The following is a 1,000,847-nucleotide window of genomic DNA, read 5'->3' as shown; positions in this document are numbered from 1 at the left end:
TGGGAACTTGTCTTAGTTAAGGTCTCCTTGCTGTGAAGAGGCACCATGACCACAGAAACTGTTATAAAGAACAACATTTAATTGGGGCTGGCTTACATTATCAAGGCAGGAACATGGCAGCACCCAGGCAGGCATGGTGCAGGAGCTGAGAGTTCTATATCTTTATCTGAAGGCAACCAGGAGAAGACTGGCTTCCAGGCAGCTAGGATGAGGGTCTTTAAGCCCACATCCACAGTGACTCGTTCCTCCAAGGTCACACCTCCTAAAAGTGCCCCTCCCTGGGCCAAGCATATTCAAACCATCACAGAACTGAACCCAGGTCTTCTTCAAGAGTAGCAAGTGCTTTTTAACCACAGATGTGTCTCTAGCCGCCACAGTCTATCGGGTGTGTGATGACTTATTATGTCAGCTCTAAGAAACATGATACACCCTTATGCCCCAAATGAGAACTATTGGGCTGGGATGTGGCTCAGCTGGTAGAGTGTTTAAACAAATCTCAGCATTTGGAAGGTGGAGGCAGGAGGAGCAGATGTCCAAGGTCCTCCTCATATATAACAAGTTCCAGACCAGTAAACATGGCACCTGACCCCAAAAACACGTGGGTTGAGGTGTTCTTTGGACTTACTGGAATTCATAGTTTCTTAAATGGGGATCATGTCTAAAATTTTCCCCCATAATCCCTATATGTCCTTCTGCTTCTATATCTTGTACTTATATTTTTATTTTTTAAAGAAGACATTGTAAAATATTTGTGCTACATATGGAGAAGTAAAGAATAATACAGTCACCATTTGTTTGCCTCATGGGCCCCTTAAGTTGAAACATGGTGGACTCTCAAATTCCCTGCAGATCTCCCAGCTGCCTTTCTCTTCACTGCTGCTCCTTAGAGGAAATCCTGTCCTTGAAGAACTTGTTTATCCCCAGAAGTTTCCAGATTCCACGACTAGATTGTGTTTGGCTATAAACAATATTCTATATTGTTTTGCACATTTTAAATCTTCTCCATGGCCCTTCAAGGTAACTTTTTAAAGTTAAAAACCATCATCATTAGTGTGAAAGGCAGAGAACACTGGAATCAATAGGCATTTGCTGGTAGACATCTAAATCACTAGAAACTTGTGGGGAACCTATTTGACCACAGTCAAATATATGATGCAAAAAAACCAAAAAAGTGTGCTGTATGTGTCTGTTCTGCCAATTAAACTGACATTGTATGTGTGTGGTAGGTATATGTATAGGGTGTGTTGTATGTGCGTGGTACTTGTTAGTGTGGGTTTCTGAATATTTGCCTGCAGATATAAAGGACAGAGGTGGATGTCTGGTGCCTCTCCTCAATACTTCTCCTTTTGTTGTTGTGAAAAGTCTCTCATTAACCTGAAATTCATAGGTGTGGCTAGGCTGATTAACCAACCAAACTCCAGGAATCTGCCTATATCTCTGGCACTACAGGCAGGCACCACCAACCTTCTTCTATAGATTCTGGGGGTTTGAACTCAGGTCCTCATGTTTGTATGGCAGGCACTGTATCAACTGAGCCACTGCCTCAGCACACTCATTTCGTTTTCTATTTGTGAAATTTATCCACTTTAGAATACGTATTTCTGGAAGATTTTTTTTCACTGATGTGTCAAAATCCAGCCTATGAAAATAATAACCTGCCTAGTTTCCTACTGTTAAACAAGTAGCTTTGGGGACTCCCTGTCCCCCCCAACCCTCACCCTTAATTCAAGCTGTGTTTCTTCTATTTGTCACATGGACTATAATAATCTTCACCTAGGATAAATACTTAGTAGTGAATCCTATGGTGTGCTCCCTTCAGCTTTACAATCTAAGGTCAAACAGGTCCTTCACAAGTTTCTAGTAATTTAGATTTCTACCAACAATTGATTCCAGTGTTCTGTCTTCCACACTAACGATGATGGCGTTTTAACTTTTTAAATTTCGCCTCAAGGCCATGGGAACGAACTTCCCTATGTACTTACTAGAAAACTGAAGTCAATTTTCACACACTGTGTTATTTGTTTTGTAATATGCCTTTTCTCCTCTTTGCTACTTTTTAATTGTTTTATATTTCTCACTGATCTGTAAGGTTTTTTTTCCCTGCATATTCTGCATACAGAACCTATGTTGATCTTACATGTGTATAGCCCAAACCCTTTTCCACCCAAGACCAGGTTTGTCTTCTTCTTTTTCAAGGGTGTTTCTGCTTTCATGGTTTGTTACATTAGAGATATCAATTCCTGTTATATAGTGTTACTCATATGGTTGTAGATATGTGGGAAGGAGTGTGTGTGTGTGTGTGTGTGTGTGTGAGAGAGAGAGAGAGAGAGAGAGAGAGAGACAGAGAGACAGAGAGAGAAAGGGAGAGAGAGAAAGACAAAGAAACAGAGTCAGAAAGAAAGACAGACACACACACACAGAGAGAGAGAGAGAGAGAGAGAGAGAGAGAGAGAGAGAGAGAGAGAGAGAGAAAGGGAGGGAGAGAGAAAGGGAGGGAGAGAAAGACAGAGAAAGAGGGAGATATTAAGACAAGATTCACCAAGAACCAAAGCTACCTTAATTTTTTTTTTTTTTTTTTTTTTTTTAAGACCAGGTCCCATGAAGCCCAGTTTGGCCTTGAACTCACTATGTAGGCCCACACTGGCCCTAAACTTCTCATTTTCCTACTTCTACCTTCCAGTTACTGTGATTACAGATCTGAGCCACCTTATCTGTACCAATCACAACATTTGAAAAGCTAATTTCAGATAAGGCATCCCATCAGTTCTGTCTACACACATACTCTGTGTGTAGAAGTGAGTCATTGAAATCCTATTCAAATTCAGGTGATTTGTGTATACTGAGAGTCAAACCACAGTTCGATTCTCAACACATTCTCTAAGGAGGCTCTGGGAAGACCAGTAAGTAGCCCAAGCTCCTGGGGCAAATATATAGTGGAAGCAATACTTAAACTTAGTTTCTTGAAAGTAAAAATAAAAACCTAAATTCGAATTGTTTTGGCTTCAGGTTCTTACACAATTTAAAAAAAAGACTAACACCCAGTTCAAACTCTCATTCTAAAAAGAGTAACATTTGAAAGACCCTCGTTGAGAGGACATTTAGCTGAGGAGACCCCAGGACCCAAGAATCAGCGGAGACCACTGGCTGCAATCAGCATGAGGGTTTATTTGATCAAAGTACACAGGTACCTGTGGGCACACAGTCTCTCAGAGGACTTGCGCGCTGGACAAAGGGGCAGTCCCCTTTTTATAGGGCTTGGGGGGCAGAAGCAAGGTACAGAAGCAGAAGCATAGCAACAGGGTTTTAATTGGTTAGTTTAAATGTGGCCAGGGAGTGAGCCCAAGGACATGGCTCTAAGGACACAGCTCCTGGTACCAGCCGGGGTTTCGGCTTCCAAGAATAGTTGCTTTGGGCTTATCTAAGAGTGGGAACTGTGGCAGAAATATGGCTCTAAGGAAGCAACTCCTGGTACCAGTCGGGGCTGCAGCTTATCTGAAAGGTGGGCTTATCTGAGTGTCTTCCTTTCTTTGTCTATTGTAAGCTGGCCGTCCACCAGTATCTTGCTTGGCCACCTGGGACCCTGACCTAGCCTGCCCCGTGTGTGCACAGCCTTACAGACATGGCATTTATTGTTGCTAAGCGGGGGTCTTTTACATTCACCAGGTTGCAATTTTCTATGAAGTTGCCGCCCTGAGGAATGGGTGGTTTTTCAAGTTTTGTAATTAAATACAAGCAAAATCAGGTCACTGAGTAATACTTTTTTTTTTTTTTAAATGAGTTGCCGCCATTGTTCACAATGGCATTCTGGGAATTGTAGTTTCGCTATGCTGATTCAGACTTACCGGAATCCAATCAGCAGACAGCCAACAGCCATGTGCTCCACGATTGGCTGGGAGTCGTGCCAGCCCGCCCCTTGACCTATCACTCAGTCTATAGCTAAGGCGGGTCACGATTCTCCCGGAGCGTGTGGCCTACTTGTTTGCCAGCTCTACTTAGTCGGCGATTCTCTGGGGCGGCCATGGCAGAGCCACAGCCAGCGTCCACTGGCCTCAGTGATGAGGTAGCCCAAAGCTGCTGCTCCGACCCGGACCCAAGCACCAAGGTGGGTGACAGGGCCTCCTTCTCGGAGGCTGGAGCGGACCTGGTGCTCTGGTGCTGCCCTGCCGAATCCTGACCTGGTCCTGCCGCTGCTGCAGATCCGCCGGCTAAAGAAGCAGTGGAGTGAGCTGGGAAGAGGGCGATTGAGGCCAGTGTGGGAAGACAGTGCAGAGGGATCCCCGTCTTCAGAAAGTTATTTCAAAACCTGTAACCCCCAGTGTGGGTTAATTTGCTTATTTTTGGCACGGTGACTTGAAGCCAGGCCGATTAAGGGTCAAATTCTGCGTCTATGGGTGTAGTTGATCTCGGTGAGGCGCCAAGGCCCTTAGAGAGGCACTTTCAGAAGTTGCATAGTTAAAGGGGCCTCTCAGCCGCACTCATTTTGTAGTCGCCTTGCCACCAGCTTTCACTCCTTCAAACTACAGCGGTTGCTCGAACTTAACTGCCTTTGCTTGGCTTTTGCTGTTGCTCAAGTCCACACGTGTGTCCACCATGAGTCTCTGGAGAGATTACAGGTCATAGGATTTCAATTTGAAGGGAATCTTCGCGGACCCTTTCGTTATGCAGTTACAACCTGTGAGGAAGGGGCTTACCTTACCTTATGGCTTTGAAATGCCTTCACTTAACACGGCTGTACTCACTGTAGGCAACACTCATTCAGGCGTGGTCCCCGAATCGTCTGGCGGAAAGTTGGACTTGGTGGCTCACAGAGGAATTTATTCCTGTGTAGTCATCGGTGTCAGTAAACACCTTTGCATATATTCATTTAGGTGGTGCATCGTTTGTAGATACCTTGAAGATTGAATGTGGGCTTATGCAGACCTCTAGGAGGGGCAGTTAGATGGTAAAGAACTTTGGTCCCTGCTTGTTCTTTGCCTTAAGGGCAAGCAAGAGTCAGACACACTATAATTGCCAAAGCCTTTGACTATCGCTTGGTGTGTACTTAGGGAAGATCTTAGTCATTACAAAATGCGGGCAGGAACAAACACACGCTTCTCTCACATGTACACATGTGAAGGTCAGTGGACAACTTTCCATATTTGTGGGTATTGGGAAGGAAATTCAGGTCTTTGGCAGCTGATTCCCCTTGATTTGGAATTTTCTTTGAGAATTTTTGGCAGATGGGCATACCATTTGGAGGTGTAAAGTGAATTATTTAATATCTGGTGTGTTGAGTGTGCTAGGCCCTGGATCTTTAAGTTCATTCATAACAATTCTATGAGGAAAGGAGAATTGTCTTCATTTTACCCAGGTACTTGAGTATACTTGCCCAGAGAGAAGCCCACACTCCCAGCCTCTGCCCTCTCCGATTCCGAGAACTTGCCATGGAGGGGCGGGGAGGGAGGGAATAGGGGGAAACCTGCCACGAATGAAATTTAGCTTGATTATATACTAACTGCAAAGAGCATGAAAGGCACTTTGGGGTGGGCGGGGACACTGGCGTAAAAAAAGATAAGGACTTCATCCTATGCCAAACATACACCAGCTCTGATGGATTCGGCATTAAAGAGCTCTTGGCATTATGAAGCATTCTGGTGTATGAGTTACTTTTGTTCCTGCTATGATGAAATCCCTGCGGAGAAGCACGGAAAGGTTTATTTCGGCTCACGGCTTGAGGGTGCATTTCAGGACGGTGGGAAGACTCTGGGACCCTGAGGTAGCTGGTCACGTGTCTACAGTCCGGAAGTAGATTGAGGTGCCCGTGGATCCCATTAGGGTTGGGTCTGCCCTCCTCACACTACTCTAAAGCTTTAGGTGATTCTAAATCTAGGTTGTCAGCCATGATGACCTCTCGGGGTGGGAGCACGGAGGAGATGGGAGTTTTCAAAGGTTGCATCGGTGGTATGTTGTAGGTGCGGACTGTTTGGAATCTGGAGCCCCGCGTTTGGATCCCGGTGTCTGTGATCACTCCCATCTTGGCCGGGCTCCTGGGGCTCATAAAAGGAACATAAGGATGACTCAGCTGTTGTGCTGGTATAGTGAGATGAAATGCATTCTGCTAGTCTATAGCAATATGGCTCAAGGCTGTTAGGGTCAAGGTAACAGAAGCTGGGGCAGAGAAAGCTAGCCAGCCTGGCAGATTGGAGACCAGTGACAAGGAGAGAATGCTGAATGTCCTGTCTAAGAAGGTTAGGTTATGATTTTGTATGCACTGTGCCGGTAGGCGGTTGAGGGGCTTGTGGTGGTTTGAATATGCTTAGTCCATAGGAAGTTGCAGTACTAGAACTTGTGGCCATATTGGAATGGGTGTGGCCTTTTATGGGGGTGGGCCTTGAAGTCTCCTAGTGCTCAAGCTCCTCCCAGTGAGGGAGAGCGCTTCCTTCCTCCTGGTTGCCTTTGGATCAAGATGTAGGGCTCTCATCCCCTTCTGAACCATGTCTGCCTGCAGGCTGCCATGCTTCCTGCCATGATGATAATGGACTGAGCTCTGAAATTGAAAGCCAGCCCCAATGAAATGTTTGCATTTATAAGAGTTGCAGTGGCCATGGTGTCTGTTTGCAGCCGTAAAACTCTTAAGAAAGACAGGAAACAACCATTGGGGTACTCGAAATTGGGAAACTCTTGTAATAATTTTTTTCCCTCATCCTATAAAGATTGGAGTGTGTGTGTGTTTGGTGAACCCAGAACCTCAGACTTGATAAGCACATATGTGCTCTCACACCGAGGGGACATATTCCCTAGGCTAGAGTTATAGTAGAATATTATACATGTGTGTAATGAGAATATCTCTCTTAGGTGATAAGCATTTGGCGCAGAAAATGATTGGAGTATCGATTAAGGGAGCATCGATAAAGGCATGGTCCAGCAGCAAACGTGTGCAGAGAGGATTGGTTTGTCTTTTCTTTTTAACCTAGGATTTTGATTCCAGGACTATCACCCCAGGTTGCATTGGAATAGGCCTTCGAGAAGCAGAGAGCAGTCGGGGCGGAAGTGGGGAAGACTTGAGCCTATGTGGCGGTTATTAGAAAGTCAGGGAGGCTAAGCGAGCAAGGAAGTAGTAGCATGCTTGGCTGGGCTTGGATCAGAACCTCTTCAGTTCTCATGGGTTTGATATGATTGAGTCGGGACTGTTGAGGCAGGTATGGAGAGCCTGTCTCTCTTGGGCTAACAACTTGGGCTGAGGCATTCTCTCTCAGGATTAAAGCTCCCCTGGGCCGCAGTGCTGCTGATGTGCTGGCTCAGGTAGCTGTGATGACTAGCCTGGGGGTGGGAGTCCAAGGCTGCCCTTACAGGATTGGACTAGGGGATGCAGATTTGGGAGGCGTCACCACTGGTGATAGTGGATTGTCACCTCTGGGTGTGTTTTATTTTAAGATATATTTATTTTATGCATGAGTCCACTGTTGCGGTCTTCTGACACACACCAGAAGAGGGCATCGGATTCCATTACAGATAGTTGTGAGCCACCATGTGGTTGCTGGGAATTGAACTCAGGACCTCTGGAAGAGCAGCCAGTGCTCTAACCACTGAGCCATCTCTCCAGTGCCTTTAACTTCTTTCAAACATGGCTGAATTTATACTTCAGCTCAGCCATACGCTCATTGTCTTCATCCTTTGGGGTGAAAACATCTGGAAACAGAGGTTTTAGGAAAGTAATGGCTTCCACAGTGTCACCGTGTAGATTCGTATTGTTGCCAGCTCGGGATAAATAGTAATTCTTCTCACAGATTTTTTTCCTCAGTTTGCATGGGAAAAGAAATGTCCTGCGATACCCAGGAGAGGACACATAATGTTGGGTGTGGCTGGGGAGATCTGAGAACAACTCCCTTGTTTAAAAAAAAAAAAATAAAGCCAGGCATGGCGGTGTGCATTTGTGAGCTCAGAATTAAGGAGGCAGAGATTGGTGGGTCCCCTGAGTTCTCCAGCCAGCCCTGCTCTGCTCTGGATGCCACAGGCCAAATGAGGGACTCTGCCTCCCAAAACAAAGTAGGCAGCTTCTGACGGCCCCCGGAGGCTGTCCTCCATGTGGATGGACACAAGGACATGCCACGCATACACACAAAGAGGTGTGTGACCTCACAACCGTGTACCAGTCTCACTGGCTGAAAAGCAGGGTATTGGCAAAACTTTGTTCTTCACCAGCTCTAGAGAAGCATCTGCTTCCAGCTCCGGTTGTTGCCTGATCTCATTTCCCCTCTACCGCAGGGCCGACACTCTTAGTATCCTTGCTTGTTGTCAGTGGCTAAAATGGTGGCACTGATCTGTCCCTCAGCCAGGACCCCCACAGCCTACTCTGACATTTGCAACTGCCCCTCTCTGCCATGTCTGGTCTTCTGATGTCTTGTGTGATTGAACGACCTAGTTAACTAACCAAGGCTGATCTAATACAATCCCTCCTTTCTTCCCCCAAGATTTACTTTTAAATGTGTCGTCAGGGTGTGTGTGTGGGTCTGTGCACATGAGTGTACTCTCTTGTGGATCTTCTGGAGCCGGAGTTATAGTTGTGATCTACCCAGTGTTGGGTGCTGGAACTGAACCCAGGTTTATTTTCTCTCTACAACCCTGATCTCTGTATTTTTAAGGCCATCTGGTCAGTTAATTTGATCTACAGAGCAGCTTGTAGAAGAACCTAAATTAATTTTGGTAAAATGATTGGACCATGTTTAGAGCTGACTATCTGCAAATACCTCCACCTCCAACACCCACCCCTCCCCCAACCCCGGGTATAGTGTATTGGTTAATAACCAAACCCAGTATGGGAGGCTGGCTTTCTCTGATAAGGCCTAAAGGGAAAGCCTTTGAAATTACCTCAGTGTGGTCCAAACGAGCACACCTCAGCTTCTTTGCGGGACTTGGCCACCCCACGCAAGTGCCGTAATTGAAAGGAAGCAGCGGGCACTAGCATTCGCCAGGAGAGGGAGATGCTTGCTATTTTCGTAATTTCAGTATCTTGTTTTAATCTCTGCTTAGACCAGCATCTGGCATGAAAATGGTCTTGCTGCTTCGTAAAAAGCCTGAGACTTTTGCCTCATTTACCATAGCCCTAGAGTGACTTTGTACGTTTTTTTCTTTTTCTTTTTCTTTTTCTTTTTTTTTTTATACCCGCGTTCAGAGAGAACCAGGCTCTCAGTGCCTGGACTGGGGGCCCCTTATCTCTTTCTTACCTGATTGTCAAAAGGGGAGAGCAGCTCTGGGTATGAAAGGGCATCCTGGGTCCAGAAACATGGAACCTCGAGCCAGCTGCCTTCTGCCCCGGTGCCATATGGCTTAATGAGAGTACCAGACCACAAAAGTGGCACTGAGACCCAAAGGCAGAGCTTGATTCAGGGTATAAAGTGCACGGCTGACCCCAGGAGAAGGGAATACAGCACCCCCAAAAAGAAGCTGTGGGTTTATAGGATGTTTCTAGTTCGACAGGAGAGCGTCTAGTAGGCTAAAGGAACTGCGGTGAACTTGAACAGTGTTCTTTTCAGGGGGAGGTATGGCCTCTGACCATTAGAATAGCAGGAGGGGGTCAGCAGACTCCTGGGAAGTCCAGAACATTCAGTTTCTATTTCCCTTAAGGGGGCTGGGTCCCATGCTGGTCATCCATCCATCTTGGTGTCTTAAGTGACTCCCATCTTGAGCCAGAGATCTGGGCCAACCCAGCAGTTGCCACCTCTGAACGATGAATTTAAATGCTCTTTAGATCACTTCTTCGTGATATGGCAGAGTTTCTCTGTGTAGTCCTGGCTGTCCTGGAACTCACTATGTAGACCTGCCTGACACGGGCTTGTTTGTATATGACATAATTTCGAGGGGGAGGGGGCTGTGTGGCTGCTGCATTTATCACACCTGTGATAAATGACCCTCCGACAAAAGCAACTTGGTGGGGGGAGGCTTATTTTGGTTTTCAGTTCAAGTTATCATCCGTTATGGTGGACAGGGGACAGAAGCTGGAGGCAACTGTTCACATCACAGGCACAGACGGGAATCATGGGGTGAGGAAAGTTGGTGTTTAGCTGGCTTGCTTCCTTCTGTGCAGCCTAGGACCCAAGTCCACAGAATGGTGCCGCTTACATTCATCCAGGGTATTTCCGCTTTGATTGACCTAATCAAATTCAGCTCCTTGGTAGAATTCTTAAGGGCCCTGGGTTTGGTACTGGGGAAGGAAGGATGGGGACACAGAGATGGGACTCGATTATGCCTTTAAGCCCAACACTCAGGAGAAAGAGGCAAGCAGTTAGTTCTCTGTGAGTCCAAGGCCAGCCTGGTCTACAGAGAGAGTTCCAGGACAGCCAGGGCAGGTTAGACAAGAAACCCGGTCTTGAAAAACAAATCAAAGAGGAGGGAAGGAAGGAAGAAAGGAAAGGAAAGGAAGGAAAGGAAAGCAAGCAAGCAAGGAAAGAGAAAGAAAGAAAGAGAAAGAAAGAAATGCCCAGAGGCTCAGCTAATGTGAAACAATCCCGCTGCCTCTGGAGCCTGTCAAGTTGACAGTATTAACCACTGAAGCTACTAAGGGGTGAGCAGAGCCTCCTGGCCTTTTGTGCTAAGTCTGTAAGTACAGAGGAGTAGCACCAATGGGGGGTAAGAGGTGCCTGTGGTAAAAAGAAGACCTGAATTTACAAAGGTTAGATGAATAATGTGGTTACTCTGTCAGCCTCTCATTTACCCTTGGGCACATAAATATGTAATAGTATCTAAATACGTAATTGTCTTCTGTCAGGGCTGGGGATGCGGCTTGGCTGTGTCTCGTGCATGAGGCTTGGGGTTGATCCCCAGAATGGGTGTGGTAGTGGACACCTGCATGTCCTAGAGTGGAGTCAGGAGTGTTAGCAGTTCAAGGTCATCCTTGGCTACAGAGTGAATTCAAGGCCAGCCTGGTCTACATGCAACTCTGACTCAAAAACAGGTGGTTCCTGTACCTAAAGAAATCAGCTCCTAACCAAGGTGTAGCTCATAATTTAGCCCTGGGAATTTATGTATTCCTAACCTTTTCTCACTTTCTGTTTTCTGCAGAAATCGAAAGTTTTCAGAGGTGCTAGGGACTGCCTTTTCACTGTTTGGTTCTTTAGGAGTCTAGGGCCTTGTGAGGTCTTCCCAGTCAACAGAGTAACCGGTAAATTGATGGGCACAAAGAATCTCAGTGTGGCACAAAGGAACAGATTGAGAATAGCTTCTCCTGGAGATTTCTTTCTGCAGAGAGTATGCCCAGAACCCCCAGACCGTAGTGGCGGAGCCCTAGCCTCCAGAGGCAGGTGGATCCCTTCTAGGCCAGCCTGGTCTACAGAGTGAGCTCCTGGACAGCCAGGGCTATGCAGAGAAATCATGATTCTGGACCCCTCTCCCAAATAAATAAACACACACACATATACATACATACATACATATATACATACATACACACATACATACATACATACATATATACATACATACATACATACATACATACATACATTACATGTGCCAGGAGCCAATTTCTAACAAGCACCCTGGGGCCAGAAGCACACATAATTTTTACATGAAGGCGGGTGGTGATTGTCCTTTGCCCATTGGCTGGGCTTCCAACCTCACAGTCTATTCCAACTGACTAGTTTTAAAAGAGTCCCCAAAAAGGAAAGGGGAAGGGGTCATGTGATTCTTGCTCCTGCATTCTGTGAAGTGGGTTTGGAGTCTGGAGGGGTGGAGGGAAAGGGAGGTGAGGTAATGCTCACCTCTTTCTAAGTAGTTCAGCAAGGGTTCAGATTAAGGAGGAGCTAGGCCAGGTGGCTCACACCTTTAATCCCAGTACTTGGAAAGCAGTCAGGCTGATCTCTGGGTTTAAGGCTAGTGAGTTCCAGGCTAGTTGGGCGGCATGAGACTCTGGGGGGCGGGGCGGGAGGGATTATAGAGGTTGAATTCTTTGTTATGCCAAATACAGTTGTACTTTGCTTGCTCAAACGCAAAGTAGAGAAGTTGATGGCTTATTTAGTAATTCACCAGAAGCTCCCTGGAGTGGGGCAGTGGAAGCAAAAAATTTAAAAAAAAATTTTTTTTGGCACTGGATAGCTGATTGTGGGAGTCACTTCAGGATTGTCACCAAAGCAGGTGCTGGTGGCTCATGCCCTTAACTTCAGGGAGTTCAGGGGCCAGTTGGTAACAGGGCAAGTTTGAGGCCAGTGTGGGGTATGCAATACTGCCTCAGGAGCCCCAAACCAAACCCAAACAACTGCAAAGGTCCCACTAAGCCTTGGTCACTACAGAGCAGGAAGGCCAGGGTTCTCAGTTAAGGGCATTCCTGGAGTGTAACTCACTGGCTCTCAGCCGCCCCACCCACCCCAAAAGCCTGCAGCTTGGCAGACCATGCTGGGCAGAGCGCTTGAGAGTGTGAGCATTTGGTTTGCAACTGTTTCCTGGGTGTCCCATAGAAGCTGGGTTTTCTCTGCTTGTTTTCTGTCTGTGTGGCGATGCTGGACTGTTGTTACAGAGGGAAAGCAATAGGAAAAGCTGCTAGGAGGTGCTGAAGACACTTACCACAGCCTGCCGTTTCTCCTTAGGACTTTATACTGCAGCAAACGATGCTAAGAATTAAGGATCCTAAGAAGTCCCTGGATTTTTATACGCGGGTTCTTGGACTGACGTAAGTAGAGTGTTTCTTAGCGCCTTACTGTTAGAAAGCACGGTGTTAGAGAAGATGGCCCAGTGGAGGAAGAACCGACTGCTCCAGAGTTGCCCCCTAAGCTCCATGGCAGTACCATGGCCAAATGAGCCGTCCATCCGTTCATGCTCTTTAATGCTCTGCTTCTGAAATCGTGGCTGTGAGGACGTAGTACTTAGAGAGTGCATGTATGTAGTTAAAATCAGCCTGATTCCATTGTCACAGGCCGCATACTCTCCCGCTAAGGAGGTTGAAGCCCTGGGGTTTGTGATCCTCTGAGCATGTGATGTGCTGTAAGCTTTCCTTCCCATCCATTACTAAGGCATACATGATAATTCGGCTTTGCTTGGTTTCCTCAGGTATGGGAGGCTTTTCACACATGCACATAAGTCATTAAGTGAAGTGACCTTTAATTCTCTGCCTTCCATTGACTTCCACGAACTTGAGGAGAACAGCTCAAGTATTATGTACACTCAGAAAATGTGGCTGGTTCTGAAAAATACAAAATGGAGAATACAGAATGGCTTCCTTCTTTCCATACTTTCTTAAGGATGTGTACAGCATACTTAAAAGGCAGGGCGCTGGCAGCACACGCTTTGATCTCAGCACGCTGGAGGCAGAGGCAGGCAGATCTGAGTTCGGCCTGGTCTACAGAGTGAGTTCCAGGCCAGCCAGGGCTACACAGAGAGAAAGTCTCAAAAAAACAAAACAAAACAAAAAAAAAAAACCAAAACAAAAATAAACAAACAAGACAGAGTGAAAGCAAATCCACCCCAACACACAAAAAAAAGTTGCTGGTCTCCTCACCCCACAGTCACCCCAGAGTTGGCACTTGGCCAGGCTGAGTTGTTTGCACTTGACTGCACCAGAATTCCCTAGATTCCCTGCTCTGCTGGAAGCAAACAGAGGCGAGCTGTTCCCTTTCCTTTCCCATCTGATGGCTTGGTACAGTCACATTAGTAAGGCAGAGATCAAATTCCCGATGGTTCTGGTTGAGGTGTTGGATCCTTTATGAAGTAAAATATTTGTGGTTAGTTGATGCATAAATCTAGTGGCCCGGGCATATTGATCATAGGGGTAAGTAGGTAAGACGTTCCACAGGACTCTGGAAGCTTTGCTTTAGGTGCAGGGGGATGGCTCAGTTGGTAGAGTGCGTGCCCTGCCTTGCCCTGCCTTGCCCTGCAACCCTGTGGCCGGAGGGACACTTCTTGCACTCAGTAGGCTGACACTGTCTCTGAGGTCAAAGGTGAGCGAAAGACAGTGTACAGCAGTTGAGGATGCCTTGTTCTTCATGCACGCTTCCTTCCCTGTACCCCCATGTGTACACACACACACATTTTGCTTTTGCTAGACTCTGAGCTCTTGCTCTTGATGATGAACAGGATCATCTTTGAGCATAATTAATCCTCAGTAATCTAAAAAAAATGATATTATGTATATTGTTCTGCTTGCGACCTTACAGACTCTAAACTGACAAGCTAACTTCACTTCTCATTTTGAAACCTTGGGACTTTTTCCCTCTTCCCTGACCTCCTCTTGTCCTGGTGACAATCCTGGAGACTTCCCTCTGTCCCCTTGCTTGTGCTGCATCGGATGTGTGTCAGATGTGCTGCTGACTGCCGCCTTGCTTGCCTGACTCCCCTCCTTCACCCTCCTCTGCCTCACCTGCTCCACCATGTTAAAGCCGCTCCCAGAGGACCTCTCCGTGTCCCATGGCCTTTTCCAGGTCTTGATCCTGATTCGCCTTCCTGCAGTGTCTGAGGCTTTAGCCCCCTGTTGTTGACATTCACGTTTTTCCAGGAGACTCACCTGGCCTTCTCCCTTGTCACCTCCCCTGTGTCCTTTCCTGGTGGGTTTTGAAGAACACAGTGGATGCGGTCAGCTGAAAGCATGACAGGGAGAGGTACTGCGTTGTCCCCTGAAGCAACCTTTTTTTACAGTGTGCATCACCAACCCTCTCCCATGCCGGCATTGTAGAGCCACGTGGCATTTGCAGGGTATTTTCGTCTCAGTCAGCCGGTCCAGGCAGACTCCATCCAGTCTGCTGCTGGCTACTCTCTGGTCCTGGCAGTGGCCGCCCTCCTGCCACTCTGTGCCTTGACCTCTGCTCACATTCCCCCACGGTTATTATCACAGTTCCCACTAGCCCGACCAAATCAAAGCTCTAGAGGCTTGTAATTCATCAATTAGATTTATATCAATAAATTTCCACTCCACAAAACATCCACACAGTAAACTCAGAGCCAATTGATATTGGCATAAACCGCCCACCTAGATAAGACAAATGGTCCTATAATAATCCATCCCTATTAAGATATTCAATAGGTACCTGTGGCTATTTAAAGCCACATGGAGATGGGTTGTCTCCTACGGCCTCCATCTTGGCTTTCTCAAAATCTCTTGGTTTCTCTCCTCCTTTCCAAAACTGTCCCCACCTTTACTTTTTCACTCCCCAATCACAGACCTTGCCTTATCTTGTGTCTGCTCTCACCTTAATATCAACCACAGCATGGGACAAGATGGCGCTTCCTTGGGAGTTCAGGCTCTCCTTGGCTACACAGTAGGGTCGTGTCTCACAAATCATTTAAAAACAATTGAGGAGTCATGGACACATGACCTGCACAGCCTGGTACTAGAACCAGGGGCATGGAGGGAGCAAATTAAGAACAGACACTAAAGAAACAGACACCTGGGCACAGAAAAGTTGGGGTCAGTGATGGAGTGCTAGCAACCACAGCAGCGACCTGGAGCCTTGGTGCGTTTGTTAAGTCAGTACGGGGGTGGGCTAGTTCCGGAGGGGGCATTTGTAGCCTGCAGTCTCAGGCAGTAGATGCTCTTGGGGAGGAAGCTGTGGTTGCTAGCTCTTGCATAGATGTGCCTATAGTTTGTAAACAGTCGTACCCATATGAGCTGTTAGCTTATCACTTGGACTAGAGGAAGGCTTTGCCGCTCCTCTGAGCCTAGGGGTGTGTCAGGGGGGCTCACTCTTCCTGTGAGCTTTGGTCCTTGACAGACATGGCCATGTCAGCAATTCACATTCCCTCAAGACTTCATCCACTTGGCCCTCGAGGCTTCCTTGGTTCTCTACTTAGAACTCTTTGTTCTATCTTATCATGTGGGTGGGTGTGTGTGTGCTTGGGAACCAAGTACTCTGGTTTTTGAGACCGGCCCCTCACTGGTTCCTACTAAGCAAACCCCAGGGCTGTCTGTCTCGGCCTTCCCAAGGCTGCTCTTGCAAGCATGACGGCGTGTCATACTCGGCTTTTCCCATGGGTGTTAGGGCTCAAACTCAAGCCTTTATGTTTATAAGATGGAGCTATAAAGGAGATTTTCCCCACTGGCTTTAGCCCATGCTCTTCTCACTAAAGTCACTGTATTGTATGTAGCCCTTATTCCTAGTAGAGCTTACACAGTATGTCGAACTCAGTACGAGCCAGCCTGTGCTATTGTAAATGACCCTGTCTTTTCTTCTAATTCCAGACTTCTCCAGAAGCTTGACGTTCCTTCCATGAAGTTCTCACTCTATTTCTTAGCTTATGAGGATAAAAGTGATATCCCCAAGGACAGGATTGAGAGGACAGCATGGACGTTATCCAGAAAAGCTACCCTTGAGCTCACACAGTGTGTACATGGTTTTTTGTTTGTTTGTTTGTTTGTTTGTTTTTTGGGGTTTTATTTTTGTCTCTTTATGGAGAGCTTTGTAAAGGTGTTTTAGATACTTTTTTGTCTGTGCTCACCAATCTAAATCAGTTATAGTCAATTAATTTGTTTGTTTGTATATTTAGGTTTTCGGAGACAGGGTTTCTCTGTGTAGCCCTGAGTGTCTTGGAACTCACTCTGTAGACTAGGCTGGCCTAGAACTCACAGAGATCCGCTTGCCTCTGCCTCCCGAGTGCTGAGATTAAGGGCATGTGTTACCACTGCCCGGCAATTTTTGATATTTTAAAGTGTGGATATTTTGGTTTTTTGTGTGTGTGTGTTACTCTTATGGTATCAGTAGGACAAAGAGAAGAGAACATTTTTCTTTCAGAGAATAAGACCCTGTTTGGCAAGATATTTGCCAAACTATAGCTTTCTGATTTTACAATTTAATGGTTCTTCTAAAAATCTTCTAATACCCTCATTTTTGACCTCTTATTATTTTATTGTACTTTTTGATCCAGAAATGTTGTAAAATATGTTCCCTTTAAAGAGCCAGCACATCATTTTATAATAAGTAACATTTACATTTTAAGGTAATGTTATAATCTCAGCATTTAAAGGTACATAATTAAGGATTGCCCATTTCTTTTAATTTCACTACATTGGTGGGTGGGAGTTTTTTTTTTGTTTGTTTGTTTGGTTTTTTATTTTTGTATTTTTTAGGGACTAACAAAAGAGCCTTTGCTGCAGTATGCCTCTGTCAGTACGTACCCCTTGATCCAGAAAGACTTGCCTAAGTGGCCATCTCATTATCTAAAATGGAAATACAAGTCTAGTCCCTGGAGAGGTTTTGATGCTTGGTGACCTGTCTAGAACTCAGTGTAGAAAAGGACAGCTGCTGTGACTTTTTTTTTCCCCTCGCTCTTATCCAGGTGCCTGAGTTTGAGCATCTTTTTAACCCAGCTAGAATCTTCTTTGCCAGCTTGCCCTTTCTGAAAACCCAACGTTTGAAGTAAAGTAGCAATGCGTTCAGAGTTCAGCCCCAGAGATAGATTCTCCCTCCCATAGGCGATTCGCAGGTCAGCACGGATTCTTAGGCAAGGTTCTTTCTTTAAAAGAACAAAACCATTAGAATGGGCATCTAGTACGAGAGGAGGTCTATGAGATCGGCTGATGTGGAAGGGATTTAGTAGCCCCAGTACTGGCTGCCTGAACTCAGGAGACGCAGAGAGCCCAGCTCCATCCACAAAGCTGGCTGCGTCAGCAGTTCTAAGCCGGGGTCCGCCAAGGCCTGGAGCCCCCTGGAGAAGCGCTGCTGTGTAGTTCATGGCAGAAGGCCAGCGAGCTGGAGTCTCATCAGCAGAGAGTAGCAGCCGCAGCATTAGATGCAGGACAGTTGGAAGGCCTTTCCCACTTTGACCATGGGTCTTCCTCTCTGGAAATTCACTGGAATTTTTTTAATTAATTAATTAATTAATCAAATTATTATCATTTTTCATAATTGTTAATCAGCATAGATTGTTTATTATAATTATTAAAATATTAGTAATTATTTAAATAAATTAAAGTTTAGACTGGTGAGCACAAAAAAAGGTTATAAAATACATTTAAAAAGCTGAGGTGCCTCTACCAGGTTGATTCTAAGTCCCTCAGGTTGACAGTGTAGACCAGCCCTCATGTCTGTTCCCCTTTCCTCTATAGCAACTGGGGCACTGAAGATGACGAGACCCAGAGTTACCACAACGGCAACTCAGACCCTCGAGGATTCGGTACGTCTTCCTCTTTGTATATGATGTTTGTGCATGCCTGTGAGTTTGCATGATGTATGTATTTACAGGTATAGAAGACTTCAGATATAAATGACCTAATTTTCAAGTATAACTTACTATGGATATGGATATTTTTTATTTCTTGCCTATCTTATTTAGCAGCTATGTTGGTATTAGTCCAAATATTGTGTTTCCTTTCTCCTAATATTATACGTAGAGCCACAAGTGTGATGTTTCCAGTAAGCCTTAGTGTAGGGCTAGGGTTAGAGCCCATGGTCTTGCACATGTCTGTACCTCTGTATCCCTCTAGGAGAGTGTTAAGTTAAAAACAATGGTAACTGGTTAATCATTTTCTGGTAGTGTCTTGTCAAAGAGCAGAAGAGATGGTTCAGTGGTTAAGAACACTTACTGTTCTTGTAGCGGACCGGGCTTGCTTCTCAGCACCCACACTGGCTCAGAACCATCCATAATTCTAGTTCCGGGGAATCCGATGGCCTCTTCTGAACTCATCAGACATCAGCACACACATAGTGCATATACAGGCAAAATACTCATTATACACAAAATAAACCTAACTCTGTATCCTGTCAAGATGGCATAATAAAAGCTTTGGTTGGGTAATGTAGTGAATGCCAACAGTTAACCCATTAGACATGAATAAATAACCTTTCTGCCATAGATTATTCTAAACAGGTTGAACTATACATTAGCCAGTATTGGTTTATTTAAAATAAAAACTCAAAGCAACTATTTCACTGTAACTAGATAGTCCAGTTGGTTCTTAAATATATAGATGTTGAATCAGTTAAATCTGTTTCCGAGGGCCTCGAGTTTTGAAGTAAGTTTTGGGAGCCGTTTGTGACACTCATGTAACATTTCTTCCTGTGCTCTGTGTTTTTGGGGGAATGCCCTCACCAAAGGTCACATTGGGATTGCTGTTCCCGATGTCTACAGTGCCTGTAAGAGATTTGAAGAACTAGGTGTCAAGTTTGTGAAGAAGCCTGATGATGGTGAGTCCATGTCCCACCCAGCACACAGCTGAGATTGACTAATACATTTCCAAGGCTGCTGGATCGAGCTGAGATTGACTAGCGCGTCTCCATGGCAGCCAGGATCGCGCTGAGATTGGCTGGGATGATGCTGACTGGGCACAACAACAGGAAGCTCTTTCCAGCAGGCCTAGGAGCAGATGTTTACCAGGGGCTAGAAACAGGATCCAGAGAGCAATGAAAAGCCCCCCTTCTCTATGCCCCCACTTCCCATTTCTCCCAGCTTTCAGAATTTCAGGGTGTGAGTTAGTTGCTCCGAAATGAATTCTGTGGTGTGTGTTTTATGATTAATATAACCCTTGCTGGGTTACTTTCCTGAATAACTGATATTTTTCATTCTTTTATATTGTTGGGTGTGCTTATATCTGGGTGTGCATCTTGAAGTAGCACACATATGAATACTGTTCTATTTATATGGATCAGTATTATTATTCTTAGATCTGTTCTTACTCCGTTATTTATTTATTCTTTTTATTTTTAACTTTGGAAGTGGGTTCTTGCAGTGCGGTCCAGGCTGCCCATGAACTTAAGAGTTCCGGTCTCAGCCTTGCTGGTACTTTTATAGCACACCATCACAGTCTGTTTCCAGTTCGGTGTGGGACAGCTCACAGCTGAAGCAGTTAAGTAGATTAGATTATCAGTAGTTAGAGCCTTTGCCTAGCATGCACTGGGGTCATGGGGTCAGTCCCCAGCACCAAAAACAAACAAACAAACAAACAAAAATCCCAAACCAACCAACCAACCAACCACACATACACAAAAACCCAGAGAGAAATAAATGAAACGTTTCTACAAAATCATTTCAAGTCAGTCGTTTGCTGTGAGATCTTCTCACTGAGGAAAAGGCCTGCCCCTCTGTCCACATCAGTTGCTGGTACCTGGCCTGGTTTCCTGAATTAGTTATTGTCTCTTTCTCTTTGGTCCTCACATTTTCTCAAAGATAATGCAGTACAGTACTTTGAGCCTCCTTTTCCCCACTTCTCTCTTGAAGCATCTTTCACATCTTCCTGTCTTATCATTTCAATCCCGGACTCTTTCCTAGAGTTTTGTGAGGACCGATTTCTGAGACTGAGGAGAGCCAGGCACAGATGGATGTGTTCTGCTGAGAATCCCAGCTTCATTTTCCCCTCACTCTTGAAAAAACACCAGGTCCTTGATAAATCTGCTGTCAGTATGACTGATATTCCTTTGTACTTTATAGTGTTTTTTTTTTTTTTTTCCCTAGAGATTTTTGGTTTACCGGTTACTAACATTTCCCCTCAAATGTATCTGCTGTTTCCTTTGTATGGTCTGTGTGCGGCGTGTGTGCACATATGTAGGCCTGAGCTCCCTGTTCTGTGCAGTCATTGCTACCGGTTTCATCCCTTGGCTCCCTAACATTTTTGTGGTCTTGGTTAACACCGGTAATACTTCATAGTGCTCATTGCGTCTGAATATCTTAATGGCCCTTTGTCCATTGTCCTAACAGTTCAGGCTTAATTCAGATAAATAATCCATTGTTTTTTAAATATGTAACTATGCTTAGTTATGTGTTTAATTATGTTCTTAGATTATGCTAGTTTTGCCTCTGAGCTATTTTTTTTTTCCAACAAATGTAAGCTGCTGTAATCCATCAGGCCTCGGGACTGGCAGAAGAGAATAGTCCCCAAGGATCCCAGTGATCTCAGGAAGACAGGCTGCATGAGCCCTGGGCTGGGTTTCCTGCCTACTGGAAATGACAGCTCTTCACAACAGAGGCTTTTCCCCCTCAGGGCAGAGTAGCGTTTGTGGGAGACAGGTCTGCTGTCTTCACGCCAGCCTTGAATGTAGGGGGGAGGGGAGTCCTGAAGCTAACAGGCTTATTTCTTCTGGCTTCCTCATTAGACTAGCACTGTGTTCCCCTTCACTGTCTCGGAGTGATAGGGGAGTCCCTCCCAGTGCAGACTGGCGCTGGTTGCCTTGAGGAGGGGGCAGAAGCAAACATCCTGTTTATTCTCGCCCAGCCACACTTCCTGAGCTCGTGTTCTGACTCTAAACTACCCTCTCCGTGGATCAGGTTAAGTCAGCAGACTTTGCTTACCCTGCTCCTCCTCAGCTGTCATCCTGGAGATGGCTGTGTGTCTCTCTCTCTCTCTGGAGATGGCTCTCTCTCTCTCCCTTATCTGTATTCCTTGACCTTAGGGTCAGGAGGCAGACACAAGAGTCAAATGAATTCAGCATCTTAGTCCTCAAAGAAATTAATCTCTCAGGACACATCTATACGTCTAAGAGAACAACTCCATTGTGGTTCCAATCCCCAGGAGCCACAGTCTGATTGACAGGACTTAGGTTACCCCAGTATATTGTTTAATAGGGTTTGAGTGACCCAAGCCTCTGGTGTGTTGGTTGTGCAGAGAGGCCACACTGCCTGCTCCCTTGAGCATCTATCTCTCCATCTTCTCTTCCTTCCTAAATAATTTCTGTGATTGGTGACTTGGTGACCTCAGAGTAAGGCAAGGACCTGATACTTAATAGAGCTGTTCCCAGGTTCTGGAAGGTCACATTCTAGGTATTAGAATAACTGTGCTGCCGTTACACAAACCTTTTAGGGCGAAAACTATCAACAACATATTTATTCGAGTGCAAATTAAAATTGTAATGGAAAAGTGTTTGATTTTCTTTTTTTAATGTGCCTCTTTAGTAATGAAAAGTTTTCATTATACAGGGAAAATGAAAGGTATGGCATTCATTCAAGATCCTGACGGCTACTGGATTGAGATTCTGAATCCTAACAAAATCTCCACTAACAAAATAGTTATGTGAGAATGTGCCTTTGAGGTGTCGGGGACGGTGGGGACGAGAAACATTGTGATTCAAGACGCTGAGACGCTGAGGTGCCAGAAGAGTCGTCGGGGACTGATGGGTCTTCGCTCCAGTTCAAATCATTCTGAAATCCTTTTCATTGTCCTGATTCAGTGGGCTTTTTAAAATCTCCCCTGTTTAGCCAACCTAATTTTCAAGTATCAGTTTACCTTAAGACCTTGACAAAGTTGTATGACTTTACTTTTAAGATAATAATTAGAACAGTTCCCTTTAGACACCACATTTGCTACTGCCTGTCTCTTAAAGACTACTCAAGTCTGTTTCTGATTCATCGCTTAAAATTTTGTTTTAAATGTTTCTTTTTGGGGCCTGTTACCTTCTGGGGTTTCAGTTCCTCAGAAATAACTTTCCGTGATGGAAAGTACAGAGCACAGGAGAGAAATGAAATTTCGTGTGGACTTCAAACAGCACAGTGTTTATCTTACAAAGGAGAAGGTACTCCTGAGAGCAGTTCAGAACCGTGCTGACAAGGACAGATAGAAATACTAATTTCTTTCCTATGCATGAAGTATGTTAAGAATTCAAGGGCTAACTTTACTTTTCTGGGAATGTGGAGGAGGAAGGGATTAGACTGTGGGCTATACTGTAGCATGCTTTATGTGGATCAATACTGCAGTTACCATGTGAGAAAGCAGGCAGCCAGGCATACAAAGCAACATGATTGGTCTGAAGGCTTGGGAGGAGCTGGGTTATGCCACACGGTACCTCCTGTCCTACTGTGAAGCCTACAGTGAGTCTGGTCTTGTGCTCTTTGCTCACACTTGAGCTTGAACACCACAGAGAAAGAAGCACAGGAATCTATAGTCCGAGGCTGCTGTAGGAGACACCTGTGAGTGAGCCCCACATTACTTGGAAGGGTCTTCATGATGCTCGTCATCCCGTAGGGTAAGTTCCGTTCAGTGCTAAGATGTCAGGAGTTATGGTGTGGTCCTCCCTGCTGACTGACAATTGATGGCTTCTCAGAAGAGATTTGGGAAGCTCAAGGACTGGAGCAGAAATCTACAGTGAAGTTTCCTGCCTGCTCTAGTGGAGGGCGTAGATGGGCAATGCCAAGGGTTACACTCGGATGGTCACTTTGTTTCTCCTTGGGCTGATACGGATTTATGTGAGCAGTTTCAATAAATCATAGGCTGAAATAAAACTGACGCTGTTTAACACATTAAGTTCTGCGTAGCAAGTCCCTTTGTGTACAAGGCTGGTCTTGGGGTCTGAAAGGATTCAAAAGTAGTGTGTGCTTGAAGCAGGGACACAAATGAGTCTGTACAGACTCAGCCAGGTAGTGTCTGTGGTTGAAGAAGCATGGGAAAGAAAATGCCAAATTAAAAGATTTGGGGGAATGAAGTACATTCAGGAGAAGGACCACATATCAAAAGGTGGGTCACAGGGATTTAGGAAGGCCAGTTTCAAATGTCCAGTGCTAGAATCCCCAAATGGGATTCTAATACTGGACCGACCCAATTCATCGAACCACTTAAGCCATATTTCTAGGGGCGGGAAGTACTTGCTAAGTGAATCGTGCATTGGGACAGTGTACTTGCAGATACACCTGCCTGTCTGCCGGGAAGTGGTGGGAAGAATAGGCTGGGGACCTGGCTGCTGCTTGGGGGTGGGGTGGGGGTGGGGGAACAGTAGAGTAGCACTCTATTGGCACAGTCACCTGGAGGCTGCACACTTGCACAACTGAGCTGGGACTCTTCAAGTCACTTCAAGAGCCAGTGGCTGAAGAATCATTTGTGACTTCCCGATGCAGCATTTTGACCGCAGTGTATTCATAATTAGGCTGTTGTAACAAAAATACCAGGTGATGTGGACATTACTTTTTCACACCGCAGGAGGCTGCAACTTCTTATACGAAGCAGCAGCTTTTGCGGTGTCCGGCGAGGGTCCTCCTCCTAACTTGGGCACAGGCACTGTGTCTTCACTTGGCAGAAGTTCACCGCAACCTGCATCCCATTCCGGGAAGCTCCACCGGAAGTGAATTGCCCTGTACTTTCCAAGGACCATTTTGGGGAGTAGGCTTAGTCGTAGGAGTTTCAAAGGACCCCAGAGTTGTCCCATAGCATAGTACATAGACCCTGACGGTGTGGCTGTAGAGAGGCCTTTGTTCTGAGGTGCTGTTGGTAGCCTGGGAAGGCCCAAGAGCACGCACTGCAGAGTTGGCCAGCAAGAACTCCCGATGTCTACAGCTCGCGCATCCCACCATTTGACAGTTCTCTGTTTGGGTCAGTGAAATATATGACCAAAGATGGCTAAGGCCAGTCTGAGTGCTACCTGAATTACCTGGGACTCCTCACCTGTCGGTAGGTTAAGGGCTGAAAGCATTTCCCAGGGCTCCACAGCCAAACTCGTTTCCTTAAGTTCTGGAAGACCAACAATGTTACTTCACAGACTGTTTCCCAGTGGGTTTTCTGACTTTGTGTGACGATGATGCTAACGAGGTTTTGGGTCTTCAAGTGGGCGTTGAAATGCAGGTCAAATGCCCTCATATCGAGGCTGTCACATCCGGCATGACGTGTCACCAACTCTGCCTGCTGAGGCTATGCCCGGCAAGCTTCTCTCATGAAAACCTTTTCTCTAGCCACCTCCTTTTCTACACTGTTCTCCCAAGTTTTTAAGGGGAAAAGAAAAATCAGGTTTTTACTTAACACGAATTGTGTTTTATAAAAAGAGAGAAGCCAAGGATATGTTTGTAGAAGATGGTGTGGGGGAATGGGGTGCCTCTGTGGGCCCATGCTGAGGCATCCCTTCCCCCTGAGGTACCAGCCACATGATGGTATAGTATAGAATGGAATAGTTTATTCTGTTTATTCAGGGCATGGGAGAGGAGCTGAGGGAGTAGAGATGAAGAAAGGCAGAGAGAGAGAGGAACCGAGGCCGACCATGAGCACATGGAGTGGGGGATGGGAATTGGGAGAGAGGGAAAGAGGATAAGGGAGAAAGAGCTAGGGGAGAAGAGAAGGGAGGGGCCAGCAGCTCCTTTTATAGTGAGCCAGGCATGTCTGGCTGTTGCCCTGTAACTGTGGGGCGGATCCTAGACTAAATGCCATCACGAATGCTCTGCGGTCCCACCTTTTTGGGATGTCAAATGTCCCTGCTCCTCATTCTCTAAACACTAGGAAAACCAACTGAAAATGTCCCCCACGCATTTCCATAGTAACCCCTAGGGGTCAGTACTGCCCTGCTGAAACCACTGGTCCTAAGATTTCTGATTCTAGTTTCTTCAAAGTGGAATGTGGCCTGAGTCTACACTCCGCTGGTTTCCTGGGATGGACAGAGACTTTTCACCTCTGATCAGCAGCCACATATCTGAGCTGTTTGCTTTTGCAACTAGTGGAACACTTTAGTAACAGTTGAACAATAACATCACAGAAGTGTAGTCAGCTAATGACAGCTGTGATTCTTTTTTTTAAGATTTATTTATTTTTATATGAGTACATTGTTGCTGTTTTCAGACACACCAGAAGAGAGCATCGGATAGTTGTGAGCCACCATGTGGTTGCTGGGAATTGAACTCAGGACCTCTGGAAGAGCAGTCAGTTCTCTTAACCACTGAGCCATTTCTGCAGCCCCAGCTGTGCTTCTTAAACAGGCAGTTTTTGATGGAGGAAGTGATGACTCTGCTCAATCTCATCACTACTTAAGAGAAACTACAGCAGATGCATAAATCCAAGGCTTACTGGCCAGGTGGTGTGGGCGCATGTCTTCCAGTCCCAGCACTCTGAGAGCAAAGGCAGAGGCAGGGGGTTGGAGGCCAGCCTAGTCTACAGAGCAAGTTCCAGGACAGCCAAGGGCTGCATAGAGAAATCCTGTCTCGAACTGCAACACCCCCCCACACACACACACACACACAAATTGAGGCCTACTGATGTTAGCATATTACAGAATATTTTTAAAATGCTACTATCCAGGACTTTTAGAACTGTAATAAAAGAGGTACCTCATATATGTCATCAAAATACACATTGGGGCTGAAGACTGGGCTAAGAGCAGTTGCTGCTCTTGCAGGGGTCCTGAGTTGAGTTTCCAGCATTCAGGTTGGGTGGCTCACATTAAACTTTTTAAATTTGGCATCTTGGGCTGGAGAGATGGCTCAGTGGTTAAGAGTACTGACAGCTCTTATAGGGGTCCTGAGTTCAGTTCCCAGCAGCCACATGGTAGCTCACAGCCATCTGGAATGGGATCTGATGCCCTCTTTTGGTGTGTCTGAAAACAGCAACAGTGTTCTCACATACATGTATACATGAAATAAATAATCTTTAAATCTGGCATCTTTTTATGGCCTCTGTACTCTTGTACACACACACACAGAGCAAGCAATTCTAATATTTATATTTAAAAAACATATTTACAGTAGGGTTCAAGAGTTTAAAGGCTTTAAAATAAATGGTCCATGTATTTGTCTAATGCCGTGGTGTTTAGCATCCTAGAAAACAGGGATTTTAATTTCCAAATTAAATGGATTTTGTTGCCTGTATTGATTTTTTATAGTAGGAATAAAAAAACCCCAAATGAGGAAATAGTTAATTTTATATGCCCACAATTTAGTCTAATGTCATTTAAGCATTCAAACATTATTTTAGACCATAAATATACAAGGAACAATGAAAAACTATCATGAGGTCGTAAGTGAAAGACTGAATGTAATCTGCATATATCATGTTTTTGTTGTTAGTAAGCAAGGAAAAGAATCAGGAATATACAGGGAGATATATCAAGTTAGGATCATCGCTGGCTGTTAACTTACCTTCTTGCTATTTTTGTGAGCTTTCCAAATTATTTGAAATGACCAAGTATTACTTTCCCTTTTTTTCATTTATTTTTGTTTTATATTCATTGGTGTTTTGCCTGCTTCTATGTCTGTGTGAGGTGTCTGATCTGGAATTCCAGTCATAGACAACTGTGAGCTGCCATGGGAGTGCTGGAACTTGAACCCAGGTTCAAGTGTCTTGATCAGCCGGTGTTCTCAACCACTGAGTCGTCTCTCCAGCCCCACAAAGATTACTTTCCACATATGGAAATTTTAGTGAGAAATATTTCTCTTTTCTTCACCTTTAATTATTTTATTGGATATTTTCTGTATTTAGAGAAATGTTTCTTAATTTGTTAACATTTAGGTTTTTTTTTTTTTTAAGCCCTTTGGGAAATAAGGTTTTTTTTTTGTTTTTTTTTTTTTTTAATGCTTGTCAAATCCAGTGTAGTGGTGCAGGCCTTTAATTCCAGCACTTACTTGGGAGGCACAGATTTCTGTGAGCTCATGGCCAGCTTGATGTCACCTAAGGACGGCCAGAGCCATGGTAGTGGGAGCCTGTCTTGAAACAACCAGCAAAGCCAAAATAACATCTTTTGTCTGAGGCCCAAACTTCCAAACTTCTCTTTAGGATGAAAAAATTTTAAAGGTTAGAAAATATATCTGAGTTGTTTGAAGTTCTTCGCATAGTTAAAAATTCGTATTCTAAATGATTAAGTTCAGCGAAGTGGCTTTCAAATTTTCTTTGCTATGCTTATTCCTAAAAGCTGAAAACAGGTAGAAAACAGAGTCAGCCCTTTCTTATCCACTGCCCACTCCGCTCATTCCTCCCCACCCCACCCCCACTTTTTGGCTAATGTTCATTTTGTATTTTAAAACCATAAATCCCCAAGGGTACTGCTCCCAGAAGAAGTGTCCGGAAGCCAAAGACAAGCCTCTGTCCTTACAGATCAACAGACAACCCACATCCCAGGGCTGTGATTCCTTTTTCTCTGTTAGCTACGGGAAGACACGGTCTCTACCTAGGGGCTCACTGATCTTTGGGGCTGTCCTGCCTGACTCCTCTCCCAGGCCAAAGCTTCAAATGATCGGAGTTAAGGGTCTCTTTCCTGTCTGGCTAGCTTGAATGGACATGGGCCATGAGTTGCCAAGACATGCAGGGAGGTGAGTTAATGTTTTCAGCATCGTGTCATGTAACGACATAAAGATTTAATGGAGTGTGAGAGCATGATTGGAGGCACAAAATCATATTAATGGTCTGTGTGGAACAAGGCAGGGGATACAATGCGGTCGCGGTGTTGAGAAAAATTATGATCTGCGGAGGAAGAATGAATAGAACGATGGCGAGTAAAATATCAATAGGAGTAAACTAGGTTTGAAATCAATCCTAACCACCCTATGTGGGTCTGTCAGGGGCAGTTTCTAGCATTGGATGGACGTTTGTGAATCTCAAGAATTGGGCATGTATCAGAATCACGTGAAATAAATTGAAACATGTGTTTAGACCCCTTTGATGGAATAGGCCTGCAGAGGGTTCTAAAATAAATGTTTGAATAAGTATTTGCTATGGTGTGTGTGGGGGGGGCAAAGGTGTGAGGAGAATGTGTGGAGGTTAGAAGCTGACATCAGGATATCTTCCTTTATTGCTCCACCTTCAGGTTTTCACAGACACGGTCTACAGCTGAATCTGGGTTTGACCATTTAAGCTAGACTGCTGACCATTGAGCCCCCAGGATTCCCTTGTCTCCAGCCATGCTCAGTATTGGGGTTACAGATGACATTCCCTACTACACCAAGCTCTTCCACGTGGGTTTTGGGGATCCCAGCCATAGGTTCTCCACAGCCTTATACTAAGCATATCTATCAAGTTCCCAGGCTCGTCAGTCATGGACCACACTCTGAGGATGGTAGCCATAGTTACCAATGTTTCCCATGAATCAGTGGGTTAACAGCGCCTAGAGTTGTTAGGACAGGAAGCACCAGAACTGTAGGTGGGGAAGGGCGAGAGAGCACTGAATGGGAACCCTGGTAAATGAGCACTGTCCTTGGCAACTGGGGGACATCGTGTCTGGTTCACTACTGTAACGTGGCAGGGTCAGTCGTCCTGGTTCACTCAGTGGATTCTCAATCTGAAAACAAGTTCAAGTGTTGCAATCAGGTAAGTGTTTTTTAAAAAAAAGATTTATTGTGTATCGTGTATCGAGTTCAGCCTGCATATACACTTACGCACTTGACAAGGGCATCAGATCCCATTGCAGATGGTTGTGAGCCACCATTTGTTTGCTGGGAATTGAACTCAGGACCTTAGGAAGAGCAGCCAGTGCTCTTCACCTCTGAGCCATCTCTCCAGCCCAAGCATTTCTTTTCTCTCCCCCTTAAAAAAAAAAGAAAAAGAAAAAGATTTATTTATATGAGTATGCTGTCTTCATGCTCACCAGAAGAGGGCATCAGATCCCATTACAGATGGCTGTGAGCCACCATGTGGTTGCTTGGAATTGAACTCAGGGCCTCTGGAAGAGCATTCAGTGCTCTTAACCACTGAGCCATCTCTCCAGCCCATTGGGTAAGCATTTCTAAGTTTTGGATCAGCAGCCCTTCTCTGATTTCTTTTGAGAGCATAGAGTGAGCAAGACATTGGGTGGCTGCCCGCTGGCTTTCCCTTTCCGGTCTGTGTTCCCCCAGCTCCCTCCATGATGCTGTTCGTCAGTGGCCTCTATGACTTTGCTAATCATCTGTTATAGTGCGAATGTTCTTCCTATTGGATTAAGCAGCTTAGTTATGTCACGGTGCGTCCTACTTTTAGCTCCAGGGAATTGAGAGCTGAACTCCCAGGGACACAGATGTCCTCATCATTAATAGATGTCTTTCAGAAATTGCTCTGTCATAGTCTACTGATAGCATTTCTGCCAGTACATAAGCTGCCCCCCCCATGCTAACTTCTCTTTCAAGTCAAGAGAAACAGTTACCTATGGGGAAGAGGAAATGGCAGTTACTGTAAGCACAGGGGCTTTGGGGGAGCGGTACTACAATGTTTCATTTAAAAAAATATTCATTTAATTAATATATATGAGTACACTGTTGCTATCTTCAGACACATCAGAAAAGGGCATCAGATCCCCTTACAGATGGCTGTGAGTCACCATGTGGTTGCTGGGATTTGAACTCAGGACCTCTGGAAGAGCATTCGGTACTCTTAACCGCTGAGCCATCTCTCCAGCCCCATCTTTGTTTAACTAGGGTACACTGTAAATGCCTAACACATTGTATATGCGTGTCTTACTGTTCTTGTTAGATTTCAATTAAAAATAACGCTCTTCCCCCAAAGGAAACTACCTTCCGTGGGAGAAGAGTGAGAGAAGCACCCTGTAGGTAAGAACCAAGGACAGCCATCCATGTGTCCAGTGCCACCCCTCCCCCCCCCCCACGCCATCGTTTGTGTTGTTGTCTTGAGCACAGAGTATGGTGATTGGAGAGCTCACAGCCTTCTAGTTAGAAGAGCATCGTTTTAGGGACTAGGGAGACAGCTAAGAGACTAAAAGCACTCACTAACCATGCAAGCTGCAACCCACATCTTTAAAAAGCTGGATGTGGCCGCATGCATTTTTAATCCCAACACTCCTGTGGGGAGATGGGAGGTGGGGACAGGCGAATGGTCCAGAGGCTGGCAGCCCAGAGCGCCTGGAGCACACAGAGCGGGAAGTTGCCCTCTGAATGGCAGCCATGCACCGGACACATGTACACAGCTGGCCTTTCTTGACATGCCCTTCCCCTTGCTTCCACGGAGGGACCTGTGATCCCTAGTCCTGACTTTCCTGACCGCTCTGTCTCCAGGTTCTCTTTTAATCCAGGTGAAATTAAAAAGGAGCGGGCTCCAGGCAGAAGATCTTGACTCCTTCACTAAAGATGGGTCTGCGGCGACTCTTTCTCACAGGGAGTGGGGGGGCAGAAGCGGGCAGCGAATGTGAACTCCTGCCCATCCGGCGCCTGGAATAGAAACTATTCCTTGTGTACTCTGTCCTCAGCACTGCCCTTTCCACACGGGCTCCTCTTTCTTTGGCGAGGTCTCCCACCTTCACGGCCTTACCTTCGATAAAAAGCATCTAAGGAGATGAAAAGATTAAAGCTGTAACTTGGGCAGAGGAAACGAAGACGTATAATTAATGCACAGTACTGTTTGGCCTCAAACAAGACTGATAAGATTTTATTCCCCTCGTGGAGAACGGCCGTTCGCTTCCGCCATTTGTATGCCCTTCTGGTCGCGTGCCTCTTCTATCTCCTGATCTTCTTTTTATGTCCTTGGTCTGTCACACACTGACTGCTACCTTTCTATCTCTACCCCAGAGCAGCCTCTTTCAGACGCTGGCATATCGTAACCCTCAGAGGAAACAGTACACCGTATGAAAGAAGCCAGTCACAAAGGACCGCAGCCTGCGTGATTCCATTCCGGTGAAATGGCTAGAGCAGGCAATCTGTAGAGACTGGCTACACAATATTTGTTGTCTGGGGCTGGAGGTGAGGGGTGGGGAAAAGGGAGGGACGAACACTGGGAACAGGATTTCTTTTTGTTGATTCGAAATGTTTTAAGTTAGGCGAGATGTTTGCGAGTGTTTGTGAACACGTTAAAATCCACTAAGGCACACCCTTTAAACAGGGACTCATACGCTAGTAAAGCTATTAGAGAAATCAAACGGAAAAACCACAGTGATGTAGGACTGGATCCGAATTCTGTCTGTAAAGCATACACTGCCAAGAAGAGATCATTTATGAGGAAAGGCTGATTTCTGTCTACATATGTCTATGTACATGACCGTGGGTGCCTGTGGTGCCCATAGTAGAGTGCTGGGTAGCCTGGAGTTTCAGTTATAGGAGGTTGTGAGCTGCTCGGTGTGGGTACTGGGAGCTCAACTCTGATCCTCTCTCTGCAAGAGCAGAAAGTTGTATAGCCGCTGGGCCATCCTCCAGCCACAGAGATGGTTTTCAGCATGTTCAAGCCAGCCTGGTTGTTCTGGGCCTGCGGGGAGTAGAGTCTTACCTCTTGATAGCTGAGAAACAAAGACAGACCTCGCTTTTATAATAAAATCTATTCTCCAAACCCAGTAAGCTGTGTGTCTATAAATAGAGCGGTCCATTAGTAGGTCAGAGGTCTTCCATCCGATCACCTTCCACGGCTCTCCCTTTACACTGCTGTGCAGGGGATGAAGCCTTCGACGCATGGGGTTTCGCAAGGCTTTCTACATCTAAACCGTGGCAGTTTGTTGAAAGAGACTTCTGGCCTTCACCCGGAGCTGAGTAAGTAGGCTTTCTTCTGTAGGCTTCAGAGGGTCTGATTTAGTTGAAAGGAGCATTAATAAAGAACTCCTACGTGCTGCTGCTCTTGAGTCACACACTGAGAACCACTGTCCTGCAGGAGCTGCTTCCCTTGCAGCAGAGCTAGGAGTCAAGCCTGGTGAGCATTCCCTTGACCCCAGCGGATCACCTTTCCCCTTCTTTCCCTTTATAGTTTAGTGTATGTACATGTCTCACTCAGCTTACTTTCCTAATGAGCAATATTCTAGGTGCTTCCACTTTCTTTTCTTTTTAATGTATCTAGTATCATAGTAAACATCCTCAGTGTGTGTGTGTGTGTGTGTGTGTGTGTGTGTGTATGTGTGTGTGTGTGTGCATGTGTGTGTTCGAGTGCGCTTGTGCATGTGCAATTTATACAGTGGTTTTCTGCAAGCAGAGAATGGGCTCCTAGAAGGTCTACAAGCAAGTACATTTCAATTATAGCAGATACTGGCAGATTACTTTCCAAGGAAGCCATAGGATTCTTCAGTATCCCTGAAGACAAGCAAGATGGAACGCTTCACGCTCTTTGGCAATCTGCATTTTTCGATTCTGTGCAACGTGCTTGGTCCCATTTTCTTCTTTTGGAATATTTGCCTTACCACTTTTTTTTTTCTGCCAAAGGTTTTAGAAAAATCTCCTTTTCTTCAACAAGTACTTAATTTTACTCTATTAAATTTGGGCGGACTCTTCATTTTCCATTTGCATCTAAACAAATCCTTACATTGATTCTCATCAGGGTAGCCTGTATATGTTCTATATTAGGGCTACCTGTATGTGTTTGTCAAACAACAAAAGGAGCCTTCCTCAGAGCTCTTCAAAGACAATGTTTGGTGATGGGCAACCACATGTCCAAGCCTGTAGTGGGTTGGCCTAATGCTGCTTGTATTCTAAAGGTTGCCCCAAAGATGAGAGAGTCAGCAAGTAAGACACTGAGTGACCCCCGCCTCCAGTTAATTGTGATTGGTAAATAAAGATGCCAACAGCCAATAGCTGGGCAGAAGAGACAGAGGTGGGGTTGAGGGTTCGAGAGCTTAGGGAACCTAAGAGGAAGAAGAATGTGAAGGAAAGGAGAAGGAAACCACCCTGGGTTAGCTGAGCCATAAAAAAAGCAATTGAGGGCTGCCCAATTGGAGTTAAGAGAAGCCCAGATTGAACATAGAAAATATTAAGTAATAACTCCGGGTTATCCATAGGAAAGTAGATTCTAACAGCATGGAGGGTGGGCAACTGCCCAGCTATTGTGCTACTTTAGGATTATTAAAAATATAAAGGCTGTGGGTGATTTTTATCCAGAAACTCAATAACTTCAGGCAGGGTAGAAACCCCAGGCCAGGATTTTAATATTTTCTACTATATAAGCCATTCATTTGTACACCAACCAGAGAAAACTTGTCTCGGAAAAAAAACAAAAAAACAAAAAACAAAAAACAACCACAAAAGACAACAATTAAGTTTTAAAATCTTTCATGTACTTCCTGTTAAACTATACAGGTGGAAACATTTACTACAGATCATAATCACATTATTAATCTGTGAGGTAGAGCAGAGTTATTAGAGACACTATGGTGTATAGAGAGTTATCCTTTGAAATTCAAGACTACTGGAAGAGAGCATTGAGAGAGATAAGAGCAACTGAGTGGCTCGGGGAACTTGAGACTGGGTCTCTGTGATCTCATTTATCCATCTTTTTCTGAAGACAAGGCAAAAGCAGTGCCATCCTGCAGTTACGCTAACGCTGAAACATCTCTGAAGCTCACTCAGTGTAAGGAAAAGATGATGGGGCACCAATGTAAGGAAAAGTCACCGAAAGGAAAAGTCACGGGGCACCAATGTGAAAAGATGACGTCCTGGGTTTCGGCACCAATGTTAAGGGAAGGATGAAGAGAGTGGGGGGCATATGGCCCATGGAGGTACAGCAAGGCCTGGGGGCAAGGGAGATGCCACTGGGGGGTCCATGTTGGGAATCCCTTCCACACGACGGTATAGTACAGAATAGAGTTTATTTAGGTCATGGGAGAGTTAAGAGGGTGGTAGAGGCAGGGAGAGAGAGAGAGAGAGAGAGAGAGAGAGAGAGAGAGAGAGAGAGAGAGTAGAGGCCGGCCATGAGCACGTGGGGGGGGGGGAGGAGAGATAGGGTTGGGAGAGCAAGAGAGCCAGGAGGCAAGAGAGACCAAGAGAGAAAGGAGGGGGCAAGCAGTCCCTTTTATAGTGTCAGGTCACTGGGGTGGAGCATACCTGGCAACTGCCAGGTAATTGAGGGGTGGGGTTTACAGAATCCCAACACTCAGGGTTCTCGCTCTTACTGGAGAAGTCATTAGACACACAGGGCCTTCCCAGCCTCAGATGAAGGCACAGGGCTACACTGGAAGCATCAGATGGCCATCCTAAGTATATTCACCATTTGTTTCCCTCACACAGCCCGAGTGGTCGGCTCCAAGTACAGAGCCTGAAAACTTTTTTTACATGGATCCGAGCAAGCAAAACCCAAACGTGCTTGGATCAGGGAGGAAACCAGAGTGCAGATATGCAGGCTATGACTTCATCTCTGGGCACTCAATCTTAGTCCCTTAAAAAAAAATCGTGTGTGTGTGTGTGTTCGGTCCTGGGGATTGAGCCCAGGGGCCCAGGGTTTCACACTAGCCAAAGCGAATCCTCTACCACAAAGTGGCATTCCTAGCCCAGAGATACAGATCTGATTCAGATTCAGAGTTTCGGGGCAGCTAAGATGAAAAGAGGAACCACTGAGCCACATAGTTTTCTCATCCACAAAACAATGCCAGCCACTTAAGTCACTTCATGATGCTTGGCTTTGGAAGAAACTGTCCTGTGGGAGATTCCCTGCAGGGAATGCAAAGCCATCGAGTCAGTCATACAGGAAAGGCATCCATAGGTTCTGAGGAGGCACGACCCTTGACACGCTGGCGCAATAGTCATGGTAGGTAGGTGGGGGAAGGTTTGCAAGCGTGGGTGAGCTCAGGACAATATGGACAAACATGTTTTCTGTGGGCCCAGCTAGCATTGTGTGCCTGGCTAAAGTAATATTAGCAGATGGGTGGGGATTGACAGCTTTTTGTGAAGAGTGAGTCACCCCTTTCTGTCTCTATGGTGGTAGCTGGGGGGCAGGGGGCACAGGCAGTCTAGGAAATTTCCTAAAACTAGGTTTCCAAAGATAAGAAGAAAAAGTGTTCAAGATCATCAAGTTTTATCCCATAGAGCAGAAGGTCTGTAAAAGTACACACTATGTTTCCTTTTTTAAAAAACGTAGTTGCCGATACTTAGAGAATGATAGATTTTTAAGCCTGACAATGCTGGATGCTTTTATTATAGCACATGGCAGAAATCTGCTGAGTGGGGTACAGAACATTACCCAGCTGCCTGAGCTATTTAAGCACTGAAATGCTCTGTTGGAGAATGATGAAAGATTTGGATTAATTTTTTCCCCAGAAAGTATTAGTGAACATATTAGCATTATCAGTATTAATATACACGTGTGTGTATGTGAATACAGAAGTTCTGGGTCCAGAAGAGGACCCTGGATCCCCCTGGGCCAGTGTTTCAGGAAGGGAGTTGATTGATGAGTGCCGGGAAGCAAACTCAGACCCTCTGCAAAAGCAGCCTATAAACACTGAGCCACTGCACCGGCTTCGTTGCTCACTCCTTACTATGAGAAAATCTGAACGGGCTCTTATGCATTGTATGGCCATCAGCAAAGTGACTGGTTAGTAAAGTGACTGTTTTCCTAGAAGGATCACATGCAAAGTATATCCCTTGGTAAGGAGACAAGCCTTAGATAATTCCCTTAATCTCAGCACCAAGAAGACAGGCAGGTCTACTGGAGTTCAAGGGCAGCCTTGGGTTATGTAGTGAGGTCCTGCCTCACAAACAAAACAAACAAGAAGGGACCAACCTGGTATTGGTTACTGAATTCAAGCCAGTTAAACTCAGGACATGGACTTGTAGTTTTGGAACTATAGTCACTCTGATAAATGGTAACAAGGCCAGCTATACATTTTTAAACTCCATAATAACAAAATATCATCAGCATATAGGAAATCAGACTTCCTTTTTTCTAAGGCATGAGGTATATGTGTCCAAAGAACATGTTATCTATTTTACACACACACATCCACACACAAGAAAGATCACAACTTGGCTCTTTGAAGCAACTTGAAATGCTTTCTGGTCTAGACAATGATCTTTTAATCTGGACTTTTCAAGTCATGAAACTTGGAACTAGTTCTTACCCAGAATCTAAATGTGGCAAATTAAAGTTACATTTTAAAAATTGTGTGTCTATGTTTATGCCACAGCTCATGTTTGGAGGTCAGAGGATAACTTATGAAAACACTTTATTGTGTGTATATATGTGTGTGTGCCATATACATGTGTAGTCATAGCATGACATGCAGAAGTTGGTTCTCAATACTATGGGTTCCCTGGGATTGAACTCAGGTCATCGGGATTAACAGCAAGTGATTTTATCTCATTAGCCATACAGCTGGCCCCATAACATTCTTTTTAAAATAAGGAGCATCATTAGGATGTAGTGGAGCCTTTAAGATGTGAGGCCTCGTGGGTGGTCCCTAAGTCATTAGAAAGTGAGTCCTTAAGGGAACTGAGGGATCCTGGCCTTTTGTTTTCTTTTGGCTTCCTGGTCATGAGGTGAGTGGTTTTGCTCCTGCGTGGCACCCTGTCACTTCACAGGCCTAAAACAATGGAGCCAGCCATTGCTACACTGAAACCTCTAGAACCATGAGCCGGAACAGATATCAGTTTTTGTTAAGGTGTTGATGGGAGACTACCAGACCAAAGCAGAGAGACACGAGTGCCTATCCTCTCAGTTACAAATGCCAAGTGAATACATCTCCTCAGGGCTTTGGGGCAGGGACATGAAGAGGGAAGGAAGCATGGTTATGCAATTCGGTTGTATAACTTACATCACTTACAGAGAGAGACACATTGATTATCAAGAATGGTTAAAGGATTTGTAAGTTCCAACTTGGAAAGATTTGTCTGGTGTTCATGTAAGGAGAGGAATGGGATTACACACAGCAGCTCTGTAACACAAACATTGCTGAGTTGTGTAAGCTGTGTTTTCTCGAACCCCTCCAAGGGAACCGGGAGTACATGGCATGAATGGGTACAGTTCATAGGTTGTAGCATTGGGAATCCTGGCTCTCTCATTGATTTTGTGATCTTGAGTGATTACATAAGCTTTCTGATTTATTAACATTATAATTAATGCTTATAATGTAATATTTCCTACCTCAAAGGGCTGTTCCAAGACTTATGTGAGCTAGTAATGCCTACAACATTTTGAAACAAAGGTAGCACATGTAAAGAAACTGTGTGCCTGGTATGTGGCAAGCATCACTATCAGAGTAAACGCTACAGTGCATGGATATTATATTAATAATATGGAGAACGAGAGTTCAGATCAATTCAGAACTTGGTTTTCCTAGGAAGGTATTGCCTATCCTGGCTCTAACCCTCTATTAAGTGTTTTACCCTTATACAGTCTGCCATAGTATACCTGTACCTTCACAACTACAACAAACCCAAACCAACCAACCCAAACCCCATCTACGGCAGCTAGTTATCTACCCAGGTGTGTTTACTTCTCCTCCAAACTGAGTGAGAGCCACAGTTGTCTAGACAGAAGTTGGCACATCTTATGTACATTCTCAAGTGCTTGAGGAGATTAGTTGAATTTGTTAAAGGTTGCTGTTATCAGCTTATGGTTTGTTTTTGTTTTTTTGTTTGATCTCATCCATGCCTAGGCTTAATGTCCTTTAAATCCCAGCTTCTCTCATGAGTCACAGACCTGTGTAGTTTGACTATTTGACACTTCCCTCTAAATGTGGGCAGCCCCTCCATCAGACCTTAGTCACAGTGCTCAGTCTGGGAGGTGGCCTGATAAACTGTCCCCTCTTTTCCCAGATAAAGGAGATCACACCAGGAAGTTCTCGTCTTTATTCTCGACTGTGCTGGTTTCTTATGGCCGTTGTGACAAGTTAGTAGAAACCACATGGCTTATCCCAATTCTTGTTACAGTTCTTGAGGTCAAGCCCTAGATTCAAGGACTCAGTTGCTTGCTCTTTCCAGCTTCTATCGGCTGCCCGTGCTCCTTTGTTCGATTTTAAGGCTGACTTGGCAGTAGCTTCAAAGCTGTCTCTGCTGCTTCTGTCAAAAGCTTTTTTTTTTTTTTCTTGACTCTGATGCTCTTGTTCCTAGCCCAGCAGGCCAGTTTCAGGGCAATTTCCCCAAAACCTTTACTGAACCATGTCTGCAAACTCCCTTTTGTCACCTTCTAGAATCTTCTAGATCAGCAGATTATGGTGATGGGGGAGTGGGTCTTGGTGGGGAACATTATTCTGTAAAACACAACTAACAAAGTTGGAATTGGGCATCACCTGTGGGCCGTTTCCTAATGTTAAACTCTAGGACCTGCTCTGTAGCCCTGAGCTAGGCACCTTCATCTCACTACACTTTCTTCAAAGATTTCCCAGTGCAGTTTGTCCCCCTTGTTCTTTTAAATGAACCAATCCCAAATTCAGTTCTCCAAGGGCCAGTGAATTGTGGACACATGTAGGGAAGGTAGAGATATTAAATTGATGGAGATCTATCCACATGTGAGCAGAGCACGTTTCCCCAATTAACATGCCCACATTCCATTGTTCTATCATGTCATCGGTATGGAATGCCAATATAATTTAGTAACTTACACACAAAGGCTGCTTTCTTTCAGTCTTGCTAAATGTTACTCCCACCTGTCTCAGCAACAGTCCTAGAAACCTGGCCTACCTATTCATACCCGGCTCTGCGCTGGCCTCTGCGTTTCCATCCCTGCCGCCAGCGCCTTGGTGTGGCTCTGATTGCCTCCCTGGCCCAGCTCTTGTTGAGACTGCTCATTCTCACTGCCAATTTAAGACGTCTTTGCTTGGAATTAAGTCTTCAAACCCACGCACCCAGGTAAGTATCTAATTTTATTCTGTCTCTGTCTGTCTCTAAAGTATGAGTGATCTGCTACATATATACATGAAGAAGGCATCAGATCCCCCTAGAGATGGTTGTGAGCCACCATGTCGTTGCTGGGAATTGAACTCAGGACTTCTGGAAGAGCAGTCAGTGCTCTTAACCACTGAGCCATCTCTCCAGCCCTAGTCTCTAACTTTCAAGAGAGACGACTCTCCAGTTTGACCCAGGATCAGACTTACAACCCAATTTCTATGGCTTCAAAGTTCACAGCCCCCGCTTCTTATGTGAAAGATGGAGTCTAATGGGCTTTATACTTTACACGGGGTAGTCCTGGAAGGCGGAGTGTTGAGTACTTATGTCCAGGCTTCTGTCAGGGTCTTGAAATTAGGAGTTCAAATGAAACCAGGTTCCCCCGCAGCCTCGCACGCATTATTTCGTCGAAATTGACACCTTTCCAGTGCAGGCAGGTCGGGTTAGTCTTCCCACTTACAGAACTAGGAAACTGAGTGGTGGTATATCAGGCTTGGCCTTCATAGCATCTTGATGCTGTTAGTCACTCGAGTGGCTCATTCTTTCTCCTTGGCCAACTTTCTCGCACCTAGCTGACTGTCCATCAGGCAAGCGACTAACTGCAGAAGGACGAGGCTTTCTCCAACAGGCGCTCGGGCTCTTCCCCATACGCAGTGACGCGACCGATGACGCTATTCAGTGACGTATGATGACGTGCTTTACCCTGAGCCAGGTGTCCGCAGGGCGGCCACACCCTGAGGGCCCAGTTCAGGAGGGGCAGTGGCTCCGACCCGGGGAGACACGCCGCAAGACCCCCGCCTGAGGCGATCTGGGGCCCTGAAGTCCTGGGTCCTAAGGACCCACGGTTGATCCGTTGCTAAGTGACGCCAGCGCGCAAAGCGCGTGCGCGGCCACGGCGGTGTGCGTGAAAGCGGGCGCGCGCCGCGACGGCGGCGGCGAGGAAGGCGGCGGCGGCGGCGGCGGTCGAGGGGGCGGTGGCCACGAGGCGGGGTCGCTGCTGGCGGAAGAGACGTGTGTGGCGGCGTCTAGGTCGCTGAGGAACATCATCGGGGTGAGTCGCTGGGGCCGCTCGTGGGAGGTGGGGCCTGGCCGCACCTGCTGCGCGGGCCCGGGGCGCGGGGACGCGCCTCCCCCCACCCCCCGCCGGACCCGCGCGCGCCGCTCCACGCCCCTCGGCCGCTGGTTCCGGGGGCGTGGACGGGGGCTGACGAGGGTCAGTTCCGGGGCCTGGCGCTCTGGGGGCGCGCTGGAGAGAGGGGTGCCAAGGGACAAGTGACTGGATTTCAGGGTGACGCCGCCAGTTTCCCTTACACGGAGGAATTCCAAGCGGGAGAAGCCCGCGTTCCTCAGCAGCCTGGCGTCCAGTCTGAGACGCGACTGTGCAAAACCTGACAAACGCGGAAACGGGGACCCCCTCGGGATTGGGGTTCGCAAAGTTTTGGGTTAGCCGCCAAGGGCTTCGTCGGTTCTTCCTCGGCTGGTCTGGGAGTAGGAGCGGGTTGTTAGGGAGAGCTTTAGAATCTGTGCCTGTGAGAGCGTCGGGCACACCCACGACCCGGGAAAGGCGACCTGTCAGTGTAGATGCTGGTTGGCTAACCTGTTGCCTGGACCTTCCAGCCTCACGTTCATGCCCTCGTGCTTCTTTGACCTTTTTAAAAATCTGGTCTTGGTACCCAGTTTGAAGCTAAGGGACTATATCCATCCGTTATTGTTACTTCCTCATAGACTCAATTTCCCAGAACCGTGCTGTGTTTTGGCCACTGCAAGGGCCTTGCGGGCAGTCAGCCCTGCCTTGTGTGTGTGTGTTTTCCTAGAAGCAGTGCGGGCTGTTATTTTTCCGGTGGTAATAAGGATTGAGTTCCACGCGTGGGCTGGCATGATGAAGCTGGAGTTAAAAAGATGCAACTGGCCGTCAGCCAGTATACAGGATTCTGTTGGGTCATTCGTGTGTGGTGGTTTATTGAGGAGGTACCATGGAGACACATGGAAGAAATAACTTTACCTGTTATTGGTTAAAGGCAGCGTCAAAAACCAAGTACAGAGCACTGACATTTGATCATACATACAAACTGAGGGACATAACTTTATAGAGTTTCCATCCAGAATCTACAATCCCGAGATGCAGTTTTGTAACTGAGTCTCTGTAAAGTATGGCCTATGAAGGTCTCCCGTCTCAGAATCAGTAAAGCTTGCTCTGTAAAACCAATACTCAGGAGCCACTCTTCTTTTACGAGCTTCTGTGACTAGTGTTACCCGGTTTCCCTTTTGCTTGTGCCTCCTAGAAAATGCTCCGGAGTGGATAGCTCCGCAGATGATGAAACCTCATACTGTGTGGACATGGTTTCTCGGTACTGGAGGAGGATTTAGTTCCATCCTTCACAGAGTTAAATGCAGCTGCCTCTCTCTTTCCAGAGTTGTTCCTAATTAGTGAGAGGATTGTGGGGTCACATGTGGGGTCACAAGTGAGGTCTGAGGCCAGCCCTTTTTATTAGGTGGGGCTGGAATATAGGAGGAGGGTAGAGATGGGGTTGGCCTTTAAATGGAGAGTAAAATTGAAACTAGGAAAGAGTTAAGTCCTGTGGTGAAGTTAGTGCTAATTTGGTCACTGATGGCAGAAGGGTATTTTGAGGAGACTGTGTGACTGGAGCAGAGAAAGGTTCCTTGTACAGAAACAGTGTGGAGAGACTTTACAGGGAGGCAGTAAAGGTCTTAGAGACATCCCATTAATTCTAGGGTACAGTCCGTCCTAGGAACCTGAGGAAGTGCTTCCATCAGATTGGCCTTCGCAGGAGTGTGGGGGCTGTTTCTTAATTGATAATTGATATAGGAGAGCCTACCCACTCCCTGCAGAGCTACGCCTTGGCAGGTGGTCCTGGGTTGTAGGAGAAGGCAAGCCAGGGCGCAGCATCCGGCTCCTGCCCCCGGGTCCTGCCTTTGCTTTTCTTGATGATGGACAGTTAGCCTGTAATCAAAATAACCCCTCTCCCAAGCTGATTTTGATCAGGGTTTTGTTGCAGCAACTGTGAATCTACTGGGACAGAGTCTGTCTGAAGGGTGGGATGAGATGTTATTAAATCGAAATAAAAATCTTAGACAAAGATAAGTTACAAGTGTTATTCTTTTAAAACATCTATTTTTTAAATTGGTTATTTTAATCTATTTGTGTCTTGAGATAGAGTTTCACATATATCCCCGGCTGTCCTAGAACTTGTTCTGTAGACTTAATATACTTTTTCTGACTCCTGAGTACTGGAATTACAGGTGTGAGCCACGAAACTCTGCCAAAAAAAAAAAAAGTTATTTTTACTTAAAGGATATCTGGCTGAGCCAGGATCAATTTCTGTATCCTTTGATTTCATTTAGTAATTGGAATAAATGTTTCATTCTCATGTATTTATCCTGGGTGGCCAGTATTGTGTGGCTCAGCCACTAAAATGTACCTAATGGGGCTTAGGCTGCTGCTCTGGACACTGACAGAAATGCTTTAACCAACATCGTCCTCTAGCTATCCTTAGTGACACGGTTTCTATCACCATTATCTCTCACAGCACCCTGCCAAACAGTACCTGCTGATCCATGATGAAAGTGCAGCTACATAGCTAGACAGGGAATCTACCTGAAGAAAGGTACTAAGAAACACTGATAGGAGGGTCGGCTGGAGAATATGAAGTCATCTATAACATTTCCCATTACTAGAAAATTCTTGAGCTCTTTGTAGTGACTCATACTTGTAATCTCAGCACCTGGAAGGGAAAGGCGAGAGGCTCATCAGCTCAGCAGCGTCCTCTGCAGCAGTGAATTGAAGCTAGCCAGGGCCACATGAAATTCTGTCTTACCCTTGTCTCCCCTACACCCCCCCAAAAGAGAAAATTCTGTGGAATGGTTTGTAAGCCGGAGGTCGAATTGCTGAGATGTGTAGAGTTACTTGGCAAGTGTTGCATTATTTAACAACTCAGCAAATATTTATTAGGCGCTAGCTACGGCTTGATGTTCCTCCTGTCGGACGCCGAGGGGACATAGATGAATGGGCGCTGGGATACCTTTGACATGTGTCGATCAGAGATGGTAAACCACCGGCTGCCGGCTGTCGTATGTTGTGATAAATTAATCACTTTGAGAATTAATAAATTACTAGAGGAACTGACCACACTTGGGAAACCATTGATGGCAAAAGATTAGGAGAGAAAAGGATAGACCTTAGCCCCATAGATTAAGTAGATTTCTGCTGTATGTAAAGAGGAAGGCAACTTTCTAGACAGTCTTTGCTGAACGTTAAAATTGCATGGCTTTTTTTGGGGGGGATGTGTGTCCTAGTTTTTTACCAGCTTAATGTGTGGCAGGGGAGATAGGATAGAGAGCCACATTAGGACCGGATCTAGGGATCTCCCATTCTATTCTTTTATTTACTTTATTGTTAGACAGGGTCTCTCTCTCTATAGCCCTGGTTGTCCTGGAACTCATTGAATAGACCAGGCTGGCCCTGAACTCACTGCCTCTGCCTCCCAAGTACTGGGATTAAAGGGGGTGCCACCACATCTTGCCCACTTTATTCTGTCCATTTCTTTGCAGTGGGGACCAGGTGAAGCACATCATCAGGAAACGCTGGCCGTCCCACATATGCTTTAGAGGAGGGAGGGAGGGACAGAAGTGGGAAATGGGTGGATAGTGGTCAGACACATTTCAGTTGCTAGAAGTTAAACATTGTAAATACATAGAGGGGAGGGGAGTACAGTAAATATGATGACTGTCAACTTAAGTAATGGACCAATAAACCTATAAAAGATGCTTTCTTTAGAAGAAAAAGATGATGGGTTACTGTGAGTAGGTGGGTGATTATGATGCCATTGATTAGAAAATAAAGGGGGGGTGGGCTACAGTGCATAGAGGTTGTGGTGCTGCCTTAGTTTTATGATCTTATGTGGAGTTTCAATAGACAGATCCTCTAGGTAGGTAAGTCGGAATTCTCCTACAGAATTGATGAGAGGACCAGGAACAGTGTAGTGTAAATCATTAACGGTGGGACCCTTGGAGGTAAGAGGATTCAAGGCCAAATCCTTGTGGCACTGTTGTACTATTTATTGGCTTAGTGACCTTGTCTCACTTGGTGATAGCAGAGTGTGTCTCGCACACAAACTTTGAACAGTAATGGTGATAGACCTACGTAGAAGTAGATGGTCTAACTACATAGAATCAGAGACTGAGAGGACAAAGAATGGGACATGAGAAAACCTGTGAATCATCATTTCCACTCAGGTCGTTTCTTGGCTAGACTGGCTCTCAATCTGCTTTCTGTTTCTGTAAGAAAATACTAGAAACTAGAGAGTTTATAAACAATAAAAATTTGTTTTCTCAGAGTTCTAGAAGTTGAGATGTCTAAGTTGAGGTGCCAGCATGTGGTGAGGGGAGGTGTCTGTCTGTCCCTTTCCCCTTTTATGGGAGCCCCACTCCTGCAGTAGGAACAGAGGCCTCGTGCTTTTATTATTACCCCACAAACGTTCCAGCTGTGCTGCGGTTTAAGTCTCTGGTCCCTTCCATCTGTAGACCTTGAGCAAGCACCAGCAGAGCATGGAGGCCTTGGAAAAACACAGAGATGCAGGCCCTTTCCCTGTAAGTTTCCGATTGAGTGCGTGTAGGCGGGGCCTGATGTTTTGCAGCTTGAACAAGTGCCCAGGTGAGGCTGTGCTGGGACCACATTGGAAACTGTTGGCCTGTGTGCTAGAGGAGTGAGCAGGCAGAAATGAAGATATGGAAGTGTTTGGAGACCCAGGGAGGAGTCCAGAGATCAAGAATGGAACAGTTTTCGGACTGTAGGTTCATCACCTGAGTAGTTCCGTAGACTTCCATTTAGTGTTGTCTTCTCCAGGGTCTATCAAAGCCTGGTGTGACAGTGTATGGAGGGTGAGTGTATGTCCTTCACACTGATCTCACTTGTGCTCCTACGAGATGAGGATACTAGCCACACATAAAATAACTACGGAATTTTTTCTATAAGCTGATGTATAACTTGTGCATTTGTTACATACTTAGTCCTCCTTTTTTTTTTAATTTTAGAAAAAAAATGACAGCTCAAGTTGTAAAATTTGTGTGGGCATTTTTGTTTGGTGAATTTGACACAAACTGGAGTCACTTGGGAAGTAATTGAGGTATTGCCTCCATCAGATTGGCTTGTGGCTGTGGGACTTTGATTAATGACTCTGTGAAGGGCCCCGCCCACTGTTCTTGTTGCCATCATGGGCAGGTGCTTTTGGGTGGTAAGAGAAACTGAGAGAAGCTGTGGAGCAAGCCCGTAGGTAGGTTCCCTAATGGTCTCTGCTTCTGCCCTGACTTCCCTCAGTGATGGCCTGTGAGCTGTAAACTGAAATAAACCCTTTCCTCCCCAAGTTGGTTTTAGTCAGGGCATTATCACAGCAACAGAAAGGACACAAAGTCAGTGTGAGTAGTGTGTGTCAGGGTTTCACTGTGGGTTCATGCTGTTAGGGGAAGCAAATAGCAGGCTCCTCGTTTGTAGAGTTTACAGAAAGTTTGGTGTGGAAGTTTAACCATGGAAACCGTAGATGTAGCAGATCAGGGCTCAGGGCTGTGAGGATGCACATTAGACCCTCTGTCCACACATCAGGGTTTCTAACCTTTAGCATGATGTTAGTATTTTTTTTCTAATAGGAAGTTGGCAGTAGTTTCTTTTCCCTGTCAAGATACTTAAGTGTTAGCTGGGCAGTAGTGGTGCACTTCAATCCCAGCAGTTGGGAGGCAGAGGCAGGTAGATCTCTGAATTTGAGGACAGCCTGGTCTATAGAGATAGTTCCAAGACAGCCAGGGCTACAGAGAAACCCTATCTTGAAAAAAAAAAGATATTAAGTATTAACTGTTTCTCCAGATTTTGTGTGAAGTGGTAGGCAGGATCATTGTTCATTGAGCTTTGTTCTGGGCACCTAAGACTGGCTGTAAATCGGTAGGATGAATGATGTATGCACATGTATGTTGTCAGGATGGGGAGGAGGCCTGAGTTTTAAAATGTTCAGATTACAGAACTTGAAGTTAAATTTATCAGCTTTTTGTATGCAAGGGGCCATTGAAAAGTACAGACATGTTTAGCTTTTTCTCTTTACAATCCAATTTGTAATTTGGTAGAGGAGAGAGTGCAATTAGAGAGAGAAAATCGACTGCACAGGAATATGTTAAGGGTGTATAAATATTGATTGCAGGCTAGGTACTTGTGCTTGTTGAGTGGATAAGTGTTCAGTTTTGATTTCAATTCATAAGCCTTTGTAATCTTTCAGAATTACAACACGTCTGGAGTTGTAGCTTAGTTGGTAGAGGCCTTTGCAGTACATTTCAGATCGAATGTGTGATGGTTGGGTCTAATGCTTGCCTAGCTAGCATAGACCCTGAGTCTGATCTCTTAATACTGGGCACTCTAAGTAAGCTGGGCACGATGGCACACAAACTGCCCACACCTATCCTCGCACTAGGAAAGTGAAGGCAGGAATCTTAGAAGTTCATGGTCATCTTCAGCTACAAAGTGAATGTGAAGTCAACTTGGGACATGTGGGACCCTGTCAATAAAAAGCCATAAATCTGGTCATTTAACCTCCTGGGTTACTTTTTGCATCTGAATATGAGACATACAAATATTCCAGTGGTCTCTGTCCTTATAGTTCATAATTGGGGAGGTCTACCTAGTATTTTAGCCAGCTTTTCTTTAGTGTAGTAATAAGTATTTGAGACAAACCAATTTAATAAGAGAAAAGGTTTATTTTGGCTTATAGTTTTGGAGCTTTATGTTCATGGTTGACAAATGCATTACTTTTAGGCCTGTTATGTGTATTTGTGTTGGGGAAGCACATCATGGCTAGAGAGTCCAAAGGTTCCACAGTCACCTTTGAGGACATGGTCCCAATGCCATAAAACCTCCCACTAGGCTCCACCTCCTGAAGGTAGCACTCCTGTCTCCTTCCAGTCACAGACTAGGCACCAAGCCTTAATGCAGGGACTTTGGGAGGATATTTTAAATCCAAGATGTAGCACCCATGTAAGGAGAGTGTTACAATTTGTATCCTAAATGTTGCCCAGGGTCCTGTTAATGATCGTGGCATTCTTAGAGATAGCAGCACTTTTAGGAGTTGACCCTACCAGAAGGAATTTATGCTATTGGGACATTATAGAAGATATTTGGGGTCCCGTCCCCATCCCGTTAGCTTCTCTGCTTCCTAGCTACTGCCTGCTGCCATGCACTACTTCAACACAGGTTAGAAAAGCAGTGGACCATCTGCTGTGGACGGAGACTTCTGTGAGCACAAAGGAGTCTCTCCCTTTTCAACTTCTCAGGCGTTTGTCAGTGATAGAAGGCTGGCTAGTATAAGGGTCATTAACAACGAGGAGCCATGTAGTGAGTGGCTGTGTGTGTGAGGCTTTTTCTGTGTGTTCCTTAACTCTAATGATCTTGAAAACCCGGCAACTATCCCATTTGTACTAATGAGTCAAGTGAGTTCCAGAATGGGGAGCAATTTGTCTGTAGTCTGTAGCCAGTGAGGGATGGCATTGAGCTTCAGCCCTAGGCTGGGACTCTTTAATTCCAATGCTTTTTCTAGTTAATGTCAACTCCTGGTTTCAACATCAACATGGGGTCCTAGCATGTGAATGTCATGATGGACACGTGCACATGCACCCATGAGCACATGCATGTGCATAAACACACAGGCACTTCAGCACATTATGCAAAAAATTGTTAGAACAGGTAAGAATCTTAGAAAATACTTAGATGCTTGAAGATAATTTGATAACATATTTAAGGTTAGAGAGTAAAGGAGACTGACAGTCATAGGCCACATACTGATTATTCTGTGAACAAGTGCTAGTCTTTGAATGATATATTTTACTTAAGCATTTGGTTTTCTTTACATACAGGTACAACATGTTCTTGAGAACTATGGTTTTTCAAGCTCATCAGTAGCAAGTAAATTTAGAACTTAAAAACATTTTTCCTTGTGGTGGTTTGAATGAGAATGGCCCCCATAGGCTCATAGGTTTAAATGCTTGGTCCTTAGTTGGTGGAATGGTTAGGGAGTGTGGCCTTGTTGGAGGAAGTGTGCCACTAGGGCTGGTCTTTGAGTTTTCAAAAGCCTACACAATTACCAGTTCATACTGTCTGCGTCCTGCTTGTGGTTGTGAGATCCAGCTACCCCTCCATGCCTTGCCTGCCTGTCTTCTACCATGCTTCCTGCTGGAACGGTCATGGACCACCTTCTGAGACTGTCAGCCCCAGCCAACTCTTTCTTTTATAAGATGTCTCTTCACAGCAAGAGAAGAGTGACCAAGCCATTCTTGAAGTCTTATTCCAAGTAATGGGCACTTGAGGTTTAGCAGCTGATCTTTCTGCTGTTTACATCCTTTGTTCCTTCCATTGAAATGTTTAAGTCTTTTTACCAAACAGACTCATCTAATTATGGTATAATTGAGTTGTTTTGATTGGCTTGTTCCTGGCATTTTGACTGAGTCACTCTTATTCATCCTATTTTCTGCTTTCCTGGAAATACAGACTGTAATTATTTTTGTAAAAGTCAGTTTCATCTAACTTCACAATAAATATTTATACAGAAATTATAATTTGCAAATGTACTAGTTACTAAATACCATACCAGTATCTAATGCAGTCTAATAAAGCAAATTTAGTTGTTTCAAACAATACGCTTTTTTTCTCTGTTACTGTAGGTCAGGTACTCAGAAATAGCCTAGCTGAGTATTGTGGCACAGAGAGCCTGGTGAGTTTCAGTTTGACTTTTGAAGTACTGTGGCCTTTGTCCAAAGGTTCAGATAGGCTGGGAGGGTCTGCTTGCAAGATGCCCACTCCGATGACTATTGGGCAGAGACCTTACTCCACTCATGTGTGGCTGCTTGAAGCCAGGGTCACTTGGCTTCATCTAGAGCCACTGATAAAAAACTGAGGAAGAACCCTACTCGCTGTTTGAATATCAGTGTTACCTCTGTTTTCTTTCAATTACAGCTGAATCACTGAGTCCAGCCCCTGCTTAAGACAGCAGTTAGGTTTCACCTATTTTGGAAGGAAGAATCAATCTGTGGATATCTTTTTATTTTATTTTTTTTTTATTACCCTTTTCCTGTTTTTCCCTCTGGAAACCTATCCTATCTCCCCTCCCTTAGCTTCTATGAGGTGCTCTCCCACTCACCCACCCACTCCCGCCTCCCGGCATTTCTGTACATTAGGGCATCAAGCCTCCCCAGGACTAAGAGCTCTCCTCCCATTGATGTCCGACAAGGTCATCCTCTGCTACATACGTAGCTGGAGCCATGAGTCCCTCCATGTGTGCTCTTTGATTGGTGGTTTAGTCCTTGGGAGCTCTGAGGGGTCTGGTTGGCTTGATGTTGTTCTTCTTATGGGTTGCAAACCCCTTCAGCTCCTTCAGTCCTTTCTCTAACTCCTCCACTGGGGACCCTGTGCTCAGTCCAATGGTTGGTTGTGAGCTTCCGCTTCTGTATTTGTCAGACTCTGGCAGATCCTTTCAGGAGACAGCTATATCAGGCTCCTGTCAGCATGTACTACTTGGCATCTGAAATACTGTCTGGGTTTGGTATATGGATGGATCCCCAGGTGGGGCAGTCTCTGGATGGCCTTTGCTTCAGTCTCTGCTACACAGTTTCTCTCCTTATTTCCTCCCTTGAGTATTTTGTTCCCCCTTCTAAGAAGGACTGAAGTATCCACACTTTGGTCTTTCTTCTTCTTGAGCTTGTGTTCTATGAGTTGTATCATGGGTATTCTGAGCTTTTTGCCTAGTATCAGTGAATGCATACCATGTGGCTCTTTTGTGACTGGGTTACCTCACATGGGATGATATTTTCTAATTTCATTTATTTGCCTAAGATTTTCATGAAATCATTGTTTTTAATAGCTGAGTAGTACTTCATTGTGTAAATGTACCACATTTTCTGTATCCATTCCTCTGTTGAAGGACATCTGGGTTCTTTCCAGCTTCTGGCTATTATAAGTAAGGCTGCTGTAAACATAGTGGAGCATATCCTTGTTATGTGGAGCATATGGATATATGCCCAGGAGTGGTATAGATAGGCCCTCAGGTAGTACTATGTCCAGTTTTCTGAGGAACCGCCAGACTGATTTCCATAGTGGTCATACCATCTTGCAATCCCACCAACAATGGAGGAGTGTTCTTCTTTCTTCACAGTTCACATCCTCGCCAGCATCTGCTATCACTTGAATTTTTGATCTTAGCCATTCTGACTGGTGTGAGATAGAATCTCAGGGTTGTGATTTGCATTTCTCTGATGACTAAAGATGTTGAACATTTCTCTTTCTTTTTTAACTTATTTATTTCATGTATGAGTACACTGTAGTTATTTTCAGACAAAGACATCAGATCCTATTACAGATGGTTGTGAGCCACCATGTGGTTGCTGGTAATTGAACTTTGGTCCTTGGGAAGATCAGTCAGAGCTCTTAACCACTGAGCCATCTCTCCAGCCTGTCGACTAGGGAGTTTTTGAACACTTCTTTAGATGCTTCTGAGCCATTCAGTATTCCTCAGTTGAGAATTTTTTGTTTAGCTTTGTACCCCATTTTTAATCGGGTTATTTAGTTCTCTGGAGTCTAACTTCTTGAGTTCTTTGTACATGTTGGATATTAGACTTCTGTTGGATGTAGGATTGGTAAAAATCTTTTCCCAATCTGTTGGTTGCCATTTTGTCCTATGGACAGTATGCTTTGCCTTACAAAAGTTTTGCAGCTTATGAGGTCCCATTTGTCCATTGTTGATCTTAGAGCATAAGCCATTGGTGTTCTGTTCAGGAAAATTTCCCCTGTACCCACGTATTTGAAGCCCTTCCCTACTTTCTCTTATATTAGTTTCAGTGTCTCTGGTTTTATGTGGAGGTCCTTGATCCACTGGGACTTGAGCTTTGTACAAGAAGAATGGATTGATTTACATTCTTCTGCATGCTGACCTCCAGTTGAACCAGCACCATTGTTGAAAATGTTGTCTTTTTTCCACTGGATGGTTTTAACTCCTTTGTCAAGGGTGTGTGGGTTCATTTCTGGGTCTTCAATTCTATTCCATTTATCTACCTGTCTGTCTCTGGACCAGTACCCTGTGGTTTTTATCACTATTGCTCTATAGTATAGCTTGAGGTCAGAGAGGGTGATTCCCCCAGAAGTTCTCTTATTGTTGAGAATAGTTTTTGCTATCCTAGGTTTTTTGCTATTCCAAATGAATTTGCAAATTGTTCTTTCTAACTCTATGAAGAATAGAGTTGGAATTTTGATGGGGATTGCATTGAATCTGTAGATTGCTTTCAGTAAGATGGCGATTTTTACTATATTAATCCTGCCAATCCATGGGCATGGAAGATTTTTCCATCTTTTGAGATCTTTTTCGACTTCTTTCTTCAGAGACTTGAAGTTCTTGTCATACAGATCTTTCACTTGCTTGGTTAGAGTCACACCAAGGTATTGTATATTGTTTGGGCTGTTGTCACTTTCCCAACTTCTTTCTCAGCCTGTTTATCCTTTGAGTAGAGGAAGGCTACTGACTTAAGTTAATTTTATATCCAGACACTTTACTGAAGTTGTTTATTAGGTTTAGGAGTTCTCTGGTGGAATTTTTGGGGTCACTTAGATATACTATCATATCATCTACAAAAAGTGTTATCTTGACTTCTTTCTTTCCAATTTATATCCCTTGACTTCCTTTTGTTGTCTAATTGCTCTGTCTAGGACTTCGAGTACTATACTGAATAGGTAGGGAGAGAGTGGGCAGCCTTGTCTAGTCCCTGATTTTAGTTGGATTGCTTCAAGTTTCTCTCCATTTAGTTTGATGTTGGTTACTGGTTTACTGTATATTGTTTTTTTTTTACTGTGTTTAGGTGTGGGCCTTGATTTCCTGATCTTTCTAAGATTTTTATCATGAAGTCGTGTTGTATTTTGTCAAATGCTTTCTCAGCATCTAATGAAATGATCATGTTTTTTTTTTTTTTTCTTTTTTCTTGGAGATTATTTATATAGTGGATTATGTTGATGGATTTCTGTATATTGAACCATTCCTGCATCCCTGAGATGAAGCCTACTTGATCATGATTGATGTTTGTTTTGATGTGTTCTTGGATTCAGTTTGCTAGAATTTTATTGACTATTTTTGCATCAATATTCATAAGTGAAATCGGTATGAAATTCTCTTTCTTTGTTGGGTCTTTGTGTGCTTTAGGTATGAGCATAATTGTGGCTTCATAGAAGGAATTGGGTAGTGTTCTTTCTGTTTCTATTTTTGTGGAATAATTTGAAGAGTATTAGTATTAGGTCTTCTTTGAAGGTCTGATAAGAATTCTGCACTAAACCCATCTGGTCCTGGCCTTTTTTTTTTTTTTTTTTTTTTTGGGTTGGGAGATGTAGTGGCTACTTCTGGTTGTCATCTTGACTATATCTGGAATGAACCACAATCTAGAATTGGGAGGCCCACCTTTGATTCTGATCTTGCAGCATAGAGTCTATGAATCTTAGGACACTAAGGCAAGGAGATCTCTGAGTTCAAGGTCATCTGGAAAAAAGCAAGTCCCAGATCCAGGTGTGGTGGTTACACACTTTTAATCTGGTACACACCTTCTGTTGGAGACCCAAGGAGGACATTGGAAGAAGGAAGGCTTGCTCTCTTTGCCTGCTTGACTTGTGGGACTGAGCATATGCTAGATCTGTGGACTTCACAGCGGCTGCCAACCGTTGTTGTGGAGTTGGACAACAGACTTTAAGTCACCAACAAATACCTAAGACTACATAGAGAGTACCATAAGTTCTGTGACTCTAGAGAACCATGACTAATACAGGAGACTTTTAATGACTGTTTCTATTTCTTTAGGGGTTATTGGACTGTTTAGATGGTTTATGTGATTCTGATATTACTGATCCTGATATCACTTTGGTCTCTGGTATCCGTTTAGAAAATTGTCTATTTCATCCAGATTTTTTAGTTTTGTTGAGTATAGGCTTTTGTAATAGAGACTGTTGATTTTTAAAAATTTTCTTGGTTTCTGTTAAGTCTCTCTTTTCATTTCTGATTTTGTTAATTTGGATACTGTCTTTGTGCCCTCTGGTTAGTCTAGCTAAGGGTTTATCTAGCTTGTTGATTTTCTCAAAGAACTAGCTCCTGATTTTCTTTGTATGGTTCTTTTAGTTTCTACTTTGTTGATTTCAGCCCTGAGTTTATTTCCTGAAGTCTACTCCTCTTGGGTGTATTTGCTTCCTTTTGTTCTAAAGCTTTCAGATATGCTGTCAAGCTGCCAGTATATGCTCTCTCCAGTTTCTTTTTGGAGGCATTCAGAGCTATGAGTTTTCCTCTTAGCACTGCTTTCATTGTGTTCCATAAGTTTGGGGATGTTGTGTCTACATTTACATTAGATTCTAGGAAGTCTTTAATTTCTTTATTTCTTCCTTGACCAAGTATTCATTGAGTAGAGCATTGTTCAGCTTCCATGTGTATGTAGCTTTTCTGTTGTTTTTGTTGTTATTGAAGACCAGCCTTAGTCCATGGTAATCAGATAGGATGCATGGGATCATTTCTTTCTTCTTGTATCTGTTGAGGCATGTTTTATGATGGATTATATGGTCAATTTTGGAGAAGGTACCATGAGGTGCTGAGAAGAAGGTAAATGCCTTTGTTTTGGGATGAAATGTTCTATAGATATCTGTTAAATCCATTTGGTTCATAACTTCTGTTAGTTTCACTGTGTCTCTGTTTAGTTTCTGTTTCCATTATCTGTCCATTGATGAGAATAGGATTTTGAAGTCTCCCACTATTATTGTGTGAGGTGAAATGTGTGCTTTTAGATTCATTAAAGTCTCTTTTATGAATGTGTGTACCCTTGCATTTGGAGCATAGATATTCAGAATTGAGAGTTCATCTTGATAGATTTTTCCTTTGATGAATATGAAGTGTCCTTCCTTATCTTTTTAAATAACTTTTAGTTGAATGTCAATTTTAATTGATATTAGAATGGCTACTCCAGCTTGTATCTTGGGACCGTTTGCTTGGAAATTTTTTCCCCGGCCTTTTACTCTGAGGTCCTGTCTGTCTTTGTCACAGAGGTGTCTTTCCTGTATGCAGCAAAATGTTGGGCCCTGTTTATGTATTCAGTCTGTTATTCTATGTCTTTGTATTAGGGAATTCAGTCCATTCATGTTGAGAGATATTAAGGGAAAGTAATTGATGCTTTCTGTTATTTTTGTTGTTAGAGGTGGAATTACATTTGTGTGGGTATCTTCTTTTGGGTTTGTTGAAAGATTACTTTCTTGCTTTTCCTAGGATGTAGTTTCTCTCCTTGTGTTGGAATTTTCCATCTATTATCCTTTGTAGGGCTAGATTTGTGTAAAGATATTGTGTAAATTTGGTTTTTTCATGGAATATCTTGGTTTTTCCATCTATGTTAATTCAGAGTTTGGTGGATATAGTATCCTGGGCTGGCATTTGTGTTCTCTTAGGGTCTATATGGCATCTTCCCAGTATCTTCTGGCTTTTAGAGTATCTGGTGAGAAGTCTGGTGTAATTCTGATAGGTTTGCCTTTATATGTTACTTGACCTTCTTTTTCTTACTGATTTTAATATTATTTTTTTTGTTTTGAGCATTTGGTATTTTGATTATTATGTGATGGGAAGAATTTCTTTTCTGTTCCAGTCTATTTGGAGTTCTGTAGGCTCCTTGTATGTTCATGGTCATCTCTTTCTTGAGGTTAGGGAAGTTTTCTTCTATAATTTTGTTGAAGATATTTACTGGCCCTTTAAGTTGGGAATCTTTGCTCTCTTCTACACCTATTATCTTCAGGTTTGGTCTCCTTGTGTCCTGGATCTCCTGGATGTTTTGGGTTAGGAGACCTTTGCATTTGGCATTTTCTTTGACTGTTGTGTCATTGTTTTTTATGGCACCTGAGACTCTCTCTTCTCTTTCTTGTGTTCTGTTGGTCATGCTTGCATCTATGACTCCTGGTCTCTTTCTTAGGTTTTCTAACTTCTGGTCTCTTTCCTAGGTTTTCTATCTCCAGGGTTGTCTCCCTTTTTGATTTCTTTATTGTTTCTATTTCCAGTTTTAGATCCTGGATGGTTTTGTTTAGTTCCTTCACCTGTTTGTGTTTTCCTGTAATTCTTTAAGGGATTTTTTTTTTTTTTGTTTCCTTTTTAAGGGCTTCTTCTACCTGTTTGCCTGTGTTCTCTTGTATTTCTTTAAGGGAATTATTTATGTTTTTCTTAAAATCCTCCATCTTTTTCATGAGCTGTGATTTTTAAATATAAATCCTGATTTTTCCAGTGTGTTGAGGGTATCCAGGACTTGCTGTAGTGGGAGAACTAGGTTCTGATGATGCCAAGTAGCCTTGGTTTCTGTTGCTTAGGTTCTTGTGCTTGCCTCTCACCATCTGGTTATCTTTGGTGTTAGTTGGTCTTGCTGTCTCTGACTGCAGCCTGTCTCTCCTGTGAGCCTGTGATTTAGGAGTGACAACCCTCCTGGGAGACCAGCCCTCTCCATCTGGGATTTGGGTCTGGAGAGCTGTGCCAAAGGGTTATCTCCAGGGCACAGATGTTGACTGGAAGGATCCTGTCCCCAGTTGTTCCTGAGGTTCCTGAGCCCTGTGGTCGCCTAGCAAGTCCCTCTTTGGCCAGTTATTGGAGCAAAAATGTTCGTCTCACCTGTTGACTTAGGAGTGACTGCACTCCTGGGAGACCAGCTCTCTCTGGGAGAGATTTTGGTCTGGAGAGCTGTGCCCCAGGGTTAACTCTGGGGCACAGATGGAGACTGGAAGCAGACGTCTTTTTTTTTTTAAGTGGACGAGTTTTATACAATCGTAGGACATTTTTCCAGAAGAAGCGATTTCTTCAGCTGAAATTGTCTCTGTTAGACACATGCAGTCATTTTTCTGACTCCTGTGTTCATAGTATGGGAGAAATGAATACTGAAGCATTACAAAATTATTAAGCAAGTTTCTTTAACTGGGTTTGTGGATTCCTTGAAGGTCTTCATTTGTGACATAGCAAAACAAGAATGACAGGGTCTTACTGTGTAGCCCAGGGAGGTCTCAAGTTTATATGACTATGCTTGTGTAAAGTCCACTCTGTCTGCTTCTGCCTCTAACTGCAACTAAAGGCCTGCATCACCATTGCCTGGCACACTTAAAACTTCTAGTCTTTCAAAATACAGTCAGTTTGTTTGTCTCAGTTTTGCTGTCAACTTGACAGATCTGTGAAGTGCAAACTTCACTTGAATATTTGCCTCAAGTGGATTGTCTTGTGGGCATGTCTGTTGGGCTAATTGTCGTGTGAGGCTCCAGCCCACCATGGGCAAGTACCATTTCTTCCTGTCATGGCTTCCATGATGATGGACTGTTCAGTGTAAGATGAGGTAAGTGCTTCTCTCCACTGGGTTGCTTTTGGCAGTGTTTTATCACAGCAACAAAGGAGTAAACTAGAGGGCTGGAGAGATGGCTCAGCGGTTAAGAGGGCCGGCTGCTCTTCCAGAGGTTCTGAGTTCAATTCCCAGCAACCACAAGGTGGCTCACAACCATCTGTAATGAGATCTGACACCCTTTTCTGCTGTGTCTGAAGACAACTACAGTGTGCTCACATATATGAAATAAATAAATCTTAAAAAAAACTAAACTATAACATTCTAGGTAATGTCATTGACCTTAAAAGTTTCCTGAGAAAACAAAGCGTAAAAAGTGGTCCTTCAGCTTCTCTTCAGGCACGCCTTGCCTGTATGTCCTCAGCTGTCTGCTTAGTGCATCCGCGAATATCACTTAAAAACAAAACATACTCAGTTGATTTCTCTTGGACCATTAGTCTGGGTCAGTTTCTCAGTCCATGGCTTTACAGTGCCTCCAGTTTTTTTTTTTATTGTTTTTAATTAGCATATTTAATTGTACAAAACAGTGGCTCATGACATTTTTCCATGTGTAAACATATTTTGCCCTGGTACCGTGTCTTCTAGGTTTGTCTGGTTAGAACTTTTGGCAGGAGTACCGCAGTGGTGTTTCTTCAGTGTTTCCTTGTGACGTTTTTTCTTCTTGGGCACGCTGACTTCGTTCAGTCCCTCAGCTCAGATGGGCTTGCTGGCTCCTCACAGTGGGGCCTTGCTGCTCCCCCCTGTAACCAGTGTGTTCCACAGAGAGCCACTGAGGCTGCGTCTGTTGCTGCTCCAACTTTGACCTGCTAGCTTAGCATCTTTCATATTGTTTCCTGAGTCGTTGATAAGTTTGTTGCCAAATTAGGGTTTACTGGTGTCATCATTCTTTGTATAATTTTAATTGTTTTCCCATTATCTAATTAGTTAGGTACTACTCTGTGAGTCTGTGGCAGGATTTGTAGTTTTTTTAAAAAAAAAATGAGTCATCATTTAAAATGATCCCATATTGGGCTGATGGGAATTTTTCTTTCTGGCTTGTTCCCATGATTCTTGGATGTTTAAGATAGTTAAGGTCTGTCTCATATTTTCCTTAGTTTTGATGTGGAAATCAGATTTTTCTCCAAAGAACCCTAGAACACTCAGATGCAATATCCAGGTGTTAGGTATGGCCATAACCGGATGACACTGCTTCTAGGCTCTCTTAGCAAATAGCTACCTAGGTTGTTCTGTGTGTGTGTGTGTGTGTGTGTGTGTGTGTGAAGGGGGGGAGGGAGAGATTATTTGTACTGTACACTCTCGGGTCCACCCCATATACTGGGTTTATTGTAGCTCTTTGTTTTTTGTAGATGCGACTCCTTCCTTCCTTTTCAAAGTGCTGGTCCCTTGCTCCAACACTGACTGCTTCTCACCCATTGCACACTGCTAAATGTACCAAGGAAGTAGGTTTGCAATTGCTGACTTGTACCTTCATGAAAAGAAACTCATTTACTAGAGGGCAACATTCTTTGTCAGGGTTAGCTTGAGGGTTGTGGTCAAAGGTCCAGGGTTAATTCTCCTCCCATCACTTCCCTCCATGTGGCTGTGGTGTCCATTAGAAATGCAGTTAAATGAAGGTTAATAACAAAGAAATTTAAAAATGTTTACCAAATACAATACAGTAAACATCCTGTTAAACATGTAGAAAAAACAAATCACATGGGGGAAATGATAGAAAACCTGCTTTCTGAACCCCTAAAATGTGGAGGCTGTCAGTTGTTACATGCATGGAAGGACTGAGGTCAGCTGAGCATCTGAACTCTTTTCTGCCTCCCTTCCTCAGCTGCTCTGTGTTCTGTCCCTGTCTTCATAGTGGTTGCTTTCCTTCCCTGCACAACAGGGGCCTCTGCTGGACACACCTAGCTTTGCATCCTATAGGCTAAGCAGCTTAGGCTCCCAAGGACTGGCCCCTTGTTTGGCTGCTTTAGCTGAAGAATGTCTCCCAGGTTCATTGGGAGTAGGAAGGCAGCCTCAGTACTAAAATCAGTAGGATTGCAGCAACCCTGATATGGTTCAAGGCCTCCTGGGTATCAACAGTCACCTTGTTAGAGGAATGCAACTATGGGCTTGGGGTATACCCTTGGACCTTCAGGTTCTCCAGGCCACAGCAGCAGAAGATAGGTGGCCACAGCATTTGATCCATCCTTTAGCCTTAGGCTCAGAGATAGCAAACTTCAGGGTAATTCTCAGTTGCTGAGTCTGTTCCAGGCCATCGTGGTTGGTTCTGTCTCCTTCTGTGTACTTCCTATTTTGTGCTAGAATTTCCTGCCACCTTCACTCTTTAGAGGGATCAACCCTCTGACTCTACACAACTGCTTCTCTGGATCCACACCCCAGGGCTAAGGTAAGGCAAATTGGGGCTCTTAGGCTGGGGTCTCTATTTTGGGTGTCCTGGATGTTTCTGCTTCTCTCTCAAGTTAGTGCACAGCTTCTGCCCTCTAAGGGATAAGATTTGATTTCTCCTTGCTGTTGACTTGTGAGTGGAACCCTTGTCTCACCAACATCTCCGAGTGGGTTTTTGGGGCTTGTGGAGGGCCGTGGGTTTGTCCCAAGGGCAGGACCACCAGACTTTGTTGTGGCTCACCCTTTTGGAAAAGTCTGAACACTTTGGTTTTGATCTTTCCCAGAATCCTTTCACTTTCTGCATGGATCTCTAAAGCTCTGCCTCTTTTTTGTCTTTGGGATAAATTCTTTACTCTGTCTCTCCTGCCGCTCACACAGAGGCAGCCACTAGTCTGTCTTTCCCAGAAGTCCTAGGTTTAGTCTCTTTTCTTGTTTCTGAGGCAGTATCTTTGGTGTCTCTGGCTGGTCTCAGATCCATTATGTAACAGAGGATGATTGAGTCCTGCTTTCTCCTCCTTCCTGGCTTTACGCATATACTCATGTCTCTGTTCTACTGTATCCTGGAGGTTTTCCATACCAGTACACCAACTGTTTATAGGCCAGGGTGTTGGTAAAATTTCTAAATAAGCTAATTTTGATTATGAGAAAACATGTGATAGTATTATTTTTAAACCCCTGATTTAGCTCATCAGCCCCTCACTTTATCAGCCATTGTCATTACTAGTCATCTCTCCCTCTGCATCCAAAGTAACTGCAGAAGAGCATCTTTTCATTTCTATAATTGTTGGTGTATTTGGTATTCTGGTGAAAATACTTGTCAGAGCCCACTGAAGAAAGACCTTGTCTCTGTAGCAGGCAAAGGGCGTGTGTGTATGAGCAGAGAGGGCAAGGTGGATAACAGTATGTAACTATAACTCTTGGTTCTGGAATAGAAAGTGAGAGGTCGGGCCTCCTCAGAGAGGAGGCTAGGGGTCTGATGGGTGTGACTGTCCTCCAAGCCACACAACCAAGATCTTGGGGAGTTCAGCTGTGCTGGCTTGTAAAAGGCAGCTTCTTGCTTTTTAGAAGGTATAGAGGATCAAGCCTGTCCCAGGGATGGACAATTACCTCTGTAGACCAAACAGGTTACCTTTCACACCTGCAAAAGAGGATGCTGGAGGCAGAGATGCTGGAGCCACCTCCAGGTGTGGTGGATGGAGAGGCTACAGCTAGTTATAGCCACAGTGCCCACCCAGAGAACCAGCAGTGTAGCAGGGAGAGGGTCTCATTCCTTCTTGACCCTGGTCGGGGCTGGACAGAGTGAGCCCCACCAAGTTCACCAGGGGGGGAAACCCAGGGTAGGCTCGGAGGGAGGGTGTGGATGTGGAATGACTCAGAATGACTGGAAACTAAGTTAGGGCTTTGTATTTATGCTGCTGTACCAAACATGGGTTTGTGGAGGGGACAGTTGATGCTAATGGATGAAATCTTCTCATGTTGTGTTAAGCCTTACTATGGTTGAGTTTAGTATCTTTCATTGTGGACTTTTTCTTTTATCACCTGACACTGGAAACATGACAGTGGACTTTGAAAGCTCTTCAGCAAGGTTATCTACACAGTCCCACCAGTTTGGATCATTCTTCTGATCCTTATCTGCATGATGGTTTGTTACCTGTGGATAGCACCGCACAGTCTTCTGAGTGTTTTGCAGATTTGGAGATTCCCCAAAGAGTGCACCTACAGAAGCAAGCTTGGGGAATTAGTTTACAAAAGTTACAAAGGCCAGGTGTTGCTGTGGCATTCTTGGGAGATTAAGTTAGGCTAGGCACAGGTGACAGTTTTCTAGGTGGTTGGGCAAAGTTCCAAATAGAACAATAGCCTGTGCCTGTGGTGGTTTGAATATGCTAGGCTTAGGGAATGGCACTATTAAGAGGAGAGGGTGTTGGAGTAGGTGTGGCCTTGTTGGAGGAAGTGTGTCTCTGTGGGGGAGGGGAGTAGGCTTGGAGACCCTCCTCCTAGCCATGTGGGAGCCAGTCTTCTCCTAGCTGCCTTTGGAAGAAGAGATGGCACTCTCAGCTCCTCCAGCCCCATGCCTGCCTGGACGCTGCCATGCTCCTTCCTTGATGGTAATGGACTGAACATCTGAACCTGTAGCCAGCCCCAATTCAATGTTGTCCTTTATATGACATGCATTGGTCATGGTGTCTGTTCACAGCAGTAAACTCTAAGACAAGCTCACAAAGGTAAAAGCTGCTGCTCTGAGAGGCAAGATGGGAGGGAGTCCCAGTGCTGGAAGTGAAAGCTTGAATTTTGCTTAGAAGTTGGAGGCCACAGAAGCCATGAAAAACCCCTAAAACAAAAAAGGCTATTGTCACTGTTGGTGGTTAGGTTGCAGAGCTGAGTGGTAGACCCTGTTGCTGAAGAGGTTATATGCTTGAAAAAACAGCTAAGTGTAGTCTGCAGGTGTCTGCTCTCTGGCCTATCTCCTCTAGTGAATTAAGGCTCAAAGTCCTCAGCGGTGGAGTGTGCTTGCTTATGTTGGAAGTACTGGTGAGATCCGCTGGTCTGTGCAGTGGATACAATTGGTTTTCTGTGTTCTTACAGCCTGATTCATTGGGGAAATTCACATTCAGTACTGGGACCTTAGGGAAAAAAACCCTGTGACCAGAAAGCCATAGGCTGCAGTGGGGAAGAAGCTTCTTGGCTAATGGACACACTCGCTAAGGGGCTTCTTAACATTGTGTTTACAATTATAGGTTGTTACTAAAGGCTGGACCTAGTTACATATTTACATGTCCCCCTTTTTTGCCCTTGCTTCACTTGGGTTTGGTAGTAGATGTACCCCCTGGGTTTGCCAACATGCACTTTCCTGAGGCAGGAGTGAGGAAAGGCATAAAGGCTTGGTATCTCACCGGAGCTGGAGGAGAGTATCAGACATCTGTGTCAACACTTTCCAGCTTCAGGCACTCTTGTAGAAGAGGGGTTCAAAGAGAATATAAGCCAGAGGGAGGGGTGGGGACGTCTCGGGTGGGGGTTCTGTCTCAGCAGCTGTGGGCTGCTTTTTCCCTTGCTGCACACTGAGACACTGACTTAGGGAAGAGTTTGTTGGGCTTACAGGTTCAGAAGGTGAGTCCGTGTTCGCTGTGGTGGGGAGCAGGTAGCTGAGAAAGCCCAAGTCTGATCCACGAGTGAGAGTGGGGGATGGAAGAGAGAGGGCGTGAGAGAGTGGGAGCATGTGAGGTCACAACCCCTAATCCGCCCAAATAGTTTCACCTGCTCTTGGAGCCAGCACTCAAATGCATGCACCTCTAGGGGGCCATTGGCATTCAGTACCAGGATTTGTTAACTTTGCTCTAGGCATTCTTTAGTCCTGTGGGATAGCTTAGGCTGCCTGACACCAGCACTTGTTAATTGGAGAATTGTTAGGAAGTGTCAAGCAGAGGAATAACATAGTTAATCTTCATTTTGCGTTGATTATTCTGCAAAGTAGAAACAGGCTTGAGAATAGAATAAAATAGGATGCAGGAAGATAGTTGGGAAACCATTGAAGCTGTCTCAATGAGAGATGTTTGAAATGTGACTAAAAGTCATGAAGTAGATGTGTTAACTTTTGTTGTTGCTATGACTAATACTGGGCAAAAAGCTATTTAAGGAGAGAAGTTTTTAATTTGGCTCATAGTTTGAGGGTGTAATTTGGTGTGGAGGCAGGAGAGGGAGGCTGCACATTCATTTCTAGGTATATCAGGAAGCAGAGAATCCTAGAGTTAAACTAGTTTTCTCCTTTTTCCAGTTTTTATTATTCAGAGACCCTAGACCATGGGTACTGTACCACATTCAGGGGGAATCTTCTCTTGTTCAGCCTCCCTGGCAACACCCAGAGTTAGCTCACTAAGGCCATGAGCACTTACGAGCTAATATAGTCAGTGATGCTGGCCACCACAGAGGCATAGGTGAGGTGATTAACTCAGAACTAATCAGGAGGTGTTGTGGGATCAGGGAGGCATTATCAGGGTTCTTACAGGGCTCATTTTGTGGTTGCAGTGGGTGTTATGAAGAAGGCCACTGTAGGCACGAGCCCTTAACTAAGAGATGAGGTCAGTGTTGAGTGGTGCTGGAGGATGTGTGCTGGGACACATACAGAGGAATGGGGTTCAGAAGAGAGAAGTTTTGCCAGTCTGCAGAGCAGAACTCTTAAAGAGGAAGTAATGTCAGAAGAGAAGAACCAAGAGGGGAGTGTCACAGGTCAGTGGCAAGTAGAGCATTTTAAGAAGGGCGTGATCTACAGAGTCAGTGCTGCAGAAAAATTTAGAAAAGTTAGGAAAAGAGATTCTAGAACTTTTCCCTTCCCTTATTCCAGGTTCAGCCTCGGAGCAGCTGTGGACTTGAACACATCACTCCCCCCCCCCCCCCCTTTTAAAGCTGTTTTAAAAAAAACCCACCTGTGGTGTATGTATGTGTGTGTGCACCAGAGTGTGAGCACGCTCATGTGAGCATGCGCGCCTCGCCTGCATGGAAGCCAAAGGGCGACTCTATATATTTTGGTCTATCACTTTCAGCAGTGGTTCTCACCTTCCCAGGGCTGTGACCCTTTAATACAGTCCTCATGATATGGTGACCCCAACCAAAAGTTATTTCCATTGCTCCTTCAGAGCTAGAATTTTGCTACTGTTGTGAATCGTAATGCAAATACCTGATACGTGACCTCCAAAGGGATCATGACCTGGCTGAGTGCCACTTTGACTGCACCTAGAGCTCAGCATTTAATACTAGGCTGGCTAGACAGTGAGTCTCAGGGATCTACCCATCTATGCGCCCCATCCCAATACTGGGTTTCTGGGTCTGCACTACCAAGTCTGGCTTTTATATGAGTGTATTGAGGGATCCAACATTTTCCAATGAGCCTTCTCCCTACTACTCTTGTTGTGATTATTTCTCTAATGTCTGCTTCCCGGGTTTCAGTGCGTTTTTTTGTTTGGTCTAATAGGGAATTTTTCTCCCCTTTTCAGTGAATTAATAACTTAATAGTAACATTGTCAGGTTGCGCAAATTTAGTAATTTATTTTCCCATCAGAGAGTGAGTTCCCATTATGTATGCGGCCTTAGAAAACTGGTGTAAAATAAATCAAGTGAATAGATTTGATGACAGGTCTTTGATCAGTTGTCACTGGCCATGTGCACATGGGCAGAGAGCCACCTGCAGGATTGTGTGTTCTGTAACGGTGGTGCTATAGGTTAAGTGCTTCGTATTTTTATTAATTTAGGAAGTACTTTGGCATGTGGCCTTTAAAATTACATTATTATATTATCATAAATCTCAATTATGGCAACAAAACATATTTATTGTGGCCAACTTCACAGCTGGGGTGAAATATTTTATAGCATGTGTAATGAGCCACTAGATGATGGTGGCTCTTGGCTCCGTCTGAAGGATTTGAGCTGGGAAATCAATTAGCATCTGTAAAGGTCTATGTAATTGTAAAACTAATTTCAAGGACTAATGTCATATGTCCTGAGAGGACTTCCTCAATAATTGATAATTGAGGAGGACAATGGAAAAAATGGAAGTTGTGAGTTTTTCTAGCCTCAACTTTATTTCAAACAAGAATATAATAAAAATATAATGCTAATATGACTCCTTAAAGGTATGTGTCCAACATGATATAAAAAGACATGAAATTGAGCTGGCAGGGCAGCTTGGTGCGGGTAAACCTTTCACATTGCCATTGAAGCTGATGACTAGGGTTTGGTCCCTGAGACCACAAAGTGCAAGAACCTGCTCCTGAAAGTTGTCCCTTGATCCCTCCCATAAAGTAAATATAAAAATCTAAAAAGAAATGGTTAACGGATAGCAGGCATTCAACGATTATTCTCCCAGATTGGAGTCCACATGTTCTGTGGCTGCCAGATGCCTGCAGTGGTAACAGGAGACAGTGGATGACATCTTAGAGAACCCAGCAGCACCACATGCTGGCTTCCACTGTGGGCTGAACACATGAGGCTGTACTAGGGCCAGAGAAATCAGTGCTTATGAAGGGCACAATAGTTGGCCTTACCGTTACTTGGTATTATGCTTGGAAAGAGCTGAGAATGTTCACGGGTGGAATGGGGTTCACAAAACTTTAAGCCCTTTCTTTGTACATGAGGTTACTGTAGGCTTTGGGTCGCCCAGAGCCCAGGCTACTGTTCATTCCACTACTGTGGAGAACAGTTGGTTCCTCTGCCTCTGTGTTGTCATGTTTTCCGAGTTACATGGAAACACTCAGGATGGGGCATGGAACACAGGAGTTTCTATAGAGCTTGTCTGATTTCAGTCTGGTTGGTTCTTTGTTTGAAGCGTGGACCTGTTCTCTAGGGTATCTTCGTGGCACTAGTCAGAGCATCAGTCCTGGAGCTGCAGTGCTGTACCCTTCATCCATCTTTTCAGCTCCTGCTAGCTTTGTCCTTTTCTTCTGCTAATGGTGGTGGTGGTCATACGGTAGTAAATGGTTGAGGTGTCCTTGCATGTGGAGGGCAGTGCTTCTCTGTTACCTACACTGTGTAGACAAAAGGGAAGTTTGGGTCAGTAGATGGCTCAGCAGCAGGTAACTTGCTTGTCACCCAGGCTTGACCACCTTTTTTAGACCTCTGTATCCCCAGGGCAGTTGCAGGAGAGAAGTGGCCTCACAGAGTTGTCTGACTTCCATTCCCATTTGCTCCACCCCCTACATAGACATAATCACTGTTTTTATAAAGAATATTTAAGAAGTGTGGTTTAGGAGGATGTTAACTAATATGTCCAAGGCTACGTCATATTAAATGATGCTGCCAAGACTTGAACCCAGGCAGTGTGACTTCTGATGCCCTCTGATACTTTGCTCTAAAGCTCCGCTGCTATCAGAGGTGTGATGGATGCTGTAGCACAAGCCCTGTGTGCTCTTGGAAATGCTCAGGAGCCATGTGGAGGGGAAAGTACAGGGAGCTGTGGCAGTAACTGATGAAGCCTGGTGAAGCTGGAGTCTTCCAATCTAAAATAGTGTTTTACCTCTGCTAAATAAAGTGCTGTGCTGAGTCTTTGCCAGATGATGTGTATTTAGCACTTTGACAGTCTTTTACTTTGGACTAGCCACATAACTAACTCAGTAGCCATACTTGTTATAAGGGTCACTGTCATTGCATGTTAGAGGGACAGGGGTCAGACTTTAGAGTTGTCAACCAAAGTGGGAGTCAGGGTGAAGCCTGTGGAAAAGCCAGCAAAAGAGCCATTGAAAGAGAAAAAGGCATCGTTAACTTCTGGTGTGACCCTCAGCTCCAGCTCCTCTTTCCTGACGGGCTGAGGTGGAGTTGGGGGGTACTAATGGAGAATTTTGCCCTCATTTCACCCTGAAGTTGCTAAGGTGCCTTTTCCCTTCCAAACAGCATTACTCAGCATGCTTTGTTTGTGTTGGCTGCATTCCATAGACACCTTCAGAGTAGGAGGCATTTGTGGGCCACCCACCACTCCAGCAGTTTCTATGGAAAAGATTTGACAGCACTAGGAGCTGGAGATGTCTTATATTAAAATGCTGTTTGCTCATAGTGGAAAGAGGTCATTGGGGAAGGATGGTTAGTTTATGAGCTCTAGGTAACCTACAAATGAAGAGAAGAACTGTTGGTATTCAGGAGTCTCTGTCATCTCGTTCAGAGTCCCCTGCAGCTGTGCTGTGCTGTGCTTAGCTCAGAGTGTAGTGAGTCTTCAACTTAGTGACTGCTAGTTGAGAAGCAGATATCCCTGGAACTGAGCTATGTGAATGGCTTCCTTCTCAAATGTCATTATTTCAGTTTCTTCCCAGAGGCCTCATCCCACTATAAAGAAGCTCACAGGCCTACCCCAAAGTAAATGGCACAGAAGGGTTAGGAAGAGAACCGCTGGCTTCCGTTCCCATGATCAGGAGAACAGCCATTTTGTTTTGTGGATTTGGTTTGGTGGTGAGGTGCTGTGGTGAGATGGGAAGGCTGTGCCGGCTCTGAGGGCTGCACTTCGCTCATGTACTGCGGTGTTTCTAGCCCGAGAACAGCGGGAGGCTCTGCACAGCACAGTGCTTTTCTGTGCTTAGCGTTAACTGTTCGAAAAGGAAACGGGAAGTAGCCACTAGCAACCTGGGCTGTCTGAGATTAGGAACCATTTTTCCCTTTCACTTAAAAAACTATTTGTGTGCACGTGTGCCTTTGTGTATATATACTATGAATGTGCAGGTAGCCACAGAAGTCAGAAGAGGGTGTTGGATTGCCTGGAGTTAGAGTGACATTGTTGTGAGCTGCCCAATGAGGCCTCTGGTAACCAGTCAGTCCTTTGCAAGAGCCTGAAGTGCTCTTAACTTCAGAGCCTTCTCTCCAACCCCAAGGAAAACTTTGTAATTAAAGCATTTAGTTTAAATAATGAAGATGTTTAAGTTATTTATGTCTGTTTTATTCACATACACATAACCAATTACATTGTGGCATTCTCATATATGCATATAATATATTTTGAACAGACCTACCCCCACTTGCCCTTTCTAGTCCCATTGCAACTTCCCAGGATCCAGTTCCCAGCATGCTTCCCTTCTACCTCCTGTGGTTTTGCTTTGCAAACTAGTGAGTTTAATTAGGGTTGTTTATAGGAGTGTGGGTAACTTACCAATGACCATAGCATTGAAGAAACTTGACTTTTCTTAGAAATCATTAGCTGCCTATACCCTTATGGACAGTAGAGCCTCAGGAGCCCTTCCCCTCCTAACTATAAGTGCCTGGAAAAGGGTGGGCCTTCTGAGCCCTTCCCTTCTCTAGGGTGGAATGTTAGGAGGCTCCATCTTGTGCAGCTGAGTTAGGATTTTACATTGCAGAGCCTGTTCTATACTTCATTGAATTTGCAGGAAGCAGGTGGTTCTTGCCTCCCAAGGATTGCAATTGGATCCATGTAGCTATTACTTCTTAAAAGCTTGTCTTAACACTGTTCACAAGCACCAGTTCTTCAACTCATTGCATTCTTCTCACATGGACAGTTGGAATATTGCCAACACTCATATGGGGCCTCTGTGTGTGTGTGTGTGTGTGTGTGTGTGTGTGTGTGTGTATGCATGTATTTCCTTGGGGAAAACAAACAAACCCCTTTTGATAAACTTATCACCTCTTTTGTTGTCCCCTTTTTAAAAGCTCTGTTTATTATTTGAAAGACACTTTAGAAATACATTGATTTTAAACACAAACTTTTCCACGCACTCTCCCTTCTCTCTGAGGCCTTGCTCTGACCAATGTGTCCTGTGTTGTTCAGGTCCCTTTCTTTTAGTTCTTTAATTTTTGATTTTCCAGACAGTATTTCTCTGTGTAGCCCTGGCTGTCCTAGAACTAGCTCTGTAGACCGGGCTGACCTCTATCTGCCCGCCTCTGCTTTGCCTCCCTAGTGCTAGGATTAAGGTGTGCACCTCTACTGCCTAGCTGTTCAGATCCTTCTTTAATGCCTAGTTAATTTGCTAAGTCTGTATTTAGGTATACATGCCATGTATCAGAATATAGATTGGACTAATTAAGTATACACACACACATACATGGTGTCAGTGTCTTATAAATATATACATGCATATGCATGTATGTAAAATAGATACTACTTAGCATGTCTGCTTACTCGATGGATCCTGTTGTACAAGACCTGCCCCTGTCATTTACCTGGGTGGTCAGGTCAGAATGTGCAGAGTCATGGTGGTGTGTGGTTTGGTAGTAGAGAGCTTACGTAGGATGTCTAAGTACGAGGCCTTGGGCTTGATCCCCAACACTGCAAAAGCAAAAGGAAAAACGTGTAGAGTATTCCATTCTTTTATTTTTTTAAATAGTCTAATTCTGTAGCCCTGGCTAACTTGGAACTCACTACTTAGACTAGGCTGGCCTTGAACTCTGAGAGAACCAACTGCCTCTGTCTCTGGAGCACGGAGATTAAAGGTGTGAGCTGCTGTGTAGGGTGGCTCTTTCTTGCTAATGAATGTGTCTCATTTTACTTTTCTTTTACTATATTGCTGGTGTTTTAGTTTCTCTGTAGCCTTTTTAAACGTAGAACTAGTAGATAGCCTTACAAATCCCTAGAAACAGTTGCTGGGCCATAAATGTGTGTATATTATCTTTAGATAGTGTGCAGAGCTCAGCTCTTAGAAGCAGTTTGTCCTTCCAGCACTGTGCTTTGCTACATAATGATTGGGTTGCCACAGAATGTAACCTAGTATATTCTGGCCTCTTCTCAAAGTAGAGACTTGGAGACTTGAAAATTTGAGAGCACAGGTGGGCACAGGTGCCTACAGAAGCCAGACAGCAGCTTCCCCAGGAGCCAGAATTGTAAGTGGGGTGGGTGCTGAGAACCAGAGCTCCTGAAGGCGCTCTCCTAACCGTGGCGCCATCTCTCATGCTCCTCAGACGCGCTTTGTTGTGGACTCTCTTCTGTTGTTGCTCAAGTGTGTTCTCTTCCTGCCACCAGCCTCTGACTTTGCCATGCTTTTTTTTTTTTTTTTTTTTTTTTTTTTTTAAATCCTTTACTTAATAGCCATGTAAGCCCCCTGCTCCCTGAAGCCCCACTTGGTCACTGCTGTGTGGGTTACTTCGGGTTTCCTCACCCAGCACAGCAGAGGATATCGTGGGGCTCTCACTTCTTTAGCTGCAACTGATTCCACCTGATTTGCCAAGAAAAACATAAGCTTCTTCATTTGTGAGCCCCGAGAAGGAAGCTGCCTGCTGACATTTGTCTGTCACAGCATTTCTGTGATAGTTTGGTGGTCATCACACGCATGATGATGGTGTGATGGCCCGAGGACCAAGTTAACACATTTAAAACATGATTACCTTTTCCCCTTAGAAATGGCCTTCAGAAATACTCTGCTTATACTATGTAAGTCATTTCTTTTCTGGGACAGGAGACTTCTGGTGCCAGCACTGTAGACTGCTCTAAGGAGGCGTGGTCCTGTTAGCATCTCCTTCGGTGGACTCTGAGAATTGTGTCAGGGCAGTGAGATGGTGGATAAAGGCACTTGCAGATAAGGCGCCTGGTTGGAGTTAGATCTCTGCGAACCACATGGTGGAAGGACAGAACCAATTCCTGCCGGTTGGCTTATGACTTCTCCTGTGTGCCTCTTGCACACCCCCCCCCACAAGATAAGTGTAATTAAAAAAATTAAGCTAGTGACATTAAGTTGCTACTGTAACTGAGCTGATCATGTATGAAGATTATGACATTAGGTAAAAAGTCAACTGGCAAAATTCTAAGAAACAGATAAGCCTTGATAGAGATTTTGATCCTGACAAAGGAGAAAGAATTCAAGATTAGATGTGAATTAAGTCTGGTCCAGGAATGTTGTTCAGAACAGAAAATAGCAGCCTAATCATAAACTGATCAATTATTCAGTAGTCTCTTAGGGGTGTTAGTGCACAGAATACGAAAGACCCTTCACTTTTTTGTTATTGTTCTAAACCAGAAGAAAAATACATTATTCTCATTTTTATGGTCTTTTTCTTTTTCTTTTTTGTTTTAATCCTCCCACAGTGTAAGTGAAGGTTGCATGTAGGGTCAAAAGGCAGGTTACACACTTGTTTATTCAGGGGTTATGGAAATTTTGGGTGAGAGCAAGTTAAAAACATTAAAGGGTGACAGTTTTATAGAAAAACAACTGTTTTCCCAATAGGCTGTAGGAAGCTTTAGATGTAAACGTTCTTTGCCTAAGGATTTTCTGTTTCTAGGATGAAAGTTGTAGCTCTAGCCAGGCCTCTCTGTCCCCATATTCTGAAGCACACACCCTTGCCTTGGGTTTGGGGAGGATTCTTGGTGAGTTCAGTGGCTCCTTTGCTGAGTCAGTGTCATCTGTGGGGTTTGGTGACATCATTTAGACGATAGTCATGGGTTCTTTTCATTACGGTGGGAAGTGCTAGGCTGGAGTTAGAATGAAGACGTCGTTTACAGAACCAACATGATTGGATTGGGGTGGGGGAGAGCAGACAGACCAGTGTAAAATGTAAACCTTTCTTGTAAATTCTGTCAGGGAATAGCATACATGAATTTATATATCAGGCTTTTAGGTTAACTGAAATGTTAATCACTTTTTTATAATTTTACAGAAAGTAGTCATGATGTTGGGGTATAACAAACTATAGCCAAACTCTGCCAAGAAGATGATTTTTATAGTAGTCTACAAATGAAAAGCCAATTTCCTTTACACAGACAATCATGTGGATGTTCATAGCAGCTTTGCTACAAAGAAATTATGCTGCAGCTTTGACGATTCCACTGCTTTAATGGGAGTCCGTGCTGTAATAACCTTTATTAATTAGGAAAACCATATAATTCAAATCTACACAGTAATATTATATAGCTTCATAATTTGCCAGTGAAGAAATTAAATAGAAATGCCTTGTCCTGTGTTTGAAAATATTATTACAAGTGATGACCTCTCTGTCAATGGTGACTGTCTGGTTGTCTGTGGCTCTAGAGGCCCAGCTCTGTTTCTGCTGTTAGCACTCAGTTCATGCAGCAGTCAGTGGGCTCGAGACCTAGAAGGTCAATGTCCAGGTAGGTAACGGTGTATATTCCGAGACATATGAATGATAGCCTCTTCTTAGAGTTGGGATTTGTGATTTCTCTTATCAAAGTCACCCATGGGCGGGGGTGGGGAGAGACTGCCCCATTGGAAGTCACAGGAGGAGTAACCATGAGCTGGTGAGTGGGTATTGGTTACAGAAATACTCAACTTAGGATAAGGTCTGGTGCATTTTGTTTCTAGCCCTTTTTTTTTTTTTTTTTTTTTTTTGTCTCTCTTTCTCTTTATTTTCAGTTGCTTGCTGTTATCCAGATAATAAAAATCAACCACACAAAACTGGATCCCACCCGTTCGGCCATACCACCCTGAAGGCGCCCGATCTCGTCTAGCCCTTTTCTGAAGAGGCCGAAGAAGGCACTCTGTAGGGAAGAACAGAGGAGCTATAATTAAATTTGCTATAGATACTTTAGTTAACCCTATAGTATATATTGATGCATATTTGTATTAACAGTATTCCTACACTGTACATTACCATTCAAATATGAATTGTCTTTCCCCATATAATAAGTCAAAGATATGTGTGACCCACCTAAAGATGACATGAAAATGGCCTTTTTTGTCTTTCTGAATGGAGCATGTTTCTGTTACCAGTGCTGGTGCTGTATTATAAAGAGAGCTCCATCAACCTTCTGTTGAGGGATGTACAGATTCAGAAGCTAGTTTACCCCTTGGCAGAGAAGTAGAGGGCCAATTCAATGTGATAATTAGGAAGTGGGATATGTGCATGCTCATTCCTTATCTTGTCAAAGATTTTTGTTAAGCATCTTAAGCAGTGCATTAAGGCCGACTTCTATCTGTGGGTATTTCCAAGTATGCAGTGGTGGAATAGCGTAGCTTTTGAAGGTAACCTGGGTGTGGATTCAGTCTTTCCTCTTGTCATGTGAGCCCCATGTTTTTTGTTGCTCTTCACGGCTCCTTTTAGAATCAGACTCCCAGAATATCAGGATGAAGGTTACACCTCTAGAGTGGTTGTTGTCTTCAGACTCTTAGTGACAAGAGGAGCATGCATCAAAAGCCAGGTGTTCTTCCCTTAAGGAGTGGGACAGGGTCCTCTGTGAGGGTGTGTAAGATGCAGACAGGGCACAGTTGACTTCCTGAGTGCTATTAATTTAAAGTTTAAGGGATGCTACTTCAAATTACACACCACATGGGTACCAAGAGCAGAAGAAATTGCTAAGCCATATGCTTGTAAATGCCATCTCCTTCCCCCAGAGAAAGATCATTTATATTTTGCAATTAGAGAGCAGAAGGTCTTTTTCCTCATAAAGGCTTTTCAGTCAGGAGATGGGGCAGGGCTGAGAGGGTGTCCCAGGGGAGACTCCCAAGGGCTCAAGGACTCAGTCTCCATCTTGTGGAACCACTTTGACTGGTCCTTCATGAACTACTGGAGAAACAACCTTAATTATAAACATCAGAATAGCCTTAAATTAAAACTTGCAAACCATTGCTCAAAAGTGTGCTTTAAGTAAGGAACTGGATATCTGCGCCAGCTTCCTTTTCTTCTTGCTGAGGCCTTTAGGGCACTCTTATGAGCTGTGGATGGTACTCATTCACTGATGGACACTTTATTTTAGTGAGAAAAGGGGTGTGAGCGTCCTACTACATTACAGACAGGCAGTGACCATTGGTGTTTTAGTACTGCTGACTATCCATATTGTAATTACTGATGCTTTTGAGCGATCAAAGTCAACACTAGGGTCCAGGGCCTCTCAGTATTTGAATCCGGTACCGTGGAAGGTACATTTCCCAGTTGAGCCATTTCTGTCCACCCCACATCAAGCCTTTCTTGCCTCACTTTTCTACAGTCCTGAGGGGAAGGGGGGAGGAGTGAATGAGTCCTGCCTTGTCTGTGGGAAGCAAATCCAGGCTTTTGGATGGTAGTCAGGACTTAGGCTTCACTGTATCTGAGGAAGGCTGCCTTCAGCCTGGGAGAGTCTCATAGGGCTGTGTCAGATACAGTCCCTAGGGCTGAGCTACTTCTCACCAGTGTAGCTGAGTCTCTGTGTCCTGACCTCAGACTCTTTCTAGATGATCTCAACCTTGAACTTGATCTTCCTGCCTATACAAAGTGCTGGCATTAAGGGACGCCACCATGTATTTACCATTTCTGTCTTAGTCACCAAATCAGATAGCACTGGTTGTGGCGAATTTAATTTGCTCTCTCATACACCAACCAATTAGTTTTGTAATGTTAACAACCAAATACTTAAAATACATCTGAATACAAAGCAGTATGATTGTCATAATATCTTTCTTGTGAGTGTGAGTGCTTGAGAGCACGGGGTGTGTGTTACGTTGCTATTTGTATGTAGAGCCTGTGTCTGTGGCAGAGATGTATCAGGTGTCCTTCGAGATCACTTTGGTTTTATCTTTTGAAGCAGGGTTTTTCCTGAAATTGAAGCTTTATGTTTTTCTACTAGGCTGGCAGCCAGCAACCCTCCACTCCCAAGGGTCTTCCTGTCTTGGACGCATAACCCTAGGGTTGCAGGTGCATGCTAGACCATGTCTGTTGTCTCATGTGGGTGCTGACATCTGAACCCAGGTCATTTGGTTGCTTCAAGCTCTGTTAAACTTGACATTGCTATGGACCCCAAATATTTTCTTGACTTTGTATTTTTCTAAGAATGCTCTACTGAATTTCACCACCTGAAGTTTCTATTACAATATTTTTTATTTATAATATAAACTATCAAGCATGCTTTTTCATATGGTGGTTCAGAGATGATTGATGTCTTTACAGTTCTGGATCTTTCCATAGCAAGTATATACCTCTTTGTTCTTATGTCTTCCAGTGGAGTTTTAAAGCTTCCTTTACATGTGCTGTTTATTCCTGAATAGTTCTTGTATTTTGAAGTCATAGATTTCAAGGCTTTGCCCTCATATTTTTTTAGCCAGTCCCTAGGGGGAGGCATGGGTGAACACTATAGCTTTTCATTATAATTGCTTTATGTGGATACATCATTGAACCTTCATGATTTTCTAAAAATAGTGATTGGTAATTAATTTCTCATGATTGTTTCATGTGGGCAGATGTCCTCTGCAAGTGATGGTTATTTTGCCTCTGTCCCTGATTCATTCCTGTCTGTTTTTTTCAGTTGCATAGTTTTTATTCCCGCAAAATGTTAGTAACAATGAGTAGACATCACTGACTTATTCCTGAACTTATTTGAGCCCTATGAACCAGATGCTGTTATAATGTGTAGATAGTTGGTGATACTTTTATTTGGAACAAATACAACTTTCATTTTAGATTTGTTTTATGTTTATGAGTCCATTGTAGCTGTCTTCAGATACACCAGAAGAGGACATCGGATTCCATTACAGATGGTTGTGAGCCACCATGTGGTTGCTGGGATTTGAACTCAGGACCTCTGGAAGAACAGCCAGTGCTCTTAACTGTTGAGCCATCATTCCAGCCCCCAATTAAAACCTTTATTATCAGGTCTGTCACTATGGTCCTGTAGAGAAGGCTCAAAGACTGTTACTGCTCTTGCAGAGGACCTAAGTTGAGTTTCCAGCACCCTCATTAGGCATCTTATAACTTCCTGTAATTCCAACTCTAGAGATCTGGCATCTCTAGCTTCCAAGGGGTCTCTGCAACAAGCTCACATGTGCCCAATATAGTAATAAAGTAAAAAATGTAAAAAGTCCATAATAAGTGCCACAAAACCTATTTTAGTGTTTATTATGTGGATATTTTCTGTGTTTGTTATTGTAACTCATCAACTTTGTTCTGAATCCTTTTTCTTTATCATTTCTAGTATTTTTTGGTGAGGATTTTTACATTAATCTTGAATGTATAGATGCTGTAATGTCTTTATGGCAAGGTTATGTTGCTTTCATAAGATAAAGTTAGAACAGGATTTCTAGGATTCCGCCAGCACACGCTAAAGTGTGTGCTACCACAACTACTTTTCTCTCATGCATGAGGATAGACTTAAATATCTTGAGGATGATCTGAATCTTGAAACTGTGAAGAAACGTGTCTATAATGTTGTTTGGCTCTGTGTAGTGGGTGGCTAGAGGTTGGGGATGCATTTGGGTAGAGTTGGTGGTTGTTTTTAGTATCCATTTCCTTAATTCTAAGATTAAGAAGATTGCCTACCAGCTAGGTAGACTTTACTTCAGGGTCTTTGCTGAGAGTGTTACGTCCTCTGTTACTTCTAAAGCTTTGCAGAGAACAGTGAGCAGAGCAGGGTCAACTATGGGAGAATCTGCTTTCAGGACTGGCCCCACCCAGCACCTGGCAGTGTAGACTGAGCCAACTGTGTGTAAACTGAACAGCTTTCAGCTGCTCTCTTCTGACCCGCTGGAGTTTATATCCCTTCAGCCGGAGCTCAGCCTGAGCTAACCACATGGGTAGCTCCCACTAAGTGCTCTGGGCATTGAGTTTCTAATAAGCTTTCCTGTGTTGTCACAGCCCTGGGAGTTGAGCATGTGCTCTGTGACCCCACTGGAGCGGATCCTAGGGGGCCTGTGCTTGTGTTTCTATGGGTTTTTCCTCATGAGATCCTTTCTCCTCGATAATTTTTCTTTCTTGTAAAAAGGGTTGATAATTTTTCTTTCTTGTAAAAAGGGTTTATTTTATGTGCACAAGTGTTTTGCTGAGATGTATGTGTGTACCATGTGCATGCCTGATACCCATGGAGGCCAGAGAATATATCAGATCCCTTGGAAGTGGAGGTATAGTTAGTTGTGAGCTGCCCCGTGTGTTCCCTGGGGCCACTGGAGAGCAAGCGCTGTTAATTGAGGAGCCATCTCTCTAGCTCCTGCTGATTTTTCTTTGTGTACTTGTACTGCAGTAGAGCACAGCAGTGAATATTAGCTATGGAATAAACCATGGCAGTCATGGAGCCCAGGAGTGATGAAGATCCCTGATACAGTGCTTACATAGCAGAATTTTTACAGAAGACTTATTTTACTTTAGATCATGTGTATACATATGTGTCTGTATGTACATATGTACACATAAGTGACTATGTTTTGGGAGGGCATTGGTGCTCTTAAAGCTAGGGTTATGATTGGTTGCCAGCTTCCCATTGGGTTCTGGTCCTCTGCAAGAGTGTCTTAACCACTAAGCCATCTGTCCAGTAGCTTTTCCAACTGGAGTAAGGTGGAGTCTCAGTATAGATTGAATTTGCATTTCCCTGATGACTAAGATGAGAACTTTGAAGTATTTATTGGCTGTTTGTGTTTCTTGTGAGAATTGTCTATTCAGTTCATTAGCTTGTTTGCTAATTGGCCGATTTGTGGATTTTTGTAAGTTTGGAGTTATTGGTAATTTCTAGGTATTTCCTCTGTTGACTGTATACTGTATACTATGTACCGTATACTATATACTGTATACTGTACACCGTATATTGTATACAGCATACTGTATACAATCTACCGTGAAGCATTGCCACCACCCGTGGCTGCCTCTTTACTTTGCTGATTGTTTTCACTGATATGCAGGAACTACCGCGCTCTCATCTGTCACTTCTTGGGGCTGTCTTCTCTGTTGGACTCTTCCTCACATGGTCTTTGTTTATGCTTACCTCTTGAAGTGTTCACCTCCTTCCTGCTAGCACTTTCAGTTTCCAGGGAGGTTTAATTTGGGGAGGTTAAGGCAGGAGAGGCAGCTGCTCACACTGCACCCTTAGTCAGGAAGCAGAGTGAGGGATGCCGGGCAGGATGTGCCTTGCCACCTCAAATAACCTAGTCTTGATAATCCTCCAAGGGCATGCCATGGGAGCTTGTCAGCTTGTGACTTTAGATCCTGTTGAGCCACAGGCGGAGGCAGCCATGAATAAGGTTTTCTTTCCTCGGTCTTTCTTGACAATTTTATTATCAGCATATAGCAAAGCTATTGATTTTTATGTTGATTTTTGTGCCCTGCCGTTTTGCTTAGTGTTCGTTAGAACTAAGGAAACACTAACTCTAAGATCTTGCTAGGCAACAGAGTTCTCTAAAAGGCAATGGATTAACTAGAGAGTCACTTATGAATTGACTGTAATTCAGTGGGACAGATTTAAACAGGGTCCAGCTTGTGTGTGGATCACACTGCTGGGGTTGGAGTGTCCTTCTCTGTTCAGCCCTATGGAGTGGCTCTGATGACTGAGCCGGGAGGAGCCACTTGGCTGGGAACATGTGTTTGGACCTTGGCTTTCCTTTCACCTGGGTTCATCATTCATCTTGTAATCTTAGGGCTTCTTGCTTTCCTTCAGGCTTGTCCACACATCCCAGGCAGCCCAGGGCTCCAAGGCACAAAAGCTGATCTGTCAGACCTCCTAAAGGCTTAGGCCTAGAAGCTCACTTCTGCTGGTTAAAGTGATTCCAACTCCAGATTTGATGAGAGGAGAAATGAGTTCCATGCTCTTTTAAAGATTTGTTTAGTTTTATGTTCATTGATATTATGTTTCCGTGTATGTCTCTGGAGATGTCAGATCATCTGGAATTGGAGTTAAAGTTGTGAGCTGCCTTGTGGGTGCTAGAAATCGAACCTGGGTTTTTTGGAAGAACAGCCAGTTATTTTTTTACAGGTGAGTTGTTTCTCCAGCCCTCCAAATTCCATGTTCCTAACATAAGGAAGATGGTGTTTGCATATAGGGAAAGGAAAGGAGTATAAGTCAGCCATCTGAAGGACTGTTCCCCTGATAATGATGCATACTTGTCATGTTTCAAAACTTTCTATCTTCTCAGTTTGTTTAATTAACATACAGTATGAGGCTTCATTGTGGCAACTTTATACTTTGCTGTGGTTGACATATCTTCTCTCTCCTGTTCCCCTGTATTGTCTCTTCTTTTCCCAAACAGTTCCCTTCCATCTTGTTACCGTGCCTGATCTGTTCTAGTTTTATAGCTGAAGAGTTGATTTATAGGACAGGGCAAAATCAACATTAACAGGCAGAGTGGCAGAGTTACACAGTGTTACTTGATAAACAATCATCTATGTACCCGCATTGTGTGCCTATAGACAAGTCTGTATGGAGGGCATTTTCTTGATTGCTGATTGATGGATGGCCAAGCCCACCGAAGGTCATGCTGGTCCTAGGCAGGGTCCTAGGATGTCTAAAAGAGGACTGAGCAAACCAGTAAGCAGGATTTCTCCATGGCTTCTGCCTCAGCTCCTGCTGACTTCCTTCTTGATGCACTTGATGTACACCGTACCCTGTTAGGTGAAGTAAACCCACTTGTCCTCAGCTTGCTTTGCTTCATGGTGTTTTGTCACAGCAATTTAAACCCAGGATGAACCTATTTTTCTTGTGGATATATTTTGCTTTTAAATTTGTGTGCCTAGAGAATGTGAATTGTATTAGCTTTGCCTAACTATAATGAACTATCTGAAGTAAGCTAACTTTATAAAGAAAAGAGGTTTATTTAGCTTATAATTTTGGAAGTTCAAGGGCATGATGTGGCAGGATGGTATTAAAGGTTGGGAACACATGTAAGAGGAAGAAAAGGGGTCTTGAAACAGGAAGCTTAATGGGCCCAAGCTTGCTCTGGCTTCAACTCTTGAGGACTGCCTTGTCTTCAGTGACCTCAAGAACTTCCCAAGGGTGGATTCAGCTCTTGAAGGTGACTTGTCACCTCCTGAGTCTATCACGTGTTGGTCTGTGATCTGTTGAACTGCGCCTTTATCAGATGGACCTTTGGAGCACAAACCACATTCAAACCATAGCATGGACCACAGCTATTCCACACTGTTCATTTGAACCACTTAGTATGGTGACTCCAGTGCCTGGGCCCCATCTTAGGCTAATTAAGTAAGACTCTTATGGGGGAGGACTCGAGCATCTTATTTTTCTTTTTCTGAGCTTCCTGTGTGGTTCCAGTGTACAGCAAGCTTGTTGAGAATCACTGGTCTAATTAAAATTATTTCTATATGCCAATAAAAATTGTGTTTATTCCGCACTAAGTGGCTGTTTTCTGTATCCAGCACTATTCACTTTATGTTTCCACTTGGAAAAACATAATTAAAATGTAAATTTAGCAAAGTGAAATTATATGTATTGAGAAGTGAAGATCTGGAGAACCCATTAAGGCAGATATTTACATATCCAGAATTAATGTTCATGATTTGTCAGCTGATGAATTGTAAATATCCCACTGAGCTAGTTAGCTGAAAATCAGTCATTGTTCAGCCAGAGTCATTTAGCAGTGGGTTGAGTCTTGGCCATGACTTAGATAAATATTAAGAGCTATTATTACACCAGAGGATATTCATGAGGCATATGCAGTGCATACTGTCAGTGCAAATAGTCTGTTTGGTTTGGAAAAACAGTGATGTGAGCATTTCTTGTGGGAGGAGTGGGATTTGGGGTCAGAATCTAGTAGCTTTCAGAGTTTTCTGGCCAACATAGGAAGTGACCAGGTTATTCTAAATATCAGCAGATAAACTAGCAGAAAAGAAACCACAAACCCTGTCTGATCCTTTGTCTAGAGTTTTTGTTCACGTTTGTCAAGCACTTGGCAAACTGTGGTCTGTTGATCAAATCCATTTTTTAAGGTGTGTGTGTGTGTGTGTGTTTGTGTGTGTGTGTGTGTGTGTGTGTGTGTGTGTGTGTGTGTGTGTGTGTGTACATACTGAGTATGAATCCCAAGGACCCATCTTTTCTCTGCTTTCCAGGGCTGGGATTACAAGCATGTGTTATGTGTTCAGTCATGTCCTGCTTTTTAAGGTGGGTTTTGGAATAGAACCCAGGTCCTAAAGCTTGTAATGACGCCATTTCATTAAAAACAAAAATAGCTTTATTAAATCACAGACATGCTCATTTATGTACTTATTTCTTATGGCTGCCTTTTAGTCCTTAAGGCAGACTTGAAAATGTATGACAAAGCTGTGTAGTGCACAAAACCTAAAGTATTTATTACCTGACCTTTATAGACAGTGAGTGCCTCAGGTTCTGTGTTAATGTGCCATAGCCTACATTTCCTATTGTTGCTGATGCTTCTGGTCCTATTAAGCTAAATTTGGTGTTTCACATACAAATGATTGTAGATGGTGGAGTTTTGACTCTTTGAATTGGAAGCTGCAGTTGAGGAAGAGGGATTTGCCTTGTTTATAAGGTTTTCTTTGCTGTGATACAATGATACAACACCATGACCAAGGCAGTTTATAAAAGAAAACATGTAGTTTGACCATGGTTGCAGAGGATTAAGCCTATGATGGTAGTGGGACAGCATGGTGGAGAAATAGCTGAGAATTCACATCTCAAACTGTAACTTCAGTGACTTCTCCAACAGACACGCCCCCTAATCCTTCCCAAACAGTTCTACCAGCAGGTACCGAGCATTCAAACATATGAGCCTATGGGGCAATCCTCATGCAAAACACTACCCCTTGGCAGCAGGGAAGTGATACTGCCAGTCACCAACCATGTTCTCTTTCATTATAGCTCTTGCTGTGGCTCTCTCTTTCTCAGGGTGCTCATGTGATACCAAGCAGATAAAGAACTTGGTTCATGATGGTTTCCGGTCACAGGAGACAGACTTTCACACATCTTGCTGGTAACAGATGTGGGTGTGGAAGGTTGAAGATGAGAGATCTTCTGTCTTTAAATGTTGAAGACAGTGGAGGTCCAGTGGAGAGGGACTATCAGCATAGAGGCTACCTCTGAGCCACCAGCCTAGTGAAAACCCTCATGAAGTTGCTAAATTATGGCATCTGAAAAAGGCATGCGGGCTGGAGAGATGGCTCAGCGGTTAGAGCACTGACTGCTCTTCCAAAGGTCCTGAGTTCAATTCCTAGCAACTATATGGTGGCTCACAACCATCTATAATGAGATCTGATGCCCTCTTCTGGTGTGTCTGAAGACAGCTACAGTGTACTCACATACATAAAATAAATAAATAAATCTTTAAAAAAAAAGGCATGCTTTCAAATAAAAATTTACAAACAGTTCTAGCTTTCTAAGATCTTAACTTTCCTCTTGAATGTATTGAACCTCAGTCCCTTGATTTTCATTATTTTTATACAGACTGTACATAAAAGCAAGGAAGTAACTAGAAATACAATATTCTGGCAATCACCATCAATCTCATCATTAGAGCTACAAGTATGAAAGAAAAGCCTTATGTAGCTCAGGCAAGCCTCAAACTCATAATCCTGCCTTGGTCCCTTGAGAGTGCTGGGATTAGACACGTACAGCATTTGTCAGGCTGCGAAGTGGCAATTTAGAGAATATGCCAGATGGGCTCATTTTGGAAGGGGCTATGATGTTCCTGTAAAATTTTATTAATAAAGTGAGTTACCTTTGTGACCACAGAAGATAGTTTCTGTAAATTATTTAAGGTAGCTTCAGTCCAAAATCTTTTACATGAAACGATATTAAATCACTCTGTTCATAATTCATGCCTAGATCTGTACCAGAAAGATACTACTGGGGGTATGGGGTGGGGTATGCTGTATCCAGTCTAAACCAGTCACTGCTAGATACAGGTATTCTTTGCCTGTTGGGTTTTCTTTCCTTGAGGTGCTGTTTGGCAGAGAGCCTGTGTTTCTAGATTGTGATGGCCCCAAGCACTGCTAATTTGTGAAGATGCTGGCAGTTTATACTTTCCTAGTGTGGGGTGGCAGTGGAGGTCTTTGAGTTAGTGAGAGCAGCTCGAGCTGCTGCTTAGAGTGAGCAGGTTAATTAATAAGCAATCTTTGAGACTTTGGACTGAGGTGGGAAGGTTGTGAGTTCTGGGATAGCCTGATCTACACAGATTTTTATGGCCAGCCTAGACTACATTGGGAACTGTTTCATTGCTGATGGCCTTTGGGTGGCTGATAGGATGTGGGTTTTTTTGTGCATGCTCCTCTCCCTCACTAATGCCCTGCTTTCTCTGACAGGTCAGTGACTATCATCTGTTCCACACGATGAGTAACAGCCACCCTCTTCGCCCCTTTACTGCAGTGGGGGAGATCGATCATGTGCACATTTTGTCTGAGCATATTGGTGCCTTGTTGATTGGTGAAGAATATGGTGATGTCACGTTTGTTGTGGAAAAGAAGCGGTTTCCAGCCCACAGGGTAATTTTAGCAGCTAGGTGCCAATATTTTCGGTAAGTGTATAATAATAATAGTAGTAATAATAATGATAATGATCATTATCATCATCATCATCATCATCATCATTATTATTATTTAGATATAAGTCATGTGGGAAACAGTGGTGATTTTTATGAAAAATATGTGACTTGAGTGTGCCAAGTGGAATCCTTTAGTACAGTGTCTAGAAGAATTTTATCTTTGCAGATTTGTCATGTCCTGAGAATCCCCTTCTCTTTAGGAGCCTAGAATTAAGGGCCTCAAAGGCGGCTGGGCCAGACAGCACCAGTTAACTCTTACTGACTGTCTGAGAGCCTTTCTCCAGCTGTGCACTGCTTCTGCCTCCTGTGCACAGTAGATGAAGGAGGGGTTTGCACTGAGGTGGGTAGGCTTCTTGGGGGTGAGCTGTCTCTCCAGACCGTAATGCGCATGTGAGCTTCTCGGTTTTGGATTACTGCAGCCAACACCTGTGGGCAACCTGCTCCCAGGCATGTGGGAGTCTCCGTCAAAGAAACAAGTATTAACTGAGGCTGCTTCAGAGTTACATTAGAACTAAAACTAATATACATATAACATGTAAACATATATAAACACAAATGCATATTTAATTAATGAGAAAAATCCCACTTATACACAGCTATTTCTTAGATTCTTAATTTTCCAGGTTATAAGAGTTAAACTGATCTCTTATCTACATTTCACCTAATGTTTGCTAAACGGAGATCACCAGTGATTTATCATCCCTGTGATTGTTTATCTTTGACCTTGATATTACTAAACCTTTGTTTATTTACAATAGGAAAGCAGTACATAGAGTCACAGTTTCACTTGGAGAAATTGAGAGCCTGTGGCTTAGGGAAAATTCCATTTGTCCTCCAGTGAAAGCCGCATGTGGCCTTGAAAGGAGGCCAGTTAGACAGCAGGGTGGGCAGGCCTCAGTGTTAGTGTGCTCTGGAGCTAGACCACCATAGCTCTATGGGCGTCTTCACCCTTTGCCGTCTGTATAGACGAATATTAGTGATGAAACCAGTGAGAGCCGGTCCATGGCAGTTTTCATGGCATCTGGCCCTAGCCTAGCCACAGTTTCTGGTGCCTGTCCTCAGTCTGTCTTTCCTTTTCTCCGTCTAGTTAGTACTGTTTAGCAAGAGAAATCCTCACTTCTGTGTTTATTGTATTTGAAACTGTATGTTCGACTCCCCTTAACAAGCAATTGAGAAAGAAACCTGCATGTGAATGTGATCAGTATATTCTTTAAAAGAGACCCAGTCGTTTCCAGAAACTTGAAGATGGTATCGCGCTAACAATGCAGTCCCTCATTTATTGACCTTTTTGCTTCTGTGAGTATTGACCCTGTGAGGTATTTTGGTGCTCACTTGGGCTAAACCCACTTCTCCACCACTGCTCTTAGGTTCTCATTGAGATGCTATTGTGCAAAGGGAAGTTAATAGTCAGCAGTCAGGGTTCTGACTGAGCCTGGTCACCAGAGCCTCTCAGTTCCCCATGAGGGCGCGTTAGCTGTACAAGAGGGGACCTCTCACGGGGCACCGAACGCCTTCACTCATCACTGGGAAAGCTACTGCAGAGCTTTCCTAGATAGAACCATTGATCTCCATTGATCTTCCTGATGAGTCCTCACGGCAGTGTTTCAGCCATGTCCATCTTGACAGTTTGATTTCCCTCAGCATTTCTGAACTCATTCCTAAATATCCCTAATGAATTATGTCTTTCTCTAGTGGGTCTAAAAAGAATGATTACTGAGTGAAAGGTAAGTATGTTTCAGATTTGAGTAGGTGTGTTACTAAATTGCAGAGCGGACTCACTCCCACAGTCCTCTGAGCACTGCAGGGCAGAACCCATTTTCTCACTGTTGTAGGCTGTCACAGAGCCCTCAGGGCCCTGTAGGGATTTACTCTGTAAACTGCTTATGGACTGGCAGCATCGTTATGTTTAGTTCATTGTTCTCTCAGAAGATCACTTCGAACTTTCTGTGTACTCGGGCATTGTCAGGCTATCTTATTAGCTTATCTTATTACAATTATTATGGTAGTAATTCAAAATGCTTTTTAAAAAAGATTTATCTATTTTATTTGTATGAGTACACTGTCACTGTCTTCAGACACACCAGAAGAGGGCATCAGATCCCATTACAGATGGTTGTGGGCCACTGTGTGGTTGCTGGGAATTGAACTCAAGACCTCTGGAAGAGCAGTCAGCCCTTTTAACTGCCGAGTCATCTGTCCAGCTCTCAAAATGGGTTTTAAATTATTTTTCTTGTTTTCTTTAAAAACCATTTAAAATCACTGAATCTTTGTGTTTTTAAGCAGATTTATATCCGCAGTGTTGATAAACCATCTTTTTCATGCATTTTGCAGCGAATCGTGTTTGAGGTTATCTAACTGTTTCTCGTTTCATGTGCAGAGCATTACTGTATGGTGGGATGCGAGAGTCCCAGCCTGAAGCAGAGATCCCTCTCCAAGACACCACGGCCGAGGCCTTCACAATGCTCCTCAGATATATCTACACGGGGCGGGCGACCCTGACGGACGAGAAGGAGGAGGTGCTGCTAGACTTTCTGAGCCTGGCTCATAAATATGGATTTCCAGAGCTGGAGGATTCAACCTCCGAATATCTCTGCACCATACTTAACATTCAGAATGTCTGTATGACTTTTGATGTTGCCAGTCTCTACTCGCTTCCCAAGTTAACTTGTATGTGCTGCATGTTCATGGACAGAAATGCTCAGGAGGTGCTGGCCAGCGACGGCTTCCTCTCCCTGTCCAAGGTGTGTTTTCTTGGCATGCCTTCCTTTACTCATACTTAAGTGGCCACACCACTGGTGTCCGAGAATCACAATCCTTGCTCTCAAAGCAGCCATGTTGTCCAGCACGTGCCCCTGTTCCCGGAACACTGGGAAACTGTGTTGCTCAGCTCTACCTTGAACCCGGAGCAATCTCTCTCTCTCTCAGTTGTATGTGTGTGTTCCTTTAAAGAGATGGGCATCTTGATTCGAATGAACTATACTTTTTAACTTGTATTTATTGTCTTTATATATGTGTGTACACACACACACACACACACACACACACACACACACGAATATTTTATACATTACTCTGGAGACCTGAGGATTGAAAGCATGGCAGTGCTGCTGCAAAACAAAAAGCTTTTCATTCCAGACTTATCTCACTGACTTACAAATTTATACTTTCCTAAAGAACACACACACACACACACACACACACACACACACACACACGAGCTCACACATGTATGCACACATGCACTTTGTCATCTTCTTTCTTGCTATTCTATAAAGGATGGCTACAAACTTTACCCACTCCTGCATGTATACCCACAGGACTTTATTTAAGTCAACATACTAGATACACTTGTACATGCAGGTCTATTGTTGCACTGTTTGTAGCAGCTGAAGAATGGAAGCAGTCTAAAGGTCTGCCAGCAGCCATATAAATGATGTGGTTCGTAAGCGCAATGGGGTTCGTCCAAACAAAAATAAAGTGAAATTATAACAGCCGCAGGAGGATGGACGAACTGGAAATCCTCACAGGAGGTGAAACAAGCTATCCTCAGAAAGACAAATGTCACTTGTTGCTCTCATAATGGATATGTGCAGAAATATGCAGATGTAAGGGACGGCTGTCTTAGTTTGCTTTCTATTGCTCTAATAAAACACTATGACCAAACACAGCTGGGGGAGGAAAAGGTTTATATCGGCCGACACCCTCCATCATCACTGGGGGAGTCTGCGAAGGACAGGCAGGGATGAAGCACAGGCCCTGGAGGAGTGCTGGTCACTGGCTTGCTACATAAGGCTTGCTCAGCTTGGCTTTTTAAACCCAGGACTCACCTGCAAAGGGGTGGCACTCCCTTCAGTGTGCTGGGCCTCCTCCCACACCAGCTGTTAAAGAAAATGCCCCCAGAGTGTGTACAGGCCAATGCAATGGAGGTATTTCTTCAGTTGAGAGTCCCTCTTCCAGAAGACTGTAGCTTGTGTTAAGTTGACACAAGTTAACCCACACAGTAGGGGTAGCCATGAACTAGGAAAGGAACTATGAAAAGGGAAGAAGAGATCTTAAGAAAGAAGAGACTGAGGAAAAAAAGGTGTCGGGTGTGTGGGGGGCAGGTGTGTAGGGTAGTGGCATGGGACATGGAACAGAGGGTTAAAAAAGAGCAAAATGTTTGCAAATATCACTTAAAAATTAACAAGATAAATCTATTTAAAACAAGAAAAGATGGGTATAGATATGGGAAAGACCTAGTTGCTTTATATAGTGGCACAAAATGCCTGAGTCTGAGCAAAGGGGACTGTTGTTCATTTTTAAAATTTAATAGCCCGTGCTTTCCTAGAACTCACTGTAGCCCAGGCTGACCTCAGATCCACAGTAATCCCTCGGCCTCAGCCTTCTAAATGCTGGTGTTACACACCTGGCTTATTGCTGCTGCCTGTTCCCACAGTTGGAAGTGGAGAAGGGAAGAGCTAGGAAGATCAAAACCCAGGAAAGGATTGCTGCCTGTGGTCCAGTCGGGTTGACTGGTTGTGCATGCGGCTGTGCTTCATGCTGACTTTTTGTGTTCCCTTTTTTCCTTTACAGACAGCACTTCTGAACATTGTTTTAAGAGATTCGTTTGCTGCTCCTGAGAAAGATATTTTCTTAGCCTTGTTAAACTGGTGTAAACACAATGCAAAAGAGGATCATGCTGAAATCATGCAGGCTGTGCGTTTACCTCTAATGAGCCTCACTGAGCTTCTGAATGTTGTGAGGCCGTCGGGACTCTTGTCTCCGGATGCTATTCTAGATGCCATCAAAGTGCGGTCAGAGAGCCGGGATATGGACCTCAACTACAGAGGCATGCTCAGTAAGTACCTGCTTCCCTGCCTCACCCAGGGCTTTTGTTGGCATCTTAGGCCAGGTCTAACTGCAGAACTGTGGTGCACGTCTGCAAAGCATATGCAGGGCGAAGAGTGCTCAGCTCTGCTTCCTGTACAATTCTTTCTCTGCCATCTGTCCCAAATCCACTGACCCAGCACAGCTATTTTCTGTCAAATTTTCCATATGCTCTTCAGAAGATTTCCAGACATTTTCCTGAAAGGTTGCTTGTCACACTAAAAACATTTTCTACTTTCTCTGCCAAGCCCTGGTACATATTGTGTGTCTAATTCTTTAGGTACCACACATAGAGATTCTAAGTAATGACCAATGTTAATAACAGTGCTTTGATTTTTCTTGCAATTGACATTTGAAATGATATAATAGTAATTGACAATTGTAAAATGCCTTTTTAAAAAAAAAAGATTTATTTTATGTACATGAGTGCTCAGTCTTCATGCACACCATAAGAGGGCATCAGATTCCATTACAGATGGTAGTGAGCCACCATGTGGTTGCTGGGAATTGAACTCAGGACCTCTGGAAGAGCAGCTCTTAACCACTGAGCCGGCTCTCCGCCCTATAAAATGCTTTCTGTGTCATTGTGTTGAAAGACGATTTGAATCAATATTCAAAGATTTCCATGATCTGGTATAAACTGGCATGCAGACATTTTACTATGCGGTAGCACAAGCCTTCTGGTGGTTAGTTTTATCAAGCTCTTTAGTCAGGGCCTCTCAGATGCTCAACTATCTCTATTAATTTCACCCGTCCTCCAAACTGGCATTCACCCACTCACAATGCCTTCTGCACAATCATCCCATGGTGGTGCTCTCCTGGGTGGTTTGGATGAAATTAAACTGGATTCGGGAAGACCTGTGAGAAGAGAATTTAATACACAGCAGACAACAGTGGAGTTATGGCTGAGCAGTGGGAAATAACAGAGATATAGACAAGATTCCAAGAAAGAAGATGTTGGTGCTAGCAGGATGTAAAATTGAGGATTATGTTTAGGGTAAGTTACCATGGTTTTCTAAATCTACAAAGCCAGAATTGCCAAGGCCCTGTTCCCTTAGGATAGTCAACAGTGCCAGGTGAACCTCAGCTCAGTTCTTAGAGTTAGTGAGCAACAGTGCACCTGAGATGCCGAGCTGCTTCTTCTGTGCTCTTTTCAGTTGGAGGGTTTCTGATGTGTGTCAGTTCTGGTGAGGCTGGCCATTTCCTACAGTGATTCTGTTGACTGACTTGAGACATTTCCTGAATTGCTGGTGGGCCCTAAATAGATTTCCTCAGCCTGGTCTTATTTTCTGAGTTAACAGATCTAGATTTTATTTTTAGTTTCTGGGCCTCGCAAATTTTGTGGGTGCACATGCATATGTGTGCACAGCAAATTGGAGGCTAGAGATGAGCCTCGGAAAATCCCTAGGAGTCATCCAACTTGATCTTGGACAGGGTCTTTTACTGGGAACTGAGTGACTGGGCAGCAAACCCCAGGGACTGGCCTGACTCTGTCTCCCCCAGTGCTGGGATGTACAGTTGCATGCTACAATACTCAGCATGTGTGTGCACTGGTAGACAGGGCTGGGTCTTCACTGCTTGTGTGGTAGCCACTTTGTAGACTGAGTATTTCCCCAGTTCCTGGGCCAGACAAGTTTGATTTTAAGAACTGAATTAGTCTGCAGCTATGTGACCTGGCAGCAAATGATTCGAGTTGTAGTTTTCTATCCCAGTGTTACGAGGGTTAACTGAAATGATTTGAATAAACATAAGCTCAGTAACAGACTATTGCTGTCAGTATTGGTGTGGTTCCCCATCTCTGTATGTTGTGTGACTCAATGGTCACCACATTCTTGTAAACAGTTTCTTTTTCTCTTGGGGTTTGAAGTACAGTGTTTCTTGAGGGTCTTAAGCATTGATCTTTTATCCTGACCATTGGACACACTGATCAGCACAAGCAGTGAGTGGTGGATGATTCTGGAGGTAAAGCTCCTGGGAAGTGGAGGCACATTGCTGGTGTTCAGTGAAAGCTGGGGACAGGAAGGCTAAGAGCACAGAGAAAGGAGTCCAAGCCTTGGACATCTGGAGTAGGAATTGGAGAAGCAGAGACAGAAGAGCTGTGAGAGCCACAGAAGCTAACCAGGAGAGAGCTGCTGGACGGAGAGGCAGTTAACGATGGCTCATGATGCCAGTCAGGGCAGAGAATTGACAGGACTTAAATATAAACTGTGGTGAGGCTGTGAATCAAGCCATTGTGTTCGGAAGGATAACACAGGGTGTTCGAGATTCAGTTTGTGAATTGAGGGAAAGGCAGCAGAGAAATGATGTAGCACTAGAGAACATGCTGCAAAGGTTTTAGGAAGCAGTTGAGTGCCAAGTGAAGGTCAGCCTCAGCTAGAGTAGGAGGGAAAGGTGACATTTGGTCTCCTCCTATGTAAGGCCCTCCTTTTCTTTCCCATGATTGGCTGATAGGGCCCTAGAACTGGGTTTGCTGAAGATGCGGTTGGGTCACGGATGTAGGTGTGGGTATATTTGGCACTTCATACAGTTATGTTTCCTTAGAATTGATTAGCTGGGCAGTCCATGTGTAAACTGTGCACTCTAGTAATCTGTGAGCTTCCTGAATTGGAATAGTTGAGGCACTCAGTTCTGAAGTGATGTATTTACTGTGATCATTGCTCATCAATGCTGAATTCTTCATTTAGGAGAAATTGAGGCAGGAATTAAGGAACAGATTATGAAAGTGTTTGACAATCATAGATCATTGAGGGATGGTTGACTAGGAGGGGGTTTTATGACTCATACCAGTATTTAAGTAGTAAAATTAATGATAAAAATACTGAGGAAGCACAGTACATCTCTAGCAGTTCCTTAAGAGACAGTTTTCTAAGAGATGTCACCAAACATTCAGAGGATTGTTTCAGTGCATTTCCCTAGTTGGGAAACAAGGTCTAATGTTGCAGAGCTGTTCCTAGGCTGATGGTTCTGAAGCTAGCTTTGCTTGGTTTGGATCTACTGGCAGAGTTTGTGTGATGGTTTTGTTCTTCCGTGGACATGTTCGTGCGTGTGTTTGTGTGTATGTGCATGAGTGTTGGTATGTTGAGACGTACCAGGAAGTGCAGAGAGACCTGCATTGACATGAGGGCTTCTTATTTGAGGTCACTAACTGGTTTCTAGAAGATTCCCCCCTCAGCTGCCTATCCCGAAGCTTTACTGGATTGCAGATTTTTAAGGGGGTGGGTAATCCAGAAGAGGTTTTTACTCAGCAATTCTGGTTGGTCTCTTTGGAAGATAGATTACATGAATTTTACCCATATACAATAAGCATTTATCTATATAGTTAGGGAAAGGAAATTAACTTTTTAATGAAATTACTTTTTTCTTTAGGATATTTGAACCACCTCTCTTCCATTCTCTTAACATCGAGCTTTTAATCTTAGCTCTGGAGATGTTCTGTCTCAAAAGTCAGTGCGTTTTCTAATAATGTCAAGTTATACTTCGTTTGTTAATTTCATGTTTTAGCCTTTGGGGAAGAGAACAGTGATTTCTTGTTTCTGCATGTTTATAGCAGGAATATATCACAAATTCTAATTTTTTAGTGAGTAAAAGTCAATATGTAAATTTGTGTGTGTGCGTATGTGTCTGTTTGTGTGTTTGTATGTTTGTGTTCTGGTTACTAGACTGGGTCTTTGCAACTGTGATATAATTGTTGGTTACTTGAACTCTTTAAAGACACCATTGCCTATGACACTTTTTTCCTATGGTCATCTAGCACCTGTTACAGTGCCTAAGTCAAGACTTAAAAATTGTAGGTGACTAAGCTAATCCTTGCCGTGTTTCTAGGCTAGAGTTCTGAGTCTTTCTCGCCGATTATATAAACTCAGTTATAACAATGACTCTTTAACTCTGACTCCCTTTTCCTGCTGTGTTGTCTCTGCTGTGTGTTCATTCGTAAAGGTGTTTAGTGGCTGTGGGGGTTCTCTTGTCCTGTTGGATGCTGAACATCTGAGGCTGAGTCTAGTATAGTGAGTGGTTTGTACACCGTCAGCTTTGAACATCTGTCTCTATAAATAAATTGGGTGGGGTCCTGTTTAGTCTCATGCTGTTCCTTGGTAACTTGCCTGTAGTTGCCAAGTGAAATGAAACGTCTCGCTGGCCTAAACTTCTGGACTTGTGCTAATGAAGCAGGTGTTTGTCCATGACTTCTTGTACCTAGCTTCTTGTTTGTTTCCAGTGTGTGTGTTTTGAGTACTGGCATTGAGAAATGTGGAGATTAGGCCCGCACAGAGTGGGTTAACAGGAAGGTTACAGCAACACTAAAGCTTTGGGAAAACCGTTCTGATGCCACAGTTGTAAGGGAGTATTGTGGGAGAGGAGGACTGTACATTCTTGAGGACAGTTAGGAAGGGCGTGGATGACTTAGGTAGTAGGGCTGGGTAAAGAGAGTCTAGTGGGCAGAGAGATTTTTGTATTCACAGCTCATTGGTATAAATGACTGTGTTGTGTCTATGTCCCCAAATGATGATTAGGAATATAAAAAGAAAACCACAGAGTAATTAGCCCCATGCCTCAGGTAGTGTTGCTGGGTGGCTTGGTTCGAAATTATGACTCGGTCTCTGAGCATGTTTACTCAGCCCCTTGTCTGCCTTTGCAGAGTCTTGGTTTTAGGTGTTAGCACCTGGTGACAACCCTTCCTTACCAGTGAAGCATCCTGTGTAGATCACTTCATAGTCCTAGACACTAACCTCAGTTGTGAGATTAGTGAGGGGAGGGGCTTGAGATAACCTCTCCTTCCCCATTCTCCCTTTCTAGTAATAATTTTTTTACCTTTGTTCTATAAGGCTATAAAGCTTAATTTTTTAATATTACTCTAAAATAACATAAAGAAAATTATAATTGCTGTTCATGGTCTCACTCAGTCCCTGCTGCTACTTTATATTTTGAAGAGTTCTCTTCATGCATAGGGAGACACAGGTGCTAAGAATACTTAGGAAAAAAAAATCCTAACAGTTTGAACATTTTTGTAATTTGAATTTTTTTCAGAATTACTTTTCCTTTTAAATTCATTATTTAACTATGGATTTTGAAGGGGAAAAAAAACCCAATGGAACTGTATTTTTATCTAGCAGACACTCATGTTCCAGCTGCCTCGGGGAATAGATGTTGTATAGAGAGATGATCTTCAGCTGGGAGTGAAAGATGCTCTTGGGATGAACCTGTTGAGAATGGCTAGAAAGTGCTCGAGGGCTCTCGAAGGAAACTTCAAAAGAAGACTTCAGCTCATGATAAACTTTCATTTCTATGTTAGATTTCAGCTATAATCACTGGAAACTCTTGTACCTAGTATATTCAAGAGTCTGATAGATTTTGGTGCTGAAGGAAGGTAGCTTTGGTTTCCAAGCTTGGAGGCTTGTGACCGTCCCCTTTATGGTTTAGTCTTAGCTTGAGCTGTCAGAGCTGTAGGTGACAGCCCCTCCCGTCAGAATTATACGAGTGGTGGGACCCTCTGGGGTCTGGCATCAGCTCTGCTGCTTGCTGGGCAGGAAGTCCACTGAGCTTTCAGTGCTTCCCCGTCTAGTCTGTGGTGGCTGTAGTGTTATGCTGTGCTCTGAGGATTAGTGTGAGGTTGTTGTAGTGATTATTAAAAGGATGGCTTAACCTATTATCGGCCTCCACTCCAGCGTGGAGCCGAGTACACACATTTGGTCCCCACACCAATTGGCACTCCAGGCCGCCTCTAAGAACTCAGGCACAGTTCACTCCACCATGCAGGGTAGTTTTGCCAACTTGTCTCACTTGGTCGCCTTTGCTCTTAGCTCCCAGTGTCCTCTTGAGGACCCACTGTCTTTACTTGTCTTCATTTGAAGACTTTGGTAAACCTGTTTCCAACCATCTCTGCAATGCTGAATTCTTCCTGTCTGTTTCTTGTGCATATCTGATAAGTCTCATTTTCCTTTCCTATAGTGGGGCCAAGTTGTATGTGCACTGTTGGAGCTCAGGGTTTATGTTGCAAACCTGAATAGTTCTCTTACATATGCATGTAATATAGTAATGTCCGTTTCTTAAAGAACATACTATATGCTTGGCAAACATCATCCCAGTCTTTCCAGAGAACATGTAGGAGACAGGCAGTGTTCTCTTAAGAAATTGAAGTTGACATTAAGAAATTGACTTGGTGAGCTCAGAGTACAGCCTTGATTTAAATTGTCTTGGAACATGTTTATGCAGCCTCTATGGAGAGTGTCAGTTTTAGGATGTCAGCATTGGAGATACCCTCCCTACCTAGGAAGCTTGCTGTATGTAGAGTACTTCGAAAGGCCAGACATGAATCTCAATGGAGAGAGGATTCTGATGCAAACAAACAAACACTTGAATGATGTGTATTTTCTTTTAAATAGAATTCTATTTTCTCAGCTTGGAAGTTGATTAATCTTGTCTGTATGTGACCAGCAACGACTAACACTGGGGCTTCTCCTCTGTTGTTTGAGCACAGACCCGCTTGCTTTGCCGTACAGCTGTCCTCAGTCCGGACGGCAGGTACAGGTCGTCCTATAGGCTAGTTTTGTTCAGCGGATGTTAAATTGAACCTGCTAATAGAATGAGTTCATCATAGATGGTATATTTGTCCCACTACTTGTGTTTCTAGTATCAACTTTTCTCAGTAATGCTTAGTGTCTGGCTTACTATGGTAGTGACATTTAGCTATGGTAGTGACATTCAGTTTTGAATGCTGAATGCTATCTTAATTGTAGTGGACAGTGTATATATATTTTTGATTTCCATAGACTTGCCTATGGAACATATCAAATGCGGTACTGGAATTGGCTATAATGCTAGAAGTTCACCTTTCTGTCACTATTGCAGAATAATTCAAATTAATGATCAGCTTGCTCCTTCTATTCCAACTGTAGTACCTGAAGAAAACATTGCAACTATGAAGTATGGGGCCCAGGTTGTGAAAGGAGAGCTGAAGTCGGCCTTGCTGGATGGTGACACTCAGAACTATGACTTGGATCATGGATTTTCCAGGCACCCCATCGATGATGACTGCCGCTCTGGCATTGAGATCAAGCTTGGGCAGCCGTCCATTATAAACCACATCCGTCTACTCCTGTGGGACCGTGACAGCCGGTGGGTGCATCCTTCCTGTCTCTGAGGAGCTGATGCTATATTTGCTAGTGAGGACCCTACTTTTTGGTCATCTGGTTTGGTTCCTCTTCCTTTTTTTCTCTTCACAGAGAGGTCCTCTGTCTTAGGGCTACTATTGCTGTGATGAACACCATTGCCAAAGCAATTGGGGAGGAGAGGGTTCATTTCATCTTACTTACACTTCATCATTAAAGTTTATAACCAAAGAAATACCAGATGGGAACTCAAGCTGGGCAGCAACCTGGAGGCAGGAGCTTGTGCAGAGGCCATGTCAGAGTGCTGCTGACAGGCTTGCTCAGCCTGCTTCTTATAGAACCCAGGACCACCAGCCCAGGGATGCCCCACCCACAGTGGGCTGAGCCCTCCCCATCAATCACTAATTAAGAAAATGCCTACCGCTGGATCTTACGGAGGCATTTTCTCAATTGAGGTTCCCTTTACACATGATTCTAGCTTGTGACAAGTGACATAAAACTAGTCAGCACGTCCTTTTAGCAAGGAAGTGGCCAGAGAACTGGAAGAGGACCTTAGATGCTCAGTGATGACAGGCTTTGGCTTCACAGGTTCAGATGACTTATTCTTTGTGTACAGTCTGCTATTTCTCCTGAAATGGGTTCTGGGCAAGAGTTTAAAAGTTAGATCTCTTAAAAACATATTTTTGACCTTTTTAAATTTAAATGTTTTATATTTTATTTTGTGTGTTGAGTGTTTTGCCTGCATGTATATATATGCATCATCTGCTCCCAGAGGCCAGAAGGAGGCAGTGGGTTTCCTAGGACTGGATTTTCAGATAGTTGAGTCACCATATGTGTGCTCGGAATCAAACGTGGCTCCTCTGGAAGAGTAGCCTGTTCTCCTATCTCTCCAGCTCCCCTTTCCACCTCCTATATAAGCACTGAGTAAGTGCTTATTTTGAAAAATGCAGAAAAGCACATAGCAGAAAATAAAAATCGCTAGTAATTTCATCACCAGCCATGACTGAAATGTGTATGTCTCTAACTTGTGTTTGTTATCCATCTCATGTATACAGACATACAGAAGCTTCACATTGCTTCACAAAACATAAGATTAGCTATACTAGAAACTTAGCTTTCCTGTTTAAATTTTGTTTTCTTTTGAGTCAGAGTCTCAATAATTTGCCTCGCCTAATCTCAAACTTGCAATCCTGCCATTGTTTACCAGATTCTGGAATTGCAGATATGTGTGCTCCACTGCACCTGGCTTTAATTTCATGTTTCAGTTACTGCATTTTAAACATGGTATTGGTTTTGAAATGTTACCTGGCATCCTTCCATATAGGTGAACATTGCTTGGTTCCTTACCTATTGGATAGTACGAATACCTTTAAGACACAAATCATCCTATAGCTAAGGATATTTTGGTGTAGAACACAGCATCCTTGGAGTAGAGTCCAGGCTGTGAGAACAGTGGGGTGGGCTTCAGGCCATGATGCACACCCAGCTTCCTCACAGCTCCAAGAGCACTTCCCTTCCAGCAGAAGCCATGCTTCCCTGGGCTTGTGACCTATTTGTGGTGGCAGGAGCACAGGGACAGTGACGAGCAGAATAAGTGGTCTGCAGTGTTGCTCACCGTTAGCTCACTATGACTTTCTGGGTCTGGGCCTGTCGGTTCAGCTGTAGCAGTGTCATGACTTGAGCACACGGAAGGAAGGTCTTGTTGGCTCACTGGTGGCCATCTTGGCTTTTTTGCCCATTTGAGCCATGCTTGGAGGAATCTTTTAAAGGCGAAGTCAGCATTTGTATGTGTAGTGTGTTTGAGACCCCTAGGTGATTGCTTTTGTTCTGTTCTTATTAAGAGTATATTTCACGGGGCTGGGGAATGTCTCAGTAGTTAGATCACATACCACCCTTGCAGAGGGCTGGAATTTGGCTTCCAGTATTCATGTTAGGTAGCTCACAACCACCTGTGAATCTAGCTTCAGGAGCTTGGTTGCCCTCTTCTGCCTTCTTTAGGCAGATATGCACGCACACATGCATGCATGCTCATACACACGCTCTCTCATACATACACTTCAAAATAAATCTCAAAAAAGTGTATTTTCCGACATGTATCTTGGTGAATATTTGAAGCATAATTGAAGATGGTGGAGTTAATTCAGTATGTCTCATTTCCAAGAGCCCCTGGTTAACAATAACAATGTAATAATAGTATTTGTATTGTACTTTAATTACTTGTGTGTGATAGGTATCCCAAGGGCTTTACATATCTCATTCATCTAATAATGAAATTGGTATAAAAATGATAAAGGTAAAGGCTAGTATACTTGAACCTGAAAGCATTGCTTTTGTTTCCATGATGTTAAATATCTTTAGTCCACTTTGTTTAGCATCTCTGTTAGAGTCACAGAAGACTTAGCATTGCCATGTTCTTTTCTCACACACATGGCTAACATTTGAAGAAAGGTGAAAAATTCAAAATCTTAAGCCAAAAAGATTCTGATGTGTGGTAAAATTATATCCCACATAACTCAGAGAGGTTCAATAAAAGGTTATAAGCAGTTTGAGACTGAGCAATAAAATGAATGGGAGTTGAGGGGACAGCAGAAAATGAGGGGACGACACAAGATAAGCTGACCTTTTCTGGTCACAACCGTGGGTTGCAGGCTGACATTTATGATCACCTAAATCTTCCAAGATTGTTCCTGTTGATATTACAGTAGAAGTAATAACTGCATCTCAAATTTAAATTTGGCCCATGACAAGGAAATACAGATTTGTTCAGTGTGGGACCAGCATGTAATGGTCCCGGGCAGCTGCCTCGGGAGGATGATGGCTGTTCTCATTACTGCTGGTTATTAGCTGGCTCGTCTTAAGTTGCATCCAAAGGAGACAGCCTTACCTTTCCACCCATGCTGTTTATTCTCCTGCAGCCTGCCTTCCAGAATGCTCTGCTGGGAGACTGAGAGGTAGCTGGGGAGAAGCTGGCTTCTGTGGAGAACCAGTCCACCATCCCACTTAGCCTTCCCTCCGAGCAGGGAGGGATTCACTGGCCTGCTCTGTCCTCACTCCCATCACTCTCCTGTTTCCTGTCTCCTTCCTCCTTCCCGAAGTTACCAGTCTGTCGCTATGGTCTGGCCGTGTCGTCTGACCACGTTAAAGAAGGCAGTCTGCCTTTCAGTTTGTCATTATGAGGGAGACAGACAGCTGAGAGGAAGTTTGAGTTCAAGTGTGACTGTGAAGCACAGCGTACAGCTACTGAATTGCGCATGTCGGCTCCTTGTCAGGTTTTCCCTCCGGTGGTTGTGGCTCTACCATAAGCTTGCTTGTTTCTTCACAGGTCTTACTCCTACTTTATTGAAGTGTCCATGGATGAGCTTGACTGGATCAGAGTGATAGATCACTCACATTACCTGTGCCGGTCTTGGCAAAAGTTGTATTTCCCAGCTCGTGTCTGCAGGTGAGTGCTCACTGTTACTCATTTTGTCTTTATTTAAGGACATTTGGAGTTTGAGAAGGAGACCACTCTCACAACAAAACAACCCCCAAACAAAAACCTATAGAGGAAATCAGATTAGTGTATGGAAGGCAATGTGGAACTGTTCAGCATGTTTGTGCCGTGGTTTTTTTTAGAAATGTGAAGGCTGTGATGAAACAGGTAACATCTGGGAGGCAGAAATGTCCTTTGCAGTCACTATTGCCTACACAGAGAAAGCAGTTCTGGCTACAGGGAGTGTTGCTTCCTTACCACCCAGGGAAGAGTGCTCTGAAGGCTTCCTGGTGCTTTCCAGAGCCAGCAGGGGAGCCCTGATGCTCGTGTCCATGTTGATGTACTTGGGCTTTTCCTGCATCAGAGGATGGCAGGTGTGGCTTGACAGCCTTGGTGTTGTAAGTGGTGTCAGACAAAGGCGCAGGGCTGGCTCAGCTGGCGGGCTTCGTGCTCACACCCTTTCCCAGCTCAGTACCAGCAGATCCTGCTGTTTGGCAGCCCCCATGTAAGACTGTTTTAGAGAATCTCCAAAGGTTACTCTTCTAATAGTTTATATTCTTCTTTAGGTTAAACAATGATCTAAACATCCTATAATTCTACAAGACTGGTATGGAATTGGGAGTTGGAAAAGGTGGTTCAGGTTTCCCTCAAATTATGCAGATCTGTTTGTTTTCCCACTGGAGAAGTGCCCTTTTATAAATTTTAAGGCAAGAGGCAAGGTTAGAGGCAGAAAATGGGCCCATTAGTGAGGTGTGGAGGGACGAGAAACGGTGGGTGCAAAGCAGGGAGAATGTGGAGCTGGTCCATATTCATCAGCCACCCCACTAATATTAATAATAACTAATAATAAGATGTCATCCACCCTAACTAATAGCTGTGACTGACATGGAGTGAGTGGGTGAGCATGTCCCTTGGTCAGGAGTCACCTCTGAACTGTGGTTAACTTAGAACAGGAATTTCACCGAACCCCTTAGGCACTAGGACAGTAAAATATTGCCTGCATTTTTATTATGGGCGTTGACTGGGCACAATATTGTTACCCAGGATCTCTGTGAAAATGAAGAAAATCAATTTTATTTCCCCAAAGAGGGACTAAGTGTCTCAGTCTGGCAGTTGCTCCTTTACTCAGAGGAGTTTTGAATGGATTAAAGTAAGAGGAACAAGGACTTGAGTGAAGATTCCATGTCTCAGGACTGCACGGGAATCTGGGATACTTGGGGAATGAGAGGGACCTGATATGGAGCAGGAGCAGGAGATGACGGTGACATCTAATGGTTACAGCCGACTGAAAACAAGCAGCGCGTGAGTGTGAGCATTTGGCCTGGGTGGCAGCACAGTGCATTGTGTGTAATTAGAAGCAGGAGGAATGTGAAGCGGATCACGGTGATTCAGCTGTGCTTTCTCCCCTCAAACTCACCAGAGGGACTGACACCTGCCTTCTGTCGGCTCTCCTTTTCCTTCCCTTTTCTCTTTTCTTTTCTCTTCTTTTCTTCCCTCCCTCCCTCCCTCCCTCCCTCCCTCCCTCCATCCCTTTCTTCCTTCCTTAAAGTCTCCTATGGACCTGACTTTGACAGGGTCATTTTTGTGCTGTGCTGCCTGCTTCTGTTTTACCATATGTTGTAGTTACTATTCAGTGGCTGTAGCAAAGCATACAGCCAAAGTCATTTACAGAAGAAAGTTTCAGAGGCCAAGTCCACGACCGTTGTGGTGAGAGCATGCAGCCAGGCATGGCACTGGAGGGGCAGTAGCTGAGAGTTTGCCTCTTTTTTCACACACATGAGGCACATTCGTGCACACATCACACACACACATAGTCACGAATGGGAAAGCCCAGCCTCAGTATCAAGCTTCCTCCAACAAGGCCACTACCAAGCAGTCCTACCAACTCAGGACCAAACATTCAAGTGACATGCACCCACGGGGGCCGTTCTCAGTCAGACCTCCACAGTATATCAGCTTTAGACCAGAAATCGGAGTCAGCAAAGGTGGCCTGAGAGATGGTGGGAGCCAGAGGAGGGAGGGGTCTCAGGACCAGCATCAGAAAGCTTTAAAAACAATGAACATTTTAACATGTCTCCTACATTGCTTCATACGTTGTCCGCTAGGTTTTTGTTCTAACAGCATTTAAAATGAATCTAAGAATTAGACCTTAACTTGACTATCCAAGGGAGCTTTGGTTTTCCTTCATAATCATTTATTGACTGCTTAGACAATATTCGGAATGAACTTCTTGCAGGTGCTTCATTTTGCAAATACTTCCTTAGTACGTAAGGGTGTCGTTTTTCTTAGGTTAGTTAAATCGTGTTTTTGTATATGTGTCACCTGTGCTCTGTAGAGTCCTTTGTGTTGCTTTGTTTCCCTCCGATAGTAAAATTGCAAGCTGTAGAGGCATGGGGTTCTACGTCTTAGTACTGTGGACAACACTCAGACCGTGACACTGTGTGCAGTGCGTACCCAGTGTGGGCTCGTTGTGTAGGCGCTGACTGATGGCGAGAGATGAAGTTGGCATTGACCTGAACATGAGCTGTTTCATCTGAGCAGTGCGGTCCTTAAGAGGGGCTGGGTGGTGGCAGACTCCCCGAGTTGCTTTCTTTAGGAAAGAAACAAGGCTTGCTTTCTTTAGGACACTGAAATTTGAGGTTCATGCTGAAGGTTTTAAATGCTTTGTGTGGATAGCAGATTTCATCCGTTACATTGAAAAAAGTGATATTTTATCAGTTGAAGCATGGGAGATTTTACTTACACCTCTTTCTGAGACTAGCCAAAAGTCAGTTGGTATTGTGGCTCGAACCTGAGCTGTGCTGGAGATGGAGCTCACCCCAATCCTAGCTTCAGCTCAAAGACTTGCTTGTGGTAAATCTGTGCCTCACTCAGCATGGTGAGTGCACCCAAAAGGAGCAGGAACCGCACTCTGAACTTTGTCAGTTACCGAGTGTGAGGGCTGCTTGAAAGTAGAAACTCATGTAGAGCGGCTTTTTGTTTTTTTTTTTTTAACTCATCTTTTGAGAATCTGAGGTGTTGTTTGACCTGCAGAGAAGGTTGCCATTTTTGGTATGGTGACTTTTATTAAGCTGCCACTGTGCCTTTTCTAGACAGCCGAGCCTATGAGCACTTTCCTGTAGTGTCCTGAGCCTGCCACAAACAGTATCTCAATAACATGACTTGTTCATTTTTGAATGTTTGCAGCAGGTTTTGTGTATTTTTGGTTCTGATAAAACTTCTAACATAACATTAGGTCTGCCATTCCTCTGCCTGTGCGGTGTAACCTGGCAGCATCCACTCACAGGCACAGTAGTGGAAGTGCCAGCCTCACATAGTGGTCACTTCAGCAGTGCTGAGAGGAAGGAGGCGACTGACCCTCTCTGGAGCCTTCCCAGGCATGTTTATGTGTGAAGGGGGAGGGGCTGTTCTGTGCGAGCAAAGGCTCGACTAACACCATCTCCCTCCCGCCTTAGCCCTTAGCTGGAGGTGAAAAACAGTGACCTGCAGTTTATCTGTGTGCACTCTTCATCCTCAGACCAAACCACACTGTGTTACTTGTAAGAACTTTGCATCGATTCAGGTGTGTGTGTGTGTGTGTGTGTGTGTGTGTGTGTGTATGTGTGTGTGTGTGTGTGTGATATGCTTTTTGTTGTTGTGTGCTATGTGAGTTGATACTGTGTTTTAGTATTATATTGATGCTTTTGAAAATAAAATTTTACATTTAAAAAAAACGAAGTCAACTCTTGTCAGTGTCAGTGTTTGAAATAGTTTCTGGTTTTATATCCTGTTTAGAAAGGTGCTCTAGTGCTAAAGAATCCCAGTGCTACAGAATGCTACATATTTTTCTAATACTTTCAGAACTCTTTGTAATCAAATGTTGAGTTCAGGCAGACAGTGGGTGTGTGGGCTAAGTTGGAACAGTTGACTTTGGAGTGTCATGTAATAGTGACTATACCACCCCATGAGACCGTGCACTGAATTCTAGCATCCACTGACTCTTTCCTTTGATTCCTGTTGCCTGTTTGAATAACTGCTGTTTCCTTTCCCTTCTTATTCCTGTTTTCTTAGAGCAAGAAATTATAATGTGCCAAGTAAGTCACAGAGAAAGGAAGGGGTGTTGCAGAACATCTGCCAGTCTGTCTTCTAGTCTCAGGGGTTACATTCAGGCCTTGAGTGGTGATAAACACCTCACCAGAGGGGTTCTGTTATTACTCAGAACAGGGATGTAGGCATGCTTCACTAGCTCAGGAAAGAAAGCTGTCTTCGCTTGCTCATCCACCCTTACTCATTCAGCAAATGAGTGCCTACTTTGTGCTCTATATTGTACTTGATCCTGAGCTTGGGGCATTAGTGGATGTCAGAGCTTCTACATTCGTCAGTTGAGAGAGGCATATACACAGATTTAGTGGTCAGGGTCACTGGGAGCAGGCATGTATTAAGTAAGGTTGCCAGAGTGGTAGTGTTGTAAACTGAGAGACAGGACATGATATTATCTGGTCTTTGCCCTCAACATGTAGGCTTTCTTTGGTATATGGTGAATGCTATTTATAGTAGCTAGTCTTCTGTAGGAAGCCTCATTAGATGTGTACTAAAACTGTACCATTTGTTGGCATAAAGCACTTGAATCTCTCTTATTGCTACCATCCATTTCGGCTCCCTCTTCCCTGCTGTCATTAGCTGTGGCATTCCCCCCACCCATTCTCATTAGATCATGGCACCTTCACGGGGCTGTAGATCTAGGGGAGAGGTACAGCAAATGAGGAGAGAAGTGTTTCTATTTATGGGGACATTCTCTGTCTGCCAGGCCAGCAGCGCATGGATGTGGATGTATCTGTTCATCCTTCACTCCCTCTGCCCCATCTCATCCACTAACTGGGCAGACAGAACATTTATTTGCTTTGAAAGGCAAACACCAGCATAATTGAGCAGTTCACCCGGAGGCTTTAGATTCCTAGTCAGTTACACTGACTCTTTACTCTCCTCATGGGACCAGAAAGCTCAACCCTTTGAAATGCCATATTAGATGTAGAAGAGGGGAAGGGTTCCACTTTGAAGAAATAGGCATTTTAGCAAACACTGAGTTTGAATTGTTCCTCTGCCTGTACCTTTGATGACATAATTGAAGTAGCACTGACAGCCTACATGGATAGGAACATTTTTTCCCCTAAGAATGTAAAGCAAAACATAACCACACGGTGTCACTGTATTATAACAATTTTACTTAGAGCACAAGAGAATTTAAAATGATTTTAAAAATAAAACCGTATTTAAATATAAATTGTTCTGAAGTCTGTGGTTTGTGAAATAGCACGTGAAACTATCTGTACTGTTCAAGTCTCTTACTGATGGGAAGCATTAATTATGCCCAGAGTCTGTGGATGCCCACTATGTGCCAGCCAGCTCAGGAGTCAAGGGCTGCAGAGCAGAGGGCACATGGGCTTCTGTGATATAGTTATTCTGGTTTCTTACAAATCAGGTTTTCAGGCCTTCTTCTGGAACCTTGAAATAAATAAGAGTAACACATAGTCACTGAATATTGATGAGGAGTCAGCAAAACAGAAGAAAGGAGGAGTGAGCCTCCAGGGAGAAAGTTAGGGGCTGGGGACGCTGGGAAGGGAGCACTTGCTGTGGACTAGGCATGGTTTATTCCCCTGTATGATTCTTGCAGCAGCCTCATGGGAGAAAAAAGGGCTACATTGTTGTATAGATGCAGAACTTGAGTGCTGGAAAGCTGAGCTCTCTCTTAAGCAAAGCGTCTGACTCCATGTCATCCACTGTGGTTACTGGGCAGGAGATGAAGAAGTGGCTCTTGGCTGCACGTGCAGCATTGTGGGAACACCTCGGCTTTCACAAACAAGCCTTTGGGCTCAACCTCCAGAATAAAATAAATGACCAAGTGAAATCTAGCAAAACAAAAGGAACAGCTCTGCTCTGGAGCTGCAGGACACAGGATCTAGGTGAAGCCCTTGCTGCCCTTTTGGGGGGCATTCCACCACTGAGCTTGGTTTCTCTTCCCTACCCCCGTGGGAAGAGCCATTTTCAGGAATACTGCAGGAGGCTCACCATCACTGTTACCCAAGGTTGCTCTGCTCTAGCTCGTCACAGCCACCCAGTGTACAAGCTCGTGCATGTCAATGGTGTGAGTAACTGGGTGAAGTTTCCTTTTGAAAAATGCTCTAAAGACCTGCTTACAACCCTTGTTCTAGGTGTGCTTTGTTGGCTTCTCAATAGAGCTTTTGGTTTCCTGCCCCTTGCTTCCTCTTAAGACCATTTTGGGCTTTGCTAGCATAGTGTGGGCTCTGTGTTTTTACTTCCTGGTTTGTTTTGCTCTAACTGTATTTAGAAACAAACAACATATATTATGGAGTCTCTTTTTTCAAGATCTCATCTTGTATTGCCTTTTTTTAAGTTGAGAAATTATTATTTTTATTTAGAATCCTCTTATTAGGGTTAAAAAAAGAAAGCCTATGGCAAAAGCAAGCAAGCAAACAACAGCAAAACAATCCCAAAGCACTGTGGTTTATTTTCAGTAAGACCTTTGAGAAATGGCCATTTATGCATAAGTTATTGAGCTGAGCCCAGGCCTTTCTGTTTGATTTTGCTGGTTTAAAGGATAATAGTGTTTTGAGCTCCTTTTGTGTGCAGCGGCCGATCAGAACATGAGAGAATAGATTGGGCTTGTCCTTTGCTTTGCACTTTGTCTTAATAAGCCTGTTGCCTGAAGATGATGCTGAGAGCACCAGTAACCCGTAATTACCACAGATATCAGTTGCTGATCCTCATCATGGAAGGGCAGGAGCTGTACTGTGTTCTGTTAGCAGTTGTTTCCCAAGCAGTTAGGTCCAAGCAGAGGTGCAGATGGCAACCCCAGATCAGTCATCAAGCCTCCTTTCTCGTGACTTACCTCTTTTCATAAGTATTTGCTTTATTGCTAAAAGATTTATCTGTTCAGACATTTACCTGACATCCTCCGTCAGAGTCTCAAGAGACTCATGATGTAATGGAGAAGACAGTCGGCTAAAAATTGATGAAGTGTGAAGAGATGTTTAGAGGGTAAAAGGTGCTGGTTGCCAAGCCTAATGGACTTGAGTTTGATCCCCAAGTCTCACATGGGAGGAAAGAACGGAACTCCCACAAGTGTTCCTCTGTCCTCTGCACATGCGCCATGATGCGCATTTAGTGCCTCCAATAAGTTACTAACTATAAACAATTAAAAATTGACATATGAAAGGTGCAGGACCATAGTGTTAGGGGATCTTCCATGGGGAGGGTTTGAACTGAGTCTGAAAGAACAAGTGGTCTTGAAAGGGAAGGGAGGCGCAGGGATGGATGTTGTCTGCTTGGGCTCACAGGCAGTCTCTGTACTGCACTCAGCCTCTGGTTTGGTTCTCTGTATGTAGTGTGATCCCAGCGCCCACCCACATTCTCACCGTTGCCAAAGCTCTGAGGACGTGCCTGAATGGCAGTCTCTCTGTTACCGTGTATCACTGTAGATACATAGAATTTACTTGGTTTTATTTAAAGTTACATTTTAAAAGTCTTCTTTCCATATGAAACTAAAGTATTCCCTCTGGAGAAGTATAAACTGGGTTAATTGTCAGAAAATATTAAAAATATTTCTGGGAAATGAAGAAAATTTCACATTTTGGAGCCAAGATTTGACTTGGTATGTTATTTTTTAGAGAAAAAAAATTACCTTTTATAAGCACGTCACTGCTATGTGTCCTCTGTGTGGAATGTGAGCATGAATGTTCATATGTGAGACCTTTTGTAATCTGCTCGCCCAGAATTAAAGACACTCAGGAAATCCAGAACCAGCAAGACAGATGCCGAGCTATTAGGTAGGACACAGTGTGTTTCATAGAGGACATAGAGGGAGTGAAGGCGAGGCTGCCCAGAGCACTGGGCTCCTGAATGGTTACCAGGGAATCTGACATGGGAACAGAGACAGCAAAGGTGGAGGAGCACAGCAACTAATGGAACTTCTGGGGCAGAGTCTCCAAGCCTGTCAGCCCAGCATGTGGGTGGCTGAGAAAGGGGCATTGGTACGGGACTGCACTGAAAGCGTGGAGCTGGAAGGACAGTGGAAGAGGCCAGCATGGACACATCTCTGTTGTGCGTGACAGTTGCCTCTTGCCCTGCTCACTTGAGGACAGTAATCCCAGGGGACGTTGGTTGAGCGTAATTCTCTCTGTGCATAGCTAGGCCTGTGTGTCCTCAGACATCACCCACACTGCCTGGCAGTGATTGCTCTGACCTTTACTATTTATAGCTTGAGTGGCCCAGTGTACTCATCAGTTTCATAATAGACCCTCTGCACTCGGCTAATTATTCTGTGGTTCCTGGGCCTTCCTTTACACGTCTGAAGGTAGTACTCATCACATATCTGATTCTTCTTAACCCTCTTAACATCCTTGAATGCAGCTGCCTGAATAATAGATTTTTCTGGAAAACACTCTTAACATTGCTGCCCCTCCCCCATTATTAACAGGAGATAGGAGGAAATAAGGTTTTTAAATATTTCATCTTACAGGAATGTGTTTAAAGAGAACGATGCGTACCAGTCTCATGGTTAATACAGTGATCATCGCTTTCTTGGTGATGATTATAAATGGTACACATTCCCCAGCTCAGGATGCTCTCTCTGGATGCAAGGTCAGCTCAGCGGAGAGTAGACCAGCAGTAAAACCAAATTGCTTGTCGGCTGCCAGACGTTCTGGGCAGAGTGCCAGACTTGGTTCACCTTCTAAAAATTCATCTCCCAGTATGAAAATAGAGGGCTCGGTCCCTGCAAGGAACGGTAGCAGCAGAACACTTGGGCTCCTTCAGTCCGTGTGCCACTGACGACAGTGGGTAGTGGTTAGTGTGGACTCCGTGTGTCTGACCTCATTCAAGAACAGCAGAGTTTGTCTTCATTATGCTTCAGATTATAATTTCATAAGTTAATAATTGTTCTTCCAAATAATGTGGGTCACATGTACACATGACTACATTCTGGCTGATGGGAAGCTATAGGTTTCATTTTGGATAGTCATAGAAATTCTCTGCACATTATAAAGCTATTAGGACGTAACAGCTGTTTTAGTCCATTTCACCCTGCAAAAGAAATGTGATGCAGACTAAAATGATCAGTAATTATGTATTTTGAAAGCTAAACCTCCAATTATGGAAAGAGCTCATTTACACAATACATACTGATAAAAACTACAGTAAGCTGTGAGGTTCAAAGTTAGTGTTATCTCCTGTCTAAGACTAGGAAAGCAAATCTGTGCCAAGGAACCTTTTTTTCTCCTTTGAAGTCTCCTTTGTGTTGCCCATTGTAACAGCAGAGTTGCAAATCAACAGTAGGGAAAGCCGCTTGGTATTTTTCTAAAGGAGAGCAGTGAGGGGACTGTTTGAGGGAGCAGGGCGTGGGGGTTTATTTTGTGTCTGTTGATCAGTGCCTACCATCTGCCTTGCAGTTAATGTTGTAGAAGCATGCATGCAGCTCCCGGTTCTGAACAGATGATGCGCAAGGTTTGTTGAGATAGATGTGCTTTCTGGGTGTGTGTGTATATATACCTACAGTGCTTAAAATTGCACTTGAAGTGTAAAACAGATAACGAGGCTCCATTTTGGGCTAATTTGCATATTTAGCTCCTGTACCTAAAACAAAGGACCACAGTGGCACTGATTTCTGCTTGAGATCATCACTAACCCAGCTGTCAGCAAATAGTTGATTAAACACTTTTCTTTATTAGAGAACTTTGGGGGTATGTTCTGTGTGTAAACATATTGTTTGATTTCAAGGGACAACTTTTCTGTGCAATTCATGGATGTATCATGCCTTAAGCTGTAAAACAAAAATATTTGTCTGTAAGCTTCCTTTTTACCATTGATTCTGTAGAGTGAGAACAATATTCCAAGTCATGAGTTTTGGCTGAAACGAAGGTGTTAGATGATATACAAACCTAGTTTAAAGAAACCAAATAAACTTAGGTATGGATGCATAAACTTGACTATTCCAGGAGATTTTTAAAATCTGTAACCACTTTAAAATATGACAATAGAAATTTTACTTATCCTTTGACACATCCACTAAAATATGTAGCATAAATATCTTTTTTCTAAGTATAGTTATACATAAATGTGTTATTTGTAAAAATGCTATTTAATGGCTAAAAATCTTTGGAAAACTGTCCAAACATCCTCAGCCATCAGAGAAATGCATCTTAAAACTGCTTTGAGATTCCATCTCACCCCAGTCAGGACAAGAACGTTGGGGTTGTGGGGCGGTCCTCACACACTGCTAATGGAGTTTAAGCTGGCACAGACATGGAGGTCAGGGAGCTTTCTTTAGAAAAGGAAAACTAGCCTCTGCTGCAGCTAAAATACTCCGGGTAGGCACCCAAAGCCTCACGGGATCCACATTGCCACAGACATTGGATATTACTAAGAATGGACCAGCCTAGATGCCAGTCCAGCCAGCAGATGAATAGGCAAAGAGGATGTGGTACATAATACAGTGGGATTTCATTCGCTCATGAATGAAGTCATGATATGCAGAAAAATGTCTGCAACTGCAAGTCATGTTAAACAAGCTAGAGTCAGATAAATACTGTCCTTACCCTCTCATAGCTAAACTTATATGTGTGTAGGACATTGAAGTAGAGAGAGGACCATGAATGGAGGACAGCATCTTCAGGGAGAAGAGGAGGAGATGGAGGCGGTTCTGGAGTACATGTAACATGAAAGCACATTTGTGGGGCTGAAAGGGACCAGCAGGAGGGGCAGCGGGCAGAGAGGTGGAGGAAATAATGACTGAGTGTAACACACATGGCAGCGAATATACGAAGGAGATACCGTCATGAGGTCTGCTAGCTTGTGAGCTTGCCTTGGAAATACTTTAAAAAGAAACTAGCATTTAGTGTGTACTATTTTGCCATCTTGTCAGTGTGGCTGTCCTTCTGTTAGTGCACAAGAATCTGATTTATCTCCTGAGTGTATTTATACCAGAGTGTGTTAACTATTACTGTTAGCAGTTGTCTGTTGGAAGGACCTTTAGGATGTTTCTGTGACAAGACAGAAAGCCCTCCACATTATCAGTCTGTTAGCAAGCCGCATCAAAGGTTATGCTCTTATCAAAGACTCCGCCCACACGTTTGTAGCAGTGATTTCCTAGCTCTGTGTTGGGGCGTCTGCTTTTCCAAGTTCTTCTCAACAGCAGGTGTTACTTTTAGTTTTATCAAAATGATAAGCAATTCATAGTTTCTTGTTTGGATGTGGTGACTGGTGCCCATAGTTCTAGCTCTTAGGTGTTTGAACCTGGAGTGGAGTTTCTGGGCTATGGAGTCAGTTCTAGGCCAATTTGGGTGACAGAGCAATGCCCTGTGACCAGTTTTTTTTTTTTTTTTCTTTTTTTTTTCTTTTTTTTTTCTTTTTTTTTTTTTTTGTGCACAGGTTATTTATATCACTAAGGCACCATGACTGTGTTGATTGATGTTATGATTAGGTTGTGGTGACTCAAGGTTTTGAAGGCTTTGTCTCTAGTGCAGCAGTGTTAGAGTTGGGGCTCCCAGAAGGTGATTACATCATGATTCATCCTGGGATGGGTTTATTGGGAGGTGCTGGCACAGACAGCACTGGCCAGTTGGGGAAGCAAGTGACTGGCCGGCCCTGGAATGGTCTGCCTTGTGGTAGCTCTGCCTCTTTCTGCTTCTGGCCACCATGCAGTAAATAGCTTTGCCCTGCTCGTACTAATTTATCCCTAGCAGTTCTGCTGTGACGTATGTCCCCACCACAGGCCTAGAAACAGATTGAGTCAGCCATGGACTGAAATGACTGAAACCAGGAATCAAAGAAAACTTTGCTTCCTTCTGTCAACTATTTTAAGTCTCTGGTTACAGTGGAAATGCTGACTACTATAACATGGACACATGTCACAGAGAAGGAAAATGCTGACTAATGCTTTCCTCTGTTGGCCTAACTCCTTATGTTACGTAAGACTCTGTGTACACCTGCTCACAGACGTTGTTTATAACACCAGTATACACTTAGATATACATGTAACTATAACACGGCACACTGTCACAGGAAAGAAAAATGTTGATTAATATGACACAACACAAATTGTCATAGAGAGGAAATCTGCATTGACCTGGAAGGACCTGTTGAGTTTTTTCTGTGCCGTCCCCTCCTAGAGCAGTAGTTCTCAGTGGGCATTTGGCAGTGTCTGGGGATCCTTCTTAGAACATGGTGATTAGAAAGATTGACAGATGTTCTGGAGTGCCCTGAGCAGTTCCTCACAGCCCACTGGCCATCCCTGCCGAGGCAAGAAACTCACTCAGGGGAAGGACACACTAATCCTGTGTTGAGTTGGTGTCTTTGGTTACAGTGGGAAATAGAGGAGCCATGGGAATGGTTTCCAAGCAAAAGTCAGTGTCAGGTGATCAACTGCATACAGAGAAGAAACAGTCAAGTCAAAGAAGGCCTCAAGGCTTAGAACCTTGGCCTCTGGAAATGCTTTGGTGCCAGCTGCCAGAGCCCATTTAAGCTAGTTGTAGAATTAATATTTGGGGAAAATGGTAGTATTCTCTCTGCAGTTGGGCCTGCTTTGCTTTTATATAGTGAACTCCTTAATTCATCCTTGGTGCAAAAATTATATTGAATTTTGGAATTAAAATTTCTCAACTAGTATCAAACATGTGGTTTGTTTCCTCTTTCTGAAACATTCATCTTTCAGCTCTATTCCTGAAATCCTGTCTGTTTGCTTAGCAATGTACTACTTCCTCAGAAAATGTTGGAATTTCCCAAATAAAGTCCACGTATACAGTTCCTTATTCATCTATGGGCAAGATGCTAGAGCTACAGGGAGCATTAGGTACACAGCCCTGGCCCGAGTGCAGTGGGCAGCTCAGGAGGGTTGTTAATAGACAGTTATATAAGGGAAGGACTATTCGTAAGCTGTGATAAATGGGAAGAAAGAAGGTACAATTAGGCTTAAGGTATAGGAGTGCTATTTAAACTGGGGACGCAGGGAGGATGTAAAGAAGAGATGTTTTTATGGCGACCTAAGTGACATCAGAAGTTATGTCAAAAGCGGAAAGCATTAAGCAGGCCCATCTGGAAACACCTTGGGGAGAACAGTCTTGGCCTGTTCTGTTCTGAGAGAACTTGTGTGGCTGGAGAGTGGCTCTAGTAGAAGGCAGAGAGGTCCATATTGACAAGTCTGTCAGGCCCGGAGCAAGGTCAAACAAGGATTTGAGAAACCTTGTCACTTCCACGGGAAGTAGATGGATGGGTGGTGAAGTGGAGGCGTGGGTGAGGAGGTTGGGAGAGCAGGTGCTCCTGGTAGCGAGGGGAGATGTGCAAAGATGGTGTCAGTGGCATTAGATAGTGGCCTGGAGACATGTACTGTTTGTGAGGCTCCATAGGAGCATTGCTAAATGCCTAATTCAGAGCTGCAGGAAGAATGCCTGGATAGAAACTAAAAGCCGCTTTCAGATGTCAGAAGCCATGGGACCGATGAGAGCCAGGGGAGACAGAATGGAGGAGAGTGTAGAAGGAGAGGAGGGAACTAGACCGGAGGATGAGGTGCCCACCAGGGCTGAGTCAGGAGAGACCTTGTCAGAGGGAATGGGGGAAGGGCAGCCAGCCGTAATATGAAGGGAGGTTTGCTTCCAAGGAGGAGGGGCAGGATGCTGATGTCTGGCCTTGATGAGAGTCAGGTAGGAGAGGAAAGAGTCACATGTGTTGCGAGGCATTCATTGGTAACCAGGGCAAAAGAGGGCACTGGGTGTGGAAGCCGGGCACGGTGGGTCAGAGAAGGCACATTATAGCGTCAAACATCTGTAAGTATGCTTTCTGCAGTAGTGTTTTCAGCACCAAGAATACAAACCACTTAAATGCACCCATTGGTAAGAAAGTTAGGAAAATAGTTGTATGAGATACAGCCACTTGCATGTGGTTCCAGCTTGTAGGAGGCAGAGGCAAGAGTTTGGGACTAGCCTGGACTGTAGTTAAAGACCCAGCCTCAAAAATGAATAATACTTGTATCCCTATAAATTCCTGAAAAAGGTTATATAAAATGACTCTACAGAAGATAGTATTAATTATAATGCTTCTTTTGCTAGTGAACTTACATATGTATAAAAGTGTTTGTATGGAATTATATGATGGGAGAATGATAGGAATAAATGCCCAACTTCAGTCCTGAGAACCTGAGAAACAATGAGGAGCTAAGACAACGGGGAACATAGCAGCAGAACTCTCTTTTGTTATGCTTGCTATATCATTGGTGTGTGTGTGTGTGTGTGTGTGTGTGTGTGTGTGTGTGCGCGCGCGTGTGCATGGACAGCGTTCTGTTGCTGTGAAGAGACACCATGACCACACCGACTCTTACATTTAATTGGGGCCAGCTTGCAGTTCAGAGCTTTAGTCCATCATCACCATGTGGGACGCGTGATGGCATTGCAGGCAGACTCGGCATTGGAGAGGAGCTGACGGTTCTCCATCTGGATCCACAGGCAGCAGGAAGAGAAGAGAGACTGGGCCTGGTTTGAGCAATTTGAAACTTTAAGGACCAGCCTCAGGTGACAGATATTCTTCAACAAGGCCACACCACCAATCCCTGTTGAGTAGTGCCACTCTCTTCATGTCCAGGCATTCAAATCTGTGAGCTTGTGGGGCCATTCCTGTTGAAGGTGCCACACATGCTGGAGGCTGAAGCCCGGGATTGTGCACACTCATCAGGCACTCTCACTGAGCTGCACTCTAGTCCTCAGTATTTTTAATGTAAAAATGGAGTTGAGTTTTAAAATGTTCTGAGAGGGGAGGTGAAAAACATCAATAACTTCTGAGGAACTGCTGTGAAGGTGAATCCGAGAAGACAGCCTGGAAGCTGGACATGACTGTGCTTGGAATTGATGATCACAGGGCAAAGGGACCCAAGAAGCTGAGGTTGAAGCAGGGCAAAAGCCAGTCATTCTGTGTAATGGGCACAGAGAAGAGGGCAAATACAATTCTAGAGGGTGCCGGCCAGGAGCTGGTTTCTGGGTTTCTGTGGACTTGAAAATGGCCATCGGTGAGGGAAAGGTGGGAGGAACACGTGGCTGTGGTCAAGGCTCCTGAGAACTGTTGACTGTCAGGCAGGGTTGGCCTTGGGTCTGAGGCTGGCGGGCATGTTTGCAACACTTGACTGTTGCTACAAGCAAGGGGGGTGCTTCAGAGGGCGAAAGGGGACAAATGGAGACCTCCGTGAAGGTTCAGAAAGTGTGTCTTGAGATGCTGCTGCTCGCTGTGTCCGTCGGTCCTTCCAGCTCTGTGGCTGCTGCTGACCAAGCTTACAGTTCCCGGGGCCTTAAGGAGAAGCTCAGGGAAGCCTGTGTCTACTCAGCAGCTGCGACCAAAGCAAACTAAGAAATGTAGGTCTAACTGGAGACCCATTCTGTGCCATGATCCTCCTCCTGCAAGCAATGCTGGTAGGTTTGGAGGTTCTGAGAGATTATTTTGAATATTGTTATAGGCAACTACTCATTACTAGTTTATGTTGTCTTCTTAGGGAAGACACGTACATAGAACTAGTTTACTGCAATCATGTGCTTTTAAATACACCTTCCCTATAGAATTGGGTCTAAAGGCATGTGGCTTGTTCCTTAGCCTTTGGAGGTTTGGGGCTTATTATTTTTCTGTGTTTGGAGACAGGCTCTCACTGTGTAACCCAGGCTGGCCTTGAACTCGTGATCCTCATGCCTCTGTTGTGTCTGCATCACTGTGACTGGTGGTCTAAAGCAGGTTTTGTTGTTGTTGTTGGTTGTACTTAAATGTAAACACTGTCCTTTCTATTTTTATTGTGGCATTATCTCTATGTGTGTGTTCTCAGTGATAATACACTTTTATTCTAGACTGAAGACTGTGAAGTAATAACTCTTCTGTGGTTAGAGTGGTGCCAATAGAAGCCATTTCTGCTCTCAGAGAGCAAGATACCTGTGAGGAACTGTCTTTCTCAGTCTGTTAGTACTGTGACGGCAGGCCGTGTAGCCAGCAGGATGAACGGGACATGGTAGGTGCTGCTAGCCTCAGAAGCTGCTCTGGGTCAAGAAGACGGGAACATTTCTGTGCTGCCAGTGGCTCTCATACGTGAGTGTGTTATCTCACACTGCACTTTGAGGTCTCATAGGAGACACACTCATTGTAACATAAATATTCACTAATGAACTGTCCCCATATAAAATTAATTCTCACTCAAACATTGATCCCCGAGGAGGAATACCCTTGTCTGTCCCATCAGGCACAGGACCGCACTCAGTTGCAAAATTAAAAGGCAGGTTTTTATAAACTCCAGGAAACAAGGATTCTATGAAATTAAGAAAATTGTAGTTACAGAACTCTCAGGCTTACATGCAGAGCCATTGACAAAACAGACTCTGGCAATGCTAGACCAACAAACAGCTGAATACGAGAAAAACCTACCATAATGATGGTATGTAGACGTTTATAAAGATTGAGGGACTGTTTGATGATGTGCAGGTGGTTCTGAGAGAATATTCCTCATGTAAGTGTGCTGGAGGAATGGTGGGTGCATGCATCCAGCAGGGTGCGTACCAACCTCTTACTGTACCAGGTGCGTACCAACCTCTTACTGTACCAGGTGCATACCAACCTCTTACTGTACCAGGTGCGTACCAACCTCTTACTGTACCACGTGCGTACCAACCTCTTACTGTACCAGGTGCGTACCAACCTCTTACTGTACCAGGTGCGTACCAACCTCTTACTGTACCAGGTGCATACCAACCTCTTACTGTACCAGGTGCATACCAACCTCTTACTGTACCAGGTGCATACCAACCTCTTACTGTACCAGGTTGGTTACATGCAGTTGGTGTTCTTGCTCTTTGCTAATAGAAGAGAAAATGTTCTTGAATCTCGATTTTTAACTTAGGAAATCTTTTTCACATTTGTAATATAAAGAGCTCACTTCCAGGTTTGTCTTTCTAAACTTAGAAGAGCTGCCCCCAAGTGGTTACATGCTTGTCTTATGTCTGCGTCGTCTTTCTCCAGCTTTGCTGCTGATGGACAGCAACAAACAGGGTGTGTCCAGTATAGAAGGTGGATTGCCTCATCCTCAGTACAGTCTTGTAGCCACTGAGCCAAAGGAAGAACATGAAGAACAATAGTCTCTTCCCAAAGAATGGCTAACACTTGTATCATGCTTTTGTTATGGAGGAAGAGCTTACAGTCATGTGTCAAATGAAAAGGCAATGGATGCATGGATCGGATTCTAGTTTAGGGTGGAAATTCAGCAGCATTGTTTCTGAAGCCTTTGTTTCTTTGCCCAGAGCTGTGATGCTACTCAGACTCCAAGACGAATACATTTTGGATCTTCCTAATCCATTTGAAAAGAAAACTCTTGTGTGTAGCTTCCCTAGCCTTCATTTGGCCACTGGTGGATTGGCTCAGTCTCCATGCCAAGGCTGCTTGCTGTTTTCAGTCCAGGCTCTGGCCTGGGGATGGCAGTTCTTGTTAGATTATTTTCCAAGTCTTAGGATCTTGGGAAATACCCTAAGGCTATGTTGATGTCAGATAATTTATTTTGGGACTTTTGAAATATGTATAAAAGAACATATATTGGGCCAAAACTGTAATGCAGATGATTATCTGGTAGCTTCTAATAATATGCAAGTTGTGTTGTAACAAAATCAGATTCTTAAAAAGATGTGAAAAGTAAGTGTGTACCTTCAAGCCATTCTCTAAATGGCTCTCATTCATTATGGCCCACATTTACATTCATGCTTTCCTCAAACTTAGGGCAGAATATTTATCTGTGCAATTTAAGTGGCAACACGTTAGTTAAGTGCATAATTTAAAGTCGTTGGCATTCCGTTAATTTTTCTGTTATTGGAAGAGTTCATCCCCGAGAAAGGTTGACTTGGTCATTGTATGGTTTGGATCACTCCCTTGAGCTACTGACAAGATACCAGCAGGGTCCATGGAGCTGTCTGCAGCACCTGTGTAGTGGGCACGCCGTGGGGAGTGTGACTGACACCTCGTTTCATGGCGCGTCAGGGACTCAGCCTGTCTGCCATGCTAGCTGACATGACACCTATAGGGTTTTGTTTGTTTGAGACAATTTCTCTGTGTATGGCTGCCCTGGAATCACTCTTAGATCAGGCTGGCCCAGAGCTTAGAAAGCTGCCTGCCTCTGTCTCTCAAATGCATCGTCACCACTGTCAGGCAGCTAACCATAGGCTTCAATTTATGTTGTTCACGGATTTTATTCTGAAATTCACCTGCTTAGAAACGGAAGAAATTAATTACTATATAGTCTATGTGTTTAAAAGAATGTATTTTCATTAAAATAAACAATCTATTTCTTGTTTTTTTTATATCATAGAAAAATCAATATGTTATTTTCCTCTTTTATCTTGCATCCAGTCACCTTAAAGGTATGGATTTTAAACTGTGTTGTTTAAAAAAACTTTAAAATATATAGAAGGAAACAAGAACTCAGGTATGTCACATATATTGGAAAGTTTTAGAAAATGTTGAAGTTATCTGTAACTCTGGTGTTTTATGTTAGATTGTAAAACTGCAGAACTGTACTCTCAGGTTGGAACTGCATTTAGCTAATGCTATGAAAAGAAAGAGTTTGAAATCATTTCTTGGAGAACTTTAACCTTGCTCTCAATGAAGGTGAGAGGAGATGAAGATAAAGAGGAATTAAGTGACCGAGGAGGAGAGTGCAGGCAGGCCGGGGGTGGGGGGGCAGCAGAGGCATTCCTTGTCTCTGTTTCTGTCTCAGTGCCTGGGCTCACTGCTTTCCAGAATTGCCGCTGCAACGACTAGATTCTCTCTGCGTTAGGATGAGCAGCCCTGCTATCTTCAGCATTAAACTTGCACAACATCTCCATATTGCTCTCAGAATTTTACCCCAGATCAAGGGGACTTCGGTAAACTACACATCAGCGTGTTCATTATTCTCCATCCGTCTGTCCATCTGTTGTTTGTCTGTTTCTTCCTTCTTCCCCCTCTCGCTCCATCCTTTCCTCCCTCCCTTCCTCCTTTATCTTCCTTCCTACCTTGCTTCATTCAGAATCTGTTAGGACCTTGTTCTCTGATGCTTGCCTTCTATGGGTTAGGGAAGTAACACAGAATTTGGAGTCCATTGACATTTTTATGCCCAGACCTCAGAGAATATCACCATAGTAAAGAACACAGCTTTGGAAGACAGTGTTGCTCATTTACCTACCTGTATGACATGTGAAGCAGTCACATATATGTTTAGATATGTCAGGGTCAGGTGTGCCCAAGAGTGGTGTCAACCTCAAGAGGCCATTGTTGTTCCTTTTGTTGTGCCTTTAACCCTCATTGTTACATCTGTTCAGTTCTCTGTGCTGTCTGATCACCTGGTCATCATCCGGCCCCACGCAGACAGTTTCTTCACCGCAGGCTTATCTGTGCTCCTTGGTGGCAGTGCTCCTTCATGTCTGCTCAGCTCAGTGCTAAAGAAAGTAATGTTTGACATGAGGATGAGTTTCTCACACAAGGGTTTCAGGTCTTCGTTTACCCTAAGTTTGTTGGTAAATTCGTTCAGAGTCTATTACCTTTCTTTGTTACTACACATTTCCTTAGGTGGTCTAAATAAATTGGTTAACTATACCACTAGTGTGAAACACTGCCATTCTTTCTGAAAGTGTTTATAGCAGACCACATATTTTACATTATCAGGAATATTTGAAAGAAACTGAAATTCCAGCCTTAGCCTCTTCAAAAAGAGGCTATGTGTTTATTAACCCTTAGCTGACTTTGTGGAGGCTTATGTATTGGTACCTAAAGGCTCTAGGAGTCAAGGAATGCTGGTCAGGTTGGATCTGTTTGAGCAAGCTGCCACCTCCAAACCAAGTCAGCATCAGTAAAGAACGGCACTTCTGCCACTGTTTAGGGCAAGCGTCCGCTGTTAGTTTCTCTTGCCGTGGTGTGATCTTGCTTTTCTTCTGCACATTATTTATCTCATTCTTAGTGCTTTTCCTAACATTAACAACAGCTAATGTTAGAATGACATTGGTGGCTGAACAGTCATGCATTCGTAGAATTCCTGAATTTCTTATTCGGACTGCTAGGACCCCCAGCTTGTCCTTGTCCACTTGAAGGCTCTTCTTCCATGAGGTAGTTCTTTTATCTCATCCTCCATCTGGAGTTCTTGAATGCTTCCTTAATACTTGGCAGTGGGTTCCACCAGAGCACTTCATGCAGCCCCATTCATCATGCTGTGTGCCTTCTCTATGCATCTGAGCCCAAGTTTGCTGGACACTGCCTTGGGCCTGAAGATGAGAGACTTGGAAAATGAACTGCAGATAAACAAAGGTAAAGGTCCTTCATTGTGTCTTCCTGTAGGCCGAATGCTCCGCTGCTGACTCAGATCCCTGCTTTGTGTTGTTCGTAGGTTGACCTAGTTCATAGTAGTGTTACTTTGATTTGATTTGATTCAACTTTTGATATTTTAATTCTTTTTATGTGGAGAGAGAATAGTCAGAGGCAGAGTGCACTGTTGAAACTAACAATGTCTGCTTTTTGGGTTTTATTCCCCTCAAATCTGTCCTCCCTTCTTCGACTTGTCTTACTCTTGCTTTCTGAGTATCTAGCGTGGACTTAGTGATTTCTGCCTGTCTGTTTTCACATTGGTGTCCTAAATGCAAGCTTATGTTATCACCTACAGGAAAGCTTGTCAGTGCCCTTCCCTACCTGTGCCATGCAGTACTAGATCCCTAGCACCCAACAATATAGCAGAGGGAGGAGGGCACAGCTCACGTGCACTCGCTGCTCCGCCCTCGGTTTGCACTCCTTTGGAACAGAGAAGGCAGTGGTGACTTTGCGGGAGAATTAAAACAATTCCTGGCACATACTGATGGCTTCATTGCTGGGCTCATTGTCTGCTGAAACCTTACGCTCTACCCAAAGCAGACTGTTTAGAGATTCCAAGATCACACTGTGTGAGTTCATTCTTCTGTGTCTTTAAGCATGATGAGCTCTTTGTTCCGAGGGAGCTTCACCTACTGATGCCGAGCATTGCCTTTCCTGTGAGGACTCTTCTGACTGGCCCGTCTGGACAACCGGAGTTTCATGGGAACAAAGGTTCAGCCAAATACAGACATCACAAAAATCTTCATAAAAATTATGTTCTAGTGGGGAAAGACAGGCAGAGGGCGTGGGCTATTTATGGGGGCGGGGTTGGCAGTTTCTAGTAGGTGTGGCCTCATTCTAAAGGTGACTTTGAGTAAAGACTTGAGATTAGGAAATAAGTTAGTGTGGTAGTGTTCCAGGGTGACAGGATAGTGGTAGTGTCGGTGCCCCCTGACAGGACAGGTGACAAATGTGCTCTTGGAGTAGAGGCCACTAGGGACAGAGCAGAGGGGGAGAAAGGAAATAGGCCCCAGTTTCCATAGAGTGTGACGTGTAGCCTGTCGTCATTCTTACAGGAGCATGGGCTCTAGTGGGCTAGGAGGGTGGGGTGGGGGGTCACACATCTCGATAGCTCAGCTCTGCAGAGACACTGATTTCTCTTCTCCAGGGAGCCATCTTCAGCTGCTCCCCCTCTACTGCTCCAGTAGACATCTTACTGTGCTTGCTCATTTTCAGGGAAGCCCTGAGCTCATGTCAGGACTAAGGTGGTGCTCTCCAGAGCAGGCACTGGGATGCCGGCAGCAGATGTGACCTTTCCTGAGACGTAGGAGTGTCACGTGAACCAGGCAGAGCTAATACTTGATAAGAGCACCTCTGTGCCCGCCCATAACTGGCTGCTCACATCCATTTCACCCAAGAGCTACTCGGGGACAGAGCTTTGTAAGGACATTAGAGTTGGCACCTGGGACTTGTGACAACTCTCGTAGCACCTGCTTTCTCTCACCAGCTTTGATAGCTCATTGGAATGCCCAGATATGTTTTATGACCATCTCTGTAGTGCCAGGCACATTTATGGGATGGGGCATTAAAAAGAGTCCCCCTGTAGCTTACTTTTTAAAGCACATCATGAACTCAGGTTAAGAAGATAGCCTTCAGTAGAGTTTGGGGGTAAAATTCCAATTCGATGGCAACCCTCTTGAGAATTTTAATCCTTAGGATTTACAGGTCCCTCTGCCCGCAGGCTCTGTTGTCTTGGTCGGTTATTGATTTTCCTCATCGGTTTCTATAATATCCGCCTGGCTCTATGCACTTCCTTGGTAATTTATTGCTCATTTTTTGCCCTGTTCTCTTTAGAGGAATCCTGTGTCAGACTTCTATTCCGTTACAGCAGTTTAAAGGCAGATGTGCTCTTGGCCTAACATGTTGACAATGACCCTTAACAGTGATTGAGCGCTAGCATGGCTTCCAGGTAAATGTGTTGGTGTGGTGTTTGCCTTCTGTGCGTGGACCTCACTTACTTACATACCTCTAGGGAGAGATGAATGCCCGAAGTGGGCAAACAAGAAATTCTGCTGTGAAATTGCTCTGTTCTTTTTTTATGTACTGGTTGTTTTTTTCAATTGCACTATTTAAAAATGTGAACTCTGTAGGAACATTTCTATTTTAAAAGGGAAAAAATGACTTTAAAAAATGTGAGGGGTAAAATTTAAAAAGAAAGCTTTTTTTTTTTTTTTAAAAGGACTCTAACCTGACAAGAGAATAGGAAGAAATGATTACTGATCATTTCAATTTCCAGTAAATTACAAAGCATACGTAATGGGCTTTGAAGAGAGATGATTCCTGCGGCACACTTGATGCTGCCTTCATAGATAAGTGTGTAAATGAGGGAAATGGATCGTTTCAGCCTGGAAAATCTATACCATTTTGGTGAGTGAAATTGGAATAATTCTATCACTCTTTACTGAAAATAAAACGTAAATGTTTTCCATGTGTTTCTAGAGGATAGCATACTTACAGGTTTGCTGCAGAGAAACATTTTTGAATCAGGGATAACTAAATGAACGCCAAAAGTAGGAGGCTAGGCTGGCGAGACTGCTCAGTGGTTAGAGCATGGGCACTTGCTCAGGACCCAGGTTCAGTTCCCAGCAGTCACAAGATGTCTCAGAGCATCTACAGCTCTAGTTTCAGGGGATCCACTGCTGCTTCTGGCCCCCATGTTCACCAGGTGCATGTTTGTGCACAGACACACATGGAAGCAAACACTTGTGAAATTAACCAAAACCTTAGTGTTTCATATAATTTATATTGCAAAATTTGAAATAGTGAAAATAGCTAAAAATTAAAAAACACTGCTTTTCACATATTCACGTAAAACAGGTTTCTTTAAACCCTGAAATATTGTAGGTAACATTTGACAGCAAAACCAATTTCTATTAAGTTTTCATTGTCAAGGACACAGATTAGATCTTAAGCAAATAGCCAAAGAGAGAAGTCTTTGACTTACTGTGTGATGAGTGTGAATAAGAGAACTGTGTGACTTACATGTGCTAAGTGTGAATAAGAGAAGTTTGGGATTTGTTGAGAGGGCTGGGAAGGTTTCTTCAAAAACACTTTTGTAGCATCTACATGGAGACTGAAGAAGATAGGAAGAAGTGAGGCGGGAGAGGGGAGGAGAGGTACAGGAGGAGGAGGGGCCTGTGTGGAGGCCTGTAAGGAGAGAAGGAACTTGGCGTCCCCAGGACTGAGAGAAAGTGTGAGTGTGGATGGGAAGTCCAAAGTGAGGACTGATCTGCAGGTGTGTTACAGACTTTGTATGTTGCTTGACACAGCAGGGGACATGTTTGAGGATACTTACTAGGTGGTATTCTTCAAAGGTAATAGGCAAATGTGTTGAGTAAAAACCTCTCCAAAAAGAGGCCTATAAATAACCAATAAATATGTGACAGATGACCAACATCATTAGGAAAATTAGAAAAATCCAAATAGAAACCTCAGTGAAAAAAAACTTGGCAGACAATAGGATGGCTGTGACCAAAGTGTATAGAGAAAAAACTAGAAACCAGAAAGTGCCAAGTGTTGGCAGGCGAAGACAAGCTAGAACCCTTGTGTATTGCCCACAGGAGGACAACAGGTTACAGTTGCTGCTGAAAACAGTTCTGCCGTTCTTCAAGGTGTGAGTGGAAATATATCTGATCCAGCAGCCCCACTGCATGGAGTATTCCAAAAAGAACTGAAAGCAGAGACTCAGACAGATGCTTTTGTATGTTAGGGTGCACATAGCCAAAAGGAGGAACTGTGTATCAACAGATGTGTGCACAAAGCACACATTCTATATACAAAGTGTTACTGTACCTTAAAAAGAAACAGAACCCTGATGCGCTATCCATATGAACTTTGAAAACTCAGTGAAGTCACACACGAGAAGATGGGTGTTTTACAGTTTTGTTAAACATACCATACTTACCAATTTCTAGAGGCTGAAAGTATAGTAGAGATTTGTCAGGCTGGAGCGGGGCATTAGGATTTGCTGTTTATGGGTAGAGATGTTCTTTTGGGAATGCCACAAGGTTTTAGAACTGGATAGGGGTAGTGAGTTAATGTCACTGGATTATACACTTGAAGTGGTTAAATGGCTAAAGCAAAAAATCTCTATGTATGGAGTCAGGAGTGAGTTTTACAGATCTGAGGGAAATTTGAGGTAGAAGTTTGAGATGCTTGCTGCTCCCAGGTCAGCGTTATAGAACTGAGCAGGGCTTTCAGGAGCCGGCTGTTCCTCTGTGCTCTCATAGCCTTGGTGTGTTGGTTTGTCCTCAGGCTGCTCTCTGTAGGTGGGTTTTTTTCTCTACTTCCATCCCCTGTTGATATTCTGGTGTGAGGAAGTCTAGTGGGAAGGAACATCAAACCTGTGGTTCCATGTTGTCTTAACTCTTTTCCTTGTGTACCACATCTAACCAGTTAGCAAATCTTGTTGGCCCTGCCTCTTCCGTGTTGGAACACTGTGCCAGTACCCAATGCTTTGTCTCTGGTCTCAGATTACTGCAGTGGTCTCGTGCCTGTCTTCCTGCTTCTGATCTTGTACTACTGTAGTCTCATTTTGACTTCTGGACCCATCCATCCGTGTGTGTGTGTGTGTGGGGGGGGGTATATGTTTTAAATGTTTGATTGTTTGTTATTAAAATATAATTCTCATACTATAACACTTAACCTTTTGTGCTGTGTGTTTTAGTGGCTTTATGTATTTTCAAGGATTATGTAACCACTACTATCACCATCTAAGCTGAAAGGTGTTTCTTTTAAAACTCCAGTCAGGCACTGCTTAAAACCATCCTGCCATGCTCCATCTCATTTGAGGTGGAAGCCAGATTTCTTGACTACAAATCTCTGAATGATCTCTGACCTCCTTGTCTCTTGGGTTTCATCACCTACAACTCTGTCCCCCTCTTATCCCACTTGAGCCACACTGGCTGCTGTTCTGTGCTAGGTCACATGCTCTTTCTAGCTCTGTCCATTTGTTGTTCACCGTCTACTCCTTTCCCAGTCCGTCCTCCATGTACCTTGTCATGACCACCTTATTGATATGTAAACCCAATCACAGAAACATATTTGTAATATATGGTCTTTAGTTTTTACCAGCTTCTACATAACTTGCTTTGTGTATTATTTATCTTACCTTATTAGAGTTGAACTACTGCAAAAAATATTTGGGGGCTATTTGAGCCTAGCATTGTGACCAAGGACAATATTGGAGTTGTTGAATGAATAGTGAATTGTGTCATTCTAAGTTCTAATCTGCAATTAATAGGCTAGCCTCTAGAACGATTGAACTCGTAGGAAATAAAGGAGCTGGGGTGAGTGTTCCCGGTCGGCAGAGCTGCAGGAACCCACTATAGAAGGTGTTAGGTTGTCACTTTGCTTATTTGATACTTTGCCATTTGCTAGTGAGAACCGAATCACTAGCAAATACACAACTGAGCGGTGCCTATTGTCATGGAGTTTACTCAGCAGAGGGTGATATGCCACAGGTAAGACAGTTGAAGGGCCGTGATTACTCTGAAGAACATTAGCCAAGGTGATAGAAGATGGAGGTAGGTTATAGTCAGGAGAGGCCTTCTTAGAGTCTGGTTAGGGAATCCCTTCATGGAAATTTCTGTTTAAGCTGATACCTGTAGACAGGGAAGAGCCAGACACTTGGATCTGGTCTTAGTTTCTTCCCTGTTGCTGTGATAAAATAACCCTGACAAAAGCAGCCTAAGGGAACAGATTTATTTTAACTCCATCTAAGTCCAGTTTGTCATGGCAGGGAAGTCAGAGAGACAGGCGCTTGAAACACCTGGGCACATGAATTCTCAAGTCAGAGGAACCAGAGATGGACTTGCACATGCTAGCCCTTGGCTCCCTTTCTCCATGGATGCAGTCCAGGCTCCCCTGCCCAGAGATTGGTCCAACTCACAGTTAAAATAAGTCTCCCCATATCAATTAGCATAATCAAGATAATCACCCTTAGGCTTTCCAAGAATCCTGTCTCTCAGATTCTAGATTCTGTCAAGTTGGTATCACTGCCCCTCAAACATGGGAGGAAGGCTGAGAAAGACCAGTGCAGAGGGAGCACAGAGAGTTAAGTGGAATAAAGCCTTTCTTTATGCACACACATAGTTAGGGTTTAGACTGGTGGGGCCTGGAAGGATGGCTCAGCCACTGAGAAGTGCTTGCGGAGAAATCGTGGGATCTCTTCTGAGAAATCCTATCCACAGAACAAGCCACATGTTTTACAAATGTCCATAACTTCAGTTCTGAGAGATGGCATGACCCCACACACGCAACCGGTACATATGTGTTTTCTGTGTGTCTGTGTGTCTGTCTGTCTGTCTGTCTGTCTCTCTTTTTCTAAAAAAAGAGTTTAAACATTGAAGTTGTTGGGATGTCATTAGTGGGTGAAGCAGGAATGAGCACAGTAAGGCCTGGGTAAGACGTTGCATTGTAAAATAGAAACTTGCACTAGAGGAAGGCTCAGAAACTCATGTGCTTTCTATATTGGGTAGCATAAAATTATGGTTCAGACTTATTTGAACAAAATACGGTTGGGACTGTGTTGATAAATGCCAACATGATTTTGACCTAAATGTTGAGGTACATATAGGACAGTAGCAAATAAGACAGAGAGCAGAGCCAGGGTAAAGAAGCCCCTGAACTCACTACATGCAATTTCATGCTTGTTGCCAGCTCTTGTTAATTGTCCAAGGGAAGCCAAGAATCCAGTGTTTTGTTAAACTCAGTTTACGAATAAGTAACCAGTTGAAGCAGCATGTAAAGATGCTGTGGGGCAGTTCTGATGTGTGGTCAGGTCTGTAAGCAGGGGACACCGGCTAGTGTCTGGATTAGGACAGCAACAGTAAGGCAGACAGGATTAGGATCCACTGTAAGGGAGGGAACACAGCATGGTGACAGAGGAGGGTCACAGAAACTGGGAGGAACATGCACGTCTTACCTTGATGCTGATTTTCTGGCACAAAATTTAGTACTAGGTAACACAGCAGTTTGGAGGAAAGATGTGTATATGTTGGAGCTTAAGAAGTTTAAGATGCTGTGACTGTGCTCATGGTGATTTCCAGCGAGCCTGGGATACTATCAAGAACTTGGGTGGGATACAAATTGGGAGTCAGTGGCATGTGGTGGTTGAAGTGATGGTGCAAATGAGTGAGAGGGTCATGTGTGTCTCAGCCTCGCTGCCCAGCCTTAACTCTAATCACCTCTGCCTCTTTCCTCTTCCTTCCTTTCAGCATAAACTTACACCTAAACATGAGGAAGTAAGTACTGAATTTTTTTTTAAGCAAGCTTGACAATTCTAGAAACCAGAGTCTCTATTCATACACAAGTAGAGGAAGGGGCTGGTTTTATAAATGCACAGGGCTTCGGCTAGCGCTCAATGGATATTTTGAGGGGTGTGGAAATTTTACTGTTGACTTCTGTGTCCATGTTCCAGTTTCAGAATCTCCTCTTGTTGGAATCCTTTCTGCTTTCTATTCTTGTTTTTACCATTCTCCTCATCCCTCAAATATTAACACACACTTTCTGTAGAGAAAGTCATTGCATAAAATAGGTTATACCATTGTAAAACTGGAGTCATCCACAAAGCTTACGGTGTTTTTGGTAGTCGTGCATGCTCACGTGTTCTGTTTTGATACTTGTTCTTACAAGTGTTTATGGTGGAGGGTGAGGGACCTAGAAATAAAATTAGAATAAATATGAATAATATGCACTTCACTGTATGAATTCTTGATACAGGGACAGCAGAAACATCGTCATTTATTCCTGTTTACCATTCCCCTTTTGTCTGACATTGGGATAGCTTTTGTGTTTTCTTGACTTGCCATCTCTGCTCTAGCTGTGAATGTATGTGAAAGAGAAGGCCTTCCCTGTGTAGCCCACAGGAAGGTGAGGCAGTGCTAGTGGCTGGCTGTACAGAGCTCTACAGGACGCGCCATAGCTCTGCTTTGCTTTTAAGTTAAATTGAGAGGAGCGCCATTTTTCATTCATTTATACTTAAGCCTTTAGGGATCTTAACACTTGCTTCCAGGGATGCACTGCGATGCTCTCCCGCTAGTTAGCTCGAGGCTTTGGTGTCCGTAGATAGCAGGGTTTTCTGGAGATGGACTTTTCATTTTCTAAGTCTTTACAAAGTTAGCCTTCAGCTTGACCTTCAGGTATAAGGCACACTGCTTTTGTTTAGTGTTTTAAAAAGAGCAAAAGAAAATCTGAGCAGAGCCAGTCTTTGCTTTTTGTAGAGTTTTGTATATGCTTTTATACCACAAGTGCCCAGACGTGTCTTAGGATGGACATGTTTTTCTAAGTCTTAAATAATAAATTCTTTATAGGTTTGGGATTTTCGAGTAGGTAACACACTGTACATCAGTGAATCTGTTGTAACACAATAGCGTTTATTGTAACATAAACCTCTTTATAAAGAACACAGCTTGTGGATTACTAGCCTAATCCATAAAATGGGCCCTGCTGTGGAACATTTCTTAGTACCTTATTGAACCTCCAGCGTGGCACCTAACCTTCCCTTAAACATCAGCAGTTTGTTGAGGACTGGAAAAAAAAAAGTCAGAAGATGAGACTTGGCCAGAAGGTTGTTTGTCCCCCAAACAGTCTCACTTTACTGCTACCTCCTGTTTATCCGCCTGTGCCTCTGAACATGTGCTGAGTCCTGTTTCATTTTACAGTTTAAGAGTGTGTGTGTGTATGTGTGAGTGTGTGTGTGTGTGTGAGAGAGAGAGAGAGTGTATGTGTGTGTGTGTGTGTGTGTGTGTGTGAGTGTGTGTGTGTGTGTGTTCAAATGTTCAGGGCTCGTGTGTCCTTTTCATTATTGGCTTCATCTTGAAGCCCTTAGCTTCCAACCAGAAAAACCAGTCTACCAACATCACTGTCCTTCATCTTATGAGAAACCTGTAAGACCAATAATGCAGTTTCTTAGGGCTTTCTAGAAATGTTTCCCTGAGTTTGTGAACACTAAAGAAATAGAGTTCCCTTTAGTGACCCGAGCCTGACCTGTGTACAGCCCAACACAGGTTGTTTTATACCTCAGCTTTAGTACTTAGCATCAGGTTTCACAGGCTATTGATCCCTGTCCCATTTATACCTCATTCTTAGTACTTGGCATCAAAACCCAATATAAACTGATTCCATTACTTGCCTTGATGCCATGAACACACATCATTTTTTCTGTTTCTCTAAGAAATCTCCATGGATATTTAAAAAAAAAAAAAAAAAAAAAAAAAAAAAGAACACTTTTCAAAGCCAACCAGAAGTAATCCATGAGTTGTGTTTGATTATGTATGATTGGCCAACATAGATAATTAGTGGTTGGCTATGGCAGTGTAATTCTTGAACAGAATCGTGGTCACCTGGCTTTAAATACAAACTACACCAAAGAATTCAGACAGCAGAGGATCCCATTACATATGGCTGTGAACCACCATGTGGTTGCTGGGATTTGAACTCAGGACCTTTGGAAGAGCAGTCAGTGCTCTAACCACTGAGCCATCTCTCCAGCCCTGAGGTTCAGATCCTTAATATCCAGTCTCCCCATTGTGGTTGTTAGTGTTGGCTTTGAGTTTACTTGGTTAGAAGAATTCAGTCCCTCTAAGTTTGCTGATGGCAGCATTGGGTTGAACTAAGAGCTAAAAGCATGAATAAATGTTAACTAGTGGTTAGCAGTTAAATGTAGAACAAGTAATTAGAAATAGTAAACAGGGGGCTGCCAACTTAGTATATTTAGATTAAAAACTGCTTTAGATAACAATTTGAGGTCTCTCCAGTTGAGAAGCAACATTAGAAGGAGGTTCCTGTCACTCTTAAAATATACTCGGATTTAGAGTTAAGTTTATTTAGAGTTACAATGAATAATTCTATCATTTCTCCCACTCACCTTTTTTCATTAATGTTGACAATGTAATGTTCCTCAGAAACCACTTAATTTCCCCCAAAGTAATTTGTAGTTTTGTCTCTTGGGTTTGACACTTTGGATTCAAGTATTACTTTATTGTAGGAAGCTGTTGACTTCCTAGAAAGTCAAGTGTGCAGGAATAAATTCACACTCGATTAGAAGATTCTTCCTGTCCAAGGCTATCTCAGCATGTTTAGATTTCACCTGCCTCTGTATGAATATGGTCATGGAATAAGCAGTTATCCTGGAAGATGTGATGGCTTTATTCAGATTAGGTTGGCTCTTTCTTCCCTTCTGAGGTTGCCATGTTTTCCTTCATGACTCCATGAACTGCAAGTGGCCATGGCTCAGTTTTCCCTAGATAGAACTCCCATGGGTTCTTAGCATATGCCCAGTGTGTGAGACCGAGGCCTGGACGTGTTTCCCGTCACTACCACTCATGTTGTAGTGGTGAGAACTAAGCTGGCCATGGAGGCTGGAAGATGTCTCGAGTTCAGTAGTCCCGTGGCAGCTAACGTCTGCTAAAGGGGAAGTAAAAACATGAAGATCTGCTTCTCTGTCGTATGTCGTCTAGTGTTTACTTTGTGTATGACAGTTCAGTGTCGTGCTGCCAGTGCGTGAGAGCCAGTGTGTGAAGTGCTTTCCCTAACTCTACCCAATCCTCTTTCTCAAAAATGGAGGAAGGGCTGGCTACTTAGGTATTTTAGACCTTCTGAATCAGCAGAAGTCGGTAGACTTGTTCTGTGGATATTTACATATTCAGTAGGATTCTGGCCAGGGCCATTTGTGGAGGATGGTAAGAGGATTCCCACCTTAAGTGAGAGAGAAAGTACTAGGAGTCCTTTACAGGGGCTCATTTGCATCATCAGAAGAATGGTTTTCCACAAGTCACATGGCTGTCTTAAGGAATACAGATTCGTCCTGATTCTCATATAGCTCTCTACACACAGAAAATGCAGCAATCATAAATCTGTAAATATTCTGATTTCTGTGCAAGTTATTTCTTACAATGAAAAAGAAGTGATTGGGAAATGTAGTGATTTCCTCGGGAAACAGTTTGTGATTCTGGCTTGTTTTGTATTAGAATGGTTGAACTGCTAAGACCTGGTCTGCTGATGCTGTTAGCGTGTGTACTGTTTTTTACCTTGTTAAAGAACAACTGTAAACTAATAGATCCCTTTAGTGCCTGTGTCAGTATAAAGTGATGTCACCAAAGCTGAGTCACTTCTGACTGAGACTAAGCAGACAACCACATCTAGCCGGCTGACTTCCCTTTGTTTGGCGCTGCCAATCAGCTTCAGAGATAGCGAACCAGGAAGGGAGGGAGAAGACAGAGTGATGAATGAGCTGTTTTGATGCCAGTGGTGTCCCTCCCTCTACACAAGTTTTCAAATGTTTAACTAGAGGGAAGAACCCACGTAGTAAGGCCCAGCACATTGAGTGATAGGATCTGACAACAGGAACCTATAGTAATCTTGGCCGGCAAATTTCAGTAGAGAATGGGAAGCTGATTGGAGGTCCTGGGTTTGTGAAGTGTGGATGCATGTAGATTTGTCTACTGGTGTGTGTGTGTGTGGAAGAAAAAAATCCAGGATGGCTGTCTTAGAGCCAAATTCAGATTTAGAAAAGGAGGTAGACAAGACTTCAGCACACGCCACTGGGTCATACATTAATTAGCATTGGTATGCATACTTTTAAACCTTTCATAGCAGTGCATAGTTTCAAAAAACTGTGTGCTTATTGGAGAAAACTTAGTATAAATTTGAACAAAACTGTAAGCCAGGTATGGCAGTGCTTGCCATTAATTCCAGGACTTTCAAGGGAGGTATAAGTGGGCCTTTGTGAATTCCAGGCTAGCCAGGGATACATACACCATGATTCAAACAACAAAACAAAAACAAAAAGCAAAGCAAAAAAGAAAGAATTGGTCTTGAACTCAGAGATAATCAAACCTAAGGATCTTGTGTGTTTTCATATAATTTTGTCTTAGAGATAGGGTCTCATGTGCACTGCACTCCTCAGACTCTCCGTGTGTGTAAGGATAACCTTAAATTGGTAATCCTTCTGCCTCCACTGCCTTTGTGCTAAGGTTGCAGGCCTGTGCCACTACACCTGCTTTTATGTGTTTCTGGGCTCTGAACCAGAATGCATCTATGACTTGGCCTGGTGGACAAGCGGTCTTCTGAGATGCATTTCCAGCCTCTTGTGTAATTTATTGTTTTTAAAAATTAGATCTAAGATAAATATGATATATATGTATATATATGTTTATGCACATATATGTGTGTACATACACATGATTCTTTGGGGAGGTTGGATGAATTTTATTTAAGATTTTACCCAGAGTATTTGCTATTTTAAGTCAGTTATATTGTAACATTTTACTGGCTTTCTTATTGGACATACAGGTCATTTCTGTATTTTGGATTTTTAAGCAATGCTTGAAAATGGCAGTAGCCATCTTTGTCTGCAGTTTTTACTCCATCTTGGGTTGTATACCAGTCTCTATCCTGGATGTAGGCAATAGGAATGCACCTTGAGCTCACTTAGGTGAAAAAGCAGCTCTTGGCTATGTAGTTGGTGAAGTGGCTTAGATGCAGTATCTATTTATTGGCATTGATGAATTCTCATATTGTATGCCCCAAACTCGAAAGACTCACTTTTCATACTTTTATGTTAATTTTTTGAGAGAATTGCTTTATCTCGTCTACTTTTGACCTGGATACACAGTATGGTATTGCCTCCTAGAAAGCTTCTTTTTGGTTGAATTACACTAATTGAATATAATGCTCTTCAAAAGTGTTCACATCAGTCTTCATCTCCTTGGCAGTGCTGTCTGGAAAATGCCCCATGCTGATTCTGTTGCCCATCTTTTCATTGGAGTGTCCTTCTCAGTTCCTCTTACATGTCTAAAAAACTCGAATGTACAGTCTTATGGATAAAGAACAGTTATTTTCAAATCTAATCTTCTCCTTGCTTAATGACACATGATTATAGGTGTTCAAATATCCCTTAACCAATTGGTGCTTTATGTAGTTATTGAAGATGCCTTTAGCTGCAAGTAAGAGAAAACTGACTCAAAGCTAAAAATAATAAGGAAGTATTTGTATTTATGTGAAGACCCAGAGGTTGGCCGGCTTCCCAGCTGGTTAATTTGGTTATGTTGTAAAGGATGTAGACTTTTTCAGTGCTTAGATTATGTCATAGGTATGATCTGAGCTTTGCCCTAAATAATCTTTTTGTGATCACAAGGTAACTAATACATGGGCCCAGGAGTCATGGGATCTGTGCCTTCATTTCTCTGAAGAGCTAAGGAGCCTTTCCCAGAAGCCCTTGGCTGTAGATGACTCCATGTCAATTACTGTTCATTTTTTAGGCCTGTCCAGAGGGTGCATCCCCAAACCCCATGTATGGTGAGGATATGATTATTATCAAGGTTTGTTAGGAAGAAAGACAAAAAACTCCATAGGCAATAGATAGCATCTCTTGTATTTTGTTTGTGTTTTTATATGTTTCTGGTCCTGTGGATCAAAACAGGACTATATGCACGCTAAGCAGACATTCTACCTGTGGGCTTGAATCCCAGCCTAGCAGTATTCCTTAATGAAAGTTCCCCATCTTGTTCTCTGAAGTTAATGGTGGCATGTCTACAGAGACTCTGTATGTAATTCTCAGATTCCTGAACACATTCTCATTTGGTGACATTTTATGTCTTTATTAGCTCTGGTTCTTTTAGGTTTCTGGTACTCAATAATAGTCTTACTTTTTCTGAGGATTTATCTATTGTTTGGACTCTTAAATAGTTTTGCAATGTACATTTTAATGATTTTTTGTTAATTTCATCTGGGATGAATTTCTCTACACCTAGGCTTTAATCCTGGGTTCTCTGGAAATTAGCCTGAGGCAAAGATTAAGAGCTGTTGATGTTTTCTTTGAGAAAGTCCAGGTCCAGGTTTGTAGGAGCCTGGAAGGGCATGGAGGCTGAGTGTGCTGCTCTGAGCTCAAACTTGTTTCACACCCAGCTAAGGAGGCCTAGCAAGTCACTGAGCTAGCATGGTCTTGCTAACTGCTATGCTTGGAAAGGATTATGGTGAGGAGGAAGAGGAGAAAAGAGAAGAGGGGAAAGAGAAGGAGGGGGAAGAGGAGGTAGAGGAGGAAGTAAACTAGAGCCTTTCTTGGGAAAAAGAGAAGGAGATGAATTCATCTGCCTGATTTTCTTTTTCCTCTTCTTCATATTTGGAGAGTTGCAGGGAGCAACCTTCTTTTATGTTTCTAACTTGCACCTTTTAGGCTCTGTATTAGGCTACTCTGGATGCTAATCCTTTGCTCTTACTGTGGGAAGTCATACAAATCCAAAGTAACTTGGGCAGGTCCTGACTCAGACAAGAGGAGAGGCAGGAAGCAATATAGAAGGGGAAGAAGGAGGAGCAGATCTGCTGGAGGACTTTGGTTTGGCTTTTTCAGATTACTTTGGTATTTAGTTAACAAGCCCATATTAGATTCATAGAGCAAGCTAGCCTCATGCTTTGAGATTCAGAGCTTTATGGGGTGGGGGTGCTCGTCACCCCACCTGACAGGCAGGCTTACTTTGGTCTGGTCTGGGAATCTCCTGTTGGAAGGATTGGCAGCATTCCAGAGCTCACACATCACACTACTTGTGGATCTGGGTCAGCACTGACGCCTTGAAGTCATTCTGAAATATGACTGAGGTGGAGTACAGTGGCCCTGGGCACGCTTAGGTTGTCCTTTCTCTCCAGGCTTATCACGATTGATGGATTCTTTGGAATGCTAGACACTCGGAAGTCCCTTGTGTATTAGCTTTGAATTCCAAGAGTTCTTATAAGGCCAACTTCGTTTCAAAGAGAGCAGTTTTTGCTTTTTATTCAGTGTGCAGTGAAAAATTGTGCTGATTTGATGACAGACAGGGCACAGTCTGACGGATGGAGGAGAGAGTGTCCTGGTGGCTCTGCTCTCTGCTGCTTCATATATGACTTCTGTCTTCTTTCCTTAAGTGTGTCTTTGTTTTCCCACTGATGTTCTTTATCAGGTCACTATGACTGCTTAGTAGATGTACAGAGTAATGGCATGTTGTGTGGGAGATCAAAGGATGAGCTTGTCAGAGATGCATGCTAATTGGCAACATCGAGCAGGCCTGAGAGACTTCCAGCTTCTGAGACAGAGCGCTAGGACATTCCCAGCATGTCCCCAGCTGAATGCTTTTGACTGGCCCTGACCTGCGCACTGGACAGCACTGGTGTGGGGCTAGGTGGCTCTTGGACCTGCTTAGGAGGTGTGGGAGTTGTTTCCTAGGCCCCGGTTTGAGCTACTCAGATATATATTTTTTTAACATATTCTGAAAGGGCCTTGTATTCCTTTACATGATTTTGGTGATTCTAACCTAGAGAGTCACTGTTAAGTCTGTTGATTTCTAAATGCATGACTTTGGTTTTTCTTTTTTTGAAAAAAAATTTTTTGTTTTAATTTTGTGGAATGTCTGAGTGTTGTTTTCTTAAAGTAATAGAAATGCATGTTTTGAGTCCCCCCCCCCTTTTTTAATTTGTTTGGTTTGGTTTTTGTTTTCCTGTCTGCCAGGGGCACCTTCCCCTTTCTGTCGCCTCGTGCTCTTTAAAGTTTTACTTGCATGACAGATTCAAGGGAAGACTTTTTTCATTCTTTCCAAAGCTCTGCTTATGAGTTAGAATCATAAAAATTCACAAATTGTGCCAAATTTTCTTTTGTTGATGACTGTGATTTAGCCTGTTATGTAACTGTAATGTATAATTTACACATCCTGAAGATGAGCCGTCCCTGTACTGAGCAACTATATTTAACCCTCACTTTCTTTGGAGAAAGAGAACATTACCAATTATCTTTGAAACTGTATTGTGAGACCGTGCACACTGATCCACCCTCGGCTTCCATTTTTAATTTTTGGTACATCAAGTTGTACTTTCCGATTTATTCTGTGCTTTTCATACATCTGCAACCCAGAGGTGAGGGCCATGGTATCCGATGCCTGTGTCTTGAGCCGTCTATTGCTCGTCCTGTCCAACCAGCAATGAGACAAACTGTCATCGAAGTGCAGTGCAGGTACAGAGAGAATGTGAGCCTCTCCCCATACTCATTCCTTCCCTTGTAAAGGGAAGTGGAGAGAGAAGGCAGCGAGGGAAACGGTTTTTAATGGTGCCCAGTTCTGTGCTCAGTGGGAAGAGAGCAACTCTGCCCTTGTCCGCAGCCTGACATCACTAGTCCTCTGCTTTGTAGACAAAGGGAATTGTTCATACTTGTGTCACGTATCTTGACCTTTAAAGTCTAGTCCAGACATAGGTTCAGATGCCATAATGGTGTCCTTTAAACAAATCTGTTAATTTCCTCCTCAGCTTCCTGTTTCTTCCCCTGCCTGACAGGCTCTGTGTGGTGCTGAGTGGTGTCTGTCAGAGAGGGGCCTTGACTGTACCCCTTAGAAAGGAAAGCCTTGAATGAGAAAGAGCACACTCTGAGCATATCAGCTCCTTAAGAGTAGGTGGGAGGAACTGCGGATCTAATGGATGTAATAGTTCATATGTAAAGTCTGAGGAATAGGAGTAATATTCTGCAGCTGAATAACTGTAGATTAATCATCTTCAGTCAGTACTGGAAGCCTCTGTAAATAGGGAAATGAGTTTTTCCTCTTTTTTTTTTTTCCCCCACAGCTGGACTAAATATTTCCCAAATACTTTAAATTACATCCACACATAAGGCTACCAAAATTATAAGAAAAATTGAAATAAAGTGTAAAAGTGTTCTTCTCAGCTACGTTTACCATGGTGTTGGTCTGTTTGGGAGGATGCAGTGTGGAAGGGCACCCTGAGGGCCCTATAGAAATTCTTTCTGTGTTAGAGGGGCCCGAACAGCTCGTGGTGGTCCCCTTTGGCTTTCAGCTGGATGAAGTAACCCTTTTAAGGTGGGTGGTGAAGTCGGCCCTCTCTTTGACCCTTTCAAAGCCCCTTTTAAGTTCCACCCACTGAAAGCACATCGCCAGGCCCTCCTCTTTTGTCAGGAAAGGCCAGCCGCCCCTTTTCCTCTTCCTGCTGTAACCTTTAATGAGTGCTTGCTTCTGTGGAGAGAGGGGGACTCCAGGACATGTAAGCATTTTAATAGGCCTGAGTGACATTCTACCGATGTGTTTGGAAGACATGAAAGGGTGCAGGCTTTGTTCCTGTCTCCTCATCTAAATTATAGATTCCATTCGTGTGCTGTGCCTACAAGGTATTTAATTTTGGCAACATATTCTGTTTGAAGATTCTTGAGGAAATAAGAAGTAAAAAAAAAAAAAAAACCAATTCACAATTCTGTTTATTGGAAATGAATGGATACAGGTGGAATTGGTACATTTTATAAAGAGGAAACTAAAGAAGACTAGAAGCATCTTAGGGCTACCTGCAGTACCAGTGCAGACAAGGGCAGTTTACAAAGCCCTTTGCTCACACCCCATCGGCAGTCAGCACAGCCTTGTGTGGCCGGACTCCTCTGGCTTCCCGAGCTGTAAGATCTCTGGGTCTGAATCTCCACACCGGCTCTTTTAATTGGCATTCGTGCTGCACCGTGTTATTAGACGGGGTGAATAGTCAGAGCGCCTGCTGCTGGTGGCAGCTGTTCTCCATGTTTCATCTTTTCCTCCTCTCACCTCTCATCGCCGTCACCCTTCAGTCTGGAAACTGGAGCATATGTCGCCATCTTTATTTACTTCTGTTCTGTGTTAGCATTTGCCTTCCATTAACTGAGGCTGTCCTTTAGGAGACAGCTGGCGATTTGTTTCTACAGTCGAGACTAGACCCATCCATTGCATTGGAACCTGGGCTATGTTAGGGAGGCTGCACAAATTAAAATAACGGCCAGTGTGAGCACTGTGCAGGAGCGGCAGACGACCGTCCCCACCGAAGAGCTGCCACTTCCGTTTGTAGTCTGTGGCTCCAATCCTTTTCTCCTGGGAGTCACAGCCAGCAGTAGACAGGAGCATCTGTGAAGGGACACACACATGCTTGTGTGCCCATCGCCCATCGCTGCTCTCCCCAAGAGGACGCAGTCTTCAGGCTCACTCTTACAAGCAGCGTTTCTAACTTGATTTCAGTGTCAGCTCAAGGAAAGTTTTCTTCTCTTCCTTTTGTATTGGGGCTATTGAAAACATCATGGTGATTTTTAACCAAGATGTGCTTTTGTGCTTTTATTAAATGAATTTAAGGAAAAAACTTAAACACCAAAACCAGCCTAAGGATTCCTTGAGTTCTTTGGTTAAGCACTAGATTAAGAGTTTTTTGATTAATTAAGTTTTTGAGATTTTTTTTTTTTTGATCTTGTTTTCTCTTTCCTCAGCTCTTCCCAGATCCTCCCCACCCAACCAACTCTACATAAACAAAACCACACACGTACAGGTCTCTCCGTCTCACAGAAACGGCATTAAGCCAAAACAAACAAAAAACCCCAAAAAACCCCCAAAAACCTGTCTAAGCAAAGCAATAGGACACAAAAAGCCTAGAAAAATACCATTGAGTTCATTTACATTGGCTATCTACTCCTGGGCATGTGGCCTGCCCTTAAATATAGCTAATATACCCAGTGAGAGACTATTGGAGAAACCGAAACTTTCCTTTGCAAGCAGACATCAGTTGCAGATAACCTCTTGGTTAATGGTGGGAGGCCTTTTCTACTTTCTCCTCTTAGTACCTGGGGGGGGGGGGCATTTCGGAGCATCTGTCTTGAACCTGTGTAGGCCCTATTCATGTTTCCACAGTCTCTGAGTTCTTGTGAGCATCAATCCTCTTGTGTCTGGAGGACACTGTTTCCTTGGACGCATTCATCGTATCCGGGTCTTAGTCTTTTTGTTTCCCCTTCTGCATGGAGCCCTGAGCCTGGAGTGGGAAGGGGTTTGATGAAAATACTCCATTTAGGACTGAGTGCTCCAAAGGGTCTCACCCCTGGCACATTTTACTTAGAGTGTATGGCTCAACCCAAGTAAGAAGCATTACACTTTTGAATGGCTTTTGACATGGTTTTGTTCCATACATTGTTATATATCTTTTGGAAAAGTTTAGACCTTTTAGAAAAATTTAGACTGAAAACATGTTAACATCTTAGTTTGACATTACATGTACATGGAAATGCTTAGGACTTCAGCAATTGCTTGAATCTTCACTGTGATCTTCCACATGATGATCTCATATTCCTGAGACTAAAGCCCTGACTCTGATTTCTCTCTTACACTTTGAATAGTGTCTAATGAATATGCAGTTAGTCGTGATAGCTGAAAGATTCAAGCAATGCTCATGATATTTATAAAATACTATGGGAGCCTAACCCAGAGGAGGAAATGATTAATTGGTTTAGGGGAATTCAGACAATGGTTTGTAAAGAAGTTACAATTTATCTAAGGTCTTGAGGGATACGTAGGAGTTTTCCAGTTGGAATGTTTCCTCCTTTGGCAGAGGAGGCGTCTGTGATGAATGATATTGTGTCAGCAGCACGGAAGCTAGGCATGTGCAAAAAGTGGTGTGCATGGGTTCTGGTGCTATCCAGCAGCAGGAGAACAAAGTGTGTTGAAGGAGGTGGGCTGGACATGTTGATTGGGAGGCAGGACCACTAGCAGGTTTACACATCTCTCAGAAATGTAGTTCCTGCAGCTTGTCTGATATACCGTAGACCAGCTAGCATGACACAGGTGGGTGTAGGTATGGGACAAATGTTTTTGTGAGGAAACATGAAGCTCAGAGTAGCTGGCTCTTTGATTAGAGTAAGAAAATGTGGCTGCTTTAATAATCAGTCATACTATTCATTATATGTTGTTCATTTAACAACTTCATCCTAAGCCATTGCATTCTTGGCAACAAGGAAAATAGAAAGATATTTCTCTTTGTAGTGCCCTTCCCCCAAGCAGTATCTTACTAGCTCTTCTTTTAAGAAGTATTAATTTTATGTGATTTTACTGTATTTTATGGAAGCTTAGTGCTAAAGCTCTGAGAATTCTTGTTCCCTCCCGATGGTTCAGAAGCACTGTTATCATTATTTCAGGTGCTAGAATGACCATCCTAGTACTGTGTTGTCAGTGACAACATGAAGACATTCTGTAGCCTCTGTAGATGAATGAAGCTTACTTCAGAAGGAGCAGGGGTTGCAGTAGCTTATTGTAGAGCATGTGCCCTAGTGTGTGCAGTCTCTGGGTTCATGCCTAGGGAGAGAAGGTGAGAAAAGGAACCAGAAGTGGTACATGCCAAATAGCCAAGGTGGCATCAGGGCTAAATACTCAAAGTCTGCAAGGGCAGGGGCACTTTAGAACCCGGGAAGTACACAGTAGTGCCTCAAGAAGCAGCACAGAGAGTAGGATAGGATCCCTGGGCAGTGTTGCCTTTGTAATGAAGTCATTGGGCTATTCTCCAGCTGTGTGCATGTGTGTGTGTGTGCATTTGTGTGTGTGCTCAAAGATGTTCTGGTTTGACCTTAAACTTTGAGGTCGTCTAGGCCTGTAGACAGGCATCGTGGAGAAAGTATGTCAGGAGACGGAGTGAGGATGTTCTGCACAGGAATGACTGGAGATCGACAGCAGATCAGGGAAGTGAGGACAAGAGTGGAGAGTGGCGGGTGAGTGGGATCCATGTAGGAAAGAAGTTCCACAGAGGAACTGACGTGGATGGATGGGAAAGAGGATTGGAACATGGGGTGTGGGTCACTAAAGTGCAATAGGAGAAAGGGTTCCTGGAGATAAAGGTGCCCAGGACTTGAGCGAGGGGAAGATGTTATTTGCACACTCACAGTATAACTGGCACAGTGGCTGGAGTTGAGGCCAGGAGTGAGCCGGGTATGGAGTTTGCTGTCTAGCAGAGCGAGTGCAGACTTGGGAGATGCTGGTGTCCTCAACCGGAGGGGGCTTGAGCTTTGAAAGGACTGGGAGGGTTGCAGGCATGAGGAGAAGAAAAATGGTTTTGAGAATTGTAAATGGGACAAAGATAATTCTCCTCCAATGTGTAGCCCCAGGTTTTATGGGGCACCGAGAAGAATATATTATCATCTCTTAAGGGCTGCTCAGGAATCACATGTTTAAATACTGGAATGAGAAAATCAGGAGGTAGGGAAACGCTGGGAAGAGAGGCTGGAGAGCAGAGGATCTTGGGAAGGGGAAGTAGGTAAGTGGGGCTTTTGTGAAGAGGTTGATTGCCTTTGTCCTTCTGGAGGAAAGACAGGTCAGTGGGATGGATAGCCAGAGACCAGTGCCTGCTCTCTGTGTTCTTTGAGAGCGACAGTGAGAACCTCTGCTTAGGGTAGAACTCTAGGGGACAGAAGTTAAGGAAGTCAGATTAGCAGCCACAGCATGGAAGAGTCAGTGTGTCATCACTTAGGCCATTGGCAGGTGGCGAGTGTGGAATGGCAAGTGTGGTTCACAGGTTGTTTTGCACACTTTTCTATGTATTACTTCTTTTCCTAGTCCCTCCAGACCCTCCAGACCCTAGTCCCTCAGGTTCCACAGAACCGAGCCTCTCTTTTATATCACTTTCACAGCGAGCTGCAGAGTGCATCTGATTTCTGAGAGCTCCCAGTCAGCACGAGCCCCTCTTCATGATCACCTAGACTAACGGCTGGAACCTAATAGGCACTCAGTTAATGTTCACTGAATTGAATCAGATCACAAGTATGTCCTTTAGTTTTTCTAATAGTTCTGATGGTCTGACACCATGTATTCCAAACAACCTTCCAGCATCTGTGGGTAGACAGTGTGCTCAATAAACCACCCTATTTCCCTGCCATGCAGAAGCAAGACCTGCAGGAGATGAAGCCATTTCGTCCCACAAAGCTGGAGGTGTTTATTTGCTTTGGGGATTTCGTCAGCAGGAAGCTTGTTAACCATGTGCTCACCTTGCTGCCTACCCGAAGACATGCTGTGAAGCTGTGCTAGGGTTTCCTCCAAGCCCTCTCCCCTGCCCTTCTTTCCTGTCCAGGGAAATGATACTGGACAGTTTGGAAATCGCAGAAGCCTAGTCATAAAGAAAAATGCTTTTCTTTAAAGTAGCACTAAAAAAGGTTAAATTAAAAATTCACCTTGCTTCCAAAATGTTAGACACAAAGACTATACAACCATGAAAAAATATTAATTTGCCCATTAATGTGACCGTATTGTTTTGTGGATAGTAAAATGAAGGAACATTATTATTCATGGTTCATGTCAGGAGCCATGGCCCTAGAAGGAGGCATGCTTTGGTTCCCTCTATAACACAGTTACAGAGGACCTATTTAGAGGGAAGCATAGAGAGCTGCAGGTGCTGGTTTCGTGCTTGCATCCCCTCTTTAGCATCCCTGCTGTCTGGTCATCCAGCTTGCTGTGCACACAGACGCTCACTGTAGTTATGGGAGACAGCCATGCATTGCAGGTTGCAATCTCTAAACAAGACTTCTCAAGCCCTTGCTGCTTTTCACTCTTCTAAGAGCTACTTAGAATACCAGGGAGCTTATGTGGAATGTATCTATCAAGATTTAGTTATCAGCTAACTTCAGATACAGTCATGAGCCCACTGTGTGTTGGTATAAATAACATTTAATGAAAAATAGTTGTTTTAAAATACATTTCATTAGGAGAGTGGTCTTGTAAATCTCACAGCTGTCCAGAAAGTAAAGGCATTTGGATTCTCACACTGTTTCTCACCTGGCTCACCAAAGGTCCTGCAGCCATGGAAAGCTTAATCATACGTTAATTCTTTCCAGTTAAGAGCTCTTGATCCCATGGGACTCTCCTAGGAGTCTCCAGATGACACCTTGATTTCCTTTGCTCCCTTTAACATCAGGAAGTGGATGATGTAAACTGTGGGAACTGCCATGACAGGAGGAGTAGATGCACAGAGGCCAGTGTCTGACTACCTGTGCCCGCCTCTGGGAGCCAGTGTCTGCTGCCTGTCTGTGCCCACAAGGATTGAAATACTAATATGTGTCAATATAAACTCATGTTGACAGCAAAAACATTTTTAGTAATGTTTACTTACAGCATTTATTAATGGAGAAAATGCTCCCCTAAAGTCACCATGTTACTTCTGGTTTTTGATAAATTTATAAATCACAACAGTCCTTTTGGACAATAACAATCGAACTCTACACCTGTTTTGTGCAGGGTGTATTGGTCTGCAGGAAGGCTTAGTGCCCAAGTGGGACTTGCAGACACCTTACAAGTCACATGCCTGGTTTTTGTTACTGGCTGTCGGGAGGACCCAGAATGGGAACTGAACCGTCAGACCGTGATGCAAACATTAAAGTGATGGATTTACCTGGAGGTTACACCTTTTTGTTGCTTTTTATCAAGGTGGCCTTTTGCCATTAAGAAACTAAAACAAAAACAAGCAAACGGAGGGAAACCCAAAGTTTTGGGTGTGTGAGCTCCAAGGGCCTCTGAGGCTCTTCCCTGACCCTGGTATTCTAGTGTTGGAGGAAGGAATTTCCTGGTCCAGTACCAGTGCCAGGAGATGTTGCTGAGAGTTCAGAGGGGGATTGTGTTGAGGGAGTTAATACTGAGCCAGAGAAAAGTGGAAGTGTGGGAATGGTGCAGGAGGAGAAGTGAGAAATTAAATGGTGTCTCTTTAGAAGTCTGCCTTATTGCAGTCTACATGGCTCCTTAGGGATTTTTCTACTGAGTACAAGAAAATCAGCAAGCACTTCTTGAAAAACCCAGATGAAATTACTGCCATAAATTTTTTTCATGGAATAAAACCCTTAATTTAGATGGGGTGGGTTTATTACCAGTGTTTTCTTGGCATGGCTAAGTTCAATTAATTTCAGATGACAAGCTTTCTCCCACCCCACCCCCAATATGTGGAAGGTACCATTTGTTACTGGTTTGCTTTTGGCTCTGGAGACCTCATTAAAGGCAGGAGAAAGGGATTCTGTCTCCCGTCTTTGACACCTTTCCCTTCTTTGTTGGATTCAGACGATTTGCATTGTCATAGGGAAGGATGGGGTATATGTGTGAGGAGATTTGCAGACAAACGTGGTCTTGTTTATACTTTTAAAATATTGATTTCAAATGACTTTTGCAAGTTAAGAAATTGTCAGCACAGTTTCCACTCAGCTGTTTGGCAGTGTAAAGATGAAGCCTCTGAAGAGTAGGGCGACATTTCGGCAGGAAGCTTACACAAGTTCTCTGACACCTGATTTGGAACCTACCTGGTTGTTTGATGGTGGGAACAAGATGTCCACAGAACATCATGTTTGCTCACACACTAAGACAGCATACTGCATCTTCTAGTTCTTGTTTCTATCAAAACCTGTGAGCAGGTCTTGCAAACAAGGGAAATAATCTCTGGTGTTTTGTTTTGTTTTTCCTGCATGGTAATATAGAATCTATTGTAGTGTGAATATAAGCAGCCAGGAGAGATTCATTACTGTGTGTGAAGAGCACTGTCTGTGTCTTTGTGCATGTGATGGTTTATTTTACTTACAAAGCAGATATAAAAATTAGAACTGAGGTGATAGAGAAGATATATTGCATAAATAAGCAATTCCAACAAAAGTTTTGCCATAATAACAAATAAATACCCTGCTTCAGAGGTTGGAGATTAGAATTCTGTTACATTAAATGCTTGGCAATTAATTAGCTATTGTCTGTAAGGTTCCCAAGATGACAAGTTACTTAAACACTATTATTAGGAATAGCTGGATTAGCAATAATAATGCTTGAGTGCCATTGGCAACAATGAGAAGATTTTAAAAATAAAGATAAATGCATATGATCACAGTCAGAGTGATTTGTGTGCTGAATGCAGAGCAGGCGGTCCCTGGGCCCCGTGCTGCCGCGGCTGCGAGACTGCGGTGACGAATGCTCAGGGCCTGGCACACTCTTCTGAAGAGCATGAGGCAAGAGTACTTAATTTGTTAATAGTTCTTTCCCTCTGCTCTGTTGTCATTGCCGAAGTAGTGTTCGCTTCGTAAACTGAAGAGGGGAGGAGAGCGCTGGCAGAAGGCAGGCTTGGCAGAGGCCGTCACAAAGACCCCAGAGACGCTGTGTCGTTTGTTACTGCATGTGTCTTGGAAAGTGCTATATGATTTGGTATGGTTAAAAATGCGTGGCGATTTAACCTTATTCAGTGTACAGATTTTTGTTTTGAGGAATGTTTATACCCATGGACCCCATTTGTTTTGTGTGTAATTTTGCAGGAAACGTCGCCATGGAACCTAGAACTGGCCCAGTATCAGCAACAGATGTGGCCAAGGTTAAAGTGACACACATGTACTTACCATGTAAAAGGAAGCTCATGAGGAGTGCTGCTGCTGGCTTCTTGGTTTGAGAAGAACTAGTTTTTTCAATTGAAATGTGTGCACAGGCAGAGGTTGACATCAGCCCTCCCTCTGACACCCGCTCTCTCTCACTGTTGGGTTTGGGCTGGGAGTGGAAGGTTGCAGGGTACTTCTTGGCAGAGGTATTCAAAATGGAAAGTCTTGTCCAGTTCTTATGGGTTGCTTCTGCCTCCGTATTTTTGTTGTTGGTTAGTACTATGAACAGGTTAAGAGAGAACCATACAACTTTGAGAAGTATCTTTGTCTCTAAATAATGAAGCAAATTATCTATGTTCTGTACAGCTCCTTGGTACAGTCTGCTGTTTGGAAGTATTTATAGTGTTCCTCTGCCCATGAATATGGAGTGTGGATGACAGACTGGTTCTGACGTTATGGTTTGTCCTTGATAACCTTGTGCAAGTGTGGAGAAGACTCATTGTAAGAAGACCAAGATGGCTATGGGTACCGCAGACAGGTGCTGCAGGCAGCCAGACTCACATAGGAAGCTAATGTTACAGGTGAGCAGACTTCTGGTCCAGGTCCTTTGTTGGGAGTTACCTGAGTGTTGCTCTTACTAGAGATGTTTGCTAATGGAAAAGTGGCACAGTGTTCCTCTCAGAAGAGAGTAAGGGCACCTTAGCCTCCGCCCATCTGTTCTCACATGCCTAATGCATGCCCTTCCCTGACTCCTCTGCAGAACCTGCTGTTGCTGCACTGCTGGTTGTGTGCGGTTTGACTCCAGCCAAGCTTGCTTAATTAGGTCTTGAATACTTCAGTGTTGCCCAGAATTGAGGAGAGGAGTGGGGCCCAGCTGTTACTCAGTTGTGAGAGTGTCTGGGATCCTCTGCCAGGAGCAGCTCTCATGCAGTGCTGAGGGTTGGCCATCCTCATCGACCGTCTTTCTCTCCCTGAGTGTTCTTTGCGGTCGTCTTCTTCTCTCCTTACTCGTCCCTTTCCTGATCTTCTACTTCGCTCTCTTATTTTCTCTTTCCACACACAGAATGAGGGAATTTGAAGAAAAGCTTCTCCACACTGTTGCCAGTGTCCCTTGTGTAGGATCCAGGATGTCTGATCATTTTAAACAAAGAGTTAGCTAGTTCCAACAGCACACCTATGAGGCATGTCCGGAAAGGCTGAGGAGGTGGCTTAGTGGTGAAGGGTATCTATCAGCTAGTCTCTGTGAGGTGCCCAGTTTGGTCTGCAGTGCCGGTGCTGGATGGTTAGAAATGGCTCAAACCCCTGCACCTCTGCCTTTCCTAGGTGACTGCACTCAGGCGCACACCCCCAGTACATAGAGTTAATAAAAAGAAATTAACTAAGTTAAAAAAGAAACATCCACTCATCACATCATCTTGTGTGATGAGTGAAATATTTCAAGAGGGAATACAATTTGAGGGAGGGGGGAAATCCTTGAGCCCTGCTTTAGAGAGTATAAATCACAAGTCAATATGAATTTCAGATAATCCTTTATCCAGCAGTGGTGTGTGACAGCACTTGGAGGTGGGAAAATTCCCTCCTTGTGTACATTTGGAGAAATCCAGTGTTTTTATTTGGTACAGTTGCATATTCATTCCCAACAGACTGCATTCTGAAAGAATTGGACTTTTATAGATTCTATGAATATTCAGAGAGTCACCAGAACCGATTCTGTCCTTTACCTTCTGTATCTAGACCCATCTGTCATTTCTTGCTAGATGGTTCTACTTCTGTTTTGAAGCATTTGCCTTTTGGATAAAGCACTTCCCTGTTGACTGGGGTTGCTGGTAGCTTTGGTCCTCTGCTTGAAGGTAGCCAGTCCTCAGAATGGGTCTTTGGAGAGACACAAAGGCAGACAAAGCCTTCTGTCTGTCAGTGTGCCTTCGGGGCCATCTCACCTGCCTTGGGTCATGGTGTTCACTCTCATAAACGGTTAGGACATTGTTTCGGACACTGCTTCAGCAAGGGGACACACGATGGCTGTTGCCACAAAGTCATCAGAGAACTTGGCAAGTGGCAGAGGAGGAAGCCTTACTCATTTGCATATTAATTGACATGACCGTCAGCCTTAAGCCTGAATTTTAAAAGTTGTCCCATGAGTCCCTTCTCCTGGTACCCTCTCATTTCTCTCAAGGCTATTTAGATCTTAAAAAGCAAAAACATGTTTTCAACATTTTAAAACTTAGTCTCCTTTTGCTAAATTTGGAAATCTTATATTACCTTTATTATTATAAGATATTAATTAAAAAGGAAGAGTCAAAGCAACGGCAGCCATGAAGGCTGTCTTTTATCCTACAGTCACGGGAGGTCGGTGTGAGGTTGCTTACCTGCCACAAGCGTTGCAGAGCCTGGTGTAGGTCACTTTCACATCACGCTGCTCATTTGCCTTGTTGTCATTGTCACACAGGGTGGAGAGGCTCCTTTCCAGTGCACTCTGTGTGCTGTATCGTTCAGAAAATGTTCTTTCATAGCCCACTCATGCCCAGCTCCCCACCTCAAAGGCTTGACTGCCCTACCATCTTCTGTCAGTCTAGTTAAAACTGTAACTAGGAAGAAGCAGGTAAAGTAATTGAGATGGCTAAAGTGAGGCATTTTTATTCCTGAGCACATCCTGTTCCCTGCCAACATCCCATGGGGCTGCGCTACTGTTCCTCCTCTTCTGTGTCCTCACTTTCCAGATGTATCTGCAAGGTCAGTGAGGCCCTGTGTGCCAGCGTCCCTTCTGCATCTGCTGAGTGAAGTAGACAGACACACGGCTCTGGCGCTTCCAGTGTGTGACAGTAAAGGGCTGGACTTGTACGGAAAACCATTGTAAGGAGGTTGGCTGCTTTTCTGAGTGCTTCGCAGTCCACTAACTCTGTCTCGTGACTCTCCCTGTGAAAATGAGTGTTTGCAATTTCCAGTGTTCAGAGGGACCAGGGAAGAGACTGATGTCTGAAGATGTTCTGTGTATGTTCGAGGTTAGGCCAGATGTAGCTCTTACACTGTGTTTCTGTGAGATGAGCCCATCTTTATTTGTACATAGATGAAGACACACTGCTGGATAGACACACGGAGTGTGGTCTGCATTTGGACCTGAGCTGTCATTGTAGTGTTGCGTCCCAGTTCCTGTGGCAGGAGTGACTGTTTCCAACACATTCAAAGCTTTATATTCTTTGCATAAGCGAGAGGAGAAATCATTAATTTGTATTATTCTCATGAAAGGAACCTAGCCCATTCTACTCAGTAACTTTGATTTATGATCTGAGGCAGCGTTTTCATGCCTTACGGTTTTTATTGAGTAGAAAACCAGGAATGTAATAACAAGCTTGTTCATTTTGGTTCCTATTGTGAGTGGAAGTATGAGCCTTTGACTATGAGGGATCAGTGTTTGGGGGCGGGGTAAGAAGCATTCATGTATGAGCCTGAGTGAGCTGCTTCCTGCCATCTCAGGGAAACTTTGGATCTTAGAGAAAGAGTGCCGGATACTTTAGGATCCTCACTTGCTCTTACAGTGCTCACCATGTTATATAACAGACTAGCATCCATGATTTCTATGGTCCTGTTTAAATCCGAACATTCAGGAATTAGTTGTCACCTTCTAGTGCAGAAGGCCAGCTTCTGTCCTGGGATTGTAGGGATCGACTCGCTTATCATGAAACATTGAACCCAGGTGAGGCTCTCCATCTCTGTCTCCATCTCTGTCTTCTGTCCTCCAGAGTTTGTCTTATAGGGAACAAATGAGATTGGAATAAAGAGGTTTGAATTTGGTGAGGGAAGAATTATGGTGAGAAGATAGTACGCCATTGATAATATGTGATGAGATAAGCACTTGTGTTAAAAAAAAAAAATCACACGAACTCCTGTTACTCCCTTTGTTCAACATGAAAAGAATCGAACATTGGCCTCTGAGACTTGCATTTTGAACACTTGGACACTGGAGGGCGCTGTGCCACTGCAAACCACCTTTTTCAAGGGAAAAGTCATCAAATCTCATTTTTCTTTCTCACCAAAAGATAAAGGATTTATATTCTTGTAATACCGAATCAGTTCATACTTAACATTCAGCCTTTAGCTGTTGAAACTTGTTTGAATGACAGTAATGGCTTCATTTCAAGTTATTTAAATGTTTAATGCTGTGTAATTTACGCAAATGTGTATAATCCTTTATTTAACTAGATGAAAATAATACACTGTTAACATTGTTTTTTAGCATTAATTAATGTGACTAATTATAGCCAAAACCACTAAGCCAGTTTCTTGCATGATCAGACTGTGGAGAGGCTTCCTTCAGTCCCAGGCTGGCACAAGTCAGTGCTGTCCTTCCAGCCCTGCCCCTCCCCCTCCACACTGTTCAGTATAACAGCAGGGCTACACTAGGTTAGCTGAAGATCCTTTTCTGCTAAAACTCGTTTTTGCAATGAAGACACTTCATAGCATGGTTCTTCCTAAAGATCACTCTCAGTACTTAAAAAGAGAGACAAGAAGGAACTCTCTATGTTGACAACCCTTATCCTGACACCTGCAAAGAGGAGTCAGAACTCATTTGCCTCAGGTGTGGGTAGAACCTCAGCATCCTGCCTGAGGACCCTGTGAGTCCAGTGACTGCCACCATTGACTCTCAGTTGTGAGCAGAGCGAAAGCCCCGCTGTTCTCCAGGCTGTGTCTGGTCTCAGAAATCAGATGAGTCCAAGTGGAACCCAGACAGTTTGTGGCAGCTGGCTTGCACTGCTGTGATGTCACATCAAGCCTGCCCCGTACAGCCCTCTGTCTGTAGGCACAGGTAATTCTTTCTCAGTAGACGCTGCTTCTGCAGGTGCTGGAGAAAGAAACTTTTCCAAACAATTGTTAGCTCGCAACAAGCTTTCTTACTTTCCTAAATTCTAGAAAGTTTTTTCTTAATTTGAAGAAATTTTAAGGATTAAAATACACAAATATCTTCTTATTTTTAGGTAAAATTTTGCATTAAAATTGTTTAGGTTTTTCAAAATCCTATAAACAATTTGTCAACTCTTTATCATAGCCTTTTATATCATATAATTTTTATATACATGGCAATATTTTTTGAATAATATTTTAGTGGAAAGCTTAAAAGGTGATGTTGTAAGGAAAATGCTTCAGCAAACTGAGAATTAACAGGTTTTTAAATGAATTCATGTTTGTGGTACACTGTAATTTTCCTTACCATACTATTTAGTATTAGGTTATGTGTTTGTGTATGTTGTGTATATGTGTACATGTGTCCACACAAGCTCTCACAAAACACCCCCCCCACACACACACACATACACACACATAGCATCATTGTCCCATATCACCGGTAATGGAACCAAAGTATGGTAATTCTCGGATACAAGCTGCAGAGCACTTTGGAAAGAGGCTACTGAAGAGTGATGTAGGTTTTAATTACTGTATTTTCCTGCTTTGCTCCTGGAGCTCTTCTCTGCATTTGATCCTTGCACACACTGTCTTAGTGGGTGTAGGTGTGAGCCCCTTTTGTACTGCAGGAAATGGAGGGCAGAGCTCCAGTCTCCTGCACTTGTGACTGGTTCTCCCTCCCACCTTCTTTCTCCTTCCTTTCTCTTAGCCCACCCACCTGGTAAATAGAGACAGAAACTGGGGCCCAGGGGAGGTGTCCGATGGGAAGTGAAGTTTGGCCTTTGTTTCTCTCTGCCTTGCACATTGCCTTAGGTTGTTCTGTGTCACCTGAATGAGACCTGGCTATTCTCTTTCCGCGTTATCTACAACAAAATAAACAGGGGAGGAATTTTACTTTAGTGGGAACTTTGACCCTGATCAAAATGCTCCTTTCATGGTAGTTTTATCCTCTCCCACACCCTCCAACATGAAAGACAGTAAACAGGATTGAAAAAGGAAATGGGAAGAGAAGAGATGGATGAGATATGTTGCCTGTCATGTCGGCATGAGAAAGTGTTGATTTGATCTTTCCTATCGGCTAGGCAGGGTGGAGGACTGAGGATGGCATGGATTGGGTTATCAGGCTGGGTGGAGGACTGCAAATGGCATGGATTGGGTTTCTTCTTTTATTCTCTGTACTTTGTGTTTTCTTCTCACTTGAGAAGGGGATTTTTTTTTTTAATGTTTCTTGTTGTGAACAGACAGACAAGCTGATTTCCTTAAGAGACATGCTGTTGCTAGTATTTGACAGCTAAGCTTAAACCATAAAGTAGGACAATATGTTTCTAAAGACATTGTATGTACATTTTATTCAGCACTAAGGTAGAAAAGATAGATAAGTATTAAGGTAGAAATGAAGTAAAATCGTGAACAGCTTTTGTTACTCGCTATGCAAGGAAACATGATGGCTCGTTAAGTATGTGTGTGTACACACTCCTTACTTAGCAAGGGCAGGAAGGGCTTTGGCTAGGCTAGCTCTGTGGCATCTCAGTCTTGTGTAGCTACTAGGTTCAGGTCAGAGTTGGCACAGCTGCCAAGATGTTCTGTTAGTCTGCCAACATCGCCTTTCTTGCCAGTGCGAGGCATCCTCCAAACATGTGGTGTCCTGCAGACCCGCTGTGTTTGTGGGAACTCCCTACAGATGGAGGGCACCACTTTTGTCTGTCCTGGAACTTCGTATCCTGCCCTTGAGACCATGTCTTCTCCATGTTGGGGTTTGTCTTTTGCCCCCATCAGTGTCTCAGACTAATTTACACAGGAAATGAGTCCAGAGAGTTGTTTCTCAGTGAGGACCTAGAACAGCTTTTCTGTTTGACCTGAAGCTTGCACCGTCTCCCCGTTGATGTTTCGGTGTAGGTTTCTCGGTCTCTTACATCCGTATAGCATCAGTAGTCTCCCTAGTGACTCAGAGGAAACCACAGTTACCTCTAAAAGGGCTCACACTCGCCTTGAACTTTTGCCAGCATTGGTTCTCTGGTACTTCTGACCTAGCCAGTGGTTCTCAACCGTCCCGATGCTGTGACCCTTTAATACATTCCTCATGTTGTGCTGACCCCCGACCCTCAAGTTATTTCATTGCTACTTCATAACTGCAATTTTGCTACTGCTAGAAATCGAATGTAAGATCTGATATGTAACCCCTATGAAAGAGTTGCTCAACCCACAGAGGGGTCATGACCCACAGGCTGAGAACCGCTGTGGCAGATCAACACATCAGCTTACTTGAAGTGAATTCTGTAACCTACATATCAAAAGGACAAGAGACAGTCTTTCCTGTTAGATGTTCATCTCCCACCTCCATTGCACCTTGTTGATTGTAGACTAAGTATCCTGAATGACTAGTCCTGAGTCCACTTTCCCATGTCAGGTAGGAATGAGCCTTAGAATGCACGTCTTTGAGACTATATCGGTTACACCTTTCATGTAGTTGACAAGGTTACTTGGCGCCTAACAATGTTTATAGAGCAAGCATGGAAGGAAGCTCTGTCTGCCTGTCTGCCTGTCTGTCTGTCTGCCTGTCTGTCTGTCTGAACATTTCTATTGTACTTCTTCCCATGTGGCCACCAAGGAGGGGAATCTTAGCAAGCTGCAGGGGCTCAGGGATTGGTTTGACGGGTTACTAGATCACTAGCCAGCTCCAGTAGATCATCCCTTCTGTGGCTCCACATCATCACTGGCTGTTCCTGGTCAAGTTTTGGAGAACAAAGGGCTTACAGAATATTTGACCCAACAGAAATGTTATGTTTCTAGAATTAAAAGTAACAAATAAAAACGGCTTATGGCAATGTAGGGAAACACAACATTTACAATAGAAAATAAAGAAAATCTTTGCTCCATGGGTTTCATAATAAAAAAAGGAAGTGGACAAGTAGAAAGTGGGGATAGAACTTGTAACGTTGAAACCAGGCCTTGCATAAAGAAGCATGTGACGCACAGTGAGGCTCTGCAACCATGGATGCAAACATCCACAGAAAACAGCTTGTTTGCAGGTGAGCCGGAGAGATGGCTCCGTGCTGAGAACTTGGGAACATGGGAACCTGTGTAAGCTTGGCAGGTCCGTGCCCACCCATAACGCCAGTGTTGTGGGACAGACACGAGGACTCGTGCTGCTAGCCTAGCCCACGGTTAGTGAGATCACCCTGTCTCAAGGGGGGGGGGTGTCTCACATGGTACATGCACTTCATTCATCCATAAACACACACCAAAAACATTTGAATGTGTGTTGAACATGTATGGTTTATTTTTGTCGTTATTCCCATAATGTTTGTGTTCTGGATGTTACAGGTTAACTAGAGAGGCCGTGCAGTGCATAGGAAGATGTCACCAGTTCTATGCAAATGTGACACAGGTTTCTGTAAGGAACTGATACAACATTAGTTTTGTTATACAGGGGCCTTGCAGACTCAGTGGCTCTGCAGAAGTAGAGAGATTGTAAATAGCTGTGTCAGGAAAGAATCAAGCTCACTGTGAAGCAGAGAAACCATTTGTGCTCATCAAATAAACAAAAACATATTGAATAATACGGTATTGTTCATCAGGGCAAGGCAAAATCATCTTACTATATGCTGGCCCTTAAAGGATTACTTAGTTATAGAAATTGCAATACAAGTATATCATAGAATTGTATGTCATTAAAAATGCTAGGAAATTTAAGTGACATAAAAATGCTGAGGCCTTAGGTGAAAAAATACTAACACGCTCAGTGTTATAGTTTTGAAAGCAACATATTTGTAAGAAGCCATAAGGAAAATCAGCAGTTGTTAGAGTATTTTCTAAAATGAATATAGGCTACTTTTGAAATATAAGATGTTGTTTAAAAAGAGGCTGTAATCTTTTGTCGGGAGGTGCTGGCTTCTCCCTGATCAGTCTTTGCAGCACTGAGGGTTTGTCTGACCTTTTAAAAACTGTCTAGCAGCCCTCTGTCTAGCAGCCTTCATTTGTCTGTCTGTCTAACAACCCTTGGTCTAGCAGCCTTTGTCTGTCTGTCTAGCAGTTCTCTGTATAGCAACCTTGTCTGTAGAGCCTGGCCCTGTGTTAAAAGCCCCACAGCAGAGGAGCAGACCTGGCCTGGCTGTCTGCAGAATTGTCCTGAGGTCACTGCAACTCTTTATGTGTTCTAAGGAACGAGTTCTGCCTCCATCTTCTCTTTTCCAGTTTTTGTTCTCTGCTGGCATCTGGCTTCTCCTAGGCAGGGAAGCCGGGGTGGGTTTTAAAATCTCATTTTGGAAATGTTGTTTATGGGTTTCAATGACTGTGTGTCTTGTCTCCCTTGGATTTTGTTGAGACCCTTCAGAGTTACTTTTTCTAAACATGGATTTTATTCACTGCCACAAGTACTTTTTTTTTCCTTTTTTTTCTTTTTGTGGAACAGGGTTTCTCTGTCTCTGTAGCGCCGGCTGTCCTGGAGCTCACTGTATAGATCAAGCTGGCCTTGACTTCCGATCCACTCGGCTTGCATACATTTTTTTAAAGATCTAAACCAGGGCTTAGCGAACTTGATTAAGGATCAGGCTCTAAATACTTCCAGCTTTGTGGGCTTTCTGACCCATGCTCTTTACATGGCCTGTTTATACATGCAGAAGTTGTTTTTGGTTTATACAGTTCACTGATCTCGGTTCAGAACCTTGGAAGGCAAGTATTTCTGCACACTTTCATGATAGTCTTCAGACTGTCATGAGGGAAGAGAGATCCAAACTTGAGTAAGGACATGTGAAAGTGTGTAGCTTTGTCTGGTCCCTCAAATACCTTTGTAGCCAAAAGCTCAAAAGCAGGTCTGCCTCAATTAGGACTGTTTGAAGTTGGTGTGTGTGCTCTTTGTTATACATCATAAACACGCCATACACACTCAGCATCTTCACCCTCAGGAAATACGGTGTCTAGGTCTTTGGCACTTGCTTCTTAACACAGAGCAGAAGGGCATAGACTTTTAGACTGACCTCAGACCTAACTCGGTCTCTTATCAGTAGTGTGGCCTTCATCTGTCAGCCATTTGAAACTTGAGCCTCTTTGTCTCTGTCTTGTAGAGTTGGTACAGATGTTGCAGGAGATGAGGCTTGGCCCAGGGAGCCACTCACTTGGAATTCCAAGGTATATACTTGGAATGTTTCTAAGAATCTGGGGTGGGATTCTGAACCAGCAGGTGGCTGGGCTTTGTAGGGCTGGCAGAGAAGACCTCTCTAAAGTTAGTCAGCTGAGCCACGATGTGAATTGTTATCCTACTGTTGGCTCAGCCGTGGGCCAGACATAGGAGCAGTCCAGCCATTTGGACAGCGGGCAAGGACTGGGCAGTGTATATTTTCGGTAAAGAGGGCTCTGTGATGGGCAGACTATAGACTAGGGAAATGTCTGACTAGAAAAGAGGGCAGCAGATAAACAGGAGTACAGAATTTCCAGGCCCTGGTGATACACAGTTCCTTCTGAAGATGTGGCAGATGATGGTAGGTACAAGCCAAGACCTTAAGCAGAGATCAGATAGCTTGGTTCTTTTGAGAAATCAGTGTCTCACACCAGATGTTGATCTAATATGAGAATGGCTTAGAGAAAAAGTCAGCCATGGGAGAAAAGAGAACTGAGCCTGGGGGAGAGCCACCAGCAGGTTGGTAAAGTTTTTAGTGGCATCTGAGAAAGAGTTGTTTCATAGGGCAGAGGGGGGTGGCAGGCTGTGGGTGCCGTAGAGCACAGATGTGCACATGGCTGGTAAAGTGGGACTCGTTGGTGACCCTGCTAAAAGCTATTGGAGGTGTTGTGGGAAGAGGGAAGGGAGTGTGAAGAGACGGGAAGCACTAAATGCAGAGATAGGAGCATCATTGGAAAGGGAAGCAGAGGAGTGGCCATGAGGGTCAAGGAGGATGCTTGGGTAGGTTTGTGTACAAGCTGTGGTATGGCCTCCTGGGACGGATTTGATAATGCAAGGGAATGGATTGTGGTCCCTTGATCTGAGGTAGCAACCTCTTTCTTGAGCTCAGGAGGATCAGCTTTTGACCATCATGAGGTTACAGACTTCTTCTGTAGCCAGAGGCAAGGCCAAAGTGGGCCCTGGGGATATGTATAGGTAGATTGAGGCAGAAATGGAAGCATCTCTCTTGTGCTCATGGGCTGTGTGCTCTTGGTTTTTATAAAATATGATGCTCCTAGCCCTGCTCTTTCTGCTTCACTGAGTTGTTTGTACACCGTGGTTTCTTTTCCCTATCTAGGAGAAGGTCTCAGGTTCTGATCTGTTTATACATCTGTCTTTTCCACTGAACTGTTATCTTCAGCAAGATCAGTCATCTTTGTATCTCAGAAGCAGTCAACACTGGTACAAAGGCCTCATGGAATGGCTACAAACATGAAGTACAAGAGGAAAGGAGTTGAGAGCAGAAATAAATTCAAGTATTTGTGTTACTTAGGTAACATAATAGCATTTTTCGTAAGTTGAATAAATTGTCACTAATCTATAGAGGAGTAGCTAAAGGTAAAAACTGGGCCCTGTTGTGACCACACGGGAAGAGGTGGGGATTTTGTAGTCCTGTCAGTAGGGAGGTCACCACCTGGCATGCTTTTATCATGGGAGCACATTCTATATGAAGGGGCAAGTGGGCCAAGTGTGTATGGAGTGTAAGGAGACCTGAGAATAGTAGGTGTTTGGATATGCTTGGCCCATGGTAAGTGGTACTATTAGGTAGTGTGTCACTGTGGTGTTGCAGTTTCTAGTGCTCAAGCTCTGCCCAGTGTGCATGAGAGCCCCCCTCCTGGCTGCCCACAGAAGAGACTCTTTCATGGCTGTCTTCTGTTCAAGATGTAGAACTTCAGCTCCTCCCACCCTGTCTGCCTGGATGCCGCTATGCTTCCCGTCATGATGGTAATGGACGGAACCTCTGAACCTGTAAGCCAGCCCCAACTAAATGTTGTCCTTTATAAGAATTGCCTTGGTCAGGGTGTCTGTTCACAGCAGTAGAACCTTAACTAAGGCAGCAGGGAAGCAGAGTTCATGGAAGATACACGTCAGTGAGAGGAGGCCTGAGCAGGCTGTGTCGGAGTGAGTGAGAACGGGTTTACTGCAAGTTCCTGTTGAGATTGTACAGCGCTTTCCCAAAGACTTTGCACTTAGATTGGGGAAAGCCACAACAAAACACTTTCTCTTCGCTATAATATAGCACATCCTAAATGAAACATGACTCTTGTGTTGCAGGTTGCCCCTGGCAAAGATGTGGGGTGTAAGAGCGTAATTTGTGCCCATGCTCTGAGATTAATGTTCTGTGGGTGCTCCAGATTTGTGCGAGGCATTGTAAGTTATAATCTCTCTGCATTAAATATCACGAGAGGAGTACAGGAGCTTTTCTGCCTGCACGACCTCTTCCTGCCTGACCTGGTCATCACTGTTGCTAGGGAGCCTTCTTGCCCCCCTTTCACCTGCTTGCCTTTAATGCCTGGGGAGTGCAGGGTTGGAGCTTGTCTCTGAAATACACTTTCCCTCTCTTGGCTGCTACATGCTGCAGATGGTGCCTCACCCCCATTGGCAGGTGGAGGCAGGCATGGCCTCTCCATCACGTATCCCTCCTTCCAAGAGGTCTGGAGTATCAGGTGAAGAAGGTTGGAAGCAGCGCTGCCCACTCCAGAGTTCATTTCCCTAGGTTTATACTTTACAAAACACTTTCTGACACGTGGCCTCATTTTATTTTACTTTAAGCTGACATCCTAACGTCTCACCAGGTCTCAGCTGGGAGTGTATTTCATCACACATTGTGTTGTGCCGTCTTGCCAAGTCCCATCTTTTACAGGGTTCATTCAGAAAGGAATTAATCTGAATTACACAGTGCAGTGATTGTCTTCTTGAAGAGGATTCTTGTATGTCTGTGCACTTGAGTCTTTCCCTTTGTGTGCCCTTCTTCTCCCTGGTTCCCCTTCATGTCATCTTGGTGCCCTAGGGTTGGAGGCAGATCTCTCTGTCTTTAGGATTTCAGGGGCCTGTTGCTTCTGTCTTCACCTCTACCTGTGAAGTGTTACTACAGATGGAAAGGCGTTTGCATCTGAATGTAGTGTTCCTTGTTTAGGGAGTGTTTGTATGAGAGGCTTCATTGCTGAGGCTCCAGTTGTTAGCACACAATCCCCGAACACACATTTATGCCTTCTCCTCACTCTGCCGAGCCCAGGCCTTGGGTGGGCATTGTGTCTAAAACTGTCACTTGACAGGCAGCTGCCACATTCCTGGTTGGATGGGTCTTGGGGTACATTTTTACTTCCTAGAATGAGGGTCTGATGGGGTTAGTGACCTGCTCTGTGTAGACTTTACCTCTGCTCTGTTTTGTTTTGCCCAGAAAGGGTCTGGGGCCTCAGTTCTATTACTTACCTTTTGAAGAGAGTTTGATGGGTCTCTAAGTGAGAGACTGGAGTAGAGCCTGCAAGATGCCCATGCCCATGCCCAATGACAGGACCTACCCACACCTGTGTTGCAGGTGAAAAGTAAGACCTTGTGTATGCTACACAAGGTGCTCTAGCACTGAGTGATATCCCCGACCTTCCACAGGACTTTGCCAGCTTCGTTCACACTTTTGAGAGAGCTCCTGATCAAAGCATTGTGGGAACATCTAGGGTCTTACTACATGAAGCTATAAGAATGGTAGAAACAAACCACTCCTTACTAAGCAGGGACAGAGGCAGTAGATGCCCACTGTCCCTCCCTACACAAGTGCCCTATGAGGGAAAGCATTTCTCCTTTGTTTATAGACAGGAAGACAAGTCAGCAGGCTTCTCCAGAATCAGACAGCTGTGAGGGACTTTGAGGAATTCTGCAGCATCACCTTTCTTCTCCTTTTCTCTAGCAGTCTCCGAGAGAGAGCACGTATTTAAAGGATGCTGTGCTCCTTATCCGAGTCTGGATTCTGGGATGGAAATGCTTGCTCTGAAATAAAATTGAACAGCAATGGCAACATCCACCCGCATGACCTAGTGACTCTATTATGCAGATGTAGTCCAGAAAAGGAATGCTAGCCTACACCATTACAATGTTGGAAAACATTGAATTTCTCCTTAGAAAGGAAAAAAAATGAACATCACTACTTCCTGTTGTTTTCTAACAAAGTGATGTTTTTCCAACATCAAGACAGTTTTGTTTTGTTTTGTAGTTCTTTCTTCCTTTTCTTTGTGTCTCTCTTTATCCTGTATGGATTATCAGATAGACTTAATAGCACTGGGGCAGTGCTCTGCTAGCCAAGGTCTCATAACTGGTTATGAGCGGGAAGTCACTAGGGAGCTGGGGGGTCATGTGTCTCAGCTCTTTACACTGCTGTGCTAAGTGTCAGGCCCCTGTTGACTCCCACCAACCATTCGTTGTATGCCTAGCAACGATCTCAGCCAGATAAAGCCCAGGGAAATCTCCAGTCTTATGGTTTGGGCCGTGTTTATGTAGTTCCACTTGATAGCAGAATGACTTACAGAGAAGTTTGGGGGCTTCTGAGAACCCCTGAGACTTTTATTCTGTCCTCATCTGCAGCTGACATGATTGATAGTTGTCACTGTTTCTCCAGTGTTGCTTCAGACAGAATGGCATGTTCAGATAGACCAAAGGGGACACAGCGAGCTGCTCCTCCTGGAGCTGTGACTCTGTTTTGTTATATGAGAGCAGCTAAGATGGAATTGTGGCTGATGGGCGTACTGTGGCAACTTGGCGCTTATGTAGTAGCAGCCTGGTATTTTCAAAAGCCTTCCTGCACTCTGTCCAGTGATTTTTCAGTCCTCTATTCAAGGACAACAGAGTTCTCCGGCCTTTGCTGTAGTTGATGAAATAGATCCACACCAAGTTTAAAAAAAAGGGGGAAATAGCCCAGAGTCCAGCCAGAGGCTAAGAACCAACCAGTGTTGAGATGGTTGTTGACACTCGTCATGAAGAGAGATGGGTGGATGACCACTCAGGATAGTGTAGGAGGAGTGGCTACAGTAACACTCCAGTGCATGAAGGCAGAGAGGTAGTTGTAGAAGAACAAGTGACCTGTGAAACTCTCTAAAAGGTGGGAGACAGGGTGGAAGTGGTTACATGATGCTAAGAGACTGTTTCAATCTCAGGAGCACCTACAGGCCAGCGGCAGATGTGTGTGAGGATGGAGATGCTAAGCTTTCTTAGTTTATTCCCTCATTTGGTGATTTTGTGATTTCCATGACCTTCTAAGAATCAACCTTGGAAGAGTTTACTTGGCTCCTGCCGTGAAGACACTGGCCATGGCAGTATTTCTCAGTGTCTCTCAGCTGCAAACAGGAGCATGAGTCTCCATGCTCAACTCTGGGTGGATTAGAAGGTAGACATAGGGAGGAGCAGGTGGGACTTGCCCGTAAACCTCCCTTCAGCAACCCATGTCTTCTAATTGGTGCCATCTCCTAAAAGTTCTATAACTCCCCCAAACCCAGCCACCAGCAGGAGACTGCATGTTTGAACACAGGAGTCTGTAGGGGGAGATTTTACATCTAAATCATAATACTCTGCCCTTTAACTCTATAGGTACATAGCCATCTCATAATATAAAATGTATTTATTCCAACTTCAAAAGCCCCCCCCCCCCCGTCTTGTATTTCTAACCCTGTTCAAAAGTCCAAAGTTCAAAATTTAAATCTCAAGGCATTCTGTAAAATGAGCATAATCTATAGAATAATAAGCAAATTACATTCTTCCAGAGTAAAACAGGATAGAGGAATTTCTCATTTAAATAGGGAGGAAAGCAAGACTCCAGCCCACCAGCGCCAGCACTAAACCCTGCAGTTCTGTGTCTGACATCTGGGCCTTGTATCACATCATCTGGTCATCTGGGCTCCAGGAGGCTTGAGGCTGCTGGTCCAGCTCTGCTGTCTGCTTCAGTTGGGGCTTCTCTCAAGCACCGACTTTGATGTCTGCATCTTAGTGAATATGAATGTCCTATATCTCTGGCATCTCCTATATCCTGAGGGTCTCCAGCACAACTTATGTCCTGCCTTCATAGCTCTACGCATAGTCCACTCAGTAGGCCATGCAGACAGTTCAGTTGCTACATATTACCCAACCAAAATGTCTGTTTGGAGCTCTGTAAACTCTTGTACCCTGTAGCCCTTGGTTCTGCATGCTTGTAAAACCTGCTCCATGTGGATGACACCAAGACAAAGCTTGGCTACAGTTGTCCCAGCCTTTGGGGCTAAACTTGGAAAAACAGTTCTCCATTTTCTAGCAGGCTCCCCCAAATGCGCTGTCTTTTCAAGTGTTCTCTTTATAATGAAGGTGCAATATAATTTAATATAACGTATTTTCTGGTGCTTCTACTGGGCAGGTTGTTGTCCTCAGGCATATTTCCTATTTCCCCAGTTGAAAGCTTTAGGTTCTTTGGGCACTGATCTTACCTCTGCTTTCTCCTCACACACCCTTTCTGCCAGTTCATACTCATTCATGATCCTTTTCTCACCAAACTGTACATGCTTGTCTTTCTGCTTTCCCCACTGTACACCCAGAGCAATGAGTAGTGTCCGTGCTTCCATCTTGACTTTACCTCACAATTGAGTTAGTCCTTCACTCTTGTCCTGGAGCCTTGACTTGGAGTTGCCATCTACCAACCTAAATGCTTCAGCCAAAGCCACTGTTCTTGTAGTTCCACCTGGGTTGGGGCAGCAGTCTAGAAGTCACCAAACCAAGAAGACCTTGGGGAGGCTTCGGAGGAAGCCAATCCCCAGTTAGGACTGCTTCCACCCCACGTTCTTAACTGGAATCAGCAGGTTCCTCCTTATTCCCCTACTATCAAGTCGCGATAACACCAGGGTGACAGGAAATGCAGTCAGCTGACCAGACGCTGTTGGTAAGTCAGGGAGCATCTTATCTGAGGATTGAGGGCATAAAAAGCACAGGCTCGGGGCACTTCAGAGGAGAGTGGTGTTAGCAAGCAGGCTTCTTCAATATTAAGTAAAGCACAGGGTTCCCTCCGAGCAGCTTACTGCAAACACGGTCGTCTCACAGACCAGATTCGCTCGTATAAAACAAGTGGGTGAGTGTTTACATGGAAATTACATTTAGCACAAAGTAGCTACTAGGCAAAAGTTTGTTGAGGTGACCATTCTAGACATCTGACACCTGCCCCCACATACATACACACTGTGCCCCCCATACAGTTGAGAACTTCCTGTAGCCCAGCTGGGCCTTAAATTTACTGTGTACCAGAGGATGACCTTGGACATCTGAGTTCCTGATCCTTCTGCCTTCACCCAGGAGTTGATGTGTATGTCACCAGGCCTCTGACTGTGGGGATGAAACCCCAGGCTTCGTGCATATTAGACAGGTTCTCAGTTACCTGAGCTCCTTCCTCAGCCATGTCTTCTGACTGTAGTGGTTCACTTTCTACTGTTCATATATGATATAAACATGTTAAATGGACATTCCCACGAATTGATTTCCAAATTCAAGTAACTTTCATTGTAGTATATTAATAGCATTTTATTACAAATATTTTATTCAATAAATTAAGTTTTAGTTTTTAATGTTTAATTAATTTTAAAAGTAAGCTCTAAGTAGCTGTGGCTATATGGCTGGTCTGAAACTTCCTATGAACCGTCCTGGACTGGAGTTTGTGGGGGTCCTCCAGCCTTATGGACATGAGTCATCACACCCAGCTCCCTATTCCATGATGCTTTCGTGTGCCTTTTGGATGCACTAAATTCAGCACAGGTGCACACGAGCCAAGCCTGTGTGCTGTTTAGGCTTTGCTTACCTGTGAGGGGTTCCTGGGCCTCCGCATCTATGCCATGTCCCGACCCCTGTTCTTGGACTGATTAGGGACAGACTGTGGTGTCCCTCTCCCATGCCTCAGCTCTGCCTGTGTGGAATTAATGGCATTGTAGAAGCCCTTCCATTTAGAAAGGATATTTGTTGTGTGCAGCCTCAGTCCTCGGCTCTTGCTAATCATCTTAAAGGCTCCACACTCCTCAGGTGTCAGCCCCACCTAAGTTTGGACATCACCACCAGGGCCCTCCTAGGATCCTTGCTGTCCTTGTTCCAGTGCATTTGTCAATCAGTGAACAAAGCTGTCTATTTAGAAGCTCCCCGGGAACATTAGGTGGAGCAATAACATTTTCATGTGATTGTTTGCCATATTGGCATCGAGGCAGAGAAATCTGTTAGAAAAACTGTTTGCTCTTTTCCCATGTGTCCATAGCGCGTGTGTGCGCCGGCTCTGTTGTCTCTATTCCAGAGCTGTCATGTGTTATAATAACTGCTTTGACACTTATTATCTTTTTAATGCAAAGAGGAAATTGCCAGAGTTCACAACAGTAAAGTAGATCCTTTGTTATTTGTATTATTTTCATTTGAAGACTCCTTGCCCTCCCTGTCTGGATAAGACTGAAGTTTATGTGGTAAGAGACTGTGTGTGGCAGAGACTGCAGGGATTTGGACGGTACCAGAGCAGGGCAGTATTGAAATGCATCACTAATTGTTGCTTTTTAGAACCAGTGTTTCTGAGCAAAGCTGTCAGCTCAGTCACAGCCTCGCCTCCCAGGATCCTGGTGCTTTCAGAACAGTTATTTGCCAGTGACTTTAATACGTCTTCCTGGAGTTGTAAGAGCATCCCCTCCACCAGTCTGTAAGCGTGTGCATACACCCTGGCTTCCTTGGCTCAGGCCTGCATCTGTTCTTCCAGAGGTGCTGGGAGGGAGGAGGTGGTCTCCCAAGCACCCTGAATTATGCTTTTAATTTCCATTCCCTTAGAGGGATTTGCAGTGAGATGATTCTGCTTTTATGTCCCGCTGGTTGGGGAACAGGTTTAAAGTGCCTAATGTTGAACGGAACGCTGGCGCTGCCGCTCTGCCCATCAGGTTCTGACCTTGATATTCAGTAGCCAGATTATACAGGGGGAAACATAGTAGAAACCCTAAGTAAGTTTCCTCCAGCCTGCCAAATGGACATCTAGGAAATCAGTGGGCATTTCCAGAATGGCTTGGCAGCTCACAGTCTCTGAGGAGTTGGGGAGAGGTCTCTCACAGTCGGCGCTGTGGTCCAGTGGGTAAGAAGAAACCTGCCGATGCCATAGCCTGTCCAAGGACCGCCAGCGAGCTGCCTGGGTGGAGTCCCAGGCCTCTTCTCTGCCATGACTGTCCATGCTTTAAGACAGGGTGACATGGGAACTTGTGGCCACAGGGCAGCAGCAGCCCGTGGGATCGCAGTAGAGCTGCTCTGGGAACTGTGCAGTAGAATGTAGTGGAATGGCTTTCTCCTTCTGAAATTAACAAATACCATATGCCACAGAGAACATGCTGTATTTAGCTGTGTGGGGTGGGTTAAAGGAACAAAGAAGAACAAATATTGAATTGACAGAGAAGCTGGATGAGGCTGGGAGAAGACTGTTCTGTCTTCTTTAATTTAGTTAATGTGGGGGCTGGAGCGATGGCTCAACAGTTAAGGTCACTGGCTGTTCCTCTAGAGGACCCAGGTTTGGTTCTCAGTACCCAACCATCTGTAACTGTAGCTCAACCTCCGAGAGTCCAGCATACTCTCTGGCCTTTATGGGCTGTAATACATGTGGCATATAGACTTGTGTACAGCCAAAAGGACTCACACACATAGCATGAAAGTAAAGGGGAAAATTTTTTAAAGGTATTGGTATAGAAATTTAGAAAATAGAAATGCATGCTAAAAAAGTAAAATCACTGTAACCTCATGGTTTATAGATCACTACTCCAATATTTCTGTTTCACTTTGGTCATATGTGTATTTGTATATTTTTTATTGAACATTAAATTGTATTATATATGTATATAATGTATAGTTCTTTCCCCCATATTTCTTGAAAACACTTTTTAGGAAGGTTATATAAAGTGCTGTCATACTTTGACTTCTACACTGAAGCATGTATAAATATTCTCTATTCTGCTTTTGTAAATACTGTTGTGATGATGATTCTTACACGCTTTACCTTTTTTGTTTAAAAGTTGTATTTCTGTTTTCATATAGCACCTAAGGGAGCAGTTGAAGACTTTGTTGCTAGCATTATGTATCATGTGATTTTCTTTGGCTGTAGTGCTGGCTAAGAGCTTGGCTCTCAGAAGGTCAGTGTCATTGCCTTAAAGGAAGAGACTGGATCATGCTCTTTCTTGGGATGGAAATGGAGGGGATTGTGGTTTAATTCATTCATGGAGATGGAACCTAGGAATGCAGACATCTGCCACTTAAGCTCTGCCAGGTATTTCTGGCACAACACCAATAATATCTACATCCCTCTTCCTGTCCTTTCTCACTTCTACATGTGTGTGCACTCACACATGTACACGTGTATACATACAAGTACATTGAGCATGTAGATCAGAGGCTAACTTTCGGGAGTCTATTTTGTCTCCCATATGGGATCCAGACATTGGATTCAGGTTTATAGGATTGGTGGCAAGCACTTTGACTGCTGAGCTGTCTTGCTGCCTGATTGATGGGTAGCCTGGGTTGATTGATTGAGACAGTCTCGCTCTGTCTTCCCAGCTGGCTTTGCTCTGCATTCTGCTCCAAGCACTGATGATACAGGAGTGTGCCACCATACCAGGTTCTTCTCTCTGCTTGCTGCCTATCATTAGGGCACTGAATGTTTAATATAAACCCAACCTTGTGTCTGAGTTTCCCTGGATTTGGGAGTATGAGATCAAAGCCTATCCATGAATGGAGCCTTTGTCTTTTGCCCTGTGACCCTGCTCTAATGTCCTGAACTGAGGAGACCTTTTCTACCTGGGTTCTCTTACTTGACACCTCACCTAGCAGCTTCATTTCATACCCCTCAAGCTCTGCTCAGCTCCTGTACCTGAGAGCTTTCCTGGCACCAGCCCCACTGTCTTCAGTACATCTCAGTGGACTTCCTTAGAAGCAAGCACAATCCCCCAACTTGTCAGTGCTTAATAGAGGACTAAAACTGTAAATGTTCTCAGCTCCAAAGAAATGTCATTATCAGCTTAATAACCATTGCTTCACTTAGCATGGTTTTTCATGATGCTTTTATTTATCGTGTGTCTTCCTGCACTCAACTGTGAGGACTGCTGTGACGGATGACAAAATCAGAGCTGCTTTCAAGAGTCATGAAAGTGAGCAGGACATACATAAGCCAGCCATCCTTTGTGTTAGAGCTTCCATTTTGCTCAGGACAGGAGAAGAGAAGAGATCAGCAGTGATGATGGGCGAGAACATGAGACAGTTGATAGATAACTGACAATCAGTCTACGGGAGTTGGGGAAGGAGCGAAATGAAGAATACAGTCTCAGGACATGTGACACTTAAGTTGAAAGTTGAGTGACCCACTGGAAAACAGTCCAGAATGCAGAACCAGTCTTGTTTTAGCAAATTAACAAAAGTTGTTTTTTATCTTAGAGAACATTATTAATGAATCTGAATTTTTAAGTTTAAGGTTCAATAAGCCATTAAAAAAGAATTGAATTGATCCTTCTGAATCTCAAACAGAAGGGATATAGCCACCATTTCCTTTTTGTTGAAGACATGGCATTCTGCCATCTGCATTGCTGAAGTCCTCATGTCTCCTTGTTACATTTGGAGGAGAAACACGAGGAATATTATTTCTTCCTCAGCTGTCCCAGATAAACCTTACTCCCACAAATTTCACACCCTGGACGTAGGCTGCCCTAGCATTGAGCTTACAGGGTTGGGTTTGACGCAGGGCTTGAAGTCTAGGCACTTTACAGACTTGGAGAAATAGGTGAATTGGAAACTGGTTTTCCCCGAGAAATAATAAACATTTCCTTTTCTCTCTGAAGTGTGAGTAATGTAAGAATAGGTTCAGTTATGTCTGTGCAGGACGATGATCTCAGAAGGCCGGACAGCACGGGCTCATGTGCTCACACGGCAGCCCAGCAGGCTTAGGAAGATGACTGAAAGGCCGTGGGAAAGCCTTGTCTCCTGTGGGCATCTTTTGGTCTCATGTGAGCAACCTTGACTGTGAGCTGGTTTCGTGTGTTTCCTGATGGGGGCTGCCTTTGACACAGTAGTTTGGTGCAGTCTGAAGCTCGTGCCTAGTTTCCCAGCATCCTGTGGAAGCCACAGCTTACCTTGTGCTGCTTGGTGCCTTTTTCTGATAGTGCCCTCATCCCCTTTCAGTAGCCAGTCAGCCCAACACAGTTGTACTCGCTGCTTAACAGTCTGTAAAATGTTATTTAAATATGTCTAACTTATTGTTTCATGCTGGGTTTTATGGTACATAAATTTCTATTTAGGCCACTAATTTACAGTAGAAGTTTGTTACTAATATCACTGCAGGCTCCATCCATCTAAAAATATTGCTCATAACCTATGCTAAAAATATGTTATATATTTGCACTGTATGTAAACAGCGTTGTGTTTTATTGGTGTGCGGTGCTTTGTCTATGGAAATTTTGGTATTGGAGCATATATTTAGGGGTTAGGGAACACAAGTGCAGCAGAAAGTCTGTAGAGAAATGAAATCCCTGCAGGATGGGATTTATGGAATTTTCAGGGCACTTTGCAGAAATCTATGTAGCATATGTTTTCCACAAAGATGAAGTGAAGTCTTACAGAATGTTAAGGAAGCACTGTTGTTTGCCATGCTCCCCTGACTTCTAACTGCTTTGTAGAGGATTGAAATTGCAAATATAATCAGCTAAAAAAAATCCTTATTGCTTTAATAACCATTGCTTCAAAACTATTTATTAAATAGGCCAGAGATAGCAAAAGTTGGATTTTTTTTTTTTTTTAGTAATGAGGAAACATAATTTCAAGATATGACATGTCATATCACTGCTGGAGTGAGAGTTTGGAGAGGAGGAAGTTCCATGTTGGGAAGGCTTGGCTTGTTTTGATCAGCCTGGCGGTTTGAATTCAGTTTGCCTGTGTCAGGTCTGGTTTCCATCCTGTCTCTCACTAGAAGTAAAGGTAAGTAAACCGCCTGAGCGGCTCCATGTTCTCACAGGGCAGGTTCTTCCCGCCTCTCACAGGCCTCATTCCCTCAGGGAAGCAAACTCTGTGGACATGCCTCTGTGTAAAGTCTAACTGGCTACTTATGGACCAGCTGGAACGATGATTGACATCAGAAACAGATTAAAGTTGCCAGGTAAACCGCCCAAGCTGGGCCTTTATGTGTTACAAGGTTATATTTCCATGTGTGGCCATGTTTATGAATCTCACAGCTTGTTCAGGTCACTGAGCTGGGAGGCATGAGGATACAGTGTGTAATCCCAGCACTGGGAAGATTCCAGTAGGAGTGCCCAGGGCTTTCCGTGTCCACTGAGTTCCACACTGTCTCAATAAGCAATGAGACATTATTTATGGGCAATTAAGGCTGTCAGCGTTGTAGCAAAGTGGTGATACCTTTCTGCCCTCCTGTATCCATGGTTCTCCAGTGCTACAGAAGCCATCGTCTGTGAAGACTAAATGCAAAGGAGAAGCAAGAAACCCTCCAGAGAATGTTAATGTAGCAATGAGTCTTGGGAGACTGCCCTTTCTGATGCCCACTTCCTGCAGAGCATGCTGAGGAGAAAGAGGACTGCCAACCTCACTCCTCTAAGGTCACAGGATTGCCATAGCTTGTCCTGCTTACATTGCCCTCCCCACACTTCCATCTGTTTCCTTGGTGATGGTGTCATGAACTGAGCCAGAGGAATGGAATCTGAACAGTGGGTTCTCCTAGTGGGTGTCTTTTCTGTGCTCATGGTTAAACCAGAAGAGCCTGCACCACACTTGATATCCAGATTCATGGTATGCTCAGATCAGGAGCTACAGCTTGTCCTATATTGAGCGTGGCCTTCCATTGTCTCAGGCAGGCTTTCTTCTGGCCTGCATCACGGTTGCCGTTCATTAAGCCTGGCTGCTGTCGCACCACTGTGGTGGGCCACGACGGGTTTGAAGATGGATTCTCATGCCTGGGCTGCCTACTTTATTTCCTCTCCTCTTCTGGTTCTTTTTCCTTCTTCTTATAGAAAAGAGAACAAAGCCCATTTAATAACTGCAAAGCTTACTGTTTGTAGAGACCCTAAAGATTACTAGCAACAAAATGTATTTATGTTTTTAATAAGGATTGAAATTTACTATTCACCAAATATGTTTTCCTCTCTTCTCTTTCTGTTGACATTTCTGGTGTTGGGTAGAAGAGTGTGGGCTAAGGATATTTATTACCTGCCATTTGTAAAATTTTGAGGCAATTGTTAATTTTTATACACATGGGCAGTTTAGTGTTAGAGTAGTCTGTGTGGCTTCCAAGTATCAGGATGAAAAGAATAGGTTGTACTGAATGGTGCTGGCTGTGAGACTTGGTTATATAGACAAACTGGGCTGTAGAATAGACGTGATATATGTAGAAGTGAAAAATTGATCCTTTGTGCGGCCCAAATTAAAATGGTTCCATTCAAATGATAATATCACCCGTTAATGGTCTTCTAGCAAAATCTCTCAAAAGAAGATGAGACTACAAGGCCACAGAGTGGACTCCTTAAAATACCCTGGTTTCCCTTTTGTGACCACCTCAGGATGCATGGATAAGCAGGTGCCAGAGAACCTCTGGAGACAGGAAACACTCTTGAGAGTCACTGGCAAATGATGGGCCATGTGTTGCTTTTGCCTCAGGTTTGCTGGCCATTTGCGCATTTCTGAGTAGCTTCTATCCTCCTTTCTCTTCAGCTTCTTATGAAGGAACAGTTCTGTTTGTCAGGACTCCAGTCCCTGAATCCATTCTATTAAAAAAAGTTCCATGTTTTGGTTAGGAGGAAAGGCTGAAGAGAGCTTTGATGAGAGTGAGTCAGGGGCCTCTGAGTAGACTAGAAACTGTATTTTTACTTGTAAATGCTGTACATGTTACGTGTATGGATTGTGGTTATTGCATTGACTGAATGTTCTAGTGTCTGTAGAGCCAGGGGTCTAGTCTCTTTTGAGTGGGATAGTAAAGCACCCCGAGAGAAACCCTGAGAGCTACAAAGGAGAATAGGACATGATTCTTGCCTTCAGGGGGCCTCTGAAGTTGACAGATGCAAAATCATCCAAGCAAAAGCTGGGTTGTGGGCACAAAAGTACCGGATGTTCCAGACTTCTAGAGGCAGGAAGCTCATGTTTGCAATGATGGTGAGAGGAAGCTTCCAGAAATGTATTTACACCCTGTCTTGGAAGATGCACTGCATACATTTAGGCAGAAGAGGCAAATAAACATGTTTTTGGCAAAAGTAATGGGTGGGAAGGAACATATTCAGGAAATGGGGAGCGCTCTGTTTGACTGGAATGTGTTATGTATGATGTGGGGAGTAGGAAAGAAGGTTGATATCCAGATGGGCTTTGAATGTGCCATGCAAATAGGAGTAGAGTTAACATGACAGCTGATTATGGGGCTTGAAAAACTAGAAACAGCCCAGGCAAGACAGCTGCCCAAAGATGTTCTGAAAGCCAGGAGGAATGTGGCCTGGAGTGAGGGGTAGAAGGTATACAGAGCAGAACTCAGAAGTTATTCTGAATGGTGGATAGAAAACCAAGGTCAGCTTTGTGCATGTGTGCCTTAGTAAACGCCACCCGATGGTGCATCTGGGCTGTGGAAATGTGAAAGAAAGAGCAGAATCGCAAGGCTTAGAACAGAACCTACAGACTGGGCAGTTGTGGTTAACTGGGAAAGTTAAAGGCAGCCAAGTGTAATGTAGGAAAATTCCAGAGCCAGAATAAAAGTCGGAATGAGAGAATACACTTTTCTTTTTGATGAATTGATATTTTGGGACATAATAGGCCCAAATGCCAGCAAAAGTCCTAAGTTGCTTTGTTTGAGTGGAGGTTGAGGTGACTGTGGGAGGGGTCTCCTGTACAGTAGGGTAGGCCTCTGACTGACCACATAAGGTGGTGCTGTGGATGAGGATGGAAGTTGCAAAGAGATTTCTTGTATTGTATCTCTGGGTGGAGTTAAACTGTCATAGTATTTCTTATGTCTGAGGGTAGAGTTGAATTGTTTGTAGTAATATTTCTTGTATCTGTGGGTGGAGTTAAACTGTTCATTTTATTTCTTGTATTTTATCTGTGGGTGGAGTTAAATGAGTATTTCTTGCTAATATCTAAATTAGTATTGTTGCCTGACGAACATAAAGATAGTTTTTGTGATTTTATATTGGGTTTACTAATGAAATTTGTATGCAGAGTTGTTGACCCAGCATATGCTCAGAAACAGATCAATGATGCTGTGTTTGTTTACATGTGTTAGGGGGCCTGTTGCCTGGATGTGTGGGGGGAACAAAGGAAAAGGAAACCAAGCTAAAGAAGTAAGATTCTTTTCTGTAGCCATCATTGTTGTCTTCCATAATTGACATTAGGGCCCCTCTGCTCCCCTCCCCCTTCTGCCTTCCGTACCCTTTTTTCTTTGGGTGTTAGCATTGTCCTGCCTCTCTGCTTGGTTTCACTTTGAGTTTTGTGATTTAAAATAGTAAGCTGTTAACCAGGCTTAGTGGAATGTGTCTTTAGTCTTAGCACTTGGGAGGCAGAGGCAGGCAGTTCTCTGCGTTCAATGCCAGCCTGGTCTACAGAGCAAGTTCTAGGATAGAGTACAGAGACCCTGTGTTCAAGAAAGAAGTAAGCTGTTGGTAGAGCACGCACTCAAGATACTTATCTGTTTTTGGTGAATTTTTGTACCTATAGCAATAGATTTTGAAGCTCTAGTTTAAGGCTATAAGCAAACAGTAAGAAAACAACTGTTTTTCTTAAAGCCTGTCCTTAAGGAAAAGAAATGGAGCACTCAGGAGCTGCAGCTACCTTTGGAGAGGTGGATGTAGATAAGTGTACATACACTGGAAGGAAAATAAAGTATTACAAACAACTTCATGTTGGTCAGTAATAACTGGGTGTAATTTATTTCAAATTCATTGAAAGACTTAAGTCACCCAGGAAGAGATAGTGAAGCTCTATTGGTTAGTGAAATTGAATATAAAACTAAAAGCATTCCGACATAGAAACTCCAGGCCCTGACGGCTTCACTGCTGAGTTCTACCCATATTTCAGGAAGAAACCATGGCAACTCTATACAACTCTTCTAGAAAAGAGAATAGTAGAACTACTGCTATAGTTAGAGCAGTATTTCCCTGTTCCGATTCCAAAGTAGCAACACCCAATACCAAAAGCAGAAACAGTTTTTAGATAAAAGAAAACAGTAGACTGGTATCTTTCATGGGATAAAAATGAACAATATATTAGCAAATTAAGTCTGCTTAAGTCATAGGGACAATTATCAAAGTCACCCGGTTGCTTTTCTCCTAGACTTCAAGAGTGATTTTACATTAAAAATCGACTCATGTAACTGCACATTAGCTAGCAGTGTTTGTTTGCAAGGGCCACTGTACCGTGAGATCACAGGTAGGTAGCCAAAGGCCAGGAGTTCCAAGCTGAGGATGTGGTGAACAAGTGATGTCTCCTGAGGCCTTTGTGTGACTCTCCTCTGAGCGGCCGCCAGTGTCCACTCACCTCCTCTTACTGGGGTTTAATTACTCGTCTAACTCAGTCACTTCACCAAAGGTCCCGTCTTTGTGTACTGCTGTGTGCTAAGATCTTGAGTTCTGCAGTTTATGACTTTGAAGGGGGCACAGTAAAGTCCATAATACACACTAATGGCTATGTAGTCATCCCAATAAAAGCAGAAATAATTTTATAAAAGTCAGCATCTGTTCCAATAAGCAGTACCAACTAAAAAGAACTAAAAAGCAAAACCAAAAAAAGAAGCCCCATAAACTTGATAAAATGATAAAAGGGATATCTTAAAACGAACAAACCCAACAGCTAACAGTATTCAATATGAAAGATGAACTGGCTTCCTCATAGGTCGGAATAAGCCACCCTTGTGGTCTCCAGTTGGCATTGTCCTGGGAGCTCTAGTTGCTATAAGAAAGATAAATTTAAAAAGCACCCAAGCTTGAAAAGTAGAAAAGCATTTCTCACCCATCGCTGTGATGGTTTAGATGAGGATGAAGACTTGCCCTGGGTTGGTGCAGCCGTTTAGGTGTGCTCCTGCTGGAGGAAGCCCTTGGGTTGGACTGAATTTCCAGAACCACAGGGTGTTTCCAGTTCCTTCCATGCTTCCTGTTGTGGTGTGCTGTGTGCTACTGTGCTTCCCAGCCATGGCAGACCCCTCTCTCCCTGGAACTGTAAACTCAAATCAGCTCATCCTTCTTCTGTAAGTTGCTTTTGGTCATGGTGATTTATCACTGCAATAAAAAGTAACTTAGCCACGTATGTAGAACAGTGGAGTCTTCAAAACGATTAACTCTAATAAGTAAATGAGTTTAACAAGGCTGCAGAGTGTAAATCAGTAATTGATCTTTTAAAAATACCATTTAAGCATTGTACCAATAAAAGCCAAAATTCAGAACAAATAAAAACATGACAAGAGATGTATAAGAAACTGAGAGTCACAAAACAAACAAATCCAAGATGAAGACTGAGTGAGATAGACTGTGTCTGCAGGTTGTAAGATTCACTTGTTAGAGTCCCAGCCCTGCAAATTCATCTGTAGGTTAAACAGGGTCCTGAGTCAAACCTTCAAAGGTGTTTTGAAGAAAAGGACAAGCCTGTTTAAAAACATATGCAAACACACACACACACACACACACACACACACACACACACACAAACAACCTAAATTAGTCAAAACAACTTTGAAAGAGAACAGAATTGGTGCCTTCACATTGCCTGACTTTGTTTTATTATAGGGTTACTTTATTAAATCTGTGTATTGGTATCATAAAAGCTAACAGGACACAGCAGAGGCCTAGAAGTAGACCTGCATAGCTGGTTCCAGAGGTGAGAGGCATTTTAGTCGAAAAATGGAGGATTTTTTCCCCTACCAAATTCAGCTCTTTTCCACAGACAGAAATTATCTCAAAATGGTCCACTGATCTAAATATAGACTCTAAAATTATAAAACTTCTGTGAGGAAGAATGAGACCTAAGAGAAAGGCTTGAGCCAAGTTTATAGACACAGCACTTAAAGCATCATTCATACATCAGAAAAAAATTGCCACATTGGACTTCATCAAAATGTAAAACCTTTAGCTCCTTTAAAAATACTTTTGAAAGATTCTAAAGGCAAGTCACAGGCTGAGATGTTCACAAGTCATGTATCTGATGTTAAAGAACGTGCAGTTAGAAAGCATAAGGGGTGTTCAGCAAACACTGTCTGGAAAAGCTTGGAACAGAACTTGTGACATGAAGGGATGAAAGATACTGTCATTAGTCAGTCTGGAAATGAAATTAAAAACAAAATTTGAACAGTAAATCTGCTGGGTTTATTCAAGGGACAAAGATCATAGCTTGTGATGTCATGAACATGCAGGACTCTTAGTACTGTGCAAGCGAGAGGTGTAAGTGCCTCCCATTTTGGGAAAGTTTCCTTAAAAAATGAGCAGGCATGTCCTTAAAGGCAGCTGGAATACTCCTAGGGGTTCATACCGGAGAACAAGCACCGTCCTTATAAAGGTTTGCACACATACTCACAGCAGCTCCAGTGTAAAACTGGCTGGAAACCAATTCCTAAACAGAGGGATGGAAAAACAAGCAATGATACAAGTCACATGTCAGGCAGAGCACCTCTTACCTGAAAACCCAAAGTCTTAAATTCATAGTGTTGTTAGCATCAACATAACATTTGAGAAGCTTGGTTTGTATTACTTTAATTATGGATGCCTAATCAATAGCTTGTGCACATACTCAAGAATGTTAGAACCTCTCATATCTGAAATCTTTCAACCTGTACTGTTTACCAATAGGGAAAATGTACTATAGACATATAACAGCACGGCCAAGCCTCAAGCAAATTGATTGGTTAAAATGCCTTGTGGTTCTTTTATTTGAAGTCTCAGAGACTTTAACACAGGCACTGTCTAGAAAGCACTATCCATTGAAAGCAAAGGCGGGGAGTGAGAGGATGGTCAGGAGTGTTCCGAGGTGACCAAGGAGACAGTGCAGTAGAGATGCTCACTATCTGGAGCTCTGCATCTGCAGCTTGTGCAGTGACAAGCCAACGAAGCTGTTTAAACTCTGAAGGAGTTGCCTTTACTTAAGGGGAAAGAGCGATGAAGCTCAGAGGTTAATCAGCCTAAAGGAGACTTTTCAGGGCCTGAGGCTTTCACCCTGGAGCTGCAGAGTCCTGTGCCCATCAAACTCACCATGTGACCCCTCCTGTAGAGGGCAGGGGGTGTGAGACTGAGGTCCTAGTGAGCACAAGAAAGATGATTTCTGGAAACAAAAAACTAATTACCTCATGGTTAGGTGACACAAATTAAAGACGGTCAATTACTAAGTCAACTAGATTTTATCTTTTTTTAAATCTGACTGGAATGATTAGTTACAACTTCTGCCATTTGGCTGGGTGTCCATGTGGTGCATGAAGAGCATTTTCTTTTAGTTATTAGAGTTCACTGTTTGTTTAGTGTCCTATTGTTCTTAGATTACACTAGTAAATTGTCTCCTTTCCTCTTGGACAGGGGAAATAAATACACAACTGCAGCATGCATAATGATGTTCAGACTAATGTTACCAACCAAAAAACAAACAGTGGTGGATTGTGGGCTGCCAGAGAAGCAGCAGCGGAGCAGACTGGTTTTATCCTCTCTTGGATCCAGCCGTTTGGTGACCGCTGTGATCTTTGAAAAGGAAGAGCACCACAAAGCTTAAGTGCACGTAGAAACTTGGGGAAACAAGACTGCTCATGTTGTCTTACTGCAGAGGATAAGAGGCCGGTCCCTAGCAGGCTTAGGTTATAGTAGAAAGGTCCGTTAAAGTATGTTAGTGTGTAGGCAGACATATTAGCTCCCTGAAAAAATATCAGCAGTGACTCCCCATTTTGTTAGGCTCTTTGGGTACATCATCGTAAGCTTGCTTGAAATGACCCCCTAAAGAGAACGAGGCAAATGGAATGACCAAGTAAATGCACAGTGCTGCTGGCCATGGTACATCCATTCAGCAAGTGGCACTCACGTATGAAACCCGTGGCCACACGTGGACCTCTACTGTAGAAGAATCAGTCTTTGCACATAGTCACACTTTTAAACTAGGCATTGTTTTGTGCTGGATCACATGAATTCTTGAGGACAAACGTCTTTGTACTAATTTCTTCAGGCTGCTCATTCTTGTGGGCATGATTTTACATGATAAAGACTTAGGGCTGGGCTAAGGTATGTTTTATAACAATAAAAAAATCTTAGTAATGTAGTATAATAAAAGTTTATTTCCTATTGGCATTCAACATCTAAAATAGATCATGTGCTCTGTGATCTCACTGGAGTTTGAGACTCATTTTAAAGTCTTTGACATACAAGTGGCATGCTTTGTTTACTTGCAGCCTACTGCAGAACCAGCATCATGGCTCCACCTAGTGTAGGTCAGCTGCAGGGCTGTGGGAGAGCCTGGCCGTGCAGTGACAGTGTCTTCGCTGTAAAAGGAGAGCAGAGTTTTTAATATGACTATACCGTACCTGGCGTTTTGAAATAATATGTTTAATAGAAATGTTCATGCTATATACTTAAAATATTAAGCTCATAAGGATACTTATAAAACATTGATTTTTCTTTTCTGTGTGTATTCTCATTTGTTAATGAAGAAATGGAATCAATGTATTCTTCAGTTTGTCATTCTGTATGTGACGGTAAGTTGCTGGTTTGCATTTTTTTCAGACAATCAAGGTGACCTTGCTGTGACTTCCTGCTGAATTGTATGTGTTTATATAGAAATATGTTGTTGTGGTTCCCAAACTGCAGGGGTGATTTCAGAAATCTTTGATAGGGGCTTCTCCCGCTAGGGACTTATTGTCCCTAGGCATTGCTTAGGTAAGTTTTGTTTTTCCTTTCAATAATGCTCAACAGTTGAGAAAGACAGTCTAGTATCCTGGTTAGCTTATCTTGGGCTTGTTGCTTGTTCTCAGTCTTCTAGTCATCCCAAGAGGAATTAAAGAAAGCATGGGCAGGGACTATTGGGATCTCAGCACTCTTAGGGACACCAGCGGGCTATTCCTACTTGGATGTGAAATCCAAAGGTAGCCTCAGTTTAGCCCTGTCCTCTGAGCCTTTTATCCTGTAAATGCTCATAAAAAGAGGAGAGCTCATTTTGAAGGTAGGAAATGAAAATCAGTAGCAATGAGAGTCCTCTGAGTTGGCTCTAGGGTGATGGATGGGTAGCATCTTTTAAGTTATAAACAGATATTTTAATGCAGAGCTGTGAAGGATTTCTTTTGGGTGAGGTTCTCCCTGCCCACTGTGGGACTGGAGACCTGGTTTAAAGTGTCATCTCTTGCATTACAGTCTCCTTGGGGAGTCCATGTACCACTACAAGGTCTGTTGTCAAGCTTGTGTGAACCCACAATGCTTGTTGGACACAGGGCATCAAGATTTTTTAGGCACAGTTAGGAAAGGGGTGTGGTGGGTGTGCTGGAAGGGTTTAGAGTTCAGGTGGGGCAGGAGGGGCGTGGGGTGATGTGTGAAATGGCTCCTGAGGTGTATCACATTTCCATTGCTGGTGTGCCAGAGCCCAGCCCCTTCCTTCTCACGTACATGCTTCTAGCTCTCATGTTTATCTCTCTTTCTCAGGCTGTCCTTTGTGTTCCGACCATTGTGTAGAAATCTCTGTTGGGGTGTACATTAGGCATTTCAAATTCAGCACGTCCCACTTGAGGCGAGTGACTCTTCACTGCTCTTGCCCGTTTCTGTCCATCACAGTAATTGCCACGATGGCTCATTCTAGCGCATGACCTCTAATTCCAGAGGTCACTCTCAGCCCTTTGTCCTTGCTTTCCACTCTCCACACTAAAATCAGTGCATTGTAAGTCTTTCTGGTGTTAGCAAGATCCATCTTGGCTCCCTCTGCTCCGCCAGTGCTCCAGCTGACAGCAACACCATGTGTGGCCTATGTGTAGCTCTTTCTTGGCAGGTTGGTTCATGTTTTCCTCCAGTGATTTTTTTTCCCTAGTAACCAGACACACTCCTCACCTTCAGACTGCTCCAGGTCAGAGCTTCAGAGGCATTGGCTCTGCCTCTGTTGTATTCCCTCACCCATATCCTGCCTCCTCCCTGAGCCCCAGCCTGGATCTTCTGCCTTCTCTTCTTGGTCTTGCTGAGCTTACCCAGCTTGGGGCTTTTGCTTGCTTTCTTCTCTTTGGACACTTGTGTTTTGAATCTCAGTTGAAGCCTTACCCAGGCAGTCTGTCCTGAAAACACTGTCTTTATCATAATGCTGTGGTGTTCATCCTACCACCTGCTTTATTAGAATGCCATGCCATGTGATCTCAAGAAAGGTTATAGGAAAAGATCTGAGCTGATACTTGAGAAGGAGATATTCAAAGATTATTCACTGTTCAAAGAGAAAATATCCGCAAATCAAATATATGACACAGGATTTATAGCCAGGACATTCAAAATGTCAAAATACAATAGTGAGTAACCAGACTGTGCCTGTCTTTGGAGTTATGTATAAGAGAAGAGGGGAGGAGTGTGCGTGTGCGTGTGTGTGTGTGTGTGTGTGTGTGTGTTCATGTGCCCGGGATTCATTCATGTTAGGGAGGTGTTTGTCCACACAGCCACATCCCTGTTCTCACCATGTATAGTTTTTAAGGCCAAAGATTTGAGCAGGTTTACTAGAGGCAGTATTTAGGTGATAACTAAACACATTGAAGATGTCCACCATTTTGTTATGGATGCAAATTGAAACAAGGCACCCAACTGCTCTTCCAGAGGTCCTGAGTTCAATTCCCAGCAACCACATATAATGGGATCCAGTGCCCTCTTCTGGTGTGTCTGAAGACAGCCACAGTGTTCTCATATAAATAAAACAACAAAAAGTATTTCCATTCACTATTGTTTTACTGAAAGGCTGAAAAAAAATTAGTTTTTATTCCTCTTTCCAGAACAGAGGCATTGGGCTGCAGGTGTCGGTCTCCTGGGTAGCTCAGGTGACAGGGGCAGTCTTTAAACTAATAATACTGTACTGAAACTTTTTGTTTTTAAAATGAGTTTTCGCTAAATGAATGAGGCTTCATTTTGTTATGAATATGCAGCATTTTTTTCAGTATTTAATTTCATAGTCATGATGCTTTTATAAAACCACTATGGAAAACTTAAAATTTTCCAAAGATTTTTAGTGTTTTGTGTCCAACATTTTGTACATGAATTTTAAGTTCTTTAGTTTCAAAAATTGTAGACTAGTAAGTATCGTCTTATTAGAGTAAGAATATAATATTTCCCCAGTTTTTAATACTCTATGCTCGTTTTCAGTGAAATGACTCTGACAGTGTAGGACATTGTCTTTCTCACTAACTGGTGCATTGTGGGAATGCTAGCTTAGTTACTTGGAACCCCCAAGCCTACTCACTTAAGGTTTCCATTTTGCAGTATGCCAGGCGTTATCTGCCCCAGCATTTACCCCTGTTATCTCCAACAATAAAGGAGCCACTTGGTATGTACAGAACTGTCCTGTGATTATCCTGGATACACGGTTGGGTTCAGATGTGTCAACATTCCCAACCACTTGACACTTACCTATGTTCCGAATGTCTTCTTTAATAAAAGCAGCATCATTCATTGGTTTGCTCAGCAGTCATTGAGATTAAGCAGGTAAATCTCCTTTCCTGTTTCTCTGCACTTGAGGTAAAATGCAGGAAGACCTTTGCAAAGAGTGGGGAGGAGACACGTAGGGAGTCACCTTCACCCAAGTCCTGGCCAGAGGTTGGCCAGGCTGCCCTGCCACAGAGGACCAGGACCCAGGTGAGCTTGTCCTCATCCACCTCATTGTCTTCTTTTAGAGAATTGGGCACTTAATTGTAAACCAAGTATCTAAAAGCATTCTTGATGTGTATGTTCCGAGGTGTATTGATTTCATGCTTGTATGGAAGGCTGTAGTGGAGTTCAGTATTCATCATGTCCCAGCCCTATAAAATATGTAACAGGCTGCCGGACAGAGTGATGGCCACAGATACAGGACGGGCCTCATTTGAATTCATGCAAATGTGGAGGTTTCCCAGAAAGCCATTTTCAAAGTATGAGCCACATTTTGAAAATAAAACAAAGAATAATGCCTTGGAGTAGAAATCTGTAATGAAACCCATAATAGTTGAAAGAGTACAATAAATTCTGCAGGGAGATCTCTTCATTTTTGTTTTTTTTTTTTTTTTTTGTTCCTTTTCAAATTCTAATACTAAACTCTATTAGTAGTCTGTATAAAATGATGAGACACGAAGCCCTGCTGGTGTAAAACTATTACTAATCTGTTACTTTGCATAAATTTTCACTCAGACAATTGTCTGTGGTCTTCTTATGAAGGACCTGCTACATGCTTTCCAACTAAACAGATGAGCCCTATTAACCATCTCCTTCAGATTGAATGGGGCTGTGGAAGAGAAAGAGGTTGCGTGCAGGAGACACCAGGGTATTTACCTTGGTCACAGGCCTGTCTTCTTGAGTGATCATACATTCTTTTCATTGGTATAATTGTCATCTTCAGGAGTAACACAGCTATATTTTTATTCTTGTCTTGAAAACAGGTGAAGTCAAAAGTAGTTCCCTTTTTTTATCTGGGTCACACTGTTGTTTTATTTTAACAATTGTGACAGATTTATCATTTCTTCCCTATAAACTTGTCTTCTCTATTTTCAGCTCATGGCACCCCTTTTGCTTCATGGTCACAGAGACATATAATTTAAATCAGCCTGGATCCCTTTTCCCCTTCCTTCAAATGTTTTAGCCATTTCCAGGTTACTTCAATTCATCTTTCTACTGTCTGTTATCCTTGTCTTTCCTGTTCCCATTGCCCATATCGGGGCAGACCATTATTGGATGCATGCCTAAATTATTACATCTTTAATTGCCTTCCCAACCTCTAGTTAATTCTCTTTCAGTACACCCAGAACACTAGCTGTGGATTTATTATGCTAAGCCATGGCGTAGTTATACATTTCAGCTTGAAAGTTTGGAGCTGTTAGTGTTGTTCAGAGGCATCATAGTATAGGGAGTCGTGTGCTGGCATCAGAACCAAATAAACATGGGCTGTTCCCTACGTGAATCTCTTTATAATGTTCTGACCTTAGAAAATGAGTTACTTGACCTTTTTGGACTTTGGGTCCTTGTTTGACCATAGGGAAAATCAAACCATAATCAAAGGGCAGCGCATACAGCACATAGGTTGGTGGGCCTGGGTAATGGCCACTATTAGAAGTGTTGTGTAGAGAGGGAGCAGAGGGTGGCATGGGCTGCCTCCAGCTACACATCCTGGGCAGGAGCCTTTCCATAGCTGTGAGTGCTTCTGAACAAGGGAGGATTGCTAGTCTTTGTGTTTCTTATACCATGTTTACAACTTGAAGCACAGCTAGGTCTTTTCAAATCAACTATATACAGTATTTAAAGGTACATAAACTGAGACTTTTTTCAAATGTAACAACCAGAGACCGCTGGTTTTTATTATTAGAGACATGGTGCTGACCTTCCAGATTACAGCTTCACACAGAGCAGTCAGTGCCAGGTGGAAATGGAAAAGAAAGGGTCAAGTGGGGATCAAGCGTGCTTGGCGACACATGCCACAAGTAGAGGAAATTGTGGTTAAGGATGCTGAGGCTGAAGCTCTGACTGTGTTTTATCAAGTGGCATTGGTGAGTGGACTGGTGAGATAGGATGGAGGTTATGTAGGGCAACCCAAGGAAGGGACAGCCTTAACCTCAGGCTAGAGCTGAGCAAAGCTGAAGGGGGGGCACAGACTCCACGGGTCACCCAGCCTAGTCTCCTTCTCAGTCAAGTACATGAGAACTACCTGGAGAGCCAGCCCAGTAACTGAGATCATTGTAGTAAGGGTATTACTCCCCTGGTTATTTGGTTATTTTACGACGTTCTATGTGTTTGCCTGCTTTGTGTGTGTGTGTGTGTGTGTGTGTGTGATCATTTGATTTGCAAGACAGGGTTTCTCCGTGTAGCCCTGGCTATCATGGAACTTATTTTATAGAACAGGCTAGCCTCACAGTCACAGATTTGCCTGCTTCTGCCTTCCAGGAGCTGGGCTGCACCAACATGCCCGATCTGACCATATTTTTTGTAATGGGTGCTCTGCTAATTCTGATTCAGTTTGTTTTGGGCCTCATTCTAAACATTGAGTCAGTGTTGAGACTCCTTCTAAAGCATCTCTATTACATTGCTGTCTACCATTTGCAAAACCTGGCAGTGCTTTCTGAGATGGCCTGGTCTGTGCTTAATATTCCCGTTGGGTATAAAATCCTCTCTTGCTGAATAGAAAGTTCAGTCTTATTTTGCCTGTTGGTTTTATCTTTCCTCCTGTGTCAGCATACAATAGTAGGTCTTAACCATGTGAGCACTCTTGAGGTATGAGAAGGCTTCTCTCTTCTATAACATGTCTGGGCCCTTAACTTGTTTTGGTTTTGAATTCCTTCCCTATCCTAGACACATGCTTCGGAACATGAGCCAGTTTTTTGTGACCTTTGAAAGCTGTGGCACCAACAACTAACTCCTAATCCTCATGGTCTGTGCATGTGAGCGAATAGTACCCAGACAGCCCACGTGGTTCTGGCAGTTACTTCCTCATATGGTCCTCATAAATATTGTAATGGAAACTGGGGAACAAAGAATTGATTAGGATGTTCTTTATTAAGGGATCATGTGCCAGAACAAAGAGAAGGGATGAGAGCTGGCTTGTCTGCTTGGTAATTGCCAGTCACTGATTTGAGATGAATGAATTGGAATGCTGTCCTTGACCTCTCACCTCTTCTTCCCTTTGTGACTTACTCTCTCTTTCTTCCTTCTCTTTCCTGTATCATGTAAAGGATTTCACATGTGTCAGCCTTGAAATATTATTTGTGCTTCCTTTTTCTCATTCAGTGATGCTCCAGTGTAGAGAACTGGTGTCTGAAGAGCAGAGGCTCCATCTCCATCCTGTCTTGCTTCTATATAGCTCTTCCAATTGCTGATTGGTGCAGCAAGGGGTGGGGCCCTGGGGCTGAGTTGACTAGAGCTGCAGCTGGACCAGCTGACCATGAATCACAGATTATCCCATGGAAGGATGTGGGTCTTAAAAGACTGCACGTTATGGAACCAGGACCAGCGTCAGGGTGTCTCCATCTGGTCTTCATTTACCTTGTTGGTTATCATCTTGGTTCAGATCAGGCTCTTTAATGCTTCGATTAAAGAGCCTGAGTGTCAGGTGTGTCAACAGCTTGATATGTAAAACACACACACACACACACACATACACACACACACACACACACACACACACACACACACACACACACACACACAGAGCCTTCTTGGTAAGAAGGTGTGAGAGATTGTGGCTATTTTGTTTTTCCTTGTTTTCTGCCTTTTCCTAAGTGAGGCAGCTCTATGATGTTTCTTGCTTTGAAATCTCAATTTTTGAGAAAAGATTTGTGTCAGAGTTCACCATGCTTGGACACTGTTGTCTTTTCTGCTTTGTTGTCCTTGGGCAACATGCTCAGTTCATTGCTGATAGAGCTCTGGTTTCTTCTCCCACAGGATTTTGCTTCTAGAGGAGATGGCTGCCAGTGGGCTTTCCCTGAACTCACTGGTTTCTGAGTGTTGCTAACTGTAAGGTTCCCTGCTGCTTTCCTTAAGTATTTTCTACATATCTTGCCTATTGCTAGTTCCCGTTGATTCCCAAGTTGACAATCAGTTATAATAAATGTCCACCTGCATTCACCCAAATTCAGTTTCTTTCTTTCTTTCTTTCTTTCTTTCTTTCTTTCTTTCTTTCTTTCTTTCTTTCTTTCTTTCTTTCTTTCTTTCTTTCTTTCTTTCTTTTTTAAACTTCCAACGAGTTCCTTTATTTGGACATTTCAGGAAAGGCAGCCACAAGGACATCGACCTGTCTATAAAAATCTACGTTCTTCTCATGCTGAATCTTTGTTACAGAGCAGTTTTGTTTTCTTCTGTAGGCGATGTCTCTGAGCATTCACACTTAAAAACTATGTCAGCTCCAAATTCAGTTTCTAATTGATACATTCTGCAAGCTCCCTTAGAAGTTGACCAGAACCAAGAATCTCTTGCTCTGCATCTTCTGGGATACTTTAACACTTGTCACTTTTCTGAGAGCTGATGCATTTTTTACTTTCTTAGAAGAAAATGATGGTGAGGTACTCATAGCAGTCGAATAACGGCATCTTTTATTGAATCAAAATTCCCATCAGTACCAAAGAAAAAGATGAACAGCCCAGGAGGAATTGCTGCTGGTGATTTCTAAGCAAAGCTTTTTAAAGGGTTATTCACCTTTTGAGTTAGGTGTACAAGAATTTTGCCAGCCCTGGCTTAATTTATCTAGATTTATATTTAGAGTTTGACTTTAGAACTTTGCAGTGTGTGCTGGAGCAACTGGTCTCCTGCTTAACCACTTAGTGGGGTGTGAGCATTGGCTATGGTTCAACTGTGCATTCCCTTCTGAGATATTTATCCAAGCTTCAGCTCTTAACTTGTGAAATACGGCCAGTGCTAGACCCTGTTCCTAATGGCACATATGTGAAGGCATGTGATGCCTGCCACAGACTTGGTACCCAGGGCATGGCAGATGCAGTTGGTAAACAAGACTGTTTTGGGGATATGGGGTCCAGCCACCTGTAGGGCTGCTGGTAGGCAGGCAGACACTAAGCAAATCTGTGTGAATACAGCTGTTGAATTAGGGCAGCAACTGTCTGACAGCACAGGTACATGTGAAACACCTGTGTTTCTAGGTCTTCCTGTGATGGTTCTCACAGAGCTAGCCTGACTTCAGCTGGTACTTCTCTGTAGGAAAGGAGGAAGGCCAGTTGTCTGAACCAGGGAATTATTTGGTGTTCTCTTTTACACTGTTGTTTTGCCTTTTGGATCTGCTTAGTTTGGATTTCTATTGCTGTGATGAAACACCATTGCTAAAGCACCTCTAAATTCAAGGTCAATCTATAGAGAAAGATCCAGGACAGCCAAGTTTAGGTAGTGAAGTTGTTAGAAAAGAGGAATCTGGTGATAACGTACTAGAACAAGGGGGCATGTTCCAGCTCTTGCAAGCAGCAGAACATGGCAGCTTTGGCCATGTGGTTCTGGCCTTATATTTTAGAGGAGAAGGAGACCACTGGGACAATTGGTGCTGGTCAGCTGGAGCTAAGAAATAAGTGATGATTAAGAAGAGACCAGCATCACTGTGGTGAAATCTTCTGGGAAGTGTTTTCTGAGAGGACAGACTGTGTTCCAGAGATAGCCAAGGTTATACCTCATGCTGCAGCTGGACTTGGTAATGTGTAAGAATCACCCAGGTGGTACTGGTTATGAAGGCATGAAGTCGTCATGAAGAAGAGCTGAGGCTTGGGACTGTGAGATGCCATGGAAGGCCACTGGTGAAAGTTCAGCCTCAGTTGTAGTTGATAATCCAGGATTGAAGGGGACATGCAAAGGATTTGAGGTTTGACACCATGAAGGGAGCCTATGAAAGGCTATTGGTGAAGCCTAATTGCAACGGAAGACCCCAGTATATTAGAGATGCCAGTATCATGGGATGATCACCAAGAGCAACAGCAAAGGTGCAGAGGATCAACCTGAGCTTGAAGTGCTACAGAGGGCAGAGCTGGACGAGTGAAGCCAGCCCTTTGGAGGAGTCCAGAAGATCATGTGTGGATCCCAGACATTGAAACGAGAAGCTGTAACAGTGAATTTGCCGTGGAGACCCAAAGATGTTAAAGATGCCAGAGCGGCGGGATATGTACGAAGGAAAGCTGCTAACAGGGAGTGGAACCAGCCCAGGAGAAAGAAGTTTGTTGCCATCAACAAAGATAAAAAAGGAGTTGAAAATCTGAAGACTGCTTTGACGTCAGGCATGGAGATGGCAGAATCTGGAGTTTGCCCAGCTGGTTGCCTGACTTAATTCAAGGATTATAGTTAAGTGATTGGAGGGATCTCAGAAGAAACTTTGAACTTTTAACATTGTTGGTACTGCTACAGACTATGGGGACTTTGGAAGTTGGACTAAATGTACTGTTTATTATGCTATGTTTAGGTATGGCCCCCATAGACTTACATGTTTGAACAAGCCTATGGGGACCAGGGAGTGGAATGTGATAGTTTGCATATGCTTGGTTCAGGGAGTGGCACTAGTAGAAGGTGTGGCCTTGTTGGAGGAAGTGTATCACACTGGGGATGGGCTTGGAGATACTCCTCCTAGCTACCTGAGGATGCTCAGTCTGTTCTTGGCTTCCTTTGGATGAAGATGTAGAACTCTCAGCTCCTCCTGCACCATGCCTACCTGGATGCTGCCATGTTCCTGCCTTGATACTGGACTGAACCTCTGAACCTGTAAGCCAGCCTCAATTAAATGCTTTTATTTATAAGACTTGCCTTGGTCATGGTGTCTGTTCACAGCAATAAAACCCTAAGACAGCATGTTTTATGGGAGTGTGTGCTGAGGACACATGCATGCTGTGAAGGAGCTGAGCCTGACAGAAGTGAGCAGGTGAGGTGGTGACATCTCTCAGCATTGAGGTGCAGGGTGTCGAGCGAGGGAGAGATGCATTCTGTCCCTTTCCCAGAGGCAGGATCAAACTAAACTAATCTAAAATGTGTTATGTATTTGCCTTTCTGTTCATAGAGGACATTTGTCTATAATGTCAGGGGTACGGTCCCTGTTGGTGTCCCTAGCAGCAGTCTGAATGTATTTCTCTTTGATTATGTTACTATCTTGTATGGGAAATTGTTTCTGTGGTCCTTTGTGTCACAAGGTCAAACTACCACAATCCATTTACTTGCTAAGTAAATGTTTGCTTGACAAGCAAACAGAAATCAAAATGATTCTGTCCAGCTTGAGTTCCTCATAGTTTTTGTAAACAAAACCTTGATTTTATTATATTCCACCTCACAGGGGAGACAGTGGCACGTGGCTTCTTCTAGCTGTCGTCAAAGACAAAGCATCAGTTACTGAGGGAAGTAGGTAGGCACAACTCTGACAGCATTTCCGAGGTTCTGTGCCATCAGTACTGTGTGACGTGAAGTGTAAACACAGCTGGAGTCTCTAAGAACGTGGTGCTGCTGCTGTCCCACTCCTGTCATGGTGAAAGCTGAGGAAAGCCAGCTCTTCAGCACCAGCACCATAAGGAGCCACAATCCTTTCATGTGTTTCTCTGCACCCTTATACGACGGGGCTCCTCTCCCCAGGCTGGCTTCCCTGGTTTCTTGAAATGGAACTGAAGTCTTTGTTTCTTTAAACTCTATTTTTAGTAATGTTTTTTAAAGTATTTTAACTTCCCTTCTATCCCACCACTCACCAGAGGTAGTGGAAAAGAAAGGTTATTAGGCTACAGGGGAAGTGGACCTGTTTAGAAATAGTCTTTGGGAGTAAATATAACATGTACTAGTAGTCTAGTCTTGGTAGTATCAGGATAGCATGATCTACACACGAACACCATCAGTCTAGCTCAGTGTCAACAAAGTAAACAGGAATTAGCAGCGGTGGCACAACCCAGCAAACATAGCCAGCCCACAGCCACATTGACACGAGTCAGCAGGAGTGACCAAGACCAGCAGGGCCACCAGGAGAAGTCCTTGGCTGTGCCTTTGTCATTGAAGTCGAGACCACAAACCTTTATAAAGCTAGCTGTGCAAGCTAGCCCCTTAGTTCATTGAGTCCTAGTTACACTCCCTCCAAACATCAAGGGTCCTCCACGGGCCTTACCTCATCATGTGTCTGTCTGAGTAAAACGCTAAGTTTGTGTCAGCTCACACCACTTTGTCAGGTAACCTCAGCCCACAAAAGTGGCAAGAAGGAGCCAGAAACCCACTAGAAGTTTTTTGGTGTGTTTTTCTCTATAGAGTCAGGACAAGTGGGGCTCAATAACATAATATAAGGGAACCAAATGTATGTGTGTAGTTACTAAGGAATTCTTTATCACATGTCCTTTACATGTTTGCTTTAGCAAGACATCTTTCAGCCTGTGACTGCTTTAGTGAAACGTTCCTTTTCCTGTTTTAGCAAAATATCCTTTCACCTGTGTCCACTTTAAGACAAAGATTCCTTCACCTGTTTGCCCCAACAAAACACCATCTGAGACAACTGACTTACCCAAACAAGCACAAGTTTCTACTTCATGGGACCTGTCTGCTGAGGAATTTCAGCGAGGGAGGGCCTCACGTTTACAAGTGTGTGTGTGTGTGTGTGTGTGTGTGTGTGTTACCCTGATGTTACCCCCACCCTAAATTTAGTTGTATATAAGTGTGTGGTCATGACTTTTGTTTGTGCCATATGTGAAACTGGATTGTTGTTCATATCTGTCTTTTGGTGAGTTGGGGAGGTGATTCATGGAAAAGCACTTAGAATAACATCTGGCTCATAGAAACACTCAGTAACTGTGAGCTATGGTTGCTTCTGTGTCTCTCGGTGCGGTAAAAGGGTTTCCTCTCAGTAATTCCCTGTGTTGCATCATCTAACCCATATGGAAATGGAGAGAAACCTTTTGTGGCACCCCCTACAGTTGTAGGCAAATTGTCTAAGCAGAGAAGGCAACCAGGCCTGTGAGAGGAGCTACTACCACTGTGAAAACTAGAAACCAGCTCTATACCTGCCCTTTTGAATTCTGCTGTGGCCTCTTTACCTCAGGCTATCTCTTTAGCTGTGAAGAAGAGTTCTGTTTACTCTCCAGGGCATGGTTGTCTGTAGTACCTGTCATAGGCAGAGCGTTAGCATCCTCTCTATCACACAGAATGTTGCTGGGATGCACATGGTAAAGTGAATCGTAAGTGTAAGTTACTTTGTTAATTGACTCAAGAATAGAAGAGAACCCAGGCCTACAGGACCCTTGGCCAGTACTCGACCCACTATAGCTCATTGTTTCTTCTTTATCAACTGAGTAAAGTATGCATCAACTTTTAACTAGTGTATGATAGAAGACCTTAATAATCAATCAACATATTAAAGTATTTCTCTTATGCCATAGTTTGACATACATAAAAGTAATATGGCCTTAATACACACTAAGCAGGTCCTGTTGATTGCCTTATTACATTTTGAAAGAGGCTTCGTGGAAGAATGTGCTAAGCTATTTGGGAATGCTTGGCATTTTCCAGAAATCTTCTTTCTTAAACCTATTCTGGCATATCTTCACTTAGATACCCTCACTCGACCCTTGGCAAGGTGACCAGCTCCTGCCATGGTGCCCAGTCCAGTGTGTGGAGTGTCTGTCATGCCATCAGCTTATGATCTCCTTGATCCCTGCTTCCTGCAACAAACCATCTTCATCTGTCTCCTCAGCATGTCACCCCCCACCCCCCACCCCGCCTTTGTTTGCATCCCTGTTGGCTGCCACTGCTTAGGGAATGTTCCCAGTGTCTCTTTCCTATTGTAAAGTGTAAAGCAGAAGTGCTTGTGTATGTTCAAGTCTTCTTCTCCATGTGGATACAGTCTCTAGGACTTGAGGCCATTTCTCTGCTGAACATTCTTCACTCTCTATGTATAGCCTAGACTTCCTCTTTGGATTGCAGGGTGAAAGATAAGGCTGCTTGACTCTTCGACTTCAATGTGTAACCAGCACCTGAGCACTCTGTAAAACAGGCTGTGCTCTGGAGCAGGCATCTCCGCCCCTCTCGGGCTATTCTTCAGCAGTTGAGCAAAGAGCAGCTCCATTCTTCACGGCGAACAAATCATTCTTCTGACACTTCCCATTCTGTCTATCAGGTTCTGCTAACTCTGCCTCCCAGAGCAAGACCTTGTTCATCCTTTCATCAGCCCTGTCCCTAGCCATCCCTTATGTCATCTCCTGCTTGGATCTGGACCACCACAGCAGACTGGTGATCCAGGATGAGCTTCTGTTTTTCTCCCCTGGAGACTTTTAAACCTGACCCCCTATAACACCCCACCCAAAAAAAAAAAAAAAAAAAAAAAAAAAAAAAAGTTGTGTTTGCAAACATCAGACCCTGTCCACATGCCTAGCATTTTCTTTAGGGAGCTTCTACTCTACTTGAACTTGGTCTTTCCTCTTTTGAAGCTTCAGGTCTTCACTTGTCTGTCATGTTCTCTGTAAGACTGAATCTGTTTAGTTTTTATCTGGTCTTGATTGTCATGAATCAGATACACTTGACTGATTTATGTCGTCTGGCTTAATCTGATTTTTCCTCTTTACCTTTTAAAATGGAACTCCCCAGCATCTAGAATTATTAGTGTATAGTTGGTGCTTAGTAAGTGTGCTTCCATAATCCAAAGGAAAATTGGGGATGCAGTCAAGATGTCTCAGGCATGTTTGTGTTTGAGAACACCTTCCCACTGGCAGGGTGCCGGCTTTTTAGATAGCACCTTTCTTCCGCCCTCCACTCTCCCTGGAGGAGTTCAAGCAACCTTGTGGTCTGTCACCCACATCGCATTGTTTCTGTGGATCCAGCTCCCACAGAGGATCCAAAGGATGTGAAATCGGCTTTTGTGTACCAGGCTACCACAAGCTATTTGAAATGCGAAACAGTCTTTACTCTAGGTCATTGCTACACCTCTTTCCAAACTTTGAGATTCAGTGCTGTCATTCTGGGGGACATGTCCTCCTTTTGTTGACCTCAGACAGCATTGAGCATTGGAGCAGGTGGGCTTTTTAAATGAGAATGCCCACTCCAAGGGTGCTTACAATCTGAGCTGGGTCTGACTGGCCACATTTCAACATACACTCCCTTCTTTTTCCTACATCCCACCCAGAAATGAGACTTGACCATGGCATTCTCTAAACTGTCTTACAGAAACCATATTTGAACACTGTCCCGTACTTTAAAATTGTATTCTGAATTAATCATGAACATTTGGGTGCTATTCTCTCATTTATTAGTGAGACAGTCTTTGTACGGACTCTGTACTGAGTAGAAGCGTTACAAAGGAAGGTGTCTTGGATATGAGATCATGAAAGCTTGCATTAACACTGCACTGTGTTCACAGGCTTTCTCTGCATGTCCTTTTTCAGAAGATAATTAAGCAGTAATGCAAAAAACAACAGGTACCATTTTCATACTTCTCTTTGAACAGAAGAACACATGAAGAATAGTTCCAATAAACTATCTGCATCTTCCTGAAAAGTCTTTTTCTTTCTCAGAATGTAAGCTGACAGATCCTGCAGTTGATAAAGTCAGAGCTACAGATAGGAAAAGATAACTGTAGAATGCCTCTCCTAACATGGCCACCCCGGGTTGTGTGAAATTTCTGTCATTGGGGTCCTGGTCCTTCCTTGACTTTGTTACCTTGACTTTTCAATCTTAAGCACATGCATGCAGTAACAGTTGGCTGTGTGTGTGTGTGTGTGTGTGTGTGTGTGTGTGTGTGTGTGTGTGTGGTCATGCTCCGTACTTTGTATGCCTCAGACCGACTGTATTGATTAGATGTTTCATATATATTGATACTGACTCACCTGGTTTTGACGCCATGTTGATGGAGAAAGCAGGGTTGAAAAGAGCTGCCTACGGTGCACATGCACACATCCGTGGCTGTAGCTTGCACTGTGCACACTCACCATGTATAGGCCTTCCTCATCACAGATCCCGAGGGACAGGCCCTGCGCCTGGAATAATGACAAAAGTATCCCAGTTCCTCAGCTGCAGGAGCCTCCAGACCTGCTCTACCCTCCTCCTTTTACAGAGGACAGGGAGGGGTTGTTGGTGCTCACCTATCCTGAAGGCAGAACTGCGGTGGGTGTTAGTGCTTTGTTTCCCTTCCAGAAGATTTGGTAGCTGTTCTTGATTTTTAGGAAATAAAGTATTTAAGAGAAAGTAGATGGAGATTTGGATTTATGAGAGGAAATTAGAGGATCTCTTTTTGCCTGTCCTTTTTTTTGTCACTTTACAGGAATCTTTTCCTCTTAGCTTCATTTTACACCCAATAAAATGGCCCTTCCTGTTAATCTACTTAGCACATGTAGCAATAATTTTTAATTTCAGGACACTTAACATTTGTGAATTTAGTGATGTGCTCTCCATTGTTGACCTGACAGTAATAGAACTACTGGAAATTCCCATAGACCTGTAGTTCTCCTGGGTTCTTCTATCCTCGGTGTTTGAACAACAGTGTCTATAGATTGTTTTTTTACAGTATGTGCAGAGAAAGCTTAATCCTGCTTTCTTGGAGGTTAAGTATAATAGTCCTCAGCGTCTGGTGCTCACACCCACATCAGAGGGAACAGCAGGTGTATGAGTCTGTAGTGCTGTTGTAGGCTGACATGGAGCCAGAAGAACACAGTCCTTTGGCTGTGACAAAACAAGCCAGTGACATTAGCTTTTTTAAAGCACAGTTCAGCTAGAAGTATAAGAACAGTTTGTGTTCTCCGAAAGTTCTCAGGTAGGGCCAGTAGATCTAGAAGAATAAGAATACTGTATGTATTACACACTTTATGAACAGCCACCAACTTCATTGCTGGGAGAATATGTTATAAGAGAAAGTAACTGGAATTTGAATTCAGTTTTCCAGAAATGCTAGGTAAATGCCACTCACTGCCCCAGCATAATCCTCCTGGTCGTGGACTACATTGCCTGGTGGAGGAAGAAGGTTCAAAAGGCATCCAGATGCACATGGCAGTGTGAGCCGTTGTTCTGAGCGAGTGCTAGAAGAAATAAAGCGGGGTAGACTGATGAGACACTTCCTATGGGGAGGGTAGAGTGGGTGACACCGATACTTACACTGTCCCCTCCGGGCAGAGGGGACACTCTATAGAAGCACTGAACTTAGACTAAGCCGGGGTGCATTCTGGGACTGGAAGGAAGCTGTGCCAGCAGGAGGCTGAGAATGTGGCAAAGGGCTCCAGACACTATAAATATATTTTTATTTAATCGAGGTGACTAGAAACTACTAGAAGATTGTAAGGAACTTTTTTTTAAAGATTTATTTATTTAATGTATGTGAGTACACTGTTGCCATCTTCAGACAAACTAGAAGAAGGCATCAGATCTCATTACAGATGGTTGTGTGCCACCATGCGGTTGCTGGGAATTGAACTCAGGACCTCTGGAAGAACAGTCAGTGCTCTTACCGCTGAGCCATCTCTCCAGCCCTGTAAGGAACTGTTAAATACACGGGTATGCATGGCAACTTACACACACACACACACACACACACACACACACACACACACACACACACACACACACACAGAGTGGGGTGGATGAGAGTAGAAGCAGAGAGGCCATAAAGAGTTGTGTAATTCTTCATTTATTTCTTATTGAGAGGGGCAGACTAGGCCTTGGTTTCCAGAAGAAGTAAAGACCTACAGTATACTCAAGTTGTACTTAGACTTTAATGATGGAGCAGAGGCGGCAAGAGAGAAATGTTAGGCTAGAGCACATAGGTGGAGAAGAACAGGTCTGAACGATGGGAACCAAGATTTTGTGTCAAGCTCGGAGGTGTTGCTCAGTTGTTGATGGCTTGACTTTGAGTACAGGCCCTGAGCTCAATTCCCAAAAAGTTGTTTTTTCCTTTTGGTGAAGATCAGGGTCAATGTTGAATTTTATGGCTCTGTTACTTATTGCCTTTAGACTATTAGACGGATATTTTCAATTGCCTCATCCACAAAAGCTGTTTGGTTGATGTGAAAAGTAAATGAATTAATACTTCTGAAGCTAAAACGTGATTAAGCACCTGTAAGTTCTCATGAAAGTTTAGCTGTGGCTGCTGACATCATCGTTGTTGTGATCTTGAGTTATTGTTGTATATATATTAACTGAAGTGTTAAATAGACACAGTGCAGTGTGTGAGTCTGGAGCCTAGCACCGAAGTCAGGGGTAGAGATGAGCCCTGGTAGGTATTGGCTAGAGATGGGCATTTAAAAGCATGGTACTGATGCTGAGAAGACATGGTAAGAAGTAGACATCCTGACCCCTTGTTTTGGCAAAGAATAAACTGATGTGTCCTTCTGTGATGTGTGGAGATTAATGTCTTGAGTGGCAGGAGAACTTGCAAGGTTAAATAAAAAAGAAGTAGCTGGGGAAGGTTGGGGCCTTGTGGTGTCTTGGGAAGCTCATTTTAATGTGGATGTAGAAAACAATTGTATGCTAATTGGGATGATCCAGCAGACTGGGAGAATTGGGAAACGGAAGAACAAAGTGAGAGTCATGGGGGAGGGGGTCAGAGGATGTTCTTCCATTGTGAAATAGGCAGAGCACAGACCAGCTGCAAGTCAGATGGGGATTTAGTGCCAGAAGGATCACTCTTGTTAATTCATGCTTTTATCATCTCAGCCAGGCAAGTGCATCTGGGAGAGGGCGTGAGTGAGCATCTTTGCTTTGTGTTAGTTCTCACCACAGTGTTTGCATCTGAGTTTCCAGGAACTCAGAACCTTCACGTCTAGTTTGCTACTCACAGTTCTTTCAAGAAGGAATGCTAATACTTCCTGTGGGTGTTTTTCTTTCTAAGGGAGAAATTATTTGCGCTCGTGAGTGCTCGAGCGCGCACACACACACACACACACACACACACACACACACACTGATTAGCTTTTATTCCTGGCAAAAAAAAATCTATAGCCAGTACCGTGAGGGTTTATGAGCATTAAGAAGTTCAGAGCACTAGCAGCCAATCTGAGCTGCCTACAAGTAAGATCTTCTCCCCAGCAAGAAGACTGTTCTGTAGGGGTTTTGTTGTTGGGAAATGGGGTGTCCCCATAGGCTCAGATTACTCTGGATGTGGTGCAGTGTGTTTGGTGAAGTTTCTCTTGCTTATTTGTAGATAAGAAGAATGCATCTAAGTGCCTGTCCCTCAAAGGTACAGAAGGATTATGAAATGGCATTTATAGTGCTGGCACTTTATGGGTGGTATCCATCCACTTGACAGTAGGCTATCACAGATGTTTGGATTTGGCTCTGTCCCCCCAAGAATACCAGATAAAAACCATAATAGGTCAATGGGGAGAGCAAACACAGGAGATGAGAGGGACAAGATATAAGGAGGTGTAGTGTGTGTGTGTGTGTGTGTGTGAGAGAGAGAGAGAGAGGGGGGGGGGGGGAGGGAGGAGAGAGAGCGCAGAAATGCCTTCCGCCCTATCCCTGAATTAGAAATAGGCATGTTCCCTATGGGAAGTCACTCAGGCCCGCAGAAGCCTCCACCCCTAATCATCTCTTTAGGATTCCATTCCCAGACCTCATCTTGGTCTTGTGCTTCAGTGGGGCTATAGAGGGCGGTCTGACCATAGTGGATGATTCTGACTGAAGCACCTTGTGATGTTCAGCTGCCAGAGCTCTCTATCACTCATCTTTGCATCCTGTTCTCCTGTCTCACCCTGTCCCTTGCAAGCAGCCTTCATAAGACCTCCAGCCTCGAGTAGCTGCTGTCTCAGTGCCTTTGAAGGGGATTTCTTAACCTCTGTGCCAATATATGAAAGTACTCATTTATGCAAATACTGTACATTAACTACCATAGTGTCCAGGAGAAATGTTCCCTCAAACCTTACAGTGTTGGTGAGCAACAAACTGTGAAGGTTAAGTTGCAGGACTGGCTTTATCCTATAATCAACAAGTCTCTTTTGGTTAAGGCAGTGCACATGCCCTGCCTCACCTCCTGTGGTGTGTTGTAATTGCTCAACCAGAGGCTGGCTGGATTGGGAGGATGCAGTCAGTATTTGCTTTATGAGGTGAAGATAGGTCTTGGTGGGGTTTCCCTCCTTTTTGTTCTCTATTACCTGTAATTATCTTGACAGTTAACAGTCTTACGTAAGACCATTTTATTTTAATCGTTGTACTGTGGCCATAAGCACACAAATCCTTTGGCAGATAGGCTAGAAAGTCAGAGCTCCAGCACTTGTATCTCCTAGTGTCTCTTTGCTATTGATGGAGAGGTAGCTTTTCTATATCTGGTTAGCCAGTGAGTTCATGGCTGGTTTGCTTCCAAAGTGTGGACTTTTCTCCACTGCAGCTGCACGCTGGAATTATTTGGAGCCAGTACCTAGGACTTGCCTCTGAGTCTGACTGGTTTGTGGTAGGACTGCTAGCCATCAAGAGTTACGTGTGTGCTTAAGCTTCTCTGAGGAGCACCTAAAGCTAAGCAGCATTGCCTGGCAGGTAGAGACACAGGAGTTCTTGGTTCAGCTCATCAAACACCTTTATTGTTTCCTGCAACCTCCACCCTATGATAGACTTGAAGCAACTTCTGACAGCAGCCCTCTGCCTCCTGGAGGTCCATTAGGTTTCTTTTTTCATAAAGACACCATTAACGCTGACTCTTCTGGGGTGACAGAACATTAATAACATGAACCAGCAAGGGTAACTTCCAGTCCGCCCTTTATCCCCTCTCGGTATACCTTGCATATAGACTCTCAGAGCTGGAAGGATTCTAAAGTGCCGAGTATTAAAACCTCCAGAGTTAACTGTGCTTCTTCGTGTTATACTGGTCAAGGTTTAGTTCTTTTGCCTTTTGTGTAGGACGGGGGATGGAGGCTGGACCTCGAATGTTCAGCAGACACTGTCCCACTGAGCTGCACACCCCAACTCTGCAGCAGTGTTGTGTGAGAACCATGAGGAATACCCCTTCTGTCGCCTGTAGGTCATCTTTTCTGCCCTACATAGTGTCTTCTAGTATAGTCTTCTGAGTATTTGGAATAGAGTAAAGATTTCATGGTTTGAAAAGATTCTTGGCTTTTGGAAGCTTTTGTGACTCATTCAGATTCAAGCCTAGTAGGATGGGAGAGCCATCTAATATTTGTGGTCATAATTGACTGAGAATTCACATGATCTGGAGCATTGTCACTAAGCCAATTGTGGACAATGTCACACTTTTTCAGTGCCACAGAATTTCTCAATTGCTTCAGAATTTCTTATAAACTGAATAGACAGTATGACCTTGCAGGATGCATTCTGAATGGACTATACCACCTGCTCACTGAGGCTTGAAATTTCTTTAAGGGGAATAAAGCTTTTCATTCTACAATTAGAAGAGAAGCCTTAAGATGCAAATGGCTTGGAGACATAGCTCACTGGAACTTACTCACAAGTTTCAGTAGGTAAGTGAGTGTAAAGACTGTCGGAATAGCCATCTACCTAATTAGTGCTCTTAGACCTCAGTTTCTTGATGCTTTGAATACTGACCATCTCTGTGCACTGATAAAGTAAAGCGGAGCTGGGGCCTGGGTATGTCCACACTGATCTAACCAAAGTGAGGCTCCAGTAAAACATAAAAAATGCAGTTGTAGAGCCAGAAAAAGTGGTGTGCACCTACAGTCCCGGTCACTGTGGACACTGGGTGTGCACCTACAGTCCCGGTCACTGTGGACACTGGGTGTGCACCTACAGTCCCGGTCACTGTGGACACTTGGTGTGCACCTACAGTCCTGGTCACTGTGGACACTGGGTGTGCACCTACAGTTCTAGCTGCTGTGGACACTGAAACAGGATTATTTACTTGATCACTAATTACTCAAGAGTAGGAATTTGAGGCCCTTTGAACAACATAGAAACTCTAAAACAAGCTAAACAAAAGCCATACACACACATATAATACATACCCACATATATAATTATACACTTATATATACACACACGTGTATGCGTGTGTGCGCACACACATACGCCCCAGATAGATCACCCACATTATTTACACTTTGGAGATACGGAGACGAAGCTTCTGAAATGTCCAATAGCTTGTCGAAGGATGTGCAGGCAGTGAGTAAAAGCTGTGCCTTGCATGGACCTTGTCATATGCTGTTTAATAAAAATATAATAATTTATTCATCCAAGACCAATGAGCTTGAATTAAAATTTTAAGATTACAATGAGAGTCTTTTAATCCATTTTGTCTGTTACCATTTTTATTGTATTATTTAACAGAATCTTAATAACTTTTTTATCCTTTGACCTAGTACATTTCAGGTATTGTTAACTATTTGTTCTCCCATTTCCAAAGCAGCATTAGGGCTTTACTTATCATGATCATATTGGCCCTCACATGCTTGTCCTCTGGTGACTATAAAACAGTGAAAGGCTTAAGGGAAAGCCCTGTGCACACTGATTGGGTAGCCATATTGTCTGAGAAAGGTTTCTGGTTGAAGTGTTCTTAGTGGTCATTTTGAGGGAAGTTAGCTTTTCATAGAAGGTCTTAGAACATGAGGTTTATGTTCTTTGGTTGAATATTCCACATTTATTTTGCTGAGAACAATGGTTCTTATTCTTATTTTTTTGAAAGAAATGTTCAATACTCATTATTATCCTAAATAAGGTTCATAGAAAATATGTTCTTTTTTGAATCTATATAATGCAACAGTGGTTTTTTTTTTTATGTTGAGTCTTATAGGCTAATTCTAAAATGTATAAAGAAACATACAGGATTAAAAATAGCCAAGTTGCTTTAGGAAGAGAACAGCATAGGAGAATTCAGTTAATTGTCTACTGAGACTTAGCAAGAAGGGGGCGTGTGCATGAGAGCTTCTAGGTGCTGGTTAGAGTTCATTTCCTAGCTGTTTGCTAAGTTTCATTGTGTCTTACTGCTGTGTGTGCTGCTTGTATCACAATGGAAGGGATGCTGAATACATCAGTACTGTGGTGTAGCTATGCTCTGCAGGGAAATGAAGCCAACACGTTCCACTGAAGACTGAAGCTCCACAGCCACTGGCACTGCCTCTCAGGTGACAGCCACTCCTTAGGATCCTCTGCTTTAGAAAACCATTCACCACATAGACTTAAACTGTTTGATGCCTTGAGTTTTGTTTAACTATTTGAGGAGTTATTTCTTTTTAATATTTAAAATTTTGTGATTGATACATAGTAATAATGCACGTTTATGGGTGAAGTAACATTTCAAGATGGTATAGTAGCCAGGGATCAGATGAGGATGAGTCCCCACCAGGGCCACAGTTATTTGTGAGGACATTCAAAATCCTCTATAGGGTTATAGTAAGACCAGATCTTGGGGATCCACTCCATATGCAACCACCAAACCTGAGCACTATTGCTGATGCCAAGAAATGCCTACTGGCAGGAGCCTGCTATGGATGCCTCCTCAGAGGCTCTGCCAGAGTCATAAAGATACAGTTGAGGATGTTTGCAGCTAACCATCGGACTGAGCACGTGGGGTCCCCAATAAAGGAACTAGAGGAGCTGAAAGGGTTTGTAGCCCTATGGGAAAAACAACATTATCAACCAACCAAACCCTCCAGAACTCCCAGGGACTAAAACACCAACCAATGAGCACACGTGGAAAGACCCATGGCTCCAGGTACATATGTAGCAGAGGACAGCATTGTCTGGCATCAATGGGAGGAGAGGCCTTTGGTCCTGTGAAGGTGCATTTTCCCAGTGTAGGGGAATGCCAAGGGGCTAAGGTATAGAGGGTGGTTGGGAGAGGGAGCACCTTCATGGAAACAAGTGGATGGGGAGGGGGGAGGGGAGTAGGGGGAAAGGGAATGACATTTGAAATTTAAATACAGAGAATAAAAAAAAAAAAAAGACCAGAGGTGTGTCTCTGAAGTCTACCTCCCCCCGCCCCCCACACTTTGCCCAACCAGCCATTTTATACTGTGCTTCCTCACCCCCTTCCCAGGCTCTGATACGCAATATCTATTTCTTTGAGATCAATATTGATCAACCTTGATCTTCTACAAATGAATGAGACTATGTGCCATTTGTGTCTCTGTGCTTGACTTATTTCTCTTGGTATCTTCCAGTTCCATCTGTACTGCTGCAAAAGGAAGGATTCCATCTCTTTTGGGGGCTAAATAACACAGCATTGTGTTTATATACCACAAGAACTATTTCTTAATTAGTCATTTCAAGTCCCCTGTGCTGCCTCCTGAGCTCATTAACACAGATCCATAGTGTAAACGGGGCCTGGCTGATCATTGTTTTCAGCAGCGACATTCATATTTCTGGCATTTTTTATTTGTAGGCGCCCTTTCGTTATTTCTTTTGCATTATTGATGTACCTTGTATTTGTCATTAATGAGCTTAATTACTTACTCCATTGACAGTTTAACTTTGGTTTGAATTTCCAGCCTCTGGCTAAAGCCTTACTGTTTGATTTCATCAGAAAATTTAGCCAAATCATCTCCCATCTTTTTTTTTTTTTGGTTATAGGTAAACATGTTAGATGCACAGCATGTTTATGGCTTAATATCCTAGTGCTCCATAAACATAAGGACAGTGAACATATGTCTGGGACATATAGAACACATGGTATGTCATGGCTACTGTCCTAGCCCTCCATAATCACAAGGGCAGAGCACAGCTGGCTTGAAGGCAGACAGCTTTAGTTGCGTTATATAAAGGAGGACTGAAATCATAAATAAGAATAAAATTTTAAATTAAACAACTCAACTTGGAGTGTAGCTCAGTGATAGTTTCTGCCTAGCATGTGCAAGGCCCTGAATTCTATTCCCAGCAATGCAAGGCATAAAAAACCGAAAAATCCTCATAAGCATATTCAGAAGTAAGCAGATGGGTCTTCTAACCACGCTGGGATTTTTAGATATACATTAAGACATCAGCAGTCTTAGCCCTGTGACTTTTGGGGTATGGGGGGATGTGCCAGCTTTCATGGCTGCAGGATAGTCCTCCTTCTGATGAAATGGGGCATGAGAAGCGTTCACGGGCGTCACAGCACAAGTGCAGCTCTGTTACTGCTCAACCAGCTCTGTTACTTGGCAACCAGCTCAAGTGAGGAAGAGCATTTGGCTCACAGTTCAAGGAGATACTGTTCAGCATGGTGGGGAAGTGTGGCAGATGAAGGATCAGGAGGTGGCTTATCGTGTGGATCTGCAATCAGGAAGCAGAAAGTGGACAGGAAGTCAGATAGGTTTATAAAACCCCAAGGCTCATCTCTAGTGACCCACTTCCTACAACTTTCCCAACAGTGCCACCATCTGGAGCCAATGCTCAGATCCACGAGTCTGGACAAGGAGTGGTTTCCCATCCTAGCACATTGCTAGGGGGTTTCATAAGCTGTGAGTGGCATTGTCACTGGGCAGTACAACAGTTCTGTACACGTCATTCTCTGATGGCTCGTGTATGTGTGCTGCTGCTCAGAAAGTATGAAACACAAACACCCTGTGTGAGTTCTGGATGGTGGTCACCATGGTCATGGCACAGAACTGAGCCCATGTTAATGGCAGTCTTAATTTTCTAGTCTTACAAATTGTTGAAGTTGTCTACCTAAAGAAACATTTAAAGCTTACAATACCTTTTTCAAAAGCTGCTTCTTCTTCTTCTTCTTCTTCTTCTTCTTCTTCTTCTTCTTCTTCTTCTTCTTCTTCTTCTTCTCCTCCTCCTCCTCCTCCTCCTCCTCCTCCTCCTCCTCCTCCTCCTCCTCCTCCTCCTCCTCCTCCTCTTCCTCCTCCTCCTCCTCCTCCCCCCCCTCCTCCTCCTCCTCCTCCTCCTCTTCCTCCTCCTCCTCCTCCCCCCCTCCTCCTCCTCTTCCTCCTCTTCCTCCTCTTTCTTCTTCTGTTCTTCTTCCTCTTCCTCCTTCTTCTGCTCCTCCTCTTCCTTCTTCTCTTTCTTCTTCTCTTTCTCCTCCTCCTCCTCCTTCTTCAGGGAAATGAGATATTGTTAATGGCATCCCAGAATTTATAGATGTATAAGTAGTTTTGGATGAATCTGCTATATAAGTATCTCAGGTCTAGTGTAATTGATCCATATTCTCTTATTGTGTGGCATTTAGTTTGTTGAAAAGAAAATTTCTCTGAGAACCATAGAAAGGTTAAAGTATTTTAAACCACTATTTTCAAGTCATTCAAAATTGGGAATTTTAATCTTTCTGGACATAGGTTGTACTCTGATGATGTGTCCGTGTTGGTGTGGGGCCAGGCCTGCTGTCTGTGTGCTCTGCTCTTGAGTCACAATGAATTTGTTTCAAGGTCAAAAAATACTTACAAGATGCTTATGCATTTCCAAGATTTTTGTAGCAGCTTCTTTGAGGTAGTTCACATACCTTATTATCCATCTGTTTAAACTATACAGTGCATTAGATTTTAGCAATTTGACCTTTTGTTTGACGTGTGTGTGTGTGTGTGTGTGTGTGTGTGTGTGTGTGTGTATCTGGCCATATCCTCAGTAGATGATAATAAAGAGAGAGGGTCACACCTAAGGAGCTTATTGGACTACGTTAAGGGGTGTGTTGCCAATACTCCTAAACAAAGATACATTCATACACAGATATCTCATGGAAATAGGTCTAGGGATCTGTAGCTGTCCTGGCTGAACAGCATTTATGTCTCTCACATTTTCTTGACGATGAGTCCTCACTCAGGAGGCACTGGGAAAGACAACAATCTTGTTCACAGGTTGGAAGAACTGGTTCCTTCTGTTTTCTTTAGCTCTGGGGTAGAATCCCAGGTCTTTCCCATGCTAAGCACTCCCTCCTCCCTCCCTGAGCTGCTCTCTCCAGCTGCAGCCTAGAACTTGTTTATTTTATGAAGCACAGAAATACATATAAATCCTCAGGAGCAGAGGCGAGAGTCTGCCTCCTACACTGTATCAAGCCCTGAATCAAACAGAACAAAGGCAACCTTAGGGAGCTATAATGGAGAAGAGACCAGGAAGTCCTGCCAGAAGGAGGGCAGTCATTACTTTGAGGGACCCAAGAAATTTTCCATTTAGGGATGTCCTAGGATCCCTCTGTAGCAGGAGGACGCTTGAGTGCTCTCTCACTCATCTGGGCACTCCTCCTCTGCATCTCACCTCAGGCCTTCTAGCCCCTTCTTTCTCTTTGCTTGGCTGGAGGGAGGGAGTCAGGTGACAATGGGAGAAGAGAGGAGAAATGGACCAGAATCCATTTGAGTAGATATTCCGGACTGTCTGACTTGTAAATGGATAGCCTCATGTACAATTAGGACTGTCTGACTTGTAAATGGATAGCCTCATGTACAGTTAGGCCCATTTCCACGTCTGTGCCTCCACACATTTACATGGTAGCTGCACACCCTCCACATATTTCTGCTATACTTAGAGTCAGAAAGAGTGATTCTGGGTAATTTATTTCCCTTGGAAGGCTCATCTCATACCAACACTTTTGTTTCATCAAGATCCTTTATATTTTCCCCTTAAATTTCCAATGCAGTTAAATCTGACTCTTTATGGGCCATAAGCAAAGACATAAATGATAATAGAAAAAAACATTCTTCAATTATAGGAGGCAAGAGTGCCCGGGTGCAGTGCTCAGCTGCCTGCCTTTCCCTGGTGAAAAGCTGGTAACGGATGATGAGAGAGAGAGAGAGAGAGAGAGAGAGAGAGAGAGAGAGAGAGAGAGAGAGAGAGAGAGAGAGAGATAGATATGGGGGAGGGGGAGCGAGCGCAAGCTAACACAGCATAAACCTTTCTCTCTTGGTCTCTCCTGTTTGTGCATATGGGTGTGGAGATTGGAGAACAACCTAGGCATCATCCTCAGGAACAAGGTCCCTTTCTTTGAAACAGTGTCCATTGGCCTAGGGCTAACCAAGTCACTAGGCTAGTTGACAAGTGAGCTCCAGGGATGCTGTTGTCTCTGACCCTCTGGACACATACCACCAGGTCTGCATAGTCACATGGGCTTTGGGAATTGAACTTAGGCTCTTGTGCTTGTTGGACAAGCACTTTGCTAACTGGGCTAACGCCCCAACTTTACCTGTGGAGCAAGCAAACCCTAACCCCAACTCTTGGTAAAAGAGATAAATAAAGAAACAGACCCTTCGGTACAAACAGGATGCCCAGACAAGTCTGTGGAGTACAGATTGAAGGCCACGTGATACTCCTCATTAGTACCTGAATTTAACGAACAGACTAAAGGGATAGAATCATATACAGAAAAAGAAAGACAGAAGGAAGAAGAGAATATCAAAAGAAGGGGGCGGTAAGATGAGTAAGTCACAGCAGTCAGCAGGTGTGTGCCATGTACTGCAGGTCCAGCTGGGTGGGGGAGGGGAGGGAGCGGCAGCTGTAGAAAATACTGGAAGGAAGAGAGTAGGGACTGATGTGAAAGAAAAGATCAGGGGCAATGGCTAGAGAGGACATGTCTTTCCTTTTTCTCTTTCTAAAATAGTTCATGCTTGGTGGAAGATGATGGATTCACATCAGCAGGGCTCTGTGACTAGCATCCTCCATTATTCAAAGAATTAGTAAAATTTATTGGCAGGGCCTGTGTTAGCTGTTATTTTTGAGATGTGAACAAAAGAGAGCTGTAAAAACTATGGAAAAGCTGCAGGATGACCCCAGTAATTATGGATGTCTTCCTGTTGAGACAGCAGGGGAGGGTATTAGAGCTTGCCATCAAACAACTCACGTTAAATAAGCACCTTGACAGGCACGAGGCACCACGCAGTAGTGGTTGCGTTCTTGCAAACAGTAAATTTTATCAATTACCTTTCTCAGTGATAGACAGCCCATACCTATAGAGCAGTAATCAACAGAACATCCAAATTTCATGAACGGTCTGTGGGTACCTTGAAGAGTGCAGGTGATCATTGTGCCTGTATTAGGCTAGCAACAGACCACTCAAGGTTGACTGATGTGGTAGGAGCTCTGCGCATTCTAGGTGACTCAGTCTGCAGAATGGTTGCAGCGAGCGTGCGTGCCCTATGCTCCCGGTTTCACAGATGGGACAACTGCTGAAGGTTAGGCATGGGGCAGTGACCTAAGGAACCCAGTATCAAAACTTTGTTTAAAAACAAGACAGAAAAGAATGTATGTGACTCTCAAGCTCCAATGGAGAGAAGTCTGCATGCCTTTTGATGTGCTGTGATGGAGAGGTGGAGGGTGACTTGCTGAGGGGATGGAGGGATTCAGCTTGACTGGCAGAAGGGTGGGTAGAAACTAGGATGATGTTGAGCCATGCATATGTATGAAATGCCATGATAAGGCCCATTACCTTGATATAACTTAAAAATACATTTAAAATATTTTAAAGCGATAGATAATATAAAAGTATGGAGTAAGATAAATTAAGTGATAAGAGAAAAAAGAATGGAGTCTAAGAATGCTTATACTTAGAAATGACACATAAAGCTAAAATATCAGATTATCAGTCACAGCACATTTTCAGAAAGTTACTTCCATTTCTCATCTCTAGATTTTTTGAGTTGGTCTCAGGACAGTAGTCCACACGATATAGAGATCCAAAACTGAGTGACCTGAGAAGAAGCTTAAAACAAGTTTTACAAAGCAGAGGTCTGAACAGTGCCATGTTTGTGTGTCCAGAAATCTGATTTGGATGCCAGCTCTTAAAAGCTGGGAGATTTTCTTTTAATATATCTAAATCACCGGTGCTCTTGAAAAACAGGAGACTTTCCCTCTGTCACTCCCCATGGCCTCCCTTCCACTGGCTCCCATGAGCACTTGCTGTGCAGTGTCCCCTCTAACTCATGCTACCCATGTGGACATTTTGCCTCACTGGGACCTTTTTAACCATACAGCTGGGACAGAGGGAAGGAAAAGGATGGGGAGGGAGGGAAGGAGTCAGCAAAGGGACACGGGGACAAGCATGTAGTACATGCCAAAAGCAGGTAGAGAGGGAAGAAACTACTTAAATTTTACTGTGACACTGGCGGGATTTCCTAAGGGTTAGGCAGTTGTCATCAGGATGGTACATACGTAACAGTGGGTACCACCTTATAGGCCGAGTGTAAGTCTCCTGCACACCTGATCCTATCAGACAATTCAAAAGTGAAACAGAGTTTTAAAATAGCCAAGTGGTGCTAGCTGACCAGGCTTCTCACTCAGACCCTGGGCTTGGTTCTTGTAAGGTATGAGAGGGCTACTCCTAAGGCCTCATCTATAAAACCATTTTCAGGATCTGAGAAAGACAGCTCTTTCAGACAGTGGAGAGAGCTCTTCTCTGATTGGGAGCAAGGTTGAGCAAGGTTGTACTTAGGGGATGTTCAAGCGTTCCTTTCTAAGCAGTCTGTGTGTCTGCATGAACACATGCATGTGTGCACATGGAGATTGGACCACATCTGGTGTTAAGCTCCTGTGCCCTTTGCCTTATATCATTTTTAAAAGACAAGGTCCCCACTGGCCTGAAGCTTGCAAAGTAGGCTGGGCTTGCTGGCCTGCAGTTTAGGTCAGTCCTCACTTCCCCAGGACTAGGGTTACAGGTACTCACCACCACATCTGCCTTTTCTAGATGTAGGCTCTGGGATGGAAGCTAAGTGTTCATGCTTTCAAGGCAAATCCTTTGCCTCAGAGCTGACTACTTAGCCCCCCTCCCCTGTTTTCCTCTTAAGCTTCTAGACATGCTGTGATCCTTAACATTCAGGAACTCATCTTAGACTGGAAATGCTAACTTCGTTTGTTAAAAGTTGTAGATATGGTTGGGAATGTAGCTCCTGCTCAGCACGCATAGTCAGTCCTAACTGCCAGAAAGCTTCTTAGTTAAATTCAAAAGAAAAGCAGCCTAGCTGAGGCTAAGCTAAGCCTGGCATGTAATGCATGTTTGTGTGTCAGCATCTATCTAGAATTGTGAGTTCAGGGCCAGCCTGATCTATATAGTGAATCCAAGGCTAGGCTATATAACAGAATTCTGCCCCAAACAAGACAAAGTGAAAATGAGAGGAGAAGAGAAAGAAGAAAAGGAAGTGACAGGTGTGTTTTGTTTGCTGTTGGTACTTTGCCTTATTTAGTTGGGGGCTTCTGTTACTGTATGCTATATAGAAGTTGCTTCTGTTTTAATGGGATCAGACTGTTTGGCCGTACTGTCCTGGTATTCCTGGTGTGTAAGATCAGGCTGGCCTCTGGGTTCTGTGACTAAAGAGGTTCACCACCATGCCCCGCTTTGTGTTTTTTATTTAGTTAAATGGACTACATTTGTTTCTATTGTTCTGTTCTTTGCTTCGGGATTTTAAATCAATTTTAGATTGTTTTTCTATCCTCCTAGCATAAAAAAATTAGTCTATATATTAATTTAAAAATTTCCTATATTTGTAATCTCATTTAGAATTAACTGTCATGTGTTGTTTGAAGCATAGATGTGTTCTGTGGTTGCCTAGTTACCCAAACAGCACTTGTTAGGAAGTTCATTGGTGATTGGAGATTCTGAAAACATTGTGCATCTCTTTCCATGTGAGTCTGTTTCTGTATCTGTTCTCTCCAGGGTCCATCAGCCATCTATCGACATGCAGGTGCTCGGCTATTTTATTTATAGCTTTACAATATGGCTCCATATTCTTGACTAGTGGTGCTTGAGTGTTCAGAATTGGCCTCCTCAGACTGTGTAATTCTTGGTGCTGAGGAGTGTGGCCTTTTTCCTTTTTATTGACCTTTTCTTTTGGAATGAGGGACTAGTCACACCCTTAGTTCTGTAAGAACATGGAGTCTTTATGTTTGCTCAAGTCTACCTTTATTCCATGTCTTAGGCATGTTCCCTCTCAGTTTGGGCCAACTTGAGTTTGCTGAATAGGTTAGAAAATCCAACTAGAACAGCAGTTCTCAACCTGTAGGTCCAGACTAGCAACCCATTTACAGGGCTCTTTTAAGTCCATCAGAAAATAGATATTTACTTGTTAATTACAGTTAATAAGTAGCAAAATTACAGTCATGAAGTAGTAACAAAAATAATTTTATGGTTGCGGGTCACCAGGACATGAGGAACTTTGTGTTAAAGGGTCACAGCATTAGGAAGGTTAGAACTACTGCTTACTAGAACTTCTTAGTCAGTATTGAAATGTGAGGTTGGAGCTCACAAGAACAAGGTCTGGCTCGAGGTAAACAGTGGAACCACATTAATACTAAGATAGTCTGTAGGTGGCATGTTGCCGTCACAGCCTGAGGGTAGTAAGTCCATAGCATTCTCTCAGTAAACCTCACCTAAAGTTTCTCACTCATAGAAGACATGTGGCCAGGCAACATTTTCATATTCTTCCCAGAGCTAGATGTTTAAAGGATGTTATCTTCCTTAATTACTGTTTCACAAATGAGAAAAAAAAAAACATTCGAGATTCTTTTCCTGCATCTTTGTTTTCTATTATATCAGCTATAGAACATTCAAGATAGACTGTAAGTCATTGCTTCCGTAAATAATGACTGATGTGCTATAGCCCAGAAATAGAATAGCTTAGCTTTGAAACCTGACGACAGAAGCAGGTACGCTGTGGGAGTGACTTAGATGAGTTTATTTGAGTGACACCTGCTTCTGATTTTCTTTTTAGGGAACCACATACACATACAGCTGCCCATAAAGTTAAACATTCTAGAGCAGTGTTACCAGCCTTCCTAATGCTGGGACCCTTTAATACAGTTCCTCATGCTGTTCTGACCACAACATGAAATTATTTCAGTGTTACTTCCTAACTGTAATCTTGCTAGTGTCATGAATAGTGATGTAAGTATCTGACATGCCATTCTCTCCAAAGGTGCACAGCCACTGTGTGAAAGGTAGCCTCTGAGTGAAGTTCTCAACCAGAAGAGTAAAGGGGAGTATATGAGCATGTGTTTGTCTATATTTTAGAATTATCTTGTACATTAAAAACAAGATTTCAAACCACTGCTGTCTTGTGCATTATCTTCCATTTCAGAGCAGGTCACCTTGGTTAAAGCCTTGCAGACTGTCTCAGGGATGATCCTGTGCTGTGGCAGATGAAGGATGATGCTAAGGAGTTCAATGACGTCACTATTGAATGGTTGCTTAGTTACTACCCATTTTTCCATAGCACTGACATTTTCAGTAGGGCCTGAAACAAGGCAGCCTTATAGAGCTGCCCCCTTTCCACTGTGTAGGGTCTGCTCTTACTGAGAGCACCTGGAATCACCCCATACCACTGTGTATCTTCTGTGCATACAGCGAGCACTTGGGGATGGCACTGGAAATGCTGCCTTCTGCCTTGCTTGTCAGAAGCCTGTTTGACTGACTGCAAGATGTAGGGAATAAAAAAATTGTTGCCTGTCCTTAGTAAACATCTCTCTTTTCTCTGTCTATTCCATGTAGCAACTGTTTTCTCTGGAATATTTATTGCTTGTGTTTTGAATGTTTTTTCATGGATTTATTAGGCCATTATACAAACACAATGGCCCCCACAACTGTATCTTTTGATGCCAGACCAAGGTGTCAGTGACAGGTTGGAAATTGCAACTTAGGTGAGAGGTGCACTGGATTCCGGTGTGTCCCTTACCCTGCCCACACTGCAGTGCTTCCAGGAGAGGAAATGACAGTGTAACAACAGGCTTGAAAAGGAAAATGTAGGTCATTGCAATGCCACTCAGACTATGTTGTCTAACTCAGCAGACCTTGGCACAGGCCACCTTGATAGAGAAGAATCCCAGGTGGCAGCGACAGAAGCTGCCTACAGGAAGTGTGTTGTGGGGCTAGGACCACCAGACTCATCTTAGGTGCTGTAACTTTAAGTCTATCTACCCTTGCACCATGAACAAGAAAAAAACCTTGTTTTTAGGTTGTATACCAGTGGCTTTCTTTTTTCTTTCCTTTTCTTTCCTTTCCTTTCCTTTTTTCTTTTCCTCCATCCCGGGGAGAAAAAATAATCAGATCATCTCCAGAGAACAAACAGAATAGCTTTTTTCCCTTTTGATTGTACATCTGATTTTCCATCATTTGGGCCCCTGAATACAGAGATTCTTAAATCAATCAGGATAGGTGGGCAAGCATCATGCATTTGCTGGTCTTCTGACTGAGTCCAGTTTTATAATTATTTGCATAGTTCTTTTAGAATTTCCTATTGATTTTCTTTGTGGACCCCAGCATAGGAAAGTACTGTGAAAATGGAACACTTTTGCTTTCTTCTGAAAACTGATTGGTCCTATGTGTTGCTTTGCATTTAACCTTTACTTACCCAGCCTAGCTCCCCCCCCCCCCCCAGCCCTGGTTCTAACAGGAGCAAATCTAGCCTGCTAGGAAAATAACTTCAGGGAGATATAAGAATTTGCAAGGGGCTGCTGCAGGTTGCACCCAGGAGGAGCTGGCTGGTCTACCCCTTGCCCTGCCCTGTGCTTCTGCACATTCATCAAAAAACAGTAAACATACCTCAAAATCCTGGCCTTAAATATAAAATTTCAGTGAACCATAATTCAAAATTAATACACAACCAAAGATCCTCTTCTGTTGCTCCAAAAATGGCCCTCTGGGCTCCTTCTGAAGGCTGCCATTTGAATTAGATTGGGGACAAATGTTGGAGTTTACCCAAAATGATGCATTGTGTAGTCCCTGTAATTTCTCTTTGTGGTCACAGATGTGTGGCAAGTTGATTCAAAAGGAAAATAAAAGTTCAAACAGTGAAAAGTGGGGCTATCAGATAGTTTTTCAGATTTGGTGGAAAATAAAATTAAAATCCTTTGTGAAACGCTCATCTACAGTGCTCCTTATTGAAGGGAGCAAGGACATTACCAGTGTGGATGAGGACAAGACCATGAGTGCGTATGTGCACCTGTGCACACGTGTGGATGCCATCCTCTTTCAGACAGGGTTTCTCAGTGAACTGGAGCCTTGTAATTTCAACTACGTTGCCTGGCCTGGAATCTCCTGAGATCCCTCTGTCTCTGTCTTCCCTCTAGGGTTTCAGTTCACTGTGCTTGGACAGCAAGTGTTTTTTTTACCCACTGAGGCATCACCCCAATACTTACTTTAGTTATCTTTCTCCCCTTTGTTTCTTTTTCTGTCCCCCGACTATGTGTATGTGTTCATTAACAAAAAATGGTCAGAAGAGGAATGTTGCATTCTTTTAAAACTTCCATTTTGGACCTACCTCTGCCTCTTATTAATGGTGTTTCTACTTTGGGAACTTGTCACTGAATGAGGTGGTAAACTGAGGCAACCTATTGGCTTTTGTTCATTCTGAAATCCCCCACCTTCATAAAGTTTACTCTCTCAAAGTAATGTCTCAGCTCATTGGGCAGCGGGGAACTGTCCTCGGTGCTGAACCACACTTTCCTCTCTTGGCCTCTGCTTCCATAGTCTTGGGGTTAGTGGTGTGTGTGACCACGCCCAGTTTGTGTACTCCTTAATGGCTTGTGGAAACACAGTGGGCTTTGGCTACTTTCTGGCTGTATTGGCTTGGGTTTGTTTACGAATATATTTGGCCTTTCACTGTTACAGAATAAACCCAGACACAGTAACGTGAGGTCTTTGCGGTTGTCCTCGGAGCACATGGTGTCTATCCAGTGGTTTGCACTGCAAAGCTCATCTGATGATGATTAATGCATCTTTGCCAGCAATGTCACATTGGTTCGTTGCTGCTGAGAGATGGACTTAAGGCCTCACACGCTATGCAAGCACTCTACCACCGCATTCTGTTCTCACGCTGGAGCTCCTTTGCCGCAGCAGGAATAAGGTTTCATCATTTGAATCTGATTTCCAGACCCCCAGCTTCCTACAAGTTGTTATGTGCTGATGCAGGGTTACTGTTTTTAGGTCATTGTAATTTGGCTTTTCTAGAAGCTGTTCTTCTGGTGACTGGCAGGAATCATTACTCTCTGTGGTAAGAAACCAAAAGTTGGCAGGAGCCTTACAATAATTGTCCAATTGGATTTATTTTTCTTTTTAATTCTTGTGCCAGTTTCCAAATTATCTTTAGTTGCAGGGCTTCCGTTTTTTTGTAAAAGGTTGGAAGTAAGAGAGATGCATGCAGCTGTAGTCCTGCCCAGGTCAGCTGCAGAGGCACCAGAGGTCCTTCCTCAGCACCCTCTGGACAGAAGCCAGCACCCATAGTACATGCAGAACTGAGCCAGGAGCAGAAGGCAATTTCTGTATGTTTTGGAAACACTTCGGTTGTGACTGACTCCTTCAGTTTGTTTGAAGGTGTGTCCTTTGTACCCCTGGACAAGAAGCACCGAGGGTCTGAGCAGCTGCAGCCGTGTTTCCAGCCTCATTCCTGCAGCATAAATTGACAAACACTGAAAGGCCAGACCTCTATCTGTGAAGTAATTTCTGAATGTCCCTGAAATAGAGGTGTGAGCCGAGCCCTGTCATTCCACCTCCGCCCAGCATTCTTCTCCCTGCCTTGCCAGCCTGTGCCAATTTGATAATAAGCCCAGAACACAACACATCTGTTTATTTTCTCTCATCTGCATTAACAACTAGAAATGATTTTGCTTGTTTGAGCTTCCTTCTCTCTACATTCCTGATATTTATTTTGAATTTGGGTTTTGGCAGAGTGAGATTTCATGCAAGCCAGGCCGACAGAGGGCTGTGCATTTGGTGGCCTGGGCTGGGTTTTGTTTTTTGTTTTTAGTTTTGTTTTTTCCTTCATTTGCTCTGGACTGAGGCTTTCCATCTTTACAGCTACACTTTTATTGTCCTAGCTCAGCTGTCAGTAATGAATGCACCTTTATTTCAGACTGTGCTGGATAAGATCATATTTATTCATCTGGTTCCATTACCTGCTTAGTTTATACACTTTGGTGTTCCAGTGTACTGAGACATTAATGACACAGGACTGAGGGGGCTGGGAGAAAATAGGTCAGCATTCTAAATGAATGGCTCTGTGTTACTAATTTTATAGGTATACTTTTTTTAAAGTGAGATATGCATTACACCATATCAAAGTTCTTTTCTTATTTTACTTTGTGAAATGTGCTAAGGTTCAGCTGTGTTGTGACGAGCGTCTGCATGTCATTCTCGTTTATGACGTAATAGTGTTCCACAGAACGAGTACAGAGCAGTTGTAGAAAGATGTTGATCAGCCGGTTAGGGGGTTTTTGGAATGGAATCTTTGAGCTTTTCTGAAGCAGATGCAGGAAACATCCATGTCCAGTTTCTGTGTAGATGCATGTGTAGAGCTTTCTAGGTTCCTGCCATGGTTGTAGCTGTAGCAGCTCAGGGTTGAGCTTTCTGAGGAACTTGTAGAATGTTTTTTATAGGGAGGTCCCAGCAGCCCTGTGAGTGGTTCTGACTTGACATGCCCACCATAACACACCCTTCTTGTTGGTCCTCATCCTCACGGGCACCTCAGTATGGTCTTGATTGGCTCCTCCAATCTAGTAGCGCTGTGGATCACCTTTTCATGCTGATTTGGAAATTTTATGCCATCTCTGGGAAAGTGTCTTTCTCAGCTCTTTTGTTCATTTTTAAATGGAGTCAGTTTTGTTTACTTGCCCAGCATATGATTATGCTTTATTATTGTTATTATTATTATTATTATTATTAGTCATTGGGTTTTAAATGTCTATATAGTATGGGTTCTAGATCCTTATCTCTGTCATTTGAAAAGATTTTTCTCCAATTGTGTGGACTGTTTCTTCCCAACACACTTGATCTGTTCCACTGGGCCTTTTGTGTGATGAGTCTCATATTTTTAGTTTAACCAGTAGACAATTTGAAAGTTCATGTTTTGCCTCCATATAATCTTAGTATTCTAATATAGGTAGTACTAGATATATTACATTAAAGTCTAGAAAGATTAATATGTTAGTAGGATTTAGATGTGGTCCATTGAATAACACTTAACATTGGGGTTTAATTTAGTTTTTGTGCAGAAACTCATTTGGCTTTTGAGGCATAGTCTCAGTTTATTTCAAAATGTTTTTGTAATCTTTTCCACCATAGAACCTCATTTGGGGAACATTGGTGAAAGGGGTTCCTGACTGTTCTGTTCATTTAAAATCAAATGCTCTATTCGTAGAATAAGCAAGCATTTTCCTTATTCTAAAGGTGGAGAGCAGGACAGTAGTGGAGTGGCAGAAGCCCCGAGCCAGCAATCAGGGAGCGTGGGAGTTCTCCCAGCTCCCAAGGAAAACACATGCTTTTTAAAAACAGACATGAGAACAAATTTTAAGAAAACCATCTTTAGCTTTGTAAGGTTGAAAGGAGCAGAGTATATTGAACTCTATTTCACTAATATCTTTTTTTCTTCATTATTTTATTTGGTGGTTTGAGAGTTTCTTTGAGTTCTAGACCTGTTTGCCCAGAAGAGGGGTGGTGAGTGGGCGAGAGAGAGTCTCTGAGAGCTAAAGAGCAAGTGGATAGACCAGGAGGGGCTCGGGGGCTGTGGCTGAATAACCAGATGGTGGCTTTTGTGGTCTTTGTAGCTTGCATAGTGCAGTGGAAACCCTCCAAACAGGTATTTGCTTTTTTCTTCATAGGTACTTTGCCTCTGTGTCTGATAAACAAAGTGAAGCAATTATTCATTTCTGGATTAGCTTCCTGTTAAAGATCTGAGGCTGGAGGAAGGAGGAGAAGCTGAGAGGAGAGAAGCTGGTGTGTCTTCCTGTGCTCTAATCAGCCCTCCATCCATTGACCACTTTGAGTTGAAGGGATAGAGGAGTGAATGAGTCCATCATCTTTGAGTTGTGTCCTCTGTTTTCCATTTCCCAGAGAAACTCCACCAGCCTACTCTGTGTGCTCTTTGCTGGTATTCTGCCCACCTTACCTCTCTAGCTTCTTTTCTGATACCTCCTCCATTCTTCCAGTCTGTGTTTATTAGCTATCTGTTGTGCGTAGCAGCAGATCCCAAGTGTGACGGTGGTAGGCACTTGTTGCCCTTCAGGCCCATGGGTTTGTACTTCATACAGGAGCCTAACCGAGTGGCTATTACTTGTGGTGTCTCTGTCTGGTGGCTTAGAAGCAGCGACTGCTTCTCATACTTCTAGAAGCTGAGAATAACGAGGTCATGGCTTCAAGCTGATCCTTAGTTAGCACTGGCCTCAAAGATGCTTGAGGCCATGAGGCTCCTCTAGGCCTTTTTTCAAGGCATTAATCTCATGTGTGAGGGCTTCTACCCAATGACCTCTGTCTTTCCCCAAAGTCCCCATGTCCTAAAATCATCAAGGGGGTGAGATTTCAACATGTGGAATGGGAGGCAGGGAATTGAACCCTTAGCAGTCTGTTAGAGAATTGCAGTCAAGATATCAGCCAGGCTTGTGGTCATGTGGTTGGCAAACAGACAGACTAGCTCTTGTCATGGGATGTAGGGCCCTGCTGAATTGTCTTTTTAGGTCTGAATTGTCTTTTAGGTTTTTGCTGTTTTCTGAGAATGGAATCTTGCTGTGTATATCAGGTTGGCTTTGAACTCAGTACTTTCCTACCTCAGAGTGTTGTGCTAATAGGTATCTGGCACCCTGCCTAGGAACTCCAGGGACAAAACACTGTGCCTGTGTGCTTAAGGGCATTTGTTATAGTCACTTAAAACTGATAGGGTTGAATAGTCTAGCTGGGTGACTTCCATGCTGCATAGGCCGAGAACTTACTAGCCCTTCTACCCATGAAGCTGGGTCTCCATCAGCGCTATTCTGAAAGTGAGGTCTGGAGAATTCCTGGACTGTCACTAACAGGCTGTATATTCTGGTGCCAGTAAAGGTGGGAGTAACAGCAGCAGCTAGAGGATAAAGCGCTTGCGTACACACACACACACACACACACACACACACACACACACACACACTCTTATTACTCCCCCCTTGCCCCCAGACCCACACATGTCACTTAGCTGATTGTGGATCTATTCAGGATTAAGATTCACAGCGCCCAGCTCCATGGTGTCTTCTCTAAAATGCTGGTGGTATGTCCATAGCATTTGACCTCCCCAGTAAAGCCTGCTCTGAGAGAACAGGGCAGGGCCCACATGATGCTTGTTAGTTTCTTTTTGCCTAGCCTCAGTCACACAGGGCCCTGCTCAGGCTGGGACGAGGATCCACACAAAACCGTGTGACACACATAAGCAGTGGGTCTGTGTTGGAGGCTGTTGGTCATGTGGAATTTGTGTAAGCTCTAACTGGGGACACTCTTTCTTACTTTGTCTTTCAATGTCCCTGTGTGTGACTTGTTTTGTTTCTCTTCTTGTCTTCCTCTGTGTTTATCACTGAGATTTGATGTGGGCATCTCCTGGCACAAAGCCTTCTTCTTACCAGCACCTTCTCTCTCCCATGACCACTGTCCCTTACTACATTTTATCAAACGTGCCTTTTTCATGCTGTGTCTTTGTATGGGACTCCAAGCTCATGAGAGCAGGGACCACCTTTCTGGTTCAGTGCCCAGCGTAACACTTGGCAGCACATCACTGGATATCAGAAAGCAGTTGGAAAGATGAAGGAAGAGATGGTAAATAGGTGGATGATGGGTGAGTCACTGGCCAGCTGTCTTGTCTGCTGCTGGTGAACAGAGCCTTGTTCTTTACTGTATCCCCAGTGTTCCCGAGTGTCCTGCATGTAGTAGGCTTTGCTTTCCTATGCTTTCCAATGCAATAAAGACTTTGAGAGGCCCAACATCTGTATGGATTGAGTGATACATTTAATGGTAAAAATTAAGGTCATTAATTTGTTGTCAAGTATTGTTAAAATTTTTTTAAGTCAACATTGCAATAAAATTTTGCGTAACTTAGTTTTGTAGTATTTATTTTTTTATCATCATTCAGGATTAAGCAAGTACCTTGAACATGGAGGTATTTTATGAATAATTGATGAATAAATTTAGTATATTAAGTGCTTTTTACTGAGTGACAAGTTTTAGGTGCATAAAAAAAGAATAACTTAAAAAATTTTTTTTGTTATTAAAATACAGAATTACTGATAGTGAGTAATTTGTCTCTGTTTCCAGATTTGAAATTTAGGCAAAAATTGACCTACTCTTGTGGCATGACTAATTTATGGCCAGTTTGCTTTAGAGGCAAGTGAGGTCCAGTTGAAAGGCGGCTCTGACAGCAGCAGTGTTGACCTGGCCTCTTTCTTTAGCTGAGAAGAGTTTCCGAGGCTCTTGCCTAGAAAGATGCCTCTGTCATGAAACCATAGCTTAATTACAGCTGCACATTCTTCCTGTAATTTTCTTGAGAAAGTATTACTTTACTTTTTATTTTTATTCTATAGTATTTGATCGTCTATATTTTTTGTTGCCCTTTCTTTTCAAATTCTCTGCAAGATTTTGATCAGCAAGGTGAGGGCTTGGGGTGAGTCAGCAGTACCCTCACATTTTAGCAAGTGTTTCTGTCTGGCAGTTATTGGTTGGAAGGATAAAGAAAGGGTTGGGATGAGTGGCCAAGCAGACACACATTGTGATGTACTGGGCAGACACACATTGTGATGTGCTGGGCAGACACACATTGTGATGTGCTGGGCAGACACACATTGTGATGTGCTGGGCAGACACACATTGTGATGTGCTGGGCAGACACACATTGTGATGTGCTGGGCAGACACACATTGTGATGTGCTGGGCAGACACACATTGTGATGTGCTGGGCAGACACACATTGTGTTGTGCTGGGCAGACACACATTGTGTTGTGCTGGGCAGACACACATTGTGATGTGCTGGGCAGACACACATTGTGATGTGCTGGGCAGACACACATTGTGATGTGCTGGGCAGACACACATTGTGATGTGCTGGGCAGACACACATTGTGATGTGCTGGGCAGACACATTGTGATGTGCTGGGCAGACACACATTGTGATGTGCTGGGCAGTCTGAACTTTAGTTTCTAGTGTGTATAATGGAGATGAAGTTGGTCCTTGTCTGAGATTGCTTAAGGCAGTATCAATAAGCCATGCCTTATAAAAATGCTCAATATGGTGTTTGCAGATGCTCAGCCATGGCTGACTGATACTACCTTCCCTGGCTGTCAACCTGGCTCTAACAGGAATTTTCTGTGCTTGTGGAGTCCCTTGTGAGAAGTGACTGTCATCCTGCCCCGGAAGTGACTGCCCAGTCAAGCTCCACAGCTGTTCCCCTGCTGTACTTGAGTCAGCCACAGCACTGCCTGACATGTGCTGTTCTCTTGGATCTGGTTTTTCCAGTCCTCAGGGATCCATTTGTCCTAACTCCCTCTTTTTTTTCTTTGGTGGTGCTGATATATTCCTTTAAATTTTTTTATTGAAAAAAGGTTATGCAATGTTTTAATCATGTTTTCACCTCCCTCAAGTCATTAGATCCTTCCCACCTTCCCACCCGCCCAGCTTTGTGTTCTCTCTCTGTCTAAAAAATAAAAGCAGTAACAAAAATAATATACAACACAATAAACCCCACAAAATCATAGAAACAGAAACCAAAAGACTGATAAGCCCTCCTCCCAAAAGTCCAAATAAAACAACCGGAGACAAAAAGTCAGCAAAATACCGTTGAGATCATTTTGTGTTGGCCAACTACTCCTAGGTCTCGGACTTACACTGGAGTATGGTTGGCGTGCTCAGTGAGACTCCACCAGAGAAAACCAATTTTCCCTTTGCCTGCTGGTGTCAGTTCACTGCAGATCACTTCTTGGTTAGGCGTGGGAGTCCATGTCCAGTTCACCTTCTCATGCAGCATCTGGCATGAACCTGTGCATGCTCTGTGCCTGCCGCTGCCGCAGCCTCTGTAGTTCATATGTACATCAGTCCTGCTGTGTCTTGTAGACACTGCTCCATCCATCACGTCTGGCTCATAGACTCTGCCTCTTGTGTCTAGACCCCTAAGCCTTGCTTGAGAGAGACGTTTTGATGAAGACATCCCATTAGGGACTGAACGTACCGCAGTCTCTGTTACTGACGGCTCACGTCTAGTTGTAGGAGTCTGTGTTAGTTCCCATCGCCGCAAGAAGAAACTTTTCTGATGAGGGCTGAGCAAGGCATCGATACTTTTAAATTGTTGCTTGCTTCCTCAGCCTTGCTTCACCAAGGTCAGTTCGGAGCCCTAACCACACTTGGCCTTGCCAGAGTCATATGCTGTGGAAATGGCTTGCTTCTCGGAAGGGTTTGCTCTCAGAGCTCCCTTAAGGATTTGCCGTTCTGGGTTTTACTTGAAACCTTGCCAGGAAGTGCTGGTTTAGATGATGTGTCCTCATTTCTTTTCATATGATCTTCGGAGTGATCTGCCTGGGAAGAATGTGATGCGCCCCACAAATAGACTGTCTCGGGTATCCAAATCTTGAGTTGAGTGGCCTGCTAAACAGGTCTGTGTCAAAAGTGATGAATAGTTTTTGTGGATTTTGAGCGAGTTGCCAATCGATCGACTCTTGTTTAATGAGAGAGGCTCTGTGAGGAGCAGAAGCCCAGCTGCCTGTGTGGGAGCCACCTGCCTTTTCTCTTTACTTCATTTTCTTGCTAATGAAGGAACCAATTGGTTTAGAGCGATCAATGCTGACCTATTAGGATCAGACATTGTTTTGGTGTTGCCAAGGCAATTAAATTCAGCAGGGCAAGGATTAGTGAGAGAAAGGCTGCTGGGGGTGGCGGTGGGGGCTGGGGTTGGGGGAAGAAACAAGGGACTTTTTATTCAAAAACAACCCTTTCTTGATGTTGAAGGCATTAAAAGGATTAGTTAAAAGAGAACTAATCATTAAAACATTTTCCTTCTTGGTAAAATAATCAGATTTGTTGACAGGAGTTTTTAGACTTGGGAGATAGGAAGTTCTTCCCAGATGACCTGATCAAGGAACATACTTCTGTTACTGCCCTCACCCCTGTTAAAGGCAGTGACTTCTCCAAGGAACCTTCTTTCAGATTCTGTGCATCTAGTGATAGGTACTGTGACCCGGTGACCCACATACTCTTGATTGTCTGAAGCAGTAATGATTTAAAGTTACATGGCCCATGTCAGCCCATCAGCAGATGCTGGGCTGCTAACTGTTCGTTATTGAAGACTTGATAGAGAGCAAAATCCATAAGCTAATCAGCTCAGCACTAAGCAAACTATCAGTCACTGGATGTTTATGTCTTCAAAAATGAGTATGATTTTAAGAACTGGCTCTTTAGGGTTAAGAAAGGAAGGAATAAAAGCAAGCACACAAAGCAGAGACAATAAGTAACTTAAGGAGACCTTTCTCAAGTAGAAGACTTAACAGAGTCTTCATAGACCTTGTGATTTTTCAGAAGTAATTTTGTTACATAAAGATACTGGTAATCATTGCTATTCCTTAACCAAAGTGTAGAGTGGATATCATCTTGACAAAGGACGACTAATATTTTGCAGTATTTAGTCTCTGTAGTTCTTTCTGCTGTTTATAGGGATGTAAGTACTGGCCACAATGGCTTCTTCCATGTAGGATTCCTCCCACAGACTGTCTATACGGTTGCCTTCCACTGATGATGGCAAAGAAGTGCCTCTCACTGCCTGCCGAAGTGGCATAGAAATTACTGCTGCTCTCCTCATGAGAGCAGAGCAGTGAGTCCATTTAAGCAATGGCAACAGTTTAAATGATCCTGTGTGTGTGGCTCAGAATGGATGGACATCTTTGATTTGGAGATTATACCAAGATATCTGTGTCTGCTTGAGTCTTGTTCCTATATTGGGTTCCTGTACTTTCTTTTTTGTTTGTATGTCACCCATGACTGTTCCTTTTTTTTCTTCTCCATGAAGATTAAATGTCTTCAACAGGAGCTGTGGTAGGTTCTGTGGACTTTCTTTACAGCTTTGTACCTAAAGTGATAATCAACCTCATCAGAGAAGGACAGATACAACATTGAGGTTGTTGGAATCCTGTAAATCCCAACCCTCAGTTACATAGCAACAGCCAGGTATACCCTACCCCTCAGTGACCTGACACTATAAAAGGAGCTGCTTGTCCTTTCCTCCCTCTCTTGCTCTCTCTTGTTCTTGCTCTCCCATCCTTACTTCTTCTCTCTCCCTTCCTTTACCCCCTCTCTCCACGTGCTCATGGCTATTCTCTCTCTCTCTCTCTCTCTCTCTCTCTCTCTCTCTCTCTCTCTCTCTCTCTCTCTCTCTCTCTGCCTCTGCTACCCTCTTAACTCCCCCATGACCTAAATAAACTCTATTCTATACTATACCATCTTGTGCCTGAAAACTTAGGGGGAAGGGATTCCCAACATGGGCTCCCAGAGGCATCCCCCATGCCTCATCGCACCTCCATGGGCCACATATCCCTCCCCCACCCCCTACTCTCTTCATTTTTTTCCTAACACTGGTTCCGAAACTTGAGACTTCATCTTTTAACAGCAGATGTAACTACTTCATACTGACTAGGATGCTCATAATAACAAGCTCTGACCAAAGGTGTTCAAGAGACCCACAAAACAACACAAATGGTTGACGTTGATCTTTGATTCCTTCCAGAACTTGAGGGTAAGACACTGTTGCTGAAGACATCATATACTGTGATGATCATGGAGCATGGAGAATTCAAGCTGGAAACCTCCTCCCTGGTGGAAGGCATTCATAGTGTTAATAGGTGTTATGAGGGTTGCCAGGAGTGCAAAGGTCTCAAGCAGTCCTACCCAGCTGTGGATGCTGCAAACTGTTGCAGGATATTGGATCACACTGTGAATTCTGAGATTGTGTTTTTTACTGAAAACAAACAAACAAAACCCCAAACTGTTTCTAGTTGTGGTGTGGTTCAGCCCTAGCACACACCTTTAATCCCAAGCAACAAAGGTAAACTTAGTTTGCAGAAGGAAGCACTCATGTTTGAAAGTGATGTCTAATTGAGCGGCAGACAAAGTGGCGAATCAGAGAACAGTTTGACAGACTAGGCTATGCCCAACTCATGGGAACAGAGAGGAGAGGGAACCTACTTGAGGGACAGTGGAGATAGAGAAAGGAAGGAGGCAGTTTTACTAGGAGAGTTTTACAGAGACAGGTTAAAGAGACTCAGGTGAAGACAAGAAGAGCCAAAGAATGAGAAAGGAGCTAGAAGATTAGAACATACTGCCAAAGTTAATATGAGGCCAAGCAAAGCTATTCAGCAAAGGCTGAAAGGAGCCAGATTGAATCAGTTAGTTTGGAGAGGAGTTTCAGCCAGAACAGCTCGGTTGACAGCCAGCAAGAGCTCAGAAAGAATTAGGAAGGGTGAGCTTATTCAGCAGCAAGTCTCAGAGGCTGAAAACATTCTAGGCCTAGATAGAGTTAAGAAGACTAGAAGCTTCCAGGACTAGACCTGGGTCAGCAGACGGAGGCAATGAACCTCAGAGATGACAGCTGACTCTGGAAAATAAAAGTCTCTTTTACAGAACACTTTGATACCAACCAGATCAGCAAGATGTACCAATGGTACAGATGTCTTGAAGGTGACCCCTGGCTGTCTGGTTGGCTAAGGCTCACTGATGGAAGAAACTGGTACTATAGATTTATTTGTCTGCCAACCTACAGCTGGAGAAGACATAGACCTCAGGAGATGACCTGCCATTTTAAATTGATATTGATCTCAACTACCTTCTTAATACCCATTCTTATACCCATGCATGAGCACAGCCAGCACCTCGCATCAGAGAAACCACACATGCACATATATGCTTTTTTAAAAAATGCTGTATGCTGCCGTTTTTGAAAAAGAATGTTAACAACTTTGGCAAGAGGATACTGGGAAATTTAAACCTTCAAAAGCTCCTGGTATGAATAAAATAAAAGTGTGTAACTACTTTGGAAGTTAACTAACTGCTCTTCAGAAAGGTAAAGCATATTTACTATTTGACCCAGAAGTTCCACCTCTTAATGCTTACAAGAAACAATGACTGGGCAGATATGAAGTGGTCTAGCCTGACAGTGAAACTGCTGAGTCATTAAAGGAGTGGCTTGTGCGTAGTCCTTGTTTGAAGGGAGAACATGCAATCACGGTGATCATACTGAGAAAATGCACAATAGGCAGATCCATGGAGGCACGTGGCTTCTGGGCTGTCTACACTGGTGGAACTGGTTGTTTGGAGGTGCGGGTTCCTTTTAAGGGAAGGACAGTGTTAGAAACGCAGTGAGGTTTGTGTGCCCACAATACACCACCAACCCTATGTTCTTCAAGTGTGTGGATGGCATGAATCCCCTGGGATATAGACACTTCACTTTGAAACAGTTTCTGACTGTATTGTAGAGAACATCTGAGTCAAGCCTGCATAGGAAAGCTAGTTCTGCCTCATTCAAAGAGTCTGCAATCGATTGTCCTGTGTAGGCTTCTGGAGCTGTCTGAGTCTCAAGAAGAAAAGCCTTTGGGAGCCTGTAGCTCATTCACGCTGCTTAGGGGATGGCACCAGCAAAAGACTCTTTCCAATTATTCCACTGTACCATCACAGAGAGGTTTGAGTGGCATATGATGACAATCACTGATGGCCCTCTAACCTCATATTTCATAATTACTACTGGAATCTATTCAATATGTATGCAGCACTCTCCTGAGAAAGGGAAAAAAAATCCTATTCCCAGCTGCATGACAGAAAGCTATATTTTTATTAAGAACTTTGACTGACAATATAAATCATAAATCACCAACATGATGCTTGAGGTACTAGAATCCAGAGCAGAAATATAACCTGGTAAGTGTGCCATTGTGGTATAGTTTAATATTCATGGTGCCCAAGATTTTAAAGCAATTATGTGCCAAATCACGGGATGTAATTTTTTCAGGCAGTACTTTGCCTTATAAGCTTCATGATCTTGTGTTACATCTTTATCATGTCAGCTGATGGTAACTAGCTTGATATTTGTGCATCTGAGTGATTAGCTCTCATGATGAATAATTACAGCACATTTTTCATAAGACATTCATGTCACACCGAGCATGTGTGCAGTGCAGGTACTCAGACGTGTGTTGGTGTGATATTGCTGTTGTAGAGGAAAGGGGAGTGTTCTCAAGTTCCTGGTTTGTTTGAAAGGCACGGAGAGTGTGGTGTTGCATTTGCTCGCTTTTTGGGGTAGCGATGTGTCATTAACAATTTATTGTGGCATATCAAGCCATGAAACAGACCACATCCTGAGAATATTTCTTTGGCAGACAAAGGTGCAGACTTTATGTATTGAGTTAAAGGAAATGAAACTTTCCCTGCAAGGATAAGTAGAAAGAAATTTGACTGTGGAGGTAATATATATCTTTAAAATGTGATGAAAGCACGTTTCAAAGGTTCTTTATTAAATTCCACTTCTATTAATTAATTTCTATACTATAAATTACCAGAGATGTCCTGCTAGTGAAAGACAGCTCAAAGATCAAGTGGAGCTTTGGTACATTGCATAGCCCTAAAAGGAAATTATTTTGGTCCCGCCGACATCCCCTTTGTTTGAAGCTCTTGGGCTGGTATGAGGTCTGTGCTCTCTCACACCTCAGATTGTTGTCTTGAGAAAAGAAAATCTATTATGAGACAAGTTATTAACCCTTTTAGAAATGTCGCTTTGATAAGATTTTATTATTTCAGGTTTCATGAAGTTTTAACTGGAATTTAGTATAAATGACCCACAGCTTTGGGCTGTTGATATTTATTAGGAACAGTCATTCTAAGGTTAACATTTTGAAGGGGTATAGGCGCATTACATAGTGCCCGCCTCCCAGCTGAAGGATTGATGGACACCGCTCCTTTTAGAACACTGTTAGAAAGGGACCATGTTGAGTCTATATAGACACAGTAAATTTCATTTGAGGTTTCCATTCAGTCAGTTTGAATCCTGGCAGTTCAGGGGCAGATAGGAAAAGCTGTTATTACCTCATGTGCTGAACACACACAAATACCACAGCATCCAGGGCACAGTACAGAGCATAAAACAAAAATCATCATGGGAATCCTAAGTAGTCCACACTTCCAAAGTATGCCATGATCCCTCCCTCCCTATCTTTTTTTCTCAAAAAACAAAACAAAACAAAAAACACAAACAAGCCACAAGAGTCTCTAATTTTGGGGACTCATCACCACCATCACAGAAGGCAAATAGGAGAGAGGCCCTAACTGCAGGGTGAGACCGCAGCAGGTTAACCCAGGCCCCTCAGAGCCAGTTCAGACTTTGTGTCATGAACAGTTTTACTGAAGTGTTCTCCTGGTACGAAGTGCACATCTGAACATTTAAATCCAGATATGCTAACAGATGTCTCTTGAGCAACAGCATCATCAAACCAGACTTCACTTGAGTGAGGAAAATCCTTTTTCCATCATTTTTTATTTTTCACTTGGAGATTACATTTCACCGTAGACGACAGCCCCACGGGTTGTGATGAGAACGGCACACGAGAAGGTGGAGGTGTCGCGTCCGCTCAATGTGAGGGAGCACATGCATTCCCAATGAGCTGCCACCTAGTTCTGAGCCTGCAGAATGCTAATGAAACGGGCCGTTATTTTCCTGTCTTGGTCTGCAGGCCTCTTTTTCTACAGATGTCTTGACACGCTGTGAATTTGCTGTTCTTCATTCTGATTTCTGTGTGTATGTGTTTGGCATCCGGGCAAGTCCTGTTCTCAAGAATTTGGGAGAATAGTTTATCTGTTGGCCGATTTCTCTTTTGGGCACAGATGGAACAAAGCAAGTGGTGCGGATTCAGGGATTCAGATGGTTTCTTTTAGATCCATTCATTGTACCTTACAGCTGTTCCTCATAACCTCTGTCATACTGACCAGATTCTAACTGCTGAATGATACAAATTACATACATGAGCCTGCCATGCGCTGTTTTTCTCATTTCTAGAGTAAATACTGTCTTCTGTTTTAAGAAAATATGTAAAGATTCTCATTAAAGAAATATGACAGGGACTGGAGAGATACTCAGTGGTTAAGAGCACTGGCTGCTCTTCCAGAGTCCTGAGTTCAATTCCCAGCAACCACATGGTGGCTCACAACCATCTGTTATGGGATCTGACGTCCTTTTCTGTGTATTTAAAGAACTCTGGCATCAGGAAGGTTGAGGACCAGGGCTTTAGAGCATCACGTTGCACCCTTGAAATAGCAAACTTTTGCTTGCAGATGGTGTTTGAGGAAGAGCTCTGCTCTGCTCTGTACAGTGCTTCCTCCAGTAGATGGACCGCCATGTTTTAGAGACATTGTTAAACATTTCTTGGAAGGTTTTTCCCCCATGTATTTTATTTTTTAAGCATGCTAAGCAAGTGTTTGAACCCATAACTTATAAAATTTTGAATTGGCCCATTTGATATTTCTGTCTTAATTTATTCTCATCTGAGATCAGTATTTTTCAAGGAGAGTTGGGTATTATAACTTGTAGGGTAAATGAAGTAAAGTAAGTGAAAATAAATATTGCAGTTTTCTTGTTTTCAGGGCTAATAGTTTTTAAAACAATTTCATGGCTGGGAGGTGACATGATTTTAATCCCATCACTTGAGAGACAGAGGCAAGTGGATCTCTGTAAGTTTGAGGCCAGCCTGGTCTACAGAGTGAGTTTTAGGACAGCTAGGACTACACAGAGAAACCCTGTCTTGAAAACAAACAAACAAACTAAGAAAAACCAAAACAACAGTGCCATAAAGATTAGAATTATATTGTCTAATCTCAAATAAAATGCCAATTTTTTCATTTTGTAAGCATGTACCAATTCAAAAAAACATGCAATGTTCTTTGCAAATAGAAAATTTATTATTTAACTTTTACTAGTAACCTCTCCATTTATTCCACAACTACAGCTTTTAATGATTAATTTTGTATGTGAAACTGAACATTTTCTGCAGGCATCATCACTTCAACAGTTTACTCTCACAGCAATGCTCACCCTGATTTTACCAGTAAGATTTCTGATAAAAGAAGATGAAAAGGGTCTGTGAGGTCTCACAGCCTGACCACCATCATTAAGCCCTCTGGAGAGTTGTGCACACCCTCCAGCGCACACACAGACCCACAGAGCATTCACACAAGAAACGTAACAAATATTGTAAGGACATGAAATTATCAAACCAAATTTCATCTGTGTTGCTCACTTCTGCTTGAAAGTGAATAATCAGTTATTAGCACTAAACACACATGTGTACGGTTCTGATATCTGGATTTGTTAGTTAAAATGATAGAGCTTTTGTGACCATGTCTTTATTGATCATGAGTAATGCATTCAGGGTGTTGAAGTTGACCATGAAGTAGACCTTAACCTCTGTACACCCAACCAAAGACTGAGGCTAAAGCCAAATTTCAGATAGCTGAGATCAAAGCCAAACTTGATTATTCCATTTCTATACTGACATAGAACATTAGTTTCCAGAAGGGCCTGGTGGCACAAACTTATAATCCCAGTACTTGGGAATTTAATGCAGGAGGAATCGAGGCTAACCTGGACCACATAGTTAGACCTGTCTCAGAAAAAAAAAAACAAACAAACAAAAAAAAAAAAAACCTTTGTTTTGCTGTTTATATTGATTAAGATTTTGTGTTCTTAGCTTCGATGTAGAACAGAATATTTTTGTCAGTATATTACATGCAAGATAAGACAAATCCCCCATACCCTCCAAGTCCTTTTATCTTTAAGAATTTTTTATGGAATTGGCTGCTTCATTCAAGCATTGTTGTGTGAAGTTTTAGGTCATTCCAGAGTTACCATATATTAATCTAATCAGACCATTCCTGGTCTTCTACAGCCGGAACACACTGATTTTCCTTCCTGGTTTGTGACTGTTTATGAAGACCTTCTACTGCATATCTTACAGAGATGGATTATACTAGTTTTAAATGCTAGCTCATCTAGCTTCTGTATGAGCTAAGCAGGCTTTTGTTGGCAGGGTACATTTTGCATATTAAAAAAGAACCATTTGTGGAGGCCTGGGCTCAGAGGAAAGATAAAAAGGGATTTATATCTGACAGCAATCTTTGTCTCTTTTAATACCATTTTATTGAATTCTTCATAAGGTGAAAACTACTCAGAGTATAAAGATATACAAATTAGGCCGACAGAATCAAACACATCTGATGTTACAGCAGAGATGCAGTAAAACTTTATATAATGCAGTATGCTTTATTTTTATATAGTCTAATTCACACTATCACACGGCATTTTATAGAAAGAATCAATTGCAAGCTTAAAAGAATAAGGGAAACTTTTAAGGTGAGATTTAAGGACAGAATATGCTCTAATTGCACATTTACCTTGCAACTGAGTCAGAACCACCGTGCCTCACTCACTGCTGTTACTAAGGAAGGTTCTGGTTTCCCTCTGGGGCCAGCCTGCAGGAAGGGGGCTGTGCTCCTGTGCACGCCCAGGTATTTGGGAAGCAGCAGCAAGGTGCCACCATGGAATCAGCATCCCACAGGAAACATCCAAGGTTACGAGGCCGATAGGCCAATGCAAAGGCACTGTTTCTGCACAGACATTAATTCTTAGACATGGACACACACACACACACACACACACACACACACACACACGCACACACGACTTTCTTGTCTTCTAGTTACTTCCTTACTTTTGTCAGCACAGGCCTGCAGTAAGACACCAGATTCTGTGCTATCAGCCTTCTCATCTCAGTCTCTGTCACTGAAGTGTGTGTGCGTGTGTGCGTGTGCATGTGTGCTTGCCTGTGTGCACACATATGTGTTTGTGCATACTGTTCTTTGTGTATTTCTTTTTCTCTTCACCTCTCCGGGGCTAAATGTTTGATAGACTTGTAAGATTCTGTCTTTATTCCTTTTGTGCTACTCCAGCAGGAAACCACAGACTTGGGAATTTATAAATAATAGGAATTAATTTTGCCCAGTTTTGGAAGCTGGGAGTTCCAAGATCAAGGTGCTAGCATATTTGGTCCTCTTGTGAGGATGGACTCTCCACCCAGGAGTCTTGGTGGTGTTTACAGTAGAGAGGTGAGATGCTGTGTTTTCACAGAGTGGAAGGCTCAAGGGCAAACCAGCTTGAAACTTTTGCAAAGCTTCTTTTGACAGGGCCACAGATCCATTCACAATGGGAGGAAGTCTCACTATCTGATCGAGGCTTACAGGACCCAGATCTTATTCAGTCCCATTGGCCATTTGGCTTTAAGCTCTGAGTTTTGGAATGAAACATAGCAAGGCAAAATAATTTAAGTACTCTACAGTTACATATTTTACATATGCATGCGGAAGTCAGAGAACAGCTTGCAGAAGTTGGCTCTCTCCAACATTTGGGTCTCAAGGTTCAAATTCAGGTTCTCAGGCATTGAAGGAAAAACACCTCAGTTCAGGTATACTCACTAAACCATTTGCTAATTAAATTTTTTAAAAAGTTCCTTTAAGGATATTTCTTTATATTTTCTTCAAAACAGTATTACTTTAAAGAGGACATATCTTTTTTTTTTTTATTTAAAATGATTGTATTAATCTGTTCAGGTTGTGTAAGTTCAGAATCATAAACAGGACTTTATAGACAAGAGGGAGTTAGAGCTGAGATGCCCAAGATGCAGGCACCACATAGTTAGCAAGTGGGGGGGGGGGGTCTGCTGTCTGGTTCTTGTCATTGAGTCTCTGGAGAAATGCTGGGACCCCATCCTGGAGTCTCTGAAAGGTGCTAATGCCTCTCTCAAGGGTTCCTTCTTCATGACCCAGTAGCTTTCCAAGGTCCCAGCCTCTAATAAATTCTGCTTTGGGGATTAGGGTCTCAACATACTTATTTTAGGAAAATTAGAGTGTGCAATCAACTCCATGAGACATGATAAAATGGAGATTCATTTCTACTCAGTTTAAAAGGTCAGCATACCAGCATTTTGTGGGGAGAAGAGAGTGGTGTCCATCTTTCCCACACTGGTCTCTCAGCCAGTGGAATGATGCACCTTTCCATTTTTTGGGTCTTCTTTACTGTGGCTCTTTCCTTAACATCATTTTGTTAAGCCTAATCCTAGGTAAGTGTTGTATTTTGACATTAGAATACAGGGTCTTTGAGTCCAGTGTACTCTGCCCAGTCACTTCAGAGTGCACAAAGGCCACCGGGCAGGGGTGGTGTGGTCATCCTTCTGTTGGCGCCTTTACATTTGTAAGTGAACATTCTTTCCACTAGAGAACATTCACTGTGAGGTTTTCATAAATGCCACTCCACAGATTGCAAATGACTGGGTTGGTAAGGAAGATTTTACCACATTCCTTTTCTAGAAATGATGAAAGAAATTGTGTGTGTGTGTGTGTGTGTGTGTGTGTGTGTGTGTGTGTTTTCCCCCTCATTAAAGTTAATGTAGTAAATTACATCAATGGAGGAGATACTTGGCATTTGTGGGATTAACCTAATTTGGTCACAATTAATTATTTATTCATACATTATTGAATTTATTTTGTGTTTGCAGTTGTGTTCATGAGTGAATTAATCTAAAAATTTCATGTTCATCCTTGTCTGATTTTTAATTTGAATGAGCTTTATAGAATGTGTTTTTCCCTTACAAATAAAAGATTTTATATAGTGTTAAAATTGAGTATTTGGTATACCATGCCCGTAAAATGTTCTGAGCTACGTTAGAAAATTATTAACTATTAGTTAAGTAGTTAATGTTTAGGGGTGGAGAGGTGGCTCAGTTGTTAAAGAACATGTGCTGCTCTTGTGTGTGACCCAGGTTTCGGTCCCTAGCCCTCATATGACAGCTCATTGCCATCTGTCATAGTTTCAGGGACCTGACAACCTCATCTGGCCTCTCCAAGTACCTGCATACATGTAGTCTACTTAGATGGACTAAAGCCCACAAATGTACATAAAATAGATTTTAAAATATATATTTAATGTTTATAGTATTCTTTTTTTTACCGAGTCAGTTTTGGTATAATATTTTCTAGAAATTTATCTATTTCAGCTTTGCTGAAAATACTTGTGATTGAATGTATTATATGGTTAATTAGTGCTGTAAGTAGATTTAGTTATAAAAAGTCTTGATTTTAAAAGTTCCATGGTAAATACCATCTATCCTTTCTCTCAGTGAGAGAATTGTTTCATTCTCTTAGTTATTTCTGGGAGGAGGAAATGTTCTCACCAGCCATGCTCTCACATGCAGCTTCTTATGTGCAGTGTTTACCTTTCATATGGCCACTCGTCAAAATTCACAGGTAACATGTTCAGCCAAATACATGTACTTTTTTGGCAGAGTAGGTAGGTTCTAAAAGAAATATGGTAGGTTTAAGGCCGTGAGTCTGATGAGATACTGGAGACTCTGTCCATCACCTCGAGAAGCTGGCTGTGATAAGCTTGAGAACAGTCAACATCCAGTGGGAAGGAGCCGTGTGTGTGTGTGTGTGTGTGTGTGTGTGTGTGTGTGTGTGTGTGTGTGAGTGAGTGAAGGAGATGATGACATGCAGTATATTCAGATGGCTGTCATTGTGACTCTAATTATCCAATCCATTCAAGGTGCTGCATAGCTTTTATGATTATACCCACTCCAAGAAGGGCAAATACAGAGTAATACGCACCAGGGCCGTTGGGTCCTCAGAGTGCCTGGACGAGGCAGATGAATGATGCCAGCATCAGCTCAGCTCCAGCTCTCTTTGTACACAATTGCAGTAAAATTTGATGTGTATTGCAGAATGTTAGGAGATTTTTCAGTAGCTAATGATTATGTAGTGATTTCCCTTTTATCGTAGAGTTAACAGCTCATTTCTGGGTTTAGTATAACCTCGGTACAGCTTTTATTTTGTTTAACTACACACACACACACACACACACACACACACACACACACACACACACCATTATTTGTGATTTGTGTGTTTTATCTGTGAGCCTCCAGATACAGTATTTCTGTTACTCAGATTGTGGGAATGTTACCAAATTTAGGATATCATTTCTTCCCTTATTTTTAAAAAATTTCCTTCATTCCAGAACACTAATAAATATTTTAAAACAAATGCCACTAAAACCTTTCTCTGTCTTTGGCATACTTTTTAATATTATGTTTACAATTTAGCTTTGTGTTTAGTGGTCCTTAGCCAAATGGTATATGGTATCCATTCTGCCAGCTTCTTAAATCAAAGTGTGAACTTTCCCAAGTGTTTTCCCTCCCTGAAACCTTGTTCACGCAGTATAATGCCCACATTGAGGGGTGGGGATGAGCCTCAAAGGGATGTTTTCTTACATGGCCTCCAGTGCTCATTAAACAACAGTAGATAATTTGGAATATGCTCCTTGCTCTACGTTTGGGCTGCAGATACCGGTGTTTTTCTGATCACAGTCACCCTGTTTGTTTATTTGCTTGCTTGCTTGTGCTGGCTCAAGGTTGATTGCTTTGGGAAAATTTCAACAAATCAGTTCCATAATAAACTGTGTCCATTTGAGACTTGTAGCTGCAGAGGCTGCCTTGTTTGTCTTCACCCTTGCAAGCTAACTGTGGTGGGTTTGTTTTTCTCAGCCTGCCCTTTCCCACAGACCTTGTCTTCCTTGACGAAGTCTGTTCAATAATTTAGATAGTTAACTTCCTCTGAGCAAGAACGGGTCTGATATTGGTACCAGAGTTCAAGTATCTGGTGACCTCTCCTGCTGTAGTTGGCAGTGAGGGACAGCGATCCAGAAGATGCTTGCCTCGCTGCAGCCACCTGGCTGTGCTGCTGCAGACCTTGAGTCCCGGCAGTTTCTGCATCGCTAGTTAGGTTTCCATTTGAACCTGCCCCCGATCATAAGCACCCTGAGGGCACGCACTCCGTCCTCTTCATGCTGAGGTCTGCATCATGTCCTCCCTCTTATCCTCCAGGACATGTTGGTGCTAATGGACATAGAATGCACCGTTGAGTTGTTTAATAAAGAATTTCACAGTTTGACTGAGCATAACTTTGACCAAGTTTATCCATGCCTTAGGCAGGATCCCTACAGACCACACCATAGCCTTCTCCATTAGCTGTGCTGTCATCAGACGGCCCCGTGACGTAGCTTTCTTCTCCTTCAGTCCTGGCTGTGTTAAAGGGCTCAGCATTCTGTACACAGGAGGAGTATTGAGTGACTGATTCTCAACTCTTGCCTTAAACTCTTCTCCCTCAACTCCCTGGAGTGTTGGCTATCGCATTCCAGCTGCCAGGATAAGCTGCCTTGTGGTTTTGGACATTGTGTTCCAAAGATCACTAAAATGTCGCTGCCAACTCCTGAGTCCTTTTCCTTGCTGCAATAGGCAGAGCAGAAAGGTAGTGACACTTTCCAGAGACACAGTGGGTGCATCCCTAGGCCATCAGTGCGTCAGTGCTTTTGGGGCCGCATAAAAGGTATTGATCTCAGGCTGACCCTGTGCAGGCCTTCTCTTCCCCCTCAGGGCTCTATTGTGTGTGCATGGCAGGGGAGGGAGATGTCTGTCTAAGCGCATGTACAACTTTCTTTTTCAAATCATTTGTTTTAAATTGAAAGCATTTTCATTAGTTTCTTGATTCTGTTGATTATGCCAAAATGAGACATTTCAGGAAGATACGGATAGTTCTTATCGTAAGTTTAAAATGCAGCTTAGTTTTAAATGGCACAATTATCCTGAAGTTTCTGAGTATTAATAAGCCTGGCTTTGAAGTTACAGATTGTAGCTTTCCTGTACTGTTTTACATTTATGCAGTTAGATGTTTAATAAGCTTTTTTTAAAAAAAGAAAACGAAGTCATGGCTCCATTGAGAGGTAGGAGTTGGCCTAGGTCTGGGAGTGTGGGGTAAGTATGAGCAGAATGTCTTATTTTATAAAAATGCCTGAAAGAGAAAGAAAAAGAAAGATTGCCTAAGCCTGGGGGTAGAGCAATGAGAACGAGATGAGCGAGTACAGGTTCCTTCAGAAGCTCGTGACCACAAGAAAGAAGACAAGTAACCTTAGTATTTGCACCCTTGAGCTTTGGCACATTTAGCTCTTCAAAACGGAGCACATTGTTTCAACAATACATGAAGGCTTAGGTTTAGCAGATAAAAGCAACGTGTAAAACGGGAAAATGAACAAAAAATAACAAGCTTATTCTTTAGATAGATTCTAGGCGTGGAAGTGTTAAGTGTTGCTCCTTTTTATCTTTACTTTCTAGTGATATTAGCTGCAGCTCTGAATTTTAACCTGGTGTTCTGCGTATCCATGTCTTCTATCACTAAGAGTAGAAAGAATGCTTTCATTAAAAAGGAAGCTGTTGTGGATGGGGGCACACACATTTAATCTCAGTACTCAGTAGGCAGAGGCAGGTGGATCTTTGTGAGTTTGAAACTAGTCTGATCTACAGTTTCAGGACAGCTGTGGCTACATTGAGAAATCCTGTCTCAAATGACCCTCTCAAAAGAAAAAAGAAAGGAACTGCTTGTACGGTGTGTGTGCTAATGTCCTAATAATGTGAAAAATACAAGGATGACTAGTCATGATTTCTGTATTCAGTAAACTCAAAATTTTATATATTCTGGTTCAATTCAGAAAAATAATCCTAGGTCATTCCAGGGGTGTCCAGAGGATAGGTAGGAAGAACAAGACAGTGCATTTTACTTTTGACCCCATGAGGATTTATAGGTTTCTGAAGAGAGGAGCGCTGTCCTCAGCAAGTGCTGCTTACTGTGTTCCTGGTGCTGGTCAGCACATAAATAGTCCTTAAGCTGCAGAAGAGCTGAGAGAGCCTCTCCCTTCCCCCCATGGAGAAAGGAAAACAGAGGGGTTCAGCAGAGAAGTGGGGTGGGTGTGAGGGTGGAGGTGCCCAAGGCTTTGTGCATGCTAAATCCCAAGCCTGTTTAGCATTTTCATAAATCTGGCGGCTGTTGCTACATTGAGTCATGGCAAGTGTAAGAGTCTGCTGGCTGCAGAGGGGAGCCGAATGCATCCGTGGTGGAGAGCAATACAGCTAGGTCAGGTTTGGGGAGGTTCTTGGGAGGAAGACCAGAAGTGGTCCAGGTCAAGGGTGCTAAGGGAAGTCTCAGCAGCCCTTCTAGGGCCACTTAACATCACATGTGTGATCTCTGGTGTTAGTGCTGAAAAAGTCAAGAACATACTCTCTTTCAAAAAGGGAAATAAACACACACACAAATGATTTGTTGCTCTTGAAAATATGGATGGACAGGGTTTTATACTTTCATACTTTAAATCGTGTGTGCTCTCCCCCCTCCCCCACTTAGAGGACTGTCGATTGATGGAGCAAGATCTTCTTCCAGCTGGATAGCAATGCGTTTGACTTTTAGAAAATGAGTTATGTCAGTCCACACCACGCCAGCAAAACCCCACCTTACAGCTGCAGAAATAGCCCGGGGAAGTGACAAATTAGTGTTCCTCATCAGTCTGTGATTAGGCTTAGCATCTTTTAATAACGAGTGTGACTCTGCATGGGAAGAGGATAAACTGGCAGTTTTTACAAAGATGGAGTCTCCCAGGAATTTTGGTGATATTTAAATTTTAATTACTTTAGATGTGGGGTTAGGAGAATGCTGAGGGTATAGCTAAAAATTCTGTCACTCAGGGCTCCAGAGATGCTTGTTTCAGTGATGACACGTGTGACTGCTGATCCAGGAGATAAGGATTGTGTGCACTGTGATGCTGTGGGATTTGCAAGGTGGGGAGCATCTCATCAAAGCTACTTACTTGCATTGAGCTGTTGTGACTTTTTTTTCTTTTTTGTGTTATTAGTCTACAGATAAAATCGTCCCTATTGGTCTTATTTAGTCTGTCCAAAACTTACACTAGTCTTTCCCTTCATTTTTATGAAATTTAGAAGTAGCCATTGAGACAATAAGGGATGTAAAGAAAAATGTTTCTTATCACAGTCAGGTGCCAGGGAAGAGCAGTTTGGAGCCATTGAAGAACAGCCATGGCTGCTTCCAGGTTCACTATGGTGCGTAGCTTCTTTTCTAAGCTAGCCTTCTTTCTCTTATTTTGAGTATGCTGACATGCAGATTGCAGCTAGTAAGGTCTATTGCTTCAGGAAGACGTGCAGCTCCGAGTAGCAGCCCATTCTTCATTAATGATCACAGCTATCACAGTGACCTTGAGAAGTCACCCATCTTTCTCACCCTATGCTCCTGCTGTGGGCAGAACAGGCCTGTCCTGTCTGGTCTTTGAGCCGGGAAAGAGGGCCGTGGTCTCTGGGAGTCCTCCAGGTGTTCCTGCACCCACCACACCCGGCTGCTTCTCTTCCTCATTGCTGCTTCACTGCTGGACCGATCGGAGTTGGAGTTTCTGTACTTTAGGAAGAGAGCCAAAGTTAAACTCTTGCACAGTAAAGGGTGTCATCTGTGCACAGTACACAGAATGGTAAATGTCCTGGGCTGTACGAATCCTCTTTCAGTAAACTAATACTGCTGAGAGCCATTAGAGCCATGGGGGCTGCCAAGTACTCACATCCCAGACTCATCAACTTGGTTTTTGCTGACCACACAGTCAGCAAGAGCAATGTGATAAGTCTTGGATGATAAACACGGTTCTGTTACAGAGACAGAGTAGATCATAGCCGAGAAGAGAAAATGTTTTAGATGAGGAAAATAAATGTCAGGAGGCCTTCTGGTTCTCAGAGTTGCTGGAGCGGAAGCTGGATAGGAGGAGGAACCTAACAAGAAAACAAACAAATAAGAACAAACATATCCCTAATGGTTCACATCAACCTTCAGCCTCAGCAAACAATACCAGGGAAACCTTTGACTCCGCAGCACGCTAAGGGCAGATCGCAGTGCTTGCTTAATAGAGTAGAGACATTTGTTGCAATGAAATGCAGATCTGCTGCTAGTGGGGATTTATTGTCCTGCTATCCCATCTTTATTATTTCCTATAAAATACAATCTGATGTAAAAATAACTGGTCCTGTGACACTTACAAGGTTGAATCTGATGGGATGTCCATTGCAGATGAGTAGCCCTGTGAATAATTTATGTGTATTGTTACTTCTGTGTGGATTCTCTTAGACCCACAGTAATTAGCAATAAGTTGTAAGGTAAACCAGAGAGTAGAAGTACCAGAAAGTCATGTAGGTTAGTGAGCTCTATTGATCCTTTAAAATAACTCTGTAGTAGCGACCATGGGAAAAGAGCCAGTGTTTTTCCAAGTCTGATTAATAGCTGATTTAATTCATAAGCCTTAAAGCCCACAGCAAAGATTCATTTGTTTCCAATTCTGTTTTATGATTTTTGGAGCATTGGAGCTTGGGTAGTTTATTTAAATGAGGTACATTTATGACTTTTAATATGATTGCCCTCCCATTTACATAGAAAGTAATATATTATATTCAAGGAGGCAGGTCTAGTGAGTAATAGTAGTCATGAACTAGAAGGTGGTATGGATTCTATACTGGATGTCACTTTGCCGTCACAGACACAGTCAAGTCTTTTATATTGCAAGGAGCTAAAAGTTACCCAGACGAAAGCAAAGATTTATAACCAGGGAGCAGGGAGGGCTGATGGGGCTAAGGCAGGAAATGAGCTCAAGCCGCCATCCTTGGCTGTTGTGACTGAACACCCTTTTCTCAACACAGCATTTACTCAGAGTGGCTTTCCCTATCGATACTTTGTGGCCAGTTTTCCTCATCTTAGAGAAAGACTCCTTAAAGAATCACCAAAAGCCTTGATTCCTGGTCAGGTGTCCAGAGAGCTGTCAGGGGAGCACTGGGGCGGAGCTTCCAGCTCTGGCCAGGGCGGCTCTCCTTCCTTTCTTCCTCTCTCCTGTATCTCACCTTCTGCACGTGTTGTAGTCACTGTGGTTTGTTGCTTTATAGAGCACAGATGAAAAGATGTCCTGAAGATGTTTTAGAAGCTTGAACCTGTTGGTGTGCAGAGAGAACTGTAGTCTAATGTGAGAAAATCCTTCAGTGGGAAAAAAAAAAGGCACCCTAGAAATGAGACTGAAGGGCAGTTGTGGTTTCTAGGTCTGTATGTGCAAGGCCATCTTAGATGGTTGGGTTTGTGCCTTTTCCCAGGGGTTAGTCTCTGAAATGTCAGACTTATATTCTCTGAAGTATGACGCGTAAGTAGGAAGAGGGCGTGAGCAGAGGAACACGAGGTTCTGAAATAGAAGAAAAAGGCTATGGAGACTGGGGGACGAGTCCAAGCGATATCCTGTTGGGACCCTGAAAGAGTTCATCCCAAACCTTTGCTTGCCAAGCTTGGGAGAGGACAGTGGTGGATCTATGGGAGAAGCCAGAGAAGCTTTGAATGGAAGATGAGTCTAGAGATGCACAACCCAGTAGAGGCATATGTCACATGGCACACATTTAGCCGGAGCATCTGCCCCAGAAATGGATGTCTGTTCTTGTGCCAAGAGCTTTGACTCAGGAAGGATACAGTGAGCACAGGAATAACCAGAGTCTGCCTGCAGGTTTCATTAGAGCAGGGCATACTCGGCCTCCAGTCCAAGAGGAGGTTTTATAGGATTGGTGGAGGCACTGTGTCTGAGTTGTGTGTGCATGGTTTCTAGAAAGGATTAGCACAAGGATGCATAACTTTGTCAAATGGAGTCCATACGTCAAAGGTATAAAGAGATCTCTTTCCTACTGTGCAGCCTCCACATCGAGTAGGTCACAAAACCCTCACTTTTGAGGGGTTGGTCGTGTGACGTCACTACAGCACCCGGGCTGGTCTGAAACATAGCATAGACTCCAGACTGACCTCAAGATCACAACCCTTCTGCCTGGACTTCCCAAGTGCTTGGATACAGGCAGGAATGGTCACACCTGGCTTTATTATTATCTGTGTGTAAGATGCACAGCACCTAAGCAGACATATGATGGATCCAGCATTAAAATGTCATGATGGGCCCCTTCAGCTGAGCAAAGTCAGATTTAGAGTTCTGTTTTGCTTTGGGGGCTGGGATTTAATTCAGGGTCTGAGCATACTAAGGTAAGCTAGTGACAGATGTCCTGTGTTAAGCATCCTCTCTGAGAAACACTGCTGGTATTCTGCATATAGAAAGGCTGTGTGGTCCATATTTGTGGTAGGAACATCAAAGGCTTCCATATGAAACAAGGTGGCTTGACCAGTGAGTAAGGGCCAATTCTAGACCCAGGAAAGCTAGAGAAAGACAATGTATATCTGCTCAGAACTGATAGTGGATGTGAATATGAGCATCCTGAACTTGACAGTTATTTAGAAAGCTGAATGTAAAATCAAGACTATACCCTCTTTGTGGATGGATACTTGGATGCTACAGTGTCCTGTCAACTGGGACCTGGGACACCAAAGAACTAGCATAATCTAGAAACTTGTCAGTCTCCGAAGAAGGTGGCATATGTTCCACAAATGCTTTTAAAGGAAGACAAAGGTAATGCAGCACCATAGCTCCCAGGGCTCAGCACTGTCACTGTGGGGCCTGAGCAACAGAACAACAGGCGGGAACCTCAGGTCTCCAAGTACTCTTCTGAACCACTTGTCCCTCATCTTCTGAGATTTTCTACATGTACACGGAGTAAGTATAGGACAGCATATCTAAACAGAGAACAGCTGTGTAACTTTGAAAGGGCTCAGGCCCTGTCCTGGAGGAGCTTCCATTCACACCAATAACAGAGAGCTGCCATTGCAGAGGGGAGGGAGCTGCTGCAGTCTGCCAGAGCACATGAGACAGCTGCCTCAGGAAGACCAAGAAGGCCATTCCCTCAGCATGTGACGTGCCATGTATATTCTTAATCTGAACTCGCTCATGAGTCTCTTACAAGAAATGATGGACAAATTAACCAAATCTCACTAATCTTCGCATTATTTTATTGTAATGTAAATTATTGGCCATCCTCAGGGCCAGAGCTGAGAGCAGCAAGTTTTGGAGGGAAGCAAGATCAGCAGGTTTCTGGCCACTGTGCTTCATTAAATCAGGACCCATTTATCTGCCTTAACTCTTGCTCTGAAGTGTTCATATTTTTAACATGTAGGTGAGGCTTTTCACAGCGGGTAAGGGTCTACTTTGTGCACTTCTAAGGAAAGCTAGTTGGCCCCTTGAACCTGCATTCATCTTGGAACCTTGTTACCTTGTTAAATGAGGGCTATTATCAGGCCGCCATAGTCAGGACTCTGAGAGCATGCTTCATATGCTAACCTTCACCACTAAAGACCAAAGGCAGCAAAATTGCTGCAGCAGAAATGCTAAAGGAAACAGCATACATCACTTGAAGGAAAGATTATTCTTTTACTTCTTGTGAATGGCCATAAAGCTGAAAGTTGCTGGGGTTTTTTTTTTTTTTTTTTTTTTTTTTTTTTGTCTTCTAAGAGGGCCCTTAAGACAGATCACCATTATACTTAGGCTCAATCACAGTTACATGCTTAGGTTAGGAGCAGTTCATTGGTGTAAGAATTCCCAGAATACTTGGCTGTAAGCATGCCTTTAAGTCTTAAATCATAAAGCAACCATTCTCTCTTGTTAATGGTGGACCAAGACCGTTCATGCTTTATGTGTTTTTCAGCTCAGTCCTGAAATAAAATGAAAAGTGCGTGTGTGCTTTGTATGTCATGTTTGACAGCGGTTCTGTTTTCAGACCTGCCTCTGGTGTCAGCAAACTTGCGCGGCTAGTCCTGGGAGAGACAGTGATCCTTGTGGTTTGAATAGTGGTCAGAATTTATCTATACACAGAAGTAGGCCTCGGTTGATAGGAAGCCAATGGAAGCTAAGGAGACTGCCTGTGTGTCCTTTTAAAGAGATGCTGGGATGAAGAGGGATGCAGGGAAGTAGGGGCTTATTGCAAACTGTGACCTTCTCTAGGCAAGCAAAAGTCAAATTCAGCAGGCTACAAAAATATTTAACTTGCGAGTTCATTACATTTCGATGAAGCAGGTCATACTCTGCTTTTAATTGTGAAAAATGAAGCAGGTATTTTCTCACCCAAAGCTCTAGGGACCCTAGTAACACAGCAAGGCAAAGACGGGTGTGCTTGCCGAGTGAAAAGTGTCTAGGCAGTGTGTAAACGAGAAGCTGCTTTCTCTTGGCTTTTCTTGTTTCTGAAGATAAATTATTATCTAGTTGTGTACAGTCTTTTCTTCCATGTGATTAATTGATAGGTAGATAGATTGATAATTGATTGATTGACTGATTGATTGAATTGCTGGAAATTAAACCTAAGATTTGGGCTGAAGATGGCTCAGCAGCTGAGAGCTCTAGCTGCTCTCCCAGAGGGTGTGGTCTCAGTTCCCAGCACTCACATGGGGGCTCACTATCTTCTCTAAGTCCAGCCTCAGGTGATTCAACGCCCCCTCTGGTCTCTGTGAGCACTGAAGGTATGTCTCCATCACCTAACTCAGAATTATTCCTAATGGACCATACAGCATTGGTATTCACTAGATATGGATGGCATAGTTGTATCAGATTTCTACGTTACTTCTCATAACTGTGTATTAATCAGAAGACTCATGCTCAGCAATTTACAGTCAGATTAAAATGTAAGCTAAAGCAAAACAAAACAAACAAACAAACAAAAAAACAAAAACACAAACAAACAAACAAAAAAACAAACAAAAAAACCAGGACAGGCATGTGTGGCCCATGCTTGTAGTCTTAGCTTTTCTACAGATCAAGACAGAAATATTTCTTGAGCTCATGGGATTCAAGACTGCTTGCTTTAAGAGGCAAAAAACCAAAAACCAAAACCAAAACGACACTGTAGCTCACTAGCTCTTGCTGTTAAACTGTGCTGGGAAGTAGCCTTGCTGTTGTGCTGAGCATACGACAGAGCCTTCCACTCATGCTTGTGACTGAGCTGATTAGTTAGACTCCATGCTTACGCCCCGGTGTGCCCATCTGTGAAACAGAGGTGCTGATGGCCACTGTCTGTGAGTTGAGAGGGTGAGGTCATCAGCAGTGGCCATGGGTGAATCGCGTCTTTGTAGTAGACTGAAGCATCTTTTGGGTCTATGCCCAAGAGTGGTTTAGCTGCGTCTTGGAGTAAATTGATCCCTCCGCCCCCTTTTTTTTTGAGGAACAACCACAGTAACTTTCATTGTGGCTGTACAAGTTTGTAGTCCCACCAGCAATGGATGAGTGTTCCTTTACTCATTCTCACCAGCATGAGCTGTCACTTGTGCTACTGATCTCAGCTATTCTTACCAGTGTAAGATGAAATCTCGAAATTTCGATTTGCATTTCTCAATAACTAAGGATGTTGGCCATTTAAGAGCTTCTTAGTCATTTGATTTTACTCTTTTAAAAATTCTGTTTAGAGCTGTACCTCATTTTCTTGATATCCCCCTTTTTGAGTTCATTATATATTTTGGATAGTAGCCCTACCAAATGAGAAAGAACAGCTACCCAACCACAAAACTTTTGATATACAGTGGCAACCTGCTTGCAGGATAAGCTTGTGCCATAGTGGCACAAAGCTATGGGACTAAACAACCACTGTCTGACTTACGGTCCACGCCATGAGATGGAACCCATGCCAAACACAGTTTGGACGACCAAGAACCTGTGCCTAGGTAGGCAGGAGCTTCGGAGAACACCAGTTAACTACAGTTTTGCTGAAAAGAACAACAATAAAATGATTTCTAACAATATTCTGCTGTGTTCAGCCAACACCAGAGAAGCCTCCTCCTGTAGCAGATGGGAACAAATAGAGACCCTCAGCCGGACAGTATTCAGAGAGTAAGAGACCTTGAACACAAACCCCTAAAACAAATGTGGCCATCAAATCCCTCCCCTCAGGACTCAGAGACTTCTATAGAAGAGGAGGTAGAAAGAGTGTAAGAGCCAGAAGCATGGAAGATACCAAGGAAACAAAGTCTTGTAGGCACAGCAGGGCCGGTGCACAAGTGAACTCACAGAGACTGTGGCAGCTTGCATAGGGCCTGCATAGGTCTAGATAGTCCTAGAACTGAAAGGAGAAGTGGACACATGCTTCCATCCCTAAGTCAGATGCTATCTCTGGTTGATACATAAAATGAAAAATTAGGTTCCTCCAAGGGAATCTCACTGGGAAAACAAACTGCTCTTAATGGTAGGCTCTGTGCCCAGCAGTAGACGGCCAACACAAAATGAACTCAACAGCATTTTTGGAGGTTCTTTATCTCATAATGTTAAGTCAGGGCATTTTGATTTTTAACCTTATTAGCTCTTTGTGTATATGTCTTGACCTCTCAGTTTTGTGGGTTTGGGGTCCCTGTGTATGCAAATGTTTCATCTCTGCATCTGTGTGTGTTTCTTTGGTTCTTTTCTTGTCTATTTGCTCTGTCCTATGTTGATGACTTGCTTTGTTCTGTTTTCTATTATTTCTTAGAAGTCTGTTTGTTGTTTAAGGAGAGACAGAAAGGGTGTGGATCTGGGTAGGAAGGGAGGTGCAGAGCAACGGGAAGGTGTGGAGGCGTGGGAAACCACAATCCACAAGTTATAAGACCCCCATTTTCAATAAAAGAAAGTATTTTTCAGGATTAGATAAGTTTGATAGCAGAACTAGGAAAAAGTCCATTTGACTGTTATTTGGGAGTGTGATTTATTACCTTGTAGGTAACATGTACCATAGAACATTAGCTGCCAGGGTCAGCAAGGGAGTAAGGAAGTTTTGTGTGTGTGTGTGTGTGTGTGTGTGTGTGTGTGTGTGTGTGTGTTTAATCTTATGGATTGAATTGCTTAAGTGTTAATTCTAAATACTTTTATCATAAATATTTAAAGCAAATAACCCATTTCCACTTAATCATAAACCATAACTCTTATTAGTCTGAAAGCACTGCATGGAAAATTACATATCACTTTAATGCATTTTCTGTCTGTTTTTATGTCCATATAAAATGACAGCCCACAGATGCATGGTGACATCATCATCAGTGAGCCAAAGGAAGCAAAGGAAATTATTTGTGAGCTGACTATTTGAACAGCACCTTGTCAGCCCGGTCAGTCTGAAGATCCAGGACAGTTGACACTCAAAGGAGCCCCAAATTTAAATACAATGTCCTCCAAATGTCCCTTGGCACCAATGAATGTGATTTTTTTTTAAAATGCTACATTAGTTTCTCTAGTTCATCTCACTCAGGTCCATTGCCTCTCTCCTAATGTTGTGTCCAATTTTAAATGACTTGAATGATGGGCCTTCCATCTTTTACCTGGCCCATGTAACCCCTGAATGCCCAGAAATTCTGGGCTTCATTTCCTGTAATAGCCTTACCATGGCAGACCTGAGGTAGGGGTGGCAGAGCGCATGAGACTTTAATTGCTGCCTAATAGGCTATAAGCAACCTGAACATTTTATTAAGAGGGCATTTAAAATTAGCATTATTATTCCAGAAGATGCTTTCACACTGCAGTAAAAATCATGCTGAGAGAGTGTCTGATATGTAACCTAATTTCACCACTTCCTTAATTTCTTCCCATTACTCCTAGTAATATACCTCTCAAGCCATTTTATATTCTTTCTTTTTGTACCTGTCTGTTTGCATGTGTGCAAACATGCTTAATCACACTTGTGCAGGTGTAGGTGTGCTTGTTAATCTTACTCTTGCTGGGGAGAGGGATGAAGGGGTTACTTGTTTATTATATATGTAGAGGCCAGACTTTGACTCTGAATACCTTCTTTTATTGCCCCTCACCCCCATTTTTTTCACAGTATCTCTCACTAATCTTGGAACTTACCTCCTCAGCTAGACTAACTAGCCAGTAAGATCCCAGGAATCCTTCTGCTTCAGCACCCTGCACTAGGTTTATAGTGGTCTGACACCATGTTTGACTTTTATATGGGTTTGAAGAATGTAAACCTATGGCCTCACGTGGCCACTGCAAATACTTTACCAGTGAGGCCGTCGTCCTGGCCTCTAAAGTCAGAATCTTGGGAATAAGTATTTTGTCTTGTCATCATCGTCAGGGCAGTGGGGATTTAAATGTCTTTTTCCTGCAGGGCCTGAGTGTGTAGGCCGGGGGTCAAGTATTTGCTTTGTCTACCACATGTAAAGCTCTGGGCCTGATCTTCAGCACCAGAAAGCTAAACAAGAATCCCTTTGTTTTCTCTTGTGGCCACTGACTTCTGTCATTTCCGAGACTCTCTATTTCTAAGACTGTCATGAAAGCCAGATTTCAATAATGCTTTGAGAAGGCATTTTCTGTGTTCATTGGTGATATCTGAGAAGCCCTCCCATCAAGCTATTTGATGCTATTGTATTTTACGTAATCTCTAACCTGCTGACAGTCGTCACTTAGAAACCTTGCTAGTGTTTTCTCTTCTGCTACATCATCAGATTCTTTAGTGTCCATCCTGCACCTTTGTGTTATGATTGCTATCCCACTAGCACACGGCTGCTTTACAAAAGGATTTGGGGTTTGCTGTTCTTTTGAGAAAGGTCTCACTGTGTAGCCTTGTCTAGCCTGGAACTCACTAGAACATAGACCAGGTTGGCAAAGAAATCCACTTGCCTTGGCTGAGATTAAAGGCATTCACTACCACACCCAGCCCACAAAAAGCACTTTTGACAAAGAAAACACTGCCTAATTGAGATTGTTTTAAGTCAGATCTTCAATAGCAAGTTTCAAACTCTATACCAATTGGACAGTTTCTGTCCTTGATTCTTTAGGGATAATCTATAATATTTTAAGAAATAAATTTTAAGTAAATATTGTTTGAATTTTAACAATTTTTAAATGGTCTTAAATTCCTGTGTACAGTTATAACAATTTTGTCTCCTCATGGTTACTTCTTCAGCTTACAGATGCTTTCATTCATTCAGTGCATCGTTCTGGGCACTGTACTGTGTTCTTTGGAAGGGCCCTGAGCAGCACACAGGCTCTGCTTCTGGGAGACTGGAGTATTGAGTAAAAGTGAGCACTAAGCCCTTTCATGGCACACTGCAGTGAAGTTAGGCCTGTATTGATGGGCGAGAAACAGAGCCTCTGGAAACAAGTGGCCACAGGGCATGGTGCACAAAGTAGATGCTCGGCTTGATAGAAAAAGTTCCAGTTCACTCAGAGTAAAGAGAGAAAGGCTTTCCCAAGAGCAGAGCTCTGTGTATGAGCTGCAGACATCTAACATACTCTGGGAAAAGATCCATGATTTTAAATGTCGGGCATAAGTAGATGTACTTAATAATAGTGCAAGAAAACTTAAAAAAGACACATTGAAAATGTAGTCCCGCAGTCCAGTAATCCAAAGGAGAATTAACCCTAAAGTAACTGGAATAGGTAATTATTCTAAGTAAGTCTCGCTTGTGTAGTGTGTGTCTTTAAGTGAGGCTGTGCTGTGTTTATTATGATTTAGACCACTGGTTCTCATTGCTAAGGCTTTAACCATATTGTGGTTACCCCAACCATAAAATAATTTTTGTTGCTACTTCACACCTGTCATTATTCTCCTTTTATAAATCTTAATATAAATATCTGTGTTTTCCAGTGGCCTTAGTTGACCCCTGTAAAGGGGTCTTTTGACCCCCAAGGGGTCACAACCCATAGGTTGAGAGCTGTGGATGTGGACTGATGGTTTCTGAGCTGAGACATCTATTAGACAATCTGCCTCATTTCAACTAAGTCATGTAAGAATAGCATGCATGCATTTCTAAAGTTCCTCACATGAATCCGACTCTGATCTGATTTAAGAACCACTTATCCATACCCTTTACACTTAGGTAGGTTCACAGCACGCAAGGAGCCCTTCACTAAACTAGAAAGGGGCGTGATTCCGTGATTCCGATTCAGTGCTCTTCCCACTGCACAGCAGGAAGCAGCAGTCTCCACCTCTTTGCTTCTCCTCTTCCTCCTGCAGCATTTAGTTTCTCAAGTCACTTCTGCAAGCTAGTCACTAAAGCCTTCAGGTCTGCTCTCTGCCCCTCCCCAGCCCTCACCCGCCTTAGACTCCATGATGCTGCTCTCCTGCCTCTTGTTTCTCATCTCTTGGTCCTCGGTTACCACATCTAGGAAGCTTTTCCGGTCATCCCTGTCTGGGTGAGGTGCCATTGCCGTGTGCCACCATGTGGGTAGAGTTCACACGCTATTTATTAACTGTTATTGGCGTTTCGTCTACATTAAAACAGTAGCCCTTTTAGGAATTGACTTGTTCACATTTGTTTCCTTCTCTAGTGTCTAAAAGGGTTCAGCATATGGTAGTTACCCAATAAAAATGCTAAGCAAACACAGAAATGTGCCCACCCACATTTTTTGAGCACTTACAGTGTGCCTCCCCACTTAACTGAACATCTCCTGTGTGCCTGGTTCCTGTCATCTCCCTTAAATTAGATACCATTGCTCTCCCCTCTACAGATAAGGAAACAGGCTTCCAAATGGCCAATTAATGAGCAAAATCTGAGTTTCTCATTCAGGTGTCTTTATGAAAGTGATAGTTTACACTCGGGCTGAATTAATGGACTTCTTTGATTGAGGCTGTAAGAAAGGTAAAGAATCGTACATAAACATACAAGGTTATTCTTTTGTTTATTGTTAACTGTTAGTGTTACCATTGCCTGTGGTGACTGTCAAAATCATTCTTTAAAAGATAGAATCTTTAGTAGTTTAGCCATTGGTTTTCTTGTCTGACAATTGAAATTTTTCTAGTCTTCCAGTACAAATAGGGGCTCATTGGTTTACTCAATTGAGAATTAGGAGTCAAAGTACTAAACAGATTTTACCTCAACTTCTATGTCCCATCCTCTTTTCTTACTTGTGGGCCCATAGCTTGAGCATCCTTCCCGAGAAACCGCTTTCAGCTGGAGAAGTTGCCTTCCTTTTTCCTTCCTGATAATAGGCAGTCAAGTGGCCTGATGCTGGCCAGAGCAGGGGAGGACCAAGCGAGCCAGAGTGATCTGAATACAGAATTATGCAGCTCCGGGCAATGGAGTGTTCTGTGGCGTCGTCCTTCTGAGATTTAGCAGTGGAGTTCTTCAGGGAGGCGATGTTTCCCTGCATACCGAGACAAGCTTTATTTTCAGCCTTTGCCATGGTCATTTTGATTCAGCTCTGTGGGCTCGATGACTTGTGCTTCTAACCGGGACTCCAGAAAAGAAGCTAGCTGAGCTCAGTCAACATAGTTGTGGATTCTGCTGCAAGTCAGGCACAAGTGGGCCTTTGAATGCCCTGTGTGTGACTGTGTGTGCTATAGGCCGAGAAGCGGCCCTGGGGCAGGAGTGGGCCTGAAAGATGGAGGTTTGGGTAGAATGTAAATTGGCTCAGCTTCCATGCTCCCAGGGTGGACATGGCTGCTGTTGGCCTGGATAAACTTGGTTTCCTGAGACTGAGCAGTGTCCTGAGATGCGAGAGACTTGATGTGCTACAACCAGACAGCCCTGACATGCGAGGACCAGTAGCCATTATGTTTAACTGGACTGGACTGCGCAGGACAGAGGCAGTAAGATTGAAAACATTGTGTCTGGCCTTACTCCTGTCTAACTCACTCTGGCCCAGGACAGCCAGTCTAGGGCTTTCCTTGGGCTTCCTGAACAAGTAGTAAAAGCAGTGGGTCCCGATGAAACTCTCCCTGGGTTTTACACTCATGTATGTCCCACTTGGAGCCCTTGGCAGGCCAGGAGCTGTTAGATCTTTGCATCCCTGCCCCAGCGTCTGCCTCCTGCTGTTGCAGCTGAGCAGGTACAATGATTAAAGAGAGTGTGACTGCACTTTCTCCTCCTCTGGCTCGATCTTCCCATGGCTCTGCTTAGATGCAGCTGGCTGAGCTGGGGTATCTTGGGAGCATCCAGAGGAGCCACAGCTGAGTCTATCAGGTCCCCTGCAGCAGCTGTTATCTGAAGCAGCAGCAGCAAAGGAAGGTGCATGGCGGATATGCAGGAAGAACACCAGACAAGTCTGTGCTCCAGAGGGTTGAAATCAGCCTGTGTGCATGTGGAGCTGGTGATTGTGCTGGAGAGAGGGAAGGGGAGGTGATGGTGTTTTCCACGGTTATCAAGATAAACAAGAGGGGCTAGGGCCGTTGATGCAACTGTGTCAGTGTGACGGTGAACTGAATTACTTTATCTTTACCCAGTGGGAATTAACACACCCCCCTTTCTCCTAGGGGAAAGAGACTGCAGCTAACAAAACTAGTCATTTGACTCTTCCTGCAGAATGGCAATAATTTATAGGACTGTCTGAACGTCTCCTTGTTCGGACATTTAATTAGTGGAAAAAAAAAAAAACAGCCTAGAAGATGAAATGGCTCAGTTGGCTGAGACAAATATTTGAGGACTTGGTGGGAGGAGTGGGGTAAGAGGCTGGAGAGGCAACTGGAAGGTAATGGTGTTATTCAGACACTAGGAGTAGAGTTGTAGCCCTAAGGCTGGGGTGGAGACGGGAATGGTCATCACGGCCCTCCTACCAGTTCTCGAGTGGCCATAGAAACTTGAAGGTCTCAGACTCCAAGAGGCCCCAGAAGTGCTTGCTGGAATCCCAGATATCCAAAGAGATGGGCATTCCCTTATGACAAGTCGTGAACACATATCAGTTCTCACGCCCTTCAGAACAGAACCCCCGAGCAAGGCTGTGTAGGCATAAACCCTAATTGTATGAAGAGTAAACTGAAGCCCAAGAACAAGTGCTTCATGACTTAGAAGGTTCAGGAAAATGGAGTCCAAAGCTGTGGCATTGTCAGAGAAAGGCACCAGGCACCTGCACAGTGCAGTGTACCGGGCAGGAGAGGACTGAAAGGACTGGTGCCCACATGTCTGTGGAACAGACCAGAGCCATAGGCCCACTGCCTTCAACCCAGCCAGAGTGCAAAACTGGGAACTTAACTGATGAGGGCAAAATAAGGGCATGCTAAGCGGTAAGGGGGGGCACATTTGAGAAGGGCCAATTGATCACTAGTAGAGACACACATGCACACGCATGGGCAGTTTTGGGTCCAAATTTATCACTTGCTTCTAGAACAGTAGAATCTAGCATCTAGGTCCTTATCTTTTCTTCCCTGCTAGGAGTTAGAGATCTCTTGCTGAGTAATCTGGCCAGCCCAAGGATCTAGCGGTAATCTACATGCTTCTAGAGCAGGCTGTGGTCAGACGGTACAGTAGCCGGTATTCTATGAATAGCTCTCAGGAAAACAGTTGGTAGTTTAAAGGTGCACACTAGATACAATGGCAGCCACACAGGAAGGTGTACTAGAGGTTGTCTCAAAGTCTGTAACTGTTCACCTCCCAGGAACCATTTCCCAGGAAGCTTTTGGCAGATGCACTCCACCAAAGTTACAGAAGAAAACTGCAGAGAACAGGAGAGACTTAAAGCAGCTGTGGGGTGAGGTGGGAGTTTGAGGGTGGCCAGGCTTGGCTGGGCCTGGCCAGGAGGCCTGGGAAGATAGCTGGAAAAGAAATGACTACATGTCCTTGATGCCTCAAAATGTTTTGAGAGTGGTGTATCAGCGGAGTGAGAGCTACAGGAAGAAAGGCTTTATGTGGAATTTCTAGAAAATAACGCAAAGCAAAAATCCCTTGGGCCATGGTCCCTTGGTGGCACATGCCGGTCACCTTACCATTTGCTAAGATCAGATACACAGATTCCGTCACATTTGAGGCCAGCCTGAGCTATGGAAGACCCCGTCCCAAACAAAGGAAAACAAAGCAACCTAATTCCATTTCTAACTAGGAAGACCCTGTGCTGGAATTAGATGTGAATAACATTTACATAATCATAATGTAAATAGTAAGTATTGATCCAACCAAAGGTACAATCAACACTGGGGGATGGGAGTAGTACAGTTGGAGAGGGGAAAGTAAATCCTTGTCTGCTGTGGTAGCGTTGGTCGATAAAGCCTAAAACCAGAAGATCAAGAAATAGCATCAGAAGCCCGTTGATTATAGATGCAAGATAAATCCTAAAATAATGAATTAAAGCAGATAACAGTGCTTTCTCTGGGGAGGAAATGGAGCATGGGACATTTGTCATCGAAAGCCTTACGGGCGATTTGACTTTTAACTATGTGCACATATAATATAACTTTAAAATTAAAGAGGAGCTAACAGTAAAGGCAGCTTTGGCTTGTTTGAGTAGAGAGGCCAAGGACTAGAGGGGCAGCATCGGCTCCTGAGACAGGAGAGAGTCTTCCCCTTATTGAAAAACAAACCCCTCTTTGCAAGAGCACATGCTACTCTGTGTGTGCATTAAACCCCTCCCCCACTCGTGAAACAAGTGTGAGGCTTGGTGGTCTTTGCCCACTGATGCTGTACCAGGAGAGCCCAGAGCAGGAATCTTCAGGGTTGGACTCTAAAGACATTTTTGTGGAGGAAAACAATCCTTGCTAAACAACTCCACTTCCCAGCAGCTTACTAATCCACAAGAGATGTGGATGGTGGACAGACTTCCATTGAACTTCAGCACCATGGGTGTGGACCAGCAAAGAAAGGCTTTTAAGTTGGCTGAACTGCTGAATCTGCCTTTCTTCAGCTTGGCTTCTACTGTGGGCAGACCCACAGTGCCCACTTGGAGCATCTTCCTGTTGTTGCTTTGCTTGTGCTCAAGTTCTAAAGAATAAGTCTCTCATAGGTACAGCATTGGAATTAGTGTAGTAATCTGCTTTGCTGTTTGGAAACTGGAGGACAGGCTTCTGTGGCAGAATCGGTCACACGCTAGACTTCAACAGCCCTGAGGGCGCACTGTATGTGCATGCTCACTGTGGTTCATCCTTGTGTGTTTCCTGTAATTGTTTGCATTTCCTGTCTGTGGGCAGTGAATATTCTCATTTTCTCCAGTATTGTTGTACTTACTTTCCTGTTCTGCCTCTGTGCATAATTAGAGCACTACTTGAATTTCGAGCCCACTGAATCACTGGCTCGATTCCCCCTTCTCCTTCCCCCTCCTGTTCCATTTGGAGTCAGGTATAGAATTTCTCAAGGGTAGAAGGAAGTTCCCTGAAGTATTCTGTGCCCATTGATGACTCCAGGGATATTAGATGGCATATGTGGGACTTTGGGAGTTGCGCTTCTTTTCCCAATACATTTTGGGGATTAACACAGGTTAATCTGGATAGGTTTTGGGGGTTACAGGTTGATAAGCTTTAAAGTCTACAGTCTGAATATAAAACTTTTGGCATGATATTGAATGTGTTTACATGTTTTATATATATATATATATATATATATATATATATATAATATGATAACATGTTTGAACACATGTTACATGTGGCTGTATGTCAACATGAACTGTGAATGGATACATGTTTGGTGTGTTTGGAATTGTTATCTTAGATTTAAACTCCAGTGCTGACTTCTTATCAGGGTGTGGAGTAGAGGTGTCCTTGGTCCCTGCATTCTGTGGCACTCTAGTTTCTCACACTCTGAGACTGTCTTGACCAGTCACCATGGCATTTCTTCGGCCTTTCTCGTTTAAACTTTTCACAGCTAGCATATATAACCCTACAAATTAATGGTCTTGTGAAGTTTCTCTCGTTGTTTTTGAGACATTGTGTCACTCAACAGCCCAGGCTGGCCTTGAACTGTAGCAGTCACGACCCCCTCTGCCTCCTGGGTGCTGGGATGGCAGTCAGGAGCCATTCTACCTAACCATTGTGACCGAATTCTTTCTCTTCCTGTTTATCCCTTTTCCTTCCTCATTTATTCACTTGTTCTAAAACAAGAAAAAAAAAGGGGGGGGGGGCGTTCCCTGTCCTTAGAGTTTTGTTTCAGTGAATGGCCCATGCCATCCTAGTTAACAGAAGAAGAAATATTTGCTCACAATGATCCATGACCCCAACAAAGCAGATGTTTTATAGGTCACAGTCACGAAATGAATTTTTACAGATTCATAAGGAATCTAACAGATTTAATTTCCTTTTGCTTCTTCCTCCAGTGGAAGCTTCCATTAGACCCATTTGTCTGCCTTGGCGGAAGGGCCCGCTGGGTGGGCTGGGATACATAATGCAGCTGTTGCCAAGATAAAGCTAGGCCCTCTCTTCCCCGCCCCCAGCATCTTAGGCTAGGGGAAAAGTTAATGAAAAAATGCAAATGTTGAACTTTGGTAATTTCGTCCTATATACACTTTGTGTTGGTTTCAAATGTTTTATCAAGCAATAAAATTGGTGATTTGTTGCCATTAGCAGCCCACAGAGAGCAAGGTTGGCTCACTCAGGCTTGTTGCTGTGTTCTCTGAACCTCCTTCCTCTGTATGCTTCCGCTTGCTGCTCTGCTCTCCGTACCTTTCTGTGTCTCTCCTCTTTTCCTTTTGTTTTTGTTTCTCAGACTTAATTTTCACTTTACATATCCCCACTTCCTCCTTATAATCCTTGAAATATTACAATCTGAAGAAAAGAAACCTTAACCTGAAGTACATGTTTGGTCCAGTGACATTCAAATTGGTTCCTCCGTCTGGGTCATAAGAAGCCTATATAATTGAGTTTCCTACTTTGTCCAGCTAAGTACCTGTTACACTCGTTCTAGACACCTAGCTCACATGCTTTGTGTTGGGACAGAGCTGATCATGCCCTCCCTTTTGACCCAGCTTGTATTCTGCCAGACAATGGTCTTGTGACCATTTGACCTTCTAGATAGCATGTCTGTAAGGTTCTATGGTGTGTACTTTATTTTCTAAGCAATGGATGATTACTTGATTTTCAAAACTTGTTATGTTTTTTTAACTTTAAATGGGCAGGGATTTATTTGTATTACCCAGACTAGGAGTTGCAGGCACACGGCAAGTGCTCATGAACACTGTTTGCATAAGCTGTTGATGTCTGGGGGTGGGTCAAAGAAGGGAACCATGTGTACTTGGTTTTGGTCTTTAAAATAAATGTAACTGGTTCTCAGTAGGACTTTGAAAGCCCAATCTCTGAGAGTCTGTGTGAAGATGAAGCTCCCATATGTGAATGAGTAGGTAGTGAGTGCTCTCAACCCTCTCTCCTAGGCTCCTCGAGTGTGGAGCCCTCGGCAACTGAAAGCCGAGCAGCTCAACTCTGGGTCCATCTCCTCCGAGTTGCACAGTGCTCCCCTTGTTGCCTGAAGCTTAGCGTCACTGTCTTCTGTTCAAGCTTTAGGTCTTGTCTCTTCGCTCCTTCCTCACAAGCTTGGTATAATTCCTTGTACCCGGTGGGTGGATCTTGATTAATGACAGATTTACTCAGGACATCTTTAAAAGTTTTCATGTAGAAGCAAAAAAATGTAAATGAACTAAATAAAGTACACCTTATATAATGTATATGGTTTGTGTAAACAGTACAATTGGTTCGACAGATAATTCCAGGTGTAGTTTTATAAGTCGAAGGCACATGGCAATGTTAGGCTCTGAATATTTGGAGGACGGGAAGACTACTGTTGGACATTCACATGGGCCTCTTCTGTGAAAACATCAGATGCTTCCCTCTGTGTTGGGTGCCTTTCTGCTTAGGGAGCTCTGGGTTATGATGTAATCACTTTGCCCATCATCTTTGCTCCTTGCTCTCTCTGACATCAATTTTTTCAGTGAAACAAGATGGCTTCTTGTTGTGTTTGCCCTTCAGGTTGAGTGTCTGGGAAGCGGGTACATGATTGCTCCCTCTGCAGGGCCCAAGGCCAGATAGCAAGGGCCCTGGTTGCTCTCTGAGCTGGTAGCCTCTGCTTGGGCTAACTGCACACAGTGTTTAACCTTTCCAATTCCCCCCCTCCAAGTGTGCAGTGCTGCAGGGGCTCCGCAGAGAATCTGTAGCAGCTCAGACCAGCCAGCGTGAAGGCTTCCTAACAGTTACAAATCTTTCCTGTTGCAACATGCTTTTTCTAGAAGCTTTTTGTCATTCTGGCAGCAAACTGTTTTCCACTAGCTGCCTTAGCAACAAGACCCAAAGTCACTCCCCTTCCAGCTTGTGGTCTGTTGTTAAGAGCACAGACCTTACGCCCAGCATTGGAGGAAGAAGCCGTAGGTAACCATTGAATTTAGCTGTTCTTGGGCTTGGAGGACCATGTGCTTTGTCAGGAGGAAGGGAGAGATTGAATGGAAGCCTCGGGAGTGGCCAAACCCCAGGTCACCCCAGGCCTCTAGTGAGAGCAACAATTTGTTCTTGTCAGGGGGCTGTCCCTAGCCACAGGAAAAACAACTTCTCCTTAGAGTGCTCCAAGGACACTTGGAAGAAGACAGAAACTATTAAACATCCCTTCTTAAAAGTACACACAGCTTTAACCATAATATCTGTTTATGTAATATAAAGTCCAGTTTGAAAATAAACTTTGTTTATCAACGATTAAAATTCTATTATACCTTAGATTCCTTTGATTCCTTAAGAGTTTACTTAAATTGTCTTAACAAATTAAATTTTATTCCATAATAGAACATGCTCAGTACTGAGCACGTTGTAACTGAGACTTAAGGGTTAAGGCTTTAGCTCCCACTCAGTGTCAGCTTGGAGTCCAGTGGAGCTAGAGACTAAGCGTTAAGGTAGGGTGTGCAGTCCACCGATTTTCTCCTTTCTTTAGTGTATTAAGATGCTTGACTTTCAGTGTTAGCTGTGAGAAATCAGCTCTGGAAGCATTTTGACAGAAATGACGGACAGATGAAGGGTGAGAATATATGCCTTTCCATAACAGCAGATAATGCCATGAAATCACCAAAGGCCTCTGTAAGGAAATGGCATGTTCGTTAATGAGTTAATCTGAGCCTCCCATTGGACTGAGTGCTGTATCACCCCACCATGATGAGTCTCCTGGGTTCCTTTCTCCTTGTTTTCCAAAGAGAGGAGCTAGGAAGGCACGTGGAGGCTAAAGCTCAAGCAGGCCACCGATTCCTCTCCTGCTTTCACACGTACTGAGACGGGGCCAGAAAAGGCTTATTGTTAAAGACCCGGCGATAAAGTAAGGGAATACTGTAGAGTCAGATGTACATTCTTAATAGAACCTGTTTCCTTTGCCCTATGGTGCCCTTTGCTGTGGTGTCTAAGGGGGTGGCCAAGACCTATCTGCATGAGCCAAGTCTGCCCTGTGGCCTCAGGAATACTCTCCTAAATAGCCCAGCATTTACAGTCCACACCACAAAATAATGTACCCAGCAGTCTACTTTTAAGGTATCATCCTACTCTGCCAAGCCTTGCCTTTAGTACTTGAAAATAGTTAAGTACTCTGTAAAGGTTTCACTGTTGATCTTTTGTGGCTAATTTTCATTGTTAATTATTTGTAAAAGTTGACAATATTTGTGTGCAGTGTACTAAGATGTACGTTCACACCCACACTCTTACCCTCCTCCCTGATCTCTCCTTCCCATCTAGTCCCATCCTTTTTCCCATAATTTCTCCTGTGGGCGGGCCAGGGCCAGGCAGTCACAGCTTCTGTGTCTTCATGACTGCAGCAGCCACTGTAGTGCTCCACTGCACTTCTCCCTCCTCTCTGGCTCCCACAGTCCTTGCCATCTTCTTCCATTATATTCTCTGGGACTAGGAGGAGGTGACACCAATGTCCTGTTTGGGACCGAGAGTCACTTAGTCTCATCACTTTGGCCATCACCCATCGCCACGGAGGCTTCTGTGCTCGAGGCTGAGCGCTGCACTAATCACAGTGTGAACGCTGGGAGGGCGGTTTCTCTGTGTGTCCTTTGGGTGACACGTAAGCAGTGAGCTCCTGCAGCCAGCCCTTGCTACTGTGAGGAGTGTTTCCCTACCCCCAGGTTCACCCCATCACTAGATAGGAAAGAAAGAAGAATAGAGGGGGAGAGAGGAAAATAGATCCACGAATCTCATTTCTTTCCTTGCGTTTCTTCTTTGGTATGGCTACAAACAATGTCCACCCACCCACCTCTGGGGTCCTAACATTTTATGCCCCCTGAAGAGTTACAGAATTCCAAATGTCACACAGTCACAGCAGCTTCTGTAAGAGCACGAGGCAACTCATGGTCAGCTGCTGTGGACAGTCTGCAGCAGCCCTAGATCCCCACACCTGGGATTCTCACTACAGACTCTCCCACAGGTCCTGTGAGCTCCTTAGCCCCAGGCTTTTGGACAGTTCTATAGTGCTAGGCATATGTCCCTCTCCTAGAGTGGGCTATCATATCTGATAGTGATCAGATCTGATCAGAAAGCAACCATAAGCCCAGTTCATGCCTCTGCTGTACCAGTAGCCATATCTTCCAGGGTGGTTTGCTATTGTAGCATAAAGGGTCTACAGCCAGATGTGATTGTTGACAGCATTTCCTCTCCAATAGCCTGCATGGTACCTTCCAGGACATCGATGCCAGCTGGAGCACAGAGAGAGCGGCCAGCTTAGCTCCAGCTTTGTTTCTCTGTGTTTCGTATCCAGAGAGTGTGGTATCTTCAGTGGTATCTAGTTCTGATGGGCTGTCAGTAGCAGTGGTAATAACCTTTATTGCTTTGGTAACCTCTCGGGTTTGGTTACCTGGCCAACAACTCATAGGGAGGTTTCCTGCACCTGGCAACAGGATTTGGCTTTGCAAACCTATGACTTCGGGGTGTATTGTTGACCTTTCTTAAAAGAGGTGGAAGCAAAGGCAAACAAAATTTCAGTTGCTTCTTTCTCTCTCAAATGACTCATCTAATCCTCTGGTGGCTGCACTGCTCTGAAGCCCACCTTGTTCTGAAACCCTTCATTGCTTTCTAGTCTTAGTAGTTTGCCCTGAACACTTTAACTTTATCTTATTAAAGAAGACAGGATCCCTTTCACCCACAGACTCTTAGCTCAGAAGAACCTTGTTACTGAAACATCTTGTTCCGAACAGTGTTCAAGGCCCAGGCTTTGTCAGCCACTCGAAGACAGTGAACACAGGAGAGCAGGGAAGTGTCAGAAAGAGACCCGCTCACTGGGACCCGTGAGGGTGGCATTCATCTTCTTGAGAACCGGCCATTCGGCTGCTGTGTGCCTTCCACAGCTCCGTTTACGTTTTAATTACCTTCAGACAGAGCTGCTCTGTTGAGGACCTCTGAGAACAGAGCAGAGCTCTCCAGTTTCTGGTGCTGCCCCTCACTGCACACTGATGAAGCCCTTGCAGCCCCTGCCCTTGTTACTAGGTGATGTGAGTGACTATGTGCCACAGAGACAGTGCTGAGGGGAAAAGAGCAAATCTGAAGCTTCGCCCATTTGCTATCCAGGGATTCTTGTGGCAGAAGAATGATATCCACTTCTCTTGCTTAATCCTCAGAATCATTTTGTTTTGCTCTTCAAAGAAAGTTAAAAACAAAACAAAAAAATGGACTCCCAACCCTTTCTCTTGGGTTTTCAGTTGCAGCTTCTCACCCGCCCTGGGCTACTCCATTCTCAGCTCAAGAAGGAAATGAGCCTGTGATCAAGGAAGATGCTGTGTACATCCTCAGTCATTGCTTAGGGGTCTCTAAGTAAGACAGGCTTCTGTTCTGAATTCTTAGTGTAGGGCTCCAGGCTGTCAGCAGCCTTCGAAGCCTGGCTGTTTGTAGAAACTGGGTGCTGTTTCTGGTCTGGCTTTTCAGTGCAGGAGAGAAGGAACCTTCTCTTGCTTATGGTTTTACATCTGTTGATGTGTGGGCTTGAGTAAGGACATCAAGCATCACTGCAAGTTATGCAAGAGGGGTCAGGGTGACAGGGCTCATGGGCATGCTGTGTGGCCAGCAAGGGAGGTACAGTGATGAATGGCTGGCTGGACCTCAGGATCCTGGGCGGAGATAATGCTGTCTCCATTTATGTGGGGCTTTGACCTGGAAACATTCCTCTGTGTTCTTCTTATCTATTATTTTGTTTATTGTCACAAGCACTGTCATTAAAGTTGTAAAATGAATTTCACTACAACTGTTTGTCTCCAGTTGCTTCTAACTGTGGGTCGAGGGAAGGAAAACTTGCATAATCTTGTCTATTCCTGCCTGGATAAAATTTGGGCAATGACTGTAGTCTAAAGTTGAAAGCTTGACTTCATGTTTTAAAAGGACAAGCAGGACCTCCTCAGCATCTGCTTAGGCACAGGAAGGGGTGCAGCCTGTTGGGCACCTAGGCTTTGTCTCTGCAGTGGGAGAGCTAGTGCTTTGGTAACTTGACCTTGGGAATGGGATCTGACTGCATTGCACCAAACTGCCAGCTCTAAGGTTGCAGATGGCAGCTCTCAGGACACCTTGGGCATATGCGGTTGAAAGTGCTATGCTGGTTGAGTTTCTGTGGTTACAGGAAGTGACCAAAATTAGATTCAGGTCAAGGCTCCAGGTTCAGTACACCCCTTCCCTTCCAGAAAGCACCCAGGACACTGTCGCTGACCACAGTAAAAGACAGCACCAGTCTACTACTCAGAACACTACAATCCTACTTTAGATGACTCCCTGGCAAAACCAAAACCTAATCAACTCCTCCCTCTTTCTCTGTACTGAGGCTGAGGAAAGCCAGAAAACCTTCCTTGTGCCTGCAGGGTCCTGGCAGGAGGAACATTTGTTGGTCTCAGCAAGGGAAGGATGGCGTGTCCCTGCAGTAAGTCTAAGCCCTGAGTAGCTGGTCCAGAGATGAGCGATGGGTTCATGTCAGGGAGCAGATGGCGAAAAGAGCTGCACAGGGAATGCCATGAGGCACAGGCCGGAAGAGGAGGAGGAAGATGGGACATAGTGCAGAACCCTAAATATCCCCTCAGTGTGAACGTTTCAGTCTTCTACATTCTACACTTAATCGGAGGGATGAGAAATGTTATGAGATTACAGAATTAGTGAACATCGATTAACTTGGAAGTAAAATTAAATCATCTAAATTGAAGGTTGTTCTACGTGCGGAGGGAGAGTATAACTAAAACCTTGCCCAGACTGTCATTTCCTAATTGAAATCTGTTCTCTCATATGCCCCGTCCCTCAGAGTGCATAGTTCATAATTTGGAAGAGCATCCTCAGTTAATGTAGTTATTTGTCATGGTCTCCCCTCTTGAACTCTAGTAAGATAGTGTAGGATACATTCTCTTTGGAATTGTGCGACACTCAGAAGAGTGAGTTTGTGTCTTCATTAACCTGTGAACTGTCAGTCCTTTCACAGCTAAGGGAGCAAGTCGCTCCAAGGTTTAATGCTTGTTTGTGGCCGACCAAGTCTCTAGGGAAATGGTCAGGGTGAACAGGCCAAGACACTCGAGACCTGCCCGGTGAAACTGCGCATGGTATGCAGATGGCAGAGCTGTGGGGCCCGGGAGGAGGCTGCAGAGTGGGCCGGCTCCTCTCCACAGCAGTCAGGTGTGAGGGCTGGCATATGGATGTAGACTTAACTTTCTAGTTGGGACTGGGAGCAGTGCTAAAATAAAAGCTACGCATAGTGCTTTCAGTAGTTTCTGTGCATGTTTGCTCTTGGACAGGGAAGCAGTATTGACTGCATGCGTTTGTCTGCAGTGCCTGGAAGCTCTCAGAGCCGAAAGCGTTTGATATTTGCCTATAGTTTTGCACATGAACCCAGACAGACTCCTAGCCATGAGGCAAGGTAGAATCTGGTTGTTACACTCCAGGGTGAATGTCTCATGGGTTTACGTTTGCTCTGACATCCAAGGGTTGAACTGAATAGTACCTAGTGTGATTCCTCGGTACATTGGATCCAAGTTTTGCTTAATTCCCTGTGAAATGGCATGGCCGTGAGCCGGCCTACAAGGTTGACTTGAGAGTGTTCAAGGTCCCCTTTGCTGTTTCCAGCTCCATGTGCCTTTGTCTGCTGGCTGTGGCAGAGCTCCTTCCAACAGCTGTGTTCTTTTCTTCCTCAGGTATATTCGAATAGTTGGGACTCACAACACAGTGAACAAGATTTTCCACATTGTGGCTTTTGAGTGCATGTTTACAAACAAAGCCTTCACTCTGGAGAAGGGCCTGATAGGTGAGTATTACAATGACCTTTTTGCATGTTTACTTCCATACTTTGCCTTTGAGTATTTTTGAATTCTAATAGTGCCTTTAAAGCATCTCTGATAAGGACTTTAGCTGGTTTTTGAACACCATATGGCTGAGTGGCCGAGAGAATATTGTTTGTTTGTAGAAGAATTTAAAATCCTAAGCTCAGTAAACTTAAGGAAGCAGATATGAATAGTGTGCTATAGCTAAGTGTTGGGTCTGCAGAGTAGGAATGCTCTTGACAGGCAGGCAGAGGCTTTCACATCCAAGGCTTGTCTATGTTTAATGGTAGGTAGGGCTAGGGAGGATGCCTGTCTAATATTGATCAGATAGTCTGCCAAGGCTTTGATTTCATAGGAAAGGAATGTGTAACTGTGGGAATGTTCTCATAGACATGTCAGGCCAGGATTCACTCTACTTAATCAGATTTCCCTCAAGAAATTTCCAGTCTACAATCTGAAGGAGACTGGAATGCTGAACTGCCATTGAGGAAGTCAAGTTACTGCATGGGAGCTGCCTGCCGATTTTCCAAGGGTTTTCAGTTCTAGGTTCTTTGCTTGTTTTCTCTTGTGTCAGACTTTGGCTTTGCTTTAGGCACTGTGTAGTCCATTGCACGTACTCCAGCCTTGGTCTTGGCCTTGGCAGTCTTAAGGGTGGCTTCTCCCTTCCTCTGTTTCCCCATGCCTTTGGCTTTTCCTCCCTCCGGTGTAGCTAGGCTCATGAGACCCTTGAAGCTATTCTTTTGCTGTAGTTGTCTTTGAAAAAAAACTCACTGTATGTGGGAGTATGCTTTGCCAGCCTTACCTAGACTAGAATTCTGGATCTTTGAAGGAGGATTCTGTTCTCCTGTCCGTGTTGGGACATGTGCCCACATTGACACACGTCTTTAAAGCACAGTAGTGACTGTGACAAGGAGGACAGCTTACAGTGGTGTGTGAACAGCAGGAGCCACACGAATTTCCCTGTCACTCACACAAGTACCCAAACTGAAAGGCTTTCCACTGGAAAGAGCATGTTTAGAACTCAACCAGAAAAGTTGTTTTCTCTTTTGCTTTACTGTTGATGTAATTAAAAAAAAAAAATAGTGTTATTTTTGTGACTTTCAAGTAATTTGAAAATTAACAGATTTGAAGCACTATATGGTGTCATTGCCTAATTCTGTGTGGTGTGTAGATTTGTGGAGAGTCGCGGCCTCACTGTGTGCAGTCAGGAGAGGCCTCGCTAAGGAACATCTGCAGAACGAAGAGCCTGCAGACTCACAACCTGTATGGCATGATTTTAGCCCCAAAGACTGCGTTTTTACACGTTACATCCATGTAAATGATTCCCCTTCCTACTGTCGAAAGAATACTTTTATTGATACTGTGATTAAGAAACAGACCCATCTGGTAGAGAAGCCACTAAAAGAATAAACTTCAATGTCCATTGTGGTGAGGCACGAGAGCCAATCCAGTCAGCGTTACCAAGGCTCTCGTAGTCTCAGGCAGGTCAGATGAAGGTTGCAAATGCACAGTGCTTTGGTGTCTGATCAGACACCCCAGGCCTTTTCTAGGAGGTTTACAACGTTTACAAGTGTCACTACAAGGGGCACTACAGTCCCATGCCTGTCATTGTCCCTCAACCAAATAGCAGCAGCAGTGCAGAGCCACAGCTGTGGGTGTGCACTGACCAGCAGATGACTACAGTGGTGGGCTCCCGGCTACACCTCCTGGAGGCATTGTCACAGTTCAGAGCTGCCCCGACTGGGGAGAGGGGGAGGTGGTGGTAGTGTGAAGGAGCTCTTGGAGACCTCATTACCCCGAGTCTGACACTGCAGCTTTGCTTAGCTCACCGAGGTGTCTGCAGTCAGAATGGACACACTTTCATGTTGATTATGTCACATGCATGCTAGCAGCATACAGACCTTAGCCAGCCATCCTGCTGACGACGCCCTTGAACGGAGTAAATACTGCTAGGGCCCAGGCTGTGGCTCAGATGTACCCAGAGAGCCACACGTTCAACCTGAGATTGTCACGGCTGGAACGCAGTAGGAGAACCACCAAATGACTGTGAATAGCTAACAGAACGTCAACGCCCCCTGTTGTAGATTCATAGACTCTTTCTCAGTCCTCTGTCTTTCTTCAACAGGTCAGGTCTTCCAACTAGTTTTCTATAGACCTTCACAATGACTTTAAAATAGTTGCGTACTTTAAGATCAGATCTTCATGTTAGAAGCTACAATGATACCGGAAGTGATGCCGCAAAGAGAACTATGCTAAATCCGTGCATTTTGTCTTTTCCCATCAAGAGTTCCTTTCCTTTCTGGTTTTGTTTTGTTTGAAGGGGTTGTTTTGGTTTTGTTTGGTTTTATAGACCCCAAACTCATAATCCCCTTGTTTCTGTGTCTCTAAGGCTGGGATTGTCAGTGTGTGGCACTTTGGCCTGACTTCTGATAACAAGATTCCTCATGATACTGCTTCACATGCACAGCTTAGCAGGAAAGCAGTCAGTGTGGTCAGGTCCTCTGTCCCTGGGTTGTCCCTTGCTGTATTATATCAGCTTGCTGCTGTAGCTATGTCTCACTTGGTGACTGCTTGGGACCCTGCTCCAACTCCTCCTCTCCTGTCAGAGTGGGTCTATGGTGACTATTATCCTCATGTTAGGAAGAGTTTCAGGAAATCCTGACTTGGCTTACCAGTGAGGCAGGGAAGCAACAGTTAGAGCCGAAGCAGCCACTGCTTCACAAGTTCCTGGCCCCCTGAGCATGGCAGTGAGTGCTCTACTTTGTGAGCTTTGCATGTTTGAGAAGGGCTCATTTTCCTAGTCAGTCCTAGAGATTCACTCAGAATCTCTCAGTAGTTACTCCCTTAAAGACTGGAGTCACAGCCAGCTTTATCCATCTACAACTTCCTCTCCACCACATGCGTGCCTGATGCCCAGAGTGGCCAGTAGAGGGACATAGGGATAGTTGTAAGCCACCACGAGGGCGCTGGGAATTTAACGCCAGCCAGTGCTCTTAACCTCAGAGACATCACCAGCTTATTTGGGAGTTAATTCCATTCCTTATTTCATCTGTAAATACCTCATTGTATATCATAAGTTGGTATTCATATTAAGATGTCACTATAATTCCTCACATTTGAATAGTAACTTCTCTTTTTCTCATTTTTATTAGATACTCTGTATTTACACTTGAGATGTTATCCCTTTCCCCCTCCTGCTCGCATTCCTGAATAGCAATTCTTAAGATATTGAATGGTCAGCCAGTATTGAAATGTCTCCTAGTAGTTTAAGTGTCTGCAATGAGGAAATTTGTATTTTGTAAGTTATTCAAATCAGAATTCGAGGGGTAGGAAATGGGCCTAGGATGTGACCTCATAACACTTAGCTTGCTCAGCATGCATAAGGCCCTGAGTTCCATGCCCAGCACCCCTCCCAAAATACTTCAGATAAAAGCTCTGTACCCCACATTAAAGACCATTCCCTCAATAATGGTCTGTTGGTTGAGGGAAAAGGCTGTTGTCAACAGAGTAAGTGACAAGCCTGGATTTTGGTCATGGTGTGCTTTGACCACTGCATTTCTGTGACAAGAGAGTTAGATGCCTGATCCGCTTTCACTATCCACTTAGGAAATTCTGCCCTACATCATGATACACACAGAAGTTCAGGTTCTGTCTCTCTCGGATATTTCCACCCATTGATGTCTATTCCTTAAATCTGCTACTTCATAACTGGGGCATACAGAACATGGGTCCAACGATGTCTTCTTTGATAGCTAGAAAGTGGTATGGAGAGAGCATTTCTCTAAGGGCTCATTTGCTAATCCTGAGCTATACTTTTCCCAGACAAGTAGAGTGAATGTCACGTTGTTTTTCCTTTCTGTGCCAGTTTTCAGACTGAAGAAGGAGCTCCCTCGCATCCTCCCAAGTGTGACAGAGACATTGCTTCCTGTGGGTTTTTTTTTTTTTTTTTGGTTAGGGGAAGTATTATGCAGCATTGCACACCAGTAACATTTTTGTTGTTGTGTCTGATGTGTGTGTGTGTGTGCATGTATACATGTGTGTGTGCTTGTGGTAATTAGGCCAGAGGTCTCCTGCTGTGTGTCTTCTGTCACTCTCCACCTTGGTTTTTGAGGCAGGTGGAGCTCAGTGACTGGCTTGACTGGTTGTCCAGCAAGTGCAGAGGGCCTGTTTGTTTCTGCTTCCATATGTGGGTTACAGGAGTGCATTGTCCTGGCCAGGTTCTTACATGGGGACCAAATCTCAGGACCTGATAGTAGCACACAATACAAATGCTTTAGAGCCATCTCCCTAGCCATGTAACTTAAACAACAACAACAACAACAACAAACACTTATCATCAGTCTTCAGACACTCTTCTCATCTTAGACTGGTTCTTGGGACTTGCTGATGTAACTCAGCATTTCTGAGTGTCTCTTAGATTTGGAGCATAATACAGTATACCTGGGTCATCTTGTACCAATCAAGCCTTTGATCTGAAACCAGCCATTTCGTCAAGAAACCCTCATTTGGTTTAGAGAGAGGTGAGATTTGAAAACATGGTGTGTGCACAATAGATGGTGCTTGCTGCTGTCTTTGTTTGCAGAAGTAGGAAATGTATGTCATAGCCTCGTCTACATCCTATATATAACAGACTTAATGTATCATTAATATGTCCCGAAACTTCTAATTCAAATTCAGTTTGACCTTTTTGTCTGTCTTTCACTTCCTTTTCTCCATATTAAACCTTAGTTATCAGTGATCAGCACAATAATTCAGCCACTCTGTCCCTTTTAATACAAAACAGCCTTAGAATAACAGCACCAGGGCTGATGGGCCATGTCATTACTGAAAATGGTGTAAGACTTTTTACAGTCATGTATGGTGTTCTAGGGTGTATCTCAAACTGTTTGAGAAAATGTATCTTGAAGTTAATTGACACTGCTCCGTGCGGCCCCACACTTCAGCCTACAGTTGGTCTATCTGTCATTCTGCTTTCAGTGTGGAGGCCACTGCCAGTAAGGCAGCTGCTGGGAGCTCACGCTTGCTTTGGCATTTTGAAGCCCCTCTTTCTGTCTTCTGGCTCTTAGGTTCTTTTTTCTTCATCTTCTGTAACGTTCCCTGGACCTAACTACTATAAACATTTAGGACTGAGCCTTCCACATCCTTCATTGTCTGCAGCAGAGTCGTGGGTTTTTGCATTCACCTCCTCTGCAAAGACCAGCTTCTCTGATTAAGGCTGATAAGTAAGCTTGTCTCCAGAGGCAGTGTAAACACAGGTGTTTAGGAGACAGCCTGATGGTTTATCAGTTTAACCAAATAGCAGTTGTAGGTTCTTCCCTGAAGCTTAAGATTACCTTCGTCATAGGCTGTTGACAGGGTTTATGGCTCTAGGAATGAATCATCTGATCAGTGCAAGCCAGTGGCTAGTGCCCTTTCATAACGCTCCTGTTACACCAGTGGATACCTGTCTCCAAGAGATCACCTCTGCATGAGACCACTGATGCCTCTGTTCCCCCAGCAGGCAGCCTACATAGCACCATCAAGCGCTATGAAACCTACCCAGCATGGAGTAGGTTCCGCTCTCTGAAAGTTCCTAGAAGTAACAGGCCACTAATAAGCCCTAAGGTCAGTATAGCATAATGCCAAAGGGCCCAAAAGCCCCTAAACTGTACAGTTTCTTGTTGTTCTCCGGTGTCTCTCTGGTGTCCACCAGAACTAGTGAGCGTGTTGCTGGGGATGCATTAACAGTGTAGTGACAGTGGCAACAAAGCAATCTAGTCAGCTGGACCCATTTGCATGTTTTATTTTTGGCTCCAGGAATTAGAGTTTAAAGCAGATACCTCAAAACTGGAATTCTGTTGTAAGAGTTAAAATCACCGATCTAAAGTCTACCCCTATTACACTAATACTGAGGGAGTCTCTTTGAAGATAGTGAAAAGTTGAACTTTCAATATAATCTTATGGCTCAAATAAAGTAGGAAGTCTTGGGGATACGCAAACACTCATAACAAAAACATGATTAATAAGAGACCCCAATATCACCCTCATTGTAGTTTCACAGGAAAAATATCAGCATTGTTTTGTGTAGTTTAGGAAACCATGCCAATAAAAATTCCAAATAACTCATACAATTAAAAAACCTCAATATAAAATGATTTAAGGAATGCAATGCAAAAGAGATAGGGTTCATTGAAATGCCATCCAGCGATTTCTGAGATCTATGTGTGTGTTAGTCTGTGTGCGTGTTTGCACATGTGAGTGCCACAGAGGCCAGGAGAGGCTGTTAGATCCCTCAGAGCTGGAGCTGCAGGCTTTTCATGTTATGCATGTACTAAGATCTGAAACCAATCTGCAGTCGCTCCACCAGTGAGTGCTCTTAACTGCTAAGCCACCTGCAGCCCTCCCAGAGGTGTGAGTTTAGTTGCTTGGAGCTCTCAGCTGTAGATGAGGTGGGGGTGAAGTCCCAGTGGAAGGGTTCTCAGAAGAAGTTGGTAAGAAATAATCAAGTTTTGTAGCACAGCAGGTGTGGTGCTTTGAATGAGAATTGGCCCATAGGCTCTCGAATTTGAATCCTTGGTCCCCAATTGTTTAAACTGTTTGGGAAAGATTAGGAAGTATCACCTCATTGGAGGGGTGTGCCAGTGGAGGTAGGCTTTGAAGTTCCCAAAGCCCACACCATTCCCAGTTAGCACTCTCTGGTGCTGCTCTAGCACCTGCTGCTGCCACAGCACCCTGTCTTGATGGTCACATACTCTAACTCTTTGGAACCATGAACTTCCCTGCTCCCACCCCAATGCTCTCTGTAGTGGTTTGAATATGCTTGGCCTAGGGAGTGGCACTATTAGGATGTGTGGCCTTGTTGGAGGAAGTGTGTCACTGTGGGTGTGGGCTTTAGGATCCTTGCTTGTCCTAGCTGCCTGGAAGTCAGTCTTCCCCTAGTGACCTTCAGATGAAGATGTAGAACTCTGTTCCTCTTGCACCACGCCTGCCTGATGCTGCCACATTCCTGCCTTGATGATAATGGACTAAACCTCTGAACCTGTGAGCCAGCCCCAATGAAATGTTGTCCTTTATAAGACTTGCCTTGGTCAAGGTGTCTATTCACAGCAGTAAAGCCCTAAGACAGTTTATTTTATAAGTTGCCTTGATCCAAGTTGTCTTATCATAGCAATAAAAAGTAGCTAAGACAGCCAAATAGTTAGAAGTCCTTTCCATTGAGACCTAGGGAGGGCATGCTGTTAGATGTGATAATTTTTTTTTTCCAGAGGAAATTACTTGGCTTAGCTCTCAGTAATTAAGTTATCTCTTGGGAGTTTCTATAGAAAGACTGTAATCATTTTTCTACTTTTGTATCTTTTGTGTATTTTATTTTTATTTTTTTGTTGGAGACACTGTGTAGACTGTCTGAGGCTGACTTGGAACTCATTTTGTAGCTAAGAATGACCGTGAACTTCTGATGGCCCTGCCTCCACCTCTCAAGGGCTTGAATTACCTGTGTGCACTGCCATGCTGACTCCATTACCGTGTCTCAGAATCCTTTGTAGTAGTGTGTTATGTCTCCCTTTGGCAGACATAGATCATGTGGTACTTTGTCTACTCCGAGGGTGTTTAGTAATTATTTTATTAGGAGATAATTGGTGTTTTTCAAAAGAGAGAGAGAGAGAGAGAGAGAGAGAGAGAGAAAGATCTTAGATTTAGTGGGATCAATGGGAAGACAGTCCAGGCTTCAGTCAGTTTGGCAGTCACTTTTTGTAGTGCATTTGTTCATTTAAGCCAGCATGACAGTGCACACAGCCACAATTTACAAATGTACTTAATATTTATCTATTAAAGTAAGCAATATAATCACTGTATGCTTTAGCAGGAATGCCCCATGTAGGAACAGTTTCTTTTAACAGAATTTTTTCCTACTGCCAAGGTATTGCCTTTTTGATAAGAGGAGACTTGAAGCCCAGTGGGAAAACATACAAACATAGTGTTGACTTCCTTATGCCCCAGCACTGCAGGTGTGAGGACGATGGGCAGAGTCCTTGCTCTCTAAGCCTTTGTTGCTGTTTTGCTGATGTGAACAGAAAATTAGATCTTACTTTTATATCACTGCATTTAACTCAGACCCTATGAATTTTTAATAACTTTAAAATTAATTAATTCTGACTATAGAATTTGAAAAGCACTTTTACTTAATAAAATTATGCTTTATAAGATGAAAACCAAGGATGCTGCATCAGAAATCGTGCAAAGTCCCAGTGAAATGCCTATTTTCTTTTACCAGCAAACTTGATAAGCTGTAACAGGCACTTAGAAATATCCTATGACTTCTCCTTTGGGCCACAAGATAAAAAGAGGGTCCTTACACACCAAGAAAACTTTGACTAATTCCAGGTTACATCCTGTTTTACATGTACTTTATGCTCATTGTAATGAGTAAGATCTTAATGCACATTATCAAACCTTAAAAAAAAAAAAAAAACAAAAACAAGCACTGACAGAAATGTATTTGTATACTTTTATGCAAAAATGCTTAAAATTTGTACATTTATCGTTGTTTTTTTTTAAAATAAAGTGGTAAAAAAAAAAAAAAACCGAGGGTCAAGGTCGGAAATCTCCACCTGCATTCTGTGTCTGTGTCCTGCTCTTGGTCAGATCCCACCTGATTGTGTGTAAGCTGATCATTCAAAGCCTCGTCCATCTGCCCCTTCCATACCTTCTTACCCAAACTCAGAGAGGCAAGCGAGTCCTAACTCTTCAGTCACTGCAGAGTCTAAGAATTAAAAAATCACCCAAAACAAATAGTCTTCCAATTGAGGGTAGCAGTAACCATCACCCATGGACAGCTTGTTTGTCTGTCCCTCAAACAATAAAGGACTTAAGTCCTGTAGAGGCAAAAGTAGTGTGGATCTTGAGACCAGCTAGAGCTACACAGGAAGTCCTGCCTTGCCCCTCACCCCAACTTCCACAGCTCCCAAAAGAATACTACAAATCTGTGAGACAGTAAGGGAGTTCAGCAAGTAAAGGCCAAGGGCTGGAATTCTATCCCAGGACCCATGTAGTGGACGGAGAGCACTGACTCCCATGTTGTCCTCTGACCTCCGCAGTTGTTCTAGGGCTCATGTGCACATGCTCACATATAGGGTATATATGTAAAATAAACAAAAATTTAAAAATAAACATAAAAATTTGATCAGGATTGCTTAATTATATTTCTCATACCCCTTGTCTGGTGATTTTTGTTTTATTTTATTTAAAATTTTTGTGAGATAGCATCTCACTATGCAGCCCTGGCTATCCTAAAATTTTCTGTGTAGAAACCAGGTTGGCCTGAAACTCAGAGAGATCCCTCTGCTTCTATCTCCCAAGTTCTAGGATTAAAGGCATACACCACCACACCTAGCTTCTTTTTAAATTTGATCATGTCAGCACCCTAAAAATGGACTTGGGGTTGCTTGGTCCTTGTAGTCACTTCCTCAGGTAATGCACTGAAGATCGTCTTTGTCTGCCCTGCTGCAGTATCTCTTCCCCTCATTAGCTCTGGGACAGGTGACCCATCCTAGCATTTTGGAGCTGCCTTAGCTGGGGAAGGGGCATACTTGAAACTCCTGTTAACGGTGTGAACTGAAAAGGGTATAGAGTATGTTTGCATGAGTGCTGTGCTTGGTACTTAACTCCATTTTTTCTTGGCAGGAGTTTTATCATGAAAATATATCCCTATGTCCCTGATGAAATGTTCCAGTGTACACATGCTTGCATAAACTTCTTACAGCCACACAACAAAAGGAAGTCAAAGTCTTTGCTAGATGCGTTGATGAGAACAGTGGGGACAGCAGAGCCTGAGAACTCTGCACAGATGTCAGACGCTCCCTGATGGCATGCTTAGCCTTGGTGTTAGTGAAAGCTAGCGAGTGCTAACACATTCAGAGGCTCACCTGGTAGTTGATAGGATGCTAGGCTAGACACAGAGACAATGGATGACTGGAAAGGGAGCAGAGATTGCCCAAGGTAAACTTTGCTCTGGACCTACATTTCATCTCTCCATAATTAGGAAATTCTGATCAGCCAGTCAGTCAGCTTGTAGAATCTTTAATATGTGTGCAGCTTTTTGTTCTGGGAACTTCAGTTCATAGTACTTACCACTTATGCTAGAAGAGCTAAGATGTAGAAGCATACAGTTCATTTCTTTTTATAGCTCCGTAGTGCTCTGTGTAGATGAGTGGCATTCATGTAGTGGGTTCTCTGTCAATGACCACTTTTTTCGTTTTCAGCCTTGCTACTACAGTGGTTTGGATTGCCTTGCATGTTAATCTTTCCCCATTTTTGCCAATATACTTTGGGGACAGATTTGTATAAGAGAGCTTTGAGTTTTACTAAATACATTGGTGCTCACCTTTATATAGAAGATACTCTGCAGACTCTCACGGTTTACAGTGGACCACACTCCCACAGCTGTGCCAATGGAGCGCACTGTCACACTTGTGGGGTTTCATAGTTTAGGTAAGAGATAGACCTCACAGCAGTTTAGCTGTAGTTCTCCTAGGAGGGAAATTGAGCTTCTTTTTATATGCTTAAGGCCATTTGCATTTCTTTTTTATTTTTTAAATAGCTTTCTCTTATGAGTCTTCTAGATGAATAGACTAGCTCTGAGAAGACCTGGGAGAGCAGTAAAGGCTAGCTGGTGTTTGGGCAGTATTCAGTGGTATGAGAATGGAGTCTCCTTTCTTAACGTCTTGTGGAGTTTTGAAAGATGCATGCTGTCACAAGTTCACCTCCTTCCTCGTCCTTCATGTTCATGCTCCATGAGCGGTCTAACTAGAGCATAGAGCCAGGTTCGAAGTTCAGTCTTCCTTAAACTGTTTAAATCATGGAGAGAAAGATCTCATCAGCTTGAGACCAGGATGTTCCTCTGTGTCTGCCTTCACAGGGCCAGGAAGACCAGTGGCTTTCTGTTGTGGTTCTTAGTTAGCAGTTGATCCAAGTAAGCCAAAAGCATAGGCCTGCTGCCAAAGCCTTGGGACGCTCGCCCCTCCCTGCTGTTGTCTGACTGTGATCTCTAAACAGGGGTGCAGACATGGTGCAGCACCGAGAAGCAAACCTTTTCCCTTCAATCTATCACCAGCTTCTTCTGTTGGCAGAACCAGAAGCCAGACTGGTAAAGGGCATTTGAGAGCTGCAAGGCTTCTACAAGAAGCCTGCCATCTGATTCAGAGTTGGTAAGCACCTTGACAAGGTGGAAATCCACATCTTAGAGAACAGAGTGTGTTCAATGGTGATGAGAGGGGCCCTCAACATGACGTCTTTGCTGGTAAGATAGGGCTTTGTGAAGAATGGTGTTTAGGTTAGATCTTGAACTGAACGCATGTTACAAAGCATAACGAACATGCTAATTTATCTAGTAACAAAATTAGGTAACACACATTTTCCTTCAAGGAGCAGAATGCAGGAAGGAGAGGAGGTGGGCTATGATTGTGACCCTCACCTAAAAGTACTTTGGGACAGTATGTAATAGTATGTTTGAAATGCTTCAGGAAAAGCAAGCAGTTGAAAATCAGGCTACAAAGGGTCTTTGTACTCATTAAACTATGGTGTATCATAAGTCCGGTGCTTTGTAACTTGGCTTAGAAAAATATGTCCTCTACCACCAAACACAGATTTGGACTTGGAGAAGTTCATTAGCATATGAAGAGGAGAGTGAAACTAGAAGCTACTATCAGGCTTGGCAAGGTGGTTGAGGTCTTTAATGCAGATGGTTTTCTAGGACTGTGCCAGTGAGTTTCCACTGTGGTATGGAGGCAGGGGCTATTCCTTCTCAGAGCAGTCCTCAAGCTAAATATGAAGGCTGGTCTGTCAGTGAAATGTAACTGATTGAGCTACTGTAAACTACGTGGCATCTAGCAGATATCTGTTATGAATCTGTCACAGGGAGGGTCGTGTGTGCTAATCAAGGACAGTGACTAAAGCAGAGGACAAGGTGCTGAAACAAGTTGTGTATGGGGAGGTGTCAGCAGGTGAGCTGAACAGCCCAGTCTAGGCTGAGGGGATGGGGTAGAAGAGCCCCTGGTGCCAGACATGGACCTGGCTAGACCTTATGGAGTAGAAGGGAGGTAAGAAGCTCAGGTGACTTGCCAGTCCCTGGCGTGTCATTACTTCTCCACAGAACTGCTCCCAGTGGGTCACTCTGTGCTCTAGTAACTGAAGTGTTTCTGTGTGGTAGTGGCACAGAAGAAAGAAAGGCATGAATCAGAGCGTTTGCAGACCTATTGGTGAGAGCATGAGCTGGGTGGGTTACAGCAAAGCAGGGAGACTTCAGTAGAGTGTAGGTGCAATCTGGGACATGCTTAGCTTTGGGGTGCTGACTGCTTATGGTCCCCTAGGTTAACGAATGAGGACTTTTCTCTTTTCTTATTCAATGTCTGATCTAACAACCTTTTAACCTCACTTAATTCCAGAGGAATTAAGGATTTAAGTATAAGATCAGAGACTCTAAAACCAACAGAGAAAACATCTGGAGTAGCAGAGCATAGGAAGAAAAATATGCATTGGTTTGGACAATGTTGGGGTTCTTTTTTCACCTCTAAAGTGAATACAAGAAAAGTGAAAAAAATACAAAGAAAAGCTGTAGAGATGGTTCAATGGTTAAGAACACTGACTGCTCTTCCAGAGAGAGGTCCTGAGTTCAAATCCCAGCAACTACATGGTGGCTCACAACCATCTGTAATGAGATCTGATGCCCTCTTCTGATGTGTCTGAAGACAGTGACAGTGTACTCATATGTGAAATAAATAAATAAATCTAAAAGGAAGGAAGGAAAGAAGGAAGGAAGAAAGAACAAAAGAAAAGAAAAGGAGACAAATGAAACTACATGGAACTAAAGAGCTTCTGCCCACCAGAGTCAACAGCTAATAAGTGTAGAGATGATCGTTAGATGGGAAGAAATTATTTATAAGCCACACAACAGGTATTGTGCCCTGAATATATGAAGAAGAGCTCAAGCAACTCAAAAGCAAGGAAAAAGAAAATCCAAGCAATTAAAAAATGTATGTCAGGGACCCAAATGGACAGTTCACAGAAGAAATATGAAAGACCAACAGAACCTACTCACTCGGGAAATGCAGATTCAAAGCCAGTGAACTGTGTCTCATTTCTGTTGGGATAGCGGTTATCAAAGATAAAAGAATGATTATTGATAAGGGTGTGGATAAAGGGGACACCTACCTCGTTACCAGTAGGAATGTGAATAGGCAGTAACAAAAACCATGGGCATCCTCTTAAAACGAAGTCACCATGAAAACCACAGAAAGTCCTAGCAACCAAGTCACCTTCCAGTGCAACCTTCCTTGTAAGGGTTTGCTCAAAGATTTCAGGTCTGTTTCAGAGACGCCTGAAGCTCCTGTGAAGACAGGACACACGTGCTAGATTACAGTCAGAAGCTGAGGGAGGCTCATCCTGTCATGTGGCAGTATGAGTGGAACTGGAGATCGTGTTGGGCAGAGCAGGGTGGGCACAGAGAAGGCAGACACTGTGTCACTCACCTGTGGATACACAGCGGCAGGGTAGGACTGTGGCCACAGAGCCTAGGCTGGGACACTGAGGAGGTGATTGCCAAGGGATAGATAGTCTCAGGCAGGAAAGGTAGGTTTCTCTGTTGCCCAATATGGTGAGTATAGTTATGATAAACTACAAATTGCTAAGAGGAAATTTCAAATTTGTTCACTACAAAAGAGTTAAAATATTTGAAATAAAAGAAACAGTAGCTGATTCAATTATTTTATTTGTATTGATAAACCATAGCACTACTTGGTACTACGTAAATGCACTTAGTTATAAATTATTAATTTACAGTTTAAGGACAATAGCAGTATAGGAGTGCATTCTGTAAAATAAAATATTTGTTTTAACTTTGGTTTATGCTAGTGATTGAATTGAATATCCTTTGTGCTTCTTGATCCTCACATATTTTAATAATTATGTATAAATATTTGTGTGTGAATGTGGTTTTATATACTTGAGTATACGCTGCCCGTGGATATCAGAAGAGGGCATGAGATCACCTGGAACTTGAGTCACAGGCAGCCGTGAGTTGCCAGGTGTGGGTCCTATGGCTCAAACCCAAGTCCTCTCTAGAGCAGCAAGTACTCTTAACCACTGCGCCATCTCCCCAGCCCCCATTTCTCTTTTTAATTGAATTTCCTTTCCATGTACTCTTTGACTGCTCAGCCTTTCTGGTAATTTATGCATTATGGACACTTACTCTGTGCTTTTGAAATATATTGCAAATATCTCCTAGACTTTGAGTTAGCTCTCTATGCTCTCTTTGTTGTACAAAAGTTTGGGGTTTTATATCAATCATATCTCTCGGCCATTTGCTTTCTTGCTTCGGATTTTGTGATTCACTTAATAACACACAGTCCTCCTCTACCCAACTCACAAATAAGAACACACAGCACGCTGCAGAAGAGGTCGGAGGTCAGCTGCAGTGCTGCCCTTCTTGGGGTGTGTGTGAATTTTGTATTTCTGTCTTAACTCATTTAATGTTTCATTGTGTTTGGTTTCAGGTAGAGATTTAACCTTTAATATGTTCTAAAACATAAGACTAGTTATCTTGAAATTCTTTATAAATTACTTAGTCTTTTCTTCCATTGAAAGAAAAGCATACATCATGGCTTTACAAATCCATTATAGCTTTTCTCTATTATGAGCTTTTTTTTTTAATGTCATATTGAATATCTACACTCATGGTTACTCATTTCTCTAAAAATCTTAGGCTATTATTTCAATTGTTCATTTTCAATGAGCTTGAAAATCAGCTTGTCAAGGTTCACTCTAAAGTCTTGTCAGAAGTGTTTTCAGGGAAACACTTGGATGTGGAGAGGATCAGAGCCGTGCTCCTGAGATGCATGTTTACACAGTGTGGCAGTGTCCATGAAGAGTCTTCTAAATACACTTGTCTTAGGGTTTCCATCACTGTGATAGAACTCCATGACCAAACGCCTCTTGGGAAAGAAAGGGCTTATTTCATTTTGTAACTCTTCAGTTACACTCTAACAGTGAGGGATGTCAAGGAAAGAACTCAAGACAGGAAGTTAGTGCATGCTCCCCATGGCTTGCTGAGCTAGTTTTCTTCCTTCCTTCCATCTTCCTTCTTTTCTTCCTTCTATTTTTTATTGATTTTTTTGTGCATTTCACATTATGTACCCCTATCCCGCTCATCTTCACCCTTCACCTTTGCAACCTTCCCTCCAAAATAACACACACACACACACACACACACACACACACACACACACACACACTCCAAAGCATAGAAAACATCTCATCTTGGAAGCTGTAGTGAATCACAGTGCGCCACAGTATATCCCTCTGTCTACAAATAATCACTTGCAATGAGTTGGTGACCTGGTTTAGGTCTCTGTCTTCTGTGACACCATCTATGTTGGGTCCTCACCAGGACTCCTCCTATCTATCCTGTTGTTGCCTTGTGTCATGGAGATCCTGCAGCTTTGGATCAGGAGGACCAGCCCTTTCACATGGCCCAACTGTTCACAGATGCTGTAGACTAGGGGTGGGCCACCTTAAAGCTCTAGATCTGGCCTGATAGCTGAGCCGGTCAGCCTGCAGGCTCTCCAGTATCCACCAGGGACTCTTCCTCCAGCACTGCCCCAGCTAAGCTACCCAGTGCTAACGCCATGGTGGGAGGTAGGGGCAGCTCTTCTGTACACACGCCTCCAGAGCCTTCTCTATTGTACCGCCCAGTCAGGGGCGGAGGTGGGGGAAGTCTTCCAAGTGCTGTACTTGGCAAGGGCTTGGCCAGCTCTCCCGACTACTGCAGGTGGCAAGGGGCAAGGAGGGAAGGACATCAGCCTGTGCCCATGCCACTTCACAGCAGACAAGTGGCAGGGCTAGCTCTCCCTTGCTCTGGCTCATCCACAGCCCTTCTACCAGGGCCAGCTCTACTCTGCTGCCCAGCAGCTTGCCTGTCCAGACACAGCAGTGCCCACAGTGAGCTGAGTGTCTCACATCAGTCCTTGGTCAAGAACATGATCTACAGACTTGCCTACAGGCCAATCCTATAGAGGTATTTTCTCAATTAAGATCCGTTCTTCTACGATGACACGGCCTTGTATCAGTTTGACATAAAAACCAGCCAGCCACAAATAACCCCTTGTCAACTTGGCATGCAAGCACATCACTTGCTCAGCCATAACCTTTCTTGTTATACCCAAGATGTTATATTAATATTACAGTATAAACATTCCAACTTTTAAAAGCTCTAAAGTCTTTAAAAATTCAAACATTTTATAAAAATTTAGTATCTTTAAAATATCCAAAGTTTTTCTTAAGTTTCAAAATATCTATAAAAATCCCAAAACCTCTTAACTGTGATTTTCCTTAAAATCAAAACAGAAGTTAAATAGTTCTTGTTCTTCAGGGAAGAACCAGGTCACAGCTATAATCAAGTCAAAGCACTACCAAAGTTGAGCAGTGTAAGGCTCAGTGCTTGATGCCTGAGAAGCCGAGACGCAGCTCCATTCTGCAGCTCTCACCCCCACGGCACACACAGCCTGCCTGCCTATGGCTCAGGCTGGCTGCAGCCCATAGCTGTGCTCTCCCTGCCCCAACTACTAAGTTCTCCAAATGTTGGGATCTGCAGCTGCAACTGGGCTGTACCTTTATTAATAGCCTCTCCTGGGCTCTCTCCAGGGACTCAACCCTGCTGTGTCCTGCCAAGCCTAAGCTGTTCTCCATGACCCTTGTAGTCCTGGGTTATCTACTATATCTGAGGCCTCCGCAGCTCTCCATGACCCCTTTGTGCCTTTAAAACCAGGCCCATCTGGGTGACTCTTACACATTACCAAGTTTGGCTGCCAATGGCCTAAGCTTTCTTTGGACTACAGCTTCTATGTTCTGACCCTGAAGCAAAATTCTCTCAGATCCTTAATGCTGCTAGTCTTCTTTATCACTGCTAATTTCTCTGCTTTGGTCAAACACCATCAATCGTCCTAATAAAGCACAGGGTTTGCCTTAGTGGATCTGGATCTTAATCACAACCAGTTCCTCAGCTCCAGCTGACCAGAACCATGGATTCTTAATTCAGAATCTCAGATGGCCCTGGTGGAGACTTTGAGGACTCTCAGATGCCTCTCTGCAATTTCACAGCCTGTCAGCTGCACAGCTCTCAGCTCAGGAAGTTCTGAGCGTTCAATAGCTTTTCCAGCCCAACATTGTAAACACCCCAGTCCTCACCTGAAACAGCATGGCCAGGTCTGTGGCTACAGTGCTCCGTGACCTAGTGCCTGCCTTGTTAGGGTCTGACTGTGATGAAACACTATGACCAAAAGCAACCTGGGGAGCTGAGGGTTTGTTTTAGCTTCTAGTTCTCTATCACAGGCCATCATTGGAGGGAATAAGAGCAGGGACTCACACAGGACAGGAACCTGGAGGCAGGAGCTGATGCAGAGGCCAGGGAAGAATGCTGCTTACCGGCTTGCTCCTCATTGCTTGTTCTGGATAACTTATAGAACCCAGGACCACCAGGCCAAGGATGGCAGCTCCATGAACAGGCTGGGCTCACAATCACTAAATGTACTGCAGACTTGCATACAGGCCAGTCTTATGGAGGCATTTTCTCAATTGAGAGTCTCTTTCCCAAAATGACTCTTGGTTGTGTCAAATTGACATAAACTTAGCCAATACAATCCTGACCTACTATTTCCACTTCTAGTAATTTATCCCAAGGAAGTACTTAGAAACATTTCTTCTGTAAAAGTCTTTAGTGCCTATTATTTATGGTAATATGGCAAGGGGAAGGGCTACAGATCAGCCCACAGTAAGGACACAGTGGAATGGATTATGACACATATGTCAGAATTTCTGTAGTGTCACCTACAGTGTGGGAATATGCCCACAGTATAGCGTAAAATAGAGGGAAGGAAGACACACAACTTTATAGCCAGAATGATACTGGTATTTTAAAATTAAAGGTAATATATGCCTCTTTACATAGGCATCTTTTCATTTGTTAAGACAGCCTTAAAAATACCATAGAGTGGGAGGGTGGACTGCAGGACCGGAACCACAGCTCCTCACAGTTCTGCGGGCTGGAAGCTCCTATCTGCGTGTTGGCAAACTCCCTTTCTCTGGACAGTCCTCTTCTCAGCATGGAGCTGGCCATCTTTCCTTCTGTCCTTTCTTGGCCTTATCTGTCTAGTCACTTCTGTAGCATCTCTTCCTTCCTTATAAGGACACTGGCCGTATGGATAAGGCCCTCATTTTACCTTAGTCCTGTCTTTAAAGGAAGGCCTGTGCGAAAGCTCCGGCATATGAATTTAGGGGCATGCGAGTTCACCAAACTGAAGCGCTTGCAGATGTAAGCACATTTCTAGGTGGGCTCCTATGTAATTTTTTGAAAAGTGTTTTTCTTCATGTTTTCAGTGACTGTGTGAAACACTATATAAAAGAGTGGAGATAATGGGTCTGTGTTTGTGCATGGGCTCGAGCTTGAGGTGTTGCTATGGAGCTGCATAGGCCGTATGTCAGTGTGCCTAGGATTGCTTCCTCACCTTAGTGCTTTAGACAGGATCTCTCACTGAGCCTTGAGCTCATCCGTTTGGCCTGATTGTCTACCCAGTGAGCTCGAGGGATCTACCTCTCTCTGCCCCAGCACATCGGTACACACGCCTTTTTCAGATGTTGGAGATTGTGCTGAGCTCCTCATATTTGCGTCTCAGATTCTTTACCAAATGAGTCATTTTCTCCGCCCTTAATGAAATTATGTCCCTGTCGCCTTCAAAGGAGAGTCAAGGCTTGAGCCACTGCAGGGCTAGTTTCTCAGAACTCTTAGTTGTGTAGCCTGTTCAGTTAGAATTGTACTCTGTGAGTTGCCCTCAGTGTGGCGACTCACCTGATGGCCCTATAGAATGAACCGACTACTGAAGAACCGGGTTGGAATCTTCGGGATACAGGAGAGCAGCCACTGTGCACTTGCACCTGTGCACAAGCCTAGACTGTGTGAGGCTGGTTGAGGAAAGACAGTGTGCAGGATCTGCACAGAACTTTCCTGGCTTGTTGGTGCTGATATCAAGGGCAGCTGCTGCATATTCCAAAGCACGGTACATTGTATATGTTCAGTCTGGGTCAGTCAGTGTTTGCCGGTGCTGTCTGTGTTAGGGAACATGCTGGAAATGGGAGAGGGGACAGGCAAGAAAAGATTGCTGGAGCCTTGGGCTCCACAGAGCACATATTTGCTAACTTACGAGGCAGGCTGTGCTTTTGTGGGCCACAGGGAACTTTAGGACTTGGCTTGCTGCGGAAGCATATTGCTTGCTGCAGTGAATTTTTCAGGAGGGGTCTTCACACCAGTGGGCCCTTCCTGCTGCATAATCCTGTACCATGGGGTGAGGGTGGGTCATGGGCTTGTGTAAAATGAAGCAATGACATGAAAATGGGAACCTGTTAGGTGAGGCAGGCAGGGGCACAGCGATCTTTTTGAATTTATTGGCTCATTAATATTGTGGAGATGGGTATGTTTCTTTTATAGCTGCATTAGATACTTATCTTTCTAAGGACAGGAATCGGTGCAGTGCTACAAGAGAGAATGTACTTAAAAATCACAACATTACCTGTGGTAAAATTATCATAAAAACTGCCTAGTGCTCAAGCGGGCCGTGACTGCAATTCTGCCCCCATGATGACAGGAGATGGTCTTCAGTGAAGTTGTTTTCCATGAAGCTGTGATGAAATCAACTAAAATGGTAATAAAGCAGAGTGTAAAAGTGGGAGACTCATGCGGGATGTAAAAATGCAGAGGACGTTAGAATGTGCGCATTGACATCTCCCAGAAATGAATCTGTAAAATAGCAAATGTGAATTGATCGAGACCTCCATTCAGAAATGTTATCCCTGCAGTGGGTCCCACAGTACTGAGGGGCCACAAGCCTGTCCCCTAACCACAGCCCTGACAGGACAGCTGCTGCTTAGCTCCATTCCCTTCTGACATCCCCGGGTGCCACCCTGATGAATTGATGTTCAGTGGATGCCTGCTATAAAGAACAGGAAACACCTCACAGTGAGACCTCAGGAGGTCCTGTGGAGACACAGTACAGTATCTATGATCAGAGATGGTTTATAGTATAGGAATAACTTTCATATTGATACTGTTCAAAATGACAGGTCTGTACCCTTTTCATGTTGCTGCCACTGAAAGGCAAGATGCCCCTCCTCTCCCCACAGTGTCTACTGTCTGGCCTTCCCTGTGTCCTCTCTAGTTCATCTCAGAGAGTTAGTCCATCAGGTACCTTGACTCAAAGGCTAGCCTCCATTGCCCACAGGATGTTTAGAATCCTTACCACAGTCTGCATTGTCTGATGCCAGCATTTCTGCCTAGGCTGGTACAGCTCCTGGCCAGACTGTCTCTGTCTCTGCTCAGCCCAGCAGGAGTTCAATAAGAATTAAAACCAAATGTAACTTGGACAGAAAAAAATATGGAACATTTGATGATTTTGCATGTCTTCCCTGTGCTGCGGCCATGCTGATGTCTGTATCATTCCAACTTCAGTGTATGTGCTGCTGGAGTAAGCACTGGATCAAGTAGTTTCTTTGTTTGATGACCAGAGATCCAGACTGTTCTTCTTAGAATAGTTCTCATCTGTAACTATATCTTTCTACATATTATTTAATAGAAGGGACTGTGGGGTTTTGTGTGTGTGTGTGTGTGTGTGTGTGTTCTGGGTTCTTGATAAATAGACAAAAGGGAGGGAGGGAGGATGGAGAGATGGAAGGATGGAATGATGTGTTTCATTCTAAGGACCAGAACAACCAAATCCCATTTCCACTCTGTTTGTTGGCTTTTTATGTAATAGACATATCTTGACTTTAATGAATTGTAACTAAGAAGAATGACTGCATCAATAAAGTCATCTTAGAAAACAGATACTCTCTGAACCTTAAGCTTCTGATCTGGAACAAAGGGGGAAACCTTACCTTGCCACTTTTGGGAGGGTTGTTGTGTTTCTGGTAAGAATCCTAAGGTTGGAGCTCAGTTGATTACAGACCTCAGATCATAAGGTGTATGCCCCTAGTCTGGGCAAGGCCTTCTCTTTTGACAGTTCTTCCCTGAACCCTACTCTTGGGTCTTCCTCTTTTATAACAATAGCTCTAGGGTGATTAACTATTTCCTTAATGTGCACATGTTTTGTTTTGTTTTTTGTTGTTGTTGTTGTTTTTCATAATAATAAGGTTAACAGTTGCCAGTGTGTTCTGATTTTAAGAGCTGTTCTTGGCTGTGAATCATCTAGTATGTATTGTTCTTATCCTGAATGTTAAGATCTGCACGTCACTGTGGCCCAGTATTCTCATAACTGAGGTCTTGCATTAGTGACTTTGTATAGTCCCACTAAGTGCTAGGCAGCTGATACCTTATGTCACATCTTTCGCCATCCTGACAGTCCTGGTGGGAGTTAAGGACTAAGGGCACAGAATAGTGTACAGTGTTTTTCCTCTGTGCTTCCGACAGCTGCACAGCAGCTGCATAGTGAGTCAGGGCCTGTTGTCTCCAGTCATTTTAGTCCCCAAAGTTTTGATAGATACATTGTGTCTAATAGGTCAGTGAGGAGCCCCCTTGTTCCCTGGACAGACCTTCATAAAGCATGCCTCTGGGATTTACTCCTCCCACTTCCTTTTTCTCGAGATTCTTTCTACTCCCTTATTTCTGATCTTTATAGCTCCTGGGGGAAACTGAGCCCTTTGAGCTTAAACATAACAAGATTGCAGAGGGGGAGTCTGGCAAGCCTGGAATAATGGGCAGTCCAGGAAGCCACTTTGGGCTGTGCACATTTGCCAGGTACTGAGACTTAGCTCCTGAAGGTAGGTGATTCTACCACTCCGAGGTCGGGGTGACTCATGATGTTAGCTGAGAAAGCTGAACACTGTCTTCACAGTCGGCCTCCGTTAGCCACTTCAGTCTGTACTGCGTCGTTAGCCTCTGGACTCAGTCTCGGCCAGAACATGATCGAAATTCGTGATACTGCTCTTTCAGCATCTCCCGTTCTTCAGAGGACATATCACTTTAAACCACAATAGTAATTTTCATATCCTGTTATTTTTATTTTTCAACTGGCTGAAGACACAGCGCATGCAGAGAATATTATTCTTCAGACAGTAACTGCCTGGCACACACAGCCTACACACACAATGGCAATTAAACTGAGCTCCAGACTGACAGACAGGCTGTAAAACTGAAAGGCAGGATTTCTGTGAAGATCAGTTATAATAATTTCCTATCTGAGTGTTTTACATATGTGACATTTTGTATAATCAACAATTAACTGCCTGCTTTTGACATTTCAAAGTTAATGTGGGAAAGTTATACAACAGTCGCCGTGAGCATCACCTCCCCAAGTGAAGTGGCAAATGGCTATCAGCCCCCAGGTTCGTGAGGCCCTATTATTCCTCCCTGCACACCCTGAACCTCTTTGCCAGCAGCCAGAGTCCATTGTCTTTGATAAACAAGATAATTGATATAAATGGAGGTGTTCTTCTCTGAATGCTTTCGCAATTGCAGGCTTTTCAGGCTGGAGGTGTAATTTTCCTTGTGTCCCATTACTGTTAATCTCTAAATGGATAGATTAGTTAATCTGCCTGCCTTCCCCGGGAAGACACTGGGTGAGTCACCCCTCAGCAAAGCCGACAAAACGTCGGGTGAAACTAGGGCACAGAAAAAGTGATGAACAGTCTCGTTGATGATCAAGAACATGTGCATTTTGAGCAGGAGGCTTAGAGCTCAAGAGGTGTGTCCTTTTCAGGAAGAGGACAGAGGCGCCGAGGTCAGCCACCTACCATGTGGACGATGCGCACACACTGAGGGGATTCTGTACAGCCAACATATGCTTGCTTGCTGCTGCTTTGTTGGGATGGGCTAGGCTTTGTAAAGCCTACTTCATATCACAAATCACTGTTCAACCTTCTCAGCCCTCCACTGGGTGACTTTCTTTATGAAATGTGAAGGATCTGACCTGCAGAAGAGCCATGCAAGTTTGCACCAAGTTGTGAAGTCTGGCTGTCTGTATGTATATGTATGTGTGTATGTATGTATACACACACATATATACATACACAAGCTTGTGTGTGTGTGTGTGTGTGTGTTTGTGTGTGTGTATGTGTGTGAAGTGCGACAAGGAAAAATGAACAAGAAGGCATGTGGACATGAGTCTTGGGGAGCCGCAGATGGACTACCCACAACTCCCCAGAGGAATACTTAGGACCATGATGGTTTAAAACCATAATAAGCAGCCTTTGGACTGCCTTGGTCATTCTAAAATTTAGGTTAAAAACCAGTCTGCAGTCTGAGCAAGGCAAGTCATAGGAAGGGGAGCTGTCTCCCAGGCCAGCCCTTTGTGGCAGGGCTTTCACACTACCTTTTAGATCCAGCACGCCAAGGGTGCTTTACTGGCCAGTTTAATGTCATCTCTTCACCAAGCAGTGGGCTTCCTCCCGCCTCCTTCCACTTCTGAAAGGTTAGCCTTTCTTCAGAACAGTACAGGTTTCCTGCAACATCTGTCAGCTTGGCAACGAGCACACCCCAAGGAAATGATGAACATTTGAAGACCATCTAAATACTTGAGGGACCTTTCCTTTTCTCCCCTCTCCTTTTCTGCTCCTCTCTTCTCCCTCCTGTTTCTCCTAGGAAGAGTGGGACAGCCACCTGGCATTTGTCGCTCGTTCACAGTCCTGCTGATAAAGTATAAGCCCACTTACAGCTGTGATTTGTTTTTAAATGAGTTTTGATTTACTCCTTGCGTTTTGATAGCTCTTGGAACCTTAAGGCAAAACCAGCCTGGAAGGCAGCTATGGGCAGAAGCTTTTGTTTAAGGAAAAGAGACGTGTCTTTGCTCTAATGACTCAGGTGATCTTGATCTGATTCAGTAGGTCAGAAATTGCTGTCCCCAGCAAATATCGACCAGAAGGAACTGCTTTCTCTGTTATTCTGAAACTGCCGGCTGCATATTACACTAGCAGGTGCTAATAGTTTTTTGCAGGTCAGTAGAATTATTATTGGCTCTTCCTTCCTTTACCCAATTCTTTTTACAATCACAAGGTGGTGATGTCTGAGCACACAAATCTCCTTGTGTGACTCTCAGACTTGAATTTTCAGGCCTACCCACCATTCCTTGGGGGAGACCTGGCTCTTGGTTACTGGGGAACCATGACATCAAGAGTTCATTTGACACTGGAATTCAAAATCTCATCTGAGGGGCGTGTGTCACAAAGGTGGGGAGAAAGAGAGATGGCTCTCCTAGTCACACAATAGGAAAGAGCCAGCTCTCATCACATAGTAGAGAACTGAGTCGGAGATGGTTAGATGGCTTCTCTAAGATTGGACTCACAATCAGTTAGTTTAGGGGTGTCCGCTTTCCAGCCTTTGCCTTTTGAAGTGACCCTAAAGCCGAAGATAGGGCAGGCAGGGTGTGTGTGGGTTGCCATTTCTCCCTCAGGCCTGAATCATGGAGGCTTGAGGACCAGAGGGCTAGAATGCAAAACCAAGAACTTCCTAACAGATGTAACAGGATTAGGATATTATTTTAAAATTTGGTATTTATTTTGTACACTCCAGAGCACTGACTGTAGGCTACTAAAGTAACTAAAGAGTAGTGGAAGGTAAGTTTTATTCTGTTTTAGACAAGCCTTTTTAAAATCACACTCGGTAAATTTATAAAAAGCATGGCATCATTTATTTCCTCCAGAAGGCCATGTAAGCTGTGGGTTCGGCACTGCATTTTCTGCTAGCTCTAACACTTCTACTGTGTGAGTGCAGCTGTCCTAGCACACAGTAGGCCATGGTCCCAGTGAGCACCCTGCCCATGGCTCTGATAGTACCAGAGCCAAGAACTGAGAGGCTTAAGAGACAAGATGTTGCCTTGGCCATGCCCTAGGGCCTGGTGAAAGAGCCCTGTGGGCAGAAGCCCTCTCTCCTTGACCCACGTTTGCTCCTCAGGCCAGTTGTGCTCTCCTGAGATCCCTCTCTGCTAGTCCAACCAGGGCCAGCTGAGGTGTCGGCCTCTGAGAACCCACTGTCACTGTCAGCCTTCTCTCTAGGCCTCAAGAGGCTGTGCAGGAAGCTGGTGTGCAGTTTGAGCAGCATTCTTGTGCAGATACAGAGGGACTTCTCTGTAACAGCAGGAGCCCATGTGTTTGAGTACTTCACTATTGCTACCACTTTTAGTGAAAGCTTAAATATTATAGTCAATGAAACGTCCTCACATTTTAAGACTCAAGGGCTATTTGTGATCCTAGAACCAATCTAACTTAAACTTGTTGAATTCAGAACCAGGTGCAGTCTCCAGCTGAGAGACAAGCTACCAGGTTAGTAAAGGGTAGTTACGCATAGTGGGACTTTCAAACAGGAGCATTCAACTTCTGCGTCTGTGGGGCGTTTCTGAAGTTTTTACACATTCTTGTCCTCTGGGCAGGATAAAAAGCTACTCCCCAACCCTGACAGGACACCTCTGCTCTCAGGTCACAAAATTGTGATCTGACAAGCTGCTTAATCCAGTAACGTGGAACAAGAACATCCATTGGTTTCAGTAACTTTCAAGACATAAAAAGAATCCCTGCAAAAATCTTACAGCACACCCACAGCAAAATGGCCTTCCTGTGCAGCCTCTCACATTCCTTTGAGGTTTCTAGAACTTGCAGAAGCAGTTTCAGTGGCTGCTGTGTGCTGGGTATTTTTTCCAGGCTAGCAGTGTGAATAACCTCAGTGCAGAGTCTCTTTCTCTGGCCAGTTGTGGCACCGAGTTCAGACACAGGGCTGGATGTACAGCTGGAAATACCTGTGCCCAGTTTTCGAGGCTCACCTACAGAGTGTGTCCCTCCTAGACATGCTGCAGTGGTCATTGCTACTTAACATTTTGTGCTTGGTTCTTGAAGGTTTTTTTCTTTTTTGCAAAAGTTACCAACTATAACCTCCAGCATTTAAACTTTAGATTGCCTACCCACAGAAAAGAGTCGTATGGCTGGTTAGCAAAGTGTTTGCTTTCAAAGGCTTCAGTGTGAGGACAGAGTGAATTTGATGGTCTCTGTCAGCGTGCATATTTGAGGTCCACTGTCCTTAGCCCACCCTCTTCAGTTCCTGAGGATGTCTTATCTTCCAGATCTTCAGTATTCAGAGCTAGGACTTCAGAGTTGACAGTGTGAGGCATGGAGCTAGGACCACATTTGAAGGCTAGAGAGCCTCGGTTCTCTTGTGCTGGGCAGGATGGAGCCTATTATGATTATGAAAGTACAGTGTGGGGGGTGTAGTGTGTGTACAGATGCGGTAGTGTGGAGTGTAGTGTGTACAGATGTGGTGGTGTGGAGTGTAGTGTGTACAGAAGTGGTGGTGTGGAGTGTAGTGTGTACAGAAGTGGTGTGGAGTGGAGTGTGTACAGATGTGGTGGTGTGGAGTGTAGTGTGTACAGATGTGGTGGTGTGGAGTGTAGTGTGTACAGATGTGGTGGTGTGGAGTGTAGTGTGTACAGATGTGGTGGTGTGGAGTGTAGTGTGTACAGATGTGGTGGTGTGGTGTGGAGTGGAGTGTGTACAGATGTGGTGGTGTGAGGGCTGTGGCAGTGGGAGGATGGGAGCTAGCACAGGAGATCAGAATGTGTGGGTTGGCACTCACCAAAGGAGGAAAACCAAGAAGAAAGTAGAGCAGAGGGCTGGGTAAGGGCCCAGGGCTCCTCTGCAGGGACTGGGTTTTTCTGGGTTTTGTTTATGTGTTTGGGAAGGTAAGATCCTTCTCCCTGAGAAACCTGGGAGAGACTTTGGCAATGGATCACACACCACTTGGGATCAATGACTTTTTACTCAGATATGATGTAACATATGGTTGATAGTGATTTTTTCCCCATAGATAAAACCAGGACTCAGTGTAATTTGGCCCATTCTTGAGAAACATATTTGTGCTGTGTTTTGATAGTTTTCAGAAAGATGGCCGTGTTCCCTAATTAGCTATTGTTCGTTTACAGCTGTTACACTGTTAAGACAAAGCAGCTGTGGACACTCTTTTCTTTAGAAGAATGCAGCAGCATGTCTGGCTGCAGCTGGCTTGGAAGCTTGTGTAGTCAGCAGCAAGTTTTGTACAGGCCCAGGGATGGGCCCTGGGGTTATTGACTCCTTAAAATTGAACAGCAGTGAGGCTGGGGGATGGATAAGTAGGACCTTAAGCTAAAAATAACCCTCCTTAGGTTTTAAATCAGAAAATACTTTGTGTCTAAACCTTGGCACTCTGCTTAGAAAACCTTCCAGGAAAAATCTGCTGTGAGACATGAAGTACTAGTTTGCCACGAGTGGCCCGACAGCAGCTGCTGCTCTAACACCAGGGAGCAGCAGGTACAGGGCCTGGGTGGTGTTTCATCGGAAAACAATCGGCTTCAGGAAAGCTTTTTTTTCAGGGCTGGAGAGATGTTGCATAGGTTAAGGTCATTGTCTGCTTTTCCAGAGGTCCTGAGTTCAATTCCCAGCACCTACAATTGTCTATAATGGGATCTGGCAAAGCACCCATGTACATAAAATACACAAGCAAATCTTTTTTAAAAATGAAAAAAAAAAAAGATTTTCTTCCCTATCTGGAGACTATCTCTGCAAATAGCCAATAGCAGGTTGTCATTCTTACCGTTAGGTGTAGCTGGTACAGGTGTCCCTCAAGTAATGTTCTAGTGAGCCAGCACTGACTTTTAAAAAATATATTACTACTGAGTTAAATTTACTGGCATGCTGGGAGGTGGTGGAACACACCTAGCACTTGGAAGGCAGAATCAGGTGTATCTCTGAGTTCAACCTGGTCTACAGAGCAATTTTCAGAAAAGCCAGGGCTGCACAGAAAAATCCTCTCTTAAAAGACCTGAATAAATATAAATAACTAGTGACTGGCAGGCCGTTGGTCACCCCAGGTGCTATGTGAGGTTGGGGAGCTGTGAACTGTTTACAGATGGCTTCCCCCCCCCCCCCCAGTCTAGGAGCTCTGTTCTTCATACACTGAGAATGTACACACTTTGTTAACATGCAACTTTTGCATTCAGAAGCAGCAAATTAAATTTGTCTGAGCAGAATTGCTGTGTGCATGGAGGGGGAAAAGTAATTTCTTCCCAAGCAGTTTCCTTGTCTCCTGCTCCTAGCACAGGCCGTTGTAATAGGGATGGAGCTGAGCATGGCAGCGGAGACCCAGGCAGAGACAGACGCAAGATGCTGGGTTCTGGCAGCTTGGGTTTGTAAACAAAGTGACGCAAATTGGGACAGAAATTCCAGTGGGATCAGACAAGAGACTGGAAGTCTGGAGATGCAGCACAAAGCCGAGTCCCATCCAGATGGTGTTTTTAATAAATGTATCAGGCTCATCTGAAAGACAGTAATGAATGTTCTAAATGGGGAGTGGCCCATTCCCAAGGAGAGCAGCTGCACGCTGTCCGTGTGTCACAGCCAGGTGGGGGCGCTCTCTGGTTCTTCCCAGCAGAGTGTATTTTGATCCGGTGTGTTAGTCAGACCAGGAAGGCAAGCTTGCTTTTCTAGGAGAAGAATTAATAAGCTAAGAACTTTCTGCTGAAATGTAGGAAATAACCTCTAAATGTTGGTGTAGTCAGTGGTGACATTCAGGACAAACCTTTACTGTCACAGCCCTGTGATGTGATTAACTTGGGAGCGGAGGAAGAATACTACCAAAATATATCATATAAAAAAGTTTTAGTTTTAAAACAATAAAAATAATAACCTGAAAAAATGAAAAACAGATAAAAGATCTTTTATGTCTGCTGGAGCCTCACTGTAATCAGTATTGTTATTCAGTGTACTTCACCTGGGTAACCAGACTTTTTACCTGGGTCAGGTTTCAACAAAAGAAGAATAAAGAAGGTGGTGCTTACATAGCAGCTCTCCTGCTGACCTGCTGGGGCCCCTTCTCTGTCTAGGTCAAGACCCAGAGACTGGTCATATCTCACTTTCTTAAATGACCTGATCTGTGTGGCTTTGGATAAGGAACTTGGTTAACAAGGTGAAGTATTGCAGCCTCACTGAGCAGCGGGAATGGGGCTGAAGTGACTTCATCTCCAGACCCAGATCCTGCCCTCTCCATTCCACTCCTGGGCTCTTTACTTTGATCCAGACCAAAAGTAGGAATGAGAATGAAGGAAGGCAACAGTGTTCTGATGTCCTGCTCTAAGAGGTGGGGGTAGGAGTGGCTAACATGTCACTATTAGACTTCTAAGAAAGTCCCTCTTGAGAGAAGTGTGGGCAGGATTAGAGGACATTTGTGTGTGGGTCTGTGTGTGTACCCATGGTGTGTGCCCATGAGTTCTGTGCTTGGCTTCCTCTATAAGCCCTAACTGGGAATGTCTATTCTGGCCTTACTTCTCAGCGAACACAGCCTTATGCTCACTGTGGCATGTGACAGTCCCTGATGTCCACAACAGGTCATGTCACATCACCTAGAGGCAAAATGTTGAGGCAATAAAGCACAGTCATTGATGCACTCTGGAGTCTGCAAAAACAGCTAGGAACAGCGTGTTGTCTCCTGAGGATGTAAGCATTTAAAATAATCATGGAGGGGAGTCGGAGCCTCAGAGCCCAGGGCTTCCCATGTCCCGTCTTATCATCCATGTCTTACTGTTCCAAGAGCCTCTATCCTATTGAACAGCCAGCGTTTTGTGGGAGCTCTTGACTTTTATAAATGAGTAGGTTGATGCGGACTTGAAGTATAGGGAAAGACTCAGAGTCAGGCTGCTGTCAAACAGTGGAGCCAACTATATGTTCAGAAAAGATACTGATACCTTGTCCTGGGCCCCTGTCCTGCTCTACAGAATCTAAATTGCTGGGTCTTTTCCTCTGGACATATATGAAGCTATGGCTCATTGGTCCCAGTTGCTGGCAGGACACAGCACAGTGATAGATACTTTCGTGGATAGAATGTGCAAAGCCCGAAACACATGAAAAATCCATCTGAACTGCTGAGAAGCTTTTCACTAAGTTAGGTTTACAGTGGATTTCTACATTCTCTTACCATGTTCACAACAAAATACTTAAGAATGGATTGCTGCATATAGTTTGGATATAAAAGCCTGATGTTCAGTTTTTGTTTAATTGTTTGACATGGATAATCTTATCTGAAGATAATGGAGATGTTCGAGGTCCCTTCTATTGTTGACTTGAGATGCTAATTAATGAATTCTGTTCTGAGCATGCTACAGGGATGTGTGGCTCCTCTTCTCCTAATGCCAGATCCTGTGATTTGAATTCACAGTTCCCATGGAGAATGTGGCGACAATTGCTGACTGTGCCAGTGTGATTGAAGGAGTCAGTCGGAGCCGGAATGCCTTGTTGAATGGGGACACTAAGAATTATGACTGGGACTCTGGCTACACATGCCATCAGCTGGGGAGTGGCGCCATTGTGGTTCAGCTGGCACAGCCATATATGATTGGCTCAATACGGTAAGATTTCTGTGCACTTGTTAGTTAAAAAGTAAAGATTTGCACAGTCACTGACAACCTTGGAGCACAAACTTCACTACTCATTATAAATATTGGAGGCAGGGCAGTGGTACACTATAAGTAGACCTGAAGTCAGTGGGGAGGTAAGAAGGACTGGGTGAGAGGGGGAGGACTGGGTGAGAGGGGGAGGACTGGGTGAGAGGGGGAGGACTGGGTGAGAGGGGAGGACTGGGTGAGAGGGGGAGGACTGGGTGAGAGGGGGAGGACTGGGTGAGAGGGGGAGGACTGGAAGAGAAAGAGGGGAAGACTGGGTGAGAGGGGGAGGACTGGGTGAGAGGGGGAGGACTGGGTGAGAGGGGGAGGACTGGGTGAGGGGGGAGGACTGGGTGAGAGGGGGAGGACTGGGTGAGGGGGGAGGACTGGGTGAGAGGGGGAGGACTGGGTGAGGGGGGAGGACTGGGTGAGAGGGGGAGGACTGGGTGAGGGGGGAGGACTGGGTGAGAGGGGGAGGACTGGGTGAGGGGGGAGGACTGGGTGAGAGGGGGAGGACTGGGTGAGGGGGGAGGACTGGGTGAGAGGGGGAAGACTTGATTAGAGGCCTCTGATTATCTTACTCTTTCTGCAGCCTTAGTGTGTGTAGTTGAGAGACTCACACAGAGTGATGTTGAGAGGTGATGTGGATAAAAAGCTATTTTTAGCTTCAGTAAACAACTGTGTATATAAACCAGAGAGACCCAAATATTAAGCCTGGTTCTACACAGTCTTCTTACTGTCCTTGAGTTTGAGTTTCCTCATAATCCATTTTGTCTTAAGAAAGGAGCTTTAACTTTGCTTGATTCATGAGGTTTTATTAGTTTTAAGTCTGATACTGATAACATCCCTCAGAGAATCCCCTGTTCACCCATCTTCTCTCCCCTGTCCTCCATCTTCCTGTCCTCTTCTGTCATCTCTCTCCCTCCCATCCTGTTCCCTCCTCTTCCCCTGTATCTTCTTCATCCCTTCCAATCCCATCTTCACCTCCCATCCTGTGCCCCTCCCATTCTGTCCACTACTCTAGCGTCTCCCGCCCCATACTCATCCCCCTTGGTTCTAAAGGAGCCTCTGAAGGACTCATACAGAAACAACACATTTCTGTCTCTCAGTCTGTTGGGGGGGGGAGATGCGGCAGTCGAGACTGCCCCTGATGAGGTGCTGTCCCACACTTGGTTACTCTTCCCTTCTCTTGTCTTAGTCTGTAGGAAAAGCCAGCACAGGAGAGCAGAGGCAGGCCTACTCGTGCTCAGGACAACTTCCACAGTTAAATGCTGCCTTGTGTTTTCTACATGTGCTGAGGACTCAGGGTTGGATGTGTTGAATGGAGACCATTAGATTTCTCCATTTCTTCAAGGGCCGCTGCATCACAAGCCAAGTATCATAGATGAAACAGGGTGGGAGTTGGAGGTGAACAGCCAGACCATCTTCCTGCTGTGTTCTGAGCTGTGTGCACTCACTACTGTGGTCCCACCATCTACCTAGTAAGCATCCTCAGGACCTTTGTCATGGATGATGTAAACTGTCTGCATCTCCCATCATCACAGTCTGTCTCTCCTCACAAATGTGCTAACAGTTGTCCTTCTGTCTTCTGCCACTGTCTCCCCGACAATTTCTTGAAGATTACCAATCGTGTCTCTGAGATTACAGCTGCAATTTCTTGTAGCAGCTTGGGGTGTAACTCATCTGAGGCAGACTTGAAATCATTTAAATTGACTAGACACTCTCTCACTCTGCCTATCTGGGGCTTCAATTTTCTCTTCATTATGTTTTTTCTGCCATTTCTAATTTGAGGACCAGTCTTCTTACCAATGAAGATGGACACAAACGGGCAACTTAGTACTCTGTCCACTCTCCTTTAATGGCTTCTGACTCCCATTCACTTCCCTAGTACTGGACACCCTTCCTCTCCACCCCAGCATCTGTGTCCGTGTGTGTCTCAGTCCATGGCAGCTAAAATGAAATCCCATTGCCCTCCTTCTTCCTGCCCCACTCACCTTGCCTCAGCACCCTCCCAGGATTTACCATTAGTGCCATGGCTCCACACATTTTTGCATCGAGCCAAACCCACAAGGCCTTTCCTGGTTTGTCACCCTTTCCTATGTCCCCCACTTCCTAGAGGTCAGTCCTGAAGTTCCAGCAGTGCTGCCACCTAAGAGCTCCCAGAGTTCTCTGTCTCCTGTTTGTCCCACTGTGTCAGAGCGAAACCTCTGTGGTGTTACTTCTCTACCCCTCCACCACGTGACCCCCTCTTTCCCACCATACCACTCCTTATTCCATTTCCCCAAAGTAGGCGTGGCAAGCCCAGAGACTTTTTTTTAAAGATTCATTTATTTTACTTATATGAGTATACTACCTGTCTTCAGACACACCAGAAGAGGGCATCAGATCCCATTACAGATGGTTGTGAGCCACCATGTGGTTGCTGGGAATTGAACTCAGGACCTCTGGAAGAGCAGTCAGTGCTCTTAACCACTGAGCCATCTCTCCAGCCCCATAGACTCTTATGGCCTGGTCTCTGGTGTTTCGCCCTCCTCAGGTTGCCTGAGCTGCTGTGGTCAGTCTGTAGGTCCAGTGCCCCTTCGTTCTGTACCTTTGCTCTCCGATCATGTCGATTTCATCACTTACAGTCTCCCCCCCCCCCCCCTTTTCCCTCTCTTTGCTATTCCTAAATCCACTGTGGAAAGACTGGCCCAGCCTCCCATCATCCTCTGCCTCACTCAGTTAGGGTTTCTATTGATAGGATAAAATACCATAGCCCAGAGCAACTGGGGAATAAAGGGTCTATTTCAGCTTAAAACTCTTGGTCACACTGCTTCACTGAGGCAAGTCTGGGCAGAAACCTGGAGGCAGGAACTGGAGAAGAGTCCACAGAGGAGTGCTGCCTACTGGCTTGCTCAGCCTGCTTTCTTATGCAACTCAGATCACCAGCACAAGGGTGGTACTGCCAGCAAATGGTCCTCCCATGTCATTTGGTAATTAAGAAAATGTTCCAAAGGTACACCTACAGGCCAGTTTTACAGACCCATTCATTCTCTCGATTAAGATTTCCTCTACCCAGGTGTGTCTAGGTTTGGATTGTCTTGACAAAAACTAGCCCACACACCTGTATCGGGCACTTGCACCAGCTGCAGAGCTCCTGTGTCGATTGTTTCCTTGTTGACACCCCCAGCCTTGCCCACTTGATGCAAGAGGTGCTGTTTTTCTCAGACCAGGTTGAGTGTGCCCTGAGGTAGTCTTCTAGACTAAAGGGGATTATAGCAGGCTTAAGAGGAAATTTACAATTTTAGATCCAGCAGATCCCTAGGAGATGGTTGCCAGGGTGATGGCTCAAACAAGGGCTTGTCCTGGGGCGTGACCACCCTGGCCTCCAGCTCTACCAGAGACTTGAATTCTGATTGCCTCAAGAAAAGTGTGTTACTGGGGTTCCGGGCAGGCAGAATGGGCCCACCTGGTCTTATCAAGTGTGGGATGGAAATGGTTTCCCCAAACAATTTCGTTTTTTCCTGACTCAGATGAGAGACGATGAGCAGGCACACACCAGAGGCAGAATTGTATATCTCAGCACAGTGTGGCGCCTCTAACTTCCTGAAGCTCAGCTATTGTTTCTTCAGTAAGAAAATCCATTCACCCAGAGTGTTGTCTAACTAGCCAAGCATTCAGAGAGACACGTCTCGGTGAAGCTAACATTATGTTGTTAGGAACTGCATTTGCCTCTTCTGTGACATTATTAAGAGGAAAGGGAGGGATGTTTCCCGGCCACCAGTGCCCATGGACAGCACTGGGTATCTTGACAGGCTGCAGATATGGCAGGTGAAGTACTCAGATAGACGTTTATTGATGTGAAACTAGATCAGTGGCCCCTTCCCCTGGGGATGGGTAATTGACTGTGGGTTGATTAGTCAGCAGCATTTGACCCACAGCGTCCATTGCTCATGATAACTAACTTGCTTTCCTAGTCACTGTGTCTGTAGCCACCCACAGGGCAAGTGTTACAGAGCCCAGAGTCATGCTCCACAGAGAGGAGGTTGCAGAGCTGGGAGCCTAGAAACCCACCTTCCTGTATCACATATGCTTTGAAAACACATCTCTTCAGTTGGTGACTTCTCAGGCAAAGGTCTTCATTGTTGATGTTCTTAGTTCTTTATGTGCTTCATAGTGTGCTGTGGGTAATAACTTTTCTTCTTTCCTTGCCCTTTGGCTAGGCAGGCAGGCAGGCAGGCAGGCAGGCAGGCAAAGCCAGGTTTTCTGGCAGAGAGAGTGCTTGGGTTCCAAGGTTGGCAGAGCCCAGTCCTGCTAGTGTGTCTGGCATGGATGAGTACTTGTGATACATCGTGGGGAGGGCAGCTGGAGAGAGAGTCTCTGCTCTCCCCGTCCCTACATTTTCTTTCATTCATTCAACAAAACCAGCTCTTTTCTGTGGATGAAACCTTATAATCGACAGTGAGGAGTGCTGCATTGAGTAAGCAAGCCAGCACTGGTATGCTCTAGGACCTGGCACCGAGGGCAGATTCAAGCAGGAAACAAGCTTACAGTATGCTGAGTTCTTGGAGTCAGGAGGGGAGGAAGAGTAGGAACCAGATTGGGGGGAGACAGTTCCATTTCAGACTGAGTGGTCAGAAAAGGTCCTCTGAGAAGGGGACATATGAACAGAGCAGGAGGGGGTAAAGGAAGGACCCTGGAGACCCAGGAAAGGTACCATAGACAAGGACCAGAGGAGGGAGAACAGGAGGCAAGGCCTGGGAGATTTCGGGGTGAGAGCCAAGAGGGGTTCTGTTGCTGCCTCTGTGCTCTGCACTCAGCACCTGGACCCCCTCCTTCCCATCCCAGGCCTACACTGGAAGAGGAGGAAGAGCTGGAAGCCCAGAAGCAGGGCCCTGAGGTGCCTCTGCCCTGCCTCCTGCTTCAGCTTCTAGGGGTTGCCTTTGGTAGGACATGCCCCACGGCTGTGTGACTGGAGACAAAGCAGCTGGCCCTTGTTGCCAGGCTTTCGGGCAGCCAGAGTGTACTCACTTTTGTGAGGAGAGAGAAATTACCTGGAATGTGCCCTAGAAGTAGGTAATTGAGTAGTAATTATATCATTTCCATGCCATTTTAAAAACATTAAAATTTAAATAACAGGAAATCTTCAGAGGCCTGACCACATAAAAAGCCCAGGCTAGAGTCATAATAACTAACCAAATCTGTTGTGTCTTAGTTTATAGTCCCTCTTCACCTTAGTTTTTAAGACTGATTATCTGTCTACTTGCTGATCGAGATACCGTGTACCGTGTCCTTAGGTCTGGGAGGGAAACCAAGTACGTTCTGCAGAGTTCACTGAACGCCCACCTGCCTCTCCAGCTAATGGATGACAGGCTTTACTGAAACCCTAGATGTAAGATAATCAGCTAAATTAACAATTTTTACACTAGCTTGGAAAGAAAGGTTTTGTAATTGATACATACGTAGAATAGTGTAAGTAAAATGCCCTTGATGCTTTAAATAACAAACTTAATTGTAATAGGCTGCCTAAGGAGGTCTGGTATCAATAGACAGAGCTAAATAAACTCAGATTAAGGAGTTAATGATACAAGAACTGAGTCCTCAATCGGAATATGTACATGTTACTTATGCAGCAAGGTTAGGACTATAAAGGATAGCCCAGAGGATACTCTTCTGTAAAATCTATTTATACACTGCACTGTCCTCAGACACACCAGAACTCATTCCAGACGGCTGTGAGCCACCATGCAGTCCTGGGAATTGAACTCAGGACCTCTGGAAGAGCAGTCAGTGCTCCCAACCACTGAGCCACCTCTCCAGTCCTAGAGGATATTCTTGATGGGTATTCATCATCTTTTCAGTCTGTGATGAAGCTCTTTTTATTTTTCAGTAGGGGGAAACCCACCCACAGGTCTGCCCCCTGTACAAGATAATTTGGCACAGAATGACTGAAGCACAAATCATTTTGTGCCCTGCAGTGATTACATGCAGGTGAAAATAGTAGCAAAGGAAGCATGTGAAGAAAGGCTCACATGTGTGGCTGGGGCCTTGGAGCCTATTTTCCTTTTACCCCGAACAGTTAGGTCCACATGGGTTCAACTGCCCTTCCGTTACTGGACAGTTCTGCCAACCGTAGGTCACCTGTTCAGGCTGTGGTTACCGAGACCCCCTTTGCTATTTTCCTTTTTGCTACCTACCACCCTACCAAAGTGTTCTTCATCCTCTTCTGTCCTAAGGGAGGGGCACAGAAAAGAAAAAGGGGAATTGGAGTTCATTCCACTTTGTCTCTTACTTAACGCCTCTAAATGCAGGTTTTATTCGATAAGTGTGAGTAGAGAAATTGAAGTTTATGGTTCAAATAATATCTATAATAATTTAAATATTTCCTGTGTGTGTGGGATTGATTCATAGAGGACCACAGAAAATCTCAAATTGAAGATAAGGGTTTTTTTAATACACATTTTCCAATGTTGTGATGGACTTGGTCTTGGTGTGGCCTGTGTGTTGCCAGTGCTTGGTAAGCCTCACCCACAGCACTGACAACGCTCCGTTACTGCACCTAAAGCGGGTTCTATCTATCACCTAAATTGGACATCGTATTTGTTCAGTGTGGCTGATCTAAGTGTATGTGAGGAAACTGCTAAGGACCTGGCCCTGCAGATGACTGAGAAGATGCTCAGAAGGCAGGCACCAGCATCAGCACCAGCATCAGCACCGGGAAGGCCGCCTGCCCCCTCATCCAGTCTGCTTTCATTTCATCCTGTCTGAGCACCGTTGGGGCAGCAGCACATCCATTTACATTAAGACAGCCTTCTTTGCAACCTCGAGAGCTAGAAATTTTCTTTTTATAGTCTGAAGAATACAGCAGGCATCTAAATATATGACTCCTCTGCTTCGGATTAAGATTGCCTATAATTCTAGTTGAAATTGGAAAGATATTTTACAAAATTTGCTTCCTATCAATCAGGTTGAGCATCGTCTGTCACAGCCCCGAACTGAGAAATTCTTCTTGTCTTGCTGGTCTATGATTTATTTACTAAGTGTTGTTTCTTCCTGAGCCCATCTGCATCATGCTGACGTCTCCTCATCACCCACAGACCTCAGCATTGTGATTTCCAGAAAAGTCATCGAGTAAAGAATTGGAATCTGAACTGTGTGAACATGCAGAGGCCAGGAATCCTGGAGCCTGGCAGCAGAGAGTGTGGGGCATGGTGAACAGACACTAGCTTTCCATGGAAGAGAAATTTCCAGATGAAAGCAAATTACTATGGCAACTAAGTTGCATGTGAAAAATGGAAGAGGGCGCTGCAATTCAGACGTTCTTTGGAAATGCAAGAGAGGTTAAATGCCAAAAAGAAGAAAGGTGTTTATGTGTGTGATTTACCACACGTGTCAGCCATTTTTCTCTCTGGAGTCACTGGGGAACATGACAGCTAGTTATCACACACACAGCCAGATAATGTGAGGAGTCTTTTAGTTGTCAGAGATTAGCCCATCAAGAAGACATTTTTATAGATGATTTAACCCCCTTTGACGACCCCTCCCAAATTTCATGCACAAACTCCTGCTTTGTTAATTATCTAGAATTGTTGGTTAAAACTCCTTAAAAGCCCGTTCGGTCTTTAGTTTGCTCTCAAAGATTGAATGAGCACCTCGCATTGGCTCTGGGTTCTGGGGACCCCACCATGTCCTGGTTTGTTGGCTGGCCACTGTTCCTCCAGAGTAGGCCTCACAGTGTCCTAGGAATGTGGCTGCTCCTGGCAGGGCTGATGGGAGAACTTTCAGGAAATGGATGGATTTGTTGATTCAGATTCAGTTGATGAGATTGCTTCAGAGTGACATTTGAGTCTTGAGTGGCTACAGCTGCTCTGAAAGTCATGAAGAGCCATAGCTACTTCAGCTCAGCCCTAAAAGCCCAGATCAGTTAGCCTGCTCTGGGAAGCCTTCACATTTCTCAGGTACCTTTAGTCAGAAATGGTTTTCCCTCTGGGAGTTCAGATGTTTCACGTTGTTAATGTTTTGGTGTCTTAGCAGCTCTCAATATCACTGTGCGTGCTCACAGGCCTCCCCTGCCCTTTCTGTCTTGTATGTGTTAAGCTTAGACCCCTGTAAAAGCATAGCCACAGAGGCACTTGCTAAAAGCATTCTCATAACTAGCTAAGAAATGAGTTCCTGAGATCAAAAAAGCCCTGTGCCTGCTCCTCTTGCCTGTCCTTCCGCCGCCTCCTCACCGTTCAGGTGAATAGCAGTGGCTAGAAGGGCTGCCTGGTGCCCCAGCGATGGCTTTCACTCCTGCTGAGGAGTCCTTTTTTCTGCTCTCCTGCCTCTTACATGGATCAGGTTCAGTATGAGAGGGATCAGTTACTAGATAAATGCAAACTATGTGCTTACTTCTCCCAGGACTGTCTTTCCTAGCTTGTCCTTGAGTCCTCATGGGAAGGATTGTCTTTCTCCCTAGTGAACCGGCGTCCCTCAGAGATGACATTGACGACTGTGCATTGTGACTCCTTTTCTGTGACCCAGCACCACTCAGGATGGTCTGTTTCCTCAGTTTATTCAGTAATGACTATTTCTCCTGCTTGCTATGTCTCCCAGGAGCCCTTTTTATTTATATTTAATATGTGTGGGTGTTTTGCCTGTATATGTGTCTGCATAACACATGTATGCCTGGTACCTGCAGAACCCAGAAGAAGGTGCTGGAGCTCCTGGAACTTGAGTTATAGGTGCTGTGAGCCACTATGTGGATATTGGGAATAGAACCCAGATCCTCAGGGAGAGGGCCGATGTTCTTAACTGCTGAGCCGTCCTCCCTCTTCTCCCTCCAAGAGTCCTTGGTATAAGCTGTGCTCACTGTCATTGGGAGGTGTTTATGTTAATTGCTAGCACACTCATTTACTCCCAGAAGCTTGTATTTGGGTTTTGTTTGGCTGAAAATAACAGAGAAAGATTTAAATTCTTCTTCAATTTACTTTTTTTTTGTTTTGATTCTATTTGCATCTTTTCCTTTTTTTAATATGCAGAGGTAAGGTCTTACAATTCAATGAACGGAGCAACATCTTTTTATTTTTTTCTTTTCCACTTGTATTTTTGCCCCAAAGAAACAAGGCAATTGTTTCAGCTTTAATTACAAGTCTGTGTTTAGGCAGGAATAAGGAAAAGGGCAAAGAAATAAAAAGATCTGGAGCCTCCCACGCAAGCCTGACCCTTCTTATAAGGAAAAGCCTTAGACCTGCTCAGAGCTCTTATAGCCCCGGTGCTGGGATGTGTGCGCAAGGTGATCAGCTTAACCCTAGCTTGCTGTCTAAGGAATGGAGGGCCGTAGTGATGGAACGGCTCATCTAGCCATGCCTTGTGCTATGCTCAGCACACTTGGGGTTTCTATAAACCCCCATGTTCCATGTGCTCTGTCACTTTCTGATATTTAGACGGAGCTTTGAGATGTAGTTTGCCCTTTTAAGATACATAAAAACAGCGAGGGGCTCTTCTTTTGAAGTCGAGAATTGAGCCCAGGACCTTGAACACCTCCAGTGAGCATCCTGGCACTAAGCTGTGCTTCAGCCTTCCGTTTTGTTTTATTTATTCACTTCTCAGTGTATAGCCCAGGCTGGCCTCCAACTCTCCATCTTCTTGCCTCTGCCTCCAAAGCAGGGATTACAGTCATAGGACACTGTGCCCAGCTACATTCATTTTGAGAAGCTGTCCTTTGAGACCACAGCTTCTGGATGTGTCTAAACCAGCACTACAATAATTGTGTTTTATATTAGTCTCCGTTTCAAAGCTGTTCTATAAATTTACAAAGCTGTCTGCTTACTGCACTATTCTGATCCAGAATGAGAGGCATTACTGATTGTATATGTTTGATTTCTTATTCATGAAACTTACTTCTTAAGAAAAACTGTGTTTCTGTTTCAAATATTTAATCAGATTTTCTGTAACTGGTCCCTGTGTTTTGCCAGCATAGTGATAAATCATGCACATAATAAAGTTTGGGAGGCAGGCAAGATCCCAGAAAACTTCCGGTTGCTCAAAGGAGAACAGGGGCCGAGGGCGTGGCTCGGTGGTAGAGTGTTCGTCCATCACGCACAGGAGCCAGACAGGAAAAGTAGTAAATAACCTAGGGTTTTAAAAAGCATGCCCATTTGGGTGTGATAGTACACACCTGTGATCCCAGTACTAAGTAGGCAGAGGTAGGAGGATTGCTGGAAGGTTGAAACCCCAGCTGCATACTGAGTTCCAGGCTAGTCAAGGTTACGTCTTGTCTGAAAAATAAGTTGTGTCTACTTACTCTGGAATAAAACAGCAAGTAAACACTTTACTTTCAAAGAAGTGACTACCTGTAGTCTGTTTCTCTAACTGCTTGGAGATGAGTGTGTGTAAGATTGCAGTGACTGTTTCTGACTTTGGGGATTTGGACATAACCTGTACAGCCATGGGAAACGTACTAGAGATGCAACATTCAAATTCCCTCTGGTTTTCTTCCTGCAATGTCTTAGTGCTGATCCCACAACCTTCTTCAGGACCCTAAGTTCATGTCCAAAGATGGGGCTGATCAGACTAGGCGCCTAGAGGTCTCAGAGACGCCTCGGCTGAGAAGAGCCACTTCTGGGACTCAGAGCTTCCACCTACATATAAAGGTTCTACTGCCTTTTCCTGCCTCTCTTTCTCTCTGTCCTCACAACAAAGTGGTAATGGCAGATCCATGTTACCATGCAGGTAACAAAGTATTTTTAAGGGTCAGCCTTGGCTGCGGAATGGCTAGGCCATGGGGCAGCATTCTCTCATAGCTTCTGTAGTGCAAGACTGTGTATTGAGCTAAGAATTAGTAATCAGTTTGGGGGCTGAGCTGAAGGATAACCCCAGGCCTCTCCCAGGAACAGGGACCATGTTGCATTCTATGTCTTTTGTTTGAGGGTTTCCAGACAAACATCCTATTAGTAAATGGTTTTCTTTGCTTCTCATTTTCTGGAATTTTCCTTGGCACCTTCTAAACCTCACCAAACAGCATTACCAGTTAGCAACCAAGTGTTCGAATGCTTGAGCCTGTAGGGGGCATTGCTTATCCACACATTACAGCCCTTGGGTTATTGGAGTCTGACAGAGCTTGGTTCCAAGTCCCTTAAGCATATGCCGTTTGAGTGTCCACTGAAGTCTCCTGCAACCCCTTGTCAGTTATCGGCCTGATACTGACCTTTCTGTGTTCATTTCTGTGTGGTTAAAAAATAATAAGACAAATGAAATCAAATACTGTCTATTGGAAAGTCCATTGTAACCTTGTTAAACAGATAAGGCATTATCTATAGATAATTAGCAGTAGCCAGGTAAATATCTTACTTGGAATAACCTTCCTGGAAAGATAGGAAAGTGGCTTTGTCATTATTAGGTTACTTTAATGACATTTTAGCTGTTTATGTGAGACTCAGAAGTAGCTAGAGTTTTGTGGAAATGAGTTGGTTCTATTTAGAAACAAGATGCCCAAGACTCATCCACATGTAAATTGGCTTCATTATAGATGCCAGATTGAGAAGTTCAGCTAAAATGCCTAGTGCTATAAGTTCTGTTGATATTTGGCCCTGACCTACTCTGGCCCACTATTTTGCAGATTGTGTTTTATAATCAAGGAGACAGTGCTAGAGACACGATGAGGGGGATGTATGCACACACTTTCTCTCCTGGGTGCCAACCAGTAGCTGCATACTGTGCTTAGCTCAGAGGGTCTGCCCTGTGGGGTCATCTTCCTCGAAGCTGCTGTCACACTCATTGCCCTGTAAATGACTGAAACGTTTTTTATGGAGCTGAAGTTTCTGTGTAACTTGCCCCACCCCCCACCCCTTCCGTCTCTGGGACTGGAGGGTGGCGGCTGACGGCTGTTGTTTTTGTGTGTGCGCAACCTGAAGACGTTCATCTTGGCCACTTACAATCAGTTCAAGGAGTAAGGAGGACTTGGGAATGCTCTATTTTAATTTAGCATCTCCCTCCCTCCCTTTCTTCCTCCCTCTCCCTGTTCCTCCCTGCCTTTCTAACTCTGTAACTGTTGGGGGGGAATACTAGAAATTTGGTAAGAAAGACAAGAAATGTCAGTGCAGTTGTCACAGTAACAAAGATGGAATTGTGACTAAAGCAGACTCTTAACTCCATGTGGATTTTGCCACATAAAAAACATATTTTGAAACATTCAGTGAAAGAGATTTTAGACATTTTTAGGTTAGACTCAACCTTTTTTTAAACCATCCCCTTATCCTCCGCCGCTGTGCTATTCAGTGAGACTGGCTTCAGTTCTTGGGCTTGGCCAGGTTTTCGGTAAAGAGATAAGCGGTACACATGTCATACTTGCCTCCTCTTTAGGGGCATTGCTGAGCTCCAGGAAACTCTTACCAGACGAGTGTGCATTGCCCCAAGGAATCTAGCCAAATACTTTCCTCACTGGCTTCTGTGGCCCACACGGGAAAAGCCTGGTCAGGATCCATAGGCTTTCACAGTTCTAGAAGGTGAAGCTAATATGTGTAAATCCACAATTAGAAGCAATACTGAAAACCAACATCTAGTTTGGGAACCAGGAGCCTTGACTCAGTGGCTTTGGTGAGAGACAAGCCTTTGGCTGCTACAAGGAGAGGAACCTATGGACTTTCGTATGCAGGTTTAGCTCCAGCATGAGGTAGCGCCCAGAGCTCTGCACATGCTTGCAGACTGCCTCTTGCTCCTGAGCCCTGGTTTGTTCTCTTTCAGAAACTGAGAATCTTCAAAGACAGAGTTTGTAAAGAGGTCCCACTTCTCAAGAATACTTCCTAAAATATTGGTTTCTTTTTTTTTCCTTCTGACTAGATATATCTTGTGGATATTTTAGAAGAATACCAAAAGATGTGTCATCTATAATTTTGAATTAAAAGGAGAAAACAGATTTTAAAAAAACCACAAATCATTCTAAATTCCATCTACTCCTTTCTCTCCTCCCTCCCCACACCTCCCCGCCCTCCACTTAACAAATTAAATGAGGCCATGCATTGTTGTAGAGAAAGACAGAGGCAGAGTTGGGGCTTTGCCTCAGGTCTGGCAAGGCTTAGACATGCTGCTGTCACATTGACAAAGTGTTGTGTCCCTCAGAGGCTTAGCCTGAGATGGGAGCTCTTTTTGGTCCACCTGAGCTGAGAAAATGGCTCCTGCTCCCTCCTGCTGTGGCAGGAGCTCCCATCTCCTGAGTGTCCCGAGCCCTCTAGAGCTGCTACTCTTTGGAAGTTGACTCAGGATGATGTTCCCATCTGATGATCTCTGTGTGATGCCCTCGGGGTACTCTAGCTAGAGCCTCTTCTGCTCTGCAGCCTCAATTCAGTATGGGTTCTTGAGGCTCAGTGCTGAAGAGGGAGGACCCCAGAATAAGGTGAGATCTCACCTCTGGCCCCACATCCTTTGTGAGCACCAAGTCTCTTCTGTTTTCTGCAAGTGTAAGCTGACAGGGTGGTGTTCTCAGCAAGTCCTTGGGCACTCAATTGGTCCAAATAGGTCCATTAAAGGGACCTAGCTCGAGGATGGTGGGGCAGAGGGGAGATAAATGTTTGCTCTTCTTGATGAGGAAGGATGAGGCAACTGAATAAAAGACAGCATTTAATTCTCAGGGTGCAGTGTTCTAGTGATACCTCCTGCAGCTCCAGTCAGTGTGGCAGGGGCTAGCTGCCTGCTGCCGCAGAGCCTCCAGAGGAGTGATCTATTCATCTGCCTCCTTCCCCATGATTTCCTTCATTCAGCCTTCCAATATCCATCACCGAAAAGCCTGCTCCCTATATGGGAGTTTACCCTAGTGGCTTGCCTGGAATACATTTTGAAGGATTAGTGTACATGGCATAAAGACTGGCCCCTATGCCCAGCACACGCTGGTGAATATTCATGCCGACACCTGGAAGGGTTATTTCTAAAAAGGCAGCTCTTGCAGAATATATTCCAAAGAGGGAGTGTTTTCCTCTTGTCGTAGGATCCCTCCTCCAAGCAAATGTGGGAGGAGTGAGGGGGCAGGAGTTGGAGACTGAGAGGAGGGCCAGGCCCTCCCTTGCCAGCCTTCGCCTGTGCTCCAGCTCTGTGGAGATGAGTGTAGGCGAATTTAGAGGGTAAAGGCAACTGCTCCTTAGCCTTTGGTCCTGTAACCCTCACCAGTTGGGTTTAATTATGGCTGTTGAGTAGTTAGGAAAGGTAAAGTTGTGAGTGTTCATCTGAAAAGGTTTGGATTAAAACTTGTGATCCCAGCTTTGAAGATGTGGATCAAGAGAACTGTTCTGAGTGGCCAGTGATCAAAAGAATCCTATTGAAAAGCTTAATAAGCCATTTTTCCTCTAGCCATTGCAAGAAAGAAATCACATAAAATGTTGCTTATTTTCTGGCTTCTTGCCATTCTTCAAAAGATTAATCACACAGCAACATATTAAATTGATTAATTATCTTTTGTTTATAAGAACTTACAGTTAGTTCGGATTTTCACCTTTGTGTGCTGTGGGGAAGATGATGCTATTATTGTCCTCATTAATGTCTTTATTTTAATAGTAAGCCGTGTACCGCATGGGGAGACATGATTTATCACATCTCAGCCTTGGAGCAGAACAAGTTACCTTTTCTTTAAGACCTTACATTGTGTATAAGTGTTCTGATGACTTGCTGCTTTGGTCTTGTGTTTCTGAGGGTGGTTTTCTTGTGGACTTCACAAAAGAAATCCAGAAAACAGATATTTTGGGAGGAAATTTGAAGACAAGTAGATATGAGAGACAGCCAGCCTGACTTTGATTCTGTAGGACCTGGGAGGATTGGTACTGGCTACAGGAGGTGTGGGCAGGAAGGTAGAGCCAGCACAGGTGGCAGTGAGAGAGATTAAAGTCACTCAGCAAGTGCCCCGGACTTTGTAGATTGTGCCTGTGGGGAAAAGAGGATGCCTCACAGCTGGGGCAGAGGTGGGAACCCAGATCTGACTCAGGTGAAGAGGTCAAGCTGGTAAGAAAGAGAAAGAGACTTGGGAAAATGATACTGGCTGAGTTAAGAGAGACCAGAAACGAGGTTTGCTGAGGGCAAAAATAGAGAAAGGACATGATTGAGTAGGAAGAGCTTTGCCGGATACTTCATCTCTGCTGGAATGTTCTCTTGCCTGTGATGTAGAGTCAAGCCTTTGTTTGGCCCTGCCATTCTCCCTCGCACCAGGTTGAGAGAATACACAGATCTGCCTATAGCTAAATTGTGAGTTCTCCTGCCAAACACACATTTCTGTGAACACTTGGCCCAAGGGAGTGGAAAGGAGCTATGGAGTTTATTAAATTGCTGTTTGGCTCTGTTTCTTGGTGCTTTGTGTAGGCTGTGTGCATACAGTAGCATGTAGTCAGGAGCAAAGGAGTAGGAGATGAAGCAGCGAGTAGGCTGGGCTGGCTGCAGCTCAGTTGGTGGAGCACTTGCATAGCAACTGGAAAGCCCTAGGTTCAGTCCCCAATGTCGACAAAGAAAGAGGGAGGGAGGGTGGAAGTGAGGGAGGGAAGGAGGGAAGAGGTCAGATTAATTAGTGAGGTTTTGTGAGAAATGCACTTCATCTGTAATCTACTCTCTTCCCCCACCATCTGTAGTCCTGCTCTAAGTATGAGCCCGTTGATAAGGTATGGGGACTGTGGGCCCCTCCTGTAAGGAACATCCCTTGGCTGTTATGCAGGGCTGTGGAGCCTGGCAAGTCTGTTAGATGGAGGCCGTGGTGGATCATTGTACCTTATAGGACTCGTGTATTAAACACTGAAGAAGTCAAACACTTAGCTTATAAACTAAGTCCCTAACATTCAGCTTTATCAGGTCTGTTGGTCTTCCCCTCTCAATAATTTCATAGACTCTAGGGGAGGGAGGCAGATCACACAAATGCATGTTGCCTTTAGCTCTTAGAAGATACTGACTCTGGCCTCTTAAAGTCACAGTGGCACCTGCTACTCTCCCCCACAAATGAAGCTTTAAGTGAGCTGGCTGACTGTCTAGGAAGCCATACCCCATGCTCAGCCTCCTGCTGATCCTTGTCTGTGCCTGCTGGGAGCCCATGGCACTGAGTGTTCCAGTGTCCATCCACATTGTGAGGAAGCTGCTGGGATCAGGGCAGATGGCCTTGCTGTAGATCGGGACTTGATAATGCCAAATTTAAATATCAGGAAAGAGCCACCTACCTGCTTAATGTGTCTGTGCCCAAAAGGTCTGCAGCAACATGACACTTGACCTTGTCAACCAGTCGTGATACAGTTGATGCCACAAATGCAAGGGTGCCTACATTCATAAAAGAAACTTTACTAAAGCTCAAATATTATATTGTACCACACAAAATAGTGGGAGACTTCAACACCCCACTCTCAACAATGAATAGATCATGGAAACAGAAACTAAAGAGACATAGTTTTCTCATATTCACATGAAAGCTGAAAATGAAAAAAAAAATTTCAAAAAATGACTGTGTAGTATGAAATCTAGATCATAAGACTGGGCTGAAACTTATGTGTTAAAAAATAAAGGTTTGCTAAGTGACTGAATAAAAGTAGCTGGGCAGTGTTTAGCCCGCCAGAAAATTAACCAATGACTTAGACAAAGAGTTTTGTGTTGAGAAGTAGACAGTGCTCTGATTATAAATTGTTACTTTTTCCTTTGTATGGGAATGTATTTGCAGACAGTTTGAAGTAGGTGTGGTCTATGCAGATGTGAGAACTGCTTAGTCACTCACTCAGTATCCCGTGTCCGAATTGGTAGATGTCAGAGACCCTGGGAGTAAACAGTTTGCTGCTCTGCTCCCATCGACCTTGTACTTAAAGCTTACTGTCTCCAAGCAGGAGAACCATGATCCCAGAGAGCTGCTTAGGTGGCATGTCCTGTCTTGTCTCCTCCCTAGGCCTGGTCTCCACTTGTGCCCTGGATTATGCTGTGCCCATGTATATGTGTATATGACATTTGTCCATATACAGTGGCCTCCACAGGTGTCTATTCGACCACCTCCCTTTGTTTATTTTCTCTTGGGCATCAGTGCATACACACAGAAACCATAGACAGCCGACCATCAAGAGCCCGAGCGACCCTTAGTCCTGACCAGGGCCACTGTGTCTAACTTTCTTGGAGAACTCGTCTTCTGTGTCTATTGTCTGAATAGGAAACACCCTCCAAGACCAGCCCATGAAAGGCTTGGTGCCCGTGATGCCCAGCATGCTTTTCAGAGATGGAGGAACCTTTTAGAAGTGGGGGCTAGTGGAGAGAGTCAGGTCATCTGCAGAATGCCTTAGAAGGAAACCCTGGCCTTCCCAGCTGTCCCTGTTGGCCACCTGGCTGTCCTTTCATTCACTGCACTCTGTCTCGCCACGGACCCCAAAGTAATGGGCTGGTGGTGGCTTGGTACTGAAACATCAAAAACTGCTGTGGCCAGGTACGGTGGTACAGGCCTTTAATCCTAACACTTGGGAGGCAGAAGCACTCAGATCTCTGGGTTAGAGGCCAGCCTGGTCTACATGGAGAGATCAAGGTGTGAGACCCTATCTGAAAACAAACAGCAAAACCTGTGTGCTAAAATAAAGCTTACCCTTTTTTTTAAAGCTTATGATTTCAAGTACTTTGTCATAGTGATGGAGACCTGACAGATAAGGTGTCCTAGCTTTGAGAGTTTAAGCAGCATCCCACAGTAAGTGGAGGCCTGGATGGGTTCTGCCTAGCATACTTGCCAAGAACGCCTTCCTTCTGGTGAGCAGCCTGCAGCTTCCTGTGCCCTGGAAGGCTGTGTCCTTGGAGGCCCGGCCTCTAGGGCCACAGCTCCTTCAGTCTTCTCGTCCTGGGATCTGCAGGGCAGCTTTTATTCTCTTCAGACTCTGCATAAAATATAATATGGCTCTAGTCTCCCGCTGAGGCTCTCATTTTGGACTTTCGGTCCTCCAGCAGCTCTGCTCAGCTGGACTTGCTCCTAACCTGAGAAGAAGCACGCTATCAGACGCTGTAGCGGACTAGAAGAAACCCTTTCATTTGTGGAAAACTTCGTTTCCCACTAGTCACTCTGGGGCAACATCAGGCAGCTGCACTGGCTGCCCCTATTGACCACAGGAGTCAGAAAGGGGCTCCCACATTCTGTCTTTCTCTGCGCCAGAACAGTGAGAACTAGATTCTTCAATGAGGCGAAAGCCCCTTACATCCCCGCTGCGTTGCAGCATGAGATTTTTCCAGATTTCTGTTCCAGCTTCAGTGTCCCCCTCAGCCCAGGAGTACACAGCATGTCCTGGCCCTTGGATCCTGAGACCTGCACTGTGTCCTCTTTGTCACTCTGGTCAAGCTCCCCAGAACCCCTGTTGGGTGGTTTTGAAGTGTGCTTGGTAATTAGTTAGTGCACAATCCAGTCCCTGCAGAGTCCCCCTCATGGAGCCTGTCCCTTGCCTTGCCATCCACACCTCATTCCACCCACACTCTGCCTCTCCTGCAGGGGGATGACCATCGCCCAAAGGGGGCTTTCCTCCCTTTCCTCCTTTGCTTCTCCTGTTGTCTCTAGGGCCCTGCTGCCAGCACTGTTATCACACACCTGTGCTCCAGTGTGATCTTAGCTTAAGCCTGATTGGTTCCCAGTGACAGAAGCCAAATAAAGATGCTTTAAGCCATAAAGGGAGCTTCACTGTGATTGGGCAATTTCTCATGAACCCTGGTGCACATCGTAGGACTGAATGTGTCAGGAGCAGCCCCACTAGGCCTCACTGTGTCCTGGCTCTGCTTCTCACACCCATGGCTCCTTCCTTCCTGGTACCTCTGATGAAAAGAAGGCCACCCTGGAATGTCTTCGTCCTCATAGCCAGACTTATTGCATCCTCTGGTTTTGAGGAATGAAATGTGTTTAGCTCAGCCGTGGGTCTGCTTCCTAGGCTGCAACCAGGATCACAGGACACACTGGGCTCCCACACCATTTTGAAATGGGGCTGCGGGCAGTTTTCAGAGAGAATGCCATGTAATGTGCAGCCATTCAAGCCCTCCAGTGCATATGCAGAGGGCTGTCAGCCGTGAGACTGAGAGTCCCAGCCAAGGCAGACATTGCTGTTCACAGGGCTGAGCTTGAGGATAAGGAGGTTCAGAGATTTACCTAATGATGCTTCGTGCTTGGTAAATCATTCTGGAACTGTTTAATGAAAGACAGCTATTTCTGAGGAACTTAAAGGTTCTCTAAGACTATTATTCATACATTTCCGAGGTTATGGATGACTTTGACTGAACACTTATAAATGACTTCTATAAGTTTTTATGTTGCTAATAGCCTGGTTGTTGATCTTGCTTTTGGTTGGCTGTTTACCCCCAAATGAGGAAGCCCTTAGCAACAGCAGCAGTGTGTTGTGTCTCCATGTCTTCTAGGGAGGCTGCCACAAACGACTGGCAATTAGAAACAGGCAAGCGGGTCCTTGCTCCTGGTCTAAAGGCACCAATTCAGTGGAGAAGCTGTTGGTCTCTTCTGTTAGGCTTCAGCCATTGTTCACAGGCTGGCATGGAGTTAATCCCTTAAGAAAGGGATAAAAAAAATGCCATTCAGCACAACATAGTTTGTCATCGCATGCATAATGCAGGCTTTCCAATTAGAATGCTACAATTTGGAAACTTTCTTCACAGACTGATGAGAGAGCAATTATTTTAAGAAGAGAAAACTTAGTCCACTGGGTTTGCCTCCAGTCACTTCTGACTCGGACCACAAAGACAAGAGTTTTGAAATCATATTCACTATCGAATTTTGTATCAAAACAGCAGCGAGGAGAGCAATTAGTTGCTGTAAACTGAGCCCCGGGTAATCAATGGTATGCAACCAGCCAGGCATTTATGGAAGATGTAAGCAGAATCACATCTGCTAATCAATTTTATAAAAAGCTAGCACCTTGCTGCTTTTGGGGAGACTCCACTGTAAGAAGGGGAGATGGAAGAGACAGCCCATAATGTCACCAGGCATTTATGCTGTGCTCATTAGGCGATGAGGTCTGAGGCAGTCATTCACAGACCTCATCTGCATCGGTAAATCTCTCTGGTGGGATAAAGTCAACCTCTTTGAAAATGGCTTCTGATACTGGGGTGGAGGAGGGAGGGTTTTGTTTAAGGAGCTCATCTTCTTTAAGGTCATGAGGAGTGTCTGCGCTAGGCGATCACACTCTGCAAACATTCCCAGCCAGATTACAAGCCAGAAATGTCTCTATGCTGTCAGTGCAAATACCTGAGAACAGATTTTGCAGGCAGACAAAGAAGCACGGGCAGTGTGGGGCGTTACACTGTGCCTAACGAGAGCCAAATTCTACCCTGTAGAAAGAAAGGAGCCTGTCGGGTTTCAACTGAACCTGGGTTTTCAATAGAATCACTGATAAAGCCTAAATTCCAAGCAAATATGCATCCTGGTACATGATTCTGGATCCCTATAAAACCCCACTGGTGGAAGACAGAGCCCTACACTTGATAACCTGCCATCCATCAGTGTCCCGTCCACTCAAGAGTCACCGTGACCCTGCATTCCCCTGGGACTCTTAATAGAAGAATAGAAAGGAGATGTTTCAACCAGTGTGTGCTCTTGGCAGCAATTCAGGACAGAAAAAAATTAAGGCTAGGAAAAATTACTAAGGTAAAGATCGATGGACTAGGCTAATAAAAATTAATATCTTTAGCATGCCAACTGTGATAGGCAGTGACTTAATATCCTTCAGATGTCGAGGACATTTTGTAAGTCATTAACAATAGGATAAATATAGAAAATACACAAAATGTTCAAGTTCAATGATAAGTTGAAGAAAAACTTGCAAATTAATGAATGTGTTTGGTTCCTAACACGGGTGGTGTTTCTAAGTGTGGGTATTGGTAAGATGCACAGAAAACAGGCTGGCTAGAAGCCACTGGCTGTTTAACATAGCACAGATTGTTTGGTTGAAGGTGAGAGGAGAGGTCTACAGCTATTTTATAACATTCACCATAACCTCCAAAGGGGAGAACCTTTTTTGTTCAAACTTTTAAGGAAAATATTGGATTTTAAAAGAAGTAGATCCCAGAGATTTTCATGTACACATGTTTAAGGAAAGTAATGGGTTTAGCTAAGAATGTTTATTAAAGAATTTTCCTGACAGTGAAATATTACTAAGTACCTAAATGTTGAGCACCAAGAGTCTGTTTAAATTGTGGGACATTAATAGAATGCAATGTTATTAAGTCTGGCTCAGCAGTTAAGAGCACTGACTGTTCTCCCAGAGGTCCTGAGTTCAATTCCCAGCAACCACATGGTGGCTCACAACCATCTGTAATGGGATCCAGTGCCCTCTTCTGGTGCGTCTGAAGACAGCTACAGTGTGCTTACATACATAAAATAAATAAATCTTTTAAAAATACTGTGAAGTCAATACCTATGATATAGATGATTTGAGCCACGGAACTTGTTCTGTAGCCCCAGCTGTCCTCAAACTCAGACCTTCCTGCCTCTGTCTCCTAAGCTCTGGATTAAAGGTGTGTGCCACCACTAATTAGTTTCTGATACTTCAGTCACTCCAAGGATCTCTAGGAACATTCACAATACTTGCTCTACATTCTGTATCTTCTCATCTTGTATCCTCAAGGCAGTCTTTTATGAAACATCTGGTTAGATTCTGTCCCATAGTGACCAAGTGTTTTCACTTGGGTTTTCTGTAAGAGATTTGCTCATGTTTATCTGGGAGGACAGGGGTTTTAATGCTCCAGTTCTTCAATAATAATTCAGAATCCCAATGAGAGCAGGGAGGGTATGGTGGTGCATGCCTTTAGTCTTAGTACTTGGGAGGCAGAGGCAGGTGGATCTCTGAGTTCAGAGCCAGCCTGTCCTACAGATTGAGTTCCAGGACAGCCAGGACTGCACAGAGAGACTCTGTCTCAAAACAAAACAAGCACCTAGGAGAACAGGCTTGTGCTGAGGGTTGTCTTTAGAGAATCATCTCTAGAGCTATGAAATGAAGAACTAATTTGCTTGATGTCTTCCAAATCAGTGATAGCAATGACTTGCTTGATAGCAAGCAGAACTGAGACCTGAGGCTGGTTACAGGCCTGTCATCCGAGCTGCTCTGAGGCCTGAAAGGCAGGAGACCAAACAATTTAAGGTCTACCTAGGCTACAGGGTGGAATCTCAAGGCTAGCTTTGGCAACTTAGGCTCTGCCTCAAAAGGCAAAATCTGAGAGCTATGATCATAGCTCAGTGTGGAAGGCTTGCCTACCTCAGTGACAGACTGAGAACCAGCCACAGCAGCATTAACTCCACAGTAGCTTTACACAAATACAAGCAACGTGTGCATGGAATTTCATTGACTGTAATAGCAAGATTAAAAAAGACTTCAGAATGGCTGTTACGGAGTGATGGGTTACAGTAGAAATACAATTCAGATGCATGAACAAGAATATGAGGCAGGGGGATTACAGACCTGGGTTTAGATTCGGACACCAGGCTGGAATCTGGCATCACTCGTACACGGACAGTGAGCTTAGATATGGCACAGTTACAAGGCTCACGTCTACCATTTCTATGATGTTACGAGAGTGATTGTGCTTGCTGAGAGGGTATTTAGGTGGTTATAGAGCAGAGTGTGCAGAGCACTTGATTGTGGGCCCCAATCCACATACGCAGTAAAGCAGTGTTGGCTGTCATGCTCATCGCTGCCGCTCTGTTTGACCAGATGACATCTACCGAGCGCTGGCCTGAGTGAGATGCTGGTCCAAGCTCTGGGTAGAGAAGAACCATTTAGGCCATGTGGTGGTGGTGCACACCTTTAGTCCCACACTCGGGAGGCAGAGGCAGGCAGCCTGGTCTACATAGAGAGGTCCAGGACAGCCAGAACTACACAGAGAAATTCAGTTTGGGGGGAAAAAGAAGAAAGAAACCCCACTTGGACATGGACATGCCTTCCGGGTGCTCTCTGTTGTGGCTGACCGGAAGCACATGCATGTGACTTCCTGTTACAGGGTATGACGTTGCACATACTCTATTTAGGCAAAGATAGCTGAAATAGTGGAAATCAGTGATCTGTGTCCTCTGAGGCATGGTCAGTTGCCAAACACAGAGCTCATGATCGAGGTTCAGATTCTGTTTTTAGCTGGACAGCCACACATGGAGACTACACACATCTTTTGTGTGTAGCTTGATGAATATGTTCAGGCTCCCGTAGCCATGTGACCACCACTGAGATAAACCCAGCTTGTCTCTGCCCTCATCCTGTTCCCAATCAATACCTTCCTCAGAAGGAACTGCTATTCTGAGATTGGTAGGTGAGTGTATTCTGCTTTGAACCTCCAGTAAATGGACTCATATAGTCCATTAAAGTTCTCAGCCAAACAGAAAAAGGGCCCAGAGCAGGACCAAGACAGTAAATTCCCAGATAATGAGTGTGTTTTCCAGTGCAGTTGGCCCTCACATACTTGGGGTTCACGTAGTTGGACATTTGCATAAAAGGGCACAGAATATTTTTGGTCAATTCCTTTAAAAATACAGAACAAAACTATTAATAATGCATTTACTTTTATTGGGTATTATAAGACAAGTTAGGATAATTGGAATTTTCTACGAGGCCAGGTGGGACATTTAACAATCCTGCAGTTTCTGCGATGAAGCAGGAGGATTATGGGCTCACTGACCTAACCTACACCACAAGACCTAGTCTGTGAAGAGTGTGCATGTACACACATATACACATCTATTATATATCTGTATTTGTCTACACTTAATGCCGGAGATATGTGAACACACATACATATATATGTGTGTGTGTGTTGACTATGCATATATTTGTTATATACATACATACATACATACATACATACATACATACATACATACATATGGTGTCATATCACTGAGGACAGAAGCTAAGGGCTAGCTGTATCTCCACAGGAGGCAGTCTTCCCAGAACCATGAGGAAACCTGGTAAGAATGAGAGGAAACATGCAGCATGGTAGGTGCATGTTAGCATCTGCTGGCAGCACTGACCCCCTGAGCAGGTGTTTCTCGAATCAGCTAGCTCAGATGCTACAGTGAAAGCTGGAGAACCCAAAAAGATGACGCAGGACAGACATACTCCCTTCTTAGCCAGTCTAGACTTGGCTGCTGAGGAGACAGAGGCTCTCTGGGATTGGGTGGTTACTGAAGCAGACCTTAAAGAGGTGACCCACAGCCTGACCCCAGCCCTTCCTTCTCTGTTTTCATCAGGATTCTCTCTCCTGCAGTCCTGGATGCAAGGTGGGGCACGGGGTAGGGGAGGGATGTCACAAGGCCCCATGACAGGATACAAAGACAACTCCATGTCTCTCTCCTCAGGTTATTACTCTGGGATTGCGATGATCGAAGCTACAGCTACTATGTTGAGGTTTCCACCAATCAGCAGCAGTGGACCATGGTGGCTGACAGAACCAAAGTGTCCTGCAAGTAAGTAGCACCTTTCCCTGCAAGGGCATCCCACCATGAGCTTAGAGGCCCTGAGAAGATTCCTGCAGGAGGTAAAGTGCATTCCCACTAGCCTTTGCTTCAGTTTTCACTACTAAGCATTTAAATGAGCATTTACTTGATCTGCACAAACAGGTTTTGAAAATGACTGACATACTCAAACAGAAGAGACACCTTCTGTAGTCCTCCCTCTGAGCTCCAGGCTTCTCACTACCTTCTTAGGAGTGTTAACTTCCTGAGAGAGTTTTATGTGAGTGGTTCCTGTGGGGCTCTGTCTTCTCATCTCATGCCCATCCTCATAGCAAACTTTACCTCATCCAGTACCTAAACCCAGGAAAGCTGTGATGAGCCTTAGGCTCTTAGCTGCCTTTGGCACTGGGGCTCTACACGAGCTCACCTGGCTGGGGGAACATCTTAGAAGAAGAATCCTGTGGGTTCTCACCAGTCTTGAACCATGATGCCCGGAAAGAGCTCGGTGCTGAAATCAGGGAAGAGTTTCTTCTGGGAGACAAATCAGAGCAAAGCCAAGACAGCGTCTTTAAAAATCAAATTCAGATTCTGTTAAGATTCCCATCCCTGTGACACAAAACTGAGAAACAGCTTACACAGAAGAAGGCTTTGGGGCTCATGTTTCAGAGGCTGCTAACCATGATATTGACCGTGATCTTTCAAAGTGACCTCTAGGGAGCTAGAGCAAAGGAGCTGCCAGAACCCCAGTATCCACTTCCAGGTCATGCCTCCGGTTATCTGACTTGCTTTCACTAGGTCCTGCCTTCACCACTTCCATCATCGGCACAGGCTGGTGACCAGACAAACAAGCTGTCACACACAGGCCTCGGAGGGCATTTTACATCCAAGCCGTACTATCTTCCTGTACTCTGAATTCACCCTGATGAAGTGTGTAACCGTATATTTTAGTACATCCACAGGACTGGGCAGCCGTCACTGTCTAACGTTCAACAATATTCTTATTACCCTCCTGAAAACGTCGGCTCCAGCACCTTGTCATTTACTTTGTCTCTGCATCTGCAAATGATGGGAACCTGCGGAAACGGAATCAGACTTCTGACCTTCTGTTCTCAGTCTCTTCCTCGTAGCGTGTTCTCCAGTTCATCCTTGTTGTATCTGTCATACATGAGGATTTTCTTTTTCTCTGGGTGAATAATATTCCAGTGTGTGACCTCATTTTCTTTTCATTGTTCATCCTGACAGATATTTGAATTGTTTCTTCCTTTTAGCTTTAGTGACTAAGGCTGCTTTGCATGCTTCTGCAGGAGAGTGTGGGAACATACTATTTAAGTGTTCTTAGATGATCCCTGGGGTAAAATTGCCGAATCTTTTTCTTTTTTTAAGATGTATTATATATATTATATACATACATACATACATACATACATACATACATACACACACACACACACACACACACACACACACACAGACACTGTAGCTGTCTTCAGACACACCAGAAGAGGGCATCAGAATCAGATCCCATTACAAATGGCTGTGAGCCACCATGTGGTTGCTGGGATTTGAACTCAGGATCTCTGTCCTTGCTGGCCTTGTCATTGTCTCTGGGGCACAGTCATCAAAGTGGGTGCCACCGAGGCTTCCATTGGCATTGGCCTGTGGCCTGTGTACTGAGCATCTTCTTGTGTGCTTGTTCGGCTGTGATTTCTTTTCTAATGCCTGTTCTTTGGTTGGTTGCCAGGATTCCCCATCTGCTAGGCAGTTGCTCTTACTGAGCAGTGCTCCTGGTCCGTGATTTCTTAATGGCATTGGCAATGGGTTTGACTCAGTGTTCAGTGTCATCACCTTTGCCGTTGGCGTGGTCATCGCACAGCATGTTTTATGGTGGTGTTCACACTTACTGTAACCTCAGTGTTTAACTGGCCTCATGTTACAGTGTAACAGTCCACATGGGTGTTCCTGCTTGTCAAGTGGTCCCTTCTCGTGGGTTCATCATGGTTTGGGGGCTTGTCAGTTTCTCCTTCTGGCAAATACAGGTCATGGAGGCAGAATGAGAAGTTAAAGCTGGTTCTGAGAAGTCCTGGCTTGGGTAGTGTGCCTTCCTTCCACGCACATGCCACTGGGGACAAAACAGCCTGTTCATATAAGCATGACGGGCCATCACTTGTCAGGGAACATGAGTCTTATGAGCACCTTGGCCACAACATAGGAGCACAGCTATTATCTGCTAACTAGCATTCCAGTGTTTTCATACATTGTGCCTCCCTGTCTGGATACAAAGCGCTTTGTGGAACAGAGAAGAGGCGACTTTCCCATGGAGCAGGAACCAAGCTTGAATTCAGGCTCTGTGACATAGCACATGCTTTACAGATACCAGCATGACTGAAACACCAACCACCCTGTGTGGAGATCAGGGAACAGAGTGGTTATTTTGTTCTTAATCTGCTAGAACCCTTTACAATGGCGTGCCCCTATGAGCCACCTGCCCCAGTCCCCTCTCCAGAGCTAGACTGGATCCCCCACAGCTCACCATCTTTGGCATTTAAAAAAAAAAAGATTTATTTTTATTTGTTTTATGTATATGAGTGTTCTATCTGCGTGTATACTTACATTCCAGAAGAGGGCATCAGACCCCATTATAGGTGGTTGTGAGCCATCATGTGGTTGCTGGGAGTTGAACTCAGGTCTTCTGAAAGGACAGCCAGTGCTCCTAACCGCTGAGACCTCTCTCCAGCCCCATCCATGGCATTCTTGACCATCTCTGTCATTTTTCTGTTTCTTTACAAGGCTTCATCCAGGGGACCACAAGCCTTCAACAAGAGCACACTTGCCCTGTGAGAAGCCTGGCCTAATGTTTGTACTGAGTTCACTGGGGTTATATGAGGAGAAACTTCTCTGTGCAGATTCGCTCAGTGCCTTTGCTTGGCCATCAGCATCTTACTGGTTTGTTTCCATTAATTGATGGACTTAAATAATTGACAAGCTCTCAACTTGGATTGTAATGCGCAGCTTCTCTGGTAGTGGTTTACATATTAATAAGCTGTGAACTTTAGAAGGAAAAGGAAGGAAAGATTCTATGGACTCCATTAGACTCAGAACCAACAGTTAGGCTTTTGCATTTGTGGATGTAATCAGTACACTGTGGTCTCCTCCAGCCATTTCTGTCGTCACTCGGTACGTCAGCAGACGTTAGGAGAAGTTCCCCTTGGCATGTACAACTGTAGCCCGAGAGAGCTGTCTTACTGAAAGGCTGCACGGGAGGGGGAGGGTGCTCAGGGATATGCTTGGCCTGCTCTGGTCTGCTTCCAAGGTGAAGAAGGTCTTTCCTAGTGTGACAGTCCGGCTTTGGTATTGGCAGTTTTGCTTTTTAAACGTTTTTGTACCTCTCGTTCTTCTTCTCATATTCTCTTACCCTTGAGCCTTCAGACCTTACAGTCAGGTCGTTATTCTCTTTCTCTGCTCTCTTCTAAGTTGTTGGGCCTAATGGCTTCTAAGGAATGCAAACAGCACACAGGACATTAAACAATACAGAGGGACCCGGGGAGAGCGAGACTGACTTTCCCATCTTCTCATACTCCTCAGAGGCACTGCCTTTGACTCCTTTGTAGCCTTTCTGGTGTGTTTCCTGTGAACTTCTGTGCAATCAGCAGCATCTTATTCCTCCGTTCATTCAGCAGGAAGAAATCTTAAACCATCATTTCTGGGTTACATTTTTTTTTTCTTGTTAGTACTACTACAGTTTGTCTTTTTAAAACAAACAGTGTACCTGACCTCTACTTTCTCATCCTTCCTTTGAGGACAGGCTCTTGGCCTTCCACTGTGTTGATGAAGTGGATACTGTGTTTGCTCTTTCCTTTCCCCTCCTTCTGTCAGTGATACTTAGTTATAACTTTTTGTGTGGTCATAAAGACCCTGGAAAGGAAACCACTCAGAAGCCACTGATATTCTGATTATATAAACATTGTCTGGAACATGTCTGGTAATTAGTCAGAAAGCGCTACACCGTGTGGCTACCAGCTGTGCTGTTAAGACAGAGCTTACATAAAACTATCCCTGGCCCATAAACAGCTCCCCCGCCCCGAGCCTGGGGGGCTGCACAGGTGAGGTTAGTAGCTGCAGCTAGGGCTCCCAAGGAGCAATGGCTTTGTAACTGGGCATGCCCTGCTATCCTGGGACAGAGCTCGTGGGCTGTGGCAAGGGAAGTGACTTTGTGTTTTTGGAGTGTGGGGTTTATCCTTGAGGGTCTCCACCTGCCTGTTACTGAGTCACACTCACTGCTTACAGCTGGCAGGACACACAGCTATGAAAATTGCTACAAGGAAGAAGCCCCCAGGCTGTCCTGGTGGTTGGTTGCTTTTCCACTCTCTCTTATAGGCAACCCTGAAACACAGTATAGATCACTTGCCTTTTGAAGCAGAACATTTAGTTAAGATCATTGATAGACACTATGTAGAGTAAATCTGTGGATTTTTTTTTTCAGAAAGGTATGCCAAAAGTAGGTAATAAAAATTTTTACATGTCTGAATCACAGTTTGACATGGATTGAGTTCCTCTTGAAGTTTCACTCCTGTATAAAATATAGCCTTTTGGAACCTCAGACTTCCTGCCATTTAGTATCTAATGTTGCTGAAGAAAAATTTGCTGCTGGCTCAATTGTTGTTTCTTGTAGTAATTTATCTTCCTCTGTAAAGGCTTCTAGGGATGTCCCTTCATCCTTGCAGGCCTGATGACTCACAATGCTGTGGCTTAACATGTGCTGCTGGCTAGCCACCCCACGCAAGTGGCTTCAGTTTGGAGATCCATCTAGTTGACAATGTAGACAGCAAAGTGTTGCACCTGTGCATTTTGTAAAATTGCACTAAGTCCTTCCTTTGACCAAGTCTGTTGTCTGGTCAGTGCCACCGGGTTATTGTGTTGTCTGCTGCTCTTGCATGGTTTACATTTTTTATCATGACTTCTTTTGGGCTTGTGCATATCTGTGAAAGTCAGTGAACAGCTTCAGGAAGGAGTCCATGCGGCAAACCCAACATGTGGGGCCAGGGGTCCTGCCCAGATCCCGGAGCTTGCTGGCAGATGCCTGTACCTGCTGAGAAATCTCACTGGCCTTGTTTACAAGAGGTGGGTTGTTGGTACATAGCCGCAGCTGGATTGACACTTACTGTGAAGACCAGGCTGGCCTCAAATTTAAGGTAATTCTCATACCTCATTCACATGACAGATGTGAACCACCATGCCTGGCTTCCCTCTGTTTCTTTGAAGCCATATCCAAGACTTCCAGAAATAGTGAAAAATAAAAATGTCTGCAGTGCAATGGGGGCCACCTTTGTCTGAAGCCTCCAAATGCTGCCTTGGGGGTCCCCTGGAGTCAGCCATTGATAATCCAAGGCCTTGAATTGCTCTGTCTTTTTTTCTAATTCACCACTGCCTGTCACACTACTGACTTTCATGCTGTCTGACTGTTCCTCAAGTGCTCACCCCAGTGTGTTCACACTTCAGCCTGTTTGTCTACAAAGTATTGGTGACCTCAGCCATCTCCTCTCCCAGACCAGTGCCTTGGCAATCATTTTTGCAAATGGATGATTAGATCTGGTGAGTTGTATAGGGATGGAAATGGTGTCCTGTCATTGAGAGCTGTGGTTATATACTGGATCCCTGGTCTAAATCATGGGTCCCAGGGTCCTTACAGAGTAATGTCTGCCTGCCCAAATCCCTTCTCAGAAAGTAGTGCTTTCCAACATAAGAATTTGTTTAAAATGATGTTGCAGAGACTTTCTAATTCAGAAAAACGCATGTATACTGAGGCCTTAAGAGCAGAGTACAGAATTGTGAGAGTATCATCAAAAGAAGAGGAAGGTGGTGGACAAAATCCAAAGGAATTACCCCACCCCGCTGATAGTGGTCGTCCTGGTGCAGTTGGGTTATGGAAATTATTTCTAATTTTCTACAGTTTTGACCAATTTATATCTATTTTATAGAAAATGATCTTAGAAAAACAGCTGCATTTGAGGACAGTTTTTCTTGCTGCAGAATGCTGTAGCTGCGTACCCTTGCCTGCATTTGCAAAGCCTGGGCTGGCAGAGCAGCCTGTCCCCCCCCCACCCCCCAGCCCCCCCAAACCCCCGTCAGCACTAAATGAAGGAATTGTGTTCCGTGGTGTGGCGCTCTGTCCCAGCAGCTTCTAGGATACTTGACACTAAGGGTCCAAGCAGCACCCTCCCCCAGCCTCTCTGATCAGGCCAGGCTTGAAACTACACCATTTCTACAGCATCTTCATAAGAAATCTTCTCTGTGACTTATCCAGGAGCCCCTCACAGTCCCTGTGTCTTGGGAAGACCTTTCTGGGGCCTCCCCTGCTCTGCTCCCTGCTCTCCACATGATGATAGGCACATCTGAGGAGTCCTGTGCCCCTAACTGCTTATGAGACACTCAGACCCAGGAAGAGCGTGTCTGTCCTGTCCTCTGTTTCTGTGACTGCTGTCTGATGACTGAGAATCTTAGAAAAGGGAATTGTGTTCTTCCAAGCACTTCCCTGGCAGAGGAGGATGACAGCACATTTTAGGGTGGGGAGTTGCAGCCTCAGACCTCTTTGAAATTGTTGTGAGATTGAAAAACAGCACATTTAAACCTAGTGACTGACTTTGCCTTCGTTTTTCTGTATCATCTTTCCCACTGTTGATGGCAAAGTCTAGAAAGCAATTTTCCCACCTATTTCATTCCTTAGCTAGAATTCAACATTACAAAAGCGTTGAGCAATAACTAGGAAGTCATGGCCAGCCGTGCAACTTGGCATTATATGTGATAAGCATGTCACAAGCATGCCACAAGGCAAGTAGGGTTTTGTTCTATAGAATTTTATGTGTTTGAAAGTCTTGCCTATGTATTATATGTACCAAGTATGCATCCAGTATCCTCAGAGGTCAGAAAAGGGCATCAGAGCCCTTGGAACTGGAAATAGGGTTGTGAGCCACCATGTGGGTGCTAGGAACTCAGTGCAGGTCCTCTCTGCAAGAGCAAAGCATGCTCTCCACCACTGAGCCATTTTGTCAGCTCCAGTGAGTGGGACTTGAAGAGAGGAACATCTTCTCCATTGCTGCCACTGGTGAGAAGTTCCCAGTGGACACCAGGACTAGTATTCTGGAAATGGCTGTCACAGAGACCTCACTGAGATCACAGGCACCTCCCCTTCTCACCCCTGCAGGGCATGAAGAGTGTGTTTACTTGTTCCTTCTGGAAGTGTGAGCCAATTAATGAGTGCTGGTTGTGTAATTGTCACTTTCAAACAGCTGGATGAAGATTTTATTTTTCTCTCTTCATACTTAATTCCATTTTTTTCACTTTGACAATAATGAAAAAGCCAGCCATGTTCTTTCCTTTATTTTTTAAAGGGCAAACTCGAATGTTAATTCTTGTCAAGACTTTAAGAAGTTGAACAATAAGGAAATGTCCTTATAAGAGGAATACTCTCCCCTAGCAGAAGTCAGATGAAATGTACAGATCCAGTTCAGAGGGGCATGTTCCTGTGCACCACAGCTTGTCTGTGGAGGGGTCTGTGTGCACATCCTTTCTGAGGATGAAAACGGTGGATATTTACAGTAAGAAGCATCAGGCCATTAGTTGGCCAGACCAGTGCTTTTTAAAGAGGACACTTTTATTTCACATGAAGTTTTGTGTAAAACTTTCCCCATCCAGTGGAAGACATGGGAAACAGATTGGGGCGCAGAGTTGGAGTTGTCTGCAGGTTGTGGGTGAGGATCCTCCCTACCCCAAACACTGCCAGCTGAAGGAGCTGGAAGGCAGTGGTCTCCTCAGGTAATGCCTGAGAGAACTCTGCCTCTCACTGTCCCCTCCCCGGCTTAACCACAGAGCTCTGTTCTGTGAGGAGGGTAACTTGCTGCTTGCCCATCATTTAGGAAACGAAAATCGTTCCTTCATGAACTGTCCTCAGCGAGCTGTGTGAGTATGAAGTGTGCATGGTCAGACGGGTTCTTCCGTCAGCCTTGACATGCATCCCCAGGACACTGTGTCTTCTTCCCTGAGGTTGGTTATGGGCTGGGCGTCCATTTCCTTTCTCTACAGCTCCTGTTAGGAAAGAGAATTTCTTTATGGATGGCCAAGAGCTTTTAGATCTTGTGCCAACTGTGCCCCTTTCACTTCAGAAATGGATTTGATTTAAAATCCCAACTTTGTCCGGTTAATAGGTTTCAATGGCTTCTCTGAATTTTCAAAGTAATAGGTTAATTTTTTTTTTTTTTTTTTTAAAGAACACTGACCTTGGACTCTAGAGAGGGACTCAAAGCCTCTCCCGAGGCATTCATGTGCTCCTTCCTGCTAGGAGGATCTGACTACTGCAGTGGAGGTGGCTCTGCAGTCCTGGAGCCCAGTCACCCTCCTGGCCCTGGGGGGCAGCAGAGCATTAATGCTTCAGCACTGGCTGGGCGGCTCCTTCACCTCGCCTCTCTGCTGTAGGCACCGCTAGGTACAGGACCTGCCCCTTGACCCTAGAGCAAACCGAGCACTATGCGCTAAAGTCGCTGTCGTCATGATGTACATTCTAGAAACCCACAGACAGGGTGGTATCTCTGAAACACAGAAGGGCAGGTCATGCACTGGCCATGGCAGAGATACAGAAAGGGAGAGCATGTCTTCTAGCATGACCTGCCTCTGTTTCCAGACTCGACCCCAGAGGTCAGGAGGCAGCTTCTAACTCCCAGGGAGATTTTCTTGGTTATCCCATATTAATTCTCTCTCAGGCCTGTGCCAGAGTGTTCCTAGATTTAAGAATATGTGGGGGAGGGGGGTCCTCTGTGACGTCAGCAGTCCAGTGTGTATGGAGTCAATTTTTATGGCTAAGGAGCTCGCTTCTCAACTATCTCAGTCTCTTGGCATTGCCTCTTCCTTTGATCTTTTCCATCAGCCCTGCTTCTTCTGTAGATGGCACAAACTCCACCTGTGCCTCTCGGCTCCCATCACTGTGCCCTTTCATGGGCATTTCTCACCTTTTTGTCTTTCTTCTCATGTGCTCTCCACACTTGGTCTTTGGTTACTCCACAGTGTCTCTCCTTCCTCTGACACTCTCTCCTCTGTTACTTCCCGTGGCTCCCGTCCAGTTTCTATGTTGTAGTTCTGGAATCTGTAACCCTGGTGCTAGGTTGCTGTTGTTGATTGTAATGCCTTTGTCCCCTGAAGAGCAGCTTCAGTCGTCTGCTGAAGACAGTCAGACTGTAAGCACATCCTTTGTCTCCTCATGGCCAGCTTCTGTCTGGCTTTCATGTGTTCCATTGACCACTAAAGCATGGTGGTCAGACACCACATGTACAACCTGCACTGCCCTGGTCCACCCAGGCTTCCTTGCTGCTGCAGTGCTCTGCTTACCTCTTACTGCAGCCCGGTGACCACGCCTGGGACGCGGCTGTCATCTTTATCTCACCCTCAAGTTCTTGCCTCCCAGTTCCTCCTAAGACCCCACCCAGTGATCAGTTCTTCCCGACCTCAGCCCTGATGCCTTCGTACCATTTGATAAGGATTTTATATATTCTCCCATCTGTGTCCCAGAAGGGAACAAGGGAGATGGGTTGGGAGGAAATGTTGCTTTAAAATTCCAGCCATTTTTTCATTGTAAATTGTCGTCCTCTTGAAGTTCAGGGCCCACTTGTTCCACAGAAGCCTCTGTTGTTATATAACCACAAACACACTCCAGCCAACTTTCATTTGTCTCATATTTGCTGGATAATTTGCTGGATAATCTTGTCGAGGCTGGCAAACATTTTAGTAGTTGGATTTTCCCCTTCTCTGTAAAACAACCACCACCTAGGGTACCAGCACCAGGAACTGCTTTAAGAGCCTTGAAAGTCTCAGTCTAGGCATCCACCTTGCAAATGTGGAGCTGCGGTAGAGGACACAGTGTTTTCCCAAGCTCATGTTTAATGGTGGGGCGCAGATCAGAACCCTGGTCTCCTGGTGCTAAGTGCTGGTCTCAACACTTTGTATAGCTAGTAATACCATGGTGTTGTTCTTGGTTTGGTTTTTGTTTTGGGTTGTTTGTTTCAGAGACAGGATTTCTCTGTATAGACCTGGTTGGCCCTAAACTCATTGATCCACCTGCCAGGACTAAAGGTGTGTGCCACCACCACTCAACTAACGCCAGGGTTAAAAAATGAAAAGACAAGACTGAAGTAATGCTGTGAGAATAGAGACATGACCAGAGCAGAGCATGAGTTAGGGCATTCCGGAAATATGCATTTGTAGTCCGACCCCCTGCCCTGGTCCACATCACACTTGGAGAGCCAGTGATTTCATAACCAGTGGTTCTGTGAACTGGGATTTTAAAACATAGGGAAATATGAATCAGAAATAGACTCACTTCCAGAGTTGCAACAAAGGCCAGAGACTTCAGAGGCACCCACCTACATTTTTATATGATTTCCTCTCTACAATCACTGTTACTTCTTTCACAGAATGTTAATTTGTACAGCCTATTAGCCATATCATAATTCATAGTTTGAAACTTTTTTTTTTTAGTACAGTCCCTAAGCCAGTATACAAGCCTAGATCACCCAGGGGTTCATTAGCCAGGCTGTAGAGCTTATTAGCCTCGGCTTTCCTTCCCTTTCCTTCCTGCTACCTACTTTTAAAACATCATTACACTGTTCATTAGGCCATTTATTAAATTATTTCCTTCCACTGAGAGGGACTTGCATGTGTGTTTTTCCTTTTGTTTTAAGCCAAGACCCATAAAGTGTATTTCCCCCACAGTTGACATTTTCTTTTCATGATCCCTTGAAATGGAGTGTAAGTGAATTTCAGCACAGTGTTGTAAATTATGCACTGAGTATCAGTAATAAACATTTCTTACAAAGTTTTAGAGTGTAGTTTCAGGGCGGTGATCATCTGGCATTGCACACATTTGCCAGCTGCTGTGGGGGAAGGGAGGGGGAGACTTTCTCTTTACAGACCTTGTGTTTTCTTCTTTTATCTGAAGTCATACAACAATTCTGAGCCCACGTTACAATCACAAATAACAAAAGAATGTCTGTGCCCTTAGTGACATAGCTTGGCAATGTGGACCTGCTTGGTTTTCCTGCTCCTTTCCTGTAGCATTGCACATTAAATTTGTCCCAGAGAAGCCATGGTTTTGACTTGCTACAGAAGCCATCATAGCGTCTGTTGCTTGCTCATCTCTGGTGCCCAGAGCCTCTGAGTGCATTTGTGCTTCAGGACAGGTCCTTAGGCAGGGAGGGAGCAGCATTGCACAGCTGCGGCAGGCCAGAGTAGCTAGCCGTGTCTTCCAGGGAGCTGCTGGGTCTTCCGACTATGGCCTCTTCTCTGAGCTACTCAGTTCGAGGGGAGGATCCCGGAAGCCTGCTTATTTATATCACAGTTCTCACTGAGGATCCAGCCCTGCTGAAGTCACAGATTTAAGCAAAAGGACTCAAGTTCATGTACCCATAGCACCATTAGCTCCTGTGATTGAAGCCTCTGCCTGCTACTGGCAGCTGCTACTGGCAAACTAACTGGGTGCCATTGCACAAAGATTCTGTTGCCCGATGGCTAGGGAACCCTATAACATTAAGCAGTACTTAGGTTTTTGCTAAAACAAAGCAGCTACAATTACAGAGGCATTTGTGGACTTGTATTTCAAAGTCTGATTTCAAATTTATAACTTCATATCACAGTGGAATGATCTTCCACCATTAATATTAACTAACTATAAATGTCTGAGGAGTTGAGAAAGACACAGTCTTCTTACGCCTTTTCATGTTTGGGATGAGAACTGCTGGTGTTTTCAGGCTCTGTTTTCTCCTGTTGCCACTTCCTAATTAACATCATAATTCAACTGGCACTGAATCATTTAACCAGGTAGGAACCCAGTCTGTGAAGCCTGGGCCCAGGTTAGCTCAAAAATCTGACCCTATTCACCACCTTAGCAGACACATTCTGAGCCACTGCTCTAGGCCAGGCAGTGAGCTGACACTGTGGGCTCACAACTTAAGCCCAGTCCAGGGGCTCAGGACCCTGTAAGATGCAGGTACAGTCGGAAGCATCTGTGAGTTCTGATACCCTCAGATAAGCCACATATTCTCCAGTTGAGTTTCAAGGGCTCATGCAGCATGCTTAACCAGGAATCATGCTGCCCAGACAGCTGCGCTTGGCCCTGGTGGATAAATACAAGCCACAGTGTTTCTGCAGCCGGCTAGAGGGAAGTTCAGATGTGCTTTCCAATGTCCATTGTCCCGGCGATGGCAGAATTGCAGCCTGCACTCTGCTGTTTGTCTTTTTGTTTGGTTTTGTATTGAAACTGTTGTTCAGCCACGGGGAAGCTCAGTAATGGGTGATGCTGGCTCCACTCCCGTCCACCATTCTTCTGCCCTCTCTCGTGATAAGTAGATAGTTCATTTGTAATGAGCACTTGTACGCTATATAAACTGTAATCCTGTATCATGTAAGCAGTCATTTTCCACTTTGCTTGAAAATGGAGGCTTGCTGCTTGGCTTTAGTTATGGCCAAAAATGCAGGGATTTCCACAAAATAGATAAGTTAGCTTTCCAAGCTTGTCCAATATGTGTAATGGTCACTCTTGTCTTCAAGTGTCAAAGGCAAGTAAACAGTTCTAAGATAGCAATAGACAAATAAATGATGCCTTGTGTTCTTGAGCTGCCTTCCACTGTGTCCTGGCTTTTCTCAAGGGATTAGCACATCCTGAAGCTAGCTCAATAGCTTGGGTCATAAAACTGCCAAGTCTCAAGTTATTGTTTTAAATTTCCTACGGGAGATTGTGTCTTAAATATAAAGGGAACTTACCCCATGACTCAGTACCCTTACTCACAAAGGCGGGTGGGTCTCTTTATGCTGTGTGTATAAGGGGACTTACTCATGACTTGATAACCTTACTGATGGGGGTTGGGGGGGTCTCTCATGCTGGGTGCTTTTCTCACCCAAGTCCCAGGCTTTCAAGATTGGATGGAGTGCTTGCACTGATTTTTAATTTTCTCAGTCACCAGAAAATACGTTTAAAATATAAATAGGCAAAAGCTTTACACTGTAACCTTCTTCACCTCTGTGTCAACATCTTTGCTTTTCCTTGATGATCCCAGGACCCTAAGACTGCACATCCCTCTCTAACAATCTAGGCTTGTTTGTCATGCTTGCTGCCCCTCCTGTCTCCTCACAGCATTTACTCATGCATTTCCTTCTGTAGGTCTCTTGATGGTTCTGCCCTGTACAAGACCAGCAGGTATGGATTTTGTGACGTCGCAGAGGCCTTATGGGTCCTTGGGGTGGCATCCCTAGTACTTCTGTGGTCACCAGGCACTGTTTTCTGACAGAACCTCCTGAAGATGTCTGTCCTGACTCTTACCTTCCTTTGTGACTTACTAAAACCAAAGAAGATGCAAAGTTGTAAGGTGACATCTTGTTTAAAAGGTGACCTTGCCATCTTGCCTTTGGGCACGGATGTATTCAATAGAAAAGCAGGTGGATAAGCTCTGTGTGCTGGAGGAGTTATGAAGGAAAGAGAAGACAGACCACTGGCTGATGTGCTATGTTTCTGTCGCTGTGATAATGTACTAAAACAACCTGCAGAAGAAAGGGTTTGCTTTATGGCCCCAGAGGCATAGAATCCTTCACGGTCAGGACAGCAGGCATAGCAGCAGAACAGAATGCATTTCACCTGGATGCAAGGAGCTGAGGGACAGCAGGAAGCTGGATGAGGCTATAAACCCTGAAAAGGCCTGCCTAGGGACATACTTCTAGCAAGGCTGCACCTCTTAAAGGGTCCATAGCCTCCCCCAAACAGCCCTACTAACTAAGGACCAAGTGTATGAGCCTGTGGCGACCACCACACTCGTACAGCATACACATCACATACACATACATGCACACATCACAGAGGACTCCTGTCCACTGCCCCCTTCTCAAGTAAAAGCAAACTGGAGTTGAAGTGATTCCTTCAAGTGTCCAGTGACGTTACAAGAAAGGGGACGGAGGGTGGTAAGGTGAGGGTGGGTGGGGACCAAGAGAGACTAAGAGGGGACAAGACAGGTTACATGTTTTCTCTCATATGTGGAATCTAGATTTGAACTTGAAGGCATAAGGGAAACAGGAGGAGGGAGAGGACCAGCATCACTGGGAGAGGGGAAAGGGAGAGGAACAGAGGGCAGATATAAGCAAACTACAACAATCTGTGTGTATAAAAACGTCAAGATGAATATGCTTTATTTTTTATGCTAACTAAAAATAATTAAAAATAAAAAGTAATCAGAGAAAAACGTGTTCAAATCACAGGACAAATGAATAGATTACAAGGACTGTTATCAGATGGAAAATGGTAAGCATGTTCCCAGTGCTCAGCTGCTGAGCAGTGGGGTGGGGCTGGTGTCCCATGGAACCCTTGATTGCACCCAGCATTTGCAGGCTGCTCGGGGACATGTTTGTCATCCACCTGGCCAGCCATCTCTGAAGCCCCTTGTTTCCCAGATCTGAATGGACAAACCGTCTCATGACGGGACTCTAGGAGCTGCTTGCTTCCTCCTGCCCTTTCTTCCACTGAAATGATCCCTTTGCGTGTAAGGCTGACTTCATGCCTGAAACACTCTGGCCCAGGTGCAAGCACACTTTTAATCAAATGTCCATAGAACAACTCAATTGCTACCAAAATCCCAAGAGTCCTAGCGCTATTGGTAGCCAGATTTTCACTTGTTTCCTGGATTTTGATTTCTAGCCCAGACTGTTGTCATGGGGGTTTGTGAGGTTATTTGAATAGCATTAAGATATCCAGCTCTCTTCTTAAGAATAATTTTTATTTTTTATCTATATGCATGAATGTTCTACCTGAACCATTTGAGCCTGGTACCCATTGAGGCCAGAAGAGAGGGTAGTATCGGATCCCTTGAAACCTGAGGTTCAGGCAGATGCTCACCTATGGAAAGCCTTGGCTAAAGCAGCAAGTGTTGGCTCTGGGCATCTATGTGACTATCGTTCCTCGCCTGATTTCTCCTGTGACGATTTCCAAATGTGTGCGCATCTGAGACCTGGGTCTGTTTGTGCAGAGACGAGCATGTCAGTTTGTTTCTGTCACTGGCCTTCTGTGGTGAGCCTTAAAGATCTCAGCGGCTGACTTCAGCAGTGTGTGAGAGCCGTGTGGCGTTCACAGGGAGTCAGTCTCTGGCTTCAGTCTGTTTGCAGCCCAGTTCTCTGGCAGAGCAGGGCTGTAGTTACAGTGAGTCTGCCTTTGCTTGAAAGCTGCACTCTGACCCCACGCCCAGGCTACTGACCTTTTAGGATACTTTTTTCTCCTTTCCTTCCCTTTCCCTTTCCCTTTCCCTTTCCCTGTCCCTGTCCCTGTCCCTGTCCCTGTCCCTGTCCCTGTCCGTGTCCGTGTCCCTTCAGTGCCGATCAGCAGACACAGCTGATGCAGATCTCTAACTATTCATCTAGTTCACTTAACACAGTGCTCATCGTGACCTCCGCTGTGTCAGACAGAAATCCTGACCACCAAACTAGAGAGCCGAGGAAGGGAGTTGAGGTTTGCTGGCCTTTTGACAATAATCTAATGAAATAGTCTTCTCTTAGGAACAGAGCTGTGCAGTCCCCATGTGGCAGCAGAGTTTACATCTGCTGTATCCTGGATACCCGCACGAGGGCTTGGCATCTATTGGGGTGGTATGGCCACTTGGTAAAGCGCAGCACGTGAATGTGAAGTGTGTGTGAGTGTCACACCTGTGCTGACTGGCCGTTGGTGACCGTGCTCTTGGGAAGGGGTGGTGATGCAGCACCAGCCACACAGGACGAAGCCAGCCTTGCTCTGCCATGAACTGGCTCCATGTCTCTGGATGGGCCACCCACTAACCCTGTGCCTCTGTCTTCACATCTGAAAAGCCTCAATTCTAAAACAGCTTGATGCTAAGTTCTGGGGGCGGTCTTAATTTCTTTTAATGTTTGTGTGTATGGCTAAAAGCCCTGGCATAATACTAGGGCTGCATAGATGTAGAGATACCCACAGACATATGTACTACACATGTATATGTGTGTATGTGTCGGGGGGAGAATAGACCTCTTGACCCTTCATCTCCTGAGCCCAGTGACAGCAGGTTCATAGCTCCAGCCCAGAGCAAATCACAACTTTAAAATGAAAGGACAACATAAAAAATACTAAGTGGTTCGTTCGCCTCCTGGCAGTGATGGTTGAAACAGAGTCAGCCAGAACAGGCACAGGTGCCAGAAGCCCAGGTCAGGAAAGTTGGCTCTGCTAAAGGGTCATGAGGTTCACCCTGTCCTTCTAAATCACAAGCATACCCTCAGGACTGGCTGCTACCTCCTAATGAAATATTAACACCCAGTAGGTGTTGGGTGTGCGTTAAAGACATCCTAGCATGTATATTTTTAGCCAGGACACAGTGGTATCAGTTAAAATAATTAGCCCCAGCCTGTAATCTCAAAGCCTTATCTCTCTACTCTTGCTTTTTTAGAAGGCAGATGTTTTAAAACTGATTTGAAAATCAAATTTGCCCTTCAGTGATTTCATTTGGAAGAAACAGAGAAGTAAACATTGTAAAGAGGCTTCTGGGCACATTATGCATGCAAATGTGGCAGCCAGTCCTCCAGGAGAGGTGGGTGACTCACTGGGTGGGAAAGGTTGAGTCTAGATGAATGCAAAGGTCACGGACCCCCAGATTATGTTTTTCTGTCACTGGGCAGCAGCTCGTTCTTCATGCTGAAGTCTACCTGCCCAAAGGAAGCGGGTAAAGGCTTAGGCAGGCGAAAGTGATGCCGCGGCTGCTTAAAGTTCAGCCTTTCCTGAACCCTGTCTTCGCCCATCCCTGTGTGGAGTGAGGCGGGAGGAGGCCCACCTTTCATCACACACTGTTCCTGTCAGAAAGTAAATACATGCTGCAGAGAGTCTCTCTGATAGACTTGGAGGTTTGTCTGATCTCTCCTCAGGGGTCAGGCAGGAACTATGTCTGTTCAGCCCAGAACCACAGCGCTTCTCCACAGAGGCAGGCTTGTATTAGGAACTGAAAGATAATTCATGAAAATAAATCGACAGATAAACTGAGGGATGTGTGAGTAATTAGAGTGTGGGTGCTGTGCTGTCTTTTTATGACATTGCAACCCAGACTTTGTTGCACTAATAGTAATTAGATAGTGTTGCTGTGGACCAGTAAAAGGTGAGATTTACCCTGCGCAAAAAAAAATCTTGCTCGCTGTCCTGAATAGTGAAGACCAGAGTCATCCTTCAGCTCTGGAGAGATGGGATCTGTCACTAAGATACATTGACTACCCTGCCTAAAACTAGGATTTCAAACTTCCTGGTTGGGCAGCTTCCAGAAGGTAATGGGGTTTCTCAGCCACAGTGGCCTCAGAACAGGGTTGCTAGAGAGGACCAGCCAGCCAGGGCTTTGAGAGGAGGCCTGGCCTCTTTAGGTGGTATTAACCCATGTTCTAGAGCGACTTGTTTCTGAAGGCCGTGTTAAATGAGGTACACCTAGGAACCTCCAGGGAAGCACTTTGTGTAGCTACAGTTCTCATGAATGCTTTATCTCTATTCTGTTTGAGAATCTTTATCACAAGCCTCTTGAGGACCGTGGTAGGCCCTCTGTTGGCTCTTTGGGGTTCTGCCTTCCTCCCCAGCCTGAGGACACAGCTTTTCTGTTGGGCATGTATCCGAGCCCACACACATGAGCTCACTCTCACCTCTGGTTACTTGGTTACTGTGATGGCTGTGCCTCTGGTCATTCCCATTGATTAGAACACAACCTTCTTCAAACGAGCGGCTGAGCCCTGCCGGAAGTGAAGCAGTCGGACACCACATTCATGCTGCTGTGTTCAGGCTCAGACTCTCAACTCATATTCTGGAAAGTGGATTTTCTATGCCACTGGCCTCCTTAGGAAGTCTATGGAAGTAACATTCTCAGCAGGCATTCAAGGGGAAAATGTAACTTAACTAAAATCATACATGATCTCTGGCTTTCTTAAGAATATAGCTATTTAGCTGACATCACGGAAGACATGTTGGAAATAATGTAAAGAGCTGGAGGCTGAGAGGGAGGCCTGAGAACCACTGCTGCAGGACATGACCCAGGAGTGCACAGTAGCAATGGCTTCCCTGCATAAGACCACACCCATCAGCCGTCCATCAGCACTGGCTTTGTGGGTGGAGAAGAGGCTCAAAAGGCAACTAACAGTTGCTATAGTCATGTGCTGTAGTGGTGTAGCCACTGGTAAGTCACCTATGCTCCTGTAAACAGTAGCCACTGCTCAGCAGACAACCTTAATTAAATTAATTTAGCTAAAAGGGAAAGAGGGACTCAGTGGGAGGGGTAAAGACGTAATGGCGGGTGTATGTGCAAAGGGATGTGTAACATATGATGACAGGTTAAAAAAAAAAAATACAACTACTCAGGAAAGTTAGGCCAAAGGGAGCTGAGGTTTACCTGCCACCCATGTGGAAGACAAGTCTGCCTTGAAGAAGCTGTCAGCCTCCACACACATACTCACAGCCTTAGCCATCATGGCCCCCGAGTGGAAACAATTCAGAGATCCCTGGCTAAGAACTGAAAACAAGGCCTGCTATGCCAATCAGACATTACTTGCTAATTAAATAGAATAAAGTACCCACGTGTGCGACACTATGGATGTCCTTGAAAGTGTTTTGTTAGGTGATAAAGTCACCTATACTAAAGACCATCCGCTACTTGACTTCCTGCACACAGAGAAGCACCCAGAATAAGCCAGTAGAAGCACTGAGCAGAACCCCCAGTGTGGGCTCGGGAGGAATGCCTGGTGAGGGCACGGGTCATTCTCTGCAAGAGGAGAAAGGTTGAGCTTCTGAAGGTAATTGTGGGGATACTAACAACTGAGCTAAAACAAAACTAGTCTGTCTTTAAAGAGCCTGTCACTGTGTGTGATCACATTGCAATGAAGTTCTTAAAACAGAACATGGTCCAGGGCTGTTGCTGCCCTACAAAGACACCATCTGCCAGGGCAGCAACTCCATGTAGGGGGTGGGGGGAGGCCGGCATCTCCTTCATTCTGCTGCAAGAACTGGACTGTAGCCGAGACATGGTTTAGGAAACATTAGCTCTTCCCTTCCCTCCAGCTTTCTGCTCCTTCCTTTAGTTACCATGACTTTTCTCCAACACCCTGTGTAGACAAGGCTCCTTCTTCAACATCCTGTGTAGACAAGGCTTCTTCTTCAACACCCTGTGTAGACAAGGCTCCTTCTTCAACACCCTGTGTAGACAAGGCTCCTTAAACTCGCCTCACTGTCCATATTCATGTCAGAACCCTGCTGCTCTTGGATGACAGGAAGGTTAAGCACCGGCCCTGTGCCCTCCTGTCATGGAGCTAGCCCACTGCAGTCCCCTGGGAGAGTCTCCTCAGTGACACTTGGCACACGCACTGCTGGGCTCCCAATGGGTATTCTAGCCCCTTTTTACAGCCCACTTTATTTATTGGCCAGGAGGTCAGTGGTGTGAGCACCGACTGTAAAGAGACTCGTGGGCTGGCAATATAATGGTGTTCTAAGTCAATAAAACTCTGATTTTAAAAATCAGAGTGAGCTACCCTTGATGTTACATTGGGCGTAAATGTGTATAAATGCTGGGGTCGGAGGCATTTGCATGAACTTGGCCCGAGCAGCAGCTCTATCAAGTGGTTCTTTTGATATGAAAACAGTATCATTCTTTAGCCACAAAGCTGCACCAGAAGTGTGGAGGTCCCTCAAGGTGTGCAGTTCTAAATAGCACGGCTGTGTTAGCCCACATAATGCCAATTACTGTCTGACCTAACTCGGTGCAGCTTAATTCAATATGATTCTTTGATGGCATCATAAAATATTGATAAAAAGCAGATAATAGTGGTGTAATAGTGGATCCTTTATGAATACCATTGAAGTCACAGAAGATGAATTTGAATTTTCTCTACCTCTTAACACCATGTGCTCATTCTCCAAATAATCAGTGAGCACCTACTAAGTGGGCAACAACAAAAGGACACACAGTAGTGCCACTTTCCTAGTTTACATCATAATATCAGAAATGCCATAGTTATAAAATTATGAGTGTTGATAAATTCTGTGAAGCAAGAAAAATGACAGATACTGATTGGCCAGTCAGGGATGAGTAAGAGCTGCTGTCGCCCAGAAAGGCTTCACTGAGACCTTGGAGCCAAGATCAGTGTGTAGTTAGGCTGCAATCATTGTGATGAAACACCATTGCCAAAAGCCATGTTGGGAGGAAAGGGTTTATTTCACTCACAGTTCCACATGATAGGTCATCATCAAAGGAAGTCTGGACAGGATCTCAATCAGGTCTGGAACCTGGAGGCAGAAGCTGATGCAGAGGCCTTGCAGGCTGCAGCTTACTAGCTTACTCCCTATGACTTGTTCATCCTGCTTGTCTACAGAACCCAGGATTACCAGCCAAGGGATGCCCCCCCCCCACCTACAGTAAAGCCCCTCCCCTGTCAGTCACTAAGAGATAAGTGCCCTACAGCCTGATCTTACAGAGGTGTTTTCTCAGTTGAGCCTCCTTCTTTCCTGATGACTCCAGCTTGTATCAGGTTGACACAAAACTAGCCAGTACACTCAGTGACAGATACCAGCCTTCGAAGAGCTGATGAATGACTTTCTGGAAGGGTTAAAGTCCTACAGCAAGAAAGAGTGTGTGCAGGAGAGTGTGCTGGGTACAACGGAGGCGCTTGTCAAGGAAGCCAGGGGTGTTACGGGAGAAGGCAGGAACAATCGGACCCAAAGCGTATGAGGTCATGGTGTGGACTGAGTTGTATTCCAAGAGCAATGGAGCATTAGTGGGAGTTTTGCAAGGAAGTGCTTTCTTGTTTCGTTTGGTTCAGCCTCCTTGTATAGCCGAAGCTGGTCTCAGTCTTCCTAGCCTCTTCCTCAGCCTCCCCTGTGCTGGGATAACAGGAGTGACCATGCCCAGCTTATTTTTGCTTTAAATGTTTCATGCTATCTGTCTAGGAACAGAAGCCAGGTCCCTGACACATCATGGCTCACGTGTTCTATCCCTGAGCTATAGAGAACAGTGGACAGGGGTAAGTGTAGACCCAAGAGCCCACCACGGAGTCTGCTGATAACTCAGATAGCACACAGGAAACGTGAGCAAGGCAGTGATGATGGAGACAGTAGCATGTGTCTACCGTGCAGGTAGTGCTGATAGAATGGGTTGACTGTCCAGACAGGGGTTTTGCAAGCCTCCGGTCCCTCGTTCTGAACATTTTGTTGTTATGTGAGCTCAGAAAGCATGCTGTTCAGGTTTGTGTATAAGGAAGAGTTTGTGGGGGGTGGGAGGATGGGGGTTACTAATGTGGTGGATGACAGATGTGATTTCCAGAATGATCTCTGCAATCCCCAAAGTGGGACCAAAACAACAGGATGGGACTTAATGGCATAAACATGATGTCCTCCATTTAGGTTCAGAAAATCAATTCTCTAAGTGCAGATAGTGCAGTCAGGCCGGAGAGAGTGTAGGAGAAGAGCTGTGGTTTTTAGCTAGCCACAAATTCAATATGAACTAAAAGTTGCCATGGGCTACCACAAATCCTGGATAGCATGATGTCCACGTAACCATATGGCCTTCCTGTTGGCCCTGTGTATTAGTTAGGACACACCTGGGCATGTGTGTTCATACTTACAGAGCAACATGGAAGGTGGTCAGATGATGAGACTTCAGGAATAATCTGAGATTCAGGTAGATCCCCCAAAGTGCTGTGGCCATTAGCTTTGAGCATGCAGAAAGCCACTGTGAGAGGCTAAAATCTAATCCCGTGTGATGATCTGGGAGGTGAGCACCAGATTTCCTCACACTCGGCACATTTCCAGCACAGCCCTCTTCTCTGCTGGTGATTGTCTTGTTACGTGAGCTGAGCGTATAAAACCACTCCTAGAATCCCATGCTCAGAAGGCAGAGACAAGAGGATCTCAACTTCCAGTCAGCCTTAGCCACATAGTCATAGCTACAAGCCAGCCTGGACTGCAGAGTAGAGCCTTGTCTTTTTAAAAAGCAGAACAAGACCGAATGTGTTAATGCTTTTTTCAAAGAGACTTTTAAAAACAGTTTTATACTTGTGGCACAACCAAAGGTGCAGAGATTTCCTGTAGTCTCTGTCGTGGAACAGAAAAGCACCTCCAGAGCAAAGTCCCACACCTCATCTGCAGGTGCCCGCTGTGAGTGAGCCCACACTGTTGTGTTGTGTGTCTGCTGACAACAGGAGGTGCCACAGCTCTCAGTGTGGAGAGACTACACACTCCACACCCTACACCACCACCTTCTCTATTCACCCGCACAGAGCACAGAGCTGTCTCCGCAATAGGAGTTGCAAACACAAAGGAAACGGAAACCTCACTTGTCCCGTTTGTCCTTAGACCTGGAGCCTCGACCTTCAGTGGCCATTGCTGTCAGGATGCTCTGTGTGAGGTCACAGCCCCAGCTAGTTCTGAAAGGCTCATTGTATAAGGCCTGCAAAAACTCTGAGGAACCTGAGGAGTGTGAAGCTAAGATGCAGCAGCAGAGGGATGCCCTCCGCAGTCACCCGGTAAACACGCGTCCCTAAGCAGCACCATGTGGCAGCACTGATGACGGCTCATTTGGAGAGAAACCCAAATCCCAGAATGCTCAGTAAACTGGAAAGGGAATTTCTCAGCATTTCCTTGTAGAAAAGCTCCTGTTCCCCCTGTTAAGGGGCTTTTTACCAGGGAGACACAGGCACAGGCTGGACAAGTGTGGGGCACACTTGTTAAATGGTAACCTTCACCTTGCCCCAACCTCTGAGCTGTAAAACCCTGGGTCAAACTGTGGTTGCTAAGACAATTGCTTCCCAAGCCAGCCTGCTGGCTTTGGCTCTCTGTTTTTGTTGGGGATGCAGGCTTGCCTTCGATAGGCCACAGCAGTATGTCTCGGGTCTTACTAGGTTTTAGTGTTTGCAAAGGACTTTGGTTAATTGGATCCCCCTGGCACCACAAGTGAAAGGATGCTGTGTTGAGAGAGAGAGAGAGAGAGAGAGAGAGAGAGAGAGAGAGAGAGAGAGAGAGAGAGAGAGTTAGAGAGTTCATGTGTATATATATATATTCCCTATATCAGAGCAAGAAATAACAAGGTTTAACTCTTCTTCAGCCCAGATTTGATATAGGGGAAACTTCCTGTTTTAAGTGCAGCTTGATTGTGGCTCAAAGTTTAAGAGGTTTCAGTTTGTGGATCAAAGGTAAGAAAGAAAGAGCATCATGACAGGGAATATATGGTAGAGCCAAGCTACTTACCTCCTGGTGGCCAGGGAGCAGAATGAGTTGTTTTTTAATGGATTTGATTGGGTACAGGGTAGTATTCCTAATGTGTATATGTTATACAGTGATCAAGCTTATAACTCATGCATTTGATTTTGAGAGCATAAAAAATGTTTTCTAGCTACTCTGAGGTGGTCAAAGCCATAGTACTAACTATAGTCACCCCACAGCACCCTAGAACACCAGAACATAGTCCCCAATCAAGCCTGTCACTCTGTCTTCTCTTCCTTTCTGCTTCTATGAGATCAGCCTCTTCTGGTCCCACATGATGCATCATTTGTCTTTCTGTGCCTGTGTTTCACTTTCACAGTGCCCCATAGGCTCATCTGTTGGCTATGATTTTGCCCGTTTGGTCGCTGACTGGAGTAGCTGATGGTCTGCTTAGCATCCTCATACTTATTTGTCCAACGTCAAGGCCTCAGCATCACCCTTGATCCTTGACCTTTCTCTTGGCTACTCTTTGGGCAAATGGGCTGCTCAGCCATACTTCTTGGTCTGTGCATGCTTCCCCCAGCACAGATGTCAGGATCCTCCATTGCCTGGTGACTGTGGTGCAGTGACTCCTCCCGCAGAGCCGCAGCAGCATTTGTGAAGGGAAGACCTACTCACTCCCTCACTCCCTACTTCATCTTAAAAGTGGTGCAGCAATTAGGTGTCATACTGACACCATACTTTAATTGTCTGCACTTGTGTGCCTTCGTGAAAGTCAGTGACTTCTCGTTCCTAGTAACTCAAAACAGCCTGTGGTTGGAGCAGAAATTGAAAGAAGGCAAAGATGGACAGGTGGGTTTTTTTTTTTTTTAAGGGGTGAGATGGCATACCAGGAACTAAGCTCTGGACCAGGACACAGCAAGAGCGCCTCAGGCTTGGGGCCCTGTGCAGGAGAGTGTCAGGGTCCATGGTAGGCTGTGCTCGCTCAGCAAGGCAGTGCCAGTCTCCTCTCTGTCGGTCATAGCCAGCGGATGAAATGGGGACCGTGGTTCTGTATCTTTAGGTCTCTGTGGCACTTCAAGTCCAGCTTTACCTCAGGTTCTCAGAGGTAAAGATGTAAAAAATCCCCGATGTCCTGCAGGTGACTCTTTCCAGCCAGACAGTTGGTCTTTGCTGTCCTTATGCTGTGCGCTGCCTTCACTGCAGTTCTCTGTACAGTCTTATCTCGTTTATAACTAACATACTTCTTTCCCATGAGGCTTTAAGTCCCATGAAAGGGGAGGCCACATTCTGTTTATATTTGTCTTCTTAGCTCCTCTGTGATGTCTGATCGATAAGATATCCTTTGGTTACTAAAGGAATGGCTCCTCAGAAGGGCATCAGTAAAGTCTAAGGCTGGAGCTTGTCTTGTTGGGTTTTTACCTGGGACCCAAGTCTTCGCCTTTAGGTTCTGTGTGCCTGGCTTTCTTGCTGTCACCTGGCCATTCTGCCTCGGTGTCTTTAGGACATGCCATCCAGCAAGAGGTAGCAGCACCTGTGGTGGAAGAAGGGACAGGTGGCCTTGGGCCCCTAGTGCAGAGATGGGCATGTGACATAATGGGTCACTTCTGCCTTTCAAATGCTGCTGTAAAGACAAAAGCCGCTCCAGTGGGGACAGTCACTTCTGTCTGTGGTGAAGCATGCTCCTCTCGAGAGAGTGCCCGTTAAAGCATCACCCACCATAAGCAGCGGCATTTCCATTGGAGAGGGACTCCTCGATACTCCACGTGCCTTTCTGACCTGTGTATGTGAATTCGCCTAATTAGATCGTACAATTGCAGTTGTGTTCTGAGGACCACGCCCTGTCAACAGTGTTGGGCAGACTGACACACGGACAAGCTCTGAGTTAGGCTTAAGCTTTGCAGTAAGTAATGTTTGGATAACAGAATAAGTGCATACACATGAAAATCCGAAGTGGGGTAATAGGTCTCTGCTTGAAACCTCTCTCTGCTGCTCTTCCCTGCGCTGTGGGCCTGAGTGTCTCTTGAAGCTCTTGGGCATATGCTAACTGTTCCCTTTACACTTTACCTTTCAAATGCTGTGTGCCCTCATCCTGACATTCCAGAAGGCAGAGCATCTCCATTCCTCTTGTTTACACGTGGAGTGTGCATTGCTGGTAATCTTTAGAAAGCCTTTGTGGAAGGCTTTAGAGCATTTTCATTCAGCCTTGGTTTTACCCCAAGGATCCTCTTTCCCCAGGCAGTGGTGTGGATTTGGAGGACCTACTCCTGATATGCCCCACATCCAGGACTGTGCCCATGCTCTCGCTGAGATTAGGCAAGGTGCTCATGGGGCCAGGGGCTGACTGAGCCAGCATCAGCAGACCCAAGAAGAGGACAGCACAGAGGAGCATGCACAGGCCATGAGACTTCGGGCTGGCAGTAGGCGGAACCAGGCTTGTGCCTCTAAGGAAGCTCCCGTTCCTTCAGTGCTATAGATGGCAGGAAGCCTGGTTAGTATTTCCAAAGGCAGATGTGAAGAGCAGGGTAAGGGTTGGGGAAGTTGTTGGAGCCAAAAGTGACCAAGATCTTTCTAAAGGGGAAGGGAAAAAACAAAGGGAGTCCAAGAAGACATCTGGCATGAAACTGAGTGTGTACAGGGAAGGGCACCTCTGGAGGACTCATCCCTACCTGGCTCAAGCTCCTGATCCTCTTTTCTCTTCTTCCAAGTGCTAGGCCTTCATGTGTGAATGCTCTCAGCCTGACTGGTGTATAAAGGGAGGTTGTTAGTGCTGCCCTGAGGGTGATGTTCAGTTGTTTGTTGTGCAGACCTTACAGTCAGGACTAGAATTTTCTGTGAACTTGCCCAAGTTGGTGGTTTTTCAAGTGAAGAATTAGTTTAAACAGTAGCAAGAGAGAGACTAGAGTCTTGTGCCAGAGAGAACCACTGCGCTCACACCCGCCATGCATAGGGAGGTTAGCCATAAATGTCTGTTTTCCGTGTGTGTGTGATTACCTTCACATTTGACTTACGGATGTTTCCCAGAGACAGAACCTTCTTGCCTGTGCTCCACAGTGCCATCTAATGCCCCCTTGCCTGCTATCAAAACCCCTTATCTTTTGTTGAATGAGTGAGTGGAGCAGGTTATCAGTGCAGTTGGTCTCTCCCAAGGCTTTGTCCCTGTGGCTCCAAAGCATTTTTATTAGGATGCTTTATCTGAGTGGCTGAAAGTCCTGTTGTCTAAGGCATATGCTGCGTTTCCATGTCATTGGTAGGTGCTCAACCCGTCTATTCCTTCTCTGACTTCACTTCCTCTGATCGTCCTTACCTCTCTGTAGGGAGGTTTGGAAGGCAGATGAGACCGCAGCTCTGACAACAGGACTGGCTTCAGAAAGGCCTCCAAGTTCTGACAGGGTCATTGCTCTTGTCTTCCATACACCGCACCCCACATAATGCCCGTGGCACCAACAGCCCTGCCAGGCAAAGGATTTGGATAAGTGTCTGTGCCTGGCTGTGCTCAGGGCTCACTGCAGTGTTGGGCAGGTAGGCAAGAGGGCAGAAGTGACTGAGTAACCACAGGCAGACAGGTGCCGGTTTACCTGTTTGCTAGTTTAGTTTCTTTTGGGAGTCAGTGTTCCAATTTACTACGTTCCTTGGAGGTTTGACATATCAATTAGATATCATCGACAGTAATAGAGGGGCAGTTGCTGTAAATGTGAAGTTTTTACTGGTAGGCCATGAAATGACACCCCAAGGGACTGTAACAGAGAGGCATGATAAATATCATGTTAGCTAAACACCGGCAGAAGGCCTGATTAATAGGGGAGAGTGACTGTCTCCAACAGTAAAGTGGTATTTATTCATGTGCTGTCAATCAGACCTTCTGTTCTAATTGGCTAAAAGGCTAAATCAACAAGATCTGCTCATAAACCAGGCTAAGGTAGGAAGAAAAGCAGAAGTAAATCATAATCAGTAGCTTGTTTACTGACTGCGGCAGGCTTCTGGCTGACCTTGAGAGCCGCCTTCCACCCTCTGGACACAGCAACAGCTGTGGCGCAGCCTGGTGCACGGGCGGGGAACTGCGGAGGAAAAGATGCTGCCACGCCCAGGGGCTCAGCTTAGGTGACAGAGCTGAGCTTTAGCATCATTAGACTACTGTGTCACTCTCTGCTGCGCTTTTAATGTATGGCTCTTGTTTTGCACGACACTTGTAAAAGGAAGAATTACTTTCAAAAAGACAAATATATTTCCATACTAACAGTTTTATAAAGATGTCAGCAAATAACTGTGAGCATCATTAAATCACATTTTAAAGGCAGACACCTCGTGATAAATCTGCATTATCAAGTCTCCTTTCTGGATGAGTCATCACGAGAAAGCTTTGTGAGGCTGAGGGAAAGATCCTTGTTGGCCAGAACAGTGTATATTGTTAAACCATACAGAAAGGATAGCTGCAAACCCACCGAGAACACGGGAGGGGACACTCCCTCCTTAGGAGAAAGCCAGTAGTAAATCCCAGCACAGAAGTTTTCTACTCTGCTTGTAATGGAGCTGCCAACAATCAGACTTTGGGAACCTCAGTGGGAGAGGGAGGTGCATCCTAGACGGCACACTGACCCTTCAGGACAGATGCTCACCTCGTGTCAACTACCAAACACCCTGGCTTCCTGATGTGCAGTTCACCTGCCAGAGGCACATCCCAAAATGTGACGGGCTTGAGCTAGGGCATGTTCATTATTACCCTGATGAACTCATGGCCGTAGGTGTTTGCCTATTTTAAGCACAGGCATCCATTTCAGCTCATGCATCTGATATACCACATTGCCATACTAAACACCAGTGGAAATCATCATATACGTAATATTAAAAATATATTAGCAAAGAGGGTCTAGCTGTCAGCCCCTGGAGAGGAACTCAGGAGAGGGGCAGGAGATGGTGGGGAGACACTCCCTTCTACAAAGAGTGTGTGAAATTTGGGTTATTGAGAAGCAGAAAGGCACAGTAAATGTTTAGCTGCTGTTTGAGTGGCAGACCCATGCTGTTCTCATTTGTCCTTTGCAAATACTGAGCTCACTGAGGAGCAAAGCCCTCTCACCCAGCTGCTTTTCCGTATTCTTGATGAAGTCTGAATCCAGCTGAGGGTTGTGCAATGACAAGTTAGAGGCAGAGCTAACATGGGTGGGGTTGCATGATGGGAGAGTTTAGGATCAGGAGGATGAAATTCAAATGGGACCTGGGTGACTAACTTGGAGTCAGTGATTAGCCTAAGAAGATCAAGCACCAAAGCAATGATAAAATCGCATCTCTCTCTGCCTGGGAAGCAGTCTCACTGTTTTTGGCAAACTAGGCATCATCTCCTGTGCTGTACAAAGGGCCCCTCAGCCTGGATGGCTGATGTCAGTACCCAGTGAGAGCAGACAGTCTATCTAAAGCCGTGCTCAGAGGGTGGGTGACTTTCTTAACCCTGATGAAAAATGCCCTTTACCATTAGAAACTGTCACTACGGTCTTGTGTTATGAAGCACAGTTTATTGATCAATTGAGATTTCAAATTAAGGAACATTAGGTGACGACAACAAGCACGGTGTTTCTGAAATTGCTCTATAGTGTCTTCCATTTTTGCCAAACTCTGGCCCTGCCACACACTCTTCCACTGAAGGCCCTTGGTAGCCAGCCATCCAGACCAGGACAGTAGAGACGTAATGTGGGCCTCTCTACTGGGACAGTCTCTGTATCTCAGGGGCAAAAGTCAAGATAAACTGTCTTGGGCAGGGAAGCCTGCCAGGGTCAGGAGCCTGTTCTAGAAATAGCACAGCTTACAGCCTTGCGCTCAGGGAGGGTTCTGGCTAGTCACGGTAGGAACATGAACTTGAGACAAAATGCAGTAACAGACTACATGGCACATTCCTGTATCCCAGCACTCCATCATCTGAGTCAGGAGCACCATGAATCTCAGGTCAGCTTGTGTTACCCAGCAACACTGTCTCAAACACATATACACATCAAACAGAAACCCAGCTACAGCCCAGAGAGGCTAGAAAAGTCACCTTCACTGGGGTTGGGTAGAGCCAAGGCCAGAGTTGCCACTGCCCCCCTTTGTATAGTCCCTGAGGACACTTTTTATGTTCTTAAAGAATTGTGTAAAAAAAGTTAAATTCCATGTGACCTAGACCTTTGTGTCTTTCAGAACTTAAAACACTGGCCCATTGGCGCTGACCTGAGGTGGGCTCAGTCTGCAGTACAGAAGGATTACTGCAGCCATAGGGGGGCGATGCCAAGAACAAGTGACACAGACACTCTGGGTCCTAGAACCCAGACACCCACCCAAGCAGGGCCCAGGTCCAGGCGGCCTTCTGACCATGGCCCTGCCTGCTCTCTATTCACAGAAAAGAGAGACTGAAGGAAGAAGAGCCTAGGGGACGAGTTGACACAGAAGGGATGGCCAGCTGGGGACGGCATGACGTCTTTCAAGGGCACATGTGGGTCGCAGCAGAGCTGTGCCTTACACTGTAGTGGGGCCGTAGCCTGTAGCTCCTCCTGTCACTGGGCTGGGCCCAGCTCTGGCAGTAGAGTCTAGGGATCACCTCACAGCCTATGCCACAGTTGAGGGCAAATCTGGGCCCAAACCCAGGGAGACTGAATCTGATTGCCCTCTTACCCACATGCCACTTCCCTGCCCATGCCCCTGGGTAGGCTGTCTGCCACCCTCAGCCAGGAGTTCTGCCTCCGTGCCTGTCACTGCCACGAAAATGATCTTCCTAAGGCCTTGGTTTCCTGATGCCAATACCTCCATAAATTCCTCAGCTTGCTGCCATCCTCCTGTGGACATGTTACCTTCTTTCTGTTGTGGACTAGAGTAACTACTCAAACTGTGGCCTTGAGGCCATTGTTCCAGCTAGGGACATGCTAGAAATTGCCTGCCTTACCCTTCTCCATCCTCCAGTCACCTCCGTTCTCCCCTGCTGAATCCCAGCTTTTCTACTTTACACGTGAGAACAGCGGGGATTTGGATAAGGGGAAGTTAAAGAAGAAAGTGTAGGAATCTCAGGCTGTAGTCCACACCTGTTTCTGAGGGTGGGCATCCATCTATGTCCAACACACTCTCCACACTGAACCCCTCAAGCCTGAGCCCCGGGGCAGCATCTGAACATATATAACATTGATGCGCACATGGCCTTTCCCAGGGCACTGTGGGGTCCCTCTGTTCTAGGCATTCGGTGGCTTCCTGGCAGTTTACTTATAGTGGCCCATATCAGGAACCAGTGGGGATTTGACTGCCTAAGTCTTATTTTGTGCTGGTAATATAAAGCCTCCTAGGGGTGGAATCCCACGTCTGCTGCTGACCTGGGGGACAAGCAGCAAAACTGAGCTGCAGAACAGCTGAAATCCAACCGTCTGTGTATCTCACACCCATGGGCCAGCAGGACGACCCAGCATGACCCTACTGATCCTGATGGCGCACAGCCATCACAGAGGAAGAGCCCCCAAAATCATCTGGCAGCTTGAGGAAAGTCTACTTTGTGCTTTCTCACACTTGGTTGAACTTTTCAAAAATATTGACGAAACAACTTGCCAGCTGTGATTACCGACATCTCTGTTTGACAGTCTTTGACAGAAAGCCAATGGGCACATTCGACGTCATTCAGCACTAACAGGGCCTTCATTAGCAGCTTTTGAGGAGACGTGTGCTCTCCTGGCCCCACAAGAGTGATTGCTGCTCCCCGGTGCTGTTCGCTCAAGCATTGGCAAGTGGTTTGCTTAGCGGGCCCAGAGGCAGACATGCTGCCTACCTGTACGTCTTCATCACTCAGAGAGGTTTTATGTTCCGATCTCCAGGAACACAAATAATATTCTTGCTAAGCTGCTTCCAAATACAAGTGATAGAAAATATCACGGAAAAGGTGAGTCGCCAGACAGTAAGCCTTCATGACTGAGTGCTTATTCATAAACTGTTGACAAATTTACTGCACACACGCACTCCTGGCTTTCTGAGATTAATAGCTGATCTCAATCTGATTGTAGAACCTGACAATAGAATCAGAAAGAGTTAGTGGTCAGCTTTCTCACTCACCCCTTCACCCAGCAACCTTCCTCTCCAAGAAATAATACCGAAAAACAAGCTGACCTAGCTCTAGCAGCAGCCTTGAAGTGTTTTATTGCAGGAGATTTCCATGTGCCAGGGCTGACTTTTAACCTTGTTTAATGCAAGTTGACTTCTTGGCCCCTGCCTTCAACTGAGCAGACTCTTAGGGTAGGAGACTGGCATGGTGCAGAACAGGGACAGATTGGAATAAACCCAGAAAGGAAGCCACATCTGCATGTCCTGTGACCATCTGATTACTGGGAAGCACTGAAGAACCCATTTTTTGATGTCTTGGCCTTGAGGGCATCAATAGATTCAAAGCAGGTGTTGAGAAATACATCACACCACATCTTGGTGCACACACAGAAATGCAGGCACACACATATACACATGGGTGAAGCCTCAGTTTGCAAAGACATGGGGGAGAAGTCTCTGAGGTTGGCAGCCCGGGAAACAGTCTTTCTGACACAGAGCAAGACATCCTGTGTGACATACCTGAGGTAGGGAGGAGCTTGGTGGCCCTCTAGCCTCTGTGGTCAATTTCTCAAAGTGCCTAGCTAAATCCACAAAAGCATGGGTTTCTGCACCACAAGTTAGTTCAATTGCTTGACTCCACTCTCTGTTAGCATGCCATGTTGTTACCTGTCCTCGGTGTCTAGATGTGTTGTGAACTCGTAGGGAGCCAGCAGGCTTCCCTGGTGCTTCTGCAAGCTGGCACTGAGAACAGCAAGCAGGGGGATTTGGGGGAAGCCAGTTCTTGCCATGGTCAGGCCAGTGCCAGCAGGAGCCAGGGAAGGAGTAGCCCAGTGATCCTGAGCCAGATGCAGCCAGCAGGGCACTCGGGGGGGCAAACTTTTCACCACTCCACAAGGGATCTGTCAGCAAAGGGAGGTCCAAAAACTCAGCCCACCAAGCAGAGGCGTAGAAGTGTTTTTTGCTTTAGTTTGTTTTCAATAAAGTGAAAGGAAGGAGAAGTTGAAGTGGGAACATAGCTTAATGGAGACTGGGGGTGTGGCTTAGTGATAGAGTTTGTGGTTGGCATAAGCCTGGACTTACCTCCCACTCCATAAAGCAAAGAAAGAAGAAAGTCTCTCTTGGAATCAGGGCAGGCTGCCTTCCCCAGTTTGTAGATGAACCTCTGTCGGCCTGTTCACATTCTAGGCCCAGCCTTAACTATGCAGAGTGTGGTACTTAAGCAGTCTAAAAGGGGGCTTGTGGGACCTGCCTGGAAGACCTGTCACCTTTTTATCACAGCAGCCGTATCCTGAGAGTCAGCTGCACTAAATTGCTCCAGGCTGATCTTGAGAGGTTTTGTGCTAAGACAATAGTTTCTCACCACTGAGAAATGTTCCTTGTCTCTGTGGACATTTTTTTTTCCTCTCCCTAGTGCTCCCAATTTCTTACCAGTTCAACTGCAAATTTCTAGGCTCTTGGTGGCTGAGAGGGGAGTCTATTTTTAGGTTTTTACTTACTATCCATCACATTAGGTACTGAACACCACATGTCATCAGATCTGGAATACCCACAGGGCCTTTGTATAATTTTTCGGTATAAAATTGATCCGTTTTGATTGTGGAAAGGCCTGGTAAAACTTTAAGAAGGCCTCTCACTCACTTACTGGGGTGTACTATAGGGGACCCCTGAGCTCAGAAAGGAGTGTGTTTGGCATGGGCTGCGGAACACATATTTTCATAAAGGTGGCTGTGTGTTAAACCCAGTGCAGGGTACTTGGTCTCCATGTGCTCTAAATCCCTTTGGTATTTGAAACACCAGGAAACAGTCACATTGGTAACATTTGAAAACTGGCTTCTGCCCAGGCTCACCACCAGCATGATTCTGGGCGGGAGTGTGCTCTGGGACACCATGTGTGGTACAGGGCTGGGGAGGAGGAGGGGGAGGAGGAGGAGGACTCACAGCAGAGACAGTAGCCTCTTTAAAGAAGGCACAGCTTCATTTAGTCAATCAATACCTGGGTTGAACATTGTTTGCCAAGGACAGCAACCTGGATTTGCTCTCTCCCTTTGCAACCTCAGGCAAGGCTTGCTGGCAGAAGTGTGGACTACTGCATCTTCTGCCCTCACCGGTCAGTGGAGACCAAGACACTGGCTGCTGCTAGATTTCAGGCATATTTCAGCAGTGCCTACATACTCTTTTGGTTTTTTTTGTTTGTTTGTCTGTTTGTTTTGTTTTGTTTTTGTTTTAAGACAGGGTTTCTCAAACCTTTATACTCTTAAGGCAGGCACAAAGGGAACAAACCTGGGCCTTTCCCTCCTAAGCAGCATGAAGCAAGGGAGAAGTATGTAGACCCTATGCTGGGCCAGGCCCAGAGGTTCTGCCTCATCCTTCTCCAACCACAGAAGCTGGCTGGGTGTGTGTTCTCAGTAGGGACTTTGCACATATGAAAGAAAGCATAGCCCCACTAGGACCCTTTGCGTGGATATACCTCTGGCTGGATCCTGATCATCTCATCTGTCTGTCATGGCTAAAGAAGGGGTGTGACTACCGGTGTTTTGGGGGAGAGCCTTGGGGTGTGACTACCTGTGTTTTGGGTAGAGCCTTGGTCTGAGGGTTCTTTCTAGACTCTTGTTTTGGTTGGAGAGCCATCCCAGAAACAAGACCCCATGGCCTTCCTTAGTCACCACTATGAGTGGTTTCTCATTTCTCCAGTAGAGGTTACCACTCATGCCGCACAGATTTGCCTTCTGCATGTCAATCATCTGCAGGGCGGTCCTATGAGAAAACCCAGATCTGGTGGTACAGACCCCAAGGCCCCAGGGTAAATAGCAACACACCTTCTCAGTAAACTGAGGCCTGGCCTCAGACACAGGGCATTTGAGAGCCTCCTGGGTTGACTGTGCCAGCGCACTGCAGAAGAAAGGCTGGACTACCATTGTTGGTGGTACCATGTTGGCTTAGACATTGGCTGATTCCTGGGGTCTACTCTGAGTATTTATTCCCAGGAACAAGTAGGATTTAGAGCTCCCAAAGGTCTCCTTAGTTTTTAATGACATATACTCCTGTTCAGCTCCTAACTGTCCCCACAGTGCATGTCTACTTGGTAGTGGTATTCTTTAGAGGGAAAAGAGGGAGTTTTAGCTTTGGTAGAAATAGAACAGTGGTTCTCAACCTTGGGGTGGAACAACCTTTCACAGGGTCACCTAAAACATGGGGGCAACACATGTTTACATTATGTTTTATAACAGTAGCAAAATAACAGTTATGAAGTAGCAACAAAAATAATTTTATGATTAGGGGATTTCCACAGCATCTGTACTGAAGGGTTGCAGTGTTAGGAAGGTTGGGAACCAGCAAATGGTTAATCCTTCAACATCAGGCAAGCTTGAGCCAAAGAGAATCTTTTAAGTACAAGATCCAGATTTACTGGAGTCTTTCTTGACCTCCAGAGACACAGACAGAAGCTGGAGAGTGTGGGAGTGATTACTCATCTTCCATCACTGTGCTCGGAATTTGTTCCTTGGGGTTTGTTTTCAACCCTGAACTCAAAAGATGACTATTTAGATGGTAGCTATTCTTTGTACGGTGTGTGTGTGAGAGACACGTGTACTTGTGTGGAGAAGTCTGGCACCTCAGGTATCGGTCCTGAAGTTCCTTCTTCCATTGGCTAGTTTGAGACAGTCTTTCATCGGTCTGGCTGGCCAGTGAGTGCAAGATGTTACCTGTCACTGCCACACCCCACCTAGAGCTTTATGTGGGCTTTGGGAACCCAAACTCAGGGACTCACACGTGTGAGGCAAGTGCTTTGCCTCCTGAGCCTCCCCAGTGTAGCTGTTTCTGAATCCCTTTGTCCTCATTTGCTTGGAATCTTCTAGATAGCTGAACTTCACAACATAAGAATCTGAGACAGAACTTAGCTATAGCCTGGTTTTGCCAGAAAACTGAGGACCAGGGCTCCTGAGATCTTTCCAGCTCCTGGGTCTGTGAGGGGGGAAAGACCAGACTTTAGGGGGACTCGGTGTCTCATGAAGTGATAGAGGCCCTGGGACTTCTGTGTGCACTGGTGTGTTGAAGACACTTGGTCCATGGAGAGTCCCTGATCTCTGCCTCTTACCTGGTCATCACCTGTAGAAGGCACCTCGTTGGCAAGGACACAGCAATCATCACATGACCGACGTGTGACAGAGACCCGGTTCAGGCTCTCTTCACAAGTCCTCCCAGACATTTAGGACTGTGTCAGCAGAACTGAAAGTTGTAAGGAAAGCCATTAAATCTTGTAAGAAAGAAATACCAAACCAAGAAGGTGCGGTACAGACACCCTGTCTGTGTCTGTGTAACACAGAAGCTGCCACCTAGGCATGTGCACACAAACATGCACATGCACACCCCTCAGCCTCGCACAGACACGGATATGCAGATGGAAACAGGACTTTGCTTTCCCCTGCGTGATCCTCCAGTTCACACCGCACACTCACACAGCTGTGGCTGCAGAGAGAAGAAAGCACTCAGCCTGAGTCTGTTTGTGTGCTTGAGCCCAGAAAGTGATTTTTGTAGCAGGGAGCTCTAAGTGAGACAGACAGAGTCAGAGAATAAGAGAGAGAGAGAGAGATAATTATCTAAATTATGTTCGTGCTATTATCGAAGACGAATATAGTTAAAATGTAATTAAATATGACGGGCTTGCAGGATGTAAGCCAAGCTTTGGAATGCTAATCATCAATTACCACATCCCCTTAGGGGAATCAAGGAGTGCTCCATGGCAGAGTGGGAGTGGGGAGCTGGGGGTGGGCAGCTGAGTGAGATGTACAGAGTGAAAACAGACCCCCCCATGCTCATTGAAACACTCTGCGGATGTCCCTGGACACCCCTCTCTGTAACCGCTCCAGGCGTTAGAAGCTGTGAGCACAGTTGGTAGGCTGAGCTGGCAGGAGGGTCCTGACCTTTCCTTTGAGAGGAAACTCCTCTAAAAGGGAAAATTATGATCTGAGCAGAGAAGGTAAAACCCAAGGCCAGATTACATTATGGCATTAAATGAGTGTGCGTCTGCCAGGCAGAAGGCTTTGGGTTCTCACCCAGGGCTAGGACTCCCTGGAGGAACGTCATGAAGGAGATGCCCCTTGTTCTGGCCACCTGCTCTCTGCCCTGGGCAAGGGTTCCTCCTAGAGCCCACACCCTGTCCACACATTGCAATCCCCTGAGGAGGGGAAAAGACACTCTCCACCCTGCACACACAGCCCACACATCTGGGATTCTCAGCTTTAGTTGGCCTGGGTTTGGTACAGAATTGGCTTAGATATTTAAACAGGAGGACAAAGGGCTGACCTGGCAGAACTCGGCTTCAAAGCCTCAAGACTAAAGACCAGGCTGGTCGCATGTCTTTATCAATCTTATTGCATGTATCTTGAGCCAAGAAAAAAGAGCAGGGGATGGGAAGAATTCATGTGCATGGACTCACACAGGCACACTTGCATGTTCGTGTGCGCGCGCACACACACACACACACACATGCCTACTCTTTGATAAGAAAGTATGCTGAGATATGGTAAGTCTTGGTGCTTGCTGTCTAATGTTTTCTACTGAACCTACTGAGGTGACTGTGACCAGGAGAGAGAAGTACCCAGGATCCAAGGTGAAGGGCATCAGAAAGGAGCCAGCGCCCGGTTCCATTCTGTTCTCAGTTGTCATGCTGCTGGATCTTAACTGTATGTTAGTGTGACATCTCCCGAACTATAAGTAGATGCTAACTCGACCTCTAAAGTACCGAGAAAATGAGCACAATGGCTCCACGTGCCTGCTCCAGTGGGCAGCATAGGTCCTGGGAGTGCAGTTTCCTGCTGTCTTGGGTTCGTAGTGGAATTACACAGATGCATCTCAGTTTTCCTAAGCCTGCCAGGTGCAAGGCCCTTAAACAGTTGTTGAACATACAAACAAGGGGAACGGATGGAGGCCGGAATGGCCAGGTAGTCTGGAAAGTGACACAGCTGTTACATTTGGTCAAGTCAGACAAAACAGAAGCACTTGTGGTTAGACTCAGGTCTGCTCTTGAGGCCTAATGTTAGATGACGTCAGAGGTGCCGGGCCTAGAGCTCTCCAGACTGAGATGTGCGCTTGCTGTTGCTGATGACATACACACAAGCATTGCCTCTGGAGTGCCAGTAGGCACAGGTCACTGAAGGGCACCCAGTGTGTGCAAGTGCTCTCTCTCCTTACATCGCTGGTCCATAGATCATCTTTAGATATGATTAAAGAGATGAATGTGGTCCTTGGCCCATCACACAGCCAGACAGTAAGAGCCTTGTGAGTAGAGGGCCGTCAGGCAGCGTGTGGGGTCAGCACAAGAGGCACACTCATAAAGAACTGTCACCAACTCCCCACGAGTCCCCACGCTCACACTTAGCCTTAATACCTGTCACATCTCAGTGCCATAGGACTTGGAGAGGGCACCGCTGTCATTGCCGGAAGCCTAGCTGACAGGGGACAGTCTTTATTATTTCCTCCCTTTGAAGAATCTTTTCCAAAGGTTTATGTTTGCCTTCCTGCCCTGCTCTCCAAGGCTGTAAGTAAATCTGTGTCAGCCCTTCCTGGCCTCCAACACTGCTCTGTGAGCTGCCTCTCGGTTCTGCTTACTGTGTTTTGTTTTTAATTTTTTCAATCAAATTTATACATATCCAAAATTATCACATTCATTTAGAACCCCAGAAATAACAGCCCCTTACTCACCCTCCTAACCCCAGGCTGTCATCAAAGGCAACGTTTTTCCTTTCCTATTCTTATTTTGAAAAGATGATGTATTTAAAGAGAGAGAGCATTTTAAAATAGCTCAAAATAAAAGGCTCTGTCTTCCTCTCGCCCATCTTCTTCCAGAGACTTAGAAATAAATGTGTACTCCCCATTTCCCTCGGTCCCGCCTCCAGCTGCCAGCTACTTGGCCAGGTGCCTCCCTCAGCTTTCACTGAAGCAGGGCAGAGCCAGTAGCTAGAGGTCCAGCATTAACTAGCTCACACTCCTTCCTCTAGTAGGTGCCAAACGCTTCTGACTCCACTTTTTCCACTGTCACCTGTGGTCAGTGACAATCATGTGAACACGTGCACTCCTTTTAACCCTTACTTTTGGTCAGACTAGAGACATGGTTCAGAAGTTAAGAGTACTGGCTACTCGCACAGGGGACCCAGACTGTTTCCATTGGCCCCATGGTGGCTCAGACCTTTTGAACTCCATTTCCAATGGGTCTGATGCCCTCTTTTGGCTACTGCAGGCACCAGGCACACTTGTACACAGATCTCCTATGCAGAAATACTAACTTTTTTTCTAAGTCCTGTTAATGTTCTGCTATTTTCTAGTCGCATTGTCAAAATTATCAACTGTCTTCCTGCTTTGGAACGTACAGATTTTCTCTCCCTCCCTCCCTCCCTCCCTCCCTCCCTACCTCCCTTTCTCCCTTCTCACTGCCTGCTTAGACCATGGCTTCCCTGTTTCTGAATCCTGGGTTCATTGCCTGTAACTGTTCAGAACCGAGCTGTGTGCCACCCTGGTCACCTTCTCTCCTGTCCTTTCCCAAAGGAGTAGAAGTTTTTTATGTCCGTTGTCCATTTATTTTCAACGAGCTTTCCGGGTTCATCACCTGCCTTTCGTAGGAACAGTACAGATTTGTCATACTGGGTGTGCAGGGAACCATCCTGTTGTGTCCCTGACACACAGAGCTCTGAGCATCTCCTGCCCATCATCCATCTTCCTTTCTTCTGCCATGTTGTATGGTCTGTGTTCTGGATCCCTGAGTCCTTTAGTGGAGCGCCCTCTCCTAGGGTTATTAATGCCTTGGAGGCACCTTGTTTAAGACACCAATGCAAGTCACTTAGATGCAGTGACTTCCTTTTTTTCATACTGCCCCGAAGTTTGGCTCAGAACTGGCTCCTCGGTCAGCATGGGAAGGAAGCGCCCTCCATCCTGTGACTCAGGATGTCTGAGTCCATCCCTAGCTGACCCGCTCCTCCAGAGACACTGGCAAGCTTTTGACGATTCCGAACCTCGACATGCTTTGGTGTGTTTCTTACTTATCATGTGCCTACAGGGGCCTCGGTAACTGTGGACCTCCTCCCTGGCTGGTCTCTGCTCTCTCACAGGAGTATCTGACCGGCCTGTGGCTTTCCTGTTCTGCCCTCTTCTCACCTTTGCCTCTGTTACCCAGGGAATTTCCTCCACTTAAGTCTCTAACCTTTCTGTTTAATTACTTATTTCAGCTGGTGTTTTTAATTTACAGAAGTATTTTCCTGTTTTCAAACATCTCTCTTCGTATCGTTTTATTATCTCTGAGGGGCATGCTTTATCGTCTCTGAGGACAACTGCTTGGTTGTACAGTTAAGTTATATCTATATCCCTGTGTCATTTTATTCTCTGTTTCCAGCCTTTCTGTTCAATCTTTCCGGCGCTTGACGGATTGTTCACCTTTAAACATCGCACACTGAGAAAGCCAGCTGGACGTGTTCTGTCTGCAATGGTTTTGTGGACATGTTCACAGTTATCAGGCAGGGACTACTGTGTCACTGGGAGACCCCTGCCACTCAGCCAGGACAGCATATCACTGCCTCCTGGTGGCTTCTTTCTGGGATGCTTTTTGACCTGGGCATGACCCTCTGCATTAAATACAGGGTTGGAGCTCAGCTGCCTCTACTGGAAGACCCTAGTCACCTGCGTCACCCAGACAGCACCCCTTAGTTTCTCACCCTTCTGTATTTTGCCAATGGCTTGCTTTTAACCGGAATCAACTGGTACATGTCATACCATTAGAATACAAGCTCCCAGAGGATGAGGGACCGTGGTCTGTTCAATATTCTCAGGGCCAGTTCCCACTGAGCAATGTTTATAGAAGGAAGGGGAGGGGGCAGGGAAGAAGAGATTAGGAAGTGATTCCAGCTCTTCTGTCCAGCCTCCCACTGATGTCTAAGCCCAGCTGCAGGAGCTTGACAGCAGACAATGTGACGTGGACTCCCAGCCTCTGGCCACAAATGACCCACCCACCTCTGGTTTATCTATTGTTCTCCAGAGGCTGGACCTCCTCAGTTCAGAGGGAACTGCATCTCCTGCGAAGGTGGAAGTCTCCCTCCACAAGGAGAAAGGAAGGCGTGGAGTTTGGGGAGTACGTGTGTTCCTTTCTCCTGCTGTTGGCCAGTCTTTACTGGTCCAGTCCTCTGCACACAGCTTTCCCAGCCGGCCAGTGTCGTAGCCCTGGGCCTGCCTGGGGTTCTGAAGTGTAAAGTCAGCTGCTTCCTCAGGATGCTGATACAGAGGAATGGTTGCACCCACGTAGCCTTCCTGTGAGTGTGTGCATGTGTGTGTGGACGTGTGCATGTGTGTGCATGTATGTGTGTGAGAGAGTGTGCATGTGTGTGGTATGTGTATGATATGAGACACATATCACCACTTTTTACTGGCCTTTTGGTGGAAGGAGCAAAGATTAAGCCATTAGTTCCTCTGTGTTGCTCAACTGCCAGTCTGGCCGTAGCAGATACTTTTAGACTGTCCCACATGGCTGCTGTCGAAATCACTGCCTTTGATCCTGGTTATACCACAACAGAGACGACCAGGCACCCTTGGCGGAGGATGCACAGGCGGGAGTTACTAGGTAGCCTCTGTGTCTCGCCGTGAATTAACCACTTCCCGCACTTTCTCAAATAAGCTCAGACACTGTTTTAAGCCCATTCTCTATTTCACAAGCTGTTTAATCACATAACAAGTAGAACAGGGAGCAGCTCCGGTCTCCCGGTCCAGAGTGATGGCTGTTAACATTTCTCATGCACTCCCACATACGACACGAGATTCTGCGATTGACACTGGCGCTGCCTTTGCTCCTGTCCCCTTTGCCCTCTCTTGAGACAATCACTGGCTCAAATTCAACATGCATATTTCTAGAATACTTAAAAAGTGTTTCAGAAATGCACATTTCATGGGCCATGTGTGGTTTGCTTGCCGAAGGTGAAGGTGAAATCTCAGAGTTCTGTGTCACTTGCCCAGCTCTGGTCATGGATGCTGAAAGAATCGGACAGACAAGGGGCTGAGAGGAAGTTCTACTACAAAGCAAAAGAACGTCCACAGGGTGGGTGTGGGCTCGAGAGAGAGGCGTTGCTGGTCGTTGGTGTATCTCTGTTGACTTTAACAGAGAAGGGTTCCTCATGAGTTAACACGAATACAAGTTGGGGGATTTGAGGAGTTGAGATTTTTCTCAGAATAGGGTTACCTTTCTTCTGCGGGGTTTTAGAATGGAACTGTCTGCCTGATGGAGCAGCTAATATTGCAATGTTAATGACACAAAGACACTATTATCATGAAGCAAAGGACACCTGTGTTGGTACCTGTTGGTTTGAAGTAGTACTGGTGGTCGGTGTCCACCCCTATGTATCCGCCCTGTTTATACTGTGTGTAATGTCATGAAATGTATGCTGCTGGGCTGGGCCTGGCTTTTTAGGGCATCTTCCAGCCTTGGATCTGGCTCCTGACAATGCTGGCCTTGGAGGGAGCCAGGAGCAGAGTCTCTACTGTAGGCAGAGGAGGGCTGGGTGCCCTCCGTGGGCGCGACTGCCTGCCTGCCGTCCACAAGTGCAGTCCTGGCACTGCAAATGTTTAAACAAAGAAGACATGCTGACGACAGCCAGGGCTGCCCTGCTTTGGTGTCCTACCATGCTCCTGGTAGTTTGTGGTTGTGTACACACAACCACACCTAAGTACTGTGCTACAGTTGACCATTGCGCATAGTCAGTGAGACTTTAGGGGAAAATGACTTTCCTAGTGTGTGCACATGTATGTGCACATGCGTACGCATGCCTCTGTGATATCCAGTTTTGTCAGTAGCTTGTGAGGCCCAGGAGTAATATCCAGGAGGTAGCTAGTGCTCCAACCACAAAGTCTCTTGGAAATTTGTCATTGAGCCCTTTGGTGAACAAAGACATCATTTTGATTAGGTCCCAGTTCTGTTGTTAACTGTAAATCAGCAGCCAGGAAATGCCAGTTTCCTCATCCTGCCTCAACGCCCTCAGCCCCTCAGAGTTCACAGCACTGCCTTATTCCCAGAGGCTTTTGTCAGGAGTCAGGTGACAGTGCTGTGACCCACTCTTTCCACTCCTGTTGACGGGCTCTCACTGGGCTCCATCTTAGATCCGACTTGATACTCCTGATGGTTTGTAACCCTCACTCCTCAGCAGGGGCTTTAGAACGATTGTCTTAATCCCTTCTTTTCCAACTTGTTTAATCAGCACCAAGGCAACGTCATCACTTGCCCTTTCTAAAGCTTCATGTGTGTAGCCTTTTAGCCTCTTTTTGAATTTTGTGGGTGGTCCTGGGAACCTCATCAAAATTTATAGCTGTTTCATTGAAAACATTACTTGTGTCGCACAAGTCACAAGTGGGTTTTTGGAACAGCAGTTTGTGAGTCAGGACCATGCTACGGTTTGCATTCTTCTCTATTAGTTTGTGAAGTTATAAATGCCACACAGGTACATTGTCTGTGCACAGATCCCTGAGCACCCAGCAGGTGCACGCCCAAGAATAAATCCACGTGGATTCTCTGAAGCCTAGCTGCCTCTCTGCCTCCAAGAGGTGGGTGCTGAAAGGAACAGCTTTGGGTACCCTGGGGCCCAAACTTGATAGCTCAGACCAGGCACAGGGAAGCTCTGTCCTGCCTACTTTCTTCTTTCTTTAGCCCTTAGTAAAAGTTGACACAGAAACATTTTAGACTGCTCTCATCATTCCCTTCGTAGATAAGACCAAGGGCCCGGACAGGCTGAGCAATTTACTAAATTCAAACTGAGGCTGGGTGTGGTGGTACCTACCTTTAATCCCAGCGCTCTAGAAGGCAGAAGCAGAGGCAAATAGACTTCTCTGAGTTTGATGCCAGCCTGGTCTAAATAACAAGTTCTAGGACAGCCAGGACTCCACAGAGAAACCCTGTTTTAGAAAACAAAAAAGCTTCAAAGTAAGATTCAAAGCCAGGTGCCCTGTTCCAGGTCCCAGGAGTCTATGCTTTCTGAACTGCAGGAGACTAGGATTGACCCTGCAGTCACCAGCAAGCCTCTGTACTGGAGACATCTGTGACAGCAGGGGAGCACTCCTGAGGCCTCCTGCCTCTAGACCTCTGCTAGAGCCTCACAGCTCACTACTAAACGTAGAGCTGGCACAAAATACTCCTGAAATAATTCCAGCCAAAAATCTGTGTTTGTGTGTGTGTGTGTGTGTGTGTGTGTGTGTGTGTGTCTGTGTGGGTGTACCATGTGCATGTAGAAATCAAAGGACATTTATAGGAGTCCTTTCTCCCCTCCCTGAGTGCGGACTTAGCAGCAAGCACCATTAACCCCTGGTCCACCTCACTGTCCCAGAAGAGCAATAGACAATCTTTTGGTTTCTTCAATGTGGGTTTTCTCTGTGTAGCCCTGGCTGTCCTGGAACTTATTTCTGTAGACTAGGCTGGCCTCAAACTCACAGGGACCTGCCTGTCTCAACTTCCCAAATATAGGGGTTATAAAGGCATGTGCCATCACTGCCTGGCTGGGATTTTCGTTATGTAGTAAATCTCAAATGAAGACCAAATCTGTTTTCTGGCCCATTGCTCCTGTTCAGATCCTTCATTCAAGCCTACATAATGCAATGCTATTCCTGAGGAGGCAGGAACAAATGTCTCCTCACCCAAGACAGGGAACCAATGGCAAACCAAAGTAAGGACACCACCAAAACCAACTTGGTAAACCAGTGAGTGTTATTGGGGTTACTACAAGAGCAGAAATGACTCAAAGACAACTGCATCACCGAAGCCCACCCCAGAGTGGTTACCAGCTCACAAAGCTGGGAGCCTGGAGCTCACCACACAGCAGGTAGGCAGCTCAACGGGTTGGAGAGTGTCCTTTCCAGACAGCCAAACTGGTCTGAGCCTCTTCCAGGCAGCTGAGTCTTCTAGTCAGGAAGTGTCTGTGATCAGTCCTTTCTGGTTTTATATACTTGGGGCAGGAAGGACCTTTTGAATCTGGTGAGTTTCAGGGATTTCCTGAAGCCTCTGAGTTGGTCACTTCCTAAGCTTAAGGAGCTTCCCTGAGGGATAGACTGTCTCACCTTCTCATAGAACTTAGAGCTTCCCTCCTAGATGAAAGTATAATCTTGGAAAGTATACTGTCTATGAGCCTGGTCCTGGTTAGGCAACTGCTACCCTGGAGCCATCTTGTTCATTCCTGAGATGTGCTGCTCAGGAAGTGTGTTAAGGTGGCCATGAAGCAGCTGTGTCTGAAGCTTATGGGAATGGCCATAGCCTTGTATGGTCTAGTATCATGGTACTGGGGTTTGCTTCTGTGAGATCTTACTCCAAGCAATGTCTTCTGAGGTCACACAGCACTTATAAACAAGGCTTGGGTGACATTCCAAAGCCTCCATTTTCTCATAGGATTCATGTAAAACTATTTTGACAAAAGTTTAGGGAACACTCTGAAGCTGGTGTGGGGTGGGAGTGGGATACATTCCTGAGTGCCCTGAGTGGGCTCCCTTCCACTTTGCTCTCTGCATCGGTGTCTGGTGGCAATGAGATCATATATTCAACTCTCAGGCTGTGTTAGTGGAAATGAACTCTAATGTGATTAGATACTAATGCAATGTAATGGAGGATTGGTATTAAATTGAGACCTTCTGATCTTATTACTCTGCAAACTCCTGCTCCCTCCTGCTCAGCCGCTGCCCTGCCCAGAGCCCCAGGCCAGGCAAAAGTCTGAAATGAAGAGAAGAGGGCACCTGTCTGCCAAGGATACCTCACAGGCTTTACTCAGGAGCTCTGACAGAAGCAGAGGCCTGACACTGGGCCTGCCTACAAGCTTGGAGCCCCATGCTCTGTGGGGCCTACACCTCACATGTACTCTCTGGAACAATGAGGTACAGGGCTAGAAATATCCCGTGTTTTACCTTCCTCTCACCCTGTCCTCCAACTCAACCCCAACCAAGGCTACAGCTATGTGTCCCTATTCCTAGCCAGCTGAAACTGTACCCTAACCTCTGTTAGGGCTGAGGTTGGAGCTCTAATGCATAGCCCCTAGATGCTAGGTTCAGAGCCATACTGTGGGACCCCAAAGACTAATGGCCACATGCAGTGTCCCAACTGGTAGGCATCCTGAGAGCTGAGGGTCTAGGAAAGGAAGAAATCACCCCCCATAGACAGACAGACAGACAGACAGACAGACACACACACACACACACACACACACACACACACACGGGGGGGGGGTGGCGTGCATGGGGAATGGCAGGGGAGTTGTCATTATGTGTGAGTAATAGTGTTTTTACAGAGAGAGTAATTTTTCTTACTCTGTTTTCAAAAACCTGCTTCCAGAGGCAGAGCCTTTGTGGGCAGGATGGTAATGACTTTTTAATGACCTTAAGAGGACTGGTGTCCAGGCAGCAGTGAATCTGGCTCAGTGGGAAGTGCATATTGAGGAGGAAGATGGAGCACCTGAACCAAATGGGGAAAACAAACTGCAGATACATATATTTCCTTTGCTAGCATTACTTGGTAATTAGACAATTACAGGAAACAGCTTCTGCAGCTGGCGTCTCTACAGTGGGAGGAGGACCGGCAGCGACCGTGAGCGCGACCGTGAGCGCGACCGTGAGCTCTCACATGGATGATGTGGGTAGGACTGGAGCTTGCAGTCACAGCGCGTGCCCGTAAGTGCCGGGCCAGGAGCAGGGCTCGCCCTGCACACAGGACTTCTTGGCGAGCCAGCTCAGCCCAGACAGGAAGAGGAATTGTCTTTAGACCGTCTGTCTAGGTTGCAGCTGGGACGATGGTGACAGTCAGCCCTGTGCTTGCTGAGCAGCCTTGAGCCGAGCTCCTAGCACCCATTTAAAACCAGGTACAGCACTGCCTGCCCGAAGGCAGGTGGGTTTCTGGTGCTCGCTAGCTAGTCTAGCTGAAACAAGGGAGGAAAAGTAAAACACTGAGATTGGAGGCCACCAGAGTTGGGCCAGTGCTGAAGGGAAGCCGTGGGTCTGTCTGCAGCAAAGGTTGGCGGCTTTTCCGCACACTTGCAGTCCAGGGGCCAGCTCTGCCCTGGGAGTGACCCCTATAGCCCCAACCTGCCTCGCCCTGCTCCACTCAGCCACCTCTACCCTGTTTCAGAACTCCCAGCAGCTTCCAGGACAGTCACTCAGGTTTGCCATATGTGCTAATTACCTGCTGATGCCACCAGCAGCCCAGTGACGCTGGCTCGCCCAGCCCCACCCGTACTTAGACAAGGTCGAGTCTTTCATAAACTCCCACCGCCCATGATTGTGTCCATCCAGTCATCCTCTTGTCACCAGGCAGACATGGTCCACAGTCTTGCTTTGTTTCCCAGTGGCTATACACCCTAAGTCAGTTACAGACAGTAACCGTGCCCGCTCTGGCAAGATGGCAGATGCCCAAATGGGACGCTGCATTTCCTGCTTCCTTCAGTGACATCGGAGGGGGAAGCCCTGCCCCATCTCCCATCGCATCCCCCTGCAGATCGGGTCTCTTAGCATCGGAGCTGCTGTCAGCAGGGCCACCTGTCCCAGCTAACCAGGCAAATTGTTGTTTCCTCTCAGGTCTTGGCAATCAGTTACTTTTGAAAGACAGCCTGCCTCCTTCATCCGAATCGTTGGAACACACAACACAGCAAATGAGGTAAGGGGTCTCTCCTGAGAAGTATAGTGGCATTTCCTGATAACCAGGTAACCACCGCATCCCAAGTGGGCTGTTGGCCTTGCCTGCTGATGGCACTTTGTTAACCACAGCTCCGTATAGAGGTCCCCATCCTGACCCAGAGGGGACGTCAGATCTGTCTGTCCACTGGCAAGTGAGAGCCAACAGCTGCCGCTTGGCTCCTTGCACCAGCCTGGGCAGAATCAGCTTAAGAGAAAGCAGGCGACCTTCTCAGAGTCGTCAGCCCTCTGCAGCGCTCTGCGCAGAATCGGGGTGACTGAGCTGTTGTCCCTGTGCACTGTCTCTCTCTTGCTCTGTCGATGTTCCTCATTAGCGCACACCCCTGAAAGGCTCTGAGTGAAGACAGGGATGGTGAGAGGAAAACCAAAGAGTAAACCGAGAAGCCTAAAGTAATGACTGCGTGTCATGGCCCTTCTGCTTCTCCCAGAGCCACCAGAGCACTCACGGGGCCTCTGTGCTTCCGTGTAGCTAGCGTGTGCTGGGCTCTGGCCAGAAGGGCTGGTGTTTTCACGGGTGGGTGACGCCATAGAAGGGAAGCCTGTGGCCTTAGTGCCCACAGTGAGCTGCTTGTTGGCTTCCTGCCTTTCTCCTCCGAGGGTGGGGACGCCTGTGAGTCTGAGTGCAAATCTGGGACAGGGTCCTGGAGAATGCAGGGGCTGCCCTAGCCAGTGTCCCGACATGTGAAGGAAAAACATGTTAGCTAGCAGAGGAAAGGACAAGACAGACCGAGGAATGCTGGGAGGGGGCTTCTCCTGCTTCTGGGAAAGACGACTACACCATCATTTGCGCTGACCCCACTAGAGCGGGCCCAGATGTGACAGTTGTTTTCACGACATCCCTTCTTTCAGAAAGTATTCAGGTGTCAAGCACTTCAAATAACACTTTCAAAAGTGAAAATGTTGTTGTAATTTAGATCTGTTTCTACCTATTTAGGATACTAACGATCCACACTCACAATGGTTTCTTACGAAGAGCAGCTTGTAAATAGAACCCCAAATGTTTTCAAAAGAGTAAGTCCGCCGACACTTTTACAGATGTCTGAACATTCCGTCCTAAGGAGGTATGGTGGCCAACTAGAAAACATCGTGAATCACACAGTGCGGGATGAGCACTTAGAACCTTAAACTGTCGTTCTCAGAATGTAGTAAAGGCGCAAGAAGCCTGCATCTCCCTGGAGCCGTGAAGACATAGCCTACTCCCAGACAGAGCGTTTCTTGCTGCCCCACTGTGTTTGGGGTATGCCTTGGGCAAAGCAGTGTCTCCTGCGGTCAGAGGGACAGGAGGAAGGAGAACGACTCAGAGCTGGAGAACTGGGGGCAGCGCAGGGAGAGCTGATGATGGGGCACAGCCAGGGAACGGAAGCTAGGGATGGCTGTCCTGTCAGCCCAGGGGGCCCTGCAGCTGTCAGAACAGATATCCATGTTTCTTATACCACAGGAGGCTGCCTTCCAGGGCCAGGGTGCACACAGTCTGCCTGGCAGAGAAGATACCTTGTCCGTCCACCTTTGTGTGGCCTTTCTTGGTATGTACACATGGACGTGGAGTTAACGTGAGCTTTGGTTCCCTCCCCCTTCCTGTGAGGACACCAATGATAGCACTCTGCCCCCGAGATCCCTTCTACACCTAGTGGCCCTCAGCGGCCCTGCCTTCTCACGTTGCTCCTCAGGGAGGGAGGGGTCAGTCGTACTGTATGAATCTGGACTGTGGACGTGGAGTTCTCACAGTGACCTCTGTTTAGACCAGGACTCGTTTCCCTTCAGCTGAGTTCTGTACCCCAGGCTTGTTCTGATGCCGCTGTTGTCAGGTGCACAGGAGGACCTGGGTCATGTTGTTTAATTGGTCATAAAATACACTCTTCCTAAAAGAAAGAAGACCATGAGCACCTGCTGCTTTGCCAGGAAGTCTTCAGAGAAGGCGGGCAGAGTGGGGTTGTGAGGAGCCCATACGAGGACAGGGGTCCTAGTTAGTATGTATGTGACACTATTTGTAGGCACTCCTCTGTCTTCACTGCAGCCTGGAGCCCGTGAGCTAGCAAGTTCTCAGCCTCTGCGTTGATTCTGCCTTACCTTCCAAACACCCAGAGGCAGGAGGGCCCTGTGTCCGTGGGACTGTGTCTAACCTGCCCCCTTGAACCCAGAGGCTCAGCGTCTGTCTGCTGTGGTCATTTCCCTCTACCTTAAATCCAGGCAACTGCAGGCAGTGGCGGCTGCTTGGTCTGTCGAGGTTCCGGTCTCTTTAGTCGCCAGTTTGAGCAGACTTTCTCCTAGCAGTCCTCTAGCCGCTCACTGTGGTCTAAGGAACCGTCCAGCCATGGTCCCGGGCCTCGCGCACTCACACGTGGTGGCAGGATGTTGTTCACAGTCAGGCCTTTCTGGAAACGCCTTCACAGGACACTCAGTTCCTAGGTGACTGAATGCAGTCAGAAGGCTAACTCAGAAACTCACATTACACAGGAGGAGGAACAGTAGGGTTATACTCTCTGTAGATAGGAGGAAGTAGTGCCCTGTCTCACCATTGTCACCAGAATCTTTCATATCTAGGGATAAATAGTCACAGGAAATAATACTTGTGCCTTAATACTGAGGTGCGTTCCTTTCATCTCAGCACTGGGAAGTAGAGGAGTTCTGGGCCACCCTCAGCTAGGTAATGAATTTCAGGCAATTCTGGGCTTCATGAAACCCTATCCCAACCCTCCTCTAGATGTCTCCCTGTTAAGTGTTCCCTTGTGGTAATCCAAATAAGAATGGGCTCAGTAGACGTGTGTATTTGGATGCTTAGTCACCAGAAAGCTGTACTATTTGAAAAGATTGGAACGATTAGGAGGTGTGGCCTTGGAGGAAGTAAGTAACTAGAGGTGGGCTTTCGGGTCTCCAAGGTGAGCAGGAGAGAGGTCACTGGCTGCCTAACAGGGCTGGCTCACAGCTGATGGTGATGGGTACAGTCCAGGGATGGAGGGACAGTCCTCAAGCCTTCATCTACCTTGTGGGCCATCTGCTTTATACGGACATGGCATTGGACATGCAGTGGATCAGGAATGCTGTTTGTACTTCTTGGCAGGAACGTGGTCTCTGCAAATTACTCAGCTGCAGAAACAAGTCTCAATTTCTCCTGCAGTTTACAGTGGGCTCCTGGGCTAATAGGTTCCCACTCACTACCCTTCCCCTCCCTTCCATCTCAGTCCCCTCTTGCTCCCTGTCTTCTCCTCGTTCTACCTTATCCTGTAAAATCATTGAAAAAGTATGTGGTGCTAGCTGAAAGATGGAGGAATCCTACACCACACAGGCTCCCAGAAGGGTCATGCCAGCCCATTTCAGACACATCCAGGTTTACAGCTCCCAGAGAAACTGGCAACTCGGTAATAAACAGCAGCCACAAGAAAGGACACTGGGTGTGAGGAAGGCTGGGTCTGATCCATATACATGACTACACTGCAAATTGGCCGCTGCTCTCGGGGGAGAGATCTGGGCCACTGAAGATGGTTCAGCAAAGGTGCCCCTTCCTGAGCAGAGCAATCAAACAGGCTAATAGGATACACGATTGCCGAAAAGTTGAAGGGAAAATGACGCGGAGACCAGGGTAATGGCTTTGCATAAATCACAAGTGTGGCTCTGCCCGGTACGCCTCATTCACTTTTGGTCACATCCTTTCCAAGGAGTATTGCAGTCTGGGGAAGGCTCTGAGGAAAGAAACCGAATCACACCAGCTTCTGAGCAAAGAGAAAACCAGGACGTAGCTAGTTCACCTTGTGCAAAGCCCACAAGTGCCTGGCAGAAAGAGGGGAGGAGGAAGAGGCCAAGGCTTTCTGTGGAACCGCACATGCTCAAACCATTAGCTCCCCACCACCACCATGTTCATACAAGTTGAAGCAGCAGCAGCAGCTGCCTTCCCTAAGCCAGGCTGTCATGGCTACCCTCAAGTATAAGGGGTTACACCTGTATTTTGAAACCAGAGGCCTTCAACTACAGCCCCTTCCATGTACAAACTGGAAGGTGTTTGGGGTCAAAGGGAAGGGCACTTGCCCAGTGTGTGATGATGCTGGGACGCTGCGTGCATCGGGCCTTCAGCATCTTTAGTAGTACATGGATGACTTGCCTTGAGTCGGGAACATCGCTGGGAAGATTGAGCCAGGCAGTGTTCACAGAGGTCCTCCAGTGGTCCCGTCTGTCTGTCTGAAGGCCGTGCTCACCCTGTCTGCCTTGTAGCTGTTTAGGGCCTGGTGTGTGCAGCCTTCCCTGTAGTGTAGGGACCAGTTCTCTTGAGTGTTCCCTAAGGCTCACTCCAGGCACCTGTGCGCCTGACACTTGGACGCCGACGCTGTCAGAACCCTGTGGACGGCAGGCATTCCAGTAAGCTAGGCAGCTTCGGCTCGCTGTGGTGAGTGAGCACAAACTGGTCAGAACTGGTGCTCAGCACTTGCTGTCCACTGAAAAGAACATTGGCTCCAAAAGGACTCATGAGCCTCTGCGGGCACCCGTGTGGGAGGGACAGGTGATGGCCTCCTGGAGCCCATGACTTCCGCAGCTCTTGTCAGTGTGTCTGTCCACGTCAGTGTATCTGCCATTTGCTGCTGTGGCTCCTTTCTTCTTTTCAGTTTTCTTTAAAAAAGTTCCTTCCAACTGACCGTAAACTGCTTCTTTACCTCATGGTGCCCAAAGGTTTAAAGGCTTGTCACCAGCTTTCCCTAAACACAGCATTTGAGTTTGTCACACACACTTGTGTTTCTTATTTTTTCTAGCAGTTGGCTTTCAGGAGTCAGCTGTGTCTGAAAGTCTCTGGCCCTGCCTCAGCCCCAGACCTACACACACACCTCCTGCACACACACACACCTCCTACACACAGACACACACACACACACCTCCTGCACACACACACACAGACCTCCTGCACACACACACACACCTCCTGCACACACCTCCTACACACACACACACACACACACCTCCTGCACACACACATAGACCTCCTGCCTCCTGCACACACACAGACCTCCTGCACACACACACAGACCTCCTGCACACACACACACACACACACCTCCTGCACACACACACACACACACACACCTCCTACACACAGACCTGCACACACACACACACCTCCTGCATACACACACACACAGACCTCCTGTACACACATATAGACCTCCTACACACACACACACATACAGGCCCAGTCCCAGGTCCCAAGCCGAGCTGTCTCTCACTGGCCTTTCCTTTCTCTCACCAGGTATTCCATTGTGTCCACTTTGAATGTCCGGAGCAGCAGAGTACCCAAAAGGAAGACAGTGGCGGCGAGGAGCCAGGGACAGGGGACCTCAGTACCCCCAGTCAGCAACTCGACCCTCATGCACCACGGGCACCCAGCGCCAGCTCACTGCCACCGAGTCCAGGCCCCAGCTCGCGCCCAACCAACCAACAGAACCAATAAAGCAGGCAGAGGATGTGGTGTGAATCAGGCGGGCCTGGATGGAGCAATGTGTCCTCCTCCGTCCCTGGGAGGAACAGACCTGGCTGCAGAACCCACCCCAAGCAGGTTTCTTCCTTCCAGGGACAAAGGGTGCCTGTGTTCTCCCCGATCCTCAGGCAGCCTCCAGGGGAGGAGGTGGGTCTTGAATCTTCAAGCCCACCATCAATCCCTACCTCTAATCTAACCCAGGCACCAGCACAGACAGAATCTATAAACAGGCCCAAGCTAGAATGAATTAAAAATTTTTAAAAAGGCACCCAAGGCCTTGACAAAACCAGAGAAGGGCCCAGCCCCTCCAGCCTGGAGGCCCCAGAGTTTCTTCTGGCTTGCTATGTGATGGTTGTAATTCTGCAGTTTTTCTCCACCAGCTAAGTCAGGGTGTTGGAGGCTTATGGAGTTGCTCTGGCCCTCTACAAAGGTCTTCCTCAGTCTCTGATGCTTGCCTGTGGGCAGAGCGAAAGCTTGTCCCTCCTAAAAGAGACCACCATAGCATCCAGCCTGCCAAGGAGAATCCTTGAAGTTCAACCAGACATACAATGTGCAGATCAATCTGTGGACACTGGACTTAATAACTGATCAGATCGCCACTGTTAACCTGTTCTGATGTTTACCCTGGCAGGCATGCAAGCAGTTACATGCCAGACGCTGGGAACCATCCTGAAGCCCATGTCAGCCACTTGTGCAGTCCAGGGCTGACCCTCTGGGCTGCGTGGTTCTGCTGCTCTTGGACTTGGTTCAGTCAACAGATGGAGTGTCAGGAGCACAGGCCTGGACTAACAGCGAGTCTCCCAGCGACATCCCCCTGGCAGAGCAAAGAGTGGGTCTTGGTCGCTTCCAGTTTTGACTACTGCAGCTCCAGTTGGTCCCTGTCACTCCTGTGGCTTCCATGAATGGCTCCAGCCTCTGCACCTAAATGCATCGTTCCAAGGCTCCGCGAGGCCACCTTAATATGTTCCGTTAGCATGCTCAGAGGACAGGCTAGAAGTGAAAGGATGGGTCAGCCAGCTCTCTGAGTTTTTGTTGGAATGGCTCGTCTACACAGAAGAGGCCTCAGCTGTAATGGGGGTCATCTTCCTGTGTGTTCAGGAGTAGGGTGGCAGGTCCCCAGGATGACTAGTCAACAGTCTTGAACCTCTAGTTTCATTTCTCTGTGTGGTGTGGCTGCCTTTGGTAAGGAGGTGTCATGGACAGATGGCAGGGCTTAGCCACTGTGGATGGGGCGCCTTTGGCAGCATCCAGCCCGGAGTTGCCAGTATCTCTAGCAAGCAGTACTCCCTGCCAGTGCACAAGGAACCCAGTCCTGTGGAGGATGGAGTTTGTCGCTTTTGGAAGATAAGCGTGAAAGCTTGTTTTGTTGTTCATTTGCTTAAGGTAGACTCTCCTTCTGTAGCCCAGGTTCGCCACACTCAGGGCAATCTTCCTATGTCAGCACCCGAGTTCTGAGCTTATAGGTATGAGATAGCACCTGCTATCACAAAACAGTTTTGCAAAGACAGAAGACAAGATGCAGGCCCAGGCCTGGAGCCCAGCAGCTTCTCTGGGGCAGTGGGTCTGAGCTGGCAAGGAGCCACTGGTATCTGCCCCAGATGTCACCACACACATCTATCATGCTAGGCGCTGGGCACGATTTTCTTTCAGCAGCCTTATTTCCTGTCTGACTAGCCCAGACTATCATCCGAGACCCACGCCTGTGGCTTCCTTTCTTCAGACCCCCCACTGTCCAACCCCCAATAACTGCATTCAGGTTGTAAGACCATAGAGGCTGGTTCCCCTCAGTGTAGATACCCAGGAGGGGAGATGGGACAGCAAAGTCATCGAAGCTTGGCAAGCTCTCCATCACCTAGGCTGACTCCCAGGCTGCCCTTGGGATGCCGTTCTTGGATTGACACCTGCTCAGGATGCAGGGCCTTGCCTCCCACTAGACACAGGTGTGTACCCACTCTTGGCTGATGGGCATGTGATGTGTCTAGAAGCCATAGCCACATCTAAGGTAAGGTCCATGTTTCCAGGGGACAGAGATGACTAGTCTGGCTTGTCCCCTGCAGGATTATCCCCGAGCGAACAAACCAGAAGTGACTCAAGTGCTGAGCTGAGCAGAAGTGCTAACAAGTCATGCTGGTCGAAACTGGGGGGCAGGGGGATCCCACGCACCAAGTAACCCTGGCACTGTACAAGGTGATGCAGACTCTAAGGACCTTTTGGGTACCAGAAAGGGCCACAGTCAAGCTATGGGGGAAGGGGTGGGTGAAGCAGTGTGAACTGTTGCTCCCCCAGCCCTGCCCTTGCCCCTAAGGGCAAGAGTGTAAATATAAAACCCTTGTGGGCTCAGCTTGGAGGGTGGAGCTCCCACCTGATGCCGTGTGGCAGCTGTGGACTGCCACTGCTTCCATCCAGGTGCAGCATCCCTGCCCTTCGATCATGTTCTTGAGGACGGCGGACGCCATCACCGGGCTTTGAGAAGTCTTCAGTCTCACAACAGGGACTCCCAGGGAACATCAGGGTTCTGGACAGGGGAATTTGGGCTATGGGTGGGCTGAGGGTAGCTGCTCTCTGCACAGCAGCTTAAGAAGCTCAGCATTTCCTACACCTCCTTACTACTTCTGATCTCAGTGGGTCCTCAATGTCCTCCTAGATGTCACTTTTCCGGTCCTATTAAATGAAGTGTCGATTCCTGACAAATAACACAAGTGTTTTATTCCTAGAAGAGGTGGGAAAAGAAATTCTTTTCAGCGGGAGAGGGACCTGTGTGTTAGACGGATTCCTTGTCTCCCCACCAACGATTTTTGAATTGTGTAAGGGAAAAAAATTGCTCAGTAGTGAAGCCACCTCCAGCAATTGTGAGACCTCTGAGCGCACAGCTGACCAATTTCCTGCTCTATTTTAGAAGGTAACAGGGTTGCAATCACAGTCTCTGAAGAACCGTGGGGGGGGAGGGTGTCTATATCAAAAGTGGGGCCTGGCCTCCTATACCTGCCATGTCTCCAGTCTCAAGTCTTCCCAAGGGCTAATGTCACCTACTACTTGGGAGGTGACAAAGCAGGGTCTCCAGCCTGTATGTGGGTTACATCTCTCAGCCCCAGGGGTCAGAGCTGCCCTGGAAATATATGAGGCTCCCTACAGGCCTATGTTCTGACCTCTTGTAACGTGTACTGGTGTCCAGCTCTTACCATAGTTCTGCAAGAATGGAGGGAATCTCAGCCAGGATTACTGGGGTCTTGGAAACCCAGGACTAGGGCAGCTCTGGATCTCAGGATGGCCTTCCAGGATACCATGTGAGCCTGAGAGCCAGGAAGTTCTGTGTCAGACTGGCTTGGGGCTGATGTCCCCAAGTCACTTTCTATCCCCACACTCACCCCCAGCACCTGGGATGGAGCTTGGGTTGTGCCTTTGCAGTGAAGGCAGGTGACTGCTCCCCGTGGGTGACAATGCAAAGTACCCAGGAGCTGCTTTGGCCAAACTCGTGTAGACTGGATCTTCCGGAGATGAGTAGCTGCTTCCCCCATGGCTACCATTTCTTAATCTTAAGATCGCCATCCTGATATGGCGCAGGTCGTGCTAACCCTGGGCACAGCTCCCCGAAGAAGAGTCCAGGGCAGTGTTTGGAATATGTTCCCGAGGTGGCATGGCATCTTCGTTTAGCAAGCTGTGTTGTGACCCTCAGTTCTTTTGTGTGTGCAGGGCCACTACAGGCTCAGCATAGAATAAAGCAGTGACCTCAATACCCCGAGTCCGTGCCTTGTTTTCCATGTGTAGCCCCTGTAGCTCTCCCCAGGGTTCCCAACTCTGTCTGCAATAGGGACTCTGGGCTCCCGCCTCCTTCCCCAGCACACCATTCTTTCTCTGCTGGCTGTTCAGAACTTACTTCCTGTGTCCTGGGGTCAGGGTGGTGCCAGTGCCACACAGGCTAGCTCAGCATCCCTTCACTAGCTGTCCTGTGGCCTAGCCGAACCCATTTTGCCTCACCTTGAACATAGTAGGCTCACTTCCTTGTCATTTTGAACGGACGCTGCATCTTTCTGATAAGCTAGGAGCTCCACACTGCTATCCGGGCCCTGCCCCTGGGCCTCTTCCCCAGTATGTGCGTTGGTGCCAAGGGCTGTCTGTCTTGCTGAACTGGTGATGAACACGGTCGTGGCAGACAGCAACACAAGTCAGCTGGATGTGTCGCACCCGGTGCATTCCAGGGAAACCTGTGCTCAGGTATCCGACTTCCTGTTCACCTCAGAAGATTGGCCTACATTTGAGTGCTAGGTGCACCCAGGTCCTGGCAGACTCCCACAATTGATAGCTGAGCAAAGCTCTGAGTCCCCAAAGTGGGAACCAGGGTCAAAGTTCCGAGAAGAGACCAGCCCTATGGTCTTATCAACAGAGAGAACTGTAGGAGACAAGGGACCACTGGGAGGATCTGTAAGTTTGGGGTGGGGGGTGTTACTCTGCATCAGGATTTTTTGCTTATAGCTCAGAGGGAAGGCTGCACAGGAGTCCCTGGAAGACCCAGGCTTGAGGGCACCACCTGGTACTGATGGAGAAGCACAGCAATGTCAGAGTGGTCCAGTTCCCATGGAGGGGATAAACTCTGCCCCAGGAGAGTTCGTGTGCAGGGAATGCTCGCCTTGCTTTGACAAGTGCCCACCCAGACCCAGTTGTCCCGTCTGTAGGAGTACAGCACAGCTGCAGTGACGCAAGGCATCTGCTTTCTTTCTGAAAGGTTGACATCACTCTTGCAACTCGTCTAAACCAGCAAGGCCAAGAGTGGGTGAGTTGGTGTCCCATGTCCCCACATTACCACCTCACCAGCTGAGGAGATCCTAGGCAGGCCAGGTTTCGGATGCCCAGAAGGGGTGAGCCAGCAAGAGGGAGGCCCAAGCTGAGCCCCGCACCAGATCAGCTGGAACCAGAACTCTATGCGAACATCACTTGCTATGAGAACGTTCAAATGCAGGGCGTGAAATGGTTGATTGCCTCCCTACATAATCCCCCCATAGGCTTATATTTTGAGAATTAGGTCTGGCTTTGGAGGTGTGTCACTGGGGATAGGCTTTGAGGTTTCAAAAGCCCTTGTCAGACCCAGTGTCTGCCTCCAACCAGTCAGGATGTGAGCTCTCAGCAACCAACCGCTCTAGCGCCATGCCTGCCTGATGCTGGCTGTGCTTCCCTCCATGAGGGACATGGGCCTCTGAAACTGAGCAAACCCCCAGCTAAATGCTTTCTAAGTTGCCTTAGTCATGGTGTCTTGTCAAGGCACAACTGGTGAGAAGCTGGTACCAGGTTTTAGGAGTCCTGTGGCAGACCTGACTGTGCTGCTTTTGGGGACTTTGCTATCAATGGGCCATCCTAGAAGGTGCATGCAAGACAGGGATGCTGAGAGCTATGTGGATGGAAGGGACAATTACTAGCAAATGTCTAGACACCACTGTGATATTTTGGCAGTATGCAGGTGCTTTATGCTCTTGTCCTAAAACTCTGCTTCAGACTACATTGAAGAAGTTTGGGCTAATGTAACTGGCAGAGGAGATTCGAGATGGCTTAGTATTGACTCATGGGGTCATTAGAAATGAAGCAAGACAAAAGATAAAAATGTAGTTTGAGAATGTCAGACTTACCACCCACCAGCCTGTTCTCAACTCCCCGGTTTATCCATGTTGCCACAGGGACAGAGCTGAAGCCTTTTTTAGTGACGACTAGCATGCCATTATGTAAACACTGCACATCATCTGTTAGATGCTGGTTGGTACCTGGGCTGTTGGCAACAGTGCTCCAAACAAAGACGGACAGGTGTCTCCTGGGTCATTTCTGGAGGGACTGTTTTCATGATGGCCGTACCAGCTGATGCGCCCTCCCTCCAGGTGAGCTGGGGCATCACTGTGCTTTTGGTTTCTATTTCCACATCTCACCTGTTGGCCCTTTTACATCATCTGAGAACCACATCGTCAGCTCATTAGTTTTGAATGTGCTCTGGGGCAAATGTTGCCATCCCTACGACCTTAGCTCCTTGTGTCTTCCATTAGGAACATGTCTCCGCATGCTCCCCACTTTCTCGGCTGTAATTCTGAAATGCAGCTGTTTTCTTCTGACTTCAGTAACTTAAGTGAGGGTTAAAGTCTTGGTCTGTGTGTGGACAGCTGCTTGTCTGTCCTCTGGGAACCATCCTCTCTCTGGTGGCAGCTATGTTGAAAATCTGAACTGTGGTCAGGCAGGACAGCGCATCTCAATTACCCTCGCTGGTGCTGGGTTAAGCTGGAGGTGGGCCAGAGCTCGCTCCCCACCTGTCTGAGGCACGATCTGAGGGACCTCTGGGCCATGGTCTCTCCAGCATACTGGCTTCAAATTCTCAGAACATGCCTTTCAGTGTTGGAAGGCAATCTGGAGGGCTGTCTGTGGCTCACTTGGCGAGAGCCCTTGCTCTGCATGCAGGAGGCCTGCGCTCCAACCCTGAGCCCTCGTTCTCACACTTAACCACTCTCCGTGTGGACACAGGAAGGGAGTGTGGCTGGGACTGACACCTCCCTCTGGCTGTGACAACTGCACCCCCCCTTAGGTTCTCTGGGGCTTCTGGGCCACGTGGGAAACATGTTATTTCGGTGTCAATGCACTTTTACACCCCCACTTTTACACCCTGTTCTAGTTGCACAGGGAGTAGTTAGCCCACAGCCTTGGAATGTCACCAGCATCCTGGAGTGTGGAAGCTGCCAACCTCATGCCTGGGTCTAGGTAGACAAGGCAGTGGGGAGCCCACTAGGCTGTTTCCTTTCTCTTCCTCCCGCTTCCCCCGATACTTCTCTGCTCTGGATTGCCCCAGCAAGCCACCTGCCTCAGGGCCCCCTCCAGCAGCTATGAGGTATTTGCCCAGCAAAGCAGGCTCCAATCCACAGCACAGGGCTTCATTCCCTGATGTGACCCAAGAAAGGGTATAGAGGAGGGACGTGTTCTAAAAGCGAGACATCTCCATGACGTTTCCCAGACACCCACAACAGCACACATCCGTGTACCTGCTTGAGTCATCCCACTGTTTCCTGCGTGGGGTACGTTGCTAAGGGAGTTGTCTTCCCTTTACAGCAACCATCCCCGACCCTCTGCCTTGAGAACTACTGTGACCCCCAAGACCACCTGCGTCCAGTAGCTCTTCACAAAATTAGGACCTCTTTACGAAAAGCTAAGGCCCAGTGTGTGCACAAGACCTGGGTTCAGTCACCAGAATAAAATGTGAAAAAATAGGAGTATAAAAAACAAAGTGACTTCTAAGGTAAATAGGAGGAATGAAAATAACAATTACAGTTTTTAAAACCTAACAAAATACCTGGACAGAAAAAAGCTGCAGAAAGGCAAAGGTACATGGTGACTTCCAGATGTGTGTGCAATGCTGCTGCTCCTGTGCTGGGCTGCAGGCATCTTCCCATGATGCTTCTGGCTTGTGGTATGGCCGACAGCCTGTAAACTGCTGTCCAGGGTGGGGGCCGTTCCCTTGTCCCTGACACCCTTTCCAGTGGGACTGTGGTGCAGCTCTCTCTGGGCAGCAGCATCCTGACCAGAGAGGACTTTATGTTGAGGACACTTCAGCCCAGTCCTTCCTGAGGGGCACCAGGGTCAGTCCTCTGGGTCTGGTCAGAGCCGTCTTGAGAGATGTATCCTTACAACACATACCACCATGTAAAAGCTCTAAGGACACTGGCCACGCTAACACCAAAGTCACTGTTAGCCGTTTTCTGCACACCTGGGTGACTTAACCATATGGACAAGTCTCTACAAAGGGGCTGAGCCATGAGGCCAGGGACTCAAATGTCCTACCATGAGTGGCTGCCACACACCTCGAACTAAGCTGTCTCTGTGCCCAGATACACAGGGAAAGAAAGGTGGGGTTGGCCCCAGTGTGTGCCGGAGGAACTTTTGGCTCCTGGTCACACCTGGTGGACAAGAAGACAGGGAAGTGCTGGCATGCAGCAGAGAACATGGCGGCCTCTGCACTCCCATGAGCCCTGGCTCCATCACAGGGGTTCCTGTGGGCTGCCAACACCTTGGGCGTCTGTGACCCAGATGGGCACGCTGAGCTTTCTGCAGTTCTCTTCTGTGCATCCCCTGCCTGCAGGGCACCGGTGCTTTGCCCTCTGAAGTCGGGATGAGAGCTGCTGGCTCTGGGCAGAGACCTTGCAGGCAGCTGTGAGGGGCTGCACTGCACCCTCCTTGGGTCTCTACTATTCCTGTGGGGGTGGGGAGGGGCATAGTTCCCCAGGGCTTTTTCTCCCTGTGGCCATCAGAGAGCCTCTGTCCTGGATTGGCCACACTCCAGCCATCAGACTAGCCTTTGTTGCTGCCTGCTGGTCCCCCCCCCCCACGCCCTGTACAAGCACTCTGAATTCCCTGGCCATTTTCTTCACCCTCTGGTAACCGTAGGGTGGTGTAGGTGCCATTTCTCTGCCTGAGGTAAAACTTTCAAATAGTGTTGAGAGTATCCTGACCGTGAGCCACATGCAGTGGGCAGCGCTCAACCCTCCTGCCCTCACCAGACTCAGGTCCTTGCGCAATAAAACCCACATATCTGGGGTCCTCAAGAGATGGCCACAGACAGAGCACCCCTGCCATGCCTGCACTAGAACCTTCAGGTGTCCAGACAGGGAAACAGTTGCTGGATCTGGACATTTACTGGGCAAATCACCCAAGTCCCAGTTACTTCCGAGCATCCTGCAAACCCACAAGCAGGGAGGCTCTGCGCTCCTTTCCTGGCCATCCTCAGGCACTAGGAGAGCCGCTAAAACAGACAATCCAAATGTCCATACGATTGGTTTAATTTGTTTCAGCAGGAGAAAAAAAAAGAATAAAGTTACAAGATTCTTTTAATATTTTCACAATGTTAAACTAAAACTGAGCTCTAGGCTATGTGTGTAAGTCAATCTAGGACACAAAGGGTTAAATAAGATTTCCTCTTTAAAGATACAAGAATTTCAGCTTCCCTTACATTTAACAAACTTCACAGAACAGATACTGTAGGGAAAAAGCCCTTCCTCCCCTACCCAGCTCTCCCAGCAGGAGTGAACCTGGCTGCGGTCCCTGGGCACATGGTCCCCAGCACCCCCTCCCAGTGCTATGGAGACCTGAGGGCCTAAGAAGGGTACATGGTGCCTCACTGAGGATGGCCATGTGGTGGCCAGAGGGCTGTGGCTTAACAACAGTGGTAAACGCTAGGCAGACCTGGCACCTGTGCCCTGGGCTGTCCTAGAGTGAGGTGCTGGTCTGGGTCCTGAAGCAAGAATTAAGGCTGGAGCTTCTGCACTGGGTCCCCTCTGGTGGGGTGCAGGGTGGGAAGAACATGATTTCCTAGTCGCTATTTTGGATCAAGACATTACACTAGCAGACCCGCTCATTTGGAGAGCAGACCTTGTTCAACTACACAAAGGAAAGTCACTGGGTTAAACCGTTCATCAGCAGCCAGACGTGGACAGCTCCATGCCAGGCCACACTCTGGGACAGATGCACCCGTGTGGCACTTAGACCTGATCTTCCCCCGCCCCACCCACCTGACTGTTAATGGTTTCTAACCAGCCCCACGTACCTGCCCCATTCAGGCCCAGGTTGAGAGCTGCCTCCCACCCACAACCACCACCACTCACAACATTCTAGAGCTCCACACCAGGGTCCCGTGCAGTCCACTGTCTTCCTTTCCTGAACTTGTCCTGAGGTTGGTGGCCTGGTTGTCCTCAAACTATGGCTGCATAGAAACAAGAGGAGGCCCCTGCCAGGAAGGGCTGCAGCTCCCCCTGTGCACTCACTGATTCTTGTGGTCATGAGACATCTTTTCAAACTCCAAATAAAGAAATCTGGTTGCCAAGGCCCAGGTGCAGGCCTCAGCTGCAGCAGGGCTGCCACGGGCAAGCTACAGCCAGAGCCAGCGGGTCACGACCACGGATCCTGTGCAGAAAAGGTGGGGATCATGCGTGGACTAATCTTGAGTGGATCTAATTTTCAAAGTGAAGTTGTCTGTCTTCTTGTGTGATGAGTTTCCCCGTTAACAGGTAAAGAGCTTCCTCCATAAAATCTGTCCCCACCCCTGACTTCCAGCGCTGAGGGAGAGTGAGGGCCCAGCCCAGCCACGTGGCCAGTCTCGGCAGCTTCCTGTGGCCAAGGCACGAGTGGCCATCAGGTCCTGCTGGGACCAAGCGAAAGTGAAGAGGTGAAAGGCCGAACATGGAAGAGTTTCTGTCAAAGCTGCCCGCATGGGCGGTGAGGCCTGCGCCTCCTCTACTGACTCAGTCTGGTCTGGACACTTTCCGCTTAAGGCTTTTGTAAGTCTGACTCCAGCAGTGACAGGCATGTGTTGTTGTAAATCCACTAGCCATGCTCAAAACAAATATTCTTCATGTTTTAATTTTATACAATGGCTAGCAGGCACCTTAGTAACCAGCCAGAGATCAATTTCATCCACCATCAACCCCTAAACTACAGTACCAGGATGGCTGGCTAAAGAAAGGAAACGGCCGGCTGTAGTCTGACGCGTGCCCAGTACAAGGTGTCTGGCTGACTTTGTCCTAAATAAGGCTAACATTAGTGAACTAAGAACAGCGTCGTGTGGTGGCCGTGCCTGGCCTTCAGGAGCACCCCTCCCCGATGCGCTGGCAGGAGCGCCCCACTTTCCGGTCCAGTTTCACCATTTTCATGATGGCTTCCTCACGGCCGCGGCCCATGTGGTCGAAGGTACAGTCATGCTGCTCTGGGAGGCGATGTAACATACAGAACACGTAGCCTGCAAGTAGGGAGGAGACATACTGTTAGAGGCCTCACTGGAATCCACAAGACGTGGAATCAGTACAAGGTTTCATGTTGCACCTCACCCTTTAGCATGGGCCTAGCAGTTCCCACCCCTGGCCTCCCGGTAGTGAGATCTGCAGCACTTCCACGGGAAATGTGTTGGCCTTGCCCAGTGCACCAGATGAAGAGGGACTTGAGAGTCACAGAAGCAGCTTTGCACCCGGGCCAGCTCGGAAGCCCTGGCAAGCTAGGAGGGGTCACACTCACAGTGATGGGGTTCCTAATAGAAAATGGGTGTCTGCAACCTGGAAAAGGTGCTACACAGCAGAGAAGAACTGCGGGAGGGCGGAGTTATGTCATCTGGTCCAACTATGCTTTAATTCCCCAAGAAGGCAGAGACCAGGGTCCTTTCTTGTGGTAAATATTAAAAAATAGTCTGCTTTTGCCAGTCCTGCTCCAAGCCGCTCCAATTCGGAGCCTTGTACCCGGGCTCTTTCTCTACCATAGTCCCCACACCACCCTCTCTCAGCTGAAACCGCTCGCCCCGGCTGCTCCCCTACTAGTCTAGTATTTAGCTCACATTTTCCACATCCTGGTAAAAACATGACTCACAACCATCAGCTTATATACCAAATTCTCAATCCTCTATACAATAAGTTTATAACCAGAGGACAAAGATATAAACTGCCCATCTACATGAGATAAGTTAAACCCATAGAAACCCTTAGGAATGATCATAAAAACCTCATCAAGCTAGAGATATGCAGAGAGGAACAGACACGTCGGCTTCCATCTTCTCCCTCCATCGATCTCCACCTCCGGCCCCCTCTTCTGCTTTTCTAGACCTTTCCCTGCCTTCCTCTCTCCTGTCCAATCATATACCTTAACATAGACCTACATATCACCCTTTATTTAAAATCTACCTTCAAATGTAAGCCGTGCACAACTATTACCACTTGAAAATCATCTAAATGACTATGTTTTCTCAAAGTTAATTAGCTTGGGTAGGCTATAAAACTAAATCAGTCTTCAACTCTGTCAGAAATCTGAGAATGGCCAAATATCTATAAAAATTGAAAGCCCAACACGGTTTCCAGAGCTGAGACAGGTTGTAGAGACAAATCTCCACTAGCCGTCCCCTGTTAGCAACATGTGAGAGCTCTCAGGGCTGCCCTCTAGGCTGTGCGGGCAGCTGTAGGTCCAGAGAGACACTGGCTGGCACATAAAGAAGCCCAAGGACAGAGGACAGGCCTGCAGAGCAAGGAGGTGCACGGGCAGACAAGGGTACACTGGGGAAATGAGGACGAGGCCAAGACCTCAGCTCATGGAATAAAGGAGAACTCAGCCTATGGAGGTCACTTGTCTCCTCCCGGCTCCTCAGTGAACCCCTCCAAAGGCTGAGATGTATGGGCAGTCCTCACTCCAGGGTGGGAAGGAGACTCCTGCCAGAGCCAAGTACATCCTCACCCCACCATGCTGTGCCTCCTAACCTGTCAGACCTGTGAGCCTAGGTAGAGACAGTTCCTAACCTGCTTCCCTGTGACTGCAGCAACTCACAGGGTCACTCTCCGCAGACTGCTTTCCTATAAACTCGAGTCCAGAAACCAATAGGTGGCTGCCCCTTGGCCTCTCTGTACATCTGTAACTGTACAGAACCTGGAAACCAACTGTCCAGAGAAGGCCCCGGAGGTGAAGGACTAATCCTAGGTTTTACAATTAACTTTACCCAGGTGATGTTGGAGACATGTGTGAGAACAGCATGTCAGGTCTTAAAAGACAGAACTGCCATTCACCCTGCGTGGCGGCTGCTTGCTTGGGCTGTGTTTTAGTCACATGCATCCAGCCGAGGGGTGGAGGGGCACAGAGCCATCCATTGTTGGAGAAACACATTATTAACTGCTTCCCAGGGAGAGCAGGGCAATATGTTTGACTCTAAATTGGGACTGGGTTTGAGGAAAAGAATAGAGATGAAATTTCTGTCTCTTGAGAAGCTAAGCTCCCACTTGGTCAAAAGCAAAGTTAAGATTAATGAGCTTGTGTGTTACACTTACTGATAAGTTCATTACTCCCAGATATTGGATACCAGTTGTCTGTCTCCTGAAGGGTTCCACAGCAGAGGCTTGCATACCCTCAGTACACAGCCCCACCTAACAAGCCAAATCATCTTTCAGGAACAAAGCCCTCACCTATAGGGGGCAGGAGGTCTTCCAGGCCGGGACACCGAGCCCTGCCTTGGCCCTGCCTTGGCCCTGCGTGCACAGCACTGACGCCTTGCTGCCCCTTCCTTCCTGAGGTGGGAGCAGCTCAGCTTATCTCAGACCCTAGTCAAAGCAGATCCAGAGGGGAGGGAGACACACTGGCAGCCCCCGCCACACACCTGTCAGATGCAGCCAAGTTGGCTCTAAACTCTGCAAGCCCGAAGCTTACCAAGAAGCAGCTGTACTTCAAGAGCCCAGGCATGGCATGAGAAAGACAGCAGCCAATGCAGAGGGAGGGGCCTGGGGGACATGTGCCCACGTCTCCATGGCCACACCAAGGTGAGGATATTAGATGTAGATTACACCCAGTCCTGGCAAGATCACTCACCAGGCAGAGGGCAGCTACTCAAGTCAGGTGGTACTGTGAGGGGCATGTCCTACACTGGGTAAGTGCTGACTGAGAGGTAAAGTTTCTTACAAAAAGAGCAGGTGATGCACAGGCAGAGCAGATGGAGTAATCATCTGAACTTCTGTCTTGGGAACACAGACCTGTTTCCAGAGGCTGCTGCAGGGACTGTGGACGTTGAGTGACAGACAAAAGGGCTTGAGGGTTACTGCCTGCTTTCAGCTGGGCTAGCCTTGGCATTTCTCTCAGTCATTCATTAGAAACTAGAAGGCAAGGCAGGAGGCCTGCAAGTTCTAGGAGTCTCAGAAACAGAGAGGACAAACAAGTCTTGGGTCCTTTCTTGAAAAGGCCAAAGGACACGGCACCAGATGGGATGGAGACTCAAGCTACAGAGCTGTGATGTCATCACCGTTAGTCCCAGAGTCACACACTGAGTGCTCTCAGAGCCCCACCCCTTCTCAGCAGCACGCAGACTGGGAAGTTCCAATGCACAGGCTTGCCCTCACTGCAGGTTGACAGCCAAGTACAGCCTGACCCATACAGACTCCAACATGCAACACTGCACTTGCACTGCCCCAGAGCCCAGGAGGGTGAGCTCGGACAACAGCTTGAAGCTGGCCCTCCTTCAAGATGTCTGAGCCATTTTCAGTATAACTGTACAAAGTGCTCAGGAACTTGGGTGGGGGTCTCTTTTCTTACTGGTTTGGGACGGCAATACAGGACATGCCCTGAATTGAAAAGGAAGGAAAAGCAGCAGCTGCTCTCTACGAACCCCCTCTCTCCAGGCTGTGCCTACTTGCCCTCAGGACTGTAGCCTTTTCTCTATTTGGACCAGCCACTGTCCCCAGTTCTGAGAGCACCATCCTCACGACCTAGGATGTGGGCTGAACGGTCTCCAGAGGGGCTGGGCAGCCTCTCAACTCAGCAGACAGCACCAGGAAGATGAGTGGCCACATCATGCAGGCCTGAAAACTGTGAGGAGCATGAGGGGCCTGGGGCCTATTACAGAAGCCCCCTCTACAATGAAGGCTGCACGGAGGAGAGGCAGCAGAGGCCAGCTGACTGACTGTGAACACAGAAGAGGAAGGAGAAGGACGCTGGAGTGCTGATGGCTCAGTGGTTAAAAGCACACACAACAAAAGATGAACTGGGTTTGTTTCCCAGCACCAACCGTGCCAGCTCCTCACTGTCCGTGGCCCCAGTTCAAGGGCATCCAATGCCTTCTTCTCACCTCCGTAAGTGCAGACTGTGTGTGAAGTGGAAGGAGAAGCCGCAGAGGCCCAGCAAGAAGCTCTAAAACATCTGGATTCAGACACAGAACACATGGCTCTAGCCAGCCACATGCTACAGATGTGAAAACGACGCCCAGTGACTGATGTGTAAAACTGCCATCTGGTAAAAAGCAAATTTCTCCTCACCCTACAGCCTTTAGGACTCACAAGCAAAGATCACCCTCGGAACCCAGGTGCTCTCTCTCAACCATGGCCAATGTCCCCGCCTGGACACTGGGAGCATGCATAGGCACACAGTAGCTGGTTGACCATGGCTGTACGTGTCCCTAAAGCAGCAGCAGTAGTCCTGTTCTGCTCCTGTGCAAACACTGACAACAACCATTGCCTAAGGGGCACCTGACTGTCACCCACCGCCCTAGTGCAGAGGTGGCCTGGGGCAGAACAAGGCTGCAGAGATGACCACTACAAAGATCTGAGCAGGGGTCAGGGCTGCTTTTCTGTGAGATACTGAGAGCAACAAGGCGACAACAGGTCCACACTCCTTGGAGTAAAGAACGGCATTAAAGTCGGCTGACCCAAGCAGCTGTGGACTCTCAGATTTTAATTAGACACCTGCTTTCCTGAACACCTCCCACGTGAAAGCCCCCACATGCTGTTTTATTAAAGACAGGGATGGGACAAGGCTCAGTGTAGCCACTCAGGGTTTCTATCTGGCTTTATAAAGGTTCATGTAGGTCCTAAAAATACGGACAAGCCTGAGGACCGAGACACAAAAGGCACTGAGAGAGAGAGAGACAGAGACTAACTTTGAGTTAAATCAGCTTTACAAGGGCAAGCAGAACCTATTCAGGACCCCTTAAAACTTCATGAGGGCCCTCTCCAAATCACAGCTCTGCAGGGATCAAATATGGTATCTACATAGTCATTTCAAGTTAACAGTACTGGGGATGTAGTAACCCATCCCCCATGGAATAAAACCAAGCATGGTGGCACATGCCAGTAACTCCAGCAACTTGGAAGGTCTAAGAATATCATCCTTGACTACGGAGTAAATACAGAACCAGCCTAGGTTACATAAGACCCTTGTCTCAAAAAAACAAAACAAAGTACATTTCCCTGAGTTCTGTATCTAAAATGACCAGGAAGCTCCTTGGAAAAACAAATTCTATTTTTCCAGCAAGGAAGAGTCCTATGCCTCAGGACCATCCCCCATTCCCCACACATTTACAATGAGTATCAGGTGGTGCTTGCTGGAAAGCATCAGCCACTCCCACTCCCACCAGCAGAAACCCCTGGATTATATCCATCCACTGACCCAATGCCCAAGGCAGACTCTGTATCTGCGTGTATTAAAGGCTTTCAATGCTTTATCCCATCAGGTCCGCACATGGGAAGCAGCTGCGGGTGTTTAGGAAATGGCATTTATCTGGTTCCCATTGTCCTTCTGCCCTGGCTTCACACAGTAGAGGGAAAGTCATCATCCAAGAACCAGAACTGGAGTCCAGCTCAATGAATCTGGCCTGTGCTCTGCTGCACAAGAAAAGCATTCATCGAGGTCAGAGGTCACTTGCCAGGGCCCTAGAACCAAAGCTCTTGGGTTCTGTGCTTGCCCAAGCTTTTCGATGTCACCCTTTGGAACTTCCCTCCTCACTGGATACTCTAAAAGCAAGGACCCTGCATGAAGCCCCACTGGCTCCAATATCAAACTGCAGATTCTACAGACTGCAGTCCTGTGCTGAGCCTCCATGGACTGACCTAATCTAACCTGCCTCATAAATGGTGACTAGCCATCCTGCTGCGATTCACTTTAGATCCCAGATTCCTCTCCTTCCCTTATTGTCCCCATGAGTGGTTTCTTAGACAACCTCTAAATCACATCCGGTACTTGTCCTGCTCCCCACTGCATGTGAAGGCTGGGCGGCAGGAACCAGGGCAGCGTGCTGCAGGAACAGGCACAGTGGGGCTGGAAGGCCAAGGCTCCACATGGCTTGCCCGAGGCCCCTCTCCTACAGCATTTGGAAGGACTTTGGGACACCTGGGTTACCACTTAGAATGCACCTGTTTCACATGTGCTAATTCCTCTTTGAATATAATAATGGAATATATAAATACAAAACCTTCAAATTGTATAAAATAACAATCACCAAGAAAGTCTCTCAACTCATTTTTTGTTCCCGTTCCGTAGAGGCCAAGCCACTATGGCCACCAGCCTCTAAGTATTCTTGAGGGCCTACATGCACCAGCATTTCTGCTTCTCTATCACAGGGGGATTTTTAGAATGTAAATCAGATGGTGTCACTCTGGTGCTTAAAACCTGTCAGTGCTAGAAACAATAAACTTACCAAGCTAACAAGCCTCCGGCTGGGCGCTACCATCCCGTCTCCTGCACTGGCTGTCCCACACAGCCCCACACTGTCTTCTCTGTCCCCGGGACTCCTCCTCCCAGCCAGCCTGCTGTGAGTCCCATCTCCTCACTGCTGCTTTATACCTAGGTGATGCTGATACCCGAAGTGACCAAGTGCTCTGTGTGCTCCATGTGCCGACACCTCCCCCCAAAGAGAAACAGCAGAGGTAAAGGTTCTTTCTCACTCTGCTCTTCTAGAATTCAATGAATACGGATAACAAACAACCTTACCTAACAGACAACTCACTAAAGACAGAAGATAATTGCTTCTAGCATAAAGAACACAATGTTAACCAAGGTGCCCTCCCAGACCCCCAACAAGTTCAGCCAGTGCAGCTCTAGTGACCAGGGTGTCTCAGGCACCACGACTGACGTGGGCATGTTACTAGCACATTTATTCTCCTACTGCTTCTGCTCACAGATTCCAGACACGTGAGGCTCTGGGGTCTCAGATAAGCTGGGTGGAGAAGTAACTTCACGACAGGCCTCCACTCCTGCTCGCTTCTCAACCTTGCACTGGTATTTTGGTCAGTTACTCAAGATTCAACAGAAAATTAATCCTGGTGCAACAACTTGACTCCAGGGAAGAGCAATTTAATTGAAGCAAGAGTATTAACATAAATCTGGTCCCTTAACTTGTAAATCTAGAGCCTTCCCTCTCTTCCTGAATAAATCTGTAACTTGGCAGGATAAGTACAGAGAAGCATGTCACCCATGTTAACTCAAGCTTTCCCGTGTTAACTCAGCTGCTCCCTCCCAAGGGCCAGGACTGATCCAGATCAAGAGGGATGTTGTCAAGTGTAGAGTATCTTGGTGATCAAAGGGGAAGAAGCTTGTTGGACCTTGGAAAACTGCCTCTGGGGGCGGGGGCGGGGGCTGGGTCTTTCATTGGAGCATCCTCTGTCTGCCACCCCATACAGTCCAGATCTAGCCATTTCCTGAGCAGCAAAAGTAGGCATTCTAACAACTAAATACTCATCAGAAACTTCTGGCTTGGGAGAGCATTCAACAGTGGCACAGACCGCTCCCTGCATCCCAGTAGCATCTTCCTAGAGAATGCCGACTGAAGCCTCTGAAAGGCAGCTCGGGGACAGCTGGGACTCCTCACATGCCAGCCTGGCCTATCTAACAGACACTGCATAGGTGAGCATATGCTTGGGTGGTGAGCCTCTGTCCTGCCTGACAGTAGGGGAGTCTCTGAGAACACAAGCTCCAAGGAAGCCAACCCTGGGAGAAGAGGGATGAGAATGCCTCACCCACAGACCCTGGTTCTTTTGAGTACTTCAGTGACCCACTGACACAAATCCCTTCCTTGTTTCTGTCTCTGAATGCTGCTGTGTCACGTCTACCTCAGCAGAGCTGAGGTGTGGTAAGTCATCTTCCCCCTCAGTCAGAGAGGGTGCAGCTTCTCAGCCCTCTAGAGGCCCTTTCCCAGAAACTTGACTCCCCAGCAGCCTGGCTCCCGAGTCTCACAGACTGACGAGACACAGTGTTAACACCACTCAGCACCACAAGAGCCAAAAAAAAAAAAAAAAAAAAAAACCCAAGAACATGCCAAACACAGCCTGGGCTGAGTTTTGTAGTAGACAAATTGGCCTTTAAGGTGCAATCAGGGCTGGGTGCTGGTTTATGCCTTTAATCCCAGCACTGGGGAGGCAGAGGCAGGTGGATCTTGGAGTTTAAGGTCACACTGGCCAGCAGAGTGAGTTCCAGGACAGCCAGGGCTATGCAGAAGAACCATGCCCCACCCCACCCCCAAGATGCTCTCAGTCACACCAGTCTCCACTGCTATTACCACAGACAGCGTTCTGTCTCCTGCAGGCAAACAAGGTAGGAAAGCTGAGTGTCTGAAGAGCGCTGAGATACATGGAGGGAAAACAGCTTCGGGTGACAGGAAGCAAAGCAAGAAATCTGCTGCAATAGCTCCATACACTCAGGGGTACCCAGTGCGGGAAGCGGCACAGGCGTGGAGGCGAGGCTGCTGTAGCACTAATTTCCCATTGGTGGGAGACACCGGGGAGGACACTTCTAGAGACCGTGCCCTCCAGAGATACAGTATTTAGGTAAGGTTTCAGGTGACAGCACCGGGAAGGTGAGACTCTGGAGAGGTGTCACAACCACTTAAGTGCCAGGGGATCCAACAGCCTCTCCTGCCTTCAGTGGACACCAGGCCCACACAGAGCACATGCAGGCAAAACACTTGGACTCATAAAAATAAATGAATCATAACACCAAACCAACCCTTAGCCCACCAGGGAACTACAAATACCCCAGTGATTGGTTCTCGCACAGCGCAGTAGGTTTTTCAGTCACACACAGTGCAGCCTGGGCTGCAGTCACCTTGACATTTAGGGTGCTGAGCGGGACAGTTCGGGCCTCAGGTCTTCACTTAGCATCTCTGATACTTGATTTCAAAAGCCTGAGTTTTAACTCTAAAAACTGACGTGTCCTTGTCCTACCATGCCTTTTAAAGAGTAAAGCCAATACAACCTTAGGTCCTAGAGAGGGACAGACATCAAGGGCACTGTTCTTTATGTCTCCCAGAGTCCCATTCTGTTTTATGGTAACTGCATGTCACTGCACATGGAGGATGAAGCTGTGCTCCTGAGCCAGGCAGAAGAAAAGGCATGACCTCCCAGAAGTCCTCGAAGTCTGCAGAGAGGGACAGCTGTGTTCTAAAGCCACATCAACAGGCCCATCATGGACGTCTAAGCACCCTAAGGAGGGTGAGGCCCCCTTATCGAGAAAGGTCGTATTGAAAGAAGGCGAGCTTTGGTAAGGGCTCTGACTTAGGAAACATGGAAACAGCCTTGACTCAGCCGGATACTCTGACACCATTTTTGTAGTCCCTTAGGGACTGGGGTATTGGGAAGCCACTTTACTCTAGTTGGTGACAAGCAAGTTCAGCAAAGAGGAAGAGGCAGAGCAGTCGCTCTGGATGGCAGTGTGAGTGGGAATGAGGCTCACTACAGAGTCAGCGTGGATGCACCTCCTCAGGCAGTGTGCCCAGCTGCTGGGCTATTCCTCAACACAGCAGTCCTAAGGATGGGTGGACAGGCGCTCACTAAGACAGCTGGAGAGGAACTGCCCAATGCTGAAGGTGGCCAAGGGCACAGAGAAGCTAGAATCTGACCCAGTGCAGGGGCCAGTGAACTGGCACTAGACACTGGGACAGCTGCTGGTGCTAGCTAGCTCCTGCCAGACTCACGTACCACTCAACACCCCACCCCACATATCTGCTCCATAAAAATTAAGTTGCATATCATGTCTGTCCACCCAAAGATCTATATGGTAGCACTCTTTGCGATAAACATGGCCTATCCCCTCTCAATGTGGCATTCTCAGAGGAAGAGTAACTATCTATTAGCAACACAGGGGACCCTCAGAGCATTCCATGCAACACAGACCTAAACTACAGAGTGGGAATCCAGGGACACTGAGATTCTAGAACCAAAACTGCCAGCAGGTCGGTCGGCTGGCGCTGGGCAGGAGGTGAACGGGCTAGAGGGGATCAGTCCTTCTGGAATGTGGACTGTGAAGCCGCATGGTGAAGACAACCTGACTTAAATGAACTTACTACACTTTCTGAATTGCAAAATGGAGAACTTTATAAAATATAAAATGTTATGGTATGTTAATTTTTAAAAACTTTAAAAATCTTTGTGGACAAAGAGTTAACCAAAATTGTTTATTATTAGATCAAAACTATAAACTATCAGTGATTCCTTTCAGAATAATCCCCATTTGCTAAGCTCTCCACTGGGCTCTGATGAGAGCTAAGCCAGCAGCAGCCACACAGCACCCAGGGGAGGTCAGGTGACGCAGAGCAGATGTGCGCTGGGTGTCACTACATGAAGAGCTCTCCCTGCTGCTTGTTTGCTCGGGGAAGGGCAGCAACTCACATCTGTGCCGTCTCCACACTGTCCTGGCCGAGCCGGCCGGGCCTCTGACAAGTGGCAGAGGGACTCAGCACATAAAGGGTAAGTGGCTGTTCTGTGAAAACCAGTGCAGTGAAGGAGGGAGAAGACGCCGCACAGGAACCTCACAACCGGCCACACGGCTCCTGGCATCTTCTGCTTCTCTCACCTAAGGAGATTCCCACTACTAAGGTATTTTTTTTCTTTTGGGAGCGTGGACAAGACTCATCTTTCTCTTGAGCCATGGAGAGCACACACCCCAGTGGGCCTTCATTACCAGACCCAAAAGCAGGAGCCCCTGCAGAGTGGGTCTCTCCATCACATCAGGCAGATCCGTCTGGCTGTGCTGGAAGACCTCTAGTGTGCTGTGTGCGTGACTTAAAGTTAGATCATGTTGACTGAGTGTTTACCGTGAGCTAACCAGAAGCCTCCTCTCCTTTCTACTAGACCCTTGACACCTGATGCCAGTTCTGCCCAGTTCTGCCCAGCCACAGACACCATGTCTACAAGTAACGTAGCCCAGATGTTCGCCTTTTCCTACATCTAAGCCACACCCTTCCTGAAAGCCTGATTGCAGAAGCCTGTCCAGTCTTCCAGGTGGGATGAAGCCCTCCTGCACCGTCCTCTTACTGTGTCCTCTAACTGTGCTGGCTTGTCTGGCCGTGGTTTTTATCCGCACGCTTTCCTGTCAGGACCAGCACACGAGCCATCCTACAGCCCTTGCACAAGTTTTGGACTGGGGGAAGGAAGTAAAACACGTGGACACATCTTGTTATGCTCCCACTCCTCCCTCAACTCCTCACTGGAGACAGGAGCGAGAAAAATTATATATAGCACTGACTCATAAGCCAGTGGAAAGGAGGGAGGAATTCATGGCAGCCATAGGTTTAAAAAAAAAGAAAGAAAGAAAAGAAAAAGAGGCACCACTGAAAGAATGCAGCATCAAAGAGAAACTGTGGGATCAAATCATTGTGAACAGTCACATGAGATTGGTTCAGGCAAGATTCATAACTAAATGCCAAAACTCAATGATATCACTTGTGATTTTGAGACAGGGTCTCCCCTATGTAGCATTGGCTGGCCTGGAATTCTCTATATAGACCAGATTAGCAAACTCAAAGATGTGCCTGCCTCTGTCTCCAGAGTGCAGGAATTAACAGCACATGCCACAGTGCCCAGCCTCTCAGGGATGTTTTGATACAAAGCAGTAACACACCGTTAAAGTATGTTCCACACATACAGCTTACCACACACCATTGGAGGTGGAGAATGGAGTGTGCACATGACTCAAACAGCATCAATACCGAGAGACTGAAGACCCTGAGGCTTCCAGAGTGAGACTCTAAGCAAAGCTCATCCCCAGTGCAGTGTGGTAGCTGAGAGAATGCAACTGAAATCATTAAGAAACAGGCCCCAAATGAGGGGTGCTCTAATTTTAAAACCCACGAAAATTTGTGCACACTCATGTGTGTGTTCACGCACAACAGAGAGAAAAGGGCCTTATTTTAAAATGTCAAAATCGTAAAACAGAAAGTTGGTAAGAATGTTCTAGATTAGAACAGACTAAATAAACTAAATAAACCAACACCTGATCATAGACAAGATCTTGCACTGAAGAGGAAAACAACTTTGGAAAAAGCTAAATCAACACACAAATGGAGAATGGGCAGAATGAAACTTGGGTGGAGAGCCAAGAATAGTCCTGGACTGAGCCCTGGAAGCTGGAGTGAGCTGCTGAACCGGCATTATAGGACAGTGTCTGTGTGGCCCCAGGGAACACTTTAAAGGAAGAAAAGCCATGATGGTCACAATTTGCTCTCAGATGGCCTGAGAAAGAAGACATTTTACTTCCAAATAGAGCTGAAAACAAGACCTGGGCACACTGCTCATGTGTTTGGATCTTTGAAGACTGAAGGGTGTCCAGAGTGGTAGTAACAGTCATGTGGACTCACTTCACTGAACCTCTGGGAGTGGCCAGCGAGCGTGTCCCTGCATATGACCAGGAGCTCTCATGGCGCCACACTTAGCCCTTATCTATGAGCTCATAGATCCTATGGCTCTCACTCCTCTCAAAACTCAGCAAAAATGCTGTGAAAGGTCATCCCCAAGCCACCTGTTACTGACAGCGGATGACATACACAATGGCCACAGCAGCACAGGAAGGTAAGACACCGCACAGCCCGAAAGTGAGATCGACACGAGGCCATATAAACACAGCACTGGCCCAGTGTGAAGCCGGAATAAGTTACCACATTCTAAAAACACACAAATATGTACGAAGATCTTGCACTAGTACTTGACAGGTAATTCTGTGGTCACAAAAAGCCACACACAGCAGTAACAAAGTCATACTGTGGTCACACACAGCATCTGTGTGATACTCATGGCCCAGACTCAACTACAATGGCCAGACGTAGAACATCCTCTAGGGGCCTGAGCAGACAAGACTAGCACCAGGTATGATCGATCAATTCTGTCACCCTGTCAAGTAGAACCGCAACAAGCAAGCCTGTTCTGTGTGGCTGCCTTCTGTCACATGGACTGTGGAAGACGCTGTAGGCTGGAGGAGCAGCCTACCCACACTATGCCTTTTCTAACTGGCACCTGGGAAGATTCACAGGAAAAGGGTGTTCCTTTGGGATTGTTGACATAAAGGTTATCTAGTCATAGTGAGACAGAGGAGAAATCATCTTCAAAATCCACCTACTTACTGCAAGCCCAGGGAACGTCCTGGCAATTAACAATTCCTATCACCTACAGCTGTCCTGTGTGAGAAGGCTCAGAACTCGCCTTACAAATTGCTCTTTTGAAGATCAAAGGGAAGCTGAATGTGTCTGTGTGTGCTCTCGATGAGACTGTAATTTAATGGAATTTTTAGAGAAGCTTTGCTGGCAGTGCTCAGATGACAGCCCCGGGGCGGAGGATTCTGGGGAGCTTGGCCACTCTTCCCTTTGGAGCGTCTTCTCTGCCTTTAATTGGCACCTCATTAGAAATTAATGAAAATGACATCCTCTGTTCTTCCTGCTCTAGGCACTGAATGCTACAAAAAGGCCCATCACAATTCATAACACATTCCATTTATATAGCAATGGCTCTTAAGCATTATTTATGAGATGTGAATTTCTTGTCAGCAGTTAATAACCTGTACAGAATGGAAGGGGAATGGAAGAGAAGATCTCAGATATATACAGAGAGCGATCATTCTGCAGCAGAGAAATATTCTGTTTTAAGTTCAACTATGTTGAGTCTTTACTTCCAGTAGTAAATACGTTTCCCTCTAACACCTTCCTGGGCAGCTCATATCTTCCCAACATTCCACATATCCTCAAGGAACTCAGCACACAGCCCACCTTTTCCTAGGGGAATCCAAGCACGCAGAGAGAACAGCACAAAGGAGTTAGGCAGAGCCAGCCCTAGAGGACACGTTCTCCTGATGCCCTTTATATTTATATATATATTTTTTTTTTAAGATTTATTTATTTATTATATATGTGAGTACACTGTCACTGTCCTCAGACACACCAGAAGAGGGCATCTGATCCCATTAGATGGTTGTGAGCCACCATGTGTTGCTGGGAATTGAACTCAGGACCTCGGGAACAGCAGTCAGTGCTCTTAACCACTGAGCCATCTCTCCAGCCCTACCCTGGACATGGTCTTTCTGAGCCTATGGTCTAACGCTCGCTTTCCACAAACCAGAGTGAACTCCAGCTCTCTAGGAAGAATTCATCTAAAGGGATTTTATCTTAGAATTTGTCAAGGAACTACATGTTGTTACATAACTGAGAAAGAACTCAGGAATATAGTGAACCCTACTTAGAGACCCAGCCTCCTGGTCAGGAGTGAAGAAAACTGAGACACTTCAATGGAACAGCTGACCACAGTAAGAGGCATGGGGCTATCTGATAAACTGCTTCTTGACTTTTTTCATCTGGACGCTAAAACCTGTGGAAACTGAGTGGTTTGCATCAAAGCTGCAGGGTAAATGTGGAGACCTGGGTTTTCTAAACTACTGTGTGAACTCCCTTGCCTGCCTGAAGAGGAAAGGTAGCATTAGCCATTGCCAGGGGCAAGGCAGCGAGCACCCCATGGACCAACTGCTTGATCTCCCTCAGCAAATCCCACATATTACCAAGCACCCAGTCACTGCTGAGAAGGAAACAAGAATATTTCTACCACTCTGAGAAACAAGCAGTCTGTAAAATTAGGGCAGGAAGAAATAGCCAGGGAGGCTTAACAGAGCCAAGAGAATGAATCACTGAAGACCAGCACAGCTCATCTCAACACGGGACATGAGCCTGCAACCTCAGGGATCACACAGACCTTTCAGTATGGAGCAAAGGCACCGGACCCAGACCTTCCTCAGCTCGCCACAGAATTCGACCTTGCCTCAGTGGGATAAGCTGAGTCTAACCCCCTGCAGTGTCTGCTCCCACTGCCCAGCTCTCTTCTTTATTCACAGTTCACAGCAGAGATAAATGCCACACCCTACCTCCCAGTCCCCACAGCTGAAGGCATACCAGGGAGAGACAGAGACAAACAGAGGGGTCATGCCAGGAACAGCTGTCCCAACCTCATGTCAAGAAGCCAGTCCCCCCTCCCTCTGACCCCGTGCTTCCCTAGTTCCACAGCACAGACAGCTGAGGCATCGGCGGAAAAGGCTCTCTCTTCAGAAGACAGACGATGCCCCAAAACTCAGCTTCACAACTACAGAGGGAACTGTGCAGCCCTGTGTCAGTACCCTTATTGTAGGACAGCCACAGCTCAACAGAAGAACAGGGTTAAAGCCCACCTCTTGGAATGGAAGATGGAGAATTCTCAGAGGCTGCCTGATGACAACTCTATTCCACAAACCAAGTGACAGAAAAACTGTGAGCCTGAAATAATATAGCTACCATTTTAACCTTTGTGACATGATATATGTGGCAATGAAGAAAAGCAGAATTTGCCTATGTTTTGTTTTGGTGTGTGCAAGACATAGCTTAGAAACCACATAACTGTGCGCAGTTTCTAAGAGGCTGCCCTGACTGAGCAATGGAGGAGGAAAGGTGATGTTGTGGCTGCTTCAAGCTGGTCCCTCAACGGATTCGTGAGGGCTCCACAAGGAAAACTTCTAATCAAACCATAACTGAGAGGGGTGTGGGTCCAAGTGACCTGTTACTGTCTAAACTTTTGAACGGACAGCAGCACCCAGTGTGTCTGAGACAGAAGGGATCGGGATGGTGCCTTGGGGAGGGTGCTCACCACAGCGACAGGATCCCAGTTCCTGCTGCACCAGCTCCAGCTTGGTCTGGCACTGAAAGCACCGGCGCCGGCTCTTCTGCTTCGACCGGCTGCTCTCCTCAGGCCGCTCGGTGTTCTCTACTAGTCTCGGTCGTTTCACGGGTGAAGCCTCGCTCTCAGACTGTGAATCTGACCAAAACAAGACATTTGGGGATCAGGATTAGTACCTGGCTGGGCAGACACAAGTCTCTCCGATTAGTTCCGCATACTGCAGCCGAGTGAATACCCCCCAAAGTCAACCTGCCTCAAACCACTAACAACCCTTTTCAAAGAAGTGCTTATCAAGAACTGGCAATAGTCCTGCACTATGGCCCGGCACCCTCTTCCCTGAGTCTTGCTTCCTCCCAGTGCTCCATCCACATCTGCCTCCTGCCCTCTTGACCTCTGCTCTCAGTACCACTCTGTTTTTCCTCACGGCATTGCTCACCCAGGGCCACATGGAACCCTAAGTCTCTGCTCCAGTCACATTTCCAACTAAGTCTTGTTCCTGGACTGACCCATGTGGAGCACCTCTCCCTGTCCACAGTAAGCCAGTTCTCTCTTCTGCCTTATACTCCTTCCTCTGTGGGGAACCATGCCCCATGAGGGCTAGTCCTATAACCTGACTAGACGGCAAACACTAGGAGATTTAGCGAGCTGGCTGTGTCGGTAAGGCAGCTGAGACAGTCTGTTGACATTGCATTAGTGTATTCAAGCTGTAAAGAGTCTGGGCGGCAAGTCACTGGGGTGTGCCACTTTTGCGACTGACTTGCCTTGGACGTTTCCTGTCTGCCAGGACGTGAGCACACTGAAGAAGGGAGCCCTGTGGCACTCAATGGCACCAAAAAAGAGGTATGAAAAAAACACACCCTCCCTTCTGCATAAACTGGAACTCCTGAAACCACAAGCAAACTAACCCTAAAACTCTTGCCTGCTGGGGGTCTGCCACAGGAAAGCAAGTTCAGCCTGTTTCCCAGCTCTGCTGAACAAAGCTGTCCAGACCCAGTTAGCATAGTGACTAAGGCCACCACATAGGCCAGCCCCTCTCCTCCTGCCTCCACAAGAGCAAAAAGCAACAATCTAAATGTAAATCATTACAAAACAGCAGCCAAAAGGAATTCACCTTGCATGAGCCACACTGCTCTCTTGGGGGGTCCTCTTCCACAAAAATGGCACTATTTGGATAATAACCCTATTTAGATACCTAACCAAAAAAAAAAACAAAAACAACCCTCTCCTGCATGTCCTGTATCCCCTTTGAAAGCAATGCCTCTTTAGATAAGAGGTGTGGCCTATAAAAAATAAAGACAAGTTGGCTTTTTTTTTTTTTTTTTTTTTTTTTTGAGAAGGGTGCAGAGAAGGGAGGGGAAGGAAGAGGAGAGGAGTATGTGTGTCACCCACACCACACATATATGGAAGCCCTCTGAGGCCAGAAAAGGCTATTAGATACCTTGGAACTAGAGTTACAGTAGTTCCAAACCAGCTGGTGTAGGTTCTGGGAACTCAACTCCAGTCCTCTGAATAGAAGGAAGAGTTCTTTACCTGTGAACATTCTCTCTAGACTAAAACCTTTAACTCAGGAAGTAAAGGCCATCTGGATCTACATAGCAACTTGCAGGTCAGCTGGGCTACATAGTGAAACCCTGCCAAATGAATGAATGAACAAGCAAGGTAAACAAAGAGGCTACTCGTGATGCTAATGTGCTTACAATGCTTTAAAAAAAAAAAAGCTCCCTCAGACCACCTCCACCTCCAACAGGTCCCCTCGGTAAAAGCATGGAGCTGGAATTCAAAGCTCCTTTGAGGAGTTTGGCCCAAAGAGCCAAATGTGCCACCTACTGGGGAGTATACCCTTCCCTTTCAGGTGTCAATAACGCTAATGTGGGGAGCCTCGTGGCATCAACGGCATCAAGAAGGTGCTGTGAAGAAAAGCAATCATATTGCACTTCACCACAGCTGGGACCAAATTTCATGTCTGCATGGTCTTACTGCCAAGGTATCTTTACTAAGTACCTGCTTTGATGGAGTCCCTCAAAATTAGGACAGTCCAGCCTGAATCTTTTTTTCTTAATTTCATCCAATCAGATCATGTACCAAACAGTGTCAACAATAACGCTAGGGAACATATGTACATGGTTCTATACTGAGAGTCCCTTTAGCCATTCAAACACTGAGAACGTGTGTGTTCTTGTGGGCAACACAAAAACACAAAGGAGATATTCTTGGACAACAGGGTCTATGGGAGGCTTCTGATGCTACCAGCAGTTTCTGGCTACAATGTACTGGCCATCAACACAGCCACCGGGCTCTAGCTGTTTCTTCGAGAGTCAGTGTCCTCGGATTCTGCGTAGGTCAACAACCAAGCCCACCTATGTGCACAGCTGTGCTGTTGCAGCAGTCTTAGGAGATGCTAGAGTGGCGCAAGCAGACAGTGAGGAAGAAACCCTGGTGTCCTCTAATGTTCCCTGCTGTGAAGACCAGTGGATTGAAACTCCCTCACTATCTGTTTGCGCCACCATCAGGGGGCTGACTGCACTCTACGTCATTTATTGGTGAAGTTGTTCTCTGACATTTTCTCACAGGTCAGCTTGGTGTTTTAATTAGGAGCTAATGAAATAAACAGAAGTCTACAGGCTCAACATCATGGCTATGGAAGAATTTTATATCTCCTCTGCTAATTATTTAATGAAACCTTGTGCTGTGGGGTAAATTACCTAAATAAGAGAAACAGATGTCTATTGTAAGGATTCTAATTACATAATAATGACCTAACTAATTCAACTATTCAATTATAAATTTTAACCCAGTTAAAAAAAAAAAAAGACCCTCAGAAAAGACGTACATACGAGTTAACAGTAAAAACTCAAACCCTGATCACCTGCCTTCTGCTCCGAGTTTCAGCCCTTCTAACTTGCACCATTTTCAGTTTGGGGATCAATGGCAGAAACCATCTAATTAATCTATTTGCATATGCTAAGCTTGGGCAGTAAGGGTTAAATGTGGAGAGCAAGGTGAACAGAAATAACTCTCACACTCAGCTTTAACTGTCAGAAGAGGCACATCCTGGAAGGAGCATGCTCATTAGCAGCAGGAGGAGCTGCAGTGGCAAGCTAGATACAGTTCCCACCCCAGGAGTTACGAGTGACTTCTAATTAAGGTCCTTCATAAAGAGCCAACAAAGCAGATTTTTTCTTTCCCAGTGAGCTTCCTCTTGAGAACTACTCTAGGCTGGGTGTGCCCACACCAGCTGCACATCCCTGTGCCAGGCTCTCAACAATGCAGAACCCTCTTCTCAGGACAAAGACACCTCATGAGACCTTCTAAGAAAACTTTCACCTATTTAACCAGTGTCTGAAGGCCAACACTGCTCATCACGTGACAGAGAAAACAAGTGCAGTGTTTTTAAAAACAAATGTCTACAGAGAAAACTCCCTCTAATTGGACTTTGCTAGCCAAGAGCAGACAGGACTAGCATGGAGTCTTTCAACTCAGGAATACATTTACAACGGAAGCCTGACGGCAACAAACAGGGCTGCTCCTTTTCAAACTGTTTGTCTCTGACAGAGATCCACGTTTGCTCCGTTCTGTCACTGTTCCTGTCTTTATTACTCATGTTCTCTCCTGAAATTTTCCAAATGAATTCTGTCAGGCCTGTCAAAACCCTCCCGTCTCTCTTACTCTCCTGGCACTGTGCGGCTGGCAGCCCACGCCCACCCCGAGCTGCTAACAGTAGCTGTGGCCTGCTGACATCTCAGGGGGGCTCACACCCTCTGCTCTAGCCAGCCTTCAACACAGAACCCCAGAGCCAGAGACAACGCACAACAAAGAACCCTCCCCCTTCACCCACACCTTCCACACAGCGGAGAAACAGAGGGGCCTGTCTAATCTCAGGCTCTGTGGCAGCTTTGAGGTACTCAATCAGTTTTCTTAGACCTATCTCAGTCTCTGACAGACTGACATTTATGATCCCAGCAGCCTGTGCAGACTCAGTAAGAGCAGTAATTAATGAGCCTCACATCACTGCTGGCTCTCCTACCACCATTCACAGGAGCTTAAGACGCTAAAAACCTGTCCACGAAACCCGCCCTCTCCCTGGACAAACTGATAAAGAAGACTTGAAAAGGGCCTGTTTACAGGCTTCTTCCTACGCTTTGCTTTTGGAGCATGTGGAGGGATTAGATTCACCTTCTCCTGGCATTTTACTCTGTGTACCCAAAAAAGAAGGAGAAAAAAAAAAAAAAAACTTCACAACAGCGAGCTCTCTCATCCATTAAAAATTTCCTTTTGCATTTAATTCAAATGAGATTTTGCTTTTCTTTCTCATATTTCTAACTACCCTAGAATAATATCAGAATAGTACACTTAAAAAATGAAAACATTGCATGGACAAACTAAGATTCTAGAGGCTGATGACTAAACTCCTGTCAAGAATGCTAGATGCTAATTAATCCTAGATCATAACCACTTAACACTCAACTGTTCCCAGTCAGCTGAGTAGCACAATGGTTAGCCATCAGCCCACCTCCTGATTGCATGCTCCTCACTCCCAGCTGTTTTATTGTCCCCGTGCTCTAGGTGCCCAGGGCTCATCCTTCTACAGACCCTATACACCGAACACAGGCCTCTGACTCTTCTTCCTGCTGGTAAAGGAAGGTGGGGAAATTGGGTGGAGAAGCACCAGCAGCAGACTTTGAAAAATGCACCAAGCTTTGAGGGTCTCTGCCCCCAGGATGCTCAAAAACCAAAACAAACCAGATCTTCTAGAGGGTAAATGCTCTCATCTAACTGTCCTTATGGTAGCAATGCAGGTGTCTACAGAAATGCCGTATTAGTATTCACACCACTGAGCCCAGGGCCTGCCGCAGTGCTCTCTCTAGGCTAACCCAGCACTGTAAACATTCTCCTGAACAGAGGACATGAAGAGTAGCAGCACATAAGATTTAAGAGATCTTTGCTACTTTTCCTATAGAATATGACATGTCCCAATTCATTCTATTTATTGATCTACATATTGATACTATCATTTAACGTTTAAGAAAAGAGATTTTTAATTGCATACTTCCTCTCTAGTGCATATTCAAAACCAAAACCATGAAACCGTCTCTAAGCACACAACACACCCATATAAAGCATAAAAGGGCAGGTGCCTTGTGATCAGCCCAGGTCCTTTCTAGTTTGGAGGAAAGAGTCCCTACCTCCACAGTACCTGACACATACTGGACATCAGGATAAGTCACTTCTGCCTTGGCAAGACGTGGATGTTTAATAGACTACAAGGTGACCCAATTCCTAGCACTATCTCCTCACCCTCTCCTTCTGTCAAACTGTATTCCTTGTGACTGATGTTCCTCTAAGCATATACTTTTGTGTAGCCTGTGGGAGGATCCCCTCCTGACTGACTGCAACATTGTTAACAATGGCTATTAAACAAGTATTCACTGTTAAATAGCTCGTTACTTTTTTTTTTAACTAAAAAAAAATCTCATATTAAGAACATAAACAAGGGTCTGGAGAGATGGCTCAGTGGTTATGAGCACTGACTGCTCTTCCATAGGACCTGCATTCCCAGCAACCACACGGTGATTCACAACCATCTGTAATAGGATCCTATGCTCTTTTCTGGTGTGTGTGAAGACAATGACAGTGTACTCATATAAATAAAATAACAAAGTTCATTTTCAACAATAATCACAATCTCATTTACTAGCACCCCATTTTATCTGAATTGTGTAATAATGACCAGCTGTGCAGGGCGACAACCAGAGTCCACATCAAGCGTCTACTCTACGTACGGTCTACAGCCTAGTAATGGATATTGAGTAGAGCGAACAGCACACTAAGTATAAAAGCCACCCTTCAAGAGTGATCAGTCCCACGTGTCACTCTGCTGTCTTCTGTTATGCCCACTGCACTGCATCCAGCTAGCTGTCACCCAAGACCCCAGCAGACTGGTCCACACGGTGAAGGTCCTTAGAGAACTCTCTGCTAGGTCCTGTCACCAACGTTGCTATCCCGACTCTACCAAACTGGACTGCCGGTGTATCCATGAGGTGTTTGAGAGTGGGTGGAGCTGCCGCTGCTGACCTGTGAACTGAACTCCCGATTTCCAGACAACACAGGCAGGAGTTGCTCCAAAGAACCTTTCTAAACAGGTCCACTTCTGTATCCTTCCTTTCCCACTACCTCTGGTGAGTGGTGGGTTAAAAGGGAGATTAAAGTATTTAAGTACCATCACTAAAAATAGGTTTTGAAAAAAATTAAAGTTACATAGTCCTTTTTACACATGGTTATTAGAAATAATAAAATTTCATGTACTCTTCACCCACTTTCCCTACACCAGGCAACTTGTGTTGGACAAGTATTTTCAAGCCACGAAACACCTCATCACCATGAGAATCCTTATACTACATGTCTGTTTTTTTTGTTTTTGTTTTTTTTTTTAAACAGAATGTCTTTATGCTGTGCGGGGAGCACAGGTACTGCTCCAGTTGGTGGATCCCATCTTTTAGAACCACACTGCCATCTTCCAAGCCCTTGTCTGTTCTGCAATAGTAACTCTCTGTCCCCATTTCAGGAATGCTTCCAGACACATACACATGTACAGGGACATAGAAATAGAATCATACAACATGTAACCTTTCTGCCAATGCAATATTTTTGTTTTGTTTGGAGACAGGGTCTTACCATGTAGCTGGCCTGAAACTTGCTAAATAGACCAGTCTGGCTTAAGCTTAACAGATTCTTCCATTCCTACTTCCTTAGTAGTGTTGGAATTGAAGGTATGTGTCACCATGCATGGCTTTTTCAACATAATTTTTTAAACCATTCATCAAAGTAGGCAGGTATGTGACTGAATAGGCTCCTTTGTTAAGTTTCTGCAATAACAGCAACTGAATGCTAACATATAGTACATATTATAAACACATACATTCCAAACACTTCACATATGTTAACTCAATTTATGCAAGGCTATGAGGGAGGTATTATTGTCTTGAATCTCACTAATGGGAAAACCAACACACAGGGTAAAGGAACTTCTGGCTCTCAGCTAGAACTCTCTGTAGTGCTGGATTGAGAGCCAGGGAATCCTGCCTCTAATCCTTATGCTATCCCCCCATTGTGGCTATCACATGTGAACGCCATTTCTGCTCTTCTAGAGTACCTAATTACCAGAAGGACGAGTTTCTCCTACTCTCTAAACATAGGCACAGTGGTCCCGACAAGGGAGAGAAGAAGCTCTGGCCCACAAGCGGAAATGAAGACAAGGCTCTTCTCATTGCTTCAGATCCTGCCCACAACCAACTTCTCTGAGACAGATGTCTGTTGAGCAACTTCATCCACTGCTCTTGGAATATGACTTATAGGATGTCTGACTGTTCTCCTTACTTCTGCTATTAACTCTGGATTTTTGTAATCACAGCAATTTAATTTATATAAAATTATCTTTATTTTACCACATCTACATGATGTGGTAACTTGTGCTGTCATATTTTGGGGTTAATAGTGGATTTCAATCACTATCATGTTACTGTGGGGAAATCCATAAACAGTCTTTACTGATTACTTGTACAGTACCAAGTTAAGTAACTTCATTTGCAATTCTATTTTAATAATCAGGAAAAGCAAAGCACGTCACAGTCACCTCAGCTTGCCCTGGCCTCACACATCTAGTCAAAGGTGCTTCTTCTCAACCAATAGTTTTTCCCAGCTTGCATACCAAATGGCCTTATAGAAGCACATACAAAGGTCAGCAGCCCACACATCCATGGCCTTCTAGAAACCTACGCAGCAGCATCCTAGTTTGCTAAGAGCCACTTCTACTTACTAAGAGGCATCACCAAGAGCTACATCCCAAGGAAAGGTAGCTGGTCAGTAGTCTCTCTGGTTGGCAGTAAGTACAGAAGTCCTCTCCTGGGCCCTGACTCGGCCTAGCCTGACTTCCTGATTTTGAAGTCTTCATTAGCAAAACCTGTCCCTGTCAGCCTTGCCACCTGAGCTATATCCCCATAGCCTCCCCAGGTTTCATTCAGCCTGCTAAACAGCCTCAATATGTAATCTCTTCTTTTAATGACCTACTTGGGTACTTTAAGAGTTCAATGTTATAATGCACTGATTTTTAACAACCATCAGCAAAGTAGAGCACACCACAGACTAAGGTATGTTCCTGAAAAGACAAAAGAGAGGGAAAAAACCTGTAACTCAAGAAACTGAAAAAAGTATTCAGCTGAGTGTTTGCCTGGCATAAACAAAGCTATGGGTGTGATCCCCAGTACTGTATAAACCAGGTAGATGAACCTACCTGTAATGTTAATACTCAAGTCAGCCTCAGCTATGTAGTGAGACAAAGCTGGATTACATGACATCCTTGGGATGGTTTTTGGGAGTGGGGCTGGAGAGATGGCTCAGCAGTTATAAGCACTCGATGGTGACTCACAACTGTCTGCAGTTCCAGTTCCTGAAGATCCAACAATATTTTCCAACCTCCTCAGTCACCAGGCACACATGTGGTACACAGACCTACATGCAGACAAGACACCCATAGATATCAAATAATTTTTTCTTAAAAGGATTAAAGGTTAACTCAAGAAAGTTGGGCATGGTGGCCCAAGTTTAGAATCTGAGCACTCAAGAAGTAGAGGGAGAGGGGGAAAGGAAGAAAGAAGGAGGAAAGAGGAAGGAAACCTCAAGAGAAGCTATTACTACTTGTCAGCTGCATGACCTTTAACTTCTAGTCCTCAAATACAAATCAGTGAGGATGAAAACCCCAAACCTGGATTCATGAGAACTTCTGATCTGTTCTTTCCTTCAGTACCTCCAGAGTAAGATTTGTCTTCATGTCTTCAAGTACCACATGTTCATTTTCATGTCACTGTGAGCAAGTGGATGGTAGTGTTTGCATGCAGTTTCATAAAGCCAAAATTTAAGGGTTAAACGCGAAGTAAGTCTAAGCCCCCAACTTCATTACATCTATAGGTTTTCATGGTACATCTCTGGTGGTCTAGGATCTAAAAGGCTATACTCTAGTATCCTGGTCTCCAATGGCTTGCACGAGAGTGAGCCTAAGCTTTTTTCTTTTTAAAGTCAAGAAGACTGACAAGCTGTCCTTTGTGTAGAAATACCAACAGTAAAAATGGGATAGAAAAACAGATGAAGATAAGTGGGATATTATTTAAGTTTCATAAGATATTTTTAAAATAATAAACAAACACTAAAGGTCAAATAGTTTCGTTCACGCTATCCTTCAAGTGTTACTGTTTTACCTATCTGAGTAACAATGTCAGCTATACTGATGGTCAACATAGCAGCCATGAAGGAAGAGAGGACAAGGGAGGAAGAAGAGGAGGAGGAGGAGTTGACTTATGTAAAGGCAAGTTCCTCGTGATGACAACCTTGCTGTGAGAAACCAGCATCCATGGGATGTGTGCTACAGGTTTAATGAAAGAGAAAATGTCTGAACATTTTTATTTTGCTATTTAAAGAAAGTCAACTTGAATGCATGACTGAGTGGATGCTAAAATTAAACAGCTGATTTGTTTTTAAACTATTTTTTGTTTCCAATTTAGCATTGAGCTTAATTCAGCTCCTCTTCTGAACTATCACTTAGCTTCTTCTACTCCAAATCTAGTCTTTGGCTCATTACTGTCAGGGTAAATCCTTAAGTCTATAAATGATAACCGGGATGCCATATGTTAACAACTTCTGATGTGAGGCTCCAGTGACCCTAGCTGCAAACTTCTCCCCTGTGCCCAGAAAGAACACTGCAGCCTTTTCTCAACCATACCAGGCATCAGGCACCACACTTGGGGCTGCGTCAATGACAGTCACTGCCCAGGGTGCCCAGGGTTTAGGAGCTGGAGAAAGCTGTCTTAAGGCCAAACCACTCGTTTGTAACGGAGAAGGAAACAACCCCATCTGTAAAGGAAGCTGATAGATAATTAGAGGCAAGGAGTTAATAAATTATGAAAACTGTCTGTCATACATATTTGAAACACAAGAGAACCAAGTTCCTAACATTCTAACCTCAACTCTTTGACGAATGATTTATCAAGATGCCCACACTTCAAACAACACACCAAAAATACTATGTACTACATTAAAGTTAAATTTTAAGTTCTGAAAATTGTACTGAGTCTTGGCTTTAAGAATTAGACATTAAACATTTTGTATAAAAAAAAAACTACTGTCTGCAACTTACTCAAATATTAAGAGATATAAATATGTATGTAGAGAGAAACACACAGAAGTAGAGTCTGTGCGGTAAAATATTAACTCTGAAGAGTTGTATTAGAGTACCTGAGAATTTTCTACAATCTCCTAACCTTTCTGGTAAGGCTGGGATTATGTTCAGAAAGAAAATCCCTCATGTGATTATATTCCAGAGTAGCCGAGCTTGCAGATGGCTGGCAGGAGAGCCTTCTGACTCCTTCCCAGAAACTGACCCCACTAACGGTCTGATGGGAAAATTCCTGAGAGCCAGTTGGAACTGATAATCAACAGGGGGTTGAGCTCATCTTCCCAGGCTTGTGAAGCCAACTCTTACTTGTAAGTTTTCTTTATGATTTGTCACAGAAAAAGTCACATGTGACTCCTAGTCTGCATCCCTCCAAACCCAGTAGGATCTGTTTTTAATTATGTCAATTACTGCAACTGCTGTACTCTTCTACAAAAGCATTTATTTATTAGATACTGAAAAGGCTTTTGACAAAATCAAACACCCCTTCATGTTAAAAGTCTTGGAGAGGACATACCTAAACAAAATTAATTCAACATACAGCAAGCCAATAGCCAACATCAAATTAAATGGAGAGAAACTTAAAGCAACTCCACTAATCAGGGACAACACAAGGCAGCTCTTGGCAACTATCCAATATAGTGCTGGAAGTTCTAGCCAGAGCAGTAAGTGAAGAGATCAAGGGGATATAATTTGAAAAGGAAGAAGCCAAGGTATCTCTATTCAAAGATGATGTGATAACATACATAAATGATCCCAAAAATTCTATCAGGGAACTCCTACTGCTGATAAATGCCTTCAGCAAAGTGGCTAGTTACAAAATTAACTTAGAGAAGAGAAGAGAAGAGAAGAGAAGAGAAGAGAAGAGAAGAGAAGAGAAGAGAAGAGAAGAGAAGAGAAGAGAAGAGAAGAGGAGAAGAGAAGAGAAAAGAAAGCTAAGCTATAAATAGGAAGTTTTTTTTTCCCTTAAAGCTTTTACTTCGAGACATCATGGAAAAAACCATGCAGTACACATGAAGAAGAAATGATCAGAGAATGAAAATGACACACTAGCACCAATGCCTGCCTCTAATGCTTGAGCTGAACACGATATAGCAATTTATTCCTCTACTTCTTCACCCTCACCTTCAACAGAATCCACACCAACCTCCTCATATTCTCTAGGGCAGCCATGTCCTCCTGGGCCTCAGAGTACTCACCCTCCTTCATGCCTTCATCCACATACCAGTGCACAAAGGCACACTTGGCATGTAACAGATCAAACTTGTGATCTAGGCGACCCCAGACCTCACTGCTCCTGGTTGTGGCAACAGGAACTTTGCTATCTTTGGGAACCTCATTACTGTGGTATAACAGGCAGCCCGTATTTACCATGGCAAAGGTCACATTTTAGCATCTAGTTAGATGGCTCAAAGTAGGTACTGGTGATTTCTGCTACAGAAAGCTGCTCATGGTAGGTGTTTTTAGCAGAGATGACAGGGGCATAAATGACCAGAGGGTAGTGGATGTGAGGGCAGGGCACCAGATTGGTCTGAAATTCTGTCAGATCAACATTCAGGAACCCATCAAATCTGAGGGAAGCAATGATGAAAGACAAAATCAGGCTGGTAAGGCAGTTAAGGTTAGTATATAAGTTGGGCACTCAGTTTCAAGGTTTCTATGATGGATGTCATAGATGACCTTATTATCTACCATGAAAACACTATCAATGTGCTCCAGGGTGGTGTGGGTAGTGAGGATGGAATTGTAGGGCTCAACATAGCAGTAAAAACCTAGTGGGAAGGGTTAATGAAGAGTTCCAACTTAGACTTCTTTTTGTAACCAATAGCAGGGAGGTGAACCCAGAGCCTGTTTCTCCACCAAAGCTGTAAAAAACCAAGAAGCCCTTAAGACCTGTGCAATGGTTAGGCAGTTTGCAAATACTGTTCAATACAAGGCCAATGATCGCCTTGCCAATGGTGTGGTGGCCACAGGCATATTTACTGGCAGCAACTTCTTGGTCTGTAACGAGCTGCTTAGAGTAGAAGAGCTGGTGGTAGGTACCAGTGGGAACTTCATCAGTAAATGTGGCTTCCAGGTCAACAAAAACTACCCAAGGCACATGCTTGCCCGTACCTGTCTCACTGAGGAAGGTGCAGAAGGAATCCCCTCTTTCCCCCAGTGGTCTTGTCTTGTCACTTGGCCTCTGGCCATCAGGCAGGATGCCATGTTTCAGGCAGTAGAGCTCCCAGCAGGCACTGCCAGTCTGGACAGCAGCCTAGTCGACGTGGACAGAGGTGCACTCATGCATGGTAGTTAGAAGTTAAAGGTGACAGAAGCAGACCCCACATCTGGCTGCTGTTTCTGACAGCTAAGAGTGGAATTAAGTAACACAGTATGGTTACAGATGTTTTCATTATGGTAAGGAAGATCATCTGAATGGGGATTGTGAGCAAGGCATTCCTAGAATCCAAAAAGAAGGCCCCAGCCTTCTGGATGGAGTATGCAGAAGATGTGGCAAAGGCAGGTATAGAACTAATATGAAAACACATCAAAAAGGGACAAACAGAACAACCCTATCAGCATCAGAAAAATTCAAACACAGAGCAATTAAAAGATTTAATGCCTACTAATGTAATCAGGGACAGAACAGCCTTTTGAAACAAACAAAAAAAAAAAAAAAAAAAAATCAGGGGAGACCAGAAAAGGTGTTTTGGCAAACTGCTGTAAATGATCAGTGACCAAAGCTAAAAATACAAATAAATGGCATTGACATTAAAGGTTTAGGAAACATAGGAGCAGATGTAACAATAATTTCACCAAAATCTTGGGATCTAGATTGGCGTCTTCAGGAGACAAACACTGTAATTACATAATTATTAGAACTTACCATTATCAGGATACCTGTACAAATTAAAACTGACAATGCTCCAGTTTTTCTAGTAAAAGGAAACAGTGTCTTGCATATTACAACATAAAGCAGATTACAGGCATACCACTTAATTCTATAAGACAAGTGGTTATAGAAAGATCTAATCACACTTTAAAAGATATGCTTAATAAACAGAAAGGGGTAATAAAGACCCCCAGAGACAGATTACATAATGCTTTATTAACTTTAAATTTTTAAATGCTAATAAGAAAGAAACAACAGCTACAGAGAGACACTGGATAATAGAAAACATTGCTGAATTAAATCAGCCTGTATATTTTAAAGATATTGTACTGGCTGGTTTTGTGTCAATTTGACACAAGCTGGAGTTATCACAGAGAAAGGAGCCTCAGTTGAAGAAATGCGTCCATGAGATCCAGTTGTAAGGAAGGCATTTTCTCAACTAGTGATCATGGAGGGAAGGCCCAGCCCATTGTGGGTGGTGCCATCCCTGGGCTGGTACTCTTGGGTTCTGTAAGAAAGCAAGCTGAGCAAGCCAGTAAGTAACATCCTTCCATGGCCTCTGCATCAGCTCCTGCTTCCTGACCTGCTTGGGTTCCAGTCCTGACATCCTTTGGTGATGAACAGCAATGTAGAAGTATAAGCTGAATAAACCCTTTCCTCCCCAACTTGCTTCTTGGTCATGATGTTTGTGCAGGAATAGAAACCCCGACTAAGACAGATATGTTGACCTCAGAAAGGAACCTGGAATATGTGTTACACTGGGGAAGAGGTTTTTGTCTTTGTTTCTACAAACAAAAGCTATGGGTACCATCAAGACTGATAAAGATTAGACTTAAACAGGAGACACCTCCTGAATAAGGACAGGCAATGGTTCGTCAGACAGCTTGGTGATAAAGTCCAAAATAACTCATAAAGACTAAAAAATGCCTTTCGTTTGATAAAAACAAAAAATACTAATATTTTCTAATGATAATATTAGAAATTTACCAAAGACACATTTGCCTGACTGGCATGAGATGAAAGCTGGGTATTTTTAAACCATGTGTCTTAATTTTATGATAGAATATTAGACCATAAATGGACACATGGCCCACAGCATCTTTGACATTACTTTTTTAGTTTTCATCTTAGATAAAAAGAACATTTTTGTTGTTTGGTATTGATTGGTATGTATGCACACTAGGAAAAAAAAATCACAAAACATATTTACAGATGATTATTTTAAAAAACCTAAAGGAGTAATAGAAAGGCAGCTAATTTCTAAAGGAAATAGAAGCAGATTTTGCAAAGGCAAGTAAATTACATTCGTCTCTGTGAATGTAACTCTGACCAATACTGAGCCAAATGATACCCTTGTTTGAACTAATGCTGCTTGTATTTTATTAATTCTGATCCCCAGAACTGTTTATACAAGAATCCACGTGTAAGACACTGAGGGATCTGACCCCCAGCTGGTTCTGACTGGTAAATAAAGTTTCCGGCAGGGCAGACAGAGGATTCCTGTGCAAGAGACAGGTAGGAAGGAGATCTGCCATGCCTGAGAGGGTGCAGGACAGAGCATAGCCACCATGTAGGGTAAAGCAGCCCCAGAAAGCTACCCGAATAGGTCCAGGGCAGGAAGTTATAGGTTTTAGTAATTAATAACTTGGGAATATTGGAGGGAGGTGAGGATCAGCCAAGTGGAAGTTAGAAGTGGTCCAGCCATTGAGTTGTTTAAGGCATATCAAAATATGAAAGCTCTGTGTGTGTGTGTGTGTGTGTGTGTGTGTGTGTGTGTGTGTGTGTGTGTGTGTGTATACACTTCATTTGAGAACCTAGAACATTGGGGTGGGTAATAAGGACTGCCAGCACCAGGATCAATTTATGTAGATTTAATTGGGAACTGCTACATACCCTAATTATGGGTATCATATTTATTGGTGAACTGGTAACTGGGTACTCTTCATAAAGCAAGGAGTCCACCAACATTTGCTTCATGGCTTTTATAGCAAATGCATTTCAGGTATGGAAAGTAAATGCTGTCTCTTTGCAAAACAAGTCTAGACATTTTAGGAGGCAAGAAGAATTTTACACTCAGTCACGGCCAACCACCCTATGGTCAGAAGGGTGTGCCTTACGATGATGGGTTAGATCCATTCAAAGGCAGAGTCCTTCACAGGCTTCGTCATGGAAGGAAAGAAATTACAGTGGATTTGGAACCTATCTGAATTCATTCATGACCAAGATGTGTTGGCAAAGAGGTCTGTGCATTCTGCACTGAGAAAAATAGCTCAAACTGTCTAAACTGCTCACTGCTCTCACAAAAGATGCATCTATTGAACTGTGAGGACCAATGGAATGTCACAGCATTCAGCTAATACATGGGATGGCTCATGAACCATTGATGGAACAAAAACTAATAAGCAACCTTTAGACCAGGGGATGGAGTGGCCAATATTGAGGAAGAACCCACAAAATCAGTGCAGAATGTTGGCTGAAGAAGGTCAGCTGGTTTCTTTTTCTGCCTCTCTGGCTCACCATGTGGCTCATGAGCATGGTAAAACTGAATGATTAAGATTTAGTTAGAAAACAAAATTTGGCGCCCAACATGGTATATGACCACCAACATGGTACATGGTATATGGCCAGAGAAATCACACTAGCTGTGGACAAATCGGTAAGTGATCAGACTTGGAAAGCTACTTGGGAAACCCCAGAGTTAAATAATATTAAAAGGAAAAATCATTCCCATGTGAATAATGGGAAATATAATATTGGGCATTGGGACTCTATACAATGCTATTTCATATGGCTTAAAAATAAAAGCAGAAAATAAAAAGATAAATGACTCAATTGAGACTGTCATAATACTGACTATAATTATTGTCAGTCTGGTAGTTCAGATTCTACCCATAATAGGCACAGTGGTTTTTGTGCCAAATATGAGAAGTGGATTGATACAAGACAAGCCGCAGAAAGACTTACAGATGAAAATAAGAAAAATGCTCAGACACAGGTGGAGGGATTTAGACAAGAACCTACCACACCACTGCATAAGGAAACTGAAAAGGTTTGACTCAAGGTTGTTAGAAAACCATCCTTAGTTTATACAGTTACCATGCAAAAACTACCAGTACACAATAGGCACCCCCAAAGTTAAGAATAAGTTAAGTGGAATCCTATAGACATATTAGATTTGAAATGATTTAAGGAAATAGTCGTGTCATATGGCATGTACTCAACCTATGTGAAGCAGATAATAAGTTCATAGGAAACTCAGTACAGATATATTCCCTAAGACTGTAAAGATTTGACAACACTAATATTGGAAGCCGGTCCTCAGTTATAATGGCTAACATGGTGAAAACAGGAAGCAAATCCCATAGAATAATGAAATAAGGTAGGCTAGAGGTATTAATATTTCTCAGGATCAGTTGCTAGGTGAAGGTCAATATACTGAGTTACAAATCCAGCTTCAATTTGACACTATGCCATGTAGCAACTTTACATGCTTGGGATAGGTTTGATGAATCAAGAAAAGAGGGCTGAGTCATTAACTAAAATTACCCAAGGCCCAAAAGAAACCTTCACTGACTTTTTGCAAAGAATTGCTTGAGCTGTAAATAGAACAGTATCAGATTCAGAAGTCAGACAAATATTAATCACATCTCTGGCTTTTGAAAATACTCATTCGGAATGCAAAAGGATGGTTAGGCCTTTGAAGGCAAGATCCACACAATACACGAATGGATCAGAAACACAGCAGATGTTGTAGCTTATGTTGATGATGCTACTTGATAGAAGTTTTAAGAAAAATCAAAATTTTCATTGTTGCTGTTGCTTTTTTTCTTGTCTATGCATGCATGTATGTATGCATGCATGTATTCACTTTACATCCTGATCACAGCCCTTCTTCCCCCATCAAGAGGAAGTGAGGAACTGAGTCTTGTCAGTTTCGAAACTACCAGTTGTGCCAGGTGAGAAGCAGGTACTGCATATCATTCGGCTGGTACTGTATAAATCTACTCCCAACCATCCATCTTTTAAAAGCTTCCATGTACGTTAGATATGCAATTCAAACTATGATGTAATAACATTATCTTTGGAGAAGAGTTCAACAGTTTTCTAGAAAAAAAGCAGCAGCCACCAATGCATCCTTTACAAAGTACACATGTACCCACACTCAACGAAACGGCCATCAAGATCACATTACAGACTCTGCCCTCACTGAAGTAACAGAAAATGGACACACTGAGCTCAACGTCCTCCTTCTAGCTTATACATGTATACATTTTTAATAAGTTCTAAAAGGGCAGATGAATGTGGGAAATGCCTAACAGGTAACTAATTCCCCTGTCTGTAAAGCTAATAGAGATGTGGTTTACTTAAAATTCTGAGTTGTGGTTCTGCTATTTGGGAATGGCTTTTTGAAACTCCGTGGATGGATACTGGTAATGAAACAGAGAATTCAGAATGGCAGAGAGCATAGGGCAAATAAGCTTTTATATCAGAGTATGTGCATGTATACCAAAAATAATTATACATATATAGTGGAAGGCTGGTTAACGGAGTCCACAGAGGCATCCGGCTGCTCAGATAACTAATCACAAGATGAGGTCTTCCATGACAAAAATGCCTCCAAGGTTAAACCTTCTGATTTTTAATCATAAACAACTGAATTTATTGGCTAGAGTTCTTGCTGTAAATGCAAGTCTTCTTCTAAACCATGATTTTAGCCGCACAAAATCAAGTAACCCTCTTGGGCCCTAGACTGTGATAAACTCCATAATAAAAGAGAAATATGCAATTATAAATTTAAAAAACAAGAGAAGAATTTGAGAAATAAGACATATTTTTAGAGGCAAACTTGTGAAATCTCTGAAAAGATTGCTTCTCTCTCTCTCTCTCTCTCTCTCACACACACACACACACACACACACACACACAGTTAAATTAACTTAAAACAAGAACTAGAACAAAAGCAAAATAGAGCAAAGTAAAAAGAGTTGGTGCCACAGGTCAGGGGCAGCGTCCTCAATGGGGTGGAGTGACGTCTGAGGACAGGCCAGGGAAGAAAATGACACAGCTGATCTGTTTTCTGATTCTTTCTCCAATGAAACTTAAAATACATTTTAAAAAAGAAGAAAAAGAGAAATCCATGAAGAACAGACATATTTCAATAAAATAACTGTGTTTAACATATTCAGAAGGCAAGAAACTTCTAAAGATCTGTGTGTGCTATCTGTGTCACTCTGTGTGTGTACAGGTGACCACAGAGACCAGAGAGGGGAGCAATGGGCAGGTGTGTGTTCCCTGACATGGAATCTGGAAGAGCAGCCAGTGCTCTTAACCACTGAGCCATCTCTTCAGCCTTAGCACAAAAACTTTAAAGTTTTTAAAGATGTTCTCATAATCTCAGGATTATGGAGATTAAGGTGACCCTAGTGGCTACAAGCTACTGTGACCAAAGCAGATCCCAAAGCTGGACTCAGAAAAAACAGGACCAGGAGAAAAGAGGAAGAGCCAGGGCAGAATGCCAGGGAACCACACAAAGTACTGTGTCCGTTTGCAAGTTCTGTGGGGCAGCTGGCCCACTGCCTGATGGAAACACTGGCCAGGCCTTCTCTAAAGGAAATGAACAGACGAACAGAAAATCATGTCTACAGTCTCCCAGACTCACATTTTCTACCATAACATCAACACCTGGCAAGCAGTTCCCACCTGGCATATAAGCCATTCTGCTAGTCAAGACACAGGTCCTACTTTGTCCCATGGATAGCCTTGACTAAATAGACGTGGTAGGAGGACTCAGCTACTCACTCCCTCAGGCTTCTTTATTAGATGCTACCAGAGAAGCAAGATTAGCTAAGAAAATGAAAACCAGACCATGGCGACAAAGGTAAACAAAAAAATCATCCCAAGACAGCTCAGCAAAAGAAACTGCCATTACTACTTACAGAAGGTGCGTGATCAATTATGCCACGAACAGCAACAGAGCACTGCAAAGAAGCTTCAGTGGACTTACTGGGTGTCCAGAGTGTGACTGCTGGGATAAAATCCCAAAGACTGAAAGATAAACCACAGAAGCACCCAGACAGTGAGGAGGAAAACAACACACTGAGAATGGAGTTGAGGGAAAGTACCTCTACCTCTACAGTATGAGTACCAGAAATAGAGGAGCAAGCTGGGGTGCAGGACTATCAAAGACGTTCCAACATCGGGTGCCTAGCAAGCTTTCAACATCTTGAATGAAACAAACGACAGCCACTAGGCAGTTCGTTATAAATCCTATGACCCAAAAGATTAAAAACATGATTCCAAGTATTCTAAAGGCAACAGGTTTCTAGACACATTACTTATAAAAGTTAAAACCAGTGACATCTTACTTCTCAGTAGTAACACAAAATGCCAGAGAACACAAAGGCAATGTGTTCGTGGGGGAATTCTTACCAACCCCCGGAAGTACTGCAGCAGTGGAGACATCTGCCAGTCTTCTGTGCTGCTGAGCCCTGTCAAAGAAGGGGAGGGAAGAGGACAAGAGCAAGGAAAGCAGCTCTCGGGTGACACACTGGCTGTAGCTCATTCAGACAAGCATTACAAGATGGGGAGCCAGATCCAGGATGCTGAGTGGGCCTAACCCAACACCTACCCCATCTGTGAACTGCTGGCCTGCAGAACCAAAGCTGCAGGATCTCCGTGACACAGAGTAACAGCAAGATCTCTGAGAGGAGTCCTGGTGAGGACTCAGTGTTGATAAGAAGTCAGAGGCCTAGAACCGTAACAGTGACTCACTGAGCATCTGCAGGTAGAGCTGTCTGAACTAAAGGGTACACAGTGTGACACACTGGGACACACCAGCTTCATTAATGTTTACTTTTTATTTTATTTTTTTTTTTTGTGTTCTTTTTATTTTTGTTTTACTTTTGCGAAAAGACAAGGGTGAAGGGCAGATATGGAGGGATGGGAACTGGGGTGCACAATGTCAAATTCACAAAGAATCAATAAAAAGATTCTTAAAAAGATAAACGTCAAAAAAAAAAAAAAAGATAGGACACTACATAAGGGAGTTTTAGACAAAAGGTATAAACAGATTTAAGAGAAACCTTGCATGGCTTCTGATGAACTGAAGGAATATAAGCCAATGAGGTATTAGCTAAAACTTTCTCTTTAAAATGTACAGGCACTGTGATATCAGACCTATAGGAAACAATATAATCCTAGTACATAACCTGGTGTCCTGGCAGGGAACATTCAGAGTCACAGTATGCACATTTTCTATTTATTGGATTTTTTTTGTTTTATAAAGAACCCATGATAAACAGTATGGAAATCTTGCTTGTGGTTTTGTGGTCTGTGGTCTGGAGCTGAACATGCACACACCCACACGCACCCAAATGCACCCACATGAACGAGAAAAATGAACAATTTCAGGAAACAGAACTTGTCTAACAGAAGTTAGAAATGTGCTAAAGGAGACGGTCTGAACTTGACAGATGACTGGATTCCTGAATGGGGAGGAGGGGAGGGAGCGAGGAGTGGAGCACCACAAGCACCAAGATGAGGAGCAGTGGCTGGCCTTGAACTCATGCAAATCCACCCACCTCTACCTTTCAAGTGGCAGGAGTAGAGATGTGCACCTCCACCTCTGGCCTCAAATCTGACTGTACAGATAGGGAAAGTCTATTTACATTTGCCCAATAGTAGAGTATTTATAGACTAAAGGACCCACCTATAGCATTACTTGGTTTGTGTAACTTATAACAATAAGATTATTATATATCAGGTTATCTTTAAAATAAACTACTTACCCTATGGGTTAAGGAATCAGAGAAGAATGATGAAGACAATGCCTCCCTTCAGCCTGTATTTTATTTAGCAAGACTAGAAATTCTCATCAGCAACAAGATTCCTGACCGTGACAAAGAGCGGAGCAAACAGCACGTGTCTGGGATGGAGCTGGGCTGCCCCTCTCAAGGGCTCCTGTCGCCAGATCTCACAACGGTGCTTGGGGAACACGCAGAGCTGAGCAGTGCCACTCTGCCTCAAGTTCACAAGCCTTCTATTCACACAAAACACAACCCTGATGCACACATCCATTCCCCATTCCATTGTCTCTTTATCATGCCAGATGACTCTGAGGTTCTGAATTCTAAGAATTCCTCAGGGAGGAGTCACCTCTTTAAAGAACATCTCATGTTATGCCTGGCATAACCTCTGTCCTCATTTTAAAAAATACTTATTTTATGTGTATGCGTGCACACATGACACCTGAGTATATATGCCTATACACATTTGTGCAGAAGCCAAAACAGGAGTTAAAGGTGGTTGAGAGCTACCCAATGTGGATGCTAGGAAGCAAACCCAGGTCCTTCACAAAACCAGCCAGAGCTCTAGTCTTGGTCTTTACTTTTTGAAATAACCCTAAGTCATGTCTGCCGCTCTCTAAATCTAGAATTGGTTGTATTTGATTTTTAATTTAACCTGTTTCTTTGTGGTTGAATTCCTAGGGGCAAGCAATGCATGCTGCATTCACTTCTTTTGAATGTTGCAGATTTACCTAGAGTATTCTGCCATGGTGGTTGTTTAATACAGTGCTAGCCTGGCCAGCCCAGCTCCAGTCCTACCTAATCCTAATTTCACAGAAACCCCTGCTCTACAGCCGGCACAGTAAACAATGCTATAAGATTAGAGTGTTACTCGCCCAAGATTAGGAAGTATGTCCAAAGGCATTCATCTCATGGAAGTGGCGCCTTTTAGAAGCAAATGCAGGCATGAGGAGTATGAGCCAGCCCACCTGCTAGTAAGAGAGGCAACGGACTGTCTCCCTTCAGATAGATGAGCAAGCAGGAAAACAGATAACACAACTTGTCTTGAAATCCAGCAGCAAGACGAGGCACTAAAACCCCATCAGCATACATCATCCGCACAGCCCAGTGTCATCCTCCAGCCTCTATTAGCTGCCGCACCAGCGCAAGTCCCACACGCTTTATCCTGTTTATAATTGCTGATGAGCAGTAATAAGGCCTCCGTGCCTCAGCTCTGTCCGTTCCACTTCGGCACCCACCTATTAGGTAATAACTTTTATTTACAGCCTTGCTTGACATGCTGTTCTATTAGTATAGCCAGGAACCGAGCAGGGAAAAAGTCTCCTTAATGGACAGTATCATAGCCAGGTGCTAAAGATTTATACCTCAGCTTTGTGGCTGCTCTACAGCGCTCATTCTGGTGAGACTGCACTGGGAGCAAGGCTCCATTCCTTCCCAATGCCTTCTCCAAGCTCACACATCCAAGGAGCAGCACTGCCTAGACCCAGCCATCTAAGACACACAGAAGCACCCAGGAGGAGCACAGGAGTAAATTTCCCTACCCATTCAGAAATGGTGTAGGCTCAGACATCTTGCCCCAGTGGAGCAATAGAACAGCTAATTAATGGATGTTCAGGCCCCTCTCTCCTTGGTAAGAGTGTAAGCTATGATAAAATAAATGACCATAAAAGTAAAAATGAAAATGTCCTACATGTGTTCACAAACCTAAGCAAACTCAATTTTCTCAAAGCATACATATAGAAAAGGTTCAAATCCAAGGGCCAAGTGTTTCCCTCGTGCACCCCACACTCCATGCTGTTCTAAACAGCAACAGGCCAATTCACATGCTCTGGTACAGCACACACAGTGACTGGTGGCAAGAGAACACTGCTCTCATTTAAAAACACAGAAGCATCCCCTGAGTTTTCTGAAATCTATGCACCACATGTGGTGTTCTAACCTCAAGTGCCCAACGTCAAGTCATCCACGTATCTAGTGCCTCCATGAGTCCCTTGATTCATTATCTAACACAAGAAAGCAAGACACACTAATTAATAAAAATAAAAACCCAGTGACAGCCAACATAAAACAAAGCATAGGCCACTTCCCTTTACCTCCTCAAAACCCACATCCTGGCAGGATCAGCCTCTATGACACACACCACAGACTGCAGTGGGAAATACTTATTTAATGGGGTAGAACATGAGACAGTGGTACCTTTTCAATTAAAACATTTGCAGCTTTGTCAAATATTTTATATTCATCCCCCCCGCCCCCAACTCCAGGATCAAATGAACCTCTTAAGACCTAAAATGATGAATGAACAAGGTAAAAGATTTTTCATACTTTTTCCCTTGACATGGCAGATTTACTGTTTTGATCTTTCTTCAATGGTTATATTAAGTACAAATAAAAAAGAAAGGTTTATATCTTCCCTAATATTCTACTGATAGAAACTTCGCATACTATATAAGTAGGTCAAATTTCTCATTTTCTGCCACAAATGCTGAGACTGCAGACCTGAGGACAAACTCTGTCTGGAAGGCCAACAGGAAGAAAAGGGAGTTACAGGCACCCTCCCAGGAAGTGGCAGGGCAGTTAGCACATCAGTCTCTCAACTCCCAGGTGGAAATCTGTAGGGCATTCTCTTGACTTATGGCTGATGTGGACAGGGTCAGCTCACCAGAGGAGACACTGCCCTTGGGAGGTGATCCTGGATGGTGTAAGAAAGCAGATCCTGGAAAAGCAAGCCAGTAAACAGCACTCCTTCATGGCCTCTGCTCTAATGCCTGTCCTGACTTTCTTCAGAGGTAGAGTGTGACCAGAAAGGTTAAGATGAAATAAATCCCCTTTCCTCTCCAAGCTACTCTTATCACGGTGATAAAAAACCCAAGACAATGTCCACTACATCTGCAGTTCTGAAATTCACAGATAACAAACCTTAGTAAAAGAACATTTCTTTGCTGCAACTGCAAATAATCTTTAAGAAAGCCTGACAAAAAGTCAAACCCCACCCCTCTTCCCACAAAACACTTTAACCACAAAAAAAGAAAAAGAAAAAAGAAATGAATTTCTCTATAAGTAATACTGTGTAAGGATGCTGAAAGAAGCCCCAACCACAACACTTATGATTGTGGTATCTTGTGGTGATTAGAAAAGATGAAGGACAAAAGCAATTCTTCTGGCAGCTTGTTGCCAAGGAAGCCTACTTTCCCTTACAGCATATTTGATCTTGGCAGGAAGGTTCTGAGAATTAACAAGGGAATATGTGCAAAACACTCTGAGCTCTGAAGAAAGGTGAGCTCTGCAGTAATCTGCAGGTCTGAGGTGCTTTAACTCTTGTGCTCTAGCCAAGGCAGCCCGGGACAGAGTGAGCATTTTTCAGCCCTTCACTGACAAACATCACAGCTTTCAACAAAGGGGAGGGGGCACGGGTGAGAGGGGCGAAGAATGGGGATACCCACACAACCTTTCACTTTGTTTTCCTGATTAAATGCTAAAATTGTGATGATTCTTATTTTTACCTACCAAAGATTACAGAGAATTTAACTATTAAACATTCTGCATGGGAGCTTTGGGGAGATGGTTCAGCAGTTAAGAGTATCTGCTGCTCTTACAGAGGACCTAGATTTGGTTCCTAGAACTCACTCAATGGCTCACAATTCTCTCTAACTGCAGTTCCAGAGAATAGGCTATCTTCTTCTGGGCTCCTTGGGGACTAGGCAAACATGTGGTGTATATCCATACAGGCAACAAACTCACACATAAAATAAAAACCAAATCTTAAAAAAAAAAGTCTGCATGCCTAAAGCCCAGCATCAGAAAGCCTTTCCACCCAGCTCACCAGCAGAACCAATCATCCTTTGGCCACTGGGGCTCCTGTTGGCAATCTGCATCTTAGAGCTACTACAAAGCACGACTTAAGGGGTCCCTGTGTCCTCTTGTCTCCTCCTCGCTGTCCACCCCATTTCTCATATTGATGGCTGCAAGGCAAGCCACTTCAACAATACCACCACATCTACCACCCACCCAAATTATGATGTTATCCTCTAGCAGATCCTGACAAAGATACCCGAGATACAAGCTAAGATGTCAACCATCCACATCTTTACTAAGCCAAGCAGCAACAGATCTAAAGCTGACCTCCAGATGCAAACAAGAAGAGAACATCCCTTTTCACTGTATGTTCTTATCTAAAATATGTTCATATGCCTTTATGTTATTTATGTGTATATACAGATATATCTGGCTTATAAGTTATATGTGTGTATATGTAAAAAACACAGAAAAGAATATACATAAAATTTAAAAGGCTGAGATTGAGATAGTCTTTTATGAGTGTTCCTTACATCTCGCAGACTACACCTGTGTTTCCCTGTTCATACAGTGGTGTTCAGACATCACTGACTTAAAGAATTATTGTATTCCAGCTGAAGCATCCTTTTTAAAGAGTCCAAATATACAGCCCAGAGTGGCATCAAACTTCCAGAGAGCTGCATGACCCACATGCTAAGTGTTGCTGGCAGCACACCCAGCCAAGGAGTCTTTCTAAAGTCATTTTAAGTCCCACCCTGAGGCTAACTTGGCTGGATCAGCTGGGTCTCAGGTCACGCTATAGCTCTGAAGAAACAGCACCAATGTGCATGCTCACTCCCTCATATGCTGGCAGGGTCTGTCGGGAGACCCTCGGGAGACACACCACAGAGTACATGCTAGAAGCATGAACTCTATTCTTAAAGACCTAAATATAAAGATTAAAAGGATATTCCAGTCATGTAGCAAAAACATGATTCAGAAGCAAACTATCAGACCCACCACAAGCACAAGCTGATTACAAGACAAAGAGAAGAAAAAGATGGACAAATGCAGTTTTCAGAGCAGATCCTAACTCCAAAGCATTGTCCTCCAAAGCCAGACTCACCATTTCTTTTGAGGCACAGACTACACTTCGCTAAAGAACAGCAGGGTGAACTGACTTAAAACCTTTACTGCCCATGCTGAGAGGCCTAAGCTTTTATGTTAGGCTTCTTAGGAGATGCTCTGAACATTGCATTAACTTCTCTTCTACACCAGAAAGTCCCCATCATTTCCTAGCTAAGCCATCCATACACTTATATTGAGGCTTAGAAATGTCTGAGAAAGACTGTCTTGTATCATTCACATACCTGAAAATGTTATTTACGCAGTTCCAAGTATAATAATTGCCTCGCAGGAAAAGAAGTGGCTAGCATATGCAGTTCTTAAAATATAAATAATGGGTGTCACATTACACATAACAAATTAATGCTACAGTTTCAATATGAAAGATCCCCAGTGTGCATGCTATAATGGTTTATTCCCAATTGGAAGCCATTTTGGAAGTCTGTGAAGTCTTCAGAATTTCTGATGGAAGCAGGTCAGTTGGGGTGAGCCTCTAAAGGTGTATCAGGCTCTTGATTCTGCCCTAAACTCTGCTTCCTGATCCAGCACATATGAACAGCAGCAGCCACGATCCTGTCCACAGCCCTCCCACCATTGTAGATGGACACTTATAAAACAGTGAGCCAAAATAAGTCTTCCCTCCCTTAACTTGTGCCCCAGGAGCATTTGGTCAGTGGTGGAGAAGTAATGCAGAACAAGGATTGTGGAGTGCTCTAAAAAGGACTAGGAAAGAATTTAGAGTAGGCTGCATAAGCCCTACAGTGTGGCAAACAGACTAAGGAGATATGACAGTAAAGACCGACCTCCTGAGATTTCAGATGGGAACACTGACTCCGCAGGGAACTGGACTAGAAACATATGTCAAAGAATCTAGCTCTATCTGGCTCAAGTCCTGATTATTCAATTGAGGCTGATTTAAAAATGAACAAACCAACCAACAGATTAATGTATCTGGCACAGGCAACTTCAAGAGAATGTAACACTCATACTGTGGTATGGCCACTGATTATTACATTCAGTTGTTTAGAATAAAAAAAATCAAGGGACAAAACAATGCAAAAGGCAGAAAGATGTGATAATGGCACAGCCTGGCAAGAAAAAGAGCACGACACAGATTAGAACTGAGCACCAACTAAGCTATGAAAGAGATTAACACCATCATCTGGTGGTGCTGGTGTTCTTGGGCTTTAGTCCCAGCACTCAGGAGGCAGAGGCTGAAGGTCCTCTGCGCTCAAGGCCAGCCTGGTCTATAGAGTTCTGTGGCTATCAAGATTATAAAAAGAAACCTTGTCTCAACAAAACAAAACAAAACAAAAGGAGGGGGAGGGTTAAAACACAGAGGAAAAAACCCTCACTATCAATGAGGCAATAGAAAAGGTGCCTTGAGGACCAGGCTCCATAGGCATCAAAAGTTCCAAGTGAAAACAGTACTCAGAACTCTTTGGAGACTGTCAATAAAATCTGAGTGACTGAAGACTGATTGAGCTTCTAGGGCTCCCTTTTGGAAAAGGGCTAAATAGGGTTCACCCACCAGGCACAGACCAGCTGAGGGGGACCTGGTGACTTCTCATGCTGGCAGAATCTGGCACCATCCATTGGTGTTGCTTTGTTACAGGCACACAGAACTCAGGAACTATAGAGCTATGGGGGCTTGAAGTAAAGGTTAAAGAAAAGCCACTAGCAGCCCTTCTGGGCTCCGGTAGCCAGCAGCAGGTAAGCTGGTAAGCAGGGAACCCGCATCAGTTGTGTGTAGAGTCAGTTAAAGTAGGGATGCTGGAGTCCTGGAGATGCTAGGAGCATGAGCCGTCAATCAAAGCTGTAGCCACTGAAAGGAGCTTGTTCAAGGGATTGCAAATGCAGAGCTGCCCAATTTGAGGAACATTTTATTTTATAGGTGCTAGAGTTACAAGTCTGCCTTCTATCTCAGATGAGATTTGAGGGTTTTGGGGGTACTGAGGCTAAGACTGGGGATTTGTAGAGTTGGACTGAATAGATCTTTGACTGTAGGTTGGTCATTTGTCTCTAGAGACTAGAAGCAGAACACTCTGGCTTCGATCTGAAATGCCTCCACAGGCTCATGCTTTCAACAATCTCCAGTGTTTGTGGTCTTTAAGGGCTATGTGGCTTCTTTAGAACATGAAAGGGTGGGAACAGTCACAGGCAGAAGGTGTGACTACAGCAGCAGCTCTACCCCACACCTCATAGCTCTCTCTCTAGAGTGGACTGAAATCTTTCTTCCCCTATTTTATTCTGGCCAGGTATTTTGATAACATTAAAAAATAACTACTACAGTTATAAATCATAATAATGAACTACTCTCAACGCTTACTATGTGAACTAGATATAAAACCTTCTTCTTACACTGAACCTGTGAGAAAGTCTAATCATGACACTTTATAGATGACAAATAAATCTGAAATGTCAACTTACTTTAAAAAACATACATTTTGTTTGTAAAAAACAAAAACTGAAACATGACCTAGTTTTAGAAATAGCATTTATAAAGTCATTATTAAACACTATTACCAAATTGTGATTTTGGTTTTCTAAATCTTAATAAAAAAAAACACCAACAAAACAAAAAACTGCATACAATGAAAGTGTAAAGTGTAATACAGCACACACTTGAGCATCTCCAAGACCAACATTCAAATCCTGACTGACTTCTCATTAGCCACCTTACTCAGAAAATCCACTCAAGTGTCCTGAGCACCCACCACCATTTTCATAATGAGAACCATCTTCAGAGCTAGTCTCCTAACCTCCCCATGGACAGAGAAGACAACTGACTTCACTCCAGGGCAACTGTTCTGTGCCCCAGTCAGGCAGAGAAATGCCCTCTACCTGGTAGAGCTTGCTCACTGTGCACAGGAGTAATGATAGCATGTCAGGACGATAACACACACCTCTGCCTCAAAGATGGCCATTGGGAAAAAAAGAGTCAATCAGATTCCTTAAGAGCTCTGCACCTGGATGTTACTGAATCTGCACACAGACTGTGTGTAATGTCCTCAGCAACTGTATTCACAGGAGCTAAGGCTTTAAGTTGCACATGAAAAAATTTATGCTGCGTCTGTTTGAGAGTTTAAAAGGACAGAATTAAGTTATGAAGAACATCTCGACTGTGACCTTTAGAAAACAATATGCTATGAATACAAACCTTGAGATATTTTAAACAGCAGGTAGTGTTACTAGAAAGGCAAACCATTTAAAATAAACTTAGCTATAGGCTAAGGGAGCAGTGGGTATTAGGTTTGCTTTTTAAAGGTCTACAAGATTCATGACTTCATGTTTAATAAAAATGTCACAGATGCAAAGAAGTTTGGGAACTGTCCATTTGAAAAGACTGAATTCAGCAGACCCCCATCAACAAGCCATTTCACAGGCTCTAGAGAGACTGTAACAGTTCGGTATTTTCTTCCATATAAAGCTCCTTTATGCTTTCATCACCATTACTTAAACGCTGTAAAGAAATCTAGAACCTAAACAAACTAGGCAATACTCTGTATTTCATACCTGTTTCATATCTTACCATCCTTGGGGTCTTGTTGAATTGGTAATTTTGATGCCCACTTTGCTGGACCTAACTGCCAGCACTGTACAGGTGGCACGTCTCCTAGCAACATCACTCTGGCATATCTCCTAGCAACATCACTCTCACTTCTGGCCAAACTCTACCCAACCTCAAGTACAAAATACATTAGACAATCCCCTGGGGTATACATACCAAGTTAGAACCAGTGGCTAATTCCCTGGAAGAATTCAGATAAGAATTGTGTACATACCTGCACCACAAGATCTTTTGGTTGGTGTGACTAACGAGACATGAGCTGTGTCTGTGCATGGCCCACCTAAAAACAAAAAAGTAGGCACATCAGTCAGGTACCTTCCACATACCCATAGCTGTCACGATAAACAAGAGAAACCTACAAAGGACAGGCTCCCTGCAGATATGCTGGGAGCGGCAGCAGGAAAGAGAGAACCATGCACAGAATCTTCTAAAGAGCTTATATTTTAGGTAGCAATCGACTCTGTAAAGTTCCAGTCTTTCTACAGAGTGTAATGTGCCAGCAGGCAAGCCTAGGGTCCATTTTATTGAAGAATGACTGATGTGGAAGGGCCAAGGCCATTGTGTAGGTGGCACTACCCCTAGGCAGGAGATCCTGGAGGGTAGAAGGAAGCAGGGTGAGCAACCCATGATGAGGAAGCCAGAAAGCACCACTCCTTCACAGCTTCTGCATCAATTTCTACCTTGAGTTCCTGTCCTGACTTCCCTGGATGATAAGGGCCTCAAGTTGTAAGATGAAATAAACCCATTTCTCTTCAAGTTGTTTTTGGTCATGGTACTTAATCATAGCAATAGAGATGTAAATTAAGGTAGATACTCAAGTTGTATTAAAATGAATTATATAATAACCATCTGATTGAAATATAAGAACATCTTCCAAGATCCTCTAAAAACAGACTCCTGGGGCTGGAGAGATGGCTCAGTGTTTCACAGGACTTGCTGCTTTTTCAGAAGACCCAGGTCAGTGTATGTATACACACACACACACACACACACACACACTCCCAAGCACTAACTATGAAAGTCTTTATGGAGTGAGTCAGGTGAGCAGGAGACCTGTGCACATTTCTAAGTTGGATACATACTGAAGTCAAAGAGAGTGTATCAGAACGCCTTCTCAACGATATCAAATAAGCCATCCAGGAAAAATAGGAGGAGGTACAAGTACTGGAACCAGAACAATAAAAGAAGTGTCTGGAACTCATGAATGAACAAACACCCCAAGCTTGTAAATGCCCAGGTAATTATCACATAAAAGAGATTTTATCCTACCTGAAGGTTAAGAGTTTACCTCTTAAATAAATACTCTTAGTCAATAAATCTCAGAAGACTTTGGCAAAAATGCAAATAACCTTATAGCTCCAGAGCATAGCTCAGCATGCATCACCACAACAGTGTTCTCCAGAGAGCTTGTTAACCCAGCAGCCTAGTCCAATGTATTCACCCCATTAGAGTAAAGCACACACAAGCATAGCTGAGCCATGAAAAACTGACAAGAGTAACCAGTGATGATAATATATCCCAGCTTTGATAATTGGGCAACATTAGCAATGGAGAACTTGGTCTGGCAGACAATACTTTAAAACACTGATCAAAGACCGCAAGTATCGCATATGTCCTATACTATGTGCCATCTAAACCACATGCACTGTGAGTTAGTTTGTTTGTTTGATACAGGGTTTCCCTGTGTAGCCCTGGCTGTCCTAGAGGTCACAGGGATCTGCCTGCCTCTCTATCCCAAGTGCTGGGCTTAAAGGTGTGCACCACCATCCAAGCAAACCACACAGCCTTGAAGGAAAAAGACCAGCCAGTAGAGGATAATATCTGCTCTTATACAATTAATTACAAGTCAACTGTTAAAATAAATATATGTAATTATGGGAAGGGTTTCTATCAACAACAAGAAAAGTACTGTATGTGTCCCATGTGGTTCTAGTAAACAAATGGTACTGAGAGTGAATGCAAGGGTCAATTCACGGTGTCCACTACACCAGGACAGCCGCACCCACACGGCACTGCTGGCCATCTCTGTTCTAAGCAAGAGGGAATGTGCAGTACGAAGAGTGAGGTGAGGGAGCACTGCATGACTTTTAGGAACACTTGGTAAAGACCAGAAACAAATACATACATTTCTAAGCAGGAGCAGTTAAAAATCACAACCCTGTGACCCACAGAGGCTCAAGGCAACTAGTGATGCCAAAAAGGCATCAATATTTAGTGCTTAGAATTTCAAGATGGGAGCCCAGATGCTGCTACGGACCAGAGTGTGATCCACTGAGCAGCCCAGAGGATCCTCTTATGGATAAAGGAGGAAGTTCAGTGCTGGGCACAGAGCACTTCAGTTTTAGGAACACACTGCACTCTGGGAAACCACAGCACAAGCTACAGTCACTGCCACTGGCTCCATGTCACATCTGCAGACTGTACAGTGGCAGCTTCAGACAGATAATAAGTACTGAGTGTTTGTATGTTAAAGTCACAGGTCTCATGTTTAATGTGTTGGGCTCTGTGTTGGTCTTATGTTAACTTGACACACAAAATTAGAGTTATCTGAAAAGAGGGAACTTCAAATGACAAAATGTCTCCATATGATCCAGCTGTAGGGCTTTGTTGTTTTCCCCCCCAAATTAGTGATTGATGAAGGGGAGTCCAGCCCATACTGGGTGGTGCTTTCCCTGGGCTGTGGCGCTGGGTTCTTTATAGAAGTAGGCAGAGCAAGCTAGGACAAGCCAACAAGCAGGATCCCTCCATGGCCTCTGCATCAGCTCCTGCCTCTAGGATCCTGCCCTGTGTGAGTTCCTGTCCTGGTTTTCTTCAGAGATGAACCATGATACCAAAGTTTAATCCAAACAAACCCTTTCTTCCCCAATTTGCTTTTGGTCATGGTGTTTCTCTCAGCAATAAAAACTCAGGCTCTCAGGGAAGCAAATGATTCCTGAGCTTAAGTGGTAGCACACGCCCATAATCTGAGCACTTGGGAGGCTGAGAAAGGAGTATCTCAAGTTGAGATCAGCCTAGGCTACATCACAAGGACCTGTCTCACAAAAGCAAGCTCAACTCCCAGGTAACCGACCAATATGTATGCTTTTTATTTCCTTTGTTAAACAAAGCGAACAACTAACGTTTATGTTTCCCAGATTCTTTGTTGTCTAGGTCTTTAATAACAGTTCGCATATTACAGCTGAGTTATGCTCAGAGGACTCCTTTCTAAAATGCCAACTTTCTCCAATTACTTTGTAATTTACAAGTCAATAATGCTTGACTGTGCTTCGTAATCAGGACATCTGCATATTCTTTCTTTTCTTCCAGGGCTGTCTCTATGCTGATATTAAAGGTGTCATATGGAATGCAGGGCCACAAGTGACATGTCAACACACTATGAAATGGTAACTTCAGCTGTGCTCCCAATAAGCAGAGACAGTTCATAGCATACCCAACAGAGCAGTGTGCCCCCCCCCAACCCCGAGAAACTACTGATTCAGTTCTGTGAGGCTGAAGATCTGCAGCTAATCACTGTAGCCTGGGAGTTCCTGCACTTCCTAACGCCCTTCCTTTATTACAGTTCCTCATGTTACGCTGACCCCAGCCATACAACTTTTTTTGTTGCTACTTCATTACTATACTTTTGCTACAGCTATGATTTGCAATATAAATATCTATGTTTTCTTACGGTCCTGGGTGATCCCAGTGAAAGGGTCATTCCACCTTTAAAGGAGTCTTGACCCACAGGTTGAGAACCACTGCTGTAACCTGTAAAAATCAGGATTATAAAAAGGTATGCCATTAACTGTCAACACTCACATTCCAAAGTAAGTAGCAAAATTCTGAAAATTTTCCGTCTCTTACAGTTGTTGAGTATGCAAAACAGCCGTGCTCAAGATCCCTCATAGTGCACTCCACTCCGCAGGCAACCAGGAGAGGAGCATACGCAGAGCAATAGCTCCTCCTGGACAAGCAACGCTCTTCAGGGCTCAAAACCCAAGGCAAAACAAATACGGAAAAACAGCCTTTCTCCTTCATCTCTAAGTAGAGACCAACGATGTAGTCTAAAAGGTTTTGTTAAAACAGCTACCAAGGCTGGTTATTTTTGGCTCCTGGTCTACCGGCCTTCACTGCCTGTAGTTAAATCATGTGCTAAGGCACATCAATTAGAAAAAATGGACTGTCAAGAAGTCAGTCAGCTAAAATTGCCAGAAGCCCAATAATCAAATATTCTACTACCGGCCCTTCCAAGGTAACTGCAAAACATCAATACACAAAAATATCCACTCTTTGAGCAGATTTATAACACTTCACTTTTCTTGCTTAATTAACATGACATTTACATAACAGTTTCTAATTAATTCCCAACGAAAGGCACTGTGGGCTTATTAGAAATGTATCATCCGTTTCTAACCAGCTGGTCAATCTCACTCCATCATGATCCACACGCTGTTTACTTTCCAGCAGCTCACTTCTCCACTAACCTCAGACAGATCCAACAGCTACAACGTTCTCCTCTCTAGAGATCTGAAGCTTTTCAGAGGAGGCTGAGCAATGCAAAGGTAAACTTCTATATTGCTGTGGTCATGTTAAAACAGAAACATAAAAATATTCATGTAATCTACTTCTTGAGTAATAGAGCAGTCCCTCTCTGAAAGCCTTGGACATGTATGTGGAGACTTGAAGCAGCCAAGCACTGACAGTAATAACAAGCAGCACAGGCTGCAGGAGAAACAAGTCACCCTTTCAGAGCAGACAGCGCCCAGTCCCCAGCATCCTGCATCTGCGATGTGCAAGTCACTATAATCAGGACGTGCCTCATCATCTACATAACTGGGTCTGGACAGCGCAATAGATGACAAACAAGTGGACATGACAATGCGATGAGTGACTGAACATCACACATACTGTGAAATACGTGCACAGTTACAACACTGCCTGCTCAGTGGAAACCAAATTTCCCACACAGCTTCCTTCACATGGGTCCTTCCACGGAGCAGGGGGCAGCTGCACTAGGATAGAGGACATGCTCTCTCCTGGCCTGAACGAGCACTGAGGTCAGGAGCTTCAAGGGTAGAGGGAGTCTAAGGCACCTAGCACATAAACTATTCTACAACAGAGAAAAACAATCCAAGCCAAAACAACAACAACAAAACCCATCAAATAAATAGAATTGTCATACTAGTTTAAACAGTTGCCTTCTTTTTAAACCACATTTACGTGTTTATTTAACATGAAAGTTCCTAAACTTTCCATCCTCAAGTAATCTGTTTGCTTGATCGAGCTTTGGTTTACACGAACTCTACTGACTGAGAAATTATCTAAAATTTAAAAGCACAAAGACATTAATGTTTCACTTAAATCAAAAAGTTACATCTTAATACAAGAGTACTTTCATGAAACACAATTATTTTTATAACCTAGTGTCATGGGCTTAAAAGATAGCATGCAAGTTTTGCAGCTGCAGCACATCGGCTGCAGTGTTCCTGAGACAGAGGGCGCTCTGACACTGCACCACAGGTTCTCAGACCACAGCTTAGAACTGGACAGAACACAACAGGGAACTAAAACTAACTTTGTTGCTAGATGTTCAAGTTCTCCTAGCCTTCTTTCAAGCCAACCCTCTGACATTACTCTTGGCAGGGACCAATCCATCCTAAAAGTGTATTAGCATGTAAGGAAATAGAGCTGAGAGAGGTGAACACATAGTCACCAATCTCAACCAGGCATTCTGCTTTTGTCATTACCTAGAGTGACTGCAATGCTTCATGGAGCTCAACTTATTCTAGGTAAGCAGCTAAATGTGTGCGGTATCAGTTCTTCAGGATGAGAATGTGACAAAACCTCAGAACAAGAAGCAATGAATGTCATCTTGGGGGTCAAAACCAAACCCCTTGAAGGAAAGCTTAAAATTTTCCCCTAATTTTAGACACTGCTTTTGTTACCTCCTAACAAAGTACATATAATATGGATGTGAAATCAGGGGCTGTCACCCGTCTAATTTAGGTTCTGATTCTGAGCATTCATAGGCTTAACTACAGCCCAAATGGGATTTGGTTATTTGCATCTCTACCATCAACACATGCATGATTTTCATGACACTAATGGAGACACTCAGCTTTGAAAGATTTTTTTATTGTTTTATTATTTTTAAAAAGAAATCTAACAGGCTGAAATTTTTTTAGAGGTTAGCAGCACATACTGCTCTTGCAGAGGATTTGGCTCCCAGCACCTACGTAGTGGCCACCCACAAACTTGAGTACTTGGAGGAATTGGGGGTGTTCGTTGCCTTCTTTGGCCTCCATGAACACTTCATGAATACTGTACACATGCATACATGCAGGCAAAACACTCATAAACATAACAAAATAAATAAAATAAAAACAAAAGTATTAAGACCATTCTCATCAATCTCATCTGCAATGGGAACTGCAAAGAGCTGCCTCCTCAGAAAAGAACGTGACTCATGTGTACTCTTAGTAAGAGGTTTCAGGAAGAATAAGACGCCATTTATCCAAACCACAGGGGCTGTCCTGTGAGTCTTAGAAAGAAGTAGGGACACAGTCTTCTCTCCCTCACTGCACTGGTACTAGCAGTGTGTTGGTGCCTGTGTGAAAGGCGCAGCTGCACAGTCCACACTGGCGGGTCTTGGGGAATTTCTCTGTGCCATGAGTGGTCAAGACTGTCTCAATTTGAATTATGTAAGCAAAAGGTTGTACTGATAGCTGAAAATTTAAAAGTCTGTCACTAAAGTGGCACCTCTAGCGATGCTAACATGAAGTGGCTTATGGAGCAATGGAGGAGATGAGTGTAAACTATAACGGTATATTGTTTGTTTTCTTTTGGTTTGGTTTTGGCCCTGATACCTCTGAGTTTTCAGAGAACTGAATAAACACAGAATATATTTCTGTGAAGTTAAAAAGATGATTTCTAGCACATCAAGTGGACGCCTCTCTTCTGTCTTTTCAGCAAAACATTTTGTCATAAACAAAAGGTAGGTTTAATTTAAGGTCATCAGTGTCTCCCTTTCCCTGTACCTACACCAAACAAAGACAGGACAGCAGCAAAGGCTTCGCGGTGTGACGTGACGTGCCTGCTCACCGTGGCCTTTTCCTCCAGTGCAGTGTTAATCTAATAAGGCATCTTCTGTATCCCTCTCTGACAAGATCGCTTCAAAACCATGTCAGATCAGCAGTGAATGGACAATCTTAAGCTGTCAGGAAAGACTACAGAAACAAGCCTCATATTTCAGGCCTCAGAGAGCCTGGACAGTAAAATTAGAAGTTCTCTAGTTTTTTCTCTTGCAGAAAAGAAACTTAAAAGGGGAAATTCAGAAGATAAAATTAAAACCTTGGGTAGGAAGTTCCTTGACAAGAGGCAGACAGCTACCCAGTGTGAGACAGGCACAGAGACAGTTTTCACTTCCAAACAATGATCTGTCACAAGGACACACACAAACTTCAAACTTTTTATGCCTTGAAATTACTGTGTTCTACCATTAAACATTCAATATACTATATATTACTAATAGGTTAAATAAGAGCTACTGAAAATTCAAGCAGTGAGATCTTTAAAGTATAAAAAAGCAGTTCCTTTTTTACTTTGTTTTGTTTTTAAGACAGGGTTTCTCTGTATAGCGCTGACTGTCCTGGAACTCTCTGTAGACCAGGCTAGCCTCAAACTCAAGAGAATGGCCTACCTCTGCCTCCAAATGCTGGGATTAAAGGTGTGCACCACCACTACCCAGCTATATAAAGTAATTCTAAAAAGTACAAAAATTGACACTAAAGCATTTCTACATATTTAAAGTAAAAACTAACTGAACACTGCCCAGACAAGCACGATGCTCGGCACTCTCAAGTTGAGAACAGTATAAAAGAGAGGCTTTGCTTGTTTGGAGCCTGGATTGTAAGCTGGTAGAGAGCAATGAGAACCCAAGTCTAAAAGCTAACAATAAAAGACAAGTTGAGAATGACTGCCAAGGTGAGCAATCCAAGAGTTCCGTAATGGAAACAGTCAGGGTAATGAAACAGTTCTGAGCTGGGCCACAGGGAGCATGAATGAAATGGCTCTGTGAGCGCCCGGTGAATTCTGGGCAAAGCAAACTTTCAATGTGGTTGAGAAGCAGGCAGATTACCACACTCGGGCTTGTTTAGGAGACCCCCTGACACAGGTTAAGAATCTGAGAGGACATGAAACTGGGAGGGCCATGTGGTGGGAGGTGGAGGATCTGAGAGGAGAGAAAATGAGAAATAGATATGGCAAAATACACTGCATGCATACATGTCATTTTCAAAGAATAAAAGTATTACTAAAAACCAATCTGGTTGCATTGGGTTGGCAAGAGAATCCCCTCTCTGACATCACTACCACTGGCACATCCATCTGGCTGTACTGGGACAACAGCAGAAGCAGGGAGAATTATGGATACATAATCCTATAAAAACTGAGTGAAAATAGCAACTTCCCAGATTTAATTTTTTTTCTGGTTAACTACATACAGGATCATAGAGGCAAATCAGGAACTGTAAACAATACAACAGGTAACTTAAAATTAAAATTTAGGGGGGGATGGGAAGGAGGGACTCTGGGATATAAATAGTAAATAAAATAAATAAATAAAATTAAAAATTAAATTCATTGTTAAAAAAAAATTAGGGCAGGAGACATGGCTGGTTCAGTGAGTTAAATACTTGCTATGTGAACAAGAGAACCAGTTTCAATCCCAGTGCCCCGTTACAGTTTGGCAGAGAAAGGCCCTGGACAAGCTGGCTAGATGGACGAGCAGAAACAGTGAGCTCTGGATCCATAACAAGTAACACAACTCTCAGCAAACAAAGGCAGACAGCAACTGAAGAAGACACCCAATGTCAATCTGGGGCCTCCACATGTACCACACACCCCACCATGTATCCACATACACATATTAGCCTACACATCATGCAAACACATCACACATGTGAACACACACACACAGACACACACAAGCTAATTTTAGTTTGTATGCTTGTAATACAACACAATTTAAAATACCACTAGTGGAAGGAATTTTTTAACATTACCCATAACGTGTAAATTTTTTCCAAATAATTTAGAAACCTAGATAAAATGGGCTGTGTTCTAATAGCCCCTCTTATTTGCAGGAGCTATCCTTTAATATCCCCCAAAAGACAGCTGGAACTGTAGGCAGTATAAAATATCCTATTTATAGTTACAATGAAGTTTAATTCATAATTTATGCCCACTAAGAGATTAACATAAGTAATAATGGCACAGAAAACTTAAAGCAACAGTGGAACTGTCAATATAACTGTGTTGGAGTTACATGGCTGCTGATAAATACACTAACAGCTATTTTGGTATGGCCAAAACTATGGTGTGAGCAGGCAGGCAGCACACACATACACTATGGTGTGAGCAGGCAGCACACATGGACACTATGGTGTGAGCAGGCAGGCAGCACACACATACACTATGGTGTGAGCAGGCAGGCAGCACACACATACACTGTGGTGTGAAGAGGCAGGCAGCACACACGGACACTATGGTGTGAGCAGGCAGGCAGCACACACATACACTGTGGTGTGAGCAGGCGGGCAGCACACACATACACTATGGTGTGAGCAGGCAGGCAGCACACACATACACTGTGGTGTGAGCAGGCGGGCAGCACACACATACACTGTGGTGTGAGCAGGCAAGCAGCACACAGCACAGTCAAGTGGGAAAGGAGACTCCTGGACAGAAAAAAGTAGGACAACACAAAATCTAAGACTTGAGAGTTGTTCACTTCTACAATTCCCCACGTTTATATTTAACAACGACTATCAGAATATATGAGGCATTCCTACATGAACAAACGGGAGAAGCTAAATAAGCAAAGAACATGAACAGGCAAATACACCATTTCTGCTAACCCAAAATCTGAAAGCGTGCTCATGTTTCATGGACTGGCTGAAGGCAGGATCTGAAGTTGAGGCAGCAGGTGAGGCACTTGCAGATGGTGCTTGTGCTTTAACTGGCTTTTATTTTCGACAGGTTAACAGTCAAATTACACTGCAGGGACGTCAACAAGGCAGAGCAGAAACAGTTCGTATAGGCAAACACCCAAGTCCTGCATTACACAAACACAAGCTCTAATTTAAAGACTGTCCACAGTGGCTCCTGAATGAGAGCTACTGATTCAATATAGCACATAAAGGACATCCCCAAACTGTACCGCAAACTACCAATCTATCAGAACAAGGCCCTAATGACAGCAGCATGCTCTGTAGAACCAGTATTATAATTAATAAATAAATATACTAGAGGAAAAAAATCTTTAAATTAAAATCAAGAGACATTTAAAGTTTGGGCATTCTTTATTAAGGAGAGAATCTCCCACTTTGAGACTATTATATATCAGAAAAGCTCCATCTGTTGTATAATTATCTCTGATAAACGGCTTGATGCTTCGAGCTTCATTAGAGAAAAGGGAAGAGAAAGGCAAATACTGAGAACTGTAAATAAATCGCCTCTCCATATTTCACAAAACCAGCCCAGCAGGAAACCATAAAATATTTTTAATAGGTAATATTTTCCAAACACTTTACTGGAAGTCCTAGCCTGCTATGCCCAATAACTGCCCTACTACAGACGCCAGTCTGAAAAGGGGCAAACTGGTTCCTTTTGCAGATTACTAGAAATTTAATTGGAAAATCAAGTAAAAAGCATATATACTTGTAGTGATAGTCGCTTTGTCTGAGCCAACAACAGGCTATGAAGGACATGTTAACAACAACAGGCTATGGAGGACATGTTAACAACAACAGGCTATGGAGGACATGTTAACAACAACAGGCTATGGAGGACATGTTAACTAACAACAGGCTATGGAGGACATGTTAACAACAACAGGCTATGGAGGACATGTTAACTAACAACAGGCTATGGAGGACATGTTAACAACAACAGGCTATGGAGGACATGTTAACTAACAACAGGCTATGGAGGACATGTTAACTAACAACAGGCTATGGAGGACATGTTAACAACAGGCTATGGAGGACATGTTAACAACAGGCTATGGAGGACATGTTAACAACAGGCTATGGAGGACATGTTAACAACAGGCTATGGAGGACATGTTAACAACAGGCTATGGAGGACATGTTAACAACAGGCTATGGAGGACATGTTAATAGGCATGACTACCTAGAAACAATGGCTTACTGCTACACTTCTAACACCCAGGAGGTAGAGGCAAAAGACGGAGAATAGGAGACAAGCCTGGGCTCACAGTAAGATTAACTGTCAACACCCCACCCCCAACCTCCACTTTTTAATCTCTGCATCACCAGAAAGCAGTTTCCAAGAAAGCAAAGAACATCCCAGTCAAAATTTAGGAACAACTCAAAAATGTTCTCATAGCTTCATTTGGAAAATTAATGATATTAAAGGAAAACTTGAAGAGTTTGATACCATCTTGGCAACTTGTCTCATTTAGGGTTACTACTGAAATAAACAAAACACCATGATCAAAAGCAAACTGGATAGAAAGGGGTTTATTTGGCTCACACTTCCATATTAAAGTAAACCAGACAGGAACTCAAGCAAGGCAGGAACCTGCAGGCAGCAGTTGATACAGGGGTCACGGAAGGGTGCTGTTTACTGGCTTGCTCCCCAGAGCTTGCTCAGCCTGCTTTCTTATAGAACCAAGGACCACCAGCCCAGGAGCCGGGCCTTCTCCCATCGATCACTAATTAGGAAAATGCCCTACAGGTGGATCTGAGGTTTTCTGCTTTCAGATGACTATAGCTCGTGTCAAGCTGACACAAAACTAAAGCAGGACAGCAACAAAATGAGACCCTGTCACAACAAACCAAACCCCAAACCCAAACCCAAATGAAAGAAGATTTGATTCTAACAAACAACTTAAAAAGTTTATTTAAGGAGGTGGAAAAGCAAAAAAACCAAAGCAGAAACAAACAAAATTAAGACCTAGGGGGTCGGGAAGAGAGAAGCACAAGAAAGTTTTTAAAAAAAAAAAAATCAACAATAGTAAAAATAAGGGGGAAATTAGAGTCAATTAAATAAATCAGAGACAATAAAATGATGGCACAGAAAGGTTCACCAGAAACTATTACAAATAGTTCAAATATTACAAAGAACCATTCACTCACAACCTGGAAATCCTAAAAAAATGATAAGCCTACATTAAACCATGAAAAATAGAGCATATAAATTGACCTGCAACGAGCCAGCAAAACTTAGTAACAGAAAAGAACTGGATGGCATCACTGCACAGTCTACCAAACCTCTAAAGAAGATAACACAAACATTTGTAACCACTCCAAAAACTTAAAGGGGAAGAAGTCTCTCAAACTCATGTATGTAAGATCATATTACCTCAACCAAAACAGACAAGGACACGTACATAAAAGGAAAATTATTATTTCTGATTTAAAAGAAAAACAAAACAAAACAAGCAAACAAACAAACAGACCACAAATCTTAATATAAGCAACCTCAACTCAATAGCGCATGGAAATGATTGCAAACCATGACCAAGACCCAGCTCTCCTGGAAACAGCATGGCTCACAGTTGGTAAGTCAGTGAGTCTGTGTATCACACCAGCAGAAAGAACAACAGTAGACAAAGAAAGATAGTGAAATTCTGTTCAGGCATTGTGGCTCTCCCAGCCACCACAGCTCCCAGGGGGCTGACACGGGGGAGCTGACGGGGGGGGGGGGGGGGCGCTGATAGGAGCTTCAGACCATCTCAATGAGAGAATTAGACTCTCAAACAAAGATAAACACTTTTCACAATAAAACCTCTGATGCACATCAAATATAGAAAAGATTATATGATAACACAATTAAGGTCATAAGGCCAAGCAAACAGCAAGCAGCATAACCACTGAGGAAAAGTCGAGTCTTCTTCCCTAGGACCTACGTAGATAAGCAGGCTCTCTATTGTCATCTATACAGTGCTCTGCACAAGCCCTCACCAAAGCAATTACGCAAGAGAAGGAAAGGCCATCCAAACCAGAAGGGAGGAAGTACAATTAATTATCCACTTCCTTGACATACCGTTCTTTTCTTGACATACATTCTTCTTTTCTTCTGAAATGATTTTTATACCCTTCCTAGTTCCATTAACAAATTGTAATTTTAACATCTCCTTTTCTGGAACGTTATAAGCTATCCCTGTTCTCAATGCTGTCAGATTGCTTCTTCAAAAGAACAGTGACATTGTCCCTTTCTCTTCATCAGAACGATAGCTACTGTTCAAAGTCCAGGGAGCTTGGCTGGACATTCAAGCAACTTTTCCAACTTCATTCTTCATGAATGGCCCTAAAGGAGTCACTAGCCAATTGTGTGAAATGTCTTGTCACAACATTCTGTCTTCAATACCATTTCTGAGTAAGCCAGTGCCTTTCAATAGCATTTACTACAAAGGCTGGCCTACTAACAGAAGTATACACAGCTATGTGACAGGTTTCTACCCCATCACCTTGATAGGACTGGGCTGGATCACTTCTGGTGTATAGTTGTCCTGTGCAATGTAAGATGTTAGCAGTATTCTCGGTCTCTCAGCACTGTGTTGCTTCGACATGAAGAAGAGAAATAATCACTCCTATTTGCCATCTTCTGATTTAAAATAACAAATATATTAAATGTCCCCAATAAGCTCTTTAAAGATCTTCTTTGCTTTATATTCTCAATTAACTGAATTCAATAACACATGAAAGCATTTAAATACTTTCCCTGCTACCCTTCCCCAAATTAGTAGACTGGATAGCCTAAACTATTACATTTCTAAATATCCATTAAGCTTGAAACACTAAATTCCAACCTTGAGAGAAGCAAAAACTACTATGTCATAATATCTTCCTCATTTTGAACAAACACCATTAGTTATGTTGTGTTCCAAAAGAAACAGCTGCAGCATTATAAAGGTTACATATCATAGTAAAGAGGACCAGTGGTATGGCTCAGTGGGTAGAGACACTTTTACACAGGCATGACAAACTGGGTTCAATCCCCAGGCCCCTTAGCCTAACAGTAGAGAAAAGTACGTCCCTACTCTCTTACACTTCACATTCTCATATTCAAAACACACATACACACACAGACACACAGACACACAGACACACAGACACACACACACACACACACACACACAAATATTAAACAGAATAATCTCCTACTTTCTTCACCTATCCTGTGTTTTTATTACCTAAGTTAAAACTTAGTTAAGGCCAATTAATGAAGGCAAGAGTTCAATTTAAGTTCCTAAGATTGGTGATTCTAAATGCTTACTGTACACTAGAATTCTCTACAGACTTTAAAAGAGTCTTTGAGTCCTTCTCTTTAAGCAAGTTAGATTAGGCTCAAGGATGATAATAAAAACTAAAATTGTTTGTTAAATCCTCAGCTGAGGACTGCTAAAGATATCTCAGTGGGTAAAGGCATTTGTCACCAAGCCTGATGACCCAAGCTCCATTCCTGGAGACTGCATGGTAGAAGCAGAGAACTGACCCCTGCACTTTTTTCTCTGCCCTCTATGTGAACCATGGCAAGTGTACCTACATGCACAAATAAGTCTTTCAAACTTTAATAAAAAAACATTTCTTTAAATATCCCCAGTGGATTCTACTATGAAGCCAGAGCTGATAGCCACTGGTACAGATTGGTCCACAAATGTCATGTCCTCACACAGGAACAAAAGGCTAGCCCTAAGAAGACCTCACCTTCTCTGGAGTGGCTGTACTTTGACTTGCTAAGCACAGTATTCCACACTCACACACTTGTCTTAAACAGAATCTGAGGCTCTGCCTTCATGTCCAAACACTCATGATGATGCTCCTGGGCTGGGCTAGGACTCTCCTGGATAGATAGGGACTTACATTCCTCTTCACTCGGTGAAGTTACATTCAGTTCTGTCGGGAGTGACTGCGGGCCGGGACTACGAGTTGGCGTGGTTACGGAGGTATTGTTGTTGTCACTGGTGGTCTCTTCAGAAAACAAATCTGATTGGCTGTTACTTGTACTTGGGGTGGAATCATCATCTGGTTGTTTCTTTTGAAAATCTACAGAAAAAAGGGGTAAGGAAACTGGTTTCATTAAGGGCCTTACAGTCAGAGCATTCACTAGAAAACATTAACATTAGTGTTGAAGTTACAGGAGACAGCAAGGAAGGCTGGTGTGGGTAACTAATAAAGCAATAACACGGAAGAGAATCACTGACTAAAAAAAAAAATACAATCACATGCATGATTTTCAGAGAATGAGCTAAACTTTCAAGTTATATATTAACACCCTTTGTGGTTCAGATGGTGATACAGATTGATTTTAATACTGAACTCTAAAAACCCGAAGATGTTCTTAAGAGTAATCAGTAGAAAGGGGAGGGGGAGATTGACACCAATAGATGAGAGGTCAGAGGGAAAATGGCAACACAGAAAATAGCACACTAAACAGAAAACACATTTAAAATGGCAGGAACCAGTGAGTGCATGTATATCATCAGTAATGAGGATAGATGTAAAAGAAATGACCACAACAGCGAAGGAAATGGGCTGCATTTAGTTTACAACAGACATAAAAATTCAAGGAGGTTGGTTTTCTAATTAGTCGTCTCTTATTTCTTAAGTTCCTCGGGAAAGCACTAAAGCATAAATAACACTATTTAGCTTGTAAGGAAAACTCCAGGTTTTGCTTGTAGCGTGGAGCAATTCAGCTGACAACACAGCTCCTACCCCAGGCACAGGGCAGGCCTGAATGGAAAATGGCAGACCAGTCAGGGAGGGCCCTCCTGGTCAAGCCCAACCATTCCTGTGCTGTTTCTTTCCTGTGTATTTCTCCTCGTATGTATGAACTATCAAGAAAGTGTTACATGAATAAAATAAAAATGCATATAAAATGTTTATTCCATCTTATTAGTATAGCTATGTCAAAGATTAGTGTCTTTCCACAACCGTGTACCACACAACAGGAAATGTTATGAGGCCCAAAAGGACATGGAATAGAATCTAGTACATACTGAATGGAATCTAGTATAGTCCTCAGTTCCTTGAGACAGATATCAACTTACTCCAGCACAAGAAACTGGAAATGCGGGGGCTGGAGAGACGGCTCAGTGGTTAAGAGCACTGGCTGCTCTTCCAGAGGTCCTGAGTTCAAATCCTGGCAACCACATGGTGGCTCACAACCATCTGTAATGCGATGACACCCTCTTCTCGTGTGAAGATAGCGACACAGCAGTGTACTTATATATAATAAATAAATAAAACTTTAAAAAAGAAAAAAGAAACTGGAAATGCTTGTGTCCCTTTAGGTCAGGAACTTCCCCTGCTATCCCACACCTGCCCCAGAGCATTGCTCAGCCCATTCATTTCATCCGCACCCACTTTCTGACCGACACCCAGAGAGGAGCACAAGCAATGAGACTCGAGAATCCCAAAAGGTTGTGGGCTTCCTGGAGCTCCTCCTGTAAGGTGTGGTAACGAAGGGTCCATAGACAGCTGCTGCTTCTGATTGGGGACTAAAGTTTGCAATGCTTGTTTTTCTAAAACTCTAAAATCAACAGGAAAGCTAGAATCTCCAAAGCTAACCCATCACTACACGTGCTCCGTGCTCTTTCCTGGTGCTGTTAATGGTGTATTTAAAACTCGACTCTGTCAGCTACTCCACTTCACTGCTGCCCTCAGCTCCCACAATTCTCACCATCTGAGCAGGAGGGGTTTCTGGAAGATCAGTTGGGAAGAAAGGAGGCTTGTTTTCAAAGACATGACATATAATGTCAAATTCTTCTTTCACAGCAGCCTATGGGTCCCCACACCCACCACACCCATGTATAAAAACCCTGGTATGTTTTTGTCTGTTGGCAATAGGATAGAAACACTCTGCTGAGTAATCACTCAAAATTCAAAGTTTAAAATAAAATGCTAAACTTGCAAATAATGCATGTTCTCTATAAGCCAAGGTAGAAGGGGAGGGGAGGGAACCTGAACAAGCCTGAGCCACAGATACAAGGGAAGGCTCAGCAAAACTGTACCCCTTCCTCCATTTTAAGTCTAGACCAAAAACATCATTAGAATTCTTTTTACATAGTCTTTAAAAAGTATTTTTATTAGATGGTTAGCTAAATAAACTAGCTACAAAACACTGCCTCAGAAAAAGATAGATAGGAGTTTATAACCATGCAAGTGTAACAAAAAACAAAGAGTCACAGTTACACCCATGTGTCTTTTACAGTTTACCAAGACAAAATGGGCATCAAGAAATGTCAACTGCTCCAGTGGCTAATGACTGAGACTCATCCTCCCCCTCCACCCCCTTCTTCCTTCCTTCCCTATTACTATCCTCTACCTCTCTCTAACAAGCTAGGGCTGAAGAAGTGGCTGAGCAGTTAAGAGCATTTGTTACAATTCCAAAGGAGTAAGAAGTTCAATTCCTACACCTACATGGCAGCTCATGAACATCTGTAACTCTGTTTCCATAGGATCAACAATCTCTTCTGGCCTCAGCAGGTACCCTAGGCACACACATAGTAAACAGATAAACATGAAAGCCCAAGACCCATACACAATGAATAAATCTAAAACTAAATGCTGCCACTAAGTCATACACAAAATACCTAACAATTACGCTAACAATTCAGTGTCTTTATAAAGACTCCTAATTCTTTATGGGTTAGTGTTTGTACACATGAACCAGCAAAATCCATGAATTTATCTTTCCATCATCACTAGAGATAATAAACTCACCAAACTGTTCCAGTTTACTCAGTGGTGAGTGGGTATAAGTAAAATCAAGCAGGAGATCAATGAAGGACACCAAACAAAGTGTGGCTTCTCATCTCCACTCATTCTCCTACCCAAGCAGGACTTGGTAGGGCGAGGTAGCTGCAAGTTTGTGCTGAAGCTGGATCTTCGGCTGCAAGTTATTCTGAATCATGGCTGGGCTCACCCTCTGCAGCAGTGCCACTAAAGGACCCGGAAACTGACTGCTCCTCTACAGAGATCTCCTATCAAGATCAGCTGATCTCTCTTCTTCACACTGTACTTAATAAAACGCTAAGTGTTGAGTAACCAGAATGTGTAGTAGGTGCCCTCTACAGAGGAGGCGCAAGCCCACTAAATCCCAGCTTTCTGTTTGTATGTCTGTGTTGTTTCAACTGTGAATCTTCATTCCCAAATTGCCCCAGTCAGGTTCCCAGGACCAAGCCATGTAGGACAGAGAAGGCTCCATCTGTGCACTTCCCCAGGAAGTAAAATAAGCACCGTTTTCTGCTCTCCCTGCTGACTCACGGAACTGGCAACAACATGCACCTAGAAGCTGAACACAGAAGCCTGGGGAATCATGTCTCCATAGTCTCCCTTCCTTACCACTCCATTCAAACCCCTTCAGCCTCATCACTCACAGCAGCTGACACTCTCTGCAGACACACTTCCCTAGGACCACTCTGTGCTAGAGTCACACCTGCAGATCTTATCAGCTGCAACCTAGCAGAAACCATATGTCCTTTCTTGGGTCACTGTAATCCACTCTCCACATAGCAATCAAAATGGTTGTGAGAAACAAAGAAAGAAAACTCCCATTAAAACCTAAACTTTAATGTCAGTTCTGTTCCTAAACTCTCAAGGCTCCTCTGTTGCATCTACAATCAAATCTTTACATGGCTAAAAAGCTCAAAGTTCCTCCAAGAAAGACTTCTGGACAAACAGTGAGATAGCTCAGCAGAAAAAAGTATTGCCATGGAAGTTTGGTGATCAGAGTCTGAGCTCCAGAAATCCCAGAGAATGAGAGCACAGATTCCTAAAAGTTGTCCTCCAACCTACATATGTGTTCCATGGCACACAATTAGTGACACAGGTACTCACCTGCACACAAGCACCACTTCCTCAGAGAAGTCTTCACATTACCCGTTAAGGGTGGAAACATAGCTCAGGGTACAGGACTTCTCTGACCTTCATAAGCCCTGGGTTAAAAAACTCAATTTGGCCAAATATAAAGGCTTACCCTTATATGGAAGGCACTTAGACATTTGCTAAATAAATGAGTGTCTCAACGACTGTAGACCAGCCCCTAACTCAATGTCTGCCACAGAATAAACCACCTGGGTTTGTGGAGTTTAACTTACTAGATCCTGGTGAATATACAAAGTTTAAAAGTATTAATTTTCTTAGACACTAATGGATTTTAAATTGCTATAAAATTGATAAGCAAGAATGCTTCTACTCACAGCACAAACATTAAGCATCCCTTTCAATGAGCAAATGCCTGAGTTTTACAATCTATTCCTATACTTAAAAAACAGACAGACAGACAGACAACAACAGCAAAAAGTCTTCCCAACTATTCAGTATGGGTAAAACTGGTCCTGACAGGACTCAAAAAGTCTCTAAAGCTGCCTTCTTATGTGCATAGATTCAAACACAAAGCTGCCAACTTGTACTGCAGAACAGAGACAGCATGAGATTGGCTCTTAAAGCCTGCTCTCAAACACTGTTTTCAAAAAACAGTCAACAATGTATGAAGCTGACAAGGTTTGTTATGGTTGGCAATTAAACTTACTTTATAATCTGGTTTATCACTAAAATTATACAGGCCAGAAATTCTTCACACTGAGGCAGAAGACTGCTCAGAGTGTGAACCAGCACAGGTGTCTGCAGGGAAGCTTGTTCTTTATACGGCATGTATTGTGCACACTACCCGGTTTCTCATTTACAAGGCATAAATTAGCATCTAATATTACAGCGAATATCTAACAGTCCATTAGTATTATTGTAATATGCAGCAGAGACGCACCTCTTGGATAAAAGCACAATATGCACCAATTTTTAAAAAACTGAAAATACAAAGTTTGACTGTTAGGACATTAACTTAGTCTCAAAAAAATGTGCATTTGATAATATATGAATATATACATAGAGCTCAACAAGAGACCCACATGTAGAGTGGGAAAATTAGTAAGGATGGCAACACAGTCAAGTTAAAATCTGGGAAAGTGCTGTTTTAAGACTTTTGTTTGGTACTGAGTGTGGCTCAGTGTAGAGCACTTGCCTCCATGTGCAAAGCCCTGGATTACATCCCCGGGACCAATGTCCACTCCAAAGAGATTATTCTTCTGTTTTCTTATAACTGACCCTGGTGCCATTAGAACTGAATCCCCTAAAGCCTTTAGTCGCTGGTGTCTGTCATTAGCCACCTAAATGGCAGAGTGTAGTATGAACCTAACACCCATAGAGGTGGGAACTTTTTTTGTCCACTCAAGCCCAAGGTTTCAAATGCAAAGGTTTCCCATAAGAACTAGAAAAGCACTTGGAAGTAAAAAGAAAAGGAAAGGTTAGTCCTCTGTCTATGACCTTGTTTTATAACTGCATCCAGTCCTTATGGTACCAACCCTTTGTTCTGAACGCAGGCTACCTCAGAACCCAACATACAGTCTTGAACTCAACAGCAATTATCTTGCTTTGGCCTCCCAAATGCTGGAATCACAGACATATGCCACCACATTTAGCTTAGCCCTTTACTGGCCATGTAGAAGTGACAGGAACAATGACAGATTCCCATGGGGGGCTTCCCCCTCTAGGGAGAGGGAGGGCAGTGGTAGCAGCAGGCAACAGAGAACCAAAACCTGCTTACCAGCACCTCCTCTTTATTCTTCATCTCTCTCAGGATAGAGTTACTGCTTAAAGAGCATCTATTTCTGACAGCTATCAGCATCCTCACCCATGCCTGTGCCACAAGCACATCCTCACTCATCTGCCACTGACTACGCATGCACTTCACATCAAGTGGGTGGGTTACTTCTGAGATGCACTTTCACTTAAACATATAAAAAGCTCAGCACAAATTACTACTCAAATATGACCAAGTATGGTATACCTTAACAATGAGCTTTTTTTCCCCAGAAATAAAGACAACTTCTGACTTAAACCAAAAGGAACTGTTTTAAAAGATGAAATGATATGTTTGCTAACAAATTTTTTAAAGAAATGAGTGACAGTTTTTTGCTTTGTTTTAATTTGTTTTTGCTGTGTATATATAGACTTACTAGGGTTTAGAGAAAGCTATGATGATTTCCACAATATCAAGGCTGGCTGAGTGTGTTTTGCCAGTGACACCAAGGAGGCAGAATATACAATGTATAAAATCCGTGATCTAATAATAAAGAGTTCCATAGTACTTAGAGGGGCCACAGCACAAGGAAAAGAGAAGTCTGTGTTTTCTCAGTGCATAGTCTGTACTTACAGTGGTGAAGAAAACTTTACACAGTTATTCCACACCCTTCTGCCTTGAAATGGTCTTTAGGAGCATGCATGCTAGGGTTCAAAGCCTGGTTCTTCCTCTAACCAGCTACATGACCTCAGGCAAACCACTGAACTGTTTCCGTATTCTTTTCCTAGGAGAAAGACCATCTTATCTACTGGACAAACCACTGTGAGGATAAAATGGGCCAGGCTGAAGTTTAAAAAGCCTTCTGGTTGAAATAGGAGTGTTTTTGGACAATCAGTATTTTCAGCCTATGACTGCTCTCTACAGAGACCTCCTACAGACATTAGCTAACCCCTCCCTCTGTGTCTGTACCTAATAAACCACTTGAAGTTCCAGAGCTGGCAAGAGTAGGTGCCCTCCAGCTTTCCTGTATCTCTCATTCCCTCAGCACCCCTAGTCAGTGTTCAGGACCCAGACTATAGTATGTAGTAATGAACACACTTTGATAGGTAACAATAAATACAAAAAGAAAAAAAGAAAAAAGAAGAAAAGAAGTTCTCTAGGTTTTGAGTATCTAAGAACTTCAAAGTTCTTGTAGCAATTATTCTAAGCTGAATTAACAAATGAGCCTAAAATACAGAGGTTTCATGGCTGTCACTTATATTCATTTTGTAGATCTACAGAGGGAGACACATGGGACCACACCTTGGCTCTTAATATCTCTGGTCTTAAATAGCATGAGCTCCTCATTCACACTTTATTGGTTTAAAAAAAAAAAGAAGTCAGTGCTAGAGAAATCATGATTATTAGAGGAGAATCTATGATCACTAATGTACAAACCTGCATAATACAACAACAATCACTTGTCCTTGTACCCACAGATTAAGTGTAGTAGTTCTCACCCCTCATTAAGGAAGCTTCTCTTTGCAACAAAGACCACTACAGAAAACTACGGGCAATCAGTGTGCAGAGTTGTGCAGCCCAGTCCCAATGGACACCTACAATACACGCTCCCACGTCAGGCCCAGTGAACACTGCAGGAGAGGGCAAGAAGGCTCAAGAGTCAAAGGATCCAGGAATTAGCTGTGAGACTGTATCTACTCGGAACATCAAAAACTACACCCAAAGAGTCTCACCAATATGACTGTCCAAATGGGAACAGAGTAAGGACAACCATGAACTTGCCAGACTGGACAGTCCTCACCAAGGAGGAGCACATCAACTGCCCTGTGCCAAACGGTCAGCCCTGAAAACATACGTAGAAGTAGCATTCTACTGAGTAAACAGGTTATGTTTGAGAAAATACAAACACATATGCATACAGTAACAACTAGTGAAGAACGAAGCTATGAATATACAGAGGAGCGGGATGGATTTAAGGCAACGTTTGGAGGGAGGAAAGGGAAGAGAGAAACACTGTCATCGATGGCAATCTCAAACTCAACAAACAGCAGCAGAAAGTGCAGCCCCGATGACGAAGGCTCGGAAGAGGCATGGTGCAGAGCAGGAAGTACACGAGAGCTGCAGCAGAAGGGCGGTGCCCAGGAGTTCTGCACAGAACCCAGGGGCTATTGTTCATAGATACAGGCACATGTTCATCTCAAAGAAAAGTATACATCTGCTCTCTTTTCAAGAGTGTCATAGACAAAGGAGCCTATGGAAATCAAATGGCTTTGCAGTAAGGCAGGTCTCTAATTAGGCTGTTGCAAGTGATAGTGACCATAAACTTGGCAATCTCTGACCTCAACCTTCTATCAGGATCTCCTAGGACCTTATAGCATCTGAGTGGTAAGTACAGCAACCATACTAAGCCAACACTTGTTTGCTGACAAGAAGTCTCTCTGCAACAGCTATGGTTTCCAGGCAACGAAGAGCTTCTAAATTCTACAACTGATTGTCTTGACTCTAATTGTAAACTTTGTGTTTTAGCTTTAGTCGTACTACATTGACCTTACTTTGGTTATGTCTGTCTGCATGCAATTTAAGCTATTAAATAAATATACTGAAACATGTAGAGTTTACCATAAAGAGAAAACAAGTTATCAGATGTCTTTATTGGATGGGAATGGGAAAGCTAGATGCTTACCCACCTGAAATCATCTTTACTGTACTGGTGCTGTGCAGCACGGGCAAATCCCTCTTGCTGTCTGTAGTACACAGAGTAAGGAACTGCGTCCTGTGCAGGCTGAACTCAAAGATCGCTCATCACTGCTCAATGCAGTCCAATGGATTTTATGTCTTGCACAGAGACACAGTGCTTACAGTAATACTGCTAACGGGAAGTAAGGGCACTTCAGGCCTCGCCATCAGTCCTCAGCTTCACAGGCAGGTCCTTGGCACACACAGCCACGTGAAACACATCGTTTGTTGGCTGTTTCTGAAAACAACATCTACTATTTATCTTTCTATGTTAAGAGCTCTCACGATGGTCAAATCATTAAACTGTTTGATTTTGCTTTGAACCCTAGGAAGCTCAGGCAGATGAATCTCTATGAGTTCAAGGCCAGCCTGGTCTACAAACCGAGTCCAATACACAGAGACACCCTGTCTTGAAAGAAACAAAAAAGAAAAAGGCATTATTTTCACCTGTGCACCTTAAACCACAGGCACATAAAGTTTAAATTTTTTTACTTTTGTTTTAGAAACAGGTCATGAAAATCAAAAGTATCAAAATCTCACTTTTTAATGTGAGTGATTTCACAAAGAAAGGCACCTAAAATGGCCCATGTTAATACCTGCAACTGTATTTCAGGAGGATATAGGTGAGCTAATGATGACCAAAAGAATGGCCTTGGAGCACCTCCACACTGGGCCAGGGCGACACATTCCATTGTCTCTTTCAGAGCAGACAACACACACAGAATAATCAGATGTGATATTAGAATTTCTAATGAGAGACCATAGTTATGGAGGACTTCCCCACCCCCAACCCCCACTTTACACTTCCAGCCAAAGAACACAGGCAGAAGAAACATCATCAGCTAAGTAGAACTGAATAGGTTTTAAGTCAAGATGTGTCAGGTTTAAGTAATAGATCCAAAACTGCTCTGAAAGTACTAGACAGACACAATGACCAGAGGCGGCTGAGGAGTGTAATTCCCTGCACACTCCAGCCTTCACCTGTCTTAGTACAAATCATATATATCTAAATAAGTCCAGAAAAGAAAGAGTAATTACCTTTGCATCTTCAAGTACCATCAAAAGGGGAAGGAGGAATCTCCCAAACACAGCCAGCCCCAAAGCTCCCATCCAGGTTGACACTGCTGTGTGAATAATGCTGAGAATAAACTCAAGGGAAGGCCGATCACGGCAGGAGGATGGAGCACAGCCCCAATTTCCTCTCTGACTTGAATTTATCAATCTGATAAAGTCTATTCATCCTTCTTGAAAACTAAACAGAGCATGACAAGGAGAATCACACTCTTCAGCAGACTCCTTGCTCTGTCATTAGTCAGGAGTGAACTGAGGCTAGAGAGCTCAAGCACTCAAGTTCTGCAAGACAGCCAAGACCAATGCCCCTCAGTTCACACAGGAGCATGTCTGCCACCCAGGACACTAACCAAGTGCTATGAGTCCTGCTTTACTCAGACTACAACGGCAGCAGGAATGTATGTCAGCAATCACAGCCTTCAATACCCACTGCCAGCTCTCACAAACAGGAGTACACTATTCGGTGTATCAGGTCAGTTTAGACAGCAGAGTTCATGGGAAGCCTAGAACAGTGTTCTTAGCTAGCCTGTGAAGCTCTGCAGCCCATTTCTTGTACCACAGAAGCACACAGGAAGAGGAGCAAATCCGGCTTATGAGTTGTGATGAGAAGGGCCAGTTAAAGACTTTGGAATGGATTTTTATTGTCCCCAACTGTCTTCCTGTCCCACCACCATCAAAGAGCAGCAGCTATGGCCCTGCACTACGCTATGGCTGTGGGCCTTAACAAGTGCCACAAGGTGATGAAGAACATCAGCAAGCCGAGGCACAGCCAGCACCTCAGGCACCTCACCAAGCACACCAAGTTCATGTGGGACATGATCCGGGAGGTGTGCAGCTTGAAGTTGCTCAAAGTGTCCAAGGACAAGCGTGCACTCAAGTTCATCAAGAAGAGGGTGAGCACACATATCTGTGCCAAGGGAAAGGAGGAGGAGCTGAGCAAGGTGCTGGCAGCCATGAGGAAGGCGGCGGCCAAGAAGGACTGATGAACCCTCAGCCTCAATGAAAGATTATTCCTACAAGAAAAAAACAAAAAGACAAACAAACAAACAAAAACCCCACAGCTATTTACATGAGAAAAGCTATTCTTCCTAGCTGTTTGACAGACCAAATGATCTCACAAAATAAGTATATTAAATTCTAAAGCAAATAGCTTATAAAATTATCTACCGCAGTGTCTTAGTTTTGGTTTGGGGTTTATTTCTAATCTAAAAACATTATTGAAGGTGCCACCCACCCTTTAAAGAGAGAGAACTGTGGGAAGCTGGAGTGGGGTCTCTGGTTAAGGTACCTGTCCCTTCTGCAGAGCACTCAGGTCTACACTGAACTTCACACCATCCATAAGGCCAGGTCAGAAGGGTGCACACATGGATGTGCATGCGTATGCATACATACACACAGGCTGATAAAACGGTAAACCAAACAACTGCGGAACCTATAGAAAACATGTAGGAGGCACCTGCCTGGGTTCTGTTCTTTTGTGTTAAGTGGAAACGACTGGTACATCGACTGAGAGATAAAATAAAAATTATTACCTACATACAATGGGATGTTGAACAGCCCTTAAAAATATTATCATATGCTATATATATGACTAAACTTTAAGGACATTATGTTAAGTGGAATAAGCTCCCCATCACCCCCCCACACACACACACACACGCATGCCCCAAATTGTGTTGAATGGTTCTGTTCACGTGTGGTGCCTAGAGTAGAGAAGTTCAGCAGGAGATGGGAGGAATGGTAGCTGTCAGGATCCTGGAGACGAGTGGGGAGCTGTCTAGAGATGTGATTTCAGTACTGCATGGCTGTATTCCCAAAGCAAGTCACAACATCTTCTGTTAAGATGATACACTCATCTTAAATAACAATTTCCAGAATTAAAAATGTTGAAGCACATATAAATTTCTGATTTCTCTTTTTTTTTTTAAAGATGAGTCTGACAAGAACAGTCACTTCTACACTCTCTGTAGGCTGGCAACCATAATACTCTGTAGAAGAGGCAAAGGTGCATGTACAGACAACGGTATCGCTGGGAAGTGTAGTCTTACAGCACACACTCTCTCTCTCTCTCTCTCTCTGTGTGTGTGTGTGTGTGTGTGTACACATTCTGTCTGCATAAAATAAGTTACCTTAGGTTTTTCTTTTAGAATTTGTGTGTCCACTTTTTTCTCAAATGCAACGCAAACAAGACTCCTCATGTGCAAGTGAGGGGACAAAGAGGAGCCGTGCTCTCTCTAAAGTTACATCAGGACTGACAAGGTTTTGTTGTTGTTTTTCTTGTTTTTATATGTGCATGGTCTTCGATACTATTTAAAAATAAAACCAAGAGTTGGACAAATGCGTCTGCCTGTAACCCAGACCTAAATCTATTATCTGCATCGCACGAGTGCATTATCAGAAAGCTGTGGGTCTTTCCCTGTATGGCCTTGTTGTAACAGTCATTACCATGACGTTGGAGCATCTCCCCTGCAGGTCATGCATTTACACCCACATTATCTGTGTACTCTAGTGCAAGGTAGACAATTTTCGAAAATGCTATTCTACTGCATATTGTACACTAAAACTAGTTTTTCTTTGATGCTGGGGTTTACATATATCTGTGCTAAAATATACATGTTTAATATATTCAATTTAAACTTTTGAGAATAATTCTACCTTATGAATATCAGGTTCTTCATGCACCTTGTGAAACAAATCATTAAGTAAGCTTTAAAAAAATCCTCAACAAAGTAAGAATAAAAATGTGTATGAAGCCAGATGTGGTGGCACACATCTTTAATCCCAGCACCCAGAAAACAGAGGCAGGTGAATGTCTGTTAGTTTGAGACCAGCCTGGTCTACAGAGCAAGTTCCAGGACAGTCAGGACTATAGAGAGAAATACTGTCTTGAAAAACAAAACAAAAAAGTATAAAAATCTATAAAGAGTGAAGAAGCCATTTAAGTCATGAACAGCATCCTTATGTTTTTGAAGCTGGTTCTAGACTGTTTCAACCTTCAACTTGCTACAAACCAATATCAGAAAAAACAATTCTACAAACTGTTACTTCATGGCATTCTTTCCAAATAATCTCTATATGCTTCTAGACTGTCCTTTCACAAGAAATTGAATTTCAAAGAAACAGTATACTTATAAAGGCAAACCTCATAGTCTCTTTTTAAAAACATATAGTTTGGGCTGGAGAGATGGCTTCTGTGGTTAACTGCTCTTTCAGTGGTCCTGAGTTCAATTCCCAGCAACTATATGGTGGCTCACAACCATCTGTAATGAGATCTGATGCCCTCTTCTGGTGTGTCTGAGGACCGCTACAGTGTGCATATACATAATAAATAAATAAATCTTTTGAAAAACATATAGTCTAACAATATACCAAAAAAAGAGAGAGGAATACATAATTGAAAATTCTTTGTAAAATTACCCTAACCATAGAGCCTGTTGATCCCAGATTAAGAAACCTAATATGTGTCTTATTTTCAACCTACCCCAAATCTGTCACTTTAAGCTCTGTGATTTTACTTTTATTGCTTTACTCTGGCAAACTCAGCCAGATGCCAATTAGCCTGAGCTTCAAACATAAGTTTAACCCAGGATGTGATTTGACAGCTTCAAGAGACCGAGTGACCCCAGGGGGAGAACAAGGTCTGTATCCAGCCTGTCTGTGGTCTACCTTGCTTTCAAGACTTCTGTATTTAGGATGACACCCAAAACCTGGCACTAAGGTTACCTAGCACAAGCAAAGGCTATGAAGGTCTGCTGTGTCAGAGGGACCACTGACAACTCTACATCTTATAAGTCATGCCAGAGGTGATGAAAGTCAAACATCAGAGAAGGAAATGACTTGCAGCTGACCTCTCTCAGGTGAGTGTCCATCTGACAAACTCTCATAAGACCATCCATCCTGGGAACCTAGGTTTATCTCTATCATTTAAAAATATCCCAACTTTACAAGTGCCTGAGGTGCTCTTTCCAGTCCTGGTTTAAACGGTACATTTGCTTAAGTTTCAGTGGGAAAGACTCTTTAAAGTTGCCCTATTTCTTCACTTTGATTGCAATAAATGGCTGCACTGTTATCACCCCAGCCTCTCTCTCGAAGACGCAGAACGAGCCATCAACAGGTTAAGAGAGAAACAGACGTACACTAACAGTCTCCTCTGGGGGTCTCACACTCTTTAAAGGGCAGAATGGCCCAAAGCACTTGGATGCAGGAACTGATCCCTTGAAAACCCAGTGTTCTGCCACTGAGCTGCTCCAGAGATGCTACTCTCCTGTGTGGACTCTCTGCCTTTATGCTCCACCTGACCGCTCTGCTCTCCTGCACTTGCGGTGTATCCTGCCCTCCCTCATACAGTACAATTTAGATCCTATGATGTCAGACAGGATTACAGATCTATATGCACCTTATTATTGGCTGCAGTGGACATTAAAGAACTGAGTGCCAGCTCCTGTCAGTTACTGACACACACTTTGATTTGGTTGTGGGTAGAGACATGGTCTTAACTCTCTAGCCTTGTGCACTTGTACAGTCATCTGGCTAGTCTCCAGAACAAGCACAAGCTGCACATCCATCCCCAAGGAAAACTGACAAGGAAAGGGCTCAGAGCCCTCTTCCCAAGTGACTAACAGTAGCTTGTGGGAAACCTACCTGGGTCCATCCTAATGACAGTCCCACGATGGTCTGGACATGGGTGCTGCCTTTATCCTTTACCATCTACTCTGCTTTCAATTGTAGTATCAGTATCGCCTAAGTTCACTCTCATGGAGAAAATCCTATCAGGAGTTACTTATTCCAAGAGGGCCAGAGAGATGGCTCAGTGGTTAGGAGACCTGGGTTGGATTCCCAGCACCTGCCTGGCAGCTCTCAGCTATCTGTATCTTCAGTTCTAGGGGGTCTGATACCCTCACACAGCCACACATGCACCCAGACAAAACATCTACATTCATAAAATTTTTAAATGTTAAGAACTTACCCAAGCACCCACCGTTAAATGGTATGGGTGGTGACTATGCTTGTTAAATAAGCACAAGGCCTTTTTCTTAAAAAAGAAAATTATATAACCGTGTAGATTTAGCTATATATGATATACTTTAAATTCCTCAGGACAAACGAGTACTGGACCAAGTTAAAGAAGCAAGGTTTGTTTGTTGTTAATACTTTTAGGATAACTATGTTTAGTACAATTGTACTCCAAATAGTGGTGGGGGCACAGTGGTGGGGTCTGGCCTTTAGGTTATGTTCATAGTTTATTTCTGCACTGTGGGTATGCTTCTCCTTGTTAATTGGCCGGAATAGACCAACTGCACAAACCCTGCTCAGAATGTTACAGACTGCAATTTGAAAAATCCAACGTGAGGGTATGTTTTGCTTACCAGCATTTAGATGATATCAGAGAGGTGCAACACAACCCTCAAAAACGGATGGACACCCTATCACTAGCTGTGTCAGACGCAAGGAAGTTCCCAACACGAGCACTCCACATGGCTTGGTTATCACTCAAACACTAAAAATACTTTCCTCTACACCCCTGATAGCTTGTGTTTTCTTACACATTAAAGCTGAAAACGTAGAAAAGAAACAGTCGTGGGCTACCTATGTTTTCTATTCACTAAAAGACAGAGCAGCACAAAAAGAAAAGAGAGAGACACTGAGAGAGCAGTACACACAGCACTCGGTGTGGAGCCTTCTCTTTAAGAATATTCTTAGTTGGTGATACAATACATACAGCTAAACAAAATCTGTCCAAAAGAGAAACGGTTGTAATATATTACAAAGAAGATCCATGCTGGTCTTACATCTCCTCAGCACCTTATAAGCACTAGACTTTAAAGTTCTCATAGCATAGTTTCTGGAGTTTCTATTTTTTATTTGGCTCATTTTAGTAATCTCATTAATGATGTCCTTTATTTCATAAGTCACTAATCAAACCTTGCTTTAAACTTATTTATAGTTACATCATTGTGAAACATCTATAATTGGCTTCTGGTCTAAGTGTGCTGCATCTGGACTGTCTCAAGATGGCTTCTGTTGCCTGCGTTTTCCTTGGCAGTCCCCTTTGATATAGAGCCTCTGCCTTACGAACACTGAGGCAGTGGCAATCAGGTGCCCATTCACTGTGGGACACACTGTGGTCTCATGGCAAGTACCCGAGTCACAAAAGGCCCATGCCTTTTAGTAAAGAGTCTACACCCATCCAAAATAGGGCATGTTCAGTGTAGAGTTAATGGTAAGAACTGCTTGTTGCCGATCCTCCTGGAGCCAATGGTATTCTTAGACTCAGAGTTGGCCAGACAGACAGTCCAGTGTGCCCATGCACTCACTTCAACAGCTGGTGAAAGAAGGCTACCATTCAGATGCCCAAACTCTTGCTGTTCTTATCACGATCAACAGACTTTCCCAGATCTTATCAAGGAACAATAGGCTTTCTTGAGTAAAAGTGTTTCCAATTACTGCCTGTCCTTAGGACAACTGCCAGAGACTTTGTTCTGTTCTGATAATTCTTAGAAAATGGTTATTTTCCATAGGGAGAAGATCTACACACCAGCAATCCAATCGTCTGTGATGATCCAACCTGTGTCTTTTATACATTTGTATTACCAGTTTATTTACCCAAACCATTTACACTGCTAAAAATAAACAACAAAAAACAAAAACAAAACAAAAACTGTACTTCTATTGCATACTAGTTATAAGCAATGTAAACTTAAAACAGATATTGATCACAGTGTGGACATCACCCTGCCTTTTTGTAAAGATGACTTCTAGAGGTTTCAAAGCCAAGCTATACAATCACTGAAACACTATAGATACATGCCTAGCCACGTATCATCTTGGTTGCTTAGAAACCAAGCCTGAATAAACAGAATTAGAACTGCAGAAGGAAGGAATCCTTGTCAAAGAGGTTTTTTAAAAAGCGGAGATGATTATGTTTTGAAAATGAGACTGTAAACAAATGTAATGAAGGTGTCGTATTTGAAGATGTCCTTCAGACCAACAGCACTTTAATTCCTAATGCCTTGCAGCTCAACACTGTAATTCAAAGAAAAAGAATCTCAGTGAATGCAATAAGCCTATGCATCAGTGTCAGAAACAACCAAGAAATCTTTACCTCTATTTACGATCCACAAAAGTTACAAACTTAATCTCCATGCTACTCTATTGATCAAAAGGAAAGCAACCATTAAATATGTATATTTAACAGAAAATTTTAATCTGAGTAAAAAATGTTTTTTTTTTTTAAAAAAGGCCACAAATAATGTAATGCCTTTTGCCACACTCAAAGTGATGCCTGGGATTGGCTCTAATCTGTATAATCCATAAATATATTGGATTATATCTAAGCAAAATGTGACCTTTAGCAATGATTAAAGTTCAAATTCCCATTTTTGACTGTCTGAATCAGACTCTCAGGATATACATGTACCCTGGGTCTAAGTGCTCAAATGGGTGAGAAAACTGAACTAAAATTTAAAAGTAGTAAACTGTAAGAATGAATACCGAAAACCAGAATTTCTTACCATGTCTGGCTTTAGGCACTTTTTAGAGGAATAAGGTAAAATGACTTTTTTTTTTAAGGTTCACAATGGCTATAATTCCTGTAAGGAATAGAAAATTACTTTACAAACCATTTTTTTAAAAAGTATCGTGTAAAATTCAAAACATCCCATCATGGTCTCCCTTTGAGACCCTTATAGATCATTTGTTTGTGGGCCAGTCCCTTGTGAGACTTACACAATTTGGGAGCAAGTCACCCTTTCTCCAGCTGTACAAGATTAAAGAAAGATCTCGGTGCACAGCAAGGACAGCTCTCCGAGTGTGTCTGTGGAGCCTCTTTCTTGATGCTAGCTAGTGCTTCTACAGTCCAAGTGTTTATACTCTCTTATAAGCCACAGTAAGCATTTAAAGTCCCTAAGAAAATCAACTGCTTCCTTGAAAACAGCCTCTCTATGAACACAATTCCAAGACAGGTAACTTTATTAGGTTATCATCTGACATTCTGTCAACTCGTGGTGAACTCACTTCTGGGAGGTGCTCTCCTCATCTCCCCAACAGACAGATCAGACGCCGTCACCTCCTTTCTAATGACACTCATCCTTGTTCCACTTCAGCTAACAATCCCAAAGACAACACCCTGATTCCTCGGAAATCTAACTCTGTTCTAGCAATACCAGAGTCCTCTCCTTTACTAATTCCCAGCTTTGCTTTCCCAAAATCCAGAGTATTTTTTTCTTGCTGGTCTTACACTCTTGATGTACACAAGCCCAAATGTGTGGGCTACTACATGGATCACTGTCATCGGTCCCCATTCCTCCCACAGCCCTCTATTCTGTTTGTGGACTCAAACCTACATCAATTCTGATTGATGATGATCTGCTACTAATTTCCACATCTACTCCACATCTCTGGGGAAGAGAGGTTAACAAAGACTCGGTGGGGGTTAAGGGCACAGATTTGGCTTAAACACCATAAAAAGTATGAAGCTCTACTACTGCACTTAATTTCCTCTAACACCACAAGATTCTTGGGCTCTGGAGATTGCCTCACAAGTACGAAGAGATGAATTCCATCCCTAGAATATAGATATCCATTTAAAAAAAAAAAAAAAAAAAAAGGCTAGCCATGATGGCATACACCTAGAATCCCAGCTCTGGTAGACAGAGACCAGTAAACGTCTGAGGCTCACTGGCGAGCCAGCCCAGCCCAACCAGTGAGGGCCAAGGCTTCAGAGGTGGGTCAAGGCTCCTGAAATGACACCTGAGCAAACACACAACACATAAAGAAAAAATTTTTAAAAAGATTCAGAGTTGTAACATGCCTTAACTTCTTGCTCCCTATACAGTTTAAACTTCAAATTCATAACATAAATTGAAACACGATCATTACTATAATTTAAAATGGTCAAAAGCAGTTATCCTTCAACTAAATGTCATAAATGTAAAATAAATACCACTTGATGAATAAGCTACAATTTTTGTTCAATTTTACTCTTTCTTTAAAAATGTCTAGATCACAGGCCAAGAGTGGTAGCAGACACTTCACAGGTGAATGCAAGCCTGTACAAAAACAAATAAGAACTAAAGAGGAAATTCTTGTCATTTGCTCAGAAGCTCCACTTTGGATAAATGGTCTTTCAGATTCAAGAGGACAAAAGGTCAGAAAATGGACCCAAAGTAATATTCTTCCATTTGAAGCTATTCTTTTAAATTTAAGTTATTTACCTAATAATATTCATTTTGAAATAATAAAAAGTGCCTTTCCAGACAAATGTTTTAACTCTGATTATATATATATAGCTCCAACAGCCAAGCAATAAACTTAAATTATTTTGCCAGGTACCACAAGTAAAATTCCACAACATTGTGCACTGTAATTAACTTAAACCTTATCTGAAAGGTTTCTAGAGAAAACAGACAACATAGAAAGACAGTCCACTCAAAGCACAGTCTACAGGTGAACAGTTTGATCAGCTATGCCATAATTCATTGTAGGAATATATGGTTATACTTTCCCTGAACTTTCTCATCTAGGCTGACAGCACTCTCCCCAAAAGTCAAAGACCTCCTACCAAAAATCCCAGTAGCAGCCATGAGAAGTCCTCCTTTGAATCGTTGGCCTACAGCTATTGATTGCCCTTGGTTGCCCCCTCTGCCAGGGTGAAACTTAAGTCTATGACTCTTAAGATACCAGGCAATTCTGTTGAGTGCACATGCACTTTAGCAGAACGGCCAGGTGAGCAAGGAATTTTGGGAAAAGACGTATTAATCATAAGAATGTCTTCGATGGGTGAATGTCATGTTTTTCTTTTGCCATAATAATGGAGTAGTTCGCTAGTGACAGCACATACTGGAGGCCAAAGACCGGGCAGAGAGCGCCAACGCTCAACAACTACCACTTACTTACAACACTAAAGCTATATTTTGTCTTAACCTAATTTTTATTTTTCACAAGCAATGACATTTTTCTTATAAATATATGAAACTGAACTTACACTTCGGTTATTTTTCTTCGTGCCAAAAAGAAGTGCTTCCTTGTTCCTATGCCAAAAAGCTGAATAATTACAGGTTATACATTCTACATTGTAAATTTTTAAATTTTTTCTGGATATTTTAAATTGAGAAATTTACATATTTTATCATATACAATGTTATTTTGAAATAGGTACTATGATATGTTAAATCAAGTTAACTAGCATATGTGTCACTTTATGTACCTGTTTTTATGACTTTTTAAAGTACTAAACTTCTGTTATTAGTAAAATACCTTATAACTAACAACAGTGACCGATGCCTCAATCAGAATAACTATACCCAACAAACAGAGGGATGTCTAACTTAAATACACCTTACACGCATGCACAGGTCCCTCACCAGTGCAGTTTTCTGAATAAAAACAATAAAGAAGCCCCCAACCCCTGCTCAGCATCTGACTGGCTCATCTGTAAAGGCCCCTTGCTTTGCAGACTCATGGTGAGTATTTAGTGGTACAGCTAACATGTCCTGCAAATCATACGCTGTGGAGGGAGACACCTATCTGCTCTCCACAGTTATATGGGAAACATGGGGCAACATAGGACAAGAGCACAGTCAGTGGTAGAGCTACACCAGAACTCACATCTCCTGTGACCTTTGGTCAACCTGATATTATCAAATAGTGCTTTGTCCAACAGAACCAAAGCATTGGTGATCCTAAAGTCACTCAGTCCAAACCAGTGAACAGTGTGTGCTCTCTGTGCCTGCCCATGAAAACAAGCTAACTGGCTAAGGAGAAGAAATGCATGCTACTCAAGTCTTTAAATTCAAACAATCTGCATTTCATTAAGAGTTAGGAGCTATGTGAACTAACTTAAAGTCCATTTAAGTTCTCTGGGCCTACTTCCTCATTTTTAAAAGAGAGGGGGGCTGGGAGATAGCTCAATTGGTAAATTACTTATCCTGCAAGCGTAAAGACCTGAGTTCAAGCCCCAGAAACCACATTTTAAAATGCCAGATGTGTTAGTACATGTTTGTGATCACCCCACTCTTAAGGTCGAATTGTAGAGGTGAGAACCCTTCAGGCTTGTCAGCAGTCCAGCCACCTATTGGCAAGCTCTGGGCCAAAGATTCCTCCAATGAGCAGTCTTAAAGGCAATACCTGAAGTTGTTTCTCTCCACGCCCCCTCCCCCAAGACACACACACCTCCTACTTACAGGGAAAAAAATAGACACACTACATCATCATCATCAACTGAGGTAAATTAATATATAGGTTTAGTATAGTGGTGTGTGAAACACAATAAAACACTCAAAACAGTAGCTATTGTCCCTTAAATGCCTGCAAAGCAAAGACCTGACCTGTGTGCGCTGTAGGCTTGGGTAAAATAAATGCATCCATAAGTAGCATCTCCAGGAAGGAGAAGCCGTCCCAAGCAGCACAGAAATGCACTAACATGAAACTCGCATCAGAAGCTTCTCTTTCTGCTTTCTTTACAGCCTTCTTGCTTGCTTTAGAGAAATAAAATTAAATACAGCAGATGCTAATTTCAAAAAAGCAAGTGTGGCTCACTACAGAGCTTCTCAAACTCTGATGGTCTCATATTAATGCTGGTTCTCCTTCTGACTTATGCCACAGGTCAGGGACAGGGTCTGAACTGCATTTCTAGCATGTTCCTGGGGGAAAGGGTGCTGCTGATACAGAAAGAACTTTGAATGAGTTTACAGGATGCCATACTTAAAGAAATTTAACAATAAATAAATAAATATAGTCTTGGTAAGGATACTTGACTTCCAAATGCCAAGGCCAGGAAGGTGGGAACACTGTCCCAAGTCCACTATGCTGTGCAGGTTCATATTTAAATGCTGAGGGCTCACCAAATGCTCTGCCAGGGCAGCACTGCACTCAGTGTTGTGCACACTGCTCTCCTTGCTTCAACAAATGGTCTCAGAGAACAGAGTGCTAGTGACTGGATGGAGGGCCGCCTTTGACAGCTCTGTGGAGTGAAATCTTAGGTAGTAACAGCATCCCCATCACCATTCCCCTGTACCTCCAATGTGGTGTGTCAAGGATAGGAAAAGCCTTGCTTCTTTTCCTTCCAAACCAGACAGGACAGAAGCACAACTCTTCAATACCATTGATGGCGGCAGTTCCTACCGGGGTCTACCTTACCCTTGGGGGAATAATTGAAACTTAAAGCTGCCTTGGTGTTAGCAAGGGAAGGGGCTGTAGAACCAGCATCTTCCTTTCATCTCTGATTCCTCTCACCCCAACCTTTTCAAACAGGGCATTGAAGCAGCAGGCTTAATGCTCACTGGCTTTCATGGACAAATCATGAATCTTTTCCACATTACTTATCACCACAGCTAGGATAATATTTGCTCTAATCTAACAGATTTTCATTTCAAAACCAATTGTAAAGCTCAGCGGGGTGCTATATACAACTTTAATGAGAGCTTCTAACCCAAGTCTCCTCCAATATGTGTTGCTCAGAACTGTTAGATATTACTGGCTGCAAGTTCTGGAATGAAGCAAGGGAAAGGTTAATCAAGACCCAGAATTCAAACAATTCAATTCCTTCTCTATCTTTTCTAGTTCTGCAACTATGAAGCTCTAATAAATCTGATCCCCCAGATGACAGATTTGCGTTTCCCTTCCATGCACCTATGACAACCTGACCAACTCCTCCATAGGTCATCTTACACTATACCCTATGGCTCTCTACAATTAATGCAGAGCAAGGGAGCAGACTTGCAAATCTGTGACAGCTGTTTAATGGGAGAGGGGGAAAGGAGTGGACGTGTGCTTAATGGCTACGCAAACACCAGTCATCAGCCTCAAGTGAATCTGGCAGAAAATTAACTTAGAGATACAAGACTCATTTGGTGAGAACACCCGCAGCAATCTGCACAGTATGAGACCATGTAATGGGCAAAGGAGCAACATGAGAAGAAAGTCTAACGTTCCCTTTAACAACTGCCCCCACCCACCCCAGCCTGCACGTCAGTGTGTGGCTCTCTCACCTCAGTAACAGTGACCGTGTTCCTGCTCTACTGTGCACACCATCCGTGTTGCAGTGCAGCTTTCCGTGTTATTACCCAAGTGTCACGTAAGCGCCATACTTTATGAGATGATTTCCAACATGCTTTTAGCATCAACCAATTCTACTGTCTAAATTGTTTTCCCATCTCTGCTGAAGTCCCAGGAAGGAAAGAAAAGTGACGGGTGCTGGATCACAAATTATTGTGCCCTAGCTCTAAAACTATGGTCAACACACACATCATCTTGCAATTTTCACAGCCCTGGAGGTAGGTACAATTATCATTTTACAAGTGGGGAAATGAGCCTAGATACATTCACATTTTCACCCCGTGTAACTAGAAATAACTTTTCACTAGAAAGCTATAACCTGACTATTTCTGTTTTTATCTAAGACCTGTGCCACATGGGCCAGTACACAGTTAAAAAGCACAGGTTTTGGGTCTCTCTATCTCATTCCTAAAAGTACAGAAGAAAGTAGAAATATGAACCAGAGAAGGAGAAAGAATTATTCAGGAGTCTACTCAAAGATTTGACCTCCCGCATCCCAAAAGTCACATTTAACTTGCTAAAATTCATGTAGTATTAACAAACTGACTTACTGGATACTATACTAGCAGTACAGTGTCTTAGTGCCCCCAATAAGTATAGACCTGCCCCCCCCCCCCAGTCTGCAAAGGAGAGAATCTACACACAAACACTTTAGGGGAAAAACAAGTTTAAGTATGGGGGGGGGGCCCAAAATTCAAAACTAAAGATCCAAAAATATGCTAGGAAATGGTGGCGCTTGCAGAGGCAGGTGGATCTCAAGTTTGAAACTAACCTGGTCTACAAAGAGAGTTCTAGGACAGCCTGGGCTACACAGAGACCCTGTCTAGAGGGAAAATAAAGTCCAAAATGCTGACATAAAAATTATTTTCTATAATTAAAAAAATATAGCTAATAAATATTTATATAAAACGAACAGGTCCATATCTTTGAGTGGAAGGTAAAACATAAGAAGGTTATTAAACCCTGGAAGAGAAATGTTCACCTAGAAAAGGACTGGATCTCTTCATTTGTTTAAATGAGTAGGGAGGGATATCTCTCTCCTGAAGAACACAAACACCAGGCCTCTCCAACTAATCATTCAAACATCAAACACAGAAATTCTAAAGATGTGTTTTCAATTTAATACAAAACAAAAACAGTTTCAACTAAATTTCCATTAAATATATGTGAGCAGTAGTAATGTAAGCAAAGCAAGCTTTCAGACTTCATTTTTAAAACCCTGAGCTACCCCAGGAACTCATGGCTCACTGGACACATTAATAACCAGCTTCAAATACTAGCTGATGTCACAGTGGAATAGAAAGGCGGTGTTTCTAGCTGAATGCCAAACACCCATGTGAAGACCTGCTAGAACTGGTTCTTCCTCCCATGGATAGAAAAATCTCCTCTATGCCTCAAGCACTCACCCCTGCCCCTTAGTCTCAAGTTCCGAGTTACCTTGGGGACAGTTGTTTCAATCAGCCCAGTGAAGTAGGACTGATTGACAAGGATTTTGCTGCATTCCTACCACACAGCTGAACTCAGAATCTTATTCACCCTGGGCTATGGGCTCACACCAAACACCTTAGCTTTAAAATGCCTACAATTCTACTTACAGAGAGAACTTTAAAATGAAATGTCAAGTGTCAGCTGATGCTCAAGAGCGTGTTCTGCTCTTCTGGAGGACCTGATTCAATTCTGACCACTGACATCAGGAGGTTGTACTTCAGTGCCAGAGGATCTGATGCCCTCTTCTGGCCTCTGTAGCCCATACTCACAAGGTATGTGCACAGGAACTCACTCTCTCGCCCCCCCCTCCCTCCCTCCCTCCCTCTCTCTTTCTCTGAATTTGACTAGAGGATGAGCAGTGTTGGAGAAGAGAGCTCAAGACACTGAGAGGAACGGCAGCAGTAACATCTCTGCCCTCCTCACTCCTGCCTGAGTCTCAAGCAGACAAGGCTTCAGGACATCAGGATCCTGTACAAAAAAGGACCACTAAAAATGCCATCTCACAAGTTTATCCCCCACCTCCATGTGACATCATTTCACTTCTTGCACCTACATCAGCTTTATTCCTTAACTCACAATCTTCATTGAAGGTCTCACCTAGGGTTTCTATTCCTGTGATAAAACACTGAACAAAACCAACTTGGAGAAAGAGGCTGGATTCTGCTTACAAAGTGTAGTCCGTGACGCATAAGCCAGGTAGAGAAGTCAAAGCAGGGACCTGGAAGCAGAAACTGGCCTCCGCTGGCTGCTTTCTTACAGCACCCAGGACTACCAGCTCAGGAGCACCACCCACACAAAGCTGGGCCCTCTCACAGCTGTCATCAATCAAGAAAACACCACAGATCTTTCCCCAAGTGACTCTAGCTTATGCCAAGTTGAACTACCCCAGCCTGCACACAGGACTAGCCCACTAGATGGAGATTTCTTAGTTGATGAAGACTGTAACTGATTTATTTTTAAGTGTTTCCTTTGGGGGGGGGGGTGCTTGGGAAAGCACAGTAACTTAACTCCTATGTTGTCTTCCAAGATTTTAATTATAATTTAATTTTAATTATAATTATAATTATAATCAGAGGAAGATCTGATTTCAGAACACAACTTTAGTGTGTTCTCTAGTGGGCAGTTTCTGTATTTAGATTTTTGTTGTTTTTGTTTTTTTGAGACATGGTTTCTCTGTTTATCTTGAACTCACTGTGTAGACCAGGCTGACCTCAAACTCAAGAGATACACCTGCCTCTGCCTCGTAAGTTCTAGCGCCACCACAGCCTAGCTAGAAATCGTATATACTCAGACAGAAAACAAGTTGTGTATGTGTGTTAACACACTGCCCCCTATTTAAGCATAGCAATTAACACCTGGAAATTACAATTACTTGATACTGTCAACTATGTATGGCCTGAGTAATGAATGCTCTGGTATCTTGAGTCCTTACCACTTTTAGCATGCCTTTTTCCCATCTCACATTTCCTGACACATCCCTCAGTTACTTTAATTACTATTTCAAGGATAAGCTCACTAAGGCTCAAAGCTAGAAGTGCACAGCTAGGAGTGGAGTGTACAGCCTAAGTTTTGAACCACGGCCTAGGCTTCCCAGTTACTACTCTCCATTCTGTACACTGCCAATGACCAGCTTTGTGGCCCTCACAACACACACACCCAGTCACTCTATCATACACTCTCTAGAAGACACAGTGGATATAGCAGTGCATCTGCACCCTTCCAGCTCTGTTAGTCTCAGTGCCTCCTACTTGCTTCTGAGTTTCCACGGCAGGTCAATCTCAAGTTCTGTGTGCGCTCACCTTCAGTCCTATTCCTGCTCATCCAGAGATAATACTATTCTGAAAACCTACATAAGGACCTGCATTTTAATGCCTGGCTATACTTAATTCTAATAAGCATCCACAGATAGAAAGCCACAAATAACATGATTTCACGCATTTCTATACTATGACACATTAGATGCACATCATTCAGAAGCTCTTCAGCCGTGTTTCTGAAACGAAGTCCATTTGGGCAATCTCCGTGGTACTCAAGTAATGGGAAAACAATGTGTTCGCCTGCTGCTAGACAGCTTGTTGCCAACTTTTTCATTAGTGCAAGTCCTACTGCCGTTCTCACACTGGTCCGGTGTGTAAGCATTTCTGAGGTGTGCAGTTAGAAACACTAGCCAAACAAAACCAATGTTCCCTTTACCAATCACTGTCACACTGCTCATGGGAGGACTCATCAATTCCCACCCCCAGCAGCAGCAGAGAGCATGCAGCTCTGGCATTATCAGATGGTTTGCCTATTGTCAGTAGAATAATGTGACATTATCAAAGTTTTGTTTCAATTCACATTTCCCTGATTAGTAAGTAATGAGACTGGGCACGGTTTCATAATTAATAGGTACTTCTTTTAAGAAATAAACTATAAAGCACAGTTAACTAAACATCAGGGGTACCGGGATTATATTAAATGGATTAAGTTACAGTTGTTCACATTCTTGTAGACATCAAATAAAGCTAAGTTCATATCATCAGTCTTGGTCTAGTCATTGTAGTGATAAAAAGAAGATTAAATAAATAATGAATAGTACTTGCAAACTAAGCAATGTAATTTAAAAACTATCAAGCTCTTCTACCAGAAAGTCGTACATGTTAATCTATGAACAAGTCAAAGAAACAAAGCAGTAACAGCACCCTTGTACCCAGCCAGTACACAAACGCCTCATGAGGCAGGCAGAGCTCCTAATACACAGTGTAAGCAAGTGCTTTGGGTGCTTTCTATAAACACCAACCAAACAACAAAGGGAGGGTAGAAAACATTACAGTAAAAAGCATTAAGTACTGCATTTAAAAGGTTTGAAATAGGAAGGCAGCATGCACTTGTGCTGAGGGCTCACTGGATAGGGAGCAGTCCACAGGAAGGTGATGTTGAGATAGTCATTACAGGAGAAGAGCTTCAGTGAGAAAGACTGAGGCAAAGCTTCATGGGAAATACATGGGAAAAGAGCAGAGGACAGTTCTCCAGGCCACAGAAATGTTAGAGAGTAACTACTGCTCCCTGAAAACACCAGTGGGGTTGGATGAAACATAACACACATAGATTCATGTAATCCAAAGCCATACTTTAAGGAGTGTGTGTAAAGTGTTTAACAGTGACCAGTGCATATTGGTGGACACATCTTATTTCTCTGTCTAAAGAAAATACCAAAGTTTAATTAAATAAGATTTATAGAATCTGTAAAAGTGTAAGTGAATAATCATCCATAAGCACAGCACAAGTTAACTGAAGCAGACACTCTAGTATCTCTGATCTGCCCTGTCCTTGCCACTCTTGGGTCTGGACTCTAGTACAGATGTAACTTTATATCCCTTCCAAGTGACAGGTGAGGTGGAATGTGGTCCCACAGCCACTAGAGGGTGGCCTAGTCTCCCACATTCACCACACCACCTTACTTTGTTTCAAGGGTCTTTAACTTTCAAGATAAGATTTTTTGGATCCTAAAATTCATTATATAAAGATTAAAAATTACTATTAAAACAAAATGAGATTTCTTTGGGGCAATAAAGCATATCAGAATATTAAATTTGGATGCTCTAGTATTTTGCCAAATTCTTCCATCCAAGTCTTGAAAAGATGTAATTTCTTCAATGGGGATGGGAATGCTTGCATTGAAGGCAGGAATAGCACGCCATAAGCTCCTCCGTCCAGTGTAAGTTAAGGTTCTGGTTGCTGACTACTACAGAGAGTACCTCAAAGGGCTATATGCAAATGTCAAACTTTACAATGCTGTCTTCTACATTTTAAAAATCTCACGTTATACTTTCACCAAAAATGGGAATGACATGATATACAACTATGTATTTTTTAACTGAAAAAAAAAAATGGTCAGAATTTACTTTTGAACAAGAGTGACATGAAGGTTCCACATAATCCCAAACCATTATTTATAGTAATGTGGTGGTTTGAATAGGTATGGCCCCCATAAATGCATGTGTTTGAATGCTTGCCCCATAGGGAGTGGGACTATTAGGAGATGTGGCCTTGTTCAAGGAAGTGTGTCACTGAGGAGGCTTCGAGGTCTCCTATTCTCAAGCTACGGCCAGTGTGGCACAAAATTTCCTCCTTCTGCCTGAGGATCCAGATGTAGAACTCTCAGCTCCTTCCCCAACACCACATTTGCCTGCACGCTGCCATGTTTCCCACCATGACAATATAGACTGGACCTCTGAACCTGTAAGACAGCCCCAATTAAAACTTTTTCATTGTAACAGTTGTGATGGTAGTGGTGTCTCTTCACAGCAATAAACCCTAAGACAAGCATCTACTCACATTCTAAAAACACTTATGGACATGAGTAAGACATTTGATATAAAAGTGATTGTTACTGACTGTGAAAAAAAATAATGTTCATAAAAAAATTGGAGAAAAGCAAAAAATCTCTACCAGTTATTTTTCTTTTATTGCTTGTTTGTCTTTCTTTTCTCTCTCCCTCCCCCCGCCCCCAAGACAAGGACTCTCAATATCTAGACCATGCTGATCCTGAACTTATGGAGATCCACCTGCCTCTGTCTCCAGGTGCTGAAGGACCACCATGCCTGGTTTCTACTGGTAACAAAAATGCCCTTATCGCAAACCTCCATCTGCTAAAAAACAAATACCTGAAGTGGAGGGGAGAAGCATTGGCTTAGCAATTAATGGTACTTTCTCCTCCTGCAGAAAAGCCACAGAGAATGTCTGTGTTCACACAGGAGGAAATAGAAACATGCAAAGTACTTTTAAAGTTTTGGGGGGGAAACAAAAAACAGCTTATTGTTCATGGATGAAGAAACACCCAGTCACTCTTTTATTTACCACATTCAGTGTGAAACGAAGTCTTTGTCCTCACAGTAATCAATAATACATGGGCTAGCAACCAATCCTCAGAAACAAGTTCAAGTACCCCACATACTGAGTACTGACCATAAATGGGGACTCCAGTCACCCACCCCCAGGCTCTGCTCTGGTTACTGAGTTGATGGGGATGCTGGTCACACAGTCCTCCATCCTCTCACTGTGGTGCTCATGCTTTCACCATTAGTCATTCCTTCCAGTCATTAACTACCTTGTGCAGACGGCTGACTACGACTAGTATCGATACAGTGTTCGGCATCCACGGCAGCCAGGTAGGCAGTGAAAATCTTCTGAACTGAGATGCTGGTGAGAGTGGAGACGGGTATCACCAAAAACTCTAAGTAAATTAATTTTAAGGCATGTGGATTATCTTTCTCAACAAAGCTCTTAGCAAAATCTCAACCAAATTTACCATGCTTTTTTTAGAGTTGAATGATGGAACTAGAAACTTGCTGAAATAAAATAAAGGCACAGATAAAAGAAATATGGTTAGTGCAGGGGAAAATAAAGTGTTGGGGTTCAGAATGAGCAGCAGAGTAGCAATACAGAGGTCAGAGGTCAGACAGAGGTCAGCGCTGACTCACAGCTGGCAGGGCAAGCCTCAGAAAGTAAGGTCTTCTGCGAGCTTCAAAGGGGAGGGGCATCCCAAGGCTGCTGGTCATGAACATCTACTGCCTTTACTATAAACCACTGTTATCACTATTGTTGTCTTCCCTCGCCACTCTGACTCAATGATTTTCTTCAGTTTTATTTTTTTCAACTTCATTCCTTACAACTTTCTACTGAAGTAAGTATCAGTCTATCAGCTTCCTGATCTATGAAAGTCCCATTCAAATGACGATGACGTAGTCACACACTACTAAGATACCTCAGATAGCAATGTTGGCAACTTTCCTGTTTTGAATGAAAGAGACATGCAGAACAGACATGTTCAAGGTAATGAGGTCAAAACCATGTAAGAATAAGATCTCAGGAGACGTTACAGCCTCCATAAAGCACTTACAATTTCAGAGTGCAACTACCTCTTAAAGCCACAGAGTAATGTATCGAGCCTTGTGATTCTTCTATATAATGTATACATGTACAGATAACATAAAATAGTGATATTTTAGTCTATCCCTCAAGTAACTATAAAACAGCCAAATCTTATTTTAGGCAAGACACCAGCACTCTCACTCCCAGGACCAAAAGGTTAACTTTGCTGTTAAGTTGCAGATTTTATCTGAATATAACAGTAACTTCTTGGTCCATATTCTTTTCAAGGTTCTGAGATAATCGCAAGCTGGCCGGAACCTCTGTTGTAATGTGACCCTGAAACTAAGTACTCATCAACTCTCTTTTATGTGATGAATCCCAAGCATTTAGACAAATGTTTGCCTAAATGGACAGCCTAAAACAGGAAAGTTAGACGTTTCACAGTCTTTTATTCCTGCAGTCAGTCCCACTGCAGCCCAATACAGGCATAAGAACCAACAGCTACAGGCAGAACGAAAAGCACACCTGCACACAGGCTTAGCTGGCACTCTCAGGAGCTTCATCCTGTCCTAGTCACGTGATAGAAATGGCATGCTCACTCCTCAGCACCACCCTTACAACAGGCCTTATTTCAACAGGCATATCAAAGGAGTGATAAAACATAAACACCGAGTCTCAGGAAAGGTCGCACTCGGATTACATACTGCACTTTAAAGATCGCTAACTACCAGTCAAAACCTCTGCTCTCCAATGTATACAGACGGAAGCAAAGACAAATCTCAGCACCAAACACTAAGAACTCTAAACTGTAAGAAATCTAAACTGGCCCCAGAGTTTTCTGAGAAAGCTCCAACAGAAACTAACCACATTCATTTCCAAAACTAAATGTGGAAGTTAGTAACACATGCAGGACTATGGCACGATCCAGGAAGAGTTCAGAATGCAGTTTTGGCAAGCTCTTGCAGTTTAACAGATGCATGAGAGGAATTCAGAAGAGCATTTTATCTCTCCTGATACAAGCATTTTCAGATATTTAACTGTGGGTGGTGGGTGGGAGGCAAATACTGGCTCTTTTATAACCTGATATCCAGCAGTGTTTGGATGTTATTTGCTGCCGAGAGGGGGAAAAAAAGAAATCAGATGTCAGTGGGAAATGGGGCCAAAAGCATTTATCCCCTTGTTAAAATGCCACCTAAACTTAGCATTTTTCTCCCCTCCTGTACAACAGCGCCTGGCAACAGAGACCACACACTCAGAGTGAAAGAAGTTAGAATTGTAATTTATAGAACTCAAAATTCAAGTCACCAAAAAAAAAAAAAAAAAAAAAGCAATGCAATGAACACTCCCTTCCCTCAGGTCCTACCAAAAGGCAGTTAGTTCAGATACAAATCTAGTCTGTGAAGATGATGCCTGTGAGTATCACCAGGCTTCTTAATTAGTTACCAAGAGACTAACGCCTCTAATTCCTGGATACACACTTCCAAGAATAACTATATATTTAAATTCCTGTTAGTAGGAATTTCATTGTGGTTTTACAAACCATGTATTACATATACTGAACAACGACGAATCTGGGTCCTTCACACGGCCTTAAAATTGAGTTTTTAAATTAAGCACTTAAAGTGCTGCCAAAGTCCATAACAGTTTAGTACTGGGACCCCTGAGACCCTTAGTTAGTGGTAAAAGATATGGGCTGGGGAGAGAGAAGAGAGGCCCAAGGGAGAAAGAGAAAAGCAAAATGAGGAAGACAGATCTCAGCTCACAGCAGGGTTCTCAAGCTCAAAATCCTCTCACAAACTAACTCATTTTACACACACACACACACACACACACACACACCCCAGACGTGACCAACTTTCCTGATTTAATAAATGTTCCTATATTTGAAATTTTACCTGGGTTTTCTTAAATATAAAACCAAGTACAAAAAATAATAATACACTTTTCCCAAGCCTTAGGGATTCACCAATTTGCTAACAGTAAAATAGCAGTTCGTCAATCATATTCTCAGTTCTGTAGGTATTCTTATGTTAGTGGAAATGCCATTATAAATACTCGGTTTCCTCCAATAATCCCAGTTTGGGAATTTTTTTAAGTTACATGTAATTGAAGACCCTGCTTTCCAAAATGTCCCAATCCTCTATCCTAAACCTGAAAGGGACAAGAATTTTCTGCAGATTTTGATTTAGCTAGTCTGGAGTGGTGCCTATGAACCTCCAGTCCCCAAACCCATCTGGCCTACTGCAGCTACTACCTGAACCACAGATTTAGTAGCAAGGCCCAAATATTTTTCTAGAATTCAAGACACCCATTCTACGATCTCACAAGAATGGCACATATAAGCAAATCAGTGGATAGACACCCCCCACCTCTGAGGGAAAACTCTCCATTGAAATGGGCAAAAACTGTTTTTTGGGTCATGTTTCTACCTGTCCCTCTAGCTTTTGAGCCTAGCACTAATTTTAAATATATAGTCTTACCATTAGCCAAAATTAACTTAAGACTAAAATTGTTGGGTGAAATTGTTAAATTATTGTTGAACTTAATTATGATCATTTCACTGACGATTCCTAAGTCCTGAGCCCAGGACTAGATGGCATTATATAAATAGGTAAAGTTAAATGGAAAAACATGGACACCATCATCTTCCCATAAAGTTAGCTACACAGTTACACATGCTACATTTATCATAATTGTGCTTGTAAAGTCTGTCTGGAGATTGTCTTTCTGACATGTTCAACTAAAAAAATCCTTTGCTGGCCTCTCCTGCTTCAAAAAATGTTATCTACTTATTGCTATTCGAAGGCCTGGGAGGCCCCAAACTCAAACTGCTTCATCCCTCTGCCTTCCCTGAGACATGGAATGTAGGACTCTTACTAGCACTGGTCCATCTACAAAATCCATGAAAATCACTGTGGCCTTTGAAATCTGCCATTCCTGAAGTATGGCTTAATCTCCCAGGGGCTATGTCGCTGCAGTGTGTACAACAGTGAGACACACTGGCTACAACCTGCTACAGCCTCACACTCTGACCCTGGATTTCATTCAAGTAATCCAAAGCTTCTTCAAAGAAATTGTTCTCTGAACAATCCTCCAGAGCACAGACCATCAGTGAAAACCTCAGCAGGAATCAGTGTTTTGCACTTTTGTGTGCTATGCAGAAACATGTAAGAGTTTAGCAGCTTATCTGGTGCTAAAAGCACTAAGAAACTTTGAGCTGAGTGCACAATGACCCTCACCAAAGACAACAGCACTCAGAACAGCAGAAATCCAGAAGTTTAAACAGCCAAGTTTATATTTTCTTTAGAAAGGATAGCTTTTTCATAAGACAAGTTTCACATGTTCTGTGTGTGTGTGTGTGTGTATGTGTGTGTATAATTAAAGTTATTTAGTGTGAAATAAAATTAGTGTGAAATTTCTCACCATCCCACATTCCATTACATCAGAACAGACACAACAGCTGGTCAGTTTAACTTACATTTTCTGTTATTAAACATTCATTATCTCAAATCTACTAAAGTCACTTTCTTACATATGCACGTATATGTTGTATAAGTGTTGTGTGCATACAGAAGATGATCACTTTTCTCTGGGGCATGTTGAAGCTATCCCTACAGAAAAATATACATCTCCGGGTACACTATTCAGGACAGCTGCTGCAGCTAGCTGGTTGGCCTCCTCTGAGTTCATACAGCACATCCCTAGAAGACTACTATACTACTCTCAATCAATGACAACTGATTACAGAAGCATTTCTAAAGGATTTCAAAGAACCAAAACTGCAGGTTTAGTAAACTGCCTAATACATGTGTACATATCCTCTGAACTGTACAGTTTCACAGATTATCACAACATCCAAATAAATATATAGTGAAAGCAGATATATACATATATTACATCTGTGATAAAACTCAAACCAAGACCATCCCACATGGAACTCACTTAAGAAATTCTGAAGCCATCTGCTGAGCAGACTCTCACTTTTCATCTGGCTCGCACCCCAGCTCCGAGCCATGGCACTTTCAGGCTGATCATGTCCATTACAGGGTAAGCAGGTCACTGTCCACACATACCTACACAGATTTGTGACAGCGAGAAATCTCCAGCTTAGAGTTGGAAGAGTTCCCATCTGTATTTTATAGGCTTTAAGTAAGCCGTGGATAACTTCAGAGAGAAGATTCTCAAAAGTAATGCCACTCTCCTCTTATCTTTACAAGACCACACTCTGCTACTCGGCAGGCTTAACGAAGAAGCAAACGTTTTATCTGTAAATGATTAAACTCAGTGGTTGTGAATTATCTCTGGACTCACTTTTCATGTCCTTCCCATTCTCCACCAACATGTTTTAGGGTGAAATTCAAATTTGGAAGTTGATAACTTATATTTTATCCATTCGAATATTCTAGTTGTTGGAGTCTAGGGTAAGAAGCTCACATGATCACAACTGAATCTACTACAGTACTGTCTAGTTCAATGTGAATGAACACTTGTTCCCGTGCCTTGTCCCACTTCCTCACCTCAACTCTGACCAAAAACCAAGCTTCTGCATTCCCTACAGAATGAAAACCCTCAAAGTCCATCTCCACAGCACGTGACGTGAAGATATGCTAGAAGCCAGTTTCCTCCAGTGCCGAGATCCCTGTCCTCCTTTGCACCTATTATGGTACTGGAAAAGTCTGTGACCTGTGTCCCATTCTGAGTAGCATGATGGGCTCACACCATCCTACCATCGTGAAGCAACAGACTTCCTGCCTGCTGCATCCAGTACGGTGCTTGTTCTCCTTCCTCCAGGCCAACACACTCAGAAGTTCAACCAATGGATAAAAATGTTTTAAGCTATCCTGTCTGCAAAGCTGGCTCAGTAGTTAAGAACACAAACTGCTCTTTCAGAGAACCTTTAGTTTCAGCACTTACATGGAGTACCTCAAAACTACCTTGTAAACCTAGCTCCAGGAGACCCAACCCCTTCATGGCTTCTGAGGATGGGAACACACACACGCACACAGAATCTTTGTTTAAATGTAGTATCTACTGAATATATACACTTTTTTGATACTTTTCCTTAGCAATAGTACAGTAACTATATAGCACTAAAAGGCAATAGGCATTGTAAGTAATTAAGAGATGCTTTAAAATATTTACAAGTATATAAAACTATAAACAAACACCATGCCATCTTAAATAAGATACTTGAACACACCCAGATCTAGGTCCATGTGGGGGTGCTGGTACAAATATCCCATGTATACTGAGAAATGGATCTACGTATCACTTGCCTGTTAGACATTTCATAGACTACCTGGTTATCAGAGTGACTGATGGGCATGGTACCTGACTAGAAGCTAATGGTGTTAGAGTGATCACTGATGCAGGCCTCTCAGAGTACTGTTACAGTTGTCCCATCTCACTGTTACTCTCTTGCTGTGTCTAACTGACAAATTAAGCTTTATCATAAGTATGCATAAACAGAAAAATACAGTGTGTCTTAGAACATATCCACCAGAATGAAGAGACCCCCTGTTATGAGAAACTAACTTTCAAACACCTAAGATTTCCATAACCAATTGCAAGGCTTATAAGACTGGATACACCCAAGAACTAAGATACGTACTTGAAGCCCTGCAATGGCCTCTTCTACACCTCTTCAACATTCCTATTATCACATGTATAAAACACAAGACCTCAAAATTCTACCAATACCAAGACTTCTACAAAATCTACAAAGCAGGTATAAACCCACCACCTAGGAGACTAAGGCCTGTGTGGGGCACACCCAGAGAACCCACCAATTGAGAGACTGAGGCATAGTGATGGTGAGAGAGGGGTCACAGAACCAAGCCTGTGAGGCCGATGATGACTTTTACCACACTCCAGTCTGATATGAACTACAACAGTATTAATGAGAAGAGGATATTTTCACTAAAGCAACGTTAAGAGTCCAAAAGGAAGAGTCAAGTTCTAATTTAGGTTACAGATGATCCCAAGTTACCAAGAACCCTGAGTAACAGGCAGTACTGGAGCTAGAGAACAGACATGAAAAAGGTGCCAAGATTCTGCTTTAAGATGACAAAGACTTACTCGGTGATCATTAATTCCACTTGTACTCAAAAGAATGTACAGCTTGCTTTAATTACAAGCACAGAACCATGATTTAAAACAAAGCCATAGCTTTGCAGACGTCACCTTGATACCTACAATGTTTTTACAGTGCACAGCAAGTAGTTATTGTGGAACTATGCCTATGTTCTGTTTGTAATTACATAGCATGTATATTCTTAAGGGGGAAAAAAAATCACATTTCTGAGTATTCCAGAATTCAAGTCTTTATTAATTGCACAAGGCGTGTGAAGCATCCATCTAAGATGCTCAAAGCTGATGGTGCGTTCCCACTAAAGGCACATGCCCATCTGCTAGAAGACCATGCTAGATAGATAAAACAAGTACCCTATGTCTGAGATCAGAGACTGCAGGCTTTCCTACAAAGGTGGAAAAAAGAGCTGCGAGCCACTGGATGGCCAGCAGGGCACTGTGTCAGACAATCTTACTTTCAAAGATGTCATAATCCAGACAGTCAAACCAAACTACTTCCATTTGCATACATCAGCAACTCTCATCTCTGAAATATTTTTACTTTACTATGTCAATGATTTCAAACACAGAAAACTAACAGATTCTAATCAAATTAGAGTGACTTCAAGCAAAACTGATCCTAAAATACTCAAAACTTGTCTTAACCCTTAAAGCTTTCAGGAGTTTGTGAGTTTTCAACATTTCAAAAAAAAAAAAAAAAAAATAGAAAGTTAAAATACCACTCAGAAAGGCAAAGGGGAAGACATACATGGTTATTAACTCTGTACTCGCCTGTTCATCATATTTAGCCTAAAAGGCACGAGAAGAACCCTTATAAGCTGCTAGTTTTGAAACCAGCTTCATTTTCATTAAGTGGCCCTCTATAATAGCTGCTGCAGCCTGGGAAATACAGATGCATGTGCATATGCAAGCCAGACCTCTCAAAACACTATCAGCATCGTGCAGGGATTTTATAATGTGACCATATAATGAATTAATGTCTGATAAAGAACTAATAACTCCACAGTTTTACAGAGTATAACATAATTGTATTCACTAAAATCTAAAGGTCTGAACCACTAGCCATTAGCTTGCTACAAGATAAAATTCTAATATATTTTACAGTGCTCTGATTTACAACAATATATTTAAAATACAGAATACGTTAGGTACATAAGAACATGGAGGTGCAAAGCTTGTGAGCTGGAACAAACTCGCTCTGCTAAGATGTACTTGAGTTCACTGCAGGTTCTCACACTGGAGTGCTGAGCTCTGTCTCTACAAGATTATGAATATTTCTTAAGTTGGAAGTTGGTACTACCCTTTGAGGTAAAGATAGAGCAATTAATTTCAGAGTGAATAAAAATGAATTCAAACACTTTTCATTCTAGGGCTTTGATTTCCTTTGGGACACTTGCAGACCACGTTGCACCCCCACTTTAGAAGGGTGTCACCATACACAGGCCACAATTAGGAGCAGAGACTCTCTACTTAAAGGTAGAATATCTACATAAATGATTTAGAATTCTACAAGACAAATGTTTCTCTTTTATTTAATTAATCATTACATTTATCTGTAGAGTTGTGAGTGTGCTGTACACTTTAAACAACAAACTTGTTGATTTTGTTGCTCAGACCGTGAGGACTTAGATTACTAAAAGCGCTCTCAGTGATGCTACCATGTTAAAGCATCCCCTTACTTGCTGGCAATACACTTCCATCTCACTTTGCATACTTCTGCCTGGATCCTACACAAGGACCTATTACTGGAGGATTGTATTTGAAAGCACGATATACGTTTCACTATGCTGCTGCTGTGACATTACTTCAGCCCTTCTCAACTAGCGAGACAAGAAAATGTCTGTACACGGTAACCTCTGAGAAACGCCACCTTTTCTTTCTTTCATATCAAAGGCAGCTAACCTGCTGAGGGCCAGTATTTCACAAATCTTCACCTTGTAAAACTTTTAAGCAAGGGAATGTAAGTCTTTTAATTTCCCTCACAGGTAAAACTCAGGTTTATACAAAGCCACCCCATCCCATTTCTAAAACCTTTCACCCAGTGTGATTATCCTGGTGTGGATGATAAAGCACCCGTTTTATGGAAGGAGGGAAGGGAGAGAGGGAGGAGAGGGAGGAGAGGGAGGAGAGGGAGTGGAGGGAGGGGAGGGAGAGAGATGATGGGGAGGAGTTACTTTTGCTTTATTCATACTTCATTGTGTGATACTGAGGATATCTATCTGCAACATCTGAGTATATTATTCACAACTATAAACACCCTGTACAGATAGACATCTGTATCCATATTAAACTATGATAAATGAATTTTTACTGATGCATGCTTTCTAGTGTTTTACTACAAAGACTACAGCAGCCTCCTCCCCTTATTCACCTATCAACTCCCACACAAAAGGAAATATGGCTTTCCTAGCCCTCTCTGCTCACTTGAATTTCCAGCCCCAGGGTACATGTACAGCAAGAAGGAAAACAATGTTACCAATTACAGTCTAGTCAGTGCCTCTGTGTGCTTCCTGTGCTCTGTGTTACAGGCCACACTTATTCCTAGAGTTACAGTTTTGTCTTTTTTTTTTGGGGGGGGGGGAACCTACCCCACCCTTCTCAGTAAGGTGCTTACATACAGTAAGCCTGGTTTTCACATGCATTATATATATCCTGGGCTATCACAATTCCCTAATTTTTTAAATTTTAAATTTATGTACATTAAGGCTTACTCTTTGTAAAGCATGGTTTACATATTGACAAATGTCATGTGCCTGCCAATCAATGCCATGGTAACAATTGCACTGACCTAGAAACTGCCATGCTGTGTGAATTCACCCCTCTCTCTTGACTCAGAAGCCACTGACCTCTGCACTAATGCTTTGGTTTTCCATTTTCCACGGTATATCAAATGACATAACATGAATACAGCCTTGCCTTATCAGCTTCTTTCACTGGAAATCTGCTTTTTAGATTCATCTGTATCTATTTGTGGGCTTAATAATTAATATTCTATTGTATGAATATCCTGTACTTTGTATTATTTTTCCAATGTTTTAATGGGCATTTTGGATTTCTTGGATCTGGGAGACCACATTAAATTTGATCTAAATATTCAAATGTGGATTTTTAGTAGGGATCCTACTTTTCAAAGGGTGTTTCAATGAAGTAGTTAGCATAACCTCTTCTTCCTGAACAGTCTTCCAACTAACTCTGTTACCCATACCTGAACACCATGGAAGCCTCTCCCCATCCATGTGGTGTGTCAGTTCAAGACGCCTCTAGCTAGCTAGGACAATTTTCAAGGCGTATCTGCCAACTACCAATTTCAAAGTTCACCGGTTAATTCAATATGATTAATAAATAAGCACTTACAAAGTGCCTACTATGTATTAGGCACTGCATTAAGATCAAAAGAACAAATGAAAATGGTTTTATGCTGCCCTTCAATGAGAGAAATAAAGCACTTTCAGTGAGTTTACCTGGAACACTGGGCGTCTAAGAGTATATCTGATAGGCCTAAGCCTTGCCACCCCCACCCTGTCACTGCTGCAGAACTTGGGGTTCTCAAGGGATGAGAGCTGCCTGTGTACCTTCATTCGAGACTTTTGTCTAAGCTGCTAAATGCCTGGCTCGGGGCAGCCTGAATGCTAAGCCCACTCTCGTTCCACACACCATGCAGCAGGCACTCCTGAGCTCCATCAAGACAGTGCATTCTTCCTTCTACCTCTTCCCTTCGAGGGAGAGACTCCTTATCAGCTATCTCCCTGAAAATAAAAACCTGAGGCCGTGCCAAAGAATATGATGGATGCTAACTAAGGCTTCTATGTAAGAGCCTTTACTCCTTTACTCACTGAGAACAGAAAGGCTATAAAAACCCAACTCTTTACTGTTATTTATATGCCAAAGGACTAAATGATGCATGTTTTCCTGCCCATTTTCTTCTCCTTACCTATGTTATATAATAAAGGTACCAAATTCCCAGGACAAGTCAGAGTTTGGATACAAACTAAGTCCTAGAGTACGTGTGACCTACTCCCAGGAATATACCTGAAGCAGTAACTCAACAGCGGAATATGGAGCCTCCGGCCTGCAGCACCGCCCTCTCAAGGGAGGAGCAGAGGCCCTGGGTCCAAGGTCAGCCTAACTACGTAAGACCCTTTCTTCAAACAAATGCAGAAAATGCTATTTGACAGCACATATAGTAAATATTTGAAAACACCAATGTTGGAAGCAAGTATGGCTAAATAAGGTCAAGGCATGATCTGTAACAATTACAAATAAATTTAAAACAAAATATGAAACATGCCAAGTACCTGATAAAAGAGACCCTAGGTTCACAATCACATTTATATTCTACAAGAACTAATGTATATATAGAAACAATATAATGAAATAAAATTTTCCTTTAAAATATGGGGGGGGGGGGTTGAGCATCCTTTAGTCTGACAAACCACAAATCAAAAAGGGAAAGCAATATAGAAGCTGGCATGACAATCCCACTGCCTAGCTGAATTCACTGTAAACTGAGATTCAGTAATGTCTTTGCATGCAAGTTATCTTTACAATGAAGACACCAGCACCCCAAAAACAAAGAATTAAGCACATATAGAACAATCACAATCAACACTGCGTATGTTTACCAGGTGACAATGTTCAAAGAAAAATACCATGAAGATAGCATTAAACTAGTGAATATGTTGTCTGATGTTGGCAAAACCACGGCTTCTGGAAATTGAGAGGATTGAGGGACCCGAAGAAGACAGACACTCCACAGGAAGACCAACAGAGTCAACTAACCTGGACCCCTGGGACTCCCAGTAAGTGAAGCAATCACCAACTAAAGATCAAGCACAGGCTAGACCTAGATCCCTGCGCATATGTAGCAGATGAGCAGCTTGGTCTTCGTGTGGGTCCCCAAACAACTGGAGCAGGGGCTGGCCCTGAGCGAATCCTGTGCTCCTAAACAAAAGCCTCCTTTGGCCTCCATGGGAGAAGATGTGCCTAGTCCCACAGCAACTTGATGGGGGTTTGGTGACACCCAGAGGGGGGCTTCCCCTTCTCAAAAGACAAGAGGAAGGTGGGATGGGGGAGGGAGACTTGTGTGACTTGACACTGGGAGGAGGAAAGGGGCTGATAATGGGTTTTAAAGTGAATAAATATGTTTTTAAAAGGAAATTTATCTTTTCAGAGAATGCTGCTACATATAAATTAGAATAATTTGATACTAACTTACTCCAACTTTTTGACATTTCAAATACCTTTTTTTCTCATTTTACTACCAATTACTTTATGTTTTACTCACTAATTTTTATAATCAAATTTCATTCAAAGAAGCCCTGCTTTATTTGTCCTTAAGTTTCCTAGCACCAGGCCCAAGACATACTGTACATTCAACCCAAAAAAAAAAAAAAAATATATATATATATATATATATATATATATATGATTCTTTAATCATTTAATTCCCAGCCGAGTTACAGTAGAAAAATGTGAATAGGAATTATCATTGTATGCTACTAATGAAATTTTCCAAAAGATAATTCTTATTTCTTCTAGAACCTTTCAGTAATGCAAACTCAATATGGTGTGCATAAGAAATCCACAGTGCTTGCTTACACAGCCAGCTGCTTTGGAGACATGCTTAAGCCAAGGAACTGGAGACAAGTCTAGCCAATAGAGCTCTTTCTCTTCCTCAAAAGAATGAATGAACGGGGATGGGAGGGAGAGAGGGCAGGGGAGGAAAAAAGGAAAATCAAATGTATATAATTATAAAAAACAAACAGCATGGGCTGCTAAGGGCAGAACAGGCTGAAGACTTACTGGCTGAAAACAGAATGCTCTCCTAAATATGTGTCCCTTAGAGTCAGAAAAGAGACAAGTTTCCCTCCAAAATGACAGAGATTACTATATTTCTACTCAGGTCTCCTCAAGGGGATGGGGATTGTTGATAAAATCTGACTAGAAGGGCTGCAGAGATGGCTCTGTGATTTAGGAGTTTGGCCCCAGCACCTACACAGTAGCTTACAACCATTTCTAACTCTAGTTCCAGACTGTAGCAGCTGCTTCTGACCTTTGTATATACATGCATGCAGGCAAGGTGTATGTATACACATGCGTGCAGGCCAGGCAGTCACTCACAGAAAGTAAACCCACACAGGCACCTCCATCGCTGTGATGCTGTCATTGCCCACTGGCTCTCCACTGATTCCAGCTGTCTATCACCACTCACTAGGACAATAGGAAACAGGGATCAACTGGAGACCACATCCCAGATCTCGGACCACTCCTTCTCTGCTGAGATGAAAACATCTACTGGCTATCAGAAATTTGTGAACCCTGCTTCACATTTGGCTACTAAAGATGCATGCTTACTAGCCACAGAACTGTACCTGCAAAAATCTGGCACTACAGGCTCCTGGTAAATCTTCATTGTTGAAATTACTCTAGGGAGCCACAAGGTACAACAAACTGCTTAATCCACTCTGATTTGTAATGAAGCAGCTGTGCTTTATTGATGAAAATTGTAAGGTTAGAGTTACAAATCACATATTTACTATTATAAAGGCATCTACATTGTATTTGATAAATATAGACACCCTGAAGAATTAAAAAAAAAAAGAATACACCCTACACCCTGCCAAGCACACAACGTCAAAACAGTGAAGAATGTTAACACTCCAAGTCATAATTAGTCATTCTGATGCTGGAGGTTAGTGACAGGCAATTTCTGGGGGAAAAGTAATGTCTGAGGTTGGAATAAGGAGTGCCTCTCCATCAAAGAAGTGAATACTTAACTGTTTCTGCCTGCTCATAAATATTTTCATTCACACACAAACACAAGGTGGTCTACTAACATGATTTGAGTAGAAGCTCCTGAAGGAAAAATAAAGTAAGTTCCTTGTTCAACCACAGGAATAGATCTCCAAACACAAAGCAGGACTTTTCACCTTTCAATAACTTTAAAATTCCAATTTGGGATAAAAACATTCCCAACATAACTCCTGGTATCACAATACTATAAAGACCATGTAACTTTTTTTTCTAAAAAGGTGAACAAATGAACCTATATATACCATGAACTTGTCAACTAAACCTCAACACCTAAACCTTAGTAAGTACAAATAAAAAGTGACAAGAAATCAAACTGTTTTTCTGACTCGAGGACATGACTACCCTATTTAACTGAAAGTTAATAATGAATTTATCTTTACTGGTGATACTCAATCTTTTAAAAAAAGATTGTCAGTTTCTTTGCAAGAGACAATATCACAGGTCAAAAGAACTCAGTTATATGATAAGTATATAGGTAAACTAGTCATTATTTTATAAAAAATTATGAAATAAAAACTAGTGAGAAAATAATTTTTCTAGTGAGAAAATGATTTAAGTATTTTTTAAAACAATCCTTACATGCCAATACTTTGTTACTGATAACAGAAAACAGTCTAACAACTTAGTGTTTGAAAGGGCTGCAGAGATAACTCAGAAGAGACCAAGTTCACTTCCCAGCACCCACTGTCAGCTCACAACCACCAATCACTCAAATTCCAGGACAACACCCTGTCCTGATGTGAGGGTACTGAGCACCTATGATGCAGTTACATGCAGACAAATACCTGTACACTAAAGTGACAGGGTATGTTTATATATCCAAGCAATGGGAAGGTAAGGAACTCAAAATTCAAGGTGATTAAATAAACCAGAATGTTGAACATTATAGGAAATTAACCAAAACATCCTCAAAAAACTGTCCAGAAAACTGAAACAAGCTAAAAATTATCGTGATTAGAGATTAAATACTAAAGATTAAATAAATATACATAAGCAAGTACTGGATCTCTGATTGGAATTTAGATTCAAAGTTTTAACTGAGGTAAAAGACATTTTGGTGGACATATGAATGGGAACTGGATACTAGATATTGACAAAATTATTACTATCCTCTTGGGTGTGATGATGAAGAACCTCCTTTGCAATCAGAGATCATATGGTTATGAACTTAACAGATAAAGCACCAGAACAGCAATGAGTGGAAAAGCAGATGTCAGACAGAAGAAGAGAACTCGTGTGCTGCAAAATGCTAACAGCAGTCTATTCGGAACGACTGCTGCCTAGGCCTCACTGATCCAGAGCTTCAGTTTTTCTGTAGGCTTAATTTCAGTCCAAAGTCCCATAAAGAAATTCCTTCACCCCCAAAGCTACACCATTAAGCAATGATTATTTTCCAGATGGAAAAGAAATCTTGACTATCTAAATTTAAATTAAAAAACTAGTGTGAACCTTGAAGCGTGCACAGGAATCGGGCTGTAGAAGTGAGGAGAGCAGTCAGTCAAGCTCTGTTTGTCTCGTCCCCTCACTGTTCCTATCCAACTGTCAAACAGCTCATCAGTAACAACAGATGAGAAATTAAATGCTGGTGTGTGGAAGCTAGCTGAGATATAAAACTCTATTTTTATGAACATAGTGAATGCTATCTACAAATACAGATCCAAAAGACAGCTCTTCAAGGATAAGTAAATGAAGTCTAGATGAAAATAGTTCCTGAACCTTAACAGAAGACCATCAATGTAACAAAATTCAAGAAGAGAAGGGGCTGCAAGAACTGCTAATCAGATTGCTCATTATAGACTTATACGAGTTACCAGACTCAGTGTTGTACCAGGAGCAAGAAATCAACACAGTTTGTGTTCATCAAATGGGCCACGAAAAGAAGCTGCCTTCAGGAAGTTCATGACGTTGCTTCCTGTATCTAAATGTAAAAGACTAAGAGCAATTTGCCTATTCTAAAGGGGGGTAATTTTTATCTGTGTTATGCCTATCAACTTGCATCTATGTTACATACATGAACAAAGGTCATACAACAACTTGCAGAAGTCAGTATGTGGGTCTCAGGGATTGAACACAGGCAGTCAGGCTTCTAAACAAGCACCTCTACCTACTAAGTCCTCCCGCCAGCCCAAGTATACTTAATATTAAAAGATTTCATTTCATTATGAACAAAAGGAGTTACACCCTCCAAAGTTGTATTAATTATACTCAGATATCATTCACCATGCTGGGTTAAAACTATTAACACTTTTAGAATTAAGTATGTTCACATTTCTTTAATGTGATCAAACAAACTCTATACTGACTCTACATCTTATCCACAGTAAAAGCAAGGCTTCTTGTGTTTAGGCTCACAAGGGCCTAACTGTCTCTTACGACTCAACTCCATCTCTTACTGTCTGTTGGTTGCTCACACCGGTATACCAGCAGTCTTCGTAGTTTTCTAGAGAAGATCAAACAACAATCTCCAATCTCAGAAGCTATCACCTTCACCTGACACTCTTCCCACAGATGACCACATGGCTGATGTTTACTTACTACAAAGGAATGGATGCTGGCGTCTCCAAAGGCCTTGTGTAATATACAGCCTCAGTTCCTGCTGTGTTGACTCTGACAGTGGGATCTTTGGAGAATAATTAGATCATGAGGGTGGCACCTCACAAAAAAAGGTTATCTAAGGAAGATACAGCAGGAAAGCCAAGAACCTAATTGGCCATCACCTTGATCTTGGATACTTAGGTTTCTGTGCTGTGAGAAATGTGGCTCTTGTCCAAGCCACATATTATATGGCATTTTAGTTGAAAGGACCTGCATTAAAACACTTAATGACCTCTTTCTATGAAACAGGAAAACTGCAGGCTCAGTCCCCTTCCCTGGCAGCACTTCTCCTCTAGCTAGGACTTATTTTCTCCACTGGCCTCACCACCATCAAAAACACTGCAGATGTATGTAGTGTGTATTTATTCACCTGTTTATGTATTCTCCCACAAAAATATAGAATACTTGAAGACAGACCTTGCCACTTTCGTTTTCTGCTAATCTAAGTATTTTAGGGTACACATGTCCAACTAAATAGCTACATAATGAATAAAAACTAAACATCTTTAAAACATGAAAATGGGAACTGGAAAGAGAATCAGTAATTAAAAGGAGCTCTTCAGGACCTGGGTTCAATTCCCAGTAACCATGTGGCAGCTCACAACCACCTGTGACATCAGACACCCTCTCCTAGTTAGCACCAAGCACGCAGGTGTTACAGGCAAAAATAATTTATAAAAACATGCAGACAAGCACAAAGCCCCAAAGGAAGCTTTTATTTATGCTCGATATGCAGGATCCAAGAGTCAATGACACTGAGCAGACACTCCATAAATGTAGAAGGAGTAGAGAGAAGGGAGAGCTGATCATCTAAAATGGAGGCAAAATCCTGTCAGAACTACAGAAACAAACCAATATTTAATATTAAATATTTGTTTACTTTTGAATGAAGGCTGGTTTCAAAAGAGAGAAGGAGCTAAAAAAAAAAACGATTTAGAAGGTAGCATATTTTATTTTTAAAAGCCTATAAACAAAAACTTTACTGAGAGAAAGAACAGCCTGAATTACATGAAGAGAATGCAGAAGGCCAGACATGGAGAGGCAGAGCAGCATGTGCAGAGCAGTGGCGTTTCTGCAGAGAGTAAGATATGAGAGCTTGCGACAGATGCAGCAGGGACAGAGCAGAGCTGGGCAGGAATCGAAAACAAGGTCAACCTGGAGACACCTTAAAATTATCATATCAGTACACTGGATCCATTTTAAACTTCCACGCACTAGAAAAGTTCAGCAATCCAGTTTCTCCTGCATCTCTGAAACACGCCAACATTTTGTCATGGCAACTCTTGTTTAGAAGATGAAGGTGAGAGCAAGAAGGGACTGGTAAACTGCTGTCAGGTGTGAGAGAAAAGCAGGCCCGCCCTCAGCATGTTCGTCTTCTTTCAGATGGGGTAAGCAGCCGGCACGCACTGCTCTGCTGCCTGCTTTCAGCGTCCAAGGAACATAAGAACAGAGTTCTCACTGTCTGCCCATGATGGCAAAGAGGAGTGCATCAACTGTAATTATCAGACGAGCAAGCGAGTGCTCAGGAAGGAGCGCTCTCATCTGAAAGACCGTACCAGGTCTGCACTGTCACCTGCAATGATTTCATCAAGCAGTGTTTCTCAGCATGGTAAGAGGTGACTGGATTCTGGTGAAACTACACAAAGCAGTGTTCTTCCATCTTTTTATGATGCTTACATAAGAAAACTTGCCCAATATAAAATCTTGCTACATTTACATTCTAAGAAAAATTCCTAAGAGTTTTCATGGCTCATTACTCTTAGATACATATTACTGATAAAAAATAATTCATTAAAAATAAGAAAATACACTGTACTCCGATAGTGAACCCACCAGAGGATTCCAAAGCTATTTCTTCCCCGGCCCTAACCTTTGCTCTCCAAGGCTGCTGTGGTCTTTATGTCACTTACAAAAACATATACAAATGATCAAATTTATTATACAAATGGAGCTTTTTACAAGAAAAACTTTAAACATAAATATATGTCCCAATACCACCACCACCCAACATCAAAGATTATATACATTTTATTTTCTCACATAAAATACATACATATTTATTACACAAATGTTCGTTTTTCAGTTTGCTGGAATATTTTAAAGTAAATTGCAATTGTTCAGTATTTAAACTCCTTGGAAATTGTGTGAATCCCCTGAAGTGACAGTCAGCATTTCTGAGAACACACTGAATGCACTAAGAAAGCACCAGTGAAAAGATACAAAGACTGAAGCTGGATCCTACATGGGTAGAAATGGTAGCAAAGGGAGAAAGACAAACAAACAATGGTCAGAAGTTGGGGGTGAGACTAGAGGTAGAATATTCACCCAATACACATGAGACTAAACTCTACAGCATATCCAATGGCACTGCCCTTTATAAAGGTTGATCTTTTTTTCTGTTTATTAAACATCCTAAATTTCTTGGAATACAAGTTACATCTATGATCAAAACAGAAGATCCCAAGTCAGCCCAAATTGTCTTCCCATAAACCTGTGGCCCACCAGCACCTCTGTCATTCCCAGGCTCAGGCACAAACTAAAGTTTGGCTCCTCCCTGAGCCTCTGATTTTGCTGTCAGTTACAAGATTTTAAATTTAATTCCTATCCCTTCTTATGCTGTCCTGGTTCCCTTAGATAAATGTACCACGTGCACATATACAAGCATGCAAGCACATGCTGTGTGTGTGTGTGTGTGTGTGTGTGTGTGTGTGTGTGTGTGTGTGTGTGTAAGTGTGTGTGTGTAAAAACAAGAAGTACAAAGATCATTCCTATTCTATTTTAAGGAAGATTCTACCTCACTAAGCATGGTAATGCTTACCTTACAATTAATTTTAATATTGCAGCAGGGAATTTTTCCCTTTATGTTTTAATCTGGAGACAAGAACAAATCCAGTAATAGAACGTCAACACTAATTTGAGAGAAGATGAAAAATGACTTAATAATACTGCAGAGCAAGATTAATATTGTACAATAGATCATGGCACCATAAAACTTGACAAATTCATTTTTGTATCACAGTATATATATACTGCTAATAGAACAGGGCATATCTAAAACACTATTAATACTTTACTGCAGAAATGCTGACCATATTGAATTGTAAGGAGATTGTGTTTTGCACAAGATACAGAAAAATAACTGTCCTCACCCGTCTACAGCTTGCACTTCAGTGCAAGATGAGAAGGAGAGGGGCCAAGTGATTTCAAGCAGAAAGCAACCCTTGCTAGAATCAAGCGGTCCCATTCAAAAATGAGATGATGGTTACCACAAAATCTGCTTCCACTTGAAGACCCTTTAGTAAAGGAATTAAAGTAGGAAAACAGCAAATGATAGGAGAGATTCTACTTCAAAGACATCTAAACAAGGTACCGAGCCAACAGCATAAATAGGAAGAGGCATCTACTAGGGTCCTTAAACAGACACAGACTACAAATAAGCCCTGCCTCTGCACAAGACACATTAATACAAACAGGATTTTGCCTCCTGCCTGAGACACCCAAGTAAATCAATATTGAGGCAGGAGGACACAATTTCCAGGACTTTAGATACCTAGCAAACAGAAAACAGTGAGCCCTAATAGATGACAGAACTCTCCAGCTGCTTTTACTAACTTCTGTGAAGACAGCTTCCAAGCCAAGCACAGGGGAAGGAGGATGAGATGGAGCCAGCACCACACCTTCTCCACAGACAAGTGAGCTGGCCTCAGAAGGCCCTGGATTCCCCGTAACACTCTAATGTGGCTCTCTTAAAATATACAACAAATTTTGAACAAAGAGTTCTCATTTTCATTAAATACTGCACCCTCCAAGTTTATGGCTGGCCCTGCCCAGCAAATGCCCTCAGCTGAAGAAACAGCTGAGAGTCTGATAAAAACAAAGCAGAATTCATAGGGCAGAAGTGAGCGAGAAACAGCAGTGTATATGGACAGACACTCAGATGCACTCACAGACATATGTCCTCGGACTGCAGATCACTGCAAACATCTGAGATCACCACCACATTTTTTGGACCCAGAAAAGAACCAAAACATCTCATCCAACAGTGTCTCAGTGCTGTTTGTTACCAAAAGTCAGACTAAGGAAACTGGAGACATGGGTATGGCATTCCCTGGGGCTGCCTCAGAGCTAAGGGACAACTAATCCTTGGCTGAGCACCACTCAGAATCTCTAGAACTGCAGAGTGGAACTTTCCCACGTTCTTGCAGCTCTGCCTTCCAGTTTTGTAAATCACCTGTGGTTAATCTGTAGCCAAAAGACTCAAAATCCCTCTGACTTTCCCACTCACACTATTACATCATTCTGTTGTTTGTTACTGTTCATCTCTTTTTGTCTCCTTTACAAATTAAACTCCAACAATGTTTAAAAGGTTGCATGACCCTGAATTGGGTGCATTAGTAGATACTGTGGCTCTGACACTAGGGAACCAGTCTCTTCTCTTTGGTAACTCTGCCTTCCCTACTGGTGCTTCTCAAAGACAGGACACTTGTGCACTTTGCTTAGGCTAAGACACAAGTATAGGAGACTAAACTCCAGACACCATTCTCTAAGACAACAATGGGGACATGCTGTACTAAAGGCAGACTTGAAACCTTGTCCCCCAATCCCCAACCCTGGGATGAAACCTAGGACCCTGCCCAATCTAAGGAAACACTGAACAACCGACTCCATCCCCACGTCCCCCACCTGTAAGTTAAGCTTTCTCACAGGTGTATACGTAAAAAAAAAAAAAAAAAAAAAAAAAAAAGTAGATGAGGATTCAGTTCTTCCCACAGCTTCAGACATTCTTGGAAGTCTTGGGAAATGTCACCCATGACAAGAGAAAACTGCTGTAACTTACCTGTCACCCAGAATAAACCAAACAAGGAACAGTAGATATATATGCTGTGAAGCACACAAAGAAGGGACATCTGTATCAAATACAGCTGGTCAATACACAGAGCAGGAAAGTAAGGTCCATGGGAGACAAGCAAGCCATCAATGACAACCAACCTAACTGACCCAGATACAAGAATTAGCAGAGAGAGGTTAATATGGCAGCCTCAAATTTACCTCACCACTAAAACAGCTCTAAAATGGAAGCATACAGCATTCAACATGTTCATTATAAAGCAAAATAGCAAATCAATACACCAAGCAGCTACTTTAAGAAACTAGAAAATGAAGAACAAATTAAACTCAGTAAGCAGAAGAAAAAAAAACATATAAATCCTCAAGTGAAAATCTATGAAATAGGTAACGAAACAGCAACAACAACAAAGCAGAAGAATAATAGCTGGTTTTCTGAGACAATCAATAGCTGATAAACCTAGACTGATGGGGGAGAACACAGACTGATGTGGGAGAACACAGACTGATGGGGGAGAACACAGACTGATGGGAGAGAACACAGACTGATGTGGGAGAACACAGACTGATGGGGGAGAACACAGACTGATGGGGGAGAACACAGACTGATGTAGGAGAACACAGACTGATGGGGGAGAACACAGACTGATGTGGGAGAACACAGACTGATGTAGGAGAACACAGACTGATGGGGGAGAACACAGACTGATGTAGGGAGAACACAAACTGATGTAGGAGAACACAGACTGATGGGGGAGAACAAACTGATGTAGGGAGAACACAGACTGATGGGGGAGAACAGACTGATGTGGGAGAACACAGACTGATGGGGGAGAACAGACTGATGTGGGAGAACACAGACTGATGGGGAAGGACACATAGACTGAGTTAAGTAAGAGTATAATTGGAATATTATGTACTTCATGCCATTAAAAAAAAAGTCACATCAAATGAATAAATTCACTGAAAACAAACTCAAGAAGAAAATAATCTGAACACATTAAAGTAACTGCACTTAGTTTTTAAATTTAAAAAATAAAAACTTCCACAAGTAAAACACTGCATGAGATTAATTAGTAAATATTATCAAACAGTGAAGAAAAAGAACTCTAAAGAAATTCTCACATAAAACTAAAAAGAAAAAAAATTTCCCAATTCATTTTATGAGAACGAAAGTTTTTTGATAACAAAAACAAAGATAATATCATATAAACCTCCAGAAATAAAAATCCATGTTGATGTAAATGTGAAACTTCAAAACCCAACCTCAGCAAGTATGTCCAACAATGGAAGGTAAGGAGTCAGCCACTTGCACCTGCCAGCAGAGCTGAGCCGCTCAGACTGGCGGGCCAGGGGCTGTGCAGAAGCTGGAACCCAATCTACTGCTAGGTCCTTTAGAGTGCAGCCACTGTAGAAGAGCCTGAAGTTAGAGAAGCTCACCGCACATCCACGGCAAGATCAAATGTTCTGTTCCTGGACAGATACAACCTCAAAGATAAGGAGTATGTGTCCACATAAAGTCTGCAACGAATATCCATTGCTGCTTCACATCCAGTAATACGTCATGAATAAGCACCCGTGGCCTGGCCACACAGCAGACACTACTAAATTAGGTCACTCTCTGTTGCTCTAACAAAATGCCTAATGTCAGTCACCTCTCAGGCTCCTGTAAGTCCAGAGGCTACACACATTACAGGTGCACTGTGACACACACATTGCAGGGGCATCACAGTGGGAGCCGGAATGAGGAAGACAAGTGGACAATGTGTGCAGACAAATCATGGGGCTGTCACAACAACATACTCATGCAACAATAGTCCACTCCTCAAAAAGCAGCCAGCAATCTCTTCCCAGGATACGGCGTAGCACAGTGAGCTGACTAACCTCCCACTAGAGCCTATTTCCTGAGGTACTACCAACCAACAGGAGCCAACACGGGGATGCATTCAAACTATATCCAAACACAGCAAGTACTTAGCATAAGAAAAACTAACTTTTGATTTGATATACACAAAAGTATAGACAAATCTCAGAAAATTTCTGCTGAATGACAGACACATGCCAGAGCAAGACAAGAGACACTGCACGGTTGTACTTATGGAAATCTATGGAGACTTACAAGTTATCAGTCAATCTACTGTAGAAGAGTGCAGATTCAGTTGCTGGGGATGAGGGTGGTAGTGGTGGCAAGGAGGGAAGATAAAGGATTAATAAAAAGTTGTAGGTAAAAATGTGCCGCCCTCGCTGTGATCTTCTCAAAGGATATACATGTCAAATAAACTCAACAAAGCTTTAAAAAATTTGTAATATATTTCAAATATAAACCACGTAAGATGATTCAAACCACTACTCTGACTGCAACAATAAAACTCCCTTTTCTTCAACATAACAGTCAAAGCAGTTCCTGAAGGAGAAGAATAAATGTGCTTCAAACATTCCTTTCGTTTCTACGGTAAAACGAGTGCTTTTATATGTAATGAACTGGATCTTGCCGAGTCCCTCCACCAAGAGGTTATTCCTACAAACCCACCACCACTCGGTGGTAGACTGAAGTATGTTATATATGGAGAAAGATGAAACCCTACTTAAGAAAAGGCCAAATAAGCCTTCACTTCCTATCAGCAGCTAAAAGCCTCTTATAACTCACAGAACTAAACTGAATGAAAGTCAGCTCACTTCATTCTGTCCTGTGTATTCAAACTGACCAAAACAGGCTTCCAGTTGTCATAGTTACCGTGCCGCTAGGCAAAGTAAAGCAGCATCCAATTAAGTAGGTGGCAATGTGAGAGAAAACGCACACCTGATAGCTACCCAGCCAGTTTCCTGAATCAATTCTCCTTATTTCACTCAATACGTGAACAAACCTCATGTTTTAGTTTGGCAACCATCTATTTTTACCTTGACTAAAAAGAGCTAGCTTCATTTCTACTGAACCTTCAACTGACTCCGTAACTGACAAAGTTTGGAGGTACTAAAGAGGTTGCAATAGTTACCTGCCCGAAGGATACTGCTGTTAACATCTGCTCTTCCCCACATAAGAAATTTTCTTAAAGTTTGGGGGGGAAAAAAAAAAACATGATATAAGAAGTAGCCAAAAAAAAAAGAAGTATTTGCTGCAAAAAAAGGTTATAGCTGCTACTTTTCCATCAAGTCCAATTCTGAACCCAGTAAAAGTTGATTGTTTCTTACAACATAAGGTGGTAAAGAGTGAAAGGCAATCGTTACATTCTTCTATAGAAAAAACACCACTAACCAATGTTCAACAGGACTCCAACGCTGATAGAACTCAGGCACCAGTACAAGGCTTCAGAGCACAACAGCCTTTCAGAGGCCACAGTTGCGAGCAGCTAGTTAAGACCATTAAGATGAAATTAAACACAGAATCAGTTCCTCGGGCATACTAGCCACTTTGAAGTCAGTGTCTATGCCTCATGGTTGCCTGTGCTGGCTAGTTTTGCCTACATGACACAACTAGAATTCCCCAGAAGAAAAGGCTTCAGTTTAGGAATCCCCTTTATCAGACTGCCCTAAGACCCTGTGTGTAGTTATCTCTGTGACTGTTGTTGTGGTGGGCAGGCAGAACTGGAAGTTATAAGAAAGCAAGCCAGTAAGCAGCATGGTTCTTGCCCTGTTCCTGCTTGAGCTCCTACCAGGATCCACTCTCCCAGCATCTGGATGCGTAAGACAAAAATAGACAGACAAACAAACAAACCCTTTCCCCATAACTCACAGTTGCTCCTTGTTGTATCACAGAAACAGGGAGTGAACCAGGATGCTGCCATATTGAATAGCACAGACACAAACTATTATCATAGGTGATTTTGTAAGGGCTACTCCAGAGTGAAGTTTAGAATAACTCACCCTGCAGGTATTTTCCTTGTATGAATCCAGAGTTTTATGAGCCACCAGGGCAAAGAAGCTTCAAACACCACTGACCTACAAGGTGTCTGTTAGTCTTGTGAAATAGTCTTTACTCTGGGTTATTTAAAATGTGGCATTTAAAGTTGTTCTGTTCACGTTAGAACATTTAAAGACTGACAGAGAAGAAAACTGGAGTTTTGCTAAAACACCTTATCAGGGCCAAACAAAAACAGCTAAACCACAAAACACATGGGGAACTAATGACCAGGGCCAGAAAACGCCAATGGCATTAGTAAGGACAGCATTTCCAACAAAATGAACTCTTCCTTTATTAATAAATTCAACTTTGGCTAAACTACAAGAATTATCAAGCCCATTTTCAGTTAAGTGGGAACTCCCTGAAGTCACATTTTACTCAGGTCTCGGCCCTTGTCTGTGTCTGAGAGGCAAGCATCACACTTGCCTGTCCCTGCCACAAAGTTTTCAACAGGCAGCCCAGCCTGATGTCACCTCGTCCAACCACAGTCATTGTTACTGTGCTAGTAACACAACCTCACTCTGAACTGCAGCTCCAACGACTCTTGAGAGCTATTCCTGGACATTTCATACAACCTTCTAACTCCTGTGCATCCTCAAGATGAACATTTTCAGTTTCACAGACCTGCAGGGTCCCAACTTGCTTAACACCCACATCTGCTATTCTAACATCATACTTAATGTGCATCAGACACTGGGCAAAGTGTTTCACTAACAGGAAAATCATCAATTACTTCTGAGGGATTACAGAGGCAAATAAAGATGTTGAATGACCAACAAAATACAAAGACTAGTTTGTCAAGTTCTATACTATGACCTAGCTTTAGGTAGCTCTCTTTGTGTGCAGCTGGACAGAAGCTTCAGTAGATACAAATAAGACAAACAAGACCAGACACTGCACCTAAGGAGACACAGCAGGTGCTAATAGGTGTGGGAGTGGCAAAGGGAAGTAGAAACTGAACCCAGAAGTACATACACACTAGTTAGTAGCTAAGAGAAACACAGCTCTTCTCATAACAGTTTTAGAAAGTTCCATCATATCTTGACCACTTCTTGACAATGTATGAGGGACACCTGAGGCCTCTTAGGATACTTTCTCATAGGAGAACATCTTTAATTTTTCCTTAAGTTGTGTGTTTTTTTCTCTCATTATTGTTCAGTAAGAAGTAGCAATGTCCTCTTCCCAGAAGGCCAGATACTTTGCACTGTCGGAGGCAACTGTATTCTGCTGTGTGAGAGTTGTACTGAGTGCAGCTGCCTTGTGAGCTAAGGGGAAGCAATCTCACAGGGCTGTGGAGAAAGGACAGCCTAGCCTGCAAGTGCCCTTGCAGAATACGAATGAATCTGTATACAGAAGCACAAACAGCAGGTAGGTTCTAGTGATCCAGCTGTGGCTGACAGCTGGAATTCCACATGTTCCATGTGGTGAGGTTGGGTATTTAGGTGTGGAGGAATTAAGCATTGTCATTAGAGACACTGTATCTTTTAGCTAGCTATTGTGCTAGGATGTCTTACTTTTATTCTTAACATAGATTGAATCACATTATTCTCCAAGCAAACAAAGCTTAGGGAGATTGAGCAGTTTCAGAACTTGTTTATATCTGGTTTTGAAAGTAGGTTTGCCAGATTCCTATGAAAATTATTGGGCAGGTTGAGAGAGCTAAATCCTGTCTCTTCTTTACAGGGAGAAGTCCGTAGAAGGCTCTGCTCGTTCATCTGTTGTACCGAACCAAAGACAACCTAACCCAGACCCACGTATCTACTTCGTTTAAACTGCCCTCCATCACTACTTCTGCACCAGAAACACGTCTCACCAAGTGCCACAGAGGTTACCTCTCACCGAGTGCCGCAGAGGTCAACTACGAGATGTCTTATGAGTCAGACAGCCTCCTAGTCCAGCAGCAGAGAAGAAAGAGTCATCTGCTGAAGCTCTGGATGGATCTGCCCACAACAGCCATGGACCAGGCAAGACTGCAAATTTAAGAACCAGGGGTTCCTGCTCTCCTCTCTAAGAAGGCCGTGGTAGCCTATTCAGTCTGAGGAAAGACTTGGGAATCAGGAGACCAGCTTTTGGGAAGAGGTTGGGGGTAGGTAGAGAACAGAACAAAAAGAAAGAAAAAAAGAAAGGAAGGAAGGAAGGAAGGAAGGAAGGAAGGAAGGAAGGAAGGAAGAAAGAAAGAAAGAAAGAAAGAAAGAAAGAAAGAAAGAAAGAAAGAAAGAAAGAAAGAAAAGAAAAGGAAAGGAAAGAAAAAAGAAAGAAAGAAAAAGAAAATTACAACAGAAAAGATTTTAATAGATCAAACACTGGCCCTAAACCAAAAATATTTGACAGCACTAGAAAATCAGGCTTATGGTCCTTTTAAAAAAAAAAAAAAAAAAAGATTTATTTCAGCTTCCAACTTCTTTAAGATTTACTTTTTATTTTATGTATATGAGTGCTCTATCTGCATGTGCACCCATGTGCCAGAAGAGGACATCAGATATCGTTATAGATGGTTGTGAGCCACCATGTGGTTGCTGGGAATTGAACTCAAGACCTCTGGAAGAACAACCAGTGCTCTTAACCACTGAGTCATCTCTGCAGCCAAAGGCTTAGGGTCCTAAGAGCACTGAGCACAGAGTTCCTGGGACGCTTCGCTACCATCGCTAATGCATCTTCTTATTGCCATGTGATTCAGAGTATATCCAAAAGTGTAATCTCACCAAGATCAATGGGATAATGCTGCTCAATTTTACACTCAAAAGGGGAAAAAAATCTGAAAGTCAACAACAGGAAATGTCAGAAGCAGGAGTGACTGCCTCATGCAGAGCACATTGTCAATCATAAAGCTTTTAGAACTTCTGGAAAACCTAGAAAGACACCAGGTCCTTCAGTTTTCAAGTTAGACTGGAGCTGGAGGAAGGCTCACAGAGCAGACGATTTTCAACAAACAACCTCTAAGTTTCTACACCTAGAGGTAATCAAGCAGTGACTGCGGCAGGCTTTTCTGTGATGTAACAGAAAGGCATGCACAGGCGCTGTAGCCACAAGGGTCTGGGGTGTAGATGAGCAGAGCCTGCACATCACAGAATACAGAATGGAAAACAAACCACTGTGCAAAGGAAGGAAGCTGCCAAGCTCAGAGAACCATCACTGGCCACATATTCCCTACACTATCCTCCACAAGGGCAGCAGGTGTATGTGGATGTGTGCCTTCAGCAGACAGTCAACTTTTGTCATTTGAAGACTTACCATTCTGGTGTTTCAAAGCTCCCCACATACAATACATGACTGTGCTAAAGGCACAGATGTAGAGCAGCTGTGTGCTCCGAGTCACTAAGCTGACCAGTGACCCTCAAAGGGCAGTTTAGAGAGCATGTAGCCTTTATTTAACACAGATCTCAATTAACTCTTTAAACCTTTTTAGAAAGCTAGACACATCTCGCCCAAGTCTCCATGGCCCACCACATGACTTGACAATGAGCAGCCGCTCTCCCTTTCTAGGCATTCAGGTTCCATGAGTAAAGATGCAGATTACACTACACTCTGCTGAGAGAAAGGCAAGCAGCGCAGCAGACATTTTAGAAAGTTAACTTTGACAAACTTGAGAATTTCTCATGATAGTCATTCTAAAGCTTGAAGCTCAACTTTAAGTGTTCAGAAGAAGAAAATCACTTAAGTTCAAACTGGAAGTGTCTCAATTTAATTCTGGATCTGGAAGATTAATGTCCCAAAACAAAAACTTTTCAAAATATGAATACAAGCATGACACAGCAGTAGACAACGTTCAGGAATTTTTTTAATTAATGAAACAGATTACAAATATTAGTTCTTTGATTTATAATAGTCCATGAGTATTCACATTTACTAAGTGTATTTTATAATTACATGTTTGACATTCTATGAAACCATGTTTCTACCCATAATATCCATCCATATTGTTCAAGCTAACTTGATTAGAATAGTCAAACAGAGAAAACTCCAACCAATAGAAACTATATACAGCTCTAATTTGTAAAGTGAAACTCACTTTTTTTACAGCATACATAACAACAGAACACGATTCTTAAACTTGAGAACATCTATACATTTCCAATGCTAACAGTCACACTGAATGAATCAGTACTGAATGAATTTTCAGGAAGCCGTCACTCTGTGAGCACTGCCAGAGAAAACAGGACACTTTTGTGCATATGAGCATCACAGAACGTAAGGACTGTAGTGCACTGGGCACTATACCGTGCTGGTTAAAACTGCTGCACAAAAACAAAGGCCCATGAACAGAATTCACAGAGTAAAGTAGTGCTATCACACCTTACACACCGTGATTCGGTTCAAACTCACCTCACATCCTTCACTGGAACAAAGAAAGAAGCCTAAGTCATTTTTCCAAGGTCATATGAGCAAAGAGAACTGAAACTCAGTGACAAAAAAAAGAAACAAAACTCAGAGAAATGTGCAGCCCACCCTGGCCAAATGTGAGGACCTGAGCAGGAGCTCCGTCGTCATCCTACTTCCGGCAGACTTGCCGTCTTGTGAGCAGCTGCTCATTTCCCTGGCATTTTCCAGCTCCACCCAATGATCCATTGTGTTCTCTGGTGTAAGTTCCAATGATCCACTGTGTTCTCTGGTGTAAGCTAAATAGCTCCTTCTACTCTTTGATGGTTCAGGTGAAAGTTTGTCCATTTGTCTTCTTAAAAATTAAAAAATTAGAAGTTGGCAGCCAGTGGAGGTGCATGCCTTTAATCCCAACAGTCGTAAGTCAGAGGGCAGGATGATATCTGTGAGTTCAAGGTCAACCTGGTCTGCAGGACATTCAGAGCTACATAAATATTTCTAGGGTCTTAAAGAAGATAAAACAGCCATTTTCCAGCACCACCTCAGCTCATTTTCAACCTTACTCAGAAAACACCTGAGATGAGCACTGGTGTGTGTTACGCTTAAGGCTCTATTATTCCTTTCACTCAGGATGTGAACACCATCTACATATAAGATTAATGGGTTCACACCTCTAGACTCCCTAAAAACAGGAATGGTGCTAGGCACACTACACTAAGTGGATGAACTGAGCAGGCAGGAACCACACAGACCCTCACACTCCAAACAGCAACAGGAAAAACTCAAACTGCAGCGGTCATCAGTTAAATGCTGAGGAATCTAGAGAATCCTGCCAGCCCGTGTCTCAAATGATCAAGAAGAAAAAGGTAAGCTCTGTAAGGGCAAAGCTTTAAACTGAGGAAGTGCATGAGGAAAGGTTCAAACCCACTCTGTGGAGGTAAGTCCCAGCCTCCTTCCCCACTGTACTGATCTGCCCACAGATCTCTGAGTCAGAGCTAAAACCATATCTTATTATTCCCAAATGACTGTCAGTCCCACTCAGGGTGCCATGCTTTATTTAAAACATCTTCTTTCTCAGAAACCACTTCCACCTAATTGGCAAGGCAAAGCCAGGTCTCTAAAGCACACAGCTCGTTACATTCCGTCTGGATTACAAAAGCACACGATGAAACAAACTGCATTGGAATGTACAAATTAACAGCTCAGGAGTATGGGACAGGGAAGTGAAATTACACTGTGATTTGGAACAAACTCCACAGGGAAGCTAGGGAAGAAATCACGAGTGTCCTTGTAAACCATACACAATTTCTAAATGAGCAAATACACAGGCAGAGGACAGGCTTCTCCATAATTCAACTAAGCTGCTAAGTATGGATATGAGGAGCCAGTTTCTCTAACAATTATGCACATATGTATGAGAGCAGGAATACCAACAAGGCAGTTTAACAATCAAAACCTACAGTTATACTGTCTAAATATGAAACTAATCTTCCCCTTCCCACTGACAATGCACCAACAAGCCCACAATTAAATCACAGTTTCAAACTTTTTTTAATCTTTTGAGAAGCTAAACACAGGAGACTAAATTAGAAATAAAGCTTTGTTATGCAGTAGAGAGAGGAAGGTTAATGAGCTAAAAGCTATATGAAAAGGAACAAGAAAGACGTTAAGAAATGAAAATCTCACTACCAAAATAGAAAATGCTTTAGGTAGAAGCACTCCCCTCTCCTCTCTGTCCTTACCTCTCCTCCTCTTCCCAAATCAGCTAACCTGTGACCCTTCCAGCATGCCTCTCTGATCTTCCCTAGAAATCTAGAGACAAATTACAACTGTCCTCCAAGAAAAGAGCCTGGGAAAAGTAGAACCTCCATAATAATGTGCTGAGACCACGCAGTCTGCTATTCTGTTGGCTCTATCTACTTCACCGGAGGCTCTAATCTCCCATACCACGCCTCTCACAGCACACTATGGAGATGAGGACTGGAGCCCAACACCTCATACAACCTCAAGTCTTCATTCTATGAGCTATTTACTCTTGAGGTGAGACAACCCAGATGAGCTGCAGTTTCCTTATCTGTAAAATGGGTAATAAAATGTTATATATATAAACATATAAAATTAACATTCGAAGGGTCATAAAAGAACTACAGCAATCTTAGTTGTCAGTGCAATTAGTTCAGACTTTAACCCTTCGGAAAAGCACGGGGGGGGGGGGGGGGGGGCTGAGCACGCCCTTCCTGTATCTTTTCCCCCCACAAATAGTTAATTCTTGTTCATGCCCAAGTTCTCTTTTACACTCTTTGATCATGTTACTGTTTTCATTTTTCTCCAAACAGAAATTCTCTATTTCTACAAAACCTTTGGTGTTAAGGCCTTTTTCCTCCTTGTATCTAATATTCAGTGTAAGAAAACTCAAAAAAGTTAACAAGCCTTTGATGAGAGTTCAGACTGTAAACAAACAGATCAACTTTAGAATCATTAAGAGTCAACAAGCACCCTGGACTTCTCATATGAAATTTTATAGTAGTAAAAATCAAATTTTACTTATACATTAATACCTTGAGGTTAAGGTTTCTTTTTCACCCATTATCCCTTCAGCAGATAAAAAGATTTAATTTCAAAATGATTATAGCCAGAGAACAAAAATCCACAAAGTTAACCAGATCAAGAAATACTTTCAATACCTATAGCTAAGTGGAATCAAAGCCATGTGCCTGTTGTGAGACAACAGAAGTAGTCAATGGAAGAAGAAAAACTTTACAGACTTGAAAATAATCTTTTGTTTTTTTAATATTTAAGTAGAATTTCAAGCACTCAAACTTGGTAGTCAGTCAAGGATGACTTCGAACTTCTGGTTCTCCTGCCTCCACATTCCTAGTGTGCACCACCATGTCCAGTTTATCTGCTTTACTGAACCCAGTGCTTCATGCAAACTAAACAGGCTCGATCAGCAGAGCTGTATATCCAGGCCCGCTCCCGAGACTGTTTAAAGGAAAGCTATATGAAGAGGATGAACATAAAAGAACAGTAACAAAAAACTCTAACAAAGTAAAACAAACACATTTAAATAAACATAAAGTCCACAACTGACTGTTGATAGCTTTCTTAAGCATTATAGTCATCAAATAACATGAGACAGTTCTTCCCAAATATTTTATGTGATCCACCTTATTCAAAGGTACCTGGCCCTTCCCAAGGGAAGATCACTACAAACGCTAATGAAGACCACTCTGAGGACATAACTACAATCTACTACAAACTGAATGCTATATTCATCTGTCCTACTGAAGTTCTCATGAGAAACATTTCTTTACATGTGTAATTAGAGCTATCAACAGAACACAGAATTAGAGCTCCACAGAACCTGGCATGATGTGCTTAAAATTGGACAAAGCTCAAATTTAACAGTGGTGCATTTTTTAAAATAAACCTCAAGTATTTGACAGATTGCTAACTTTGGATAGATGCAAACTGACAGTTTTCCTACCCCTACATAAACACACACTCAATTTCCACCTATCCTCTAGTTTAGGTGCAAATATCAAGGTTAAAAGCCTGTCTCTTTGTCCAAATAGCATAAAGAATCCAAATGTTAATCCATAAAAATTAACAGAAAATCCCTTTGGACTCATCTGAGCCTTCTTCCTGACTATAACAGACACACCCCAATATAAAAAGACTTAGACACAGCCTTCTAAATAAAAAGCTTGCATCCATACAATTACCCCATATACAACCCCCCCAACCCTTGACTTTGCCTCTTCAATTCTAACAACTACCAAAAGAATGCACTGTTCTAGTCAACACTCAAAGGCATATCCTAATCATTCTCAGAGCATTGACTAAAATGAACTTAGAATTATACATTTTTCTATGTTCCTTTGACATATGTTTATCTCCTCTTACAACTTCTCAATAACCTGAAAGCCATCTTTTACGTGTAATTACCAAGGCTATCTCAGGCTCTGAAAGCCAGAACCCTAGCTTTGTTCATCGTAGCTCATACACAGGAGTTGGCATTATCAGCGTGTTTTAGTTTTATTAATTTTTAACTCTGTAATCTACTTCATCACTGCATCTCTACGGAGCCTCTGCTTTGTCAACTGTCCCCACACTCTTGACCTCTTCCTTTAAAGGTCCCACCAGCCCTGTGTAATCTGTACATGAGTTCAGTGTATGTTGTACAAAATGTCTATTCCAACAGTGTATCACTAAAACCGGTAACACTCTACATAATGTCCAGCTTTGCTTACCTTTGACAAATTAAACTAAAAAGAGAAACTAAACATATCTAATCAGTAAGGTGAACTGAGATATAGAAGATCACTGGCTATAAACTTGTTTTTAAACAATTGAATTGAGGATTGTAGGTTCCGGAAGGAGTCACAATTCAAGAAGTCAATCAGTATGTGATGGTGAAAGTCCTGGATAAGCATTATGTCCCAACCCTATGTTACAAATGATGACTCTAACGTCCAAAAAGATGAAGTGACTTACCCCAGATGATTCAAGGAGGGATCTGATTAGAGGGACTAACTCAGCATGACTCGGTTTCCTGACTCCAAGAAAACATTCTTCCTGTGGTATTCTCATTGGTAAAGCAACACTTACCATTAATCATTTAAAGCAAGATCAGAGATTAATATGCATGACCCTACTAAACCACACACGTTTTTATATTTCCTCTGTACCCCAACAGCTTAGCAAATTAGATTTAATGCAAGTACACATGAAATTTCATTCCCTCAGAGAGACAAGTTCAGCAACCTTAAGCAAATGAAGCACCCCGTGAAGAGAATCTGCTTTCACGCACAACGATAACAAAGCCCCATGCAAAATCCAAAGGAGAGCCAAATAATTTAATCTTAAAATAACCAAAAAGAAAAAAATAAATAAATTGTTGGGGGAGGGGGGGACAGAAAACACCCAAACCCTTTTCTGCACTTACCAGCAAAGCATTTGGAACAGAGATTCATAGTCTTGCTGGACCTGGGGCAAAAAAAAAAAAAAAAAAAGAAAAGAAAAAAAGAAAAAAAAAGAAAAAAGAAAGAAAGAAAAAAAAGAAAGAAGAGCTAAAATTTTTGTATCACTCTAATCAAAACAAAAAATTAAATGCAAGCAAAGAACTTGCTGGCCAGACAACTGATCTAATAAACTAAGAACAAGTCTGGCCAGCTGTCTATCTAACCCACCCCCAACAAAACAAAAGCAAACAAAACTAAAGTAGGGTGCATGGGTTTTTATTTTTTACCTTTGCATGAGTCAATGTTTTGTTTAATTTGCTGCAGTTAACAGCTGGGGAGCAGTAAGTTTAGGAATGCTGTAGTAGCCCGGGAGTCACTCTCTCACGGGAGGCACACAGTCCCTCAGTGAAGAGTAGAAATGCCTGCACAGGGATTTACGATTTCCCATTCCTACAGCTTTTATCTCCGCCTCCTCCTTCCTCTCACTGAAGCTGTATTTCATATCCTGGTCATATTGAGACCTTGTTACTTAAAATTCTTCCTTCAGCTACTCTCAATCAAATTATTTTTTTATTACTTTCATCTGTTAATAATAGCTGTAACTCACTGACTTGGATGAGCATTTAACACACATTATCTTACTAATCATCTCAGGCTCCCTAGGACAGATACTGCCATACCACTTTCACCTTTTAAAAAAATTCACACCTGTGTCTTTACAACCAGGAAACCCTGACAGTGGGGTTACAAAGTGATGAATATTAAGGAAGTGTTGCCCCATCTCCTCCAAGGTAGTCTTTAACTGAGGGGGCCTTAAATACCCCAGCATACCCTCTCATCCCCATCTGACCTGTGAACAACTTTTCCAAGATCCACACCTCAACAACTGCAGGTAATTGTTTATCTGATCCGTCTGAGCAAACTCTAAAGCCATCCTCCTCCTCCACAGCACAGCCTCTGGCAACACACAGACAGCCAGGGCTACAGCCCCATGTATCAGCCCTATGTAACTCTCTGTGTTCCAAGTCAACTTATCCTTAGAGTTCCTCCTTCCAAAGCCCTCCAAGAATGTTCTCTATTGGGCAAGCTGGCATATTTGCAGCTTCATTCCTAGGCAACTTTCCTCCCAACATCTAAGCCTTTGGCCAGAGTTGCCCTGACAAATAGGACAAACCAGTTTTCTTCAGTCCTTTTTACTAACTTTTCTAATTTAGGCCTCAGATCTGAGTGTGGTGATACACACCAATCATCTCACCACTTGTGAAAGGAGACTGACTAGGGGGATCGAAAGTTTGATGACAACCTGCTAGCCAAACTTTATCCTATCAAAACAACCACAACTTTAAAAGTGGGGAAGGGCAGAGCCTCCCACAGGAAGTATTCAAAATATCTATGCCAAAGATTACAAAACAGTAAACAAATAATTCTCATCTAACTCCAAAGTCTCGTCTTTTCAGCATGAAAAATAAGGACTTCTGCTCTCCACAAAAGCTGAAGAATACACACCAATACCAGACCAGCACATCAACAGTTCAAAACAATGATCCCACAACTAGGCATCTGGCCTAGGAAGGTCTAGTCTGCTGTCTGATAAAGTACAGCAAACTCTGGCCTCTACCTACACAGACTAGACCTGTAACCAGTCACCCTGTTAACTGAGACTAAGGCATTCTTCTGTTACCCTTAACTTCTCCCAGAGCAGCAGGTCCCTGACTGATGCAGTACCCAGAGAGCCAGCTGCCCCAGGTCTATGGGAGACATGGAAGCCTACAGAGGGCTAGCAGCAACACAGCTCCATGGACACCAGTTTTAAAATCTTGTCTCACAAAACTGAGGAAGAAACTGGGGTGGGGTGAGCAAAATGCACTGTTGCCCTCAGTCTCCTTCATCTCCCTTCAGATACTTCTGCCAAGTCAGAACTCTCGCTAACCCTCAGAGTTGGCTGACCCTCTTGGCCACCTTTATAAATAGCAACACATCTTCCCAGTTGCTCAAATCCAAATCTCAGGTGGCAGCTTTAACTCCTCTCTTCCTGCTGCTCCCTGGATGATACTCAGCAAGACCACCAGCTCTACTTGTAACTGTACTTGTTTCAAAGCTCTGTCCCTCAACCCCTATGACCACCACTAATTCTTGCCACTGTAACTGACTTGTCAATTGCCTCCTCCCTCCTTACAATGATTTTCCAGAAAGTGACTAAGGCCATCTTTTTAAAACAAGTAGGTTATGCTAAATTTCTTAATGTCACTCAACCACCTGCTATTCGTAGTCAGTATAAGCTCTTTTTGACAGCCTGTTGACCTTGGTGATCTGGCTCCACCTACCTCCTTACTTGCTATTTTTACCTCCACTCACCAGACTATAACCACACTGGCCTTTCATCCAGTCCCAGAATGTGCCTTTTCCAAGCTGTTCTCTGTGTCACAAGTCACTGTGAAGTGGTCAGTCACTCTGGTCCTATCTCGTCAGACCTCTCAGTAGTTTTGCAATAACTACCTCAGTTTCATTTCTTTTCTCTCACAACCTATCAAAGTATATCTCAGCATTTGTCTTTTTGTTTGTTTGTTGTTTGTTTTGAAGGGGAGCATGAAGCCCAAGATAGCCTCAAACTTGCTATGTAACTAAAGATAACCTTAAAATCCTGATCATCCTTCTAACTTCCCAAATCCTTTCATTATAGCCTTAACGTTGCCTCATCTGGCTTGTTACTGATCTTTCACCACTGGGAAGCTAATACTATAAAAGCAGCAATCCTCTTGGTCACTTTGTTTTGTATTTTATCTATTTCATGTGTATATATGCCATGGAATGAGTCTGGAGATCAGACAACAATTTACAGGAGTGAATTTGCAACAAGACAGAAATTTAAAGCCAAGTTAGTTAACATTGTTACTGTTTTGATAAAATTATGTTTAATGCTCTTCACTGATTTTACAAATATATAGTTCTTCATACAAAATTGATAAAGGGGGCAAATATGTAAGTAAAAACTAAAGAGTAAAAACTAAAGACAGCTTATAATTCTACCTTATATGTATTCTGCTAACACAGAATATGACTGTTTCTTTGGGGGTGAGGTAGACAGGTTTAACTCGGAATTTAGTGCATTTAACACTAAGTCATGTGACATGCTCATACCATGGATCCACACTTTAAAACATAATACTTCATTAAAGTCCATCAAAATTTACATTTCGTTGTCCATGCATACTTACTACTTCTGGCTCACTTCTCCTGCTGCTCTATAATGCTGTCCTAGGTTAGCAACATTGCGCATGCCCAATCCACTCAAATTCCACACTAGATTTAGCTGCACTGTTACTGCGTGCATTTTTTTCAGTTATTTTTCTCTTATAAATATTGCTACAGTGGACATTTTTGGCATAAATCTCTGATAATAAATCTGTGTCCAAATTTTCCTTTGAAATTGTTTCTGGGCATATACCAGATAAAAAGTGTGAATTTGGGACATACTGTAAAATTACTTTCTGGATAAGGTTTACATAATTCTTTAAATATATTCTCACCAACACTGAGTATTCTTATTTTCAAATCTTTGCTTTATGGAAAATGATTATCTTTTTAGTGTGTTTTCCTCTGGTTAAAAATAAATACAACTTTAGTGATATTAATTTGAAATGGATTTTTGAAGAGATTAGTTTTTTTTTTTGGACATTAATTTTTCAACAAGAGGGGGACCTCAAAATGAAGGTAAAACTGATCTCTGGTTCTCCCAAGCCCCAGCCCAACTCCAGCCATCACCTCCACCAATACCAGAGTGGGGAAGTGCCGTGAGTCAAAGGAACCCAGGCAGGTGAAGAAGTTGAATACTGGTCATGTGAACTTTGAAATTAGAGAATAGGGGTGGTAGTGTTTCTTAATATTCATAATGTACAGATGGGAGCAGGGGTTCTGTGCATGTGCATTCTGTATTATGTGTGTTTACATGTGCATCCAGGTATACTGTGTGATCAAATGTCCATGTGGGTGGGTATATGTGCGTGTATGTGCATGCAGATGCCAGAGGTTGATGATGTCTGCCTTCCTCAGTTGCTCTGCCTGTATTTTACTGAGGTAGGATAAGTCTGCTCTCTGATTCTCAGTTCAGTATTGAGGGTACTGAACCTAAGGCTTGACAGCACAGGTAGTCTAGCTGCTCTTGCCCCCAGGACGTCTGTATCTCTGCCTTTCAGGCAAGCTGCCCAGCTTTCCTGTGGTTTCTGGTGACCTAAACTCCAGTCTACAAGCTTGCATGGGCAGCACTTTATCCACTCAGCCATCTCCCCAGCCCCAAGTGATAGGTTAAAGAGAAGAGCATCCATAAAAAATCAGGGCTGATGGTACACATCTCACACACCTCTAACTCTGGCACTGAGGTTGGAGGGGAGACAGATTCCAGAGGCTCTAGCTAAAGCAATGAGCTCCAAGGAGACCCTCAAAAGTTAAGGTAGAGGGTACAGAGAACTGTAACTCTGATAGAGAACATGAGTCCAGTTCCCAGCAGGCACAAACACATACAAGGTACAAAACACTCATACACATAAAAACAAATCTTCAAAAAGATAAATAAGGTGGAGAATGGCAGCGGACATTCAGTATTAACGCTAGCCTCTACAGACTCATGACCTCACACACAGGAGCAGACACCCTAACAGAAACCATCCAGCAGCTTTGGTCTTATAGCTTGAAGAGGTGGACACACACAACCTACACTCTACCACACCAAGCTGACTAGGTACAATGAAACCAAAGAGCACTGTTTCTAGATAAAGTTCTGTGACACTTGGTGGCCACCTAACAGTGAAAAGCCCTTTTATTAGTAGTATTAAAAGAAGACAGAGAAAGAAAATGGATAGACTAATTTTTTATGACAAGACTGGAAAACAAAGTAAAAAAAAGAAAAGAAAAGAAAAAGGAAGGGTCCGCTTTCACAATTTCTGATGATCATCATTCAGCTGAAAAGGTTTTGCTTAGAAATACAATATTTTTGTAGTTGTTTATTCAATACAAGATTTCTTGTGTAGCCCTTGGTTTCCTGGAACTCCCTCTGTAGACCAGGCTGGCCTCAAACTCAGAGATCCACCGATCTCTGCCTCCCAAGTGCTGGGATCAAAGGCATGTACCACCAAGCCCAATTTAGAAATACACACTATTTGTTAGCAGGCATAACTGTGGAGTGAAAAGGCCCTTCTCCACTGGATCACAAGGAGCTCACAGGAATGGATATGGCAACTCTGAGTTATGACAGAAACTTAAGAGGTTGAAGAAGTTTGAGCATGGTAGAAACTGTGATAACAGGGAGACTGTCATGGAGGTGATGGGCCAGAGGCAGGTAAGAGAAAAGTGGTGATGACACCAAACGCTGTAGTCCTGGTGGAAACAGGATGAGAGGCCAATGCAGAGACCATGGCATGAATACAGTGAAGGACAGGATGGAAGTACAGGAGAAAATGTCTCTAATGAAGCAGGAAATGGCGCCATCATGGTACTTAGTGGACATATGACTTTAAAGTCAAAATGAGCAACAGCAACCAATGGGGGTAGGGCAGTTTTGTTGAAGCAGATGGTGCTTGTGGTGGGCACAGTAGGAAAGCACCCTGGTTCTTAGGACAGGCCAAGGGGGCTGTCAGCACAGCAGCAGCTACTTCAAGACAGTACCTGGGGCATTACAGAAATGACAGCTAGGAAGAGCAGCCCTGCAGCTCCAAAAGGAACCTTTGGCTGAGTACTGCCAGAGTTCTGCAGGCACACACACTATAGATTCCTGCAGCGAGTGTCAAGCTGATGACACTCTCCACAGTTCCCTGTAAACTGTGGTATTAATAGCAGGATTGAATCACTAACACTTTAAAAAAAATAAAAAGACTTTAAAGCTGGGCTTGGTGGCACACACCTTTAATCACCGCACTCAGGAGGCAGAAGCAGGTGGATCTCTGAGTTCAAGGCCAGCCTGGTCTATAGAGAGTTCCAGAGTAGCCAGAGCTACATGGAGAAATCCTGTCTCAAAAAAAAAAAAAAAAAAAAAAAAAAAAAACGATAATTTATTGTTGGAAAATTAAAATAACATTTTCTAATTAGCCTGAATTCTAGAAATCTGATTTATGTTTTTTAAGAAAAGCACTCTCTGTGACCAAAATGCACATACATACCAATGCTAAGCCCTCCCCACAAACGTTAGTATAAATACAGTAATAAGTAATCCCATCCCCCTATGTATTTCCTCAGCAGCTGTTCTTCTCCACTATCACCAATAAAGGGTGACCCTAGGAAAAGTGAAATATAAACATGCCAAGCTCTTCTGGTATTCTGGTAGTAATTTTTCTAGGCTAGAAATGGGTCTAAAACCAAAAATATGTAGATTCTACAGAAACTTATTTCCAGCTTTGTCTCTGTTTGACCTGGTTCAGCTTTGATTTGGTCTCCTGAGACAGCACTCACTGCGTAGTGGGAGCTAGCCTCAAGTCTGTGGCACTCCTAGGTCTCAGCCTCAGAAGCCTGCCAGGAACCAATGGAGTTTCTGTTACAGGGCAGGGCAGGCCCAGACCAATCACAGCCTCTGGTTCAGCCTTTGACACCCAGATGGAAGGAGGAGAGGAGGGAAGAAGGGAGATGGAAAGAGACAGGGCACAGTGGAACAGGCTCACTCTAGATATAATGTCAGTTACCTCAGACATGAGGTTAGATGACTAAAGACTAAAAAAAAAATCTTGATACTAATCTGCCTGCCACCTAAAACAGCAGTTACTGTCAGGCACAATCCTACAGCAGACAGGAAGCAGGGAACAGCTCTACTAACTCACCAGTCCAGTTCACTCAGGCAAACAAGAAAAAGCCAGTTAAAATACACAGCATGCTAGCTGGGAGTGACCCGGGAGGCTCTCAACAGTTGGCCAGCTGCTGGAGCTGCAGCACATTACTCTAAATCATGATGGCTGCTACATCTTTTAAAGGAGCACCGCACAGGAAATGACACATTTGTTAACACAGGGGATTAGTTCTAAAATGCAGTAATGCTAATCCTGCTCATTTTAAAAACTAATTCAAATTAAGCATAGTAAGATGACTACAGGATAAATCATTACAATTCTAGTAAGATTAGGCACAGCAAAGCAAATGATTAAGAGTAACAACAACCAATAAAATGGGTAGAAACATTTTCTAACCCAATCTATTATGAAGCTGACATTCTAAGCATTTAAAGAGCACCAACAGCAAAAGAAACCTGATAGAAAACTGGAGAAAGGAACTGAAGGAAATTTCTCAATGTAGCCATCAGGCAGTAAGGCATGGAGGAACATACCTCTAATCCTAGCACTTGGAAAGCAGACGCAGAAGGATCTCTATCTTAGAGGCCAGCCAGATCTATACAGCCTTGTTCCAAAATAAATAAATAAATAAATAATTTAAAATGGCCAGTGGGTACATTAAAAAAGTTAAGTACCAAGCTAATACAAATCATCTCCTCATACCTCCTAACTGACTATTACTGAAGAGACATCAGATGACAATGGAAAAGGAAGTGGAACCCTGAACACTTGGTGGGAATGTCAATTAATACAGTCAATGTTGTGTGAAGGAATACACCTGTTAATAACCTTGCTGTGGGCAACCTACAATGTATCAAAACATCATCAGAAATTTGTCAAATTAAACCATTTCTAATAATTTAAAATTAAGAAAGAATATCTTCAGATCACTTTACAAACTATCTTTGGTCTCCTCTTCTAACAGGATCCAAAACTGAAAGTAATACATAAGCACCTGTGTGTCTGTCAACAGTGTGACTAAATGAGCTCACCATTTTAAGCTAGAATGCTTAAGGCATCCATAGTTACTGACTGGAATTACTATACTCATTTAAAGGGGTGAGGGTGCTCAAGGCACTCAAAGGGTGAATCGTTTGAGGAGGTTTAATTGCAAGTCAAAGGGACAGTTAAGGCTTCAGCAGATGAAGCCCAACCACAGCAACCATGTTCCTTCTATGCTAACTGAACAAGTAAATGAAAAGTTATGTTTATGCCCTGTGTAAAAGTATGTGGATCTCAAGTCGGATGACAGACATGTCCAAGAAAGGTCTGAGGCTTCACTGAAAGACACAAAGATCACATACATTCACATCTATCCTAAGGCAGCCAAGTTACACTTAGGATTCCATATGTTAACACATTTTTTCCAATTACCTATCAGTCTCATCATGAATTGAAATGAAAAACTTCTGTCATACCTTTCCCATACTGGCACACACCAATCCACTATAAACCACAAGGGCAAAGTGAATAATTTCATATTAATTACAAACATTATTGATATAACACATTCTCACTTTACAGGCTTAGGTAGAATATTCCAAGTTCCTACCCATAATTAATCAGCACTATGCTGTGCAGTTTCAGAGATGCAGAGAAACAGGCAACTTTATCACAGCATTAAAAAACAAACTACAAACCAAAAAGGGGAAACCAATTTGATTTGACATTAATTGGCCATTAAATAAGAGATTATTTAACTGTCAAGAAAGTTGGATTTTCTGAGCGGGTTTGATGGATTTCTCTCCAGTTTTGCTGAATGTGATACTGTATTCAATGCTATATGGTTGCCACAGTAACTACTCTCTGAATGCAATAGTGCAAATAAGTGCAAGCCTGGGACTTATCTGAGAAGGAATCAGAAACCATATGCTGTGGTTGACATTCCTGCTTTCAAAATCATAGCCCTGCCACGTCTGTCCTCTAATGTGACCTCTACATTCCACAGAGAAAGACAAAGGGGAGGAGGCCACTTGTCTACCATCTTCCCTTTCTCCCACCCCCTTTTTCTCTATGACCTGAAGAGTCTTCTTATGGTGCAGAAAATTCCTTCTCTAATTTTTATTCCCTAAGTCCTCAAGATTACATAATCTAGAAAGAAATGTTTCCTCTCCCGAAATGCTAGAGTCCCTAGCAACCAGCCACATTACCCACCTTACCTATCAGCCTCTGAAACACAGCCTTCATCAGCTGACTTTCTACTCCAAATATCTAGGTATTTCTACAATTTCTGCCCATCATACAATATGGTCAGAAGTTTTATCATATATATTACATACCAAACAAATACAGACCAAAATGTTTACCTTCATAATGCAGCCCTAAAACCATATTTGTGCAAACTCTGCTGCACAAGAAAATGACCTAGCATTATATTCACCCTCATTCAAACTACAAATGTACTACTGTACAAATGCACTAAAATATTTTTAAAATACATTATTTTTATGACATCATACTTCTACTTTTTTTATTCAACTACTAAAGCTTTTTTTTAATTAAGTTTATTATTAAAAACTTGAGAATCACACAACAAAATTAACCAGACCCAAAGTCTATGCATCTCAATGAACTTTTATTCTGAAGCTGTGAATCTTCTCACTGGGTTTTACATTTTCACTAGCAAATGTGTATACCTCTATCCACAATCAAGAGCAAAAAATTCCAGAACAGTCAAAAATTAGAAATAACTGACATTCTATCCTCATTCATGACTCATGTTCATTATCTACATTCAGTCCTTTTTCATCCCCTAGTATTTGTGGGTAATTCTTGCTTTATTCTCAACATGTTATACTGTATCCACATGTACACTGCATATTATATATTCTAATCCATCCCTTTTCATGTGAACTGTGTGGCTGCATTTTTCTTTAGAGCTGGATGGTATTTCATTAAATAGGCACACAAGCACACAAATAGTCACACACCAAATGTTCATTATCCACTCATCTGTTGACAAATGTCTAGGTTGATCTTCATTCCTTACTACAGTAAATAAAACAGTAAGCATGGCTTTAAATAAACTAGTTTAAATAGTATGTATGCATAGCTTTAAATACTATATAACCTCACCTTAATACTAAGTATCTTACAAGAAAAAAGAAACACCTTAAAGAGATCCAGACATAGCCAGGGAGCCAAGTCCAAAGTGAACACTAACTAGCCAACCTCGCTGACAAGGGAAACAGAGTCAGGGAATGTGCTAAAAGAGAAGAACTGCAGGAAGTTAGTACCAAGTGTAGAGCCATAAACTAGCTTTAGGATCCTAATCTAGAGAGAGGTGAGAAGGGGGCTATAAAAGGATTATCCTGCAGGACAACTGGGCATATCTCAATACAGACTATCCAACAGTCAGCACTGTGAAATCACTGCTCACTTCCTAAATGTGACAAACAAAAGTGTGGTTATGTGTCCTAGTGGTTAGGATTTTCACACCAGTGGAAAAGTATCTCGAGAGCTATAAAGAGGCAGATTTACTTTAGAAGACAAGTGTGGATGGTAAATGTTACTCAGTGGGCTGTCCAAAAACAACATCCACGGAAGTTCCTTACACAGCTTATTCCCATCTCTGTGGTACTAAAGAAGGCTGCACCTTCAAAAAACTACAAAATGAAAAAGTCCATAAATGCACGTTATACAACAGCCTGTCCATCAACTGGTAAGTGAACAGAGTGTGTTACATTACCCAGAGAATGAAACACAACTTACCAATGAGCAGCAACTCTGGAGGGCATCCACTGTCAAGTGGGTGAACCTCAAAATATTCTGCTCAGAGCAGCCAGTCTCAAGACTGTGCTGTGTTACAACTCTATGTGGAATGTTCCACAGAGACACAGGAATTGTAAGTCAACAGGCCTGAAGGAATTTTCCAGAGTAACAAAAATGTCCTGAAATTTTACTAAAATCATGGGCATGAAACTTTATAAATTAGTAAAATTCATTCAACTGTACAGCAACAGCAAGTAGCTTTTATTGCATGTATTTTACATTCAATAAGGCTGTTAAACTGGAATTGGAACAAATCTATGGTCTGAACAGAGCCTCCATGATGATCTGAAAAGTAAGTGCATTCAATTATCTGTTGGGACTGACTGGAAAGACAAGTCGGGGCTAACCTATAAAACTAAGGTGAATTACACTTCTACAAAAAAATGAAATAAATAGGTAAAAATAAAATTTTTAATATAATTTTATTTGAAAACTATTAACCACAATTACTTCTACATTTCAAAATCTAATTTAATATTCCAAAATAGGCCTTCAAAGCACATCTAATTTTCATTATTAAAAAAATAAACAAAAAGATAAACAACCCAATTACATACTGGACAAAGTACATTGACAAACATTTCTCCAAAGAAGACATGTAGGCAGCCAAAAGACAAAGAACACATAAAAGATGCTGCATGTTGCTGAATGGCAGCAGCACCCACAGGGGGTTGGGGGGTTGTACACCTTTAATCCCAGCACTTGGGAGGCAGAGGCAGACAGATCTCTGAACTCATGACCAGCCTGGTCAGAGCAGCCAAGGCTACACAGGGAAACCATGTCTCTGAAGGGGAAAAAAAATATGCCAGATGTCATTAGCAAGCCAGAAGCATACAAATCCAAGCAATAATGAAACAAACTTCTCACCCATAATAAAAAGTAAAAAGCTGACATCCAAAATAGCAAAAAGTAAGTGTTGGCCAGGGTGTAGAGACACACTGAAAGCCCTGTACACAGTTAGTGGACTCAAATAGTGCCACTGAAAGAAATATGGTGGCTCCTTGAGAGTTCAAAGTGGGGGTTACCACAAAGCCCAGCAGTTCTGCTCCTGTGTCTAATAAAAGGAACTGGCAGCATGTGTTCACACTAATGCTGGTGTGTGCATGTGAGCGGCAGACAGCACTAGTGACAACCCAGACAGCAAAAGAATCAATGTCCAACAACTGAGAAATAAACAGATTAAAATGTCTATACAAAACCTGGAGAAATGACTCTCAGGTTAAGACCACTGGATCCAGAGGGCATTTATATGGCAGCACTCAATCTACTATCTTTCCAGTTCCAGAGGATCTTTAGCCCCTTCTGATCTCTGTGGGCACCAGGCACGAATGTGGTGCACAGATACACATGCAGGCAGAACACTCGGGGGGGGGGGGGGGGGCTTTAAATCTATAACCATGGGTATTGTTTAAGATACACACAATATTAAGTAATAGAGTAATGAAACATATTATAATAAACCTTAAAAAAATTAAGCGAAGTAAAAATCATGAGGTGGTTAATAGTTTGGTAACAGAGCACTTGGCCTAACAGTGATCTCAGCAATGCAAACAAACATGTCATCTCTTGTAACTGATTTCATACAACTAATTCATATAATAAGCAGACGGCAGATCGGTGGTCCTGGGTCAAAGAGGGGAAGTAGCCACTCATTGGAGAAGAGCTTTCTTTATAGTGATAAAAATGTTGTAGAACTGGGGAGGCGAGGGGAGAAACAGCACACCGGTATCCTAAACAACACTGTATTGCTATTAATGGTTAAAAGGATGCATTTTACACTCTGTTATATCACACAAATTTAAAACTTTAAAACATTTTTATCCAACTTAAACCTCATTTTTTTCCATTTCCTTTGTCTTTTAAAAAAAAAGTATGTACTTTTTTTTAAAATGCTGTGCTATGTATATGGAAGAGTGACGTCATAAGGTAATTTCAGAGAGTCAACTGTCTCCTCTTCCAAATGGGTTCCGGGAATCAAACTCAGGTTACCAGGCTTGGCGGCAAAAACCTTAGTTCTGGGGAGCAGTCCTACCACACCCTGTGGACCTGCTACAACACTAACGGCTGGTGAGCACTTGCTACTTAGTTACTAGGAAAGGAGCTCTGCATGTTCTGGTTAGTATTCAAGTCTGTGAAGTGGGCAGGAACAAAGCCAGAGAACAAACTAAGGACTTAATTAGAGGCAGAGCTAGGATTCAAATCCTAGTATTTTTCAAGATTAACCCAAACATAAAAAGGGAATAAATTAAACCGCTTCTACTAGTATCTTTACAGAAATGCAACTCTATGAACAAGCTACCTAAAAAAACACACACACAGCATTACTTCCCTCTGCAAAAACACTGTTGACTTACTGCTCTCACTACCAGAAGATCCAAGATAACTGTCACCACTCATTTCCAAGTCAATCAAGAAAGTGGGAGTAGGAAAGACCTACTGCACAGAAGCACCCTAAGAAAAGACTTGTCTGCTGTTTGAATTACAAACCATAGGTCCACAAGACACATATGCAAACTATGACTGGCAGTCAAGAAAAAAAACCAAAACAACAAATAACCAATGCAATTAGCATCTGAAGCACAGGAATTCGGTGTTTATAATAGATACGTCAGATGATGTACCTTTCAGAGCATAACTGAAACCAAAATATGTTTGAATGGTTGCATTAACTCATGATATCCAGTATCAGACTGTACCTACTCAACATTGGCCAGCTGCCTGAATGCATAAAACACAAACACAATTATATCATGAACTCTACAAAACATGGAGGACGATGCCTAACAAACCAGAATGAAATAGTTTCCAATAAACAAACCTAAGTAAACCCCAAAATTGCTAAGACTTGAGCAATGAGGGCTCTGTGAGTACAGTGAGGAGGAGACCATCTCACAAAACTCATTAGCTAGGACAGCAGCCATAAGTGGGCTACTATGGAAGGACCCATCTCTTCATCACTCATCTTATTGTACTTTTAGATAGGAAGACTCTGCCTCATCCTTCCCTGGGGCATTATAGGACTCCAACTTTGTCCTATCAATCCCTTTAAATTCCAGTTTTCATTTCACATGGAGAAAATGTACATCCAGGCAGCCTCTATTATTATTTCAAAGCAATTGGAAAATCCCAGAATCCCCATTTCCACTGGGCTGAGACTTTCCAATATGCCTAATAATGATACTTTATGACCTAGAAGTTCCAATGAATTGGTAGTAAGAAAACATTGATCTGCTTCAGTGGCACTGTAATTGGAATGGTGATTAAATGCATCATGTTAAATTTACCCTGGGCCCTTTCCAATGTGGCAAATATAAAATGAGCTCTCAGGATCAGCAGAGCCTAAACTACTCTCTTCCTTTCTAAACTGATATTCCTCCTGCATGTCAAAGGTGATCTGTTTGAGTGTCCCCAGAAATAATTAGGTGGCATACATAACATGAAAACTATACAGGCCCACAGAGGCTTCCACAGAACGGACACTACCCAACATACCATGCTGTGTTTAGCAACCTGGGAGAGCCCGGTGTGTGTGTGTCGGAGCAGTGCATTTGCACCACTATAGTTAATGGTCTGTCAGCATTTCCATTATAAAGCAATTTTCAAGGGTTTATTGCTCTGCTGAAGAATTTGCTCTGAGCTAAAATCTGGCATTCCAGAAAGCAAAAACTGTAGCCTATAGCTGTTTACTCCCTTCCAAGTAGGCCAAGTAGGTTGGTTTTGCCTTTTCTTTTCTTCTTTTTTTTTTTTCTTTTTAAGTTAATCTAGTTTTTTTATTTTAGAATTTCCTCATAGAGCCCTATGGGAATATCTACAAAACAAAAACACACACCCCACAAAGGGGCTATTGTTTGGTAACAACTTGTAGCAATGTAGGAGGTACAAAGCATAGATCCCAATTCCTGTACAGAAAGCAAAATTTATTTCTGATGAGCTGCAAATTTGAAAGGGCTTTTATCCATCCTATCTAGTTAGGCTAATCATTACTCGTGCTGTGAGAGTATCTGAACAGAGATTTTTAAAATCAACGAAAATCAACAGATTACTTAAATATCTCAATTTACAAAGCTTCCTTTCTCCTTTCCACTCAAGAACCATACAATACTTGGTCTAGGGTGCAAGACACTTGCTCAGTTCCATCTCTGGTTACCAGTTAAAGGCATTAAGGCTTTGGTAAAATTGAGGAAGCAAGAAAAGAGTAGTAAAATAGGAGGGGAGGCTATTAAAAAAAAAAAACTATAATATTTGGAAACCAACCCCTGGATGACAAAGTTCACAAAGAAAAACTGGTAATCTAAAAATCTTGTGCATCTGTGTGATAAACTACTAGTTTTATTCTTTAGAAACCTTCCTGCTGGTGTGAAAGGTTGCAAAACTATCTTATAATCAAACAAAGAAAAAAAATCACCTATTCCAGTACTTTAGTTTCCAGCTAGTGAACTTAACATAAATATTTACATATTTCAAATTACAGTGTTTCGCAGCTGCATGGCCAGTCCTAACAGCACTCTACCCACTGCACACGGGACTTGTAAGCTAAGCAGTTTCCTACTGAGCTGGAGACCTGCTGGCTCTTGGTGCATGTGCAGCAAGCTCAAGGCTCCAGATTTGTTCCTCAGCACCTAAAAGAAAGTTCTGTAAGCTTTACACACTTTTACATACAAAACCCTCTAAATTTAGGAATTGATGATCAAAGCAACTGTTCACAAGCAATCGCTTTTATTGGACACGGTGGCTCATGCCTATACTTCCAACTCTCATAACAAGGCTGAGGCAAGAAAATCACTAGAGGTTCAAGGCCAGTTTGGGTTACAGAGTAAGATCTAGAATAGTCTGAGCCATGATATCTTTAAAAAAGTAAAACACAGCCAAAATACAAAAACAAAAACAAATTCATTTTGTGGAATCCAATAAAAATTTATCCTTGGGGGCCGGAGAGATGGCTCAGTGGTTAAGAGCACCGACTGCTCTTCCGGAGGTCCTGAGTTCAATTCGCAGCAACCACATGGTGGCTCACAATCATCTGTAATGGGACCGGATAACCTCTTCTGGTGTGTCTGGAGACAGCCACAGTGTCACATACAAAAAAATAAATAAGTCTTAAAAGCAAAAAAAAGTAAAATAACAATTCAGAACAATGTCCATACAAATTAAAATGTGAATCATTACTGATTATATATATTGCAAAGACGGCCGTGAAAGTACCAGACAGAGAGAAGGAACTAATAACAAAATAGGCACTGGGTAGGGCTGTGATTGGCAGGGTAGAGGGGACTGGGAAGGTTCTTGCCAAAGGTCCTGTGTTCAATCATCAAACAGCAAACTTGACATAAATGGAAACATGCCTTATAATCTTCCTTCATACGTTGCTTTAACAATCCTTTTTCTAATAAATACTTTATCATTGATTATCATTCCAAATTAATCGCACTTTTATCTTTGACAAGCATTAACTCTCCAAACTTACAAATACAAATGCTCAAGTCAAAAGCATATATGCTCAATCTGGAGAGAGCACGGGGTGCTTCCATTTTCAGCACCCACATGGTTGCTCACAACTTCAGTCCCAGGGGATCCACTGTGGGCACCAGACACCCCTACCGCACAGACATATATGGCGGTCAAATACCCATACATATGAAAAAATATGTATTTTTTAAAGCAGATGAAGAGAACAGCAAACTAGAAAAAATAATCAAGAGTAGCCCTCAACCGCTGTAAGCACTCCTCGGCAGCTGGTATAATTCATGGACTCAGAGGTACAGTTACTTTAAATCCTGTCAAAGGTTCCAGAGTCCACAGGACTTTCAGGGCTAAGTGGAGACCTGTGAATCCTTGTAGCTGACTGAAATCTAGTTAGGCTGAAGTGGCTGTGCAGACAAACTTAACTACTTCAAACAGCCTCACTACTTTCATTCAAAAGGCTGAATTTCTCTAAAAGGCTAAACTGAAGCACACAGGAAGTTAGTTATTGATTGTTTCATCTCTATGTTCAAAAGACAAACAGCCTCATTAATAATTAAAATAACAGCAGAGGTTTTGTAACTGCCTTTCATGTTTTAGCCATTCACCAATCAAATTTCCTTTACTTTCTCAGGAAGCACTGTTCCAGTAAGTCACTAGTAAAATCTGCTTTTAGTAAAGAACGCTCTGGCCACAATGAAAGAAAACAGAATAAATCACAGAGAGTGGGGTCGCTCCCAGTTTTCAACTTCAACCTCTAGGGAAGACCACAATGGCATATCCTACAATAAAACATATGTTTTAAAAAGTATGTATAAAGGATATATTTCAAATTTATGACTCATCCCAACACTGATGCGACATACTCAGACTCTGCCTGATAAAAGCAACCATTTCTTGTCTTCCACGGGACATGTTCTATTCTAAATTGAAGCTCTAGCTTGACAATACTTACCTGTAATATTTATGATTAGAGAACTATTCGATTCCTACTCCATCCTCTCCTGCAGCCACATTAAAAGCTTCATGAACAGTTTTAGAATACTACATCGTAGAACATGAAACACTACCAGAAACAGAACCCACCTGTGACAAGCACTGGCCAGTGAGATACCAATCTGGTCAGTACAAGTGCCAGGAAGGCTGTATGCAAATTACTTGTTCTCCACAAAACACTGGTACTTTTCCATAAACGGGAAGAGACTAAATAAACCTCATATTCTGCTTACAGAGCTAAATAAATTTAAAAAGCAACTAAATTATGACCATTTCAATATTACCTATTATGTGAAATTATAAACTTTACATTTACTTTCAACATAAAAGGAAGTCTGTTCAACTATCACTTGTAACATTACATTCCCCTGAGACTTTCTTGAAAATGAAATTTCTTCTGCAACTCTAACCAAGACAATAATTTATAAATGGTAATTTACAATCTCAGAATAAGGGGCTGGAGAGGTGGCTCAGTGGTTAGGAGCACTGACTGCTCTTCCAGAGGTCCTGAGTTCAAATCCCAGCAACCACATGGTGGCTCACAGCCATCTGTAAACCATCTGATGCCCTCTTCTGGTGTGTCTGAAGACAGAAACAATGTACTTATACACATAATACGAATAAATAAGTCTTTTTTAAAAAAATACAATCTCAGAATAAAAGTAAAAAGGTAGTTTTTCAGATCAAGGTACAAACCACATAAATCAAAATATTAAATGCAAGTGTGGTGGCCAGGTGTGGTACACACTGTAACATCATCACTCAGGAAAGAAGATGTAGAGGCTATACAAACCCAAGGCCAAGATAGGCTACAGACCAAAAACCCAGTCTCTTAAAAAAGAAAAAGCATAGTAAGAAATCTTCACATATATAGAGAAAGATGTAAAGCAACCTTTTCATTTCAATGTTAAAACTAAGCAATGAACTGCTAAGTAGTGAATTAGTATCCTTGTTGGTAGAGTTCTTGCTTGTAAGACTGGGGTTCTGATCCTTACACCTCAACACAACCAAACACATGGAATCCCACCCAGAATAAGTGTATCAAGATCATCCTTAGCTATGTACAGAGTTTGAGGCCAACCTGAGGTACATGAGACCCATCTCAGATATCAGTAATAAAAATGAATAGCCATAAAATGAGACTGGCAACCACATGAATATCAATGGAAAGACTAAAATGAATTGAAACCACAAAATATTAACTGAAACTATCTAATTCTACTTACAATTATATAACTGCAAATATGCTAACATAGAATAAGCTTTAAAATGTATCACAAGATGTTCAAGAATACGCATGGAACACAGCTAATTTTATAACTGCTCATTACAGTATGATAATGCGTCATAGAGCAGTGACTGAGTCCATTTGGCACACTTTTTTTAAAAAAGCAAATTTAATCATGATTCAATATCTAATATAAATATGTACAGTAGAGATAAATGAAAATAAGGCAAAAAATTATGTATTTTTTAATTTTGAAAAGCATCTCAAGTTAACACTAACCACATAAAACATGGATGGGTAAATTATAGTTTGTTAAAATTAGAGACTAAATAAACCAAATTCAGGAAAAAGTTGCAGTGTATACATGATGTGTAAAATATATTTTTACATTCCTGTAAAACCGTAAGACTTTAATCTGACTTTAAAGTATATACAAACCACGAGCAGGTTCTTCACAATTGTGCACATGTATATAGTCAAAACAACATGTGGAAACCAGGTCCCTATCATCAGACATTAAAGAATGTATGTTAGAGGGCTGGAGAGATGGCTCAACGGTTAAGAGCACTGACTGCTCTTCCAGAGATCCTGAGTTCAAATCCCAGCAACCACATGGTGGCTCACAACCATCTGTAATGAGATCTGATGCCCTCTTCTGGTGTCTGACGACAGCTACAGTATACTTATATAGAATAAATAAATAAATCTTTAAAAAAAAAAAAAAAAGAATGTAAGTTAGAATCCCTGTCAGATTGGGGGTGTAGCTTTACTGCGGAGCTCTTGTCTAACATGAGCAAAGCCCTGGGTTCACTCCCTATCACTGAATGTAAAGCAATAACCACAACATCATACTGGAACACACCTCTACCAAAATGACCAAATTTCAAAGGACTGAAAGCAAATGCTGGCAGAGATATGCACTAGAGTATCGATGCCTGGTCTACGGAGGAAAAGTGATGCCGCGACGATGAAGAAGCTGAGCACACACCCTGCAGTAGCTCATCAGCTCAGCCACAAAAGCAAATGAACCAAGAGACACACAGACCAACACCCACTGCGGCATCATTCCTAACAACTGAAAAATCAATGCTCAGCCCAAGAGAACATGTAAGCTGTCCTACAGTCACAACACACAGTAACTACAGCAAGTAACAGTAAGACCAACTTTACTGAGATAATGCTGAACAAAAGAAAGCCAACAGAAGCAATGGTGATTCAGGTATATGTTTATAGTATGTAAGCATAAAGATCGAAAGGGTGGCTAGTTTTGGAGAGGGTTTGAGTACAGAAGGACAGAAAATTAAGGTGACAGAAATATTCTTTACATTGACTTGATAATTAGATGGCTGTACTGACACTGCTACAAAACAAAGCCATGAAGTTGCAAATTTAACATAGTGTACTCTAGAAATCATATATGAACTTATAAGAATGATTCTATCAGCACTATGCAAACTAATTTAAAGATTATAATCATTAATGTAATTATAATTAAAACTAGAAAATTTATCAATGTTATAATGAAAAAGAAAAACATAATTTAAAGCTTCCATGGAAATGAAGAAAAGTTCAAATAGCTTCAGGAGACTTTACTGGCAATTTCTAAAAATACTACAGTAACTCAATCACATACAAGACAAGGAACAGAGAGCAAGCAACTCATTTGAGAAGACCAGAATAACCTTGATGCCAAAACTTCACAACAGCATCATTACAAGTATAAAAAGGAAATTTACAGACTAGTTTCACACATGAACATGGATGAAAAGGAAAAAATTTGAAAGGCAGATGAACAAAAAGGCAACAGCCAATGACGTGGAGTTTATTCTGATAATCCAAAACTGGTCAAGCCTTCAAGCATTAATTTAACAGACCATATTAACTTAATAAAGTAACAAAAGATGTAAGAAATCGGCTAAGCATTACTATGTATCCATGTTCTTCAAAATCACCCGGCACAAGATTCCACTATACAGGAAAAAAGGGCAAATATCAAACTTATTAACAAAAAGCTAAGAACTACTACAAAGAAAACACAAAACAAACATAACCATTATCATGACACCTATATATTTTCAACACTTACAAGGCAACAGAGTCAATGAAAAGAAAGAACCGAGTGGAAAGCACGATTAGGAAAGACAAACTAATTCAAAAAGTATGTGCAAGTGGAAAACAAAACAAAAACCTTTATAAACAGCATTAACAGTCATCTGAGGGGCATAGGAGAGATGAGGGCATCAAGAGCATTGGAGCCCTCCCAGGGTCTCGAGTTCAAGTCCCTGCATCTGTAACGGTTAGCCCAGGTCCAGGGAACCTGACAGCTTCTTTTGACCTCCAAGGGCATCAGGAGTGTACACTGTGCACAGACATACATCCAGGCAAAACATCCATACACAAATTTTTTCTGAATTTAAGTGAGTTGAGCAATGCTGTTGGAGACAGCATACAAAGTCCCAATGCACTACAACTTTAATGCACTTGCCAACTTTAAAGCATCACTGATAATTATTCTAAGTGTGATAACAATAATGTGACAGTGAACTAGCAAAACATATCCATTTTTTAAAAGATATGGCTAGGACTCACTGCAATATAATTTGTTGGGTTCAAATGAAACTGAATCTAATATAAGCTAGTAACAGCTGGAGCGCCATCTGGAAACAGAAGTAATCAAAGTGCTAGTTTAATTCTCTGTGCATGGTTCTATAGTAAAAGGTTAAAATATCAATAGACAGAAAACAAGCCATACCTTAGAGAAAATACTTGCAAGAGATGTATATCTGAAGAACTTATTGAAAATACAAACACTTAAAACTCAACAAAATAAAAACTGATTAAGAAACAAACAAAAGAACTAAACAAGTATAACAAAGAATTATAGCGCTGTCCAGTGTGTATAAGGCTCTAGGTTCAATCCCCAACGGTGGATGGTTTCACATAGCAAATAAGCATGTGAAAAGATGTTCAAAGTCTTATTCTGTTAATTAAAACAATGAGACACCTCCACACTTTACTAACATGACTAAACTCCAAAACTCGAAACACTACAAGGCGGAGGGAAGGATGTGGGGCAACAGTCTCACTTACCTGCTCTGAGAGACTGTCTTGACAATGTCTCAAAAAACTGAAGATTACCATACAAGCCAACAAACATGCTCCTTGCTATTTACCCAAGGCTGAAAGACTATACCAAAACAGTACCTGGCACATCAATATTTATAACACTTTTATTTCTAGCTGACAAATCTTGAGCCCAACCAAAATGACCAGCAACAACAGGGATGAACTGACCATAGCAATGGACGATCAGCCACGGCTACAAGAGAAAAGATAGATAGGCAGGCGGTCAGGCAAAGGAATGAATGACTAAAGTTACGTGGACATGGAAAGCCCTTAAGTGTATGCTATGAGTTGAGGAAGCCAATGTGAAGAGACTACACAGAGAGAGACTTTTCCTAACGTGTGACATACTAGAAGAAAACAAACCCTAGAGACATTACAAAGGGCTTAAGTGAAAAGGAGGATAGACAGTCAACACAGGACTTGTGGAGCAGTGAACTACTTTGTACAATTTAAGATACATGTTACTGAGTATCTGTCCAAACCCAAAGAACGTAGGTAAACACCAACAATGACTCCCATGTAAACTCAGTGGCAATACACTGAATACACAACAATGTACCGGGCAGGCACGGCATCGAGACAGGGGCACCGCAGTGCCAACAGAAGGGAGGTGACTGTGAGGACTCCAGCTGCAAGGCTCTGCTGTCCTCATACTGTGCTTCATTGTGAACATAAACAGCCTTGAAAATGTTTTATGAAAAAATAATAAAACACTTATAAATATGCATCTCATTTATACAACACCCCATAAAATAAACACCTAAAAATATTTGAAATGCCAGGAAGATCTCTATTCTATACAGCATGAAATATAAGATAAAATCCAGGAAAACCTAAATATTTGGAGTGAAATATGATTTTAAAAAATATGATGAAAGATGTTCTATTAAAAAAGTGAGTGCTACTCCAATCAAAAGGCTAAGAGGTTTTCTTAGAAAACTGATAGGCTATCTCTAAAACTCTCATGCAAATGTAAATGACCAAAGACAGCCAGGACAATCCTTAAGCTCAAAGGCTTACTCATCATTATCAAAACTCTCTGTAAACTGTGGGTTACAGTGACTAAATAGTTTGTCCTACAATCTGTACACATAAACTAATGTCAGCTAGAACATAATACAAAGAAGCTGGAACATCACACCGACACAAACCTATCCACCATTACCACAGACTCACATAGATGACATGACAGTAGCTATCAAAAACCAAACGCATCAGAACAAGTATTCTGTCCTGCATGTGTTCAAAAAGTTAAGAAACTTAAAAGATATTACCACAACATCTCTCTTTGAAGCAAGGTTAAGAAAGGGGGAAAGTACATGGTATGAAAGAAAAAACTTCCAATGTCTTACTATGTGCGTGTGACTGGAGAAGGCAGAGAAAGTGTCCAAACATAGCAGACAGTAGAACTTTGATAGAAACACAAGCCTGCTTACCTGAAACTCTCAACGAACCCAAAAACAAAAACAACAGATTTAAGATTCCAAGGCATACCATATAATAGCACTGCTTAAACTCAGACATAAACATAACATTTTTAAAACAAAATCAAAGTATAAACTGTGTAAAAATGAGAATGGTAGCAGACTTTCCACTCAGAATAGCACAATGAAACAGTCCTTAAAGCTGACTGAATAAAAGGCTGCTAACCTACAATTCTACATTCAGCAAAAAATTATGGTGGAGGGTGCTTTTTAGGACATATGAAAACTAAAACTTTCATTTCCAGCAGCACTACAAAACATTTTTACATAGTTCTCACAATATTCAAAGAGTAAGAGTACATCAAAGGAGCTGTAGACCTACAGAAAGGAATGGGTCCTAGAGAGGTCACAGTAAAGGGAACAGAACTAGCAACCTTGTCTCACTGACTTATTTCCCCACAGAGGCGAAAACACCTGAAAAGATGCCCAAACCCGCAGAGGGCGTGGGCGTGGCTCCTCGGGCCACACCACGATCAGGATGTCAGCTTCTGTTGGTTTGTGAAGGAACCACTCAAGAAACCACCCTGAACTTGATCAAACTTGTCATCTGTTAATATTATCATATGATTTTTGTTTTTCAATCTGTTGATAAGATGCACTACTGTAGAAATTTACTTCTGAAAGTAAAAAACCAACCTAATACTCCTGAAATAATCCCATTTGATCAAAGCATGTGACTATTTTTTATGTGATCTCCCAGCATTTTGTTATTAAGAATTTCTGAATCAACTTCACTGAGAGACAATGAATGGCACAGCACTACCTGACAATTCATGTTCTCTCCTTCCGCTCTCCCTCCTCCCTTCCATTTCTCTCCCTCCCTCTTTACCCACTCCCTCCCTCCTTATCCCTTGACTTTAACTCAACTTTGCCCAAGTTCTGTGTATCCAAAGAAGGAATATTACCAGGTGGCGGGGTGGTGCACACCTTTAATCACAGCAACTGGGAGGCAGAGGCAGTTGGAGCTGAGTTCCAGGCCAGCCTGGTCAACAAAGCAAGTTTTAGGACAGCCAGGGAAACACAGAGAAACCCTGTTGCAAAAAAAAATGAAAACAAACAAAAAGCCAAAAAAAAAAAGAAAAGGAAAAAAGAAAAAAAGGGGGGGGTTGTTAACTGTTCTTTAAAGAACTGGTAGAACTCCTTCTATGACTCCATCCAGCAGTGCTCTGTGGTAGCTTTAACAGTTCATATGGACACTTGTCCATATTGGTAGTCTAAGAATGTATATTCTCCTTTGTGACTTGTTACCATGCAACCTGATTATAATAATTTTTCACTGTCCCTTTTAATTCTGTCAGGTCGCCACTAACAGTCTCTCTTTCATTCTAAGCCTACTAATTCAAATTTTTCTGTGTAGCTCACTCAATCCAGGAAGTATTTGCTAATTTGTTGATGTCTTGAAAGAAAAGGCTTTTGCATTTACTGGTTTTGTTTTTCCACTATTTCCTTAATTCTTTTCCAATCTTTATTATTCTCTTCCCTTTGTTCACTCTTCTTTTTCCACAGTCGCAAGGCGGCAGAGCAGGAAATAGATCCAATATTCTCACTATTAACATGCACACTTCCCCTCCCGCATTACTGTGTCATCTTCATTCTGTTCAAAGCAATGCTTGCTCTATTTACATAGACCAGGCTGGCCTCTGACTCACAGATCCATCCGACTGTCTCTGCCTCCCAATCTGGGATCAAAGGCATACACCACCACTGCCTGGCATTCATTTCTTCTCTAACTTAACTGGTTGTTCAGGGGTACCTTGCTTAATTTCCAAACTGAATTTCCCAAATTTCTACCCATTATTTCCTCACTTTATATGGTCAAGGACCATGTGTGCTATTATTTCTACCCCTTTTAATATCCTAAGGTTTGTTGCCGGGTCTCAGAAATAGCTTGCCCTGGAAAATGTGACTGTGCATACATGTGGTAAAGGAGTGTGCTTCTGTCAGCTACAACCGGCTGGTCTACCAAGTGGTCATGTCCTCTTCTCTATTTTTATTTATGTGGTGGCTTTTCTCCATTACACACAGGAAACTATGGTCTCTATTACTGTTGATTCTCCAATTTTCATCAGTTTTGCTTAAAGTATTTTGGTACTATTTTATGTAAAAACAAATGAAATACTCACTAATTAGTAAGTAGATATACTGTAGTTGTTATATTCATACGAGAATCGCTGTTGGCCCTAAAAGGAATCCAAATGGTGTACACTACAGTAAGATAGTGTAAACTTGAAAGACAGAAAAGGGTTCCAGGGGCTGAGGGGTTGGGTAGGGTGAGTGGGTTACAGAAGGGGAGGTGGGAGCTGTTCCCTGATGATGTTTATCCAGTGATGAAAAGGCTCTGCTGGAGAGATGGCTCAGCGGTTAAGAACACTGCCTACTCTTCCAGAGGTCCTAAGTTCAATTCCCAGCAACTACATGGTGGCTCACAGTCATCTGTAATGAAATCTGATGCCCTCTTCTGGTGTGCATTAAGACAGCTACAGTGTACTTATACATAAAATAAAAATAAATAAGTCAAGAAAGAAAGAAAGAAAAGAAGGCTCTGACAAACAATGACTCTAACAGTTCCTTCTCATTTTGTTTCCATGGAAAAATCTGTTTGGGACATCCTGGCTCTGCCATTGACTTAAGTCACTCCTGAACTGGTTTTTAAGGTAATAAATGTGTTATCAGAACCTCAACTTTAATTTCACTGTATCCTAAGAAAAAAAATTAAAACACAAATTGGTAAAGAAAAAGTAGATTTATTTATAGTTGGCTACTACAGAGAAAGAAAGCAGAAGAGAAAGAGACAAAGAAAAAGGAGAGGAGGGGGAGAAAGAGCTCAATATCTCTCCACTGTGACTGCTGCCATTTTACAGCTTACAGGAAATGTAGCACAAAACCAGAAGATAGAGTTTGCTGTGAGACCGTTTGTTTCATTCTGTCCTGGGGCGGGGACGACTCTGCACCAGGTTAACCCCATTACCTTTGTTCTCAGCATACAGTCTGTTCTATTTTTATAAATTATGCTATTACAGAAACTAGAATAAACCTTCCAAATATTTAACTGAATTTAGAATAATTTTTGATATATGTTAATGCTCAAATCCCAGAACCTTCACAATACAAGAGCAATGCTTATCTAAAATGAAACTGGTGGATAAAACACTAATACTTAGTAAATTAGCCAGAAAACACCAAACCTGATGGTGGTATCTAGTCACTCTTCAGAAGTTTTAGGTACACTGAAGTATGTTTACTTCAAACATGTTTCTATTGATGACAAAAATGTATAAAATCCTTGATTTTACCCAAACAGCCCATGGCACAGATTTGGTAAGGGTCAGAGCTATAGAAAAGCCTGTATCTCAAAGAGGAACAGGCCTTCTTCACAGTCATGCATTCAAGAAACCAGCAACAGAGGAACAAGGCAACTGGCTCTCACCACCTTTGGCCCTTCCATTAAATTGCAGTCCCACTCCAGAGTCAGCAAAAGTCCAAACGTGAGCAAAGACCACCCGTCTAAGTAGGTCTAAAGGGGCAACACTGCAGGATTCAAACCAAGACGCTACTAACTTAATAACAAGGGGGGGGGGCCACTAAGAGATTGTTAAGAATACTTCCTGCCCTTCCCAAAGAAACCAAGTTCAGGTCTTAGCAGCCTTATCAGACAGCTCACAACAGCCTGTACTTCTAGCTCCAGAGGGCCCAAAGCTTCTTTTCTAGACTCTTGGGCACCTGTCCACACACAGTATAGATTCAGACACACACAGAGAAACATAAAAAATACAGCCAGAGCTAGAGGAAACTGAAGAAATAGGTCAGTAGTCAAGACTCCTCACTGTTCCTTCAGAGGACCTAGGTTTGATTCCAGGTGTGCACATGGTGATGATTCCTAACCATCTATAATTCCAGTTCCCAGGGATCAAATACCCTCTTCTGACTTCCATGGGCACCAAGACCCCAAGTACACACAAGGTATGTATACATACTTACAGGCACACTCACAAATAAAATGTGTAAAATAAACTTGTAAAGAAAAACAAGTTACATTTTAAGTATTAACTGGAAAGGGATTTACAAATGTGTACCGGTAAAGTTCTCATTCAGAATTATCAATTACAGAATGATTATTGCAAAGGAGTGCTTGTTAAGTTTTTAAATGAGATTTAGAAACTGGATTCTTGCATCATAAATGGACATATTCTTCCTGTGCAAAAAAACGAATGAAGGCTAAATGCAAGCTTTAGCAGCAAACTTAGGGACCAACTGTTCAAACATATGAGCCAGTGGGGACACGACACGAACATAACACGGCCTACGCACAACAGTGGGACAGGTCAATATGGCAGCATCGCCATCCTTCTTTGGCAATAATTCATGTAAATGTGGCTGTAACAACAGTTCTGGGAGAAAAAAACTAAGGTTTTATCTCTTTTTAAGTGAGGGGCTGAGGGCTGGGCTCTTCCTCCTGACACTATTAGTGTCATCAGCACACTTAAGGCAAGACCACAGTCTGGTCACTCCTACCTCAGACAGGCTGAACTATCTAGACAGTATACAAAGAACAGTGCTTTGGTAGCAAGTCAACAGGACAGGCGTACAATAAGGTGCCACCATCTCCCACATTTAGCAGCCTGGCCTATTACTGAAGAGCTCCCTAACGTCCAGTCATCTTGGCACCAGAAATGTTGTAGAGAAGGTGAAATATCCAACACTGATCACTCTGTTGTAAGAAATTCAAGTAGTCATTGTCCTAGGAAAGAGCAAACTCCCCTGATAAACCACTTGCTAAACCTACAACTGAGCAACCTGTGGTCTCCATGAGGATAGGGAGTGTGTTCTGAACTCCTATCTTTTATTCTAACAGCAGTATGCAAGAAAGAACTTAAAGGAAAAATGCAATTGTTAAAATTAGAAATAAAGCCTTCAACTTTATCTGTATCCCAATCCCCATATCTTTGCTTTCCTTCCTTTTTCAAAATGAAACCTTTTTTCAAGCAGTACGAAGCCAGGAACAAAAATGAATGCCCCAAAGGCTGAAAAAGTCTTGTCTTTAGTGCTCTACTGTTTTATTTGAAAGCCTATAGTGGGTTCCTTCTGGCTAAAGAAGTCTAAAAACTGCAAAACCCCAGCAGCCAGCTACTTTATTTTCTAATTAGAGAAGAGAGAACCTAGGAAGGATTCACAATTCAGCTTTGCCCAGAGCAGTCTCTCTCCAGCAGCAGCCCCGCCTCTTGCTGGCCTAAGCAGAAAGTTGGGAGTCACATGTAGCTCTGCCAGCATCAGCAATGACTGGCACTCACACAGCTCTCATTTAAAGCCACACAAGCTCACCTCCCTTCCCAGCTGACTGCCTTTCATGAGGAACCAACACACAGCAGCCAGAGATCTGATACTCACTGAAGCACTAACAGTGGGGCAGTCATTTATGATCTAGAACTATGTGCACTTTAATAAACACTATTACTAAGTATACTTTCATGGGAAAAAAAATGCAATGTACAGACCATTCCAGAAGTCCTGAATAAATTATTTCCGGCAATGTTTTTTTAAGTTTTATAAACTTTTTATTTAATTTTTTTTAAGTTTAAATTCAGAGAAGTTGCTCAGGATGTATTCCACTCAATCTTCTGGTTCCAAGAGGCTCTGTGTGATCCACTCTGGAGCATGTCAAAATCTCCCCTGAACTTCCTTAGCAAGTGGTTTAGATGCCTAAGATTAGTATATTCTTCTTTTTCAGTTCCAGAACTAAGTCTTTTAGAATCAAAAACAACTGTTGCAGCATCCTTGCCAGCACAGCAGGTGAAGAAGCAGAGAAAAGCCTGGGCTCACTGCACTGTCTACGGTCTGCTCCTGCAGCTGGGATGAAGTTCTCAAAGGGGAAACTTAAGTAACTGACAGCTACAGGGTGAGTGCTGTTGTAGTTTTTTAATTAAATCCTTTAATGGTTTGGGTTTTGGTTTTTTGTTGTTTTTTTGGTTTGGGGTTTTTTTTTTGGAGTTTTTTTTTTTTTCTTTTGGTTTTGGTATTTTTGTTTTTGTCCATTTACTATCCTTTGAAAACTGAGAATAGAGAAAACATTTCAATCTAGTAAACGTTTTATTGACCTAGCTCATCTGAACAAAACAACCAGTTTCTCACAACCTCTAAAAGCTTGTAAACTTTTTAAAGCTAAGGACACAAAAGCATTACACAAAAAGATTTTGTTTTAATCATAGGATACAGAGAGGCCTGCATCCACACATAGCTAGCTTCCTCAAAAGCTTCAAACCAACATCTCCACACTTTCTTGACAGTAATAGAATATTTTTTGTTCAAAAGAATTAAATGTCAAATATATCTGGTTCCAAGTGTTTAGTATTTCATACCCAAACACATGTTCTGAATGACCTAAAAGAGCGAGATAATGTTTCACCAAAAATAAACTATCATCCATGATAAACAGTGGTCCAATTATTTAATATAATTTTAAAATATTTTCTAATGACAAGCAAAACCAAAGATTTGGACACATTCTTCTGTGCCTTTACAACAACTAACTCATTTTGTTTAGCTCTGGAACATGTTGCTACACAATACACATAAGAACATTACACCACATAATCATCAAGAAGTCTCAGGCTAAGCCTCAGCAACAGAGCACTTGCCAAATCTGCATGATGCTGCGGGTCAATGGCAATGCCCATGGATGCACACAGACAGACAGACACACAGCACTGAGAGTTCTCCCAGGAAGCAATGCTCCCAAAAACAAGGTGGCATTACCTGTCAATTGTCAAGATAAACAATAAAACCATCACCAATGAAGTAAATTTCCAAAACAATCTTTAAAATGTACATGTTTATGTGTTTGTGTGTATGTGTATTGTTATCCATGTATACAGAATTCTCCAGCCTTCCTTGTATATGCATCAAGTATTTGCAAAAACATAAAACATTAATATCTTAATTTTTTTTCTAGAACTGCTACCAGTCTAAAGCCAAGTGTTCAGAATGAGTCATGAAGACGTTTTATATTCAAAGGCCAACAGTCACCATTTTCTTTTCCATCTTTCAGATGCTTTTCCGCATCCTCCCTTTCTTGCAATAACTAGGTCCACAACAGCTACAATAAGTCTATTTTCAAAACGCCTGTGTGTGGAATGAGATGGTAAGTACAAACCCTTCGTTAAGGCATAAGATGGAAACTGTAAAATTCCACCCAAATAGAATGCAACAAACAACTGTGTCTGTAGTAGATGACCTGAACCATGAGAGACACAAGCACGGTCAGTGGATCATGCATCCCTGTGAAGGATATAAAATGCCTCCCACAACTGTTGGCTACAAACCTCAAGTTACAATCACAAATGAGCCCATTTACAGTGATTATGTATGAATTAAGACTGTTTGCCTTCTATTATCAAAATACCAATTTATTGACCAAACACTAAAGGCTAGCACGTGAAAAGAATGGTAAACTGTATTTGCACTAACTGCTCAGTTCCAATTAACTAAAGCTAAAATTCCTAGAGCTTATTAGTTTTTTAATAAAAAAAAAAAACATCAACTGTATTGAAGTGTCAGAAAACAAAAGAATGTTAAAACTGTGTGTGTGTGTGTGTGTGTGTGTGTGTGTGTGTGTGTGTGTGTGTGTGTTTAATCACCTCTAACCTGGAAATAAACCAGAACCCTTTGACAGTCAAAGAGTGAACCATCTGTAGTAAACTCAGGCAATAAAAACTTTCCAGCAGTAAGAATAACCCTAATCCTAACCATTCACATATATACATATTAGACTAACCATCGAGACAGAAGCCAAACAAAATAGAAAGCATGTGAATTCATAAAACATTCAACAACAAGCACACTTCATCTATGTACTAGACTAAGGTGAGATATTGGCTGCTCCGGAAACACATAAAAACAGTGGCTGGAGATATGGAATGGCTTCTGAAGGCTGGTAATAGTCTCTGTCCCTAAGTCATGTCAACTTTAGTCAGACCAAATGGCTGGTTGTGACAATGTGCTATATGTGCCTGTACATCCATGACATACCACACTTCAATAAAAAAACTCCCACTCTAGATGCCAAATCCTAAGATTACTTAAAAGCTGAACTTAATAAGCTCCTTTTGGACCAACTTGTCCCATAGATAACAAGAAAAATATGGACAGATATAAGAAGTAACTACCTAAAGGAAGTAAACAGCAACCAAAAACAGAGGAAAACTATAGAGGAACTCCTCCAAGAACATAAAGGAGCAACGGAGGGAGGGAGGGATGGAGGGAGGGAGGGAGGACACCCATCTGCATCTGTGCAGATCCTCACGCCAATACAGCAAGTACTTTATCAACAGAGCCATTCCCTCAGCTCAGAGTTTCGTATTTTGTAACATCTGACTGATGACAAGCTCAATTAAGCCATTTGAATAGAAATGAATCCCACTGACAAGAATTATCAAGGGCAAAATTTAGAGTGATGTCATAAGATGGAAATGGAGAGGGTTGGAAGGTACATCAGGAAGACAGAGAGCTACAGAGTCCAAATCTGCATACAAAGTCAACAAAATCAAACTACAAGTAGCTAGGGTTAAAATGAAGATGCCAGAGGGCTGAGGTTAGAACTCAAAGGTACAATGCATCACATGTGTGACATGCTCAGCTCAAATCTCTGGCATCACACCCAAAAAGAGGACTGTTAGGATGGTTGTACAACTCTGTGGACACACAGTCCTATATCATTTAAGGACAGCCTGATAAAGTATCATTAGGCAATTTCATCATTGTGTGAATATCACAGAGTGGGTACACACACACACACACACACACACACACACACACACACACACACACACACACACACAAATTGATCCCCACTAGGGGAGCTGTTTTGAGAAGCTATGGGGCCTTAATGGAGATGAGTTACTGCCTTTAAAAATTGTAATAGCCAAGCTTTGCTTCCAAATTCTCACTCTGCTCCAGCTCCACACTTGTGACATATGAAAAAGTCACACCACAAGCTCCTGGCACCATAAACAGGACCTTGACTGCCCAGGACAATGGAATGAAATCCTAAAACCAAAGACCAAAATGAATCTCCCTTACATAATGAGGCAAGTAACGAATTCATTTAAACAAACTAAGATGGCACAACCTCAATGAACTGCTAGGAGATTTCTGTTCCATATGTGACCCATCTTTGAAGTTATGTGGGGTGTGACTATATCAAAAGTACTATGCTGCACTTGAAATATGTGAATTGTATGTATACAAAAGTCTATCTCCAGAAAACTGCTCAAATAGAAGAAGGTATAGCAAAAGGACCAATAATCTAAAGACAAATCCTAAAAATCTTCCCTTAGCCAAAAAGCATCAGGAAAATGCAAAGGAACAAACTGTCAAGAAACAAGGTAAAGGTTGGAGAGACAGCTCAGCGGTTAAGAGCACTCACTGCTCTTCCAGAGGTCCTGAGGTTTTTCTTGTTTTTTTTTTTTTTTTATGTATATTTGGAAGGATCATGCAGATACATATGTATATGCACACATATGTATATATCTTTTGTATACACACACACATATATATACATAAACATATATACATATATACATACATATACACGCACACGCACACACACACACACACACACATACAAGGTCCTGAGTTCAATTTCCAGCAACCACATGGTGGCTCACAACCACCTGTTATGGGGTCTGATGCCCTCTTCTGGTGTGTCTGAAGATAGCTACAGTGTACTTAATGTAATAAATAAATCTTCTTATAAAATTTAAAAAATAAAGAAACAAGGTAAAACAAGTATTAAGAATAGACTGTGGGCCAGGTGTTTAATCCTAGCAATTAGGAGGCAGAAAGAAGCAGATGTTCATAATTCCCCAGGCCAACCAAGACTACACAGTGAAACCCTGCCTTTTAAAAAGGAGACTGGCTTTGGCATAATTTAGCATTGGAACACTTAAGTGTACAAGAAACATCTTAGATTCATATTTTGGAGTACCACAACAGAAAAAAAATAAATTCAAATTTAAAGCATTAATAATTACAATTCTAGTGGATTAAGCATTCCAATTAAAATTTCATTTTTAAAAAGCAAAAACTACAAATCTAAAGACTAAGAAAAATTGAAAATTTTGGATATGCCAAGGTAGAAATAAACCTCAGAAAGCTCACATTCATTTCAGAGGGGCAAACTTAGATTCATGTATTACCTTAAATCACTGTTCAATATGTGAAGAGACACCTAGACCAAGGCAACTCTCATAAAAGAAAGCCTTTAATTGGGGGCTTGCTTGCGATTTCAGAAAATTAGTCCATTATCAGCATAGCAGGGAGCATGGTGGCAAGGCCCTGGAACAGCAGCTGAAAGCTACTGTTCCTTAGGCAGATGGAGAAAAGATTCTTGCATGGTATGGGTTTCTGAGACTTCAAAGTCCATATTCCAGTAACACGCTTCCTCCAACAAAGCCACACCTCCTAATCCTTCTAATCCTTTCAAATAGTGTTACTTGGTGTTATTTGGACATACGGAGACTACATACATATTCAAATGTTAGCCTATAGGGTTCATTCTTTTATTGAAAAAAGATTTATTTATTATATATGAGTACACTGTAGCTGTCTTTAGACACACCAGAAGAGGGCATCAGATCTCATTACACATGGTTGTGAGCCATCATGTGGTTGCTGGGATTTGAACTCAGGACCTCTGAAGAATAGTCAGTGCTCTTAACCACTGAGCCATCTCTCCAGTACTGGATTCATTCTTATTTAAATTATCATATATAGTATTGCTAGAGAGATAGAGAGACATCTTATAAAAGAAACAATTCCTAACAGTAAGGAAAATAACTGTTAATGAGGCCTCAAATTAAGGCTTCAAAATGCAAAAGCATATTTCTAGAATTTCTGTGACAGAAAAGTAAATCTCCACAACTGGAGACTTTAACACTATCTGATAAAGGTAGATCTATAAAGCAACACAGAAAAACCAGTAACAACATGAATAGCCTTGTACTAGACAACATTATAGGTCAGTATTCAACTGCAGCTTAAGTCACTATGTGCTGAACCATGAGCAGAATTCACGGTTTCAGATGAGTGAGCTCTAGTGACACTCAGCCCAAGACACACTACTCCTAATCCCCTACCCTCCCAACACCCACAAACCTCCAACTCAGCCCACTGCACCTGACACAGTCTTCCTGAGCCTGTCAGCCTGGTTTCACACCTGTCTCCAAAAATCCTATTGCATCTTGGAACCCAAATGTAACAGACATCACCATCTCTTTATTTTTCTCTATTCAATCAATGCTCTTAAAAGTCACAGGCTAGATTTTTTTTCATCACATTAATAAGAAAAAAGTAAATAATCAATTCTGAAAGATTAAAAAAAAGACAACAGTCAATACAGTTGTGAAGAAAAAAATAAACAAATTAATAACTAAGGGAAAAAATACCTTCAACCTAATAAAGACATACAAAATAACTAATTAATGCCCCCCCCCCAAAAAAGCATTAAAGTCAATACCAGTGCTCAAAAAGCCCATATGCTTATTTGCCCTTCACTAGCTCTCCCGGGAGCAGAGAGCAGGAAGGGAGGAATCCCAAAGGGTACAACAGTAACTCTGGGTCAGGAATGTGAAGTCATGTATGCAACAAGCACTTTCCCAGTACAGTAAGCTACTCCACCTTCAGGCTCAAGTCCCACCCACAAAGTGCATTTGGTAGCCTTGTCAAAAAGTGAGGTTTGGCCCTGTTGTCAGAACCCTTGGGGTTTCTAAGCAAGATTTCTGATTTAGATAACTATGACAAATGCCTACTAAGTCACTCAAGCAATCATTTCTTTAGTTGATCAAATAATAAAGAATAAAATTTAAGTCCACATTAAAGACTCAGAGACAAACCTCAAATCTCCTTTCTCCAAAATAGTGGGACCCAGATAGAAGACACCTTGGTGGTATACCTGCCAGCCTTCCTTTCTCTAGTCAGGTGCTGGGCCTTACAGACAGCTCCAGGCCTTACCCAAATACTCAAACTCAACATCAATCTGTGCCTTAACTGAACAGCTACAAACAGGCGATTAAGACCAAAGTTCCTCAGCAGAGAAAATCAGGAACTTCTAAGTCTTTGTGTCTGACTCACATTAATTTTTTATGCAAAAAAATAAGAGTATTTCCTTTGTGATACACCACAGCAAGCAAGTTTTCAGTAAGCCTGGTACACAACAGGCTTCAATTCAAACCCACAAGGGGAATGTGCACCCTTCAAACCTGTTAACAGAACCACAAAATGCAGCAAGGCTTTCTCTTTGTTAAGCTGGTCCCTGTACCTGTAAGCCTATCTATCTATCATCTGTGCCTATCCTCCCTTAGGTTTCCTAAGCTGCACATCTGACTCTGAATCATTTGTCTAGGCCAAAACTCAATGTAGACAAATGCAGCTTCCCCACTAATGGAGAGGTCATCTGTGAACGTATCCCAGATCCATAGCACAAGTCCAAACATTTATAGTAACACAATACCACTTACTGACAGGTTCCTAAAAGTCTTGGTGAATTCTGGCTTGACCTCAAAGGCATTTTTCTTACTAACATTTACAATGACTGAAGTAAAAAAAATAAAACTCTTTTCTCTGACACAGAAAATTCAAAAATCACTGATAATTCACTACCAAGTGCACTGCCCAAGTATTCAGTTATGTCTGCACACAAAGCCCCTGCTCCAACAATGGGGATGGCTATAAAAATCAGTCATCTGTAGAGGAACCAAAATTCAATTTCAAAGCTTCTCTTTTATTCCAAAAATAATTAACAAATATTCTTTGTTGTGTTTCTTTCAAGACACAGTCTCACTCTATGTAACCCCAGTTAGCCTAAAGCTCACTACACAGACCACACTAGTTCATAATTGGGGCAATTCTCCAGCAACCGCTCTCCAAGTGCTGAGACTTGTACTACCATTTGGCTTTCTAACAATGTCTAAAAGTAAAAGGCCACCTTTTGATTTAAATATTTTCTTACCAATCATCTAAGAAGAACTGGGGGCCTATCAAGATAATCTGAATCTTCTCAAGCTCCTAGCAAATTAGAATGCTGAACAAACCACAGACATAGCCAGTCTATGTTCACAATACCACCCTCAAACATAATTTCAGAAAGAAACTTTTGTTTTGTGGGGGAGGGGAAAGGACAAAGATCTTGCTATGAAACCCAGACTGGACTCAAATTTGAGTTGCAAGCTTCCTGTTCTGCTCCTATAGCAGGAGGCTTGCCTTCCAAACATGAGCCCTACAATGAGCTCTCTCTGCTTAAGGTTAAGGCAGGAGTTTCCATCAGAGACAGCTCTGGGGCACTACGTCAACTAGAGCAGTCAAGAGATAAAACGGGGGGGGGGGGGTTCACTGCTGCAGCAAACTAATTTCTGTGCTAACCACTAGACCCCAAACTGCCTACAGACCACATCATTTGTTACCCCTTCCTAGTTAACCTGTCCTCCACTACCAGAGGCATCTCCCTCTCTCCCTCTTCCTTAGCACCAGGAAGGTCTACACAAGGTCATCAGATAAAATCAGAATAGAAACTGTCTGCACGTGTGAATACAGAAAAAAAAAATAATAATAACTTAAACCTCAAAAACAAAAAGCTCTTTTTGACTTAATTTTTAAATTCTATAACACAATGTGTAAGTTTCTACTTACTGACAGTTGTATCCGCTTTGTAGCCCTGGCAAACACCTCCCTGCAAATGACTGAGTAGGAAAGAGTAAAGTGTCTGCCTTAGCTCTCAACAGGCAGAAACATTAAAAAACAAATTATTTCACATTTTGCAGGTTAACTATCAAATATACCAACAGTCCTTGATTTCCAACTGTTCTGCTGGAGGAAACTTATTTCATGACAATGAACTACTAGATGCTAATACTAAATATGAATTCTGAAGATGCAAACCTAACTACTCACATTTACCTTCACAACAAAGCCTCATGTGTCATTTCTGCCTAACATTTTAAAAGGAAAAAAAAAAAAAAAAAACCACCATTATCAATTCAGTGAACAGTTCTATAATCAAGAGGCTTGTGAAAAAGATTAAAGTGTTTGTATCTAAGGAGCTGGGTTACAGCTGCCCACTGCAGAGGTGAAACAGCACTGTCCACGTTTACTGTCTCAGGGATGCTTTATGCTGGCAAATTAATCTCACCACTCATTAGCTCCTTTCCATAAATACTCGTTTGCATACCTATTGTGTTTCAGACACTGGAAAAAAGTGTCTGAAAACCAAGCCAAACAGACCCTGCCCTGATGAACTTCCTGCCTGTTACCAAGGTGATCCACTCTAACACTTCAGACAAAAACGATGTGACAGGAGGGTTTGGCAAATGGTCCAAACACTGCTTGTCCCATGCTGTTTAGTCTGTTTGCTTCCTCAAAACAGATGACTGACTGCCCAGCCCTGGTTACACAGTTGTTATAATCAAAGCCATGACTCCTTGCCTATTTGAAAATATGTTTACTGAATCATTTTTGGTTAAGACGGAATGAGAAAACAGTGTAGGTTCAAACTTTTCAACAATAATACTAAAATAATACCCAAAATATGTCACATTTTTTAAGAAAATCAAAGCATAACTAAAACCAAGAACAAAACATAAATTACACAAAATTCTTACCTATTTATATATATTTATGTGTATGTGTGTATGTGTGATGCCGTGTGTGGTGCCAAAAGAGGCCAGAACAGGGCAGTTACAAAGAGTTGTGAGCCACATGAGTGGGTGCTGGGAACTCAGATCCTCTAATGCACAGCAACATTGTGACCACAGACCATCTCTGCAGCCCACATACTATTCCTGTGCATTCTCTCCTTAACTGTATTTTCCAAAAAGAATTTCAGGAACTAACAGGTATAGCTCAGGAGAGCACTTGCCTTAACGGTATTCCATGCCTAGTGCACACCCTCCTGTACACGCCAATCTGAAGATTCCACTCCCATCAGCAACACAGTGACACAAGGAGAAAGAGAAACAGAAAATATACAACATATTTCTAGTTAAGAAGCTTTGAACACACTGAAATGTTGTAACAGCAGCCCAATTACCACATTTAATACTCAGAATTGCACTTCTAAATATACACTGAGCAAGAAATCCACACACCAAATATATAGGTGCCACTGGCCATTCCAACAGTGTGCTTATAGCCAAAAAGGGATAGTCTTCCCTCACCTGTAGTCAGATACATGCAGAATGGAGTCTGCAGGTTTCTCATCTATAAACACAGAAGCTAACCAAAGTTTTACAGTCCCAGGTCTTCCTTTCTCTCTCTGTAGGGTGGAGACACAGCCAGAGGCTGATGTGATGATTAGTAATCAAGACATACAGTTCCTGAACAGCGCTTCTCCCAGCTCTAAAGAAATAAGCTAAATTCCCTGTTTTCATCTTTTGTCACGTTCTCTATGGCCTACGATGCCTGTCCTTCCTCTTTAAAACCCAACCTACTATCTGTGACTGGTCTGAATCCCAATGTTTCAATGGTTGCACGGCTCCTGAAGTGTCTACATTCACCCCTACTGCTACCAACATTTTACAGAAACAAAACTGCATTCTGTAATTAACGCCATATGTTTGAAAAGACACAAAAATTACAAAATATTCCCTTTAGGGGGAAAAAAAGCTAGATAGAAAAGGTGACCCAGATGGCTACTTTAGTGTTAAAAGAAAGTCAATGAACATCCTCCTGACCACTGCAAATAACAATACAATCAACCCTTCTGCAAAATGGCATCCCTTATATTTTTTTACCCATGAACAGAGACTATAACATTTGACAAATATTCACAACTGACTTGTAACTGCTTTCTTCCTCATGCAGACATCTAAAGAGTCTACCAGCAGGGGGAGGACAAGTTCACTAACACTACAGTCCCAAGACACTGTGACTAACAATTTTCTGAAAAGTTAGGTAGAAGAGAAAGAGAAAAAAAGAGAAAGAAAAAACAACCAGCTTCTGAAAACTGGTCCTGAAAAACAGTGGATCACGAGTTTCTTTAATTATGATGTTACATAATCATCCTTCTACTTTGTACAGGTACTTCATAAAGCTACTACCTCAAATCCTTTTGACAGATGTGGGTATATTCAAATAAAATACAAACACATGCCTTCTTTTACAAGAGAAATCAGTATTAATCAAAATTCAATTAACAATGTAAAAAATGTGATTTCTAAAATATCCAAACCAGCTGGGCCCAAGGCAGTCCCCCTGCTCTCACGGTCACTGATTGTCCCAGCCTCCTGTCACAAGCCCCACCTGCCAGTCTCTAGACATTCAAAATTCATATAACTTACAAGGTAGCTAACATGCCTCCAAAAAAAAAAAAAAAAAGGCCCATGAATAAAAGAGTAACACACCCTATACTGACCATGGCTGCAAATTCATTCTATCTCACTTACCACTCCAAAGAAAAAAAATTATGCAGCCCCTAGATAAGAATATGGTTTGCCCCTCCTTCATGCAGAGTTAAACCACTATTGTGAGGACTGACAATGGTAGGAAATGCTCACAGTAGAGTCCTTCGAGAGGCAGTAAAGTTGAGATAAAGTCATTAGGGTGCAACTGCCATGGCTGGAAGCATGTGCCTGTAGAGGAGAATCCAGAAGCTATGGTTCCACATCTCTCCATAGCATCATCACCTCTACCTCAGCCACATGCTCCCAACACTGATGGCATCTAAGAGGTCTTCACCAGAACCAAACCCATGCCAGTAGCCACTGTTACCCTTACTCCACCAAACTGTGAACTAAATAAAGTCTTAAAAAACTCAACCTCACACATCTCTGACAGTAACAAACAAACAAACAAACAAACAAAAAAAAAAAGACACACTAGACAAAACAGACATTGTGTTACAAAAGCTAAGAAGGAAGCTGGTGAAAGATTGCTCAGTGGTTAGAGCTCTGCCACGAAGATCAAGGGTGCACCTATGTCAACGCAGTGCCAAGATCTGACTCCTCTGGCCTGCAGGGGCATTCTCTCACATGCATGCACACACATAATTTTAAATCAACTTTTCATTTATGCTTATTATTTCTTCAGAGCATCAATACCTCATCTCAAGGAGTAAATACATGGTCTTTAAAGCACTACACAAAACAGGGTTTTAAATTTTTTAAGAGGTTCAAGATGGCTCAGCAGGTAGAGGTACTTGTCACCAAGACTGACAACTAAAGCCCAATCCTAAAAATACACATTGACAGAACCACCAACTGCCCCCAAATTGTCCTCTAACCTACCCAGACTGGCATCCTGGACACATAATATACTCTTGCTCACTCCTGGTGCCAGTCACATGCCTCATCGAAGATAAACTCATCATCCTCCACATCCCCAAGAAGAACCACTTAGCAAAATGGAGCTCCTGAAGGAATCCAAGCAGAGCTTCAATACAGAACTTATACAGGCTAGTTAAATCCCTGTGTGCCCGAGTGTTTTTAAAAGCTGGGCGAAAATCTGCTTCTTAGGTAGTGTGTATTTTTAAGCTATCTTAACTCTCCTTGACAGAAACCTTTACACACTACACTGCCCTCTTGAATGAGGAGATCAAATCTTAACCTCTACATTAATACTCAGTGATTATCAAAGTCACTCATAATTCTGCAGAATATTTCTAATAGAGAACAATAGTCAGTTTTGCAGAGCTCAAGTAGTTTGTGTGGAAAAAGACTGTAAAGGTGGCTAAACAGGATCACCTAAAGGTAGATGAGGATTGCAAATTTTATCTCAGAAAATTTCCAAGAAGCACAATGAACAAAACAGGGGAAAGACTGAGATACAGCATGCAGCCTCAGAAGAAACGAGGGGTGAACAAGAAGCAAAGGCTCCCTGGGCTAGAATGACAAGGAGACAGAGATACCCAGAAGAACCAAGTTCATAGTGACGGGAGAAAACCGAGGGCCATGCAATCCAAGACACTGACTTCTCTGGCTGAGCACATGCACCCAGGACTTGAAAACTGAGAAACCTACCTGTGGGGAATAAGATGGGGGAGGGGGGTACTGGCAGGCAAGCAGACTGACTGTTTTTAAAAGCCTAGCCTCAAAACACTAGTACAGTCAACTTTACCTCCTCAGATCCAGAAGTTTGCATTAAATTCCATCCTCAGTGAAATGGGGAAAGTAACATTCAAACCAACTTATGTAGACTATACCTGACAATAAAAGCAGCTTGGAAAGAAGCTGTCTAGACTAAGGAATACTTCTTTTCTATTCCTAACAAAATTGCCTATAAGTACAGTCTTTACTGGGTACCACAAATCACCACCCTAAACTTTTACAGTGACGCCACCAATGGCTTTTTCCTGGCCGTTTCCTGGGCTTCCACTGCCACCACATTTTACACATCTGCCTTGATGTGTTTAGGAAACTTGAACTCACACAGAACCTGACCCTCAGCGTCTCTTCCCATTAGCACACTCTTCACGTCCACATTGTCTCTTCTATTGTCTACTGTCCCAGCTCCAACTCAACTAACTCTACATGTCTCCAGTAATCTCACATCTGCCAACACTTGAGGAAAGATAGGGGGTGATGCGTGTGCTCAGCAGCATGGAAAGACAAGAATGGCCGCCATCCACTCCCTTCTCCAGGCCAGTCCCCACTGGGAAGGGGACCTCCAAATCTAGTTAGTTTTTGTAAAGAAAATTTCTCCAACACACACAAAGAATAAGAGAAAGGGGGAGAGGAGAAGTAGGAGGAAGAGGAGATGGTGGCAGCATCACCACCAAATTACAGAAAAAGAGAGGTGTCCACAACACACAACCAACACACAGCAAACCACAGTTTTACAGGTTCTACTTACTGGGCCTCATTTGATAACCAGTAATTACTTTGATGCCTTTTCTAGATAACTCCCCTGAGGAAACTTCCAGATCAAATCATGACAACTCTTATGGCAGAACATTATTACAAAACAAACATGCATCAGAGATGAATCAATGAGAAAAAAAATCTCTCAAAGAAACGGACGGTCGCCCTGGTTTTCAACGTGTGGTTCCTTAAGCACATCTACCCCACAAGAGAGGCTTGTCCTTTGTAGGACTGCTATCAGCAATCTGTTTCAACAAGTACACTTTGAAGCTTGGGACTCAATCAGAGATAAACACCTGCCTACTACTAAGGTCCTCAGAGCCTTCCCGAATGCAGACCTACGTGGCAGACTCGAGCTCCAGTATGAGGAGCTTACTTGCAAGGCATATGATAGATCCTGCTCCTGTACTAGTGCCCCATTCCTCATATTCTCAGGATATCTAGAATCTTACATGCTTTCTCTTCACTCCAATTCCTAGACAAAAGGCTGCTCCTGCGGCTAAGTGACAGGAGTGCAACCTAAGCAGATTCTTTTCAGCCCAAAGGCAACTGAATTACTCAAACAGCAAAACACTACTGAGTAATAAGCTTCAGGTTTTTGTTCTTTGTTTTGTTTTTGAGACAGGGTTTCTCTGTGTAGCTCTGGCTATACTGGATCCCACTCTATAAACCAGGCAGGCCTGAACTCTGAGATCCACCTGCCTCTGCTTCCCAAGTGCCAGGATTTATTTGTTTGTTTGTTTGTTTGTTTATTTAAATTCCTCTCCTACAGAAAAAATGTGATGAACCTTACTTGTCAAAACTATGCCATAGTTATAAAAGTTCTATATAAACTGGAACTTTAAAGAAGCTGTCAATCTCCTGACATTCTCCCTCATCTGTCTACAATGGTCTTCAAGTACTCTTCAGAGGCTATTATGCAAACTACCATCTTTAAAACAACAAACACCTCATTCTTTAACACATCTCTTAAGCTCTCCAGTTCCATGTTTAGCTTAAGTTAGGACAACAACTCAAGCACTTCTACTTCTGAATCTCCTAGTGAAACACACCTACGTGTGTGTGCACATGCATGCACAGACACACGCATACAACTAAAAAGATTGGTTTATGAGGCTCCAGAGACACAGGGAATATGCCGAGAAGGAGAATAACCAGTTTCTCCATTCAGTCTGCAGCTCCAGGAATCTAATGACTCTTCATTTATCCAAAAATAAAAACGATAATAAAACCCCCTGTGTTGACAGCAGGTGATTTTTAACTTCACCCTGCCTAACAAGCACCCACAGGCTTTACTTGGCCTCAATCTGTCCATGTTGGAAGTGCCAATTAGTAGCTTCTCAAAAGCAAATCCCAATGTAAGCCATCAGAAAAGTCCTTTCAAAATACTAAATACAACGAGCTAGTCAAGCTCACCATACAAGGGCAAAGCTTGATGTCCAACCTGGGCTGTGACTGTCAAGCCAAATGACAAGCAAGGAAAGGACCAAATTCTCAAGCCAAGTCTGATGTTCACTCTTGAAAATACACAGACTGAGCCCAGCAGGTGGCCATTCCTGATCTCAACCATTCTCACTGAGGTTACAAACAAAGGACAAACACAGGAAGATTGGAGTTTTGTGTGGTTTTCATGGAAATGTTTTCTTTTTTCAATAGGTAAAGATATTCTTTTATTAATTCTTTTAATTCTTAATTTACCTGCCAGACTTGGCCCTGAAAAAGAATCTGCTAGCATGTGTCTGAGAAATTGCTTCCTGAGAAACAGATAGGTTTCTTTCCTACGTATCTAAGTACAGACTATGTTCCATATAATGGAAAAATGAGAAAATAATCACACATACCACTTCACCCCCCCCCAAGCTAATTATCTACTATTCTGCTTTTAACTAGTTGATAAGATCCTGTGGACCTATTAACTTGAACAAATAGTTTTAAAAATTAAATTTTAACTTTCAAAATAATAGTATATTAATATGCATGTATGTCTACAGGAACTTTTACAAACACACCTTTGTTTATAGATAATATAATCTCATCTCAAAACGCTGCAAATTCTCAGCTAACATATCAAGAAAAATAAAAATGAGAATGAGTAGTTGGCCCTGACATCATATACATACAAATAACATTATATGGACTAAGCAAGTTCTATTTAATTTATTTGGGGGGGAAGGGAGTGTGTGTGTGTGTAAGTGTGTGTGTGTGTGTGTGTGTGTGTGTGTAAGTGTGTGTGTGTGTGTGTGTGTGTGTGTGTGTGTGTGTATGTGTGTATGTGTAAGCTTAAAGGGAAGGAGAAAATTATGCAACTTTATTTTAACTTCAAAAGATAAAAAACATTACTTTTAAAAAGAATATTATTCAAGGACAGCACAGCACACATTACGGATAGTGCCCTACATGGTAGCAGGTGATATGAAGATCCATCAGGTGTGTGACCACTTAAGGTGTGCTGAGACCACTCTTACCTCATTTCTGCAGCTTCCTTTAAATAATCCAAATATCAAATAGTTCCATGATGACGTGATACTAATATCAACTTTGTGAGGAGTTTGCCGTGGCTTTCATGGCTTTACATATGAATGTCACAGTTCAGATAGCAAGAGGACAGGAATGCAAAGAGTCTCTCCATTAAAGGCCATGGCAACATGCTCTCCAAGACTGGTTGTGGCAGCATGCACAAGACTTGTGCAAGCTCAACCCAGACAAAATCCCAGTAAGGGGGAGTGGCCACAAAATCCTACACCTATCTAAGGACTTCTTGGTAACTGACAGCTGGCAAAAAGAGGGAAAGCTGGCCATGTGGGTGGGCTGGCCATGTGGATGGGCTCACCCAAGAGTTACACAGGCAGCTCACAAAGCTATGTGGGGATGGAAAGGGACTGATTTGAGAGGAGTTGAAAGGAAGAGATTATGAAAAAATAATGTCTGAAATCTCAAAGAAAAAAAAGGTTGTAAACTGAAACACATAAAAATGGTGTTCTAGCTAAGCTCAAACTCTTCCCCTATCCCACCCTGGTGGCACACATCACACCAGTCAGTTCTCTCCTCTGTAAAACTGAGGTAACTGACTGACCAGCTTGTACACGTAGGAAGATGAAAAAAATGATAAAATTCTAAGTGAGTTTAATGTATAATTGTGTTTCTATAATACTACTAACGGTTTCTCAAAACTAGTCATTAGAAAAATAAGGAAAACTTATGTAAGCAAGTTATTACTATGCACAAATAAAGACCATTTAAGAAAGCTTGATGACAAATGTTTGGATAATAGTGGCTAACACTGACCCATAAGAATAACTGTGCAGCCTTTTCGTCCCAGCACTCAGGAGACAGAGGCAGGCAGATCTCTGTAAGTTCAAGGCCAGCCTGGTCTGCAGAGCAAGTTCTGGGACAGTCAGAGCTACAGAAAGAAACACTGTCTCAAAAAACCAAAACTTTTAAAAATAATTGTAAATAAAACTTGCCCCACAAACCTTTTTGCTTTACCCATATCCAAGCACCCAAGAGAAATTACAGGAACGATGGCTATGGACACCCTGTAGGAATACCAAACCCTCTTACAAAACAAGGTTTCTAATACTGTAGGCATCAGGTAACTCATCTAGCAGAGTTCATATTCCCAGGAAGATTCCTTCACACCTGAAGGCTTGCATCAAGACCTCGTTCTGGATTTGAAAGTAAGTTTTCTCTCTAACCCCTGTGACTACTCAGCAGACATAACAGGACTTTTAAGTTATCCATTCAAGTAATAAACAGCATCAGTTGACAAAAATGACACTTTGAAGCATCAAAAACACTTAAGAGCACCTCATAACCTCCCTCTCCATCCTCAGCCCACCCCACCCCAGCCATGGAAGGGCTGAAGAGGAGAGGTAATTTCAAATAAAACACAAGACTTACAGCCTGGAACTTTTCACACATTGTCATCAGAACTAAAGCAAGTGGGGGGTAGGGGGGGTGACCAAAACAGAAATAAAGGCCTTTATTCATTCATTCACTGTATTCTGCTAAGGTACAAACTGCTTGGTGCTGTCAGAAATGAATGCTTTGACAAAATTTCACCTTATAATACCAGGAAACTAGAACAAAGCATGAAGTACATGTTGAATCCTTTAGCTAATGTTCAATGGGTCAACAGAAGCTCTTCTTTCATGGCCCCATGGGCAATTTCAACTGTACAGGACGAAAAGCATAAAAATACTTAAACGTGTCTTCTTCAATTATGCTCTGAATCACACACTACCGTAAGTGTGGGCATTGTGTCATACTCCCGTGATCCCAGGACAGAGGCTAAGGCTGGAAATGCCCTCCCAGGATTCTGCTTTTGTCCTCACACCTTCCAATTCCACCTACACACTGCTACCAGAATATATTTTTGAAACACAAATATCTTTCATCCATACTTAAAATTGTTAAATGGTTCCCAAACTGCTTCCCAATCCCATTCCGGTTCGAGGCCCTCCTCATCTCAGCCTTCTCCTGCCACACTCTGCAGACAAACTGGGGTGCACTGGCAATGCTCTGCATCTTCGCCAGTTAACTCCTGCTCACATGGAGCTCTCCCAGAAGCTCTCCTGGCTGCCCCAAACGCTAGTTCTCACAACCCTTGTGTGTGTGTGCTGATGTGCCTCCCATCCTAGACTATGAGTGAAGTCAGAACCAGGCATCTGATGCCTATGTGACTTCAAGATACAGAAGCAGCACTTAACAAATGATGGCTAAATAGGACCTGGCTCCAGACAGCAGCCAAAGAACCAATACTGACCAGAAACCTCACAACTAACTGGGTGGTCTGAAGACCACTGTCACCACAAGTTATTCAATGAGATCCAGACAATTCTGCATTTATTAATCTATCACCAATACTCATCTATCTACTCATGATTGCAAAGTCAGCCCTCAGTAAACAACTCCACAGCCAGCCAGTGTGGCAGGAGTTTGACAGATATGATCTCACTACATGTATTGTAAATCTCAATACAACCCTCAAATACTCTGCTTTTGCAAAGATAAATTGGCCAAGCAGTAAACCCAGCCTTGAATCAGAAACCCACAAGTAAACACTAAGCTAAGCAGATTTTCCAAAGATGAGATTAACATGCCCTTCATTTCTGGGGAAGTGCTGAAAGGGGTTTGGTTAGAAGAGCCCTCCATTGGCTCTTAGAGAAGTAAGAAAGGTGCTTTAATGCATTTTCCTCCACACCGAGAAACCTTTTAAAATAAAAAATACATCCACACAAGTTTTTTTTTTCTAAAAACAGCAAAAGATGGGCAATATTGTATTTAATTCTTCACCAGAATTGGTGAAGGGGAAGAAAAGGATCAACATCTCCATCAGGGAGGGGAATTAATTGGGTAATGTTAATAAAAGACCACAAAGCTGGCCAAGGCTCTTCAGTGTCCTCAGACACAGCTCCAAGACCATGCCAGGAGGTGGAAAGGTTACTCTCAGCTCAGCTCAGCTCACCTCAAGAAACAGCCTAGGTTTCTAACAAACACCAATCCCATTCAAAGATGCTATTTCCACTAACCTCCATCATGGAATCTACACCTCAGCTTCACACTCCATGATCAGGACGGCTGTTCCTGCAGCTATTGCATACCTGAATAGCAAACATGACCACAAAGCATCCTCACAGCACGTCCTTCCACATCTCCATTCTCTGACCTACAGAACTCCAGTCTCTCCTTGACCATCTTCATGGCCTTACCCTTGTAATAACCTCAAAATTTAAACAAGTGTGCTCAGTGACTTTTCTGTACCACAAGTTTATAATTAAAGAAAAACAACACAATCCATTCTTCCTGTTCCTAACACCAACCAAAAACACACAATTGTAAATTTATTTTTATAAAACTATCAAGGTCAATTTAGGAGGCATTCTACAATGAGATAAATATAAGCAATTCTAGATACCAAGGATAAGAAAAGCAATCTGAAACACACACACACACACACACACACACACACACACACACACTTCTAGTCCCAGAACCTGACAACTGAAGCAAAAGAAAGACCTGAGTTCAAGGTCAGACTGGAAAGATGATGAGTTTGAAGCTACTATACACTATAAGCCCTTGTCTCAAAAAGCTAAGAATATGGGCTGAGACGTGGCTTAACAGTTAAGGACACCAGCTGCTCTTCCAGAAGACCCAGGTTCAACACCCAGCACCCATATGGCATCTAACCAATGGCCTGTAACTCCAGTTCCAGGGAATATGCTGCCCCCATCTGGCCTCCCTGAGCAATGCACACACAATATACAGACACACCTAGAGACAAAACCCCCACACATACATTTTAAAACTGTAATCTGTATGTGTGCTCCCCAAGGAGGAGAGTGCTGAGACTGAGGAGCTAAACCTTTGTTTATCTGCATTTACACTGCTTTGTGTGGTTGGTGTCAACTGTACTGTAGTTACTTTAGAACACAGTCTGTTAAAAAGCTTGAAAGTTCTTTACCCTCCTTGGGCATGTAACACACACATGTGAAATTCCTTGTGTCTAAATATCATTCAGCAATGCAATTCTGCCTTACAGAGCCCCAGCATGGACCAGGCTTGCTGTTTCTCAAGGCCCTAATAAAGTGATACAGTGTCATGCTCACAGTTAGGCTGAAGTCCCTCTTACAAATCACCATGACATAACCTGCTTCAGCACCCAACAATCCCTAACTCCTATAATCCATGGAAAAGCAAACAGTGTGTGTTAACTAGACCTAACTCCATGGAAAAGCAAACAGTGTGTGTTAACTAGACTTAAATACAACTGCCTGAAATCAACAAACACAAGGACCACGTTTGGGTTATCCTGTTGTGTTTTTCATTATCTCCCACATTACATCATGTCACAGCAGCTAGTGCCACATGTTCTGAATGTCCCAAATACAACAGGAAAATGGGGTAGGTAGGTATTTGGTTAGTCACGCTGCAGCCACAGCTGTTTTTGTATTTAGGAGAATGTTTAAGGAGGTTTTATGATCAAGGGATAATTAGTGACATCATGACATCAGCATGCCGATTACCCGTGAATCATACTACATCCACATGAATGTGAAAGCCCAGGTTAAGGGTATTTAATAAGTGTAATCCCAAGACTAAGGAAGCAGGTGTCTAGCTCACCCACCCACCCATCCTGCTGCTGGCAGATAAGACCAGAACACCAGTAATGGAGACCATGAGATGACACAGTATGTTAAGTAACCAAGACTGGGTGCCAAGGCAGGGGGGAAACACACACACAATTCTAGTTGATAAAACAAAATTCAGGTTTCAACTTTCTACAAATAACCACTTCAGAAACAGACTGTTGGCTGGACATGACAGCCCCTACAGCTTTACAGCCGGCTCACAGAGGCAAGGGCAGGCAGACCTGAGTCTAAGAGCTATGTAGTAAGACCCTGTCCCAAAAAGTAAGAAAGAAGGGACTGGAGAGATGGCTCAATGGTTAAGAGCACTGTCTGCTCTTCCAGAGGTCCAGAGTTCAATTCCCAGCAACCACATGGTGGCTCACAACCATCTGTAATGGGATCTGATGCCCTCTTCTGGTATGTCTGAAGACAGCTACAGTGTACTCATATACATAAAATGAAACTTTAAAAAAAAAAAAAAAAAAGAATTTTCTGAGATTATTTCAACCTAAGTATAAGTATCTGCCTCACTTCACTCCAAATACATCCACAGCCTGTCGCATCTACTTCATACACCAAAGACTTCAACAGAACTAATCACAAAAACGAAACACAAATTCTACTTCCTTTCAAGGTGCTCTATGGAGAGGAGAACAGAACCTGAGAAAGAAGTGCTGCTTCTCACATATACAAGACCTGGAGAACCGCAGGGTCAAGATGGCGTGAAGAGGTAAGGAACTACCAGGGAAGGACCAAGAACCACCCAAACACCAGACCCCCAAGAACAATGAGGCTTAGGCAAGCACAAGCTTCCAACTCAACCCTTAGCCACAGGGCACCACATGAAGTCTACAAAAGCTGGAGGGCACCAAGATGTCACCTTTAAGAGGCAGCACAGCGTTGCCAGCAACTGACTGTGCAAGCATTCTTTTTATCTCCTGCTTTCTGTCATTTAATCTCTGCCCTCAGGTGGGTCTCAGGATGGCTCTGCTTCTGTTTCTAGACTGCTCAGGACTCTAGTCTGTGTCTCCACCAGTTTATTCTCTTCAGCCACGCCTCCTAATGCCCCTCTCATTCCATCTTTTCTTGCTCTCATTCTTGCCTTTGCATCTTTTCTTATCCTTCTCTTTACTTCTTAATTATAAATTCCAGACCTCTCACCAATCTCTGAATTCTGTAGACCCTAACAGTAGCCCATCTTTTCTTCCTAACTCCTCCATCTTGATTTTTTTTCTGTCCAAAGTTGATCTAATAATTAACCCTTACCTTACTCAACTTACTTACCTCCCTCTCACTCCTAATCTTATTAACTAAAATCCATGGTTGGCTATCCTCCAACAGTTACTGAAGTCAAATGAGCCATTGTTATTACCTGGACAGTAGATACCTTGTTAATATCAAGTAGTCATTCTGGCTCTTATTTTTTAGACTACATAGTGTATGTAGTCTGTATATATATATATATATATATATATATATATATATATATATATATATATATATACACACACACACACACACACACACACACACACACACACAACTTTACCACATCCTAATTCTACAGGAACACTTCAAAATAAAAACATTGTTGCTAAATAACAATAATAATCACATAAAGAAATAATACCAGGTGTGTAAATTACAACACAGTAACAAAATAAACACAAAAATCCAAAACAACATAGCTCCTTAAAACTAATTTCACTGTAATGGCATCTAGTCACCGTGAATTAAATCCCAGATAGGATATTCCAAAAAATGAGTCTCAGTATGCTCCAGGGAAATAAATTCTACACTGAGAACACAAACGATTGAATACAAATAAGAAAGAAGATGCAATGCATGACACAAGAATTCAACAGATAGAAAGAGTTAAAAAAAAAAACTAAAAACTAAAAAGCTGGAAATTAAGAGGCAAAAAATAAGATCTGGACAAAGTCTCACCAACAGAAGAACAGAGTTCCTGAGCCTAAAGAAAAGGTAGAGAAACAAGATCAAACAATGACAAAAATAAAATAATGAGGTAACACCAGGAATCCCAAGATACGTGACACTGGAAAGACCAAACCTAAGGACAACAGGCACAAAAGGAGAACACAGCTCTAGACCAGTGAAAGCACTGGGGAGTCCTCAGTCAGCAACACTCTCCTCTAAGGGTACACATAGCAAATATCCACCCACATGTAAGCAGACATACATACATACAAGTAAAAATAAAACTTTTAAAAGGCGTTAAAAAGGTTTTTAAAGTATCCTAACAGAATACTTCCCCTAGTTTGGAGAGATATGAAACATTAGGGCACTAAACAGACAAAGGCAGAAGAGAAGCACCCCTCGTACGATAACTAAAACACCAAAGATAAAACTAAGCAAGTGTACTGAAAGCATCAGGAGAGAAACACCAAATAAGGTGGTACTACTTATAACAAAGCAGGTCAGTCAACTGAAGCCTGAAAGCAAGGAGGACCTGGACAGATATTTCTTTTTTTTTTTTAAGATTTATTTATTTATTATATATAAGTATACTGTAGCTGTCTTCAGACACACCAGATGAGGACATCAGATCCCATTACAGATGGTTGTGAGCCACCATGTGGTCGCTGGGATTTGAACTCAGGACCTCTGGAAGAGCAGCCAGTGCTCTATCTAACCAGTGAGCCATCTCTGCAGCCCTGGACAGATATTTCAATTCTGAAAAACAGCAACTGCCAACCCTGACTATACACCCAGCCACACTATCTGTAGTAACTAAAGGAAAAATAAAAACATCCCATAATTATTAAGCCAGTTCTTTAAAAATAAAAAAAATACTTGAAGAAATCTTTCAGAAAGAGAAAAAAATCATCCATCCAGTAAAAAATAAAATGACACTAGAATTAACAGATGTAGAGGAGGGAAAACCAAACAGTACAAAACTCAACAAAATGAACAGTAGTCAATACACACTTTTCAATAATAACTCTGAATACTGCCAATTGTGTTGGTACACACCTTTAATCCCAACAGTTGGGGGGCAGAGAAAGGGGGCTCTCTACGAACTCAAGGCCAGTATGGACTACATCAGCTGTTCTCAGCCTTCCTAATAGTCCTATGACCCTTTGATACAGTTCCTCATCTTATGGTGACCTGCAACCATAAAATCATTTCCATTGCTACTCTGTAACTGTAATTTTGTTTCTGTTAGAAATTGTAATATAATCAATCATCTGTGTTTTCTGACTGTTTTAGGCAACCCTGTGAAAGAGTTGTTAGACCCTGTCAAAACAGTGCAAACAAAAATAAAAAGGAAGGACTGTTAACAGTCCCAATTTCTTTCCCAATCTAAACACACAGACCAGATGATTGTATCAAAAAGCAAAACCCAAGAAGAATGGTTCAATAGTGAAGAACACTGGCTGCTCTTCCAAAGGACCTGGGTTTGATCTCCAGCACCCAAATGACAACTCATAACCATCTTTAATTCTAACCCCTCCAAGAACACTGCATGCATATGGTACACAGATATGCAGGGAAGAACTCATATACAGAAAATAATAATATTTTTAAGAACAGATACCATTTATATGCTTCCTCCAAGAAACACAACTCACCACAAGGCAGACACTCCCTAAGGGTGAAAGGATGAAGGAAACTTCTACCAGACCTAGGATGTATGCAGGTGCCACCACCTTACTATCTGACATGTTGTCAAACTACCTTGTAAATAATGTTTACACGCAGACTTCAGAAGCTCCTTTATACAGTGGACAGCAATTAATACAAAGACTCATAATTAATCAAAGTAATGACTGTTGAGCACTCAGTCATAAATGGGACATCTGTACCACCTCGAACACACACACACACACACACACGGCGCTCAGTGGAACATGACAGAAGAAGGGGACAGACAGAATGAATGTAAAAGCTGGAGGGTAGGGAGGAGTCCCATGAAATGCCATGCCTCGGCCAATGCACTCTGGAACTCACCGCAGCTGTGGGAAAATGCACGAGACCCACACAAGTGAAAACCAACAAGACAGTCAACCAGTCAACATTCCAGTAGGCATCGATAACTGAATTCAGTGGATTACCAAAAAGGAAAAAAAACCCACGGTACTGTGCTGAGGAAAGGATCTAGAAGTGAGGGGCGTTCTGGAGGAGAGGAAAGGGAGAACTGGATATATGATGAAAATATACTGTACATGGGTATGAAACTATCAAAGAATAATAAAAAATATTCTTCTAAAAGTGTAGCCACGTTTCACGATTTAAGTTATATTACTTTGTGTATGTAGGACATGCATATCATGACACACATGTGGACGTCAGAAGATAACTGTGGGAGTTGGTTCTCCCCTTTCATCCTATGGGTCTCAGGAACTGAATTAAAAACACCAAGCACCTTTGTACCCTAGCCATCCCATCAACCTGACCATCTTGCTTATTAATCCTCAAAGAATTAATAGTTTACCTAGGTAAGCCTCAAATTATTCTATCAATATCAGACCTAACTTTTATGACAACTACCCTGCAATGTTTATCTACTGAATAATACCTCTCATAATATTCCCGTAATATTTCACTGTGACAGAGACTATCTCCAATCATGAAAACAAAGTGTCAATAGCAATGACCAGATTTTTATACTAAGTAAAATTAGGAGGGAAAATATCTTGATAGCCCACTGTTCCTAAATATACACAGTATATTCTTGGGTTTGGGGTGTGTGTGTGTGTGTGTGTGTGTGTGTGTGTGTGTGTAAGAGAGAAAAAAGTTCTGGCTGGCCTTTAACTCACTATGTAGACCAGGCTAGCCTTGAATTCACAAAGCTCTGTCTACCTTGCCTCCCAAGTGCTAGGAAGGATTAAAGGTGTGTGCCAGTACATCAAACTGTTCAATGGATTTCTAAAATATTTATGAAAAGATTGTGCCTCGGTAAATTTTAAGTGAATGAGCAAATTTTAATATATGAATACTGCTTGTATTTACACAATGTGAGCATACTTTCAAGCTAAGCATAGGAGTAAACACCTAGAATCATAGCACAAAGGGAGAAAAGCATCTGGACCAGCCTGAGCTACAGTGGGTACAAAGCTAGCCTATATAATAAAACCCTGTCTCAAAAGAAGAGGAGAAAGGGGGGAAGGAGAAAAAGAGTGAATGCATTCATCTTAAAGAAATGTACTGACAATTTTATTTCAAATATGTCAATAATCAGTAAGTGCTTTTTGTTTTTGCCTGATTTCAAAATGTCTAAAATGAACCAAGACATGTTCATATTTCACTGAAACTTTTAAGTCTAAGTTACAGGGAACAGACTGTTTTAATCCTAGAAGGTACAGTCTCTACTTCATAAAGAACTTCCAAGTTCTATAAACAGAGCAGTCTTCAACAATCTCCAAGGTAGCAGGTTTCCCAGTAAGGAGACAGTCTCTATAAATTACCCATCCCAGTGACACAACATAAACCACAGAGACAGAGCTGGAAACTACATTTGAACTGTGTGCCCCTCTTGGCATTCTCCTATTGTGCACCCACAAGAAAGAGCTCAAAGTTCTCCCATTTGCCAAGCCCTTGTGATTGCTGTCCTGACTAGACAATGCTCAGCAGCAAATACTAAAGCCTGAGTCACTTTTAGCAATTCTGATGGAACTCCCTTTACTCTCACAATGCCAGAATAAGTCTGTGGAGAGGCTCCTCTGCAAATGCCTGGGTGTGGGCCCTAGCTAGCTCATTTTAAAGACCTGCAGCTTCCAGAGTGCTGTGCTGCACAAACTTTCTTGGGAGCCAATTTTTTGTTTCTTTATGAAGGGAAAAGACAAGAAATATCTTATATTCCTTGATGACTTTCAGTCCATCCACATCTGCATTCTTCACAGCCATGACATGCCCATGACATGCTCATGGCACTGCTGTGGCTAGCCCCCATCGCTACTTGACAGGTGTACTGTGTCTCCAGATCTGCCAGCACTCCATAAACACATACACCACATTCATCCAAACACACAGTCACACCCACACACCTAGCTAGCCACTCTCAAGATCAACCAATAACCTTCCATATCAAAGGTCATTACGTCTCTCCAAGCTCGGCGTTCTTTATTAACTCCCCATGTTCTCGGGATGAAGGTCCAAAGGCCTCAGCACTGCCCACGCAGCCACAATCTCCACTGTCTCACCTCCTCGACATCATTCCCCATCAGATCCCTCTCCACAATCTCCCCATGGCCACCCTGTTCCTCACCCTGTCCCTCACTTCCCGGCCTCCACCCATGCCATTCCCTATGCCTCAAATACTCTTCCTACTTCTACTTCTACCTTTTACCCTTCTTACACGTCCTTGCTGAGGAGCCACTTTCTCCAGGATACCTTCATCCACCTTCTACTAGACAGCTGCCTCTCATAGCACCCAAGATCATCTATTCATTCATCAATCTAAGTCTCTGCCTCATACATCTGAGAATGGGCCAAGACTCTCACCCAACATTATTCACAGAGGCACTCAAGTATCTGTGCTGAATAGAATCTAAGTGTCCCTGATAAACACAGAATCATGGCCTGGGCAACAGAAGAAAATTATTAAAAATTAGCTATGACATACCAAAGACAATCATTTGGTTATTCTTTGGCATGAAATACAAACCCCACACGCGTCTACAATCACCCTTAGGAGAGGTTTTTAAAAGGTGTGTTAACGCGTGTTCCCAGGTAATGACTAGCTTTGTGCTCACTACTTCTGTCAGGCAATCCAAAGCTCAAAAGGGAGACAGACTCAAAGTAGCAATGCAGGAACCCTGGGTGTTGTAGATCAAGACTTCTGCCATCTGCTCCCACCAAAGTCTCTTAGCCTGACTCAAAGTCTGCTGGCTAAAGGCAGAGAGACTTCTCTTGTGTCTAAGCCCTGATCAAAGTAAGGAGTCCCTTAACTCTAGTCTCTAAGAGTCCCAAGGACGTCAGTGCAGGTTGCCAGGAAGCTGACCTCTCTACATTTGCGCCATCCCTGAGGCGGTCACTGGGAGCTACTTTCTACAGGCCAGGTGTCCTGCAGTAACTTACAATCTTGGGCTTGTGACACTACATTTTTCCAAAGTGATGTCAGAAACGTGACGGCACTAGGTACTCTGGGGCACTCACCCGCCACACCCTGCACTGCCAACAAGAAGGAGCAGGTTACCCATCCTCTGTGTGCCCCATGCCCCCATCCAGTAACAGCTAATTCTGTAAGATTCCCTGAGAGAGCTGGACTGCTCATCCAAACACTTCAGCACTTCACAGACAACCCAGTAAGTCCAGCAACTCTGGCTATAAAGTCTTTGGATCTGGTTCATTGTGATGTGTGATTCTTTTCAACATTTTTCATAATAAAGTTCAAAATAAACTTTGAAAAATGTCTTAAATGAAAATGAAAAGACTCTACAGCTAAAATAACATTACATCTTCTAATTTTTGCTGCTGCTACAACTCATTAACTCCTGTCCTTCCACTGTTTTTTTTTTTTTTTAAGGATACACTTCAAAAACCTCTGAACTGAAAACCTTCCACAGAGATCTGCATTAAGATGCACTTTCTACTCTTCCTCACTCGTGAGCAAATCTTTAATTTATCAACCATTCCTGGAGTGTAGAACGGCCATTTCCTAGGATGTCTTCACTAGAAACAGCCAATCTTCATAGACATGCCAACACAGTCTTTAAGAAAGATCACAAAGGTCGCTTTAACTCTCCAGTTCCCTTACACAGGACTAGTCATGAGGTAAGGCCACAGCTCATTAGGTGACAATCTATAAAACCCAAAGTGTTCCAAGGACAACTTAAACTATAACTGCTGGTAGAAGTGAGGGGTCCCATCTACCCATCCATCTATCTGACATCCCCCAGACTCACCCTACTGTGGCATGGAACTCTAGACTGTGTTGTGATCATTAAAAATAATAGTAGGGAAAGCCAAGGAAGAAAACAGCTCTCACATTCCACAAGCTAGGCTGGCTTGAGGTCCTGTTGGGAAGTTTCTGCTTTCGGTTCGGTTTAGTTGGGTGGGGGTGTTTGTTTTGGGGGTTTGTTGTTTTGTTTGTTGTTGCTGGTGGTCCTGATGGTGGTGGTGATGATGGTGGTGGTGGTGGTGGTGGTGGTGGTGGTGGTGGTGGTGGTGGTGGTGGTGGTGGTGGTGGTGGTGGTGGAGGAGGAGGAGGAGAAGGAAGAGGAGGAGGAGAGATTATTTTGGACAGGGAAATTTTTAAAGACTCCTGATACATGTTTTAGATAAAAGTGAGACCCTCAACAATCCTTTTAACCTTACTCTCCAAACCCCCGAATTCGGGACTGTAGATCTGTTCACACTTATGACGGATGAACAGCTTCCTAATAGCAAATGGGGACTGAGATATAATTTAGGAAGTGATGATGCAAATCTCCCAGGGAGCCGCAGGGAGGAGGGGAGGTGAAAAAGTCAGAGGAAATACCCTCCTGATGGCTGGGCACCAACTCAAGATGAGGGGGAGGCGGACTGACCTCCACAGGCCAAGGGAAAAGGGGTAGCCCTGCCCCGCCCAGTAGTGCCAGCGCCGCCACCTCGTCCCTCCGGCTCACCCGTGGCCCCTCACCCCAAGCCGGCCTCGGGCCAGCGACTCCCTTAGAGGACAGCTCGGCCCGGGCCGTCCTGGTCCTCCTCCTCCTCCTCTTATTCCTCCTATCCCTCCTCCTCCCCCCACCCTCAGCGTCCCCTACCCGCAGCCCTCCTCAGGCCGAGGCCGTGGTCCCCGCCCGCTCCCCCGAGGCCCGGCTTCCGCGGCCCAGCTTCCCAGGGGCTCCGGCCTCCCTCGGGTCCCCACCGCCACCCTGAGGCCCGCGCCCGCGCCCCTGCCCCCACACTTACCCCCAGAAGCCGCAGGGACAGCGAGGCGGCAGGCTGGGCGCTTTGCTGCGCTCGCTCCCGGCGTCTCCCATGGTGCTCGGCGGCGGCGGAGCTCGGAGGCGACGGCGGCGGCGGCGGCGGCGGCGGCTGGGCCTGAGCCCCCCTCGGAGGAAGCGGAGGCGGCGGCGGCAGCGGCGGGGGGCGCGGGGCGGGGGGAGGGGGAGGGAGCGGGCGCGCAGGCGGGCGCGAGTCCGGGACTCGGAGCCGGGATTCCAGGCGGGTCAGCTGGAGGCGGGCGGCACCACTCGGCCTGAGGAGGGGGGGCCGCGGCGAGGAGAGGGAGGGGAGCTGCGGAGGAGGGGCTGGGCCGTGTGTGCCGGGGAGACCCGGCGCCCTCGGCGGCTCTCTCCGCCGCCCCCCCAGCCACAGCGCTGTCCGGTGCGGCGGCGCTGGCGGGTTCGGGACCGGGTGGGGAGGATCCCGAAGCCCCCGCGGGCTGTGGAGTCGCAGCGGCCGCTGTGACGCCCCCGGGCCTCCGTTCGCTCCGTAATCCCCTCCCCCGCCCCGTAGACGGCGCTGACCGGACAATGGCCGCTCCGCCCCCTCCCCTCCGCGGACACCCCTCCTGAGGCGGCGCGATGGTCTCGCCCGGGGGAGCCGCCGCCGAGGCCGGGCGGATCAGCTGGGCTCGGGGCGTGCCACTTTGTTCAGCGCCTCGGAGGCCGGGCGGTGCGTGCTCGGCCGAGTTCCTCGTGCGAACCGCCTCTCAGACCTCCATCTTCCCAGAACTTTTTACGAGGGCTAGCTTGCGCTCCTGACTGAGGAAGGGGAGCAGGTTCCAGACTCCTGTGGGGGAGCGTTGTCGTCCCCCCACCCCGAGTAAAACAAATGGTACGCCCCAAGCGGGCCGGGGACTGGATTAGTTGTTTAGGGTGAGTTGGGTCGGTCCCAGAGCGGCGGCGCATGCGCCTGGAGACCTTGTTTTCGATGCAGAAGTGGGTGGAGCGTTTCCAAACCCGGAAGTTGCCCGGGTGTCCAGTGTCCACAGCTGCTGACCGTCTGGGACGTCGAGGCCAGCTCGCGCTCCGGATCCATTCTGGGAAGCGTTTCTCCACAAACTGCCAGCTGTGGGGGAATCTCGCTTCCCATTCCTCCCACTCCCAACCCACTCTGACAGTTCCACCTGGGAAAGTGGCCTCCCTCCCGGCATAAAAGAATTTCTAGAACATGTACGCTACGTCTCCCGATGATAGCAAGTCCTGGGGCAGAGGGAACTTGCCCCCAGTGTCCTCACTGTTCCACTTCTCCCTGGGATGAATACGGTTGGTATGGGGAAGAGATCCGACTTGATCCTTGACGGATAATTAATAAGTGACCAAACTTGAACCATTGAAAAAAAATCCTTTAATATTCCTTACCTCGGTCCTGAATTCTTTCTCTTCTCCAGTCGGTGGTGACCAGAATAGTCCACTACTGGTCACTAATTTGAACACGAAAGAAAAATCCACCAGAACTCTTGGAGAAGTGACCTGACCCTAAGGGGTTTGGAGGCAACTTAAAAGTCCAGAACTTCTAGGGAAAACGACCATGTGCCCTCTCAACTCCAAGGGAATCCAGCCCCAGAGAATATTACCTAGATTAACTTTATTATCAAATAGTACTTTTTCTTTCCTTTATATTCCTTTGGGCATTCTCTGGATGTGTTAACGCTGACTTCCATTCTCTTGGCCTCTAAACATCGAAAAACCAGGAATTACATTAAATTTATAATCCTTGCAATTGAGTGAAGAGAATGATCGCAGAAATTAAGACATTTAACGCCACGGAGTTTAATTCTGATTTTGTGAACTTTAACATGCCTTCAATATAACTCCTTCTGTCAAAAGTGAATAGGAGCTGGGCGGGCATGATGGTGCAAGCCATTAGTCACAGCCTTCCTGAGGCAGAGGCTGGCTGATTTTTGTGAATTCGAGGACAGCGTGGTCTACGTGATGAGTTCCAGAATAGCCAAGACTCCATACCATGACTGGAAAAAACAATATACAGCATTCCTCATTCGCATGTTACCCTTAAATTGTCACTTAGGCTGACATGGAATTGCCACATGAGAGACAAGCCTTTGAATTTAACAAAGGTGAAGTCCCCCACTCACATCTCTCTGGCATCTTGATGATTGTCTCTTCTGTGTAGAAGAGAAAACCCAAGGGAAAGGGGTGTAAACATACTTATCTGTCACCCAACAAACTACTCCCCTGTCTGTCCACCTCTAATTCATCAAGCATTCATTGAGTACCCAGTATGTCCAGTCCCTCTGGAGATGAGAATGAACCATAAAATGAGGCTCACCAGCAGGTCCAAGCTCCCTGTATCCAGGAAGTTAAGTCATTAGACTTCCATCTTCCTCCAGGACTCCGCTCTCTTATGTCCCCTACAAGGCAGCCGCTTTTCGCTTTCTTCAGTGTGCCTTACTTGTTTGCACTTCATTTGCCCTGACCCTCCTTAGCAGCCCCTCCTCCCTCTGGTCCAGCATGTTCCTACTGTCTCAGCTACCTGTTTCAATGCCCTCCACCTCCACCACAAGAGAGTTGGGTCCTTCTTCCTGTTCTCACTATGGAATCTCTGTTTATCTCTTCTTACACAACTGTCTTCTAAAGTTCTGGGAATGGAGTGACGTTAACCCATATTTGCTGAACAGAAAAAGTAATTAGACAAAAATCCAGTCCTTGCCAAGAGCCTTGTCTTTGCAAGTATCAAAATCACACACATTTCTTCATGTGAAATCAACCTCCCCCCTCTGTGGGTGTCTGGTGTATGTATCTGTGTGTCTGTGTGGTGTGTATGTGTGTGCAGCATTGTGTGTGTGTGGTGTGTGTCTCTATATGATGTGTGTCTTTATGGTTTGTATGTGCAGTGTTTGTGTGTGTGTGTGTGTGTGTGTGTGTGTGTGTGTAGTAGGTGTCTTTGTATGTGTATGTGTTGTGTGTGTGTGTTCAGCTGGTAAAGGTACATGCCAACAAAACTGATGACCTGAGTTCAGTGCCAGGATCCACATGGTGAAAGGAGAAAAACAACTCAAAATTGTTCTCTGCCCTCCACATGTAGCCATGGCACAGGTGTACCCATTCATTTACACGTGGACACAAAATAAATGTAGCAAAGAAAAAAGCCCAAAATACAAAAAAAAAAAAAAAAAAAAAAAAAAAAAAAAAATTCAAGATCTTGCAAAGCAACTGGGCCTGCACAGTAGCACATACCTCTGATTCCAGCACTCTGGAGGCTGGAGCAAGAGAACCACAACTTCAAAGCCAGCCTGGGCCACACAGCAAAACACTCTCAAAAATCTGAAAATGCTAATTACAATGTCGAAATGGGCCAATCTCACACAAGGACCTTAAATATCAACAGGAATCCATGTGGCTAGTCCCTCAAATCCTATCTCCCTGGTCACATGGACTTTCATCTCTGCCTCATTTTTTTTCTTCCTGCAAAACTGCTTCATTCTCTTTGGACCTGCTTCTCCGAGAACATATGCCAAGCTTACTGACCCTCATGTCAAGAGTAGGCTAAGACTCGTTAATACTGGTGGACTCTTGCTGTGCAGTCTTGGTGGATGTCAGCATTCAGAAATCAGGGGCAAGCAGCTCTGAGTTCAAGGCCTACAGAGCTAGACAAGGAAAAAAAAGTGTGTGTCTGTGTGTGTTCCCATTTCCAAGGGAAGGAAACTAGTCAGTATAGTTTATATCCAGTTGTCAGACCTTGGTCTTACAACACCTCTGCCAACCGTGCGGACAGGGTTCTCATGATACAAGTGTAACTGCCAAAGACCCATCTTTGGAGGCTGTGGTTCGCAAGAGGATCAGTGGAGCCAGTCTTGAGGCTCGTGCCTTTAATCCCAGCACTTTGGAGGTAGAGGCCGAAGCCCTATGCGTTTAAGACCAGCCTGATTTCTATAGGGAGTCTCAACCCATCCAGGGCTACACAGTGAGACCCTATCTACAATTAGAAAAAAAAAAATCGTTGCAAGGCTGGAAAGACGGCTCAGCAGTTGAGAGCACTGACTGCTCTTCCACAGGACCCTGGTTTAATTCCCAGCACCCACATGGTGGCCCATGTACTCTGGTACCCTGACGATGACAAATGTGTAAAACAGCAACGCACATACAAATAAATATTTTTTAAAGCTGTACAAAAAATTATCACAAAAAGAAAAAGATCAGCTGTCTTCTCAGAAGTTCCAAAAGGTGTCCAGAAAGGAGCAAACTGCAGCATGACGCTCAACATCGTAAAAGACAGGACTTTTCCAAGAACTAGCTCCAATTTAAACCACCCCAGGCCTTCGTCTCTTCAAGAAAGCGTCGTTAGCACACCCTTATGTTACATAATCTTACGGAACATCCATTGCCCTGTAACACCTGTCGAGGTTCACATGAAGACATTCATGACTCTACAAATACGTGTTTGTCTTGCCCACATGATTTACCTGAGGCCAAAGGCACATTTAGTTTTACTTTCAGGAATATCTGCTGAGGGCCTTCTACATGGCTTGCTGGGGAAGGGTGCTTGCAGCCAAGCCAGGCTATCTGAGTTCAATTCCTGAGACCCACATATAAAAAGGAAGAGAACTGATTTCTGTAAGCTATCCTCTGACAGTCACAAGGATGATGTGGATACACACACCCACACATACACACACACACACACACACAGACATACACACACTACAAAATGTTTTTCAAATGAGTAGTTGAGTAAAATTAAAAACACAATAGTTTGTCAACCTATGTGAGACCCTCACTGGGCCTGGTGTTGCATAGCTGTAATTTCAGCTTCTCTGGAAGCTGAGCTGGATCACAAACTCAAAGACAACCTGAGCTAAAACTGAGTCAACACCTGGCTGGACTATTAGTGAGACCTTGGCTCAAAAAAAAAAAAAAAAAAAAAAAAAAAAAAACTAAAAGGGAGGGGCTGAAGAGATAGCTCAGCAGTTAAAACTGGTCTTGTAGAGAACCCAGACCCAGTTTCTAGTACCCACAACCACCTGCAACCCCACCTCTATGCATCCGATGCTTTCTTCTGGTTTCTTGCCCACCTGCTTTCATATATACAAATAAACACAGGCATGCACACACACACATAAATTTAGATTTAGGGTTGGTTTGGTTGGTTGGTTGGTTTTGGTTTGATTTTTGGTTTTTCAAGGCAGGATTTCTCTGTGTAGCCCTATCTTGGAATTTGCCCTGTAGACCAGTCTGGCCTTCCAACTCACAGAGTTCTGCCTGCCTCTGCCTCCTGAGCACTGGGATTAAAGTTCTGTGCCAACATTGCCATGTTAGTTAAGTTCCCCCATACTCCCCCCCCCAAAATAAGTAAAAAGGGGCAGGGAGGTTGTGTCTCAATGCTATATACTTGTCTAAAATCCACCAGTGCAGAGCTGGGTTGTGGCTCAGTGGCAGATCACTTGCCTAGCAAGCACCAGTGAGGAAGTAGAGCTGGGTATGCTCCACCGTATTGTTCAAGGCCAAGTATAGGTTCAGTCTCTAGAACTGCAAAACAAATACATCAACACCCGTACCCAGATTAGCATCTTAACTGTTCTGTGATAAAGGTCTGACTCAATCACATTTGACCCTTCCCCTAGAAGATGGCAGAGAGTGCTAGTTTTGGGGGTGAAAGAGCCACACTGGAGTTGGATGAAATAAGACGTTCCTAGACAGCCTAACTCTTGAAACTTGGTTCTCTCTGTCTGGATCTGAAAAGTCCTGATCCATTTCCCATGGAGCGCCCACCTAACTGGATGGAAGCTGGGAGAGGCCATAATGTTTCAGGGTGTTATCAAGCTAGGAGCCAAAGTGTGAGATAACTGAAAGAAGCGCCTCTGTCATCGTTGTCTTGACTGTTTTCTCCTTTGCTCTGCATTCCAGATGACCCTGGGATGTGGCTCTTGGGAAGTGCTTCGCCTTCAGAGGAAAGAGGCCTGTCAAATATGCTCAGTAGGAGCTAGGGAAACAGATTCTGAGGTTTTCCTGGAACAGGTCTCAGTTTCTCAGAGGTAGGGCTGAACAAGAAACCTTACTTAACCCTGAAAAGCAAGCATGAAGGGGCTTTAGGGGCCCAAGAGAAAGTGGATGATCCTCTCCCCCTAGTTCTAATCCTAACCCCACAACTCTCTAACCCGGCTATAAAGCCTTTCGCCACTGCCATTCCTTGAAACCTGGTATTAGCTCCAGTGTCCAAACCCTGGCCTGGACCTTAATCCTAATCCCCATATTATCTGCTGAACGGAATCCCAGATTTCAGACCCCCCACAGCCACCCTGATTCTGTGAGTTTAAGAGACTCCATGCCTTACAACTGATTAAAGTGACCCCAGTCCCTCTTTGTTGTAACCCCACCTCATAGGAACAGGGAACCTCAAAATATCCTAGATCTTTGAGGAGAGGAAAGGAGAGTTTTGGTCACCAGTGAAAGGCCTTGACCTATCAGGAAGGAGGACCTGGGGCATCTCCCTCCTGGGGTCAGACCCAGTGCCATATGTCCAGCCCGCTATCCCAGGGGCTGCAGAGCCCTTCAAGTCCAGGAAAATGCTACCCAGGTCCTCATATGAGTTGAGTCCCGGGGGTACTGCTGGCCAGGGGCAGCTCTGAGGCTCTTCTGTGAATAGGATGTGCAGAGGTTTGACAGCAGCCTGGTCTACATAGGGAGTTTCAGGCCAGCCTGGAAAAGACAGACGTGAGGATGCCATGAGACCCTGTTTTTCAAACCCATCTGAGAATGCGGTAGGTTCTGCTCTCTCCCTTGAGTTTGGTTTCCCTGGTTGGGTTTTGGTTTTGTTCTCTTTAACCCATTGAACAAAACCCTGTGTTAGATTCTTCCTAGCTCTCAAGACTTCTGATGTACCGTTGGTTCTCCGAATCCCTTTCAGTCCAGTTGGCACAGATAAAACTATCCGAACCAAGGGAGAAGGGCAGCCAAGCATGCCACCTCCAGCCCTCCTCGGGGAAACTAAAAATAAATAAACTAAAGTGAAAACTTGGATGGAAGAGAAAGGGGGAGGGCAGGAGGGACTGCCATTTCACATTCTGTGCACCGTATGGTGGTGACTTCATCACTGAGCTCCCTGCTGCTCACACCCAGTCCCCGTGTGAAATTTGATTTTCACTGACTTTTCCAACTCTTGACAAGAACAGAAATAATCACTTCCCTCAGAAATTCTTGACCTTTGTAGGAGGAAAAGGCCTCCCAAAATTCACTGCCCCTGCCCCCCAAAAGATACCCTGTGCTAACAACCTGGTGTATAGGGGGCAGGCTAGGTAATTTGTACAGGGTCATGTGTATCAGAGCATGAGGGACATAGTATGTCCTCAAACTGATGTCATGACGTCTTCCGTTATCTCTGTGCATAAATTCACAGTTTTTGAGGTTGTTTTTGTTTTGTTTCTTTGATGGCTTTTCAAGAGTTTCTCTGTGTAGCTCTGGCTGTCCTGGAGCTCACTCTGTAGACCAGGCTGAACTCAGAGATCCAGGTGCCTCTGCCTCTGCCTCCTAAGAGCTGTGGTTAAAGGCATGTGCCACCACCTCTGACTAGTCTTTCCCTTTTTCATTATGTGTACATGTGTGCATCTGTATATGGGTGCACAGAAGGAGGGGATAAACTCCCTCAGCACTGTTTGATTAATCAGTTCATTCCTTTTTGTTGGGTGTGTGTGTGTGTGTGTGTGTGTGTGTGTGTGTGTGTGTGTGTGTGTTGATGTTGCTGTTTTTGCTTTACTAGTGAAGCTCAGAGCTTTGTAAGCACTGACCCTCTGAACCAGACCTCCTTATGGTTTTTGAGAGTCTTACTAAGTTACACTCCTGCCTCACCTTCTAAGTAGCTGAGATTCAAGATGTGTACCACCATGCCTCTAGCAAGATTGTGTGTGTGTGTGTGTGTGTGTGTCTGTGTGTGTGCACACACACGCACATGCACATGTACCGTTGGAGTCCAGGAAAAGGCATCATCAGCTCCCCTAGACCTACTGTTAACAAGCAGATTTGAGCCATCAAATGTGGATGCTGGAAACTGAACTCAGGTCCCCCTGCAAGACCAGGATTTGCTCTTAACCCCGGAGCCTTCCAGCTCTGCTCCCCTGCCAAGGCTTTGGTGGGGGAGGGGTGGCTTGTTATGTAACCCAATCACAGTATTGCATGTGTAGCCCAGGATGGTTTCTAACACTCAGTGGCATTCCTTCCTCTCATCTTCCAGCCTGCTGGGATCGTAGGCATGTGCCAACAAGCCTAGCTTCTTCTTTCTTTCTTTTTCTTTCTTTCTTTTATTTTAAGATAGTGTCTTTCACGGTGTTGCTTAGACTGGAATCAAACCCTTAGCACAAGTAGTTTCCTGCCTCCACCTCCTAAGTAGTGGAACCTGAAGATACATCCACACTCTGTCCCCACTTTTAGACATACTTCTTAGGAAAATAACTACAATGCTGCTTCGAGTTCACTTTAGGTGGCCGAATGTCCCATCGCAAAGCATGTTCCAGGGCTGGAGAGATGGCTCAGCAGTTAAGAGCACTGACTGCTCTTCCAGAGGTCCTGAGTTCAAATCCCAGCAACCACATGGTGGCTCACAACCATCTGTAATGAGATCTGATGCCCTCTTCTGATGTGTCTGAAGAGCTACAGTGTACTCACATAAATAAATAAATTTTTTTAAAAAGATAGCACTTAGTGCCTATCCACTTGCTTTGGGGGGTTGTGTATGTGTAGTTTGTGTCTGTTTAACTCATTTTGTAGAGAAATGCCCTTTGGTCCACTTTTCTCCGGGGGGGGGTGGATTTTTTTTTCTCTTAAAGTTTTGATGAAGAATAAAGTTTTACGTGAAGAATAGTGGCCCTTTTCTGTTCGCACTGCCAGTTATTTCTCTGTGGTTCCCCCTCCCTCCCCTGCTTCTCATTTTATCCTGGAATTTGAACCCAGAGCTGCACATGTTCTGCCCGAGTACCCCACCAGCGAGTTACATCCCCATCACTTCTGTCTGTTATGTTGTTTTTAAAATGGAGAAACTGTGATCCTTCTGTCTCAGCCTTGTGAGTCACTGTGACTCTACAGACCTGTGCCACTCAGCCTGGCTTTGTCAGTTGTCTCTTAACTGTATCCAGGTGTTACATTTTCAAGAGTCTAGAATGTGTATGTGTTGGGGTGGGGGATGAGGGCTAACCTTGGCTAATTTAGAGTTGGTAATGTGGACACTTTTTGCAACTTCCCCCTTAGGCAGCTTTTCCCATATCAGGCAGTCTGAGGCAAATGGCCAAGTCATGAGTGGGTCAAGCCAGTCCCTTGGGCTTGGTGCCCAAGCACCCTGGGGCAGGCTGTTCAGGATTTGTGCCCCAGCCTTTCTGATTTCTTGTCTGCAGGTTTTCAAAAGCAACCGAAAGCTGTGACCTAATAATAGCTGTGCGAGTCCCTAGGGACCTAAAGTTTCCCCGTCAAGTCCCTTGTTCAAACTAGCATAGACCACTTCCAGGACCAAACAGCATGCTGGGGTGGGTCTGTTTGGCAGTCAGCCAAATGGAATAAGGGTTCGGGAAGATGATAGGGAGGACCTCAGCTCACACAGAGGCCGGGTCTGTGTAACCCCAAGTCAGACTAAAAGGACAGAGAACAGGATGGCTCTGTGTGGGAAGCAGGCTTTGTGCAAGATCCCTACAGCCAGTGACTTCTTCCCACCAGTCAGGGAGCCCAGCTAGGCAGAGGCTGCACAGCTGCCATCTGCTCTCTTGGCTTCACTGCCTGGCAACTCCCTGCCGGTGTCTGTTCTCTGCTCTGGAGGGGGAGGCAGCATTCCTCCATGGACCATCAGGCAAGCGAGGCCTCGCCAGGACCTGGCCACATGATGGATTCACTGAGTATGACTTTCTGATGTGGGGGCTGCTCAGTCCTGCAGCCGACTCCATACCATCTGCTGCGTGCTTCTCCAAAGACCTGAGAGAAGGGGAAAATTCCACACGCTGGCTGCTCGTGCTGGGGGAAGGGTCTCCTTGTGCGGGCAGGGGTGGATGGATGCTCACACACGGGTCTGACTGTATACACAGGTGGGACCCTACACAGGTGAGGACCTCGGCGTGTGCCATGACCAAGTGTCCAACACCACCGGGATCCCATTTCTTTCCCAGAGACCACTCAGCAAATAGGGTATTAATAAATAATAATAATACTACCATCTTTTTATGCTGTCTGCTAACAGCAATAGCTGCTTTGCACAGGCTGGTCTTGTTCTTGTTGGGTTTTTTGGTTGGTTGGTTGGTTTTGGTTTTTTGAGACAGGGTCTCATAACCCAGGTTAACCTCACAGTGGTTTATGTAGCCAAGGATGAACCATGAATGCCTGATCATCCTGCCTCCCTTCCCAAGTGTTGGAATGACCACTGTCATTTGCTTTGGCTACTGGAGTCTGCAGGAGAGATCTAACCTTCTCCACCCTACAGATGAGTCCCACCAAAATCCCGGGGGCCAAATGAACTGCCCAAGGATCCAATTTGTAAGCAACATAGTCAGAACTGAAGATGGGGTTTCCATTTCACAATGTCTGGTATTTCATTTCCAGCCCCTTCTTAAATCTCGTCAAAAAAAGGAATAAACAGCAAACCACACCGTACACAGCAGGAATAACTCACAGGAAATGACAAGCAAAAGGAGTCGGGCCCCAAACAAAACAGCTACTGAATTGTTCTGCTCCAAGAAAGGACAGAAATGGGCAGGACTCATACATGATGTCAAAAATTGGGAGAATGAGCCAGGGAGTGATCAACCCGGGACTTAGGGCTGGAAGAAGGGGTTCGAGGTCATCCTTAGCTACATAGGGAGTTTGAACCCAGCCAAACCTAGAACACTCAAATTGAGTACACTGTAGCTGTCTTCAGACACACCAGAAGAGGACATCAGATCCCATCACAGATGATTGTGAGCCACTGTGTGGTTGCTGGGAATTGAACTTAGGACCCCTGGAAGAGCAGTGAGTGCTCCTAACCACTGAGCCATCTCTCAAGCCTGGGTGTTTAATCTCAATTGGGAGTTTCTACCCCACCTTAGATCATTCAGTTCCCCAATAAAAGACACAAAACTTTCACATTTATAATAAGTCCTAGGCGTCACTAAAGCTGAGCAGATATCAACCCTCTAAACTATTTTGTCTACTTCCCTGTCAATAACCTGCCATATTCCACCAGGGCCGCTCCTACTCCAACTGGCCAGCCCTTATGGCCAGTTCTCATAATGCCTTACCCCGTGGTGTCTACTCTCTCTGCCTTTTCTCTCTTCCCCTCTTGGTCCTGCCTCAGACCCCCAAGCCTGGGAACCAAAACCCCACCTACCTTTCTTCTGGCCAGCTATAGGCTATAGACATCTTTATTCAACCAATAATTTTAAATTAAGGAGCAAGGTACATAGCACCATTTGGTGTGTGTGAATATTTCTTCATCCCTGGGAGCAACCAGAGCTTGGGTATTCCAAACCTTGACAACGCGCCTATGTGATTTACGCATTTTTATATGAATGATCTCCCTCAGTAATGAGTTGAAAATAAAGATAAAAATCTTTCCAGGGACTGTGAGAAATACAAGGACAAGGGCCACAGAGCCTGCATTTAGGGGCTTCGGGAAGATGCCAAGCTTTGAAATGGGAAGAAACCCTGAGGATAGTAGAGGCCACACTGAGTGTTCTGGGCAACCTGCATGGAATGATGAGGTTCAGTCTAAAGACTGAAGAGTGTCCGTGTGACTCGCCTGTAGCCCTGGGTTCATGCCCAGCAATGCCTAGGCCAAGTATGGTGGCATCTACCTGTAATCCAGATCTGGGAGGTGAAGACAGGAAGATCAGGGGTTCAAGGCCATCCATAAATGCCTAGGTAGTTTAGAGCCAGCTCCACTTCCGTGAGGCCTGCCTTGAGAAGAAATACAGAGGCCAAAGTGTGGCGGCACACACTTTCAATCTCAGCACTCAGAGGCAAGTGGATCTTGAGTTTGAGGCCAGCCTAGTCTACACACCGAGTTAGTTATAAGCCATGGCTACCGGTCGAGACCTTGTCTCTAAATCAACTCATCAATCACTCAACTAATCCAAAGGCCGACAGACAAACAGCCAGACAGAAAGTAAAGAAAGGACTGCGGCCAAGAGATGGTCATGCTTTTTGAAGTCCAACGGGCCTAGTTGACTCCCTAGGTCCATCCCCAGCTAGCTGAGGGATACTGTGAGAGGAATTTGACACCTCAACCTCAAAACATTGCCCCTGTGAGGCAATGGAGAGCCACATGGTAGGAAGAGAGAACCGACTCTTACAAAGTTTGATTTCCACATGTGTACACACACATGACTAGAAATGTAAAATATATGTATGCATATATGTATATAGTGTATGTGTATATGTATATAGTGTATGTGTATATAGTGTATGTGTATATGTATATAGTGTATGTGTATATGTATATAGTGTATGTGTATATAGTGTATGTGTATGTGTATATGTATATAGTATATGTGTATATAGTATATGTGTATGTATATGTGTCTATGTATATAGTGTATATGTATATAGTGTATGTGTATGTGTATATGTATATGTGTATAGTGTATGTGTATATAGTGTATGTGTATGTGTATATGTATATAGTATATGTGTATATAGTATATGTGTATGTATATGTGTATATGTATATAGTGTATATAGTGTATGTGTATATAATGTATATGTATATAGTATATGTGTATATGTATATAGTGTATGTGTTTATAGTATATATGTATATGTATATAATGTATGTGAAAATATATATGTATACAGTATATGTATGTATGTACATAGTATATGTGTAAGTGTATATGTATATAGTGTATGTGTATATGTATACAGTGTATATATATATATAGTATGTGTATGTGTGTGCATATTTGAACTGAAGGATGAATGTCTGAAGACCTTGAGTCATCTAATAGAGGCCAACCACTGACACGCTTCCTTCCCCCAAGGGCCTATTTAGAGTTCCCACTTCCTCTTTCATGCCCTTCTGGGCCCCTGGGAAGCAGTGCAGGAAACCAGACATTCTTTCATCAGTTATTTTTTTCTGCATGCAACACAAACTCACTGCCCCTCCCCGCAAGTGAAACAGCACCTTAAACACAACAGCCACTTATTTCGGTTTCCTTGAGAGAAGTCCATTAAAATGTGTGTATCAGGGGCTGGAGAGATGGCCCTGTGGTTAAGAGCCCCTGATGCTCTTCCAGAGGCCCTGTGTTCAGTTCTCAGCACCAGTGTTGTAACTCTAACTGCAAGGGATTTGTTGCCCTCTTCTGGCCTTTGCAGGCACTGGCATAAATGTGGGTGCACACACAGATAGGAAGAGACATGCACATAGAAATATTTAAATGCTAAATATTAAATAAAAATATTTTAAAAGCTAAACATGCGTGTTTCGGCAAAAAAGTCAAGACAGGGAAGTTGGTAAGAGTTTGTACATCCTGTGTCTGATAAAGAGCTGGTTTCCAACATATATGAAGAGCTGATGAAATTCAGTAGCAAAAAAACATACAATTGAAAAGAGACAAAATATTTGAACAGCCATGTTCCCAAGGCATTAAGAATAACTATGAAGCAGGTGAAAGGAGCAGGCCAACAGCATTAGTCAGCAGGGAAATGCAGATCAAAACCACAGGGGATGTTACCTCACAACCACCAGAAAGACACACAAACAAGCTTTTCGTGAAGATGTGGAAACACCCAAACCCTTATTTGGGACTGGGGGGGGGGGGGGTTGCAGCCACTTTGGAAAAACAGTCTGGCAATCTAAAACAATATGTGATATGATTTCACTGTACAATGGGGGGGCTACTCCTGGGTATCTATCGAACAAGAGAGATGAGCAAAGTCCACACAACTTGTATGGAAACATAACAGCAATATTCCTAACAGTCATGAATGGAAAACAACCTATTCACTTCCTAGTGAGTGGTGTAACTATATATATTGGAATACTACACACCCATAAAAAGGGGCGGAGTGATGATGCATGAGTGGAAACTCGTGCCCAGAACAGTGCTCAGTGCCAGATGTGAAAGTCCACACCTATAATTCTGTAGATTGGGGATATCTACGGAAACCTAATCTACAGAGACAAGAAGTAAAACTGTGCTCAGCGGGGGTGAATGAGGGTGGGGTGGGGGTGGGGAAGGAAATGCCTATTGGCATAAAAATTGTGATGAGTTAGTATTGTAGTATGAGCTACTTTTGTTCCTTACCTATGTTCTTTCACCAGCGTGTCACATATGTACAGCCATGCACAGAAACCTTAAATGAACAGCTTGATTTATACAAACTCGTGCACGCGTGAGCCCACGCATGTACACACACACACACACACACACACACACACACATACTCACAGGCTCATGCACGACCCTGAATAATCACCTTAAGACCAGGGAGGGGCCCAGCATCTAAGAAAGAACTCCAAGCCAGCTCCACTCCCCATAGAGCGGAGTGGGGACAGTCTATTCTCACAGGGCGTTTCATTTCCCTGGTTCCTTGGGCAAGGCTCCTTAAGCTACCACTCTGCCCCTCCTCAGCCCGACACTGCCTCCCTCCCCTGATGCCCCCCCACACACACACAAATTCTGAGTCCTACACAAGTCAGGGAGTAGCAGGTTAGGAGGGATGCCTCAGCCCAGCGTCCCTAACCTGCAGGGCTGTTTGTCCTAGCAGCTCTCCGGCCTAATCACTCCCCCCCACCCCTCCCCCGCCCGAGCCCCCTTTCTTCTGGCAATTTCTCAGGCAATTTCCTGAGCTCAGGGTCCCTCTCACAAGCCAGGCTCTCTAGTCTCCTAACCAAGCCCACCACTTTAGACACTGAGAGATTGAGGGACCCCTATGAGAGGGGAGGTTCCTTACCGTAACTCACTAACCCTGCCCCCTTTCTTTTGTGAGGCTTCTCAGTCAGTTACCACCTTAGTTTTGGGGACAGGGGTCTCGCTGAATCTGGGACACACAGATTTTAGCTAGGCTTGGCCAACAAGCCTAGAAGACCACCCTGTCTCTGCTTCCTAATCTGGAATTGGCTTCTTCTTCTTCAAGATGGGTGCTAGATCCGAACCCGGGCCTTCGCCCTTTGAGGAAAGCGCTTTATTGACAGACCCTTACAGTCTCTTAACTGGAGACACTGAAGCCGAACTGAGCTCCAACGCCCACAGAGGGTGCCTTGCTTATCCCTATATGGCCCGGGACTCCTGCAAAGCCTTCCGAACACGTGGTCAGCGCTCAATTAGTACATGTTGTATTCAGATCTAATTAAAAGATGGCTTTGGGTGAGTGTAGGCTTCCTGTTGCTAGGGCGAGACCTGAAGCGGAAAGAGGAGTTATTTAAGGAGGCAGAAGAGAGCCATGGAGTGACTGTAGCTGGCCCTGTGGGCTGTGTCCTTAGAGTGAGCCAAACATTGGACTTCCCCTCCCCCTGCCTTGGGGAGGCCAGTGGGACAGGCAAAGGCTGCTGTCACAGTCTATCACAGTGTGACAGCCCCAGGGAGCACAGGGCCCATTCTGGAGGCCACTTTCAATCAACTTTGGTTCGGCTTCTTCCCTCGAAATGACTCTGGGATGTAAATAAAATTAAGTTAATGCTACTGTGTTTGTCTCTAGCTGGGGTGGTAATGGGCTGTGGAGATCCAGGCACTGAGGACAGTAATCAGGAGAAACGGCAGCCTGGTGGGCTTTTCGCTGTCGGTACTGGGGGGACAGCCAGGTACCAGACACATACAACCTGCCACCTGTAGCCACATGTGCCCCAGGACATCTAGGGATACAAAACCAACACACAATAAGCTTCCTCCTCCTCTTCTTCTTCCTCTTCCTCCTCCCACCACCACCTAGGTTTCAACACAGAATCTTAAACTTTCTTTTAAAACATCATCAGATTTCTCAAATAATTGTTAAATATTTTGTAACTCAATTGCATGATTCTTTTTGTGTGTTTGGTTGGTTGGTTGGCTGGTTGGTTGGTGTTGTCGGCTAGTGGGTTGGTCTGTTTTTTTTTTTTTTTTTTTTTTTTTTTTTAAATAGGCTTTCCATCTCTACAACAGCTATAGCTGTTCTGAAACTCACTATATAGACCAGGCTGGCCTTGAACTCATAGAGATCCACTGGCCCCTGCCTCCCAAGTACTGGGGTTAGTGACATGAGTGGATCTTGAGTGTCTACTTGGAGTTGACATTGTCTGCCACGTTGTCAAATGGGTGGCCATGCCTGGTAGCCATCAGTTGTGGGGGCTGGGAGGTTTTATCACCATTGGTCTCCCTCTGTCTCAGACTTACCCTATATGGGTGGCTTAACTGCTCTCCAAGGAAACCCCATGTCCTGCAGGCGGGGCGGACTTGGAAGAACCGGGTTATGTAATTGATGGTTATAGCACACTGCTTTTGGCCTCAGTCTTTGCTTCCTGGTCCATGGAGGTGTGCACAAGCACCCTTCAGTTCTCACTGCCACAAGTGCCAAAAGTCCCCATGCTATACTGTCACCACTACCATGTACTGCACCCTCTAAAACCCAGAGCCAAAAAAAAAAAACTTCCTCCCTTAAATTGCTTCTTTTAGTTTCTTAGCTGCTGAGCCATCTCTCTAGAACCTTTACACATACACACACACACACAGAGAGAGAGAGAGAGAGAGAGAGAGAGAGAGAGAGAGAGAGAGATATCTTCTAACCCTGATTTGAAGGGATTACATCAGATCTCAGTAGACTGTGATTCTCTCTCCCACAGGGCACTGCCCTCTGACTCTGTCTTTCCAAACCTAAAGTCCAGAGAAAGAAGAAGGAAGGGAGAGAGGGAAGAAGGGAGGGAGGGAGGGAGGGAGGGAGGGAAGGAGAGAGGGAAGGAGAGAAAAAAGAAAGGAAGGAAGTCCTTAGGATTTCTTCCCAGGCAAAGCTGCCTCAGTTAAAGGCCTCAACAGATTAGGATTCTCCAGATAGGAGGACAATTCAGTCAGTCCAAGAAGAGATTCCATAAAGAAAGACATTCCGGAGCAGAGGCAATTTTCCAATAGAAACATCCTCCACTCCTGGAATTTGCCGTGATGAGAGGAGAGGGCCAAGGCCCTGTACCCCCCTCCCCGTGCCCTTTCACCTCTCCCTTTGGCCATCTCGGTTTACAGAAGGAACTGTGGGAAAATAATCCTGTGATTTTTTTTTTTTTTTTAAAAACTCTATTTATAAATCTCTTCAAGCTTTCATGTGGCCCAGAAGAAGGCCTGGCCAGAACATTCCAGATCATGGAGGAAATCAAAGAACATGTTTTTAATCACGGGACAAAACCAGAGCACAGAACTCTCCCCGGTCCCTGGGGGATGGGGTTGCAGATTCGAAATCACAAAAATTTTTAAAAGAAATAAATTAATTAAATTAAAAAGTTGCGCCCCGCCTTCTGTCCTTGTAGTCCCTCCTAATCTGAAAGGTATGCACGCCTAAATCTGTTCCTGGTAGGATTTCTGACTTTGGGGGCCAGTTAAAAAACACGATCTTAAAGTAAATCTGCAACCTGAAGAAGGCCCATTGCCAGTGTCCCGCCATCTGCCAATGTCTGGGGCGGCGGCGTCTGTGAGCTGTGGAACTGATACCTGGCTGCTGGGCTCTCAGCTTTGTGGATCCGATCTGACTGCTCTAATGCTCTGAGACCCTCAGTTCTTCCGCACCCACACCACCCCTGCGAATTCTGCCATCCTAGAGCACCCTTGGGCAGACAGGCACAGATGGGTGAGAATGTCCTGCACTTTCCTCACAGTTTCTTCACTTCATCTGTTAGTGGTTTCCTGGCGGCGCAGCCCGCCCCATCCAGGTACGTGGAGGGGGGACTGGCCAAGCCCACACTGCTCATCGTCCCCCTCCTCTGTGGAACCTCTTCGTATAAGATTCACACGGGACCCCCTGCAGACGCCTGCCGGTCCTCCCGGTAGCAGCCCTCAGCTCTAGGCTTGGCAGAGAAGCGTCCTGGGCTCTGGGCTTCCCTCCCACATTCCGGGAGTTCCAGGAAGTGGCTTGGAATGAGAGCTGGAGAGAAAGGCACCTAGCTGGCTTTCTAGACCCTTCTGTAGAGCTCCATCTTTCATTTCAAAGGTCATTCAGGACGAGTAGGATGAAATAAGACTCTCTTTGGGGCTGGAGAGATGGTTCAGTGGTTAAGAGCACTAACTGCTCTTCCAGAGGTCCTGAGTTCAATTCCCAGCAACCACCTGTAATGAGATCTGATGTCCTCTTCTGGTGTGTCTGATGACAGCCACAGTGTGCTTACAATAAATAAATAAATACTTAAATTAAAAAAAAAAAAAAACTCTCTTTGTCCATGGAGTACTAACCTCTCACCCCGTCTCTCCAAACCCAAGGGACGGCGCAGGTCCTTCCATCCAACACACCCATAGCATCCCTTCTTTATCTCTGATGGATGATAAATGATTGAACAGGACTGTGAGTATGTGTGTGTACACATGAATGCAGATACGCACACCCTAAACAGATGGGGGAGATGAGGCAGACATAAGCAGGATGGAGTCAGGAAGCAGAAAGACACATACGAAAGCTGGACAGACAGCTCAGAAGTTGAGATCACTGTCTACTCTTCCAGAAAATCAGGGTTGTTCAATTCCCTGCATGTACAAGGTGGTTCACAACTAATGCCTTGTTCTGGTCTCTGAGGGCACCAGGCACACAAGCATTGCACAGATATACATGTAGGCAAAACACCCACCCATACACATAAAAACAAAAGTCAACAATAACAAGAAGGGAGGCTGGAGAGATGGCTCAGCGGTTAAGAGCACTGACTGCTCTTCCAGAGGTCCTGAGTTCAAATCCCAGCAATGACATGGTGGCTCACAACCATCTGTGATGGGATCTGATGCCCTCTTCTGGTGTGTCTGAAGACAGCTACAGTATACTTATATATAATAAATAAATAAATCTTAAAAAAAAACTATGCCTGGCTGTTTTATTTCGTTGAACATGAATATTACTATTATCACTGTATATTTGTGTGTGTTCAGCACATGATTGTATAGTTGAGTGTATTTTTTGAGAAAGGGTCTAGTGTTGAACATATTTGACTAGACTGGCTAGCCAGCAAGCCCCAGGAATCCACCAATCTCCACCTCCCTTCCTCTGGAGTGACAGGTCCACGCTGCTGAACCAGCTTTTTACCTAAACAGTAGACATCGGAACTCAGGTTCTCACACTTGCCAGCGTGTACGGGCTGAGAATAAAACAACTTCCGCAGGAAAGATTCTCCTAAGCTCATGGTTTCGGGTAGATTTCAGTCCACGGCCACAGGAAAAGCAGGACAGACTGTCTGAGTCCGGGGCTACAGGATTGTGAGGCTGTAAGTGTTGGCTCGGCAGAAAAATCGGGAAACAGAGAACAAGCCTAGAATTGGGACAGGATGTAACCTTCCAAGTCCCGCCCCTTGGGACCCACTTTCACCAGCCTGGCTCCGCCTTCCAAATAGCACCATCAGCAGGAGAGCTGGTATTCACAATAGGAACCTTGGAAAGTGTTGCAGATTGGAAAAAAAAATTACACAGCGAGAAGAAAGACAAGCTTCATTTGACACCCCCCCCCCGTTATCCCATCTTTCTGGGGCCCCCAAGTTCTTTTTGTTAACCACACCCACTGCTAACACTTCTCAGAGCTTCCCTCTCTGTCTGAAGACACTGTATTCCTAACTACTCCCATAGTCCCTTTGCCCTCCATTACCTCATCCTGCTAGACACGGCTCTGAAAGACTTGTCCAATGTAACTAATGGGCCTGGAGGTGTATGGAGCGAGAGATAAGGTTGGAGAGAGTTTGAATTTAGTGATAGGAGGCCCTTGAATTAAGACTCGGGGATGTTGTATGGGTTTTGTTCCAAAATAAATGGGGAGCCAAGGATGGTGTTAGAGAAAGAGAATGGTGTGGTCTGAGCTAAGCATCCATAAATCCGGCTCTCCGGGACTAGTAAGTGCAGGATAGCATTTTAAGCTCTTCTCCGTCATTTACATGCTGGTGAGAGCAGGTCTCAAGTGTTTTCCCGGAACAGCTTTGATGGAGGAGATAAGGCATGCGGGCTTGGAAGGATTTTGACCTGTGGATGTCTGTTTTTGATGTGAGGGTGACTTAGGCTCTCTAGCAGCTGACCAGGCATTTCATGTCAGGCATTTTTTTGTTTTTTGTTTTGTTTTGTTTTGTTCTGCAATTTAGCCCCAGGCTGGAAGCCAACTAGAGAACAGTACACACCCAAGCTATATACCTCCAGAGCGTGTGAGCATTCGTGTATGTGCGTGTGATTGATGTGTCTTATGAGTTGGGGCCAAGACTCAAACACACACACTGGGATACATGATAGAGGTGTGGTTGATAGCGTGGGGGCAGAAATGATCACCAAAGTACAGTCTAACATCCCAAGTGCGAATTCAAATCCTGGCTTCTAAACGCATAACCTAAGTCACAAGGCATTCCTCAGATGCAATGTGAATAGAATGCTGGGAAATAAGATGAGATGATACATTTAAACAGCTGGGAAGAGCAGCCAGCAGCAGCCTGAATCCTCAGCGCCAGCCACGTGGGTCTTCCCATCACTGGATTTAAAAAGAAGGGCTTGGTTGGTCCATCTTGGTGACTGATTAGCCCTCACTTCCTATTACCCACATGGCTAGAGGCAGGTTAATCTCCAGTTGTCTCCAAGCCATCTCCAACCCCCACTTTTTGTTTTACTGTACTGGGGATTGTATTATGGGTGGCAGCTGCCCTGAGCTATGACAATAAAGGTTTTAGCTAGGAGTTTGAAATTGGGCGAGACAGGAAGAGGAGGGGAGCAGAGAACAGGGAGGGGAAGGGAGGATGGGAAGGGAGAAGAGGAGGAACACGGGACTGCAAGGAGTTTGAGTCAGACTTAACCTGAGGCCGGTCCTATCTGTAATCTAAATTCATTGAGGCAAAGATCGTATTGGTTGGGGCCCAGCTGCATTGGCAGTTGTAAAAACCACAGGCCAAAATGTTCCTCTGTCTAAAGTATAATAAAGTTCTTGCAGAGCGTGTGGCTCAGAGGCAGGGAAGTTTCCCAACACCTGAAGCCACAGGCGCTTTGCTTTCCTTGCAAAGAAGGCATGAGCGAAGGACTAGAGAATAGTAACCAAGTGTGGTAGTACACCCCTTTAATCTGAGAGGCAGAGACTAGCAGAGCTCGAGTCTGAGGCCAGCCTGGTCCACACAGCAAATTCCAAGCCATCCTGGCTACATAGTAAAACTTTGTCTCAAATGGATACATTTCACCTGTTTCTTTCTTCAGTTAGTTCCTATTGTTTGCAGGCAGGGGTGGGTAGGAGGGTATTTACACACACACTGTTCTGCATGCTTGTGGTCCAGTTCATATTCCGCTCCAACATGCACACATACATACATGACACAGACACCACACATACAGAGACACACAGAGATAGACATACACTGAGACATACATATATTTACACATGCTTCTGACTTTAGTCACCTACCCTGCATCAAGGTCTGGCTAAGCCTTCACCTCTGCAATGCAATCCTCCTCCCACTTGGACCTCAGCCCTGTTGGCCTGCTGAGGTTCTGAACCTGAAGGCCACGCCTGGGGGAGGGGCCTTACCTTGGCAGGAGGGGTTCTTCACTGCCTTTCCTTTTCTGCAGTGGCCAGACTCAGCTCTGGTATCCACTGCACCACCTGGCTTCACTGGGCCCTCCCTCTCCATCTAAGTCTGAACGAGAACCTCTCCTCTGTGCTTTGGAGACACCTCCTCTCATTGATGCTCCACCCGGTTTGCCCTTAGGACATCTGAGAGCAGTCAGTCTGGACACGGTCCAGGTAAAGTTTATTTCTCACTTATGCAAAAGGCCAGAGTCGTCAGGGCTGGTATGGCAGATCTGCTGTGTTAGGTCTTCAGGATTTCACTACTCCACTAGCCCTACAGTATATCCTTGCTCTGTGTCCAAAATACATCACACATGTGGACCAATTGGTTGAATGAAGACAGAATTGCAAAGAAGCATGAGGATGGGGAGCTGGCTCAGGGGGTAAGATGATGCTGTTGCATGGAAACCTGAGTTTGGATCCCTAACACCCACATAAAAGCTAGCCGTGCTGGCAAAGCACCTGTAACCCCAGGGCAGGCCAGTCTGGCAGATTCAGTGAAAAACTGCACCTTAAAAGGAACAGGGTCATGGTGATTATGATGATAGTGAAGAGATGGCTCAGTGGTTAAGGGCACTGGCTCTTCTTGCAGAGGTCTTGAGTTCAAATCCCAGCACCCACATGACACCCTCACACAGACACATATATAGGCAAAATTCCAATGCACATGAAATAAAAAATAAATTAAAAAACTAATGTGGAGCCCAGAGTGGTAACACATGACTTTATTGCCAGCACTCAGGAAGCAAAGAAAGGTAGAGCTCTGTGAGTTCAAGGCCAACCTAGTCTACAGAGTGAGTTTCAAGGCAGCCAGAACTACATAGAGCAGCCCTGTCTCAAGACAAACAAACAGAAACAAAAAGTATACTCTAAAATGGTGCGGAAAAAAATGAGAGATACCAGAAGTAGACCTCTGGATTCCAAACATGCATGTATTGGAAAACATACTCTCACAGGCAGACATGTACACATATGCATACAACTCTCTCTCTCTCTGTCTCTCCATTTCTCTCCCTCTCTTCCTCCCCCCCCCTCCAGGTGGCCATGTGCTGAGATAAACATCAGAGGTCCCGTTGTTGCAGAAGAGCTGCCACAGGCAAGGCACAGTAGCCCATACCTGGAGTCTAAGACATTGGAAGGCTGAGTCAGGAGGATTGCCACAAGTTGGAACTCAGCCTGTGCTACATAGTCATTGTCTCAAAACAAAATAAAATTAAAAGAAGACAGGCAACAGTAGCAGCCTTGGCCATAGAGAGTCCCAGGAAGTGACTTGAGGCTTCAGAGTAGGCACCAGAGCCCGTTTCTGAAGAGCATCAGCAGAACTTCCTTCCAAGAACCTGAAATCAGGAGGACAAAGATAGAGGGTAAGTTCCTTGTAGCTGCAGATAAAGGGGGAGCTCTGAGGTCAAACTCAACACAGTCTGAAGCAGGCCCTGTGGGATGGAGACTCCTGAGAGAATCTAAGAGGCCGTCAAGTCCCAAGGTGTCAGACATGACATCTAAAACTGGTGTTCTTCTTCTGAGACAGTCCTGGCAAACGGATATTGCAGTCCCAGAAAGGGACTGGCATGGGGGGTGGGGGTGAGAGTGCAGAGGTCAAGAGAGAAGGAAGAGAGGAGCTGGGGGGGACCGTGTTCACCAGTGGCCTTGGGTATCACTCCAGGGGTCACTTGCTGGGGCAGGCGGAGGAATTAGCAGATACTCAGAGTCAATGGAGCAGGACTTGTTTTCTGGAATTACGCCTCAATCACTTTCCAGCAAAGGCTTGGCTTAAGCCTTTGCAATTCCCTGGGGAGTCCCCCAGTCAGAAGGAGAGGTTGGGGCAGAGGTCAAGGTGCCCACTGCCAGCAGCTGGTTGTGATGGGAGGTGGGAGCTGGGGTCTTGCCAAGTATGGAGAAATAGAGGGGCCAGGTTCTCTGGAGCACACGCACCACACTCTGTTCTAGCTGTGTGGCCTTGGAGGCATCGATCAGTATCTCTGAGGCTCAATAGCATCTATTTTGAGGTGTGATGCAGATTATTGACAAGGCAAGGGTGAAGCACCGGAGGCTGTGGAGAGCCTGTGTCGACCTCTGATCTCACAGGATGGCTCTGATAGGACGGTGGGCTATGACACAGGCGAGGAACAGACCCAAGCAAAGGCTCTGCTGTTAGCTTACTTGCCTAGTGCACTTCAGCATCCTTTCACTCAGATGCGGCAGCACACACCTGTAATCCCAACACTGAGGAAACAAAGGCAGGAGGATCAGAAGTTCAAGGCCATCCCCCCCTGCCAAAAAAAACGCAAAGGAGGCCAGCCTGGACTACTTGAATCCACCTAAACGAACAAACAAACAAGAAAACCAAACAAAACCTGAGTCATCAAATAAATCAAAAGATAGCCCTGCCTCAAATATATGCATATATAAAATGCAGGGTGTGAGCATATCCTAGTATACCCAAGTCCTAGCAAGTGTACTAACTGCACCCAGCTTAGAGAGTGCTTGGACTGAACCCTGGGCTTTGTGCATGCTAGGCAAAGCCTCAGTCACCTGAGCTACAGTGCCCAGCCTCTGGCTCACCTAATGATAAGGGGAGAGAAGCTGACCTAAGGCTTTCAGGAGATCAATAATAGAGAAAGAACTCTTCCCTGATTTAGGAACACAGAAACACATCTGTAAATGAGAGATCCTAGTCCTGATTTTGGGCAGACCGTATGTCAGATCTACTGGAGGCCCAAGAGGTATCAGCACCTGCCTCCTCCGCAGGATCTTAGTCTAGGGCTCTTCCCAGCTCAGGATCCTCCAGATGGCCAGGCCGCTGGGTCTAGCTCCCTCTCGCCCCCCTGTGGTCACAATTGAAACAGTCTAGAGGCCTTGCTGCCAACACTGGCTATTAAGCAGATGGATATGCCCAGGCGGCCTCTCTTTTCTGGAACCCTCTACTATGGAGAGATACCACGGCTGACGATGAGTCACCTTCCAGACAGGAGAGAGCTGCAGAAGATACCCTGTCGCCAGGAGGCAGGAAGAAACTCCAGACTGTTTCCTGGCCTGGTTGTGATGCAGTCCCCACAAACTTGGGCTTTCCCAAGAACAGAGGAAGGGAGGTGGCAGGGGCCTGAGGTGTCTCCCAGGTTAACCATCCATTGGTCCATTCTGGCAGCAGCTCCTGCCACAATCCTGTTATACCACCTCTACCCCAGATCGCCTTCAGGCACATGCCACTAGGACCAGCCACCTTCTCCTAGCTCCCTGATGCCAATCTGTGACCTGTCTCATCATTCATGAGGCAAGGAACACCGTTTCTGCCCCAGAGAAGAACTTGCCTGTGGCTCACTGGGTGTTATTGGCACAGCTTCTCCATCCCAGAGGATTGTACCTGGGTGTCGGCCTGAAATATGTTTGGGGTTTTGTTTGTTTGTTTGTTTTGCATTTTGTGTGTGTGTGTGTCATAGAAAACACAGGGAGGTTAGAGAACACTGTATTAGAGTTGGTTCTCTCCTTCTACCAACGTGGAGCCTGGGTATTGAACTCAGGTCATGAGGGTTGGCAGCAAGCCCCTTTAACCACTAGAGTCTCTTCTTACTGAGTCTTCTGAAACAAGGTTCCTAAAGGCAGTTTTGGGTGGGAAGCCCTTCTGTGTGTCTGTTCCTTCTTGTACTCACAGGAAGCACACACCTCTTCCCAGTTACAGCCCCTCGTGGTCGGCAAGAACTCACTGAGCAAACATTAATTGTTGTCCAGCTGTTAAGTACGAGGCTGAGGCACGGGCCTAGAGACACAATGTCATTGTCACAGACCCTAATCTGGAACTGAGTAATGTGTGTTTTATCCCCGTACCCCTCCTTCTAAAGGTGCTTCCAGAGTGTCTCTGCTTGATAACTGTACGACCTTGGGCAGAAAACAAACAAGGAGAAAACCAGCACAGTTACGGGGGTGGCGTACTGTGCTGTGTGATCTATGTCTGTTAGGCTCTTCTGACAGCGCCTGGAAGTAAATGCTACTCTTCCCAGTCTCCCAGGTAAGGAAACGTAGCCGCAGAGATCTTAAACTGCTGAAATCCAAAGAACTGGCAGCTAGAAGAACCATGATTTGGACTCCCAAGCCCGCCTCTTCGTCTGCAGGATAAATGGCTTCATGTTTGAAATGCCAGCTTCTTCAAGTCTTCTCCTGATCCTATGATTAAAAACAAACAACTTAAGGGAGAAAAGATTTATAAGGGTTTAATGTAACCCACAGGACGCTCACACCTCCTGGTTACAGGCCATCATGGTGGGGAAGTCCGGACATCAAGAGTTTGAAGCATCTGAGCACAACACAGCATCAGCACCAGCATCAGCAGCTAGGAGAGAGAGATGGATAGGTGTGTGTTCAACTCTTCTGAATCCCTAACACAGTCCAAGATCTCCTGTCCAGGGAAGGGTCCTACTTGAAATTAAGATGGCTCTTACCATGTCAGTTTATAAACTCAAGAGAATCCTTCACAGGTGTGCCCAGAGGCTCAACTCATAGCTGATCCGAATCCTGTCAGGCAGACAATGAGCTCTGACACTCACAACAGCCTAGCAGTTTATAAAAAAGCTTCTTTGTATCCTCTGCCTCAGCTTCCAGACACAGATCTTGGCATGGAGACCCAGGCTGTGGTTGGGGGCTTATGAGATCAGCTCGGGGGTGGGGGTGGGGAAGAGGCGAGGCCTGAAGCTGCTCTCTTCTCCCACAAGCAGACCCAAGCTCTGGAGTAATCTCAGCCCAGCATGGAGCAGTCCAGCAGGAAGGGGTGGAAAGTGGTCTGCTTGTTGCGTTTAAAAGTCAAGTGTGTGTCTGAAAATAATGTTAATGGGTTCCTCAGACAACAGACATGTGGATATTTTCGGCAGCTTTGCGCATAATGGCCAACCCTGGGTGTGATGCTGTGGGCCCTGGAATCTCGCACTTGAGAGCCGGAGAAGATGGGTAGCCTGAGCTAAATGAGACCCTATCCCAAAAAAAAAAAAAAAAAAAAAAAAAAAGTAGGGGAAGGGTTTGAGGATGTAGCTCAGTGGTAGGGCCCTTGGTGCAATTCTCAACCCTGAAGAAGAAAAAGAAAAGCTACAACTTTAAGTGACAACAAGACATGGAGCAGTAACTTGTGATATACATACTCTGTTTCGGTTCTATTTCTTTTCTCTTCTCTTTGTTTTTTTTTTTTTTTTTTTTGTTTTCTTGTGGGGCTAGAGGTCAAACATGCTAGCAAGTCATTGCTTATCAAGCTCCACCCCCCCCCCAACTCCTGACATACCCTTTTATTTCTACACGGAACTTCTACACAGTAGTGAAAACGGATCTCGGTGTCTACAACAGGACGGACGTGTCTTACAGGCATGACGCCGAGCCAAAGGCATCAGGCAAAACAGAAACCACCTCCTGTAACAGTACTTTGTAAGAACGGTGTATACTTTTGACTGTGTGTGTGTGTGTGATGGTAGAGCTGTGGTGTGGCAGAGGACATTCTGTTTTGAGGTACTGGGATGCGCAACTATTTTATATTCTGTTGGTGGTGTTATTATTTGCAACAGGGTCTCCTATTGCTCTGCAGATGACAATACTGGCCTTAAACTCACAGATATCTAGCTGCCTCTGCCTCCCAAGTGCTGGGTTTAAAGGCGAGCATCACCGTACTGAGTACTTCGTATGAGAAAATTCCCCAGGCTGGACACTTGCACTTATGCACACTAATTCATAGATACATAGATCCTTCAATCCATCAACACTTAGATACGTAGATCGAATGCATAGATCTTGTATTTAATGAAAGCGTAGTGAGAAGGTGCCCGGGGTGTCACAAATGTTTTACCATTTCCCTAATTGTCCTAAGCATTTCCCATAAATCTAAGAAACAGTTTTTGGGAAGAGTTTGTCTTAAAGTGTGTGTATTTGGGTAAATCAATTCAGTGCCCATGGAGGCAAGAAGGCATTGGATCCCCTAGAGCTGGAGTTACAGACAGCTTGCAAACCATTCTAAGGGGGTGCTGAGGACAGAGCTAGGGACCTCCTAACCACTGAGCCATATACCAGATATAAGAAGCTATTATATTTTAATGTGTGTTGGTTTTTGGTTTTATGAGACAGGGTCTCTTGTAGCTCAGAATGTGTGTGTGTGTGTGTGTGTGTGTGTGTGTGTGTGTGTGTGTGTGTGTGTGTGTCAGAGGCTGGCCTGATCCTCCTGGTCCCCCTGCCTCCACCTCCTGAATGTTGAGATTACAGGCATGGACCATTGCACCCATCTTGGAAGGGAAGTGTTTTGAGCGAAGGGACGAGCTTGCATCAGAGGCCGGGTGCAGACCTTCCGGGTACTTGGTAATTCAGTGTGGGGGCCTGGTGGGGAGCCGAAGGGGCTGGCCCTGTCAACCGTGAAGGACTTTCTCAGTGATCAGTACAGTGGGGAACATCCAAGAGGCTCAAGCGTGACTGACAGGATCGGGCTTCTGTTTTGCAAAGATCTCGGTGGCTGCTATGCCGAGGAAGATGGATGGGATGAGGGGCCGCAGGAGCAGCGGGGAAGCCAGCTAGGTGCTCCGGTCCGTCTGTCTGCCAAGCTCTGTGCTCCCTAGCTCAGCAGTCCCACCGCCCCCAGGCTAATCACAGCCCTTTCCTTTGCACACCAATGCGGGGAGTCTTGGGCATCAGGAGATCCTGGGAACAGCACTGCAGCCTCCTGCCAGTCGTTGACCCCTGGCCTCTCCTCTCCTAAGCCTCTCCCTCTGGCTCCTTTTTCCACCCAGGTTTGTTCCTGCGGACTCTGCGTGTTCTCCCTCCTCTCCTTCCACACCAAACCACTCACTCGGCAATGCTTGGCTATCCAGCCATATATCTCGGTTCCAGTCAGGGGTTTTTCTGACATCCAGACACAAGGACCCTCATTTGGTACACCCCACCCCCACCCCGGAAAGGATTTTTCTCCATCAGACAGGAATTCAGTTCCGAGAGTGGGGTTCTCTCTTCCCTCCAAAGTTCCCAGAGTCTTAGGCTCACTTGACCTACCTTCCGCAAAGCACCTTGGCGGAGCTTCACTGAGAGCTAGTTAGCCTCACCTTTTCCATCCACTTTCGGAACCTCCTCCTTTTTGCATCCTGTCCCCTGACCTGGTCTGGTCACGATGTCTGCGCTACGGTCTTGGATGGTTTGGGTTTACCTCTGGGAAGCATAGACAGGAGAGGGCAGGAGGAGGGTTAGCATCGGCCCTATTCCTCTCTGCAGTTCACACACAGCCTCTCCCTCCTGCGGCCCTGCTTCGGCCATTGCTCTTACAGCCCCGCTCTCACCAGGCTCTAGGGCTGGTGCCTTCCTTTTTCTCTTTACACCTACTATGGGATGGAGCCCCAGGCACACCATCAACCCTTACCTCTCAGTTTTTCATTTCTACTCCTTCCATTAAGCCAGGGAATGAGTCCTGGGTTCCCTGTGGTGACAGACACTCAGCTGAGCTCAGTTGGCCTCAGTCATCGATGGTCCCCCACCCCCACTTTAGCCTTAGGTTGCTGACAGGATTCACTCAATTACAAGGGAATGGCTGGCTGTCTTGATTCCTACCTCATTTCCAGGATCAGCCGTGTAGCCCCAGCACAGTGCCTGGCAGGTTGCAGAGCCTAGGTCAGTGTAATAAAATACCTTCCCCTCTTAGGATGTGGGGTGATAACCTGGTTCTGGTGCCTGTGGTGTCCCCTGCATGAGCTGAGAAATAGCACTCCTTGCATTCAATTTAAGGATAAGGAGCCCTATTTCTAGTGACAAATCCTGCCTCAAAACATACCTCTCTGTGACTGTGTTAACCCAGAGAGTGGCTCTCTATGCCCTTTAATCAGATTTCAGGGTGTGTGTGTGTGTGTGTGTGTGTGTGTGTTCTGCATGCAACCGGAAGTGTCCACTTCTCCTCCCTAAGCCACCACCATCGGTGCAGCCTGGTCAAAGGTTCCTCTCACTCCATTAGCCTCCAGGAACCAAAAGAATGATTTCTTCAGTCAGGAATAATTATTTCAACCAGCTTTTTTGCCTTTGCTCACTGCCGCACCAGCTGGGCCACGTATGCCAGCTGACAAATTAATTTCTATTATTTATATTGGGCTAGCCCAGGGAACGAGGGGGGGTTTGGGGGGCGCTCGGGGGAGAGAGAGAGGCGGCTGGAGAAGCAATGGGAAATGGAGATGAAGAAAAATCAACGGGGAAAATGGAGAGAGGAAAGCAGAGTGCAGGGAGGCGGGGAGAGGATCAGAAACACAAACAGAAGAAACCCGAAATGGTGCTGGATAGAGAGGCACAAGGGAGGAAGAGAGCGCGGACGGGAGGGACGCAGGGAGATCTCCAGGCGTGGGAGGGCCAGGGCGGCTGGACCCAGATGGTTTGCATAGGCCAGCAGTTTGCATCCTGGTGAAGATCCTCTAGTGAGCCGGCCTCTGGGTCCTCTGCATCTGAGACATGCCCTGGCATCTCATTGCGTTCTCAAGGCAGCCTGGCTCATGATCTATCAAAATGCATAGAAATGACTCCGTCTCCCCCAGCCTTCCAGGCGCCTGTCAGTCCAGTGCGGCCTCCTCGTGGGCCCAGGAAGGGCTCATTAAATGTCGCCCATGCAATTCAGGACCACTGGACGCTTAGAGCAGATGAGCTCCTACCCACCCGCTGATGGCCCTTTTCCCTCCTTGGCCAGCACCTTCACTTGGGGAGAGACACTGAGCACACAGGGTGCTGACCTAGCCCCAGGGATGTGCAGACCCAGGAAGGACCTGTCTTTCCAAGAAAGAACAGGGAAAGTGGGGAGGGTGTACCTCCAAGCCCCACATTGCAAAGTCAATGCATTAACTTGCTGGGTGCCACCTTGATTGTGCATTTTTAAACTGTGTGTGTGTGTGTGTATGTATGCATGTGTGAGTATATTGTGAATGTGTGTGTGAGTGTATGTGTTTGTGTGTGTATGTATATGTATGTATGTCTGTGTGTATCTGTCTGTGAGTGTGTGTATGTGTGTGTGTATATATCTGTGAGTGTATGTGTGCATATGTGTATTATGTGGATTTGTGTGTATGTGTGTGTCTATGTGCAAATGTGTATGTATATGTATGTGTATATCTATGTGTATATGTATATATATATATGAGTATGTGTGTGCATGTTTCTGTGTGTGTGTGTGTGTGTGTGAGAGAGAGAGAGAGAGAGAGAGAGAGAGAGAGAGAGAGAGAGAGAGAGAAATATGGATGCCAGAAGACAATTTTCTCTCTTTGCACTGTGTGGGTTCCTCTGACTGAACTCAGGCACTTGCTGAGCTACCTAGCTGGCCTAGGCTGTGCATCTTTGAAGTTGACATAAATCACAATTACCTGTGTTACCTTTAAAAAAAATTTTTTTAGGGGGATGGAGAGATGGCTCAGCAGTTGAGTCCTGATTGCTCTTCCAGAGGTCCTGAGTTCAATTCCCAGCAACCGAATGGTGGCTCACAATCATCTGTAATGGAATCTCATGCCCTCTTCAGGTGTGTCTGAAGACAGCTACAGTGTACTCACATTTATTTATTTATTTGTTTGTTTGTTTGTTTGTTTGTTTATGTGGAAGTCAGGACAATTTACAAAGGCAGGTTTTCTCCTACCCTGAGGGTCCAGGAAGCAAACCCAAGTTGTCAACCTTGGCAACAAGTGCCTTTGCCCAGGGAATCATCTCACCAGCCCTCTTTGCCCCGGCGTTTTGAGAGGGAGCTCTTACTGGTGCAGTTAATATATGTAGAACCACAGAACTCTGAGGTGAAGGTAGAAAGAGGTTCCTTCACATTGGAATGATGGTACCTGCTCCCCTGGAGCCCGGCCGCCATAAGGGGAACACAGACTACTTGTTGCCAGACTTCATAGAAACCGTCAGACAATGTGCCGCCTGGCTTCTCTGCTTACTATGACATCTTCTTGCTGTCCACCCTGTTTGCAGACACCACTGCCTTTCTTTGTTCTCAAGTTCTCCCTTAAACTCCAATTCATCAAAGAGCTCTCCTGGTGGTGGATAGCTGGGATTATTTTTTTATTTTTATTTTTTTTTTGGCTTCTATGAATAAAGCTTCAAGAATGTTCTTGTACCTGTTGGTGCTTGTCGCATCGGGCAGTGTAACCTTAGTCAGAACACTTAGCTTCTCTGAGCTCCAATTTCATCATTCATAAAGTGGGAAAGAGGGAAGACATTAACTATTGTATCTGCGAGGAGTAAATGAGCTGACCCGGGAGAATTATCTAATGGGGGGGGGGTCAGCCGGCAAACAGTAGGTGCTTAATAAATGCCACTCCCAGTAGGGAGCCAGGGAAAGGGGTAACCTCAGTAGAGAACTTCACCTTCTTTTCTGCCATCACCCACAGTTGTTTTCTGAGGCCCAACTCTCTGTCATGGTTCAAGTTTCTCAGAGTGTCAGGTCAGATAGCCATGTCCTAGGCAGGAAAATGAATCTCCAATGACTTATGAGATTTGCCCCAGGCTGGAAAGACAATTTAAGGAATAAGAATATTTGCTGTGGAATTCCAAAGATCTGTGTTCAGGTCCTCAGTAGCAGCACCGAAAAGTCTTGGTTATAACCCCAGTGCTAGGAATGGGGCAGAGGCAGGAGGATTGCCGGGGCTGTGAGTGCTCGTCTTCTAGCCAAAACTTCTATGTAGAGAGCCGTTTGTGCCGCACCCAAACATGGCGCCGGCTTCCCGCGGAGGACTCAGCAAACAGAGCTGTTGCCCAGCCAAGAGACTTAGAGCGCATGCGCCACATACGTCACAGCCCGCTCTCGGGGCATGCTAATGAGTTACTGGAGGGCGCACCAATCAGGTAGCAACACGAGTCTCCAGGGCATATATAGCAGTGCATTTTTCTTCCGCGTGGGATCCCCTGCTCAGAGTGTTGTACAATAAAGGTTGTTCGCAGAAGAATCCTGTTGTTGCACGCCTTTTCCTGCCAGCAGGACGTGGGGCGTGCAACACTTCTACAGTGAGTTCCAGGTTCAGTGTGAGACCTTGTCCCAAGAGAATAAGACAGAATGCACTGAGGAAGGTAGCCAGCCTCACACACGTGTGTAGTAGGTACATGTGTAGGTGTACATGCATGTAATACACAGAGACAGACAGGCAGACTGTCTTAATCAGGGTTTCTATTCCTGCACAAAACATCATGACCAAGAAGCAAGTTGGGGAGGAAAGGGTTTATTTATCTTACACTTCCATATCACTGTTCATCACCAAAGGAAGTCTGATTCTCAAGCAGGTCAGGAAGCAGGAGCTGATGCAGAGGCCATGGAGGGATGTTACTTACTGGCTTGCTCCCCCTGGCTTGCTCAGCCTGCTTTCTTTTAGAACCCAGGTCTACCAGCTTAGGGATGGCACCACCCACAATGGGCTGGGCCCTCCCTCCTTGATCACTAGTTGAGAAAATACCTTACAGCTGGATCTCATGGAGGCATTTCCTCAACTGAGGCTCCTGTGATAACTCCAGCTTGTGTCAAGTTGATACAAAAAACCAGCCAGTACATAGACAGAAGATGGGTTTTCCTTAAGTCACTCTTATATATATTATATATATACATATAATATATATATATAATATATATACACATATATACATACATATATTTTGATGTATATACACATATATAATATGCATATATGATATGTATACACACATATGTATGTATGTATGTATATGTATACATGTTGAGACAGGATTTCACTATGCAGCTCAGTCTGGCCTAGAACTACAGACCCTGCCTGAGTGGAATCTTTCTAGTGACAGCATCACACACCTGTACCACCTCACCTGGCTTACTCATGCATTTATTTATTTATTTGTTTGTTTGTTTTTCCAAACAGAATTTCTCTGAGCAGCCCTGGCTGTTCTGGAACTCCCTCTGTAGACTAGATTGGCCTCGAACTCACCGAGATCCACCTGCCTCAGGCTCCTGAGCAGAGCAGTGCTGGGATTAAAAGCGTGTGCTACCACACCTGACCCTCCACTCATATTCTTGAAAAGATTTATTTATTATTTTATGTGTATGAGTGTTTGCCTAAAGGTATGTCTGTACTTCACGTGTGTAGTGTCTGAGGAGCCAGCAGAGCGCACCCCCAAAAGACCTGGACTCACAGAGGGTTGTGAGCTGCTGGGAATTGAACCCGGGTCTTCTGAAGGAGCAGCCAGTGCTCCTAACTACCGGAGCACCTCTCCAGCCCCTATGTATGCATTTTGATGGGTCATTACTGAGGACAAGACATGTTTCTTATGTCTTTGTGCCTTTTGATGGCTCCCAGCTCAAGTTTCTGTTTGTAGAACAGAAAACAACTACAGTCCTCTCTGTGCCCAGTCGTCCCAACTACAGTCCTCTCTTACCAAGTCCTCCCCCTGGACAGCCTTTATGCCCGCCTCCTATCCACCACCATTCCCCAGCCCCTCCTCATATCATGGCTCTCCAAAAGGGGAGCCTTCTTTGCCTTAAACTCCCAGGCAGCAGTAAGGTGAGCTTTACAGGCAGTCCTGAAGTCGGTGAATCTGGCCCAGGACACTAAAGTCCTCCAGCATCTTGGCTTGATGGGGAAACGCCCAGAGAGAGAGAGAGAGGGCTCTACCCCTATGACCTCTGGCTTCAGGGGTTGTCAGACCTAGCTGGGTCTGCCCACCTAAATGTTTTGGAGAAATGATTGGCTTCCCTAGTGCTTCATGGACACAGAGACACACCAGAAGCTGGGTGTCTAGATGAGGTTCAACTTGGCTCCCGAGGCCTGGCTGGCCTCCCCCAAGTCCTGGTGTAGGTCTCACTCTCCTGCTTTGCCCAGACTGTCTCCAGCTAAAACACACACTTAGGAAGGAAGGCAGCCATGGCGTCATTCCATGTGATGATGTTTATAAGGGTATGGGGTGGGCAGGTGCAGGCTGCAGGAGTTCTGTTCAGAACCTCTGGGCCTTACCCTCCCTCTACCTTGCTCCCCCCTCATTGCCATTTAGAGGAGAGGCCCCTAATTGCAAGGTGGAAGACCACTAATGAGTCTGTTAAGGACCTCAGAGACAGCACTGATGGCTCTAAAGGGCTTCCCTGAGTTTCTGTAAAAAGCCCTGGTGGCAGAGAAGCCTCCATTAGTGGAAGGATTAATCGCCAGGCAGATCTCAGCCACCTCCTTGGAAGGTGGCCCCAGCTCCCTCAGCCACCCCTGCTGGGTCCTCAAGTCAGAGAGGATGAGGTCTGAAGTTTAGCAATACCCCATTCATGACCTTTCCCACCTAAGCCCAGGTGAAAGCTCAAGGCTGGGAGATGGGGCTCTGTAAGCTGCAAGATGAGAGATACCCAGAGCCTGGGATAGAGCCCTGAGAGACAAGGGAGGGGCCTCTAGGGAGTGATTGCAGAGAGCCTCAGGGGGAATGCAAACAAGATGCAAAATATGCAAACCGTTAGTGATTAGTTGTGGGTCAACAGCTCCAGGGCCCTCTGAGTAATAAGTTGGCAACTCAGAGTGCAAACCATCTGATTGGGCCCAGGGGAAGAAGCAAGGGCTGGTCTTGGTGGGCCTGGGCTAGGACCTCTGACCCTTCAGGTCACCAGCCCTCCTGGGTCCTTTCCTCATCGGCAGCTAGAGGGTCTCAGGCAGCTAGAGGCTTACACAGTTCATGCTACAAACTCTCTTTCTATGCTTCTGCAGGGAGAGGCTGGTCCTCAGACCCGAGGTGCCAGGTTCCATTGCTCAGCAGGGGCTGGATGGAGCTGCTTCTGATGTTCTCTCTCTTGTCATCACCATGGGAATTTCTCCTCTGGCCTCCCACACCTTGAAGAGGGTCTGAGGAGTCTAGTCCTTCCTATCTCCCTCCCAACCTGTTAGTGAGACCTGGTCTTAGTGCCCTTTGTGACTCTGACCAGCGGGACCTGCTCTATCTATCGTTGCAAATAGGGAGCTGCCAATCCTGCTGGGCTCTGATGATGTGGATGCTCCCGGAGGCATCTTTGTAGTCCCTGCATCCCATCGGGTCTTCTTATTGCCCAGATTGGGTTCGATGCAGACAGAACCCAAGAAGTTGTTGCCTTCTGAATGCCTGGGCTTGCTCCCAGGACTTCTGTGGAAGAATCCCCCCCCCCCCCCCCCGGGACTCTGCCACAGCAGGGGCAAGAGGAGTAAATCCAATCAATATCTGCCAAGTCCCTGCCTGGTGCCCCGCAGCGCAGCGTTGGAAGGTACCTTAGATTGCAGGCAGGAGGGGAGGTTGGGGGGGCGGGGAGTTGGTATGGGCAGAATGGATTCCCAGAAGCCATCTGGGCTGAAATCCCTCCTCTCAAACCAGCTAGCTCCCCTCTACCTGTGGGAATCAACCCTCTCCAGAACAGCCCTGCAGAGGTGGTGGGATGTGGGTAACGGGACTGGCAGTCTGTATGTTGGAGGGAGGCTCCTGACGGCTTCTTCTCTAGACTCCAGCCAGCATTCTGCCTGGAGTCTGTCTGGCCCAGATGGCAATCAGAAAATGGGAATTACCCCCACTTTCCTCCTGGGGCTGAGGCTGAGGCAGATGAGGGAGGGGGAGGACGGCTAGAAGAGGAGAAGGTCTTTGGTACACAGTTTTCTAGGATAGCCCCGCAGGCTCACGGAGATGTAATGAAAGACCAGGATAAATCCTGACCCCCTAACAGGTACAGTAGAAGACCCTTAGCAGATAGAGTAGAGCTAAAAATGTAGGATAGCAGGTTCAGTGACTGTTTCAGGAACCGGCTGACCATAAAGAATTTATGGCCTTAAGGTCAGGGTGACTCTGTTTCAGAAACTGACTGATCATAAAAACATAAAAGTTAAATAACACATCATAAACAATCCTGAGTAACCGGATGTTCCCTTCGAAATTCTTCACTGGTAATTTTCACCTTATAGGCAATCTTGAGAAACCAGGTATTTCCCTTACGATTCTTCACTGGTATTTTTGGTATTCTCCAGTGACGTACTCCCCCCCCCCCCCCGTTGTAGTTTGTTTCCTTTCAAACCCCCATCTCCCAGCCACTCAGGGTCAGACTCCTCTACTCCTGCGTGGGATATGAGTCTCGACCCCAGTGCACTGGTCAATTAAAAAACCTCATGTAATTGCAGCAAGGACGGTCTCTCGTGAGTTCTTGGGGGGGGTCGTGTTATCCTGAGACTTGACTAAGGGTCTCCCCTTTGCGGGGGGTCTTTCAGTAGAAGCTCTTCAGCCTGCCCCAGCTCAGTCCGATTCCCATTCTGAGAACTCTAGCTGCACCCTGCCTCCACCTTAAACTGTATCAGCCCTCCCCTCCCACAGCCTCCGGGTGGGAGACCCTCCTTTGCCACCCCCCACCAGCAGTCTCCTTGGTGACATTGCCAGAGTGGCTAGAATCAAGCCCCTGCCTCCTGGGGGCCTCTCTGAGGGGGAGCAGCTTTTTCCTATGTCCCTCCCTCCTCCCTGTGGTGGCTCAGGCACCCGCTGGCTGCCTGTGACCTTCGAGCTGTACTAGGTTCCCTTTCAGTTTCCCAGACTGCCCGAGAGTGCCATCAGTCTTTAAGGCTGCTAACTCCACAGCCGCCGGGGGAGGATCGGGTAGACGTGGGAGGGGGGCTGGCTTCTCTCCCGGTGCCCGAGAAACAGAATCAAATAACATTTCTTCCGATCACTGGCTCGGTAGCCTGAGCCTCCACCTCTCACACAGGAGCAGGGTGTGTGGCTGGGACTGGGCTGGATTCCGCATAGAATGGTGCTCACCCCCACCCCTACTCCTCCCTATTGTCTGAGTGAGCTGGGACTGGGAAGAGGGGACCAAGAAGGTGATCAAGACTAGGCAGGGCCTACATTAGGGTGCCTTAATGTCCTGGCTAATTTTAAGTCAACTTGACACAAGCTAGAGTCATCTGAGAGAAAGGAGCCTCGACTGAGGAAATGCCTCCATTAAGACCTGGCTGTAAGGCATTTTTCTTAATTAGTGTTTGATGGGGGACTGCCCAGCCTATTGGGAGTAGCACCATCCCTGGGCTGGTGGTCCTGGGTTCTATAAGAGAGCAGGCTGAGCAAGCTACAAAAGAGCAAGCCAGTCAGCAGCACCCCTCCATGGCCTTTGCATCAGTTCCTGCTTCCAGGTTCCTGTCTAGTTTGAGGGGGTGGCTTTCTCCATTGAACTGTGACTTGGGCAAGGTAAGGCAAATAAAATAAAGCTTTTTCTCCCCAAGTTGTTTTTGGTCATGGTGTCTTATCACTGCAATGGAGACACTCACTAATCTCGGGAATAAAATTCTAGAGCAGGGTGCTTGTGTGTGGGGGGAGGACGGGGGGGGGAGGAATCTTCAAGTAATTAAGACAAATATTTTTTAAATACGATACTTAAAAAAAATCAAGATTAGGGGCTGGGGAAATGGCTCAGTCAATAAAATGCTTGTCACATAAACATGAGGACCTGACTTTGGTCTCCAGCACCCATATTAAATATCTAGGGCACCGTGGCACGCACCAGTAACCCCAGTGATGCAGAGGACGATCCCTGGGATTCACTGGCCGGCCAGCCTAGTCTATGCTGTGAATCCTGAGCCAATGGATGACCTGTCTTCAAAAAAAAAAAAAAAAAAAAAAAAAAAGGCTTCTTAAGATTAACACCTGAGGTATCCTTTACACATGTGTACACACATGCACATGTGTGCATATACACTCCTCCAAACTTTTTTTTTGGATATTCTCTGTATTTACATTTCAGATGTTATCCCCTTCCCCCAGTCCATTCCCCCCTCCCCTCTCATTGCCTCCATGAAGGTGCTCCATCTACCAACCAGCTTCTCCCACCTCAGCACCTTGGCGTTCCCATGCACTAGGAAAACGAGTCTTTGCTGGACCAAAGGCCTCTCCTCTCGTTGATGCCAGACAATGCTGTCCTCTGCTGCATATGCACCTGGAGCCATGGGTCTCTCCATGTGAACTCATTGGTTGGTGTTTCAGTCCCTGGGAGCTGTGGTGGATTTGGTTAGTTGATCATTTTGTTTGTTCCCATGCAAACCCTTTCATCTCCTTCAGTCCTTTCTCTAGCTCCTTCGTTGGGGTCCCCGTGTTCAGTCTGACTGGTAAGCTGTGAGCATCCTTCTCTGTATCAGTATGGCTCTGGCAAAGCCTCTGAGGAGGCATCCATATCAGGTTCCTGCCAGTAAGCACTACTTGGCATCAGCAATAGTGCTTGGGTTTAATGGCTGCATACGGGGTGAATCCCCAGGTGAGGCCATCTCTGGATGATCTTTTCTCCAATTCCTGCTCCTCTATTTATCCCTTTATTCCCTCCCCATGAGCATTTTGTTCTCCCTTCTAAGAAGGACTGGGGCATCCACATTCTGGCCTTTGTTCTCTTTGAGCTTCATAAGTTCTGCGAATTGTTTCTTGGGTATTCTGAGTTTTTTGGGGTTAGTATCTGCTTAAGTACATATTATGAGTGTTCTTTTGTGACTCCCTCCAAACTCTTAATACTAAACAAAGCATATGATTGTGGTAGGCAGAGGGAAGCAGTCTTTCCTAAGAGGGTGATAACCTGACTCCCATTCCTGTGAACGTGTTGAATGACTCAGAGTGGCAGTCAGAATAAGGTCTTGTCAGGGGGCGGAGCCTGCATCATCTAGGTGGGACCCACCTCATCTGCAAGCCCTTAAAGGAAGAGGTTGGAGAGCTGGCTCCTTGGTTAAGCGGGTTCTTGCAGAGAGTCTGGATTCAGTTCCCACAAGGAGTGGCTCACAACTAACCACCTTGTAACCCCAGTTTCCAGGGATCTGCGACCTCCGGACCCCATGGCACCTGCATTTATATGCGCACACACACCTACACATAGACACTTATGCACACATATAATTTTAAAATAAAAATCTTACGTCCTAAAGGGGGAAAAGGGAGATGGAAGAGCCAGGACCAAAGGATAGAAATGCAATATTGTTCCGACGCAGACTCAGAACAACGGGATGCATTCTGGGTGCTAAGATGGTGCGGGGCTGCTTCCTTAAAATACCAGCAGCTTCTAGAAGCCAGAAAAGGCTCCCCTGGGCCTCCAGAAAGCAGTGAAGTCCTGCTGGCACCTCGGTTTGAGCTCAGTCGGATTCTGACTTACAGAACTGTAAAATAATAAATTTGTGCTGCTTCGAGGCGCTAAGCTAGCGATCATGTGTAACTACAGCAAAAAGAACTGAACGGCGACGAACGTGCGTTCTCTCTCGGTGCCCATGAGGGACTGGTTCCGAGACCCCGTGCAGACAACGAAATCAGGATGCTCAGGGCTCTTAGAACGCCCTAGTGTTTGCGTACAGGCTATGCGCACCGACCAGCATGTGCTAATCCTCTGCAAATAACAGTTTTACGGTATCGTTTAGGGAATAATAGAGAATAATAAAAGAGAGAAAAGGTCTGTGTCTGTTTACTTTCATTCCGGGTATTTTGCGGATGCCTGAGTCTGCGGATGCAGAGATTGCCGATACAGATATGCTGATAGAGATGGAAGCGGAGAGTCTAGGCTTCTGGCAGACTCCACCTTGGCTCTGCTGCCCACTCAGCCTGAACTTCAGGGGAAAATAAAGAAGGCGATAGGGCAAAACTGCCGAGGCCTCGGGGTACCAAGGTGCTCCCGACATTCACTGGATGACAGACACTTGGCCTCAGAGTGGATTGAAGGAGGAAGAGGGACCAAACAAGATACAAAGGGCATTAAGGTGCCAGGACCCACCCAGAAAAGAGACCACAGGGGTTGGGCAGGAAACAGAAGTCCAAGGTTAGCGGTATCACATGTTTCTGTCTGCCTGATATGTTAGTATGATATTACTGTTATTATTACAAGGTCTCATGTGACCCAGGCTGGCTTTGAACTTGCTTTGTAGCTGAGGATAACTTTGAACTTCTGATTCTCCTGGTTCCCCACCCAAGCACTGAGATTCCAGGAGTGTGTGCCACTGTGCTGGGCTCTGCAGTGCAGAAGACAGAACGGTGCTTTGTGCCTGCTTAGTAAACGCAACCCTGAGTATTTGTGAAGAAATGCTTCTGAATTAAAAGAATGCCCATCGTTACAAAGTTAAGTATCACAGAACGTATCCCAGCCATTTCCGTTGGAGCCTTTGTCACCCTGCAGCCCAGCCCCCGAGGCAGCCACCTTCTAAACTGCTTTTGTTTTTCTAGGATATATCTCAGATATTTTACAACAACAGCCAAATACACTGCTCGTTTTTTATATTTTACAGTTTGAAGTCTTGACTATTGGTCTCCTACAACGGGTGATAAAATGTTATTTTGATTAGCCATCCTCCTCTTTTCTTCATTTATGCTTTTGTCAATTTAAAACTTACATTTGTTTATTTACTCTCTCTTTGTGTGTGTGTGTGACACAAGACAACTGTTTTGAGTTGGTTATCTTGCAGTAGTGTGAGTCCTGGGTGTAGAACTCAGGTGGTTATGTTAGGTGGCAAGTAACTTTATATGGTGAGCCATCTCAGTAGCCCAATTTTACCACTTTTAAATCAATGCTTGATGTTTATTATAGCTTTATAAATATTTAAGGCTGAGCAAAATAATGTGTGCTGGTTGTATTTTTAACATCATTACTTCTCTCATTGAGTTAATTATTACTTCTATTTTTAAAACAATCTAATTCATTTTCGAAATATTTATCAGGCATTCAATTCCAAAGTAAGAAGAAAAAAAAAAAAAAGGCATGAGTGTTTTGTCTGCTTTAGGTCTGTGGCTTCAGAGGGCATGGGATCCCTGAGACCCGGAAGTGCAGATGGTTGTGAGCCACTGTGTGGGTTCTGGGAACGGAACCTGGATCCTTTTGCAAGAACAGCTGGTGCTCTTAACCACTGAGACATCGCTCTAGGTCTTCAACCCAAATTTTTGATTTATAAAGTAAGCAGGCCATCTTGCTGTTTGTTTTCCCTTACTGGAAGCTCTCATTTTCGGGGAGATGGGGTGGAATTGTACTGTCCAGACAACCCTGGAACTCCTTAACTCAAACTATCCTCCCACCTCAGCCTCCCAGGGATCTAGGAGGATTTGTGCACACCACCTCACCAGGCTCTTTGGGTGATGTCTTTCTTAAAAGCGTCAGTCCTGCATTTTGGGCAGATGCATCTCTGGAACTAACCAGGCCTGCTGCATCCAGGTCCTGAGACTGCGTCTGAAAAATGTCTTCATGTTTCTTCTCTGTTGGACTATTTCCTTGAAGTATAAAACTTTCCATCTTGGTTGGCTCCCTCCTGTTGGTATATTTTCCATAGACATTTGAGGAAGTGTCTATAGAAGAGATGTACCTCGAGAACTTGTATATTTGAAAATGTCTTTATTTGCCCCCTGGTTGATAGTTTTGCTGGGTATACAACTCTACTTTGGAAACTCTTGTTTCCAACTCTAGAATTTGATTTGTTGTCTTCAGGTTTCACTCTTAAGACTTGAACAATTCTGAGTCTGTTTTGATTCCTTTTTTTTCCCCTTTGTAAATAACCTATTTTGACTTTGTGAAAACTTTTCGGCTTCTTTTTAATTATTACATTTATTTGTGTGCATGCGCATATGAATGCATGCATATCATGGTGTGTGTGAAGGTCAGGGGACATTTTGTGGGAGTCAGTTCTTTCCTAGACTAAGTTGGTTCCAGGGGTCCAGACTTAGGTTATTGTGTTTGGCAGCAAGTACCTTCGCCATTGAGACAACTTGTAAGCCCTCTTTTGTTTTTTATTTTTAATTTCACATTGATAGAGCTTTTTAAAAGCACTTTTGGTGTCATGGTTTTGGTTAGTTTGAAGGATGACTTTTAGTGCTAAGAATTTTCGTGGTTTTTTTTTTTTTTTTTTCATTTCCATGGCTCCTCTATTTCCTATTCCTCTACCTCCTCCTCCCTGCCTTCCTTATTCTCCTATGGGTCATCTGTTAGACCTTCTTGCTGATTATTGATTTATTTTCTTCTCTCCCTTCCCTCTCTACTGTTTTTGTTTTTGTTGCTGTTGTTTTTATTTTTGTTTTGCTTAATGGGAAGTTTGTACAAATTTGCCTTTTTATCTCTTATATGGAATATGAGCTATCTTTTTGCATATTAATTAATTAATTAATAATTAGGTTCGTCTGTGTAGCCCTGGCTGTCCTGGAACTCAACCTGTGTTTTTTTAAACACTGTTTTTTGGAATACCTCTATCGTTTTTTTATTTCATTTGTCTGTCTGTTTTGTTTTGTTTTGTTTTGAAACAGGATTTTACTGTATGTGCCAGGCTGGCCTATAACTCAGGATTTTCCTATCACTACCTTCCAAGTGTGGGGTTTATAGCTTGTGATACACAACCTAGCTCCTTATTTTAACTCTTATTTCATAAATATAACACTGATGGATCTCTCTGGAAATAATTTTTAAGGCTTTACATACTTTATCTCATGTGTATGTGTGAGTGCCTGCATGCCTGTATGTATACCATGTGTGTGTGCATGTATGTGTGTGGTGCCTGTGAAGGCCGGAATCCAACTTAGGAGTCTCTGGAACTGAAGTTACAGGTGCTTATGAACTGACATGTAGTTGCTGGGACCCAAACCTGAGTCCTATGCCCAGGGAAGGAAGTGTTCTTTACTCCTCAGCTTGTTACAGGAGATTTGATCACACTATCTACTCTAAGACTGTGTTATTTACTTTTAAAAAAGGGGGGGAGGGGTGTTTCTACTTGTGGTGTGGCTCAGCCTTAGCACATTCTTTAATCCCTCTGGTTGGAATGCAGAAGTGTGCTTAGTTTATACCTTTGATACCAAACAGTTTGTAGCCATGTTTGAAAATATCGTCTAGGGCTGGAGAGATGGCTCGGCGGCTAAGAGCACTGACTGTTCTCCCAGAGGTTCTGAGTTCAATTCCCAGCAACCACATGGTGGCTCCCGACCATCTGGAATGGGATCTGATGCCTTCTTCTGTCTGAAAAGAGCTACAGTGAATTCATATATATATATTTTTTTAATTTAAAAGATACTTTGACAGCTGCTATTTGTTTGGTGTGTGTGTGTTTCCTCCCGTGGAAGGGCATTCATGTGGGATGGAGCCCCACTTGGCAGAAGCCTCATGCTAGTATATGGAGACTTTTGCTTAGGTCAACAGTCTCTAGAAGTGAGTCTTCCATCTCACACCTGGGAGTACAAACCTGCCTTCAGGGGGAGGGGGGCTGTGGGGGGAGGGGAAAAGAGCTGCAGCCCCACAGTTCAGAGTATAAACTACCACTTTCCTGGAAAAGTGCCCGACGTGGGCTGAGTAGTGGCTCCCCAACAAATATTCTTTCGTTGTCTAGCTAGGGTCCAAAAGCACCCCAGTGTGAGCCTCTTCAGAAAAAAAGGGGTCTTCGCAGATAGAATGGATGTGGTCATCCTGCATTCCCCAGATGTCACAGCCAGTGACAGGTGTCTTGTAAGTAGCCTACAGAAAAGATGAGATCATGGGACGATGAAGCCAGAGGCTGGGATTATGCAGCCACAAGCCAAGGGACAGGACAGCAAAGCCAAGCTAGCAAACTTATTTAGTCCCCCCTGCCGCCCCCCTGGCTGGCTGTACTGATGACAGAGACCCTTTTGCTCAGTCTCTCCCGGAGAAAAACCTCCTTTCGCTGAGGTAGAGGAAGGTTAGCTTGCCGTGGTGTAAGGGATATGAGGAGCCGTCCGCTACTAGTAATTTTAAAATTTTAATTACATTAAGTCATTTATTTATTTATTTTTGGTTTTCCTGAGACAGAGTTTCTCTGTGTAGCCCTGGCTGTCCTGGAACTCAGTCAGTAGACCAGGCCGGCCTCGAACTCAGAGATCTGCCCACCTCTGCCTCCTGAGCGCTGGGATTAAAGGCGTGCACTATCATAGTCCAGCTTACTTTTAATTTTAAAAAATTTATTTATGCATTTATTGAAAGAGAGAAGGAAAGAGATGAATTTCAGGACTGGGGATGGGGTAGAGACAAATGGGAAGTGGGTTCCTCGATTTTGCTTGCCAGCCATTTTTTTTGCAAAATCTACCCGACCCCCACCCCAATTCCAATGAGAGAGCCTGTCTCAAAAACCACAGTGATGGCTCTTTGAGGAATACCTGAGATTAACCTCTGGTCTCCCTGAGCATATACGTATACATATGTTTAACTGTGCCTGCGTGCGCATGCGTGTACACCCCCCCCCCCATAGATACGTCAAGAGAAAGAAAATATAATCAGAGTTTGGAGAATTAGGACAGCAAAGATAGAGTATTAAAGATAGTTCAGTTAACTGAGTTGATATTCTAATTTTTTATTTAAATCTTGTTTGGATATATTTTATTTTTTCAATTTCTTTCTTTAAAATTTATTAGCTGTGCAGTGACGGCTCACACCTTTTATACCCAGCATTTAGGATACAGAAGGAGGCAGATCTCTGAGTTCGAGGCCAGCCTGGTCTACAGAGTGGGTTCCAGGACAGCCAGGGCTACACAGAGAAACCCTGTCTTGAAAAACAGAACAAAAAATATGTATTTTATATGTATGAGTGTTTGACTAAATGTATGTGTGCCTGGAGCCTGCAGAGGCCAAAAAAGGTTGTTGGGTAACCTGGAGCTGGAGCTACAGACTGTTGTGAGCTTCTGTGGGGTGGTGGAAATGAACCCCATTCTTTTGCAAGAGCGGTGAGATCTCTGAAGGGCTGAGTCATCTTCCCCATCCCTGTTCTGATTTATTTTGTTGTATAACTGGTGCTCTCCCTGACCCCCACCCCAGCTAGGAGACACACTCAGTCACCTATACCTAGTGATGTGATCTTGACATGAAGAAAAGACAAGGAAAAGTCTCCATCGAGAGAAGCTGGGCACTTGGTTATCTCAGTTGCGCTGGTATTGCTAAAAATCCCTCCCTTGGAGGAGTCGTAAACAGCTGTTCCTTTTGCTAAAGTCTTAGGTGTGAGAGTCCTCCCAAGTTCACCCAGGGGAACCAATAAGTTTACTAAGTTTACTTCCAGGGCCATGGGTGTGAGGTTATGGGAGGGTTCACAGATTAAACATCCACACTACAGGGTCAGCACCAGCAAGGGGCGACAGCTCCCCCATGGTGGTGTTATAGGGGCCTCATTCCATCGACCTTCCTCACCTCCCTCTTAGAGCTCCTGAGATCTGCACTTAGGGCAGGATTGCAATCATCTGGTTTCCGGAAGCTACTCAAGGAACTTCTCGTCACTTTCCCTAACCTCTCCTTTCAAGGGAGACCTGGGTTCTCACAGCCCAGTTGTATGTTGGGCAGGAGCAGCTGGGCTCTTGAAGATGGTGATGACAACTCATCTTGGATGATAGTCCCATATAGGAAGTGGTTCCCATTATTTTGATTGACATGGAACTCCCCAGTTCAGGTATATCTGTTCCTCACAGCTGGGTGGGCCAGTCAGCTTGGTCCTACTAGTTTGGAACATTATGGGAGATTAGACATTTTTTTTAAAGATTTATTTATTTTACTTATATGAGAATACTAGCTGTCTTCAGACACACCAGAAAAGGGCATCAGATCTCATTACAGATGGTTGTGAACCACCATGTGGTTGCTGGGATTTGAACTCAGGACCTCTGGAAGAGCAGTCAGTGCTCTAACCACTGAGCCATTTCTCCAGCCCGGGAGATTAGATCTTGATATTAGGCAATGGTATTTTAGGACTTCTGCTATTGGGATTGGTTGGTCCATGCCAGCTGGGAGACCTGACTACTTCCCTCTGTACTCAGGACTCTGACCCATCTGCCTCTAGCATCTAGGGCTGTGTGTGTGTGTGTGTGTGTGTGTGTGTGTAATGAGGGCATTCAGCTATGGGAGAAGCAAGGAGAATCAAGAGGGATTCCGGGAGGAGCTAAAGATACAGAGTGATTGGATTGAGGCTAGTAAACAAGATGGCTACTCAGGTACTGAACACCTAAAGTGACCCCAGTGGATCTGGCCAAACCAAAATGAAACTGTCCGTGCTCAATGCCATAAAACCAAATAGACATTTTAACAGATTCCCCCAAAAGATACGTTTCCCCTGAAAACAGGAGGTGCTAGTGCACCTGAGTCAGTAAGATAAGGAAGCACCCTCTGAGTTTTGAAAATTACATTTACTTATCTTATGGGTGGGACACGCACGTCACAGCAAGCATCTGCAGACCAGAGAATAACAGAAAGTTCTCTCTGCCGTGTGCACTCAGAAGATAGAACTCAAATCAAGTGGCAAGCAGCCATCTTGCCAACCCAAGACCCTGTGGTGTTTTCTTGTTTTTTTTTATTTTATTTTATTTTTTATTTTGATTTATGTGTATGTGTGTGGGTCTGATCTCCCTGGAGGTACGGTTGTGAGCCACCCACAACCGCATGGGTGCTGTAATAAAAACTCCAAAGGAAGAGCAATCTCTCTCTCTCTCTCTCTCTCTCTCTCTCTCTCTCTCTCTCTCTCCCTCTCTTCCCCCTCTCCCCTGCCCCTCTGTACTCTTAACTTCTCAGTATCCCTTAAGCCTCAAGACCCTCTGCCTAAACCACTACAAAAAGTGAAGTTATTCCCTCTCATTCTGTCCCTTGATCCCATCTTACAAACCCACTTCGCTGGTTGGTGTTGCGTGCGGAGCTCGCTCTGCCTGGAGAGTGGAGGTTGCCCTGGTTCACCAATCACGAAGGAAAAGCCAAGCAGATCCAGAGCGAAATCGCTTGTAAGGCTATGTTTCAACAAACCCAAGGTCTTAGCTCATGGCTCTTTGGCAGAGAGTTCTGAAGGGGGCTTCCAGGGTGCTGAACTTGAGATATGTGTGGGAGGGACAAGGGACTAGAAGTGGCTACAGTTCCTCAGAAGGAACAAACTATGAACTGGGCCGATTGTGGCCCCTCTCCTTCTGTCCCATCAAGTCCCAGGTCACCAGCCAGCCATATCTTTGCCTCACTGTTCGTGACAAGACCAGTGAGGGGTCCTCTATAACCTCACTACTTACCAAGACTGGTCCATAAGAGAGGAGCCCAAGAAAGGTCAGCCACCTCTTTTCATCTCTCTCCCCTGCCCTTAACTCTGCCTTTCCCTAGGAAGCAGCAGCAGACACAATCAGCAACTCTGTGTGTGTGTGTGTGTGTGTGTGTGTGTGTGTGTGCTTAATAAAAAGGCACTTTAGGGCTTTTATGCAGGAGGCTGAGGCCCATTAAGACACAAATTAAATCTTTGTGGCAACAGCCAGAGTGTGGAGGCTCTGTGTGAGGACGGCCCCCTCACTGGTGTGGCAACCCCCAGCTCCTGCTCCCACTGGCCTTGAGTCCCACCCCCTTCCCTCTCCCTCCAGGATTAAAGTGCATCTTAGAAACTGGGAGGAAATTAATCAGTGTTTGCATGAAGGAGGATAGCGAGCAGGCCCGGAGTGAGTCAGAAGAGGAAAAAGCAGGTGATGAGGGTGGGCTGAGGGAGGGAGGGAGACGGGAAGCAGCTCACTGCCTCTCTACTCCACTATCTGCCCTAGCCCGCTCATCACACGGACGAGGGAAGAACTGTGCTCTCAGCCACTGGAACCATTCACACAATTTCTTTTCTCTTTGTGTTCCCCTTCCCCCAAGCATTTCTCTGCAACTGGTTCAGGAACCTGAAAATCCTAACCTCCCTTCCCTGGGGTCACGTTGAGAGTCCCAAAGAAGTGTGTTTTGTGGAGGCTAGGAGACCCCAGAACTTGCAATGGTAGGAGAAGGGACCATTGGATTATACCCAAGAAGCCCGTGGTAACTCCTACTGGACCTGGGGTCTGGACAATGTGGACGGGTGGCTGAAAAGTCAGAGCTGCGTCCACAGAGCAGGGGGCCCTGGCTGTTGCCAGGGGCGGGGCTGTTGCTAGGGGGCGAGGCTGTTGCCAGGCCAGCACCCGGTTCAGTCCACACTTGTGCAGTGGCCCACCTGTCACTCATTCATTTCTTCAACAAATGTTTATTCTGCGCCTGCCGCGCAGCTGGCAGGAGGCTAAGTGCTTCAGTTAGGCGCAATGAGAATGGAATAGAGAATAATGTCGGATTTCTTCTTTCTAAGAAGCCCACACACACCCCCATCCCCAGCAATTTGAATATATTTTGAAATCAGGATTCATTTTTCACAAGCCCTGAATGTTAGAATTGATCGTCTGCAGTGTATTTGGTCTTCTTGGACGCACTTCATAGGCTATCCATACCACGGCAGCTTAGAGGTTGTCTTAGTTAGAGTTTTACTGCTGTGAACAGACACCATGGCCAAGGCAACTCTTATAAAGGACAACATATATTTGGGGCTAGCTTACAGGTTCAGAGGTTCAGTCCATTATCATCAAGGCAGGAACATGGCAGCATCCAGGCAGGCATGGGCCTGGAGGAGCTGAGAGTTCCACATCTTCATCTGAAGGCTCCTAGGAGAAGACTGGCTTCTCCAGACAGTTAGGACAAGGGTCTAGTTGCCGACCCCACAGTGACACACTTCCTCCAAAAAGGCCACAACTAGTCCAACAAGGCCAGACTTCCTAATAGTGTCACTCCCTGGGCCAAACATCTTCAAACCATCACAGAGGTTATAAGATCCAGATCCATGTACTGTTCGGGCACTTAACAAGGTGCCAGGCCCTGTGCTAAATTCTTTTTTTATCCGGGCAGTGGTGGCACATGCCTTTGATCCCAGCACTCAGGAGGCAGGAGGATCTTTATTAGTTCGAGGCCAGCCTGGTCTACCAAGTGAGTTCCATGACAACCAGGGCTACACAGAGAAAACTTGTTTCAGAAAAACAGAAGACAAACAAACAAAAACACAACTTTCAAAACTTGGTTCTCTCCTTTCTCGATGTGGAATCTGGAGATCTACCTCAGGTCACAGACTTGGGGGCAAGTGCCTTTGCCTGCTGAGCCATCTCAGTGACCCCCAGAGATCTAAATGCTTGTCATGTGACTTTTCCTAGAGAGATGTAAAGAAAACTCCATTTATCCCAAATAAGAAATCAGGGATAGACACAAGAGTTTTCCATTCAAGCCCATCTTCCCATACCAGCGAGTAGGTGGTTCAAAGGGCAAGCCACATTGCCAGAAAGTACCCCAGCTTTGCTCCAAAGCTGGGGGTGTAGTTTAGCACCTATGATCACCAACACCAAATAAACCAGAGTAGGAGGTACTAGAGTTCAAGATCATCCTTGGCTACATAATGAGTTTGAAGCCAGCCTGGGCTACATGAGAACCTGTATTAAAACATCAAAAACCAGAGTTCTGATGCCTAGGTGACTTCCCATCTCCTATATAGGGTTTGAGAGAAGTGGGAGGGGCCTCACGTGCCTCTACCTTCTGCCATGAAAGAATGTTCTAGGCCTGGGCTTGTTAGTCTATCCTGCCGGCTACTCACAGTTGCTCAAGAGATGAGTGGGCATGTCTAAGCCAGGGGAAGCAGCTACATAATGATGTTCAACAAGTCTCATGAAGCCTGGACTATGTAAGCTCAGGTGGAGAGGCTCAGCCTTTTAGCTGGGCAGGAACAATTCCAAATCCAGGAATCCAAGCCACCACTGTCATCTTGGGCTACGTGAGGGACAGGTCTCCTGTTGCCCAGGTTGGCTTTGAACTCACGATGTTGCCAGTGGTAGCTTTAGCCTTTTTGTTCTTTTGTCTCTGTTCCCAAAGCTGGGATTACACGGTGTACCACCATTCTTGGCTTCAGTACTTTGTTGCTGTTGTTTGTTTGGTTGTTTGTTTGTTTGTTTTGGAGACAGGTTGTCTCATGTATAACCTGCTGACCTCAAACTCTGTAGCTGAGGACAAGCTGGAACACACCCTCCTGCCTCTGCCTCTGGAATTCTGGGAGGAGATGCTAGGTGAGCTCCCTACTAATGGAGCCACATGCCTTGCTCTCTTCCCCAACCATTTCTGGACTGAAATGAATATTGTCCCCGTTTAAAAGATGAAGAAACTGGTGCTGCGGAGACTAATTTTCATTCGCTCCTCAAACAACGTGGAGCCTCATGAGCTGCCTTGTAAGATAAGCATCAACCTTCAGCCTAGTGACCAGAGTAGAGTTGGGGGGGAGCAGACAAAGAGGAGGGTGGAGGAGGGACTCTGTACATGGCCATACAGAGAGGCTATGGGGCCTGAGGACCTTTCCCCCTCCCAGAAGAGCCCCATTCCACATCTCGTTTTCTGAGTGAGCCCAGATGGGATTAATCATAGAAACACCTTTCAGCTAGACATTCTTCCCAGGCCAAGAAGGGAACAGGGTGGGGTGGAGAGGGTCTTGGGAGATAGAAGATCAGGGAAGAGCTGGTGAAGCAGCCTGTTCTCCCAACCCCCTCCCGGGGCAGATGCCTTGAAGCGTTCCTGTTCTGGTCTATTTTGGTCTGCTCTGGTCTGGTCTGGGCTGGTTGGTCTGGTCTGGTCTGGTCTGCTCTAGTCTGGTCTGGTCTGGTCTGGTCTGGTCTGTTCTGGTCTGTTCTGGTCTGTTCTGGTCTGCTCTGGTCTGGTCTGGTCTGCTCTGGTCCTGTCCGCTCCTGTCTGTTCTGGTCTATTCTGGTCTGTTTCCAGCTGGGATGCTTAGGCTAGTGATGATGGCTTATGATAAGGAGGGATGAAGTTACTAGAAACCCCTCCTCTCCTTCCTAATTGCCATCTAATGCAGGCTGAAAGCCAGCACGGCAAGTAAAGAACCTGGGGTGTTACCCTTCTCTCACCTCGACAATATGACCCTAGAGGCAAATCTCTAGATTTGCCTGGTTTTAGTCAGGATGGTGGAATGGATTCCTCAAGGAGGCCCTGGGCAGGAGCTCTCTGTTCTCCCTGTGTCCCCTCTCTCCCTGACTCTCTCCCCTCTCCATTAGCTTCCACCTTTCCCCAGTCCAATTCTGCCAAGTGCTGGGTAATGAAGACCTCACCTGCCAAGAGGAGCCGGGAGGGGTGCCTAGGGCCCTGCCAGCAGCCTGGAGCTGTCAGGCTGGTGGTAATTAATTAATCAATCCATCCGGGAGGCTCTCAGAGCCAGCAACAGCTTCTGAACACGGCACAGTGGGCAGGGATGGCAGATACTCCAAGGAGGCTGAGGTCACAGAAGCCCTACCAACCTTGGCCACATGGCCCTTGGTCCAAAGGCCTGAGAGAGGGCTTGGGGGGACAGAATGGAGACGCTTACCCATTCAAGCCTGGTGTGTCTCTGGTCTACTGATTCCACAAACACTGTGTACCGCCTGCTGTGTGTCTTAGACTTGCTGGAAACAGGCTGAGACAGGGTTCACGGGATTCAGAGTTTGCACGTGTGCACACTCTGAGTGAGTGCACACACACACATACACATGCTTTCACCCTACCGGAATCCCTCAAGTGGGGGTGGGGCAGGGATGTGAAATGCTAGTCCTGGCTAAATCCACAAGGCCTGGAGCACACATAGAGGGCAAGTTGTCTTGCTCTTTGGGAGAAGGACAGTCCTTTCCTGCCTCTTCCTCAATGGTCATTGGCCATATGCGTTTGTGCGTGTGTGTATTTGTGTGTGTGTACCTCAAAGTGCTTTCCATCAACAGAAGGTAAAACCCCCAGCAAAGCGGCATTGGGGAGCTCTTAGCGGTGGACCTCCCAGCAGCTGAGAGTACCAGCACCTGTGTGGGTACCAGGACTTTAGGAAAGTTTCTGTCAGTTTTAGTCACCAGAAGTTCTGTGAGCATCATGCATGACCCCTGGACCAAGATTCATCATTATAGCATCACCGGGGAGATAGTCAGTTGTCAGCCTCATCTTACATAGTTTGAATCCCAGCCCTGCCACCCAGGCCATCAAGAGTTTTTATCAAGCCTTCCTGGTGGCTCGGCTATTCGTTCCCCTAGGACACTGAACTCCTTGGAATGAGGGGGAAGGTCTTCGTGTTTATGAAACTGGGGTCTAGTGTGGCTGAGTGATAGGATTTGTGGGAACCTGTTCTTCCTATCCGTACTTAGAGGAGTGGCAGCTAATGTGAATGCTCGGGAGATGCTGGGGGGTGGGGCACAGAGAATATGTGTCCCTTTTGTATAGCTCTCTCTGAATGTCTATGCTTGGATGAGACCTCCGTACCGTTCTTTGGTTCCTCTTTCAGGCTTTAGGAGCATGGAACGTGAATAGTAACTTGCTTGTGACCAATTTACTGGGGTTTGGTGTGTATGTGTGTGTGTCCGTTGTTTGTTTTTTGGTTCCATATATTTGAGATGTCATTTCTTCTCTGCCGACTACAAACTTCCAGTCCTGACATCCACCCTGTACCTATGTGTGTTTCTGAAGATGTCAGCCTCATGGGGAATGAGAATATTCCTTTCTTAATTAAACATAATTTATTATTTTTTAAGACTTTTTTTTTATACAGGGCATTACTGTGTAGCCTTGGCTGGCTTGGAATTTGCTATGTAGACCAGGCTGGCTTTGAACTCACAGAAATCTACCTGCCTCTACCTCCCCAGTGCTGAGATTAAAGGTATGTGCCACCACACCCAGCCTAACAGATTTATTTATATTATTTTAATTATGTGGGTTGGGGGTACACATAAATATAGGTGCCCTCAGAGTGAGAAGAGGGCACTTGCTACGCTGGAGCTGGAGTTACAGGGCGTCTGAGCTTCTGGGCATGGGTGCTAGGAACCGAACTCAGGTCCTCTGAAAAAGCAGCCATGAGCCACATCTCTAGCCCTTAGTTGGTTATTTTTTTTTATTATACTTCTTTCTATTTAATTTGTGTGCAGGTGTATGTGAGGGTCATACATGTGCTATAGTATGTACCTGGAGCTCAGAGGACAATTTGTAGGAGTTAGACCCTACCAAAGTCTTCAGGGGCCCTCACCCAATAAGTCATCTCTATCACCTAGAAGTATTCCTAAATGTCATTATCACCTTAGGCCGGTGACAACTGATGCGCAAGGGACTGAGAATCAAATATACACATCCACTAGACTCAGCCGACATGGATCTCTAATCAATTTTCCCTGCACTGGGTCTCCTCAATGCCCATGACCATTCCAGCACCTCCAGGTGAGAGCAAGCATGAAGAAGGGTCCGGTAAGGAGGAGGAGAAATCTAAACTGGCTCTGGTTAGACCAGCCATGCTTGCAGACTGTGCACAAGGTCCCTGCATGGGAACCTGTTTGTCAAAGCCCCTCTGGGCATCTCAGAAAGGGACTATTCAAGCCAGTGGCTTTGAGACAGAAGCCATATCAGACACATAGGAAAGTCATTGGATCTGCCTCTCAGTACTGGGGTGGGGTGGGATAAGGGGGCTGGGGAGGGGACATAGGAGTTTGCAGGTTCTTGGGATGCTACCCATTCTCAGCCTTGGTCCTGTGTCCAGGCTTTTCTTTTGCTGGTTGTGTGACTGTTGCATTCCCCAGAGCAAGTTCTCTGGACCAGAAGGATGGATGTTGAGCAATCCTGGTGACCTGAGTTTGATTCTCCAAATTTATGTATAGATGGAAGAGGAGAACACACACACACACACACACACACACACAGAGAGAGAGAGAGAGAGAGAGAGAGAGACAGACAGACAGACAGACAGACAAAACCAGAGAGACAGAAACAAAGAGACAGAGAGACAAAGAAACAGAAAGCCAGAGAGACAAAGAAACAGAGACAAGATAGTAAATAAAATGTTAAAACAGTGTTGTTCTTGCCTGACTTAGTGACATCCCTTTATTTATTCTGGGGCAGGCTGGACTCAAACTTACTGTGTAGCAGAGGATGACCTTAAATTTCTGATCCCCCTGCCTCTGCCTCCCACTCCCAGTTTATACAGTACTAAGGATCTAACCTCACCTTGTGCCAGGGGAGTACTCCACCGATAGAGTACATCCCTATTTATATCCCTTGAGGTAGCCTCAGGACCGAGCAACAGCCTGCTGCTGGTCCTTCAATAGGACATACAACACCACTCCCTGACATTTATCAAATGGCCCTGAGGCTAAGGTGTCAGTTAGGTGCCACCAGCCTTCATTTTAGGATTAATCTGGCAATGCATTCTGGGTGTTTTGTCAGAGCCAGGCCTTGAGGTAGGCCTGGGGGAGCCACACACTGGGCAGGAGGGTCTGTGTTTTCTCTGTTCAGAGACACCATCTCCACCTCATCATCACCATTCCGACTTATTCTACAAAACGCTCTTTTAGCCTCGATCTTGGGCCGGCCGGTCCCCACATCCTCCACCCGATTTCACCTCATTACGATTGCTGCTCCTGACCATCCTGCCAAAGTCACTTTGGATCTTGCTTCTTCATGCCCTATCCTTCCTCTCCCTCCTGGCTCTGTGTCACCAGCAAATGCGATAAGCCTATTATGTCTTCATCGCTGTCCCTGATAACAGCCTTCCCTTGCCCAGGCTGAGGACAAAGCCCTGAGGCACTAGAAGTTTCCCTGGGGATAGACATGGCTCCCTTAATCAGCACCCTTTGGGGACAGCAGATCAATCCACCTCATTACATGGCCACTGGGCCATGTTGGGCCATTTTTTTCTCAAGGACACTGTAAGAGGTCTTGTCACCTTCCTCAGTGGAGACCTGACACTTGTAACACTGTTTCCTTCTCTCAGACTGATGACCCTGTCTGGGGGGGAGGGTGATTTGTTCTCCAGCCATTGATGGTCAGCCTTTCTCTCTCCCTCCCTCCCTTTCTTTCTTCTTTGAGATAGGGTCTCACTATGTAGCCCTGACTGGCTTGGAACTCACTCTGTAGACCGGGCTGGCCTCAAACTCACAGAGATCTGCCTGCCTCTGTCTGCTGAGTACTGGGATTAAAGGTGACCATCGATATGCCCAACTTTTATTTATTTATTTAAAAAAACCACAACCGGGGGCTGGAGAGATGGCTCAGTGGTTAAGAGCACTGACTGCTCTTCCAGAGGTCCTGAGTTCAATTCCCAGCAACCACATGGTGGCTCACAACCGTCTGTAATGGGATCTGATGCCCTCTTCTGGTGTGTCTGCAGACAGCAACAGTGTACTTATAAATAAAGTAAATGTTTATTTAAAAAAAAGGATGACAGCAAGTTCTTGTAAGTTTTATTATTAAAAACAAACAAACAAACAAACAAACAAACAAAAAACCACAACTGTTTTATTGAGACATACATTAGGTCAAGAGTTCTCACGTCACAAGCATACAACTTGTATCTTTCGATAGTGATATCACCACCCAGAGCAAGAAATAAACAGTACCCTGCTGGGGTCAACCCACTAAAAAGAACCCCTAGGGTTTCTAACATCATAGATTAGCTTGTATTGTTTTTGAAAAATATATATATATATATTTGAAATGCATATATATTTTATTTGTGTTTGCTTTGTCTTTATCACTATAATTTTATTTTTTGATGTTCATATTCTTTTTTTGAGATTACAATATTATTGCATTTATTCCACCATACCCTCCCTCTAAGCCCCTCCCTTGTACCCCTTCCCCACCTCATTCAAATTCATGGCCTCTTTTTTCACTAATTACTATTGGGTGCATATTTATTTATGCATGTGTACACGTATATACACATATATTCCTAAGAAGAACCTGCCCAGTCTGAATAACGGTACTTGTATGTATGCTTTCAGGGATGACTTTTTGCCTCTGGACAACCAATTGGTGTGCTCTTTTCTGAGGAAGAGCACCTCTCCCATCCCCAGACTTTCTCTGCTGCCCATAGCTCTTAGTATAGAGTTGAGGCCTTGTTGGCTTCTCCCTGTCTAGTTTGGCTTGACCATTGGTGCCATCCTTTTTCAGCTCATGTTTGGATGGTCGAAAGTCTGATGTTACTAGGAAACACAACCTCACAGCAAATGCTGTGGTCCTCTGGCTCTTTCAGTCTTTCCAGCCTTTCCTATGCATTGTTCCCTGAGCCTTGGATGCAAGGTTTTTTTTTTTTTTTTATTTTTTAGACAGGATCTCTTGTAGCCCAGGCTGGCCTTCTATTCATTATGTAGTCAAGGATGACCTCTGTTCCCCAACTCCCACATGCTGGAATCATAGGCCTGTGATGTTATCCACAGCCTCATGTTTAGTTTTAGTTTTTAGTTTTTTAGTTTAGTTTTTGCTCATGTTCTATCTGACCACTATCTGTATTGAAAGCCACTGTAAATGTCCATTCCCATGGATGTGTAATATTCCACAATATAAACATTGCATAATGTGTCCATCCATCTCATTGGTCAATACTGCTTAACAGTCACAACTATGATTTATGGGCTGCGCTGAGGAGACTTTTTTTTTTAATCATATGGCACACATACACGTAACTTCACTGCAGTCTGTTCCCTAGGAGTCAGTCTCTGGGTCATGATTATGTAATTGATAGTTTTATCAAATAGTTTCCCCAAATATCCAATACTGTGTATTTCCGTGAGCAACCTCACCAGCAGTCTGGATCGTGTCTCCCTGGTGATAAAGTGGAGTGCTTTTCCACAGGCTCACTGCCAATTGGAAGGTTTCTTTTGGGAGTTATCTGTGCAGAGCCTTTGTTAGATCTTCTATTTGCTTGTTACTTTGTTTCTCTTTTCTATTCCTCGAATACACCAGGACTTCGTTTAACCCTTACCAATTATTTTTGCAAATGAGTCTACCAGATCCCCAGAGGTATCTGGGAAGGGGTGAGTTCCCCTTAGTGGAAAGCTGAGTATAAAGGAGCCTGTGGGTCAGCCGTCGTGGCTTGGGTCCACGACACCAAGTTTTTCTTGAAAGGCGACAAGAAAGATGATGAATCCAGGTCAGCATTCGTGCCTGGGTGGGGCAGGATGGCAGGGAAGGCCATCAGAATATTGTTGAGGGACCCTGGGTGTGAGCACTCACCTCACCGGTTCTGGGTATGCCATCCTGGGCCAACAAGCCTTTCTAAGCATATGTTCTCTCAGGAATCAGAGGTGAATACCCAAGCCAGTGCGATGGGGGTAAAGCGACTTGCTGCTAAGCCAGAAGATGGGGACCAACATGGTGGAAGGAGAGAACTGGCTCTCCCACGCTCACTATGGCATGGGGACACAGCTACAAATGCATGTTCAAACACTAATAAATACATGTAACTATATCTTTAAAAATGGTGCATCTTGGCGGGCAGGCACAAGACATCCAGAGGCCCTGCTGGCTACTGAGTGGCCCATCCGTTGAGGTAGCTACTACACTGTGCAAGTATGTGGTGGAGAGATGGGAGAGAAGGAGAAAGGAAACAATTTGAGTTCTATGAAGGGGGGGGATGGAGATTTGAGGGTGGTGAGGAACAGCCTGCTATGAGTAGCCTGCCCTACCACCGGAGGCCATGGAGAAAGGGGCTTATCTCAGCTTGGGATTACAGTGCGTTATTGTGAGGAAGTCAAGGCAGGAACTTCAAAGAACTAGTCATATGATGGTCAGGGGCAGAGAGAAACAAATGCCGACATGCTCACATGTTGCTTGTGCTCAGCTCCATTTTCCCATCCTTACACATTTCAGGGGCTCCTGCCTAGGAAATAGTGCTGCCCATAGTGGACTGGGTCTTCCTATCAACTTCCTATCAACTAACCCAATCTCCCACCGACATGCCCAGAAGCCAACAGTGTAGATAATTTCTTATTGAGACTTCTCAGTGAGTCTCAGTTGTATTAAACTGACAATTAAAACTAAGTAAGATGGCCCCCATGTTAGTTTCACAGAAGGGATTACACATCTTAACTAAGTACTATCAGGAGGGCACACACACACACACACACATACACAATTTTGCCTTACATTTCAACCCTGTTGGATATGTTACAATCTAGCATAGTTAATCCAACTGCCAACAGGTTCCTATATGTCCAGTCTATTTTTGAGAACCCTCATCAGGTGCCTTCCTAGATTTCTCAGGAGTTAGAGGGTCAAGAGAGGGCTGACTCTCTAGATACTGAGACAGATGTGGCCTGGCATAAAGCAAGGGGGTTGCTAAGGGTGAGGACACTGAGCCCTCGGCACTAAACTGCAGACCCATCAGGAGCCCCCACACCGGAGGCTCTCTGGAGTCCCGGGGCCGGAAGCCAGGGATGGCCCTGGGGCTTTCTGTAATGAGCCTGCCATACAGTTGGACAGAGACTTATGACTTGTGGCATCTGGGCCGCCTCCTCCCGCTTGTCCTCCATGGTTATTTATCACATTTGTCCCTCTGGAGAGGCAGGGTCATCGCTTACACTGTCCAGAACACGGAATGCAATAAAGCTGGTTCTACAGGAAGCCCATAGCTCCCGCCGCACGGGCTGCCCCTGCCACTCCAGCCTCCCCGCACCCATGGTTTCTCTGCTGGGGGTGGGGTTAGGCCCCATAGCAATGTTGATCCCCATTCAGCTTCCCTGGAGGTCTCTAGAAGTATCGCCACATCACAGTGACAAATGTCACCTTGTCAAGCTACCATAGCACAAAGAGGGTCACATACAGCACCCCAACATCCACTCATCTAATTACCCCATTGTCCCACCCCTAGTCATCAAACTGAACCCGCCTTAGCCATGGAAAGGTGATGTCAGGCTGAACGAATATCCCTAATCAGGGAACCCCAAAGTCAAGATGCCTTGAAACCTAAAACACTTTGAGCGATGACATAAAGGTGTTAAGTGGAAGACTCTAAGCCTAACCTTGTGACAGACCCCAGTCAAAACACAGCTGCTGTAAAGACAGTGAGTACAATTACGTCTTCAGCCTTGGACGCCTAAGATGTACATGAAGCACAAATGAGTTACATGTTTAGACTTGGGTCTCATTCCCAAGATATCTCATGAATCCTTAAAATAAAAATTAGATTTATTACTTTTATGCGTATGAGGGTTTTGCTTGTGTGCATGCCTGTGTACCATGTGCACACCTGATTGGGGGGCCTCAGAAGAGGGCCTCCCATCCTCTGCAACTGGAGTTATAGATAATTGTGAACCATCATGTCATTGCTGGGATTCAAAATCAGGTCTTCTGCAAGAACAACCACTGCTCTTAACCACTGAGCCATCTCTCCGGTCCCCAAATTGTCCATTTTAGCTTGGCTTGCAGGAACAAGAGAATGAGAACTGTCACAGCTTGTCTGTCTCTGCTCTGGGCTTGTGTCATCTCTCAGAGGCTCCTGGAGGAAGGAGCGACCTTTCCCATGACTACCCTAGTTCCTCAGCGGCTAAGGAAATCATCAGAAGAGCTTGGCTGCAGCCACCTCACCTTGGACTTGTCTGTACCACTGACCACATGGGAAGCCTAGAGCCACTCACCTACTTCCAGTGTCTTCATGGTTTTATCTGTTTAAAAAAAGGGGTGGGGGGATAATATGGATCATCTAATGAGGTCACAGGAAAGATATGTGTTGTGTCTTGTATGCAGTAGGTGCTTAATAAGCACCACATAGAACAATACTGTTAGTCTTCAGCCTTCTTGCCTCTGCCTGGAGAACTTGCCTTCTTTCATCCTGGTCCCCTAGCCCAGGACAGTAGCTTCTCTATCTCCCCCTGCCTGACCCAGTTTCTGTGAAAACCTGAGATTCTCACGGGGAGGAGATGACAGTCACATCTATAGGTCTCATCGTCCTATTAGGACAACATCAGTGTAAACATTAGTTATTCACAAACCCAATTACATTTTGATTGCTCTGACCCAAGTGAGATTGGGGTTACTCTCAATCCACATTTATTTTTTTTGACACAGGCTTCCTGAGGCTCGGAGAGATAAAAAACAGCCTCCCTTCCCTGCATGTACCCTGGCAGAAGTCCTTTTTTCCAGGTGCCATTGTTGCTTCTTCTTCCCAGTCCCTAGATTCCTGGGCACTCCGTCATTCAAGAGGAAAGGATCTTGGTCAGAGTGAACCCAGAACGTCCACTGGGAAACCAGAAAGGAGAGGAATGAAGGAGGAGTTTAGTGTCTTTACCCAATTAAGGAGAAGATCCCTGCCCTTGGAGCACAGGTGAGGGCTAGCCTGCCTCCACCAGAGACTCAGTTCTAGCCTGTGCCTCTAATAAACAGTTTCAGTTTCAACCCCACATCTCCCCCCAGAGAAGCTGCTTCTCCCCAAATCTTTACCATCCCAGTACCTCTTTGCAGTTGTTCTGGTGAGAAACTTTGGAGTCTCCCACAATTCCCTTTGTCTTTTTTTTTTTTAACTGTAACCCATCAGCACATTCACCTTTTCCACTACTGAAACACTGTATTCGTCCCCTCTCTAAACACTGTATTCATTCCTTCTCTGGATGCTGTAACCAAGTAGCTGACAAGTGATTTAAGAGGGAGGCTGTGAACTGGGTGAAATGATGTCTATCTTCAGTCCCAGGGCTCAGGAGGCAGAGGCAGGCGGATCTCACAGAAGCGAGTTCCAGGACAGCCAGGGCTACACAGAGAAACCTTTTCTCAAAAGAAGGTGGAGAAAAAGGAGGAGAGGGAGAGGGGAGACTCTTGTAGACCTGAGTCCAGTCATCAGCACCCATGTTTGGCAGCTCACACTGCCTGTAACCCCAGCTCTCGGGGATCCAACACCCTCTTCCAGCCTCCAAGAACATTCTCATGCACATACATACTCATTCCCAGACACACATGGTTATACATTATTGAAAATAAATCTTTTTTAAAAACTAAATAAAATGGAGAGATGCTATACTGAAAGGGCAACCCAAGCCCCAGGGCTGAGAACTTATAGAACAGGCTGCAGCCAGCCCCCCCAACTCCTAGAAGCCAGAGGTCAGGAGGTTCAGGTGATGCTGTACCTGCAAAGCAGCATCCTAGGGCACAGATCTGGGGGAAACAGGGAGAGTAGAGGGACAAGTCTATTGAAACATCACCACCACCAGCTGACTCAACTTTTCCTGCCTGTTTTTCTATTAAATGCTTACCATCTTTCAAAAGCATTTTTCCTCATCCTCTACTGGATTGTGAGTTCTACAAGGACAAGAATTTTTTGTCTCTTTAGTCTGCAGATGCCCAGTCTGGTGCTTGGTCTGTTGTAATAAACGTGTGACAAAGCAGATGGACCATTCCAAGGTGGGCAGTGGGGGAGGGGCAGGAGCAGGACGGGGCCTGAGGCTGCTCCCTTCAGCTCAGATCTCTGGGTTTGGCCCTGGAAATTGCCATCCATAATGGAGAAAGAATGCATTTGTTGTTCAGGTAATTGGTAGTAACTGATGGTAATTTCGAGTAATTAAACACTAATTAATTCAATGAGTCAGTAATGTATTTATTTATGGTATCCGTGTTTGTTCCCTTATAAATATTGGTATTACTTTTGTCAGGCAATTAAAATCCATTGGTGGGGACTGGCTGAGATCCCAGGAGGTTTTGGAAGCTTGGCCTGGACTGAGCGAAGAATGAATTGTAAAGGGGCTGGAGAGATGGCTAAGCAGTCAATTGCTCTCACAGGGGCCCTGGGTTTGGTTCCCAGCACTCACAGGGACTCTCAACTTTCTGTAACTCCTGACACCTTCTGGTATCTGTGGGTACCTACAAGCATGTGGTAATCAAATACTGACACACATACGTACGCACGCATGCTCAAGCCCTCTTAAAGGAAAAAAAAAATGTGGTAGGACCCAGATGACATGGGGGAGGGGTTCTCCTCAGTCTCTGGCTCTTACAACCTTCCCAACTGTCTGAGATGGTCCCTGAGCCTTTGGGAAGTAGGTGGCACACAGGTATGCCTCAGCACTCAATTGTCATTTATTTTCTGCACTTTGAACACTTCTCTTTATAGAGTCCAGGGTCTCAGCCTAGGGAATGGGGTCACCCACAGTGGGAAAATCTTCCCACCTCCGTTAACCTAAACACAATAGCCCCTCCCTTACAGCCATGCACAGAAGCCCATCTCCTAGGTGATTCTTAATGCCATAAAATTGACAGGGAAGAGGAGGGCTTCTGACTGATGTTCTTCAGAACTGTTATTACCTTCCCCATTGTGGCTTTTCCTAAGATGACACCTGTGTGATGGATGAGCTGGGAAATTTCCTCAACTCCTCCTAGCCTTGTTCTCTTATACTTGCCTGCCCTACAGAGCGGCCACAACCCTGAAACATACCCAGCCACTTGAAGCCCTCGGTCTGTGTGACTAACAGTAGGAAATGCTTTGTCCTGTTCACTACATGACTAATGCAGGTAGGTTGTCTGGTTCACCTGTGACTCACTTCCTCCCACTCATTTTCCTGGTTCTGTTTTTTTTTTTTTTTTTTTTTTTTTTTTTTTTTTTTTTTAAGATTTCTCTTATTTTGCCTGTCTATGGTTTTGTTTGCAAGTTGCGTATGTGCACTGTGAGCATGCGCTCAGAAGGGAGGTCAGAAGAGGGTAGGAGAACCTCTGGAACTGGAGTTATAGATGGCTGTGAGTTGACCTGTGGTAGTACCTGGGACTGAACCTGGGTCCTCTGCAAGAGCAGCCAACAATCTTAACCATTGAGCCACCTCCTCAACCCTTCACTCAAACTTGCTTTAACTTCAGAGACCCCCATCCCCCATTCACACACATAGGTCCAGATCAGCCATACGGATTTCCCCTCCAACTATAGGCTCCCTAAGTTTCCTTGCCTCTTTCCTGCATGTAGAGAGGGAATGTTCTCCCCTAGGTGTCCAGCTGTTGGCAGGGAACTCTCTTCTATCTACACTGCCTTCCCCCATTTCCCAGCATCTGTTGCGACCAGTACGCTGCGGTCTCCTCTTGCCATATCTCAGGGGCCTCCTGTAGCCTTTCTGCGTCAGTTTGTCTTGCTGCCCTTCGTTCTGGCTCATTGGCTCTCGTTTCTCCTCCTCTCTCCTCGCTTTGTTCTCTCTGTCCCCCTTAATTAGCGATACTCTGGGACCGAGGTGTTTTTATTATGTTTTATTTATTGAATGGCTTTGCCGTTTCCTGTTCTTAATTTAAAAGGCAGATCGATGAAATGCTTTATATTCCCCTGCTCAAAACAAAGCTAAGCCAAGTTGTTTTTTCACTCCCGCCGCTCTTCCTTGTCTCCTTCCTTCTCCCCGGGAGGAAAAGATACCTCATCTACATCCTTGTAATCGACAAGAACATTTAATTTATTCAGTTCATTCATCCCATTAATTATTCAGGAAGTAGTGATTATGTGCCAGGCACTGTGCTGGACTCAGGGACCCCAGAGATAATTCGAAGCAATTTCCCTGTCCTCCAGAGGCTCCTATTTAGATGGAAAAGCTGGACACCAATATGTGACAGACAATGCTCACGGTGCCACGTTAATGCATGTAGTGTTGTGTGCAGCCCAGGGAGGGAGAGGGAAGGATACTGGGCGGAGAGTAAGTTGGGCTTGGAATCAAAGATGAACTGGTATCTTGATGTAAAGCAGTCTCTCACGAAGACAGACCAACCCTGAGATGAGAGGGTGTCCGTGCCTGACTTAAGAGGGTCCCAGGGAGTATGGCAGCACGTGTCAGTTCATGTCTCGAGGCTGTGACAAGAGGCTGGAGAACAACCCCTTAGAGGAGGGAAGATTTATCAGGCTCAGTTCCAGAGTGTCCGTCCACAGTTGGCTGACTCCGCATTTCTGAGCCCGTGCTGAGGCAGACGGTCAGGTGCTGAAACAGAGGAACAAACAGAAGGGATGTACCCTTCAAAGGCACGCCCTCAGTGACACCCCTCCTCCCATGGCGGTACCCCTATGGATAGCCTTTTCAATAAAAAAAAAAAAATGTTTTAACTAATTAATCTATTTATCGTGTGTGTGGACAGGGTGCATAAGCCATCTCGAATGTGTAGAGAGGTCAGAGGACATCTTGTTGGAGTTGGATCTCTCCTTCCACCATGTGGATCCTGGGGGAATCAAACTCAGGTTTTGTCGGTCTTTGCAGCAAGCTCCCCTTACCTGCCCAGCCATCTCACTGGCCCAGTCTGGTCATCTTCAAATTGGCCAATGGATTAAATTACTGGTTAGAGCAGAGCCCTAGAAAACGCCCAGTGGTGTGCTGTGGTAATTTCCTGTCTCTCAGGTTAATCTCAGTGATCGTTATAGAAGGAAGGGGGGGGGGAAGCCTGGTAGGAAGAAAGTTAACAGCGGGTGGTCAAGGAGGTAGCTGAGTTCTTCATCCTCTGTCAGCTGTCTTCCATCACTGGTGATGCTGCCAAGAGATGGGCTTCCCCTACAGGGCTGGCCTAGCACACGGATGGATGGCCGGAGAACCTTCATGTAGGGAACTGAGGGCTCTGGTCGTTTTGAATTAGGCTGACGCACGCCAAAGAAGCCAGAAAGAAGGAATACTTGTGGTCACCAACATCTCTGCTACCATACGTGTTGGGGGAAGGGAGGAATGTTTCAGATAGACAGAACTCCCGAGAGCGCCCCCTGCAGTTTCAGGAGGTCTCAAAATTCAAGCTCAGGAGACCTCACTCATAGAAGAAAGATAAAAACACCTTCCCAGCTCATCCGAGGTGATTTGCAGGGAGTCCCGGCTCGCCCAGGTCCCTGCAGAACAGAGTCCCATTCAGCCCTTTCTTTGAATCCCTCAACCGCGCCTCCTGCCAGCCTATGCGAGGCTATTTATGATGTCCTGTCGATATCTGTCTTGGCGCGGGAGCGTGGAGGGGACGGATGGAGCCTGGGGTCCTATCCATCAGTCACTTGGCCGCAATCTCTAAAGAGATTTTAATTGTGAACTCAGATTTACTCCTGCCATCAGCTGCGCCCGCCCGCCTCTTCACCAGCAAGAGCAGGGCCTGCAGGCCCGCTGCGCTTTGCCAAATGCACGTCTTGTAGCAACGCCGAGGAAATATTTGCTGCAGTGAAACCGTGTGCCCTGCGGAAAGCAATCGCCCTAAATCGCCCCCTGACAGCCGTCCCGGCTTTTTGCTACACAGATCTGCTTTCCTGTCCGCCTTCCACCCTGCTCTCTGCCACCAGCGACAGTGGCTTCTAACTTGAAATGGGGAGAGGTTGAGGCAGGGGCCACACACCTCGCCCTCTCACAGGCCTTGAGGTAGAGGGTTGCAGGACATTAAGGTGGCTCGTGGCTCGAAGACCCAGCCCTGAGTGAGGCAGGCCTGTCTCGGGCTGGCCAAATAGCCAATGCCCTATATGGCCCACTTACAGCTGGAGGTGGGTCCCAGGGGAAAGGACATTCTTCAGGGGCTCCATGACTGGTTAGGGTTTGATGACGATCAGGGACTTGGCAGAAGGGTAGATCTTTGGGCCATTCAGCGTCGAATATTCCAGGGACCGAGAACTGCTTCACTGTGTACACTGCGTGCCTCCCAGTGGCTCCTCTGCTAGGCTCCATGGAGATTTCTCTGTGTAGGCAGAAGGGGAGGTGAGGACATGCTTAAGATACGTTATGCGGCATTCTGAGAGAATTAATACAAACGTTGTTTTAAACAATGCTTATCTTGGTAAAAGGGAGGAGGAGGGGAGAAAGGGGAAGATGGGAAGAGGGGAGAGGAGAGGGAAGATGAAGAGGAGGGGGAAGAAGGAGAGGGAGGAGGGAGAGTAGGAAGGAGAAGAGGAGGTAGATGTGCAAGAGGGGGAAGAGGAGGGAGATGAGGAGAGAAGAGGGGAAAAAGAGGAAGGAAAGAATAAAAGGAGGGAAAGGAGGAAGAGGAGAAGAAATAGGAAGGGGAGGAGGGAGAGGAGGAGGAAAGGAAGGAGAGAAGGAAGAGTAGGAGAATCAGTAAAAGGGAGGAAGGCAGGGTGGAAGAGGAGGAGGATGAAAGGAGGGAGGGAAGGCCAATCTGCAAAATCATTCGAATGAGAGCCGCCCACTTTGCCTCCAAGGCTTCCAGCTTGCCCAGACCCAAAGATCCCATTTGGTGTAAGCGTACACTCACGTGGCTGCCAGCAGGCTCACTTAGTGGAAGTCATCCTGTTGTTGAATCTACTTGTCCACAAGACCTGGGAGCTGCAGACTGTAAAACCCTGGAAATGCGAATAGCTTTTATTAGGGGCACCGTTTCCAGAGCTGGGCAGCCCTCCCTCCACCAACGAGCAGGAGCATTATGGGAAATGGGAGATACAAACCTGAGCGTGGGGACCACATAGGTACCAGGTCACTTGTACCCTCCTGAAGAGTCAGAGAGCCCCAATCCCCTTGCCCTCCAAAGCTCTCCCAAATTAGGCCACTAGGAGAAAGACGTCTGTCCACTCCCTCCTTGTTCCTAAGCTGTGCCCAGCCTCTCTCATTCAGTGGCATCTGAATGGGCCGGAGTGGGCAGTTGGAATGCTGTTAGGCAGCTGTCCAGGACACCCCACCCCCATCACACAGGCAAGCCACCTGGGAGCCGGAGGGCAAGAGGTTAACACAAAGGTCAGGGAGCACCCACTAGTCCTCTACACTGGGATTGTCAAGTTGGGGGAAAACCCTTGAGAGCATTCTCTCCCGGTCCCTCCATGCTGAGTGGGGAGTGGGGAGGAGCCGGCGAGGAGAGGTCTTCACGGCCAAACCTGATTCAGTATAAACGGGCTGATGCTCATTCCTCACCCGAAACCTTCCTCCATCAGACATGGCTTCCTGAAGGCCAGCGCCTATAGACCGCACACGCTACGGTAGATGGGGACACACCATCTACCGTAGAATGGTTTGAATGAGGCCGGCTTCCTTCAGTGGACTAGACACCCAGCTTCCGCCTCAGGGACGACTTAGCGGGAGTACTGGAGTAGGAGTTGGAAGAGAAGAGGTAGCTTGTCCCTGTCTCCAGCCGGAGAGCCTGCCTCACCTTTCCGGGGTTGTTTACCTTGGCCCGCTCCTTCTGCCCTGCTCTCCCAGCCGATCTGATTGCCGTAATTAGTTAATCAGTAACTGGCATAATTTCTCCCTGATTAATGCAGGAATAATCACCCGCCAGGGCTGCCAGCAATTTGCTTATCAGAGTCACTTTGAAACAGCTTTGAAAATGAGCGATTGGCACCTTCCTCAGGGTTAAATTTAGAGCCGGGGAGGCCGCCCTCTGCCGTGGGCGGCTGGGAGTGGCACGCGGGGCTGACAGGGGAGCCTCCGCCCCAATGTCTGGAGCAATTGGTGTGGGTGACTGCCATAGTTCTGTGTCTGGCTGATCCTGAAGGAGTACTGTAGGGGGGGATATTTGTGCTGGGGCGGCTCCCCAGGACAGGTATGGGGTGCCGTGGCTGCCTCTGGAATGGAGCTGACCCACGGGGATATGGGCAGAGGCCTTGGACTATCGATAGGGCATCGGGTGACAGCACAGGACAAAGGACATGCTTTACACAGTAGTAATAATAATTACAGCACCAACAATAGCACCCAAGTCAATTTCAGTCCATTTATTTATTTATGCCTTCTTTTGGCTGTTTGTTTTGTTTTGTTGAGACGGGGTTTCTCTGTGTAGCCCTGGCTGTCCTGGAACTCACTTTGCAGACCAGGCTGGCCTTGAACTCAGGTTGGCCTCTGCCTCCCAAGTGCTGGGACTAAAGGCCTGTGTCACTATGTTCCTACGGTTCCGGAATGAAACCCAGGGCCCTGAACAATCCAGACAAGCACTGTACCCCTAAGCCACATACACACCCCCAGTAGAGAACTCGATCCATTCTTTATATACATTACCTCATTTCATCCTAGAGAGATGAAACTATCCGACGAGTGAGTTCATCCACTGGACCATTATCTGACTCTTTATCTTTTTCCACAATTTTACCTTTAATTAAGGAAAATTTCCCACGTGGGCAGAAACCATTGGGATAATGAGCTCCTATGAGCTCACCACCACTTTCTACACCGTATTAGTGCTGGTATCTGTTTAAACCAGTTCCTGAAACAGTAGTGATCTCCCTGTAACAGACTCTGATAATCAGAATCTCTGCCTCTTGGGGCTGTCAGGAAGTTTAATGAGATCCTTTGTGAAGGTCTGAGGTAGATGTCGAGCATCACGATTTTCAGAGTGGAGGATAGTTTGGCTGGGTATTGAAATCTGTAGGGTCCAGAGGATGTCCCTGTGCTATGGCCTCCTTCATGTCCCCATCAGACATGGGGAATAAAGGAGGCCATAGCACACTAGTGTGTGCTCCAGTCAGCTGGCACGGGACATTCACATGCTTGCATGCTTCCACAGAGTTATATCAGCTAGGTTTGTTACTCACAGACAGGCAGCAGAAGGTTAAAAAGGTGTGGCTTTATGGGGGGATAAAATCTCTTCTATGCACGGCCTACCTGCAGCATAGCAGGAGGACCCTGGGAAGCAGACAGCAGGGATAACACACAATGGATGAAAGCCCTGATGGACATTTGCTCTTGGAAGGATCTGGAGAAGAACTCACATGGTGCTGGGAGATCACAGAGTTGAGAAACAACCATCTATAACAAATCAAGCATCACTAATAAGTAGTGTGGAACCTGATCCTCAGCACCTACATGTCCATGTATACACACACGTGTGCATGTACACACACGTGACCTTACTCTTGACTTGCAAATGAGCTGTTCTGTACACTCTGGCCATTGCTCTTGTCAGCAGGATGCAGACACAACATGTCCTGCATGTGTGCATTCTTGAGAACTACAGGGAAGAAAGTGGGGAGCCGGGCAGAGACTGTGTGGATCTCAGGTCACTTGGGTCTTGCAGGGATGGGGAGGCAAGGCTGGTGTGATTGCTTTGTTTTATCTGGATGGACCTCAGGGTGTCACACATTCACCATTGCTGACTGTCGAGTTGACTTTCCCAAGGGAGGTGGAACAAATGTCCACTGGCCACAGAAAGAAGAGACCAAACCCAACAACCGAAGGAACAATTGCACCACGGTCCAGCACGGTGGGATGATATGTCACTGGAATTACAGATCACAGGTGACCCCAAAATAGCTACACCATCAGGAAGTCCCACCCTAGCATGGATGACCACCTCCCCATTGCTGAATGGGTAGAATTTGCCCTCACTACAATTAACCTTCCAGGGTATATGCCTCTTCACAGCCCAAGGTCCCAGACCACATGCAGCTAGCGCTGAATTACAGCTGGGAGGAAGGTATAGGCACAAAGTATAGGAAGGCATCATTGGAATCTCAGAGAAGGGTCTAATGACACGCCCTCCCCAGCCCTCCTTCTGAGGGAATGCAACAGACCAGAACTTGAGAACTTTGGGTAGTCAAGGTATCAATGGTTGCTACATTCAGAAGACGATTGAGCTATACCTGCAGCCCCTGGATATTATTAATCTTTCCCCTCTCTGTGAGTCGCCTGGAGACCTGTAAGTGGGGTCTAAAGGGATGATCAAAGGGGCCGCTCTGTTCCAGAAGCTGAACCTCAGCTCTACAGTCGCTATTTGGTTCATAGAGTTCTCCAGTTTTCCTCTATCAAAGAGCTGGGACAAAACACAGGCGCTCTGCACCAAGAGTGTTGGGGTGTCTACATTCTCAGATTTGCTGTAGGGGGCGCTGCTGAGTTGGGAGGTGAGAAAAGCAATGGAGACTTTGCCCCGTCCCGCCCTCCCCACCACCAAGGTTCTCACCGGCTGGTGGGAACCGGATGAGTTAAACGATGATGCGGAACAAGACGAGCATTTGCCTGGAAGTAACGCGCTCCGGAACAAATCAGAGTCCTGACCTGGCCTACCAGGGCCTGGACCCTTGGCACATGCACGCTGATGGATGCACGTGTGCGTGGGCATGTGTGCACATGCGTGGCCTCGGGCTCCTGACTTGCAAATGAGCAGTCCTGTGCACACATTGTCAAGGAACACCTGTCATAGAGAAGCCTTTGTTAGGGTGAGAAATAATGAGACGTTAATTTAGAAAGATTTCTCTGTCAAAGAGGTGAGACTGCGCGACTGGAGGCATTAAAAATAAATCATTTAAACACCACAAAAGAATTTAAAAACAGACCTCATATTAAAAGAATCAAGCTGCTCCCATTGGCCAGGAGTAGATGGGGTGCCCCTCCTCCCACCGTGGGTAGGCGTCAACTTCGGTACGTGGTGCTGAGCTGGCCTGCTCCTTCTTTGTGCAATGTCTCCTGCTTTCATGAAGATCTGTTTTCTCCACTTGGCGGGGGGGCGCGGGGGGGGGAGACTGGACTTACCTTCTGTCGTTTGTGTTCCTCTTTCATCTCCTCCACCAGCTGCTTTTTCTGTATTCTCTTAGCCACAGGGACCCCCGGTACTGAACTCTCGGTACTGAACTTTCCAGTGATCTCCTCCATTCTCCGTGCCTTCTTATTTGCTCGATTTTGTTGTTTTTGTTTTTCGGGTGCTCTCATGTAGCCCAGGCTGGTGCCAAACTCAATAAGTAACTGAGGTTGACCTTGAACCCCTGATCCACGAAGCGCCTCCACCTCCGGAGTGCTGCGATCATAGGCATGCGCCTGCACACATGGCTTGCTTTCTAGGCTTTACCACGCACCGGCAGACATCTTCCAAAACAGTTTCTATCTCTGACCCGTTCTTCCCGAAAGTACTCCGGGCTGTAGTTCTTCTCCTTGGGTCCCGGACACCTTCCTCAAGGTTCCCTTGCTGGAAATTCCAATTCAATTTGTCCTTTTCAATTTGTCAGACTCTTCTTCCGAGGATTAAATTATCCTTCTTTGATATCTTCACTTTCAATGGGCACCACCATTATCTAAGACCTTCAATCAAAAAAAAAAAAAAAAAAGTGCTACCACATCTGCCCCCAACACACCCTGTGAATCTAGGGGCTTCCTTCTCCCGGCTGGCTCTGCCTCCCGCCCCCCCGCCCTCCAATACACCAGGATCCAGCAGTGTTCTCGTTTCCTGCATGATCTCTGTCTCTAACTGGGTCTCCTTCCCATCTACCCTCCAAATCCTGACTGGGGATGTGAAGTCCAGGCAACTCAAGAAGTTACCGGAGCACTCCATGACGGTTTTATCCAGTGCCCTTTCTCCTCTTTACCTCTCTTTACCTGAATCACCTGACTAATCACCTTGCTGGGGTAGCTGAGGGGCCGGTGGTACAAATGTCTGCTCCTCAACTCTTGGGACATATTCCTCTGTCACCCTCCTTCCTACCTACTTTCTGCCTTTTTCCGAAAATGCTTCACTTCCAAGCCACACCCCTGCCCCTCCCCAGTTTTGTTAGGTTAGGTATTAGGCTGAGCTTCAAAAATAAAGAGTGAGTGGCCCTGCACTCCTGATCTTTCCAAATCTAACTCCCAAGAGCTAGGATTACAGGCATGCACCGAGACACCCGGATTTATCTCACTTTAAAAGAAGCGGCACTTATTTATGTGTTTAGTGTGTGTGCACGCACACAGTCACCTTTGTGCACGTACGGTGTTCAGAGGACAACTTGCAGAAGTTCTTTCTCCCTTTCTACTGTATGCGTCCAGTGGATCAAAGGCAGCAGAGCCCTTCACCCGCTGTGCCATCTTGCTGGCCCTTTATGTTCTAAGACTTTCTGCAGATGCCCGAAACTGAAGCTAGGACCAAAAATCTATGCACTGTGTGTTTTTCCTCTGTATACATAATGATGATAAAGTGTAATCCTTAAATTGGGACAGGTGAGAGATTAATAACAACTAAAAATACAAGTTGCAACGATACAATAAAAAATTACAAGTGCACTGGTTTTACACTTTTCTGCTTAATATCTTTTCAAAAGCTTTATGTGCGCGAGTGTGCCTCAGTGAGCTTGTATGTGCCGTGTGCATGCAGGAATCCACTGGGGCCACAAGAGAGCATCGGACCCCCAGAACTGGAGTTACAAATACACGCTGCAATCCAAACCTTGGTCCTCTGCAAGAGCAGTAAGTGCTCTTGACCACCCAGACGCCTCTTCAGCCCCACACTTACTAGCTTTGGACATTGCCGCAGACACTGAACTTGCACGCAAGGGACAAAGGTCATGGTTTCTGAAGCCCTAGCATGAGATCAACCACTCCATGTCTGTCATCCTTTTCTGTTCCATAAGGACTTAAGAATATGTACTACTTTTAACCAGGACCCAAGTTTGGGTCCTAGCACCCATGTTGTGTGGCCCACAATGACCCTTGACCTCAGTTCCCAGAGATCCAATCCCTCTTCTGAACTCTGTAGGTATCGGCTCTCATATGTGCATGCTCCCCCCACACATATATGACAATAATTTAAAAAAATGTAAACAGTTTAAAAATCTAGAAATTGTCTTCACTAACATTACCAAAAGAATACAGCACATTAGAATAATTACTATGAACATGATCTACCTAGAGCTTTGGAGTTCTTGCTGTGTTTCTATGAGCATTTAACATACCGAAAAATGCTATGGTTGAGCTGGAGAGATGGCTCAGCCGTTAAAGGCTAGGCTCATGACTAAAAATGCTATGATGCCCTAGTGCATGTACCGTGGCTCGTGGTTTGGGAACTATGAACCTGGTAGCTACCTGGAGGGGACTCAAGACGTAAGTAAGCCTTATCTGAGTGAGAGACTGAAGTCACTGTGGTTGGAAGGGAACCCAGAGAGACACAGACGATTTGGAGGAGGAGAAGCCCCCCTTTTACCCTCTCCGGCATAGGAATTCTAGTGGGCTGTCAAAGGGCATTCAGGCAGAAAGTGGACACCACTCCAGACGTCTCACACAAGAGGAGTATAAGACAGATGGTTTGTCAGACAGGGATGTTAAGATGACTCAAGTTACTGAGAGAAGGAAACTGTGGTCTGTCCCCTTCTTATACTACAGAGACAGAGGCAGGAAGTCATCCCATATCCCCAAGGTAACTGCAATAGCAGTGAAGACCAGTAGGAAGCTGCTTGGCACAAGGTTTGCTAATGCACAGCTTGAGGGACCATCTCTGCAGAGGAGAGAGGGCAAAGGCTGAAAATGATATCAAATCAGCCCTTGAGAAAGCTTTAAGGGTCTGGTTATGGGATGGAGACTAGGCAGGGGAAAGGCCACCTTGTCCAGACCCTTTTTGTTGGCTGAGGTTCATGTGGGCACCATTGGGAACATGTGGGTATCAGTGGGATCCTGTGGGCATCATTGGTATCATGTGGGCATCACTGAGATCATGTGGGCATCATTGAGATTATGTGGGCACCATTGGGATCATGTAGGCATCACTGGAGTTATGTGGGCATCATTGGGATCACATGGGTATCATTCTGAGAAGTGCTGGCTTATCCTTGAATGGGGGCGAGGGGGATATTCTGTGTGCTGCCAGACAGCAGAAAGGCACAGAGATTGGGGACAAGCCTACTGTCCTCAAGTCACCCCTCCACCTTGACTTCTGCTCTTCACAAGGTCACCTTTGAGTACATAGTCAATTCAGGCCAGCCAGCGCCACAGGAGATGCAGTGTAAAAGCAAAACAAAGATAAACACCTTAAGGACAAAACAAACCCTAAAGGTTGAAACAGGCCATGAGGCTAACTTAAAGGGAGACAGGAAGGTGGGACCTCAGGAGAGAAGGCTGAGAGCAAAGATCAGTGACTGCTCTCGAAAGGAACTTGGGTTCAGTTCCCAGTACCCACACACGTGTCAGCTCATGACTATTTGTGACTCCAGTTCTGGAGATAGGATGCTTTTATCTGGGCTCAGTGGGGCCCAGGCACACACCATACTTATGTTTAGGTGCACACACACACACACACACACACACACACACACACACAAAGCCATAAATACAGAAGGAGGAGGAGGGGCTGGAGAGATGGCTCAGTGGTTAGATCACTGGCTGCTCTCCCAGAGGCCCTGAGTTCAATTCCCAGCAACCACATGGTGGCTCACAACCATCTGTAATGGGATCTGATGCCCTCTTCTGGTGTGTCTGAAGACAGCTACAGTGTACTCACATATATGAAATAAATAAATCTTAAAAAAAAAAATGAGGAGGAGGAGAAGAAAAAAGGGGTGGGGGAGTGTCTGTCCAGATTTCCTCTAGTCAGGGACTATAGGCAACTGTTGATTAGTGTTTTCTTCTATTTTGGTATGTGCGTGTGTACCTGCATGTGTTGTACGTAACTCCCTCGAGTTGAAAGTCTCCTTAGGTCACTTCTCGCCCGGTATTTGGTCACAGTAACAGGAAAAGAAGTAATGAAGTGTGCACTGAGGAGAATAGGCAGGGTTCGATAACTTTCCCATAGACTCCCAGGGCTAAAGAATGCAATCATGGCAGGACCCAGATATGGACGCCCGTGCAGAGGCTCTGCCTGAGTCATGTGGATGCAGAGGAGGACGCCTGCAGCTAACTATCGGACTGAACACGGGGTCCCCAACGAAGGAGCTAGAGAAAGGACTGAAGGAGCTGAAAGAGTTTACAACCCCATGGGAAGGACAACAGCAGCCAACCAAGCCCTCCAGAGCTCCCAGGGACTAAAACACCAACCAATAAATACTCATGGAGAGACCCATGGCCCCACGTGCAAGTGTAGCAGAGGACAGCAGTGTCTGGCATCAGTGGGAGGAGAGGCCTTTGGTTCAGTGAAGGTATGTTTTCCCAATGTAGGGTAATGCCAAGGCGCTGAGGTAGAGAGGGTGGTGGTCAGGAGAGGGAGCACCTTCATGGAAGCAAGGGGAGGGGAAGTGGGGGGAGGGAAAGGGATGACATTTGAAAATGTAAATACAGAGAATATCCAATTAAAAAATGAAAATAAAAAAGAACACAATCATGTGCTCCAGACACCATGTCCTCTTCACGAGTCAGCCTTCATTCCTTTTCACCGTGTGTTTTTCTTCCTTCCCCTTAATAGAGGAAGATGCTCTTCCTAAATCAGAAGGATTTACAGGAGCAGACCGAGAGCATGATCCAGCGTAGGGGGTGGCTTTGGCTCTGTGCAGCCTTGGAATAGCGCTCGGCCCTCTCTGTTCTGTAATGAGGGAAAGGTCATGACCCCGGCCCTATGACCTCAGATAAGATACTGACCTCAGGCATCCTCTAGGAAGGGCCATGTGCTGGCTAGCTGGGTGAGCGATTGGATGTGGGGGGGATGGGTAGTATGGTACACCTCACTAACAGGGTATGGATGGTGGCACCCTGTTTTACGTGATGGAGGCTGTTCAGAGAGCGAGGTGCAGACTGGCAATCTGATCTGCTTCCCCTGCGTCTCCTCCCCACAGTCTGCCCGTGTCTCATACATACTAAGTCCTTATCACATCAAGAATTCATAATCATCCCAAAATATTCAATGGGGACATGAAATATTTACACACAAGGCACCAGACAATGAAACGAGTGTGTCCCCGGCCCTGACAGAAACCTCTCTCTTTCGGGGAAGGATGGGGGCGCAGGTTGGCGTTGAGGGGGGAGGGCAGGCCGGGTGCTTTCCACAGGTCCTTCCTCATTCCCCAGAGCTCTGAGCTCACAGAGTGTACTTGGGGTGTGAGGAGAGCATTAGCTCTCAGCCTCCTGCCTGCTCCCCATCTGGGAACCTGAGGGTGAGTGAGCCTCTGAGTAACAAGGCTCGGTTGACAGGAACTCAGGGGCTTCCTCTCCATCACTGGAACCTCAAGTCTTCTCTTCCCTGCCAACCTCAAGTGTTTCAGGGAAACTCGTGTGTCTGTTTGCTTACACCCCAGTCATGGGACCTCACAACCATCGGTTAGCAAGATTTAGTTCAAAAGCTCTTCCTTGCAAGGCAGGCCTGGGGGTTCATGCCTGCAAGCCCAACACATGAGAGGCTGAGGTAGAAGGAGCCCATGTTGAAGCCAGCTGTCGTGAGTTCAAGACCAGTCTAGGCTACATAGAGAGACCCTTCTCTTCCCAAAAAGAAAGAAGGGAAACAAGGAAGGAAGGAAAGAAGAAAGGAAGGAAGGAAGGAAGAAGGAAGGAAGGAAGGAAGGAAGGAAGGAAAAAGAGGTGATAAAGTAAGCATTCTCTGGCTTTAAAATGGCTCCACATTCCACCCCAGCCCTGCTCAGCTTGGCATCCCTGCAGCTTGCTCAGAGGTCACCTTGCCCAACCCCATGGCAGCCTGGGTCTCTAGTGTCAGCAGACCCCCAGCTCCGACAGCACATTAGGACACACCAGAGCGCAGATGGGCCCCCAAGCAGCCCTAATGGCTCGTCTATCTAATTAGCATGCAATTAGCCTAATGCATATTTTAACATCACATCAGAGTCGCTCATCAATCATCCCCTAGCCAGGCATAGACAGACAGACAGACACTTGGCCCGCAGAACTGGGAGTAAAAAGATCTTGCTAGTGACTTTTGGGGGGCCCTTTCCCTGCTGTTAGGGAGCTATGGGGTTGCCTGAGAGCTTTGCCAAGTCAAAAGACTGAAAGTTGTTCCTTCTAGCTCCCTTGGCAAGAAAGAGACACCCAGGCCTCAGTTTCCCCACTGCAGCTAAACTGCCACTTGGGCCAGCAGAATTGGCTGCATCTTTATGTCTAATAACACCAGCTCCTCAGGATACTGTCTCTCCCCCATCCCCTTCATCCCCAAATCAGGCTGTGAATCCTTTGAAGGCAGACTCCTGTCTTTTCTCCACTTTTCTCAGAATTCCCGGCTCAGGACTGTGATCCAGGATAGAAGGAGCACCAAATACGAGTGTGACACAGAGTAGAAAAAAAATTGAGGCTCAAAAGCTGAAGGTTTGACCCAGTGCAGGCCCTCTGTGGGCTAGCTGAAGTAACTGTGAAAGGGTGCCTCAGCTTCCCTAAGCTTCCACTTTCTCAGACACAGAGGGGTCCGCATCCTGCCTGCTTTGTGGAGCCGTAGAGAACTCGCTAGTTGGCATTATCTTTCCTCGCTTGGCCTTCAGTTCTCAGGCCCCTTCTTGGACTCTGGCCACTTGGCTGCTGGTGGCAGGAGAGGCCTAAGTTGGGGGCGGGGATGGGGGTGGGGAGAAGATCTTTGTGTGGAGAGGTGGGGTGCTGCAGTGAGTGGGAGAGCCTTTCTCCTCCATGGGGATGAAGTGGAATGTGACATTGTTCCCACCAGACCCCGAGCAGCAGAACACAGAGGCGCCTAAATATTTCATGGTCAAATTCATCAATAATGGAGACGGAGACTAAATTACATAACTGTCACCTTTCTGTTAAATAATATTTTCTGCAGGGGGCTGGGAAGGGGCCAGGGAGGCCTTTATTGCGAGTCATGAATGATTTAGGAAAGCAAATAAAGGGGATCTGGAAGAGAGAAGACAGACTTCTAGAATCATCTAACATATTGCCTTGCCGTGGGGGACAGCTGGACAGACGGGCGGAGAGGGTCTGGCATCTCTAGAGTGCGGCAGACAGACTTCTGTTACTATAACAAAACACCGGAGATAAATTAGTAGAGAAAAGAGGGAAGCAAGCGGGATCCGGAGACAGAGCGCGGTTGGTAGAGTGCTGCCTGAGCCAAGTCCCCCACTGCAGACACGAGGTGTGTTGGCACATGTCTGATCTCAGCACTTGAGAGGATCAGACCTTCAAGGTCATTCTCTACTACATAGAGAGTTTGGGGCCAGCCCAGGCTACGTCAAATCTTGCCTGAAACAGAGCACAACAAACCAAATCTAAACAAAAAGGGCCAGTGGGATAGCCCAACAGCAAAAATGCACATTGTGCAGCAGTGGTGATCTGACTTAATACAGGCTAGTATTCGCAGCTCCTGGGAGGCTGAGGCAGGAGAATTGCTGCAATAGTGTGGCAAACCCATATAGCTGGCCTTTGGTTACTTTGTGGGTTCTCCTTTCTTCCACCCTTTCAGCCCCAAACACTAGATAAGAGAGAAAGGGGAATAGGAAGAAAAGGAACGAGATCCCTGGATAAAGTCAGGGACTGGAAGAGGGGTAATGTTACATCTAGACTGCTTTTTGCTAATTAGGGGTGTCAAATTTCTTGGGGCAAGTTTGGTCTTCACCATCAGGATATTACATTTTTTTCTTCCTTTTCTCCTTCTTCTTCCCCTTCCTTCCCCTCCTCCTCTTCCTCTCCCTCTTCTCCCTCCTCCCCCTCCCCTCCCTTCTCTTCCCCCACTCCCTTCCCTCCTTCCCCTCCTTCCCTTCTTTCCCCTTCTCTCCCTCTTCTCCTTTCTCCTCCTTCCTCTCCCTTCTCCTCCCTCCTCTCCCTTTTCCTTCCCCTCCTCCCCTCCCTCTCTTTCTCTTCCCCTCTTCCTCCTCTCCTTCATCTTCTTCACCACCACCCAGGGCTGCTTAACATACTTCAGCCAAGAGCAGCCAACAATCCACACCTTAGGGCCCTAGCATTTTATATACCCTCTGAGAAGTTCCCAGAATCCCAAATGTCATACAATTGCAGAAACTATAGCTGGCAAAACCACATCTCTGTTAGAGTCTGAGGCAAATCATAGTCAGTTGCTGTGGACAGTCTGAAACAGCCTTATGCCCCCACACTTGAGATTAAAATGAAAGCACATTCCGATTTCTGTGGTTTGTTTGTTTGGGGTTTTTTGTTTTGTTTTGTTTTTTAAGAAACCAAAATTCTCACTACAAACCTGAGCTACACACTGAGTTCCAGCTATTGAGTGGAACTCATAAAAAGTGAGAAAGAAAGCTGAAGAGATGGCTCGGTGATTAAGAGCACTGGCTGCCCTCCCAGAGGTAGGACCCATGTTTGATTACCAGCAACCACAGGGTGGTTCACAACCACCTGTAACTTCCGTTCCAGGGAATCTGATGCCCTCTTCTGGCCTCTGCAGGTATCTGGCATTCATGTGGTACATGCATATACACACAGGCAAAACACCCATATATGTACAATAACAAAATAAGTAAACCTAAAAGAATAAAATAAAAAAAGAGAAAAACTCTGTTTCGGCTTGCCGTTATCCCTAGTGCTTTGGGACCGCAGCCTGAGTCTACACCGTAGAAGTAGCTACACACTTCATAGCAGCCACCAGGAAGTCGTGCCAGGAGAGGATGGAGTTTCACCATTTCCTACTCTTTTACCACCGCCTTCAAAGAGTCTCAAGCCTTTAGCTTACTGGCTTTAGGAACGGTCCAGAGTCAAATTACAACAGGTGGGCTTCGGGGATGTCTGTGGTTTGAGGGTCAAATGTCCTCCATAGACCGATGTGTTTGAACAATTAGTCCCCAGACGATGGTGCTGTTTGCGGAGGCTGTGGAATTTTGGGAGGAGGCGTGGCCTGGTGGAGGAAGTGGGTCAGTGCGCCGAGCCTTGAGGTTTTACAGCAGAAACGCTGATTCTAGTCTCTCCCTGCCTCCTGTTGGTAGATGTAAGCAGTGGTCTCTCTCACACCCGTTGCCTAGTCTTGCCTGCCGTGATGTTCCTTCCGACGGAAGAAACCCTCTTCCAGTAAGCTGCCTCTTGTTTTTTATCACAGCCAGAGATAAATCACTAATTTAATGATAATAGAGGGACATACCTACCAGAAGAGGGTTGAGTGAACAGTGCATTAACCTCGAGCTTGCGTGACCAACTTGTTCATTTTACACAGAGAGAAAGATTCCCAGGGACAATGGGGGGGCAGGGGGCACCAGCTTCTTGTTCAACAGAGGGGTGCTGTGTGTGGGGAGGCTCTGCCCAGTGGGCCCATTGAACAGACTTGTTTCCTGTATCAGAGCTGGAGTCCCTGTAGCCAGGGACTGTCTTCCCTCACTGAGCCTGGGACCATCAAGGCAAGGAACTGTACCTTTTTCATCAGTGAGCACCCCCAGAATCCAGCACTCCTTCTCCATCAGAATCATAACTCTGGGAGTCGGCAAGAGTGTGGTATGATCAGATTAGGGGCTCCTGGAAGGCTCGCGTCTGTTCCCCTAATCACAGTAGGGTCCCAATAGGCCAGAATCGTATCCCCTGGGGGCTCCTTTTCCTTCATCCTTGAAGTCTGTGTCACCTGAGGGAGGCGCCCAAGAACTATGGCACCTCTGTCTCCCTTCTTTCTGGAGGAGGATGGGGAATAAAGAGAGGACAGGCTATGCTGTGGCTTCCAGGCTTCACTGCAGGTGAGCCTTCCCTTCCTGGGAAAGGAGCCTCCGTGGGCGTGTGTGCAAACTCACCCTGCACCGTCAGCCCATGTGGGAAGGGTGAGGGCTGGGAACGCTGGGCCCGCTAAGTGTATAATTACACGGTACTTGGGGTAATTTCCCTGTTCCTCAAGAAGTGCACGTTGGCCCTGATTTTCCTATCTGCAGATTGTAAGCTCGTAATTAGTAGCAAATTATCCACACAAGTGACAAATTTTTGTGCTTTCAAGTAAACAGACAAAATACCCACAGTTCATAAATTGCCTCTCGGTGCAGCAGACACCTGGCTCCCAGTGATGCCCAGCCTGCCCACACATGACAGAGAAGGGGACAGATTCTGTGAGAGGAACATGGCTTCAGACAGAGAGAGGAAGAAGGCTGGCTTATCTTTACACTTGACCCTTCCAGCTTGCAGACCAAGCAACAACAGCCGGTCACAAGCGTTGGGGAGACTTCATGGTTATTGGCAAGGGCTGGAAACACCAGAGTGTCAGTCTCCGCTTCAGAGTTAAGTGACCCATCTGTCACTCAAAATGGCATTGTTCTCACAGCTAATACCACTTCTCTATACCACAGGCTAACAGAACACTGACCCTCTCTGACGGTTTATATATGTTTGGCCCAGGGAGTGGCACTATTAGAAGGTGTGGCCTTGTTGGAGTAGGTGGGTCACTGTGGGCCTGGGCTTAAGACTCTCATCCTAGGTGCCTGGAATTCTCCTAGCAGCCTTCAGATGAAGAGGTAGAACTCTCAGCTCCTCCTGCACCATGCCTGCCTGGATGCTGCCGTGTTCCCATCTTGATAATGGACTTAACCTTTGAACTTGTCAGCCTGCCCCAATGAAATGCTGTCTTTCTAAGAGTTACGATGGCCATGGTGTCTGTTTACAGCAGTAAAACCCTAAGACAGCTTCTTACAGGCCTTTATTTTGTTTTGTAAGACAGGGTTTTGTGCAGTCTAGGCTAGCCTCAGGCTTGCTGTGTGGTCGAGGCTAGCCTTGAGCTCCAAACAGTCTTTGCCTTCACCTCCCAATGCTGAGATGACAGGCGCACACCACCGCACCAGATTTGTAGCATATCTGTGAATATTATTCTTAACCCATCTGAGCCATGGCATGGGCCTTTGGCAATCTCAGAGCCGAAAAGGTAGAGCTCTTACCTGGCATATAGGAAGCCATGAGGTCATCCCAGAACCTCATAAACTGAGCACGATGGTGCCAAGTTCTGTAATCTCAGCACTTGGGAGGCAAAGGCAGGGCGAACAGTTCAAAGTCGTCCTTGACTGAATAGCAAGTTGGAGGCCAGCATGAACTACATAGGATGCTGTCTCATAAAAAAAAAAAAAAAAGAAAGAAAAGGAAAAAGAAAAGAAAAGAAAAGAAAGAAAAGAAAAAAGAAAAAAAAAGACAGACTAAAAATCAATCAACCAATCCATCAATCAATCAATCAAACAAACAAACAAACAAACAAACCCTAATCTTGACCATCAGGTGTTGAAATCTTGGCTCTACTCTGTATTCGCTGTGTATCCCTGAGAGTCTGGTAACTTCTCTGTGCCTGGTTCCTTATAGCTGAAGTTCTCAACCTATGGTGGGTCGCAACCCCTTTGGGGGTGTGTCAAAAACCCCTTTAAAGGGATCGCATATCAGATATCCTGTTTTTATGTTTTTAATAGGTATTTATGCCACAGTTCATAACAGCAGAAAATTACCATTATGAAGTAGCAACAAAATAATATTATGGTTGTTGGGTCACTGCAACATGAGGGACCGTATTAAAGAGACACAGCAATAGGAAGGCTGAGAACCTCTGCCTTACAGGTCAGTGTCTGACATGGGGCTGTGAGAGTCAGATGACATGATGTGTGTGAAGTTTTGATCCGTCTCGAGCACACAGCAAGTGTTCAGCCAATGCTGTGTTTATCAGTGTTAACCCTCAGCTTGTGAGAGTCAGCTCTTAATCTCCATGCCTGGCTCCTGCTGTGCTTGCGGTTACTGCCTCCACAGTCCCTGTTTGACAAGCATTGATATTCCCTGTTCCCTTTGAGTTCCCTGGTGCCATCTGATATGTATAATGTTCTTCCCCTCCTGGATCACATGGGCTCTGCCAACCTGCCTGACCCTGGGGTCATTATCTTAAAAATGGGAGTTCTCATCCTGTCATAGTTTGGGATTTACTGCTGTGAGCAGACACCATGACCAAGGCAAGTCTTATAAAGTACAACATTTCATTGGGGCTGGCTTACAGGTTTAGAGGTTCAGTCCATTATCATCAAGGCGGGAACATGGGGGACATGGAAGCATCCAGGCAGGCATGGTGCAGGAGCTGAGAGTTCTACCTCTTGCTATGAAGGCTGCTAGAAGACTGGCTTCCAGGCAGCTAGGATGAGGGTCTTAAAGCCCATAACTACAGTGACACACCCACTCCAACAAGGCCACACCCGCTCTAACAAAACCACACCCACTCTAACAAGGCCACACCCACTCTAACAAGGCCACACCTACTAACATTACCACTCCCTGGGCCAAGCATATTCAAACCACCACACACTTCAACCGGCTTGGCAAAAGCATCTGGTATGTCAGTGTTCCTGATGCTGGATCTATTGTGTGTGAAAATGGGCCACACTTATGGGTTCTAATGATGCAAACCTACTCACGGCTCTACGTGCTTCTGTCTCACGTGACTCTGGGTTGGCCCTTGTGTTCTGCCGTAACCAATAGACTGTAGCCCAAGTGAGTCTTGTGCCTGTTCCTGCCTAGGTCTTAGGAAGCCTGGCGAGTGGGAGCTTGTGGGCTAGTGTGTCTGTTTGGAGCTGATCGGTAAATCCAAGGGAATTTTATGAGCTTTCTGATAATGAATTGGCAGCTCACAGTGAGTCTTTTGTTGATTTTGAGACAGGATCTTTACGTAGGCTAAATTTGCCTCCAACTCACTATTGTAACCAAGGCTGCCCTTGAACTCCTGAAAGGTTACTGACTTTGGAATATGTTTTGGCATTTATTGATTTATGTATTTATGCAGATATGAGAATGCGTACCATAGAAGCTAGCAAATGCTCTAAGCTATTTCTTCCTCCTCTCTGTGTTATTTTTTTAAGATTTATTTATTTATTTTGTGTATGAATACACTGTAGCTGTCTTCAGACACACCAGAAGAGGGCACAGATCCCACTACAGATGGTTGTGAACCACCATGTGGTTGCTGGGAATTGAACTCAGGACCTTGGGAAGAGCAGTCAGTGCTCTTAACATCTGAGCCCTCTCTCCAGCCCCTCTCTGTACTTTTTTTTTTTTTAACTTAGAGTCCCACTCTAGCCCCAGATGACCTGGAAGACACTATGTATAGCACACACTGACTTCAAACTCACAGAGATTTTCCTCTCTCAGCCTCCCAAGTGCTGGCGTTATAAGAGGGAGCTACCCTATTTGACCCTTCTTCGTTTCTCTTGGAGGGCCCAGTACCACTCCACTCCTATCTTCGGCTTCTGCCCTGAGCTCCAGTGAGGCCCACCCCTCCATCTAAGAAGTCCTGTGCTGGCCTCCTTTCCTCCCTTTGCTGTATTAGCAAAGACCCTGTCCCCATGTTCTAAGGAGAGCCCAAGGCACAGGGAGAGACCCCAAGATTCCCAAGATGACAACTAGAAATCCAGATGTCTGGCTTGAGCGGGTCCAGCTGGCTGCAACCCCATGCAACTTCCCGCCAGGAGTACCACTAGGGAAGGAAGCAGCCATAGACACTGAGCCCCAGGAGACAGCTCACCCTGCTGTGATAAAACACCCTTGTGGTTTAAACCAGGAAGATCGGATATGTTGCATCACAGATATCGATAGCTGAACTAGACATCATGTGTCCCTAAGACAAAGGAAACCGAACAGCCCCACTACCCTGGTTTCTTTATTATGTGGCCTCCCATAACTTTCTGGAGTTCCCGGGGGTCCAGGAAGCCAAAGAAAAGGATATTCTGGACAGGAGTGTCGCTTGCCCCTGGAGCCATGCCTGTCTTGTAGAGATCCCGGCAGCATACAGCCCACCCTCCTCCACAGGACATACAAGGTGACGGAATGTGGAACGTGGGCTTCCACTGGGGATCCGAGACAGGCACAGAGTCCCCTCCCCTCCCTGTTGACATTTGCAAAGGACTAAATTAGGAGACAGGTAAATGCTAGTCTTTTCTTCTCCTGGGGACTAGGGAAAAGGGAGACAGATTGAGGATTCTGACTGCTCCAAGCTTAGGGAGTGTGGCAGGGGCCAGCATGAGGCTAAGGTGTTGGGTTGTTGCCCTCAGAAAATGTTATTGGGGCTGGTGTAGGGCAAACCACCCTCCGCCTAACCCAGCCTCCCAGTGCCTGGGTAAAGCCGAAGGTCCCTACCTCAGGCATTGCCCTCGGTGACAAAACTTGGGAGATTTGGGAATGGGAATCCCTGAGAATTCTTGGGACTTTCTGATGTCATTCTTTATTGTGTATTTCTTTCCATGGTGTTCAAAATCTCTGAGGTAATTTTTTTAAGGTAAAATGTAAAATGCATGGGCTGTTATTACTAAGAACCACTCTATGTTTCTAGGGTGGTATGTTTTAATAAAACATAAAATAGTTCCCCACCTGGTATAGATGCTGGACAAACAAACCCATCAAAATAAGGAAACGTAAAAAATCACAGCTCTATCATCAGAATCTGAACACTGACACAAATACTTAATATTCGAACTTTGGCTTGTTTTGCTTTTTTGAAACAGGGTCTCTCTGCATAGCCCTGGCTATCCTGAAACCATCTTTGTAGACCAGGCTGGCCTCGAACCCTGCCTCCCTCTGCCTCTTGAGTGCTGACATTGAAGGCATACTCTGTCACACCAGGTTAGTTATAACTTCTTCTCTCTTTTTATCGAAAACCTTAAAACCCACAGAGCTGGCCTTATTAGCGAATCTGACAGTTGGGATTTCTGTTTTGAAACAGAGATAGAAAGAGTTGTGCCCAGGTTTAACAGAAAGCGTTGAGGTGGGTGGGGGTGGGGATGGAGGTGAGGCGGAGGTGGGGTGTGGTAAGGATAGGGTGGGGGTGAGGTGGAGGTGGGGGTGTGATGAGGATAGGGTGGGGGTGGGGTGGGATGGGGGTGGGGTGAGGGTGTGGTGAGGATAGGGTAGGGGTGGGGTGGGTGGGGCAGGGGTGGGGTGAGGATAGGGTGGGGTGGGTGGGGTGGGGTGGGGCGGGGTGTGGTGAGGATAGGGTGGGGGTGGGGCGGGATGGGGGTGGGGCGGGGGTGTGGTGAGGATAGGGTGGGGTGGGTGGGGTGGGGTGGGGTGAGGATGGGGTTGGGGATAGGTGGTGGTGTTGAAATTGCTGGAATGACCCACCCTGTGGCTGTGCGAGCCTGTAACTGGAATTCAGGGACTCAGGACTCGTCACAAACAACCTGGCCCCGGCTTCATTTCTGCCCCTGAAATTGATGCTGCTTTTATTCACTCACATATCGAGTCCGCTTCCAGGTTTGCAGCCGAGAACCCCACAATATCCCTATAGTTTTATTTTATTTCTTCTTCTTTCTACATTTTCTCCATAGTTCATATTCAATCACTGGAAAAAGGCAGCGCCCGTGACAGGATGGTATTTGAAAGATGGTAACATTTGGGTCTCCCTGCAAGGTTAGTGGTTCTGTGCATACAGAAAAAAAATGCCAATTTAGGGGCTTATTCTGCCTCTAAAAGTTATGTTTTGAGATATTGCCCACAGGATCTGCATAATGTTCACTATGCAAATAAACTTATTAATATTTATTTTACTTGGAAGATTGACTTGCCACTGGCGGCCGACAGGGCCACAAACACACACTGATAGATCAGCAAGGGTGGTAAAGAGGACCTACTAATGAGAAAGCCGCTTCCTCCCCACCCCCACCCCCACGGATGCCTGTCCCCCACCACACTTAAAAAAACACTGCTGTTAACCTTCAACTCCACATAGCCAGGATCCTGACTCCTGTTTTTTTTTTTTCAAACTTAAGGGAAAAGGGTTCCTTTGAGCTGTAAACATTCCCTATGTGGATTGTGAGGCTCCAGTTCTCAAGGAGAGAACTTTGAATAGCTTCCCCATTTTTCAGAATTTGGGGCGGATATTTAAGATTTGAGAACAGGTGATTTCCCGGAGAAGTGCTAGAGAGGTATGGTTGCGCTTTGGGATAATTCGGATGGTCGGTAGGAGAGTCGTAAGGGTGGGAAATGTTCAGGAAGCCTCACCTCCTATCAGGTCTGTAACATGGCTCCGGGATGTGGGCTTTTCACCTGGTAAGGTGAATTCAGTGTGCCTGTCTCCAGAAGCATGGCTGTGGTCCAGGACTGGGAAAGGAAGCAAAGAGAGGGTTTACCTTTTGACCTTTACCTTCATTGCTGTGGCCTCTGGGGCATCTGTGATCTTGGTTTCGCTGTACTGGAAACTGGAAAACGTTTTGTAAGGTGAAGTTTCAGTCTAGACCCATGATGGTCAATTTTCACTGGATGGATTTAGAGACATCTAGGAGACACACCTTGGGCAGGCCTTGTGAGGTGTTTCCAGAGAGGTTTAAGGAAGTTGGGAAGACCCACCCTGAGTGTCGTCTTTGCTGACGTCTTAGCAGCATCTCATGGACTGAGGTCCTGAGCTGAACAAAAGATAGGGAAGGAGGAACCCGGCTAGGTACCAGCAGGAAACTGACTGTATCTCCTCCAACTCTGATCCACGGTAAACTTTTCCTTCCATAATTGGCTTCTGCCAAATATTTAGTCACAGCAACAAGGGAAAAAAAATGCTAACTTGTGTGATAAAGTTAGTAGGAGACTTTCCCAAACCCCAAACAGGCAACACCATCAGAGGCTGGGCCTTCCCCAGACAAAAGGTTAAAATTACCCTGCTGGAGGAATAACCAACTGGCTGAGGTCCTTATGAAGATAAATGGAGCAGAGGGTGAAATAACAAATAAATACCAATTACCGACCCGCAGTCTGCTTCGGAAATGAGAACTGTTGTATGTGCCCGAGTCGCACTCCTGGCTTCCTTAAGGATATTTATCTATTTTAATGAAGTTCCCTTTGCTTTCTGGTCCTCACTGCCCATTGTACTCACATGGGGATTTTTTTTAAAGTGGTGATATTTAGAACCCACTACATAGATGATAGAAAGATAGGACCATGATGCATTGAGTCTGAGCTCCCTTTGTTATCCTGGGGCAGGGACCGGCAGGATGGTTCTCTTGTGGGTGGGGGTGGGAATTTTTCACTGAAAGGAAAACTGTATGGTCAGGTTTTGAGGGTAGTGGTCATGACATGTGAGTTTAAGACTATAGGAGCTGGAGAGGTTGCTCAGTGGTTAGAGGCACTTGCTGTTCCCTTAGAGGAGCTGGGTTCAATTCCTGCTTCCTACATGGCTGCCCATTCCGATCCCAAGGAACCCAGTGCCGTCTTCTGGCTTCTGCAGAGTACAACAGGCATGTGGTGCATACCCTGGGGCATGCACACATACACATGAGATAAATAAGTACATCTTTAAGAAAAAGAAGCACAGTGGTCTGTGACCTTAATCCCAGCACTCAGGAGGCAAAGGCAGGCAGGACTTTGTGAGTTCAAGGCCAGCCTGGTCTATAGACAGAACTATGTAGTGAGACTCTCTCTTAAAAAAACACAAAGAAGGAAAAGAATGCACTGTCTTTGGTTGCCTAGGATTTGTGTGTGTGTGTGTGTGTGTGTGTGTATGAGAGAGAGAGAGAGAGAGATCGAGCACGTACAGTGTGAATGATAGTGTGTCAGTGTAGCTCAGGCTAGCCTCAACCGTGCGGTCCTCCTTTTTCTGCTTCTCGAATATTGAAGTTACAGGTCTGGCTCCGCTCTGTCTAAAGCTTCTAAAAATTATTCGTTTTCATTTTATGAATATACATGTCTTGTCTGCATGTGTGTCTGTGCACCAAGGATGTGCCTGGTTCTCTCAGAGGCCGGAAGAGGGCATCAGACACCCTCAGACACTTACAGACAGCTGTGAGCTGCCATGTGGGTTCTGGGAACTGAGCCAAGATCCTCTGGAAGAGCAGCTGTGGCTCTGAACATCCGACCCATCTCTTGAGTCCCTCTGTATAGGACCTTAAGACATTCTTCCTTTACACAGAACCCCCAGACGCTTTATTTGTCTGTTTGGATAGCAAGTTCCCTGTCCGGCTGGTCACATGCCCTCTTTCACGATGGGGATAGACCTGGTTCCTGGGCCTGCCTTCCAAGGGGAGCTACCCTACTGACCAAAAGAAGGAAAGGTCTATGTTGGCTCATGATTTCAGTTTATTCTCAGCTTGTTCCATTGTTTCTGACCCTATGGTGAGGCTGAACATCATGGAGGGGGTCTGTGTGGTACAGCAAAGGCACTTGCCTCATGACAGATAGGACGTTGAGAACAAATACAGCAAAAGACCCAGGGCAAGATAGAGTCCCCAAGAAGATAGCCCAATGACCTACTTTCTACATATAGGCCCTGCCTCCTAAGGTTTCCAGCACCTCCCAGAACAGTGCCACCAGCTGAGAACCGAGGTTTCAGCACACAAGCCGTGGGGTGTTATATGTTCAGACCATAAACACAGTAAAGACTCCTATCTACTTCAGCATACAAAATAGATCTCGCTTATCTCCCATCTCCAGTAGGCCCCCCAAAGATTAACAGCTCCAACGTTTCTCGCAAGTCCAAAGTCTCCCTTGAGATTCGAGGCAAACTCTTTGTCCCTGATGAGAACAAAACAAACAGAGGCTGTTGAGATGGCGCTTTGGTTAACAGCACTGGCTTACTTTTGAGGAAGACTTGAAGCTTGGTTTCCAGCACCCATACCTGACAGCTTACAACTGTCTGCAACTCCAGTTTCAGAGCATCTGGCGCTCTCTGCTGGCCCTGTGAGTACTTCATGCTACTGAATGCATAAACTCATGAAGGCAAAACCACTCATATATATAAAATATAGTAAATAAATACAAATTTAAAAACAAGTTCTGCCTCCTATGAACAAAAGCACAGAGTAAAGAATCCCCATTCTTTTCTTTTCTTTTAGATAGAGACTTGTTGTCTTACTTAGGGTTTTACTGCTGTGAACAGACACCATGACCAAGGCAACTCTTATAAGGACAACATTTAACTGGGGCTGGCTTACAGTTTCAGAGGTTCAGTCCATTATCATCAAGGCAGGAACATGGCAGCATTCAGGCAGACATGGTATAGGAGGAGCTGAGGGTTCTACATCTTCATCTGAAGGCTGCTAGTAGAATACTGGCTTCCAGGCAGCTAGGATGAGGGTCTTAAAGTCCACACCCACAGTGCCATGCCTACTTCAACAAGGCCACACTTACTCCAACAGGGTCACATCTTCTGATAGTGGCACTCCCTGGTCTAAGCATATCCAAACCATCACACTTGCTTTGTAGCCCTGGCTGGCCTGGAACTTGCTCTTGCTCTGCAGACCAGACTGGCCTTGGACTCAGAGCTCCACCTACCTCTGCCTCCGGAGTGCTGGAATTAAAGCATGCACCCCAATACCTCTCCAAGCAGCACTCCCAGCTGGGGGTCAGGGCCAGGACACATAGCCTGCAAGGGACAGTTCAAGCCTATTCATTAAAACATTGACAATGAATCTACTGTGCTAAGTTCTTAGACTTGCTATGCAAGCACAGTCATTAGAACAGATTTCAACATATTTTATATAATAGATTACTGGCTCTGGAACCATTAACTGGAGGTTCCTAGCATGTGAGATTCCACTGGCTCTGCAAATGTCAGGGATTAGCCCCAATGAGTGGGACCCAGTACCATTGGACTCTGTTTAGCTATAGATGTAGGCTGGCTGGCTTAATTCTCATTTGGACACCGCTCCTACCTGGTAAGTTTCTCGGTTTTATCCTCTGATTTCCCCAGAGGTTCCATGAGTCACCTCATCTCCTTTATGAATTTCTCTATTGTATTTGTGTGTTTGTCAGTGGGTAGCGGTATGTATGTGGGTGTAAAATACGTGTTCATGTGGCTGTGTGCATGTAGGTATATGTGGAAGGTATAAGCCAGAAGTCAATGTCTGGTATCTTCCTCAAGTATAGCTTTCCCATCTTTTTATTTTTTTTAATTTTTAAAGATTTATTTATTTTTATTTATATGAGTACACTGTAGCTGTCTTCAGACACACCAGAAGAGGGCATCAGATCCCATTACAGATGGTTGTGAACCACCATGTGGTTGCTGGGAACTGAACTCAGGGCCTCTGGGAGAGCAATCGGTGCTCTTAACCGCTGAGCCATCTCTCCACCTTTCTGCCTTATTTTTGAGAAGCAGTCTCTCTTAGAACCCGGGGCTCAGCTTAACTTGACTAGGCTGGCTGGCCTGTGAGTCCCAAGCATCTCTCTATGTGTGCCTCAACAGAAGTGGGAATACAGGCCCATGTTGCCTTACCTAAAAATATTTATGGTTGCTGGGGATTTGAACTCAGGCCCTTGTGTTTGTGTGGCAAGTACTTTACCGACTGAGCCATCTCCCTGTGAGTCCCTCTCTTGCCAAAAGCAAAGGTGGCGGCGTAGGCAGTGATCTCTGTTGTTTGCCACTTAGAAAGCCTGATCAAACACAACTGACTCCAGGTCCCTTCGTTTGAATCTGTTCACCGCACACTGAGTCCTTGCCCCTTGGCTGGCTGGATGACAGGCAGCATGAGACGAAGATGCAGGAGATATATTTGTATTATCAGATAATAATAGCTGGGCCCGGCGGCCACCCCTGTCCTCCCAACACTTGGGAAAGGGAGGTAAGAAGATTAGGGGGAGTTGGGGGGCCGGCCTGGCTTGCACAGGATACTGTTTCAAGACAAACCCGAACAAACTGCCAGGGTCTGGAGCCACCTCTCAGTATTAAAAGATTTGCCTCATGAGGCGTGAGGACCAGAATTTGGAACCATAGGACCCAGGTCAACACCACGTGGGTATGGTGGCTCACCTGAGACTCTAGCCTCTGAAGATGGAGATAGGGTCTACGAGCAAGCAGATAAAGGGTATAAGCTGTATGGGCTAGCTCGGTGTTTGATTGAGAGACCCTGATTCGGTGAATGAAGGGGAAGTGTGGCCAGAAATAATGGTTAATAGCAGCCTTGGGCCTCCACATGCACGCACGTACCCACACACACAGTGTGTGCCCACATACATGCAAGTACGCATACACACATACATGCATACTATAGATATAGGAAAAATTAAAAAGAAATAATCCTGGGACCAGAGAGATGGCTCGGAGGTTAAGAGCCCTGGTTGTTCTTGCTGAGGACCTGGGTTCAGTTCCCAGCCCATACTTGGTGGCTCACAGGCATCTGTAACTCCAATTCCAGGACACTTCTGGCTTCCTCAGTACACGGTGCATGCACATACATGGGGGCAAAAATACTTATACACACACAAAACAAAGTAAACGAATAAATCTCCTTTTTAAAAAAATCCAAAAGAGTAAAAAAGAGAAAAACCATTGGCTGACATTTAGTGACCACGTGGACTGAGACCGCACCGTCCCCTATCTCTACCCCCTTAGTAGTTTGGTTCTCATAGCCATTTCCTGTGATAAGTGTTGTCACTGACCTCTTGTTGGAGACAAGGACCTTGAGACTCAGAGAGGTCAAGTAACCTGACTGGAACACACAGCTGGCATCTGACTGCAGTGAGCCTGCTCTTCACCATCTGTTCCAGGTGACTTGTCCACCAGAAAGGTGACCCTGTGCACCATGACCCTGTGCACCATGACCCTGTGCACCATGACCCTGTGCACCATGACCCTGTGCACCATGACCCTGTGCACCATGACCCTGTGCACCATGACCCTGTGTACCATGACCCTGTGCACCATGACCCTGTGCACCATGACCCTGTGCACCATGACCCTGTGCACCATGACCCTGTGCACCATGACCCTGTGCACCATGACCCTGTGCACCATGACCCTGTGCACCATGACCCTGTGCACCATGACCCTGTGCACCATGACCCTGTGCACCATGACCCTGTGCACCATGACCCTGTGCACCATGACCCTGTGCACCATGACCCTGTGCACCATGACCCTGTGCACCATGACCCTGTGCACCATGACCCTGTGCATCATGACCCTGTGCACCATGACCCTGTGCACCATGACCCTGTGCACCATGACCCTGTGCACCATGACCCTGTGCACTATGACCCTATGCACTATGACCCTGTGCACTATGACCCTGTGAACTATGGAACTAGTTGACCAGAGGCAGATGAACTCCAGACTGTGGAAAGTGTGCTCACAAAGGACCGGTGGCACTAGGTTACATGGCTGAAGTGGCCTGTGGCAGTGTGGGGGCATGGAGGGGAGGGCAGAAAGGTAGGGCCCAGGCCTCCTCCCCCTCCCGACTGCCCCGCACTAAGCTCTGCGTGCTGAGCCTGCAGAGCCTAACTTGATCCTGGAGGCAGGAGAGCCATGAAAGGATTTTCGGTGGATTTACAATTTGGAAATCTCTTGCAGGTTTGCGGGGTGTGTGGGCTGGAAGGAGGAAGCTATTGGGAGGCCTTTATGTAATCCAGGTGAGAAATGAGCCAGGCTGGGATGAAGCCCTGGTGATGGGGAGAGGGAGGCAGCTGTGAGCCTGGACCCTGCATACTAAGAGGAAAGGAAGCGCTCAGGGTGAGGTCCCCTGAGTCTGCCTGGGAGATAGGGGTGCTGCTGAGCCTACATCCAGATACAGGAGGAAGAACGGGGCTGTGTTCTAAGCAGAGAGGTGGCAGCCCTTGGGGAGCCGGGTGGAGATACAGCTAATGATTGCAGACCATTACGAAGGCATGCAGCAGAAAAGGGCGACCTCCCAGGGATGCGGGAAGATTAAATGAATTAATACACACGGCGGGACGGGAAGCGTGCCTCTCACAAAGCAAGCAGGCTTAGAGAATTTGCTATTAATTTTACTATCGTTAGTTCTGTTTCGCAGGCCAAGAAACTGGGGCATACTGTGCTCATGGAGCTGGACGGGGGTCACACGGGCCACAGGGTGGCTGCTGTCTGACTCAGTCCTGGCCCCAGACCCTGCTGCCTGCAGCAAACAGTGTGGAGGGTGGCCAGAGGTTGGAGGAACGGGAAAGAGATTAAGGCAGAGGTTAAGAGAGAGCCTTCTTTGGCTAAACTGTGTCCCAGACAACATACGCTGCTCATCCCTGGAGATCCTTAAAAAAAAGGCGACCCCCAATTCTGATCTTCCTGTACTCACCTCCTGGCTGATACCACCACGCCCAGTTTATTCAGTGCTGGGGATGGAAACGAGCTCCTTGAAGTCTAGGCAGATGCTCTACCAACCAATTGCCCGCCCCCCAACACTGATCCTGTTAAAGGCCAGAATGAAGATTTAGTGGGCCGGGCCGGAGTGGCGGGATGGGGTTAACCCAAGGTGGCAGGCCTTGGCAAATCCCTGTGGTGTGTGGGTGGCCATAGCAGAACACCTCCGGTTTGGTTCTCCTCCTACCTCACCCCCTTCCCTGCCAGGCAAGTCCCTTAGAGCCTGCGTCTCCATCGTTACACTGGACACCCGACTCTCTGCCCGTCATGGAGGGTTCCCGTGATTAATTGACTGGATGTCTGACTACTTTGAGGGCTGTGGGGAGTGTGTGAGTGTCTACGAAAGGAGTACACTGTCACATTCCTGTTGCTTCCACCCCTGCAGGTGGCTGGCTGGTGACAGATTGGGGAAAGAGCGTGGGAAGCTGTCTGGGACTCTGTGGGCAGCTCTGGGGCTTCTCAGACAATTGGGACAAGGTCAGTGGGCCTGGGCTGAAGAGGAGCAGTCACGGGCTGACTCATCAGACCCAGGAGGGGACTGTTGAGGCTCTTGCGCTGTGACTTCCTCCGGAGCATGCTTATCCCGGAGCATCCCTGATGGCTTGCTGCTCAAAGAGTGTTGCATAGGAAAGGAGCATGCTTGAGCGCAAGCATGTGCACATGCATGCGTGTCCAGTCCCGCGCTCAAAAGGACTTCCCAGAGAGGTGGTGGGTAAGAGGTCTTCTCTGAGAAACAAGCCTCTCCAGCGGGTGACTTTTCAGCTGACCCCCTCTTCCAAGCAGTGGGGATAATTGGAGCGCTTGCAGCGTTCAGTTTGTTTGGGTGTCGATGCACGCTGCTTGTAAACCAAGCACGCACACATGTGTCTGGTGCCAACCAGCCACCCACGGAACTAACAGGAGTTGGTGGGAAGGGTGGTTGTTTTCCAAGGTGCACCCTGGTGGCAATTAGAGTGTCTGGATGGTGGCCTCTTGGCTGCCCCTACTGCATATGACAGCCTTCGTCGCCATAGGTCAGAACTTTCTTTGAGAAGGAGAGGTTGATAGGTGAGGGACTGGGGAAAGGAGGGAGGAAGGGAGAGGCATCATGGTGTCTCAATAAACAATCCCCCCCCCCGAGAGTCCCCCTCTTGTCATATCGATGTCACCTTCCAAAAGCCAGCCTCCCCCTGCAGCCATGACTGGAGAGCCCTACCCTTTGACCCTGCTGGGTGAGCACGTGTGTGAGCTAAGCATGGGGAGTTTGGTTCTACCTGTTTGCCAAAGACCTTCCCAGCCAGACTTATTGATTGTTTATATCCCCTCCCAGAGAGTGCAAGGGTCCTGAGGCCCAGGCCTGTGAATTTTGTGTTCCTATTAACACCTGTTGTATGCAGGAAGATTAGGGGACTCCAGTTCAATTAATTCCCCATTCTTGGGGTACTTCTAGTTACAGATACGCATATGTGCGTGTACGTGCGAGCACGTGCACTCGCACATACACACCACTGATTTCAATAAGTCTATAATTTCGTGTCGGGTCACTTTTGCAGCTATCCCACAGGCCACCGGGCTGGATGTGTCTGCTAGAAGTCTGTTGTGGCTCTGGATGGGTCAAAGATAGGATACTTATGATCTGGGTTTAGGCTGGGTTCCTGTACCAGCTGGTTTTGTGTGTCAGCTTGACACAAATTGAAGTTATCACAAAGAAAGGAGCCTCCCTTGAGGAAATGATATGGATCCAGCTATAAGGCATTTTCTCAATTAGTGATCAAGGTGGAAGGCACCATTGTGGGTGGTGCCATCCCTGGGCTGGTAGTCCTGGGTTCTATAAGAAAGCAGGCTGAGCAAGTCACAATGAGTAAGCCAGTAAGCAGCACTCCTCCATGGCCTCTGCATCAGCTCCTGCCTCCAAGTTCCTGACCTACTTGAGTTCCAGTCCCGACTTCCTTTGGTGATGAACAGCATGTGGAAGTGTAAGCTGAATAAACCCTTTCCTCCCCAACTTGCTTCTTGGTCATGATGTTTGTGCAGGAATAGAAACCTGACTAAGACAGCTCCTCTAGTGAAGTTAGCACCCATGCAGAAATGTGGTAATAAGTTTGGCCACAGGTTCTCTGGGGGGAAGGGCTCCCTTGATTCCCTGGGGGTAGGGCTATGCCAAGAAGCCCACCAATCTGGGGATGGGATATAGGATATGCTGGTTTGCAGATACAAGTGTGGGCAGTATCTCCTGAAGCTGTAAAAGCTGGTGTCAGTACCTGGTGCATAGTAGGCCTTCAATTGATACCTGTTTTAATGAATAAGCAAATGGACAAACATATGAATGAGAAAATGAATGAATGAATGAATGAATGAATGAATGAATAAAGAGCTAGCTGTCTGGGAGCTGAGTCAAGAGGCCATTACAGGCTAGACTGCTTTTGTTGAGATGCAGAAGAGGGGACAGAGGCCTGAAGAATTAGGACCCTGCTGACCCAATGGATGCCCCAACCCTAAGTTACTCTACCCAAGCCTCCCCAGCTCTGGGCACTGTTTAGCATTCTCTGATAAATAACCCGGGCGCTGTTGGGCCTTTTGTTTCCTCTGTCGTGACAAAAGCCGAGTTAATGAGTTATTGGAAAAACTCCGCTCTAGGCCAGAGACTGGGGAAACGCAGAGCGGGCAGTGCCAGGGGGCAGACAGGTTCTCCTAGGAGTGTGAAAGGGAATTCACATGTTCCCATAGCTCCTGTCTGTTGGAGCACCGCAGTTCACGCAGAGTGGCTGAGGGAATCAATCATAGTCTGAATGGGTTGGGGTCTAATACTAACAGTCCACGGCTGTTAGGGCAGTGACCTCAGGACCTTTGCACTTACCTCTGCCTCTGTCTTACCTCTCCCCTGCCACACTCACAATTTACCTGAATGAATGCCACTTCCTCTTTCCCTGGCAACCTTGCTGAAGTTGACATCACCTCTTTCCGCTCCCACCCATCTACTCTGTCTTAATTTTGGTTTCATGGTATATGGTGCTTTCTAGATTTTTCTAGCAGACCCAGATGAAGGTTCGAGCATAAACAGTATTTGGTGGCTCTAGGAAACCGTTAAAAGGGAAAGCAATGGAGGCATAGATAATAAAGTTGCTACTGTTGGGAGCTATCACTAGGGAACTTCAAGACACATTCTCAGAGGCACCTGCCAAAGTGGTGAGGGGGCTGGGCTAGGCCCTAGGTCCTGCGAGTCAAAGGGTAGACACCATCACTGAGGAACATTTTCTGATGAAATTAGTGTGGCTTGGGCTGGTGGGGAAGCTCAGTGGGTAAAGGAGCATGCCGCTAAGCCTGACGAATCTAGCTTGACCCCCATGACTACAGGATGGAAAGAGAAGGTTGTCTTCTGACTTCCACATGCACATTTTGTGGCATGTGTTCCTAAACGTGAGTGTGCGAATGCTGTGATGGTTGGTATACGCTTGGCCCAGGGAGTGGCCCTATTAGGAGGCGTGTCCTTGTTGAAGTGGGTGTGGCCTTGTTGGAGTAGGTGTGTCACTGTGGATTTTAATACCCTATTCCTAGCTGTCTAGAAGTTGGTGTTCTGCTAGCAGCCTTAAGATGAAGATGTAGAACTCTCAGCTCCTCCTGCACCATGTCTGCCTGGATGTTGCCATGCTCCCACTTTGGTGATAATGGACGGAACCTCTGAACCTGTAAACCAGCCCCAATTAAATGTTGTCCTTGTAAGAGCTGCCTTGATCATGGTGTCTGTGCACAGCAGTAAAACTCTAACTAAGACACGTGCACACACAAAATAAACATAAAATATAAGAAAGTAGAAAGAATGGGTGTAGTTGAGATTGGATCCAGTCATACAGGAGGTAGGCCTATTTTAGAAATATCACTTCCGGTCTCTGCCCCCAGCACTCCCCTGCGTTTCCTCAGATCACTGTTCTGAGCTAGGGCATTCTAAAGTCTGGCTTATGCTGATTTGGTCCTGAGCCATTCTCTCAGGACCCATGTTGGAGTCTGGAGAGCTTTAGATGTGACTGTCTGAGCAACAAAATGTCCCACAGGCAGGGTAGGGGGGACTGAGGGTCTTCCAATGGGGCGGGGCGTGGAGAAGTGGGTGGGCGTGGAGAAGTGGGTGGGCGCGCTGATCTGAATGGTAGAAGTTCACCTCAGCTCGTCCGCAGTGCTCAGTGGGGATGTGTACAGAGGCAGGAGTTAAGCACCCAGACCCTCTGTGGGTCTGCAGGCTACTCGAGGTTATAGGGATGCTCTGGTGGGTGCCTCTCGGAGTGTATCCAGGGCAATGCGGCCTGACACGACCTCCAAAGAGCCACCATGATGGGAGTCAGCGACATGGCAGCACAAGATCTCTTTTCCTGGACCCCGAAGAGTCAAACATAACGAAGGCTGGTTTCTCAGCACTGCAGCAATTGGAGACTTGGGATCGGAATTTATTTGACTTGGAAAAATAAAGCAGGATGACATTTATTGCAGGAGGATGTGGCAGTGTAAATTCAAGCCCACTCCAGTACAGGAGGCCCTTGGGGGTTCTAGGCAGAAGGGTCTGGGTTGCAAGGCCTGCTCTGGCCAAGTGGGGGGTGAGGGGCAGGGAGGGGGTGGGGCAGGAAGGCCAGCAGGGAGACAGCATAAGAACATAATAGTTTGATTTTTTTTAATGTACTTGAAAAAAATTTTTTCTTTATTTCCGATTGTAAAAATAACACAGACTGGTTGTGGAAAATTGGGGGAAAATGGTAATATATAAAGTCAGAGATGCAAATCACCCCAAATTCTTATTACCCACAATAGTCATTAAAATAGAATTACCCTGCCTTTCTCCTCTTTGTTCCGTACCCTGCTCTTTAATAATTGAGGCCATGTTAATATTATTTATATAATTTATATTCTATCTATAGAGGACAGCGGATCCCATAGCTCCGCACAGTAAACAAATGAGAAATTTGCACACACAGCCCCTTGCCTGTCTACCTCACGGCTTAATTTACAGGGCTGTGGAGCAGAGAGAGAAAAATGACGGGTGGCAACTCTAAAGGGGCAACCTCACACTGTCCGTGCCTCAGTTTCATAGTCTGTACCTCACAGCATTCTTGAGGAGAGTCGTTTAGAAATGTCCTTTAGTAGGTGTCATCCAGCCATAGTGGTGGAGGAGGAACAACCCGCAGAGCTTTGGCCCTCAATTTCCTATGTGGTTTTGAGGGCTCCTCCGGCTCCTTCTCCTCCTCTTCCTCCTCTTTCTCCTACCCTGTCCTCCACTTCTCCATACCATCTTGCTCTCCCTCTCACACATCCTCCTTCTCCCCTCCCCCTTCTCCTCTTCCCTTTCTTTCTTTTTTAAAGATTTGGGGCCGAAGAGATGGTTCTTCATTGGCTGCTCTTCCAGAAGACCTGGGCTCTGTTTCCAATGGCTCACAACCTTCTGAAACTCCAGTTCCAGGGAATCAAATGACTCCATTTGGCTTCATTGGAGATGCATGTAGTACGCTTACACACACACACACACACACACACACACACACACACAGGAGGAACATTCCCACACGTAACATAAAAACAAATACATCCTTAGGAAAAAACACTTTACCGAAACAAAACGTGTTCAACAGTCTCGGGCTTGGACGCCAGTGTTGCTTACATAGTAACCAGCTGTGTGGTTCTAAGTGGCTAAGCCCCTATTCTTCAGTACCTGCAGCTTCTAAGAGTTGATGGAGGGGGTCTATGAAGGCAAGTGGCTTTTAATCTGGGCTGTGACGTCTTAACCCACAGCTGCCCCAGAAAGCCCTTGAGTAGGGATATAAAGAGTATACAATAAACAGGCTGGATTATCTTCAAAGGGCTGGATGTTGGCTCCTTCGAGCTCTGCAGCCATGCCTGAATCTTAATGCTCTATACTCCCTCTGATAGGCACTGGGGGATCCCCATAAGAACCCGAAACAAACAATGAGACTAGTTAATTAAAAGAACGCTAAATCCCCTGGGCTCTGGGCTTTCTGAAATGCTTGGCCTGTGGTAGGGGAATCCAGCATTTCCAGTGCTCCCTGGACACCGAGCAGTCCCAGCACATCCCGTGGAATCAGGAGACCTGAGGGGGAGGGGCGCAGGCCCACATGGCCTTAGGGTTGAATTGTGTCATAGAGAGAAGGAGGAGATGAGGCTAGGATGAAGCTGGCCTGGGGTCACACCCCAGGTAGAGGGAGTGGCCCCATATTTCCAAAGCTCAGTGGGGCCAAGGACTGCTCTGGTGCTGTGGAATCTGTGTGAATGGCGCCCCCTGCAGGAAATGCCTTGCCTGCCTGCCTTCCCCCACCTCTCTCTCTCTCTCTCTCTCTCTCTCTCTCTCTCTCTCTCTCTCTCTCTCTCTCTCTCTCTGTGTGTGTGTGTGTGTGTGTGTGTGTGTGTGAACAGCTGTATGTTTGCTGCAAATTTTTATGTCCCCAAACCCCAAACTCAGATCACAGTTGGCCTGGGCTACAGAGATAGTTCAAGGCTAGCCTGGACCAGTTTGTAAGAAGAAAGACCCTGGGCATAGCTTAGTAGGAGAGTACTTGCCTAGTGTAAGCGAGAGTCTGGGGTTCAGCCTCTAAGGGAGGGGTGATTAGAGGCTGAAAGAAAACAATTAAGTAGAAGGTTAAACAGAAGGAGGCAAGGGGAACTCAGGGCCTGTCCTTGAGCCCCCAAGCTATGACCTCAGCCTCACCAGTCCCCTTCCTGGGCCACCTCTTTACGCTGGGGAACATTTGATCCTGCTTTTGGCGGAGCCTGCAGGGAGACTGAAAAAAGCTAGCTCAGCGGAACAGGATACTTCCACTGGGGCCCCAGAAGCCAGAGGACAGGCCCTCTCAGCCTGTTCATGCAGGAAGAGTGCCTGACCCGACCTCTTCCTGCCTAGCCACATCCCTGAAGCAGGAAGAAATGGGAACACCTGCAACCTGCTTATCCCAGGGCTTCCAACGGACACCTGCCCCTCATCCAGTGGATTCCTTTCTCCAAGAATCAGCTTCACCAGGCTCAGATATATCGTCTTAAAAGCTGGGCATTTGCACTCACCCCTAATCCAAATTTCAACTGGGTGATTCGGGCCTCATCCAAAGCCGATTTTTGTCCATCACTGTGGTTGGCTTGGCTCACGTGTATACAGGTTGACTGCTGTGAATTCAGCCCTGCTCTGGGGTGGGCACTGTGAGCAGCCCCACATGAGTAGGGCACAGAAGCACATAGTTCAAGACACTGATGCCTATTCTAGGCCTGGCACATGGGTGACATCCAAGACCAAGTGTCAGCTGGGGTTCCAGAAGGTAGCTGATCTGCAGATACCAGGCAGTCCTATGGGCTGAGTCCCTGGAAGGCTTTTGGAGTGGGTGGGAACAGGCTTCTTGCCTGAATGGAGTCTGGTACTGCAAAGAGAGCAGATTCCCCTCCCTGTGTGTGTTGCAAGTGGCCAGGCCAGCATCAGGCCCAGTCCCCAGGAGCCCAGAGAGACATTTGCATTGAGAGAGAGAGTAGCCAAATAATACAGGCTGCTTCTCTAGGGTGGTAAAACTGAGAGGCTGCAGCCAGCCAGGCAGAGGGGGCAAGAAGTAATCTTTCATTAAGAGCACAAGCACAGAGTTAGGGCTGGAGAGGTGGCTCCATGGTTAAGAGCACTGACTGCTCTTCCAGAGGTCCTGAGTTCAAATCCCAGCAACCACATGGTGGCTCACAACCATCTGTAATAGGTCTGTTGCCTTCTTCTGGTGTGTCTGAAGACAGCTACACTGTACTTATTATGTAATAAATAAATAAACCCCTTATTTTATAAAGGGCTGGAGAGGTAGCTCAGTGGTTAAGAGCAGTGATTGCTCTTCCAGAGATTCCAAGGTTCTACCTCTTCCCTCAGACTTACCTCCCAGGGTTGTGCCTCTTCCCTCAGACTAACCTCCCTGTTGGACAGTCTGTGTCTCCTCAGATGGGGCTCCCTGAGGGCATACTTTATTTTCCTTAGACTGGGATTTTCTGGTGGCTGGCCAGGTCTTTACTTGCTGGTACCTTCTACACAATGTGAAGTCCAGTAAGATGTACATATGAAACTTGACCAAATAAAGTGTCAAATTCTCCCGCCTGCTGTCTTCCCTGACCCATCCAGTAGAGACACGGCATCTCGTATTCCGCCGTCCCTTATGACTGCTGAAAGAATGAGACTGTCTATTTTTTTTAAGCTGGTGTTAAAACATAATTACTTCTGATCTGCTGAACCACCAGTTCAAAAAAGGTTGGGTAAAACGTCCCCTTTCCAGCAAGAGTGTGACCAGAGGGGAGCTGGGACAGCACAGGTGGCTCTCGGATGGGAAATGGTGTTTTGTGCACATCAGGCCTTGGTCACAGCTCACGGGCCTTGGAGTTTGATGATGTGAGGAATCTCAGGAGGTGGCTCAGCAATGTTGATTTCAACCAAATATTCTGAAGCCCAGAGACAGGAAAGTTACACAGTGAGGCAGGACACAACCATGGCACAGTGGCAAGCCGGTCATGGAGTGACCTCATTATTCCCATCTGTAAAATGGACAGGGCTGCTTGTCTTACCTCACAAAAACAAGATAAGGAGAAAATGGTGTGGTCTCTGTGGAATTCACTAGAAAGCTCAAATGCAAGGGCCCTGTCTTAGGGTTTTGGGGGCTGAGAGGAAACGCCATGACCAAAAGCAACTTGGGGAGGAAAGGGTTTGTTTCATCTTACACTTCCATATCATAGTACATCAGTGAAGGGAGTTGGGCAGGAACTCAAGGCAGGAACCTGGAAGCAGGAACTGAAGCATAGGTCATGGAGGAGTCCTGCTTACTGGCTTATACTCCATGGCTCCCTCAGCCTGCTTTCTTATGCCAACCAGGACCACCAGCCTAAAGAATGGCACCACCCACAGTGAGCCAGTCCACCCACATTAATCATTAATCAAGAAAAAAAAAATGAGCCTCACTCTCTTGCCTACAGGCTCATCTGATCAGGTATTTCCTCAATTAAGATCTCCTCGTGGGCTGGAGGGACGGCTCAGTGGTTAAGAACACTGACTGCTCTTCCAGAGATCCTGAGTTCAATTCCCAGCAACCACATGGTGGCTCACAACCATCTGTCATGGGATCTGATGCCCTCTTCTGGTGTGTCTGAGGACAGCTACAGTGTATTCATATACCTAAAATATAAAACCTGCGTTCTATCAGCAGGGCCTAACTGGGTGTGGCATGAGGGGTGAGGGGTGGGGGTTAGGGGATGGGATACAGCTCTGGTGATGAAATTCCATAGCTGCCCCCCCTCCTGTCAACCAGGGTGCCATGGAAGGATTACATTATCCTTAGTCTTGAGCTGTACAATTTATAACACAAGTTAACTGCTTACTAATTAGCAGCTGGGGCCATTAATTGGCTATTTGTTAGAGCTCGAATTAATAAACTGGTCTTTCAGCTGGGTCATAACTCTCACCGTTCCTCATCTTCTCCCGGTCAGCCTCCTCCCCTTGGCCAGAACTCAGCCTGCTGTGTGATTCGATCAATACCTGCCACCGTGTGATTTTCAGACGCAATCTACTTCACAAGGCGACAGCACCATTGGGGCCGGGTCGAGCCTCTCCACACTCTTCTTTGCTTCCCTTCCAGGCTCTGACTCACAAGAGGAGAGCAAGCAGCTGAAAGAGATAGAGGGCTCTCTAGTAACTGTGATGTCACTAGAGACTGCACCTAACTGCCCATGCTGAACCCTGCCCCAGGATCCTGCTTCCCTGGCTCATCTTAGACCAGAGTCAGCTAGTTCCGGGTACTTCCTGGGGCCCAAGTGTTGAGTCTTCTCTGAGGCCAAGGAAGGAGGGCTCTCTTCAGTGAGGAAGTGATAGTGACCCCTAGGTAGCCTGTTGCAGTCTGATCCCAAGCCCTGTGATTCCTTACGGTTCCCTTCGGAGGGGTTCACGCAGGTCTTGGGGTCTAGCTCTCACACCCGACATTCTTAACAGACCCATGCGTGGTCCACAGCACTGTTCTAGTGCATATAGAAATGAGGAGACGCTAGTTTCATAATAAGAATTATGAACGTGTAGCTGGTCACCTCTGGGCTTGCATAACTGCCACACGGGTACCTTTAGAAGTAGCAAAGCTGTTCAGTCTGGCTAATTATGTCAGAGCACCTGACCCTGCAGCATCTCTGTGAACACGAGTGTGTCCCTAAGACGCCCGACACACAAACCTCTGCCCCTCGTAGCAGGTACCCAGTTCTCTTGGCCACTGTTAGGTAGAAATTCCACCTGCTTGATATCTGGGTGAAAGTGAGGCCCGGACAGATTAAGACTGGACCACAAACCTGGTGGTCCTCTGCTTTCTCTGAGGTTGGCTGCCGTTGTCAGTTCTGAGGCTCTGTCCCAGGCAGCAGGCCTGGTACACTGGGGGAGGAAAATGACTGAGTTGACAGGCACACATGAACAGGCTGTCGAGGTGTTTACACTACACACAGCGAGTATTCACAAGTGGATTAGCACAGCAAATGTTCAATCCCAGCCTGCCAGGCTCTGGACTTCTGCTCCCTCCTCCCTAACCCTCCTCCACCACAAAGCCTCTTTTTCTTTTTTTCTCCCCCTCCCAGGCCAGGATGTGTTCGGACAATATTCCCATCCCCTCTGCTATGCCAGAGAGGAGCAAATTTGATGCTGTTTGGGGTTGGAAAGAGAAGACAACAGTTTCCCAGAATAGGCAAAGCCAGAGAGAGCCTGACTCATCAAAGATGACTCTCTGGGAGCTTCCTGGGGGATTCTGGAAGCTTCCCAAGAATGGCAACAGGACAATAAACCAAGCTACTCACTGTCACCCCCTCTCTTTTGATACCACTTCCCTTTCAGACTGAGTGGGAGAGGTGGGTGGGAAGACATGGGATGTCTGTAGAGGAGATCATGCATTTCCCTTCGGGTTAACAGAGGCTATGAGTACAGCACGTGGAAGGTAGCCTTGGACTGCAGGATCTGGCCCACGATGGACTTCATTCATTCATTCACTCATTCATTCAATAAATCTCCAGTTGGCATCTGCTGAGTTGAGCTTGGACACCCTTAACTGAGCCTTGGACTCCCATCTCCAGTCGGAGGAAAGAAACAAAGAAGCCGGGAACAAGTGTGGATAGCCCAGATGAATCATAAGGAAAACTGAGGTTGACGGCACCCCTCCCCACCTACCAGGAAACTCCTCTGCTTTCCACGGCTCCTTAACAGGTTAAGTCTGCCCAGGAGGGCCAGAGGAGGAACATCCCGGTGGGAATGGGTTTGGAGAAGGGGGGAGTTTATTATCAATGTTTCTAATGTATGCGTTAATTTACATCCAAGAGAATCAACTCTTTGGGTGAACGAACAGGCCTTTGAGTTTGGATAGATGCCCGAAGTCTGGATCCACCATCGCAGCTGATCCTGAACAGAATCCAGCCCCCGAGCTTAGCCGCTGCGGCTGTCCACGCTCCCACGGGCCACTCTAGTACAGTCTCTGCGCTCACGCCGGGATGAATAACGGCGACAGGTGGAGCAGGTGAGATTAGCAGGACCCGGGTTGGAGGGAGGACGCGATCCAAGGCGGCAGGGAGGTCCTGCGTCTCTCTCCCCAGCCCACGCCCCTCCCCAAGGGCGTCTAGAAGGAACTACGTCTTCTTGGTCACAGCTTCAGGGAGGGCCGGGTTAAGGTGACGGAGTCTCGGAGTGGGGGAGACTCAGGCTTCCCGGCTTGGCTGCGGGAAGCGCGTGCATCCCTAGGGCACTTGGCCACGCCTGAGGTCTCACGGGTAGGCAGGGTTTGAGAGAAACAGGCTGAAGGGGACACTGGGTGTCCCTGTGGAGCTCTAACACTGGGGTCTTTCTGGCAAACCTGTTGGCAACCTGTGGGCCGGAGCTAGGACACGAGCTGTAAACGCGTCCTCCTCCTCAGCGGCTCTGGCAGTAGCCTGGCACCCGACTCGGGAGCGGCCGAGGCAGCTTGGAAAGGGGCTGGGGCTCTGCCAGGGGCGAGTGGTGGTGGAGGTGGCGGGATTCCCAAGCCGAGCCAACATCCCTGCAGAGCAACAGCGGGCAACCGCCTCTCGCGCCAGCTCTGGTCTAGAAGCAGACGCCTCGGCCTCTCCCTCCGATCCTAGGCTCCTGTACCGCCTTCTCCAAAGTGCAAAACATTCATAAGTGTCCAGTACCCTGCAGGACTGGGTCCCCACAATCAGCCGCCGGTGCCTGCCGGGCGAGCTTGCGGCGATCGTTTGCACCCGGCCTGGGCTCTGCCAGCCTGGGCTGTGCAAGGGCGGGCGGAGAGCGTGTGCGAGTGCGCGGCTGCAGAGCCCGCGCCGAACCCACGTTCCCGCTACTGTCCTCGGGATAGATGGATCCATTGCTGCTTTCTGACATTTTTCTGCCAGGGGGCTGGTGGGGGAGGTGGAGAAAAGGGTGAGAGAGATGGGGAGAGCGGAGGGAGGGGGAGAGAGAGAGAGAGAGAGAGAGAGAGAGAGAGAGAGAGAGAGAGAGAGAGAGAGAGAGAGAGAGAGAGAGAGAGAGAGAGAGAGAGAGAGAGAGAGAGAGAGAGAGAGAGACTGCTTCCCCCAGCCCTGTTTTGTTTTCTCTAATTGGTCCTGGGGGAAGCAAGGAAATTGGACAGAGGCTGGGCCGGGCGAGCTGGGCTGCCTTTAATTGGCTCCTTTTTTTTTTAACTGGAGGGGAATCAAACAGGAGAGCGAGCGACAAAGGGTGGGAGAGCGAGAGACCGATCACGGAGATGGGAGGAGGGAGAGAGGGAGGAGGGAGAGCGGGAGGCGGGGTGGTGGCGGTGGGGAGGTGGAGGAAGCGCGGAATGAAAAGCTCGGAGGGACCAGAAAGCAGCACAGCGAAGCCCAAGTTGCCGAGCGAGCGGAGCGCTCCCGCGGCCCGGGAGCCGGAGTGGCCGCCGTGCCCGGGAGCCCGGCCCGGCCCCGCCCGCTGGGGCCCCCTCGGGCCCAGGCCTCCGGGAGGGGGGCGGGGACGCCCAACTTGGGGCGCGGCGCAGCCCCGCTCTCCCGAGATCGCGGAGCCCGGGAATGCCACGGCGGCGGCCAGACGGCGGGAGAGGAGCGGAGAGAGAGGAGGCGGCCGGCGGCTCCTGAGCCCCGGCCTCCGCAAGAGCGCGAATTATTTTCAAATAAGGACTCAAACTTTCCTCTTTCCCTTGCTGGCTGCGGTCCCTCTTGCTTTGGAATCGTTCTCCGGATTCCCGCGGGGGCGCCGGGACGCGATCGCCTCCCCCGGATTCCTCGGCGGCAGCTCGGCTAACTTCGCGGACTCGGGGACCCGGAGCGCTCGCTCGGCGGCCGAACCCAGTCCTCGCTGCTCCAGCACTCCAGAGGACCGGGACCCGCCTCCGGGAAGGGCGCCCAGCCGGGTTCCCCTGAGTCGGGCTGCGGAGCCCTCCACACCTACTGCAGGACTGGAGCCAGCGGATTAACCAAAGCAGAGCCCGGGCCTCCCGGCCTGGCTCCGCGGAGGGGCGTCCCCTGGGCGGGGAAACGACAAGTTTGTCAGGCATCGGTGGCCTGTTGGATCGGAGCGCGGCCGCCGCAGCAGAGAGGTCCCCGGCGCTCAGCACTCTCGGCGGACAGCCCTGGGGACCCCAGGACTGCTCAGTGGCCGAGCTTTCTGGGCCAGGGAGCTGGCTGCTGCGCCCAGTGCGCAGACATCAAGGTCTGGGCCAGCGCCCCCTGTGTCTCCACCCGGGCAGCCGCCCTGTGGGAAGAGGACAGAGCCCAGTCGCGTCTTGCTCAGACTCCTAGTCTCGGTCGCCGCTCTCTCCTTCGAGTCTCAGGGAAAAGGAGGGAACGCAGAGGGCATCGCGGTGCCCCGGTGGATGCGCCCCCCGCCGCCTCTCAGGCTGCGCCGCCTCGCGGGGATGAAGCATTGGCCGTGAAGATGGAGGTGACCTGCCTTCTACTTCTGGCGCTGATCCCCTTCCACTGTCGGGGACAAGGAGTCTACGGTAAGAGCCAGGGTCCCGCTCCACCCTGGCGGAGCCGCGCGGAAACTTTACAAGATCTTGCTCAAAGTGCGCGCTGCCGGGGCTTGGTGGAGCCGTGGGCTTGCACTCTAGAACGGATGGCCGCGTCTCCACCCTCGCCTGGGCGCCAGGAGAACCCGAGCCCAAGAATCAGCCCTAGGGTATTGGCGTGAGGCTGGGGAATGCCGGGGTGAGGTCTCGGCTTTTTGAAATCTTTTCAGGGGCTGGAGAGGTCTGGAAGTCTTGGGAGAATAATACAGTGGGCTCAGGAGACCCGGGAAGAGCCCAGGCTCTGGGCTGGGGCAGCTGTTCCCACCGAATCGTTTTCCTCCCTCGGCTCAGCCTCCCGAGTGGAAGCGGGCGATGCGCGTTCCGGAGTTGTGCGCGGCTGGCGGGCGAGAAGCTCTCCAGCACCGAGGCCCCGAGGCTGGCTCGCCTTCCCGGCCGTGGGCCGCGGCTCGATCGCCTCTTCTGGCTTCTTAAGCAGTCTGAGCCGCTGCTGGGCATCCCCTAGTGCAGGCGCCTACTATTCTCAGCATCCTTTCTCAGACCTCTTCTGAGCCATCTCTTCCTGTCCCTGGTTCCCAACCGCCGAACCCCAGCCTCAGCTTCCTTCTGCCTGCTTGCACACACAGACACATTCAGCCACAGTCCTCAGGAAACGCAAACACGGCTCGCACCCATCCGGCTACGTGTCTAAACTCTGCCTGCCTCCGCGCAGCTCTGCTCTTGGATCCCCAAGACAAGCTCGGTCGCGCCGTGGAGTATTTCGGTCACCTTTTCTCCACTCCACGCCGCGGCTTTCCCCACTGAAGGCTCCTTGGTTCATTCAGTGCTACCCAGGGTCATCCTCCCGACATGCACAGCACGGAAAGTCAGTCAGTCCGTCCCCAGAGCCCATGCTTTGCTCACCGCAGGGTGGGCTTTGTAGTTACTTTCTAATGATGTGTGGCTGGGGTGGGCACGATTCTCCCTCTTTCTCTGGGGCTAAGAATCTAATTATTCTCTTTGAGGGTAGAGGGAGTTGGACCTGTACTGTGGGGGTGACAGAAGCCATATCCCCTGGCTACTAGCTTCGGCTCCTGGGTCTCTGACTGTGCCAGGCAGGAGAAAGGAGCGTCCTGGGGAGGGGGGTATTTGAAAAGTGTACACCCCTGGGCTCTAACAGCTAGCTGGCTTGGGCTTAATTCCCTGGTGAGGCCAGCCCAGGCACCCAGCCAAACTCTGCTTCTTAGTTTGTGTGTCTCTTACTGCCTGGCCCCTGGCATAGGCCAGAAAAGGCAGGCAGGAGGGTCACTGCAAGAGGCTGGATTTTATGTATTGGGGGTGGGGACTATGAAAGGGGACAGAGGAAGACACCAGAGGCCTCAGAGTTCCTGTACTCCAGCATCACTAAAGATACCTAAAGCTCAGTCACTGCCTCCTTCAAGGGAGTACCCGAAGTGGCTATTGTAACTTGCTCACACTCCCTCCTGAGATGCGGGTCTAGCACCAACACCTTCCTCCTGTGTCCTTGGGCTGGTCTGTTGACCTCAACTCACCATCTCTGGCTTGGGTTTCTCCATCTTCATCCGGGCGGCCCAATGGACATTTAGGGAGGCCTCTCGGGGTCTGCATAGGAGCCCCAACCACGAGGACAGAGGTTAGGGGACAAGAACCATGGTCTCTGTAGGACCCTCATTTTCAAGTTTCTCTGTCCCATCTCTCATACGCCAGGTTCCAGCTGCTCTTATTACAAATCAAAGAAGGGTGGGTACAATGGGTCCGCCCCTCATTCTTTAGAGACATTCTCGGCACCTGCACTTGGAGAGCTTGGCTTGGGGAAGGCTGGGTTGCAGAAGGGATTACTGAGTGGGATATCTATTTTGGAGGTGAATGGGAATCAGGAGAAAGGAGCTGGCGGACGGTGTCCCTTGAGAAGTTACAAGCGCTTGGCAACACCTCAGTGTTGGAACTAAGGAATAGGGTGAAGAGCCAGGATGTGTCCTACCCCACCCATTTCTCTAAACCCCAAAGCAGATAAAGCAAATGAGCAGGGGTGTGGAAGTATACAGAGATGGAGATGTCCAGCCTGGCCATCCACCACAGCATCCAGCCCCAGTCTGGTACCCAACACCCTTGTAGGAACTCCAGTGAGATTGTTTGGTAGGCGAAGAGCTAAGGTCGGGGCAGGTTGACAATGCTTTGTGAGATTCCCAGGTGTCTCCAGAGCTTGGCACTCACCAAGATAGAGGGCTTTAGTTGAAGATTTCTACTCAGAGAACATGAGGCCCTAGGCTTGCGGCTCCAAGAGAGGGAAGAGACTGAAGTGCTGGGGTTCACAGAGGAGAGAGAAGTGGTATGTTAGTTAGTGTGTGCTGGGGATAGACTTTGATGCTACCCAGGCCTGAGCTGCTGATGAAGGGGATGGTCTCCTGAGGAGGGTGAGACCAGGGGAGGAACAGGAACAGAAGCCTGGTGGGTAAGGGACAGCCCATCCTAGTGGGAGACAGCTGCTCAGAGCCCTAGGCTCTGATCCTGCTGGGTCCACACCACAGCTCCGAAGCAGGACTGGGGAGGGGCCCTCTCAGTCTGGCCAGGTGGCTTTGCTTTTCCTTGGGGCCACAGATGCTACAGTGGCCGGTTGTGGGACCAGATGGTCCATTTGGAGTGGGGCCTGCTCCTTCCCTGTTTCTCAATATCTAGCCTAGTTTGTTGTTTTCAGGGTGGATCCTATAATCTGCCTCTGCCAGGCCGGGGTGTGTGTGTGTGTGTGTGTGTGTGTGTGGGTGTGTGTGTGTGTGTGTAGGGCTGAGGTCTAGTTCCGTGACAGACAGTAGGCTGGTTAAAGGAGGGCTAACACTCTCTATGAAGGCAGAAGCAGAGAGTTCCTATCTTCTCAAAGCAGTCAGACTTCCAGGCAGGGGCCGGTGAGCAGGATTCAGCTCGGTACAAAACCACAACAAACCCCTGGATTATTTAATATGCAGGAGTGGGAAGTGACATTATCCTTAAGACAGGTTGTTTGCAACTTACTGGGGGAAGTCAAAATATTTCACCAAAGGTGTCATCAGAAACTACTATCCTATGCTAATTTTTGTGGGAACATGAAGACAGATGTTGAATAATTTGACAAGAGCAACATCGCTTACAGAATTATCACCAAGTCAGGTTCTCCCCACCTCTGGGGAATGGGGGTAGGGGAATTTTGAGAACTGAATTTCCCAGTGTGGGGTTTCTCGTATTGAGGTGGATGGGGACACTTGGGACTTTTCTCTCTGAGGTCCACACTCCTACCTTGAACGCGACAGTATAAGCTCTTCCCTGGAGAAGTGAGCTCTGGAAGCAGGGTGCCCTTGGGTCAGCAGCAGGCTTAGGTTTCCCTAACTCTCCAGGAGTTGTCCCCTTTCCTGTTTCATTCTTTGTTATAGACGCTGCCCGAGGCAAAGATTGTTTTGTGTCCACAAATCCAGGATATTAGACCTGTGCTGTCTTTGGCAGTCTCCCCAAGACTGCCTGGAAGCTCCCCACAGGGTCATTCTGCACAGCTCCTTCTGGTTTGCTCCCCCCAACACACACACACACACACACACACATACACACAGAGTTCAGGCAGTTGTCCCTACTCTGCAGGCTAGGCATTCGAGTATCCTGTGTGGGTGAGGTTCTGGGGTCTGGCAGCTAGACTGGAAGGGATTGTACGAATGAGCAAAGGACCCTTAAGGGACAGGCCGGGTCTAGCTCTGAGCTGTCGAGGCCGGGTGGCAAAGCCTCATTTAGAGCCCTGTATTAGCTCTGCTCTGCTAGAACACGAAGGGATGGGCGGGGGGCTCCGTGGGGAGGTGGAGGGAACTAATCACAGCCGCCAAGGCCTGGCAAATGAATGATGTAGGAGATCGATACCTGGGGTGGGAGTGGAAATCAGGCTGTGGTATCAGAGCTGGCTTCTCCTGGCTGCCCGGGGGCCACCGAGGGACCTGGGAGTATTACGGCCCAGGTAGGAATAGAAAGGATCCTTTCCTCTCAACCTGTTCCGCACAGGAACCATGATGAGTCTGTGACTGAGTTCAGGAAGATTAGACCAGAAGGTACCCCACCCACAAAAGTTGGTAAGACTTAGGATGGAATTTCAGGTCTCTCAGTCTAGAAAAGGTTCCACTTCGCTTTCTCCCTGCCCACGACAGACACCCCAGTTTGAGTAAGTCCCTGATGAGAGGTGGGGTGTAATTCCTTCGGGGCCCCTCGTTGTAAAGCTGGTGCTGCTCTTCCAGATATCGCCAGCAGGGGGCAGGCTTGCCCACCATATTGACGCTTTCCTTTATTTGCTGACCTCCTCACCCCATCACAGAAGAAGGGGACTCTTTCCCCTTTGTCACCCCAGGCTGGAGTGTAAGAGGGCTCTCTCAAACCCCCACATACCTGTCTCAGAAGCCATGGGCATCGACCGTGGATAAAACTACATTTTCTGTATTTTCAAGATGACCCAATTCTTCTTTAGGCCATTGAGAATTTTGTGGGGGCTCCGCTGAGCTTGTGGGACTCTGGGTACAGTAGGCGGTGTGTGGGGAGGGGTCTGATACCTCTGCACAATTGCCTCTTTACAAGCCGAGGTATAGTTCCTGGCTAGCATCTCTCTTTATGCTGTCAGAAGACTAGGGCCCACGTGGCATTTAATAGCTAATGCAGGAGGCAGGAGAGAGCGGTGCTTAGCTCAAAGGAATGGATTTTATTTATTTTTAAACAATGGACTCTTCCTTCTCCCTAAGACTGGATAACACATGTGCTTTGCAGAACAATCAACGAATACACAAAAAGTCTAAGAAAATAAAACTCAGCCCCCATGCACCAGATATGGCTCTCCCTAGCATCTTTTAGCATATAGGAGACTGACCCATTTCAGGGATGATCCTTGGTGAAGGTGATGGCCAATCACAGGCATGATGGTAGCCCTGTGCCCTGCCAAGGCTTGACCTGACTGTGGCCTTCATTTCCCATGATATACTGAGAAGGCAGCCCACAGAGTGCCCGCCTTTGTTATTGAACTGAGGCTCGAAGGGCATAGCTAACCTACTCCAGGTGGTACAGTTGGTAAGAGAGGGTCCCCAGTGTTGGGCACCATGGGGCTGCTTGACATGAGTCGTGAGCCATGGAAGGAGGGACAAGTTCCACAAAGATCCGATAAACCCTTCATGGCAAAGACATCACGAGACACTGGGGGGCGTGGTGATGGAAAAGTCACCTCCCAGGGCTTTCGGAGGATGGAGATTGGAGCAGCCCTGGCTATCAGCCGCCAGGCCTGGGAAAGTTATCCCCGGGCAAAAAGCATGCAGAGCTGATGACCCTGGACACAGAGAGGGTTGCCCTGTTGGTCAAGCATTGGTTGAAAGAAAATCAGGGCTGTGAGGATCAGAAGGCCAAAGAATCAGGGTGGTGGTGGTGGTGGTGGTGATGGTGGTGATGATGATGATGGTGGTGGTGATGATGATGGTGGTGGTGATGGTGGTGATGGTGGTGGTGGTGATGGTGATGGTGGTGGTGGTGGTGATGGTGGTGATGATGGTGGTGATGGTGATAGTGATGATGGTGGTGGTGGTGGTGGTGGTGATGGTGGTGATGATGATGATGGTGGTGGTGGTGATGGTGATGGTGGTGATGGTGATGGTGGTGGTGGTGATGGTGATGGTGGTGGTGGTGATGGTGATGGTGGTGGTGATGGTGGTGGTGGTGGTGGTGATGGTGGTGATGGTGGTGGTGGTGATGGTGATGGTGGTGGTGATGGTGGTGGTGATGGTGGTGGTGGTGGTGGTGATGGTGGTGATGATGATGATGGTGGTGGTGGTGGTGGTGATGGTGATGGTGGTGATGGTGATGGTGGTGATGGTGATGGTGGTGGTGATGGTGGTGGTGGTGATGGTGATGGTGGTGATGATGGTGGTGATGGTGATAGTGATGGTGGTGATGGTGATAGTGATGATGGTGGTGGTGGTGGTGGTGGTGGTGGTGGTGGTGGTAATGGAGATCGTGACTATGCATTACTGCCTCCAGCTCACACCAAGTCTCCTGGAGAGATAGACCCCTCGCCCATACCACCCCTGAAAAAGCCAAGAGGTTCAGAGAGATGAAGTTACAGTCCCTGTATGGGGCCCAGAGTTGTGGACTGAGGAGCCTGTGGTGGTGGATGAACTTGGCAAGATGCAGGGTGGGAGGGTCTTGGTGATGTTTACTGTGTTTCAGGGGGCAGTGTGGAGAGACTTTCTGGGATCCCTGCAGGGACAGAGCTTTCTTGGTCTATCTTTGGTCTGGCTCAGCGGCTGGGAGAAGGATCTAAAAGAACTGGGAAGTGGGTCAAGACCAGCTCTTGTCTCTCCGGTAGTGTACATGTCTACAGAGGGAGAGACTGACCACAGCATGAGAACATGGATATAATTCATCTTACCGAGAGGAATGTGGTACAGACCAGGGAACTGAGGAAAGAGACTGAGGGGTGGGGTGGGGGGAGGGGTGTGGTCAAGTTCATACACAGTGGCTGAGGAGGGAAACTTTCTCTGGGGTGCTGCCCCCAAAGCAGAGACCCGAAGATACCTAGGGAGAAAACCGCACAGATATCTACAGAAGCGTTCCAAGTTGGGGAAACAGCCAGTGCAAAGGCCCTGGGGTACGAACACACTCTGGCTTGTTAGGACAACATTCAGGAGTCCAGTTGTGGGGAAGAGAAAGAGCAGGAGGAGGAAGGAGGGAAGCAGACAGGGTCTGAGAATTAGATCAGATGTCTGGAGCACTGAAGGCTGTGTGAGGGCTTCTGAGTTTAAGTGGGATGGGGCACAGTGGAGGAGTTTGGGGCCTATGAGGAGCACAAGGGGGAAGGAGGGGAAGGGAATGAGTTAAGGGTCCTGTAGAACATTCTCAGGAGACCCAGAGCGAGGCAGAGAAAGAGATCCCACGGGGACAGGAGCTCACAATGGCCTGAGGTTTGCAGTTTGGGAGCAGGCTCGCAGTGGGAAAGGGCCGAATGAAAAGCTGTTGATTAGACAGATTTGGGGTAGGAGGGTGAAAAGGGTAAGGGCCCAGGCTTCTGAATTGCTGCTTGATCCTGCCTCAGCATGAAAGCCAGAGAAGAGAAGCTGCCTGGCCAGCCTTCTGTCAGCCTGCGAGCAAACAAAGGCCTAGGCAAATAGCTTTAATGGGGTGTGTGTGGTGAGGGTGTTTTGAGATGGGCTGGCTACATAGTCAAGGATGACCTTGGACTTCTGTCCTTCCTGCCTTTACCTCCGAAGCGCTGGGAATGTTGAGGACCGAACTCGGGGCTTTGTGCATGCGAGGGGAAGACTCTGCCCACTGAGCCATGCTCCTAGTATGGTTTTGAAGGTGGGCTTTGTGCATAGGTTGGGTGGCGGGGAGGGCTGGTGTGAGGAGAGTGTATCTCAGAAGAGCTTACGACAATGTGCCTTGGTTTATGGCCACAAAACAATATGGGCCTCGACAGAGGAGTGTGTCTATGGGGGACAGTGGCTGAGGCCAGGGTCCTGAATTGTACCCATGTCTGGGAGAACAGAGAAGAGACAAAGTCCATCGTAGACCTCATTAGGGAGGCACGGCAGCAGTGGCTTGAGAGGATGGGGACCTGGAAAGCCCGGACAGAGTTGAAGGATACTGTGTGAGGTAGAGGAGGTGTTTCAGGGTTCACTGAGAGCTGGGGGGTCCCTGGCTCCCCCCCCCCAGGAGGCTCTTGGGGAAACACAGATCTAGGCTGTTTCTAGCAGACACTGGCTGGCACCTGGGTTGCTCTTTAGGTTACAAGGGCAATAGACAGGTGGGCAGCCCCCCCCCCCAGGTACCTGGCTGCGTCTTTAAGGAGAGCCTCAGTTTCTCGGTCTGGAAGGTGGGTTTGCCACAGACGGCTCCTGGGGTTCACGGGGAAGACTCCGTGTGACGCCAGTACTTTGGGAGCTCTGAGGTGGACTATTGGGGACTCTCTTGGGAGCAGAGGCAGTGGCAGCAGACTGAGGGGAGTCCCCAAGCAGGTACTGCACTAAGCAGAGTGTTGAAGTAGGAAAACAGGCTGGAGAAGTTTGGAGGACCATGGAGGAGTCGTGAAGGGACTCCAACCTGAGTCCCGCGCTTGTCTGTCCATGGTGGCTTGACGCTTTGGGAGAGGCTACCCCAAGCTCTCTTTGGTTCCCTTCCAGCCCCACAGCCAGCCAGGATGCTAGGATTATCTGGTGGGTTGGAAACCATGAGCTTATCCACAGTGCAGGCTGGACCCTCCGCCACAGGCGCTCCGCAGACAGAAGCCGTGGCTGGAAGCCCCGGCATTGGTGCTCTGACACAGAGGCTATCTGGATCAACATGGTGGGTGTGGATACACTGGAAGTGAGGCCTAGCCGCATCTCCCTGGGATGTCTCCAGGGCATGTCTAGGCTTCCAGGCCACTGCTGAAGCTGAGAGTGAGTCAGGCTCCATTTCCCTGGGGGCTTTAATACCGTCCACTTAGTCCCAATGCCACCAGCTGCGGCCTTTTGGCTTGGATGGCTCTAACAGGAGGCTCAGGTCAAGAGATTGGAATACCGCTTTATTCTTGCTTTTAACCACAGAGCATCCTCATCCCAAACCAGCTAAGAGCTGAAAGGTAGATGGTGTGTGTGTGTGTGTGTGTGTGTGTGTGTGTGTGTGTGTGTGTGGTTTTCCAAGTGGAAAGGTTGAGGGCCAGGCTGAGTGATGTACCGGGGTCCTATAGTTGGCACGTAGGTGGTAGAGTCGGGGTTTGAACTCAGGGCTGCTGACAACAGACGTCATGCCTGCCTGTACCTCAAGTGTGAGGCCTCCTGTGGCACTACCAGGCTGGTTTATCGCCTAGTCTGTCTTGGGGGATGGGTTGATTCCTGAAGTGGCAGAGGGGCCTTCCTGTCCTCCAGAAACCATGTTTGCCTATGAAACACTGAGACTGCAGACTCTGGCTCCTCAGCTCCTGGTATCTTCCAGGCTCCTTCCACCTCAGAGGCTCTGTTTAAGCAGTAGTCCGCAGATTTGGCTGCACATAAGATAACCTGGGGCAGTCCAACAAATATAGGTGTCCCCCCAACCCAAGTTGTGTCATACACACTTAAAATCAGCATGTCTGACATTTTGGAAAGTCTTTTTTTTTTTTTTTTAAGTTTTAGTCTTTTCTTTCCTTTTTCTTTTTTTATTGGATTTTTAAATTTACATTTCAAATATTATCCCCTTTCCGGGGATATTATACCCCTCTCCCCTCCCCCCCCCACATTTCCCTACACTGGGGCATCGAGCCTTGGCAGGACCAAGGGCTTCTCCTCCCAATGATGCCCAGCAAGGCCATCCTCTGCTATGTATGCAGCTGGAGCCATGGGTCCTTCCATGTGTGTTCTTTGGATGGTGGTTTAGTTCCTGGGAGCTCTGGTTGGTTGATACTGTTGTTCTTATGGGGTTGCAAACCCCTTCAGCTCCTTCAGTAGTTTTAGGGTTTTTTTTTTTTTTTTTTTTTTTCTGAGACAGGGTTTCTCTGTATAGTCCTGGCTACGCTGAAACTTGCTTTGGAGACTGGGCTGGCCTTGAACTCAGAAGGCTGCCTGCCTCTGCTTCCTCTTTGCTGGGATTAAAGGCATGAGCCAGCATTGCCCAGGAAGGCCCTTCTCTTTCAGGGAGCTTGCTCAGAAGCCCCCCAGTGGCCTCTGTTTACATTGAGAAGCCTCTGGTTCCTTGGCCATTTTAACTGTGAGGGAGGCTGAAGTGGTCACATTGTTGCCTTATGGAAGTACAGGAGTTCCATAGAAAGACATGCATGGGGGTCAAGGAGCTGGCTCAGTGGTAAAGACACTTGCCACGAAGCCTGAGGACTTGAGTTCAATCCCCAGGTCCCACTTGATGCAAGAAGAGAACTGACTTCTGAAAATTACCCTTTGACCTCCACACACACACACCACACACACATACCACACACACACACCACACAACACACACATACCACACAACACACACACACCACACACACACACACTACACACACTACACACCACACACACACACACACACACCACACCACACACACACACACACACACACACACACACATGTCATAGAAGAGGATAATAATAATAAAAATAAAGATGAAAAAGAGACAGAAATAGAGGTAGGTGGGTGAAGAGCTAGACACCAGCCTCCAGTCAGCTGCTGTCCTATTTTGGGGTTTGTCTGTGTAAGAGACCAGGTCAGGGGTCCTTCTCAGTTGCTTGACCTGTGGCTCAATAATTGGCTAGACTGGCTGACCAGTGAGTCCCGGAGATCTGTATCCCCAAAACTGTGAATGCAGCCCTGTCTGGCTTTATCTTTTTATGATATTTATTTATTTATTTATTTATTTATTTATTTATTTATTTATTTAATGTGGACACATTGTAGCTGTCAGACACACCAGAAGAGGGCATCAGGTCTCATTACAGATGGTTGTGAGCCATCATGTAGTTGCTGGGAATTGAACTTAGGACCCCTGGAAGAGCAGTCAGTGCTCTTAACCACTGAGCTACCTCTCCAGCCCGATTTATTTTATCTTTAGTTATGTGTCTCTGTGTGTATACAGACAAGTACAGATGCTTTTTGGAGGCTAGAATAGGGAATCAGATCCCCTGGAGCTGGAGTTATAGGGGATCTTAAGCTGACTGATGTGGGTGTTGGGCCCTCGGAACTTGGGTCCTCTGCTAGGGCAGCAAATGCTCTTAACCAATGAGCATCTTTCCAACCCAAGCCTGGCTTTTTCAAGAAGTGCTGGGGGGTGGGGTAAGGGTGGGGTCCCAACGGGGTGTGGCAGACTCAGCCATCTCCCTGTGGCCTCATGGGACCCAGATGTGGATCTCTGAGATTGAGTGTAGAAGGAGACTTAAAACCAGCCCCTGAAGCTGTGCAGAATCACCCTGCCTGCCACGGGACCCTCTTCCTTCCCACTTTTGGGACTGAGAAAATCTGAAAGGTGTGACGGGCCACACTGGTCCACCTTTCACCCGCTCTGCCGACCTCCCTCAGGCGACACAGGGCCTTGGAGAAGACCCAAACCAGAGCAGGCACGTGATTTGCCTATAGTCACTCAGACTTTCCTGTAAGAGTCTTGCTTGTGGCTCTGACCCTTTCCACCAAATGACCCCCCTGCCTTCCCAAGCCCTCTGTCCTGGTTCGAGGCTCTCCAGGGTGTCTGCCCACTGGCAGGTGTGTCATTTCAGCTTGAACACTGTGGCCGAGGGAGTGTCAGCTTCCTGGTTTACAGAACCAGACACTGAAGGGCTGGGAAATCCTTCTGAGGTGACTGAGTTCATTTGCTAACTTCTGGGGGCCCTTTCTCTTCTAAGACTGTGAAGCCCCACCACAATTTGCCTTTCTTTGGGGCCTTTGTTTTGAGAAGTTCTTGTCACTGTCTGTCCTGATTTCAACTTGCTGGAACATAACCTGACATCAGAAAGACTGGGAGCCGAGTCCGCCTGAATCTGTCCTTGGCCCCAGGCCTCTTCTCGTCTTGACATCTTGACAAGGCTCATTTCTCCATCCCTGAGTGGAATCCCGGGAGGGCAGAACTGAATTCCGGGGGCCTGATCTCTTGGGTCTGGTTCTAATGCTCCAGTAAAATGCAGAGGACCTTGGGGAAGGTCAGGTTAGCGTCTTGCACCAGTGGTCTACGTGCAGCAGAGCTGGGCTTCCCATAGAGCAATAGAGGGTGTGGCAGATAGGACTCGGCCACACCACTACGGCCTCATGCAACCCAAGGCATCTGGCTCTCTGTAGGAAGAGACTTGGGATCAGAGAAGAAAACTTAGTCAAGACACACAGCCACCATGTGCCCAGGCGGAAGTCCACAGAGGGACTCCAGAGTCGGAATCTCTTTCAAGATCCTGCCTTACCTCTACGGCAGCATGTCACTGTGGTAATAATAAATTCCTGTCCTTCCCAACCCCTTGAACTCCATTTCAAATACCGCGCAGCTTCATTACTGCCCCCCCCCAGATGGGGTGACATGCTTGCTTTGAGTCAGTGGGGTGGATGTTGGAACCCTTAGTGAAATGTCAGGAGACACCTGCCTCTTTGTGGGGACAACCAGCCGGCAGGGGACAGCATCATCTCTAGGGAGAAGGCCTGGAAGTTAGAACCCAGGGCTTCAGGCCCAGTCCCAGTCCGAATGAGTAGGTGATGCAGAGGGGTTTCCAGGGGCTGTCGGTGTTTGGGGTAACGGAGGAGGTGGTTAGACACAGTGTGAACTCTCGGTTATAACCATAATGCTTCAGCAGGGGATACTATCGGCCATCATAACTCCCTTGGAGCTGAGGCTTTGGGGTAGCATGGCTTGAAACAGGGACCTCACTTTAACTAAGTTCCTCTTGTAGTGAGGACTTATTGTGGCTACTTTGTAACTGTAATTTCTCGACTGTTATGAATGTTTTCATGTAAATATCTGATAGGAAGTCGATCTTGGGAGACCCCAGTGAAAGGGTCATTCAACAACAACAAAGGGGTCCGGATCCACAGGTTGAGAAACTTGCCCCGGACCTTCCTGAAGGCTAATAGTTGAGCATGTCTTTGAAGGGGACAGGATTAAGGCATAGTGGGGGCAGCCAGGGGTACCCAGGGCACTATGAGCAATGCTGCAAATGGATCCTAGCTCTGAAGAATTCAAAACCAGATCAAAATGGGTGCATCGACTCACCCAACAGTCCCAGTTCTGAGGTCGACAGAATTCTGTCCCTATCTTCAAGGAGTTTGCTGTCCTGCAGCCCTAAAGAGCTATAGCTTTCACAGGGACCACAGAGGAATACCTCTGGCGTTTGGGGGTGCTTCTAAGTGGAACCCCAGGTTAGTACCCACTGTATGTCACACATAAGTTGTTGTTACACACAGCTCAGATCTGCAAGAGGTTAGAGGTTGTGGGCTGCATCTTTCAGAAGCTGAAACTGGTGGCCGGGCGTACGCAGGTGACCTTGTTCTGTTCCTCAGTGGGGCCTCGGCTTACATTGACTGAGATGTGATGGCTGTGTGTGTGTGTGTACACGCATGTGTGTGCATGCATGGGGTGTGAGTGTGTGCATGCATGAGGTGTGTGTGCATACATACATGTGCGTGTGTGCCCACATCTGTATTTGGCATGACAGGACAGCCAGCAGATATGAATGCCTTTCCAAACTACCTCACTCCTGGGACACTCAGAGGCTCCACCCTACCTTGCCTTAGCTTTTTCAGAAAATGTGGTCCCTGGCACTAGCCGCGTGGTGGGCCCGGTAGGCTCTGGTTCCTGACTCCCCCCCACCCCCACGCCCCGCCGACCCCAATCAGAACACCCGTGTGTGTCTCCTTCTTTTACTTTTGGAAGAGAGGAAGAAGCAGGTGGCCGGAGCTTGCCTTCTCCCTGCCCCCCACCCTCCGTTCCCCGTCCCCGCTCCTCCCCACCCTCTGTGTCCCGTCCCTGCCCGCCCCTCCCCCTCAGTTCTGTTGGAGGCAAACAGGAGACTGGCAAGTGTTTCTCACTGTGGACCCTGACAGCTCTTGCTGCCTCACGCAGAGCCTCTTATCTCTCTCTCATACATGGAAATCTGGCGGGCACGCGTGAGTGTGCGCATAGACTCATACTGGTGCCGCATACAGATGGATGTGTGTGTGTACTGGGTGTGAGCCCTGAGGACTTCCCCAGGGACTCTGAGCAGCTACCTTTGTCCCCCAACCCTCCAACAGATTGTGGTTCCTGACAGACACCAGGCTCAGCTCCCAGCACCCGATTCAAGCTGTCTCTTTCTGGCTCTCATCCCTCCTTAGGCACAGGCCTTCCTCTCCCCCACCAGGAGGCCCGGGGTGGGGGGCAGGGGCAGGCCGAGGCTGGCCCGGAGCTCATGGCTAATTTTCCCGGCCGCGATCGATCCAGCAGCTTCTCCCGAGTCTATTAGCAGTCGGCAAGTGAAAATATCCCCCATCGAGAGCCCTGACCTGAGACGGTGAGGGGTCCACAGCAATTTGTTCAAACAGAGGACAGCGATCCCCTCTCATTTCTATTCCAATTTAGTCTAGGGAGAAGGGGGTCAGGCTGCGAGGCCAGAGCTAGACCCAGGCCTGGTCCATTGGGTCTTCCGTGCCAGCCAGGGTGGCAGCTGGTGCTACCCATAGTTCCTGGGGGCGGGGGTGCGCTTGGGAAGGAGGCCCGCCAGCCTTCCCGGCAGGCTTTGCTTGGCTGTCTGGACCTGGTTGTGGGTTTGGTTTTCACAAAACACAAAGCCACCCGCCGCCGGAGTCTCATTCCCAGGCACCAGGCCCTGTGCCAGGCGTGCGCTCACCCAGGGTACCCTTGCCAGGAAAGAGTCTGGGCTGGTGCAGGACCACAGTGTCCCCAGCTGGGCCCAGCAGTAGACTCGGGGAGGGGGCTGCCTTCGGAAGCTCCACAGCCAACTGGTTGAGGACGGCCAGGGCTCAGAGGGCAGCCAGCACCTTAGGGCTTCTGTATGTCTGCTTCTCCACTCAGGCTCCTACTTGGGGCTTGCTCAGAGCAAACATTTTGCTGGTGGCTTACCAGGGAGTATCTTTTAAGCTCCTTTAATGATACCTGCTTCCAGGACTGGCGGTGTAAAGCTGTTGCTGGAGTGTTTGCCTGACGTGACGTGCAAGAGTTGCTGGTTAGATCCCCCCACGATACATAAACTGAGTTGGATGGGCACACCTGTGATATCTTACCACCTAAGATGGAGAAGCATGAGCGAGTTCAGTGTTACCCTTGGCTATGTAGTGAAGTCAAGGGCAGCTTGGGCTACCTGAGACACTCCCTATCCCCCTATCTTGAGAGAGAGAAAGAGAGAGAGAGAGAGAGAGAGAGAGAGAGAGAGAGAAGAACCTTCCCCCTGACATGTCTGGTTACCTGGCCAGAGAAATCCCCCCTTTCCTCATCTACCTCGGTTTCTTCCAGTTGTACCTTTTGCTCTTGGACATATCTTGTCCCCTCAGCTGTCTGCCTGGCCCTCCTCACATCTCCCATGACCCCAGAGAGCAGCTCCTTTCTTATAACTGGGGAGACCCTAATGACTGAGGCTTCAGGACTTGGGCCAAAGTAGATCCTTAGTAGGCTCTCCACATACAGGTCTTCTTCAAGTCCAAGCCTCTCAGGAGTGGGTGCCCTGGCAACCAGAGAGGAGGCTTCCTGGAAGGGTTAGCCAAATGGCTCCACATCCATGGAGGCCCTCTCCCTACTTCACGCCTTCCTTCCCTCCTTCGGAGCCCCAGGGAAGGAAAAGATCTTCACACTGAGATATCAGCGGCTGGCAGCTCTGAGATCAGCTGCACATGACTCGCCAGGTTCAGGTGATACCACCAGCATTTAATTTCAGCATCAGGCAACTAAATATACCACAGTGGGTGACTGATGTCTCTCTTGCTCCAAGGGAGTGTGACGGGGCTGCGGGGGCTGAAGGGAAACCGTGGAATCTTCTAGGGTGGATCCTGGGTTCCAGTCCTGCCTCGGCTGTGTTACACCTTGGGCAGGGTTTCATTTTCCTGTGCCTCGGTGTCCTTACCCATGAGAAGAATCAACTTGTGCTAAGCTGTTCTTAGTCTGGGGCCTGGACCAGGGAGGGCTTAATGGTAGAGAGGTTGAGAGAGAACCCAGAGAGCAATCACAGTCCCTGCCGCAACATGCACAATGCCACCGGAGAAGAGGCATGACATGCTGTGTACAGGCAGGTGACACAGTATTGGGGATGGAGAGGACAAGGCTGAAGCCATGGGTCTGGAGAGGAGAGAGGCTGCCTTCCCCAATGCAAAACATACCCGCCACCTTCCTGTTTCTCTGCCTCACGCAGGCCCACCAGCCATTCCTGTCTCACGGTGAATGCCACACTTCCTTCCTGTCCACAGCCATCCCCTGAAGAGCCCTCAGCCCCCAGGAGCAAGCCCTTCACCCATCGCCCACCCAGCCATTTATGGCTTGCTCGTGGGCATAGCTTTATAATCAGATCCCACGGTTTGTGCCATTTACAGCCAAAAAAGAAAAGAAAAAAAAAAAAAAAAAAAAAAAAGGAAGAGAAACCTTTCAGTAATGGACGGGGGAAAAAAGAACTAATAAGAGCGTGCTTGAAGAGGAAGGCAGGTATGCATTCTAGTTCCTGATTTATAAATATGCTGGATGCTAAAGAGAATAACTTCCCAGACTTTGTGGGTTTTTTTTTTTTTTTTTAAACTGACTCTCAGAAGAAAATGGCATGTCCTTTTAGAGATTTAACATGTCTCCTCCTCAAGAATGTTTGCTGTGAAGGAACACAGAGAGAGAACAAAAAAAAAAAAAAAAAAGGCTGGGTGTGGAAGGGCGGAAGGGCTTTATTTCTTTTTAAAAATATTGTGTGTGTGTGTGTGTGTGTCTAGGTGCATGTAAGTGCAGGTATCCACAGAAGCCAGAAGGGGGCGTCAGATCCCCTGGAACTGGAGTTACTGGCAATTGTGAGCCACCTGATGTGGTTGCTGGGAATTAAACTTGGGGTCCTCTGCAAGATCATCAAGAGTCCTTAACTGTTAAACCATCTCTCTACACACACCCCCCAGTGAGTTTTATAAAAAACCCCACAAAGTAGGGGGATGGGTGTGGCTGTAAGTAAGGTGCCCCGGGAAGGTCTCTTAGAAGGAAGTGATGGAGAGACCATTGGATTGTTGGGGACTCTTAACAAAACAGAGCAATGGCATCTCAGAGGTTGTGAGGTAAAAGTGGGCTTGGCCTGCCTCAAGGAAGTGGGGAGAAGGGCAAAGCAGGCTGGGTGGTTATTCATCACTGTCTGAGGTTGTGGAATCACCTGGGTGACACACCTCTGGGTGTGTCAATGAAGATATTTCTAGAAAGGTTTGACTGGAGAGGGAAGGCCCAGCCTCCTGAAGACAGGCAGCTCTAATGTATGGGCTGGAACTCAGAGTGAACAAGGAGAGAGGAGAGGGTGTGGTCTCACAATCCTACTACCCAGAGGACACTGGAAGAGACAGAATAAACACTCCCTCCCCCACCCTACCTCCCTGTAATGTGTCAGGTGATTAGTCATAACCCAGAGGAAAAAAAACTACAGCTCCTTGTTGAACATATTGTTTAGGTTTAAGTGAGATGGGAACGGAGGTGGGGGAGTGTGAGTGAAGGGGAAGGGGTGATGTTAAAGGTCACTGCTGCCGCCATGAGAGAGGCAGGCTAGTGGGTGAGGGAGGATGCCCAGCACACCTGTCAGGAGGACACTTTGACTGTCCAGACAGGAGCTGGTGACAGGGGCTCCAGAAGACTGAGCCGGTGAGGGTCATGAGCAGGTTGTGTACGGGACACAGGAGAGTTCGGAGCTTCCTGATTGGCAGGTAGTTATCAGGACATCAGATAGTGTGTCCCACTCATATTGGGGTGCTCCAGAGGTCAAAGGCTGGAGAAGTGCAAGAAGTTAGTGTAACCTTGGAGAGAACCTTCCCATGGCCCCAGGTCGCTAGGATGACAGTCTGGCCTACAGGAACACACCGGTGACTTCACATGCAGGCAATCTTGGGAAGGTTCTGGAAGTATGGCTGTGGTTCCTCCCTGAAGTTGGCTCTGAGCATCCCAAGGGCGGGAGCTCCACTGGGGACTCAAAGCAACCTGAGGTTGAAGGAAAGGGATCTCCAGACTTTTATCCTCTCTACTTTGTCTCTCCTCTTTCTTCTTCCATCCTGGGAGTTGGGGCCCTGCCAGCTCTCGAGCTACAGGATTGATTTTGCTTTCCGTGTTGTTATTGTTATTATGAACCACTTAAACAACTTCACAGGAAGCAGCCGACCCCCGTGCCCATCAAACATTAACCATTCATTGGAGCTCGCTGCCCATACCTGTCGATACATTTTTACATAGCTGTAAACAGTTGTCCCTTCTGCTCTCTCTGCTGACTTTATCTCCCGCACACGTCTCACGCTATTGACAGAGCCCTCAGCCCTGTCACTAAAATGGGCAGGTAGCACCCTCTGTATTGATGGGCCAGGCGTGGGTCACTATTTCTCTGCAGCTAGCTCCCGAGCAGGTACCAATTTACCTTCCTCTCCAATAACACTACCATGAATATCTTCATGCGAGTGATTTTTCCATCTGAAATCATTTCTTCAGAGGTCTCCTCCCCCAAGTCTAGCTTTTGGCACTGAGACAGTTGGACAGGCGATCTGATTGTTTGTGTGTGTGTGTGTGTGTGTGTGTGTGTGTGTGTGTGTGTGTGTTTGTCTGACCCGGTTTAATAGACATATGCTCTTGTGCTTTTTAATCTCTGACGTTTTCACATCCCAAGGCTGTGTTTGGCCCTCTCACACCTAACGATCACAACAAGACTAGATCTGCACCGGGCTTTGCGGTTTACACAGCACCTCGTCAGATGTCATGCATAACCAGACACCGTGAGCCTAATGCTGTTTTTTGTGGGGGTTTAGCCAAGCAAAAAGCTGCCACAGAGCCTCCCCCACTAACCCTCAGCTCCAGAAAATTCAAAGGAAAGGATTCCCACCCAACCATGGCTGTCCCATTTTGTCTGAGGGCTCAGGGTCCCAGACGCCTTCCAAAACCCTAAGTCAAGCCCCGTGCTCTGGGGTTGGGTATCAGATTCATGGGCTCAGGTGAAGCCTCATTCATATTCCTGGGCTTTGGGGTCAGGGGTCTTCAGGGATCCTGTGACTTCAGCACAGCACTGCTTTGCTTGTTTCTGCGCAGGGCCTGAACCAGACTCTGCCTTCTAAGATGGGCATTTGGATGTGATACCAGAGAGACGTCTGATTCCCCAGGACCTGTGTCCCAGGCTTATAGTGATGGCAGCCACTCAGACAGCTGTGAGGGTCCACACTGGAATAGACAGGCTGTAGTCTGGTCTTGTTTATTCTACCCACTCCCGTCTGTCCTTCTAGAGTCTATAGCCAGCCCATTTTACAGTCAGAAAACCGAGGCTCCAAATTAAAGTATTATAATTTGCTTCGAGTCACACAGTAATTTATTGTTACAGTTGGGACAGGAAGCCATATCCAAGCCTGTGTCTCCTCCCAGCCTGTATCTCCACTGGGAAGATCTTGTATAGTTATAAGGAATGGGAGCTGGATTATAATCAGACTCTAGAGTCCTGGCTGAGGGAACCACAAGAATGGGAGAGCATGTTGGAGCTAGGTGACAGAGATCCAGTTAGGATGTTGAATGAGTGAGCCAGTGAGCTTGGCCCCAAATCCCAGAGCCAGGCCACTAGGCCACAGTTTTAGTCACCCAACATCAAGGTGTGTTCTTTCACTTGTAACCAGGCTCAGCTTCCTTTGCTGCTATAATTTTAGTATCCGGCTAAAGTAGCCCCTATTTTGTTTTAACTGACTCCTCCTGTGGAACTTCGGGACTGGCTCTCGGAGAGCCCTGAGCTCTATTACCAACTGGAAATAGAGCAGAAATGAGCACCTACTAAGCACCAATCCCTGCACTTAGTGCACAGGACTCCACCCTCAAGCGGATGTTGTTCCTGGTTAACAAACACTATTCCAGTGTTCCCCATCTTGCAGATAAATGTGACTGTGGAGCACAAAAGTTCTGCCTCTGTCCCTCAAACCCACCTTATGCAGCCCAGGACTCATAGCCTCCATCTAGCAGGCTCCTGCCTGAGGTTGGCACCTTCCCGCCTTCTCTGAGGTATTGCCATGTGGCACTCTGTATCCATAGGAACCTAAAGGTTCCCATTCAGAGGTCTTCCTTAGTGGCAGAGGGAGTCGTCATAGAGCCCAGATGGCTGCTGACTGGCAGTTGACAAATGGCCCGCCTCCTGCTTTCCAGCTTCACCTGGCTCACTTCCTGCTTGCTCGCATGTGTTCCAGTGAGGCACAGATGTGATGAAAGTGCAGAACATTCCCAGGGACTGGGGTACAGGCAAGCTGGCCACCGCTTTCAGAAAGATGGGTTGACAAGGCGATCTGCTTCTTCCAGAAGCTTCTAGCTCTGCACCTGTCGATATAAAACCAGCTTGTTTGGGGGCTCAGTGGTGGTGATGGCAGGCTCCTCATCCTTAGGTGTGGACCCCATGCCTTTCTCAGAGGTGAGGAGGAGTTTGGACATGTGAATGGCCTTTTACCATTTATTTAGTGTGTGCATGTGACTGCATATGCATATGAGATGCGTGTATGGAGGTCAGGGGTCAACTTTGAGTACTGTTCTTTAGGAGCCATCTACCTTGGTTTTTGTTTTGTTTTGTTTTTTTGTTTGTGTGTTTGTTCGTTTGCTTTTTGAGACTGGTAGCCCACTGGTTTGGCAAGGCTCGCTGGTCAGCAAGTCCCAGGGACCTCCCTGTTTCTCCCCGTTCCTCAGCACTCACCACAGCACCACACCCTGTGTCTTAGTCAGGGTTTGTATTCCTGTACGAAGAGCATCATGACCAAGAAGCAAACTGGGGAGGAGAGGGTTTATTTATCACCAAAGGAAGTCAGGGCAGGAGCTTGGAAGCAGGAGCTGATGCAGAGGCCATGGAGGAGTGCTGCTTACTGGCTTGCTCACCTTGACTTGCTCACCTTGCTTTCTTATAGAACACAGGACCACAGCCCAGGGATGGCACCACCTACAAGGGGCCCTCCCCCTTGATTACTAATTGAGGAAATGCCTTACAGCTAGATCAAGGGAGGCTCCTTTCTCTGCTATAACCCCAGCTTGTGTCAAGTTGACACACAGAACTAGCCAGGGCACCCTGGCTTTCTACATGGATACCAGGGGCCACTGTGCTTTGCAAGGCAAGAGCGTCATTGGTTGAGCTGCTCCTTCCATTCTATGTTTGGCTTTGATCAGCACAGTAGACCTTGGACTGGGGAACAGATTTTTACAATGGTCTGAGCTGAAGAGCCCAAGGCTCCTCACCCAGGAGGCTTTCTGTCTATGATGCTCAAAAAAGTCAAAGGTGATTGGTTCGTAGGAAGGCTTGGAAGCACAGGAGAGGGGGGAAGATGAAGAACAATGAATGTAGCCATGGGGTGATTGGCTTGGGAAAGGATGAACAGGGGTGGATGGGCCAGAAGTCTGCAGATGGTGTGCACTGGGGCCAGAGATGGGATTGTTTCAAACTGTTCTTCCGAGCATGGACCTGGAGGTACCTCTAGTCTCACAGGCTCCCAGAAAGTGTCCTGGGTCACCCCTGGCTGGCAGTGGGTAGAGGCCAGGCTTCTGGTATCTGTGTAAATAGCTGAATTATGTGAAGGTTAGACGAAACCCATTTCGGAGAGCAAGAAGGACAAGGCTCATTTCCCCGGAAGGCCCCTGTCTGATAGCCCACGGGCCACAGGAAGGGGTCACAGAATCAACTGTGGCAACCCTGCTGTTGCCTGCCCCAGGAAGCTGTCTCCCAAGTCCTTGGACTCCATTGTCTGAGCAGCTAATTAAGGGAGAAAAGCTTGTTAATATTTCAGCACTGTTAACTCCACTAAGTTACTAAGTGTCCATTTGCATTCCCTGCATAAAAGGATCAATAAACATGTTTGTTCCCAGAGATGGAAGGGCGAGGGGGGGTCTCAGTGAGGAAAGGATGGTACCGAAGGACCCTGTCCATATGACCTGACCAGAGCCGGTGTCCTGAGTGTCCAGATCCAAGTCTTTAGCACTGTGCTGGGCCCTCAGCAAATGAAATCTAGGAGGTGCCATGGCTTCCAGACCAGAGCGGTTTGCAGGGTTTATGTATCCTTGCTGAGCCTCATCCTTCTTACCTGAAAAATGGGAACAGCAGTAGGCTCTTAAAAGGCAACAAATAAGGTTCCCTTCTGAGATGACACCCTCTTGCAGAACACTGCAGAATTTGTATGCTATTGTGATAAGGGTGCTGTTGCAGGACCTGAGGTCTGACCTAGGTCCCTCACTGGCTCTCAGCAGGCCTTTAGTCACAGCGGGTGGCCTCCTGGCAAAACTAAGTAGTGGGAATTTCACAGTGAACAGAGTTCCAAGGCAGCCTGAAGAAAGCCAGGGTCTGAGTCCTGGTCCACTGTGGTCTCAGTCACGGTGTTTTTCTTCTCTGTGCCTCAGTTTCCCTTTTTGTGAAGGAGGCTAAACACTGATTTGCCTTTTCTGTCTCAGAACAGAGATAACGAGCCAGAACCTATTCAGGACCCAGCAGGATGATGCCATTACTGAGCATGTTCAGAAGGGGCTGTAGGGTCTTTCAAATGTGTACCACTTATAGAGAGGCAAGCGTCTGGGAGCTCAAGTCTGTCTTAGTGACAGCCGATGGTTTAGGTAGCTTACTTTATGTGTGCCAGACATCACTTTATTTTATTTATTCAATGTGTGCATGCCTATTTACGTGCATGTGTGAGCATGAAACATATGCCCGCGTATCTGTTCCTGTGATCATGCTGGTGGAAGCCAAAGGTGGGTGTTAGGTGTTCTCTTCTTAGTCATTTTATTGACTGAAAAAACGGTCTCTGAGCTACCAAGAGCCAGGAGTCCTCTTGTCCTGTCCTGTTGGCCATCCTGTTCCCTCCCCCAACCCCCAATACCAAGGTCAAGCCCTGGGTTTTTACATGGATGCTGAGGATTTGAACTTGGGTCCCCCATGCTTACACCACAAGCACTCTTGCCCTCAGAGTGCTCTCCCAGATGTTCTAAACACTCACATGGGTTTACTTACGCACTCCTCACAGCCACTGCATTTTAAGAAGAAGACTAAGGCTTCAGAGGCTTGAGGGGCATTATCCTGTGAGAGCACCCCTGAGCTTCAAAAGAGCTCACGAGCGCCCCCTGCCTTCAGTCCCTGCACAACCCGCGGGCTGAATTTCTAGTGTATTCATGAGACATCCCTTCCAGTTTGGTATCTGCAAGAGGACCACAGCAGGTGGTTTCTTGTCCCTCTTCTCGCTCCTGTTTCATACTCTTGGGGGCTGTCACTCGTAATGAGAGCTTGAGTTATTTGGGCCAGTGTTTTACATACATACATTGTTTGGAACATTCACGGTGGTTCTGAGGGACAGCCAAGAGGCTCAGGCTCAGAAAGGTTAAGAAACTGGAGCTGTGTCCCCCAGCAGGGGGTAAGAGACCTGGCTGTCAGTCCTCTTAACCCTCAAGTGATTTCAGAAGTCTGCTCCTCTCTCTCCAATTCTGTCCCTCCATTCCCCTGCATCCCAGCTTGGTCCTCTTTGCTTCCCTGCTTGGCCGTGGCCTTTGAGAGTGAGCCCTCCTCACTTTTAGAGACAGTCTCTTTAGAACCCAGCGGGCGCCAACCCTGGACATTTGTTGTTGGGCAGATGGAAGAAAGGATCATGACAGGCCCTGACTAGTGGCCTTTTGAAGCAGTTGCTGCTGCTCCTGGAGGATTCCTAGAATGTGCGGAGCTGGGGCCCGAAAAATAGAGTCAGGGACAGAAATACCAACATTCACCTATGACCTGTGGAGTCACTATGACAGTGTGTTGCACGGCGACATGCCAGGGAGAGGGGGCACTAGAGATGTTATACCAGGAGAAAAACATAAGGCTGGAACTTTGTGTGTGTGTGTGTGTGTGTGTGTGTGTGTGTGTGTGGTTTTTCAAGACAAGGTTTCTCTGTCTAACCCTGGCTGCTTGGAACTCACTCTGTAGATCAGGATAGCCCAGATTCACCTGCCTCTGTCTCCTGAGTGCTGGGATTCAAGTTGTGTGCCGCCACCACCCTACCCTAATCAGCTATTAACATCTGACTTTTCCTGGGGAGACGTGAATAAATGTCTGTTCACCCACATAAAGCACCTAGTGAAACTGAGTTATAGGAGACTGGGCACCTCAAAGGCAGGTATGTCCCGGGAGCTCCCCACAACTTGCAGGCCCCTCCACCCAAGAGTCTTCTCTCCAGCAACTCTTCCTGCCCCCGGAACTTTGTGCAGAAGCCATGTGAACCCCAAATTGCTGAATTGTCAGGTAACCTGCTGAAGTCTCTCTCCTCCCTCAGGGAAGGATTGTTTCTGTTCCCAGGAAATATCTATACAACCATCCCACATGTGAAGATAGAGGTTGCAGATGGTTCTAGACTCTCTAATTACAATGATTAATGCCAGCAGAGACAGGTAAAAAGATGGTTTTCTATTGTTAAAGATTTATTTATTTATTTTATGTATATGAGTACACTGTAGCTGTCATCAGACACACCAGAAGAGGGCATCGGATCCCATCACAAATGGTTGTGAGCCATCGTGTGATTGTTGGGAATTGAACTCAGGACCTCTGGAAGAGCAGTCAGTGCTCTAACCACTGAGCCATCTCTCCAGCCCCCTTGTTTTTGTTTTCAGTCTCTTTGTGTATCCCTGGCTGGCATAGTACTTATGATACAGACCAGGCTGGCCTCAAACTCACAAGGCTCTGCCTGTATCTGCCTCCCCATTGCTATATGCAAGCACACATCACCACACTGGGTTCTCCTCTACCACTCTTGACAGGCTCACGACTTGATTATGAGATTTTTTAGCTATAAGAAGAAAAGCCACTAGGAGTTTTTTTGTTTTTTTTTTTTAAGAGGGTTTATTTGTAATTATGCGTATGCGTGTTTAGGGGCGCAAGTATATGCATGTGGATTCTGGGAACTGAACTGAGGTCCTCTGCAAGAGCAGTGTGTCCTTTTAACCACTGAGACATCTCTCTCAGCCCCTCAGGAGGTGCTTGGACCTGTTGTGTGATCGCCTTGAGAGCTCGTTCCTATTGCATCCATCCCCAAGTGTGGTCCAAATCCCTTCCCAGTGTATCTCCCATATTAGACTCAGATCTTCTTAATTAGCCAATGTTGGCAGAGCAAGGCAGGCCATCTTAACGATGTCATCTGTGATGGCTGCTCCCTGCCCACCTTCAGTGAGAAAGCTGCAGGCCCCTCCTGTGTCTGCTGCCCAGGGCCCCACACCCTAGCCCAGGCTTGCTGCGCCCTGAGCGTGTGCAGCTTTGTAACTCTTTCCCACCGTTCCTTATCAGCCACGGAAAGCCCTGTCATTACAACACTGCCTTGCTGTGGGCAAGCCACAGTGTCCAAGATTATAGCTTATCTTCCATTGAAGCCTGTTCAACCGATGTCTTCCTTGTCAAGAGGCACCCCGGGCTTCCTGCAGACATCCATACAGACTCCTGGTCTTATCAGCCACCAGCATGCATGACATCTCTTGGTAGCTTGTTGCTTGATGAGGTTTCCTGGGGACCTGGGCCAAAGATGCCTATCTCTTATGTGTTTGGTGACGTTCTCAAATTTTTATGGCACGGTGACAGTGACAGACCCCCTTCCTGGAGTGCGGTGTGCATTTTACACAGGCACCGGGTGCGCACACACACGCTGATTACAAAATCAATAGCAAGTTGAAAAGACCTCAGAGGTCATCAATCCATTTCCTTCCTCTAGGTGGGGAAACAGGCTCAGAGAGGTGACTCCAATTCCTCAAAGACACGGAGCCTATGCTTTAACCGCTTAGCCCAGGTCCGTTGCTCTGTGACCGCCATGCAGTTTGCCAGTGTCATACCTAGCGGCTGTACCATAGGTTTCTCCAGTCTATCTGGGATGGATGGCACACGTCTATAATCCCAGCACTTAGAAGGTACAATTTGGAAGTATCAAGCATTCAAGTTCATCCTTGCTAAATAATATACCAGAACCCAGACTGGGCTTGGTGAGACCCTCTTTCAATTTCTTGACCTGCTGGCTGATGGCCATTTGGGACAGTGCTCTGATTAGATCTGTCTCATCAGTGTTGATGGCAGGTGCTCCTTTTGAACCTATGGCAATCTATTTTTAATTCATCATATTCATGCCCCCAACATGTAAATTCTAGGAGCTGGCTGCACCCCCATTTCAGAGACAGGTACACTAAGACCCAGACATCCCCGCTGCTCTTCTTGGAGGACGTTCGGTGTGGGACTCGCCTCCGGCCACTGGCATGGGTCTTCTTTGTGCTTTGAAGTCTAAGGCAAAGGCAGATTTTCCATGGAGATCCCCCTGCAGCAGCTACTGCGTTCTTCTCCGTGAAGTCACCCCTTCTCAACATGAGGTCTTGTGTAGGGATCAAGATGAGTCCACCACCCCGCACCTGATAGGTACATTCTGATGTGTGGACACTCTGGGTGCTGGAAGACACACAGAGGGATGCTCCCCCCATGTGCTTTGTACCTGTATCTCTTCTTCTAATCCATGTACTCTCTGCAGTGAGCGAATGTGAAGCTGGGCCCTCCCCTCCCTTCCAGAGCCCAGGCTCTGGTGGGTGAAAGTGGTTTGTGTTAGGAGGATCAGAATAGACTCAGTTTCCCTTTGTGCCCCTGTAGCCAAACTCTTGGCTTACACCTTTGGATCCTGGGTGGACGGGAGCCACAGTCTTCTGAGGTCTCTTAATCTCCCATTAAAACCTCTGTCCCTTGGAGGAGAAGCTACGAACAACACAAACAGATGATTTTGCTCTGGCAGAGAGGCCAGGAAGGGGCTGAGCTGAATTTGCCTTCTCTCTGAAAGTAGAGGCTGACAGGGCTGGGGAGATGGCACTTGCTTTATACATAGGACTGGAATCAGATCCCCAGAATCCTTGGAAACACCTGCCGTCAATCTCAGACCAGTCTTGAATGCTGGGAAAGAGGCATTCCCCAAGCAAGCGGACTAGCTAGTAAGCGGGCTAGCTAGTTAGCTGGCTGAGATATATCTCTGCTCACTCGAGAGACTCTGAGTAACGTGGAGACTGACAGAGGAAGATTCTAACATCAATTAAAGCCTCCACTCACATGCATGCACATACCTCCACATACATACTCATATATATATTCAAACACACACACACACACACACACACACACACACACACACACACACACACACACACACGTGCGCGCACAAAATAACATTGAAAAAGCAGAGGCTGAGAGGGTATAGGTGGGTACAGGCATGTGATTTGTTAGGTATGTGGCTACAAGAGAAATCGAGGCAGACAGCCAAACAAAGCTGGGGTTTAGAAAGTTTAGGCTTATCCTGTCTGTAGGGGGTGCCTGAGAGCCTAAACAGTCATGGCCAGTGCTCTCTCAAAGAGAGAGAGAGAGAGAGAGCGCTGGGAAATGGGTCGCCTGAGTGCTGTGAGCCATTAGTAGTTGAGGGGATGGGCACACCTGCCATGTTGCATAGCTGGGTATAGCACCAAAAGCACCCAAGACTTGAAGCTACCAAGACAATGAAGCCAAGCTAATGGAGCAACTGGCTGCTACCCAGCCTGCAGTGTTATTATGACCCAAGTCATGTCAGGCCAGCGACGTATTCACAGTAGGATTTGGAAAAGGGTTTACTCAATGTGGTCATACCGGGAAGAGAGACAGAGATCCAGTGAAACTGCAAGATCATCTTTAGGAGGTTCTGAAATGAGGTCAAAGGTTAAACAGCAGGGGTTGGAGAGATGGCTCAGTGGTTAAGACTCACTGACTGCTCTTCCAGAGGTCCTGAGTTCAATTCCCAGCCCCCACATGGTGGCTCACAGCCATCTGTAATGGGATCTGATGCCCTCTTCTGGTGTGTCTGAAGACAACTACAGTGTACCTAATATATAATAAATAAACCTTTAAAAAAAAAAAGAGGTTAAACAGCAGAGACCAAGGATGCACACACTATGTGCACACTAAGCGGTCCCTGTCAAGGTGTGGCCCCGCCCACTGCTGACCCAGTGGTCTGGGGCATAGGTCTCTTCCTTTAAGGCGGTCTGATACATTGTAGAAACTGTGTGAAATCTCTTCCAGTGAGACTAGTTCCTCTTCTGGCTGATCCCTTTCCTTCTCCTGGGGGGAAGGGGAGATTTTTTTCATTCTTTAGGTTCCTTTGTTTTCATAGTCTGATAGTTGAGGTCAAAAGACAAGGTGTCTTAGAATCTCTTCACTTCTGCTACAGCAGACAGAGTATGTGGAACAACCCTGTCCCTGCCCCTCACTGAAGAACACATATGGTACCACATATTCCCCAAATCCTGAGGTCACCCTGATTCTGGCCTGGGACTCAGAAAGAGTCAGTCCTGGTCCAGTGCCGGTGACATCTGGGATGTCAGACTGGACTGTCCCCAGACACACTCAGAGGCAGCTGTAGCTTCTGAGCTGTGAGCCCTCCCTATCCTCCTCCTCTGTCCTCTCTCCGAAGCTCCAGCCCAGGCCCAGATCGTGCACGCAGGGCAGGCCTGTGTGGTGAAGGAAGATAACATCAGCGAGAGGGTCTACACCATCCGGGAGAGTGACACCCTGGTGCTGCAGTGCCTGGTCACTGGGCACCCTCGACCCCAGGTAAGATGGGCACTGGCCTTGTGGGGCTCCACACTGCCACACTCTGCCTGGGATCCAGCAGGAGCTGGAGACTGCACTCTACAGAGCAAGCAACATGACAGGGTATGGACAGACTGGGAGCAGATGACTTGCCTGAAATGAATTCTTCAGGGAAGTGTTGGATGCTGTGGGTACCATTCCCTGAGAACACGGATAGCAGAGAGGATAATGGGAAACCAGCTGTTCTGTTACACTCCATCTTTACACACACCCTCAAGACATGCTAGAGGGCAGACTATGCCAAGGAGGTCCCTTGCCCATTGTTTTCTCTCTGTCTCTGTCTCTCTCTGTCTCTCTCTGTCTGTTTCTGTTTCTGTGTCTGTCTCTATCTCTCTCTGCTTGTCTCTCTGTCTCTCCCTGTCTCTCTCTGTCTCTGTTTCTCTCTCCCCTCTTTCTGACTCTCCAAAGGTCCCATTTTACAGCTAAGAGAAAGTGAGGCCCTGGAATGCTGGGCAAACGCCCCAAGGTCCCACAGCACTTAAGGAAGCAGAAGCGTTGTTTGAGCCTAGAAGCTGTGCCCTCTGTAGCTTGGCACGCTGCCCTCCTCTTTGGGTTAGATGCCGCACAGATAATATAGGTGGCACTTCGGTCTTTTGGCAGGCCGGAGCAAACTCTGGTGGTTCGAAGACATGAAGCAATTAGAAGGGGACAGAAGACAAGCGTCTGGAAATGCTAGATGAGTTTTGTCATAGATCAAGTGCTCGGGTTCAGGCAGGAGGCGGTGGCTGGCTGTTGCTGATGGGGGAGGCAGGTAGGGAGGAGGGCTGGAGGAGCTGGCTGCCTGGCAAGCTGCCTTGACCTTTAATACTTGAATAGCAGCAACAAAGGTGGCAATTGGATTCTAAGAAGGGACATTGAAATACAGAAACCCTTTCTCCCCCACACCCCCTGGTAATTCGGGGAACGGAGACAGCTTTCATAGCTTTGGCTCTGGGATAAGCAGATGCGAGAGAGATTCCCTGAAGATTCCTTCCACCTAAAGCCTGCATCACAGCCCTGTCCCGCCGAAGGTTTGTTTGACATTGAAGACCATGCAGCCCCATCCCTGCAAGAATCTGCGTGCCACGCATGATGGAGGGGGTGGGGACGTGGTTGGTGAGGCGGCTGAGGAGGCTGCCAGGTTATACCCATCATCTGTGTCCCATATGTACCCATTGGTGACCATGGCTGGGTGACGGGGTCTCATATAACCCAGGCAGGGCCTCAGCTTGCTGCGGAGCAGAGGATGACTTTGAACTTTCACCTTCCTGCTCGAACTCACATGGTACTCCAGACACAAGCTTTGCGTAGCGCACACCAGATTTATGCAGTGCTGGGGACTGAACCCAGGATCTGGTGCATGCTAGGCACGTTGGGTAAGCACCTACTGTCTTCCTGTTTCCGTCAGTGGCTTCATTGTCTGCCCTGTGAGATAAGCTTACCTGTTTGGCTCTGCCCTGTCTCCCTGACAAGATGGCCAGACTCTGGCTTTTTGCATCTCATACGGATGTCCGCTTCATCAGCTCAGCTCTTCAATCCTGTCCCTAGTCCTAGTCCACTGAGGTGATGGGAAGTGATCTCCCAGGCTCTTTGCTTGCTCCTCTCCCTCCATTCCAGTGAAATGAACACCCCCCCTGCTCTGTTAACTTGTCCTCCTACCACTTAGCAACAGCCAGCGGCCAGTGGCTCTCCATTGCTTAAGCCCCTGGGGTGCAACCGCAGACTTTCTTTATCCTGGCCCCACTTGCCTCTGCACGCCCATGTCCTGGCCATATGGGCCTCTCCCATCATTCCCAGTATGTCCCATTCATCCTACTTCTCTCACTGAGATTTCCTCTCCCCAGATGCCCCCCCTTTCCTGCTTCCTTGCAGTGACAGCGAGCATCTGTCTTGTTCCAAGCACGGCAGTGGGCATCCAGGATGCAGCTAGGGCACCTACCCATCAGGGGAGCAAGGGCAGGGCTTGAAGATGGAGGTCAGGATGGAGGACTGAATAAACACAGAGCTCCCCAGTCCAAACAAGAAGCAAGGGTGTGAGACACGAAGGAAACCATGCAGAACGGGAAGCTACAAACCCAAGTTCTTTGTAGCTGCTGGAGCAACTTCAGGACAAGTTGTTGGTCGGGGAGAAGGAGTGATTTAGAGAGCTAACGGGCTGAGAAAAAAGCAGAGGGCTAGAGATGTAGCTCGGTGGTGTTACATCCCTAACAAGTCAAAATAGGGCATGGTGATCATCCCAGCGCGCTGAAGATGGAGGCAGAGGGGTCTGGAGTTTGAAGTCATCCTCAGCTACGTATCCAGTTTAGGCCCAGCCTGGGCTACTGGAGACCCTGTTTGAAAAATTAAAAATGAGGCTCTCTGTCAGGTGGTGGGTGCTTATGTAGGAAGTAGGGGTGTGTGTGGGCAGAGCAGAGAGATGGGGGCCAAGTAGTCCTCGGGGCAGTCACAGACTTGGGTTGTTCCGAATTTCTGATGTGCAGGTGCTGTTCTCTTTATGCCCCGGGGTGTTCTGGGCTCTTTAAATCTAAGGAAAAGTTATGGAAAAGAAAGACAATCAGTCCCATAGTTAATTACTAGGACATAAAAGGTCCTCTGAGAATGAAGAGAAAGTTAAAAGCCACCTTTCCCTGGAGTACCGGAGAGACAGAGAAGAGCAATTGTCCCTTGCTGGTCAGAGGAAGAGGATATTTGCTGGGGTTGGGGGTAGGGACGGTTTTAAAGCTGTCAGGTGTCAATCTGTGATAAAGCTACTGGGAGATGCTGCTGACAGCCCAGCCATGCGAATCCTCAGGTTAGCGGGATTTTAAGTCAACTAATAGCAAATGAACCGAGAGGGTTTAAAGATCCCCCGCCAGATGCCAACAGCAGTGAGCAGGAACTGAGGACTCCAAGGCTGTGCAGAGCCCAGGAGGAGGTAGAGCCGGCCATATACACAGAGCACTAGGGCTGAAGCCCACGGGAGGCAGTGTTTCCATAGCTTTTAATCTCAGGGTTTCCAAAGTCTCCCAAAGCAAGCCTCAATTGTGACGAACGGCTTCAAACTAGTTCCCACCTCCTGTTTCCACAATCTCCACGCCAGCAGATCTGGACCTATCACTAATCCACCTTCTGAAAGTCCATTGGCCAGCAACAGAGCCTGGAACACATAAACCTTCTGGGGATACTGTGCATCCAAATCATAGCAGGGCTGCAGGTCAATTTGGGACTAAGCTGAAATGGATTCCCAAGAACTTCTGCCTGTAAAGGGGGCTGAAGCCTGGTCACATCGGGGTACCAACACCCAAGAGAAAGCAGAGCGTTGTCCTATGTCTTGATCAGTTTGGTACAAGGAGATGGGGGGGGGGACAGAAATTATAGAAATAAAAGCAGTGTATGGACATTTTTTAAAAATGGCTTTAATAACTCAGAGATAGCCAAAGAGAAAATTGGTGAATTGGATGCTAGAGCGAAGGACATTAACCACAAGTCTGGAGAAGCAATGGGAATCATAAAAAGGGTTTTGAGGATGTAGCTCACTTAGGAGAAATGAACATGCAGCGGACTCTTGAATGTGACCCCAGTGATGTATTACCAGACCTGGTGCTACACTCATGGAATACCAGCCACCGTGGAGGTGGAGGCAGAAAAATAGGGAATTCTGTGCTACCTGTCAGCTACATAGCAAACAACCTGGGAAAAGTGGGGGGACCATCCTGTGGATCCAACACCCTTTTCTGGCCCCCAGAGGGGAAGCATGCACCTGATTTTTTTTTTTAAAAAAAAAGAACCCACAAAACCCACAGTTTGAATAATATGTTAAAATCCACACAGACAAATTGTGGTAAATCCTCAGAACATCAACAATTACCAAGAGCACTATTAATAATGGAAACTGTTGACTGACTAATGCATTTGAGGCGCCCCATTTAAGAGCTTCACTCCCTGAGCCTCATAACTTGCAAAGTAGGCATTATGCTATATTAGTTATTGTTGACTGGCAAATACTTCAAAATGCAGGGGCTTGAGTCCCGGTACACTTCCTGTCTCCCAGAGCTGGTGGCAGGAATCCAGCAGCCGGCAGATTCTGACGCAGGCTCTCTCAAAAGGCTGCTGGGTGTCACTCATCCCAGGAGTAGGGCTGGAGAACTCTCTTCAGAGAGAAGTGGATGCTGATGGCCTAAGGCTGTAGCTTCTCCTAGGCTCCTCTCCACAGGACTGCTTAGGGCAGAAGAGAGCGGGCTTTCTCCTGATTAAGGCCATGATGGAAATCAATTTTGTATCCTAGTCTAAGAGCTGAAGTCTATTGGCCACACAGACCCTCTGTAGAACAGTGGGCGGGGCCTACAGAAGAGAGTGAAGTCCATAAAGCCATCTTTAAGACTGGCTTCCAGCAGAGCTCTTTCACATCCAGGAGCGTGAGACTGAGGGCTCAGTCACCTATGAGATCACTAAGCTAACAGGCAGGTCAGTCTTACCAACACCAAGCATATGCTTGTCCAACCCTCCGTTAACCCTTAGCCACTTAACTGGGAAAAAGACATGAGAGGCTGGCTCACACCCCATACATGTCCTGACAGACCCACGGCCCTGCCTAGACTCCTGAGAGCCTCCTCCCTCTGACCTTTAACCTCTGCCCTTCAGTTCTTCTCACATCCTAGGGGGTAATGGGGGGTCAGGTCTGGGTCCACCCTCTCCTGTCCCCTGGAGAGTCTGGGGCAGGCAGGGCCTTCAGCCTCAGTGTGGTGACTGCCCACCCAGGTGCGGTGGACCAAAACTGCTGGCAGCGCATCGGACAAGTTCCAAGAGACCTCGGTGTTCAATGAGACTCTGCGGATCGAGCGCATCGCCCGCACCCAGGGAGGCCGCTACTACTGCAAGGCGGAGAACGGAGTGGGCGTCCCGGCCATCAAATCCATCCGCGTGGACGTGCAGTGTGAGTTGAGGCTCCTCGAGGCTCTAGACCCTGACTGGCTGTGCCTCTCCAGGGCTTCTGGGCCCTAGGGAGTGGGGGCGGGTAGGGATGGGATGGAGACGCGGCAAGGTAGTGAAGGACTGGAAAGAGAGCCAGGAATGGTCACCGGTGTGCTAGCCCTCTGTCCTGTATTTCCCTAAACCTTTTCTGCATTTCCATGTCCTTTTGTGGACCGTAATGTCACCCTTTAAAAGGCACATTGAATTGTGCTTCTTTCTCAAATGAAGGAAAAGCGAGGTGCCCCGGTCTTGTTTCCAACGACACACCAGAGTAAGGGACAAACTTCTATGGGACTGACACAGGGACAATTCTGGGATTCTGCTCCCCACTACCCTGTGAAACCGTAGGCTTCTCCAGACACAGCCTGTGCTGTGTACTAGACTCTCTGAGGAACGTTTAAAAATTTATTTATTTACGTAGTGCGTGTAGGGGGCGGGGTCACAGGACAACTTGAAGGTGTTCTCTCCTACCTCCCCGGTCTTGGGGATCAAACTTCCGCCATGAGGCTTGGTGGAAGGCCGAGTCATCTTTCCTGTCCTCATCCCTGGGCTCTGCCTCCAGAAGGTTCTTAGGTGAGTGACTGGGAATGTTGCCAGACATGAAGGATGCTTTAAGCCACCTGTTCAACAAGTGTTTACATTTGCATACGTGCGTAAGCACCACTGGCTTTTAGATGTAGTGTGCGTTCAAGGAGCTAGGCTAGGATGGGTGCAACCTGTGGTTGGGAGGCACCATGTACCCTAAGAAGGTTGTAAATGCTGTCTGGCAAAAATGGTAAGTTCACTGAAAATATTGAGAGTCACTGGGTTTTTTGTTTGTTTGTTTGTTTTTGTCCGTTTGTGTGGTTAGTTGACTGGTTGGTTTTTGGAATTCCATCATGCAGTCCTCAGTCACGAATTCTCTAGATGAGAGCATTATATCCCACTTTCCAAATGTCAGACACTCCTGCTGGGTAATTTCCTGAGACACCCTTCCAGCAAACAACACCCCAGAGACGACTACCACCCACGAGGAGTTCTAGGCGTCAGCGTTAAAAAGAAATCCCCGGTAATGTGTGGCTCAGTTGGTAGGGTGCTGACTCAGCATGCAAAAGGTGCTGGGTTTGATTCCCAGCACCGCATAAACTGAGTGTGGTAGTGTACGCCTGTGAGGCCCCAGGCTTGGGCGCTGGAGGCTGGAGGCTCAAAAGTTCAACCTCCGCTGCATAGTGAGTTCCGGGCTAGCCTGGGATATATGAGACCCTGTCTCAAAAACAAAACTAAAAAACAAAACAAAACAAAAAAAAAAAAAACCAACAACATATCATTTAAACAGAGCCGAAGGCTGCTCATCCCATGAGAAAACTGAGACCCAGAGAGAAAAGGAACTTAGGTAGGTCATGTTAAAAACTCATAGCCAATGAGGGACTTGGCTTTCAGCTTGTTTCAAGTTCCTGCCTGTTCCATCGGTAAACAGTGTAGAGCTGGAGCCCCCCCAATCCAGGTCCTTGGGGAGGACAGCTGTTGGGGAGCCTTCGAGGTCATCCGGTACAGTCCCCCGCCTTAGTAGCTTGGTCAAGGTTGCAGACCTGAAGACATACATCAGCTGTGTCCTCTGCTCTCCCTAAGGGCTTCAAGGAACCTGAGCCCCCTGCTCTATGGTCACCTCGTCTTGACTTAGGGCTGGTGTCCTTGCAGACTTGGATGAACCTGTGCTGACGGTGCATCAGACGGTGAGCGACGTCAGAGGCAACTTCTACCAGGAGAAGACTGTGTTTCTACGCTGTACCGTCAGCTCCAACCCGCCCGCCCGCTTTATCTGGAAGCGGGGCTCCGACACCCTGTCCCACAGCCAGGACAATGGGGTTGACATCTACGAGCCTCTTTATACTCAGGTCAGGATGGGCAGGGGCTCCGCACACTCTTGTACCCCAGGAGAGATCCTGGAAGCTGAGGTCTTGAGATTAGCCTGACTCATCAATTCAGTTTCTGGGTGGGAGGCTGGAGTCCACAGAGCCTGGGGTGGAAAGTCAGAACAGAGAGGTCAGAGTGAGTGCCAGAGAGGGGGCTCCCAAAGATAACATGTTCCCTGGAATAGGGCTGGATGGGGGTGGGGGGGCCTGAAGGACAAGCAAGTCATCTGTACCTGCTACTGTGGCCAAGATGGGGACCCATGAGCAGACACTACCAGGAGTTGGGATGGAAAGGTCCCTCTTAGTTCCAGGAGATGGTGGCAAAGTTATTTTTACCAGGGAGGTTTTTATGTGGCCTTGTAGGCCAGTCTCATGTTGTGAGTAGGTTACAAGCCACAAAGGTATTCCCTTCCCACTCCTTCTCTTCCCAGAGGGGGAGACTAGGCCTAACCCTGGCATCTGCTCCCCAGGGCAGCCTTTGCCACAGAGAAGATGGAAGCTCAGCAGGAGGGAGTGGGAGCTGGAAGTGGGAGCGGACCGGGCTTCGGGAGATAAGAGCTAGAATAGAAATTGCCTGTTGTCTGTGGTGTGGGGTAGATGAATGATGTGGGGGACCCCAGAAGAACCGAGCAGAGACCGAAGCAGGTCCCTCACTCCAGTGATCCACTGCCACGCAGGGGGAGACGAAGGTCTTGAAGCTGAAGAACCTGAGGCCCCAAGACTATGCCAGCTACACCTGCCAGGTGTCTGTGCGCAATGTGTGTGGCATCCCAGACAAGGCGATCACCTTCCAGCTCACCAACACCACCGGTACAGGCGCCTCCCCAGCCACGCCCCCACCAGCTCCCAGGCCCCGCCCCTGCCCTGCATCCATTTCTGGGTTTCCCTTATCCCTGCCAGAGGTGCCCTGACCCATCGCACCCAGGTTTCTCTGTTCCCTCGCCTCCCTCTTATTTAGCCCTAGAAGTCTCCCGAGACTCCACTGCCTTGTTCCCTTAGCACCTCCAACCTTGAAGCTGTCTGTGAACGAAACTCTGGTGGTGAACCCCGGGGAGAACGTGACGGTGCAGTGTCTGCTGACGGGCGGCGATCCCCTTCCCCAGCTGCACTGGTCCCACGGACCTGGCCCACTGCCTCTGGGTGCTCTGGCTCAGGGTGGTACTCTCAGCATCCCTTCAGTACAGGCCCGGGATTCTGGCTACTACAACTGTACGGCCACCAACAACGTAGGCAACCCAGCCAAGAAGACCGTCAACCTGCTGGTGCGAAGTAGGTGATCTGACGGGGTAGGCGGGGAGTTAGTGGAATAAACAGGGTCCCTTGCCCCAGAAGGTGAGGTGTGTCAGGGAGCCATGGTCCAGACACTCAGATTTCCCTGCAATTCAGCAGTCAGGGGAAGAACAGCAATTTACAATTTACAAGAAGGTCTGGTATTGATGGCTTCTTTCTTTTAGACGGATAAACAGAGGCTACACAAAGCTAAACTTGGGCACTGCAGGCTTCAGGGGATATTCCCTGACTTTCTTCCTAGCTGTAGATTGACCAAATTTAAGTGACATTAACATTTCTATAAACCATTAAAAATAATTTTTTAAAAGATTTATTTCAGTTACATGATTACACTGTAGCTCTTTTTTCAGAAACACCAGAAGGGGGCATCAAATCCAGTTGCAGATGGTTGTGAGCCATCATGTGGTTGCTGGTAACTGAACTCAGAACCTTTGGGAGAGCAGTCAGTGCTCTTAACCACTGAGCCATCTCTCCAGCCTGTAAAAATAATTTTTTTGAGACAGGGTTTTACTATGTAGCTCTGGCCAACCCGAAATTCACTCTATAAGCCAGGCTTTCCTCTGACTCACAGAGATATGCCTGCTGCTGCTTCCCAAGTGCTGGGATTAAAGGTGTTTTGTGTGTGTACAAATTTCTAGTAGCATAGAGTGTCAATGACTCTGAAGTTAATTACTAAGTGTAAAAAGTATCAAACTTGGACAAGATCTAAAGAAGCAGACACTCATTCCTTGCTAACCCTCAGCCTTGGTCCATTTCATTAGCTGCTTGTAGTGATTTAGAGTTTGTTTGTTTGTTTGTTTATTGTTATTGTTTTCTGGTTTCAATTTTTGTTGTTGTTACTATTGGGTTTTTATGGGGGGGTTGTTTGTTCTTTTCTTAAGGCCAAAACTTTCAGAGTGTGATGATTGCAGACCTCGCATTCCAGCAATGGAAGGTAGAGGCAGAAAGATCAGGAGTCAAAGCTGTCCTTGGCTATATAGCAAGTACAGGGCTAGCCTGGGCTACCTGAGATCTAGCCTCAAAAAACAAAAATACAGGCTCTGCAGTTAAGAGCACTCCCTACTCTTGCAGAGGCCCCAAATTCAGTTCCAAGAGTCCACATGGTGGCTCACACATACCTGTAATTCCAGTTCCAAGGACTAGACCCCTTTTCTGGCCTCCATGGGCACTGTGCACACACATGGTACACACATATAAAAGTAGGCAACTACCCATACACCTTTTTTTTTTTCAATACAGGGTTTTTTTGTGTTGCCCTGGCTGTCCTAGAACTCATTTTGTAGGCCAGGTTGGCATCCAGTTCGGAAATCTGCCTGCCTTTGTCTCCTGAGTGTTTAAAACAACATCAAACAAGTAAATTTCCAAAGACCCAAGTTTATTTCAGCTCTTTAGCCCTGGATGTGAAGTAGAGGTACAGACAGCTATAACTGAGCCTTTGATGGTTAGGACTGGCTTCCGTGGTTCTCTCTCGCTGACCAGTCGGTCTCTTCCCGCCTCAGTCTCTTCCCGTCACCACTTAGCGAGAAGCCTACTCTCTTCAACTTGACTTGCACGGAGAAACAAAGTAACAAGATTCGAGCTCTCTGGCCACAGCTTTCCCTTCCTCCTAGAAAGCATCACCTTTCCCATCACAGACGAGCTGTCTTCCATCCAACCCCACTTGACCTTTAAAACATGGGCTGGCGGGATCTTTCTGGACTGGAGTAGTGGCAGTCACCTCGTAGGGTGACTGCAGCCGGTCTCGTCCAGCCCAGTCCCGACCTCTGCCATTGTACATGATCTGTCAAGTTAGCACCTCGCTTATTAAGTAAGGGCTCTGACTTCAGACAAGACCCACATTTTAAAAAGCATACAGATCTTTGGCTTTCCAAACCCTGTGGTGTCACGCGGGATCATCATGTTGGCTTTTAATCCGTAAAAAAAAAAAATCACATAGCATATTGTAAGGAGTCAGACAGTACCAGGGGAGGGGTGCAACTAATTGCTCTTTGAATCCGTGCTACCTAGAGCCACTATCAAGACTCCTCTCTTCTTCTAAATTAGTGCTTTTCATATACAAGGCTTAAAACACAAATAAAAACAAATCAGTGTGTGGCCAGGAAGGCTCTGAGGATGTAAGTTAGACCATCTGAGTTGTAAGGAATACATAGTAACAGTAATGGCTTCCCTCAGAGACAGAGGGACAGGTTAGGAGTTCTTGGGTCAGTGCATCTCACTGATGAAGTGTGTTCATTACTAATGCCTGGCGTCAGCACCAACCTCACTTCTCGGCATTGAGCTCTTTAAAGCTGTTAAAACATCTCTGGATTATTGGAACCATTTCTGATCTGAGGTGTGTGTGTGTGTGTGTGTGTGTGTGTGTGTGTGTGGTGTGTTGCCCATGCCAAGGGGTGGAAACTGAGAAACTGAGATGGGGTATGCACACCCGTCCTTAGGTCAGCCCCAGCCCTTCTTTGAAGCCCATCTCCTTGCAGCCTTGAAGAATGCCACATTCCAGATCACCCCCGACATGATAAAAGAAAGCGAGAACATTCAACTTGGTCAGGACCTGAAGCTGTCCTGCCACGTGGACGCCGTGCCCCAGGAGAAGGTGAACTACCAGTGGTTTAAAAATGGCAAGCCGGCGCGCACGTCCAAGCGGCTGCTGGTGACCCGAAATGACCCTGAGTTGCCTGCTGTCACAAGCAGCCTGGAGCTCATTGACCTACACTTCAGTGACTACGGCACTTACCTGTGCTTGGCTTCCTTCCCGGGGTCACCGGTGCCTGACCTCAGCATAGAGGTCAACATCTCCTCCGAGACAGGTGGGAGCATGTGGGGGGAGGGGCTGTGGGGAAGCTGGAGAAGCCCAAAGTGGTGGTGGGGGCCAGGATTTGGGGACAAGGGACGGGCAGACAGCAATTTGCAAATGGATGTCTAGAGGAAGGAGGACACCATTTGTTTCTGCCACACATACAAGTTGGGTCCCCGTCATAGCCAAGTCCTATGACGTCGTGGGATGGGGGTGGGGATGGGGACAATAGATGGGTTCATTGAACTTGGTAGGAGGCTGCACCTATGTCAAATAGTTTACAAAGAGACACAGAGGCCACAGAAGCAGCGTATGCAAAGTCACTGAGGTGGGTGAGCAAGAGAGAGAGTGGCTGGGAGAATGGAATAGCCTCAGCTCAGAAAAACTGCTGTGGGGACCTCTCAGTGTGGAGGCTGGAGGTCTGACGGCAGGGTGCCGGCAGGGTCGGGCTGCCTGGCCATCTGGTTTCTTCTCCTCCCTGTGCCGTGTCAGTATCCTAGATGGGACTGGGGGAGGTCCCACTGACTTCAGCCTTCAAAGGCCAGCCTCCAATATAGTCATTTTTCAAACAGTGGTGTTAGGATGCCAGCATATGGATTTTGAGGGGGGACAGAATGCATCTTATGACAAGCTATGGTAAAGATTCAGGTTTTTATTCTGATGATAATTATTATACAGTGAGCTGATAACATCTTCTGAACATCCTTTTTCTCCATACACCCCTGCAGTTCATTTCACTCGTTTCTTTTGTGCATGTATGCACGTGCACAGGCGTACGGTGGTGCGTGTGTGCTAACTAGAGAACGGCTTGCCAGAGTTGGGTCTCTCCTTCTACTAGGTGGGACTCAGTAATCGAACCCAGGTGACAGATTTGGCAGCAAGTGCCTTTACTGTAGAGTTACTTAAGTAGCCAGGGGTGCCAGTTTAGCTTCTCATTTTACTATGGAGAAGCCTTAGAGATTCACACTTGAGAAATTCAGCACGTACTGGAGCTAGGGTGAGAGTCCAGGTGGGTCCTTTGGTGTCTGTGCTCAGCCACGGCTATGGGGGAATGGCAGGAGGCCAGACAGTGTGACCTTTTGGAAGAGGGTCTCCAGGAGCTCGTGTAGAAGCCAGTTGACCTTGGCTGGTGAGTCACATGACCAAGCAGTACAATGATGACTACCAAGAGCACTAAATACTCTAGTAGTTACGAGTATCTCTTCCGTTGGTCCTTGTTCCTCTTGGTGGGCAATTCGACCCATGGACCTTGGAAACCCAATGAGATTGGAGGGAGCAGGAGGGATTTCTTAAAGGAGACAGACTTGATTAAAACGTCTGAGTGGGTCAAAACTCCACAAAGTCCCGAGTTTTAATTTTACAGGGCACTCTGTTCCAAGTCCTGAGGAGCTAAGAACCCGGGACTCCAGCATCACCAGCCCCTTCCTCAGAACTCACTGTCTGGGCAGGGCAGCTAGGGCTGATAAGAGAAGGGAGATGGCAGGAAAACCTGGATCTGTTACGTAGGAGAGCCTAGAAATGAAACACGAGTGAAGGGAAGCTAGGCTGCCTAAGGAAGCGGGGGTTGGGGAGGGCTCCGTGTGAGTTTTGGGGTGTTGTAGGCTCTACCAGGTGAGGAACTAAGCCCAGGGAGAAGTACAGCAAGCAGGAAAAACACCCACAGAAGCCCCATAGCACAGGAGACTAGGTGTTTCTCCCAGCAGGTGAGAGGATTTCTCACAAGAATATTATGGATTTAGGAAGGTCCGGGCCAAAGCCAAGGGGGAGGTAATGAGGCCAGAGTCTAAGAGCTTCCTCCCCAGAGCCCAAGTCTAGAGCTTTAACTCCAGGGCACCTGGCCAAAAAAGGGGAACATCTCTTCATCCTGGGGGGCCTGGAGGGCTCAGGAGCCTGGAAGTTTCAGATTGAGGGAAGAGGCTTGGGGCTGTTTCTGAATTTGGCTCACAGTCTGATGCCTGGAGCATGGAAGCCTTGTAAAAGCCTCTGGAAACAATTTAAACCTGGAGGGTGGAAAAAAAAAGAAGAACCAACTGGCTCCAAAAGAGAAAGCCTCGAAATGCAAGCCAACAGATGCACAAATGTTGGCAGGATACAAATCACATAAATGAGATAACTGGACCTTCGCCTGGTTTGTAGTTATTTACAAATAGTCGCTTTATATTTAATTATATTTAATGTTCAATACTTGACATCTAATGATAAAATGTTTGATGTGGGCCGAGACCCAGGGAGGTCTTCAGGAAAAAAAAAAATCTCTCCATTTGGCAGTGTGTTAGGGTGGAGTGGGTTCAGCTGTGAATAAGGGAACTCTAATTAATAGTGACTTAGCCGCTTGGGTGTGGCTCAGCAGCAGAGCCTCGGGCTTAGCATGTATAAGGCCCTGGGCTCCATCCATCACAAAAGCTAGAGATGTCTGTTGCTTCATCGTGTAGAAGTTGGCTGTGGAGCAGACCAGCTTAGGATGGTGGCTTGGCTTCATGATGGTGGTTCCACCTGAAGCCAGTGATCTGCATCCTGATCTGTATAGCAAGACCTGCATTTTCTTTAATATTCCAATGGCCAGCCTTTATTCAGAGGCATGCTGGGAAATGTAGTTTTTATTCTGAGAGTGCTGGCCTCACTGAAACCAAGTATCCTTATTACTTTGGAAGAAGCTGTAAAAGATGTCGGGAAAGAGACTAACACGGTTGGCTGATTCTGTAGACAAGAAAAACTGAAGGGGTGCTGGAAAGATGGCTAAGTGGCTCCCAGCATCCAGGTTGGAAATCCAGGGGGGCTCACTACACCCCCTCTAATGTAAGTTCCAGGGATCTGGCGCCCTCTTTTGACCTCCTTGGGCCATGCATATGTGGATACACAGACATATACACATAAATAAATATAAAAATACATCTAAGAAAAGCTGAAGGGCCAGGAGTAGAGGCGCTGGGAAGGAGAGGTTAAAAGCACTTGAGAGTCTGAAACAGGAAGACAACTTCAAAGCTAGCTTCCACTACATAGCAAGTTCAAGGACAGCCTGGGTCGGCAACAGGTACCCCAGGTCAGAGGCCAGTTGTCCCTAACTCCATCCACCCCTCTCCATCTTCCTCAGTACCACCCAGCATCAGTGTGCCCAAGGGCCGAGCAGTGGTGACAGTTCGGGAGGGCTCTCCTGCTGAGCTCCAGTGTGAAGTGCGAGGCAAGCCCAGGCCTCCAGTGCTGTGGTCTCGTGTGGACAAGGAGGCCTCCCTTCTGCCCTCGGGGCTGGCCCTGGAAGAGACTCCAGATGGGAAGCTACGGCTGGAGCGCGTGAGCCGCGAAATGAGCGGCACCTACCGCTGCCAGACGGCTCGCTATAATGGCTTCAACGTACGATCCCGCGAGGCCCAGGTGCAGCTGACTGTGCACTGTGAGTCCCCTCCCCAGACACCCAACCTAGGCCAACCCCACCCCCTCCTTCTTCTGTTTGCACACCTAAAACTCCTTGACATCCCTCCGCCGAGGCACAGGGAAGTAATTTGCCTCAGTTTGCACAGCAAGGCTGAGATTTGAGCCAGGTTTAGAGACAGTACTCCAAGGTCGGAGACTGTGCGGTTATGTGTTGGTCGCAGAGACCACTGAGGCACGACCAGAGGCCCAGTCTAGGAAGCATGGCTGGAGGAAATGGCCCACAGTCTGAGTGTAGGTGTTGTGTGAGTGCGTTGCAAGTGTGTACTGGCTCTGAGAGGTCACCGGACTTCGGGGGTGGGGGGCGCAAATGAGGTGTTTCCTCCATGGTCCTACTGATGGCAGTCTCGGTCCCCAGACCCTCCAGAGGTGGAGCCCAGTTCCCAAGACGTGCGCCAGGCGCTGGGCCGGCCTGTGCTCCTGCGCTGCTCGCTCTTGCGTGGCAGTCCCCAGCGCATCTCCTCGGCTGTGTGGCGCTTCAAAGGACAGCTGCTGCCCCCGCCGCCTGTTCTCCCCGCCTCTGCTGCCGAGGCCCCCGATCACGCCGATCTGCGCCTGGACGCCCTGACCCGTGACAGCAGCGGCAGCTACGAGTGCAGCGTCTCCAACGACGTGGGCTCAGCCACCTGCCTCTTCCAGGTCTCCGGTGAGCGTCTGGTCTGCCCCACTCCCGCCTGCCTGCTCGCCTACACCCTCCTGGGACCAGGCTGTCATCCGCTCCAACCTCCACCCCTTCTCCCCGCCGCCCTGCCACACCTGCCTGGTTTGTTCTTTCCTTCCAACTTCTGCAGTCTTAGGCATCTGTCCTACTAAGACTTTTGTCCTACTCTTGAAGACCTGACCCCTCAAGACCACGCCCCTCCACCCCTGTCACCGGGTTTCTCCCTGCCGGTGACTGTTCAGTTCCCATCTCTGGCTTCTTACTGCTTCACCACAGTAGGTTTGGTCCCTTCAGCCTCATCCAATTCCAGCTCTGTGCTTCTGTCCCTTCAGCCCCGCCCACAAATCAAAATTTGGGCCCAGTCCCATCTCCACCATAACTCAAGTCTTTCCTCCATGGTCCTTGGCCTCAGAGGATAGGAATGGGGAAAACCACTGGGTACCGGGCTTGTAGCTTGGAGGAGAGAAGATGCCTCTGAACCAACAAGGCTGCAGAAGGCCAGGAAGGCAGACGGCAGAAAGGCATGATGGGGATTACTGAGAGGGCCAAGGGCATTAGACAGGCCTCCTTGTGGAGAGCCACCCATCCGCCTGATTCCCTATCGCCTGGCACCCCCAGCTTTCTTAGTAGCCCCCAAAGGTACTGGGTGAGGCCTTCAGCTCTTGTATCCCTCCATCCCCACAACAGCAGGAAGGAGGGCTTCAGGTCACTGGCTCCCTTCCAGGTCCCTCCCCACCCACTCAGCTTTGCCAGCCAGAGGCCCCTGTGACATTTCCCACCCCCCTTTCCCCGTCCCCCCATTTTTCCTGTCTCCCAATCTTTTGACCTCCGCCTATCATTTCTTCTTTCTTTCCTCTCTATATGCCCGGCCCTTGTCTTTACCAATCTTTCTCTGTTTTCTTCCTTGGCCTTTCCTCTCTATTCTCACCAACATCCCCCCTTGGAACCTACAATCTACCCTCTTCATCTCGGCTCCTCACCTACATCCTTCCCGTGCCTCTCCTCCCCACACCAACTCTCCTCACGACACCCCTTTCTCTTTGTTGCCCCCACCTCTGTTCCTCTTTCCCATGGCTCCTCTCTCTGTATCTCTCCCACCCACCCCACCCTCCATGGCCCCATGCCCCTCCCCATCCCTGCCCTCTCAGCCAAAGCCTACAGCCCGGAGTTTTACTTCGACACCCCCAACCCCACCCGCAGCCACAAGCTGTCCAAGAATTACTCGTATGTGCTACAGTGGACGCAGAGGGAGCCAGACGCTGTGGACCCCGTGCTCAACTACAGACTCAGCGTCCGCCAGGTGGGCTGGGCCGTGACGCATGCCATGCGCAGTGGGGCATGGGTCCTGGAACTAGGGACAGGGAAGGCGTTCCCAGACTTGGCCCCTTCTGTCTACATACCTTTTCTGACGCAGAGGAAGAGTCCCAGAGCTTCGAGCCTCTGAGAGCCTGTACCCTCCTTACTGGACACAGCTGGGAACCAGACATAAGACAGCAGGGTTCAGGGCAAGGCCAGTTTGACTTACAGAATGAACATTGACTCTGGTGTCCAGGGCTAAGGATACAAAGCCTGAGTCTGTGAGCCACTCACACGCCTGTCTGGTCCAACCGATGAGGTCCTGCTCTGCCCAAGAGGCAGTAGTGGGGGGGGGGGGGGCTGTGGCCTTTGGGGCGTGTCAGAGGCAGCTTCTAAAGTGTTTGAGTAAGATAAGAAGAGTTCTTTTGACCCTCCTTTGCTTACCAATGAAGTGGGACAATGTTACTATTTCAAGCCGACTGTTGTTTTTGACTGTTGTTTTGAATATTAGATGCTGTCTACAGGCTTTTTAGTACCCCGGACACACTAATTGTCCCATAGCTGTTGCTACAATATGCTATTATATATCACTGTTATCGTAGAGACAGGGACAGGGCCTGGAACAGCAAAGTGTTTCATCTCAAAGATGGGGAAACATTCCAGGGCCTGGGCTCCCCCTCCATGGGAGGCTGTGGCCTTTGGGGCATCATGGGAACACTCCTGTATTCACAGTTGAACCAGCACAATGCCATGGTCAAGGCCATCCCTGTTCGGCGTGTGGAGAAGGGACAGCTGTTGGAGTACATCTTGACTGATCTCCGTGTGCCCCACAGTTATGAGATCCGCCTCACCCCGTACACCACCTTTGGGGCTGGTGACATGGCTTCCCGAATCATCCACTACACAGAGCGTAGGTGATGGCGTCGGTGGCGGTGGTGGTGGTGGGGGTGGGGAGACTGAACCCATCCCATATACCTTTTTTCACAGCCTTAAAACTTGGAGCACCCCATTGTTCACACTTACCCTGTCATTGCAGGCCAGGCCTACTGGTCTCCAGTCCTGGCTCAGAAGACCCTTCCCCCCACTTCCCTCCAGCCTAGGAATGCTTTGTACAGCCATACACACCCCAGTTCTGACTTGGTGTCCTTGCTTACTTTTTCAGCTATCAACTCGCCCAGCCTGTCAGGTGAGCCGCCCCCCCCCCCAGTTCTTAACTTCCCTTACTCTTTAGGGAGCTGATGGGACTTAGGAACCTTAAGAGAGCTCCAGAGAGAAAAATGGGCTAGAGACACTTGCAACCATAGTTTATTCTGCGGCTTAAAGACAGCTCATTGGTGGGGGAGGGGTGCTCTGTCAAAGTAACAGAAAAGTTACTTTGTTCTAAGGTCCCCTGTTTCTACAGTGGAATTCCCTAAACAAAAGCAGTTTAGGGAAGAAAGGGAGCAGGGCTGGAATCTGGGATACCAGGTACCTGCTGGTATAGAAGCAAGGGGTATCTGAATCTGCAGAGGCCATTATTTCTGACAGAAATTTAACATGTTCTTTAATGATGAATGCAGACAACAAACCACCCTAGAATGATCATCGGTACCCGTTACCCTGTCGTCTGCACACACCCAGCATTTCCCTGTCTCCTTGTAGCTGTTGCGGGCGTTGACAAATGTCACTTTTATTCATTAGCATTTCAGAGCCACAGTAGTTATTAGACATCATGCTAGATGTTGTGATTTAATTCTATAATAAAGGAGCCCCTGTTATTATATAACAGATTACAAGAGTATTTTGACAACTGTGTTTCAATATAATTGATTTCCTTTGAAGTCCCTGCTCATTTTATTGTATGTGTCTAGAATCATTATTCTGGAAGGAAGTTTTAAACAGGCACGGAGTCCTGTTCTGAAATAAATTTGTCCCGGACGCCACTGCCTGCTCTTCCTGGCCCTGAAGCCCTGGACCTGTTGTTTAGAGTAGTTAAAGTTGGCTTAGGGATGTTAAAGGGAAGGGTAAGGATAGACAAGAAGGGCTGAAGCTGAACCTCGCCTCACCCCACCCCTGGTACCCTCCACGCAGACAACACCTGTCACTTTGAGGATGAGAAAATCTGCGGCTACACCCAGGATCTCACAGACAACTTTGACTGGACTCGGCAGAATGCTCTTACCCAGAACCCCAAGCGCTCTCCCAATACTGGGCCCCCTACGGACATCAGTGGCACCCCTGAAGGTGAGGGTGTGGCCTGTTGTTAGGAATGGAGGGTGGCCTTTGGGAGGAGTCAAGGACTGTAAACCCCTAGCGTGAGAGAGGTGGAAGACAGTCAATCCCCAGGGACCCTCTGAGGGAGACATACCCTGTCCTCAGGGAGCCCTAGTCTGAGGGAGACAGAGCTCTGACTTGAATGAAGAGCAGAAGGGGCTTCTGAACCCCGAGTGAGGAGCCTCAGGGAGGACGGCTTCGGCAGCTATGCTAGGTCTGAAGAGAAGAAATCAGCTGTACAGAGGCTGGGTGGCCGAGGAGGAAAGACTCCTAATATACACTCCCCACCTCTGCTGCAGGATATTACATGTTCATTGAGACATCCAGACCTCGGGAGCTGGGGGATCGTGCAAGGCTGGTGAGTCCCCTGTACAACGCCAGCGCCAAGTTCTACTGCGTCTCTTTCTTCTACCACATGTATGGAAAACACATCGGTGAGTTAGAAACCGTGAGACCTGACTACGCATGCGCTAGCTGGGGAGCATGAGGGGCCCACAGGCCGTGAGACCTAACTACGCATGCGCTAGCTGGGGATCACAAGGGGGCCACAGGAGGCTTGGGACTTCCCGAGGGGGACTGAGCATCTCAGTTGGCTAACCCGGGCATGGGGAATGAGGAACATAATTTAGCTGCTTTGGTTGTGCGTTGCCAGGTTGCCAGGTACTTGGGGTCCACATAATTCAGAGAGGTTAAGCATTTCCTCACGCGGAGAAACACAGCGACCCATCCCGGGTCTGATTTCCCTGAATCCTAAATACAGCATTTGAAGGGGTATCTCCCTGAGTCACAAGAGGAAGAGCTAGCTGTCCCCTAAGTGGGAGAATGAAGTAAGGGCCTCGGGATGGGGAGTCTGTGTGGGTAGAGCATTGCTCTCACCCGAGGTCACCAGTACAGTCATGGCTTCTGCCATGTGCCAGGCATGAGACGGACAAGTCCCTGCCCTATGGCAAGCCTGACAGGGAACAGCAGCTGATAGGAGTTAGTATTGACCACGGTGGTTGCAGAAGGACAGCGTCAGGACAGCAGATGACAAGGAGAATGGAGCCCATGTGGGGAGTCGGTCTGGGGATCCTGCTGAGAGCACAAAAAAAAAAAAAAAAAAAAAAATGGTTTCATGTGCTGTTGATGCTGGGTATGGTGGCGAATGCCTTTGATCCCAGCACTCAGGAGGTAGAGGCAGGGCTCAGTTTGAGGCCAGCCTGGTCTACATAGCCACTTCCAAGCCAGCCAGGACTGCATAGTGAGACCCTGTCTTTAAAAAATTTTTTTCTTTGTTTGTTTTGCTTTTGGTTTTTTAACCTACAGGAGAGCTAACGTGTTTTACAGGGGCTGAAAGTTATAAAAGGGAGTGCGGTAAATGCCTCCCGCTCCTCCTGGTCCCTCCACCACTGCAGAAGGCGCCTCTCTCCTCACCATTTTACACTCTGTTTTTATGCTCACCTTTTCCCTCTGGACCATCCATCATCTTGGCAATCCTTCCTTATCAGGTCTCCTAAAGCTTTTTCATTGTCCTTTCCTGCCCCCTCTCCCCTCCCACAGCAACTTTAAGATGTGCACAGTCCACGGGCTGTCTACCCTGGAGAAGTTTCCACAAGGGAGAGAGAGGAGGGATGAACCAGGATAGGGGTGGAAGCTTCCACCCCACCCCCCTACACAACCATTTACCTAGTCCAGTTCCGTGGCTGGGTCTGGACTCTGCAAAGGTCCCCTGGGGTGAGAAAGATGGGCGATCCCAATTGTCTGGCCTTTGTTTCTATTTAGTTTCGGAGCAGACAACCCCAGGCAAATGTGGAGATGGTGGGTCACTGTCAGCTTAGAGTGGCCCTGGGCATCCAGGTATCAGGAGGGACACAGAGGTTGTTGTAAGAGCCTGGGGAATTAGGGAGACAGAAAGCCTGAGGGGACCATCTCTGAGATACACAGTCCTTGCCCTGAGCTTCACAGGTGTGGGTCAAACAAGGCAGTAAAGCTTTTTGGGAGGCAGGTTTGAACCTACCTCAGGGAGACTCTCATTGCCAGACCTATGAGACAGAAATGGGCTATTTCAGAGGTGAAAGGCATCCTGCGTCCTGACAGAATCCTCCAGCTGTGGAGAGATTCCATCCCAGCTCACACCACTCCTCTGCTCAGGACCCTCTGACCCTTCCTGTGACCACCTTCAGGTCTCCCATGCCAGGTACAGCTCTTACTTGTTGCCATCTGATGCTGGCACCCCAGCCCCTTGCCTGAGTACTCCAGGCACATTCCTGCTACTGAGGGCTTTGCTCAGAGTGGTCCCTCACCTAGAACCTTCTGAGGGGGATCCCTCACTACCTCACAGAACATAGCTGTCCTTTATTGCTTTTTCATTTAAAAAATTATTTATTTTATGTGTGTGATGTCACTGTCTTCAGACACACTAGAAGAGGGCATCAGATCCCATTACAGATGGCTGTGAGCCACCATGTGGTTGCTGGGATTTGCACTCAGGACCTCTGGAAGAGCAGTCAGTGCTCTTAACCACTGAGCCATCTCTCCAGCACCTTGTTTTTTGTTTTTGTTTTTTTTTTCTCATTTTTATGTTCATATATGGGAAGGTGCTGTGCGTATATTTGAGTCTGTGCATGTGCACCTGCCTGTGGAGGTCAGAGGTCAACCTCAGACATTGTTCCTCCAAGCTGGCCTCACATTCAGAGATCTGCCTGCCTTTGCCTTCTGTGTGTTAGGATTACAGACATGTACTACCCTACCTGGCCAACATTAATTTTTTGAAAAAGGACCCTTCATTGAAGCTAGAGCTCAGTGATTTCACTAAAGAGATGGGTTAGCAGTTAAAACGATACTTGCTGTCCTTGAAGAGGATCAGGGTTTAATTCCTAGTACCTACACGTTGTCTCAAAATGGCCTTTAACCCTGTTTGGGGGCATCTGATATTCTCTTCTGATCTCTGTCGACATCTGACACTTACATACACGCAGACCAACACTCATGCACATAAAATAAAAATGAATAAATAAATATATATATATATATATATATATATATATATATATATATATTTAATGTGTTTGAGACAGGGTTTCAGCCTAAGCTAAAACTCAAAATTTGTTTTGCAGTTGGGGGCTTATAAGGCCCCTGAAAGGCATTGGGGTCTGTGCCCCACTGAAGCTAGGATGGCCATTTCTTGTTTTTCTGGGACAATTGCTGCCCTCTTGGGCACCCATCCTTGACTGTTGAGGTCTTCCTGGCCTCAAGCCATTAGCATGTCCCCCAGGCCTGGCTCTGCTTTGTAATGCTCCCCCCCCCCAGAGCCTGGCAGCTTTGGGCACCAGCTGTCCCTAAACTTTGTGTCTCGTCAGCTCTCCTTGGTCCCAGCCAACTTCTTTCATCCAAGGCAGGTAACATTTGGTGACTCTCCCCACAACGGGAGGCAGGGTATGGCTGTCTGTCTATCTGGCATGTCTGTCACAGATGGTACAGCTTTGTCTGGGGGCAATGCCATGAAAATGCCAGCCACCAGGCGCCTCTGAAGATGGATTTCCCTTTCTTGCACAGCCAGGTCTCTGGTGCTACAAGATGGGCTGAAAGGGACAGCCAGGGGACATTAACAGCAACTAGGTGCCTTTCACTAAAGCTCCTAGGGTTTCAGATCCCCCAAAGCTGCACAGATTGGGTTCAGCACCCCTAGGCTAGTGCCCCCCAAATCTTACCCTAATTCTATTCACTGTAGCCAAGCAACCCCCAGATTTATGTCCTTAAATAAATGGTTCTGTGTTCCAGTGTTGTTTTCTTTAGCTTTGCTCTGACACCAGTGTTAGAGGATGTGGCCAAGGCAGCTAGCCTTACCCAGTGTACAAGACAACCAGATGGGGGGGGGTGTAGCCGGCTCAGTGGGTAAAGCATTTACTGCTCAAGTGTAAGGACCTGAATTCAGATCCTCAGCTAAAAGCTGAGTGGCAGTCCACATTTGTAACCTGACGGGGCTAGGGAGATGGAGATCAAGACAGGCAAATCCTAGGGGTCTGCTGGCAAGCCAGCTGTCAATCAGTGAGCTACAAACACACACATCATAGGGTACCGCTTTCACATACATGTATATTACACACACACACACACACACACACATACACACATACAATAATAATAATAATAAATATAATTTAAAACCAAACATGCATGGGCCTGCAGGATGGCTCAGTGACATTTGATAATACCAAGTTTAGTCCTCGGAACCCATGTGGTAGAAGAAGAAACTGACTCCCACCTACACGTTGTCCTGTGATCACACACACACACACACACACACACACACACACACCATGGCATGTGTTTACTTTTCTCCGCCAATAAATGAATGAATAAATGAATACATACATAAATAAAGCAAGCTATAAGAGACGAGAGGTTAAGAGTACTAGCTGCTCTCAGAGACCACTGTGCTTGGGTCCTGGCACCGTGTCAGGCAGTTTATAGGGACCTGTCGCTAGTGGCTCCTGTGCTCCCTTTTAGCCTCCACAGATGTGTGTGCGCCCACACGCACATAACTAAAAATAAACAAATAAATATATATTATATATATAATGTTTATAACTATACATTTAATTATATATATAATTATATTATATATAAATATATATAATGTTTAAAACTATACAAATAGAGATAACAAGCCCTCTCTGCAGACCACTTACAATGTACTTCTGCTCTAAGAGTCCTGTCAGAGCTGAGGAGGGGGTGCTTCTGGCATGGCGATTGCACCCCTGGATAGGGATGGTGCTGTGTGTTTGTGTCAGGCCTGATTCACTGACCTCATGAAGAAGGAAGTCTGCAAGCTGGTCTGGGGGCGGGGCTGTGCAGTGGAAGGAGTGAGGGAGGAGCCAGTTTGGGGAAGACAGGAAGGCAGGAGTGTCCTAGCCAACCTCACCAAGCTTGCTGTACCTGCCCCTGCCTCAGGTTCCCTCAACCTTCTGGTGCGGTCCAGGAACAAAGGCGCTCTAGACACGCATGCCTGGTCCCTCAGTGGCAATAAGGGTAACGTGTGGCAACAGGCCCATGTACCCATCAACCCCAGCGGGCCCTTCCAGGTGAGTAGATGCTGTTCCGAAGGCAGGTGGCTGCCCTGGCCGGAGGTCTTAGGGAGGTCCCCTGCAGGCTCCTGGGGGTGGTTAAGGCAGGGGATGGGATCTTCCAGGTAGCCCAAGGTGAAGGGGTGGGGAGGCTCGGGTACCAGGCCCAATGTCCCCAACCCCTCCCCCTGCTCTCTGACCCCACCCCAGATTATTTTTGAGGGGGTTCGAGGCTCGGGCTACCTGGGGGATATTGCCATAGATGATGTCACACTGAAGAAGGGAGAGTGTCCTCGGAGGCAGATGGATCCCAACAAAGGTATGAGTCTGGAAGTGGGTTGGGGAAAGGAGGGGAAGGGGACTGGGATGGAGGGGCTTAGGATGGATGCCTAGGTAACAAGAACTGTGTGTCTGACTGTGAATAGGTGTCCTCCCCCATATGTGGGGAATATGGAGGACCCAAAAAGGCCACTGGTCCTGCCACCCCTAAGCATACTGAAGTGTCTTTAGTATATACTTGTGGCCCATGTATTTCCTGTGTAAGCTGTGTGAGCTGTGTGCAATGTATGAATTGTGTGAACTGTGTAGACTGTGCAGTGTGTGAATTATGTGAACTGTGTGAACTGTGTGGACTGTGTGAACTGTGTAGAGACTGTGTGAACTGTGTGGACTGTGTGGACTGTGTGGACTGTGTGAACTGTGTGCAATGTGTGAACTGTGTGCAATGTGTGAACTGTGTGTAATGTGTGAACTGTGTGGCCTGTGAACTGTGTGAACTGTGTGAACTGTGTGGACTGTGTGGACTATGCAATTTGTGAACTGTGTGGGCTATGTGAACTGCGTGAACTATGTGAACTGTGTGGACTGTGTGGACTATGTGTACTGTGTGCAATGTGTGAACTATGTGGACTGTGTGGACTGTGTGGACTGTGTAGACTGTGTGCAATGTGTGAACTGTGTGAACTGTGTGAACTGTGTGGGCTGTGTGAACTGTGTGGACTGTGTGAACTGTGTGCAATGTGTGGGCTGTGTGGACTGTGTGAACTGTGTGCAATGTGTGGACTGTGTGCAATGTGTGAACTATGTGGACTGTGTGGACTGTGTGCAATGTGTGGACTGTGAACTGTGTGGACTGTGTGAACTGTGTGGACTGTGTGCAATATGTGAACTATGTGGACTGTGTGCAATCTGTGAACTGTGTGGACTGTGTGCAATGTGTGGACTGTGAACTGTGTGGACTGTGTGAACTGTGTGCAATGTGTGAACTGTGTGGACTGTGTGCAATGTGTGAACTATGTGGACTCTATGGACTGTGTGAACTGTGTGGACTGTGTGCAATGTGTGGACTATGAACTGTGTGGACTGTGTGAACTGTGTGGACTGTGTGGACTATGTGAACTGTGTGGACTGTGTGCAATGTGTGAACTATGTGGACTGTGTAGACTGTGTAGACTGTGTGGACTGTATGGACTGTGTAGACTGTGTAGACTGTGTGGACTGTATGGACTGTGTAGACTGTGTAGACTGTGTGGACTGTGTGGACTGTGTGAATTCTGTGGACTCTGTGAACTGTGTGACCTGTGTGGAGGGTGTGAATTGTGTGGATTGTGAGCAACGTGTGAATTGTGTGGACTGTGTGAACACCCACTTTCAGGCTTCCTTCACACACACCCCAAGAGAAGAAGCTGAGTCACGGCCTCTCATGGCCCACCTATCTGTCCCTCCTGTCCAAGATGGAGCTAACCAGAATCCTGGCCTGTTTCTTTCTGTCTTGTGTCACAGTGGTGGTGATGCCAGGCAGCGGAGCCCCCCGCCTGTCCAGCCTGCAGCTTTGGGGACCCATGGCCATCTTCTTCTTGGCGTTGCAGAGATGATGAGAGCTGTGTGGCCCCCACCCCACCCTGCCCCCGGCACACCAAAGTGTCCACACTGTACCAAAGACTGACCCCCTGCCAGCCGGGGTGCCCAGGGGCGGGACCGGCCTGCCAGGGAGGGGGCCTTCATTGGCTGCAAGGATGAGCGGAAAATTCAGACAGAGGCCAGGACAGGCTCTGGTGGTCGTTCAACACATGCACACACTCACACTCACACACACACACACTCACACACAGAGATATATTAAAGCACAAGTTTCTATTCGACCTGCCAGCACCTTCTTTACTGTGGAGATGGGACTTACGTGAATGGCATCTACCACCTCCAGGGACCTTGGTGCGACACAGGCCTCATCTTGTCTGCACACTGCACTGTGTCTGTCTGACCTTGCCCTGTCCCCTGACTCAAGGCCGAACTCCAGCCAAGAGGCTTGCCAGAAGGGAGCCAGATGTGGGCAGAATATCAGCCTAGGTCACAAGGTTCAGAGGCACTGTCCCTTGTCCAGAGGCTGACAAGGAAGGGGCACCTGCTGCGGAGTGGACACATTGCTCAACTCAGATCCCCTGACCTGTTCCTAGGATGTCCTCTTCCCCTCCCCCACTGTGCCCACTTGGAAGGGCCCCAGCACAGGGCTTAGGGTATGTACAATGTGAGAACCGTCTTCCTACATTCCCGGGGAGCCGGTGTGTGACAAGCGGTGTCCATACCATTTTCCCAGGCGAACACTGGCTTTGAGGGAAGCAAAGAGTCCTTCTTCTGTGACCCCATGTCCCCACAGAGAACAATGAACTCACGGTGGAGTGAATCCCCTGTTTCTTAGGTATTTAATCAGAGAGTTTTGGAAGAGGAGGCTGGGGAGGGTAAGACACTGTCTAGTCAACCCCGTGAAATATGGGGGTGGGGATGGGGGGAGATGGGCGGAGGTGGTTGTGTCTCTTTGTTCCCTGGGAGCTGGGAAGAGGTTTTTTTCCTTGGAACTGATAGAATAGGGTCTAGAACTTTTTCTCTTTGGGTCCCTTTACCTTCCATGGGAGAGAAGAATCCTAGCGCCTTCTAGGATACGTCTATGTACTCGTGCATGTGGTATGTCTGTGTGTCTGTGTTTGAGTGTGTCTGTATGTGCATCTCTGTGTGTGTGTGACCCTGTGTGCCCATTGGTGTCTTGGTACCACTGTGTGCATCATTGGATGGGAACTGCAGGAATACAAGGCTGAGCGTAGTAAGCCCCATCTCTGCGAGTGAACGGCAGTGTGCAATCTTCACCCCCAAGACATGTTAGTGGGGTGCCAGCCCTGTCGGCAGTCTTAGACTGCCTTCTCTAGCCTTTCAACCCCTTTGGCTGAAGAAGAGCTTACAGATGATCCTATTGAAGGGTAGCTTGGAGGCGTAGATGGAGGCGTGGCACAGGGTTCTTCCCCGTGCATTTGGGGGAACAGCTGCAGAGAAGAGGCTAGAACCCCGGCATCATCACAGCACCTGGAGGCACACTGAGGATTAAGACCAACCCCCCAACCACACCTGGCCTGTATCATCACCGTCACCACCATCATCTTCCTTATCCTTCATCATCACCAACATCACTGGCTACTAAATGGTCAGGCCAGGCTATAGCAGGACATCCTGGTGTCCAGTTAGCATGGCTCCTCCCTGGCCCTTCAAGCCCTTTGTCTGAAGTGAGCTGCTCTGGTTTCCAGAACACGCTTCCATGACATCTGCAGGGTGTTGCTCCTTAATTGTCCCATCCGCACAGTCTATGGCCCCAACTAGACTGTGAGTCCCTCCCATTCTGAGCCCCTCCTTCATTCTCGCTGGCTTGAGGGGCACTAGAGTAGAAACCCTGTAAGCCAGTGGTCCCTGACCCTGGCTATGGAATCAGCTGACCCGGGGCCAGCCTGGGTGTGTTACAGCGTGGTTTAATGGCATCAGAACACAACCTGGTATTAGAAACATTTAGAAGCCTCTTAGGACAACCGAAGAGTGAAAGCCGGGGTCCTCGTGACTCCATGATCTCTGGGCCAGTGCTGTGCTGAAGAAAGAGCTCCCCAACTCCTCCTGGGGATCCCACCCCACCCTAAGCCTGCTCCCTCACTTAGGTCCACCACTCTGACTGCTTTATTATTGGGATTCATCCCCCGTATATCTTAGAGCCAGAGACAGGAAAGGTGCAAAGTACGTATTGCTCCCAGATTCCAGAACCTTCTCTGTGGTGAGAGCAGCCATGCCTGAGGGTATGCAGCCTGAGATTACAAAGCCTGTTTAATAAGCCCACCCTCGTGTGCAAATGAAAAGGGGTGCGTGTGTCTGTGTAAGCCCACTGTGTGCAGGGGCTGTGAGGTTGATATGTGTGTGCATGTGCCAGAGGCATTTAGGCGTGTGCAGGGTTGAGAGTGTAAGTGTGACTGTAGTGTGACTGAGGGCAGGAGCTTTTCGCACGTGGACGCCTGTGAATCGGCATTCCTGTATGTATCCTTGCCGGTCCATGTTGGATAGATGACCTGTGAACACCCCTGTCCTGGGAGAACAGGCTGACAGCATCTAGCACTCTCTCTTCAGTGGTAGCCTCACCCTCTGCGTCGAGGGAACTGAGGAAAACTGTGGCCTTAAAGCAGGGATCCCAGAGTCAAGTTCTCAGGGTTCTGGGGGCCCTTTTATTCCTGGCCCCTACACGTTCGTGTCTGGGAGGAGAAAGACATTCTTGGGACCAGGTAGTGAAGAGCAGCGATGGGTAGCCTTGGCTTGGCTGTCCTGCCCCGGGACCACAGGTAACCTCTATGCCTCATTCATCCGTGAAGACAAAGCCTGCTTCTCCTGGCACATCCCTCCCATAATTCCCGCTTTCCCTTTCACCATCCTTCTGTTCTCTGGAAGCACCTGTTCAGGCTATCGGGGCCAGAAATGCAGGCTTTGCAGAGCTCAAACGCAGAAGCTGGAACAGAGACGGACGGGCCTGGCTCAGTCCTTGAAAACCCAGTGCTATAGTCCTGAGGTTGCGGAACCACTGGCCGCTGCTCCTGCCAACCTCTTACCGGAATAGCTACAGATCTCCGAGCGGAACTGACACTTCTCTGAGTGCCCTCGATGCTGCCGAGGCCCGGGACACGCATGACAGGCGTGACTGAATTTTTTGAGAGAGAAACCATCTCCCTGTCCTACTCTGGCCTCTGCTCCCAGACCGCAGACACACTTGGCCCATGAACAGCACAGAAACTGTCATTCTCGTCACTGCTGTCTGCACAGGAGGCTGGGCTGGGACCCGAGGCCAGCAGAGGCTGATGTCTCATCATCCTGACATTCTCTCCAGGATGAGGAGGGCTGCACAGGACATAAAGTGTTCTTGGGCTTTCCTCTGCTTGGACAGCTCCATGGGCCTGGGGAGGGATGTTTCCAGGGGATGTTTTGGAGTGTGGTGAGTGAACCTACCTGTACTGAAGAGTTCCTGCAGGCCACTGGCTGAGCTCAGACTCTGGGTTCATTCCACTCTGTCAGTACTGGGTGAGCATGTGTGTGTGTGTGTGTGTGTGTGTGTGTGTGTGTGTGCATATGTGTGTGTGTGCCGAAGGACCACTCTTTTCTGGAGATCTCTTGACCCTTTGCACTGGAAGGGACCTTAAAGGCATACAGGTATGAAAACTGAGGTTCAGAGAGAAGGCATCTGCCTGTCTCCATCCCTCTCCCTTCCGTGTTTGGCCTGCATTCATTGCCCAGGGGTCCCCATATAAATGCTCTCTCCCTCCTTCCTGCCCTCCATCCAAACATCCCATCCCGAATCTTGGCCCAGTTCTGCAGGAAGGGGACTGCTCCAGGACACCCCCAACCATTACCACCCTCTGCCCCAGGGAAGCCTGATCATCAAATGCTTATCTCCAGCCCATAGGGACAGGAAAGTAGGGACTGTCCCTGTCCTGGTGCCTCATAGATGGAGGAACCCCTCCTCATATGCCCAGGTCCATTCATCTGCCCTGCCCTCCCTGCCACCGATTAAAAGCACAACAGGAGACCCCCCCCCACTCATGGGTGACAGGCCTGGGTCTCTCACGACCCCGCCTCACCCCTTTGCCTTGCTCTCTTGTCTCCACCCAGCCTCTGTTACCCACCACCCATCTTTCTTCCACAAACCCCAAAATGTAACCTCTAGTTGCGGACGCGGTTGTTTCAATCAATAAAAATGCAGTGTTCTAGAATTCAGGGCCAGCCTGCTTGTGTTGGGCTTCTGGGAAGGAGAGCAAGGGGCTGAGCAGGGTGGGGCGGGGTTGAGCTGGGCGGGGCTGAGTGGAGCGGGGTGGGGCGGGGTTGGGCTGGGCGGGGCTGAGTGGGGCGGGGTGGGGCTGGGTTGGGCGGGGCAGGGGTAGCCTTAGTGAGCTGCCGTGTGGATGCTGGGAATTGAAGAGCAGCTAATGCTCCCGGCTGCTGAGCCATCTCTCCAGTCCCTGAAAGTACTTTTGTACCATTGGGACATATTTCTGCGGCAGAGCACCTGCCCTAGATCATCCCCAACCTTTCCAACTTTCCAGGCACATCAGATTTGCCTCCTCCTCGGTTCCCTTCAGGAGTAGTGGGCTCTCTGAGCTCACAGGACAGGCCGTGGTGAGGGAAATTTGTGCTCCTGTAAGTACCCTGGGAGTAACAGTCACATCGGGATGAATGACGGGGTGGGGACTGGAGAGACATCAGTCACGTGACAGGAAGATTCTGTCTTGTTACATGGTTGAAGTGACTGAAATGGGTCTAGTTACCAGGCCCATGTTTCACATGGGGAAACTGAGGTTTCGAAAGGCAACATGCTCCCCCGCTCTCTGGAACTTGGCATAGACACAATGCAGACACCTGGCTGGAGACGCCACCCCCCCCCACACACACACCCACGAGCGTGCTCCGAGAGAGACAGACTCTGAAATGCCAACAGGCTTTGAGTTGTAACAAAGATGGTCTCCTTGGCTTGACAGGGGTTCTGGATTCAAGGTAAAACTGAGAGCTGAAATCATCAGCTATAGAAACACCAAGCTCTTGCTCTAAGGTAAAGATGGCTAGAAGTCCCTCCTCACACTGGAGAGGCAGAGTCTGACTCCCATCCCCTCCAATCTGGTCTTAGTGAGCTGTTTGTACAGCTGAATCTGCCTTTCAAAGCTACTTCCACTCAGGGGTCTTGGGATGTCCTGTAGGGAGCCCTGAGCCACCAAACACCCAACTCTCCCACGACAACCTATCACAGCTGGGCCTGGCTTTCTAACCGTTTTGGCTAAAGCACCAGAAGACTTGGGAATAGGACCATCTTGGACTCTGGACCATCCCTGCCTCTGCCGGGTACAGCCCCTGAAGTTCTGACCATCAAGGGATAAAATGAATACTGGACCTGAGTTTGGAACATCACTTGTAAGAAGCACAGAAGCTATTAACATGATTCCTCATCTCTACCCACCACGGCGCATATCCCGCCCACACCATGCCTCCCCTGACTCACGTCAGCTCCCTCCAAACTTTAGCCCAACCAGGTATCAGGACCTCAGCCTGTATCTCCCACACAGCTTCCTGTGGCTGTAGCTGGCATCCACTGACTCAGCCTCTCTAGAGAATCTGCTGCTGGGCTTGACTGCTGTGGCTATGTCCAGCCACACGCACACAGTTAAGCAACCTGTTGTGAGGGCTGCCATTTTTAGAGAGGCCCACTTAAAGAGATGGGAGGCAGGCGGCTCTCACCTAGTCTTTGCTTTTCACCCTTCTTAAAGTGACCATCCATTCCAGGATCACTGGTGTGTGTTCTGTGAACAACCTCCAGTTGAACTTGGCCAAGGGCCAGCAGGTCTCAATTCCAGTGCCCTGGTAGGTGATGTCGCTCTTCAGAAATGGAGCCCTGTTGGTTCATGTTAACTGTTCTATGTGGGGCAACATACACATGTCTATCCCAGAAAGGAAACCCATGACAGACCGAGGAAACAATACTGAAGTCCAATTTGGTGAACCAATAAGGTTTTTGTCTGTCTGTCTGTCTGTCTGTTTGTTTGTTTGGGGTTGCTAACGGTGGTATGGTGGTGGGGCAGGAGGAAGCAGGCATATGAAAAGCAGGTACATCACCAAAAGCTCCCCACAAACTGGTGCAACCTGGGGGCTCTTGGCACAGCTAACAGGCAGCTCCACGGTCCAAGAAATTCTCCCCTCTGCACTGGCTAGCCCCGAGATAGTGTACTGTTTCCCTAGAGCTGAGGAGAGCCTTCGAGAAGCTTGCAAGTTTCAGCTCTCCCAGACATGAGCCCTTCCTTTCTACCTGAATCTTGTGCGCCTTCCCGCCCCTCCTGGAGCAAATGTTCTCGTTCTGAAGAACGAGCCACAAAGTCGACTCAGGTATTTTAGCTCCATACTGCAGGTGAGGGCACCCAGGTTCGAAAAGGTGGTGTGGTCACCTAAGTCCATAAGATTCAGGAGGGGAAGGGTCTGGAGACACCCAGAAGTTTGGCTTTCAGAATGGCATTTCTTCCCAGCTGGATGCTCTGTTCTGTGTCCCTCCCGGGGATTGTCATATCTTGCTCGCCAGCTCATCCCAGGGACAGGGATAAGCTGAGTCCTTCCCTGTGGAGCTTGGGCTCCTGCCTCTGATGGAATTGTTCCCTGGTCCTGCTTTTCTTTTTCTAGTATCTTGACCTTTTTGCATATGTCCTTTGTTGAAAGCTCCACCAACACCTTTTCAGAGAGAGGCTGAGTAAAAATAAATCCAAGGAAAAAAAGCAGACATGCTTCTCCTTGAAGTCACCCCCAAACCCAGGCAGAGGCCCTCCCTTCCAGCCTGCTTCTCAGCTCGGGCTTCCAGATCCATCTTTCCTGGGCATGAAGCCTGTCAGCCCCCAGCGTGGCTTCCTGCTCTGAGGTCAACTTGACAGCTCCCCCAGATGCAAGTCCCTGAATCCACCATCACCCCAGCTCTTGAGCTGTTCAGGTCTTCTCCAAAGACGAGGGGCTTCCCGCTTTTCTCAGGTTCACTGAGGCCAGCCAGAGCCACATGGATTCTACACTTAGGTGCCACCCCCAATAATGACAGCTGCACTGGGCAGGGCAGATCCACTCTTATCCCCACAACCATCCACCTAGCCACTGTCACCTGAGAGACAGGAAGAGTAGAGCTGAACATGAACCAGGGGGCTGAGAGCGCAGCGTCAGCACAGTGACTGTCTTCTGTGCTGGTCAGAAGTGCCCACGGCACCTGAGTGAGAGAGAACGGCCAATTGGAAAACGGCATGCTGAGATTATTTCCGTCTTGTGTATAAATATGTTCACAAGTGTGCAGGCACACACGCATGTCATTCCTCACTTTCTGTCCCTTTTTGTTTTTTTAAAGATAGGCTCTCTCCCTGGCCTGGAGCCTGCCCAGAAGGCTAGGCTGGAAGTCCAGAGAGCTCTAGGGAGCCTCTTGTCTCTGCCTCCCCAGTGAGAGGATGGCAGAGTTTTGTCATTACACCAGGCTGTTCTCACACGTGCTTTGGGGAGTGAACTCCAGTCGCCATGGTTGTGGAACAGGTACTTTGATCAGCCGTTACTCCAGCCTACCATCGCATTTTAATACAAAAATCTGCAGATTTATGTATGTGCACTACCCGCTGCTCCAGTCCTAAGATTCTTCACCGGGATGTGAATACCAGTTATCACATTATCACAATGGAGACATTTCAGAGGTTCTGACTCGCCTCTCGGCCTTCGGCATTAGCCAAACATCTTTACATAAACATGTATGATTTTATTTATTTATTTATTTCATGTGTGTGGGTTCACTGTCACTGTCTTCAGACACACTGGAAGAAGGTGTCGGATGCCCATTACAGATGGTTGTGAGCCACCATGTAGTTGCTGGGATTTGAACTCAGGACCTCTGGAAGAGCAGTCAGTGCTCCTAACCACTGAGCCATCTCTCCAGCCCACATGTATGACTTTTTAATAACCAAGAAGAAAGCCTGGCTTTCTTGAGAAAAGAAAAGGCAGACATCATGAAGGACTGTAGCTTAAAAGTAAATAATAGGCCACCTTCTGTTCCAAATACTATTTTCATAATTTAGATATTTCAGAGCTGGGGAGGGGGCTTTGAACTTGAGATCTTTGCTTGCTGATTTATTCAAAGAAAAATACTTATACAGTTGGGAGGGGAGACAGAAAGAATAGGAGGATCTGACCAGGCACAGGCAGTGGGGATATTGAGCCACACTTTTAATTAATTCGTTGTCTTTAATTAATACATATGGGCACATGTGTGCCACAACAAACATGTGGAGGTCAAAGGAGTCCTCTCTGGAGTCAGCCTCTCACTCCATTGTGCCTTTAGCCTTTGAGCCAACCACCTTGAGCCAAGTAAGAGAAGTCTCAAGAGAATCCATGTGGGCCTGTGTGCCGGAGGCCTCACACAGAGATTTCTGTTTTGGCTAAGTGTTCAGGAGAAGGGGAGAGGACTGGGGGTGGGGGGAGGACATCATTTGGACATCGAGCGGGGCTGAACCAGCAGGAGGCTGACTAGCTGGTGAGGGGTGCAGGGGAGCTTCTGGCGGTGATCTCAGTGGAGTGGATCTCTTCCCAAGCAGTGGTGTTACAGCTCTTATGACAGAAGCTCTCTGTCTTAGTCCGGGTTTCTATTCCTGCACAAACATCATGACCAAGAAGCAAGCTGGGGAGGAAAGGGGTTATTCAGCTTACACTTCCACATTGGAGGGATGTTACTTACTGGCTTGCTTCCCCTGGCTTGCTCAGCTTACTTTCTTATAGAACCCAGGTCTACCAGCCCAGGGATGGCACCACCCAGAAGGGGCTGGGCCCTCCCCCCCTTGATCACTAGTTAAGGAAATGCTTTACAGCTGGATCTCATGGAGGCATTACCTCAACCGAGGCTCCTTTCTCTGTGATAACTTCAGCTTGTGTCAAGTTGACACAAAACCAGCCAGTACACTCTCAGATGATGGAATAATTCCTGCACACCCTTAATCCTTCTAAATAGGCTTCTTATAAACAGTTTTGGGATAGTTCAGGGTCTAGCACCTGGTACTTACTATTGGCTTGACCTGAGAGCTTGGAAATACCTCATCTACAAATTTGGGGGTGTGGTCCTGCTTCTACGTGATTGGTCTGTCTTAAGCCTGTGTGTGGTCATGTCCTCACCTGTGGAGGAAGGACTTGGGGCATGACCAATCTTGCTTGAGCCTATGTCACATCCTCACCTGGAGGAAGGACTTGGGACGTGATCTACTTGACTCAGGTTCTCTACAGGGGGCTGTGGGGGGTTGTAGCTATAGCTATGTGAGAGCAGCCTTATCTCCTGGGAGATAAGGAAGCTACCTACGGTCCCTTAGGGTCCCTGGGGCTTCAACTTATCTCAACCCACGGGGAATCAGGATACCTTTCACAGCCTGCTGCCCCACAAATCCACAGTTTCTGGGGAGAAATACTAATCTGCAGTGTTATGTCCAAACGGTGTACTTGTGTGTATGAGGAGCAGAGGAAATACATGCACACATGTGAGTGTATTGCACACTCACCGATGTGTACCTGCAGCCACGTTTCTCTCCAATTATAAGGCAATTGGGTAATTTAATTGCTACCCTAGGTTGGTGGTTGCTACCATCTGAGGAGAATAGGCCCTGTGCTTTTCCTGGTCTTCCTCTTTCTCTGCAGTCTCTTACATCCTCACCCAAATTTGAGGGAGACTGAGGTCGGGTCTGGGGGCGGGGGGTGTGTGTGATCAGCTGACCACCACCATCCTCTGCCTCAGGATGGTCAGAGAGCATATGTGGGCTTTCTGGAGGGAGGCTGAAGAGAGGATAAAGATTGAACCGAGAACGAGTATAAAGATGGCTTGAGCCGGTCTCTCGAGGTCCAGTTTCCTGTGAACTAGGCAAGGATCAGGGAGGTTTGAACTTAAAATGTCTTCCTGCGCAGGTGACCCATAAAAGGGGAGACTTGGGTGTTCCTAAGGAGTGCTAAGAAGGAGAAGGGAGGGGCTGGAGAGATGGCTCAGTGGTTAAGGTCCTGAGTTCAAATCCCAGCAACTACATCGGGGCTCACAACCGTCTGTAATGGGATCCGATGTCCTCTTCTGGTGTGTCTGAAGACAGTGTACTCAAATACATAAAATGAATCTTTAAAAAAAAAAAAAAACTAGAAGAAAAAGGAGAAGGGACACCCACAAAAGGTCAAGGGATTATGAGACCAGGACCCAGGGCTTCAGCTGACTTGGCTTGGTGCCCAGGGCTAGGGACCAGAGCAACCAGCGGGAAGAACACGACACCAAACAGGCTTGAGCTCCAGGCTCTGGGTCCCAGAGGTGGACATCCGACTCACCGTAGCAGCATCAGGCTAGAGAGCAGCAGGATGCAGAGATCCGGCTGGGCTGAGGCAGTAGGCCTTGTTGGCCTTGGTGGCAATGGATTTTGGGGGTTCTAGCTGGGAGACATCTGCCATCATGCCCTCCCGGGGCAGCAGACTCTCTGTCCTGGATGCGGGGAGGTCTGGTAATGCTGAGTGGTTCCCAGAGGTCATTGAGCTTGCCCGACACCTGTTCCTAGAGAAGGAAATTGGATGGGACTGGGGGAAAGTGAGTGTGTCCTGGGCCCCAGAGATACGCGCAAGCTCACTGCAGTGCCAGAAAGTCTCCAAGCTATAAGCAAGCCACACTCTCTCCAGCCTTCAGCATCCTGCATCCAGTGTTGGGTCTAGACTCTGGGAGAACCAAGTCAGACTGCCTCACCCTCCCTGTGTGCCAGCAGACTCTGGGGAACCCCAGATTGTGGCTTCTGAGTCACTCTGTGGAGGTTACTATTCTGCCTTGAGACCGATCTCCAATCCAATTTTGGAAACACAGCAGGACAGATGGCAAGGATCAAAAAGACACTTGCTGATGGATGAGTCAAGGAGTAGTTATGTCCTCAAAATACTCCAGACTCACTACAGTGGGGTGGGGGTGGGGGGAGGCTCCAAATCTAGTATGGGAGATTACAACGGTATGTCTTCCTCCCACAGACCAGGGTATGCTGAGATCAAACCATGCATCCCTCAGACTGCAACTCCCTGAACATTAACCATGTCTCCCCGAGGCCCCCTAAAGACAGGCCATGTTACCCTCAACCTGGTGACCTCTGAGGACAATCTGTGTCCCCCTTAGACTGAAGCTCCCTGGGGTCAGGTCGTGTCCCCTTAGACTTGAGCTCCCTGACAGGTTTTATCTTCTCAGCCCAGATGGTTCCCCGCCCCCCCCCCCAGGCCAGCTATTTCTCCCCCAGTCTGAGAATGTGTCGCCCCCAGTCTGGGGTTCCCAGAGAATGGACCATGTCCTTTCTAGAATAAGTCATGTCTCCTTAGGGCCTCCTGAAGGTAAGCCATGTTCCGCTTATACTGGGGGCCTCTGAAGACAATCTGTGTCCTCCTCCAAGGGCTCCTCTGTGAAACATCTCCGGCGTGCCTTTCAGGGGTAGACCGTTCTCTTGGGCTTCTGAATGCAATGCTGGGTGATCCCTGTTCTCACCCCTCCCACCCTGTCTCCTGAGCTGTGGTGGTGGCAAGGACGGCAGATGACATCCCATAATGCTCATGGGTATTTGAGTACCCTGGGAGTAAAGTTTAGCCTTATTACAGCTTGTTTGAGAGAAGAGCCAATTAGAGAGGCAATTTTCCTTGAGCAGTCTGAAGAATGTGTTGCTATGCTAGCCAGTCGGAGGGGGAAGCTGGCAATGTTCTTCATCTCTGCAGGCCCAATGGTGGCCCTGACTGTCCCTTAAACCTCTGGGAGTCTCCTAGCCACTGGACTTGGGCCAATGGTAGGAGAGAAGCCTTGGGCCTCCGTCCTCCTGAGACCTTGGGTGTCTGGTTAACTTCACACCAGTTTCTTTCAACCAGTGTCTCTTGCTGTGGGGAAACTTCTTCGCTAATTGCCTTCTTTGAGGCTAAATTTCTTTTTATTGGATTCTTTGTGATGAAGGAAAATGGGACTCACCCTTAGGAGAAAGTCAGTGCTCTCTCTCTCTCCCGTTTCCCTCCCCCACCCAGGAAGTCCTGCCTTCTGCAGCAGCAGACAGGGAGGGAAGATGCTGTTCTAAAGCTCAGTGGTGGCCAGGATTGGATAGGAAGCAAATGAAAGAAATCCAACTAAAGCCACTGAAATAACACAAAGAGGACTCGGGCCTCTCAGAATCAAAGCAAGGGCAGAGACGGATCTCAGTGGCTGCGTGAGCCAGAAGTCGCTCTTCCTTTCTCTGGCCTTTGAGTTATCGTGGTCTCTGGGCATCTTTCCCTCACAGGACACTCACATCTCCTCTGCCTCTCCACGCAAAGCCTTTCCAGGAGAAAACGGCTAAAACTCTTCCAGAGATTTCTAAAGACTGCTGAGTGGCTCAGCTTTGTGTCCATGATCGCATCTCAGTGAGTGGGGGTCCCTGAGAAAAGCCCCCTGCTGGAATCAGAGCCGGCCTGGTGAGCCCATGCTAGGAGACGGGCAGAACCAGGAAGGACTACGGGGTGACCATCTGTCACGGGGACAGGTGCCTCCTTTTCTCACTAAGCCTGTCATCCTGTTACACAACGTAGCTTGAGACGGGCACTAAAAAGTCCTCACCATTAGCACCATGATTTCTAGGAGAGGAAGCCACGGCTCAGAGAACTGAAGGGTTTCACCTGAGGGAGAGAGCGAGGGTTTGAACTGCAAAACTACAGGGCAACAGGAGTCGGGGGGAAAAGGAAGGTATACTCCATCTGATGTGACAAAGCTTGGGCACAGGACATGAAGCTCCCGGATGCAGCAATCTGCATGTAGAAACTAAAGCTGAATGTATGGAATGCGGGGTCAGTAAGAGCTGAGTTGGGGGCCCCCTCGGGACAGGTTTAAATGTGACATATTCCCCATAGGCTAGTGTTTTTAAACTCTTGGTCCCCAGCTGGTGGCTCTGTTTGGGAAGGTTGTGGAACCTATAGACACTGGAACATGGTGGGAGGAAGCGGGACATTGGAGACAAGCTTTGCTTCCGGTTTGCTCTCTGCTTGCTGACTGCACACAGTATGACCACCTGCCTCATCCTCCCGCTACCTTAAAGGACTACATTCCTTCTCCAGCCTTGAATGAAAATAAGTCTGCCCCCCCACCCTTAAGATGTATTTTGTATGTATGAGTGCTTTGCCTGCATGTGTGTCTGTGCACCACATGCATGCCTGGGGCCTAAGAAAGTGGTGAGTGATCCTGTACGTGCTGGGAATAGAACCTTGGTCCTTTGCAAGAACAGTAAGTGCTCTTAGCCACAGAGCCAACGCTGACCTTCTTTAGGCCCCTTGGTTATAGCAATGTGAGAGCAATGAAAACCAGCAGCTGGCTTCCTAGAGGAGGCAGTGTCTACAAACAGCAGGTTCCAGATACACCAAGGAAACCTTGGTTGGAAGTTGGGCTGGTGCACCACAAGGATAAATGGGAAGAGGAGAATGAGCTTTGTCTTACTTAGGGTTTTACTGCTGTGCATAGACACCATGACCAAGGCAACTCTTACAAGGACAACATTTAATTAGGACTGACTTACAGGTTCAGAGGTTCAGTCCATTATCATCAAGGCAGGAACATGGCAGCATCCAGGCTGGCATGGTGCAGGAGCTGCGAGTTCTACCTCTTGTTCTGAAGGCTGCTAGGACAAGACTGGCTTCCAGGCAGCTAGGATAAAGGTCTTAAAGCCCATAACTACAGTGACACACCTACTCCAACAAGGTCACACCTCCAAATAGTGTCACCCCCTGGGCCGAGCATATAGAAACCATCACAGGCTTCCACAGCATCTTGGCTAGAGACCACAGTGCAAGCAAGATTGGGCAGCTGGGGCCAGAAACTTGGACATGGAGACCACAAGCAGGCTGGGACTCCACAATGCTGGCACAAGGCTGCTGGATTTTTAAAGAACATCTTTAATTTTTGCCTGTGTGTGTGTGGGGCCGAGCAGGACGGTGCACTTAAGTGCAAGAACCTGCAGAAGCCAGAGGAGGGCGTTGGATTTCCTGGAACTGAAGTCACAGGTGGTTGTGAGATGCCTACCTCCACCTTCTGAGGCCATCACACTTGAGGGAAATTTTATGTGTGTTCTGGGGATTCGAACTCTTGTCTTCATGCTTGTTCAGCAATCAAACCACTGAGCCATCCTCCCTGGCCCCTTGACCATTTTTAAGAAGACAATTAAGAAGGAGGACCTATTATGTGCCAGACGGTGTCATAAAATAATGCAATACTATCTGGGTTATCAGTATGCAGTGTGGCTCCCTACATCTTTGACAAATATGCAAATGAGGAAACCAAGACCCTGAGAATTAAAGAGCCATGTCATGCAGCTAGAAAATCAGAGAACTCAACAGGCTTGGTGGCACAAGCCTTTAGTCCCAGCACTTGGGAGGCAGAGGTAGGTGGATCTATGTGAGTTCGAGACCAGCTTGGTCTAAAGAATGAGTTCCTGGATTGACAGAAATTCTGTCTCAGAAAGCCAAGAGAAGAGAGGGAGGAAGAAGAGGAAGGGGATGAGGAAGAAAAGGAAGTGGATGAGGAAGAAGAGAAAGTAGAGGAGGAAGTGGATGAAGAAGAGGGAGAAGTGGAAGAGGAAGAGGAAGTAGATGAGGAAAAAGAGGGAGTGGATGAGGAAGAAGAGAAAGTAGAGGAGGAAGTGGATAAGGAAGAGGGAGAAGAGGAAGAGGAAGTAGATGAGGAAAAAGAGGAAGTGGAAGAAGAAGTGGAGGAAGAGAAAGAGAAGGAGGAGAAGGAGAAAGGAAGAGAGAAAAGAAAACGAGAGAACTACTTATTTCAAGACCAATGTCTTCAACCATCAACCCCTGGAACCTCCGTGGGCACAGGGGCCAGTGAATCCCCTTCCCCAAGAAGAGGGTGTGGTGAGGGATTGTGCCTCTGTCAGACTCACTGGTATGTCATTTCTCCCTATGCTTTTAGGGGACCTTGTTCAGGGTTTGCATCCTTCAGCCCTGCATAGGCCTTGGGGACCTGGGTTCGCCCTAGGCACCAGCAGCTCCCTGGGCGTCTCTGAGAGGCAACGCCACCGCAGCGGACAGCCTGCTAATTAGGACACACTCTTTATGACTTTGTATTCCGAGATGTCATTTACTAGGCTTGGGGCTGGGGGTGGGAGCGGAGAAGGACATACACAGTTGTTTTTAATTACATTTGGTTTGCTAATTTCTGATAGAAAATAAATATTTACTGAGAGCCGTATTTCTTCATTTCACGCCAGCTGACTCTCGGAGTTTATCGGGTGCCCAAACAGGCTCTCCCGCTTACACCCCTCCCCCCAGGCCCCCACCCCCTTGCTGGAGTCACACTCTGGAGCCCGGAGAAGGAAATAAGAAGGGAGAGATGGGGGAGAGAGAAAGACAGAAGGGGGTCAAGTTCAAGTGTGGACAGTACAAGGAGAGTCTGGGGGCACCGAGAAGACCCTCCTTCCTCATTCTCTAGCGTGGTGGCCATAGCAAGGTGACTTTAGCTTTGATGTGTTCTCTCCTGGGACAATACACTACAGAGTCTGGAGGAGGCCATTGGATCCCCTCCCTGGAGGAGGAGCTACAAGCAGTTGTGATCCACCTTGTAGGTGCTGGGAACTGAACTGGGGTCCTCGGCAAGAGCAAAGTGATGCCTGCCCCTTCTCCCACGGTCCCAATGACAACCTGCGACACGATTCGGAGTGAATCAACGTTCACTCTGAAGAACCAGTGAATTGATTGGGCTTTCTTATAGAGCCTAGGTGAGGGCTCATTCACAGCCACGACGTGAGCACACCTCGCACCTGGAAGAGGGATTTCTTCTAACCGCGTGAATGGAGCCCTGTCTCAGAGTTTCTGAATAAACTAGCCCCGCCCCCAGGCCGCGCTAGCCCCGCCCTCAGGCCGCTTGCCTAATTGCCTGGCACGGAGCAGCTGACTACTCACAAAACCTCAGGTCCTACTCCACTCAGGGGGACGGAGGCAAACCACCGCCCAGCCCAGCCCAGCTGAGAGGATTCCTTTGCATGACGCACAGCAGAACTCCGTGAGAGGTTGGATTCCTTGCTCTGAGAACAGAGTCAGAACGCAACCATGGACTGGTCTCACTCTCCAGGTTCCCATCCTTGTGTTTTGAGACAGGATCTCTCACTGGGACCTGGGACTTGGTCCCAGGGATCCTCCCATCACCAGGTCCTCAGCACCGGGGATACAGCCAAGCTTCATTCTACCTAATTTTTTTCTGTGGCTTCTGGGGCTCGAACTAAAGTCCTGGCACAGTTTACCAATTGAGCCACCCCTCCCCCAGCTCTCCCCCCTCCCCGCAGCCCTACACTCATCTCCAGGCTGATCACTGTGGTCTTGGCCTTGAAGCCTTCTTGGTGCCGAGCAGAGGGATTACAGCCTCTTAACTAGCGGAGGGAATGCTCGCTAGGCAAACAGGGTCTGAATCTCAGCAGGTCTTATCGGGACTTTCCTTGGTACATAAGCTGTCTGGTGACACCCTGGCTTTCTCACCCCCACTCATGATAGCCAAGGTTGACTACGGACAGTCAGATGTGATAAGCCCATGTGTTCACCGCTGGCACTCAAGGAGAAGCATTGCCGGTACCAAGGCAGAGAGCGGAAGGGAGGAGCTGGGGAGCCGGAGGAGGAGTCTCAATGGGGTGGGACCGGAAAGCAGATCGGAGGGCAGGAGAGTGAAGAGGTCCCTACCCCCAGCCTGATTTCCAAAGCCATGGTAAGCCAAGACTTTTTTTTTTTTTCCAATTACATTTCAATTTAGCTCAATTACTTTTCCATTATTGTTCAAGCGACTCGGTTTTAATTGAAGCTGGTGGTTCTTATCTTCCTCAGTCCCCCACTACAAGAGAGGAGGGGTAGGAGGTGGAAGAAGAGAGCTGGGAGGGAGACATAGGAGTGTTGGCGACGCCAGGTGAAAGGTCAAGGCCCACTTGGAGCTTTGGGACACCCCTTAAGTGGCCAAAATAAATCTCGACAGACAGAGACGCGAAGAAACAAAGTTGTCGACCAACTCTGACCAGTAAGTACAGTAATCCCCTGCTGGGCCCGGTTTCCGTTCCTGCGGTCTCAGTCCAAAACTGGACTCCTTGAGGAGGGAGATGCTGCGCTTGCAGGACTTTTATTGCGATGTGTCTGTCGTTACAATTGTTTTGTTTACGATGGCGCATCCTTTCTGGGCTGCCTTCATAAACCCAACTTTATGGTGGTGGGCATGCGCGTATGGGGAGACCTGCCTCCGATGATCTCAGGAGACTTTTGGACCAGACGCCGTTCCAGCCAAGATTCATTTCACTCTTAGCACAAGCCCTTGAGGTGCTTCGCAGCGGGAGAACACTGGAGCCTGGAGAAGTGAAGAGATTGGTCTTACAAAGGAGCAATTTCAGAGGTGGGCGGGGGGGGGGGTGCGGGGTAACTCAGCGGTGTGGCCCTGAAGGTGCTGCCCCCAGGGTCCTGTTTTACACACACAATATTATATCCACTAGATTTTCCCAGCCCCAACTCCCTGACATTCCACCTCCTTCCTCGTTCTGAGGTTTGTTTCGTTAAGCTCTCCTCCCTCTCCCTTCTCTCTCTCCTCCCTTCAAGGAGAAAAAGCTCTAGGGTTGGACAGATCTAAAAGAAATCACCCACAAGCTGTTATTAAATCTCCAAAAGTCTCCAGGCTCATCCTAACTCTGAAACCAACTAAATGAGATGAAAGATCTGAGGAACGCTGCCCTCCGTCCTGTTGACTCGTGCAGCCAACCACGGGAGAGTTCATTTCCCGGCTTGTCCAGTCAAACCGGAGATGTTCTCCAGCTGCAGGGAGGAGGTGCAAAGGCTGCGCCCTGGGTCTGACACTGCCTTAGTTACTTTAGAGAAAAGTATAAGATGCCGGGACAAAGGGAACTCACAGAAGACTTTACTGGGTGCTTACAGAGGTTGAGTTCATCATCATCTTGGTGGGGAGCCCGGCAAGCAGGCAAGCAGACATGGCGTTGGCGCAGTAGCTGAGAACTTTCATCCTATTCACAAGTAAGAGGCAGAGAGAGCTAACTGGAAATGGCTCTGAATTTTGAAACCTCAAAGCCCCGCTCTCAGTGACAGACTTCCTCCAACAAGGCCACGCCTCTTAAACCTTCCCAAATAGTTTCACCACCTGGGGAACCAAGCGTTCAAATGTATGAGCCTATGGGAGGCATTCTTATTTGAGCCACCATTTGACCTGAAACGCCTTCAGCTCTGCTGCAGAGGAGCTGAGGAAGGGACCTTGGAAGTGACTGTCAACTTTAGGAGCCTTCTTTGTGTAAGCTTGTGCCTGTGTTTCCTATTTCCACATCTCCCTTGTTCTACCCAAGAGCCTCTAACCTGTGAGTCTAAGTTGTATAATGAGTTTAAAGCTAGCTGGAGCACATGAGTATATCAAAATTAAAACAGGCCGACATCGGGGCACACACCTATAACCCTGGCAATTGTGAGGGAGAGACAGGCTGATCGCTGTGAATCTCCATGATATATAGCCTTAGATACAAATCAAGTTCCTACTGGCTACATACACAGTGAGGCAGAGTCTCAATCAACCTTCAATCAATCAATCAATTCACTAATTACCAAAATATGTGCCAAAAACAAACAGCACGATGCTGTATCTATTAAGCGTGTTAAAATTCTTTTAAGAATTAAAATTCTTTTAAGAACTGTAAAACCTAGACTGTATGGTTTTTCAGGTGAACCTTACATTAAAAGAATATGTCAGGCCTAGCCTACAATCTCGTCCTAAGAACAGGAGAGACAGGAATACATCTCGACTGCTCTGTGGAACTGAGATTACCTTCATTTTTAAACGGGAGAGAGACAGGAATAGGAACCTGCCGGCCGCCATTCCTCACGAACCCCAACAAGTAAAATATTATGCAAAATACGAAGCAGGTGACTGCATCAATACTGAAAAAGAATTACACACACCACGGCAGAATGGGGCTCATCCCGGGAATGTCAGGCTGGTTCAATATTCAAAAGTCAATCAATGTAATCCATCACATTAACAGCCCACATTCCCCTCTCAAACGGAGATAATAAGCGTGTGCTGCCGTGAGCTGCTGGGCCGTGTGACAGTCTGATACTCAGCGATGGATTAGGAGCCCAGCGAGGCTGATGTCCTCCTCGGCTCCCTCTCTATTCATTCTATACGCCCTAGGGCTGATCGCTGGCCTAATCGCTGGGAATTGGACCCAAGACCTTGTGCATGCATGCCAGGGAAGGGCTGTGCACTGAACTACTCCCCATCCCATGTTTCGCAGGGTTTTAAAACTTACATAAATGTTATGCACACCATAGGCAGTCATTCTGCTTGTATTGTGCCCCAGGGGCCAGGGCTTTACAAAATCAGGAACTATAGCCAGAGGTGGAGGCCAGAGGTTCAAGGTCATCTTAGCTACACATCGAGTGGAAGCCAGCCAGGGGTACATGGGAACGGTCAGTAATAATAATAACGACCGTTGTGTGTGCTGAAATTCACCAGTGTCAAGCTGTGTCGTCACTGCTTTGTGGCCCTCCGCTGCTGTGGGTCCCTGATCTTCCATGGTGGAAAACACATTTATCCCAAAGTTGGCATTTGTCACAGAGTTCTTGACAGGAACCTTGACTGTCTCTTGGGTGTCAGTGTGTTGGAGATTCTCTGAGAGAGGAAGTTGACTGATCAAAAACTTCTCTCCCAGGGTCCACAGGAAGGGGCCACAGTCGAAGTTGTGGCCCATTGTGTCTGTGTGCATTGCAGGAGGTAGGGAGGAAGACTTGGTCCTCAAATGTGATAACCACAAGGCCTGAACGTACGAAACTCAGTGTGTGGAGCCCTCGCGCCATCATAGAATATGATAGGCTTCTTCCTTCGTCAGAGGCTTACACGGCACCTTCCGGTGATATAGGAGCCAGTCATCAGGGAGGAGGCATCCAGGACAGTTCCAGCTCAGGGGCTTCTGGGCCATGTATCTGAAGTGTGTGGTGTCTTCTGCAATAGGGAATTACCTTCCACCTCTGCAGGACAACCAAGGGCAATAGTAATAGCCTGGTCCCGTATGGCTTTTAATTCATGTTTTTCAAGGCATAGAAGAGCTTTGTTCACCAAGCCATGCACTAAGCCACAAGCAAAGGACTATTATGAGCTCTGATGTTTAACAATAGAACAGCAGTACAAACAAGGTGTCTCTTTGCCTATTGCCAGAGGTTAGGGTCCCATACATTCTTGACAAGGGAGGAGGGAGACCAAGGTGGGTTAGGTTGCTAAGGATAAGGACATGAATCCCTTTGAGATCTTCAGAGATCTTTCTGTCTTCATCTCTTCAGAACTGAGGCTATAGATCCATATATATATATATATATATATATGTATATATATATGTATATGATCAAACTCGGGTCGACAAGTATTTGCCTTGCTCTCAGCCATCTCCCCACACCAGGAGCTTCAGATATGCACAACTCCTTTTTTTTTTTTTCATGCACAACTCTTAACAGTTGAAAGTTCATCCTTGGGAAGCCCACTAGGACCTTCTGGCCCTAGACCCACAAATCCTGGGCGGCCTCAGCAGTGGGGCCTGTGGAGATGTGCCAGTGTCTTCTGCTCAGTCTTTTCCCCCAGGCCCAGAGTTGACAGCCCAGAAAGCTGAGTGGTTGATAGTCTCTGTTCCTCTTTCTCTCTTAAAAAAAAAAAATCCCCAAAACTCTATTAAAATAACAGCATGATATAGTTAATTATTCCCCTTAGTAAGGGAAAAACTGCGGGGGCACAACTCACCCAGCTTCCTACTGCCTCATCGTGTTTGCAGAAAGTGCTTTTAGCCCTTGTTAATGTGTCTGCCCCATGAGCTCTAAGTGGGTCTGAAGACTGCCTAGGACGAAACCCAAAGTCCTGCTTGAGAATTCGGAGACTTCCACCATCTAGACCATCCCCACATTCCCGCCTCACTTCACCTGCAGGACTCTTCATTCTGTACCCCATGTTGCCTATAGTATACCTTTGTCTCTTCCCCCCTCATGCTCTTTCGAGACTCTGACCAAACTCCGCTTCCTTTGTGAAGGCAGCTTTGATTGACGCAGCTCAGGGTTTCTTAAAGTGAACCCAAGTCATCAGCATCAGCGTCACATAGTACGTGTGAGGAACTTGGAGGGAGCAGGGTAAAGTGCCAAAGCACAGACATCTTGTGGTAATCCCAGGAGTCTCCCGTCATTCGGCACTGCCCCTTTGTAGTTGTAATTTGGTTGGCCTGTGTGCATCCGTGCAGATTGTCTTGATTACTAATGTTAATTGATGTGGCAAGGCCCAGCCCACTGTGGGTGGCACCATTCCCTAGGCAGGAGGCCTTGGACTGTGTACAAGTGGAGAAATTGGGTTGAGCCCAAGCAAGCAACTGAGTGGGTGTGTGTGTATTCATTTCTCCCTGCTCTTGACTGTGGAGATCATGTGATGTGAGTTGTTTTTAAAGTTCCTGCCTTGACTTCCCCACAATGACTATAACTTGGAATTGTATGCTGTACAAGTGAGCCCTCTCTTCCCAACCTGAAGTTACTTCTTGTCTAAGTATCTAATCACAACAACGGAAATGAAAGTAGAGAATAGTAACCAACAGTTCTTCTCAGACCCCTTATAGCATCTCGCCTTGATCTCTCCTAGACACTGCTGACGCTGGAACTTAACAGACCAGTCACTCCAAGGAGCCTTCTCTCTACAAAACACCCCAATCCTCAGCCAGCTCTCCGGACTAGTTCTGAGGGTTTGGAAGCTGGTAGGGAACTCTTTGAGACTCCACACAAACATCAATGGAAGTATATGGGGGAAACAGACAAAGAACCCCACCTGAGAGACCCCAAGGACTGAACTGGCTGGTGGCCCTTAATTTCCAAGAAGTTACTACAAATTCTCTTTAGAGGATTTAGTCACCCAGAAGGCTCACATACTCAAGTCGAACACAAACCAGTAAGACTGGGGCTGGAGAGATGGTTCAGTGGACGAGAGAGCGTCCTGCTGTTACAGAGGACCTGAATTTGCTTTCCAGCACCCATTTAGGTGGCTCACAACTGCCTGTAACTTCAGCTCCAGGGATTCCAACAACCCCTTCTGGCCTCTTTGGACAACTGTACTCACGTGTACCTACTAACATACGTTAGCACATACACAGAGTTTAAAAAAATAATTTTTAATTAAATTTTTTTAGATTTTTAATTTAATTTTAACAAAAGCAAAAAAATTTAAATCCTCATAATTGGAGTTTAAAAAAAATCACTTAAGAAAGTTAAGTGCTCATCAGAGATCATAAATGACAGAGACAAATGCCCAAAGGATTCCTGGGCTATCAGATGCTGATTATAAAATAATTGTGCATCAAACAGCGTGTATTGTGTGTGTGTGTGTGTGTGTGTGTGTGTGTGTGTATGTGTATACAAATACATATCTTTGAGACAGAATGTCATATAGCCCAGGTTGGCCTTGTATCTACTGTGGGCTAAAGCTGGCCCTGAACTCTTTTTAATTTCTTTCACATTTATTATTATTATACGTATGTGCATGACAGAGTAGACACAGGTATCACAGTCTGCATATGTAGGTCAGAGGACGCCTTTCAGTGGTTAGGTCCCTTCCACCATGTGGGTCCTGGAGACCGAACTCTCGTCATGAGCCTTGCCAACATGCGTCTTTACCTGATGAGCTATCTCAGTAGCCCGAGAACATGTTCGAGGGATATGGGGACACACACATCACTGTCTCCTCCAGCACCCAGATACCCACTTCCCAATCGGAAATCAATCATCGATCCCAAACACTTGTGAATCCTACCCCCCCAAAACACTAAATCATACACAAAAACATGATGTTCTCAGCCCCCCTCCTCCCCCACACACACACTTTAAAATTTTTGTACACGGTTTCATGTAGTGTAGGCTAGCCTCAGACTTTCTATGTAGCTGAGGATGACCTTGAATCCTTCCCCCGGGCATCCTTGGGTTATAGGCATCTGGCTCCATGCCAGTTTATGCCGTCAGGGACTCTGACCAGGGCTTCATGAATGCTAGGCAAGCTTTGTATCTACTGTGCCACATCCTAGCCCTTCGCTTCCAGTTTAGCACAAGTGCTACCTGCTCTTCAGGCTACTCCCTGTGGCTGTCCCTAGTGGCTTGTCTTGGGATTGCACCTACGGTCACTTGCACAGTCCCCTCAGTACAGAATCCCATCACGAAGACTGCCACCATGTCTTACAGTCAGGTCTCTAATGATCGATATTAGATTGCTTGAGCTTTTCCTTTGAGAGCGCTCTGATGGAATCTTTAGACGTGGGTCTTTTCTCCGGCGGAGAGGGCGTGTTTGAGAGAGTGGATTTGAGCGTTGTCAGCCCCCCTGTAGACTGGGGGGTCCCCTGCACACCTCTCCAGAGAACTGCCCTGCCCCGAGCCCCAGCCAAAGCCACCTCCCTCCTTGGGGACGAAGGATCCATAGAGGCTCCCTGGCTTCACGTTGAGATATCCTTCTCTCTTCTCACCTCCCAGCTAGGTATCTGGCTGGCCCAATGGTCCCACTAAACCTCCTAAGTACAAGAGTCTGTCTCAGAGGTTTTCCAGGCAACCTGATCAGAAAGAGGCAAATCTTCATAGGAACCAAAGGACGTGTGTTTCTGTGCACTGAAGTTGGAAGAGATGCTCAGTAATTTCGAAATACCAAAGTCTACACATACAGTAGCGTGCAGTAAGAGCTGGAGAGAATCTCTCCCACCTAAGAGAACGGGCTCTCTGGTTAGTGCCACAGGGTGGTCAGGATGGACCTTCTTACGACACTGCCAGGGCAGGGAGAAGCATCCAGGTGGGTAGTGGGCTGTCTGCCTAAGAACCACGGGGCAGGCTGGAGACGGGAGCACCCCGATATCTTACATTAGACACAGGATGGCCGGGGCCGGGGTGAGCAAAGAGTAGTGCAGAGACAGTGCAGGCTAGAGAGTAAGACCAGGGGTTCACTTCCTGTGAGTGTGTCCCGAGGGGAGAGACCTGAAAGTGGCCACAGTTTTGTCTCCTCCCCAGACCCTACGGCCCTCTATTTTTTTTTTTTTTCCAGTAGAGAGGAAATTACGGAGGTGAAGAAGAAAGTGGGCCCCTAGAGAGGTGGGTGGTGGTGAGAAGCACAGTTTCCGTCCCTCCCTCCCGCTCACAAAGGGATTCTGCCTCAGCCCGACCCAGTTGCCTCCTCGAAGGCAAATCCAGTCTCCGAAATCCAGCAGGAGAGGGCTCAAGGACACCAGCACAGTAATTTCTAAGACAGAGTGCCACCAGGTCTGCCGACCCCCACCTTGAATATGAGCGAAGCTCTGTGGTTGGAGATTGAGACCTGGAGTTGGGGACGCGTGGGTGGGCGGGGCCAACTTTCCCAGCTCCTCAACCCAGAGGAGCTGGTACTGAAGAAGGAGGGCCAGCCCATTCCACATTCTCACACCTCTAGCCCCAAACCCAGGCTGACTTGCCCCTCTCTGGCCCAGGGACCACCTACAGCGACTTCACACAGGCTCTTTGCAGATTCTCCAGTGTGGGGCCCTGCAGGAGAGGAGTGGAAATGAGGGGTGGACAAGGTTTGCAGCACCCCATTACTGATCTCTGATGTGCACCTCAGACTACCCTTTCAGACCCCCTTTGAGTTTTCTCTCTCCTGGACGCTCTGGAGGCCCTCAAGACCTCGGTAAGCTGTCAGACTCTACTCCCGTGGGAAAGGAATTCAGATAGGTGTGGGGCTCACCAGCTCTCGCCCGGCTTCTCAAATGTCCACCGGCTTTTTACACTGTACAAAAATAACTATGCGCTTAAAAAAAAAAAGAAAGAAGGGGGAAAAAAAGAAAAACTTTAATAACAGCCTGGCTTATCAGAACCCAGCTAGATTCTGTCAGGGTCCTGAGGCTTTATGCACTCCTGGGATGGATAGCTCCCCAACTGTCTCTTCATCCTTCACCTGAGCACCCCTTCTTCAGGAAGCACCTCCCCTAGCCACAGTAACCACCACTGACTTTCTGTCTGTCAGTTGACACTCTTAACCACTGCTCCCAGCATCTGGGCCTGCTTGGTACACATCCCGTGAGTTAGGATGAGGTCATCCAAGAGTGGGCGGGGCCTCGTCCCATCCTCCCTGGGTCTTTCAAAACCCAGGGTTGTGGGAAGAGAAGGACCTTCTGGGAAGCTGGGAAGCAAATGGAAGTCCAAGATGGCGGCAAAGCAAACTCTGGGGGAGAGGATTTGTCCCACGCTGACATCCCCTACCTAACCCACCTTAACCACCCTGGGCAGGATGTTTGCTGTTAAGCCAGTCTGGCATTTTCTCCGTTAGCACTGTGCAGTCTACCTGTATAGACTGGAGTATCACCTCTCTCCACAAACTCCTGCCTGTCACTTTTACACTAGGGGAAACTGAGTCCCAGAGCTGCCACAAGGGCAGGAGATTCCTAGCTCTTGAGTTCCCGTTTTTTTCCCCCCAAGACAGGGTCACATGTAGTCCACGCTGGCCTTGAACTTGATTTGCTCCTAAGGGGCAGGGCCAGGGCTTAGTGTGGGGTCTCCTGCCCCCCTCCCCCGGAGAAAGATAACCCCTTACAGTTCCAGGCATGACTTCATGGCTTGACAGAGCTCTGACTGGCCAACAATGGGATGCTTGCTCCTCAGAGGAGGCTCCATAAATGCCTGTGGGAAAAGAACCCCCACGTGCGCCTGGGTGTGACACAGCAGTCTCCTCGACTCTCATAACCGCATTTCATCTCCAGCTCTCCCGTATCGACAGAATCCTCATCTCAGCCTGCTAAATGCCTGCCTCATTTTCCACTCTATCGACAGACTCCATTTGACTTAACTGGCCCCCATCGGGCGGCAATTGGAGGGCTTCTCGTTGCTCTAAATGATGGGGAGGAGCAAGCGTCAGGCCTGGGCTTCTACTGTAGGCGCGGCCCAGGAGCAGGGTTTTCCCATTGCCACCAGCACCTGGACAGCACCTGGACAGAGAGGGGACAGGGACAGGCCTGGGGTTCGGTAGGAGTCACTCTGTCCTCAGCCATCCTCCTGTCCTGCCAGAATGGTCATGACCCTTTCTTTGCTGACCCTGTGAAGAACACATGGGATACAGCCCTCAGGAGACTGGCCCTGCAGACCTCCCCTGCCCTTCTCTGCCTCTCATACCCCCTCCTTTGTGACCGCTTCCAACCCTTCCCCAAGGCAGAGGCTGTAACTTCTGTCTGAATATTCACTCAGCACCCACCTACCTCACCCACCCTACCCCCACTGACCTTGCATATCTGACCTCACCTACCCTGTCCCACCTCCTCACTTTATCCGCTATGGTGTCCCCTGACCACTCCATCATACCCCGGTCTTCCTCCTAAAGCTTCAAGGACTGAAATGAAATTGGGGGGATCATATTCTGGGGATGGAGACACAGACAAAGGAGCTAATGTCCCAGGATGAACAGAAGGGTGGACACACAGAAGGGTCTGCCCCACAGATAGATGGGCACTGTGGTACCTGGGGAGGAGTGTGGATGACCTCAGTGACTTGATTCAGGAATGCCCGTCTGAGGGGCATCCGAACAAAGGGAGAGATGTGGGCAGACCTCCCCAGGTCGAGAGGCTGTAAGGTCAAGGCCCTGAGGCAGGAGAGGCAGACACTTTCCAGCAATGGCAGGGATCAGAAGAGCCAGACTGGGTAAGACTTCGGGGCCTGCCCAGAATCTTTGGCTCTTAGGCTGAACCACGAAAATGAGTTCACAGAGTGGAGCAGGAACTGGTTTCCTGTCAGAGCCCATTGGCTGCTGTGAAAAAATACTGGGCAGGCAAGCAGAGGGACACAGGGGACACGGGGACACAGGGGACAGAAGCAGATGTGACAATTCAGGCAAGGGACGCCGTAGATTGGAACAGATGGTGACAATGGAGCCAGTGTGAGCACACAAGTGTGCACACGCATTCATATACACATAAACGTGTTTGCACACACGTTGCACACATACAACACACATTTCTCCTCTCTCAATACCCAGTTTTGAACAATTTGGAGCACAATTACTGATAAATCAGCAATGTGAACCCCAGCAGTGGCCACCTGGTGTCTGGTGTGGTGTTCATGGGCTCCGGGAAGGGACCTTGTAATCTGAGCTCCCCACCTCTCACCTCCTCTCTCAAAGCTAACGACCAACCATCACACCATCACATCTCATTTTTCTTGCAGAGGCTGTGGCTGCCCCACCCCCGCCCGCTACCACCCCAGCACAGCTCTGGACAAGTTCGTCTTTGTCAATTAATTATTGAACGGTTTATTTCACACCAAGAGGTGATAGCCGCCTGTTAAGTTAGCACCTTAATTACACACTCGCGCGCATACACACATGCACGCGCACTCACACGCATCACAGGGAGTGGCATCACGAACCCTGCCCCGAGGGTGAGGAGAGGGAGCAAGGTTGAGACCTGACTATGTGGTCCTGGGTGGGGTCCCTCTGGATTGTGCACCGTGGACATACCCAAATGGAGGTCTCAGAGTCCGTCTACAGACAGAGAAGGGGGCACAGAGGCACAGAGGCACAGAGAAGTGGGGTCATTGAACATCAGGGATTCGGGCTTCTGCTTTTATCTGGGGTAGTCTGAGTATACACAAGACCATGTTTGTCCAACCACCCACATACCCTGCTGAGTTACATCTCATGCCTATCTGCTCTCCTGGCTACCCCTTTACAATGTCGGGGACCCCCTGCCCTCAGGGCCTTTGCACCAACTGCCCTTCAATTTCTGTGAAGCATACTCTCTGTTCGAATCAACTCCCTCCACCGCCCCCTGCTGGTAGAGATCCAGCATCGCTCTTCCAGAAGGGACTAGGAAAAGCCTTTTAAAAATTGAAACTGTCACCAGTTTCCCTGGGTTTTTGTTTTGTTTTTGTTTTTTCCCTTCAAACATTTCGTTATACCGAAACTGTTTTCCTTACTTGTTATTCTGTGTCTCTTACTAAAGTATAGGTACATAAGGTTTGGGAATTTTTGTGTCTCACTACCACCCACTTCTCCCTCAAAACCTGTCTGTGTCACCAGCAAGGAGGCCTGTGCCTGGCACGAAATAAACACAGTTAATCATTGTCAGATGGATGAATGGATGAGAGGGAGAATGAATGAATGAATGAATGAATGAATGAGGAACTATTTGTGTGCAGTCCTCTAAATACTGTAAGACCAGAGATGATCCTTTTCCCCCAGAACGGGGCTCACTGTAGTACCAGGAATTTGGAGGAGATTCTTGGTAGAAATAGGGGTCCCCTGTCCAGAGAGAAAACTGCAGGAAAAGTCATTTTAAAAGGCGAGAGCTCCTGTTGATTTCATGTCTGCGCATGCCCCGGGGCTAGCAGGTCTGGCATGCCCCTCTATCAGTCTCCCCACTACCCCTCCCGACTCTCCCCAGGGAGGGGACAGGAACTGGAGAAGTTGCAGACACTTTGATTAACTCCCCAGCAAGAGTCCCCACGCCTGTGTCTCCTTCTCATCCACCCCCCCACCCCCGGCAGTAAGCGGGGGACAGTGTGTTGAGGGATGGAGGATGGGCAGGGGCGCTACGAGGGGAGGGGCACAGGGACCGCGGCTCTGAGTGGGTGGAGGTCCTCATCAGTTCGAGCTGGGGCTCTGTTGTCCTTATTCCAGGCCTGAGGGGTTAGAGGACCTGACAGCCAGAGTGGACCGCAAAGCTGTCCCCTCCTCGGCCCCTCACCCTCTCCCTCCTTCAAGCTGGGCTGTCCCTGCCCACCCCGAAACGAAGATGGTGATTTTTTTTTTCTTTAGAGCCAGTTTTTCCCCAAATCTCTGGAGATGCTGGGAGCTGCTGTTTCCATGGAAACCTACCCGCCAACCTTACGGAGGTGGAGTTGGGCAGCCGCCCCCTCCCCTCCGCCTGCGCAGCCTGGCTCTAGCCCGCAGGGGGCCCAAGTTGCGAATCATCCCCTCCCCCATGTCCCCAATGGGGCTCACAGACTGAGCAAGGCGGTGTGTTTGGCTTTGGCCTGGCCTGGGACCAGTATCAAGCAGGCCAGGGGGACAAGGGGATGATGTAGGGCAGGCAGCAGGTTCGCATAGCATCTTCCACCCCCAAACAACTAATGAGAGGCCACCTCAGCCACCTCAGCCAGGGACCGGCCCTGGGGCTGGATTTTTTTTGTTTTGTTTTGTTTTTTTTAAGAAATTCTTCAAAGCTCCCCCTTATCTCTGATCTGGGGGGTTCCCCCTCATTTCTCCCACCACTCCATCAGAATTCCCCAGGGCCCAGGCATTCAGAATGGAAATGATAAAAATCCACAAAATAAATAAATAAATAAAAATAGTCAAAATTCTATGCAGCTCAGGTGAGAAAGAAATTGATCCCAAGGAACGGAGAGAAGCTTCTAGAACCTGCGGCGGGTGGGGGTGGGGCGTTGAAAAAGCAGACTTGTCCAAAAGACTAGATGAAGAAGTAAGGGAAGACTGCCCTCCTCCCCAGCAAGGGACTGCAGTCCCCTCAGGAGGCCGCACAGGGACTTCTGCACAAATATATTATTATGAAGGTCCAATTGGGCACATGACTCCCTCCAGGTTGCCATCCCAGGCAAGAGGGTGGTGGGCACAGTTTCTCTGGGTGACAGAAACGTCTTTCTGGCTGTCATTGTGGTGACATGAATCGATAAATGTAAAAACTCATAAAACCACACACACACACACACACACACACACACACACACACAAAATGAGATCGATTGTACTGTGTGTTAATTTAAGATAGAAGGTCCCAGCCACCCCCAAAAGTCTTCCAGTGTCCAACATGTATTCCATGCCAACAGACCAGTGACCAGGTGAGGGGCAAAGGATTCTCTGCACCTATCTGCCCCCCAGAATGGGCTGTGGCTCTGGTTGCTAGCCAAATTCATTGAGGCTAGAGCGTTTCCAGTTTGAGAACAGACTGAGCTACGGGAAGGCTGCGTTCTGGGCAACAGGTCCAGGCAGAGAGATACCTGCTTCCTGGGAGAAGCATTTCCGGACTTCTGAGGGAAAGTTCTCCCACACTGAAGACCCCACTGCAGCCAGACCAAAGGCATAGAGACAATTCTGGTCTGTGGGCTTACCCATAAGCTGTTTAGTTACACACACAGTGCCCAGTCTAGTCACACGGAGGACTCATGCTTTGGGGATGACATGGGCCCACAGAGGGATGGGGAAAGGACCATTGGGAAGGGCTTTGTAACAAGGGACTTGTGACACTTATGTTCCTGTTCTTCCCTCTTATCTCTTTCTCCAGACCCCGTACTTCTCTGGACTGGCTTCTCTAGTAATCTGACTCCTACCACGCCTTCATTAGCTCGTCTTTCTCCCTCCCTTCCTGGTTTGTAGCATGGGGCAGTAACCAGTCCAGGAGGGGAACCTAGGGAGCCAAATCTGTCACAATAATAAACCCTTTCATATACTTTAATGTGTTTGTACACTACACACACACACACACACTCACACACCAGTGAAGGCTAGAAATCAGTATTCAATCTTCACTGATCACTCTCTGCCTTTTTTTTTTTTTTTTTTTTTTTTTTTTTTTGAGTTAAGGCCTCTCACGAAACCCAGAGTTCACCTTTTCAGGTAAAGTGGCAAGCCAGTCAGCTCCCAGAATCCACATGCCTCTGCCCCCATCCCTCACCACTAGACTTATAGACAAGCACAACACCACCAGGCTTTTATGCAAGTGGGTGCTAGGAATCAAACCCAAGTCCCTATGGTTTGCAGCGGGCATTTTACCCCTTGAAGTACTTCCCCCTAAACTCCATGACAAGATCTTAGTGGCCCTTTGTGATGTGTATATATGTTCGGCCCAGAGAGTGGCACTTTTAGAAGATGTGGCCCTATTGGAGTAGGTGTGGCCTTGTTGGAATAGATGGATCACTGTGGGTGTGGCTTTAAGACCCTCATTCTTGATGCCTGGAAGCCAGTCTTCCACTAGCAGCCTTCAGATGAAGATGTAGAACTCTCAGCTCCTCCTGCACCACGTGTGCCTGGATGCTGCCATGTTCCCACCTTGATGATAATGGACTGAACCTCTGAAACTGTAAGCCAGCCCCAATGAAATATTGTCTTTATAAGAGTTGCCTTGGTCATGGTGTCTGCTCACAGCAGTAAACCCTAACGAAGATGCCCTTCATCCATGCCCAGAAGAAGTGAAAGTGAACAGGGACCATTTGGGACAAGATACCTGTCCTCAAAGAGCCAGGAAGCTCATCAGGTCCCAGGGTAATCAGGATGGGAGAGTTCTCACCGTCTCTCCTTGTTTTCTCGGGCTCTACCTTAAGTAGACCTGGCAGGTTGGGTAGGGGCTGAGGCAGGGGGTATAGGAGTTTCTGCTACCCAGGGATCTCAGAAGAGAGAAGAGGAAAAAAGGGGCAGGACATATTTTCTTACTGCTACCTTTGCATACCGCTGTGAAGGTCCAAATCAGTCTGTTGATCTGTGCAATGGGTACAGAAGAAGTGACCTCATGGCTTGTTTATGATGGGCAAATGAGTTAGTAAAACACCAGGAGGGACCCTGCATGCTGGGGAGGGTTCTGTTAGGATGCCTCAGAGCCCAGCTCGTGTGAGCAAGTCAGTATGACACATGATTCCTGTGGTCATGCAGACCAGAGTCCAGCCCTGGGAAAGGCTCACCAGTATCCCCAGAGCCTGGAGGACCTCTGTCTACCCCACCCCCACCGAGGAGTAGATGGGGTAAAGGCAGAAACACAGAATGTTCTTTTCCTTTCTGAAAGGGAAGATTTCTAAATATTCTTTCACAAGTATTGACGCTACTAAATGACACCACGCATCTGTGGTAGTCGTTAGCACAATTCAAGTTCAGGTTTTGCCATCTGGGCATGCCACCTGCTCTCTTCTTCAGTGCGGGGGTCTTGGCGCTGGTTCTGGCCTTGGAGCTGTGTGCAGAAGAGAGGTGTCTTTTCTGGGCCCACCCCTAACATTTCTGGCCTGAGGCCCTCTAGAGCCTGCCTGGCAGAGAAGAAATGGCTGTCTATTAGCCAATGTCCTGGGGGACTCCTCGTCTGGCCACCCATCAGAAACACTAAGAACTCACACGGTAGGGGCTGGGGAGATGGCTCAGCAGTGAAGAGCAGGCACTGCTCTTGCAGAGGACCCTCATTCAGTTTTCAGCACATAGATAGGTGTCTCACAACTGCCTACAACTCCGGCTCCAGGGGCTGTAGCACCCTCTGCTGGCCTCTGTAGTCGCCTGCATACAGGTACATAGTCCACACACAGTCCACGAATGAAAGGAAAAGATAACACATTATATATATGTATATGTATCTATATCTATATATGCATATGTCTATGCATTGTTGATGTATATGATCATATGGATATCATATGATGCATATGTATATGATGTATGTGTATATGATGTAAGTGTATATGATGTAAGTGTATATGATATATGTGTATGTATATGTGTATATGTATATGGTGTGTGTGTATATATATATATGTATATATATACAAGCATATATAATTTTCCCCCTATATGATTGTATCAGTTAGGACCTGGTGTAGCTACAAATGTCAAAATAGCCCAAATTCACAATGACTTAAACAGCCAAGTAACCTCTGTCTGGAGCCAATGCAGGGATCACATCTTCCAGAACTCAGCCTCTTTCTTGTGGGTGATGGCCATTACCAACAGATGCCTTCCTCCCAATGGTTCAAGATGGCTGCCAAGACTCAAACTATGAGGCCTGCATCCCAGCCAGCTGAGAGGAGGGTCGCCTCAGGAAGGGCTTGCTAGGTCTCTGTTACTGACATGGGTCACGTGTGAGCAGGACCTATGTCTGGTCCATCGGCCAGGACTTCAACATAAGGCCACACTTAGATGCAAGGGAGGTTGGGAAATGGAATGTGTATTCTGGGCAGTTGTGTACCCTGCTGATTTTTTTTGCCAAGCAGGGAGAGATCCAGGGAGGCAGCTGCTGGCAGGGCACGGCACGGCTTGCCTCGCATGTAGGTTCTGCGGTGTGACGACCGCTTTGGACCTTTTCCAATTTATTTCACATTCCGGGTAACCATATTAGTGAGAATTGCTTTTCTCCGTCTGTGCTATTTCGTTGGGATTTATTTCCAAATGTGCTACAACCTGCCGGGTTGAAGGGTGCGACTTGTTCTCTCTGGCAGGAGCTGGTCTTGGGAGCGCTCTAGCCCCAGAGATTTGCTGAGCCTGTATTCTTGCACACTCCGCCCTCCCTCCTCTGCCTCTCTCTCTCTCTTTTCCCCCTTCCTTCTTTTAAAATTATGTTTATGTATGTGCCCAGGCATTTTATCTGCCTGCATGTCTGCACACCTTGTGCGTGCAGTACCCACAAAGGCCAGAAGACAGCGCTGGAGCTTCTGGAACTGGAGTTAAAGGATGGTTGTGAGGGGCCATGTTGATGCTGGAAACTGAGCCCAGGTCCTCTGCAAGAGCAGCAAGTGCTCCTAACTGCTTAGTCAACTTTCTAAACGCCTCCCTCTCCCCGTGCCCTCTTTCTTTTCTGAAATAAGGTCTCACTTTGGAGGTCCGGCAGGCCTCTGGTTAGCACCAGTCCCCCGGCTCGGCATGTCACAGGAGTGAGCCTTTATACCCAACTGTTTCTAATTATTTCGTTCACTCGGGTTTCTGTTTGTCTGTCTTTGGAAGAGTCTCATGGAGCTTAGGCTGGACTGGGCCTCTCTATGTAGCCAAGGACAACTTTGAATTTCCGAATTTCCTGACTCGATCTCAAAACTGTGTTCCAGATATGTTGCCACCATTTCTGTTCTTACTTGTATTCCTTTTTTTTTTTTTTTTCCAATTTAACAGTTGTGTAAAGGCTATTTAAGTTTTTTTTTTTTTTTTTAGTTTAAAATTGCATTTATTTATTTGCATGTGTGTGCACAAGCACACCATAGAGTAGATATGGGGGCCAGTGGACAGCATTTGGGAGTTGGTTCTCTTCTTTCACTATGTGGGTCCCAGGGATTTGAACTCAGCTCCTCAGGCCTGGCAGCACGTGCCCTTACCTGCTCTGCCACCTCACCCGGTCCGACATCTAATTTTATATCCATTGATGAATAGCTGACAGTTTGACCTGGGCTCATTACAATCTATATAGACTCAAAGAATAGCTAATTCTGTGTCCAATTAGAAGGAAAGCTCAAGTCCTGGGAAGCTAAGACCTGGAAGATGGAGTCACAGGGCAGTGGGGCCAGACCCCGGACTGGATCTGACTGACCCCTGTGTTAGTGTTCACACCCACAGGTCGGTGTAAGTAATACAATGGATGCGGCCATGTGGGCTGCCAGCCGGAAGACCGCTGCAAGAGAAATGGAGGCCCTCCCTCGATGATGTTTACTCTAACTAAACTCCTCAGCTTACGAAAGCACCCCCTTTCTCTTCTGATCCTTATGTGTGCTCTCCCGTTGCAGACAAGACAGACAGACAGACAGATGGGTAAGAGAGGAAAGGGGACCCAGTAGGCCTGCGCCCAGGCCCCCTTCCCATTCCTAAGACTCTCGGTGGTGTAATAGCACCAAGGGGGGGGTGATAGTGGTGTGCTGAGAGACCTGAGCACCGTCTGCCCTCCCATCCCAAGCTCAGCTCCTTCTGACCTCTGCTAACCTCTGTCCATTCCCCTGTCCCCACCCTTGGGGACCCATAGCGACTCAGCTGTACTCTGCTTTGTTTCTCTCAGAGAGTGGGCATCATGGACTCTATTTTAGAGCTAAGAAGATGTCACTCGTGACATCCAGTGTCCCGAGTGCTTTATCGGTGTGAGCGCAGAAGCACTGTGGTGGCTATTCCTGGTTGTCACCTTCCTGGAATATTTCTGGAATGAACTACAATCCAGAAGTGGAGGGCACACCTGTGATCCAGATCTTGAGGCTTCTGACCCGAATCTTGGCCTGGAGATCTTGAGGCATAGTGGCTATGAAATGCTTAGGCCCAGGCTAGGTAGTACATATCTTTAATCCCAGGAGACAGAGGCAAGCAGATCTCTGAGGTCAGGGTCAGCCTGGGACAAAGCGAGTCCCAGATCCAGGCTTGGTGGTACACACTTCAATCCGGGCCACACCTTCTGCTGGAGGCCTACAGAAGGACTCTGGAAGAAGAAAGATTCTCTTCTGCTTGCACTTACTCGCCAGCACATCAGCTGGAACCCACTTCTACAGAAGAGCAGCTGAAACAACCAGCCTCGAGGGACTGAGCAACTACTAGATTCTGGGACTTCCATCCACAGCTGCCCATTGTTGGGGTAGTCAGACTACAGACTGCAGGTCTTCACAATAAGCTCCCTTAATATATATAGACATTCCATAAGTTCAGTGATTCTAAAGAACCCTAACTAATACAAGCACAGAGAAGGTCACTTTCTAGGGGCTCCCTGTGCCTAGTGGCTGAGCCACAATGGAGCACTAACTGCAGGTTTCCTTTGCTCTATATGGTTTGATTTTGAGGAAGGGGCCCACATATCCCAGAATGTCCTCAAACTTGGCATCTAACTGGAGGCTGAGGATGACCTTGAACTCCTGACCCCTCTGCCTCCACTTTTTGAGTGCTATAATTTATAGACAAACACCTCCAAGCCTAGAATACAATTCTACTTTATTAGGCAAAAGGTGAGATTCCAGTAGGATTGCATCTAGAATTCTCCACAGGAATGTGTGTGAGCCAGAGAACTCAGGACACCTTCCATGAAGTCAAGAGATGGAAGGAAGGGGAGAGTGGCCATGAGGGCCGAGGCGGGAAGAGACTGCTTTAAAGAGAGCTGTCAGCACCCCTGTAGACCCCAACTTCTACCTATAAGAAGCACCATGGGTGGGTGAGGATACAAGCCTTCAGCTACACATACACACACACACACACACACACACACACACGCGTCATCTCAGCACCCAGGAGGAGGCAGGAAGATCAGGAGTTCAAGGCCAGCCTTGGCTATGTATTTAACAAGTTTAAGGCCAGTCTGGGCTCTCCATGAGACCCTGTCTGTATCAGTTACTTTCCCTGTTTCTGTGATAAAATACTTGGACAAAAGCAACTTAATGGAGGATGGGTTTGTTGTGGCTCACAGTTCTAGGATACAATCCATCCTGGTGCAGAAGTCATGACAGCAGACACCCAAGATTGCTGGTCACATGGCAGGCACAGTCAGGAGCCAGTGAGGGGTAAATCAGCTCAATATAGAGTACAGTTCGCTAGTCTAGCCTAGGGAATGGTGCCACCCATGGTGGGCAGGTCTCCCGTTTCAATTAAGCTGATCAATACAGTCCTCCTATTTCCCGGGTAACAGGGGCATTCTCTTCTGAAGGGTAAGAAAGGATCCTTTGTGTCTCCATGAGAACCCCAGCATGATTGCCCATACAGGCTCTGCTCCCAACAGCCAAAACCAGAAACAGCAGATAATCATTGCTGATGGAAAGGAGAGCATCTTACACAGAGAAAATACTGCTGTGGGCCGTCCCACAGGCAAACAGAACACAGGGTGTCATGAGCCAATCATCAAAGCAGTAATCTAGGCACTAAATTTAGCAATTTAGGGGGCAGAGTGGGCAGGTCTATAAAGCAGGTTGGAGATAATCAGCCTCTGGGGCTAGGGAGTGGGTGGGGGGGTGGGTAAGGGAATGGAAATTCGTAGGTTCAGGCTTTCTTTGGGGGAGAAGTAATGGAAATGTTCTAAAATGAATAGTGGTGGTGTTTGAATATAATTTAAGTAACAATTGAATTGTTGTCTTTAAGATGGTGACTTTTATGGGATGCAAAGTCCAAAACTGTAGCTGTTATCAGACACACCAGAAGAGGGCATCATATCCCATTACAGATGGTTGTGAGCCACCATATGGTTGCTGGGACTTGACCTCAGGATCTCTGGGATAACAGACAGTGCTCTTAACCACTGAGCCATCTCTCCAGCCACCAAGCTGTTGCTTTTGTTTAGAGGCCACAGAAGTAGAGCAAGGGACAGTTACAGCCCTGCTGTTCTTTCTGGGTCAGGTAGAAGACGCTGTCTTGTCTCTTCCTGTGGCGGAGACAGAAAGCTGGAAAAGAGAATCTTACGTGAGGAAGGGTTTATTTTAGCTTAAGGTTCAAGGTCAAGCAGGAATTTTGAAGCGGCTGGTAACATCACACCTAAATCTGGAAGAGATTGACGAGTTGGTGCTGCTCAGGGCCCTTTCTCAACACACACAGTTTAGAATCCCAAACAAGGAATGGCCCAGTACACCGCTAGTGATTCCTCTGACCTCAGTTAACATAATCCAGGTAAACACACCCACACAGAGACACAGAGACAGAGAGAGACAGAGAGGGTGGGGCCTCGTCTCATACCTTGTTTAAAAATCCTCATCTAATCTTGCCGGCCCTGCTGGTGACTCAGAATTGACCATAATCAGTTTTGAAAGAACCTTAACAGGTCACCCTAAAAAGACTTGGAAGCAATCTCTTATTTATTATCTGCATAGATCCAGAAGACAGACAGTGTGGGTGTGAAGTGGAAGAGAAGTCTCTGGAGAGAAACTTGGTTTAGTCATTGACATGGATTTGACTTTAGGTCACATTAGAAAAAGTGGAGCGTGGCTAGAGAGACACCCAGCAGCTGTGGACCACAGTTTCAGAGGACCCAGGTTACGTTTGTAGCACCCAAGAGGCAGCTTACAACCTGTAACTCCAACTCCAGTCTACCGTGCGCCCTCTGCTGGCCTCCAAGGACACTGCACCCATGTGCATAAACCCATACAGACACATGCCTATACAAAGGAATTTAAAAAACAAAACCACATCTGTCCTGAAAAGTAGACTCCTTGCATGAAGGGAAAGGAGGTGACAGTCCCCATGGGTGAGGAGTTAATTCTTTCACTGTGTTCTGTTCTCAGCTGCATGAAGACACCATCTCAGGAGAAATTGGCAAGAATTGTTAACAGCCCGAGAACCATGTCAGACAAGAACAACAGAAGTCGCCGAGATCATTATAGTTGTCATACAGAAAGCTAAGTGGATGTGCTCTCTGCCGTTCTTCAGGGACAAGCCAGGACCTGGCACGAAAGTTACGGGGTGGGGGTGGGGAGGTGCTCAGCTTTCACCTAAGAAATTTAACCAGAGCTGACTGTTGCCAAAATAGACAGCCTTGGAAAGAAATCACACCAGCTAAGGTATATTGAAAAATAAATGAGAGACCCTGAATTTTATATGCTTACTTTGCTTCTGCAAGCCATTCCCATGGCCTTAAATGCAGAACATTCCAGAAACCCACATGGGGACCAGCTATGTCTCCATACTCAAGTATCTCCTCTATGTCTCATTACCACATGCAAGGACACCTTTAAAAAGTACTTCAGGGCTGGAGAGATGGCTCAGCGGTTGAGAGCACCGATTGTTCTTCCAAAGTTCCTGAGTTCAAGTCCCAGCAACCACATGGTGGCTCACAACCATCTGTAACGAGATCTGATGCCTTCTTCTGGTGTGTCTGAGAGACAGCTACAGTGTACTTATATATAATAAATAATAATTTTAAAAAGTACTTCCAACGCTCCTAGAGGCAAATACAAACACATTTCTATGCTCTTCTATTTAAAGGTTTATTTTTATTATTTTAAGTGTGTGTGTGTGTGTCTGTCTGTCTGTCTGCCTGTCTCAGTCTCTGCATACAAATGCAGGAGCCTGCAGACCAGGTGAGTCAGCTTCCCCTGAATCAGTTTCAGGCAGTTGGAATGTCCTGGTGTAGGTGCCAGGAATTGAACTCAGGACCTTTGCAAGAGCAGTACATGTCTTTCATGCTTATCTTTCTGGTCCCCCCTCCCCTTTTTTATATAAAAGACAGTATATGATGCAGTGCCTGTTTCAGGTTTGATATTGTCTGTGGACCTACCATGATCCTCTTCTGTTGGCCTGATTCTCTGTTAAGCTCGCTAACTAGTAGCCCAGGCTAGCTTTGTTGAATTTGTTCAAGTCCCCTCCCCTCCCGCTTTGAACAAGGGTTTATGTAATCTAATCCGACTGCTAAATAGTTGAAGGAGACCTTGAACTCCTGACCCTGCTGCCTCCACCTGCCACCGATTGGGATTGTATGTGTGTACCGCCATTCCCAGTGCATACAACGATGGGAACAGAAGCCAGGGCCTCTGCCTGGGGGCCAAGGCAAGCAGCCTACCAACCAAACCACATACCCAGCCCAGGCCTTGCTGGATTCTTAATTTCCTTATGTTCAGTTTCAGTCTTACAGTTTCCACCTCATTCTTTCTGAAGACTCCGATTCTCTGATAGAAGACTACACACCTTTTCACCCATTCCGTTTTAGGATACAAATCACAGCTAATTAAAAGCCTTGAAAATCCAGATCACTGTGGTTCTGTTTCTGCTGCTGTCTACTTTTTAAATTCTTTCCTTGACTTACGTCTAGGTCCTGGGGATTGAACTCAGGTCTTCGGGCCCACACAGCAAGCACCTGTACCCACTAAGCCATATTGGCCAACCCTATCCTAAAGCCTTATAAACTAGTGTATTGAAATAGATATTGATAACTGAAGAAACTTTTTTTTTCACTAGATGGGCTTTATTATAAGCAATTTATAATGTGTATATAGCTCCCTTTTTCTGTATCCATTTGATTCTGCCCTTTTATCTTTAAAAGAACATGTTTGTTTGTTTATATTACTAATGTGTGTGTGATGTGGCAGTGGGGGTGAGACTGAGCGCTTGACACAGCACTTCTGTGAAAGTCTCGCTAAAATTCCTTCCCAGGAGGAGACACAAGCTATGTCTACGCCTCCTCCCAAGGTCCCAATAACAAATGACATGATTCCACCAAAGTTCATAAACCAAGGATTTTATTGGGCTCCCTTACAGTAGTGAGGGCTTCCCAGTATTCCCAGTATTATAAATAAATAAAAAACTGCTAAGTAGCTGAAGGAGACCTTGAACTCCTGACCTGCTGCCTGAAGCCGTGAGCAATTAAGGCAGAGTTGCCAAGCAGGTGGCAGGGAACAGCTCTGGTGAGGGTCTCTTGACTCTCCCACCATTCCCTGAGTCTAAACAGCCAACAAGCCTTTTGCAGGGGGCGAGCTGAGCTCCCCAATATGGCGGTTGTTTGGCTCAGAGGACAGTGATTCCCAACAGGCCAGAGACAAACTTTGTGGGCTGTTTCTCTCCTCCTTTCTGCCTTTGTGATGCTAGGATCAAACTCAGGTGGTCTGGCTGTCAGGGCGAGTGCTTTTAGGCACTGAGCCATCTTGCTGGCTCTGGTTTGATTTTTCTTTCTTTTTCTTTTCTTTTTTTTTTTTAGATTTTATTATATGTGTGTGTGTGTGTGTGTGTGTATGATGAGTACAATGTAGCTGTCTTCAGACACACCAGAAGAAAGCATCAGATCTCATTACAGATGGTTGTGAGCCACCATGTGGTTGCTGGGAATGAACTCAGGACCTCTGGAAGAGCAGTCAGTGCTCTTAACCGCTGAGCCATCTCTCTAACCACAGTTTGATTTACTGATACCAGTTTTGTGACAGCTATTTTTTCGTTGTCCCCTTGACTACAGAATTAACTAAAACCCCCCAAAAATGGAAGGGCACACCTGTAAGGGACTTTTTTTTTTTTTGCTTAATTTACTTAATTTTGTTTAATTGGAAGCTCCACATCTAATCCAGATCTTTGAAGAGGGAAGACACAGCTGTAACCCAGATCGTTTGAGGTGAGAAAACCTGCCTCTAATCTGGGCCACGCCTTCCACTGGAAACCTAAATTAAGGATGTAGAAGAAGGAAGCTTTGGTCTTTGCTTACTCTCCTCCACAGTAGGTCCACTTCTTCGCTGGCATTAGAGGGACCTATTCAGGCTTCCAGTATATACAGAAGACCAGCAGACGCAGCCAGACCCATGGACTGAACGATAGAGGAACTTTGTGTTCACAGCCAGCCAGTGTGAATCCACTGAGCCACAGCCTGTAAGTCGTCCTAATAAATCCCCTTCCTATGTTATATCAGTCGGGGTTCTCTAGAGTCTCAGGAGTTATGGTAGTCTCTATAGTAAGAGAATGTGTTGGTGACTTACATTGTCAAGTCCCCAACAATGGTCGGCAGCAACTGTGAATGGAAGTCCAAGGACCTAGCAGATGCTCAGTCCCACAAGGCAAAGAGAAAAAGAAGAGAGCCTTCCTTCTTCCAAAGTCCTTCTGTAGGTCTCCAGCAGAAGGTGTGGCCCAGATTAAAGGTGTGTACCACTATGCCTGGATCTGGGACTTGCTTTGTCCCAGATGACCTTGAGCTCAGAGATCTCCTTGCCTCAGTGTCCTAAGATTCATAACCTTTATGCCTTAAGATCTCCATGCCAAGATCCAGGTCAGAAACGTGTATCTGAATCACTGGTGAGCCTTCCAATGCTGGACTGTGGTTCATTCCAGATATAGTCAAGCTGACAACCAGGAATAGCCACTCCATATGTATACAGAGAGGTTCATTTTATAAGTCCTTTTTACTCCAGAGAACCTTGACTACAGAGTTTCATGCAGCTCAGACAGGCCAGTACGTACTAGCCAAAGATGACCTTGACCTTCTGCTGCTGCTTAATCTAAGTATTAGGGGTGCAGGAGTGCGCCCACCACCATGCCTGCCGGATGTGCATTCTGCAAGTTTTACAATAATGAGTATTTGACCCAGAGCATCTCAAGGAAACCCCAGCAGGCACAAGATTCTTTTCTGAATCCACCTAACTCCAAAGCAGTATCCCCTCGACCCCGTGATCCATCCGGGGACATCGGTGGAAGGACAACCGCTGCAGAGTTCTAAGCCGGTTCTGTTGAGATGAGGCTTGCTCATGCCCGAGGAGCTGTGTTGGCCATGGGTATAGACGGGGACTGTCTTGATTTCTGTTGCTGTAAGTGACTAGGTTATAAAGAATGAACAGAGCCTCCTGTTGCATTCTGGGGGCTCTGGCGACTGTCCTGGTGGTGTGCTTTTTAATCTTCAGCTGTGTTGTCTTCTGGTCCCAGGATAACGCCTTAGCTCCAGGCGATTCAACTGCATGTAGCTGTATTCCAGGCAGGAGGAAGGAGCGGGCTTTGATCCTGGGGTGTGCTCTCCAACTCTCAAGAGGCTTGCTCTGCAGCTCTTTGGCCTGGAGTGGGTCACATGCCTACTGATGAACCAATTCAAGCTAGACAGTGTTTCCCCACTAGCTCAGACTGGGCATGTTTTGTTTTCTGAGGCCTTAGAATCTGTCCACTTACGATCTTAGACTATTGCCTCTTCCTCAGTAGAGACTGAAGAAGAGGGGGGGCTGCCGTCAGGTTCATGATAGGCCATGCCTGCAACAGGCTTGACACCTGGAAGTCCCAGGCATCCAGCTGAGGTGACTCGGGGCCTCTGGGACAGCCATGCCCCTCTTCCAAGTCTGTTCTTCAGCCTCCTCCTGGGCTCTCCTCTCCAAACTTCCTGTCTTCCAGCCCTGGCAACCTACCTCAGGGCCAGGCCTCATACCTGGGCCCTTTTTTTGAAGCTCAGAATTCCCACAGGCCTGTCTCTGTTTAGGTGTCTGCCAGCCTAGGTGCTGTCTTGAGAAGGAGCAGCTAGCTCTTCCTCCATTGTGGAGGCCAATGGGGGATGCTGGGAGGAGACTGTACAAGGGCAGTAGGGGGAGGGCAGGGGAAACCAGGTCATGGGTGTCCAGATGAACCCGGTTGCTATGCTTCAAGGGTCTGGGGTCCCCCCAAGATTCCTCAGTTACAACCTAGTCCCTGATAGTACAACATTACAAGGAGAAGCCTTTAGACTATGGCTGGGTCCTGAGGCTCCACCTGGGAGTTCTATGCCCTCAGAAAAGACACTCTGGGTGGACATGGGATCTTGCCTCTCTTCTAGAGAACACCCTGTCCTTTGTCTTATCCTGGGTTCCTGGCAGCCAGAGACAGTCTGGTGGGAGGCGTGTCCTCCATCCCTTTCTGCCCATTTCTTCGAAACATCAGCTCTCCCTGAACCTATGGCTCATGTTCCCTCAGCTAGGCTAGAAGTCCCAGCAATCCTCCTGCCTCCACTCCCCCTTGAAGCTGGGCTTCCAGAGAGATATATGTGAGATGCCTGGCTTGCTGGACAGATGCTGAGATCTGAACTCTGGTCCCCATGATTTTATAGCAAGCACTTTAACCCCTGAGTCACCTCTCTGGTCTTCACTTGTTTACCTACTTGTTTATGTATTTATGCGCCTGTCAGTGCTCATGCATGCTGTTCCCTGGCCTTCCTGGGGACCACCCTGTCTCCTCTTTGTCTCCACCTGAAGTAAATCACCAGCAGTGGCTTCCTATGTCAGGCCCTGCTGGCAGGGAAATATGTCGAGATAACACCTAGGGTGTCCCTTCTACCTCCTGGGGCTCCCCTGGGAAAGTCCATCACCTTCCTGCGGTTCCTCATACTGAACAGACCATGGAACCAAAGGATCTCCCCCTTGTTGTTAATCCTGTGTGTGTGTCCAGAAGAAGGCATTGGATCCCCTGGAGCCAATGTGGGTACTTGTAGCCAATCTCTGGTCCTTGCATTCTCCCTAACCATTGAGCTTTCTCAGTAGGCCTCCAGTTCCCTTCTGTCTGGGGAGGCAGGCTGGTAAACGGAAAGACTCCGCACACTCGTGGGAGGGTAAGGAGTGGGAGAAGCAGCCAGCGATGAGCCAGAGGCAGGAAAGACTGAGGGAAGGCTGGGGTGAGGATGTGGAGGCAGGGTGACCATGGGACAAGTGCAGAATAGAAACCTAGCTGTCCTGTTCAATTCTCATCTCACCTTCCGGAAAGGCCTGCACAGTATACCACATACAGGGGGTGCGCTGCACGTGGGGAGCAGGAGTGCTGCCTTGTGAAAGCCTCCGGCACCCCTTCCTTCCTTCCAGTCTCCACTGGGCATGAACCAGAGAGAGGAAGGATGGAGTCTTCTAAGGCTGTGCCATGGAGTCTCCAGAGCATCAGAATGGAGCCCCCCCCCACCCCTTCAGCGGGGATTTAATTAGGTACACTAATTAGTCACTGGGTGTGAGAGAGGGAGATGCAGGCCCCAGTGCGCTTGCAAGCGGAGGATGGCTTCGGGCTGGTCACGCATAGGGAGAACTGCCAAGGGAGACTTGGCTGTACTCTGAGGGGCAGCGCTAGGAACTGGACCTCAACAGTGCTGTTCCCATCCCTGTCTACCAGGATGGGAAAGCCAGAGAGGGCGGGGCCCAGGAGCACAGTGTGCTCACACACTCAGACACATTCACACGCACACACAGTGATACGCTTGTCTATGACCGTACCGTCATTCTATTGGCGTACACATTTGTAGTCGATACACGCTCATCTATACAAAGTATAGAACTATACATTGTAGTTCACACACATGCTGGCTCACTTCAGCATTATACACATATTCATAGTCTCACACACACACACACACACACACACACACGGACACACACAACTGCATTCACACATGCTCTCACAGCAACTTATATAGGCACACCTGTGTTCACTTATCTACGTGTGTGTGTGTGTGTGTGTGTGTGTGCACACGTGCTCAGACGTGCATATGCACCGAGTGCAGGGTAGAAAAAGTGGTGGGGTTTCGTATTCTGTGGGGTTGATTTTTCTTGCTTGGGTTTTAAGACAAGATCTCATGTAGCCAAGGCTGATCGACCTAGAACTTGCTGCGTAGCCAAGGATGCCCTTAAACTCTGGATCCCTCTTACTCCTCTTCCCAAGTGCTGAGATTATAGGTATGCATGGACAACCTAGCTCAGGAAAAACAGCATTAACTGTCATATTCAACCCATCCGAACTGTGCTAGAATCTTCTTTTCAGCTAAATTCAAGGTCATGCAAAGAGGCCCAAACCCACCCCATACAAAATGCTACCCCTCCTCCACACACCAATCTCTTAGCAACATCTTCTCCAACCTTTTGGCTTTACCAAAGGGAAAAGCAAGTCCTCAGAGTAGAGGCCCCAGTCCCCTGCTGTGTAGCCAGAGTGGCCTGGTGACAGAAGTTCTTCCGGTGAACAGAAGTTCCGGTGGACAGAAGTTCCTCCATAGTATTAGCCAGTGCCACTCACAGGGGACAAGGATGTCCTGAGAGAGTGCCTTGAAAGCCACAAACCAGAGTCAGTTTGTAAAATCAGCATGTGTTCAAGGGAATTAGAAAGCTCTCTGAGGGCTGAGTGTGGCCCTGCACCTTTAATCCCTGCGTTCAGGAAAGGGGGATGGGTGGGCAGATCTCTGTGAGTTCCGGGCTAGCCTGCACTACATAGTGAATTCCAGAACAGTCAGAGCTACCCAGTCTCAAAGGAACAAAGAGGATCTCCAAGCCTCTGTCTGTGTACTGAGTTCCGGCTGTGTGGGCTACAAGTAAAACCTCACGTTGCACATGCGGCCCGCTGGGCTCAGGGTCTGGCATGCAGTATGTTAATCCCACCACAGTGGGGCAAAGCCAGCATTCCCAGAACAGTGTCCTGTCTGGCCTTCGGGCCTGGCTGCCTCTTGCCTGCCTTCCCTGTCTCGGAAGACAACAGGTTATTAGGACAAATTTGATCAAAACGACGCATGGATTAGCATGTGCAAGGCAAAGTCTAATTCTGTTTACTGTTCTGGGGGAGCACACAATTATCACAGGAGCTGGGACAGAGTGTTTTTAATAACATTCCTTGTTAGGATTTAATTACAGGAAATTGCATTTTCTTAATCACTGAAAACTCAACTGGCTAGGAAAAGAATCGTGATAATTTTGTGTGTGGCTTATTAAGTTCTTAGGATATTCTTTCTCTTACATTTTTCTTTTATAATGTGCCGCTGCTAAGTGCTTTTTAACCCCTGAAGCTGTGGGCAGCCCTGCCTCTCCCAGCCCAGGCCCTAAACTCATGGCAAGCTGGATGTCAGAATCCCAGAACCAAAGAGAGAGCTCGCAATGTCAGAATCCAGCTGCTGGGGCAGAGGGGCGCCCTCTGCTCTCTAGGGGACTAGAGTTCTATCCACGATACAGTACACCCTTATCAGATGCCTCAGAACCTCCTCTAACTCCAGCTCCAAGGGGTCTGATGCCACCTTCTGGTCTTTGCAGGTGAACACACACACACACACACACACACACACACACACACTTTTCTAAAAAAGAATCCAGCAGCTCAGCAGCTAATCCCAGCAGCCTTTCCCCTTGTAATAGCTACCAACATTGTCCATGAGTTTCTGGCTAGCAGACTTCCAAGTGTCAGGGTTTCTTACCTGGGGAAGGGAGTTTATACCAGTGGGGGATTATTGGTAACTACATGTCTTGCTCTCCCTGGTGTCTGCTTCCTCCCTGCGAATCAGAAAGCCTGGCTACCCTTGTACTGTGAAACCTCCATCCTCTGAAATCTATGAGAACCCCACTTCTGTCACACGGACCCTAATATCTTCTCTTCAGCACCCCAACATGCTGTATTAATAGCCCACCGTGTTAGTAATCCATCTGATGAATTGGTCTCAGTGTCCCATTGAAACCTTGTCCCAGACTTGCCCTAACCCAAGAAAAAATGTTGGGGAAAGAGGCGGCGTGTTTACTCAGCCTGCCTGGACCTTGTTTAGTACCTGGACCTTGTTCTCACCTTTCTGGAAACTTTGCGCCTTGGCACGTCTACCTTCTGCCAGAAGCCCACAGGGGCCCGCAGAAAGGAATGTTTTACTCATAGGCACGGCTTGGGATTCTGGGGGCCTATACTGTATCCTGAGACTGAGAGCCTACTGTCAGAACTCTCTGTCCCCTGCCTGCCCTGTCTCTCCGGGGGAGGCAGAGCCATGGGGGCATTTCCTCCTAATTGGCAAGATGGGGGATTTCCCTCCTGCTCGATTATGCTCCAGATGTGGGATTCTGAAATAGCCACAAAGAGATCTCCGCCCTGGGTGCAAAGGGCTCTTTCTGCTGCCGCTGTCAGTGTGAGGGACATGGGAAAACAGTCAAGAGGAAGGGGGGGGCGCCCAAGTTATAAAGAACCAAGCCTACTGGTCGCTTCGGGAAACCATACAGGGGGGATACTGGCAAGCTGGCCACTGTCTCAGCACCACGAGGAGTAAAACTTATAAAATCAGTGTGAGGCTGAGAGGGACTTGTGATGTTTAAGCGAGAATTCTCTAACTAAAAGAAGGAGCCCTGGCTCTAAATATCTGGATTCCTGTCGCGTGTTTGAGCACACACATACGCGGTGTGGAGGGTCCTTTGTCCTCGGTCACAGCTCCATCCCTGTCTCCTGGCCCCATGACCCTCAAACACATGGGCCACGGTCCCACACAGCCCTTTGGCCAATAAGCACCACTTGTGTACAGCATAAGGCTCCCTGGCAGCAAATGCCACCATGTCCCCTCGGTCTCTGGGCAAGGAGGAGAGAAGAGTCACGGAGACACAGACTAAAGTTCTGAGTGGAGTCTGATCTGACACATCCATGAGTCTTTCTACTCTCTTCTCTAAACTTGAACCCCCGGCTGTCTTATTCCTCCCCTCCCAACCCCCAGTGGCCTCTCTGTTCCCTCTAAGTCGCTTTGGTGTCTTTGTTCTCCTGGATGGGGAAAGCAGGCTTGACAGCCTTAACCCCAGTGGCAAAGTGCGGGACTTCAAAAGAGGCTTCAAGGAGCTGATGGATAATAAATGGCTAGAACCATGAATGATACATACATAGATAAATGATGGATAATAGGGTCTGCATGAAGTCTAGGCAGATGCTAGGTAATGGGTGTGTGGATACATGCGGAGAGAGGGAGGGAGGAGGGGAGGGAGGAGGGGAGGGAGAGAACAGCCATCATGCTGTAGAAAGAACTGAGTCCAGACCATGATAAATGCCTGGAGACTACATAGGCAGGGCAACAAGGTGGAAGAACCTCAAAAGCCGGAGGACCCAGGGCCGGAGGAAAGAGCCATCAAGTGGGCAGACAGCCTTCAGTGACAGCTAGGAACTGTCCAGGCGTCCATGGCAGATGGCAGGATGGGACTGATCAGAAAGGCCACCATCTCATTGACTGATGATGATGGATGTGCCCAGAGATAATGAGTGGCTCGACCTGCTAATAGATCCAGTTGCCTCCCGCCACCTTGAGCGCCATTAGCTCGATGTGACTGAGCATCCCAGCGGTGGGTGCTGCTCCTCTGCTACTCACAAGGGGGCGCTCACGTTTGAGGCCCATTTAGAGATGGTTTTAGTGACAGTGGCACCACATGATCCTCTCTCCCTCCCACTCCTCAGGTTCATAAATAATGGTCCTGATTAAAAACTGCTCCTCAAGGTAGAGCAAGAGAAGGGCTCGTGCTAAGTTGCTTGGCATAGGCATGTGAGCCATTCCCCATCACTTCCCTGCTGTCTTCTGCTTTAAATTCTCCCCTTTCCTCTACCCTCCCCTTCCTACTCCCCAGACTCCGGTTCCTCCCTCAAATAACCAGTCAGGTTATTGTTCTTGAAAATTTGGAGGCCGACTCCAAGGACAGTGGGGATGAAGTTGGGTGTGTGGGGCTGACGAGCTCTTCTGTGGGCTGAACCCAGCATGGAGGTAAAAGCCTGTTCCAGCGGCCCCTCCGCAATGAGTAGGGACAGCAGGATCCAGGATGGACAGTCTTGTGGGGACCCTTCCCTGGGATTCATCTAGGAGCAAAGAGTAAGACCTGGGAGTATGGCTACAGAGGAGACTGGGATTCGGTGAGAAGAGTTCTCACTTGGAGTCCAAGTTCCTTGGTAGCTCCTGGAAGCCCGAGGCAGGGCCAGCAGTCATGCAGAGGAGACAAAGTCACTACTTGAGACAAATGCACTCCCAGTGGAATACAGGGAAAGCCCAGAAAAGTTCAGCGTCTGAGCATCCTACTACCTGGCGGGCCTGTGGCTACCACCAAACTCAGGGAGGAAGAGGGAGGAAGGCTGTGAGAGAAGGGGCAGTTAACAGTGTGTGTGTGGGGGGGTCCCTTCCTCTACCTCACAACCCCCTTATTCCTCTTGAGAGCAAAGCAAACCATCTGGTACGCCTGCCCCTGTCTGGAGGAAATGTCACTAAAGTGGCTTTAAGCCACAAGGAGGAGGCACATGCCAATCTCTGTGAGTTTGAAGCCTGTCTGGTCTACACAGTGAAAGCCTATCTTTAAAAAAAAAAAAATCAAGCTGAGAGGGGAGGTGTGGAAGAGGGAGGGATAGTCAAACAAATAGACTGACCAAGGTTGGCCAGGATGGGTCAAAGGTCAGAAAGGCCAGGGTAGCCAAGACAGAGTGATGCATTGTGGGTACTAGGGGTGGCTCCATGCTCTCAGGGTGAGAGTTCTGGAGGAACCACCATAGGAGAGGGACATTGGGGGCAGATCACAGCAGGTCCAGTTTGTCATGGAAGGGTTTTGAGTGGGGGAGTCTTGGAATCAGATCTGTGATGTGAAGGGCGGTTTCAGAAAGCGTGGGAGCCCGAGGAGCCACTTACGGAGTACAGTGAAGGTGGACAGCAGGAAGCCGTGCCTTTAAGGGAGATTCAGGAAACATTTTGGTGATCCAAAGACAGGACCGAGGAGGAAGGAAGCAGATGGCAAAGTGGACACCCCAGACAGAGTCCTGTGTGGGGGGCATTGGCAATTCCACACTCTGAAAGGTCACACAGAGGGAGAGTGGGCTTAGAGAAGGAGTTTCAACTTGGAATGTGCTATGTTTGAGGCATTCAAGAACACCCAGCCTCACTTCCAGGAGCAGATGGAAATTCTGACCAGAGTCTATGGCCCAAGGCTGGACTCCCAGCCTACACTGTGGCTGAAGACCCTGTGGTGACCAGAGATGACTGGTCGGGAGAGAGAACAGCCTGGGTTAGAACAGGCAGTGGGGAAAACCTGAAAGGGAGGCCATGTCCCTGGAAGAAGTACTTTGCTGGGAGTGGGAAGGATGAGGTCACAGACTGGACCCGGGAGGCAGCAGAGGCAGGCGTGGAACAGTGAGGACATCTACGAGAAGCCCTGAAGGTGCTGTGAAGTCGGCACTCGACATCTATGGATCCCGTTTGGCAGGAACAGGGCCCATTCCATCCGAGTCATTCAAGGACGGCTTAATGAGGCTGTGGGCTGGGAGGGGAGAGACCGGAGGAAAAGTTCAAAGAGGGGTGTGTCCCATGCTGTCTGCCGGAGGAGCAGTGTCCCTTAAAACCAGGAAAGATGTGGGCGGAATCTAAAGGGGATCTAACAACATGTTTATTACATTTCTGTCTGTCTGTCTGTCTGCCTGTCTGTCTTTCTGTGTATACCTGCCAAGACATGGGCTTGGAGGAACAAAGGCAACTTGTAGGAGATGGTTCTATCCTTCCATTATGTAGTTCCTGAGATTTTTTTCCCCACAAAGTTAGCTATCTCTCTGGCCCCTGGAAAGGGACTTCAGGTTTTTCAGATCCTGGGGAAATGGGAGGAGGGAATCTCTTTCTCTTAGGCTGTGTCAGGCCTGGAAGAGGGACTTACTTCAACAATCAGGGCTAGTAACAAAGATGCAACTTGCCCTAGTCCAGAAAGTGGTCCTGGTGGATGTCAGTTGTCCTCAGCACAGCAGGTTCTGGCTGAGCTCAGTTGGTAGGGTACTAGCGTGTACAAGGCTTAGGGTCGATCCACAGTACTGCATAAATTACCGTGGTGGGATTCCATCTGTAATCCCAGAAGTTAGGAACCAAAGGCAAAAAGGTTCAGAAATTCACAGTCATCCTCAGCCATCCAGTGAGTTTCCAGGCTTGCCTGAGACACATGACACCCTGTCCCAATCAGTCAGTCAAGATCTTAGCCCAGGCTGGCAGGCTTCTGTGTCCCCACACTGACCACGGGCAGCAGTAATGAGTCAAAACCTTCACAGATCAAACCGCAAAGTTCAGTTTCAGCTCAAACTTCGGTTCCTCCCAGGCCCCAGGCTGATAGAAATGCAACAGCTCACACCTGGTTGGGGGAGGGAGGGCATTGGGGGGATACATGACCACTTGTGCATCTGGAACACTAGAAGTGAATTCTACTGGTCAGGAGTGTTCATTGGCCACAACTGGTCACATGACCCTTCCAACCACAGGGGTAGTCAGGAAGTGCTACCCAGAGGCTGGGGGCCCAAGCAAGTTCTTGGCAGATTGTATTAGTGAGTGCCATGCCTGTAGGCACACACACAGGCTCTCCCTCCCTCCTTCCCTCCCTCCCTCCCTCCCTCCCTCCCTCCCTCCCTCCCTCCCTCCCTCTCTCTCTCTCTCTCTCTCTCTCTCTCTCTCTCATATCCTTCCATGGTCCTGGACTTCTGTCAAATCCCTGTGCTCAGCCATCAGTGCCCAAAGTCCCCAGCTAGGGACACCAGCACCCCCTTTCCTTTCAGGCCCTGCCTCCAGCTTTTCTGTCTGGTTCCGTGGGCCCCATCATCGTCTCTGCTCTAAACCCATTCTCCCAGTCTCCCCTCCTCCCTGGTGCACCCCCCCCACCAGAAAGCCGTCAAAAGGGACAGCTGTGTGTTTATTCAGTGACACCTCACTACCGACACTTGCTTTGGGTTCTGGCTGGCGTGTTAGAATCCTCTCCCTTTTTCTCTTCACTTGCCCTGTGAGCTCTCTAAGCATGAGGTGGTGGCAAAGGGAGGAGGTGTTGCAGCTTGAAGGGCAGGGGGTGAGGCCCAGAAGACCTGGGGGGTGCAAACAGAGCAGGCAGGGACAGAGAGCCAAGACACAATGGAGGGAGGCGGCTCAGTGGGTAAAGTGGTTGACACACAAGCAGGAGAGCCTGAGCCTGAATCCCTAGCACTTCTGTCACTATCTAGGCCTGATGGTAGACATCCCCAATCCCAGTGCTGGGCAGGCAGAGACCTGAAGATCCCTGGGACTTGCTACTCAGCCAAACTGGCAAACTCCCCGTAGAACAAGAGGGCTCCTCTCCAAAACTGCGTGGGTAGCAATGGGGTAACTCACCCAATACCTGATCCCTACGCACACATGCTAACATGCATGAAGGAAAGCAAGTCTATAGAAAGACTCTAACGCACACAGACAGACAGACAGCATGGGGAGGTCAGAGGACAACTTGAGGGGGTCAGTTCTCACTGCTTTGCTATTTGGCTGCAAGCTCCTGTACCTGCTGAGCCATCTGGTCAGCCATAGAGTATATGTAAAGGTAAGGAGGAGGTGTGGCCCCTTTCGGAGAAAGCTGCAGAGGTTTGAGGCTGGGGGGGCGGGGGTCAGCTTGAAGCACAAGCAGGGGTTTCTTTGGAGATTGTTCTATCAGAGGTGTTGGCTGGGGTCTGACCCCCCCAACTGCCTGCACCTCAACTCTGGGGCCTGCTTGTCCCTGACTGTCCTCTGAGCTAATCCCACCTCATGGAGGTGTGGGGAGGGTCACAAGACCCTCACCTGAGTACCTGGCCTGTTGTAGGTAATTCTGTTCTAACTGCATGCTGCCTTGGGACAGAGCTGGAGGGGACACAGGCTAGAGAGGACTAAGAAAGTACAACTTGGTCCATTGGTGCTGCTCTGGGGAAATCAGCCCAGAGTCCCTGCTGGGTTTCTGGTGTTACATTTTGGGGGAGAAGGCCTCAGTTTGTTACTGGAACCTTTGGAGCAGTACCGGTCTCCCCATGGGAAGGAATTTAACATTGCTCTAGCCCTTGCTAGGCCCAGTGATCATAGAGAGAAGTAAGACAGACAGGAAACGGGGGGGGGGGAGATTGGGGTATTCTGTATGGGAACGAAGGAATGCCCGGCTGGAATGAGAAGCAGATCCCTACTTCTAGGGAGCCCAGGCCTAAGCAAAGACTTTAAGCTCTTCATGCGACACCCCTTTGGCCATTCCCTTCCCAGGGTGCAAGGATCAGGGGGTCCATGGACTATAAAAGCTAGGAGGTGTGCTGCAGACAGACTATGAACAACGCCCAGTTACATCATGACAAACAGGAAAGGTAAAGGACCCCATACTCTAGCAGTGGGGGCTACCTTAGACCCTGTGTCTTTCCACAGTCAAAACCCTCCCCAGTCAACAAGAAAAAAAGGGGGGTGTTAGAACCACGTGGGGGTGGGAAAGGGGCCCTGATGTGGGGGTGAGCCCCCAACAAATCCATACAACATCCCCATGTTCCGTCACTACCTCAAGACACAAGGAAATGCAGGACATGATTTGGGGACCATGGTGAGGGGAAACCAGTGAGGTGGGCTGAAGTCCCCATGGGAGGGGTGCGCCATTCCTGAACAGATGTAAGGCTTGGCTCTGGGATACAGTGAGAGATAAGTTGGTATCTACTGGGCACCCTGGCATGTGGGCCATAACCCAGGCTCTCCCAGCTAAACCCTAGAGTAAAAGAGAATTGTGGAGAAGAGTTGGCCAATGTGTGTGAAGTCACTCCTGGATTAGCTTCTAGCAGGTCTCATGCTCTTGGGGATAAAGCAAGGCCTCTTTGGCAGAAGCAGCCAAGCTTTCCTTGTCCTCTGTTCCTTCCACCATATGCTTAGTATCTAGAACATCCCGTTAGCTTGGCAGGGGTCAACACATGTGTCACTATTGAGAAGGGGTGGATCTTTAGGGGACATAGGGCCTCCGGGAAGGTTGCTACCTCTGAGGAGACATACAGTTCCTATACTGGCTGGGTTTGTGTCACCTTGATACAAGCTGAACTTATCACAGAGAAGGAGTCTCAGTGGAGGAAATGCCTCCATGAGATCCAGCTGTAAGACATTTTCTCAACTAGTGATCAAGGGGGGAGAGCCCAGCCCACTGTGGGTGGTGCCATCCCTGGGCTGGTAGACCTGGGTTCTATAAGAAAGCAGGCTGAGCAAGCCAGGGGAAGCAAGACAGTAAGTAACATCCTTCCATGGCCTCTGCATCAGCTCCTGCTTCCTGACCTGCGTGAGTTCCAGCCCTGACTTCCTTTGGTGATGAACAGCAATGTGGAAGTGTAAGCTGAATAAACCCTTTCCTCCCCAACTTGCTTCTTGGTCATGATGTTTGCGCAGGAATAGAAACCCTGACTAAGACTGTCCCCTCCTCTCTTTCTTTTCTCTCTGCTTCTCAGCAGGCCTTCTCTGCCACACACTTCACACACTTCTGCCATATCATCCTGAGCTGCCAAAGGCCCAAAGCGGGGACACACACACACACACACACACACACACACACACACACACAGGGGACTGAGTGACCATGATGGAAACTTCTAAAACTGTAAGTCAAAATGAACTTCTCATCTTTACAAGTTAGTTTGTCTGAGGTATCTGTTACAGCAACTGAAAGCTGACTGACACTTCTGGTCCCTTCTGCTGCCACATACTGTACCCTCTGTTGGTGACAACCTCCTGACTGCCTAGCTCTTAAACTCAGTTCCTTCACGGAGCCTGACTCCCCTCCCCATAATGAAACTGAGACCCTCTGGGCCTCCCAGGATCATGTGTCCTGAGAATAATAATACATCACTGTCCAGGATAGGCAGCGGGGGAGGGTGAATTATTTGCCAGTGCTCAGGGCAACTGACTGGAGGGAGGTCCGCTCTCTCCGCAGCAACATCCCATCAATGACTGCTTCCTGAGCTAAAGGGAAGAAGGGGCCGCTGAGGACCGGAGTCTGGGAGATAGAACATGATCTCAAAGTGAAGACATGCCGGTCGGAGTTCAGCAGAAAGGGCTGGGTCAGGCTTTATTAGCCGGGGAGGTTACAGGCTTTAAGTGGAAAGAGCAGGCAGGCTGAGGAGCAGAGGGCATGCTGAGGATGCTGGGTAATTGAGACCAAACTGGAAGGAAGGTCAGGAAAGGGAAGATGCTGCAGACACGGAGGACAGATGCCTGGGTGGGAGTGAGCACTCAGGCCAGAGACCATCTGGGGGTGTGGAAGAGCAGCGCCAAACCCCAGCCAAGTGAATCTCCATGTGTGATTTTTTTTTTTTTTTTATTATCCGATTCGCTATTGTCTCCCTCCATGGACTTTATACGATTTTATACGCTACCAAGACAGAGACAAGGAAAATCCAAATCCCTCAGGAGTTAGCCTTTCTTAGACCTGCTGTGTGCTTCTGGTCTCAGGGAGACATGGGCATCCTCTTGGGAGGACCTGGGGTGAGAGGCATAGGTGCAGGCACTTGGTCCTGGGAAGGCCGTTGGTAGGTGAGGCTGAGGGAGCCCGGGGAAAAGAAGCCTCATAAAATGTGGGGGGGGGGGGATCACAAAGGGCCGGCTGGATGACCAAAGCTAATAGCTCCCATACCGGTTGGTGCCTTTCTTCCTGAGTTCCACTGGGTGTGGGGAGTGTTCAGTGCCACGTGATTTGGGTCCACAGAGAGCCATGACTGAGGCGGGATCTCTGTCTCACATGAGCACCCCCATCAGCACTCCCTGAGATATTCTTGTCCTCTGGAGAGAAGATCAGACTGATGGCCACCTACACCATTCCGCAGACACTGGGCCTTGTGTGCTCCTGCCACCATAGGAACAGGACGCAAGATCCATTTTCACACACCAGAGCTTGGCGCTATGAAGATGCTTGTCAAGGGGCGGCGAGGTCTGGATTTGAACTTGCAATGCCAGATGCTCACATCAAGAGAAATGGGCTGGAGAGATGGCTCAGTGGTTAAGAGCACTGACTACTCTTCCAGAGGTGCTGAGTTCAATTCCCAGCAACCACATGGTGGCTCACAACCATCTGGAATGGGATCTGATGCCCTTTTCTGGTGTGTCTGCAGACAGAAACAGTGTACTCATAAATAAAATAAATAAATCTTTAAAAAAAAGAGAGAGAGAGAGAGAGATGGCATCCCCCCCTCCTCCCTAGCTCCCAGGTGAAGATGGGACAAGAGTGGGGTGTGGTAAGAGTGGGAGGGGAGGGAGAGAGGGGGTTCTTGTGGAGGGGCAAGCAAGTAGAGCAGCCCAAGATAGAAAGAGCCAGAAACCTGCTGGTCCAGGCAACAGGCCACACCCTCCTACCCCTCCTCCTGCAGAAGCACCTGTTCCACAAAGCACTGGGGCCTCTTGATACTCACACCCTTGCTGGGTGGGTTAGAGGCCAGGACACCCTCTGAGTCTGTGGCTGGCCTCTCTAGGCAGTGAGAAACATCCATCTTTACTTAATGCCCAGGTTAGCTTCAAACTCACAGTCCCTCACGTGGCAGCTCCTAAATGCTGGGATCACAGGCTTGCACAGGATCTGGCTGTAAATGTCCCCACCAACCTGAGTTTAGCGTGTCCCGCACAAGGACTCAGAGACATGCTGTGCCTTAGAGAGGTGGTCCTAGGAGGAAGCTGGGAAGCTTCCCCACCCCTGGCTCCGCGGAGGGCCTGAAGCTGTCCCCTGAAGCCCCCTGGCTTCCTGCAGCAAAGGCCTCCCGGATAACCTAGTCAGGGGTTATTGCTTTCCCATTAAAGCAGCTGTTCTCAAGCTATGGGTTTCAACCTCCATAGGGTCTCACCTCAGCTAACCTGCCTATCAGATTTTTACATTACGATTCATAACAGTAGCAAAGTTACAGTTACGAAGTAGCAATGAAATAATTGTATGGTTGGGGGAGGGGCAGCATCACAACTCAAAGAACCATCTTAAAGGGTCTCAGCGTTAGGAAGGCTGAGAACCCACGGCAACAGGGCTTAGATGCCGTAAAGTGGACAGGTTCCCAAAATGTTGTAGAAACACTGTCTCGAGAAACAAGACAAAGATGCTCTACTTCCCTACACCGTTAGTAGGACTGTGTAGTGAGGAGCTACGATCCTCAACCCCTGCGTACGGCCCCTTGACGAGGCGGGCAAACATTGGCATAGCACGGTCTAAGGTGGGCAGCGTGGGATGTGGTGTGAGGGTCAGACTCTGGAGCAGGGTAGTGGGATGTGAGGTCTGGGGTTAATGGGAAGTGCACCCTGACCATCGAGTGATCATTATCTCCGGTAATGATGCTTGCTTCTACGGGAAGGAGGCTAAGAGAGCCACGCAGGCCCCGCCCCCAACCCAGCTGCCTTCTTTTCAATACTTCCTCCCCAAGTTGCCTGCACAGCAGTTAAAAGTCAATAGCAATAAACACCGTGACCATCAGCTCCAGCCTGGCTTTCTAGCATTGCAGGGTAATTCTGGAGAAAGTGAGCTCAGCTTCCCCTATACCTGGAGGTCTCTTGGGTGGAGGTGGGAAGGCAGGCGTGGTGGTGGTACACACCTGTAATCCCAGCACTAAGAGGTAGAAACAAGGGGGGTTGGAGGGGAATCGCAAGTTCAAAGTTAACCATGGCGGCATAGAGAGAGAGTTCCAGGACAGCCAGCGATACAGGATACCCTGTTCCCCAAAAGTAAAACAGAAGCAGAGCTCGGAAAGATGAATCCAAGGTTAAGAGGCTTTGCTGCTCTTGCAGGGGACCTGAACCCTGTTCCAAGCACCCATATGATGGCTTACAACTTCCTGTTCTAATTCCCAAGGGTCTGACGCCCTCTTCTGGCCTCTGCAGGCACTGCATGTGCATATGTGCACCATACGAAGACTTGCGAGAGGCCATACACCCATACGCATATAACAGCTTTCTTATCAGTTTCCTCTAGGAAGGGACTGCACCTGGGGTCTCCTCAGTGCCACACTTCCTGCCTCCACCCACTCCATAATCGTATTGCTTTGTACAATAAACAAAGCTCTAATTTTATTTTTAAGTCGCGCCCACCTAGAACCTCAGCGTGTAATCACCTCAAAAAGACTTTTATTACGTTTTTTTAAAAAACTTATTTAGCAGGCCTATGTGTGTGTTTGCGTGTGGGCACAACGGCTCACGTGTGGAGGTCTGGGCACAGCGTTCAGAAGTCGGGTTCCTCCACCGTGTGGATTCCAGAGACCCAACTCAGGTTATTTGGTTTGGTGGCAAGTGCCTTGACTTACTCGGCCACTTAGGCGGCCCAACGCATTGTTTTAAAGCAAACACCAGGGAGTTTTCACCTCTACTGAGGCTAGACTGTGGTCAGCACCCTTTTCCCAAGCACCTCATTGCCCGGATGGCTCCTCCCATCCCCATAAGACTCTGCCCCTAGTCGGTATTCACCTAGGAACCTCCCTCCCAGGCTATCCCTCCCTCCTCCCCCTGCCCGTTGCCAGGCATATGTCATGTTTCTTTTTTCCGTTGGCATCCTTTAGCTAAGCTGGTACTCTTTGGGACATTAACCCCCTGGTTAGTACCGTCACCATTCCTTCATCCTCGAGTCCCAGAGGGCTTGTGACTGTGTGCCTTGTCATAGCCTGTGCAATCGTGACCACACCTTAGAGCATCCGGCTACCGACTGAGTACAGCTAAGGTCAGGGTGTTCCCTTAGATTCTCCCTCTGTTGAGCAGACTGTTGTTCTGTTGTCTCTGAAGCTGGTGGGGAAAGATACACACAGAACATAAGGGCTGGGCTGGCTCAGTGGATAAAAGTGCTTGCTACCCACACATGAGGATCTGAATTAAAACCCCCAGCATCCACGTAAAAAGCTAACCATGGCTAATCCAAGCCTGTAACTCCAGTGGTGTGAGGGCCAGAGGCAGGAGGATTGCTGGGACTTGCTGGCTGCCAGCCTAGCTACAGGTTCAAGGAGACTCTGCCTCAAGGGAGTAGGTCAGACCCGACGGAGGAGAGGCTGTTCCTCTCCTCTGACCACTTGCTCATTCACTCGCTATCTGTCAAACACAAACAGTAAATATAAAAGTGTTTTAAAAGATACCAAAAATACCATATCCACAATACCTTTGCCGCTGTGGCGTGTGCTCTCCAGTCCTCTGAGCGAGGTGGTTATTATCACCTCTCAAAGTTTTAACTACTTCAGTACCCTTTCCTGCCTTGGAAGAAGGAAGGGTCTGGCATCACCCCCTCTCTCTACTTGGCAGTTGAGAAGTTAAGGAATTTATCCAAAGCCGGCTGCCAGATAAAATGGAATGAGCAGTCAGATTCAAATTCTGGATAAGGACTCATTTTAAAACTGTGTATGCAATATCCCACATTGCATACATATTTTAATTTAAATAGGCACTTTGTAAGTCTGTCGGTGCCTAGAAGTCTGTTCAAGGTCACAGAGCTAGTGACAGTGTGCTGAGGACAAGGACCTGGGCTCCCTCCTCAGCCCTGCCTGTCTAGCTGATACAGGAGGACCTGCTCCAAGGGCCTGGTGGCCAGGGAGGTAAGCAGATGGCTCCAGTCTGATGAGTAAATCAAACTAAAGAGGCTAGGGGACAACTTGGGCAGAAGACTCGGTTCCTTTTCATGCAGAACAGAATCACCCACTGCAGATGATTCATTTTGCTTTGGAGTCACTTAACTCAAAAGAGTTGGGGTCAAAGGCCATGACCAGATCACCTGGGGATGCCAAGGTGAGCTTTCAATGGCTGCCTAATCAAATAGTAAGTAACCCAATTCTTTTCCACCTTGCCTAGTCCCGCCCAATTCCAGCCTGGCCCCGCCCATCCCTGGAAGGTCCCGCCCATTCACACATGAGTCCACCCCTAGTTCGTATTGACCTAGGAACCTCTCCCACCCCTAACTCCTGCTGTGATTGGCCTAGCCAAAGCATCTCTATTCTTATATTCATCTCTATTCCTGTGAGCTCCTGTCTGCAGTCTCAAACCCCAAAGCAGACTACCTCATCCAGCCTCTAGGAGCTTCAAGCCCTTCCTCTTTCCCGGCTGAGCCCTGAGAGGCAATCCCAAGCCTTCCCCACTGGAAACTCGCAGTCTGGTGTCCCAGGCTGCCACACAGATGCATGCTCTCGTTGTGCATGAAATAATACGTTTAATTACTTCTTCGAAGGCCGGGCTAATAATAGCGCTTTGCACGGAGGGCCTCGGTCACAGAGGAAAAGCCATGAAAGCGCTCGGCACTGTTCCCAGTGATTTAAAAGCTCCCATGAACACAGCGTCGCTTTCCTCAAGAGGCAGAGGGAACTGTGCCGAAAATGCTGTACGTTTTCACTTTTAACTCGTCGTTTTGAGGACCTCAGGATGTGCGACGCAACAGGACTGGAGTAGTGGGGCCCCATCCCCAAAGTGTGGGATCTGAGGAGCTCCCTATAAGTAATCCGGCTTCAGTAATCATATGGAGAATAATAGTTGAAGAGTTGGCCCCACCATGGCCTGACCTTGGTCAGACTTGGGCTGTGGTTGTTTGTTTGGCTGGTTTTGGGGTAGTGTTGTATTGTTTTGTTTCTAAGACCAATCTTATATGGAACAGGCTGGTTTCAAAGTCTCCATAAATGGGAGGATGACTTTGAACTTCTGATCCTCCTGCCTCCACCTCCCGAGTGCTGGGATTACAGGCATGTACTAGCATAGCCAAACTGCTAGGTGCTGATGATTAAACTCGGGGTCTCCTGCTTTGCTAGACAAACACTCAACCAACCGAGCCACATCCCCGTGCTCGGCTCAGTTTTACACAAAGCCGGAAACCTCAATTCTCCACTGACCTGAGTGTGAATCCGGAGACTGTTTTGCCTGTCTGCGTAGAAGCATTTGGTCTCTGGGCCTCTATCAGATGAGGGTTGTAGGCCCAGGAACTTCATGCCCGAATCTCCCCCTTCCTCCTCAGCAACAGTGCAAGCACAGACAGCATTTCCTGCAGAATGAGCATGTTGAGTTTACGTGAGCATCTCCAAACTGCCCGACACACCTGAGGGGCTCAGAAGATTTCACACAATGTGCACAGTATCAATTGCTATCAGTTTCTGAAAGCGCAGGGTTTTGAAACAGATCAAGGTCCCACAGTGACCAATGCGTGAGGAGACATGGGTGACCCTGGGAGTGGATCTCAGCTGTCCAGAGCAGCCCTACCAACCAGTTCAAATGGAAAAGAAAAACCCAACATTCTGCGGGCTTGACATACCCCTGAAATCCCAGCATTCGGGAGGCTGAGGCAGGAGCACGGTAGGTTCAAAGCCATCCTGAGCCACATAGCAAGACCCTGACACAACAAAAAACAAACTCAAGAAAACCAACAAACAAAATGGGTCTGTGGCCCACACACAGCTCTGGGATGCATGTACACCTCAGATTTTTGTCCTTCAGTAAGCCTTCCATCCTTCCCTTGAAACAGGCTCTCTAACTCACCAGGAACTCACTAAGTATTCTATGCTGTCCAGGGAGCCCCAAGAATCCTCTTGTCCCCACCTCCCAGTGCTGGGGTCACAGATGTGCACCATGGTGCCTGACATTTTGGCGTGGGTGCTGGGGACCACACTCAGGTCCTCATGCTTGTCCATCAAACCCACCCCCAGTTGCCAGTTCAACTGGTTGAGACTCGGGGTCCTGTCTAGTTCAACTCCTTTGTAACTTAAACCCCAGATTTACCAGTCAAATGCAGAATCCACACTGCCTGGGAACCCCACAAGTACATAAAGCACCTTCCCCAGTTTTCTATACCTGGAAACTGAGGCTAGGGACTGCCTTGTGACTTGTTCCTGTGCTGGCTATCACTGCTCAAGGGCTTCACAGGGGACACTGTCCTGCTGCTGTGCTCTTGAGCAGTCCCTGTTCCTCTCTGGGTTGGTTTTTTGCCTCCCCTAAAGAATGAATGAAAGGCGTAGGTTGAGTAGCCACCTAGCAAAAGTTGGATGCCCACCACATTACCTGGGTCACCCCAGCCCCTGGGCCTTTCCCAGCATTTCCCACTTGTCACTGCTTTTAGGAATGGGTGGTTAAGTGGTTGCCAAGCAACTATAAAAATGGAAAATTGGAGTTCAGATACCCAGAAGCCCATGTAAATGCTGGTGGGCCAAGGGGTCTGCCTGCCTGTAATTCCATCCTCAGAAAGAGGAGACGGGGTCCCCAGAGCAAGCTGGCTAGGGAAACTAGCCAAGTCATTTAGCTCTGGGTTCAACTGAGAGGGCCTGCCTCCACAGATACCACAGAAAAGCAGCAGAGGTGATTCCTGGTGACCTTGAGCCTCCACAAGGTCACACACATGTGCCCACACACATGCAAACACTCATCCACACAAGGAAACAGAAAAAAGATTCTCGAAACAATTCTACCTCCCTCTGGCAACCCCTTTACAATAAAGAAAACTCTGCACAGCTCCAGAAACAGAGATAAATAAAACAGAGCTACAAATCAAATACTGGCGCTAGAGCATAAAGATTCTTTTTAAAACAATTCTTTGATATACATATTAGCTTAGCATTTATTAAAGATGAAAGCCAATTTGCGTCCTAATAACATAGACGTGTTCATTTATTCTGAAATGAAGCATTAATTCTCAGATGAATATTCGAGGCTAACCCAGTTTGCTTCTTGTTGCTAATGATAAAACACTGTGACCCAAAGCAGCTTAAGGAAGGAAAGGGTTTATTAGGCTTACACTTCCGGGTCATTGTTCATCCAGGGGAGTCAGGGCAGGAACTCAAAGAAGGAACTGGAGGCAGAAGCCATGGAAGAATGCTGTTTGCTGATGTGTTCACAGGTTCATCCTTAGTAAGCCTTCATTATAACCCAGGCCCACCTGCCTAGGAATGGTGCCACCCACCGTGGGCTGAATCCTCGTTGTACATCAATCATCGGTTAATCCCTCACAGTTCTGACTCTAGGTCAATCTGATACAGACAGTTCTTCAGTTAACTCCAGCGCATGTCAAACTGACAGTGTAAGCAATAATAACCAGGACACAGTGTCTTGGGTGTTTTTCAGGGTTGGTGAATTGCTTGGTTTTCATAACCATCAATCCTGAGAAAGCTCCTCATATGAATTCATAGGACAAAGTGGCAGAAGCATATTCAGAGTCGTTGCAGAAATGGTTGCCAGCTCTGTCCTACTCCCAAGACAAAATTCATTTAGCAACTTTTGTTTCTCCAAGTGAAATTCAAGTTGGCAACTCTTAACAGAAAGAAAAAAGAATTTTTTTTCTTTTTAAATCTAACATTCTAGCACAATACAGACTCATTTGATAGTTACCTGCTGGGAATGACGGTAAGAAAATATCAAGTCTGTGTGCTCCATAATTAAACCATCCTGTTACTAGAAGAACAGAAAACTTTTGTAGGTACGGTAAAAACACGGCAGTTCATGGCAGACAGTGGCCGGGGATGTGAACCGAGGGATGTGCAGGCAGTACTAGTTGCTGCCGTATATGTTGGTGTTGGTACATGGAGTGCATGGGTTGCATGTTCAGACCCAAGGCTGTAATGAAACCACAAGATCCAGCTTGAGTGAGCAGAGCCGGAAACATCTGGAAACATCCGAGCTTTGAGGCGTGGATACTTGATTTTGAACTAATCTCTGGCTCTTGTGTATACTGTCCAAGGCCCCCAGGGGTGGCCTGACTTGCCAAGACCTTCTTGAACTTTGCTGGTAGGATTCGGTATTGGGAAGGAGGCGATGCAGAGGGGCAGTCTAGAATCCTCGCACCGGAAGCTCACCAAATAGAACCCGTCCCTTCTAGGATTGTGTGGCAGCCAGCAGTATTCCGGAGCACCGAGAGACCTTTTACATACCATATGACTATAGAATTAATAACGTGCTGTAAGCAAAGATTGGAAAGGAGATTGGGGACCCAGCTCCTGTAGTGAAGCTATTAAGAAAGAAAGAAGGCTAGTGGCACAGCAGAGAAAATGGGGCCCAGGCCTCCTCTTAGATGCTGGGCAAACACCAGGCAGGGGAGCATCCCTGACCAGCTCAATGCATCTGCTGTAGGCCATAAAGAAACAGATTATTGGAGGGACAACAGCTAAGAATAACAAAATGACCTCTTTGGAGGGGACAAGGATGCAGTTAATTACCCTCAACAAAGAAGGATTCACAGAGCCACAGCCAACCTCCCTTGCAAGGAGACAGTCACCTCCACAGGGGCCCCAGGGCTCAGGCAGGAAGAGGGATAGCACTCAGCAGGCCTTGGCTCCCCACGCATCTGAGGCAGGGCTGAGGATACATCTCATAGCCCACACATGCTTCCAGACCTGGCCTCTGGACCTTCTCCGGTTCACTGCTGACCTCAGGCAAAGCCTCAGCCGCAGCCGGGATCCTTGGTAACTGTTAGACCCTCCGTGGGATGGGGGGGAGGGGACAGACACTGTCCGGCTCTGCCCCAAAAGAACCTGGTTGAATTGGCCAAAGTGAAAAGATGTTGATGTTCCTGATCCATCCAGATGATGATAGTCTGTAGCCAAGCTGAGCATCCAGGCTTGGTTTCCTCCACAGGGGGCGTGAGCTTCTTCTCTCTCTGAGACCCACTGGCTGGCTCACAGTAGGTGACAGTGGGCCTCTGAGCTCCCACAATCCCCTGACACCGGTTCTCTCCAGGTCTGCTTCTCTACAAGGTCCCCGCAGTGAACAAAGCTGGACCATTCTTCCTCTCCAGCAAGTGAAGGAACCTTGGTCAGTGTTGATAGTAGGCTGGACTCAGACTCTGCCTCTTCCAAGGCCTTGAAAAAGCTAGGCCTCTGTTTCTTCGTCTGTAAAGTTCTCTCTCTGAGCTGGTCCCCGTCAGGACACGGTGTGTTTCATTGATCCACCAAGGAGAAATTGCAAAGGGCTGAATGTAGAGTCTCAGAAGGCTGGGTAGAGGATGGGCAGACCTCAAAACTTAGAGGGGACAGAGCCCCGGCAGGCAGTGTGAACACAGAGGACAGCCATCTTGATCCACGCACCTTCATTCCTCCTATCTCTTACTGAGGCCTGGCTTTGGAAAATGTTCCCTGCAAAAGGACTCAGAGCTTGAGGTGCCAGCCTTCCTAGCCAGCACAGTGCAGAGGCTGGCAGAGAGGGTTTAATGGAACACGTGGAAAATTCCCAGTGTCCTGACATATGGTCAGGGCTGATTCAATAATTTCACCATTGTTGGTGTCCATTTGGCTGTTTGGGTCATCTTGTGATGTCTAGTTCAAGATTTAATGGTATCATTGGCCCACGTGGCAGACAGCCCAGAGCTAGGGCCAGGTCCTTGGTCTCTTCACCCGCCCATGGCAAGTTCCACGCACGCATGCACGCACGCACGCACGCACGCACGCACGCACGCCAGAGGAAGAGACGAGAAGAACGTGATGGTCTCACGTTCTGCCACAGTGCTTAGCGCGTTTGACAAGCCATTAAAATGACTTTGCTGTGGCAAGCTTCATTAAAGCAGGAGCGTGGCGCTCTAGTATGCAGACGGGGCCACTTTATTACTTTTTAATTTGTTTATAGAAAGTCCTTGTTTGGTGTGTGCCATCTTTACAAATAGAGACAAACGGGCCTGTCACCTCCAAGCTGCGATATCCCTGGATGGACAGGCTGGACCCATGCTGGGCTCCACACTTGGTTACTTCTAATAGAATCTAACATGCTCTGGGATGAAGAGGCAGCTCGGTCAGTAGTGTTTGCCACATAAACACTAGAACCTGAGTTTAAAGGCCGTGTGGGCATGCAAGAGTGACCCCAAGCCTAAAAAGGGCAGAGAAGGGCTGATCCCTGGTGTTCCCTGGCCAGCTAGCCTTGTTAGATAATGAGAGACTGTACCAGGAGGAAATGAGGCAGAGAACACGCACATCAAACTCTCATGCATGTACACACATCCACATACCCAAACACATGTACACACATGCATGCACATGTACACATAGAAACACTTGAATGAGTGAATGCACACGCATACACACACAACATGCACACTCAGGTGCACGTGCACACATACATACATACAACATGTACACATCGGTGAATATACACACATGTATATACACACATGCATGCACCTGTACATACACACTTGCACACACACAAAGAATATGACATATTTTTTCTTTTTTAAAGAATTATTTATTTGTTATATATAAGTACGCTGTAGCTGTCTTCAGACACACCAGAAGAGGGCATCGAATCCCATCACAGATGGCTTGAGCCACCATGTGGTTCCTGGGATCTGAACTCAGGACCTCTGGAAGAGCAGTCAGTGCTCTAACCACTGAGCCATCTCTCCAGCTCCATAACATACTTTCAAACTATGTAGAAGGCTGGGGGAGGGGACAGAGTGTGTGACTGAGTGACCCTAGGGGACACTTGCCTGTCTCTGGACTTCCTTCTATGTCCCCGAGGCTAGTCACCGAGGCCAATGGACACTCAGCCTCTGCCGCTTTTTCTGTGACCTGGAGCTTCCTGTGCTTTTTCTACTCTAAAAGCCACAAACCTCCATGAGCCCCATTCTCTCAGCTCCGGAAAACAACTCCTCATTAGCATGAAACAAAATCCTCAAATCACCAAGTGAATTTTGAAAATGGGTCAGATTAAGAGAGGAGGACCAGTGACGTGTCAGACCCCGATCAAAGCCCCAACCGTGAGTCCGTGCAGTCTCAGTGCCCGCCTGTGTTCTTTAGCATATGCTGTCAGCCTCCACACACGCACACACATGCGTGTGAGTGTTGACGCCCCTGTTCTGGGTCTTTATGATCCTTCAGAAGAGAGGGCAGAACCCACGCAACTCTCTAGCTGCAACTGTCATGTATGACATTGGAGTGTGTGTGTGCGCGTGTGCGCGCGCGCGCGCACGCGTGCATGACCGTGAGCACAGCTCGACATCCAGAGGTCAGTATCAGACATTGATTCTCAGGATTGTCCTCCCTGTTTCTTGAGGCTTGACACTCACCGGGTCAACTATGCTGTCTGGCCAGCGAATGCCAAGGGTTCGTACCTCCCTAGCGCTGGGGTTGTAAGCACACACCGTAGCTGGTGCTTGTGGTGGCTGAGGCAGCACTTGGAAACAATGCTGCTACAGCCATGGTGGCAGTTGAGATACTCACGCAGCATGTGCCAGACACTGCCCTTATCCCCACAGGTTATGATCACCTCAGGGTATGTTACTCCCCCACTTTATGGATGAGAAAACTGAGGCACAGAAAGATGAAGGGAGGTGCCCGCAGTTACACTGCTACCGGAAGAGTGGAAGAGGCCAGACCCCTCCTGCTCTCTCTGCAGGGGAAAGAGCATCCTCGGCAATTTGAGTAAAGGCCTCTGTGAGAGAGACTCCTGGAATTCACTGTTGAGGTTTAAAGTTACAAAGACTATTGCGTGGAGCGAAGGATCAGAACTGTCCTGTTGAATGACATGACACTTGCCTTTGACAGAATTCTCCATGACCGTGACCGAGGCTGGCGGGAGACAGTGGATCCCTTCAGCTGGAGGATCTAAGGAGAAGGGTGTTGGAGGAATCATGGTTCTGAGACACTGTCCAAGCAAAAGTCCTCCTGGCTTCTCTGCCTGTTCTCCTTTTATATATATATAAAAAGAAATGCCTGGAGCCCAGAGACCTCTGAGAGGCTTTCTAGGGGGTCACACGAAAGTTCTCGGGAAAGCAAGACATCAGCCATGACATTATGGTCTCAAGGAGATTAAAAACCAAAAGAGGAAGCCCAAAGGCCAGCTCCCTCCACAAGTTCAGTCACAGCCAGGGGCTATTTTGTGCCTAAATGCAGCTACCACAGTGGGACCCTCACTTAAAGGTTTAAACTGGTTTTCCTCAAGAGAGAGAGAAAAAAAAAAGAAAGGCCAAACACCCACTGATCTTTTGTTTGGAGTTGGGGAGGGGGGAGGGAGGAATCCTCTAACCTCTCAGAAGCTCCTTAACTCTAGGAAAATAAAAATGGCCCCCTACCCGCATCTCCTACTACCTTTTAAGCTAATGGCACAGGCAGAGAGAGGGGCAGGGGCAGCTTCTTTGTACATCTATCTGTCCGTCCTCCACAGTGTGCAGGATGCAGGTGCCCCCGCCCACCTACACAAGGCACCACAGGACCAGGTGAGAAGGAGGTGACTGTCCAGCAGGGGACAGTCCTGGAAACAAGCGTCTCCTAGCAGGTGGCCAAGGAAGGATGGAGCTGGGGGCAGGGTAGGAGCTCCTCCTAGGGTCTGCGTTGGAGGCTTTCCACCAAGAGACAGCAGCATATTACAGGTATTTTCCCACCCCTTGTGACAACTGAAACCCCCGTAGGGCTTTTGCAGCATATTTGTGTATCTGGCACTTTCTGCTCTCCTCCCTGTGGGGACCGTAAGAAAAGCAACGTGTTCTGCCATAATTTCAAAGACTGCTCCAGAGTTGATAATAAGTCAGCTGGGGCAGCGGGGAGGACTAGATGGGGTGTACCCATCACAGTGGAGGGGGCCCCTCTAGAAGCAGCTTCTGGGGTTCAGGAGCTCTGGGGGGGGGACTAAGGACACACACACACACACACACACACACACACACCCCGGATCAATGCCTGTGGAAACTCTCTCCCCCAGGATGGGAGGAGATAAAGCCTAAAGCCCATCTTAAACTTCTCCCCGACTCCTTCCCAGGGGATGGAGGGGCACTCAGCACAGCCTGGCTCCCCACTTCCTGAGGAAGGGCAGTACGCTGTTTTCTGAAATAACAAAGTTCCTTATCTCTCTGGAAGATTCCATTAAACCCATTCACCTCCCAGGAAGACCAAGGCAGCCACGGGAGGGGGGTGGGGGGGAGTCAACAGTCCCCAGCTGTTGGGATTCTGTAAACCCCACCCCTCGGTTACCTGGCAACAGCCAGGTACACCCCACCTCACAATTAAATGGCAATAGCCAGGTATGCTCCGCCCCTGTTACCTGACACTATAAAAGGGGCTGCTTGCCCCCCCTCTTGATCTCTTGTGTTCCTGCTCTTTGCTCTCCCTCTCTTTCTCTCCTCCTTGTCCCTCCTCTCCCCATTCCCTTCTTCCCTCTCTCTCCTCATGCTCATGGCCAGCCTCTACTCTTCTACTCTTCTCTCTCTCTTCCTCTACCACCCTCTTAACTCCCCCCTCCCTGTGACCTGAATACATTCTGTTCTGTACTATACAGTTGTGTGACTGGTCCCTCAGGAGGAAGGGGTTCCCAATATGGGTCCCCCAAAGGCATCCTCCTTGCTCCCTGTCATACACACACACACACACACACACACACACACACACACACACACACTTGTATAAGTACATATGTAGCTGTCTTCAGACACACCAGAAGAGGGCATCAGATCTCATTACAGATGGTTGCGAGTCACCATGTGGTTGCTGGGATTTGAACTCAGGACCTCTGGAAGAGCAGTCAGTGCTCTAACCACTGAGCCACCTCTCCAGCCCCTTCTTATTTTTATATATACACATCACCAACACCCAGGAGACTCTATTATTTCTCACAGACTCAGAGCTTCCTGAAGACCAGGAGCTCTGCTCTCAGGCAGGAAGCTCAATCGATTCCTGTCAAAGCGATGATCACTGAGGGACACGGACACTGTGGTGAGGACACTGGATAAGGTTAGTTTCCCAAGATGCTACAGTACAGACAAGATGGCAGCATGTGTAGAGGCTTAGCCTGTGATGGGGGGATATGGGCAAGATGGCTGCCACCATGAGGCCTCAAGTGGTAATATGAGAGCCCTGGACAGGGTTAGCCCCAAGACACGGGGACGTGGGCAATGTGGCTGTCCTGAAGTACAAGGGAGCTGCTATACACAATGTCCAAGAAGACCGAGGATTAAGGAGAGTTTCGAGTTACTTCTCACTGATGGATTGATGTGCCAGCTTATCTACCCCCAACCTAACAAACCACAAGGAGGGACCAGCCAGGGAGCCTCTGCACAAACCCATCAGGTGTGCTGCTTCAGACAAGGGACAAGCACAGCCCAGGCGAGCAACTCTCCTTGGCTGGTTAGGATAAAGTCTGACCTTATCACGCCAGGGGAGGACCTTGGGCAGTATGAGGACCTATTCATCCTTCATGAGGAAAACTGGGGTACAACAGTACAGGGAGGATGGGGGGGAGATGTGTCCACAGTCACCAACTGGCAAGCCACTGACTGCCCTTTCTCTCTGCCCTTGGCTGCACCCCCCCAACTCCCCACACGCAAGCACCATCTGCTCCTGCAGCAACTGGGGCTTCCTTTAAAAAATATTTGTCTCAGGCGACGTCTGAAGTGGGCGCAGAGTTGATATATACATGCACTGTGCTGGTCAGGAAAGGGCAGGGAGGGTGAGCCCCTGACACTTCTAGAATGGTAGGGACAGTGCCTCCCTCTGTGTCTGGTTTCCTCCCAAGAAATAGCCCTCTCTGGGCCTGAGGCTTCCTCTCAGGGCCTCTCTGTACCTCGAACCCAGGTCCTAGTCCCTCCAACTGATCCTAAAACCCAGCAGACTTGACATGGAGCTGGGCCGGGGCGGGGAGGAAACCTCAAGTCTGGGGTGAGGCTCTCTCTGCTGGAAAAGACCCACATGGAGGTCTTTGGGGATGTCGGGGACCCTGGAGGAACTGCTCTATAGTAAAGAAGGCTGGGGTGGGATAAGAAAAGGACATGGGGTGGGGTGGAGGGTGGGTGTTATGAAGAAGATAAAGAATGTGAGGGGTTATGTTCTATGGAGGTGTTGGGGGAAAGAGGTGCCTCTGGCAATCCCATGTTGGGCATCCCTTGTCTAAGGGACCAGCCACACAATGGTATGGTATAGAAGAGAGTTTATTCAGGGCATGGGGAGGTGAGTTAAGAGGGTAGTAGGGGCAGAGAGAAGGAGAGAAGGGGGCAGCCATTAGCATGTGGAGAGAGGGGGAGAAAGGGAATGAGGAGAGGAGGGGTGTAGGGGTAAGAAAGCAGGAGAAGCAAGAGCAAGAGAGTGAGGAGGGGCAAGCAGCCCCTTACATAGTGCCAGGTAACTGTGGGGTAGAGTTTAGACAGAATCCTAACAGCGGGGTGGGGGTGGAAAAGGAAGCTGAACCCCTGTGCAGACAGCTGAGGGCTGTATTGTTCAGTACTGCCAGCTGGACCTTGTCAGAAAACCCTGGAGAACAGAAACTCTAACAGCCAGGCACCTTTAATCCCAACACTGGGAAGACAGATGGATCTCTACGAGTTCGAGGCCACCCTGGTCTACAGAGTGAGCCAGGACAGCCAGGGATAAGCAGAGAAACCCTGTCTTGGAAAAGAAAGAAAAGAAAAAAAAAAAAAGAGGCCTCTAAGACCAAGTCAAATTTAATCAGACTGCCTGAGACTACCACATTTTCTACCTATGAAGACAAACAACCCGGCTGGAGAGATGCCTCAAGTGGTTAAGAGCATTGACTGCTCTTCCAGAGGTCCTGAGTTCAAATCCCAGCAACCACATGGTGGCTCACTATTATCTGTAATGAGATCTGATGCCCTCTTCTGGTATGTCTGAAGATAGCTACAATGTACTTATATATAATAAATAAATAAAAAGACAAACGGCCCATTACACCACTAAGGGCTCCTTCCTCTGGGCTGGGTGACCCCCACAGGTACCTGAATGCAAGAAATCGGAGGCATTGCCGGCCTTCTTTTGCGGCACTCTGGTTTCAAGGAACCGAAGGCTGGGGGAGGGGGGCGAGGATTCCCTATGAGGGTTCATTGGGGATGTCCACGACAGGAACTCCTAGCCACTGGTATCCCTGCCTAGTCTCCTCCCCCGCTGCCCCTCCTCCCAGACCCAGGGCAATTTCCCCCAAAGTGTATTCATGCTGGGCGCTGAAGCCTCAGAAACAATTGACTAGATTTCAATCAGAAATTCATCTTCCTTAAGGACAGCTTTGGATGAAAGGCACAAGCAACCTGCAATCTAGATGCTGATGCCGAGCCTGAAGGGGGAGCTGAGATGGCCTAGCTGTCCCAGCCCCTGGGGTAGGGCAGAAACCCACTTAGCCTCCAGGTAACATGGGACTGCGAGGAGGAGCGCTTTCCCTCCTGACGTGGTTCAGCTCTGCCACAAACCCAATCCTGAGCTTGGCAGGAAGGGTTGTTAACCAGCTGTGACCGGGGACCCACATCATCGAGGCTCCCAGAGACTTAGCTAAAGAGTCACAGGTGTCCTTAAATTCAGGGGAGGGCTACAGGGTCAGACTTCCTCCCCGTCCACCCATCTCCACCCTCTTGGCCAGTTCCCACCATGGCTACTGGGTCCCTCTCAGGCTAGACGGTGGCCAGGAAAGGGTCACTCCAAGAGAGAACTGCAGCCCGATCTTGATCTTCTTTCTTGGAGACCCTGCAGGGCGGGCAGAGGAGGGGCTGCGGGGACACGAGGGGCCCCACAGAGCATCGCTGGTAAATAATGCACGCCTCCCAGTCCCAAAGTAATACCGCGAGACGGATTGCGGTGTAATCGCCATAATTTAGGGCCCCGTGGGTGAGGCCGTTTCGGAAATGTTGCACACCCGGGTGGGCCAAGGTGACTGGAGCGCCTGCACCGGCTTTGACCTCTGGATTTCCTCCAAGCTAAGTGAGGCCATAAAAAATTCAGAAGCCCAGGCTGTCTCCCAGCAAATGGGGTGTGGGGAGAGAGATTGTCCCATCCATCTAGACCCGGACAGGATGGATGCTCTCGGGGCCAGGAAGGAGAGAGATGTGTCAAGCCAAAGCCACCTCTTGCAGGTGTCTGGGAAGCGCCACACACGTGACCAAGGTGCCTGGCCATTTAATTATATTTTCATTAGAGTGCAGATGGTCCCAGTAGGGACTAGGTCCTAGGTGGCTGGACCCCTCCCCACCTGCACTAGGGAACAGAGACATTTTATGGTCTTGTCCAGGTTCTCCCAAGGAATCTCTGCCGGGATCCCCTTCCTCAGCCACCCCAGGGAGAGTCATTTGAGAGTACAGAGCTGGTAAGGACTGGTGTGTCTGAATGAAACTTCTTGATGTGAGCCATCTGGAGGCAAATGACAGGCCACGTTCCCCTACTCTCTGCTCCTGGTGACCTAGAGAGTGATATTCATGAGTTTCTCTCAAGGAAAGACAGAGAAATAGAAAAACTTATCAGACTCTGCAGTGCTGTCAAGTAGCATTAGTAGCTAGCCACCCTACCTTGCTGCTGGGGGGGCGGGGCTGTTTTGTGAATTCTTAGAGGTGCCCTCATCCACCCATTATGTTATAGTCCTCTTCCTTCCACATCTGCCTCTAGATCATTTTCTGCTTTGGAATAAAGAGACACCCCAGGTTTCAAGCTCTCCAGGGTTGACAACCTGCTGCTATGCACCCTCCCCCACCTCTATGCCCCACCCCTCACCTCGGGGTGCTTTGATGTAGCCTAGGTACAGTTTGAGAGCCAGCAGCCACCTCAGATGAGGACCTGATTAAGCAAGTTGCAGAATATCCTTATGGCAGAACATTCCCTCCTGCAGCAGGAATGAGGGAGATGTATGCCTGTGTGGACACGGAGAGATGTCCAGGATATATTGTTAAGCAGAAAAGGCAAGTCACAGAAGAGCTGGTGAAGTACAATCTTATTTGCGTTTACGTTTTAAATAAAGGCCGTACGGATTCACAAGCTTGCCGGAGCATAGGAAATGTCTGAAGGGGAAAACAGACTGTTGACAAGATTGTCCCCGGGGGTGGGGGGGGGACACTCGTTTGTTTTTTTAACTGTTCTTTTTTTTCCAGCAATAAAACAATTTTTGTAGTAGTTCAATGACATAAATATAAACATCTTTCAGAGAAAATGAGAAAGAAATATGGCCCAACTCCTTCATACACTACGAAGGTCCAAGGAGGGAGAAACTTTCCCAGGCCACACAGCACTCCCAGCCCGTACTGAGCCTCTCTTGGACTCCCCCACCAGGCATACAGCCCTGTCATCCCAAACTACAAGGACCCTAACCCCTGACTGATGTGCAGGGAAGATGAAGAGGCCACGGTCCTAAAGGGTAGCTATGGCAATACCCACAGGCTTCAGGAACACGGAGGAAGAGAGGGCAGAAAGAAGGTAAGAGCCAGAGGGGGGCGGGCGGAGTGCAGGATATGCTAGGCTGGGGGGGGGGGGGCAGGATGTGCTAGGGGGAAAGCGGGAGGAGCATCTGGGGTTGGCATGATAAAGACACATTGTATCCTTGTATGAAACTGTTAAAGAATACAAGGCTAAGAAGAAAGGAAGGGGTAGACCGGTTTAGACCAGTTGAGTATCCTACATTTGTCTATAGCCTTGACCTCACCTGAACACCTCTCCCCCTCCGCCATGCTTTTGCTTTCCCAGCTGACAACTGAAGGCCATGTCTAGGAGACTAGCCATCTTGATTTGTCCAGGAATGGGTTCCCAGCATGTGGGATTTTTCAGTGTTAAGACTGGGGCAGGGAGAGGCAAATGGGGAAAGCGAGGCCCCACCTTGTCTTGGAGACTCACAGAAAAGTTTGGCAAAGACCGCTCTTAATAACTAAAACGGTGAAGCTTCTAGAAGGTGGAATCCCAGCTAAGCCAGCGAGCCTCTGCTCTGGTTCTTCTGAGGAGTATGAGGTAGCAAGGGTTAATTTGTTAATTTGTGGCTTGTCTGTTGCTCTCTCTCTCTCTCTCTCTCTCTCTCTCCTGTTCTCTCCTCCCCCCTTCCCTCCCCTCCCCCTCCCCCACATGCATGAACATAGCCCCTAGCGTTTCTCAGTCCACCCAGAGGCACACTGACCTGGGCCCATCTACCCCATCCAGAGCCCCGCTGTTACTTTTGAGCAATATAATCCTCAAGAAATGCTGAAGCCTTTAATTACACACAGGGTGTAAGGCAATCTCTCATCTCTCCCTCCCCACCCCGGGAGACAAAAAGGAAATTTCACGCCCTACTGAGCCCAGCTCTGCTTGTACTTTCTGATGTCAGCCTGGGGTTAAAAAGCAGGGACAGGCTTGGCCTGCCTCCTACAGGTCCTGATTTCTTCCCCGATGTTGAGATTCAAAGCATGTGTCTTAAAGATGATAATCGGTGAGTGTTTCCACCTCCCGCCCCCTGGCTTCCGCAGTGCTGCACCTGGTGTTCTGCAGCCAGCCACCTCCCTCCCCTGTCACACCTGAGACTGGCCACTCTTGGGAAACTGGAGACACACTGGGCCTCGGACTGGGAAGGGCCAACAATGAGAAAAAGTCAGGTTGATTCCTAGTCCTGTCATTTGATAGCTGTGTGGCTTGAAGTGGCTTTCTTTCCCTCTCTGGTCATACATTCCATAAAGTGAAGGATCCTGGGCATAGGGGCACATGACAGGAATCCCAGCATTTGGGAGGTGGAGTCAGGACATACACACTAGGGAGACACCAGGATCAACTGGCTGGCTTGTGGGGTTCTCTGATTCCCTGTCACCCCAGCTTTTCTCGATCCAGTTCCAGGCAGGCTGAGGACAGGCAGAGGAAGGCAAATTATCCTTGTTACTGTATGAAGCTGGCAAGCGACGTCCCAGCTGTCCCTCCATTCAGATGATTTTGAAACCTGTTCTGCGTGGTCCCTGGTTGGATGACATGTTGCAGAATTGAGCCTGAGGCCCAGGAAGGTAATGGCTTGTCAGTACACCCTTCATAACCTCCCTCCCCACCCATCCTGCCTCTGCACCTCAGGATCGCCCTCCCCCACTTTCCACAAGCCTCTGCTGTAATTGGTATTATTTTGTAGCAGTAGTGTCAAATCTAGGGCCAAGTTCTTGCTAGACAAACGCCCTGCTGCTGTGCCCCACCTCTCAGCCCCTTGCCACAGGGTACTTTGTAAACTTCATCTTCCCTCTTTTTAACAACCCCCCAATACCTGTGCTAACCCTAACCCTGGAGTAACCCAGACAGCAGGTCCTATTGTGCCCTGTCCCACCCTCCCATCCCCCTACCCCCTGCCCCCCTCCCCCCATCCCCACCCCCACCCCCACCCCGTGCTGGCTTCTCCCTGGAAGAGGCTGCTATGCTGGATGCCTTCCTGAGGAGCTGTGGGAACAGCTACTTGACTCCAGGCAGGGACAAGGTCTGTGGAGCTGGGCCATCTGGGAAATAGTCTCTTCTCTAGTCACACTGAACCTTCCAGAACCCTTGTGGGGCACACCCCTGGGTCAGAGCAATCAGACACTTGACAGTCGAATTCGGTTTAAGTGCCAATATGTGGAGACCACTGGGGGCAAGGGGCCTCCCAAGGTGCTGGGGATGGACTGAGTCTCTGCTTGTCCCCCACAAAGGGTGCAGTGCCTTCCCCCGGCCCCAGCTGAGCCTCCCCTTGACTCCTGGAAGTGTTTGCTGATGGCAAATGTGATGGACCATCTGCCTAAGCCTGGGGGAACTATACTTCCTTCCATAAGGACCTCATTGCAGAGTGGGGCTGAGCGCAGTTCCTAGAGGCTTTGTGCTTACAGATAGCTTTATGTAGGCATGATTCCAAACCCAGGCAAGCGGTCCTCCATTTCCTGTCTCCCCTGCCCGCCTCCCATTTCTCTCCCTGAAGACACCTGCTGCTGCTGCTGATTGAAAGAACTTTACCACATGGGGTGTTGCTCAGTGGGTAGAGCACTGCCTGCCGTGGATGCTTTTAGAGATATCCCACTCATCCATGAGCACATCAACTTGCCACTCAGACTCCCTCTTCCTTCTCTCTGGAATAATATATCCCGGAGGCCTTTCTGTGTAAAACTCCCCCATTCCTCTTTATAGCTCTATAATACTCCACCAGGTCTCTGCTCCACAGCGGGCAGAGAACTGTGAGTTATTCCCAGTCTTTGCTTATACAAAAACCTGCACCCTTAGAAATGTATCTACAGAAAGATACATTTCTTAACTCTGTGTCCATAGTTAGACTCCCTGAGGCAAAGAGTATACACAGTCGTGACTCTGAAAAAAATGGGGATTAATTTTATACTCACTTCTATGCCATCTTGAGGCCAGCCCAGTTTCATGTAGGAAGGAATTTAGCTGGTTGGTCTCACAACCCCCAAGAAGGGTAGAATTATCCTTAATCCATGAGAACCAGACATTCGATTTTACCCAGATAGCCCTTCCTCTGAGCAGTTCATCCTGTGTCAGGCATGGGCTACATGCCTTACACTCATTCGGATCTGCCCGCCACATGGCCAGGTAAGAATCTGCTCACATGGCGCTGATTCACAGATGTGCTGGCCATTGCTGTTCTGCGAGGTCAAGCAGTATCCCCAACATCACACAGCCAAGTGTGCGACCATCTGCAGAGCCTAAGCTACCCCGGCTTCCTGTGACTTCTGCTTTGCCTTGTGTGTGCCCCAAACCTCTCTGAAGATGAAGCAAAGTCCTCTTACTGTATTAGGACCACGGTTGTAGATTCAGAAATTAGCAGAAAGTCAGAACTGGGAAGGACAGTAAAAGGTTTTTTGGATATTTTCTGAAGCTGGTGAAATGGCTCAGTGGGTAAAGGTGCTTGCTGCCAACCCTGACGATCTGAGTTCAATCCCTGGGACCCGCATGGTGGTGAAAGAGAACTGACTTCTGCAAATTGTCTCCTGACTTCCACATGTGTGCGATACACAGACCTGGACAAAAGGGTTGGGAATATGTCGAGGGCCTTTGTTCTGTCTGCCCTTGTGCTTGCTAGAGAGGAAGGTGGATATTCAGCTATCCTGCCTCTCCTGGGAAAGTCTCATACAACAAAGAATTGTTCTTCCCCAAAGGCCCATACTGCCTCCTATTGAGGAACTGCAGAACCATCTCACTGTGTTATTAGAACAGATTGAGAGGAGCAGGAACCAGCAGAGAGCTCTTCTAGACCAGCGCAGGACTTAACATGGGCCTGCCGACCCTGGCTGGGCCAGAGGCTGAACTTGGCCAGCTGCTGCCTCCGGTGCACCTGTGCAACAAAGGAAACAGACCCACCAATGTGCTGTGGGTTGTCCCGATGCTGTTAAATTCTGACGTTAATTCTACTTCCTCAAGAGGGGTCAGGTGATCTCATGTGACCGTTCTCCCCTTTTGTTGGTCAATAAAGGCTGGAGCCTGTAATTGGGCAGCAGAAGGGAAAGGGGCAGGAAAGGAAGAGAGGTACAGGAAGGGGAGAAGATGGGTGAGGAGAAGGAGAAGCAAAGATGGAGAGGAACCACGTGGCCAAGAGAAACTACAAGTAGCAAAGGCTCTCCTAGCTGGGGAATAAGGTAGAGTGCTAGCTCAGCCCAGTCTAGGCTTATCGCTCATAAATAGAAAAACTTGATTGTGGTTTTCGTATGGGATTATTGGGATTGGAAATTACTATAACACCCATGTGTGTTGGGGGAGGGGGAGGAGGAAGAGGAGGACTCTCTTTGTGAAGCACCTGCTGTATACTTATGATCAGCTAAGCGCTGTGATAATGTAATTCTGCAGTAAAGGAGACCAGCCCCAATAGAGAGGGGGCGTTAGAGAGCTGGGGTTAAGTGGGACAGATCTGGGGAGAAGGCTAACACCCCAGCAGAGAGCTCTGTGCTTGTTGGGGTGTTCACTCCGGGGTTCTTAGGAGAAGCACAGTTTGCCCGACTGACCACTTGTGTTTTAGGACCTAAGTAATCTCACAATGCTCTACACAAACTGTTCCCTGCCCATAATGACTTTCTAGGGCTGTGGAAACCCCAAGTACTGTATGCAGCTCAAAGCTCCCTGTGAGGCTTTTCCTTTCCCCTGGTATTATGCCCTCAGTTATGCAGGGATTCCCCAGAGGCAGGGGATGCTAGGTCATATCTGTGTATCCCTAAGTTCTATGCCAGGGTCAGACATTTGAATGGATGGACAGATAATAGGATAAAAGAATGAATAGATAGATGGATGCATAGATGGGTGGGTGAGTAGGTGAATGGCTGGGAGGAATGGTGGATGGATGGATAGATGGATGAATGCATGGTTGGGTAGTCAGGTATATGAGTTGGTGGACAGACGGATGGGATGAGATGGATGGAGGAACCAGGGGGATGGGTAGCTGCATGAATGGATATGTGGATGGATGGGATGGGGTGAGGGAATTGATAGATGGATTAATTGGTAGGTGGATGGATAGGCATGATGAGTGGATGGATGAATGCATGGATGGAGTGAGTGATGGAATGGTGGGTTAAGACCTGCCTGAGCAAGCTGAAGAAAGAGAACATATAACCTCTTTATGGATATAACCTCTTTATGGATGTGGTTCCATAAGGATGAATAAGTAATAGCACTCTTATTGTCCCCACGGCTGCTAACCGGCAGAGCCAAGCCTTGAAAGAAGAGAGTCTAGCTCTGGATCTAAGGTAGCCATCGTGTATGACTCATAAAAACTCAAGCTGAGAATAAAGTCTAAGCCATTCATCCCGGGAGACAGGATCAGGAGGCTGGAGCGGCTATCAGCTGACCGGAAGTCTGTCGCTTCAGCCCCGCCCACTACCTTCCACCCACGACCACCACCATCTGCTTCGGCCCAAAGGGTACTGCCAGACGGAGGGACAGCGTTCTCTTCTGGAGACAGGAAGAAGTGTAGGCTGACAGGAGACTTCACCCCTCAACTCCCGGCCTGTCCCAGCTCAGTGGACTCTGGGCTGGAAGCCAGCTGCAGCTTGGAGTGCCCCTCTCTCTGCTGTGCCTCCTCCCTCCCCCGAGTCACACTCCACATGCTCAGATTCCTTTGTGGTGGGTGTTTTGATTAATTTTATTCTAATTAATTCAGTAATCTCAAGCTGTTTGCAAAATCTGCACCAAGCTCCTGCTCTGTGATGGATCTGCAGAAGCTGCTGCAGACAAGCTCGTTCAGCCCTTAGTTGGATATACATATATATATATATATATATATATATATATATATATATATATATGTATGTATGTATATATGTATATATGTATGTATGTATGTATGTATGTATGTATGTATGTATGTATGTATGTATATGTATATATATTCATAATATCTTACAGCTGGGAAGGTGGACTGGGTGGGTTGGAAACACTGCCCCTGGCTTCTGTGGCTGGAGAACAGGGACCATGGTGTGTGAGTGTGTGAATGTGTGTGTGTGTGTGTGTGTGTGTGTGTGTGTGTGTCAGTGAACAAATTAAGGAAGTCCATTCTATCCCCTCTCCTCACCTGGGAGGAGCATCTTCAAACCCTGCCCACAGCTAAAACAGAGCGCCCCCTAGCTGCCTTTAGTGTTACCTGCCAGAATACAGGGTGAGTTTATGACTCCCACCAATTTATCCCTTCCCTCCAAACTGTGCCACAGCCTGGGGAGAGGGATCTCCGGGCCTGATGCCACAGGCCCAATGCAGTCATGGCCATGTGGCCAGATGTCTGCCCACCCCTGTGCTTATCCTCCCCTGCCATTCTGAGCCCTAAGTTCTTCTCCCCCCCCCTTTATTATACAGGAGTACACTGTCACTGTCTGAGAGGGTGCTGGATCCCATTACAAATAAGCCAACATGTGGTTCCTGGGATTTGAACTCAGGACCTTTGGAAGAGCAGTCAGTGCTCTTAACCACTGAGCCATCTCTCCAGCCATCCCTTTTCTCTCTTATTTCCTATTCCTCTATGCACACTTTTACCCATCCCATGTGAGCTGTATATATATGAATATATGACTCAGGAGGCTGAGGCAGGTGGATCTCTTTGATTCAACTTCCAAGCCAGACAAGACTAACTATATAGTGAGACTCTGCCTCAAAACTGCAGAGGTATATAAACATATAACAATGAAACAAAGAATAAACAATGAAGTCTCCAGTTTCTGGTCTTCCTGAGTATCTCTCCAGACCAGACTCTCTTTGAGCCTGAACCCCCTCCTCCACCAGACAAGCATACAGCTCCTGGGGACAGGGTCCATTGTCTGGTATCCAGCTCAAGTTATGAGCTCAGCAAATGTATGAGTTAGCAACCGTGTCCAGCCAGGACAGAAACAGTGTGGGATTGCTGATAACTCAGATCTTAGTGTGGTGTCCCCAGCTGGCATAGAGTAGGGTCCCTGTGGAGTCATCTAAGCTCACTGGTGACAGTGTACACACTTGTTACCCTCACCTCCTTGGCTTTGCATCCCTTGCTTCATTAGCTAGCCACGGCCTCCCCCTCGTTTCCCTTTCTTAACGGCTGCTGTGTTCTGAACCGGAGCATTGGAACGAGCTCTGTGCAATTACCGCCCACCCCCACCAGCCCAGATCACCCGTGCCTGGGGGATTAGTGTCAGGAGATTTGCTGGGTAATGGGTTCTGGGCAGTAGGACATGGGCCTTGGGCTGGGACGACATTATGCAGGTTACAGTTCCCTGGGCCCAGACACAGCCGCAAACCTTGGCAAGCAGGTGTCTTCCCCGGGTGGGGCCCGGAGGCCCCATTCGATGGAATTATCTTCACTTGCTGTAAATATATATGACACGAGATGGTTTCCTTCCCCTTTTCCCTCCGTTTTTCTTTCTGTTAGCAAACACCGCAGACCCTCGTGAGTCACAAAAGCTTTGTGATATTACAGAGGAATATAGGAGGGAAACTCCATATTTCCGCCTGTCAAAGGTTTGGTTTTCTTATTTATTTACTAACGTGCCACTGGGTAAATTGAACCCTGAACAATATTAAAAGGAAATAAACATATCTCTCAGTTGCTCACGGACCCAGCACTCACCAGGGAACTGGGCTAGTGACAAGCCTTCCAGGCTGGGGACAAAGTCACAGCTGGGAGGCGGGTAGAGGGGAGAGCTCTTGACTGGAACTCCTCACCACCAGCAGCCTGCAAGACTTACTGCTGACACAGGTCCACAGAGCGTCCTCTACAGTTCCCCGGTGGCAGGACAGTTCTGGCCTGACCCCCACCCTCCTCATCAGTCACACAACACACACAGACACACAAACACACCATGGATACACACATACACCAGACACACACCATACACATATGTACACACTACACATATACCACACACACCACATGATCAGAGAGGCAGAGAATAGCTAATTATTTTAATAACCACACATACAGACATAAACAAATATATACACACCACACATATACACACCACAACTACACCACACACACACACACACACACACATATATATATATATATACACATACACATACATACACACGGCCACATATACCACACACAAGCACAAAGAGCAGGAGCCAAGGGGAGGGTCCCCCTCCCACCAAGTCCCTCCCACTCTGAGAACCTTAATAGATGGCCTTTGTCGGAGCGTCTATAGATTTTCAAGGTATGTTTAAACTTGTTTAATTAGGGCCACTGGATTTTGACCCAGTAGGCAAAGGCACTTGCTGCCCATTCCTAATATCTCAGGTCCAAACATTGGTCCCCACGGAGTAGAAGGAGAGAAATGGCTCCTGAAAGCTGCCCTCTGGCCTCCATGCCAATGTCATCGTGTGGTCACACACACTGGGTAAATAAATATTTAATAAATTCAAATCAATCTGCTTTATTCCAGCTGACTCAGGGGATGTCAGCACCAGCCTGGCTGGCCTTAGCTCCTCCTGCAGAGGGGGCCTTGTTGTAAACTCAGTCTCACCTGAGCAGTGTGACTCCCACCCTGGGTTCTAGGTAAGGGGGAAAGCTGGCTCCTGCCCTCCGCTGCCCCCATGCAGTATGAAAATGGAGGGCCTGTGGAACTCCCTCTGCAGGGGGGCAAATAGCAGGGGTATGGGCCAGAGCCTCCTTGGTGACACTGATGTCCTCTCCTCCCCTGAGCTAAGGGGGGATAACAGGACTATTATTAGCTCTACAGTGGCCATAGAGCATCTTCAGTCCCCAGTGGCCCTAGGGGTCTGAAATCCTGGGATTCACCTAGAAGAGGTAGGGCGGCCCAGTGGCCAATCTTGGCATGGACAGGGAACCAGGGCCCAGCTGGAGAATTGGCGAGCAGAGAGAACACAGACCCCAAAGACAGCAAGGCCTTCCCCCACAGTTATGGCCACAGCCACCCCTCAGATCCTCCCTGAGACCACCTGTCCCCGTGCCCCCTAGCGTGAGCACAGCAGGTGGTGGTTACAGAAATGCCAGTGAATCCTGGGGACAATTAAGGAAGCAGAATGTGACTCAGCCGTGTCATGGTAAGAACCAGGGGCGCACAGTGGCACTGATGGTAAGGGTTCTGGAGCCCTCCTGCCAAGGTGTCAGTCACAGAACTATTGAAAGAATCCTTGTGACCCATCTGTGCCTGGTTTTCCTTATTTGCCAGGGGCATCGGATACCAGGTGTGGTGGTGCGGACCTTTGATCCCAGCATTTGGGAAGCAGAGGAGGAGGATCTCTGTAAGTTCAAGACCTACCTGATCTGGAGTTCTGCGCCAGCCAGAGCTGTATAACAAGGCCTTGTCTCAAACCAACCAAACAAAAAACCCTAGAGGTTCTGGGAGTTTGGAGTGGCTCAAGCAGGCTGGTTGTCAGGGAGGCTTGGAGCACAGCATCTTGTTGTCATAGAAGCCCACAGAGTGTGACTCCAGGATCCGGGCTCCTTTCTTCGAAAGGACTGCTGTGTCCTGTATGAAGAACAGCACCTAGCAGCCTGGTAGAAAGTATAGACATCTGCAGGGACAGACAGACAAAATATCAAGAAAGCAGATACTCAGCACTGGGCATTTCTGAGTGGCCAGCCTTGTAACCAATGGGGTTACAGGGGCCCCAGATGGGCTCAGCCTCTTTCCACTGTAACTTCTCAGTCGGGGACAAGACCACACAGAATCAGAACTATATTTCCTGGCTTCCCTTGCAGCTATACACCACTGTATTATTAAATCCTGAGCAACAATGGTGTAAAGGAAAATGGCAGATAAAAACCATCTGGCATTCCTCCTCCAGGTGTTTGAAAGTAGATGAAATGGCTGGACTCATAGCAGCCATGTTGGTCAGGAGACTCCAGCAGCCCCAAGAAGCTGAAGGTGTCTGCAGAGGGGGAAGAGCAAAGCTCTGAGTGACTGGGAACTCTGTGAGTTCGAGGCCAGCCTGGTCTACACCCAGGGTGAGTTCTAGGATAGCTAGGGCTGTGTAGGGAGATCCTGTCTCAAAACAACAGGAAACACACACACACACACACACACACACACACACACACACACACACGACACTAGGGCTCTGACTGGGCAGCAGAGCTGTCTGGTAAGGTTCCAGTGTGGGACCAGGGTTGGGTTAGATCTCGTGGGTGCCCTTGAGCTTTCGTGCTGGATGCCTGGTGTTCTGTGGAACACATTTTAACTTCAGTGTCAATACCACAAGCTGAGCACATGGTCTCCCTGCCCAGGGACAGAAAGCAGGTCAGGAGACAAAACCGTTTTCGGATGGCTATGGGCAGGGGGCTGAATTGGAACCTAAAGAGCGGAACATCAGCTTGTGTGTCTGTCTGCCTAGTCTCCCAGGGCCGCGGATGTCATGGGGACAGCCTCATGTCATTTCTTTTCACCTGACTTGACCTCCCACATCCCTACTGGAACACTCAACCGATGCAGGGATTGCAGTTCTGGGGGATGGGGAAGGCATGGGATGGGGTTTCCCAAAGAGGCAGAGACCAGAAAAGGTGCTATAAAGGAGCCCCCTCTTAAGTCCCTAGGGTCCTACGCTATCCAGCCTATTAATACAGCAGTATCATCTAGGCAGGATTATCTGTAAGCCATTAATACTCCTGTCACAGATAAAGACCAGAGAAGGTAAGTAACTCTCCTGAGGTTGCCCAGCTCATGAAATCTAGTACCCAGCCAGTTCGGTACCCACCTTAGCCCATTTAAAGCTGCCTCAGTTCGACAGTCACCTACCCACCCCCAACCTCCAGGGTTCTTCCCAGATCTGTGACAGAATGACAGAATTCTGTTCAGCTGTAGCTGCCTCCTCCCCCCCCCTTTCCCCTCCCTCCCCTCTCTGTCCCAGCCTGCTGCTACAATCTGTAGCAGACATATGCCTTCCAAAAGCACCAGAGCAGCCATCCTCTGAGGTTTTAAACTATGTGGTAGTATTGTGCAAAGACCGAGAGCCAGCTATTGACTGCCTCTCTTGATTTACTTAATCCCAGCACGTTGGAAAACCATCTTCAACTAAAATCTGAAAGCCTTTGACAGCCAGAGTCCTGGGCGAGCTTTGTCCCTGTATCTCATGACGGAGGCTTTTCCCGTACTTGGCCCTCCCGTGCCACAAAACAGCTCCAAGGCCCAGCACCGTCCTTCGGAGCCCTGGGTTGCTGGCCCTGAGCCTATCGGACTAGACAGAAACATCTTCAGGCCAGGCTAGAGTGTTCCTTAGGGCTGGATGCTAGGGCTCTTCTGTTGGGATTCTGTAAATCCCCACCCCACAGTTACCTGGCAATAGCCAGGTATGTTCCACCCCAGTTACCTGACACTATAAAGGGGGCTGCTTGCCCCCTCCCCTCTCTCTTGGCCTCTTGCTCTCCTGCCTTGCCCTTCCTCTCCCCATCTCTCTCCACGTGTTCATGGCCGACCTCTACTTCTCCTCTCTCTCTGCCCCTACTACCCTCTTAACTCCCCTCCCCATGCCCTGAAAAACTGTACTACACTGTCGTGTGGCTGGTCCCTCGGGGGAAAGGGATTCTCAACATGGGTCCCCCCAGAAGCATCCCCCTTCCCCCCATGTCTGGCCACACCTCCATGGGGCATATCCCCCGCCCCCCCAACTCTCTTCATCTTTTTCAGAACACTTTCCCAGAACTGCTACGCTGTGGGACTGAGTTGGGTAGGGCTTTTCAGATGCAGGCACGGATTTAAAACCAACATCCGTGAACCACTGGGCGTACTGGAAGTCGCAACACTGTTTCGGGACGGAATTTTCAAAACCCCCGACTTTTAGGACCGGAAACCCGGTTGACACGGGGTGGGCGTAGTGGTCTCCAGGGTCTGAGGCCCTGATCAACCAGGGACAAAGGCTGCAGTCCTAAACTGTCTTTCATCAATCCCCCCTGCTGCCTCCTGCCAGAATCCGGGCTCTCCGACCGCTAGGGGAAGGGGGACGGCTTTGATCTTCACCTCACAGATGTGGATAGCTAATGACAAAGGAGTCCCAAGGGACCTAGGCCTTTGTTGCAGGCACCTAACCACAGGGCAGCAGCCCCTGAATTTTTCTCAGTGCAGCTGCCAAGGCAGGGAGGGAGGCCACGGGCATCAGGTGCCTGGGGGTGGTAGCTGGCTGAATTCTATGGACGTCACCCGGCAGGGAGGCCTGGCAGACCCTACCCTCTCCAGCCCGTTTATCAGCCAGCTCAGTCTCCAGGCAGGCAGAACTCCATCCTTCAGGGTCCAGGGAGCCAGGGTGAGGACCGCGACCACCACCAAGGCGGAAATGCCTGAATGCCAAAAATAGACTAGCGGGGAGAGGCTCTCCAGCGGGGAAGCCTGAGGCGCCCTTTCCTGAATGGCACCATCTTCCCTTTCGTGCTCTCAAAATGCCACCCAATTGCGCAAGGCCACCAAAGCCAGAAGGCGAAGGCAGAGAGGGACTGCCTGGGGTGCTGGCCTCTGGGCGGCCTGCCAGGTCTGACAGGCCGCCCAGACATCAATACCAGCAAGCGAAGAGACAAGAAAATAGCTCCCAGGAAAAGGGCTCGCAAGTGCACAGGACGTGACCTGTCTTGCGCAGCGACAGCAGTTCATCCGCATGGGGCTGTCTGCCCACAGGCTCACTCCCACCTGGTAACCACTAATGAGGCCCTGGCAGTCAGTGGAGCCATGCATGGTGTGCTGACCCAGCTGGTGGCCCAAGTCCCCAGTCACTAATGAGCCAGAGCCCACCCCTTCCTCTGTGACCGGTGGGGGACAGTTTGTCAAGCTGCATCTCTGCCACTACCTGGGTCTTTTGGAACAAGGAGTGCAAAACACCTCCTGTGGTCAGCTCAGCTCTCCTAGCGATGGTGCTGTGTCCTGAAGCATGTTCGGAAAGATGTCCCCAAGTAGCATTAATTACTCTTTGTTATTTATTCTCTTTAAAAGTCCTAGTTGGGGGCTGGAGAAAGGGCTCAGTGGCTACAAGCGCTTGCTTGCTGCTCTTTCAGAGGACCTGGGTTGGGTTCCCAGCACCCACATCAGGAGGCTCACAATGGCCTATAGCTCCTGTCCTGTCAGGATCTGACAGTCTTCTCTGGTCTTCAGGGGCACATGCATGAATGTGGTACACATACAGGCCAGCACACACATAAAATACTTTTTTTTTAAATAAAAGATTTATCATTTATGCGTATATGCCTATGTTTATGTGCCTGTGTGTGCAGGTGGATCAGAGGAAGGCTTTAAATCCCTTGTGGCTGGTGGTTTGTGAACTGCCTGATTTGGGTGTGAGGAACCAAATTTGGGTCCCCAGAAAGAGCAGTAAGCACTCTTTTTAAAAAAAAAAAAAAAAAAAAAAGATGTATTTATTTTATGTATATGAGTACACTGTCATTGTCTTCAGACTCACCAGAAGAGGGCATCAGATCTCATTACAGATGGTTGTGAGCCACCAGGTGGTTGCTGGGAATTGAACTCAGGACCTCTGGAAGAGCAGTCAGTGCTCTACCCACTGAGCCATCTCTCCAGCCCCACAGTAAGCACCTTTAACCCTTGAGTCACCTTTCTGGCCTTTACTTGTTTGTCTACTTACTTATTCATGTATTTATGTGCATGTCAGTGTTCACGTATGCAGGTGTAAGCTGTACATGCATGTACATGCATGTGGAGGCCAGGAGAGGTCATAGGGTGTCCTCCATCCCTTTCTGCCCATTTCTTCTAAGCATCAGCTCTCCCTGAACCTATGGCTCATGTTCCCTCAGCTAGGCTAGAAGTCCCAGCAATCCTCCTGTCTCCACTCCCCTTGAAGCTGGGGTTCCAGAGAGATATATGTGAGATGTCTGGCTTGCCGGACAGATGCTGAGATCTGAACTCTGGGTCCCCATGATTTTATAGCAAGCACCTTAACCCCTAAGACATCTCTCCAGCCTGCCAAGTTCAAAAAACAAAGCTGAATCACTTCTTTCCTTTCTTTCTTTCTTCTTCTTCTTCTCTTTTTCTTTTTAATTTTGTTTTGTTTTGTTTGGTACAAGATCTTGATAAATAGCTCGGCTGACAGCAAACTAATAGTAGTTTTCCTTTTTCTATCTCCCCAGTTCTAGGCTAACAGGTGGATGCATTATGTCCAATATGCCCGACTCTTTTCTTCAAATGTGCACAGAGATTCTCCTGGGGTCCAGGAGAGCTTTCGCATGGAATTCTATATATCCATAAAGAACAATGAAATTGTGGCACAGGAACGTCTCGGTCCTAGGGTGCACATCTGAATTGCCTTTCCATTGCTGCAATGAGATACCATGACCAGGACAACTCACAGAAGAAAGAGTTTATGTGGATTTAGGATTGCAGAGGGCTGAGAGTCTGGATGGGGGAAAAGAGGCATGGCATGGTGATGTGCCCCCTCTAGCGAGGTTAGCACTCCTAGACCTTCCCAAACAGCATCACCAACTGGCAACCAAGGGTTCGAATGCCAAATTCCTAGGACGGACATTCTCAAACCACCACATTCCTGTCTAGAATAAGTTAACTGACTTGTGTCCCCGATCTACACACCCCTTCTGCCCTCTTCTGGTGTTTCTGAAGACACCTACAGTGTATGTAATAAATAAATAAACCTTTAAAAAAAGAATTGGGAACATGCTTACATGTGTCAAGTCTGCTTTGCATGTGTGTGCTTGTGTGTTTATGGATACACATGTGGGATGATGGTTAAGGTGTGTGTGTGTGTATGTGTGTGTGTGTGAGTGCACGTGAGTGTGTGTATGTGCATGCTTACATATGTCAACAATGAATATATGTGGGATGATGGCTAAGGGGTGTGTGTGAGTGTGTGCACATGCACATGAGTGTGCGTATGTGCGTGTGTCTTGAACCCATCTATTAATCTTGACTGGCTGGCCAGCAAGCCCAGGGATCTGTCAGTCTCTGCCTCCCCAACATAACTGGCTTTTTTATGTAGATGCCAGGAGTCTGACCTAGATCCTTGCATTTCCACGGTGAGCATTTTACCAGCTGAGTCATATCCCCAGACCCTGGCACCTTAAACTTTTTAGTACTGATTTGTTTCCCAAAGTTTTTTTTTTTTTTTTTTTTTTTTTTTTTTTTTTTTTTTTTTTTTTACCAATTTGCACTCCACTGCCCATGTCTTGGGGTTTCCACAGCCCCACATCCTTGTCAACACTTGAATTTGTCAGATGTCTGTGAGCTGATGGGTGTGAAATTAAATTGCCTGTCCAACTCCTCCTTGTGGTTCCTGCCTCTGGGCCTCTATCCTTCACGCCTGTCTCAACCACGCCAGTGTACGCACAGGTTATTTGTCCTGGAATACCTACACCACATCACATTTGATGCTCTGCAAATGTCCTTTTATCCTGCCCTGATACAGAGCTCAGCACACAGTAGGTGCTTAGGTGACAACTAGAAAGGAATGTATGATGAGAATTTGAATCAGCTGGTTGGCTCCTGCCGGGTGGGGGGGGGACACAGGGAGCAGACATGACACCTCGTTCGACACACACATCAAGGCTTGTCCTAAGGCAGAGACAGCTTTTTATGTGGCTGCCCATAAAGGCTTTGAATACAACTTGTTTTTATTCAGGATGGGGGTGTGATCAGTCCAAGGTAGATCTCAGGGGAATGGAAGTGGCTAGAGAGATGTGAGAAAAGAACTCACCTCTGAGGCCCTGGCAAAGATCTGCTACCAAATTCTAACTAAAAAGAAAAGATGTTATCCACACAGAAGAAAGGGCTTTGTTTCACGCTTTTCTGAGTGCTTTATGCATATTGGAGACTGTGAAAAGCCGGTGGTCAACAGCGGAGGAAGAGAAAGAGGGGGATGCAGGGCTGGTGAGAGAGGCCCAGGATTGACTGACTTGGTCAGGTTGGCCCAATGGCCTGTGGCTTCCTCCACTTTTCTCTGCCACACCCTGGAGCCTATCACACACTTCAGGCCATGCCTTCGAGATTAAGGAACTTGGCGTATCCCAGTGATGCCATCCCTGTAGTGATGAGAACCCCTTGGGATCATGGGAAGATGTTCAGAATCTTAAAATTCATATGTGAGGGACTAGGCTCTGAGAGGCCAGTGTGGAGACTATCTTCTTTCCCAGTTAGCATGCTGGGAAAGCATGGGGTTCAGCCAGGAGTCCTCTATTGAACCCAAGCTGGACTGAAGTCTTGTATCTTTAATTATGTTTATTTTTAAATTTATTATTCAGTGTGTGTGTGTGCGTGAGTGTGTGTGTGGTCAGAAGAGAACTTCCAGATTCTCACAGGAATCGAACTCGCATCATCAGGCTTGTCAGCCAGTACCTTTGCTCGCTGAGTCGTCTTGTCAGCAGATGGCCCGCAGTCTTATTCGGATTATTTTTATGGCAGGTGGGATGGTGTCCACCTGTAATCCCAGGATTTGGGAGGCTGAAGCAGGAGGATTGTGAGTTGGAGGATGGTTTGGGCTACATAGAGATACTCTGTCAAAAATTAATCATTAGACTGGGCAGTGATGGCGCACACCTTTAATCCTAGCACTCCATAGGTAGAAGCAGGCAGAGCTCTGAGTTCGAAGTCAGCCTGGTCTACATAGTGAATTCCAGGATAGCCAGGGCTACACAGAGAAACCCTGTCTCGAAAAATCAAAAGTAAAAACGACAGTAACAACAACAATAAATAAACAGGGGCTGAAGAGATGACTCAGCTCTAAGAATACACATTGCTCTTTAAGGGGACTTGAGTTTGGTTCACAGCACCCACGCCAGGCGCCTTGTAACCTCTTGTAATTCCGGTTCCGCTCCAGGGCATTTAACCATTTCTCCTTCCTGAGTCGACTACTGGAAGCTAAATGTGATTGGTTCAACTTCTTGTCCAATCAGCTGTGACCAGGAAGTTCCACACACATCAGGTTGTCTCTAGGGAAGCAATCATCCTTCTGGGAACTCACCTTTCTATTCTGTACAATGAGAGATGTAATTCGTGTCTGTTGAGCCATTACGTCGTTGTCTATGCCTGGCATACAATAGGGGCTTAATAAATGTATGCTCAGTGGATGAGCGAGCGAGCGAGAGAGTGAGTTCTATTAGCCCTGAGTCAGACAGTCTGGGTTCCAGAAACTTGTGTATGTAGGACGTGGGTGCTGGGAACCTGCGGGAGGAAAGAGAAGAGGGTGGGCAGACACTGGCTGGGGGTGCCTGGGCATGCCAGCTTAAACAGGCTTTGCTCTGGGCATCTTTCCAGAGCCCATCCTCTGTCTTCACTGAGCAGCCTTCGGAAAGGATTTGGCTTCTCTAATGGACTCTGTGCCTCCAGGGACGGTGTCCTTTATAAGCTACTAAACTGGCTTCCTGACAGCAGTTAGCCCTACTGTCATTTGGGGACTGCGGCCCAAAGGCGATGACTCTGGGTTCGACTCCAACAATCCAGACCCTGCTTGCCAGCTAGCCTGGGCGGGGCCATCGCCCCTGCAGAACACCAGCTTTCTTTGGCCAGACACATCTGTTCTGTCTCATTCAAGGGGACGTTTGAGAGAGCAAGCGTAAAATTATGCAAAATAGTTGAGCCATGTTGATGGTGTGATAGCCATCGGTAGTCGGGAGTGTCTGACCTTTGACATCATGACGCAGCGTTGTTTATAAAGTTCCCCCTCCAGAGCCGGGCAGTGGAATGTAGTTGTTTTGTTTGCGGGGCTGGTTAGCTGGTTGAGTTGGGTTTTTTCAAGACAGGGTTTCTCTGTGCAGCTCTTGCTGTCCTGGAACTCTCTCTGTAGACCAGGCTAGCCTCCCACTCAGAAATCCACCTGCCTCTGCTTCCACGGTGCTGGGATTAAAGATGTGAGCCATCACCTCCTGGTCTGTTTTTTTTTTTTTTTTTTTTTTTTCCATAATGTTTTGAAATTTTGTGTTGGGGCTGGAGAGATGGCTCAGCAGTTAAGAGCACTGACTGCTCTTCCAGAGGTCCTGAGTTCAATTCCCAGCAACCACATGGTGGCTCACAACCATCTATAATGGAATCTGATTGCCCTCTTCTGGTGTGTCTGAAGACAGCTACAGTGTACTTATATAAATAAATAATTTTTAAAAAAGAAAAAAAATGTGTCAGTTTGTGTTCTACGCTATTTTAGGTTTCAGGGTGCTCAGGAACGCTCCTGAATCTTAACAAGAACCTTATTCAGGCCAGGCATGGTGATGTGTGTCTGTAATTCCAGCACAAGAGAGGCTGAAGAAGGATTATTGCAAGCCTAAAGGTAGCCCAGGCTACACAGCGAGATGAGACCCTGTCTCAAAGGGTCAAAGGGGAAGCCTTGGGATGCAGCTCAGTGTCAAAACATTTGCCTAATGTGTGAAACTCTGCCTTTCATCACAAACGTACTTTATTAAATAGCTCTTTTGATGTCCCCATTTCACAGATGAAGAAAACGAGGCTCCGGGGTTAAATAGCTTACCCAGCATCACACAGCGGATGAACAGCAGGGCTGAATGTCTCCCCCTGGATCACCAAGCTTGTGAATGGTATTGTCTTAACTACTTCCCCAAAGTCCAAGCTACTGAAAAACTGAACTCAGAGGGTTTGACTTGTTTGTCTGGGAGACCAAAGCCTGACCTAAATCCTCTGGTGGCAGGTCCTGGCAGATCTGCCATCTAACCAGGGGCCTCTTGTTACATCTTGTACCCCAATTTCTCTCTCCATCACCCTCCCCTTAAAAAGAGCACAAGTCTCTTTTCTCCTCCTCTCTTCCCCATTCTGACCTGGAAGTCCCGCCTACTTCTCGCTCAGTGATTGGTCCGCTGAAATCTTCATTAGGGGAAGGTTCTTGCCACACCGGGACGCATATTTTTTTTCTTTTTTAAGCATTTGTTTTTATTATTTTTAGGTGACGTGTAGCTGTGTAAATCTACAATCAGGTGTGTGCACGTGAGTTCAGGTACCCTGGGAGGCCAGAGACATCTGATCCCCTGGAGAGAGAACCAAACTCGGGTCCTCTGGAAGTGCTCCTAATAGCTGAGCCTTCTCTCCAGCCTCAGGAACATCATTTATGGGGGAGAAAAGGGAAGGAAGGAAGGGAGGGAGGGAGGGAAGGAGGGAGGAAACGGGAAAAACCCAAGAACCTCAGTACAAAAACAAAAACAACCACTTGACTCAGGAATGGCTCAGCCAGTGATGAGCACTTTCTGCTCTAGCTGATGATTGGAACTCAGCTCCTAGCACATGGCTGCACATACCTCCAGTGCTAGCTGATCAGATGCCCCCTCTGGCATCCTTGGGTACCAGACACACCGGTGGTTCATATATGTACATGGAAGCCAAATATACATATAAAATAAAAATAAGTAAATCTTAAAATAGAAGTTTGGTTAGTTTTTGTAAAACAAACAAACAAAAAAAAAAAAAAGAAGAGGAAGAAAGAGAGAAGAAAGAAAGAAGAAATCTCTAGGGTCTAAAAAGAAAGAAATCCAGCTCAAGGGCTGGAGAGATGGCTCAGTGGTTAAGAGTGGTTAAGATCCTGGGTTCAACTCGCAGCAACCACATGGTGGCTCAAAACCATCTGTCATGGAATCCGATGCCCTCTGCTGGTGTGTCTGATTACAGCTACAGTGTACTCACAGACATTAAATAAATAAATTCAGCTCAAATTAGTCTACTAACAAGAGGGAACTGGAACTTGTGAGATGGCTCAGTGGGTAAAGGTGCTTGCAGCCTAATGACCTGATTCAATCTCCAAGCAAGTTGGTCCCTGACTTTACACACACACACACACACACACACAGAGGTGAGGTGGCACAGTCTCATAATCTAACACTTAAGGAGTAGTAACAGTAGTATCAGAAGTTCAGGGCCAACCTCAGGTACATAGTCAGTTCAAGGACAACCTTGGCCACATGAGAGAGAGTCATCTCACAAAGAGTATAAGGATTTATTGGTGTACATTCTAGAAGAGGCAAGGGTGAAGCAGAGACATGTCGGCCCCGGGTTTTTACCATCCCCAGGGTTCTCTCCAGGTTGTACCAAATGCCACCTGCCTCCTAAGAACATGGTCTCTCTCCAATGACAGGAGAACGCAGCTGCCAGCAGTTACAGGGTCCCATTTCAGTCTCTCCAGCAGGAAAAGATAGTACCTAGCTACAGATGGGTGGGAAATCCCAAGGAAGGTCTTTGACTGGGCCAGTCACAGTCACGTGATCTCCCTTGGACCTAATCACCATACAGGCATTTGTGTGGCTCCATGATTGACAGCCCAGATTAGTCAACCGCCCCCTATGTGACGGTGGGGTTGGCTGTGTCCTGAGAAAGTCACCCAAGATGTCGCCGTTGGAGATGGCTCTCGGATAGTTTCTAAAGCCAGCTCACCCCCTTTCTATGCTTTCCGACGGGCAGCACCAAAGTTATCTCCCTCCACAATATCAACATTTGCTAAGAGTCTGCTGGAGTGGGGAGGTGGCTCAGCAGGTAAAGGCACCCACCGCCAAGTCTGATGACCAAGGTTCGATCCCCAACACCCACTGGGGAGAAAGTTGACTCCTGCAAGTTGTCTTCTGACCTCAGCGTACATGCCTACACACATATGTGAACACGTACTAAATAAATACATTTCTAAAGCCACCTAGTTAGCTGCTAGCTTCATCCTCTTCCTCAAAAGGAGCCACTTGGTCCTTTATGCAGGAGGAACAACTCTGTCCTTTTCTGTGGGCCACCTTACAGATGGACCCCATTCCTTTTCTGCAAAGTGGGGATGTCTAAGCCAGCTCTCACTTCCTTATCTACAGAGCTAATGGATACAGAAACTGCTTTAGGAAGAATAAAAAGTCACAATTACAAACACAGGATGCATTTATTGATTTATTCCTGTTCCTTTGTGGTCCCCTCCCTACCAAAAGGATTCCGGGCATTTTTTAAAAAAAAGATTTATTTATTATGTACACAGCATTCTGCCTGCATATACACCTGCAGGCCAGAAGAGGGCACCAGATCTCATTACAGATGGTTGTGAGCCACCATGTGGTTGCTGGGATTTGAACTCAGGACCTCTGGAAGAGCAGTCAGTGCTCTTAACCACTGAGCCACCTCTCCATCCCCGACTCCAGGTATCTTAGTGAAATGCCTATCATATTGTGAGCTAAAAGTAGACACTGTGGTGTTGCAGAGATGGCTCAGCGGGAAAGAGCACTGGCTGCTCTTTCAGAGGACCAGGTTCTTGTTCCCGGCACCCACACTGCAGCTTACAACCTTCAGTACCTCCAGTTCCAAGGGATCTGAGGCCCTCTGCTGGCCTCCAGTGGCATCACGCCTGTACACGGTGCGCAGCCAGCCATGCAGGCAAAATACCTGCCCACATCGAATAAAAATCCACACTTTAAGTTGAAAGAAATAAATACTGTGACAGAGATAAGAGGAACCAAGGAGAGCATGAGCCAAGCCAGGGGAATCTACAATGTGGAAGCACAAGATCCCAAAACAGGTTTGAGTCTGAAGAGAATGGAAGCCTCTGCCAATCACAGAAGGGAGCCCCAAGACCAGAACACAGGGCTGACGGTCTCAAGAGGCCAGTGAGGGGGTGGGGGTTTAGCTCAGGAGGTAGAGTGCTTGTCTGGTAGGCTTGGAGCCCTGAGTTTGATGCATAAAATTGAGTATGATACCACATGCCTGTCATCTACCACTTGGGAGGTAGAGGCAGGAAGATCATGAGGCCATCCTGGGCTACGTGAGACTGTTGTCTTAGAAAGCTTCAAGAACGGATACGGAGGGATCAAATAATCTGAATTTCAGTGCCTTCAACCACCCCCCATTCTTTTGTTTTCCACACCCCTAGGTTATTTACTTATTAACTTGACTAAGACTGGACACCCAATTTAAAAATGAACCAAAAAAAAAAAAAAACTAGTTTTTTATAATATAGTCAAAATGAAGCTGGATCTAAGCTATGGTATATACAAGGTTTCCTCAATGAACTACAGCGGGCAAAAATAAATAAATAAAAATATAAAAATATAAAAGTTCTAGCATCTTGGCTTAGCTGAAACATAAAAACCACAAAGATATGAAAACCATCGGAGCAGCCCATAAAGACACCGCTGCCTTTGCCTCAGAACTTTGGGCTATGATCTGCTGCCCTGAAACAAAATTCAAACATAAATCAGCTCCTACTGTATTTTTAAACCACCTACGAAACTCTTCATTTCCTGCCTGAAGTGCTTCTGACAGTGAACGATGGGGCTCTTGCTTCACCCCTGCTCTGAAAAGGCTCCCTCGGGGCACTGCTGGGGATGGGAGCCTAGGTCTCACAGTTCGGGCAAGTCCAGAAAGAGGAGAAGGACGGAAGGAACCATCTGGAGCTTGTGCTGAGGCCAGCTTCTGTAGTGCTGTTACCCAAAGTTGGAAAGGGCTCTTCCTCGCATTCCTTGCCAACTGGGATCCCCTCCCATCACTGCCCAAGGCAGTCTCATCTGTGCCCTCTGACCTAGAGCCCCTGCCAAGCCACCCCCAATGCCCACGGCATTCTTTTGTTGTTTCTATTGGACCCACTAACGCAGCAACAGTAGGTACCAGGCAGCTGGCACTGAATTCTACTGTGCCTGGCATTCGTTACTTCGTGTAGTCAGTCTGTCTGTAACTGGATTAAAGATATCGTGAGGATAATGAGTTTGTTCTTTAGGCATATGTCTACCTTCCAGTTAATCGCGGCGCCTTATGTCCGGGCACCTTTCAAACAACAAGGTCACGAAAGCAGAATGGCCGGGTGTCGAAGCTGGCGAGCTCTCTCTGCTCTGTCTGTTTTGCAGAGAAAATCACAGCCAAGGGGGAGGCTAGACCGGCCCAAGGTTGTGCCATGAGAACCTTCTAGACGTGACCCAGGTCTCTCGCCTGCCAATGTGCATGCCCTATTTGCCTTAGCCATTTCAAACCCCTCAAATAGGCAGCTCAGGCCCACAGCTCGCTGGGGAACAAAGACTCACACACAGACTGCAAATCCCCCAGGACTCCATCTGCTCCTAGGTAGGACGGCCCGCCAGGCTGCAGTAAAGCTCAGTGAAGAGCCCTCGTGGGAAGAGCAGCCAGGTCCCTGCACTCGCCAGGGTGGGGTGGGGGTGGGGTGGGGTGTGTTAAGAACTGAGTGGATCGCCTGGGTGCCTGCAGCTTCTACCCACAGTACCCCATCGGCGCAGTTTGTGAAACAGTGATGAAGGTCCCAGCTCAAGGACCAGCGGTGAGAGAGGGCGGACCCCTCAATGGAGTCTGTCCACCGTGTGTATGCAGCATCCGAGGAGGCCAGAAGAGGGCGTCGGATGCTACGGAGCTGGAGTTGTAGCTGTCATTAAACACCCTGTCGATGCTGGGCATGGAACCGAGGGCCCATGTAAGGGCTAACTATGGTGCCCTCTCCGCAGCCCCTCTTCTTGAGTATCTTATTCCATAATTTGTCCCAGGAGAGGAAGTCTGTTGGAAAAAGAACGTGAAAGTTGAGCGCTTTGATGACTTTGCTCAGAGCTGGGAGATGAGACGGCACACCCAGAGAGCTCTGTGGCTTTTTCTTGGTGCCAGAGAAACACAGAAGGAGCCACTTCTAAAAGAACACAGTGCTTCTCCTCCTCGTCTTCTCACCTCCCCTGGGCCAGTGCCTGTGATAATTGGGAATCAGAGTCTGTTTTTTTCTGGGACAGAACCAGTGCTGGAAGGGTGTTCTGACAATAAGGGTTGCTGATTGACAGTTGATAGACAATGTTCTTTAGTAAGATTTTCCCGTGCCGGGTGTTAAGCCGAGAACCATATTAAACAACTTCAACAGCCAGCGTCCTATTCAGGTAGAATTTACTACCTGTTCCCTGTGTGGGGTGCAGTCAAGCGAGATGGTATCTCAGGTCTCTTCCATCCTATTACTCAAGGGCTCTATCAAGAAGAAAACACAGATCTGAAAACACTTCCCCCACTCCAAACACTGAGGTGGGGTAATTATTCACAGAGAAACGGGCTCGAGAGCAGAGATAACCAACGGAGAAACAAGAAGGTTTGATTCTGGTCTCATCATCTTTGACCTAGTAATTCCACTGCGGCAAATTTATCTTTAGAAAGAGACACAGAAGGACAGAGTTGTGCGTGCAGAGATGTCTGCTCTGTTCCCTGAACATAGAGAGGCCCTGCCCTGTGAGATGATGCCCAGCACAAGAATGGGAGGCATTTACCTGGTGGGATCTATGGCAGGTTTTTTTGAACCACTTCTCAGCTCTTTCTGATCACATCTACCTACTTTTAGTATTTTTTAAAATTAAATCCTTTTTTATTGTTGTTGAATATTGTTGAATTGTTTTATATATTGCTTCACTGTTGTTCAGGCTGATTTCAAAACTGTGGGATCTAAATAAAGCTCCCCCCTCACCATCTTAAATAATTGAGACTACACATATGTCCCACCATGCTCTGCTAACTTAAAAAAAAAAATCAAATAGACTACAGAAAAGGAAAAACAAAAACAAAAAAAAAAAAAAAAAAAAAAACATAGCACTTCACAGACGCTAAAGCACAAACATTGCAAAAATTTTGGTTACAGTTTTGTGTTCTGTGGTAGGGTGTTACAGTTTGTATGCGCACTGTTGGGAGGTGTGGCTTTGGAGAGGGTGTGGCCTTGTTAGGGTGGGCGTGACCTTGCTGGAGTGGGTGTGGCCTTGTTGGAGTGGGTGTGATGCTGTGGGAGTGGTCTTTAAGACCCTCACCCTAGCTGTCTGGACGTCAGTATTCTGCTAGCAGCCTTCAAATGAAGATGTAGAACCCTCAGCTCTGCCTGTACCATGCCTGCCTGGATGATAATGGACTGAACCTTTGAACCTGTAAGCCAGCCCCAAATATATGTTGTCCTTTATAAGAGTTGCTTTGGTCATGGTGTCTGTTCACAGCGATAAAACCCTAACTAAGACAGAAGTTGGTACTGGGAGTGGGGTATTGCTGTGATAGGCCTGACCATGCTTTTGTTTTTTTTTTTTTTTTTTGTTTTGTTTTTGTTTTTGTTTTTGTTTTTGTTTTTTTGAGGAATATGGATTTGGGGACTTTGGAAAGCAGTGGAATGCTTCAAGTGGAGCTTAATGAGATATCTTAGAAGGAATATGGAAGACTGTTGCTGCATATGATTTGAATTTCGGAGACTTGGCTCAAGAGGTTTCAGTGGAAAAGACTTTCAGAATGTGGCCTAGAGACTGTTTTTGTAGTATTTTGGTGAAGAATTTGGCTATTTTTTGTCCTTGCCTTGTCCGAAGAGTCTAAGGTAAAGAGATTTATATTAATTGCATTGGCAAAGGAAGTCTCAAAAAAGTCCAGTAGAAACTTTGTTCCCTAGTTAAGTCTCATGAATAAGTATAGCAAGCTTAGAAAAGAAAAATATATAATATTTGGTTTGAGCATTAAGGGGACACCAGGAAGTGAAATGGATCTGAATCCTGTGTTCAAGGATATGAAATTGAATTAAGGGAGTAGAGTTTAGACCCAGGCATGGTGGTACACATCTTTAATCCCAGGAGACAGGTGTCTGTGTCCAAGGTCTACAAAGGAAGATCCAGGACAGCCAAGCTTAGGCAGTGAAGGAGTTGGAAAACAGAAAGCTGGTGACAATGTAATAGAACAATGGGGCCATGTTCCAGCTCCTGCAAACAGCAGAACTCGGCAGCTTCGACCTTGTGGCTCTGAGTTAGAGTGAAAAATAGAAGGGACTACTGGAGCTATTGATGCTGGTCAGTTGGAGCTAAGAAATTAGTGGGGATTATGAAGAGACCAGCATCACTGAGGTCATTGGTGAAGGCACAGCCTCAGTTGCAGTTGATGGCCCAGGACTGAATGGGTCAAACAAAGGAGTTGGGACTTGGCACCATGAAGAGAGCCTATGAGGGGCTATTGGTGAAGTCTAGTTGCAGCAGAAGACTCCAGCATATCGGAGATGCCAGTACCACGAAATGATCACCAAGAACAGCCACAGCTTTGGAGTAGATCAACCTGAGCTTTGAGTGCTACAGAGGACAGAGCTGGAGAAGTGACGCCAGCCCTTTAGAGAAGCTGAGAAAATCACGTGTGGCTCTCAGACACTGAAACAAGAAGCTATAACATTGAAGTTGCTTTGGAGACACCAAAACGTTTGAGACGCCAAAGCTGTGGGTTATCATCTGGTGAGGAAAGGTGCTAACAGAGAGTGGAAACAGCCCAAGAGAAAGAAGTTTGTTGCACTCAATAAGGATGAGAAGGGAGTTGGAGATCTGAAGACTACTTTGATATCAGACATGGAGACAGAGTTTGGAGTTTGCCCAGCTGGTTTCCTGTCTTGCCTTGGGGATTACAGTGAAGTGATTGGATAAATCTCAGAAGAGACTTTTAATATTGGACTTTAACATTGTTGAGACTGCTATAGACTATGGGGACTTTGAAAGTTGGACTAAATGTAGTTTGCATTATGCTATGCTTAGGAATAGTCCCCTATAGACTTAAAGGTTTGGACAAGCCTATGGGGGCCAGGGAGTTGGATGTTATGGTTTGCATATGCTTAGCCCACAGAGTGGCACTGTTGGGAGGTGTGGCCTTGTTGGAGTATGTGTGTCACTGTGGGTGTGGACTTAAGACCCTTACCCTAGCTGCCTAGAAGTCAGTTCTTTCACCAGCAGCCTTCAGATGAAGATGTAGAACTCTCAGCCTCTCCTGCACCATGCCTCTCTGAATGCTGCCATGCTTCTGCCTTGATAAAGGACTGAATCTCTGACCCTGTAAGCCAGCCCCAAATATCTGTTGTCCTTTATAAGACCTGCCTTGGTCATGGTGTCTGTTCACAGTAATAAAACTCTAACTAAGACATAGGGTTATAGTCAAAACATCTCAAAGTCCACAGGTCTAAACACTCTAAAATACTAAGCATGGACACGCCCATAAAACACACAGAAACAAAGGTAAGACCTAGAAATACTCAGGCTGAACGTGGACGCTGCTGTTTGCCTTCCTCGTGTCTTCTGTGATGTTTGCAGGATGTTCTTGTGCTAATGCATAAGAACACACAAGACAGAACAGATTAACAGTGAAAGGCCATATTAGATCTTAAATGGCAGAGTGGTTCAAGTTGGGACTTAAGGAGCACGGTTTGCAGGCTAGCCTCTCAGGAACTACAAAATGTGAATGAGGTTAGCCTAAAAAAACTGTGCAGGGATACCCTGACGGACAAAAGAAGGGAAAGATGTTTAAAAATAAAGAAAAAATGCACTCAAGTATGTAAAGAGGTCTCCACCCACGGGGGACCAGAAATTGCTTCTCTGCACCTTAGCCCTCCCACCCCCCACCCCGGCTCCCCATCCCCCCCCCCCCCCCCCCCGCCGAGGCTGCCCCTCACAAACATGGCCGCTGCAGGATGGACGCGCCCCTCAACAAGATGGCAGCTGCAATAGGCCCGCCTTTTTCCGCTGCGCTGGCCAATGAAAAAGAAGCACGAGGACCTGCGCGTGCGCAGTGTGACTTAGTGGGCTGGCCCAGCGCGAGGGACACAGCAAGCAAAATGACTAAAAAGAAGCGGGAGAATCTTGGTGTCGCTCAGGAGGTGAGGGGAGAAGTCGGGTTCGGGTCACGCGGCTAGTCGCCGTGTTCCGACGAAGGGGCGTCTATCGGCTCCGCGGCTGCGAGGTCGAGGGCCAGAGGGAAGAAGCGACGGCGATGTGGCTTTGGGAGAGGCTGTGAAGGGAGAGGGCCCAGAGAGCCTCCTGAGGTGAGGGGGCATGACCCTGAGGTGAGGGGTCACGACGAGGAACGCAGTGATTAGAGAGCCCAGGACCTGAGAACCCAGAGGTCAGGGGAGCTCCAAAGAAGACAGGCTGTAGTGGGTATCCTAAGGAGAGAGACTAGGAAACTGAGGGGAGACTAGCCAAAAGGGACAAGTGGGTACCAAAAGTGTTGGGGACCTGTAGGTGAGGGGACCGTTACGTTATGGAGCTAAGACTGAAGCATGAATGCGCATCTGTTATCCAGTATATTGCTAGTAGTTTCAGTGTCTCCAGAGATGGGGAAGTTTTTTCCTGTGGGCTATCAAAACTGTAGCTTGGATATTACTTTGAGGATCTTTGGAAATCTGCAAAGGTTTCTAGAATTGGTATTAGGGAAGGCCTTTAAAGTAGTTTGTCATGCATGGGAAGAAATCCATCTGATGCATGCTTCGCTCGAACGCTCAATGAATCCTTGTATATTTGTCATGTTTGTATGGACAAGAGGCTGAGGGTCTACGTGGAGCCCATGGGTTGGGCATGGAGTAAGTGCTTATGGTCCCGGGACTAAGGCTGTAAAATTGTTCAAAGCTAGCCTGAGATACAGAGCATCACTGTGCCCCAAAGAGGGAAAGGAAACGAAAAGGCGGAAGCCAGTTTAAAGTGGTGAAGGTGATTAGAGCCGAGAACGAGACTCAGGTGGGCGTCCGGAAGTGGGGACTCAATTTTCTCTCAGTCACAAGGACGGCACGTTCAGCCTGGGCCCTTAGGCCACAGGTGTTCCAGTACATCTAGGAATGTGACACTGCCTGTTTGTAGATGATAGCAACAGGCTTCAGTGTCAAATTACTGGACACCCCCCCGGGGGGGGGGCATCCTTCCAGAGGATACCTACCTACTCAGTGATTCTAAAAGACTCATCGTAGAGCTTGCAGAAGTGGAGGTATGACCATTTCTTCCATCCTGGTAGGACCTGAGTGTGTGTTTTAGATATGCGTGTCCCTGCTAATGCAAGTGTTGTATGTGTGACTGACCTCAGAACCTAGCAACCTACATTTAAGAAAATTCAGCTGTGTGCCTGGAAAAGGATGCCTGTTGACTGTTTATCCTTGGAGGGTTGGGGATGGTCACAGCTTCTTGTTGGAAGTGTTCAGCCTCTTCCAGTACCACCTGTTGTGTGCACCTCTGATTTAATTGTGCATGGCCTCAGGGCAGGCTAGAGGAAGATGCTCCCTTTCAGTGGCTGTGAGGAAGCTCTCATTTCTGTTGGATAAAGAAAGCCCTTTTGGGGCTGGAGAGATGGCGCAGTGGTTAAGAGCATTGACTGCTCTTCCAGAGGTCCTAAGTTCAAATCCCAGCAAACATGATGGTTCACAACCATCTAAAATGGGATCTGATGCCCTCTTCTGGTGTGTCTGAAGACAGCTACAGTGTGTGTGTGTGTGTGTGTGTGTGTGTGTGTGTGTGTGTGTGTGTGTATCTTAAAATAAAAAGGGCCTTCCAAGTGTGGGCTGTTGGGGGAGGAGCACCCACTCCCCTGTAGGTAGCCTCACACCTCTAAAGAAGCCCAATAAACTCACTAGGATGAACTTAGTCAGAATTGTACCTTAGTTCATCAGTGGGACCTTTGGAGGAGGAGTGGCCATTGCTTGTCTCTCCCTGGGAAGGGATTTTAGCAACAGGAGATGGTTGTAATATCGGCCTGCATGCATGGTGAAATAAGCTGGCCAGTGTCTGGGGCAGGGGCATGACCTGATAGCCTGTATTAGAGCACAGGTTGCTGCTGTAACAGAAACCCCACAACTCAGAAGCTTCGAGAATGAGAAGACCCTGGAACAGAAGACAGTGGACCCTGTGTGGGAAGGGTAAACCGTGCCTCGTTGAGGCTTTGTGCCCAGGGTGCCTCTTGTTGCCACCTCTCTCCGGTTTTAGTCACAGACTCCACATTTGCCCCCTGGCTGTGGTGTGTCTGTTGCCCTGAGATCAGAGCCAGTGTATTTGGGAAAAAAACGTGGCCGTGTGCTGAAGTCACCTGAGAGCCACATTTCCAGCTGAGGCTGAGCGAGCTCGGCTCTGCCCTATCTGAGCTGTCAGATCATAACAAATGTCCTTTTTTATGGGTTTTCTAGTGCCATGATTTTTGCATTTTTGCGCTCTTTATTGGTGATTTTGCTACTTCAAGGGATCCGTAAGCATAGCGCTTAAGTGCTGTCCTGTGTTCCAGGACTGCGATGGGGCTAAGAGGGATGATTGGTTTGTTAGATAAGCCGTTTTCCAGGCATGAAACAACTCAGCACTACGTGGTACTTTGGGCAATGAGTTCAGTGCTAATGAGAACCAGTCATTCATTAAATAAGGTCTCTTTACAGAAACATATATCAGAGAGCATTATATATGGATTAGTTGATGAAAATGTTGACCAGAGGTATATGGAAGCCCAGCCCACTTCAGGATTTGCTAATTAGTGTTTGCTCAATTATAAAGAATGTAAGTACTGGGGTTTGAGAGATGGTCAGTGGTTAAGAGCACCGGCTGTTCTTGCAATGGACCAGGGTTGGTTTCCACCATCCACATAGCAGCTCACAGTCTCTCTCCCTCCAGTTCAAGGGGCTCTGATATCTTTAGTAGCCTCTCTGGACACCAGATATGTATGTGGTGCACAAACATAGAAGCGAAACATTTGTAAAATATAAATAAACCTTGAAGAGAAGAAAGAACTATCGTGGCTAGTTATGGTGACCTATGGTAATCTCGGCACTTGGGAAACAGAGGGGAAGATCAGGAGTTCAAGACCTTCATAGCCCAACCCATGCTACACGGGATCCTGACTCAAATACTGCACAAACGAAAAACATAGCGGTCATTTAATCAGTCTGTCTTACTACGAGAGCAGTGTGGACAGTGAGTGCAGCAGCTCCGGTAAGACCTTATGTAAAGCTAATTGTGTGCTTGGGAGGCTGAGATAGGAAGCCCGTGAGTTTAAGCTCGGCGTAGACAACAGTAGTGAGATCTCAGAACCCCTTTCTTTGTAAGAAGAGGAAGCGGCATATGCTCCGGCCACGGCTCTTCGACTGCCAGGGTTCTGCCATCTTAAAAGCAAGATCAGGACCGCCCCACTGGTGTGTTTTTCGGCAAGGAGAGTATAGAGGAAGTGCCCACTGCGTTAAGTACTCTGGCCCAGACTGCCCACTTTCTAAGAATCAAGGTACACTCCCCACTACCTGCCAGGGCAGCTGGGAAATGGGCTGGGCTCGTCAGCTAAGAGACCACATGCTCAGCTGCAGCCTGATTACCGCAGAAGGGGCTGGCATGGAGTAGGAAGCAGATCTCCCTGCAGATTACACCTGGCCTCCCCATGTGGCTGACATAGGTGGCTGAGGACAGACAGCTGCTCCTTTGTCTTCCCAACCATCTATCCAAATCTATCCCCGTCTTCCTGCTTTCATTTCCACATTTGTAACATGGAGGAACTCCTGTCTTGTCAGACTAACACAGATCCATCCATCCATCCATTTATCCATCCATCCATCCATGCATCCATCCATCCATCCATCCACCCATCTTTGCAGCCTTATGCATGGTAGGGTGCTCGCTAGTTTTTTTTTGTCAAGTTGACACAAACTAGGGTTGTCTGAGAATGACCGTTAAGAAATTGCTTCCATCACATTGGCCTGTCGGCAAATCTGTGGGACATTTTCTTGGAATGATTTGGAGTGGGCCCCGCCCACTGTGAGCAGCAGCCCTGGGCTGGTGGTGCGGGATTGTATAGGAAAGCAGGCTGAGCAAGCCACTGAGCAACACTCTCCACGAACTCTGCTTCAGCTCCTGTCTCCAGGTTCCTGCCTCGAGTTCCCTACATGATGGACTCTAAACCTTAAGTTGACATGAATTCTTTCCTCCCCAAGTTGCTTTTGGTCATGTTTATCACAGCAACAGAAGAGCAAACCAGAGCGGAACTTGGTATCAAGATCATGGGTTACTGGGGTGGCAGACCTGACCATATTGTTTCGGGAGGATCGTGGAAGCATTTGGAACCTTAGGCTGGAAGAACCATTTGTGATCAAGGCTTAGTGAGCTGTTTGTGGGAGCCTGGAAAATAACCGAAAGCAGCGCAGCCCATGGAGACTTGGCTGGTTACGTTTCAGGGCAAATACAAGACTGGGTCAGGACTGAGTGTACTGAGAATGCGTGGCTCAGGTCAGCCATGATTTCACAAGAGGCCAACACAGTAGGCAAGCCCTCTAGCACTGAGCTCCATCCCCAGCACGTTTTACCCCCTCAGTAACACTCCACTCTTACAGATGTTTGCATGGATGTTTTAAACATTGGCAAATACGCAGATGTATAAAAGCGGATGAGAGTGTGGGTATCTTCAGTTTTGTCTCTAAGGTGACTTTTTACTGGGATATTCGAGGTTTTGAAACCTGTAACCCTGGGCCTTCCGCAGAGACCTGGCATCTGGCTGTTGCTCTGCTTCCTCTTCGGTTGCCCCCCGGCGGGTCTTGAGTATTGAACGTGCACTGATGCCCTGTAGCAGTAGATATTGTCCTCTTATTAAAAGCTGTGCGCTCTGAGCTAGTGAAGTGGTGATTTAATCAAAAATGTTTGTTAATCTGACGAGTGCAATAAAAGCCCACGAGTGAGATCTCAGCACCTGCAAACAGCCCTCGCTTACTTGTTGTAATGAAACAATTGTCAAGCAGGTGGCCTTCACTCCAGGGTGGCCATGGGCCAGCTGTGCCAGGTGGTCACCTCTAGGGTATCCAGGCGGCTTTTAACTCTCCAACTCTGCTTCCTTCGGAGGCCTGTGAGACTCAGTCAGAAACAACTGTGTGTTAGGTTCTGAGAGACGAGAGAGATGTCACCACCCCACATGGGCAGGGAGAACTGGCCTGATAGGAGACTTGCTTGCATTTTGAACTGCGACTGTAACTGGACTCGTTTCTTTTGTAGCTGGCCTGCAGCCACTTGGCCTTAAGTTACTGAGTCTCAGCTGCCTCCACCCTTTCCGGGCTCTAGCGTTTGAACCCAGTGCCTTCTGCATGCTTGGAAGGTGCTCTGCTGCTGAGCTATGTCCCTAGCTGACACCTTGAAGGATGATAACTTGGCTAGATTTGGTCCCTAGTATACAAATCTTGTCTGTTTGGAAGTTTTTGTCTGTTGTGTTTCAGAAGACTGGACTGTGTGTCTTAATGCACATGGGAAATGATGGGCATGCTCCTGCCCCGGTTCAGAAGCTCAGCTCTGTTCGGGAGCTAGTACTTAAAAGCAGGACTGGTGCTTCTGCAAACCTTAGCTGTCCATACACAAGAAGCTGCCATACAGCTCAGTCATCACAGGCACCCATAAATCAAGACTTAACTAGCCAAGCATAAACTCCCAGGAGTCTCCCAGATGACATGTGGAACATCTCATTGCCCAAAGCTGAGTTGTGCGTGACCCTGGCTGTCCACTGACTTTTTCCCAACATGTGCGGCTGAGGTGAGCTGAGCAGAAGGGCCGGTGTCAGCGCTGGACTGGCCAGCTAATAGTCTCTTCAGTGAGGGATAAAAGCACATGGGAAGCAGTTAGTGTCCCCTGGTTCTCAACAGACAGACTGGGGTGACTAAGAACAGATGGAGACTTTGGGAAAGAAATAGATTAGCCTGCATGAACTGTGACCACTGTTAGTCTAGGAGTCCAAGACGAGCTGTGCAGGAGCTGTGGGAAAGCCCCCATCTCCTGTGACAGGACGAGACGAGAGGCAGGGTCTTGGCTGGAAGGAAGTACTCACCCAATTGGCCTCAGTGGCAGGAGGCAGTGTTGATTCCAGGTGGGTGTGGAGCTGGGGTCGGGCACTAACATGGAGCTGCCTTGCTGAGACAGTCTGGCACGCTGACCATTAAATGAGCCTCACCTGCACAGGTGGAAGCGACAGGTCGCTACTGGGCAGGTGATTCTCTCTGCAGCCTGCATCTGGCACCGCTCCACTTTACGGAGGTCAGGAGACTAAAACCTCATTACCTAACACTGCTGGATGTCAGCATGTGTGGAGTGGCTGTTTGCCAGCGTCTTAATTAATGAATTCATAAGGCACGGAGCGGATGCCAGCTCTTGAGAAGTGCTTTGAGCCTTTCAGTGATGGAGAAGCCTTTGCCAGTTTATCAAAAAATAGATCTGGCGAGAAAGAAAAGAAACCAAACCCCAGATTCCATTTTGGCCTAGAGCAGCTGAAGGCTCAGGGCAAGGTCTGGCCTGCAGGGTGATTTCCAAAGCTCCATAGCTCCTCCTGAGCTGGGGTGGGGTTAGTGTTCAGATGGGTGGTCCCGTGGCTGCCACTATCGGCCTGCGAGCTACTCACTTTCTTCAGTGCTCTGCCTGGAAGAGAACTCTACACCAGGCTTATTGATTTGGGAGGCTCTGGTGGTTTGCTTTCTGTACCCACTGTCCTGAGAGCCTCCTCCACGGAAAAATACCACTTCCCCAGTCATTTAGGTTTGAAGCTGGTTACCTGGGAGATAAGGTACACCCCCCCCCCCAACCCGGAGACATGGCTGTGTGGTTTGGAGGCCACAGATGGAAAGCCCCAGTGGTATTGCCAGGGACCATCTGGGTAGGCGGTCTAGCGCCTTTACCCATTACAGTAAACATCCCAGGGCTCCTGATGTGTGAAAATGAGTGGATTTCTTGGACCAGCTTCCCAGGCAGTGAATTAGAAGAGGAGGAAGCTTTGATGCCCTTTGGGGATGGGGAGGGAGAGGGTTTACCAGGCACTGTTAGCCCACACACTTCCTTCTCCAAACTCGATGTGTTTTGTGTGCATTTGGGAGGGTACTTTGACAGTGTGGAGATGTGGGGGAGGGTGTTTGTGAAGGGACAGTCAGCTTAGTATGAAGACAGACGCCAGGCTCCTGGCGCCTCCATCTCCCAGCGCATGGATTCCAGGCAGGCCCTTCCAGGCAGCATCTGTTGTGTGAAGAGACCAAGCACAGCCAGGCACAAGGTCATTCTGAGTAGAGGATCTGTTAAAGCCAGACCAACAGACTTCCACAGGTTCAGGGGCCGTGCTTGACTTTGTTTCTGAATGTCACTAGTCCTGCTTGGTTTCGGATGTTCTCATGAAGGGCGGGTGCCGGGGAAGACTGGAGGAAAGTGTGGACCTAGTCCCACAACCTTCCAGGCATGGATCCTCTGCTGGGAGTTGGCTCTGCACAGTAGTGACAGCTCCTCTGCAAGGCGGGTGCAAAGTCAGACTGGCTGACTGCAGCTGCCTATCCTAGGGCATGGAGGTGGAAGTTACCTCCTACGATAAGAGTCACAGCTTTGTACTGTGGGGCGATGGGGTTTGGGAACACACCTGGATAAGCTGCTTTCTTACTGTAAGTCTTCCTGTCTGTAAGATGTGGACTCGGGTGGTCTGCCCTCCTCCTCTGTGTGGAGTGTCTAGAACAGAGCCTGGCACTTGGGCAGTGCTGCAGATGTGTTCCAGGTGTTGTATCCACTGTGCGGGCTCTTGGTTCCCAGTGCTGCTCCTTATCCAGACTCATGACACCATCTAAGTCCTCAGTACCCAGCCAGCTCCTGGCCAGGCACGTATGGCATGCCCTGTGACCACTGCCTGACACCCCAGGCAAGCTCTTTTCCAGCATCCTGTCACTGGCTGGCCGGAAGCTCCCAGGAGCCAAGGCCCTTGAGAGGCAGGAACCTCTTCCAAACCTATTAGACAGAATGGTTGGCGTGGCCTTGAACCTCTGCCCTTTCCCAGTCAGCCTGGCCTTCGGGAAGCTGCAGTGGCTGAGGCTGTGGGCCAGGCCTGGCCTCCCAGCTGTCCAGGTGCTCTGTTGACTGTGGTATTCGGTTTTTCACTCTCCTACTGAAGAGCCTGTGGCTCCTGCTGACTCTTGCTTGTCAAATGAATAAAAGCTGCCCGTGCTCCTTCCGGCAGCCCTCCAGCGGGCACCCTGTGGGGCCTGACCTGACCTGTGCAGGGGCAGCTGTCTGTGCAAGCGGCACGAGTCCCAGCCTCTGAGGAGCCTATTTGGGGCTTTGATTCCTGGAGGCTCCAGCCTCTGAAAAGATGCCTCCCGGGGATTTCAGACGAATTTTACAGTTTCTCTTAACACAGTGGTTTTACAGTGCAGAGGACCCCAGGGAGACTTGCCTAAAGCTCTGGGAGTAAGGCTATCTTCCTGACCGGGAGGGGCTGTTAGTCTGGCCTGGGGCTGGGGAGGGAAGCCCTGAGGAAGCCCTGACTGCCACTTGCAAAAGTCCTCCTGCTCTCCCAGCACACTCTAAGCTGCACACTCTGGCTGAGTCCTGCTCAGATGCAGATATTCAAGGGCCTCTGTTCTTACCCAGACTACAGTGCAGGCCTCACATGCAGACACCATTCCACCAGCCTTGAAGGTTGTGCCTTCCCCTCTCCACCTTATCTGCTGCTTCTCGCCTGTCTCCAGGCAGGTTTAGCTATGCCGGGTCACTGCTGGGTCCAGGCTAGTCTCTACAAGACCAAAGTGCTCCATGGGGGCTTAGGTGGTGCTTCCGAACTTCTCAGTGCCAGAAGTTTGCTAGCTCAAAAACTCCAGCTCCACCTTTGTGTCTTGAGGGCTCTGCTCCTTCTGGAAGACTGCCAGCCTGCTTAACCACTGGTTCCTCTTCCCTTTGGTACCACCTTGTTCCTAGGTGTAATTATAGCACATGGATGTTTCTTAATCTACCAGGGCACCCACTCACCAGGGCCATGCTGCCCCCTGTAATTCCAGGCTAGTCTCAGCACCTGAGTAGCCAGCGGCTGCTCTTCTGCCAGGCAGATGCTCTGGGTGGCTCCATGGCCTTCCCTTTCCACTACAATAGTTTTCATCTCTTTGTTTGAACCTCTTTCTTCCACACTTCCCTGGATACCCTTCCTACTCCCAGCCTTACTGGTTGCCAAGTCCCCTGTGCTGCCTGCGTTTCCTCAGAGGACCACTGCTTCCCTAGCTCAGTTGAGTTCTGTCTGGGACTCCGTTGGTCTGTCTCACCCTGGGGGTTCCCCCCACACTTGGCCTTGTCACTTGAACCTATCCCAGCATCATCCCAAAAGATTACAGGACTTGCCAATGTGTCATGTTCTGGCTAGTGGGCTGACTCAGGACAGAGGCCCTGCTGTCCCCACTACCCCTCCAGTAGACAAAAGATCAGCCAGTTCCTGCTGAAGAGGATCCCTCCCACTGTCACCTGCCTGCAGCAGCAGGGCTTCCCCAGCACTCTTGACCCCACTGCCCTCATGGTCTTCCTCTCACCACAGAGCCAGTGAGTACCATTCTTTAACAGCAGCCGGTACTAAACTCCACCTGTGTGAAGTGCTCTTTCAAGCTCATCACTACCCTCACAACTCTGAGATGTCTATCACCTGAGACACAGGCCGGTTTGAGCAGCCTGCCATCCATTCACAAGTGACCAGGTACAGCTGGAGCCCTGTACAGCGCTTCACATGAGGTCCCCTTTTTAAGCTTCCAGCTTTCAGTCCAACTGCTTGCCCAGCCCTGACCCTACTCTTCTAGAATCTTCCTGAGATGTCTCCTTATTCTGATCCTAAAGCTCACAGCTGCTGGGTCTGGCTTCCTTTGGCCTGAGGGCAGTGGGGGTAGAGGGTGGGAGGTGGGGTGACCTGAGGAGAACTGGCAGCAGCTATAGTGTTCATAAGCCATGTGCATGAACACTCCAACTGGGAACTTTCTGGAAGGTCCATTTCCTGGTCTTTTCTTACCTTTTTGACCCATCTTGTAGGTTAAGTCTGTTCTGCAGCCACCTCTGAGGCCCCCAGCAGTCACATATAAAGCCAGCATTAAGATAGTCCCTTCCTGTCTCCACAGCCTGCTTCCTGGACTCTCTGCTCCATTACTACAGTTTCTGATGTTGCCCTCTGCTGCTGGTGTCTAGTCCCCTTCTAAGGATGAATCTGCTGCTTGCTGAAAAGCCTCTTCAGGCTCAGCACGCAGTCCCCTGCATCCCCCCATCCCGGAGGCCACAGGCAGTTGTAAAGAGAACTTACTATTTAGAAGGGAATCAGAACTGTCAGCAGGACATAAATATTCATGGAGGGAGGTCAGAGCTGAGTCCCTAAAACCTTGATTTGTGTTCACCCATTTAAGCCTCATTAAAAAGTGGCGAATGAAAGAGGGGATATTCAGTATAACTGCAAATAAATTGGGCTTGTTCAGATAAAGGCCCCTGACTGCCAGCCCCTCAGGCCCTGTCCAGATCATGATGGCAGAGCAGCCTGGCCACAGCCTCAGCTGTAAGACTGGTTAGCAAGAGCATCTGGCCTTGCTCTGGGGCAATTACCACTTGTTTGGGCACCTGGGCACCTTCCAGAGGTATTCAGGGATGGAAATCCTTAACCTGATCCCTCTCCAGGCCCCACCCAAAGAGCTGCAGGGAGAACTGAACCTGGACTGGACATCTGGAGCAAGCTGCATTAGCTGTGTGCAAGCACAGCTGTTTTCTGTTTTAGTGAGCCCAAGGTTTTCAGTCTGTCCACACTGAGGTGTCACTCATTCCAGTCACAAATTGGAAGATCACAGACCAGGCCTTTTGGTCACAGTGGTGGCAGGTGGCTTAAGAAGCTGCAGACTTGGGCATTCTTGAGGCCAGGCGTACCTATAGCAGACTTGTTCCTAAGCCTGGCTCTCCTGTGTTCACCTTCCTACAGTGTGGCTCTGGGTGGTGTTCATCAGCATAGAGACGGTACAGCAACCATGCAGTAACCTGGACACTGCAGGTTACTTCCTCCCACGGCGCCCTCCTCACTCCACTGCAGGAAAGGAGTTGACCTTGTTTTGGACTCACCAAAGTAACTGACCCAGGATTGTCTGAGATGGATGTTGGCCAGGGAGAAAGCAGAGGCCCAGGAACTTATTAACTTCCTGATTTACAGCCCTAGACTAGTGGCCTAGGTCATCCAGACTCAGCAGTCTGCTTGGAGGGAAGATTTTTCCAGGGGTAGCTCCAATAGGAGTGGGGCTAAGACAGACAGAAGGCTGCCTTTGGGACTCCTCAGAAAAAGTTCCATCTAGGGAATCCTAGTCTTCCATTTGCTGTCTCTCCTGGAGATTTGGTTAAGGTGGGTGAAGTCAGAGATGGAAAAGAGGGTTACAGGGACCTGAGGAGCTTTCAACACATCCAGCCACCAAAGCCAAGGTGCTAGCTTGGCAGCCTAGACCCAGCCAGAGGGGGTGACCACTTCAGTTAGATACCTGGAGACCAGGTGACGGCCAAGTGCGTGACATGGCACATAGGTGTGGATAGTCCTGCCCAGCATTTTACAAGCCATTTTTCTGACAACTTGGGTATTTTCTTTAAGATCACATCTCTGAAATGACAAAGTAATGGGAGATGTCTGGCAGTTCTCCTACTCAGCTACTTTGCCACTGAGTTTTGCTGACCTTGGTGATAGGCTACATTTCTGCCAGAGCCACATCAGAGAGAAATAGAAGTGGATTTAAGTTGCATTGTTTCGCTAGTTTTTATTGATCTTCAGAAAAATGTCTCTGGTGATGATGCAGACTGGACTGTTAGGACATCTGCAAGGATGCACCCTTGACATTTAACCCTTCACCCATGGAGTGCTTGGGCCCTGGTACTGGCTCTGCATTGCACTGCAGGGCAAGTGCTACAGGGTACCAGGCTCTGGTGGAAACAACCAGTGTCCTGTTCTTGTGAGACACAGCTAACCTGGGGTTTGGCTTCACCCTCAGTCTGTGCCTGGTCAGAGGGTCCTTGTTTCCCAGGACTCCTTTCAGCGTGAAGCACTCTGTCAACAGCAAAGCCTGCCCAGTACAAACATGGGGTGCATGGGCAGGGCGGGAGACCTAGAGGTGAGTCTCTCAGAGGTGCCAGTGTCAGGAAAGCTGTGGAATTCTGTGCCTTTGTCTCTTTCAGATTGATGGTCTAGAGGAAAAACTGTCTCAATGTCGGAAGGACCTGGAGGCCGTGACTTCCCAGCTCTACAGGGCTGAGCTGAGTCCTGAGGACAGGTAACACCTCTGTCCAGTCACAACTCTGTAAGCCAAGGTCCCTAACTTTTGAGCTTCAACTCCTGTGCCCTAAGATTCTAGTTTTTGACCCCCCTTATTCAAACAGACAAGGACTGCCTCTCTGGTTGAGACAGGAAAAAAGGGGTCTGAGATGTAAACTCCTTCCCCACAGGAGGTCTCTGGAAAAGGAGAAAAGCACCCTCATGAACAAAGCCTCTAAATATGGTAAGAAAGTTCCCTCCAGTTGCCAGCGTTGTTCCCAGCACCCGTGAAGACAATGGTTTATTGTTTTTGTCCAAAGGAGGAAGCAGTACCAAGGAGTCTATTCTTTGGGGTGTGCCTGGGCCATGTCCAAAAGAAAGGTCCACATCTATAGACTCTGGGTTCTGCATCTCATGCACCTAAACAATCTAGACTGGGAGTGGTAGAGGGGACAGTCTTTACTTGGGGCAGGAAAGGCATTCTGTGGGTGGAGCAATGCTGCCACCTTCTGGGTGCTAGAAGCAGAGCCAGGTAGAGCTCACTACCCCTTGCCCTGAGGCTAGGACTGTGGTCTGCAGAGAGCTCTTCTGATATGTCCCACATCCCATCAGCCCAAAGCCAGCTGGCAGTTTTCTTAGTCCATTGCACAAGTAGAAGGTGGTAGCCAGGACATCAGTTTAGCCTTTGCAAGGTAGAACTTGAACACAGTGGTGACTGGGTATAAATATCAGATGTCTTCTAGTTACTTTCAGGCAGAAGGGATTCAGGAGCTGTGTGAGCCCAAGGAGGCCCAGCTGTTCTTGAGATGAGCACGCAGAGCTAGTCTTAGACGGTGAGAGGATGCCTACTGTGGTTCTCAGGGGTGGCCTCACACATACGGTATTCACAGAGAAGTGGTTAAGCAAGTCAGGCCTGCTCTTAGGTCTAAGTCTAGCTTAAGGATTACGAGGTCTGGGCAGATCAAGGACAGGGCCAGGTTTTGGGGTGCAACAGTGGGTGAAAGAAGCAGTTAGGTGGGCTTCAATGTTGTGTTTTGTTTCCATCTTTTTCCTCCCAGAGAAGGAGCTAAAGCTGCTTCGACGAGAGAACCGGAAAAACATGCTGCTCTCAGTGGCCATCTTCATAGTCTTCGCCTTGCTCTATGCTTACTGGACTATGTGAGTCAACCATCTTCAGCAAAGCGGGTTCCCTTCACTCCCTATCCAGGGACTGAGCAGCCTTTCAAGCTCTGGACAGAGGTGGGGGCCTTTCTGCTGTGGTTCCCAGCAGTGGTAGCAGAAGGGCATGGTACTGCTTCCTTCTATTGCTTGGGAGAGGGGCAATAAAGAGCCCCAGGCTCTGCTGTCTATTGAGTAAATATTTCCTGCTGACTAGGTGAGGGTTAGCAAGGGAAGCACTCTCAAAGATAAAGGGATGTTCCAAAATTCTTGTGTACAATCCAGGAGGGAGGGAGACATGAGCTGCGAAGGCAAGTGTTGAGCTACCTGCAGCTCCAGACTAGGCCTGCAGGTGCTATGGTGACGACCAGACTGATGCATGGTGGCAACAGCCGGTGCATAGGACGGGACTGGTGAAGAGGCCAGTCAGCAGCTGACAGGTTCTCCCCTAGCTCCACCCTCAGTAGAGGGTCCTAAGGGAGGAAGAATGCTTACTGGGGGTGCAGCAGGTACACATGCAGTCCTGGACATTCAGAAGCCCACCAAGTAACAACAGGTTGTGAAATGACAGAAATCAGCTGGAGGCAGCCCTTTTAAGTATGTAATGGTCAGGTGAAGGAATTCTCACCTGGAGCTCATGTAGACTCAGTGAGCATCTCCTTAGTGCTGAACATGGCCTCTTTCTGAGAGAGGCTAGCCCGAGAAAACAGAAGAAGATCCTTTTTCCTGTCTAGTGATGGTGAGGACTTAGTCATTCCTCACCCCCTGCTTTAGACAGAAACTGCAACTTGATGCCTTTTAGGCTTCCTGTCTATGAGGAAACAGTCTTGGGAGCTGGAGAGCCTTGAATACCCCACCCCCACCCCCTTCCTCAACCACACAGAACTGTCGATAACAGCCTAGCACAGAGCCACACAAGCAGTAAAAATATGTTTAATGATCCAAGATTCTGTAAGACACACTGATAGACCCAGAATTGGGTGGAAATATGGCATCCTAGCACTTGCTGCTGGCTAAAGGGACCTCCCATGGCGGTCAATTCCAACCTCACAGGTGCCTCAATGTCCTATCTCCATGGAAACCAGTTTGGCATTGGGGCCCTAGGGAGCCTGCATGAACATCTCTTGAGAGAGATTTCCTATTAGAAACAACCACAGGTGCCTTGCCCAACCCAAAGCTGTTGCCATTCCTCCCTCTTACGAGACAGGAAATGGAGTGACTGAACATAGACAAATCAAAGCAGATCGGTATGTGCCTCCTAGTGCAGAGGGAGGGGCAGCTGGAGCCACTGCTAGCTCAGAACTTTGCCTAGCATTTCAGGCAGCCTGGACGGCTAGAGGGCTGGTGTTACCCCCTACCCTTTGCTACTGCTGAGAGACAAAGAGAAAAGGGCAGGGTTTTAGGCTGCTCCTCCCGGGAGCTGCCCAGTGTTTAGATAGAACACACGAGGTGGAAACTCAAGGAGCACTTACACTCAGTATCCAGAGTTCTGGCGTTTGAAGGATACTGGGTCCACACTCCTTCCCAACCTGCCAGGACAAACCCCAGGACTAGGGAGGGGAACAGACCACAAGACACAACTCTGATTGGTACAACAGCTGCTCCAGGCCCTGCATGATGAAGAGCCTCCACATTTGGCTGGCCTAGTAGTAGTTAGGTCAGACAAGGACCTGACTGCTCTTGGGGGCAGGAAATGGGACTCAGAACACTGAGTCTACAAATTCCAGAGGGAATAGCTGGCCCGAGGCCTGCCACTCCGGCAAGTACTAAGCACTGACCTGCTCCTGAGCAGCCGCTTTTAAGGCTGGCTCCTAGTGGTGTCAGTTCTCAGGCGACAAGAGTTCCACAAGGATGTGTCCTTTAAGGTTCAAATTGAGCTCCTTGGGAATGGGGAAGAGCCCATCTCCCTTATGACCAGGGAAAACAGTTCCAGTTCCTTTCCAAGAGGCAGAAGGAACCAGACACTGGGCCCTGTCTTAAGAATGATAGGACATCCATAAGGTGGAAATCCTAAGGGACTACAGGATTGTGACTCTGGATGAAGGAAAGGACGTCCTCCTTGGACAGCTTGTCTGGATCCTGGGACTTCTGGGAATCACGCATATGGAAGCCATCTCCCCACTCCCAGAAGAGCCGGTTGTAGTAGCAGGTGCTATAAAGGGGTGGGGAAGGAGTGATCAGTGCCGTATCTAGGTGGTGCAGGACCAAGACACCACTAGCCTGTCCCTGGCTAGGTGCTTTTACACTGGGTCCTATCAATCACTAATGTTGAGAGATATCCCTCTGCTGATAGAAGCTAAGCTAGCTCACAGCTAAGACTCACCAACATATCAGTGAGAGGCATCTAAAAGGTTCTACTCAGTAGGCCCCAGTTCCTCCCATACCGCCAAGAATTAACCTTTGTTTTCACAACCTGTGTCCAGCTAGACTACTGGTGTTCCTACCTCACCTGTTCCACTAAGGTCAGTGTTAGCCAGCTACAGAGACGAGTGCTGGTGGCTAATTTAAGGCCCCATGGGGTTGCTGTAGAAGCCCATGCCCAGCAGCAATCTGACCAACATGTCTTGAGCAGGAATAACTGGAACCTTGAGTCATAGGGGAAAGCTTCCCTGCAACATGTTCCTCCAGACTCTTGCAGGTTCCCCTTCAATACCTAGCCAGTCAGCTCTCTACCCAGGTTCTGGATGAATCAGATCCACACTTGGGGCAGTGAGGGGTTTTAAGCCAATGGAGAGCTACTTACTGAAACGGGGCAATGGATTCTGCAGGGAGTGTGAACACAGACTTGTGGGTTTTCTTGTTGTAGAAGAGCTTTGTCTTGCTGTTCATCCTAAATGCCATCATCCATGGCTCTGAGGGAGAAGAGGGCAGGCACTCAGGACAGTACCCATGGGGATGGGGATGGGTCTGGCAAAGGATGTCCACCCTTCCTCCTGTTTGTTCCCTCCACCTTCCAATGGCCAAGCGCAAATGGCTCAAGTGGATAACATGATAACTTCCCTAAGGCCTATATCCTGACCCTCAGCACCACAAGGGTGACATCTCCAGCCTATAGGGGTACATAGTGGAGAGGCCATGCTTACCTGCTGAGGACATCTGAAGCATCTACAATTTCATCTTTCCCAGCCCCCAGCCAAAGGCCAGAACAGGCCCAGTTTGGGGGTGTTTTCAACAGGTACCTCAGAAATTGCCAGCTGACTGCTCTCCACCTCAGCAAGGAAGTCTGAGTTGGTCAGCCTAGCTGGGTAAGGGGCAGGGAGCAGCCACTCAGTACCTACCGTTTACAGTCCTGACAATGTAGATGCCTGTGGGCACAAAGTGCCTGTCATCCCGTCCTGTGTAGCTGAGCTTTGGAGTGCCACCAGAGCCTTTGATGAGCTTCATTTCTAATCTGGTTTCCCCAAATGGATGAGCACCCAGGAAACACATGCACAAGGGACAAAATTGGGCATGCTGATGTTAGTCTCCAGGTAATTCAAAGTGGTACTAATCCCACTATTCTTTCCCAGCTTGGCAGAAGAAACCGAAGCACCGACCCTTAAGCATCTGCTCCAGGCCGTCCTGTCCTAGGGAGAGCTAGTGGCAGAGCTGAGTTTAGAGGATAGGCTTTGACTCCCAGTCAAGCATCAGGGCAGAGGGTCGACACCATCGACACCAACAGGGGGATTAGAAACTGGGAGCGCCACATGGTCTTCAGATGACTATTTCAGGGTTCTCTCACAGAGGGACTCATTTGCTGAGCGCGTGGTAGGCACACAAAAATATATAAAACACATGTATGCCCTCTGCCCATCCTGGGCTCAATCTATGAGTTGGGATTTAGGATTTCAAGCAGCTTGCATCATCTCTGCTCCTTGCAAGGACAATCTTAATTAATTATTCCAGTATTAATTTTACCCATACTTATGCCTGACATAAATTCGCCCTGCTTCCCTGCTGATAGAAGCTAAGCTAGCTCACGGCTAAGACTCACCAACAAGTCAGTGAGAGAGAGTATGTGTGTGGTAGGTAGTGCCAGGGCCAGTTCTATACCAACCCTGCAGATAAATGAGTCTCGACTCAGCTATACATCCCACCACCAACCTAAAGCATATGGGTGAGTTACTTACTCACCGAACAAAAATCTTCTCCATCTCTTCTAGCCGGTATACCTCCTTCACCCTGTGTGAGCAGAGTGACAGCCTCCTGGGATATGCTTGTGAAAGGCATGATAGGGAGGTACTAGACCTGCCCTTGTCCCGAGACCCTCCCTGCAACCAGCAGCCCACAAAAATGAGGCTGCTGAGCCTGTGGCATTGCTATCCCACAGCCTAGGTTTCAGAGCTACCAGAGGCCCCTGGGATTCAGCAGTGAGTCCTGAAGACAGGAGGGTTAAGAGGAAGAATATTGCAGGCACGTTTCTCTAACAACACCCTCATCCTCAAGTAACCTTCACCGACACTACAGGCTTCAAGTCCTGGCTCTATCTACATAGATTTTAATTATTCTAAATAACCCTGGTAATCCTATTCTTGCAGGCACAGACCTACATAGGGTATAGCGTTCTAGTCTGAGGCTCAGCCCTCCACATCTGGGGGCACCAATCCAGCCTCAGGAACTGCTCCTGGGTAAACTGCCTGTTGAAACCAGCAGGCAGGACATCATACAGCACAGGTGAAGCTCACTTTAGATTGTCATGCATCCTTAATGATGGATTCAGCTTCACGTTTATCTGGTGAGCATTACCAATACTTCTCTGCTAATGTAGGAATAAGTACCTTACCCTCCAGTGCTCTAACAGCCTCTGACCTGGAGAAGGTAGTCTGCTCCATCTACCCGCTTTCCTCCTGCCTGAACGTTCACCCTGATGCTTACTGTTGACAGGGTCCTCTTTCTCAAGCATCAAGTCCCTGTTCAATACAGTCAGCCTTAAGGATGCTCAAATGTGAATGGGTAACTTGTAGGGCAAACGTGCATCTCAAATTAGGAAACCTTAACCCATCCTGTCACCGAACCCTGTCATGCCACATAGGACAGGAGAACCAAGCAACAGAAAGCCACAACCCCAAGGGCTCTGGGAAGAGAATGACATACTCACCTGATTGGATTCATGTCCGGTCGACTGGGCTTAGAAACTGCTTTCACAAATTTCTCAGCGAGCTTAATTCTATAATCCAAACATAATCCTTATAGAGGCAAGCTGGGGACCTCACCCATGCTAAAGCATTTCCATGAGATAGATGAGAGGAACTGGACATACACAAACTATCCAAGTAGTAACATTCATGTCCCCCAGAGCCCAATCTGTCCTGTGGATTCTGACCTGATTTTCCACTGTGCTGTCACATCCACAAGGACTTCAAGCACTGTTATAGTACGCACGCTCTGTCACTGGCCAGATGTGCTGAACTGAGATTACCCACACTCTGGCCATAATTTTTAGAGGAAACCCTCCCTCTTCAAACAATATTATCCTTGTTCAATCTAAGCAACTGTGCGTGATGCAATGTGCTAGAATCTTGCAGCTAAGGCCCACATCTCAGCAAATTGCAAGGCCAACTGGTCTTTCCTCCTGCCTTTGGGCCCAGCTCGTTGTGGACATAAGTAGTCCTGCCCTCCCTGCCCTTGGGCCCAGGCACACCGCTGGTTGAAGTGCTGCTCTCGGACATCGCTGCCATTCAGCACCAGGACATCAAGGATGTGGATTGCACTGATCTTCCGCTGGGCCTTCCCCTACAACAACAAGCATGCTGTCCACTATGCAGGTACTAGGCTTTGGCCTATTCCACCTACAGTGTGTGCCGTGCTGGTCTTCAACCACCTATAGCTAAGCTGGGGAAAGGTTGCATCTAGTCTCTGCCTACTGGTCCTGAGCAAAGACTAGCTTGGGCTTAAGAGCAAACTTCAGGGGTTGGAGCCTCAAATCCAGTCAGACCGCTGCCATGCTTGTTCTAGCCAGAGCTAGCTTCCCACTGTGGCCTGTTCACACGGAATGTTTTGAATGTCATACCTACCCTGTAATAACTCAAAGCTCCCCCCAAAATGGAGGTCTCTTCTTTTCTAAGGGATTCCTAATTATGAACTAAATTGGCTACTAAAAACACCTAATAGGATCAAAGAACTGAAGACAAGTTTTTCTGAGTCTGCCCCTTCCCAGTGCCTCCCACAGTACAAGGAATTAGAGGGAATTACTGTACTACACCATGAAACCACACTAAGGTGAAAGGCTAGTCTCCACAGGACCCGAGTACTCTTGCTTCAGAACCATCTGTGAACAGAAACCCTTCTGACCTCCCCTTTTAGTTCATGCACAATTTCCACACAGAGCAGTGTGTCCCGGGGCAGCTCTGTCTTCAGGTCCAGCTTCACCCAACGGTCTGACTGGCGGCCATCCCAAGTGTAGATCTGGGACTTCTGCAGGCAGAGAGAAGGGAGGACATGGAGACTAAGGAATGGGAGGCTCCATTCTCCAAGGAGCTTTTTTGACTTGGCAGCTACAAGCAGACAAAGGCTGGCTAATTTCAGTAGCACATGTCTAGGGGAGATGAGTTGTGACACTTTGCCACCTCCACCCAGCAGAAAACCTTCCTGTAGTGTGATGTACATGTGGAAGTCAGGATTACAGGGAGAAAGCAAAAGGAGAACAAGACAAAGTATGGACACAAAGAAGTGACTGGGAAAAAGTCAACTACATGGCAGGATGTAGGGTAGGAGAGTACAAAGGCTGCCTAGTCAAGGACGAGGTGAAGCTAACAGGCTCGTCCTCCTTTCTCCCTCCATGAGCCTCCAGTGGCCCAGAAGAGGAAAAGGGGCATCTTCCCGACAGTAAATGAATGGCAGGGATGGGACTGCAGAGACCTGCCACCCAGGATCAGCCAGATGCCCTACTGGCTCTGCATCTCAGGAGAAGCTACAGTCTTCCCTTTAGCCAGGCAAGGTTAAGCAGTGAAAAAGAAAAAATTACACAAAGAATCAAAAAGCACGAGTGAGTGACTCACACTTGGTAAGCTCTGAGCAAGGAAGGAAATAAGGTTTCCAGGAAGACTTTCCCTTTGATGCCAAGAGAATGAGCACATACAGTGTGGCCAGACGCTGCCTACATCTATAAACAGTAGGGCACTGCTACCATCCCAAGCCAGTGAGAGGCCAGCTTCCAACTTACCCCTAAGCCCAGGAGGAATTTCTGCTCGCTGCCAGACACCATGCAACGATAATCCAACACATGACGGATCTTCTCCAGGGTTTTGGTAGTGAGCAGTGTGGGCTTGTAGCTGAAGATACTGATGTCAGTGTCCTGTGGCATGGATCAGAGAAAACACTACTGGGGCAGGCTGGCAGAGGTGAGGGACAGGAATTATCTGCTCTCAGAAGCAGGCTCCCTTGTACCCTCTTCTCTACCTAACCAATAACTAAATAGTATCTATTTCCATCCATTTGAAATATTCCTTTAGGACCTATTAGGAGAAACTAGGAAAGGAAGAACACAGACTCCAAAGTACAAATGGGTTTACCAGAGCTACAGGGAATGTCACCAGAATAGAGTAGCCATACATTTAGTGACACCAAAAGCAAGGATTCTCCAGCAGCTGGCCTGAGAGCAGAGAAGTGATCTCTCTACCCTATTCCGAAAAATCTTGAACCTCATTCTTTAGTCTTTGACCCTCACAAAGCCAACACAATGACCACAACTAGGCCAGCCTAAAGAGATGTCCTGGAAGGTTGATGGCAGAAAACCTCAAGTCTAGCTCACTAAAAATAAGACAGAGAAGATGGTTCGGGCCAGATCCAATGTGGCTCCTTTATAGTTCCCCTGCCTCAGATCATCCCACAATCTCTACTGCCCTGTGGACAAATCCCTTATGACCCTACATGTAAAGAATTATGGCCAGCCGACACAGCCATAGCCACTAGAAAACAGCGGAAGCCTTGAGCCGAATGCTGGGATCACGGTCATTCTGCCTCTCACTTCTGAGCTTCAGTCTCTGCATGTTGCATTCTTAGGGAACTTTTCTGCATTATGATTTGTCTTTTCCCAAGAAAATCATGTCTGAATCTTTTTAGGAGAGTCCTAAACTTACTATTCCTTCTATTTCAGGACAATAACTATCTGGCCCTGTTTTAAAGTATTCCGTATGTGCTGGTGATTGTAATAAGCACAGATAAACACTACAATGCCAGCAATATTTCTATGATAGTTCTCTCAAGCCAGGAGAACAGGGAACAGACATATCCAAAGCCTCTTTTTATAATACGCTTAGAGCTCTCTGAAAATGTAGTTTAAAGATACGGGATCATACAGACCTTAGTAAATAAGATAGATTGACAATAACCTTTTCCTACTTTATAGAATAGATGACCAAAGGATATAAATAAAAGGAGTTAGGTATTAGTATTCATAAAAAGAAAAGCTAAGATACTTTCTGTTTGTCTGGAGTGCTTTAAAACCACAAATACTGCTAGCCTAAAATCAAGCCGTCATATAACGAACATGTTTGTTTTGGAAGAGAGAGTATTTAGACGCTTTGAATTGGAGTTATAGGGGTGATAATAAGAATAAAATCTGTTCTTTTTATACTTTCTAATTGTGACTGAACTTGTAACCCCAGACATGTAATAATAATAGTAATAATAATAATAATAATAATAATAAAAATCAAACTCAGTCCATAGACAAAATGATATTCTCTGTACTTGTAGGATAATCATGGGTCTGTCTTTGCTCTATGAAACCTGTATAAATAAAGAGGCAGCCTGATTGCTGATCAGTCAGCACCTGACTCACTCCTCCCTCGAAACTCCTTATCTCTTCTTAGGCCACCCTGTCAATGGCTGGGGCTAGACCCTGGCAGCCAGCACACTGTTTGGTAACAGAACGCTATCGACAGCCAGAGGAGCTCTTGGGAGACCCTCCATACTACAGCTCACTGGGGAGACTAGACAACCCCCTTAAGGTGCAAGGCTAACACTTTCTCAATTCTTACAGAAGCCAGGGTGACACTATCCACCCTAGGGGGGAAAAAAAAACCTCTTATGTGTTGCCATATGAACCAGATTTACCTTGATTAGTTCGAAAAACTTGAATTTCGGGTCTGTAGGGGAAGGAGCAACTCGAGCCCGGTCTGGAATCTGGAAGGAGAGAGCAAAGGACTTTTTAAGTGTGTGGGTGTGGTGCCTGCCTATGTTTGTGTACCACGTGTATGTGCCTGGTGCCTGCCAAGGCCAGAAGAGGGCATTAGAGCTCTTGGACCTGGAGTTACAGGCAGTTAAGAGCTACCATGTGGGTGCTGCAAAACGAACTTGGGTCCTCTGGAAGAGCAGCTAGTGCTCTTAGCTGTTGAGCCACCTCTCCAGCTCTGGCTTTGGTTTTTAAGTACCTTCTGAACACACTATGTGAAGAGATAAATTCAGGATGGGAAGAAGAGATGGCATGCAAGCAAATATGCCTACAAGGGAGCTGGAGGTATAACGTTCATTCCCTGTCAAGTCACTATGCCAACACAACCCAAGCCAAATCCTTTCCTTTCCATGTATCACTATCTGGGGCCATCAGAGTAAAATGCAGCCCACCTAGAACCCGTGTTCTTTTAACCTAGCTGCTGGCCAAGCTGTCAGAGAGCCAAAGAGGTAACTTGCAACATGCCAGGGAGCTGGGCCCCCTTCAGGGTGGGGGTGGGGAATTAAGGTGACAATCCTGTTATTAACTACAGCTTCCTGGCCTAGAATGACATTGGGCTGCTTACCTCCCACAGTTGGAGGCATTCTTTCCGGATCTCTGCCTGCCTAGGCTCACTCAGGGTCCTGGGGAACAAAAGCAGAGAGCAAGATTCAAACCTCTAAGGGGCCTTATATGACCTAAGGAAATAGACCTGCAACAACAAACATTTGAGCACACAGGACTGAAATCACTTCCCTTCCCACGGCTACAGCCAGCACCACCTGGATGCTGGCATCCCCTATACACGCCCTTCCCTCCACCCACAAGCACATCCCGATCTGTCCGTTGTTCTCAAAGATGTCACTATGCTGATATTCCACAAGGTAAGACGGACCCACAAGAGTGACTCTTAAATCACTGTTAACGAAACAGTTGATGGTCACTGGGCAGTGGTGGCCATGCCTTTAGTGCCAGCGCTCAGGCGGCAGAGGCAGGCAGATGATAGTATGTGAACAGCCAGAGCGAACCAAAGAAAATCTGCCTCAAAAAACCAAAACCAAAAGAAAAAAAAAAGAGAGAAAAGAATGAGTTGACGGGAAGAGAAAGGCCAGGGCCTCTGAGACTGGTGACTATGTGGCACTCACGTGTCCTGTACAAATGCATGGATCTTGGCCAGAGCTTTGATCTGTAGGCTGCAGTAGCTAGGAAAAAACAAACACATTGGCATCAGCACAGAAGTGTAGCCAGAGCAGAGGCCACCTGTGTGTGAGGAAGTCACAGTGAGGTAAGTGCCGACCCAGCAGTTACATGGAGCCCAAAGAGAGCAGAGCGGAACTGAGCCAAACTCAGGAGACACTCAGAGTACAAGTCCTGCTGAAAAAAAGGGACTTAGCCCACCCTTAAAGAACCAAGCCCACCCCCAGTACCAGAATAAATGCTGGGCAAGCACTGGCAACTCACCAGTAAGCTCAACACTCTGGAGGGGAGGCAGGACCCCCAGGGCAAGCTGGCTATCTAGTCTAGGTGAGCTTGGAGAACTCTAGGGTCACGTGAGAGACCCTCCCTCAATACGTAAGGTGAAGAGCAACTGACAATCTGATGTCAGAGGAAACAGCACATGACACACAAGAAAAGAATGGCAAAGCCAATGGCGAACACCCACATCGATGCTCACAACGTCCGGGAGCTACAGCTTGGGGTGGGGTCCAATGCCTCTGGACCCTATGGGCAATGGCCCTCATGTGCAGACACATAAAAACAAAAGGAAAGGAAATAAATATTTTTAAAACCTAAGAGTGAGCTTCCCATCAGAAGGGAAATAAGAAATGTAAAATGGTATATCTTTAAAGTGGTAAATAATAATACATTCCATATCTAATTAAAATGTTCCTCAAAAATAAAAAGCATGCTTTTCTGTGGCATTTTATACGTCATTTCTCCATATAAGGTTTCACTATGTAGCCCTGACTGTCCAGGAAAGTATAGAGATCCTCCTGCCTCTATCTTCTGAGTGGTGGGATTATTGGTGCACACTATGATGCCTGAGAAATGCATAATTAAAGAAAGATTTATTATTTTTCTTTGAGTACACTGTAGCTGTCCTCAGACACACCGGAACAGATCTCATTACAGATGGTTGTGAGCCACCATGTGGTTGCTGGGAATTGAACTCAGGACCTCTGGAAGAGCAGTCAGTGCTCTAACCACTGAGCCGTCTCTCCAGCCCAAGAAATGCATTTTTAAGTAAACAAAAGCTGAAGAGATTGTCTCTAATATAAAGTCTGTAGGCTGAAATGGAATGATTGCAAATAGGAACTTGGTGCTCCAGGAGGGAAACAAGAACATCTGAAAGATTAAGTGTGTCAGGGACACCAAGGACAGATAAGACACTGTGATGCTAGCCTTCAGGATCATTACTGAGGCAGGAGGATAGCAAGTTCTTTGTTGTTGTTGTTTTAATTGCATATTCTCTGCATTTACATTTTGGATGTTATACCCTTCCCCCTTCCCCCAGACCCATCCCGCTCCAGGATAGCAAGTTCTCACTAGCCAAAGCTACACAGCATGCAAACTAAGATTTTCTGGAGAGAAAATGAATCATTCACCAAAATAAAAAGAAAAAAAAAAGTCTAATTGGATTTCATTATCAAAATTTTAAAAGTTTGAGATAGCCAGTCTGGAAAGGAAATAAAACTGTCTCACTTCCCAGATGACATGCCACTGGGGCAAGACAGCCTAGAAATAAATACTCATTCACTGCTGTTTATTAGCACTGCTAATCAAGTAGCAAAGGAGTTCTGCAAAGTGTGCCAAAACCATTTAAAGAGGACAGTCTGGAAGATTTAAAAAGAATTAATTAATACCATATCCAAAAAATAATTAAAAATAAAATATCAACATATGGGCTAAACTTACAAAATGTACAAGAAAACACAGGGAGAAGCCTCACACTAGAAGTACAATAATAAGAAAGATGAGTAAGCCAGGCCACACTGAAGTTGCAAACTTCTGTGCCAAGGATAGAATACAATGAAAAAGAAAAAAAAAAAAAAGACCAGGAAACAGTATTTCACATTAGAGTCTAGTAAGAGATTAATGCCCAAAGTACATGGATAGCCCCTTAACTCAGTATTAAAAAACAAAAACAAAACTAACACTTAAAAAAAGTCTGAAGAGGAGAAACGAGCAGTTAAGAATGCACACTGCAGTCAGTGGTCAGGTGGGTGGGCACACACCTTTAATCCTAGTACGTGGGAGGCAGAAGCAGGTAAATCTCTGAGATTGAGGCCAACCTGGTCTACAGAACAAGTTCTAGGAATAGCCAGGGCTACAAAGAGAAATGTTGTCTTGAAAAACCAAAAGCTACACTGTTCTTGCAGAGAACTCAGGTTCAGCTCCCAGCACCCATGTAGGGTGGCTCACAGCTGCTGTTACTGCAGCCCTGGGTGAGGGTGGAGGACAGGGGTGTGTCCCTTAAAGAAGAGGGAAAGCATAGTTTTTCTCCACCAAAGGACCCCTGAACTGAGGAGGGTTTGGGCCCATACAAAACACGCTCTACACTTGCTTTCCACTTTTAGGCAAGGGTCTTCACAGAGCACCAACTGCTACCTTTTTCTAACTCTATTGATTAAACAATCACCCCTGCCTCCAGTCCACAGGCTCTTTTTACGATTAGTCCCAGGTTCCTGTGGGCAGGACTGAGGGGCCAGGGACCCACCTGCCTCCTTGGAACAGGACATACTAATAGAACAGAGTAGCCAAAAAGTAGCCCAAAGTCCTAGATTGTCACAAACCCAGATAACAGAATGTGCTTAGATACAGTAGGTCCTTCATTCTATTCTCTAGGCATCCTAACACCCCAGTGGTACCATCAGACACAGCCAGGTGACTCACCTTTCATTAGACCGTATCATGTAGTCATTAAATTCATGGTCTCCTTTGATCACCATCAAGGGAACAACCAGGTTGACATCAGACTCAGTGTTGCGAAGCTGATTGAGTTTAATATTCACGGAGAAGAGGTACTCCCGGACATCATCAATGCCCACCTTCAGACCTTTGCACACCACATACCTGCAGAACATACCCTGTCATTCCAAGAAGCAAGAACCTTCTCCCCACACACTCCTTCCCCCACTACTGGAGTCACAAAGCTAGACAGTCTTTCTATTCAACCTTAAGCCTGAGTTCAAAGGGCAACACATACTGTGCCTTAAGAAATGTTACCTCAAGTCCCGTTCATAGTTGTTGGTGGCATATGCTTTAAATCCCAGTTGGGAGGCACAGGCAATCAGGTGACTTATGCTCAAGCCCAGCCTGGTCTATGATGTAAGTTCCAGGCCAGCCAGGGCTATACTGCAAAACTCTATCTCAAAATAAAATATATAAAATCTTTCCCTTGCATGTGAGACTGTATGTCTATCTAGGAGGTGTTCCTGACTGTCCTGTACCAACAGACATGACTCGGAGAGGCTGTTACACACATAACGGATCAAAGTCTCCACTGAAGCCTGCACTTTAACAGGCTATCTGACAATCATGATCAGCCTTGTTTTCTCTGCCTGTGGGCATCTGGACGCCCCAGTACCTCTGTATGGCAGCCCCTTGCCTACTCCCGCCCATGCCCTCCATTACTAGACGTACTATTCCCGGACCAGCATGAGGGCCCCGGACTGAAGCACGGTAAGCACAGCTGTGGGGACGGCAGTCTGAACAGCCTGACGATGACCACATCTCCAGAGTCGAGGTTTGAGCAGTTTGAGAGTTCAGGCCAGGCAGAAGCACGGGGTGTGCTGCTGACTAACCAGCTGGCTAACAGAGAGGAAGTCTTACCGCTCTGAGTTGGCAGGTCTGCTGGTGATAGGCTTGAAGAGACACACTCGTTCAAAGCAGCAGTACAGCAGGTAAACGAGGCCCACACTGAACGGTGTGAAGAGGTCAAAGGTTTTGCAGACAAAGTGGCCCCCTAGATTGGAGACAAATGCCCGGGCCATCAGTGGCTACTGTAGGAGGGGAGGTCACCTCAGATGGTACAAACAAGCCTGAAGTAGGCTATGAGACAGCAGCTGTAGATAGAGCTTTGGAGGTCACTTGCCTTCTCCTCCCTGTCTCCCTCTGGCCACCAGCCACAAGGCTCCTTTCTCCTATTTTTCTTTCTTTTTTAAATTTCTTAACCACCCCCTGTATATGCTCTTGTCAAATTCTAACACGCCTCAGTGGGTCCTCAGTGGGGAGGGAACTACGGACACATCACCTGTGCGGACAACAGACAGGGCCATGAGGAACTGGCACAGCAGGAGCTGCTTGCTGAGGATCTCTTGCAGGTTCTCTTGTCCTTCCACAGAGAAGCCCTGAAACGAGAGCACAAGCCCAGAGGGAGAGATGGTAAGGCTTGAGGAGCATAGCCTCCTTGTCTCCATGACGAGCCGCCATCTTGATTGGCACTTCAGCATCTTTGTCAGTTATATCATTCCTGAACCACAGGACCAAGTCTGCTTTTCCAAAAAAAAAAAAAAAAAAAGTCCAGAAAACTTTGAATTCCACATGGAAACCCTGGGACGAGTAAGGCAGAAGACAGGCAAAGTACTGGCTGGATCTCGTCAGCATGAGACAGAAAATGTTTAAGTCCTGAGAAGACTGGAGTAAACATCGGGTAAATATTCCACTGGGCTCTGCCACAACACTGACCTCTGAAGGTCCCAGGCCTGACTAAGACTTGAGCAAGGATTTACTTACAATAACCACTACTCTGCCTTGGCTGTGGAACCCTTCCTTCCAGCTGGCACTGTCTCAGGCCAGGGTTTGCTCCAAGAATGCATGCTGCGGTTCCCAGAGCACCTCCTTTCTGCAAAGAGCTGCCAGCCATGAACCATGCTGACAGCCAAGGGAGAAAGGACTGGTCTTAATGGAAGTTCTGGAAATCAGTTCCCCGACAGACTGAATGGACAAACTACTAAACGTAGGGCAGACCATGCTGCATGCTGGAACTGCACAGCAGAGCCAGGACGATAGCGCTTGTTAAGCTGCCCCACAGACATCGCACTGGCGTTGTCCTATGCAATGTTAACCACTGTCTCCCAGATTTAAAGATGTTTCTCAAAAACCCTCGTTTTTTTTTTTTTAAAGATTTATTTATTATATATAAATACACTGTAGCTGTTAGACACACCAGAAGAGGGCATCGGATCCCATTACAGATGGTTGTGAGCCACCATGTGGTTGCTGGAAATTGAACTCAGGACCTCTGGAAGAGCAGCCAGTGCTCTTGACCACTGAGCCATCTCCCCAGCCCCCTCGTTTGTTTTAGGGCTAATTAGGAACTCAAAAACTGAGCCAGGCATGGTGACACATGTCTATAATTCTAGCACTTGGGAGGTAGAGGCTGGAGGAAGGAGCCAAGGCCAACTTTATCTTTTAGAAAGTCTGAAGCCAGCTGACTAAAATAAGAAATTTTACAGTAAGAGAAAGTAAGAGAAAGGAAAAGACAGAGATGGAAGGGGAAGAGTGGGAACATGTTCGATGTACAATATGTATAAATTTGTGTGAAAATATCCTGTGTAACACATTACCACAAACAATGAACATTTCAAATAAGTAACAGAAATAAATCAAAAGGCCAGACCAGCCCTCCTGCTACCAAAGCAGAGAATCTGTGAGCACGCAGTCCTGCTGTTTGCTGCAGCAAAGGCAGAGAACACAGACTGGCAGACCCCACCCATCTGTTCAACAGGCGCAGCCCCTTCCTCTTAGCCTGCCCCAACCCTGTCTTCAAGGAGCCAGGGCATCCTCAGGACCCTCTAATGCTCTGCCTTCTTCCACAAAGAATTCCAAAGGCTCTTCTCAACTCCAGCTATGAGATCCTGTAGCAAATGGCATCCTGTCTCTCCTTTCTCCCAAAGTGGGAGAGGGCTCACTGGGGTGAGAAGGCCTCTGCTGAACAATGTGGTTGTAGTTCTCTCTGCATCCCAAGTAGCTGCTCAGGTAGACCCTTGAGAACTCACTTTAGCTATCAAGGCCCTCCCTGGATTCTGTGCTGCTGCTACTGCTTAAGTACCTGGCAGTACACTCGAGGCTCAGAGGCCGTCTGCAGACAGCCTCCAACAGCAGCAACCAGATGACAAGTGATGGCAGTGTGCCTCCCATTCAGTTCTGCCTAGCTGACCACAGCTGGGGTCCACACTCCATCGGCCCTCAGCAACTAGAGGCCTTTTTATTAGCAAAGTGAGCTCAAGCAAATGTGTTCACAATAGGAGAACCTTTACAAAACTTGTAGGGAAATGTATAAAATAAATAAAAATGTACACCCCTACTATATGAACACTGAGTTACCATTTACTGGGTCAGCCAGCTAAAGAGCAAAACCAAAGCATTTTTCAAGGGGCTCAGGGAGGACAGGGAGTCCTCAGCAGAGCACTTACTAAGGATACCCAAGGCCAAAGGTTCAATTCCCAACACAACAATCAAAACAAACCTCTAAATTCACAACACACCCGTTAAGCATCTTCACAGAGGCAGACACCTACCCCATCTGCCATCAAAAAGTGGACGCCCTTCCGATCTGTGTTGTCCAGGACAAAGTTCCGAAATGCATTGATGTTCTCTGGGCGGGTGATATCTCCATCTCCATCGACCCCACCCTCACCTGGTGGGACACAAGAACCCTGTGAGTTTAGCTTCTTCCAGCAGCTGGGCCAGGAGCTCTAAGAACCAGGATCCATCCAGCCTATGCTGATAGGCTGGTAAGAGCCAAACCCTGCTCTCAGAAGCCACAGTTTAAAGGAACCTGGCCAGCCTAAAGTTATCAACTGAAGCAGAGGATCTTGCTTTTCAAAGCACTTACGTTTAAAAAAGCAGCATTTAAAAACCAGGCAGGGGAGCTCAGGCAGGAACACTGCCCATACATTTAAAGCCAGTCTAGGCTATACACGGAGTTTTATGTTGCCCTAGAATACAAAGTGAGACCCTGTCTCAAAACATCAGATCTGGAAGCTGAAGCAAATAGAGGATATCTCTGAGTTGAGGCCAGCCTGATTTATACAGCTGAGTTCTAGGCTAGCCAGGGTAACACACAGAAAGACCCTGTGTCAATGGGCTGGAGAGATGGTTCAGTGGTTTGAGCACTGACTGCTCTTCCAGAGGTCCTGAGTTCAATTCCCAGCAACCACATGGTGACTCACAACCATCTGTCCTGAGATCTGATGCCCTCTTCTGGTGTGTCTGAAGACAGCTACAGTGTACTCACATAAAATAAATCTTTAAAAAATTGTAATAATAAAACCAAACCACAACAAAAGAAAACAACAACTCCCATAAGAACTGCTGGGAAAGAATTTAGGATTTGCTGACACATCACACTGTGTCAGGGCAAAGGGATGGCTGTAGCTACCGAGTGGTCTGCTAGTAAGTGTAGTTCATACCAACACACAGTGCTAGAGCTGGGTTATGATCTGTTTGTTAACAACAACCAGTTTTCAGCTGGGAATCAAGCAGTTACATTACCCCCCATCGCCACACAACAAACACCATCCTGCAAGGAGGAATTAATACGGCTTTGGTAAGTTTACCTAGGGAGTGCAGGCCTGTGGTTTAAAAGATGAAGATACCTGAGAGGAATCTGAACCCTGGCTGACAGAAGAGGAAGAGCACAGGTAGCAACAACTTTGGCCTTGAAGTCCCCACACGGAGGCTACCCTCATATTGCCTAGCCCCTGCTGTGTTCAGTGTCCCTACCATAGTAGGGCTCGAAGAGCTCACTGGAGGCTGAGTAGAAGTCCTCCAGCTTGAAGTCATTGGGGCCCTTCAGTGTCATCCCAAAGCCTTTCGCATGCCACTTCTTCCTCCACAGCACATACTCAGAGAAGCCACCCGGGCCTGCACACACGTCAGCAAAGTACAGAAGGTCACTGTCCGACTCCTTCAGCAGTGGCTTCTGCTGAGAGAGGTGGGAGAAAAGGAGACAGAGAAACAGGTGGGTCAGTGAGGAAACGAGAGAACTCAAGGAAGAGAAGGTAAAAACTCTTATCAGCAAGCATAACCCAGTGTCCCTCCCACCCAGCCGCAAAAGTTTCCTCGGTCACCACTGCCCACAGGAGCTTCCTCACTCAAAATAGCCTTAGCACCTTTCCCACAACCAGGCTGCCTCAAGACTGAGACACCTCAAGACTATCTAAGTGTGTCTCCATGTCTCAGGGTTGTTCCCTCTCCACACTGTGCCTCGCTTGTATCCCAGAGAGTGAAACACTGCAGACAGACAGGAAGAAACACCGAGACACACAGCAATTGTCCACAGCAGCAGGCACAGAGCTGGAGGGTCAGAGTCTCGGAGGCTGTTCTTCCCTACGCAGCCCCAGTCTGGTGATTGTGCTGTCACCCACCTCCCAGCTTCAGGGGGCTACCTTCCTACAGGGCAGCCTCAATCTTCCCTCCCTGGCTTCTTCTCCCCTGGTGTCCTTCAGCTGCCTTCATTTTGGAGTAAGTGTATACTTAGATAAAAGTTAGCAACAGAGTGCAGAATTCCTGTGCTTTTCATGTAGCTGCTGGTTTTGTTAACAGTTTGCATAACCGTGGTATGGTTGTCAGAATTAAGAAACCAGGATTAGGGCTGGAGAGATGGCTCAGCCGTTAAGAGCACTGACTGTTCTTCCAGAGGGCCTGAGTTCAATTCCCAGCAACCACACGGTGGCTCACAACCATCTGTCATGGGATCTGATGCCCTCTTCTGGTGCATCTGAAGACAGCTACAGTGTACTCACATACATTAAATAAATAAATCTTTAAAAAAAAAAAAAAAAAAAAAGAAAAGAAAAGAAAGAAAAGAAACTAGGATTAATTAGTGCAGTACTATTAAAGCAAACTCCAGACTTCATGGGCACCGTTTTGTTGTCAAGCACACCACACCATGAGTTTCCTCATTCTACCCTCCTCTGTTCTTTTGCCTTTGTCTAGTACATGCTGGGAGCTGCTGAGGCAGAGAAGACGCTAGTCTAGTAGCAATAGTTTCTGGGGACCCTCAGAGCCCCCATGCCATGTTAGGACTGATGAGACCATAAAAAATAAAATTGACAGTATTTTTTTCTTTCTCTTTTTTAATGTGTGTGTAGGTGGTTAGGAGGGGGCAGTTTCAGACAGGGTTTCTCGGTGTAGCCCTGGCTGTCCAGGAACTTGTTCTATACAACAGTCTGGCCTCTGCCTCCCACGTGCTAAGGTTAAGGGTGTGCCCCACCAGCAGCAGCTTGGCTAGTGACAGTATTTGTTCACCTCAGGTCACTTGACCTTTAACATGAACTGACACTGACCTGAGCACTGGTCAGCAGCAGGTGCTTCAGCTCTGCACATGCCGCCCTGGGCCAGCACAGCAACCCACCAACTGTCCACAGTAGACAGATCATCTGCATAGGTGACACTAAGACAATGTACTGCACGAGTGGGTGACCACAGAAGCCCACAGCTAGCCTGTGTCTGCAATTGCTTCCTGCCTGGGGACGACCTCAGTCTTCCTTTTCTACAGGTAGGACAACACTGGCACACTGTCCAGAACTGAGCAACTGCTAGATAAAGAACAGAAAGCTTAAAGTTCTTGGAAAACAACACACTTGTATCTGCAACCCTGTCAGTCTTCGGTGTCAAAGGCTATCTACCAAGTGAGCACATCTCTGCAGAAAGTGACTTTAGCAAAAGGAAACCTCACCAACCTTTAACAAGCCCACCCAGGAACACTGGAACCTGTCAGCTCTTTCCCAGCCTGCTCACTACTCTACCTCAGTATTCTGGAATGGATTCTGAAGATCCATTCGTCATTCGTATACTGGAATTATAATCATTTATAGATATACCCAAGAGACCTAATAGCATTTGCCAAGAACATCGTGTAGCACTTTGCAGTCAGCAGAGTGGGCATGAGGCAGGAGTCCTAAGTTGAAACACTATAAACACTACATAGAAGAAAAAAAAGTCTTTCTCAGCATGGGAACCTTAGCCCTAGGCTCCAACCTCTCTGGCCAAAGGGAAGGCAGGAAACTCAAGGACTCAGAGTATCGCCATAAGATGCCTAAATATGATGTCATCCTGTGATTTCAAAACAAGTGGCTTGTAGGTACATGATATTGTACATATACCATCCAACACTTGGGAGACTGAGGCAGGAGGATTATTGTGAACTCAAGGATAGTCTGGGTTGCATAGCAAGATCTTATAATGAGACAAGGGACCTGTCCAGAAGACTGCTCAAGAAGAAATAGCTAGTTCTTAACTCCGCTTCTCCCTCCCTGTGCAGCCAAGGACAAGCACATATCTGCAGCTGTTAAGTTCAATTGTTCAATTATAAATCGGGATGAGTGCAGGTATTCCTCTACGCTGTAGGCTTAAATAATGCAACCAGTGGCAAAAATCTTTCTAAACTATAAACTAGCCACAAATATAAGGTGGCATTATACTCAACTAGATCACCTTTCATAGAGCCAAACTCTAGTCGTTCCCGTTTCTTCTCTTCTCTTTGCCAAGTGCAGTATTACTCATAAAGTGGGCCTGTCAATGCCTCTATTGCTACTCACAAGGCCAAAAGGAAAGGAACACCCACACACTGTCTTCCATCGAGAGTTACAGACAGGCTTCTCTTAGAGAAATAAAATCCTCCTCTTTCCTTCTCTATACCCCAAGCTTCCAGTTTTTCAATGCTTAGGTGGTAATTTGTCTGACGTAAAACATCAGGCCTCAGTGTGCTTATATTTCTGGCCAACCCACATCTGTTGGCAACCGCTCTGAGAACACACTAGGCTCAGCTTTTCTCAAGTCCTCAGGAAAAATGGAGATGAAAAAGAACACACTGTGCACTAGAGAGAAACCACTTTTTGTGTTAGAAGTGCAAAAACACACTTCTGACAGGGCAATTCTCTCTGGCTACCAACAATCAATTCAGGTCAGTAAGCTGCCTGAAGCTGTCCAAACATGCAGCATTTCCCATGTACCGAGCATCCACTCGGACCTGAATGGTACAGTTCTGGTGCCTACACTTCATTCTCACAATAGCAAAAGACAATAACCAGATTCCAGCTGCTGAGGGCATAACATTCAAAAGCCCAGATGATGCTGTGGCTTCTCATCAGCTTAACAGAGCTCCTCTGCTAGGCAGGGACTTTAAAGGAAATCACTGGGAGCTCAGAAAATTAAATCAACATTGTATCAACCTAATTTTCTCGAGATGCTAATTTCAAGAGCCTTTGTGCTGCCTGCTGGCCCTGGAAGATGGGGAGGGAGCCCAGGGAAAGCAAATGAGTAAAGGCCAGAGGGTCTATGTGCCAGTTTATTTACCAGCATGGGACAAGTAGTTAGGCAGGTAGAGCTGAAACATCAAAGAACTTGGAAATAAGTTCCTCTGCCTGGTGGGTAGTGAAGGGGGTAGGAGGTCTAGTAGAATGAGGGTTTGTGAAGCAGAAACAGGTTTGGGGACAGCTGGCTTCTGGCCCTGTCACTGTAAAGAAAACCAACTTTCTAGGAGTGGGTAAAAATGTGTTGACTCCAAAGGGAATTCTAGAGTGAAATTTCCCTTTTGCTTTCTCTATCACTGTGGCGGGCTGGCGTTCAGAGAAATGAGATGTAGCAAAGCAGAAAATCATTTTGCTCTACCGCATCTAGAGAAAGGCCAAGCCTCATAATTATGATCCCACAGAGCTTGTTCTGAGTAGCAGAAAGAGAAAATGACCCTGCTGAAATCACAGATCTTTAGGGCCTGGCACACTAGGCCACTCCTGGGACCAGGAAGCACTGAAGGTCTCTATCCGGGGAATGCAGCAAATGAATCACTATGGCATAGTGGGGACACACTTGCACTGAGCAAATGGTGATCTCTAGACTACCCAAGCTTAAAGACTCGACACCACAAAATCTCACCCCCGAAGTGTCCAGGGGATTTGTGAACATACGATCAAACACAAAATCCATGTTAGCCATCTTCATTGCTGCCCTGTAACAAAGCAAGATGGAAAAGCACAGGTCAGTCCCAGGATGCAGGGGGGGGGAAGGGGGGGGGAAGGGGGGGGGCGACTGAGGCTCAAACAAAAGGCAGAGCTGTGCAAGCAGGAAGTGGGGGTGGAGGTGGGGTGAGGTATGGGGGAGGGGGGAGTCCAGACAACCTGTTAAGAAAGAAGACGCCTCGAATCATCTCATAGGGATTGGCCCTGGTGCGTGCTCGCCGCATCTCCTCCCCATCCAAGATGTCAAACACACTCTGCCAAAAGAGAGAGACTCTAGAGTAAGTACCATCCCAGGCCCTCTGGGGTACAATCAGGGTTTCTGCCCTCCAAGGAACTGGGTTCCCACTATGTCCCAACTCTGAAACAGCCACACAACAGCCACACACACACACACACACACACACACACACACACACACTCTTCTCTGCCTTATAACAGACTCTCTCTCTCTCTCTCTCTCTCTCTCTCTCTCTCTCCTGCCTTCTAACTCTCCTCTCCAACCTCCTCTCTAGAAACAGACATCCTCAGTCCACTGGAGATATGGTTACCTGTGGATATATTCCCAGCCCTGTCTACCGAAAGAAGAGCTCTGTGAAGTAGCCTTCATTCTTTTCTAAGCCACTCCTCCTCAGAGTGTAGGAGGTGTGCTTCCTGGCCTGCACCAGGTCTAAGGAGGTAAGGGGAGGCTAACACCCAAGCGTTGCTACATACCCCAGCTTCATTTAACAACCACCCAGAAGTACTTCTTCAATATTATAGAGAAGACACTCAGAGACACCCAAAGTCACACAGCAAAAACACTACAGAAATGAGGTTTAAATGCTGATTTGATACTACAAAATGACTCCGAATGTCCCTTCACCAGACCCCTTGAGCATTACCAGGCTCTGACACACTGAGGTTTAGTGAGGTCTTTGCTCACCACATGGATAACACAACAGTTCAAAGCCATATAGTTACCAGAAAAACACTGCCTTGGACATATGCATCACATAGACATTAATTCCCATCTCCAGGGAAAACTTAAAACACCACACTCCTACCAAAACAAACAAAACAAAACAAACAAAAAACCCTAAAAAAGCCCCATACCCTCACCCACAGACCCAGCCCAGCCTTACCTTACACTTCAGCATACTGTGAAGCAGCTCTTCACCACAGAACTCTGTTTCATCTTCAATAACCATCTTTCTCTATGGGGAGAAGAAAATCATGAATACTGACCAAGTGTAACTATTTACGGAGAGTGGCGAGATTAGGGTTCTGAGTGCTCAGAGCGAGAGGAGACTTAAGTCCCTGCCAAGAATCAGCAATCCTTAAGGGGCAGAAAGAGACAATCCCAAATCCCTCTGGCTGTGCTCCAGATGCCTGTGAGATGAAACAGTCTGTTGGGAGCTCTGGGTGGAACACCATATGGTCACAGCACGCCCAAATGCTGAGGCTGGAAAGAGCACACTGGAAGGAGATACACAAGCTGTCTGCCCCAGAGCAAAGGCAGAGGATGGGGCTCCCCACATGACAAGCCTCTAGTAAGCCACTCATTCTGACATGAGCAGAAATCCCAGATACTAGGCACTGACTTGTAAGCTTTACACGTAGAAGACAAGGACCCAACTAGCCTCCATGGGACGTCAGGTCTAGCCCAGCCCATCCAAGCATCACAACCTCAAAGACAGAACCCAAAATTTTGGGGTCCCAAAGGTATGTATGTGTATGTGTGTATATGAAGGTACGTCTATGCCATGGCATTCTTGTGTTCAGAGGACAATGTCACGAGTCGGTACCAGACTCATCTCCTCAGGCCTGCACACAAATCCTGTGCCCACTGAGCCATCTCACTGCCTAGGGTCAGGTTCCATACTTCCCAGAGTCACTGAGGGAGCTGAGGGTACATACAGTTCAGGATAGAATGAATTCTCGTGCCTGGTAGACACGAGTTCAATCCCTAACACTCTAAAAACAAACAAACCAGCTCCCAAGAGCTATTGTTTATATGAATTAGATAGTAGTTTATTAAAAGAAATCAAAACTGAGAGTCTTAAATGTTCATTACTTCAAAAGAGTAATGTGCTAAATCCTTTTATTTAAAATAATCTTATTTTCAAAACAAAGCTTATTCCTGGACACTGCTTCAGGGTGCGGCTTGGAAAAAGAAGGGGCGGCCCCTTGCCTTGCTTTCGCATCTTATTAAGCTGCTGCAGGCAGACACTGGGAAACCCCAGTCAACACATGGAGAAGATCGGGGGGTCGTGAAGGCAGCTGTGACCCTGCGGCACTCCTGAGGTCACCCAACCCTGCGAGACCACACTCACTTTCAGTGTTCTAGAGTGACAGTAAACAAGTACCTTTGCTGACAATGCCCTTGTCACCCTGAGGACAGAATGCTGTTCTTTCTTCCCTGAACAGGGCCTAGCAATGAGCAAAGGCTGCACCCATGGAGGGGAGGCAGGGGTAACTTTCCACTTTTCAGGTTTCATGCCACACCTCCTGGGGCACACCATGACACCACTTCCATAACTGCCATAAGCACACAGCAGACTCCAGGGAAAGAATAGCAACGGCAGAAATGGGTACATTGTCAAGAAAGCCTACCTTCCCCACGACCATCCAGTCACTCATTTCCTGAGAGTCAGGAATCTCAGTGGTACATTCTGGAAACCACGACACCTGCTCACAGGCATTGGGCTAAAACGAAAATAAGAGGCAAACAAGTCAGATAAAATAGGCCTTTAGGATTCTGCCCAACTCACCAGGGTTTCCCCAAACAATGCAGAGGGACTCAGGCTGAGAATGACCTGAGTTGGTAATGTGAAATGCAAGTGGCCAGACATAAAAAAAAATCGAAGCTAAAACTCTGCTCAAACTCTGCTTCAAATCCTTTAGAAAGTTTCTGGCTCATCAGGCTTTCCCTCTGTCTCAGGGTAACGTGATGACTGCCTGTTGTATGTGAACGCTCGACTGCAGAATGCAGTGAGTGAGTCCTTGGCTTAAGGGGTGAATAAGGGAATGAGGACAGAGAAGTAACTAGGCAGTGTCACATGAATACAACTGTCCTAAAGCCTTTCGGTTCTGTTCTCAGAATAACCCAGAATCTAGCAGACTGACTCCCTAGCACCAATTCTCAGAGAGCAGATCATCTCTAATGGCTGCTTCCTCTTAGCTTCTCAAGTACTTTCCTGCACAGACCTGAGCAGTTTCTTACCCGGCCCTACACTGACAGCCCTTGCAGAGCTTTTCAAGAGCAACCCCCTTTATAGCACATGGTTGAGGTTGGTCAGAGGTGGGGACTGAATATATTTCAGTCTCCAAATAACTTCCAGTGAGTCTAGGACTAGAAAACTGAGGATCCTAATCCAGCAGCTAACCTAAGCGGCAGCTGAGAGCCTGCTTCACAAGCAAGGTAGCACTGAAAATCGAGGCAATGAGATTAGGTAATACCACATGCTCTCAAAGGCATAACATGGTATCACAATACAAGGTCTCAGGAAAAGGCAACCACTATCAAGACAGAAAAGTTACAAAGGAAAATCATCACAGCCTTTATGCATGGATCTGATAGTGAGGTATGGTTTCTTCTGTTTAAATCCACACCTTTAAGCACAAATATTCACTGTACATGACAAGAAACTCAAAGACACACTGGACATGCCTTTGATGAGTAAAAACAGAACCAATCTCCCCACGGAAGCCTGTACATTAAGACTACTCAAGGGGTGGATTTCCCTGTGTTCTTATAGCATCCAGGGGTGGCATCCCCACAATGAGCTGGGTCCTCCCCCCTCTACCCCATAATGCACCAGAGACTTGTTCAATCTGCTGGGGACATTTTCTCAATTGAATTCTCTCTTCTAAATGACTCTATCTGGCGTTAAGTTGACATAGATCCCAATTTTGAGTCTCTCTAACCACTCCACTCAAACTGCCTCCCAAGGGCTCTAATTTGTTCAAGGACCAGCAGCTTTTCTGTTTCCCACCCTCACCAGTTACCTCCGGCTCATCTCGCCAGTCCACGTTCAGCTCCTGATCGAAACCCTGCAGTGTCAGACCCAAACCACGTCGACCTTTCTGATTGGAGGTCTCCACAATGTCCTTCCGACCCTGGCTGTATTTACCCAATCCCTCGCCTTCCCTGAAGCCCATCTTGGCCTGAAAAAGAACAAAGCAGAATTAATTCAGTCAACAGACATTTATTTAGTCCCTAGCACAGGCCATACTCAGAATAAACCCTGAGAAATATAGATGACTGAGGCTTATAGTCTGCCTGTTAGCCTAGCGATGGTAAGAAGCATACCTAACTCACTGTGGGCCAATGTCTGTTCTGCAGGTGAAAGTCTAGGGCAACCCCAAGGTAGATAAATGACTGTAGCACTGTAATTAAAAGCACCAAGAATACTTAATGAATTTCACTGGACATTTGCAGCCATTTTGTCTGATTAAGAGAACAGGAAATGCAGAGTAGAGCTGATAGAGAACCTAATTTAGGACCCAGCAGCTTCAAGCAATAGCTTCTATCTTACCCTTTGCCCAGGCATGTAGCATTCAGGCTAGGACAATGAGGACTTACAGGAACCTAGTCAGTTAGGAGAGTAGCTTGAAAGTTCACTTCATATAAAATACAGAGAGAGGACACGTTAAGGTCCTGGCACAGAAATGCCTTTTTAATGGCTATACTGGTTGGTTTTGTGTCAACTTGACACAAGCTGGAGTTATCACAGAGAAAGGAGCCTCAGTTAAAAAATGCTTCCATGAGATCCAGCTGGAAGGCATTTTCTCAACTAGTGATCAAGGGGGCAGGGCCCAGCCCATTGTGGGTGGTGCCATCCCTGGGCTGGTAGACCTGGGTTCTATAAGAAAGCAAGTTGAGCAAGCCAGGGGAAGTAAGCCAGTAAGTAACATCCCTCCATGGCCTCTGCATCAGCTCCTGCTTCCTGACCTGCTTGAGTTCCAGTTCTGACTTCCTTTGGTGATGAACAGCAGTGTGGAAGTGTAAGCTGAATAAACCCTTTCCTCCCCAACTTGCTTCTTGGTCATGATGTTTGTGCAGGAATAGAAACCCTAAGACAATGGCATTTTAAAGCCATAAGTATGTGCACGCTAGACTGCAGAGTTACTAGACAAAGGTAAAACCTCAATAGTCAGGGCCCCAAATCCCATGAGCCTTCCCCAACTGATGAACTTCAATGGAGAACTAATTCCTCCTGGAGGAGGGGCCTCCACTCTGTTTGAAAGCTGCTATTGAAGCTTAGGAAGGGGCCGACTCTGTAGCAGCCACAACCCTTTCCCAGGATCTCAGTCACTAGCTTTCCCGTGTTCCACCTACCCAAAGCTTACAGGCTTCAGGTTAGAACCCTGACCTGACTTCAGCAGAGGCACACCTCATTCTTAATCTAATCTAACAAAATTACAGGAGCCAACCACGACATTGGTGAAGGTAGACAGAAGCAAACGTGGCCGTCTCTAAACTTTGTAGAGCTACTAAATTTTATTGAGGAAAGTGAGCAGTTTCCCTTCTTGTCTAAGAACCTGCAAGTGGGTACAGAAACTGAGAGAGCTAGAGAGAGAGAGAGAGACAGAGAGAGGGAGGCCTTACACGGAAAGAGACCATGCCGCCTGCTTTTCAGCACCTCAGAATCAGAAGGCATCTAGTCCTTTCCTTTGAGAGTGTTCACTAGAGCAAAGGCAGCATGAAGCCTCCAAATGCTGACACGCACCCACGTCTAGTGAAGCATTTCTACACATACTTCCGACGGTCATGACTAGTAAAGACATTGAACCATGTTCATTTCTGCAGGATAGCACATCCCGGCACTTTTCCTGGATGATTCCAACATGACAAACATGCCTACTGAGAGGAGGCTGCTCTTTCTCCACTAAATTCCAACAGCCAAACACTGGGTGGGGTTGGCACACACCTTTAATCCCAGCATTTAGGAGGCAGATGCAGGCAGATCTCTGTGAGTTTGAGGCTAGCCTGGTCTACAGAATGAGTTAGTTCTAGGATAGCCAGGGCTACAGAGAGAAACCCTGTCTTGAAAAACCAAAATAGACAAATAAATAGCCAGAAAGAGAGAAAACACTTACAATCTAGCCTGTGCCAACTTGTGCCCCACCCTAAACCCTAACACCAGTACACCCTGGCCCTCTTTCCCTCTTCTGTGCAGCTTGAGAAATCCAGTCTAAGCAACAACATACCATGAGCTTCTGGGAAACACTGTTATACATGGAATATCGAGAAGACGTTCCCTCCACAAGGGAATCTGCTTTGAAGGCATCTTTCAAAGCATCAGAGCAGGACTGCTTCCCCTCGGTGTCACTGTCTGACCCACTGAGGCTTGTAGTAGATGCTGAGAAAGAAAAAGAGAAGTGTCAGTCGAGTCTCATCACAGGATTGCCTCATACACCCACACTCCACTTACTCTGCCTATGTCTAGCGTGCGTCCCGCCTTGATGGAGGTCATCTCCATTTGCTCACTGTATCCGTGGATGTCACCAATGTACCTAATGACATGAACCATGCCACACAGCAGGAGTGCACCATTTCCTTACCTCCTGTTCAGCTGTATCTGCTATCAAACTGAGAGGATCAAACCTGCCTCAGGAGGCTGCTTAAAAACCAACTACAGAAGAAAACACGCTGCCAGCTGTAATGTGTACAGTGCTGGTTTTTCTACTAATGTTCAGTATTTAACATCTGTTTCTTTTAAAAATGATCTTTTTGTTTTTATCCCACTTATCCATCTGTTTGTGTAAGTTCCTGGAGAGTGACTATGTGTGGAGTCAGAGAGAAACTTGTGGGAGTTAGTTCTTTCTTTCCACTGAGTAGGTTCAGAGATTGGATTCAAGTCTTCAGATTTGGCAGGAAGTCTTTACCTTTACCTGCTGAGCCATCTTTTCCAGCCCAAATGATTCTGACTGCTTAACCTCCTAGTTAGTTCTCTTTGCAATCTCTCCTGCCCTTATCTTCTTATACCTTTTAAATGTACAAGAACCACATAAATATACACTACTTATCAAAATGTAAGATATTTTTAAATTAGCTTAGCAATGTGGGATTTTTCCCTTGAAGAAAAATGCAGGTTGCTGAGCCAAAGCGAGGCACAGTGGTATGTGCCCATGATTCCAACACCCTGAAGCTTAGCTAAGGCAAGAACACCTCCAATTCAGGCTGAGTCTGAGCTGCATATGGAGAGCCTGTCTCCCTAGGAGACTGGGTGGGGGTGCAGATCCGGGAATGATGCTGTGGAAAGTCCAAAGACAAGGCTCCATTACACAGCTCTGCACTAAACCAAGGTGGTCAGTGTTCAGACTACAACTTAAAGCTTACTTATGATTCTCAAGCTTACCAATGTCAGTCACCCTTCTGCAACTGAGACACACCTGCATCTTCCCCACCATGCCATCCTGGCTCTCCTGTCCATGGAGTTCAGCAACGTCATCAGCAGTGCTCCCACTGTGCGAGTTAGAACCACTCACTTGTCACATGCTAAGCAAGGGCCAGGATTACTCATAAAGAGCAGGAACTCTACCATAGCCAATGCTGTATCTCCAACACTCAGGGTGAGGCTTCATTTAGTAGAAATGACTTAAATCAGCCATCCATTGCCTTTTCTGAGGCCCTACTAAGTATATATGTGATGGTTTATCATGCTTGGGCTAGAAAGTAGCACTATTAGGAGGTGTGGCCTTGTTGAAGTAGGTGTGTCACTGTGGGTATGGGCTTTAAGACCCTCATCCTTGCTGCCTGGAAGTCAGTCTTCCCCTAGCAGCCTTCAGATGAAGATGTGGAACTCTCAGCTCCTCCTGCACCATGGCTGCCTGGATGCTACCATGTTCCTGCCTTGATGATAGACTGAACCTCTGAACCTGTGAGCTAGCCCCAATGAAATGTTGTCCTTATAAGAGTTGCCTTGGCCATGCACAACCATCTGTTCATAGCAATAAAACCCTAACTATGACAATATGCCTTATTTCCTGGTATGAGAAGTGCCAGGTGTTCCAGCCTCAAAAGGACAAGGACAGAATACACTGTACAAAGAACTTGGCATTCCGGCCTGGAGCGATGGCTCAGTGGTTAAGAGCACTGACTGCTCTTCCAGAGGACCTGAGTTCAAATCCCAGCAACCACATGGTGGCTCACAACCATCTGTAATGGGATCTGTTGCCTTCTTCTGATGTGTCTGAAGACAATTACAGTGTACTTATATATAATAAATAAATCTTTAAAAAATGTGAGATCCCTTTAAAACAAACAAACAAATAAACAAACAAAACCTTGGCCTTCCTCAAACCATGCCTAACCCCAATTTCACCACCACAAGTCTGAAACAGGATAGACGGATACATCAGAGGCCAATAACCCCAGCCAAAGGGGAAGATCACTGTCCACTAACGGTCCTTTGCTCTCTACGTGCCATTTATACAAGCCCCTAATATACCACCACACAACAAAAAAATAAATGTAAAAAATAATTATGAAGAAGTTTAATTAAAAAACTAGGCCACGAGGTAGTAGTCCATGTCTTTAACCTCAGCACTCAGGCAAAGGCAGGTAAGTCTCTTGTGTTTAAGGCCAGCCTGGTCTACAGATCAAGTTCCAGGACCACCAGGGCTACACAGAGAAACCCTGTATTGGGCTGGAGAGATGGCTCAGGGGTCAAGAGCACTGACTGCTTTTCCAGAGGACCTGAGTTCAATTCTCAGCAACCACATTGTGGCTCACAACCATCTGCAATAGGATCCAATGCCTTCTGGTGTATCTGAAGACAGTGACTATGTACTCATATACATAAAGTAAATAAATAAATCTAAAGAAGAAAAAACAACCCTGTCTCGAGGGGAAAGGGGGAACCCTAGAGGAAACAGGAGACATCAGAGCTCACAATGCTGATCTTGTTTACTGTATCAGACAACCGGGGCTGCAATACAGCGCAGTTAGAACACTGCTTACCACAAACAAGGGCCTAGACTGGATCCTTAGTGCTTATTTAAAAAACAAAATATTGCTTGTCTAGATCAGACAACTCTTTTGTTTCAGAGCCTGTTTTATGAGAGGTCTAAAGAATATTAACATTTTGCAAAAGAAAGAAAAGACCAGTAAACGCATGGACAAAAAACAAAAAACAAACAAACAAACAAACAAACAAAAACCCCAAACCCCACAACATTCAAAGTACATTCAAAATATATTTAAAACTATGTTTCTATACCAATCCTACAGTAAGGAGGAATTTTAGTTTAAGAGCCATGAAATCTGCCCTTTCCTATTAAGATGGCTGCCTAAATTTCTTAATAAGGCAGCATCTTGCTTATATCCACCAATGTAGCACAAGTCACAGTGGCAGTGCTACTCAGGAGAGAGAACCAGAACACTAACAATAAGTTACCATGGAAACAGAGAGGTGAGGTGATGGTTATTTTTCTTTTTATACTGTCCTGCAAAAATTAGGGTGAAAAAAAGCCCTCACAGCTCTAAAAGATTACCATTCCAAGCGAGCTCTGAGAAGAGATTGGTTCCTTTCCAGAGGACTCAGCACGAGGCGGCTCCGAGAGCAAGGCCTCCTGAGAGGTTCTAGGCTCCCGGGGCTGCAGTCCATCAGCACCATATGGACGGCAGAGCGCCCAATGCAGATGAGCGCTGCATCAAGGGGCAGCTTCTCCTCTGAGCTGCCTCCATTCCTCTACCAGGCACTGCTCAGCACAGACAGCAGGGTGGGGAGGTCGACTGTACAGGGCTCCTTAAAATCTGCAATGTTGACGCAGCTCTTAATCCTTTACTAGCCTTGTGGACATACACAGGCCTACCCTAAAAACAAATAAAATCTTCTGTCCTCTGTCCAGCTCAAGGTTGTCATCCAGCTGTTGGCCTTCCTGAGAGTCCAACAGTGACAGTGCTGTGGACACACCCCACTGCCAGATGTGCAGGGTTCTTGCTACTCTTAGTTCCCTAAGACAAAGTCATGCTTTCCTTTCATAACATCTTTGGGCAAAAAAAAAAAAAAAAAAAAAAGACAGAAAAGGTCAAATTTGGGTGAAAAACTTACTAGGCAAATCAGTGCTAGACTAGGTACAGAGCTCCCGCACGAGACTGGCCCAGAGATCTTTCACTGCATGCCTCCTGCTGAGTCAGACTCGGAGAGAGGACACTGGCAGCTCAAAGTCCCGTAATTCCTTGTGAGACAAAAATCTGAAAAGGCAAAAGCCTCATCTCTCGCTTACTCATGACTTAGTATATAAAAGCCAGTTCCCGCTTGCCATGACTTAGGAGAACGTCTCCTGGATTGTTCCTATGTCCAAAGACTACAGCAGCTACTATTTAGTTATCCCTGGGCCTCTGGGGCCACTCTTTTCAGGAGTTATAGAATGTCATGACTGCAGGAGAACTGAAGGGAGAATGTAGCGAACACTCAGAGAATTTAGTGATGAGGATCTACATTAACAGGGCTAATAAGGCCAGTCTATTAAAATCATTAGTTTCATTAAGAGCTTGACAAAGCTGGGTGACATCCCTTTTTACATTCCAAGAAGTGTCCCATCTAAGATCTATGAGGAAGCCCCAAATATGACTTAGGATTTTCATCTAGGATTTTTGTACTACTTGACAGGAATCACTCCTAAGTCATTTTAAAGGCTGACTTTATAGAGGAACAGGTCTCCCTGCTATTGGCAAAATTGTGCACATGGCAATAGAACAGTAGGACATCCCTGACAAAGTTGAAAATTAAAGTGATACTGCAGGAGAGTGCTCCAACCAATCCTGGCCAAGGTGAGCAGTACGTACATACAGAATAAATTATGAAGTTTAATAAACATCACATCCTACCTAACAATTGCTGGGGAATACACTCATTCTTGCTTAAAGATGCCATTTCTCCTTCATGCCAAACAAACAGTAACTCATTAGAGCAATTGAAACAGATACCGAAGGGAGTTTTTGATTAAGGTCATGAATCTGGACTGACAGGAAAGAGATGGTGTCTCAGGGCAAAAGCCTATCTAGAGAAGAATTAAACCTGGTAGAGGGAAAGGTGCTTTTAATGTGGTGAAGGAGCTTTGCAACTTCTGAACCAACCTGCTACAAGAGGATCATGAGCCCACACTAGAACACACAGCTAAAAAAAAAAAGGAAATTGTCTTAGGGTCTAGACCAGTTTTCCTGTAAGAAACAACTAATAAGAACAAAATTTCCTTTTCTACCTCTTTTACTTCAAAAATATTATTTGACTATATGTTCCTGAGGGTTTATGTACATGCAAAAATGGCTATAAACTCGTGAGAACCCCTGAAAGAGCATGATGCCAAGGAGCCCAAGATTAACATCCCTTTCTTTTCCCTGGACAAACGTCAAGCTGCTGACCTGCACTGTGTCTACCTTGTGAATAATGTCAAACAAACAAACTGATTAACTAGTTCTGCTAATGAACCATCTAATCAGTCACAGGGAGACAACAGAAGGTCCAGAAAGGAAGTCACTTTTATTCTATTTTCTGACTGTCCCCAAAGGGCACTTCTCAGTCATCTAGCCGAACAGTGGGTGCAGGTAGAGGCAGCTGGAGCAAGTGGACACACCCTGCAGAATTCAACCATGAGAAGAGGAAAGCTGCACATGCAACTCAGGAGACAGCTTCTGACAAGACGGCAAACGTGTCCAAGCACACTGTCCAGGACACACCCAAGAGGAACACAGTGACATGGTGGAGGAGGGATGGGCAAAGGAAAGACATCAGGCACTTTAAGATTCTTAGGAAGTTGACACTATGACCTTTTCTCAATCCTGTCCAATAACTATGTACTAAGCATGTGCTCCTCCACTGCCAGTCATGGAAGAGTGAGCGGCAGCCACTGAGTAGCCAGGTGGACCCTTGTCCTGTTGTCCTGTCCCTGTGAGACTGCCCTCTCCCTATGGTAAGGTAACCTGGAAATATGTACCTCTAAGGATCTGCCTCTGCCTCTGCCTCCTGACTTATTTTCTGCACCTGAAACAAACTACCTGCTTTACTGTCAGACACATGAGAAACTGGCCAGCTCCAAATCTCCACTCCTTACACCCAACAAAATAGTCAATCCTAATTGAATCATGAAGCTGCTTCCAGAAAAGGTTAAAGCTATTTTGTAAAATTAAAGGATTGTACCAGGCTGGTAATCACACTTCAGTCACATTTTTAAAAGCTTAAAATGTCAGCCGGGAATGACGCCTTGGATCCTAGCATTTTCAAGGCAGAAGCAAGTGGATCTCAGGGAGTTCAAGGCCAGCCAGGTCTACAGAGTGAGTTCTAGGATAGCAGGGCTACACAGAGAAAACAAAAAGTTTAAAATGTCAATCAGATTAGTTTCCTTAAAGGAGCCTCACCAGCCTCCCACCCTGTCCTCTTGTCTTTTAAAAAATGCCATTGGCAGAACACATCCAAAGATCCATTTAGCACAGACACTCCCTAGATACACTCACCTTCATCCCTCACAGGCCTCTCCACAACCAAGAGGACCTATGCACCAGCATGGTTTTTTCCTTTCCATTTAGTGACCCTGGTCACATACAGACTTTCTCTTCTACTGTGAAACCCACTCCCTTTCTTGCAATTGCTTTTGACAGGTCCCACTACATTGCTCAGGTTCACCTCAAGCTCAAGTTATCTCTAGAGCCAGCCTCCCATCCAGCAGGAACCAGGCATATGTGATGTTGATCATCATCGCTGAGACCTTGAGGGTACCATAACCCCACAGGCAATGTCATGAGTCGCTGTCCATCCTAGATCACTACACCAATGCTGCCTATCAAACTTTTCCCTGCCCATCTTCACTGGATCAGCTAATGTGTAACTGTCCTCCCATGAGCCTAAGACCCGCATGTAAACTTCACTTCCTAACACCCACAAAGGAAGCATCACATTCTTTTAGTCAACAATCTGCTACAAAGTTTCTTTCCAGTTTACCACTGATCTCACAGGGCATGCAAAATGCAAGTCTGCTAGTTTACTGGAATGAAAATAGCATCCTCCTCCAAAATTCCTGTCAATATAAGCTGGGGAGGAATTTAATTTGGAAACAGTCTTTGCAGATATAATCAATTCAAATAAGATAATACTGAAAAGGCATAAATCCTAATCCAATGACTGACATCCACCTTATAGGGAAATGTTGACCCACATGTAGGAAAGCAGAGGCAGAAACTAAAGACACACTACCACCAGAGGCATACAGTACGAAGGACTGTCAGGGAGTGAGCCACCAGACATTATGGAAGTAAGAGGGGGAAAGGGAGTCCTTCTGAAGAGCCTGGCAGCCTTGCTGGCAGCCTGGGTGAGACCACTATTATCCAGACATGTGAGAGAATAGTGTTCTACTGTAACAGTGCAGCATGCCAGAGTTCATTCTGTAGAGCAGCTCTCAGAAACGAATGGAAGCTGAGTATAGTAGTGTACATGTTTAATCCAGCACTCAGGAGGCCAAAGCAGGTGGATCTCTGTGAGTTCATCAGTCTTGTCTATATAGTGAGTTCCAAGACAGCCAGAGGCACAAAGTAAGACTGACCTCAAAACAAACAAAAGGAAGGAAGGAAGGAAGGAAGGAAGGATAGAGCTGGCTTGTTGGAGTTAATATGAACAGAGGACTTCTAATTGTCTGGTATATAGGGTGAATTCAAATACTGTGAATGTCCACAAGGTTAAAACAGGCAAAAGCAAAGCATCTTCCCACCAAATCTCTGGCCTGGAGATAAACTGCAGCAGAGAGACTCCACCACAGCTGGGTGTTTCTGATAACTGCTGAAGGTACTGAGAAAACTGCATGCAAGTACCTGAGTGAGGCCAGGCAACTGCACCCCACCTCTACCAAGGAGCTCCCAATTATTAATAGCTATTAAAAACACAGCATTCAATGCTTGACATGTCTTCTACCTGATTTAAGGCAGTGAGAGGGTCACCTGCTGAAGGACCAGGAACAAATCAAAAGCACTTCTGGAACCACCTCACCTTTTAAAATGTAAAACAAGTTTCCCTACTCTTAGTGGGAGAACAGCGGCAGCATGGAAGAGTCTATACAGCTCCCATCTCTCTGTCAAATTTGCTAATTTTGCCCAAGGGGCAGTGAACTACATTCTGCGCAATCCAATCCAAGCACTCAGGATTCAAACAACCAGATGGCCAGTGGCCTCAGATCACACAGGCCAGTATACCTTTTGCTGCATGATTGACAGAAGACAGAGGTTCATCATCAGATGTGGAGCTGAGGTGCCGGGCAAGCTCCCCAATCCGCTTCTGTTTCTTGAGGGGGGCAGTGCACTCTGGGTCAGTTCTCCTCTTCATTATTACTGCAACCGTACATGCCGTCAGTCAGCGCTTAGAACTACGGAGAGTGAGGCAAGGACCCCACAGATAACAACCATCCCCCAGTGCTAACATCGAAGCAGCCTTTTCCTCCAAGAAGGGTCCAGGAAGGAGGCTCAGCAAGCTCTGTGTTTCAGTAACAAGGGTCAGTTTCCCTAGGAAACGGGGTGATTTTAAAATCAGAGACCTCAGTACTACTGGTGTCGGACCCCAAAACGCTTGGCAAGACACAGGGAAAAGGCCTTTGAGTACTGGTTATTCTGTAACTTTGTTTTAAAGATTTATTTATTTATTATATATGAGTACACGGTAGTTGTCTTCAGACACACCAGAAGAGGACATCAGATCTCATTACAGATGGTTGTGAGCCACCATGTGGTTGCTGGGAATAGAACTCAGGGCTTCTGGAAGAGCAGTTGATGCCCTTAACCACTGAGCCATCTCTCCAGCCCCATACTTTATAACTTTTGAGACAATACTGAGTATTCATAACAATGTATACTGGAAGCAAATTATAAACCCTACCAAGTAAGAGCTACTAGTATTTCCAAGGACCATCAGAGAATGATTTTTTTTCCATCATTTTTGCCAGAACAATTAGGAAATTACTGTATAAGACAAAAACGATGGGATCTGGCTTGTTTCCTGTTTTGAAATAAGAACATAGTGTAAGGCACAGAAGGACTAGTTGAATGGCAACTAAGGGGGTGAGAGACAACAGAGAGCTGTAGGAGTGGGGTACAATGGCTTTTCCTTTAAAAATATTTTTTGTCATCAATTTTTAAGAATACAAATACAACTCCACAATAAGGAATGGAGAGCTAAGTATATTTGCCATCTGCCTCTGTCTTAACACTTGGGAGTCAGAGGAAACCTGTAGAGAACCTGGAGCAAAATACCAAGGACTTGAAAAGTAGATCTCCCAGGGTGCCCTGCTCTGTACATGCAAGGCCCTGGGTTCCAGTCCAGCTCTGCATGGGGAAAAATGGAAGAATGGGAATCAAGCTTCCCACGATGGCCAGGAGCTAGTGTATTTATGAGAAACATAAAATTTAAAAAACAAAAACAAAGGATGGGGAGCTGGAGACAGGTATTTATCTGAAATTCAATTCCCAGCGCCCACTCTGGACAACTCATAAGTGCCTATAACTCTCGCTCCAGGGAAAGACACCTCTGGCCTATGCAGGCACCCACATGCCTCAAAATATTTTTTTAAGTGGATGGAGTGAAGTAATTACAAAATCTTCAGGAAAAGTCGTGTATACAGAGAACTCAGGAAAGAGAAAAATTGGAGGTACACTGATATCTTTGGGGTATAAAGAGACAAGGATACAAGAATGGACTTCTCTGGTATTGAGTCGGACATATGATGGTTTTAAGACCATGTTTTCACTGTGAATTGACTACTCGATACTGTCATATGAGAATCAGAGCCAGTTCAACTTATTTCAAAATAAGTTGGGGGAGGGGGGCAAAAAAAGAATGAGCTTCACCAGTCGAAGCAAGGAAGTAATGGAATTTGAAGGGGTATAGCGATCCCTCCCCCTGACCTAGCAAAATTCGGGATCACGTTTCCCTATTTCCAGCCCAAGGATGAAACCGATGGACCCAATGTACAATCATCCCAATCTCAGGAGGCAATTCCTTAAGTGACATTGGCAGCGCCGATCAGAGGAAAGCAGGAAGGCCAGGAGACTGAACCAAGAGAAAGCAAGGCTCCACGGAGCCACATTTTCACTTGACATCAGAGATCTTCCGAAAAGGCCCACAAGTGAGCTACTCTACTAGCTTCGTCTGGCCACAGCACGTTAAAAGGGTCTCCTTTAACTCCTAAGTCGTCCTGGGGTGTATGTGTGTGTGTTTTGTGTGTGGGGGCGGTGTGGTGTGTGTAAGTGTGGGGGGGGGGGGGTCACCGGGAACTCAGTATAGTCTGCGATGGGGCAGGTGTGGAAACAGGAATCAGAAGGCAAGACGGCAGGTACGAACGTCCCCTCCACCACAGCGCCTTCTTTTGGGGCCTCGTAGGGAATCCGAGCCAATCCTCATTTCCTAGGCAAGGGGAAGGCCAAAGGGCTATCGAGTGACCTACAATGGCAGACGCGCTGTGACCAGGCACTTCTAAGCGCTGCTACCCTACCCGTATGCAGAAGGGAAAGAAGGGGACGCCATCTCACCGGCTGAGCTTCTCGTTTGGAAACCTCAGGTGTGAGACTGTGCGCGGCGACCAGCAGCAGAGGCAACCTGGGGGGCAGAGGGGGGCAGGAGCGGAGAGAGGCTACCAGAAGGCGGGCAGAGTGGCCGCCACAGAAGAAGGATGCCGTGCCCGCGCGCCCGCCCGCTTGCACTCCCCCCAACCCCGGCCGCGCGCCCGCACTCACGCTGCGGGGATGGGGCGAGCTGCCGGTGAGCGGAGACGAGAGAACCAGGCCGCCACTGTCGCCGCCGAGCCTGGCACTGCGATCTCCTCCTGCCTCACTTTCGTTTCCTCGCAGGGCCGGCTAACTGCGCGGTCGCGCTTGGATCCCGCCCTGCGGGCCGCGCCGCTCGATGACGTCAGAGCCGGCCAGCCCCGCCCCCGCAGGGTTCAGGCTTGACCCCTGGGAACTGCTCGGGTCACACAGCGCTCACGACTGCGCGGAAGGGCGACCTCGAAATGATGGTAACCCGTGTCTACTCCTGCTCTAAGGAGGAGAAATCAATACTCCACCTCAGTTTATTCATCTTGTTATTGCGTACCTGAAGAGGAAAAATTCCCAAGATGTCTTAATAAATCATGAGGAATCTTTATTATTTATTATCACCAGCTGGGCTGTCTCAGACAGAAGAGCGGGAAGCACCCTCGTACCTCCAGTTGGACATTTTAAAGACAAGGACGGCAACTGTGATGTATACAGAAAGTCAGCTCCAGGCATTGTGCAGCAAGCAAGCGTTGCTTTTTTTTTTTTTTTTAAGAAGCAGAGAAATAGCAATTAAATGATCAGACAGTTAATCTTTAGGTCAGAATCACAATCACATGGTATAGGAATTTGCCCAAGATAGTTTTAGCAATGAAAGTATTCTTAGGAGTTGGGTGGTGGTGGTGCATGCCTTTAATGCCAGCACTCAGAAACAGATCTCTGTGAGTTTGAGGCCAGCCTGGTCTACCCAGCTAGTTCCAGAACAGCCAGGGTTATATTGAGAGACCCTGTGTTGGAAACCAAAAAAAAAAAAAAAAGTGGGAGGGTTTCACAGCATGATATAACTGTAGCTTGGTAGCACAAGACTGTTCTGCCCGGTACACGCCAGGTCCTAGGTTCAATTCCCAATGCCTCAGACTGAAAAAAGAAGTAATGTCATCTATGTCATTTGACCATATGGACTGAGATGTACTGCCATCCCTAATCCCTCTCCTCATTTCCACAGGAATATAACTTTGCTGGACATTCTCAGCTGTGCCTGTCTCTTAAACCCCAAGAATTCAAATGTCAACATATGTTCTCCTAAAATGCTGCTATCTTAAAAAGGATTTTATCTTTATGTTATGTGTATGTGTGTCACATGCATGTAAGTCCCTGTGTAAGCCAAAGGACAGCATCAGATCCCCCGGAACTGGAATTACAGGCAGTTGTGACTGCTGTACCACACCTGGGTCTGGAAGCATGGTACTTAACCCCTGAACCATCTCTCCAGCCCCTTTCCCTGGTGACTAGCATTTTATGGTTTAGTCTGTTTATTCATCCAGAGATTTGATGAGTTCACCTTTTCTTCATTTCCCTGAAGCCAACAATACACTTGAGACTTGAGTTCAAGTTCACCTTCTACTTGTCTGGTAAACATCTCCTACCCTATCACACCTTTCCCTCTCCCTCCCTCTCTCCCTCTGTCCCCCTCTCTTAACCTTCTAAGTCTTTTGCAGTAATCTCCAAATTATGATGCCTGCCCTTAAGTCCCTCTGTTTGAAACAAAAGTGTTGTGGGTTTTTTATTGTTGTTTTGTTTGTATTGTCCTGAGTGATCCTATGGCAGCCTATCGGTGATTCAAACCTGCCAGTGACTTCCCACTGCTCTTAGGACCTCGAAGACCTCCAAGCCTTGGCCTACTAGCCCCTCACTTCTCACCATCCTGGTCCCACCTTTCTCAAATACAGTGTGCCCCTAAGGGTTCCTCTCCCTGCTTTCTCTCAATGGACCGCCCTCCTTTCCCTCCACGATGCTAATGATCATTTACCCCTCAGGTTTGAGTGTAATGGTGATAGTAAAATAGGCATTTTAGACATGTAAAAGCAGCTTGCTTAGTCACGATCCCCAGTACATCCAAGGCTGCCCCAGATAACCAGAACCCAGTGACATCACTCACTTAGATAACCAGACAGTCCTAGAACCCAACTACACCACACTGGACTAAGAGCAATGCTCTGCACATCTGGAGAGTCAACACCATGGTCTGCCCTGTGGCTGAAGAGTCTCTCCCTCATGATCCTGACCCTCTTATCAGAGACTTCTGTTAGAGACTGGACCTGACCCTCTGCTAAGATATGTTCAATAGGTGAGCAGCCTTGGGGAGATGGGCTTGAAACTGTACTTAGGAATTTAGATTATGAACCTTGGGTGATGACCCTCAACATGATAAAACAACATTGTTATACTATGTGTATCTACCACACGTCCCCACATTCTCATTTGAAACACTGAGTTTAGCACTTTTCTCTCTGGAAACCTTTGGAGTTCACAAGAGTATTACCATCACCCCCATTGAGGAAAAACTGGCAGACACTGCACCCCACCTCCCACCGCACCCATCTAAAAAGATTCTCAGGTTATGAGGCTTTTTGGCAAGACCATGAGAGTCTGAGCCATCTCACTGACCCCTGAAGAATCTTAAAATATAGAAAGTCACTGTCAGCGTAGAGACAGAAGATGCAAAAATATAACTGGCTGAGAGATTAATCAGTGGAAAGGGCAGTAAAACTGTTGGGTGTGGTAGTGGCAGACCTCTGAGTTCGAGTCCAGCCTGCTCTACACAGTTGAATTCCAGGCCAACCAGGGAGACCCTGTCTCAAAAGCCAAGTTAGGGAGGAAGGGGGAGTGTTAGAGGAAGGGAGCAGGGAAACAGTATCAAAGACTATTTCATAAGAGAGACTGTAGGAGAGCCACAAAACTTGAAGTCTCCAGAAGAGTAATGTTTAGACAATACCTGTGAGAAATTAAATTTAACAGAGTTCAGGCAATAAAAGTCTCCAGATGGGAGGTGGCGGCTTACACCTCTAATCCTAGCACTAGGGAGAGTGGCAGATCTCTCAAGGCCAGCCAGGGCCACACTGAGAACTCCTGTCTTGGAAAACCATGGAGGGGGAGGGGTGTTTCAGGCTGAAGATGCTTCTGGAAGACTCCACCAACAGCAGGAAAAGCTGTATTGGTCACCTGAAAGTCAAGAAGTGGCACGCTAGATTAACCTTTTGTCCTGTATCCAAACTTGCTTTACACTGGCTTGTTTTGAAGCCTCCAGGCTGTGATTGGCTGAGATTGTTTCTACATTACTTTGGCAGGTTTCATTACATTTCTTCACATACATCAAGACAGGTTACAATTTAATGTGCATGGAACAGACCTAGGCCAAATATGATGACCCAAATACAAAGTCAGGTTGAGTGCCAATTTGATTAAGTTTAACAGTATACAAGTTCAATAAAACATGGCAGGGGGATGGGGTGGGCTAGAGCCTCAGGAAACAAAACCAAAAGATTCAACATTCAGCATCAGAGTCACAGAAGAAAAAGAGAAAGAAAAAAAAAATCTTGATGCTTAAAAAAATATTTTTAACTCAGGGTTTTGTAGCTTTGGGCTGCTGCAAATCTAAGGCAGCATTGTACTTACATATTGGTATATTGAGTTTTGGGCCAGCCTGATCTACAGAAGGAAAATCTATACTTTGTGCTTATGTGGTATCCATGGATGCCAGAAAAATACACTAGATCTGAAAAGGCAGCCACTACTTTTAACCACTAAGCGGCTTTTCAGCCATTTATTTATTTGTTTGTTTATCTTAATTATTTTGAGACAGGGTCTTACTATGTAGCTTTGGCTGTCCTGGAACTCACTGTAGAGCAGGCTGGCCTTGAACTCAGAGATCCACCTGCATCTGTCTCCTGAGTGCTGGGATCAAAGATGCATACTACCACTGCCTGGTGATGTAGTTTTTAAAATATTCTATTTGTGTGTGTGTGTGTGTGTGTGTGTGTGTGTGTGTGTCTAAGCTGGGCATGTGTGAGCACAGGTGATCACAACAGCCAGAAGGTGTCAGGCCCACTGAAGTTGAAGTCACAGGCAGTTGTGAACAGCCCATTGTGGGTAAGGACCAACCTTTAGTGCCCTACAAAAGCGGCAAGCGTCCTTCACTGCTGGGCCATCTCTCTAGTCCTGACATTTAATTTTTAAATTTGTTTCAGTGGGCACAAAATGGTGACATTTTCATGGCTAAAGCTAAAGATAACATTGGCCAGGTAAAATTAAAATGTCCAGGTTTTTCTTTTTTCAAATCAAGGCAAGAATAATCCACTCCAATGAAATACAGCATTTCTCCAGGAATTTTTTTGGGCCAGTTCTCTTTTCTCTGAAGACTGAGAATTTATCATCCTTTAAGAATGTTTAATCACTTTATGTAAGAAAGAAACAGGTCCTGTGACTATATGATTCAACTTAGAAGCCGTGGAGGTAGAAATGGCTTTGAAAGAATTCTAAAGTATTCCAGAATTTTCTTTTCAAAGAAGATACCAGAATTGTACATTAAAAAGGCATGTCCTCCAGCTCCTTCTGTATTGACCCCTTGGCAGAGAGTGTTCTAATATTTTTTAGTAGTGTCCATAGTCTTGACTCCCTAACCCTGAATTGGAAGGTTAGAGTCATTCACTTGGTTAAAAGAATCTTCCAGGCAAGCCAACACATCAATGAAATTCCTTCTTAATAATGTCTGTGGAGTGAGTTTTCTTTTTCTCACTTTTTATTTCAGTCAAAGTAAATATTTCTGCCTTTAGCTCAGAAAAAACACTTCAAGACATATTTTCATGCTGGGCAGCTGCAGACTTCTGTGAGGTTCAAAAGCAGTTCGTGTTTTCTTCTGGTATCTTTCAAAAAACCGTTTAAATGTGTTTGCTTGACTCAGAAACCCACTTTGTCGATGACATTTAAGGCTGTTGACAAAGCTTCTTTTACAGGCTTGTAAGAAGAATCTTTGTGGTGCACGTCCATGAAAAAAAATTACACTTCATATATGTGTAAATAAATTTTATATATAAAGATAGTAATGCCAATGTGAAGGCAGCTCTCATTAAAATCAGCCTGGCTGGATACATTACCAGGCATGATGGTTTGTGAAGGCAGCTCTCATTAAAATCAGCCTGGCTGGATACATTACCAGGCATGATGGTTTGTGAAGGCAGCTCTCATTAAAATCAGCCTGGCTGGATACATTACCAGGCATTACGGTTGTCCCCTCTGCACACAGTGGCAAGGGTTTACTTCCAAAATTTGGCAGAAAAAAAAATCCTTTTTACTATTTCCAAACTGTTCAAAGTCTTCGTCGTTTGCAGAAAGGATGCGTAACACAGGGATTCTTTGATGGCTTCAGTGTGCACACAAGAAAGGAGAGAGCTGACTACATGAAGAGATGTTTGTGGGACACACAGCTTACTGCGATATCCTTTCAAGTCGGGGAGATGTGACATGCACACTCAGCTTTGCTGGTATCAAGCTTCAATTAAAATTAACTCGTGTGTGTGTGTGTGTGTGTGTGTGTGTGTGTGTGTGTGTGTGTGCTCGAGTGCTCGCGTGCTTGAGCATGCGAATGCACATACACTACTCTGCCCATTTTCTCTCTCTCTCTCTCTCTCTCTCTCTGTTTTGTTTTGAAACAGGGTTTTTCTGTGTAGCCCTGGCTGTCCTGGAATCTGCTATTTAGACCAGGCTGGCCTCGAATTCAGAAATCTGCGTACCTCTGCCTCCATACTGCTGGGATTAAAGGCTTCTGCCACCAAACCTGGCTGGGAAGCTTTTCTCTCAAGTCAGTAATAAAAATGTAACAATATAATACATATCTTCTTTTCACTGATATCTTTCTTAAAAATTGAGGTGATAAAAATAAATAAAACACACACACAATCTAAGCTTTAAATCCCAGAATTTAGGAGACAGAGAAAGTTAGGTCTTTGTAAGTTTTAAGTCAGCCTGATCTACACAGTTCAAGGTCAGGGCTGGAGACTTGTTTGTAAAAAGTAAAACAAGGGCTGGTTAGACATCTCAGTAGTTAGGAACACTGGCTGCTTTCCAGAGGTTCTGAGTTGGATTCCCAGCAACCACATGGTGGCTCACAACCATTTATAACCCATGAAGGTGTACATGCAGACAGACACTCCTACATTAAAAAAAAAAAAAAGACACAACATAAATAAATTAAAAACATAAACAATATAGAAATATATACCTTTAATGGGGTCAGGAGGGGGTAGAGGAGACAGAGACACAACAGAGGCAGAATGAATTCTAGGCCAGCCAGGGAGATAGAGCCTTTCAACCAATAAATAATACAAGATAAAGGCAAAATAGATCTGGTTCAACTCATTTAAAAATTTTCATTTTGAAGTTATTTCAGCAAAGAGAAAAGGTGAAGAATAATACAAATTATTTCCACACACATACTGTTTCCACTGTTACTGTTTTGTTTTGTTTGGCAGGGTTTTATTTACTATGTGGGCCTCGTGGCCTAAAACTTACTCTGTAGATCAGGCCGGCCTTGAACTCACAGAGATCCACCTCCTCCTGCTTCCCAAGTGCTGGGATTAAAGGGATGTACCATCATGTCATGCTTGGTTACCTTTTCTTTCTACATATAATCAAATCAATCTCTTAAAAGTTTTCTGTATTATTCTATGCTCATTTTTCTATATGAGCATATTTTTATAAATATTTGAGGTTGTGGGCAAAATGCCTTTTTATGCCAAAACACTAGTCTTTATATCATAAAGATAAGGATAGTCCATTACTTACCCTTGATTATCAAAACAAGCAAGTTAACATTATTCGTATGGCCCAGTAATCCATAAGCTTTATTTATGCCTTACTAATTGTGTCATAATGTCCCTCTGAGGAAAATCATCTCTTTCCCCCAATCCTGGGATCAATCCACATGTGCTACCTAATACAAATAGGTCTTAGATGTCTGGAGACAGCAACAGTGCATTCACATCCATAAAAGAAGTAAATAAATCTTTAAATAAAAGATTATCAGGTACACAGCTCTAGCTGTGAGACATGCTGAGGAAGTAGCTGGCTTATTAGTGTTGTGGGATGAAGGCAGTCTTTGCTTCATGAGACAAACAAGTCTTTAGGATTTCCAGAAAGAACAAAAACCATGTTGGGAAAAGGCCAGTGAGCTCCAAGTGGTGGTTCCTACACCTCTTGTGAGATTCTGCTGTGAGTATGGGGTGGATGCAGTGTTGGCCTGTGGGTCTCATCTCCCTGGATTCTGAGAAATGTGAAGAACACTGTAAGTTAGTTCCGTAGGAAGCCAGTGGAATGATCAAGCCTCTGAGACTTGCCTTTGACCTATGAATCCTGTGCTACAGTGTCTCTCCAGCCTACCATTACCATAACAAGTATAAAGGTTTGTGCACCCAAATGTCTTTAAGAATTCATCATTAGCCTGGGTGGTGTCAGCACTGGCTTTTAATCCCAGTACTCCGGAGGCAGAGGCCGGTGCATCTCTTTTGAGTTTTATGCCAACCTGGACTACAGAGGAACTCAGGTCTGAACAACAAAATAAAGAATTCAGTGACTGTGGAGGGAATGGCTTACTGCTCTTACAGACAGCTAGGTTCAGTTCCCAGCACCCACATGGCAGTTAACTGCCTGTAACTCCAGTTACAGAGGGTCCCACCCTCTTCTGGCCTTCTTAGCCTCCAGCAAGTAGGTAGTACACATAAAATTTCAAAGTCATGTGTGTACAATTTAAAATAAGAGTTCAGTAACTATGACTCTTTGAGATCAGGTTAGCCCATCATGGAGCCTGGGGCATTGGCAACAGTGAAACTACAGCATCTGAGTGTTTGCTGAGCCTGTTGCTACACTACAATTAATGGACTGAATAAGACAGTTCAGTATTTTCTTTTTAAAACATATTGTAAGCACACTGTAGCTGTTTTCACACACACCAGAAGAGGGCACTAGGATCCTTTTACAGACGGCTGTGAGCCACCATGTGGTTGCTGGGAATTGAACTCAGGACCTCTGGAAGAGCAGTCAGTGCTCTAACCACTGAGCCATCTCTCCAGCCTGACAGTTCAGTATTTCTCATCCCCAAAGCCATCCCTTTTCAGAGAAGCCACCCACTCCTACTGCAACTTCCATTTGCAGAACAACACCAACAAAACCCTCAGCCAAATAATTTTTCTTCTCTGAATGAAGTTTAACAGTGTTCAGAACAAGGCCTTGGCCTGCTGTGGTCAATGGCAGCATCGCACTCAGACTGGGCCCCACATCTCCTTTAACAAGACTAATAGGCCGATACATAGCGGGAGACATAGACTGTGTGTGTGTGTGTGTGTGTGTGTGTGTGTGAGATATCACACCCTGTGGCCAGCTGCTGCTGAACCACTCTTCCCATTCCAAAGCCAGGCTGAATTCTTCCCACCTGAATGGCCTCTAATGTAAAACACCAGACGATCTTAGTTTAGAATCAGCAGATGACAACCGCTGGGTGCAGAATCTATCATCCTAAACCATCAGCTATTCTATGTTGGAATCACCAGCAGATCTAGCAGTACCCGGTCGGCATCTTGCTTGCTTTCTCTCCAGCAGTGTAGAACTAACTAAAATCCTAGTGCTGGGAGGCAGGGGCAGGAAGACCTCTGGGACTCAGTGACAGCCAGGCCAACCTGGCAAGCTCCGGGCTAATGAGACCCTATCTCAAAAAGGAGTGTGGGGGCTGGGGCTGGGGTATGCCTTTAATCTCTGCACTCAGGTGGCACAGGCAGGTGGAGCTGCGTAAATTCAAGGCCAGCCTTGGCTACATAGCTGGTTCCAGGACAGCCAGTGTTATGTAGAGAAACCTTGTCTCAAAACAAATCAAACAAAAAATCTTAGGTTGACCCTTTACCAGCTCACACATGTGCGCTCTGCTCCGAGCGGAGGGAATCAAGCTGGCTGTGATGTAACTGTATCACCGCTACAGGAACAGGGTTACCCTCCTCATGGTTAACACTGGTGACACATAAACTGCCACAGTTGTGACCACCAGCACCCAGGAGGCAGAGGTGGGAGGACACAAAGGGCAAGGTCTCCCTCATTTATACAGTTCGGGACCAGTCTGAGCTACATGAAAAGGTCTCAAGGGGGTTAGGAAATACAGATGTGTGGGAAAAGATGGCAGGCAAAAACCAGCTTTTAAATAAAGTGGAGGGTGTGTGAAATTCTCATTAAACCCTTGCTTGCACATGAGCCTGAGGAAGACAGCTGGAAACACCCTCCCAATGGCAGATGAAAGAAGAAACTCCCCAAACAAGAAAAGCAGTTAACACCCTACACTCCCCAGAATACCAAGAGCCCACCACCAGGTGTGGGCCATGAACTTGAGCTCTCAGGCCGAGGGCTGCCGCCAGTCTATCAGGGAGTCGCTCTCCTGATGGCAGGCTATGAGCTGCCAGTGTTTACCTGGGAGACTGTCAGGGAGCAGAGGCAAAGGAAAGAAAATACACTGAAGCTCAGCTGAGCAACTGGAGGGTTTTATACATTTTATTTCCAAAAAAATGACATCTTGTTTTCATACAAAAGTAAACCAGACTCTCAAACTGCAGGCCACCTTCCATGCAGCCATAGGGCACACCCAACTGTCCAAGGTGACGTCAATAGGGTGCATGAGGTATCAAAAACAATAACAAATTAAGAAACACAGAACTTAACTCATTTAACACGTAGTGAGGCAGTCCGAGCAGGTGTCTCAGCAGCACTTTAGACGAGTAGTGTCAGCAGGGCCAGCAGACAGGCCCGTGATACAGACTTCCCAACAGTCTCTGCAGCACATGGCTTCCAGATGATGTCCAGAGCAGCCTAATAGAATCCAGGGAGTCCTCTAGAACACGCCAAGCTGCCATTCCCCTAGAGTCTCTCACATGTCCTTGGAGCATGACCTTCATGACAGTCTCTTTGCTTTGAAGAGAAAGACAGACACGTGAAGGAGCCTGTTTCATCCCTCACATCCCCTGTCCATCTTTGCCACCTTTGCCTGTTCTCCACACCTACTAGAGTAAAGGGAGAAGGAAGCTCTGTCCTGGTGGAGGCTGGGTTGAGGGCTGATGGTACAGCCCAAGCAGCGTCCATCACTACACTTGCAAACGGGACAGGCTCGGGAGTCACTCTCCAGAACCAGACCACGCACCATGTACGTAAGTGTGAGGTGGGCCTATATTCAAGGTTTTCCCAAGGCCTCTACGAACACCTGGTCTCTCCACTGTCTGGGGATGGAAGAGGACTGAGGGCACTTGGGAAGGCCAGTCTTCTCATCTGGCAAAGCTTTCCCGGGTGCTTCCAAACAGATAGCAGCTTTTGATGTCATAGTAAAAGACCTCTCACTACAGGTCACTATGTCAGGGACCAATTCTTGTACGGCTAGGCAAAAGGCAGCTTCTGCAATCATGAGGACAACAGGGTCACAGGAAGTCTGAGGTGCTAGTACTTTGGGGTCACTAGTACATACAGTCCACATAGCCCCAGAGCTGACCACCAGAGGACGGTCCTTTCTCCAACAGTTCCTGTGATGCTACTAGCTTACTCTGGATGCATGTGCGCCCATGGGTGGGTAAGCCTGCAGGGAGACAGATGTCTGTGCATGTGCGAGTGAACCGCTGAATGTTAAGTGTCCTCCTCAGCTGTCACCTGGCTCTTTCAGACAGTCTTTCTCTCACCATGGCCTGAGGCCCACTGAGGAAGCTCCCGGCATGCCTCAAGGAAATGCCTGACTGCAGTACCCCAATACTGGGATTCTAGTGCCACCAGGCACAGCTTCTTAAATGGCTCTGGGAATCAAACTTGGGTCCTCATGCTTGTGAGCACTCTGCCATCCCCCCAGCCTTCTTGTCACCTCAAACTATATTTTGAGTTATCATTAAGAATGAAAAGAGAAACAAATTAAAGACAAAACTCTTATTTTAACAAGGAGGAAAAGAACAAAAGAAACAAAGGAGCAATAAGAAGAAACAAGAATACATCTAGTAACATCTGTTAACTCTTGCCCTGCAATAATCTTGCAAAGCCTACATCAGATCAAAAACTCACAGCCAGGCATGGTGGCATAGGGAAGGCTGAGGCAGGTGGATCTCTTGAATTTGAGGTTAGCTTGGTCTACACAGCAGACTCTACCTCAATAGACAATCGGGTGAAGTGTGAGCTTTCGGAGCCATTTCCCTTGGGCACATAGTCCTAATCCTACATGCTGATTCTGTGCAACAACAGTCTCTCAGGACAGGGCTGAGTGGGTGAGAGAGCGTCTGTCTCTAACATCCTCCCCAGTGTTCTTTACTAGATACCACTGACGGCTACCAGCCCACCAAGCAATCCTTTCAAGACTGGCTTCTAAGAGAGGAGACGGGCAACATCAGAGAGACTGGCTCAGAGTGCAGGACCCTTGCTGTTTCTCCACACCGCCTTCCTCTCAGCTAAAAGGAGGTGGCTGAAGTCACAGGCCAGGTGCATCTTCCTAGAGGCCTTCGACTCCGGAAGAGCCCATCTCACAGACCCGCAAGGCCTTCTCCACACACTCATCAGGAGCTCCAACTCAGTGTTACAATAGCAAGGGAACCAATGGGAGAATGCAATCTGCGGGAGCCAGAGCTGAGGAAAAGTGATTTACCTCCAGATCTTTTGGTTTCCTATGCTGTCCCTCCCATGCTAGCTGAGGACCCTTCCCCGTCCCCCCAACACTCTCCAGCCCTGCTTCTCTCATTTCCAAAACTCAAGGGAGCTGGCACAGTGCCTCAAGACTAAGATCCCAACACTTGGGAGGTCAACTCTGAGTTTCAGGTTGGCCTACAAAGTCAGACTCTCAAACCCACCCTACCATCTCCACAAAACCAGGAGGAAAGGTGGAGAAGAAACTGCTGAAAAGCAGTGTGAACATACTTGGTAACCAGTTAATTTAAGGGGAACAGAAGAAACAGGGGAGGGAGAATCTGACAGGACAGCCCTCCCCTTACCACTTCCCTACAGGGAACTTCAAACCTTTTCCTCCAGAAGGAGCCTGCTGCACTATGACACAGCCACAGTGACTCTGGGACAAACGTCTCATTTGAATGTGTTCTTTACCCCAGCTGCACGGCAGGCTTCTTCAATTCTGTTTTAATCCTGTTTCCTAATACCCCTCCTCTCCTCAATAGCTAGCCAGTCTGGGACCTAAACCTGGAGACACCCTGTAGTCGGGGAAGCTGAGGAATGCCCTGCCCTTGGAGTGCACAGGACATTGGTATGAGAACCGCCCAAACGCTGGCCAGTCGCCAGAGCCTGTGTTCTCTGGTCTATTTGCTTTGTTGTATTTATGTGTATGAATGTTTTACCTACACATATATATGCAAGACGTGTGCATTCTTGGTGCCCAAAGTAGTCAAAAGATGTCAGATCCCTTTGGGCTGAAGTCACAGGCAGTTGCAAGTCAACAGGTGGGTGCTGAGAATTGAGCAGAAAGTGCTCTTGACCACTGAACACTCTTTCTTCAATCCCAGATCCTAAATTCTTTTTACAAATTTCTAAGCACTAAGGAATAAACCAGCTTTCAAATGGCACCAGAACACTCAAAGAGAGCTGGCATTTTAAATTTTCTCTAACCCCACACTGTAGCCCAACAAAGCTGCTGATGGCCCCGGCACATCTCTCCCTAAATCAAGTCTCAGACCCTTCTGTCTGTCTAGAAAATCTGAGCTGCACTTGCTGTGAGAACTGCAGAAAATGGAACTGGCTGCCAGACGTGCGGTGAGCAGTGTAACAGGGAGCTGTTTCCTCAACAGTCACTCCTCTTGCCAGAGAGGCCCAGGGGTAGCCCACTTAGCCTCTGCAGAGAAGGGAGGAGGAACTGGGACCCTTAGTCTATGCAAGTGACTCTCCATGAGAGGACACAGGTGGACTTGGGCCCTGGGCTCTTCCAGGTGTCAGCTGTGATGAAGAATACAGGTTTGCACTGGGCGAAGAAACTCTCATAGCACCCCACCCTGACCCACACAGCACACTTCAGCTCAAAATCATAGCCCCATCCTCATCTAATCTGGCTCCCAAGACAACAAAAGCAAGCCGTCCACTGGCAGGCCCTCTCAGTTTTGGCTGTTCTACAAGTCATGTGCCATGTTTGGAAAACAAGCATCCAGAAAGCCCTAAGGCTTGGCCTAAACACGGATTCCTCTACAGGATCCTCTCTCATTTCCACCTGGCCGGACCAGAGTAAGTGGTCCTTCCTCTGAAGCTGCACAGCACCTCTGAGTGAGTGTGATCAAGGTGAGGTGCGTGCGTCTCTGCCCCAGGCTGTGCAGGGCTCCTACGGAAGAACAAGGTGGAGACAAGAGAACACGGGGCTCTGCCTGAACTATGGGCAGAGGTAACCGAGCATGAGATGCTCTAGCAGGGTATCAGGAAAGCAACAAGTACATACTTCCTTTTAGATCACACTCCTGGACAGGAACTTCACTAAGGCATACTTCCTGCTCAGCGTCCACACTACCCAGTTCTGTGATGCGCCTTTTTCACACTACGGCTGTGTATGAGTCAGCAACAGATTCCTGTCCCTACTTAGAAAAGCTAATACCTGTAGAAGGGCTAGGAGAGAAGAAAGCCGACTGCTACGAACATTATGTCTCAGCTCAGGAGTACAACCAGGCCACACATAGTGGCAACATGACAGCACACAACAGCCACGGCACCCTGCCTTTGTGCAATGGCTCTCTAAGCGACAGCCGGTACTGCCCACCCAGCAGCCATCTTCTTTCTGATGAGTCTGCGGCAACATGAAGGAGTGGGTCTCTGCAGCACCAAGTGTGACATCACCACTTAAGCCAGCAGGTCTCAACCTGTGGGCCATGACCCCGAAAGACGACCAGAAACGATATTTACATTGTGATTCGTAACAGCAGCAATCGCACAGGTGGTTATGAAGTAGTAACAAAATAATTTATGGCTGGAGGTCACCACAACAAGAGGGACTATTTTAAAGGGCTGCAGCATTAGGGATGTTGAAAACCACTGACTTAACAGATGTTCACTATGGAGGGACAGTTCAGGCACACTGGTCATCCCTTCCCCAATATTTTCACCTCAAGTCCCTTTACTGGGAGATAGATGTTATTAAACCCACCAGGACCCAATAGACTGTGTGTGTGTGTGTGTGTGTGTGTGTAAGGGATAGTGCCCAGGGCCTTGTGGGTAGTCAAGTACAGCTGACTACACCCAGCCCTAAGCCAAGGCCTTACAGAGCGGATGTATTTGCTTCCTTAGGTGAATCTCCGGGCACACACCCTATGTCTAACTGGTCAGCTGCCTTCAGCAATAGCACCACCTGGTGTGCAGACAGCAAACCATCTGACTGTGTTCTTAGTCCCAGCTTTTCACTGCCCTCCAGGGAGCAAGCAGGGTACACCTACCTGGTAAATACTCAGAGACTAATTCTAATTTGGTTTTTTTCCTATGTGGGCTATCTGAACTTCTCATATATTCCCATTTCTTCTGCCTATACTTCATTCAAAAACCATTGGCTAAACTCTATTCTCCAACCTCAACCCATAAAAATCCCTAATGTAAAGAAATAAGGTAGGGATTGGGAGCTGGGAGTCACTCACCTCTTCGTTCCCTAATAAGGACACGCCTTCTTTCCTTCACGTCTGAGCTTAGGTTATCCACCATCTTACTAATGCAGTTGTCCAGAACCAGGGAGTTGGTTCTGGACTCGATGTCCTTTCGACAAATGGGACACTCCACTTTCCGCTTCATCCACTCACTAATACAGAAGGAGCAGAAACTGTGGGCACAGTTCAGGGTGACAGCCTGCAATGGGAAAGGGACATTCTTATTTTCTCAAAGCAGAACAGAGCAAATTTCCAAGGACCACAGGTAAGGTCACCACCCACTTCCGCCTCCCTTCCTGTCCCTCTAAGAGCCTCCACAGTCCTGAGCAATGCTGTTTCTCCACGGAGAGAACTGTCAGACCAGAGACTATGCAGGAAACAACGTCTTGAAGCCAGAGTGACTGCAGTCAAAGAGCTGGTTTTCCCTCAGGAGGCTGACACACCCAACCTCCCTAGGGGCCACCTAGGAACAGGACTCCCTCAGTACAAGCATCTTCCTTTTCAAAGGTAAACAAACAAACCCACCCAATGTTAAACTGCATAAGTGAAACACTCTCAGCATAAACTGAGTTGGTTACAAAAGGTAGGAAATGTATGAGATCAGCACAGCTGGTGTGATAATATGGCAAAGTAACAAATGGTAGCCTAGGAGACAGGAGCTTGCTTTTCAAAAGGACCCTCACAGCCTTGAAATGTATTCATTCTGGCGCCTGGTACCCACAGTGACCACACATCAATGGCATTCACTACCCTGCGTCAAAGCCAAGCTACAAGTCCACACGGAGAGCCATGTCCCCCACAGTGAAAGGACAGTAGCAGCAGTGGGCACTTTCAATCCAATTTTTCAACACCCCAATGCTCAGTGGCTCCCACAGGTTCCCACTGCAGTTAAAGGGTAACTGCAGGTAAATCTCTAAGAAAGAGACAGCATGGTGGGGACCCCATGGCTGTCCTGTCTCCGAGCGATTCCCTGGTGCGCAGGGTGGGCTGAGCCACTGCTCATACTTAACTCAATGAAGTACTCTGAGCAGATAATGCACTGGAGCTCGTTCTCCAGCACGTCGTTCATGTGGCTGAGAACTTCCTCCTTCTGCGCTTGGACTTTGTCCTTTTCTTCCTGCAAAGACACACCACCACCTGTCACTGGAAAAGCACTGGAACGCAGAACAGGCTGGGAGCCAGGCTAGCGGAGTGCAGCACCTGGGCAAGAATGAAACTCTCCCTTTCCAAGCGCTGCCTCCTGACCCAGAAGTGGCTCCCTGTCCACTGTGACAGCCCTGAGGTCTCCAGGAGGATGGGCAGACAGGACAAGTGGCCGACAACAAAGGCTGCAGGAGCTGGTTCTGCTCCTCCCCCATGTGAAGACAAGGTGAGAAGTATCATCATCTGTGGACCAAAATCATGTCCTTGCCAGACTCCATCCATACCTGTCAGTACATCCCAGGACTCCCAGCCTGCAGAACCTTGAAAGATACCTTTCTGTTGTTCGTTAGCTACCCGGTTTACAGTACTTTAGCTACAGCAGCCTGCATGAACTAAAAACCCTACTCTCGGTGTCTGCTCTGTACGTTAATTTTTGTTCCTTTCCCCAAAGAGCCAAGGTGGGGCCTGGGGGACACTAGCAAGTCACAACCTGAGTGATAAAATCTTTTCCCCCAAACTATAATTCCACAGGACAAGAGAGAAAGGGCACTTGAGAGGCAGGGGCCTGAGTGAGTACAGGACAGAACACTTACTTCCCCAGGCATGGCTGGAAAGAAGTCCTTTGGGCTCCAACCCTCCAACTCTTGTCACCTCCTGCTTCTGCTCCCATCTCTCCCCAAGGTCAGAGCACCCGTGGACTTACTGCTAGGAAGGACACTAGCTATGCTCTTTAAGTTGAAAATTGGTTATGTCCTCATCCCCCAAACAGGAAGCAACAGGAGTCCAGGAGAGGAGGAAACGCCACTCAACTTACACCCAAGCACTCAGCTCATTTTGACTTTTTCTTTTCTAATCAAAAGAGACTATTAAGTCACATAGGAAAGGAAAATCCAGACTAAGACATGTTGTCTGAAATATTTTTTTTTAGATTTTTGTTATATGTATATGGGTGTTTTGTCTCAAGTATGACTGTGCACACGAACATGCACTGTTGCATTGTTGGGTTGGATTCCCCAGATTCTCTGAACCTACAGTTACAGGGAGCTGTGAGCCACCATGTGTAGTGCTAGGACCTGTACCTCTGGAAAAGCAACAAGTGTTAACCACTGAGCTATCTCTCCAGTCCACCATAAAAAATTTTAAGTTCCTCGGTTTTAAAATACGTGGTAAAGCAAAATGATAGCAACTTGGGAGCTGGAAAAAAGGATTAAGAGTTTAAAGTGGTTAAGAGCACTGACTGCTCTTCCAGAGGTCCTGAGTTCAAATCCCAGCAACCACATGGTGGCTCACAAACATCTGTCGTGAGATCTGATGCCCTCTTCTGGTGTGTCTGAAGACAACGATGGTATTCTCATATAAATAAAATAAATAAATCTTAAACAACAACAACAAAAGAGTTTGAAGTGGAGGTAAAGCTCTGCTGAAGAGATGGCTCAGTGGTTAATGGCACTGGCTGCTCTTCCAGAGGACCCAAGTTCAATTCTTAGTACCCACATGGAAGCTTACAATTGTCTGTAACTCCAGTTCCAGGGGATACAACATCTTCTTCTGGCCTCTTCAGGTACTACATTCATATGTGTACACATGCAAGCAAAATACTCACATATATATAACATAAAAACAATATATTGAGAGTAAATGAGTTTAAAGTCATTTTAGCTACATAGTAAGATTGAGGCCAGCCTGGACTATGAAATCCCACCTCAAATAGATTAGATAGATAGGATAGATAGATAGATAGATGATAGATAGATAGATAGAAAGAAAGAAAGAAAGGAAATGGTGGAGCCAGATGTGAGTGTTGTACAATAGAGATCCTCACAGACTGCTGGCCAGCCAGGGTTATATAGTAAAATCCTGTCTCAGAAAACAAACACAATCCACTCAGAGATTGTAGCGCAGCAACAGAGAGCTTGCCCAGATGCCTAAGGCCCTGGTCCATCCCTAGCAAAGCACACCCCTACTCCAGAATAAAAGGTACTGATTTAACAAAGGACATCAATCAGCTCCACCAGGGAGGTCTCCTCCTTTCTGTACTCAGCTCAGCTCGGAACCTGAGTAGGGTGACACAGTCTGACTCAAGACACTCATTTCTGGTTAGAAACTGTGGCCTGAGGTCCTGAACTTGTCTGTATATTCAAACATCACATGCTTCCTCCTAAGTATATACTTTATGGTTGCACACGCTTAAAGAAAAATGTTTTGGATACACATTTGGGTTTCTGCCTCCTGTGAATGAGCTGGATCTGAGCAGACTGGCCTTGCAATGATGGAAGGCTTCTGACTGAGGAGAGCTGCCTTCTGGGAAGGATGCGGAAGCACCCTGCCTCACAGCTCCCTGAGGCCTCTTACCCTCAGACCCCTTCCCTTACTTTTATTACTGGTCTGGCCCTGGGAGGCACTGATGTTTGAGACTTATAATTTAATAAGAGTTTTACCGATCTGGTGGGGAGACAGGCAGCTTCTAATGGAGAGCCCCAGACAAAAGCTAGCATGCAGGGTCCATGCCTCCGTCCCAAGCATTTAGCTTCTCAAAAAGGGGAAAGATGCTGCCTCACAGTGAGTGTGTACAGGGTGAATTAACTTTACAGATTATCTCCCTGAGGTAAGGAACAACTGTCTGTATTCATCACAGCAACCACGCACTCTAGAGCATGCCAAGCTGTACACACTAAATTTAAGCCTGTCCTCTGTCCCGTACCTTGGTCCGCTCCAATTCTTTGTTCTTGGCTTGGATGATTTTCTCAAAGTCCTTCTTGCTGCGATTTAGTTCTTCCATTAGAGCCCGATGCTATGGAAACAGCAGGTAAGCCATTAGGATAAGCTGTGTACCACACACCTCTGCTTCCTCCCTCTGCTCAGTGACTTTGGCTTGGGGACCAGTGAGGACAATTTCAAAAGCAGTCTCCTTTCATTTGGGATGGACGGGCCAGGATGGGGAGAGGACAGCAGATCTGTCGTCTGCCAGCTGGCATGGCCACCTAAGTGCCAGCAACTGTCTCACCTTGACTATAGGTTCTACAGCTCTTCCACCAGCCTGAGCGAGAACATCTTCGAAGGGACATCCACAGCCGTTCAAGCATGGCGGCAGAGAAGCATGGCCCGATAGCAGGCCAGACTATCGCGTGCCTGCATGAGCAAGTGTTGGAGGGAGCAGAAAACCCACTCCTTCCTCACAGCAGGGCAAAGCCTGACTCGTCCCTGGCCAGTTTCAAAACCTCTAAGCACTGGTTTAAAAACACTCAGGAGGCCAGCACACTGGCTCATTGGGTAAAGGTGTTTACAGTGCAGCCTGCAGACCTGAGTTTGACTTCTCAAGTCCACCTGGAGGAGGGAACCTTCTCCCAAAAGCTTCCTTCACACATCCTGTGGTTCACAAACACCCATGGTCACACACAATGTCTTCAAAGATCTGTTTCTATTTACTGTGTGTAGATGAGTATAAGGCACACGTGTGCATGTGCCCTGGGAGGCAGAAGACCATGTCCAGTCTCCCGAAGGGGCTGTAAGCTGGCTGAGAGCTGGCAACCAAGTCTCCATCCCCAAGTGAATGCTTGTACACGCATACACACATACACACACTCACACGGAGAGTAAAATAAACATAATTTAAATACTCAAATGGGAATAATGCCTACCCTTTCACCCTATGAAGTAAATAAGCTCAAAAAATAAAATCCAAATAGAATTTTCACCTAATTATTTCTAAAGCCATTTATGTATCTGTCCAGAAGAAAATCTTCACGGGTTCCCTCTCACATAACTGAATACCGATAAGGCTGAGGCGCAGGTAATCAATAGAGATAACCCTGAACAAATTGCATGCAAGCCGCTCACTGTGCTCAATGAGGCTTTACCATCTCACTAACCTTCCAGCTGAACTTGCATCAAATCACTGATCACAATCAAAGTTCAAAGGCGAAGCAAGTTTTTGCTGTTTTTTGAGACAGGGTCTCACTATGCCGACCAGTCCGGCTTTGAACTCCGATGTGCCTGCCTCTGCCTCTGAGTACTGAGGTTAAAGGTGTCTGCTGCCATACCCAGCTGAAGTAAGTTTTAAAGGTGTAAGGAACATAAAGGTAGTCGAGTAAAGAAGCCCTAGGAGTCAATCCTGTTGGAGGACGTCATGCCATGAGTAGCTCTATTTTGTTAAACAGGTGTTTTTTATAAGGGAACACTCTTGAATGTTTTCTGGATGCCGCAGTGTAGGCATGGTGAGGTACAAAGGCTCTCATGGGCCCCAAGGCCCAGGCATCACTAACCACTCCCGCTGCTGCCCTCACTATTCTGGAAGTAGAGCCCCATCCCACAGAGCATCTACAGGCAGTCAGCACAGGGCGCCTTCTGCTTGATGAAGACGTTAAGTTTCCACGCTGAGATCTAGTGTGTATCTGTGAGGCTCCACATCTCCAGCCTGACGGTGCGAGCATCTGGCACCTGTTCTGTTTGCAGACTGGAGGTAACACGGAGGAGTGGGCTAAGAGGCAGAGGCAGCTAGTGGCCATGTGGTGCTAGGCTGTTCCCCACCCAAACTACCATAGCCTCAGCAAGTGGGAGGGCTTACGTTACCTCCTGCAGAGCCTGCACCAGCTGTTGCTTCAGGTCGCACTCTCCTCCATCCTTCTCCAAACCCTGAAAAGCCAAAACGGAATAGAAGGCTTTGGCAGTTAAGGGGGAAAGAGAACAAAACCACAGGAGCAGTCATGACAAGGAACATGGGGCGGGAAGCAGGCAAGAAGACCCCAGTTTACTTCAAACTGCTACCACCAAGGGATGTGAGCAGTGATACTTGCTCAACTACTGCACGCCCTCCTCGGGGCTGGGCTTCAGGCCACCCACTGAAACAAGTCCACGTTTCTTTTATTGCCACAATACTCAAATGGATGGAGTCTGAGAACTGAGCCACAAACATCTAAACTCAAATACATCCCCAGGGTTGGCCCCCTCAATGCTTCCGTCTTTTCCCTTCACACTGACCACCTTCTCCAAGGCACTCTGTGCCCTGGCCTGAGCCTCCGCTGCCTATCCGCCAGCAGCCATGCAGACAGCACTCATCTATGGCCAGCTTATTCCATGCAGTCGTGTGCTTGCTGCCTAAGGCTCACCTACAGGGTGGGGATGTCGACTCATGCGGAATGTAATGTGCCGACCATTCTTCCTATGTGATAATAGGGGCATATTTGTTCCTACAAGATAAATCACTTAATGATTTTTTTTAAACTGGGCATTGTGATACCAAGCAGAATTCCAAACACAATGTCAGGCCAGGCTACGGTGAGGGCAGAGGGAGATGAGCTAACACACGGCGTTGGGCACGCGTCTCAACAGTCACTCTGCCTTTAGCCTTCTGCCCCAGAAAAGACTTTGCAGTTGTCTCTTCAGCACAGAGCAGCCACATCAGAGGCATGCTCTCGTCTCTGAACACACGATGCTTTAAAGAGAATTCTGCTCAGAATTCCCACCCTCTGTTACTTTACAGCAGTCTGGGCTGCACAGGGGGAGCAGAAGCTATGTACGCCCACCGTGCGTGCCCCGAGGCACCGATGTAATCCATGGCTTTTGCTAACCCTACCAGCTCAAGGAGATAGCAAAGGTTAGAAAGAAAAGTATAAAGTCTTCAGAAACAAGCCAACACCACTACAGGCTGTTCCTTGCCCAGAGAGACCCCAGTAAGATTTAAAAAAAAAAAAAAAAAACACCTCTGCACTTCAGCTGTGACTGGTCCTTTTTGGTTTTAAGTCAACAATAGGGAATTCTTGATATTCGTCGTTACCTGAACAGCTGTGGTGGGACTGGAACAGTTCCTGCCACATGGGAACTGACATTTTAAAGCAAGAACAGGATCAGCTCCTGCGTGAAGCTTTATGCAAGAGCTTGTCATCTAAGCAAATGCTTTGGAGTTGAGAACACATTTGGTCCAAGCTTCATACCACTCAGATACTTCTTTTGCCTTCTACGGAGGACAGTGGCGGATCACTCAGCCAGCTGTGTGCCTCCCCATGGCATTCTGGTTGATCAAGACAGGAACAAAACTATTCTCTGCTGCCGCCCCTCCCCCAGGTGAGCTAGAGCTCACGGCACAGCAGAGGCACTGTCATGTACACAAAGACAGGGCACCAAGCTGGCCTGCACCTGCTCTAACAGCAGAGAGCAAAGAAGCCCTGAGGCTATGGTTTGCTGGCATCCTAACCTCTACCCAACCTCTCCCGACTCTACCTCACATCTGAAACCCATTTTCAGGCAGAGAGCAGTTTCCTCCAGGCTGGCTGCTGCAAGTCACCTTGCTCATCCGGACACCGTGCCCGGCTCCTGACCTCATCGGTGTGCAGAAACCCCAATCCTTTCCAAACTCCATCTCAGTTTTCCACTCCCTCTGCTTTCCTTCAGTTCTCTCCTGTGATTAGCATTCAGCCCCTGCTTCAGAGACAACTCTAGCTAGAAGCTCACAAGGCGCCAGCCCACCTGAGAACCCCCTTACCCACTGCCTCTGTGGTACCTGGAGGTGATGTTCCTCTTCCTGGAAAGTCTTCTCCAGCTGCTCCACTCTTGCTTGCTGCTGAGCTTGCTCTGCGTACAGCTGAGACTGTAAATCTCGAAGCTCCTTCTCCATCCTCACAATTTTCTTTGAGTTCCCCTTCCGGGTCTGCCTCTTGACGTTCAAGACAGCTATCTGCTTTTCCTGCATCTGTGTTTTCAGCTTCAGCATCCTGGACATGGTCACCTTAAACAGTTCTAAGCTGCTCTGAGATGCTGATGGGCTGCAGGCCTTCTGCCTCGTAGGATAGAGTTTGAGGTCCTTCGGAAGAGTAGAGCAAGCATGAGGCCCGGAGGTCCTCTCACTCGCCTCAAGAGACATCAGCGTGGGGCACAAGCGTCCCAAGGACTGACTTGCTGTTTCCCCTTTGCCAGGTGACTTCTCTGGCTCAAAGAGTCCACTGGACACTTTGGCCGGTGGGCATCTGAGATCCGAGGGGCCCTCGGCTGGAGGACTCTCTAACCCATCCAAACTGAATCTCCTTTTCGTTCTCAAGCCTTTATGTTTCTCCGCTGTGTGGTCATTCTTGGGGGCCAGGCAGGGAACCAGGCTCTCCCTGTCTTCTTCAATAACTTCGTATTCGTACTCCGCGTGCTCCTTGTTTTCCAGCGGCACACCAAGCTGGATATGGTCTCCCTTACGGATGCAATAACCCTGTAACGGTGCCAGCCGTTCTCTGTTCAGCCAAACACCATTCAGACTCTGGGGAAAAAGAAAGAAAAACAAAATAAGCTCATGATTTTCCTCCTCTTAATGGAATTTCTCTCTTGCTGCTGTAAAACCTTCTGCCTTTTCAGAAGGAAAACCCTTGAGAACAAACAGAAATGAAAGGTTCATAAAGCACCATCTTTGGAAAGAGCATTGTGCGCACAATGCTCTGGCTTTCTACCTATATGTCACATTCATACCTCCACAGAGAACTGCCTGTAACAGGCAAAATTCTCTGTTCTAAAACACACAACGCACTGAGCAACACTCAGACTCAATCACTCCTATTGACCTAAACTCCGGGCAATGAGTCAGGACTGGAGAAAAAGCTCCTAGGGAGGGAACCATCACCACAGAGAACCACAGCCAGGCTTAGGGCCCTCGACACGATGAGCAAGCAAAGCACTCTGTGCAAACGCTGAGAGGTCAGTGGATAGTACCAACACTCTGCACTGGGGGAGTCTATGCAGGTGGGGACTGACCCCAGGAACACCAGCAGCCGAGCCCCCGAGGCAGAGTGTAGAAAGCAGAGCTGGAGCTCTCACACCAAATTCAATACAGCTGCATACTCTTAGTAACTTCTCTTCCCTGTCTCAGTTTTGTCTGTAAAATGAGAACGTTCACTGTGAAAAGCAAAGCACAGCACTCCAGTACCATAAGTCTTTGCCCCCGAACTTCTTGTTTTAGTGAAATTGGACTGTTAGGAGCATGGATGGGGAGGGGTTGAGCTCTGGGGTAGAAGCACACAAAGACCCAGCTCAATCCCAACACTGAAGTCTTGGATTAGACTTCCTGCATTTGCAGTGTCTCTATCATCTAAGTAAGAGCTGATGACACTGGGTGGACTTCCTGTTTGTTTTTTGGATTTGTTCCTGTGTCTATAGCATGATGATCTTTCTGGTGATCCCTGTGTGGCTTTAACACGTGTAGCATACTTAGAACAGTACCTGACACAACTGATGGATCATTTCACTTCTGAGCTTAACAGCCTACCAGGGATGGTGGTTTCAACAGGAATGGCCCCCTATCATGTGTTCGAATGCTTGGCTATAGGGAGTGACACTATTAGGAGGTATGGCCTTGTTGGAGGAAGTGTCACTGAGGAGGCAGGCTTTGAAGTCTCCTACACTCAAGCTACATTCAGTGTGACAGTCTCTCCCTGCAGATCAAGATGTAGATGGACCTCTTGGCTCCTCTGGCACCATGCCCACCACCATGCTCCTCACCATGACAACAATGGACTAAACCTTTGAAACTGTAAGCCAGCCCCAATGAACTGTTTTCCTTTTTAAGAGTTGCTGTAGTCACGGTGTCTCTTCACAGCAATAAAACCCCAAGTAAGACAGCAGATAAGAAAAGCAAGGACAAAATAGACATGGAATCCTATGGCATAGCAAAGGGTCCCATGTGGAGGTAGGTTGGCTAAATGGAGGTGGCAAGTCCTAAAATAGACTTCAGAGACAACAATATATTGGGAGGGCTCTAAACTTTGGGTGAGAGGCCAGAGATTAAACTCACTGCTGAACTGAGATGAAGACTGACATTTACACTGTATTTTTTAGGTTAGCAATCTGTTAAAAGTATCAGTCAATATTCTAAATATCTTGAACAAAGCACAATATGCAAATATAAATGGATAAATCATAAATGTACAGAAGAATCACAAAGTGAACACCTCAGCACTATCAAAATGTGGCTTTAAAAGCACATCACAACATCCAAGGAACCCGTCCCTCCTTCCCTTATAAGAGGACTAGTATCTTGGCAAAATGGCTTCACCTAGTTCTGAAAAATATAAATCATAATCTCTTCTGCTGTCAGGTGTGTGCGCATGTGTATGAGGCCAGAGCAGCACTGGGTGTTTTCCTCAGGTGCTCTTTACTTTGCTTTGTGTGTGTATGTTCTGTTTATATGTGTGTCTGTGTACCATGTGTATAAATGATGCCCATGGAGGTCAGAAGAAAGCATCAGACCCCCTAGACTCAGAGCTGTGGCCAGTGGTGAGCCACCATGTACATGCTGGGAATTGGGTCTTCTGCAAGAGCAGTAGGTGTTCTTAACCAAAGTCATCTCTACAGGACCACACTCCCTTACTATTTTTATTTTGCTGTTTGCTTTTGTTTTCCAAGACAGGGCTTCTCTGTGTGACCCTGGCTGTTCTGGAGCTCACTCAATATACCAGTCTGGCCTCAAACTCAGAGATCCTCCTGCCTCTGCTTCTTGAGTGCTGGGACTAAAGGCATGCACTTCTGCCACCTGGCTTTGTTTCGCTTTTTTTGAGACAGGATCTCACTATATAGCTCTGGCTAGCCTAAAAATTGCTTTGTAGACCAGGATGGCCTGAAATTCACAAAGATCTGCCTGCTTCTGCCTCTCCAGTGCTAGAGAATTAGTATGTACCACCACACCTGGCTACCTAATTTTTAAAAGATTTTATTATTTTAAATTATGTGCTTGCACGAATTTAATTGCAAATGCCCAGAGGTCAGAGGATCCTTAGTACTGGAGTTACAGGTGGTTAGGAAGCGTCTGAGGTGGTTGCTGGGCCTTCTGAGGTCAAGAGCAAGGTCTCTCATCGCTAGAGCTCAGCAATCAGGCTGACTGACTTTTGAAAGTGAGTTTTAAAACTCCATTTCTACCGCCCCCAACGCCCCCCCACCCCCACTCTAGAATTAAGACACACACAGATTTCTACAATGAGATCTGAAGTCAGTCTGAATGCCTGCCTGGCAATCTCCCTAGCCCCTACTTTGTTTCTTTGAGACAACGCCTGGCTATATAACCCAGGTTAGCATGGAAGTCAGACTCTCCTGACCCACTCCCCAGTTCTGGGACTACAGGCAAAAATTAGCATGGGTGGCAACTTGCCTCGGAGACTCTTCACTCAATATTATGATTCTAAGACTTATCCATGATCAGCACAGTAGGGTACATGGTAGAAATACACTGTAGAAATACTAATATAGGCTGGAGAGATGGCTTAGTGGTTAAGAGCACTAACTGCTCTTCCAGAGGTCTGAGTTCTATCCCCAGCACCCACATGGTGGCTCACAACCATCTGTAATGGGATCTGATGCCCTCTTCTGGTGTGTCTGAAGACAGTTACAGTGTACTCACATACATAAAATAAATAAATCTTTAAGAAAGGGCATGTTCTAACATGCCAGACATAAATGTGTAAAAAAAGAAAAGAAAGAAAGATACATTCTATATGGGTGGGCATCACAAATGTTAGAGACAGAGCTACACATACACACTCAAACACACCCCTGGATGAGTCACAGATTGTCACAGTACTTGTGCCAACTGGCCTTCCCTCTGAAGGAGAAAGTGTTTTTGTCCCTCATCCTAGCCAGTACCCAGAATCACCAGATTTTCCTTTTTAGCCACTTTAGAATGTGTGGTTCCCTTGTGGTTTTGATTTGAATTTCCCTGAGCACTGAGCTTAAACAACTTTTCGTGGGCAGTGAGAACTTAGTACTCTTTTGTGATGTTCCTATCTTTTCGTTTTTAGAACTGGGGTTATATTTGTCTTTTGGAAAAACCTGATTCAGAATCATTTACACACACGAACAGGTGCCAACAACCTATGTGAATTTATAACCATCACTCCACCTTGGGCTCAGCGTTTTCTTTATGGTGTCTTTTGAAGAACAGAAATCCTTAATTTTATTATACTACATCAAATATTTCTAAGCACCCTCCCCCTGGTACGAGACAGGGAGGGCATCAGAGCTACTGCTCTGGGGTTCGTCTCTGCCTCCCTCTTGCTGCAGAAGCACAGGGATTGCAGACATGTGAGATTATAGACACATAAAGCTCATGGCTTTACCGTGGGTCGAGGGGAGCCAAACTCAGCTCTTCATTCTTGTTTTACCTACTGTGCCAAGTCCTCAGCCTATTCTTCAGAATATGCCATAGCTGGAGAGGTAGCTTAGTAGTTAAATGCACTGCTGCTCTGGCAGAGGACACAGGTTCAAGTCCCAACACCTATAAGATGGCTCACAACCACCTGTAACTGCAATTCCAGGCAGTAAGCTTCCCTCTTCTGGCTTCCACAGGCACTGCCTGCATGTAGTACACAGACATACATGCAGACAAAGCACCATACACATAAAACATGGATGTCTGATAAAGGCTAAAAGAGCAACTAGAAGTCAGAGCTGCTGCTGATGCTAGTAGACCTGAAGCTGGGACTGTCCAAGTGGAGAGACTCGGCCACAGAAAACACACTCACAGGACTAGAGACTCGGTCTGTCATACAAAGGTAGAAATCAACAAGTAGCAGATCAATCTGTGTCTAACCTGGTCTACATGACAAGACCCCCATCCCCCATCTTTAAAAAGCCTGATTCCAAGGTCCATTTCCACTATCCCCCTGGGGGCTTGTGTATTCGCACTTCAATGCTTCCTGGTTCCCGGCCCCTATCCTACCAAGCCAGTGACTGTAAGTTTTGTTTAAAGGGGACTCAGGAGAAGGCTCAGCACTTCTCAGCATAGTGCTTGCTCCCTTTCCAGAAAGCCCTGGACCCTCTGGAAACTTCCAACACCCACATGGGGATCTCACAACTGCCTGTAACTTCAGCTCTGGAGAAGCTAAACTTGTCTTCTAGCCCCAAGCACCTGCATACAAATGCATACAATACACATAGAAATAATACAATAAAAAATCTAAACATGATGTTTAAAGTGAAGTATTTCTGAGAAAAGGGGCACACATTTAATCCCAACACTCTGTAGAAGATAGAGGCAGAGGTGGGCATATCTCTGAGTTCAAGGACAGCCCGGTCTAGAACTAGTTCCAAGGTAGTAGGGCTACCCAGAAAATCCATGTCTTGAAAAATTAGAAATTTTAAAATGTATAATAGGTCTGAAGGCTCAGTGGTTAAGAGCACTGGCTGTTTCTTCCAGAGGTCCTGAGTTCAATTCCCAACAACCACATGGTGGCTCCCAACCATCTGTAATGGGATCTGATGCCCTCTGGTGTGTCTGAAGAAGGCTACAGTGTACTCACACACATTTAAAAATTAAAAGAGCATCACATGGATCCTGCTCAGTTCCCAGAACCCACAGAGTGACTCACGACTTCAACTCCAGTTCCAGATGGATCTAGCAACACTAGCCTGGGCTGGCACACACACTCACTAGCCTGGGCTGGCACACACACTCACTAGCCTAGGCTGGCACACACACTCACTAGCCTGGGCTGGCACACACACTCACTAGCCTGGGCTGGCACACACACTCACTAGCCTGGGCTGGCACACACACTCACTAGCCTGGGCTGGCACACACACTCACTAGCCTGGGCTGGCACACACACTCACTAGCCTGGGCTGGCACACACACTCACTAGCCTGGGCTGGCACACACACTCACTAGCCTGGGCTGGCACACACACTCACTTTCACATACTGTCCCTCCCCACAAAGCACAGAGATAAACACAACTCAACAGAGGCCATTAGGCTCATGTGAGCTCTTGTACCTTATTGTCCATAATCGTCCACTGTCCCTCGGGATTCTGCTTCAGAACGCAGTGGTTCCGAGAAATCATCAGAGGGCATACCTTCGATATCAGCTGGTATGTGACACCAAATCCCCGTCCTATGGTCACCTGAAAGACAAAGGCAACGTAAGACACAATCAGTCACTATGCTAACAGGGGAGGTTCTCTGCAGTCTGACTTATGAAAGCAGACACCTGTGAACCCTAAACTGTCCATCTGCTGTCTTCCTCCTCCTCAGCTGCCACAGGGAGCCACCACAAAGAAAAAAAGCAAGATGTTGTAATAAGAGAACACTTAAGAGTTAACAGTAACCAAAAAGGGAGGAAAAAGGCCAGGCAGAGGTGGCTCACAACTTTTGTCCCAGCACCGTGAGGCAGAGGCAGGCAGAACTCTCGAGATCAAGGCCAACCTGGCCTAGATGGTGAGTTCCAGGATAGCCAGGGCTACAGAGAGAAACCCTGTCTCAAAAACCAAACACAACAATAGGTTTAACCATAGAGGGCTGGGGAGACACAGCCTGGTCTCCACGATTCTGGGTTTGTTTTCCCAACAGCCACATGGTGGCTTATGACTATCCATAATTCTAGGTACAGCAGACCTCATGCCCTCTTCTGCCCATGTCCCCACCCCAGGCACCAGGTATATGTGTGTGTATAACACACACATTCGGCCAAAGCAGTCATACACATGAAATAATTAAAAATAGATAAAAAAGAGCCAATATAAACTCAGGCTAGTACAACCCTGAAAGGTCACTTATTTCCACCATTGGTGAGATGGGAGACACATTCCCACCAGCTCATCTTGAACACTGCCTTTATACATATGTCAGGCCTTGGTGTTTTTTCAGTTGACCCTGGTTCTGCCCTAGGTTCACCAGGAAATCTCCAATTCCCTTCTGCAGGTGACCATTCCTGCCCTGTTCTCTCAGGGCCTGGGTTTGAGTGTGTCGTCTCAATAGGTCCGAGAGGACTCCTGGTTTGTGATAGCTGTTGTATTTAAGTTCTTAGGAGTGTTTGAAAGCAGTGAAACAACTCGAAGTCAAATTGTGGGTTACAAGCTGGAGGCTTGTGCTCTGCTCGAGATGGCTTTCCAGACTACTTTCTCCGTGCTCTGCGCGACAGTTCTGAGCACTCCTCTCTTGCTTCTTTCTACAAGGCCAAGTTACGGATCAGCTTCCCAGTCTAGGCATGGTAACCAGAGTATGTGTGGCACACGGCTGCCAAGTTATCCTCGACCCGGGAAATAAAATTTTTTAATTTTTAAAATTTTACTGCCTTTATTTGTATGCATTGGTGTTTTGCCTGCATGTATGTCAGATCTTGAGTTACAATTGTGAGCTGCTATGTGGTTGCTGGGATTTGAACCCCAGTCCTCTGGAAGAGCAGTCAGTGCCCTTAATCGCTGAGCCCCATGACGATATTTCTTGATCCTCCTCTCTAACATTACCACATGTTGTGTCTTTTTCTATGACTAGCTAGCTGGCCAGTGTGTGTTCAAACGCAGGACCTAAAGCTGACTTTGTTAGTCACAGTCATCGTGTTAGTTCAGCCTGTCACACTGCCGTCAGACAGACAGACATACTGTTCCTTCTAGCTTTAGATTCCCAAGAAACTGATATGGCAGTAGCTGCTGTATCTTCAGTCAGGACATACAAAAAATAAAGTTAATGGAGACTGGAGAAATGCTCAGTGGTAAGAGCTCATAACTCCAAATCCAAGCTCAATGCCCTCTTCTGGCCCCTTCAGGGCACCGGTACATACACGGGGTATACACTCTGAAAAGTCTAGCTAGTCTACAACTATATTCTTTGAGTCCTGGGTCCACGCTTCCCCACAGGAACAGCTTGAGTTTCTGTAGAAGATAGAAACAAAGCTCAGATTCCCATCTGTCACACTTCTTGGTATACCTGTCTAATCACGACCGCATGAGGGAAGGAAATGAGGTTCTTCTGAGATCCAGATCTCAGTCTGTTTTCTGTGCTTAAGCGATCTTTTGACTGACCTATACGGTGACCTTAGCAGAAAACAGTCAAGGTTATGGTTCTCTCTTTTCCTGTTTGTAGCCTTCACTGAACTCTCTTTGTAGACCAGGGTGACCTGAAATTCAGAGATCCTCCTGCCTCGGCCTCCTGAGCTCTGGATTAAAGGTGTGCACAGTCTGTCGTTTTCTAAAACATGCCTTCATTCCTCCTTCTGTAAATCATTCAGAACCATCTTCGAGCTCCTTAAACACCAGCAACAGCTCTGGCCTAGTTCATCAGCTGCTTGTAAACTCTTAGTAACAGACATGACAGCTGAGAACAAAGAAGCCACCTTTGATTCCATGGCCTTCATTCCCGAATCCTAACTGTACCTAGTCCTGTGGTCATTTCTGCCCTGGGTCTCTTCACTTCCATCTCTCAGTCCACCTAGTCCCGGGCTTTCAGCTCCTTTCTGGGTCTCTCTTCCCACAGCAGCTAAAGAGGGAATAGAGAAGAGGTTAGATCACCTCTCTTCAAAACCTGCCTTAACCTAAGGCTATCCACACTCCGGTTGATTGAGGGCCTTTCCAAATATATTACCCTCTGCTTCAAATGCTCTTCCCAGTCTCACCCACTCCGGGCCTGCACCAATTACCTGAAAGTAGGAAGGCACACTCACTGTATTAGCATACACTTAGCACCGCCCTCAAGCACCTCCTTCCCATCCATCCCACCCTCACTGCTTCCTAAAGTACACATCTCACCCACCACTGCTTTCTGACACACTGCACAGCAGACGCTTGAGAGCACAGGTGCTCAAACCCTGTGTGGTGAGAAACCACTAAAGCCCTAGCACTTAGGAGGTGGGAATGGGGAGAGGATGCCTGCCTGCCTGCCTGCCTGCCTGCCTATAGGATAGGCCCAGATTCCAAAAATGGGTGACACTCGAGTCTTGTTTTATATCAGAAGTTGGAAACTGTGGGGCAGCCACCGAGATAGCTCAGTGGCTAAAGGCATTTGCTACCAAGCCTTGGCCCACATGGTAGGAGAGAACGAACGGACTCCTAGAAGTTGTCCTCTCCTCTGACCTGTACACATACATAGCAGCATTCGGACAACCACACACACACACACACACACACACACACACACACACACACACACACACACGCAACTTTTCCCAGGTCTGAGGACTATCGTGGTGATGGGGGTGTTTAGGAATTGTCCACTGTCCGTGTTCACTGACAATTTCTGTCTCTGGTACTGTTTTACAGGAAGTGTTCCATTTTCCATTTGACACAGCCCGACTGCCATGAGGGAAAGCAGCACAGAAGAGCAGAGAAGGGCCTTGTGCTGAGGGGACTGAGAGTCCAGAGAGAGGAAATGTCCTTCGTCCTCCTTCCCTTCACCACCCTGGGCTCCACACTGGTTCCATTTCAGCAACGATCCCTTTGGCAGCTGCCCACCTCCAGCCCCGTGCTCTGCAGGGCTCCTTAGAACCAGTACACACCCGGGAGCCATGCCACCCTTCCCAGGAACTGACCTGCCTTAGCTGTCAGGATCGGCTGATACCAGGTCCACCTCCCAAAGATGATGCAAACCCACCGGCATACTGTATTACCTGAGAGCCACAGTCAGATCTCATCCTGGCTTTCAACCAAACCCTTTATACACTCTGCAGGATATGCTCCAGAGGCTGACAACAACCTGACTTTGCAAGTCACCAGGCAGGCTTCCTTCACTCACAGGCCCCCAAGGCAGGTCAATCCTCAGTCTTTGGCTTTCTGCTGCCTTGCCCCATAGATGCCGTTCCACACAGAGCCACGGAACAGTGTACAACATAACATGTCCAGTAGTACTTCTGCCCTTGTTACTCCCAGGTTGGCAAACTATTCAGGAGTAATCGATTAGTCCACAGAACAGAGTCTCAACAAATAAGTCAACACTTAATTTAAGTTTCTCTACAGGGTTGTGAGAGACTAGTAAATGCTCAGGGATACAGATGAAAAAAAAAACTTACATGTAAAAAAGAAGCAGCCCTCTAATGTCTAAAACCGGACCTGCTCTAGACCATTCATTGCCTAGTAAACCCAGACAGTCTCAGGCTCCTTCAGAAAATCTAACCTTACCAATTTCATTGAATATAACTTTTATGTCTTAGGGTTACTACTGTTCCAAGGAAACAACATGGCCAAAAAGCAAGTTGGGGAGGAAAGGGTTTATTCAGCTTACACTTCTGAATTGCAGTACATCAAAAGAAGTTAGGAGCTCACTCTGGCCAAGAACCTAGAGGGAGGAGCTGGTGCAGAGGCCATGGAAGGGTGCTGCTGATTGGCTTGCTCAGCCTGCTTTCTTATAGAACCCAGGACCACCAGCCCAGGGGTGGAAACACCCACAATGGGCTGGGCCCTCCCCCATCAATCACTAATTAAGAAAACGCCTTACAGCTGGATCTTATGGAGACATTTTCTCAATTAAGGTTCCCTCCTTTCAGATGTCTCTAGTTTGTATGCCAAGCTGACATAAGACCAGTCAGCACACATGACCAACATTCAGTACGGCACAGACTTTCCAAAGCCTCAAGAGCTCATCCCTGACCCAAAGTTCTCTTTCCAGATCTGACTGCAAGGTCTCAGCCCGCCCCAGCACCTCTCTCCCACTTTAGTGCCTCCCCTTTTGCCTTTGGTTTTAATTTTGCATTCATGAAGCTGAAGATACAGCTCATCTGCTTGCCTTCCAAGTACTAGACCCTGGATTCAATCCCCAGCACCAGCCCTTTTAAGTCTGCACTATCAAATATTGTGAGCAGTTTCTGGAGAGAAGGTTGTCTCTGACCCACTTCGGGAATGCAACCGCAGTCCACCCCGACTCGCCAGTTCCCTTCGGAGATTGAACGGAAGACTTTATTTTATTTTATTTTATTTACATTACAGCCCGAGGGTTTTAGGCAAGCTACCCTTAAACTCGCGATCACCCTTAAAGTCAACTCCAGAGAGTCTACGCCCTCCGCAGCCTTCCGGGCGTCCATCTTCAGACTTCCCTAGGCAGGTTCCCCATTCTCAGGAGTCAGTGGGGACGCCTCTGCCTCAGTTTCCCCATCTCAGCTGGGTCACCGCTAGGCACTGAGGGACTCTTAACGGAGACCGTGCCAGCTCTCGACCCCATCCTCCTCGCTGGCAGGCCCGCGTCCGTTACAGCGGCTCCGGCACGGGCCCTGCTCCCGCGCAGCCGCCCTCCAGCCCGGGCCTCAAGCCGCGGCCTCGCGGCCCGGTCCCTCCAGGCTCTAAGTTGGCCGGAGCCGGCTGCGGCCTCGGCGCCTCCCCGCAGGCCCGGTAAGCGCGGCGCCGCTCCTCAGCCTCCCGACTCCCGCAGCGGGCCAGGCCGCTCGCCCTCACCTCACTCCCAGCCTCCAGCTGCAGCCACTCGCGGTCCATCCCCAGCCGCCGCAAGCACCAGCTCCGGCCGGCCGCGAGCTGCCCCGAGACCAAAGGATCGGGCTCGCCCATAGCCCGCTCGGCACCGGGACAGCGATCAGTAACCAACCAAACTCTAGCCTGGGCTCCGGTCGCCTCCGAGGCTCCTCCCGCGCACCATACCTAAACACCAGACAGAAGCAATCGCCCCGGATCGGCGCGGGCCCGCCCCTGGACTGGGAAGGCGGGCAGTGCGCATGCGCAGCGGGAAGGCGGCGGCCGTGGGCGGGAAGGGCGCAGGTATGAGTCGGAAAGGGGGAGCCTAACGCCTCCTGCGGACCCACTCCAGCCAGGGCGGCTGAGCGAGGGGCTCTGTCTCCAAAACCCCAAAGCCGTAAAACGTAAATTATAGGGCTAGGAGGATGGCTCAACGAGTAAAGTTGCCAGCGAACGTGGAGGCAAGAGTTCGATGTTCAGGCTTCACCTTGGTGGCAGGGGAAACCGGACCCTTCAAATCGGCCTCTGAGTTCCACATGCGCACAGTAGCGGGTTAGTGTGTGCATACGAATAAACACTGAAATTAAAAATTATAGGGCTGGAGAGATGGCTCGGTGGTTAAGAGCACTGACTGCTCTTCCAGAGGTCCTGAGTTCAAATCCCAGCAACCACATGGCGGCTCACAACTGTCATGGGATCTGAGACCCTCTTCTGGTGTGTCTGACGACAGCTACAGTGTACTTATATAGAATGAATGAATGAATAAATAAATATTTGAAAAAATTATAGTAAATAACAGTAAAAAAACCACTCTTTTCCTTGGGTTCATATGATAATGACTATTTCCCAATTCCTCCCTCTCCGCGTTCTCCAAAGCCACTACCCCAGATCCAGTAGTAATGAACTGGAACCTCTTATTTCCACCCCACGCCTTTTATATTTTACAGGGTGTGTTGGAGGATGAGGAAATCAAGGGCATTCACCGCTATACCATAAGCTGAGAGACCAGCCTCTCAGCCTGGGACCTGGCCAGTATGAGACTGTGTCTACAAAACAGACAAAATTTGCCTCATAACTACATTCTGATGATGGCCATAATCGTTTTATTTAAAACTATAGCCTACTTTGGGCTGGGGGTAAGATTCTGAACACTGAACACACAGCCAAGGTTGGACTCTGTAACTTAATTATACCAACACCCCATTATAGCCCACTTTTGAGTGATTTCTAAAACTGATCACTTTAAAGTTGATTTGGTCTATTGCTGCTTAGCATCTAGTTTTTTTGGTGTGACCTCATTTTGTCACTGAATTTTTAAAAATTATACCAGGCAAATCTGTAGAGATGGATCGCATTACTTGGGGCTCATACGGGGGTACAGAATGAATGAAAATGGGCTTGAAGGGGCTGGGGACTCCACCCTGAAGTTTGGTAGCCTATTGTTGTTTATAATGTATGCATATAGGTGTTCTGCCTGAGCCAAGTGCATACCTCATGCCTGCAGAAGCCAGTAGAGGTCGTTGGATCCCCTGGAACGGAAGGGTTGTGAGCCACCATGCAGGTGCTGGGAACCTCATTTTAATCAGTGTGCCATTTCTCATCCCCGCTGATTGTTTTTCCTTTTATCTCTGTGGAGGTACGGAAGTGGTTTGTGTGTGACCAGCTTCCTGGACTTGAGAATGAGGAATACAGACTGCAGAACCAGGCTGCATGAGTTCAAATCTCAACCCTGCTATTTACTATAGGAGCTGAGACAGCTATTTGACTGCTTAGTTTCCCAACTTGTAAGACGAAAGGAAAGTTGTAGTTGACATTAGCTATTTTGTGGGTTCTTCTTTCTTCCACCCTTTCAACTCCCTAACACTGGATAAGAGAGAAAGAGAGACAGGAAGGGGGTGGTGCTATTGTTAGACACTTCCTGTTGATTAGGGGCATTGAGTTCCTTGAGGAAGTTTGATCTTTGCCATCAAAATAGATAATTTCTTCCTTCTCTCTCCTCTCCTCTCTTCCCCTCCCCCTCCCTCCCTTCCTCTCTCCCTCTCTCCTCTCTTTCTTCTTCTTTTCGAAAAACTACTTAACAAACCAAGACCAACAGCAACCAACCAACAACCCACCCTGCCTCTCTACCCTCTGAAAAGTCCCCAGAATGTCAAATGTCACACAAGCACAGACATTCTCTGCCACTGGCAAAAATCATACCCCCTGCTGGAGCAGGAGGTGAATCACAGTCAGCTGCTGTGGACAGTTTGAAGCAGCCCCACATCCCATACCTGGAACTAAAACAAAAACATATTATCATATTTCTGTTTTTTTTTTTTTTTTTAAGAAACCAAACCCCCAAAAATTGTCACTACAAAGAACAATGCTAACGACAGCCCTCACTTATGGAGCTGTTTGGAGGATAAATTCTTGTCATATTGCTGGTCTTTGATAAGTACCTAATCATTGTTGGCTACTGTAGGACACTGTAGTCTCAGCTTCTTCAGTAGCCAACCCCTACCTCTATGCCGTATCTTCACTTTTATTTGTTCCATATTATTATCACCATCATCATCATCATTGGTGCTGAGGATGAACCCAGAGTCTTGTGCATTCTAGCCAAGACTTAGCCACTGAGCCACATACCCCAAGGCCTCATCTATGACATTTCTACCCTCGCTGTTATACAAGGGACATAAAAACAAGTTTTTTCTCTCATTAAGCCAGTAATATTATAAAGAGATTCCTTTAGCTTTAGACTTTTATCTACAAGCCATGTCCAACCAAGACATGTCTTTGAAAAACCTAAACCAAACAGTTCCCTTTGTGAGCAGGGGTTCAGGGAAGGTGAGACAGAGGCTTTTTCATTACATCTTGAAAGACCGAGCCGGGCAAAAAAAAAAAAAGAAGAAGAAAAGGAGTCTTGATGTGTGTGTCTGAGTCCTGCCTTCTCTGTTCTCTTCTCTGTTCTCTCGGACCAGCTTTATAAGAGAAGCCGGCATTTACCTATCCTAGAGCTATGGTGAGGGAGGACGCAGCCAGACACCTGAGGTTTGTGGATACTGGAGGGTGACTTCAGGGTGAGGTCCTCCTCCCTCCCCCAGGATGAGCCAACCTACGTGTGTCTGGTGAGAGCAGGGAGCTAGGACTGAGGGCTCTACATTCTAGTTGGATCTACCTTTTATCTGACTCCTTTATTCTACACTCCTCTGCACCCTGCCCCCAAATTCACCCTCAAAAGATTCAGGCTGAAATATAAGAAATCCAATCTGACAGTGCCTTTCAAAGGTGCCCCCTGCCACCTAGGGCCAGCTACACTCCAATAGGAAACACTCGACCCCCTGCTATGCCGGCTATCGTAGCTATTCCTCTACCTAAACTCTGCTAAGCTAGACACCCCCTTTCCACCCAAACTGGAATGGTGGAATGAGTGGAAGATTACTAACAGCCAAGTTCGCCCACAGGGTCATGTTTCCCACCAGTTTGAAAATGAACAGGAGAGGTGGTACACAGGGAGGAATGCACTCACAACTCCTGCTGAGAAAAAGAGAAGTGTAAGTGATAGAAAGCAAGCCTGCCCTAGATAGCTCAAAAGAGTGACTGTCCCGATTGCTCAGCCACAAGGAAAGGGGAGGAGGGGCTCCCCACGGTCTGTGAGCTGTTCCTCCTAAGCACTCCTTACTCTGTGCTGACACCGTGCAGTCACCTACTAAACGAATCGCTCTGTCTACCCTGAGTCTCCAGCTCTCTTACTCTGGGGTGAGGATCAATGCTTCTCTGGCGAAGCGAAGGAAGCCTTTGGTTTCATCTTATTTATTGACAGACTTTCTCATAGACCAAGATGAGAGTCTCCTGTAACTCAGGCTTGCCTTCCATTTCCATAGGTAGCTGAGAATTGCCTTGAACATCGGCCCCTCCTCCTCTAAGTGCTAGATTTACAGGTGCGCACCACCATCTCTGGTTTATACAGCGCCGGGGCTCAACAACCATGGCAAGTACGCATTCTACCAACTGAGCCTTGGGGAGAAAATGCCTTAGAAAACCAGAGGTGTTGTGTGTGTGCACGCGCACAGGGTGTGGAATCTGCTTCTGACACAACTTGTGTACTAAATGCTGTTTTACGTAAACAAAACTGTGTAATATTTCTGATATTGCACTCACTTTGTAAGTACTTATAATGAATCATCAAGTATCTTCCATTCTGGAGGCATCTGTAATCATAATTAGCATGGGTATTTTTCAGAGCAAACTCAGTTGTGTATATAACTACCTTATTCCTTTTCTGACTGGTGCCCGGCTGAAACATCCACCAGCTTGTCAAGGCTCGGCTTCAAGTTCAAATATGTATTGCTCCTTGGATTTTACTGGGGGGTGGGGGGCAGTGGGAACCCGAAGTTGGGAATGATGGCCTTGTCTCCCTCTCCTTCAGTGTGAGCTTGAGGCTGGTTATTTTGCAGGTGATGCAGTTATCAATGGCAATGTATCAGTGGCAATGAGGGGTCCTAAGTTGTTTACACAGTACATGCAAAACCTTAGGTTTGATCCCCTGTACTGAGGTGGGGGCTAGAGATAAGGAAGAAAGGAAAGATAATAGAAGTGAAGAGAAAGGAAGGGGGAAGATAATGGAAGGGAAGGGGAGGGGAGGGGAGGGAAGAGAGGAGAGGGAAGGGGAGGGGAGGGGGAAGGGAGGAGAGGGAAGGGGAGGGGAGGGGGAAGGGAGGAGAGGGAAGGGGAGGGGAGGGGGAAGGGAGGAGAGGGGAGTGGGAAGGGAGAAAGGGAGGAAGGAAGGAAAGAAGGAAGGGAGGAAGGGAGGGAGGGAGGAAGGGAGAGGAAGGAAGGAAGGGAGGGAGGAAGGAAGAGTGGCTGAGTTACAGTTATGGCTGTCTCAAGAAAAGACAGGCTGGAGAGAGGCCTTGAAACTCCTGCCCAAGAGTGAAAGAAAGGAAAGGCAAAAAGAGCAGAGGGCTGATACAGGCTCAGGGCAGACAACCTGCAAACCTTGGCAGGTTCCAGAGCCTTCAGCCTTTAAGACCAAGGGTCCCAGAGTCTGGGGCATGACACTGGCTGCTGCTATCCCAATACCTGAGGCCTACAAGGGACTGTTACATTAGAGGCGCTCTCGGAGACCTAAAAAGATGCCAGATCCTCTGGAGCTAAAACTGCAAGCAGCTGTGAGCTGCCACGTGGGCGCTGGGAACTGAGTCCTGGCCTTCTGCAAGCGCAGGAAGCACTCATATCCCCTGTGCCTGCTTCCAACCAATTTTCTAGTCAGAGTTAAAAGATATTTCATTCTCTCCATAAATGAAAACTAGAGTTTTGAATACACACTAGTCTCTGGATCACTTGGCTAAACTACATCAAGCAGAGAAAATGCCCATGGTTTATAATAAAAGTTACTCTAAATTTAATTTTGTGGTCAACTGAATCTTGATGTTAAATTATCGTGTGGTTCAGATAAAGTCTATTTGTAAACATGTATTTTTTTTTGTTTGGGTTTTCTGTTTGTTGGCTTTGTTTTGTTTTTCAAGACAGAGACAGGGATTCCCTATGAGGCTGTGGCCATCCTGGAACTAGACCAGGCAGGTAGAAGTCAGAGACCCAAGGTGTGCACCACCACTGCCCAACACAAACATTCCTACTGAATCCAACCTAATATCCTTGCTTTATTTCTTTTCCCTGTCCTCCACTGAAACCAACCCATTAGCTCAGCTGCCTCTAGAAGGCTAATCCTCCAACTTCCCTGTAACTTGGTGTGAGCTATTATAGGCTCCATTTTTCTTCATGAGCTGTAGGGAGTAAATACTGTCCTGCAGCTTTCTTGAATCTTCCTTAAGATACAACTGGTATGCTTCTTTCTTTCTTTCTTTCTTTCTTTTTTTTCTTTCTTTCTTTCTTTCTTTCTTTCTTTCCTGTATGTGAGTACACTGTTGCTGTCTTCAGACACACCACAAGAGGGCACTAGGATCCCATTATAGATGGTTGTGAGCCCTCATGTGGTTGCTGGGAATTGAACTCGGGACCTCTGGTATGCTTCTTTCTTATTTCTCCCTCTTTAACCCATACTGTTGCTTGAAAAAGGTGTTAGCTACCATTTTTCTGTCTTGCGCACCACATGTGTGCAGTGCTAAGGGAGACTAACCAGAAGAGGGGGTGGACCCCCTGCAGCTGGAATTACTGCCAGTTATGAGCTTCACAATGTGGGTGCTGGTCCAAGACAAACAAGCACTCTTAACTGAGTCATCCCTCAGCCCCAACTACCTACCATCTAGACCATGAAGATGGAGGAGTACTTCTTCCTATGGACCCCAAAACAGAGTGCCACAGGCACTAAAGTACCAACCTGGGGATGCTGCATGAAGGAACAGGAAATGTTTCTCATTCTGGTCCCTTTCCCTAACACACGGCTCAGCTCCTAATGACAGCAAGAAGCACTCTTAAGTTGAGCCTAGGCGGGAGTTCTGGAGTAGAGACATAATTCCAGTCTTGATGAAAGCACAGGCCAAGAAATTCTTCTGAGCTACTTCCCCGTCAAAGTTCCCGAGAACAAAGCAACACAGCTGGGGTGGTGGCTCAGGGATGAAGGATGCTTATCGCTCCTCCTCAGCTGAACCCAAGTCCGCTTCCCAACACCATATGGGACAGCTCACAGGTGCCAGTAATTTCAGCTCCAGGGGATCGGATACCCTTTTTTGGCCTCAGAGGGCACTTACATGTATGGCAGACACATAGACACACACATAAAAATGAGTAAAAAATGTTTTTAATTAAAAGAAATAATTAAAAACTGAGCAATCACCAAAAGGTCCTACTGAAGACAGGTTGCCCGTGGTCAATGTTGGGAATGTCAGCCCCCCCCACACACCTTCACTCTCTGTGGTGGCTGCAGACACGAACCAGACAAACCAGGAAAAAGCCTGCATGCTTCCTGACCCTGTGGCTGTTGGCTCTGGTTAGTTTCCTCTATGAACAATGATGCCTGTAACCTCAGCCTTTGGAGGGCTGAGGAGGATCAGAGATTTCCATCTATCCTCAGCTACTTAGTGGGTCTGGGGCTAGGCTGGGTTACAAAAGACCCTGCCTTTCATTCAGAACCAGGCAATGAAGGTTTTACAACCCCCTCCCCCATGTTCCCATCCAGGGACTAACCAGGTCTGACTGATTAGCTTTGCAGGTCTTTGGGATGTGGTGGTTCAGGTGGCTGAAGGCTCATTGCTTTCACGTGTCATGCCTTTCCTCTAGCCAAGCTCACCCTCTGACCTCCGTTGGACCTGAGAGATAATCCAAGAGATGCTTTGTCTTGGTGTGGCCATGTGTGAACAGGAGCTCTGCCAAACAGCAGCTGAGGACGCAGGGGACTCAGCCTTTGCTCATGAGCCCTGGGAATTCTGCTGTCCTATACAAGGCTTGACTTGTTTCTTTCTGAAGATTTTATGTAATTGTGGGTGTGTGTCTGTCCGTCTATGAATATATGCCACATGAGTACAGTGCTTGCAGAAGTCAGATGAGAGCATCAGATGTCTTGGGGCTGGAGTTACAGGCAGGTATAAATCAGCCGATGCGGGTGCTGGGAAGTACAGTAGGCGCTCTTAACTCTTGACACCCCGTCCCCATACTTACAAGTACCAGCAAACCAAACCAAACCAAACCAGGAACCAAAAGCCTTGTAGGCTCTGGGAACTCAGGAGACGGAAAGCTCATGGTGGAGGAGGAAACACCATTTATTTACAGTCCATTCACTTACCCACATTTCCCATACAAACATAGAACTAAAAAAATAAAACCACCACTTGGGAACACAAGTCTCTATCTTTGCTCAGTCTGTTGGAGGGAGGGTCCTCTGTGACGGAGAGGGATGGGAAGAACGCCTGAGAAACAGCTTGGCTGAAGGAGCTAACTCACAGGGGTGAGGTGTGGTCTGAGGTGAGTGGCACAGGAAGTGAACACTGCCTGACACCCCAAAGGGACGATGGTTACTGGCCTCCATCCTCCCTTCTCCACTACCAAACACCAAAACTCTAACATGGATCCTCCATCTCCTGAGCTGCGGGAGTGATGGTGGTCGTAGTAGGGACACTTAATGCCACTTTCCAGGAAGAGCTCTCGGTCTTGGGGACACACAGGGACCCCTTCTCTTGGCACTGACTTTTCAGCCGGCTCTGTCCTGACCACAGTGCTGACTTACACTGAGAAGACAAAGGCTGGGGCTGCAAAACCTGAGGGAGAGGCCTTGTGCCTCTGAGTCCTTCCTGGGGTGGGGAGGGAGCGAGGAAAGGGGATCTGGGCGACAGAACAGGGAAGGACAGAGCAGGTCTTGCACAGAGGCCTGCGGAGGGGTGGGAAGGAAGGAAAGGGAGGGAAGGTGAAGACACACCCTCCAGCCACCTCCACCCTGCCCCAGGCCCCTCCCTTAAGTAACTTCATCTGTGCTGATGACCTAGCTCGATTTCACATGTCAATGCACGCTATAAATATAAAATCATATCTGCTACAAAGAGGACATAGATTTGTACACCTTTACCCATATACATAATAACACAATTTATACATAATATCTTGGAGTGCTTCACCCTGGAAAAATGGTTCGAAGAGGTGGTTAAAACTGAACAAAACAACCTTCTTTCTCCCTCCCCTGCCCTGGTCCCTTTCAAGGGACCATTAGATGCTTGGTCCCTGGGGTCCTTCCCAACCGGTTCTCATGGGATAGTCTGGACACAAAGTCAGACATGTGACAAAATGCTGATGGGCTTGTACACACCCACACACGCATGTACACACACACACACACACACACACACACACACACACACTCGAACATACATACAAACTCATGCACACACATACACACTCAAACACGACCACACACATGCACACAGGAAATAGATAATCTACAAGGAAAAGGACAAACGTACTTCCCAGCCCTTGAGTGCAGGCCTCGCCTCAGGGTGATGAACATGGCGTCTCCTCTGCCTGAGAAGGAAGGGCTCACTCACTGTGTCACTGGCTCAGCTGGGACAGGAGGAGGAGGGGAAATAAGGGGAAGAAAGGCAGGGTAGGGAGGGTTGTGAAAACTAAGTGTCTCTGACCAGTGACCAGATGGAACTGAGTCACAGAAGAGCATAGAGCCTAATGTCCTATGCCTCCGGCAAATTAGAAATTGTGTGTTTTCCTTGTTTAAAAAAAGAAAGTAAAAGAAAACATCACCAGGGGCTCCTGGGGGGAGCCAGCAGGTGTATATATGGACAATGGGGGCAGACCCAAGGCCTCCCCTTCTCTTGTCCAGTGTCTTCCAGGGAAAAACAATTTTCACCTCCTCTCCCGGAGCCGGGGCCCATCCACACGGCACAGAATACTGACAGTGGTCCCAGACACACATCCAGAGACACAGAGACGGATGCTGGGAAGTTAAGACCTGGGTGGCGATGGTGGTGGCTGTGGCGGGGGCGAGCTTTGTACAGCAGGAGTGGTTCCTGGCCAGGGTCCACGGCTTGCACGGTAGCCACAGTGATGAAATTGCCATCAGAGATGGGGGCAGTCTGGGTCCCCAGGGGACCAGCACCTATCGGCGGTAGTGGTTGGGGGCGTCTGCAAACATGTACTTGAGTCTGTAGGCCTCAGCCAGCAGCAGCCCGATCTCCTCGTTGCCCCAGTGGATTGTGGGCAGGTTCTGCAGCAGCATGAGGAGGCCCTGCAAGGCAAGGAAGGCCTTTCATTTCTTTGCAGTCTGTGGCTAGAGGGGTACCTCGTCCTGGGCCAGGAAGTCCAGCCTTCTGCCTCCTGAAAGTCATGCAGCCCCGAGTCCCTTGTTTAGTTCAGGACTCTGAAAACCCTCCCAGATTCTCGCACACACTAACACGTGCCTCTTTGCTTCCGGCCGGCTATGCAGGACGGCTCTGGCAGCACTCCCTCGTCTTTTCCCTGTGTCTGCTGCTCAGCTGCATTTTGTTGTTTTGTTTTTATTTCATTCATTCATTTTGGTTATTCAGAACTGGAATATTTGTTCTTATTTCATTATAAAAAGATTCGGCCTAGGGCTGGGGGAGGGCTCAGCTGGTAAAGAGCCAGTCAGGAGCAGAAGTCCCTGGGTCTGACCCCAGTACTGCAGGAGGTGGAGACAGGAGGATTCCCGGGCCTTGCTGGACAGCCAGCCTCCCTACAATGGTGAACCCCATTTTTCCGTGGAAGAGCCTGCCTCACGGGACAAGGTGGGCTAGAGACATGCTCAGAGACCCTTGCCGTTCTGGGTTCGATTGCTAGTACCCACACAGGGACTTAGAACTCTAGTTCCTGGGATCCAATACCCTCTTCTGGCCTCCAACAGGTTCCAGGCACACATGTGGTGCAGAGACATACATGTAGACAAGACACTCACACACATACCCACTGAACCCTCTCACCGGCCCTCTTCCACACCTCCTCTTACTGGAAAATTCTAGTATTTCTATGATGATTCCATGCTTTTACGTAACTTGTAACCAAACCAACCAACCAACCAACAGGAGTTGCCAGGCTCAGGAGAAGGGCACTATCTCTGTAACGGAGCCATTGCGACCTCTAACCCTAGCTCTAGTAGAAGCATTCTAGACACTTCTGAATAAACTCTATCCCTAGTCAAGGGCTCCCTCCTTTTCCCTCTTCTCAGGAAAAGAGAATTAGCTGTGAGGAGTCGCTCTGCCACCTGGTGGCAGACACTGGAACTGCAGCTTTCTGCCTCTCCCGGCTCCCCATCCCACCAAGGCGCCCCATCCCACCAAGGCTTAACAGCAATGCACAAAGTGGAAAACGGTCTTCATACAAAGATGAAGAAACCGAATGACCATGGCCAAGGGGCAGAGGTGCTGGTAACAAGTCAGGTGTGCTTAGCCAGGGAGACGGAAGATACACTGCCAGCTTGGCACAAAGCGGTTCCTCAAGTAGAGTACTGCGGAGGGAATCAGGTGACATAACCCTGGACTGAGCCTGTCTGTAGGACAAGCACTAGGGGAAGCCGCCATGGCCTTTTAGAGAAGAATGCTGGGGGCCAAGGCTGCAGAACAGGGCCAGGCTCAGGTGCATGCTGGAACCCAACCATCTCCAAGGAAAGGGGACCTGGTGGAGAAGGAACTGCGGCCACCAGTGAGGAACGGGAGAAAGCAATGAGACAGAAGGTCACAGGAGGGAGCACTGGCTGCTCTTGTAAAGGGTCCTGGTCTGATTCCCAGCACACACAGTGGCTCACCATCTGTAATCAGAGCTCCAGGGCATCTGACCCTGTTCTGGACATAAAAGGCACTAGGCACACATACATGCGTGCCAGCAAGACACGTACATAAAAATAAACCAAAAAAAAAAAAAAAAAAAAAAACCTTAAAAAAAAAAAAAACCTTGCCAGGTGGTGGTGCCTTACGCCTTTAATCCCAATACTTAGGAGGCAGAGACAGGTGGGTCTCTGGGTTCGAGGCTAGCCTGGCCTACAGAGTGTATTCCAGGACAGCCCTGTTCGGCACAGAGAAACCCTGTCTCAAACAACAACAATATCATTTTTTAAGAAAGGAATTAACAAGGCTAGAGAAATGGCTCAGTGGTTAGAGCACTGACTGCTCTTCCAGAGGTCCTGAGTTCAATTCCCAGCAACCACATGGTGGCTCACAGCCATCTGTAATGGGATCTGATGCCTCTCCTGGTATCTGACGACAGCTACAGTATCTATAAAATAAATTATTTTATATATAAAATAAATAAATCTTTTAAAAAAGCAGATGGACTTAAAGCTGTATTGGATTAGCTCAGACATCATGTGCAGACCTACTGTGCAATGTCCCAGTATTCTATGTGGGTGTCAGGTGGACTCGGCTGTGTCACACGCCTTCTAACCAGGTAAGTGCATCACAACAGGAGCATCCACCCGACAATGGTCTACTGGCCTAGTGTGATCTTTCAAAGTTCCAGCCTTGCCTGTAATTTTCTGAGAGTCAAACAACCCAATGGTTCCATGTAGTGCACTTGAGAATCTCGTGGAGGCTTCGGGTTCTCTTAGTGGCTGTTTCTGTTTTCAGACTGAGAGCTCTGGCCTTTCTTATGAGGATCTTCTGATCCCAGGGCTTCCTAACCTGTCAGAGCAGGGTTCAAACCGGCGCCTCACCAAATGTCTGAATAGGACCTGCACTTAGGCTACTTGAGTCAAGGATGGATTTGTTTGCACGTGCTCTGTGGCAGTGAAATACTTGTGGCCTTGTACTGTTGCATTTTAAAAACTCTAACCAGCTCAAGCCTGTTGGTACATACCTGTAGTTCTGCACTTGGAGAGTTTTGGGGGTGGGAGGTGGAAGAAGGAGGGTAAAAAGTTCAGGGTCAGCTTCAGCTATGCAGTCAGTTTGAGGCCAGCCTGGGCTACATGAGCCCCCATATAAAAATAAATAAATACGTAACAAGCCTCAGCTGTTTCTCCTGTAGGAGCTAAACGGTAGAGTGGGTGTCTACAAAGCTGTCACACAGGACAGAATGAAAAGCTTCCTCAAGATGGCCTCTCCTGCTCAAGCCTCTCCTGTGCATTCAAAGGGACCCTACCTAGCCTTGAGCCCTGGCTCCTACTCCTCCACATCAGCTCTGAGACCCAAGGCCTGATGCATCCCAGAGTTTACAAGATGGCTTCCTGGACACAAGCGTCTCCCTGTGTGCAGGTGAAGACAGCTAAGAGCTGCTCGGATGGCTGGGGGAGTTTGTCAGCCTGCCTGTGGCTGGCACAGCTAGGACACTCGGTTTCTCAATTTTGGAGATGCTTCCCCCACGTCCCAGTAGCTGGCGCATCACTGCCCACAGGAGGCTTGTCAGTTTCCCAGAGGCACAGAATTCATGGCTTCCTGTTCAGGGTTCAGACGCTGTGCAGAAGCAGAGTAGTCTTTAAGAGTATATCCACTCCATGCCTAGGACCGGGCAGGAACTGCCAGGGTGTTCACAGCCACTTCCTGTCTGACGTAGCTGACTCTGCTCTTCTGCTGGCCGCTTGCTTCACAAGCCCTCAAACGGCCAGGCTGACTTACCGCCTCTACGCCAGTCATGCCCTCTGCCCTGGGGCCACGTGGCTTGCTCTATTCCCCTCCTCAGGCCTCTGCTTAAGTGCTGCCTTCTTGATGAGCTTATCCTGACTGCTCTGTTTGAAACTGCAGCTAAGGATCCACATAGGTTGCTGGGCCCTGTGGCAGTGTGGACTTATCCCCAGCATCTCCGTAAGCCCCGTGACTCTGTCTACTGCCAGTGTGAGAACGGGCCTCTGGCTCACGTCCCAGCATGTCCTGGGCCTCCATGGTGACTCACAGGGCATACCTGTCATCAACAGCTGTCAGTGAGTGGATGAGGGATCTGTGTGCTGTGTGGTTGTTCTGCAGCCCTGCTGTGTGCTGTGTGGTTGCTCTGCAGCCCTGCTGTGTGCTGTGTGGTTGTTCTGCAGCCCTGCTGTGTGCTGTGTGGTTGCTCTGCAGCCCTGCTGTGTGCTGTGTGGTTGTTCTGCAGCTCTGCTGTGTGCTGTGTGGTTTTTCTGCAGCCCTGCTGGCACGAAGATCTTTCTCACTGGGAAGATCTAGGGCCCTAGGCGAGCGCCTGCCTTCTGCCCACTCACCTGAAAGTCTTCCTCGTCCAAAATCTCCTTCCTCCACTTGATCAAGAAGGCGGCGCACACGTAGAGATGGAAATGCGAGAAGCCTTCTGGCTCAGACTGGGAGAGAAAACAAGAGTCAGGCTCTGAGCCTCAACTGTGAACCTCTCCCTTCCAAGCCACCTGTATGGTAGAAAACCCAGCCTAAAACCTCTTATATGACAGAGAATGGGCTCAAGAGATTTTCCAAAGCCCACAGCAAACACAGGACAAAGGTGGGCAGAGAGGCTCCACAGGGTGTTGGGCCCAGCAGGGATAGCTGGGAGAGGGAGGGGTCCCCCATACCTGGTATGTGTCCCACAGGCGGATGGTGCAGCGCAGGGGGAGCTCCCGCATCAGTAGGTTGTTCATCCACCGAAAGGCGAACTGCAAGTACTCCACCTCATACCTCCTGAAGTGACTGTGTACCTGCTCTGAAAGCAGCTCGAGGTTAGGAGCCACCAGCAGCCCTCTGGGGCCAGGAGCAGGTTCTGTTTCTTACTAGCCCCTCCCCCGGTGGGCTGACCTTTGACCCCAACATCTGAGTACATGTTACATGGCATGCCACCATCCCACAGAGCCATTCCCAGGTGCCCGCTGCCACCCCGGGGCTGCACTAGCCACGAAGTAAGAGACATGAGCCAGAATGGAAAAGAAGAACCCTGCAGGCCACCTGGGCCAGCTCCCTGCAGCATCCCTGACAGCCAGCCAGCAGAGGTGACTTCTTTATTGTAGGAGGGGACTCATCAGGTGATTATTCAGCAAATTCAGTAGAAACTAGCTGCCACCTGCCACTGAGCCTGCTCTGGAACCTGCGGACTATCCTGAGCAAGTTAAACTAGCCTGGTCCCTCTCCTGCATGACAGCTTTGAGAACAATGCTGGACTTTTTGTTCCTGATGTTTATGATGCATTTGTACTAAATGACATGGAAGTGTGTGTGTGTGTGTGGGGGGGGTGTGGGCCTGTGCACCTGAGTACAGTCTGAGGCACCAGAGTCCCAGGACATACAGACAGCCGTGAGCCACCACATTCGGGTGCTCAGAGCTGAACGTGGGTTCTCTGGAAGAGTGGCAAGGGCTTGTGACCCCTGAGCCACTTCTCCAGCCCTGAAGATGGGACCATTTTAAATCATGGTCTTCTCGTTAATGAAGTGGGGCAATCAAAGAGAACGGCAAGACGGCTCAACACGTAAAGACATCTGCCACCAAGCGTGATGACCATCCCTGGAATGAAGAGAGGCAACAGACTCCTGCACGTTGTCCTGACTCCCCCTTCCACATGGTGGGGTGTGTGTGTGTGTGTGTGTGTGTGTGTGTGTGTGTGTGTGTACTTCTCCCCAGTAAACACTGGGTTTCGTTCTGTATTGCTTTTTTCAAGTTTTAGTGAGGATAACCGCTCATGATTCAGAGGACTTTGGGGAGGAAAACTGAGATGGTGAGTCTGTAAAGTAGCCCCGACTGCTGCTGACTGCTCAGTTCAGGGCTTCAAGAGAAGCAGTAACAATGGTCACTTAGGGGGATAGAATTTAAGGCATGAGGGCTCGTGGGGTTGTTGTTGTTGTGGTCTATGTAATGAGAAAGTACATAAGACATAAGAATGTGGTGCACATTTATTTAGTGTGTGTGTGTGTGTGTGTACGTGCATGTGTGTGAGTGTGCATGTGTATATGTGGTTGGTGTGTGTATGTGTGTGTGGTTGGTGTGGGGGGTGATGTGTGTGTATGAGGTGTGTGTGTAGTCTTGTGGAGGTTAGAGGACAACTTGTAGTAGTCCCTTTGCTCCTTGCACCATGATGACAGGCTGTCAGGCTTGGCAGCAAGCCTCCCTAGTCAGTGAATCAGCTCCACAACCCAGTGTACATATTTTTTTAAAATCCCATTATTTTTAATCTCCATGCCTTTATGTACCTAGGCTGAGGGGTGGGAGAGAGGAGAGGAAGTAAACAGCAGAAGAAACCACTGACTGTGCCGTCTGGAATCCAACTGATGACCAGCCCTAGGGTGAGGCCCAGACAGGGAGCACTCCATTTACTACTGTGAGGGACACATGAGGGAGAGCACTGAGGTCCTAGGTCATGCAAATGATGACCTAGATGAGGGAGAGGACAAACCAAGGGTGTCCCATGACACAGAGAACCTGGGAAAGAGTGGGAGACCCAACTGTGCAGGGAAGGGAGGAATAGGGCAGGAAGAGAGGGAGGACGTCCATGTTCGATGCGGCGGCTGGCAGTCTTGAAGGCGCTCACTGGCCTACAGGATCTCAGGTCACAGGGTCCCTGCTAGGTCCACACTGCGGGGAAGATTAACTCCCAACCTCCTCTGTCTGTCTCTCTGGCCACAGTGTCCTTGTCACTAGAGCTTCCTAAGGTGCCTGTCTGGCCAGAGCAGGGACGCTCCACTCCTGTAAGCACCTGCTCTTCCCAGATGTCTGCCTCCAGGGCAGCTGTGAGGTTCTCCAGCCCATTCAGGTCCCAGCATGGTGTCAGCCAGACTTGGGGGGCCTGTGTCAAGCCTAGGATCATTATGTGACCACAGGCAGGCAAGGTCAACCCACAAACTAGATGCCAAAGGCAACAGGAGGCTACTGGTGGCTCTGGAACAAAAGGGCACAGCCAGAACACTGCTGGAAAACCTCTCACAGGATGATGTTTGAAAGAGGAATAAGCAAGAGAATGTACATCCTTCGGGAGGACGGTGTCGGAGAGCAAATGGCTGGGTCGGGGCTGTGCACTGGGAAGGGGAGAGGAGTTACTGTGGCAGAGCTGTGGGGAGGTGAGAACTTGGTGACAGAATAAGGTGGAAAGACCTTGGGAGAGCTCACAGCCTTGCCGATGAGCTCTGAAGACAAGGACATACTGGGAAGGGGGGGAAGGGAACCAAGTGTCACAGCTTAGGTGGGGACCGCACTGGGCTACTGCTGGAGAAGTCCTGTCCTCCCGACCTACCATCGATCCGGCTGACGAGCTCTTCCAGCGCCTTGACCTTCTTCTGGATCCCTGGTTGTGCAAACGTGTAATTATCCTGCAAAGGACACAGAGCCTGGGGTGAACTACGTCCAAACCAGCTGCCTTCCACACCTAGACAGAGCTCAGAGAGGCACAGGCTGCTCTGCTGTTATTGCTGGTGTGTGTATGTATATGTGTGAGTACGTGTGCAAGTACATGTGTGTGCTCGCGAGTGTGTATGTTTCACAGGCCAGGGAGATTTCAGGTATCTTGAGATAGGGTCTCACTGAGATTGGAGCTCAAGACTAGGCTAGGCACCTCCCCGGTGCCATCTCCACTGTCCCTGAAGCTCCCCGGTGCCATCTCCACTGTCCCTGAAGCATATTTAAAAGTACACCAGGGGCTAGAGAGATGGCGCAGGGGTCAAGAGTGCATATTCTCTTCCAGGGGACCCACTATAGTTCCTAGTGGCTCACAACTACCTGAGACTCCAGACCTCAGAGATCCAACACTTCCAGGCTCCAGGAACGCCTGCACTCATGTGCACACACCCACACACAGTATAAAAACTAACATAAACAGGCTGGAGAGACGGCTCCGCGGTTGAGAGCACTGACTGCTCTTCTAAGAGGACCTAGGTTCAATTACCACCATCCGTATGGCAGCTCACACCAGTCTGTAACTCCAGTTCTAGGGGATTCAATACCTTCACACGGACTGATATACATGCAGGCAAAACACCAATGTAAATAAAAGAAAAATAAGCACTATATTTAAAATTATATATAATATATATATATTATAAACATATATTTTAAAGGTCCACAGATGCTAACAGCTAGTAACAGCGTTTGGAAACAAAGGAATTTTTAAAACTGCTGCAGGAGCATGTGGTGAAAGGCTGGAGGGGCAGGCACTGCACTAGGTTTGACCCACAGGATCTGGGTAAACAGCAGGGAGCAGGGGCCCTCTCTGATGAGAGCTAGTGCAACTCAGTGGTTTTCTCAGACCCAGAGGGACACTAGACTACTGTCTAGAGAAGCTAATAGAAGAGGCAGAGGAGCGCTGCTGACCTCCCACAGAGCAATATGGAGCGCTGGGCCTGGCTCCACAGCTCACCTGGATCCCGTCCAGCAGCTTGCTCATGCACCAAAAGCTGTCGGCTTCAATACTTCGCAGCATGTCCTGAGACAGGTTGGTCACATCAAAGTTCTCCACATCCTCTTCTGCAAAACAAAAGGTGGGAAAAAAAAAAAATCCAGAGGCCTTGTCTAAAAAAACAGAGAGGAGAGCAGAGATCCCCACTGTCTGCCATGGGGTTCTTCGGCCTGAGAGAAGTGGAGAGACAAGCCTGCCCTTCTGTTCAAGTGTGTCTCAGAATTCCCAGGGATCTCAGAACACCGACTGCGCCATTGCTCACTCCAATCCACCACACCTCCTTTTCAGATTTTGTTTTTTAATGACCACTCAGGATTTCTGCCTCAATATGCTATACCCAGCTCAACCACAGGACGTTCAGTGAGCTGTCTACCACATTCATAGGACAACTGGGTCAGAGCCCCCTGCTCAGCAGGATGGACTGAGTGCTGGCATCAGACTTGGTCCACGGACGAAGGTGAGCCACGTGTTGGGTGCCTCAGGGACTTAACTGCATTATGTTGGTACTTCCACACAAGGATGCTCACACACATGCACAATTCTGTTGACAAATGCCCTTGTAAAACACCCGTATTTTTCTATCACCATTTCAGAGACTCTGCAAGACCACACATATATCTACAGCACACAAAGGACGCCAGGAGTTACATAAAGTTAAGCTTGAGCACAGGGGGCTGGAGAGATGGCTCAGTGGTTAAGAGCATCGATTTCTCTTCCAGAGGTCCTGAGTTCAATTCCCAGCAACCACATGGTGGCTCACAACCATCTATAATGGGATATGATGCCCTCTTCTGGTGTGTCTGAAGACAGCTACAGTGTACTCATATACATTAGATAAATAAATGGATTTAAAAAGAGAGAGAGAGAGAGAGAGAGAGAGAGAGAGAGAGAGAGAGAGAGAGAGAGAGATTGAGCACAGGGCCTCTTTCAGAGAGAAACACTAACTTAAAAGTGAGTGTTGTGGGGTGTGTGTGCATGCCCGTGTGTGTCTGGTAGGACCTGCAAAGGCCAGCCAAGGCTGTCAGATCCCCTGGTGGAGTTATAGGTGGTTATGGTTGTGGGGACTGGAACTAAACTCAGGTCCTCCAGAAGAGCAAGAAGCTGTCTTAACCTGAGCCATCTCTCCAGGCTGTCTTCTGGCTTCTCATGGACAGGTAGTAGCAGGAATGAGAGGCTGTCTGGTCCAAGGCCCAAATGAAACAAGAAACCCAAAGGAGAAGGCTATGGGTGTCCCCTCTGTGATGCTCTGTAACTAATCCTTCTTGCCACAGAAAGGGGAATAGTAAGAGGCTCTGCCTGCCCACAAATGGTGCATACCTATCCGAGGCCCTTCAACTCTGCACACACGCCAGCTTCTCCCCTCCTACCCATGGGGGCTGTTTAGAAACAAAAGTGTTCACTACATGAAGTCCCTTGCAAGTGTGTGTGTGGGGGGGGTACAGTCAGCTGACAATACACTCAGAATTCCAACATTTAACAGTTCCTGGATTCCTGTTCTGCTTGAAGAATGGTATTTTTTGTTATGTTTTATTTTGGTGTGTGTGTGTTGCCATAGTATGCATGACATACTTGTGGAAGCCGGTTCCCTCCTAACATGGAGAGCCTCTTGGACTCAAACCCTCAGACTCGACAGCAGGCACCTTTACCCACTGGGCCATCTCACCTGCCCAAGAACTGTTCTGGCTGTAGCTCATATGAACATCAAGGGCTATTTAGAGACAGACAGTGACAGACAGACAGAGGCTGTTGGGGACCGCAGAGTACTAGGCTGTGGAGGACAGACAACCAGAGTTAACATATATAAAATAATAGCCTTCACACCTCATGCACAGTAGACACACAGATTATTTCAGATGAGGCTTATTGGGAATGATAAGCTTTCATAGCGACGCAGAGGGCACGCCAAAGCTTTAACGGAGGAGAGAAGTATTATTCCCAGACCCTCACTGCCGCTGTGCAGGAACAAAGCACATCCTGGCTCGCTGTGCCTTTAATAAAGGGGAAATGAAGGATTTGTTTTTCTTCAAGTTTTGCTCTACTTGTAAAAACTGCCACAGGAGTCATAATTTTTATAGCATCCCCAAATGTGCACGGTTTTTGAGGGGGGAGCCACATTGACTACAGTTGCCTTTTATCACCAAAAATAAGGACTTTGTAAAGCAACAGTAACCTTGCAGAAATGGAGAAGTCTGGTAACACATAAAAATCCAATTGGGAAATCACATTAAAAAAATAAATAAATAAAACTTCTAAGAAATATGCTTTCTTTAACTTAAGAATCACGGTGGTTTGGGGTGGCCATGTGCACTATTTAAATTAAGTCAGGCCCTAAAACTCCACTCAGAGACTTCCTTTTGTGTCAGGTCACATTTCTAGGCTCTTCCCAGCCTGCTGTACCAACCTCCAGCTCAGTCCTGCGCAGCTGGCCTCCAAAGCGCACAGTCGCAAATACTGTCCTGTGGAACCGCTCCAGGGCGCATGAGGAGCCAAATCCCACGCATTTCCCAAAGAGAAACGCAGAGCTCCGCAACGATTTATTTTTTACCTTTATTTTATTAAAATTTTTTAATTTATCTTTTTATTTAGATTTTATTTTATATGTATGTTTTGCTTGTATGTATATATGTGCGCTATGAGTGTGTCTAATGCCCGCACTAGCCAAAAAAGGCACGGAATCCTTCAGACCTTGAGTTATGAAGGACCGTGAGTCACTGTGTAGGTGTTGAGAATTGAACCTGGGTCCTCTGCAAGAGCAACACTGCTAAGCAAAAATGCTCCAAATGGCTGAGCCATCTCTCTAGCCTGCATTTATCCTTATCCTATGGGCATTTTGCCTGCACATGTATCTGTTCATGGCACGGAGTCCCTGGAACTGTGGTTACAGACAGTTGTAAGCTGCCATGTGGGGCCGAGAATTGATTCTGAATGAGCAGCCAGTGCGTGTTTCATCTGTCGGGTGCGTGGACACGGCAGGCACAGAAGGCTCTCCCCTTCCACCCTGCTGAGGTGGGTCTCTCAGTCCTGCCTTGTGTATCCCAGGTTGGTGACTGTTGGCGCGCTGGCATCTGATGAGTCTATGACTATAGACAAGGCCTCGGGAGGCCAGGGCTGCCTGGGAGGAGCTTTCACCTGCCCATCATCTTGCCGGGCCAACGCTTCTTTAACGTTTGATGATTTCTGTTATTTTCATTAGTGCTTTGTGACACTGCTTTGCTACTCAGTCAAGGATGCCCTCAAACCTACGATCCTCTGGCCTCTGCCTCGGAGGAGCTGGGATTACAGATGTGTGCCGCTGTGGCTAGCCTTGTAAGAAACCTGGGGGTGGGGGCTCATTTTCAACCTGAGCACTTAGCATTGCAGGACTGCACTCAGTGAGCAGAGCAACCAGACAAATGTTCCCTGAGACAGCGGGACGGAACTGTCCTTCCCGACCCTGCGGCCTGTGCTGCCTCATGCTCAGGCGGAGCAGCGCCTGCTGATGGGCCCACCCTGGAGCCAGGCAGCAGAGCTCAGTCCTTGCTGTGCCTCTCACTGGCTCTGTCCCTCTGGGTGATCACTGGTGACCCTATGTCCCTCAGTTCATCTGTTAGTAGGCGCTACCACCAGGACGGGGTCAGGGGACGAGGTAAGGGTAACTAGTATGAGAAGTGCCAGCAACTGTGTAGCTCTGGGCTGATACTCTTATGACACTATCACGTAAGGAACAAATATGCCTCTGTCTTGACGTTTGCTCTTATTCGAAACCATGTTGATTCTGTGGGGATAAACTACCACGGCAAAGTATATACCTTAAAAGTCGAATTTCAAAAGATTTTTTCCATTTTATTTTAGTGTGTGCATGTGTGTATGTGTGTGTGTATGTGAGTGTGTGAGCGCACATGTGTGTTTGTCATAGTGCTCATGTGGAGATCAGAACAACTGTGGGAGTTGGCTCTCTCCCTTTATCCTGTGGGTCCTGGAAATTGAGCTCAGGTCATGAGGCTTGGTGGGAGCTCTTTCACCTAAGAAGCCATCTCTCCAGCCCTGATTTCCAGTTTTCTGCCCCTAGCTTTTGGTTATAAGTAAGAAAATCACATTTAACTATGAAGAGTCAGGAATTGGCAAGACGTTACACTGGGCAACCGTATTATCTCCAAACCTTCAGCTATGATAGCATCTAGGACTACAGATAAAGTGAACCCTATCTGGGAGCCTCAAGTTGGGGAGCTATGATCAGCCATGAGCCCTCGGCATTCACGGGTGGCAGGCTAGCTCACTGTACTCCTGGGGGGCGAGGAGTGAGACGGCCCACTGTAGGTCTTGGGGCTGGGGCACGCGTAGCTCTTTCTCTGCCTGCTGGGAGGACAGAGTTCACACACTCTACAGCTGAGCTGAGCACATGGGCGACAAGCAGCAGAGAGGGAGGCGCAGGCTCTGAAGGGCTTCACTCAGCACAAACAATCTGTTCAGAAGGATCGTTAACCGTCCATTTGAGCAAACTCCACACATAATTGAAGCTCAACAGGACAGCACGCCAGCTTCTCTGTCCCAGGCGAGGGTCTCATCTTTGGTTGTCATGACGAGTGTGTGGCAGCCAGGACTGACTGCAGGGAGTACGTTTAAGGGTTTTTTTTTATGGCTATTTTAAGAGGCAATGCATCCAAAAGTGAGAAACCAAAAAGCTCTTTATGAAAACAAAATTGCCCACTCTGTGCTTAAGGAGAACATGGCTATTGATTAGCTGACAAAATACACTGGGGCACTGGCTCCAGACAACAGCTGATCTTGCTCAGAACTCAGAACCCCAGAGCAATCAGTGGAACATGAGCCTCAAAAACAGTGATCTGACAAGACTCCAAGCCATTGGTGACAGAAGGCCTCAGGGCTTTCCAGAGTCTCCTAGGCCCATTCCCCGCCCGTTCTGCACTGAAATTAGACTCATAAGAATCCCCTGCACAGGGCTGGAGAGATGGCTCAGAGGTTAAAAGCACTGACTGCTCTTCCAGAGGTCCTGAGTTCAAATCCCAGCAACCACATGGTGGCTCACAACCATCTGTAATGGGATCTGATGCCCTCTTCTGGTGTGTCTGAAGACAGCTACTGTGTACTCATAAATAAAATAAATAAATCTTAAAAAGGTGCAGAAGGTACAGCACCTGCCGTGCAAACATGAAGGTTTGAATGTGGACCCCAGCAGCCAATGCCAATGTCTGTTCTCTATGCCGTTATGCATCAACACCTGCACACACAGTATATACATACATGTACATATACTATGCACATGCACACATATACTATACACATGTACATATGCTATACATACATGTACACATACTATACACATATACATATATTATACAGGTACACATACTATACACACATGTACATATACTATACGCACATGTATACCTACTACACACATGTAAAGCTACTATATACACATGTACAGCTACTGTACACACATGTACATACACACAAACTAAGAAAAAAGACAAATAATCATTTATTTAAAGAACTAAATAAGAAAAAAAGTTGTTTTGAGACAGAGTCTTACTATGTTGCCCAAGTTGGCTTTGACCTCCTGAACTCAAATAATCCTCCTGCCTCAACCCTTTGAGGAATGAGCACTACAGGCTTCCTGGGCCCAGTTCCAGGTGGTTGGAGGGTCATATACACACTGCCAGAGTTAGTCACCTGACATTCTTATGCCAAGAGTTGGTGACAACAGACAAGACCATGAGGTCACAAACCTTCAGCATGTGCAGAGAAGGTGGAGGGACCATATGGCTACAGCCAGGAAGCCAGAGCCTCTGAAAGGCAGGCAGAGAAAGCCAGTCTCAGGCTCTCCTGGGGACAGATCCACAGGGAGTTGGCTCAGTTCCATGAAGCCCACGTTCCTACTGGCCACAGAAGCCCCTTTACACTGGACCTGTCAATCAGAGTGCTGACTCACAAGGTCTGGCTACTCAGTATAGTCAGCTTAGGCATGTAGAAATGACAATAGCCTGGTTTCAGTTAAATATGCAAACCCATACCTGGGCTGAGATGGCTCCACGGCTGAGAGCACTGGCCGCTCTGACAGAGGTCCTGAGTTTGGTTCCCAGCAGCCACATGGTGGCTCACAGCTGCCTGCAACCCCAGCCCCAGGAGAGCAAATGTCATTTTCTAGCCTCCATGGGGATCTACCTGTACATGGCACATATGTGTGCGTGCACACACAGACACACACACACCCAATAAATACTGAGGCACTAGAGAGATGACTCAGCGGCTAAGGGTACATGCTGCTCTTGCAGAGGACATTACTCCAGGCAGCTCACAACTGTCTGTAACTCTAACTCTAGGAGATGCACCCCTCTAGGATCCACAGGTATTACAAATAAAAATAAGACTAAAGAAAAATGCCAACAACCCTCCAGGGTTTCTGTTGCCACTATTTAGCAAAGATCACGATGAAGTCAGCATTTGGGCACTGGATGGAGGGTCCTTGATCATGGGATTCAGGGTAACATATCCTTCTAAGGCTCTTTCTTCCTTCTCTTTTTTATCTTGTTTTTTAGAGGTTTCTCTGGGTAACCCTGGCTGTCCTGGAACTTGCTTTGTAGCCCAGGCTGGCCGAGTGGCGCTCACAGCTGGAGAGAAGGCTAGATCTCATACATCCAGACTTGACAAGCCAGACCTGCCTGCAGTGCTCACCCCCGTAGTGTCAGGAAAGCCGGCAGTGGCTCTCCCGGGAGCACTCACATAAATGATACCACTCAGCCCAGCCCTCGCCCTCGAGCTGTCTTTACACAGCTCCCTGCCTGCCTGTCACACCTGAGGCTGCCACTTAAAGGATAAGCTCTGTCCCAAGCGGATACTTGTCAGAAGCCTAAGCTCGGGCAGATGAATCTGGTGTGGAGCAGGGCCTTGAGGTCCCGTGAGTCTCTGTCTTGCTTCCAGTGTTTGCACAGGACGGACCTAGGGACTCTTTTGCTAGCTTCCCTCCACCTTACAGTCTGCAGCTACAGCATCTGGGACCCTCTGCTCCTAGGACCAGACAGCACTGTCTCTTTGCGGTTAGCTCATTCTGCTGGTCAGCACTGACCTCTCAGATTCCTCAGAATTATTCCACTGAGGCGAAGGCTCCCGAAGCAACAGTGAACTGCCTGGCCTGCTTACACCTGCAGCTGTCCTGCACACCCCTCTCTGAGCTATTTTGACAGGGATGATGAGGCTAAGAAGGGTGTAGGTCACACTGTTTCTGAATATCTAAGAAGCCTGATGGGGCCAAGCATCCTGAGCTGCAAGAATGGGGGCTGTGCGTTCTTCCAGGATGTTTAGAAGTCAAGATGAGTGTTGTAAAATCCAGGAGATCATGGAAACTGTCTTAACTCTGGAGAAGAACCCAGGCCCTCTCAGAGCTTCGTTCACTGGGCTCTGCCCAAACCAACACTCATCTTCTTAGAAACCACTTCCTGGACGAGGAGGTAAAGCTCATCAAAACAGGCAACCACCTGCCAACGTCCACGGGCTTCCCAGGAAAGGCCAACAAGCACAGGCTGGCTGTCCTGCCAGCTCTGGGGGAGAACCTCCTCTAACAGCCCCCTCTCGGCATGTCTAGGTTGTCTCCTGGTCTTCCAAGGAGCTCCCTGGTTTTCTCTGCACCAGCCAGCCTCAGGACCTCTCAAGGCAGCTTTGTAACTACCCTGGAGCCCCTTCCAAGACTTGGACCAAGTAAAAATGAAGCTTTTAAAACAGTAAGCAAACAAACAAACAAAAAGGAAGTCAGTGTGGATAGGACCCCTGTAGGGCAGGGAGGAAGGAGACAGAGTGGGGACCTAAAGGGAACATAAGGGCTTCTGGAGGGCCATGGAGGCACTTGACGTGTGTGTGTGTGTGTGTGTGTGTGTGTGTGTGTACTTGGGGAACTGAGCTTGATCCCCAGAACACTTGTAAAGGATTAGAAAAAAAATCTACTCCATTTGGCCTCTGCCTGCCCCTCTCTCTCTCTCTCTCTCTCTCTCTCTCTCTCTCTCTCTCTCTCTCTCTCACGCACACACACACTAAAATAAAAATGATCTTGAACAAGACAACCCAGGGACGGTGTCCTGAGGCAAAGTTTGCCACTGCTGAGGAGGGCCCTCCAGTTCCATCTCTGGTCTTGACACCAGCCAGCCAGGGTGCGGCAGGATGCACTGGCAGAGTCAGAGAGGAATCGGAGGTGACACTTCCTCAGAACTGGCCACATGAGGGAGCATCACCCAGGTTGGGAGGGTACCGTGGGGTGGTGGAGAGGGCAGTATCCATGGCAACGGAGGCAAGTATCCATGGCAAGCCAGCACAACCAATCCTTTTCTTCAGAACCTCTCCGCTGCTCTATTCAAACCCACTTCCTGCAGGCATGGCAGTGCAGGCCTTTAGCCTCAGCATGTGGCAGGCACAGGGAAGTGGATCTTTGAGTTCTGGGCCAGCCTTGTCTACACAGTGAGTTCTGGGCCAGCCAAAGTGCACAGTGAGCCCCTGATTCAAAAAAGATTTAAAACACAAACAACAACAACAACCCTGCTTCTTGGGTCAGCAGGTAAAGATGCTGGATGCCAAGCCAGACGACCTGAGCTCCATCCCTGGCGTACAGAGGGAGACGGCCGGCTCTTAGACTCTCCTCTGCTTGCTACATATGCACAAGCCCTGCCATCCACAGAGCCCGGCCAGCAGTCAGGTGGCACCAGCCTCTTTCTCATTTGCTCTCAGCAAGAGGAAGGCAAAGCTCAGGGCTGGAGGCCAGGGCGGCACTGCTCAGAAGTGACAACTAACGGGGGTAAGGCCTTTTCTCGAGGGAGTGCATGCTTCTCCACAGAGAGAGCATACTGTTAGCAAGCTGGGCGCTTCCTGAAGACCTCCATATCCCTTTCTGCCTTTGCACCACGAAATGCTAGAGCAAAGCAGACCTGTGGTGTCTCGAAGTCTGGACTCAGGAGTCAGCAGGAACAAAATAACTTCACATACAAAGCACCCAGCCATCTGGCCTCTGATGACCCATCCTGAGTGTTCTGTCACCACAGCGTAAGACAGACCACGCCAACACTTCACAGACACTAATAAGTTCTTTCCCACTCCTTCCGAGTTAGCATCTGTTCCTCACAACCATAAACATAAATACATATGGTTTTTCACCCTAGGCCAGTTCTGTTAGCATCTAAGAGAAAGACAAGAGAGGCAGACTGCAAGTCCTGCTAGCTTCCAGGAGAAAGGAGATGAAGAGGAGGAGAGACCTGTTCTGTTTGAGGTGGAGTCTGATAAGCTGCCACATGGCAAAAGGAGAGGGGGCCTCAGAGAAGGAGTGGAGAAGCCCACCTAGCAGGCTTTCAAAGGCTATGAGGGAGTTTCTGAAGGTCTAATGGTTACACAGCAAACTGCGCTGACACACAGTCCTGACAGCTGTCCCCGTATCTGTGGCTAACAGCAGTAAAGCTGAGGCAGCGGGGAAGCAGGAACACTTGCTCCCACCCACTCCCGGGCAGCTGAGGAGCACCTGCAACTCTGGCACCGAGGGGTCTGTCTGCTGCCCTTTCTGGCCTGTATCTGCATGGTACACGCAGACAAGCAAGCGTGTGCAATACGCAGTTGTTAAATGTCTTAGAGAGAAACTGAGGGCCACAGAGCTGCACTGCCTCCTCTGACACGCAGGACCTGCGGCAGTGCATTAGACAGCCAGGAACAAGTGCTATCAAGCATTATCAAGTCACGGAGAGCAAAGGCTGGTCGCTCATAGCTGCCTTCAGGTTCCGAAACTCATCAAGCTGCTTGCTCACCCTTGGGTCTTGCAGCCTGTGAGGTGGGTGGGGACAGCCCTGTAACTGTGGAAGAGCTTTAATTGGGGTGTGGCTGGGTTTCTGGGTTCCGTCCCTTGTTCTGTCAGTTTGTGAGTTTTACTTGTTTGTGTGTTTGATCTTTTGAGACAGGTTTTCATTATGCAGTCTAGGTTAGAACTAACAATCCTCCTGTCTCATACGGGATTGTAAATATGTGTCACACTGAATTCCTACATAAGCCTCTGATCACGTGACAATAAGACCTGCACTGGCCACAGGTAGATTATTCTGTAACCCTCAAAAGCACAGTGACTGAAGAAACCCACAAGGAAAACCAGACTCCTCGGCAGATTTAAGACTCTGCTCACCTGAGCTGCAGGCAGGGGCTGGACCATGGGGAAGCCCCAGCCACTCTCAAAAGTCACTCTCAACAATGACAGGAGCCTTGTCAGGTCAGGACAGAAGAGTGGGGACAGACCACAGTCCATCCCCTAGTATCCTCTGCACGCCCACAGGAACTCCTGAGATTCTGCACGGGTGCAGGTATGAACCTCAGATGGCAGTGTCACACAGGGGCACTGGACCTGAGACATGTTTGGAGAATCTTAAAATCATCCAATCAAGCCATCAAGCTATCTGCTCGAGGCAGAACAGAAGCGTGCTCATGTGTGAGGATCACCTCAAGAGATAAACTCCGGGCTTCCTCAGCTGCCCAGACAGCTCCAGGTCGAGCAAAAGGGCTACCTGTTTCTTTTTAGCAAGACACTGCCACCAGTGGTCCTCCTGGGAAAACGCAGGCAGATGGTGGACAGGAAGGGGACAGCATGTCCAGTGTGGTCCTGGAGCTTCTTACCCACATATTCCGAGAGGAAGACGACAAAGAACGGAGTGACGAGGTCATTAATTCCCTGGACGTACCCACTGGCAGGGTGCCGGATGGCCCAGATAAAGAGAATCCGCTCAAAGATCTAGGAAGATGAGAAGGAAAGGGGGTATGTGTGTTAATCTCGGGGTACATCTTCCTCCACTTACCCACTTCACCACTGGTGTTGGGGATTATGAACTCAGTTCGGTATCTCCGGGATCGAGGTGTTGTGCACACCAGCGCTGGTGTCCTTTTCTAAATTTTCCTTGGTCACTAAAGGCCTTAGAGAGGAAGCAACACTTGCCACGGAGAAGGAAAGAGGCCACGCTTCCATTCTGGGGTTTAGAGAGACGGCTCAGTGGCTAAGGTCCCAGCACCCACACTGACCCACAACTGTTAGCAACTCCAGGGAATCCCACACCATCTTCTGACCTCCAAGGGCAGCAGACAGGCACATGGAGCACATAAATGCATTCGGCAAAATACTCATACATTTAAAATAAAATCTACAAAAAAAATCAACATTTTTCTAGTTCAGCCTGACTAGGATTGGTGACAATCTGTTCTTGTAGGAAGTCCCTTGTACATAAGGATGCTACTTCAAATCTCCTGGGGACAGTCTGGTGAGACAGACCAGCAGCTAAAGACACTAACCACTAAGCTTAACAGCCTGAACTTGATCCCCGAGCCATACGGGGAAAGGAGCAAAGTCCTACAAGCTGTCCATGGCTCCCTGGCTCCACACACATGCACACAGCCCCTCAAGAGAAACAAATGCAATGTACAAAAGTAAAAGACACTGGCTGGCAGGCTTCTGCCGTCAGGGTTGGGACAGAGAAATCAATCAGCCTGGGCCCCATGACAGAACCTTTGAAGGTTCCACATATCAACTGAAGCAAGACTTGGATGGTCCCTAAATTGGGTCCTGCCCCTTCCCACTGGGCAGTTGCCACCTCTGCTGTCACTGGGCCTTCTGAGCTCTCCCTTCATCTTCTCTCAACCCAAAGACATGCTCACTGGCTCTGTCCTGGTGGCCATGACCCCCAGCCCTGCACTTCTGGAGAATGGTGTCTCTGGGACACACACAGGAGGGACAGCAGAGTTGGTAATGAAAACAGAAGATAAGCCAAGGTATCGATGACCTCCACAGCAACACTCCACTCCAGCCCCGGAGACAAGGACTTCCGAGGAGGAGGGGAGGAAGGAAATGTTAGACAGATTTAGGAGATGGTTATCTAGGGTAGGGACAATGGAAGACACACAAAAGGAAGTCCCTGAAGTGAGCTGGCCTCTCTGCTTCCAACAGAACTGCTGTGGGTGCTCTGTGACCTCTTTCTTCCTCAAAAGTGTAGCCCAAGGCTAGATTCCTACCCCCACTGTTCCTTCTCATCTCTGTCACACGTGCCTAGCACACACAAGGCCCTGGGGTTGATCCCAGTGACAAAAAAAAAAAAAAAAAAAAAAAAAAAAAAAAAAAAAAAACCCGTCTCCAGATTGGTCTTTCAGGTCTCACAAGGGCACCCACTACTCCAGAATCTCAGCCTTGGTGCCTTGGTGCCTTACACGTGGCCATGCACGGCACGGAGAACAGAGAGCAGCCGTGCCTCTTCAGCAGGGATGAGAAGCAGTCGCACACACCAGGCTCGGAAGGTGCCAGACATGTGCAAAATAGCTGCCAGGGAGAACGCAGGCTCTGCTCCACAGGAAAGGTCTGCGATGACTGCCCCGTGGGGACAACAGGATACCTGAAGCGTTTCCCACTCCTGACTCCTCCACTACAGGCAAGGCAAGCCTTGCAGTATTTACTGGGGCACTGGTGGGTTAGACCTCTGCTAGCCTTGCAGTATTTATTGGTATTCTGATGGGTTAGTGATCTGTGCACCCATTTGCTTAAAATGACAACAGCCCAGTACACACAGGTGATGCAGGCAAAACGGAAGAGAATGAAGTGTGTATTCCTGTCTCTGTCCACTAATCAGAGACGCCTGATGAGGGCTGTGTGCAGGAGAAGGAAGGCAGGGGATGAGCACAGCGAGGCGGACGGGGGGGGGGGGGGGGGGAAGAAGGTGGGACTGAGCAGCAGAAGCTAAATGGGAGGAATGAAAGGAACTTTCCTTGTGCTGCCCTTATGGGTGGGATGATGGTGTCACCGACACCATCTTCCCTTTGGTGTTGAAAGTTACCATAGATCCCAGCAGGAGACATCTATTCATAAATGGATCTATGAGTATTATCCAAAGTCACAGAACGCATTCGTCCCACTGCCCCTCTTCATTACAGAGAGAGCTGAAAGACTTCCAAAAGCGCTGCCACTCCACACTGTGAAAGCGGCAGAACTGCACACCCATGCTGAAAACAGGGTCCATGGAGTATTCACCACCCATGCTGAAAACAGGGTCCACGGCGTATTCACCACCCATGCTGAAAACAGGGTCCATGGCGTATTCACCACCCATGCTCACTACAACATAATCCCCATAGCCATAAGGGATAAGCAACCCGCATGTCCATAGTTTTCATTTAGTGGAATATTAGCAATGATAATGGAAGATTTATACAATCAAGAAGAGGGGGAGTTGATGGGGTGGGGGTGGGGGGATGGCTCAGTGGGTAATGTTGCCTGTTTAACAAGACTGATGACCAGGACACACATAGTGGAAGGGGAAAGCCAATCCCTGCCAGAGGTCCTCTGACCACACACACCATGGCATGCTCTCCACAATATAAATAAATCAATGTAATAAAAACATCTCAGTGAAGGGACTTCTGACACTGTGAATTAAGCAAGACACAAAATGACAAACACTGTATAAACTTATTTATCTGAGTATTTAGAGTGGTTATGGCCATGGGCAAAAAGTAGAGAGGTAGTGGCAGGGAAGGGGGCTGGGCAAAGCTTCTAGAAACCGATGAAGGTGGTGCTTACAGAACACTCAAATGCAAGTAAGCCACTGAGCCAGGAACTAGTAACTACCCACTGTTCATAAAACCAGGGCAAACTCATGCTATGGATATTTTTTTTTTTAAGATTTATTTATTTTATATAAGTACTGTAGCCATCTTCAGACACACCAGAAGAGGGCATCAGATCTCATTACAGATGGCTGATCCATCACTCAGGACCTCTGGAAGAACAGTCAGTGCTCTTAACCACTGAGCTATCTCTCCAGCCCATGCTATGGATATTTTATTGCAATTAGAGAAACAAGTCACTACCCCAGATTTACAAAGTAGAACAAGACCAGGAACAGAAATTTTAAGATAGGATTCTTTCTACCTCAAGTCTCAGACAAAGCACTACTTGGTCCCCAGGCTTGTTATAAAGGGCAGAGGAGAAGGCATGAGGAAGTCCTCTGTGGACATGGGGTACCAAACAGATGCCACTGGGCCCAGAGAGGAGGAGGACCAGATACTGAGGAGCCTACTCACCTCCTGGACAAGCGGCTGCTGGAACAAGGGAATGAGAGGGTTCGTCCTTGGAATGTCAATGTGAATCTGAAAAACAGAAGCCACAGCCCAGACATAATGTCAGAGTATCTAAGGCAGAACACTCAAAAAAACACTTAAAACACAGCTCTGCTTTAAAAGGACAGACAGAAAGAATATGGACAAAGCTCAGCTAGACCCTCCCAGGAAGAGTATGTTCCCAAGTTAGCCACAGCCCAGAGAGGAAACACCCCCAAATAAGTCACCTAATCAACCAGACAGGCATCTCCCCTGAGGTAACTCTCCTCCTCCCGTGAGGCTGCCAGCCGACATTTCTGCAGGCCTGGGGACCACTGCAGGCAGTGGCTACTGAATGGGCACTGTAGCATCCACAGGCACACACTAATGCCACAGTCCAGATGGAACCGACCATTTCCAAACCCTCTGCTTTCTACCTTTACCATGGGTCCCATGGTTCTTAATCCTCAGAGGACAGCCTGCAGCCGAACAGCAACGTTACCAGGGAGTGTGTTAGAAGTGTGGGCCTCACCTCAAGACCTGCACCTATTAGTAATCCAAAGCATGTGTGTGTGTATACATGTGTATATGCATACATGTGTGTACATTGTGTATAGCATGTGTATACACATGTGTGCATGTAAGTATGTATGTACATATGTGTATGTTTGTATATGTGTGTATCTGTATGTGTGACATGTAGGTACACTTGTGTACATGTATGTGTATGTGTGGGTGATTTGTGCACACATGAAACATAAGAAACAACACCACTGACCACTGCTGAAAACCACACCTTTCTAAGGATATTGGTAGCAGTGTAACCCAGTATTCAGGAAACTGAGGCAAGTTCAAAATCAGCCTGAGCTACATGAGTTCCAGTCTGAATTACAGATTAAAACCCTGTCCCAGGAGGGAATAAAATAAATCAGGAGCCGGCTCAGCAGCTAAGAGTACAGGCTGTTCTTCCTGAAGACCTGAGATGGGGAGGGGACCTGGAGAGATGGCTCAGTGGTTAAAAGCACAGACTGCTATTCCAGAGGTCCTGAGTTCAATTCCCAGCAACCACATGGTGGCTCATAACCATCTGTAATGGGATCCAATGCCCTCTTCTGGTGTGTCTGAAGATAGTGACAGTGTACTCACATACATAAAGTAAAAGACCTGAGTTTGGTTTTCAGACTCACATCACAGCTCACAACAGTCTCCTACTCTAGTTCCAAGGATCTAGTACACCTTGGGCACCTGAACTCTCACACACACACACACACACACACACACACACACACACACACCTCCACGGTTAAGTTCTTTTAAACGGTAAGGTCAAAGCTGCTGAGTGAAAGGAGGGAGGGGAGCCGCAGAGCACACGGGACGCTGCACTGCACCAGGAGACTCCAGCAGCTCACAGTTGTCATACCTGTCTGTAGGTATCCTGGTGATGCTCTTCATTCCGAGAGTCATAATACTGCTCGATGAAGCCAAAGTACTCCTCGCGCTTCCGCTGCAGGGTCAGCTTCCGCCGCTCGGTGTTTGCTGGGAGATAGCCCTAAAGACAACAGTGCGCATCAGAGGAGAGTTCTCACTTCAGCCTGAGCAGAAGCTTGGAAACCAACAAGGCACAGAAAGAGGTTGGCCAAGAGGACAAAGCAGGTGTTCTCTCGGTCCAGCCCCTATCCCGGTCCCTCACCCTGGCCCTCTTCTGGATAGCGGACCCTGGGTGGGCAGATGAAGCAAGCCAGCTTTCCCAGGCTGCTCACTGCTTAGTCGCACACCCAGGGCTGACACCACCAGAAGTCAGCAGGAGGGAGCTGGACCCGAGGGAATTACAAGGATCTGGCGACTCCTGTGACACCTCCTGGTACGGATTACACATTCTTTTCCAGTGCAACACTGGAAACCATCAATCAGCTCAGCAAGCTGAATGCAGTCTGTGACTTAGCAGCTGGAAGGCGGGCACAGCACTCTGGCGGCCTGGATGCCATTCTTCGTCCTGAGTCTCCTGCTCCCTTTCTGCCTGCCTGCGGCATTCTGAGCAGCATCTGAACTTACTAGGGGAGACTGAGGCACTGACTGCATGACTGTGAGACTAGGGGATGGGACAGGGACAAGATGCCTTCCTCTCAAAGGCATTTAGTGCTCTCCTTAGTGGGTGGCTGGAGAACTGGTATAGGGAGGAATGAGAAGGGGGTTATTGTTTGAGCTGGGGTACGCACACATGGGCCTGGGCTGGCAAACAGGCCTCTGAGAATCCTTACTAGATGAATGAGCAGATCTCAGAACCAGGCCTCCCAAAGCAGGAGCGGCAGAACACTGAGTGGGAAAGCCTGCTGCTGAGGCCCACGGCCTGAGTCTGCTCATGAAGCCGGGAAGTGAATGCTGTCAGGAGTGTTGATGCTTGTCCCTCCCCTCAGTTAAGAAGTTGTGACTATGGGAGCCAGTTCCTGGCCTTCACACACCTGCAGGTGTGAGAAGAAACTCTCAAGGATGTGTCTTTTTGGACACTGCCCTACAGCTGTGCCAGGCAGAAGGACCAGAGGAGTCTAGGGTATCAGACCAACCTTGGCAGGCAGAAGCTGTCTGAGGCCCACGCTTCTCCTCACGGTGGTTGGAACTCACCGATAGCAGTCTCCAGGTCACTGGTCGAACTTCCCTGGGCACGCCTGGCCAGCTCCACTTCCTCAGCTCATCTACAGACAGAAGACGGCCTCACTGATCAGGTCCTTCCATATGGGCCCAAACCAATCTTGGCCAGGTACCTCCTCCCACCAAATGTCATCACCACCACCACCAATCCTAAGACAAGCCAGGAAAGGCTCCACGCCACGGCCCCCAGCAGGAAGGTACCAAGAGCACCTGCAGAGAAGCTGTGGGTGTGTGTGAGGAATCAGTGTCATCGTGGTCTGGCTGCCTTGAGAGGCATGTGTTGTAGGTTTTTCAGGTTAGAGACAGCTGCTGGGGCACTGTGTGCTTTTCAGTTCCTGAGAAACCGAGGCCTTCCCTCAGGCTGCCTATGTTTCTCTGCATTCCCAAAGTCAGCGAAGCATACACAAGTCTGACAGGACATTGGTCTTAGACATCAATCTGTGTGTCCTGTAGAGCTTGCAAATGTCATTGTATCCTGGCAACTACCATGGTGTTGTTTGTGAAAATTGTATAAAACGTCTGATCACTCCCAATAAACTGGTTATAGCTCAGTCTTGCTGTGTTCCCTCCAACCTGAGCTAGTCAAGATTCTTTTCTCAGAGGCCTTATCAGGTAACCTTAGCCCAGTAAGTAAGCGCTGGTACACACGAGTGTGCACTTCTGTGAGAACTCCGGGAGGCAGCAGAGACTGAGCTGGAACAGGAGCCCCGCGGTCTGCAGGCCCCATTCCCTCTGGTCCCTGATCCTCAATAACAGAGCTCTGTCTAAAGTCTGTGCATCACTGTGCTGGCACCTGACTAGGAGCTGCTACAAGTAAAAGACGGAAGGCAGTAGACGTGTCCGGCTTCTGAGACAGTCACCACCACACCTCCCTTGCCCAGGGCCTGGGTGAGCGCACTTACCTAAGTCAGTGTTGTGGCTAGAAAGCAGCTGGCGGAACTTTTCTAGGCGGGTTTTCTCCCGGACTGTCATTGGAGGAGCTCCAGAGGCATTCTGGTCTGAGATCCGGGCAACAAGGGGGATGATGGGCCGGAGAGGGAGAGACTGCTGTTTGTGGAGTTGGTTCCTCAGGCACGTGTCACCTGAAGGGATTTGAAAAAGAGAAAGAACTACACAGGAAGGTCACGGGTAAGACACCCCAGGGTCTGCTCGGGCTGTGCAGTACGGTGCCTTCTCCAGGGCAGGGCCTGAGCCTGTGGCATTCCTGAGGCTCCGGCTGAGCAACAGTGAGAGAATGAGGCCCCACAGGGCTCTGCTCCCAAGCAGAGGGACTGCATGTGTGACCAGCTGACCCCAGATGTTGCTATGGCTTCTAAGAATGCACGTGGTAATGCCAAGGAAGACAAAACTCTTTCCATCCTACCCTGGATTGTGCCTTAACCTGGTGAGTGTTATAGCCACACAGCCTGAAACAGTGTATGAAAGGCTGGGCTGTGACCCTGCACACTTAACCCCCTGGCTAAGCACACCAGCTGCCCTCACGGCTAGGCACAGCCTTAGCCTGCATTTGGCCCACGGGAGCCCCCAGCTGGGTAGCTGGCTCCTCTGTACTCCGTTTCCCCACTCAGATGAAGCAGCTTTGACTCCTGCTGTTACCACCTAATCGTCGGAAGCAACCGGAGCTGGGCTCTGTTCCACTGTAGATGGTCTAAGTCAACTGGCGCTTGCCATGTAGAAGAAGCCGTGCCGGCCACTACAGCATGCACTCCCATGATCCCTTATGACACCTGCTAAGAACCTTCAACTACTTTACAGAAGAAATACCTCAGCCTGGGAAACTGAGGAACTGGGACAGTGGAGGTGATACCTCGGGGCTGTCTGACTCTGGCACCATTCAGAATAAATTGCCACCAAATAAATAAATAAAGTTTCAGGGACTGCCCTCCTAGGGCCGGGTCACATTCCTCAATACCTGGGTCCTGAAATGAAATGAAAATATTAAACACTGAATAGGAACAAGACAGCGTTGCAGAAGCTTTGACAGCTGCCATGAGGCACCTGGCTGGGACGCTTACAGTGACAACTGGGGCTGAGAAAATACAAAATGCACGCAGTAAAACTTAGGCAGATGGGCATCTCCAGCATCGGCTGTTTGTAGGCAGATGCACACAGAGGGAACCTCCACAGGGGACACGTGGGGCACCTGGCTACACAGGGCAGCCTGCAGGGATCGTGGCAGGGGCCTTCCTGACATTGAGAACCTCATCCATAGCTTAAGCCACCCGACCAATCAATGCTGAACGCCTGTCTCAGACTGGCATTGTGGGTTCAAGCTGGGCCCTGTCTCAGCAAAGGCACTTGATAGAACTTCAGTGAAGACTCCACAGCCAAACTGCATGGCCTTGTATGAGGGCTGAGGCTGATAAACTCAGGGAACTTGAGGTAGGACACTCAAGAGGTTCTGACATCCTCTGTCCTTTATGCTCATGACCTGTGAGCCTTGTTAACTATAGCTACGATGAGGGGCCAGCTTACAGACGTAAAACCACTAGTGGGTCCTGAAGAATGCACGCAGAAAGCGAGTGCCCATATGTCTAAAACCACCATCCCCCAAAGCAGTAACTGAGGCCAGTTCCCAAATTAGAAAAATAAAACAAAAACTGACAGGCAGAATGATGTCAGGGGGCTGTGACCTGGACCTTCTGCATCACAGAAACAGGAAAAGGGCCTTCTTAGGTGGGCAGTCATTCCCCAGAGCTGAGGAGGTGGACCATTTGTGAATTAATTCACTGGCACCTTTAAACACATCTGGTATATGTAAACCTGCCCAGGCCTAGAGCAATGTAAAATGTGTGGATGCCACTGCAGGAAAAAGGACAAGAGGGTCATCAAAGACCCAGCGGGAAGGGAGGGGACACCCAGTGTGCTGGCATCTGACCTCTGGTTTGAGGTTGGTTTTTTTTGTTTGTTTTTTTGTTTTGTTTTGTTTTCATGCATTATGCCATAGAAGATCTGAGCAGGAGCATGAAGGGAACTCTTCTCTCTAGCTGCACTCTACTGAGGGGCCACGGGTGCAGGCAGGGTAGACTCACTGGAGTTTCGGGACAGCTGGGCATCACTGCTGGACTTTATGACTTTGTAGCTGGCAGGGACGTCTGATGTTGTGGACTGCGACCGTTCCGGTTTTACCCTCAGCTTGCTGTGGTTTTCCAGGACTTGGGCTGCAGTTGCCAAAGCCACTTTTGAGTTCAGGGTTTGAAAAGGAGGTGAGGAAAAGTCCTCCTCCTCATCATCGCCAATATCCCAAGCGTCACTGGTACTCCGGGCAAACTCATGGAAACTGGAGGCCTTCTTGTTCTTCAGAGGAACTGAGTTGACTTTCGACCGTTCTTTGATGAAGCTTCAAGAAAGGAGACGGCATTGCTGAGCAGTGTGACACACTGGCCCACCTTCGTTATCATTTGGCATATGATCATCATAACTGACAACCCCCAAACTGTCCATCTTCAAATAAAACCGCCCCCAGCCAGTCTCTGTGCACAAGAAGCATCCCAAGCAGATGAGCAGAGCCAGGCCCTTCAGTTTTCACATGCTCTCTAACTCCTGAAACCACCTGGCCGGTGAGGAGTGAGGAAGCCACACCACACAGACAGCTGCCCCATGGCCCATCCTGCTCACCATGACCCGCACGGTTCCAGGTTCAGGGGCCTCACTCTGCCTGAGTCACTACGCGACTAGGTGGACCACAGCCTGTCCTCCATCTGCCCCACGCCAGGCTGGACACACATAAGCAAGAACTAAGCCTTAACCACAGAATCTGCTGAGGTGTCGGGGTTGATTTGCTCGGCCAATGGAAGCTGGAATCGCCGTCAGAGTAGGATGAAAGCTGCTGTTGGGGGGCTAAGTAACCTTAACTGTCCATACACATGGCCTTAAGTCTCAAAAAGAAAAGCCTCCTCTCAGGCTGGAGAGATGGCTCAGAAGCGAAGAGCACTGACTGCTCTTCCAGAGGTCCTGAGTTCAGTTCCCAACAACCACATGATGGCTCACAACCATCTGTACTGAGATCTGATGCCCTCTGCTGGTGTCTGAAGACAGCAACAGTGTACTCACAGATCAAATAAATCTATAAAAAGAAAAAAGAAAAAAGCCTCATCTTTTTCACTCTGCCAGCCTAGAGAAAAATGTCTGAGTTTGGTGATTCTCTCCGGAGCCTTTTTTTCCCTCCCTTTTAAAACACAATTAACTTCAGACTTCACAGAGAGAAGCAGCCACCCGAGAGTCTACGGTATATGATACATGGAAACTGGACCACGAAGGGGTGAAAACATCACTAAAGGCCTTCATTTATCTCCTTGACCATAAAGCAGGGTTACACTAGACAGCAGAGCACGTAGTCCCTGAGAGTCCCCATTCCTAAGGTATTCTACCCAGGGGATCCAACACCTCTGACCTCCCTGGGCATCTATACTTAAGAGCACATACCACCATATGACAGACACACAGACACACAGACACACAGAGACACACAAAATTTTAAAAATAAATAATACATCTTTGGGTCTAGAGGGATGGCTGGGTGGTTAGAGCACTGGCCGCCCTTACAGAGAACCCAGGTTCAGTTCCCAGCAACCACACAGTGGCTCACAATCATCTGTAACTCCAGTTCAGGGTCTCTGTTGCCCTCTTCTGGCCTCCTCAGCCACCAAGTACAAAAATATGGTGCACATATACTCATGGAGGCAAAACTCATACACATAGAAAAATAAATCTTCAGAAAACGAATAAAGAAAACAAAGTCCAGGAGGCAGTAAAATTTCACAAAGCCCACACTAAGTGACACAGCGAAGGACACTTTGAAAAGGAGTGGCCGTGGGTTATACTGCTCAGAACACGTGTGCTCTGACAACACTGCCCTGCTCCACCACAGCCGCTCCACTTACAGAACTGTTTTGGTTGATCTAAGATTCATACATGTTTGGGATGACACGTAGAACTATATTAGAATAATGTCTGACAATGGTTAGCTGAGGTAGGGCAAGTGGAGAACTGAGAATCATTCATGCAAACCCAGCTCCCCTGGCTTCGTGGGCTCTGGTGCTGTAACTTGGAGGTGGGACCTGCCACACAGCCTCCGTGTGGAAAACAATCCACTTAGAAGCCTGCCAGGCCAGCAAGTGGCTGATGGGGCTGCCCAGCAATAACACTAGTTTTATTTGAGCTATAAAAATTATTGCAGGCAATACTGCCATTAATAGTAATAATTTAGCAAATTGAGAGTATCCATGGTCAGGAGATGACTTAGTGTCCTTGTGCAGTTTAGATAATTAAAGGCCAGATGTAGAAGCCTCTACTGTGATGGAGATTAACCACACGGTAATTAATGACTGAGCAGAGAAAGCAATCAAGGCGTCCAAACAAAGGTAGTAAAACAAGGGCGATAAATGTCTTACGGCAACAACCGGGACTGTAAAACAGTCTGCTGCTGCACTCACGGTGCCCCGTGTTCAAGACTATTAATACCAAGACAGCACAGACGTGAGAAGGGGAAGCCATTAATCGGAGCAGATGCATTCGCATCTGTGAAGCCGACTGAAGGCCTGACTCTATGGAGGGACCAGGGAAAGTGTCCTGAGCTTTACATTTTAACACGTGAAACATTAAAACAAAGCTATTAAAAAGTTTGCTGCTCAGTCCAGGCCATGGCCATATTCCTGAATCTGCCCTCAATACAGAACCAGGGGAAACTTGGTTGATGACAGGCACAGTAAGGGGAAGGATCTGAACCTAAGTGTGCCCAAGAATGTGTGGACGGTAGATTGACTTGTTGACTACATGACTCTCGGGCAATTATAAAACAAGCTGGACGGGCTCTTCCAGCATCTGGCTCTAGGCGATGGGATGCTTTTCTACAGTGACACCAGCTGCAATGCTTAACCTGAGAAGACCATGCTGTCAGACCACTGGGTTTCTCGGGAAGCTGCAGGCATTTACCACAGCTCCAGGGATCTCACAGTACATCATATTCACAAAGAAGTAGGAGCTAAAGGTAAACTGACACAAGTGCCTCCTTTACAGAATTCACTCACTTCATTCATACTTTCATCTGTCTGTCTGTCTGTCTGTCTCACTAAAAAAGAGCTTCCACGGAGCTGGGGAGATGGCTTGACTAAGAGTAATCACTGCTCTTGCAGACGACCTCTGTTCACCCACATCTGGGTCACCACTGCCTATAACTTCAAAGGTCCAGGGGATCCAATGCCCTCTTCCTGTCTATGTGGGTACTCACACACACACTTGTGAGCATTTACACATGTATACAAACACATACATACACACACAATTAAAAATAAGATAAAAAATCTTTTTAAAAGCTGCCATGGTGTAAAGTTCAAGAAAAAAGAAAAAAAAAAAAGAATATATTTTAATTAAAATAGAACTGTATCACATCCCCCTTTCCTTCCTACAGCCCCTCCCAGTTTCTCTCCTATCTCCTCAAATTAATAACCTCTTTTCCTATATTATTGTTACATATATACATATGTGTATGTATATGTACCCACAAATACTTAATTACAACCTTATAAAAAATGTATTTGTATACTTTTATGCAAAAATGCTTAAAAATCTGTACATCTTTGTTTTTTAAAATAAAGTTAAAAAAAAAAAAAAAGCTTCCATGAAGCTAGGTGGTGGTGGTGCACGCTCAGAATCTCAGCCCTTGAAGGCTGAGGCTGGAAGAATCAGACCACAAAACCAGCTTCGGCTACATAACAAGACCCTGTCTCAAGAACAGTTCCTTCATGGGTCTGGAGAGGTGACTCAAAGGTTAAGAACACTTGTTAGGCCTGGTGATGGTGGTGCATACCTTTAATCCCAGAGGCAGGTGGATCTCTGTGAGTTCGAGGCCAGCCTGGTCTACAGAGCTAATTCCAGGACAGCCAGGGCTGCACAGAGAAACCCTGTCTCGAAAAACAAAACAAACATAAAAACCAAAAAACACTTGATTTTGTAGAGGAGCTGAATTTAGTTCTTACACACATGGTGGCTCACAATTTCCTGCAGGGCATCTGATGCCCTTGTATGCAACTGTATGATGCATATGGTGCGTATACAAGTGCTCAGGCAAACATACATACATACAATAATCAATATTTTAAAAATCGCCCCTTTAGCCAGGCACAGCGATACGTATCTTTAAAACTCCAGCACTCAGGAGGCAGGAGGAGGTAGGTCTCTGTGAGTTTGAAGTCAGCCTGGTCTACACAGGGAGAATCTTCATAGTGAGAAGATTGCTCCTGGCTCACACAGGGCAGAGAAGCAGCTAGAATGACCAGGGAGGAGACAATCACTCAGCAAACCAGAGGAGGCAGGTGGGTGACAAAGACGACGCATGAAGGGACAAGGTCTTGACTTACTTTTTCGTGAGCCGAGGATCCAGAGGAGGGTGCTGAGCTCCATACACCGGCTGAATGCTAAAAGCGGGGAGACACAGGTTCAGTGAGGAAGCTAAATGCCAGCTGTGAGCACGGTGAGACACGGAGCTATGGGACTCGGAGAAGTCACCTGTTTTCAGGAATGGCACTAGAGCATTACAGGGACACTAGCCAGCCTTCAAGACAGCCCTCAAGGATCTCTGTGGGTTCAAAGTCAGTCTGGTCCACACAGAGAGTTCTAGGCCAGCCAGAGCTACACAGAGAAACCCTGTCTCAGAGAGAGAGAGAGAGAGAGAGAGAGAGAGAGAGAGAGAAAGCTCTCTTTATGTGCACGGGTATCTGCCTGCATCTATGTCTATGAACCACTTCTGTACCTGGTGCCCATGACAGCCAGAAATGGGCACTGGATCCTCTGAAGTTTCATTTGCAGACAGTTGGAAACTGCCATGTAGGTGCTAGAAACTGCTGAGCCATCTCCCTAGCCCCATCTTCTCCAAATACCTACCCTAAGAAATTACAAAGGCATGTGTAGCAGACGCATACCTAAAACTATTCAGATCATGATGGTTCTTCTGAGTCTCAAAGAAGCCCCTCAAGATCTCTCTCCAAGGACTAGTGAAACAAACTGTAATATGTTAACAGCACAGGACATAGCAATGACACTAGGGAATGGGCCCGTGAGTAACAATGTGAATACTGTATCTTTCTGTCTGGTGTCCAAGTATTTGGGAGCCAGAGGCAGGTGGATCTTTGTGAATTGAGCCTGTGCTACATAGTGAGTTCAAGGCCCTGAGACCTTGTCTCAAAACAAGAAATGACTAGTAGAAAGGGAGTGACTCTCTGTGATGGGAAGGGGTGGGAACAAACAAGACATGGGGGCTTCTGGGAAATGAACATGGATGATCAATTTTACTACCAATCAAGCCATCACACATTCTGTGGTGTGATAGGTTACACACACATACAACAAAAACTATCTGAGGCTGTCAAGAGGACTCAGACACTTGCTAACAAGTCTGAAGAACTGAGTTCAATCCCAGGACCCACATGATGGAAGGAGATGGCCAACTTATCCTCTGATAGCTACACATGTATCATGATGTGTATACACACACACACACACACACACACACACACACACACACACACACATGTATACACAATAAATAATGATAATAAAAAACTAGTTACAGATACAATCACTAGAATACATAAAATTTCCAAATTATCAGACCATATACAATGTAGGCACAGTCTAGTCCATATTGTAAATTCTTTAATATTTGTTTGTTTGTTTAGTTAGTTAATTATTTTTTTCAAGACAGGGTTTCTCTGTGTAGCTCCGGCTGTCCTCAAACTCCGGCCTCTGCCTCCTGAGTGCTGGGATTAAAGGCATGTGCTGCCACCACAGCTAAGGGGGAAAAAAAAAAAGAGGAGGAGGAGGAGGAGGGGGGGGGGGAGGGGGAGGAGGAGGAGGAGGAGGAAGAAGAAGAAGAAGAAGAAGAAGAAGAAGAAGAAGAAGAAGAAGAAGAAGAAGAAGAAGAAGAAGAAGAAGAAGAAGAAGAGAGACCAAATTATTCCAATAAATATAAATGACCTAAACTGAAAAAAAGGATCTCTACCAGTCAGGAGCTAGTTAAATAAATTACATGCATCCTAAAAAAAAAAAAAAAAAAAAAAAAAAAAAAAGAGAGAAACTGTTCTGTCCCATGGACATGAAATAAATGACAGCTAAACTGCATAAGGTATTGTATTCGTCTGTGTTCTCTAGAGCAACAGAACTTAGAGACTTAATCTACACATAAAGAAAGGGGTTTATTAGAATGGCTGACAGACTGTGGTCCAGCTAATCTACAATAGCTATCTTCCAGCTGTTCAGTCCCAGACTGGATGTTTCCGCTGGCCTTCAATATACACCAGAATCACCAGGAAGTAGGCTCTAACGCCAGTGAAGGAATGGACTTGCCAGAGAGAGCAAGAGCAAGCAGACAAAGAGAGCAAGCTCCCATGTCCTTTATACAGGCTGCCAGCAGAAGGCATGGCCCAGAGCATAGGTGGATCTTGCCACCTCAAAGATCCAGATTAGAAACAGGTCTTCCCTAATTCTCAACAGAGGGATCTCAAATGGCTGAGAAATGATTAAAGAAATGTTCAGTGTCCTTAGTCATCAGGGAAATGTAAATCAAAACAACTTTGAGATTCCACCTGTCATAAGGGCTGAGTAAGAGAACTGACAGTTCATCCTGACCAGGATCTGTAGGGAGTCCAAATATGCACAGCCACTATGGAAATAAATATGCTGGTTCCTCAGAAAACTGTGAATAGATTTACCTCAAGACCCAGCTGTACCACTCTTGAGCATATACCTAAAAGATGTCCCATCCTACCACAAGGACGTATGTTCAACTACGTTCATAGCAGCCTTATTCTTAATGACCAAAACCTGAAAATAACCCAGATGTCCTTCAACCGAAAAATGGATAAAGAGACTGTGGAATATTTATACAATGGATTATTGAGCAGCTGCTAGAAAAAAAAATGGCATCAAGAAATTTGCAGGTGAACAGATGAAACTAGAAAAAAATTCATCCTGAGCAAGACAACCCAGACCCAGAAAGACAAACATGATGTGTGCTCTCTCACAAGTGCATGTCAGCTGTTAAAGAGAATCACACTACAATCCGCAGACCCAGGGAGGCTAAGGAAAAAGGTCCACGGGGAGATACAGTCGGTTTTATGGTGGACTGGGGTGAGGATAGGAGGATTGGGTGGGGGAGGGAGAGATGGATGGTGAGGGCTCAGGGTGACGCCTGGACTAGAGGAGCACTTAGGGATGATGTGGAAACTTCCTGGAACCTACAAGGATGACCCTAGTAGGACTCGTAGTAGTGGATACGGATCCTAAACTGGTCCTTTTCAGTTACCTGGTGAGGCTCCCAGGGGTAGGACTGGGACCCCAACCCACACTGTCCTGCCAGCAAGATGTGCTAGGGCCGTGTTGCCCCAGAGCTTGTGAGAGTAGCCAACATGAGGCCCAAGCCACAAGAGGAGCCCATGCCCAACATTGCCTGGATGGCCAGGAACTAAGCTGGATGCCAAGAGACCCAGAGTAGACCCAAACATGACAGATCCCCCCCAAAAGGAGTCAATGAAATATTCTGTTACACTCATCGGTCAGTGTGTAGCCCACTCAGAGAGGCTTCTTCTAGCAGCTGAGGGAAAGATTGTGGGGGCAGAGGGATTAAGGACACCAAGAGAACGTGGCCCCCAGAGTCAACTAAGCAGGGCTTATGGGGGCTTACAGAGACTAGAGTGACAATTATGGAGCCTGCGTCAGCCTCTGCTAGGTCATCTGCATGTGCACTGTGGTTGTTAGCTTGGGATGTTTTCGGGACGCCTAACAGTGGGAGTGGGGGTGTCCCTGACACTTTGGCCTGCTCTTGGGTCCCTTTTTCTCCTACTGGGTTGCCTCATCCAGCCTTGATGTGAGGATGTGTGCCTGGTCTTATTGCATCTTGTTATGCTGTGTTCACTTAACAACACTGGGAAGCCTGCTCTTTCCTGAAGGGAAATGGAGGAGCAGTGGAGAGGGGAGGTGGGGGGTAGTGGGAAGAGTGGAGGGGGGGAGGCTACAGGCGGGATGTATTTATTATATGAGAGAATAATAATTTTTTTTTTAATGTGGGTCTTCCTACTTCAAAAGATTAAGAAAAAAATTAGCCAGGTGGTGGCGGCACTCACCTTTAATCCCAACGCTCAGGAGGCAGAGGCAGAGGCAGAGGCAGAGGCAGAGGCAGGTGGGTTGTTTGAATTTAAGGCCAGCCTGGTCTACAGAGTGAGTTCCAGAATAGCCAGTTACACAGAGAAATTCTATCTAGGGGGAAAAAAAAGGAAGGAAGGAAGGACGGATGGACAGTAAGGCTGTCGATCTCTCACAGGTGTACCCAGCCATTTGGTTTTAGTTGACCCAGATGTAGTCAAGTTGAAAACCAAGAATAGCATCGCAGATGCAGAACGTTAAACATAATGACTCCATATATTTTGTAAAAGTACTAAAACTGAAAGGTGTTCACATTTGTATCTTAAAATGGGGAGGGGAGAGGGGGGAAACCAGGAACAGAGCTTTGGTGGAGAGGCTAGAGAGAGGGACTGGGGGGAGGGGGGGAGGAGAGCACTTGCTCTCCCTGCAGATGAGTCGTCTGTGATTCAGCAGCATCTACAAGCAGCACCTTTATACTATACAAAGTACACAATCCTGAAAGGGCTGGGAGGCTTAGCACAGCGCCTGGTGGTAGGGAGCAGCCCATGGGGGGGAGTCCACACACACAAGAAAACACAGCACACACTGCCAAGAGACCCTGGCTTGCTTCCTCCTTCCCATGTTTATAGTTTAATCCTCACCTAATGTTTAGAAAACAGAATGGGTGTGTGTGTGTGTGTGTGTGTGTGTGTGTGTGTGTGTGTGTGTGTGTGTGTGTGTATACATACATGCAGTGCCCCCAGAGGCCAGAACAGGACATAAGATCCTCTGGGTCTGGAGTTAGAAATAGGCGTATGGGTACTGAGATTTGAACTCAGGACCTCTGGAAGAGCAGTCAGCACTCATAATCACTGAGCCGTCTCTCCAGCCCCCAAGCTCGCCCTCCATTTTTGGTTTTTTCTTAGAAACAAAAGGACAGAGGAAATCCTTAAGATGCAAAAAGACTCTAGGCCAGTCAATCATTTTTAGTGTTTAGAGAGGCACATGAGATCTTAGGTATCATTAGGACAGTTTCAAACAAAGCATTCACACTTCTTTCTTTCTGGAGTTGAAAGGGAATCTCCTCATGTGAGTCTGAGTTTTGAACATTCTGGACCTTTTCAGCTCTAAGAATGCCAACACCTTAACTGCTCTGGAAGATTACTGATTTGCTCCACCGACCACTACAGAATGCTAACCCCGAAAGGCTATGTGATGTCTTTCTAATGTTTCCTAGGCAGAGGAACAGTGACAGGAAAAACCCAAGGAGAAAGGACTTACACAAAAACAAAAATCAAAACAGCATGGAGACCCAGTGGCCACAGTTTGCATTTTAACATTTTCAGAACCCCCCAGGTTCAAGCATTGAAATCTCAGGTCTGGAGCCCTCTCTTAGATGCTACAAGGCAGAAAGACACCCCCCCCCCACCCCGCCAGTTAGGTTAGCTGATTGGATAAAAAAATGTAAGACCTTCAGATCCTCTCTGAGAAAAGCCATACCGAATCATATGGACCTAAGGGCCAGACAACTACCAAGGGAGAGAGAGGCCCTTCCGCTCCCAGGAGACTATTTTTCAAAGACGCTGGCTAATGTGCTGGCGCAGCCAGAGGCTCTGATAAATGATAGGCCTCGGCAGCAGAGGCATCGGAGCCTAAATCGAATTTGTTAGCGTGTTCTTGAACTAGACTATGATGTATCTGAACCAGGGACAGTTTGTATAATAAATCAGTTTGCTGAACTTCAATGAAGACAGGTGGGGAGTTATAAAAGGAAGAGGAACCAAGATTACCACAGGGGCCTGACGAAGACAGACTACAGAGCAGGACTTGACAGTTTGCCTATGAGGGCCTGGAGAGCCGCTCGGCGGCTAAGGGTGCTTGCTGGCTGTTCTTCTAGAAGGTGAGGGTTCAATTCCCAGCACCCATATTGTAGCTCGAAACTCCATTTTCAGAAAACCTGACAATCTTTTCTGTCCTGGACATACACACAAAATAATTCAAAAGAATCTTAAATAATTCACCTACAAGCCCATGCCAGCCAGGTCCCTTGAGAATCACATACTCGGTGCTGTGACACCTGGTCCCCACCCCACCTTAAAATAGGCATTTGCACTGTCAATGGCTGGGATCTGGGTGGCAGTACACATCTGCGATTCTAGAACTTAGGCTGAGGCTAGCCTTGGCTACGTAGAGTACACCAGGCTAGCCTAGACTACAGTATGAGATTCTACCTAATTGCTTGAAGTATAAAAGTATTTTCAGGCAAGGGAAAGACAGTAAACACCCAGCAGTGATGGGCCTGCTCTCTAACTGCCGTGTTTCCAGCCCCAGGAAACATAAATCATTAGGGAGACTCTCCCCTAGCAGCCAGCTATGCCCTGCAGGAGGTACCGGGACCCTTCTGTCCATTGCCAGTCTTCACTGGTTTCTCTATTATTTTTGTGCACTGTGTGTAGTGCAGACGCCATGGCACACGGCTGGAGGTCAGAGGACAACTTGCAGGAGTCTCTCCTCCCACCGTGGGTTCTAGGGATCAAACCCAGGTTGTCGGGTCTGTGGGAGCAAGTCTCCTATCTACTGAGCACCCTCACTAGCCCTAGTTAATATCCGTGTCTCCCTCTTCCTCCTTCTCTTCCTCCCCCTTCCTCATCCTCTGCTCCCCTCCTCCTACCTTTCTCCCCTCTTCCTCCTCCTCCTACTCTCCCCCTCCTCCCACCTTCTTTGTCTTGTGATGCAGGAGAGACCAAGGGCTTCAGCTCCCAGAGGCAAGCACCCCGACCCTGAGCCGCGCTGCAGGCCCAGCCCAGCAGGATCACTCCACACCTGGCTGTTTTCACTTAGCCACGTGCTTCCACCCAGCTCCACGTCTACTTTATCTGATCACAAACATGGCATATGCTTAGTGGAAGAACCGGAAAGCCAGCCGGCCGTTTGTTCCCTTCAGCAGGGGCAGCACCAATGCTGAGCAGATTTTTTCAGCTTCTAGAAAGCTGTGGTCTCTGTGGCTTCCTCGTGACAGTGACATGTCGGCACGAAGCACCCAAGTGGGTAAAAGTCAGAACTCCACAGGCCTGCTCTCTGCTTCGGCTGACTCCCCTCTGGAAGACCCGAAAGCTACAGACTAACATGCTGCTGCTGGGAGAACACACACCCTTTGAACAGACAGCATGCAGCCAAGGGGCTAGCCTCTGCCACGTTAGAGAAGACAAACCCACGGAAAGTGTTGTCAGAGGTTTCTTACCCAGTTGCCACACTGGGAAGGACCCAGCGGACATGGAAGCTGCGCAAACACCAGAACAGACCGCCCATTTTAAATGCCAAGAACGTCAGCAACTGGACTCCATTCACACTGGTGCTCGATGGAGTCTCCCTCGCTCTGGATCTTGGTGAATTTAAGGCCATCCTGGTCTACACAGTGAGTTCCAGGCCAGCCACAGCATATAATAAGACACTGTCTAAAAATAAATATTTTTCAGAAATGTCTTGAAACCAGGATCAGGAGAGATGGCTCAGTGGTTGAGAGCACTGGCTGCTCTTGCAGAGGTCCTTGGTTCAGTTCCCGGCTGTTCTCAGTCACCTGCAACTTCAGTTCCAAAGGATCTACAGCCCTCTGCTGCCTTCTGCTGGCCCTGACACACACGATGCACTTACATAAATGCAGACCGACAAAAATATGGTGGGGAGGGGATGATGGCTCCACAGTTACGACTATCCACCGCTCTTGAAAGCACCCAAAAGTTTGGTTCCTGGCACCCACATGACAGCTCGCAACCGTTCATAATTCTGGTTCCAGGGGCTTCCGGATCGCTTATATGCCCTCTGCCACCAACAGCAGCTTCAAAACACTTGAACACTTAAAAATATGCTGGCCTGGTGGCACACGCCTTTGATCCCAGCCCTTAGGAGGCAGAAACAGGTGGATCTCTCTTAGTTTGAGACTAGTCTATACAGAGAGTTCTAGGCAGGCTAAGGAAACTTAGTGAGACCCTATCTCAAAAAATCAAAAAAAAAACAAAAAAAAAAACAAAAAAAAAAAAAAAAACAACTGCAGGGCAGTGCTGATGCATGCTTTTAATCCCAGCACTTGGGAGGCAGAGGCAAAGCAATCTCTGTGAGTTCAAGGCCAGCCTTGGCCTATGTAGTTGAGTTCCCGGAAAGCCAAGGCTACATAGTGAGACGCCAAACAAACAAACAAACAAAATTTAAATTATGCTTTGGGTTTTTCTTTTAAAGATTTATTCCTTCATGTATTTGTATGTATATGAGTGTTCAGTCTCCACGTACACCTGAATGACAGAACAGGGCATCGGATCCCATTACAGATGGTTGTGAGCCACCTTGTGGCTGCTGGGACTTGAACTCAGGACCTCTGGAAGAGCAGAGTTAAGCCAACTCTCTGGCCCACTTTCTTTCTTTTTTTTTTTTTTTTTTTTAATCTTAGGCTATTCTAACAAAATTTCTGCTTCTACTTGCAGTCACTAACGCCGCTCCACCACGATCAAAGAAACGGAAAGTAACCAGCTACTACTTGGGCTTTTCTCACCTTTCAAACCGCAAAGAAGACAAAAGTAGCTTTTCTTTCTATGCCTCCGAGGACCTGGCCCAAGCTAGTCCATCGGCCAACTCACGAGAACACTTCTCCAGACTCAGAAGAGATCAGATGTAAAAGTTCTGTTCTGGGACCCAAACGCCTTCTATGGAAATTAACACCAGCTTTTCCCAACAGCCCTGAGCTCTGGGGCTCTGCCAAGAGTGTACAGAGGACAACACTTCCCTTGCCAGGCAAGGTATGGCCCATGGTTTATGGATCATGGCAACATTTTTATGCCTCAATAATAAAAGAGACAAATAACTAGTGGTGGGGAGTTGAGAAACATCCTTTTAAATGTTTGCTTGCTCTCATAACAAGAGGACAATTAATAATGACAATTTATAGAGCAAGTACAGTGTGCTAAATAAACACTGTCCTGGGTTTTTTACAAATAGGGCATCTCGGTTAGCCTTCGGGTAATTCTGAGGGAAGACTTTTTATTCCCCACATAGGAATCTGAAGTTCAAGGGCTGGAGAGATGGCTCAGCGGTTAAGAGCACTGACTGTTCTTCCAGAGGTCCTCAATGCTTTTGGGCCATCAAGACGGCTCAGCAGATAAAGGTGCTTGCCGATAAGCCTGATGACCTGAGTTCAATCCCTGAGATCCACAGGGTGGAAACACACACACACACACACACACACACACACACACACACACACACACTAAACAGATAATAGGTATAATTATTTAAAGTAGTACTTTTAAAAAGCTGACTTCCTATAGGCCAGCAGAAAGAATAAAGAAAACAAAAGGCCATTAATGCACCACATCTGGCGGTCCAAAGGCACAGAGAACATCCATGTCTCTGTGCCCTCACCCCTGCTTCCTGATGTAACTGTTTTCCCACTGTTATTATCTTAGCATATCAAAATGTGATGATCCCTCCATGGCAAACTCCCAGAGAAGAGCAGTCAGCGCAGCAGAAGGGCTCACTCAAGCAGGAAGGAAAAGAAAATCAGTGGCAGGAAGTGGAACTTATCTAAAAACACGGTGTCACTGTTCAATGTGTGAACACTGTAACCCCACAGCACTTCCATCCAAAGCTACCTTTGCCTCCTCTGGTATTATATTAATATGTGTTGCTAAAACCTGGTCCCTAAACTTTTCCCACGTGTCTGACGACAACTCAGAAAAGTTACACAGCCAATGCTGACTCTCGATTCTCTTTTATTTGAAGAAGGGGGTGGGGCAGAGGCTGTGTGCAACCCAGTGGAAGAGTGTCTTCAATTGTTTGAAGAGAGATGGAGAGGGGAGAAGAAGAAAGGGGCGAGGGAGGAAGAGGGGAAGAAAAGGAGGAGAGAGACAGAGAACAGAGGAAGGTAAGAGAGTGAGGTCACAGGTCAAAGGAGTGCACCTGAATAAAAAGACTTATGGGCAAATCACTAGGGAAAGAGAACGTGAGGGCCATGATCAGACACAAATTTCTGAGGCTGGCAGAAATCTTAAGTTCAGTAGTGAAACACACAGGGCTTTCACTTTTCAGGACACCACCCAAAACAAACTGAATCAGTAAGCCAAAGGCAGACTGAAAGACAATTGTTCAGAATGTCAACATACACCAAGAAGAGAAACACTAAGAAAGTAAGTTGCTTGGGAGGCCTGCTCTCCAACAGAACTGAGGAATAAAAGAATTTAATGCATCTACACTACAAGTACATCACTTCCCGGGTTTTTCACAAGTGATTAGAAAATGCCAGAAGTAACTTACTCTCCATCCTGTAGCCACCCTGTAATAATTTCTAACAAGAAAGGGCCAACTCAAGCCAAAGTATGGTGTCAGGCTTGTGAATATCCCCTTCACTTTCCTTGTTTACCCCCCTGCAGGCCTGCCCCAGGCTCTCCCGTCAGAACCCCTGGGGAGTACAAAAGGAAGATGGGAAGATGATTGCCTGAGAACCAAGGCCATGGGGGACACCCATCCTCAAGCAAGCAGCCACCATGCAGTTGGAGACCCCTGAGGAGTTCTGTACAAAGTCAGAAGCGTTCTGCAGGTGGCCCTCCAAGGCCAGACTGACAATGGCAACTCGCCCAACTTCACTGCCCCTCACACCGGGTCCCCAGACACCTCCCAGCTGAGGTTCCCCACCCCCAGACCCCAGTCTGCACCCCACACCCAAGCTTGCCAAGCTCCTCTGACTGACAGCTGCTCCAGCCTGGGCTATCCCAACACCTGCCCTTCGGCCTCGGGGGTGCCCCAAGACGGCGAGATTCAGGGACCAAGATCTGGAAGGCTTTGGGTCCAATCCCCACTCCCCTCAGCGTCCTGGGCTCACCTCCCCGGCAGCTTGGCGCTCCTCTTCCAGAACTGCTTGCTGTTCTCGGAGGCCATCGCTCCGGCCCGGGGGAAGGCCTGGTCGGTGGGTCACGGGGGCGCCCCGCGACAGGCCCCCGGGACCCCGCAATCTGAGGGCCAGCCCAGGCCGCTTCTCCGCCGCCGGTCACCCGCTCCCAGCTCCTGGGGGCGCCATCTTGGATGTGGGCACTCCCCCCGCCCAGCGCCGTTGCCATTGGTGGGTTGAGCAGGCCGGTGGGCGGATGGACCAATGAGGATCCGGGATCCTGAGGGCCGCTGAAGCCCCGCGGCAACGTCAGGGGCAGGGCACACAGGTGGGCCGGGAGGCGGGGCTTAGATGAGCAGGAAGGCGGGGCTGAAAGTTCCTACTCCCTGGAGGCGGAGAACCAGGTAAAAAAAAAAAAAAAAAGTCCTGCTGGGAAGAAGGATATGGGACTGTTGCCTTTGATGGACTGAGGTTCTGGGGTTTTCCTGGAAGAGAGGGGTAACATTTAGATACATTAGTCTTTAAAGTAAGGCCTCATGTAGTAATGAAGACCAATTTTGAACGTCCCGTACCTTGGTGGCACCCAGGGTGGTTACACCCCCCCCCCCCCCCCCCCCCCCCCCCCCGCCGCCTTGTTTCCTTATGATCCCAGTTTCTTAGAAGATAGTTCCGGCCATTCCCCAGTGCGGGTAACTGTTGTATGGGTAGCAGTTGATTTATCAGAATCTCCCTTTCTTCCGCTAACTGAACTTCGTGATGTAATCCCTCCTTCGCGTCTTACTCTTTTCTGGTAAGGAAGATCCAGGTACTGAGAAATCATGCTTAGGAAATACTATTTTATCCTTCAAAGTACCGTTTTCTCCACGGATGTTGGACATCTCCATGGCAACAATCAGGAAAATGAAGGATGTACCCCAATATCGACTCCTTTATTTATTAACCGGTTCTAAATCTTCCATGATAGATTCATTTTTCAATCTAATTTTGACTCAAAATGAGATCTGATTTTGGCATGCCGTCCCCTTTGGGTGTCATGTTAGTAGCTACCACTCTCTTTGAGTGTGTCCGGGGACACTTTGGGAGAAGGTGGAGGGTACTTCCTCTTCCTACTACAAGAAGTTTTTGTTCAAAGGAACTGTGGATGTGTGCGGGTTGCCCCTCGATCCATCTCTATTCTAACACTCTGTTTTCTAAATATTGAAAAGAATATATTACGCACGTACACGTGTGTATGTGTGTGTGTGTGTGTGTGTGTGTGTGTGTGTGTGTGTGTGTGTAGGTCAGAGGACAAATTGCAGGTTTCAGTTTTCTCTTCTCACCATTTAGGTCCAGCAAATCAAACAAAGGTCCTCAGGCTTGGCAGCAAGCCCCTTTACCCACTGAACCATCTTGCTGGCCCAACATATTAGTGAATTCTCAAGGCTTTTCCCACCTAAAGAAAGACATGTCCTCCAGTGGTACTTTTCTACACATATTAGTCCCAGTTTTCAAGCTGCCTTTGCTTGCTAATTTTAAAAGAATCGGACTGTGGAACTGGAGAGGTGGCCCAGGTGTTAAAAGCATGTGCTACAGAGGACCTGGGTTAAGTTCCCAAGTACCCACAACAGGTGGTTCACAATGCCTTGTAATTCCAGGTCCAAGGGATCAGACACCCTCTTTTGGCTTCTGTGGATATTGCATATATGTGGTTAACACACACACACACACACACACACACACACACACACCACACACCACACACAAATAAATCAACAAACAAACATGACAGAGCTGTATGAAAAAGGCCGTTATCTGCTGAACCATTGTTCCTTTATAGACTTGTATCTTATCCTTTTTGTCCCCTTTAAAAATTTATTATACACACTGTCGCTGTCTTCAGACACACCAGAAGAGGGCATCAGATCCCATGACAGATGGCTGAGAGCCACTGGGAATTGAACTCAGGTCCTCTGGAAGAGCAGTCAGTGCTCTTAACCACTGAGCCACCTCTCCAGCCCCCGATTCCCTCTTCTGACTTCTATGGGTATCAGACACACAGGAATCCAGACACACAGGACTCCTGTCTCCCACAAGGGGCTGATTCTCACCAAGTTGACGTTTTTGATCAGCCATCAGTCACACCCCCTGATTTTGTCATTATGATTTTGAGGGTGTCATGTACCCTAGGCAGGCCTTTAGCTGCTGACCCTTCTGCCTCCCCCTGCTAAGTGCCAGGACCACAGGCTATCTCTTTGGCTCCTGGCTCAGATACTGGACTTGACATTTCACTGCCTGGGAAGGAGAGGGTAAACTGTGTATGCTGATCAGAGAATCCCCTCATAAAACCCACCGATGAAATGTTAGATGACGCTGGTTCGAGAGGGCCGCCTTTCACATTGCTCCGCTCAGAGCACCCCTCCACCCCACCCCCTCACCCCCGTCTCCCCACCTTGGAGACTCTCAGTCACCTGTGGTATTTTAAATAATATGTGATGATGGGGGCAAAAATATTAACCCCTTCCCTCCCACCTCCACCACAGCCACCCTGATCTGGACCAGTTCTACCCCTTTTATTTTATTTGGAGGTGGAGTTTCCACTATGTAGTGCTGGCCAGCCCTGGATGCACTATATAGTCCAGGCTAGCCTCAGACTCCCAGAGATCTACCTGATGCTGTTTCCCAAACGCTGGGATAAAAGATGTGCCCAGCAATCCCCGGCCAATGGTTTCTACTGAAGATTGGCCCCTGGGCCTTGCGTGGACCAGGCAAGCGCTCTCTCCCAGCACCTGACTGTGCCCTGTGTTGACTTTTATTCTGCCTTTTGGCATCTTAGGCCCTTAGGATTCTGTTCTTCCCACATCACATCCCTCTGCTCAAAACCTCGCAAGGGTTCCCTGCACACTTGGTACTCTAGCTTCCGAGCCAGACATGATTGCACACACCTATACAGGAGATGGAGGTAAGAGAACCAGAAGTTCAAGACCAGTCTGGGATTTGTGTATGGGTGTGTGTGCGTGTGCATGTGTGAATTATGAGTATTGGATATGTGTGATTGTATGTGTGGTATGTGTGTGTGATTGTGTGTGGCGTATGTATGATTGTATGTGTTACGTGTGTTGTGTGTATTGTGTATGCAAGATTGTATGAATGTGCTGTGACTGTGTATGTGTAATTGTGTGTGGTGTGTGTATGTTGCTTGTGTGATTGTGTGTGTGTGTGATTGTGTAGTATGTGATTGTGTGTGTATGATATATATGTGTGATTGTGTGTGTAATCTGTGTGTGATTGTGTTTGTGGTGTGTGTATATGGTATGTGTGTAATGTATGGTGTGTTGTATGCATGTGTGGTATGTGTGACTGTGTATGTGTGATTGTGTGAATTTGTGCTATGTGTGATTGTGTGTGTGATTTTATGTTGTGTGATTGTGAATGTAGTTTGTGATTGTATGTGTGACTGTATGTTGTGTGTAATTGTGAGTGTAGTTTGTGATTGTGTGTGTTGTATGCATGTATGGTGTATGTGTTGTATATATATGTGATGCATATGTGTGTGAGTGTGTGTGTGTTTCTCTTCTCCCACCGTGTAGGTCCTGGGAATCTAACTCAGTTCCTCATTCCTGGAGACAGGTTTCTTTAGCCCATTGAACCAGCTCACCAGGCCCAGATCCATGCCTTAGACGCTCGGTGAGTTTTGGTTCCTCTCACTCATCCCTCCAGCCACATTTGACCCTGCCTACCTCTACTCTTCCAAGCACAATCAGTCTTCTGCTGACTCTTGAACACTCTAAGCATGTCTGACAAATCTTGATTGTAACTACTTCCTCTGCTTGGAATCCCCCCCCATCCCCAGATTCCACAATAACATATTCCCTCGTGCCTTTCGGCATCCCCAAGCTCCCTCACCTCCGTTGGTCCTCCCTAACCATTGCTCATCTTAGGCGGCGGCTCCACCACGAGATCTTCTCCCCGTGCTCTTCCACATGCTTGTCTGTGACCCATCTCCACCCCTGGGAATGTGAACATCGCTAAGCAGGGTCACTGTAATGTCGCCTGCTGTGTGTGACATCTCAGAGCTGGGCACGGCTTGGGGGCTCACACAATACTCACTGGGTGCCTTTGGATTCATGTTGTGTTGTACATTTGAAAAAGGATTTTATGTGTATGCGTGAGTACATATATATATGTGTGTGTGTATGTGTGTGCAATTTCATGTGTGTGTATGAGTGCCGCCACATATGTGTGCACCGCATGCAGGCCTGGTGCCCGTGGAGGCCAGAGGTGTCAGAGTTAGACACAGGTAGTCATGAGCCTCTGACATGAATGCTGGGAACTGAACTGTTGATTGGGAATGGTTATGTCCTTACCCACAGAAGGACGTATCTCCCACCCTAAAGATGTAGAAGCTTGCATGGCCTCTTGGTTGAAAAGGTTTTCATCTTGTTAAGACGGTGCCTTCCTCAAAGCTTTTTGCACATGTCCTGCAGATGTCGATGGGTTGGGGGCAGGGGTGGGGTGGGGGTGGTTATCTGTTTGGCCAGGACATCGGCAGCTCTGTCCACCAAAGAGGGGTGGTACTGACCTGGCAGGATGCTTCGAAGCTGGAAATCTTGTCTGTGAAGGGCTGGAGAAGGGGCTGGAAGACTCTACTCTGTCTGTAGATCACTTATATTAAAGGCCTGAGACCCTGAGTTTGATCCTCGGAACCCATGTAGAGATGCTGAGCCAGCAAACTTGTTCTCCCAGCCTCTCAGAGGCAGAGAGAAGACAGTGCTTGAGGCTTGCCGTCCAGCATTCAAACCCAACTGATGAGTTCCAGGTCAGTGAAAGAGCCTGTCACACACACACACAGACACACACACACACGCACACACACACACGCACACACACACACAAACACACACACACATACACACATACACACACACACGGGCACGCACACACACACACAAAAGCAGATGGATACTGGTTCCAAGAATGACTCTCAAGGCTGTCTCCTCCAGCCTCCAAACACCCGTGCTCACACACGAGTATGTTAGTTCTTTTAATGGTACAAATTGGGTCGGTAAGGATGGCCCGGTGGATAAAGTTACTGACTGCCATTCTTGATACTGGAGTTCAGTCCCTGAGATCTACACAGTGGAAGGAGCGTTGAGCTTTAACCTCCCAACGTACATACTCAAAGAAGTAGTTAGTCTTTGGAGGGCAGGAGTTGAGACAGGGCTTCTCTGTGTAGCCCTGGCTATCCTGGAACTGGCTCTGTAGACCAGGCTGGCCTCGAGACATTGCCTGCCTCTGCCTCCCAAATCGTGGGATCAAAGGCATGTGCCACCACAGTCTGGCAGTAGTTAATCCTTTGAAAGGGCCAGACTATGAACCAACCAGCCCCTGATGGACTGCTTAACCCATTTGTAGGTAAAATATCAGGGCTGTACTCCAATAAAGAGTTATTCATCATAAACACCGAAGTTGGAACTTCGTGAAAGTCTCAGACATGACAAAATGTTCTCTCAGTCTCCCCCAAGAGTTTTAAAGTGTAAACGCCATGTTTGGCTCATAGGCTTTACACAGCAGTCTGGTCCTACGGCGGACGGCTGCCTGTCCAAGGCAGTGAGTAAGGACACAGCAGATGACAAAGAGACCGAGAGGCAGCTACGGCAGCTTCTAACCCTCACCGACTTCGCTCTCCCTGCACAGGAGGCCTCCATCCTGGACTAGACTCCACACGTCGCAGGCCACTACATATGTGTGTATGCAGCCACAACACGTTTCTTGTTTTGAAACTTTATAAATAGCATCACATGGCACATATGCTCCAGCACCTGGCTCCTTTCCCTCCACACTAACGTCAACTCCACGTTAACACACGGAGTTCAAGTCTATTCCTCACAATGACACGCGCGGCCATGTGCGGTGCGCTCTGGTTTCCAATAGTTTCTCCTTGGAGCAGCACTGATTGGCAAGTCGTGTTCTTTTCTTGTGCTTCTTTCTTCCTTCCTCTTTCTTTTTAAAGAGAGTTATTTATTTATTTATTCATTTGTTTATTTATTTTGTGAGCACACTGTCACTATCTTCAGACACACCAGAAGAGGGCATCAGATCCCATTCCAGATGGTTGTGAGCCACCATGTGGTTGCTGGGAATTGAACTCAGGACCTTTGGAAGAGCAGTCAGTGCTCCTAACCTCTGAGCTAATCTCCAGCACCCATTCTTTCTTTAAAATAAAAGAAAAGAAAATATTTCAGGCAGTGGTAGTGCACACCCATGATCCCAGAATTTGAGAGGCAGAAGCAGGTGGATCTCTTAGTTTGAGGCTAGCCTGAGCTACAAGTCTCCAGGACAGTCAAGGCTACAAAGAGGAACCTTGTCTTGGGGAAGAAAAAGAAAAAATATTTGGTTTTGTGTGTGTGTGTGTGTGTGTGTGTGTGTGTGTGTGTGTGTGTGTGTTCGTGCAGGTACCTCCAAAGGCCAGAGGAGGGCACCAGATCCCCAGAGCTGGATGTATAGGCAACTGTGAGCTTCCTGACGTGGGTGCTCAGAACCTACTTGGGATTCTTTGGGAAATGGTTTGGGCCTTGTGAGAAGCTCGGCTTGTTGCTAAGCCTGAGGGCCAGACTTAGATCCCCAGTACTCACGACTGTTTTGCTGGGATGTTTGTTTGTTTTGTTTTTTGGTGATCCACTGAAGTAAAAAAAGTATTAAAATCCCAGTGCAGGGTTTCTACCCCACCTTAGGAGGGTGAGTTCCCGGAAGCAGGACACCCACACAGCCTTTGTATTTACAGTAAGTCTTAGGCAGCACAATAGCTGGGCAGCTGCCCACCCTCCATGCTGTTAGAATCTACTTTCCTATGGATAACACCAAGTTATCAATACTGTTTTTTATGTCCCATTGGGCAGCCCTCAGGGACACAGTTTTTTAATGGCTCAGCTAACCCATGGCGACCTCTCCTTGGTCCTCTCCTGTACCTTCTTCTGCTATTGTGTGGGGGCCTCTTCCTCCTCCTCCCCTCCTCTTGGTCCTCTCTCTCTCCAGGCCTGCGCGACCTCAACCCCACCCCTGTCTCTTCTGCCCAGCTAGGCTGTTGGCATCTTTATTCACCAATCACAACTAACTGGGGTTGTGGGGGAGGGTCATTCAGTGTCTTATGTACAGACTGTATTTTAGAGGTAATCCGTCTTGTTGGGACCCCAAATTAGCATTAGAATACAAGCAGCATTAGGTCACTTGAGTCAGAAGGATGCAAAGCTGACAGAATTTTTAATACGAAAATTAAAAATTAATTAAAAACTGTTCTGGTGAGGGGAGGGATAGCTCCCAGGATCTGGTGCCAAAAGACTCTTAGTGTAACTACAGGGTCACATGGCCCTCTTCAGCTTAGCCGCGCCCTGGGTGACCCAGCCCCATGGCGCGCCATTGGCTAGCACCTTGGTTGCCCGCAGTGTGATTGGCCTCAGTTCATCCCTTGGAGACCTTCTCTTTCTTGCTCCAGGATCACCTTCCCAGTTGCTTTTGTCAGTGGGAATTCTGTGAACTTTGCCCAAACGTGACATAAAAAAGGCGCTGGTGTAATTGGGCTTGCCCTCACCCACAGCCCCGAGAGCCTGCCAGGCAGTAAAGAGGATGTGGAACTGGGCCAAGCCCCTACAAGCGAGCCCCGCCGAGGCCACGCTAGGTCAGCTAACAGACGGTTGAACCTCGGATGTATGAATGAGTTCAACCAAAATCAACAGAGCTTCCGGGCCAACCGACAACTCACCCCAGACACGTTAGCTCAGTCCAGCTGAGCTCAGTCCAGTTCAGCCAGTCTCAAGATAAGCTGATGTCCACAGATACGTGAATTAAAGACAGCGTCGTCGTAGTAACTGCTGAGGCTCGCCGTTGATCCTATGACATTGTGCTAGGCCTTTTTAAAAATCTATGTTGTTCTGTCTTTTTAGCATCACGTTTTTCACTTTTATTGAAAATGGAAGGTTTTCTGATTACGGTTTCCCGTCCCTCTACTGCTCTCAGCTCCTCCCCACTTCCTCTCCCGTCTGAATCCGCTCCATTTCTGTCTCGATTTAGAAAACAAACAGGCTTCTAAGGGATTATGTCTCAGTTAGGGTTTTACTGCTCTGAACAGACACCATGACCAAGGCAACTCTTATAAGGACATTTCACTGAGGCTGACTCATTTAGGAGTCGTTTTATTTTATTTTTTTAGCAGTAGTATTTGGTTTCACCCTAGGCCTCTAGTCTCAGGTTCTTGGTCACCCAAGCAGCGTTGTGTACAAGTTCTGTCTTTTGCAGCGGGCCTTAAGTTAATCAGAGGTTGGGTGGTTACTCCAAGCACTGTACCACCATTGTGCCAGTATATCTTGCAGCCAGGACACCATTGTCATTCCAAGGGTTTGTGGCTGGCTGTGTGTTTACGTTTTTCTTTTGGTAGTTTGAAGAGTACCTTCCTGTACCAAAGACACTAGGATGTAGGGGTGAGGCTTCTGCATAAACACCAGTTCAATGAGTTATATAGGTGTTGTCTTCAGCAATGGGGCCTTGCTGTCAGTTTATGAAGAACAATGTCTATCGCCTTGGCAACATTTGGGGATTCATGTGGAACCCCCTTTGGCTAATGTCTTGGTTAGGGTTTTACTGCTGTGAACAGATACCATGACCAATGCAAGTCTTCTAAAGGACAACATTGAATTGGGGCTGGCTTACAGGTTCAGAGGTGCAGTCTATTACCCTCTAGGCAGGAGAATGGCAGCATCCAGGCAGGCATGGTGATGAGAGTTCTACATCTGAAGGCTGCTAGCAGAATACTGACTTCTAGACAGCTAGGATAAGGGTCTTAAAGACCATGCCCACAGGGACACACCTACTCCAACAAGGCCACACCTCCTAACATTGCCACTCCCTACTCCAAGCACACGCAAACCTTCACAGCCAACAACTCAACTCGATGTAACCCAACCCTGGGACTAGAAGCTTCATTTGATAACAAGAGACGGCCAGCTGGGACCCCATCATTTGATGATTTCAGTGAGATTTGCCTTCACATATATATAGACTCTAGGATGCTTCCATGGTGTTGGATTTCTGCTATAGAAAAATGTAATCCCTATCCGTGGTCTCTACCCCACCTTTAACCCTTTAGTTCCCAGATTAAAGACACACAAACAACCTTCATAATTACAATAAGCCTTAATCAGCACAAGAGCTTGGCATCTGTCCATTTCCCACATGGCTACTATGTCTATTTCTCAGCCGATAATCCCATTATATAATTTGCCACGTTTACCTGGGCTGCTCTTAACTCCAATTAGCCAACCCACAACAGTCATTATTTCATGACTCACCTAACCCATGGCAGCTGTCTCTGCCCCCACCTTCCTCTCTGTCTCCTCAGACCCCCACCCCAAGCCAGGGAACCCTAACTCCCCCACCCCCCACACCGCCTATGTCTCTTCTGCCCAGCTACTGGCTGTCGGCATCTTTATTCACCAATCAGAAATAACTTGGGTCTACATGCAGACTCATTGGGACAACCAGGTCTTGGTGTCCCTCATTTAGCATTATAATGCATAGCACCAGACCAAACCTCAACAGATTTCTATACTGCCCTGCAAATGGCCCTTAATTGTATCTTCCTTTACATATATGTCCCTCCCCTTCCCTACCCCTCCCCACTTGATCCTTCTACCCATAGATGACTAACTATTCTATCTCCCTTTCCAACCCCCTCCCCCAGTCCCTTTCTCTATATCTAACCCTCTGTGCATCTGTGAATTGTAGTTTGGTTATCGTGAATTTAACAGCTAATATCCACGTATAAGCAAATGCATAACATACTCCTCTTTCTGGTTCTGGGATACCTGTCTTATGATGATTTTGTTTTCCTAGTGTCAACCATCTACCTTCAAATCTCATAATTTCGTCGATTTAATAGCTAAGTAATAATACTCCGTATACCGCATTTTAAAAAATCTGTTCTTCTGTTGAGGGACACACGGGATGTTCCCAATTTCTGGCTACTATGAAGAGAGCAGCTGTAAGCATGGTTGAGCCTGTGCCTCTGTGGTAGGACGGAGCATCCTTTGGTTGTATGCCCAGTGAATCTTGGGGTAGATCTGTTCCCATCTTCCTGAGGAGCCACCACACCAACTTCCAAAGTGGGTACCTGCACTTCCACTGGTAATGGAGCAAGTTCCCCTTGCGCCACACCCTCTCCAGCATGAGTTGTCACCTTTGTAACTGGTCTTAGCCATTCTGACGGCCAAAAGATGAGGTGTTTCTTCTCGGTGCCTCTCGGCCATTTGAGATCCTCCCCCTTTGAGAACCTGTAGTTGGAGCTGTACCTCGCTTCTCGATTGGGTTATTTTCTTGACATTTGATAGTTTGCAGAGTGCTTTATAAGATTCTGGAAATTAGCCCTCTATCGGGTGTGTGGTTGGTGTGTTTCCCAGTCTGTTTTTTGTCTGTTGCTTTGTCTGTTTGACGGTGTCCATTGCCATACAGAAGCTTCTCAGTCTCATGAGGGCCCATTTGTGAATTGTTTGGTCTTAACACCTGTGCTAAAGGGGTTCTGTTCCGAAAGTCTTTTCCTGTGCCAGCGAGTTCGGGCCTATTCTCATTTTCTCTTCTATGAAGCTCAGTGTATTTGATTTCACGTTGATGTCTTTGATCCATTTGGAGTAATACATGTGACTCCATTTGGATTCTACTACACAGAACTGTCTGGTTTGGCTGGCACCGTTTGTCACAGACGCTGTCTGTCTGTTTTTTTGTTTTTTTTTTTTTTCAGTGTGTTTCTGGTTTTTTCATTCATAATATCAGGTGTTCATAGGTGTGTGACCTTATGTTTTATTCTTCAACTTGATTCTGTTGATCGACACGTCTGGTTTTGTGTTAATACACTAGTATGGCTCTACAGTACATCTTGAAGTTGGGAATGGTGATATCCCCTGTAGTTCTTTTATTATTCAGGATTGATTTAGCTATCCTGGCTTTTTTTTTTTTTTCATTTCCACATGAAGCTGAAAACTGTCCTTTCAAGATCTGTGAAGAAGCATGTTGAAATTTTGATAGGGATTGCATTGACTCTGTACATTGCTTTTGATAGGATGTCTACTTTTTTTACTTTCCACATTCTGATATATTCTTCCGTTTCTTCAATGTCATAAACTTTTTACCGTACAAGTCTTTATTTTAGAATTTTTTATTTTATTTTATATGAATACACTATAGCTGTCTTCAGACACACCAGAAGAGGACATCAGATCACGTTACAGATGGTTGTGAGCCACCATGTGGTTGCTGGGAATTGAACTCAGGACCTCTGGAAGAGCAGTCGATGCTCTTAACCTCTGAGCCATCTCTTCAGGCCCCACCATACAAGACTTTGACTTGCTTGGTTAGAGTTACCCCCAAGTATTTTATACTCTTCTGGGCTATTGTGAAAAGTGTTGTTTCCTGTCACGCGCCCACGCTTCCCGCCGCTAGGAACAGGCGTGCAACAAAACGAACAGCTTCTTCTGCGGATAACCTTTATTGAACAGCACTTTAAGCAGGGGCTTCATGAGCAGGAAACTTGTCTCTGAGTCGGGGACTCCCTACCGAGTTCTACTGTCTAGACGGCCTCTCACGCACAGTCCCCCAAGAACGATCTCTCTGTCCAGTCTCTGTCCATGCGGGACCTCCCCCAATCTCTCCTATCAAGTCCCTCTCCACGTGGCGCCTCTCCGCCATCCCTCCACGTGGGGTCTCTCTCTCCGTCTTCCTCTTCTTCTCTCTTCCTCTCCTCGTGGGGGAGAAATGCACTACTATATATGCCTAGGAGACTTGTGTCGCTACCTGATTGGTGCGCCCTCCAGTAACTCAATAGTATGCCCCGAGAGCGGGCTAACGACGTATGTGGCGCATGCGCATTAAGTCTCTTGGCTGGGCAGCAGCTCTGTTTGCTGAGCTCTCGGCGGGAAGCTGGCGCCATGTTTGGGTGCGGCACAAACGGCTCCCTACAGTTTCCCTGATTTCTTTCTCCAGCCCTTGTGTGTGAGAAGGCTGCTGATTTTTTTGTGTATTGGTTTTGTATCCAGTTGAACCTCTGAACCCGTAAACCAGCCCCAATTAAATGTTATCCTTACAAGGGTTGCCTTGGTCATGGTGTCTGTTCACAGAGGTGAAACTCTAACTAAGGCACCGTATAAAACAACCTTCATTGTGTCTCTTATTTTGACTACGTTGTGTATTCGTTTTCATTCAATTCTAGAAAGCCTTTACTCTCTCCTTTCTATTTCTTGGCCCATTTTTCATTCAGTAGAGAACTGTTTAGTTTTCTTGAGTTTATTAATTTTCTGCCATTCCTGTTGTTGCTGATAATCTGGCTTTAATCCATGATGGGATGTAGGGTGTTATTTCAATTTTTTTTTAATCTTTTGAGACTTGCTTTGCATCTGAGTATGAGATCAGTTTTGGAGAAAGCTCCAAGAGTCACTGAGAAAAAGGGTCTGTTCTTTTTTTTTTTTTTTTTTTTTTTTGCATTTGGGTGAAATGTTGTGAAAATAAGTGTTTTATAACTATTTGGTATGCAGTTGTCAGATAGCTCCAGCATTTCTGTTTAGTTTCTGTCTGGATGACCTGTCCGTTGGCAAGAGTGGGGTACTGAAGTCACCCGCTCTGGCTGAGTGAGGCTCAGTCTGCAACTTAAGCTGCAATAGTGTTGCTTTTATGAACTTGGATGCTGTGGGTGGAATCCTTTTCTTCTGATGAAAATGTAGCATCCACCCCTATCTCTTCCAGTTACTTTGAAGTCTTCTTTGTCAGCTATTAAAATGGCTCATCCAGCTTGCTTCTGAGATCCATTTGCTTGGGTTATCCTTTTATTACATTGGAGAACTGAGGCCTTTGGTGCTGAGGGATACTATCTGAGTGTTGTGCTCCTGTGAAGAGACACCACTCCTTACAAAAGAAAGAATTTAATCCAGAGCTTGTTCACATTCATTGGTCTGGCCCATTAGCATCACGGTGGAAGCATGGCGGCACATGAACCAACACGGTGCCAGAGAGGAAGCCGAGAAGCAGGCAGCTGGGAGAGAGACATGAGGTCCGGCTTGAGCATTTGAAACGCCCGCCCTCCAGTGACACACCTCCTGTTCCCATTTAAGTAACACCACTCCCGGCATCCAATACATGAGCCCTTGGGATGATGCCTCCTCAAACCACCACAAATATCAATGAGCAATGTTTGCCGATTTCTGTTATTTTGTTGTTGTGGTGCTGGTGGTGGTGTGTGTGAGGTGTGTGTATATACATGTATATGTTTATGAGTGTGTGTATGTATGTTGGTGTGTGTGTGGTATGTGTGTTGTGTGGTATTGTATGTGTGTGGTGTGCTCTGTGTCTGTGTGTATGTGTGTGGTGTGTGTTTGTGTGGTATATGTATGTGTGATGTGTTTGGTGTGTGTGTATTGTGTGTATATATGTGGGGTATGTGTGGTGTGTGTATGTGCTCTGTGTCTGTGTATGTGTAGTGTGTAGTATGTGTGTGTGAGTGTGTGTGTGTGTGTGTGTGTGTGTGTGTGTGTGAGTGTGTGTGTCCCCTCTATTGATTTGCTGGTCTGGGACTTACCTCTCTGTTCTCATAGCTGTAGCTGACCTCTTTAGGCTAGAGTTTTCCTTCTAGCCCCTTCTGTAGGGATTGATTTGTAGATAAATATTGCCTAAATTTGTTTTTCACAAAATGTCCTTTCTCCATCCATTGTGATGAAAAGTTTTGCTGGCTATAGTAGTCTGGGCTGACATCTGTGGACTCTTAGGAGTCTGCAGCACATCTGTCCTGACCTTTCTTGTTTTTAGGGTATAGGGATGGGGGGGTGCATGCCCTTAGTCCCAGCACTCCAGGGACAGACACAGGTGGATGACTGTGAACTTGAGGCCAGCCTTCGATACAAGAACAGCCACACAGAGAAACCCTGTCTCAAAAGAAGAGAGAGAAGTTAGATGGGGTTCTATAGGTCTGCCTTATATGCTCCGTTCCCTTGTGGTTTTAATATTCTTCCCTCGTTCTGTGCATTTGCTTTGACTGTTACCTGCTGAGGGGAATTGCTTCTTGGTCCAGTCTATCTGGTGTTCTGAAAGCTTCTACCTTAATAGGCACCTCCCTTTTTATGATGAGGGAATTTTCTTCTATGATTTTGTTGAAAATATTTCCTGTGCCTTTGTCCTGGGTTTCTTCTCATTATTCTTAGATTTCGGTCCCAGATTTCCCAGATGTTTTGTGCCTGATTTTTTTCTCCTTTTAAGATTTAACATCTCCTTTGAACGAGATGTCCATTTCTTCTCTCATGTCCTTCGTGCCTGAGACTCTCTCTCCCATCTCTCGTATTCTGTTGGTGAGGCTTGCCTCTGAGGTTCCTGTTTGAATTCCTAAATTCTTTCATTTCCAGAATTCCTTCGGTTTGAAGGTTTTTGTTTGCTTGCCTGCTTGCTTATTGATTCTATTTCCACATTCAGGTCTTGAACTGTTTTATGCATTTCCTTTCACTGTGTTCTCATGGATTTCTTGAAAGGACTGATTCACTTCCTCTGTGAGCATTTCTTGTCATATTCATGAAGGGCATTTTAAGGTCTTTCTCATGTGCTACAGCTACCTCTGAGCACTCTGAGCCTGCTCCGGGGGTGGGGGAGGCTGCTGGGCTCCCGCGGCAGCCTTGCCCTGACGGCTCCTATGTTTTCATGATGATATCTAGACATCTGAGTTTGGGAAGACTGATTCCAGTGCTGATATCCGGTCTTGTCTCTACTGGGCACGTGTTTTGTTCCTCGGGTTGTTTCCTCTCTGGTTCTTCGGAGGAGGGGGTGTTTGCTGTTCGAATTCGTCTGGGATGGAGATTGGTGCAGCTACTAGGCATTCCAGGAAATGTGTTTCTAGGTGTTAGTCGCTGACACTCAAGAATGCAGATGGTGGGTGTCCTGAGGGGGTCCGCAGGAGGCAGGGAAGCAGGGTGTTCCAGTAGAATCTGATTAGTCCTTTGGGCATGGGGGGCAGAGACTGCGGAGAGGCAGGTGGTCTGCTACAGAGTTGAGGATTAGCCTGGGGGATTAGATTTGGAAGTGAGGAAGTGACAGGTTAGCCTGGCTTCCCTTGCTGGAGTGGCCAGAGTTATTTTATTTTTAATTATGCGTGTGTGTGTGTGTGTGTGTGTGTGTGCGCGCGCGCGCAGAGTGTGTAAGTTCCCTCAAAGTCTAGAAGGTGAGGTTGGATCTCCTAGAGCTGGACTGATAAGCGGCCGTGAGCTGCCTTCATGAATTCTGAGGAACTGAGCTGGGGTCCTCTCTGCAAGAACTGTAAGTCTTCATAAGCACAGAGCCAGCCCCGGCCCCAGCAGTGGCAGACTGTACAATGCTTACAAGGCATTAGCTATGAGCGGCTGCAACGTGAAGACAGCAGGAGACATCACTTAACCCTCTCCTGGGAGTTTGAAACAGAGTGGGGAGGGGTCCTGCCCTGTGAAACCCTCAGGAGTCTCCATCTCCTTTCTCTGTTGTTCTGTCTACACCGCAGGGGTCTGCGGTGGTTCAAGTGGCCCTATCAGGCCCATAAGCACATCTGAGCCATCAGGATGACAAAGAGAAATAACAGGAGTCTGATCTTTAATGGTCACCTTCCTCTCTTCTCGGTCCTTTCTTACAAACTGACAGCATCAAGCCAGGCACACTGGCTCCATGCCTGGGGCCCCAGCACTGGAGAGAGAGGCAAAAGGCTCAGGAGTTCAAAGTCATAATGGATTCATGGCAAGCTACGTGGGGTTATCCAAAGCCAAGCAAGAAGGCCAAAGGTCTGAGTTGGATTCCTAAGACCCTCATCACGGTGGAAGGAGAAAGCCTACTCCCAAAAGTTGTCCTCTGATCTCCACAAGCACACTGTGGTATGTTCACACCCACACACATAAAACTCGCATGCACACAAAATGAATAACTTGTCATTTAAAAATACTTAGTAGCAGCCAGGCGGCCAGTTTCCAAGCTGGGCGGTGGTGCATGCCTTCCATCTGAGGCAGGAACTGAGTTCGAGGCCAGAGTGGACCTCACAGGAATTTCCAGGACAGCAAGGGTTACCCTATGTGGAAATACCCCCTTCCCCTATGCTTTAAAACAAACAAACCCTTTGGTAGCAAAGCCATCTGCAGCAAGTGATACTTGGTAATATAAACTTTATTCTGGCCAACTCTGCGGATACATAATTGCCATGTTCGTGGAAGGCACAGTAGCTAAGGTAGTGAAGGCCTGACGTCATAGACCTCAACATTCAAAGAAAATGGGTCGGATGTGGAACAAACTCCACATTCCTCGTCAAGAGGGCCCCTTGCTGATGGGATAAAGTAGCTACGTCTTAGTCCTGATATAAAATATTTGTCTATGGTAGTTACTGGGATACCATGGCTAGGGGTGCCCATGAACCCCAGTTCTGAGCACTGAACAGTGAAGGCCTGGTGAAGGTTCTCGGAGATGTTTAACTTCCGGTGGAAGAATCGAGTACAGAGAAGAGCTTCCGGGGCACTCCTGATTGGCCCCGCTGCTGAGGGGCAAGTTGGCAGTCAGCCGATGACCACAGAAAGGAAGCTAACGTGGGACCCTGACGCCGTGCAGGAGAGCTGAAAGACCCGGATGAAAGAGCCAAGCTGAGAAAAGACATCTGAGAAATAAAAGATTATACGTGTAGGAAACAGTGTATAGAGCCACCCCTGGGGCGATGGATGGAGTCTGACGTCGTCCAGGACGGTGTGAGCAGAAAATTACCTGCATTTGCTCATCCCCAGTGGGGCCTGGTTTTCCTGCTTGTCAGCTGATCCACCGTCAGAGCAGGACAGGCTGGTTCTCTCTCTGTGTTGGAGAGGACCGGGCTTTTGTTTTGGAAAACATGACCTCTTGAGCAAGAGTTTGGCCTGGAAGAACAAAGGAAGAAGGGAAAATGCTGACTTCCCTACAGTGTCTGGGATTTCTCTCTTGCTGGGAAAATGGAGAGATAGCAGGTTGTGCCCCCTACACACACACACACACACACACACACACACACACACACACACACACACACACACACCACAGATATCCTGCTGGATTTGATGCTGGCTACTTGGCTGGGAAGTAAGCTCAAAGCCTCAGCCCTTAGTCTGGAAAGATGGCTCAGTGATAAGAGCGTTTGCTGCTCACAACTGTCTGTAACTCCAGTTCTTCGGGATCCAACTGGCGCCCTCTTTTGGCTTCTTTGGGTACTGCATGAACCTGGCACTATTACATGCAGGCAGGAAAACACACTCAACTATGTAAAATTTAAAAGAAGAAAAACTGCACTGCGGGGTCTCTGCTGGTACCAAACAGTGACTCTCGAGGAAAGCCTGCAGCCATGGCCCTAGGGGACTCAGGCAGCCCTTAAAACGGGCCGCAAGAAGAGAGCTGAGGTCTCTGGCCAGGAGCTACCAACAGCCAGGTGAGTAAAAGGCTCCGCTACCAAGGACAGCCTTCAGCTGGCAGCTGCTCCAGACCTTTGCTCTGACTTTAGGAGGGCCCCCGAGGAAGAGCAGGCAGCTAAGACACCCCTGGCCTCCTGTCTCAGAAACCTAAAACACCTAGGCATGGGATCAGCCTAGATGTCCATCAGCCGATTGATGGATAGATGGGTGTGTGGGTGGGTGGATGGATGGGTGGGTGGATGAGTGGATGGGTGGGTGGATGGATGGATGGATGGATGGATGGATGGATGGATGGATGAGTGGATGGGTGGGTGGATGGATGGATGGATAAATGGATGGATGGATGGATGATGGATGGATGGATGGATGGGTGGGTGAATGGGTGGGTGAGTAGATGGATGGATGAGTAGATGGGTGGGTGGATGGATGGATGGATGGGTGGGTGGATGGATGGATGAATGGATGGATGGGGAAGATGAAGATGGTATAGACTGTGGAATTTATTCAGCTGTGAAATACTATTAAATTATGACATCTGCAGAAAACTGGATGAAGCTGGAAATCCTTGAGTGAAGTAGAATGAACCAGGCTCAAAAGGACAAATAGAACCTGTGTGCTCTCACATGTGGATCCTTGATTTTAATTCCTGTGTGTGTGTGTGTGTGTGTGTGAGAGAGAGAGAGAGAGAGAGAGAGAGAGAGAGAGAGAATCACAAAACTAGAAAATGGACTGAGGGGATCATGAGGTTTTGAAGGAGGTAATGCTTGTCACAGTGAAGAGATAAGACTGTGACTGGGAAGAAAGAGTCCAGTGGGAGGGGCCAGGCAGAGGTGGGGAGAGGAGGGGAAGGGCAAGAAGCACATATAATAAAGCCACAATGGAACTTTGTAAGCTAACGCTGGGTGGCGGGGCCCCAGTGAAACCTGTTTAGAGCCTTGCGTGGTAACAGATGCCTTGAGCCCAGCTCTCTAGACAGAAGCAGGAAGATCTCTCTGAGTTCAAGACCAGCCCGGTCTCAAAACAAAAACAGAAAATAGAAGTTTTAAAGTCTGAGGAAGATAGCCCAGCTCACAAATTCCTTGCCTTGTGTCTCAGTTGCTGTTCTATTGTTATGAGAAGACACCGTGACCATGTCAACTTATAAAAGAAAGCATTTAACTTGGGAGCTCATAGTTTGAGAGGGTGAGTCCATGACCGTGGAGGCAGAAAGCAGGCAGGTAGGCAGCAGGCAGGCAGGAACTGGGAGCTTACATCTTATCCATAAGCAGCAATGAGAGAGACAAAGACAGAGAGACAGAAAGAGACCGGGGTGGGTGGTGGACCTGGCATGGACTTTAGAAACCTCAAACCCCACCCCCAGCAACACACCTCCTCCAACGAGGCCACACCTTCTAATCCTTCCCAAACAGTTTCACCAACTGAGGGCCAAATGTTCAAATATATGAACCTATCATTCAAAGCACCGTTGTAAGCATGATGACCTGAGTTCAATCCTCAAAGCCACATTTTTTAAAAACAAAACAAAACCAGACACAATTGTAATCCAAGCATGGAAATAGTCAGATCCCTACTTGGGGCTCACTTGGCTGGCCAGCCTACCCTACTTGGTAAGTTCCAGTGAGATAGCCTATCTTTAAAAAATAATGGCGGTGGTGGCACATGCATTAATTCCTGCACTCAGGAGGCAGAGGCAAGTAGATCTCTGAGTTTGAGGCCAGCCTGGTCTACAGATCGAGATCCAGGGAACTCGGGGCTACACAGTGACACCCTTTGTCTCAAAAAGCCGATAGATCAATACATACATACATACATACATACATACATACATACATACACAGACAGATAGACAGATAGATAGACTGACAGATGATAGATTCCTTTAAAAAACCCAATGGCTTATATATGTTTGTCTTCCTAGTGCATAATTTCTAGGTAATTCCATAGAGATTGATAGGTATAGGTCAGTTAATTGTGGATACAACAGTTAAAGAGGGGAAATAGCCAAATATGTCTCAAAGTGAACTGGCAAGATGGCTCAGTGGGTAAAGAGCTTGTGATGCAAGCCTGGGGCCTGAATTTGATCCCCAGAATTCATGTAAAGGGTGGGAGAAGAGGACCCATCTACAAAGTCTTCCTCTGACCTCTGCAAGCATGTTGTGGTATGAGACACACACACACACACAAATGATAGATAGATAGATAGATAGATAGATAGATAGATAGATAGGTTTTTAAAAATGTTTGTCTGTTTGTTTGTGACAGGGTTTCTTTGTGTAGCCCTGGCTGTCCTAGGACTCATTTCGCAGACCTAACTGGCCTCAAACACAGAGATCACCTGCTTCTGCCTCCCAAGTACTGGGATTAAAGGCACGCACCATAACCACCTGACTAGACAGATGCTTTTTAAAATGTAGTCTTAAGCCAGGCATAGTGACACATTTATCGGAGCACTTGCAAGATGAGCAGACATCTTGACATTCAGGCCAGCCAGTGAGCTTCAGGACACCAGAGCTATATAATGAGACCCTGCCTCAAAAAAAACAAACAAGCAAACAAACAAATAAAGCAGTTTTAGGCCAACTGTGACAAAGCACATCTTTAATCCCAGCACTCAGGAAGCAGAGGCAGGCCAAGTCTGCATAGTTTGCATAGAGATCTGCTGCCCTCTTCTGGAATCCTTGGGTACTGCACACATGCACACACATGCATGCACACACACATGAACATATACACACATATGCACGTGCACACACTCTCGCACACATACACATGCTCACACACATATATTAAATACTGGGACATAAGAGAAAAAATAAAAAGTAAGGATGTGTCTCATCTCCTGGAACTATGTCCAGCCACTGGGCATCCTTGATTCGAGGCAGTGTCTGGGAAGGCAGAGGTTTCCCTTGGATCTGGGCCTCTTGCCATCCTGAACACAAGGACTCTTAGCAAAGCAGGAAATAGGCAGGGGAAAGACTCTAGCTGGCATCTCTGTGCACAAAGCCTAGCAAATGGTAGTTAGCATGCAGGGTAAACAAGAGTCACCCGAGCTGCCCAGTGCTGCTTGTGTGCACAACCCTCTGAGCCTCCCGAGCACATTTGCTTGTTTAGCTCTCAAGGTGACTCTGCAGTTGTCTTTTATTAATGGGGTTTCCACTGATCGTCCTTTTTATTTTGTGCCCACGCGTGTGCACACGTGTGCCATGGGAGTCTTGTAGGAATTGTCAGAGGCGGTCTGCCCTGTGGGTCCTAGTCATCAAACTAAGAGTCAAGCATACTGTACTATGTTTCTGCAGAGATGAGATTTTGACAGCCATGTAACACTCCCATTGTGCAACCATGTAACAATTCCTTTCTCCTTTTATATATTTTTAAAGATTTACACACACACACACACACACACACACACACACACACACACACACACTTCAGACAGACCAGAAGAGGGCATCAGATCCCATTCCAGATGGTTGTGAGCCACCATGTGGTTGCTGGGATTTGAACTCAGTACCTCTGGAAGAGTAGTCGGTTATTATTATGTGCATATAATGGGGGCACACATATCAGGGCACCAGGGCATGTGTGTGGAAATCAGAGGACAACTTTGTGGAGTCGGTTCTCTCCTCCCACCTTTATGTACAGTCCGGGGATTGAACTCGGGTCATCAGGCTTGGCAGCAAGCACCTCAACCCTCCAATCCTCCCCTGAAGCCCATTCTTTACTGCAGTGCCCCTTCATTCTTTTTTCAGACAGGTTTTTCTGTCACCCAAACTGCCCTTTAACTCGCTCACTATGGGGCCAATGATGACCTTGAACTCCTCATCCCCCTGCCTCCACATACCAGAGTACTGGATTTACAAGTGCAGACCATGGTTTTATATGGCACAGGGGATGGGAAATAGAATTTCACATGTGCAAGACAATAGCCTGGACCCCAGCTCCTCTCCTGTTGTCTAGTTACTAACTGTTCACACGGTCACACTGCGTTTTCTAACCGTTCTGTAAGTGATCATAGCGGTTCCATTGGCTGTGTGAGCTCTAAACCCCGCCGCCCCTCTACAAAGTGGTGGTAGGTTGGGGGCGGTGACTGTCAGGGAGAGACAAACCAATAGAAACACACAGAGAGAGCAGGGGCAGGGCGGGAAGCGGGGAGAGGGAAAAGACGGGGGGGGGGGGGGGGGGCGGCTATCAGTTCACGGCGAATTTTTCTTTGCTGCGATGGTTCTTGTTTTTTTTTTTTTTTTTTTTTGGGGGGGGGCAGTTTGGCAAACTTGGGTTTGGACCCCGAACACTCAGCTAAGAAGTATTCCCTGTATGTTGACAAAACCTGTCCCCCACAGGAGAATGGAAACCCCTTCTCCCCTCCCCAGTCTATGGCAGATTGTGTGGGGCTGGCTTCTGAGGAGCATGCTGGGATCGTCACTTGGGACTTCTGAAGCCTGGCACGGAAAAGACGGGGCAAACCCATCTTTCTCTCGGCTTGCCGGTAGCCCAGAGAGAATGTCACGTGTCTTCCTCGAGGACTCTCCGTCATGGTCCTTTGAAATAGAATCTCTTACTGAACTCAAAACTGTTTTGCCTAGGCCAGTAAACTCCAGGATCTGACTGTCTTCATCCCCCCCCACACCCCCACACCCCGCCCCCACAATGACCAGGATTACAGGAACACAGACCACTGCAGGGTTTTACAACAGACCCTGAACTCAGGTCCTCTGTAAAGCCCTTCACCCAGGAGGAGTTATCCAGACCTCCTCCCCACCCCCACACCAGTCCAACATCTTTGGTGAACTAAAGCTGCTATGTCCCCTTTCCTTTCCACTTTCTTTCTAAGGGGGAGGGAGATGAGGCAGAGAGCCCGGTACTTCCTGCGGTGGACAGGAACTGAATCCCCACGAGGTTGCTTGTCTCCACAGGAGGTACGGGCATGAAGCATCAAACCTGGTGCGGGCTGACAGCCAAGATGGGCACGGTGCTGTCGGGGGTCTTCTCCATCATGGCCACCCACATGCACCTCATCTTCGAAAGGAAGCACCTTAGGGACGGCAACTGCACGGACAACCTCCAGACTCAGGGCATCAACCTGCTGGTCCACTTCATCGTCTGCTGGAGCTTCAAAATCGTCCTCTTCCTCTCCGTAGTCACCATGGTAGCCAGCTGCCTCCTCCTGTACTCCGTGTACGCCCATATCTATGAGGGTCTCATGAGCTACACCGTCTGGATCATGGTCTATGAGTTCACCAACCTGGCCGTCCAGACCCTCACCGACGACTTCAGCGCGGCCGTGGTCAGAGCCATGCGGTGGTTCGGCTGGGTGTCCCGTGCCTCCCTACACTGCTTCTGGCTATACTTCGTCGTTACCCACGCCCAGATCATCTACCAGAGTAAAAAACAGGGCAACATACTCAGCTACCACAGGCGTATCTCTTTGGGAAGCGGAGACACTCCGCAGCGGAAATCAAAGATTATAAACTTTATCCAACACTACAGTGACTAATGGCGGCCATTTTCCATCCTTGGAGATTCTCGGGGTAGTCCTAGCCCCCCCCCCATAAATCCTTCTTTTGGGGGGGGAAAGGGTTGCTTTTGGTATGCTCTTTCCTCTTTAGCCTCAACCCCTAGCCTATAACCCCCTCTGTTATAGACCAGGCAAGTGAAACAATAAAAAAAAAAAAGAAAAAGAGGGCTGGAGAGATGGCTCGGTGTGATAGAATACTGACTGCTCTTCCAGAGGTCCCAATTCCAGAGTCCAGAAACCACATGGTGGCTCACAACCATCTGTAATGGGATCTGATGCCCTCTTCTGGTGTGTCTGAAGATAGCAACACTGTACTCACATACATAAAATAAATAAATAAATCTTAAAGAAAAAGAAAAGAAAAGACAAATCAATTTGAAGAAAAAAAGAAAATGTTCCTCTCTTGAGTTTCACCACCAACACATGTACGTAGTTTGTCAAGAAATGGCCAAAGGGGCTAGGGAGAGAGAGCTCTGCAGTAAAGAGCCCTTGCTGCCTGGGTTTGGTTCCTAGGATTCACACAACTGTCTGCAACTCCCCTTCTAGGGGATCTAGCACCCTCTTGTGGACTTCACAGGCACTGCAACCATAGGATGCACACACTGTCTTAGTAACTTCTGTTGCTGTGAAGAGACACCATGACCAAAGCAACACTTACCAAAAAACCTCCTGCATTTAATTGGAGGGTTTGCTCACACTTGCAGAGGTTTAATCCACTATCTTCATAGCTGGGAGCAGGGAGGCACCCAGAGTACTGGACATAAAGACAGTAGGTAGAGTGAGGAGCTGGGAGTACAGGGTCATTCTTACAAAATCACCGGGGGGGGGGGGTGGCCTTTAATCCCAGCACACAACAGAGGAAGGCAGACATCTGAGTTCAAACCAGCCTGGTCTACAGCTCGAGTTCCAGGACAGCCAGGGCTACACAGAGAAATGTGTCAGGATAAACAAAAACAAAAGTGTCAAAAGGTATCTAACTAAACAAAAGGAATCTGTTCACCTTGTTGCTATGCCTGTTGCTATGCTATATGCTATGAGTGACAGTTCAGTGGCTAAAGGAACTCCCTGTGAAGGCCAATGGCCTGAATTCAGTCACAGGGTACAAAGAGAGAACAGACTCCCATTCATCTGTCCTCTGACTTTCTGTCCCCAACAGATACACACATGCACACACACACACACACACACACACACACACACACAATGTAAAAAGGTAACTAAAGGATGGCCAGAGAGATGGTTTGCTGGTTCAGAGTGTTTGCCACTCTTTCAGAGGACCAGAATTTGATTCTCAGCACCACCACCCACCTCGGGCACCTCATAACTGACTGCATCCCCAGTTCCAGTGGGATCTAACATTCCTGTGGGCACTGTAAGTGTGTGTGTGTGTGTATGTGTGTGTGTGTGTGTATGCAGACACACAAACACAAAGATGAACATAATTTTTGTTTAGAGACAGGGTCTCTTCAACGCAGCCTTGGCTGGCCTGGAACTAACTCACTATGTAGACCAGACTGGCCTCAAACTCACAGAGATTCCCCTCCCCCCATCCCCTGCCTCCTTAGTGCTGGGGAAAAGGAGTATGCCGCTACATTGGGCCAAAGAGAGAAAAAAATACATTTTTAAAGAAAGAAAAAAGAAAGGAAGCTGAGGCAGGAGTGGTCGCTGTCTTTGGAGATATCGCCGAGACCATGTGTGCAGACAGTGAAAGACTTGGCCAGATTCTAGGACAGAGACAGAGGATGTGTTCAAGTGGGCACTGACAGGTACAGCAGACATGTCCCCAGAGGGGCTGCTCTGCCAGGAAGAGGAGTAAGCCTTTTTTGATGGGTATTTCTGGGTAGAGAGCCCAGCCCAGTGTTTATCTGCATGACTCTGCCCATGTCCTGTTGCTTGGCTGAGGTATAGATTTTATAATGTGACTTCTTGCTTTTGGGGCTGGCTACGTGTGGACGATGTCCTGAGTCACTGTGGTGAGACTGTGAGTCTTCTGGGCCTGCTTCTTTTTCTCTCTTTTTTTAAAAAAGACATATTTCTTTATTATATATGAGTACACTGTAATTGTCTTCAGACTCACCAGAAGAGGGCATCAGATCCCATTACAGATGGCTGTGAGTCACCATGTGGTTACTGGGAATTGAACTCAGGATCTCTGGAAGAGCAGTCAGTGCTCTTAACCACTGAGCCATCTCTCCAGCCCCTGGGTCTGTTTCTTAAGGTAGAGAATTTCCCTCACAGAAGTGTTCCCAAAGACTGTATTTATCTGTAACGGGATTTGATGCCCTCTTCTGGTGTATCTGAAGACAGCTACTGTGTACTCATATACATGAAATAAAAAAAAAATTTTAAAAAAGATGCCCTACAGGTTTGCCCACAGCGCAATCTTAGGGAGGCATTTTCTCAGTTGAGGCTTCCTCCTCTCAAGTGACTCTAGCTTGTGTCCAGTTCACATAAAACGAGCCAGTGCACGTGTGCGCATACAAGCTGCAGAATCAGCTGGACATTTGGGGGCGGGTGGAGCAGTACTAAGGACTAAGCGCAAAGCCTTCATACACACTAGGCAAGTCTTATTTCACCGGGCAGGTTCGCCGTAAAAATTTCATCTTCATGGTGTGACTCTTCTGAGCCATGAGAACGGGCTTCTCTCTGGAAGTCTAAGTTTCCAATGGCATCAGGTCTTTTACGCCTTTTTATCTGTGTGTGTGTGTGTGTGTTTGGGAGGTGGGGGTGGGGGAGGAGAAACTGAATAAAGACTGAGGAACCCTTCACTGAGATTGGTTAATTCTCTGCGCTACCACAGTCAAACCTAGGGAGAGCACACGTTGCATGCGTGTCCCCTGACCCAACCAGGGAGATGAGCGTGATATGTTCACACACTGCCAATTCAGTTGAGTAGTTGAAAGACGCCTCGGTCCACCTCTGACTTTACCTTTGCTAGTTACTGACTTTGCCTGTCTGTCAGCTGTCAGGCGCTGAGCCAGGGTCCCAGCCCGCTGAGTTTGCAGGTGTCTGTCAAGCAGCCCTCACATCTGATCTACAGGCTACACCAGTAGTTTTTACCGTGGCAGAGAGTTTAGCTCCGTCCCATTCTTTCCTGCTCATCTCATAGCTAGCGCCTTGTCTTAGTAGTTGCTTACATTAGAAGTCCTACTTACAGCTAAGAACACCATTGCCGGGTGGCACGTGCCTTTAATCCCAGAACCTGGGAGGCAGAGGTAGGTAGATCTCTGAGAGTTAAAGGCTAGCCTGGTCTACAGAGCCAATTCCAGGGCAGCTACGAAGAGAAACCCTGTCTGGAAAAAAAACCAAAAGTATGCATTGTTAGCTGTTTTGAGAACACATGCTATGCAGTGCCCAAAGAGACCAGAAGGAGGTGTCAGGGTCCCTGGAGCTGGAGTTATGGTAGTAATGAACCATCCTACGTGAAGTTGGGATTCAAAGCAAGTCTTTGGTATGAGCAACAAGCACTCTTTAGTGGGGAGCAATCTCTATAGTCCCTCCCTCCTCCCTCTCTTTTCTTTTCTTTCCTTTCTCCCTCCCTTTCTTCTTCCTTTCCTCCCTCCTTCCATCCCTCCCCGTACCCTCCCTCTTTTCCTCATGCTTGTCTTTGATTGGCATACAATCATTGCACAGAATCATGCAATTTACTGGAGACATTTCATCCCAGTGTATCATGTATGGCTCAGTGATGCAGAACACTTGCTACACAATCGTGAGGAGCAGAGTTTGTAACCCAGCTCACTTGTGACAAGCCAGTCGTCCCCTCAACTACAAACAACCCCAGGCTTCTATGGAACTGTTGGAGACAGGAGCGTCCCTGGGGCTTGCCACCCTCCAATCTAGCTAAGAAAATGTGAGCTCCCGGTTCAGAAAGAGATTTCTGTCTCAAGGGAAAAGCTGGGAAGAGACTGGATGCCCTCTCCTGGCCTCCACGTGCAAGTGAACCGGTGCATAGTATAAGACATAGAAAAGGAGAGGGAGACAGACAGACAGACAGACAGACAGACAGACAGAGACAGGCGCATAGACACAGGCAGAGACTGAGACACAGAGTTGGGGTGAATGAGGAAGAGAACCGGGAGACAGCTCAGGGGTTAAGAACACAAACTGACCTTCCAGAAGACCAGAGTTTATAACACCCACATGCAGACACACACATACACATAATTATAAACAATAAAAAAAAATAAACATCTAAGAAAGAATGACTTGGAGCCAGAAAGAAGTCTCCACTGGCCGCTCTTCCAGAGGACCCAGGTTCAATTCCCAGCACCCACATGGCAGCTCAAGCGTTCTGCTACTCCATTTAAAGGGGATCTGGCGCCCTCACAGACATACATGCATGGGAAAACACATAAAAGCCATGTTAAGTGGCTTCGGTCACAGGGTCTGAGACCAGAATAGAAAAATTATAAACCACATGATCATGGGTTCCAGGAACCCAACTTGGCTCCTCAGAAAGCTACATGCTTCTAACTGATGAGCCCTTGTTATTTGGGAAGGAGGGGGTTGAGTCAGGGTCTCCCGTAAACCAGGTTGGGAATAACCTTGAACTCCCGATCTTCCTGCCTCCACAGAACCATTCATCACCTTACAGCCGGGACTGAGAGTTTGAAGCTACTCAACAATCCCGGGGTCAGTGGTGTTTCCGAGTTCCAACAACGGGATTCCAGCTACGCAGGTTAGACCGTGGCTCAGACCCTTGGGCCACGCCCTTTCCACGTGATTTGGGGTCTTGGTCTTGAGCCAGCTCTGGCTCTTCTCGTGCTTATTATCCTGCATTTTCTCCTTCAGGAGCTACCCTGGTGAGTCGGGCCTAAAATGAACTCCAAGATGATACCCATCATGGCGGGCATCTTCTCCGTCCTGAATACCATCCAGTTCTTCATCTTCGAGCTGAAGCAGGTAACTCACATCGGCTTCGAAGATAAGTACAGCATCTACCTGGACTCAGAATCCAAGGTAGCGTCCTGGGTCGTGGTCTACAGGCACAACATCAGCACAGGACTGTCCATCGCCACCATTATGGTCAGCTGCTTCTTCCTCTTCTGCCTCGACAAGAACATGTCCGTCGGGATACTCGTCTATACCATCTGGATCACCGCCTACGAGCTGCTCAGCTTCACCATGGTCCTGCTCATCCACGGCACCATCAAGGAGCAGTTCAAGGACCTGAGTCAACTGTATTTGCTCTTGCAACTCTCCCGCATGCTCCTGCACTTCGCCTCCCTGCCCTTCGTGGTGAAGCACGGCTACGCGCTCTACCGGGACCCCAAGATCATAAGCATTGCTGGCCGCCGCAAGCGCTCCTCCATCAGCACCGTGGACTCGTGGCCACCTGTCGGGCTGGGGTCACTGTACCGCAAAACAACCTGAACCAGGATTGGGATGGTGCTCACCCGGGGTCTGCTCACAGAGCTCGTCTTTTCAGGGGATGTGAGTTCCATGCAGCCTGTTATTGTATTGGTTAATGGTATACATACATACATGCAAACATACATACATACATACATACATACGTACATACATACATTCATACATACATACATACATATATAAAAAACCTTTGCATTGACTATCGTGCTGTGCCTATTTTTGTTTAAAGATTTATTTATTACATGTAAGTACACTGTAGCTGGGGGCTGGAGATGGCTCAGTGGTTAAGAGCACTGACTGATCTTCCAGAGGTCCTGAGTTCAATTCCCAGCAACCACGTGGTTGCTCACAACCATCTGTAATGGGATCCGATGCCCTCTTCTGGTGTGTCTGAAGACGGCTACAGTGCACTCATTACCACAAAACAAACATACAAATCTTAAAAACAAAAAAAACAAAAACGAAAGATATGGGAAGAACAATATTATAAACCAACCACAGCGTCCAGAGCTCCCAGGGACTGAAACACCAACCAATGAGCACACATGGAGAGACCCATGGCTCCAGCTGCATATGCAGCAGAGGACAGCATTGTCTGGGCATCAATGGGAGAAGAAGCCATTGGTCCAGTGAAGGTGTATTTTCCCGGTGTAGGGGACGCCAAGGCACTGAGGTGGAAGAGGGTGGTTGGGAGAGGGAGCCCCTTCATGGAAACAAGTGGAGGGGGATACGAATGGGGGGGGGCAAGAGGATAACATTTGAAATGTAAATACAGAGAACATCCAAAAACAACAACAACAAAAATACCCTGTAGTTAGCTGTTTTCTCAGCTGCTAATACAGATGTGTGCTGTGGCTACAGGCCTGGCTTCTACATGGGTTCTGTGGAGCTTTTGAGGCAAGCCCTTCACCTACTGTGCCATTTCCCTGGCCCTGCTCCATCTTTTATCCCCAGTTGGCCTCTGCTCTCCTTTAGCTGAAGATGAGCCGGAATTTCAGGGATATAACAAACAGTGTCCAGTTATACAGTGCAGGGAATCAAATGCAGGGGTTTCTTTTATTTTGTTTCCTCCTCCCACCTTGGAGACAGGGTTTGAGTTTCTCTGTGTGGGATGATGTCTATATGCAGGTGAGTGTAGGCACAAGATAAGGCAAGGCCTGTGATTGGACAGTGAAAAAGTAAGGCGGGGACAGAGTGTTTGAGAGGCAGGAGAGATGGGAGAAGAGGGAGAAGAAGCCAAGAAGGAGGAAGACGAAGATGATCCACCCCTGTGTGGCTTTAAATAGCCACAGGTAGCTGTGAATATCTTATAAGAGATAAACTATTATAGGACAATTTGTCTCGTCCATGTGGGCAGTTTCCAGTATCAACTGGATCTGAGTTTATTGGGCGGTGTTTTTCTTCAAAGAGCAGCTCAACTGAGTTCAAGAGAAAGGTACGGCGGCAGGGCGCAACAATCCCACCACAGAATCGGGGTGTGTGAGGCTGGTGTGGCACCAACCCGCAGGTGTCATGCGGCTCTCCAATCCCAGTGGTATCGAGGGTTGGTGGTTCCTTTTTTAATATTTACCACTGTGCTGTGTGGCCCTTGCTGTCCTGGAACACACTCTGTAGACCAGGCTGGCCTCAAACTCATGGAGATCTGCCTGCCTCTGACTCCCAAATGCTAGAGGACCGAAGGCATGCGCTGGCTCACCCTGCTTTAAAGAATTATTTTTGTTTTTTTAATCATGTGTCTGTGTATGCATGAGTCCAAGTTCCGAGGAAGGCCAGAAGAGGCTGTTGGAGTCTCTGGAGCTGAGTCCCAGGTAGTTGTGAACCACCATGTTTGGATGCAGGGAACGAGACTCAAGTTTTCTGTAAGAACAGCGTGTGCTCTTAGCCACTGAGCCATCTCTCCAGGCCCCCAAGGACACACAGTTTTAATGCTTACTGCTGAGAGCTGGTGTGCCCTGATCATCAGCGAGGAACCACTTTTGTGGCCTGTGTTTCACACCCATGTGCAACATTATACTCATACCTATGCTGTCCTTATAGGCCAGCCTGGTGACATGGCTAGGTCACATGATAAAAGCAGGTCACGTGATAAAAGCAGGACTTCAGTCACAGTGGCTGAGCTCCTGAAGAAAGTGCAGTATGCCCTATCTAGTATCTTCCATATACTTTTAAAAAAATTTATTCATTTGATGTATGTGAGTACACCATATCTGTCTTCAGACACACCAGAAGAGGGCACCAGATCCCACTACAGATGGTTGTGAGCCACCATGTGGTTGGTGGGATTTGAACTCAGGAAGAGCAGTCAGTGCTCCTAACCACTGAGCCATCTCTCCTGCCCTTCTATAGACTTCTTATCTCTCAGCATGCAGCAGCCTCAATGCAGACTGGGTTATGTTTCTGAATTATGCCCTTATATCCTACCTACGACCTTTAGAACCTTGCCTCAAAAAACTACCTACCTAACTAAATAATCTGCTAAACACAGGCACGGTGGCAGTATAGGACTGGAAACAGCATTTGGTCGTTGTAGGGTAGAGGATCAGGAGTTCAAGCCCATCCCCACCTGTATTTCATGTTTGGGGCTAGCCTAGGCTACTGAGGACTATACGCTGTGTGGGGGAAAAACAAAACAACAAGACAAAAAAGTTTGAAGCTAGGTACGGTGGAGTTCAGTTTCTGTCTCGGTTCTTGAGAGACTGAGGAAGGCCAATGACTGCACATTAGAAGCTGGCCTTGTCTATAGAAAGAATTCTAGTCTATATATAAGACCCTGTCTCATAAGTAAAATTAAATAAGATAAGCCGGGCCGGGGGGGGGGTGTTTCACATGCAAGGGGACCAGAAAAGATGTCCACGATTACTCTTCTTTATCCCCCTCAAGATGGTCTCTTTTACACTGAACCGGGGCTTGCTATTTTCTGGCTAAGCTGCTGCCCTGAAGAGCCTTAGAAATCCTCTGACCCCAGAACCGGGATTTCAGGTGCACACCACCCTCCAGGCTGGGTTCTGTGATCACATGCTTGGGCAGCTCTTACTCACCGAGCCATTCTCCCGGACCCCAACACTGTCCGTTTGAACCACATCCCTCCCGACCCTGAGCATTCTGGTTGCTGCAGACTCACTGAACCCAGAACAGCTAAAAGCACTAACAATTCCTTTTCCCAGTTAAGCTGCGAGAAATTCATTTGACCCGGGGCAGTTCTTCGGACGACCACTAGGTGGCGGTCTGTGACAAGTTTCCAGTTAGTATTGCTGGTCAAAACAAGATTCTCCAAACAGTATTGAAACTTACAAAAGGATCTGATTCCTACCCTGGTGTCTTCAGCCCAGTCACAGCAGAAGTGAGAAGGCTGGGAACCAGAAATAAGCTCACATAAGAGATACTTGAACTGAGCCCGGTGTAGCAGGTCCTTCCACCGGAGGAGAAGGAAACAACCATATCCTAAAACTGACATGTATACACACACACACACACACACACACACACACCATAGCACCCACGTGCCTGTACACACACACAGTAATAATAAAAACAAATGCATATTTTTAGCTATTTAAAGAGACACTACAAGGTACTTGATGTAGGAAACTCTAAGCTTCAGTGTACAAAGCAAGTTCCTAATTATTACCAAAAACCCCAAAGGCAGGGATGCCCCTGCCACCTGTTTTGTTTTTTCCAAGACAGGGATTCTCTGTGTAGCCCTGGTTATCCTGGAACTCACACTGTAGACCAGGCTGGCCTCAAATTCACAAAGGTTCACATGCCTTGGCCTCCCTAGGGCTAGGATTAAAGGCAAACGTTTTTCATTTTCTGTTCTCCACTCTCTATGACCTTCTGGTGAAACTTCACACCTCCATCTTCCTTGTCTACTGACGTCTCCAGCCTCACCCCATCTCTGCAGCCTGAGACAGGCGGCTACCCCCTCCCCGGCCAACAGGTGTCTCTCTTGGCTCACAGACTCCAACCTACCTGCTCCTGCGTCTACCTTTCTGGAAGGCCTTTTTCCTCCCCTGGCTCCAAACCCCAGGGCTCAGTCGCACCCTCCCCTGGGCTTCACTCTGAAAGGATGACCCCCTCCCCCACCCCTCGGGTTTTGACCTCTCTGAAATCCAGTTTGTTTATGCAACTGCTTCCACCGAGAGGCTAGCCCACCTGTCCCGGAGCTCAGCTAGAGCAGGTCAGTACATATGCCCTGTGAACAAACAGAACCTAGCAGAGAGATAAGACATTGCTTACAAGGTGAGGGTCAGAGGAGAGGATCAATCCCCACAGGTTACCCTCTGACCTCTGACCCCCACCCTCTCACAGTGGATGGTCAGCCCACATCCATATGTGCACACACATGAATAAATGCTTGTCATTTCAAATTTTAACATAAAATCTATTTAGATGTTTACTGTTAGGGAGGGGTATAGTGGCACAGGCCTTTAATTCTAGGGCTCAATCCACAAAGGTAGGCCAGCTTGATCCCCATGGGAGGTTCCAGGACAGCCAGAGCCACATAAAGACCCAGTCTGAAAACAAACTAATAGGGAATCGGATGCTACCTTCTGGCTTTTGGAGGCACCTGCACTCATTTACATATACCCAAATGAGGACGTACACATAGTTTAAAAATAAGTCATTGGACAGTGACTTGTTTTAAGTCATTTTTATTCCTAGCACTTGGGAGGCAGAGGCAAGCAGAACTCTGAATTCGAGGCCAGCCTGGTCTACAGAGCAGGTTTCGGGACACCCAAGGCTACACAGAGAAACCCTGTTTCCAAAATAAATAAATTAATCTTGGCTAGATGTGGTGACACCTGCCCAAAGCTCTAGAAGCAGAACTAGGGCCTCTCTGCATTCAAAGGTTTATTGTTTTTATGTGAGTACACTGTAGCTGTCTTCAGACACACCAGAAGAGGGCACCAGATCCCATTACAGATGGTTGTGAGCCACCATGTGGTTGCTGGGATTTGAACTCAGGACCTCTGGAAGAGCAGCCAGTGCTCTTAACTGCTGAGCCATCTCTCCAACCCCACCTCTTTGCATGCAAAACCAGCCTGGTGTACATAGTTTCAGGCCATCCAAGCTACACAGTATAACCCTGTCATATATGTGTATATGTGTATATGTATGCATGTATATATATATATATATATATATATATATATATATATATATATATATATATATATATGACATCTACTATTTGCTAGGAAGAGCTGGTGTGCCGTGGATCACATATGAAAGTCTCCTTCCACCATGTGAGTTTTCCAGGATTCAAACTTAGTTGTCCCTGGGTTTGACAACAAGCCTCTACCCACTAAGCTATCTCACCCTCCCTGAAAAAGTTCTTATTAACACCATATAGATGTCCGTGCTGCTGGTGGTACTAAGAGCCTTGGAGTCGGTAGTCTTCCTACAGAGAGGTTCATTTGGCTGGGAACTTATAGTTAAATCTCAAACCCAGGACAAATGGTTGAGAAGCCTATTTAACATAGCAAAGCAAACCTGGCCCCAGGTTCTCCCAGCATCCTTCAGTCCCTACCTGCTACAGGGCATGGCTGGCACACCCTAAATTTCTCCAGCCCAGGGACTGGGATGCTCTTCCCCAGCTGGCTTCCCGATATAATCCAGCCAGTCTGGGGTACTTGGACCTTTTTTGACTACCCCTTCCTCTTCTGGCTCTTGCCTCCCCTCTCCTCCCAGGGCCAGCCTCCAGGTCTTGTTCACTCTAGACTCTCCGGGACACCCCGGCCTCTGGCTATGTTCTCCCTCAGATCTACAATAAGCCTCCTCCTCCGCCATACTGAAGAGCGCTCATATCTTCCTTATTTATTTATTTATCATTCACTAATGTCCCCAGACAACAGCCCCCAAGTAGCTGGGTCCTACCCAATAACCTGAGAGTGACCTAGGAGGCACTTCCTCCCAGAGTCAACTGGCCAGAGAGTCGAGCTCAGGTGAGAGGGCCCGGGTTCTCACAGGAACTAGGACACACTAACTACAAATGGTCTTAACCTCTGACCTCAGGGGTCATTCCCTCCCCACCACGAGCTGATGCCAGGGTTTCAGAGGTCACTGAGCTAAGTGGAGTGCTGTCCTGTTCCCGCTGGTTCTTTGTGACATCTCCTCTAACCCATGGTCATAACAATGACAGTTGCCTAATCTTCTTCTTTCTTTTTTTTCAGGAACTTGAGGACAGCTCAGGTAGACTGACAGACACCCTTGACCGCGACTGCTGCATGCCACGGCCACGGCGTCCTGTGGGTGACCTTTTGACTTCAGCTAGCCAAACCTCCACTCTTACTTCGTGCATGCTAAAGGCCCACACTTCCTACAAACAGCAGTGAAGTTGGTTTACCGTGTACAGACCACAAATTACCTTAGTTTCTCTCTGATCTCTCTTTCCCTATACCTCAAGCCACCTCTACTCTGTTCCATAAATCCTCTAAATGCTAGAAACAAATAAATACATTCTAGGCAGCTGGGTGGTCGTCCTGCATACCTTTAATCCCAGCACTGGGGGGGCAGAGGCAGGGGGATCTCTGTGAGTCTGAGGGCAGCCTGGTCTACAGAGTGAGTTCCAGGATAGCCAGGGCTACAAAGAGAAATCCTGTTGCAAATAAATGAATGAATGAATAAACAAACAAACAAGACAAAACCCCCAAAGAGAAAGCTGGAGAGATGGCTCAGCGGTTAACAGCACTGACTGCTCTTCCAGAGGTCCTGAGTTCAATTCCCAGCAACCACATGGTGGCCCACAACCATCTGTAATGTAATCTGGTGTTCTCTACTAGGTATACAACAACAAGAACATTAAAGAATAGCATTTACAAATGTATAGGATAAACAAAGAGGTTTTATAAAACAATTATTTATTTAAGTCTATGTGTAGTACACTGTAGCTGTCATCAGACACACCAGAAGAGGGTATCAGATCCCATTACAGACGGATGTGAGCCACCATGTGGTTACTGGGAATTGAACTCAGGACCTCTGGAAGGGCAGTCAATGCTCTTAACCGCTGAGCCATCTCTCCAGCCCAAGAGGGTTGTTTTAACTATGGGGGAAACTGAGAGCAGTCCAGGCTTGGTGGTGCACCCCTTTAATCCCAGCGCTCAGGAGGCAGAGCAGATGATCTCTGAATAGAGACCAGCCTGGACTACATGGGCAATCCCAGCACAGCCAGGGCTGCACAGACAGAAACTGTCACAAAAACAGAAAGAGAAATGGGGGGGGAGGGAGGGCAAAAGGAAGGAAAAGAAAGAGGTGACTAACTGTCTGTGCCAAGCCTGTTGATCTGACATAGATAGCCAGGGACCCACAAGGTGGACCCCTAGAGTCCTGAATGTCAGAAGGAGAGAGCTGACCCCTCAACTGTCCTTTGCCCCCCACATTCCCTTCAAGTCATGCTCAAATACATGCTACATTTAAAGACATTTAAAGTGTCAACTTTTTTTAAAGATTTATTTATTTTATGTATACGAGTACACTGTAGCTGTGTTCATACACACCAGAAGAGGCATCAGATCCCATTACAGATGGTTGTGAGCCACCATGAGGTTGCTGGGAATTGAACTCAGGGCCTCTGGAAGAACAGTCAACGCTTTTAACTGCTGAGCCACCTCTTCAGCCCTAAAGTGTCAACTTTTAAATACTGGAGGCAGGGAATTCTTTTCTGAGACAGAGTTGTTTGTGTGTGTGTGTGTGTAGCCCTGGCTGTCCTGGAACTCACTCTGTAGACCAAGCTGGCCTTGAACTCAGAGATCTGCCTGCCTCTGCCCCCCACCCCCAGTGCTGGGATTAGAGGTATGCAGGACCACCACCTAGCTAAAAATTACTTTTGAAGGTTATTAGTAGCAACGCCTTCCCTACATGGTCTACACACACACACACACACACACACACACACACACACACACACACACTTGCCCTTGGGCCTGGTATATGTATAGTTACTTCCTCTGCACTCTCCCCAGGACATGGGAGCACCACATTTATTTCATGGCTGTTTTCCCTGACACCTAGAACAATGCCAGCCTAATGGCCGGTGCTCCATAAATACTTTCAAGTGAGTACACACAGACCCTTCCCTGAACAGAAGCCTCCTGTTCAGGCCTGCTTCCCTAACTGACAGAAGGGCAGCTTTGTTTTGCTTGTGGTGTTTTGTTTTTTTTTTGTTTTTTTTGTTTTTTTTTTCTTTTTGTTTGTTTTTTGGTTTTTTTGTTTTGTTTTGTTTGCTTTTTGGCTTGGTGCATTCTTTCTTTCTTACTTTCTTTGTTTCTTTCTTTTTCTGAGACAGGGTTTCTCTGTGTAGCTTTGGCTGTCCAGGAATTCATTCTGAAGACCAGGCTGGCCTCAAAATCACAAGAGATTCCCCCTGCCTTTGCCTCCTGGGTGCTGGGATTAAAGAAGTGTGCCACCGTTTGGCTCCTTTCTTTCTAAGGTAATTCTTGAAATGTAGCTTTTTTCATTTGAAAGGTTTGCTTTGTAGCTCCTGCTGGCCTCAAACTCAAGATCCTCCTGCCTGTTCAGATGAAAGGTCTGTGCCACCATCCACTATAACTTCCTCTTCTGTCAACCCCTCCCCAACACCTCTCGCTCTCCCTTCACCTCCCCTTCTTTTACTGAGTTGGAGTCTCAGGCAGTCCAGACGGACTGGGCCTTAACTCGCTGCTGACTTTGAACTTGTGATTAGACACCTGCCCCACCGTGCCTGGTTTATGAGGTGCTGGGGACAAAACTCAGTTCTTACCCACATCAAGTGAACACCCCTTTCTTCCCTCACCCACTTCTGAAGTCCTTGGGGACTTCATGCTGACTCTTGGTAAGAGACTGGCCACAGAGAATCAGATCTCAGCCACCTTAGTGTCCTCCTGCCTTCCAGGTCCTCCCCCTGGCTGACACTAGAGAGAGGCACTACCTTACCTCCACCTCCCTCTCACCAGGCATAAAACAGGACTTTCTATCATGACAAATGTTCTTAAGAAGGGAAACACTGAAGACCTTCGAAGACCCTGGACCTTCATCCTGTTTCTTATTTATTTCCTTGTTTTCTTTCTTGTTTTTTTTTTTTTTTTCTACCCAAGATCAAAGACAGCCCAGGCTGTTCTTGAACTCCCTAGTAGGCAAGGATAGCCTCGAACTTCTGATCTCCCACCTCTTCCTACTGAGTGTGGGGTTACACACAGCTCCACCATGCCTGCTCTGTTCATTAGGTTCCAGTTTTTAACCCAGGCCTTGGGGCATGCCAGGCAAGCCCTCATCCAGCTCGGACACATCCCAGGCTTGCTTTTCTTCACAGTTTAGTACTAGGTGGTAGACCTTAGGAGCTGGGACATGTCCAGGGGGACAAGTCACCACTCATATTCCCTTGAGCTTCCAGCCCACTGAGGAGCCAGGCCACTTGACAAGTGCTGGAGGAAATTCTAAGGGACTCGGAGGTGGTGCCCAACCACGAGAGAGAGAGAGAGAGAGAGAGAGAGAGAGAGAGAGAGAGAGAGAGAGAGAGAGAGAGAAGTCTTCCTGGAGATTGGTATCTAGAAGAGTGTATCGGTGTTCTAGAAGAGTGCATTGCTGAGCACTTAGCAGAGAGGCTTGTAAATCCATCTCCTTGGGAGGCTGAGACAAGAAGGTTACAGTTCTAGGTTGACTTTTTTTTAAAAAAAAGGCTCAGAGATGGCTCTGTGGTTAAGAGCACTGGCTACTCTTCCAGAGGTCCTGAGTTCAAATTCCAGCAACCACATGCTGGCTCACAACCATCTGTAATAGTAATGGGATCCAATGCCCCGTTCTGGTGTGTCTAAAAAGAGCAACCGTGTACTAACATCCATAAGTAAATCAGTTTTTAAAAACTCAGTGGCTGGAGAGACAGCTCAGCAGTAAAGAGCACTTACTACTTATGCGGAGGACCCAGGTTCGGTTCCCAGCACCCACATGGCAGCATACAACTGTTTCCAGTTTCAGGGCATCTGACCTCCTCAGGCCCCTGCCAAAAGGTTTTAAAAAAGAGAAAAGACCCTGTAGCCCAGTGGTAGCATGCTTGCCCTGCATCAATCCCAATATAAAAACAAAAAAACAAACAAAAACCATAAGGTAAAGTGGGGGGGGGGGAGTGAGAACCTAGTAAGGTGAAGTTGCAGGGGGCAGGGAGCAGGGGTAGGGGTGAGGGGGTTGGGAACCATAGCTAGAGGAAGCTAGCTGTCAAACTTCCCCAGAGAGACGGCAGTCTCCTGTTTTTCCCACAGTCTCTGTTCTTAGGTGTCAACCCTCTGAGTTGCCTGTAAGCCTCACTCCCATCCAATGACAGCCACTTGTGAAGTCTCCCACGGAGGAGAGCAATGCCCTCCAAGCCTTCATTTGTCTGGGTTTTAAGGATCCCAACTCCCTGAATCTGGAGTTCCAGGCCTGGTAAGCTGGCCCTGTAAGAGTTAAGAGCCGGGACTCAGATCCCCTGGAAGAGCAGGAAGCGCTTTTAACCACTGAGCATCTCTGCAGAACTCCCCCCCCCCCCCCATAAAAGGAAATCTAAGGAAAATAAAGGCTCCCTTTCAGATACACCAAAAGTAGCTCTGAGAAAGCTCGAAGGCCGGCCGCCATCAGAGCTCGGTGCAGCTGCTTTTGAAGGATCTCTCAGATCCCGGGCATCCTGAGGTTGAGCCTCCTGTCGCCTGTTACCCAGACCTCAGCCCAGAGCCTCCCCTCCCAGCCTCCCTTCCCAGACTGTCTCCATTTTCTGTATTATTAACGTTAACATAGCCTCCGTCCCGTCCTCCACAGAACTACTGGGCCCACGCCCCACCCACACCTACTTCTCATTCGCTCATCAAAACTGCCCATCAGTTCCGGGAGCACACACTAGTAATCCTAGCATTGCGAGCTGAAGCTGGAGAATCACTTCAAGTTTAAGGCTAGCAAGGGGTTACAAAGTGAGTTTCAGCTCAGCTCTGGCCACAGTGAAACTCTGTCTCAAAACAAATGTATCTATTACTATGCCTCAGACAGCATGCTTGGTCCCCAGACAAAGTAAAAAACAGGTAGTAGTTTTGACCCCAAAATCAACTCCCAGCCACTAAAATAGAACCATGGGAGCTAGATAGACAGATACTCAGCAGTTTAAGAGCACCAGATTCTCTTGAGAGGATCCAGAAGTCAGTCCCAGCAACCACATGACAGCTCACAACCACCCTTACCTCTTCTTTCTGACTCCTGGAGGTATTAGGCATGCGCACACTGCACATGCATACACACAGGCAAAACAGTCATACATGTAGAATAAACCTAAAGAGAAGGAAAATCGGAGGGTACTGGAGCGGTGGCTCAATGGTTAGAAAAGTTGCTGCTCTTCCAGAGGACCCAAGTTCAATTCCCAGGACCCACATCAGGTGAACGTCCTGAAACTCCAGCTCCATAAGATGATGCCCTCTCCTGCTCTCTGTGGACACTGCACACACACACACACACACACACACACACACACACACTGTATACATAATTAAAAATAATTTAAAAGATTACAAAAGGTATATCTTTGGATATTTCTGGAACACAGCTCTCTGTGCCAGCTGAGAGGAAACACTTTCCAGAAGACCTCACTTCAACAATGGCTGTTCTCTTTTTAATCACAGCTGACTCTTTATCCCCAAACCGGCCAGCATCCATTGTCCCAGCAAAGCAAACATCTTACTTTAGTGGTTCTAGTCTCTTATTAGTCACAGGTACTTCTTGAACTCTAGTTAGTACCCAACTTTCCCTACAAAAGGCAGAGTCTTGGCTTCCCTCTGAAACTTTAGAAGCCATGCCTCCTGTTGATCACACAACATTCTTATCTTCCAAACTCTTACAGAACCAACCACTGAGCTCTCAACACTCAATGGATTCCACAATCCTTTCCAAAATGTGTCCACAATCTTCCCCAAAAAAAAAAACAACCTCCTTAGGTCTGTCACAACACCATGACCAAAAGCAACGTGGTGAAGAAAGGGTTAATTTCACTCACAGTTCCATATAACAGGTCATCATTACCTGCAGCAAGGGCAGGAACTGGAGCTGGAATCAGGAGCTGATGCAGAGGCCACAGAGGAGTGCTGCTTACTGGCTTGCTCCCAATGGCTTGCTCAGCCTTCATATAAAACTCAGGACCACCAGCCCAGAGATAGAACCACCGGAAATGAGCTGGGCTCTCCCCCATCAACCACTAATTCAAAAGATGCCCCCACAAATTTGCCCACAGCCCAATCTTATGGAGACATAAACCAAGGCTCCCTCTTCTCAGGAGAGTTTAGCCTGTGTCAACTTGACATAAGCCAATCAAGTATGGCCCTGTACAACCTGAGCCTCATCACTGGGAAGGAGGAGGCAGGTGATCCCTGTAAGTTTGAAGCCAGCATAGTTTCCATAGCAAGTTTCACATCATCCAGGGATACATTGTCTCTAGGGCGTGGGGGGAGCAGCCAGTCAACTCAACTCAGAGGGGTAAAGGCCCTTACCAGCAAGGCTGAGGATCTAAATTACATCCTGGGGAATAAAAGGATAAAAAGAAAGAGCACATAACCAGCCCCTATAAGCTTTAAAAAAAAAAAAAAAAAAAAAAAAAAAGAGCCCAAACTGGCCTCAGACTTGGTACATAGCCAATGATAACCTTGAACTGATTCTCTTGCCTCCTTTTCCTTGGAGCTGGGTTGTCAGGTGAGTACCACCTGCTTAGGACTGTAAGCTCTCTGGCCTTACATACCTACCTACATTACCTAACCTCGATGGATAGACTGTATGGGAGAGATGGCTCAGCGGTTAAGAACACTGACTGTTCTTCCAGAGGTCCTGAATTCAATTCCTAGCAACCACATGGTGGCTCACAACCATCTGTAATGGGATCTGATGCCCTCTTCTGGTGTGTCTAAAGACAGCTACAGTGTACTCATTCATATAATAAAGCAAATAAATATATTTTTTTAAAAAAAATTAGAGATGGACAGACTTCTACAACTAAATCCATTACTTCACTACTTTCTCTTCTTCTCATCTCTAGTTAGGAGGCTAACTAAAGAATAGATTAAAATGTCCAGTTTCTCTTGTAGCTAGTTGTGGTCACAATAAAAGCCAAAGAGTTGTAATCGAAAATAAAGAATATTAAAGAAAAATTCCTTCAAAGATACTTTGGTATTCACATTCCACCCAAAGGGGAGAGAGTGGAGGGGTGATGGGAGAGAGAGAGAGAGAGAGAGAGAGAGAGAGAGAGAGAGAGAGAGAGACCCCGGGTAGATCACGTGGTGATTCCCTTGGATACCGCAGACATCTAAGCAACAGGGTCTCTCACTCTCTCACGTAGCCCAGGCTGGTGTGGTCCTCACCAAGTGCTGGATGCCTGAACCCCTGCCTCCACCTCTTAAGGTGCACGGTTTACAGGCATGTTCTGCCACCACCCGCAACCAGCATTTTGCGTTGTAAAAGGCTTGTCTTGTCGAGCTTCGGCAGAAAACAAAACAAAACAAAACAAAAAAAAAAAAAAACTCTTCTCCCTTTAAGTTAGAGGCTTTGAAAAGATGCGTGGCATGTAAGTTTATCTCTGTCATAGCGTGGTCGCTGCGTCTGCCCCCTCCGCCCCCTGATGACACATCTCTCTAATTTTGCACTACAGTCAGAAAGTAAGATGGGAAATTACGCCAGTTTTCATTTATTTATATCAATCCATGGGGAGAATGTTCGCGCTAACACGAATAATCTAACCGGAAAGGAGACTTCCGTGGTATATTTGGCTCAGGGACCTGTTTTCATTGATGGGGAAAAGGAAAATAAATGAACTTTTTTTTTTAAGTCATTTCACCCAGGGGTAATTTATATGCAGCAGACACTGCACGCATTTTAAGTGTTCACTCAGTGTGTTTTTGACAGCCGTTCACAGCTGCGCGTAAACATTACCAAACTCAGAACGGAAAAACAAGTCCACGCCCCCTCCCCTGAAGTTTCTGGCGCCCTTTTCAGTCTGTCTCTGACCCCACTAGCTCCAGGTCGCCAACAAGATAACTTTCTGTCCCTGTGATTCAGGCTTGCTTGTTCTAAAATCTCCTATAAGCTGAGCCTCATTGGTACCAATGGCCGATGACAGGGTGACACAGATCTACAAACCCGTGATCATTTTCTTTCATGGATGAGAAAATAAAATAAAATAAAATAAAAACAAACTCAGACACTAAATATCTGCCAGGGTCAAAGCTGGAATGCAATTCAACTGTGACAGTGTGTCTCCAAGTCAGGAAAGGGTGCCTTTACACATCCATACTGCTACTGTCCCTGATTTTATATGGACCCTCAAGGTTCCGGGGAGTTGGGTTAAAGGGGTATTTTATATACAATGGTAAAACTTTGGAAAATACAAAATTGTTTATTTGCACTTTCTGGGCATGGATTAGCTGGTGGCAATATGGCTCAGTTGATAAAAGGGTTTACCTAGCATCAGAGGAGCCCTGGGTTCTGTCCTCTTGACTGTTTGAGGCCATTCTGATCGACAGAATGAGTTGTGAGACATCTAGGGCTACACAGAGAAACCTTGTCTCAAGAAAAAAAAGAAGTTAAAGGCTGTCTGAGATGATGATAATGAAGATGGTGGTGGGGAGATAGTCCAGGGCTTAAGATACAGACTAATCTTACAGAAGGTCCAAGTTTGGTCCCCACCATTCAGCTCTGACAGCTCATATCTGCCTGAAGCTCCAGTTCCAGAGGATCCAATGTCCTCTTCTGGCTTCTACAGGTACTTGTACCCAACTGTGGGCACACCCGCTCCCAGACACACAAGTACACAAACAATTAAAAGCTGAAGATAAATCTTAAAACTACAACATCAAAGCAAATGAATATAAAGGCATTTATTTCAAGGTAAGACAAGGGCACAGGTGGTATTCGGAACAGCAGGTTATATCTGGGGGCATCGGGGCACAGATTAAGAAAACAATCTGGTCACATAGACAGAAAGATGGACATGGCTGTCACTGTCCTGCCTGTAGTTCAGGGCGGCCAATAACCCGTGCTAAAGATGACCTTGAACAACTGGTCCTCCTGATTCTACCCCACCTGCGCGGGGATTACAGACCCTACCTAGGGCTTCGCGCATGCTTGGTAAGCATTCTACCCATTACGCCACATCATCAACTTGCTTGATATTGGCTCTTGAGCTTGGTGTTGGGTT

The 1,000,847-nt window shown here is 46.1% G+C and overlaps 11 protein-coding genes and 2 long non-coding RNA genes across 16 annotated transcripts; 8 read left to right on the top strand and 5 right to left on the bottom strand.

The window, feature by feature from the left end:
* The first annotated feature begins 3,941 nt into the window (after positions 1-3,941).
* On the top strand, positions 3,942-23,122 carry GLO1 (glyoxalase I). The gene is made up of 6 exons (XM_080938453.1): positions 3,942-4,102; positions 12,558-12,640; positions 16,139-16,279; positions 18,002-18,069; positions 18,990-19,079; positions 21,802-23,122. The coding sequence occupies exons 1-6, from the start codon at positions 4,019-4,021 to the stop codon at positions 21,897-21,899; spliced, it is 564 nt and encodes a 187-aa protein (XP_080794579.1). The 5' UTR covers positions 3,942-4,018; the 3' UTR covers positions 21,900-23,122.
* Positions 23,123-39,965: 16,843 nt separating this feature from the next.
* BTBD9 (BTB domain containing 9) lies at positions 39,966-368,929 on the top strand. Of its 2 annotated transcripts, XM_080937966.1 has the most exons (12): positions 39,966-40,093; positions 82,180-82,391; positions 84,796-85,159; positions 86,991-87,255; positions 94,175-94,394; positions 97,710-97,829; positions 257,939-258,048; positions 288,300-288,489; positions 312,779-312,886; positions 326,070-326,105; positions 359,697-359,775; positions 365,041-368,929. In XM_080937966.1, the coding sequence occupies exons 2-12, from the start codon at positions 82,207-82,209 to the stop codon at positions 365,239-365,241; spliced, it is 1,878 nt and encodes a 625-aa protein (XP_080794092.1). In that variant the 5' UTR covers positions 39,966-40,093; positions 82,180-82,206; the 3' UTR covers positions 365,242-368,929. The 2 variants fall into 2 exon arrangements, with proteins under 2 accessions (XP_080794092.1, XP_080794093.1); XM_080937967.1 differs by lacking the exon at positions 326,070-326,105.
* Positions 368,930-374,044: 5,115 nt separating this feature from the next.
* On the bottom strand, positions 374,045-557,315 carry ZFAND3 (zinc finger AN1-type containing 3). Its single transcript, XM_080937969.1, has 6 exons — positions 556,829-557,315; positions 499,114-499,154; positions 435,688-435,870; positions 421,032-421,097; positions 391,419-391,586; positions 374,045-376,012 (listed from the first exon to the last, which is right to left on the bottom strand). Exons 1-6 carry the CDS (start codon positions 556,897-556,899, stop codon positions 375,858-375,860), a joined length of 684 nt encoding a protein of 227 aa, XP_080794095.1. The 5' UTR covers positions 556,900-557,315; the 3' UTR covers positions 374,045-375,857.
* Positions 445,903-446,196, top strand: LOC308436954 (large ribosomal subunit protein eL36-like; the record flags this gene model as incomplete). Its single annotated transcript, XM_080937970.1, has 1 exon — positions 445,903-446,196. One exon carries the CDS (start codon positions 445,903-445,905, stop codon positions 446,194-446,196), a length of 294 nt encoding a protein of 97 aa, XP_080794096.1.
* Positions 557,316-620,490: 63,175 nt separating the features above from the next.
* On the bottom strand, positions 620,491-623,366 carry LOC308437235. The gene is made up of 3 exons (XR_013975552.1): positions 623,132-623,366; positions 622,399-622,597; positions 620,491-620,892 (listed from the first exon to the last, which is right to left on the bottom strand). It is a non-coding gene; the product is annotated as an uncharacterized lncRNA (long non-coding RNA).
* A 40,022-nt stretch (positions 623,367-663,388) lies between these two features.
* Positions 663,389-718,556, top strand: MDGA1 (MAM domain containing glycosylphosphatidylinositol anchor 1). Of its 2 annotated transcripts, none has more exons than XM_080938443.1 (17): positions 663,389-664,368; positions 692,443-692,582; positions 697,338-697,512; positions 699,228-699,424; positions 700,120-700,252; positions 700,442-700,711; positions 703,207-703,536; positions 706,615-706,911; positions 707,308-707,595; positions 708,759-708,910; positions 709,639-709,816; positions 710,069-710,092; positions 710,977-711,129; positions 711,459-711,593; positions 716,092-716,222; positions 716,415-716,523; positions 717,987-718,556. In XM_080938443.1, the coding sequence occupies exons 1-17, from the start codon at positions 664,302-664,304 to the stop codon at positions 718,076-718,078; spliced, it is 2,871 nt and encodes a 956-aa protein (XP_080794569.1). In that variant the 5' UTR covers positions 663,389-664,301; the 3' UTR covers positions 718,079-718,556. The 2 variants fall into 2 exon arrangements, with proteins under 2 accessions (XP_080794569.1, XP_080794570.1); XM_080938444.1 differs by having other exon boundaries at positions 663,678-664,368; positions 716,467-716,523; positions 717,987-718,066.
* A 16,154-nt stretch (positions 718,557-734,710) lies between these two features.
* On the top strand, positions 734,711-735,757 carry LOC308437257. Its single transcript, XR_013975554.1, has 4 exons — positions 734,711-734,778; positions 734,895-735,081; positions 735,361-735,447; positions 735,648-735,757. It is a non-coding gene; the product is annotated as an uncharacterized lncRNA (long non-coding RNA).
* An 83,322-nt stretch (positions 735,758-819,079) lies between these two features.
* CCDC167 (coiled-coil domain containing 167) lies at positions 819,080-832,561 on the top strand. Its single transcript, XM_080938024.1, has 4 exons — positions 819,080-819,144; positions 831,203-831,297; positions 831,470-831,522; positions 832,337-832,561. Exons 1-4 carry the CDS (start codon positions 819,103-819,105, stop codon positions 832,438-832,440), a joined length of 294 nt encoding a protein of 97 aa, XP_080794150.1. The 5' UTR covers positions 819,080-819,102; the 3' UTR covers positions 832,441-832,561.
* An 802-nt stretch (positions 832,562-833,363) lies between these two features.
* CMTR1 (cap methyltransferase 1) lies at positions 833,364-871,371 on the bottom strand. The gene is made up of 24 exons (XM_080938023.1): positions 871,234-871,371; positions 868,705-868,839; positions 860,730-860,881; positions 858,525-858,683; positions 857,130-857,222; positions 855,659-855,730; positions 854,697-854,791; positions 854,455-854,527; positions 850,300-850,498; positions 849,093-849,211; positions 846,824-846,920; positions 846,403-846,535; positions 845,464-845,643; positions 842,715-842,771; positions 842,156-842,213; positions 841,473-841,541; positions 839,578-839,709; positions 838,707-838,829; positions 838,057-838,148; positions 837,514-837,582; positions 836,550-836,597; positions 835,715-835,827; positions 835,180-835,288; positions 833,364-834,588 (listed from the first exon to the last, which is right to left on the bottom strand). The coding sequence occupies exons 2-24, from the start codon at positions 868,832-868,834 to the stop codon at positions 834,447-834,449; spliced, it is 2,514 nt and encodes an 837-aa protein (XP_080794149.1). The 5' UTR covers positions 868,835-868,839; positions 871,234-871,371; the 3' UTR covers positions 833,364-834,446.
* A 9,237-nt stretch (positions 871,372-880,608) lies between these two features.
* Positions 880,609-905,124, bottom strand: RNF8 (ring finger protein 8). Of its 2 annotated transcripts, none has more exons than XM_080937840.1 (8): positions 904,948-905,124; positions 899,569-899,697; positions 893,335-894,075; positions 891,408-891,470; positions 889,540-889,629; positions 886,707-886,812; positions 885,690-885,896; positions 880,609-881,028 (listed from the first exon to the last, which is right to left on the bottom strand). In XM_080937840.1, exons 1-8 carry the CDS (start codon positions 905,056-905,058, stop codon positions 881,012-881,014), a joined length of 1,464 nt encoding a protein of 487 aa, XP_080793966.1. In that variant the 5' UTR covers positions 905,059-905,124; the 3' UTR covers positions 880,609-881,011. The 2 variants fall into 2 exon arrangements, with proteins under 2 accessions (XP_080793966.1, XP_080793967.1); XM_080937841.1 differs by lacking the exon at positions 904,948-905,124 and adding an exon at positions 901,945-902,049.
* A 7,612-nt stretch (positions 905,125-912,736) lies between these two features.
* Positions 912,737-957,537, bottom strand: TBC1D22B (TBC1 domain family member 22B). Its single transcript, XM_080937611.1, has 13 exons — positions 957,359-957,537; positions 946,737-946,793; positions 942,411-942,718; positions 940,281-940,460; positions 939,352-939,422; positions 938,153-938,281; positions 936,718-936,783; positions 933,277-933,391; positions 922,612-922,718; positions 921,493-921,568; positions 918,854-918,981; positions 918,533-918,628; positions 912,737-914,626 (listed from the first exon to the last, which is right to left on the bottom strand). The coding sequence occupies exons 1-13, from the start codon at positions 957,412-957,414 to the stop codon at positions 914,498-914,500; spliced, it is 1,518 nt and encodes a 505-aa protein (XP_080793737.1). The 5' UTR covers positions 957,415-957,537; the 3' UTR covers positions 912,737-914,497.
* A 22,177-nt stretch (positions 957,538-979,714) lies between these two features.
* Positions 979,715-980,284, top strand: TMEM217 (transmembrane protein 217; the record flags this gene model as incomplete). Its single annotated transcript, XM_080937741.1, has 1 exon — positions 979,715-980,284. One exon carries the CDS (start codon positions 979,715-979,717, stop codon positions 980,282-980,284), a length of 570 nt encoding a protein of 189 aa, XP_080793867.1.
* Positions 980,285-985,126: 4,842 nt separating this feature from the next.
* TMEM217B (transmembrane protein 217B) lies at positions 985,127-985,681 on the top strand (the record flags this gene model as incomplete). The annotated part of the gene is made up of 1 exon (XM_080937740.1): positions 985,127-985,681. One exon carries the CDS (start codon positions 985,127-985,129, stop codon positions 985,679-985,681), a length of 555 nt encoding a protein of 184 aa, XP_080793866.1.
* Between the last annotated feature and the right edge of the window lie 15,166 nt (positions 985,682-1,000,847).

The sequence above is a fragment of the Micromys minutus genome, assembly GCF_963924665.1.
Source record: "Micromys minutus genome assembly, chromosome: 25".
NCBI lineage: Eukaryota > Metazoa > Chordata > Mammalia > Rodentia > Muridae > Micromys > Micromys minutus.
Note: the sequence above shows the minus strand (reverse complement) of the source record. Positions and strands in the feature narration are given on the sequence as shown.

Bases quoted from the DNA above. Each gene is read 5' to 3' on its own strand.
- TBC1D22B (XM_080937611.1), bottom strand. From the start codon at position 957,414: ATGGCCTCCGAGAACAGCAAGCAGTTCTGGAAGAGGAGCGCCAAGCTG. The intron at 938,282-939,351 runs GTGAGTTCCAAC...TGTTGTCTTTAG, and splicing joins TGACCTGGAGACTGCTATCG to GGCTATCTCCCAGCAAACAC. The intron at 936,784-938,152 runs GTATGACAACTG...TCTGTTTTTCAG, and splicing joins ACCAGGATACCTACAGACAG to ATTCACATTGACATTCCAAG.
- MDGA1 (XM_080938443.1), top strand. From the start codon at position 664,302: ATGGAGGTGACCTGCCTTCTACTTCTGGCGCTGATCCCCTTCCACTGT. The intron at 703,537-706,614 runs GTGGGAGCATGT...CATCTTCCTCAG, and splicing joins CAACATCTCCTCCGAGACAG to TACCACCCAGCATCAGTGTG. The intron at 711,594-716,091 runs GTGAGTTAGAAA...CCCCTGCCTCAG, and splicing joins CATGTATGGAAAACACATCG to GTTCCCTCAACCTTCTGGTG.
- ZFAND3 (XM_080937969.1), bottom strand. From the start codon at position 556,899: ATGGGAGACGCCGGGAGCGAGCGCAGCAAAGCGCCCAGCCTGCCGCCT. The intron at 499,155-556,828 runs GTAAGTGTGGGG...TTTTTGCCCCAG, and splicing joins TGTCCCTGCGGCTTCTGGGG to GTCCAGCAAGACTATGAATC. The intron at 435,871-499,113 runs GTAAGTGCAGAA...TTTTTTCTGTAG, and splicing joins CTGTTCCAAATGCTTTGCTG to ATTTTCAAAAGAAACAACCA.
- CMTR1 (XM_080938023.1), bottom strand. From the start codon at position 868,834: ATGAAGAGGAGAACTGACCCAGAGTGCACTGCCCCCCTCAAGAAACAG. The intron at 860,882-868,704 runs GTATACTGGCCT...TTTCTTTCTCAG, and splicing joins TGTCAATCATGCAGCAAAAG to CATCTACTACAAGCCTCAGT. The intron at 846,536-846,823 runs GTGATGTGTCCG...TCTCCAATCTAG, and splicing joins CCTGTCTGTTGTCCGCACAG to GGGGCCACTTTGTCTGCAAA.
- BTBD9 (XM_080937966.1), top strand. From the start codon at position 82,207: ATGAGTAACAGCCACCCTCTTCGCCCCTTTACTGCAGTGGGGGAGATC. The intron at 258,049-288,299 runs GTGAGTATTACA...TTGAATTCACAG, and splicing joins TCTGGAGAAGGGCCTGATAG to TTCCCATGGAGAATGTGGCG. The intron at 326,106-359,696 runs GTATGGATTTTG...GTTTCCTCTCAG, and splicing joins GCCCTGTACAAGACCAGCAG to GTCTTGGCAATCAGTTACTT.
- GLO1 (XM_080938453.1), top strand. From the start codon at position 4,019: ATGGCAGAGCCACAGCCAGCGTCCACTGGCCTCAGTGATGAGGTAGCC. The intron at 4,103-12,557 runs GTGGGTGACAGG...GTTTCTCCTTAG, and splicing joins ACCCGGACCCAAGCACCAAG to GACTTTATACTGCAGCAAAC. The intron at 18,070-18,989 runs GTACGTCTTCCT...CCCTCACCAAAG, and splicing joins CTCAGACCCTCGAGGATTCG to GTCACATTGGGATTGCTGTT.
- CCDC167 (XM_080938024.1), top strand. From the start codon at position 819,103: ATGACTAAAAAGAAGCGGGAGAATCTTGGTGTCGCTCAGGAG. The intron at 819,145-831,202 runs GTGAGGGGAGAA...TGTCTCTTTCAG, and splicing joins ATCTTGGTGTCGCTCAGGAG to ATTGATGGTCTAGAGGAAAA. The intron at 831,523-832,336 runs GTAAGAAAGTTC...TTTTCCTCCCAG, and splicing joins GAACAAAGCCTCTAAATATG to AGAAGGAGCTAAAGCTGCTT.
- RNF8 (XM_080937840.1), bottom strand. From the start codon at position 905,058: ATGGGCGAGCCCGATCCTTTGGTCTCGGGGCAGCTCGCGGCCGGCCGG. The intron at 899,698-904,947 runs GTGAGGGCGAGC...TTTGTCTTTCAG, and splicing joins AGCTGGAGGCTGGGAGTGAG to GTGACCATAGGACGGGGATT. The intron at 894,076-899,568 runs GTACAAGAGCTC...CTTTTTCCCCAG, and splicing joins GGACGATTATGGACAATAAG to AGTCTGAATGGTGTTTGGCT.